We start from the raw sequence: 1,053,227 nt of genomic DNA on the forward strand, positions 1-1,053,227 counted from the left end.
CCGCGTTAAGCGACAGCACGGAGGTGGCCGCGCTCGTTAATAGGGCGACGTTGCAGATCAGAAACGTTGACCCCCTCACCAGCAAAGAGGAGCTGGTGGAAGAGATAAGAGCGCTATGGGGGATCAAGGACAGTGTGAGCGTGGAGGTGAAATCCCTGAAGATGGCACCATGGGGCACGCAGGTCGCGGTGGTGGTCCTCCCTGCTAACGGGGTGCCGAGCGAAGATAGGGATAGGAGGTTGAGGGGCTAACCATAGCCTCAGTTAGGTTGCTTACCGGCGCACGGCGCTGCTAAGAGCCACATGCTGGGGCACGTGGCAGCGAAATGTACCGTGGTGTGCCCGGATAGGGAACTTTGTAGGAGGTGTGGGAGTACCGAACACGCCATGAAGGACTGCGATAGGGAACCTAGATGCGCGATGTGTTCGGGGCAGGAGGTGATCCGTGCGAAACACATCACCGGTTCGCTGGCGTGCCCGATGGTGCGCCTAGGAGTTAGGAAGTTTAGACGGGGACTCAATTAGAGTCCTACAGATTAACTTAAATAGGTGCAGACTGGCGCAGGATCTGATGATGCAGTACGCGTGTGAAAGCAGGGTGGACATCGTGGTCATCTCTAAGCCCTACAGGCAATTGCCTTATTGGTTTAACGACGAGGGCGGGGATGCATCCGCATGGGTCACCCTGTTTAACGGTAGATACGCGATGAGCGAGACCCAGGTCCAAAAGGCTGGGATCGTAGGAATCAGGGTCGGCGACGCGTTCTGTGTCAGTGGGTACTGTTCCTCGAATACGACTAGGTGCATTTTCGATGCTTTTTTGGGGGGAACTAGACGGGGTTCTGAAGGAGGGGAGGAGAAGCGCACCGGCGTTAATGGTTGCCGGCGACTTTAATGCCAAGTCTAGCGTGTGGGGTGGCATTAGGACCGAACGGAGGGGGCATGCCTGTTGAACGTGATCACGAAGCGCGGGTTGGTACCGATTAGGACGACGGGGAACTATTCCTTCCTGAGGAATGGAAGGACTAGCTTCCCGGATGTGTTGTGTATCGATCGACGTATGAGGCTGAGTTGGAGGAGGAGTGCCGTCTTGGATTGGTACTCAGCCTCTGACCATTTTTATATACTACACGTATTTACGAGCAGCGTTAGGAGGGCAGTTGGCGGGGCGTTCGTGTACTCGACGAAGCAGATCGATGCGGATAGCTTTGTGAGCAAATTCGACGCTGTCTACGCGGAGCACGTTTTAAAAAGCGACGAGTCGGCATGCGGCGAAAGGCTACAGAATACCTTGGAGCGCAAGTGTGCCGAGACATTGAGGAAGAAGTTCCCGTCGCGGGCGAAAAGACGAGCCAATTACTGGTGGAACAGCGAGCCAGCCACGTTAAGGAGCGCAATGTGCGGGAGCAGGAGAAGAGCACAACGAGCGGTGGCGGCTCGCAGGGGTTATGTGCCACTTTAGACCAGGATCCGTGGGGCAGGCCGTATGGTGAGGAGCAGATCGGTGCGGTCGGCACCATCCGAGCCCCTGGGAGGTGACAAGGTGGCGAGTATCCTGGACAATCTCTTCGTTACCGGGCAGCAACCGCGACCGGGTAGGCAAGGAATCGGACTGGCCCCACCTGCGGTACTCGACGGTGCCGATGATCTGCGGATAGACGAGGAAGGTTTAAAGATGGCTGTCGGGAAATGCGATCCTAGGAAGGCTGCAGGGGTGGATGGGATCCCCGGTACTTTAGTCAGACTGTTGGCGGAACGAAGACCGTGGGTGTTCCTAGCTGTGCTCAATGGAGTTAACAATTGCAGTAGCATACCGGCAGTATGGAAGGTGGCTAGGGTGGTGCTGATACCCAAGCCCAACAGAGACCCGACACTGTCGTCAGCTTACAGGCCGATCAGTATACTGCCGGCATTGAGCAAGGTCTGGGAGCACACACTGAAGATACTCATCGAGAGGAGCATCGAGCGAGATCCCTTCCACAAGAACCAGATTGGCTTCAGGAGGAGGAGGGGAACCCTCGAAGCCCTGAACAGGACGGTCGCGGTTGCAGAGGACTGCAGAAGAAAGGGCCTGGAATGCGTTCTGGTCGTCCTTGACGTGAAGAACGCGTTTAATACGCTGAGGCTGCAGAATATTCTGGAGGAAGCGCGAAGGAGGCGGTTGCCAGGACGACTTCAGGGGTTGATCGGAGATTACCTGGCCGATAGGAGGATCATAGCGCACTGCCGGGGCGGCATCGTAAGGAGGAAGGTCGGTGCAGGGGTGTACGACGGAATTTTGGAGACGCTGGACCGGGAGAAGGACATCGAAGCCGTGGCGTTTGCCGACGACCTGGCGGTACTCCTTAAGGCCAGGGAGTTCCTTGGCATCCAGGACAGGATAAGGGCGGTCATCAGTACGGCCACTAGTTGGTGCAGCGACGTGGGACTTCATCTGGCAAGAGAGAAGACGGAGGTTATCCTCCTAACCAGGAAGAGGATACCGACGAGTTTTAACTACGACGTGGGGGACGGGGGGGAGATCTCCACTAGCAAGACAGTGAAGTACTTGGGAGTTTGGTTGGATATTGCTAGGGGGTTCTCCCCCCACCTCGAATCGGCCTGTGACAAGGCGGAACGGTTCTTGGGTGCCATACGAGGCCTGCTCCCCAACGTGAATGGGCCTAGGAACGCGGTCCGAAGGCTCTATTATGGGGTATGGGAGTCGGTGGTCCTGTATGGTGCACCTATATGGGCCTCATCCCTGGACAAGGTGAAGAACAGGAATATCATCAAGAGGGCACAGAGGGCGGCGATGATCCGTACGTCTACCGCCTACCGTACAGTGTCGCATGGAGCCTTGTGCGTGGTGACGGGTAACATGACCACACACATCAAGGCGTGGTTGCGGTGGAAGCAGTACGGCGTGAAGAGGAGGATCGTCGGGAATGCAGAGGGAACGGAGCTGGCATAGTACGAGGAGATGGAGAGGCTGAAGACCGAAGAAGAGGACAGATGGAGGGTGGAATGGACGTTCCACAATCCCTACAGCTGGACTAAGAGATTGATAGAGGATCCGTTGATCTTCTACAGAACGAAGAGGGGCGTCAATTACCACGTCATGCAGATTCTCACTGGACACGGTATCTTCAATTGGTACCGTCACAGGATTGGGAAAGAGACGCACACGGGATTGCGGAGCCACCGTGGACGATGCCGAACATGTGCTGTTCTGGTGCCCTAGATGGACTGAGGAGCGCGCGGAGTTGGAGGCCGAGATAGGAGAAGAATGTAGGATAAGGAACCGGATCGTGGAGAAGCTGGCTGCCGAGGAGCGGCTATGGCTGAAATTTAGCAATATGTGTACTAAGGTCATGACGAACCGGCTTAACAAGGAGAGGGAGGTGGAGGCTCTGCGGAGAAGAGAAAGCAGGAGGAGAAAAGTATAGCGTAGAAGATTACCGATGAAGATGGCTACGCGTAAGTAGAGGCCAACCCGAAGTAATGTCGAATTATTGTACCGGGTTGGTACCTCGAGTACCTCAATGCAGTGAATAGGAGGAGGAGTTTTTAGTGGGTATGGCGACGTCATCTGCCGAGACCCACATAACTCAGTGACGCGGGTCCCTGGGTATGCGTAACAGCATTTTCCCCTCCTCACAAAAAAAAGGTATCTCTATTGGTCTAGAGTCGGCTCGAGACGTGGAGGTGGACGGACGTGTTTTGGATCGTTGCCGCCAACGGCATATATTTTCGTATATTTTTAGTGCATAATGAGTCGTGTGTGATCGTATAATAACAATAAGATAAAGTGTATCGAGAGCTCCTAATAGTGTTATTGTGGGGGGTGTTCTACATATTTGATATAAGTATAATAAATAACAGATAACACGTTACGACAAAAAAGACAATAACATACTATCAAATACTGAAAACGAAGCAGTGGACTATTAGTGGACAATAAGGAGTCGTAGTTGCATTATAGTTGTGTGGCGGATGAAAAGGGAGTCGTGCGTTTCGTCCCGGGACTCCGGTGGACTCGTCAGTAAGGCTATGCCCGGTAGTCCCTGCCTTAGACGTAGAAGGAGTCTCGCTAGGTGCGGTATTTGTATCAATCGCTCGTATATTCGACCGCTAGCGAGTTAGACAGACTCGTTGTTGTCGTAGCCCTCTAGTGTTGGCGGTTGGTACCAGCGGATCGCCCGGGAGGTGTTGCGCCGTGTTGATGCCTCGACCTGTCTGCGTCCAATTGATACCGATTCGCCACAGTTGTATTATAGTAATTAAATGGGGCGTTTTAACCGTATATAATTACTAGTATTGTTAAAGGAAACGTAATGGTTAAGTTGAGGTTATAGCGGTTATATTGGCGGTACAAGCGGGGTATGTTATGATAAATATGAAGCGATTGAGAAGTTTTTCTGTGGCTACGATGCATAGATAATAAAGATATTTTATCATATAAATGTGCAGGTGGAAGGATTATTTATTCGATAAGCAATCCAGTTTAAGGATAAGATGTGCGAAAAGTTGGGATTTCAGAATTAGTTGGAATAGGAAGGCAGACACGGGATAGGTTATGTTCCTCGTAGCGTGTGTAAAATTAAGTAATATTATGATATAATGATAAATAGTTGCCGTGTTAAGGATGTAGTTGTTTATTATGGCTGAGCTCGAAGGTTCTAGTGGAGGAAATCCAATATCGGTACGTGCTTGGAGCACGAGCGTTGACGGGTGATTACCTACAAATAAGAATCAGATGGGTAGTGTTATTTATTTAGGTAGTACATGTGCCTATATGCGTTTTGTTATCTTAAATTTTCAGTGTAAGCATAAGAATGATTGTACTATCCCTTAAGAGGTAGATAATGCCACCGATGAGGATGTAGTGTAGCGAAGGGGGTTTCGAGACCTGTCAACAAGGATGGAATATGATTAATACGACAGGGGGTTTACAATAATTATTACAATAATTATATTAAATTGACATTGAGATGGATTCCTCTAGCCTAGACTGTGTAGCTATGTATATTTATAGCAAGTTACTTCTCTATATTAAGTGACTTGTACTTATAAAGATGGCTACGTTAAGTGGTTTGTATTTTTATATTATAAGTAATTGAGTGGAACTCAACTGTTTCTGTGAAGCAGTGTGTATACTGCGAAGGAGGTGGCGATACCTAAAATAGGTAAAAACGAGGATTATGGGGATAGGTTGCTACCTTACTTTTATTAAGTTAATATGAAATGGTGCCTTATAAGGTTAGCTGGTAGCTATTTAATATGTGATGGGTTTTTTACAACGATTGACTAGTGCTAAGTGTTTTGTATTCTTATTTACTATAAGCGAATGAGATAGTTTAAGTGCTTTGTATTCTTATTTATTATAAGCCAGTGAGAGGGATGTACCTGTTGTATGAAGTAGTGATTACTGCGAAGGAGGTGCAATACCTGTAAATAAATACAGAATAAAGAGTATTGGGACAGATGGTTTCATACGGCATATATTAAATTGAAGTGAGATGGTGTTTTTCTTTAAACCCGGGGGGGGGGGGGAGATATTTTATTTTATTTTATTTTACTTTACTTTACTTTATTTTATATATATATATATATTAGGCAATTTTCCTTGTTTAGTGCTTGTTTATTGTTCAGTTCTTGTTTAGTGCTTGCATTACTTATGTCGATTCATTTTAAGTGCTTTTTCCTTTTTGTTTTTTTTTACTATTTACATTTTGCTTTTTACTTTTTACTTTTTCTTATTATAAGCAAATGAGGGGGACATACCTGCTTCTGCGAAGTAGAAAATAAGGTTGACACTTGCATAGACTTTGCGTTGCAGGATTGATACCTATGATAATAAAATGAGAATGAATCAAGTGGGTATATCAGTTGGCAAGGAAGCCGGGTACTTACTACCTACTGCTCATAAGAACTTGTAAGAAATTATTAGGAGTTAACGTGTGGGGTCATAATACCGGTAATTAGAGATGAGATACCGGGGGATGTGAGATGGTGCGCCGTTTGTAGACAATGACGGAGGAGAGGGACATGCCACGCGCGGCCGAGTTGCGAGTGGTTAGGCGGATCGCGTAAGTACCTTTTCGTATGTTTCTTCATTGGATACAATGAACGAAGGAGGATTAAAATGGCATGAGAATAGACGCACTGTTACGCCTCGATGCCGATGCAAGTTAGTAAAAGTTGTCAACAATTATCAATTGGTAATCGGGAAATTATCAATTGGTAATTGGTAATTGACGCAGTATATGATCACACACGACGAGGTACATTTGTTTGTTAGATGTTTGTACTCGTAGGGCCGCGACACTTTACGGTCGCGCGATGCGTAATATTTAATTAAGACATGCACGTGGGAGGCATTTAATGCCATCTTGCCCGTTGAAACGCTAGGAAGCACGCGCTAGCGTGCGTGACGCGCATGAGATGTGGTTCGCTGCGTCGCCATGTGGCGTCGCCACCTCACAGGCGGGTGTAGAGAACATATGGTCGGCTCGGCGTAAGCCCCTATTACGAAGAAATAAAGTCGGGTCGACGAGAGTTCTATTTAGATATCTTTTCATTATTTTATCGAATTATGCTGCTCGAGCCGGGATCCCTTTTGTAAATAAGAAGCAAATGAATGATGGTTAGCTGCGTGGCGTGGAGATATAATGGAGTTGTGTGACGACTAATAGGAGAACGCAACTGGAGGTGCATTTATTTAATTATATATTTATTTGTTTATAAACCGTTATTGGTTATTTATTATTAGTTATTAACTACTTAGTGATATGATTTTTAGTATTCCTTAGGCATTACTGGTTATTATTTAATTATTAGTCGTTCACGTAACTGATTATTTTATTGATTAGTGATTATTATTAGTACGATTATGGGAGGCTTGGTTGACGATTTGGCGACTTTTTGGTCTACGAGTGGATATATTTGGACGGTTTTGAGCAAGGTTGTTGACGACTATGGCTATTTCCACGGACTTGAACACAAGTTAACAATATGGATAAGTTGAATACAGAGAAAACAATTACGGCGCCTCCAGGTTTCGGAACCTCCAGACCCCGTCGGTGATTCGAGTAGAGTGCCAGGCTCGACCCGACGGTCATCATACGACTGGACGAACGACGAGAGGAAGGTCGGTTCCAGGGCCTCCTCTCGTTCGGTAAATACGACCGGGGACCATAATAGCTGCAAGGAGAGCGACGGTGAAGTCGCGAATGGCGGCGCGAAGATGAGTGGAGGGAGTAAAGGAAGTTCTCGATCACCCAAGAAGAACACAAAACTCCTAGAGACGACTTCAGCGAAGGAATGGAAAAGAAGGACCTGGGCATCCAGAGTATAAGTAGCGGTAGGGCGCTACCGAGAGTGACGGTGATTGCAACAGGAAGAGGTAGTTTCCTGGTTCCCGTAATGAGAGGAGTTAAAGGTGAGAAAAGCACCTCTATGGTAACGTGGTCCAGTATCGCCGCGAAAGCAACGAGTGAAACAGCAACGAGGGTAGCGTTTCCGAAGGGGCGGAAAGCAGCTGTAGCGCCACGTCGATCACAGGAAAATTGAAAAGGCTGGGAGAGACGCAAATGAAATCGGTGTCGAAGGTTGCAAGGAGGGTCGAGAAAACCCCGGAACAAAGGTGGAGGAGTGCGTGATGGTCAAGCCTGTCGAGATCGAGGAGATGGTAGAGTTCATGAAGGGAGCCTACGAGGATCTGAAAAAGGCGGTAAGAAGACTACACCTCATCTCCAAGAAGGATCCGAAAATTCATGAGCTTGCTTCCGCGGCTAATAGCAAGATGGATGAAGTATGGGGCAAGTTTATGACGACGGTACACAAGAAAGGAAGGAGAGGTAGGGGAAGAGTGGAGAGACCTGAGGAAGTAGGGGTATTCACACAAACCTCTCCTCTGTTGGAGGAGATAGGAAGGGGAAACGGGGACAGCAGAAGAGGGTTGTCCTCAGAATCCAGAAACAAAAGGAAGACGGTCTCTCCGCTGGAAATCAAAGACAAGGAGTATAACAAGAGAATATGAAGAGGCGATACCTCTTATGCAGAGGTATGCGATTCAAAGAGGAGGGGTGCTATGGACACCAGATATGTTGAATCCTGCGAATCCGGAGACGAGTGGATGGTCCAAAGGAGCAGGAGGGAGAAACGTAGGATACAGGAAAAGGGAAGAAATGACAAAGAGGACCGCGGACCACCGCCGCTGACGTCTACCGAGAACCGAGGGCCGAAGATGCTGAGAGCCCGTAGAAGGCCCGAGGCCATCCTTATCAAAGTAGGAGAGGGTAAGGATTGGCTTCAAACATATAAAGAGCTTACGGCGGCGAAGGATGTCCTTAAGGAAAGCTCGGGCATTCGTAAAACAAGAGCGGGGGACATCCTTATACAAATGAGGGCGGACTGCGAGGTGAAAGTCGCTACCAATATGATAAATGAGATTATTGGCAATAAGGTGTGAGCGACGCCCTTACAAGACAAGGTGTCGGTGGAGATAAAGGAAGTGGATCCGCTGGTGAGTAAGGAGGAGCTCGTGGAATCCTTGTAGAAAGAGTTTAAAATCATAGATATCGGGGAACTGGAAGTTATGGCGATGAGAAGGGCGCCGTGGGGCACGCAATCAGCGATCGTTGTTCTGCCAAAAGCGTACATCGATAAAGGCGGCGACAATATTAAGATTAGGACGGGCCTAACAATAGCCACAGTCAGGGTGTTGCCCATTGTGACAAAGTGCTATAGATGTCACATGTTCGGGTATACTGCAAACAAGTGTAAGGCTGTGAGCCCCGGAAGGGAGGTCTGTAGGAAGTGCGGAGGAAGGGGTCCCTTCCCACACGATAGCAGCGTGCCCAAATTTACCGTGCTGCGCGATATGTAGCAAGGAGACGGGTGTTAGGTTTGACCATGTGACGGGGTCCCTGACGTGCCCCGGTTACAGGAGAATGTTACGACAGGGAAGACAAGGGAGGAGATGAAAATCCTCCAGATTAACCTAAACAGATGTAGTATGGCGCAGGATCTAATGTGCCGGAACGCGATCGAGGCCAGACCGGATGTGGTAATATCCGAACCGTACAGGCAGCTACCTTACTGGTATAACGATACTAAGGGTGCTGCGTCGATTTGGGTCACGCAAAAAAACGAGCACCGAATGAAACGCTTTTCTACAGGAAGGACGGGCTAGTGGATATTGGTGTAGGTGATATCCTCTGTTTCAGTGGTTATTGCTCCCCCAATATCAAGATTGAGGAATACATGACGTACATAAACAAGCTTGCATCGGAGATAAGGAAAGGTGTAAGCAGAAACAAGAAAGTGATTGTGGCTGGCGACTTCAACGCTAAGTCCATGTGCTGGGGAGGACAAACCACGGACAAGCGAGGAAGAATTTTGATGGAACCCTGTGCGGTTACGGCGTGTTCCCTATAATGCTGGACGATAAATGCACGTTTTATAGGAATGGAAGGACGAGTTGCCCTGACATAATCAGTGCAACAAACATGGTTAACGACCTCCACGTAAGGAACAAGGTTTTAAATGCTTTCACAGCATTGGATCACCTATACATATCTCATACGTTTAAAACGAGGACCGTAAGTGATCGAACTAAATTTTTTAAATATGTGACGAAGGGTCTTGCACCCGACATATTTTTAGCTAAATTTGACGAGATCGCTAACGTACAGAATTTTAATACGACGGACGACGCGGACAAGACTTAACTGCTGCAGAAATGTATGGTGGAAACTTGTGACAAGATACTGAAGAAGGTGAGCTGTACGACAAACAAGAAGTACAGCAATCACTGGTGGAATGAGACGATCGCAGAACTGAGAACTCAGGATCACAAAGCATTGAGGAAAATAACTAGAGCAAGGAGGAAGGAGGACAGTGGGATCAAAGCCCTTATTAGTAACTATAAGGGGCTAAGAAGACAGCTGAAGAAAAAAATAGCTGGGTGTAAAAAGAGAGCCTGGGCCGGATTCTGTGAGATACTAGAAAGGGACCCGTGGGGAAAGCCGTATCGCACGATTATGAACAGATGTGGCAAGAAAGGGCTTCCAAATGACATGCCTGTTAACAAGGTGAAAGAAATTTTAAAAGGCTTGTTCATCATTGGACGCAGATCGGAGCTAAGGGAGGTCGAAGAGCATGACAGGGAGGATATCACCTATAACATGAAGCAGCTTGAGGACGAAGATGTTAAGGAAATCATTGGAAGAATAAATGGAAAGAAGGCGGTGGGAATAGATGGGGTCCCAGGTGATATTGTTAAGCTGCTAGTAAACAACCGAACAGAGCTTATCACTAAGGTGATTAACAGTATTACGGACTCTGGTAGGATCCCGGGATGCTGTAAAACAGCGAGAGTAATATTGCCCAGTAAACCGGGTAGGGACCCTAAGCTCCCTAATGCATACCGCCCAATAAGCGTACTTCCGGCCTTGAGGAAAGTGTGGGAGAAATGTCTCAAGTTGATTATCGAACGATGTATGGGGGTCGACTCATAGGGAACAATATGGGTTCAGGAGAAGAAGGAGTACAGTGGACGCGATTACACAGGTGATTAAATTCGCGTCATGATTGACACGAATAGGAAATTTGGCAAGCACATTGCCTCGGTGTGCGATAAAGCGGGCATCAAGATAGGAGCATTACGAGCAATCTTACCGAATATTAAGGGTCCGCCTGGTTTGGCAAGAAGGCTATACTACAGCGTGTGGGAATCCATAATAGCATACGGTGCGCCTGTGTGGGCTGATGCGATGAAGTACGAAAAAAACAAGATCATAAAAAGGGCTCAACGAACTGCCCTGTGCATCACATCCACGGCCTACCGCACCGTATCCCTCGCGGCGCTTTGTGTATTGACCGGGAATTTACCAATCTACATTAAAGTGCGAATGTTGAAGGGGATATATGAGAGAAAGATCTATAAGACCCTAGCTGTTGGAGAAGAGGTGATTGAGAGGCATGCGGAAAAGAAAGAAGATCTCGAAGAAGTAAAGAAGAAGGCCTCAACGGAGTGCCAGGCGGAATGAAGCATGTATAATAAGGATAATGTGACCAGGAGATTAATAAGTAATGCGACCATATTCGCCAGGAATAGAAGAGACATCGATCACTTCACGATGCAAATGCACACGGGACACGGCATCTTTAACAGCTACCGTAAGAGGATCGGTAAGGAGGTCGACACGAAGTGTTGGGACTGTGGAGACCCGAATGATGACGCCGAGCATGTCTTATTTGCGTGCCCTAAATGGATCGACAGAAGAATCGAGTTGGAGAACTTCTTGGGTGTCAGGATAAGCGTGGGCAACTTGGTGGACACTGTAGTCACCAGGGATGAATACTGGAGGAAGTTCAGAGAGTTCTGTAAGGGCATATTGAGATATAGAAGGGATATGGAGAAGGCGATGGAGTCAGCGAATAGGAGGGGCGGCACCAGTACGCGACGATAATATGCGGCGACCCGGTTGAGGACAACTCTGATGAATGCTGATCGGCTCTGCTGGCGTTGTCCGTGTCTAACAAATCGGAAGAAAGAGGAGGGGTTTTTAGTGGGTATGACGATGTCATCTGGAGTCTCACATAACCTGGTAATGCGGGTCACTGGGTATGCGTAAATGCATTTTCTCCTCCTCGCACGCGAAAAAAAAAAAGAAAAAAAGGCGGCCCCGGGTTAAAACTGCATCCGAAGTTTCTTGGACGTATCGAGTGGTAAAAGTCCTGCGAAATGACCGGTACATAGTGCAGCGAGAGGGCGAGCACGAAAGGCCACGTACAACTTCCACGGCAGCCGATCACATGAAGTGGTGGAATGTTGACGATGGTGATGTAAGTACGAGCAGCGATGATGAGCACATCTGAGGGCAGATGTGATTGTCAGGAAAGGCCGAATGTAATATCGTAAAGCAATTTAAATTAGAGGTCGGTTGAAATTAGAAAAAACCGTGTACGTCGTCCTTCTGTGGCTCGTTTACATTTAAGAGCGCCTATGTGACTAAAGTCACCTAGTTCTTACAGAGATGTGAGAAAAACATCAAACAACGTTAAATCAGAAGGACGGTTTCCTGTTTCAAAGTGGGACGACCGGAAGGTCAGAGTTTACAATTATTTACACAAAACTTGCGAATATCTTTTCATTTTATAAACCTTTATGTATAAAAACTCTATCCACGTTAAATCTATCTCTTTTTATAGAAACTTAATATAGAAAGTTAGTTTTCTGGATAGAAAAATTAAAACTTTAAGTAAATTCCTGTACAACGCGCAATCTACTGCGTCCCGGATACGAATAATGAGTGAACGTTATCGAACTCTACGACGACCGCTTACATAGTGACGACGACGGATTAGTATTGCTCAGTGATTGGCTACGCTTCGAGCCTATAGGCGGTATCTTTACGCAATCACTGTGTAAAAGTCATTTCGTGGCATGCCCCCCTCACTCCTGCGCCAACCATTTACTCAGCCCCACAGGACCTAAAAGTAGGCCACCGTCCTGTTGTAACCATCCTGTAAAAGTAGGTCCTGTTTTGCGAACAAGTTTTCAGGACAGAAAAGAAAGAAAAGACAATATCGTATAAAAGTACCGCTTTTGAGCGGCTTAAATTAAATTATAAACTGTAATGTTAAAAATGTAAACCCAACACAAAATATGGTATGATTACGTCGTACCGTCGCGTAGCGGTACTTTTACCAAAACCACTTTCAAACTGAAATTCGTTGTTTATTGTGACATATATAATTTATATTTTTCTTGGGCAATAAACATTATATATATCGGAGATGAGAGGACACCGGGGCTTTCCCCTTGGAATTCTTCGGAAAACCATCAATATTTTAGTCTCTATAATTTAACTCGATTCTAATTGCCTGAGGTTTATGATCGTGAGCTTGGGCTCTAGGCGACAACAAGTCGTTCAACGTTTTTACCTAACATAGGGATGGAGAAATTCTATAGCTCTCCTTAAAAAAAATAGTTGTAGTGGCAAGCGAAAGTAAACATTCCAACGGTTTCTGTTCCGTGGCTCGCCACACAAAGACCCTATTCTTCGGGCAAGATGATTACCAGATGTCGATGCATCTCCACAGTACATGTTCAGCTAGCCTGAGGACCCGTCTTTATTCTAACAGTCCCTAAATCTACCACCTGCTACGGGAAGATACAGGAAATCTGCTTTTCTCACGAACGACGCTTCCCGCTAGCAACTTTCTCTCAAGCGCGGTTGGCATTCTTCTTCAACCACCAACATAGAAATTAACCAACTAACAGCAACGTCATTTTTCGTCACTTTCCGGACGAAGGCTTTTCTCGACGAATCCGATGATCTCGTATCCTTAGACACGCCCCATTATAGTTCCCTGCAGCATCGTCGCGACGGAAAGTCATTCTCTCGTGAGGTCGCATTAGCGAGTTACACAGCATCTTTACGTTCGGTGAATATTCTACGTTTTAACAGAGAGTTAGTTCAGTAATACTTATACCGTAGACAAGCAAGTTGAGTACAACTTGGACTTTGGAAAAAAGCGCATTTTTGTTATTCCGTTGACCGCGGTTTCTTTATTGAACCTAAGATCATTGTCATTAGCGTCTCGAGTATCTAATTACCGCGATTATTTATCAAATTCTGTAATAATTATATTTGCACTAGTAAATATCTTCTCTATTGCATAACAACAATGTCTAATCCAAATGAAGATTCGCTTCACGCCCCTAACCTTAATCATAATGTGAACCCGACATATATGTCGGAGATAAGAGGACATCGGTGCCTTCCCTCTGAAACCTCGGGAAAATCCATAAAAACATTGTAATTAAAATCTACAGTTGTAATTAAACGATTTGCCGTCATTCTACCCAATTGTATTTGTTTGAGACTTGTGACAATGAGCTTGGGCTCAAGGCGACAATTAGTCGCCGAACGTAGCCGCGGTCAACGGGACGAACCCTCCGTCTAACAAAAGCATTGAGTAACCCTATAGCTCTCCTTAAAAGAAAGATTTGTAGCGGCACGTGCCAGTAAACATTCCAACGGTTTCTGTCCCGTAGCTCGCCACACACAGATCCTATTCTCCGGGCAGGATGTTTACCAGATGCCGACGCGTCTTCGCAGTACGTGATCGGCTAGCCCGAGGACCGTTATAAACACTAATATCTAGTTACCTAAAATCCTTCAACAGATACACAGTCTTTGTCCCAGTTACAAGAAGACAGGAGAGACCTATTTTTCCACGAACGACGTCTCCCACTAGCAACCTTCCCGCAAGGGCGGCTAGCATCCTTTTCTAACTACCGATATGGATATTGACCAATTAGCAGCAACGTCAATTTCCCTTACTTTCCGAATGTAGGATATACCCGACGAATCCGATGATCTCGTGTCCTTAGACACACCCCATTATAGTTTTCCTCTGTGGCATCATCGGGACGGGAAAGTCATTCTCTCGCGCGATCTCATTGATTAAAGAGTAGCATCAGTGATTATTTATCAGAGTTCGCGATCAGTGATTATTTCACGTTTTACTAACAAAGAATCAGACTTAGACTTTGTGAGTACGTTCTTTTGTCATCCCGTTGGCCGCGGATTCGTTATTGAGCCTGAGACCATCGTCACTAGTGTCGCGAGTGCCAAACCGCCGTGATCAATTGTCAAGACTGTAATAATTCTATCATTGCAATAAACTACACCTGTGTGTACCGTACCAATGGCTAATTCTCGTGAAGATTCATTTGACGCCCACAACCCTACTCCCAGTGCTAATCCGACATATATATATATGTAAATTCTATAGAGTTTAGAATACTAGCCGACGGTTTGACTTTCCCTGTGTTTACTGCAAGTCGGTCGAACGATATAAATGGAGAGGGACGGGGACTTAGGATAGAGAATAAAACAGGACTTCGAGAAGCGAAGATTGAACAAAGAAAAAAAGAAAAAGAAGCAAGTTAAGAGCTAGAAGGAGAAAGAGAAGAGGGATTAGAAGCGAAGAGTTCTGAGGAGATACGGAAGAAGACTTAGAAAATCGATTCTTGAGTTTTCACGAATCGATCGCCTCATTTCCAAAAACATTTCGTTACATATACATATATGTCGGGTAAGCGTTAGGTTTAGAGGCGTGTAACGAATCTTTATTCGGACTAGCCATCGTTGTTGTACAATAGAGATTATATTTACTGGTATAAATATTGATTTTTACAAAGTTTGACAAATAACCGTGGTGATTAGACACTCGAGATATTAAAGACAATGTTCTTAGGTTCAATAACGAATCCACGGTCAACCGGGTAACTCTTTGTTAAACGTAGAATATATTTTGAAGCACAAAGTAACGTTTGCTGTGACGCTTGGTATAATACTGCACGTAAAGACGATGTGCAAACTCTCCAAGGTGATCGCAAGAATAAAAGGAGAGGAAATTTTCCTCTCCTTACGATCGCGTTTGTTCGTTGCATATTGGCCGGGGATATCAACAAAATTCCACCCGCCGTTGCTAGGCAGACCCGCGTAGAGCCGACATTGCTCCTGCCCGGGGTTTGATTGTTAATACAACATGTGTCCCACAATATTGGCGCTTCTCTGTTAGGCAAGAACGTTCATCGCGTCACCGTGGCTACGTTCGGCGACCAGTTATGTCACTTCGAGGCCAAGCCAGTGTCACAAATCTCGGCCAAACATAATCGGATTTGTGAATGATTGGTCGATGAATGGTTGAGTGAAATAACGAGAGCGAAATATTGCTGTCTCAGTCCGTCAAATATATTGTAGTATCGTGGAAATTAAGATATAAATTTTTTCCTGATTACTTACAATTTATTAATAATGAATTGAATATACAGGTATTAATTGGACAGAGAACGATGTTTGTTTAACTGAAACTAAATGCGATGCTCGTATCTATCTCAAATAACTTTACAGTTACTTGGCAACTCTCGTCACAACGAATCTAACACGCACACACACACACACACTCTCTCTCTCTCTCTCTCTCCCTCCCTCCCTCTTTAGCAACTCTGACAACTCGATCAATTCTCTCAACTCTACTCTCCGACGTCTCGATCAACTCTGACTCTCGCAATCCACTCACTTTTCAACTCGCATACTCTGACCTCTCGTTGTTTATTGTTTTTCTCACATCACTGTAAGAACTACGTGACTTTAGTCACATAAGCGCTCTTAAATGTAAACGAACCACAGAAAGACGACGTACACGGTTTTTTCTAATTTCAACCGACCTCTAATTCAAATTACTTTACGATAATACAATATTGTGAGAAAATAAATAAATAAATAACTAAATTATTTACAGCCTAATTCGCGAATCGTTGGTACAAATACAAGTCGCGGAATAAATACTCGATAAATACTCGGAGAAACTCTGCAGATACACTTCGATACTCGTTTATACTCGTTGGTGCTCTTCGATACTGTTCGATACTCTCTCGCTCGCGATCGCGTCCGTTCATTTATACTGGTCGGGAAAGAACCGGAAAATTCGAATTCGTCTACGTTTGACGGTTGCATGTAGCGGCGACGTTATTTTGCCCGGAGTTTATTTGTTCTTACATTACTTGTAACCTAACGGTCTTGATACTCCGAGGCAAAACAACAACAGGATTTGAATTGTCCTCTGACTCGTGTGCCGCTACAGATTGAATCATAACAACTACCTCTAAGTATTATTATTTAAGTATAGCTATAATAAATAATTTAGACTAAAGTATTGGGGATCTTCCCAAAAATTCCAAAAGAAAGGCCCCGATGTTCTTTCATCTCCGACATATACGAGGTAGTTGGTAACTGGTGGTACAAGCTTAAAGGTGGTGATTCTACGCGAAAAAAGGAGTCGAAAATGTAGAATAAAAATTTTCTTTTTTAATTTTTTTTAAATTTTTCCATCGAGACAACGATCTACAGTGAGATTCGTTATAACGAGACGTGATAAAGTGCACGCGTACCGAGCGAAAATTCAAAGTCGATTTTCTCGAAAACAAAGCCTCAAACGAAAAATTTTTATTCTATTTTTCGACTTCTTTTTTCGCGTAGAATCACCCCCTTTCCGCTTGTACAATGATTTTAATATCGAAAATAGCGATTATTATACTGCGAATTTTTATATGAATACGTTATGTTAGAATATATGAAACATAAGGTCCTGTGAAATACGGTCAACAAACGATAAACAATTTTACACGAAGAAAAACAAGAAAAATATAAAGAATAACAGGCTTTGTTTTCAAGAAAATTGATCTTGGAAATATGTTTGAAACATGTAAATTCGGCTAGTTACCGACTAGGCAGACGGAAGTTACTTTACATGCAAAAATAAGTGAAAAATGGGAATAAAATCTGTTCACTGTTCGACACGTATCTAATTTTGCAACCTTCGATAGGCGATTCTTGTAGATTTTTGCAAGCTACACTCGAATTTGTAAACCGTTTTTTCTTTATAACTCACAATTTTCGAAAAAATCAATTTTGAAGAGAATTGCAAATTTTCAACTTTGGAAATATTTTACGTTATTATAGTAGCAGCTATTGAGTTAGGGTTGAGACGAAAAAATTCTGTGGACTCTCCCGAATAAAATGATACGTATTGTTATTGCATTGTGAACATTTAAACAAGTCTAAATAATAATTAGAGCGAAAAGGTATCTCAAACGCAACATTTCTTCTTACATTTCTTAGTTTATTGAAAAAGCTAAAGGTCTAGGAGAAAACCTAACCACAATACGCGATGCAACAAATATTTCTGCTAAGGCAAGCATCATCTACCGCATTTCATTGTCATTAGCACCTCGAGTATCTAATTACCACGATTACTTGTCAAATTCTGTAATAATCATATTTGTACTAGTAAATATCTTCTCTATTGCATAACAACAATGTCTAATCCAGGTGAAGATTCGTTACACGCCCCTAACCCTAATCATGAATCTGCATTGTACTGCACATAAAAATTAATTCAACGATTCCGCATGACTAGATTGAGCTAAATTTTTATGTATTCAAGAATGTAAAACACACATGAAATATATTCAAAGCGTACGTAATGTAGATATTTTTGCATATTTTGTTATATTTAAGCATAAATTAATATTTCAAAACATAAGGAAAGCTAATAATAAGTAAGTTATCGTGCGCCAATATATTTCATAACAAAATAACTCTGATTCATAGATACTTGTTGACACGTTTTCAAACTCTCCTGCTAGTTATATTTTTCTCGCCTTTATACATCTTTTAACACTTGTATTAATTACCACATATACTGCTGCGAATAATTATAAACTCAACCCTATTTTCAGTTTTTTTATCATACTAAAACAAAAATTGAAAGAATCGTTTGTATAATTTCGTATTACAATATAAAACAAAACTGAAGATAGAACAAACAAAAATTGTTTCCTTTCGAACTCTGGAAAAACTTAAATTTCCTCTTAAAATTGTGTTCTTGGCTGTGAAACAATTCAATGATAATTTTGTTATCCTTTTATTTAATATTTAGTGGATTTTCCTTTATTTTTTATTGCTTCTATCAATCTGTGAGGTACACTATACACTGATTTATTAAAAAAACAGGAGAGATATTATCCAAAGAAATTATTGCCTTTTTTTAGAATTTAATGTATATATTAATTTATATGTTGATATATGTATTAAAGAATGATATTGTCGCACTCAAATGGAGAGATTCGTGAGATTTATCAACAAAGCTCACTCCCATCGTGGTACCAAGTACAAGAAATATTCGTTGCTGCTTTTACGAGGCAACAGTCATCTGGAAGATTGAAACTACTAGCTGCTCTTGCATACAATAAAGTATAGCGGATCAAATGTTTTCTTATGCCGTTACAATTAGAAAAGGGCTCAAACGATACTGGAAACTTGACATTCAGTTTCTTCTGGGAATTATAGAAAAACGCTTTAATAGTTTACAAGATTACGATAAAGAAAAATACAAATAGAAAATTTAGGGAATTATTAGTTATGAAATTATTAGGGCTGATTGATAATGTAATGAAATCTTCTGTTTAACGTAGATATCATAATATTGTCATCCGAAAAAGTGCTTCTGGACTGTTGAGGTTATCTAATAGAGGAACGCGTGGATAAATTTCTAATAGAAATATATATTGAAGTAAGCTTAAGTACAGGTATAGTATATGCTGATCCAGATGATGAATTTAGCAGTGTTACATTACAATAGAATATAATAGGGAGCACGTTGATACATTGACAGCAATGGGCGTTACCAAAACATTAATCTTGGTATGTAACTCTAGTTGTAAGTTACAAGAAACAGCAATAAAAATCTACTTATAGCTCTTTTGTTTCTAGACCTTGTGACCCAAAAACAACATTTATATTCAAGGACACAATAATATGGACCTCTCCTTTTTGTTAACTTTTTTGCTTCACTAAGTTCTATTTTCACCGTAACAGCGGTGTCCAGGTCACGAGTATACAGAAGAAAAAGAAGTAGAGTTTTTCTAGAAGTAAATACTTCATCATAGACAAAACATTACATTGTAAATAATTTTTAAATAAGCCGTGTTTCTATATTACTTTTATAACAGTTTAATAGTCTTATTATTGATGAGGATTATGGATCTTAGTTGCCGAAATAAGCATATAGCAACACTCACATTACACATAGAAATGATATTAAAATAGTTTCATATTTATTTAATATGTGATTTACAAGATATTCGTAGATACACACTGAACGTGGTCTCAGCACTCTTTTTGTCTCACAATCATTTTCTCCGTTCTTTTGTTCTACGAGAAGCTGCGCACGCACATACTTCCACACACACTCATACTCACATATATGTGTTAAGGAAATTCGAGGATTTGGAAATACAAATAATTGACTATATTTCACACACAACAGCTATACATCTATATTACACTCTGAAGAACGTCTTGCACGCACGCTTGTCGCCAACCGACTATCCTAGATTCTTCTAACATCTGGCAACAGTCTTTTGTCTCCACTAAGACCTTGACGCCCTCTGACCCTTACACACACACTCTCATGTACAGTATAAATGTATCACTTCCCTAACAGTAAGAAACAAGAAATTCTGACAGTGAAATAAATAAAAAAACAGAAAAAGATAAAACAGATAATAGGAAACTACAACGGAACAAAGAAAGCTCAAGAAAGTAGACAGTTACCTGGCTCGCTACACGCAGACCCTATTCTTCGAGTAAGATGATTGCCAGATGTCGATGCGTCTCCGCAGTACATGTTCAGCTAACCTGAGGAGCCGCTATAAATCTTAGGATTTAGTAAACTAAAGTCCTTCAAACAAACAGTCTTTGTCCCAGCTACGGGAAGATAGGAGAGACCTATTTTTCAACGAACGGCGTCTCCAACTAGCAACATTCCCTCGAGGGCGGCTAGCATCTTTTTCTAACCACCAATGTGGAAATTGACCAATTAGCAGCACCGTCAATTTCCCTTACTTTCTGAACGAAGGCTATCCTCGACGAATCCGATGATCTCGTGTCCTTAGACACACCCCATCATATTTTTTCTCTGTGGCATCATCGGGACGGAAATTCATTCTTTCTTGCGATCTCATCGACGAAAAGAGTAACCCCATACGACCAGTGAATATTACGCGTTTTATTAACAAAGAGTCCGACTTAGATTTTGTGAGCCCGTACATCTACTATCCCGTTGACCGCGGATTCGTTATTGCACTTAGGATCATTGTCATTAGTTTCTCGAGTATCTAATTACCACGGTTACTTGTCCGATTCTATAATAATCGCAGCTGCACTAGTCAATGTCTTCCCTATTGCACAACGACAATGTGTAATCCAAATGAAGATTCGTTTCACGCCCCTAACCCTAATTCTAATGTAAACCCGACATTTATAATGTAAAAAATGTATATGTAATACAAAAAGAATGTAGAATATAGGTACTAATGTTTAATCTGATTTTCTGTAATTTTGACAGTTTTGTAATCTTTTATTTTTATATTTTTATATTTTCTATATCTTTGTGCTCTTGTATTTTTTATATAATTCTATATTCAAGTAACAGTATAAAAAGGATACGAAAAGTATGGAATGGCAATGCATGTAACGGTACGTGAATGTTACGCGTGCGCAAGATAACCAGGAGAGGTTGTATAGGAATCAAGAGGTCGTTGGACAAAGAGAACGTTTTTTTAGCATTACCTTATGTTTAAGACATTCATATATTCTGCAGATATTAGTTCCTATCAGTATACCCACGTCGTTATTAACAAGATGTTTATGTATTTCCATTATCTTTGTTCTAAAATTCACTGTTATTTTGGGAATTTGTTAAAAAATCTCTTAATCCTTTTAGGAGATGTATCACTCTAAACTGAGATCTAAACTCAGATCACAGGTTTTTTTTTATTTTATAGATTAGATTCACAATTTGTCCAGTTTGGACATTTGGTAGAATTTTTTAGCTGTTAGATTATTATGTGGGTAGCTACCCCCAGTGGGATACCATCTTCGTGTTTGTTTGGTTGTGTCCTTTGTGAGGTCTGCTGGGTATATCCCTTTCAGCCTTCTATCCATGTTTGAGGTGTTTCCGCAGCTAGCCAGTTTGGCTGTGTTCCTATTCTTTCTTTGTATTTTTCTGCGTGTCTGCTAATTTTCTCTTTGACCATTGGTATTCCCAGGTCCTTCCGTATGCCTTCGCTTCTAACGTACCATGGGGCGTTTACTATTGTTCTAAGAATTTTAGCTTGTACTGTCTCTATTTTGTTTATATGGCTCATTGCCGCTGCCCCCCATAGTGGTATTCCGTACGTCCAGATTGGTTTTATGATCGTTTTGTATATTTTTAATTTATTTTCTATGCTTAATTTGGATTTTCGACTTGTTAGCCAATGCATTTGTCTCCTTGTTGTCTGTATTTTGTCTATTATTGATTTAGTATGCTGTTTCTATGTGAGTTGTGTTTCTAGGTGGTCTAGTCCTAGGTATTTGACTTGCCTTGTTTGCGGTATGTGCGTGCCGTTCAGTAGGATGTTTGATGGTGTCTGTTTTCGCAGTGTGAGTGTAATATGGTTGCATTTATCGGGGTTTGCTTTTATTTGTTTATCTTGCAGCCACTTTTCTATTTTTGTGATATGTTCTTGTAGTAATTTGACTGCTGTTTGTGGGTTAGTGTGCCTGACTAGTACAGCTGTGTCGTCCGTGAGTGTCAGTATTTTGCTATTGGTAGTTGTTGGTATGTTTTGTGTATAGTATTGATCCTAAGACGCTTCCTCGCGGAACCCCTGCCTTTATGTCTTTAACTTCAGAGTATGTGTCCTTGATTTTTATTACGAAGGTTCTGCTGCTTAAGTAAGATTTTATTAATTGGTATATTTGCTCCGGAAATTGTTTCCTGATTGTTTGTAGTAGGCTTTCGTGGTTTATTTTGTCAAATGCTTTATCTATGTCCATAGAGAGGGCTGTACAGTATTGTTTGTTTTCTAATGCTAGTATTATTTCTTTAATGAGCCTGTGCATTTGCTCTATAGTGGAGTGTATGTTTCTGAATCGAAATTGGTGATCTGGTATTAATTTTTCCTTCTATATTATTGGTTTTATGCTGTTGCATATTATTTCCTCTAGTATTTTGGAAAACACAGGAAGTAGTGATATTGGTCTGTAAGATGCAGTTTGGTGTGGTTCTTTGCCTGGTTTAGGTAACATTATGTCCTGTGCTAGTTTCCACAGTTTAGGAAAGTATTGGATTCTTAGTATTGCATTGAATATTATTGTCATTAGTGTTATCGCTTTTGGCGGAAGGTTTTTCAAGATTTTACCATTGATTAGGTCGATTCCTGGTGCTTTATTGTTTTTTGTTTTCTCGATTATGTTTCTAATTTCTTGTGCTGTTGTTTTAGGTATGGTATAGTGGTTGTCAGTTGAGGTACTAGTGGTAAACGCATCCTCGTCCGTATGACGTTTGGGGTTGCTGTTGTTGATATTATGTGGTATAAATGTGTTTCAAAGGTGGTTGGAAAATTCTTCAGCTTGCTCTTCGTTGCTTCTTGCCCATGTGTTGTCTGCCGTCCTGATTGCTGGGACTAGTTTTATTGGTTTCTTTTTTTTCGTGGCTTTCCATAGGGAGTAGTTGGAGTTCTCGTGAGCAGAGAGTGACTCTATGAATTTTGTGAATTCGTTATTGTTGTGCACTTTTATTTTGTTTTTTATTTCCTTTGCAAGTTTGTTTAGGTGTTTTTTGTTTTCTCGTGTTCTATGTTTTTGCCATTTTGCTTTCGCTTTTCTTTTTTCTCTAATTTTTTCAAGTATGTCTGATGGAATTATTTTTGTTTGTCTGTTGGTTGGTTCAGGTATAGTGGTTGTCCATGATGCTTCTTGGATAGTTTCTGTCAATGGTGTTACTGCCTGTTCGACGTGTTCGGGTGTTTCCAATGGGATGCTGCAACTGGTTTTGCTCTCGATTATTTCTTTAAAAATTTGCCATTTGGTTGTTCTGTTGCATAGTGTCCCTGGATTGCTATAAAGTATTAATTTGTTTCTGTAAGCAATTGGGCTGTATGCAATGAGGCTGGGTGTTATTTTTAGTTTATTTGCGTTTAGTCCCTTTGTACCTGCAAAATCGAGTAGGCCAGGTATTTTGCTCAGGTCTGTCGGCCAGTATGTCTTCCTGTGGATAATATATTGAGGTTGTTGTTAATGTATTTTTCCAGGGTTCTACCTCGAGGTGTGGTAATTCTTGATCCCCATAGCGTGTGGTTTGCATTGTAGTCTCCCGTTGCGATATACTTGTCACCTAAGTGTTGAAAGTACTCTTCCCACGTTTGTGATGTCATTTTGTGTCGCGGTGGTACATATACTGCTGACAACTGTAAATGGTTGCTGCTAGTTTGTACAGTAACGGTGGTTGCTTGTATATATTCCTTACTAGCTTGGCTGTGTTAGTGGTGTTTAATATCGTTTCTTATTATTACTGCGGTCCCTCCGTGTGATTTTCCTGAGGGATGCTTGGTATCATATATTGTGTAGTACGGTATTTTTATGTAACTTTTTATAGTGAAGTGTGTTTCCGATACGAGTAGTATGTCGATATTATTATTATACAGGAATGTTTTAGTTCTAGGGCCCTTTGTTGTAGTACGTTAGAGTTCCGGGCTGCTATTTTAAGCATGTCCATTTTTATTTCTTACTTAGCAAGTTTGTGAGTAGTTGTAACATGACTGTTGTTTGTTGTACTTGTTGCCTTAGTTGTGTTTTTTTTACTTACCATTTTTCTTAATATCTCTGTACCTTTAATGGATTGTTTGAGCATTTCTTTGATTTCTGTATCGTCTTCGGTGTTGTTGCTTTGATTCTGTTTGTTTGTGGGCGTTGTTTGTCTAATGTTTTGGGTTACTTGCGCGTAGCTGCGGTTTCCTTGGGGATCGGTGTTTCCGTTTATAGCTTTTGGTTCATATTGTGCTTTCAATGTTGTTTCATTATCCGTTATACTTTGTTGTGGTTGGTAGTTATTGATTGATCTATTGCCAAGTGGTGGAAACTGTTTACGTTGTGATTGTTTTCTGATTTCGCATCCTTTATAGCTGGCTGGGTGGTTTCCATTACAGTTGTAACATTTTACTTCATTTATTTTCCCTACGTATGGACAGTGTGTTGTTAAATGCTTCGTATCGTATCTTGTCATATTGTTTATTGCTCTTGTTTGGTGACCAATTTTTGCTAATTCGTCACTTAATTTTTTTTGTGTTATTTTTTGAATGTAGTCCTCTTATAACTATTTCGTAGCTCCTTTCCGTTTTCAGCTGGTATGTGTGGTACACAGCGTTTTTTCTTTTAATTCTTTTATCACTTTCCTATAATTTTCTGGGGTGTTTATTTGAATTTTTACTTGTTCTAATTTTGTTTGTTTTATTGTGTAGTTTTCCTTCCCAACTATATCGTTTAGTCGATCAATAAGCGGGTCTATTATCTGGGCGTCGACAAATATTGGTGGTGGTTTTGTAGTTTGCGTTGATTTAGTTGTGTTTTTGGTTGTTGGGTCGTCTATTTCTTCCGTAAGTGAGCTGAAGGAGTTTCTTAATGGTAATTCTTGCAGCCATCGCTGCTTTTCTGTATCTGAATTTCCTGTTATTTTTCGTTTCTTGTTATAACTTGCCACCTTCCAGCTTTCATCCTGTTGGGTTAATTCGCTATTGGTAATATTCTCTTCATTGTTTGGTATTGTTTCCATATCAACTTCGTTTGTAGCTGAGCATTCCTGTTCTTCGTTTATTGGTTGGCTTGGTTTTGATATGTTTGTTGTTTTATTTATGTAGTATTGTTCGTCTTTGTTAATTATTTTTATCGGTGGGATGTGCTTTTTCATTTTAGTTTTGCTTGTAGTCTTCTTAGTAGAAGACACGAGTTTCCACCATTTAGCTATGGGCGTTGCCGTTCGTAACTTTCTCTTCCCCACTTGCCGCACTTTTTCTGAAGCACTGTTTTACACGTCCGTTTGGCTCGGTTGCTCTGGCAGAACTCGATTTACAACATTGAGAACATTTATATCGAAAATTCTTTCTCGCATGAAGCTTCTGTACTAATACAAAAGGCACGAATTAAGATATATGATTGTTCACAAGTATTAGAGCACTTGCTGATCTTATAGATTTTATAGAAAATGTGATACATGATTGACCAAGATTATTAAGAAAATGAAGTTTACATCCGTATGAGATTAACGATCCGAAATACACACTTTGTGAAGATTCGTGACAGTTGGAGGAAAAGTAATGAATTAACGATTATGTGACAGCAATTAAAATCCGTCGATCTAAGGTCTTTATTAAATTAAATAGTTCAAAATCGTTTACATATTAGGTGATCCCATAAGTTTTTGTGTATATATTTATACACTTTTGTGTATATATTTCATGTGTCGATTTCTAAACATACGGCCATACGGAACCAATGCACTTGAGCTTAGCTGATCGAGAACAGGCTAGAGTAGATCTTCGTGGGCATAGGATCGTAATATAGTGAACACAGTGACTTCTAACAGTAAAAAATCACGAGTGAAATGCGTATCCATTTTCGACATCTCATGTTATATGAATTTCGGAAAGAAAGTTCGGTAACAATTGCCAGGAAAAACATATGTGCTGTTTACGGAGAAAATACGCTTTCATCTCGCACCTGTAGGAAGTGGTTCCAACGTTGTAGAGCTGGGAATTTCTGTTTAGAAGAGGAGGTACGCTCCGGGTGTCCTCCTCAGACAGACGGAGATAAAATTCGGGATCTTGTTGAAAAATCACCAAGTTTGACAGTTCAAGAGATGTCAAATGTCCTGAAAATACCTAAGACAACGATTCATAGGTGTTTAAAAAAAATGGGGATGGTGTCAAAGTTGAACGTTTGGGTGCCCCATGAACTTACGGAACGGAACCGTCTTGAACGAACGACAGCGTGCATGTCATTAATTGCACGTAATAAACGTGAACCATTCCTTAAACGCCCCTGGTAACTGGTGATGAAAAGTGGATACTTTTCGAAAACCCTGAACGGAAACGTAGCTGATCCCAACGAAATCAGCCACCTGAACGCTGTGCAAAACCAGGGTTACATCCACGTAAAGTTCTTTTGTGTGTATGGTGGGATTATAAAGGAATACTCTATTTTGAACTTTTACCTAGTGGTGATACCATTAATTCAGACAAATATTGCGCTCAGTTAGAAAAATTAAGGGAAGCACTAGCTGAAAAACGGCCAGGTTTAGTGAATAGGAACAACATTATCTTCCATCACGACAATGCTAAACCGCATGTCGCGAAAAGCGTTACAAAAAAATTGTCTGAATTTAATTGAAAAATTTTACCACATCCCCCATATTCCCCAGACATTGCCTCATCTGATTACCACCTGTTCAGAGCATTACAACACTTTTTAGTAGCTAAAAAATTTGAAAATATTGACACTCTCAAAAATAGCATAGAAAATTATTTTAAAGAAAAACAAGAGAACTTTTATCGAGACGGAACCTACCAGAAAAATGGGAAGAAGTTGTACAACGAGAGGGGGATTACATTTTTTCATGAAACTGAAAGGTATGTAAACGATCTTAACATATATAACCTCTCGAAAAACGGCACGAACTTATGGGATGACCTAATAATTAAACAACTATAAATATATCAAAAGATTATAATAAAAGAATGTAATAGAATATCTAATGTCCGTACTTGTAAATACAACGAAAAACGTAACGTGTAGATTGCAGATGTTTATGAATGTAAAATTTGCGAAAAGCATATGAAAGTTATACACATAAAATATACAAATATTGATATATGCACGAAAACTATGCGTATATGCACAAAGATATGTACAATTTATGAGTAATATGTCTAATATTGATTTATTAACGTTATGTGAATTGATACAAAAGGATATTTAACAATTTCGTTTTAAATAAAAATCTATTTATGACGACGCGCCAAAATTCGCATTACGATAAATTACGATAAATTATAAATTGCTTTTCCGTATCTGCAGCACTCGAATTGCACAAGTAATGTGTGCGTTTGAGGGCCCGACCTTTTGGTCGACCGCGCCATACCTGCAGTAAAAACGCAAACTGGCTTCGCATTTAGATGTTCGCGTTCGACTTGGGAATGGCGCGCATAGATGGTCGGCGCGCGACTTGCCCTCTCCTTGCGGATCATTGGACAAGTTAAACCTACCCTTTCGGGCGGCAGCTCGCTTAGCTGGCGCCACGCGATACCTGCCACCATATAGCTCGGTCCCAGCAAGTTGGCTCTCCAGCCGATTATTCCTGCTCGGCAACCATTTTGTAGGCTTACCGCTTGCACCGACGGTCACAGGTTTCCTCTCCAGCTCGCACGCTTCGTGCTTTTTTCTGCGCCCCGGTTCTTCGTTACTGTTGTTTTCTTGGTTCTATCTTGTTTATTGTTCTATCTTCGATCCAGTGTTCTGTTTGTTGTATCCGTTTATTTCTTCGTTGCGATTCTTTGTTTGGTTGTTGTTGTTGTCTCTATAAACTTGAAATATAAATGCAATTTCCTTTTAAATACAGTAACGAGGTTTATTCAATTTCGATAACATTGTATTAGTAAGATACCAATTCCAAATAAGCTAGCAACTTTTCGTTGAAGTTTATTTTATATTTCTTAAATTATTCGGGTAAAGATAACTCCACACTGACGGCCTATTGTCCACAGACAGATGTCGTAGTAATCGGCGGACAATGTCTGTCAGTGAAACTTAAGGCGCGTACGGGCAGACTACAGGCGTCTGTAGACATTGCCTGCCGACAACACATGCCAAAACATGTATATAAACTGCCTGCAAGCAACGTCGCTTGTCCACTAGAAGTTTGCCGGGTATCACTGCGTATCGATGAGTCGAAGATGCCTTGGAGATGCAACACACGGATCGTTTAAATCTACCTGTAATCCAATCAAGCTAGCCTAAAAAAAAGACAAATTCAACATTAAATTGTATCGGACATTTTGCTACAACGCTCAACTGATAGAAATCATGCTCAGGAACAAATATATGTCTTTGCTAACTTTCTAAATATATGTAGACGACGTTTTAAATTGCTAGTAGTTGAAACAAACAATATGATATATTTTTGAGTGATCTATAAGGATTTACAGGCCCACTGGGAAATCTTATTAGTGTTCTCTTGCACTATGTATTAAAGCGCATCAACACCGATAGAAGCACTGTACACGCGATATCGTCGCGTCGTGTCTCCTGAAAATCGCCGATAAGTCGCTCGAAACTTTACTGGAAACATTTCTCCATGTTCTACTGACAATCACATAGCATGTGTCATTGCTGGAATTTGATAAATTTGGTTGAGAACACGAAAGAATTTTCCGTTTACAGTAAAGCAAGGGACTATCGAGTTGGAACAATTCGTGTTTGAAAATAGCGTTCTATGCTAAAATGGCGGTGGAAATTATACTACATGTAAAAGTGAGTCATAAAAACAAATACAATTTTCTTATTTTCTATCTTTTTTACTTTTATCGCAAGTTTGATTTCTATACATATAACTGTTTTCAATTTAAGGAGGAACTTATTTTCTTAAGGGCTTTTCATACAAATTTGAAAAATAACTGTTGTTTTTGATCCCTTATCTCTATCTTTATCCTTCTATTTTTGTGAGACTGTATCGGTTATTTATTCTTAATTTTTACAATCCGAAGTCTAATTTATGTGCCGTATTAATTTTCTGTGAATAATTTAGAGATATGTGAAATCTTGCTATATATATATACTGTTTGGTACCTATTAGAAGTGCGTTCGATCTAATGTGGAAAATTCTTAATTTTAATAAAATAGTTTCAAATTGCTAAGGCTGGGCAAACTAAGAAGTTTCTGGAATATACAGGGTAGTAAGTCGCTTCGCAGATATGTGTACATCGGGACAATATGTTACATATGTAATCCCTTACACAGTTTCATATTATCTTGTAAAATAATCATTCTTCTTTTAATATCAGTTGGTTTTTGTATTTTTATTTCATTTATCTCATAGGTTATAATTCCTTTAGGAAATTTTTGCAAAAATTTTCGCGCGTATTCCAAGTTGGCCCGTTGACTAGTTGGCAAAAAGAATTCCGCCGGCAGACGTATGCCGGTGCCGTAAATCATTTCGGCCGCCGTTGCGTTTAGGTCCTCCTTTATCGCGGTTCTTATACCTAATAAGACGATCGGGAGAATTCCGACCCAGTTGCTCGTGTCGTGGCATTTGATCGCCGCCTTTAATTGTCTGTGTAGGCGTTCTACCATCCCGTTAGACGCTGGATGGTAGGCCGTTGTACGCAAATGTTTGACGCCGAGCAACCGGCATAATTCCTCGAATAAACGCGATTCGAATTGACGTCCTTGATCAGTCGTAATTTTCAAGGGTACGCCGAAACGAGATATCCAGTTAGAAAGGAGGGCCGAAGCCACGGTTGACGCTTCCATATCGGCGATAGGTATGGCTTCAGGCCAACGCGAAAAACGATCGATACACGTAAGGCAATAACGGTATCCTTGCGAATATTGCATTGTGATGATATCTACGTGTATATGCTCGAACCGGCCCGCTAGCGTTCCGAACGTTCCGACGGGCGAGGATACGTGTCTTGTGACTTTGTTGCGCTGACACGGTATGCATTGTCGTGTCCACGTTCGGCAATCTTTATTTACCGACGGCCAGACGAAGCGCGTCGCTACCAATTTTCGCGTAGCTCGCATCCCCGGGTGGGAAAGTCCATGTAGCGCTTGGAATACGGTGCGGCGTAACGGTTCCGGTACGTACGGTCGCACGGTCTCGGTTTTAATATCGCAGTATAACTCGACGTTGTGATCGGGAAATCGTACTTTTCTCAGCTGCAACGCGCTCGAGCCAGCGTTGATAATTTTGCGTAGCTCGCTATCCTTTTCTTGCGCTGCAGCTAGCGTATGGTGATCTATTGGTTTTCCGATCGCTTCGATGCGAGATAGAGTATCGGCTACGTTATTTTCTACCCCTTTTATGTGACGGATATCCGTCGTAAACTGTCCGACGTAGTCCAGATGTCGAAACTGTCTCGGCGAACACTTATCGAGGTTCTACAAACATTGTGGCCTTTTTCCTACTTAGTTCGGTAATTTTCAATTTTAAGGTGTTGAACAATTTCGTTTCGTTGTAATTTAAGATTTGTTAACGAGCACTTTTCACAAACTGACCGCTGTTACTTGTCTTTGGATCGTTGTTTTGTGAATACGGTGAATGTAGGAATAAGAAAGAAGAGAAGCAATTGAGATACAACGAGATACCTTACAGATTTTATATCTAGACAAATAAAGTCAAAAGAAATATAATTTAACCAGTGTCTGGATCCATTTGGACTAGTCAGCAAATAACGGAAGTTGTTTAACTTAGTGTCATAAGAAGCCAAGGTATCTCTAAACGACGGATTTAGTATCAACATTCATTGTAACTTCAAAGAATTGTGTCGGACTTAGGCATGGTCTTCTGTGCAGTTGACCGAACGTTGCGCATTTCCAGAGTTTAGCTATCGTCCAATATCATTTTGATCGTGAGATTCTCGAAAATCCAATTAAATCGTTTTATAACAATGAAATAAAAAATATGAAAACTTCGTTTTTCTTATTTTGGCAATTTATGAGTAATTGCGTTATCGCTGAAGCAGACAAAGAAAACACCGGAAACTACTTGCAGTGATCAGTTCCGCGAAGTAGTGGGGATAACTCGTATCCGCTTAAAATTTGAAGAGACAAATTTTCGACTCTCTGAGCGACGTTTATTTCGTCAGGACTATCAATTGTCGCTTGAAGGTTGTGTTTCGATCGTTCGCGGAGAGACGCGATCGCGAGATAGCACGTCAACGAGAGTTGTAAGTTCCCGTTACGATTAAATAATCGACGCCACGAACTGATCGATTCCCTTATTTCGATTAGGATAATAAGGGTAGTTCCATGAATTCCACAGAATTAACACAAATAAATTAACGTTTATTTTAACAAATTAACAACTAGGAAGACATAAAGAGAACAACAAAAAGAAATGTAACTGCGTTTTGCTTGATAAGTAATGCGCGATATAAGAGATGTGTTGACGGTTCGGCTTCTCGAAAAGTTCTGCACGCCTTTCGATTTTTTCCGTTTTTTCTGGAAGGCGACCCCCGCTACGTTCGGATCACGCCACATTCTTTTACGCGAGGTAAAATAACGGCCACGAATCGACGTTTCTGGAGGTCGCCCTGCTTAATGAACCATGCGCTTGCCACTACAATGTTTGTTTGCCGGGCAGCCGCGACGATCCGTCTGCGACATTATAGTGCCGCGATCGACAGTTAAGAATATGATCTATGGTAAGCCGCATGGCGTAACACGTTGCATTAATTTCTCTAATGTAATTTCGCGTACCTTTAACTGTAACTCAGTTCTTTCGGTACTTAACGAGAGAGCCGAAAATTTCGTCGTTTTAAAGTTTGACGATCTCGATAATTGTTAATTGTGTAATTTCGTGCTCCTGATAAGGATCGATAACTTACAATTAATATGCATAAAAATAATTACAAATATTGTTAAATATGCCCGCCTTGATATTCAGTACATTTATTATTTCTTCGTAACATGTTTTTAAAGACGCTTAATAATATCTCTTCACTTATTTGTGACACTCGCCTTTCGATATTCTCCTCAGCGGTTTCGATTTGTACACATCAGTCTCTAACATCCCACAGAGAAAGAAGATTATTCTATTCTCTCCGTTTATTACGCCCCAAGGCTTACTATAGGCCGTGTTCCTAACCGTCGCAAACATATCGTCTTACATGACCGTCGAGATATACACAAAGTAGCGATAAACGCATAGTTGTCGTCAAGCAGCGAGTTCCAGAAACATCTATTCGCCTTCGGTGCGTTATTTTATCCGCATAAAGAAAGAAGCTGGTATACGTGATCATAGGCGCGAACGGTGGCGTGATCCGAGCGTAGTGGGGGTCGTATCTCAGAGAAGACAAAGGACAAAATGGAAGGGCAGTCAGTGGCAAATGAGAATTCAAACGGGATGCATCGAAAGGTTCAGACGAATAAAATCAAAGTCGCTTAGTCTAACGAATACATCGAGAAATATCATAAAATCGGGTCAAATTACTGTAACAAACTAATTGTATCATCGTTAAATCATTTGTGACGTATTCATTATAACTTTAAATATCGTTAAATACACACGTTTATATTAACCGTGTTAATTCAAAGTTAAAATCATTTGAACTATCTCTGTTATTCTAAACGAAACAGGGGAACGACTAATTCGCGGCGTCGATTATCATAATCGTAGCAAAAATTTACGTCTCCCGCTCACACGTTTCCCTCGCGATCGCGTCTCTACGCGAACGGTCGTAACATTTGGTCCTTCGAGCCGGATCACGAGCATTGGACGATCAAGTGAACAGAGATACAGCAGTAAATCATACAGTGCCACATGATCACATCATCATCAGCATCGCAGCAACCGTTAGCGGCGAACCTCGCGCCAACAACTAGAGGGTCAACTTCCGCAAGGAAATGTCTTGCACGCCAAATCAGACACACACGGTGACGAGCAACGTTTCAATTCGCGACAACAAGGTATGTTCGTTCATTGTATTTTCTTTACAATCCGCTATAACATTTTTTTCATCTTTATTTTTACACTGCGATTTAAGGCAAGAAAAATGATTGAAAGTTTCTTTTGTTCTTGTTTCAAATCATTTTTCCTTCTTAAAAAGGATTTTAAGAAAGATGAAAAATATATTTTTCTCAAAGTATGATAGCGTTTGTGATAGATCATGTATGATCTTGTCCTTTCTTTGCAATGCTATATCTAGTGTCCTTAAATGTTCCATATCTTTTCATTTACTTGTACTCTCATCTTATTCTTCTGGTCTGAAAGTATAACTGTTACAGCTTTTAATGGTGTTTTGTTTTTATCTCTTGAATATGAGGTGGAATGGTGTAATAGGTACTGAAGTACACTAGGTGATATTTAACCAATAATGTTTATTAAACAGATAACAACAACTGACAACTTGCAAATAACATCGGCTGATTCTTAACGATTATTATACTTACTTGATTAGGAAAACAAATAATTGAATATCTATATACAAATTTAAATATATTATTTACATCATTATATTTTATATATTTAATTTTATCATTTTTTATAAATAATATTTGAGATATATTATTAAAAAAAATAATTAGTTAATGAACTTGAATAAGTATATGACTTGAAATCATATTATAGAAATAAAATATTCTATTAACTTTAAATAAACAATTATCTAACTATAAATTAAAATTTAATTATATAATTAAATTATTATAATTATTAAATATAAATAATTTATTTAATTTAAATCAAAATTAATTATATTTACATTTTTTTTAATTTTAGATTTATCTAATAAATTTATAATTTATTTAATAAGACCTATAAATAAATTAAATATAAAAAATAAAAAATTTAATTTATATATATATATAAATATATATATATATAAATATTATAAAATTTAAATACACATAAATTTATATATATATATTTAATATATTTAAATACACACACAAATTTACTTATTTATATTTATATATATATAAACACAAACTTACTAATAATATTAATATATTTATATAAATACATACAAATTTATTAATATACACACATATTTAAATATATATATAAAATACACACACACACACATATTTAAATATAATTTCTAAAATAAAATTAATTTTTAAATTAATAATATTAATTAGAAATCAATAAATAAATATTGAATAATTTATTTATATATATATATAAATTTAATAAAAATTAATTTTTTAATTAATTAAATTTGTATAAACAAACTTTTATATATTTAAATATAATAATTAAAAACTTAATCTATATATATAAACATATAAATTTTTGTAATTTTTAAATTAATAAAATTAATTTAAAATTAATAATAATTTATTATAAAAAAATTTATTAAAAATTAAATATTTTTTAAAATACAAATTAAAATACTATCAAAACAATAAATTCTTTTATTAAATAAACTAATATTATATATATTAAAATTAACACTAATAATTCAACCCAACATATTATTATTAATTTATCATATCGAATACGAGGTAATACACCACGAATTATAATTAATAAAATTAAATGAAATAAATAAACTAAAATAAAACTAAATGATCATCAATTTAATCCAAAAAACATTATTGTTAATAATAATCTTATAAATATAACATTTAAATATTCAGATAAAAAAAATTAATACAAATAATCTTCTATAATATTCAACATTAAATCCAGAAACTAATTCTGATTCACCTTCAATCAAATCAAATGGAACTCGATTTAAATCAATTAATGCTCTAATTATAAAAATAATACATAAAGGATATATAAAAAAAAAATATATATTATATTGAAATTTTATAAATATAAATAAAGAATAATTCTCAATTAAAATTATTAGTAAAAAAAAAACCAAAAATAATAAAATTTCAAATGAAATTATTTGAGAAACTGAACGTAATGAACCTAAAATTGAATAATTACATAAAGACACTCAACCAATTATTATAATTGGATAAACCATTAATCTCAAAATTAATATTAAAAAAATAATTCTATAATCAATAAAAAGAAAAGAATATATTCAAGGATAAATAAATCATAATATTAATGATAAAAAAATATAATTATTGGACTATATAAATATAAATTATTAAAATTTAAAAAAAAATTCCTTTGATATCAATTTTAAAGCATCTCTAAAAGGTTGAAATAAACCTTTAATTATTAATTTATTTGGACCTTTTCGTAATTGAATATAACCTAATATTTTACGCTCAAATAAAGTTAAAAAAGCCACTCTAATCAAAATTATAAATATTAATAAAAAATTAAAAAAAAATTATTATATATTATAATTTTATTATAATTTATTTAAATTCTAAATTTAATGCACTAATTTGCTAATATAATCAAAATTATTAATTAAAGTTAATAATATAATTTAATTAAAAATTATAGTCCTTTCGTACAAATAATTTATTTATTTTTATAGATAGAAACCAATCTGACTCACGTCGATTTGAACTCAAATCATGTAAGATTTTAAAAGTCGAACAGACTTAATTATTAAACTTCTGCATTTAAAATTTATCTTAATTCAACATCGAGGTCGCAATCGTCTTTATTAATATGATCTTTAAAAAGATATTACGCTGTTATCCCTAAGGTAATTTATTCTTTTAATTTATAATACAAGATCATTAATTATTCTTTAATTAAAGTTTATATTTAAAATAAAGTTTTATAAATTTACTAATCCTCCCAATTAAATATTTATATTTAAAAAATTTAAAATCTAATATATATAAATATAAAATTCTATAGGGTCTTATCGTCCCATAAATATATTTTAGCATTTTTACTAAAAATTTAAATTAATTATATATATGTCGGGTTAACATTAGGATTTAAGGCGCGTAACGATTCTTCGTTTGAATTAGCTATTGTTTTACAAAACAGAGAATATATTTACACGAATAAACAAGGTTTTACAAATATTATGAATAATGAATTTTGTAAATGATATGATTGATTAACAAATGATAAATTAAATTATTAATTAGATTAAAGAATAATAAGTTTTATCGAACAATAAAAAAAACGAATAATATATCTTACGATTTACTAATTTAACGAATAATGAAAATTAACGATTGATAAATTTACAAATATTGAATTTAATTTACGCTATAAACAATGATCCGGGGTTCAAACGAATACACGGTCAACGGAAAAACTTTAAACAATTTTTATAACACAAAAATACGTTTGCTGAATCACTCGGAAAAAAATTACTCGATGTATCACTTTCCAAGGCGACCACACGAATGCCTCTCTGATTAAAATCTTTTTCGTAATACGACTGCATTTGTTTGTTATATTCTCGCTGGAAACATCGAGAAGGTTCCAATCGTTGTTGCTAGGCAATATCTGTCAAAAGTTTGTTATATACTCCTTGGAAACATCGAGAAAGATCCAAACGCCGATACTAGGCAATTTCTGTCTTCATCAAGCAAAACGTTTATCCCGTGACCGTGGCTACGTTCAGCGACCAGTTGTCACCTCGAACCCACTTTCGCTTTTCACAAATGTCAAACAATTACAGATGACAATTACTTAATTACAGTTATGATAAAATCTAGGCTAAAGCATTAAAAGGCTTCCTCAAAATTGCATAGGGAAGGCTCCGGTTTTCATTTCATCTCCGACATATATATATGAGACAGTATATATCTCATTAATTCTTTCATTCTAGTTTTTAATTAAAAAACAATTGATTATGCTACCTTTGTACAGTCAATTATACTGCAGCCATTAAATTATTAAATCATTGGGCAGATAGACTTAAAATTAAAATCAATGAGCCATGTTTTTGATAAACAGGTGAATATATTTAATTTGCCTAATTCCTTATATATATATATTTCAAAATTTATTAAAAAATAAAAATTTTAAACATAAAATATTACTAATATAATCATTATACTTAATTTAAATAAATTATAAATTATTTTTCTTTAATAAATATATATTATTCAATTTTATATAAATTTCTTAAATTTTTAAAATAAAATCATTGAATTATTAAGTATTTATTAATAAAAATTATTACTAAATCAATATAATTATAATATAAATTTTTAAATAATAATAATAATTTAATTATATATTTAAATTTATAGATTATCCCATAAATTTTTTATATAAAAATAAAAAAATTATAAAATAAATTTTTTATATTTTTTATATATAAATTAAATTCATTAAAAAAAAACTAGATATAAAAAAATCGATTAACATTTAATTTCTAAATATATATTATAATTTTTTATTCAACAAAAACATAATTATATATTTAACTCTTTTTCTTTCGAGAATAATAAAATTATTAAATTATATTAATTAACCCTGATACAAAAGGTACAAAATTTATTTTACTTATTTAATTCTTTAAAATTTCATTCACATTACTAAATCTATAAATCATTATATTATTTCATAAATTATTACTTTAACAATTATTTATTATACAACTTTACAAAAATATAATTTAATAAATTTTAAACTAAAATATTAAATTTATTATTTAAAAAAAAATTCAATTTAAATAATTTTCATTAAAAATGAAATATTATAAAAACTAATTTTTTATCTAAAAGCATTTTCCAATATTTTTACTATGTTACGACTTATTCCACAAATGAAATTGACGGGCAATTTGTACACTTTTCAAAACTATTTTCAAATTAATTAATTTATTAATTTTACTTTTGAATCCTCTTTCAAATTAATATTAAAATATAATTATTAAAAAACTAAATTTATTATAACTCATAAATTCTTAAATATACTACATTTTGATTTGAATTAAAATTTTGTATTAAATTTTTATTAAAATTAATTTTATATAATAATATACAACAATACATAAACATCTACTTAAGTTTATCTTATCGTGGATTATCAAATTAAACTACAAGTGGCAGATAGCGCGGAGACAATGTATCTATGTGCTGAATCAAAAGTAAAACTTTTTTATTTCTAACTTTTCCAAAATTAAACTTTTACTAATATATTTGTGATGTTAGATTTACTTATTGATATGTATTTAATTATCATTTACTCAGTAAGCAAATATGCTTCAAATTATATCGTGCTTGGTCTTATCTGAATGAGAAAAGTGTGACAAATATGTTGGTAAATGATTTCATTTACTACAATGAATCAAAAATAAAAAGAATTTGATTTATGAGTTGAGGGTCTCAGCTTGTGGGAAGTTTTTAATGTTTGCGTAATGTACGCCTAGTATAGGTGCTCACATAAACGTTGCACTTCATACTACCATTTATTGACTTACAATGTAACCATTCCTTAGACTATGAACTTACAAACTAGTATAGGGAGGCCTATCTGTATCGAACTGTATTTGTCCAGTGTATTTTTGAAGACTGCTTTACCAGTACTCCTTGGTCTTCCCCTGTTTGTCGCCATCTGCCGTTTCCCTACCTTACTTTGTTTTGCCGCGCTTCTAGCCTCCTAACCTCTTCTTTTCTAGTTTTTCTTATTTGTAGCTTTCTCTCGTTCTTGTCTCCTTTTTCGCTTTTTTTTGCCTTCTCCTTGTATGCTCAGTCTTTATTTTCCCTTCTTCATGCCTCTTTATGCTTCCTGTTCCTTTTTCCCTTCACACTTCACTTTTTCCACAGAGATCTCCGTCCGTGTGTTACCCTCGGCCCGAACCGAACCGAAAGCCCAAGTAAGGATTACTATTTTTGGCAAGCGAGTTTATGTAATTGTCCATTTTGTCGTGATATGCTTTAGAGAATTTTGTGTGCACTTAGTATCGATGTTAGTATAGTTGATTGGAAGGTTTCTGTTTTCTTCATATTTGATTTGGCAACCATGCCCCATTTTTGTAGTTCATAAGACCAGGCTGCATATGTCCGATTTAGATTTTCTTGCTACGAGCTACATGGAATTTCTGATTAGATGTAAGTGTTTAGTTTTTTCTTGTATGTGTTTCTTCCAGTTCAACTTATGACCCAGATGTAACTCCAGATGTATTTAACGAAAGTTGTCTGTTGGATTTCCTGATTTAACAATTTGTTTGAGTTTGGATCTAAGATAAGGTCACTGCAGCAATGGCTTAATGCGTCAACATGTGACATTTTCACATTCAATTTTGTAAGATCACCCATTGCGCAATGCGTGGGTCGACTGTTTGTTTGCTTAACGTGAGACGCGAACTATCGTAATGGGTAACGATCTTAAAATGAATCCCATAAATATAAATATGGAACCTATTGATGGCATGAATAACGGCTAAACGTTCCAGCTCGAAGCTGCAATATTTTGACTCTACGATAGTGGTTCGTTTACTAAAATAAAATGTAAGTCGAAAGAAACCGTCCGTTTGTTTTTTAATTAATACCGCGCCGAAATCACTTGCGATGGCATCACAATGCAACTCTGTTTTAAAATCGGGGAATAGATAATCAAAACCGGTTCATCAGCTAATTTACCTTTTTAAACACGTAAAGGCCGTATTTTCTTTCGCGCCATACTGGAAATTCGCATCGTTTTTTAATAATTCATATAGGGATTTCGTTAAAATAGAAAAATTTGGAATAAAATACCTAAAATAGCTTGCGGGGTTCACAAAATGCAGTACGTCTTTCGCCGTTCGTGGCAGTGGATAGTCTCGGACAGATTCAATGCCGTCTCGACTGGAACGAATACTAGATTCATTAAAATTAGTTAGCCAAGATATGTAACTTCGCGGTATAAAAAAAGAAAATCTGTCTAAATGGAATTGTAAATCGTTTTATACAGCTAAATGAAAAATTTCTTCAAACATTCAAAAAATCAAAATATGTTCTTTAAGCGTTTCTGTAGCGACTAAAATATCATCTAAATATAATACGACTTTATTCTTTTTACCGAGATTGGTAAATACAAAATTAATATATCATTGAAAAACACGCGGGGCATTAGTAAGCTCTAAAGGCAATTTCAGGTGTGCGAACTGTACAAAAGATGTATATTTAATAGATGATTTTGAAACCCTTACGTGATGAAAACCATTCTTTATGTAGTTTCGACCAATCGCGGGGAGACGTAATCGCGAGGAGAGACGTCAACGAGAGTCGTAAATTCCCGTTACGATTATAGCAATCGACGCCACGAATTGACCGATCCCCTGATTTCCGTTGAGATAATAGGGATGATTTAGTTTGTATAATACTGTGATTCACAGAATTGTAAATTATATATTTCCAACACTTAGATTACACTGTTGAGCATAGATAAATAGATAATCACTTATCGCACGAAGATAAGATAGATATGTACGTTAGAGCAGGGCTCTTATAATTGGATTTAGTGTATTAGTGGACGTAGCACTATAATATATTTAGTAGAGGAGATGTATGTTCGACAATACCGAGAACCGACTAAAATAGTTTACGTGAATTATGCTACTCTAGCGTTATGCTTAGACTGCCACGTTAGGCGTTAGCGTTAAACTGACTAGTTGACTTGACTCTCCCGATGTCGTAAGAGAACGAGGTGACTTTTCCAACGGTGTAGAAGAAGTGAAGTTGAGTGACGATGCTGTGTCGGAGGAAAGCTAGTGATGGGTGTGTCTAGCGCACGGGACCATCGGATTTGTTGATGACGATTTTGGCTAAGAGAGTGAGGGAAATAGGCTTCGTTGTTAATTGGTTAAACGAAGGTTGGCGGACTAAGAAGGGTCTTAGCTGCCCTCGATAGAAAGTTGTTATTAGGAAGCATCGTACGTGGAAAAACCCAACTCTCCCTTGTCAAGCCGTGGTAGACAATAATCTTTAGAAATGATTCAGAAAACAGATGTTTGTTGGGTCTGAAGGACCTTAGCAAGCAAATTAGTGGGATTTATGACGGGTGCTTAAGGTTATTGAGGGTACGCCGTAAGAATGAGCGGACATCTGGGGCCTGTCTGGCCCGCGGTGTATGGCCGGGTCCAGGTAGAGTGTTGCACGACGCAACATATTGAGTGAAGATGAAATACAACCATCTTCGGAGGAAGAGAGAATGCTCTATTCGATTCATTTGAACAGGCAGGCACGGACACTTCAAAACTTGTTCAACTAGGATAACTAGAACGAAAACACGAGAACAAAACACTAGAGCTATTGCATGAACAAAAGCTTTGAAAAATGCAAACATTGCAGAGGAAACGATTGCATATAAATCCGCTGCGTTAAATGTGCAGGTACACACCCCACTGATCAGTGCACTAAATCACCGGAAACCCCAACGAAGTGCATCCACTGTCAAGGTGGCCATTCTGCTAACTACAAAGGCCGCTCAGCCTACAAAACCTTATGTATAAATAAGTATCCCAAGCTTAGAGCCAAAGAGACAACCAATCAAATACCCAGTCTTCCGAAATTCACTAATACTTCAATCTCCTATACTACTCCCAAACAGTACAAGGAAATCAAAATAATCCAAATAACCACAGGGACCATTCTCAAAATAATGTCTCCAATTCATAAAACACAGACAACGTCTCTAGTGTCACAGTGGCCCCGGGAATGCAGCAATAGGATAATCATATCTCACATACCTTAGCCATCGAAACAGTAACTAAGCAGTAACAGGATCCCTATGTGACCGGCATCCAACGATAACCCCTCCACAGGAGCCAACCCCTTGATATAAAAAAAACCTCCCAAGTCAGTACTCGACATTCTATTCTGTTCTGTTATAACATTCTGTATCGTTACTTTGTCAGTTTCTAATAAATTTTGTAATAACGATCATAATTGGAATACGAATCTCTCACCTTACGTGCGGAATGTGAAATAATCCCGAATCAACGTGACATTAGAGTTGAAAAGTTAATAGAAAAACAATCTGAACAAATAAATAATTGGCTATCACTATTAACACTCACCATGGATAAATTAATACGCCCCGACGCAAAATAAAATCAAGACGCATAGCTCTTTGGAATGCCAAGGGGCTAGCTCAATACAAATTCGAACTAGAACTCTTCCTAAAGCAACAGCAAGTCGACGTAATGCTCGTATCTGAAACCCACTTCACCGACAAAAACTATCTGAAAATAAATGGTTATAACTTCTACCGTACCCAACATCCCAGCGGAAAGGCCCACGGCGGCACCGGAATCATTATCAAATCCAGCATTAAGCACTACGAACTTCCATCATTCCAGAAAGACTACCTCCAAGCAACAAACGTAGCAATAGAAGACTACCATGGTACAATCACCACTTCAGCAGTATACTGCCCTCCCAGACACTCCATCTCCAAAGAAGATTTTGATAACTTTCTTGACACTCTGGGCAATAGATTCATAGCTGGAGGAGACTATAACGCCAAACTTACCCAATGGGGCAGAGGTCACAGTAAGAGGCAAAAATCTCTTAAACAGCATAATCACCAACAATCTCAACTACTTCACCACATATGAACCCACACACTGGCCCACTGACACTAACAAAATACCTGACTTACTTGACTTCTTCATAACTAAAAATATCTCGCCAAAATATGTCCAAATCAACTCCTCGGCTGATCTCTCTTCTGACCATTCGCCCGTGATAGCAACAGTCAGTTTAACAAGTATCGAGAATACACCTAATGGCTTTATTCATAACCAACTTACCAACTGGCAGCTCTTTAGAGAAGTCTTTAATGACTCAACTTCAGCCTTAATTTCACTAAAAACTAATGAAGATATCGAAGCAGTCACGAAATACTTAAACACGAGCATAATAAACGCAATCCGCTCCTCCACACCTACTAAGACTTCTATCAGCAAACGTGAATATCCCCATTACATATTCAAAAAAATAGCAGAAAAACGTAGACTAAGAAGAGTATGGTAGTCCCATAGAACACCGGATGACAAACGCAAACTAAACAACGCAACTAGAAAGCCAATCACAATCATCAAAAATTATAAAAACGACTGTTTTCATAAATATCTCGCCAATTTGTCCCCCACAGCTGACTCCAACTACTCACTATGGAGGGCTTCCAGGAAACTCACGCGCTCCCCGCAAATAATCCCATCAATCCGCTATCCGCAAGGTGGATGGGCGTGTAGCCCTATAGGTAAAGCCAACCTGTTTGCTAAATACTTGTCTAAAGTATTTAAACCCCATTCCTCCAAAGCTGCCGCAGACATTACTGAACACCTGCACTCTCCCTTCTAAATGTCTCCTCCTATCGAACCCTTCACTTCTGCAGAGATTATAGAATCAATCAGTCGCCTAAACCCCAAGAAAGCAGCGGGGCATGACCTAATAGGTAATAGAGCAATCAATGAACTTCTCATAAAAGGGATCGCACTCGTCACATCGATTTTTAACGCAATTCTTCGCCTTGAATACTTTCCTAAGGCCTGGAAAATTTCACTGATTACTCTCATCCCTAAACTCGGAAAACCAATGTATGAAACTCTGCTCCTATCGCCCAATTAGTCTTTTACCTATCCTGTCAAAACTATTCGAGAAAATGCTAACGAATAGACTCCTTCCACTCTTGGGGGATTTGAAAATACTCCCAGATCATCAATTCGGTTTTCGGAAACAGCATTCAACAGTAGAGCAAATCCATCGCATAACACACATTATCAACCAATCCCTTGAAAAGAAAAAAATATTGCTCAGCGATATTCCTAAACATTCAACAGGCATTCGACAAAGTATGACACGAAGTACTACTATACAAACTTAAAAAAGTCCTACCACACACCTACTACTCCATCTTAAAGTCCTACCTAACCAATAGGCAACTCATGGTTAAATACTTAGACGTCACTTCCACAACGTTCCCAATGGAATCTAGCATACTCCGAGGTAGTGTCCTCGGACGCCTGCTGTTCTCCATCTACGCTGCCGATTTACCAACATCTACAGAGATAACAATAGCAACATTTGCTGACGACACAGCGCTACTAGCTTCCCACGCTGTTACGTCGCATGGAACAGCTGTACTCCAGCCGACGCTACCTGGCAGCCAGCGGCCCTCAATAAACTCAAGGACCCACCATAAACCGTCAACTTTGGCTTCATTGTTTCCACATGTTTGCCAGTCAAACTGTTTGTCTAGAAGTATTTTCAGTTTATTTTCGGGTTTCGGAAAAGTCCTTGAGTTTATTAGGCTCTTAGAAATCACGGAGAAAGCGTGTAGTCACCGAATGGGAATACCGAACACATGTTTATCGAAAAGGACTGGTTTTCCCCAGGAACGAAGTCACCCCCCGATCCACGTTAGTGGGAGACTACCTCATATCCTTTTTCATTAGCATGGCTCATAACTAATCGGCATCGCGGATGGTTACCCTCACTTCCTTGACGAAAAGTGTGAACAACGAATCCGCGTTCTTCATTCAAAGGGCACACCCACGCCAAGCTTTCCTCCGGAAAAACATAAGAGGGAATAGTCAGTCAAGCAATTCGAGCCTCTCAAGTGGGTCATTACATCAACTCAATACTGTAGAAGCAATTCAGAAAAATATGACAAGGAAGGGATGTGTGTTGAATAATAGATAATAAAACTTCATTTACCTTAAAAACTGTTCTTTTTAATAATATTAGCCCGAAACGTTTTAAATGTAAATGCATACAGAATTTGATTTTATGCTAAAAGTATCTGTACATGCTCAATCCGCCTTGCGATAGCATACGTATCTAACAGGGGATTCGTAATATATTTGACACATATTATCTTTACACGGGAAAATCCATGTCGAAGGAGCAAAAATATCCTGCAAAATTGAGACTGAAAACATATTTTACGGAATATCCCGGAAATTATTACGTTTAGAAAGATAGTTTAAACGTAGCAATTGTCTACAAGCAAGGAATTCAGCTAAACAGTTTTAATCTATAATTTAATTTTATCTGTAAATTTTCTTTAATACTAGAAATTCGCGTCTTTTTGTTAACTTTTATTGCAAAATGTTGTTCGATGCTCTGGAAAATTGAGAAACTTCAAAGAAATGTATAAAATATGGATAAATGGAAATTTTTATTTTTGATATTATAACAAAAATAACTGCATTTGTTATTATTGTACTATACTTGAAATAAATTCAGCCACTTCCAACATAAAAGTAAATTGTTTGTAATATGAAAAATACACAACATCAGACAGATATTAAGAAACACACTATGTAACTTCAATTTATATATCATGTTCATAACATATAACAATATTTCCAAAATATTATATCATAATAGAAATGTAATTATATTCTTTCCAGCCATCTTACTCAAGATCCAGTTTTCGGTTTTTGGTCGTGGACCTTTGCCCTATCGAAGCTAGTAGAATTTGGCGACACAGCCTTCATTGTGTTACGAAAGCAACCGTTGATTTTTCTACATTGGTACCATCACGTAACAGTCCTTCTCTATACCTGGTTCTCTTATGCAGAGGCCACAGGAAATGGCAAGTGGTTTGGCTTGGTAAACTCTTTCGTTCATGCCTGGATGTACTCCTATTATGCTCTGAAAGCAATGCGGTTCAATATACCAAAATGGGTCGCCATGTTTGTTACTACGCTACAGCTATCACAAATGGTTGTGGGTTGCATTTTAACTGCATCAGCTTACTACTATGTACACAGTGCCTAAGTTGAATGTCACGTTACGCCTTTGAACATCAAACTTGCTATGCTGATGTACCTCAGCTATTTCATTTTGTTTGCCAGATTCTTCCAGCAGGCTTATTTATCTAACAAACACATAAAAAAAATTGGAAAGAAGGATTAGCCTAATAGATCTGCAAGTTATAACAAGCTGAAGTTTATGTAGAGCAGGTGAAAAATTTTTTAAATCTTTTTTACGGACGCTTTTCAGTGACATATCTTAAGAAAAACTTTATCAAAATCTCATGTGATGGATATGGACGCCAAGAAATAATTTGATGAATATAGTTCTCTCAAGCCTTTGTGAAGGCAAAGTTGTAAAGATTGATTGTGAATGAATGAAAATGGAGAAATAGAATTAAAGTAAATTTCGCACACTAAATCAGAAATAAATTTTTAATATCTTAACGATATTATCGTTAACTATAGTACGAATGAATTAATAAATCTCGTCCTGGAAACACATATATCCCTAATCTGTTTACTTATGAAACAATTTCCAAAGAAATTTTTTGGTCTCTTTTATTTGTAATGTTTCCTTCTTCCGATAACGTGACAAAACCTTACTGGAACAAGAACGGAAGCGATATAATATTTGAAAATGTAATGTGTAAATATTCGGGTAATATTAACGTATCTAATATTGAATCATCTAATAGTAAAAAAAATATTAAACACAGATTCGCCGGCAAATCTGATATACTTTTATAATAATGAATTATAGGGTTGACAAATTTATTGTCGTACGTATAAAACTATGAAACTATATATATTGAAAGAAGCCATAGAATACATAACAATTTGTATGAATAAAGTACGAGTGATATTAAAAAACGGATCATGCATTAGTTCAAAATCTTTATCGAGCCTTAGAATATTTTCTGCTATTTTTAAGTGTCAATATTGATTATTATCTTGTTTAGTATGTAGGAAACGCCTTTCAAACGTTTTTCTATTTTCATTCGAACTGCCTATGTACGTATATATGTATGTATATTATACCGCCGTTTTCTGGTGGTATTACATATTCTAATGGTGTAAGAAAATACTTATACTCATTGTTTTGTAAAATACACACTACCGGTGAAGAATTGATAACCTTCCCATTGCGTCTATATTATATCATCTACTAGTTTTATTATGAATTTAAGAGTTATTACTACAAAAATTAAAGAAATGATAAAATTTTTGCAAACAGTGCTTTCTTTTTAGTTTGTTACAATATTTTAAAAAGCAGCCTTATGAAACTTCAGAATCGAGGAAAAAATATTCGTCGGTGTGACGGTAAGCTTTAATTAAGGCTTTAATTAAGGACGGATTTCTTCCGGTACCCCCGCGCCATACGCGGCTACGTTTGTTAAAACTCGAATCACATGGGCGATATCCATAGCCGCACTAGTTCCAATATATGTATGCCATGTTTGTGTTGACACATATACCACAGCGTTAATATCATGGACAGCACTGCTTCTATTTTTCAACAAGCAAGTTTCAAGTATTGCATTGCGTCTGATGCACGTGTCACCCGCTCAGAAACAGTAATAAAGTAGACGAAACATCCTGCATGCCACAGCTATCGAAATAATAACAAAACAGCAACTGAATAGCCGCCTCTGATATACATCGGACGATAACCCCTCCAAAGGGACTAAAACCTCCATATAAAAACCCTCCTACATTAGCGCTCAACACATTATTCTGTTAATTATTCTGTAACACTTTGAACCGTCACTCCGTTGGATTTATACAATAAAATTTCCATCATCTTATACGAAGTTCAATTCCTTCACGTTATTCGTGAAACGTACGAATATATTTACTGCGACGCGAGGAGAGGAGATCACCAGCGATCTATTGGTTTCATGATTTCTTCTGTCTTCGACGTGACACACGCATTTGACTGGCTTGGAAGCTGTTTTGCGATCCGACCACTGCAGCCGAATTAGTGACTATTAATTTTTATTAAATACTTTTATTTTAAGAGTTAATTTTTACCCAATAAAAATTATTAAAAATTATTTGTTATTAAATATTCTTATGCTAAAAATATATTTTTAGTTAGTAAAAATTAATAGCAATTAGTGAAACCTATACATTTTTTAATAACAATTAATTGTCATTAAATATTCTTATTTTAACAATAATTACGAGTTAAAACAATTAGTTTCACTTAAAATATGTCTTCACAACCCTAATGTAATCACAGAATCATCTGAAGGAAGAAATATGTGTGGATTTCGAAGCTTTGGGAGGTTGTGAATTCATAGGGACAAAATGTTTTTAAATTCAACTCCTGAAATTTGATTTTGACCGCGTCACATAATCTAAAGAATTCTTTATATGTTCTTTCGTTATTCAGCCAAATGGTTCCTTATTAATATGTCGGAGATGAAAGAACACCGGAGCCTTCCCTTTGGAATTTTGGGAAAATCCCGTAATATTGTAATTCAGAATCTACCATAGCTGTAATTAAATAATTGCAGTCACCCAGTCCAATTGTAATTGTTCGAGAGTTGTGATAATGAGCTTGGGCTTGAGGCGACAGTCAGTCGCCGAACGTAGCCGCGGTCACGGGATGAACGCTTTGTTTAACAAAGGTATGGAGTAATTCTATAGCTCTCCTTAAAAGAAATATTCGTGGCGACACGCGACAGTAAACATTCCAACGGTTTCTGTCCCGTGGCTCGCCACACGCAGACCCTATTCTTCGAGTAAGATGATTGCCAGATGTCGATGCGTCTCCGCAGTACATGTTCGGCTAGCCCGAGGGCCCGTTATAAATCTTAAGGTTTAGTTAACTAAGTCCTTCAAACAGACAAACAGTCTTTGTCCCAACTACGGGAAGATAGGGGAGACGCGAGATGCGAATGCGATGCGAATTTACGAGTAATAGCCGACATGAGTACAAAAATCAATGAATTAAAAGACGACATGCGTTCACTCAAGACAAAAAAGGAAATCGAGACACCCGTATCACTGCCGATAATTCCCTAGGTGACAATACCGACAGACGGTAGCCCCCAACCAATTAAGTTAAAAGACGCGATCGAGTCAGTACCAATATTCGTCAGATATCGACCCTCAGTATTTCAATATTTAAGAGCATGCGAGCGCGCACGAAACATGATTCCGCGGCATCAGGAGCCTCAGTTGGTAAAATTATTAATGAATAAGCTTCGCGGGCACGCGTTCCTCGCCATAGAGGACAGTTAGCTAAACAGTTTGAACGATTTCGGGAACAAATTAAAGGATATGTTCGGCCGGACTCAGATTTGGACGACGACCTATCCGGATTATTTCAATAAAAATAAACGAAACTCCAAGTACTCCCACCGCTAGAATAATTTCCCCAGATTTAAAAACTAAGACAAATTTACTATTAGACCCCGGATCAGAAATCAATGTCATCAAGAAACCTGCCTTATCCGAATCAGCAATCATGCTGCAGCAATCATGCAATCGTAATGCAGGTTGCGGGAAATCAAGTTATTTTTCACGTGGGGAGCACGAGGCGGCTACGGGTTCTCAGGGCGTAGGACCACGCCCTGGTCCCATCGGGAAACCACGATGAATCTAATGTTCTCCTATAGCCGGGTGGTGACTGGTTGACGTCTTCGGCCCTCGCCAGTTTGCCGATCCGGTGCGAAGAACCTCGGAGAAGTTGGTGGGCCCGTATCTGCCAAGACCACTCACCTCACCTTCTTGTGGGGCTCCCCGTCACCCTGCGCCGGCCTTTGCTGGGGCTGCGAAAGAGTGAGTGGCACCAGGATGGAAACCCTTGTTGACGACCTCGGCGACTTCAGAATCACAATGGACAGAGAAACGAACCAAAAAATCGTTTACAGTGCAGGGGAGGGATACCACAGTACCGGCGCAGCCGCGGGTTGTAAAACGGGCCCCGAGTCGTCATCGAGCAACCGTGATCGTCCGGGGGTGGGCCGCCAGGCCCCCGAACACGCTCATGCGTCTGGCGAAGGGGACACACGAACTGGGGGGTCTCGGAGAGGGTTGGAGGAACTCGACGTTATGACCGTCGGCCCGGGACCCTCACGGGATGGGACGCGGCGACGCCGCAATCGCGGCGGGGCGGTGAGATCCGACGACGAAATGTCGTCATGCTCTTCCTATTCGACCGCTGCCGGGACGGTCATCGTGGAGGTTTTAGTCGGTTGGAGTCCGGCATTACCACGCCGCTTTTCCCCAGAAGCGACCTGGTGTCCGTGCGGATTTCCTCCACGTTAATAATAATAATTATAAAAAAAAAGTTATTTTTCACGTAGTTGACTCATTGCTGATCGATCAAGATGGAATCTTAGGATCCGAATTTTTCGCAGGATGCAAGGCTCGTTTGGATTACGAGCGAAAACATATAAGTGGGGAAATATTTATATCCCCTTGGATACAAGAGAAAAGATAATCGTGCGGAAACGAAGTTCGGTACCATTACAAATGTTCGATTAACATTACAAATCTGGAGATAAAAGAGGGATTTACTCCCAAAATCGAGCCAATCAAGGGAGTCTATTTTGGTAGGTGCGAAGAACCATAAGGGACAAGGATATACAAGAATAATAAATACCACATCGAAAGATTACGAATTTATCACACCTACAATAGTAATTAAAGAATTTGAGAACCTCGCCTCGCCGCCTGAAGTTCCGTCTTCTTGATTATCTCACCTTTTTTTGGACGCACGGAGTCTGCTGAAGTTTCGTTTTCTTGATTATCTTGTTTACGCTATTTTTAATTTTCCACATCCTTGAGACACGTAGATGCTGCTGAAGTTTCGTCTTCTTAATTTCTCATGTTTCGTTTGGTGTTAGTGACATACGAGGTGCGTGATAAAATGTAGATATTGTAGTAGCTCGTATTTTGTTGATGTTTCGTCTGCGATGCTTCCCAGGCTTTCCCTACTGATGCCAGTGGAACGTGCCAGGCGCGTGGCAGCTTTGTCCTTGCTGAGGTTGCATTTGTGATGTATTTGGTAATTTCCTTGCTCATGTCAATGAAACGTACAAGGCGTGTGGCAACTTAGTGTTTGAATTGAAATCAATAAGTAATCAATTGAAATCTATAAGTATTAACTACAGTTTGTCTTAATCGGAATCAAGTTAGTAGAAATTTATAAGTATTAACAAGAGCTACCATCTTTCGATAGAAGTGTTTACACCGTCACTCTGCTAGTTGTCTCTCGAATAATTGTTTCAAACGAAATTTATAAGTGTTAACTACGAAGGTTGCCCTAGCGAAATAAGTGCCAAAGTTCGATTAACCGCCGAATTGTATAATAGAACACGATTGACTCCGCATACATTTAAGGTGAGAATTTTAAAGTTTGTATATTCTCTTCTCTGATAACTTCGCAGTTGTACGATATTTGAAATCGGAATAAAAGTATCCGTTGGCAGTTACAATCAACGAACAAGAATATCAAGCACACGATTAACGCGGATTTTGCCCAAGACATTTTGGATTCACAACGACCGTTCTCTGCATTAACTAGTGATCTGACGCAGCCGAAACGTTGTGCTAATTACGGTGTTTTCAATCATAGAAAACACCTATGGTCTCCGTGTTTCTCTTCCCATTATTAGCACATATTGGGCGAGAGGGACGAAGATCTGCTTCGCGCGGCCTCCTCGGGGGCGATGGCCTCCCCTAGCGACAAATTAATCGGTTAGGGAAATTTGCATTGTTGGCTCGATCAAGAGGATCGGAGTGCAAGGAGTGCACTGTTAGTAATTCATGAGAGACCCCGGGAACACTTCTGTCAAATGTCAGGATGACCACCGTGGAGTTTTAGTCGGTAAGAAACCGACGCTGCTCTGCTGCCGCCGCAGAGGTGGAGTGTCCACGAGTATTTCTCCACGTACAAAAAAAAAAAAAAAAAGAAAACAAGCGGAGTGCACTGAGTGCGTCGTCGTCCCACGACATCCCGACATAAAAATCATGCCGAATTCTCCAGAATGTGTTTTAGGCAGTGCAAATTTATTCATTGGAAATGACTCTTTTAATGAGTATCTCGTGAGAGAACCGAATAGGTATCATTATTAAGTTATAGATAAATACAAAATTACATCAAAAACAAAGAAATGAACAGAAATAAAAAAATTTTTAGGCCTAGCAGTTCTAACGAGACAAGTAAAAATGAATGCTCTCTACGACTATTGGTCAACTGATCCATGTATGGAAACTCCATTCTTCTCGCAAGTAATAAGCAGAAACAGATTTTTACAAATAACGCAGAATTGGAATTTTTGCAACAATTCGATGACGAAATGTCATCGTGTTCTTCCTCTTCGACCGTTGTGAACGCGCTCGGCAAGCGATCATACCGGAAGATTACTGGGTCAAGGTTGGCCTCATGGAGGGCGAAAGCGTCCAGCGCTGAACTCCAACGGCGCACGTGGTCACTGTCACGACCGGCATACTTCAAATCCGACGGACTGACGATAGAGATAAAGATGTGGCGGCACTCGGCGACAATGTATATCGCTGAAGTGCCTAATGAACCATCAACATCCCAACGGTCCTTCCACCGAAGGTTCTAGAAGAAAGAGCACGTGGCAACGATCGCGGACGCCTAACAAATGCATGGACGGTGAGGATGTTGAGGGATGACAAAAGAAAGTAATCGGATCCGATCGAAAGTAAAATCATGAGAGTCAGTCTTAGAAAGTCACGCCTAGAGTTCGGAGGTAGATTGTAAAGTGTATTGATGTTAGAAAAAAGAAATAAAGTTTTCTTTTTTTATTTTTCACCTCAAATTCCTTTTTTATTTTGTTATTTTACGTGACATCACCACCACCTCCGCCGTCGCCTCAACAATGGCCGATCTCTGCCGTCTCTGCATCCGCGACGGTGCCGTTGGCGGCGACGACGCGCGGAAAGAGGATATAAAGATGGAATCGGATGAAAGAGAAGGGACCGAGAAGGACAGCTAACCGATTCACGGACATGAACACGCGGACAGCGCATATCTGCGGAGGAGGGTGCGCTTTCTGGAGAGTGAGGTCAGTCGTCTCCAGAAGACGGTGGAACGGCTGACCAAGGAATGTGTACTAAGAGGGCAGTAACAGAAGGAAGTGTAGCAACACTCGACAACAAACTTTCCAACGGTTTCTGTCCCGTGGCTCGTTACACAAAGACCCTATACAAGACAAGATGACTGCGAGATGCCGATACATTCTTACAGAATACTTTCAGTTAACCTAAGGGCCCGCTACAAATCTTAGGATTTTGTTAATTAAGGTCCTTCAAACGGACAAACAGTCTTTATCCCAATAGTCCCTAAATCTACCACCTACTACGGGAAGATACGGGAAATCTGCTTTTCTCACGTACGACGCTTCCTACTAGCATCTTTCTCTCAAGGATGGTTAGTATCCTTTTCCAACCACCAACTCAAAATTTAGCCAATTAACAACGACGTCCACTTCCCTCACTTTCCGAACCAACGCTTTCCTAAACGAATCCGATGATCTCGTATCCTTAGACACACCCCATCATAGTTTTTCCTATCCAGCATCATCGTGACGGAAAGTCAGTCGCGAGACGCCTGTACGAATTGATAGTTGATAGTTGGCAGCAATCACTGATCCGAGTTGCTCGACATCTCAGGCAATCATCGTCCGAACTCGTAGCGCATATCGAATCGTATCTACCCGAATCTACCCGAGTTCGAACTTGTAATCGCGAACCGCGAACCGAAGTTAATAACCGCGAGTTTTACGTCAAGTATACTCACCGAATACATTTTGTTAATAAATATTTATTGTTAAACATATTCGAGTGTTCCTTCAATACCTATCACGCCCATCACCTCAGAAGTAACGACGGTGAATGGCAAGCGGTGGGGATCACCACTACGAGGGGACGAAAGGAGATGCTCCCGGGGCCCCAACGGGAATGATTATGGGCCATAGAATAAGAATACATATAAAAAATTTCCTGCAAAAAGTGATAATTTCGTGGATAGAAGATTGTGGATCAAAGGAAAACGACGAAGAAATATCTAGTACAGCAAACACTTATGAGACATATGACAAGCAGATCATCCAGACTAGATCACCCACAAAGACTATCAAATTTCGGAAAACATAAACTTATAAACATAGTGTCTAGTCGTCGGAGTAAAAAAGCGCCAAAACCCCAATGTAGAATTTGCACAATTAAAAAAGAAAAGAAGTAGAATATGTTTTGTCTGTAAATTTTGCAATGTTCCATTACACAGAAGCGATTGTTTTGGACGATATCACACTTTTAAAAAAATATTAAATTATTATTTGCTTGAGGAAAATCATTGTATGGATTATGGAATATTATATAAATATTAATCTAAAAACGATTCTAATAGATCAAATAAATATCAATATAAATATTATAAGTAATTTCGCCAAATTTGAGTTAACATTTCTATAGGTATGAGAAAAAGCGCGTATATTCCCGCGCGATATCCTAGAGTCTAAACAGAGCTAGAGTCTAAACTGGCTTCAACGATGTATCTACGACCGAGTGAGAGGTAGACAGTACATAGGATTTTCAACCGCTACTGGTCGGTAAAATGATACGATAGTACACAACAAGTGTATAAGGTGAAACCGTGAATGTGCGTGCGTGCGTGCGTGCGTGCGTGCGTACGTGGATAACGATAAGGCGAAGCGAATAATATGCATAGTGAATCTTTTCTGTCTTTTGTGAAGAAAGGTTTCATTTTTCATTCTTTTGGTCTCTTCCCTCTCGTTTCTTTTTTCTTTTCTTCTCTCCAGCGTCACATGAAGCGCACAAATGTCCAAATCTTTCCACGGTTCTTTCTTGGTTCGCTATATTTTGCGAATGAAATTGTACTTCAAATCCACTATATCCAAACGTCTTCCCCTATCCTTTCCTATTTCTCTACCTATATGTCGGAGATGCAAGGAAAGCCGAAGCCTTTCCTTGGAAATTTTCGGAACATCCTCTAGTACTTTAGCCTAGATTTTATTATAGGTGACAATTGGTCGCCGAACGTAGCCACGGTCACGAGATAAACGTTTTGCCTAACGGAGGTCTGACGAGTGGTTGTATGGGTTTTCCGAGAAGTGTGATTGTGGCGGCATGCAGCATCGAGAGCGAGCCTAGCCACGTGTGAGGTTACCTCGGAGGTGCCGATACAATGGGAAATACATTTGCTAGTCCACGCGAAGAGTTGTCACGCGCCCAAAATTCCCATCTTAACCCGACATATATTTTAAATAACCCAGAGCGGTCGGAGCCTATATCGAATCGATAAAGTTTGGACCCACGTAAAAATAAGTATAAAGCTCAGGAGTTTGTCGTTTGGGTATTCAATTGTGTGTTCACTATCGTTACTACTCGCACTCCGCACTCGTACTACAAATCGACAAATTTTTACAATTTGTTAATTTATCAACCACGGTTGATCATTTTACAATCCACAGGAAAATGATAACATGCTCGATATTCTAGTTCGTGTTTGAAGATACATAAAAAATATATATTTATGCACTTCCTATACTACATATCTCATTGAGCATGCGAAAACTCGCTAGTAGAACGCTAGTAGTAGGTTATGAAAATACATCTAATTCATAAATATATTGTGAAAATTATGTAAAGAAATATAAATAGAAGATAAATTTGAGATAACAAAATGATAGCACGCGCCATACAAAATATATTTTAGAAAAAATAAATGATTTCTTATACTTTATTACTTATATTTATTTACCTATATTTTTACTTCCCTTGTAAAATATCTATTATATTTCGATGTACTCAGTTTTTTAATATTTTCATGTTAAATTATATTATTCTTTCAGAGTTATATAATTTTGCTCTTTCACTATTTGAAACTATTTCCTTCCACGAAACGATTTCCTTCGACGAAAACCATGCCATGCTTTGAAATACAACTTTTCAAAACATTTAATGTAAAAATAGGCAGGTCATGATCCATACTGATATATACATATTTTCTCATTTGGAGTTAACATCGCAAAAAGTTCCTTCTTGCTTAAATTTCATTTACGATAAGTATCTTCTGTTTGTTCTTCAGTCATAATCACGGAAATAAATGGTCGAAGAGGTAGTGTGCATCGAAATATAAATATAATATGCTCAAATATACTAGAACTGCTAAAATATTCAACAAGGGCGGTGGTATAGGCAATCGTCATCGAGAACAGATGACTAGCAATCGTGTTATCGTAAGTAGCTTGTTTTTTCTTGTTCTTTATTTTGAGATTCAGCTTCCATTCCTTACATTCATCAACTCTTTGTATTCTCCTTATTTCCCCTTCCCTTTTCACCCTTTTCCACTTGCGGCTCATTTCTTCACCCGGAACAGAGTATGTAGCTGATTTTCATCGAACAAACCTGTTCGAACGTCTCACACCACTTTACGGATACTTGCATATAACTATAATACGCATCTTCATTCGTCTCTTATTCATTGAATGGATTTGAGAGACAGCGATTCTGGCGTGCTTTCCTCTAAGCATTATCGTGTTAGGAATGTTCCTACTAGAGTATATATGTTTCGTAACGGTGATAAATAGACCGAGTTCGATGGACTTTCAAATGGATGGAGCAAATTTCTGATGCCCAGATTTACTACTATAAAAATAAATCAATGCATCATTTGATTAAGCAGTTTCAGAAAACAGTCTGAATTTAATTTGGTAGGACCGTCATTTTAAAGATATCTTCAGGATACGCGGGACAGCGTACTCTATATATTTAGTATAGTTTAAAATGATATCTTATAGGATTCTCAAATCCGAGTCGAAATTGAATTCATGAGCAGTTGCAGTTTTCATACAGGCATGTATGTATGTTTTCACTTAAAGCCTTCTTGACAGCATTTCACAGATGAGGCATCAAAGTTTTCTCTGCACGTTGTCTATTGACAGTCTTGAGCGCAGTGAGATCATATTGGAAGCTCTCGAAAAATTAGTGAATAAAATTATTGCTAAACAGATCGAGAGAAAAGGAGCGTTAGGTGCTCCTCTTATTAAATTATCAGAGAATTAAAAGTTGTTTCCTTTTCATTTTTACTATTTATATCATTTCTAAAATAATACTAACATTGACAATAAAATTCGATTGGGTTAGACATCTTCGCTTTAGTGATAAATAGTTGTTACGCGATACATTTGTTCAGTTGAGATGTACTGTTGAATACAAATACAATATACAAATTGTATTATAATTTATAGCGTAACTATGGATAGATTTCAATGGTAAGAAGATTATTTTAAACTCGTACAAGCATATGCCTCTGCTCAAAGTGATGAATCTTTATGCTCTTGTTCAGCAACTGGCCTAATAACATTTATGTGACAAAAAAACATATACATCTAGAAAAATTGTATAATACACAACTCACTTCTCGATAAATGTGCGAACATGTGTAAGATGTTCGAATTTCGAATATTTTTCAGACATTCATCCACTTATGTGAAGAACGATTTTTCGCATGAGTCATCTGATTATTTTATTTTTTCTCCGAATGTCCGTACGTTATGTGTGTATTCTGTACATCCTCTGTGAACGCTTTCAGTCCTTCCGGCTTCAGTCCTTCGTCGTTTCCACGATTCGGCCGGTGTCGCTTATTTTTTTTTCAACTGCTGTGACTTGTATTCCCCCTTTACGGGGGATTACTAGCGTGAATAGCGCGTCGCGCGCTTCTCCGCTGGTTCTTATTTCACCATCCTCAACTTCCGACCGGATTATAATCACATTTCTCGGTGGTTTTACCGCCATTTGTCCGCTTTATTGCTGGCCATCTTCACTTTTTCCGCGTACGAGAGCTGTTTTGGCTCGGCCTTCGTTGTTTTCTTAACGGCCGTTTTAAGCCGCTTGCTGGCTTCCAGCGACTTACTCACAGCGCTTAATATCGCAGTTTCCTTATTCTTAGCTTTTAGCTTGTTCTAGCCTTCCGGCTAGATGACAGTTGTGGAGCAGGAGATTCTCCACAAATCCTCTCATATCCTTAAAGTAACGCATTATCGTTGCGGTTTGCCCTTGTTGACTTTGTTGCTCGGGTCGTGGCAGAATGGTAGGACCCTCTTTTCCATATCGCTAGCTCGCTCCCTTATGTCGGGTATTGGCCGCGATTCTTCTTTAGTATCCTCCTTCTCTTCATCAGACCGCTTCTTGATTTCTGGGCTGTTTTGCTTTATCGGTGTAGCGCTTATATTAATATCTTTAGGGGTTGACCACTCTGCCCCTTTTTCAGGCTTTTGCGTTTTCAAGGGTTGCAAAACCATGCTTGCATTCGTGGCGGGTGGCGGGTGGCGGGTGGCGGGTGGCGTCTGCCCACGTGAAGACATCTGGATTACATTCGTGGCGTACTGTTTGTACACACGGACAGTGTACGAAGCGACGCGAACACAACCTATCTGCATGCCGTCATCTTGGGTCAACGCATGCTGTCAGGAGATCTTTAAAATGTGTCCAAGGATGTTGGCCGATGTAATTGTTAACAATGACTTGGCTTACTTAGAACCAGGCAGGCAACCGCCAGAGGCAAGCGAGGTGAAGAGGCTCTACAAGCATTTCTGGGGTAGAACTGCACCTCCAAATCCTATAATCCTAGGAAGTAGAGCCTCGGAGTTGTCATTATGTGAATACTTTCCTGTTTCACATGATCTAATAAACCAACACTTCTTTCAACTTTTTTTAAGAAACTGTTTTGAATCGTGCAACATTTTCGATCGATTGCGATATCTCTGGTAATTGCATAGTTTTATTTGTCAATTTTACACAAGTAAATATTTCGTTTTTTCGTTCAGATAAACTGCAACGTGATATTATTTTATATCACTGTTGCTTGATCATATTGCACAATTTTTATGCCAAGAGAAATATGCTAAAATTCTACATGTAATTTCTTGAGAGATAGTTGTACATTCAAATCATACAAATATATTCGTCTATAAAGTGATGAAAATTTCCATAATTAGGAGGTTGGCGTATGCTGCGTTTTATATCGCGCAGGAATAATTAACTCCATTTCTTCCAATGACGTTATTACAGAAATTCATACTAACCACATGATCATCTGATTTAAGTGCACGAACGAAAGAATCCATCCGTTATTATTTTTTTCCTTCCATATATCTATAAGTGTCATTTCTCCACTACCCAACATGTTCATATTCTAAACGTATCATGCGCATCTTCTTTCCGTTTCCGTCCCAAAGTTCGCAACGCAAGTATATCATTTCTAATCTTTCCACTTTTCTTCTCCTTTTCTTTTATCTGAATAATGGTTTAGTACTGCATGATTCTTAGGAACATCTAACGCATTCGAGTCAAATTATTTTCCATCACTAAATACGTCCTTTCTTCGATACTTCCTACACTGCATACGTACTTTCGTAATTTCTATAGCTTTTCTCTACGGCGAGAGGCGAGAAATATCCAGCGTTTCAATGTTGGATGTTTCAAATGTTTACATCGTTGCAAAAGCGTCGATCGTTTAATAAAAGATCGTTTAATAAGACCTACTATTTTGGCATATCCTTTGGCATTCGTTGATACCGGCGATTGCTCTCTGCTCACCCTTGTGTTATATTTCACAGACCTTTCTAAGGATTATGTTACCATGTTTCAATATCCATTAATGAATTTTGTAATTTTTTAGACGTTACAGTTATTTGTAATGTATATATAGTCTTACTTTGATTGACTAACTGATTTACTTGCATAATTTAATGAGAAGTAAAACAATAAAATATTGCGTATAAGCTATCATTTTGCTTTCAAAACACCTTAATAGTAATCAATAAAAAATATAACAAGATTCTATTTAGATTTCCTTCTATAACTTTCATATCTTTTCTGCATGTATATAATTTATAAAATATAACGTTTAAAAAATATAAACTGGTAAAACATATAATATTCTCATGGGAGAATGTTCTCATTTCTCCTTGTACCGTACATCAATTAATGTCAAATTATACTACAATCAATAAAAATATAGCAGCAGAAATGGAAAATGTAAATAACCCATGGGAGAAAGCAGGGTATCTCTTGTGAAGACACCACAACTCCCATGATCTATTGTCGCAATCATAATTAACTAGAAGTGGTTAGAATGAAATAATTACGTAACTGTAACGCTGACCGTATGTTATGCCAACAATGGGAGCCGAGGCAGTAAAACTCGATAGCGACACATATACCCGTACGGCAACACGTGCTTGCGTGGCGATTACGAAAAACCGACGGCCAGTAGATGAAAGAAGGCCACATGCAGTCGAATGAAATCAAATATTAAAAACAGGGCCTAGGCTAATTAAGATTCTCTTAAGATGTTCACTACCAGCATCACACTATTATGATGCGTCGATTTTCATTCAGAGGTAAGAATCATAGATATGAGAAGACAGTCTCACGTACGATTTCAGGAAACCCAAACTGCAACATCCCGATTCCCACGGAAGTGAAGCCCCAGTGGACCACCACTCCGTGGGGGATGGCATTATAAATAAGCGTAGCAACATAGCGCAGCGCTCATTATTATTTTAATCATTCTTTGTGCTCATTATAATTTACGTACCATATTGTGCTCATTATTTTTGTATTCATTCTTAGTGATCATTGTTATTACGGTTCATTATTATTTTGTTCGCTCTTTGTGTTCATTGTTACTACTTTCGTTATTGCGCTCATCATTGCGTTTAAAAATTTTGTATAGTATTTTGCGTTTCGGGGTCTTTAGTTTTTCGGTCAAGAAAAGAGAGCCGCGACTAAGTAAAAAGAAAATTTTATCATTGAAGTCCTCATTTCATCGCTTAGACAGAAACGGGCATTGTAATTGCGGTATTAATCCAGTTAGTAAATTGTTCAGTCTGTATCGAAATAGATAAATAAAGTAAACGTTGATAGTAAACTATATTCGAGTTCAAGTAATAAACCCAACAAAAACATCGACGACCACCGGAGCAGCTGAGGTAATGGCGCCAGACAGCACCTACTCCTCAAGGTAAGAAAATTAAATTTAATATTTTAGTTTAAAATTTATTAAATTATATTTTTGTAAAGTTGTATAATAAATAATTGTTAAAGTAATAATTTATGAAATAATATAATGATTTATAGATTTAGTAATGTGAATGAAATTTTAAAGAATTAAATAAGTAAAATAAATTTTGTACTTTTTGTATCAGGGTTAATTAATATACTTTAATAATTTTATTATTCTCGAAAGAAAAAGAGTTAAATATATAATTATGTTTTTGTTGAATAAATAATTATAATATATATTTAGAAATTAAATGTTAATCGATTTTTTTATATCTAGTTTTTTTTTAATGAATTTAATTTATATATAAAAAATATAAAAAATTTATTTTATAATTTTTTTATTTTTATATAAAAAATTTATGGGATAATCTATAAATTTAAATATATAATTAAATTATTATTATTATTTAAAAATTTATATTATAATTATATTGATTTAGTAATAATTTATATTAATGAGTATTTAATAATTTAATAATTTTATATTAAAAATTTAAAAAATTTATATAAAAATTAAATATATATATTTATTAAAAAAAAATAGTTTATAATATATTTTAATTAAATATAATGATTATATTAGTAATTTAATATGTTTAAAAATTTTTATATGAATTTATAATATATATATATATATATATATAAGGAATTAGGCAAATTAAATATATTCACCTGTTTATCAAAAACATGGCTTATTGATTTTAATTTTAAGTCTATCTGCCCAATGATTTAATAATTTAATGGCTGCAGTATAATTGACTGTACAAAGGTAGCATAATCAATTGTTTTTTAATTAAAAACTAGAATGAAAGAATTAATGAGATATATACTGTCTCATATATATATAATTAATTTAAATTTTTAGTAAAAATGCTAAAATATATTTATGGGACGATAAGACCCTATAGAATTTTATATTTATATATATTAGATTTTAAATTTTTTAAATATAAATATTTAATTGGGAGGATTAGTAAATTTATAAAACTTTATTTTAAATATAAACTTTAATTAAAGAATAATTAATGATCTTGTATTATAAATTAAAAGAATAAATTACCTTAGGGATAACAGCGTAATATCTTTTTAAAGATCATATTAATAAAGATGATTGCGACCTCGATGTTGAATTAAGATAAATTTTAAATGCAGAAGTTTAATAATTAAGTCTGTTCGACTTTTAAAATCTTACATGATTTGAGTTCAAATCGACGTGAGTCAGATTGGTTATCTATAAAAATCTATAAAAATAAATAAATTATTTGTACGAAAGGACTATAATTTTTAATTAAATTATATTATTAACTTTAATTAATAATTTTCATTATATTAGCAAATTAGTGCATTAAATTTAGAATTTAAATAAATTATAATAAAATTATAATATATAATAATATTTTTTTTTAATTTTTTATTAATGATATTTATAATTTTGATTAGAGTGGCTTTTTTAACTTTATTTGAGCGTAAAATATTAGGTTATATTCAATTACGAAAAGGTCCAAATAAATTAATAATTAAAGGCTTATTTCAACCTTTTAGAGATGCTTTAAAATTGATATCAAAGGAATTTTTTTTTAAATTTTAATAATTTATATTTATATAGTCCAATAATTATATTTTTTTATCATTAATATTATGATTTATTTATCCTTGAATATATTCTTTTCTTTTTATTGATTATAGAATTATTTTTTTAATATTAATTTTGAGATTAATGGTTTATCCAATTATAATAATTGGTTGAGTGTCTTTATGTAATTATTCAATTTTAGGTTCATTACGTTCAGTTTCTCAAATAATTTCATTTGAAATTTTATTATTTTTTGTTTTTTTTTTACTAATAATTTTAATTGAGAATTATTCTTTATTTATATTTATAAAATTTCAATATAATATATATATATTTTTTATATATATCCTTTATGTATTATTTTTATAATTAGAGCATTAATTGATTTAAATCGAGTTCCATTTGATTTGATTGAAGGTGAATCAGAATTAGTTTCTGGATTTAATGTTGAATATTATAGAAGATTATTTGTATTAATTTTTTTTATCTGAATATTTAAATGTTATATTTATAAGATTATTATTAACAATAATGTTTTTTGGATTAAATTGATGATCATTTAGTTTTATTTTAGTTTATTTATTTCATTTAATTTTATTAATTATAATTCGTGGTGTATTACCTCGTATTCGATATGATAAATTAATAATAATATGTTGGGTTGAATTATTAGTGTTAATTTTAATATATATAATATTAGTTTATTTAATAAAAGAATTTATTGTTTTGATAGTATTTTAATTTGTATTTTAAAAAATATTTAATTTTTAATAAAATTTTTTTATAATAAATTATTATTAATTTTAAATTAATTTTATTAATTTAAAAATTATAAAAATTTATATGTTTATATATATAGATTAAGTTTTTAATTATTATATTTAAATATATAAAAGTTTGTTTATACAAATTTAATTAATTAAAAAATTAATTTTTATTAAATTTATATATATATTAATATATAATATATACAATATATAATAATATATAATATATAATATATAATATATATATAAAATATTAATAAATGATCAATAAAAAATTTTATTTATAAAATAAAATTTATTATTTTTTAAATTATTTAAATTAATTAATGGAATTAAATATAAAATAAAAATTGATATGAAAAGTATAATTACTCCTCCTAGTTTATTTGAAATTGTTCGTAGAATTGAATATGCAAATAAAAAATATCATTCAGGTTTAATATGAATTGGTGTAATTATTGGATTTGCTATTTTAAAATTATCTGGATCACCTAAGATGTAAGGTATTTGTAAGTTAATTAATATAAATAAAATAAAATTAAATAAAATATGTAAATATATAATGAAAAAATAAAATGATGCTCCGTTTATATGAATTAATCGAATTAATCATCCTGAGTTTATATCTTTTATAATATTTGAAATTCTATTAAATGCAATATTGATATTTGGACAGTAATGTATTGATAAAAATAATCCTGAGATAACTTGAATTATTAAAAATATTCCAAGTATTGATCCAAAATTTCATAAGTAATTAATATTAATTGTTGCAGGTAAATTAATAAATGATATTGGTAAATTTATTATATGAATTTTATAAATTGATGAAATTACTTTTTTCATTTTCATGCTCGTAAGTTTTTGTTTTTAATATAACAAATTTTTGTTATAATAAATAATATAATAATTAAGAAAATAATAAATATTAAAACAATGTAATAGTTGGGATTTAAATATAATGTTTTAATATTATAAATTTTATTATTTTTGTAATAATTAAAATTTAAGATCTTAATATTTATATCATAATGATTAATTAAGAATAAAAAAGTTAATATTAAAATTAAATTTGTAAAAAATAAATTTAAATAATTGGTTTTTTTAAATGGTTTATTAATTAAACTAATAAAATAAGAAAATAAAATTAAAATTCCTCTAATAAAAATAACTAATAAGATATATAAGTTTAATGAAATTATTTGTTTATATGTTAATGATATTTATTTTTATAAAAATAATATAAAAAATTAAATATAATATTTGTTTTAAAGGTGATATAAAGGTATTTAAATAAAAATAATTTAAAAAAAATTAAATTAATATTTAAATTTATAAATATAAGGAAGAATAGAATTATAAAAGTTTTCATTAATAATAAATTAATATATTAAAATTACCTATAGTTATATTAATATTTTTAAATTTTTAATTTACAAAATTAATGTTTTTATTAAACTATATAACTAATATATAAATTTAACAAAAAATAGTTTAAATAAAAACAATAATTTTGGGAATTATAGATATTTTTATAAAATTTTTTTGAAATTTAATATTAAATTAAGTAATTTAATTTTTTTTAAGTTGATTAATATTAAATTTATTTTAGAATTTGTTATTGTGAATTTAATTTTATTAATTTTAATTATTTTATTAAACAATAATATTTATTTTTTATGTACTCAATGTACCGTACGTATTAATTTCAATTCAGAGTATCCTGCTATTATTATTAATTGGATATAGTGCACTGCTATATAATATTGATAGTTCAAGAAAAGTATTAAAGCAGTGAAAATTATAGAGTTTTTAAGAAACAGGACGACAGAAGCAGGACAGAATCGCAACAGACGGACATTGCAAAAATGTCTTTTGCTCCGCCTCCAAGGGTTTGCATCCCCCCAAATGTTTTCAAAATTTCCTAAGGAATTATACCTGGCTTTATACCCTAGCAAATTTTATGACCGCATGAAAACATACTTCTTAGTTTCCTACTTTCTTTCATATTTCCCCATTCCTATTTTCGTAGTTAATAAGTTGAAACTAATTCGTATTCAATGTATCTCAAATATTATTTATAAAAAATGAGAAAATTAAATATATAAAATATAATGATGTAAATAATATATTTAAATTAGTATATGGGTATTCAATTATTTGTTTTCCTAATCAAGTAAGTATAATAAAAATATTAATAAATGATCAATAAAAAATTTTATTTATAAAATAAAATTTATTATTTTTTAAATTATTTAAATTAATTAATTAAACCTAACCCCAACCTAACCCCAATCTTAGGATTTTGTTAATTAAGGTCCTTCAAACGGACAAACAGTCTTTATCCCAATAGTCCCTAAATCTACCACCTACTACGGGAAGATACGGGAAATCTGCTTTTCTCACGTACGACGCTTCCTACTAGCATCTTTCTCTCAAGGATGGTTAGTATCCTTTTCCAACCACCAACTCAAAATTTAGCCAATTAACAACGACGTCCACTTCCCTCACTTTCCGAACCAACGCTTTCCTAAACGAATCCGATGATCTCGTATCCTTAGACACACCCCATCATAGTTTTTCCTATCCAGCATCATCGTGACGGAAAGTCAGTCGCGAGACGCCTGTACGAATTGATAGTTGATAGTTGGCAGCAATCACTGATCCGAGTTGCTCGACATCTCAGGCAATCATCGTCCGAACTCGTAGCGCATATCGAATCGTATCTACCCGAATCTACCCGAGTTCGAACTTGTAATCGCGAACCGCGAACCGAAGTTAATAACCGCGAGTTTTACGTCAAGTATACTCACCGAATACATTTTGTTAATAAATATTTATTGTTAAACATATTCGAGTGTTCCTTCAATACCTATCACGCCCATCACCTCAGAAGTAACGACGGTGAATGGCAAGCGGTGGGGATCACCACTACGAGGGGACGAAAGGAGATGCTCCCGGGGCCCCAACGGGAATGATTATGGGCCATAGAATAAGAATACATATAAAAAATTTCCTGCAAAAAGTGATAATTTCGTGGATAGAAGATTGTGGATCAAAGGAAAACGACGAAGAAATATCTAGTACAGCAAACACTTATGAGACATATGACAAGCAGATCATCCAGACTAGATCACCCACAAAGACTATCAAATTTCGGAAAACATAAACTTATAAACATAGTGTCTAGTCGTCGGAGTAAAAAAGCGCCAAAACCCCAATGTAGAATTTGCACAATTAAAAAAGAAAAGAAGTAGAATATGTTTTGTCTGTAAATTTTGCAATGTTCCATTACACAGAAGCGATTGTTTTGGACGATATCACACTTTTAAAAAAATATTAAATTATTATTTGCTTGAGGAAAATCATTGTATGGATTATGGAATATTATATAAATATTAATCTAAAAACGATTCTAATAGATCAAATAAATATCAATATAAATATTATAAGTAATTTCGCCAAATTTGAGTTAACATTTCTATAGGTATGAGAAAAAGCGCGTATATTCCCGCGCGATATCCTAGAGTCTAAACAGAGCTAGAGTCTAAACTGGCTTCAACGATGTATCTACGACCGAGTGAGAGGTAGACAGTACATAGGATTTTCAACCGCTACTGGTCGGTAAAATGATACGATAGTACACAACAAGTGTATAAGGTGAAACCGTGAATGTGCGTGCGTGCGTGCGTGCGTGCGTGCGTACGTGGATAACGATAAGGCGAAGCGAATAATATGCATAGTGAATCTTTTCTGTCTTTTGTGAAGAAAGGTTTCATTTTTCATTCTTTTGGTCTCTTCCCTCTCGTTTCTTTTTTCTTTTCTTCTCTCCAGCGTCACATGAAGCGCACAAATGTCCAAATCTTTCCACGGTTCTTTCTTGGTTCGCTATATTTTGCGAATGAAATTGTACTTCAAATCCACTATATCCAAACGTCTTCCCCTATCCTTTCCTATTTCTCTACCTATATGTCGGAGATGCAAGGAAAGCCGAAGCCTTTCCTTGGAAATTTTCGGAACATCCTCTAGTACTTTAGCCTAGATTTTATTATAGGTGACAATTGGTCGCCGAACGTAGCCACGGTCACGAGATAAACGTTTTGCCTAACGGAGGTCTGACGAGTGGTTGTATGGGTTTTCCGAGAAGTGTGATTGTGGCGGCATGCAGCATCGAGAGCGAGCCTAGCCACGTGTGAGGTTACCTCGGAGGTGCCGATACAATGGGAAATACATTTGCTAGTCCACGCGAAGAGTTGTCACGCGCCCAAAATTCCTATCTTAACCCGACATATATTTTAAATAACCCAGAGCGGTCGGAGCCTATATCGAATCGATAAAGTTTGGACCCACGTAAAAATAAGTATAAAGCTCAGGAGTTTGTCGTTTGGGTATTCAATTGTGTGTTCACTATCGTTACTACTCGCACTCCGCACTCGTACTACAAATCGACAAATTTTTACAATTTGTTAATTTATCAACCACGGTTGATCATTTTACAATCCACAGGAAAATGATAACATGCTCGATATTCTAGTTCGTGTTTGAAGATACATAAAAAATATATATTTATGCACTTCCTATACTACATATCTCATTGAGCATGCGAAAACTCGCTAGTAGAACGCTAGTAGTAGGTTATGAAAATACATCTAATTCATAAATATATTGTGAAAATTATGTAAAGAAATATAAATAGAAGATAAATTTGAGATAACAAAATGATAGCACGCGCCATACAAAATATATTTTAGAAAAAATAAATGATTTCTTATACTTTATTACTTATATTTATTTACCTATATTTTTACTTCCCTTGTAAAATATCTATTATATTTCGATGTACTCAGTTTTTTAATATTTTCATGTTAAATTATATTATTCTTTCAGAGTTATATAATTTTGCTCTTTCACTATTTGAAACTATTTCCTTCCACGAAACGATTTCCTTCGACGAAAACCATGCCATGCTTTGAAATACAACTTTTCAAAACATTTAATGTAAAAATAGGCAGGTCATGATCCATACTGATATATACATATTTTCTCATTTGGAGTTAACATCGCAAAAAGTTCCTTCTTGCTTAAATTTCATTTACGATAAGTATCTTCTGTTTGTTCTTCAGTCATAATCACGGAAATAAATGGTCGAAGAGGTAGTGTGCATCGAAATATAAATATAATATGCTCAAATATACTAGAACTGCTAAAATATTCAACAAGGGCGGTGGTATAGGCAATCGTCATCGAGAACAGATGACTAGCAATCGTGTTATCGTAAGTAGCTTGTTTTTTCTTGTTCTTTATTTTGAGATTCAGCTTCCATTCCTTACATTCATCAACTCTTTGTATTCTCCTTATTTCCCCTTCCCTTTTCACCCTTTTCCACTTGCGGCTCATTTCTTCACCCGGAACAGAGTATGTAGCTGATTTTCATCGAACAAACCTGTTCGAACGTCTCACACCACTTTACGGATACTTGCATATAACTATAATACGCATCTTCATTCGTCTCTTATTCATTGAATGGATTTGAGAGACAGCGATTCTGGCGTGCTTTCCTCTAAGCATTATCGTGTTAGGAATGTTCCTACTAGAGTATATATGTTTCGTAACGGTGATAAATAGACCGAGTTCGATGGACTTTCAAATGGATGGAGCAAATTTCTGATGCCCAGATTTACTACTATAAAAATAAATCAATGCATCATTTGATTAAGCAGTTTCAGAAAACAGTCTGAATTTAATTTGGTAGGACCGTCATTTTAAAGATATCTTCAGGATACGCGGGACAGCGTACTCTATATATTTAGTATAGTTTAAAATGATATCTTATAGGATTCTCAAATCCGAGTCGAAATTGAATTCATGAGCAGTTGCAGTTTTCATACAGGCATGTATGTATGTTTTCACTTAAAGCCTTCTTGACAGCATTTCACAGATGAGGCATCAAAGTTTTCTCTGCACGTTGTCTATTGACAGTCTTGAGCGCAGTGAGATCATATTGGAAGCTCTCGAAAAATTAGTGAATAAAATTATTGCTAAACAGATCGAGAGAAAAGGAGCGTTAGGTGCTCCTCTTATTAAATTATCAGAGAATTAAAAGTTGTTTCCTTTTCATTTTTACTATTTATATCATTTCTAAAATAATACTAACATTGACAATAAAATTCGATTGGGTTAGACATCTTCGCTTTAGTGATAAATAGTTGTTACGCGATACATTTGTTCAGTTGAGATGTACTGTTGAATACAAATACAATATACAAATTGTATTATAATTTATAGCGTAACTATGGATAGATTTCAATGGTAAGAAGATTATTTTAAACTCGTACAAGCATATGCCTCTGCTCAAAGTGATGAATCTTTATGCTCTTGTTCAGCAACTGGCCTAATAACATTTATGTGACAAAAAAACATATACATCTAGAAAAATTGTATAATACACAACTCACTTCTCGATAAATGTGCGAACATGTGTAAGATGTTCGAATTTCGAATATTTTTCAGACATTCATCCACTTATGTGAAGAACGATTTTTCGCATGAGTCATCTGATTATTTTATTTTTTCTCCGAATGTCCGTACGTTATGTGTGTATTCTGTACATCCTCTGTGAACGCTTTCAGTCCTTCCGGCTTCAGTCCTTCGTCGTTTCCACGATTCGGCCGGTGTCGCTTATTTTTTTTTCAACTGCTGTGACTTGTATTCCCCCTTTACGGGGGATTACTAGCGTGAATAGCGCGTCGCGCGCTTCTCCGCTGGTTCTTATTTCACCATCCTCAACTTCCGACCGGATTATAATCACATTTCTCGGTGGTTTTACCGCCATTTGTCCGCTTTATTGCTGGCCATCTTCACTTTTTCCGCGTACGAGAGCTGTTTTGGCTCGGCCTTCGTTGTTTTCTTAACGGCCGTTTTAAGCCGCTTGCTGGCTTCCAGCGACTTACTCACAGCGCTTAATATCGCAGTTTCCTTATTCTTAGCTTTTAGCTTGTTCTAGCCTTCCGGCTAGATGACAGTTGTGGAGCAGGAGATTCTCCACAAATCCTCTCATATCCTTAAAGTAACGCATTATCGTTGCGGTTTGCCCTTGTTGACTTTGTTGCTCGGGTCGTGGCAGAATGGTAGGACCCTCTTTTCCATATCGCTAGCTCGCTCCCTTATGTCGGGTATTGGCCGCGATTCTTCTTTAGTATCCTCCTTCTCTTCATCAGACCGCTTCTTGATTTCTGGGCTGTTTTGCTTTATCGGTGTAGCGCTTATATTAATATCTTTAGGGGTTGACCACTCTGCCCCTTTTTCAGGCTTTTGCGTTTTCAAGGGTTGCAAAACCATGCTTGCATTCGTGGCGGGTGGCGGGTGGCGGGTGGCGGGTGGCGTCTGCCCACGTGAAGACATCTGGATTACATTCGTGGCGTACTGTTTGTACACACGGACAGTGTACGAAGCGACGCGAACACAACCTATCTGCATGCCGTCATCTTGGGTCAACGCATGCTGTCAGGAGATCTTTAAAATGTGTCCAAGGATGTTGGCCGATGTAATTGTTAACAATGACTTGGCTTACTTAGAACCAGGCAGGCAACCGCCAGAGGCAAGCGAGGTGAAGAGGCTCTACAAGCATTTCTGGGGTAGAACTGCACCTCCAAATCCTATAATCCTAGGAAGTAGAGCCTCGGAGTTGTCATTATGTGAATACTTTCCTGTTTCACATGATCTAATAAACCAACACTTCTTTCAACTTTTTTTAAGAAACTGTTTTGAATCGTGCAACATTTTCGATCGATTGCGATATCTCTGGTAATTGCATAGTTTTATTTGTCAATTTTACACAAGTAAATATTTCGTTTTTTCGTTCAGATAAACTGCAACGTGATATTATTTTATATCACTGTTGCTTGATCATATTGCACAATTTTTATGCCAAGAGAAATATGCTAAAATTCTACATGTAATTTCTTGAGAGATAGTTGTACATTCAAATCATACAAATATATTCGTCTATAAAGTGATGAAAATTTCCATAATTAGGAGGTTGGCGTATGCTGCGTTTTATATCGCGCAGGAATAATTAACTCCATTTCTTCCAATGACGTTATTACAGAAATTCATACTAACCACATGATCATCTGATTTAAGTGCACGAACGAAAGAATCCATCCGTTATTATTTTTTTCCTTCCATATATCTATAAGTGTCATTTCTCCACTACCCAACATGTTCATATTCTAAACGTATCATGCGCATCTTCTTTCCGTTTCCGTCCCAAAGTTCGCAACGCAAGTATATCATTTCTAATCTTTCCACTTTTCTTCTCCTTTTCTTTTATCTGAATAATGGTTTAGTACTGCATGATTCTTAGGAACATCTAACGCATTCGAGTCAAATTATTTTCCATCACTAAATACGTCCTTTCTTCGATACTTCCTACACTGCATACGTACTTTCGTAATTTCTATAGCTTTTCTCTACGGCGAGAGGCGAGAAATATCCAGCGTTTCAATGTTGGATGTTTCAAATGTTTACATCGTTGCAAAAGCGTCGATCGTTTAATAAAAGATCGTTTAATAAGACCTACTATTTTGGCATATCCTTTGGCATTCGTTGATACCGGCGATTGCTCTCTGCTCACCCTTGTGTTATATTTCACAGACCTTTCTAAGGATTATGTTACCATGTTTCAATATCCATTAATGAATTTTGTAATTTTTTAGACGTTACAGTTATTTGTAATGTATATATAGTCTTACTTTGATTGACTAACTGATTTACTTGCATAATTTAATGAGAAGTAAAACAATAAAATATTGCGTATAAGCTATCATTTTGCTTTCAAAACACCTTAATAGTAATCAATAAAAAATATAACAAGATTCTATTTAGATTTCCTTCTATAACTTTCATATCTTTTCTGCATGTATATAATTTATAAAATATAACGTTTAAAAAATATAAACTGGTAAAACATATAATATTCTCATGGGAGAATGTTCTCATTTCTCCTTGTGCCGTACATCAATTAATGTCAAATTATACTACAATCAATAAAAATATAGCAGCAGAAATGGAAAATGTAAATAACCCATGGGAGAAAGCAGGGTATCTCTTGTGAAGACACCACAACTCCCATGATCTATTGTCGCAATCATAATTAACTAGAAGTGGTTAGAATGAAATAATTACGTAACTGTAACGCTGACCGTATGTTATGCCAACAATGGGAGCCGAGGCAGTAAAACTCGATAGCGACACATATACCCGTACGGCAACACGTGCTTGCGTGGCGATTACGAAAAACCGACGGCCAGTAGATGAAAGAAGGCCACATGCAGTCGAATGAAATCAAATATTAAAAACAGGGCCTAGGCTAATTAAGATTCTCTTAAGATGTTCACTACCAGCATCACACTATTATGATGCGTCGATTTTCATTCAGAGGTAAGAATCATAGATATGAGAAGACAGTCTCACGTACGATTTCAGGAAACCCAAACTGCAACATCCCGATTCCCACGGAAGTGAAGCCCCAGTGGACCACCACTCCGTGGGGGATGGCATTATAAATAAGCGTAGCAACATAGCGCAGCGCTCATTATTATTTTAATCATTCTTTGTGCTCATTATAATTTACGTACCATATTGTGCTCATTATTTTTGTATTCATTCTTAGTGATCATTGTTATTACGGTTCATTATTATTTTGTTCGCTCTTTGTGTTCATTGTTACTACTTTCGTTATTGCGCTCATCATTGCGTTTAAAAATTTTGTATAGTATTTTGCGTTTCGGGGTCTTTAGTTTTTCGGTCAAGAAAAGAGAGCCGCGACTAAGTAAAAAGAAAATTTTATCATTGAAGTCCTCATTTCATCGCTTAGACAGAAACGGGCATTGTAATTGCGGTATTAATCCAGTTAGTAAATTGTTCAGTCTGTATCGAAATAGATAAATAAAGTAAACGTTGATAGTAAACTATATTCGAGTTCAAGTAATAAACCCAACAAAAACATCGACGACCACCGGAGCAGCTGAGGTAATGGCGCCAGACAGCACCTACTCCTCAAGGTAAGAAAATTAATTTTGAAAATTTCCTTCTTCTCTGATAATTTCGTTGCCCTCGAGAATCGAATTAGAACTTCCTATCATCGATCTCGTTTTATTTTCGTGAACGGTTTTGAAGATAGAATCATTGTTTAAACTTTAAACAAAGGGGTTGTCCGCTGTGTCGGCTTGTGCGAACGGTGTTTTCAGCTACTCAAACACCCACTGATCTTCGCATTCCTCCTCCCATTGTTGGCAAAACATTGCCCGTCTTTGGGCAAGGCTTGCGAAATCACACAAGTCCCGCACAGAGAGGACCATTAAATACATCGTCGGGGTCAATCGAAAATTAAGAGCAATACCGGCATTGCTATTTACCGATATTCTTGCCATCATTGCATGCGATTGTAAGAGAGAAATAGCAGAACAACTTCCCTTCGAAAATTTAACCAAAGGATCGTTCGCTGTGTTGGCTTGTGCAAACGGTGTTTTCGATTATCGAAAACACCCATCGATCTTCGCATTCCTCCTCCCACTGTTGTCAAAATATTGCCCGTCTTTGGGCAAGGCTTGCGAAACCACACGAACCCCACACAGAGAGGATCGTTGGAATCATCCTCGATTATTAAACTCGAAGAGCAAGAAAATTGTGGCAATAGAAACCATCGTAGTAAATGAACTGAGCTTTGGTTCTAACGACAAACTACTATAGCGAAATTAAAAGAGAAGAAGAAGGCAAACGTAGGAATAAATTTATATCAAACAACGAAAATTCACATTCTTATCCAATCCATCAACGCGAAAATTCTTGTTCTACCTCCTCTAACTAACTAATATACACATATACATACATATATATATATATATATATATATATATATATATATATATATCAACTATACTAACATACTAAGTGCACACAAAATTCTCTAAAGCATATGACGACAAAATGGACAATTTCATAAACTCGCTTGCCAAAAATAGTAATCCTTACTTGGGCTTTCGGTTCGGTTCGGGCCGAGGGTAACACACGGACGGAGATCTCTGTGGAAAAAGTGAAGTGTGAAGGGAAAAAGGAACAGGAAGCATAAAGAGGCATGAAGAAGGGAAAATAAAGAGTGAGCATACAAGGAGAAGGCAAAAGAAAAGCGAAAAAGGAGACAAGAACGAGAGAAAGCTACAAATAAGAAAAACTAGAAAACAAGGGGTTAGGAGGCTAGAAGCGCGGCAAAACAAAGTAAGGTAGGGAAACGGCAGATGGCGACAAACAGGGGAAGACCAAGGAGTACTGGTAAAGCAGTCTTCAAAAATACACTGGACAAATACAGCTCGACAGAAAAAGAGACACCAGCCAGAGAGAAAGTAATGGAGGCAGTGGTGGAAGAAATAGAGAAAATGGAAAGAGGATTCGAGGCAATGATCGAGGAAATAAAATATATATATATTGGAAAAGCAAGTGGAGGAGCTGAAGAGAGAAATGAAAGAGGAAAGGGAAAGAAGGGAAAGAGAGACAGACAGAGAGAAAGGAGAGTGGGAATGGGAAAAGAAAGAATTATTGGGTAGAATCAGAAGAATTGGAGAGGATCAGGACAGGACAAAGAGAGAGAGGAAAGAAGAAGAAACATAGTAATAAAGGGAGTGGACTGGAACGAAGGAAGCAATGAAGAGACAGTAAAGGAGTTCATAAACGAAAAAATGAGGATAGGGGCAGAAGTAGAAAAAGCACATATGATAAAGGTGGGGTGGGGTGGGGGCAAGAACACAATAATAGTGGCAACGATGAAATCAATGGAGGAAAAAATAAGGATAATGAAGGAGAAAAGCAAATGGGAAAGGGGCGTATACATGGACGATGATCTGACAAAAAAAGAAAGGGATGGGAAGCAACACATAAGAAGGGTAGCCAGAGAAAGAATGGAACAAGGCGAATATGTAAGGACAGGATACAAGAAACTAACAATAGAGAACAAATGGTACAGGTGGAACGAAAATGGTGAGAGGCTGGAGGAAGAAAGAAAGAGAGGGGAAGGAAAATGAAAAAAGAGGAACAGGAGGGGGGACTACAATGGGGATGAAAACGTGCTTCTGAAATGTAGCAGGGCTAATAAGTAAGGACAAAAGAGAAAAGTTAAAATATAGACTACCCAAAGAATTCGACTGGAAATGCAGGGCAGCAATGACAGTAAGGAAAAAAGGAAGAGCAAAGGGAAGAATAACAACGGGTATAAATAAAAACCTAAGAGAAATAGGATATAAAGGAATTAGTGATAATATAATTGGAAGAAAAATAATATACAATTACAAGACGTATAGGATAATGATGGTTTATAATCAAGATACATAAGGGACATGGAAAAAAATAGAGGAAAGAGTAGACGGAAGAGAAGAGGAAGTGGTGATCATCGGCGGAGACTGGAACGCAAGAACGGGAGAAGAGGGAGGGTCGATAAACGAGGACGTAGGGAAAGAAAAAAACAGACGATCAAAAGACAAGACAATAAACGTGGAAGGAAGAACACTGCTAAAGATAATCAATGGCAGCGATAAAGAAGGAGAGGAGCGGACCTATATTGGCGAGAGAGGAAACTCAGTAATAGACTATGTGATTGGCAATCAGGAGGCGACAGAAGAAATAATTTACATGAAAATAGGAAAAAGAACAGAGTCAGGCCACATGCCGTTAGAAATAGAAATAGGGGGGGGGGGCGCGGAATTACAAAAAAATGAGGAAAAGGAAGAAGAAGAGAAGGAGAAGAGGGAATGGACAAACAAAAGTGTGGAAAAATACTTGGACGAATGTAAAGACTGGACCTGCAACGGAAGAACAGTAGCGGAAATGTGGACAGAAATCAACAAGAAGATAAACGAAGCAATGCAAAAGAAGAAAGTAAAGATAAGGAATAGAAAGAGAGGAAAAGAGAGTAAAAGAGAGATGAGAAGGAAGGTGACAAAGTTTATGAAAGGAAAATACAGTAGAGAAGCTCTTATGGAGGAAAAAAGGCATTCAAATAGAGGTGCAAACAAAGAAAGGAAAGATACGAAGAAGAAGGAATGGTGAAAATCAAGAAGACCAAAACAGAACAAGAAGCGTGGAAATACATAAATAATTACAGAAGAAGAAGAGAGAATATAGATGAAGATTATATGAAATAAGCGAGGAAGAGTGGAAAAATCATTTTATGGAAATTTTAGAAGGAACAGAGCACAAAGAGGGCAGGAAAAAAGAGGAGCATCGAGCAGAAGAGAAAATAATGGAGGAGAGAGAAGATAATATATAGAGAAGGAAGAGGTGATATACAAACTAAGAAACTTGAAGGAGAAGTATGCACCGAAGGAAGTGGGTGAAGCGTTATGGGCTCTGTTAAGGAAAATATGGAATGGGGTGGGGATACCAGAAGATTGGAAAAAAGGAGCAAATATGTCCGATATATAAAAAGAGGGACAAGAGAGTAGGGAAGGGTTACAGAAAAGTAACATTAATGGATACAGCATACAAGATCTGTGCAGGGATACTGCACGAACGACTGAAGGCAGAGATTGAAAACAAACTGAAAGAGAGCCAGTTCGGATTCAGAAAAGAAAGACGCGGTATTTGTGATAAACCATATCATAGACAAACAGTTGAGTAGAGAAAAAGAAAAACTACATGCCTGCTTTGCGGACTTAAAAGCGGCGTTCGACAGGCTAAATAGAAAGAAATTGGAGGAGAAAATGAGAAAAATGGGGATTAACGAAAACTTAACCAGAAGGAATAAAGAGATATACGCAGAAACAAAGAATGTGGTAAGAATCAAGAATAACAACACAAAAGAATTTTGGACAGTGAGGGGAGTCAGACAAGGATGCCCGTTGAGCCCTATTTAACATCTACGTGGCGGGGCTGGAAGAAGAATTAAGGAAAGGACAAGTCGGGGGGGGGGGGCATAGTGGTAGGAGAAAGAAAAGTATGGTCATTGACATATGCAGACGATATTGTGCTGATGGCTGATAGAGAGGAGAAGCTAAAGGAAATGCTAAAGAGATTCGAAATATTTTTAAAGGAAACCGAATTGGAACTGTGCACGAAAAAGGCCAAGAGTGTAGTTTTCGAAGAAAACGAAAGAACAAGAGGAGACAAAGAAAATGGAAATGGGGAGAACGAGAATTAGAAGAAGTGGACGAGATAAGATACCTAGGGTACATACTACTGAAAAAACGGCAGTGATGAGAAACACATAGAAGACAGGAAAAAGAGAGCAAGAATAGCAATGAAGAAAACATGGAGCGTGGAAGAAAAAATTTCCAAACAGGACAACAAGAGGAGAATGAAGATGTTTGTAACGCTGGTAGAGAACGTGGCGCTGTTTGGAGCATAGGTATGAGGCTGGAACATGGAAGAAAGGCTGGATAGAATACAAAGAAGATATGTGAAATGGAGCTTAGGTTTAGATATGACAACACCGAATTATATATCGATAGAAGAATGTAAGCTAACAGGAATCAAAGAAAAAGTATTAGGAAGAGCAGCAAGGTATGAAGGGAAAGCCATAGAGTCAAAAAAGGAACTTGTAAAGAAGTGCATAAAGGAAAGAGAGAGAAACTGGGGAAATGGCCAATAACGGAAAAGAGCAAGAAAGAGAAAGAAGGGACTAGAAAGGATGAGAAATGGAGGGACACAGATGGAAGTAAGAGAAGAGCAAGAAAAGATGACACTAGACCAAATTATAGAAGAAAGGAGAAAGAGAGAAGCAGAAGAGAGGGGGGAAAGGATAAGGGAATCAAAATATGACAAACATTATAGAAAAATCGCCAAAGAAGAGTTAGCAAAATACTTAGAAGGGAGGATGAAGTGGAAGGACAGAAAAATATTAGCAAGATTCAGATGTGGAAACGAGACTAAATCAAGGGAATACTGGAAAGAAGAGGGAGAAAAAAGATGCAAGCTATGTAAAAAGAAAGAAGAAGACCTGAGACACGTAATAGAAGAATGAGAAATAACAGGAGAACCAAGGGACACAGAAAATAATAATAATAATAATAATGCTATAGTAATTAGCAAATGATACAAAAATGTAAGTATTTGTAGAAACAAATAAGAACGTTTAATAAAGGAAAAATTAAAAAGAAAATGATAGATACTTCTACCTCTCAGAGGGATCAAGCAAAAGGACCAAACGCATCGAGATCTACAGTAAGACACGGTAAACCGGCCTATCCTGTTCAATATCCATGTTTAGTGTCCTATTATAAATGTATGGCATGAACAAGAACGGCAATCAAAATAATAAATCAGCAATAGCATTCGTAAATGATATGTTAATTACATCAGAAACAATGAACCGTGACAAATAAAAATCCAGCTGCAAGACCTAGTCAAGAAAGTAGAAAATTACGCTTTCCAACACGGAAGCTAAGAATCTACACCCATAAATGTGAAACAATCTCGTTCAGTCCATATATTTCAAAAACTTCAAAAGCAAAGTACGACGTGAGAATAAATTCGAAAATATTCTTCCATACAACAGAAAATATCAACGGAAAATTTTCCGATGCAAACAAAGTTAGATGCTTCGGAGTCCATCTAAACTTCGGGTTAAATCACAACGACAACATAAAGACACAGTTATAGAAAGCAGATAAATTCTTCTTATACCTCATAAGACTACCTTACTCGAAAGATTCGCACAGATCAATAAAACTTCACTGCTACAAAACACTAATTAGACCAACCATTCTAATGTATGGTCGTTAAATCTGTTTCAATGTAAGTGTCAACGCCACGGAAAAATTAAGAATCATTGAAAGAAAATACATCACAGCATGTTTAGGAATATATAGATTGCCAGAATTGAAATTTAGCAAATATAGCAAATCACAAGCTATACGAAGAGCCCAAATTAATCCATATCGATTCTTCATTCTTAAATTAGTCAGACCACTGGTCAAAGATACACAAAATAATCATAAACTTCATCGTCGCCCACAATCTATAGTCAAACCCGTTATACCATAAACACGTTCAAAAAACAGGTTATTTCCCCCCGGAATCCTTCACCTGTTTAGATAGCGTGAAATTAATCCAAAACAATAATAACTTAGCATTATTCTATCACTACAGCAGAAACGTAATAATAAAAAATACTGTACGATAGCGACATAGACCATAAGGATAGCAATATAAGACTTATGTATAAATTGTCAACCGTAGATTTAAGTGAGACACTCAAAGACAATAAAGATAAATATTGGTGGCTAACCACCGTAGAAAATTAAATTATAGCAATAAGAAAACCGTATGTTTAGTTAGTAAATGAACCAAAGATTGTAAGCAAAGATCACAAAAGAACAATGCAAATGTCACGTAAACTTGAGGGTTAGACGATAAAATAAAATAGCTGAGTCGTAACACAACTATTAATTTTGTTTTCATTAATCTTTATTATGAATTCAGCAATCACAATGAAATACACACTGAATTAACACACACAAATCACAATTCACTCCAATCACCTTATGTAAAACCTAGTTACACTGATACGTTAAGTACGCGACTGTTATAAGGATAGAGACCGGTAAAGATATGTTGACTATTCTAAGGATACGGAATAAGTGAAGTTTTACTGACGATACTGTGTCTGGGGAAAGCTAGGGATGGGTGTGTCTAAGGACACGGGACTATCGGACTTGTTGATGATAATTTTTGTTAAGGAAGTAGTTAAGGTAGTAGACATCTTTCTCCGATTGGATAATAAGACGGTTGGTGGACCAGGAAGGGGTTTAGCCGCCCTCGTGAGAAAGTTGCTAACGCAACATAGCAGACGCGAGGAAAACCTACTTTCCCTGTTAACCCGTAGTAAACAATAAACGTAAAAGGAAATCTAAGACAAGAGATACTCGCTTGGCCTGAAGGACCTTAACTATGAAAATTCCAAGACCCCTGGTGGGTACTTAGGACTACTGAGGGCACGCGCCAAGGATGTGCAGACATCTGGGCGCCATCCTGCCCGCGGTGTGTGGCCTGGTCTCTGATGTGAATTGACAAACACAGTTATACAAACACAGTTAAATTAAGAAAATGTTCCCTGCAATTGTGTAATCATATATACGTAATTATATATCTCATACGTTTATTCTCTTTCTTCCCCCTCCTAAAATGTCAGCGATCCATAATACAATATCGGGCCTCCCTATACTAGTTTGTAAGTTCATAGTCTAAGGAATGGTTACATTGTAAGTCAATAAATGGTAGTATGAAGTGCAACGTTTATGTGAGCACCTATACTAGGCGTACATTACGCAAACATTAAAAACTTCCCACAAGCTGAGACCCTCAACTCATAAATCAAATTCTTTTTATTTTTGATTCATTGTAGTAAATTCATTCATAAGATAAGTTTTTTTCTATATTAAATTTTTTATATATTGATAAAAATTTATTTAATAAAAAAATAATTATTAATATTATAAAAATTAATAAATAATAAATTATATTAATTAAATATATTAATTTAATATTAAATTTTTTAATTGGAAATTAAATGTAATTTAATTATACTATATATTTAAAATTTAATTTAATTTATAATGATATAATAAAATATGTAAATGAATAATCAAATTACATCAACAAAATGTCAATATCAAATAGCAAATTCAAAATTAATATGATGAATTGTTGAAAAATGATCTTTTATTATTCGAATTAAAGAATATAATAAAAATAATGTTCCAATTAAGACATGAATACCATGAAAACCAGTGGATAAAAGAAAAATAGATCCAAAAATTCTATCATTAATACAGAAGAATGAATTATAATATTCAAAAATTTGTATAAAATTAAAATAAAATCCTAAAAAAATTGTTGATATTAATATTGATATTCTTGATTTAAATTTGTTATTTAATATATTATAATGTCTTAATGTTACTGAAAATCCTGATATAATTAAAATAATTGAGTTTAATAAAGGGATTTCAAATGGATTAAGAAATTTAATTATTTTTGGAGGTCATATTAAATTAATTTCAATTGAAGGAGAAATTGAATTATGGAAGAATGTTCAAAAAAATGAAATAAAAAAAAATAGTTCAGAAATAATAAATATAATTATTCTAAATTTTATTATTGATAAAATATAAAAAGAATGTATCCCTTGAAATGTTCTTTCTCGAATAATATCTCGGAATCATATTATTGTTGATAAAATTAAAATTAATAAATTTAAGATTATAATTAATAAATTATTTAAATAAATTCATAAAATTGTTCTTAATAATATATTTATAGTATTAAAAGAAACAATAATTGGTCATGGTCTAATAGTAACAATATGAAAAGGAAAGATTTTTTTCATTAATTTGATTCAGAAAAATATAATGTTAATAAAATTGAGAATACATAAGCTTGAATTAAAGCTATTGAAATTTCTAGAATTAATAATATATTTTGAATTATTAAAGTTAATGGTGATAAAATAATGAAGTTTATTATAAAATTTCTTAGTAAAATAAGAATAAGATGTCCTGAAATTAAATTTGCTGAAAGACGAATTGATAATGTTCAAGGGCGAATAAAAAGTCTAATAAGTTCAATAATTACTATAAAATTTATTAAAAATTTTGGAGAATTTAATGGTACTAAATGTCTTAAAGTTTTTATAGGAAAAGTAATAATTGAGTAAATTAAAAATCTTAATCATAAAGATAATGCTATTGATAGATTAAATATTAAATGTCTTGTTGATGTAAAGATATAAGGAATTAATCTAAATAAATTTAATATTATAATATAAATTATAATTCTTAAGAATGAAAAAATATTTATCGAATATTTATTAGTTATAATTATTTTAAATTCATTAAATAAATATTCAATAAATAATTTAAAAATTATTAAAATTCGTGAAGGAATTAATCAATATGAATTTGGAAATAAAATAATTGGTAAAATTATAAAAATTCAATTTAATTGAATATAATTATTAATTGAAGGATCAAATATTTCACATAAATTGTTTATCATAATCATTTTCATTTTTTAATTAAATTATTTTTATTATTATTATTATTATTTATATTATAAATATTTTTTATGATAATATATAATAAAAATGAATTTATTAAAATTATAATAGTAAATGAACATATTAAACATATTATAAAGATAACTAATCAATTAATAGGTATTATTTGTGGTATTCATTAGAAGTAAATTTTAATTACTATAATTGATTTAAAAGATCAATTCTTTATTTCAGACATCTAATGATAGAAAAATAATAATAAAATATTAATTTTAGAATGACAATCTAATGTTATTTAAATTAACTAATTTTTCAAATTTTATTTTTAATTCAACTTATAAATAATTCATAAGAAGTTCTTTCTAATATAATAGGTATAAATCTATGATTTATTCCACAAATTTCAGAGCATTGTCCAAAATAAATTCCTGGACGAATACAAAATAAATTTAATTGATTAATTCGACCAGGAATAGCATCTACTTTAATTCCTAATGATGGAATAGTTCATGAATGAATAACATCTAATGAAGAAATAATTATTCGTATGGAAATTTTAAATGGAATAATTAATCGATTATCAGTTTATAATAATCGAAATTGATTTATTAGTTCATAATTTAATATATATGAATCAAATTCTTAATTATTAAATTCTGGATATTCACAAGATCAATATCATTGATGGCCAATAGCTTTAATAGAAAAATAAGGATTTATAATTTCATCAATATAATATAAAAATTTTAAGGATGGAAAACAAATAATTATTAAAATAATTATAGGAGTTAAAGTTCAAATAATTTCAATTGTATGATTTTTTAATAAAGTTAAATTTAAAAAGTTATTATATATAAAATCTATAATAAAAAATGTTGTTAAAGAAATAATAATTATTATTATTATTATAGTTAAATTATGAAAGGAAATTAAATTATCAGAATAAAAAGAATTTGAATCTTGAAATGTAAATATATTTCATGTAGAAATTTTTAATAATTAAAATTTATTTGAATTTGAAATTCATTATATAATTTTATTAAATTAATTTATTAATAAAAGATAAAAATCTTTATAATTGAATTTTAAATTCAAAGCACTAATCTGCCATATTAATAATTATATATATATATATTATTTATTAATAAATTTTTAAATTTTAATTATTAAAAATATTTTTAATTTTATTATTTATAATTAAAGGAATTTTAATTAGTGAATGATCTAAGGGAGGATAATTGTTTAATCATTCTAAAGAATGATTGATGAAATTTAAATATAACTAATCGTTTTGAAATTAATCTTTCAAAAATAATAAAAATGAAAAATAATATTCTATTTATTGAAATTATTGCTCCAATTGATGAAATTAAATTTCAACAATAATAAGAATCAGGATAATCTGAATATCGTCGTGGTATAGATATATTAAGCCTAAAAAATGTTGAGGGAAAAAAGTTATATTTACACCAATAAATATTATAATAAATTGAATTTTTAATCATTTTTGATTTAGTATTAGACCTGTAATTATTGGGTATCAATGAATGAATCTAGTAGTAATAGCAAAAACTGCTCCTATTGATAGTACATAATGAAAATGTCCTACTACATAATAAGTATCATGTAAAATAACATCAATTGATGAATTAGATAATATTACTCCTGTTAATCCTCCAATTGTAAATATTAAAATAAAACCAATAGATCAAATGATTGTAATATTAAAATTTATTTTTGAACCATGATAAGTTGCTAATCATCTAAATACTTTAATTCCTGTAGGAACAGCAATAATTATTGTTGCTGATGTAAAATAAGCTCGAGTATCAACATCTAATCCAACGGTAAATATATGATGAGCTCATACAATAAATCCTAGGAATCCAATTCCTAATATAGCATAAATTATCCTTAAATTTCCAAAAGTTTCTTTTTTTCCTCTTTCATTTATAATAATTTGAGAAATTAACCCAAATCCTGGAAGAATTAGAATATAAACTTCTGGGTGACCAAAAAATCAAAATAAATGTTGATATAAAATTGGATCTCCACCTCCTATAGGATCAAAAAATGATGTATTAAAATTTCGATCAAATAGAAGTATAGTAATAGCTCCTGCTAGAACTGGAAGGGATAAAATTAATAATATAACTGTAATACATACTGATCATGAAAATAAATTAATTTGATCATAATTTAATGAAAAATTTTTTATTAATATAATAGTTAGAATAAAATTTAGGGAACCAATAATTGAAGAAATTCCTGTTATATGTAAAGAAAAAATTGCAATATCTACAGAAGGTGATGAATGAAATATATAAGATGATAAAGGTGGATATACAGTTCAACCTGTTCCTACATTAGGTGTAAATAAAGTTCTTAATAATAATATAAAAAGAGATGGAGGTAATAATCAAAATCTAATATTATTTATTCGTGGAAAAGCTATATCAGGTGATCCTAATATTAATGGAATTAAATAATTTCCAAATCCTCCCATTATAAATGGTATAACTATAAAGAAAATTATTAAAAATGCATGTCTAGTTACTAATGAATTATAAATTTGATCGTTGTTAATTCATATTCCAGGATGACTAAGTTCTATTCGAATTAATAATCTTATTGAAGATCCAATTATTCCTGATCATATTGCAAAAATAAAATATATTATTCCAATGTTTTTATGATTAGTTGATATTAATCATTTTTTTATTAAGATTTATAAATATAAAATTTATATAATTAATTTTGGAGATTAATAGTTTATTTAACATAAAATCTTAAATATTAATTTAATATAAATTAATTAATTAAATTTTTAATTATAATTATAATAATTTTAATTTAATTAAATTACATAAAATTTTAAAAATTAATTTAAAAATTTTTAAATAATAAAGTATTATGTCTGAAAAAGAAATAAACTGTAAATTTATTTATAAAAATTAAAAATTTTTTAATACTATTTTAAAATTTATTTTATAATATTTAAAATAGTTTAAGAAAAATATTAAATTGCAAATTTAAAGATTAAATTAATAATATTTATATTAAATTAAATAAAATAAATATAAAAGAAAAAATAAAATTGTAATCAGAATGTAGATTTTTATATGAAAAATTTTCAAATTTACAATTATTTTACTAAATTTAAATTTTAATAAAATATATTTTAGTAAAATGAAATAATTTCATATTATAATTATTCTTGTTAATAATAATAAAATTATTAAATTATTTCTTAAATTTAAATTTAAATTATAAATAAATTCTCATTTGAATATAAATGAAAAAAATAATGGTAAAGAGGAATATATAAATAATAAAATAATGAAAATAAATTATGAATATATTGAAAAATTTCTAAAATTTAAATTATTTACATTATAAAAATTAAAAAAATATATTAAAGTTGAAAATATACATAAATAAATTAGAATTAATAATATGAATAAGTTTTATTAGTATGAAGAATAAAATAAAAAAATAATGAATTAAAAATTGATGAACATCCAAATAATTTTTTATAGAGAAGTCTATATTTGTATATAAAGCAATGAATGTATTATTAATAAATAAAGTAAGAATTAGATATGGTGTAATGAAAGTTATTGAAGAAAAAAAATAAATTGGAATAAATTTTATAAATGTTGAAATAATTAAAATTTGATTTCATGAAGATATATTCTAAATATAAATTATTCAAAAACAAAACGGAAATAAACCAATTTTTAAAAATATAGATAAATTTATTAGAAAATTAATTATATAATTTTTAAAAATAAAAATTTGTGTATAATTTAAAGAAATAATAATAATAATGAATAATCTTGAAATTGATGATATTATAAAATATATGATTCTAACGATTTTATTATTTGATTTAATATTAATTATTCTAATTAAAATAATTGTTGAAAATTCTATTGATAATCATTTAATGTAAATTCTTGATGAATTTAATATAATAAAAAATAAGATAATTACTGATAAATAAGAGAATATATATATTTTATTATAAAAAATAAATATTTATTTTTTTTGAAAAAATTAAATATTGTATATAAAAATAAAATTTATATAGAAAAATTTCTATTAGTTTTTAACTTATTATATAAATAGATATAGTATAATTTAATTATATACATAAATATTTTATCAAAATATATCTTTTATCAGACATATTACTTATATTTTTATATTTTATATAAAAATTTTTTGAATTTATCGATAGGGTATGAACCTATAAGCTTAATTTAGCTTATTATATAGTTTATAAATTTAATTTTTAAAATATAATTAAATTTATTAAATTGTAATTTAATAGTAATTTTAGAATTATATAGTTAATTTATAGGAATAAAAATTATTGAATTATTTATAAAAAGTTAGATATATTTTAAAAATTACTATTAAATGCAATTTAATTATTATATTTTTTTATTAACCAATACCCAAATTGTTAATAATTAATTGATAAATTTAATATTATATATATAATATTATTATTAATAATAAATTTAAATTTTAATTAAATATATATGTATATATAAATAAGTAACAGCGGTCAGTTTGTGAAAAGTGCTCGTTAACAAATCTTAAATTACAACGAAACGAAATTGTTCAACACCTTAAAATTGAAAATTACCGAACTAAGTAGGAAAAAGGCCACAATGTTTGTAGAACCTCGATAAGTGTTCGCCGAGACAGTTTCGACATCTGGACTACGTCGGACAGTTTACGACGGATATCCGTCACATAAAAGGGGTAGAAAATAACGTAGCCGATACTCTATCTCGCATCGAAGCGATCGGAAAACCAATAGATCACCATACGCTAGCTGCAGCGCAAGAAAAGGATAGCGAGCTACGCAAAATTATCAACGCTGGCTCGAGCGCGTTGCAGCTGAGAAAAGTACGATTTCCCGATCACAACGTCGAGTTATACTGCGATATTAAAACCGAGACCGTGCGACCGTACGTACCGGAACCGTTACGCCGCACCGTATTCCAAGCGCTACATGGACTTTCCCACCCGGGGATGCGAGCTACGCGAAAATTGGTAGCGACGCGCTTCGTCTGGCCGTCGGTAAATAAAGATTGCCGAACGTGGACACGACAATGCATACCGTGTCAGCGCAACAAAGTCACCAGACACGTATCCTCGCCCGTCGGAACGTTCGGAAAGCTAGCGGGCCGGTTCGAGCATATACACGTAGATATCATCACAATGCAATATTCGCAAGGATACCGTTATTGCCTTACGTGTATCGATCGTTTTTCGCGTTGGCCTGAAGCCATACCTATCGCCGATATGGAAGCGTCAACCGTGGCTTCGGCCCTCCTTTCTACCTGGATATCTCGTTTCGGCGTACCCTTGAAAATTACGACTGATCAAGGACGTCAATTCGAATCGCGTTTATTCGAGGAATTATGCCGGTTGCTCGGCGTCAAACATTTGCGTACAACGGCCTACCATCCAGCGTCTAACGGGATGGTAGAACGCCTACACAGACAATTAAAGGCGGCGATCAAATGCCACGACACGAGCAACTGGGTCGGAATTCTCCCGATCGTCTTATTAGGTATAAGAACCGCGATAAAGAAGGACCTAAACGCAACGGCGGCCGAAATGATTTACGGCACCGGCATACGTCTGCCGGCGGAATTCTTTTTGCCAACTAGTCAACGGGCCAACTTGGAATACGCGAACCGGCTGAGAAAACGCATGGAGAGGGTCAGACCACACCCGATTACTCGCCACGGCGAAAAGAAAATTTTCGTCTTCAAGGAATCAGAGACGTCGCCATACGTATTCGTGCGCCACGACGCGATTGGAGGACCATTACAGCCACCGTGCGATGGACCGTATAAAGTCATACAGAGAGGTGATAAGACATATACGGTAAAAATAAATAATCGCGACGTAACGGTTTCCATAGATCGCTTGAAGCCTGCGTTTGTCATTCCCGAAGACCTCGAACAAAGGTCCGCCGAGACTCGCAACGTGCTAATTCCGGTAGACCAAACGAATGTCCGCGACGAAAGCAGGGCGAACGCCAATAACCAAACGACAAACGGAGAAAATACCCGGAATAGATACGTTACGCGGTCTGGGCGAAGAGTCCGATTTCCCGATCGGTTTCAGGCAGGTTTCGGATAAGTGTTAAGAACCGGCCAACGCGCACACTACTTCGTAATATCCATATATTCTTTTATTTACGTAGCGTTATCACTGGTAAGGGGGTAGTGTGGCGACAAGGACTATGGAACTTTCCAACGGCTCCGCGATACAAAGCGCTACGCTACGCCGTCGAAACGCGACACGACGCACTCAATCTGTCATCGATATCTTCACGCTCCTTCAGCCGAATTTCTCTGAAGGGCATACAGGCGCCAGCCACGAGGGCACTTATAACGAACGCACGTCAGTGGGGATATCGATGGGCAACGGAAAAAGAATCAGTTCGGTCGAAAAAATAAGCACGTTCGACCACGAGCCGTGAGACGCGAAAGACGAGAAGAAACGGGTACGCTTTTATCGAGAAATCAACCGAACGACGCTATTGTTTATCGACGTTAAGAATCAGCCGATGTTATTTGCATTATTGGTTAAATATCACCTAGTGTACTTCAGTACCTATTACACCATTCCACCTCATATTCAAGAGATAAAAACAAAACACCATTAAAAGCTGTAACAGTTATACTTTCAGACCAGAAGAATAAGATGAGAGTACAAGTAAATGAAAAGATATGGAACATTTAAGGACACTAGATATAGCATTGCAAAGAAAGGACAAGATCATACATGATCTATCACAAACGCTATCATACTTTGAGAAAAATATATTTTTCATCTTTCTTAAAATCCTTTTTAAGAAGGAAAAATGATTTGAAACAAGAACAAAAGAAACTTTCAATCATTTTTCTTGCCTTAAATCGCAGTGTAAAAATAAAGATGAAAAAAATGTTATAGCGGATTGTAAAGAAAATACAATGAACGAACATACCTTGTTGTCGCGAATTGAAACGTTGCTCGTCACCGTGTGTGTCTGATTTGGCGTGCAAGACATTTCCTTGCGGAAGTTGACCCTCTAGTTGTTGGCGCGAGGTTCGCCGCTAACGGTTGCTGCGATGCTGATGATGATGTGATCATGTGGCACTGTATGATTTACTGCTGTATCTCTGTTCACTTGATCGTCCAATGCTCGTGATCCGGCTCGAAGGACCAAATGTTACGACCGTTCGCGTAGAGACGCGATCGCGAGGGAAACGTGTGAGCGGGAGACGTAAATTTTTGCTACGATTATGATAATCGACGCCGCGAATTAGTCGTTCCCCTGTTTCGTTTAGAATAACAGAGATAGTTCAAATGATTTTAACTTTGAATTAACACGGTTAATATAAACGTGTATATTTAACGATATTTAAAGTTATAATGAATACGTCACAAATGATTTAACGATGATACAATTAGTTTGTTACAGTAATTTGACCCGATTTTATGATATTTCTCGATGTATTCGTTAGACTAAGCGACTTTGATTTTATTCGTCTGAACCTTTCGATGCATCCCGTTTGAATTCTCATTTGCCACTGACTGCCCTTCCATTTTGTCCTTTGTCTTCTCTGAGATACGACCCCCACTACGCTCGGATCACGCCACCGTTCGCGCCTATGATCACGTATACCAGCTTCTTTCTTTATGCGGATAAAATAACGCACCGAAGGCGAATAGATGTTTCTGGAACTCGCTGCTTGACGACAACTATGCGTTTATCGCTACTTTGTGTATATCTCGACGGTCATGTAAGACGATCTGTTTGCGACGGTTAGGAACACGGCCTACAGTAAGCCTTGGGTCGTAATAAACGGAAAGAATAAAATTTTAATTAAAATTAAATTTTTTATAAATAAAATATATATAATAATATTGTTAATAAGTTTTAAATTAGAATAAAAAATAGATAAAAATAGGATAAAAAATATATAAATATGAATATAAATATATATATATATATACTAATATAAATTGTATTAAAAAATTTTAGTTTAAATAAAAATATTTTATTTACAATAGAAAGATTAATTATTAATTAAAATTTTAATAAAAAATAATTTAATATAAATTAATTATATTTAAATAAATATATATATATATGAGTGTGTGTGTGTATAAAATATTTTAAAGAATTAATTATTAATTAAAATTTTAATAAAAAAATAATTTAATATAAATTAATAATATTTTAATAAATGTATTTATATATATATATATTATGTGTGTGTATGTGCGCATTCTAAATAAATATGTAAATATTTTATATTTTAAAAATAAAGATAATTTAATAAAAAATTATATTTAATGTAATTTGCATATTAAATTTTGATTTTAAAAGAATTAATAATATTAATAATATAAAATAAATTTTATAACGATTTTTTAATTAATTATATTTTTGTATTAATAAATAATGATTTAAAATTAAAAATTTATTTTATTTTAATAATTGAATTTAAATAATTAATGAAAGTTAAATTTAGAAAAAAATATAAATAATGATTAATTTAGTGCCAGCAATAGCGGTTAAACTAAATTTGTAAATTAATTTTATTAATTTATATATATATAAATATTTAGAATAATGTTATTTAATAAAAATTATATATTTTAGGTGAAATTTAATTTATAATTAAATTAAATTTTATATTTATAAATATAATAAGATAAAATAATAAACTAGGACTAGATACCCTATTATATAAAATAATAATATTGGATTTATTATTAAATGTTGAATCATTAAAATTGAATTATATGGCGGCTTTTCATTCTTATTAGAGAAACTTGTAGTTTAATTTGATAATCCACGATAAGATAAACTTAAGTAGATGTTTATGTATTGTTGTATATTATTATATAAAATTAATTTTAATAAAAATTTAATACAAAATTTTAATTCAAATCAAAATGTAGTATATTTAAGAATTTATGAGTTATAATAAATTTAATTTTTTAATAATTATATTTTAATATTAATTTGAAAGAGGATTCAAAAGTAAAATTAATAAATTAATTAATTTGAAAATAGTTTTGAAAAGTGTACAAATCGCCCGTCAATTTCATTTGTGGAATAAGTCGTAACATAGTAAAAATATTGGAAAATGTTTTTAGATAAAAAATTAGTTTTTATAATATTTCATTTTTAATGAAAATTATTTAAATTGCATTTTTTTTAAATAATAAATTTAATATTTTAGTTTAAAATTTATTAAATTACATTTTTGTAAAGTTGTATAATAAATAATTGTTAAAGTAATAATTTATGAAATAATGTAATGATTTATAGATTAATTTTTATATAATTAAATTTTTCAATAATTTTTTAATAATTTTATAAATAAATTTTAAAGATTTATATAATTAAATTTTAATTTATAGTTAGATAATTGTTTATTTAAAGTTAATAGAATATTTTATTTCTATAATATGATTTCAAGTCATATACTTATTCAAGTTCATTAACTAATTATTTTTTTTAATAATATATCTCAAATATTATTTATAAAAAATGATAAAATTAAATATATAAAATATAATGATGTAAATAATATATTTAAATTTGTATATGGATATTCAATTATTTGTTTTCCTAATCAAGTAAGTATAATAATCGTTAAGAATCAGCCGATGTTATTTGCAAATTGTCAGTTGTTGTTATCTGTTTAATAAACATTATTGGTTAAATATCACCTAGTGTACTTCAGTACCTATTACACCATTCCGCCTCATATTCAAGAGATAAAAACAAAACACCATTAAAAGCTGTAACAGTTATACTTTCAGACCAGAAGAATAAGATGAGAGACAAGTAAATGAAAAGATATGGAACATTTAAGGACACTAGATATAGCATTGCAAAGAAAGGACAAGATCATACATGATCTATCACAAACGCTATCATACTTTGAGAAAAATATATTTTTCATCTTTCTTAAAATCCTTTTTAAGAAGGAAAAATGATTTGAAACAAGAACAAAAGAAACTTTCAATCATTTTTCTTGCCTTAAATCGCAGTGTAAAAATAAAGATGAAAAAAATGTTATAGCGGATTGTAAAGAAAATACAATGAACGAACATACCTTGTTGTCGCGAATTGAAACGTTGCTCGTCACCGTGTGTGTCTGATTTGGCGTGCAAGACATTTCCTTGCGGAAGTTGACCCTCTAGTTGTTGGCGCGAGGTTCGCCGCTAACGGTTGCTGCGATGCTGATGATGATGTGATCATGTGGCACTGTATGATTTACTGCTGTATCTCTGTTCACTTGATCGTCCAATGCTCGTGATCCGGCTCGAAGGACCAAATGTTACGACCGTTCGCGTAGAGACGCGATCGCGAGGGAAACGTGTGAGCGGAAGACGTAAATTTTTGCTACGATTATGATAATCGACGCCGCGAATTAGTCGTTCCCCTGTTTCGTTTAGAATAACAGAGATAGTTCAAATGATTTTAACTTTGAATTAACACGGTTAATATAAACGTGTATATTTAACGATATTTAAAGTTATAATGAATACGTCACAAATGATTTAACGATGATACAATTAGTTTGTTACAGTAATTTGACCCGATTTTATGATATTTCTCGATGTATTCGTTAGACTAAGCGACTTTGATTTTATTCGTCTGAACCTTTCGATGCATCCCGTTTGAATTCTCATTTGCCACTGACTGCCCTTCCATTTTGTCCTTTGTCTTCTCTGAGATACGACCCCCACTACGCTCGGATCACGCCACCGTTCGCGCCTATGATCACGTATACCAGCTTCTTTCTTTATGCGGATAAAATAACGCACCGAAGGCGAATAGATGTTTGTGGAACTCGCTGCTTGACGACAACTATGCGTTTATCGCTACTTTGTGTATATCTCGACGGTCATGTAAGACGATCTGTTTGCGACGGTTAGGAACACGGCCTACAGTAAGCCTTGGGTCGTAATAAACGGAAAGAATAAAATTTTAATTAAAATTAAATTTTTTATAAATAAAATATATATAATAATATTGTTAATAAGTTTTAAATTAGAATAAAAAATAGATAAAAATAGGATAAAAAATATATAAATATGAATATAAATATATATATATATATACTAATATAAATTGTATTAAAAAATTTTAGTTTAAATAAAAATATTTTATTTACAATAGAAAGATTAATTATTAATTAAAATTTTAATAAAAAATAATTTAATATAAATTAATTATATTTAAATAAATATATATATATATATGTGTGTGTGTGTGTATATATATATATATATTATTTATATATATATGAGTGTATATGTGTGTATAAAATATTTTAAAGAATTAATTATTAATTAAAATTTTAATAAAAAAATAATTTAATATAAATTAATAATATTTTAATAAATGTATTTATATATATATATTATGTGTGTGTATGTGCGCATTCTAAATAAATATGTAAATATTTTATATTTTAAAAATAAAGATAATTTAATAAAAAATTATATTTAATGTAATTTGCATATTAAATTTTGACTTTAAAAGAATTAATAATATTAATAATATAAAATAAATTTTATAACGATTTTTTAATTAATTATATTTTTGTATTAATAAATAATGATCTAAAATTAAAAATTTATTTTATTTTAATAATTGAATTTAAATAATTAATGAAAGTTAAATTTAGAAAAAAATATAAATAATGATTAATTTAGTGCCAGCAATAGCGGTTAAACTAAATTTGTAAATTAATTTTATTAATTTATATATATATAAATATTTAGAATAATGTTATTTAATAAAAATTATATATTTTAGGTGAAATTTAATTTATAATTAAATTAAATTTTATATTTATAAATATAATAAGATAAAATAATAAACTAGGACTAGATACCCTATTATATAAAATAATAATATTGGATTTATTATTAAATGTTGAATCATTAAAATTGAATTATATGGCGGCTTTTCATTCTTATTAGAGAAACTTGTAGTTTAATTTGATAATCCACGATAAGATAAACTTAAGTAGATGTTTATGTATTGTTGTATATTATTATATAAAATTAATTTTAATAAAAATTTAATACAAAATTTTAATTCAAATCAAAATGTAGTATATTTAAGAATTTATGAGTTATAATAAATTTAATTTTTTAATAATTATATTTTAATATTAATTTGAAAGAGGATTCAAAAGTAAAATTAATAAATTAATTAATTTGAAAATAGTTTTGAAAAGTGTACAAATCGCCCGTCAATTTCATTTGTGGAATAAGTCGTAACATAGTAAAAATATTGGAAAATGTTTTTAGATAAAAAATTAGTTTTTATAATATTTCATTTTTAATGAAAATTATTTAAATTGAATTTTTTTAAATAATAAATTTAATATTTTAGTTTAAAATTTATTAAATTACATTTTTGTAAAGTTGTATAATAAATAATTGTTAAAGTAATAATTTATGAAATAATGTAATGATTTATAGATTAATTTTTATATAATTAAATTTTTCAATAATTTTTTAATAATTTTATAAATAAATTTTAAAGATTTATATAATTAAATTTTAATTTATAGTTAGATAATTGTTTATTTAAAGTTAATAGAATATTTTATTTCTATAATATGATTTCAAGTTATATACTTATTCAAGTTCATTAACTAATTATTTTTTTTAATAATATATCTCAAATATTATTTATAAAAAATGATAAAATTAAATATATAAAATATAATGATGTAAATAATATATTTAAATTTGTATATGGATATTCAATTATTTGTTTTCCTAATCAAGTAAGTATAATAATCGTTAAGAATCAGCCGACGTTATTTGCAAATTGTCAGTTGTTGTTATCTGTTTAATAAACATTATTGGTTAAATATCACCTAGTGTACTTCAGTACCTATTACACCATTCCACCTCATATTCAAGAGATAAAAACAAAACACCATTAAAAGCTGTAACAGTTATACTTTCAGACCAGAAGAATAAGATGAGAGAGTACAAGTAAATGAAAAGATATGGAACATTTAAGGACACTAGATATAGCATTGCAAAGAAAGGACAAGATCATACATGATCTATCACAAACGCTATCGTACTTTGAGTAAAATATATTTTTCATCTTTCTTAAAATCCTTTTTAAGAAGGAAAAATGATTTGAAACAAGAACAAAAGAAACTTTCAATCATTTTTCTTGCCTTAAATCGCAGTGTAAAAATAAAGATGAAAAAAATGTTACAGCGGATTGTAAAGAAAATACAATGAACGAACATACCTTGTTGTCGCGAATTGAAACGTTGCTCGTCACCGTGTGTGTCTGATTTGGCGTGCAAGACATTTCCTTGCGGAAGTTGACCCTCTAGTTGTTGGCGCGAGGTTCGCCGCTAACGGTTGCTGCGATGCTGATGATGATGTGATCATGTGGCACTGTATGATTTACTGCTGATCTCTGTTCACTTGATCGTCCAATGCTCGTGATCCGGCTCGAAGGATTTAAAATTTAAAATTTTTATAAATAGAATATTTATAATAGTATTATTAATTATTTTTTAGAATAATAAAAAATATAAAAAAAATTAAATTTTAATAAAAAATAAAATTTAAATAAAAAAAAATAAATTTATAAAATTAAAGTTAATATAAATTAATAATATATATATATATAAATTATTATTTTTATAAATAGAATATTTATAATAGTATTGTAAATTATTTTTTAGTAAAATAAGAAATATGAAATAAAAATTAATTTTTGGTAAAATTTAAATTTAAAATATAATTTATAATATATATATATAAATAATTAAAATTTCTATAAATAGAATATTTATAATAGTATCATTGATTATTTTTGAATTTAAAAAAAAAATATAAAAAAAAATTAAATTTTTAGAAGAAACTAAAATTTATATACGAAATATAAATTTATAATATTAAAATAAATATAAGTGGATAATATATATATATAATTAAAATTTTTATAAATAGAATATTTATAATAGTATCATTGATTATTTTTGGATTGAATAAAAAAGTATATATCCGTATCGAGATATATACTGTCTCATATATATATAATTAATTTAAATTATTAGTAAAAATGCTAAAATATATTTATGGGACGATAAGACCCTATAGAATTTTATATTTATATATATTAGATTTTAAATTTTTTAAATATAAATATTTAATTGGGAGGATTAGTAAATTTATAAAACTTTATTTTAAATATAAACTTTAATTAAAGAATAATTAATGATCTTGTATTATAAATTAAAAGAATAAATTACCTTAGGGATAACAGCGTAATATCTTTTTAAAGATCATATTAATAAAGATGATTGCGACCTCGATGTTGAATTAAGATAAATTTTAAATGCAGAAGTTTAATAATTAAGTCTGTTCGACTTTTAAAATCTTACATGATTTGAGTTCAAATCGACGTGAGTCAGATTGGTTTCTATCTATAAAAATAAATAAATTATTTGTACGAAAGGACTATAATTTTTAATTAAATTATATTATTAACTTTAATTAATAATTTTGATTATATTAGCAAATTAGTGCATTAAATTTAGAATTTAAATAAATTATAATAAAATTATAATATATAATAATTTTTTTTTAATTTTTTATTAATAATATTTATAATTTTGATTAGAGTGGCTTTCTTAACTTTATTTGAGCGTAAAATATTAGGTTATATTCAATTACGAAAAGGTCCAAATAAATTAATAATTAAAGGTTTATTTCAACCTTTTAGAGATGCTTTAAAATTGATATCAAAGGAATTCTTTTTTTTAAATTTTAATAATTTATATTTATATAGTCCAATAATTATATTTTTTTATCATTAATATTATGATTTATTTATCCTTGAATATATTCTTTTCTTTTTATTGATTATAGAATTATTTTTTTAATATTAATTTTGAGATTAATGGTTTATCCAATTATAATAATTGGTTGAGTGTCTTTATGTAATTATTCAATTTTAGGTTCATTACGTTCAGTTTCTCAAATAATTTCATTTGAAATTTTATTATTTTTGGTTTTTTTTTTACTAATAATTTTAATTGAGAATTATTCTTTATTTATATTTATAAAATTTCAATATAATATATATATTTTTTTATATATCCTTTATATATTATTTTTATAATTAGAGCATTAATTGATTTAAATCGAGTTCCATTTGATTTGATTGAAGGTGAATCAGAATTAGTTTCTGGATTTAATGTTGAATATTATAGAAGATTATTTGTATTAATTTTTTTTATCTGAATATTTAAATGTTATATTTATAAGATTATTATTAACAATAATGTTTTTTGGATTAAATTGATGATCATTTAGTTTTATTTTAGTTTATTTATTTCATTTAATTTTATTAATTATAATTCGTGGTGTATTACCTCGTATTCGATATGATAAATTAATAATAATATGTTGGGTTGAATTATTAGTGTTAATTTTAATATATATAATATTAGTTTATTTAATAAAAGAATTTATTGTTTTGATAGTATTTTAATTTGTATTTTAAAAAATATTTAATTTTTAATAAATTTTTTTTATAATAAATTATTATTAATTTTAAATTAATTTTATTAATTTAAAAATTACAAAAATTTATATGTTTATATATATAGATTAAGTTTTTAATTATTATATTTAAATATATAAAAGTTTGTTTATATAAATTTAATTAATTAAAAAATTAATTTTTATTAAATTTGTATATATATAAATAAATTATTTAATATTTATTTATTGATTTCTAATTAATATTATTAATTTAAAAATTAATTTTATTTTAAAAAATATATTTAAATATGTGTGTGTGTGTATTTTATATATATATTTAAATATGTATGTATATTAATAAATTTGTATGTATTTATATAAATATATTAATATTATTAGTAAGTTTGTGTTTATATATATATAAATATAAATAAGTAAATTTGTGTGTGTATTTAAATATATTAAATACATATATATTAATTTATGTGTATTTAAATTTTATAATATTTATATATATATATATTTATAGATATATATATATATAAATTAAATTTTTTATTTTTTATATTTAATTTATTTATAGGTCTTATTAAATAAATTATAAATTTATTAGATAAATCTAAAATTAAAAAAAAATGTAAATATAATTAATTTTGATTTAAATTAAATAAATTATTTATGTTTAATAATTATAATAATTTAATTATATAATTAAATTTTTATTTATAGTTAGATAATTGTTTATTTAAAGTTAATAGAATATTTTATTTCTATAATATGATTTCAAGTCATATACTTATTCAAGTTCATTAACTAATTATTTTTTTTAATAATATATCTCAAATATTATTTATAAAAAATGATAAAATTAAATATATAAAATATAATGATGTAAATAATATATTTAAATTTGTATATGGATATTCAATTATTTGTTTTCCTAATCAAGTAAGTATAATAATCGTTAAGAATCAGCCGATGTTATTTGCAAATTGTCAGTTGTTGTTATCTGTTTAATAAACATTATTGGTTAAATATCACCTAGTGTACTTCAGTACCTATTACACCATTCCGCCTCATATTCAAGAGATAAAAACAAAACACCATTAAAAGCTGTAACAGTTATACTTTCAGACCAGAAGAATAAGATGAGAGTACAAGTAAATGAAAAGATATGGAACATTTAAGGACACTAGATATAGCATTGCAAAGAAAGGACAAGATCATACATGATCTATCACAAACGCTATCGTACTTTGAGTAAAATATATTTTTCATTTTTCTTAAAATCCTTTTTAAGAAGGAAAAATGATTTGAAACAAGAACAAAAGAAACTTTCAATCATTTTTCTTGCCTTAAATCGCAGTGTAAAAATAAAGATGAAAAAAATGTTATAGCGGATTGTAAAGAAAATACAATGAACGAACATACCTTGTTGTCGCGAATTGAAACGTTGCTCGTCACCGTGTGTGTCTGATTTGGCGTGCAAGACATTTCCTTGCGGAAGTTGACCCTCTAGTTGTTGGCGCGAGGTTCGCCGCTAACGGTTGCTGCGATGCTGATGATGATGTGATCATGTGGCACTGTATGATTTACTGCTGTATCTCTGTTCACTTGATCGTCCAATGCTCGTGATCCGGCTCGAAGGACCAAATGTTACGACCGTTCGCGTAGAGACGCGATCGCGAGGGAAACGTGTGAGCGGGAGACGTAAATTTTTGCTACGATTATGATAATCGACGCCGCGAATTAGTCGTTCCCCTGTTTCGTTTAGAATAACAGAGATAGTTCAAATGATTTTAACTTTGAATTAACACGGTTAATATAAACGTGTATATTTAACGATATTTAAAGTTATAATGAATACGTCACAAATGATTTAACGATGATACAATTAGTTTGTTACAGTAATTTGACCCGATTTTATGATATTTCTCGATGTATTCGTTAGACTAAGCGACTTTGATTTTATTCGTCTGAACCTTTCGATGCATCCCGTTTGAATTCTCATTTGCCACTGACTGCCCTTCCATTTTGTCCTTTGTCTTCTCTGAGATACGACCCCCACTACGCTCGGATCACGCCACCGTTCGCGCCTATGATCACGTATACCAGCTTCTTTCTTTATGCGGATAAAATAACGCACCGAAGGCGAATAGATGTTTGTGGAACTCGCTGCTTGACGACAACTATGCGTTTATCGCTACTTTGTGTATATCTCGACGGTCATGTAAGACGATCTGTTTGCGACGGTTAGGAACACGGCCTACAGTAAGCCTTGGGTCGTAATAAACGGAAAGAATAAAATTTTAATTAAAATTAAATTTTTTATAAATAAAATATATATAATAATATTGTTAATAAGTTTTAAATTAGAATAAAAAATAGATAAAAATAGGATAAAAAATATATAAATATGAATATAAATATATATATATATACTAATATAAATTGTATTAAAAAATTTTAGTTTAAATAAAAATATTTTATTTACAATAGAAAGATTAATTATTAATTAAAATTTTAATAAAAAATAATTTAATATAAATTAATTATATTTAAATAAATATATATATATATGAGTGTGTGTGTGTGTATAAAATATTTTAAAGAATTAATTATTAATTAAAATTTTAATAAAAAAATAATTTAATATAAATTAATAATATTTTAATAAATGTATTTATATATATATATATTATGTGTGTGTATGTGCGCATTCTAAATAAATATGTAAATATTTTATATTTTAAAAATAAAGATAATTTAATAAAAAATTATATTTAATGTAATTTGCATATTAAATTTTGATTTTAAAAGAATTAATAATATTAATAATATAAAATAAATTTTATAACGATTTTTTAATTAATTATATTTTTGTATTAATAAATAATGATTTAAAATTAAAAATTTATTTTATTTTAATAATTGAATTTAAATAATTAATGAAAGTTAAATTTAGAAAAAAATATAAATAATGATTAATTTAGTGCCAGCAATAGCGGTTAAACTAAATTTGTAAATTAATTTTATTAATTTATATATATATAAATATTTAGAATAATGTTATTTAATAAAAATTATATATTTTAGGTGAAATTTAATTTATAATTAAATTAAATTTTATATTTATAAATATAATAAGATAAAATAATAAACTAGGACTAGATACCCTATTATATAAAATAATAATATTGGATTTATTATTAAATGTTGAATCATTAAAATTGAATTATATGGCGGCTTTTCATTCTTATTAGAGAAACTTGTAGTTTAATTTGATAATCCACGATAAGATAAACTTAAGTAGATGTTTATGTATTGTTGTATATTATTATATAAAATTAATTTTAATAAAAATTTAATACAAAATTTTAATTCAAATCAAAATGTAGTATATTTAAGAATTTATGAGTTATAATAAATTTAATTTTTTAATAATTATATTTTAATATTAATTTGAAAGAGGATTCAAAAGTAAAATTAATAAATTAATTAATTTGAAAATAGTTTTGAAAAGTGTACAAATCGCCCGTCAATTTCATTTGTGGAATAAGTCGTAACATAGTAAAAATATTGGAAAATGTTTTTAGATAAAAAATTAGTTTTTATAATATTTCATTTTTAATGAAAATTATTTAAATTGCATTTTTTTTAAATAATAAATTTAATATTTTAGTTTAAAATTTATTAAATTACATTTTTGTAAAGTTGTATAATAAATAATTGTTAAAGTAATAATTTATGAAATAATGTAATGATTTATAGATTAATTTTTATATAATTAAATTTTTCAATAATTTTTTAATAATTTTATAAATAAATTTTAAAGATTTATATAATTAAATTTTAATTTATAGTTAGATAATTGTTTATTTAAAGTTAATAGAATATTTTATTTCTATAATATGATTTCAAGTCATATACTTATTCAAGTTCATTAACTAATTATTTTTTTTAATAATATATCTCAAATATTATTTATAAAAAATGATAAAATTAAATATATAAAATATAATGATGTAAATAATATATTTAAATTTGTATATGGATATTCAATTATTTGTTTTCCCAATCAAGTAAGTATAATAATCGTTAAGAATCAGCCGATGTTATTTGCAAATTGTCAGTTGTTGTTATCTGTTTAATAAACATTATTGGTTAAATATCACCTAGTGTACTTCAGTACCTATTACACCATTCCGCCTCATATTCAAGAGATAAAAACAAAACACCATTAAAAGCTGTAACAGTTATACTTTCAGACCAGAAGAATAAGATGAGAGACAAGTAAATGAAAAGATATGGAACATTTAAGGACACTAGATATAGCATTGCAAAGAAAGGACAAGATCATACATGATCTATCACAAACGCTATCATACTTTGAGAAAAATATATTTTTCATCTTTCTTAAAATCCTTTTTAAGAAGGAAAAATGATTTGAAACAAGAACAAAAGAAACTTTCAATCATTTTTCTTGCCTTAAATCGCAGTGTAAAAATAAAGATGAAAAAAATGTTATAGCGGATTGTAAAGAAAATACAATGAACGAACATACCTTGTTGTCGCGAATTGAAACGTTGCTCGTCACCGTGTGTGTCTTATTTGGCGTGCAAGACATTTCCTTGCGGAAGTTGACCCTCTAGTTGTTGGCGCGAGGTTCGCCGCTAACGGTTGCTGCGATGCTGATGATGATGTGATCATGTGTCACTGTATGCTTTACTGCTGTATCTCTGTTCACTTGATCGTCCAATGCTCGTGATCCGGCTCGAAGGACCAAATGTTACGACCGTTCGCGTAGAGACGCGATCGCGAGGGAAACGTGTGAGCGGGAGACGTAAATTTTTGCTACGATTATGATAATCGACGCCGCAAATTAGTCGTTCCCCTGTTTCGTTTAGAATAACAGAGATAGTTCAAATGATTTTAACTTTGAATTAACACGGTTAATATAAACGTGTATATTTAACGATATTTAAAGTAATAATGAATACGTCACAAATGATTTAACGATGATACAATTAGTTTGTTACAGTAATTTGACCCGATTTTATGATATTTCTCGATGTATTCGTTAGACTAAGCGACTTTGATTTTATTCGTCTGAACCTTTCGATGCATCCCGTTTGAATTCTCATTTGCCACTGACTGCCCTTCCATTTTGTCCTTTGTCTTCTCTGAGATACGACCCCCACTACGCTCGGATCACGCCACCGTTCGCGCCTATGATCACGTATACCAGCTTCTTTCTTTATGCGGATAAAATAACGCACCGAAGGCGAATAGATGTTTCTGGAACTCGCTGCTTGACGACAACTATGCGTTTATCGCTACTTTGTGTATATCTCGACGGTCATGTAAGACGATCTGTTTGCGACGGTTAGGAACACGGCCTACAGTAAGCCTTGGGTCGTAATAAACGGAAAGAATAAAATTTTAATTAAAATTAAATTTTTTATAAATAAAATATATATAATAATATTGTTAATAAGTTTTAAATTAGAATAAAAAATAGATAAAAATAGGATAAAAAATATATAAATATGAATATAAATATATATATATATACTAATATAAATTGTATTAAAAAATTTTAGTTTAAATAAAAATATTTTATTTACAATAGAAAGATTAATTATTAATTAAAATTTTAATAAAAAAATAATTTAATATAAATTAATTATATTTAAATAAATATATATATATATGAGTGTGTGTGTGTATATATATATATATATATTATTTATATATATATGAGTGTATATGTGTGTATAAAATATTTTAAAGAATTAATTATTAATTAAAATTTTAATAAAAAAATAATTTAATATAAATTAATAATATTTTAATAAATGTATTTATATATATATATTATGTGTGTGTATGTGCGCATTCTAAATAAATATGTAAATATTTTATATTTTAAAAATAAAGATAATTTAATAAAAAATTATATTTAATGTAATTTGCATATTAAATTTTGACTTTAAAAGAATTAATAATATTAATAATATAAAATAAATTTTATAACGATTTTTTAATTAATTATATTTTTGTATTAATAAATAATGATTTAAAATTAAAAATTTATTTTATTTTAATAATTGAATTTAAATAATTAATGAAAGTTAAATTTAGAAAAAAATATAAATAATGATTAATTTAGTGCCAGCAATAGCGGTTAAACTAAATTTGTAAATTAATTTTATTAATTTATATATATATAAATATTTAGAATAATGTTATTTAATAAAAATTATATATTTTAGGTGAAATTTAATTTATAATTAAATTAAATTTTATATTTATAAATATAATAAGATAAAATAATAAACTAGGACTAGATACCCTATTATATAAAATAATAATATTGGATTTATTATTAAATGTTGAATCATTAAAATTGAATTATATGGCGGCTTTTCATTCTTATTAGAGAAACTTGTAGCATAATTTGATAATCCACGATAAGATAAACTTAAGTAGATGTTTATGTATTGTTGTATATTATTATATAAAATTAATTTTAATAAAAATTTAATACAAAATTTTAATTCAAATCAAAATGTAGTATATTTAAGAATTTATGAGTTATAATAAATTTAATTTTTTAATAATTATATTTTAATATTAATTTGAAAGAGGATTCAAAAGTAAAATTAATAAATTAATTAATTTGAAAATAGTTTTGAAAAGTGTACAAATCGCCCGTCAATTTCATTTGTGGAATAAGTCGTAACATAGTAAAAATATTGGAAAATGTTTTTAGATAAAAAATTAGTTTTTATAATATTTCATTTTTAATGAAAATTATTTAAATTGCATTTTTTTTAAATAATAAATTTAATATTTTAGTTTAAAATTTATTAAATTACATTTTTGTAAAGTTGTATAATAAATAATTGTTAAAGTAATAATTTATGAAATAATGTAATGATTTATAGATTAATTTTTATATAATTAAATTTTTCAATAATTTTTTAATAATTTTATAAATAAATTTTAAAGATTTATATAATTAAATTTTAATTTATAGTTAGATAATTGTTTATTTAAAGTTAATAGAATATTTTATTTCTATAATATGATTTCAAGTCATATACTTATTCAAGTTCATTAACTAATTATTTTTTTTAATAATATATCTCAAATATTATTTATAAAAAATGATAAAATTAAATATATAAAATATAATGATGTAAATAATATATTTAAATTTGTATATGGATATTCAATTATTTGTTTTCCTAATCAAGTAAGTATAATAATCGTTAAGAATCAGCCGATGTTATTTGCAAATTGTCAGTTGTTGTTATCTGTTTAATAAACATTATTGGTTAAATATCACCTAGTGTACTTCAGTACCTATTACACCATTCCGCCTCATATTCAAGAGATAAAAACAAAACACCATTAAAAGCTGTAACAGTTATACTTTCAGACCAGAAGAATAAGATGAGAGACAAGTAAATGAAAAGATATGGAACATTTAAGGACACTAGATATAGCATTGCAAAGAAAGGACAAGATCATACATGATCTATCACAAACGCTATCATACTTTGAGAAAAATATATTTTTCATCTTTCTTAAAATCCTTTTTAAGAAGGAAAAATGATTTGAAACAAGAACAAAAGAAACTTTCAATCATTTTTCTTGCCTTAAATCGCAGTGTAAAAATAAAGATGAAAAAAATGTTATAGCGGATTGTAAAGAAAATACAATGAACGAACATACCTTGTTGTCGCGAATTGAAACGTTGCTCGTCACCGTGTGTGTCTTATTTGGCGTGCAAGACATTTCCTTGCGGAAGTTGACCCTCTAGTTGTTGGCGCGAGGTTCGCCGCTAACGGTTGCTGCGATGCTGATGATGATGTGATCATGTGTCACTGTATGCTTTACTGCTGTATCTCTGTTCACTTGATCGTCCAATGCTCGTGATCCGGCTCGAAGGACCAAATGTTACGACCGTTCGCGTAGAGACGCGATCGCGAGGGAAACGTGTGAGCGGGAGACGTAAATTTTTGCTACGATTATGATAATCGACGCCGCAAATTAGTCGTTCCCCTGTTTCGTTTAGAATAACAGAGATAGTTCAAATGATTTTAACTTTGAATTAACACGGTTAATATAAACGTGTATATTTAACGATATTTAAAGTAATAATGAATACGTCACAAATGATTTAACGATGATACAATTAGTTTGTTACAGTAATTTGACCCGATTTTATGATATTTCTCGATGTATTCGTTAGACTAAGCGACTTTGATTTTATTCGTCTGAACCTTTCGATGCATCCCGTTTGAATTCTCATTTGCCACTGACTGCCCTTCCATTTTGTCCTTTGTCTTCTCTGAGATACGACCCTCACTACGCTCGGATCACGCCACCGTTCGCGCCTATGATCACGTATACCAGCTTCTTTCTTTATGCGGATAAAATAACGCACCGAAGGCGAATAGATGTTTCTGGAACTCGCTGCTTGACGACAACTATGCGTTTATCGCTACTTTGTGTATATCTCGACGGTCATGTAAGACGATCTGTTTGCGACGGTTAGGAACACGGCCTACAGTAAGCCTTGGGTCGTAATAAACGGAAAGAATAAAATTTTAATTAAAATTAAATTTTTTATAAATAAAATATATATAATAATATTGTTAATAAGTTTTAAATTAGAATAAAAAATAGATAAAAATAGGATAAAAAATATATAAATATGAATATAAATATATATATATATACTAATATAAATTGTATTAAAAAATTTTAGTTTAAATAAAAATATTTTATTTACAATAGAAAGATTAATTATTAATTAAAATTTTAATAAAAAAATAATTTAATATAAATTAATTATATTTAAATAAATATATATATATATGAGTGTGTGTGTGTATATATATATATATATATTATTTATATATATATGAGTGTATATGTGTGTATAAAATATTTTAAAGAATTAATTATTAATTAAAATTTTAATAAAAAAATAATTTAATATAAATTAATAATATTTTAATAAATGTATTTATATATATATATTATGTGTGTGTATGTGCGCATTCTAAATAAATATGTAAATATTTTATATTTTAAAAATAAAGATAATTTAATAAAAAATTATATTTAATGTAATTTGCATATTAAATTTTGACTTTAAAAGAATTAATAATATTAATAATATAAAATAAATTTTATAACGATTTTTTAATTAATTATATTTTTGTATTAATAAATAATGATTTAAAATTAAAAATTTATTTTATTTTAATAATTGAATTTAAATAATTAATGAAAGTTAAATTTAGAAAAAAATATAAATAATGATTAATTTAGTGCCAGCAATAGCGGTTAAACTAAATTTGTAAATTAATTTTATTAATTTATATATATATAAATATTTAGAATAATGTTATTTAATAAAAATTATATATTTTAGGTGAAATTTAATTTATAATTAAATTAAATTTTATATTTATAAATATAATAAGATAAAATAATAAACTAGGACTAGATACCCTATTATATAAAATAATAATATTGGATTTATTATTAAATGTTGAATCATTAAAATTGAATTATATGGCGGCTTTTCATTCTTATTAGAGAAACTTGTAGCATAATTTGATAATCCACGATAAGATAAACTTAAGTAGATGTTTATGTATTGTTGTATATTATTATATAAAATTAATTTTAATAAAAATTTAATACAAAATTTTAATTCAAATCAAAATGTAGTATATTTAAGAATTTATGAGTTATAATAAATTTAATTTTTTAATAATTATATTTTAATATTAATTTGAAAGAGGATTCAAAAGTAAAATTAATAAATTAATTAATTTGAAAATAGTTTTGAAAAGTGTACAAATCGCCCGTCAATTTCATTTGTGGAATAAGTCGTAACATAGTAAAAATATTGGAAAATGTTTTTAGATAAAAAATTAGTTTTTATAATATTTCATTTTTAATGAAAATTATTTAAATTGCATTTTTTTTAAATAATAAATTTAATATTTTAGTTTAAAATTTATTAAATTACATTTTTGTAAAGTTGTATAATAAATAATTGTTAAAGTAATAATTTATGAAATAATGTAATGATTTATAGATTAATTTTTATATAATTAAATTTTTCAATAATTTTTTAATAATTTTATAAATAAATTTTAAAGATTTATATAATTAAATTTTAATTTATAGTTAGATAATTGTTTATTTAAAGTTAATAGAATATTTTATTTCTATAATATGATTTCAAGTCATATACTTATTCAAGTTCATTAACTAATTATTTTTTTTAATAATATATCTCAAATATTATTTATAAAAAATGATAAAATTAAATATATAAAATATAATGATGTAAATAATATATTTAAATTTGTATATGGATATTCAATTATTTGTTTTCCTAATCAAGTAAGTATAATAATCGTTAAGAATCAGCCGATGTTATTTGCAAATTGTCAGTTGTTGTTATCTGTTTAATAAACATTATTGGTTAAATATCACCTAGTGTACTTCAGTACCTATTACACCATTCCGCCTCATATTCAAGAGATAAAAACAAAACACCATTAAAAGCTGTAACAGTTATACTTTCAGACCAGAAGAATAAGATGAGAGACAAGTAAATGAAAAGATATGGAACATTTAAGGACACTAGATATAGCATTGCAAAGAAAGGACAAGATCATACATGATCTATCACAAACGCTATCATACTTTGAGAAAAATATATTTTTCATCTTTCTTAAAATCCTTTTTAAGAAGGAAAAATGATTTGAAACAAGAACAAAAGAAACTTTCAATCATTTTTCTTGCCTTAAATCGCAGTGTAAAAATAAAGATGAAAAAAATGTTATAGCGGATTGTAAAGAAAATACAATGAACGAACATACCTTGTTGTCGCGAATTGAAACGTTGCTCGTCACCGTGTGTGTCTTATTTGGCGTGCAAGACATTTCCTTGCGGAAGTTGACCCTCTAGTTGTTGGCGCGAGGTTCGCCGCTAACGGTTGCTGCGATGCTGATGATGATGTGATCATGTGTCACTGTATGCTTTACTGCTGTATCTCTGTTCACTTGATCGTCCAATGCTCGTGATCCGGCTCGAAGGACCAAATGTTACGACCGTTCGCGTAGAGACGCGATCGCGAGGGAAACGTGTGAGCGGGAGACGTAAATTTTTGCTACGATTATGATAATCGACGCCGCAAATTAGTCGTTCCCCTGTTTCGTTTAGAATAACAGAGATAGTTCAAATGATTTTAACTTTGAATTAACACGGTTAATATAAACGTGTATATTTAACGATATTTAAAGTAATAATGAATACGTCACAAATGATTTAACGATGATACAATTAGTTTGTTACAGTAATTTGACCCGATTTTATGATATTTCTCGATGTATTCGTTAGACTAAGCGACTTTGATTTTATTCGTCTGAACCTTTCGATGCATCCCGTTTGAATTCTCATTTGCCACTGACTGCCCTTCCATTTTGTCCTTTGTCTTCTCTGAGATACGACCCCCACTACGCTCGGATCACGCCACCGTTCGCGCCTATGATCACGTATACCAGCTTCTTTCTTTATGCGGATAAAATAACGCACCGAAGGCGAATAGATGTTTCTGGAACTCGCTGCTTGACGACAACTATGCGTTTATCGCTACTTTGTGTATATCTCGACGGTCATGTAAGACGATCTGTTTGCGACGGTTAGGAACACGGCCTACAGTAAGCCTTGGGTCGTAATAAACGGAAAGAATAAAATTTTAATTAAAATTAAATTTTTTATAAATAAAATATATATAATAATATTGTTAATAAGTTTTAAATTAGAATAAAAAATAGATAAAAATAGGATAAAAAATATATAAATATGAATATAAATATATATATATATATACTAATATAAATTGTATTAAAAAATTTTAGTTTAAATAAAAATATTTTATTTACAATAGAAAGATTAATTATTAATTAAAATTTTAATAAAAAATAATTTAATATAAATTAATTATATTTAAATAAATATATATATATATGAGTGTGTGTGTGTGTATAAAATATTTTAAAGAATTAATTATTAATTAAAATTTTAATAAAAAAATAATTTAATATAAATTAATAATATTTTAATAAATGTATTTATATATATATATTATGTGTGTGTATGTGCGCATTCTAAATAAATATGTAAATATTTTATATTTTAAAAATAAAGATAATTTAATAAAAAATTATATTTAATGTAATTTGCATATTAAATTTTGACTTTAAAAGAATTAATAATATTAATAATATAAAATAAATTTTATAACGATTTTTTAATTAATTATATTTTTGTATTAATAAATAATGATTTAAAATTAAAAATTTATTTTATTTTAATAATTGAATTTAAATAATTAATGAAAGTTAAATTTAGAAAAAAATATAAATAATGATTAATTTAGTGCCAGCAATAGCGGTTAAACTAAATTTGTAAATTAATTTTATTAATTTATATATATATAAATATTTAGAATAATGTTATTTAATAAAAATTATATATTTTAGGTGAAATTTAATTTATAATTAAATTAAATTTTATATTTATAAATATAATAAGATAAAATAATAAACTAGGACTAGATACCCTATTATATAAAATAATAATATTGGATTTATTATTAAATGTTGAATCATTAAAATTGAATTATATGGCGGCTTTTCATTCTTATTAGAGAAACTTGTAGTTTAATTTGATAATCCACGATAAGATAAACTTAAGTAGATGTTTATGTATTGTTGTATATTATTATATAAAATTAATTTTAATAAAAATTTAATACAAAATTTTAATTCAAATCAAAATGTAGTATATTTAAGAATTTATGAGTTATAATAAATTTAATTTTTTAATAATTATATTTTAATATTAATTTGAAAGAGGATTCAAAAGTAAAATTAATAAATTAATTAATTTGAAAATAGTTTTGAAAAGTGTACAAATCGCCCGTCAATTTCATTTGTGGAATAAGTCGTAACATAGTAAAAATATTGGAAAATGTTTTTAGATAAAAAATTAGTTTTTATAATATTTCATTTTTAATGAAAATTATTTAAATTGCATTTTTTTTAAATAATAAATTTAATATTTTAGTTTAAAATTTATTAAATTACATTTTTGTAAAGTTGTATAATAAATAATTGTTAAAGTAATAATTTATGAAATAATGTAATGATTTATAGATTAATTTTTATATAATTAAATTTTTCAATAATTTTTTAATAATTTTATAAATAAATTTTAAAGATTTATATAATTAAATTTTAATTTATAGTTAGATAATTGTTTATTTAAAGTTAATAGAATATTTTATTTCTATAATATGATTTCAAGTCATATACTTATTCAAGTTCATTAACTAATTATTTTTTTTAATAATATATCTCAAATATTATTTATAAAAAATGATAAAATTAAATATATAAAATATAATGATGTAAATAATATATTTAAATTTGTATATGGATATTCAATTATTTGTTTTCCTAATCAAGTAAGTATAATAATCGTTAAGAATCAGCCGATGTTATTTGCAAATTGTCAGTTGTTGTTATCTGTTTAATAAACATTATTGGTTAAATATCACCTAGTGTACTTCAGTACCTATTACACCATTCCGCCTCATATTCAAGAGATAAAAACAAAACACCATTAAAAGCTGTAACAGTTATACTTTCAGACCAGAAGAATAAGATGAGAGACAAGTAAATGAAAAGATATGGAACATTTAAGGACACTAGATATAGCATTGCAAAGAAAGGACAAGATCATACATGATCTATCACAAACGCTATCATACTTTGAGAAAAATATATTTTTCATCTTTCTTAAAATCCTTTTTAAGAAGGAAAAATGATTTGAAACAAGAACAAAAGAAACTTTCAATCATTTTTCTTGCCTTAAATCGCAGTGTAAAAATAAAGATGAAAAAAATGTTATAGCGGATTGTAAAGAAAATACAATGAACGAACATACCTTGTTGTCGCGAATTGAAACGTTGCTCGTCACCGTGTGTGTCTTATTTGGCGTGCAAGACATTTCCTTGCGGAAGTTGACCCTCTAGTTGTTGGCGCGAGGTTCGCCGCTAACGGTTGCTGCGATGCTGATGATGATGTGATCATGTGTCACTGTATGATTTACTGCTGTATCTCTGTTCACTTGATCGTCCAATGCTCGTGATCCGGCTCGAAGGACCAAATGTTACGACCGTTCGCGTAGAGACGCGATCGCGAGGGAAACGTGTGAGCGGGAGACGTAAATTTTTGCTACGATTATGATAATCGACGCCGCAAATTAGTCGTTCCCCTGTTTCGTTTAGAATAACAGAGATAGTTCAAATGATTTTAACTTTGAATTAACACGGTTAATATAAACGTGTATATTTAACGATATTTAAAGTTATAATGAATACGTCACAAATGATTTAACGATGATACAATTAGTTTGTTACAGTAATTTGACCCGATTTTATGATATTTCTCGATGTATTCGTTAGACTAAGCGACTTTGATTTTATTCGTCTGAACCTTTCGATGCATCCCGTTTGAATTCTCATTTGCCACTGACTGCCCTTCCATTTTGTCCTTTGTCTTCTCTGAGATACGAACCCCACTACGCTCGGATCACGCCACCGTTCGCGCCTATGATCACGTATACCAGCTTCTTTCTTTATGCGGATAAAATAACGCACCGAAGGCGAATAGATGTTTCTGGAACTCGCTGCTTGACGACAACTATGCGTTTATCGCTACTTTGTGTATATCTCGACGGTCATGTAAGACGATCTGTTTGCGACGGTTAGGAACACGGCCTACAGTAAGCCTTGGGTCGTAATAAACGGAAAGAATAAAATTTTAATTAAAATTAAATTTTTTATAAATAAAATATATATAATAATATTGTTAATAAGTTTTAAATTAGAATAAAAAATAGATAAAAATAGGATAAAAAATATATAAATATGAATATAAATATATATATATATACTAATATAAATTGTATTAAAAAATTTTAGTTTAAATAAAAATATTTTAATTACAATAGAAAGATTAATTATTAATTAAAATTTTAATAAAAAAATAATTTAATATAAATTAATTATATTTAAATAAATATATATATATGAGTGTGTGTGTGTGTGTATATATATATATATATATATATATATATATATATATATATATATATATATATATATATATATATATATATATGTATATATATATATTATTTATATATATATATGAGTGTATATGTGTGTATAAAATATTTTAAAGAATTAATTATTAATTAAAATTTTAATAAAAAAATAATTTAATATAAATTAATAATATATTAATAAATGTATTTATATATATATATTATGTGTGTGTATGTCCGTATTCTAAATAAATATGTAAATATTTTATATTTTAAAAATAAAGATAATTTAAAAAAAAATTATATTTAATGTAATTTGCATATTAAATTTTGATTTTAAAAGAATTAATAATATTAATAATATAAAATAAATTTTATAACGATTTTTTAATTAATTATATTTTTGTATTAATAAATAATGATTTAAAATTAAAAATTTATTTTATTTTAATAATTGAATTTAAATAATTAATGAAAGTTAAATTTAGAAAAAAATATAAATAATGATTAATTTAGTGCCAGCAATAGCGGTTAAACTAAATTTGTAAATTAATTTTATTAATTTATATATATATAAATATTTAGAATAATGTTATTTAATAAAAATTATATATTTTAGGTGAAATTTAATTTATAATTAAATTAAATTTTATATTTATAAATATAATAAGATAAAATAATAAACTAGGACTAGATACCCTATTATATAAAATAATAATATTGGATTTATTATTAAATGTTGAATCATTAAAATTGAATTATATGGCGGCTTTTCATTCTTATTAGAGAAACTTGTAGTTTAATTTGATAATCCACGATAAGATAAACTTAAGTAGATGTTTATGTATTGTTGTATATTATTATATAAAATTAATTTTAATAAAAATTTAATACAAAATTTTAATTCAAATCAAAATGTAGTATATTTAAGAATTTATGAGTTATAATAAATTTAATTTTTTAATAATTATATTTTAATATTAATTTGAAAGAGGATTCAAAAGTAAAATTAATAAATTAATTAATTTGAAAATAGTTTTGAAAAGTGTACAAATCGCCCGTCAATTTCATTTGTGGAATAAGTCGTAACATAGTAAAAATATTGGAAAATGTTTTTAGATAAAAAATTAGTTTTTATAATATTTCATTTTTAATGAAAATTATTTAAATTGCATTTTTTTTAAATAATAAATTTAATATTTTAGTTTAAAATTTATTAAATTACATTTTTGTAAAGTTGTATAATAAATAATTGTTAAAGTAATAATTTATGAAATAATGTAATGATTTATAGATTAATTTTTATATAATTAAATTTTTCAATAATTTTTTAATAATTTTATAAATAAATTTTAAAGATTTATATAATTAAATTTTAATTTATAGTTAGATAATTGTTTATTTAAAGTTAATAGAATATTTTATTTCTATAATATGATTTCAAGTCATATACTTATTCAAGTTCATTAACTAATTATTTTTTTTAATAATATATCTCAAATATTATTTATAAAAAATGATAAAATTAAATATATAAAATATAATGATGTAAATAATATATTTAAATTTGTATATGGATATTCAATTATTTGTTTTCCTAATCAAGTAAGTATAATAATCGTTAAGAATCAGCCGATGTTATTTGCAAATTGTCAGTTGTTGTTATCTGTTTAATAAACATTATTGGTTAAATATCACCTAGTGTACTTCAGTACCTATTACACCATTCCGCCTCATATTCAAGAGATAAAAACAAAACACCATTAAAAGCTGTAACAGTTATACTTTCAGACCAGAAGAATAAGATGAGAGACAAGTAAATGAAAAGATATGGAACATTTAAGGACACTAGATATAGCATTGCAAAGAAAGGACAAGATCATACATGATCTATCACAAACGCTATCATACTTTGAGAAAAATATATTTTTCATCTTTCTTAAAATCCTTTTTAAGAAGGAAAAATGATTTGAAACAAGAACAAAAGAAACTTTCAATCATTTTTCTTGCCTTAAATCGCAGTGTAAAAATAAAGATGAAAAAAATGTTATAGCGGATTGTAAAGAAAATACAATGAACGAACATACCTTGTTGTCGCGAATTGAAACGTTGCTCGTCACCGTGTGTGTCTTATTTGGCGTGCAAGACATTTCCTTGCGGAAGTTGACCCTCTAGTTGTTGGCGCGAGGTTCGCCGCTAACGGTTGCTGCGATGCTGATGATGATGTGATCATGTGTCACTGTATGATTTACTGCTGTATCTCTGTTCACTTGATCGTCCAATGCTCGTGATCCGGCTCGAAGGACCAAATGTTACGACCGTTCGCGTAGAGACGCGATCGCGAGGGAAACGTGTGAGCGGGAGACGTAAATTTTTGCTACGATTATGATAATCGACGCCGCAAATTAGTCGTTCCCCTGTTTCGTTTAGAATAACAGAGATAGTTCAAATGATTTTAACTTTGAATTAACACGGTTAATATAAACGTGTATATTTAACGATATTTAAAGTTATAATGAATACGTCACAAATGATTTAACGATGATACAATTAGTTTGTTACAGTAATTTGACCCGATTTTATGATATTTCTCGATGTATTCGTTAGACTAAGCGACTTTGATTTTATTCGTCTGAACCTTTCGATGCATCCCGTTTGAATTCTCATTTGCCACTGACTGCCCTTCCATTTTGTCCTTTGTCTTCTCTGAGATACGAACCCCACTACGCTCGGATCACGCCACCGTTCGCGCCTATGATCACGTATACCAGCTTCTTTCTTTATGCGGATAAAATAACGCACCGAAGGCGAATAGATGTTTCTGGAACTCGCTGCTTGACGACAACTATGCGTTTATCGCTACTTTGTGTATATCTCGACGGTCATGTAAGACGATCTGTTTGCGACGGTTAGGAACACGGCCTACAGTAAGCCTTGGGTCGTAATAAACGGAAAGAATAAAATTTTAATTAAAATTAAATTTTTTATAAATAAAATATATATAATAATATTGTTAATAAGTTTTAAATTAGAATAAAAAATAGATAAAAATAGGATAAAAAATATATAAATATGAATATAAATATATATATATATACTAATATAAATTGTATTAAAAAATTTTAGTTTAAATAAAAATATTTTATTTACAATAGAAAGATTAATTATTAATTAAAATTTTAATAAAAAAATAATTTAATATAAATTAATTATATTTAAATAAATATATATATATATGAGTGTGTGTGTGTGTATATATATATATATATTATTTATATATATATGAGTGTATATGTGTGTATAAAATATTTTAAAGAATTAATTATTAATTAAAATTTTAATAAAAAAATAATTTAATATAAATTAATAATATTTTAATAAATGTATTTATATATATATTATGTGTGTGTATGTGCGCATTCTAAATAAATATGTAAATATTTTATATTTTAAAAATAAAGATAATTTAATAAAAAATTATATTTAATGTAATTTGCATATTAAATTTTGATTTTAAAAGAATTAATAATATTAATAATATAAAATAAATTTTATAACGATTTTTTAATTAATTATATTTTTGTATTAATAAATAATGATTTAAAATTAAAAATTTATTTTATTTTAATAATTGAATTTAAATAATTAATGAAAGTTAAATTTAGAAAAAAATATAAATAATGATTAATTTAGTGCCAGCAATAGCGGTTAAACTAAATTTGTAAATTAATTTTATTAATTTATATATATATAAATATTTAGAATAATGTTATTTAATAAAAATTATATATTTTAGGTGAAATTTAATTTATAATTAAATTAAATTTTATATTTATAAATATAATAAGATAAAATAATAAACTAGGACTAGATACCCTATTATATAAAATAATAATATTGGATTTATTATTAAATGTTGAATCATTAAAATTGAATTATATGGCGGCTTTTCATTCTTATTAGAGAAACTTGTAGCATAATTTGATAATCCACGATAAGATAAACTTAAGTAGATGTTTATGTATTGTTGTATATTATTATATAAAATTAATTTTAATAAAAATTTAATACAAAATTTTAATTCAAATCAAAATGTAGTATATTTAAGAATTTATGAGTTATAATAAATTTAATTTTTTAATAATTATATTTTAATATTAATTTGAAAGAGGATTCAAAAGTAAAATTAATAAATTAATTAATTTGAAAATAGTTTTGAAAAGTGTACAAATCGCCCGTCAATTTCATTTGTGGAATAAGTCGTAACATAGTAAAAATATTGGAAAATGTTTTTAGATAAAAAATTAGTTTTTATAATATTTCATTTTTAATGAAAATTATTTAAATTGCATTTTTTTTAAATAATAAATTTAATATTTTAGTTTAAAATTTATTAAATTACATTTTTGTAAAGTTGTATAATAAATAATTGTTAAAGTAATAATTTATGAAATAATGTAATGATTTATAGATTAATTTTTATATAATTAAATTTTTCAATAATTTTTTAATAATTTTATAAATAAATTTTAAAGATTTATATAATTAAATTTTAATTTATAGTTAGATAATTGTTTATTTAAAGTTAATAGAATATTTTATTTCTATAATATGATTTCAAGTCATATACTTATTCAAGTTCATTAACTAATTATTTTTTTTAATAATATATCTCAAATATTATTTATAAAAAATGATAAAATTAAATATATAAAATATAATGATGTAAATAATATATTTAAATTTGTATATGGATATTCAATTATTTGTTTTCCTAATCAAGTAAGTATAATAATCGTTAAGAATCAGCCGATGTTATTTGCAAATTGTCAGTTGTTGTTATCTGTTTAATAAACATTATTGGTTAAATATCACCTAGTGTACTTCAGTACCTATTACACCATTCCGCCTCATATTCAAGAGATAAAAACAAAACACCATTAAAAGCTGTAACAGTTATACTTTCAGACCAGAAGAATAAGATGAGAGACAAGTAAATGAAAAGATATGGAACATTTAAGGACACTAGATATAGCATTGCAAAGAAAGGACAAGATCATACATGATCTATCACAAACGCTATCATACTTTGAGAAAAATATATTTTTCATCTTTCTTAAAATCCTTTTTAAGAAGGAAAAATGATTTGAAACAAGAACAAAAGAAACTTTCAATCATTTTTCTTGCCTTAAATCGCAGTGTAAAAATAAAGATGAAAAAAATGTTATAGCGGATTGTAAAGAAAATACAATGAACGAACATACCTTGTTGTCGCGAATTGAAACGTTGCTCGTCACCGTGTGTGTCTTATTTGGCGTGCAAGACATTTCCTTGCGGAAGTTGACCCTCTAGTTGTTGGCGCGAGGTTCGCCGCTAACGGTTGCTGCGATGCTGATGATGATGTGATCATGTGTCACTGTATGATTTACTGCTGTATCTCTGTTCACTTGATCGTCCAATGCTCGTGATCCGGCTCGAAGGACCAAATGTTACGACCGTTCGCGTAGAGACGCGATCGCGAGGGAAACGTGTGAGCGGGAGACGTAAATTTTTGCTACGATTATGATAATCGACGCCGCAAATTAGTCGTTCCCCTGTTTCGTTTAGAATAACAGAGATAGTTCAAATGATTTTAACTTTGAATTAACACGGTTAATATAAACGTGTATATTTAACGATATTTAAAGTTATAATGAATACGTCACAAATGATTTAACGATGATACAATTAGTTTGTTACAGTAATTTGACCCGATTTTATGATATTTCTCGATGTATTCGTTAGACTAAGCGACTTTGATTTTATTCGTCTGAACCTTTCGATGCATCCCGTTTGAATTCTCATTTGCCACTGACTGCCCTTCCATTTTGTCCTTTGTCTTCTCTGAGATACGAACCCCACTACGCTCGGATCACGCCACCGTTCGCGCCTATGATCACGTATACCAGCTTCTTTCTTTATGCGGATAAAATAACGCACCGAAGGCGAATAGATGTTTCTGGAACTCGCTGCTTGACGACAACTATGCGTTTATCGCTACTTTGTGTATATCTCGACGGTCATGTAAGACGATCTGTTTGCGACGGTTAGGAACACGGCCTACAGTAAGCCTTGGGTCGTAATAAACGGAAAGAATAAAATTTTAATTAAAATTAAATTTTTTATAAATAAAATATATATAATAATATTGTTAATAAGTTTTAAATTAGAATAAAAAATAGATAAAAATAGGATAAAAAATATATAAATATGAATATAAATATATATATATATACTAATATAAATTGTATTAAAAAATTTTAGTTTAAATAAAAATATTTTAATTACAATAGAAAGATTAATTATTAATTAAAATTTTAATAAAAAAATAATTTAATATAAATTAATTATATTTAAATAAATATATATATATGAGTGTGTGTGTGTGTGTATATATATATATATATATATATATATATATATATATATATATATATATATATATATATATATATATATATGTATATATATATATTATTTATATATATATATGAGTGTATATGTGTGTATAAAATATTTTAAAGAATTAATTATTAATTAAAATTTTAATAAAAAAATAATTTAATATAAATTAATAATATATTAATAAATGTATTTATATATATATATTATGTGTGTGTATGTCCGTATTCTAAATAAATATGTAAATATTTTATATTTTAAAAATAAAGATAATTTAAAAAAAAATTATATTTAATGTAATTTGCATATTAAATTTTGATTTTAAAAGAATTAATAATATTAATAATATAAAATAAATTTTATAACGATTTTTTAATTAATTATATTTTTGTATTAATAAATAATGATTTAAAATTAAAAATTTATTTTATTTTAATAATTGAATTTAAATAATTAATGAAAGTTAAATTTAGAAAAAAATATAAATAATGATTAATTTAGTGCCAGCAATAGCGGTTAAACTAAATTTGTAAATTAATTTTATTAATTTATATATATATAAATATTTAAAATAATGTTATTTAATAAAAATTATATATTTTAGGTGAAATTTAATTTATAATTAAATTAAATTTTATATTTATAAATATAATAAGATAAAATAATAAACTAGGATTAGATACCCTATTATATAAAATAATAATATTGGATTTATTATTAAATGTTGAATCATTAAAATTGAATTATATGGCGGCTTTTCATTCTTATTAGAGAAACTTGTAGTTTAATTTGATAATCCACGATAAGATAAACTTAAGTAGATGTTTATGTATTGTTGTATATTATTATATAAAATTAATTTTAATAAAAATTTAATACAAAATTTTAATTCAAATCAAAATGTAGTATATTTAAGAATTCATGAGTTATAATAAATTTAATTTTTTAATAATTATATTTTAATATTAATTTGAAAGAGGATTCAAAAGTAAAATTAATAAATTAATTAATTTGAAAATAGTTTTGAAAAGTGTACAAATCGCCCGTCAATTTCATTTGTGGAATAAGTCGTAACATAGTAAAAATATTGGAAAATGTTTTTAGATAAAAAATTAGTTTTTATAATATTTCATTTTTAATGAAAATTATTTAAATTGAATTTTTTTAAATAATAAATTTAATATTTTAGTTTAAAATTTATTAAATTACATTTTTGTAAAGTTGTATAATAAATAATTGTTAAAGTAATAATTTATGAAATAATGTAATGATTTATAGATTAATTTTTATATAATTAAATTTTTCAATAATTTTTTAATAATTTTATAAATAAATTTTAAAGATTTATATAATTAAATTTTAATTTATAGTTAGATAATTGTTTATTTAAAGTTAATAGAATATTTTATTACTATAATATGATTTCAAGTCATATACTTATTCAAGTTCATTAACTAATTATTTTTTTTAATAATATATCTCAAATATTATTTATAAAAAATGATAAAATTAAATATATAAAATATAATGATGTAAATAATATATTTAAATTTGTATATGGATATTCAATTATTTGTTTTCCTAATCAAGTAAGTATAATAATCGTTAAGAATCAGCCGACGTTATTTGCAAATTGTCAGTTGTTGTTATCTGTTTAATAAACATTATTGGTTAAATATCACCTAGTGTACTTCAGTACCTATTACACCATTCCACCTCATATTCAAGAGATAAAAACAAAACACCATTAAAAGCTGTAACAGTTATACTTTCAGACCAGAAGAATAAGATGAGAGTACAAGTAAATGAAAAGATATGGAACATTTAAGGACACTAGATATAGCATTGCAAAGAAAGGACAAGATCATACATGATCTATCACAAACGCTATCATACTTTGAGAAAAATATATTTTTCATCTTTCTTAAAATCCTTTTTAAGAAGGAAAAATGATTTGAAACAAGAACAAAAGAAACTTTCAATCATTTTTCTTGCCTTAAATCGCAGTGTAAAAATAAAGATGAAAAAAATGTTACAGCGGATTGTAAAGAAAATACAATGAACGAACATACCTTGTTGTCGCGAATTGAAACGTTGCTCGTCACCGTGTGTGTCTGATTTGGCGTGCAAGACATTTCCTTGCGGAAGTTGACCCTCTAGTTGTTGGCGCGAGGTTCGCCGCTAACGGTTGCTGCGATGCTGATGATGATGTGATCATGTGGCACTGTATGATTTACTGCTGTATCTCTGTTCACTTGATCGTCCAATGCTCGTGATCCGGCTCGAAGGATTTAAAATTTAAAATTTTTATAAATAGAATATTTATAATAGTATTATTAATTATTTTTTAGAATAATAAAAAATATAAAAAAAATTAAATTTTAATAAAAAATAAAATTTAAATAAAAAAAAATAAATTTATAAAATTAAAGTTAATATAAATTAATAATATATATATATATAAATTATCATTTTTATAAATAGAATATTTATAATAGTATTGTAAATTATTTTTTAGTAAAATAAGAAATATGAAATAAAAATTAATTTTTGGTAAAATTTAAATTTAAAATATAATTTATAATATATATATATAAATAATTAAAATTTCTATAAATAGAATATTTATAATAGTATCATTGATTATTTTTGAATTTAAAAAAAAAATATAAAAAAAAATTAAATTTTTAGAAGAAACTAAAATTTATATACGAAATATAAATTTATAATATTAAAATAAATATAAGTGGATAATATATGTATAATATATATATATATATATAATTAAAATTTTTATAAATAGAATATTTATAATAGTATCATTGATTATTTTTGGATTTAAAAAAAAAAATATAAAAAAAAATTAAATTTTTAGAAGAAATTAAAATTTATATACGAAATATAAATTTATAATATTAAAATAAATATAAGTGGATAATATATGTATAATATATATATATATATATAATTAAAATTTTTATAAATAGAATATTTATAATAGTATCATTGATTATTTTTGGATTGAATAAAAAAGTATATATCCGTATCGAGATATATACTGTCTCATATATATATATAATTAATTTAAATTTTTAGTAAAAATGCTAAAATATATTTATGGGACGATAAGACCCTATAGAATTTTATATTTATATATATTAGATTTTAAATTTTTTAAATATAAATATTTAATTGGGAGGATTAGTAAATTTATAAAACTTTATTTTAAATATAAACTTTAATTAAAGAATAATTAATGATCTTGTATTATAAATTAAAAGAATAAATTACCTTAGGGATAACAGCGTAATATCTTTTTAAAGATCATATTAATAAAGACGATTGCGACCTCGATGTTGAATTAAGATAAATTTTAAATGCAGAAGTTTAATAATTAAGTCTGTTCGACTTTTAAAATCTTACATGATTTGAGTTCAAATCGACGTGAGTCAGATTGGTTTCTATCTATAAAAATAAATAAATTATTTGTACGAAAGGACTATAATTTTTAATTAAATTATATTATTAACTTTAATTAATAATTTTGATTATATTAGCAAATTAGTGCATTAAATTTAGAATTTAAATAAATTATAATAAAATTATAATATATAATAATTTTTTTTTAATTTTTTATTAATAATATTTATAATTTTGATTAGAGTGGCTTTCTTAACTTTATTTGAGCGTAAAATATTAGGTTATATTCAATTACGAAAAGGTCCAAATAAATTAATAATTAAAGGTTTATTTCAACCTTTTAGAGATGCTTTAAAATTGATATCAAAGGAATTCTTTTTTTTAAATTTTAATAATTTATATTTATATAGTCCAATAATTATATTTTTTTATCATTAATATTATGATTTATTTATCCTTGAATATATTCTTTTCTTTTTATTGATTATAGAATTATTTTTTTAATATTAATTTTGAGATTAATGGTTTATCCAATTATAATAATTGGTTGAGTGTCTTTATGTAATTATTCAATTTTAGGTTCATTACGTTCAGTTTCTCAAATAATTTCATTTGAAATTTTATTATTTTTGGTTTTTTTTTTACTAATAATTTTAATTGAGAATTATTCTTTATTTATATTTATAAAATTTCAATATAATATATATATTTTTTTATATATCCTTTATATATTATTTTTATAATTAGAGCATTAATTGATTTAAATCGAGTTCCATTTGATTTGATTGAAGGTGAATCAGAATTAGTTTCTGGATTTAATGTTGAATATTATAGAAGATTATTTGTATTAATTTTTTTTATCTGAATATTTAAATGTTATATTTATAAGATTATTATTAACAATAATGTTTTTTGGATTAAATTGATGATCATTTAGTTTTATTTTAGTTTATTTATTTCATTTAATTTTATTAATTATAATTCGTGGTGTATTACCTCGTATTCGATATGATAAATTAATAATAATATGTTGGGTTGAATTATTAGTGTTAATTTTAATATATATAATATTAGTTTATTTAATAAAAGAATTTATTGTTTTGATAGTATTTTAATTTGTATTTTAAAAAATATTTAATTTTTAATAAATTTTTTTTATAATAAATTATTATTAATTTTAAATTAATTTTATTAATTTAAAAATTACAAAAATTTATATGTTTATATATATAGATTAAGTTTTTAATTATTATATTTAAATATATAAAAGTTTGTTTATATAAATTTAATTAATTAAAAAATTAATTTTTATTAAATTTGTATATATATAAATAAATTATTTAATATTTATTTATTGATTTCTAATTAATATTATTAATTTAAAAATTAATTTTATTTTAAAAAATATATTTAAATATGTGTGTGTGTGTATTTTATATATATATTTAAATATGTATGTATATTAATAAATTTGTATGTATTTATATAAATATATTAATATTATTAGTAAGTTTGTGTTTATATATATATAAATATAAATAAGTAAATTTGTGTGTGTATTTAAATATATTAAATACATATATATTAATTTATGTGTATTTAAATTTTATAATATTTATATATATATATATTTATAGATATATATATATATAAATTAAATTTTTTATTTTTTATATTTAATTTATTTATAGGTCTTATTAAATAAATTATAAATTTATTAGATAAATCTAAAATTAAAAAAAAATGTAAATATAATTAATTTTGATTTAAATTAAATAAATTATTTATGTTTAATAATTATAATAATTTAATTATATAATTAAATTTTTATTTATAGTTAGATAATTGTTTATTTAAAGTTAATAGAATATTTTATTTCTATAATATGATTTCAAGTCATATACTTATTCAAGTTCATTAACTAATTATTTTTTTTAATAATATATCTCAAATATTATTTATAAAAAATGATAAAATTAAATATATAAAATATAATGATGTAAATAATATATTTAAATTTGTATATGGATATTCAATTATTTGTTTTCCTAATCAAGTAAGTATAATAATCGTTAAGAATCAGCCGATGTTATTTGCAAATTGTCAGTTGTTGTTATCTGTTTAATAAACATTATTGGTTAAATATCACCTAGTGTACTTCAGTACCTATTACACCATTCCACCTCATATTCAAGAGATAAAAACAAAACACCATTAAAAGCTGTAACAGTTATACTTTCAGACCAGAAGAATAAGATGAGAGTACAAGTAAATGAAAAGATATGGAACATTTAAGGACACTAGATATAGCATTGCAAAGAAAGGACAAGATCATACATGATCTATCACAAACGCTATCATACTTTGAGAAAAATATATTTTTCATCTTTCTTAAAATCCTTTTTAAGAAGGAAAAATGATTTGAAACAAGAACAAAAGAAACTTTCAATCATTTTTCTTGCCTTAAATCGCAGTGTAAAAATAAAGATGAAAAAAATGTTACAGCGGATTGTAAAGAAAATACAATGAACGAACATACCTTGTTGTCGCGAATTGAAACGTTGCTCGTCACCGTGTGTGTCTGATTTGGCGTGCAAGACATTTCCTTGCGGAAGTTGACCCTCTAGTTGTTGGCGCGAGGTTCGCCGCTAACGGTTGCTGCGATGCTGATGATGATGTGATCATGTGGCACTGTATGATTTACTGCTGTATCTCTGTTCACTTGATCGTCCAATGCTCGTGATCCGGCTCGAAGGATTTAAAATTTAAAATTTTTATAAATAGAATATTTATAATAGTATTATTAATTATTTTTTAGAATAATAAAAAATATAAAAAAAATTAAATTTTAATAAAAAATAAAATTTAAATAAAAAAAAATAAATTTATAAAATTAAAGTTAATATAAATTAATAATATATATATATAAATTATCATTTTTATAAATAGAATATTTATAATAGTATTGTAAATTATTTTTTAGTAAAATAAGAAATATGAAATAAAAATTAATTTTTGGTAAAATTTAAATTTAAAATATAATTTATAATATATATATATAAATAATTAAAATTTCTATAAATAGAATATTTATAATAGTATCATTGATTATTTTTGAATTTAAAAAAAAAATATAAAAAAAAATTAAATTTTTAGAAGAAACTAAAATTTATATACGAAATATAAATTTATAATATTAAAATAAATATAAGTGGATAATATATGTATAATATATATATATATATATAATTAAAATTTTTATAAATAGAATATTTATAATAGTATCATTGATTATTTTTGGATTTAAAAAAAAAAATATAAAAAAAAATTAAATTTTTAGAAGAAATTAAAATTTATATACGAAATATAAATTTATAATATTAAAATAAATATAAGTGGATAATATATGTATAATATATATATATATATATATAATTAAAATTTTTATAAATAGAATATTTATAATAGTATCATTGATTATTTTTGGATTGAATAAAAAAGTATATATCCGTATCGAGATATATACTGTCTCATATATATATATAATTAATTTAAATTTTTAGTAAAAATGCTAAAATATATTTATGGGACGATAAGACCCTATAGAATTTTATATTTATATATATTAGATTTTAAATTTTTTAAATATAAATATTTAATTGGGAGGATTAGTAAATTTATAAAACTTTATTTTAAATATAAACTTTAATTAAAGAATAATTAATGATCTTGTATTATAAATTAAAAGAATAAATTACCTTAGGGATAACAGCGTAATATCTTTTTAAAGATCATATTAATAAAGACGATTGCGACCTCGATGTTGAATTAAGATAAATTTTAAATGCAGAAGTTTAATAATTAAGTCTGTTCGACTTTTAAAATCTTACATGATTTGAGTTCAAATCGACGTGAGTCAGATTGGTTTCTATCTATAAAAATAAATAAATTATTTGTACGAAAGGACTATAATTTTTAATTAAATTATATTATTAACTTTAATTAATAATTTTGATTATATTAGCAAATTAGTGCATTAAATTTAGAATTTAAATAAATTATAATAAAATTATAATATATAATAATTTTTTTTTAATTTTTTATTAATAATATTTATAATTTTGATTAGAGTGGCTTTCTTAACTTTATTTGAGCGTAAAATATTAGGTTATATTCAATTACGAAAAGGTCCAAATAAATTAATAATTAAAGGTTTATTTCAACCTTTTAGAGATGCTTTAAAATTGATATCAAAGGAATTCTTTTTTTTAAATTTTAATAATTTATATTTATATAGTCCAATAATTATATTTTTTTATCATTAATATTATGATTTATTTATCCTTGAATATATTCTTTTCTTTTTATTGATTATAGAATTATTTTTTTAATATTAATTTTGAGATTAATGGTTTATCCAATTATAATAATTGGTTGAGTGTCTTTATGTAATTATTCAATTTTAGGTTCATTACGTTCAGTTTCTCAAATAATTTCATTTGAAATTTTATTATTTTTGGTTTTTTTTTTACTAATAATTTTAATTGAGAATTATTCTTTATTTATATTTATAAAATTTCAATATAATATATATATTTTTTTATATATCCTTTATATATTATTTTTATAATTAGAGCATTAATTGATTTAAATCGAGTTCCATTTGATTTGATTGAAGGTGAATCAGAATTAGTTTCTGGATTTAATGTTGAATATTATAGAAGATTATTTGTATTAATTTTTTTTATCTGAATATTTAAATGTTATATTTATAAGATTATTATTAACAATAATGTTTTTTGGATTAAATTGATGATCATTTAGTTTTATTTTAGTTTATTTATTTCATTTAATTTTATTAATTATAATTCGTGGTGTATTACCTCGTATTCGATATGATAAATTAATAATAATATGTTGGGTTGAATTATTAGTGTTAATTTTAATATATATAATATTAGTTTATTTAATAAAAGAATTTATTGTTTTGATAGTATTTTAATTTGTATTTTAAAAAATATTTAATTTTTAATAAATTTTTTTTATAATAAATTATTATTAATTTTAAATTAATTTTATTAATTTAAAAATTACAAAAATTTATATGTTTATATATATAGATTAAGTTTTTAATTATTATATTTAAATATATAAAAGTTTGTTTATATAAATTTAATTAATTAAAAAATTAATTTTTATTAAATTTGTATATATATAAATAAATTATTTAATATTTATTTATTGATTTCTAATTAATATTATTAATTTAAAAATTAATTTTATTTTAAAAAATATATTTAAATATGTGTGTGTGTGTATTTTATATATATATTTAAATATGTATGTATATTAATAAATTTGTATGTATTTATATAAATATATTAATATTATTAGTAAGTTTGTGTTTATATATATATAAATATAAATAAGTAAATTTGTGTGTGTATTTAAATATATTAAATACATATATATTAATTTATGTGTATTTAAATTTTATAATATTTATATATATATATATTTATAGATATATATATATATAAATTAAATTTTTTATTTTTTATATTTAATTTATTTATAGGTCTTATTAAATAAATTATAAATTTATTAGATAAATCTAAAATTAAAAAAAAATGTAAATATAATTAATTTTGATTTAAATTAAATAAATTATTTATGTTTAATAATTATAATAATTTAATTATATAATTAAATTTTTATTTATAGTTAGATAATTGTTTATTTAAAGTTAATAGAATATTTTATTTCTATAATATGATTTCAAGTCATATACTTATTCAAGTTCATTAACTAATTATTTTTTTTAATAATATATCTCAAATATTATTTATAAAAAATGATAAAATTAAATATATAAAATATAATGATGTAAATAATATATTTAAATTTGTATATGGATATTCAATTATTTGTTTTCCTAATCAAGTAAGTATAATAATCGTTAAGAATCAGCCGATGTTATTTGCAAATTGTCAGTTGTTGTTATCTGTTTAATAAACATTATTGGTTAAATATCACCTAGTGTACTTCAGTACCTATTACACCATTCCGCCTCATATTCAAGAGATAAAAACAAAACACCATTAAAAGCTGTAACAGTTATACTTTCAGACCAGAAGAATAAGATGAGAGTACAAGTAAATGAAAAGATATGGAACATTTAAGGACACTAGATATAGCATTGCAAAGAAAGGACAAGATCATACATGATCTATCACAAACGCTATCGTACTTTGAGTAAAATATATTTTTCATTTTTCTTAAAATCCTTTTTAAGAAGGAAAAATGATTTGAAACAAGAACAAAAGAAACTTTCAATCATTTTTCTTGCCTTAAATCGCAGTGTAAAAATAAAGATGAAAAAAATGTTATAGCGGATTGTAAAGAAAATACAATGAACGAACATACCTTGTTGTCGCGAATTGAAACGTTGCTCGTCACCGTGTGTGTCTGATTTGGCGTGCAAGACATTTCCTTGCGGAAGTTGACCCTCTAGTTGTTGGCGCGAGGTTCGCCGCTAACGGTTGCTGCGATGCTGATGATGATGTGATCATGTGGCACTGTATGATTTACTGCTGTATCTCTGTTCACTTGATCGTCCAATGCTCGTGATCCGGCTCGAAGGACCAAATGTTACGACCGTTCGCGTAGAGACGCGATCGCGAGGGAAACGTGTGAGCGGGAGACGTAAATTTTTGCTACGATTATGATAATCGACGCCGCGAATTAGTCGTTCCCCTGTTTCGTTTAGAATAACAGAGATAGTTCAAATGATTTTAACTTTGAATTAACACGGTTAATATAAACGTGTATATTTAACGATATTTAAAGTTATAATGAATACGTCACAAATGATTTAACGATGATACAATTAGTTTGTTACAGTAATTTGACCCGATTTTATGATATTTCTCGATGTATTCGTTAGACTAAGCGACTTTGATTTTATTCGTCTGAACCTTTCGATGCATCCCGTTTGAATCCTCATTTGCCACTAACCGCCCTTCCATTTTGTCCTTTGTCTTCTCTGAGATACGACCCCCACTACGCTCGGATCACGCCACCGTTCGCGCCTATGATCACGTATACCAGCTTCTTTCTTTATGCGGATAAAATAACGCACCGAAGGCGAATAGATGTTTCTGGAACTCGCTGCTTGACGACAACTATGCGTTTATCGCTACTCTGTGTATATCACGACGGTCATTTAAGACGATCTGTTTGCGACGGTTAGGAACACGGCCTATAGTAAGCCTTGGGGCGTATTAAACGGAGAGAATAGAATAATCTACAGGATTATCAACGGTGAAGTATATAAATATACTAACGACTGAGAAAACATAATTGAAGTGAGTTGCTTAGATATGAAATTATTGTTAATAACTAAAAGAATAATAGTACAAGTTAGATTAGCAGAGAGACAAACGTGATTGTGCAGTGAGTCTAGGAAACAGGATAAAATATAAAACAAATAAAAATGGAATATGCAATACGTCCTATCCAAGAAGATTGGATACCAACTAATGCATAATAAAAGAATGTCCGCAATATTTGGAATTAAGAACAAAATTCTTAAAATAAACAACCACCATCTTTATGAACAGAGAAAATTGATTATTGAGACTAAAGAATTTTATTAAGAAACAACATGACGTTCAGAGCATAATAACTGAAGTTATTATAACCTGAGCACAACTCAAAAACTTAGCTATGACCGTTTTGTAATAACTAACAAACAAACATTTCAAACTTAATTAATTATAAACAAGCTACAGATAATTTGAAGTTGGATATGAAGAAGCTTAATAACAAAATTAAATAAATAGAATTTTTCTTATTTAAATGCGACAGTTCGTAGTACAAAGCAAATTTTGTTCAGGAATAAGGTTTTCTGAAAATTTCCAGCGAAAATTTTTGCAAAAATTTCCTAAAGGAATTATAACCTATGAGATAAATGAAATAAAAATACAAAAACCAACTGATATTAAAAGAAGAATGATTATTTTACAAGATAATATGAAACTGTGTAAGGGATTACATATGTAACATATTGTCCCGATGTACACATATCTGCGAAGCGACTTATTACCCTGTATATTCCAGAAACTTCTTAGTTTGCCCCAGCCTTAGCAATTTGAAACTATTTTATTAAAATTAAGAATTTTCCACATTAGATCGAACGCACTTCTAATAGGTACCAAACAGTATATATATATAGCAAGATTTTACATATCTCTAAATTATTCACAGAAAATTAATACGGCACATAAATTAGACTTCGGATTGTAAATATTAAGAATAAATAACCGATACAGTCTCACAAAAATAGAAGGATAAAGATAGAGATAAGGGATCAAAAACAACAGTTATTTTTCAAATTTGTATGAAAAAACAAATTTGTATTTGTTTTTATGACTCACTTTTACATGTAGTATAATTTCCACTGCTATTTTAGCACAGAACAAATTTTTAGTTTAAAATTATTCATACAAAGCTAGTACGTAGTTGAATATTTTTTCATTTTATAAACATTCGTGTAAAATATTTACCTCACTAAACTAATCGTTCTTTATAGAAATTTCAGAAATCAACCTTCTAATAATCAAATTGTGTTCTTCACTCATCAGATATTACCAATTAATGCTTGGTAGGCAAAAGAATTGTTTCAGTAAATGTCTATACAATGTGTATCACGTATCCGAAAGACGACTCAACTCAGACGATAACTGATTCCGCGACACTGTGAATCTGACGACAACAGACTAATGCTGTATAAATACAAATGACACTGTTATTTTGCGGCATGCTTGTAAAGTCTAGACGTGATTCTATTGTTAGCTTTTCATGATTGTACTACAAATTTTAGACTGATTAAATAAATATCTAATAACGGTTTTAACGCGTTGACTGTCACGCGTGTTTTCAAAGAAATCTCTGTCAGGCCACGCGTACAGCAGTACCGAGCGTTTTCTGCTAGGTGCTCCCCATCGATGTTTTAGTAATACGAGTCGCTCAAGTGGTGATCTCAAGAATGATCTTTCGTTTCATTTGTTCGCAACATTAAAACCACTATCTATCGTTGAATATAATGAAGGAAAGTGTGGTATAGATTATTCCGACCAAATGGTTTCTTATGCCACCACAATTAGAAAAGGAATCAAATGGTACAGAAAACTTGGCATTCAATTCCTTCTGAGAATTTCTGTTGTAAACGCTTTGACGGTTTAGAAAATTGCAACAAGGAAAAATATAAATATTAGAATATTTAGACAATTATTAGTTGCAAAATTATTAAGGTTGTCTGAAAATACAAAAAATCCTTGTCTTCGACGGAGTCAGCATAATATCGCCATTCGCAAAAATTATTCCGGAAGAAGCATTAGACGCGCATGCAAACTATCTATGTTATGCAAATAAAAGACGTCGAGTGGACCGAACAATGGCACAAAAGAATTTGAAGAAAACAACAACTTATTGACCAAATTGTCCCGACCAACCTCAGCTACGTATAGAATGCTTTAAGGTTTTACATTCTAAATAATTTTTTAATGAACCATTTTCGTATTTTTATTTTATAACAATTCAACAGTTTTATTATTATGGAATATCTTTTCAAATACCTACGACGATCCTTCGCAAGTAGTCAAATAAGCGACACCCGAATATGGGTTACGCGGCCAGGTCAGAAACTTTGCTGACACCCGAATACAGGAGTCGTGGCAGTCAACGTGTTAATACTTAAAAATAATGATTATTATACTACGAATTTTTATATGGATAATAATATAATAAAATTTGTAAAATATGTACATGTCGGTCCAACCATCGCAGCTGTTACGACCGTTCGCGTAGAGACGCGATCGCGAGGGAAACGTGTGAGCGGGAGACGTAAATTTTTGCTACGATTATGATAATCGACGCCGCGAATTAGTCGTTCCCCTGTTTCGGTTAAGATAACAGAGGTGGTTAAATGAATGTAACACTGTATAGTAAGTTACATATCACCGTTTATTCTAACAACTTGTAAAGAAGACAGTTACGCTGATGCGTATGTATAAGATGAGTGAGTGACTGATCTACGGGTGTATTCCCGGTCAAGGATGTTGACTGTTCGAAGGATGGAAAATCAGTGCTGTTCGGAGACGATGCTGCGGCGGAGGAAAGCTAAGGATCGGTGTGTCTAGCGCACGGGACCATCGGATTTGTTGGTGACGATTTTGGCTAAGAGAGTGAGGGAAATAGGCTTCGTTGTTAATTGGTTAAACGAAGGTTGGTGGACTAGGAAGGGTCTTAGCCGCCCTCGATAGAAAGTTGCTAGTGGGAATCATCGTACGTGAGAAAAACTAACTTTCCCGTGTCAAGCCGTAGTATACAATACTCTTAAAAGTAGCGATTTAGAAAAAAGATATTTGTTGGGTCTGAAGGGCCTTAGCTAGAAAATTCCTTAGATTTACGATGGGTCCTTAAGACTATTGAGGGTACGCAGCAAGGATGAGCGGACATCTGGTTTCTGTCTGGCCCGCGGTGTATGGCCTGGTCTAGGTAGAGAGTCGCTCGACGTAACAGCCTCAAACGAAAAATTTTTATTATATATTTCCGACTTCTTTTTTCATAATGTACATGATAGTTTTGGAGAAATATTAAATATTAAAAATTGCAAAAATTTTAAACGGTACAACCCGAAGAGACGAATCGTGTGTATTCATTTGTTGTACGAATCGGATAATTTGGAATAATTTCCTGTCTTATTTATGATAAGTCTTGGTGTTTGGAACAGGAACCGGGAAACCGTTCTATTTGCCGATCGGCAATCTCCAGACAGTTGTTGGTCTTTTACAGACAGTTCTTTAAACTAGCAAACAGCGTCGGCCGTTAATTTTTTAAACTTCCGCGTCTGGCTTTAACTTTATATATAACAATCCTTTAAACGGTTTAAACGTTTGCGTATTCCGAAAAATTTAGAGGAATCAACGAAAAAGGAGCACGCAGGGGCATAAATCGGCGAGCCGTGCTCGGTTCGCGTCATTGCAAAGTATTCGGTCATTGCCGAATCATCTGTCATCTGCGGTTGAACAATTAGAAAAGTTCTAAATGCCTATTTGCCTTCACTCCTTGTAATCCTTGATTAGATTTCATAGACGCGCTCGGTATATCTGATTATAATCATTTCTCGTGTATTGTTTCATTATTGAATTTTGTTTTAAATAAATTTTGATTATGAAATTGCGACGTCGTGAGTGGTGAGATCATTTCTCGCCAGTTTTAACTCTCCGTTTAGCGTATCGTCGGAGCTCTGACGTGTCCGTCCACGAAAAAATTTCTAACATGTACTATAAAAAACATGCATTCTTTGAATAGAAAATAGTATAGTACCTGATTACTGTTTCCGAACGAGTGGCCTTTTTGCGCATGTAACACAAACACCAGACGATTGGTCCAAACACCTAGAGACAGCGCAGAGGTATTTGAACGCATCTCCCAGCAAAAGTACGAATGTTACTCCGTTCCAGCTGTTGTTTGGAACGCGGATGAGAATGCGGGATGATCCGCAGATCAGGCAGCTGATCGAAGACGAGTGGGCCGCGATGTTCCAGGAGAAGCGAGATCAGTTGCGCGTATCAGCAAAGAAACGGATCGAGGAGATTCAAGCTGAAAACAGGCGGACGTTTAACCAGAGACGTAATGAGGCGACAACATACAAGACGGGAGAACTAGTGGCAATCGAGAGGACGCAGGGCGGTTCTGAGCTAAAGCTGCAGTCGAAGTTCCTTGGGCCGTACCGCGTGGTGAAAGTTTTGGGGAATGACCGTTACATGGCACAAAGAGAATGCGAACACGAAGGGCCGCGAACGACCTCCACGGCGGCTGATCACATGAAATGGTGGGACGCTGTTGTAACCTCAATGCACATCAGAGACCAGGCCACACACCGCGGGCAGGATGGCGCCCAGATGTCTGCACATCCTTGGCGCGTGCCCTCAGTAGTCCTAAGTACCCACCAGGGGTCTTGGAATTTTCATAGTTAAGGTCCTTCAGGCCAAGCGAGTATCTCTTGTCTTAGATTTCCTTTTACGTTTATTGTTTACTACGGGTTAACAGGGAAAGTAGGTTTTCCTCGCGTCTGCTATGTTGCGTTAGCAACTTTCTCACGAGGGCGGCTAAACCCCTTCCTGGTCCACCAACCGTCTTATTATCCAATCGGAGACGGTGTTTACTACCCTCACTTCCTTAACCAAAATTGTCATCAACGAATCCGATAGTCCTGTGTCCTTAGACACACTCACCCCTAGCCTTTCTCAGACATAGTATCGCCAGAAAAACTCACTTATTCTGTATCCTTAGAATAGTCAATATATCTATACCGGTCTCTATCCTTATAACAATCGCGTTGTAACAAATTATTATGTACAATATTGTTGTAACTAAATCTTACATAACGTGGTTGGAGTGAGTTGTGATTTATGTTAATTCAGTGTGCGTTACATTGTGATTGCTGAATTAATAATAAAGTTTAATTAAAACAAAGTTAATAGTTGTGTCACTACTCAGCTATTTTATTTTCACCAATCAACCCCAAAAATTACGTGACACTGTCGTAGTCAACGACGCGAGTGAAACTAGCGAAGATGAGCACATCTGAGGGCAGATGTGATTGCCAGTACGGCAGAGTGTAGTATCGTGGACGAAGGGTCTAGCGAGAGGGGGGGCGTGCGAATTATAAACAAGCGGTTGCTGAGCATGTGCGTGGTGCGGCTAAAACAAAAGATATAAGGTTAAGACAAAAGACAAGGGGTTGCTAAGGGACGATAAACGAATTAACAGCAATATGAATTGAGAGGCCAGAGAGTGCGGGTTGCGTTGTTGAGATAGTGTTGTTAGCGTTGTGAAGAGAGAGTTGAATCTGTGTTGACGAGAGTTGTTAATTAATTATCTAGTTGTCTTAATTATAATACGTTTTTGCGATTAGTTCATGTTAAATAATCATTGTTTTCTGTTTAATTAACATCTGTTTAATCAATTTATTATTAATAAACTAATTATAATAGTTTACGATACTACAATATATTTAAATCGATGACTTTATGTACATCTGTATCAAAAAACTGTATCAAAATCATTCATGTATATAGTGAAATCATTGACGTTGATGTTTGTATTAAAAATCATCTTATATAGACATATAAAGTGATTCGGATAATATGGGAAGTACGGAGGCCAATTCACCACACTAAAACGAGGAGAAAGGTCTATATAAACATTTACCCAATATAACCGGGGTTTCGAATGACAGCTTATTTTGTGTTGTAGCATGTAATTTTTCACAGAAATGCGACGGAATTGGTGGTTGGTTTGGCGCTTTTTTACGTTGTTTGAGTATCATGTAAACATTGTGTTATGTTAACGTACAAGCTACATTCACTGAATCAGAGTCTGTATGGGAAACGATTTTCGAATCGCCGTTTGTTTGAGAGGAAAATGTTACAAATAATAAACGAGCGTTTCCGAAATACCCGTTCTTAGAGGAAGCTTACAACAAAAGGAAATGCGCGTGTCGGTAAAAGTGTTAGACAAGAACGAGGTTAAGCAGTACGTCGGGGGGGGGGGCGGGAGAAAAAGAGGAAAGTAAAAAGTGATATGCAGCTTGGTAGAGGTTCAGAAGAAAAGTCTGAGGAAATTGTGAAAGGAAAATGTCTGACATAAAATGTGATGATTAAGAAAAGAGTGGGGCATGAAACATGTTATATAAAATATATCTTATATGTTCTATTTTGGTTCATATATATGTCGGAGATAAAAGAACATCGGTGCCTTCCCTTTGGAACTTCAGGAAAATCCCTTAACACCGTAACCTAGATTCTATCATAGGCATAATTAAACAATTGTCGTCTTTTAATCCGATTGTATTTGTTCGAGATTTGTAATAATGAGCTTGGGCTCGAGGCGACAGCCAGTCGCCGAACGTAGCTGCGATCACGGGATGAACGCTTTGTCTAACAAAGGTATGGAGTAATTCTATAGCTCTCCTTAAAAGAAATATTTGTGGCGGCACGCGACAGTAAACATTCCAACGGTTTCTGTCCCCTGGCTCGCCACACGCAGACCCTATTCTTCGAGTAAGATGATTGCCAGATGTCGATGCGTCTCCGCAGTACATGTTCAGCTAGCCTGAGGAGCCGCTATAAATCTTAGGATTTAGTTAACTAAAGTCCTTCAAACAAACAGTCTTTGTCCCAGCTACGGGAAGATAGGAGAGACCTATTTTTCAACGAACGGCGTCTCCAACTAGCAACATTCCCTCGAGGGCGGCTAGCATCTTTTTCTAACCACCAATATGGAAATTAACCAATTAGCAGCAACGTCAATTTCCCTTACTTTCTGAACGAAGGCTATCCTCGACGAATCCGATGATCTCGTGTCCTTAGACACACCCCATCATAGTTTTTCTCTGTGGCATCATCGGGACGGAAATTCATTCTTTCTTGCGATCTCATCGACGAAAAGAGTAACCCCATACGACCAGTGAATATTACGCGTTTTATTAACAAAGAGTCCGACTTAGATTTTGTGAGCCCGTACATCTACTATCCCGTTGACCGCGGATTCGTTATTGCACTTAGGATCATTGTCATTAGTTTCTCGAGTATCTAATTAACACGGTTACTTGTCCGATTCTATAATAATCGCAGTTGCACTAGTCAATGTCTTCCCTATTGCACAACGACAATGTGTAATCCAAATGAAGATTCGTTTCACGCCCCTAACCCTAATTCTAATGTAAACCCGACATTTATAATGTAAAAAATGTATATGTAATACAAAAAAAATGTAGAATATAGGTACTAATGTTTAATCTGATTTTCTGTAATTTTGACAGTTTTGTAATCTTTTATTTTTATATTTTTATATTTTCTATATCTTTGTGCTCTTGTATTTTTTATATAATTCTATATTCAAGTAACAGTATAAAAAGGATACGAAAAGTATGGAATGGCAATGCATGTAACGGTACGTGAATGTTACGCGTGCGCAAGATAACCAGGAGAGGTTGTATAGGAATCAAGAGGTCGTTGGACAAAGAGAACGTTTTTTAGCATTACCTTATGTTTAAGACATTCATATATTCTGCAGATATTAGTTCCTATCAGTATACCCACGTCGTTATTAACAAGATGTTTATGTATTTCCATTATCTTTGTTTTAAAATTCACTGTTATTTTGGGAATTTGTTAAAAAATATCTTAATCCTTTTAGGAGATGTATCACTCTAAACTGAGATCTAAACTCAGATCACAGGTTTTTTTTTATTTTATAGATTAGATTCACAATTTGTCCAGTTTGGACATTTGGTAGAATTTTTTAGCTGTTAGATTATTATGTGGGTAGCTACCCCCAGTGGGATACCATCTTCGTGTTTGTTTGGTTGTGTCCTTTGTGAGGTCTGCTGGGTATTTCCCTTTCAGCCTTCTATCCATGTTTGAGGTGTTGATCGTTTCCGCAGCTAGCCAGTTTGGCTGTGTTCCTATTCTTTCTTTGTATTTTTCTGCGTGTCTGCTAATTTTCTCTTTGACCATTGGTATTCCCAGGTCCTTCCGTATGCCTTCGCTTCTAACGTACCATGGGGCGTTTACTATTGTTCTAAGAATTTTAGCTTGTACTGTCTCTATTTTGTTTATATGGCTCATTGCCGCTGCCCCCCATAGTGGTATTCCGTACGTCCAGATTGGTTTTATGATCGTTTTGTATATTTTTAATTTATTTTCTATGCTTAATTTGGATTTTCGACTTGTTAGCCAATGCATTTGTCTCCTTGTTGTCTGTATTTTGTCTATTATTGATTTAGTATGCTGTTTCTATGTGAGTTGTGTTTCTAGGTGGTCTAGTCCTAGGTATTTGACTTGCCTTGTTTGCGGTATGTGCGTGCCGTTCAGTAGGATGTTTGATGGTGTCTGTTTTCGCAGTGTGAGTGTAATATGGTTGCATTTATCGGGGTTTGCTTTTATTTGTTTATCTTGCAGCCACTTTTCTATTTTTGTGATATGTTCTTGTAGTAATTTGACTGCTGTTTGTGGGTTAGTGTGCCTGACTAGTACAGCTGTGTCGTCCGTGAGTGTCAGTATTTTGCTATTGGTAGTTGTTGGTATGTTTTGTGTATAGTATTGATCCTAAGACGCTTCCTCGCGGAACCCCTGCCTTTATGTCTTTAACTTCAGAGTATGTGTCCTTGATTTTTATTACGAAGGTTCTGCTGCTTAAGTAAGATTTTATTAATTGGTATATTTGCTCCGGAAATTGTTTCCTGATTGTTTGTAGTAGGCTTTCGTGGTTTATTTTGTCAAATGCTTTATCTATGTCCATAGAGAGGGCTGTACAGTATTGTTTGTTTTCTAATGCTAGTATTATTTCTTTAATGAGCCTGTGCATTTGCTCTATAGTGGAGTGTATGTTTCTGAATCGAAATTGGTGATCTGGTATTAATTTTTCCTTCTATATTATTGGTTTTATGCGGTTGCATATTATTTCCTCTAGTATTTTGGAAAACACAGGAAGTAGTGATATTGGTCTGTAAGATGCAGTTTGGTGTGGTTCTTTGCCTGGTTTAGGTAACATTATGTCCTGTGCTAGTTTCCACAGTTTAGGAACGTATTGGATTCTTAGTATTGCATTGAATATTATTGTCATTAGTGTTATCGCTTTTGGCGGAAGGTTTTTCAAGATTTTACCATTGATTAGGTCGATTCCTGGTGCTTTATTGTTTTTTGTTTTCTCGATTATGTTTCTAATTTCTTGTGCTGTTGTTTTAGGTATGGTATAGTGGTTGTCAGTTGAGGTACTAGTGGTAAACGCATCCTCGTCCGTATGACGTTTGGGGTTGCTGTTGTTGATATTATGTGGTATAAATGTGTTTCAAAGGTGGTTGGAAAATTCTTCAGCTTGCTCTTCGTTGCTTCTTGCCCATGTGTTGTCTGCCGTCCTGATTGCTGGGACTAGTTTTATTGGTTTCTTTTTTTTCGTGGCTTTCCATAGGGAGTAGTTGGAGTTCTCGTGAGCAGAGAGTGACTCTATGAATTTTGTGAATTCGTTATTGTTGTGCACTTTTATTTTGTTTTTTATTTCCTTTGCAAGTTTGTTTAGGTGTTTTTTGTTTTCTCGTGTTCTATGTTTTTGCCATTTTGCTTTCGCTTTTCTTTTTTCTCTAATTTTTTCAAGTATGTCTGATGGAATTATTTTTGTTTGTCTGTTGGTTGGTTCAGGTATAGTGGTTGTCCATGATGCTTCTTGGATAGTTTCTGTCAATGGTGTTACTGCCTGTTCGACGTGTTCGGGTGTTTCCAATGGGATGCTGCAACTGGTTTTGCTCTCGATTATTTCTTTAAAAATTTGCCATTTGGTTGTTCTGTTGCATAGTGTCCCTGGATTGCTATAAAGTATTAATTTGTTTCTGTAAGCAATTGGGCTGTATGCAATGAGGCTGGGTGTTATTTTTAGTTTATTTGCGTTTAGTCCCTTTGTACCTGCAAAATCGAGTAGGCCAGGTATTTTGCTCAGGTCTGTCGGCCAGTATGTCTTCCTGTGGATAATATATTGAGGTTGTTGTTAATGTATTTTTCCAGGGTTCTACCTCGAGGTGTGGTAATTCTTGATCCCCATAGCGTGTGGTTTGCATTGTAGTCTCCCGTTGCGATATACTTGTCACCTAAGTGTTGAAAGTACTCTTCCCACGTTTGTGATGTCATTTTGTGTCGCGGTGGTACATATACTGCTGACAACTGTAAATGGTTGCTGCTAGTTTGTACAGTAACGGTGGTTGCTTGTATATATTCCTTACTAGCTTGGCTGTGTTAGTGGTGTTTAATATCGTTTCTTATTATTACTGCGGTCCCTCCGTGTGATTTTCCTGAGGGATGCTTGGTATCATATATTGTGTAGTACGGTATTTTTATGTAACTTTTTATAGTGAAGTGTGTTTCCGATACGAGTAGTATGTCGATATTATTATTATACAGGAATGTTTTAGTTCTAGGGCCCTTTGTTGTAGTACGTTAGAGTTCCGGGCTGCTATTTTAAGCATGTCCATTTTTATTTCTTACTTAGCAAGTTTGTGAGTAGTTGTAACATGACTGTTGTTTGTTGTACTTGTTGCCTTAGTATTGTGTTTTTCTTACTTACCATTTTTCTTAATATCTCTGTACCTTTAATGGATTGTTTGAGCATTTCTTTGATTTCTGTATCGTCTTCGGTGTTGTTGCTTTGATTCTGTTTGTTTGTGGGCGTTGTTTGTCTAATGTTTTGGGTTACTTGCGCGTAGCTGCGGTTTCCTTGGGGATCGGTGTTTCCGTTTATAGCTTTTGGTTCATATTGTGCTTTCAATGTTGTTTCATTATCCGTTATACTTTGTTGTGGTTGGTAGTTATTGATTGATCTATTGCCAAGTGGTGGAAACTGTTTACGTTGTGATTGTTTTCTGATTTCGCATCCTTTATAGCTGGCTGGGTGGTTTCCATTACAGTTGTAACATTTTACTTCATTTATTTTCCCTACGTATGGACAGTGTGTTGTTAAATGCTTCGTATCGTATCTTGTCATATTGTTTATTGCTCTTGTTTGGTGACCAATTTTTGCTAATTCGTCACTTAATTTTTTTTGTGTTAGTTTTTGAATGTAGTCCTCTTATAACTATTTCGTAGCTCCTTTCCGTTTTCAGCTGGTATGTGTGGTACACAGCGTTTTTTCTTTTAATTCTTTTATCACTTTCCTATAATTTTCTGGGGTGTTTATTTGAATTTTTACTTGTTCTAATTTTGTTTGTTTTATTGTGTAGTTTTCCTTCCCAACTATATCGTTTAGTCGATCAATAAGCGGGTCTATTATCTGGGCGTCGACAAATATTGGTGGTGGTTTTGTAGTTTGCGTTGATTTAGTTGTGTTTTTGGTTGTTGGGTCGTCTATTTCTTCCGTAAGTGAGCTGAAGGAGTTTCTTAATGGTAATTCTTGCAGCCATCGCTGCTTTTCTGTATCTGAATTTCCTGTTATTTTTCGTTTCTTGTTATAACTTGCCACCTTCCAGCTTTCATCCTGTTGGGTTAATTCGTTATTGGTAATATTCTCTTCATTGTTTGGTATTGTTTCCATATCAACTTCGTTTGTAACTGAGCATTCCTGTTCTTCGTTTATTGGTTGGCTTGGTTTTGATATGTTTGTTGTTTTATTTATGTAGTATTGTTCGTCTTTGTTAATTATTTTTATCGGTGGGATGTGCTTTTTCATTTTAGTTTTGCTTGTAGTCTTCTTAGTAGAAGACACGAGTTTCCACCATTTAGCTATGGGCGTTGCCGTTCGTAACTTTCTCTTCCCCACTTGCCGCACTTTTTCTGAAGCACTGTTTTACACGTCCGTTGGGCTCGGTTGCTCTGGCAGAACTCGATTTACAACATTGAGAACATTTATATCGAAAATTCTTTCTCGCATGAAGCTTCTGTATTAATACAAAAGGCACGAATTAAGATATATGATTGTTCACAAGTATTAGAGCACTTGCTGATCTTATAGATTTTATAGAAAATGTGATACATGATTGACCAAGATTATTAAGAAAATGAAGTTTACATCCGTATGAGATTAACGATCCGAAATACACACTTTGTGAAAATTCGTGACAGTTGGAGGAAAAGTAATGAATTAACGATTATGTGACAGCAATTAAAATCCGTCGATCTAAGGTCTTTATTAAATTAAATAGTTCAAAATCGTTTACATATTAGGTGATCCCATAAGTTTTTGTGTATATATTTATACACTTTTGTGTATATATTTCATGTGTCGATTTCTAAACATACGGCCATACGGGACCAATGCACTTGAGCTTAGCTGATCGAGAACAGGCTAGAGTAGATCTTCGTGGGCATAGGATCGTAATATAGTGAACACAGTGACTTCTAACAGTAAAAAATCACGAGTGAAATGCGTATCCATTTTCGACATCTCATGTTATATGAATTTCGGAAAGAAAGTTCGGTAACAATTGCCAGGAAAAACATATGTGCTGTTTACGGAGAAAATACGCTTTCATCTCGCACCTGTAGGAAGTGGTTCCAACGTTGTAGAGCTGGGAATTTCTGTTTAGAAGAGGAGGTACGCTCCGGGTGTCCTCCTCAGACAGACGGAGATAAAATTCGGGATCTTGTTGAAAAATCACCAAGTTTGACAGTTCAAGAGATGTCAAATGTCCTGAAAATACCTAAGACAACGATTCATAGGTGTTTAAAAAAAATGGGGATGGTGTCAAAGTTGAACGTTTGGGTGCCCCATGAACTTACGGAACGGAACCGTCTTGAACGAACGACAGCGTGCATGTCATTAATTGCACGTAATAAACGTGAACCATTCCTTAAACGCCCCTGGTAACTGGTGATGAAAAGTGGATACTTTTCGAAAACCCTGAACGGAAACGTAGCTGATCCCAACGAAATCAGCCACCTGAACGCTGTGCAAAACCAGGGTTACATCCACGTAAAGTTCTTTTGTGTGTATGGTGGGATTATAAAGGAATACTCTATTTTGAACTTTTACCTAGTGGTGATACCATTAATTCAGACAAATATTGCGCTCAGTTAGAAAAATTAAGGGAAGCACTAGCTGAAAAACGGCCAGGTTTAGTGAATAGGAACAACATTATCTTCCATCACGACAATGCTAAACCGCATGTCGCGAAAAGCGTTACAAAAAAATTGTCTGAATTTAATTGAAAAATTTTACCACATCCCCCATATTCCCCAGACATTGCCTCATCTGATTACCACCTGTTCAGAGCATTACAACACTTTTTAGTAGCTAAAAAATTTGAAAATATTGACACTCTCAAAAATAGCATAGAAAATTATTTTAAAGAAAAACAAGAGAACTTTTATCGAGACGGAACCTACCAGAAAAATGGGAAGAAGTTGTACAACGAGAGGGGGATTACATTTTTTCATGAAACTGAAAGGTATGTAAACGATCTTAACATATATAACCTCTCGAAAAACGGCACGAACTTATGGGATGACCTAATAATTAAACAACTATAAATATATCAAAAGATTATAATAAAAGAATGTAATAGAATATCTAATGTCCGTACTTGTAAATACAACGAAAAACGTAACGTGTAGATTGCAGATGTTTATGAATGTAAAATTTGCGAAAAGCATATGAAAGTTATACACATAAAATATACAAATATTGATATATGCACGAAAACTATGCGTATATGCACAAAGATATGTACAATTTATGAGTAATATGTCTAATATTGATTTATTAACGTTATGTGAATTGATACAAAAGGATATTTAACAATTTCGTTTTAAATAAAAATCTATTTATGACGACGCGCCAAAATTCGCATTACGATAAATTACGATAAATTATAAATTGCTTTTCCGTATCTGCAGCACTCGAATTGCACAAGTAATGTGTGCGTTTGAGGGCCCGACCTTTTGGTCGACCGCGCCATACCTGCAGTAAAAACGCAAACTGGCTTCGCATTTAGATGTTCGCGTTCGACTTGGGAATGGCGCGCATAGATGGTCGGCGCGCGACTTGCCCTCTCCTTGCGGATCATTGGACAAGTTAAACCTACCCTTTCGGGCGGCAGCTCGCTTAGCTGGCGCCACGCGATACCTGCCACCATATAGCTCGGTCCCAGCAAGTTGGCTCTCCAGCCGATTATTCCTGCTCGGCAACCATTTTGTAGGCTTACCGCTTGCACCGACGGTCACAGGTTTCCTCTCCAGCTCGCACGCTTCGTGCTTTTTTCTGCGCCCCGGTTCTTCGTTACTGTTGTTTTCTTGGTTCTATCTTGTTTATTGTTCTATCTTCGATCCAGTGTTCTGTTTGTTGTATCCGTTTATTTCTTCGTTGCGATTCTTTGTTTGGTTGTTGTTGTTGTCTCTATAAACTTGAAATATAAATGCAATTTCCTTTTAAATACAGTAACGAGGTTTATTCAATTTCGATAACATTGTATTAGTAAGATACCAATTCCAAATAAGCTAGCAACTTTTCGTTGAAGTTTATTTTATATTTCTTAAATTATTCGGGTAAAGATAACTCCACACTGACGGCCTATTGTCCACAGACAGATGTCGTAGTAATCGGCGGACAATGTCTGTCAGTGAAACTTAAGGCGCGTACGGGCAGACTACAGGCGTCTGTAGACATTGCCTGCCGACAACACATGCCAAAACATGTATATAAACTGCCTGCAAGCAACGTCGCTTGTCCACTAGAAGTTTGCCGGGTATCACTGCGTATCGATGAGTCGAAGATGCCTTGGAGATGCAACACACGGATCGTTTAAATCTACCTGTAATCCAATCAAGCTAGCCTAAAAAAAAAGACAAATTCAACATTAAATTGTATCGGACATTTTGCTACAACGCTCAACTGATAGAAATCATGCTCAGGAACAAATATATGTCTTTGCTAACTTTCTAAATATATGTAGACGACGTTTTAAATTGCTAGTAGTTGAAACAAACAATATGATATATTTTTGAGTGATCTATAAGGATTTACAGGCCCACTGGGAAATCTTATTAGTGTTCTCTTGCACTATGTATTAAAGCGCATCAACACCGATAGAAGCACTGTACACGCGATATCGTCGCGTCGTGTCTCCTGAAAATCGCCGATAAGTCGCTCGAAACTTTACTGGAAACATTTCTCCATGTTCTACTGACAATCACATAGCATGTGTCATTGCTGGAATTTGATAAATTTGGTTGAGAACACGAAAGAATTTTCCGTTTACAGTAAAGCAAGGGACTATCGAGTTGGAACAATTCGTGTTTGAAAATAGCGTTCTATGCTAAAATAGCGGTGGAAATTATACTACATGTAAAAGTGAGTCATAAAGACAAATACAATTTTCTTATTTTCTATCTTTTTTACTTTTATCGCAAGTTTGATTTCTATACATATAACTGTTTTCAATTTAAGGAGGAACTTATTTTCTTAAGGGCTTTTCATACAAATTTGAAAAATAACTGTTGTTTTTGATCCCTTATCTCTATCTTTATCCTTCTATTTTTGTGAGACTGTATCGGTTATTTATTCTTAATTTTTACAATCCGAAGTCTAATTTATGTGCCGTATTAATTTTCTGTGAATAATTTAGAGATATGTGAAATCTTGCTATATATATATACTGTTTGGTACCTATTAGAAGTGCGTTCGATCTAATGTGGAAAATTCTTAATTTTAATAAAATAGTTTCAAATTGCTAAGGCTGGGGCAAACTAAGAAGTTTCTGGAATATACAGGGTAGTAAGTCGCTTCGCAGATATGTGTACATCGGGACAATATGTTACATATGTAATCCCTTACACAGTTTCATATTATCTTGTAAAATAATCATTCTTCTTTTAATATCAGTTGGTTTTTGTATTTTTATTTCATTTATCTCATAGATTATAATTCCTTTAGGAAATTTTTGCAAAAATTTTCGCGCGTATTCCAAGTTGGCCCGTTGACTGGTTGGCAAAAAGAATTCCGCCGGCAGACGTATGCCGGTGCCGTAAATCATTTCGGCCGCCGTTGCGTTTAGGTCCTCCTTTATCGCGGTTCTTATACCTAATAAGACGATCGGGAGAATTCCGACTCAGTTGCTCGTGTCGTGGCATTTGATCGCCGCCTTTAATTGTCTGTGTAGGCGTTCTACCATCCCGTTAGACGCTGGATGGTAGGCCGTTGTACGCAAATGTTTGACGCCGAGCAACCGGCATAATTCCTCGAATAAACGCGATTCGAATTGACGTCCTTGATCAGTCGTAATTTTCAAGGGTACGCCGAAACGAGATATCCAGTTAGAAAGGAGGGCCGAAGCCACGGTTGACGCTTCCATATCGGCGATAGGTATGGCTTCAGGCCAACGCGAAAAACGATCGATACACGTAAGGCAATAACGGTATCCTTGCGAATATTGCATTGTGATGATATCTACGTGTATATGCTCGAACCGGCCCGCTAGCGTTCCGAACGTTCCGACGGGCGAGGATACGTGTCTGGTGACTTTGTTGCGCTGACACGGTATGCATTGTCGTGTCCACGTTCGGCAATCTTTATTTACCGACGGCCAGACGAAGCGCGTCGCTACCAATTTTCGCGTAGCTCGCATCCCCGGGTGGGAAAGTCCATGTAGCGCTTGGAATACGGTGCGGCGTAACGGTTCCGGTACGTACGGTCGCACGGTCTCGGTTTTAATATCGCAGTATAACTCGACGTTGTGATCGGGAAATCGTACTTTTCTCAGCTGCAACGCGCTCGAGCCAGCGTTGATAATTTTGCGTAGCTCGCTATCCTTTTCTTGCGCTGCAGCTAGCGTATGGTGATCTATTGGTTTTCCGATCGCTTCGATGCGAGATAGAGTATCGGCTACGTTATTTTCTACCCCTTTTATGTGACGGATATCCGTCGTAAACTGTCCGACGTAGTCCAGATGTCGAAACTGTCTCGGCGAACACTTATCGAGGTTCTACAAACATTGTGGCCTTTTTCCTACTTAGTTCGGTAATTTTCAATTTTAAGGTGTTGAACAATTTCGTTTCGTTGTAATTTAAGATTTGTTAACGAGCACTTTTCACAAACTGACCGCTGTTACTTGTCTTTGGATCGTTGTTTTGTGAATACGGTGAATGTAGGAATAAGAAAGAAGAGAAGCAATTGAGATACAACGAGATACCTTACAGATTTTATATCTAGACAAATAAAGTCAAAAGAAATATAATTTAACCAGTGTCTGGATCCATTTGGACTAGTCAGCAAATAACGGAAGTTGTTTAACTTAGTGTCATAAGAAGCCAAGGTATCTCTAAACAACGGATTTAGTATCAACATTCATTGTAACTTCAAAGAATTGTGTCGGACTTAGGCATGGTCTTCTGTGCAGTTGACCGAACGTTGCGCATTTCCAGAGTTTAGCTATCGTCCAATATCATTTTGATCGTGAGATTCTCGAAAATCCAATTAAATCGTTTTATAACAATGAAATAAAAAATATGAAAACTTCGTTTTTCTTATTTTGGTAATTTATGAGTAATTGCGTTATCGCTGGAGCAGACAAAGAAAACACCGGAAACTACTTGCAGTGATCAGTTCCGCGAAATAGTGGGGATAACTCGTATCCGCTTAAAATTTGAAGAGACAAATTTTCGACTCTCTGAGCGACGTTTATTTCGTCAGGACTATCAATTGTCGTTTGAACGTTGTGTTTCGATCGTTCGCGGAGAGACGCGATCGCGAGATAGCACGTCAACGAGAGTTGTAAGTTCCCGTTACGATTAAATAATCGACGCCACGAACTGATCGATTCCCTTATTTCGATTAGGATAATAAGGGTAGTTCAATGAATTCCACAGAATTAACACAAATAAATTAACGTTTATTTTAACAAATTATCAACTAGGAAGACATAAAGAGAACAACAAAAAGAAATGTAACTGCGTTTTGCTTGATAAGTAATGCGCGATATAAGAGATGTGTTGACGGTTCGGCTTCTCGAAAAGTTCTGCACGCCTTTCGATATTTTCCGTTTTTTCTGGAAGGCGACCCCCACTACGTTCGGATCACGCCACATTCTTTTACGCGAGGTAAAATAACGGCCACGAATCGACGTTTCTGGAGGTCGCCCTGCTTAATGAACCATGCGCTTGCCACTACAATGTTTGTTTGCCGGGCAGCCGCGACGATCCGTCTGCGACATTATAGTGCCGCGATCGACAGTTAAGATTATGATCTATGGTAAGCCGCATGGCGTAACACGTTGCATTAATTTCTCTAATGTAATTTCGCGTACCTTTAACTGTAACTCAGTTCTTTCGGTACTTAACGAGAGAGCCGAAAATTTCGTCGTTTTAAAGTTTGACGATCTCGATAATTGTTAATTGTGTAATTTCGTGCTCCTGATAAGGATCGATAACTTACAATTAATATGCATAAAAATAATTACAAATATTGTTAAATATGCCCGCCTTGATATTCAGTACATTTATTATTTCTTCGTAACATGTTTTTAAAGACGCTTAATAATATCTCTTCACTTATTTGTGACACTCGCCTTTCGATATTCTCCTCAGCGGTTTCGATTTGTTCACATCAGTCTCTAACATCCCACAGAGAAAGAAGATTATTCTATTCTCTCCGTTTATTACGCCCCAAGGTTTACTATAGGCCGTGTTCCTAACCGTCGCAAACAGATCGTCTTACATGACCGTCGAGATATACACAAAGTAGCGATAAACGGATAGTTGTCGTCAAGCAGCGAGTTCCAGAAACATCTATTCGCCTTCGGTGCGTTATTTTATCCGCATAAAGAAAGAAGCTGGTATACGTGATCATAGGCGCGAACGGTGGCGTGATCCGAGCGTAGTGGGGGTCGTCTTCCAGAGAAGACAACGAAAAGGATCGAAGAGTAATCGGTCCCTTCTGAAGAGTCAAACGTTATAAATTGCTTAGTCTAACGAATTCATTCAGAGATATCGCAATGTCGGGTCGAATTCCTATAACATATCAACTGTATTTATCGCTAAATAATTTGTGACGTTCTTATTATTACATTCATTATTTTTAAATATACAAGCTATATTAACCTGTTAATACAGTGTTAAATTCATTGAACCACCCCTATTATCGTAACAGAAATCAGGGGATCGATCAGTTCATGGCGTCGGTTATCTAATTGCAACGGGAATTTACTACTCCCGTTGACGTGCTTTCTCGCGATCGCGTCTCTCCGCGAATGCTCGAATAAACACGGATTGCTTTTTAACTAAACGTATTCATACCCTGTTTTCTCAAAATCGAAAGCTTAAAACATCCGTTCTTACTGATGTTATTTCAATTATATTTATATCGCGTTATTTCAATTATCTAATATATTTTTTACTTTTTTCATGTAAAATCATCATTTTACCAATTGTACCATAATTATTAGGAAGCTCTGTTAGAATTTAATCTTGGAATTAAGATTAATAATCTGTGGAAGACACAATGTTTGTGTTGAAACAATATAATGTGATATTTATTAAACAATTATTACAGGAATTATAAGTGTGTGTGTTCTGGAATGTAGACAGTTGGCTAGTTATTCACAGACTGACTGGCTTAGTGACCCATGGCCCTTGAAAAGGTTTTGAACCCCACTCTCTATGCAGTAATGAGTGTGACCTGTGTGGGTGTCTGTGTGGCGTCACATGTGCCACAGAACCTTCTAGTAGCTTCTCGACGTGCCCATCGGGAATGTTCCATCCATATTCCTACGCTTCTTCCGCCGAATTCTCGAAAGAGCATGCACGTGCTAGCCGCCGCGGTACATCTCACGAACGCACGCTAATGAGGATATCGCTGAACAACGAAGGAAAGAATCCGTTCGATCAATCACCTCATCTGTATGCGATTAATATCGTTGTATTCCAACAAACTCTGAACAATAACTTAAACACGAAACTGTAATTTGTGTCTTTATAATTTGCAACGTTGTTAAAATTTTGTATCTCCCTTTGCAAATGCAAACAATTTAAATGAAAAAATACATGGTTTTTAAATCGTTTCTCTTATATTCGTAATAATAATTTCGTTCTACAGTGAATGCATTTATTATTCAACGACGTGATTTTCGGTTGTTTATTGGAAAGTTATAATGCTGCTGATCTATAGAATTAGTACTGACTGTTATAGTAATATGCACAGTGAGTCATTTGTAATAAATTGTAATTACTTGTAATGTATATCGATTGTAATTACTTGTAAACCACTCAATTCATAAATGCATACATATGTGGCGGCACTCGACAGCACAAATACGACAACTCGACACTAACTAATACCAGACAACGGCAGCGCAGTGGTTAGCGCCTCAAGTTACGAACGTTCGGGATCTGGGTTCTTAAATCCCGGCGACCGTAGTCCGATTTTTCTTCCACGATTCTTAAATGAAAAGAAAATACAGCAGTACCCTAGCAGCGACATCTACAGCCAGCAGCTACAATTATCATTTGTGTCTTTGTTCTCTCCTAAAGGCCGTCCAAGGGACTTGAGAATGCAAAGAAGAAGTGCTGCAAGAACATAACAAATATATTTACAAACCAAAACCAATTCATTACAACGCTCATCCTTCAATTACATCCTCCGTCGCGAAAATCCTCCGCTTCCTTTCTGTCAATCCATCTTGCCCATATGTGGTTCCATAGCTGCTGAATCGTATATAGACAAACAACAACTTCGCCGCCGCGAGCTATCTCTCTAGTAAGGAGAACCATAGCACTATCTTCTAGGGCATTGTCACGGTGGTCGTGAGAACGCAGCGAAAGGATAATTATATCTCACATACCTTAGCCAGTAAAATAGTAACTAAGCAGTAATAGAAACCCTATGTGACCGGCATCCAGCGATAACCCCTCCACAGGAACCAAGTCCTTGATATAAAAAAATACCTCTCAAGTCAGTACTCGACATTCTTTTCTGTGCTGTTTACCATTCTGTATCGTTACTCTGTCAGTGTTTAATAAATTTTCTAATAACAATCAAAATTGAAGTACGAATCTATCACCTTGCGTGCGGAACGTGAAATTACCCCGAATCGACGTGACAGCATCGTCAAAGGCACGCGGACTCTTCACTGCTCGTAACTGTCTTATTCTTGTTTGACATATCGTTAGCGCGCCCGGAATCACGATCATTGAAATCTCATTAGCTCGATCACGTCGGGGTCACTTACACCTCACATATTTCAAATAAAATCTGCATAATTCTGAAGGAAACACAACTACATTTGGGTTATCTTGTTTTCACAGAAACCTGAGAATTGCTCAAAGTATTTTAATAAAATATTCAACTACTTTAAAACGCAAAAAATAGTTTATTGTATGGAATATATAGAGTGGATCACGCAATTGTTTCGGCATAATTGGAAAATTCGAAATGTGTAGCTTTAAAAATATTGCAGAGGAAAAATCGGATTCGTCGAGGACAACCTTCGTTCAGAAAGTAAGGGAAATTGGCATTGCTGCTAATTGGTCAATTTGTATATCGGTGGTTAGAAAAGGATGCTAGCCGCTCTCGAGAGAAAGTCTCTAGTGGGAGACGTCGTTCGTTAAAAAATAGGCGTTTCGACCGTTCGCGGAGAGACGCGATCGCGGGATAGCACGTCAACGAGAGTTGTAAGTTCCCGTTACGATTAAATAATCGACGCCACGAACTGATCGATCCCCTTATTTCGATTATGATAATAAGGGTAGTTCAATGAAATTCCACAGAATTAACACAAATAAATTAATGTTTATTTCAACAACTTATTAACTAGAAAGATATAAATGGAACAAAAAAAATGTAACTGCGTTTTGGTTGATAAGTAATGCGCGACATACCACATGTGTTGACGGTTCGACTTCTCGAAAAGTTCTGAACGCCTTTCGATTTTTTTCGTTTTTTCTGGAAGTTCGTTCTACTAACGAACTACGTTCGGATCACGCCACATTCTTTTACGCGAGGTAAAATACGGGCCACGAGTCGACGTTTCTGGAAGTCGCCCTGCTTAATGAACCATGCGCTTGCCACTATAATGTTTGTTTGCCGGGCAGACGCGACGATCCGTCTGCGACATTATAGTGCCGCGATCGATAGTTAAGAATATGACCTATGGTAAGCCGCATGGCGTAACATTCTCCCCCCGTTGAGAGGGTACCGATCAAACTAGCGAGGTGTGGTTGAAGTTCCCATCTTATTTCGTCTCGGTGGCTAGTTGTTCGGGTTTCTCGAGATCGGGTTGAATTGGCAGTGGGACAAGCCTTTTGACGCCCCGATCCAAAATGCTCTTTGCCGTCTGAACTGTAGCTGTCCGGATGACACCATCGGCGCCTGGATGAACCTTGATAACTCGGCCCAGAGGCCAATGCATGGAGGGAACGTTGTCCTCTCTGAGGATGACGATTGTGCCCTTTTGGATGCTGTGTCCACCCTTGCTCCATTTATTGCGGTTGGTTAGCTCGTTCAAATACTCCTTATGCCAGCGGTTCCAAAAATGTTGTTTAAGCTGTTGGATATGCTGCCATTTGGAGAGTCGGTTCGATGGAATGTCCCTGAAATCTCGATCACGTAAGCACATTAATGAATCGCCAATGAGGAAATGTCCGGGAGTGAGGGCTAGGAGATCATTTGGATCGGTGGAGATAGAAGTTAGCGGGCGGGAATTGAGGACTGCTTCTATTTCTATGATAAGAGTATTACGGTGTTAAGCTCATATGTTTCTGTTTCTCCACTCGCGCTGCGCCATAATATCCTTTGATATTTCCGATCCTCTGGTCGTACGAGGAATTGCCGATACATTTTCTCGATGTCGCCAGTGAGTACGTACTGATGAGCGCGGAATCTAATTAATATACAAAATAAATTGTGAATTGAGTCGAGAATATAGGATTTCCCCATTTTCATGATTATCGTGATTTTTGTATAAATATATTTTTTAAGATACTAATAATTAGGTACTTATAAATTAGTATTATCAATTATTTTGCATTTATAATTCCGCCTCTAGTATAAGTGTTAATTGAAAACTAACTTTATGTTTCAAAAAGTACTAGCAAAGTCGTTGAGTAACAAGCCACTGATGCTAACACAAATAGCATTGTCGTAATTAAGTATTTCTAAATATTCATTTTTCATTTTGAACCTGTAGAAACAATTTATTATATATACTATTAGCTAAGTAATTGCATATTTAATTAAGTCGAAATATAAAACTTAGTTATTTTGATAATTTAGAAAATAAAAAACTGACAAACATTTCAATTTAATTTATGGTTGGAACAAAAGACAGTTATTTTTCATTAATTGAAATATTGCAATGCAGAGTACTTTCCAAAATACGCCGAGAGTATTCCTGATGGTGAAACGAGCATTGCTTCATCGAACGCAGCTAAAGAAAACAACATCTATGTAGTTGGTGGTACGATGCCTGAAATAGAGGGCGATAAATTGTACAATACCTGTACTATTTGGGGTCCCGATGGAACTTTGATAGCAAGACACCGAAAGGTAAGTAATATATTCCTTTATGGCTTTGAAGTTGAAAATATTGGGGTGAAGAAAGTGACTCTATCTAGGAATAATTTAGGAATATACATATGTACATACGTATACTATAACCAATTCTATAATTTACGGTTTATAAAATACGTTATGATACGGGAAACGCCCATTTTTGTTGTAATGTGTTTGTTGTTGTATAAATTTTTCACATACGAAAATACTTATTTTTTCTCCTTTTTAAACATTATTAAATGATAAGATTTTTTAATAAAAGAAAGTGATAAAAACGCTGGCAGTTATTAAATAAAAAATAATTAAAGTTTAGGAGTTGGTAACTTTGATATTAATTTACAAAAGTTGCAGCAATAGAATTAGCGATTACATTTTTATGTTATTAGGTACATCTATTCGTGTTAAGGAAATTCGAGGATTTGGGAATACAAATAATTGACTATATTTCCCACACAACAGTTATATATCTATATTACACTCTGAAGAACGTCTTGCACGCACGCTTGTCGCCAACCGACTATCCTAGATTCTTCTAACATCTGGCAACAGTCTTTTGTCTCAACTAAGACCTTGACGCCCTCTGACCCTTACACACACACTCTCATGTACAGTGTAAATGTACCACTTCCCTAACAATTTTTATGATTAGATTTAAATTATTAATATTTGTATTTTTAGTAATATTAATTAGTTCTTTTATTTAATTATATAGAATTAGATATATAAATTTAAATAATAAATATTTAATTAATCGTTTTTATTATTTAATATTAATGTTTTTAATATCAATAATTTTTTAAATTTTGAGACCTAATATATTAACTTTATTATTAGGATGAGATGGTCTGGGTTTAATTTCTTATTGTTTAATTATTTATTATCAAAAATTTTTATCATTTAATTCAGGAATAATTATAGTAATTTTAAATCGTGTAGGAGATTCTAGTTTATTAATAATTATTTCTTTTTTAGTAATTTTTGGTACATGAAATTTAATTTTATATAAAATAGATTTATTAATTTTATTAATGTTCTTTTTAATAGTATTTACAAAAAGTGCACAATTAATATTTATGATGTGATTACCAGCTGCAATAATTACTCCTACTTCTGTGTCTTCATTAGTTCATTCATCAACTTTAGTTACTGCTGGAATTTATATATTAATCAATTATGAGATAATAATTGATTTTAAATATAAAAGATTTATTTTAATAATTTCAAGAATAACAATAATAGTTTCAGGAGTTATAGCTAATTTTGAAATAGATTTTAAAAAGGTTATTGCTTTATCAACATTAAGTCAATTAGGTCTTATAATAAGAATTTATTCTTTAGGAATAACAGATTTAACATTTTTACATTTATTTATTCATGCATTTTTTAAATCTATAATATTTATGTGTGTTGGAAGATTTATTCATTATATAAATGGTATTCAGAATTTTCGTTTTTATTCTGGTATATTTTATTTATATCCAATAAAAGGATTATTAATAATATTTTCATTATTAATATTATGTGGATTTTCGTTTTTAGTAGGATTTTATTCTAAAGATTTAATTGTTGAATATTATTTTTTAAATATGAAAAGAATTTTTAGTACAATAAATTTAATTTTTGGAACAATTTTTACAGTATCATATTCTTTTCGTACAATATTTATAATAATGGGAAATAATTATATAATAAATTTAATTTATTTAAATGAAGATTGTATTATAGCTGGAATTATATCAGTAATTTTAATAATTATATCAATTTTAAGAAAATTTATTTTCAATTTTTTCTTTTATCAATTAAATATTAATTTAATTTATAGTTATAAATATCTTGTATTTAAGATAATATTATTAGGATTAATATTTTTAGTATTAATATTAAATATTTATTTGAAAAAAATTAATATTTATCAAAAGATTTTTTATAATAGAATTTTTTTATAAGTTTATAATGAGTTATTTAACAAATAAAATAATTTATTATGAATTTTATTTTGAAAAATGTTTAGTTGAAACATTTACAGGAAAGATTATAGGATATGTTTGTGATTTATTAGAAATACATTTTAGATTAAAAATTTCTTATTTATTATTAATATATATTTATTTATTAATATTAATAATAATAATTTGATTATAAATATATTTATAATTAATTATTTAATTATTATTACTAATTTATATTTAAATTAAATAAAGAGAAAGATGAACTTGTTTAATTTAAATAGCTTATACATTTAGAGCATAATATTGAAAATATTAGGGAAATTTAAAAAATTTTGAATATTAAAAAAAAAATATTTAAAAATATTAATATGTATGTCGGATTAGCACTGGGAGTAGGGTTGTGGGCGTCAAATGAATCTTCACGGGAATTAACCATTGGTACGGTACACGCAGGTGTAGTTTATTACAATAATAGAGTTATTACAGTCTTGACAATTGATCACGACAATTGGCACTCGCGACACTAGTGACGATGGTCTCAGGCCCGATAACGAATCCGCGGCCAACGGGATCACAAAAGAACGTGTCGGAGATGAAAGGAAAACCGGAGCCTTCCCTTTGCAATTTTGCGAGAGTCTTCTGGTGCTTTAGCCTGGATTTTGTCATAGCTGTAATTAAGCAATTGTAATTGTTCGATATATGTGATGGCGAGGGTGGGTTCGAGGTGGCAGCTGGTCGCCGAGCGTAGCCGCGGTCACGGGATAAACGTTTTGCCTGACGAAGGTGTGGATCGGTTGTATTGTTCTCCCTAGAAATCACATAGAATTGTACTTTGGAGATGCTGATATAATGGGACACACGTTGTATTAGGAATCAATCTCCAGACAGAAACTGCCTAGTATCGGCGTTTGGATCTTTCTCGATGTTTCCAAAGAGTATACAACAAACTTTTGACAGAAATTGCCTAGCAACAACGATTGGAACCTTCTCGATGTCTCCAGCGAGCATATAACAAACAAATGCAGTCGTACAGCGAAAAAGATTTTCATCAGATATTCATTCGTGTGATCGCCTTGGAAAGTGATACATCGAGCAATTTACCGAGTGCCTCAGCAATCGTATTTTTTTTTTGTGTTTAAATTATTCTACGCATAGTAAAGAGTTATCCCGTTGACCGTGGATTCGTTTGGAATCATTAGTTAAACTTATCATTTGTTAATCTTATCATTCATTAAACTCAATACTCATAATATTTTGTAAAATCTTGTATATTCGCGTAAATATAATCTCTGTTTCATAAAACGATGGCTAATTCAAACGAAGAATCGTTACACGCCTTAAATTCTAATGTTAACCCGACATATATATATATATATGTCGGAGATGAAAGAACAGCGGAGCCTTTGGAATTTTGGATAATCCCGCAACATTGTAACCTAGAGTCTACTATAGCTGTAATTGAACAATTGTAGTTATTCAACCCGATTGTAATTGTTCGAGAGTCGTGATAATGAGCTTGGGCTCGAGGCGACAGTCAGTCGCCGAACGTAGCCGCGGTCACGGGATGAACGTTTTGCCTAACAAGGTATGGAGTAATTCTATAGCTCTCCTTAAAAGAAATATTCGGGGCGACACGAGACAATAAACATTCCAACGGTTTCTGTCCCGATGATGCCACAGAGGAAAACTATAATGGGGTGTGTCTAAGGACACGAGATCATCGGATTCGTCGAGAAAAGCCTTCGTTCAGAAAGTAAGGGAAATTGGCGTTGCTGCTAATTGGTCAATCTCCATATCGGTGGTTAGAAAAGGATGTTAGCCGCCCTCGAGGGAAAGTTGCTAGTGGGAGACGCCACTAGTTGAAAAATATGTCTCCCCTATCTTCCCGTAGTTGGGACAAAGACTGTTTGTCTGTTTGAAGGACTTTAGTTAACTAAACCTTAAGATTTATAACGGGCTCTCGGGCTAGCCGAACATGTCCTGCGGAGACGCATCGACATCTGGCAATCATCTTACTCGAAGAATAGGGTCTGCACGTGGCGAGCCACGGGACAGAAACCGTTGGAATGTTTATTGTCTCGTGTCGCCCCGAATATTTCTTTTAAGGAGAGCTATAGAATTACTCCATACCTTGTTAGGCAAAACGTTCATCCCGTGACCGCGGCTACGTTCGGCGACTGACTGTCGCCTCGAGCCCAAGCTCATTATCACGACTCTCGAACAATTACAATCGGGTTGAATAACTACAATTGTTCAATTACAGCTATAGTAGACTCTAGGTTACAATGTTGCGGGATTATCCAAAATTCCAAAGGCTCCGCTGTTCTTTCATCTCCGACATATATATATATATATATATATATATATATATATATATATATTATTTTATTATATATATATATATATATATATATATTATTTTATTATATATATATATATAAATAATATAATAATAAATCAAACTTGCTCGAGCCTGCTTGAATCTCTGTATCATTGTATCATAATGTGAGAACTTTCACAAGCCTAAATCCTGGCAGTCTGACGATCGAGAATATTGCTATCGGAAGAATCGCTCTCATCCGTAAACAAGATATTTCCAAGGATTGCGTTATAATTTTCTTAGCGGCTAACCATCGAATATTCGTCAAACGACATAATTTCGCACACGGCGAACCTTATAACGTACACCTTTTTGGCGTATTATTTTTCCCACTTTTTTTTCTTTTTTTTTTATTAACGTGCAGGACACCAGGACCCCACTGCTGCGTGTGAAACCCCTATTGGACAAACTGTTCTTTGCAATACATTGATGGATAAATACGCGCACAAACACGCAATACGTGCAATAGAATGCTCGAGGTCAATTTTGTGATCCTCTTTTTCAACAGATCTTCGCAAATCCGAAGGTGTAGAATTACCTCCCAAAGACATAAGATGACAACAAACACTTTCTTGACACACTGTATAACATTGAGGTATCCAGTTTTGCCACATACAATTTTGTCATTGTCACGTTTGACTTTGTTCATTGTAAAGTCAAATTTGCACACTCCATCTGTGAAATAGTACGAAGAAATCATAGTGACTTGTATTCCTTATGATATCATGATGCCACATAATATATAATACAATACAATAATTCGCGAACAGATCACTCGTTAATTGCTTTTAAAAGAATTACCACGGAAGCTTCCTAACACGCTACCCGGGGGCCAGGGATTTATTTCGTCGATAAGTTAGGTTATTAAACTTATGTTCTTTCATTGAAGACATCGATGGACGCTGTGTTCCAGAAATCGCCAATCACACTTGGCGAAGCATAATAGTAATTTACAATAACAAATACTTAAGAATGCCTAATTTTGTTAAACATAGGGTTCAATTTACAATTATGTAAATATTACTTCTTGAAAGTAACTTCTTAATCAATTTTAACAAATTTTGTAAAATCATGTAATAAATCTTATTATTTATCATACGCGTGTATTAAGCCAATTGCCAACCGAACATGTTCAAACTGTATTTTTTTTCAAAACGGGACCTTAAGCTAAAAAGCTTTATTTCACATATTCGACTTGTTCTTGTATGTGGTATCAGCACCTAGTCGGATGCCCGCGTTATGCAGGACACCCTGATGGCGTTGAACGCAACGATTCAAATTGAACTGAAAAGTCGTTATGTTTTCAGAGGACTTGTGTGTAGAGGATGGTTGATCGTGAGATTTATTAGACAAGATTGCTCGTTGTTGAAACCTTCAAGTATATTTTCAAATGATTAAATAAATAATTATAGATAATGTTCGCAAAGACGGTAGATACTCGTAGATACTGATCCATAACTCTCGTGAACTCTTTACGATTGCGTCCGTTTAAACTGGTATAGTATAAACAGATCGGGGGAGAGTCGGAGAATTCAAATTCGTCTTTGTTCGACGGTTCGACGGTAACGTAACGGCGACATTGTTTTGCCCGGAGTTTATTTATTAATATATTATGTATGTCCTCACGATCTTGATACTCCGAAGCAAAAAAACAACAACATGATTTGAAATGTTCTCTAGCTCATGTACCGCTACGTGTACTTTCAAGGAGCAAAACTGACACAGTTCCGCTTGTGACGCGAGACGGAGATTATCGTTTCACTTCCTTTAACGCATTTTTGCCATTGAAAGACACTAATTTCTGTGACTTGCTTTATCTCTGTTATAAATCTCTCTTTATATTTAAAATTTTATAGTTTTTCTGCAAACGTAAAAGGTAAGTAAATATTAATAAATATTATAATAATATAATATAATGCTATATAATAATATTAATAAATACTTCGCTATTTACTTATTTTATTTCCATTAAGGTATATTGTATTTTTCATTGCATTACTTTCATTTTTATTTAGTGTAATAATAAACGCATACGTTAATATTCATTGGCATTAGTGTAATTGTAAGCTTCACTGTAAATTTAATAAAATTTATAAGAACGGAATTATTAAAAGGGTATATATGTGTAATTAAACTAGATTCTATTCTCAATGTTACCTCATTATTTTATTATTGTTTCATATATATATATTTTTTTTTAATTTACATGTGCTTCTAAGTTAATAGAACTAAACACATGTATATGTATTAATTGCTATATACGTCATAATTTCAACCATAATATTAAATTATGGTATGTATTATTAAAAAGTATAGTTTAATGTATATATTAAATACATATCATTTATTCGTAGATTTTAAATATGGATACTGGATCAAAGAAGGAGATTAATGAAATGATTACCAAATCAGTCCCTGGCCCTTCAACTACAAAGAGGCCGAAAGTTTTGAAGGAAAAAGGTTGTCGCCGTAAAGAGACTATCCCAGAAAATGATATTATCAATACTGATAATACAGTAACAGATTCAGCAGTACATGATAAAACAGAAAATAAAGATGTAAAAACTGGGGATGTGCTGGAAACAACAATTGACCGAACAAAAAGAAAGGCTGCAATAAAAGCTGCAATTAATATTAAAAAGCAGCAGTCAACGTCACTTGTTACAAAATTACGAAGGCTATCTCTTGATGATGACAGTAATGTAAATGTTTGTGTCATATTATGATGAAATTTAATACTTTTAATCTTATGTTACTAATCTTATCTTATCTTATGTTACTAATCAATACTAACCCTTATATGTAGTACCCAATAATGTTTGATATCGGTTAATTAATACGTCAAAATCTAATTGCTTATATAATTGTATGTACATTGTGTATATAAATACTACTATAACGTTGTTAAATATATTCTAAATTTTTAGAGGAAACGTGGAGGCCGACCTAAAAAAAAGGAAAGTGCTAGAAGTAGTTCAGATGAAAAAAACACAAAAGGTCCTACAAAACATAGTAAAACAAAAAAGAATGTTTTAAGCGAAACAATTTCAAAAGAAGATGCAATACAGCCAGAAAGGATTGAACCATTAAAGTCTTCAATGACAACAAGAGATAGTAATATAAAGAGAACTTTTTCACGGAGTGAAAACACGAAGGGTAAATATTCTAATATTATTGATGATACAGTAATTCCATCAGCAAGAAATGATATTGAAGATCCTTCAATGTGCGAGGATGCACTTGAGAAATTTACTCCTCTTATGAATTCCACGATGGACATCAATTCTACTTATACGCAGAAGATGATGGACGCTACCGCAATTGTAGAACCTTTATCACCAATAAAATCAAACGAAACGGTAGTAATTAATAGAAACTTGGCTAGTAGTACAGGAAAAAATAATGAACCTAAATTTACATCACGGTCGCCAATAACTCTGCAGGAGGAGGTTCAGCAGCTGAATCAAGCGATTGGACTCACCGAGTTCGAAGAATTATTCGCAGAAGATGAGCCATCCCGTGAAAGGGAAATGTCTAATAGAAACATGACGAAACAGGACATTCAAAATGAAATGAAGAAAAATGTGCCCGTAAGAAGGAGAATCGAGGCCTTTGAAAAAGAAAAAATTTCAGAAAAAGCCATTGTTCAAAAACTGGCACGAAGATCTGTCGAAAAAGCAAAAAAAATCTTATTAGCGAAACAAAAGAAGGAGACTCGGATGATGACATTGCAGGTAACATTACAAACAGTATCAAAGTATTCTTCTGTTATAAAAACACAAGCTATTATTCATTCGATATTTTATCCAAAATATAGCTCCAAACAGTAAGGTCCACTTCTGTTTTGCACAGTAAACCTGACGACGACACATCGGACGATGAAGCCAGACCAAGGCGTACAATTCCACATTAGGCGCAATGTAAGTGTTGTTTTACTTAATGAGTTAATAAACATTATAATGCATGGAGTACTCGAATTTTTATCAATTTTAGCGTACATACGCGAAAATGAACTTGCAATGCAACGATAAATTCCGAAGAAAGCAGTCTATAAATTCTTTGATAGAAAAATGTGCACACCAGATTTAACTGAAATGTTTGAAAATATAGATAGGAGTAGATTACAACGCACGTCCAGTGCAATATGGAAGACACCACCGCGTTATTCCATGATGGAAAACGAATAGAAGTTATAATTTGTTAAACTGAATGTTGTTGATTTCAAATTGTGCCTTAGAGCAGGAATACTTGCCATACCTTGCGTGTAATATAAAAATGATGTTACATTGCAACTATCGTTAAAAGATGTATGTGTTCTTAAAATATACCAATGAACGTAAGACTATTTCACTTTTTATATTTTAGAATGATCATAGGCATATATTACTTTTATTATACTAATCAAATTTTACCATTTTTTCTTATTTATATGTATCTTCTTAAGAATTAATAAATAAACCAATTAATAAATAATTGTTTTGGTACGACTTTTTAATGAGAAGTAAATTTTATTAGATTTGCCTTATTATCACCGTCGTGTAATAATTCGCGAGATACGCGTGATATAATTCGCACGATTAAATAGCACTGGTGATTTCGTCTCTTCGTGTAACGAGGAGGGTCTGGTAAATGGGTCGACCGTGGACGTTCAATCTTGTAAGAGAACAAACGGCGGCACCGTATCGTCGAGCATTTTTCTTTCGGTCAACAGCCATCCATTTTATATTTAGCACATTCGGTTGCGACGCTAAATTTTCGTTACACCACCAGTTGTTTCGTCTGAAATTCGCATGACGTAAGTGCATTACACTCTCGCACCCGTCAGCCATTCCTGCGACCACTTCGCGTGCGTTAACTCGATAATATTTCGTCTCTGTTACCTTGTCGCCGTTGCTGCTTGACACATCTCGCTTGCTGGACGACTGATAGATGAAAATTAAAACGGGACGCTGATTTACCGTATCGTTATTTTTGTGTCAGGTATTCTCTTTTTGCCGTTTCGGCGAATTATTTTCATTTCGAACTTTTTTAGTCTTATTGTTACGTCGATTCTTATATTTCAAGATCTAGTCTTGTATGTACGCTGGGGAGCGCTTTTATTTATTGATTCAACAAAGAATATCGTTGTAGGTGTCATACATGCGAGTAAAAGTAACGAAGTACGAGCAGTTTCACTGTAACATACTTCCTGATAATTTCTCGTTATTTATACCATAAGAAAGTATCAAAGAGGAACTCTTATCCCGAACGTGGATCTATTTGTCGATAATGCATGCGTGTAATACTCGAGTGTCGTTCATACAGCGTAAATATACGTGCAGATACGTAAACCTTTTATGATTTTTGTATCAAAGGCAGACCTACTATAATATTCGCAAGTGAAATATAATTCTACGAAAGAAAATGGAGCAAAAGAGTTTCGTTGGTAATATATTCTTCCTTTTTCATCACAAGTTTCCTCTTTGTTGTGCTTCTGTTACATTATAATCCTGTTAGATTTATGCGCGTAAAATTTCACTTTGTTGCACTACATCTCATCATCGCCATCTGCCGAACACCTGTGAGAAACGCGGTTTACTTTGTCTCAAAGCGAGCAAACGTCTAATTTCACAAATTGGATTTTCATCAACAGCGAGAAGGGCATATGCGATGTAAAGGAGGCTGTAAGGGCGTCCTAGGGCTTACGGTGGTTGTCACGATGCCGGAAGTGGCGCCGAGCAGACACGTCAAGGGAGAATCAGAATCGCTATTGGGAAAACCATCACGAACATTTGTCCTTCGCGCCACCAAAATTCTACCTTCTGAGATATTTTTCGCGTTTCCGAGGTCATCGCCACTCTCCTTAACTTTGCCTTACGATGTATAATATCTCGATGTTACGGTAGTTAGAAATTTGTATTAATTTGGAGAACCTTGCAAAAGTACGCAAATCTGCTACGATAGTCGGATAGAGAGTATCGGCAGAGATCTGTTCCTTTATCGTGAAACTCTCTCGGACAACTTAGATGCTACCAGATATCGATTCTCGCATCCAACCATTTCGTAATAAACGTAGATCACCCAAGAAATTTCTCAATTGTCATCCGTTAATTTCGCGCAACTTTTGCTTTATTTTAGCTACGTGGGAACCTATTAGTGCGCAAATGTTACCCCGAAAATGTTACTCCTCTGTGCCAAATATCGTTCACGTGTATAATCAAAGTTGCATAAAACCGCGTACAATTGCATCAGGAAATTTCTAATAATTTGCTCGTCTCGCAGGACGAAAACAGGCTCATGACGGATCCCTCTGTTCTGGCTATCGAATGTACCGCAAGCACGTAGTTTCAAGTGTCCGTTCTCTAGAAAATTCGAAACAATTTATGGTTGATGATCAAGTGAACGGTGCAACGGTCGAGTCGGAAAGATCAGAAAGACAAATCGTCATAGTTCGAACAGACCGGGAAGCAGAAACGCACTTCCATGATCATTTGTATCGTTGCTCGATCTGTTGCTGCGCAATGACCGAGCAAGCTGTTGATTTTTCTTTTTCTGCGATGCTACTATACTCTACACTCTATGCTTTATACCGTTCTTTTGCCCGCTATTTACCTTGTACGTGAACTTTTTATCGCTAGTGGATTGCAAAAATCCTTTTTTATCACGAATTTTACGTGACAATGCGTAGGTCAAGGTGGACGTAAGACAAAGGAAGGTGTAGATATATAAGACAGGGTGTATTTAAAAATAATAAGTTATTTATTACAGATTATTTAATATGTATACAGGCTATTCGTATTATAGCAGCGATAGCTAGTGTTAAATTAACAATGACAGTTTCTATCGTAGTTAATATTATATTGGTTATTGGCCATGACGAAGGCGAATTTTGATAGCCCTGGTCGAGGTCGGTGGTCTGGATCTATAACAAATAATACTATATTAATATAGCAAAGAAATGTCGTAAATATCGATATCATTTGCAAGGCGATTCTTTTTGGGCATAGTGAAATTATGTTGATCAGTTTTTGGATATTAGGTTGAAATTAGATAATAAAGTTATAGATTTACCCGTTTTAAGGGATTGTTCAGGCGCCGTTAATTCACTGGATATGTCGCCCTGAAGCAGGATGTTTAAATTTTAGATCATATATTGTACTGATAGGAAGTATTTTATCGATACAATTATGAGTTTATTTGATTAAAATATCTAACGTAGTGTCTAGTCACCAAACGAATTAGTAGATCAGCCGTGAACAATGGCAGTAATTTGTATAATAACAAAGGATAAGCCAAATATAGCAGAATGACTCATCGGCTAGCGGGAGGTTGTGTCTAATTATCAAAAGCGAAAGAAATATGAAAGATCCTAGTTTGTAGGACTTGTTGACTATCAATGTCAACAATTTTTTCGTTTGGTCCATAGAATGTTTTGAGTGGGCTGTATTTCGACACACGACAAAATTGATAACGTAAATAAATCTTATATATTTGTTTCAAGAAATGATAGCTTGTTTGTGAGCGGTATCTTTAGACAGGTTGTTGAAAACTGGATGTTAATTCGGATTTTATATTTTCAATAACTTCGCATGAGTATTTTAGTCAAATCTAGCACGAATCGAACAGGTGAAAACAATCTATACGGCGTTCGTGCTGAGGTGGTATGGTGATAGGTGCGTAAGGAACTACTCTTGGTGTTTTTAACGAACAATAGTTTATTTAGAACTAATCAACAATCAGAGTTAACAATTAACAATTAACAATTACACTTAACAGACAATTGGTAACAACTAACAAATAACGATAGACACCGAGAGATCATTCGACGCGTTGCTATGCAAATAATACCGAGGAGTTACACATTTAATGGCGTAAGACAGACTGCCTGTGCTTTTGTTTCGGATCGCGCAGATTCTTCCCTTCGTAGCCCATCGATATCGTAGCCCAGTGCTGGCACGTGTATGCTCTTCCGAGAATTCGGCGGAAAGAGTGTGAAGATATCGATGGTACATTGGGCACGTCGGTGTTGCGCTTTGGCGGCGTCGCGCTTTGCATCCGGAGCCGTTGAAAAGTTCCGTGGCCCGTGCCGCCACAGTGCTTGGCAGGTTTTTATTTTGTTTACCTAGTGGATCGGTATGATAGAGTTCGAGACATGTGGAAAGTACGGCTTCCAGGCAAGCAGGGGCTGATTCAGCGCATTAAAATAAAAAGAAAATTTCGTATAAACGTTTTCGAGTAGACGCTTGCTTTGTGTCACAGTACTTTCTTACCTATCTTTAGAGAAATTACTCGAATCGACCAGTTCCAGTTTCTACGGAAACGCGAATGCGTCGCGTCATAGATCGTCCATCTTGTTCGAACAGCTTACACGAATTTGTCGAAAATGTTGATCGTCACGTCAACTAACGTTTTATAAGTAAGAGATTTTAAACGTCCCCGTATTTAATAATCGAACGGATTCGGATCCGAAGAGCGTATTGGTCCGGAAATAAGGCCGGCACGATTTATCTATTTTCCAAGAAATCGTTCATCTGTGTAATGTTTAGCATCGCAAAATAAGCTATAAGCGGAACGTAAGGTCATATTAGGCATATTATGTTATATAAAATTTTCTTCTTATTTCAGTATTCAGAATCAACCTCTGCCATATTTTCCACGTGTTCTGATTCACCTTGTATAATATATAAGAATGATAATTGCAAATATATTTGTATAATAACTCTATGATAAGCGCTTAATAATACATACAGTGAACTTGTACAGAGTAACGTTTGCTGACTGTCGGAGGCACATTGTTGCTGTCTATGCAAAGACAAGTGCCCATTTCTTGCCGAAGAACTCCAGTCAATTCTAGCGTTTCACCCACATAAGTTTTCAACGCTGAAACATGAAAATATATAGTCGTTATTTTTTAGCTTTGCCTCTATTTGATCTTCATCTTATCTGCTTACGCGCTTAATAATAGAACTAGGTTTGGTCTACGTAAAAAGTAACTTCTTTTTATTAAGACTCATATTTATTAAGATTTAATAAGATACAATTTATTAAGATACATGTAACGAAAGGCAGGAAGTAGTAACATTTTACGTGAATTTGCATGGATCGAATATGCTGATGTGCTTACGAATAAGAGAGTATTGATCGATAATTATTAAAGCCAATTGTTTGTGACATGGGAATAAGCAAAAGTCATTTTTAAGTTTAAAGATCTTTAGTTTAGTATTGAAATGTGTTTAATGTATTTTAGCAAAAGTAGATAAAATAGGAATATTAAAAACATTAAAAACTTAATATCTAGTTCTTGTATTGTCCAAAGTTGTGTTTTGAAGACAAAATTTGACAAAAATGATGCATATACAAATGCTATCTGTGGTCATTAATATATTTTTTCGTTATCGACAGAACATTTTCCCTTGATTTTATTGACATATTGGATTAATCACTTCTTTAAGTTACTCGTTGTTGAAACAACATCAAAATCGTATATTGTTTCATGCTAAAAAATCTACTAAATCCATTGACAGTGAAACGATATTTCGTATACGGTTCTTACAAGAATTATTATTATTTAAGACTTAGGAAAACGTATATACAGTAGCCACGCACACTGTGCGTATTTCTGGCGCGCGTTTCCGTTCAGTGACGGTACTTCGGCGGACTGGATTGCCGAAGCGAAAGGGTTAAAAAAATACGATAAAATCACATGTAGCTCTCTATTTGTCTAGTCGCTTTTGTAGCAATATCACTATGTCCTCTGACATACTTGAGGTTTCTTACAATTCACAAATTAAATGAACAACTGTGCAAGCGAAATCGCTGCTGTAGAATCCCCGCTTCTGTAGAATCAGTCGTATGGATTTCAAAATTTAGTGTGTCGCCGGGATTAGCGTTATCCAAAGTACGCCACAGGAATAGAACATAAAGATATTTCTCAAAATTTGTTATTGCTGGTATGATATTGCTGAAATACAAGGCTGCAGTTTCTTAATGTCGTCAAAACATTCAGTTCTTTTTTGGTCAGTCACTTTTCGCGTGTGTCACGACCGGCATACTTCAAATCCGACGGACTGACGATAGAGATAAAGATGTGGCGGCACTCGGCGACAATGTATATCGCTGAAGTGCCTAATGAACCATCAACATCCCAACGGTCCTTCCACCGAAGGTTCTAGAAGAAAGAGCACGTGGCAACGATCGCGGACGCCTAGCAAATGCATGGACGGTGGGGATGTTGAGGGATGACAAAAGAAAGTAATCGGATCCGATCGAAAGTAAAATCATAAGAGTCAGTCTTAGAAAGTCACGCCTAGAGTTCGGAAGTAGATTGTAAAGTGTATTGATGTTAGAAAAAAAATAAAGTTTTCTTTTTTTATTTTTTTACCTCAAATTCCTTTTTTATTTTGTTATTTTACGTGACACGTGCTTTGTATTGCTCTGTCGAATTTGAAAGTTTCTATTACGATAGCGGATGGTGCGAAAGACGCAAGTTTCTAGTATTTTAGAGATGTCTGAACGTCAGCTTCGTGATTATGTAACAAAAAATGGAGATATCTATTGAAATATTTTAACACGCAAGAGATTTCATGTTAAGACAATACACGCAAAGTAAATACACACGAATATAATAGTATATCCTTTTCGATGTCATTCGATTTTTGTGTCATTCATTTTTTCCCCGATATATTTGAGCGATTCGAGATAAACAGGATACACTTCTAAACAATTCCTCTCAAAAGTGGCAGGAATTAATATTTTTTCTACTGAAAACAAATAACTCTGGAAATATTGAAAATGTAAAAGAATAGGAAGCTTAAAATCCGTTCACTTGTCGATGCAATGAGCAGAACAATACATATTTGCGATAATAAGAAGAATATCTCTAATGATACTGTAGTATCGGGGGAAAGGGCCCAAGAAACGTCGAGCTAACTACAGACAATGTCGCGAGAACAGAGGCGCTGTCGGCTCCATCAATGCATTACCGGGTCCTTCAAGTAAATAGCCTTGCCGAAAAGACCTACGTGACCCTGGCTACGAGCGTCTGCAGAACACGTGTGCGGTGGGCCTAGCAAAAGACAATAGAGTGCTACAACGGCCTGAGAGTCAGTCGAGAAGCAGAGTGCGAGTTGAGCGGACACGGAGTGTGAGTCGGCGTGCGACGATATTGTAGTCGGTCCTTTTGTTATTGAATATCACTTATTAAAATACACTAAACTTTGAACTCTACCATCGTCACTTGTCCTTACTCTAAGAAACCATCAGTTACTACAATACTTTTAATACATCAAAAGGCAAATACTATAAAAAGATTCGACGCGCTGTTTGAATACAACTACTATCAAGATGTATAAACATTAGTACACATAATTAGCCTAGATCGTGTCGAAGTAGTAAGTACGTATGTACTTTTGACGAATTTTTAAATTCAAAATTCTTTTGAAATCACGTTTAAAATACAGTTATTCTTAGAATATGATTTAAAATATAATCTTCTTTTTACTTTTTGCGTAATTTATTACGCAAATCATTACTAAAGAAAGTTACTTTCCAGTTGTGTTACAAAGTAATCCACTTTGTATACAGGTATGTAATAAATTGCCAGAAACTTTGATGAGAACGAACTTTTTATTAAAAAAAGTGACATCTTTCATGTATGATTTCCTCTTCAATCTAATATTTGCTTGGTAGTAGTATATCAAATATTTTTGAGCTAAAAGTAAGTAATAAATATTCGGTAGGTTTATATGCGGAATGCATAAATAATTGTTATGACTATTGAAAGTATTACATTTTTCTGTCTAAATCGTTTCGGTTCAATTTGGAAAATCTTATTCTGCGTGTGCAATTAATACCAGCAGCATGTCAACTCTAAAGTTTCATATCACGAAAAGAGTTTATGCAAAAGACGAGTAAGAGTTAAGTTTGACATCGAGTAAAGAAAACCCAATTTGAAATTGATCTAACAGTGTTTTTCTAAATTATTTCTACGTATTGTTCAATTTGTTCTTTCCTCAATATTGTTGGATTTAATTAACGCAGCGTCATATTTACGCTAATATCTGCTTGTTAAGCATAATTTTAATATATAATAACATGATCTATAACTCTTTACAATTTATATTTTATCATGGCATATGTTTTAGAATATTCTCCGGCTTCTTGTAATTTTTATTCATACCTATTCCACGTGTATCATGTTCTCTTTATTAACTTGAAACGTTTTACACGCACAGGTGTACGCGAGTACTATCAATTACACGTACATACAGAACTTCCTCAAGCTAATATTATCAACTCTAGAGCTATTAATAAATATTCATAAAGGGGATACTTCTTCACGACATGTAGTTTAATAGTTTATTAACACATTGACTGCCACGCGTGTTTTCAAAAAAATCTGCGTCAGGCCACGCGTACAGCAGTACCAAGCGTTCTCTGCTAGGTGCTCCTATCGATATTTTAGTAATGCGAATCGCTCAAGTGGTGGTCTCAAGAATGATCTTTCGTTTCGCTTGTTCGCTACATTAAAACCGCTAGCTGTTGTCGAATATAACGAAGGAAAGTGTGGTATAGATTATTCCGATCAAATGGTTTCTTATGCCACCACAATTAGAAAAGGAATCAAATGGTACAGAAAACTTGGCATTCAATTCCTTCTGGGAATTTCTGTTGTAAACGCTTTGACGGTTTACAAAATTGCAACAAGGAAAAATATAAATATTGGAATATTGTTATTCTATAAATTTATTATTATTATGTTATTTTTATTTATTATTATATTATTTTTTATTATTATTATATTATATTATTATTATTATTTATTATTATATACTGTTATTTTATAAATTCAGAAAGATAGTTATATTCACTGTATATACTACGTACATATATGTATAAAATATATGATTTTTTAGGAATATCTCTCTACTTTAAACTGTTACTAGCAAAGATACTTTGCAAGTAGCATTCTTATATGTTGGATTACAAGCTATTTCAATTAGCCTTGCAGTGAATATACTGTACAATATTTGTAATTTTAGCGAATGTCGTGATATTGTTCTGTAGGAGTACCAAAACATAGTTATCTTCTATTAGCAAATAAAATTCTATTTTTGATGAAATTTAGTACAAAATATTAAAGTATCCGAAGAACAATTTCTTTTGCCTGCAAAAGTCACTTTGAGCAGGTGAAATCGAATCTTCAAGATTTTGATTAACTTGTGATGATCCGAGATACAGTAAAACTTTGCATCGCTCTATTGAAAAATATTTGTGCGCTAGGAATAAATCTCGAGTAAATAATGAGTTTGCTATTTTAAAGATAAAACGTGTAACAGGCATTACATGTAAGAATATTGGAACAAACAAATGAAAATGAACAATTCCGTGTAACATATTTCGGAGCCATATTGATCTGATATGTCAAACATATACATTGATATTTCGAAAATTAAAAATTATTTTCTAGAGTTGACATGTTGTTTTTCAGGTAAGTAAAATTTTTTTTAATGTATACTATATCTAATTTATTAAGTGTAATTACCAGTTATTTGCCCCACTTTTATAATTTCCTTTGTATATTATATACATTATAATCTAAAACGTATTTGTTCAACGTATTTGTCGTCCAATACCGATGATTTAGTCATAGACCGAATTTCTTTTACCTGTAAGTTCAATATTTTGGCAACTGAGACTAAATTAGAAGGTGTCCGTTTAATTTTTCTTCTACCTTTTCCATAGAAAAATGTCTGAAAGTCCAAAACAGAAAAGAGAGAAATGGTCAGAGGAGAACATGAATGGGGCTTCGAAGCTACTCTTCAAAAATAAAATGGCCCAAAGACAGGTCACTGAAGCTTTCAATGTTTCAAAAACGACGAATGTGAAGTCTGGGCACACGTCGAATGCGCAGATCAAGAAAATATTAAGTATTTTCCATACGATATACATAAAAATCAAATTTGAATAAGAATATGTATACTGACATCTAGAGGACTTTTTAAAACATTATTAACCATTTAGAGCAAAAGATCAAATAATTAAATAATTGATCGGTACTGGACGACAATTTTTCGTTTCCTACAAATTCCAACATTACTACTCTTGCACATTGTTAATTCGTCAATTCGTATTATTGAATTTCATAAAATTAATTTTCCTACTTTTATCAAGTTCCATTTGTGCTATAAAGTCATTTTGTAAATTTTCATTTTTATCAACTCTAGCACAAGGTACTGTGCGACTCTCCCCTGCATTTTAATTTGTATGTGATTCGAAATCCAAATTATTCGATATTTTTCATACCAAACTACGATAAAGATTCTTAACAACTTCTGCAAGATTACCTATACTAGCATTTATGACGTTCCTGTCTCACAAGATCAATAACCAAGCCTTTTCCTCGATTCTTTTTCTCTGATGAAACGTTAAATAGTTTTCTTCCTTCTTTCTGTCCGGATGAATTTTATCTTTTTCGTAGGTCATTGATATCTGGTCGCTTTTTTAAATTACTTTTTCCGTAGTTTTCATGTCACAATAAAGAGATTAAAAAATGCTGGATCAAAATTCTTAATGCTTTTCTCACCCACTCCGTACTGTTATCTTTCTGTTCATGTTCAAAATAGCGAATAGAGGTACATATAGAGGCGAATACTTCTGTGTTTAGTCTATTGACACCCCCTCCCTCTCGCCCCTTGATGAGGTTGACTCGTGTTAGATTACAATATCAGTTTGCCTAACAATCAGAACTACATGGAATTTTGGGGATATACAGGCTGAGTCTTCAACAGCAAACCACCTGAATAATTCTTTCAATTTTTTGAGACGCAGGGAAATGTTTGAAACAAAAGTTGTTTGGTTTCGAGGAGGCTATTACGCGATGGAAAAAGTTTTTCTCAGATGGACGCGTTTACGAGTTTTAAGGAACACTTTAATAGGCTTCGTTTTTTTTTAAGTGTAGCCGTGTAGTTTTGAATACCTATTTGTCCCATTGTTGCTCTTTTGAAGACGGATTTAAATATCGCGGTCATTTAAGGTCACTCAAGGTCATAAAACGTAGTAAAATAGTCCAATCGAACGTAATGTTTCAATATTCCGAAACAAAGGAAAATGGATTTACCATTTTCAAGATAAGCGGCCCGTTTATAAAACACCATTAAACTAGGAGACGCAATCAATTGGAGAAAAGATAAATTTTCTGTGACTACTTATCGTACTCGAATTCGACTCTACATCTTCGTTACTTTGTCGAAATTGCTATGTATAATAATTATTAATTATGAATAACGAAAGAAATCCTTAACCGAAAAATACTTCGTTATTCAGTATTCGTTGTTTAATATAATTATAAAACACCAATCAATAATAACACAGGTACTTCACAGTGAGATATTTGAATTATTCATCTAATATAAAGAATAAGAATTTTGGAACAAAAAATTAAACGGTTAGTACAAACATTCGATAATTGCACGAAAAAGTCCTCTACGTAGTTACACAGCCGTCGTGTCCACTTTGAGAAGGACAGATTTCCCTGAGGTATCGCGGAAATTTGGCGGTCCATTGTGATCGAGCAGTGTAACATGATCCAATATTATCAGTTATCGTTGAGACAATGTATCCGAGTAATCATTCAAAACTGAAAATTGCCTTATTTTAGGCTTTTTAAAATTAAATTTCCACTAACGCATTTGTAGGATTTCCCCGACTAAAATAAGATCAAACATGATATAATATGAATAATATTTAATTATCAATTATTAAGTAAGCAAATATGTTCCAAATTTTATCGTGTTTGGTGTCATTTTAACCAGTAAAACGCGAGAAACATATTAGCAAAAATTTCATTGATCAAAAATCGCAAATAAGAATCTTTCAACTTATCGCCAGCCTTTAACGAGGCTCTCTTTCTCTTTCATTCGCGTTGTCAATTTTGAGGAATAGAGTCGTTCCTACGTCTCCATAATTGTAACGTTTCAGTCCCGATTTTTGTGCAATTATCGAATGTAATTATTAAAATTGTATACACGACATATTACAAACATTGAATCGAATCTTCTTCTGCAAAACGTTATCGAACACGAATAATCGAATCGAAAATTACTAAACGATCGGCTGTTGGATAAGTGTTTACTAAGAATCTGACTAAGTACACTCTCTTAAATGCAAATGACTCATTGAACTTTTTTGATATTAACTTTTTAATGAACGGCAATCCTCGAATAAAATCTTACTCAAACTGATAACATTAACAAAATATTTAAAAAATGTCAAAATCGGCGGTATCTCCTTTTTTTGTAAATATTTACCGGCTATTGAATCCATTGATTCTCGATTGCCTTATCTGTTTGCTTGTGTATATCTTTTATATATACATAGATGGATACACAAATAAGTTTCGTCTATGGCGAGATCAATTTAGCCACCTGAGTAACCAGCTATCTTTCGAATCAACAGATACAATACCGATACAATGATACGACATGCGATGTACATACTCGAAACGTTACAGATTGAATCAATGAATTAATGAATTAATGAAGAGTAACTGCTAATCATTGGTAGGATACACGCTTGTTAAAGATCGAAGATGTCCGTGAATTAATTAGCTTTGAAATTAAAAGGTTAGGTACGTGGGAGATTTTGCGTTTGAGGAAAATTATTCGAAGATAGCAATATGGTTGATGATACGGAAGTGTAGGGGTAATAGGGTGAATGCAACGAGCAATGTATAATAAACAATTGATAATTGGTAATAATGTATAAATAATTCGTAACGATTAAGAATAGAAGCAGATAGTAATATTTAATTAGAACCCATGTTTTTTGTTTCAACTTCCAATTTATGTTCCTTTGATAGCAAAAACTAAAATAGAATTGATTATAATAAATTTTGAATATAGGAGATTGAAAATTGAAATGGTTTATCAATTGGGCTGATTTCAAACTAATCTCGTAAAAAAGTTGTAAAGAGGAGAAATATAGCTTTAAGAAATACGCAATTAGTCGAGTGTTTACGGTACGTGCCAATAACAAGACAAGCTTTTGACTTTTGGAGAAGTCGACTGTAACAAAAATATATTATATTATATTATATTATATATTATAGCTATAATTTTAGCAGATACTGTTTATCTATTTCGTTTTGCGTGTATTAACGTCCTCATGGTGTATCGTATAGTAATTAATGCATCAGATTATATACATATCGGTGTTTGTAGGTAACACGTTATACAGAGTGGAGAATCAGCATCAAATTGTCACGATTGCAAAATAAAATGAGTGAACGGCTGGCGAACGAGCAAAATACTCGTACAATAACAAGTGAATGTAAAGGGAGCTCTAAATTCCAAGAAATTCCATTTTATCAGCCGAACAAAATGTATAATCTGATAACGTTTTGAGGATAGTAAGTTAGGCAGGCGAAAAAAATAGGTGTTAACTATCAAGTATAACAGATACAGTAGTAAATATTCAACAATTTTTCAACCGTAATGTATTTATACACAAATCTGCGTACTTTGTATCAAAGTTTCTGTTGAAAATGACAACGTGAGTTCGTGCTCGCCATCCATATGCAGATGCGTTAGTGATAAGAAATAGTAACTAGAGGATGATGCTAGTTACAATCGATAGATTTAATCGATAGGCTTAAGATGCTTTTTTGTTTTTATCCCTAGTTTTTGTAAGCGTGTGCAATAAAGGCTTTTTTTGGCTCAGAACGGTGTAATAGATTTATCCATTCAATAAAATAATAACTACTCTGATCTTACCTCTGAGTATAGAAATAACAACAGTTTCGATACATATATTTTTATGTACAGCATATATAAAAAGTGTCAGGGCGTATAAGTGTCCACTAGCGTGATTTCGGAGGATCGGAGCCTCTGGATCGATTGATTCATGCAAAATTTTGTAAAAATTGACGTTTGCTGGCACCGTATGCTACTTAGCACGAGGATCAAATGGAACTTTACTGGGAAAGTATATTTGGATACCATGATGTGCAAGATATTATTCTTGTATATGTAGGACATTTTAATCAATTTACTTTTTTAATCAATTTAATCCTCATTTTATCAATAAATCCAATTATTTTGCCATCTATCTCTATTACCGACTATCGAATTGTTCGTTGTTCCAAAAATGTGTTGCGCGCAATACTGGGCACTATTAAATAAATTTTCATTTAAATAATTGTTTAAATGTTAAAAGACAGAAATAAATTATTTGCAATTTCAACAAGTTTAAATATATTATTTAAAATAATGAGATTAATTGTTATTTACAAATTTTATTTTCTATTTATTCTAAAAGAAAGCTAATAAAATCAGAATCTTTGTTTGAAAGTCTTTTTTCACACAGTAGATAATTCTGTAATAATGTGAAATCACGCTGATTGCTCCATTCTGTTTATCACGGGCTATCCCACCTGCTAACGAAAACTTGTTGTTTTCTCGTTAATGTCACATTGCTTACTTTCTACCTGACTGCGAAATATAAACTTGTTACGAATAATCTCGATGTAAGACCCAATGGAATTTCAACGTCATTTCTCCAGAAAACGGTTCAATTGCGACTCATAGCTTATTTTGAAAAGTTGGCAAGTTGGTCCTCGCGATGAGTAGACGTTTGTAAAACTGTGTCATCCAGAGTTGTAGAATTAGGGTGGTCCGGTCAAATAAGTGTATTTTTTATATACTCTGTACATATACAGGCTTTTCCAGAATAATTCCATACCGCCAGACAGGATAAGACGTCAAACAAGAAAAAAAACATTTTTCTTTTCTTCAGCTTATTTTTGCGCGTAAACTTTTTGTATTTAAAGCTAAAGTTTGAAATAGTTGTCGATACTCTGTCACACTGAACGTATTTCATTGTAAGCTAGCTCAAGCAGAAACAAAGCCTTATACAAGAAAACTTCATCCTCTTCCTTTGACTTACTTTTGCATACAGAAAAATCTGCAGTCTAAGTGTGCTATCCTGAGATTCCTTGATTATACATATCTTTTCTAAATTTTTCGTTTCTGTTAACAAAACTTCCATAAATGATAAAGTGCTATTCCTAAAGGAAAAAAATGTAAAGAAGCTAAAATTAACGCCCAAACACCCAAAATTTCAACATTAACCCGCCATATATATATTGTTAAATATGTAAATTCGCACGTTCGTGGGGAGACGCGATCTCGAGGAAGTGCGCCAACGGGAGTCGTAAATTCCCGTTACGATTGACGAATCGACGCCACGAATCGTTCAATCCCTTATTTCTTTTGGGATAATAAGGGTAGTTAACTTGAAGAGAACGCTGCTATTAACAGGTTATTATATATGTCGGAGATGAAAGGAAAACCGGACCCTTCCCTTTGCAATTTTGAGGAAGCCTTCTAATGCTTTAGCCTAGATTTTATCATAACTGTAATTAAGCAATTGTCATTTGTAATTGTTTGACATTTGTGAAAGCGAAAGTGGGTTCGAGGTGACAACTGGTCGCCGAACGTAGCCACGGTCACGGGATAAACGTTTTGCCTGACGAAGGTGTGGATCGATTGTATTGTTCTCCCTAGAAATCACATAGAATTGTACTTTATAGATGCTGATATAATGGGACACACGTTGTATTAGGAATCAATCTTCAGACAGAAACAGGTCGTCCCATATAACGTAATAAGTTATAACGTCATCCCATATAACGTAATAAGTTATAACGTCATACCATATAACATAATACGTTATACCGTCATACCATATAACGTATTACGTTATAACGTTATAACGTTATAACGTATTACGTTATAACGTCATCCCATAAAACGTAATACGTTATAACGTCATACCATTTAACTTAAAACGTTATAACGGTATACCATATGATGTATTACGATATAACGTCATCCCATATAACGTAATACTTTATAACGTCATACCATATAACGTATTACGTTATAAAGTTATAGCATATAACGTTATACGTTATAACGTCATAGCATACAACGTATTACGTTATAACGTTATAAAATATAACGTAATACGTTATAACGTCATCCCATATAACGTAATACGTTATAACGTCATACCATATAACGTAATACGTTATAACGTCATACCATATAACGTAATACGTTATAACGTCATACCATATAACGTAATACGTTATAAAGTTATATCATGTAAAGTAATACGTTATAACGTTATACCATATATCGTTACATATGTCACGACCGGCATACTTCAAATCCGACGGACTGACGATAGAGATAAAGCACTCGGCGACAATGTATATCGCTGAAGTGCCTAATGAACCATCAACATCCCAACGGTCCTTCCACCGAAGGTTCTAGAAGAAAGAGCACGTGGCAACGATCGCGGACGCCTAGCAAATGCATGGACGGTGGGGATGTTGAGGGATGACAAAAGAAAGTAATCGGATCCGATCGAAAGTAAAATCATAAGAGTCAGTCTTAGAAAGTCACGCCTAGAGTTCGGAAGTAGATTGTAAAGTGTATTGATGTTAGAAAAAAATAAAGTTTTCTTTTTTTATTTTTTACCTCAAATTCCTTTTTTATTTTGTTATTTTACGTGACACATACATCGACACTCTGTGTTACCACAGATTTTATACGAAATAGTGAAATTGAAAATTGAATACTGTATTCAGAGTTAAAATATAATGCTATATGGAAATGAAATAGCACTTCAAAGACTTGATAGATTTCGTTAATAAAATAAAGCAAAATAAATCTTTAATTCACTCACTACGAATTTATGGTATTGATTAAAATCAATGAATGTAGAGTTACTTCCGATTAAGGGTACAACTGTTATAAATTAAGAGCATAATTACATTGAATTAATGGGAAAATGTTGTTATAAATTATTGGTATAACTGTTAAGAATTAATGATGTAATTGTTTTAGATTAATGGCTTAAATGTTATAAATTAATGGCTTAGAAGGTATAAATGAATAGCTTAAATGTTATAAATTAATAGTTTAAATGTATAAAATAACAGTTTAAATGTTGTACATTATTGGCTTAGATGTTGAAAATTAATAGCTTAAATGTTATAAATTAATGGCTTAAATGTTATAAATTAATGGCTTAAATGTATAAAATAATAGTTCAAATATTGTAAATTAATGGCTAAGATGTTGTAAATTAATAGCCTAAATGTTATAAATTAATAACTTAAATGTATAAAATAACAGTTCAAATGTTGTAAATTAATGGCTTAGATGTTGTAAATTAATAACTTAAATGTTATAAATTAATAGCACAAATGTTGTTGAGAATTGTGGATCTTTGAAGTCGAAATAATGTTATAAGAACACTAAATTTATACTGAGGATTAATTTTAAAATAGTAATATATTTATTTCATGGACGATTTCTTATATATTCATCGATACACACTTGCACGCGTCTCAGCACTTTCTTCTATACCCGACTGCTAACGGACTGAACAGTTTACATTCATCTGTTTTCGAGACGCCGCGCACACACATACATCCACACGCTGATATTCACATACAAGTATCTCTACTACACATTTAACCCAGTCCAACACAGAAAATTATACATATCTCAACAAATGTTATAAATTAATAGTTTAGACGTTATAAATTAATTGCTTATATGTTATATATTAATGGCTTAAATGTTATAAATTAATAGCTTAAATATTATAAATTAATTTCTCAAGTATTGTAAATTAATGGCTTAGACGTTATAAATTACTAGTTACAATGTTGTTATTTGATATTTTTTTTTATTTACCTTATATTTAAATTCTTCTTGGATGTTCACTGTCCGGAATTTCAGGCACGAAAGAGCTCGCGCGCGACTTCCGCGTTCCTTATATATCTTGACAAGGTGTCGAGATGTCAATAAAACGTTAACGATCTCTTGACATAGCAAAGGACGGGTTTTCCATTATAACAAAATCAAATTGAACAATTTCTTAATTTTTATCGTAAATTGGCGCCTTCGACGATTTAATACGCTATCCATTTTTATCATTTTAATAGTTTCTACAAACTAAGACTAAATTCACACCTCCTTGATACTAGTTTTCGACTATCAATTAGTTTGAACAAAAAGGGAAAAGAGCCTAACGGCAGTCAATGACGTTACTGTGAAATATGTTATGGTATTTAAATAATCAGCCAGATAAAATTCATATTAATCATTATATTATATTATCGATATTCGTTCATTTACTCGTGCTAATTACAAAATAAAATGTTCTCTTTTCTTGAATAACACCTACATCACCGTCTGCGATATTTCTTATTTAATGCTTATTTAAAAGTCAGGTACCTTTTTAATTCCTCTCAAGTTAAACGAGTAAATTTACTCGTTATAGTTGTAACATAAAATGGCTATTTTCTTCAATACCACTTGCATCGCTGTACGTGATACAAATATTAATTATGTATCGAATAATATGTACCAATTGGCTGTAATCGCGGTTAGGTATTTCTTCGTTTGATCTATCAAGAGATCTATTAGGCTATTAGCGAAAGACTTATTGATTCCTCAAAGATGTATCTTAACTTAAATCTTAAAGATTAACTAAATGATTATATTTGATTAGTATTCGACAGTGTCTATCATATTCAGCCATCTTCTTTTATAATTGATACTGCTCGGATCAATTATTTTATAATAAATTGCAGATTATGCCACGGTATATTATAAGATATTTGTCTATAGCTCTTTTTTCTAATTCATTGATTTTATTATTAGTCTCGTTGGTTTTTCCTGTGAGTATCTGTACGTACATTGGAAATACATAATGAATACGTACATTATATATATATTTTAAAATATAAAAATAAAAAATTAACAATACTATTATAAATATTGCTATTATAATTAATTAATAATAATTTAATTAGATAATTAAATTAAAATAATTTATAAATATTTAACGTAATAAAATAAAATTTTTTAATAAAATTGATAAAAATTGAATTATCTTGTATATAAGTATATATTAATATATAATTATTAATTTTAAATATATTAATTTTAAAATCTTTATACATATATTTAATTTTATAAAAAAATTAAAATATAAATATAAATATTTTAACTTTAAATCGAAAAAAATGTATTATATATAATTAAATATTTATATATAAAAATTAATATAAATTATAAATATTTTATTATCTTGAGATATATAATTAAACTATTATTAATAATAGTTAATATTAATTTATAATTATTTATTTATTTATATATATATACCTCGGGTTTACATTAGAATTAGGGTTAGGGGCGTGAAACGAATCTTCGTTTGGGTTACACGTTGTCGTTATGCAATAGAGAAGACATTGACTAGTGCAAATACGATTACCATAGAACCGGACAAGTAACCGTGGTTATTAGATATTCGAGAGACTAATGACAATGATCCTAGGTTCAATAACGAATCCGCGGACAACGGGACGGTAGTCGTACGCACTCGCAAAAAATCTAAGTCGGATTCTGTGTTAATATTCGCTGACCGTAAGGAGTTAATCCTTTTTTGTCGATGAGACTGCAAGAGAGAGAGACTTTCCGACCCGGTGATCCCCCAGAGGAAAAATATGACGGGGTGTGTCTAAGGACACGAGATCATCGGATTCGTCGGGGACATCCTACGTTCGGAAAGTAAGGGAAATTGACGTTGCTGCTAATTGGCCAATCTCCATATCGGTAGTTAGAAAAGGATGCTAGCCGCCCTTGAGGGAGGGTTGCTAGTGGGAGACGTCGTTCGTGGAAAAATAGGTCTCTCCTGTCTTCCCGTAACTGGAACAAAGACTGTGTATCTGTTGAAGGATTTTAGGTAACTAGATATTAGTGTTTATGACGGTCCTCGGGCTAGCCGATCACGTACTGTGGAGACGCGTCGACATCTGGTAAACATCCTGCCCGGAGAATAGGATCTGCGTGTGGCGAGCTACGGGACAGAAACCGTTGGAATGTTTACTGCCATGTGCCGCTACAAATCTTTCTTTTAAGGAGAGCTATAGGATTACTTAATGCCTTTGTTAGATGGAGAGTTCGTCCCGTTGACCGTGTGACACCAATTACCTCTCAGAGAAAAGACATCGACTCCCGACTGTCGGACGCCAACGCCGCGACGCATCTTAGTCCCCATCAGAGATAAGGCCCCAACCCCGACTTTCGGACTCCTTGGAATCCACACCAAACCCCCCAACATCCCCAAGCCAGGGTGTATATAAGCCGAGACTTCACCCAGCCCGGGGAGTTCTCGTTCTAGTTGCTGTTCTTGTACAACACCCCTTTCTCTGTTCAACGTTATTCTACTGTAAGTGCCAAAGTCATAATAAAGTTCGATAAAAGAGAATTAATAGTTGGGCTACGACTCAGCTTTCTTTTCTCTCGCAACCCAAGTATCCATTTTACGTGACATTTTGGCGATCCGTGCCAGGATCCATCAACTTCAAGAAAACGAAATTACGCATTTCGGATGCGATCGACTGCAGATCAGCTCACTTTGCGTGAAAACGACTTCTACGGAAAGCGGACTACGGTCATCACCAAAACTGAAACTGGTCACGAAAAGAAGAATATTCAGGTAAAGAACTGGATTCTTTTAAATATTATCGTACTCGTCACAATAGCTTCGCTAGTACAGACTCCAACAACAGTACAATAACCACTATGAGCAAAAAATCAGAAGACACATCTTCTGTTAGCCCTATGGCTACTGGTGTGGATCCAAGTATTCGGGCCATACTAGACGCTATGCAGAAGCAGAACGAAATCAAGTTAAGAAAACTGTTAAAGGAGACTATTAAAGCAGCGACTAGTCGGAGTTATCAGGGTAGTTTAGTTTCTAATAATTTGAACAAAAGCTTGGAGAAAACAGACGTTACTGTAGGAAATGAAGAAATGGTTTTGAAAGAATTTTCAAAAGAATTGCAGTCTAATGTAGAAAATTCTTATGAAAAGAAAGTATCAATTAACACCGCTTCACAGGATTATATTTTCATTAAAACAGACTTAATGTTTGATGTCAATAGCTCAACAGAATACCAGAAAGAGTCTGTGAAACGAAGGAAAGAAGATATTGCAGTATTGTATAATGATTTGTTACCATCTTCGTCACAAGATACTCAAAATTTACAAGAATGGTTTGACAAAAAAAGTAAAAGTTTAGGAGAAGCAGAAAAAGATCATAACAAGAAGGATAATATTTCAATGAGAAATATTTTGGACGGCGATACAAATAAAGAAAACCAAATTGAAACGAAGGAATTAGAAGCAGTTAGTAAATCAACTGCTGAAAATGATACAAAATCAATAGACAACGTTGAACAAAATATATCATTAGAATCCATACAAAAAGCAAGAGATAATGCTTACAATAATGAACATTTGCTTATAGAAGAAGACCAAATGATGACAGCGAAAAATGCGTGTGACACTACAGAATCAAAAACTTCAGCAGATCTTATGTCGAGAAATTTAGATGCTAATACACAAGAGAAGTCTTTAGAGAATAAAGATGACAAGAATCCATCTCCATCTATGTTAGATAGTAGTAAACGGAGCAGTCGTTATAATGTTGCTGCAAAGCCTGCTACTTCGCCAAAATTTGAAGAAATTGTTTATAATCAAACCAGACAATCAAACACAAATAAAATTTTGCGAAGCGCTTTAAAGACGAAATTAATCGAAGACAAGTGTGAAATAATTAATAAACAAAAGGCATCGGAAAATGTAGAAAATAAATTTGCCAAAGAAGAAAAAAGAGGTGTTAAACAAAAATCAATTTCAGATAGTGAAAACGAAACAACTGATACTCGTCAACGAAGGGAAGTTCTTTTAACGAACACAGCTAGTGATAGCGATAGGTTAACGATAGGTTAGCGATAAATCTGTAGAAAATGATAATGCAGTAACGGGTGTAATAGCAACTGATGAAGCGAAACATAGAGGCAGACCTAGGAGATCGGATAAAGTCGAAGTTAAAAAAGATGAAGATACAAGGAAGATCCTACAAAATGAGAAGGGTGGATTAGAAGAACAAAGAAAACTCGAAGAAGATACAAAAGAAGAAACTGCAGAGACAGAAGTCAATTCAAAAGGTATATTAAATAATAAGTGCGATTTACTTGATACCGAAAGAGCTATTGAAATTAATGATACGGTTCAAGATATTAAATTTACTGAAGGTAGAAGCCGCACTCAAAATGATATGGAAGATGTAGTAGAAGATTCACAAGAATTATCTAATAAAACTAAGTTATCAGAAATAAGGATTGCACTTAACAAAATTGAATATACAAAAACTATTTTACGGAATAAAAAGAATTCATTAGAAAGAGAAAGAGGAGTAAGGAAAAAGAAGAAATTTCAAAAAATATATCAGATGATAAATGTGATTTGCTTTAGGAAAAAAAAAAAATATTATCCACAAACTACATTAGGAATTTATCTATTTTAGTGAGGAGAAAGAGAAAGGATAGAGGAGTTGATCAATAGACTGTGGATTTTGAAGCGTTTATGAAAAACTTACAATTTTAATAAAATATTCAATGTAAAGTCTTTGTTATAATATTCAAATAAATAGATGAAAAAACTAAATTTGCATAATTACTCATGGCTTATTGATCAATCATGCGACTCGTTCAGAGGTAACTCGAATTGTAAAGGCGACAATTTATTAAAAATGGTATATCTGACGTACGATGCATTTGCTCATGTTAAACTATTTAAATAAGTATAAAAATCACGCGAAAAAAAATCTACTGAAAATAATGTTGAACTAGTTAATAATAATAAATCATATAGTGAAACACAAACCTTAAATCAAGATTTTAAGTTCAAAAAAAAAAAAGAAAAAAAAAGAAGAAAGAAGTTGATAAAATGACAGCAACATGTAGCAGCAAGCGAGAGAAAATAAGCCAAATTTCTAAAAGAAGAAACGATGCTCAAGAACTCGAAATTTCTCGAGTGGATATGCTAAACAACGAATTTAATGAACAGTTGAAAGAACGTGAAACAGCAATAGAAGACTTACATCAAATGTTAAAGCATCAATCGGAAATTCATAAAGTTACCTTAAATGAAGCAAGTTTGAAAATAGGAGAACTCTCTGATAAAATAAAATGTTTTAAAGGAAAAGATAGCCAGATACCGAAACGTAATGAATTACTCGAAGAAGAACAGAATAAATGGAGAAGTTTAGAAAAAATGATTACAGAAAAACTTGAAGAAGAAAAATCCCGTTAGGAAACAGCTGAAGACGAAGTGAGAAAGCTTTCCAAATATAACGAGCAACTTCTAAAAGATTATCAAGAAATTCATAAAAAAAAAAAAAAAAAAAGGTAAAGAATTAAACATGTACCTCAACTGAAAGATAAAATCAATCGACAGGATTTATATGCGAAGAACATAAGAACACAATATATAGAACAGCACAAGATGATCGAAAAGTTGAGAGCAAAAGGAAAACGTGTGCATAATAAAGGTAAAGAGAACACATAATGTATCTTCACCAGGGGCGCATGATCCAAAATTAAATAATAAAATAAAAGGTTTTGTTACTGAAAAGTTAGAGAGATTTCATGACAACAAAAGCATTGCCTGTGCAGAGTGCAGTGTATCAATGTGCACTAAAAATGCAAGCAACGTGACGATTACTTTTAGAACACCACAAGCACCACGAAAACACAATCAAGACCAAACAAGATCAAGTTCAAAAGTGAAGTTACTGCTTATTACTGCTATACGTAGCTTATACTGCTAACGACCAAAAATTGAATTACGATTCCGAGCATCAACTCGCTGATCTTCAAGTAGAATGTTCCGACAAAGACAGGACGACACAAGATTTCGAGAAGCACATAGAGGACATGAAGGAGGAAGTGCAAAAATTAGAATTGCAACTCGACGAGTTACAAAAAAAAAACACACACACACACACGAACGTAAAAAGAGTTCAATCTTTTGGAATACAAATTGAAGAACTAACAATAAAATTAGAAGAAATAACATAAGTCACAAATATGAAGTTGACTTGCTGGAACAAAAAAAAAGGCCAAACTTAATTCATGTGTTAGTAATTCAATGGAGGAACGTGAAGCTGGAGCTAAAGATGCAAAAGAGATAAAATGTAGTTCTTGAACCACAAGGACAAATAATCTGCCCTTCAATGTGAACTAAACGAACTAAAGGGTGAATATGAAAAAGTGGGTGATTTTGGATATAAATATGAAGAAGAAACTAATAAATTGAAACTGGATTTTGAAAAATAAGAAAAATGATCCTTGTCAATGAAAATAAATTTGAAATATTGCGTAGGGTAGAAATTGAAGGTAAAGTAAAAGATATGAACGAACAAAATAATTTTCTTAGAAAAGAACTGGAAAACGTCCAAAAACTTTCCAAAGATGTTAATAATCGCTTACTTGAGGCGAACCAAGAATTAAAAGATTCACATAGAAAACACACTCTTATTTGAAAATTGAAAAAAAAAGAAAAAAAAACATCAGGAAGAATTAGGTGATATAATAAAACTTCATGATGAAGAAAAATATAAACTGATACAGCATTGGTGTTCTGTAGAATGTCAAACTGCCATAAAGGGTTACATTGATGGAAAAGTGCAGTAAATATTTAAATAACAATCCATGACTTCTTAAGTAATTGTAACAATCTTGATGTTTTACTATGGAACAACTAGATGAAGTGCACAGTGACATTAATAAAGTAGAATCATCGATAAAAGTAGATGTATCTTCTTCATTAATATCAGAATCAACGACTGATATTATAAAGAATGTGCATGATATTCCAGAAAATCAAAAAAAAAAAAAAAAAATAAGTCACAGGAATGTACAGATAATACAATTCAAGATGGTTTAGTAGTAAATAAATGTGATGTAACAGATTTAAATAAAAACAAAAAAAAATTTTTTAAGTAAGGAAAGTAGTGAGACAGAGAGCATAAAGAACGCTGCGATTAATGAAGTAGAACAAAAAATAATAAATAAGGACCCACAAATTGATGATCAATATAAAAAAAAAAAAAAGATGAGAAATTTCAAGAAGAGCAAGCAGAGAATACAACTGAGATTGGAGATCATTCAAGATATGCAGGTGACACATCTTTAGATAAAGAAAGTACGAACGATGTTGAAATATTTGATACAAATGAGGGTGAACAAAACATTGAGAAACACAACGTTTGTACAGTGTTAAATATAGATACAGTTAGTGTTACTAATGCTCAGTGTCAAGCATTAATTAAAACACTTGGTGAAACTTTTGATGATAAAGCCCAAACATTGCATGTCACGGATACAGACACAGATTTGTCTAAACTAGTTGATAGTAGTTCAGAAGTAATGGTACTGACTGTAGAAACTATTATATATTAATGATATGAATGAAAGTACAGAAGAAAATATTGTTTTAACTGTACGTGAAAAGGATGCTGTTGTAAATTCCAATGAAGAAAAAAAAATGTTTCTGCAGAACAAAAAGGAATGAAGAACGCTGAAATTGTAAATGAAGAATTTAATTCGATAGGTTAAGCACGAGAAAGTGATGGAACAATTATAGAAGTAATTTCAACAGAAATTGTGGCCCAAGAAGTTTCTGTAAATTGTAGCCAGAAATACAATTATGACATATTAAATCATACAAAGACAAGAAACGATTCTATAACTCCTATTACCTCAGGAGTAATTAGTGATCTAGAAACTGCAGATGACATTGATATTAAAGAAAAGAATAACAAGAAACAACAAATGGAAATGGCAAGATTGATCTTTTGATAGTTCACATAAAATTAATGTAGAAAAGAAAATTATTCATAATAAAATTGTCGTACTTATACATGTTGCTAATACAGAAGGAAGGAATAAATCTATAAGTGAAGCAGATAAAGTGCGCATAACTAACAAAAGAAGTGTCATTCAGGATATCTTTGATGATTGGGGCATTGAAAATGCAGAAGATGACAGTCAGTCGGTATCCAAAGCTCCAGATACTGTGGAAATTGAATTGAAAAGTTTACTAAATGACACAAAAACACGAACTATAGAGGAAAGCACAGTTGTACTGGTTGAAGAAGAAATTACATGCATGGAAAAAGAACCAGTTGTAGATGCTGAAAAGGCTTTAGAAGTTGCTAAACAAAACAAAGAAATGCAAGTATCAAAGGAACAACTGGATAACAATCAAACTATAAAGAAACAACAAGATAGTATAAAACCATTACTCAAAGACCACTAACTCATTCTATATCACAGGCTGTTAGAAAGTCTACAAAAGATTCAACACGTGATACTGCGGCATTTCGTCAAATTTAGCAAATTGTCCCTATTAATCGTAGTCGAAATTTAACCAGCCAACAACCTTCACAGGTTGAAATAGCAAAAGCATATACCAAGATGAAGAAGAACAAGTACAAGTCGAGCCAGACAGAGTCCAATTCCATCGCTCCATACTGAGGAAACACTAAGATTTTGGAGGACCAAAATCAATCTAAAGAGGGGGGTATGTGACATCAATCACATCTCAACCTACATCAGTGATAATACATCGACGGTCGACTTTCGAACACTTTTGGACACATCACCACCTTATCATCATAGCATACACCAAGACTGTGACGCACCTTAGTCCACATCAGAGATAGGATATGGACCCCCGACCTTTGGACACTTTTGGATACATCACCACCTTATCATCATAGCATACACCAAGGCTGTGATGCACCAAAGTCCACATCAGAGATAGGATATGGACCCCCGACCTTCGGACACTTTTCTACATCATAACCTACACCTATCCCCTCAACATTCTAAAACCAAAACGTATATAAACCGAGACTTCACCCAGCTCGGGCAGTTCTTGTTCCTCTTCTAGTTGCTGTACTCATACAACCCCTATTCTCCGGTTCGGTGTTATTTTGTAAGTGTTTATAATAAAGTTTTATAAAGGAAAATAAGTAGTTGGGTTACGACTCAGCCTTCTTACTACCACCCAAGTACCAACTTTACGTGACAGTAGCCGCCTCGGACCTAAGACTGATAATATAGGACTTGGGTTAAGTAGTAGAAAGGTAGTCGCGATACACTGTGTGGTTTTTAATAGTTCTTACACACGGTGTGTACGCGAACCTTTCCCACCAAACTAGATTAAGAGTGGGGCCGCTCCACTGGGATACGTCGCAAGAGAGGGTAGGAGATCCGACCGGCCTTGGATACAGTGTCCGGCCGTGGGAGGGAGGAATCCGTCTTCAATGTCTCTGCCATGTACATAGCTTTGTTTCCCCCTCCTTCCATTGTGTCTAAGGCATGAGCCTGCTAGGTAAGCCTTACCGATGAGTCCACTAGCAGGCTCTGGACGAAACACACTTTTTTTCTTCTTTTTCTCCGTCTTCCTTCATATATCCGTGATTATTGTAGCCTGCTGGCTGTAGATGTCGCTTGCCGGGGTGTAGTACTGCTGTATTTCCTTCTTATTTAGATGTCGTGGAAGAAAAATCGGACTTTGGAAAAGTACGAGGCGCCGGGATTTGAACCCGGGATCCGAACGTTTGTACTCTATGGCGCTAACCACTGCGCTGCCGTCGTCCGACACTAGTTGGTTTCGAGTGGTGAGATTTGCGTTCTCGTGTGCCGCCACGAGAGGAAATCTCAGTGTGGGTGTGCTTTCTGAACGAAGAACGCGGATTCGTTGTCCACACTTTTCGTTAGGAAAGTGAGGGTGCCCATTGATTATAGCCAACGTTAATGAATGAAGATAGGAGGAGGAAGCCTCCTACCAACATGGCTCGTGGGTGACATTGTTTATTGGAAAAATAACTACCCGCTTTCTCCGTTATTTGTAAGAGTGCGCAATAAACCTAAGCATTGTTCTAAGGACCATCCATAAACCGAAAACACTTACAGGGTTAGAGATTCCTTCAAGCTATTAAGATTATGTCAAAGGATTCAGTTTATAGGATATAGTATGTAGTAGATCAGTATATAGTATAAAGTTTCAGACGGCGCACGGACCATCGTACGCGCCGTAACAGAGAGAGTTATAAGAATATACATAAAATGTAATTAAACATCGCAAAAGTAACTTAATTAGAAATGACTAGAATATATGATGTATAATATAATGAATTCAAATTGTCTAAAAAATATTACAAATTTATAGAGATTTTACTATAACATGTCTTTAACAGAAGCTGATACAGTTATATAGCATTTTCAAGCATTTACGAACATTAATGTACGAATTTGAAATTAGCAATATTGAAGCGCGGTACTCGGAAAGACGAATGTACATGGATAATTGTATGCACTAATCAACGATACGGTTATAATTGCATGCTTGATAGAAAAATATCATCGTAAAATTGATATGATTTCATGGAAACGCGTCTAACTTGGTATCTCGAAAGTATCTTAAGCAAACTAATTAGCGTGCCTGTTATGTCTTTTAAAATGTAAATTAACATGTAACAAAGAAACCTTCATCAATTTGATTCGCTTCAAACTGCGCAAATAAGTAGTATAAATAATATTTGTGATAGATTTGGCATCAATTCCATGTTTCCTTTAATATTTGCCTTTAGAAAGTCCAATTCGTTTCACGATTATACAAATTACTAAAAAAATGTCTATATTAGTAATTTATTTATTTTGCATTAATCGTGACATGTTAGTTGCATTATGTTATATGTAAACTACCACAGAGGAAAAATGATAATCTTTCAGTTATTAGTTTTCTGATTTTAATGTCATTTTATGAGTACTTTAACACGAGGTACTTGTAAATGAAAACAACCAATTAGGTCTAAAAACATAAGCCTGTTACCAAGACTCTTATTAAATTGAACAAGCTTTTCAAAAATCGAACGCGTATATTAACGCGAACTTATTATTTGACTGATTTGACTGATTTGATTGACATCCGAAATTGGTGAGATCATATGAAATTTTGCTTTTCGCGGTTCGGTGTATAAGAACGCGTCACCGATTGCTCAACTTTCGATATAAAAAGCGGATCAAGTCTACCGGATTATCCTACAGAAACGCATTAATTCGTAAGAGTTAGTCATCATCTGGATAATAATTATCTGAAGAAACTTTCAACGTGAAAATATAAAATTTTCATTGATTACATATTGCGTTCGCCATAATTGAAAAAATGGTAAACCTTCGATCTCATCTTTCTAATACACATTTTCTTTACCTCGTGATAAATAAATTCTTGGAAATTTAGGAAAATTTTCAGTGATCATTTTAAGGAATTTGACAAATTTCCAACGAGACTATGTGACACCGTTAGGTAAAAGTGACTCAAATGTAGTAGCGATATTAAACGAGAAATCTATAAAGGTGTCATTAGAAATTCTAAGAATGTCTCTGCATCTTTATCTTAGGTATTACGCCAATAGTTTTCATTACCGTGAAGTAATATTTATCATGCTTATTTTGTACGTAAAACGAATCGTTGGAATATTCCCGAAGCTAACGAAGCATTTCCCAAAAGTTAAACCGAAGAAATTAACGCGAATAGTTAAGTGAAATTTTTCCATTAACTTGCTGACCAACCGGCAAATAAAAAATCATAAAAATTGTTTCAATGTGTTGAGGTCACGCATAACTTCTTTTTTCATTGACGATTACCAAACAGGTAAAATTTCGAAATTGTACGAAGGCCACGTGACCAGATCGTATTGGAATTTGAAGTGCATGGAAAAAGACAACTCGAAGTACAAACCTTGAGCTGTACTACTCGAAGTACAAACGTGAACTAATGGATGCAGAAAAGCAATTAACGCCAAACATCCGAACAGCATCTTGGAGCCCGTCATTGTTCTGAAATAAAAGAAGTGACGAATTAAAAAGACGCAGGACTAATAATAATAAAGGAAACTTAGTTCGTATTATAAATTGAATTTACATTAGAAAAGAAGCACGATCAAGCGAAACAGATCGTAGAAATGACAAATATCATCGATATACGTTTCAGTGTAATTTCACTTTTGAAAATTATTTAGTTTAATACGATCGTATTCATCGCTCTGAAACTTTCATTGTGCTGCAATTTGTGCTGCGTCTTTTTAATTTCTCTATCTTTCTGTGTTTTCGGAAAAATTACTTGAAAGATTAAGAATTGCTTGCCTTATTTTATTTTCGATTAGTTAGGATTTGATTATTCCAGGTAAGCTTTATTATTTATAACAGGTTTTATCACTTGTTTATTATTTAGGAGTTTGTTATTTTAGGATTAGTACCTTTTAGGATTTCTTATCCTTCGAGTTTCTGTTTCAGATATCTAGGTCTATTTCAAGATGTTTTATTACATTAGGATTATTTATTCGATTAAGATAATTTAAGAGTTTCACAATGTACAAAGAAATAATCGCGTGAAATTTAGATTTATGCTTTAAACGTATTAAACACGCGGTAATTTCAATGTCTATAGCCTCGAACGTGTTCTGATTAGTTGTGTCATTGTCTGTGACATTGAAATCACAAAAATCCATTGCAAGTGTGCTGTCATGCAATGTGGATGTAATTGGGTTTTTTGGGTATTTCCTGTATCATCTGATTTGTACAGTACTATTTTAACGCAAGAACAGGAAAGTTATTATATATTTCCCGTCCATTATTTGAATCGTTGTGAAGTGTAACGAATTATATTCGATTCGAGGAGATGTTAATGAATTACCCATTTCATATGTCATTACATGGAAATAAAAATCATTGCAAAAATAATTGATCTAATGACAACGGAATTTCCAATATTTTTTTGTTTCGTCACGTCTTTTTCATAATATATCTTTTATAGGTACGTGATTTATTAATCGTTCAAATGGAAACGATACCTGTAATGCAATCTGCGTATGACGTCAACCTCGATCTATGCTTATACAAGAAATTTTATCAATCAATGACTAGATATACAATAATCAAATATTATAAAATTTCCTGAAAACCTTTAGGTGTTAATATTAAGGTGTTAATATCTTTAATATTTGCAAGTTATTGTTTAGCGCTAATTAGTTAGAATGTAACAAGTGGTGTACCAGAATTGAGATAATTAAGCCACACGAACAATCTTATTTAGATCTTTTTAATTTTTTAATTCTCTTTTGCTCTAATACTTCGTAAAATTAATCTTCATTAGGTACTACACTTCATAGAATGACAAGAGATAATTTTTCTTATATAACGTTTCATTCATAAAATCTATCATTAAAGTATATCTTCATAAAAATATCATTCCATACTAACGGTATATTTGGAGTCATACGAGATAACAGTTACCAGTGATGACATATGTAACTTTATAAAGATATCTCGTTTTATTATATATTAAAAGAATGTACTCATTGCTGCTATATTTCAGATGAAAAAAAGGAGGCAACGATTTTACAGTAAAATCGTTCGTTTACAACTGATTCATTTACATTTCAGGATAATACTGTGCATTCTGAATATGCTATGATTTGGTTTAAAATAATAAATAGTCCATTCTTGCATACTATTGCTCCAGCTTTACTTGTATTTTCGATATTGGTATAAATAGAAAGACAATTAATGTCGTTCGAGTCTATTTTCGGATCATTTATATTACGTTTAATCCATATAGTTATTATATGAGACATAGTATCGTAAAATTTGAAAGAATAAAACGTTCGTACAGGAAGTACATTTTATAAGAACTCCAACAAATCTGCGTGTGCACCTAAAATACAAACTGATAGTGATTGTTCATAAGTTTATATACATTATCTAATGTCAATCGAAGGTATCAATTCTTTTTCTCCATAAGAGTACTTCTTCATTTATATGTGTTCAAAAATACACGTGTTCAACCGTGAAGCATATGTCACCTACAACGAAAAAGAGTTTTCCTATACTTAATATTTCCTTTATATACCTATGAAAGTCTATTCTTCGCGTAGTATGAAATTATGAATAAATCTGGAATATTGTTCAATCTGAAAAGAAAAATAACTTATTGACATCATTCATTGATACGAGATTCAGAATGTTTGTTTTGTCTTGCAGAAAAAGAAGGTAGCCCTCCCTTTCTTTTAATGTGAAATAGAAAGCGAAAATTTGAAAACAGATGTTTTGGAAATTTACTTGCAAATATCGTTTTCAATATCGTGATTTTCTTCCCAATGGTACTGTACTTTCAAATTTTCCAGTATCCCTCTAAAAACAAAAAGTCGAACCTCGTTATCATTAACATAGGCATTACAAGGAAGAGAAGTATTAGAAAGCAGCTCCTTTTTATTATGGATTTCTTTATAATCATGTAAATAAGAAATTCCGGAAATTTTTTCCTCAAGAATTTAATTCTTGTGTTTTGATTGATAATTATTACACTGCATACTAACTTTTCGCATACTGTTCGCGTCTAACACTTTCCTAATAATTCAATTTCTTCAATTACTTCAAAATTACATATGTTCTTGCACGAATTCAAAAGTACGTATGATACAATTACAATTGATTCTAAAATAATAATTATTTAAAGATATTAAGATACTAATTAAACGTTTCACTATATTTCAAAATCTGGAACAACAAATTTTTATTTATAAAAAATGAAACTGTGTTTATATATTCTTTGTCATGATGCTATTTCTTATTACCATGTCGACATTTTTTAAAATTCATTTTGTTATCTCTACGCAATATGAAAATTCATATACTGCTTAATATTTTTTACATATTATCCATCCACCGCATGATATCTCCTGAAAAATCAAAATATTAATGTTATATTATTACAATGCTTCTTAAATTTCAATTTTTGACAAATTTGAAATCCAATATATTTTGCACAATTATTATTTATCAAAAAATTCTAAGTTAGTAACTTTCTTTTCAAATGGCAAATAACATATACTTTGACTTACCTGTAACTTTTTGCTCCTAATCATCATTTCCTCTTATAGAACATCATTATTGTTCTTATAATTACTACCGGTGTCATAGATATTGTAGTGGCTACAACTGAATTAATAGAAAATGATAAATAACTGTGTATAACACTAACACATAACTGTGTATAACAATGACACATAACTTTTACTTACATATCAGTCGATAAGGGATTACTGTGATATCCTGTTGATGTTTCTTAAGGCACTTGATTAGGTGTGATACGGTATCATTCCTTATGGTATACTGTAGATAAGTATTTTAGAAAATGACAAGAATAAATCTAAATTATTCAGAGGTTCCAGTTTCGGCTTAGACATAAATACAGGACCATTTGCAAAGAAGAAAGGGTGCGTTTCTACAGCCTCGTTATAGTAACCATGAATACCAATCTCTGAATTACTGGTTACTAAACATAAATATCCTATAAAATTTAATATATTTCTTTAATTTTTAATACATACATGAGTTAGTAGTTCTAAATTATGAATCATCCTACCTGTGATATTACACTTTTCCTTATAATATCATCACTCAAGTGAACAACATTAAGATCATGTAAACCATGTCATCCTATCTTACTGTGAAGATACTTAGTTATGTTATCTAACATTATAAAAATATCATCAAATTCAAGTCCTTTTATTCACATCACATGGCCACGACGATCTGATTCTTCGTTATATAATGTTCTAAAATTTGTCGTACATATAGGATGTACAAACCGTGATATCAAGGTATCAGTTCTTCCTTCCCAAGGGACAGTTTCATTAAAATTCTGATAGAATTAAAAATTAATTATTAATATTCTAACAATCATATATGTTAAATACATTATAGTCAACGATATATACCTGAGCGAATGTAGGGGTGATTCCTTGATAATTATAAATGTCATCAGCCCACATCATTGTGCCACTTCTTTGTACTCCAGCCTCTAGATTAACAGCCTAAACAAACATACAAAATTTTATAGAAGCTGTACAAAATATAGCATATATGCGCAATATTGAAGCGTTCAAGGGGATATAAAGGTAATGTACATCACATACACGTGTACTCTCATGCAACAAAATACAATTAGATTTAATAGTATAAGCTCTTTTATTCATCATAATAGATTGGAAATTTAAGTGTCTTACGAGGGTGAGTAAAAAGTTACCCGCTCTGTCGGTGTAGAATTTATTTTAAGCAATTGTCAAAAAAGACATACATCATTTTTTGACATAATCACTCAATTTCTGTATACACTTTGTGCATTTGCTGAAGGACCTTCGTATTTTCTCATTAAAAAATGTTTTGGGCTGAGCTGCGAACCACGAATGCATCGTCGTCTTCACCTTTTCATCAGCTTTTTCGGCATCCATCTCGCACAAACTTTTTAAAACCCAAATCTGTCGTGCACTATTGCATAAGCAGAGCCGTGGCTGATTTGCAAATGATTTGCCACATTATCCAGCGTCACTCGTCTATTCCATAGAGCATAAGTTCATGAGCACGTTCAATGTTGTCATCGTGGATGTGGACGGGCGTCCAGCTGTTTTTTCATAACACTTGTGCGATCTTCTTTGAACTTTTGTGTCCATTCAAACACACTTCGTGACAAAACACTTTCTCCATAATGTGCATTAAATCTTTGATAAATATAGGCATCAAACATAACCTCCGACCACAAGAAACGAATCACAGCATCCTGCACTGTTTTCCTGCAAATCACCATTGCAAAGCGCCATTACTCGCGCAACGGTTACAAACGAATTGACGTAACACAATGAAACCTACGCAGCAGCACTGAACAGATATTGACGTCATACGAAGAGTGCAGATGGATCAATACGGTCGACAGAAGTTTTAACTATCTGGAGTGCGGATAAATTTTTACCGAGAGTCGTATAGGAATCTATAATCTGTAAGTACACCTTTGGCTGAATGGAAATTTCTCTTACATATAGTCAAAAATGCAGAAACAGTGTATTGAATTGGAAAGTGATAAAAAATAAGTGAAGTTTCGAGGTTGCATGTGATTGCATGAGTACACAGGACGTTTTTAGCGAATAAAAAATAATTTTGAAAGACACGAGACTTATCTTGTATTTTATGCACTCTCTGTGTCCGAATTTCCAGAAGCTCTCTATCTTATGAAGTGTTTTAGATTAGCCGGAAAATTTTGTATGTACATACAAGAAGTATACGATCTAAGTGGAATATTCCATTATTCTCTTGATACAACAGAAACGAAATTTACAGAACTTCTCAGAAAGTTGGTTTATTATTACCAAATTAATAGAATTAATATACGTTTATCATCTTTACATACCTAAGTCGTGGAGGTTTATCGTGCGTAAAAAATTAGTGTCGTTTCAAAGTTACATTTCGTACATTTTAAGCCTATAATTTGTAACGTACAAAACAATGTAAATTTGAGCTGTTTCTTATCTCCACAATAAGAAAATCCAACTTTACGTTTTTTACACAATGATATTTATGGAACAGTAATATCATATTATTGCATCGCTTGGAGAATGAAGTCAAGGTACGATGTGACCCTAGTGTAAACGCTGGGATACCCAGCTGTGCCGCACTTATAAGCATAAGACACAATACCTATTAAATACGAGGTTCATTCATGTTGTATCAGCAGTGGTCCGCCGCGGTCAGCCTGAAAGGATCGTTAAATTTTTAATCAAAGATACTGAAATATATCGATCGAATTGTATTGAAATTATACTTATATACAGTAATAATCTTCTATTGACTTGTGTATTGAAATGCTCCAATTTATAATGTACATGTTATATGTATGTAATATCGTGATGTAATATGTTTACAAAAAGTGGACAATAGAGATGTTAATCAGACAGAAAAAGACGGTTGTTGATTAACTTGAACTATTCACACCAAACGTACAGAAAACAGCGCAATCCACACTCTCTAGGCAACGCCACTCGCAACCTCCGTCTCCGCTCGACTCGCACTCGGCTCCTCGACTCGCACTCTCTGCTTTTCGACTCGCACTCGGTTTCTCGACTAACACTCTGTTTCTCGACTGACCCTCTCTGGCCGTTGTCCCATTCTATTGTCCTTTTCCTAGGCCCACCGCACACGTGTTCCGCAGACGCTCGTGGCCAGGGTCACGTAGGTCTTTTCCACGAAACTATGCACTTGAAAAGACCGATGACACATTGATGGGCCCGACGGCGCCTCGGCTCTCGCGACATTGTTCATAGTTCGCCCGATATTTTCCAGGCCTTTCGTCCACGATACTACATTCGGCCATCCTGCAATAACATCTGCCCTCAGATGTTGCCTTCTATCTCGCTGTCATCAGATGCGTCACTTTCGGCGTTTAGGAGCCAAGGTTTCATAAAATCGAGGTGTGTGCGGGTCCTTCCTTCGCTACTGCTTCGCACGCTTTCTTCTTGTCTTGTAATTTCGCAGGTTCCCTTCTAGCTTACCTATGTTTCATTCGGTTAGGCTACAGTCAAGGCAGTTGGATACCACGTGTTCGACCTTTTCGCGTAACCCCTTGAACCAGAAGTCCTTCTCGACCATAGCTTCTGTTGTGGTAACCTCGAAATGCCCACGCTCGTGCGCTTGCCTGACTACTTGAGCCCGCATCGCCTTCGATACTACTATTAGCACATCGTCCTTACACTCCTTATTCAAAATATTGTTTCTTACTACCTGCCCATCGGCCTGACTGCACGTTGCGGCGTCCAAAATCCTACGGACTTCAATGTCCTTGTTCTGTGCCCTTCTCAACCGTGCAATCAGCCCGTCTTCACTCTCCGTTACATACATAGTGCTCGGCAGGGGGTTCCTACTCGGAGCATCTACATGCTGCATACTTTTCCCCGGCCGATGACACGCCTGATACTTAAACTCGCCTAGTAACAAGGCCCATCTAGCCACACGCACACACAAATCTTTCTTTCTAACTACACCTATCGGACTCGCATACTCCGAGTCTGACGATTTGATGACACCCTCGTTTGTCCACGCTTCCATCAAATCATCTTCTTCCTTTCTTTCCGACGGCGCCAGTCTTCGCGGTCTTCGCGCTACCGGCTTGTCGCTTTCCAAAACTACTTTTGCGGTTATTCCGACGTCTCGCTTCTTCTCCGGTCTATACCCCCTAACGATATCTCGAATCGCTTCACGATAATGCGGTTCTCGTACGTGTGTCAGGTCTGTTTCGTCGGTCTGTTCTACCACGTTAACTCTAAACGCATCCCGCACGTCTTTGTTAGTCTGTTCGTCAAGCCGCAAGAAAGTCACTTCGCCCCGTTTAACCCGTAACTCTACCTGATCCAGAAAATCAGTGCCTAACAACAGGCCGTGCTTCGTCAATATTTTGTTTGATACAACGTGCAAAGTGATTGGCAGTTTACACCCATCAACCGTCATTACCTTAGTGAATTCACCCCAGGTCTCATTGCCAGCGGAACCAAAACCGTCGAACTTAAACTTGCATTTACCTAGCGGTGGTGACCCTAACCTCGCATACTCGTCTGATCGAATGAACGTGAGATCACTACCCGTATCCACTAGTGCCACAAACCTACAATCATCTATCGCCACTTCCTTCACATACTTCCTTTTCGGATCTTAACACTACGCAAGTCTCTTTCGGTCGTGCCGTACACCTCGCTGCAATATGTCCAAATCCGCTGCACTTGAAACACCTAACACCTTCTCCCCTCTTCGGACACTTAACACTTAGATGATCCTCACTACCGCAAATGAAGCATCTTCTTTTCTTCATTGCATCTACAGATTGACTGGGCTTCCCGTTCTTCTGGGTTTTAGCCGGCCTCACAATCGACTTTGCTCTGCGACTCTTCTGCTCTTCGTACATCACTAGCCTCTTTCTCAACTCTTTGATTGACGTAGCGCCGTACAATACAGCCTTATTGTTCTCGTCGTCTATTATTCCATCCACTATGTATTCCACCTTTGCTTCCTCCTCCATGTCCACATGGCTGGCTATTTCGAGCATGCGGTACATGTAAGCCAAACATGCTTCATCATTCTCCTTTTTTGTTTCTTCAAGCTTCTGATGAACTTGCCTACTGTTGACTTTCCTCGAAAATTCTTTCACTAGCCCCCTCTTCAACTCATGCCAAGTCCTGGCATGACACTCGAAGCTCGCAAATATTTTCGCTGATCCCTTCAGCAGCTTCCTTGCGTAGACTGCCTTCTGCCCATCCGACCACATGCACGTATCAGCGACTTCCTCGAACGACTCGAACCATCGTTCGACATTTTCACCTTTGTCGCCACTAAACGACTCTAATGCATCTTCGACGTCTCTAAAACTCAGTGTCGAACCAACGCATGCCCTTCGACAATATTCATCACGGTCCTGATACACCCTTCGCGTACCTCTCTTGTATCCTCTGGCGTTTTTTCTGTCATCTTCATCCTTACTTTCGTCGTCGCTTTCTTCTTCCGACGATATGTCATTACCATCCATGGCCGCTCGTAGCCGTGCGCGTAATTCTACTTTTCTTCCCGTCGTTTTTAAACCCAAACTAGCGAGGCGCTCCTTCAACTCCTTCGTATTCATTTTCTCAACATCCTCACCTTCGTTACAATCACGCTCAGCTCTCTGTACATTTTCTAAATCTCGTTGACCGGTTAGCTCTTCACCGCCCGTCGATCCCTTACGATACGATTGTCCAGCCCTACACGCCCGATTCAGCCTTGCAATCAGCACTGACCTCGCACCCGATATAGGGAGGTTCATTCGCGCGAGCTTATTCCTCAGCTCCTCCAGCGTCGAACCCTCTTCACCCGACAATCGTTCGTCCCCGACGTTTGCCATTTTTCACACTACACAAACTTAAACAGTCAACGATATCGTCTTTTACCGCACCGCGTACCGGTAAATTCACAACTAGCTCGAATAGCTCTGTTAAACCGTTTCGTTTTCTGTCTTGTCCAATCCCGGCTGAGCCCCCAAAATATGTAATATCGTGATGTAATATGTTTACAAAAAGTGGACAATAGAGATGTTAATCAGACAGAAAAAGACGGTTGTTGATTAACTTGAACTATTCACACCAAACGTACAGAAAACAGCGCAATCCACACTCTCTAGGCAACGCCACTCGCAACCTCCGTCTCCGCTCGACTCGCACTCGGCTCCTCGACTCGCACTCTCTGCTTTTCGACTAGCACTCGGTTTCTCGACTAACACTCTGTTTCTTGACTGACCCTCTCTGGCCGTTGTCCCATTCTATTGTCCTTTTCCTAGGCCCACCGCACACGTGTTCCGCAGACGCTCGTGGCCAGGGTCACGTAGGTCTTTTCCACGAAACTATGCACTTGAAAAGACCGATGACACATTGATGGGCCCGACGGCGCCTCGGTTCTCGCGACATTGTTCATAGTTCGCCCGATATTTTCCAGGCCTTTCATCCACGATACTACATGTATTTTGAGCAAAACTAAGATTAGAAGGAAATTAGATTAAATACCATAATGAGGTGTGAGAAGTGGGCAAAACTATTGAATTGTGTTTATCTATTATTCCTAATGTTTAAGACGTCGATTTGATGTTAATTCGAATTGACGTGTCTTCAGATACCGTATAGTTTGTAGTAACTCTGTAACTTAATTACCGTACAAGAATCCTCTCCACCCTGAGCATGTTCGGCGCATATTATACCATCAGTGATATCAGGTGCATTAGGAAATTTGGAATAAGCTATTTTGCATTCGGCGTTCTTAATCACTGGCATTTGTACTTCCATTAATGCATTACGTCGTGGTCGTCCTACGAAGAAAATAAGAAAGATATTTAAGACTGGAACTGTTTAATTTTATTATAAAATTGATATCAATTACTATATCTTAATGCTCCCTATCCAGCAATAAGGAGGTTATAGCCGACAAAGTTGCTCTTTCGTAGGGGCTCTTTCGTACAAATGGGATATACGTACCCTGAAAAATAAAAAAATAAATGAAAATGCAGGAAACGAATGACCAAAAGTATGAGAAAGAATTGTACACGCTTTATGACACAATATATGTGTACAGTAAGAAATTTCAGGATATGATACTTCAGTAATACTCAATAGCATATATATATATATTTAAGGACTTACTCGAAAATGGCACCTCCTCCAAAAATCTAAGAATGGCAATATTATGATTGTGTATGCTTTCTATTCCATCCATATGTGCACAATGTGCTGCGGTCAAAACATGCCTAGCCGTTATCAGGGAACCTCCGCACTTCCATAGTGGTTTGTCTGGGTTTCGGGGATTACGAAAACCTAATGCAGCGATCCATGGCCAAGCGCCTAAAATGCAATAGTCATAGTTGTGAATATACATAATTTTTTCTCACATAATGAGTAACAACGATTATTATCTATTCGATATTCGATCATACAGCAGACGATAAGTACATACGTACAAATACTCTGAAATAGAGATTTGATAAAGACAGAAATTAAATTTTTATTCCATTGGAATAGAAATTATTAAATAATTCTATATAATTTCTATTTGAACTATACTGAACTATAAAGTTCAAACGTGTAATTTCTGCCCTAACAGTTTTTGATCTCTATCCATATTATTACTCCTATATCAATTTTTTATTTCAAGCAAAAAGATACTCTTCCTAACATGGAGTAGAAGAAAGAAATAATTCAAGTTAATAAGTAAAGTTACTACCGATAAAATCATAGCATTATTATTTAGTCTAATTGAAATGTACATTGATGTGCTGTTTAATGCCTTTAAAGTTCATTCTTTGCAGTAAATGGCTTATTATTAATCGGAAAGAAAGACATAAAACGTACCAAGTTCAGCTGGTTTACCATCGACCACCCTGGTATGAGAGACGTTGCTAAAACTACAGTATGGTGGTCGCCAAGCCTTATACTTATACACAGTTTTTATTAAAATTTCTCTCTTCTCTTTGTTTGGATCGTCCGGACAGCAAACGATCGTAACATTGCCCTGGTATCTGCACACTGATCGTCTATAAAAATCGGTGGCTGTACGGTACTGTATCTGCCATATTTCTTGCAGAGGTTTACGTTTTCTGTAGTCAAGGCACCTGCCTTCTTGATTGTTCGGTGTGGTACATTCTGGATCAAACAATTTTAAAACATTTATACAGTTCAAAGATGCGTAAGAAAGCGACACCGATTACTCAACTTTCGAAGTAAAAAGCCGATCAAGTCCACCGGATTGCCCTACAGACACGTATTAATCCGTAAGAGTTAGTCATCATGTTGATAATAATTATCTAAAGAAACTTTTCACGTGAAAATATAAAATTTTAATTGATTAGATATTGTGTTAGCCATACTTAAGAAAGAAAATGAAAATGAATGAAATGAAAGAAAAGGACTACCTTCAACCTCATTTTTTAAATAAACACTTTGTCAGTTTTGCGGTAAATAACTTCTTAGGAATTCAGGACAGTTTTTAGTGAATCATTTTGTTTCGACCGTTCGCGGAGAGACGCGATCGCGGGATAGCACGTCAACGAGAGTTGTAAGTTCCCGTTACGATTAAATAATCGACGCCACGAACTGATCGATCCCCTTATTTCGATTATGATAATAAGGGTAGTTCAATGAAATTCCACAGAATTAACACAAATAAATTAATGTTTATTTCAACAACTTATTAACTAGAAAGATATAAATGGAACAAAAAAAATGTAACTGCGTTTTGGTTGATAAGTAATGCGCGACATACCACATGTGTTGACGGTTCGACTTCTCGAAAAGTTCTGAACGCCTTTCGATTTTTTTCGTTTTTTCTGGAAGGCGACCCCCGCTACGTTCGGATCACGCCACATTCTTTTACGCGAGGTAAAATACGGGCCACGAGTCGACGTTTCTGGAAGTCGCCCTGCTTAATGAACCATGCGCTTGCCACTATAATGTTTGTTTGCCGGGCAGACGCGACGATCCGTCTGCGACATTATAGTGCCGCGATCGATAGTTAAGAATATGACCTATGGTAAGCCGCATGGCGTAACATTCTCCCCCCGTTGAGAGGGTACCGATCAAACTAGCGAGGTGTGGTTGAAGTTCCCATCTTATTTCGTCTCGGTGGCTAGTTGTTCGGGTTTCTCGAGATCGGGTTGAATTGGCAGTGGGACAAGCCTTTTGACGCCCCGATCCAAAATGCTCTTTGCCGTCTGAACTGTAGCTGTCCGGATGACACCATCGGCGCCTGGATGAACCTTGATAACTCGGCCCAGAGGCCAATGCATGGAGGGAACGTTGTCCTCTCTGAGGATGACGATTGTGCCCTTTTGGATGCTGTGTCCACCCTTGCTCCATTTATTGCGGTTGGTTAGCTCGTTCAAATACTCCTTATGCCAGCGGTTCCAAAAATGTTGTTTAAGCTGTTGGATATGCTGCCATTTGGAGAGTCGGTTCGATGGAATGTCCCTGAAATCTCGATCACGTAAGCACATTAATGAATCGCCAATGAGGAAATGTCCGGGAGTGAGGGCTAGGAGATCATTTGGATCGGTGGAGATAGAAGTTAGCGGGCGGGAATTGAGGACTGCTTCTATTTCTATGATAAGAGTATTACGGTGTTAAGCTCATATGTTTCTGTTTCTCCACTCGCGCTGCGCCATAATATCCTTTGATATTTCCGATCCTCTGGTCGTACGAGGAATTGCCGATACATTTTCTCGATGTCGCCAGTGAGTACGTACTGATGAGCGCGGAATCTAATTAATATACAAAATAAATTGTGAATTGAGTCGAGAATATAGGATTTCCCCATTTTCATGATTATCGTGATTTTTGTATAAATATATTTTTTAAGATACTAATAATTAGGTACTTATAAATTAGTATTATCAATTATTTTGCATTTATAATTCCGCCTCTAGTATAAGTGTTAATTGAAAACTAACTTTATGTTTCAAAAAGTACTAGCAAAGTCGTTGAGTAACAAGCCACTGATGCTAACACAAATAGCATTGTCGTAATTAAGTATTTCTAAATATTCATTTTTCATTTTGAACCTGTAGAAACAATTTATTATATATACTATTAGCTAAGTAATTGCATATTTAATTAAGTCGAAATATAAAACTTAGTTATTTTGATAATTTAGAAAATAAAAAACTGACAAACATTTCAATTTAATTTATGGTTGGAACAAAAGACAGTTATTTTTCATTAATTGAAATATTGCAATGCAGAGTACTTTCCAAAATACGCCGAGAGTATTCCTGATGGTGAAACGAGCGTTGCTTCATCGAACGCAGCTAAAGAAAACAACATCTATGTAGTTGGTGGTACGATGCCTGAAATAGAGGGCGATAAATTGTACAATACCTGTACTATTTGGGGTCCCGATGGAACTTTGATAGCAAGACACCGAAAGGTAAGTAATATATTCCTTTATGGCTTTGAAGTTGAAAATATTGGGGTGAAGAAAGTGACTCTATCTAGGAATAATTTAGGAATATACATATGTACATACGTATACTATAACCAATTCTATAATTTACGGTTTATAAAATACGTTATGATACGGGAAACGCCCATTTTTGTTGTAATGTGTTTGTTGTTGTATAAATTTTTCACATACGAAAATACTTATTTTTTCTCCTTTTTAAACATTATTAAATGATAAGATTTTTTAATAAAAGAAAGTGATAAAAACGCTGTCAGTTATTAAATAAAAAATAATTAAAGTTTAGGAGTTGGTAACTTTGATATTAAATTACAAAAGTTGCAGCAATAGAATTAGCTACCACATTTTTATGTTATTAGGTACATCTATTCGACATCGACATTCCTAATAAGATTACTTTTCGAGAGAGTGATTCACTCAGTCCTGGTAACTCCCTAACGACGTTCGATGTGAAGGGCTGCAAAATAGGTATTGGCATTTGCTATGATATTAGATTCGAGGAAATGGCACGCATTTATCGGAACAAAGGTACAGTAACTTAACCGATCAATACTTAACTAGCAAAAAATTAAATATCTTTCTTAAATATATTCTATATAAAATTAATATAATCTGTAACTCTGTATAAAAAGAAGCTTAATTTAAAAAACCAGTATATTTGCTGAAAATGAAACAAATAAAAGAATTAAAAGCACAATAAGAGGACTGTCCCCGCATATTCAGAAATGATGGAATGTGAACCGTGCAACTACGAAGTTAATTGGTATTCGGTGGCTTCATATTTCCTGCTTCTCTGGGTTAGGTTGCCAAATGCTGATATATCCAGCGGCATTCAATATGACCACTGGACCATTGCACTGGTCTTTACTTCAGCGTTCCAGAGCGAATGATAATCAATTATACGTTGCCTGCATATCACCGGCTCGTGTTCCTTAAGCAAGTTACGTCGCATGGGGACATACACAGTTGACCAATCCCTGGGGAAAGATTCTTTACGATTTGGAAACTCAAGAGAATATGGCAGCCACCGATATCAAAAAAAAAAAAAAAAAAACTGGCGAACCGTGTGTTACCACAACGAGACACGCGATGCTATTTGTCGCTTTAAATTGTGCCGCAACTCGTTTTTGAGATCTTTGCCAGGGGCGCGTTAAAATATGCTGAAAATATATTTCTGGCTTTTCTGGAGTTTAACTGAAATATGACAAGTAACGTTGTAAAACATATGTACTTATGACTTACAGAGTAATTGAGTGTACAAAATATATAGTATACAAAATAGCCAGCGATTTAGGGATATAAAAGATCAAAAGAAAAGAAAAGAAAAGAAAAGAAGAAAAATAATATGTTGTGGCAGTCTAAGTCGATCTAAGAAAATAGATAAAGGGAGGGAGGGGCATAGCTAGTTAATCTGGAAAGAATCCAAGCGTCAATTTCAAGCATTTACAGAGAATCAAGCGGGCTGCTTAAAGTCGTGAGTTGAGCAATTATCCCGCGTTAGGTTCAATCAGGTTAGTCCCACGCGAAATTGATCCAACCATGCGAAAACGAGTGTATTCTGATTTCTGTCGCAGATACTTCTGGCTAGTGCAGTACCTACACGGTGGTTGTTGAAACAGCCGCTTCTCATCTATTTTCCGCAGCGCGGACATCATCCTTTGATCCCTTACGACTAACGAAGTTTTCGAAGATGTACGGCAGTTTGAGATTCTACTTGAAAATGATCATGATTGTGGTCTGTGTGCCGTCTGCTCTTCTTTTTGTCCTTCCGTTAAAGACTGGTAAGTTGATACTGATTAATTATGCGATCGAAACCCTATATAATGGCTACAAAAATGCCGCTAATATAATATTCCTTCTTTCTTGTATCTGTCTGCCTCTCAGGTCGTTTTACTAATTACAATAAGTAATTTCGACTTCTTTGCGCTCTCTTTTAACGCATTCGAGACCAAAAGAAATTCATATCAGTCAGTAGGCAAGGGTATAATATACATATTTTATATATAACTTATGTAGTAATGTATATATCATGTTAATTTCATATTTCTTTTAATATAGAATTATTATATATGTCGGGTTTACATTAGAATTAGGGTTAGGGGCGTGAAACGAATCTTCGTTTGGGTTACACGTTGTCGTTATGCAATAGAGAAGACATTGACTAGTGCAAATACGATTATTACAGAACCGGACAAGTAACCGTGGTAGTTAGGTACTCGAGAAACTAATGACAATGATCCTAGGTTCAATAACGAATCCGCGGTCGACGGGATGATAGATGAACGTACTCACAAAATCAAAGTCGGACGCGTAATATTCACTGATCGTAAAGAGTTACTCCTTTCATCAATGAGATCGCGAGCGAGAATGCCTTTCCCGTCCCGATGATGCCACAGAGGAAAACTATAATGGGGTGTGTCTAAGGATACGAGATCATCGGGTTCGTCGAGAAAAGCCTTCGTTCAGAAAGTAAGGGAAATTGGCGTTGCTGCTAATTGGTCAATCTCCATATCGGTGGTTAGAAAAAGATGCTAGCCGCCCTCGAGGGAAAGTTGCTAGTGGGAGACGCCGCTCGTTGAAAAATATGTCTCCCCTATCTTCCCGTAGTTGGGACAAAGACTGTTTGTCTGTTTGAAGGACTTTAGTTAACTAAACCTTAAGATTTATAACGGGCCCTCGGGCTAGCCGAACATGTACTGCGGAGACGCATCGACATCTGGCAATCATATTACTCGAAGAATAGGGTCTGCGTGTGGCGAGCCACGGGACAGAAACCGTTGGAATGTTTACTGTCGCGTGTCGCCACGAATATTTCTTTTAAGGAGAGCTATAGAATTACTCCATACCTTTGTTAAACAAAGCGTTCATCCCGTAACCGCGGCTACGTTCGGCGACTGACTGTCGCCTCGAGCCCAAGCTCATTATCACAACTCTTGAACAATTACAATAGCATTGAATAACTACAATTGTTCATTTACAGACTCCGGTGTTCTTTCATCTCCGACATATATATATTTTTTACATTTGTAGTTGCGCACAGATTTTATTAAAGAAAAGTGTTAACAATGTGTTTTCATAATTTATTTCTCGCGACTGACTTCCATTAATCCCTAATATTCCTGACGCTATACGCGTGTAAATCTAACATGGCTGCTCGTAAATGTCCTCAGTAAAGTTATAGTGACGGATCTTTACTTTTGTTTAATATCGAAGTAATTTTCCGTCTGCCGCTCGTTTTTCCTTATTCTACCGCAATTAGAACATTTATTTATTAATATTGCTTTAAAGTGACAAAAGTATTGTTCGTGTGAATATACGTATATATATATATATATATATATATATATATATATATATATATATATATATATATATATATTTATGTTGTGTGTCATTTTAATATGGCTAATGTTTTGTAATTCTTCGATTGCGTTATTTATTGTTTTGAGTAGTTTATTTTATAGAGTATTCGATAATATAAATATATATATATATATTCGTATTCATATGCATATTTCTCTTGGCAGTGTAGTATTCATACGAAATGAAATGTCAATTATTTATTTATCCTTTACCGGAATGTAGGCTAGTTTTAAGTATGTATCTTAGATTATCGGTTTGATAGAATTCGCACACATATATATATTTCTGACAATGTAACCTTCATTTCTTTAATAATACAATATTGTATGTTTTATGTATTCGTTAAACTATTAGTTTTTGACTTCATGTATACTTATATTTCATAAATTGATAATATTGTATTTATTGCATAGTATTGGAAGCACTGTCTCTAATATTTACTAGGTTATTACATGTTCGGCATATATGTTTATACTTATATGTAACTCTCCAAATTGATTGATTGAAATATATTTATATATATATATATTCCTGGCGTTTCAATTATTTTCCCCTTTTGTAGTTATTCTTATTTCCTGGTTTATTTAGAATTGTGTGTATATGTATTTTGTTTATTGGTTGGATCCGTTAATCGCCCTCGTTTTGTTAATCCTTCCTTTCGTTTCGTAGTGCCGTGTGTTCGTTTGTGCATTCAGATCCTTATTCGCGTGTTTTGTATAGAATGGTTTTCTTGTTCTTGTTACGGCGCGTGCGGAGCGCGGGACGTGACACCCCCGCCCTTGGAGTTCAAATTTCCAAAGGAAATTTGACTGATGGTATCTCTGAGTTCGCTCAAGGCGGACGTAGATGTCGTTGGTAGTTGAGTGACTACCGATGTTATCGATATCCCTTGAGGTTGTGCTGTTTGATCATCGATATTTCGTCTTCTTTTGAGGTATAGTAGCGGGTGGGTGACTGAGCCGCATATTGCTCCTAATAGGGCGATTCCACATTCGTAAGTTTCACGTAACTGGTATCCGTGTGCGGCTATATCTATTATTGTCTTGATTAGTTTAAATATTGCGAGTATTCCAAATATTGCTGCACTGACAGTTCCAAATTCCATAAAACCAGTCCATAAGCTTGATACGGTATTTTTCGCTATTGTCGTTAATGTGTTTTGTCCATCATTCCCAGGATGTTTACTGTTCCAGGGACGATTGTTTTTCCTGTTGCTCCTCTGGCCAATGCGTTCAAGACTGCAGATTTTCTGCCGGGAACATGACGTGGTCCCGTAGTGCATCGAGGTCTTTTGGGTATATATTCCGCTCGTGGCCAACGACGATGGTGCTGAATATTGCCACGTTTGGCGCACGTCCGGGCGGAGTTCCTGTGGTGCGATTCCTTTGCCAAACGGGTAGCTCCGAGTAGCATTTTGTTGTATGTCGTACCTTTACTTGTACCGGAATGCATTTGACTATATGGACCGCTTCTCCTGCGATCAAAGCCATGTGTCCTGGGTTTTGGTTATGGTGTATGCAAATTCGTCGGGCGGTAAGTTTGCCAAGCTTAAAGCGTTCTCTATTAGTTTCTTCTGTGTGGTGTATCTTTGTGCCAGTGTATCATGGTATAATGTTTTCATTTCTCGAGTTTATCAGAAATAGGAATAACCTTTTATAGAAAAAGAAAATTTTATATTTATATATATTATATTTTTTTTCTTTCCTTTTTTTCTTCTTTTTTTTTCTTCTTCCCCTTTTTGTTTTTTTTTTTTGTTTTTTTTTATTGTTAAAACCTTTGTTTTATTTTAGGTTTTACGTACTTGTTATCAGTGAAAATAAATATTATGAATACTACTTGGATTGTAATTATATACATATATGCGTACAAAATCCCATTCTACATGTTAGGTATAATAATATAACAATACTACGTAGATTAATACATAATAAAATATCCTTTTACTCCGGTTATATTTATTACTAACTTTCAATTAATCTATCTTAATTATTTTCTAACCACTTTCTATATTTATCAGCTATTTTATTTCTTCTTGTTAATCTGCGAAATCCATGCATGTACACTTCCTTGTATGGTGATTGGTTGTTCACGAGGTAAGTTGCACTTTCACTGTTTTCGTTATTCGTTGAACTAACACGTTTTACATTCAAACAGTAATTGGAACACTCGTAATAAACTTCTTTTCTTTTTCCAAGTTTCCGCTATCTGTGTCATTCGACGAACAGTGCCACGCCTCCACAGCACCGTTATAACATTTAGCGATGCTGCTCTTTGCATTAAGGCAATTGAAGTTAATTCGTTCGTTTATTTTCAGCTGGTACATGGTGTTCCGCAAGCAGAGAGCCATAACCTATTTTGCATGTAGACCTTCTTGTATGATGATTACTTGTTCACAAGGTAACTTTCACTTTCACTAGTTAATTGTTCATTGAGTTAACACGTTTTATATTTAAGCAATAATTGAAACACGTATAATAATTTTCCTTTTTCCTTTTAGGTGTTCGATATCTGTATTATTCGACGAACAGCACTATAACGTATACTACCGCACTACGTTGCCCACTGAAATCGCTTTATTCATTGCTTATTTCGATTATGCGCTAGTTTTAACTTGTTTAAATGCACCGTTCGCGGAATCCCTTTTACTTCGATCTTGACGTTTTGGTTCTGCAAGATTTCTAGCACTTTGTATGGTCCAGTATATTGATCGGAGAATTTTCCTTTACTGGGTTCTTTTAGTAAATATATCGAATCTCCTATTTTAAAATCTTGGGGGTTGATTCGTCGGTCGTAATATTCTTTTGATCTTAGTTTGGATTTTATCAAATTTTCTCTTGCCATTCGTTGTACGGTGTTAATTTTATCGAACAGATCTTCGAGATATTCTGCGTAAGTTGGTTCCATGTTCTCTTCGATTATTACTTCACCAGTAGGTTCTCTGGCTAGATGTCCAAAAACTAATTCGTGCGGGGAGAATTTCGTTCCTTCGTGTACAGAGGTATTATAGGAAAACATAGCTAATTCTACCCATTCCTCCCAATTTTTGGAATTTTCAATGTATAATTTGAGATATTCTATCAGCACGTGGTGAGATCTTTCGATTGAACCTTTACTTTGTGGATGATATGCCGTCGTGGTATATTGTTTGATGCGGAATCTCTTTGCTACTTTCTTCATTAGTGAGGATGTAAAGTTCGTTCCTTGATCAGTGAGAATAGCTCTCGGTGACCCGAAACGACAAATAAATCGCTTTACAAAAACGTCCGCTATCTCGGCTGAAGAGATTCCTCCTAGTGGAATCCCAATTGAGTATTTTGTTAATAAGTCTTGGATAGTTAATATATATTCGTTTCCCTTTTGGGTTTTTGGTAATGGACCTATAATATCCATACTAACCTTATCGAACGCTTTACCTGGTGTGTCTGTAAGTACCATTGGTTGCTTTGCTTTTATTCTTGTGAGTTTCTTCAATTGACATTCCTTACATGTTCTTACGTAATCTTAAATTTCCTTTTTCATATTTTCCCAATAGTAATGTTGTCGTATTCTTTGATAAGTTTTTGTTATTCCTTTGTGTCCTGCTACGCTTGATTCATGTTTTTCTCGTATTATGTTGTTCCGCGCTTCCACAGATGGGGTAATTACTTCCCCAGTGCAAATGGTGATGGTTAAGGTTTTTTCCATAAATATTTCCTTTAATTTTCTGATTGTATATCGCCAGGGTATTTCCTCCAAGTTTCCTTTGCTAATGCTGAACGAAGTTAACTGTTTTTCATTTACTACGTCTAATAGAGATCTTAGCGAGTTTAATAAATTTTCTGGTGTTATTGGAATATTTCTATTTTCCTTTATCGGTAGGAATACAATGTATTTTCCAGAATCGTAATTCAATCTTGCTTTTTCTAACATTAAATCTTCATAACGAGGCAATTTTCCCGTTTCCTTCATTTCTAAGGCTCCTTTATCTATCGGATTGCCATTTATATCTATAAATACTACTTTATGGTCATTTACTCTCGCAATTGAGTCTCGGGTTTCTGAAATTCTTAGTTCCGCAATTATCGTAGGTCTCGTGTCCTTTTCTCGCTGTTGAATTAGTTCTGGAATTACAGTGGAGGTCTCTTTTTCGCTTGTTGTATCCGTGCCTTCTTTTTCTCGATTGGTTATTTCTCTATCTGTACTTACATCGATTTCTGCTAATGCTTGGTCTAAATATTTTATGGGGGTTTCTTCTATTGTAAAATGTTTTCGGGTAAAACCCTTTCCTTGATTTTTAGAATCACTGGATTGAGGCAAGACGTGTGGTTTAGCTTCGAATATGGGAGAGTCTTCGGTTGACGTATCTATTTCGAATCTTTTTGAGACAGGATAGCGAATCGGTGAGACTTCCTCTCTCTTTCTGATTGGTAAACAAACTTCCGGAGGGTTCCTAGATAATGCGTCTGCGTTTGCGTTCGCCCTGCCTTCTTTGTATACAATATCAAATTCGAAGTCCGATAACTTTAATTTCTATTTCCAAATTCTTGAAGTAGGATCTTTGATAGAATGCATCCACACTAAAGGTTTATGATCGGTTACGATGGTAAACTTTCTTCCGTAAAGATACGGTCGGAAGTGCATTGCGCTGTAAACAATTGCCAGACACTCCTTTTCTATGGCAGAGTAGTTTTGTTCGGCGGGATTTAATAGCCTTGAGGTATACGCAATCGGCAAATCCTTTCCGATTGGCCCTTGACTCAGTACACCGCTTATTGCATATCCTGATGCGTCTGTAGTAAGGTTAAAGGGTTTAGAAAAGTCCGGATATTGCAGGATGGGTTTCGTCACTAACGCTGTCTTTAAATTATTGAATGCGTTTTCTTGATTTTCTGTCCATTTAAAGGGAGTGTCTTTCTTTAATAGTTGTGTCAATGGTTTCGCGACCTTGGGGAAATCGGGTATAAATCTTCTGTAATATCCTGCTAGTCCCAGAAATTGTTTGATATTTTTCGCCCTCGTTGGTCGTGGAAATTTTGATACGGCTTCGACTTTCTTTGGGTCGGGTTTCACGCCATCCTCACTAATTATATGTCCTAAATAATTCACCTCGTGTCGTAAAACTTCGCACTTATCAGGTTGTAATCGTAATTTAGCTTTCCTCAGTCTTTCCATTAATTTATTAAATTTAATTTCGTGTTCTTGGAGAGACGTGGAATAAATCACTATGTCATCCAGATAGACGAATAGTTCTATTCCTTGCAGACCAGATAATATTGAATTCATCAAACGTTGAAATGTTGCTGGGGCATCTTTTAATCCAAAGGGCATTCTTTTGAATTGAAAATGCCCGTATGGTGTCGAAAATGCAGTTTTGTGGGCATCTTCCTGTGACATACGGATCTGGTGAAAGCCCGATGCCAAGTCAAACGTAGAAAAATATTTTGCACTTCCTAATTGATCCAATATTTCTGTAATGTTGGGTAGTGGGAAGGCATCGCCAATCGTTTTATCGTTCAATTTTCTATAATCGATGACTAATCTCCAGCGCTTATTTCCTTGCGAATCGGGTTTTTGGGCACAATCCATAACGGGGAGTTATATGGAGATATTGATGGTTCCACTACGTCCGTATCTAGTAGTTCTTGGACCTGTCGATTTATTTCTTCTCGATGTATTGGTGGATATCGATACTGTTTAGTATTGATGGGTATATTATCCATTGTAATTATCCTATGTTCCAGAACTTCGGTTGCTTCCAATGTATCTCCTGGAATATGAAACCTATCTTGATTATTACGAATCAATTTTTTAGCATTTTCCTTTTCTTCTTCGTTCAAATGTTCGAGACGCAGTAACTCATTTATTTTATCGTATCTACTTTCCTCCGATCTTAGAACTGTGTTGCACGCTGTCCTAGGAAGCGGGGGCGGGGGGGGGGGGGGATTTTCAAATTCTTTAATTACCATCGTTGGTGTTGTAAATACGTAATCTCTCGAAGTAGTATTTATTACTCTTATGTAACCTTTTCCTTTATGATTCCTCACAACTGCATTACCAAAATAGATTCCCTTGTTCGGCTCGATTCTTGGAATAAATCCCTCTTTTATCTCTGGATTAGCGATATTAATCGAACACGTTATTGAACTTCGCTTCGGTATAATTATTTTTTCTTTAGTATCGAAGGGAATATAAATATTTCCCCATCTGATATGTTTTCCCTCATAATCTAAACGAGCCTTACAACCTGCAAAAAATTCGGATCCTAGGATTCCGTCTTGATCGATTAGCAATGAATCATTGACTACATGAAAAACAACCGGATGGCCCGCAACCTGTATTACCGTCTGCCCTAAGGAGACCAGGCTCGTTGCCGTAATTCCTCGCACTTCGATTGATTCCTTTTCGTCGATGATGGCTGAATCGAGTATAGCAGGTTTCTTGATAATGTTGATTTCCGATCCAGAGTCTAATAATAAACTCGTCTTTGTCTTTAGATCTGGGGAAACTATTCGTGCAGTTGGGGTCGTTGGGGAATCGTTAAATTTTATTGAAATAATTCGGAGAGGTCGCCTTCCGAATCTGAATTCAACTCCTGATGATTTTCCTTCGCCGGTTGCTTGTGCTTCACTCTTTTCCTTTTGCCTTGAGATTCTGGATTCTCTGTCTGTGACCTCGTTTGGTTGTGGGATGACTCCCCCACAATATTTAGTGGTTGTTCGCTCTAATACTAAAAAAAAAAAAAAAAAAAACAAGAAAAAGGGGCAGAGAGTTAAGGAAAATATATATAATAAATAACAACTAACATAATTATAACATATTATATATATTATATTATATACAGGGATACAGTATTCGTACAAAGGAACAGATCCAAACGAAAATAATATATAAAAAAAAATAAATAATATATATATGTAATATCGTGATATAATATATTTACAAGGAATGGATGATACAGATGTTAATCGGACAGAAAAAGACGATTGTTGTTCAACCTGAACTATTCACACCAAACGTACAGAAAACAGCACAACTAAATAATTAGATAACGACTCGACTTTCACAAAATGCAATCAACACTCTCTCGGCAACGACACTCGCAAACTCTGTTTGTTTATTCCTTTTTTCCCGTCCCTTGGCAACCGCTCGTGGCCAAGATCACGTAGGTCTCCTCTTTCCAAAACTACGCGATCAAAAACAAACGCCTCGGCTCTCGCGACATTCCACGCGGTTCACCCGCCAACTCCCAGGCCTCTCACTCACGATACTACATATATACATTAACTATTTTTATATGTGTGTACAGAACTGATGGCGAACTCATCAACCATTTTCTGAACGACGGATGGAAGAACATGAATAGCAATCCACACAGTGGAACTGTAAAGTATTTGTACGCCACTCACGAAACCAAATACTGATGCTATCCACCTGTAAACAAACAACATTTTTAACTATGCATATAATTTTCACTTATGTTCACCACTATATATATATACACGCATGTTGTAAAGTAGGCGATATTTATAACATTCACTTCCATTGATAATGCAAGTGACTCATAAAAATAAGCCGTCATATTTACCATTGCACGCACATATATATATACTCGAAAACAAGGTACATTTGTGATATTTATTCCTATTGATGATATATACTTATATATTTATAACAATAAAACAAATCTCATTTATACTACCTACCAATACGTACGCATATATGTATATAATTACAATCCAAGTAGTATTCATAATATTTATTTTCACTGATAACAAGTACGTAAAACCTAAAATAAAACAAAGATTTTAACAATAAAAAAAACAGAAAAAAAAGAAAAAGGGGAAGAAGAAAAAAAAGAAGAAAAAAAAGGAAAGAAAAAAAATATAATATTGTTAGGGAAGTGATACATTCACACTGTACATGAGAGTGTGTGTGTAAGGGCCAGAGGGCGTCAAGGTCTTAGTGGAGACAAAAGACTGTTGCCAGATGTTAGAAGAATCTAGGATAGTCGGCTGGCGACCAGCGTGCGTGCAAGACGTTCTTCAGAGAGTAATGTAGATGTATAATTGTTGTGTGGGAAATATAGGCAATAATTTGTATTCCCAAATCCTCGAATTTCCTTAACAAATATATATAAATATAAAATTTTCTTTTTCTATAAAAGGTTATTCCTATTTCTGATAAACTCGAGAAATGAAAACATTATACCATGATACACTGGCACAAAGATACACCACACAGAAGAAACTAATAGAGAACGCTTTAAGCTTGGCAAACTTACCGCCCGACGAATTTGCATACACCATAACCAAAACCCAGGACACATGGCTTTGATCGCAGGAGAAGCGGTCCATATAGTCAAATGCATTCCGGTACAAGTAAAGGTACGACATACAACAAAATGCTACTCGGAGCTACCCGTTTGGCAAAGGAATCGCACCGCAGGAACTCCGCCCGGACGTGCGCCAAACGTGGCAATATTCAGCACCATCGTCGTTGGCCACGAGCGGAATATATACCCAAAAGACCTCGATGCACTACGGGACCACGTCATGTTCCCGGCAGAAAATCTGCAGTCTTGAACGCATTGGCCAGAGGAGCAACAGGAAAAACAATCGTCCCTGGAACAGTAAACATCCTGGGAATGATGGACAAAACACATTAACGACAATAGCGAAAAATACCGTATCAAGCTTATGGACTGGTTTTATGGAATTTGGAACTGTCAGTGCAGCAATATTTGGAATACTCGCAATATCTAAACTAATCAAGACAATAATAGATATAGCCGCACACGGATACCAGTTACGTGAAACTTACGAATGTGGAATCGCCCTATTAGGAGCAATATGCGGCTCAGTCACCCACCCGCTACTATACCTCAAAAGAAGACGAAATATCGATGATCAAACAGCACAACCTCAAGGGATATCGATAACACCGGTAGTCACTCAACTACCAACGACATCTACGTCCGCCTTGAGCGAACTCAGAGATACCATCAGTCAAATTTCCTTTGGAAATTTGAACTCCAAGGGCGGGGGTGTCACGTCCCGCGCTCCGCACGCGCCGTAACAAGAACAAGAAAACCATTCTATACAAAACACGCGAATAAGGATTTGAATGCACAAACGAACACACGGCACTACGAAACGAAAGGAAGGATTAACAAAACGAGGGCGATTAACGGATCCAACCAATAAACAAAATACATATACACACAATTCTAAATAAACCAGGAAATAAGAATAACTACAAAAGGGGAAAATAATTGAAACGCCAGGAATATATATATATATATATATATACATATATTTCAATCAATCAATTTGGAGAGTTACATATAAGTATAAACATATATACCGAACATGTAATAACCTAGTAAATATTAGAGACAGTGCTTCCAATACTATGCAATAAATACAATATTATCAATTTATGAAATATAAGTATACATGAAGTCAAAAACTAATAGTTTAACGAATACATAAAACATACAATATTGTATTATTAAAGAAATGAAGGTTACATTGTCAGAAATATATATATGTGTGCGAATTCTATCAAACCGATAATCTAAGATACATACTTAAAACTAGCCTACATTCCGGTAAAGGATAAATAAATAATTGACATTTCATTTCGTATGAATACTACACTGCCAAGAGAAATATGCATATGAATACGTATATATATATATATATATATATATGTCGGAGAAGCAGGGGGGATAGGGTTGTCGGTGTTTGAGGAGTCTTCATTGAAGGTAGCCATCGTTGCGGTGTAACGAAGATACGATTTATTGACACAGGTGTGAATAACACAGGTTTGACAATCTATCACGGCGGTGAGACGTCCGCGACACTAGTGACAGTGATCTCAGGTTCAATAACGAATCCGCGGTCAACGGGATGACAGATAGGCGTTCTCGCTGAATCTAAGTCTGACTCGTAAAAAATAATTGCTGAGCGTAAAGACGTTACTCTTTAGTCGACGGGAGCGCGTCAAAGAATGCCCGTCCCGTCCCGATGATTCCACAGAGGAAAACTATACTAGGGTGTGTCTAAGGACACGAGATCATCGGATTCGTCGAGGAAAGCCTTCGTTTAGGAAGTAAGGGAAATTGACGTTGCTGCTAATTGGTCAATCTCCATATCGGTGGTTAGAAAAAGATGCTAGCCGCCCTCGAGGGAAAGTTGCTAGTGGGAGACGCCGCTCGTTGAAAAATATTTCTCCCCTATCTTCCCGTAGTTGGGACAAAGACTGTTTGTCTGTTTGAAGGACTTTAGTTAACTAAACCTTAAGATTTATAACGGGCCCTCGGGCTAGCCGAACATGTACTGCGGAGACGCATCGACATCTGGCAATCATATTACTCGAAGAATAGGGTCTGCGTGTGGCGAGCCACGGGACAGAAACCGTTGGAATGTTTACTGTCGCGTGTCGCCACGAATATTTCTTTTAAGGAGAGCTATAGAATTACTCCATACCTTTGTTAAACAAAGCGTTCATCCCTTGACCGCGGCTACGTTGGGCGACAGACTGTCGCCTCGAGCCCAAGCTCATTATCACAACTCTCGAACAATTACAATCGGTTTGAATAACTACAATTGTTCAATTACAGACTCCGGTGTTCTTTCATCACCGACATATATATATTTTTTACATTTGTAGTTGCGCACAGATTTTATTAAAGAAAAGTGTTAACAATGTGTTTTCATGATTTATTTCTCGCGACTGACTTCCATTAATCCCTAATATTCCTGTCGCCATACGCGTGTAAATCTAACATGGCTGCTCATAAATGTCATCAGTAAAGTTATAGTGACGGGTCTTTAGTTTTGCTTGATATCGAAGTAATTTTCCGTCTGCCGCTCCTTATTCTACCGCAATTAGAACATTTATTTATTAATATTGCTTTAAAGTGACAAAAGTATTGTTCGTGTGAATATACGTATATATATATATATATATATATATATATATATATATATATATATTTATGTTGTGTGTCATTTTAATATGGCTAATGTTTTGTAATTCTTCGATTGCGTTATTTATTGCTTTGAGTAGTTTATTTTATAGAGTATTCGATAATATAAAACATACGCGCACACATACATATATATATATATATATATATACGTATTCATATGCATATTTCTCCTGGCAGTGTAGTATTCATACGAAATGAAATGACAATTATTTATTTATCCTTTACCGGAAGGTAGGCTAGTTTTAAGTATGTATCTTAGATTATCGATTTGAATCAATAATGTAGAATGCGCATACATTAATAGTAGTTTAGTTTAGAATATAATTTATATATTTATATGTCGGGTTAACATTAGGATTTAAGGCGCGTAACGATTCTTCGTTTGAATTAGCCATTGTTTTACAAAACAGAGAATATATTTACACGAATAAACAAGGTTTTACAAATATTATGAATAATGAATTTTGTAAATGATATGATTGATTAACAAATGATAAATTAAATTATTAATTAGATTAAAGAATAATAAGTTTTATCGAACAATAAAAGAAACGAATAATATATCTTACGATTTACTAATTTAACGAATAATGAAAATTAACGATTGATAAATTTACAAATATTGAATTTAATTTACGCTATAAACAATGATCCGGGGTTCAAACGAATCCACGGTCAACGGGAAAACTTTAAACAATTTTATAACACAAAAAAATACGTTTGCTGAATCACTCGGAAAAAATTACTCGATGTATCACTTTCCAAGGCGATCACACGAATGCCTCTCTGATTAAAATCTTTTTCGTAAGACGACTGCATTTGTTTGTTATATTCTCGCTGGAAACATCGAGAAGGTTCCAATCGTTGTTGCTAGGCAATATCTGTCAAAAGTTTGTTATATACTCCTTGGAAACATCGAGAAAGATCCAAACGCCGTTGCTAGGCAGTTTCCGTCTGGAGATTGATTCCTCATACAACGTGTGTCCCATTATATCGACATCTCTAAAGTACAATTCTATGTGATTTCTAGGGAGAACAATACAACCAATCCACACCTTCGTCAGGCAAAACGTTTATCCCGTGACCGTGGCTACGTTCAGCGACCAGTTGTCACCTCGAACCCACTTTCGCTTTTCACAAATGTCAAACAATTACAGATGACAATTACTTAATTACAGTTATGATAAAATCTGGGCTAAAGCATTAAAAGGCCTCCTCAAAATTGCATAGGGAAGGCTCCGGTTTTCATTTCATCTCCGACATATATATAGACATGCATGTTCCATAATATAGTTCTTATTTTATAATTCTTTACCGGAATGTAGGCTAGTTTTAAGTATGTATCCTAGATTATCGATTTGATAGAATGCGCACACATATATATATATGTTTCTGATAATGTAACCTTCATTTCTTTAATAATACTATATTGTATGTTTTATGTATTCGTTAAACTATTAGTTTTTGACTTCATGTATACTTATATTTCATAAATTGATAATATTGTATTTATTGCATAGTATTGGAAGCACTGTCTTTAATATTTACTAGGTTATTACATGTTCGGCATATATGTTTATACTTATATGTAACTCTCCAAATTGATTGATTGAAATATATTTATATATATATATATATATATATATATATATATATATATATATATTCCTGGCGTTTCAATTATTTTCCCCTTTTGTAGTTATTCTTATTTCCTGGTTTATTTAGAATTGTGTGTATATGTATTTTGTTTATTGGTTGGATCCGTTAATCGCCCTCGTTTTGTTAATCCTTCCTTTCGTTTCGTAGTGCCGTGTGTTCGTTTGTGCATTCAGATCCTTATTCGCGTGTTTTGTATAGAATGGTTTTCTTGTTCTTGTTACGGCGCGTGCGGAGCGCGGGACGTGACACTAGCTGTCATTTCCTTCCCGTTGGAGATATTTCGACGTTTAAGCGCTCGTTGAACTCCATTTTACACTGCAAATGTAACGCACTACCATTTAAGCGTCGAAACAAGCAAAATAGCTCGCAAATCGCGCAGATTTCGTCGATTTCGATGAAATCTAGTGTTACGTATTAGTTTATTGACATCGACCAAATTTTAAATTTAAATTTTACTGAAAAATTTTTTTTTGTTGAGTTTGAATTTAAGCTGAAGGGAAATGAATTGAAATGATATTATTGTGTATGTAATACTGATTTAGATTTCTAATTAATACGGTAGTTGCTGCCACCAGAAATAGTCTAAGGACTATTTCAAAATATCTTATTTTTATTATTTTTTTTGTTTAATGGGTAGCGTTAACTGACGCTTAATGCAACTGGTAAACGAATTCCACTTTTCGGCTAACCTGCTATGTGCAGGGATATTGGCACGGGAGAGGATTAAAGCTGGGAACAATAAATATTTGTCCTCGTTGAACGGATTTTTATTTGAATGTAGAATTGCTTAGATTATTACCTTTATATATATTTTATTAGCCGGATATATATATATTTTAGCGTTGCTGGATTGGATAGGAATGTGAGATTTTTCGTTGGTTTATATAAATTTATTTTTACGTTTGACTTCTTCTTCTCTTTTAATTTCGCTGTAATAGTTTGCCGTTAGAACCGAAACTCAATTCATTTACTACGATCAGTTCGCTGTGGAGTGCCGAAATGTGCAGATGTGTCTCTAGTGCCCAGCGTAGTCCGAAAACAACACGTGTCGCCCAACCGTCGAAAGAGAACACAGCCAAGTGTCCCTTACCCTTTAGGGAGAAGAAAATCCCACGCACCTAACCCCAACCCGAATACTAGCCTCATAGCCTCACGACTAGTTGTTCATTCCGAATTAACTAGCTCGATGATGGCCCAGCAATCGCGACCAGGCTCTCCGGAGCAGACTCGCAGGTACCCCGCGCTACCTCCCCCGTGGCAGAAGTGTAGCAGAACTCTCCGCACTAACGACGCTAATACTACAAAGAAATGGAAAATAGAAACAACAACGCAAATAAACACACACAACAGGTTCGCGGTATTGGAATCCTCAACCGACGCCATGGAAATCGTAGAACCACCACCAAACCAATACTCACAGAGAATCCCCCCTCCCCCACCAATATTTGTGGACGACGTCATCGACATACAGACAATGATCAAGTCCCTAGAGAGAGATATCTGCAAGGAGGAATATAACCTTAAGATAAGTAACAATAAAGTAAAAATACTGCCGACGAACCCAGAAGCTTACAGAAAACTCACCAAGACACTCAGGACCCTGAACGCCAACTTCCACACCTACCAACTCAAACAGGAAAGGCCTTTCCGGGTGGTCCTACGAAACATACACCACTCAGCAGACATAGACGAACTCAAATACGAACTCTCAAAACTCGGCCACGAAGTCATCAACGTAAGTAATATAAGGCATAGAGTCTCGAAAGACCCGTTATCCTTATTCTTCCTAGACATTAAACAAAAGCCGAACAATAAAGAAATCTACAACATCAGTCGCCTAATGAACGCGATAATAAAGATCGAACCACCGCTCGTGAAAAAAGAAATAGTGCAATGCAAAAGGTGCCAAAGGTACGGTCATACGCAGAAATACTGCAACCATACTTTCCGCTGCGTTAAATGCGCAGGCACTCACTCCACTGACCAGTGCGCCAAATCACCGGAAACCCCAGCGAAATGCATCCACTGCCAAGGGGACCATCCTGCCAACTACAAAGGCAGCCCAGCATATAAAACACTATACACGAACAGGTACCCTAAGCTCAGAGCAAAAGAGGTATCCAACCAAACACCCAGCCCGCCGAAATTCACGACTACCCCAACCCCCTCAACCAACCAAACACCCAGTCCTACCAAATTCATCTCCACCTCAACCTCCTATGCCCAAGCAGTACAAGGCATCCAAAATAACCCGAACAGCCAAAGGAATCTTCCCCAAAACAGTGTCCCCAACCCACCTAACACAGACAACTCCTCTAGGCTTGAAAAGCTAATAGAGAAACAATCAGAGCAAATAAATCACTTGCTATCGCTACTAACACTCATCGTGGAAAAATTAACACGCCCCGACTCAAAATAAAACCAAGGCGCATAGCACTCTGGAACGCCAACGGTCTAGCGCAACACAAACTTGAACTAGAACTCTTCTTAAAACACCAGCAAATCGACGTAATGCTCGTATCGGAAACCCACTTCACCGACAAGAGCTACCTGAAAATAAATGGTTACAAATTCTACCATACCCAACACCCCAGCGGAAAGGCCCACGGTGGCACCGGAATAATAATCAAAGCAAGTATTAAGCACTACGAACTTCCATCATTCCAGAAAGACTACCTCCAAGCAACAAACGTAGCAATAGAAGACTGTCATGGCTCAATCACCACCTCAGCAGTATACTGCCCTCCCAGTCACTCCATCGCCAAAGAAGACTTTGATAACTTCCTGGACACCCTGGGCAATAGATTCATAGTTGGAGGAGACTATAACGCCAAGCACATCCAATGGGGCAGCAGACTGGTTACAGCAAGAGGCAAAGACCTCTTAAACAGCATAACAAACAACACCTCAACTACCTCACCACATACGAACCCACATACTGGCCCACTGACACCAACAAAATACCCGACCTTCTCGACTTCTTCATAACTAAAAATATCCCATCAAGACACGTCCAGATCAACTCCTCGGCTGATCTCTACTCTGATCATTCTCCCGTGATAGCAACAGTCAGTTCAACAATCATCGAGAATACACCTAATGGCTCCATTCACAACCAACACACCAACTGGCAGCTCTTCAGAGAAGTCTTTACACACTCAACCTCAGCCTTCACCCCACTAAAAACAAAGGAAGAAATCGAAGCAGCCACGGGATACTTAAACACGAGCATAATAAACGCAATCTGTCTCTCCACACCGACAAAGCCATTTAACAGCAAACAAGAATATCCCCAATACATACTAAAAAAAATAGCAGAAAAACGTAGACTAAGAAGAGTATGGCAGACCCATAGAACACCGGATGACAAACGCAAACTAAACAACGCAACTAGAAAGCTATCCAGAACCTTAAAAAACTATAAAAACGACTGTTTCCATAAATACCTCGCCAGCTTATCCCCCACAGCCGACTCCAACTACTCACTATGGAAGGCCTCCAGGAAACTCACACGCCCCCCACAAATAATCCCACCTATCCGCCGTCCGCAAGGTGGATAGGCGCGAAGCCCTATAGAAAAAGCCGACCTGTTTGCTAAACACTTGTTAAAAGTATTCAAACCCCATTCCCCCAAAGCCGCCGCGGACGTTACTGAATACCTGCACACCCCCTTCCAAATGTCCCCTCCTATCGAACCCTTCTCCTCTGCAGAGACTATAGAAACAATCAGTCGCCTAAACCCCAAGAAAGCAGCAGGACACGACCTAATAGGCAATAAAGCAATCAAGGAACTTCCCACAAAAGGGATAGCACTCATCACATCGATTTTTAATGCTATCCTTCGCCTGGAACACTATCCTAAGGCCTGGAAAATCTCATTGGTTACCCTCATCCCTAAACCCGGTAAACCGATATACGAAACCTGCTCCTATCGCCCAATCAGTCTTTTACCTACCCTGTCCAAACTATTCGAGAAGATGCTCACGAACCGACTCCTTCCAATCCTAGAGAACTTGAAAACACTCCCAGATCTCCAATTCGGCTTCCGAAAACATCATTCTACAGTAGAGCAAATCCACCGCTTAACTCATACGATCAGCCAAACACTCGAAAAGAAAAAATATTGCTCAGCGGTTTTCCTAGACATCCAACAGGCATTCAACAAAGTATGGCATGAAGGGCTACTATACAAGCTTAAAAAGATCCTACCTCACCCCTACTACTCCATCCTAAAATCTTACCTAACCAATGGACAATTCATGGTTAAATGCCTAGACGCCACTTCCGCAACATTCCCAATAGAAGTCGGCATACCCCAAGGTAGTGTCCTCGGACCCCTACTGTACTCCATCTACACTGCCGACCTACCTATATCAAACGATATAACAATAGCGACATTTGCAGACGACACAGTGCTATTAGCTACCCACGCAGACCCGGCAATAGCCTCATCCACTCTCCAGCGAAGTCTCGACTCCATGGAAAAGTGGTTTCACAAATGGGGCTTCAAAGTCAACGAAAAGAAATCCTCACATGTAACCTTCACGCTCCGAAAACAAACCTGCCCCCAGGTCACCATCAACAATGCAACAGTTCCTAGCAGGGACACAGTCCGATACCTGGGCATGACCCTGGACAGGAGACTAACGTGGAAGACACACATCTCAGATAAAACGAAGCAACTAAAGGACAAACTAAAAAAACTCTATTGGCTCACGGGCCGACGCTCCAAACTAAACATACAGAATAAAATTACCCTCTACAAGACCGTAATAAAATCTGTCTGGACCTACGGAATCCAACTATGGGGAACAGCAAGTAACTCCAACATCGAAATACTACAACGATTCCAATCGAAAACGCTAAGAGCCTTAATAGACGCACCTTGGTATGTTACCAACGAAACCATCCATCGCGACCTCAAGATACCTACAGTCAAAGAGGAAATAGCAAAATATAGCGACAGATATAGCAAAAGAGTCAACAAACACCGAAACCCCCTAATCACTGGACTACTCGATACGACGGACCAGATTCGCAGGCTGAAGAGGCACTACCCGCTAGACCTAAACGTTAGATTCATTTAATTATCCAAATTAAGCATATGCACTTACTTATAATACTTATAAATTATACCTATCTATAATAAGTATTAACTTATTGTAAATAAACAGCCATGTCACTGCGCCACGCCAGAAAAATTACTGAAAATTCTCAACGCGAGAATTGATTGTAATTTCAACAAATAAATAAAAAAAATTTACTACGATGGATTCTGTTACCACGATTTTCTTGCCTTTTGAGTTTAATACTCGAGGATGATTCTAACGATCCTCTCTGTGTGGGACTCGTGTGATTTCGCAAGCCTTGCCCATAGACGGGTAGTATTTTACCAACAGTGGGAGGAGGAATGCGAAGATCGACGGGTGTTTTTTTGATAATCGAAAACACCGTTTGCACAAGCCAACACAGCGAACGATCCTTTGGTTAAATTTCCGAAGGGAAATTGTTCTGCTATTTCTCTCTTACAATCGCATGCACGATGGCAAGAATATCGATTATTAGCAATGCCGGTATTGCTCTTAATTTTCGATTGACCCCGACGATGTATTTAATAGTCCTTTTTGTGCGGGATTTGTGTGATTTCGCTAGCCTTGCCCAAAGACGGGCAATATTTTGCCAACAATGGGAGGAGAAATGCGAAGATCAGTGGGTGTTTCAGTAGCTGAAAACACCGTTCGCACAAGCCGACACAGCGGACAACTCCTTTGTTTAAAGTTTAAACAATGATTCTATCTTCAAAACTGTTCACGAAAATAAAACGAGACCGATGATAGGAAGTTCTAATTCGATTCTCGAGGGTAACGAAATTATCAGAGAAAAAGGAAATTCTCAAAATTAATTTTCTTACCTTGAGGAGTAGGCGCTGTCTGGCGCCATTACCTCAGCTGCTCCAGTGGTCGTCGAAGTTTTTGCTGGGTTTATTACTTGAACTCGAATATAGTTTACTATCAACTTTTACTTTATTTATCTATTTCGATACAGACAGAACAATTTACTAACTGGATTAATACCGCAATTACAATGCGCGTTCAAAAATAAAATTTTCTTTTTACTTAGTCGCGGCTCTCTTTTCTTGACCGAAAAACTAAAGACCCCGAAGCGCAAAATACTATACAAAATTTCTAAAGATGAGCGCAATAACGAACGTAGTAACAATGAACTCAAAGAGTGAACAAAATAATTATGAACCGTAATAACGAAGATCGCAATAATAATGAACAAAGAATAATGAACGGTAATAACAATGATCACTATAATAATGGGCGAAGAATAATGAGCGTAATAAGAATGTTTACCAGAATAATAATGAACAAAGAATAATGAACGAAGAATAATGTAATAAGAATGTTCACCAGAATAATAATGAGCAAAGAATAATGAACGAAGAATAATGAACGTAATAAGAATGTTCACCGGAATAATAATGAGCAATGAACGTAATAAGAATGTTCACCAGAATAATAATGAGCAATGGACGTAATAAGAATGTTCATCGGAATAATAATGAGCAATGGACGTAATAAGAATGTTCACCGGAATAATAATAATGAGCACTGCTCTACGTTGCTTTGCGTATTTATAATGCCATCCCCCACGGGGTGGTGGTCCGCTGGGGGTACGCTTATGATTGTTTTTGCGATTTTGATGTTTTTCCCTTTCTTGTTGTTACCCTAGGTTTCGGAGATCGACGCTCGAACAATGTTTGCGGAGGCATTTCCATCAGAGGTTCCTTATTATTATTATTTTTTTTCTTTTAAATGTCTTTTGTTTTTATGTATGATATATATATATATTTTTTTTTAAATGTGATATCTATTTTATGTTTGTAAAATATATGTATTTTAATTTTATATTTCCCCCTTTTTAATATATATATATATATATATATATATATATATATATATATATATGTCGGGTTTACATTAGAATTAGGGTTAGGGGCGTAAAGCGAATCTTCGTTTGGACTACACGTCATCGTTATGCAATAGAGAAGACATTGGCTAGTGCAAATACGATTACCATAGAACCGGACAAATAACCGTGGTAATTAGATACTCGAGAGACTAATGATAATGATCCTAGGTTCAATAACGAATACGCGGGCAACGGGACGGTAGTCGTACGCACTGGCAAAAATCTAAGTCGAATTCTGTGTTAATATTCGCTGACCGTAAGGAGTTAATCCTTTTTTTGTCGATGAGACCGCAAGAGAGAATGACTTTCCGTCCCGGTGATACCCCAGAGGAAAACTATGACGGGGTGTGACTAGGGACACGAGATCATCGGATTCGTCGGGGACATCCTACGTTCGGAAAGTAAGGGAAATTGACGTTGCTGCTAATTGGCCAATCTCCATATCGGTAGTTAGAAAAGGATGCTAGCTGCCCTTGAGGGAGGGTTGCTAGTGGGAGACGTCGTTCGTGGAAAAATAGGTCTCTCCTGTCTTCCCGTAACTGGGACAAAGACTGTGTATCTGTTGAAGGATTTTAGATAACTAGATATTAGTGTTTATGACGGTCCTCGGGCTAGCCGATCACGTACTGTGGAGACGCGTCGACATCTGGTAAACATCCTGCCCGGAGAATAGGATCTGCGTGTGGCAAGCTACGGGACAGAAACCGTTGGAATGTTTACTGCCACGTGCCGCTACAAATCTTTCTTTTAAGGAGAGCTATAGGATTACTCAATGCCTTTGTTAGATGGAGAGTTCGTCCCATTGACCGCGGCCACGTTCGGCGACTAATTGTCGCCTTGAGCCCAAGCTCATTGTCACAAGTCTCAAACAAATACAATTGGTTAGAATGACGGCAAATCGTTTAGTTACAACTGTAGATTTTAATTACAATGTTTTTATGGATTTTCCCGAGGTTTCAGAGGGAAGGCACCGGTGTCCTCTTATCTCCGACAAACATATATGCCGAATATGTAATAACCTAGTAAATATTAGAGACAGTGCTTCCAATACTATGCAATAAATACAGTATTATCAATTTATGAAATATAAGTATACATGAAGTCAAAAACTAATAGTTTAACGAATACATAAAACATACAATATTGTATTATTAAAGAAATGAAGGTTACATTGTCAGAAATATATATATATGTGTGCGAATTCTATCAAACCGATAATCTAAGATACATACTTAAAACTAGCCTACATTCCGGTAAAGGATAAATAAATAATTGACATTTCATTTCGCATGAATACTACACTGCCAAGAGAAATATGCATATGAATACGTATATATATATATATATTTATATTATCGAATACTCTATAAAATAAACTACTCAAAACAATAAATAACGCAATCGAAGAATTACAAAACATTAGCCATATTAAAATGACACACAACATAAATATATATGTCGGAGATGAAAGGAAAGCCGAAGCCTTTCCTTGGAAATTTTGGGAACATCCTCTAGTACCTTAGCCTAGATTTTATTATAGTTGTAATTGCTTAAGATTTGTAATAAGCGAGATTGGGTTCGAGGTGACAATCGGTCGCTGAACGTAGCCACGGTCACGGGATGGATGTTTTATCTAACGGAGGTCTGGAGTGGTTGTATGTGTTTTCCGAGAAATGTGGTTGTGGCGACATGCGGCCTCGAGAGCGGGCCGAGCCACACGTGTGATGTTGCCTCGGAGGTGCCGATGCAATGGGACATACATTGTATTAGTAATCAAAACTCCAGGCAGAAACTGCCTAGCAACGGCGTTTGGAACTTTCTCGATGCTTCCAACGAGTGTGCCTAGCAACGGCGTTTGGAACCTTCTCGATGCTTCCAAACGGGTATAGAAAACAAAATGCAATCGTACAGGGAGAAAAATCTCCACGAGGCTGGCATTCTTGCGATTGCCTTGGAGAGTGATACATCGAGCATTTTCGATAATCGCATTTGCGTCTAAGTTAGTTTCGCTTAGTAAGGAGTTATCCCGGTGACCGTGGATTCGTTTGAACTCAAACATTGCTAATAGTATTATTTAATTTAATTATTCGTAGATCGTGTTATTCATTAGGCTTAGTGTTTGTTAGACTTATTATTAGTTGTACTTATTATTTGTTAAGCTTAGTGATAGACCTGTATATACGTGTAAATAAAATCTCGGCTTTGTGAAACGATGGCTAGTCCACATGAAGAGTCGTCGGGCGCCCAAAATTCGAATCGTGATCCGACATCAGAAGTGGGATTAGAACCGTTTAAAGTGCTACAAGAGCAAATGGTCCTTATGCGCGAGTTAATTCAGACGCTAGCGCACAAACCGGGGGAGCAAAGGCCGAGTACGGAATCTAAGGATGCAACGTTACCACGTTTTGACCCCGAAGGCGCGGGCGCCGATCCATCCGCGTGGTGCTCTCATGCTGATCTGATTTTGAAAGACCACCCGATGCAAGATAGTGCGTTACTTTCCGCTCTAAATCGCGCCCTAAGGGGTTCTGCTGCGCATTGGCTTTCACAAATGGTGCGCGGTGGAAAGCTTACCTGGCCAACGTTTAAGGAACAATTTCTTTCGCGTTTTGGTGGCAGAGAGACAGCCGCTTCGGCGTTAATAAGGATATCCAGAGAACGACCGTCGGAGACTGAATCCCCGGGAGCGTACGGTAGTCGCCTCCGCTCCATGCTGCAGATGAAGTTGCAAGATCTAACGATGCCCGAAGTGATCAATGCCCTCGCCCTTTATATACTGAGTTCACAAGATCGACGCTTTCGGCGACTAACGCTCGCGAATAATATCAGGACGGAGGACCAATTTCATGATGAAATGAGGATTCTCCCTTACAACGATCAGCCGACATTTTCGCCAAGAAATTCACTAACGGAACCTGAAGTTAAACGAAGCAGGCTATCAGTTCCTCGGATTAAGTGCTACCGCTGTGGTGCTCACGGACATAGGAGAACGGAGTGTCGCCTGCAAACACAAACGGGGAAGGAGCAGGATATACGAAACCCGAAGGAAAAACGACCAGCCGCATCGTCGAAGGTGACCTGCTTCAAATGCCACGAGGAGAGACATATCGCGCCTAATTGCCCATCATCGCGGAAAAGAAACTACGATTCCATTGACGAACGCCGGATCGACTCCTGTGTAGTGGAAGCTCCGGCTGGTAGATTAAGCCATCTGGGTAAGTCGTTTCCATTTTACTTTGATTCTGGGGCCGAGTGTTCGTTAATCAAAGAGTCCCTAGCCTCGAAATTTTCGGGTAAAAGAATAACCGATGTGGTAGTGATGCGGGGGATCGGGAATACTTGTATTAAGAGTACATTTCAGATTTTGTCCACTGTTTGTATTAACGGTCTTACATTGGAGATAGTTTTTCATGTCCTTGCTGACGATTACCTAAAATACGACATCATGATTGGTCGCGAGATTTTGAGCCAGGGATTCGACGTAAATATCACGCAAAATAGCCTCGTTATTTGTAAAACAAATGTCGTTAACGCTTGTGGTAAAGTCGCGGAAGATGCGGTCGACATTAACGAGGTTGACACTGATGTGATCGGTAACTATAAAGATCGATTAATCTCTGTTCTCGAAAAATTTAAAGAATCATTCATTACGGGTTTCCCGCGTACTCGCGTCAGTACGGGCCAGTTGGAAATACGGTTAATTGATCCCAACGTCACCGTGCAGAGAAGCCCTTACAGGCTTAGCGAGGAAGAGCGAAGAATAGTACGCGAGAGAATAGACGAATTAATTAAAGCACAAATTGTAAAACCTAGTAATTCGCCGTTCGCGAGCCCTATGATACTCGTGAAGAAGAAGGACGGCACAGACAGATTGTGTGTAGACTTTCGAGCGCTGAATAAAAATACGGTCGCGGATCGGTATCCCTTACCCCTTATTGCTGACCAAATCGCGAGATTGCAGAGTGCGAGATACTTCATTAGCCTGGACATGGCTAGCGGATTTCACCAGATTCCCATTCACCCTAACTCGACGGAATATACTGCGTTCGTTACCCCCGACGGTCAATACGAATACGTGACGATGCCGTTTGGGTTGAAAAATGCACCAGCCGCTTTCCAGAGAGCCATTTTCAAGGCCTTAGGCGACCTCGCTTATTCGTATGTCGTTGTTTATTTGGACGACGTTCTAATAATCACCGACTCAATAGATCAAGCTCTAGAAAGGTTGCACACTGTACTAAACACTCTCGTAAACGCCGGATTTTCTTTCAATTTCGCTAAATGTTCTTTTCTGAAGACGTCGGTACTTTATTTGGGATATGTAATTCGTAACGGAGAAGTTCGTCCAAACCCGGGAAAAATACAAGCTTTGAATTCTTTACCTGCACCGTCGACCGTCACACAGCTTAGGCAGTTTATAGGTTTGGCCTCTTACTTCCGAAAATTTATTCCTAAATTTTCACAAGTGATGAAACCCTTGTACGCACTCACTTCTAGTAACAAGCACATGACTTGGACGGACAGGCACGAAAAGATAAGACAACAGATAATTTCCGTTCTGACCGACGCGCCGGTGTTAATGATATTTGATCCCAATCATCCCATAGAGCTACATACCGACGCTAGTTCGGAGGGGTATGGAGCTATTTTAATGCATAGAGTCGAAAAGGAAAACAGAGTCATCGAATATTATAGTAAAAGGACCAGTCCCGCGGAATCTAGGTATCATTCGTACGAACTGGAGACACTAGCAGTAGTAAGCGCCGTCAAGCATTTCCGACACTACTTACATGGACGGAAATTCTTAGTAGTTACCGACTGTAATTCTTTGAAAGCCTCCAGCAACAAAGTAAACTTAAACGACCGGGTTTATAGGTGGTGGGCTTATTTGCAAACATTCGATTTTGACATCATGTATCGAGAGGGTAAACGAATGGCCCACGTAGATTTCTTTTCGCGAAACCCCGTAGACTTGAATCGCCGTATGATAGACAAGGTCGCAGAGAAAGAGATTAATCTGGCCGAGATCTCCGAAGACTGGCTATTAGCGGAACAACGTCGCGATCCGCAAATCTCCGAAATCGTTAATAAATTACAGAACGAAGAGCTCGCGGAAGATATCGCGAATACCTACGAACTGCGATCCGGTACACTTTACCGTAAAATACAACGAAAGGGCAGAACCCTTTGCTTACCCATTGTTCCGAGAGGTTTTAGATGGTCCGTCATCAACCATGTGCATCAGTCAATTATGCACTTAGGATGGGATAAAACGCTCGAGAAGCTCTATGAGTATTATTGGTTCGAGGGAATGGCGAAGTATGTTCGCAAATTTGTCGAGAACTGCCATGCTTGTAGAGTTTCGAAGGCTAGTTCAGGTAAAATACAGGCTGAACTGCATCCTATACCTAAGACCGGCATACCGTGGCATACGGTGCACATGGACATAACGGGCAAGCTGAGTGGCAAGAATGACTCGAAAGAGTATGTCGTCGTCCTGATCGATGCCTTTACGAAATTCGTGCACTTACATCACACACGCAAATTGGATTCGCTTAGCGTTATCAAGGCACTTAAGTCCGCCGTGTTTTTGTTCGGTAGTCCCTGTCGGATAATAGCAGATCACGGTAGATGTTTCACGGGCCGGGAATTTCAAGAATTCTGTGCGAGCAAACAAATCAAAGTTCATTTGATCGCGACCGGTGCAAGTAAGGCCAATGGGCAAGTAGAACGTGTTATGAGCACGTTAAAAAATATGTTCACAACGGTAGAAACGACCGGGCGTTCATGGCAAGACGCGATCGGGGAGATGCAATTGGCTTTGAATTGCACCATCAACCGCGTAACCAAATCGAGTCCTTTAGAGTTATTGATTGGTAGAGCAGCAAGTCCGTATGACTTATTACTACCTGATAACATCGAGGAAAAAGAAATAGATATCTCCAGTGTAAGACAACAGGCAATAAAAGAGATGGAAACTAGTGCTAGGTATGACAAAGAGAGATTCGATAAAACCAAAGCTAAAGTAGTTAGGTTTAATCCCGGTGATTTGGTACTACGCCAAAATGAAGAAAGGAACCAGACAAAATTGGATCCAAAATTCAGGGGTCCGTTTGTGATATCGGAGGTCCTGGAAGGAGACCGATATACCTTGAAAACACTGGATGGGAAAAGGTCATACAAGTACAGTCATGACAGGTTAAGGAAAATGCCGGATAGTTGCATTCCTGCGGAGTTGGATGTCTGTTGTAATGACGAGAACAGTGACCATGGCGATGTGAGTACCCCGATCCCAGAGGATCGTAGAATTATATGAGCCCAGGTGCGGCCATGGGACGGAGTTCAGTGCGGTCAGGCACTGGAAGTGACGATGTCACGAAGCTGGGAGCCGGTTTAGTACCGACAGCGACAATGTCACGAGGTTGGAGCTGGTCTAGTACCGACAGCGACAATGTCACGGATTTGGAGCTGGTCTAGTACCGACAGCGACGATGTCACGAAGCTGGAGCTGGTCTAGTACCGACAGTGACAATGTCACGAGGCTGGAGGCGGTCTGGTGTTGACAGCGATCGTGTTACGAAGCTGGTTATGTAACGAACTTTGAGAGTATGTGCGATTCGAAGGATGAGACCCATTTGGGTGTGAAATCGAGAATGGTCCGTCATGTCATTACGACCCGACTGAAAGCACGCAGAATGCAACTGGCACTTTGAATGCAAATCACAATGATACTAATCTTGTTTCCTTTTGTTTTGTTGACGAAGGTACACCCGAGGACGTGTGATAGTCAGGATGGCCGTGTCGGAGATGAAAGGAAAGCCGAAGCCTTTCCTTGGAAATTTTGGGAACATCCTCTAGTACCTTAGCCTAGATTTTATTATAGTTGTAATTGCTTAAGATTTGTAATAAGCGAGATTGGGTTCGAGGTGACAATCGGTCGCTGAACGTAGCCACGGTCACGGGATGGATGTTTTATCTAACGGAGGTCTGGAGTGGTTGTATGTGTTTTCCGAGAAATGTGGTTGTGGCGGCATGCGGCCTCGAGAGCGGGCCTAGCCACGTGTGATGTTGCCTCGGAGGTGCCGATGCAATGGGACATACATTGTATTAGTAATCAAAACTCCAGGCAGAAACTGCCTAGCAACGGCGTTTGGAACTTTCTCGATGCTTCCAACGAGTGTGCCTAGCAACGGCGTTTGGAACCTTCTCGATGCTTCCAAACGGGTATAGAAAACAAAATGCAATCGTACAGGGAGAAAAATCTCCACGAGGCTGGCATTCTTGCGATTGCCTTGGAGAGTGATACATCGAGCATTTTCGACGATCGCATTTGCGTCTAAGTTAGTTTCGCTTAGTAAGGAGTTATCCCGGTGACCGTGGATTCGTTTGAACTCAAACATTGCATATATATATGTATCATCTCCGACATATATATATATATATATTAATCAATCAACTTGGAGAGTTACATATAAGTATAAACATATATGCCAGACGTGTAATAAACTAGTAAATATTAGAGACAGTGCTTCCAATACTATGCAACAAATACAATATTATCAATTTATGAAATATAAGTATATATGAAGTCAAAAACTAATAGTCTAACGAATACATGAAACATACAATATTGTATTATTAAGGAAATAAAGGTTACATTGTCAGAAATATATATATATGTGTGCGTATTAAATCAAATAGTAATGTAAGATATATACTTAAAACTAGCCTACATTCCGGTAAAGAGTTATAAAATAAGAACTACATTACTGTTTAGGAAATTCGAGGATTTGGGAATACAAATTATTGACTATATTTCCCACACAACAGTTATACATCTATATTACTCTCTGAAGAACGTCTTGCACGCACGCTGGTCGCCAACCGACTACCCTAGATTCTTCTAACATCTGGCAACAGTCTTTTGTCTCCACTAAGACCTTGACGCCCTCTAACCCTTACACACACACTCTCATGTACAGTGTAAATGTATCACTTCCCTAACAATTACGAAACATGCATGTCTATATATAAATATATAAATAATCCATATTCTAAACTAAACCACTAATAATAATCTACAAAAGAAATAGAACACACAACGCAACACTTGGGACTAAGCGACAACCTGGCGATGGGCCAAACGCTCAAAATAATTAACACCGCAACGACTTGAGGAATTGCGTACAGAAATTCTATCATCAAACACAAATATGTAAACACACATTAAACACACAATAATCTAGAAACAAAACCTTAATACTATGTTGTCACAATACAAGATATATATGTATATATGAAATCAAATAATTGACACATAACCTCAAATACACAACATTACATCTCTAAAGAATCTAAATGAAAATCACATTGCCAGAAGTATATACATATATACGTGTGCGTGTGCGTGTTCTATCTTATTAAATGAAGTTAATATAAAATAAATAATTAACATTTCATTTCGTATGAATACTACACTGCCAGAAGAAATATGCATATGAATACATATTTATATATATGTGTGTGTGTGTATGTTTTATACTATCGAACACACTATAAAATAAACTACTCAAAACAATAAATAACGCTATCGAAGAATTAAAAAACATTAGTCATATTAATATGACACACAACATAAATATATATATATGTCGGAGATGAAAGGACACCGGAACCTTCGGATAGCCCCGCAACATTGCAATCTAAAGTCTACTATAACTGTAACTAAACTATTGTAGTTATTCAATCCGATTGTAATTGTTCGAGATTAGTGACGGTGAGCTTTGGCTCGAGGCGACAGTCTGTCGCCCAACGTAGCCGCGGTCAAGGGATGAACGCTTTGCCTAACAAAGGTATGGAGTAATTCTATAGCTCTCCTTAAAAGAAATATTCGTGGCGACACGCGACAGTAAACATTCCAACGGTTTCTGTCCCGTGGCTCGCCACACGCAGACCCTATTCTTCGAGTAAGATGATTGCCAGATGTCGATGCGTCTCCGCAGTACATGTTCGGCTAGCCCGAGGGCCCGTTATAAATCTTAAGGTTTAGTTAACTAAAGTCCTTCAAACAGACAAACAGTCTTTGTCCCAACTACGGGAAGATAGGGGAGACATATTTTCCAACGAGCGGCGTCTCCCACTAGCAACTTTCCCTCGAGGGCGGCTAGCATCTTTTTCTAACCACCGATATGGAGATTGACCAATTAGCAGCAACGTCAATTTCCCTTACTTCCTAAACGAAGGCTTTCCTCGACGAATCCGATGATCTCGTGTCGTTAGACACACCCCATTATAGTTTTCCTCTGTGGCATCATCGGGACGGGACGGGCATTCTTTGACGCGCTCCCGTCGACTAAAGAGTAACGTCTTTACGCTCAGCAATTATTTTTACGAGTCAGACTTAGATTCAGCGAGAACGCCCATCTGTCATCCCGTTGGCCGCGGATTCGTTATTGAACCGGAGATCACTGTCACTAGTGTCGCGGACGTCTCACCGCCGTGATAGATTGTCAAACCTGTGTTATTCATACCTGTGTCAATAAATCGTATCTTCGCTACACCGCAACGATGGCTACCTTCAATGAAGACTCCTCAAACACCGACAACCCTATCCCCACTGCCTCTCCGACATATATATATGTATATTCACACGAACAATACTATTGTCACTTTAAACAATATTAATAAATAAATGTTCTAATTGCGGTAGAATAAGGAAAAACGTGCGACAGACGGAAAATTACTTCGATATCAAACAAAACTAAAGACCCGCCACTATAACTTTACTAATGATATTTATGAGCAGCCATGTTAGATTTACACGTGCGCATCGGAACAGTAACACGCGTTATGGCGACAGGAATCTTAGGGATTAATGGAAAACAGGCGCGAGAAACAAATCATGAAAACACATTGTTAACATTTTTCTTTAATAGATTCTATGAGCAACTACACTGTCAAATACAAATGAATATATATATATATATATTTAAAATATATATATATATTTAAAAAAAGGGGGGAAATATAAAATTAAATATACATATATTTAACAAACATAAAATAGATATCACATTTAAAAAATATATAAATATATATATATATGTAATATCGTGATGTAATATGCTTACAAAGAGTGGACAATAGAGATGTTAATCAGACAGAAAAAGACGATTGTTGATTAACCTGAACTACTCATACCAAACGTACAGAAAACAGCGCAATCCACACTCTCTCTCGGCAACGCCACTCGCAAACTCCGTCTCCGCTCGACTCGCACTCGGCTCCTCGACTCGCACTCTGTTTCTCGACTAACACTCTGTTGTCCTTTTCCTAGGCCCACAGCACACGTATTCCGCAGACGCTCGTAGCCAGGGTTACGTAGGTCTTTTCCACGAAACTATGCACTTGAAAAGACCGATGACACATTGATGGGCCCGACGGCGCCTCGGCTCTCGCGACACTGTTCATAGTTCGCCCGATATTTCCCAGGCCTTTCGTCCACGATACTATATATATATATATCGCGACACTGTTCATAGTTCGCCCGATATTTCCCAGGCCTTTCGTCCACGATACTATATATATATATATATATATATATATATATATAATATATATATTTAAATAAATAAATATAATATATATATATATATATTTAATATATATATATTAAAATATATATATATATATATTTTATGTATGATATATATATATATATATATCATACATAAAAACAAAAGACATTTAAAAGAAAAAAATAATAATAATAAGGAACCTCTGATGGAAATGCCTCCGCAAACATTGTCCGAACGTCGATCACCGAAGCCTAGGGAAACAACAAAAAAGGAAAAAACATTAAAATCGCAAAAACAACCATAATATGCGAATATCCAAACTTACGAAAAATAACTCGAAGAAGGAGGTCCTTGTTGTGGGAGAGCAGCGGAATTGCGCGTGTTGCCCGAGCAAACATCGAGATGTTTGATGCTGCAGCCGCCAGCCCTTGCACGCGCCGAAGAGACACGGGTAATTCCCACGGTACAAAACATAGAAGTTTCTCGCGGAAAAGACTAGACCAGCATGGAATGCTTCAAGCCTCCTAGACGCTAGCTCAGCAGAAGCACAGGACTGATAGGAACTAAGTCGAAGTATGGAACTCGCATTCTCTCACGTACGATTTCAAGAAATCCAAACTGCAACATCCCGATTCCCACGGAAGCGTACCCCCAGTGGACCACCACCCCGTGGGGGATGGCATTATAAATAAGCGTAGCAACATAGAGCAGAGCTCATTATAATTTACGTACCATATTGTGCTCATTATTATATTTTGTGTTCATTGTTATTACGGATCATTCGTATTACGCTCATTATACTTTGCGCATTAGTCTTTGTGATCATTCTTATTACGATTATTCTTTGTACTCATTACCATCGTGCTTTTTATTACGTTCGTTCAGAAATTTCGTATAGCATTTACTGTATTAATCAGATTAGTAAATTGTAAGGCGGGTATCTAGATAAAATAAATAAAGTAAAAATTGGAAATTAACTATATTCGAGTTCAAGTAATAAACCCAGAAGTAAAAACACCGACGATCACCGGAGCAGGCGAAGTAATGGCACCCGACAGCACTTTTTCCTCAAGGTAAGAAAATTAATTTTGAAAATTCCTTCTCTGATAATTTCGTTTCCCTCGAGAATCGAATTAGAACTTCCTATCATCGATCTCGTTTTATTTCCGTGAACGGTTTTGAAGAAAGAATCATTGCTTAAACTTTACACAAGTCCCGCACAGAGAGGATCGTTAGAATCATCTTCGATTATTAAATTCAAAAGGCGAGAAAATCGTGGCAATAGAATCCATCGTAGCAAATGAATTGAGTTTCGGTTCTAACGACGAACCACTACAGCGAAATTAAAGGAGAAGAAGAAGTCAAACGTAAAAATAAATTTATATAAAACAACGAAAGATCTCACATTACTATCCAATCCAGCAACGCTAAAATATATATATCCAGCTAATAAAATATATATATAATAACCTAAGCAATTCTACATTCAAATAAAAATCCGTTCAACGAGGACAGATATTTATTGTACCCAGCTTTAATCCTCTCCCGTGCCAGTATCCCTGCACATAGCAGGTTAGCCGAAAAGTGGAATTCGTTTGCCAGTTGTATTAAACGTCAGTTAACGCTACCCATTAAACGCAAAAAAAAAATTTAACAATAAAAAGAAAATTTCTGAAATAGTCCTTAGACTATTTCTGGTGGCAGCAACTAACGTATTAATCAGAAATCTAAATCAATATTTCATACACAATAATATCATTTCAATATTTCTCTTCCGATTAAATTCAAACTCAAACAAAAAAAAAATTTCAGTAAAATTTAAATTTAGAATTTGATCGATTTAAACAAACAAATACGTAACAGATTAAATTTTTGGTGGCAGCGGTGGGATCCGCTTCACGGAGGATTAAAGTTGGTTTAAACGGTTCGATACGCTCCACAGAGGACTAAAGTTGTCACGCTTGTCGATAAAATTTATACCTAAGAAATAATGTCGACTAAATTAGAATCGTTGGACAAAGACATGATCTTGAAGTTATCGGAAAAACTTAAAGCATGGGATGCGAATTTTCGCGACATGAGTACAAAAATGAATAAATTACAAGACGATGTGCGTTCACTGAAAATAAAGAAGGAAATCAAGACACCCGTATCATCGCCGATAATTTCCCAAGCGACAATACCGATAGAAGTTAATCCCCAACCAATTAAGTTAAAAGATGCAATAGAGACAGTACCAGTGTTCGACGGACATCGACCCTCGGTATTTCGATTTTTAAGAGCATGCGAGCGCGCACGAAACATGGTTCCTAGGCATCAAGAATCTCAGTTAGTAAAATTATTAACGAATAAGCTTCGCGGACACGCGTTTCTCGCCGTAGAAGACACAGAAGTAATAAGTTTAAACGATTTCGGGAATAAATTAAAAGATATGTTCGGTCCGGGAAAAACGGTTAACGAATATAAAGGGGAATTAGCTACAATGTTTCAACGACCGGGAGAAGATATTTTGGACTACATAAATCGCGTCAGAGATCTCAGATTGGCAATAATGAACGGGGAAAGGTACGAGTACGGCACCGTATTTCAAGATAGGATAGATCGAGACACGAGGGAAGCTTTCGTTAAGGGGCTCCCAAACGAGGTGTATTTACGAGTAAAGATAGCAGGATACCAATCCTTGGACGATGCGTACCGCCAAGCCGTGAAAGCAACACGAGAACTAAAACAAGCAAACAATAGAATTCGATACCAACATCCGACACTTTCCAATAATTATAACCGAAACAACGCTCATCCACCATGCAATAATATCTACATCGGAAACAACCGCCAGGACTGAAGATTTGTATCGCCGTCGCGGAAACATCTAAACAACCCGGGAATAGAAGAAGATGTCAGGAAAGAAGCAAGAGCAATAACCTGGGAAGAAAGATGCATAAATAAATACCTCGATAGAGATATAAATCAAAAGAGAGATGCTGACCATTTCAACTAATCAACTTTTCAATGCAAACACCATTCCGTTGCTGTGATAAGGAATAATGTCACGTTAAACAATGAAGCAGAAACTAGGAAATTGAACGACGAGACGATAGGCAACGCTTATCCACTGCCTAATATCACGGAGATATTGGACCCGCTGGGAAGTGCGAAGTGCCTCTCCACGTTCGACTTGGCAAAGATACAAAAGCAAGACTCCACAAATTTCGTGAATATTTCAACCATAATAGAAAAAGAGATAGCGAGTGTATCTTACTCAAAAACTTCTATAAAACCATCAGAAGGTAACTTTATCGAACTCAAAGCCAAATCATTAAATTGCAAGGAAGATCACACTATAGAGAATAAAAATATAGCTATCCTTAAATCCAAAACAGAATCTATAAGCAAAAAGGTTTGCAATAAAAATTCAAAGAATAATTCTAAATCTACCGAAAATATTCCTAAACCTTCCATACAAATAAATAATAATTTAATTATAATAAGCACTTCCAGTGAAGCTATTCATCCTGAAAAGGTAGAGAAAAATCAAGGTGTTGTGAATAAAGTAAATAAAGAAGAAAAAAGGGTAACTAAGGAAAAGGATTCTAAACATTTTCAAGCTGAAGAAACGCAAGTTCAACAAGCTCAAAGACATCAAAAGGGAGAACATAGGGAATCACCAGTTGAAGATATATATAAAAACTTGAATAAATACGCTAGCCATTGGATTATAATTGGATTAAAAATACTTTATTGGTTACTACATCTAATATTTGACGTAGGTAACATAGTAGGTAGTGCCGATCTTATGATTCCCCCAGGAAAATATAGATGGTATCACACTATACCATATACAAAATATTTTTGGGTTAACATGGCTGCGGTACTTTCAAAAATTTGTATTTTGAATGCTATTGGCAAGCAATTGGATAATTGGATCGGTGTCAGTAAACTTGCGTCTTGGCGTAAAATAAAAACTAAAATGAAGAAAGGGAAGAAAATAGTAATTGGATACATGGAAGTCATGAAGCCAATATTACAAAGTTTAGTAGCTTGCAAGGGAAACGAATATATAAACCCAAACGATTCCCCAAATACTCCAACTGCACGAATAGTCTCCCCAGATTTAAAAACTAAAACATATTTACTTTTAGACTCCGGATCAGAAATCAATATCATCAAGAAACCTGCCTTACCCGATTCAGCAACCATCAACGAGCAAGAATCAATTGAATTTCGAGGAATTTCGGCAAAGAATCTGGTCACCCTAGGGCAGACAATAATACAGGTTGCGGGCCATTCAGTTACTTTTCATGTACTTGATGAATCATTGCTGATCGATCAAAACGGAATCTTAGGATCCGAATTTTTGCAGGATGCAAAGCTCGTCTGCATTACGAGCAAAAACATATTAAATGGGGAAGTATTTACATCCCGTTCGATACAATAATTGTGCTGAAACGAAGTTCGGTACCACGTACAATAAATATTGCAAATCCGGAGGGATTTATTCCCAAAATTGAACAGATTAAGGGAGTCTATTTCGGAAACGCGGTTGTGAGAAACCATAAGAGACGGGGTTATCTAAAAGTAATTAATACCACATTGAGGGATTACGAATTTACCATACCTACAATAGTAATTATAGAATTTATAATTCCCACTTCGCTCTCTCATACTACGTGCAACAATATTTCAGTATCTAAAGAAACAAGGTTCGACAAAATAATGGAATTGTTGCGACTGGAACATTTAAACATAGAAGAAAGAAGAAACGTTGAAGCACTAATACAGAAAAATCAAGACAGATTTCATCTTCCAGGCGAGACGCTGGAGGGAACAAATATATTGAAAAACGCACCAACACGTTCCAACGATTGATGAATTCGATATTATCAGGATTACAAGGAATATCAATCACACCGACCATTATAGTAAAGCAACTACCAACAGTCACTACATCCGCTCCGAACGAGCTCAGGGATGCGATCAGTCAAATTTCCTTCGGAAATTTGAACCCCGAGAGGGGGGGTGTCACGTCCCGCGCTACGCACGTGCCGTACCGAAAAACGGAAAAACGCAATATACAAATAACGCGAGCGACAATTCGAATATCCAAAACGAACACACGATACAACGAAAATGGAAATTGTTTAAATAAAAGTTTAATTACATGTAGTCATATATAGAGAATTAGCATACGAGGGCAAATAAGAGATAATAAAGTTAAAATAGGTACTCTAACGAAATAGTAAATATAAAGAGTACAACATAACCTATAATTTCATAATTCGACTAAGGATAAACTATGAAGAACCAATTAACCAAAAGTGACTCGCAAATTAATTAATAAATCACGACATAATACTATATTCAATCAGGATAACCTACAATTCGACAATTTAATCAAATCTCGTAATAACTTTATGAATAATTCAAAGGAAAGGAAAAAGGAATGGAACAATAGGAATACACACCTTTATAACAAACAGGAAATATCAAGCAATTTAATATACAGCAAATATGGACATACAAAACCACAATAAACAAAATATATCTTATATACAACTAGATATAAAATATATAAAACACCTAGGCATATTAACACACTTCAATAAACCAGGCACTATTGTCAGAATCCACACACGAAACGTCAAGATTAAAGTAAAAGGGATTCCACGAACAATACACTCGAACAAGTTAAAACTAACACAATCGAAACAGACCACAAGAACGATTTCAAGAGACAACGGAGTGCGGTAGTATATGGAACAACACTGCTTGTCGAATACTGCAGATAGTGGTAACCTAAAGGGAAAAAGGAAAATTACTATGCGTGCTCTAACTATTACTTAAATATAAAATGTGTAATTCAATAAAATAATTACAAAACAGTGGAAGTGGAAAATACCTCGTGAACAATTACTCATCGTAGAAGGAAGTGTATGTGCGAAGACAGGTTATGTGTCCATATCCGTAGAACATAATCTACGACAGCCAGCTGAAACAAATGTAGGAATTAACTTTAATTGTTCCGATACAAAACATAATACTACTAAATGTTTATAACAATATTGTGCCTGAACCAAAGGAAGTGTGACACTGCTTATCGAATCATGCAGATAGTACAAACCTAAAAGGAAAAAGAAAATTATTATGTGCGTTCTAACCATTAATTATAAAATGTGTCATTCAATAAAATAATTACGAAACAGTGGAAGTGGAAAGTACCTCGTGAACAATTACTCATCGTAGAAGGAAGTGTATATGCGAAGTCAGGTTATGTGTCCATATCCATAGAACACAAGGTATGACAGCCAACTGAAACAAATGGAAGAATTAACTTCAATTGTTTCAATACAAAACATAATATTACTAAATGTTTATAACAATATTGTGCCTAACTCAAAGGAAGTGTGACAGTGCTTATCGAATCATGCAGATAGTAGAAACGTAAAAGAAAAAGGTATATTATTATGTTCTAACCATCATTTAAATACACAATATGTTAATTCAATAAAATAATTAAAAGCAGTGAAAGTTAAAAGTACCTAGTGCACAATTAATCATAGTAGAAGAAAACGTACATGCAGGAATTTCGCAGAAACAAACTGTTGACCCACTCCGTAGAACATAGTATACGACTGTCAGCAGAAACGAATAAATAAACTAACCTCAATTGCCTTAATATATATGGAAGAAAATAATACTATTAAAAATTTATAATTATATTTCAATTAAACTAAACGAAGCACGATAACAATCAATAATTGATGCTCGACAACAAACTTACAGTTCGCTAATGGAAAATAAAACCGAAAAAATCAAGAAAGTTAGTGACATTATAACGAAATAACTCAGCGTTGACATAGCGGTCCTTAATAAGAAGAAATAAAATCAGTTAATAAGTGCAGGAAGAGTTAAGAAATAACTAAGATAGGTTAAGTGAGTAATTTACTACTCACGATAATTTACTACTCACATCGAAGAAGTTTATACAAGGGTCAACGCAGTGATGAGAAACCAACTACCAAATTGGAGTAAATGTGTACGAAGAATCGCAGTCGATACTACTGGAATGACCAAGAAGACGTGAGAAAATTGGAAAGTTAAAAATTAGTGACATTATAACAAACGATTCAACACCGACGTTATGGTCTTAGCAAACAAGAAAAGGTATCTTACAAGTTAACGAGGTTTGTATGCAACCAATCATCCTTAAAGGAAATGTGCATGCAGGAACTCCACGAGAATTGGCTACGGATCCAACTTTGCAAAACATAATATACGACGGTATGGAGATATCGAAGGTAATAAATACCGAGGTAACCAATCATAACCTAAAAAGGGGAAGAATGTTGTAAACCATCTTGGAATAGAAATTGATAATAATAAGAAGCTCGTTACTCACATCGGAAGATATACATTAAAGCCAACGCAGTTACAAGAAGCCTACTACCAATCTTAAGTGAATACTTATGGAATACCGAACCAGATACTACCGAAACAGTCAAGGCAGCAACAAGAAACTGGAAAACCAAGGAAATATTCCGACATTATAACAAAACAATTCGATGTTAACGAAGCGGTCTTAGCGACCAAGATAGTGGACGGACTATTTTACTATATAGATATTTACAAAATATAGTGTTTTATATATATGTCGGAGATAAGAGGACACCGGTGCCTTCCCTCTGAAACCTCGGGAAAATCCATAAAAACATTGTAATTAAAATCTACAGTTGTAATTAAACGATTTGCCGTCATTCTACCCAATTGTATTTGTTTGAGACTTGTGACAATGAGCTTGGGCTCAAGGCGACAATTAGTCGCCGAACGTAGCCGCGGTCAACGGGACGAACTCTCCATCTAACAAAGGCATTGAGTAACCCTATAGCTCTCCTTAAAAGAAAGATTTGTAGCGACACGTGACAGTAAACATTGCAACGGTTTCTGTCCCGTAGCTTGCCACACGCAGATCCTATTCTCCGGGCAGGATGTTTACCAGATGTCGACGCGTCTCCACAGTACGTGATCGGCTAGCCCGAGGACCGTCATAAACACTAATATCTAGTTACCTAAAATCCTTCAACAGATACACAGTCTTTGTCCCAGTTACGGGAAGACAGGAGAGACCTATTTTTCCACGAACGACGTCTCTCACTAGCAACCCTCCCTCAAGGGCAGCTAGCATCCTTTTCTAACTACCGATATGGAGATTGGCCAATTAGCAGCAACGTCAATTTCCCTTACTTTCCGAACGTAGGATGTCCCCGACGAATCCGATGATCTCGTGTCCCTAGACACACCCCGTCATAGTTTTCCTCTGGGGTATCACCGGGACGGAAAGTCATTCTCTCTTGCGGTCTCATCGACAAAAAAAGGATTAACGCCTTACGGTCAGCGAATATTAACACAGAATCCGACTTAGATTTTTGCGAGTGCATACGACTACCGTCCCTTTTTCCGCGGATTGGTTATTGAACCTAGGATCATTGTCATTAGTTTCTCGAGTATCTAATTACCACGGTTACTTGTCCGGTTCTATGGTAATCGTGCTTACACTAGCCAATGTCTTCTCTATTGCATAACGACGACGTGTAATCCAAACGAAGATTCGCTTCGCGCCCCTAACCCTAATTCTAATGTAAACCCGACATATATATGTAGATATAGTAAATACTCGAGCTTCTAATCGGATAAGTTTTACAAATGTTTAGTAGGGTAAGATTTATTTGTGTCGATAGGATTAATGGCGAAAGCTAATTTTTACTCGTTCGGGCGATTAACATAATACGGTTTATGACAAACGCTATCGTATGATGTAGGCGATGGCGATCGAGATTAGAAGGAATGCGTCTCGCAATGTTCGGAAATAAGTGAACTCGAGGGCGAAAAACTCGGTACAGAATCTTCGTGATTTAATTCTAACTCTTCTCTGCGCCTCTTTTCTTCCCTTTTAACTTCTGCAGCAATTAATCGTTTGTACCAACGTTCGGTTCGCTTCTTGCTGAGGTGACTTTTATCTTTTCGATTCTTTCTTGTTTTGTCATCTGATATGATCAAGGTGAAATGAATATCACTCTCTGTGTGCGACTTGTGCGATTTCGCAAGCCTTGCCCAAAGACGGGCGATATTTGCCAACGATGGGAGGAGGAATGCGAAAATCGATAAGTGTTTTCGATAATTGAAAACACCGTTAACACATGGTTTAACACAGCGAATAATCAGTTAGATTTAACAATTTAGAAAATATAAGTCGTTCTTGGCAACTAGTGGAGTCGTAAGCGAAAAATGATTATTTTAATTGGCAACTTGATTCACTGTGGACAATCAGTGTGGCTTCGTAGGCCTCGCCCAAGGATGAGCAATCTGCTAACGATTGGAAGAGGAAAAAGAAAAACCATAGATGTTCTCTGCGTTGAAAACACCGTAATCACTGGTTGATACAGCGAACAATTGTAAACGAAATAGATCGAAATTTGATAAAGTTGTTTTATTCCAGACAATTTATTAAATCTTGACCAAGAACGTTTATTTCAATTTTATATCGTGAATTCAAGACGTTCGAATGAAATCTACGTAAATTGTGTGCTTGATACTATGGGTGCTTTTGTTCAGAGACAACTTTGTTCGACTGCAAGTTAAAACAGAAGAGGATATACAATTTCAAATTTCCTACCTTGATTAGATGTAAAGTCGATCGGCGGTATATATGGCTTGGTGATGTGTCGAATTTTGACAATTAACTTTGATTCCGCAGATGAAGTGGCAATACGAATGCTTAATTCGAATAATGATTTTTTGAAACCATTTTTAATATTCGATTTCGACGGACAGAGTGACGATGTAAACAATTGGAATTTTGGATGAAGACTCTTGAAACTATTTAACTTTTCTAATATTCGATTTCGACGGACAGAGTGACGATGTGAATGGTCTGAATTTTGAATAAGGACTCTTCTACTCTATGTTATTCCCGCTTATTTATAATATCCTAATTATATCATCTCTATGGGAATCACAGCATTGCTACGTGACAAATTAGGAATTTTCTAACTGTCTACTTTCGCGGATTGTGCTGAAGTTTCGTCTTCTTGATTATCTTATTTACGCTATTCCTAATTTCTCATATCCTTGAGACACGTAGATGCTGCTGAAGTTTCGTCTTCTTAATTTCTCATATTTCGTTGGGTATTAGGGACATGCAAGGTGCGTGATAAAATGTAGGTATCGTAGTAGCTCGTATTTTGCTAATGTTGCGTCTGCGATGTTTCCCAGAACTTCCTTACTGATGCCAGTGGAACGTGGCAGGTGCGACATCAATCACATCTCAACCTACATCAGTGATAATACATCGACACCCGACCTTCGGACACTTTTGGACACATCACCACCTTATCATCATAGCATACATCAAGGCTGTGACGCACCTCAGTCCACATCAGAGATAGGATATGGACCCCCGACCTTCGAACACTTTTCTACATCATAACCTACACCTAGCCCATCAACATCCTAAAACCAAAACGTATATAAACCGAGACTTCACCCAGCTCGGGCAGTTCTTGTTCCTCTTCTAGTTGCTGTACTCATACAACCCCTATTCTCCGGTTCGGTGTTATCTTGTGTTTATAATAAAGTTTTATAAAGGAAAATAAGTAGTTGGGTTACGACTCAGCCTTCTTACTACCACCCAAGTACCAACTTTACGTGACATTTTGGCAATCCGTGCCAGGATCCATCAACTTCAAGAAAACGAAATTACGCATTTCGGCATACGTGCATCATTGAAGATTGAGGGATCAGCGGACCTCTGCAGATCAGCTCACTTTGCGTGAAAACGACTTCTACGGAAAGCGGACTACGGTCATCACCAAAACTGAAACTGGTCACGAAAAGAAGAATATTCAGGTAAAGAACTGGATTCTATTAAATATTATCGTACTCGTCGCAATAGCTTCGCTAGTACAGACTCCAACAACAGTACAATAACCACTATGAGCAAAAAATCAGAAGACACATCTTCTGTTAGCCCTATGGCTACTGGTGTGGATCCAAGTATTCGGGCCATACTAGACGCTATGCAGAAGCAGAACGAAATCAAGTTAAGAAAACTGTTAAAGGAGACTGTTAAAGCAGCGACTAGTCGGAGTTATCAGGGTAGTTTAGTTTCTAATAATTTGAACAAAAGCTTGGAGAAAACAGACGTTACTGTAGGAAATGAAGAAATGGTTTTGAAAGAATTTTCAAAAGAATTGCAGTCTAATGTAGAAAATTCTTATGAAAAGAAAGTATCAATTGACACCGCTTCACAGGATTATATTTTCATTAAAACAGACTTAATGTTTGATGTCAATAGCTCCACAGAATACCAGAAAGAGTCTGTGAAACGAAGGAAAGAAGATATTGCAGTATTGTATAATGATTTGTCACCATCTTCGTCACAAGATACTCAAAATTTACAAGAATGTTTTGACAAAAAAAGTAAAAGTTTAGGAGAAGCAGAAAAAGATCATAACAAGAAGGATAATATTTCAATGAGAAATATTTTGGACAGCGATACAAATAAAGAAAACCAAATTGAAACGAAGGAATTAGAAGCAGTTAGTAAATCAACTGCTGAAAATGATACAAAATCAATAGACAACGTTGAACAAAATATATCATTAGAATCCATACAAAAAGCAAGAGATAATGCTTACAATAATGAACATTTGCTTATAGAAGAAGACCAAATGATGACAGCGAAAAATGCGTGTGACACTACAGAATCAAAAACTTCAGCAGATCTTATGTCGAGAAATTTAGATGCTAATACACAAGAGAAGTCTTTAGAGAATAAAGATGACAAGAATCCATCTCCATCTATGTTAGATAGTAGTAAACGGAGCAGTCGTTATAATGTTGCTGCAAAGCCTGCTACTTCGCCAAAATTTGAAGAAATTGTTTATAGTCAAACCAGACAATCAAACACAAATAAAATTTTGCGAAGCGCTTTAAAGACGAAATTAATCGAAGACAAGTCTGAAATAATTAATAAACAAAAGGCATCGGAAAATGTAGAAAATAAATTTGCCAAAGAAGAAAAAAGAGGTGTTAAACAAAAATCAATTTCAGATAGTGAAAACGAAACAACTGATACTCGTCAACGAAGGGAAGTTCTTTTAACGAACACAGCTAGTGATAGCGATAGGTATAAATCTGTAGAAAATGATAATGCAGTAACGGGTGTAATAGCAACTGATGAAGCGAAACATTGAGGCAGACCTAGGAGATTGGATAAAGTCGAAGTTAAAAAAGATGAAGATACAAGGAAGATCCTACAAAATGGGAAGGGTGGATTAGAAGAACAAAGAAAACTCGAAGAAGATACAAAAGAAGAAACTGCAGAGACAGAAGTCGATTCAAAAGGTATATTAAATAATAAGTGCGATTTACTTGATACCGAAAGAGCTATTGAAATTAATGATACGGTTCAAGATATTAAATTTACTGAAGGTAGAAGCCGCAAAATGATCAAATATCAAAATGATATGGAAGATGTAGTAGAAGATTCACAAGAATTATCTAATAAAAGTAAGTTATCAGAAATAAGGATTGCACTTAACAAAATTGAATATACAAAAACTATTTTACGGAATAAAAAGAATTCATTAGAAAGAGAAAGAGGAGTAAGGGAAAAGAAGGAAATATACAGACAGAAATTATTTCAAAAAATATATCAGATGATAAATGTGATTTGCTTTAGAAAAAAAAAAAATATTATCCACAAACTACATTAGGAATTTATCTATTTTAGTGAGGAGAAAGAGAAAGAATAGAGGAGTTGATCAATAGACTGTGGATTTTGAAGCGTTTATGAAAAACTTACAATTTTAATAAAATATTCAATGTAAAGTCTTTGTTATAATATTCAGATAGATAGATGAAAAAAAACTGAATTTGCATAATTACTCATGGCTTATTGATCAATCATGCGACTCGTTCAGAGGTAACTCGAGTTGTAAAGGCGACAATTTATTAAAAATGGTATATCTGACGTACGATGCATTTGCTCATGTTAAACTATTTAAATAAGTATAAAAATCACGCGAAAAAAAATCTACTGAAAATAATGTTGAACTAGTTAATAATAATAAATCATATAGTGAAACACAAACCTTAAATCAAGATTTTAAGTTCAAAAAAAAAAAGAAAAAAAAAAGAAGAAAGAAGTTGATAAAATGACAGCAACATGTAGCAGTAGGCGAGAGAAAATAAACCAAAGAAACGATGCTCAAGAACTCGAAATTTCTCGAGTGGATATGCTAAACAACGAATTTAATGAACAGTTGAAAGAACGTGAAACAGCAATAGAAGACTTACATCAAATGTTAAAGCATCAATCGGAAATTCATAAAGTTACCTTAAATGAAGCAAGTTTGAAAATAGGAGAACTCTCTGATAAAATTAAATGTTTTAAAGGAAAAGATAGCTAGATACCGAAACGTAATAAATTACTCGAAGAAGAACAGAATAAATGGAGAAGTTTAGAAAAAATGATTACAGAAAAACTTGAAGAAGAAAAATCCCGTTAGGAAACAGCTGAAGACGAAGTGAGAAAGCTTTCCAAATATAACGAGCAACTTCTAAAAGATTATCAAGAAATCCATTTAAAAAAAAAAAAAAAAAAAAAAAAAAAAAAAAAAAAAAATAATCTGCCCTTCAATGTGAACTAGACGAACTAAAGGGTGAATATGAAAAAATGGGTGATTTTGGATATAAATATGAAGAAGAAACTAATAAATTGAAACTGGATTTTAGTAAAGTAAAAGATATGAACGAACAAAATAATTTTCTTAGAAAAGAACTGGAAAACGTCCAAAAACTTTCCAAAGATGTTAATAATCGCTTACTCGAGGCGAACCAAGAATTAAAAGATTCACATAGAAAACACACTCTTATTTGAAAATTAAAAAAAAAGAAAAAAAAACATCAGGAAGAATTAGGTGATATAATAAAACTTCATGATGAAGAAAAATATAAACTGATACAGCATTGGTGTTCTGTAGAATGTCAAACTGCCATAAAGGGTTACATTGATGGAAAAGTGCAGTAAATATTTAAATAACAATCCATGACTTCTTAAGTAATTGTAACAATCTTGATGTTTTACTATGGAACAACTAGATGAAGTGCACAGTGACATTAATAAAGTAGAATCATCGATAAAAGTAGATGTATCTTCTTCATTAATATCAGAATCAACGACTGATATTATAAAGAATGTGCATGATATTCCAGAAAATCAAAAAAAAAAAAAAATAAGTCACAGGAATGTACAGATAATACAATTCAAGATGGTTTAAATTGATGATCAATATAAAAAAAAAAGATGAGAAATTTCAAGAAGAGCAAGCAGAGAATACAACTGAGATTGGAGATCATTCAAGATATGCAGGTGACACATCTTTAGATAAAGAAAGTACGAACGATGTTGAAATATTTAATACAAATGAGGGTGAACAAAACATTGAGAAACACAACGTTTGCACAGTGTTAAATATAGATACAGTTAGTGTTACTAATGCTCAGTGTCAAGCATTAATTAAAACACTTGGTGAAACTTTTGATGATAAAGCCCAAACATTGCATGTCACGGATACAGACACAGATTTGTCTAAACTAGTTGATAGTAGTTCAGAAGTAATGGTACTGACTGTAGAAACTATTATATTAATGATATGAATGAAAGTACAGAAGAAAATATTATTTTAACTGTACATGAAAAGGATGCTGTTGTAAATTCCAATGAAGAAAAAAATGTTTCTGCAGAACAAAAAGGAACGAAGAACGCTGAAATTGCAAATGAAGAATTTAATTTGGTAAATTATGCATGAGAATGTGATGGAACAATTATAGAAGTAATGTCAACAGAAATTGTTGCTTAAAAAGTTTCTGAAAATTGTAGCCAGAAAGACAATTATGACGTATTAAATCATACAAAGACAAGAAACGATTTTATAACTCCTATTATCTCAGGAGCAATTAGTGATCTAGAAACTGCAGATGACATTGATATTAAAGAAAAGAATAACAAGAAACAACAAATGGAAATGGCAAGATTGATCTTTTGATAGTTCACATAAAATTAATGTAGAAAAGAAAATTATTCATAATAAAATTGTCGTACTTATACATGTTGCTAATACAGAAGGAAGGAATAAATCTATAAGTGAAGCAGATAAAGTGCGCATAACTAACAAAAGAAGTGCAATTCAGGATATCTTTGATGATTGGGGTGTTGAAAATGCAGAAGATGATAGTCAGTCGGTATCCAAAGCTCCAGATACTGTGCAAATTGAATTGAAAAGTTTACTAAATGACACAAAAACACAAACTACAGAGGAAAGCACAGTTGTACTGGTCGAAGAAGAAATTACATGCATGGAAAAAGAACCAGTTGTAGATGCTGAAAAGGCTTTAGAAGTTGCTAAACAAAACAAAGAAATGCAAGTATCAAAGGAACAACTGGATAACAATCAAACTATAAAGAAACAACAAGATAGTATAAAACCATTACTCAAAGACCACTAACTCATTCTATATCACAGGCTGTTAGAAAGTCTACAAAAGATTCAACACGTGATACTGCGGTATTTCGTCAAACTTAGCAAATTATCCCTATTAATCGTAGTCGAAACTTAACCAGCCAACAACCTTCACAGGTTGAAATAGCAAAAGCATATACCACGACGAAGAAGAACAAGTACAAGTCAAGCCAGTCAGAGTCCAATTCCATCGCTCCATACTGAGGAAACACTAAGATTTTGGAGGACCAAAATCAATCTAAAGAGGGGGGTATGTGACATTAATCACATCTCAACCTACATCAGTGATAATACATAGACACCCGACCTTCGGACACTTTTGGACACATCACCACCTTATCATCATAGCATACACCAAGGCTGTGACGCACTTCAGTCCACATCAGAGATAGGATATGGACCCCCGACCTTCGGACACTTTTCCACATCATAACCTACACCTAGCCCATCAACATCCTAAAACCAAAACGTATATAAACCGAGACTTCACCCAGCTCGGGCAGTTCTTGTTCCTCTTCTAGTTGCTGTACTCATACAACCCCTATTCTCCGATTCGGTGTTATTTTGTGTTTATAATAAAGTTTTATAAAGGAAAATAAGTAGTTGGGTTACGACTCAGCCTTCTTACTACCACCCAAGTACCAACTTTACGTGACACAGGCGCGTGCCAACTTGTCCTTGCTGAAGTTGCATCTGCGATGTATCTGGTAACTTCCTTGCTGATGCCAGTGAATCATTCAAGGCGCGTGGCAACTTAGTATTTGCCGAGTCTTCTTATGCGTTATTTCCTGTTTCTTTTAATAAAATATCATTTTTTTTTTATAATAGTAAGTTTAATATATTATTTCATGGTTTGTTTCTCACGGCTAGTTTCTATTAATTTCTAATATTCTTGCGTTACGTTGTATTGATCATTATTTATTCTTTCTTTGTTACGATCTTCCATTTTTATTATCATTTATTAAATATTTATTCCTTCGCTGAAAATATGATTTATTTTGTAACGCATAAAGGTTACTATATGCACGTGTTGATTATCCAAAATGGCCGCCTGTAAATGTTCGTAGTATATAGTGACATTTTATTAATGTGAAATCTATTATTTATCCGTTAATTATTTGTGACTTTATTTTAATAGTTGACGTATAATTGCAGTGGGAATAATATTATTTTGCATTTATTTAATGTGCGTAATTATTGCATGTATTCCGATGCGCACTTGTAAGAGCTATCATAACAGTCCAAGATGGCCGCTCGTGAATGTCTCTAGTAAAAGTATAGTGACGCGTCCTTAATTTGTTTAATACTGAAATAATTATTCGTCCGTCGCTTATTTTCCTCTATTTTAGCGCAGTTAGAATTTTTAAATGACAATAATATTGTTTGTGTAATCATTATAATGTGTATACTATGTGTTATTTTAATATAATAACATGTGGATTGTGTTATTGTTAATTTTTATAATTTATCAATAGCACTGTTTTATTGTTGTGTTTCGAGTGGTTTATTTTTATAGAGTGTTCGCTTAATTAATTTGATAGTAATATGTGCATAGTTTGTTATTACCAGTTCTACTGCGTAACATAACCTTATTTCTCTACGCCAAACTTAATACAATTATGCTATATTAACTTAGTACAATATAATAATTTTTTATCTTAACCGCATTTGTCGTTGATACTCAGTTAATCAGTTTTGATTAATTCATAACCTATTCCTATATTATTGGCTATTTTCTGTTTCTTTGTTATGAAGTTGTCGTTAGCTTGTGCGTGTAATTTGCAGCCTTTACATAGAATTTAGGAGCTAATCTTATACATTGCTAGTTAAAATCTTTAGTGTTTATAGGTTCTACAATTCTAATCCTTCATCGCTGAGTCCTTTACTTGGAATGGTTACATGGTGCGCGTTTGTATCTTTTGGTTCTTCGTTACATGTCTAACACTTATCAAGACTACTTTTACTTATCCTAGAATTGTAAGTATATATATAGATTATATAAAACACTATAATTTGTAAATATCTGTATAGTAAAATAGTCTGTCCACTATCTTGTTTGTTAAGACCGCTTCGCTAACATCGAATTGTTTTGTTATAATGTAAGAATATTTCCTTGGTTTTCCAGTTTCTTGTTGCTGCCTTGACTGTTTCGGTAGTATCTGGTTCGGTATTCCATAAGTATTCACTTAAGTTTGGTAGTAGGCTTCTTGTAACTGCGTCGACTTTAATGTATATCTTCCGATGTGAGTAACGAGCTTCTTATTATTATCAATTTCTATTCCAAGATGGTTTACAACATTCTTCCCCTTTTTAGGTTATAATTGGTTACCTCGGTATTTATTACCTTCGATATCTTCATACTATCGTGTATTGTTTTGCAAAGACGGATCCATAGCCAATTCTCGTGGAGTTCCTGCATGCACATTTCCTTTAACGATGATTGGTTGCATACAAACCTCGTTAACTTATAAGATACCTTTTCTTGTTTGCTAAGACCATTCCGTCGGTGTTGAATCGTTTGTTATAGTGTCACTAATTTTTGACTTTCCAATTTTCTCACGTCCTCTTGATCATTCCAGTAATATCAACTTCGATTCTTCGTACACATTTACTCCAATTTGGTAGTTGGTTTCTCATCACTGCGTTGACCCTTGTATAAACTTCTTCGATGTGAGTAGTAAATTATCGTGAGTAGTAAATTACTCACTTAACCTATCTTAGTTATTTCTTAACTCTTCCTGCACTTATTAACTGATTTTATTTCTTCTTATTAAGGACCGCTATGTCAACGCTGAGTTATTTCGTTATAATGTCACTAACTTTCTTGATTTTTTCGGTTTTATTTTCCATTAGCGAACTGTAAGTTTGTTGTCGAGCATCAATTATTGATTGTTATCGTGCTTCGTTTAGTTTAATTGAAATATAATTATAAATTTTTAATAGTATTATTTTCTTCCATATATATTAAGGCAATTGAGGTTAGTTTATTTATTCGTTTCTGCTGACAGTCGTATACTATGTTCTACGGAGTGGGTCAACAGTTTGTTTCTGCGAAATTCCTGCATGTACGTTTTCTTCTACTATGATTAATTGTGCACTAGGTACTTTTAACTTTCACTGCTTTTAATTATTTTATTGAATTAACATATTGTGTATTTAAATGATGGTTAGAACATAATAATATACCTTTTTCTTTTACGTTTCTACTATCTGCATGATTCGATAAGCACTGTCACACTTCCTTTGAGTTAGGCACAATATTGTTATAAACATTTAGTAATATTATGTTTTGTATTGAAACAATTGAAGTTAATTCTTCCATTTGTTTCAGTTGGCTGTCATACCTTGTGTTCTATGGATATGGACACATAACCTGACTTCGCATATACACTTCCTTCTACGATGAGTAATTGTTCACGAGGTACTTTCCACTTCCACTGTTTCGTAATTATTTTATTGAATGACACATTTTATAATTAATGGTTAGAACGCACATAATAATTTTCTTTTTCCTTTTAGGTTTGTACTATCTGCATGATTCGATAAGCAGTGTCACACTTCCTTTGGTTCAGGCACAATATTGTTATAAACATTTAGTAGTATTATGTTTTGTATCGGAACAATTAAAGTTAATTCCTACATTTGTTTCAGCTGGCTGTCGTAGATTATGTTCTACGGATATGGACACATAACCTGTCTTCGCACATACACTTCCTTCTACGATGAGTAATTGTTCACGAGGTATTTTCCACTTCCACTGTTTTGTAATTATTTTATTGAATTACACATTTTATATTTAAGTAATAGTTAGAGCACGCATAGTAATTTTCCTTTTTCCCTTTAGGTTACCACTATCTGCAGTATTCGACAAGCAGTGTTGTTCCATATACTACCGCACTCCGTTGTCTCTTGAAATCGTTCTTGTGGTCTGTTTCGATTGTGTTAGTTTTAACTTGTTCGAGTGTATTGTTCGTGGAATCCCTTTTACTTTAATCTTGACGTTTCGTGTGTGGATTCTGACAATAGTGCCTGGTTTATTGAAGTGTGTTAATATGCCTAGGTGTTTTATATATTTTATATCTAGTTGTATATAAGATATATTTTGTTTATTGTGGTTTTGTATGTCCATATTTGCTGTATATTAAATTGCTTGATACTTCCTGTTTGTTATAAAGGTGTGTATTCCTATCGTTCCATTCCTTTTTCTTTTCCTTTGAATTATTCATGAAGTTATTACGAGATTTGATTAAATTGTCGAATTGTCTTTCTGTTTGAGATATTTCGACGTTTGAGCGCTCTTTTCACTCCATTTTACACGCCAAATGTAATGCTCGTCCGTTTCAGAGTCGAAACAAGCTCAACAGAGCGCAAAACGCGACGATTTCGTCGATTTTGACGAAAAGTAGCCGTCATTTCCGTCCCGTTTGAGATATTTTGACGTTTGAGCGCTCTTTTCACTCCATTTTACACGCCAAATGTAATGCGCACCCTTTTAAGCGTCGAAGCAATCCCAGCTAGCCAGCAAAACGCTCCGATCCAGTCAATTTTGACGAAAACTAGCCGTCGTTTGCTTACCGTTTGAGATATTTCGACGTTTAAGCGCTCCTTTCATTCCATTCTACGTGCCCAATGTAACGCACGCCCGTTTCACCGTCGAATCAGGCCGAACAGCTAGCAAATAGCGATGGTTTTGTCACGTAATAAAGGAAAGAAGTTTTATAAATAGGAGAATGTGCAAAAACTCATTCGTATGCTTTATTAACTGCAGGTTACAAACTGAACTTACTGTCTAAAGAACTGGGGTTTTTATTTCCTCATTATGACTCATATCTTATGGGTAGGGGTCTGGCTATTGTCTTTTCTCTTAGTTATCACAATGCTAGGTGTTATCGATATATCCGATGTCAGCGGAATGCCTGCGTCTTGGGTGGTCATTACACCTGTTTTCTGGGTGGTCGTTACACTCCCCCCTTCGTAGAGTGAACTTAGTCCTCTAAGTTCTTGCGTTTCTTTAGAATCGATGGATGGAATTTGGCCTTGGGCGGTGTTGATAGTTCAAAACTTATTTTTGATTTCTTTTCTGTTCCAGGTTGCATAGGTGCGTAAATGTTTATAGGGACGGCGGGTGCTGTAGTATTAGGCGTATTATTAACGATGTTTTTCTTAATTTTACAACAGAACATGTGAATGCATAATTTTGACAGTCCTATCTTATTGAGCAGATACAAGCATATGAGTCCAATGGATATATATCCTATTATCTGCAACGTAGTGAGGCTCCAAGTTTTAATTCGTGTCATTCTGTGCAAAAAAGTTAATTGATTGGCTTTATCTTCTATTTGATTCAGGGTATCAGTATAACCGTTTAGATTGCTCATTACTTTAGGATTTTTTTCTAAAGTGTCAAGCATTAAGGATAAGTCTACATTACTAGTTATATTTATAATTTTGATCTTAATATTATAAAAAACGCTCTTGGGCTTACCACTGATTCTCATATGGTTGTCTCCATACAATATGTCTACAGTTACTTTAGTTTTTAACAGAGAGGGTTGCTTCAGTTTAACAATTTGATGTCCTTCTTTAGAGAATGTATTGAGTTCTATTGATTTTTCTGGTATAGCTATGTAGTGATTTTCGCTCTTGAGTGGTATAAAAGTTATTTCTACGATCTTATAGACTGTGAATTTACAGAATCTCATGGTATTGTCTACACTAATTATTTCAGATGCGCAATCGTGTTTTGAACGTCTATCATTTATAGGTCGAGTTTGTTTACACATATAAAATTCGTGTTTGATTCGACATTGCTTGTCCAAATACATCTGATCTACATTCATATAAGTTAATCCTGAAGTAAAAAATATTGGATGTTCGACTAACGGGGCGAAAAATGCTCCGTTCTTTTGAGTCGGTATGGGGTATACCTGTTCTATTTCCCATTCTGAGTCAATTATCGTTGGAATTGAAATTTTGAAGAAGATCTTTTCATTTTGGACAAACAGTGTGAGTGTAGAGACGTCTAAAATGTTTTGGAAATTATTTTCTTCTGGTAAAAATTCTTTATTCATAATGTGATTTCCTAAAGCTTTAGCGTATTGTTCTAAGAAAGTGTGATGATCCATGATCTGGGGGCTAATAATTCCTTGTTTTCCTAGTAAAACCAAATTGAGTATTTCATCGAGTTGAAAATGTAGATCCGACAAAGCACTTTCCATAGAAATAATCTTAATTACTAGAAGCTCCTGCTTCTTTACTTCGTTTACTTTTTCAAGTTGTTTTAGACTGTCAATGTTTAAGATTTTCCTAATTAGAGCAGTTTGGTTAGCTACAATGGTTTTTAATTCATTTCCTTCACTAAATAGTTTGTCAATATTCTGGTTTATTAATTGTAAATCGTCAGAATCTAAAGTTCCGAAAAGTGTTTTGCTAATTGAGCCTATAGCGTTTATTAATCCTCTCTTAACTCTAGAACGAGTTAATAATTTCAAATGTATTCCTAATGTTTTGACATTTTGTTAGTTAAGGAAAGTATCTCTGGTTCTATTTGACATGAGGGGGTACAATGTTTTCGGGTCTCTGTTATATGTTCTCCTAATGTATCGATGTGGTCAAATATGTCGTTTATATCTATTCCTATGTATACGTTAACTTTTTCGTTATACAAGTTTAGATATTTTAGATATTTGCTCGTGAAAAATTGCGTTATTTTCGATCGGTATTAATTCCAATCCTAGCACGAGGGTTGTGCATGAGATGAGCGCCCTGGAAAGTATGGTTTAATTCTGTTACCATGTATCTTTTTAATTTGGTTATTGATTAGAATTTCGTAATAAGGAGTCATAGCCTTTTCGATGTAGTAAGGACCTAACCATTCATCGTTCAATTTATCCGTTTTATGATCATTATGTACAAGAACTGCATCTCCCTCTTTAAATACCGTTTGTGTCTTAATGATTTTTCTTTGTTGGTCTCTCTGTAGCGTTTTCTACTTTGTTCAAGTGTCCGTTTAGCTAGTGCTTTATATTTGTCTAATTGTTTTTGCCATAGTGTAAACATTTCTTCGTATGTATAGTTGGGGGTTCTGGATATTGAGGATGGGAGGTTAGCTTTTCGTCCAAAGGTTAGTTCAAAAGGTGAAAAACCGGTTGCATCGTGTATTGCTGTGTTGTATCCTAAGCATACGAAGTTTAATACTTCGTCCCATTCTTTGTCTGAATCGTTTAGACTTGTTCTTATCATGTCTTTTACCGTTGCGTGTGTTCTTTCTAGAGATCCGTTAGATTGTGGGTGAAAGCTGGTTGTTCTTATATGTTTGATTTTAAATGCTTCTTCGAATTTCATCATGAGTTCGCTAATGAAGTTCTGTCCTTGGTCTGTTAGTATGGTTTTTGGTGCTGAGAAAATGTAGATATAATGATTCAATAGAGCATCTATTATGGATTCGGTTCTTTGTGTCTTGAGGGGTGTTAATATCAGGTATTTGGTCAAATCGTCATGAATGGAGAGTATATATTGATTTCCTCGTTTAGTTTTTGGCATGGGACCAATTATGTCCATTGCTATCTTTTCGTTTGGTTCAGTGGGGGTTTGGGGTATTACGGGAATTTCTTTAGCGCGGATTCTGACAAGTTTCTGTTTTTGGCATGCTACACAATTTTTTATAAATTCCTCCACTTTTGAGAACAAATGTGGGATTTTAAATCGTTCTTTGATTTTTGCGTAGGTTTTCTGTATACCTAAGTGTCCTGAAACGTCGTTATGGTTTTCTTTTATAATCGCGTCAATTGGTTCGTCTGTTAGAATTTGAATAGGGTCGTATGCAAAAATTATTTCTTCTATCTTGTCGTTAACATACATCAAAAATGTTTTTATTCGCGCCTTTTCGATTTCATCGAAGCTGTTGTCTTCTATACCTAACTTTTTATATGTGGTAGCTATTTCTATGATTTTCTTTAACCATTTCTTTTTGTCGTAGGACCCTAGAGTTTCTTTTGTTATTTGAAAGAAGGATTTTTCGTTGGGGACTATTTTTAATAGTTTAGGGAGCGTGTCAGTGTCTTGTTTCCATTTATCATATTCGTCAAAGAGATGGTCTTCAGTCGTTAGATTGTTAATAGTTTGTCTGGAAAGTGCGTCAGCGGCCGTATTGTCTTTTCCTTTATGGTATTGTATTTCATAATCGTATTCTTCTAACTTTAATCTCCATCTGATTAGTCGTGATGAGGGGTCTTTGCAGTTTTTAAGCCAAGTTAAAGCTTGATGGTCGGTTCTTATAAGAAAATGTCTTCCTAACAAATATTGTCTCAAATGTTTTACTGCCCATACGATTGCAAGGAGTTCTTTTTCAGTGGTTAAATAATTTCTTTCTGGAGGATTTAGTGTTCTGGAGATGTAGCAACAAGGATGGTCATTTTGCGAAAGAACAGTGCCTATTCCTTCGTTAGAAGCGTCAGTTGTTAATGTAAATGTTTCATTAAAGTTGGGATATGTCAATATCCGGGGCTTTGCATAATGCGTCTTTGAGAGTTTGAAAGCTATTTTGTTGTTTGTCTGTCCAATGAAAGGGTCTTTGTTTGTCAGGTCGGTTAAAGGTTTGGCTATTTTTGAAAAGTTACGTATGAATTTTCTATAATATCCTGCTAATCCTAAGAATGATTTTACGCCGGTTGAGTTTTTGGGAATTTTGAATTCTTTGACTGCTTCTATTTTCTTTGGGTTTGGTTTTATTCCTTCGTGTGTGATAATGTGTCCGAGGTATTCTAATTCTGGTTTTAAGAATTCACATTTGTCTGGTTGAATCTTTAGTCCTAATTCTCTTAATCTTTGTAATACAATTGCAAGGTTATCGTTATGTTGTTGAATCGTATTTCCGAATATTATGATGTCATCTAAATAAACGAAGCAGTATTTGTTTAATAAACCGCGAAGTGCTGTGTCCATCATGCGTTGGAATGTAGCTGGGGCGTTTTTTAATCCGAACGGCATTCGATTATATTGAAAGTGTCCCTGAGGAGTACTAAAAGCTGTATATTTTTTTGATGCTACGTCCATTGGTATCTGATGAAACCCGGAGGAGAGGTCTAGTGCGGAGAAGAATTTTGCGTTTCCTAACTGCGAGAGTATATCATCAATATTTGGCAAAGGGTACGCGTCTTGGTCAGTTAATTCATTTAGTTTACGGAAATCTATCACTATGCGCCATTTTTATTTTCCGGAGGCGTCCAATTTTTTAGGAACTACCCATACTGGACTATTGTACGGTGAGTCTGATTCTTCGATTATGTCTTTGTTTAACATTTCTTTGATTTGTTTTTCAATTTCTAATTTGTGTACCTCGGGTGGTCTGTAAGATTTTGTATTTATGATTTTGTTTTCCTTCAACGTGATGATGTGCTTTGCTAAATTAGTGCATGGTAAAGTGTCTGTGTCCAGATTGAATACGTCAATATAGTGTAAGAGGATTTTTTCGATAGGAGTGCGGAAATTGTTTTCAATATGGCCTGTTTTAATTATGTTTCCGAATTTTTGAATTTGTTCGAGATCAACTTCATTGGAGAGGTCGTTAGAAATTGACATTGGTTGCTCACCAGTATTGCAGAAGCATACTTGCGTCGGTTTCTTGTCCAGATAAATTGTTTCGATTTTGGTTTGGCCTGGAGAAATTACCTGTGGTGGCTGAAATGAGAATACATGATCGTTGAGTTGAATTTGGTCATTTGTAATTTTGTATTGATAATTTTCTAGCATTGGCAACCCTATGATTCCGTCTTCGATTAGTGGGAAGTCGTCAGGTACTATGTAAAATTTGTTTTTCTTTTCACAGATTCTAAGATAAACGTATTCGTCTGTCTCGTATTTGTCATTGCCCATAAAAAATGTTTTCTTGTCGTCTTTTAATGGGGTGGAAATGATTCTTGAACGTTTGACTATGTTTATTCCGGCACCAGTATCTATTAAATATCGTTTTAGTCCAAGTTTTGATCCGATGATTATTGTGAGAAGTCTTCCAGCGATGGCGTTAATTCGTATCGTTGGTCCTCTTCCACTTCTTCCTCGAGATTCATTTCCTTTTCGTCTGTCATTATATGGTAATTTCTTGGTGGTGGTAAATTTCTCTGGCTGGCTGGCGGAAAATTTCGCTGTTGGGTACAACTGTTGGATAGATGTCCCGTTTAATTGCATTTGAAGCATCTGGGCGGTGGTCGTTCCATTATCATTTTTCTTTCCGTAGGTAGACTTATTGTCTTTGATAGTACTGTGGTGTCGGGTGTGATATTTCTTCTTGCATTGGGCGTTTCTTGAAATCGGGGATTGGATCTTGCAATCGGTTGATTCGTTGTTCTTCCTCTTACTATATTTCTCCTATAAGTAACTCTGCCTCAAAAGCTGTGTCTTGTGCTTCCTGGAGATTCTTTGGTTTTGTAGCTGATGTGCGTATTTCTATTTCGGGTTTCAGGTTTAGGACAAAGATTTTGGTGGCTCGTTCGGTTTCAAGATCTATGGCAACTGCTCGTCGTATTGGATCTCGAATTTCATGTTGCAATGCATATATTAGTTCATTGAGGTTGTGTCGAAACCTCTTCACATAACTATGTACTGATTCGTTAAAGTTCTGTCGTGTACGTTGCAATTTATCGCGGGCTCCATTAGATGTAATGCTTACGGACACAAATTTTCTGAGGCTTTCGAACAGATCTTCATAACTCTCGATTTCCATATGGCGAATACTGCGTTCCGCTTCTCCGATAATTCTTTGTGTCAAAATTAAGCGTAATAATGCGTGTTTTTCACGACACCCGGCTCGAGCTTCTGTTACCCCTTTAATAAACCCTTCTACTCCAATATCATCTTGTCCGTTGAGTGTAGGAATAAAGTCTAGACAGGTTTTTGCATTGTACACGGGATTGTCATAACTTACCGCGTCTTCTTCACTGTCTATGTCTGTTTCATTGGGTTTTACTTCGGTTTTTTTTTGAACGGGTGGCCGCTTTTTCTGAACGGTGCTGATACTAGCGTCTTCGGTAAAAATGGAATTGAACTCAGACGTGGTAACTGACTGAACTCTTAATTGTAGTTCAGCGATATTCTTACCTAAGAGTTCGACTTCTTTAACGCGTTGTTGACTTTCATTGTGTAGTTGTCTACGCAAGTCATGTATAGCGTCTAGTATGGTCCGAAGATCAACAGATGTGTCTTCCGATTTCTTGCTCATAGTGGTTTTTATACTATCGTCGGAGTCTGTACTATTAAAACTGTCGCGACGAATACGATAGTGTTTAAAAGAATCCAGTTTTTTTTCTCTTTTTACCTGGGTATTCTTCTTTTCGTGAATGTTGCCCTGACCAGTTTCAGTTTTGGTGATGACCGTAGTCCGCCTTCCGTGGAAGTCGTTTTCACGCAAAGTAAGCAGATCTATGCAGTGGTCCGCTTGATCCTTCAATCTTCAGTGATGCGCGTACGCCGAAATTGTAATTTCGTATTCACTGAACCGAATGGATCCTGGCAGGATCGCCAAAAATGTCACGTAATAAAAGAAAGAAGTTTTATAAATAGGAGAATGAGCAAAAACTCATTCGTATGCTTTATTAACTGCAGGTTACAAACTGAACTTACTGTCTAAAGGACTGGGGTTTTTATTTCTTTATTATGACTCATATCTTATGGGTAGGGGTCTGGCTATTGTCTTTTCTCTTAGTTATCACAATGCTAGGTGTTATCGATATATCCGATGTCAGCGGAATGCCTGCGTCTTGGGTGGTCATTACACCTGTTTTCTTGGTGGTCGTTACAGTTTCGTCGATTTTGACGAAAACTAAGCGTTATTTCCTTCCTGCTTAAGATATTTCGACGTTTAAGCGTTCTCATCACTCCAGTTCACTAACCGAATGAAATGCACGCCCGTTGCAACGTGGAAACAAGCCCATCAGCTTGCAAATAGAGATGAATTCATCGATTTTGGTGAAGACAAATCGTTATTTGCTTCTCGTTTGAGATATTTCGATGTTTAAGCGCTCTTTTCACTCCAGTTTACGCGCCGAATGTAATGCACTCCTGTTTCAGCGTCGAAACAAACTCAATTGCTCGCAAATAGCAATGATATTGTCCTTTTTCACAACTAAGCGTTTGTTCGTTCCCGTTTGGGATATTCCAACGCTTAAACGTAGCTTTTAGTCCAGTTTACATGCCTAATGTAGTGCACTCCCCTTTCAGCATCGAAACAAGCCCAGCGGCCCGCAATATGCTGTGGCTGCAATTTTTTTTTTTTTTTTTATTATTTAATTTATACTTTACAATTTGTCCAGCTGGACATTTGGTAAATTTTTTTAACCTAATTTGTAAGTAACATATGGATGGCTACCCCGAGTGGGATATCATCTTCAAATTTGATTGATTTATTTCTTTAGTGAGGTGAGTGTTTGTTTGTTAGGTTATGTCCTTTGTGAGATCTGTTGGAGTTTCCTTTTTAATCTTCTTTTTATGCTTGATGTGCCGACCGTTTCTGCTGCCAGCCGGTTTGTGTGCGTTGCTGTTCTTTCTCTGTACCTTCTTGCACATCTGTTAGTCTCCTCCTTGACCGTTGGTATTCCCAGGTCTTTCCGAATGTCCTCGTTTCTAACGTATCATGGCGTGTTTACTATTGTTCTCAGTTCTGCCCGAGCAGCCGTGCTAAACGGGCGTGTGAAACAGTGCTCCAGCGAAAGTGCGGCAAGTGGGGAAGAGAAATCTACGAACGGTTACGCCTATAGCCAAACGGTGGAAACCCGTGTCTTATATTAAAAAGACTAGCAAACCTAACATGGAAAATATTGCACCGATAAAAATTATAAACAAACAAGATCAATACTACATATATAAAACAACAGATACATTAAAAACAAGTCAACCAACAAACCAAGGACAGGACTGCTCAGCCACAATAGAAGTTGACATGGAAAACAACAAAGTAACAACTCAACAGGACGAAAGCTGGAAGGTAGCCAGCTAGCTGGAAGGTAACAATCTAGATACGGAAAAGCAGCGATGGCTGCAAGAATTACCGCTAAGAAACTCCTTCAGGTCGCTAACAGAAGAATTAGACGACGACCCAACAAGCAATACCACAACTCAATCAACACACATTACAAAACCTCCACCAATATTTGTTGAGGCGCAAATAATAGACCCGCTTATTGATCAACTTAACAATATTGTTGGAAAGGATAATTACACAATAAAACAAACAAAATTATAACAGGTAAAAATCCAAATAAACACACCAGAAAATTATAGGAAAGTTATAAAAGAATTAAGGGGAAAAAATGCCATATACCACACGTACCAGCTCAAAACGGAAAAGAGCTACAAAGTAGTTAGAAGAGGACTGCATCCAAAAATTAACACAAAGAAACTAAGTGACGTATTAGCAAATATTGGCCACCAAACAAGAACTATAAACAATATTACAAGGTACGATACGAAGCAACCACTACCGCTATTCTTAATAGAATTAGAACCTAAAAATACCAACAAGGAAATTTTCGATATTAAAAAAATTTTAAACATATTAATCACAGTCGAGCCACCCAGGCACAAAAAAGACATACCACAATGCATGAGGTGTCAACAATATGGACACACTAAAAATTACTGCAACAGGAACCCGGCGTGTGTCAAATGCGCAGGAAAGCACCTAACAGCGAACTGCCCACACGCGGGAAAAATAAATGATGTAAAATGTTACAATTGCGGTGGAAATCACCCAGCTAGCTACAAAGGTTGTTTAGTCAGAAAACAACTTCAAAGTAAACTTTTTTCGCCGATTCGAAACAGGACACACAACAATTTCCACACGTAATAGGATAACACAGAATCTATGACAACACCAAATCCACAGCACGTAATGAACAATAACCACGGTAACACCAACACCATTGGTAGCCGAAGCTACGCGCAAGTAGTCAACCAGTCGTCACCCTTAGACAATCAAGAACAGAACAATCACAGCAACGACACTACAGAAATCAAAGAACTACTAAAACATTCCATAAAAAACACCGAAATACTTACAAAAATGATAAGCGAACAAAACGAAGTCCTCAGACAGCAAATACAACAAATAACAGTTATGCTACAACTACTTACTAACATGCTGAGCAAAAAATAAAAATAGACATGCCTAAAATAGCAGCCTGGAACTCTAACGGCCTACAACAAAAGGGCCCTAGAAACTAAAACATTTCTGTATAGCAATAATATCGATATACTACTCGTTTCAGAAACACATTTCACTATAAAAAGCTATATAAAAATACCGTACTACACCATATATGATACCAAGCATCCCTCAGGAAAAGCACACGGAGGGACGGCAGTAGTAATAAAAAAACGACATTAAACATCACTTACACAGCCAGGTTAGTAAGGAACATACACAAGCAACCACCGTTACTGTACAAACTAGCAGCAACCAATTGCAGTTGTCAGCAGTATATGTACCGCCGCGACACAAAATTACATCGCAAGTGTGGCAAGAGTACTTTCGACACTTAGGTGACAAGTATATTGCAGCTGGAGATTATAACTCAAAGCACACACTATGGGGATCAAGAATCATCACACCTCGAGGTAGAACCTTGGAAAAATACATTAGAAACAATAACCTCAATATATTATCCACAGGAAGACCGACATACTGCCCGACAGACCTGAGCAAAATACCTGACCTACTAGATTTTGCAGTTACGAAGGGACTAAATGCAAATAAACTAAACATAGCACCCAGCTTCGAGCTTACCTCCGACCATACGCCTATAATAATTACATACAGAAACAAACCAATACTTTACAGCAACTCAGAGACGCTATGCAATAAAACCACCAAATGGCAAATATATAAAGAAATAATTGAGAGCAAAATCAGCTGCAACATCCCACTGAAAACACCTGAACACATCGATCAAGCAGTAACAACATTTACAGAAACTATCCAAGAAGCAGCAAGGGCAACCACTATACTTGAATCAACCAAGAGACAAACAAAAATAATTCCATTAGACATCCTCGAAAAAATTAGAGAAAAAAGAAAAGCGAAAGCAAAATTGTAAAAACAGAGAACAAAAGAAAACAAAAAACACCTAAACAAACTCGCAAAAGAAATAAAAAACAAAATAAAAGAGCACAACAACAACGAGTTTACAAAGTTCATCGAGTCACTATCTGCACACAGAACTACAACTACTCCCTATGGAAAGCCACAAAAAAAAATAAAGAAGACAACAAAAATGGTACCAGCAATCAGAAGAGCAGACAACACATGGGCAAGAAGCAACGAAGAGCAAGCTGAAGAATTTTCCAACCACCTATGCAACACATTCACCCCACATAACATCAACAACAGCAACCACAATAGTCATACGGACGAGGATGCGCTAACTACTAGTACACCAACTGATAATCACTACACCATACCCAAAGCAACAGCACAAGAAATCAGAAACATAATTGAGAAAACAAAAAATAATAAAGCACCAGGAATCGACCTAATTAATGGCAAAATCTTGAGAAACCTTCCGCCAAAAGCGATAAGACAAATCACAATAATAGTTAACGCAATACTAAGAATACAATACTTTCCAAAAACTTGGAAACTGGCACAAATTATAATGATACCCAAACCAGGCAAGGACCCACACGAAACCAAATCCTACCGACCAATCTCACTACTTCCGGTGTTCTCTAAGATACTAGAAAAAATAATTTACGACCGGATAAAACCCATAATAGAGAAAAATCAACTAATACCGGATCACCAATTCGGATTCAGAAACAAACACTCCACAATAGAACAAACGCACAGACTCGTCAATGAAATCTTACAGGTGCTGAAAACAAAACAATACTGCACGGCACTCTTTATGGACATCGAAAAAGCATCCGATCAAATAAACCACACTAGCCTACTTCAATCAAACAGGAAACAGTTCCCGGGGCAGATATACCAATTAATTAAATCATACTTAAGCAGCAGAAGCTTCACAGTAAAAATCAAAGACACACACTCTGAAGTTAAAGACATCAAGGTAGGGGTTCCACAAGGAAGCGTCCTAGGATCAATTCTATACATATTATACACGGCCAACATACCAACAACTAACAATAGCAAAATACTGACATTCGCGGATGACACAGCTGTACTGGTCAGGCACACTAACCCTGCAACAGCAGTTACATTACTACAAGAACATATCACAAAAATAGAAAAGTGGCATCAATCAAAACAAATTAAAGCAAACCCCGATAAATGCAAACACATTACATTCACACTGCGAAAACAGAAACCACTAAACATTGTACTAAACGGCACACACATAATACAAACAAGGCAAGTCAAATACCTAGGACTCCACTTAGATACACGACTCACATGGAAATAGCATATTAAAGCAACAATAGACAAAATACAGATGGCAAGGAGACAAATGTACTGGCTAACAAGTCGAAAATCCAAACTGAGCATAGAAAACAAACTAAAAATATATAAAATGGTCATAAAACCAATCTGGACATACGGAATAGCACTATGGGGAACAGCAGCAATGAGCCATATAACCAAAATAGAGGCAACGCAATCTAAAATATTCAGAACAATAGTTTTTTTTTATTCTTTATTTATTTGAATTTTACAATTTGTCCAGTAGGACATTTGGTAAAATATTGTAGCTGTATACTAATATAACATGTGGGTGACTACCCCCAGCGGGGTACCATCATCGTGTTTGCACCTCGCAAGATGATATCTTCCGACAATTTTGACGAAAAGTGGCTCAGGACCGCGCAAAATGCAATCTTTTGAAGATTTCGTCTGAAATTTTCTGTTACTCCGCTCCCGTTTGAGATATCCTTTTTTTTGCGTGAGGAGGGGAAAACGCATTTACGCATACCCAGTGACCCGCGTCACCAGGTTATGTGGGACTCCAGATGACATCGTCATACCCACTAAAAACCTCTCCTCTTTCTTCTGATTTGTTAGACACGGACAACCCCAGCAAAGGCGATCAGCATTCATCAGGGTTGTCCTCAACTGCGTCGCCGCATATTATCGTCGCGTACTGATGCCGCTCCTCCTATTCGCTGACTCCATCGCCTTCTCCATATCTCTCCTATATCTCATTATACCCTTACAGAACTCTCTGAACTTCCTCCAGTATTCATCCCTGGTGACTACGGTGTCCATCAAGTTGTCCACGCTTATCCTGACACCCAGGAAGTTCTCCAACTCGATTCTTCTGTCGATCCATTTAGGGCGCGCGAATAAGACATGCTCGGCGTCGTCATTCGGATCTCCACAGTCCCAACACTTCGTGTCGACCTTCTTACCAATCCTCTTACGATAGCTGTTGAAAATGCCGTGTCCCGTGAGCATTTGCGTGAAGTGATCGATGTCTCTTCTATTCCTGGCGAATATGGTCGCATTACTTATTAGTCTCCTGGTAACATTATCCTTATTATAAATGCTCCATTCCGCCTACCACTCCGTTGAGGCCTTCTTCTTTACTTCTTCCAGATCCTCTTTCATTTCCGCATGCCTCTCAATCACCTCCTCTCCAACAGCTAAGGTCTTATAGATCTTTTTTCTCTCATATATCCCCTTCAACATTCGCACTTTAATGTAGATCGGTAAGTTCCCGGTCAATACACAAAGCGCCGCGTGGGATACGGTGCGGTAGGCCGTGGATATGATGCACAGAGCAGTTCGTTGAGCCCTTTTTATGATCTTCTTGTTTTTCTCATACTTCATCGCATCAGCCCACACAGGCGCACCATATGTTATTATGGATTTCCACACGCTGTAGTATAGCCTTCCTGCCAAAACAGGCGGGCCCTTAATATTCGGTAGAATTCCTCGTAATGCTCCTATCTTGATGCCCGCTTTATCGCACTCCGAGGCAATGTGCTTGTCAAATTTCCTATTCGTGTCAATCATGACGCCAAGATATTTCGTGACCTCTACCGTGTTGATAGCCACGCCGTCCACATTCAGGCCGATAACTTTGGGCACCCTCATGCCCGTAATGAGAATTATTTCCGCCTTCTCCTTAGCCAGCGTCAAACCCACTCTTGCACACCAATCGCACACTGTTCTCATGACCTCCCTTACTATTCCGCTAACGCCTTCGTTTTTCTTCACGGCACATGCGATTGCCAGGTCATCTGCAAACGCGACCGCCTTAAACATTACCCTGTTATCTAGCCTTTCCAATAACCGATCGTAGACTATATTCCATAGGAAAGGCCCCAGCACAGATCCTTGCGGTACCCCAGCCGCAACCAGGTACTCCACCGTACCAAACTGGTTGCTGACGATTATCCTCCTGTCCGTCAGGTAATTTTTTACCAGTCTAATGATCTTGCAAGGCAGCTTCCTCCTGGTCAGTTCGTCAACAATGCTGTTTCCACTAAGGGTGTTAAATGCATTCTTGATGTCCAACGCAATCATCAAGCATACCATCCTTTTCTTCTTGCAGGTGTCCGCGAATTTAATCACCTGTATAATCGCGTCCACCGTACTCCTTCTTCTCCTGAACCCATATTGTCTCCTATGAAATGGGTCCACTCCCATACATCTTTCGATAATCAACTTGAGACACTTCTCCCACACTTTGCTCAAGGCAGGAAGTACACTTATTGGGCGGTATGCATTAGGGTGCTTAGGGTCCCTACCCGGTTTACTGAGCAATATTACTCTCGCTGTTTTCCAGCATCCTGGAATCCTACCAGAATCCGTAATACTGTTAATCAGCTTAGTGATAAGCTCTGTTCGGTTGTTTACTAGCAGCTTAACAATATCACCTGGGACCCCATCTATTCCCACTGCCTTCTTTCCATTTATTCTTCCAATGATTTCCTTAACATCTTCCTCCTCAAGCTTCATGTTATAGGTGATATCCTTCCTGTCATGCTCTTCGACCTCCCTTAACTCCGGTCTGCGTCTAATGATGAACAAGCCTTTTAAAATTTCTTTTACCTTGTTAACAGGCATGTCATTTGGAAGCCCTTTCTTGCCACATCTGTTTATAATCGTGCGATACGGCTTTCCCCACGGGTCCCTTTCTAGTAGCTCACAGAATCCGGTCCAGGCTCTCTTTTTACTCTCAGCTATTTCTTTCTTCAACTGTCTTCTTAGCCCCTTATAGTTACTAATAAGGGCTTCGATCCCACTGTCCTCCTTCCTCCTTGCTCTAGTTATTTTCCTCAATGCTTTGTGAGCCTGAGTTCTCAATTCTACGATCGTCTCATTCCACCAGTGGTTGCTGTACTTCTTGTTTGTCGTACAGCTCACCTTCTTCAGCATCTTGTCACAAGTTTCCACCATACATTTCTGCAGCAGTTCCGCCTTGTCCGCGTCGTCCGTCGTATTAAAATTCTGTACGTTAGTGATCTCGTCAAATTTAGTTAAAAATATGTCGGGTGCAAGACCCTTCGTCACATATTTAAAGAATTTAGTTCGATCACTTACGGTCCTCGTTTTAAACGTATGAGATATGTATAGGTGGTCCGATGCTGTGAAAGCATTTAAAACCTTGCTCCTTACGTGGAGGTCGTTAACCATGTTTGTTGCACTGATTATGTCAGGGCAACTCGTTCTTCCGTTCCTATAAAACGTGTATTTATCGTCCAGCCTTATAGGGAACACGCCGTAACCGCACAGGGTTTCCATTAAAATTCTTCCTCGCTTGTCTGTGGTTTGTCCTCCCCAGCAAGTGGACTTAGCGTTGAAGTCGCCAGCCACAATCACTTTCTTGTTTCTGCTTACACCCTTCCTTATCTCTGATGCAAGCTTACTTATGTATGTCATGATTCCTCAATCTTGATATTGGGGAAGCAATAACCACTGAAACAGAGGATATCACCTACACCAATACCCACTAGTCCGTCCTTCCTGTAGAGAAGCGTTTCATTCGGTGTTCGACCATTGAATTGCGTGACCCAAATCGACGCATCATCCTTAGTATCGTTATCCCGTTTGAGAGATCCTGGCGAAGACTCGTTGGTTTCACTCTATTTTTGGAGCCGAATGTGGCGCACGTCACTGCTTTCCCATCGGTCTATTCGGAAATCCGTAAAATTGAATCTTTCTGAAAAATATTCAATTTTATTTATTTTCGTTACTTTTAGAATTATTTTGACCGATAAACGCTCATGTTCTGTCTCCGCATCTACGCATATGGAGAACTTGAATTAATGATGTTGCCAGCAGGTATTCAACTTAATATGGAGTTGCAAGTGTCTTCTAGGTTTTATAACAGTCTCTAATAAATAAACATACGTTTCACTCTTATTTGGATGCCGAATGCATCACGCGTAGGACCGTTCACTCAGGTATCCGTAAAAGGCAATTTTCGGAAATATTTTATTGCAATATACGATTTTGCATTTCAACCTGTTTGAAATTACTCGACGAATAAACACTTGCTATGCTTTATTTTAGATGCCAAATGCGGGGTACGACTTTACTTTTACATAGTGTACATAGTACTTCACAAAATGCAATCTTCCGGAGTAATTCATTAACATATGCGATTTATATCTTCGCTCCTGTTGAAGTCATGCTGACAAATAAGCGATAGTTTTACGCTATTTGCAATGTCGAAAGCAGGGTACGTCCGTTCTCCCCGTAAGTATACTCGGAACTCTGTGAAATTGAATCCTTCTGAATAATTGAATGACATATGCGACTTCACGTATTTTCGCTTCTGTTTGATATTTTTTGACGGATAGACGGAGGGAGTAGAAAAGAAAATGTGATGAATGTGTGTACATAGACTGTGTGAACAACATGCAACTAAGGACGTGCAGGTAGCTTGGCTCATGTGAATTTACTAAATACTGTTTATTTTACACCTTTATGTTTCATTAATTAATCTTATCAGAATACATCGACTGTAAAAACAAGGGACAAGGAAAGCAATTGAAGTACAATAAGACACTTCATAGGATTTATATTTAACAGATCAAATTAAAAAAAAAGAAATTAATTTAACCCTCGTGCTACGATGCTTGAGTCTCTTCGGACTAGTCGGTAATAATGTTCACAACATTATTATTGAACAAAATTAAAATCTAACTAAGAATATCGAAATCATTACAAGAAACATCGGAGGAATTCTCACTGGGACACATTTATCGGAATACATTCATATACCAAAACCGTACGATGGATGAAACCCCTTCCTGTCCGGTGAGGTGATGATGCACATGGGCACTCAAAATCTCCTCAGGAACTACCGCAGGTAAACGAACCTTCGCGCAATCATCAGTGATTCATAGCGGCACTTGACAACAAAACATCCAGCGGTTTCTGTTCCGTGGCTCGCTACGCAAAGATTCTATCCCTCAGACAAGATGATTGCCAGATGTCCAAACATCTTCATGGCATACTTTCAACTAGCTTAAGGACCCGCCATAAATCTTAGGATTTCTCTAGCTAAGGTCCTTCAAACTGAACAAATATTTTTTAGTCTTTGCATTTTCCTTAATTTATTACCTACAATGGAAAGATACGGGAAATCTGGTTTGTCTCACGTACGATGCTTCCTAGGAACTTTCTCTCGAGGGCGGTTAGAATCCTTCCACCAACCTAGTATTAGGTTGCCCGAAAAGTTTCTTCCGTTATATGAGGAAATAATAGACGCACAACGTTTTTTGTTTTATATTATTTTGCAGAATTACGTACGATCCATTTTGTTCTGTTGAGATAAACGTCGCGACATTTCACAGACTTGGTTTCACGTTTGTATGAAGGTGCATTGTTGTAAAAAACACGTTTGCACAGCTCACTTTCCTAACGAAAACTTTCCTTAACGAACCCGATTATCTCATATCCTTAGACACACCCATCATAGTTTTCTTCCGCAGCATCATCATCACTAAATTTCACTTATTCTGTATCCTTAGAATAGTCAACATATCTTTACCGGTCTCTACCCTTATAACAATCGCGTACTTAACGTATCAGTGTAACTAAGTTTTACATAACGTGGTTGCAGTGAATTGTGATTTATGTTAATTCAGTGTGTATTCCATTGTGATTGCTGAATTCATAATAAAGTTTAATTAAAAGAAAATTAATAGTTTCTGTTACGACTCAGCTTTTTTCTTTTCTTTTTTTTATTTTTTTCTTATATTCTTTATAACTCAGTAAAAAAACAGAGAACGAACGAAGTATGTAAAAACTTTAGTTGAACAATTGCGAAGAGATTTTCGTCAGACTAGTGATCGAGCTTCTACCTCTATCTCTAGTTTCGATGAAATTCGATTGCGAATGGAAAGCTACATGTTATTCTAACAGGAGTTGAAAAGGATTGTAAAGTTTACCCTCAACGAAATAATCCTAGCGAAAGACATCAAACAATAAATTATTGTGATACTTGCACCGACAAGCCGAGGATCTTGGCGATTGTTTTATAAAATACTTCTTTCAGATGTAAGGGTACATAAAATATTAAAATATAATAGTGTTATACGTTAATTTATATATGAAATCATTTCAAGTTAGCTGTAAGAAATTCACCAAGTATACGAAAAATAGTCTCAAGTTGCCGAAACGAAAAAGTCCTAAACTGCAAAGGATTATTACAGTCCTCGTGCAATTTCAAAATGTTTCGTGTAACACACGTAATATATTTATTTACGGTTTCTATAAGTGTTTGAATACTGTTGTGAGTATAGTAATAACTACATAGATATAGTATATTTTGCATAAAAAACAAACATCCAAAGTATTATGACGATAACAAACGTTAAGTACATAATTGTTGTTCATATATTTCATCTAAAATTCAATAAGAATAAGCGATTCTTTTCAGCAGTATATATAATCTCATACGAGAAACTCATGCAATAGAACTTGTTCACTCACATTGATTTTAATATTACTTTTCAAAGTTCAATATATAGTCATAGATTACAAAAATGTATTACAAATAAAATTTATGTAATTGATATATATTGAAACGTCGGGGAAAAACATCTGTCATATAAATAAAATTCCTTTTCCTTCTTTTAATATCGATTGTACAAGTTAAACATAAGTTTAGAAAGTCAATATCGCTCAAACATGTAATCTTTATAACGAAACATTATTATTACAGACTTTTAACAGAACCTAGCAAACTGAACACTTGACCTTACATAGAGTATTAGATCTTGTATTAAGTTATTAAATTTGTTATGGATTTAAAAATGTTACAGTTATAAATATGTTTCATAATAAAAAAATTCATGCATACTGATTCAAAAATTATTATAAATGCGAGTCGATAATTATTACATCAATAAGTAATTATAATACAGTCACGACGTACACAGTATGTGTTTTATATGTATTTCAGGAAGTAAATATTTATTTAGAATTACTACATGAGTTTAATTAAATTATTTTTAAATCGTATTTATAATAACCACAAAAATTATTCATTTATTAGAAGTTTGAAAATCAGTACTTACAAAGGATCTATTTACTATATAATATATATTTATAATTTTAACATATTAAAGCTCTGGCAAACTTAATATCTTAATCACTGATGCAGTAATTCGAATATGTTTCTTAAAATATAAACATTAATGTAAATTATTGTAAATTATGTAAACATTAATGTAAATTATTACCAACTCGCATTTATGATAATCATAAATGAATAATATGCTAATATTAAAACTAATCATTCCGATTCCTTAGTGGCGTCAATGGTTTATGTGGGGAAGGAATAGGTGTCGCAAAAGTGTTCTGTGAAATTCCTAACATGTTCTCTTTTCCTTTACTATGCGCACGTTTCTCTTCTGCTCTCAATTTTTCTATCATCTTGTGCTGCTGTTCTATTGTCCTCGTCTTCGCATATAAATCCTAAAAGCAATTTACATTTTATCACATTTATTTTACAATCAATCAATATATACTACATAAGTATTTAGGTACTTATGTATATAAGTTAATACTTGCAACTAAGAGAAGCAAGAAAAAATAATTAGACCAATGCAAATGAAATTGAATAATACCATTTACGCAATAGAAATAATTTATTTATATACATTTAATATTCTCAGTCAATATATACATATTCTCTCCTATTGTTTAAACAAATAAGTTGGGCACACTACTGAGTGAATACCTAAACAACAAAGTGGTGCTAGCCTAAATTCACACAAAATTATGGTATATCATTAAAAGTAAAATAAAAGAAACCAAATAGTTTGTCAAATTCAGTACATTATAACAATGAATCAACATTCATTAATAATAATGCACACAAAAATAAACAGTGAGACGAATTAACATACTATAAATATAAACAGAAAATTTAATATTTTCATTCAATAATTTAACAATCAATATATGTTTCAATGTTAAATGTTTGTAATATTAAAAGATATTACTACTATTATGATAAGGATATCAATTCAACATGCAATATAAAATGATCACGATGCCAAGACAGATAATTAAACGCACCTGTTCGAGTTGATTGATTTTATCTTTCAATTGAGATACATGTTTAATTCTTTGCCTGTGATTATGATGACCAACAACTTCAGCGTATTTTTCATGGATTTCTTGATAATCTTTTAGAAGTTGCTCGTTATATTTAGAAAGCTTTTTCACTTCACTAAACAGACAAAAATAAATTTATTATTTTATAACTTTCTTAGATTATTCTTGTTTTTAGAGGAGAAAACAACGTACTCTTCAGCTGCTTCTCGGCGAGATTTTTCTTCTTCAAGCTTTTCTATAATCGTTTTTTCTAAACTTCTCCATTTGTTCTGTTCTTCTTCGAGTAATTCATTATGTTTCTACACAGATACAATATTTTTTAATAAATTACATATATGTTACAAAATACAACAATTACTGTATTCTTTTAAATTCTTTTCTTTATCTTTTCAGATATAAAACATAAAAAAAAATAATCGATTACCGATATCTGGCTATCCTTTTCTTCAAGACATTTAATTTTATCAGAAAGTTCTCCTATTTTCAGACTTGCCTGTAAAAATAGTAAAAATAATTAAATTCGTATATTTTATTACGTAAAAAGGAAGCATTAATATAACAATTTCGAGAGCATACTTCATTTAAGGTAACTTTTTGAATTTCTGATTGATGCTCTAACAATTTATTTAAGTCTTCTATTGCTGTTTCACGTTCTTTCAACTGTTCGTTAAATTTGTTGTTTAGCATATCCGCTCGAGAAATTTCGAGTTCTTGAGCATCGTTTCTTTCTTCCAATTTAAGCAGCATACTTTGTGCTTCAGCAAGATGGTTAGCCATTTCTTGAAGCTGATTTTTCATCTAAAATTCGAAATGAGATGATAAAGTGATTTACTTTCCTCTTTAAGCAATTAATCACATTACATCAAAATAATTATTATAATTCTCAAATTTTTCACTTATTAAAATTTTTAATACTTTTAAAACAAAAATAGAAAATAAAGAGCACCTCAATATTTTGTGCGGTCTTCACATCATTCTCAGCTTGTAATTTCGCAACTTGTCTGGTTGCTATTTTCTTTAAGTCATCGATTTTAGCTTCGAATACAGATTTTAATGATTCCAATTCGCTTAAACTTTCAGCTTCGAGTTGATCGACCAATCCCTTTTTGGCGTCTAATTGATCCATCAAAACATGCACCTGTTCATGTACTATTTGAGAGTTGTTGCGCATAATACTCAGTAAATCACGATGTTCGTTTATGCAATCTTCACCACGTTTTAATTCATGCTGTAATCTTTCCACTTCAGCATTACTTTGAGCCAAACGTTTAGTTAAAGCAGCAACTGATGCTTGATTTTCAGCCATTATAACTTCGAATCTAAATAAAATTTCGTACATGTATACATGTATACATATGTGTATATATATATATGTCGGAGCGCACATTAGAATTAGGGTTAGGGGCGTGAAACGAATCTTCGTTTGGGTTACACGTTGTCGTTATGCAATAGAGAAGACATTGACTAGTGCAAATACGATTATTATAGAGCCGGACAAGTAACCGTGGTAGTTAGGCACTTGAGAAACTAATGACAATGATCCTAGGTTCAATAACGAATCCGCGGTCGGCGGGATGATAGATGAACGTACTCACAAAATCTAAGTCGGATGCGTGATATTCACTGGTCGTAAAGGGTTACTCCTTTCATCAGTGAGATCGCGAACGAGAATGCCTTTCCCGTCCCGATGATGCCACAGAGGAAAACTATAATGGGGTGTGTCTAAGGATACGAGATCATCGGATTCGTCGAGAAAAGCTTTCGTTCAGAAAGTAAGGGAAATTGACGTTGCTGCTAATTGGTCAATCTCCATATCGGTGGTTAGAAAAAGATGCTAGCCGCCTTCGAGGGAAAGTTGCTAGTGGGAGACGCCGCTCGTTGAAAAATATGTCTCCCCTATCTTCCCGTAGTTGGGACAAAGACTGTTTGTCTGTTTGAAGGACTTAGTTAACTAAACCTTAAGATTTATAACGGGCCCTCGGGCTAGCCGAACATGTACTGCGGAGACGCATCGACATCTGGCAATCATCTTACTCGAAGAATAGGGTCTGCGTGTGGCGAGCCACGGGACAGAAACCGTTGGAATGTTTACTGTCGCGTGTCGCCACGAATATTTCCTTTAAGGAGAGCTATAGAATTACTCCATACCTTTGCTAGGCAAAGCGTTCATCCCGTGACCGCGGCTACGTTCGGCGACTGACTGTCGCCTCGAGCCCAAGCTCATTATCACAACTCTCGAACAATTACAATCGGATTGAATAACTACAATTGTTCAATTACAGACTCTGGTGTTCTTTCATCTCCGACACGGCCATCCTGACTATCACACGTCCTCGTGTGTAACTAAAATATCGTGCTTTCTTACATTAGATTGGATGCAACTGACATTATTTACGATTTAACTAAATGTCCAAGTAAGTCAAGGGTCCAGTGCAATAACAAAATTTCGTTCGGAGGCTTGACAACGCAAAACTAAAAGAGAACAAGAATTTGTAGCGTTATAATTTGTATTCAAAGTGCTAGTTGCGTTCTGTGAGTCGCCAGACCGTAATGACACGACAGATCATGTTCGATTTCGTACACTGATGAATCTCAGTTGGTTGGATCATATTGCTACGTTGGGTGTATCACTGTGGGTATATTGCAGATGTATGAAACATCACAGTGGATATATTGCAGACACGCAAAACGTCACTGTGGGTATATTACAGATGTATGAGACATCACAGTGGATATATTGCAGATACGCAAAACGTCACTGTGGGTATATTACAGATACATGAAACATCACAGTGGATATATTGCAGATACGCAAACGTCACTGTGGGTATATTACAGATGTATAAGACATCACAGTGGATATATTGCAGATACGCAAAACGTCACTGTGGGTATATTACAGATGTATGAGACATCACAGTGGATATATTGCAGATACGCAAAACGTCACTGTGGGTATATCACAGATGTATGAGACATCACAGTGGATATATTGCAGATACGCAAAACGTCACTGTGGGTATATTACAGATGTATGAGACATCACAGTGGATATATTGCAGATACGCAAAACGTCACTGTGGGTATATTACAGATGTATGAGACATCACAGTGGATATATTGCAGATACGCAAAACGTCACTGTGGGTATACACTACGACCACAACGTGGTGTTAATGATCCTCTGAGGTCAGTGCACTTGCATCGTTATTATCACCATCGTTATCATCACCGCAGACGTCCATCTCAGCAGGGGCGCAACTTTCTAGCATCTTTCTCAGTCTGTCATGTCTGTCCTTATATGATTGTTTGCCGTCTAAGGTTTTTAAAGTATATCTATCTCCTTCCAAAATCTTTGCTATCTCGAATGGACCTCTGAATTTCGGATCTAACTTCGTCTGGTTTCTTTCCTCGTTTTTGCATAATACAAAATCACCAAGGTTAAACCTAACTACCTTAGCTTTAGTTTTGTCAACTCCACCTTTATCGTACCTAGCACCAATTTCTATATCCTCTATTGCCCGCTGTCTTACATTAGAGATATCTACTTCTTTTTCTTCGATATTATCGGGTATCAACGAGTCGTAAGGTCTTTGCTGTTCCACCAATTAATAGTTCCAATGGACTCGATTTAGTCACGCGGTTGGTGGTGCAATTTAAAGCCAGCCGTATTTTGCCAACCGCGTCTAGCCACGATCGCCCGGTCGTTTCTATGATCGTGAACATAATTTTCAACGTACCCGTAATACGCTCTACCTGACCGTTGGCCCTACTCGCACCGATTGAGATTAAGAGGAGTTTTAGTGTTCACCTTGCCAGAAATCTTGGAATTCTTTACCCGTTAGGACACCTCTCTTGATCCGCTATTGTCCGGCAAGGACTGCCGAATAAAAATATAGTACGTAAGTGCTTTAACGGTACTAGGGAAATCTACTTTACGAGTATGATGCAGATATGCGAATTTAGTGAAGACGTAGACCAAAACAATGACATATTCTTTCGAACCACTTTTACCGCTTAGTTTACCCGTTATGTCCACGTGAACTGTAAGCCAAGGTATGCTGGTCTTAGGTATAGGATGTAATTCAGCTCGTATTTTACCTGAACTGGCCTTCGAAACTTGACAAGCGTGACAGTTCTCTACGAATTCGCGAACATACTCCGCCATTCCTTCGAACCAGTAACACTCGCACAGTTTCTCAAGCGTTTTATCCCAACCTAAGTGCATAATTGACTGTTGCACATGGTTAATAACGGACCACCTAAGCCCTCTTGGAACGATGGGCAAGCAGAGAGTTCTACCTTTTCTCTGTATTTTATGATGGAGGGTGCCGGACCGTAACTCATACGTATTCGCGACGTCTCCTGAGGATTTCCGTAGTAAACGCTTTGATGGTTTACAAAATTGTAGCAAGGAAGAACATAAATATTAGAATATTTAGACAAGTATGAGCTGCACAATTATTAGGGTTGTCCGAAAGTATAAGAATCCCCATTTTCGACAGGGTCAGCATAGTATCGTCGTCCCGAAGATGACTTCCGGAAGAAACATTAAACGCGCACGCACTTATGTTATGCAAATAAAGGACATCAAACGGATCGAACAAAGGCACAAAAGAATTCGAAGAAAACAACAACTTATTATCCAAATTGTTCATCGAGGGTAATCAATGCTGTATACTTCCTAGAATTAGGATGAATAGGGATTTGGAGAAACCCACCGGCCATGTCGAGAATAATAAAATATCTCGCTTTTGCAATCTCGCGACTTGATCCGCAGTAAGGGGTAAAGGATACCGATCCGCGACCGTATATTTATTTAGTTCTCGAAAATCTACCTATCATCTATCTGAACCATTGTTCGTCTTCACGAGTAACACAGGGCTCGCGGACGGTGAATTACTAGGCTTTATGATTTTTGGCTGTAATTAAGTCGCTTGTTCTATCACGTACTATTCTGCGCTCGCGAAGTCTATTAGGACTCCTTGTACAGCGATGTTAGGATAAATTAATTGTACTTCTACCTGGCCTGTATTTTTTTTTGTACGAGTACGTAGGGAACCCGTAACGGATGAATCTCTGAATTTTCGAAAAGAAAGATTAATCGATTTTTATCACTACCACGTACCTCATTGTCAACTTCATTAACATCGATCTCGTTTTCAGCGGTTTTATTACAGGCATTAATTATTTTTGTTTTACACATGTAATATTACGTCAAAATCTTGGCTTAAAATTTAACGAGCAATCGCGATATCGTATTGTTAAATAACTATCAGCGAGAACATGAAAAGTTTATCTCTAACCACCGACACCTGCAATGGACAAGATTTGAGCGATACGTTTAGTACCAATATTTCTTATTCCTCGCATTACTACTATATCAATCGTTCTTTTGCCAGAGATTCTCAAGACTACGGATTCTTTAATTAGCAAACACTCGGCTCCGAAATCGGGGTAAAATGGAAACGACTCACCCGGATGGCTTGATCTACCAGTTAACGCCTCCACTACGTAGAAGTCGATTCGACACTCGGTATTGAAATTATATTCAGGGCACTGCTTTGTAAAGGATCTTCCTCCATAATCAGATTGGTAGCTGCGCACCATGCAGCGGAGTCGAAAAATTGTTAGGTTCCACAATCGATTTTTGCACTAGCGACGGAATTAACTCGCGCACGATGGTCGTAAGCTCTTGCACTGTTATAATCGGCACTGATCCCACTTCTGATGTCGGAGCGCACATTAGAATTAGGGTTAGGGGCGTGAAACGAATCTTCGTTTGGGTTACACGTTGTCGTTATGCAATAGAGAAGACATTGACTAGTGCAAATACGATTATTATAGAGCCGGACAAGTAACCGTGGTAGTTAGGCACTTGAGAAACTAATGACAATGATCCTAGGTTCAATAACGAATCCGCGGTCGGCGGGATGATAGATGAACGTACTCACAAAATCTAAGTCGGATGCGTGATATTCACTGGTCGTAAAGGGTTACTCCTTTCATCAGTGAGATCGCGAACGAGAATGCCTTTCCCGTCCCGATGATGCCACAGAGGAAAACTATAATGGGGTGTGTCTAAGGATACGAGATCATCGGATTCGTCGAGAAAAGCTTTCGTTCAGAAAGTAAGGGAAATTGACGTTGCTGCTAATTGGTCAATCTCCATATCGGTGGTTAGAAAAAGATGCTAGCCGCCTTCGAGGGAAAGTTGCTAGTGGGAGACGCCGCTCGTTGAAAAATATGTCTCCCCTATCTTCCCGTAGTTGGGACAAAGACTGTTTGTCTGTTTGAAGGACTTAGTTAACTAAACCTTAAGATTTATAACGGGCCCTCGGGCTAGCCGAACATGTACTGCGGAGACGCATCGACATCTGGCAATCATCTTACTCGAAGAATAGGGTCTGCGTGTGGCGAGCCACGGGACAGAAACCGTTGGAATGTTTACTGTCGCGTGTCGCCGCGAATATTTCCTTTAAGGAGAGCTATAGAATTACTCCATACCTTTGCTAGGCAAAGCGTTCATCCCGTGACCGCGGCTACGTTCGGCGACTGACTGTCGCCTCGAGCCCAAGCTCATTATCACAACTCTCGAACAATTACAATCGGATTGAATAACTACAATTGTTCAATTACAGACTCTGGTGTTCTTTCATCTCCGACATATATATATAAGTACCTATTTATAAAAATACATATAGTTCTTTCTGTGAAAAATGATATACCTCTTTCGTCTAGCTACCATTTCCGCTGCCTCTGCTCGGATTTGATCTTTTAGAGCTCTTAATTCATCTTTCTTTTCTGCTAGTTCAGTTTCTGCTCGATCTAATTCTATTTGTAAGCTTTGGCCAAAACTTTCCTAAATTCGTTTAATCAATTATTACAAACTGGTACTTTGAAATATTATCTTTATTTTTGATTACGTTTTACAACCCACCTGAGTTTCTGCAGAGTTCTTTAATTCTTCCAGAGTCGCGGAAAGTCTATTAATTTCAGCATCTTTAATCGCCAGTTTTTCGTCTAATGCCGTTCGTTCCATTTCTACTCGCGCTAAACACGCTTTATACCTTTCCGCGGTAAGTCGCATTTCTTCCTCTACAGTAATCTTTGCCTCTCTGATCATAGCATTTATCTAGATTAATAAATTCATTTTAAAAACTATATGCATACGTTCTTACAAAAGAGCATAAAATATTCGGCAAACATCACAGAAACTGGAAGAGAAAATATTAAAAGAGGTTTCGAAAAAGAAATAGTGTCCACAATAAAAATTCTTTCAGTATAACTCTTTCTCTTCTCGGTATAGTAAAAAAGAATTTTTATTGGACGATTTTTTATTGGGTGTTAGAAGAAAGAATTCAGTCAGTGATGTTTTTTATTTTACGCACGTGTGACCCGCTTACTTTCGCGTCACTATCAGCAATCACTCTTTTTACTCTTTCCTCACATTCGGTACGGCAAGCTGCCAATGTTTCTCTCGTAACAGCTTCTGCATTTGTTACTAATTTATCTGCATGTTGTTTAATTCGTTTCGTTTCTTCTTCGATCATTTTGCCCGCAGCTTCTTTTACTTCTGATACTTCTTTGTCTCTTGCTACCGTTAGCTACGGAAAAAATTAGTATATGTTATTTCACAAAAAGATTATTATATAACAAACAATGTATGTAAATCTTGTCTATGTTTCGAATTAAAATATACAAAAAAAAAAAAAGATAAAACAACATATGAATATACATTTTCTATTTCTTTTATATAATTCAATCTTGCATCCTCCAATTGCTTTTTCAGTTTATATTTTTCTTCATCATGAAGTTTTATTATATCACCTAATTCTTCCTGATGTTTTTTCAAAATAAGAGTGTGTTTTCTATGTGAATCTTCTAATTCTTGATGCGCCTCACGTAAACGATTATTAACCTGAATTAAAATAAAAAGTAGGAAGTTAAGAAAATGTTTTTATTATTATTCAAACAGGTAAAAATTTTAATATTTACATCTTTGGAAAGATTTTGAACGTTTTCCAGTTCTTTTCTCAAAAAATTATTTTCTTCGTCAATATCTTTTACTTTAGCTTCAATTTCTATCCTACGCGACATTTCAAATTCGTTTTCATTGATAAGGATCATTTTTTCTTTTCCAAAATCGAGTTTCAATTTATTAGTTTCTTCTTCATATTTATATCTAAGATCACCCACTTTTTTCGAAAAATTTTCAACAACTTTTTCATATTCACCCTTTAGTTCATCTAATTCACATTGAAGGGCAGATAGTTGTCCTTGTAGTTCAAGAACTACATTTTGTCGCTTTTGCAACTTTAGCTCCAACTTATCACGTTCCTCCATTAAATTAATAACACATGAATTAAGTTTGGCCTTTTCTTGTTCCAGCAAGCCAACTTCATATTTGTGACTTACTGTTATCTCTTCTAATTTTATTGTTAGTTCTTCAATTTGTATTTCAAGAGATTGAACCTATGAAGAACAAATTTTAAAAATTGTGATAGAGTTACAATGTTTCCAAATCATTTTAATTCTTCAAAATAAACAAGTATTTACTCTTTTCACGTTTGTGTGTTTTTTATCTGCCAATTCATATTCTAACGCTGCTATTCTTTTCGAGAAATCCGCGATACGATTTCTAAGATCACCTTCCATAGCTTTTCTTGCTTCAATTTCGCGTTCTTTCTCCTCTGAAACTTCCAAAAGCTGAGAACGAAGGCGCTTCACTTCGGTTTGATGCTTTTCATCGTAACCATTTAAAATTTCTTGTTGCAATTTAGCCTGGATGCAGGAGTCGTTAATAAAATATTTGTTAGAAATAAAATTATACTTCTTGGTAAAAAGTATTTTACAACCATTATTTCTATGTCCTTTCGGTGTTGCTCCTCTACTTCTGTTTGTTTTTTATGTAACTCGTTGAGTTGCAATTCTAATTTCTGTACTTCCTCCTTCATGTCCTCGATGTGCTTCTCAAGCTCTTGTATCGTCCTGTCTTTGTTGGAACATTCTACTTGAAGATCAGCAAGTTGATGCTCGGAATCGTACTTCAATTTTTGGTCGTTAGCAGTAATAAGCCCACGTGACTTCACTTTTGAACTTGATCTTGTTTGGTCTCGATTGTGTTTTCGTGGTGGTTGTGGCTAAAAATACATATTGTTACTGATATTAAAATATTTTCTAAAAAAAAACATATATATTTTTTCATAACTCATTAACTCTCTGTAAGTTGCGGTATATCCAAGAGATACAGTAATTTGTGCCATAGTGCCAAGTTTTACATGAAAAGTGTATGAATATATGGAAAACATGTAAATTTATTAAAACATACATTCCAACTACATATGCATTTGTTGTAAAAAAAATTTAAAATATGAACAATTAAATAATACTTCTGTACATATCTCTCAGATCAACTGCATCCCTTGCAAGATCAATAAGAAAATTTTTTACATCCAATTAATTTCTATTTCGCACCGTTCTAAAAGTAATTGCCACATTGCTTGCATTTTTAGTGCATACTGATACATTGCACTCTGCACTGGCAACGCTTTTGTTGTCATGAAATCTCTCTGACTTTTCAATAACAAAACCTTTTACTTTACTATCTAATTTTGGATCATACGCCCCTGGTGGAGGTACATCATCTGTAACAATTATTTCTTTTAAAATATAAATTAAGAAAAGAAGATATATATATATATATATATATATATATATATATATATATATATAGTGACTGCAATAAGTATTTGTACATCATTATATTTATTATAGCATATATATACTAATAATATATACTAATATAATAATTATTACACACTAATTAATTACATTCGAGTATATTAAATATTTCATTTACTAATACTTACATATGATTACAAAAAATTGATACTGTGGAAATGAAATAGAGAACTTACAAAAAAAACGTTTCATTGGAAAATAAGTATATGTACAAATACTAATTGTAGTCACTGTATAAAATATATTTTTTGAAAGCTTTGTATAAATAATTTCATAAAAAAACATTTAATGAAATGGGATTCTATAGGTATATTCTTGTTTGTGCTTTCCTGTTATTGTTCATGTATTCATAATGTATCGTAACAGTATCTGTAACTAATGTATTGTAATGAATCGTAAGTAGTCATAAAAAATCAACATGGAAGACAAGAAGATTTTCGTTCTGAGCATGCATGACACTCATCTCTGTTTGTCTCGTAAGAACGCGTACTACTTTGTTATTGACCTTCCATGTTAATTTTTCATGACTAGACACGACTCAATTTTCGAACAGTTTTCTCTAGCAAGTGTCGAGACCTTTCTATATGATTGTGGTCATGACAAAAAATTTGTTTACATCCTATATGGGCATAAAGATTATGAGAGTATTTGAATATTTACCATGGAAAACTTTCATGTATGTACATATATGTATTATGTGCGTTATATAAAACATTTTAAAATTTCACTAATCCTATAATGGAACACAATTGTCATGATTACACTGAAATAAAATTTTAAACTTATCTAAAAATGTACAGTAATATGCTATTTATATGAATCTGTTAGTGAATACACAAGTTTATATGGGCAAGTTATTCATATAATAGAAATCTACTTAATTCTCTCCACTTTATATAATTTATCACTCAGTTAATCAGAATTCACACTTGTATAAATGGATCCAAATATTTGCTTATAAATACATGATAAGTTTTAAAACTTATGATTTTAGAAATTAATTTTTAAGGTCAGTAATTGTATAATTTGACTTAATTCTTTACTTATTTTTTAATATACAGAATATCAGACCACGAATTCAGATAACTGTAATTTAATGTAATCCTTAACATAAAATTAATTTAATGTTTTATATGTAGAGGATAAATAACATATACTGCAAAATTCAATCAAAATATACATTTGGAAATAATAAACAAAAATGTAAATAATAAAAGCATTGAGAAAAATCATTTGGCTAAATATAGATAAACAAATACATGTTAGGCATTATATAATCAGAGTAACATTTAGCAACTATTAAGATAATAGAATCACGATTGAAGTTCAGTTAATCAGGCACTAAATAAAATTTTGTTCATATAAGTAGAATTCATATAAACTTACTATGTACAAACATGTATTTAGTACCTATTACAAACATATATTTATATATACAGCATGAAGAGTCACTTTAAACATATAAGACACTTATTAATATAATCCTTAATTGACTGCTTACATACTCTTTTGTGATTCCTACAATATATATATGCACTGAATATCTTGTAACTTGTACATATGTTTTCAGATTTATTTCAAACATTACCAATACAACAATGACAGTCAAATATCATTGAAGTGCTAATAAAAATTCATGTTTCATGTTTCATGTGTCATGTAAAGTTTTTATAAGTACTCAAATATTTGGATAAGCTACTATAAGTGAAATGATAAATATCAATAAGTTTGAATAATAATTGTAATATAATATAATTATTGCGAAATAATTGTATACAAATGAAATTCATTTGATTAATTTCCAAACATTTTTAGTTGATTTTATTATATATTATGAGAAGTGGAAGGGGTAGTAACACAACTAACGTTGGTAAAAAGAAATCCCGTTTCGGTAGGTGTTAGTTTACATAGAGTAAGCGCAAATGAAAGACAGCTGTTTCTAAATGCAAGAAACATGCTCTATGGGATCATCAAATTACCAGGTGTACTCTCTAACGTCCAAACCACCCCTTCTTTCATAGTTGCGTAACGAAATCGATCTTATATCATACGCCTTTTATCCCCCTCTCTCTTATTCTTGCATGTAACACTTAATTTTAAGAATTAAATGGCTTCCGACGTCTCATCTTCTTATTTCATTATCTTATATTCTTTTTTATTTAGATAATTTAGTGATATTTATTTTTAATTATTATAAAATTATTATTATTATACATATACATACTGCATCAGTAATGCATACACACACACACACGCACGCAAGCACGCACGCACACACCTTGTATAAACATACATAATATACAGTAGCAGAGAAAAGTTTGAAACCACTACCTTTCTGATAAATTATCGCGCTATGTTGTACATAATAAATAACCAATAGTCTGCAATTATTCGTTATTGAACTTCGCTTTATTATAGCGTACTAAATTTCGATACATCAGAAAATAATACTTTTTTAAATATACTGTTCATACTTGTACTGTTCAGTGTTCGCGTGCTTCAGTAAAAGCAATTCCCAGTTTCCGATTCTTACAATTGGACATTGGATTCTTCCGAAACGTACGTCCTTTAATGACAAAATCATGAAGACGCCTTCAAAGAGCTCTTTCACAAATGTTCAGAACATTAGTAGCATAAATTTCATTTTAAAAATCAGTAACAGTTCGAAAATTATTCTTTTCAGATAACCGGTGGATGCAATGGCCCATCTTTACTGTAATTTTTTGGTTCATTCTAATAGCACCCATTTTTTTTTCTAAAATTTTTAGGTATCATAACTGCTTGCACGCTATCTCAGATCCTGCAATAATATGTGCTATATTTTGGCAAATGGCTATTTTCTCTTGCGTAGTGATGTAACAAATTTTCTATCTTCTAGGCGTAGATTGTTGTTATAAATTTAATATGTCATGTTAAATAGACTTTTATTGTTGGATAAATTCGTAGCACTACTGTATTTGAATGTTCGTCTTAATGTTTGAACGTTCGCAGCAAATACAGCATCGAATTGTTTCATACTTATCCTTTCAAATACTTCAAATGTTTTAAAAGTATCGTGACTGTTCGTAGATAAATTTTGAGTGTACATGTAATTGTAAGGACAACTTCGAACTGTAGGTCATTTAGAATCTATAATATAATGCAATAAACTATCAGAAAGGTAGTCTTAAACTTTTGTCCGGTACTGTATATATATACATATATTTATTTATTTTTCGGCTCCACAGCCTAGAAAAAGGATATATCATTAATAATTCTATAATAATTAAACGATCGATCGTTCATTATTTTTGTTATGAGATTTTTCTGCTACAATATGTTGTTATATTTACAATAACATATATTTATAACTTAAGTTACGTAAAAGATAGAAATAAATAATGAATTTAATTTTACCATTGACTTCGTTCGAGAAAATCAATGTGTTAACTAATAAAATTCTGCTAATCCAGTGAATAAAAATTAATTTTTGAAAATGATATATAAAACACTGTTATAATATACATATATTACTATACAATACATAATATACAAAAATATTGCCAAGCTTCTATTTTTATTACTGTAAAATAAGAAATAATTTATCATTTACATAAATTCACATATAAATGCATAATACAAGTAATATTTAATACTTTGATAACTATTTCTCAGGTAAAAGACTCATAATTTAGAAACAAAATTGTTTTCCAATACTGAAACATAATAGAATTTCTTATATTATCATTCATATATTATCATCGTAATGTCATTATATTTATACTATAAAAATTATATTATATTTGTTAAATACGTACACTACATACATTATACTGTACTTTCTGATAAGTAAACTTATCTTGTTAATTATAATTAACTGTACTAGTTAACAATAAAGGATATATGACAACTAGAATATATATATGTATGTACTTCTACATATAAATAAATAATATTTCATATTGATGTTAATATTTTCTAACATATCTTCAATTTACTTCCCGCCAAATACATATTGTGTAAATATAAAAATTACACAACATCTGGTAATTTCGAAAAAGTAGAGAGGTAATGAAAACAACAAATTTATAAAATAATAACATTACTATCATTTTACATATATAAGAGTGCATACATTATAATGCGTACCAAGGAAAATAGAGTTATAAAGATATATGTTTACTTACTTTCGAATTCATTAAATCTTTGAATTCTGGCTTTTGAAAATGACATTGTGAAATGTTTTTAACGTATTTAGACAACAAAACACAACAAGAAACTAACAACTTTGAAAATAATGTTAATACTTATCACTGATTTTAGTACGGAGAAAAACACTGTTCACGGTGTTCGTTACACCAGTTCCGCCTTTGAACTGTAATCTTTGAATGAGAGGGAAAAGCACTGGTCACGACATTAACTTCCTAGTCGGATTCAAACATTTCTTCACTCCACCGGTCCTTCTGATTTGAAATAACGGTTACACAAGTTGACAATAGTAAAATGACGAATCAACGGGCATGTGTTATGTAACTGACCAATCAGATAATAGATACATTTCTGCTATGAACCAATCCCGTACTAAAAACTTAGATCATTAGAAGATAAATTTAATGACAATTTACTGACGACATTTAAATGAAAATTTATTTTATATATATAAGTTGAATATATATTCAACTAACGTATACAATTACAAATTTACATTTTAAACTACTTTATTATGATTATAATTAATGTTTATAACATTATATGTTATTTATAATATCTAAAATATTTGGAAGTTTTAGAAGAAAATTAAAAATTAAATTGTGGTTTTATACTAGGATATCAAAATTTAAAGTTTAAAAATTTTTGTATGCGCTCCTGACAAATGTTACATAAAAACTTAAAATATAGAATGTATGATTTTAAAAGTCATTATACAATGTATATATAAAATAAAAAATAAATTTATAAAAAAAATATTTGGTTAGTGTAAATAATAAAGTTTTGGTACGTTTATTTATTTGGATAAAATTTGCCACGTCGTATTGTATAGACCAATAAGATTCGTACATTATCTGCATAGCTGTAACGTGCTTGTAGTAGAAGATTATTTGTATTTGTACTATATTAATTTATGCTGTTTGTAATGGATTTTAAAACAAGTATTATACTGTTGGGACTTATTTTAAGTTTAAATCATGTTTATGGGCAATACAGGATGAAAAATGTGAGAATTTAATTACTTTGTTGCAATTGTTATACATATGGAAATGACAAATTAGTTCTGCAATTTCTTAAATTCGATCCATTTCAAAAATGATCAATGAAACAATTATGATAATATTAGAACGTTATTATTAATGCACTTTAACAATTTTACGCAATATACAAGTTTTCAACATAACAAAAATATGTTTAACCTTCAATCACTCAAAATTTACTTAAATTTTAATTTTCTTATATTTAATATAAGTAAAATAATGTATTTCAGACTCCTGGCTCTTCATTGTCAGACCGAGTACAGCAGTTATCAGAATTAGCTCTCACGAGACCTGTGATTAAGTTCAATGGGGCAAAATTTAAAGAATATGTTAAAACTACACCAAGAAATTATTCTGTTGTTGTAATGTTTACAGCTATGGCACCTCAAAGACAATGCCACATATGCAGGTAATTTTAATGTTAATTTATCTTCAAACTTTATTACATTTAATGTTAATTAGCCTTTTTATATTTTTACTTTATCAGGCATGCAAACGATGAATTTGTAATAGTAGCGAATTCATTCAGATATTTACAATCTCATTCAAAGAAGTTGTTCTTTGCGTCTGTAGATTTTGATGAAGGATCTGATGTTTTTCAAATGGTATGCAATATATCTATGCTTATACAGGTTATCCCAGAAGGAAACTAAATCATTTTCATAGTATATTTGATAGGTTATTCTGAATCATAAAAATCATATATATTAATAGAAACAGGGACCAATACTTAAAGGACTTATAGTACTTATAGTATTCATTAAGAAGAGTAAAAAATATCTAATCGGTCTCCTTTTGATAGTAATGCTTTTAACATAAAATCGATTTTTATTATTTATTATGCTTCCATATCATGATCATATTTTACTTCTGACATAGAAGAATTGGAAATATTAGTTCAAGGTTGTAATAAGGTTGTATACAAGATTATTAACATCAATGAAGATTACTCCATAAACTCAAACTGTGGTAATTGATAATGTCGCAAAGTGAATAACAATTATCTCAAAAAAACATAAACCAAGTCTCACTATATATGACCTTGATTCAGAATAATCTATTAAACACATGGTGGAATTTTTGCCTGTGACACTCTATATATATAGGAATATAATACATGAGAAATAAAAGTAAATGTATTTACAATAGATGCGATTAAATACTGCACCAGTATATATGCATTTTCCACCAAAAGGCAAACCAAAACCTGCAGATACTATGGACATTCAAAGAGTAGGATTTGCAGCAGAAGCAATTGCAAAGTGGATATCTGAACGTACTGATATTCAGGTATTTATATACAGGGTAGTTGGTAACTAGTGGTACAAGCGGAAAGGGGGTGATTCTATGCGAAAAAAGAAGTCGAAAATATAGAATAAAAATTTTTTTTTTTAGTTTTTTTAAATTTTTCCATCGAGACAACGATCTACAGTGAGATCCGTTATAACGAGACGTGATAAAGTGCACGCTTACCGAGCGAAAATTCAAAGTCAATTTTCTCGAAAACAAAGCCTCAAACGAAAAATGTTTATTCTATATTTTCGACTTCTTTCTTTGCGTAAAATCACCCCCTTTCCGCTTGTACCACAAGTTACCAACCACCCTGTATATATGTATGAGTATTTAATCAGTAAGAATCATATTAACATGTTCAAAATGTGTTATAGATTAGAGTACTTAGACCACCGAACTATTCTGGCACAGTGGCAATAATAATGTTGCTAGTACTTATTGGAGGATTTTTATACCTGAGGCGTAACAATTTAGATTTCATTTATAATAAAACAATTTGGGGTCTTGGTGCATTGGTAATAGTCATGGTATAAATATATTTATTGAAATGACAATTTATCTTCTAATGTTTTTTTAAAACAGTTCTTTACGCTTACAATGATATCTGGACAAATGTGGAATCATATTAGAGGTCCACCTTTCATACATAGATCACCCAGTGGAAACGTAGCTTACATACATGCTTCTTCTCAAGGCCAATTTATTTTAGAAACATACATTGTTATGATTTTGAGTATCCTTTTTATTAAAGTGTGTAAGTGATTCATAAAATAAATTTTAATCTAGTTTAACCCTTAGGCATTTGTTAAACAAATATAGTATTATATATGGTGTTTAATCAAGTAATACAAAAATCGAAGTTTTTACTAAATCATCAAACATTTTCTATTTTTGAAAAACTATATTAAATTTCAATAAGGTCTATTTCTTTTATTTCATAAAGGATTAATGCCAAAATTCGACAATCGTAAATATTCGACAGTGAAATGTTATGGTTTGTGTACTATACAGTTGTTATGACCTTACCATGGCTTTCTCAATGCATAGATATATAGCTAATATTTTTCTTAACAAAATGTAATAAGATGGAGCAGTGGTATTGGGTATGATATTAATGACTGAAGCCGCTTTACGTAAAGGTGATGTAAAAAAGCGACGAATATTCGCAGCAATAGGCGCTGGATTAGTCGCTATCTTCTTTAGTTTGCTGTTATCAATATTTAGGAACAAAGTACAGGGCTATCCGTACAGGTAAATAAAATATTTTTAATTTGTATTTTATTCTTAATTGATAAAATATTTCCATGTTGGTGTATATTAATATATTTATAAAAACATTAATTATTGTGATGTATGCAAAAATTCTGAATAAATATATCAATATACTCCACTTTTAATATTTTTCTAAGAATTACTATTATCTCGTATCTCAGAGAGGATTAAATTATTTGTTTCAGCTTACTGTTCAAGTGAAAGAATAAATAAATACACAAGAACTCAATATTTGTATATATTGCAAAGAAAATTTCGCACTTATTTGTCAATATTAAAAATTAGGATACAAATAATAAATAAATACTTTAGCTTTAATTATTGTTAAAGTGTTGTATTTTGATCATAATTTACATTTGTTTGTACGTAATGTAAAATAAATTAATATTTAAAATCTTATTTGTTTTATTATTGTCTTAAGTCACATCAATTACACAAGATCATTAGCGGCTGGAGATATTATGAGGATATAACATGTGAGAACTATGAGAAAATAGTGATGGTGTAGACTTGCAGGTTTATGTGGACTTAGAACTACCAGAGCCACACTGAAGTAAGCATATATTGCTTAATATAATTTATTTCAAATGTTATAAAAAGATATACATTATTAACAAGATATAACTACTTCACTTCTTTCATTTAATTATAATATTGCTTCGTAAAATATAATTAAGATTTCTGTAATAACATTATATGTATAATAAATAGAATTTTGTCATACTTAAAAAATATAAGGAAGTAGAATTTTTCGTGACATTGGATAATTTTTAAATGTTTGTATATACCATTTGTGAGTCAGTACAGCAGTAACAGTCTAAAATAAAAGAAAGAAATTATTAATTCAAAGTTACATACATACCTTAAAAATGTTATATAATATTTTTACCTGATTAATTATTACCCAAAGTGTAATATAATGAAAATTAGTACTTTGCCATAAGATAATAGAAAGTAGTATATAAATAATTATCTCTGTAAATTGCAATGAGCCTGATATATAGTCAAACAGACCACCATGTGGTATTTTATATGCTGTGGAAGTAATCTTTCTATCTTTATTATATCGTAAGTTACTAAGAATAAAATTTGTCCTGAGTTGTACATATGATGATAGTACACAAATAATAGCACATATTAATTGTAAATATGTAATTCTTCTCCAGGAAAAGTTTCCTTCTGAACCTATATGAGGAACATGCAGCTTTAAAAAAAATTGGCCTCAATTGATTAAAAACAAATTTTAATCTGATATTTATAAGTGTTTAATTACCTTCAACAAAACCATCAGATTCACCTATGATACATACCAAAGATCCTATGTAATGTATGTATCCCAATAAATAATGGCTAATATTCATCATATTATCACTAAAGATACTTACAAAATGTGTTTCATAAAATCGTTTCCAGCAGTGTAAAGTTAAAACCAGAGTTGCTATAAATGTACTTTCTGGTGATACTGCAAAACATTTGTTAAATGAAATGCTTACTGATAAAAGATATTTTTTATTAGTCTTTTACGCCTAATTTTTACGCCTAATAATCTACGCTTAAATGCTCCGTCGTCATTCACATACCGATACACGTATTTCTTTTAATCAAGTCAATTCTCGAATTTATTTCTCTTTCAATTTTCGGCGATTTATTTTCGAGCACTTATCCAGGGTTTAATAAGTAAATTTAAAATTCAATAGCATCTAAGTATTTTACCTAGTGCTTGTCTGAATGATCCCAAACATATATCTAATATCCATATAACATTTTTGGAACTATTACCCGTCCATAAAAATTTACAAATTATCAAATATAAGACATAGCTTGAAAGAGGTGCAGCCAAAACATAAAAATGTTTAAACCATCTAAAATGTTATAAATGATTACTTTTCTAAAAATATTGTAATAAACTAATAATATATTGATGAATTTGTTGAAAAGCTACTTTCTCAGTTGATGGGATTTGAATGGAACTTTTTCTAATCACTTTGTTGTGACGTACATATAAGAAGAAAAATAATATGCGAATGCATGTATTAATATTGTTCATGAATATGCTAACAATATTTCTTTCTTAATTAAATTATCGACTGTTAAATATCATAAATGTATATAATGTGCTTAATCTAACTGACGCCTATTAATATCAGCAGTACTTTATTTTTTCTTAAAATCAGTAGGGTTCATCCAATCTTTTTTATTATTTTTCTTGTTATATGTACGTCACAACAAAATGATTAAAATGTGTCCCGTTCAAATTCATGGGTTCTTCAGAAAATTGGCCAGTATATTAATTAATTAATGTATTATATTATTACTCACCTTTTAGGTACTTCTGCATTTTTAATTATTGATTGATAATTAATGGAGTATTTACCGTAACGAAAAGAACGAGTTATCAAAACGGGCAGGTAGGCTTCCATAGAAATGAGTAATAGTCCAAGAATACCCGTAAATAACGAAGCAAAAATAAATATAATACGTATAATATTTATTTGCATTTTATTTTAATTCTTACTGACAAAGTAAATGTAACACTGTCTGTATTCTGATACGTCTGCTACTACTTATTTGTTCCACTAAACCCACTTTCGTACAAGTTAATATACTGGAACAAAGTACATATGTATATTTATGTATATAAGTATGATGGCAACTATATACATATGTATTATTGTTATCTAATCAATATTTCATAGCTATGCACTGTAATGGAACTGTTTGAATAATTATTGTATGTACAAGGAGTATAGTTGAGGAGCACTTATTGGCTCCTCATTTTCATTAATCTCACAAAAAATTGTTTAAAACAAAGGATCAGTGTCGATTTGGTTACAAACTACAATAAAAAAATTTGCTTGATTTTTGCAAATGGCACTATATATTCTTAACTTGATAGAGTTATAGCTGACTCCAAAATGAATTCAATGATTCTACTAAACTATGACTTTCACATTATTTTGAGTTCAGAAATTTTGACTTCTATGGTTAGAAACATCAATGTGGAAAATTATTTTATTTATTCATATCTTTTATTTTTTTATTTCTTGATTTTTCATTCTTTCACAGACCTATTGGAAGTGTTACATATTACTTACTGTGCTTGATTCTGACCCGTATCTTAATTATACGGCAGACATACGGATGAAAAATAATACCTGCCACATTTGCAGGCGACACGATAATCCTTGCCTCGCACAACAATGCCACCGAAGATTCAGGAACTACAAAAAACGCGTAGACAACATAGCCATCCGACTTAACCATAAGAACTGATCCTGTATTTAAAGGGTTATGCATTTAATTCAGAAGTAACTTAATTACCCGTGTTCGCGAAAACATGTGGGTATGGCAATAGTGTAACATATACGCTTGTAGTGTTGTTAGAATTAGCCGAGAAGGCAGAGCGATTTAGATGTCGACGAAGGAGTTTAAATTTGACGTCACATAAAGAGAATACAGTCCCTGAAAAAACGAGCCTCACGTTTTCACCCTCGGATAAAAAAAAGGCAGATATACTGACTAACTAGTCGAAACTCTAAACTCAGCATGGAAAATAAATTAAGAATTTACAGAACAATAATAAAACCAATTTGGACGTACGGAATACCACTAACAGGGACAGCAGTAATGAGCCACATAAACTAGGGTCGCTGTAATGGTCAATGTCCCATGGTATGTCAGAAAGAAAGATATACGCAAAGACCTAGAAATACCAACAAATAAAGACAGCAAATTCCTAAGAGGAATTGATTGTAAATACTTTAAGATAAGATAAAAATAGTATTATCTAAAGTTAATGTTCTACTTGTCCATTATAGCATACTGTGCAAAACGGCATATTATTGTTGAATTTATTTACTACATAATTTCATTTGTTTCATAAAATAATTTTTCAATAGGGACTAATCAATAATTTATAGGGACTAATTTATAGGGACTAATTTAATAGGGATAAAGAAACTATACGTGATCGTAAGCATTCAGGCCGCTCATCATTATACAGGAGCTCAAGAACGTATCTGCGATTTCATTCCAGTTTTTTGCAAAACTTATTAGTCAATAATGCTTCACAAGACAAGATGATTTAAAGGATTGCGTATGTCGATGATTATGGGAACTAGCGGCGGAAGCATCTGACGAAGATATACAAAAACTCGTATAATGTTACGATAAATGTACAGTGCTATATATACTAAAGTTACGAATCAAAAAATCTTTTTAAAATGCATTTTTATTGCTGTTATTTCAAAGGAGGTATTACTTTTTGGTACTCGTACATAATACCATTTGCAAAAGTCAAGGTAACCTTGACGTTTTATTGAAACAGCAATTCTTTTCGTAAAGTTATTGGAAATGCCATAAAAATGATGGATACTCTAAGACTATACATTATACACCCTGTATAAAAATTGATGATTTTTCACTATGTCGTAAAGCTTTTTAGAGTTTGAACAACTTTTTGCTATACATATAATTATAGACTCGACTTCAGACACTTCCGAGACATTTGTAAAAAACTGCAGGTACCACTGTAGTGTATTTCTGCTTATAATTGTGCGTCTATTTGACCGCATACGTCAGTTTGGTTGCCGCTTATCTTCTGTTTGTAACTGTGAGTCGGACGAATATAAAGGATCCGTGCACAATGTATACATCCAAGGATGCAACAAATGTCTATTATATTTATTTATTATTTATTATTACTTAGTCCGTGACTTTCGGCTCTGGATGAACTTTCGGTTTTACATCTCGTATCTACTTCGCTTCTCATATATCTACCTCCCCTCTTATCCACTCTATTATATTGCACTCCCTTAATTATTTTGTCTCTAAAACTATGGCAACTTTTGGGCTTTTGCCTCCTTGCTGTGCTTCCGTATTGTCGTTCCTCCTCGTCTTGTATTGCCCTTCTCTTCTCCATTATTGTTTTTAGTTCTGTTAGTCCTTCTCCAGTCTCGTTTAGTATTTTTTCTGTGTCTTTTGGTCCTCCCGTTATTTCGCATTCTTCTATTACATGTCCCAGGTCTTCTTCTTTCCTTTTACATAGCCTGAATCTTTTTTCTCCTTCTTCTTTCCAGTATCCTCTTGCTTTGGTCTCGTTTCTACATCTAAATCTTGCTAATATTTTTCTGTCCTTCCATTTCATCCTCCCTTTAAGTATTTTGGTAACTCTTCTTTGGCAATTTTTCTATAATGTATGTTATATTTGAATTCCCTTATCCTTTTCCCCCTCTCTTCTGCTTCTCTCTGTCTTTTTTCTTCTATAATTTGGTCTACTGTCATCTTTTCTTGCTATTTTTTTGCTTTCATCTGAGTTCCTCCATTTCTTACCTCTTCTAGTCTCCTCTTGTTCTTTCTTTTTTTCGAAAACTACTATCTTGGTCTTTTCGCTGTTCAGTTCTAATTCGGTTTCCTTTAAAAATTTTTTGAATCACTCTCACAAAATCGAATATAATACCGCGTTTCGCGTATTCGTTTCTCACTAATTCTACAACACAACAACACGGCCACGATAAATTCAACTCTGACAGCATTTTCCACGCTCATTTTTCCCTTAATATACCTTGGTAACGCTCACAACACTCCTTGACAAGATTAACATATTTTGACAACGTTTATAAACAATTACCCCTCACGCCACGTCCTTCCCTGACGTCACACCATCCCACATATCCTTTAGCTGCTCTTCTCTATCCGTCATCAGCACAATATCGTCTGCATATGTCAATTGACCATACCTTTCTTTCTCCTACCACTATGCCCCCAGCTTGTCGTTTCCTTAATTCTTCTCAAATGTCTATTATAATTCACTTAAAGATGAAAATCATCAATGTGTTGGGTTTGGGGTAGATCTTTAAATCTATCGTAATATCATTTTATGCCGTTTGCATATAATAATAACAAATTAATTATAAAAATAATAGGCAAATGAATAATTGATATTATTTTACGAGATAAAGTAATCGTTATTATTTTGTCCGTTTTGAGATATTGATAAGTATTGTCGGACGCCACGAGGCGGTCGGATTGGAAAATTTATCCTAATCATAAAATTAATACATTGATTATATTCGTTTTTAATTGAATTTAATTGAAACAGACATTTCTTGCAGCCTCTCATATACATTGTGCACAGGATTTTTACGCTCGTCCAAACAGAACGTCTCGGTTACAAACAGAAGATAAACGGCCGGCGATCAAACTGGCGTATATAATACCACGGCGGATAGCCATAGGCAGAAATATACTGTAGTGATATCAGCAGTTTTTTACGAATGCTTGGAAATTAAACGGGACTGGTGGTTATGTGCATAAGGGAAAATTCACAAGGTTGATTTCTATAACATATTCAAAAATTATCGACGTCGGGAAGGACGGAACAGTCCTATAAGGTCACTAAATTTTTAATTAATTGGTATATTTAAAGGTATATGTCCGCTACTGTATGTACATATCTAAAATACATTGTTATATGTTTCTGAGATCTCGAGGAAAAATATTTTAAGTATAATACATATATATGTGAATTAGAAGTTTTATTTCAATTAAATATTTGTAGACAAATAGAATTAATTTGATCACATTACAGGACGGATTACAGTTCCTTACAAAACACGCATAATTACATCTTACACGCACTTACATACATCTAAAGTGAATTAAAGATTGTATTCAATATTTATAAAAAGGCAACAGATTTTTACATTAAAATAAATATATTTCTTTTCAGCACAACTTTAAGACATTCAATCGAATCAAGTGCGTACTTTTCGATAAAAATGCAAATTTATATGATTCTGAATGGATGCGTTTCGGATTTAAACTTTACTTTAGGAAACAAAATTATAGCCTTCTTTTTTGTGTCATTTATTAGTTTTCGACCTTTAACTTCAGGAATGTAGCGGTTCAAAAATTGAGCGTTTTTAGTGTAATTTACACTCTGAGTTACTTTGCCATTTTGTCTTCTATTTGACAATGAGTTCAATGAGTGGAATCGTTGGTTGTGTAAAAATGCACCTGAATGTGTTATATTACTCAAGTTTCAGGTTAAATGATACGCATTTGTGCCAAATCGAAGTTTTAAAGAATGAATGATTGAATTGAATGAATGAAAGAATGAATGAATTTTTACTTGTTATATTAACATAAGGATGGAAATTTCTAGTAAATTTCTTAAAAATGGCTCTAATTTTAGACAAGGAAAAAAACCAATGTCACAAACATTTTTAAATTATATTGATATTTTAAATTTATCATACACATGAACTTCTATCCTGAAAATTAAACAATCATTTTCCAAAAAATCAGATAAATCTCGTATTCGCACAAATTCTGTATAACCAAAACTGCGCTTATTGAGTTCACATATTGGTTTTCTAAATGCTTCAAGATCTGGTCTTGATGAAGTTATTTCTCGTATATCTTTCTCCCGATTATCTGGGTGAACCAAAACAAAGTACATTGTTCCATTGAATGGCCAATCTAGACCATCATCATTTTCTGACTTCATTATATGCAGAAGGAGTGACAGAGATTCAGGATCTTTAGAAGATATATTAATTCTAGCACAAATCTTGTAACCATTAGGGCTCGTATAAAAGCCAGGACTATAAAACATTTTTAACGAATCATTCATCATGGTTTCAAGTTTTTCATGAAAACAATGTAATCTCCAAATATAAACTCCATTACAACTACGTAAAGACATTTCTTCCTGGCTAAATCGTAAAGAAGTTTGCAAAGTTGTGAGTTGAGTTTTGTAATTAGAAATGCTTATAGATAGTTCCTTGTTTTCTTGTTCCAGCACCACTATCCTTTCATATAGATTCCTAACAGAGGATAATATATTTAATTACAATAAAGTATTTAACATGCCCTATAGAAAGTTTTTATATAATAGCATGCAAAAAGAATTTACTTTAATAAGTGTTGCCATTCTAATGGTGGTTCGTTTTTTTCTATAGAAGTTGTATTTTTTGGTGGAGGATCCCATAATTTAGATTCTGCAGCTATATTATCAACGTTATTTTTTGAAACAGATAGTTGTGTTAATATGTTCAGGATCATCTATGAAATAGATGGAAAGTCATTTCTATATTGTAACAAAATATGATTGTATCAAATAAAATAAACTAACAATTAAATGGATATTTATATTTCCTTCTAAATGTGCATGTAAATCCTCCTCAGTATGAAAAGTTTTCATGCAACCAACATTCTTAAAGGAACAATAGACAGTTTGTGAATCTGCCAGACTTCTTTTATATGAGCATCCATTTATATGTGCTTCTATATCCATTGGGGACATTTTAATTTCACAGCCAAATTGTTGGTAGAGACAAGGTATTCGTTGTTGTGATATCTCTCTGCTTGTATATAAATCTCTGAATAAATCATTTTCAGATTTTAAACTTTTGCTATCAACTGGACAACAAGCACCTTCTTTTCTAAAATATAAAAATCGGGTTCACAAATGTAAAATATAAATATAACATGTTATATGTATATATACATATTTATGCATGTTACTTTAATATAGCTTAATATAGAAATATAACTTACTGAAGCCAAGTGTATATACATTGCGAACAGAATTTATGACCACAAGATGTTAAAACTGGATCACGCAGCCAAGTTAAACAAATAGGACACTCGAATCTAGGTTCAAGGTATTCTTTCAAAGCATCACCACACTTCATATAATAGTTCAGTTACCAGAATAAATGAAACATAATAGGAGTGTTAACACAAAATGGAAAGCAAAGCCTTTTGAGATGTACATTGTAATAGCAATGCAACAAAATCAGTTTTTTACAGTTTTTAACAACAAAGAAAATGAAATGAAATAAATATTACTAATATCTATAAGTTTAAATACAATAAATATAAATGCACATACGTACGACAATATTTTCTTCAGCTATCTTAACATGATCTTTAAAATTGTCCGACTTGGCCATTTTATCTGTAAGAACTTATAATTTACTATATACACAATAATTATAATCTGCAATATGATACAATTCTATCAGCATAAAAATATATCAGCAAATACGTTATTACTTGCAATTATTAAATTGTAAAAGCAATATAATTTATTTGCAACTATGAATAGTGAAGTTTATACAAGGTATTTCAATTAAATTAAATATCCTAATTATTCTTTCTGCTATTAAAGATAACAAAAAATTTGCTAAAAACTTAAATGTTTTAAGGCGTGTGTTTGATAATATTTGCTTCTTTATAATGCAATGTTATTAGTTAATAACAAGACAAATTCAATAAATGATTATATCATAATATTGAAGTGTTCTTGTACAAGTAAAACGAATTTAAATTGATACCATATAAAAATAGTAAATTAGCATATTTTGTTACATGTTTGACAGATCAATAAATTTCTACAGAAAGCCATGTATGTAACTCTACCATTAATTAATATTATATTTGTTTTTTCTCCTTTGTTAGCAAATATATAACAACACATTTCGTTATTAGTAAATAATCTTTAGAATGATTTTAGGGACACGTTTTTATCACGATCAAGGTAATAATACATTGCATCTTATAATGAAAAATGTTCAATCTTTAATTTTGTTATGTATTTTTACATTTACATGTGAGATAGTAGTTGTTCCTTATGTGATAAAGAATAAACTATTCCACATTTAAAATTGTATTAGGAGATAATATATCTTTCTTTTCTTTAATTTTTTTCTTTAATTTGCGATATTTGGCTAGTAATATTGGTTTAATTCTGAGTGTTCAAATGCGTGCTTTAAATCTATTTAAATTGCTCTTAATCATCTTTTTTCATCTTTAATAGCAACAGAAATAGTTTAAATATCCGATTCGAATGAGGTACTCTGTATGAAACAATTGCATTGTATATGTATATGTATGTATAATAATTTTTATGTACACATATTTGAGATATAACATTATGAAGATACCTACAACTATTGTAAAAGATGATATATTTTCTTCTCTCTTTATAATACAATTTTTTCAAAAATATTTAAGAGTTTGTAGGATTTGTAGCCATTTTTAATTAAATTATGAGTCACTTTTTACAACAAGAGCATGAGAAAAACACTTCGATTATATAAATACGTATCATTAGAAAGGAAATGGGTGTACTCACTCCTATGATTCTGGTTGTTTCTGGGCTAGTGCTGCACCATACGGTCAAGTGCTAAAGGTGGCACATGCAAGCATATACAAGAACCTATAAAAGTATGAATCTGCCCTGTTGAGTTGCACGCTAGCATAGACAAGAACCCATTGAGTTCTACGCTACAAGAACGTATTTTAATTTTACGGTGTATGGCAAAGTTTATATCTGCTTTTCTGTCCGAGATAGGCAAGTATGAGAATAACAAAATCATATGATAATTAAACTAATTGTAAGTTGCCTAAGAAAGAGGAATTAATTGTATTATAATATTTTTTTAGAGAAGAAAAGAGAATATTCTCTTTCAAACGATAATGGATTTATGTAGCGATGCAATAATTTTAATACATTTTCCATACATCATTTAGATTTAACATCAACTCTTGGCACTCTGCATGTTAATCGTACTGGCATGAATATTTTTTTATCGCCGCATGGAACTATTATATTATCTTTTCTTTAGTAAGTACGATCGTGTTTGTTGAGACGAATTTAACGACCTTGCGTATGAGGTCATTTACTGTTGTAAAATGTTATAAATTCGTGAATTCCTAAACAATCAAGTGAGTCAAAGTCGCTAGCTAGTAGCTATTAGCTTCCTGTAAATGCTGTACACAAATATTGAATTTCTTATCTGCCATAATGCTTCTCAAATTGTCAAACATTACTGAATCGTAGAAACTCATTTTAGTTGATATATCTTAGTTGACGTGTTTGAATAGTGAACATGTGTATGATAGTTTCATTTTATTTTGTTTGGTGTTTTGACTTTTTGACTAAATTTCGTTTCTGGGCACCAATATTTTTCGACTTGTTTTGCATCTTTTGATAGTATTCGATAAACAGAGACTATGACATATCACATGTCACACCACACGTGTGACATCACATCCGAAATATAACAGTTTTTAATGTATTTTAGGGACAAAATTCAAATCCATACAGATAAAAGTCTAGTACACATTAAGAATTGTCAGCAGATGTGCATTCACAGTCAATCTATATATGTTGGTCCCGTTTTATGATGAGATTTATGACCCAGTATTTGCTATTGTTGCAAGGAAAGACGAAAGTAGAAAATTTGAAAATACATGCTGTTTGTCGAAATGTCGTTGTCACGTCTCTGCTTCACACGAGCCGTAACGTGAGACAAAAAAGGAATCCGTCATCACTCGCGAATAGTGCGAGCTACAACTTTAGGCAAATAGAATTAGGAACAGAAAGCTTAAGGGAAACAAAGGATATGGCGCGTTTTTTTAATATCGCAATAAATTAACGAACAAATACACAATAACATTATTGAACAAAATTAAGAACTGACCACCGCCTTGAACGCCCTCTCCCCATCACAATACCGAGTACGATTAGCAGACAGCGAGAGTTGAGAGACCACGATCGTCTCACGCAGTATTAGCGGAGACAAGCAATCACGCGCTAAAGGATCAAGTATCGGCATCAGCAAAGGTAACCAAGTGTCAAGGAAAGTACAACTTATCATCAACAGAAATTAATACTGCAAGAAGAATGCAGCAGCAAGGGTTTCTAAAAGGGAAAATCCCAACAATGCGTCCACGAAAACCATATCAGCGGAGAGAAGAAACTCTAATACTTTCAGAATGACACCAACAGAAACGAAGACTGCAAAGATAACTACGTGCCAAAACTCCGCGTTATCATGGGAACAAATTATCACGTGATAATTATCCCATGATAGTTTTAGTATAAATAAGCGTAGCCACTTAGAGTTTAGAAGTCAGTTCAGTTTAGTTTAGCTTTTAGTTTAAGTCAGTCAGTCAGTTTAATCAGCTTGCAGCGGAGTTAAGATTTTGGTTTAGTAAAGATTCAGTCAATTCAGTCAGTCAGTTTTCAATTGAGATTCAGTCGCTTTTAGTTCAGTAAAAATTTGGTCAAGAGTTAATAGTTTAGTCGAACAAAGGGTTTAGTAGAGTAGAGAATTGGTCGAGAGTCAATTGTCAACGAATTATACGGTCAGTCTTTGAACAATTATATCATTTAGTGCGATTTTTCCAAAGTGCAATCGACGATACATATAAGCAAGGTGAGAGTCTCAGACATTGTAACATTCTCTTCTTCAATTATTTCGGACTTGTACTATTCGACAGATGTACAATTCGAATGAAATTATTCATTGACCATTATCATCAACAATTAAGAATTATTATTGTACATTTAAGCAGACCCTCTTTAAGAACATTAAACATTTAAAATGACCGTTCGCTGTACTAACTTGTGATCTTGTTGCGAATGAAAGAATCGCTCAGATTACGGTGCCTTCAATAACTGAAGACACCGTAGTGTCTTGTACTGCTGCTAGTAGAAATATCTACTCATCTTTGGGCAAGACTTGCGAAACCACATAAGTTATCCACAGAAAGCACCGTCGTAAATAATCTACTGTTTTGAAATATTTATCCTTGCTTCTTACGTTTTAAATTCAAGATATTAAGAGTAAACCGTTATTCGCTATTGTAATCAGTGATCCGTCACGACCGAAAGAATCGCGTGGATTACAATAATTGAAGATGCTTACGGGTTTTCACACTTCTCTTCCCACTGTTAGCAGAAATATCTGTTCATCTTTGAGCAAGATTTGTGAAGTCACACTGGTTTCCACGAAGCGTATTATTGTTACAAATAATCTTTGTCCATGTTAAATGTCAGGGACAAGAAGGAATCATAGAAGCAAAGACCATAACGGTAAGAAACATGTAGAATGTTGGTTTAAACATTAATTAGCCGCCGAAATTAAAAGTGAAGAAGAGAAAGTTTGAAAGGAATCAGGATTAATCATAGAACAAACAGAAATCTATTTTTTTTCGTTAATCTAAAGCTCCATCGCCAGTAGTTAAGATAATAACTATTATCCCCGTTTCATAACTTGCATAAAGAATTAATAATAGAACCTTGTTACTAAACTTATAACTAAATAACTCAAATAAATCACCAGTTAAGAGGATATCGAAAAGATTTATTTATTCCAAGAAAACTGTAATCCTTCCCTTGCTAGTACTCCCGCACATAGCGCATTAGCCAAAACGTAGAGTTTATTTACCAGTCGTATTGATAGGCTAATTAACGCTACTCATACGGTTATACTAATGAATTAGAACATCAAGGATACAACAGTTTGGGAATTCAAAATAGCCCCGCGCTTTCGAACGGTGCGATAAGTTTTTGAATCCATTCGGTTGCTGCGGAAGTAATTACAGCATAACCTTTTAGAATATTTGGAATGGTGCGCGTTTTAGAAGGCTGCGACAAGTTTCTGAACTTATCCCTCATTCAGTAATGCGAAGGTGTTAAGAGCATGACCTATTGGGATTATCAAAACAGATTTTTTTTTATTATTTATCAGATATCATTATTTCATTATATTATATCATTATTTTATTAGATATCAAACACCACTTACATCAGTCAATCAAATTAGTCAGAAACACGTTCAAGCAACCACCATTACAATACAAACTAACGGCAATTACTTCCAGATGTCAGCGGTATATGCACCATCGCGACACAAAATGACATTACAAAAATGGGAACAGTATTTTCAATTTTTAGGTGACAAATACATCGCAGCGGGAGACTTCAATGCAAAGCATACGCTATGGGGCTCAAGCATTAATACACCTCGAGGTAGAACACTAGAAAGATATATTAGAACTAGTAATCTCAACATATTATCCACAGGAAGACCAACAAACTGGCCGACAGATCTAAACAAAACTCCTGACTTGCTTGATTTTGCAGTTATAAAGGGACTAAAAGCAAATAGATTAAAAATTACACCCAGTCTTAGAGCTTAGCTCCGATGATACATAATAATAGAATAAACAAGCAAACCAATACTTTATAACAAACCAGAGTCGCTTTGCAATAAAAACCTTTGCAATAAATGGCAAACATTTAAAGAACTAATCGAGAGCAAAATCAACTGCAATATTCCACTAAAAACACCTGAACACATCGAACAAGCGGTAACAACATTGACCGAAATTATACAAGAAGCAGCATGGGCAACTACTATTTATGAACCAAATAACAGGCAAACAAGAATAATTCCAGAAGACATTCTTGAAAAAATCTGAGAATAAAGGAAAGTGAAAGCAAAATGGCAAAAACATTGAACACATGAAAACGAAAAACATCTGAATAAACTTTTAAAGGAAATAGAAAGTGAAATAAAAGATCATAATGGTAACGAATTTTTAAAATTCATAGAGACACTGTCTGCGCACGAGAATGCCAACTACTCTCTATGGAAAGCCACGAACAAAATAAAGAAACCAATAAAACTAAATCCAGCAATCAGAAAAACAGACAACACATGGGCCAGAAGCAGCGAAAAGCAAGGTGAAGAATTTTCCAACCACCTTTGTGACACATTTACCCCATATAATATTAACAACAGCAAATCCAAATGTCATTTAGACGAAGATGCGCAAAATACTAGTACCCTAACTAACAAGCACTACACCGTATCTAATATAACAGCACAAGAACTTAGAATCATAATCGAGAAAACAAAAAACAATAAAGCACCAAGAATCGACCTAATCAATGGTAAAGTCTTGAAAAACCTTCCCCCGAAAGCAATACGTTTAATCACAATAATATTCAATGCAATTTTATGAATCCAATACTTTCCTAATCTATGGAAGCTAGTACAGATCATAATGTTACCTAAGCCAGCCAAAGACCCACACCAAAATGCATCGCATATTTCTACTCCTATTGATTTTACTACACTTGTCTGTGATTTTAATAATTTTATTAGTTGAATTGAATACAATTTCTGTATTCACCACTATACATCACAGAGTGTGTAAGAAATACTGATTTTTTACACGAACGGTATTTCACAACACGAAGTCTCATAAGATGGAAGATCTACGCTGTATATTCGTCTGTGGTTCCACGTTAGTATGTAACATTACACGTACATATATACAAAATTTGTTCAATTTTTCGATTATGTGGAGAAGTTTATACCCTTCTGTCGGAAATATGCACACACAAATATGAGAATAACAAAATCACGCAATAATTAAACTAACGTAAGAGAGAGAAATTAATTGTGGTGAAATTGCAGGAAAGTTACCTCATCTCCGATTTTGATGATTTAGTAGCTTTATTATTTGTCAGATCATGCCTCGATGCTTTCCTGGGATTTAGACGACGGATTAATTCCATAACTTCCAGGGATGAGAAAGGCTAAATAGGAGGAGACACCTGGAAGGGTGATTGCAAGTATTCAGTTATTTCCGCTGCAATAGTGGAGGAATACGGTTTGAAAACACTAGTTAAGTGACTTGCAAACAAGTTGGCTTTTTGTATACGCGCTCATCCTCCTTGCTGACAGCGAATTGGAGAGATTATTTGCGGAAGACGAGTGAGTTTCCTGGATGCCTTCCATAGTGAGTAGTTGGAGTCAGCTATAGAAGACAGATTAGCAAGATATTTTTGAAAAGTCATTTTTAGAATTTTTAAGGATTTTAGTTAGTTTTCTTGTTGCATTATTTAGCTTATGCTTGTCGTCAGGTGTTCTATGACTTTGCCATACTTTTCTAAGTCTGCGTTTTTCTACGATTTTTTTTATTATGTGATGGGGGTATTCATGTTTATTGATAAAACTCTTAGTAGGTGTGGAAGGGCGAATAGCATTCATTATGCTGGTGTTTAAATATTCCGTGGCTGCTTCTATATCTTCATTTGTTTTTAGGGAAATGAAGGCTGATGTTGAATGATTAAAGACTTCTCTAAAGAGCTGCCAGTTGGTGAGTTAGTTATGAATAAAGCCATTAGGTGGATTTTCGATAATTGTTGAGCTAATTGTTGCAATAACGAGAGGAGTTGATTTGGACAAATATTATTATTATAATAAAGAAGCCAAGTAAATCAGGTATTTTGTTAGTGTCAGTGGACTAGTATATGGGTTCATATGTGGTGAGGTAGTTGAGTCTGTTGGTGTTTATGCTATTCAAGAGATTTTTGCTTCTTACTGTGATAAGTCTGCTGCCCCATTGGGTATGTTTGGCGTTATAGGCTCCTTCAGCTATGAATCTATTGGCCAGGTCTTCGAGGAAGTTATCGAAGTCTTCTTTGGAAATATAATGTCTAGGACAGTATACTGCTGATGTGGTGATTAGACCGTGCCAATCTTCTATCGTTACGTTTGTAGCTTGGAGGTAGTCCGTCTGGAATGGTGGAAGTTCACAGTATTTTATGCTGGTCTTGATGATAATTCCAGTGCCGCCGTGGGGCTTTCCACTGAGATGTTGAGTATGGTAAAAGTTATAACTGTTTATTTTCAGATAATTTTTATCGGTGAAGTGAGTTTCAGATATAAGCATTACGTCAATTTCTTGTTGTTTTAGGAAGAGTTCTAGTTTATATTTATGCTGAGCTAGACAGTTGGCATTCCAAACAGCTACATGTACTGGTTTCATTTTACGTCGGGGCCTATTAATTTATCCATGATGAGTGTTAATAATGATAGTAAGTTATTAATTTGTTCTGTTTGTTTACGATTAATTTTTCAAGCATATTGAAGTTATCCGTGTTTTGCGAACCGGGAACACTATTCTGTGAAAGAACACTATAGAGTTTCGGCCTGCTTTGATTTCCTTGAACTACCTGTGTATAGGAGGTTGGAGAAGTAGTGAATTTTTGTGGAATAAGTGGGTTAAGGCCCTTAACTCTGGCTTTAGGGTACTTATTTTTATACAAGGTCTTGTAGGCTGTGCAACCTCTATAGTTCGCAGGATGCTCTCCTTGATAGAGGATGCACTTCGCAGGAGTTTCTGAAGTGTACTGATCTGTAGAGTGAAGACCTGCACATTTAACACAGCGGGAATTATGGTTACAATATTTCTGTGTATGGCCGTACCTTTGGTGCCTTTTACATTGAACTATCTCTTTTTTTACAAAAGGTGGTTCAATTTTTACTACAGAATTCATTAAACGTTTGATGTCATAGACTTCTTTATTATTTGGCTTTTAAATCAATGAAGAATAAGAATAGCGGGTTTTTTGTGATACTATTGCTAATGTTAGTTACTTCATGGCCATGATTTAAGAGTTCAAACTTCAATTCATCTAAGTTAGCTGGTGGATGTTGCGAAGTACGACATGAAAAGGTCTTTCTTGTTTCAGTTGATATGTGTGGAAATTTGCGTTCAGGGTTTTTAGTAATTTTATTAGTTTTCTATAGGAATCTGGATTAGCCGGCAAAATTTTAACCTGATTATTTTTTATTTTAAATTTGTAATCCTCTTTGTTAACATTTTTCTCGATTGACTTTATCATTATTTGAATGTCGATGACATCATCAATGAAGATTGGTGGGAGAGGAGGATCTTTTTGCGTATGTTGACTTGTTAATGTTTTAACTACGTCCATAGAATCGTCTGTAGGTTCTGATATTGCGAATCTGTTAGAAGTGGTAACATGGCTTGTTGACGATTCGTTCCGACTAGTGTTTACGTTTTTTTTTAACTATATCTAGCTAAATTTTTTTACTGTTGTTTGTGTGGTTTGAGAGATAAGACGGATTATCCTTTTGCCACAGAGGAGATAGAACAGTGCGATTATAGTTTTGCTCATGAGAGCCTGATCGAATTACTTGGGCCATCTTCGATCTAGTTAATTCAAATTGAAATAACTAGTCAAGAGGCTATGATTTGGATTAAAGATTAGAAGTGTCGGATTTTCCACGAGTAAGTTTAGTAAACATTTGGTTTATTTCTGTTTCAATTCACTTTCAACGGAAGGTCGTCACTTATTGTATTGTAAACTTCACTGAGCACTAGACATATGTCTACACGCTTCGGCAGTCGACGACAGAATGGGAGATAGATTAGCAAGATATTTTTGAAAACAGTCGTTTTTATAATTTTCAAGGATTTTAGTTAATTTGCATTATTTAGCTTACGCTTGTCGTCAAGTTTTCTATGACTTTCCCATACTCTTCTAAGTCTGCGTGTTTCTACGATTTTTTTATTAGGTAATGGGGGTATTCCTGTTTATTAGCAAAACTCTTAGTAGGAGTAGAAGAACGGATCGCGTTTATTATACTGGTGGTTGTCACTTACGTTCTGTTTGTAACCGAGGGTGGGATGGGCTTGTAAGTCTCGCATATGTTTCTTGTACACGGGGCCTTTAAGCTCATTTGAACCTTGATTACAAACAAAAGATAACCAGCCGGCAACCAAACTGACGAATACGCTGCCACGGATGCATAAATATACGCAGAAATATACTAGTAGTGGTATCTGCATTTTTTTGCGAATTTCTCAGAAATTAAGCGAGGCTGACGATTATATGTACAGGGAAAAGTTGTGCAAAACGTTGAGTTTTACAACATATCCAAAAGTTATTAAAATCGAAGGTGAGGCTTTTCTACTTTCACTGTGGTAAGTAACTTTCACAGAAAGAAGACTAAAAAGAAAACACACTGCTGATCTCACTAAAGAAATAAAATAGTCAAACTCAAAGATGATATCCCGCTGGGGGTAGCCATTCACATGTTAGAAATTAAGTTCAAAAAATTTACCAAATGTTCAGCTGGACAAATTGTAAAGTACAAATTAAATAATAATAAAAAAAAACTGCGGAAAGAATATAACATGTGATTTGTACACCCTGTATATGTGATATTGTAATTGTAGATCAACGTTGATGGTATGAAAACAACATGATGTCAAAAGCTGATAACCTATTAACAAAACGAATAAGCGTTCGGATTTGCATTAACATATCTTTATCTTTATTAAAATCCTGCGTAGAAAATTGTATAGGATAAAAGGAATTTATATTTCCCTAAATTTATTACTAGAATTTATAAAACTAGAGTAATACATTTTTTACCTTCACAACACTCTTAGTCTGTTTGTTAACAATATAGCAATAAATTACGTACGTCATAACTAGATTACGGATGTTTGTGCAAATGTATATGTTCTTATAGAGTTTAAGTAATGAAATGAAACCTGGATAAAAATTTGTTATATGATTAGAAGAATATAAGAATGTGCTTTTGTATTCTGCGTTTTTTTGTTGTATATATTTATATGCAAGAATATATTGCAAATCACGTATTTATATCTCATTAACACGTTCAAATCGGCGTGACTCACCGATAGGCCACAATCTGCAGTTTGCCTTTATCTGATGGCGTGACCCACCGGTGACTCACGTTATTAAGGTTTCCAATTTTAATTTATAAAACTGTAATTTAATGAAAACTGGAATAGAATGTAAATATTATTGGGCTAGGCGTGTATAAAACAATTAATTTTGTTTATCATAACTGTTATTAAATAGGTTTGGGGTTTGATTGAATTGATTCACACAGATTAGTTTTGTATGCTCTGTATTTCACCACCTTGTACATCCATTTACAGCACACCGAATACTCAGATAAAAAAAACGTAGCGAACGGGGAAAAACAGAAGAGAATCGCAAGTAATCGTACCAACCCTGCATGTAGAAACTAGTGATCATACCAACTTGACATTTGTCTCAACAATAACTGTGTAAAGAGGTAATTGTTGAGAAAAGTTAGGTTGGTATGATCGCTAGTTACTACAAGCTAAGTTGGTACGACTTCTAACGACGTTCTTTTACCTTAATTAATTGACTAAGCGTATCCTCTGTGTTAAGATGTGTTGTACGAGGCGGAGAAATATAGAGAGAAAAATCGAATCTGTGTGAATCGATTAATTATCAACCCCAAACCTACATCAATTAACAGTAATAACAATATGTAATCAATGTCAAGTAACTAGCAGCTAACTAATTCGAAATTAATAATTTGGCGCATAATAAAATTAAATTATTTACTAAAAGACATAAGAACAACATATTGTAAATACTAAATATATATATATATGTCGGAGATGAAAGGAAAGCCGAAGCCCTTCCTTGGAAATTTTGGGAACATCCTCTAGTACCTTAGCCTAGATTTTATTATAGTTGTAATTGTTTAAGATTTGTAATAAGCGAGATTGGGTTCGAGGTGACAATCGGTCGCTGAACGTAGCCACGGTCACGGGATGGATGTTTTATCTAACGGAGGTCTGGAGTGGTTGTATGTGTTTTCCGAGAAGTGTGGTTGTGGCGGCATGCGGCCTCGAGAGCGGGCCGAGCCACGTGTGATGTTGCCTCGGAGGTGCCGATGCAATGGGACATACATTGTATTTAGTAACCAAAACTCCAGGCAGAAACTGCCTAGCAACGGCGTTTGGAACTCTCTCGATGCTTCCAACGAGTGTGCCTAGCAACGGCGTTTGGAACCTTCTCGATGCTTCCAAACGGGTATAGAAAACAAAATGCAATCGTACAGGGAGAAAAATCTCCACGAGGCTGGCATTCTTGCGATTGCCTTGGAGAGTGATACATCGAGCGTTTTCGAGGATCGCATTTGCGTCTAAGTTAGTTTCGCTTAGTAAGGAGTTATCCCGGTGACCGTGGATTCGTTTGAACTCAAACATTGCTAATAGTATTATTTAATTTAATTATTCGTAGATCGTATTATTCATTAGGCTTAGTGTTTGTTAGACTTATTATTAGTTGTACTTATTATTTGTTAAGCTTAGTGATAGACCTGTATATACGTGTAAATAAAATCTCGGCTTTGTGAAACGATGGCTAGTCCACATGAAGAGTCGTCGCGCGCCCAAAATTCGAATCCTGATCCGACATATATATATGTCGGAGATGAAAGGAAAACCGGAGCCTTCCCTTTGCAATTTTGAGAAAGTCTTCTAATGCTTTAGCCTAGATTTTATCATAGCTGTAATTAAGCAATTGTCATTTGTAATTGTTTGATATTTGTGAAAGCGAAAGTGGGTTCGAGGTGACAACTGGTCGCCGAACGTAGCCACGGTCACGGGATAAACGTTTTGCCTGACGAAGGTGTGGATCGGTTGTATTGTTCTCCCTAGAAATCACATAGAATTGTACTTTGGAGATGTCGATATAATGGGACACACGTTGTATTAGGAATCAAACTCCAGACAGAAACTGCCTAGCAACGGCGTTTGGATCTTTCTCGATGCTTCCAAAGAACATACAACAAACTTTTGACAGAAACTGCCTAGCAAAGACGATTGGAACCTTCTCGATGCCTCCAGCGAGCATATAACAAACAAATGCAGTCGTATAGCGAAAAAGATTTTCATCAGATATTCATTCGTGTAATCGTCTTGGAAAGTGATACATCGAGCAATTTACCGAGTGTCTCAGCAATCGTATTTTTGTGTTTAAAATGATTCTACGCATAGTAAAGAGTTATCCCGTTGACCGTGGATTCGTTTGAACCCCGGAACATTGTTAATAGCGTTAATTAAATACATTATTCGTAAAACCTATCAATCGTTAATCTCATTATTCGTTAAATTTATTATTCGTAAGACATATTATTCGTTCCTCTTATTATTCGTTAAACTTATTATTCTTTAATCTAATCATTAGTTAAACTTATTGTTCGTTAATCTTATCATTCATTAAACTCATTATTCATAATATTTTGTAAAATATTGTATATCCGCGTAAATATAATCTTTGTTTCGTAAAACAATGGCTAATTCAAACGAAGAATCGTTACGCGCCTTAAATTCTAATGATAACCCGACATATATATGTCGGAATGGCGTTGAGGATAGGGTTGTCGGTGTTTGAGGAGTCTTCATTGAAGGTAGCCATCGTTGCGGTGTAACGAAGACACGATTTATTGACACAGGTATGGATAACACAGGTTCGACAATCTACCACGGCGGTGAGACATCCGCGACACTAGTGACAATGGTCTCAGGTTCGATAACGAATCCGCGGCCAACGGGATGACAGATGGGCGTTCTCGCCGAATCTAAGTCTGACTCGTAAAAATAATTGCTGAGCGTAAAGACGTTACTCTTTAGTCGACAGGATCGCGAAAAAGAATGCCTGTCCCGTCCCGATGATGCCACAGAGGAAAACTATAATGGGGTGTGTCTAAGGACACGAGATCATCGGATTCGTCGAGAAAAGCCTTCGTTTAGGAAGTAAGGGAAATTGGCGTTGCTGCTAATTGGTCAATCTCCATATCGGTGGTTAGAAAAAGATGCTAGCCGCCCTCGAGGGAAAGTTGCTAGTGGGAGACGCCGCTCGTTGAAAATGGATCGCCTTTATTTTCCCGTAGTTGGGACAAAGACTGTTTGTCTATTTGAAGGACTTTCGCTAGCTAAATCTTAAGATTTATAAGGGGCCCTCGGGCTAGCTGAACGTGTAATGCGGAGACGCATCGACATCTGGCAATCATCTTACTCGAAGAATAGGGTCTGCGTGTGGCGAGCTACGGGACAGAGACTGTTGGAATGTTTACTGTCGAGTGTTACAATTATTTCCTTTTTAAGGAGAGCTATAGAATTACTCCATGCCTTTGTTAGACAAGGCGTTCATCCCTTGACCGCGGCGACGTTGGGCGACAGACTGTCGCCTCGAGCCAAAGCTCACCGTCACTAATCTCGAACGATTACAATTGGATTGAATAACTACAATAGTTTAGTTACAGTTATAGTAGACTTTAGATTGCAATGTTGCGGGGCTATCCGATGGTTCCGGTGTCCTTTCATCTCCGACATATATATATTGCGGAATTGAAGGATACATATTACAACGTATAAGTAAAAATCAATATAATGTTTCAAATTCATTTTCATAAACTGCGAATAAGCGAGTTATAAATAAAATTTTGTCATCCGGTGTTCTATGGGTCTGCCATACTCTTCTTAGTCTACGTTTTTCTGCTATTTTTTTTAGTATGTATTGGGGATATTCTTGTTTGCTGTTAGATGGCTTTGTCGGTGTGGAGAGGCGGATTGCGTTTATTATGTTCGTGTTTAAGTATTCCGTGGCTGCTTCGATTTCTTCCTTTGTTTTTAGTGGGGTGAAGGCTGAGGTTGAGTGTGTAAAGACTTCTCTGAAGAGCTGCCAGTTGGTATGTTGGTTGTGAATGGAGCCATTAGGTGTATTCTCGATGATTGTTGAACTGACTGTTGCTATCACGGGAGAATGATCAGAGGAGAGATCAGCCGAGGAGTTGATCTGGACGTGTCTTGATGAGATATTTTTAATTACGAAGAAGTCGAGAAGGTCGGGTATTTTGTTGGTGTCAGTGGGCCAGTATGTGGGTTCGTATGTGGTGAGGTAGTTGAGGTTGTTGTTTATTATGCTGTTTAAGAGGTTTTTGCCTCTTGCTGTAACCAGTCTGCTGCTCCATTGGATGTGCTTGGCGTTATAGTCTCCTCCAGCTATGAATCTATTGTCCAGGGAGTCCAGGAAGTTATCAAAGTCTTCTTTGGCGATGGAGTGTCTGGGAGGGCAGTATACTGCTGAGGTGGTGATTGTGCCATGACAGTCTTCTATTCCTACGTTTGTTGCTTGGAGGTAGTCTTTCTGGAATGATGGAAGTTCGTAGTGCTTAATACTTGCTTTGATTATTATTCCGGTGCCACCTTGGGCCTTTCCGCTGGGGTGTTGGGTACGGTAAAATTTGTAACCATTTATTTTCAGGTAGTTCTTGTCGGTGAAGTGGGTTTCCGATACGAGCATTACGTCGATTTGTTGGTGTTTTAAGAAGAGTTCTAGTTCAAGTTTGGGTTGCGCTAGACCGTTGGCGTTCCAGAGTGCTATGCGCCTTGGTTTTATTTTGCGTCGGGGCGTGCTAATTTTTCCACGATGAGTGTTAGTAGCGATAGCAAGTGATTTATTTGCTCTGATTGTTTCTCTATTAGCTTTTCAAGCCTTGAGGAGTTGTCTGTGTTAGGTGGGTTGGGGACACTGTTTTGGGGAAGATTCCTTTGGCTGTTCGGGTTATTTTGGATGCCTTGTACTGCTTGGGGATAGGAGGTTGAGGTGGAGATGAATTTGGTATGACTGGGTGTTTGGTTGGTTGAGGGGGTTGGGGTAGTCGTGAATTTCGGCGGGCTGGGTGTTTGGTTGGATACCTCTTTTGCTCTGAGCTTAGGGTACCTGTTCGTGTATAGTGTTTTATATGCTGGGCAGCCTTTGTAGTTGGCAGGATGGTCCCCTTGGCAGTGGATGCATTTCGCTGGGGTTTCCGGTGATTTGGCGCACTGGTCAGTAGAGTGAGTGCCTGCGCATTTAACGCAGCGGAAAGTATGGTTGCAGTATTTCTGCGTATGACCGTACCTTTGGCACCTTTTGCATTGCACTATTTCTTTTTTCACAAGCGGTGGTTCGATCTTTACTATCGCGTTCATTAGGCGACTGATGTTGTAGATTTCCTTATTGTTCGGCTTTTGTTTAATGTCTAGGAAGAATAAGGATAACGGGTCTTTCGAGACTCTATGCCTTATATTACTTACGTTGATGACTTCGTGGCCGAGTTTTGAGAGTTCGTATTTGAGTTCGTCTATGTCTGCTGAGTGGTATATGTTTCGTAGGACCACCCGGAGAGGCCTTTCCTGTTTGAGTTGGTAGGTGTGGAAGTTGGCGTTCAGGGTCCTGAGTGTCTTGGTGAGTTTTCTGTAAGCTTCTGGGTTCGTCGGCAGTATTTTTACTTTATTGTTACTTATCTTAAGGTTATATTCCTCCTTGCAGATATCTCTCTCTAGGGACTTGATCATTGTCTGTATGTCGATGACGTCGTCCACAAATATTGGTGGGGGAGGGGGGATTCTCTGTGAGTGTTGGTTTGGTGGCGGTTCTACGATTTCCATGGCGTCGTTTGAGGATTCCAATACGGCGAACCTGTTGTGAGTGTTTATTTGAGTTGTTGTTTCTATTTTCCTTTTCTTGGTAGTATTAGCGTCGTTGGTGCGGAGAGTTCTGCTACACTTCTGCCACGGGGGAGGTAGCGCGGGGTAGCTGCGAGTCTGCTCCGAAGAGCCTGGTCGCGATTGCTGGGCCATCATCGAGCTAGTTAATTCGGAATGAATAACTAGTCGTGAGGCTATGAGGCTAGTATTCGGGTTGGGGTTAGGTGCGTGGGATTTTCTTCTCCCTAAAGGGTAGGGGACACTTGGCTGTGTTCTCTTTCGACGGTTGGGCGACACGTGTTGTTTTCGGACTACGCTGGGCACTAGAGACACGTCTGCACGCTTCGGCACTCCACAGCGAACTGACGACGGTAATATTAGAAATTGTCAAGTCCTTTGGATTCACAGTCAGTACATATATACTCATCACATGTTATGCACTGTATAGTACGAAGCACACCATCTTCATTTAAGTGGCTTATACTATATTTCTCGTGACGATATACTCAAATGTCATTTTCGTTATTATTTTTTCTAAGTTTATTGATTTATTTCTTTAACTGCTTTCGTTATCGTTATTATCGTTATTATCAACCGATTAAAGACAGCAACACATATGTATTAGAAAGTAGAAAGTAGTTTTTTCAGTAGACGATATTTTACATGATGATTTTGCTTCGTATGACAATGTTCCAAAACACACGAACATGATTTTACAATTAAATACGCAGAGAGAAATGATCATTAACAAGTTTTGAGATATAAAGCAAATAAGTACTATTTATATATTTCTTTATGTAACTTATCTACTCATTACTAAAATACTGCACGTAATATATTTTCTAGAATTGTCGAGTAAAATGGAACGTTTGAAAACACAAGAAACTTAATAATTTACTGTAGTGTACGTGTTTTGTAATAAATTTCTGCTGACGAACACTTGAACATGGTGGAGGTCGCCAGTATTTTTTAATTAGTTACGAAGATAAAGATGATCCGTAAAATTTTATACAGGTTTTTCCAATATTGTAGTTAAAAAAGAGAAATTCTAAATACATTGCTCTAGGAACTAGGAACTGCGTATCTTGTTAATAAATTGACTGAAAATTTTTTTGAGCAAACTTTCTGTGTACATGCAGTAATATAATAGTTCCCGATAAATAAAGTCAAATGAAAAATTGCATGAATTGTATTTCCTCCCATCGGCTTTTGACTTTCAACAATTAGATACAAGTGATGGCCATCCTGTTATCACAAAGCTGTCATGGTTCCATGTTTGTATGCTGATTGTCCGATAATGAAAATGATAATCTTGGGTTATCGGGTGCTGCCTACTTTTCCGATAATTACAATGGTCAAAGATACAGTTCAAGCAAGTTCGAAGACAAATGTTCGATCGCTGTCAAGTCATTTGCGACTGTCTCGTTCAACATCGGTGAAAGTTTAACGAAGAGGAAGCGTTTTTTTTCGTTACACCGTGAATATCAAGAGAAATTAAGAATATTGTAAGTTATTTTCTGTAATATATCGTATAATAATATTATTATACTATTAGGTTAATGACGTTAATTATGCAAAGAAAAGTAGCATGGGTTGCGAAACATTTTCTTTTTCCAAATGATTCGACTTCTGTGTGTTTATTTCTTCGAGTCGTGTTGAGATATCTGAATCGTTCCGTAGATAAGAAAACTGCTAAAAACAGTAAGCGGATAACTGTTACGACGAAAAAGAAAAGATTGATCTTTAGAGGATATATTGTTATATAAATTAACTCGTTTAGATGATAAGATTTCATGTTAATCAGTCTATTTAGTCTATTCTTTTCTAATATTTCAGTACGCTGAATAAAATGTTTTGACGATAACTTTGTCAGTAGTCAGTGTCAGAATAGTATATCGATTTGCAAATTGTACAAATTAATAATGAATGAGTTAGCAAACTATAAATTTAGATTATCCTTTAAAGCATATGGTAACAATATATTTTACTACTTGCTATTGTATTTACTACATATCTAACGTGTCTCAACTAAATGAAATCAACTAAATGTTTGCCTCCTATGTGAAGGGATAAATGTAACGGTGGAAAGAACTTTTTCTCAAGGCTATTTTTTCGCGAGATTTTCATATACAAAATTAAAATATGAAAAATGAGTTCTATTGATATTCAATATCTATACACTCAGAGTGAATTATGTAAAACAAACACTAATAATAGTAGGTAAGTTTTTAAAATTACAAGGAATTGATTCCCATATAAATGTAACGCACTACTGTTGGTCTCTTTTAATGTTAGGAAATGTTAGGTTAGGTTATTAGTTAGGCAAAGTTAGGAAATATGGACAGAGAAGAAAAAAGAAACTTTTGAAACACGTCGAAACTAAAGAGACCAATTAAGTTTTTTTTAAATATTGTAAAATCATACATATCAATATGTCCTTATGCGTTGGCCGATGTTTTCCGTTGTTCCATGTAGGAAAGTATTAAGTTTTTTACGCCAGAAAATCAGCTCTGGAGACTATTGTTGTTTTATTTCAAAAGCACATCAACGACAACATATTTTCTTAACGATATTGTAGTCTATAACCCGCCGTTATTTAGCCTTACCATAATTTACGAGTAGACTGAGGCATCGATGAGGACCTTGAACAGGGTGCTTGAGTGAATGTTTAGAAAATCGATAGTCGACAACTCGAAATCGCCAAGCTGTGAGGCGAAAGATAGTTTGCTGGTGGCAAGCGATCTGCCAACCATCTTGACTTGAGTAAGTGTTTGTTTCTGAATCCAAATTGGTGATCTGATATTAATTTTTCTTCCTCTATTAAGAATCTAAAATGGACATGATTTTGGGAATTCTGGTTGGTACTAAACTTTCGGCGAGTTTTCTACTGTCTGTCTGAGAGTAGAAATTCTCCAAGGTACTCTCAAATGGGCACACAATTCAACAATAAGATCACCAATTTGGATTGAGAAACAAACACTCTACGATAAAGGAAATGCATAGGCTCGTCAACGAAATTTTACTAGCAATAGAAAAGAAACAATACTGTACAGCCCTCTTCATGAACATCGAGAAAGCATTTGACAAAGTGAACCAGGAAAGCCTCTTACAAACAATCAAAAAACATTTCCTGGAACAAATCCACCACTTACTCAAATCATACCTAAGCAACAGAACCTTCGTAGTAAAAATAAACGTATATTCTGAAGTTAAAGACATCAATGCAGGGGTACAGTAAGGAAGCGTCTTAGGACCAATATTATACACACTATACATGGCCGACATACCAAGAAAAATAAAAAAAAGAAAAAAACAAACCCGAGTAAATGCAACCATATTGCATTTACAGTACGAAAACGAAAACCACCAATATCCAATTGAATGGCACGCACATAACACAAACAAGGCAAGTTAAATACCTAGAACTCCACTTAGGCACACAACTTACATGGAAGCAACATACTAAATTAATTATAGACAAAATATGGATAAAAAGAAGACAGATGTACTCGCTAACTAGTCGAAACTCTAAACTTAGCATGGAAAATAAACTAAAAATTTATAAGACGATAATAAAACCAATTTGGACGTACGGAATACCATTATGGGAGACAACAGCAATATACACACACAATGTCACATAAATAAACTAGAGTCGCTACAATCGAAGATACTCAGAACAATAGTCAATGCCCCATGGTATGTCAGAAACGAAGATATACGCAAAGACCTAAAAATATCAACGGTTGAAGAAGAAATCAGCAGGTACTCAAAAAAATACAAGGAAAGAACGGCGACACATCTAAACCAGCTGGCTACTGAAGCGAGCAAAACTCTCATATAAAGAAGACTAAAAAGAATACACTCCATCGACCTCACTAAAGAAATAAAATAGAATTTGAAGATAGCTGGGAGTAGCTATCTATATGTTATTTAGCAGTAAAGCTAGAAAAATTTGCCGAATGTCCAGCTGGACAAATCGTAAAGTACAAATTAAATAAAAAAAAAATTTGACAGTATTCTCGAGAGAAACTACCAAAAGAAACTCTCAAATGAACACTTACAATTAGCATAATGTGTGCAAAGGTCAGTGGATAACGAGCTAGAGCAACTTTGATGAAGTCGCATTAAGACGACAATAGCCGTCAGAGGAGCGGACATTTCAGAGCTCAAAAGCTATTACTACGACCGGATGTTGGTAACTAACTCTTTGACGATCTATCCTAAAGTTTGTTGCGGAATTGTATACATATTGTGTTGTTTCAATGTATAGGACGTTTAAAGCGATAAAGATATGCTGAAACATGTGATTAGTGATAGTAATGGGAAGTTCAACAGGTACTTATAAATCCGAATCGAATCTAATACCCAAGGTTCGTTCTAAATATAGAACCTCGACTTTCTATCAATTGTTTTATCTACCAAATATTACGCATTCTGTGTAATTTTGCACTTTCTAATTTTCTATAGTTAAATGCATGAAAATCCGCAGTCTATTCATAAGAAATAATAGTTCATTCATTGTACTTGCCAAATATTCGATCTTTACAAACTGGTTTCGAATCATGGAACAGGAACTTACAGGTTTAGATAACTATTTTGATATTCGAACGAATCGAGCCATCACAAGTAAGTATATGCAAGTACATTAGAAATGTAAACGTATCGCAGAAGAACTGCATGTAATTAAATTATGAAGTTGTGGATCTTATAAGACATGTTGTTTTTATAGAACCTATTAATTTTCATTCGGTATCAAGCTAAAATAGATTAATTTTTACAATATCGGTATTGGATAGTGGATAGGTCTCATTTCTGATTATTAGAATGTGTCACTACCTGAAAATCTTTTGTAATATAATAATAATATCAAAGTAATGAAAATAGTTTTTGAAAGAATATTTACACATAAACATCTTTAGTGTTCGAAATGTATGAACGAGGAACGATATGTTCGATGTTTGACGAAGCATCAAGATTATATCTTGAAATATTTAAGTGGCCAAGATTTTTTCTTTCCAGTTTTCATTTTTGAACCATAAGTCACATCGATTTTTTTTAAATGGTAAACAATTCGATCAAGTAAGATAACGAATGGCAGACAGTTCGACATTAATGCAAATAATGATATTTAAATGTGAATGTATGTATAACAGTAAATAGAAATAGAAATACATATAGTAAATAGTAAAATATATTGTTCTTATGTACGTCTTTTAAAATTTATAATCTCATAATTCCAATTCCATGAGAAGGTAATAAATATTGCTTGTAAATAATCATTCATCATTAATTTGTACATTTTGTTGAAATGCAAATACTATTGCAAATTGACCAAAATGTCCAGATGCTTATGGATGTTCCACGTACGAAAACAGTAATTTTCACGACAAATTATAGGATAACGGGCGGAAAGGTTAACTAAACAGTATCGAAGGTCAACACGTAAACGGGCGATTTGTCAATAGTAGAATCGAGTAGAACCTCGTTTATCTGTATGGATTGGGGACAATCCATTTCGAATAGTCGAACATGTAGTTCCTATAATAATGGCTCACTATACGTATGTATCTAAAGCACTCATTCCAATTCTTCTTATTATATACGTAATATTCTTCTTCAAATATTAAAATCTCTAAATCCCTGAAAGTATTTTGGATAAAAACAAATAATTATATATATTAGTATATTCGTTATAAGAATATTTGATTGTACATGTATGTATTGGGCCGCCCGGGAAGTTCGTTCCAATTTACATTTCGATTTCGATTTGATATACATTTATGGGACTATATAAGTGCCATTTTGTTCCACAACCTTTCTCCATCTTTCACACAACTTGAATATTCCACCCTTCCACAACCTCTCAGGTTTTTCGGCGAGAAACTTTTCAATATTGTCTTTCATGTCAACCAAATTCCTTAAGAATCGGAACGAATTTTCCGGACGACCCAATACAATTGAAATTACGCTCGATTGTAGTTCGGATAACAAAGGCTCAGCATTAACTCTTGTTCGTATAAACGATACGACGCGACCGTAATCTGCAGGTATATAAATAAGGTTCTATTGTATTGTAATGTATTGTATTGTACGGAATGCATACCGTACTCAGTAATTTGGAAAAAATAACTTTCGACAAGTCCAAACATTCCTCTTTAAACGTGTCATTCCTACTAAACATGCGTAAAAGACACATACATCCACACATAATGTTTATATTCTTGACTCTCTATGTTGTTTAAATGAATTTCCTGTAATTTTTATCTATACGTCAGACTATCAATGATTTTATTATGGAATGCAGCATCAATAAAATACTACATTTTTACACCAAATACGAAATGCATCAAAAACGGTTCGAATTTCTTTTTCCAAAAATTATGAACTGACGTTTCTATTATCTTTTGTTGATTCTATTATGCATAATACATCGTTATTTCTATTTATTTTTTATGTGTCCTATTATTATTTCTTTTCATTATCATTATTATATTTATATATTGGTGATTTAAAAGATTAGTCGTGTATAGTATTTATGAAAACACGTGAAGTACATTTGATTATTGTGGATTGGATTTCTGATATAAAGCGTAGTTCCTTTCTAATTAATTTATGTATATATTTATTTCGTTTTAAATAAATAGAAGATATTTTAATATAGAATAAAATTTTTTTGTAATTACATACAATATTTAGAAAACGGTGTTCTTTATGAATTTCAATGACTTTTGTGAACATGTATAAAATCAACATTCGGAGTAGCTTGATTTAGATATTTATACATATATGTGGTAACCCCTCGAATTCTATTTTGAAGATATTTTTAATACAAAAATAATTTTATGTTGAATAAACATTAGGCCATAAAATTAAAGGGTCGCCTAATTTTGATCAAGATGTTGTCGATATTTAAATTGCTGTAATTCCACGAAAAAGAATCGTACAACAGACTACCTAGACTCATTTTAATGGGTGAAACTCCTATTTTCATACCCCCAACATTTTTAAAGATCTCTTTTTGTCGTAAAACGATGTGAGAAATTTAAGTTGCTTTCTTCCTTTCCAAATTTTACAAATTCAGGGGACTCTACGGAGTTTTACAAATTCTTTCTGAGATTCGTTTTGAAATCGTTTTATAAACGTCTCCCATTTAAAACGAAATTATAAGAAATGATGCGCTATTTTTTTGCCGTTTTATCCCACTTTAAATGAAAAATGTGCCGCTAGTATTGGAATAACTCAAGACAGACCATCGAGGAGGTTGCATGGTTGAATCTTGCTTGCATTTACTTACATTTTACATACCGGTTGTGCAGTGTCTGAGTGTGTGTATAGTAATTGGACATTTGGTCTGGACATTTGGAGCTGGACATTTGGTAAATAGTACTACAGTATACAGTATACTTGTGTTTATAGTTAGTGTTATACTTACTGCTATAGTTAGTATTCTATATTATGGGGGATGGCGGTCAGGCGGCCTAGAGCCGCTTCATCGCCGTCCTAACGGACCGCAACTAAAAGGAGGGATAGCGCTAGGGGCAATGCCCCCCCCCCCCCAACGCCAAATTCAACAGTCAGGGAATTGTTAGGACTGGCTCGAACAAGAGGACGCGGGAAAGATAATTCGCAACAGAAGATAATTCATAAGAGGTTCCTGGAGCGCTCCTGTCATACGCGTAGGATGGTCATCGTGGAGTTTTAGTCGGAATGGGTCCGACACTACTCTGCTGTTACCGATTATTAGCAGTCCATGAGGATTTCTCCACGCGCAAAAAAAAAAAAAGAAAAAAAGTATTCTATATTATGACATCAATAGGGCATACTATAGGGCAACAGGACAATACTATAGAATTACGCAAATAAAGAAACATATGGAAAAAAGTAACTTGATTCTACTTCGTTTTGCAACAGAAAAGACCATTTTGAGAAAACTAAGTTTAACAGTGTGAAAGTAGAAATTTTGCCCTTTGAAATAAACCAAAGTAGGATTTTTTTTCATGAAATTACATCAGTTCAAATATCGACAGTTTTTGGGTCAAAACTTAGTGATCCTTTAATTCTGTGGAAAATTTCTATTGAAATAAGATTGGTTCCACATGAAAGTAATATATTTGTTCAATATTGAGAAATATTTCTAGTTAAGTTAGTTAGTCAGTTATTCAGTTAGATAGTTACTTAAGCTAGCTAAAAATATCAGTTTTTATTTCTCTATTACTATCGTTTTTTCTCCTTCTTGTCCCTTCTTTATTGACGTAATTTGGACCTCCAGAAAAAGATTATATTTCTGTATTACAATATATTTATTGTATATTCTTTGTTACGAAAATGTTATTTTATTTGTAAAATTCTTAAATGCTTTAGATACGTTTAGATGAAGGAATATGTAATTATAATATCAAGAAAGATTTAATAGAAAGCAAAGAAAATTAAATGGAAGATTCAAAGAATATGTAACTCTATCAAGTTTTAGAACAACCAAACAGTTGAATTATCATCCACGATATTAATTAAAGTTGTGAAAAAAGACCTAACAGTCTAGAGTATTACCGAAAAAAACTGAAAATACAAACTTCCGCAATCAAGCAAGTATGTATGATATTAAAATAAATTACAATAAAAAATCATACAGGATTCGAATATAACTAAAAGATAAGTATCCTGACAAAGAACCAAGATGCAAGACTAATACAATGAAAGAATTATAGCTCTAAGGATTCAGTAAAATCTCATATGTGTAGCACTAATTTATTAGATCTAACAATGTATTTGTAAATGTAATAAAAAGTTCTATGAAGAAGTCAAATATAACAATAATAGTTGAAAGAAATGTATAAATAAGAAAAAAGCGATCGAGCTCTATACGTCTCGCTATTCAAGCGTACTCATTAGCCATGCAGGTATAAAGTGACTTATGAAAGTATGTATTTGAAGATTTATAAAAAGCCTTTTACGGGTATGTTATGTCTTTGACACAAAATATTGTGAAATACTATCAGTAGACTGCGGATTTTTATGCATCTATGGGAAATCTACATATGGGAGTCTACATATATATAAACATCTATAAATTACCCAAAGTAAGAGAATGATATAAATCTCGATGTTTAGATCATATTTCTTTGGTTGTACCTATTTATAATATTTCATATATCCATAAAAGCTTCTATAGCAAATGCTCAAATGCTTTCACAAGTCATTATATGAATACATGATAGTCAGTTATGGAAGCTTGCCTTATTTATCAAAGACTAAAAATGCACTTCGCCACAAAATTATTAATACATGCATATCAATATCATTATTAATAATTTATTTCGTAGGAAAGTTATAAAAATTAAAATACTTAATTCACAAAATTCTTAAGATAAAATTACGTTAGACGTTATAAAATCTTTAATTTTTTCAGTACTAAGGAGATTGTAAGTACATTATTGAGGCTTACTTAGGGAGGAGCGGGGCTATAGATATTAATATAATACATATTAAGCCTATTACTTTTATAATTTCATATTGATATGATATGTATATGTAGTTTTTGTAACGTTATATTTTATATTTTTACTTCTTTTATCTTAATAAATGCGAAAACGAATGAATTGTGTATGAATGAATGAATGAATGAATGAATGAATGAATGAATGAATGAACGAACGAACGAATGAATGAATAATAATGTCTTAAAATGGCTAAGAAATATTGTAGAGCTAAGGTCCTCACCATAACATTTTATATTTAAGTAAACAAGTCTATGTGAAGGAGCAAAATGTTTGTGACTGTATAAAAAACTTTCATGACTATATTAGTGTTACGCCGGGCCTCTCTGCCTGGCCCAGGTCACACACCGCGGGCCAGACGGACACCAGATGTCCGCTTTTCCGTACGGCGTACCTTCAATATCCTTAAGCACCCGTCATAAACCCGAGTCACTTGCCTGCTAAGGTCCTTCAAAACAAACAAACATCTGTGTCCGAAGCATTTCTAAAGACTATTGTCTACCACGGCGGGACAAGGGAAAGTTAGTTTTCTCACGTGCGCTGCAACTTTCCTCCCACTAACCACTTTCTGTCGAGGGCAGTTAAGACCCTTCGTTTAACCAATTAAAAACGAAGCCTATTCCCTCACTCTCCTAAATAACATCGGCACCAACAAATCCGATGGTCCCGTGCGCTAGACACACCCATCCTTAGCTTTCCTCGGACACAGCATCGTCACTCAACTTCACTTCTTCTACATCGTTGGAAAAGTCAACTACTAAGTATACGCTAATGCCCAACGGGGCAGTCTAAGCATAACGCGAGAGTCGGTCTCGGTATTGTCGAGCATACACTTCGTCTCTTAAATATCTTATAGTGCTACGTCCACTAATACATTGAATCCAATTATAAGAGCCCTGCTCTAACGCACATATCTATCTTAGCTTCGTGCGACAAGTTGTTAATTACTTATTTCTCTCTGTCAGTGTAATCTAAGTGCTGGAAACATATAATTTATAAGTCTGTGAATCACAGGGTTATACAACCTCAATCACCCCTATTATCTCAACGGAAATCAGGGGATCGATCAATTCGTGGTGTCGATTGTTATAATCGTAACGGGGATTTACGACCCCCGTTGACGTCTCTCCTTGCGATTACGTCTCCCCGCGATTGGTCGAAGAAACAATTAGTATGTAAAAGTCATTATGTATTAGTCATGTAAAATTTTTTTTAATTTCATAATACATATATTCATAAAACTTTTTATGGGAAGTGCTTAAATCTGGGATCATAACAATTATAATCCAAATTAAAAAGTACTTGGAAGTTAGTTTCCTTAAAAACAATGTGAAAAATTAGACGAATGGCGTTTTCAAATATAGGAATATAGAAATATTGGAAACGTATTAAAAATGAATTATGTCTTACTTTCGAGGTATTAATTATTTCGAGGTCAGTAATGCTTATATAAATCAACGACGGCCAAAAATTATCAAAAAAATATTCTGTCATCGACAATAGTTAGTGGCAAGCAAATAAACTTTGACTGTTTATAATGGTTATTTGTAACCAGAGTATTTAAAAATTATTAATTTGTACCTAGTTATTTAATTTGTTGAGAAGCTTTTTTAAGATTTAGTGATCACTATCTTCCATCTAATAAAAACTTTACCTTCTTTCAGGAACCTTTCCAGTAAGAATTTCAAAAATAACTAATTGCACTATTCAACACGTCCCTAATTTTCTAAGCTTCAATAGATGATTCTTGTAGACCTGCGGGCTAAACACGAATGGGCAAACCGTTTTTTTCCTAGAATCGAAAGTTTTCGAAAAAATCAATTTTGAAAAAAATTGCAAATTTTCAACTTGTGTTGTGCTGTTTTGTATGTTTTGTGCTGTTAGAGTAGCAGTTGCCGAGTTGCGGTTGGGACGAAAAAATTCTGTGGACTCTTTTGAACAAAATATGTATTGTTAATGCATTATAAACATTTAAATATGTTTAAATAATGATCAATGCGAAAAGGGCGCCTAATACGCACCCAACACTAGCTCGTGATAGATAAGATACTTTGGTTCAAGAAAGCATCAAGAAAAACTAGAAAATCATGTTTTGATTTCAACGTAAAAGTGTAAAAACGAAGAAGTTTGACAAAACATGTGGCGGCGGCAATGGTACTCAATTTTGGCGGTTAAGGACCGTGCGCGTTTATCAATTCCATTAGGCCGAACGACGGGCGAAACATCCGCTAACATGAATACCACTGCCGTTGCCATGTGTTTCGTCAAACTGCTACTCTTTTATATTGGAAACAAAACATGATTTTCTAATTTTGCTTGATACTTTTCGTAACGAAAATATGTACTCTATGGCGTGTTATGGTTAAATTTTCTGCTAGAGCTTTTGGAATAAATTGAGAAATGTAAGCAAAAAATGCAATTGCATTGCTTCTACTCTACAAGCGCAACATATCTCCAAAGTTGAAAATTTGAAATTTTTTTAAAAATTGATTTTTTCGAAAACTGTAGATTTCAAGAAAAAAGTGTTGCAGATTTGTGTTTAGCTCACAAAAGTATACGAGAATCATGTACTGAAGGTTTCAAAATCGAAAAAAAGTTCAAATTTATTGAACAGTATTGTTTTAGTCCTTAGTTAAGATCAAATAAATTATTTCTTAATAATTTTTTATTTTAGATAACTTTCTAATAGAGTAATAAATAATTTGGATTTTGAATATTGTATTTTACATATTTTCAAGTTACAAACGATATACCCGAAGTATATACAATTGGTTCAAATAAATAATTTCATGAAGCACAGTATATTGTCATGTACCCATCTATCCAATGCTACACCATTATGAATATTTCGCCTGGTGAATCTTTTCATTCTTGTCTTCTCGCTCGCGAGGTTACTTGGCCCCAGGAAAAAAGCAATAACCTCATTGAAGCAAGAATACAGTGGTTCTTTCCGTTCAAGTCCGTTATCACAACGTGAGAGTACGTCACAAAGCATAACAAGCTGTGTGGTTCGAGGGGACAGACGTGGTGGAGTGCTTGATCGACTCGACTGAAGGCGAAGTGACGGTAAATCGTTATTTCGTGTGGATTTACGGAGTGTCGAGTTTTCATATTTTAGGAGAATCCTTGATTATTCGAACTAGTCGTGAACACATTCTTTAGATAATCGAATAATTTTGTTTCGTATGATTTATATATATTTCGGACAATTTTATATCACATATAATATATAACATAACATTATAAACATTAAAATAAACACTAATTATTACATAATATAAGTAAAATAAAATTATACTTCCTAATTCTATAATAGTTTTAATATATATTAAGTGAGAGTAAAAATGTTTAAATTTAAATGTACCAATGTATCTGTGCATTCTCTATTCTCATTTCTCAATCTTTCTCATTTGGGACCACGCCCAAATTTTTCATTAATTGACGTTTCGATAATTAATTGTTTCATTTGAAGCCAATCTGTCAAACCATCTGAAGACAACTCGACCACGTGGCTTTGGCAATCGCGTCGTGCTTCATGTTTTTCTTTCGGTATCGCGTGCGTGATGAGTGTCATGACCACATCCGTCGATTATGTCGTTTGTAGTCGTGATAGATATACATTTCTGTCACTTTCCACGAATAATCGAGAGTTTTAAAGAATTTTTGAACACCACACATACTTTGGAGATATTCAAAAGGAATATTACAATCTTTCGTTTAAATAAGTGTAGTCTGTGTATAATAGAGTGTATCAATGTAGTGTATGCGTACAGTGAGTAATGAAATCATGCAAATCGAACGGCAGTTTGTCTTCCTTGCTAATTTTTTCCCTTTTTTTTTTTATTTAATTTGTACTTTACAATTTGTCCAGCTGGACATTCAGTAAATTTTTCTAACTTAATTGCTAAATAACATGTGGATGACTACCCCCAGCGGGATACCATCTTCGAGTTTGATTATTTTATTTCTTTAGTGAGGTCAGTGGGGTGTTTTCTTTTTAGTCTTTTTTCTATGAGGGTTTTGCTCGCTTCAGCAGCCAGCTGGTTTTGATGTGTTGCCGTCCTTTCCTTGTATTTTTCTGCGTACGTACCGATTTCTTCTTTGACCGTTGGTATTTTTAAGTCTTTCTTGCTAGTTACGGTTCCTTTCGTGAAACTGTACTACGGATACTGTTCTCCCATAAACTCTTTGACATAATCATACGGGCATCTCCTTGTTAAAGTTTATTACATAAATGGATTTTTATCATTTATTATTATCCTACAAAAAGCTGTATTTTCTACTCTTGGTAATTACCTTCAACGTCTAGAATGTCCAATTGTGTAAATACGTTTACAATATTTCTATGACTGTTGTAAATACTTTTCTGTTATGTTGTGTACTGTCTATCTGATTTACCTCTATTTAGAAGAGTCATAATTTTTCTTCTTTATGCAGTTTGACAATAATTTTCCACTCAGGCTTGCTTGTTTCCGATTTCCTCCTCATGATTCTTAAATATAAATATAGATACACGTTAAATTTTCGTTTCTATTTGCTGTCAAATCCTGTTAGAGGCATATTGGAGATCATCTATTTATATTTAGGACTTTGACTAAATATATGTTTGTAAATTATGTACTCTAAAACACGATGTTCAAATACTCCAATTACGTAATATTTGTACTAAATTGTAACCTATAATAAATGTTGTGTAGTTTCTTTACGTGTAGATGAACTTCTCCTAACTTTACGTATATTTAAATTTACATATTGAATGTATATATGCTAGTATAAGCACAATTTTTTTTTTAACAACTCACAATCCATGTATACGTATTAGAATATACATATATTAGTATAGTGATAGTTTTATCAAAAAAAGTTATTGGATTATGAGAAAAATTCAATTATCCGAACGTTGGTGTCACAATAATCAAATTCTACTGCATTCACCAAACCTCCAAAATGTAGTTTTATATTACTATATATACAGACAACATTCTAAAAATTAGGAACATTCTAAGCGAATTTTCTATTTTTGTCTTCCGTAGCTGAAGAAGTTGGATATTTGGTTTTAAAATGAATTGCAAGTTAATTTTCGTAATTTTTACAAACATCACAATTATAAAAAGATTCTGTGTAAATTTTCGGTTACAATCGAATTTTCGTGACTTTTTATAAACATAAGTTATTATGAGCATTATATATAAATTCTTGTTTATAAGTTTTTATTTTGTGTAAATGAAAAAATTCGATATTTTATTGTATAATAAATTGAAAGTGAATTTTGTGATTTCCATAAACGTGAAAATTACAAAAATTGTCTACGAATTTTCATTTGAAATCGTTTTGTATAAAAATTAAAAAAATTACATATTTCAATCTAACATGTATTGAAAGTGAATTTTTGTGATTTTTATAAACATTTATTATTTATTGTGGACTTTTTTACAAATAACATTTTCTCAGTGTAGTGTTAAGGACTTAATCGAGTTTGTATTATTTTTTACTAAATACTAAATACTGAATACTCGTACAACTTAAAGTTATGAAAGATTGCTCGAACAGAGCAATTATTGTTCATGACGCAATGTTATCGTGACTATGGGTCGCATGAAATAACATCCTCTAATACGTGCGGATTATCCACTTAACTCGGAACCCACGCTCGCGAGAATATATCATATGAAAATGGCAACAGTGTAGCATATACGCTTACTACATAGTCAAATGTCGCTCGCCACCTATGAGCTGTTACTAGAATTATAATTAGGAGAGAACACAGGGCGTTTTGGTTGTTGCAGAAGGATTTTAAATTTATCACAATAAGGAGAAGACGGTCATCTGAAATATAAGTACAATGTAATTTTTTTTTACAATACAATGAAATAGTTCACATTCTTACAGACATTGAGCTTCTTTTTCTATTTCGTTGGCTAACTTTCATTTTTAATGTTTAAGCATTTTCCTCCATCCTGTACTTAAAAATTGACGATAACTTTCTACAACTTGACCAGTTTTACCTGATTTTGTAATGTAAGAATAAGGGACAAGGAAAGCAATTGAGATACAATAAGACTCTTCACAGAATTCACATTTAAAGATCAGTTTAGGAAAATAGAAATTAATTTAACTCTTGTACTACAGTGTCTAAATCCCGGGCTAGTCGATAAATGACAGAAGTTGTGTGTGTTAGAGAGGAAACATATGTTGAGATTCTTACGGTCAAAATAATACGGAACATGGCTATCTTCCAAAGACGAACGACTCGACCAACTACACGGAAAACAGTATCTAGGTTCGTTCGGAGATAAAATTCTGAGATTACATTGAATATCGATGTTAACTCTGTTTTAGAGATATGTTTGGCTTCTTATTATTCTAACATAAACAACTTCTGTTCTTTGCCGATTTGTCCAAAGGGATCCAGACATTGCAGTGCAAGAGTTAAATTAATTTCTATTTTTCTAAGCTGGTCTTTAAATATGAATTCTGTGAAGTGTCTTATTGTATCTCAATGTATGTGCCTGTTATGTCAAAGTACTTTGTTTACAACGTTATTTTTATTTAAGCGATTTTAACATTGATTACGAAAAATATTTGCACACCATTGTGTTTATTATATTAAATTAATTAGATCGAAATATGTTAAATTTCGTATCATTTAGTAATATTTTCATATGACTATAAGCATTCGATATTATAAAAATGAAATGTGTATGGAGATAAAAATGCTCTTCATAGGAAAATAAAAATAATATAATATCCTTATTATATTTTATAATCATGTAACTATGTTGTTTTGAGATATAATAATGAAAAATGTTAGAAATATGAACTTTTTTTTAAATAGATCACTGTGTTAACAAATACAATACATTGGAATTGGGTGTTTTTCATTTGAAACGAAAATAATAAATAAATATAACAATCTAAAACCTAACGGTAACAATTCAGGGCTCCGCGGTACCTAAGAAATAAGTTTGTAAGTACCCAACTAATGTTCATTACACGTTTATGATTTGATATCATATTAAACAAGATTGTCTATTTCTGTAGGCCATTTACGTTCTTTCTGTGATATGGATATGATTTACATTTTTCTTGTTGATGCTCACCATTTCGAAATGTGTAATTTGATTTCAAGATTCAGAGTCATTTCATAGTAGGTTGTTGAACTCGTCTTAAGATCAGCTACAACAATATGCAGTAGAAAATGCATAGCTTTATTTAAAAAAGTCAAGATGGGCTTGACAAAAACAATATTATCAAAACAGTTTTTTGGAAATTTCTTCTATTGAAATTTGTGGCCAATTAAAAGCTAATTAACAAAACTTATATCAAAATGATAAATCAAAAACATTTTTTTCCCAGATTATTAGAAGTGTTTGAAAAGTCGTAGCGATGCGGCAGTTACTTATATTGAGTATTATATACATATAATTTGCATTATGATACTCAATATAGGTACGTATTTAGCAGAGATCACAAAGGTGTTTAAACAATCAATTATTTTAATAAACTGCATTATTTAGCAGGATTATGTTTGATATTTGACCTATATATGTATATTCAAGATAGATATTCATGCTGTATTCTAAATTTTTGTCAAATATTTGTTTGTGATAAATATCTCGTAACTTTCAATGTTGAAATTCTACATGTTCAAATTGGTTGTAATAATAGTGTAATCGTGATAATCGCGATTAGGCCGCGAATATTTATTTACTTATAGAAAGTGTCAAGGTGTAAAAATTTGCCGAATACACATATAGTAAAAAGTATCTAAAGCTATATAATATAATATTTTGTCGGAGAAACCAATCTCTATTTACCTTATATTCTTTTATTACGTTCTCAGAGTATGGATTTGCGTAAATATCCGTAATCTGCCCATTATAGTGTTAATGAAATTTCAAAATATTCAATATGACACACATAATATAGAAACAAAACAACATGATAAGTGTTGAAATACTTTTGTGAGGCAGTGTAGGTGATTCAAATATGTAATCCTATTTTATTATATTATAAGTAGATATACTATAGTATGTTGTTTTATATACTATGTATATACATACTATATATATATACATAGTATATACATAGTATATACATATATATATATGATATATGATATATATATATTGTATGTATAGTATATACATAGTATATACATATATATATACTATATATATATACTACTATATATATATAGTATATATAGTATAGTATATATAGTAGTATATATCTATAGTATATATAGTATATATTAGTATATCTATACTATATATATATGTATATATATACTATATATATATATATACAAATGTCGCTATTGTTATATCGTTTGATATAGGTAGGGCGGCAGTGTAGATGGAGTACAGTAGGGGTCCGAGGACACTACCTTGGGGTATGCCGGCTTCTATTGGGAATGTTGCGGAAGTGGCGTCTAGGCATTTAACCATGAATTGTCTATTGGTTAGGTAAGATTTTAGGATGGAGTAGTAGGGGTGAGGTAGGATCTTTTTAAGCTTGTATAGTAGCCCTTCATGCCATACTTTGTCGAATGCCTGTTGGATATCTAGGAAAACCGCTGAGCAATATTTTTTCTTTTCGAGTGTTTGGCTGATCGTATGAGTTAAGCGGTGGATTTGCTCTACTGTTGAATGATGTTTTCGGAAGCCGAATTGGTGATCTGGGAGTGTTTTCAAGTTCTCTAGGATTGGAAGGAGTCGGTTCGTGAGCATCTTCTCGAATAGTTTGGACAGGGTAGGTAAAAGACTGATTGGGCGATAGGAGCTGGTTTCGTATATCGGTTTATCGGGTTTAGGGATGAGGGTAATCAATGAGATTTTCTAGGCCTTAGGATAGTGTTCCAGGCGAAGGATAGCATTAAAAATCGATGTGATGAGTGCTATCCCTTTTATGGGAAGTTCCTTGATTGCTTTATTGCCTATTAGGTCGTGTTCTGCTGCTTTCTTGGGGTTTAGGCGACTGATTGTTTCTATAGTCTCTGCAGAGGAGAAGGGTTCGATAGGAGGGGACATTTGGAAGGGGGTGTGCAGGTATTCAGTAACGTCCGCGGCGGCTTTGGGGGAATGGGGTTTGAATACTTTTGACAAGTGTTTAGCAAACAGGTCGGCTTTTTCTATAGGGCTTCGCGCCCATCCACCTTGCGGACGGCGGATAGGTGGGATTATTTGTGGGGGGCGTGTGAGTTTCCTGGAGGCCTTCCATAGTGAGTAGTTGGAGTCGGCTGTGGGGGATAAGCTGGCGAGGTATTTATGGAAACAGTCGTTTTTATAGTTTTTTAAAGGTTCTGGATAGTTTTCTAGTTGCGTTGTTTAGTTTGCGTTTGTCATCCGGTGTTCTATGGGTCTGCCATACTCTTCTTAGTCTACGCTTTTCTGCTATTTTTTTTAGTATGTATTGGGGATATTCTTGTTTGCTGTTAGATGGCTTTGTCGGTGTGGAGAGGCGGATTGCGTTTATTATGCTCGTGTTTAAGTATTCCGTGGCTGCTTCGATTTCTTCCTTTGTTTTTAGTGGGGTGAAGGCTGAGGTTGAGTGTGTAAAGACTTCTCTGAAGAGCTGCCAGTTGGTATGTTGGTTGTGAATGGAGCCATTAGGTGTATTCTCGATGATTGTTGAACTGACTGTTGCTATCACGGGAGAATGATCAGAGGAGAGATCAGCCGAGGAGTTGATCTGGACGTGTCTTGATGGGATATTTTTAGTTATGAAGAAGTCGAGAAGGTCGGGTATTTTGTTGGTGTCAGTGGGCCAGTATGTGGGTTCGTATGTGGTGAGGTAGTTGAGGTTGTTGTTTATTATGCTGTTTAAGAGGTTTTTGCCTCTTGCTGTAACCAGTCTGCTGCCCCATTGGATGTGCTTGGCGTTATAGTCTCCTCCAGCTATGAATCTATTGCCCAGGGAGTCCAGGAAGTTATCAAAGTCTTCTTTGGCGATGGAGTGTCTGGGAGGGCAGTATACTGCTGAGGTGGTGATTGTGCCATGACAGTCTTCTATTGCTACGTTTGTTGCTTGGAGGTAGTCTTTCTGGAATGATGGAAGTTCGTAGTGCTTAATACTTGCTTTGATTATTATTCCGGTGCCACCGTGGGCCTTTCCGCTGGGGTGTTGGGTATGGTAAAATTTGTAACCATTTATTTTCAGGTAGTTCTTGTCGGTGAAGTGGGTTTCCGATACGAGCATTACGTCGATTTGCTGGTGTTTTAAGAAGAGTTCTAGTTCAAGTTTGTGTTGCGCTAGACCGTTGGCGTTCCAGAGTGCTATGCGCCTTGGTTTTATTTTGCGTCGGGGCGTGCTAATTTTTCCACGATGAGTGTTAGTAGCGATAGCAAGTGATTTATTTGCTCTGATTGTTTCTCTATTAGCTTTTCAAGCCTTGAGGAGTTGTCTGTGTTAGGTGGGTTGGGGACACTGTTTTGGGGAAGATTCCTTTGGCTGTTCGGGTTATTTTGGATGCCTTGTACTGCTTGGGGATAGGAGGTTGAGGTGGAGATGAATTTGGTATGACTGGGTGTTTGGTTGGTTGAGGGGGTTGGGGTAGTCGTGAATTTCGGCGGGCTGGGTGTTTGGTTGGATACCTCTTTTGCTCTGAGCTTAGGGTACCTGTTCGTGTATAGTGTTTTATATGCTGGGCAGCCTTTGTAGTTGGCAGGATGGTCCCCTTGGCAGTGGATGCATTTCGCTGGGGTTTCCGGTGATTTGGCGCACTGGTCAGTAGAGTGAGTGCCTGCGCATTTAACGCAGCGGAAAGTATGGTTGCAGTATTTCTGCGTATGACCGTACCTTTGGCACCTTTTGCATTGCACTATTTCTTTTTTCACAAGCGGTGGTTCGATCTTTACTATCGCGTTCATTAGGCGACTGATGTTGTAGATTTCTTTATTGTTCGGCTTTTGTTTAATGTCTGTGTGCCTAGAAAAGACAATAGAATGCGACAATGGCCAGAGAGAGATTCGAAAAGCAGAGTGTGAGCAGAGAAGCAGTGTTTGCGAGTGGCGTTGCCGAGAGAGTGTTGATTGCGTTTTGTAAAAGTCGAGTCGTTATCTAGTTATTTAGTTGCGCTGTTTTCTGTACGTTTGGTGTGAATAGTTCAGGTTGAACAACAATCGTCTTTTTCTGTCCGATTAACATCTCTATTGTCCATTCCTTATAAATATACTATATCACGATATTACATATATATATATATATATATATATATATATATATATATATATATAGAGTATTATAAGTATAACATTTTATTAGTGTGGATATTCATTCAAATACAATATTTTCTGATCACAATTGAAAAAGATAGAGCCTAAGCAGAAATTTGTTTTATCTGTTAAATATTATAATGAGTATCATTTATACTTTGAATATTTTATACAGGGCGTTCCATAACTGGGACAAACTATAGCTATGATATGGTAAAAGATAGACAACATTTCATTAGGCAAAATTAAATGGTTGCGAATAATGTGAATGGCCTAGTGTTCATTCCGAAAGCGGAGACGTTTTGAATATTTAAGAACTATTTCTATCTCTCAAATAGAACAACTTTTTCTTACATTAATCAATGGATCTTTGTACTCTGTATAAAAAAGTATTAAGGCATATATACAATCTGTATATTTTTGCATATCCGGTATGTAGATTCCACGAATTTTTGCATTCAAATATCACATAATTGCACAAAACTGCAATTTTGCTCTAATTATAAGAGAAAGTAAGAGAGCAACGGTATCCTATCTCTCAGCAGATAGAACCGTGGAATTGTGGTTCTTCTATATGTACGTGTGTAGTATCTGGAATAAAGTAGGAACGTTCACTGTGTGGTTTTGCTGCAGGATCATGGCTGTCAAAGAATGGTTCAGAAGACTGCAGCCCGTCCAATTGTACCTGATCCTGTTTTTCACCACCGCTTTTTTTATCGTCGAAATGGTCGCCAGTCATGTGACTCATTCGCTCACGTTACTCCTCAATGCCTATCACATGCTATGCAACATCATAGCACTTGTTGGTTGTATCGCCTCCATCAAGGTAAGTTTCACCGTAAATTATCCAGCTTATCAAACTATTCTTTTTGACGATCATCAACTATCTACTATAATAAAGAATATTTCATATAAACAACAAACATATCCTGTATATGAAATATTCTTTCTCCTAAGTTTGAATTGATTTTTGATTTGAGTTTGCCAGCGTCAATATTATCCATTAAATTCTGTTGCGATGTTTATCAACTGTATCAAAGAACAAGAATTTTATTACAATATTGAATGATAATGGAAATGATATATGATATATGTAGACTGTGGATTTTTATACATTTATGAGAAATTTGAACATGCAAAAAATGCACAAAATACATGTAATTCTTCTATTTCATGAATATGTAACATTTTAAATTCTACGTTTCCGAATATTATTTGACTCGACGATAATAATTTTCTATAGTCTTTTGTACTTTTAAATATATTATTATGTTGTTATTTTTATATTCTGAATAACATATCATTTATTTCTATTCTTTATTATATATGATCTTTTTTAATAATTTTTTCATTTTTCTTATTTATCAAATCGGTGACATTTTGAATTCGTTGTAAGAACTTACCGTGTGTTTGTACCATTGGATTGATGCTACAGAAATGTGTTATCTCGTTATCAGAAAAAAGAAAAACACTGAAGGATTTTGATTTCAAAGAAGTTGATTAATTTTATCATAGCACGATGATGCACATGATTTTTCGATCTTCAAACTTTTTAACAAATTTTTTTCTTATTTATATTTACAATTTACTTCATTTTTTATACTAATAATAATTTTTAATAATCATGAATTTCGTTAGCGTATAACTTGTAATGTTTCATTAAAACAAAAATAAACCTAGTTGGTAAATATTATTAAACAAAACACGTGTATTCATCACTCATGTTATATCATAAAAAATTATCTACTGATTGTTGCAATTAAGTTAGTTAGGTAATGTATGTTTAAAAAATAATAGTAGATTGGTTATAATTAGACTGCAGGTGTTTATGCGTTATGCTTTCATAGAAAATTTAAAGGTTCAAAACTTTGCAAAATCCATATGACATCGCAAACAATATCCCAAGGTAATTGACATAATTTTATTTACTTTAATAAGAAGTAAGAAGAACGAAAATGTAGAAGAAAATTTTTTTGTCCTTATGAATTAGTTAAAATTTCGTGATCTATGCTTTATAACAAAACTCAACAAAATGTTTCTCTTTCCATATAACTTGCTTCTACAGTTATCAAAATTTTTTATAACATAGCATAAATAAATATAGGTGTTCCGTTTAATAATATTTTATTATAAATTAAACACATATAGCTTCACTTTCTATTTTCGTTGTAACAAAATATTACAAATTATACACTAAAAAAATTCAGGATTACTTGAAATTATAAATACCATTAAAAAATATACTACAAAAATAAATAGTTAATATAAAATATGGAGAAAATTATAAGTAGAAAGGGAATAACGATTAAAACAAACTAAATAGACTGTAAAAAATCGTGTGTCATAAATACAATTGCCTAAAATTGACTGGTGATTGGTCAAAACTGCTTACGCTAAGCGTTCCAGAATAAAATTTCTGAAATTGATATAGTTTGTTTTTCGTTTAATATAATATCTAGTATAAACATGCGCAGAGTACATAGTTATAATAGACGAGAGTAGATTGTGTTATCGTTATCATTTCTCATGATGATAAAAATCTTAATTTGTATTCAATTAAAGTCAATCGTATATATGCATGTTATTATCTACTTTGTAAAACAAGTATTACAAAACTGAATAACGTAAACGATTAACTTATTTGTTTAAGAAAGCATAAATTAGGTTTCAAATGTTTATAATTCAGAACACAATTATTTACAACTATATAAACTAATTAGAAATAAATTAATGTTAGTGATTTATCGTTATAAAAAGTAATAGTCATAATAAGTTATAGAATTCATATGAATTTCATATTTCTATTATTATATTATAATCAATAGAGAGTATCATTTATTGATAGCTCATTTGCTCTTTTGGGCCTTTAGGGGGTTTGGTTTTACATCCTTATATTTGCTTTTAACATAACCTATATACGTCTACATATAGTAAATATATTTGTTTGTTTTGAGACCTAAATCATCTATGGTCTTGTTCGCCATTTATTCCTATTATTTTTAGTATCGCATTGTACAGCACTCCTTTTCTTTGTATGGTTCTTTCTCTATCAGTTATTTTAACTCATTCTCTATCCTCTTCGTATGCTTCCTCTCCATACTTTTCTATCCTCCCTACTCCCTTTCCCTTTTCTTTATTTTCCTACTTATTTTCTTTATCCAGTCCTTTCTTGAACCGCATTTCTCTAAAACATATTCTTTCTCTTCCTCTTCTTTCTGCTTTCATTTCCTTGCATCTACTCTTCAGTACTCTACAATTTCTTTTTCTCCCTCATATAGTCTACACCTTCGTTCTTTCTCTTTCAAATTAAAATTTATTTCCTTGCTTATCGTTTGCACGTCTGTACCTCGCCATTAGTTTTTGGTCCTTTGTTCCCTCCTTCTTAAATTATTAGTCTGAAATAGTTATTGCCCTTATCTTCTGGTATTCTCCGTTATATCTCAAAATACTGATTCTTTCATATTATTCTTGATTCTGTACCTTCCACCAATCTCACTATTATTAGATAATATGAAAACTCCATAAAATTTGTGAAATATTTCATATAAAACGAACAACATTTTGTTTACTTTATCAAGAATATAGCTAAAGTTTAACTATTAGAAAATGCGACAATTATTATTGATCAAAATAAACAATAATGAGAAAGAACTTTGTATTGAATTTTCTTTCAAAAGTATCTTAAAATATTTTTTTATTGAGAATACAATTTATAGAGAACAATAATTAATTTAAGTATTAACATATTTCTTTTTTGTAGTATAGCCATCGTCAAAGCAGCATTAGTCACAGTGAAAATAGCGTTTCCAGTTCCTTACGAAATTCAGTAATTCGCATAAATGGCGAAGAACGCGGTTCTACGACGTCTTTGTCGACGAAAACAAAGGTAAAAATAAAATAATTCAATTTGTAGTCAGATCGTTTTTGCTTTGAAAATTTAATACAGAAATATACCCAACACGCCGAAAAGCTTGCAAACAAAGATTCCAAAAGTGAAATTGGGACAGTGATTAAAAATAAATATTTGGTTTGTTAAATATCAATAAATTATTCGATGATTTCCAAAACAACTTTTGGTTTTACCAAGATTTTTTTTAAGAAAAGGTGGTTATGTATAAAAATATAAATATGACAAAGATGTATCTATGAAGAATACAATGAATTAAAGAAAATTAATTTTCTCAAAATATTGGTGAACCATTTTAGAATTCAAGGCTCCAATTATTATCCCCTATCATTTTAACCTCTATTAAAATATTATTTAGATCTTAGGCTTCCATGACGTTTGGATGATATATTTATGGTTTTTCAGGTTTCGATCGTGTTTTTAATTGTCCGTCTCACTTTGTGCTGACATCTCGTCAACGTTACTAGAAGAATAGAAGTTACTAGAAGTAGAAACTGTTTCAGACCTTATCGTTTAAATTTCCTGTTCTGGCGTTCACCTGTAACAACTGTTCCAGATCCATTCCAAAGAAATGAACTGTAATGTTAGCGAGACATTGCGCCGACACAAACTACAACGCATAATTAAAAGCACGATCGAAATTTGAAGAACTATTTATTAAATTATATTTAAAGAACACGTGAAAGAACAAAAAATTTATTTTTCAGCAATCACGATCAGATAGGAGGATGAAGAATACATTTGGCTGGGCGAGAATAGATATCGTTACGATGCTTATTTGTTGCGTTTTTCTCGCATCTTTTTGCTTTTCTTTGTTGGTCGAAGCTTTACAAACTCTGGTGCATATAGATCATTTGGATGAAATGCACCATCCGATGCCTGTTCTCACAATTGGCGCGTGTGGTATCCTCCTTAATGCTTTTTGTTACATACTAATTGGAGGATACACCTTCAATCAGGGTCTTGTTCTCCACGTTACAATGAATGGAGATGTGATACTACGACGGTATGTAATATTATATAATAACTGTATGTCATTTGATAACACTGTTTAACCTGTGGGCTAAACACGAATCTGCAAATCGTTTTTTCCTAGAACCGACAGTTTTCGAAAACATATTTAAATGTTTATAATGCATTAACAATACATATTATTTTGTTCAAAAGAGTCCACAGAATTGTTTCGTCCGAACCGCAACTCGGTAACTGCTACTCTAACAGCACAAAACATATCCAAAGTTGAAAATTTGCAATTTTTTTCAAAATTGATTTTTTCGAAAACTGTAGATTTCAAGAAAAAAACGTGTTGCAGATTTGTGCTTAGCTTACAGAAGTGTGCAGGAATCATCTACTGAAGATTACAAAATCGAAAAAACATTAAAATTTACTGAACAACATAATTAGTCTGCGTATGTTTACGTAAATGCATGTTTTTATACAATAGAATTCAAATAGAGAAATGAAAATAGATTAACGAACTATAAATTTAAAATTCCTACTAAAACATAGTAGCAATTATATATGTCATTACTTATGATATTACTGTTATGTACAGTTACTATTTAAATGTGATGTAAGTTATATTAGAGTCAGAAGTCTTTCCATAAGTTTAGAAGAAGTTCCTTAATTTGATTTATAATTAAAAAATTAAAAAGTGATCAAGATAAAGCGCTTGTCAGCAGCAAAATAATTCTACAAGTGTGCAAGTAAAAGTCATTTGTATACATCGTAATATTTTATTGCACCTTTTTATTATGATTATGAAAAGTAAAATCATTGTATTTCGAAAATATATATCATTATATTCTTTCGAAAAGATTTTATTTTTAGCTTTAGATTTGTTTGTCTATATAGAATCATATAGTTCTCAGTTACGAACGACACTATACATATATAAATATGTATAGACATATACTATACAAATAAATTTATTGCGAACAATATATTATTCGAAACTTTTGAGAATTTGTGTACGTCATCGAACTCTTCAATGCTTGATAGAGAAATTAGAAAAAATATATTATGACCGAACCATAAATTTCTTTGCATTTATGGAGAAATCCAAAAATGCACAAAATATTCAAAAATATATGAAATATTCTGTGTGTAATATTTGTTATGGCACAGTAGATAAAATAAATTTCCGTCTGGATTCCATTTTTTGAACTATATTCATAAAAATAAGAATTTGCATAAATATCTGCACTCTAATTATGATTTTACTATATACATATATTTTTTTGGCTAATCCAAATTCAAAAGAAATGTGGAAGATTTCCGAAACTAACGATAAGATATGCGTTGTCTATTTTTAGGAACAGTTCGCAGCAAGCGAAAGAAGGCGAAGAACAGTTATCCTCGCAAACTAGGCGAAGTCCTCTGGGTATACCAAAAAGCCAAGGTCTACGAGAAACGTGTCGTGATGCCTTGGGCTGTGTTTTTGTTATTCTCGTGTCCATTTTAGTATATTTTACCGATTCTAACGTGGCCAAATACATCGATCCGCTTTTCGCAATTATTTCAGCCATTTCACTCTTCGCACTTAGCTATTCATATAGTAAGTATTAAAATGTAAATAAAGAATTATTGGAAAGATGTTAGATTGGTAATATTAGGTATAATAAATATTTCCAAATGAAACTTTATTCGCACATAGCTTTTCCGAATGGAAATATTTTGGTTCTGTGTTTGACCTATCGTTGAAATGGCTAAAAATTACTCGATTATAAGACATTTAGTCCGATTCTGATTAACATGATTCTGATCATCCTGCTTATTTGAACAGAGAAACCAAAAAGATTTCTAATTAGAATGAGTGTCATTATATGTGTGTGTGTGTGTGTGTGTGTATGAAGCAAAATGAAAAATAAATATCGAAAATTTAAAAAAATAAGAATTTAGAAGCAGTACTTTGAAGTTCTGTTGAGTATCAAACAGAAATTTTTTTATTTTCAAGCGTTTCGTGACAAGGATGAAGGAATAAGAAATAGTTGTTGAGATTCTTCAGTTAAAAGTGGAATTTGGTGTAAGAATTAGTAATTATGGTGATCTCTTAAATATTTTAATCGTCCCATACTTTGATTCTGTTTAAATCAAAGAATATTTTTTCCTGTCTTACAAAGACATTTTTATTATATTAACATTAACTGTCGTGATTGATGCAACTGATTGATACAATTTTTATTCCATTCAAAATTGATCCAATTTCTAGCAAAGCACTTTTTAATTTGATCATGACATGCGTGCAAATTTTTATTATAGTGAAAGAATCTGGACTGATACTGCTGCAAACAATCCCTAATCACATAAACATTGATTCTCTTAAGAGAGAACTACTAGAAGCTTTTCCTGGTATCGTGAACGTACACGACTTACATGTTTGGCAATTAACAGGGCAGAAGATAATCTCTACGGTTCACATCATATTCTTGGATCCAATGGTGAGTTTCCTACAGTGATGGGTTTAAGTACATCGCAAGTAGATTCGAACACTAACCAATTAAATTAGATTAGAGTCTTGAGAAAACGAACTGCCACTTTTTCAAGTTTTAAACTTGAACCTAAATGTAAAAGATTCGAATCCCCCACAAGTACTTTGACTGGTACTAAATAAAAATAGGTACTCTCACGTACAGGCAAACGCTAGTCCAAAACTATACAAGCACTTTATCAGAAATTTTTGGTTCGCTAAATTCATCTTTCCGGTTCGTTACAAATGCAAACGTTCAAATAAAATTTATAGGAATCTTATTTATTGCCTATAATTTCTGGGGAATTTGTCTAGTTAAAAGAATTTAATGAAATTCTAATAATGGTAATGCCTTTCTGACTTTCATGTTTTTTACTACTTGTAAGGGATTCAATTTGTTCGAACATCGAAGTGGTTATAAGTAGATTTTTGAAAGGTGCAAGTAGTCCTTCCAAGCTTCGAAATCAATTTGCGACGATCCAATACTTGACAAGCACCTTACTTACAATGGACAAACCATTATATAATCACGACATTGTCCATCTTTAATAATAAAAATACGAGTAGAAACACAGGTAACATACCTCGAAAACAGTTAATGCACGGGTAAATCTTAGTATTGGATTTGATTCGGATGAATTAGTCCATATCCGAACTTGATCCCATCATTAGTTTACTGCATTTAGTGGGTGTACTGAATAAGGAATAACACTCTGTTGCACAGGTTTATGCCAGTATTACCGACGAAGTAACAGCCTTTTTCATACAGATAGGAATAACTCAAGTTACAATACAGCCGGAATTTTATAAGGTATGTAAGCAAATATTTTTAAATAGACACGAATTATAAAAAAGAATATTAAGAAATCAAACATGTATAAATATGATGTAAAATGTAAATTGATATTACATATCTACAAGATTATATATTATACCTATGTTAAAATTACGATAATTCGGCATATTTGTAACTTTCATAGTGCTAAATTATTCATCCAATTATTGAACTACACATAAATGTTGAATTTTCGTGGTTAAGTGAAAAAATCGTTCTCTTACGGATTGTTCGGATTGGTTCATATTTTGAGTTGTGTCGCTTTCGACGACTATTTGTTAGTGGTTGTAGTTTGTAGCACTTTCGATTATTATTATTATTATGATTTTTATTAGCCAAAAACATAAAGAGCGATATTCAGAAAATTGTCCCAAGGAATTATGATAATTTTTAATATGTATATTTTGAATAAAATACTTTACATCGAGTGTTTATTATATTTTCAAAAATAGCTATGTAAATTTGTACGTTGATATTCGTACGTTTTTATTCCTGGTATGATAAATGATTATTGTTTGCTTTCGGAAAATATATTTCTTTCTTAATGAAATTTTCCATTAAATATTTTTATTTCGTATTTTCTGTCGATTAATCTTACCATATAGTAAAAGTTTTCAAATATTATCATAACTTAAGATAATAATTTGTTGACATATATAAACTAAACTTAAAAAGTGACACAATTATAGTAGAAATATCACTTCACACAAATGTTGTAACTTGAAATAATTAAGATTTAGGTATTTGAGATCACTGAAAGATCATTAAAATTGCCACAACTCCATAGAATGCTGATTTTTATAGATTGAGAATGAATAAGAAGGAAATGCCATTCCCATTTTATGTGTGTGAGCATTATGTTTTTTCTTCTATAAATCTGATTAACAAAATATTGTCGTTTTATCCTATGTTCATTACTACGATATGTTAAATACTCAAGCAATTAACACTAAAGTAAAAAACAAAAAGAATCTTCCTTACTTTATTTTCCTTATTTTATTAATTCTTAATTTAACAGTTGAGACCAAATACGGAAAAAGCCGATTGCTTGATACGTTGTCATGGCGAGCACTGCAGTTCATCTCAATGCTGCTCGAAAGAAAAATTCATCGAAGATTCATGTTCAGACTTATCAACCAAACAACAAGCACAATCCATAAACAAGAAACTAGAAAAAAAGCAGGTTATTCCAGCTTCCACAAACATCGATCTAAAAAGATTTACTATCTATGACGAAGAAGGTTCAAAATCATGTCAATCGAACGAAAATTTGCCTGACGGACGTTCGTGCCAGCAGAGAGATGAAGATACATACAATAACAAAGATAAAGCGATTGATAACAGTCTTTATGCGATAAATGTAGTAAATGTTAATGATGAAAATTGTGTTTCGTTTATTACGAGTCACGATGAACAGAATTTAGAGATAGTATCTTAACTTTTAATCCTGCTGGAATCTGCGAATTTTCATATTTCAATTGTATTTATATTGAGTGAGAAATCCTGCATACCGATCTGTGTATTTTGTCCATACTGAAAACATTTTTTAACATTAGAAATATAATTATTGAATTTTTAGTTAAATGAATTTTTAATTGATTTCGTTTAATAAAATTTAATTTAATATAGATAACTATGATAAAATAATTAATTTAATTGTATATTTTACATTCTCAATGATAAATATTAATACGAGTAATAAAATAGGATGGAATTAGAAATTTAAAAATGAGGTGATCTAATTTTAAACAGTTATGGCCCTAATGACCCAATCTTAACAATCAATGTTGATTTTCAAACGAGTTATATATAGAGGTACGAGGAAGTTTCCGGCAAAATAGATTTCTCACTCTATGGTCCAGAAACAATATTTTAATAAATATTACTAGACATCCCCAAAAGTTTGTAGCGTTTCTGATAATAATCGATATTAAGTTCTACTTTATATTTCAATAGAATGAAAGAAGGTTATTTACAATGGTTAAGAAAAGTATTTTCATTTATTAATATGAACAGAAAGACTGGAAACTAGTACTAAAGAAGCACTTAGAAGCTACTGATTATGTATTTCCATAAACTGAAAAGTACGAGGAATATTATAATAATGCAATGATGTTATAAATATTATTTGTTTAAATTTACCTTGGTATTTATCACTATTTATATGATATCTGTATACATAACAAATAAATTTATGAAAATAAGTCACTTTTTTCACTAATCATTTATCCAAGTGACGAAGTTCTTAAATCTACAAAAATTGCGATTGATTAGTTTATCTTTTGAGAGACAATCCACGTATCCTAATGACTTGATATAATTTACATTGACATATTTACGATATGTTTGTATCCAAGCATAACGACATCTTTATTGTTGAAAATTCCCAAACTGCTATTTATTGTACATTTATACAAAGCAGCCGATTTGTATTATTGTTGTATCAGTACATGTTACACACTTATTGCATATTATGCAATATTGTGTGCATATAAAATTATTATTGATGTGCATTTATGTGCATATTATGTATCTTATGTAACTATGTGTCAATTTTTTTTTTGTAAATGAAACTGTTACGCCGGGCCTCTCTGCCTGGCCCAGGTCACACACCGCGGGCCAGACGGACACCAGATGTCCGCTTTTCCGTACGGCGTACCCTCAATATCCTTAAGCACCCGTCATAAACCCGAGTCACTTGCCTGCTAAGGTCCTTCAAAACAAACAAACATCTGTGTCCGAAGCATTTCTAAAGACTATTGTCTACCACGGCGGGACAAGGGAAAGTTAGTTTTCTCACGTGCGCTGCAACTTTCCTCCCACTAACCACTTTCTGTCGAGGGCAGTTAAGACCCTTCGTTTAACCAATTAAAAACGAAGCCTATTCCCTCACTCTCCTAAATAACATCGGTCCCGTGCGCTAGACCCACCCATCCTTAGCTTTCCTCGGACACAGCATCGTCACTCAGCTTTACTTCTTCTACATCGTTGGAAAAGTCAACTACTAAGTATACGCTAATGCCCAGCGGGGCAGTCTAAGCATAACGCGAGAGTCGGTCTCGGTATTGTCGAGCATACATTTCCTCTCCTAAATCTCATAGTGCTACGTCCACTAATACACTAAATCTAATTATAAGAGCCCTGCTCTAACGCACATATCTATCTTAGCTTCGTGCGACAAGTTGTTAATTACTTATTTCTCTACGTCAGTGTAATCTAAGTGCTGGAAACATATAATTTATAATTCTGTGAATCACAGGGTTATACAACCTCAATCACCCCTATTATCTCAACGGAAATCAGGGGATCGATCAATTCGTGGTGTCGATTGTTATAATCGTAACGGGGATTTACGACCCCCGTTGACGTCTCTCCTTGCGATTACGTCTCCCCGCGATTGGTCGAAGAAACAGAAACTAAACAGATATGTGACAAATAAAAATTTTTTTATGTACTAAATATTATAATGAGTACTATATTTTGGGTATTTTATATGTTTTATATATTATGTGTATTCTGTACATTTATAAATCCCCAAATTTTTCATAAATGATTAAAAATGTGAAGTTGTTGTGTGCGAAACGCTATCAACTTATATAGTTGGAACTATCCTGACGAGGACATACAGTGGTTGTTTGGTAATAAGTGCAGTTTCACGAATCACCCGAAGGAAAGTCTCTGTATTAACAATTTTTGACACGCTATTACCGCTGCAAAAATAATAATCTATATTAATCTAGAGTCATAATAGTTGAATTCGGGAGTCGATGGAACGATGAAACGGTTAATCATTAGCGATTGACAAAGGTGATAAGCGCGTATTATTGTTTGTTCCACGTCTTGTGAGAGAAGAAGGGAAAGAAAAGATAGAAGAACAGAAGAAGATCGAAAGAAGGATCATCTAACAATCGCAACGATCAACAGTGGGTGGCTACATCGCGGCACCATATCCGTTCGACTCCTTAACAAAAGTCATACATAAATTTTGTTATTATGTTATTATTAGTTTATTTACTATTTTTATGTTAATATTGTTATTATTAGTATTTAAAGTCATATTAATTGCAAGATTATTAGCGACTACTTTAGGTTAAACAATAAACATGTGTCATTGTGGTACTTGCGTACAAAATTTTAAAGGGCTTTGTTTTCAGCGTTAAGACGCTAGTATTCCAATGCTTCTGTACGTATATGCAGAGTAAATAACAATGATTTTTGGAACAATTGGAGACATGTGAGACCTACAGATTTAGATGGATTCCAAATCATCAGAAATCACGTTGAAATAAGTACAACAGAAATAAATAATACAATTACGAATAAGTTGAGTCGCATTTTTGCAACTTTTTTGCAAAGCTTTGCAAAGCTAGCATGGCTTTAACAAATTTTATTGCCTTAGAAATTGAAAATGAATTGAAAATGTTTTCTATTCTGTTAAGTGCACGATGCTGCTCTTCGTATTGATGACAACTTGTATGAACCCGTTTAACGTGTTTTGGTAATTTATTTGATCAAACATTACAATAATTGTCTTTTAAAATATTGCACTGAACGGTACTTGTCAGCAACTGAAAATTAGACAAAGTGATTGTAATTTATTGAAACACAAACAGTATATACCAGAATAACTGTAAGAATATTGTTCGATATCTATTACTAAATATTTTTAAATTTTATTTTATTTCTTTATGGTCGCATCCATCTCTGAGGGTATTAGTTACTAGTTAGGTTTCACCTTCCATATACTCTCAAGATTTTTACGATTTACAGATTTTTCGAAGTGTTATGTTCATGGTGAGGACGAGTGACAAATGACAGATATAATCAGTTGCAACACGGAACCGTCTAGACAGCATACTCACTTAATTCTAAATCAGATTTAAAAAATTTTTTAAATTTTAAGTTAAATTATTGTAATTTAAGTATATTAAAATTAAGTATATTGTAAATTAAGTATATTTACACATATAAGTTACTATGTACAAATATATATATATATATATATATATATATATATATATACATATTAATATAATGTATTATATCATATATATTATATAATTATATATAAATTAATGTAATAAATATATGTATATTGTATATTTATATATGTATATGTATATATGTATTTCATATATATTTTTGTGCAGTGATCAGTAAGAATTCGTTAACTTTGAAATAACAAATTAGTTTATATCTATAAGAGGATATATGAACACAACCCGCAATTTAATATTATAAGACGCACGGATTGAGACGATAAGCTTGTATAATTTGTATATTAGATTAATCTGGTATTGGATAAACAAAAAGGCGTACGATATAATGGACATATTGTGTATAGTAGATATCAATTACAGTATATGCGTTGATTTTGCTAGATTAGTTGGTTTATGTCTTTTAGGAATTGTAAGAAGTGGTTCACTCTTTCCTTCTTATTTATCACCAATTCAAGATTACTTAGAATGCTATAGTATCTTTTTTGTTTTGATACTTTCAACAATTAATTACAGTTTTGCCTGAAAATAAGTAACACGCTCGAGATTGGTAAGTTGCTTATTACAAGACATAAACCAGTTGTATATTACAAGGCAACATGTAATATACAGGTTATTTGGCTACATGCGTAAAAAAATTTAAGGAATGATTTTTGAAGCTCAAATAAGATGGAAATCGAGAATTAAAAAATTGCTTTTTCGGCTTTTTTCTAGTTATTGACAATTAAAAATGAAGCGACATATTCCTGTGCGCGAGCAAACTTCCTTACACGAACGAAAGTAGGTGAGCCTAAGCAGCGAGATGCACAAGTATCCTCAAATCGAACGATACTTGGGCAGCAGCTTACTTCGTATAGGTAGAGAAGAAAATTATGACATTTGAAGACGTAAATCATCCTGCACGATGTTCTGTAAGAAAAATTGTAGATTAAACATTATACCTGCCTACTCATTAAAATCCATAAATAATTTTATTTGCCTCCATAAATAATTAAGAAATAATAGCACATATAAAAAATGTTTACACAAATTTCATACACACACCGCGATTGTCCCGTTCGCGGGTAGATTTTTCTACAGAAAAATCACATACAGTATGTGAAATTGATATTTCACCTGAATGAGTCGTAATTCACGATTCAGAAAGTTCGAAAAAGAGCAGAAAACGATCGTTATCGAATTCGGGATCTGATGGAAGAACAGAACCTAAACGCAAGAACGAACACATCCGTAAGATGAAGTGGTTGGTGAACTGATTGGATCGTCGATCGTAATTACAAATACTACAACTTTGTAAATTTCTGATTCATTAAAGAATGATTTAGTTGTCTGCACATGGGTGAGACGTATGGATTGGCGGAATAATTTGATTGTGAAGGTCGATCGGTATTACTCAGACTGATCAGAGCTTGTTGTTAAATCGTGATATGATATACGCACACAGGTTATGAAAACGTGGATGAAGATGTAAGAGGGAATGATCCAGTTCTTTAGTAAAATTATTTAAGGGGACTGTGCTATAAGAAACGCGCTCGGAAAAACTATGAGAAGAGTATTGTTCAAAAAATTCAAGTAATCGTGGAAATTCGATATTACGATTTGAGACGAGGCTTTAATCGGTATGGCAATAGGATAGGATTGATAATGATAAAATCGAGTTGACTATGTAGCCTGGTCAACGAGTAGTCGCCAACGAATCATATTCATATACAATGTCGATACGGACGAGCAGACCCAATGCAAACGAACATCAGCATACATGAGAAACGCAGAAATCATGTTTGATTACGGTCGTGAAAATAAATAGATAGAATAAAAATGTATAGAGTATAAAATAATATAAAATAAACAAATAAATTACAGAATAATATATAATATAAATAATATACTATAAAATATAAAATATAGATGATATAATATAAAGTAATAGTATAAAAACGTAAAAAAAATTTTCCGTCGAACAGTACAATGAAAGGATCTTACAGCGTGGAGCCACGGCGAATATACCTCGTTTGTGATGGAACTAAATAGGTTCTTGTATATGCTAGCGTGGAATACTTTCAGCACTTGGCCGCATGGTGTAGCACCTATACTGTGGAACAGCTAAACCTACAGGCGTGAGTACTCTCATTTCCTCTCTATGTATATTAAAGACACTATCGCAATCAGAAGAATCACGGAATGTACGTTATCTGATTATCGTGAAAGTTTAAAATTTAGAATATAGGTTTGCGATCAACTGATATTCACAGTAATGAATTTTTCTACATCCCACTATGAAGCCTATATCTTTTTCTTGCAATAAATACAGTTTAAATATTGAAATTGCTTTCTTATTGTTACAAAACCTTCAATTGTTAAAAATTATTTCTGTCAACATAATTATGTCCTGTATATTACTCTCCTGTAAACTTTTCCCAAGACTTTTTTCAATCTATATTTTCTTCTTTGAAATGTTTGAAAGAAAATATATAATGTAGATAAATATAGTGGATAAATTTTCAATATCAATATATTCATAAATGAAGCTTCATACAATAAAATGTTTGAACACTTAACACAGGTTGCACTAATTCATAAGTGGCAATTACGTTGACCCCTAAATACATTACAATATGAGTTTAATAGATTATGCTATTACCACTGATAGATAGACGACCAGAAATAATCGCAATGTTAAATAATTTTATACAAAGTGGATGAATATTTGATATTTTTAATACCCAGGGAAATTATGAAATCATTTTCTAACATTCTCAATTTGATGAAATCAGAAATAGGAATGCTATTTTAGTGATACTAAGTTTACTTTACTTAAAACATCCTTTAAACTTAAAACAGTTATAGTGTCTGTGTTTTGTATTCGTATAATTAGTGGGCTTTTAAACATTTATGGGAAATTTAAAAGTATAAAATGGGCAGAATTCACATAATGTGTAAAAATGTATAAAATATACAATAGTACTCCTTATAATATTTAGCACACGATAGATAGATCATTCTAACTAAAGATGAAAAACGATACATTTAAAAAGATAAAAAACATACTATGTAGAATTATTTATATAATTATCTTTACAGGTTCAAATTTGAAAACGGAATAACATCTTTATTTATTATTACCAACATTAAAAAATGACAATTAGTAAAAAGCTATTGAGAAAAAATTAATTTTTGTTTAAACGGAAAACAGTAGAATGCATCATTACATTTTTAAGAGATTTTTCAAAAAATTAAATGGTTAAAGAATATTAATTTTTAGGTGTTCTAGTTAGAAATAACTATTATACATAATATAAACATTATATAATAACAACTTTTAGTTACCGGTATTCATTATCAATGACGGAGATTGTTTTTAGTTATCATAACCATTATTACCAGCTTACTTACCATATCCGCTATTTATATTAATCAATATGAATAAATGGAAATTTATTTGTTTATCAGTAACCATTATCGACGATGAAACCTTTTTTCTGATTACTATAGACCGATTTAAGTAATAATGTTATAGAAGATAGAATCCTCTATCCAACAAGTACGGTGGAACTCCCTGTAACATGGCAGACACGTTCTGCTTTATGCGAATTCTTAATGTTATATGAGATCTACAGCGCAAGAAGTAAAATAAATTCTTTTTTGAAGCAACATTGCTAATTCTGCATACAAATAACCTCACATAATAGGTGAAATGTTCCTCCTCGTAAAAAGGTTAATACGTATGTATGATCTTTGTGTCAAGTTCAAAAACCCATATATTTGCATGTGAAGAATGAGTCAATTTTGAAAACAAGTACAGAAAGCAAGAACAATAAATCAATTATTATCTTATATGTTTAAGGCAATAATATGCCTCTGCACCTCTAGAATTTGCCATCGTGTAAATATATATAAGGCCTTTTTTAAGGCAATTTTGCAATCTCATTACACGAACACCGCGCTAAGCGGTATTCTATTGTATGTAATTGTTTTTAACGCATAAGGAATAGAGTAGAGCAGCAAACAGTATTCACATATATCCTTATATCTTTTGTCAATATTTTTTGTAGTCACTACATATCTATTGACGAAAAATATTCACTTTAGACACTTTAAAAACAACTAGACACTAAAAATATTTCATTGTATCAAGCAACGCGAACATTAGTAAATATTAAATAAAAAGAATGTATGTACGTAGACTTACACATCAAAGTTTTCGAATAAAAATTCTGTGTACCATAGATAAACACCTTTATATATTTTTGGTGAAATTAAATAACTGATATTTATGTTTAATCATGAAAGCCCACGTTACTCTACATATACCTATCAAATTATGTGTACCTGATTTACCAAAGAAATTAGAAAGGCACTTTGTTACAAAATTATTTATGCTTACGTGGCAACAGTTTTATTACTATACACATTATTACTAATCTTTTTTAACAAAAATTAGAATATTTACTTCATAAAATTCTTGAGATAAAATTACGGTAGAAATTACGAAATCTTCAATATTTCTAATGCCAAGGAAATTTCAGGATATTGTTGATGTTTACGTAAGGGGAGGAGGGTTAAGCATAAAATTATAATATAATATTAAGCCTACTAGTTTTATAACTTCATGCAGATATAACAGATGTATGTAATTGTTATAATATTGTAATTTATATCTTTTACTTAATAAAACTGAAAGTAAATAAATTACGTTATATTTTAACAACGTTATATCTTAATCTGTCAAAAAAGTTTGTAAAGCTAACGTTTTTATTATAATTTATTTGAGGAGCGCATGTAAACTTTTGTGATTGATAATAGATATATCAAATAAAACACTAAATATATTTATTCAATTAAATAATTTATTTTCTAAGTATATTATTATCGAAATAACGTTATTTAAGATAAAGGAACAAAGCAAATAACAAATAAAGTCAACATTTCAATTTGAAAAATTATTTAAATGAAAGCTTGTTTTGATAATACTCAATCGTAGTAGAAATCGTCATTGGCGACTTCGGAGCTTCGATTCACGCGATTAACTTTGATCATTGGAGCAAACGAAGGAGAAGAACGTCGTCTCCTGGATGATGTCGTCACCGATAACTCAGAGAACGAGGAATCGGTCGGGGTGGGGCTTTGTTCATGGAATCGTGGACGTGCGTAACCCGTTTGTTCGCTCGGTTCTTCAGTGAGAAAGCGCGCGTGGAATGCTTTAGTCGTGTAGTATCGTGTATTCGTTCCAACGAGTGGTTCCATGTGAATGAGGTTGCCTTGCTGTATAAGTGTTTCTTTACAAAAATATGAAATGACAGGAGAAAGAGAAAGAGAGAGTATAGAGTAAATAAATAAGAAGGTGCACAGTGTGATAATAAATAGAGAAGATGAAAATGGTACAAGTTTCAAGATCAGTCGTCTTACTCGTTGTCATCGTGCTGCATCGAGGTAAATGCTGTTTTGCTTGTCGTCTATATTCCCCTGGCGATCGATTCGTTGTTCAGTGAGGTGTCACAATCACGTGGTCACCATTGAGTCACGCTTGTGAAAACAGGTTACTGTTACGTGCCACATGTCGTCGTAACTTCAATCGCATACCTGTGGGCCCCACTACACAATAATTTACTATATTACTACACAAGGTGTTCCAGTAATCATGGTACAATCGATAAAAACGTAATTCTACGTGAAAAAATTCAGTGAAAATATAGAATAACATTTTTTCATACAGCGCGACGCTTTATTTTCGATAAAATCAAATTTAGAAATTTCTTTGTTATATCTGAACTTATCTAACTAAATACCGGCTAGATATGAGTAAACAGTCAACAGAAGGTCATTCTACGAAAAAGAATAAGCGAAAAATAACATTTTTCTGCTTAAGGTCTCATTTCCAAGAAAATAGTATTTGAACATGCTTAGTTAAGAATTGGCTTTGCCATGCGTACTTGACTTAACTTTTCTAATTTCATTTCTTCAAATACGAAGCGTTCTATGAAAAAATTTTATTTTATATTTTCGACTTACCTCTCCACATAAAATGGCCTCCCTGTCAATTGTACCATTATCACTGGGATACTATCATTGATAGGACACTGTACAATTAATAAGAACTAGATCGCGGATATTTGTGACACTTAGATGATATTGTGCAAATTCCTTATATTCCAGTATCACCTTTTAGGCTTAAATGTTGATTGTTTCCTTTTTTGAATGTAATACAAATTTTAATGAAACTGTTGTAAGTGCTCAAGTTTTGTTAAGTTAGTTGGTTAAATTTTATCCAAGATACTCTTTCCTCGTATTTTGCCTTTCTTCATATTGAGATTTATAATTAGGAAACAGTCGTAAGAGAATTGAAAAAATAAAACTTTAATCTTATATATATATATTTATGTATTTATGTATTTATTTAATATATATATTATATATATATATAGATCATTTATATATATAATTTATATAATATATATAATATAATATAATATAATATATATATAAATTCGACATTCGACTATCTTTATTATATTAGCAAAGTTTAAAACAGAACTGAAAAAGACATATATATCTATACATACTGAACATATATACTGAAAAAACATATATGTATATGTAGATATATATATGTTTTTTCAGTTCTGTTTTTAACTTTACCAATATAACAAAGATAGTCGAGTTTCATACTTATAACGTTAATGAAACTTCAAAATGTTCGACACAACATAATATATTCATAAAGGATATTTAAAGCCGCGAATATTTTTATAGACCTGTTTATGCAATAATGTAAAATACCATTTATACCAATCTGTTGGGGATAAGCTGATTCGTATAATCAGGTCATTCGTGTACTGTATGGATGTAGTACAAGTTCATTCAATTTTCCCTTCTTACAGTATCTGTGATTTTTCGGACAGCTAATAGAGTTTACATTCATATAAATGGATTCCACCAAACATTTGCTCATAAATATACATATAATAATGTTTCGAACCTTATGATTTTGGAAATGAATTTGTGAACACAATACTCGTCTAATTAATTAATACCACGTGACATAAATATAGATAAATAAATGAACAAAAATTAATTCGAGTAATAAAAAAATCGAGAAAAATCATTTCGATACATATAAATAGACACAAATACATTCCATTCGTTCATGTAATTGGTATGAGTGGTACTCGGTAGTTCAGATAATAGAGATTCAGTCAGCGTTCAGTTATTCAGGCATTAATTGTAAATAAAATTTCGTTCACATAGTTAAATGTTAAATACTTAACGAATTAATATAAACCAAGTTCTACTATACAGTAGAACATTATATACATAACTATAGAACTTATAGACAGTAGTAGAACTTATATACAGAACTTTATATACATAAAGATAGACCAATCTAAAAAAAACATTTGAAGCCACTATCGCATGAATCATACAATACTTTGGAATGTTTTTTCCTGATTCGCAGATATACTAGTTTCGATTGGACTCTCTCGTACTTGAAACAGGAGAACTGTGAACAGAAACGTGTAGTTAATGCGTAGCAATCATGCAAATTACATACGAGAAGCATTTGAACATTATCTGTTTCTTAACGAATCATCAAACTCGTGATGCTTTGCACGTTACAATAGGCAATAAATCAATGATATAATTTACGAAACGAAAGCTTTCTGAGATTATCATTTGATTATTGGAAATGTTTCAGTAAACATCTTTCAGTGGCATTTTCGTATAATGTAATTGGAACGTTCAATATTTGTTTTAATTAAATATTTACAATTAATGAGAAATGTTAAAGATATTCCTAGATATATTCGTTTTCATTGTTACATAGAAAGTGACATTATATAGAAAATGATTTGTGCATTTGAATCATGTAGAAGCTATATTGACTAACTCAAAAATTGAAAAATAGAATGATTATATCCCATTATTGCAAGCATTATTTCTTCAATTTATCCTGAAATTTACTGTTATTTATATTACTATATTATTAGTAATATTTTATATTAATATTAATAATCATGTCATTTATAAATGAAATTATGGAAATACCATATTTATTTTTTAAGAATTAAATATCAATTGTATATTGTACTTGAATATCGTAATTGAGAAATTAGTAAAAAATGGAGTTGAGATCAGTTTTGCTTCTAAGGAATTTATTTATCTACATTCCCGTTGATTGATCCCGAGTATAGGACACCTATTATTTTCATTCGAATAGTGATAATTAAGAAATTATTAAGAAAACTATTAATCGATCACAATTTCATATTCATGCAAAATTGCAATCCGGAACACATAACGAAAGTTTGTCAAAACTATTTTCAAAAGTTGCAACAATATAGTAATTAATTACATGACCCACATATTTTCCTGGCCTATTTAAAAAATTTGAAATAAATTAGATAGAGAACGCGAAAGAGTCTACAGAAACCTAAATCTGTATTGTAAAACCATTCATAACATGCGTAGGATCAAGTAACAAAAAAAGATTAATATGAATATCAAAATTGATCGAAATATATTATTATATATATCGGTCAAAACCGTAAAAGATATAAAAAAGGAAAGAAATTAATTTTATCCTACCAAGTTCTAATGAGATTATTAAACATAATCTGGAAAAATGTTGAGACAGCCAATCTTTTAATTCTGTTTCAAAGAATTGTTCTGTATTAATTAATGAAGGTTGTACTTTATGTCAAATATATTCTTCAGAGAAAAGGAAATAAAAGTTAAGAGTAATTATTTCGAAAACTTCCACCATTTCAGATATCGATGATTTTTTAATATGTTATTGGAGACATCTGAACAACTTTTTCGTATACACGAAATATGTTTTATTGTTAGTTTTCGCAAAAAATTGTCGGTACAACCACAGTGAATTCTGGCTATGATTCTGCGTCCGTGACAGCGTATGCGTTAAATATTGATTGGGGTTAGGCAGCATCACGGTGTGGTGACCAGATAAAATAACGCTTAATCCGAACCTAATTCTTATCATTTGTTTACAGTTTATATAGGTTGGGTCATCCGTTGTCACGGACATTATTTGTAAACAATTATATGCAGAATTCATTGTAGTGATACCGCCAGTTTTTTGCAAAGATCTCGGAAACTAAGAGTCCGACGATAACACGCAAAGGAAAAAGTTGTTCAAAATGTTGATTTTTGCAATATATTAAAAAATCATCGAAATCCAAGATGATTGCAGCTTTCTAAATAATTATCGTAGAATATATCAACATAATTAAGAAAAGGAATTGACGAAAAGAAGAAAGTAAAACTTCTTATAGTTTGTGTTATTATGGTCTACTATTATATAAGTAATTTGCTATTAAACATTTCTTATATATAATTACTGTTTTAACAGCTTTTTCTAAAAAATTATATTAAAAAAATGAACAATCTGCGTTGGCGCGGAATAATTTCAATTGAAGTACACCATCAAACATACAAATATTAAAAATATACAAAAAATTGTCGATAATGATCAACCAAAGGTTTCGAGTACCAAATTGTAACTTTGTTTTACAAATGGTCGAAATGTATTAAAGCTGTTAAATTACAGTTTGATTAATATTATTTTCAGGCAAGATATAAATATTAAATGTTTTATTAAGCCATTTCATCTACAACATACATATATATTATGTACTCATAAAGTGGTTAGTTGTAAATATCTCCAAAGAAAGTGGTTGTGACCAATATTGTAAACTACTCATTTCATTTAGGTCGAAATAATAGTTTCACAGCAATCAATTACGATGTTTCATCGGAATGCAACATGTATCCCAATGAAAATTGACAAATTTATTATTTGTAACGTAAACGATAAAATTTATTATCGATATCCAGTCGTGTGAAAGAAGCGTTAAAAAGATGATATCTATTGACATGAATTCGTGAAACTAGCGATGAGTGATTACATCAAGTTCAATATATACTCATAAATCTGAATAAACTCAAGATTCACTTCATACAGTTAAAATATTATGTCATATGTAGATTGCAGATTTTTATGCATTTCTGAATAATTTACAAAAACTAAATGTAACATTTAGAAAAACTAAACTTGAAAAAATTAGGCTATGATATAAAATATTCAATTTTTAATGAATAAAACAAATTTTTTGTCTAAGTTCTATTAGATGGTAGTTCGTTTTAGTATATTTATAAAAATATCAATTATTATTTTTGTTCTATTGGAACAAAATGGATCGTACATATTCAATAAAATAATATAAAAATAAAATGTTGTACAACTGTTACTTCCTAATAAAACGAAAGAAACTTTTGGGACCACCTAATACATTCGATATACAATAATGTGTTCAAAATATTGGACATAGTTTGGAGTAATGTCTATAAAAGCAATACTTTTGTCCATGAAATATCGAGTATTAGGTAACGGAAATCGTAATAGTAATTATTTGAAAATGGCACAAAACAGGCCATTATCAAATAATTAATAAGATAAAGCAGCTCGATTTAAAATACGAAGAATAAGTTAACAAAAGTGATACAATTGACATCACAATCTAGAGTCCAGAATATGCTTACTTTGTACATTTTGATGATGGTTCATTCCGGAAAAAAACAATTTTGTTGCTACTCGATCACAAAAATTGGCCATCTAAATTCATTCGTGAAAAGTGGCATATCCCAAAATATATTAACAGCTTATACTTATGCTAATACTGAAATAACATTAATTGAAATGGAAGTTCTTTCTGTCTAACTGAAATCCGAAAAAAACGATGCAATTTAAATTTATGAACAAAGACGTGTTTACAACGAGATCAGTTACATGAGTTCGAAACTACGAGTTCCTTATCAGAAATTCACCATTCGCTTAAAATCGCTTTTCTGAACTACCTTCTTAAATAGTGACATTCAATAAAATTGATCCCATTTATCGTTTGTAATTCTATAGAACTTTACTTAGCTTTAGCTTTAATATTTGCGATGTTGAAAATCAGTGTGTGAAAATTTTGTAAATATATACTTGGCAAGTATAATACAACACCTTATTTTCCGATCAAACGTCTCTTTAGCAGTTTCTACATTTTATTTTCATATTATCAAATTTTTGTAATCATGTACAAGTACTATTAAATGACAGGAAAATGTGTGCCAATCCCTTTTCAAGCTATTATATATCTATCAAGCGAATCTTGTGTATTGGATTTCGATTTATTAGTATCTATATATGAATATTGGTTATTAAAATTGAACACATCACTAGTAATAAAACGCTTTTGTGGGATATAGCACAGTTTTGTTCGAATTAGATAAAACGATATCATTTTTACTGTTTTTCAACATTTTTTACAAATATTAATATTTCTATCAATTTTAATTTTGACTTATGTCACTTTTAAAACAACTATATAATATGTTCTTAAGGGACTTAATATAATCGATAATATTGTCAATATCAACAAATATTAAATGTTATTTAAGATAAAATAATAAAGAAAATAATAAATAGAATAAAAATTTTTATTTCAACAATTATATGGATAGAAGTTGATCTGACGTGCTGATAATTATTCGGATTTTTTGTTTATTCAGTCGATGGTAATCTGTGTGTCCAAACAACAGAAAGGCACTATATATCTTATGCTATTTAATCTGCGAGAGGCCATTCGTTTTTCTCCGTTCTTTATCATTAGTAGGTTGAACAGTTCTTATCAAGACTTCTCAATGTACAACAAATCCCACGACTTGTGTGTACACAAAATTCATGTTTTACATTATTTCCAGCGTTACCTTAAAGCTGCTATCAACTGATTACTAAGAATTATTTAAATCGACTTAATTTGACAAAAACAATACACATTTCTCTTTTAAATTTGCTGTTTATTTAATAAATTATTAGTTTGAGATTCTATTATCACTGGTTATTATCAGTGTAAAAACTTTTAAGGTAAAAGTTGTGTCAATTAAGTTTGTTTCAATGAAATATTCTAATAATTGTTTATTATTAAACAAAATGGTTGCAAACGATTATTTAAATAATGTGTCATTTTACTTGGCTATACATATAACTTCGCAATAATTATACGTCTAATTTATTTGAAAAATTATTAGAAGAAAGCTATCAATGACATACGAAGGTCTACTTTTCTACGATATGTCTCACTTTTTTCATAAGTATAATGATACACCTAAAAGTGCAGTGGCATCTTTTAAGATAAAAATCTATAATTTATATTCGATATCTACTTTATATTAGATTTCTCTAAATATTAAGTATTCTGCGAAAAAGATATTGAAACACTTGTGTCTTAAAACGACTACCTACAAGGATTTAATTTTAATTTTGTACATATATAGGTACTTTTGCGGTACATACATTAAATTTGACGACATAAGCCCTTTTACCCTATAAGGCGAGAAAGATTCGAGCAAGCTATCAAACTTGAACATGTTTGAACTGTGGAATCTTACTTTTGCTATTTTATGTTTATTATGGAGTCATTTAATACATACAATTTTGATTACACAATTTGCTTCATAAGTTAAAAAGTTATAGACCTAAAATCTTAAGTATGCAGTTTTTTATGGGTTTCTGAATACCTAAGTATTATTACCCCAATAGCTTTTTACGTAGAATCTTTCAAGTAATTGATATACACAGAAGTAAATATGCATCTCTGCTTAAAAATTTGCGCTTTTCAAATGCACTACTGCGTTTGTAAAAGACGGCATTTCAGTTATTTGTATCACTCTATATAACATAAAATAAGTGATATGTATATGTATTTGTACATTAGATATACTCTGTATATTCTACAAATCATAAGATAAAAAGTGCACTTGGAAATTATTACACTTGAACATCAAAGACGTCTTTTAATATTTCATTACTAACATTGATTCACCTATGCTATCACGATATAATGTAAAGATTATACACGCATATTTCTTCTTCTGGTGATAAACAAAAATTATACAGATATTGTAAAGAATATCATTGATGGCAAAGAATGTATTTTGTCTAATAATATCTGTCTATTGAAGAATAACTTTTCCAAATGCGTTTTTCTCGTTAGCGTTCACTTGCGATTTATTTATTCGCTTTTCTGATGGAACGAGTCTGTTGGTTGATAATGTGGCTGCATTATCAGAAGAGGAAAGAAAGGACTTCCTCCCAAGAGACGGTTGTACATATATGCGCAGAACCGAACTCGCGTGGTACATGTGCGTTTTTACTGTTTTTATGTAGTAAAAGGATACCAGCAAGAATGAAATGGAACCGATTATCCGCAGGATATTGTGGCTAAGAAAAACCGGCTTCGTTTTAAAATATTTGTTACTCATCTTCCTATCCGAATGTGACTTACGAAAGTATTTGAACATTTATTATTAGCACAGAAAATATTGGTAATTATTCGGAATAGGAGTGACTTCATCGAATGCAATGACATTGAAATATATTGTTAATATCAACATTTTAAACAACTTTATCCTATACATATAATCGCCGCTCGGTTTTATTTTATAAATTATAAAGCAATTTATATTTAATACTATGTGTATCACTCAACAATTTATTTTATAAATTTTTGTTGCGTAAATGTAAGCAATTTTTCAACGCCGGCAGATGTATTTGTTATATTTTTGACCAACTGAAGATCAGAATAGAGTGCAACATTCCATGTATGTAATAACTGATTCATCGAAAATTATTTCACGCTAATGTTGCCACTAGAACGGATATCTACTACTCTGGCCCTTGTTAGCTTATAACCCATTGATTTTTCTTTTTCATTTATACAATATTAAAAATAATTATCTCTCTAGTGAATGAGTTAAGTTTAGATTTAGCTATATAAAAATGTGGACACTTACTGCTGAATCAAGATTAATCGTAACCTAAATTTAACTAAAGCCTCTTGTGGATACCTTGGAATCTTGATAACCTTGTTCGCTTTGATAACCTATGTCTAAGTTATTGAAATTAGTAATGATGTTCCTGTTCCGAATAATTATAATTAACAAGGAATTCGGTTGTGAAATCTATGTATGTACAGGAAAACTTTGTCGGGAACAAACAGGTTCCTATAGGTAACCAGGTCGTGCATATGATTAAAAGTCCACTTAATTCTTTTCACTATCTATGGTTTTTCGTTCAGATAATATATATATATATATATATATATTATAATATATATAATATATATAATATAATATATATAATATATATAATATATAATATATATATTATCTATATATATAGTTCAGATTATATATATATATATATATATATATGAACTATTTATATATATATATATTATCTGATTTATGATATGTATGATATATATATTATCTGAATATATATATTATATCCTATATATATTATCTATTATATCCTATATGATATATTATATCCTATTATATATATATATATAATTTATTATATATATATATAATATATATATATATAATATAATATATATATATATTTATTATATATATATATATAATTATATATATATATATATATATAATAGGAGTTCATTTTTATATAAATTTCGATTGGTGACATGATCCCATCATAATGCGTAACTGTTGCGCATCTTAAAGACTTTGAATATGAATTTGAGCACGTGTAGTTACGAATCGTGTAATTAATTCAACTTTATGGTTCATTAAGTTTCTAACAAAGATATAATATCGGGAAATGTATTTGGACAATTGATAAGATATATTAACATGAAATTAATTAAATGCTTTATGAAGAATAGAATGATAAATGGCATATATACAATATAAGATTGAACTAATTTTAATACATTGAAATGATAAAGAAAAATGGAAATAATAGATGTATGGGAAAAAATCATTTGGCTAAATATTGTAGATGAATTAAAATAAATGTAAATAAATAATAAATATTATAAATAACAAATTTATAAATAATAAATGTAAATAATATGTTTATGAAATTGCAGTAACGTTCGATAGTAGTTTAGATAACAAAAACTCAGATAGAGTTCAGTTAATCAAAGACTATGTAAGTAAAGCTTCGTTTATATAGAGTTTATATAAACGGAGTTATATTACTTATTTGCTTTTTCGATAAATTTAGGATGTAACGTACAAGATTTTTTATTTTTTTTTATTAGCAAGATCAGCAGAGGATGACATAACTACGATAATGGAAGCTGACGATCTTCTTATAAATGAAAACGACTCTTTAGAGATTAAGTGCACCGGCCACGAAAGGATTTCTTTCATTTATCCTCAAGACTCGAGAAATGCGGTAAGTTTATAAAAAATAATTGATGTAATAGTACCACCTCTAGGAACAAACTTCCGAGTAAACGCAATAGCTTTAAACTATCGAAAGATATTGAACTGTCTGAGATGTGAAATGTTATAATTAGACCGCGAACTTCTATACATTTATGGAAAATTTGCAGGTGAAAAAGTGCATTGAATATACATAACACGAAAAAATATATACAATATAAAAGATTCTATCCGATATCTTAGATTCTTCAACTACCATGTTATTTTTTTTGTTTCTCCTGTTTCATAATTCTATCATTCTTTTTATTCTTTCTACTTTAGCATTTAGCTCGCCTTCTCATCTTCTTCTATCTTCCTTCTTATCCTTCTCTCCAAATCATCTAGCTTCTATCCAATGATTTTGTTATTATTGTGACCCTCTTTTTTCTCGATTTTAGTCTCTTGTTCTCGAATTGTTTAATTATATCTAACATCTCTTTTCTCTCATTTTCCAACAATCTTTTCATTTCCTTTCTTTCTCGTCGTCTGTTTCAAGTCTTTTAATTCTTGTTCCATTGAACAATTTTTTTACCTCATTCTTCCTCTCAAACCTTAAATTTCGTTGATCAAACCTGCTATGGACGTTAATATTTCTACAATCTCTCTGTTTTTTTAATTTCTTTCCCTGGTGCTCTTTTTATTCTTATTCTTATTCTTATCTTCTGTATTTTCCACATTTTTCTTCGTTATTTCCGTCTCTCCTTCTTGTCCTTTTTTCAGGTAGTACTTTTTTCTTCTCTTATACTTCACTTGGATTTTTTCCGATTTTATTTAAAAATTCATCTAACATGCCTGTCTCTGTAACATCTTTCCCTGCCTGTTTCTGTTGCTTTATCGATATTTGTAAGATACCCACGGTTTGATTTCCTAACTTCTATCTTTTTTGGAGACTGTCCCAATTCATTTCCTAATCAATACGTCATTACCAAGATTCGTTCTCTCAGAAAAGTTAGCTTTCCTACCTTCGCCTAGTTATCTTTTATTTTTTGTGAACTACACCTATTCCTTTTTATCTACCTCTATTTTTTGCCTCTACTCCCACTTCCATTAAAATTCGCTTTTATACATGTTCTTACACACTGTTCACATCACACGCTCTTCAGCCATGTCCGATTATTTCTTTCGTATTTGCTTCACAATATTTAACCTACTACGATATTTAACTTTTCCCTATGTGTTTTATATTTATATCATAACATTATACACCTGTAAAATTTTAATAAACTGTAAAAACTTTAATATTTTTAGTTAATTTAGAATCATTGTATTGATGTATATTTATATTGTTTTTGTAGGCACAAGCACATGCTAACTTCCTTTTCATGGCTGAAGAGCAACAAAATAAAGTTATTTATTTATCTATATTTATAATAAACTGAATTTATCGTATAATTTCATATTATACTATATTTCATGAATTAGAATCCTATATACAATACATATTGAATCTTACTAATTTTACCGTCTAATGGTGAATTTATAAAATTTCATTTTCATAATATAATAAAATTGTAACAATTTTTAACAGAATCTATGTACCTACGTATATTTAATACATTACAATTTTATGTATATATTGAATTTTAATTATATATTGACTTCATTATATACAGGATGCTTGGTAATTGGTGGTACAAGCGGAAAGGGTGTGATTCTACGCGAAAAAAGGAGTCGAAAATATAGAATAAAAATTTTTTTTTTTAATTTTCTTTTTTTTTTAATTTTTCCATCGAGATAACGATCTACAGTGAGATCCGTTATAACTTACCGCACGCGTACCGGGCGAAAATTCAAAGTCGATTTTCTCGAAAACAAAGCCTCAAACGAAAAATTATTATTCTATATTTTCGTCTTCTTTTTTCACTTAGAATCACCTCCTTTCCACTTGTACCACCAGTTACCAACCGCCCTGTATATACATACTTATAACAAGATTGTATGTTCTTATCTTCAGTTTATTAAATTCTATTTTTATGATAATGTTAAAATTGTATTGGGATTTTCTATAGATTCTGTGTTTATTACGTTATTTCTTACGTTAATTCTTTATTGTCAGAAATAGTATTACCATAATCACTAATTATGTTTAATCTAATAATAGATCGTCACTTCGCCAGTGCATGCACAAGAACACATCGAGCACGGAATTTATATGTACATGTTCCAGCGACGTGAAACTGTTCATGGAGATACAGGGTTATATGGTTGCCCTGGAAATGTTTTACAAGTTACCTCACATCCTAACTTTAAAACATCTAAAAGCATGGTATATGTTTACGTTCAGTGTAAGTGGATTTTTAAATGCTTTTTACCTAAACTATCATCATAAACAAATAATGGGTTGTTCGGAAAATTTGTAGCGTCTTTTACGATTCATATACATGTAGAAAACACGTATAAAACTCTATGATATATGATTCTAAGGGTCCATAAGCGTTTAATTTATCCTTTGAAGATCCGTTTGAAACTTTATCAATATAATCGTAATAGTTGAATAAAACATGTTAATAAAATCCCAATATTCTTCCCAATACATGTATATATATTTGAAATATATGATATATATATGTCTATACCAATAATAATTACTAATATCTTATTGTCTTATTGACTGTTGATGAAATTCCAAAATGTTTTGTATAACGTACATAAAATATATCCAAAACAGATTTCTATAAATGTTAAAATATATTTGTAAACAACTGTATGTTTACTATTTTTACAATATTTGAACGACGCGACGATGAAATGATTACACGGTTCGGGATAATTTTAACGGATTTTAACTAAATCGGGATAAATTTGTAATTTATATGATTATAATATGTTAATTTAGTATTGACTGTTCCAGCGACTACAAATGTGTTCGTAGAAGCGAATACCTTTGCTTCACTACATGCAGCAGTCGGTGGGTCTGCCGTAATACCATGCAGACCAACGTCACCCAATTTCACAGTCCAAGTCTTCTTAAACGAGGCGGTAAGTTTATTTATATGCGCTTAATATTAATATCTTTTATTCAACTAGTAATAGTAAAAATATTAGACAAATATACCGGAGCGAACACTGTCATTTGTCTTTTGCAAAAAAATTAATCGTATTATTCTACAAAGAACATTTAAATCTCCTGTTAATCAGATTTACTAGAATACAATACATTCAACTATACTTATATAGTACTTAAAATATTTATATGGAGTCAAATACAGCGAAAAGTATTGGGGAGGTCTACTTTTATGTGTGATAAATACATATTTTTTCTAATAATAATTAGGAACATAAACAAACCTATAAAAACTATGTAGATAAGTAAAACCGTTCATCCCAGTTTCTCTATTACTATTTAAAAGAACCGATCATTGTCGCCATGTAAAACATTGTATACTGTATTCCGCTGGTCCATAAACTGCCGTTTAATCTTTTGGCATTAACCATTAAAAAACCAAAAATCGACGAACAAAAAAGAAAAACTAAAAAAAATATGTCTGGAAAAAATAATAACGAAAATAACATTTGGTTATACTATCACGAGAAATATAGTGTAAGCCACTTTAACGAATATTGTGTACATCGTATAAGATACGATGGATAGGCATGGGCATATGATAACTGCACTGTGGATCCGAAAAATTTGATGATTTTTAATATTACCGTTATTAGTTTAGATCCAGAGCGATTATTCGTATAATGTCATCATTTTAGCCAGTCCATGGATCAAAATCGGAAGAAGAGGAGATTTCGTTTTATCGTCAATTTTGACTCCTATTTTTGTTACTTTTATGCTTATTATGAAGGCATTTAATTCATACAATCTTGATTAAATAATTTACTTTATAAATTAGAAAGTTATCAACGGATTTTCCACACTTGAAATATTTATATGGTATGAAAACCAAGTGCAACAAATATAGTGAAAATTTTCAAAGTGGTTTATTTTTATAATACATATTATAGTGTTAGTTAAAAATTAAAACTTAACTGGAATATAGTTCCAAAATTACGCTTTAAATTATAAAATAAATAAATGAATAAAATTAAAATAAAACTTAATCATGAATAAAAATTTTAACAGAGATACGTAATTAGGAGATATTCAGATATGTAAATGGGTCGGACAGAAATATCGGATTGATAAATTCGAATATTAATAATATAAAAATATAAGAATTTATTGTATCATTTATAATTGTTGTATTAAAATCGAATTCACTGTGCAGCCCCAGGAGCAAATAAATTTCAATCCGAGAATTGGTCTCACATTGACAAATATCACGTTAAAAGACAGTGGATACTTTAAATGCGTAATAGATCAAGCAGATGAGGTCCATGAAATCACATATTTCTTCTTAGTGCAGCGTAAGTATACTTCACAAAAAATGTTAATTTAACCCTCACCGTTTATATAAAGACACAAAAATAACATCTAAAGTCGTAAATCTTATTCTACCTATTTATTGAATAAGATATACTATTCTAACATATAGAGAACGTTTGTAACTTTTATAACTGACAAAACTTTTATTTGTTGCAAATAATATGTTTAATAATCATAAAAATAACGATCTAAGGAAAACTGTATATTTTACGAATATTTGTGTCAGGGCAATATCGAACTATGTTTATATTTTAAATTCTCTTAATTGTATTAGGTCTTAAAATCAATTCTTTCGGCACAAGATAGATTAGTATGTTAAAAAATACGATTGTAAGAAAACGTATGTTACCTTCATATGATCTCTGCACCTGCATCTACAAGAAGAAACACGTCTAAAATTCTGTTCCTATCGGAATCATTTTTATACCGACTTTGGAAAAGAAGGAAGGTATCTAGGTTCGACATGTATATGTCGCGGATCGGTACCAACAGGACGCCGACAGGTCGAGGCATCAACGCGGTCGTAATACCTCCCGGGCGATCCGGGTACCAACCGCCAACACCAGTGGGCCACTACGACGACAACGAGTCTGTCTCGCTAGCGGTCGAATATACGGGCGCATGATACAAATACCGCACCTAGCGAGACTCCCTCTACGTCTAAGGCAGGGACTACCGGGTATAGCCTTACTGACGAGTCCACCGGTAGTCCCTGGACGAAACGCGCATTCCCTTTTCACCTGGCAGCAACCATCAATTACTACACTTCTCCCACAGTGGTGACCCCGATGTGATCAAAGTAATAGAAATAACCGGGAGAGTGCCGATAAGATTTCGAACTCCGCGAGTATTAGAGCTTTCGAGATGACGAGTACCGACAAAAACGAGCTCGGTAACGTGGACGCGGTAAACGCTCAGCTCCGCATACCACCGTTCTGGGCGGATGATGTAGAGCTGTGGTTTAATGTGTTAGAGGCACAGTTCAAACACGCCCGGATTACGAGTGAGGAGGCCAAATATAATGCCGCCATCGCGAACATCGATAAACCGTATGTGCGACTCATCCGCGACATCTTAGCCAATCCACCGAAGAGCGGGCAGTACGAGTTCCTCAAAAAGGAACTCATTAAGAGGCTGGGCGAATCAGACGCCCGACGCCTACGTAAAATAATAGAAAGCGAACAACTAGGCGACAGGACGCCTTCTCAATTTTACCGGGACCTGTAAAGCCTCGCCACCCCTGCAACATCAGACGAACCCATCCGGACTCTTTGGGAAGGCCGACTTCCGGTGCACGTACAGCGCGTCCTAGCCTCCGTTCAGGATAAGAGACCCGAAACTCTGACCACGATCGCCGACAGCAACCATGAAATACGCCCGGAACTAGGACAGGTTGTTGCGGTCAGCACAGACCGAACCACGGCAGTACGTAATCCAACGACATACGGCGGCGGAGTAAACGATGCCACGGCTGCCGTCATCAACGCGCTGAGGGAACAGATGATGCAGATGCAGGCGCAAATAAACGCGTTGACCATCGGGGACCGCCGGCGACCATGCTCCTGCGCGAAATACCGCCGCCGCTCGCGATCCCGAAGCCCGCCACGGCAAGGCGGCTTATGCTTTTATCATGCGACGTATGGCGAATGCGCGAGAATGCACCTCACCGTGTACATGGAAATCGGGAAAACGGGACCGACCGTCCGTAAACGCGGCAAACGACGACGGCTTGATCTCCTGACGCATTTTCGTTCTCGACAAAAACACGCGCATCTCGTACTTGGTAGACACCGGCGCGGACATCAGCGTCTACCCGCGCAGCAAAATGCAGGGACTTGCGAAGAAAAGCGAGTACGAATTGTTCGCGGCTAACGGGACACGAATTGCGACATATGGTACAGTCGCGATCCACCTCAACCTGTCCCTTCGACGCGCCTTCAAGTGGCATTTTACAGTGGCCGACGTCCAGGCATGGATTTCCTGAGCCACTACGGGTTGCTCGTGGACCAACGGAATAAAAGATTAATCGACACGACAACCCAGTTATCATCGAAAGGGTACGTCGCCATAGACAACACGCCATCGGTGAAAACTATCTGTGGCGATTTGGTGTACTGGCGGAATTCCCGGCCCTCACGCGTCCTCCGTCTTTCGGGAAGGAAAAGGCCCGACACGGCGTAGTACACCACATCGAAACTACGCCTGGCCCGCCGGTCTACAACAAACCCCGACGCCTCGCTCCGGACCGGCTCAAGCAGGTGAAAGCCGAATTTGAGTTGATGATCGAACAAGGCGTGATGCGTCCATCGAAAAGCCCGTGGGCATCACCTCTTCACGTCGTGCCCAAAAAGGATGGAAATTTGCGACCATGCGGCGACTACCGCGCGTTAAACGCTCGGACGATACCCGACAGATACACGCCTCCCCACATCGAGGACTTTGCCCATCATTTACATGGTAAGCGCATATTTTCAAAAATTGACCCCGTTCGCGCTTACCATCAAATTCCTATCGCGCCGGAAGATGTAAAGAAAACGGCAATAATGACACCGTTCGGACTTTTCGAAGCAACCAATATGATGTTTGGGTTTCGAAACGCCGCGCAAACATGTCAGTGATTCGTCGACAAAGTCACCCGTGGTCTCGATTTCGTCTACGCGTACATAGATGACTTCCTCATTGCATCGGAGAATGAAATCCAGCACCGCGAGCATCTACGAACGTTGTTTAGCCGCCTTAGCGATTACGGCGTAGTTATAAACCTCGCGAAATGCGAATTCGGCGCACGCGAACTCACGTTTCTTGGCTACACCGTGAACGCCGACGGAATAAAGCCGCCAACCGAGCGTGTCGTAGCGATTATCAGAATTCCGAAACCCGCGGACATTAAACAATTACGCAGGTACCTCGGTATGATTAACTTCTATCGACGTTTCATACCGAGGGCCGCAAAAATTTTGCAACTGCTTAACGAGATGCTAAAAGGCGCGAAAAAGGGTAACGCGTCCATCGAATGGTCCAATCGCGCGGAAATCAGCTTTGAAGAATCAAAACACGCCTTCGTGGACGCCACATTGTTAGCGCACCCGACACCCGGTGCGCTCGTCAGCCTCACAGTAGACGCGTCCGATTACGCAGTAGGAGCCGTTTTGCAACAACGCGCGAACGACAAGTGGCAACCGCTAGGGTTTACTACGAAATCTTTAACACCCGTGCAACAAAAATATAGCGCCTACGACCGCGAACTCCTTGCGATTTACACTGCCGTTAAACGCTTTCGACACGCCGTCGAAGGCAGAAAATTCATAATATACACGGACCATAAACCCCTCGTCTACGCATTTTGCCAGAAACTCGAAAAATGTTCGCCTCGACAATTTTGCTATCTTGACTACATAGCTCCGTTCACGACAGATATCCGGTACGTTAAAGGCGTAGAAAATGATGTAGCCGACGCGCTATCCCGTATCGAGACAATCGAAAACGCGGTAGATCATCGAATGTTAGCAGTAGCACAAGATAACGACAATAAACTACGCCAAATCCTCAATTCCGATTCTCGCATGCTGCGGCTTGAGAAGATCCGATTCCCTGAAAAAGACACCGAAATATACTGCGACACGTCGATCGGGACCTTGCGGCCGTTCGTACCGAAATCGTTATGACACAACGTGTTTCAGTCGTTACACGCACTTTCTTATCCGGGAATACGCGCCACACAAAAACTGGTGACGACGCGTTTTGTCTGGCCGTCTGTAAACAAAGATTGCTGTACGTGGACGCGGCAATGCATACCGTGCCAGCGTAATAAAGTCACCAGGCATGTATCATCACCAGTTGGATCGTTCGGAACTTTAGCAGGCCGATTCGAGCATATACACGTGGATATTATCGTAATGCAGTATTCGCAGGGCTTTCGATACTATCTAACGTGCATTGATCGTTTTTCGCGCTGGCCAGAAGCCGTTCCCATTGCCGACATGGAAGCGTCAACCGTTGCCGCGGCCCTCCTATCAACTTGGATTTCTCGTTTCGGCGTCCCTTTAAAAATAACAACCGACCAAGGACGCCAATTCGAATCGCGTCTGTTCGAAGAGTTGTGCCGGTTGCTCGATATCACGCACCTACGCACATCGGCCCATCATCCTGCGTCTAATGGGATGGTAGAATGCCTGCATAGACAGCTTAAAGCGGCGATCAAGTGCCACGACACGAGCAACTGGGTCGAAATTCTGTCAATCGTGCTATTAGGCATTAGAACCGCGATAAAGGAGGACCTAAACGCAATGGCAGCCGAGATGATATACGGCACCGGCATACGTTTGCCGGCAGAGTTCTTTCTACCAACTAAGCAGCGGGCCACCTCGGAATTCGCAACCCTGCTCAAGGAACAAATGGAGAAAGTCCGGTCTCAGCCCGTTACACAACACGGTGAAAAGAAATTATTCATTTTCCGCGAATTGAAGTCTTCCCCCTATGTATTCTTACGACACGACGCAATTAGAGGCTCTTTACAGCTGCCTTACGATGGGCCGTTTAGAGTAACGCGAAGAGGCGAGAAAACGTATACTATTAGTGTCAACAATCGCGATATAACGGTTTCCGTCGACCGGCTAAAGCCAGCCTTTGTAGTATCAGAGGATCTCGAAGCGAAAACCGTCGAAACCCATGACATGCTTATTCCAGTAGAACAGACGAACGCTCGCAACGAAAGCGACGTAAATAGGAATAACGAAAGCAATGAAGGAAACACTAGTAATAGGTACGTTACGCGGTCTGGCCGAAGAGTCCGTTTTCCCAATCGGCTACAGGCAGGTCAGACATCACAAATTATCACACACGGGGACTTTCCTGGGAAATGCAATAAAAACGTTATCACTGGTAGGGGGGTGATGTAGCGGCACAAGAGTTAGAATTCGATTCAAATCATGTTGCTGTTTTGCTTCGGAGTATAAAGTTCGTTAGGTTACGTATAATGTAAGAATAAACACACTCCGAGCAAAACAACGTCGCCGCTACATGTAACCGTAAAACAAAGACAAATTTGAATCTCCCGATTTCCCCCTGACTACTATAAATGAACGGAAGCGATCGCAAACGGATTATTATAAACTGCGACCAAACGACGTTACACACACCGTTTCGCGACTACGACATTGTACGGACAATTTTAAATACATTGACGATTTTACCTACTAGTAATCTCATCATTCAACCCCCTACATATATATAAAAAAATATGTATATATATGTTGTCTTCTTTTTCCTTTTTATGTATGTTCATCAACTACCCCGAAATGTTTTAACCAATCCGAGGTGATTTTTTTGCACATTGTAGAACATGTTATCCGGTTAGTCCCGTTAAAAAATTTTTTTCGATTTGATCGTCTTAAACAATTTTTTTTAAAACTAATATTTTTGCGTTTTTCCGAAACGGCTTAACCAATCAAGATGATTCTTTTTGCTTCTCGTAGCGCATGTTCCCCCACTGGTCCAATTCCAAAACTTTTTTGCGTTTGTTTTTCGTGAACTATTTTTTTTTTTGCAAGTCGAATTTTTATGTATGCCCATCGATTACTTAGGATTGGATTGAGCTATCAGAGCGAAACCGTTTGCATCTTCTAGGGGCAATTCACAGATCGGTCCTGTTTGCAAAATTTCTTCAATTTATTCATTGTTAACTATTGTTGTTGCAAAGAATTTGTTGTTCACCAATTTCATTTGATCAATGTTCAGTGATTTTTCTACAATTGTTAAATTGATATCGAGATGATTCCAAATCAGCAGCCTGGCCAAGCGCTTTAAAATTGCGTTTTTCAATATAAGCTTCAACTCGTACTTTCCGTCGTAGGAAACATATATTTCCATTTCTAATTGTATAACATCAGAAATTATAACGATTGGATCTTAAGTTAATGACAAGCTTGCTGTAGATATAATTTTATTAACTTCTACACCATTAATACATTGAGCGTAATTTGTATCCGCACAGATACAAACAGTATATTTCGTATTTGTATTTGATCATTTTATGGTATGACGCTTGGATGGTTTATACATATATTTTTGCATATTACGTGCATTTTTACACTTTTAAATGTTTCACAAATACGTAAAAATCCGTATTCAACTCATGACAGTGCTATGGACATTCCAAACAATTTAACACATATAACATATTTATAAAAAGTGTCTACTGCAGAGGTTCGCAATTAGTCTAGATCTTTATCGGCGATCAGCCCTTTATCAGCCCGTCACGCCTGAACCGGATTCAGTGATCATCATCGATACTTGAAACACAGAAGCAAAAGCCAGAGCTTTCAGGAAAGCTGTGGCAGCTTGATAAAGTCACACGTGTTGTTAATCATAGATTGATGAAATATATTTTCAGGTATTCCTTGCATGTCTCGTATGGTATATGATTTATACACAATTGTTGAATATGAGTAGATTCACATTTTCTATTGTTTCGAAAAAAAACGAATTTGACCCAATTTTTATATTATATTCATACAGTGTGTTAAAAAAATATTCATTGACGATATGAAATTAGAAAAGTAAATCTAAAAATATACTTTACATAGAAAGAATTGATTTTAGGATGTACAATGGTAAGCATTATACAAAAGTCAACTTAATTTAGTTTATAATTATTACGCGAAATAAAGATCTGAAAGCTATATTTATAAAGTCTAATATTTACACTGCTTCAAAGTGAGATAAATACAAGATGACTCATTCGAAGTAATACACGCAACTGTTTCCTGAACTCTAAACTATACGTTATGCAAAAATATGTAACGAAGTAAAATGTACTTTATTTCGAGGGAGATGTCTTGTGACGAGCACAAACCTTATTTAGGTAGATGTGCCTTCCAGATTTCAAGGTGATCTTTTTTCTTAATGCAACTACTTGCATGTTTTTATTCAGATAAGCGCGTAGTTCATGCCATGACAAATTCATTGACCTATAATATGATGATGTAGGACACCAGGCCATTTATTGCCAGTCGAAATTTACCTTCGTTTAATGTCCAGAAATGTTCCTTATCTTTTGTATTCGAAATAATAAGCTCAAAGCTAGTTTAATATAATATAAATAATTAAATAATTAAATAATTAATGTAATAATAAGCTAAAAGATAGTTGCACCCTCTCCAATATTACCCTCTCCAATATCTCCAAGTAATTTGTTGATAGGTATCCATTCCAATATTATACGACTTTCCCATATTATCACGATAAGCTTCTTTTATGAAACTTCGAAAGAAAAATTCTGCTGATATCAAATCCGGAGATCTTGATGGGAAGTGTACCCTGCTCCCTCTTCGTATCCAACTACCGAGGAACATATTGTTCAATTAGCCATCGTAAATTGAATTGATGTTGAAACGAAGAACACGTATATAACGAAGTCACGATAATACTGATTCCTTCGAAGCAATTGTAACACAAACTTTGGTAAACGAAATCTTGGAGACGTTTAATAAAGGAAAGTTTTGAACGGCAATAAATGATCCTGAATGACCTTGGAACACCAACATAGTTAATTCGAGTCGATGAATTCGTCACGGAATGGGGTAGACGCCTATCTGGTTTTTTATTATATTATGTTTTTATTTATGTTTTTACACACAATTTCATCCAAAAAAACATATTTCGCCTTAAAATTTGGAAGGCACATTCACTTAGATAAGATTTGTGACCATCACGAGACGTCCGATTACCTGGGAAATAAAGTAAGTTTTACTTGAAACATTCTTTTGTATAACGAATAATTTAGAATTTAGGAGATAATTGCGCGTATCGCTTTAAATGGGTCATTCTATATATTTTTAGAGCCTACGTTATAGAGAAAAGCAAAAATTTATCGCAAGCAGTTTGTTGAATTTATGATTAAATTTTGAAGCACGACACTATATATTAATTTTAATACTTTTAATTTAAATTATATTTTCTATATTAAATTAATTGAAAAATTCGCATTGATTTTAGTTAAGCCAGAATTGCTTGCTCCAGTAATTATAGAAGACACTTTGCGTCACGTAACACGAGGACAAACTCTACATGTAAATTGCACGACAACTGTTGCAGCAGACTTGACTTATGGTTTAATTTGGAATACACCACAAGCGGTTCGGAAACAATTTATTTATCTTTATCCAAATTATACAGGCCGTTTTGTAACTGGTATACAACTAAAAAAAATGTGGTTCTACGTGAAAAAATATGTCGAAAATATAAAACAAAATTTTTTCATACTTTGTTTTTCAGAAAATTGACTTTAAAAGTTGTTGAAATCATTTTCTATTCTAATCAATGCTCCATTTTGTTGCCTATATTGACAAAAATTTATATGAACACTCTGTAATGTTCTCAGCGTGCAGTGTTCTGTTGATTTATTTTATCAAACAATATTTTTTTTTTTGACATTGCATGATATTTGGAATTTACAAATATACGATTAATTTTATGTGACCCCATAAATTATGGATAAATCGAAATGTAATAATTTTACACCTTGTAATCATCATAAAATTGATTTATAGAAACCAATATGCAATATTAGAACTGGTATTTGTAATTGACAAAATTTACAGAATTAGTTTGATGAACTGTTCATCTTGATTACCTATTTAATTTCTTAACTAGAAGTCAGGGTAAGAAGACTGCCAAAATGATAGAAAAAATTACGATATTAACACAATCAGTGATATTTAACTACATTCATATTATTTTACAAATAGAAAAATAATTTTATTTTTAAATATAACATTTTTTATATAAAATATAAAAAGCTTTTCTATTTAGTTGTATACTTTCTATTACACGATACAATAAACCCAAATATATGTAGAAATATTAATCACTTCAACAATTCATTATTCATTCAATAATTAAGAAAAAAATTTAATAAGAGCATATCGAAAACATCTTCCAAGTGAATTTTCACACAAACAATGCCTCGTATGAAAAGATTGTATTCCATATTTTTGACTAATTTTTTTACGACTAGATTCACCCTTCCGTAGTATTTACTGTAAATCATAAAACTTCCTGTATAATTTTAATTGTCATAGAAAATAAATTTCATGTATAATTTTAGAGCAGCAGGATAAATACTACTAGTTATACTAAAAAGTCTGGTCCAGTTGCGCGCACAACCACCGAATTGATCATAAAAGATGTTAGGGATGAGGACGAAGGGTGGTATGAATGCATTATCAAATCCTTTTATGACTTTAACAAAACGAGAAAGTACATCAAGGTTCATGGTAAGTTATACTTTAAATAATTCTCCAAATAATTCTCCAATTATAAGATTTTGTATAAAATATTGTTTTGTATATAATATTGTCTTTCCTTGAAATAAGTTATTTTTATTTTTTAACTTTTGCAGTATTCTTCTACTTTTTAAATATAATATTCAAGTCAAGTTCGTCATTAATTTAATTTCAATTTTTATTTTTATTTCTATAATTAATTTAATTACAATTATGCAATTAAGTATAATGTGAAAACCACAGTGGAAGTTATAATAAGTTAAATTTTATGCTTTTTGTAGAAAAGCAATTTTTCAAAATTCGATATATTTTGAATCAATTTTTTTGATTGGAATGTCTCCTTATTTGATTTTCCAATTATATATGTGCTTTTGCTGGCCTTGCGAATATTTTGTTTATGTTATTCAATTACACCGTTCAACAAATTTCAAATTCTTTTTATCGTTCCTATTGCTATTAAGTATTTTTACTTTTCATAGTTATAAATCTCTGATTATAAATCATTTCCCCATTGCGTCTAGATTTTGAGAAATTTGATTTTCAACTAAATTCATACTTTTTAAATTTGAACAGATTTTCTCAGGCATAACTATAAAAGATATTCCATCCATGCTTGTGTCGGAAGATTCTGTAATCTTTTCCGAATAATTTTCGGTACATCATGAATGTTTAAATGATCATTAAAGACGGAGAGACACCAATTTTTACGGGTACTTTTCAATTTAACTCAAAAAGTAAGAGCTCGATGTTCCATCTAGCGCGATGCAGGTGAGACTTTGAGCTTTGGCTTTGATTTTGCGTATTATTGTCGACATTTCGCATTCGCGGAGCTATTTAGCTTTCTGGTTGGATGCGTGTTTCCTTGCCCTTTTCTTCAAGGTAAAAGTTTGCTCTATCGTGGTTCGATTTTACGCTAGATTCTTACTTTTTAAGATAAATTGAAAAATATCCCCCAAAAATCGACGTCTCCCCACATTTAAGGACTGTTTAAACATATTCAAACATTTATAATGTATTAAAAACTGATATCTGAGTACTTAGGAAAGAATTTTTAGGATAGGAATTTTTCGACACAAACTGATGTACAATATCCTTTATAGTTACGGCACAAAATTTGTTTAAATTTGAAATATACGAATTCCTTTCAGAATCAAATTTCTGAAAAATTAGACGGGCTGGGGAAAAACTACTTGTAGATTCGAAATAATCGGTAGTGGGCTGTTGAACAATGTTATTAATCACACTTTAGATTGCTTGGAATACGAGATAAAGCTATTTTTGATTTCGTCTCAAATTTACTAAATATCAAAAGTTTTAATAAATGTAGCTGAAAGAATTCAATATACACATATGTGTAGCATAGTGGATTCATTCTCGTATACGATTCATGATACAGAAGATAAAGGAAATTTGAATACAACCTTTTACTTTTAATTGCCAAATATATATCTTATGTAGCGTTTAGCTTTTGTACCAAAAACTATTCCGGATATTCATTTTTAGATCCAGAAAACAAGTTTATCAACCTAACAGCGCAGGATGCGAACAGACATTATCAACGTCGAGAAGGTGATAGTGTACAATGGGTGGTACACGTGCATGCCTATCCAGAACCTACTCTTAAATGGTAACAAGTTTTAGCTTAATGGATCACTATTGCTAACATCTAAACATATGTCTTCCAAATAGAAAAAATGTGAAAAATATTTTTTTGACGTTATGTGTGTACAGATATATATGCATGCGTGCGCGCGCGCGCGTGTGTGTATTTACATATATAATTATTTACACAAATAGCTTTTATACAAATTGTAGTTAGCAAACTGCAACTATTTTCTTAGTTAAGGAAATAACATCTAATCAGTACATATAATTAGTATTCTATTATATTAGATGCATTCTATGCATTTTTGTATCTTTAAAACTCCCATAAATGCACAAAAATCCACGATTTAATAATAATGAGACTAATTTTGTATAGAACCAAACTTTATTTAAAAGGATATTTAACGTTGTCTTTGGGAAGACATTAATGATTTCAACACTAGAATTAAATGGCACGTATTATAGAACTACAAAAGATTAAAGTATTAAATTTGTATAAAAGAAATTAAACCGTAAGGAATAGAAAAGTTTATAATGCAGTAAAAATGTACTTTTGCAATTTATGAAATTTATGAAAGTCACCTTGGTCGTTTTAACCACTTTCATAGTTTTTAGTCCTATTGATAACCATGACTCGCCTAAATTTCTTATAATACTTTGCGGAATAACATATCGTCATTTTTCCCTCTATTCAGTATTTATTTGATGTTTGTTGTTCATTTGTCATAGTGCTAACAATCACTAAACAAAATTATATTCCAATTCCTTCCAATCATCTCAATAAATGCTAGACATAATATCTGCGGTAATTATCCTACTATAAAAATTAATTTCGACAAAATATCACACATTATCAATATAATTTTCCTCCATAAATGTTTATTTAAAACATTACTTATATATATTAATTATATATTAACCTTATATATATTAAAAATTAGTATAATTAATAAGTATGTTACTATAGATAATAATTTTTTAGAAACGTCATTTTCACAGGCTTGGACAATTATTCAATATTTCATTGTATTAATAGAATGAATATTAATGTGCTCAATATTATTTAAATTTTTTAGCATAATTTGTACATTTCCCAGGTTAAATACAAAAGGAGAAGAGATCATAGGGGCTTCGCATGATTCAGATAGACCGAAGTACGTAATAAAATTGACACCTAACCATACAATTCTGAAGATTAACCATTTAAATATCGAAGATATGGGAGAATATTCTCTTCAGGCTGTCAACCAAGATAAATTCGAAATGCTGAATTTTACGCTCGACGTAATAGGTAAATCAACTCAAAGGATAAGCACATTTCACGAGTGGTAAAGAAATGATGTAGTAATAATTAAGATAAATACTCTTCAATCACTTATAATATACTTATAATTTTTGTTTCATAGAGTTCGAATATTAATTGTACGATTGATGACCCGTCCAGCTTACTTGACAAGTACATATTCGATTTTCACAAGCTAGTTCGAAACGAATACTTGCAAATTTTGAAAAACTACTTATAACGAATTTAATATTCGAACGATTCGAACTTTTCTTTCTTCCGAAATATTTATAGAGGGCTCAAATATAATCGGTGACCTTATTATTCAATTTTATATTTTTTTAAACTACAGTGCTACATAATCTATTTCTCTACATAACCAGCCCCTACATTTATGCATTTATCATATCTGTTCACGAGCTTTAAAATCCCGTTGTTGCAATCCTCCATTGCCACTCTATTTAACTACCAGTAATTGAATGTGAACTTCAATTCGTCATCGTCTTTAAAATGTCTGCCATTCAGAAATTCTTTAAGCTTAGGAGAGTGGTGAAACCCTCCCATCAAGAACTGCTCAACAAAGCTCGGTCCTTACTGAATTACTTTTATAATATTTATAAAGCAAAGAGATAGAAATTACAAGTGGTAGATTTCATTTTTACGATTTTGTAATTTTTAATTAAATAAGAGATTCTACAATTTGTATAATTTCCTTATGTAAAATATCATTTGTTTTATTACTAAACTTGTTACTATACTATGGAAAAGTTATTTTTTTCATTCGATGAGCATTTTCAATCTTTAAACAGTTTAAACCGAATAAGTGTACAATTTTTGTTTAGCAAGATCTGCAAAAGAAATTAACTCTCTATATTGATATCTTTTCAGTGAAACCAGTGCCAATGTTGAAGGTAGAGCCTTATTATGCTCCTAATCAGACGGTAGAAATTTCCTGTGATGTGGCAACCTATCCAGCACCAAACATTACGTGGAGTTACATGAGATGTCCTTATTATCCTTCTTATGAAGACGCGAGCACCATAGAATTACAAGTACGTAATAACTTCTTTAAACTGATGTACTATCCTGAGAATTTAGACAAAATCGAATGTTTCTTTTTTATTTACTTAGTTATGCCTTAGTTCATGCCTAAAATAATAAACAGAATAAATCTATGCAAAAAATCGTTAGATTCTAGTTATAAAACAAGTGCAATCGGATTTTGCAACCGAAACGATGTATTTGTTGAGCACAGTTATTTTCTTTAAATTGGAGGAATTCTTTCTGCGTTGTCGATTTGTCAGTTTCTATAATATATTTATTATTGTAACATATTTTCTCAATAATTTATCTTGTTTGATAAACTTGCTTTTACTCAACTTTTACACATTATTTCACCGTTTGATTTAATAAATAGACTTTATATGCAAAAGTAACGATCTGTGACACTCTTTTAGAAAAATAAATAACTGAATAATTAAACAAATCGAACGAGCCAAATAGTAATAATAATAAAAGGCACTTATTACACTATTTAATAGAATTACTTTGAGTAGTAATTAATTCTTCGTCGTCAGAGTTCAAAACAAGGGTTCTCTTAATTTCGTATAGAATAAAACGGAAAGCGGAATGAATACCAGGTTTCGCTCAACTGTGAGGGTCACTATTGAAATGAGCGGCCATCTTACTTGCACCGCGTGTAACCTTATTGGATGCGAGTCTCAAGTTGAAACTATATTGGTTTCCGGTATGTAGTCTTTGCTCAAATGATAATTCTAATTGAGTTGTAATTTTATTTATGGAATCATTAAATTTATATCCATGATATTTGATCTGCTTACTATAATTTATTCTAATAATTCTCACGCCTGCTAAATTTTGTTAATTGTTACCTGTGTTAGTATAAAACAACCAATACAATACAATACAATATATAAAATATTTATTTTTCCTTCATTTTATTACAAATTACAGTAATTACATTATAACATATACCTGTACCTAACTTATATCTAACATATACCCAACTTTGCAATAAAAAGCTAAACGATGTAATAGCCAGATTGAGGACTTTTATATACATTAAATATACAATAAATGCATGACATTTATGCGCATAAAATATGCAACATATGTTTGATATAAATTTAACATATCGAATATTATTTACGATGCAATATTTAATATGTATAGTTTATTTTATAGCTAATCACAAGCACTTTGCTCAAATTTGCATTTATTGACTAGTCATTCATTTGTATGTAAAACGCTCATTTATGTTACAAATATTAGTTTATAACAGAATTTAAGAAATTTTTTTGTACGTTTGCTTCTTGTTCAACATACAATTCAGAATAGCGAACGCAATAATTTAATTAAATCGAACTATACTATTTCGAAACGCAATGGTCTATTTTTGACATTAGCTATATATTGCTGCTATTAACAGCACTTAACACAATCATGATAAATTAGATTAACTTGATGAAATAAATGTGACATGCAATATGCAGTATGTCTCTGTATATGTTTTTAAATATAAATATGTATTGCACAAAGGATGAAAAATAAAAAATATATTTTTATAATCTTCTATTAATACAATAAATTTCTATTTATATTTCTTTTCTCTACTTGCATTTTATAAAAGTATGTATTTGCATGAATATCCGCGGTCTAATTATAATTGATTTATCAAAAATCCTGGATACTATCACGTTAAATACTGTGTATTATTCGAATTTGTCCTTCCTGTTTTCATAATTTTATTTGTATTTAACTTCTTTTTTCAATTTTGTATCTAAAATTCTATTTTAAAATCATAGATGGAAGGGGTGGTTTCGGCATAATAAATCCGACAGATCCAGTGGTTGAAGGTGACGATCTAGAACTGATTTGTGCCGCTTCTATTTACAATTACACGGATAATTTCGAATGGAAATACTCGGATGACATTTCCATTGAGCCAAATATTAAGTGTCTTTGATTTTAATCGTACTTTAACAAAAAGAGCGTTCTTTGGATATTTGTTCATTAACCAATCGCTTTTTAAATGTTTAGCCAGGACAACGATCAGACGAGCCAAAACTCGATTTACTTATCGTTCCATTTTGAAAATAAAAAATGTGACAAAAGATGACTCAATGATGTACACATGTCATAATAAAGAGGAAATGGCCTACATTCTTCAAGTGCACGGTAAATATTTTATATTATAATGAAAAGGATATACCATCGTCTATAAGTATTTAGATACTTTATAGATACAATGTGATCAGAACCATTATATTTTATTTGCTATTTTATATTTTATTATGTCATTATTTTACATTTTATTTTCAAAGTTATAGTACCATAAAAAAAACGTTTTCCTGTTGCTGATTTTGTATTTCTTGACATAATTGGGTCAAATAATTATAATCTGTAAAAAAGTAGAACTAATTGTAAGTGACACAGAATATTGTTAAAACTAGAAATATGTGCATCACATATGTGTATCATTATAAGATTCCAATATTAAATGAATATAGCTTGTACCGTAAGGTCACACAACACTGAATCTAAGTGTTTTTCTAAGACCAATTGTTTAATTTCAATTTTTGCTCTCTTACTTATGTTGGTTAAAATTGACCATTGGTTTCATCGATATTTATCAGTTATATATGATTCCCCCAAATAAGGATCAACAGCCGAAATTACATTACAGAATTTTATTCCAAGTATATTTTATGTGCACTGAATTACGAAAGTACACTTCGAACATTTACCACTAGAAACTTCTATATCTATAATATATATTTATAAAACATTCTGACCACATTTTGTATTACCACATTTTGTATTAAAACATTTTGTATTACCACCGTAATCAGACTGTGGGGCACGACTGTCGTGATTATATTAATAAAAATTCTAAAAATATATATGAAAATTACAAGATATATTTCACAAAAACCCCAAAAGTATTGAAACAGCATTCAGTGAGATCATTTTTAACATTTCTTACTTACTTACTTTCTTCTTGTAATATTGTAATGTATTTTGTAAGTTCTACATAAAATATCAGATTCGTTTCAAATTATATCAATATGATAATAGAGTCTTATAATAGTTCTAATGAAGTTCGTAAATATTTTAGGTAACACACATAAATGTTCATATTCATGTTGTCATATTATATTATATTCCTATTTATATTTATAAAAGGTGTCTACAAATACTATTGTGAGCCTCTTTATTTATAATAACGCAAAAGTGTTCAAATAGTTTTGAACAGTAGTGTACATATTAGTAACGAGTTCAAGTGCGTTTCATATAGACTTGAACATTGGTCAGTCAGATTCAAATCCTCCACAAGTATAAAACAGGTAGTAATACTTTCAAATATACTAAATGCGGCAGATTAGACCTCTCTGGGAATATTTTGGCTATTAACCCAAATCAGAAAAGTAAACTCAAGTAGAATCGGACGCTGCTGCAATAGATTCGAAGCTTTACGAGCACTTTATACTAATTCTCCATTCACTTAAAATCATTTTTTTGTGGTTACAAGTGCAACCGTTCAAATCAAATTTATAGGAATCCTGTTGATCGTTTATAATCCTATAAAATTTTCTTTAATTTATTAGAAGAATCAATGAAATAACAATGATACAATAGATTGATAACAATAGATTTTCGAAACTTACGAATATTTGTTTCGAGGTTCGAAATGAGCTAAGAAGGATCGAATACGAAACATTATATCCAAGTAGTATTCGATGAATATGAAGCGAATCTTGGATATTTGATTTCATTCGTGTATATAAATATATTGAATTTGATTTTATCACTAGTATATACATATAGAGGATCCCAAAATATTTGAACACCTACAGGCAATTTTTCTCGGCATATTATACGGTATGTTATATAAAAGATTTCAGCGTCAGAGAGTTCGGTTTTTTCGGGTCAAGTAAATATTTAAATGAATCTTTCGAATGCTAATACTTGAATAATTAGATTCTTTATTTAAGATTTTTTTCTCTTTCTTTTTATAGACGCAGTATCACCTTACATAATAGAAACTAATTTAAATGAAACTGGAATTATAGTCGATGTTAGCGCCCAAGGTCACAACGAATTAGTACTGTACTGCTTTGTAGGTGGAATGCCTAAACCATTAGTCACTTGGTATAAAGTAAGTGGCTGATAACTTGTTACTAAAAATTATTGAATAAAAAAAGTTGTTCATACTCAGAAAGGTTTACTAATCAATATACTGTCCTATATCGTGTTAGATGGATTTGTTACAAGTATTATTAGACTGAAGCATAGTGTGACGTTTCAACCTCGTGAATTTTAATGTTACTTTCCCAAATATTTTTTTTTTATATAATTCTTATAATTATTATATTATTATGCTTTCTATAATGTACTTTATATATATTATACATTATTACACAATATAATTTTTATTATATATATAATAATACAATATATTATTTAATAATTATTATATATTCTTTATAGGACGATGTACCATTAAAAATAGGCGAGCAATTCATGTGCATCCGTTACTACCAAGAGTTGCATATTAATTATCTTCAGGATAATGACAGTGGGGTGTACGCGTGTAAAGCAAAGAGTCGATTGGGATTAGTCCAGTCCTCCATAACAATAACAGTGAAAGGTAATTTATTATAACATAACAAATGCTCGATCTTTTTTAATGATAGGTTCCAAGGTGTAAGGTCAGACCTAATTTGATTCAACTAAGCTTCAACATCCTAACATTCTTGTTTGATGTTGGACTCTGCATAGAATAATCATGTTGTGTGAAATGCTAATAATTTTCTGGAAAACGAGAATTTTCAACTTACTGTTACGTATAAATAATCTACTGGTAACTGACCGCTTCTGTCCAATCAAAAATTAGCCAAATGCACTATATTTTACAGACTTTCAAGCTCGATCTTTTTATAAAATGGAGCTTTCAAAGCAATTTCGTTATTATCATCTTATTTCATATCATAGAATCAGCCTGACTTTTACCTACCACGAATTTACGCCCATGGTGTACATCTATAGTCCATATATAATAAATTTAATATAACATAGGAATAAGAAAATATGATATACTTTAGGTTTAGCAAGAAAGAGTATTAAAAATGGAAGAATGATTGAAATCCTATATGGGTTTATAGTAATTGCGAAAAGATAGTATATATGAATTAATACACTAAACAACAAAATAAGTTGAAAGAATATGTTTATTCGACCAATCGCGGGGAGACGTAATCGCAAGGAGAGACGTCAACGGGGGGTCGTAAATCCCCGTTACGATTATAACAATCGACACCACGAATTGATCGATCCCCTGATTTCCGTTGAGATAATAGGGGTGATTGAGGTTGTATAACCCTGTGATTCACAGACTTATAAATTATATGTTTCCAGCACTTAGACTACACTGACGGAGAGAAATAAGTAATTAACAACTTGTCGCACGAAGCTAAGATAGATATGTGCGTTAGAGCAGGGCTCTTATAATTGGATTCAATGTATTAGTGGACGTAGCACTATAAGATATTTAAGAGACGAAGTGTATGCTCGACAATACCGAGACCGACTCTCGCGTTATGCTTAGACTGCCCCGTTGGGCATTAGCGTATACTTAGTAGTTGACTTTTCCAACGATGTAGAAGAAGTGAAGTTGAGTGACGATGCTGTGTCGGAGGAAAGCTAAGGATGGGTGTGTCTAGCGCACGGGACCATCGGATTTGTTGGAGCCGATGTTAGTTAAGAGAGTGAGGGAAACAGGTTTCGCTGTTAATTGGTTAACCGAAGGGTCTTAACCACCCTCGAGAGAAAGTGGTTAGTGGGAGGAAGGTTGCAGCGCACGTGAGAAAACTAACTTTCCCTTGTCCCGCCGTGGTAGACAATAGTCTTTAGAAATGCTTCGGACACAGATGTTTGTTTGTTTTGAAGGACCTTAGCAGGCAAGTGACTCGGGTTTATGACGGATGCTTAAGGATATTGAGGGTACGCCGTACGGAAAAGCGGACATCTGGTGTCCGTCTGGCCCGCGGTGTGTGACCTGGGCCAGGCAGAGAGGCCCGGCGTAACAGAATATACTTTATTCTTTTTATTTCTTATGCATCGAATTATAATAATTATAACTGAAAATATTAGTTTTTAGTACTAACTAGTTTAGTATCAATTAGTTGTACAGCTTTTGTATTGTTTGATGAATATGAGTTATATCGTCGTAGAACCCTATGATCCTTAAGCTGTGAATATACAGAATACAGTTCGCTATTTGTTGTAGCACTAACAATAAGATAAATGGTTTGTCTTAAAATAGACGTAGATCGTTCAAAAACTGATCATAAGCAAATTCGGTGACGTACAAGGTAAATTGTTTACAAGGTAAAGTCACAACAGTGGAATTGTCAATTTTAATTAAACTTTTTCTGGTGATCAAGTAAGTCAACCAATATCCGATTATTTTTGACAATTGTATTATTTATAAAGATATTTAACGTTTAATTTTCTGATGTTCAAATATACGTAATTATTTAGTGCTACTATAACAGCTGTGGTATATTATAGACTTTTTTAATTAGAGAATTCAATTATCTAACGATAATAATAGATACTATTAACAGGTAATTATTCGGAATAGGGGCATATATTGTCAAAGTCAGCATAGAATGGATAACCACCGTTCGACTCTAGTGTTCAAGTTATAAAACAACTTATGTTTAATGTTATATGTACAGGGTATTTAAAAGTTATATGTCATTGATAATATGGCTTTGATAGATGCTTTCCAGTCGGTGGAGATCTGTTAAAGAAGATCCTGGAAAATTGACCTTGACTTTGCTTCGTGTAGTATTCGTCACATCCATTTTTAATCAATAGAAAATCTGAATAAAACGCAACATTCCATATATCAATCTATTCATCGAAAATTATTTCACACTAACATTGACTACTACTGTACCTCAATTTATAATTCGTTGATTTTTACTTTTTATTTATACAACAATATATGAGAATAATGATCCACTCACTCTCTCCCTCTTTCATCAGAAAGTTTAACAGATCTAATATGAGGTAAATACAAAAGAAATAATCAAAATATTCATTTATTATCAAGAAAATTCTTACCAGATAAAATTTGTATTAGTTGGAAAAGAATATCTGGTAGCAGTAGTTCACGTCATGGCAGAAATAATCTCACGAGAATCTGTCAAGTTTCATTACTTGAATGTTTGGCGATAACAGAATCGAAAAATCGTGAAATATTAATTTAAGTTTGCCAGGGCTTCCATCGGCCAAATACTGTCTTTCAACTAATATTTAGTTTATTCTCTATTTTCTACTAGACAATAAATGAAAGTCATCATTACTTTTTTTGTAGTTATATCAGACTAATTTAACATGTTACATCTGCAAAACTTTAGCTTTTATAGCTAACGCTTAGTATTACTGAGTTTGCTTGCAAATTTATTCCAAGATGTAGTATAGAATTTATTTATTCGGAAATATTAGAAATTAGGGTTTCCAATGTTCTCTATTCTAAATGATAAGTTTATTAATAGATGGATCTATTTACAATGGATTAAACAGGAAACGATGGTTATTTAACATGAATTAAGTACAGTAATGTGCTATAACTAAGCCAACTAAATAGATAATTCACAACTCACAACTAATAGTTTACGACTCATAGCAACTTGGCAATTCAACTCTCAATTCCTCACAACTCGACTCTTAGTTAACGTCTGCCGATTTCGTCTTTCTTCCTTAAGCATCTCTTTGTCTTTTCTCATATCACGTACGTGTTCTGTAACCGTCCGCGATCACGAACACCGTACGCTTTTGTCACGTCGAAGACACAAGAAATCACGAAACCGATAGACCGCCGGTGATCTTGTCACGTAAAATAACAAAATAAAAAAAAGAAATTTGAGGTGAAAAATAAAAAAAAGAAAACCTTATTTTTTTCTAACAACAATCCACTTTACAATCCACTTCCGAACTCTAGGCGCGACTTTCTAAGACTGACTCTTATGATTTGACTTTCGATCGGATCCGATTACTTTCTTTTGTCATCCCTCAACATCCCCACCGTCCATGCTTTTCCTAGGCGTCCACGACCGTTGCCACATGCTCTTTCTTCTAGAACCTTCGGTGGAAGGACCGTTGAGATGTTGATGGTTCATTAGGCACTTCAGCGATATACATTGTCGCCGAGTGCCGCCACATCTTTATCTCCATCGTCAGTCCATCGGATTTGAAGTATGCCGGTCGTGACAATCTCCTCGCGTCGCATTTCGAACATTTCACAAATAAGGTAAAGAAATTGAACTTCGTATAAGATGATGGAAATTTTATTGTATAAATCCAACAGAGTGACGGTTCAAAGTGTTACAACAGAATAATGTGTTGAGCGCTAATGTAGGAGGGTTTTTATATGGAGGTTTTAGTCCCTTTGGAGAGGTTATCGTCGGATGTATATCAGAGGCGGCTATTCAGTTGCTGTTTTGTTATTATTTCGATAACTGTGGCATGCAGGATGTTTTGTCTACTTTATTACTGTTTCTGAGCGGGTGGCCTTTCTTGAGCGTGTGACACTTTCTTCCGTTCTTCAGTTGAACTATTCAACTGAAGGATTGACGACAAATTGAAGTTTGCCGACCCTTTGGGCCAGTCGGCACTTAGACTTTCTTGCAACATTGTTTATAGTTCATTAGATTCAGCTAGAATCAAGCAGACGATAATCACTTATTATACATGACATAGTACCACGTCAGAATAATTTACTTATAATTCTCAATGAGAATTGATTGTAAAATTCTTCCAAAAAAAAAAAATTGTTTATAGTTCATCCGATATTTCTTAGGCAATCTGTCCACGATACTGCAGTAGTATATATGTATGTATATATGTATATATGTATTGTATATAACAATTTCCAAATAGTAGCAACTTGAAATCGTACATGAACACTAGAACTAGCAGAGTGGTTAAAAGAATCAATTCAGAATTTTTCATAAAAATTTTGTAGATATTTTGTGAAATGTATAGATAGAAATTTATCTCTACTAATCTCGGGTAATTCTCATATTTATACAACTGTAAAAGAAATATACTTTTGTCATAATTGGAAATACCTATCAGATAATCGCAAATATTTCAGATAATTGTGTTGTTTCTTTCATCTTCTTGCCCATGAAAAAGTACCAAAATTATTAATGACTCTATCTTCTAAAAATTATAGGGAAAGGACTTCCTGTGGAGTTGATCGTGCTTATCTTTGTTTTATTGATCACAGTGGTGACTCTGTTAACCTACTTCACAATCAAAATTCGTCGTGAAAAGGTAAGTCTATATTATTGAATATTAATTAGTAGTCTGCGAATGCTTATGAAATTGTATGAAATTTGAATGTGAAAAATGCACAGAATGCACGTAATATGGATTAATAAACAGAATGCTCGAGGTAAAGTAATTATAATATTTAAAAGGTGGGACAAATCTCCATCTAAGTTCCATTTCTTTAATCACGTTCCTAAAAATATAAATTTGTATATAGATCAAGTAGTCTATTAATGTTCTAAATTATCCTGATGTTATGAAATACAACAGAATCTTGAATATCGAATCGATTAGAATTAGTCATGCCACAAATTGTTCGAATTATCGAATAATTTTCTTCTTATATAAGTGAAAATCATTTATTTTCTTTCAACTATTTTACAAATATTAATATAATATCTTCGAATAAAACTTTAACAATTTCTCTCACTTCTTATTTTTGTTTTCCAATGTTTCTTACAAAGGACTATACTCAAATTTTTCATTAATCGATCTTCCGAAATATAACCAATTGTTGTCTTAATATGTATATCAATAACTATTATTATATCATTTCCTACATTTCCATATTTTTAGACCATGAGAAAGGAATTAATGGAATCAGGATTGATGCATTTCGAAGAAGGAGCAGTAGAATGTTTAAATCCAGAGTTAACAGTAGACGATCAAGCAGAATTGCTTCCTTACGACAAGAAATGGGAATTTCCTCGGGAAAAATTGAAATTAGGTGAGGAATCTTAACATATATATAACTAACTAAAAACATATATTGTGTCTCGTAAATGTATAAAAATTTTTAATTTTTATGTGTTGTCTAATATATTTTTATGCTGAGAAGCAATTTCCCCCCCCCCCCCCAAAATGTATTCACTAGAAAAGAAAGCGATAGGAAACTAGTTTATCTTTGATTCATAAATCATTTACGTTAGTTGTAAGAACGTCATTGCTTTTTATGAGAAAATTTTCAAGTTACTACTTCCCTATAGCAAAAAAAATTTGAGTGCAAAGATTTAATAATCCACAAACTAAAGACGTATTAAAAATACGCAGATGTGTGAATACATTAAAAGTGCCGTTCCGTTCTGTGATTTCCCGCATTCTCGAATCATTTTAGAGAGAAATCGTTTTGTAAGAGTTCGGAGTTGTATAGTACGGGAGATACCTATCTACGCATATATAACATTTATGCACATATAAAATAGATAAAACATGTAAAATAGGTATAATAGTAAATTTAATACATTAAATATCATTTACGATGTAATATTTAACAATGCTTGTGCAATTATTCTGGCACATATAGTTTGTGTTATAATAAATTACAAACACTCTGTCCAAATTTGCACACTTTCGTTTCAAATATTCATTTTTTATAAAATTTAAGAAAATTTCCCATACATTTACTTCTTGTTCATCATATGATTAACATTACAAATAATGATGCGATAAATCTCACCGATTTATCCGAATTGGAAATACAAACTACCACGTCTTACGTTTAATCACTATTGCAAATATGTAAATACACTATTTGGCGTGGTTTGTTGATGTCGATTACATATTATTATTGTTAGCACTTTACGCATTTCCGATAAATTAAATTAATTTGATGAAATGAATATATTGCATAAGTAAATGCTACGTAATATATTTTTGGATACGCTTTTAAACATAAATATGCGAAACATACGCATTATTTAAAGAATACAATATGAAAAACACATTTTTATAATCTTCTAATCACACAATACATTTTTATCGAGGTTTCAACTAGTGCAAATGCGATTATCACAGAACTGGAGAAGTAATCGTGGTAATTATATATTCGAGAAACTAATGGCAATGATCCTAGGTTCAATAACGAATCCGCGGTCGACGGGATAATAGATGAACGTGCTCACAAAATCTAAGTCGGACGCGTAATATTCACTGATCGTAAGGTGTTACTCTATTCGTCGATGGGGTCGTAAGAAGGAATGAATTTCCATTCCGATGATGCCACAGGGGAAGACTATATGGGGTGTGTCTAAAGACACGAGATCATCGGATTCGTGGAGGATAGCCTTCGTTCAGAAAGTAAGGGAAATTGGCGTTGCTGCTAATTGGTCAATCTCCATATCGGTGGTTAGAAAAAGATGCTAGCCGCCCTCGAGGGAAAGTTGCTAGCGGGAGACGTCGTTCGTTGAAAAATAAGTCTCCTCTATCTTCTCGTAGTTGGGACAAAGACTGTTTGTCTGTTTGAAGGACTTTAGGTAACTAGATCTTAGTGTTTATAACGGCTCTCGGGCTAGCTAAACACGTACTGTGGAGACGCGTCTGCATCTGGTAACCATCATACCCGAAGAATAGGATTTGCGTGTGGCGAGCCACAGGACAGAAACCGTTGGAATGTTTACTGTCGTGTGGCGCTACAACTATTTCTTTCAAGGAGAGCTATAGAATTACTCCGTACCTTTGTTAGACAAAGCGTTCATCCCGTGACCGCGGCTACGTTCAGCGACTGGCTATCGCCTCGAGCCCAAGCTCATTATCACAAATCTCGAACAAATACAATCGGATCGAAAGACGGCAATTGTTTAATTACGCCTATGATAGAATCTAGATTACGGTGTTAGGGGATTATCCCGAAGTTCCAAAGGGGAGGCTTCGATGTCCTTTCATCTCCGACATATATATATGTCGGAGTGGTGTTGTGGATAGGGTTGTGGGTGTTTGATGAATCTTCATTGAAATTAGTCATCGTTACGGTATAACAAAGGTACGGTTTATTAACACAAGTATGGATACCACAGATTTGACAATCAACCACGGCGATTAGGCGCTCGCGACACTAGTGACAATGGCCTTAGGTTCGATAACGAATCCGCAGTCAACGGGATGATAGATGTACGTGCTCACAAACTCTAATTCTGACTCTTTGTTAATGAAACGCGTAATATTCGCTGGTCGTAAGTCGTTACTCTCTTGGGATCTCATCGACGAAAAGAGTAGTTGACCAGTGCAAGTATGATTATTACAGAATTTAACAAGTAACCGTTGTAATTATATACTCGAGATGCTAATGATAATGATCCTAGGTTAAATAAAAAATCCGCGGTCAACGGGATAACAAAATGCGCTTCCTTCCAAAGTCCAAGATGTACTCAACTTGCTTATCTATGGTTCAAGTATTACTAACTCTTTGTTAAAACGTGGAATATCCACTGAGCGTAAAGACGTTAAGTAATTCGCTAATACGACCTCACGAGAGAATAATTTTCCGTCGCGATGATGCTGCAAGGGAAAACTATGATGGGGTGTGTCTAAGGACAGGAGATCATCGGATTCGCGGAGAGATGCTTTCGTTCGGAAAGTGAGGGAAATTGACGTTGCTGGTAATTGGTCAATTTCCATGTTGGTGGTTAGAGAAGGATTCTAGCCGCCCTTGAGGGAAAGTTGTTAGCGGGAAGCGTCGTTCGTGAGAAAAATACATTTCCCCTATCTTTCCGTAGTTAAGACAAGGACCGTTTGTCTGTTTGAAGGACTTTAAATAACTAAATCTTAAGATTTATAACGGGTCCACAGGCTAGCTGAGCATGTACTGTGAAGATGCATCGATATCTGGTAATCATATTGTACTTACTTATAATGAGTTAATAAGTTTATTAACATATTATAAATAATTAGCCATGTCACTGCGCCACGCCAGAGAAACTTACTCAAAATTCTCAATGCGAGAATTGATTGTAAAGTACTTGTAAATAAAAAAAAAAATCTGGTAATCATCTTGCCCGAAGAATAGGGTCTGTGTGTGGTGTGCCACGGGACAGAAACCGTTGGAATGTTTATTGTCGCGTGCCGCTACAACTACTTCTTCTAAGAAGAGCTATAGAATCACTCCATACCTCTGTTGGACAAAGCGTTCATCCCCCCCTTTTTTTTTATTTACAAGTACTTTACAATCAATTCTCGCATTGAGAATTTTGAGTAAGAGTCTCTGGCGTGGCGCAGTGACATGGCTAATTATTTATAATATGTTAATAAACTTATTAACTCATTATAAGTAAGTATAACTTATAAATAAGTATAATTTATAAATAATAATATTATAAATACGTAAATATTACTTATTAGAAATATCTAGCTGAATCTAGTGCTTAGGTCCAACGGATAGTGTTTTCTTAGCCTGCGGATCTGGTCCGACGTATTAAGTAATTTAGTAATTAGGGGGTTTCGATGGTTGTTAACTCTTATGATACATCTATTACTACATTTTGTTATTTCTTCTTTGACCGTGGTTATCTTGAGATCGCGATGTATTGCTTCGTTGGTAACATACCAGGGTGCATCTATTATAGATCTTAGAGTTTCCGATTAGAAGCGTTGAAGTATTTCAATGTTGGAATTACTTGCCGTTCCCCGTAGTTGGATAGAGCGTAATTTTCCTCTGCGTGCTTACGTTGCAACGTCGGCCAATGAGCCAGCAGAATTTTTTAAGTTTAGCCTTGAGTTGCTTCGATTTGTCTATGATGTGTTGTTTCCATGTCATTCTCCTGTCCAGAGTCATGCCCAGATATCTGACTGAATCCTTGTTAGGAATTGTTATATTGTTAATGGTCACCTGAGGGCTGGTTTGTTTTGGCAGCCTGAAGGTTACACGCGTGGATTTATTTTCGTTAATTTTGAAGCCCCATTTGTGGAACCACTTTTCCATAGAGTCGAGACCTCGCTGGAAAGTGGAGGATACAATTATCGGGTCTGCGTGTGATGTTAATAGCGCTGCCTCATCAGCAAATGTCGCTTTGGTTGTCTCTGTTAAAGTTGGTAAGTCGGCAGTGTGGATGGAGAACAGCAGGACTCCGGGGACACTGCCTTGGGGTATGCCAGCTTCTATTGGAAATGTTGTGGTTGTGGCGTCCAAGTATTTAACCATGAATTGTCTATTGGTTAGGTAGCACTTTAGGATGGAGTAGCAGCTGTGTGGTAAGATTTTCTTTAGTTTGAATAAAAGCCCATCATGCCACACTTGTCGAATGCCTGTTGAATGTCTAGGAATACCGCAGAGCAATATTTTTTTCTAAATTTTGGCTGATATTATGTGATATACGATGAATTTGCTCTATCGTAGAATATTGCTTCCGAAAACCGAATTGATGATCTGGCAGTGTTTTCAAATCCTCTAAGAGTGGAAGAAGTCGATTCTCGAATAGTTTTGACAAACTAGGTGGAAGACTAATTGGGCGATAGGAGCTAGTTTCGTGTATTGGTTTTCTGCACTTAGGTATGAGAGTAATCAGTGATATTTTCCAGAACTTATGTGCAATCCATGTGATGTGATGAGTGCAATCCATTTTATGGGAAGTTCCTTGATTGCTTTATTACATATTTGCTTATGTCCCGATGCTTTCCTGGGATTTAGGCGACGAAACAATTCTGTAACTTCTAGAGAAGTGAAGGGTTCAATAGGAGGAGACATTTGGAAGGGAGAGTGCAGGTATTCAGTAATGTCCGCTGCAGCTTTGGAGGAATGGAGTTTAAATACTTTAGACAAGTATTTAGCAAACAGGTTGGCTTTATCTATAGGGCTACGCGCTCATCCACCTTGCGGACAGCGAATTGGTGAGATTATTTGCGGGGGACGCGTGAGTTTCCTGGAAGCCTTCCATAGTGAGTAGTTGGAGTCAGCTGTGGGAGACAGATTGGCGAGATATTTTTGGAAACAGTCATTTTTATAGTTTTTAATGATTTTGGTTAAATTCCTAGTTGCGTTATTTAGCTTGCGTTTGTCGTCAGGTGTTCTATGACTCTGCCATACTATTCTAAGTCTACGTTCTTCTGCGATTTTTTCTAATATGTGATGGGAGTATTCATGTTTATTGATAGAACTCTTAGTAGGTATGGAAGAGCGGATAGCGTTCATTATGCTGGTGTTTAAGTATTCCGTGACTGTTTCAATATCTTCATTTGTTTTTTGGGAAATTAAGGCTGATGTTGAATGATTAAAGACATCTCTAAAGAGCTGCCAGTTGTTGAGTTGGTTATGAATAAAGCCATTAGGTGGATTTTCGATAATTGTTGTGCTAATTGTTGCAATAACGGGGGAATGACTTGAAGAGAGTTCCGCCGAGGAGTTGATTTGGACATATTTTGGCGAAATATTTTTAGTTATAAAGAAGACAAGTAAATCAGGTTAGTGTCGGTGGACCAGTATATGGGTTCATATGTGGTGAGGTAGTTGAGTCTGTTGGTGTTTATGCTATTCAAGAGATTTTTGCTCTTACTGTGATAAGTCTACTGTCCCATTGGGTATGTTTGGTTTTACAGGCTCCTCCAGCTATGAATCTATTGCCCAGAGCATCAAGGAAGTTATCAAAGGTTGTTATCTTCTTTGGCGATGGAGTGTCTGGAAAGGCAGTATACTGCTGAAGTGGTGATTGTATCATGGCAGTCTTCTATTGCTACGTTTGTTTCTTGGAGGTAGTCTTTCTGGAATGATGGAAGTTCGTAGTGCTTAATGCTGGATTTGATAATGATTCCGGTGCCGCCGTGGGCCTTTCCACTGATATGTTGGGTATAGTAGAAGTTATAACCATGTATTTTCTGATAGTTTTTGTCGGTGAAGTGGGTTTCAGATACGAGCATTACGTCGATTTGCTGTTGTTTTAGGAAGAGTTCTAGTTCGTATTTGTGTTGAGCTAGACCGCTGGCATTCCAAAGAGCCATGCGTATTGGTTTTATTTTGCGTCGGGGCCTATTAATTTATCCATGATGAGTGTTAATAATAATAGTAAGTTATTAATTTGTTCTGATTGTTTCCCATGTGCTTTTCCTGAGGGATGCTTGGTATCATATATGGTGTAGTACGGTATTTTTATATAGCTTTTTATAGTGAAGTGTTTTTCTGAAACGAGTAGTATATCGATATTATTGCTATACAGGAATGTTTTAGTTTCTAGGGCCCTTTGTTGTAGGCCGTTAGAGTTCCAGGCTGCTATTTTAAGCATGTCTATTTTTATTTTTTGCTCAACATGTTTGTAAGTAGTTGTAGCATGACTGTGATTTGTTCCGTTTGCTGTCCGAGGACTGCGTTTTGTTCGCTTATCATTTTTGTAAGTATTTTGGTGTTTTTGATGGATTGTTTTAGTAGTTCTTTGATTTCTGTAGCGTCTTCGGTGTTGTTGCTTTGATTCTGATTGTTTATGGGCGTTTCTTGTCTAATGTTTTGGGTTACTTGCGCGTAGCTTCGGTTTCCTTGGGGATCTGTGTTTCTGTTTATAGCTTTTATTTCATTTTGTGCTTTCAATGTTGCTTCGTTATCCGTTGTACTTTGTTGTAGTTGGTAGTTATCGACTGATCTATTGCGAAGTGGTGGAAACAGTTTACGTTGTAGTTGTTTCCTGATTTCACTTCCTTTATATCTGGCTGGGTGGTTTCCATTACAGTTGTAACATTTAACTTCTTCTACTTTCCCTATGTAGAGACAGTGTGTTAGATGGTTTTTAGCACATTTAACACATGCCGGGCTTCTGTTACAATAATTTTTAGTATGTCCGTATTGTTGACACAGTATGCATTGTGGTATATCTTTTTTGTGGCGTGGTGTTGGTTCCTTGTTGTTGGTGCTAGGTTCCAGCTCTATTATGAATTAAGGTAGTTGTTACGCCGCGCGACTCTCTGCCTGGCCCAGGTCACACACCGCGGGCCAGACGGACACCAGAGGTCCGCTCTTCCGTACGGCGTACCCTCAATAGCCTTAAGCACCGTCCATAAATCATAGATTTCTTAGAAAAGGTCCTTTAAACAAAACAAACATCTGGTCCCGAGGAGTTGCTAAACACTATTGTCTACCACGGCAGGATAAGGGAAAGTTGTTTTTTTTGTCACGCACGCGGCAACTTTCCCCCCATTAATCACTTTCTCTCGAGGGCAGTTAAGACCCTTCGTTTAACCAATTAAAAACGAAGCCTATTCCCTCACTCTCCTAAATAACATCGGCTCCAACAAATCCGATGGTCCCGTGCGCTGGAGGGACCGATCCTTAGCCTTCCACCGAGACAGCATCGTCTCCCAAGGGCACTGATTTCACATCCTTCGAACGGTCAACATCCTTCGAGCGGGTATACACTCCCGCAGATCAGTCACTCACTCATCTCGTACATACGCACCAGTGTAACTATCCTCGTTATAAGTTGTGGAATAAACGGTGAAATATAACTTACTATACTGTGTCATATTCATTCAACCACCTCTGTTATCTTAACCGAAACAGGGGAACGACTACTTCGCGGCGTCGATTCACCGAATCGTAGCGAGAATTTACGCCTCTCGCTGACGCGTTTTCCTCGCGACCGCGTCTCTCCGCGATCGGTCGTAACATTTGGTCCTTCGAGCCGGATTCAGTGACAAGTGAAAAGTGTGGACACGTAACCGGTCGAATCATTCGATCCTCAAAGCCGCATCACGCGTCAAGTGAAAAGCGCATACCAGTGACACCCACTATCATACAGTGCCACGTGAATCCAACATAACCAGCAGCGGAAGCGTTACCCCCCCAGCGAGGTCAGTAACGTCAAGGATCGTCACCCTTGAAGAGGTATTATTCGGTGGTTAAAACGCAACCACGCAACCACGCAACCTCCTGCCGCAACTGGACAATCTTCAACAGAAGTAAGTTATAACCATTCCACTCTCAATTATCTAACAAATAATGGCCACCGGAAACGAGCTTACCGCCTTGCGTCGACGCCGGGGTTATTGCATCGGCCACTTTACACGCTTATCGAAAAAACTAGACGAAATTGAACAATCCGGCTGTCCGCGAGAGAACGAGCTAATTCAAATCAAAAATCGTCTGGAAACATACGAGACGGAGCTCCGCGCCATCCAAAACGAGATTGTAAGCATAGATGAGGAAGAGATCGAGCGCGGCCTCGAGATAGCCGACGAGTACGAGAAATTAGAACTCCGAGTAATTACTCAACTGAGCAACCTACGACTAATTACGACGTCACAATCGACAAACGACGAATCAGCTGCCGGTCGCGAGTCTGCTTCGCTGAAACTGCCAGAGATTCGAATACCCACATTTGATGGTACGCTCGAGAATTGGCAGTCATTTTACGATTCCTTCTCGTCAACGATAGATCAAAACGAACAACTAACACCAGTCCAAAAATTCTATCACCTCCGATCAGCCTTGACTGGGAGGGCCGCGCGAAGTATACAATCGCTAGCCATCACCGAGTCAAACTATGCCATCGCTGTTGACGTACTCAAGGAAAAATTCGACTGCCACCGTCAAATCTGCATGCGCCACCTCGACTTGCTTTTGGACTATCCAAAAATAGTTAAAGAGACACCCGAAGCCATAGACGACTTTCTCGAGACGTTCAAGATAAACATCCAAGCGTTAGAGAACCTCGGTGACCCAATCACATCCGACACCGTTCTTCTCAAATTACTTACATCAAAGTTACCCCCAGCCATCATTCGCAAATGGCAACGCACCTTACCAGACAAGAAGTTACCGTCATACAAGCACCTAATAGACTTCTTGCAAACAAGGACAAACGGCGATCAAACGAACGCTCCAACACCAATGGGAAAAGGGGATACCTACCAACACACTCGTCACCGACAAAACGCACGACATGAACGAACACACATTACAGATTGGATGTGGATGTGTCCGACCTGCAAAGGATCTCACGAACTCAGATATTGCAAGGTTTTTAAGGCCAAATCGGCTACAAAACGCCTCGAAGTTGTAAAACGGGCATCGCTCTGTATAAATTGCTTAGGCAGAGGCCATTCACTCACTCAGTGCACATCCGGTTCATGTCACATGTGCGGGCAACGCCATCACACAAATTTACACCGAGCGCTCACTCAGGTCAGTCCACGAATTTCAAGCGATCGGGCCTCAAGCGATCGGTATTCAAGCGGTGGGTCAACGAGCGGTCGGTCAACGAGCGGTCGGTCAACGAGCGGTCGGTCAACGAGCGGTCGGTCGTCTGGAGATCGATCGTCGGGCGGTCGTTCGCCGCACAACCGATCCTCTAAGGGACGGTCTCCACCTGGGTCATCGCAACAGCACTTTACACATCGATCGAGACGCACAACCGAATTTTCGCGGAGATCTACCCAGTCGACTCCAAAAGACCGAGAATCTCATCCTCCACATGAATCTCGAGCATCGTGGAACAAAGGCACCGACCGAAGCTCATCGCCCAAACACCAATCGAAGACGAGGAAGAATTAAACAAAAAAACCTGCGCATTCCTAGCCGCTATACGCCGATTCAGCTCTCGGCGAGGATACTGCGCGAAAATCATCACGGACAACGGCCTCAACTCCGTCAAGGCCAACAGAGGGCTGCTGAAAATTCGGACCCTACGAACCCAAGAGAAGGGGCACAAGTTTTCTCGACGACCAGCAGATAAAAGGAATTTTCAACCCTTCAAATTCTCCATCCCGTATCACCCAATCCGAGTGATCTCCCTATCCTCATTCCCGGTCACTTCCCAATAGGTGACGCACTAACGAGTTTACGGGAGCGTGATTTCAGGCCAGCTTTACCATGCCGGCATCCAGTTGGCAGCGTATCCACCCGATCAAGCACCACTTCAGGAGCTGAGGGAATCATAAGGAACGCTACCGTGCACACGGCAAGTCACGGTCACGACATCCAACGGTCATTCTCCACCGAGGGTCATTACTAAGAGAATGCGATTCGAGCGGGTCATCGGGGGGAGTCCAGCCTCCCAGGCAACCTCAAACCGCCGCACCGCGCTTGATGAATCTTCACCAAGCATCACCGACGTCCCCTTCGACGATCCCTCCTGGGCCGAGGTGTTTAACGACACTTCCAGAAGCAAGATTCACGTCACTTCCTGGGGTCGTGAATTTCACCTGGAAATCGCTCGGCATCGGCGAGGAAGACGGCGATCCAGACTACAAAGGGGACAACGTGCCATCCAGGCAACGGGCTTTCGACCGTATCTTCGAAGTCACCCTGGCAACAACGGCCTCATCCAGACTACCACAAGTCATACGGCAACGAGCATCTTGGAACGACGTGCCACGCAGCGCGTCCTACCAACGAGCCAACCCGATCACGCAGAATAAGGACAATCAGCAATCAACAAGGAGTCGGGCGGCTGCTCCAATTAACTCCACCTTTAATGAAATTTTGATCGGTACCCTCTCAACGGGGGGAGGATGTTACGCCGCGCGACTCTCTGCCTGGCCCAGGTCACACACCGCGGGCCAGACGGACACCAGAGGTCCGCTCTTCCGTACGGCGTACCCTCAATAGCCTTAAGCACCGTCCATAAATCATAGATTTCTTAGAAAAGGTCCTTTAAACAAAACAAACATCTGGTCCCGAGGAGTTGCTAAACACTATTGTCTACCACGGCAGGATAAGGGAAAGTTGTTTTTTTTGTCACGCACGCGGCAACTTTCCCCCCATTAATCACTTTCTCTCGAGGGCAGTTAAGACCCTTCGTTTAACCAATTAAAAACGAAGCCTATTCCCTCACTCTCCTAAATAACATCGGCTCCAACAAATCCGATGGTCCCGTGCGCTGGAGGGACCGATCCTTAGCCTTCCACCGAGACAGCATCGTCTCCCAAGGGCACTGATTTCACATCCTTCGAACGGTCAACATCCTTCGAGCGGGTATACACTCCCGCAGATCAGTCACTCACTCATCTCGTACATACGCACCAGTGTAACTATCCTCGTTATAAGTTGTGGAATAAACGGTGAAATATAACTTACTATACTGTGTCATATTCATTCAACCACCTCTGTTATCTTAACCGAAACAGGGGAACGACTACTTCGCGGCGTCGATTCACCGAATCGTAGCGAGAATTTACGCCTCTCGCTGACGCGTTTTCCTCGCGACCGCGTCTCTCCGCGATCGGTCGTAACAGTAGTGGTTGCTTCGCGTCGTATCTTGTCATATTGTTCATTGCTCTTGTTTGGTGGCCAACATTTTGCTAATTCGTCACTTAGTTTTTTGTGTTAGTTTTTGGATGTAGTCCTCTTATGACTACTTTGTAACTCCTTTCCGTTTTGAGCTGGTACGTGTGGTATATAGCATTTTTTTCTTTTAGTTCTTTTATCACTTTCCTATAACTTTCTGGGGTGTTTGTTTGTATTTTTACTTGTTCTAGTTTTGTTTGTTTTATTATGTAATTTTCCTTCCCAACTATATCGTTTAGTCGATTTATAAGCGGGTCTATTATCTGGGCCTCGACAAATATTGGTGGTGGTTTTGTAATGTGCGTTGATTTAGTTATGTTTTTGGTTGCTGTGTCATCGTCTATTTCCTCCGTAAGTGAGCTGAAGGAGTTTCTTAGTGGTAATTCTTGCAGCCATCGCTGCTTTTCTGTATCTGGATTTCCTGTTATTTTTCGTTTTTCGTTGTAGCTCGCCACCTTCCAGCTTTCATCCTGTTGAGTTGTTTCTTTATTGGTTTCCATATCAACTTCGTTTGTAACTGAGCAGTCCTGTTCTTGGTTTATTGGTTGGCTTGGTTTCGATATGTTTTGTTGTTTTATTTATGTAGTATTGTTCGTCTTTGTTAATTATTTTTATCGGTGAGATGTGTTTTTCCTTGTTAGGTTTGCTTATAGTCTTCTTAGTAGAAGACACGGGTTTCCACCATTTAGCTATGGGCGTAGCCGTTCGTAACCTTCTTTTCCCCACTTGCCGCACTTTTTCTTAAGCACTGTTTTTCATGTCCGCTTAGCTCGGCTGCTCGGGCAGAACTGACTAACGAAAAATTGTCATCAACGAATCCGCTTATCTCGTGCCCTTAGACACACCCATCACCAGTTCTCCGCGGCATCATCGTCATAGAAGTTTGAGCTACTTTACGTTTTTTGACCCGTCAAAATTTAACTTGCGCTTTGTACACGCGATACATTCGTAGACTTGTCGTATTCGAAGTTTTTAGAAATAAAGTATATATTTTAATTTGTTATCTAAGCGTTGGCATCAATACAACCACCTCCAGTATCTTAACCGAAATAGGTTAGGTCGATCATTTCGTGGCGTCGATTATCGATCAAATCGTAACGGGAATTTACGACTCTCGTTGGTATGCTTCTTCGCGATCGCGTCTTTCCGCGAACGGTCTTTAATATATTTTTCCAAGAGAACGGTTAAATTGACATCCATGGTTCCTTTGAGACTTTTGATCCTTATGCTTGGAAAATACAAGGTCAGGGTGAATTCTGCAACATGCTTTTAAGAGACCTTTACCAATCCGAACATCTATGTAGATTCACCTGCCAAAACCATGAAAAATGATTTTTGAACACCCTGTACAAAAATTGAGCTTAGAATAATAAAAAATAAATGGAAACAATAACATTTAATTAGCATTTTTTATCAAATTTATCATCTTACATCTTCTTGTACTTCATACTTATATAAGAACAGAAAATTTTAAGCTCTCTTTGTAATTATAAAATGCAATGTAGGTTTCTAAATGAAATGTCATAGAATAAAAAATTTAAGTTAAGCAGAGTTATGCGTAACTTTTTTTTAAACGCATTTAGCATAAGAAAAATACTAAAAAGAATCAGATTTTATAATATTTAGCAATTAATTTAACAATTAATTTTTACGTTTAACTAAAAATTAAATTAACTATGTAAATTTATCTAAAAGAATATTGTACATGCATTGATTAGATTGTTTCTTTGTTAATTAAATTATTGTATGTAATTATATATTTTTAACATTATTATTTTATCAACAATACTGTCACATTTATCGGTTTACTAGTCATATTACGACTCACTTGTTTGTTTACACTTGTTCAAAACTTCTTTTTTTGAAATTATGCATACGTATTGTATAGTTGCATGAAATTAAATTACTGGTGTTGTCTTCTTATTTTAAAAATGGTCTTTTAATTTTCTTGTTTAAAAAATTCTTCCTATTGAAAAATTCTGATGCTCTTTCTCAAATTTTTTAAATCTCGCACTGCTTGATCTGTCAGTGTTTCAATATCTACCTGTTTCAACAATGAATACTTCATTAATATATTTCTTATACACGAAAAACAACTGTTTGTTATCCTCTATCTTGTATTGTTATATGAAATAATCAAATAATTAGCAAACATATTTGGAAATATTTTATTTTTCGAATAAGATTGTAATTGATTTGAAAGTAACTTCATCTTCGAATAAATTTGTTATTTTATTATGAATAATTATTTGATCTATTATTATTATTCGTAGTAATCAAATATTTGGCAAATAAATCATTTGAAAATAATTAATTTCTCAAATAAGATTTCATTCATTATTTCTATTTCAAACAAAGAGTGTCCAACCATGATTAGTATTATAATGCTTTTCCAATTTAAACAAGATTATGTCAAATAAGATACAAAATTGTAGGTATTAATTATATTATTTTTATAGCGAAATAGAATTTGGTGGTACGTACATACCTTGATTACGCAAAACGTTTAACAGGAAAACAATTAGGAAGCGGGGCTTTTGGCGTTGTTATGAAAGCGGAAGCAGAAGGAATTTGCGAGAACGAACCGATAACGACTGTGGCTGTAAAAATGGTTCGGCGAACAACAGTTCCAACTTGTGTTCGTGCGCTTGCCAGTGAGTTGAAAATTATGGTGCACCTTGGAAAGCACTTGAACGTCGTTAATCTTCTCGGTGCTTGCACGAAAAACATTTCTAAACGTACGTATCATATAATAGATCCAGGACTTACAAGGAACACTACAGTAACACGTATAGCATCCGTATAACGCAGGACTTGCATAACAAATAAAGTTGAATCAAAAAGTTCTACTATGTTTAACGTGATTATAAAATCGCTGAAAAAGACTCTATACCCTGTGGCCTCAAATTATTCAATAAATTCTATGGCTCAAAATAAGAGGGAAATCAAGAATAACAAAATTGTAGCACAATTTTTTGAGTAAATCGAGTTTAAAAATTTGTCAAGTATACAGTATATATTTACCTAATTCCTAGCTTGAGAGGATAATCAAGGGGATTATTCTAGATTTGAAAATAAGTTAAAAATATAGAATAAAATTTTTTCGACTGGTCTCATTTTTTAAAAATATCAACCTAATAATTGTCAGGTTTAAGTACCTTGTCTCTTTGCAAGTGTCTTAATGCTTATGAATGGAATTATACGTATCGACACATCACAATCGCAGGAAGAGAAACTCTTTGTATTTATTTAATATTAATTTAAAGATATTTTAATAGATAAAATCACAAAAGTCTCTATCTGGAGCTTGCTGACCGTTTTTCACATAAATAGACCTAGTTCTTAAACTTAATAGCATTTTCCTTCATTATTTTTATAAAGTTTCTGTTATATCTTTTTAAACCATACCTAAAAATCTAAGCGATTCTATCATCACTTGAATAATGTTCCTTGAAAATTTAATGTTTTAAATACTCTTCATTTACTTATGAAATATTCATTGTAAGTGAAAATTAATTCTTAGATGTGAATTTAATATTACCAAATAATAAATAAATTTGTATATTTGATTATTAATAATTTAATTTTATTTAATTATTAAATTTTGGTTAAAATATACGAAATTTTTTTTCAAAAATTTGAATTTTTACCTATAATATCTGAAATGAAATTTGAATTTTTTCGACTGAAGTCTAATTTTTGAGAAATAATACTAACCTAATAATTTGTCAAATATTAATATTTTTTAGGTGGAGTTTAAGCTTTAATCTTGATAGTTTTCTGATCTTCTTTTAATAGGTGAATTATTAGTGATCGTAGAATATTGCCGATTTGGAAATTTGCACAATTATTTGCTGCGACACAGGGCTGATTTCATCAACCAAATTGACCCTGCAACTGACAAATTCGATCCTACTATCGGTTTAGATCTTTTAACTAGATCTGTTAGTGTTAGCAGCAACAACAGGTTTGCTTTTGTTTTTCACTTCCACATAAAAACTCATATCATAATAATATCTCTATTTATTAATATACTCGTTGATAATTGCTTGTTTTATTCCATTACACAATTAAATGATCGATTGAATGCAGCTCGTGCAAATGAAAATGTGTACAGTTAAAATCTATATGTATAAAATAACCAACTCCCCATTGTATGTTAATATTCTATGTTAATAATATATGCAATACTATTAGCAGTATCCTATAAATATTTTAATCTCAGAATGCAACACTGTGTTTAACATTAGAATATTTGAAAACGAAAAAATCATACAGTAAAACCTCTCGTATCCCAAACCTTCAATCGAATACCATAATATTCGAGTTTCCTATTGTCCGAACATTCTTTCGCTGGAATAGAACTTTTGCTAATAACTAGATTGCGGATGTTAATGCACTTATAAGAAATCCAGACTATAGCGTGAACACAATATGTATAAAGATATGGAATATCCAAAATAGCTATACCATATACTTCAATACAATACTGACTGTGTTAATAACTCTGATCACCTTAAATATCTCCGTTCTTTCTACAGATATAGAGTAACATTTTTTACAATAGTTTAATGATACAGAAAGTGCTATAGTATGACGGTAATGATATTTTTGTAGGTTGAGGGTTTTCGGGCATTTCAAAACCATCTCCACTTTTTCAATTATTTGCTATAGCTTTTTATTCCTAGTAGAATAGAGAATGTTCATTTTAGTTACGATTTCAACGAGCCTTAATGCGAGGTCATTCGGTAATAAATAGAAAATAAGCAACAAATCTTGCATCATAATAAGAGATATCCGAATTGGTGGCTATTTGCATCGATGCAACTTTGAATTCGTCGGATTGCCAAAACGTCGACAGAAACCATTTGTCTAAACATAAATATAAGTAGACACAGATACATTTTAGATGTTCATATAACTGGATAATTGTTCAGTTAATAGAAAATCAAAGTTAAATTAATCAGGCAATAAGTAAAATTCCGTTCATATAAATCAAGTTCGTATAAACGGAGTTGAGTAATTATGTGGATTAGAGTATTAATTCGCCGATTTCGTTAATTTTTAAATATGTTGTCCAGATTGACATTTTGCATAATTTTTCCTCATACATATCACCGCCGCTAAGCTTTCAAGTTATAAAACAATTTACGTTTCATACTATAAATATTATTTAACAATGTACTTAAAAGATTTTTGTTCTATAAGGAATTTTTCAATGATTGTTTTCGATGAATTATTGCATGTTTACCGTTTTGAAAATCAGAATAAAGTGCAACATTGCATATCAACCGATTAAAAAATATAAAATAAAACTTTTTTGTTCTCGAGTTAGAAAATCGAGTTTGAAAATTTATCAAGTATACTTAATAAATTAATGGCTAATTCCAAACTAGGCAGGAGTAAATAATCGACAGGAGGTCATTCTACGTGTGAAAATAAGTCGAAAATGCAGAATAAAATTTTTTCTCAAGACGCTTTATTTCCGAAAAAATAAATTTGAAAATTTATCGTACGCATGTAAGTACTAAATGGAGGTTAGGTTATCCAGTCGGCAATTAGCCATATTCAATATACTTGATAAATTCTCAAACTCGATTTTATCAAAAATTAAGTCGAAAATGAGAAAATTTTATTTTATATTATTTTCTTATTTTTCTATAAGGAATCATAACGTGCCCACTTTTACGTGTTATTCGGCCGGACCATATATATAAATGTATATAATGGCGACTAGCCTGCTGATAGTACACTTGTGCGGTTGTAGAGTTCGTCAGAGTAAAGAAACTATGGAAAGAGCTTTTTTCTCCTACCGCTCTACTGAATGGGTGAAGAGAAGGAGCCACCAATTCGATTGTAGCCCAATCGATTTATACATTTGATATACACATATTTTTCTCCTCTGTTTCATTTTCTTTATATCTTCTTTATTTAAAAATAATTACCATCAATGAATCAGGATTAAATTGAGTTATACAACAATATGATTACCGTCAATATGATTAAGTCCTTTTGCGAATATCTCGCAAACTATAGCCGAGCGACGATTATATACAGGGTGGTTGGTAACTGGTGGTACAAGCGGAAAGGGGGTAATTCTACGCGAAAAAAGAAGACGAAAATATAGAATAAAAATTTTTCGTTTGAGGCTTTGTTTTCGAGAAAATCGACTTTGAATTTTCGCTCGGTACGCGTGCACTTTATCACGTCTCGTTATAACGGATCTCACTGTAGATTTTTTAAAAAATTTAAAAAAAAAATTTTTTTAATTTTTACTCTATATTTTCGACTTCTTTTTTCGCGTAGAATCACCCCCTTTCCGCTTGTACCACCAGTTACCAACCACCCTGTATATGGGAAAAAGTCAGAATTTGAACTCGACAACATATTTCATAGTCAATGGAATCGGTGAGGTGTATTTTATTCTATATAATTACTTAAACTATAGTACTGTAGTTTGGATATAGGAAACTCTACTGTTTTTGTATGTCCCATGTTTTTTAACTTACCGCTACACAGAATTAGCGAACTATTACACATTTCTGCTTCCTTCCACTCTTGACCCATAACCCTGCTATTATAATATAAAACTACTGATGCTGTGCATGGGGTTACGGTGTTAACAAATTCGTGTTCTCTTTTGTTCATACGACAGGATAAAATACGTGGCATTGTCATTTTCTCGCAGTCGTAGCGAAGATTCAGCCACCGAATCGGCAACATGTCAAACCTCTGCTACGGATTCTCAAGGAATTAGTATGTCGCCAGATGGCTGTGTTCTTAGTAATAATTCCTCTCAACCGGGATGGAGATCTAATTATCGCGGTGATTACAAAGATCACAATTTGAAGCCAATCTGCACGCAGGATTTGTTATCCTGGGCGTTCCAAGTAGCGCGAGGAATGGAATATCTTAGCCAAAGAAAGGTACATTTCAACAATTTCTCTTCTTTTTTAATTGTTTAATTTGCTATGTATATAAAATAGTAAAAGGTAAATCTCAAAGGTTTATAATTTACGTCACAATTATTGGAGAATGTAAACTAAATGGATTAGATTAAGATTAACTGGAAAATATTTGTATGTAAGAATTATCTACAGTGCCATTCACCTAATTTGGAATTCTCAAACACGAGAACTTGGACAATAACAACACGTTGTAACCAGTACATGTAAGCTTACTATCACTATTATATATCGACATCCACCATCTAATCTACGAGCTGCTTCTAGAACTAGGGTTACATAGATCATGTCGTTTATTGAAAAGGATTGACTCTGAGCATCTGAATTTTATATATGTACATACATAACACAGACAAGAACACAGAATGGTTTCGATTGTGGTCCCTTGTGGTGGAAGGTGCTTACCTGAAAGGTAATTATGCACAATGTTATTATTCGCATTCTTACAAACATCATGGTCCTTTTTTACTCCGTTCTCTACATTTCATTTTTAACGTATTACACATTTTCTTCTCCACTGTAATTAAAAATTTATTAACGATCACTTATTATTAACACTCGATGTATCTGGGCCTTCGTATCGTCTCTCACAAATACCGACCACAACAGTATCAAATAAACGAGAATAGTAACACCTCACTTCTCATAGTCAGGATACAAAGACCCAGTCACAACATTCAGCGTAGGCACCATCCGCCACAAGAGACCACAACCAAACTCTTGCCTATAATCTATATATGTACATATATAGAATTCAGATGCTCAAAATCACCCATTTTCAATAAACATGATCTATGTAACTCTAGTCCTAGAAGCAGCTCATAGATTAGATTATGGATGTCGATGTATGATAGTGGTAGTAAGCTTACATATAACCAGTGTGGTCATTTTCCAAGTTCCCGCACGTGTGGGTTCCGAGTTATGTAAATGGATGCGAAATGAAACTTGAAATATATCGTGACAACTAAAAAATGTATCTGATGAAATAAATTTTAAGCTATCAAAAATAATAGAAAAATTTTCAAAGCGCAATATGAAAGTAGTATGAAATGAGGAAGATGATAACCTTATTAATTCGCTAATTAAATTATGAATATCAATAAATGAAAAATATAAACAAAATCATTTGCTTGAAATATAATTTAATCATCATTTGTAGGTGTTACACGGTGATTTAGCCGCGAGAAATATCTTATTAGCCGAAAACAACGTAGTGAAAATCTGTGATTTCGGCCTAGCAAAAACTATGTACAAGGATAATAATTATAAAAAGAAAGGAGGTGGACTGTTACCTATAAAATGGATGGCCATTGAATCGATTAGAGATCGAGTTTTCTCAACGCAATCGGATATCTGGTCATTTGGTATAGTTCTATGGGAGTTCTTTACATTGGCTAAGACACCTTATCCCGGAATGGAAGCTGAGAAACAATATCAGAAACTGATTGAGGGATACAGACTGGAGCAACCGGAATATGCTACTTGTGAAATGTGAGTTTAATTTATTGGATTGAGTGAAAAGTTCGTGTCGTCTTTTCAAAGTCAAATTACAAGACGATTCTCTTTTTTTTCAATATAACTTTATCCAGTACGGTATTCTTCATTTTTGATATAAACCTTTCTCCATCTTTTAGATACCTTTATTATACCATTGTTATAGAATTTTGCACATCTCTGTCCAGAAGACTATTTTATTTACTCCTTTTAATCTTCCAAGAAATTAAATATTTAGGAATTAATCGTTAAGGAAGTTTTGTAGGGACTGGAATAAATGGTAATTGGAGGGTGCGACAAGACAACTCACCCGAAATGTATCAATTTTTGCCTACTAGCCAAAGACATATGCGGTTTTGCATTGTCTTAAGATGACTACCTTAACCAATTCTGGATGCTTTCTAATTGTTGCTTTCTATCGCTTCAACTGCGAGCTGTATACATCCGAATTAATTGTTTGATTTTTTGAAAGGAACTCGTAATATGGAATTCCCTTGTGACCCTAGCATGCGTGCAGCATAACCCTTTCCGGATGAAGATCTACTTTTGGACTCGATAATGGTGGTTCACCTTGTTTGTCCTTTGACCATGATGACTTTTTTGCCGTAGTATTATAAAAGATTCACTTTTCGTTGCCGCCGACTATCCACCTCAAAAATGGATCATTTTCATTCCATTTGATCAAAGAATCGCATAAGGACAATCCAATCTATCAAATTCTTTTCTGACAATGTATGTAGTCCCCAAACGATAAGATAATTTACGTACCTACCCAATCTTCTATAGATATTTCACAATAAATCTTTGCGATATTTTATGTAGCTTTGAAATCGCCCGTGTTGTATAATGATGGTTCTGTTCATTAATCAACATATTTTATGAAAGACAATATAAACACTAGAATACCGCTTCACTTTTATGTTCCATACATTAAATTTAACAAATTAAAGTTAAAATATCTGTTAGACTAGTGATTTTGGAGTATAAATCGGTTGATACACTTTTGTAAAGAATAACGATCTACATCGATCAGTGCATTAAAGCATCTATAATTGTATTTTAAAAAATGTATGTCACCTTCATATAACGTGTCCGTCTCGAAAAAAAGCACTTGCACCAGATTGTGCCCCCCCCCCCCGAAACTATAAATTGCTTATTTAAATTATATTTTTCTACAACATGTAGTGTATGAATAATTTGCGTTTATAGATTTGAACTGGTCATCCTGTAGATATTTGAATCCGAAAATGCTTGATTTAAAATAATTCTTAGTTTTAATTTTGTAAAACTTTGCATATGGAGAAGGGAAGACAGGTCCCATTGAAATCCCTGAAACTGTTTTCAATTCTCCGACACAAGATTTCACTGATACCAGACTTCACCGACAATAGCTTTGGCAATATTAGTACAGAGAAATGAGACAGAATTTTTACTTGTGTAAATTTACTGTCGCAGATATTTGATAGTCGGTTGCCTTACGACGATCGGATTAAAAAGAATTATCCCAAGCTTAATATGCAATACAAACTGACTAATAATTAAATAAGTTATTGTTATAAGTTTGATTTCAATTAATTTACGCTAAGTTTGTATGAAATTTCAACGCAAATCAATATCAAATCCATGGTCTGTATTAGGTTTGGACATTATTAATCCGGCGTCGACAGCGCTGTAAAGCGGCCGGCAATCATTAACTACTCCAATAACTATTCCTACATAAGTAAAACTCCTCTCTTATTTCCTTGTGTTAATACTGTCAGTCAGTTAAGGATGTTATCGGTGAAAACAGTGTCTACGAAATCTGTGTCGATGGTTTCAATAGCATGTGGAAGGAGAGAACAATGCCCTTGCGTTTGTTTTACTTGTCTCTTATTTTGATGAAATTAAAACTGAAATATTTTTTAAACTAAACATTTTCGTATACGAATACCTTTACATTTTTTTATAGGGAGTAAAAAAAACGCATCGATTAATATATAGGAAGATAGAAGGTTCCATGTTAAAAAATTATTGAAACGTCTAAATCTCGAAAAATATTTTTTTTTTTATTATTTAATTTGTACTTTACAATTTGTCCAGCTAGACATTTGGTAAATTTTTCTAACTTAATTGCTAAATAACATGTGGATAGCTACCCCCAGTGGGATACCATCGAAAAATATGACCATTGTATGACAATTGTATCATAATATGTGTCTCTCGGAACAAAATAATTCATTCCTTAAGCGTTTTCGCATATCATAATATCATTAAAAATAACAGAGAATCGCTTTGTAACAGAATTACTAATGTATTTGAACGTGTATGTACATATCGGATATTTTTAGTAACTCTGTTACAAAAAAATTATATTATGTACACACGTATACATATATGTATATGTGCCTCAAATTTTTCTTATTATGTAGTGTTACCGCTTTTTAGGAAAAAACCTAAGAAAACGAGAAGAAATATTTTAAGAATATTTTAATTAAGAAGTATTCAAATATTTTAATTAGCCCGCAACAGTCTCAGCTTACTGATTTTCGGCTTTGGACGAACTTTCGGTTTTACATCTCTTATGTCTATTTCTCTTCTTATATGTCTACCTTCCCTCTTTTACACTCTATTCTATTGCAATACCTTAATTGGATCACACTAGTAAATATAATACAGTCAGCATATGACTTCGTAAATTTTGCACACTTTTTTCATACTTTACCCACATGTATTTACATATAGTGGTAGACAGAAGAATGTTTAAAACTGATACTTGTATATGAGCATAACTAAAATTCATATTAAACATCTTTCCTGTACATTTGTCTATTCTAAGATGTACGTCTATGTTATACATTCATTTTTCTTGTTAATCATAGTTTAGTTTTATAAAATTGCAATGTTTTATCCCAGCTTACTCTTTAAACTTTCTCGTGAACGTCACTGTCTATAACATATTACCTACAGAACACTGTTTGACACAAGATAGCCTGAGACATCATATATCATTTTTGTAATATGTTATTATTAACATATATAATGGATAAAACAATTAATATTTTTTTCTTATTTGTTAATTACCCTGAGGCTATAAAGCTTCTTTTTCTCAAAAAGAAAAGAAACCGTTTTACTGTCGTATATCTTTACATCCTGTATGTATTATAATATTACAATTTAATATTGTGAATATATTACAGATATGACATAATGCTGCAATGTTGGAAAGCCAAGCCTACCCTACGTCCGAGTTTCACAGAATTGGTACAGGGTATTGGCGAATTATTAGAAGAAAGCGTAAAAGCGGTGAGTTTGATGTTAACAGTTTCTTAGTATCTAACCAATCTATTTACTTTAAAATTTCATTTCTAAAATCCTACGTACATTTATGACCATTCTGTATAACACATATGGAAAATTACTGTCTTCACTGATATGAAAAATATTTATGTTTCATCTTTCATTGTGAAAACTATTATACTTGGAAAGTTAATTACGAAAAGAAGCATACAAAATAATAACGTAACTTTACTGTACTTACCTTTAATTTTACAATAATAACAATACTTGTTTGATACAAGAATATGTCTACTTTGTGTCTCAAATATGTTAATTTTCATTGCAATTTAAATATGCTGTACTTTGTGATAAAATGAATGCGGTAAGGTACGATTATTTGAGATACAAGCTTCAATATTTTAAAATTCAACCTTGAACTATACGTAGAATAATTAAATTTCTATATTAAAAAGATTATTAATATATGTAAAATACATACTTGTGAGGAATTAAAATTTTATTACAAGACTATATAAGTCTGTAAGTTTTTAGGCTTAACAAGAGAACACATTTAAATAACATTTAAACAAATACATAACATTTAAATAAATTTCGTTAATACTCCAATAACATTTAATTATATTTCATAGCATTTTGCACGTCGTTATAATCTCATTGTAACACATTAAATGTCTATCTAATTTGCAGCATTACATCAGTCTAAACGATCCTTACATGGACATGAACACGACGCTGCTGGAAGGTGGTCGGAGCGACTATCTAACTATGCTCTCCGCACCTGATCACGCAGCACTCTCTTCTCCCATCCACGATTATTCAAATTTGCCCGCGTCAAACACAACGTACCTGTGCATGAGTCCCACTAGCCAGAGTGGGTACGATTCAGAAATATTCAGTCCTAGACCTAATCAAGAGAGAACGCACTTTAAATTTCCGGTCACTACCGATTCAGAAGACGCTGTAGAATTGTCACCAATGTTAAAGAAACTAGAAGAAGAGGATCCTTATCTGAAACCAATTAACGTACACGCGCGGCGAGCAGAGTTCGTCCGACAGCAAGAGACAATGAAGAATCAACCAATAGATCATCAACCCATCAATAGGGATTTCGCATATTGTAATACTCCACGAAATGTTCAGTTGATAGATTTAAACGAGAAAAATGAAAAGAATGAGAAGGATTCTGACGACATTGAAATATTAAATAATGGAAACACGTTATCAAAGAAGGATTTCATACCAGCCATCATTAGGACACAGGGCAATTACGTAAACATGCCGAAGCAGAAGAATGACTTAAGGTTAGACATGCCAGCCAGTTTTAGCAATCCTAGTTACGTGGTGATGGCTAATTGCGAAAGAGATCAGATGAAAGTCTGAACCTGTGCATGAACAAAATTTGACAATTGTTTTATAATGATGATTAACTGAAGGGAATGTCTATTTCAGGCGGGCTTTCATGGATAGACATGTGGATATGGATATGGTAAATGGAGGAAATGAACAATAATACATCTTTTTACTGTCTCCTCCCGATAGGATCTGAAACACTTTGTAGTAATTAGAATCTGTATACAGTGGCTACAAAAAGTATTTATACACTACTGTACATATTTATCATAGCATTCACATATTAATTAGTTAGGCCCAAATATATAAAATTTTGTATCATTTAATAGTACATATGCACTTTTATGTGATTGTAAAAATTTAATAATATGAAAATGAAATGTATAGGACTTGATTTAAAAAATGCTTCATTGGGTATGTAAGGGTATGTACAAATACTTTTTTTGTAGCCAATAAATGTGGCAAGAAAATTAAATCACTTTGGACATGATTTAAATCTTAAACTGTGTCCTTGTTGAAACAACAAAGAGAAGTTCTGTTGCCTGTTGTTGCTGCATGTTCCAAACAGTATTCAGTAAATATCAACTTGTAGAAACATTTTGTTTACACTGAAGCAACATAATTAGAGGAGTATATAAGTTTTAGTTTCAAAGAGAAATTTACTTCTAGTTGTTCACATACAAATATGTCATAAAACAATTGAAAAAGTGTATATACTAAATGAACATTTCTTTCTGTTGTAAAGTACTGCTGTATATTGCTTATCTTTTCTCTTTTTTTATTTTTACCATTTCAGACAAAAACAGACAATAAGCAGTAGCTTTTGTTACTGGCAACTGTGGTCAGTAATCATATTCATTATTAGGAGGCTTGAAAAGTATTGTTTAATGTGTTAAAGCAATTGCTTAGCAAGCGAATAATCAAGGTTCAGAACAATGGGCAACAACAATTAGTAACTTTTTCAAGAAAAATAAAATATGAAAAATCCTTCACTGTTGCTTCAGTTTTAATCAGTCTTATTTGAAGGCCTTGAAAATTTTGGTAGTATATGAAAGTCTTAAGAATATCTACTGATAAACCTACTGGTTTACAGACCTTGAGCAATATTCTATTGAATATTTCAAGCACTTTGATTTACTATTGTCTAAGTGATACATTGACATAAGATACTAACTCATTATGGGCCAATATTGCATTAAAGCACCATTAAAGATTGTTTAATTAGTTTACATTATTGAATTCTTCTTATTAACATAGCAAGTACTAAAGAGAATCAAACGACTTGTTTAATATTCTTTTGATAATACTTCTTCTTCATAAAGTAGATTCCATAGTTTTATGAAATTTAAAGAATCAAGATTGAAAATTCAGGACTTATCAATACTTATCAGAATTTTAAGCTTTGGATTGTGTTCAAAATGATTTGAATCTTCATAGTTTTTTAAAACTTTGAATAGCTTCAAAGTTAAGAATCGGGTAACCATCACTACTGTTTGCTATTAATGTGCATGAGGGTGAGCTCTTACGTGTCATGAGCGTGTATATGTGATTAAACAAGATCGATTTTAAATGTCACTTTTTGCATTTGTGCATGTTGCTCCATCTTTAACGTACCATGACGAAAATCATTTAAAATGATTTGACGAACGAGATAAAGAACATATGTATGTTATATAATATATATGATTGATCCTTTTAACGAGCTTTTGAATATTCATAAAAAAATTTCATTAATATGAGCAATACTACATGATAACCTTTCGGAAAAGAGACATATTTGACAAAAATGACAGAAAATAAAATTGTAAAGAATTAAGGATACATAATTATTCGTTTTTCAAAACTAAACATTCTGATATTATTATCTGATACAGGAATAAAAAAATAAAATATTTTAATTTTTTATGTTAATTTTAAGGCTAATTGAGGTAATAAAACAAAAAAAGGGGATGAACTTACAGAAAAGTTCTATCCTCTCTAGTTTCAATAATTTTGGAATATGTTATAGAAATCAACATTTTGGATAACTTTTTCCTATACATATAACCAACGGTTTCGCTTAGCTTCCGAAACATTTGTAAAAAACTGTCTACATCACTATAGTGAATTTTGTCTATAGTTGTGTGTCTATTACCGCTTATGCGTCAGTATTTTATAAACGAAGGTCAGTCGAAGCTTAAAGGCCTCGTGCACAGTTGGATATGGGAGACTCCAAAAAATATCTGTTGTAACTTATAACTCAATTAAAAGCGAACATCATCAATATATTGAGTTTAGGCGTCAGTTCGACTTTTGAATCCGGCAGTTACAAGGCGGTCAGGAACACTTTTATTATAACCGACATTGCTTGGAGTCTCACATGTCTAATTGTAGATAGGAAAATTGTATATAAGAACAAATTGTGCAAAATCTTGATTTTTATAACATATTCCAAAATCATCGAAATTGGAGAGGATGAAACATTTCTACAAGTTTACTACTTTTTAATACCTGTTTAAGCAATTGATACATCGCATACGAATCGAATCCTATTTCGAAACTAACAGAAGAAATTAAAATTTAAAAAATACGTTATTAGTATGCATTTAATCATAAATTACCGTTTCTAATATGATTTAAGCATTAGTCGTAATCAGATATCGTACACTTTGAAGGATTTGGAAACAATTCCCTAATTTTTCTACGTCTTTTTATATTAATGTTCAATTAATGTTTAATATTCTTACGAAATCTATAATTTGATTTTAAACGATTTTATTCAAGTTTATGTTTTATACGTTAAATAGGCAGTAGAATGTTAGCATCTCTTCCAAATGAAGACTATCAGGAGAAAAATATGTATACTTTGTACTTCTTCATAAAAGAGCAATTTTACGATTTTATATATCATTCACTGTAATTTTTAAAATTCAGTGGTTTATATATCAATCCTATACTACCAAAATTATACTGTTATTTGACTTTAAGATTAGACATATATTTTTTCATTATTATGATCATTTCACAATTATCCACCGCTATAATATTTTACATGCATGTGATTTTTTACAATAATTCAGGAATCTATGATTTATTTTTCGGAAGTTTAAAAAGTTGTTTTCTTTTCGATATCGTTGAGTCATGCGGGCCCATGCAGTTTAATTTAGGTATGTGCTAGATTACTTAGCATTTTAGGATGTTTAATTTTAATTTGCATCCTATTTTTTATGCGATAAATGGTAATTGTGATCTTTATATATAGAACACAGAATACAAATTAAAATGAACCAAACTCTAAAATTAAGTAGTTTAACTTAAGCTCTTGTGGGTCATCTACGAATCAAGAGTTGGAGAACTATCAAAAGTGGATGTATTTTCGACGAATCGCAGGGAGACGCAATCGCGAGGAAACACGTCAACGGGAGTCGTAAATTCCCGTTACGATTATAATAATCGACGCTGCGAATAGATCGATCCCCTGATTTCCGTCGAGATAATAGGGGTGGTTAAGGTAGTATAACGCTGTGATTAACAGGGTTATAAACTTTATATTCCCAACACTTATACACACGAAGTTACACCGTTTCGTATGATATAAGTCGTAGACGATGATTTGGCGTATGAAGATGCGATATACATGCACAATAGAGCAAGGCTCTTACAGTTGAGTTTGTTGTTTTAGTTGACGTAGCAATAGAGGAGACTAAGTATATGAAGTGACTGTTCAGTAGTCCCGAGAACAAGTTTAGACGTGACAAGTAGACAAGTATGACGTGATTAAGACAAGTTGACTATTCTAACGATGAAGAATAAGTGAAGTTCGTTCTTATGTGATTACAAAGGAAAGCTCGGAGTGGGTGTGCCTTTTGAACTAAGGACGTGGATTCGTTATTTACACTTTTCGTTAGAACAGTGAGGGTAACGATCTACGATGTCCATTGGTTATAGTCAATATTAATAAGTGAAAATTGGAGGAGGAAGCCTCCTACCGATGTGGCTCGGGTTGACCTTGTGCATGGGAAAAACCGGTTTTTCCGTTAGACACCCATCCGCTTTCTCCGTAATTTGTAAGAACGTGCAATAAACCTAAGGACTGTTTTAAATACCAGTTATAAACCGAAAATACTTGCAGGATTAAAGGTTCCTGCAAGCTAATAAGATTCGGTTTATGGTGGGGCCTTAGGCTTATTGAGGGTCTGTCGAATGGGGCTTGGGCCTTGATGGTTAGACACTGGAGGACGTCGCACGGATCATTTCACGAGACGTAACAGTGGACTTATCATGCCTTTCATATGTAGTCTTCAAATACACACGTAGAAACTGAGGATCACAAGAAAAGATCATGATAATTCTTCTTCTGTTGATTTTCTGATTTTGATGGCTCTTATTTGGTAGCTAAAAGAATGTATTTTTATATACTATAATCAAAAAGCCAATAACGCAAAAACCAATAATGCCTATAACTTGTATAATATTGTGAACCTAATCTTATAATCTGACATTCAATATTTTTTTAATATTTAAGAAGCTATAAAAACACTTAATCGAAGAAACCAAATAGACAGTTTTGGAATTAATTGGTAGTGTAATAGAATTTTACAGTTGTTTGCTTTCTAAAAAATGTGATTTAACATGGTTTTCCCTGTAGTCTTTATTATATTTAGAATGAAAATGTGAATCAAATTCCAAATATGTATGTATGGAGATACTTCGATACTTCGATATGATATTACGCCACACGTAGACCGACTTCAAAAAAGAAGGAAAGTATCGTCAATTCGATGAGTATATATATTTTTTAATAGTATTATTATACGAATAAATGTGAAATCGTATTGATGTGATATAAAGACATGTACAGAGACAACTTATGAACTTATTATTTGTTAAAGAGAGATTTAATTATCGTTAATTACTATATCTTTGAAAAATTGAAAATATTTAAACAACTATAACAAAATGTTTCAGATCTATACAATTTATAAAAGCATAATGTTTGAGTAAAATGGGTTCGTTTATCAATACTATATACTCAATGCGTTATAAGTTTGAACGGAGGATTTAATTCGAATCTAATAGGTACGAATTTCGAAAAATTTTATATATTTAATTACAGCCAAAGATGTACAACTTGTTTTAATCTTAATTACACAACTCTACTCGTTAGATAAGAGAACATCATGACGAAGCGCGTGTGTCGGTCTAATTTAAATTGTCTAACGTTTACGTTTAGAATGTATAAAATTTGTATAATAAATTTTTTACCTTCTTCGCAATACTTGTGTGTTCGTTCTTAACAACATAGCAATAAAGTACATGTTTTTTATGACTAGACTGCGAATGTTCATGCAAGAATACAAGTAAAGAAATAAAAACCAGATAGAAATTTTATATGATTAAAAAATTATAAAAATATGTTGTTCATATATTATTTTTTGAATAACGCGTATGTTTCGCATATTCATGTCTGAAAACGTATGCAAAAATATATTGCGTATCATTTACATATTGCAATGTATTTATCTCATGAAATTAATTTAATTTATCGGAACTATGTAAAGTGCTAAACCACGTTAAACAGCGTATTTGCAATGTTGACTGCTAAACGTAAGACGTAGCAGTTTGTATTTCGAATTCGAATAGTTCGACTTGACTTATCGCGTCACTAGCCTGCAACGTCAGTTCTGCCCGAGCAGCCGAGCTAAACGGACGTGTAAAACAGTGCTTCAGAGAAAGTGCGGCAGTGGAGAAAAGAAAGTTACGAACGTCAACACCCATAGCCAAATGGTGGAAATCCGTGTCTTTTACTAAGAAGACTATTATCAAATCTAAAATGCAAAATCACATCCCACCGATAAAAATAATTAGTAAAGATGAAACATACTACATAAACAAAGCAACAAACATATCAAAATCAAGCCAATCAATAAACGAAGAACAGGAGTGCTCAGCTACAAACGAAATTTAAATGGAACCAATACAAAACAATGAAGAGAATAAAACCAGTAACGAACTAATCCACCAGGATGAAAGCTGGAAGGTGACAAGTTACAACAAAAAACGAAAAATAACACCAAACACAAACGTTAGGAAAGCTGTAGAAGCAGAAAAACAACAATGTCTACAAGAAATCACACTCCGAAACTCCTTCAGCGCACTGCCAGAAGAGAAAGAAACAGACCCAACCGGAAAACCAATAATTCACATCTCCAAACCACCGCCAATTTACATTGAAATAATAGACCCTCTCATTGAACTACTTAACAACACGGCAGGAAAAGAAAATTACAGTACAAAACAATTAAAACAAGACCAGGTAAAAGTACAAACGAACACCCCAAAAATTTTCAGAAAAGTGACAAAAGCACTAAAAGAAAAAAACGCCGGGATCACACTTACCAGCTCAAAGCTGATAAAAGTTATAAAGCAGTAATCAGAGGATTACATCCAAAAACAAATGCAAATAACATATGAGAGGAACTAGCTAAAATCGGGCATCAGGTAAGAGCAATAAACAACAAAACCAGGTACGATACTAAACAACCATTGCCGTTATTTCTAATAGAACTTGAACCTAAAAACAATAACAAAGAAATTTTTGAAATTAAAAAGGCTCTAAACACAATAGTACAGTTTAGCCACCTAGACATAAAAAAGACATACCGCAATGCACACGGTGTCAGCAATATGGACATACAAAAAATTACTGCAACCATACATAGGAAAGATAAATGAAATAAAATGCTACAACTGCAATGGAAACCACCCAGCTAGCTACAAAGGCCGTGTAGTCAGAAAGCAACTGCAACGTAAACTGTTTCCGCCGCTTCGAAACAGGACACACAACAACTTTCACGCGCAACAGGATAGCACAGAAACTGTGACAACACCAAATCTACAGCACGTAATGAACAATAACTACAGTAACACCAACACTGTTGGTAGCCGAAGCTACGCGCAAGTAATCCACCAATCGCCACCCTTAGACAACCAAAATCAGAACAATAATAGCAACGACACTACAAAAATCAAGGAACTGCTCAAACAATCCATCAAAAACACCGAAATGTTAACAAAAATGATAAGCGAACAAAACGCAGTTCTCAGACAGCAAACGCAACAAATCACAGTCATGTTACAACTTCTTACAAACATGCTAAGCAAAAAATAAAAACGGACACGCTGAAAATACCAGCCTGGAACTCAAACGGCCTACAACAACAGGCCCTAGAAACTAAAACATTCCTGTATAACAACAATATAGACATATTACTTGTTTCAGAAACACACCTCACTCCAAAAAGCTACATGAAAATACCATACTACACCATATACGATACCAAACACCCCGCAGGAAAAGCACACGGAGGGACCGCAGTGATAATAAGAAACGATATCAAAAATCACATAGCCAAGTAAGAAAGGAATATACCCAAGCAACCACCGTTACAGTATAAACTAGCAGTAACCACTTTCAGTTGTCAGCAGTATATGTACCACCGCGACATAAAATGACAACACAAATGTGGGAAGAGTACTTTCAACACTTAGGTGACAAGTATATCGCAGCGGGAGACTACAATGCAAAGCACACGCTATGGGGATCAAGAATTGCCACTCTTCGAGGTAGAACCCTGGAAAAATACATTCGAAACAACAACCTCAATATATTATCCACGGGAAGACCGACATCCTGGCCGACAGACCTGAGCAAAATTCCTGACCTACCCGACTTTGCAGTTACAAAGGGACTAAACGTAAATAAACTAAAAATAACACCCAGCCTCGAGCTTAGCTCCGATCATACACCCATAATAATTACATACAGAAACAAACCAATATTTTATAGCAACTCAGCGACACTATGCAACAAAACCTTTTAAAGAAATAATCAAGAGCAAAACCAACTGCAACATCCCATTAAAAAACCCGAACACATCGAACAGGCAGTAACAACATTGATAGAAACTATCCAAGAAGCAGCATCGGCAACTACTATACCTGAAACAACCAACAGACAAACAAAAATAATTCCACCAGACATATTTGAAAAAATTAGAGAAAAAAGAAAAGAGAAAGCAAAATGGTAAAAACATAGATCACGAGAAAACAAAAAACACCTAAACAAACTTGCAAAGGAAATAAAAAACAAAATAAAAGAGCACAACAATAACGAATACACAAAATTCATAGAGTCACTCTCTGCACACGAGAACTCCAATTACTCCCTATGCAAAGCCACGAAAAAAATAAAGAAGTTAATAAAACTATTCCCAGCAATCAGAAAAGCGGACAACACATGGGCAAGAAGCAACGAAGAGTAAGCTGAAGAATTTTCCAACCACCTTTACAACACATTTACACCACATAATAACAACAACAACCCCAAATGCCATACGGACGAGGATGTGCAAACCACTAGTACCTCAACTGACAAACACTACACCATACCTAAAACAACAGCACAAGAAATTAGAAACATAATCGAGAAGACAAAAAAATAATAAAGCACCAGGAATCGACCTAATCAATGGCAAAATCTTGAAAAACCTTCCGCCAAAAGCGATAAGACCAACAACGATAATATTTAAAGCAATTCTAAGAATACAGTACTTTCCTGGACTATGGAAAATAGCACAAATCGTAATGTTACCCAAACCAAACAAAAACCCACATCTAACTGCATCCTACAGGCCAATATCATTACTATCTGCGTTCTCCAAATTACTAGAAAAAATAATATATAACCGCCTAAAACCAATGATAGAAAAGGAAAAGCTAATACCGGACCATCAATTTGGATTCAGGAATAAACACTCCACAATAGAGCAAATGCACAGACTCGTCAATGAAATCTTACAGGCGCTGGAAACAAAACAATATTGCACGGCACTCTTTATGGACATTGAAAAAGCATTTGACAAAATAAACCACGAAAGCCTACTACAGATAATCAGGAAACAATTCCCGGAGCAAATATACCAATTAATAAAATCTTACGTAAGCAGCAGAACCTTCGTAATAAAAATCAAGGGCACATACTCCGAAGTCAAAGACATCAAGGCAGGGGTTCCGCAAGGAAGCGTCTTAGGACCAATGCTATACACACTATACACTAGCCAACATACCAACAACTAGCAATAGCAAAATACTGACATTCGCGGGCGACACAGCGGTACTAGTCAGGCACACTAACCCAGAAACAGCAGCCAAATTACTACAAGAACACATTTCAAAAATAGAAAAGTGACTGCAAGATAAACAAATAAAAGCAAACCCCGATAAATGTAACCTTATTACATTCACACTGCGAAAACAGACACCACCAATCATCATACTGAACGGCACGCACATACCGCAAACAAGGCAAGTCAAATACCTAGGTCTCCACCTAAGAAACACAACTCACATGGAAACAGCATACTAAATCAATAATAGACAAAATACAACAGGGACAAACAACAAGGAGACAAATGCATTGGCTAACAAGTCGAAAATCCAAATTAAGCGTAGAAAATAAATTAGAAATATACAAAACGATCATAAAACTTATCTGGGCGTACGGAATATAACTATGGGGGACAGCAGCAATGAGCCATATAAACAAAATAGAGACAGTACAAGCTAAAATTCTTAGAACAATAGTAAACGTCCCATGATACGTTAGAAACGAGGATATACGGAAGGACCTGGGAATACCAACGGTCAAAGAGGAAATTAGCAGACACGCAAGAAAATATAAAAAGAATAGGAACACATCCAAATCGGCTAGCTGTGGAAACGATCAACACCTCAAACATGGATAGAAGACTGAAAAGGAAACACCCAGCAGATCTCACAAAGGACACAACCTAACAAACACGAAGATGGTATCTCACTGGGGATAGCCATCCACATGATAATCTAACAGTTAAAAAATTCTACCAAATGTCCAAACTGGACAAATTGTGAATTTAAACAATTAAATAAAAAAAAAGAAAAAAACTAGCCTGCAATGTGAATCATACTTGTTATCATATGTTAAGTAGAGCTTAATGTAAGAGAAGGTTTCTTAAATTTTATAAAAAATGAATATTATATTTTGTATACAAACGTCATTGGTTAAAGACTGCAAATTTGGACAGAGTACTTGTAATTTATTATAATACAAACTATACATAGTAGAATAATTGTAAGAGTATTGTTGAATACTAAATTGTTGAATTACTAAGTTGTTGAATTACTAAATATTATGTCATAAATAATATGCAATATATTAAAATTATATAAAACATATCGCTGACATATTTTGTCCATTTTTCGCGTGTGTTATATACACACTTCGGAAAATCTCCAATAGTTTAGCCTGTATAATTTAACTCGGTTATAATTATTCGAGACTTGTGATAGTGAGCTTGGGCTCAAGGTGACAAACAGTCGCCGAACGTAGCCGCGGTCAAGGGATGAACGTTTTGTTTAACAAAGGTATGGTGTAGTAGTATAGCTCTTCTTAAAAAGAAATAGTTGTAGCGGCACTCGACAATAAATATTCCAACGGTTTCTGTCCCGTGGCTCGCCACACGCAGACTCTATTCTCCGGGTAAGATGATTACCAGATGTCGATGCATCTCCACAGTACATACTCAGCTAGCCTGTGGACTCGTTATAAATCTTAAGATTTAGTTAATTAAAGTCCTTCAAACAGACAAACAGTCCTTGTCCCAACTACGGGAAGATAGGGAAAATCTATTTTTCTCACGAACGATGCTTCCAGCTAGCAACTTTCCCTCAAGGGCGGCTAGCATCCTTCTCTAACCACCAACATGGAAATTGACCAATTAACAGCAACGTCAATTTCCCTCATTTTCCGAACGAAGGCTTTTCTTCACCAATTCGATGATATCATGCCCTTAGACACACCCCATCATAGTTTTTCTCTACAGCCTCGCCGTGACGGAAAGTCATTCTCTCGTGACGTCTCATTAGCGAATTACATAGCGTCTTCACGATTAGTGAATACTCCACGTTTTAACATAGATTCGAACTTAGACTTTGACGAAAACGTGAATTTGCTATCCCGTTGACCGCGGATTCGTTATCGAACCTGAGGGCACCGTCATTAGTGTCTAATCACCGCGGTTACTCGATAACTTTGTAATAATCACGATGTATTAATAAACATTACCTCTATTGTATAATAACAATGGCTAATCCTAGTGAAAGTTCGTTAAACGCCCCTAACCCTGTTCTTAATGTGAACCCGACATATATATATTATGTGTGTATATTTTATATTACAGATGTCATATGTCTTTCTTACATATTTAAACACATAAACATCTACAGTCTTTTTATTAAAAAATCGTAGGACTACATTTCCATGCCTGTGTCGTTGGCAATCCTAATCGCATAAGGAACATCATGTATTGTTACATTGCTATGAATACGTCGACCTTGTCTACCTATATCTTCAATTAAAGTCTTCTTGTACTCCAGCCATCTGGAATACGTGAAAAAATATTATTATAATTAGAGATTAGCAAATATAAGTTATGTTTTCTTTTAAAATCAATTCTAACGATTCAGCAATACATATATGTAGTATCGTGGACGAAAAGCTTAAGAGATATCGGGCGAACCATGAACAATGTCGCGAGAGCCGAGGCACCGTCGGGTCCATCAATGTGTCATCGGTCTTTTCAAGTGCATAGTTTCGTAGAAAAGACCTACGTGACCCTGGCCACGAGCGGTTGCGGAGCACGTGCGTGGTGGGGCTAAGAAAATAGACAAAGGGACGCTAAGGGAAAAAGACGAGTTAACGATCAGTGTTAGTCGAGAAACAGAGTTTGCGAGTGGCGTTGCCGAGAGAGTGTTGATTGCATTTTGTGAAAGTCGAGTCGTTATCTAATTATTTAGTTGTGCTGTTTTCTGTACGTTTGGTGTGAATAGTTCAGGTTGAACAACAATCGTCTTTTTCTGTCCGATTAACATCTGTATCATCCATTCCTTGTAAATATATTATATCACGATATTACATATATATATATATATATATATATATATATATATATATATATATATATATATATATATATATATATGTCGGATTCACATTATAATTAGGGTTAGGTTCGTGAAACGAATCCTCATTTTGATTAGACATTGTTGTTACGCAATAGAGAAGATATTGACTAGTGCAAATATGATTATTACAGAATTTAACAAGTAACCGTGGTAATTAGATACTCGAGATGCTAATAACAATGATCCTAGGTTAAATAAAAAATCCGCGGTCAAAGGGATAACAAAATGCGCTTCCTTCCAAAGTCCAAGTTGTACTCAACTTGCTTATCTATGGTACAAGTATTACTGGACTAACGGTTTGGCTAACAAAGGTATGGTATAATAGTATAGCTCTTCTTAAAAAGAAATAGTTGTAGCGGCACTCTACAATAAACATTCCAACGGTTTCTGTCCCGTGGCTCGCCACACGCAGACTCTATTCTCCGGGTAAGATAATTACCAGATGTCGATGCATCTCCACAGTACATGTTCAGCTAGCCTGTGAACCCGTTACAAATCTTAAGATTTAGTTAACTAAAGTCCTACAAACAGACAAACAGTCCTTGTCCCAACTACGGGAAGATAGGGGAAATCTATTTTTCTCACGAACGATGCTTCCCGCTAGCAACATTCCCTTAGGAGCGGCTAGCACCCTTCTTTAACCACCAACATGGAAATTGACCAATTAACAGCAACGTTAATTTCCCTCACTTTCCGAACGAAGGTTTTCCTTAACGAATCTGATGATCTCGTGTCCTTAGACACACCCTATAATAGTTTTCCTTTGCACCATCATCGTGACGGAAAGTCATTCTCTCGTGAGGTCTCATTAGCGAATTACATAGCGTCTTCACGATCAGTGAATACTCTACGTTCTAACAAAGAATTAGTTTAATAATACTTGTATCGTAGGCAACTAAGTCGAGTCCGACTTAGATTTTGAAAAGAAGTACATTTGTTATCCCGTTGACCGCGGATTCGTTATCGAACCTAAGACCATTGTCATTAGTGTCTAATCACCGTGGTTACTTGCCAATTCTGTAATATCCACGCTTGTACTAATAATCGTATTTGTACTAGTAAACATCTTCTCTATTGCATAACAACAATGTCTAATCCAAATGAAGATTCGTTACACGCCCCTAATCCTAATTATAATGTGAACCCGACGTATATATGTAAGAGATGAAAGGACATCGGGGCCTTTCTTTTGGAATTTTTGGAAAGACCCCCAATACTTTAGTCTAGACCTTTTATTATAGCGGTACTTGAATAATAAAACTTAGAAGTAGTTGCTTATGATTTAATCCGATTATGTGTGCCCGAGAATTATGACAATAGGCTTGGGCTCGAAGTGACATAACCGGTCGCTGAACGTAGCCACGGTCACGGGATGGACGTTTTTACCTAATAAAGATATGGAATAATTGCATAGCTCTCCTTAAAAGTATAGTTGACCCGAGAGGTACAGAGAGGTACGGAGAAGAGTATATAAGTGCAGCTCGACTTGGACAGAAGAAGTTAGTGGAGTTCTACTTGTGGACGAGTAAGTTGAGTTACAATTGAATTGTGAACCAGTGAGAAAGCACATTTGCTACCTCGTTGACCGCGGATTCGTTATTGAGCCTAAGATCATTGCCATTCGCATCTCGAGTGTCTAATTACCACGATTACTTGTCAAATTCTGTAATAATCATATTTGTACTAGTAATTATCTTCTCTATTGCATAACAACAATGTCTAATCCAAAGAAAGATTCGTTACACGCCCCTAACCCTAATGATAACTATATATATATATATATATATATATATATATATATATATGTATGTATGTGTGTGTGTGTATTAGAAATTTACAAACTATTAAATTGAAAAGTATTTCGTGAAACTATATGCCTTCGTTTTTGTGTTAAGAGAAATCAGGTTATCAGTCAAATATTTAAAGTTAATTAAAAAACAAAGCTTTGTATGCAAAAAATTGTATTCTGCGTTTCTTTACTTAATTTATTATGTTCTTTTAATTATATTACCAGTTACAGGATATCCTATATGTATTAAATTGATACATATGAAACGTCGTTTCTTTGAAGATTGAATTTGACGCGCCAATATTATTCGTTAAATATTGTCCTATCGTTAATGAAGGATCAACCATATTAAAGAAGAAGAAATTTACTGTAACACACATATACCTTAATATTAAGGATATATATAATAAAAATATGAAACTTCATTGTGACTTTAATATAGTATATATGTATAATCAGAACACTTATGTAATTCTTTTTATCAATTTAAATTTGAAACAGGTTTTTTTTATTCACAAATACATTAGAATCAATTCTCGCATTGAAAATCTTGAGTAAGCTTCTTTGGCGTGGCGCAGTGACATAATTAATTATTTATAATAAATTTATTTCTAGTTGAATCTAGTGCTTAGGTCCAACGGATAGTGTTTTCTTAGCCTGCGGATCTGGTCCGACGTATTAAGTAATTTAGTAATTAGGGGGTTTCGATGGTTGTTAACTCTTATGATACATCTATTACTACATTTTGTTATTTCTTCTTTGACCGTGGTTATCTTGAGATCGCGATGTATTGCTTCGTTGGTAACATACCAGGGTGCATCTATTATAGATCTTAGAGTTTTCGATTAGAAGCGTTGAAGTATTTCAATGTTGGAATTACTTGCCGTTCCCCATAGTTGGATAGAGCGTAATTTTCCTCTGCGTGCTTACGTTGCAACGTCGGCCAATGAGCCAGCAGAATTTTTTAAGTTTAGCCTTGAGTTGCTTCGATTTGTCTATGATGTCCTTTCCATGTCATTCTCCTGTCCAGAGTCATGCCCAGATATCTGACTGAATCCTTGTTAGGAATTGTTATATTGTTAATGGTCACCTGAGGCCAGGTTTGTTTTCGCAGCCTGAAGGTTACACGCGTGGGTCTAAACGCGTGGTTGTCGTTAATTTTGAAGCCCCATTTGTGGAACCACTTTTCAATAGAGTCGAGACATCGCTGGAGAGTGGATGATGCGATTATCGGGTCTGCGTGAGATGCTAATAGTGCTGTGTCGTCAGCAAATGTCGCTATGGTTATCTCTGTTAAAGTTGGTAAATCGGCAGTGTAGATGGAGAGCCAACGCCCATGCCGCGCTGAGTGCACTCGTTCCCGCTATCCATGATGAGTGTTAATAATGATAGTAAGTTATTAATTTGTTCTGATTGTTTCTCGATTAATTTTTCGAGTCTAGAGAAGTTACCTGTGATTTGTGAACTGGGAACACTATTTTGAGAATGGTCCCTGTAGCTATTCGGATTATTTTGATTTCCTTGTACTGCTTGGGCATAGGAGATTGAAGGAGTCGAGAATTTTTGAGGACTTGGTTAGTTATTTCCTTGACTCTGAGTTTAGGATATTTATATTTGTACAAGGTCTTGTAGGCTGAGCAACCCTTATAGTTCGCAGGATGCTCTCTGTGAGAGAGGATGCACTTCGCAGGGGTTTTTGGAGATTTAGTACACTGATCAGTGGGGTGAATATCTGCACATTTAACGCAGCGGAAATTATGGTTGCAATATTTCTGCGTGTGACCGTACCTTTAGCACCTTTTACATTTCACTATCTCTTTTTTTATAAAAGGAGGTTCGAATTTTACTGCTGAGTTCATTAGTCGGTTGATGTTGTAAATTTGTTTATTGTTTGGCTTTTGTTTTAAGTCAATGAAGAATAAGGATAGCGGGTTTTTCGAGATTTTATGCCTTATGTTGCTAATGTTTGTTACTTCATGGCCATGTTTTAGGAGTTCGAACTTCACTTTGTCTAAGTTAGCAGAGTGGTGGATGTTGCGCAGTACCACACGAAAAGGTCTTTCTTGTTTGAGTTGATATGTGTGGAAGTTTGCGTTCAAGGTTTTTAGTAACTTTATTAGTTTTCTATAGGAGTCTGAGTTAGTCGGCAGAATTTTTAGCTTGGTTATTATTTATTTTTAGTTTGTAATCCTCTTTGTTGCTATCTTTCTCAATGAACTTTATCATTGTTTGAATGTCGATGACATCATCAATGAAGATAAGTGGGGAGGGGGATTTTTTTGTGTATATTGGTTAGTTAGTGTTGTAGCTACGTCCATGGAGTCGTTTGTGGATTCTAATATTGCGAATCTATTGTAAGTGGTTACACAGCTTGTTGACGATTCGTTCTGGCTAGTGTTTGCGTTTATTTTAAGTGTTTCTAGCTTACGCTTTTTTATTTTGTCGTTTGGAAGGAGCGATATATTGTTCTTTTGCCACGGAGGGGGTAGAGCGGTGTAGTTATAGTTTTGCTCAAGAGAGCCTGATCGAGATACTTAGGCCATCTTCGAGCTAGTTAATTCAATTTAAAATAACCAGTCGAGAGGCTATGATTCGGGTCAGAGATTAGGAGCGTTGGATTTTAGAAACACTTGGTTTATGTCTGTTCCGATTCACTTTCGACGGATGGGCGTCACGTGTTGTATTGTGTACTTTACAGGGTACTAAACACACGTCTGCGCTCTTCGGCACTCAACAACAAACTGATTTGAAAAAGGTTTTTTTTTATTTATTTAATTTAAGTTTTACAATTTGTCCAATAGGACATTTGGTAAAATATGATAGCTTAGTGGTATAATATTATAACATGTGGATGGTAACCTCCAGCGGGGTTCCATCTTCCAAGTTGTTTATTTTATTTCTATTGTGAGGTCTGCGGGATGCTTCTTCTTCAGTCTTCTTTCTATTATGGTTTCATTCGTTTCAGCAACTATCTTGGAATTTTTAAATCTTTTCGTAAATCTTCATTTCTGACGTGCCATGGGGCGTTAACTATTGCCCTTAAAATTTTTGCTTGCTCTGTTTCTATTTTACTTATATGACTCATTGCTGCCGTCCCCCATAGTGGGACTCCATATGTCCAGATTGGTTTGATTATTGTTTTGTATATATTTAGTTCATTCATTATACTTAATTTAGATTTTCTATTGGTTAATCAGTACATCTGCTTCCTTTTTTCACGTATTCTGTTTATTATTAATTTTATTTGATGCTTCCATGTAAGGTGTGTATCTAAATGCTAGATATTGCCTAGATATTGTTATTGCCTAGACTTGCTTTGTTTGTGCTATGCGGGCGCCGTTCAGTTGGATATCTGGTGTTTTTCCTTTTCTAAGTGTAAATGTTATGTGATTGCACTTACTGGTGTTCGCTTGTATTTGTTTCTTTTGCAGCCCCTATTCTATTTTTGTAATGTGTTCTTGTAGTAGTGCGGCAGTCGTTTCTGGATTTGCGTGCCTCACTAGTATGGCCGTATTGTCCGCGAACGTTAGTATTTTGCTGTTGACAGTTGTTGGTATGTCTGCCGTATATAGTCTGTATAGTATTGGTCTTAGGACGCTTCCTTGCGGTACTCCTGCCTTGATATCCTTAATTTCAGAATATGCATCATTTATTTTTACTACAAAGGTTCTATTGTTTAAGTAAGATTTGAGTAGTTTGTAGATTTGTTCTGGAAATTGCTTTTTGAATGTTTGAAGAAGTTTTTCGTGGTTAACTTTATCAAATGCTTTTTCAATGTCCATAAAGATTGCCGTGCAATATTGTTTTGTTTCCAGCGCCTGTAAGATTTCATTGACGAGTCTGTGCATTTGTTCTATTGTGGAATGTTTATTTCTGAATCCAAATTGATGGTCCAGTATTAGCTTTTCCTTTTCTATTGTTGGTTTTAGGCGGTTATATATTATTTTTTCTAGTAATTTGGAGAGCGCAGATAGTAATGATATTGGCCTGTAGGATGCAGTTAGATGTGGGGTTTTGTTTGGTTTGGGTAACATTACGATCTGTGCTATTTTCCATAGTGCAGGAAAGTACTGTATTCTTAGAATTGCGTTAAATATTATCGTTGTTGGTCTTATTGACTTTGGGGGAAGGTTCTTGAAGATTTTTCCATTGATCAAGTCAAATCCTGGTGCTTTACTTGTCTTTGTTGTCTTGATTACGTTTGTGACTTCTTGCGCTGTTGTGCTGAGTATGGTGCAGCGTTTATCAGTTGTGTTGTTGGTATTTTCCACTTCTTCATTTGTTTGCCATCTGGAAATGCTGTTATTAATTTCGTACGGTGAAAATATATTTTGTAGGTGCTTCGAAAATTCTTCTGCCTGCTCTTCGTTGCTTCTGGCCCATGCGTTGCCCATTTTTCTGATTGCTGGGATTGATTTTATTGTTTTCTTAACTTTGTTAGTGACTTTCCATAGTGTGTAGTTGGTATTCTCATGCGCGGATAGTGATTCGATGAATTTTGAGAATTCGTTATTATGATGTTCCCGTATTTTATTCTTTAATTCCTTTGTAAGTTTATTTAGGTTTTTCTTGTTTTCTCGTATTCTCTGTTTTTGCCATTTTGCTTTCGTTTTTCTTTTTTCCCTGATTTTATCTAGGATGTCCTGTGGAATAATTTTTAATTGCCTGCTATTTGATTCATGGGTGGTGGATGCCCACACAGTTTCTTGTATTATTTCTGTCATAGTTGCTACTGCCTGCTCAATGTGTTCAGGTGTTTTCAATGGGATATTGCAGTTGATTTTGTTTTCGATTAGCTCTTTAAAAGTTTGCCAATTGGTGGTTTTATTGCAAAGAGACTCTGATTTGTTATAAAGTAGTGGTTTGCTTGTATATTCTAATATAATTGGTGTATGGTCGGAGTTAAACTCAAGGCTGGTTGTTATTTTTAATTTGCTTACGTTTAGTCCTTTTGTTACTGCAAAATCCAACAGGTCGGGTGTTTTATCGAGGTCTGTCGGCCAGTACGTTGGTTTTTCTGTAGATAGCACGTTGAATTTACTGCTTCTAATGTATTTTTCTAATGTTCTACCTCTCAGCGTGTTAATTCTCGAACCCCATAATGTGTGCTTTGCATTAAAGTCTCCTGCTGCTATATATTTGTCGCCTAAGGATTGGAAGTCATCCCATTTTTTAAGTGTCATTTTGTGTCTCGGAGGTACATATACTGCTGATATCTGGAAGTAATTGTCATTGCTTTGTATTGTGACAGTGGTTGCTTGTAAGTGTTCTTGATTTGTTTGACTGTGTAGGTGATGCATGATGTCATTTTTTATTATTACTGCAGTTCCTCCATGTGCTTTACCTGAGGGGTGTTTGGTGTCGTAGATGATGTAGTACGGTATTTTCATGTAACTTTTTAGAGTGAAATGTGTTTCTGAGACAAGTAATATATCAATATTATTTTTATACAAAAATGTTTTAGTTTCGTGGGCTCGACGTTGCAAGCTACTGGAGTTCCAGGCTGCTATTTTCAACATGTCCATCTGTATTTTTTAATTAGCAAGTTTGTTGAGAAATGTTAGGTTGGTATGATTACTAGTTACTACAAGCTAAGTTGATACGACTTCTAACGACGCTCTTTTGTCTTAGAAGTCGACCACGTGTTAATTGACCAAGTGTATTCTGTGAGTTAAGAGGTGTTGTACGAGGCGGAGAAATATATGGAGTAAATCGAATCTGTGTGAATCGATTAATTATCAACCCCAAACCCACATCAATTAACAAGTTTGGGAGTAGTTGTAACATGACTGTTGTTTGTTGTACTTGTTGCCTTAGTGCTGTGTTTAGCTCACTTGTGTTTACCATTTTTCCTAATATCTCCGTACTTTTAATGGATTGTTTGAGCATTTGTTTGATTTCTGTATCGTCTTCGATTTTGTTGCTTTGATTTTGATTGATTGTAAGCGTTGCTTGTCTAATGTTTTGGGTTACTTACGCATAGCTTCGATTACCTTGGGGATCTATGTTTCTGTTTATAGCTTTTGGTTCATATTGTGCTTTCAATGTTGTTTCATTATCCGTTATACTTTGTTGTGGTTAGTAGTTATCGATTGATCTATTGCGAAGTGGAGGAAACAGTTTACATTGTAATTGTTTCCTGATTTCACATCCTTTATAGCTAGCTGGGTGGTTCCCGTTACAATGATAATATCTAACTTCTTTCATTTTTCTTGTATATGGGCAGTGTATTGTTAAGTGATTTTTTGCACATTTAACACATGCCGGGCTTCTGTTACAATAATTTTTTGTGTGATCGTATTGTTGGCACCGCATGCGTTGTGGTATATCTTTTTTGTAGCGTGATGGTTTCACTGTTACTATTGTGTTTAGAATTTTTTTGATTTCATAGATTTCCTTGTTATTGGTTCTGGGTTCAACTTCTATTAAGAATAATGGTAATGGTTGCTTCGTATCGTATCTTGTCATATTGTTTATTGCTCTTGTTTGATGGCCAATTTTTGCTAATTCGTCACTTAATTTTTTTGTGTTAATGTTTGGATGTAATCCTCTTATAATTATTTTGTAACTCCTTTCCGTTTTGAGCTGGAACGTGTGGTATATAGCATTTTTTTCCTTTAATTCTTTTATCACTTTCCTATAATTTTCTGGGGTGTTTGTTTGAATTTTTATTTGTTCTAATTTTGTTTGTTTTATTGTGTAATTTTCCTCCCCAACTATATTGTTTAGTCGATCAATAAGCGGGTCTATTATCTGGGCCTCAACAAATATTGGCGGTGGTTTTGTAATGTGTGTTGATTGAGTTGTGGTTTTTCTTGTTGGGCCATCGTCTATTTCTTCCGTTAGTGAGCTGAAGGAGTTCCTAATGATAATTCTTGCAGCCATCGCTGCTTTTCTGTATCTAGATTTCCTGCGGCACTTGTGCCTGGAACTATTTTACGTTTTTGGCTAGTCTTTGCTAGCTTCCAGTTTTCGTTCTGGTAACATCTTTCGTTATCGTGGCTGCACTCCTCCTGTCTCCACTGCTCTTTCATTTTTTCTGTAGCCATATCGTTTTGATTGTTGTTATTTTGCTGCTGTTGCTTTAAGCCTGATAAATCTACCGAACCGTTTATATAATACTTTTCTCTTTTGGTTGCAATCTTGATTGTTGGTATCTGCTGCTGCATTGTTTGACTTCCCCTCACTAGCACTATTCGTAACACTTCTCTGAATCACTTCACTGGAGCGCACGATTGTTTACACGCGTCTGTTCGCCTCGGTTGCCCGAGCCCGAATGATTTGAAAAAGGTGCCATAAGATTTATAGAAATATAAATTTAGCATTTGGGTAAGGTTAAAGACATTCCCAATTTCACTTTAGCAATATTTTAATGCATAAATTATTCTAAAGGAATGTATGACTGAAGAAATTAGAACAATTAAAATACCAAACATCAAAATAGTCGTTGAAAAAATATATTGAGTGATATGGAAATTACTTTAATTAGATATACGATATTTGGATGGTACTACGTGCAATTAAAGTTCCACTGCGTAAAACAATATCTGATACGTATTTAAAACTTCAGAATTAACAAAGCTATACTTATTTCCAAAATTTTTGATGTAGGAAATAAATATAAAGGAATACAACATAGAAGATATCTTATAATCCTGATAAAAAAACGAATAAACAAAGTATATAATAATAAGTAGACAGTAAATTTTTATGCAAATTTATATTTTTAAGAATGCAATTTGAAGAAGTTAGAAGAAGTAGCATCTATAAATTTTTCTTAAACGAATAAAAATCTGCATTTAATAACAAGAAATGACATACCTGCGATTCGTTACAAATTTTTCAAATAATTGCCCCTCAGTAGGAAATTTGGAATCCAAGAACAACTTTACGCGTTCCCAAATATTTGCACGATTATGAATTCTCAACCAATACCGTGGAACCAAAAAACATCTTACGGATGAAGTAGCTACTATTCTTCGATTAACCATATTTTCTCCTAATTCATAGGTAACAATTTTATTATAGAAATAATTTTTGTTAAAAAAATTCTTAGACAAGTAAATTTAGCAAAATATTACCTAAGCCGAAACACGCACCCCTGTTAAACGTACAAATTTGCATAAATATTGTACGTACGTCAGTCGGATAACGTTGCTGAGAGGTTGATGAAGGTTCTCTCATTAACATTTCTGCTACATCCGTAATTTTTTGCCATTCATTGATCTGTAGATTTATATGTTGTCAAAATCAATGTCCAACTTACAAATTTTCTATTTACAGTCAGTCGCGGTACTTACATATCAATAAAATTACTAAATTTCTAAAAAGAAATTAAAAAATTAAAACAAAATTTATAAAAATTTTGAGATAAAATTACGTTAGAAATGACAAAACCATAAATTTTTCCAATGCTAATATATTTTACTTCTAGTATTTTATATCTTTTCACTTTCTTTTTCTTAATAAAGAAGATGAAAGTAGTTAAAGTACGTTATATTTAAAGAACGTACGAATATAGATTTTTGTAACTGACTGTACTTACATTCAACTTCCTTGCCTGCATTCTTTGTCTTAAATAATATGAAGATGTAATAATATTTGCCGGTGTCGTACTTACGACGTCTAATAATGTAGTTGTAATGACGCTTGAACGTTCAAAATCCATTCTCCTATCAGTTGCTTTCGATGATAGTAAGAGCTGTGCATAATCTATGAAATCTCGACTTCCGTCGATAGCATCGTCTATGCCATTTGCCTTTAGAATTAGGTGAAAATACAATTATAGTATGAAATACATTCGGTATTATTGTATATATATTATTACATTATACAGAAGTCCGATTTTAATCTACAGATGCGAAGTACTGATAAATTATCTACTATAAGAAAAGAATGTTTTGACAGGAATTAAATCTTTAATAGTCTTCTTATAGTAGGCTGTAGAACTAAAATACAAGTAAATAAAATAAGAATAAAATAAAAAATACAAAATTTAGTCCTATTCCCCGTATATTATTACAAATTACATTTATCACTATTATTAGGTATCATAAGTATATAAAACATACTTTGGTAGTTTCATATTCGTATTCCAATTCGTTCATCTTTGTAGCCATTTCTAAGCTCTTTAATAATCTGGGTTCCTTCTTTGCATTATCCTTTTCAGGATCGTATAATTCGTATTCAGTTCCATAAACAGAATATGTTTTACGAACAATCATGTGTTCTATCAGACGACATTCACCTTCTAATAGGAAATGGACATGATTCACCATTCCTTTACCATCACCTAACAAAACCTTAAATAATTATTTTGTCATTCCATTTACACTTATTCCGCTTCAATAGTATTAGTATAGTATTCAATAGTATTTGGCCTCGTTTTAATCAGAAAAATATCACTAGTACGATAATGAAATCTTTATTACGGAAGAACTGGTAATACAAAACTTCGTTGTGTTAGCATCGTCCCATCGCGAGCACTTATGAAGTATTTAGTTACTAATGTAATATAACAAATGTAAGAATACGTAATTTTCGTTTTTCTGTGATATTAATATTATGAGTATTATTTTATGCAATGTAATTTTATACCTCATCAGGTTGAAAATCCTTTAATTTACTGAGAATACAACATTCTCGTATTGTTTCTTCGTCCCAACATTTAAAATAATTGAAATGTATTAACGCATCCTGCAATATGTCCCACTCTTTTTTTAAAGAAGACCGCAAAACGTCATCGAATTCCAAGCGAGGAATGCGGATCAAATCTACTGCGGCTATAAGCAAAACAAGATTATGTTTCTTACATATAATATTTTTGTATATTTTGCATATTTTTACAATCTCAGTTACTCTGCTATAAAGCAATATATCTGCGTTACTTTTAGTAACACGAGAAAACGCTTAAAGAACGATTTGTTTGACTCAAGAGGACAGCTTATTATAATGCGAAACATTCTTTCTTCATGGTCACATTTTTCGAGATTTAAATATTTTCGTAACTTACTTTTTAATGAAACCTTATATATTTCCGTATATCAGTTGTTAAAAACTGGCGATAAATTTTCACTGATTACAGCAGTACACCCACTATATATCGCTTAAAGTTAGAGGTTTATCAAATTTAGCTCCTTAATCTTCGTACAAACTCTAACTTTATCTAACTTTAAGGGGAATAGACTGAAATACTACGCCACATACGCGCTATTGTTCGTGCAGGCAGGATAGCCTGCTACGAAAGGAGGAGAAATTGCTATTTTTGGGTGTCAACGTGACGCAGTTAGAAAACGCTGTGGCTACGGAAACACACAGTAGAGGAGAGGGGCGCATAAAGGCATAGTGACTACCTCATTCTCGAGCAAATAGTTATCGACGAATTAGCAACTTTAGTCTCATCCATCAAAATCAAAGTTCATTGTCCGCTACCTAACTATCTGCAGTTGTACAAGACTTCCTCGTTGACCCGTACGGCATATTTTTGTCTCGATTATTGAAGGTTATCCTTTTCCGTCGCACAAAATGGTTGTTACATGTTCATCAATCCGAATCCAGCAAAATTGTTAGACTCGCGATTTCTCCTATTTTCACTGTGTTGGGCACACCGCCAGAGAATTTAGGTCTTTGACGTTTTTAAAAGTCGCGTTCGCTTCCCAGTTCACCTAACACTTATAGATACGTTTTTTATACCCTATATAACAATCTATATATTTTCTATATATAATATATATTATATAATACTAATCTTAAATTAAGTATTTTAGGATACAAATACTTTAACACTTTTGTATAGAAAATGAAAAAACGTATCGAATAATATATCAAAAGGTATAATTTTGAAAAGTTACGGAAACATCTAAATCTCGAAAAATATAATCATAAAAGAAATATTTCGTGTTATAATATTTGTCTCTTGGAAGCAAGCAATTCATTCCTTAAACATTTCTTCGTATCATCAAAAGCGACGAGATATTGCTTTGTAACAAAATTACTGAGATGTATAATGTGAATCTGTTTTATTTTGTTTATGCTTTATATTTTCACAGATTCAACTGAAGAAGCAGAACCTGAAGAGAAATCCATTTTACCTATTAAAAATTATAACTTTGGATATTTTATATATTTTTGTACATTATATGTGAGGTGGTAAGTCGTGATAGGTGCAGAAGGAACACTTGGGTATTGTTAGCAATATATATTTATTAACATATACCGTATATGTACACTTTACGTAGAACTCGCGATTACTATTAGCGGTTCGTGGGATTGCAAGTTCGAATGATGATTGCTTAAGATGTCGAGAAACTCGGATCAATTATTTCTGCTAACTACCAACTAGCAACTCGGACTGACGTCCAACGACTGATTTTCCGTCACGATGATGCTGCAGAGGAAAATTATGATGGGGTGTGTCTAAGGATACGAGATCATAAGATTCGTCGAGGAAAGCCTTCGTTCAGAAAGTAAGGGAAATGGACGTTGCTGTTAATTGGTTAATTTCTATGTTGGTGGTTGAGGAAGGATGCTAACCGCCCTTGAGAGAAAGTTGCTAGCGGGAAGCATCGTGAGAAAAGCAGATTTCTCGTATCTTCCCGTAGTAGGTGATAGACTTAGGGACTGGTGAGACAAAAGCTATTTGTCCGTTCGAAAAACCTGTTGAGGTAAATGTTAGATTGGTGTGATCACTAGTTCCTACATGTACCTAGAGTTGGTACGGTTACTAACGACGCTCTTTCGTTTGCGCGTCCGCCACGTGTTAATTATCAGAGAGTATCCGGTGTGTTGTAATGGCTGTACATGGTGGTGAAATACAGAATATATATATACAAAATTAAATCTGTGTGGATCAATTAAATATCGAACCTCAAAACGTATTCAATAACAGGTTATGAACCCAGGACGGCGAACTGTGCTATTAAAGATATTTATTTGTCGAGTTCTGTTTCTGTGAATATCCGAGAAAAGGCCACACCATGGCCTATCAGGACAAGATGAGCGATGTGGACAAGGACATGAATCCAATTCTCAATAAGGATAACTGTATGAGTACTAGAAGACGATGACGGAAGCTTCTATGGTTTTCCTGGGTTGCTGGGATGCGGTGGATTCAGGATTGACTGCAGCAGAAAGGATGAGACCTGAGTACGTCAAACTGGATAGCAAGGCGCGTGCATTTTCCGGCACGTTCGCCCCGAGTATCTCACGGACATCAGCGGTCTGAAAACGGCGAAGGAGTGCTGGAAAGCACTGGAAGAGATCCATGGGAGATCCACATCGATGTACATTGCCTTGTGCCTGCGGGAACTGGGCACTATCGAGAAGACGCCCAGCATGGATATTTCTGTGTACTGTGGGAAAATCCAAGTTCTGTGTGACAAGTTGTCTAAAGTCGGTATTAAATTTGAAGATCACATTGTGGAATCTTTCATTTTGGCTGGACTTGTGACAGATCCAGATTATTCAACGTAGCCAACGCCCTAGCCGCGCTGAGTGCACCCGTTCCCGCCAGATCACGAAAGTTAAGCAGCGCCGGGCACGGATAGTACTTGGATGGGTGTCGCCTGGCCACACACCGTTCCATCAGCGGTGGTATTAGGCGCGGGGGGGGGGGCGCGTTGCGACGCTCACACCGGTTCCCGGGCCTCTCTCGATCGCAGCAGGGATGGTCATCGTGGAGATTTTAGTTGGTTGGAGTCCGACACTACCACGCCGCTTTCCCCAGAAGCGGCCTGACGTCCGTGCGGATTTCCTCCACGTAAATATAAAAAAAAAGATTATTCAACGTATGTCAGAATAACAAAGATTGATAAGGACCTGACCTCGAGAGCGGTGAAGGCCGACCTTCTAAGCGAAGAAAGAAGAATTGATGCGGTTGCGGAGTCGTCCGAGCAAGGTAGCGCGTTAGGGACTAGAAGACAATGGAAACCCAGGCCATACTAAAACAAAGATGGCGCGAAGCCGAAGAGCAGAGACACAAATGATCAAAAGATGAAAAGGGAATTGAGCCAATTGATATTGAGGTCCAAAGTAATGGTGAAAATAATGAGGGACAAGTTGATTTTTTCATGGATAATTTAATTAATGAAAATAATCAGAAGGTTCAGGAAGAGGCTGTAAGTGTACCGATTGTGCCTAGAAGGTCAGCAAGACTACATAAGCCAAAGAGTTGTAACAGTTGCGCTCATGTTGCAACGGTTTGTAAAACTCAAAGTTTGTATGTGTCAATTAATATGTACGAAGCCCTGAGGGGACCCGATGCTCAAAAGTGGACAGAGGCAATGTTGAAGGAGTTGGACAATCTCGTGAATAAAGATGTGTGGGATATAGTGCAAAGACCATTGAATAAAAATATCATTGACTGTAAGTGGGCCCTTGCCGGCAAAAGGGATTCTGATAGATATAAGGCTAGGCTTGTAGCTCAGAGGTTTTGGCAAAGACCTGGGATAGACTATTCGAAGACCTTCAGCCCAATTGAAACGTAGGACCCTAAAAATTTTACTTGCTCTGTGTACTGAGGATGAGTGAAGCTATGAACACATTGATGTAGAGTGTGCATACCTCAACAGTCCTTTGGATGAGGACATATACATGGAGCAAGCTGAATTTTTTTAAATACCAGGAAAGGACAGGACTCAATATGTATGTAAGCTTAAGAAGAGCCTGTATGGACTGAAGCAAGCTGGAAGAATGTGGTTCAAACATATTAATAGTATTCTGAAGGGTATGAATCTGAAACCATGTCTGAGTGATCCATGTGTGTATGTGAATGTATCCAAAGATGTAATTGTCGTGGTGTATATGGATGACATTCTTGAGTTTGGAACAAAGACTGCGATCGGTATGCCCAATGCTAGTATTAAGGAAAAACTAAATGTTAGGATGCTGGGTACTGATACTCAATTCTCGTCCATCCATTTGAGTAAGCCAAACAGCACTACTGTTGTGTTTGACCAATCTGTGCAAATAAGCCAAATGCTGAATCTGTTTGATATTACTAATGAGACTGGAGTGTCAACACCACTAGGTAAGGAGTATGAAGCTGGTTTTGATGTTGAGTGTGATGAACCTTTTGACAATGAGTTGTATGAACAGAATGTATGCCGCTACTGTAAGCCGTTCTGATGTCGCATGTGCAGTAGGTAAGCTAAGTCAGTCATTTTTATAGTTTTTAATGATTTTGATTAAATTCCTAGTTGCGTTATTTAGTTTGCGTTTGTCGTCAGGTGTTCTATGACTCTGCCATACTATTCTAAGTCTACGTTTTTCTGCGATTTATTCTAATATGTGATGGGAGTATTCATGTTTATTGATACAACTCTTAGTAGGTGTGGAAGAGCGGATAGCGTTCATTATGCTGGTGTTTAAGTATTCCGTGGCTGTTTCAATATCTTCATTTGTTTCTTGGGAAATTAAGGCTGATGTTGAATGATTAAAGACATCTCTAAAGAGCTGCCAGTTGTTGAGTTGGTTATGAATAAAGCCATTAGGTGGATTTTCGATAATTGTTGAACTAATTGTTGCAATAACGGGGGAATGATTTGAAGAGAGTTCCGCCGAGGAGTTGATTTGGACATATTTTGGCGAAATATTTTTAGTTATAAAGAAGACAAGTAAATCAGGTTAGTGTCGGTGGACCAGTATATGGGTTCATATGTGGTGAGGTAGTTGAGTCTGTTGGTGTTTATGCTATTCAAGAGATTTTTGCTCTTACTGTGATAAGTCTACTGTCCCATTGGGTATGTTTGGCTTTACAGGCTCCTCCAGCTATGAATCTATTGCCCAGAGCATCAAGGAAGTTATCAAAGGTTGTTATCTTCTTTGGCGATGGAGTGTCTGGAAAGGCAGTATACTGCTGAAGTGGTGATTGTATCATGGCAGTCTTCTATTGCTACGTTTGTTTCTTGGAGGTAGTCTTTCTGGAATGATGGAAGTTCGTAGTGCTTAATGCTGGATTTGATAATGATTCCGGTGCCGCCGTGGGCCTTTCCACTGATATGTTGGGTACAGTAGAAGTTATAACCATGTATTTTCTGATAGTTTTTGTCGGTGAAGTGGGTTTCAGATACGAGCATTACGTCGATTTGCTGTTGTTTTAGGAAGAGTTCTAGTTCGTATTTGTGTTGAGCTAGACCGTTGGCATTCCAAAGAGCTATGCGTATTGGTTTTATTTTGCGTCAGGGCCTATTAATTTATCCATGATGAGTGTTAATAATGATAATAAGTTATTAATTTGTTCTGATTGTTTCTCGATTAATTTTTCGAGTCTAGAGAAGTTATCCGTGTTTTGTGAACTGAGAACACTATTTTGAAAATGGTCCCTGTAGCTATTCGGATTGTTTTGATTTCCTTGTACTGCTTGGGCATAGGAGATTAAAGTAGTAGTGAATTTAGGAGGACTGGGTATTTGATTGGTTGTCTCTTTGGCTCTGAGTTTAGTATATTTATTTATATGTAAGGTTTTGTAGGCTGAGCAGCCTTTGTAGTTAGCAGGATGGTCACCTTGACAGTGGATGCACTTCGCTAGGGTTTCCGGTGATTTAGTGCACTCGCCAGTGGGGTGTGTACCTGTACATTTAACGCAGCGGAAGGCATGGTTGCAGTATTTCTGCGTGTGATCGTACCTTTGGCACCTTTTACATTGCACTATCTCTTTTTTAACAAGCGGTAATTCAAATTTCATTATTGAGTTCATTAGACAATTGATGTTGTAAATTTCCTTATTGTTAGGCTTTTGTTTTATGCCCATAAAAAATAAAGACAACGGGTCTTTCCAGATTCTATACCTTATGTTACTAACGTTGATTATGTCACAGGTGAAATTCGAGCAGCCATATGATAAACTAAAATTCCGTGCGCCTTATTACGTGTGACCGTCCGGTCAGCACCCGTTCTCAGCCGCCTGGGTGGCATTCGGTCACTCCAGCCGTTCTCCAAAATATATAATAAGTACGAGCAAAGCCTTCTCCCACTCCAACGAATAAAAGAATATAAATGCTCCCTTCAAAATCATCCAGTCAATCTGAAAAATTCTTAACTAACCAAAGTATCAAAAGTGTATCATCGCGAACCGAAAATAATACTGTACAAATTGAGTAAAAATAAAAAGAACTCGATCTCCTGTTCGAAAATTGACAAGTTTCTTATTTTTATCTTAATTTTACGCTACAATTACTTCGTGGCCGTGTTTTAAGAGTTCGAATTTCAATTCATCTAAGTTTGCTGAGTGGTGGATGTTGCGTAGAACCACTCGGAAAGGTCTTTCTTGTTTGAGTTTGATATGTGTGGAAGTTGGCATTCATGGTCTTTAGTAGTTTTGTGAGCCTTCTATATGCGTCTGGGTTTGTCGGCAGGATTTTGACTTTGTTGTTGATTATCTTTAAGTTAGTCCTCTTTGCAGATATATTTCTGTATGGACTTAATCATTGTTTGTATGTTGATGACATCATCAACAAATATCATTCAAATATCAAATCAACAAATTGTTGGTGGGTCTGCAACTTCCATGGGATCGTTTAAGGATTCCAATATTACGTATCTGTTGTATGTGGTTACTTGGTTTGGTAACTGTTCGTTCTGGTTGGCGTTTGTGTTTTAGATGATTTGTTTTGATAGATTTGTATTTTAGATTATGTTTATGTACCAAATTCTGAGAATGTTGCAGATATTCTTCAAAGGTTTAAACAGGATTAAGACTCTATATTTTACCACAGCTATAGGGCTTGTAGAAACTATCAAAGGGGAGTGTTGAGATAAATGTTAGGTTGGTATGATCACTAGTTCCTACATGCAGAGTTGGTACGATTATTAACGACGCTCTTTTGTCAATTATCAGAAAGTATCTGGCGTGTTGTAATGGCTGTACATGATGATGAAATACAGAGTATACAAAACTAAATCTGTGTGAATCAATTAAATATCGAACCTCAACACCTATTTAATAACAAAAGCTTAGCTAAATAAATCCTAAGATTTATAGCGGGTCCTTAGGCTAGCTGAAAATATACTGTGAGGATGTATTATGGACATCTGGCAATCATTTTATCCGAAGAATAGGGTCTTTGTGTAGCGAGCCACGGGACAGAAACCGTTGGGAAGTTTATTGTCGAGTGTTGCTACATATGCATTTCATACATCCTTGCATCCTTAAATGTTGCACGAATTCATAATAATTCACAATCTAATAATAATATTAACTTGACTTGATATTAAAACTTAACGATACAAGATTATTTTCAATATTATATGGTAGATAAATTTATAATAAAATACAAGCAATAAATATGTAGTTCTGCTGTACATACATACTTTTTGTAAATACTGCTGCTGATCTTGGTATTTCATGCAACAATGCGACTTCACCGAATATATCGCCAGAACTCAGGATGCCCATATCAACCTCTTCCGATTCACCTAAGCACAAATAAAATTTATAACGTTTCCTTACGCTTTTATAACACAACTACTTCTGCTCAGAAAATTTAAGAAATCCTTGTGCAAGTCAAAATAAGGCGGCAATAAAGAATAGAGATATTGTATTTAAAACTTCGTTTGTTAGTTTATGTAGTTATTTGTAACTTTACAAAACAAAGTAAATTTGTAACATATTGCAGGGCGACTATAAATACGATATAGATTTCGTTTGCTTTACATAATTCGAAAAGTTTTGTTTTTGTCTGTAATTTATATTTACGGAGAATTTGAAGACTTATATAAAGGAAAATTTATTTTACGTACCAGTCCAGCGATCAACAACTATTTTCGATACACCGACTTCTCCGCTTATAATGAAGTAAAGATTTTCAGCTTCGCGACCTTGTCGCACAATTACGCGATCAGGTCGTAAATATTGATAAAAGCATACCCCCGCTAAAATTTCTCTCAAATGTTCAGGATATTTTTTGAACACGCGAAACTTTTTAAATAATTCATATATATATTTTCTGTCGTCCGATGATCGGTCTTCTGGCCTCGTTAATAAATAAGAACGATCCTTAAATATAAAGTGTAACTTTTATCTAAATTATTTCGATGAATTATGATTAACAACAATTTGTAGTTTTATTGTATTTCATATTATAAATAAACTACGGATGTTTATACAAATTCATATTTCCAAAGAATAGAACTGAGAAAGCAGAAGTTAAACAGAGATTTGTTTCCTGCACTATTTATAGATTGTTAGAGAATGAATAAGAGATAAGTGTACTTAAAATTTTCTTAAATCCTTTGTAAAACGAGTAGTCGAAAAAGTGGACAAGCGTTATATATTACATACAAATGTTATCAGTTTACAACTGTACATTTGAACAAAGTGCTCGTATTTTTATAACACAAACTATAGACTAAAATAACGGTAAAAACATTATTAAATATTTATTACTAGATATTATTACGTATATAATATTCGGTATATTATTTACATGGAATATATTGCTAAAATATTTTGCATATCTGTGTTATGACTTAATTCACAAAAATTACTTTACCTCCCATTTTAATAGTAAAAATACGCATAAACAATATGTTTTCAGAAATCCTCGAAATTCTAAGAAAAAGAAAAATAAATGGTAAAACAATCTCTTTTCCTTGTTATATAGTTTAGGAATCAATAATTTGGTACTTGAAGCTTACTATTTTATATGCATAAACATCCGCGGTCTAGTTACATATATACATATAAATGAAAAGAAATGTTGAACCTCTAGAGTAAGAGCTTTCTTTTCGTGTTTTTTTTCTTGTGCCTTCCGAATATTAATTGTAATATCGTCACTGACTTCTTCAACTACAGACTTCTCGGTTAACCATTCGATATATTCCAAGACCAATCTCACTGCAGCTCGGAAAAGATAGATCCCCTTTAACCTATTGACCTAAACAGTTATTATCATTACTATTATCGTATTATTTTAATATTATGTTTTAACATTATTATTAATATTATTTTCAGTGATCATATCGTTGGTTTAACGGAAAAATAACATCTCGAAAATTGTTAATTTTGAGATATCTGTGAAAATTGATTCCACATTATTTTGTACCTGACTGTAAAATGTAAACATATTGTAACTATGCACTGTATTTACTAGGACAGAATTGAGATAATTATTCAATAAAATTATACTTTTTAAGACACTGTTTTAATTCACAAAATCTGTTTACATCATTTTTGCTAATAAAAAATAGCTGCAAAGAATATTTTGTCACAAATCCGAAAAATTTGGAAAACAATAAAAATAAATAGTAAAACAACATTTCTTTTGGTTATACAAAAATTAAGTTACCTGCAACGTTATTATTTACAATTCATTCAGAAATTTTCTAACGATGTAAATTTATTAATATAAATTTAATTAAGTTTGCTTTTTTCTAAATTAGATATTAAATTGATATCTAAATTTAAATTATTTAATTATTCATTATACAAATAGATAATAACTTTCTAGCTCAGCTCAATTTCCTGAGAATTTTACTTTCCTAGATATATTCTTCTTTTGATAATACGACAATGTATAATATTATACCTACATATGTACAATAGTTTAATTATTACATATTTTTATTCTCTATGGTGTTTTATAGTACTTTATAATCGTATTTTTTATACTTACAACTAATTCTTCTTCTTATCATTTACAACTACAAATATAGTTATACTACAAATATAGAATGATGTTCATATAGTAAAATTATTATTTAAGAACTTTTTTATGAATATATATAGCTATATCTGAATATATACTTATATGATCATGTATTAGATTGTCCCAAAAATTTCTTTCATTTTATAAGGAAATATTATTATTATTTCCATCTATTATTTCCTTTCGGGACAACCTAATATACACTAATTTGAAACAATAAAACATTTGGCATTTTTGTATGGAGCTTGTAGCATGTAGTGTGTTTTTAGTTGTCTACACTTTTTTTATTTTCGCTGTATATACTTTGTCTTTTATATAAAGTTATTAAAGTATTTTGTAATTAATTCAAAAATATTTTATCAAACTAGAAACAATCTTTCTTCCAAATTTTAAATATGGTAGTTATTCGTTTAAGGATTATTATCAGCATTTCTTTTCATCTTCTCCTACAATTAATAATTACAGGATATGAGGAAATTAAGTGGCATGACCATGACCTCGTGATTCTATATCTCTGAATTGCTAGAGATTTGTTTAAAAAAATTGCCGTACTATTGACCTAGATTTTGAAATTCAAAGTTAAACTTTTTTTGCTCCAATTGTATTCTACTCAAACGAAAAACAATTGGTTCAAGAAACATTATAATAAATTGTTTTTTAAACAAAATATCAGAAACAATGAATCTATCTTTGACCGGTTTTTGGAAGGAATATCTCGATACTTCCCTATATGAAATAACGAGATGAATCGGCCAACGCATAAAGAAATGCGATTCTATTTTAAAAAAAAACATAGTCGACCAACTGCGAACATACCAATAACATTAAGTCGTGCTCTCTTCGACGCCATTCAACTTCTCTTTGAAAGGTCCTTTTTTGTACAATAAGTAATTTCATGAAATCATGAAGTTAGTTGCTTCATTCTATTTAAGGTAGACTATCTCACGTGCTAAGAAATATTATAATTTCCTGTTTTCTCATTAATATCATGTTATTTATTTTGTGCCTGACTGTAAAATGTAAACATATCGTAAATCATGTCAATGGAAAAGCCAATGGAACTTTACAAAACATCATTTTTCGAAAAAATAGTTGAGTTGCAATCCATGGTTCGTTTGACAAATTTGGTCCTCGTGATGCAAGTAAACGAAGCAAGTAAAAAAATTTTGATCTTGAATTTCATCTTTTTTTAACAAATCTCCACCAGTCCAGAGATGTAGAATCACTCCGTGGCAGTCATGTCACTTGCCTTCTTCATCTCTATGTATGAAGTATATGTATACATAGTTGAATCTGGGGCTGCCAAACCGATCCGAAGTTAAACCACTAACGAAGTACAGGGTATAGGTTAAACTGCTATGCTTATACCTAAATCACGTCCCGGAATCCGGTAACTTTTGGTTTCGCCTCTCGTCAAAGTTTTTTCGACCCGTCCCAATCACAGATACTCAGGTATCTGCATACCACTATTTGAACGGTATGTAGAGTAATACAGTATATATGTACCTGTATATCATGTCAGTGACATTGTATTTTTTTAGTTGCTAAAAAATATTGATATTCACAGGATATTTTAAGTACAAACATTTTAAAAATATATGAATTATTTATTGAATTCAACTGAATTTATTTCTCAATATAGAATATATTTCTATAAAATCAACAAATATAATAATAATATTAACGAAAACTTCAAATTTTATTTAAATATGTATCTTTCACCGAAAATTAGAAGAAACTAATTCATTAATACAATTGCACAGAATGTACTTACTCTTTTTGGAATTAATGATCTTCTTGCTAGTATTTCAATAAATGATTCACGAAGTGAAACTCTTCTACTGTATAAACGCATCTTTCGTTTTCTTGATTAACCAATTGTAATATTAATTTAATATAAATTAAAGTCACTTTATAATTTTATAAACATAATTTAATTTTGTTCAATACTGAATGGGTATGCGATGTGACTTGACGTTTCTTCACAACATGTGTGTTGTTTTATCGATAAAATTATACAGAGTGTCTTGTAAACGTGCGACTACTGTATAGTTTCCTATACTAACATATAGTATATACATATAGCACGTAATATAGCAAAGTTATATTCCATGTATAAAAAATATTATATATCATAATGCTATGTAATTATCGCACGATGTGACAAGTTATACATATGTACGACGTGTGTTTGTAATTTCCTTTGATTTTTCAAAGTCTACTGACATAACATAACATAGTAACATACCTATGTATAACTTACTACGTAGTTTTTCTGTATAGATATTAACATTTTGATTTTCGTTACTATTATTATCTGTAGCAAGAGATGTTTCAAATAAAAGTCGAATCGCTTCAAGGGAGATATATTGCGATACTGTCAGTTTTTCTGTAAGTGGGCACAAAAAAGTTATGCAACCATCAACTTTTTAAGTAGAATCATATATTTTTTAATACATTAATCGATGCAGTTCGTGATTCTTTATTATAAAAAATTATTAACCTATTTATGTCAAAAAATTATTAGTTTAGTGGATACTTTAACTCTTATTTTGTAAAATTCATCGTACGAAAGACAACAAAAGATGTAACTCTTTCTACTTTTGTATTCCTCTTCCATAGCGGACATTGGTTTGGTAAATATTCATTAAAGAATGCTGGAGTATAATTAAGATCGACCTTGAAATTCAAGTATATATCGTGTTCTTCTAATCATCACGAGGATGAAAACTGATCAAAAGAACAATGAGTTGTAATGTAACTCATGTTCTCTTTAAAAATGTAAAGTCTTATTAGCTTTTACACTGACATTTACTTGGGAAGCTTAGTACTTAATATGTTAAACGATGCAACTCGTTATCCCATACAGAAAAGTGCATAGAATCATGGTGAAATGGTATAAAGTATGCTTTACGGCCTTGCCGTATGCTTTTGCGTATTTTACAAAATAGCTTTGTAAATATTATTGAAATTCCCAATGAAAAATTAAGTATTTCGGAAATTACAATCCCATTGGAAGTCATTCTTTCCCTTATCCGGAGGTCTACCTATATAAGAATTCGAGAACTAAATAAAAAAACGAAAATTTGTTTTACTTAACAAAAATTATTAGCAGAATTGTTAAATTAAGCCTTTTATGTTTTTAATAAATATTTCACAAACTACATTGCATTATTTAATTAAAAACAGCACCTTATCTATAATTTATATTAATTGATATTTGTTGTATATTGGATATATTATCGTCGTTAAAAAATTATTTTGTTGCAATTTAGCGTATACAGGAGCCTATGTATCTAAGCGGAAAGTTAGGGATCTGCCCTGTTTGGTTACACATAAGCATAGACAAGAACCTATTGAATACCAAGCTACAAGAACCTATTTAATTCTACAGTTCTACGGAACATTCATATCTACTTTTCTATCCGAGATGGACAAGTATGAGAATGACAAAATCACACAATAATGAAACTAATTGTAAGTTGTCTAAGAAAGAGAAATTAATTGTTTTTAACGAAAGTTGTCTATTGGATTTCCTGACTTAACAATTTGACCTTAGGAGTTTCTTTCTTGTTTAAAGCAAAGGTAATGTGCGAGCACTTATTTTGAGTTTAGATTGATTTTGTTTTCTTTCGCCCAGCTTTTTATATGTTATTTAGATAATCTTGTAGATTTTTTATTGTAATTTCGATATTTTTATGCGTGACTAGTATGAACGTGTCGCCTGCAAAACTGTATATACCTGTCTTCGGTGTTAATGGCATGCCTACTGTGAATAGAGGATAAAGAACAGGTCCAAGGACGCTTCCCTGTGATACCCCAGCGTGGATTTCTTTGAGCGTGGAGGTTACATTGCCAATTTTAACGTAAAAATATCTGTTTGTAATGTATAATAAGATCTATTCGGTAAAAAGTCATTTGGTAAAATTGTTTGTAATTATTTTTACTAGACCTTCATGCCTTTATCTAAGGCTTTTTCTACATCAAGGAATAATGCAGTGCAATATTTGCCTTCTTCCATTTATTTGATTATGTTGTTTACCATTCTGTATATTTGCTCTATGGTATTGTGGTTCTTTCTATAACCGACTTGATGATCTGGGATTAGGTGCTTAGTTGATATTTAATCTGTTGTGTATTACTTTTCTACTACTTTGGAGATAATTGGAAGTAAAGATATCGACCTATATGAGAATGGTAATTTAGGATTTTAGTCTGATCTTTTGTAACAATATTATTTCCGCACATTTCCAGATCTGTGGAAAGTATTCAATCTTTTCTTTTCTTTATCGTGGGGAAATCCTCGCGGACACCCCGCCACCCTCTGGAAGACGACGGGGTAGTGTCGGACTCAAACCGACTAAAACCCCACGGTGGCTATCCTGACGTTTGGGAGTGTCCCCGGACCTCTTTCGAATTACTGCCGGGGCACTCCTTCGTCTACTTCCCGGGTATTTTGGGGAGCCCTTTCTATCGATTTGGCCGCCAGGAGGGACTACGCCTCCTAATGCCACGGACAACGGGGCCGTCGTGCAAGTCCAAGGAGGTCCTGAAACTCCTTTGGCGTGACAACCCCTATGGCGTCCTAAGGCGGCGGCGGTGTAGCAGCTCTTCGGCGACTACCGACCGAAGCTCCGCGGTGCGGGACTCTGGACGGATGACACCGTCGCACCCTGACTCTCTCCGCCAACTCCTTCGCAAGCACGACATGCTCGCAGAAGCAGCGGAAGGCGAGGTATTCCCGCTGCCCCCTCAGCATAGCGCGCACTCGATCCAAATTTGTCTGGAGGACGCGGTAGAACTTATTGTACTAAATCCATAGCCTCCTCCCGGCCATCTACCGCTTTGGCAGTGCTTCTTCCGACTAGCGACTGGCTAGCCGCGTCGTCGCCCTACCTGCAAAGTATTCAATCTGATGATAGCATTAGTTAAGATTGTTAGGAATCTCACTTCCTTTCCTGGTAGTTCTTTCAGCATTTTTGATGTTATTAGGTCGTATCAAAGTTTTTATTGTTTTTTAAGCGTCTGATACAGGAGTGATTTCTTTCTTTTTTTTTTTTTTTTTTGTTTCTTAGCTTCGTGGCTTAATAGGTTATTGTTTTCTATATTTAAGAGAATGTGCAGCTCATTTGTAAATATAATTTGTAAGTAGACTACCATCGTTTCCGCCTAACCTCGTATAGACTTTGTCCAACTTCCATCTTGTTTCTGTATCGGTGACATGGGAGTAATTGATCTTTTTAATATCTTTGTACATTCCCAAAGTGAGTAAGTACTTTGTTCCTTCGATATCGTGAAGATTTTTTATGAAATTTACAAAGTTGCTGTTGTTTGATTTTTGGATTTCAGTTCTAATTTTGTTATTGAGTTTATTGAGTTGATATTGTACAATTACCACTGTGTCTTTTGCTATTGTTTTCTCAGTTTTTCTCTTTTTTAATCAAATCGATGATGTGCTTTTGATACCGTGTTGTTAGTGTTCTCTTCTTATACTTTGTGGTGAGGTTGCTGTTGCGTGCCGAAGCGCGCAGACGTGTGTTTAGTACCCTGTGCAGTTCACAATACAACACGTCGAAAGTGAATCGAAACAGACATAAACCAAGTGTTTCTAAAATACAACGCTCCTAATCTCTGACCCGAATCACAAATTGAATTAACTAGCTCGAAGATGGCCTAAGTATCTCGATCAGGCTCTCTTGAGCAAAACCATAACTACGCCGCTTTACCTCTTCCGTGGTAAAAGGACAATATATCGCTCCTTCCAAACGACAAAATAAAAAAGCGTAAGCTAGAAACAATTAAAATAAACGCAAACACTAGCCAGAACGAATCGTCAACAAGCTGTGTAACCACTTACGATAGATTCGCAATATTAGAATCCACAAACGACTCCATGGATGTAGCTGCAACACTAACTAACCGACATACACAAAAAATCCCCCTCCCCCACTTATCTTTATTGATGATGTCATCGACATTCAAACAATGATAAAGTTCATTGAGAAAGATATCAACAAAGAGGATTACAAACTAAAAATAAATAATTAAAGTTAAAAATTCTGCCGACTAACCCAGACTCCTATAGAAAACTAACAAAGTTACTAAAAACCTTGAACGCAAACTTCCACACATATCAAACTCAAACAAGAAAGACCTTTTCGTGTGGTACTACGCAACATCCACCACTCAGCTAACTTAGACGAAGTGAAGTTCGAACTCCTAAAACATGGCCATGAAGTAACAAACATTAACAACATAAGGCATAGAATCTCGAAAAATCCGCTATCCTTATTCTTCATTGACTCAAAACAAAAGCCAAACAATAAACAAATTTACAACATCAACCGACTAATGAACTCAGCAGTAAAATTCGAACCTTCTTTTATAAAAAAAGAGATAGTGAAATGTAAAAGGTGCCAAAGGTACGGTCACACGCAAAAATATTGCAACCATAATTTCCGCTGCGTTAAATGTGCAGATATTCACCCCACTAATCAGTGTACTAAATCTCCAAAAACCCCTGCGAAGTGCATCCTCTCTCACAGAGAGCATCCTGCGAACTATAAGGGTTGCTCAGCCTACAAGACCTTGTACAAATATAAATATCCTAAACTCAGAGTCAAGGAAATAACTAACCAAGTCCTCAAAAATTCTCAACTCCTTCAATCTCCTATGCCCAAGCAGTACAAGGAAATCAAAATAATCCGAATAACTACAGGGACCATTCTCAAAATAGTGTTCCCAGTTCACAAAACACGGATAACTTCTCTAGACTCGAAAAATTAATCGAGAAACAATCAGAACAAATTAATAACTTACTATTATTATTAACACTCATCATGGATAAATTAATAGGCCCCGACGCAAAATAAAACCAATACGCATAGCTCTTTAGAATGCCAACAGTCTAGCTCAACACAAATACGAACTAAAACTCTTCTTAAAACAACAGCAAATCAACGTGATGCTCATATCTGAAACTCACTTCACCGACAAAAATTACCTGAAAATAAACGGTTATAACTTCTATCATACCCAACATCCCAGTGGAAAGGCCCACGGCGGCACCGGAATTATCATCAAAACCAGCATTAAGCATTATGAGCTTCCATCGTTCCAGAAAGATTACCTCCAAACTACAAATGTAGCGATAAAAGATTGTCATGGTACAATTTCCACCTCAGCAGTATATTGTCCTAGACACTCCATTCCTAAAGAAGACTTTGATAACTTCCTTGATGCTCTGGGCAATAGATTCATAGCTGGAGGAGCCTGTAACGCCAAACATACCCAATGGGGCAGCAGACTTATCACAGTAAGAGGCAAAAATCTCTTGAATAGCATAAACACCAACAGACTCAACTACCTCACCACATATGAACCCATATACTGGTCCACCGACACTAACCTGATTTACTTGTCTTCTTTATAACTAAAAATATTTCGCCAAAATATGTCCAAATCAACTCCTCGGCGGAACTCTCTTCAAGTCATTCCCCCGTTATTGCAACAATTAGCACAACAATTATCGAAAATCCACCTAATGGCTTTATTCATAACCAACTCAACAACTGGCAGCTCTTTAGAGATGTCTTTAATCATTCAACATCAGCCTTAATTTCCCAAAAAACAAATGAAGATATTGAAACAGTCACGGAATACTTAAACACCAGCATAATGAACGCTATCCGCTCTTCCATACCTACTAAGAGTTCTATCAATAAACATGAATACTCCCATCACATATTAGAAAAAATCGCAGAAAAACGTAGACTTAGAATAGTATGGCAGAGTCATAGAACACCTGACGACAAACGCAAGCTAAATAACGCAACCAAAATCATTAAAAACTATAAAAATGACTGTTTCCAAAAATATCTCGCCAATCTGTCTCCCACAGCTGACTCCAACTACTCACTATGGAAGGCTTCCAGGAAACTCACGCCTCCCCCGCAAATAATCTCACCAATTCGCTGTCCGCAAGGTGGATGAGCGCGTAGCCCTATAGATAAAGCCAACCTGTTTGCTAAATACTTGTCTAAAGTATTTAAACCCCATTCCTCCAAAGCTGCAGCGGACATTACTGAATACCTGCACTCTCCCTTCCAAATGTCTCCACCTATTGAACCTTCTCTAGAAGTTACAGAATTAATCCGTCGCCTCAATCCCAGGGAAGCATCGGTGCATATCCGACCGATTGAAAATTAAAGAATTAATAAGTTTTACTAAGAAAAAATAAAAATCGTGGATTACAAATTAGTCATGACGTCAAATCTGATCTGCAGTTAATTTTTTCGTCCATTTTTATTGTTTTTGTAAACGAATACATTGCGTATGGCAAAACAGAAACATCACGTTAGAAATATTATTCGCAGTTTATCAACTACTAAAATTGCTATTAAAATGAAATTTAAATTTTATTATAACAAAAACATTATCGAAAGGGAAATAAATTTAATATTAAACCTACAAGATTATTATGCATAGAGAATATATCAAAATCATTGCATCCATTAACATTCCACTAATCCATTATCCACTGAAGGAACTTCGTTTAATTATTCCGCGATTTTGTTATTCTTATAGTTGTGTTTATCTCAGATAAAAAGGTATGAACTTTTCGACCGAACTATACAATAAAATAGACTCTTGTAGCATAGAGTCACAACGAGTAATATGTCGTTTATGATGGAGCTACATAGGTTTTAGCGCGAAACAACTTCAGTACTTGCCCATTGGAAGCAGCACTAATCCGGGAACAACCAGAACCGTAAATGTGAGTACTCCTCTTGTCACTTCCTCTCTGACAGAACTATGTAAGAAATTCAAAACATAAATTGAGCATTATCGATAATACAGTTTGTACACCGAAAAACGTTATTCGATATGAACTCTATATCATATATTATTTATGATGTTACCACTGACTTGCACTGCTTGTACATGTGAAACGTCAAGGCACATTTCAATGAGTTTATGAACCCAATGAATATATACATATTATGCTGTGAATTCATCTAGCGTGACTTTTGGTTTCCATAAAGGCTTGAATTTCATATAACTAAGTAATAATGGTAAGAAATAATACAAACATTAATTATTTTATACACATTAGATACAATTTATAATATTTTAAATATATATTTTCGAAAAACGTTTGTTTCATAATGAGGTAATATTGTAAGGTAATGTTGTTATGAAAGATATTTGTAAATATCTTTTACAACTTTACCTCATTATGAAACGAGTTTGAACTAATGAAGAAAGTACAAATTTTCATTGCTTGATTCAATATAATAATATTAAAATAATATGTTTCAGAGTTTTGGTTTGCCACCACTTGTTCCAAAACCTACTGTAAACGATCAGTTCAACGTTCATGATGACAATTATGGTATACCTAATCCAATGGTTTCAGGGTACGACTAAATTATTACACAATTTTATTAACAGTTGAATTTCTAACATTTAATATCAATCATATTATTATTTCTTGTTAGATTAACAGCATCTAGGCAGCACATAGGTTATGCACATCCATTGGAAGCATCTGAGAGAAGTGTAAAAAAAAAATAATTTTATTTATTGGAGTAACAATTGAAAATCATAGAGAAAGAACAGAACTGTTAATTTTTTTATTTCATTGTCACTTTATGACTAGAAAGGGATATTTTAAAATAAATTAATAAAATACATTGTTAAAAATGGGAAGAGTTTGTTAGATCCAAAGATATAGTCAATGATGTTTCTTAGAAGCTAAAAATATAACTATTAATACTTAGCCAACCGCACGCGCCACAGTGAACCATACGTTTCTCAATGTAATAGACAAGCCAACCTATACACTGTCCACTGCATATTTTTCCAAGTATTGAGGATTAATGTTCACTACTTAAAAAACAAAGAAGTCTAAAAATTATTTAAGTGGTCAATTATATTCTGCGGTAATGATTTTGTTTAACGATTTTACATATTGTTTATACAAAACATCAAATTAAAAATACATATTAAAAGTATAAAAAAATATAAGTAAAATTAAAAACAAAAATGACTAAAGATAAATAACATAACTCAAACGTGAAATTAAAAATTCATAATGTATTTTAATATTTTTTTACAGCGTGGTATCGTTCAATTATAACTTTATTTAGTCATAACTGATAGTATACCTTTCTAATTAATTTTAACACCATTAAATTGGTGTATTTTATTATGTACTGTACTTTATATAAGCGGAAAAAGTGGCGCAATTAATTTAGAATAGTTCCAGGTAAACAATAGCTGATAATAACAAAAAAAAGGATGGGAGAAACACGTTACTAAATTCAAAAAAGATCTCCTGTTCGATCATGCAGCGATGTATTTCACAGAGGGTGAAAATAATAATAATAAATAAACAATATTTTTAAAATTATAGAAAGTGGGAAAGAAATATATTTTTCTAAATATATATATAATTTCAAAATTAAATAAAAGAATAATTTTTATATAAATATAAGAATAATTGACAAGATACTCCATTTTAAACTGTTTCTCTGTAAAGAATGAGAATTGTGACTTATTGTCTTCTCTTGTGATTTTCAATTATTTGTACAAAAATTTGTAATATATATTATATATGTGTATATTTTTTAGTATGAGAAAAATCGTATTCGCATGAACATGGTGTTATTAAGAAACACACAAGGATTACATGCTCCAATGCGTCTAGCAATGGAATTAAAAGCTACTGAAAAAATTGGAAGACTTCCATTTCTTCCATCATCACACATGATGAAAGATGTGTTACTTGGAAGGGATGAAGAAATAGGGTAAATTAATTAATATATATCATCTATCTAAATTAAATAATTTATTAGGTAGAGAAATTAATTTGATACCTTTATATTGAGCCAACTACAGATCTGTTTGAAACCCAACATTTTCCTCTATTTTTGGATTTTAAACTATCAATTTTAAGCATAAATTGACAAAACAAGTAACATAATAGTAATACTCAAATGTAATAAGAACTCGTGCAACTTAATTAAATAAACTAAAATTGGTCCAAAAGTAACAAAGATAAATAAATGCTAAATCATAAATATCTGATAGCCTTATACAAAAGAGACATTGAATTAATTTCTATATCTAATATAATTAGATTGTATAAATTTATGCATTTATGTGAAATTTAAAGCTATAAAAATAAACAGAATGCATATAAGGTAGAATAAAAAGAGTAGAACACTCATTGGAATTTTTAGTAAGTAAAACAATTTTGTATTTAGGTTCCCCTTCATTATATTCATAAAAATATGTATTTGCATAAATATTCCCAATCTATTTATAATTATACATGTATCCTCAGGACATTAGTTTATAATTTATGAAACGTTGATTAATATAAATATTAAGATTTTAATAACTTTTTATACATTTAGGTTTGAAGACATATTAAACATACCTGAATTTAAAGAACAAATGGGGCAACCACATGCTGTTGTTGAAAAAAGTCTTGGAATATTATAAACACGGATATTTCTATTTCTAATGAGTTTGGCTTTGTATTATTGAATATCTTAAGTAACAATAAATGTTTGGTTCTTATAATTAGGTAATTTATTTTAAATAGCTAGATTTATTTAAGTGAAAAATTAAATTTCATTACATATATATCTAACCATATGAGATGATTTATCCTGCTATTACATATTTTCTTAACTTCTTGAATTCCAACACGTCATTCGTTATCTTTCGTATCTTGCAAACGCGTTTGAATTGATGTAAGAATTGTTTACACTTTATTTTCTTGCATATGTATTGCAAAAGGAATATGAAACTTTTTCTTGTATCTGAAATAGTAAATACACATATAACGTTACATTTCATAATCCTTTATTCGCAATAAAATTATATGATTAAACTATAATTTTTTTTAATTTACTCACAAATTATTGTATCTAATAATTGTTTTTCTTGCTTTCACATAGATTCGAGTTCAGGATTTTATTTATGATTGTTCAGAATGTGATTCTGCAGTAAAAAATTATTAAAGCTGTATTAAAGCTGGATGTCTAAGCAATACATTTTCCTTTTTTAAAAATAAATAACATAAATACTTGCATATGCAATATATTAATCACCAAATAATATTTATTTTATTACATACACAAAAGTTCATATCATAAAATTATGAAATTAAAATTACATAATAATAATTATTATTATACATTGTCTTTACCAGAAGTATCCAAATTATCTAAATATCCATAAAAATATCTTTTAGTATTTTTAACTGATGCAAATGATCTCATATGTGCTACATATTGTGCAATATCTGGGTAATGTTCAACAACATTTCTAAAAAGCCATTCAAATTGTTTAGAAGTCAAAGCATTTACTTCTGATATATTTAAAATCCCATCTTTTTTCTTTTTTTTTTTTAATGTGAACGAAATCCACATAAACACCAGCCTCTCCGCCCCCCCCCCCGCACAATACCTCCCTAATGGAGCGGTGTGCGGCTATGTCACACCGCGCCTTATCGCCGGAGCCGCCGTGCCAGGCAGTCCGGTTCCCCTATCGGACTGCTTGGCGGCCCTGAGTCACTTAAAATCCCACATATCTAATACACAAACTGTATAATTTAAAAGTTTACATGCATTAAAACTTAACTGAAGTTTCACCATTCATAATAAATAATATATGTACAACTAGAAATATATTAACATTTAAAACATTGTTATTTTCTTTCAAATTTATATTTTTTAATAAAAATTGTATAATTCTAACTATATATATGCAATAAAATAATTGAAAAATGATAAGTTTTATAGTGAGGATACTTACCACTGATACCGTTCTGTTTCTTTCTTGAGATATAAACTTCTTCAAACTTCATTGGAGAGAAGCATGCACGAAGTTCAAAAGATTATCAGTAATTAATTTCACGCACTTGAAACAAAATTTTTTAAATAAATCGCGATTATTTTTCAGGGTATAAATATTTATTTCTGACAATTTATATATCAGTAACATTAACAACAATAACAATTTCCAACTATAAATATAAATTACGTTTCGTTAAAAATATAAAATAATCTTCGATATGTTATCGAACTATTAACGCTCAACTATGTTCCATTATTGGCAAATCAAATTCAAGGTTACAGATAAAGAGAGATTTACATATGTATTAAATAAAATAAATATGGCATAATTCGTTATATAAATACATAAACGCTTTTAAATATAGTTTTTAAATAATATTAATTATTCTCTTATATACTATAAAATATTCAAAATTTACTTAATTACACCTGAATGTCTAAATACAATATAAATGCAATAGTTTAAAGAACGATAATGATTTTGAAAATCTATTATATTTAATCGAATGTAGGTTTTAAAAATTTAATAGTATTCGAAAAATATAAAAATTTTAATAAATATGAGTAAATGTATTTGAAGCAATGATCTTTTGAATTGATTGAAGCAATGGATTTTTAAATATTATGTGTTTAAATGTATAAATCTCTTATTTAAATATTATGATTTAAAATATTAAACAAATAGTTTAAATTATTCACGATAAGAACTTTAGAAATGTATTATATTTAATCGAATGTATATTTTAGAAACATAATAATTTTCGAAATATTATAAATATCTAGATTTAATTACAAACAAAAGTATATTTGAGACAATATGTGTTTTATTTACAATATATTTAAATATTGTAATCCAACGTAAAACTCAAATTATTCAAGTTACAATGTTTTTCATAGAATACTAACTGATTTGTATTACAAATCATTACTTAAAATTTAAAATTTGTAAGAAATCATATATCGATCATTTTACACTCGATGAAATTGTTATATGTGTTACATGTTATATGCGTTCGATGTAGGTATGTAATAAATTTGGTAATAATTAGAATTAATTTCCTTACAACGTTATTTTGTGATAATAGATTTTGTTTACTCCTTGTTTTAAATAACCTGGCATAAAACCACAGTTTATCCAAAGAAAAATAAATATTCAGCACTACGACAGACATGAAAGGTTATCGCAATTAAATTACAGAATTATCAAATAGCCAGTATAGTTCAACTCCGTATCCGATTGTGAGATACTTTTACTTTATTAAATACTATTAAATATTAAATTAATTTGAAATTAATCACAATATCATCATTTCATTATCAGGTTCATTATTTAAATTTTTAATAGAAATATATGATAACCTTCGTATTACACAAGACATAATTTCATATAATATTGAAAAATATGGATATTAAGATTTTGGACGGTGGATTTAGTTCACAATTATCCACTCATATTGGTGCAAAAATTGATGGCGATCCTCTGTGGACATCAAGATTTTTAGCGACAAATCCTGATGCAGTTTATGCTACGCATTTGGATTTTCTACGAGCAGGTGCAGATATTATTGAAACAAGTACATATCAAGCTTCAGTTCCTGATTTAATGAAATATTTATCTGTAACTGAAGAGGAAGGTATAAAATTATTACACGAAGCTGCAAATCTTGCTAAAAATGCAGTGAATGATTATATTAAAGAAATTATAGACAACAATGATATTGAAAATAAGAATCCTATCATTGCTGGCTCCTGTGGACCTTATGGAGCTAGCCTACACGATGGTTCTGAATATAATGGAACTTATGGTAAAACAACACCTCGTGATACCATCATTGAATGGCACAAATCACGTATAAATGCTCTTGTAGATGCTGATATAAATTTATTAGCACTAGAGACTATACCTTGCTATCAGGAAGCAGAAGCATTAATTGAACTTTTAAGAGAATATCCAAACATTAAGGCATGGCTTTCATTTTCTTGCAAAAAAGACAGTCAAAACATAGTAGATGGGAGTAATTTCCAAGAAATTGCTTTACGTTGCTATAAAACGGCATTACCAGGACAAATAGTTGCAATTGGTGTAAATTGCATTGCTCCAGAAAACATAACTCCTTTACTAAAAAATATCAATACAGGGCCAGCAAATGAGTTTATACCATTAATCGCATATCCTAATAGCGGTGAAATCTATTTACAAAGTGAAGGCTGGATAAAAAATGGAAATTCTGCTTCATTTGAAAATTTTATTCCTGAATGGCTAGAACTTGGAATACGTTATCTTGGAGGTTGTTGCAGAATGTATGCAGAAGATATAAAATCAATTAGAAAAGAAGTAAACAATTTCAAGAGGAAAAGGGAGTCATAATGGATTAACTGTTTTATTTAATCAATTATTTTAAATACGTCATTATGTTAAATCAATTATTTTTTTCTTGTTTATTTTAAGTAAAGTTTTGTGACCTATATATTAAATATTTAGAAAATATATGTATGTTTCTATATAATCTTATATTTTGACTAATATATCTTAACAAAATATATCAAAATTAATAACATCTATATATACAGGATGGTTGGTAGTACAAGCGGAAAGGGGGTGATTCTACGCGAAAAAAGAAGTCGAAGATATAGAATAAACTTTTTTTTTTAATTTTCTTTTTTAATTTTTCCATCGACACAACGATCTACAGTGAGATCCGTTATAACGTACCGCACGCGTACCGAGCGAAAATTCAAAGTCGATTTTCTCGAAAACAAAGCCTCAAACGAAAAATTTTTATTCTATATTTTCGACTTCTTTTTTCGCGTAGAATCACCCCCTTTCCGCTTGTACCATCAGTTACCAACCACCCTGTATATATATTACGATTAATAATTTTCAGTTAATATTATTTGCTGCTAAGGGAGGAAAATATATATATATTTTTCATATATTCATTGCACATACATATATATTGTTATATTTTTTTTGTCATAAAACAAACTGTGTATTAGTCTTGTTTATTTGTTGTGTACTGCATTACAATAATATGAAAACACTATAAAAACTTAAATTCAGCACTATTAGTAATGATAATAAAAAAACAACTTCCAATTTCTGTAACAAAAAATATCAATTAATGTTGATTATCAGATAACGCTTATCGCATCAATGTAATTTGCTAAATTTAAAAGTGTTAGGCATACATATGATAGATATCATCACACGTAGTTTATCGTAACATACGTAAACACGTGACTAAATCTGATCTTAATGTAAAAATTGTACAGTGTAGGTACAAGAAGAAAATTAACAGTTTTTGGAACAATTATATTTAAGCTTTTGTTCATGTTAATATTTATCTCACTGATTCGTTATGGACTTTGGAATAAGTATATTTCATAAAGCCAATTGTAGAAATTATTGCCTCAGATTCGCAAATACATCTAAACGGCCAAGACGTGCGTGAAATAATAAAAGTTGGTTTTCTCGATGTTACAATCGCATTACTATTACACAAAATTATAGTTATATTTAAAATGTTTAAAACTGAAAAATAATTTTATATTTTTACTCGTGAAGAGATATCCTTGATATTAAAAATATTTGATAACAATTTTAAAAGAGAATCATGCAAGAAGTGAAGGTGTTAGATGGTGGATTTTCTACACAATTAGCAACTCATGTTGGTGATATAATAGATGGTGATCCTTTATGGACTGCACGATTTCTTGTTACGAATCCTAATGCAGTTATTTCTACGCATTTGGATTTTTTAAAAGCTGGAGCGGACATAATTCAGACAAACACTTATCAAACATCTGTTGATGGTTTTTCAAAGTATATGAACCTTTCAGAAGAGGAAGGTCTTAATTTGTTTTCTAAAGCTGTAGATTATGCTAAGGAAGCTATAAATTTATACAAAGAAGAGATAAAAAATAAAAGAAATGTTATAAATGCAAATCCACTAATTGCTGGATCAGTTGGGCCTTATGGAGCTTGTTTGCATGATGCTTCAGAATATACTGGAAAATATTGCTCAACTGTGTCAGAAGAAATTCTTATGAATTGGCACAGACCACGTATTCAAAAATTAATAGAAAGTGGCGTTGATATGTTAGCTATAGAAACAATTCCATGCAAGCAAGAAGCAAAAGCACTGGTTAAATTATTGACAGAGTTTCCAAATAGTAAAGTTTGGTTGTCTTTCTCGTGTAGCTACGATGGAAAGAGCATAGCAGATGGCTCTCATTTTCAAGATATAGCACTATGGTGTTACAAGGAAGCCTTGCCAGGACAAATTTTAGCAATTGGAGTTAATTGTATCGCACCACAAAATGTAACTTCTTTATTAAAGGGAATAAATGAAAATTGCAAACAAGACTTTATACCATTGGTAGTATATCCTAATAGTGGTGAAAAGTATACAGTAAAACAGGGTTGGGTGAAAAAAGGAGAAGGATATTGTTTACAGGAATTTATACACGAATGGCTCGATTTAGGTGTTCGATACATAGGTGGATGTTGTAGAACAAATGCTGTAGATGTGAAGAAAATACGAGCAGAGGTAGAAAAATGGAAAAGTAATTAAATGTTGAAATTCTATTATATATATTACACATTTACACTACAGGATAAAAATAAATCCTTAAGAATATGAGCAGAAGATTTATTAAAATATTTTTATACATATTTATAATTAATATAAAATATTTCTCCTATAATCATTTATGGATTACATTTTATATTGGATATATTTTAAGAAACTTTCATTTTTAAATGTAAAAATATATATGTATAAATAAATTATATAAGATTTTATAAATTATATAATATATATATATTTAATGATCAAGCCTAATAATATAATTAATAAAATTTAAAGGTTTTTAAATATTCTTTATAATCAAAGCTCAAACAAAGAATATGTCAAAAGATTCCATAACTATTTATTAAACATGTAAAAAATTGGTTACAGAACAGTATAAGTTCCTTATCTATCAAAATACATTCAATTTATTAATATAAATTATATATTATTTATATCATATTAAAAAAATTCACATTTCATGTATGAAAAAATATTTAAACAAAACAAATACATACTTCAATATTGAACGTTTCACAATATTGACATTATTACAAACAGTTATACGTAATGTGAATATCTATATATTAATTCTCCAAAGACTGGAAAATATAGACCAATTCATTACCTATATAATATAAACTTCCTTCTACATTTACATTTACATTTTTGTTTTCTATATCAACATTAAATACACAATTGGGTGGAATATGAGTTTTATCTTTTAATATATTACCGGTCCTAGTCTTTATCCTCGGTCCCATGAGAGGATCATTATAGCGATACAGAGAAACTGACGATGGATCTAAAAAAAAATAAACAATTTAGTGAATAATGTAGGTTAGGTCAAATCAATTTGATTTATGCATACTCTTTATAATTTTGTTTTCTTTTAACAATCGTGATATTATATCCTCTATAGTGTCTCCATCTGCTATTATAATGTCCGTTCTAAATAAACCACTGTACTTCTGTGGATTTATGATGCATACTGACACTCCTTGCTTAGTAGAAAAATTCATGTAAGGTGCACCTGGACAACATTCTTCCTTCGTTTTTTCTGGAGCTTCATCCGTATACTTTATCATGATATCCTCTAGCTAGATGTGAATAGAAAATTATTAAACCTAATAAGAAATATTAAAAAGAATATAATACTTACATCTAATGTATTTTGAAGATATTTTTTGTTATCTTGGAGAATCTTAAACTCGTCAAAATCTAACGTTAAATTCAATGCACTTAATCCGACAAGTTGCATTTTCTCTTTCATAACTTGTACAAATGGCATTATCCGTTTCGTATGTTTTTTTAATTCCTGTAGTTTTCCCAATTCTGTTGCAATAATTTTATTTTCTGGTAGTTTATTGTCATTTTTCTGAAAAATAATTTTGCATAAAATATTTTAGTATAAACACATAAATTAATTATATTCATAATATTCACATATGGTATGAACAAATGAGTAGATTAGAGCTTAACGATTAGTAACTTAGAAAAGGATAATTAAAGCGGGTGAGAGTGCGATTGGTAAACATAGGAAATAAGAGAAAAAATACTAAGTTGGAAATATGTCCTAGGCGATAGGCGAGAATTATATATAATAATAAAATATTTCGAATATTCTATTATATATTACTTACAAGATATAAGTCTTTCATTGTAGATAAAATAGTACTTTGCCAAGGAGGATACGTTTTAGCTACCCAAATAGTACCTTGATTAGGTTTCTCTATAACTGATGTTTCATTTTTTCTCTTAGCTGCTTTCTTTGGCATTAAATAATTTTTTAAGAGAATCCTAAATGAATGTGCAGCGTCCATAAGATATTGTGATGATTTTATAAGAACTTTATCTATTTCGCCTACTTGGGGCCATTTGGCATTTAATATACTACCTTCCTATAAAAATGATATTTCATTACTTTTAACATTAATAAGTTCATTATTGAATTTTATTTATTTCATTTAAATTTGTTGTAGTCATTGCTTAGAAGTTGCATTAAGTAGAAAAAACTTACTTTACCAATTAGAGACCACACATGTTCTGCTACATGTGGACAAATTGGAGACAAGAGAATAATTTGAAGTTCTATGAATTTCATAATTAATGTCCAACTAATGCCATCTAGAGAACTCAATTGTAAATATTTATCTCTTGCTGCTTGTAATTCAAAGAATCCTGTTCTTAGTGCTTCTTTGTATAACATTTTCGAATAATTTTCTCCAGTTTCTTGTATCTTCAGGTTCATTTCACTGACAATTGTGAGCTTAATATAGATTTTATAAATTTTTCAAAATGAGACTTTATAAATATTTTCATAAGTACCTTTCGAAAACTTTGTCATTAAATGTAGATGATTGTCTTTGTTTATAGGTATCTTTCAAATCCAATACTTCTTTAACCCATTCAATAAAATTATATAATCTAAGAATTCCAGCATCAGCCATGTTTTCTACGAAATTAGCATCTTCTACTGAATCGCCAGCATCGGCTAGACAAAGTCGCATACCATCTGCAGAAAACTTCTCTACAGCTTCAGTAAGTGTCAAGAAGTTACCCTCTGATTTAGACATCTAAGAAAATTACTTGTTATTTTCTCAAGTAATTGTGAGATGTATTAAGAAAATCATATTTCTTACCTTTGCTGAATTTAAGAGGAGATGACCATTTGCTCTGATACCTTTTGGCCATAACTCAGATTGTTTAGGCCAGATTGCAATATGATTATAAATGAAGAACGTTAGATGATTTTGTACTAAATCTTTCCCAGATACTCGTAAATCTACTGGATACCAATAATGAAATTCACGTCGCATATGATCTAATGCCTCTTTCTTTATATCTGTTTTCGGAAACTTTACATCTTTGAAAAATATATAATCCCATACTTCGGATGTCATTTCATTAGCCCTATAAAAAAATAATTCAAACATAATTTCTTTTTATAAAAAAAGCTAATGTTAATTAATAAATAACTAAAAGTCAATGTTAAAGCAAATAATAATAATTTTAGTAGAAATTTGGAATTTTACTTTATATTGTAAGTATTTGGTTTGTCGCCTTTGAAAGTCCCTCCTTGTAATAAATGTGCCACGGTATAATAAGCCATGTATATTGTTGAGTCTGAGAGTGATTCTATCAACCAACTTTCATCCCATGGTAATCTAGTACCTAGAATTTATACTTATAATACTATATGCTAGATAAATTACATAACGTCTTTTCCTTTCGAAGTATGTAATCTTACCAAGTCCGTAAGTTCTTGAACATGCATATTCATGTAACCAATTAAGACAGGCTATAAAATTCTTCCTCACTTCTTCATGGAAGGTATTGAGATTATTTAAAGCTTCCATTGCTTCGTTTCTCCAAGTTTCTTCACCATAATCCAAATACCATTGGTTACATAAAGCTACTACACACTCATCATTTGATCGGGAGATTATAGTTTTTTCAGGTTCATAATATATAACTGCTTTTCCTTCATTTATCAATTCTGTTTGTATTAGCTTTTTAACTTCTTGAACTTTTTTTCCTTTATATGGACCAACTAGCAATATACCATCATAAAATCCTTTCAGATATACCATTTCTTTGGCTTCTAATAGTTTAGCTGTGTCATTTTGAGATTGGATTTTTAGCTTATTGTATAAAAATACCGCAGATAAATTCCCGAATTCGGGTATTTCGAGAATAGATATCTATCATATACAATTTTGTTAATTACATTTTGGCTTATAATTTGATACCTTTATTATTATAAAAATACACTACACTTACAGGATCATAAGGCAGCACCATTTCATCAGTTATACCATATTTCTCTCTAAGAGCTTGTTTCTTTTTTAGATCCGTTAAAGCTGCATAATCATCAGGAGAATCGCTAGGTACAGAGGTAACAATTCCAGTACCTTTGTTTTCTTTAATAGTTAACATTGGTAATGTGTAAATCACTTTATTAAATGTAAGAGGTGCTTCTAGTGGTAGTCCTAATATGTCCTATCAATTTTATATTATTTATTACATGATATCATTATAAGCAGATTTTTCCTTATAAATAGTAAAGAAGGAATATTACTTTTCCAGTAAGTTCTAATGCAATTTGTATCTTCCCCTCCTCTTTAAAGAAATCTTGGTAAGCCATATTTCGAGCTGCTCTTTTTGTTGAAATATAAACATCTCCATTCAATAGTGTATAAGCAATGTAATTTATATCTGGATGAACCCAGCAATTTGTTTGACCATACATTGTTTCTGGTCTTAAAGTTCCAGCTACTAAATAAACTGGTTTGCCAGAAAGAGATCTATAGGAATATATGAAATGTTCAATATTTAGATCAAATTTTGTAAATTTTTTGTAATACCTACTTTAAACTTGGAGGATAAGGTTCTCGTAGTTTCATTTTAATTAGTGTATATTCTTGTGGTCCTACACCTTCTCCAATTGATCTGTCGTGATCCATACAAGGTTGTCCATCTTTTGGTGAATAAATCGAATATCTTTTGCCATATTTTATTTTGTTTCTAGCTTTTAGATGTTGAAATTGCCAACGCACAAATGAATCAAAGAATGGATTTGCATCAGTTGTAATAAATGTTCTGCGCCAATCCACCTAGAAGAAGTTTCACATTGTTTCTTTTTTAAAAAATTATTACATATTTATTATCAAGTTATATATTTTTTCTTACATGTAGACCAATTGATTTTAGATCTTTCACAGCAAGAGGTGGAAAATAGTCTAACCAATATGTAGCATCAGCAAATTTCTTGATATCCTCATCTTTTAAGCCAAGTGTTTGCATAATTTGCCATTGATATTTTGCAGTAACATTTTTTGCAACTGCTTTACTCTAAAAGTAATAATCATTTAAGAAATAACATATACGAATATTTTATGAATTAATAATGGATTCTTTACTTTTGTTCCTTTGCTTTTATCTTTTATTATTACATCTTCTATAACTTCCTCAATTCTCTTTTCGTTTGGAAATTGTGGTGGATATCCATATAATTCCATTTCTCTCTTTAACTTATCAGCACATGCTTTAATAGGCATACCAGTACAATGAAAGCCAAATGGAAAAAGGACTTTCTTCCCTAAAAGACGGTTGTACCTTATCGCAAACTATAAGTTATACAATAAATTAAAACTGTTATTTAATTTATACTTGTATAAATTATCTTGTTGTTATAAAATGCTTACCTCACATTTTGATAATGAAAATGTGTGACCAAGATGAAGTCTTCCATTCATGTAAGGAAAAGGAAATGTTGCAAGAAACTTTTCGTCAGAATTTGTCTTTGGTTCCAAAGGTGCATCTGCCTCAAATATTTTCTCAGCTTCCCATTTTGTTTGCACATCTCTCTCAATTTTTTGAAGATATTCTACTTTAAATGTCCCCTTCCTTTCTGTTGCCTATTTGTAACAAATAATTATAAATATTAGGTTGGTATATATGAAATGTTGTTTCTTTGAAATTTGAATTTGACACACCAATATTAAATATTAAATTTTATTTTATTGTCAATCACATAAGAAATTATAATCAATATTAAGAATATTTACAATGAATATGAAAATTTAATAATTAGCTGCCATTAATAATCAAAATACTCGAGAAATTTTTTTATGAAATCTTAAATTTAGAAAAATGCTATGAAAGCTTTTAGAAAAATAAATTTAGTGTTTGAGAAGGTTAAAAACCTATTTCGTTTGGATAATTTTTAATGCATAAATTATTTTTAAAAATATTGTAAATAAAGTTTGTATCATAAATTCTTATTTTATACAGCATGTAAATTTAATAAATAATTTTAACTAAAAGAACTTCCAATTTTAATAAATAAGTAAATATATAAATTAAAATATAAAAATTATACAAATAAGTTAAAACATGGATTTATTAAATAAGATTTAATTAACATTTAAAATAAAGCAATTAATCAAACAAAATAGTTCTCTGTTTAAGTAATACAAGCTAAGTGATTGAATTTTATTAATTACAGCTGGTACATTTTATCCCTATAGAGGTTATTTATCTTAAATTGTCAATTACTATTCAGATTCTGATTAAGTACAGTAATAATGAATGAATATAGTTTCCAAAAAAGTAGTATTAGTACGTACCATTTTGTTAAAGTTACAAGTTCCAACAAAATCTGACTTAAGTACGTAAGTGTTGAATACCATGTGTTAACGTTCTTACAAGATACTGAACAGGTTCAATAGAAAATGATGCAATTTACACAGAACATTAGATTCGACTAGAATCAAACATACTATAAACTCTTATAATCCAAGTTACAGTACCGCGCCAAAATAATTTACTTATAATTCTCAATGAGAATTAATTGTAAATAGTCTACCAAATAAAAAAAAAAATTACACAGGTAAACGAATAGATGATAAATGTTTCATTAAGTGATACAGTGCTTGATAAAACATAAAAGTAAAATTTTTAAACAAATTTTACTGAACTATATAAAGAAATCTATATCAGAAAAAAATATTTTCATGTATATTTAAAGTTATCCATATATTTTATTTAAAAAGTTTTTAGTTTATAGCTAAAGTAGTGATAAGAAATACTTATTTATCAATTTAAAATATGTATTTCATTACGTATTATCACAAAAAGGCAACGGTGGCAATGAAACAGATTTGGGGAATTGATCAAAAGAAATTCAAAGAGATTATAATAAAAAAATACGAATGTTCGATTGTCTATATGCGGGACAGAAATCTGGGAATGGAAAGAATGGAACAGCATAGAAGCGGTACAAGATAAATACTTGAAATGGATCTTAGGATTTGACTGGAATACACCCAGGTATATAGCAAAAGAAGAAACTAAAAGAATGAAACTGAGAGTAGAGACATAAAGGAGAGCGGTGATGTTCGAAGAAAAAATAAAATGGGAGTCTGACAATGAAATCCTAAAAGAATGTTTTGAAGGAGATAGAAAAATGACAAGATAAGTAGGCAAAATGGGAAGAAGAAAGGAAAAAGTATTATCAGAGAAATGGAATAGCAACGAAAGAAATAAAGACGAAAAGCGAGGGAGGAATCAGTATAGCGATGGAAACGATAATGAGAAATGTATATATATATATATATATATATATATATATATATACATATTATATATATACATATTATATATATATATATATAAGGATAATGATAATTCAATAAAATACAAGGATTGTGATATAATAAATGATATAAGGAATTGCGCGCGGTTGGATTGCCAAGATATTTAACGGAAAGAGAAAGTAAAGCGGAAAAGAAGCAAAAGATCATAGCAAGGTTTAGATGCGGGAATGGGGAACTAGACAACAAATATTAAGAATCGAAATAAAACGAAACATGCAGATTTTGTGAAAAAAAATGTGAAACAGTGGAATATGTAACGAGGAGATACAAGAAATTAGGAAATTACGAATCTGGGAAGGCATACATGGACGGAGGTATCTACCGAAAAAAAAGAAAAAAAAAATTTGCAATTCAAGGGAGCAAAGGGAGGAAAATAATCATGAGCAAGGAATCACGCTAGAAAGCAGATATAGGACAACAACGAAAAATATAGTAAATAAATGTTATCAAAATATAGTATAACAAGAAGTAAATGTAAGATGTATGTAGAACACATTGTATCCCTTGCAATGGCGAAAGGCAAGCAATAACATTTTACATTACGTATTAACAGAAAGAAAATTTAACTACACGTTAAAATTTACAGCGCGGTAAAATTTATATAAAAATGCAAGATTTTTATATATTTAAGAATTAGTTTCATAAAATGAAAGTAAAAGATAGTATATTAGAATAAACACCAATCTTCAATAAATATGAAAACAAATAAGTTTTTAGTAAATAAAAGGTTTTATTTATCGTATTTAATTTATTTATATTTATAAAACATATTTTAAGAAGCATAAATGGTATTAATTTTACTTCACAGTTCTTTATAAACAATACGGATTTTATTGTTATTCCACATTATACGTTTATATAAATATGCTTACATACGTGTAACTGATTTTAAGCCTAGTATCGAAAAACATTTTTCCATTATAATTGCAGTAGCTTCTGTTAATAAAATACGGCCGATATTCACGTTCACTATCTCCCCAAGTTCGTTTTTTTCAACGCAATAACAGTTATCATAAAATTCCGAAAAAGCGCATGAAATCTCATAACAATACTCGCAGAGGTGATGCAAATATAAATTGTTTGTAATTTTTATTAGTACATCAGGAAATTTAATTAATACTTTGGCTAACTTCCACTCCTTCTCGTGTTCTAGTGAAATTGGAGTATCCTCTGCTATTTTACGTAATTTTTCCTGCGAAATATTAGCAGCCCTTGCAATAGAACGTATTCTTGTTAAAGCATATAGCAAGTACACTGCGGTATTGCCTTTATCTTCCAACATTTTATCAAAAGAAAATACGTATTCGTGATTTCTGTTGTGCGATAAGTCTGCATATTTTATGCACCCATAAGCAATAGATTCTTGAGCAATTTTTAATTCTTCTTCCGTAAGTACTTTGTCACGTTCCTTTTCTATCAGTTTCTCTAATGCTCTCTTCAAACCTTAAATAATAAATAGGGATGTGAAAAAATTGTCCTAACTATAACATAATGAATGTTTTATAAGGTTTCATAACTTTAGAAAGTAAATTACCTTCATCAAGTAAATCACTTAATTTTACTGTATCTCCAGATCTAGTTTTAAATTTCTTTTTATCATTGCCAAGAACTACACCAAATCCAACGTGGTCTATTCTATGACGACTTTCTATAATACTTGCTCGCTTAGCACAGTTCTTTAATACTTGAAAATGCATAGATTGACCAGCATCTGTTACATATATTACCTATATATAAATAGAATAGACACAGATATAAAAATAATATATTTTACTAAAATATAATATTGAAATATATGCAAAATATACCCAATCTGCTTTTTCTTCTTCTATACGTTGCTTAATAGCCGCCATGTCTGACGTATCATAAGTAAAACCACCATCGGATTTTACAATGGTCAGAGGAATTTCATTATTCTGTTTGCTCCACATTACTTTTCGTCCTTCATCTTCTTCTAATAGCCCTTTCGCTTCTAAATCTTTTACTATAGCTTCCATATGCTTTTGATAAAAAGATTCCCCTCTTTCTATCAACTTGATATCTAGACGAGTGTATATCTTCTCGAATTCTATATTTAAAACATAGGTATTTTACATTACAGTTATAAATATTCCAGTTTCTTAATTTTCGCTTCGATTGTTTTACCTTTTCTGGAAACATCACAAATTAGTTGCCATGCTTTTATCATATCAGAATCAAATGCTTGCAACTTAACAACACAGTTGTAAGCGCGCTTTTTAAATTCTTCATCTCCATCGAATCTCGTCTTTGATTCCTTATAAAAACTCTACAAATTTTATAATAATTTATTAAAATAGTTCTTTACAATTATAATATACATAGAGCTAATTGTAAAATAAAAACGTATTTAGAATTACTTGAAGATCCGTAATAGGTGGAGAGATAGATAAATAATCAGGGAACTTATCTTGAAGATGCGCTATCAACATTCCAAATTGAGTACCCCAGTCACCAATATGATTTATTCTCAATACATCGTGTCCTAAAAATTCTAACAATCTTGCGATGCTATCTCCAATTATGGTAGACCTTAAATGTCCAACATGCATTTCTTTAGCGATATTGGGACTAGAGAAATCTACAATTACTTTTTGTCTTTTTGTATATGGTGGAAATGCTTCCCCATTTTTTACTAATGTGTTTAAGGTTGATTGTGCAAATTCCCTTTTTAAATATATATTTATAAAACCTGCACCATTGACTTCCAACTTGGAGATTAAGCTTGATTCTCCCACTTTTGACATAATGTTCTTTGCAACATCTTGCGGCTTTGTTCGAATTTCTGTAAAAATATAAAAATAAGTATATCAATATACCCAATATATTAAAATTTAATATTGACATTATTATATATCAATATTTGTACGATGTCTCTTACCATTGTTATTGAGTTGTTTAGAAAGTGGCATGGCACTGTTACATTGATAATCTCCAAATTTTGGATTATTACTAGATGTTATAATTACTGGAGGGTCACAAACATCAGGATATGCAACTGAGATTGCTTCCTTAAATAAATTAGATAGCGTATCATATATACTGATTACATTGTTCTCTGTCATTTTCAATTTGTTTCCTAACTTTGCTCTTTCAGCTTTGACAGTCTGTTAAGATCAAACAAGAATGGATCATTATTTTGTTCACAATAAAATGAAAGTCATAAAATTATTAGAAGTATTTTAGATAAAACAGACCCTCTTTAGGATAGCCACTCTGTATTTTAATTTAATATTTTCTTGTTCTAATTTTACATATTCATCTATAGGCACAGAATTTATCATAAAATTATTAGTTGTGACATTTTGTCGTAAAAATTCAATTTCTTTCCTTAAAAGAGCTATTTCTATTTCCTGCAATGTACATATGTAAACTTTATAACCTATATAGGGGTTAAATGACAACTTCAAAGATTACATTTCGCAGATTTTGTTAAATTCTTAAACAGCAAATACAAATCAATAATGTACTTTACCGCCTCGGTTGCTCTTTTGTGGAAATTTTCCAAATTTATGGTGGTCATTCTATTAAAAGTTTACTTTCGGAGATTTTACAAAAATAATGCACGCGGATCTTCCAAAAAATCTGATTTCACCGTTACTTAATCCAAAATTCGGAATCAGATCATATTAATAGTAAATTACAAATGTAAATAATATATAATATGAAATCAAATGTAAGAAAAAGATTTAAAAGATTTTCATAATTCTATGTATATAGAGATATCTGTGTACATGTGTACTTATTTAAATTATAGTTCATATAAATTAGCGGGTCTTCTTACAGAAAATATTTGCATAATTTTATTGTACAAAAATACAAATGTATTCAATAAAAAACTAAAAAGTCATTTAATTGACGACATATATATTAATTTTTTCCGGAAAAATACATTTAATCGATAGATAAACATAATTTACCTGCTAAAGAGCAGGAATTTTTCATAATCGCTTATGCAATATCTGTATAACTTTTAAGAAAAAAATTTGAAATTAATTTAAATGATAAAAAATATATTAATTTTTATTCAAAATTATACATGTAATGGAACGTGAATTAAAATAAAATGAATGGAATTACTAAAAAGATATAATTGTAAATTGTAAAATATTATAGGATGTAAAACAAAACAGATTTTGTTGACTAAATTACTTAAAAGGGTAGTTAAAGAAATAGAATTTCTTTTTATATCAATTATTTATTTTCCATACAAATTATAAACATGTTTTTCAAATACTGTACATATACTGAATTCTATTATATTTTTAAACCTCTAATTTAATGATATATCATTTCGTTCTTTATTTACTTGTTAAATCAACTACTTTGATCCTCGTTTCGTTTTATTTATGATAATATACAGGTAGATCCCATTCTTTCTGATCATTACTTCATTTAATCATTTTTATAATCAAGCTCAATTCTTTGATATGGCAGTTCCAGGATATGAAGAAATATAAATTGCAAATAGATCAGTGAGTTTCCTATTTTTGTAAATAATTTAGCTATTATAAGAATCATAGTCGATGTTTTCATAGAGATAGTAATTTCGTAAAGTTAAAATTAAAAAAATGGAATTATTTTCAAATCAATATTTATTTAATACATTATCAATATTTATTTAAAAACATTAATATTTCGACTATTTTATTACTGTAATTTTTAATGACTAAACAAATTACCATAAACAAATAATTTTTACACACGAGTCTCTATGAAAATACTGACGAAAAACTACTACACCTTTTTTTAATTTCAAAAGATTTTACGGTTTACAATAAATGAATTTTTTGTTCTCGTCAGAGTATTTTATGCAGTACACAAAACGTAATCACTGGAACTTTTTCTTTTGATGATTTCTTTTTTATGTAAATATGTACAAAGATATTTAACAAATTTCGTCGGTTTGTCATCGATCGTATCATGTATTGTGTACAGTGCAAATCCTTTCATTTCCTCCCTAATCTACTTCTGCGTTTTTTATCTTTATGGATTTCAATTTTTTTCCTTTTTATCTGATATCATCAATATAGAGTGAGAGAGTGCTATTTTCTATCTTCACAGAAGACATAGATAAATATATATTTTTATAATCTTTCCTTATAAATGTAATTCGCTTATTTTAAAATCATTATTCGTTAATGTTAATAATATTAGTGTCGGTGCTTCTTTTTTGCGATTTCAAACTCCTCCCTTTTTTCCTCGTAATTTTTCTTTTTTGTTAAAGTAAAAATTCGCATAACCAAAATGATATTTGAGTATCTTCTAAATATATTGCATAATTCCTTGCTTTTTTAATAATAACGATTTATTTCGGGTCGAGTTAGAACCATCAAATGTTTCTTTATTTAATTAACATCAACAAATTCATTCTCATCGCAATGTATTATTATTTTCGTTTTATATTCTTCCATTTTATGTTTTTCTATATAAATACTCTTCAAATATTAATAATTATTAGTAACAAAAACTAACAATCAAATTTGAAATCAGTCACGATTTCCGAAATTATATTAATGGTTCCAACTCCGCCTTAATATAGACACAATTTAGCGCAAAATTACAATTTATAGATATAATACGTAAAAACGAATCTTACAATGAATTATTACAAAAAAAGGTAACAATAAGTAAAAACTGCGAAAATTGTGAAAGCTGCCAGTTACTGAACGAAAGCCACATATATTATTATTTAAATATGTAATTTCCTTCGTTATTCAGTCAATCACTTAGCGAATTTAATTCTCATCCCGAATAAAAAGCGACATATTTCTGACTAAAAGAGAGATCAAAATACATTGCCACTTGTTGCGTAAAAATTAATTAAAGTAAAGAATACAGTAAGTATTAATTATTTCCTTAAAAGTATACATAATTTGTTTCTGTATTATCTTAATATTCACTGCTCCATAGGCAAGTCCTGTTTCAGAACAAGGAATTGATCAGATTAAAGAATACGAAAAAAAGATTCCTGTGCATTCACAATATGTGTAGTCTCTGTGAGAGATGTGATTAAATAAAATTAACTGTAGGATTTTTAATATATGGTCCTCTACTCTTTTATGTGATCGTTACTGAAAAACAGAATCTGAATGTCAAACATTTCTGGTCCATACATCGAAATGATATTAAGTACGAAACATAAACAAGGTTTTGAATGAACTCTGTTGAAAGTGCGCTCAAATTTAGAGAGCTGCGATGAAGTCACGTTATTACGTAGTACTTGTTCATCAAAAAACTGGAGAATCACGCTCAAGGATCGGATTTTATTTTTATGCTCTTGAACTAATTTCAATGTTCTTCGATTGAAAAGCATTAAGATGATTGTATCACCAAGTTAGAGAGAAGAATATCTCTGTTCGATGGACGTCGTCCGTATCTAGTGCGCGCAATCGATGGAATCTGATGTACTCGCTTCAGTAAATGTGTAGTAGAAAGATAAAAACAAACGAAGTACGCTAAGTAAGAAAAGTCATTCGTGTAAGAACTATAGAAAGAGGAAAAGAACAAAAAAAGGAGAATAAGGAAGAAAGATTTTAGAGTAAGAAATAAAATGATTACAGGAAATACAAACACATCCCTCTAATCTAAATGTCGCTGCCTAAGAGTGGGTGGGTTTGCACAGCTGTAAGTGCGTTTATTAAAAGACTCTTTCAAAAAGTAAAAATCATTATTTTCTTTCATCTGATCATTGAGGATTAAAAAGCTTTGCAGCAAAAAATTCTTACTGTTAGTTGTAATACAGCTAAGAAAAAAAAAAAAAAAGAAAAAACAGTTCTACCAACAAAAAGCTTAAGAAAAGATCTGTTGTAATGATTACTCTTCAACCATAGTTGGTTGGATAATTAAAAAAAGAGAAAAAGAGAACTATAATGATAATTGTAAGCAAGGAAACTTAAGAAATCATAATGGCATTATCTCTCTATTCAACTTCCATTTCGTTTAAAACTTAGAAATCACTTAGATAACTTTATACACGATCATTTATAACAATGTAAATCGTAATCATTGCATTAATATTTAACATATATATTCTTATATGTAATATATGTATATCTGTGTGTGGATGTCTTGTCTGATCTATTTCCTAGTTTAATAATAAAACTATAATACTAAATTATGTTGGTACCACGCCTTTCCGAGATCAGAGTCTGTTTCTCATATTATTCTTATTTTTTATGTATTTTTTCTATTTTTTTCTCTTCTTCATTTTGGTATGCATACACTATATATCCCCGACACGCATTTTTTTCCATACCAAATTTATTGTCGTTAATTTCAACTTAACTTTTATTATATCTCTTTTATTAAAATCGCGACAAATTCGATCGTTTGCAAGCGAATGACGGAATATTCATAAAATATATATATTTTATATATATATATATGATTATATCTGTTTTAATATAAAATTTACAATTTCGTCATCTGGAACGCGCTTCCTGCGGACCACAAGCAGGAAATCCTTTCCACGATACGTTAAAACACGCGTACCAATTCTTTTTGTTTTTAGTACAATTTCTTTCAGCTTTTTGAATCAAACTCAAGCTCGGGCTGGCCAGTACTTCGAACGTGTGAAGGTGTACATGTATCCCTGTATGTATGTGTAATATATTTATGTATCGTGTATTTCAAGTTCTCTTTAAGGAGTTTTATAGAAAATGTTCGGAAATACTGAACAAAACAACACCTAATTAGAATTAAAAATCACATGATAAGATTAAAAATCATGCAAAAAAGTACATTTATACAACAATCGCCCAATCTACTTTCTGTTTGTAAAAATAAACATCGAATAAACACATGATTCTATATGTTTCATATATATTTTTTCCCTTCATTTAATAACAGAACATTTTCGATAGAAACTCTGTTATACATAGATGCGAAATGTATGTACTCATGTATAGTAAGAGCGTGTTTACAATCATGTATTCACGCTTAACCCCTTGAAGCGTACATTTTAATGACCTTCACAAAAATTTACAATTTAGAAAAAATGAGAAAATAAAATCTTAGAAATATTTACATATTTCATATGTAGGTGAATTAAAATCAAATTTTGGTATTCACACAATGCATGATATGAATATCATATTTATTCTACAAATATCATATTTATATCCCTGGTGAAGGATGAAAAGACGAATGTGGGATGAAATAAAAAGAACTTAATATTGGTAGTTGTATAAAATAACCATAACACTTTAAAGGGTTAACATTTTTATGTATAATCGTGTGTATGCGCGTATGGATGAATTTTTTTGTGTGATGGTAGGCACTGATGGGGGTGGATGGCTGCATGGCGAGCAGGTTCAAGCAGGCTAATCCTTGATCAATCTGTATATGTGATGCTGTGCACCGTGCTCGGACGTCGACACCTCAAACACGTATGCTGTGCACAATAAAGTTTCCTGCGTATCCCTGTTCGTTACAACCTGCAATTTAAAATAAGAAATCAGAACATTTTGATATTTATAAAAAAAAGAGGGTAGTAGATCGATTTTGCACATCGCTGCCGAAAGCTTAAACAACAATTTAGGACACACAGTGTGAACTCAGAATTGTTTCTTTCTGCCTTAGTACGTTTAATTTAAAATATATGTATATTAGATGTATTTAATTCTTCAATTGCGTATTTTTTCTGCTACAGTATATTTAATTTTTAGAAACAGCAGAAAGAGCACATAATTTAAAAATTAAATATACTCCATATTTTTACGTAAATTATTTACGTAAATTCTGTATAGCATAGAATTTTAGAAACAACATTTAGAAAAGTAAATAATTATGTATTACTTTATTTGAATAAGCAATTGATTTTTCTTCGAGTTATATTTTACTACTTAGCTGTGAAATATATTATTATTATTATTATTGTTTAGCCCGTGCCTTTCGGCTTGGACGAACTTTTATGAAGTTTTACATCTCTTATGTCTAATTCCCTTCTTATATGTCTAGCTGTGAAATATAATAATTCCTTCTTTTATTTAATATTTTGTATTTGAAGAAATATTTTCTGAAATAATATTTGAAATAATTCCTGATTCTACTATGGCAAAACTGTCAATTCCATTAAGCTGTAGAAAATTTAGAAGCAAGTAAGAAATTGTATATCATACCTGGAGAATGGTGAAATTCTCGAGAACGCTATTCATCATGTACTTTTCCGGCAGGTGCTTCAATTTATGTATAAAGTTGATCATATACTCGCACATAGGTGAACGACTAATACGATAGACGAACCTGCCATTCTCGAACCTAGCATATTCTGTCTCCACTTTTTCCACCACCTGTTTTCCGAAAGAGCAGACTTTGGTCGAACACGTTATCGTCATGTTCTCGTTACTCTCGTACCTATAAAAAAACAAGTTTGACCAGTGCGGAAGATTCCTTTGGTAATTTTTGATAATTAATTAAAAATTATTTTGGAAAAAATGGAAAATTGGTCCCAATCTTTGATAAAATCTTTATTTGATGTTTATTCGCTCAAATACATTTTTTTATCTTAGAAATTTATAAAGATAATTACACATATATATGCGCATTAGAGACTTTACTTCTGCTCGGTCAAACAACTTCAAACACGAAATGAGAGACCAATACTACCAACGTAACGATTGAATGTAAAATTGAGTAGAATCCAATGTATCCGTAATTCCGTAATTTAACGTATTGAAAGGAATTCCCAGAATTAATGTTACCAATTTATTCTGATTAGAGTAGATTTTGTGCAATTTTTCCATGAAATAGAGAATAAAATGAAAACAACAGCCGATGGTCGGTAATTAAATTTCAGAAAAAACATAAACCAAAATCACAGTACAAATCCAAGAAAGATATATCAAATAAAGCTTCGAATACTAATGGTTAAATTCAAATGGAAATTTATCAAAAAGTGTCATTTGAATCGTATTAGATCAAATTAAATTACGTAAAAAGAGAATTGAATGTTCTTTCTAAATTGTGTCAAAAGAACTATAAAAGGTGTATAAAAAAATCTTATATATTAGTTCATAAGTGTCATTGCCGTCTAAGATTTAAGCTGTTTCCGTAGAATGCGTATAACTGTAATATTAATGAATTGTTTCATCTACTAATGTCCTAATCTATGTTCTCATTGTATTTCTTTTATCATGTATATCTCAAATCTAATCATGGAAAAACACTTCCTTTTGTTTTACAAAAGATATTGCTTATTTCATTTAATGCGTGCTGCAAGAAAAATTAAAAGTTCCATTAAATGACAAACGGGACAATTAAAGACTCGTAATAAAAATTACATTCGCCTATATTTGTCTTCTTTTAACGGAAACAAAAGATTATTTTAATTTATCTTAAATTTCTGTTCAAGGTATCTCAATTTTCAAAAAAGTTCAAATAATTTCATGAGCCATTATATGTCCTTAAAATTCTCTTATGTAACCATAAAGTGACATTAAAATCAAAAAATGAAAGAAATGTACCAACTTATTATGTTTTTATGAACTTCAATTAGTAAATTACCGTGGGAGACGACTCTGGTTTGTTTTAGATCTTTATTAATTAAGCATTTCATTACTTACTGGCTTGTTACGCCGTAGAAGGCTCCAGCCTCGTCCTGAATGTTCGTATTGAGATCAGCCCAGAATTTAACCAGGAAGAAGGCCGCCTGTGGTCCCTTGTCGTAAAGTTCCTTCAGGCCGCCCTTTTTTTCTGGGAACTTGTCATATATTTGTCTGACATCAACAGCCTCTAGCAATGGATCCGCGTAAGTCGCGGATCCTCCTATGTGGACGAACAGGTGCTTGTGGTACTGTAAAGGAAAAACACGGAAAAAAAACAATTCGAATTGTTCGTCGAGATGAAAGTGCGACTTTCGGTCAACAACGCCTATCCCTAATTACTCCAAGCATTAATTTAACGGGGGTAATCTAAATTACTAAGTCTTTGTCTCGCTTTAAATATCAGCCAACACTTTGAGAACTCGAAATGAGCGAATAACTATTTGACTTTATCGCGACTACTTCGTACAGATGGAAAAAAGCTCCCGTTAATCTGGATATAACTTTGAATATACGATTTCTTAAGTGGTATAACCCTTTTCATAGTTTTTCTTTTATACCGGCAGAAAGTTTCAACCAAGATGTTGTAAAAAGATTAAAGAAAGTTAAAGTAGGAATGGTGTGAATTCAATTTTTATTATACATAGATATATGTACACCTATATTCTAATTTTATGAAAGACAGTTAATTGAAATATCGTTAATATGTTTCCCAATGTTATCAATATGTTGTTTTTCTTATATAATGTTTTTTCTAATATAAGTTTATATTTATATAACATTTCTTTCTTATTTTTAATTATAGAATATACCAGTATCATTTTGCAGAATATGTACATCGAGTCACCTTGTATATTATTTAATTAATAGTTTTGCTATTTAATTTTACATATACATTAATGTATAAATCGTTAAATGTGATGTTTCGAAAGCATTTATCATAAATAAAACCACTTTTGACATGTTTATTCAAATATACAATATATTTTCTATAAAGAAAAATAGAGATTACAAGTATAATACAATGTATGTAAGTAGTACTATTACAAATTTTTCCCTCAACCGTTTATAAACATCGAATGAAGTAATTATTAATATTATAAAAATAAGAAGTTTGTTCATTATATCTACGTTATCGTAATATATGTTATTCTAGTAAGCTTTTCATGGTCTTTAAGATTTTTTCTATCTAATTGTTTCTTCAATCATGATTTTTTCGATTATATTTTTATTCCTTTAAAAAGTTTTTCTAATTTTGAGTTCTAATAAATCTGTATGTATGAACGATGAAAGCTGGCTCATTTTTGATTCACTCAAATGTTTTATATTTATTAGTTTAAAAGCTACATTTAAAGATGATATAAAATATTTATTACCCTTAAAATTACATTGTTATTATTCTATCAAACTATAAATGATTGATTTATGAATCTATGGTGATTTTACTTTTGATTAAATTTAGCTATTACTTGACTGTTAAATGTACAAAAATGTACAGAGTATATGTATATGTATAATACGTAAAAATATCCAAGATATGTAGGATAAAATATATAAGATAGACGAAAGTAATGTAATATGTAAAAAGATATTCATGATATAGTATGAATAACATGTATGTACGGTATGTATAATCCACGGGAGAATTAACAACTTTTTCTAAAATCTCCGATTTTAATTGCCCCAAAATTAAAAGATTCAAAAAACAAAAGAAGAAAAAGATTGAATCCAAAATAATTCAATGACCTTAACAGGATTTAATTTTTCAAATCCCATTATCACCTACAAGCGTCATATTTTATCTATTTTATAATACAGTGGAATCTCTGTAATTTGAATCTCTATAATCTGCGAACATTTACAAGGCTATAATTTAGTAGAAAATATGGTAAATCTAAGAATATATTAGAAACATTTGAAAATTATTATTTCGTTTGAAATTTTGAATTGTAAGGAATTTATACATTTAATATACATACATATATATACATAATATACATATGTATAATACTATCATTCTCGCTATGTATTCTGTTTCCATTTTTTTGGTAGTTGCATTATTAGGTTGTAACATCAACGAAAATGTCCGACTTCATCATACCAACTTCCCAAACTTTTCTTTCCCTCAACAAATATTTTTGTTTCTATAGATCATTTTATATATCATTTCAAAAGAACGTAATTGCTGTTCAACATGTGTTCAACAATATCTAACGAATAATATCAATTCAAGAAAAATTGTTTATTCAACGAATATATACATATATTTATATACGCTTTTTATACAAAAATGATAACATAAGGATATCATGTAAAATGTAGCGCTATCGAACAGGATATTATTCTTTATAGAAACATACATAAAAAATAAAGAATAAAATTTGTTTAAACAAACTTTCGCTTCTTAGAAAATCCATCTTTATATCTACATTATTTATGCGTACAACATGTATATTGCATTATAATCTTACATAAATACAAAATTCTAATCAATTAATCATTTTTTCCTTGATACTTCTGAAAATTATATAGTCGAATCTAACTCGGATCCTCTATAATTCAAAAACCTTTACAGATCGAAATACATATAATCATACTTTACCTTGAATTATTTGTTACGCATTTAGGTATGATGTTTTACCTGTTTAACTCGAATTTAAGAAGCTTAACTTTTGCAAGTCAAAGTGCACGTCTATAAATCTGCTGTCTTTACAATTCGATAATAGGTAAGTACACGTTGCGATGAAAAATCGTATTTCTTCACATATATCCTATACGACGCAAACTATAATTTATCTTTTTAAGTAAATAATTGGCCTTTAAAAGTTGAATTTGTCTTCCTAGAAACTCTACAATTCGGAAAATGTTAATCTTTGTAGAATTCCTCTATAAGCTGTTTTTGTTTGAAAAAATTTCTTTTATTCCAAAAATTCGATAAATCAAAACCTCTTCAAAGTACCTTGAGATTCGAATTATTAAGGTCTGACTGTATTTTATATATATTTCAAAATAAATTCTTGAAGTTTGTTATCTTGCGACACTCAAGATAAAAATTACCGGAATTTTGAATTATAGGAATCGAAAGTTTAATTCGTTTTCATTTTTACCATCCGTACTTTTTTCCACTTTCTGTACGAAGCAAATGACCATTCATCTGACAGTCAAGCTGAATATTTGTGGACATTTTATTTTGCGCAGGAGTACTTACAATATCCTGGTCTCTCTGTTGCTCCATGTAGGCCGAGAACTCTACAAGCCTAAGCTTATGGGTTGCGATGGCACGTCCTTCCCAGGGCGGGGGTGGTTGAGCCTGGACCATGTCACCGCTTGAAACCGCTGTCGCTGGTTTTCCGGTATACGCCGGCTGCGAAAACGGTTTGACATCTTGTGACGTTCCTGGCTGCAGACCCGGTTGCCAGAATTGCTGAAAACAGGACATCTGCTTTTTTCCCTTTGTAACGCTGAACAAATTTACCAAGCGTCTCGCCATTCAAGCACTACGATGGTTACGGTTAGTATTAGCATATATTTATGTTTTTTTAATCACATAGATATTCACTTTTATTTTTACGATTATTTTTCTTTATTAAATAAAGGTCATATTACTCTAATTGATGAACTGTTTACGGGGAAAAATTTTGAATACGTCTTCACGATGTGATTTTATTTGCCTTTCTCATTTCTTAGTGAAACAGTAGTTTGTAAAATATAAGGTGAATACACTTAGGCTTGATGCAGACGAGCGATTTGCGTCAGCATTACCGCTGCGTCGCGCTGCGCCGTGTCGCTGCAATTTGCTGCTACTTTTTGGAACAGCATATATTTGTATGAAGCAGCTTACACGGGATGCAACTTTGAACGGCAACTATAGGCAGTGAGTTTGCCTCCAACCACACAGACGTTCGTGCTGCTTGGCCACGAACGAAATGCTGACACTCGACAGTATATTGCTTTATATTAATTTATATAACTCGATCTTTTTACAAAAGCGGTTTGTGGCTATTATATTATTTTACTTAATTCATCAAAAGATTTTGGGATCATATGAAAATAATTACAAAATTTTCCCTCATATCAGTAATAAAGGAATGTATTCAATATTTTCTCCTTGTCATAGATTGATATAGTCTTAAACAACACATATAAAGAAAACGCAATTTCTAATAATTCTTAATAATGAATTACCGTATCCATGGATAAATTCTAACTAAACAAATATACAATGTGAAAGTAAACGCAAAATGCTGTGGCAAATTAACGCAAAACGCTCTTGTAAATTGAAAGAAAAATTGGACGCGTAAAGGTTGTGGCAAATTGCTGCGACGCGTGACGCGTTGACGCAAACTGCTTGTCTGCACTGGATTTTATCATTTTTACTGCATTGTCTTCCATAATTATAAGACCAGCCTAAACTTTTCAATTCTTGTATTTGAAATCATATTAAGGAACATTCCTTCAGAAAAGAACAGGTTATTGAAAATGCCTCGATTGAAATACGAAGCACTAGAACCAAAGGGATGCAAGTGCTACTTTTGACATTTTCGAATTAAGAACAGAAATAGTTAGTTAAATCGTTAAATATAATATTGTAAATAATTTAAGTAATTCAACTAGAAAAATTATCTGTTAAACAAATAATATCGAAATAAGTTCGTATCAAAGGGATGCAAGTAATTTATATTACGCATAAACTAAAAGATGCAATTCGTTAGAAATTTGTGTATACTATATATCAAGCATTAAATGTAACTTCATTTTCATGACTTTACGTGGAATTTTTTTAATAGCTTTGAATTTCAAACTCAACTTTTTCGATATACAAGGAAATGTCACTTGCATCCCTTTGGTTCTAGGTACCTCTACATATGACTAGACTGCGGATTTTCCTGTCTATTCAGATGTTTATGAATATAATTAAGAAAATAGAATTTAGATAGAAAGTTGTCTTATTTACTGAATATTATAGAAATTACTATATTCTGAATATTTTATGCATTTTTATAAATTATTTGCATTTTACATATTTCTCATAACTATATTAAAATCCGTAGTCTAAATATGACAAATACTTCCCGTACCAATTGTATATATACTATATATTCCATGACTTCTTAATTTCACGAAACTAAAATAGCTTCGAACATGTTAGTTGTTGATCTTGAAAGAGAAAATGATGTATCTTCCAGTTTCTAATGCTGTATTGTGATGCTTTTGCATCTTTTGCAAGACTTTTGCAAGATAAATTTTACTATACGTATATTTAACATGTTCAACACGTTCAACTTTGTAGGAAAGTATTTTCGATCCGTGGATCATAACTCAAGCTTTATATATATAAAAAGTATTTCTTTCTAAATATTTTGAATTTTTGGTTACTTTTTGTATTTTACAGTCTCATCGCAATATATTTAATATTAATTCATACATATAAATCTTTGATATACAAATATTAAAATAAAATGAACACTGATGTGCAAATATATTTATGTATATATAAAAAAATTTCTGAACAATTATTGTCAACCAATAATGCATACTGTTTATTGGAAGCATACAGTGACGAGCGTGTAAATAAGAAACTTATTAATTGTAAATAAATGCTTACTAATTATAAATATTATGATGAGCTTTTTCTATGTTTTTCTAATAATACAGAATTTTGAAATATATTTCTCGTAGCTTTTAAAGTACTATACACGTATGTGGAAATTTTTTAAATTCCTATTCTGAATAATAGCTACAAACTAAATCAACATTGGAACCACCACAGTAATCGAAATAATCAATCTTAATTGGTAGGTTTACAACTGTACAGTTTTGAGAGTTTAAATGAACTTTTCTTCCTTGCATTAAGTATATATCTTTTCATGTATTTCACAATTCTTTTAGTACAAATCTTATTGGTTAGTCAGTTTTAAATTTGGCATAGCTTTCTCTATTTACATGCTCGCTATCGTAACTTATGATCCACTAATTAGAAATATCAATTGAACATATCAAACAATGCAGTTTGTAGGTTCCGAAATGTAATAGCAGGAAGAGATTTCATTTTTCTTTGTAAGCCATCGAGCCCTTGGGTGAGCAGTCATCGTCACACTTTGCAATAGGGCACAGAAAAATTTATCAAAAGAAATGAACATAATACTAAATGCACGAAAAATTAAATTACAAAAAAATAAAAAAATATATGTATAAGAGAAACGTACGCGCATAACAATGAAGGATATAATATATATAAATAGTAACTGTATTACGTGAAGAGAGAAAGACAGTTTGGTAAGACACAACGACGCCTCACAACAGGTAATTAATGTCCAAAAATTTCATATACAATATGCACACTCGTATATGTATGTGTATATATGCCCAGGTGATATACATACGTAAAAAAGATAGAGCAACGGACAAATTGAACAATACACAACAAGGGCCCCCAGGGGCGTAGCAGCAGAGAGCAAGGGGGTTCCATTTATATGAGGATGGTTAGTTCTTTTCGCATAAGCTTCCATGAGAGAGAGAGAGAGAGAGAGAGAGAGAGAGAGAGAGAGAAACAGCAGGAAGAATAATAAGGAGAGTAATCGAAGGTGGAGATGGTAATTTCAAAGTCGCGTAAATACTGTCTTCTTACAGTCTGCTAATATTACTGTCCTGTAATGTTCTTCTTTTTTTAAGTGACAATAGTAAGCTGCAAGGCAAATGAGAAGAAGATTAGGAAGAACAGCAGCCGACTGGATAAGAGAAAAAGATAGAAATTGTAATTGTGTACTTGTATGTAGATGTATATGTAAAAGTGAAAATTAAGGAACTAAAGAATTAAATTTAGAAAAAGTGAAGAGGTTATTTGCATCGTTTCTATAGAATTTCACTTTTTATACTTTTATCAAGCATGTTTTTTAAGAATCATCATACAATAAAATGAATTGTTATACAAATTTATATTTAAGGAACGAGATAAATTTGAAATAATGATTGGTCAAATCTTCCAGAGATAAAAGAAACAAAGTATGTTTTTGAATAAGCATTGTTGTATGAATTGACAATAATTGATTAATAATAATTTCAGAGATGTTTGAACGGGTAATTCCTGGATATTGAAGCAGAAAGATCGGAGAACAAATACGAGAGTATTTTCTTCTATTATGTGTATGTACATGTCATCCACAAGATATTTAAAAAAAAGCAGGTGAAGTGAGTTTAAACAAAATCATACGTGTGTGATCGGCTTCTCGCAAGCGGATTAGAGACGGTTACAGGGCGAAGCGGTTAGAATGAAAAGAAAACAGATACGATGTCAAAGAAGAAGCCAAACTGACAGTGTATGTGATAGCAATTAAAGTTTACATCCTCAAGACGACGAGACACCGATCGTTCGTCCAACGAAAAATAAAAGCGATTACGAGGGGCAAGAGATGATCGAGAGATCGCGAGCGTCGTTGATCAGGAACACATTTTACTTTCTAAATCAACTTCCGTGTTACCTCTTTTCTATGTATACAAGTAATACATCTCCACCTTGAAAATTATGATTGACTTAACCATCGTAGTGATATAGATGAATAAATAGCCTGCGGATGTTTATGCATGGGCGGCAAATTTAAAAGTACATAATGTATAGCAGCATATAATTAATATATAAAATATTCGAAATAAATATTTAGAATATCTATCTTTCTTTTTACATTTACAAAGATATAAATTTGTACAAAAATCCGCAGTATAGTGATGATTAGTTTGCGAATGTTTATGCATTTATGAAAAATTCAGTGTTGCAAAAATACACAGAATGCACATAATATGCAAAAATATATAAAATATCCAAAGTATACTTTTGTATAGTATATCCTTGCTAAAAATTTCTGCTTAGTTTCCATTTCCTTAACTAAATTAATAAAACGCGAATTTGCATAAACATCCTCAGTTTAGTGCTAGTGTAAAAAAAGAAAAGAAATTTGTGGTTTTTAGTTGAATCTTTCTCTCTTTACGTATCGTGTCGAGCAAGCGTGTCTCGTCGTCTCACCCCAAAGCTCGTGGCTCCTTTTTTTACTTTTTTTCTCTGGAGTATTTTTCTGGTTGCGTAATATGTAAACAGAAAAAATAGACTGTTCAAACAGAAAAAAAATTTGTTCCAAGGGGTGCTCCGTGATTGGGACTTACCGCTCCGGGATAGGAGACAGGGGTGGAAGCATGAAGGGCAAGGGGCCCCACGAGGGCGGGGGGCATCTTGTTGTGTATCGCACTCCCAGCTGATACTATCTGGGCGCTCGACATGCTCGACATAGTCTGCAGCGCCTTCTCCTTGGCGGCATGATCCTAACAAATCGTCAAACCGATTACAACGCATTGCCGACTGTCGGTGAAATCTCGATGGTATGATAGTTCTTGTTTGTTTTCTTTTTTAGCGAATTATGAGTTTATTGTCTCTCCTGTTTCGTAAGACTTTTATATTAGTTTTAATAAAAGTTATCTATTATTTCTGATGGCTTGGTATTGCTTTTTAGTGCATTTGCTGGTACATTGATCAGTTAAGAGCAGGTATTTTTTGCAAATAGTGATATATTGATGTTTAATGCAACACATACATGAATCAAACGAAGCCCACATCGTGGGCTTAAAGTGTCTATTAAATTACATTTACAATCTTCAATCCATGATAGTCTTTTGAATCAATACACGTATCATTCGAAAATATATGTATGCATTTATTTTTTATATACATATAGCAGTAACTACAAAATTTAATGAAATTAAAAAGAATTTTTTATTATGTAATGTATATATAATTTATATATATTTTATATAATATAATGTTATATATTTTAATTGTTGATTGTTTAATTGTTGATTTTAATAAAAAATTATGTAAATCAAAATCTGTTTTTTCGTTACTGCAATATATTAACATCTTTTTGTGCTTATAATTTACGATAGTTAAACTTTAGCATTCTGAACTTCTTCTTATATTTGTTTTATTTTTTGGTTATAGCGGTGGATTATACTTGCTATTGTTGTTTGATTGTTACTGGTGAATGTCTTGTCTTATTGATGATGGTTGTGATTAACCTTGCCTTATTTTAAACTTTTATAGGTATCTTTAACAATTTAATAACCTAGCTTAGATTATTTAATTGTAGAATACGTTTTTTAATTTATATTTTGTATTTTTCGTAATAAAAAACATCAATGGCATCTAAGGTGTAATATGTAAAATATAAATTAAACTTAAATATCCGGAAATTAAGTAACCTAATCTTCGGGGGCTTAGTTTTCGTGAAATCTAATTTGAAAATTCATCCATATGGATAATTCATGCATATTGTATTTTTATTAGGTATTTATTAATGTATTTCGGAGAATAATTATAAAAATTAAAACATTTAACACAAATCTTTGGATAAAGTTACATTCGAAATTACAAAATCGTTAATTTTTCAACGCCAAAGAGTTAGCAGAACATTATCGATGCTTACATAAGATGTAGCGCTAACGTTTCTATTAATTTTACTATAATATTTTATATCTAAAGGAGTATGTAGACTTTTGTGACTGACTGTTTAATAATTGATTTGTATTCATTTAAATATGAACTGAGAAAATCACAAGATAAGGAGTTAAACTTGATTAAGGAGTTAACGATGATAATTGGTGGTGATAATCTTTTGCGAAGGAAATTTCCGGAGTGACTTGGTTCTGAAATCGACTTTGATTAGTTGCAAAAGCAAATACTTCTTAGAAAAAAAGTAAGTATTTAGAAAAGAATTTTTCAGATACTGTTTATTTTCTCGTGTTTAAATTTGTTTCGTTTAATTGGAATACTTAAAGCAAATATGTTATTGCTATTCTTTCAGAATAAACATATATATTGGTATTTTGGGAAATTGCATTATACAATTTGTATATATTAATTGAACTATTTGTCGGATATTTCTCTTCTAATAATAACAGCATTTGAGTCTTCTAATTTGCTTCCACCAAAAATCTCACTTTTATGATTCAGTATTTTTATCACTGAATGATTTTTCTAAAGGGATCGGGACATTTAAGAATTGTGGATTTGGTGTGTTATAAAATCATTGAAAAATAATGTTTTTATATCTATCTCATTGTTTTATATAATATCTTGTATACGTAATTATTTACATGAGGACAGACCTCATCGATTTTTATGACCTCGAAATATGTTGTCAAGATGGTCATTCTGAACAACTTTTCCCAATACATGTTATAAAGTTATAAAATTAATATCGCTCGACATTAATTTCCGAGATATTAACTTCAATTAACTGTAGTTCCCATTACACTTCATTCTTACACATAAATGGCCGCCTTTTTACACAGCCCAACCTAAACAATTTATTGATGTTAATCATCTTTAATAAAAATAAAAAAAGATAAATCAATGGGTTGTAGGATGATCTAGATTAATAATCGGCGCCGAGTCGTGCCGTGAGGCGGCCAATAACACTAGCATGATTTAATTTTTATTTTATTCGATTTTGTAAATTTATTGTTATCACTAGGTTGCATGTGGGGGATATGTATGTATACATTTTGTGTCCATTATTTTGATGAATTAAAGGTCAAAATAAAATACAATATTCCGTATATCAATAAATTTATCGAAAATTATTTCACGCTAGCATTGTATACTACTCTAACCCAATCCATAATCCATTATTTTTTGGTTATTTTTCTCATCGATAGGTTGAACTATATAAAAATTCGGCCGCCTATTCCAGAATAAAATGTAATCGTAACATAGAAACCTAAATTCTATTGGAGTTTTCTGTGAACATCTAAGGAACTAAGGCCGATCGGTGGTAACACGTATATGGAAAAGTTGTTCGGAACGATGACCTTGGCAACATGTTCTAAGGTCACCAAAATAGATGAGATGTCTTCTAATATAAATCAGCTTTGTATATTTCTATCTAGAATTTTGTCTGTTGCCAAATGACTATATGTATAGAACATGCATATGTGTACAATCCTGGATTATCGCGAAAAAGTAACATATGTATTGCATGTTCCGTTGGTTGCGTAGTACGATTTCTAAAGTATTTTAACATCCTAAATATAAGCATTGTAATATTGTAAATGTAAAAAAGACATAGTAGATTTATAGCACACAAAAATTATGAAATAAAAACTAATTTTTGTCTGGATATAGAAACTCCATTTATTCCGTTATAACGATATCTTACTACACACACTCCGGTATGTATTCTCTGTGGTATTAGATATATTCGAATACTGGTAAAATACTAGAGATGCTACATTATGTTGCCGAATTACAATATTATGCATTTAAGGATTAAATTATATGTTTACTAAACAATTATAATTTGACAGAAAGATTGTACAACTTTGGTAACATTACGAATAACCGAAACCAAAGTTTCATTTTCTTACACATGCATGTTTGCTTAACATTTTTAGGATATTTCCTATTCTTAATAAAATCTTAGTATTTAATGTTGACTATATATTTCAAATTGCACGTATGCCTTAATATAATTGTTAATATATAGGTAGTTACATATAGCTTCTTTATCGTGCCAAGCATTAAATTAAATTGCATTACGACGCAAATCATCTATAATTTTGTTTAATTATGGAGTAAATATAACAACTGTTTTGAGACTCCTCAGCAGGTGTGTTTCAGTATCGAAAATTTCATTATTTATACACTGTTGGTTGGAGATATATATACAGAGCTTAAAATTAATGAAGTTCGTTGTAAAATTTGTGATGATTTATCATTCACATTTGGTTATGTTAGGCTTTTTTTCTGATCTTTCATGTATTATAAATATAATTTTATTACAAGAGAAGAAGAAATTTTCGGTAAATGTTATGCAATTTTATGCTTTGATTGTTCGAGTGGCAATATTAGTTATTCGGATGATGATAGTTCCACAGAATACAGTTCTGATTCAGATGATGAATAATAATGAATAGGATCAACAAGAAGACAAAAAATCAGAAAACCATAGTAATCGATCTTGATGTTGAAAATGGAAATGACATTCACGGCGTTGGAGAATACTCCTTTGTTTTTACAGAAGAGTAGATTGAAAATTATATTTTATGAAAATTAGGATACACTACCTCGGCCACAGATGCAAAACTTTGCACAAATTCTACAGCCCACAACGTGTTAAAGCAAACTAAAAAAAGAAACAGAGTCTAAATTCACGAATAAATTGTCTATAAAAACCAAACATAATATAAAATAACAAACAACACTAATGAAATTACTAACACACACTACCAAAAAAAGAATATTCCATTAAAAAATTTAAAATTCCCATGAAAGATCGAAGAAAGCTTCTATTTATTCCCTACTGTGTATCCACACAGATCAAACTGTGTAAAATTAAATCGATGAATGATTTCCCCTGGTTGCCTGCATAATTTCGTTCTCGCCGCTGAATTTCCAACCCCTTGCATCCCCATTCCCTCGCCCCCTTCGTTCTGTCGCTGTTTTAAGCCCGACCTGAGCGCGGTTGATGTCATCGATCGCTATCGAGTGAAACGGCAATGCAGTTGATTGCAGAAACAAGGCTGGTTTTGGGTCGCGAAATTCGCGGGAATTTTGTGCTTTTATCGGAAAGCCGTCGTTTTAATCAGCGCCACCCCCGCACTGTCGAAAATTGCTGACGAAGCGAACGCGAGAGCTTCGTTCCCGTGATATCCGGGAAATTGGCGTGTACCAACCCTTCCATGATCCCCTCTCACGTTCCTCCGCCCCTCAACCCGGTACAGGCCTTTTCAATTTCGTTCATAAATCCGTAATGGAAGAGCCATTACAAGCTCTGCCCATTCGAAATGAAGCGTGCCGCGTAACAATGCACAGCGATAAAGCCTTTCTCTTCGGTCAACGTGTACGGTGAAAAACTGTGAACTTTTGCCTGTTGCCTCTCTCTCTCTCTCTCTCCCTCTCTCTCTCTCTTTCTCTCTCTCTGTTATCTTCTATCCTTTTATATGTAGCAGGGGAACACCATTTTTGCGGAATCGGCTGCTGCATTGGTTCAGATTGAATTGTCGCTTCCTTTTATTGATTGATTTAGTTATTTGGTTGAGTTTTTGTTATTTGTATTATAGTGAGATTTGGAGGGTCCAGTTGATTTGATAAGAATGATTCAGGCAGATGTTTTGAATTACAGCGAATAACGAAGGTATTCAAAGGTAGGTTATTTTTCTTGCTGATTCTTCGTATTCTTTCGGTTTTTCCATAAAATTTTTTGACATAATTATAGTAACCATTGATTCCAAATTTGATTAACCATTGATTAAAAATTCTTTTTGCAGCTTTTGTTTATATATTTTACGAAAAATCATTTAAATTAAAAGTGCAATAATCTACAAACCGTTGTAAACTTACGACATTTCTACGAAAACTTTCAAATTGGTTATCTTGGCTACTCTGGCAGTTCTAAAAACTAACTCTACTTTTAGTTTGTAATTATTACTTAAAATAAAAATTCGAAATCCGCTCTATATTTATAATGCTTCAAATTGCAAGAAATGTATATTTAAATCCTACATTACAGAAATAAAACTTTTATAATATAATTAGTTAAACTTATGCGTAAACATTTTCCACTTTAAACATTTGCCACTATAAGCCTAAAAACCACTTATTTCTCTTTATTCATCAGATGGTTGAGTACTTTCACTCACTCATGTCACATTCACGAATACACATAATCGCAAATTCAATTACGCATACACAGAAAACTACATACAATACTTCACATAAAAATCGACCACGCCGCTCTTATACATATGTAAAATGTATAGGTACTGCTCCTATTTTGCACGCGGTGCGATTTCTTTGAAAGGAATGCAGACGAGCGAATTTTCGAATTTAATAGAAAAAAGGGGGAAAACGTACGGGAGAAAAAAAGGGTACAGATAGAGAGATAAAGACAGATAGAGAGGGAAAAATTATTATCGTGAAATCGGGCGCGCACTGCATGCGAAAAATCCATTTCATTCCGCGGGACCGTTCTTTACCGACGAATCTGCAGTAGAAAATCAATTCGGTTAATTGAGAGGGTGGCTGTTCTCGTGTTATTTTTTTCTCTTCCACCTCGTTTTTTTCTGTTTTATTTTCCACCTTCCCTTTCTCTATTTTTTCCACCCTCCTTTTTTTTCAATTTTCGCTTGTTCTCTGTCTGTTACGGTACAATCGCTCTGTCACGGTACAATCGCTCTGTCCCTGTCCGCGGCCAGCCCCTCATCGCGCAAATACACGTGAGGAATGCAGGATTGGCCCGGGTAACGGGCTGGACATGTTTATCGACATTCTGAAATGCCGTTCGCCCGTTTTTGGATGTATCGTCAGTTATTGGGAGGGCGGAGAGAGAGAGAGAGAGAGAGAGAGAGAGAGAGAAAGAGAGAGAGAGAGAGAGTTGCGTTTACACCGCAACAATCAATTCTACTATAATGCTCGACGCAGGATTATTTTGGGGGATATAGATGATGCGGCCTGATTCTCCGAAGAATGTGTTTCCTGGAAAAATTCGTATACGGCGACTAATGTATTAAGTCTATTGAAACCAAAATACGTAAAAAGGGTGAAACGAATTAATTGTTTTAATGCTTTCAGTTTGATGCGATCTAACTCTTAACTAGTATCATTGAATCATCGGAGACTACAACAGGTTGGATCGAATTCGTATAATTATCTAGAATACGATACACCTCACTCATTTCAATAACTTTGAGATATGTTGCCAAGATCACCATCTTGAACAACTTTTGCATATACATACATATAATATCGCTCGGCTATAATTTTCGAGATATTAAAAAAAAAAAACATGAGTGAAAAGATCGGAATTACACGACCTTCTGGTATAGACTTCTTCGAAAAAAATCTTTATTTTTATTGAAAATGGATTGAATGAAAATATTTGTTTTAATAATTCTTTAATATAATAACGATGTTGATAAATATAGAATTTTTTTAGAATTGTTTAAAAGTTTATAACAGTAAAAAGTTAAGGTTGAACTAATGTTTGACTATCAAGGGTTAACTTGTATTCTATATGTTAGACATATAGACACAGAATACAGAATATAGGCTAAAATGATCTATTCTAAAATGAAGTGCAATACAATGATTTAATCTCCAAACTATCATACATATGTCACCTACAAATGTATGATACCACTTAGATACATTTTAGATGCTAACCGTACAGTGCAAACGTGAATAAAATCAGATGAGTGTACGATTGCAAACAGGGCCTGGAGGCCTTTGCCCTTACTTTAATCATTATTTTATCAGTTTTGATGTGGAAAGTCAACTCACCAAAATTCAAAGATACATTTTTTTATGAATATTAATAATTCAAAGCATTGTAGTAAAAAGGTGTAGTTAAAGAAACGTACAGCTTTCCCTCGGAAGCAACACAATTACTTATTTCGAGGCAAATATATGAGACAGATATATTATATGTTTTGACTTTTTTCTCGAACGGAACAAGAAAGAACACGGAGAACAAGCGAGAGACTCCAGATAGCGACAAATCATAAATGAGCGTATAACACGTCAGGATTGCTAATACTAAAGTGAGACAGCATTACACATATTCTATTCGTCTTCTACTAAATGATGCAAATTTATAGCTTTTCGCTTGTACAGACCTCTTACTCATTCCCGGCTCTCTCACTCTGTCGGCGAGTTCAAGTAGGGAAGAAAGAATAGCGAGTTACTTATTTCGAGACATAAACATGTGTATCTTATAACATTAGTAAATATCATTAAATTAATAAGATGCAAGTTATAGATTATATAGAATTCGTTTTTAAGATTTATCATTTTTCGTCAAATACGATGATCAGATTAATTTGTAATTTGTACAATTTACTCATAAGATTTCACTTGTCTTATTATCAAATATGTTATTAACGCAATGTATGTTCTTCTTCTGTTTAATCATAAAACGACATTAAAATTAGAAAATCAACAAAAATGTAGGCATTTACTTACTAATCACGTTTTTGATAGAGTAGGAATTGCTACAACGAACGTTTCTAAAACATATGGATGCTATAATGATCAGTTTTTACGAGTAAAATTAGAATACAATAATATTATACAATAATATTAGGTAATAATTTTGTTCTGCATAGATTGTGTCTAGAACACATTATCTCTAAATACTGAACACACATTATGTATTTAGTTCAATGTATACTAAAACGAGCTCATGTAACGAAAAAGATCCTAAAATCAATTAATTCATTCTAATATAGCTCTTTGTATTTGCTTCATCTTTAAATTCATTTTATCTTTAACAATAAACGAACATTTTGAAGCTATTCATTGGCAATTTCTATATAATCCTCTAAAAAAAATCCTACGAACTCTTCAATTGTCCTAGGATATCATACCACAAACTTGGAGAATTTTAGCGTTCCACGGAAGTTAACGGTGTCGTTCCCAGTGGTTCAGAGAACTTTGATAAGAGAACGTTGGCGAATTTTGGAAAAAATACGGCGACGGTACGGTTCGCCGCGAATGGTCTTTAATGGCTGCTCGACCGCGTAGAAAATTAAATAAGGTGTGACCACAGGAAACGTAAACACTGTGCCTAAAAATTCTTTTCTCGCGGAATAAATCGGCCTCCGGTTGGATAGCATAAGCAGGGTCACCGGCTGGTGTTTCACACCCCACGTGAAACGCGGAAACCAGAAAATTACGTCACACACTGGCCTGTCCTGCCACCGGGTGCTTCTCTGAATAATGCTCGCGGTATGCGGCCACTGCAGTACCAGATGCAGTCGCTCTGTAATTCCGACAAAGCTTCAAGCGTTTCGATGTGCACACCAGGCGTTTTTTGAAATTTTTTGACAACTTGTAACTCTGATCCCCATTTTTTGCGGTTTATTAATTAACGTAGTCAGATTTGTTTATAGTTTCACAAAAAGATTTATGATTTTTATTTGTTTTTACCTTTCCATAAATAAAATCCGTAGTATTTTAGGAATAGATCATTTGTATTAGGTTAATGCGTATGATATACTATTCAGCGTTTCCATTTTTTAAGATATATTGAAATATTAAGAATTTCTCGCGTTTTGCACTTTTTTCATATACTAGAAAACACCTTCTGTAACGATTCTCTTTTAAATCTGCTCTGTAACCATATTTCCAAAAACTATTTACAGCTACTAAATTGAAGACAAACTGTTCCTTCATTATGAAAACGAAACCGATTCTAATCATCATAACCGATAATAAATCATGCAATTCCGAGCTGAAATTAACTACAGTTTCTTCATTTCTTCTCTTGTATTATTTATAATCCTTTTTTATTGTTTTATTTTCTTTATAACTTTCTAACTTTATAACTTTTATTTTCTTTATTTATATTTCTATTAATTCCTTATGATAATTTATTCCCTATAATTGTCTTCATTATGAAAACGATCATTCATTATCCAAACAAATTCCTTTCAATTGAAATTAACTGCTTTTTTCCACCGTCTCTTGACAGATACATCGAAGCCGGAAATAAACTCATGCTTCAGCAACGCGTGCCTCTATACGTTAGTGCTGATTAACTGCGTAAAACACGGTCGAATTGCTTAATTTACACGTTCGTTTTGTCTTCTTTTTATATTTGTGCATTCACTATTGACTGTTCCCTGTACGAACAATCCTGTGTTGCATGGTTCTCTCTCTTTCTCTCTCTTTCTCTCTATCTCTCTGTTTTCCTCCGGTTTATATCGACGGTCCTCATCGCCGAATGAAAGCGGCAAACGCAGCGTTCTGTGATTTATTAACAGCCGCGCAATTGTTCCCAAATCGCTTTAATAATTCAGCTGTTGATTAAACGGGCCTGGGTTCATTTTTACGCGTGATTTATTCCGCTACAAACCTTCCTGTACGCCGTTCTTGATCGAACGAATTCTCTATTGACAATTAATTCTGAAGCAACCCGAATCGTTTGCAAATGAAAAAGAAAAATTTGTGTAAGAGGTAGAAGAGAGAGAGAAGAGAGAGAGAAGAGAGAGAGAGAGAGAGAGAGAGAGAGAGTGAAAGAGAAATGAATGAGCTGAGGCGAAAAATTGAAAATATCGAATGTCGTATGCGTGGATGTGCTGTTTTGGAAGACTAGATATTAGAGTCATATAATTGTATATGAAAATGACAGAAGAAAAATGTAATAAATGCTATTTAAAAGAGAGTGCTTGCTTAACACATTGTTGACCGGAGGATTTATGCAGAATAGCCTGTGATCGGTTATTTTTTATGCAATTTTAATTTCTGTATAATATTTTCAATTCAATCTTCAATGAAAGTAAAAGAGCATTCTCCAACACCGTGAGTGCCATTTTCACTTTCAGTATCAGAATCGATTACGGAGGTTTTATATCTTTTTAGCAGTTTAATATTCATATGGTAGTGAGTCAGAATTATATATTTTCTGAATGACTATCATCTTCCGAATCACTAGTATTGTCATTCGGATGATTAAAGTATCTGCATAAAATTCACCGAAAATTTCTTCACCAAAAAAATCGCGTTGCGCCATTTTTGACAATTAAATGATAACATAATTATGTTTATAACTTTATAATTTTATACAAGTATTATAATATTATAATTTGTGTACATAAAAGGGTAGGAGAAAACCTAATATGATAGAAGATGAATGATAAACACTTCATGAATTTAACATTATAACAACTTCGTACGGTGGTTTTAACTGCATATTTTTCTCTAAATATCTCGGAATATGTTTCCGCACAACAACATTTAAGTAACGCAATGCATATTGATATGTCTCCGGCCAACAATGTATTAATGCATATAACATAGTTGAAAAGGAGAATAATGTTTCGAATTAATAAAACATTTCTTAAATAATTGATAAATTCACGAAGTTTTGTAAAATCTAAGGATATTTTTAATATTAGCAGGATTAATTACTATAGTACGAAAACCGAATGTTTAATAAGAAATGTTTCCTTTGTGTTAAATATCATTACATTTTAAATGTTCACATAAAATTTCTTTCCTATAAAATTAAAATATGATCTATATGTTATAAATCATGTTCTGTTTCGTGTAGGTAGTCTTCGTCTCCGTTTTTGCTCAGAAATATTTAAACGCTTCTTTAATTTTTATGAACTACCTCATAGGTAGTTTCATTATCTTAATTATTTGTTTGCTGAATGGTATTATAGCGTTATGTAACTATTATAAAACATTATAATGCAAAAGATTGATTTTTGTATGTAAATTATAGAAATGTCATGCATTGGAGCAATAATTGATCCATTATTTAGAATATACTCCATGTCTCAATGTGTTACGAAACATCCTAAATCTAAGGTTAAAAATTGTTATTATTTTTTAATAAATAAATTTTTTACAAATTATATATATCTATATAATTCTTATAAATTATTACTTTCTGCTTCCTTGTTTTTCTTTATAAATCTGGTATAGTAAAAAGAGTAAGGACAACGTAATTAAATTACTAAAAGATATTCTTTTTATTAATGTTTTCTTTTAAAAAGGGGAGTATTGTATATTTTTATTCTAAGACTGACTTTTCCTCACATGCCCTGCGACACACATGGATTTAGATTATATAATATTTCTTAAATATTTTTGTTTTGATTTCACATTAATTATGTACTATTGTTAATGTAAAAGCTGCAGTATACCTTTCGAAAAAAATACAACAGGAAGATTGATAAAATTGGTTCAACATTTTTTGTCACTTGCATTGTTTGCTCGAACAAAATTGTCAAAATAATTTTACTGTTTACCTTATTTTGCAGTGTTTCTTCCCTTAAACACATTCATAAATCGATGTTTAATTCAAACATCTTTATTTAAAAAAAAATTATCATATATCAAATATTATTTTTCTGTTGTTCATATTTAATTTCCACATATTCGAATGCTTATGACTGGTAGTGTGTATAAAGCTAAATAAAATTATGTTCCAAATGTTTCATTGCCAGATAATATAAATAATAATTTTTAATAATTCTTCTTAAACAAGTAAAAATGATACTTTTTATTATTAATTTCTCTGAACAAACAAAGATAATCATTTTTAGTACTATATTTTCTCGTTTCAAAAATAATACTACAATTTAATAGTAATATGAATATTCATTTTTAAACAATCAGAAATAATAAATTTTGTTATTACTGCTTAAGCAAAATGATAATGTTTTACCTTTGTAAAGCGTATATAAGTGTCGATAAAAATGTTTGACATTGTTGTAACGCGTTTATTAGGGATAGATATATATGAATGAAAAAATGAACGAAAAATAAAAATAGAAGTGTAAGAAAAACACATGGTACAAGAGGTATTCAGATACTCACCACTTTGAGTTTCGCTTGGATCTCGCGAAGTTTTCGCCTAGCAAGCACTTGTATGTGAGAAGAGACCTGCTTTCGCGTTCTCGTCTTGCCTGTCCTCAGTTTGATGTAACGAGCAATCAGCTCGTTTCGACCTGAAAAACACCAAAAAATAAGCGATTAGAAAACTGCATTTGTTCTTCGTTTCTGACTCATTTCAAATTTATAGAAAATGTGAATTAAAGTAATAATTGAATTATTAGAGTTAATCATCCTAACTCTCAGGTAGTATCGTTGGATCATACAGTTATAGATGACATACAGTGGCTGTAAAAAGTATCGACACATCATTCGGCACTCGTATTTGTTATAGCATTTATATTTTAATCAACTGCGTTTATGTATAGATACATATATTAAATTTCATATGATGTAATAGTACTTTCATATGATTATAAAAATTTGATACTATGAAAATGTTCGAGGTCGAACCTCGATAAGTCAAACCTCTATAAGAAGGTTACAATTTTTTCCATTCTCTTCCACTTCGCTATGAAAAATTCTAATAGTTGAAATAAAACTTACTTTAATTCGAATTATATGCTATCTGCGTTATTTTACCTCTATAACTCGAGTTTAGAATAGCCAGACTTTTACAACTCTAAATTCATCTTTATAAGTTAAACTTCTATCGCTCCTGTTTCTGCAATTCGATATTGTATCCTTGTCTTCCAACTGTTAGAATTGTCTCAACATAACATAAGACGGAAAACATAAGACGACACAAGCCGTATGCCTATTTCTTTGCTTTTCGGCTACGTGCATATTCACGGAAGTTAATCGTTTTTCGTCAATAGAACATATAATTGCTGTCATCTTCCACGTCTTTTACTTTTGAATTTATGTACAATGAATAAAATGAGTTCTAACAGGAATCTTAAAATTCTAACGCTTTCTGAAAAGGTGAATGTAATTGTGCCTTCATATAAAGCTTCTGTATGTCGAAGTTTCGTTCGTTAAACCTCCTTTACTCTAAAATTTCGATAAGTCGGAATTTCTACAACTTCGAGATTTTAGTTCTTCCTTTGAGGTTCGAGTTACCGAGATTCGACTGTACTTTGTTCAGTCAGTGTTTCTGTAATCATAGTTTGGGAATTTAATTATTTGAGTTGAGCGTACATCGTTTTATTTATCGTCTATATCTTGCATTTTATGTAATAAAGATTTATCGTCTAACATACAGAATACAAATAAAACCCTCAATGGCAAGCCATTGATCATTTATGTTCAATCCTAATTCTTTTATCATCATAAACTTGTACACAATTCCAAAAATTTCTACAATATTTCTCAATGTCATTATCATAATACATTATGTAACCATTAAGAGAAATATTTCCATTCACTTTTTTTGCATATTATAGGAAACGTTGCGAGAAGTAAAGTAAGAAAAAGTGACAACACTGAATTTATAGAATTTTTAATCCGGAATTTAAAATCGGTCATTAGTCTTAAGTAAATCAGCTCAAATCCAATTCATGATTCAATCATACCAGTTAAGGATTAATCTCGTATCCAATTAATATGATAAACATAGAAACAATTTTCAAAAAACTACGCTCTTAATTAAAGAAAATTCAATAGAAATATTACCCCATTTGCTTTATAAACTCAAATCAATTAACCTGGAAAAGAGGAAACTTTCAAATACATCGAAATCAATTCCGCGCCGTTTCATGAATTCCACTAGTCGGCAAAGATTGCACCTTCAGTTTTCCTCAGCAACCACTTCTTTCCGAAAGTTCGTCGTCTTTCTGCATCGAACCTCGCTAAAAGTTAAAGTCTTTTATCATTTGAGTCGTTCGGAAGCCACAACTCCGTCATTTGAGAAAAGAAATGATATTACACACGCAGTTTTCAAAATTTAAAATTTTCGAAATTTATCATTACTTGTGTTGTCTTTTGTGATAAATAAATTTATAAATATTATAGAAATTATATATAGCAAGTCATTTCCTCCTTCAAAGTTGAATACTAATCATATATTTACATAATGAAACTGGGAAAGTAATAACAATAAATGGAGTTAATTAGTTTGACTTCTGAGACAGTTTTATTTAATGCGAACTACGTTCCTTGTTTGGATCGTACATTTATCGAAGAAATTCATGAGCAAATTTTTCATTGTCATAACAGAGTACAAACTCGAATGATCGGTGTATAAATAACTAAGAAATTAAAAAACTACAAATTTTCAGTTACGTCATTGCTGCGATAAATGAAAAATATATATGAACAAGTTAATGTTTAGTATTAATTCTATAGATATAATTCTATAGAAATAAGATTATTCATTATTTGACGCGATACCAAGGAAAAGGAGCGTCGTGTAGAAATCTACAAAGAAAATAAGAAACGATGAAACGAAAATATTGTTTCATAGGAAAATCGGGGAAACTGTTGGACGCATGTGAACTCAAATTAATTCGAGTGTAAGCTGCACCCAGTTTTTGAGGGCCGATGAAAACGCGGAAGGGTCTTTCGCTCGACAATGAGCGGACGTTCTATTTGCGCGTTTAAACGACTTTTTCTCTTTTTGTGTTGAATCGTGCCAGTGTTGATCGCTTTTTCCTCCCTCCCCCTTTTCGTTTTCCTTTTGTTCGATTTTTTTCTCTGTTTTTCATAATGGAAATCGGTCGATCGAACCGAGTGGCGCTCTCTCGCGTCCGTGTCCCCGAAATAATACAGTGATGTTATCACGGTTTATTGAGCCGTGTGAAATCGTAAAAAAAATTCGATTGCTACCGCGCGCTTCCATGTATTTACGATTAAATATTTCACGTCGCCCCCCTTGCGTCGTTTGTTCCATGATTTCGATTAGTCCGAGATTCGAGAGACAAGAATCGTTATTTCAATATTAGAAAAGTTGTGAAACGAGTGCCTCGTTTTTTATATTACTGTGTTCGTCATCCTTCGATTTTCAGTTGATGAATATCAATAACAATTGGGATTAACAATTATTACTGTTAGGATTATCAGTTATAAAAGGAGTTATGCGATTCAAAAGTGCACTTTAGAATTTATAAATTACTTATAGTTATTTTAAACCTATTCATTTTAGATCCAATCTAAACGTGTCTTTTTATTTTTAACAAATTTCTTAAGTATCTAATTTCCTCAATCTCCTTACTACTTATCGTTAGACTGCGGGTTTTTATGCATTTATGAGAAATTTAAAGACAAAGAAGTGTACAGAATGCACGCAATATATAGTAGAAATATATTAGATATTTAAAGTACAGTATCTTCTACAATGTTTAATAAACGAAACTCTATCTAATATCCCTATCTAGTTATAAGTTCCAGTTTGTAAATTATGTTTATAAAAATACTAATTTGCACAAATATCCGTAGTTTACTTATCGTTATATACAAGAATCGTTATTGTAATATGTATGATCTTTCGTCCTACGCGTAGCATACGCGTAGTATAGTAAATGCGTACAGAATCAACATGGCATTCTGAATACACAGTTTCAGATAGTTTTCGTGTTTTTGTAACGAAAGCAATAAAACTTGTGAAACGCTATAAACTTAGATTTGGAATAAGGCTAGAAAAAAGTTATAAACAAATTCTACTTCGTTAACTCATTTGTAATATGGGCGCAACAATGATTTTGCTATGAGCGCTTGTAAACTGCAAATAACATGAAATTAGTAATATCAAAGTAAACTCATAATATTAATGATATAACTTAGAACTTGTAAAAGATTGTAAGACTATACTGTACTGTAAGACTACTTGCAAGTTACAAGTTGTAGGTTGTATACTACTTTTTCAAAATCGTACAATTTTGCATCAAATAGGAAAAAACTAAAACAGTTAGAGAATTTGTAATTTGTAAAGCTTACTGATTAAAAAATATTTCATCTCTTACACATATTACCAAACTTATTACTATGTGATGCAAAAGAATTTTATCTTTTAACCAAAACCTCTTTGGTTACCGGTAACCATTATCGATGGCAGATTTTTTTTGGTTAGTAGATAATGGTTATTCGTAACCAGACACTTAAAAATTCATGTTTTTTGATAATCTAATATTTTTAAAAGTCTTTAGAAAATTTATTGAATTTGAAGAAAGATTAACTTTTTTTCACAACTTCTTTCACAACAGTACTTTTTACACAACAATTTTGAAAATAATATATTTTTGTCAGAACCAATACAAATGTTCTCTCTCTCATTTACTTCAACGTTGCTTCAGTATCTTATTCTACATATATCTTAAGCTATACATATCTAGGATTAATATCGATAAATCGCGCGCAAAACAATTTAAAGCCTATCTTATTGAATTAGTCTCGACATTACGATATATCAGAGAATCTCAACGAACGGCAAACGAGGAATTCTTTGGAGCAAGTTCTTTGGTGTGTGCAGCAACGATCGAATATTTAAAAATATTATTTTATTATAATTTTAGAAAACGAAATTCTATTCTGCAAGAGCGATGCATAGACGTAAATGAAGAATAGACTAGCAAAATAATAGTATTTATATGGTGAAAAGTGTCTAGTACAAAGTTACTAATACTCGTATTAGCAAGTTCCAATTTTAAATTTTCTTTTGACCACAGCTGTTTATCGAAACGAAGTGACGTGATTCTGGTTACTGCATGGTAAACGTTATTTCAATTACGACGCGTTTGATGTCGTCTGGCGCCGGTTTTATGGGCACGGCCGTAAAGTCTTAACGGCTGTGAAATCTAAGCAACGATAAGGTGCCACATAGAATGCCATTTACTCGATTCAATCGACTGGAAATCAATTCATCGTTCACCCCCGCCTCCCTCCTTTTCTATTCTCTCTCGTTTGTTTTTGTTCCTACCTCTTAGATTACGTTTCATGATCGAATATCGCTTGTCATTTCCCGCTGGATTGTCCCATTGAGATTGCATCGATCGAGGCCATTTTTCAATCGGCCAACCGATTCATTTCCAACGTTTTCGATTCGCGAGAAAGTTTACGGATGTTCTTTAGTCGATGTATAGATACGAATGTTCGATGGAACAGGTGGATTTATTTTTTAGAAGAGTTTTTGATTCTTTGGATAGATTTACGGTGAATATTATGGCTGGACTGAGATATATTTCTAGGATATTTGGTACTTTTAACCTGTTAATCGTGGAAGATGAATTGTCTTTTTATATATACACAATTCCATTTTTGTTACAAATAAAATATATCATATTTATATTTCTAAAGATTAAAACTGCCATAATTAAAATTGTTTTGTGAATGTTTGGTTAGGAATTGGGTTTCTTTAATTGAAATTTATGTTGTGGGGAATGCTGGTAACAAATAATAAGCAAAAATTTAAAATTAGACGACGATTTAGTTTTTTCAAGAATTTCTATGTCTCTTTGAGTGGGATTGTCGTGAATTATTATCAGCGAATTGAGATATTGTATTTTTAGATAAAGTGCAACATTTTATTGGAACTTTCGAAGAGAAACTTTTTCCAGAAATATTCAACGAAATTAAAGTGAATTATAGATGAATCGAGATGTTGTATTTTTAGAAAAACCGAAATTTTTTCATTGATTTTTGTGTCTTTCGGATACGAATTTGTATTATAAAAGATACTTAAAAGTTCGGTTTTCTACAGAAATACGAAAGGAAGACTAAAATACCAAAGATATCGAAAGTAAAATAGTATTGAAATGCTCTGAACCTAAATAGAGACAGAAATCTTTTACGTATGTTCTATACAGTCTCTTGTCCTTAAATTTCTCACAAATGCACAAAAATACTCAAGTCAAAAAATACTTCTTCCATACTCCATGATTATTCCTCATACTTGACTTGGCTCGAGTCGTTCGTTCTTCCATTTCATTGGCCGATATCTTACGGACAACTCGAACATCCTCGAAGACGTCTCGAATAGAGTGATGGTGGTTGTTGGCAAAGGAGAGGAAGCGGACATCGTAAGAGAGATGGCGAGAGGGTGGCATGGCAAAGGGGAAAACAGGCGGGGGAAGGTTACGGAGAACTCTGAAGCATCGGAAGGAAAATATTCGAGATTCCAGGCGAACCGCGTGATGACTCAATTTCGCAAAGACCGTTAAATGGCCCGCTATGAACCACGCGCCGCTACTGGTCGCGTTCCTCCTCTGTTTTTGAAGGCCGAACATTCTTCGAACGGGGGTTGCTCGCATCGAATTGGATCCGCATGGAAAACCATGTTACAAAGGAGCTACTTCGAGTTTATTTGTCTTTTCTCGGGTTTCGTGTATTGAAACGATCATTTTCTTGAGATCTCCATTTAGATTTGACCAATTTTTCAGCGCATAGCTTATCGAGAATATTTAGAAAGTTCTATTCCTCGAAGTTAATTCTTTGTTTAATATTTACACACACTAATATTTTAACTGTCGCAATAATCATAAATATTTAGTTTCTTCTGCCTGGAAATGTCCCATCCTTGAGTAGAATAGCGATTTAAGTGTCAATGAATGTATTTTTTTGGAAAGCCGTACCTCTTCGTTGTCTTTTTGCTTAGAAACAACATATAATTTGTGTGACCCACATAGTTGAAGTTTGCATTAAAGTTCATGTGAATCATACGCTGATTCATACTTTCCCTGACTATTGCAATTTGCAGTGTCTGAGAATCAATTGTTCATACTCGCGGCTATTGTTGTACTTCTCATGGCAGATAACGTGTTAAAGTGCGTTTAGGTGGGTTTAAATTAAGCAAGCGAATGCTCGTTCTTTCTCCACTTTAGTAAAATAAAAGTGCAAACGAACATTCTTTTGCCGTTTGACAATTATTCGCTGCATCGTGGATCAAACATCCAAATACTCTATATAAGAATGCATTTATAATTATAATTTCTTCATCAGATATCGTTATCACGAGTCCGAGTACAAATTGGCCTGAGGACAAGTATATGGTATGAAATGATATGATGAAAATAAGTAGGTATACGAGCGTACAGTCAGTCGTAAAAGTCTAAAAACACCCCTCAAATATAAAATATTATAGTAAAGATAAATAAAATATTAAAGCATAAGTTAACTCCACGAAATTTCTTGACGCATTGAGACATATACTATTCATGCGTAATACAATATATTCAATTTCATTGTTATTAAGAGAAAAGAAATAACAAAGTATAAAATGCAATATCACAAAAATTAAATACACTTCTTATATCTACAAGAAATTATAGAAACAATAGGTTTAATATTATATTAATGACTTGTAGATCCCACCTTTCTTAAATAAGTTAAATAAATTGAAGGTTTTGTAATATCTGATAAGTTTTATCCTAAGAAGTTTGTGAGTTACATTACATTTTTTTCTTTTTTTTCATTCCCTTTAGGAATACATTAATAATAATTGTTACGCTTGTCATTTAGTTACTTTCATATAAATTTGATAGTAATCAATAATGCGGTAGAATTTTATATATTTGTAGTAATAAATATATACCATTTCTTTCTAAAAAATTACTTATAAGCTGTAATTTAATCTACTATAACGTTGTCAAATATATGTATTATAATTTAGCGTGGCGTAAGTTATATTGAATATACTTTACGAAATTAATTCTACAAGTGTAGTATTTGATTGAAAATATTTAAAAAATTGTGTATTTCTTGCAAAATCAACGATAAATTGGGTACGCTTTTGGCTAAAAACATAGGTTAGCTATAAAGAAACTTGAGTTTCAAAGCGTTGAAATCCAATAAAAAGAGACTACAGAGTGGACTATTTCCCTAGAGAAATTTCAGGCTATTTCACCGTCTATCTGCAATCGAATGAAACATTGATCTTGAATATAAATGATAAAAAAACGAAGTTACAAAAATAGTAGCGGTGGGATATTACTCTAGCCGAATCCATAATCCATTACTCTTTCTTTTTTATTTATATATTATTAAGAATGATTATCTCCCTCTTTAATGAATTAAGTTTATGTTGAGTTATATAAAAAAGCAGCTATCTATTCTATAATAAAGTGTAATAGTAAACTAAATTCTATTGGAGTTTTTCGCGATATCACGGAAAGCAAGGCCGAGTGACTCTAACATGCATAGGGAAAAGTTATTCCGAATACTGACCCTGGCGATATATTTGAAGATTGATCATCAAAATCGGTGGCATCTATCCTGATGTAAATAATTAGCTAAAATAATTTTTAACAATATTTCAAGGTTCAGGGTCACTTTAAGGTCATAGTGTCGTAGATAGGTCGTTCGACTTGTCTTAATATCAGGGACATACATGTTCCACTCAAACAAGGTACTGAAACTCATATATCTCAATTTTCAAAATTGGTGCATAAATATTCCTTAGTTAGAATAATTGATTTCTTAAAGAAAAAAAAAAAAAAAACAAAAACCGGTAGAGAAATGGCGAATTTAAGGATTGAAGTATAATGCTGCATACATAGATATACGCAACATCAAGCATGAAGAAATCAAATCTGCTTTAGATCTCAACAACAATAGAAAAACGTTTAAAAATTCCTTTTTTCCCAACGAATCTTTCAAGGGACGATTCGATGGAATATCGTAGATCAATGGGCGTCGCAGGACGTAGGACGTAGGCGAGATCGACAAGATCCACACTCAATACACTATCCATGAACAGTTTCAGTGGGGAAAGTTACGATCAGAGAGTGAAAGAGAAGATACAAAATATATACAGAGATAGAGAGAGATAGATAGATAGAGAGAGAGAGAGAGAGAGAGGAGTAGATGCGCGACGCGACGAGCAATCAACGTAAATCACTTGGCTGATGCTCAATTTAACAAGAAAGGCCATTATGATCGCGAACTCGAAGTAACGAGCACGAAGAGAGTGCTGTCCCTGTTCCTCTCTGGTTATCCTACCATTGGCTCTCGCAGAAATCCGCCAGGAACAGCGTGCAAAGTACAGTTTATTGCAAGAAGACTCGTTATGCCCGTATGTGTAAACGCTTTGTGTAAACGTTCCACAGTACTTCGAAAAGAGACATTTCACGATCGAAACTCAATTTGTCAATTTTCTTTATTTATTTACTAGATTGTTTAAAGATTCAACAGTGTCTTTGACAGTTGGTACATTCTTTATTGTATTTGGTATGGGTTAATAATTAGAAGCAATAGTCAGTTTTTATGGAACAACCTATAAATTTCAACTACCTTTAAAAAGATGTAGCAATAATAAATGTTAGGATTTACTATATATAGACTACTATGTATATGAGAAACTTTTGACAAAGTAGATTGAATGACAGAGGTGAAGAAAATAACGAAATTAATATTAATACTAATTATGAGATAATTTCTTAATTTTTTGACTTTCATGTTACTTCATGATTTAAATTATTTTATCATGAAGTTTAACTAAAAGCAAAATATTATTACAGCATTATTTGCCGGTTGAATAATTTCTCCAATAGCAATCAAAATTTATAACTTATAACCATAAATGCTATAATAGATGAAACAACAATAACTACAATGGCCCGCAAAAAATATTCGAACATTCTTAAAAGCTTTCTATGCATATTTTGATTAAAAAAAATATTTTGAAATTTCGTTAGAGCACGACTATCCTGATTATATTAGTGCAGTTCGCAACGGATGTGGAAATGTATATACAAGTTACAAGATATTTGTTGGAAATATACATCTCGTAAGGATCTCTAACTTATACAGTCAGTTATTCATTATGTTAATAAGTCACATTTTTAGCACTAATGGTATGTATAAAAGTGCTAGTTACGTTGTTGTATACTAATTTTTCACTAATCATAAGTGTATATTTGTAATCAAAGTCTTGTACCTTCTGCATACATTTTTGGATTGGTTTCAAATTTTAATATTATAATCGAAATAGCCGTATCTCGCTATAGTACTAATGAAATTTTAGAAAGTTTCGTATAACGCATATAATATATTCATAAAATTTCTCTATGGTAAGTGTTCGAATAATTTCGTAAACAACTATATACGTACATATACAAAACCCACGACATTTCATACCCGCGAATTCTATTCCAAAACAACACAATTGCGAATCATCTATTTTCATTGGAAATTCTTGCTTTTTTCTCCGGAACATAATAATAGCTGGGACTTGATACGCGAAGTATAACTTAACTGTCATTAACTACTGAGTTAACCATGGAGGGAAAACGAAAGATGCAGATAAAAAACGAGTAGAACAACGAGGATCGGGATTCTGTTCGCTATAAACTCATCTAAGGGACGTAATACTTAGCCTTGAGTTTTACCATGCGTCAAGTGTATTATATTTTCGCAACAAATAGTGAAACGTATTTTTCGAAAGAGATAAAGAGGTGGAACAGGCACCTATGTAAATCGTCTGATAACAACACGTGAACAAATAGAATAGGATGAACGGCAAGATTTACCAAAGCTGTGGTTATGGGAAACCAAAATAGAAAAGCGTTTATAGTAGATTTTTATTAGGTTCTACATTTTTCTGAAAAAAGATTGTTCTACTAACGAATTTTGGGTGTTTCTCCTTAATTTTCTTCGGTATTCAAATGATTTGTCCGGGTATTGCATCGTTTGATAGAAACTTTCACAATAGTAAATATACTACGAACTATTCGAGCAACTTAAAGCATAACTTAAGCCCATCATCAAGAATTACCCAAAAAGTAGCCAAAAATGGCTTTCGTATTCCACAATTCTTTTTAATATTCAGCTAAGGGCAATATTCGTTCCAACACCCTATTATTTGACAGAAATTCATAATAAGTATCTTCGAGTATTGCTAATGATCTAATCTAATACATATCGAACTTAATCCCATCGTTAATAATTACCCAAGAACCACTAAAAAAATGTCAGTTTTAAACGAGTACATGTACTCTCTTAACCTTCGATAACTGAACGACGTCCATGATCGTCGCGACCGTCGCGTTGACCAGGCAAAACATTAACGCTGAAACGCTAATTAGTTTGACGGAGTAATAAGTAGGTCGAGGGTGTGCTTAAAGAGATAATTAATTAGTAGGTAGGGCTTACAGCGAGCATTCTTGGCAATCCACTTTCAATTAGCCGTCCCTCTCGAAGAGAACCGGCAAGTGCATAGCCAGTGTTATGCTGTGTTGGTCCCTGGTTAAAGGCACACGGATCAGTGATCTTGGTGCTTGGCCTTCCGTTGACGGAAGGGATCGCTTTTGACATGTCGAGGATCCCAGCGTTGCAGTGGTCCTCCGGGCTATTCCGGACTTCACCACCGAGTACCGTCGTTAATCGATGTTCTGCAAACAGTGGTTCTATGCCGGCGCTCCTCCAACCCGTCCAAGTGCGTTTAAGCTCGTTTAGTCAATTAGTAATCGTCGAGCAATCCGATCGAGTCGAGGGATACTCGAAAACCGGCCTTCAAGCTCCTTTCACACCGCCCGCGCCCGCGGCCCCGCCTCTTTGAATACTTCAAAAAAGCTTTTCCTCCGCTGCGAAGTCTGACCTAATGACGCGATTCACGCGAAAGGTGGTGAGTGTTGAATTTATAGAACGATTGCATGTTGATTAGGATATGGTAGATCATGGATTCTAAACATTCCTATTGCACGCGTATATACACGTGTATATGCCTGATAAACGAATCCAAGTTTTAATCTGTGTAGTTTTTCGTACACAGATGAGCATGTGTTTCTGTCACACGTGTATGAGTACGTGTATCTAAATTCACAAACATTCCGTTGAACAGTCAAACGTGAAATGACCTTAAACGTGGTTTAACATTTGTTTGTTCTCAGAAATCAACGAATTGACGAGACGAAAAACATGTGAACTTCCGATCTAATTACAATATAATGTTAAGTGTAATGTTAAGTGTTTTTATATACATAAGTATATATAGATATAACAGATATATGTAACTTTTGTAACATTGCATTTTATATTTTATTGCTTTTTTTCTATAAATAAGAAATGGAAACAAGAAATTGAAAGCGCTAACGGAAAGATAGTGCTAAAGGTTTTACTACTATGTTTTGTATTTTATTGTAAGTGATATGTGTAGACTTTTCCAACTGACTGTATTTTCAGTAAGAACCCAAGATGTTGTCATGATGGCCGATGCATTCGCGGCAAAACAAAGTATTCGGACACGACGCAAGTGAGTCGTCAAGCAGCTGATCCGGTAAGACCATTCAGCAAGAAATACCATGCCACTAACACAAAGCTTCACAATCGTTTGATACACCGAAAGCTGCATCCTCCTCCCTGTTTGATGGGCGTGTATACTCGTCGTCTTTTCGTAGACGAGAGGGCGAGGAGAAGATAGAAGTCGATAAGTGTCCTTGCGCCAGAAGGAGGATCCTCTCGCATCTTGACACGGTGACCCCCACCCCGTTCTTCAAATCCCCATTGCAAAACCCCTACCAACTCTCCACATAGCCAGTCCTCTCTTCTTCTTATCATCCCTGCCCGCCATTCCATCCATCTTCCTTTCTTTCCATTTTCTTCGCTGCTATGCTACCACTACCAGAGAGACCATCATCCTCTCTCTCTCTCTCTCTCTCTACATCGCTATCACTACACATACACACATACACACACACACAAACAGGGAGTATTCTCTCTACAGAGGTAGTAGTAGAGCTAGGAGGATCCAGCGTCGTGGCACACCATACCAGAAACCCCTTGCTCGCTCCCTTTCCGGGACCATCCCCGTCCCCCAAAACCCGCGCCTCGTGCTCTGTTCACTAATTGCACATTCTTCGCATAGTTTCGCCACCCTCCGCCCATCCCCAATCCCCATCCACGCCAAGGACGGACGCGAAGGGGGATTGTAAGCCCTCGACACATACAACCACTCTCTCTGTCTTTCTATCTATCTCGCTCTAGTTTCCATGGTTCTGCGTCGGATCGTCTCTCTTTAACATTCGACGCTTTTCAGTGGCTGTCTTTGTCGCTCACATGGACTCATATGTTCATAGCACGTACTATATCGTGGAATGTGTCCTTTTTGCTCGCTGGTAGTATCTCTCTTGCTTCATCCTCCTTTCACGGATACCCTCGTTCGAGCATCCCCCATACTTTTGTGCCGCTAACTCAGTGAGTCCACGCTTCCCGGAAATCACGTGTGTGAAACTGAGACTGTGTGTTTTGTGTCACCAAGTACGGTGAGCGTTCATATACAGGAGAGGTGAAGGCTGAAGAAATAAGTGGTGGGAGAGAGATACAATTATGGGGCGATTTTTATGTTGTGATTCTTTGGAGTAATCAAAAATAATATAAGAACGCGGATTTTCAATAGTCAATAGATCTTGATGCCAATTCTTTGGAATATTACAGATTTATTTTGAAAGTAAAATAAGAACACGTTTCTTGAGTGCGTATATTTATGCATTTATCGGCAATTTAAAAATGCAAAGATGTATAGCATGCAAAATTATATAAAAAGAGAGTTAAGTAAAAAAAATAAACAACATTACTTCCAGTAACAATGGATAACCTGCAAAGTTAAATAATAATTTTAATATGCGGTAGATGGAATAAATAATATTCCTTTCTTCAATTATGTTAACATAAAAATGTGAAATTGTATAACATCCACAGACTAATTGTTGCTATCAAGATATTGTAAAAACCCTTCTCGACCGATGCTGAAAATGTTTTTTTTGTTTAGAAAATTTAAAATATTCGTTATCCTTTTTTTCATTTAAAACAGTTATTTATAATTGAATTTTAAGACGGAAAGTTGATGGGATTAAGGTAAATAATAAGAAGTTCGTAGCGTTTTTATTATGCATTTCTATCAAATAATGAAATAGTGCTCTTAGTTGGATATTAAAATTAATTAAGAAGGAGACACCGAAACTTCGCTAATAAATCATATTTTTACTTTTTTCAGTGAAACAATGGTGAACTTGAGTATCATAGTTGAAATGTTCATCTGCATTTGTTGCATTCATTGAATATGATATAGTCTTATTGTTATTGATCTTTACGAAACATAGTTGAAAGATTTGCAAGAGCTATTATGCCATAAAGGCAATAATAAAATGCCGATTTTGACGAACCCTTGCAAATTCACAGTGCAGTCAAAAATGTTCAGGTCATATCTTTCTGTAGCGGGAATCATCCACATTTAGGGAGTGAATGCAGGCCTTAAAGTTGGGATTGAAAATACATTTTTTGGGATACATTCTGGGAAACTACCAGAAATAGAGGAATTGTGTCAATGGACGAATTTTGTGCTTTGAACGGCGAACATGTCTGTGTAAACAGATTTTAAAAAATTAACAAATTATTGCAGTGTTAATGGAATTTCAAAATGTTTCACATTCGTACGAACAAACATAAGGCGATTACTTATGAAAAAATGAGTAGAAAAAATAGAGTCAAATTTTTTCACACGATGTTTCGTTTCAGAGAAAATCGAATTCGCAACTTTATCGAGTATATTAGAACATGATTGATTCCAGACTGACCAGGAGTAAATAGTAAACAGAAGGTTCTTCTATAGGAGCTTCGTGCGAAAATAAGTTAAAAATATGAAATACAATTTTTTTACAAGACGTTTCTGAGAAAAATAAATAAAAAGATTTATCATACGTCTGTACCAGGCCAATTCTTAACTGTACCAGGCCAGTTCAAACTAAGTATTTTTTTGAACATGAAGTAAAATCTTTAAATGGAAAAATTTTACTCCACATTGTGATTTATTTTCGTATGCAGAATAACTTTCTGCCGATTGTTTACTCATATTCAGTTGGTAATTAGCAAAATTCAATGACAAATCTGTTAGCTAGATTTTGTCGAAAACTAAGTCTCTGACGAAAAATCGTTTTTCTATGCTTTTCTCATTTTCCTGTAAGAAGTTGCCTCATGCCCTTGTGTACATGTTATTCGGGCAGACCTTGTATTTTCATGAAATATCTGTATAAATGTTGAAATTTTTTTCACTGTACGTCTATGGAACTTTTATTTCAGCGTAGAGAAATCGTAGACGGTTTAATCGACGGAAAAGCGGCAGGTTTCAAAATGGCGCCGCCATCCCACAGACGATCAGAGATTGAATGGGGGGCCGTGGAAAGGTAAAGGCGTCGGGATAAGTTGTGGCTGTAACCGGAAAATAAATTTTCTCTCGGTAAAGCTTGCTGACGCGAGACCAGACACGTTCGCTTGTCGTTGAATCTGCACGCTTTTCTCACGTACAACCCTATAAAACTTCGTACACCGATTCACGCCAATACACGCTTGCCACTTTGGTCCCTTTTTTTTCAAGCGGTGTCTATATTTCAAGATGGATTGGGTAATCGTTTGCTCTAAATCAAAACTAAATACAGAAGAAGCACAATTAGATTTTGGAATATTTAATTCTAATTATATTCTAGTCATAGTATACGTACGTATATATGTGGATATCTTTTAGATCTTTTAAAATTTTTAAATAATGATTGAATTTGGTGAAAGTGAGATCTATATTGAGATTATAATAATTTTTAGTTTATTACTATCGAGTATGAACAATTTTTGATTATTTATAGGAAGTCCATCTGTGAAATGATTCCTGATAGGAACATAATTATTAATTCATTCAAACAATGTCAATGAAGATATTTACGATACATAAAAATAATTAGTAGTAAAGATGCAATAATATAGAGCAAAGTATGATTATCCATAAAAAGATTAATCAAATACAAATATATGAAATTAAAGATATAAAAGTTAAATATGAAATTTGTTCAAACCAGGCTTTGTTTTCTAGAAAATCGATATTAAATATTAATAGTAATGAAATATATGTACGTGTATCGAATAATAATTTTGTATGAATACATTTAAAAATTCTGATCGATTAATCGTTTCTTCGACACTTTAAATTAATTTTCACACTTCAAACGTAAATGTACGTATAAAAACCTGCTCCTACAGTGTAATTTCACAACTCTTATCTTTAATCATCTATCTTTAAATTTAACTGCGATACGATAACCAAAAATAAATTAAATCGCTAATTGAACGATTTTTAAATTATCGAAAGGAAAGAAAAATAGATGAAAAGCCTGATAACGCGAGGAATACGATTTGAAACAATGGCAAGAGATGCTCTTGCGCGATTATTTAACATGTAATCAAACATAATACATTTACGATGTATATTTCAGCAACGCGACGTTTATTTAAACGACGAGCAGTATTTAAATAAAATGTTTGCAAATAAATTCGGCCTGTACATGATAACACCTACATTTTATGGAGCATGGCATATAATTTCTCTTGTTCTGCGTAATTTTTGTGACGTATAATAATTCTGAAAAATATTCGGTGCTTGCTTATTTTTGGCAGAGTTTTAGTTACAAAATTATGAACAAATCGAATTTAAATTAGGGAATGATTTTGTTGTTTATTATCGCCTCAGTGATGTATAATAAAGCATGTATTGTGACACAATGATTGATTTTTAAAAACCAGTAGCCGTTTGTATTTGTCAAAACTTGTACACATTTCGTCGCTTGAGAATCCTTTAAGAATCACTAATAAATTCTATATCTTATTATAACATTTAAATTCATTATAATACAGGTATTATTGCCGTTTTTATAAAATTTATAATTAAATATGACATTTAGTTTCTCGAGCCAGGCGCAGTAAATATTTGTTTTCAAACTTAGCGTTTGCAGAAATTCATAATATATAATTCTCTTGCAATTTACAGAAAGATAATACAAAAAATACAAGTAAAATATATTCACTGCCAAAAATGAACTTTTCAAACAATCTAGTAAATATCTTTGAACTTCTGAATTATATTTTTGTTATTTTATGTTCATTATGAAGCCATTTAATAAATACAATTTTGGTTGCACAACTCGTTTCATAAATTTAAAGTTATAGATTCGAAACCTTAAGTGTGTATGATTTTGTCATGTTATATGTAAGCACGTCGTGTTTGCGTTATATTCTGTCGTATATGTGTTTTTTAAACATTTTGGTAAAATTTACACGTTACTACAGATTGACCAAAATATACTTATGAGTGGTAGTATATACGCGAGCGATTTTATTCAATTGCGGTGATTTTATGGAGGACACAGGAAACGAGATTCGCTCACGGGAAGTTTTCAAACTCGCCGAACGAACACGCGTTGCACTCTCTGTTCATTCATTTTCCTCTATTTTTTTTATCTCTATCTCTTTTCCCTTTGTTTCCTCTTTTTTTCTTTGCGCGTTCGTTAAATAAAAAGAGAAAACGATTCGTATATATGAAGCACAGTTTAAACGTTAAAATCAATTTTTTGCAGCAAATCGTGCGTGACGTGGATGTGATTTTTTTGTAATGTATTAAACTGTCAAGTTGCTTTCTGTCATCCTCTTTTTGCTTACGGTTTTCAATATAAATCCTACCAAAAGTATTTGTAAATTCATTCTAAAATTTTGTGACATTTGTTATTTTCAATAAAACTTTAATTCAGTATAAATATTTATCCGATATAATATTTAATATAAATTATGAATTTCCAATTGTCAACAATTTGACAGAACATTATAGACAATATTAACATTTTCTTTTTTGAAAGTAATTTATAAAAATATCAATTGTTATAATAGTTTTAGGTCCTTGATCGTTACACAGCTTTGTGGATTTATCACTTATTTTCGAAAGACTTTAATCTAGAATCTTGTTCTTTTTTCCACTTAACCCCAACTATGTTACATCGAACTATACTACTATATTTTACCTATAAATTAATATCATACATTATCAATTGTATATTAATTTGTATATTAAATCAATAAACAATAACTCGTTAAGAGGCTGCGGAGTTTTCTACATTTGCGAAAACTTTGAGCGTGCGAAAATTCAAAGAATATAATATAATATAATACGTAAAAGTATATGAAGTATCCAAAGTGCACTTAGCATTTGTTATAGTATTTAGTATCTAGGTAAAACAAATTTTCGTTTCCCTTTTTAAAATATATTCGTAAAAACATGTATTTGCATAAATATCTGCACTGTATTTATCATTTTGTATCCAACTGATCTTCGTATCTTAATATGTAAACATTTTTTTATTTTTACGTCAGAAACATAGTTTCCAACATTCTACTTCTTCATTCTCTCACTTCTTTCCCTTCTATCTTCAAAAACATCAAAATTTCCCTGAAAATAAACTCTTTCAAAATAAATGGCGCCCCTTTGCGAGGTTGGTCCGCTTGTTTCCAAAAGCTGCGGATGGTTGTTCGCGATCGAGCTAGACGGCTCGTAAAAGATGATCGTAAAATGAAAAGGGATTAAAGGCAACGGCCGGGTTTCACTAGCGAGAAGGGTAGCCGAAAGAGAGAGAGATAGATAGATAGATAGATAGATAGATAGAGAGAGAGAGAGAGAGGGAGAGAGAGAGAGAGCGAGAGAGGGAGAGAGAGAGGTTGAAGGAAGGGCGAAAACCAAGGAGTGTATATCTCCGGATTTACGAGCACGATAAACGGGATTATACGCCTTCCGTAAACCTTGAAACGATCTTTCGAGTAAGCGCATAGTTTGCGTAAGGCTGCTATTTCTCTCCGCTTCCATCCTTCTCTCCGCTTCGTGTTGTCTTTGATTTCGTTTCCGACGCGACGTTTCTTCCAAACGTCCTTTCTCATCTGTTTCCAACCGATATTTGATTTCATCTCCTTCCTCTTCGTTTTCTTCTTCATTCTTCGTTATTCACGTGTAGTTTCTCTTTTAGAATCTTTTGTCTTGTGATTGATTTTTTGTTATTTTTTGTTGTTTTATGTTTTGATTTAGAAGGAGGTTTAAGATGGATTGAGAAATTGAAAGAGAGGAGGGCCGAGTAAAGGTGGATTTAGTTGGATTATGTATTTTTAGGAGCTAATTTTAGAATACTTGAATCTATATTTGGTAACACTGTACATTACACAAGTAGTAGGCCTTCAGGTTTTGTTCAATCTCTTCGGTACAGGGGCTTGTGTGCCGCGTAATGTCACTTGACGGGAACCGGAATATTTTTTAAAACTGAGGGAAATTTAATAATTATTTAAGTTTAAATTGTACAAGAGTTGGCAGGTCACAGATTTATAATAATGTGACTAGACTAGATTAAATAGGAAGACACAAACAGACGTTTACATGTGAAATAATAATTATTTGCAGATTAGAAGAAACGTTGATTCTCTTAATCAAATGGTAGTATGCATGTACTTGTAGTTTGTAATTCATTGAATAGCTTCAGTGCCCGACTGTTCCGTTTTTCATTGTTGTAAAAGTTTTATTATTCTGCGTGGATTAATTAATAATAATATTTTTTGTAAACAGACTGTATAATTATTTGTTTGATCTATATAGAGATGAGCGTATAAATAGGCAGGTGGTTAATGCTAAATCCAACTAATTTTATTATGGAAAGTTTTATTTATATTTTTTCCTAGTATTCTGAATCATTACATTTTGTATGCTATTGCAGGAGGCATCGCAGTACTTATGAATGAGAATATACGTTAATAGTAAAAATAACATGTTTGAATTTTTACTTTCTCATTGTTATCTATGTTTACTATTTATCTTTTTTTATCTAATTCAGTTTATATGCCTAAAAACAAGTGGAAATATCCCTTGAATCCCTTGAATTAGGAATATGGAAATTTCAAGCCCTTCTTTATAACGAGAAAAATATCGAGAATGTTAAAAAAGATATTTTTTGCATGAAAGAAGCCTTTATGGAGAGCAATCTTCATTTTCAGAATCTTTAATTTAAGATTACATTTAAAAAAAGAAGAAATAAGAAATTAGTTGCAAGCGTTACAAGTATTTTTGAACTCTTAAGTTGTAATTCAAACTCTATACGTCTTGATGAACTTCGACAAAATTTCAGACTAGAAGTTTACCTCCAAAAAAGTTATTAATTAAAATTGCTTCTACAAACAGTTCGTTATTTCCAATCCTTCTATTCGTAAATTACAAAGTAACCTATAATTGTTCTATCAAGTATCATGTGTAATTTCACTTTGCGACTCCAATTCACCATTTCTTTAAAGATGTAAGATTCCAAGAAATAGTCTGCACTAAAATTATAGAATTTAATGGTTCATTTAATAAAATATACAATATTCACAATTTTATTGTAGATTAATACGAAAATTTATAGTGTTATTAAAACATATATATCGGAGTTATAAATTAATCTCTCAATTACAATTATGGCATATGTAGGTATATATATATTTTTTAGATTTCTATGTGTTTGTTTATTGAATTTATTTCTTAGCAGAATTTTTGATAATTAAATAATTATATAATAATTAAATAATTTTATGCGCATTCCATGTTTAACCGTTTTGAAGCGGATTTCTATTAAAAGAATGCTTTTTTTTTTATTTATTTATTTATATTTATTTTATATTTATTTATTTCACCAATTCTTTTATAATATGATATTTTATCAATTTTCTTCTCTCTAAGTAATATTAGAAAGTAACAGAATGAATATCAAACGAAACCATACATTACAATTAAATTCGAATGCCTTCCTTTTATGAATTTAAACTTGGACGTAAAGGCAGTAGAAACTACTTCTAGCATTGATACAGTTGGTGTATAATTGCGTAATAATTTTCCACTTTAATTGTAATCCTGAAATAACGCCTCCAAATGAAAATACCCTCATGGTTCTTTGTGGTAATAGTATTATTAATTTTATCTGTATTATATTATATTATATTATATTATATAATTGGATTCATTTTATATATTTCAGTGAATGTGTTTCTGTATTTTAATATATATTTTAATATATACAATATATTCTTGTTAATACAATATAAATTTGTTACATGGTAAAATGTATATTGGTAAAATGTAAAAGTACATTCAAATTCTAAAGCGTTTTTGAAAATAATTTATTAACTATGAATCTATTAAGATTAAATATTAAATGTCGGTGGGATCGCGAAGAGGTGAGCAAAAAAATGTTCCAGTATTTTCTTTCCAATTTATTTTTCTAAATAATAAATTTTCTAAAATAGCTTTTGTCCTATCTACATCACCAATTGCTCGCTTGTAATCACTGGTAATATTATTAATTCAATAATTTTTCTACTGGTTCTGTGCATTTACAAACGGGATATTGAAGGTTCTTGTACAGTAAAACACCGTTGCAATCTAAATTAGCATATGAAGGAGGCGGCAGGAAGAGTAGAGAAGGGAAGGGGATGGTAGAAAGTTCAAAGGAGCAGGGAAAGAAAAGCTCGGCTGGCTCGCCTTCGAAAGGAGATACAGCCCTGGTTTCTGGGGATGTAAGGGGGTGCAACGGCCACGAATTAATATTCATTACCTCGCGGAACGGCAAAGCGGCCTGCTCCGGCTTGTACAAATATGAAACGACGTTGTTGCGCTAATTAAAATACCTGGCCGCTTTCTTGGCTGAACGAGATCCGTAGCATCCCCTTTCCTTGTATATTCCACTGGAAACTGATGGCCACCCTCGAGGAAACGAATCTACGGCAAAGACGTTTCCATCCAGCTGCTTAAGATCTCAATCGTTTCGTTTCGTTTCCTCTATTCAAATGTGTGTATGAAGGTACTGAGAAATATATATATACGTGGAGAAACGTAAAAGGTTCTTGTATTCGACAAATTTCTGCACCATTCATCTATTTAGAGTACTTATGTTGATGAATGTGTGAATGTTGAATATTCGACGTTTATGATTTTTAAAGTGTGTACAGTAATCTCTTTTGAACTATTTAGGAATCTTGGCAGCTATTTAAGTAGCTAATTTTTAATGAAAAGCGATTGAAGATTTATCAATTAACACGTTTGCTGCGGATCCAATATTTATTATTAGAATTTTTATGCTAGTGGGAGATTGTGTTCGTGTCCGAGAGATTTCTGGAGCAGCTTATGAGATATACACGAACACGTTAAGGATTGAATACTTGACATTTATGTCGCCCGTCTTAGTCAAAATGTTCTACGTAGCATTTTTTCATCTTTCAAGATATGTTGAATAGGATAAGGATACTTGTAGTCCCCCTGGTTTTTACATTTTAAGTAAACATACAAAGATCTACGCGTTTACTTCTATGTATTGAATTTGCTAAACTTTTTGAAATTTCACTATAATGAAACAGAACTATCATAATTATTGTAAAATTTGAAAGCACTCTGTAAATGTATATTGCAAGTGACGAGACGCTTAGTGCAAACATATACTTAATAACAAATTTCAAGTATTAGGTTTAAATATTTTCGTGTTTCCTGCGAAACATATGCTTATATAAATTATTAAATATATGCTTACTAAATATTTTGTAATTTTTATGTACGTCTTCAGATTTATTCCAGATTTTATCAGCATAATCATAACAGTGCTAATAGAATATCAGAATGTTTCCTATACCAGACATAACACATTCATAAAATGTTTCTACAAGTGGCCCAATACCAACGTACAACGTACCCACAAGAAGATGCGGATAGAGATTCCACAATCGAGTGCAACGAGCATATAAAAGAGCGAGAAGGATATAGACAGAAGACACATACACGTACGTACACACACGCAGGCGAGGATAAGAGGACACGACGACGAGGGATGTAATAATCTGCGTCCGCATTGTCCGTCTTGCTGGCATGGCCGAGTCCTTTGACATCTCGCGGAGTTTAATTAAACTCGAGCGTATAATAGCTCCCCGTCGAGAAGGCGAGTCGAGGTCCAACGTCGTTGTCCGACGCCTGCTACCGAACGTAGCGTCGCGTCTAACATTTCGCCGGCACCTGCGTCGTTTTATCCTCTCATATAACGACTACGACATCCGTCGGACGCAGAAACCGCTTCGACATAGCTATTGTATCGTCATACGCTATACCTCACTGCAAATTTAAAATTTGCTGGAGAATTGCGTTATTTAGAACTATTCCTTGTACGTGCTGTAAGGCAGAATTATTTCAGTCACTTAATAAGCCTCAACATGTTAAAATTCTATCTTCCCCGCAGAATAATCAAATTTATTATACGTATATGATATAATAACGCAAAAATGGGGAAATATCCGTGTACTTTAGGTTAAGCAAGAAAAAACATCAAGAACGAGAAAATGATTCCAGTAACCCATGATCTTAATAAATAAATATTATATAGCAACTAATAAAACAAAAAAAAAACGATATAAATTTCACAAATAAAGTAATGATCACAAGCTACTGTATCATAATAATTATCATTGACAATGAGAATATCATAGTAGAAAAATAGCTTTCTATCTTATATAGCCATATGATCGCCGAAATGTTAATATGAATACAAGATATATTTAATTTCAATAGTTATGTTTATTTATCTGATATTATCGTAATATTTTAAATAATGATTAAGTGAAACAAAGCAATTTGTGAAGTAACTAATGGAATTCTAATAAATTGTGTACAAATGTGTTATATTAATCTTGCAGAATCCTTTAATTTTCTATAAGATTATTTTGTTTCGTAAGATCGTGATTTTTGAATGTTCTTTCGGTAATTAGGATACTTAATTATTTAATTTAGTATAAGATAATGTTTAGTTATTTGGAATATACTAAAGTGGGAATACATTACTGTGTTTGGAGTTGGTGGAAGTTTAGATGAAAGTTGAGGATTTCTTGGTGAAATGATTTTGATGCTTTAGTAGAATTGCCGGGACAACGGCTTTAATTGTAAGGAAGTAGGTCATGGGAGTTTTAAGAATATAGCAGATAGTTTCCCGGAAAATATACTTGCGTAAAGTTAAAAGTGAGTGGTTTGAGTAAAATGAACGTAAATTCAAACGAATTAGAGAAAATAAATTTTCCCTTTCTTTTCCTAGAATACATGTTGCATTACTTATAATTTATAAAGTTTAAATAAGTAATAAAAAGAAATTTCTTTTATACGTTATACAAAAACTTCTAACAACTAACTTTTGTTTATACATTTCAGATATATATTCGTTTCTTCTTACATCCGTTTATCGACAGTTTTGGAAATATTTCATGTCACAGTATAATAATATTAATTTAGCAGGAACATAATATGAGAACTGAATCTTTTAGTGGAACTTTTTCGCGATATATTAAATTTATTAAATAAATTTTATTAATTTTATGTAAAACAAAAGAATAGTTATTCATCAATTTCATTGCGCTTCCATTATAGTTATGTTTGTAGTAAAATGTTATTGTTTATATAATATTCACGACTAGGTATATATTGTATAACGAATGTGAAAATGAAGTTTACTTTTGTAACAAGCAAAATTATATTTACAGTGTTTTATCCTACTCAACTTAATTAACAAATTATATTATATAAATATATACGGAAGTTATTTTGCAGTGCTCATGTGGAACGAATTATGATTAAAACGAGACAAACACGAATTACATATATCCTGGATAAAATTCAAGCACAATCCAAGGTTCATATAGAATACAATAATGTAAATAGTCATTAAAATCAAATAACTCCATTGACATTCACTAATTATTACTCTTAATTAGTTATTATCAAAATATCATGAAGTAAGTAAACATTGGCACCAAAATTATATAATTATTTTATTGGTTAAAAACAAAGTTATATTTGAAATTTGATCTGAAAAAAATAAACAAGTAAAAGTAAAAGCAAAATTTGTTGTCACTGAGAAAAGTACGTTTAAACTTAACAATCACGTGAATTTTGTCAAGAACTATTGAAACATAAAATCGAGACAAGGGTGTCGTCTGAAATGTCATTATGTTGCAATCATTCAAGAAAGATAATTTTTGTAATATAATAATTATCTGTAATACTATGTATAAGATCAAATTAATAATGTCAAATTAAATGTTTTACACTGTAAGCATACAATATGTATTTCCTAGAAGAAACTGTAATCCCCAGGCATCTAGAAATATGTAGTTACAGAAATAAGAAAAGTAAATAAAAGTTATAACAAACGTTAGTGAAATAAACCTTCATTGAAATTTTAGAGACAACAATTAATAGAAACATTTACAGTATTCTAAATAAAAGTGGTGGTAATATTTATTGCACGTACGAATATATCACCTACTTATTCTGTTATATATATTAATTACGACATTGCGGATGAATCAAACTGCAATGATTTTGCTTTTAGTATAAATATAAATGTATTTTGCAGAGATGGTAAAAATATTTAAACAGTTGATTATTCATTATATGCATAAACTTCAATATGTATTCAGTAGGACCATATTTAACACTTATTGTATGTCTAAAATAGCTGTCCACGCTGCACAATAATTTTGTATTAAATATGTGTTTGTAATAAATATTTCGTAATTGCTTTATTTATGTTTAGATTGGTTTCAAAATTTTGCCAATATAATGATAACAGTTGTGTCTCATTACACTGCTGACATAATACGCATATATATTTATACAAGCTATCAATGGCAAATGTTAAATTCTCAAGAAGGGAGTAAAAATTGTTGAACCTAGGAAAAGGTCGTTCGTCAAAATCTTGTGCTGGGTGTATAGAGATCCTCTCGTAGCGAGAGAGTTTCATCTCTTTGCGACTTGTTTCGCGTCTTTTCAACCTCAACGTCGCGGGATAATCCCCAAGAGGAGAATCCACCGTGCCGTGTCAATGCCCATAATTTCACGCTTCAACGACGTCTCGGCATCGGATTATTGGATCGGATATCAAGAAAGGAAGAGAGAGTGGTCCTAGCGATCGTTGTCCCGCACCAAAAAGAGTAGAATGGACGTCCTTACAACAGAACGAAGACCCTGGGGGACTGGCCATAGCCTCGGAAAAGATGAAAGACCGATCGAAATTGCCGGCCGGAACACTGCTTCCGAATCTTTTTAACTCTCGAAAATTCTTCCTCTCGTAGCTTGACCGATCTTTTCTCTCGTTTGACGGCAGTCTTTTATGTGTATTATACATTATCGAATATTTTAGTAGGATTTTATATTATGAGAATAACGACTTTTTTCCCGAAAATATCGGTTTTTGACAGTTGCTCAGGATTTTTTGGATTTACAGTAATAGGATTTGAATGCGATCAAAGCGCATAAATTAACGATGAATTAATTTTTATTGTGTAAAAGTGTTGATACTAGTTTTAAAATATAATCGTATTTATGTTGTTTTTAAAGTGTAAACGTGGATGTTTCGTATCTGGACTAGTTAAAATAATGCATTAGGGCACCGTATTATGGTACTCGTTATAATATAGTTGTGTTCATAAAAATAGAAATTTCTATTAAAAAATCGCGGTTGAGTTATAACTTAATTACAATGACTACAGAAACTGTGTATTCGCATACCACTAAAGTATGTATATCAAACATATCATTTTAGTACTTTCATATGATTATACAAATTTAATGTTATAAATATGAAATGTATAAAACCTGATAAATGCGTCATTGGAAATTAAGCGTATGTATAAATAAATTTTGTAGTCGCTGTAATTACAAAATCAAACGGACAATACTTCTAATAATCAAAATACGTGCGTGACTAAATTCAAAATTCTTCAAATCTTCACTTATTCCACTAGAATTTTTGAGTCTCTTAATTGAAAATCTACATACAGATACATATGTTAAGAAGAATCTTCTCAATCGTTGACTACATTTTCAGTTGAAAATTATTCAAATAGATCCAGAAATTTGCGCATTTCGTAGACAAAACAACCCTGGCAGAAGCGTTCGTTTGTTTGGCTCGCGGATCAGGACGGTTTCAGAATTGCGAGAGAAAGCGTCGCAGTCGGTTGAGACACTCTCCTTCCGCCACCGGTCAATAACTGGACACTACCTTCTCTCCACCCTCTACGCAACCTTGTTCCATACCGCATTCGTGGTCTCTCATCCTATCTCTCTTTCTCTCTTTCCCTCTCTCTTACATTTTGCTCGCCTTGCCACCTCTGTCTGTCTGTCTCCTACGTCTTCAAGGGAGATGCAACGCAACATAATACGTTCTTGTTATATCGGAGACGAATACTGCATCTTCTTCTACGGGATTATAAAACCCATGACGTGAAAATGTTTATGTTATCGAGTCGCTTTATTTGTTCGATTATGAGATTAACCTCTGAAAGGTTGGAATGTTTACAATATATGTATAATTATAAATGTATGTAATCATTATAATCAATACGTAATTATAAAAATGATAATTATATATTAAATTATAAATTAATTATATAAGAAATTATAAATAGATTGTGAACATTTATGCACTTGTGCCATAAATATTACAACTAGACTGCGGATATTTATTACTTACAAATTTTTATTTTTAAAGGATATTTTAAAATATTTTCATATTTTTGAATATTACATGTACCTATTCTTGATTCGAATTTCTCATAAACGGAGAAAAAACTGCAGTCCAACTATACAATAAAAATATTTTACATTGAATACTTTAAAGTTCATTTTTGCATATTATGTTGCAAGTTATGTTTTACAAGTTTTGAACTTATAAAAGATAATATTAAAAAATAGGCGAATTTTGGTATTGACATGGAACAAGAAATTTTGTAAACGATCGAAAAACTTGAAATTTTTGTGGTAATTAAATTATTAAAGAATTTAATTAGATATAAATTATTGGTGTGGATTTTTACTCATTTATTTACATATTCTATTTTAATATGCTAGATATATGCAGATTATACATGTTCTCGACATTTATACCTTTGAATTTTATTATTATGGAATATTATAAAATAATTGATCGAGTTGACTTACCATTTTTTAAAGATGTTTTATAAACATCCTTTTCGGATTCGTGTCACAGTTATGAAAATAGCTGACGGTAATTATTATCGGTATATCAAGCACCTCACCAATAGGCAGAATTTACTGTGGTGGTATCGACAGTTCTTTTGCAAATATCTTGAAAACTAAAGCAGTCCAGCGATAACATATAAAGTAAAAAGTTGTTTAAAATGTTGATTCCTATAACATATTCAAAAATCATCGAAAAAGGTGAGGTGGTTGAGATATCGATAATTACCATTTATTTCTCTAAAATTTCATTTACGTTATTACCAAACTTGTTAGTGTTATGTAATTAGTTATGAAATATTCATCGATACTAATAATTTGTAACTTATAATTCAGCAATTTTTTATCAAATAAAAGCTTACACAAAAGTTCCACAAAGAAACAGTGATTTAACTTTTTTTACTAACTGATCCGCCAATGCAGTTCTCGTAGAAAGACGAAACTGTCGGCAAAAACTATCCTGTGTAGTGACAGTGGCGACACTAAAGCACGTGAAGAGACTAGTTTCTAAACATTAGCTCGGGCTTCGTCAGCGTTTACAACGCGCAAAATGATTTCCAGCTATTCCCGTTACAAAGGTATCGTGTGACACAAAGGACTCGGAGAATCGCTTGATGACCATTCAGAAACGAACGGTTGCTAGCGGGAATATGCGGGAACCGATTCTCCCGACTATGATTCATAGGCAACTATACCGCCATAAACGACTTTCTTGAGAGGATTAACCGGATCACCCATAAACCAGAATATGTACATATATATCACGTGTGTATCCTCGTTGAAAATTAGGAATCGAATAAAATATACTTTTATCATGTTTTCTTCGTGTGATCTTCAATATTGGAAATCAATAATAAAATTTTTAATAATTGAACGAAAATACATTTTTATATACGTATGCGCATTGTACACATCCGAAACGTGATAATTAGTCTGTACTAATTATAATTCGAAAACTTCTATAAGATTATAATTTTGTTTTTGTACTACATGTATATTATTTTACAAATAGGAAGGGATTCTTATTTTTATATATAAGAAGATCCTTGACTTTTAAAGAACGCTCGAATATTTTTAGAGGTAGGAAGAATTCAATATATCAAAAGAATTGTACTTTTACTGTACTTTTACACCTTTAATTTAAGTATAAATGAAGACTAGTAGAAAGTTCTTTCTGTTTGTGAATACTAACATCATTGTATATATTTTCTATTATCTTTTTAAACACTTGTTGAATTTTTATTAGGAAAATACAGAGTGAATCTATGTTTATTTCACACATTATTTTTCTGTAATAGATTTGTCATGAACATTAATAAAAATTATACTGTTCGACTAAACTATGTTTTGTATTAAAAAGAACTAATTCTGACAGGTAAAGTCAAAAATACTGCAGAAAACATGTTACTTTTATGTATGTTACAAAACTAAGGTGAATCTAACATTATTTGGATCACTGTATATACTTATACTTTCTATATATATTTTCAAATTTGTTTCAAACTTTGCCAATATTTATATATATATATATGCAACTATGATAGTCTCACAAGTCTACTAAGGAATTTTCAAAATATTTCATGCAGTACACACGATATGTTCATAGAAGATATGTATAAATATTCGAATATTTTTCTGACCCTGTGTATATATTACTGTATATCAAGGCACACGATGGCAGTTCTCGTGAGCTTCGTTGAATGAATATGCTCCTAATAGACGTTACTCGCCCGTGTTACTAGATAACTGGCAGGATGTATGCTTGCGGGTCTTTGTGTCAGTATCTATTGGGCGTTTGAAACTTCTTGCGCGACGAAAGTCTTATCGTTGAAGGGATTAAGAATGCAACAGGCGCTGCTTGTTTACACGTTATGTGTTTGAATATTTGTGGTACCAATCGTGAGGATGCACTATGCTGATCTCTTAATAATTTATCGTACGATATTTGCAATGTTGAATTATGCATTCTTTGTATTAAGGTATACGAAGTAGTATATGTACATATAACTTTATGCATGAGTATTATATATTTTCTATATACATATCATTTTTTATATATAAATATTATAGGACACATATTACAGAACTCGCATAAAGAATGAAACATAATCTAAACCTAACCTATTTTGTTTGGCATTTCTGTAAGAAAATGCTCGAACGCCCGGGGCGACCGCCTGTCCCTTGTCACCTTCGGCTATGGAAAAGCAAGCGTCACACCTAAGGGCGTTATAAATTAAGCACTCATCCGCATTGTGTGTGGGTCAGCGGACCCGACGTGTTGCGATTGCGATTGCCTGAGTTCTAGGAAGAGACAGCGAAACCACGTGAGGCTGTCGAAAGCTATGCCCCCTCCCTCGCTAGAACATAGGCTAGAGGGTTCTGACCTTCTGCACGACTGCAACGCCGAAGGTACTCTGCATTCATTGTACAATCGTCATCACGGACGAACGTAAAAGCAAAACCACGCGAGTTCTTCATTTTCCGGGCTTACAAAACGTGCTGCAAACAGGACTACCATGAATTCGCTTTTAGTGCTTCTTACATATTATGTATTTTCGACCAGTCGCGGGGAGACGCGTTCGCGAGGAAACGTGTCAACGGGAGTCGTAAATTCCCGTTACGATTGTAATAATCGACGCCGCGAACAGATCGATCCCCTGATTTCCGTTGAGATAATAGGGGTGATTGAGGTGGTATAACGCTGCGAGGGTTATAAACTATGTATTTCCAACAACTGTATACAAGATAGTGTGGCGGATCGGTATCAATAGGACGCCGACAGGTCGAGGCATCAACGCAGCGCAACACCTCCCGGGCGATCCGCTGGTACCAACCGCCAACACTAGAGGGCTACGACGACAACGAGTCTGTCCTACTCGCTAACGGTCTAATATACGAGCGATTGATACAAATACCGCACCTAGCGAGACTCCCTCTACGTCTAAGGCAGGGACTACCGGGCATAGTCTTACTGACGAGTCCACCGGTAGTCCCGGAACGAAACGCAAAACTCTCTTTTCATCCGTCACATTGGGTGCGTGTTCGTTGTCGGTGGTCACCAATGGTGACTCGGTCACCAACGGTGGACTCGTCAGTAAGGCTATGCCCGGTAGTCTCTGCCTTAGACGTAGAGGGAGTTTCGCTAAGTGCGTGAAAAACGTAGACCGAGCAGTGCGGTTGAAACGGCTAGAACGATTGGTGGAGGAGATCCCCCGTTCACGTCCGCATGCTCGATCGCCCGCGCGTTCGCGTTCACGCTCACCGCGAGGGTGCCGTAGGACCCTGACCAACGACGGTCCATTTGGACCGCTTGGTGCGAATTCTCGTGAACTTGAGCCAAACGCTCACACTCACACGCGCTCACGCCGGCGCATACCCGACTCGGCGACGAATCGTTAATTCCTGTATCCGACACCATGAAAGACGAAGTCGTGACTCTACAATGAGTTCATTATGTGGACGGAGTTGACAAACGGTATGGTTAGGACGATTTGATGGTGATGTGGTTGATCGTCACGCCATTGCGGCGCCACGCCAGACAGTGGTACGACACCTGCCAACGAATTAGCACCACCTGGGCGCAGACGAAAGTACTGCTGGTGGCCTAGGTCCGGAAGGCGATGCCATTTAGCCGTCTGTTCAAGGAGGCAGCGTCGTATGAAACACGGCCTATGCAGAACTTACGAGATTATTGTTTCCAGAAGCTATGTAAATTGCGGAAATTGGACGACATACCGGACGACGCTATTGCTCGCACCGTGCGCTTGGTGCAGCAAGATGACCCCAACGCGCTATATGCATTTATGAAACCCTCGGTGACATGCTGTCACGAGGGCAGGTAACGCGGGATCGCCCGGTGCCGACTACGTCGGGAGGATCAAGGCCACGTCCGAGGGTCATCGACCGTCGGCAATGGCGAAAGGCGGCGGAAAGGCCAGCGATAACTGAGAAAGGAGGAAAGGGACATCTACCGAAGACCCAGAAGAAAGGCGCTGCACCCGATTGCAGGACGGACACAGCTCGTTCTGGGAATACAACCGGGAAAGGTTTTTAGTGTGTGTTTGATTGGATGATACCGACGCGGTCCGTCTTGGAACGTAACCGAGGATGAATATAGCTGACTTCGGTTATCAGCTTAGAACGAGACGCGGTCATAACCGATCTCGGAACATAATCGGGAGGGAGATGGGTCACGAACATGGGATACACCTCCAGGGAGAGATAAGTGGAGTAAGCCATCGAAGGACGTTTGCGAGAAACCACGGCAGCGGTATATCAGATCACGGATGGACTCGGTTACCTGCATCGACTGATCGACTAAAGCTGTCCTCGCATCACAGTCATCGCGTTACCGTGCAGAAAGGACCTATTACTTACAATATCGGGAGTTCCCCTAGACTTGAATTGATAATTGCTTTTTTTGCAGATAGCAAGTCCGGGGACGGATTCATAGTCAGGTTGGCCGAATGTAAGAAAATGCGAAGTTCCAAAGGTTGGGGCGACCGCCCGCCCTTCGTCACTTTTAGCTATGAAAAAGCAGGCGTCAACACTTAAAGACACTATAAATTAATGCTCATCCGTATGATGTGCGGGCCAGCGGACCCGACGATTTGCAATTGCGATTGCCTAGGTTCTAGGAAGAGATGCGGGGAGGGCAGGAACACGGCGCAGCACATGTTGGAGTTTCGTCCGGCGTGGGAGCTGTCCCGCTACACCCTGCGGCACGTCATAGGCGAGAGACTGACCCCCTCGGCGATCGTAGAAGCGATGCTGAGCGGGCCACAGGAATATGAGGCTGTCCGCCTCTTCTGCGAGCTAGTTATGCTCGCAAAGGAGCGAGGGAGCAGAAAGGGAGAGAAAGAGAAACTCTCACCCTTGTAGGATAACGCGATGGAGGGGGATGACGGTCAGGAGCCTAGAACCGCTTCATCGCCGTCGCAACGGACCGCGACTAGAAGGGGGTATAGCGCTAGGGGCAATGGCCCCCCTAACGTCAAATTTAACAGTCAGGGAATTGTTAGGACTGGCTCGAACAAGAGGACGCGGGAAGGGGGTGCAACGGAAAGATAATTCATAAGAGGTTCCTGGAGCACTCCTGTCATACGCGTAGGATGGTCATTATGGAGTTTTAGTCGGTAAGAGTCCGACACTATTCTACTGTTGCCGATTATTAGCAGCAGTGAAGTGTCCATGAGGATTTCTCCACGTGCAAAAACAAAAGAAAAAAAAAAAGAGAAAGTTCTAGGAAGAGACAGCAAAGCCACGTAAGGGTGCCGAAAGCTATGCCCCTGTTCCTCGCTAGATCACGGGCTCTGATCTTCTGCGCGGCTCCGAGAGTACTCGGCATTCATTATACAATCGGCATGAACATAAAAGCAAAATCACGCGAGTTCATCATTTTCCGAGTTTATAGAACGCGCTGTAAACGGGATTACCGTATATTCCGTCCTTAGTGCTTGTTACATTTCATTACTTTTACGTTCTAATCTGTTCGTATTTGTTATATTAGTAAATAGATTTCGGATGTTATATATGTTATATATGGGGTGGACAATAATATAACTGACTCATTTCAAAGTTCTGCCCTTCTGATGCACAATGACGCGTCTTTTGCCTCGTTCTAGCAATTATTTTATGGACACGTGGCAAAATAATCATGGAGCGTTATATAGTTCAAGGGAGTTGAGACCTTTTACGGAATTTTTTTTTTAAGTACAGTGTATGCCAATAAACCAAACACAATCGAGCAGCTATTCGAAAAAAATATCTAAAAAATGCTATTCAAGAAGCGATAATGAATAATATGTCTTCCAAAACGTGTGAAAACGTAATGAAAAATGCGATCAAGAGGGCTTGACTTTCTATAGCATTTGGAGGCATATCCTTCTGATATTAAATTCTATATATAATTTCCAAGCATTAGTACATGACTTGTACTAAAAGACTGTTTGTTGCTTTTTAATTTGTTTGAAAGCTATTAATAATGAAAATCAGACAGTTACATATTGTAGTTTTACGTACACGATGTATTTTTATAGAATGTAAATGGAGAAATAAAACGTAAGTACATAAAAATTTCTGGTGAACTGGTAAAACAGTTCCGTCCTCTTCGATTTCGATGATTTTTTAATATGTTAATATTTGAAGACATCGAATATGATTATGTTATGTAGAAATCAATATTTTGACCAATTTTTTCCTATGCATATAACTGCCGGTCGGTCTTAGTTTCAGAAATCTTCGCAAAAATCTCTCGGTACCACTACAGTGAATTCTGCCCATAGTTGAGTGTCTGTGGTAGGGTATGCGCCAGCATTGGGTCGCCTGGCCGCCGGTAGCTACTCTTCTGTTTACGAACGAGGGTTGAGTGAGCTTAAAGGCCTTGTGCACAACGTGCATATGCAAAGCTGTAAGAAATGTCTACTGTAATTGTTAAAAATGAATATCCTCTATGTATTGGATTTTGGTTGGAATTTTTAATTCCGTTGCCGTAAAGGGGCCAGAAACGTTCCTACGAAATAATAATAAATTAATTATAAAAATAATAGGCGAATGAATAATCGATACTATTTTACAAAATAGAATAATCATTATTATTTCACGCAAGCGTTGTCAGCCGTCTCATGTAGATTGGATGAAAAATCAAACCCAAATCTAGACTCAATACATTGATGATATGCATTCGCTTGAGTTATAAGTTATAACAGATATTTTTTGCAACCTTGGCTGGAAACCAATACTGACGTATACGTTACCACAGACGCACAGTTATAGTCAAAAGTATATTGCAGTGGTACGTGCAACTTTTTGCGATCATTTCGGAAACTGACCGAGACCGATAATTACCTATATAATAAACAGTTGTTCAAAATGTTGATTTCTATATCATACTCAAAGATCATCGAAGTTGGAGGAGACGGAATGTTTCTATAAGTTTATCGTGTGATTAGAAAATTAGAGAAATGGGTCTTTTATTTCGCATCCTTTGTATAATGCATATGTTTTGCATATTTATGTTTAAGAATATATATAAGAATATATATATAAGAATATGCAAAAGGATATTGCATAACAGATATATACTTATATGAAATTGATAGCTTATCGCGTAACCACATAAAGTGCAAATAACAGTAATATGTAATCAATATCAAATGTAGAACAACATAGGACGACAACTCATGTGCTGCAATTTTCAATAATTGGTTAAACGTAAGACGTAGTCGTATTTCGAATTAGAAGAAACGAGAAGCAAACAAATGGGAAGATTTTTTAATTAAAAAAAAATATATTTAAAGAAACACATGAGCATTACATTTTACGCACAAACAACATCGATTAACAACTGAAAATTTGGTCAGAGTGCTTGTAATTTGCTATAACATAAACTATACGTACCAGAATAATTGCAAAGGTGTTTTAAAAAATCTATTGTTAAATATTGTATCGTAGATAATATTCGCTGTATTTCACACATTTTTCGTGCATAAATATTCGCAGTCTAATTATAAGTATCTATAAATACATCTTAAACTCTTTTAACTTCATATTTAATTCCTAATGGTAATATAATATTTTGTTATGAAATGTTATGTGAAATGTATAATTTCTTATATATATTATATAAATAGTATATGAAATATTTAAATTATATTGTACAGAAAAGGCTGTATGTATTAATAAATATGATGTTGTAAGTGCTCTTTTAAACTTTCAACAATTCTTGACATAGGTATCTGTATCACAGTATAGCATAATGTCTTAGTATTGAGGCATTATTATCAACGTATTGAAAACGAGTTTTCTCGGTACTCTAACTTTTTCACTGAACAGAAGCTGGTGACGCAATGGTTAACAGGTTTAGACACTGGTGTTCGTTGCGATGTTTGTCTACTGCATCCGGTATGTAAACGATCTTAAATACCATAATTTACTGGGTGAGTCTAGAGAATTTTAGTAAAGAATTTCGAGATTTCTATTCTGTGTTTGAGATTGAATGTTTCAAAGTTTTAAGAACAAACGTGTTCCAAGTTTTACAAGTTCGTTATTGTTGAATATATACCTCAAAGTTTTAGGTGATTATAATATACATCATGATTCATAATTAATGGAACGCGTGAAATTAGAAGAGAATTCTGTGACAGAAAGTAAGGCGAAAATCAAGAATAACAAAATTATATTGAAAGCTTTGTTTTTGCGAAAATCGAATTTGAAAAGTTGTCGAACATACGGACAGGATAGAAGTGAATAATAATTAACAGTAAGTTGTTCTCCTTGTGAAAATGGGTAAAAAATATACAACATTTGTATACATTTGTAACATTTGTAACATTTGTATAAAAATATACAACAATTTGTATTTCTTTCCTTCTTCAAAATATTCAATCTCTAAATAAGAATGAAAATCAAATATCAATTAGTTCTTAAAAATTTTTCTCTTAATTATTTATCTTATTTAATTTTTTCAAATAGGGACATCTCCTTTTTGGAAAAAGTATCAAATATAACAAAATATTATTCATATATCTGTATTTTCTACAAATATTTTAATACTTTTTTATATTCCACTTGTTTCGAATTTTTGAAATATCCTAATCTCAAAGGGGAACTCTCCAGAAAAGATGCCAGATAATAATATTGGAATATTCTTATTTTTTATAGCAGAAATGGCCAACAAGTCGAGCGCGATCGACCGGTTGATCGTAAAGTAATTTTTGATCGATCAGAGTCGACAGGAGACGATTTCAACATAGAAATGCAACTTAGTCCTGACTCGTAGAAATAAACGGTCGTGGCACCTTCCAGTATCATTTTAACTATAAATATTATTAATAAAATAACACGTTGATTTAATACCCCCTTTTCCATTGTCACCTATTAGTACACAAGTTTTCTAAAAATATCTACTTTCGAAGTAAAAGTATGTAAAACATAAATATTCATATTTCTCTTTAATTAAGATTTCAAATTTTAGGTCACACCAATTACGTGATTATTAGCGATACCATGGGAAGTGAGTGCGTTGCATATTATGGTATTTCACATTATATTATTCTATTGACTAGCCTAGCTTTTTAAATAGGTATATCTCAAGAGATCGTGCCTTTTTCCATCTTCTAAGTTATCTGTGAAGAAGGGTTCCAATGCGTGTGTCTGTCGGAATGTAGTGTACATTTTCGGCATCTCAGGATCAGGTGGTCTATTTTGTGTATTGCACTCTCCGCATTGCAGGGTAAGTTCTTTTGATAAGAGGTGATGATCTTGAAGTGTCCTAGTTAGATTCAGTTGTTAACTATTTGATCTCTTCTCTCCATTTTCGAAATATCTAATTCCCTCTTTCCAGAACGAAGCGGAAGCAAATCTTTAATATCCATCTTTTACATTTCTACCAATTTTTTGAAATATCTAATCTATATAATATAACAGTTCAGAAAAGTACTACATATCTTGATATTTAAATTAACTTTCTTCGCTTGTTGCAAATATCTGAAGAACTTAAAATCTTTTCGGCAATTATTCAGAATAGGGCACGCCTTAATAATAATCCTTAATACTAGATTCCTCAATACTAATAATCTTTAATAGTAATTCTTAATACTGGATTCCGAGATATTTGCAAAAACCTCGGGCGAAGAGATTACGATTACACTACATTTGACTACATTCTGATATAGATGATCGCCAGAAAGCGGCGACCACATTTTCATACCCAATCTAAATCTAATTCATTGATAATAATCATTTTTAATATAAATAAAGAAGAAAAATACATTAATGGATCATAGCTTAGGCTACGATATCGACAATATTGGCGTGAAGTAATTATTTTGATTATTTTTATCTGTAATTGATAAAAAATGTAACAAATATACTTATCGTTACTGAAAAATTGTTTGCGGAACAGAAATTTGCTTGAGTAGATTGTTAAATAACACATGGTGTATTAAACATAAATTGCTTTGTAATTTATATGTTGAGAATTAAAGCCAAACAACGCGCCGCAGCGTTTATATGCATGTGTAAGAAAGAATTACATACTTGGAATGTAAACTTTGACGATACATTTTGAAATCATCAAAATCGGTGATAAATAAAAGACAAATATATATAATGAAAAAGCTGTTCGCAAAAATTTATCAATCACAATCGTATACGAATATCTATACATATATATATATATATATATATATACAGGGTGGTTGGTAACTGGTGGTACAAGCGGAAAGGGAGTGATTCTACGCGAAAAAAGAAGTCAAAAATATAGAATAAAATTTTTTTTAATTTTTCTTTTTTTCAATTTTTTAGACAACGATCTACAGTGAGATCCGTTATAACGAGACGTGATAAAGTGCACGCGTACCGAGCGAAAATTCAAAGTCGATTTTCTCGAGAACAAAGCCTCGAACGAAAAATTTTTATTCTATATTTCCGACTTCTTTTTTCGCGTAGAACCACCCCCTTTCCGTTTGTACCACCATTTACCAACCACCCTGTATATTACATCCAATTCTCGTTTTCTCTGATCTCAACAAGTATAAGACACATTGTATAAGAGGTTTCACCGGCTACCGGTAAAGATCTGCTAGGTTCACGATTTATCTGTTTAAATACGACCCGAGGCGATGCACAGCCGCGCTCGTGTTTAAACGGCTTGCTACCTGATCTTTCGCGTTCTCGCTCGCTACCTCTCGCTCGCCGCGTGAAAGTTTCCACCGAACTTGCCATAAAATCATTTCCTGCCGTTTACGTTGTGCACCTTTCGTGCACCCGTATACACAAGTATAACGCGTAAATTCGAGCGAAATGTTCGATGATTTTATCCTGGTTGACGCTGGAAACGCTCGCGTTAATGGAATTCGTTTTCAACTGTTGAAGTTTTAATTAGCACCGTGCTCCAGGTAATTAGAGAATCATTTGCTCGAATTACCTTATTGCGGACCCTGTTTGATATTTATTTCAGATATAATGTTTCAACGTTATATAGCTGTTCGAGGTTCTTTTGATTCTTGCCATTTATTGTGTTCCTTCACTTTTTATCAAAGTTTAAGTTAAGTATATCTCATATAGCTTTGATATAGCTTTGATAATTTTTAAATGGCTTCTTTAAAGCATGGTATATTTAATCAAAAGAATTTTAATACGATTCAATACACGTTCCTATTAATTTAGCCCTAAGCTTTAAGCATTATTTAACTTTCAAATAGTATTGTTGTGCTGCAGATGACTATCTATACTAATTTATGCTGGATTACTGAAATTTCGAATATGTAATTTTATTTTGTACTCTACGTTCTAACTTTAAATTGTTATTGTCTTCAACGATTCAATGATATTTAGTTAAGAGGTAAATAAAATATTTGAAAAGGTTTTAGATATATTAATGAATCGTGTTTCAAATTTTAATATATTATCACTCTATATTTTTATACAAATAATTAAAATCTATTATTTCCGATGCTACAAGAACATAATAAGATATTGCTTTTGACTATAAGTTTCTCATTAATTTGTGCATTTTACTAATATTAGCTACAGATTAGCTAAATAATTGAGAGTGATACTGCATATGTATAGTTTCTTTAGAACAGCATATATTTAATCAAAAATATGTTCATTGCGATTCTTTAATTAATTTCATCGTTCTAGATTTTTAAGAATTATTTGGCTCTGGAATTAAACAATTTTTTAAATGGAATTGTCACAGTTTCTTCATTTCGTTCCTCTTCGTTTTCCTTATCATCGTTTAAATGAACTAGGGAATGTCTTCAAGCAAATGCTAAATTTACGTTTTCAGAAATTTTTATGGGATGTTTTTTAAATATAAGCTCATATAAGAAATTCAGCCATACAAAGCTGGATATTAATTAATAAGATGTATACCAAAATATTTAAATCTATAATGAAAATTATAATATACCAAGATATTTATAATTTATATAAAGGGTTAGGTTAGGTATCTAAAAATTGTTTGTTTCATTTTTGAATCTTTTTCGTATTCTAAAAGTAAATGTTTGATGGATATCAGTTTTCTACCGTAAAAAGTTCTCTGCGAAGCATTTTTCTTCGTTAAAAATGTCCGAATTAAAGGAAATTTAATATGATCAACGCTTTAAGCTAGGTCATCTTCCAGGTTGCCCAAAGATAAAAGATGACAGCAGAATTTTTTGCACATGCATCCTCATTTTCGAGAAGTATCTCGAAAATTTAATAAGCATGCTTGAATTTAAATGTGATTCCGTTTGTCTGATCTTTTTATGGGACTTTTTATGTTCTTGTTCATCTTCGTATAAGAAGTACATAAAATAAAATAAAAATCTTAGAAAATCGTAGAAAAGCGTAAAAAATCTTTGAATAATAATATAATTGCAGACGATTCTGCAAAACTTCAACAAAATTTTATAAATCAATTTATTATATAATATTAATTAATAAATATTGTCAAGAGTATTTTATTTGTAGAATAATATATAAACTTTAAGTATTCGAAGCAAAAATCAAATTAAATTGATAGACTTCAATATTTAGTTTAGGCAAAGTACCACGCAATTCAAAATAATTGAATGATTTAATTGAATTATTTAGTAAGCTTGCAAACTTTTGATACAGTCTTTATTACCGGAAATAAAGTAATTACTTTTTCGAACTTAACAGATTCATTTCACTTTTGGCTATTTCGTATTAAAGTATATTGTATTCTTTTTCAGATCGATTTCATAAACTTTGAATACTACTTCTTTAAATTCTTCTTCCTTAATATTAGGTATATATATATACATTTATTGTTTTTTCTTTTTGAAACGCTTATAGCGGATTCGAATTTATGTACGTATGTAGTTGGTTAGTAATTGAAGCTACTTGCGACGTGCTTGAGCTCGTCACTGTAAATTTTTTAATATGATAAATACGTCTTTTGTAAATAGTTTAAACAAATTTTTACTACATATACATATGTATATTAGATTGTAATTTTGCATGAACACATATGCTGATTTATTCATCGTTTCTTTGATACTTTAAATTAATTTTTACATGTTATATAAAACCAGCAGGTGCTGATATATACTTATCAACGGGAGTGAATGTTACGTTCTTTACACGAGTCATTAAGAGTTCTAATTGACCCTAAAAAATCTTAGCTTTACAATAGGTGGAGAATTTTATGAATAGAACAAATCGGTTTTGACCTTTTCGTCATTTAATATCGAAATGATATACGATTTAGTATTGCAAAAATGATATCTCGTGATCTGTTATTAAGATGTAGTATTGTTTCTAGCGTCAATTGTCTAGTGTCAATGAGATAGTTGGACCTTTAGTTACATATTTTTATTTAAGATTATTAACCTTTTGTCTTATAAATTGTACTTAGTTATAATCAATATGATTCATTTTAAGGTTATAGCGATAAGCTTATACTTTCACTTTGTATGGGTTGTATGTACAAATTAATTGATACTTTGTTCCTATATATTGTTTTATACATATGATCTATACAATATTTCGTTTAACATAGAGTACACAGATTAATTTATATCTTTTTACTATTTTTACATTATTTATATAATCGATAGGTTTGCGACCGATACGACGTTCAAGTCTCTAAAAATACGACCATGAAAAAAAATCTTTTACCTTATAATATGTATCTTTTCGATCGAAGTAATTCATTCCGTACGCCTTTGCCCGTATCATTAAAGGTAACAGAGATATCGTTTTGTAACATCTGATTAACAGAATTACTGAGACATTGTAGCCATTGTGGTCGCTAATAATCGCTAGATTAATGAATATATGTTGAGTGTTAATAATGTTGAAGCTTAATTATCGCGAACTATGAGCCTCAAAAAAGATTGTAATACGTAAAGCCGAATTTACGCTATTTCACGTTAGAGAATCAATGCGGATGATTCTTGCACAGTGAAAGTGAAGAATGAAACCCGGAATATTTACACCACTTCACTGGATGAATACTTCAAATGAAGGCAAAGGACACCGCTGAAACGTGACACACCGATATTAATGAAACTTTGCAGATACATAATGTAGGTACAAATATTCAACACGTATCTGTTTTAGCGTCAATCGTCCACATTTATTGGATGAAAACAGCTTCTAAAGTTGGAGTCGAAAACGCATTTCCTGGATTACTTCAAAAACTATTCACGGTAGAGGAATGGTGCAGATTAACGAATTTTATGCTTTTGAATGAGAAATATGATCGGGTTTATAGATTTTTAGAAAGTCCATTTGTTTAAATAATACATTAAAAATTGTTTCTTTCTGTTAATATTTCTTGTGTATATTTATCGATTTTCACGTAAACTTGTTTATGTCGACTACATATCCAAACTCAAAACACCAATAAATCAAGGTTTTGATTTTTTTCAAATTAACGAATACAACTCTAACGCCGGCGTATCGTTTCAAGCTTGATATTTCTACCTACTACAATGAAATTATTCCCACGAAAAAATGAATTAAAATAAGTTAGAAGTGATTAAAATTGAAATGAATAAAAATTATTAATAAATTATTTTACATTCATAAAAATATAATGAACGAAGAATGATATAGCATTTTCTAAATGTAGGTGTAGTAAGAGCAACAACAAGCTTGTTATGTTTATTTTATCGTTTTTGATACAAATGCTTTATAATATATCAGCTCTCTCCAAAGTTATCCTATTTTTAAGATACAAAAAGTTGAGTTTTCTCACTCTCTGTACCCCTTTTCCCTTCGTAATATAAGAGGTATTTAAATAAAACACCTAAATGGGTATTCGGGATTTTTCTAATTGCATTTTAAGTCTTTCGTATAGACCTAATCCAATTAGGGTAGACGTAACTGCACATGTAGGGAACAGCATTACACACCTCTTGTATCTTATGTAAAAATTTATTACACCACAAGTCATTTGCAGTGCACTAAAAGTAATAATATGCTTATTAGATATTTTGTATTTAGAATAACATGCTAAATTAACTTGCGATGTTTTAGCAAATATCGGTAATAATTATATTCGCCAATTTGCAAAAAACTAAATTTTGATTTATCCGTATCCGTTTCCATATTCATTTCGTACGATATAAGTATGAAATATGTAGAAATGCGAACTGGTTGTCCGAATATGCATTCAGTACACGCTTATATTTCTTGCTAGTGCCGTTTCGCTACGAGTGTATTATCCATTCTGTTCATCCAAAGTAGAGCTCGGCTCTACTCTGTTCAGTGTTCATTTTGGAGGAACATTGTGGATTAAACGAGGATGAAAGCGGCGTTTTTTGATGAATCACCCGACGTGTTCGTCTAAAGTAAAACAATGTAAATTCAGTTTAAGAGAAAAACATCTTGATTTATTCAATTCTTTAGTACAATTACCAAATATACTAGGACAGAATCGCCTTTAACTTCATTAAATTTTGTACTTACTACTATATAGCAGTATATATAATAAATATGTTATGTACATTATAAAAAAAATGTGTATGCCTTTGAATGTTATGTGTGTTGTCTATGTGCATTGATTTCAATTACAGGCTTGTGTGACTTGAAGAAATTTGTATCGTTGACTTTGAATGAAATCTAATGACCGTTTTAAGCCGACGGTATGCGTTTGATTCATTTGTAGTCGTTGATACAATTCCTTTAAAACCACTGAATGCATATTCTTTACTATTCGTTGTGTCTCACTAAATAGTAATATATCATTATTTGTTTAAAAAATAGCTACCGTTAACTCACAAATGTGACTAGTACCCGTACTAAAAGGCTGCTGAAAGACATAAGAAATAATAGAGAGTTTTTCGAACAGCAACATAAATATGGTATGAAATGGGAAGACAATAAGCTTATCATTTGCTAATAATAATACGTAATAGTAATTTCACAAAACCCGTTCAATTCAACGGACAGATAGTATGTTCTTTTTCTCTAGTCCGTTTAGAGAGGCTGTGTCGAGAGGCGAACAAAGCGAAAAAGGAGCAAGACTCCTGGTCGTCCGCGTCCGGCATCCAATAAACCAGTAGAAATAGAAGGATGCGCGTTCTGTGGAGCATGGAGGAGCGCTTAGAGTTAGAGAAGCGTTTAGCTTCTTGCCGGGTTTCTACAGGAAAGAAAAGAAAAAGAGCCCGTGTAGCTGCGGTCGAGGAACGTATTCGAGTTTCTTCGACCAGTGTGGGTCAACGTTCCGTGACCGGACTGCGCCGTAACTATCTTTTCTTGCAAATTTTCTTCATTCGTCCCTCTTCGCGAATCGCATCCCCCTTCCCGAGCGAAACCGCTGTTTCAAAAGACGCGCCGCGCTTTACGATCATCCGCCTTGTCGACTAAATTTCTCTTGCAAGACTGTATATGAGCCTCTAAGGAGCCAAACTGATCGATTCTACATTTTATCAATTTTCCAATTTCATTACTACAATGCGAATTTTTTATCCATCTGTAGGAGATTTAAAAGCACAAAATTGCAGAGAACGCTCATAATAAGAAAAAATATGTAAATTACGTAGAGGAGGAAGGGGGAATAGAGAAGGGGTAGAGACGTAGTGGATATATGTGTGGAGGTTAGAAACTCAAGTGCAAATCAAATTCATTTCATGGCCGAGAGGCCTGAAATTAATAAATTGTCATTGTCATTGTTATTGTTATAAAACATTTCAAGTATAATGTTTTTTTAATAATACTTGATAGACAGAACAATTTCTTATCTCTTATGAGAATATTCATTTTTAATTATATTCTCGAAAATATGAATTTGCATAAAAATTTGCAGTGTATTCTCATTATATTAGTACACGATTAATATTCAGTTCTCAAGAAATAAACTATTTACTTCCATAAGTTCATTCATCGCAAGAAGACGATATACAGTCAGTCTCTTAAGCCTAGATACTACACCTTTCAAATATAAAATATTATAGTAAAAACGGTAACACTATGACACGAACTTACGTATTCTTTTGACGTGTTATGATACATATCCTGCAATCTCCTTAGCATTTTGTAATTTAAAAATGTTATCCCAAGATTTTTGAGAGTGAAATCTTTGAAATTTCTAAATTTCTTTTAGAAATACATCAATAATAATTATATTAATATATGAACATAAATAACTTTTTGACGTTAATGTGCGTTTTTACTTTCTTGGTGAGTCAGACGCAAGATTCGATAAATAGGCACTGACGACTAACTGTAAATGATGGTTAAAAAGCAGTATTTATATAGAACATCACTATTTTTGACTAAGGTTTAAAATCTTAATATACAGTTTTGCACGGGTTTTCCATGTGTGTGTAACAAAATCTTGTATTTCTACACAATTTCAGTTTTCTTTGAAACTGTACCAATGCAATAATACCAATCACGTGTCATTATAGTGTTAGTGAAACTTCAAAACGTTTTATATAACACATATAATATATTCAGAAAATGTTTTTATAAACTCAAATACTTTTGCGAGTCGTATAGAAAAAGTTTTATCAGTATATTTAGAAATTAGTAGAAATAACACCTTTAATATCTAAACATAAATATAAATAATATAAATGTAAATATGGATATCTATTCTATAAATTGTATAAATAATATTTAAATAATTATAATAACATCTATAATATATATTTAATAATTTGAATAAGATTAATAATATATATTAAAATCTCGTTGTATAATCTATAAAACGCTTTTTGTCAACAATTCACGATAGTTCTCTTTCTTTATTTCTTTTATCAGTTTACTATCTTTGTATTCTTCATTGAATTCATTTGTTTGAACTATTTGATTTCATGTATTTTAACTAACTATATTTATATTTTAACTAACTTCTCAAATTCTAATGCAAATAATAGTTCGTTAGTTAACGTTAAAAATGCCCGCGAGTCCAAAGATTATCTCGATCGAGTCCCTAGAGTGGAATTTCGAAGATCGAAACCGAGTTATGCTGTTCCGCTTCCATTAAATGATTAATGTTTCGAGGTACGTCTGATTAATGTTTCAAAGTCGCCATCGATGCGCCCCGACTAAATTCATAGTTGGTGCTCAAAGCCAAACACAAATTCTCCGAGGAACCATTCCGATCGAAAGATACTGCACGCTGCGGCACTTCGTTTCACCAAGCATAATCTGTGATAAAGTTTCCACCAACTAGATAATACCGCTATTTATCATCGAAATCCTAGCATTTGCGACACCTTCGCGCATAGTACTTTTGTCGATAGGCAAGACGATTAAATTTAAGTATTATCGGACTTTTTACACTTTTACATTCTATGATTTCTACATATTAGATTATCCTGAAGGTTTCTGCTGTTTTATGCAGTTCAAAATAAGAAATTAAATTATCTATTGACTGAAGCCACTATAAAATGTGTCATATTATTTATCATTTAAGATAATATCTTCCTATTAAGTCTATCTTCCTTTAAGTTATCCATTATCTTTTACTTTTTTTACGTTTTCCACTGGATACAAGTTTCGACATAAAGTTCATGGGTTAAAATCGGAAGAAGAAGAAGAGATTTTTTTTCATCATCTGAGTATTACATTTGAAGTTTTCAACTCTATTTTCGTTACTTTATTCTATTTATCTTTATTTCTATTTTAGTTACACGGTTATTTCGTAAATTAGAAATTTACAGATAAACTGTGAATTTTTATGCATTCGTGCCGAATGAAAAAATGCAGAAGAAATGGATATAAAGCATTAAAATATATAAAATATCCAAAGTAAAGTACTGATTACAATTTTTAGTAGGTAAAAGGAATGTCTATTTTAGTGTATATTTAAAGTGTATAGCTATGTCTATAAAAATATGAATTTAGGTAAAAATTCACAATTTAATTATGTATCTAGGTACATATATGATTTTATGCGGGATTTTCATACTACGAAGGTATGAATCGACCAAAGTATCCAAATTTCTATGAACAATATATTTACGTGTTTTCAATCAAATAATTCCGAGAATCCTAAAAAAAAAAACAAATTAAAAATGACAAATTTTTAAAAGTAGCCCCAAAAAACCTGAAAAATTCTTATCCTCGGCACAAAATCGAAAAAGAAAGAGATCATCGCTTTTACTGAAAACGCCAAAAAATCATTGAAAATTATGTGAGGTGTAATAACATTTGGATAAGCGCGGCGAATTGCGCAGTTTCTGGGGCTGATTCACCTTGACGTTCGTCCGCTGCGGAAACGATCGCTCCTTCGTAGAGAAATCTCGATGTGGGCGTCGACGTCCTGATGGAAAAGAAAGAGTGGAAAGAGAGGCAGTGGGGTGCGAGGAAAGGACGAAAGATAGAAGGAGGTAAATTGCCCCGAGATATTTAATCCCGTGGAAAGGCCGAGGGATCCTTTATTGGCTCGGCGAGTGAGCAACGGGCAAGATAAGTTTCCCATAGGATCGATGGCCAATCGCGTTAAGCGATTTTCGCGCCTCGTTATCCTTTGTTTCTATCCGCGTTCGACGGACGTCGATGCTGTTATTCTCGGTCTCTTTCTAGGTTTCTCTTCCTTTTCCTTCCTATCTTGAGCGGGACGATCGACTTTGTATCGTGTCTCGTATTCGACCATACCGATCAGTGGCTTATTACAACCAGATTACACAAATGTTGGAGATTCGGACGTTGAATTTGAATTTTTGGAGTTGTGCATGCAGTTATGTAAGGGTTCGTTTTGTCATTCGTAATTATTATAAAAAGTTCTTTGCATCAGCAGACTATAGGTATTCGTAATAATAATTCTCTTAATAATGATAATAATATTTCTTATTATTCTAATGGGATAACAATAAGAATCCTTTCCTCCATTTCGTTTCTTAAGAATTGTAATCTAATAGTATAAGAAAATACACAGTAAGAGACCCTATAAAACAGGAGATATATTTTGCGTTGTCCGAATTCTCTATTTTACAGAATCGATACAGCAAGTAAACTAAAATAAATTCTATATGAAAGTAACGCAGCTGATTTTGTATAGAAATAACTGTCACACAATACGTATCACAATACTTATCATATAAAAGTTATTTCATAACTATGATTTTTGAATCAATTAAAGAACGCATACATTTGCATGTCGGGAATGAATCAAGCCTCCAACAAAGTACAGAAGGCAAGCGTAACGAAACAATTATCAATACGTAGTGTTCTTATTCGTCACATACATACATGTATATAGAATCTCTTTAAGCAATTTTGCGATTGCGTTAGACGGGTGTGCGGTAGCAATTTCCTGATCGCGTTATACGAGTAGGAGATACTTTATAGGCGTCTTTCTGTAATATATTCTAATTATAATAATAATTATAATTATAATTTGACTGAGAATGGATAATGTATAACGAATTGCTACATAAATAATTTCTATGTATAGAGTCCAATTGCTTCAATAAAAATAGATAAAAACTAAACGATATTGTAAGTTAATTTCTACTATTGAAGATATGATAATGTTACTGTTATGTACGACACTCCTTGAGGCTTCTAAAAGTAAGCTGTGTCCAAGCGAAAAAATTTCTAACGTTTCGGTAACATTACAGGAGTACATTCTGTATGAGTACATTCTGACTCCTGATGAAGTTAACTGCAATGTTAGCGAAACCTTGGAAACGTTTCCCTCTTGGACACAGCGTATTCTTGGAATCTTCAAACAGTATTGTGCCTAGCAAATGTTATCTACGACAATGCCAAGTAACAGTATTAGATGTGACAATTCGAGCCGTGAAAGCTTTAAGAATTGTCCTACTAGGATAAAATGAAATTTCCTCGTGTGATACAGCAAATAGAACGAGAGAGTGACAAAAGTCTCGAAAGGACGATACACAGCTTTGTCGATTGTCGTTCTCCTTGTTTTCATTCGTTGTTAGCGAGCCAGACGTCTGAATTAAGCTTCGTTTTCATGAGCGGCCACGGGCCAAGATTGAATTGCCACCCGTCGGCTTTTGCCGCGGAGTGCTTTCGAAAATTAAGCGACATTGTGCCTTAACGAATAGGGATTCAAGCCTATGTCTGCCTGAAAAAAATATGGCAAGAAGGGCTGGAGGCAGGATTGAGACTAGAAAAAAGTCGTAATCAATTTTTGTTTTATGATATGATTCGTGAAAAATTTGCTTTGTGTTGAAGAAACTTAAAAGGTAGTAGGTATGATATAATATAGGTAGAACGATAGTTTGTATTCCTTTTTATAAAATTTTATCGTTTTAGTTTCGATCTTAGCTTTATTTCAACCGAGAAAAGGAATTTGACTATTTCAAGAAAATCTTCAACATAGAGTTGGAACGAGAACTCACATACGTTGATGACTATTTTCTCATATCTTCATCAAATTTCAGAAATTTTATAACTAAAACAGCAAGATAATAATTCTGCCAAAAGTGATCTAAAAAACGCGGCAGGTCATTACGTCACGTTAAATTTCATCGCATCTCTCAGCAAGTTTTAATATTTGAGGAAAATCTTTAGCATAAAATCGAAACGAGAAATTACATACATACATACACACACACATAAATCTTAAGTATTTGAATCAATCTTAATTTCAAATTAAAAAGATTTGCAACGGTAGAAAACTACAATTCGAACATAAAAAATAAAATAAAAAGTAAAATAAAAAATTAAATAAAAAGTAAAATAGAAAATAGAAAAATACAGCGGCTACAAAAATATTTGCACATACTCTTCTTTTCCAATATTAAATTTTTGTAATCATATGAAACTTATGAAAGTATCTACTACTAAATATCAAATTTAATATACTTGAGGCTTAAATCGTTAAATCGCAAATAGAAAATACCATGTACCTAACCTTATGAATTGACGAAAAGTTCGTTAAGAAGGACTGAAAAAAGATAGTGGAAAATGGGAATCTATATTAGGACAAAGATGCTGGTCAAGGGGCTATCTTTCGAGGCGTGGCATTATTGCTTCGGTGGTGAGTTCATGGCGGTTAATGGTGGCGACTACGGTGGTACCCGTGGTCGTAGTAGGCAATATCTGGTCGGTCACGTAGACTGACCTCAGCATCGAGCAATAACGAGCTCGGCTGGACATTTCTACCATCGCAACGCCCGTACGTGAAGCACAAGGAATAGTCCTTCGTGCAACGATGTTTTTCTTTGCCGAGATATTCTTTGCGAATAAGTCGGTTCTTGGAAGCAAAAATTGCAGTAGCTATTAAAAATATTTGCACATACTTTTATTCCCCAACGAAGCATTTCTTTTATCAGGTTCTTTACATTTCATTCTCAGTATCAAGTTTTCGCAGTTATATGGAAGTGTTATTAACTGATACGAAATTTGATATATGTACTTGAGCCCCATTAATTAGTACTTTATTAATTAGTTAATTAATTAGTTAGTATAATAAATGTAATGGCGTGCAAATATTTTTTGTAGTCATTGTAATTTGTTTGAGTAGTACTTTAAACCTTTTGCTAGATTTAAGCTTGGCTTGATGGTTTCGCGGCTTAAATTTTAGACTTTCTTTTTTACAAAATTTAGTCAAAAAACAATTATATTAACATGCTGCAACTATACATACAGTCTATGCTCTTCTTCTTTTACACTGCCTTAGGTAATAAAATGATTAAAATATTTCTAGCGTAAAACACAACAACAACATAACAAATATATTTTTTGATTTGGATCTTGTAACATAATTAACGAGAAAGATAGGTGGCAGAAGAATAAATGTGTTGCTACTAAATTGGCTAATACACAAGCTCTACATACTATACTAATCCTCTTTGGCAGGTTTTCAGTATTAATAATTGGCCGATTAGTATACAACGGACCATAGATAACGCGGTATTATGTTAATAAAAATATCGTGTAGCATGCTTTTTGAACTCGTCTTAACATTCGCTACAATCTAATAAGAAAATAAATATATGGTCCCGTTTAAGAAACCTAAGGTGACTTTGTTTTCGTTATGAAAACGGACTATTTTCGAAATTTTTATTGTGGCCACTTCTTTTATATTAGATACCGATAAATCTTGGTTCGAGATTTTGTTTTGTTACACAACCGTAAATGGTTGAAAAATTGTCCGCTGTATTAGATGGTATACTCTGTATACTCGTGCTATTTCTTTCTCCATCATCGTGTTCTACTTGCGTATTTTTATTTTTTTATTTTCTTCGCTCTAGCGAAAACGTCGAAGAGAGATTTGCCAGGAAATTGCTCGACTCACCGTACATCTTCCCTTCGTCGGACAGGATGATTTTGCGTCGGCCGCATGGCGGATATATAGTGAGTGCTTCCTGGAAGCTCTGCTCGATATCCGGCGACCATACACCCTCCGCGTCCGCTGCCGATAGGTCCTTCTCGTCCTGCAAAATACGAACGCCTCGGATAGGATTTCTCACAAACTCTTTAGCTGATACGGAAACTCTCGTGAAATGTACGCGATCGTCCAAGATTTTTGGTTAATCTGTCTATGTATCATTTGAAGATTTAAGCCTCAATTAGTATCGTTGGATTTTACATTATAATAGCTTGATTTACTTCATACAGGTTACTTAATTGTAAGATATTCGATTTAATTTTGTATTCCACGTTGTATATTCCCTCAATTGCAAATTTATTTCCATTAATTGTAATTGCTTTGTTCATTGCTGATAATCAATGTTTTATTATACATTAAGATTAGATGACCCAACCTAAATTGTTATAGTCAACATTGTTTCTATTGAAGAATGGAGGAAAATTTGAATTTATATAGCCGTCTCCTTTTTATGACAAAAAATCTATAAATTTAAAACATCAGGTAATTACATATATAGTAACGTGATCAATTCGTTATCACTAGATTCAGATGATTACTTCTCTTCAATATTAAGATATCTATTGATATTTTGAGAAAATTGAATGCATTTTTCGTTTTTATTTTTTAGTTATTTTGTTATAATGTTATTCATCCATATACGATATTAAATGAAATAAAATTTGTTAAGAATGTAATAGTAAATTTTGTAAACACAAATGCATGTAATAAGTGTATATATATATATATATATATATATATATATATATATATATATATATATAGTACTGACTATATATATACTTACTATATATATACACGAAAATCTACATATACCTATCGAATATTGCGTATTTCATTTACCAAGGAAACTGAAAACACAGTTTCACGTCACAAAATTATTTATATTTACGTATCAATGCAATTTTTATTAATGTATTTCTAAAAGGAGTTTAAAAATACTAAAATACCTCAATATATTAATTCACAAAAATTATGGAATAAGATTACATCAAAGGCCTTTAACCTTTTCGATGGCAAGGAGATAGTAAGACATTATTGATGACCTACAAGTTATTAATATAATATCTAGACGATTTTTATCATTACATATGGACATGTTAACACACATATGTAATTTTTAAACATTATATTTTATGTTCTTTTATCTCTTTTTTCTTGATAAAGATAAAAGACAATAAATTGTGTTATATTTTGACAATATCTCTCTGAATATGTCTAAAAAATTCGTAGTGCTGATGTTTTTCCCATAACATTTTATATTTTAATAGGTGTATATAGATTTTTGTGACTGACTTTACATTCTAACATTTATAACTAACTAAGTATAACGTTTATCAACAAAATGATTGAATACAAGTTACGGTTGAATTAAAAATGTCAAAGAATGAGACAGATTAGTGCTGCACGAACAGAGTAATGGACGATTACTTGGGCCGTTTAGATCAAGCGTAGAAAGACAGAAGGTGAAACGATTCTGCGAGTAGGGGAAAGTCTTTTCTGAGAAGTCCAGTCACGTTTATAATATTGGCTGGCACGCAATTCCACTGGAGCTAAGACTTCGTTTGTGTTTGTATCCTCGCAAGTGTCGGAATCATAGATGTGTAAGAAATTTTATTCAATTACGTGAAAAGTAAATTATTGTAATTGAAAAAAGAATTTATGGGATTTTTAATCAGGATAAGGAATTAACGGCAGAAAGGGATGAATATCGTGATTAAAATTTTTCAGCAACACTTGCCCTTTTGCGAATTTAATTAGAAACGTTAACTTCATATTAATAAACCTTTAAAATATTGAAATGTCTCGTATTAAACTACCAAGCTTTTCATATCTTTTACTTGTTTAACCAATGCTTTTATTACATTATTTAGATGCAGTTCGGAAATCTTTACAAATTTTACAATTTTATGATATACTAAATTAAATTAAGCGCGACAGTTATGAACGTGTGATTTATTGTTTACACAGTGTAAAACAAAATATAAATGTTGTTACGACTGAGTTTATCTTGAAATCATAATTAATGAAGATGAAATAAGTCGAAATTATTATTTTACTTAGTATATTATTAACGACTGAAAAATTTACAGAAGAAAGAAATATTCTTCGGCAATTTATAATTTCGAAACGATGAATTCAATTTTACTTTCTTATAGACCTAAAACCATAGAGCAATCTAATTAACAAATCACAGCTTAAATTGAGATTTCTAGTCCATCGAATAATATTTCTCATTATTGTAATATTAATTATCTAGGCCATTAACAAATTCATTTTCTGTGTGACTGTCGCAGTAGAAGATAATCACCATGTACCTTTAACGGATCATTTTGTGACACATTATAAAATGATATAATTTTGTAATTTGCTAATGAAAATATTCAATAAAGATTGTAAACAATGATTTTTAATACATGTACATAAATAAACTTTTCTTTTCATGCACGATTCACACGACTGATGGTGGTTATAGTGATCTTTTATAATTGTCAACCTCTCATTGTTAATTAACGCCTTGACGCCGAACTGCATATGTTATATAAATCGTACATTTATATAGAATAATACGAATCAGTTATTTAAATCATTTTTTGAGTCATCAACTTAAAATTGAGGTATCATATCATTTATACCGACAACAGGCATTATCAAAATATGGTACGCCAATTTACACAACTTTGGGGATTTATAGTCGACACTATTATATTCGACACTTTCATTTTTTATCTGTATACTTAAAGTGTAAAAACTGATAAACATTTACAAAGGAAAAATTAACAAACAAGTTATAATTTATAATGTATCATTTAAACAAATGGATCTTTACAAAACTTGTTTACATAAACATATTCGTTGCTAAAAAACATAAAATTCGTTCATTAACACAATTCTTCCGATTTTCTAATAGTACTTATCTCGATCTTCACCAATCTTTCTACCTGTAATTCTACCTTCATTTACAAACATATATAAAAGATCTAAATCTAATGGTCTAAATGGTCTCTAAGCTCATAAGTACTTAAAAACAAGTTCATCTATAAGTGAGAATCAAAGTAAGTAGAAAAAGTGAGTAGAAAAAACAGTTTTCCATGACATAATGAAAAATCCGCACCGAATAATAATTAAATATCTGCACCAAAATTGATATCAATATTTGCTGGTTTAACAAAGAACTACTTGCACAATTACGTCGAAGAAATTTATAGGAGGATAAAGAACAGATTATCGTTCGAATATTTATCGTTACTCACAGTAAATGAACTTACATCGCTAATTTCGCCAACGTCGAGGTTCTTGGTATCCGAGCCGGAGCCGTTCGCGTCGGGCGGCGGCCCGGAACTCGTGGGAGTCCACGGCGCGGAAATGGTGTCGGCTGCAGCCACCGCACTGCCTGTAACAATCGAATACATCCAATACATTAATCCCTTACAATCATCGAGCCAAAGAAATACAACTTTAATTAGTAATTTAGATATCATTAGAAAGTGCAATGAAGTACGTATAAATGAATGAATAGGTTATTCAAGATAAAAGTAGGATAAGCAAATCTAAGTATAGATAAAATAAATACACATAGTATAATTTATATCTAGTAACAAGATAGTTGAAATGTAATATAGTTATATTGTATTATGTATTTAATGTAGGAAGAATCCCGAAGGAGAACAATAACGTAATTATACATTAATTTCCTGTATAAACTTGTCAAACATAGAAATACCAAAAAAGAGAAAGAAAGAAACCGTAAATAACATATTAAACTGGATAAATGCAATGGAATCCAACACATATATATGTCTTACAATTTTTTCATATTAAGAAGAAAACAAGGGAGAAAAAGAAGAAAAAAGAAATTAAAGTCGTTGCTAAAGTCCAGTAATTTCCTCAGATTTAAAAAAGGACAAATCAGAAAAGAAAAATTAAACGGAGTAACTGAATGACTAAACTCGATAAATGTAATATAAACCAACGCGTTCTTATATGTAAGTGCCTTACACTTCACAAACCACTCAAACCCAGAAATTTCACATTCAAAAAAAGGGAACAAACATTACACGAGACAACGATCAAGCTACAGTGGTGTGCAAAAATTTTGAAGCTCTAACGATAAATCAGATAGAGCTTTCACCTAATATTATGAAACAAATATTTAAAAGAATTTTAATTAAAATTAGATATAAGAACATGTAAAAGGATAGAGCAAATAAACACTATTATTACTTAAAATTCTTTAAAAAATCTCTCTTGGAATCGAAATTTCTTGGACAAAATCTATTTAGCCAAAAACTTTCTCACAATACCATATAAAGCTTCCTAAATTCAATATAAATCATCCTAAAACAAGTCCAAATCTGTAATCTAAAAGAATTTTAACTAACATATAATATAAATAATATAATAAATGCATAAAAAAGTAAAAAAAAACAGTACAATTAATGAACAATATCATTAAATAATAAATACTAGTACTATTAAAACTTTTGTAAAACCTCGCTTTTGTATATGCATGTAGAAATAAAAAACTCTGTCTTGCTAGAAACTTTCTCATACCACTGCATAAACTCTTCTAATCCAATATAAGCTGTAATCGTAAAACAAAATTATGAAGAAATCTAAATCTAAAATCTAAAAGAATTTCAACTAACACTGTATATAAATGCTTAAAAAAAATAAAAGAAAATAGTAAAACTAATAAACACTATTCTAACTTAAAATTCTTTGACATATCGCTTTTATACAAATACAAATAAAAATATCTATCGGACGAGAAACTTGTTCACTCCACTGCATTAAACTCCTTAAATCCAATAGGTATAAATAATCGTAAACAAATTACTGTAAACGCGTCCGGAGTCGTGGCCGCGCGCGTATCATATCGGGGCGGCCTGTGCCGGAAGTTCCGCGCGCATCGCAACGAACGAAGATTTACAGCGTTGCACTGCCGACATATCTCGGACTCCGGGTCGCGGCCGCGTGACGGAATCCGCGCGGCTCGTTTTCAAGCCTGGAATATCACAATCCGCCACACAACCCGACCCAACCCCTCGCCCAAGTCTTTCACCAAGCAAAACAAAGAGAGAGACTGTCCCAGTAAAATAGAGCGAGAAAGACACCCACTAACAGTCAAATAGAAAGAGAAACCTTATAGAAAGAAAAAGAGAGAAACCTCTATATAGGAAAGCACGCGCGAAAATTTCACTGCAGTTTGGCGAAGGTGGAACAAGAGGGGTTGCACACAAGAGGTGGGAGTATGGACGGTGGTGGAAAAATCAGCACGTGAAAAATCGCGGCACGAGCGGCCGTTGGCGCGGCTTTCTAGATTCTCTATACGTCGGAGCAACAAGTGTTTGCTGATATCGCGTATCAGTGCTTGGTTCAGTGGTGGGGGTAGATTGGAGGCGGAACACTCCGCCTACAGGGGGTGGAGTGTGTATGTTAAGCCCCCGGAAGAGCCCCTGGCCCCTCGCTTCCGACCGCAATACCGGATCCCCTTTCTCACAGCAACGAACCCCCGTAACACGCCGGGGGAAACTGCATCCTGTCGCGTTCCACGCGAGCCTCTAATCTCGGGGAACTGGTGGCTGCGGCGTTGGCGGCGGTACTTGGCTTTTGCGCTTCTTTAAGGGAGACGTGACGGGATACCCTTTAGGTGGAGAAAGAGAATAGGAATGAGAGAGTGCAAGGTGTATTTTTCGCGTTTTTTTCTAGGTTAGGATGTTTAAATTTTATTTTCGAAGTTTTTACTGGGTTGGATGGAGCTATTACGCTGCAAACTTTTATTAATTGAAGTTTATTTTGGGAAATTTGCCTCGATGGGACTGTTATTACACTGAGAATTTCAATTCAATTTCATTTGAAAACAGTTGATTGGGTTGAATAATTTGATAATTGGACAGGACTGTTACACCGTAAACTTTTATTAATTTTTTACGTTTAATTGGACTAGATAGAATGTTACATTGTAAGCTTTCATGAATAGAGTTTTATGTTGGGAGATTTGGCTTGACACGACGCACTGTTCCATACATTGGAAGTTTTCGTTTTATTTTGAAAGATTTGACCGGAGCGGATGATTTGACTGGGTGGGCCTATTACACTGGAAACATTCACTAATGTGGTGCCTTCGTGTAGAAAATTGACGTCTAATACGGGAAATTGTATTAGTAGATTGCAGGAGTTGTTGCAAATTTATACCTTTAATAACTAGAGGAAAATAATGGAATCAGAATAGAAAAATGTATACACCAACTTGTTATAAAACAAGTATTGGAGTATTTTATATATTTTTACATATATTGTAATGTATATTCTACAAATTTTTTCACTTTTTAATTTTCTATAAATGCAGAAACATTCGCAGTCTATGTATTAGGTACATATAGTCCTATGGATTGATTTGACTTGACGCCAAGCTTTTAAATTTGACATTTTGAAACGGCACACACGTTTAAGACAGGCAACTAGCTAGTGCAAGAATTTTATCCAAATATGTTAAAAACCGCAGAAGAGCTTTAACAAAACTTTGCAATCTGCTTTTTAAAAGTAGCGTTTTTAACAACACATGAATATTTTACGCCTGGAACAGAAAAGTTCCGTATATTTATACGATGACTATTCATCACTAAAAAATTTCTGTGCTTTATCAGTAAAATACAACAAACCACTGTTTATGCAAATTTATATTTTTATGAACACAATTAAAAAAATAGAACTTAAGTAGAGATGTGTTTTATCTATTGAAAATCATAACGAGAACTCTATTTTAGATACGAGCAGATACATTTTAGATTTTATACAATTTTCTGCATTTTGTGCATTTGTGTATCTATAAGAACGCTAAACTGGTAGACAAACTTTGATTGTTTTTTTCTTTTTATATTTTCTTCATATCGAATTGATTTAACTTTCCTACCTACTTTATATCTATATCTTGACGCTTAACAATTCAAAAAATCTAGTACAGATTTGCAGTTACAGCAAAATTCCGTTTATATGAACTTATCAGAAAATAAATATACATATATATAATTTGTACACTGTAATTGTTGGATACAATAAAGTACTGTTTTGCGCCTTTCTTTGTATTCCATACAATAAGTCTAATAAAATTTAAGTTACAATATCTTTTAAACCAATCAACTTTGATCTGCCATAACTTTCTGCATCAATAAGACTAACTAAAATATTAAATAATCCGAGATAAACAAAACGTTCTGTATTTATAATCCAAATTTATACGATAGAAGACCAATTATTCTTCCCATATATAACTATTCTGTATAACTTTTCGTTCATATAATAGAAATTCATATTCAGAGAAGTAGATAATTTGAACCAATAAGAATTTACTTAATACATTGATTGTTGGGCCAATGTGAGTGATTTTTACGTGACTGAAATTTTTTTTTTAACTCGTCAATCTTTCCAATGCTGTTTGAAAATCATTTGCACGTGACATAGATGTGGTGTCCACTGATGGTGCCCACATCAGTCGACACCATCTGCCTCCGGACCAACTAGGCCGTAATGTCAATGTGACGTCATCAGTAAAATTTCGTTCAAATAAATGGAATTTTATTATAGTTTTATCCGATTATGTTCAATTGACAACTTGTCGTCAGAAATAGCATAGTTGCTCATAGTAGTAAAAGAAACCATCTAGAAACCATCGAGACTTCAAGCTGTTAAGATCAATGATTTCCATAAACTACAGTGGTTTCGACAAGTATTTGTACACACTCTTATCTTTCAATAAAGTGCTTTTAATTAAGTTTAATTGGATTGGCAGCTAAGTGACTGCGGGTTTTGTCATTATCATCTAATGACAAAATCTGCAATCACTTAATTGCCAGCCCAATATATCCCATGTTCCTAGCATCGAATGTTTTTGTAATTCATATAAACTACTAAATGATAATAAATCTTTAAATACTTAATATACGTACACCTATTAGTTGATTAATTAGTATGTAAATGCTTTGATGAATATAGCGGCGTATAAATATAATATATTTATACTTCATTTATTTATATTTTAGTATAAATAGAAATACTTTTTGTAGCTAATATAAATCCATCATTTCTCAATAGATCTTTCAATACATCCCAAATCAATCTACTAAAAATACTCCCCTTCCTAAGAAAGGTACACAAAAACAATGAAACAAACTTGTGTTCCACGAGCTCACTGAATATTCGCAGGAGTTGGATGAGAGTGCGCACGGGCACAATATGCAGCTGAAAATGAGCGGAGCTTTAATAGAGATGCGAGCACAGACGAACAGAGACAGTCAGAGAGAAGTCAGAGAAACAGAGAGTCACGCATACGCATGTGTGACCATCAGATTCATATATCTCCGAACTCCGAGCCCAACCTGGTGTACGCCCTTATGTGAATGTCGCGTACCTATCCCCGTCTAGGCGATTTAACCGTCCATACAAATAGGTATGCATGTATACAAATACGTATAAATGTACTTGCGTATAATGGTATACTTTCGTACATAATAATACAAACATAATAACGAAGTACTTACATAATAAAATAATACTTTTTTTTTTAAGTTTCCGGATTATAAAGGTTCTACTATACCTATTTATAATTGAGTTTCTCAGAAGGTAAACTGATAAACTTCACTTTTTGTTAATTTTTTGATTCTACACGATTAATATGTAATTCTAAAAAAAAAATTTCTGCAAGGTCATTTGCCGCAAGGAAATGATATAAATAATGATAAATTCCAAGGAAAATTTGAAAAACAGTATTTGCAATGTCGCCGGCTTTCTGTATCTTTCAGTTTATAGAGTTTATCAATGTGGCTTTTGAACGATTACAACTCTGTTGTATTTCCTATATTTTTTTCTTATCTCGATGCAAAGATACAAAAACGTAGTAAAAGTGCAATTGCCTCTTCTGATGTTTTAATTTCTTTAAAACCTTTGAAAATATTTAAGAGCTATTTAAAAGTCAGAATCCTTTTTTATTTAAAGTAAATGAGTTCTCTCTTATTTATAAAATAATAATATTGCAATGTATTTGAACGCTCACCTCCTAGTGAGACACAGTTACCATGACTACATTGATAAAATTTCAAATTAATCTAAAAATGTATATAGAAGTTACAAAATATTTTAAATACGTTTGTGAAATATATACCTTCACTAAATATCATGTAGCTTCTATGTAGAATTTCAAATTTCTTTCACATTTTATCAACAAGATTAATGATAATAACATTTCGCCGTGGTGCTGAAAATATTTCGTAGAACACACGTAATATATTCACAGAAAGTTTCTATAGATATTCCAATAGTTTCATGATCCACTGTATATCGTATGTAGTTCAAGCATAAAACTGTAGTCTTATAGAGGTCTTTCAATTATACAGTTTCGAGTCAGCAAAATTCTACTCTACTTCTACTAAAATAATTTGTCTCTAAATACTTGTGGAGGGTAGTGTACTTTTGAGCAGTAGTATAGTCAGTTTGCGCTCGCGCGTGCACGCGGAGCGTAATGCCAGAGCGGCAGAAAGCATAGATCATGGCGGATGACGCATGGTTGCATTCGGTGTGCCCGTCGGTCGACGGGGCTCGAGCCCCGTCGCCAGAGGGATGGAAATGCGCGGATGAAGGATAGGGAATGGCCGGGTCAACCGTGATACGGCGCAGGAACTCGAGCAGGGGGTGGGAGAAAGCATTTTGGAATGTCGTGGCTACTCCCGGTCACGGGAGATCCCAGGACACGTCCTTGTCCGGCAATGCACGCCTTGTACTCTCGGTCTTCTCTTCTCCGCTTTCCTCATCCTACTCCGTACGCATAACTAAATTTCTTGCTTCCTTTTCGCTTCCACTGCGACGATTTCGGGTCACCGTCTGGTCGATTTCCAGAATTTCAGTCGGAGGTAGTTTCAGTAGAGATAGTTATAATTTTGCAGTTCTGTGTTGATAGACAGTGGCTCGTGCATTTGAACATTTAGAGGACGCTTTTGTGAACATGCACATATTATTATTAAATGTGTTATACAAAGCAGCTTATTTTATTAACCCCGTAACGAGCAGACGTGAATATTTACGCAAATCTATATGTTTATAAAAGCAAATAAAGGGATAGTATGTAACCAGAAATTTGTTTTACTTACTAAATATTATAATAGGTGCTGAACCTTGCATATTATGCGTGTAGATACTGTGCAACCTTAAATTCGCCATAAATGCATAAAAATCTGCTTGTCTATTGTAGCAATGAGAGATAATGATTATGTTATTAAAATGTTAAACGAATGGTAAAATGTATAGAGAAGCTGTAGAAATTTAACGTTCAGAAGTTCGTTCTAAAGTATACATATAGACTAACATAAACGTTGAAACTTAACACTAAAATTAACAGTTTTATCAGAGACAAATTACATTTATCGTTAAATATTCTCAAGTATAATGTTTTAGGTTTAAAGTGCGTGAAAGGATTCAATTTAACATATTTTGTATATAGATAATTAATTTCTTCAACAACGTTCATCTCCGAATCTACTACTAAGTATCATTTTATCAAAAAATTTAAAAAGCCACCCTACATCTGTCTTCATCTAAACCCACTAAATCTACTGTGCTGTTTACTTCAAACATAAACATAAATCAACGCCATGCAACCGTTCTCTTTAATATTATTATTCAAATGGAGTGTCACATCCTTCAAGAGGTGCAAAACGGTTTGATAGATCTTTCATGTGTTTTTGATAGATTTCATCGGAAAATATAAACAAATCGCCATAGAGTACTGTAGCAATGCGTGCATACTATGTAAATCATATTACACAAATTCAAGTTCTTCTGGAGCTTTTTTTCCCGACCAAAATCAACCTTTTGAGCATACAATTCGTCGAACTGTGCAGAAATTCGAAGAGACTGGCTCGATTTGTAATGTAACACGTACTTATCAACGTTCAGCTGGCTCTTCTGAAAATATTGCTGATGTACGTGATAGCTTGGAAGGAAATCCAAACCTATCAATTTCTCGCCGTTCATAACAATTGTGACTTTCGCACGGTACGGCCTGGTATATTTCGCACAAGAATTTGTAATTACGCCGTATAAGATTCAATTCTATGAGCCGTGAATTCGCTAACTGGGCTATGGAGAAGTTACTAGCTGTTAACAATTTTGGGAACAAAATCATTTTCAGCGACGAGGTCCATCTTTTCCTCGGCGGTTCTCTAAAGAATGTTCGTCTATGTAAACGATGTTTGGATTTAAAAGGATGGTGCCATATGTTATACATCGAACGAAACAATTGCTCTAGTAAAAGAAAAATTTTATGGACGTTTGACATCTTAATTTCTTAATCATATCAGTGATGAACAGTATTTCCCATAAGAAACCACTTTTCAAACAAACCTGCCACACCATTCATTCGAAACTCAAACAGCAATCGACAGCATTAAACCAATCTCTCCAGCCATCCCCTTAAAAATCGTGGGGCACTCGAGCGGCATGTCCCGCCGCTCCTATCAGTGACATCCGTAAATCGTTCGAAGCAGCTTTATCCTTGAGCAAACACGTCATAGAACCGCGTATCCGGTTCTTGGTCCCCGGGGGTGTAGTAAATGGCGTGTTCGTGGGTAGTAGTGGCTTTGGCTAAGCTGTAAATTTGGCGTATAACCATTCGGGGGTAGCTCTGGTCGAGTAGGCCAGCTTTGCCAGCTCCCGTGGGTGGTTGTGTGCCTGGTAGGGATGGGTACGTGTCTATGTATGTGCGTGAGGATGTATGAGGAAGGGTGAGACAGGAGATGGGGGTCGTAGAAGCATTCATAGCAGGGACCAGAGGGTGGCTTCGGTGGAATGCGTCCCGTTTAATATCGCGGAACATTATATATCGCCTCTCTTGTCCCTACGTTGCCCGTACAGCACGATATAACACGTACAAACACACATACACGTGGATCACACGATCCACCTACGATCCCTTGGCGACATTGACTCGTTCTACGTTTTTCCGACATATGCATGCGCTACGAAAACTCGACGAATTTTTCCTGCTGCGTTTATTCGCGCCCTCCAGGATTTTTTGAGTGCGTCGGATGGATGGCATTGTGATACCGCGCGTGGGCCGATTTGAATGAACTTAGAAACTTTAATACATTGTTGACCAGGACTTATGCAGAGACGCCTGTGGCTGCCTATTTTTCATGCCTGACAATATTGGAATATCGCCAAAATGTATGTATTACCAAAATTATTAGACCCGATGCAGACAAGTAACTTTTGTTCGTGCAATATCGGTACAATCATGCCTGTCTTCGTTGTTCTTAATTGGAAATACAGAGAAGGGCATATGATTGCAACGACAGCACGCAGACAAATGTCTCTCGACTGCATCGGGCCTTAATCCTACAAATTTTTTTATATCACTATTCGTTATATCAGTCTATTTTAAAGTCTTATAAGTTTTATATGATCCATTCTGTTAATGACACAAGTTTGCATGACAAACTACCAAATCTAAGAAGTCGTTAACAAAAATTGATTCTGTAACTTAATTGTCACTTTGGGTCTTGTCAACCAAAATAGTTATACCTATAAAATTTCCTAAGTTTTGTAAAATACTGTATTTAATCCACTCTGGAGTCCACTGCGAAAGTAAAAAAGCATTCTTCGGCACAGTTAAGATTATTTTCACTTTCAGTATTAGAATCAATCATTAAGGTTTTCTGTCCTTTTGATCTCTCTAATATTCACGTCGTTTGTATCAGGATTATATTTTGAAGAACTTTCATCTTTCGAATTATTAGCATTGTCGCTCGGGCAATCAGATAAAGCATCAGTATAAAATTTACTAAAAATTTCTTTTTTACTCAAAAATTCGCGATACACCATTTTTGAAAATTTAATGTTAACAAAATTGTGTTTATAATATATAACAGATCAGAAAAGAGCCTAAGAGAACAAAAGGTAAATGATAAACAAAATCGTAAATTCTATAATGGACATTTTATCAACTTTAAGTTTTAACAACTTCGTACGGTGATTTATATCTTTCTCTAAACATGTTTGAATACGTCACACTCAGAAATATTGAACAATATTCGGGTAAGAAAAGACGTATCGATACGTTTTCGATCAACAATGTGTTAACAGATGAGCAATCATGGGCGAGATATCTCGCGACACAATATCGTTCGTACGATGTCGACGAACGAGTTATGCCACGAGTTTTTCTGTATTTACTTGTATGTCTGTATGTACTTATATATGTGTTACTTGTAGGTATGTACAAGAAAAATAAAGAAAAAGTTCTAAAAAATATGCCTTTCCACCGCCATGAGGTTTCGTGAATTGATATTTTTTTGAATTAGGACTCTCATCCTCATAAATAAAGAGCAAGAAGCGATGAACGTATGAACCGGTCGGTTCTTATAGTAGCTTCTCATGATAAAAATCGTGGAAGAGTTGTAGAAATCTTCAAAAAAGAAAAACATACTAATTATTGAACTATCGGATGTTTATGCATGTTAAGTATAGAACAAAATACGTATTTAAATATAAGTAAAAAATATGTGAAATATATCAGTAATATAGAATCATTAAATTATAAATCGAAACTACATATTAAAAAACATAATTACTATATACACTGTCACATACATTTACAATAAACTGATTGCTTGCTGTTCATTATAATAAACCGCGAATATTTATGCAGTCTAAGAAGTATGAAGATTACATAAAATATATTCAAAATATATTGTCATATCTTTTAGTAGGTGAAAAAAATCTTTGCTTAGATTTTACTTGTGTTGATAAAAATACTTATCTGCATAAATATTTGCAATCTAATTGTAAATAATGGCAATAAAAAATGTCTAGTTAGTTCTTAAGGCTCCGTATATTCCAATTTTTCGCGAAATTTATTTCACAAAAATGATAAAATAACGATAATTTTCATATTATTTCTTTCATTATAAATTTACCACTATTCACACGCTCCGTAACTGTCGCGAGGTACAAATGAAATTACCATAAAATATCAAGATTACATCAAAATGCTTCCACGTTGCAATTAAAACAGCGTGCTATATTTTCGTCAACGGTGCGAGAAGATCGACGCTGAAATGCAATTGGTCGATGTCAAAGATACCAAAAAAGGAAGGCAATAAGCGAGAGAGAGAGAGAGAGAGAGAGAGAGAGAGAGAAAGCCAGGATTGGCCGGTGTAACATGAATGGATATTATAATTTTCATACCTTTGTGAGAGGAATTAAATTACCATTCACAGGATATTATGGCGACGATACTGAAGGTACATAGTAGTTTTAATATAATATAATTAAATCTACGTTTAACCCACATAAAGGGATATTCTCGTTGGAAAATACTCCAGGAAATTAATTATTATCTTGATGTTGCGCGCTTGCGAGCTATCATGCCGTAAAATTTATTAAGAGGCGACGCTTCACGGATCTATGCGTTGATAAATATTACGATATTTACGAAAACTTAAGTAAACTTGAAAAATCATTAGGGAGTTATCAGTAATCTTAAGAATTATCATATAATTTGAAATAATAATATAATGTAATTGACAATAGTCTCATCAATTTGTAATGAAATTAATTCTTCTCTTTCAATCCTGTTCTTTCGTTCTTCATTACCAGAATCTTTTAATTCCAAGTTTTTAATGATGGAATCAAGTTTAATATGTATTGAAAAATTTAAATCAAATTCAATACCTAAGATACGTTTCACAGGGTTTAAATACTATTTGTAAGATATAATGGTTCGTTCATTGCATCACTTACATAAGTACTCATTTTCGTAAGCTCGGTTTTCGGATCTCGGAACGAGTACTCACAAGTTTCGAAAATTTACTTATAATCACTTCGATATTCAAACGAGTCGAAGCCCCTGCAAGTAGCGTTAAAATCATGAGAGGTAGAAACGCTTTACCATTTCATTGAATTCTTCTAACAAACTTAGGAAAATTCTACGAATTATAAACGATAGGTAAGATTCTTATAAAACGTAGCTGAACATTTGCACTTGTAGTTATTTAAGAACTAAAAGACAAGACGAATGATTTTAAGCGAATGGAAAACTTCTAGTAAGAAGCTGGTAACGTTTCGAATGTTTCGAACCTGTTTGAGCAGTGGTCGATTCTACTTGGTAGTGTTTATTTTATTTCTCACAGTACTTAGCTAGCGCTTAATTTTGAGTCTACTTAAAAGTACTGATTGTTTTTAGAAATGTTTATGGAAGGTTCGAATATAATCAGCCAATATTCAAATCTCTTTACGACGTAGGTAAGTACTTAAGCCTATTACAACAAATCTTCTAACACGATAAATGCACCTTTGCAAATAATTTTAAGAAATTTTTGCTATTATACGTATACGAGTATTAGATGGAAATCTTGCATGAATACAAAATTCTGATCAATTCATCGTTTCCTTCATAATTTAAATTAATTTTTACGTTTCGCATAAAAAGTCCTAATATGTACTTATCAATAGGAGTGAATGTTGCGTTCTTTATATGAGTAATTAAGAATTCTAATTGACCCTAACAAATTTTAGCTTCGTAATAGGTGAAAAATTTTATGAACAAAACAAATCGATTTTGACCTTTTCGTCATTTAATATCGAAGTGATATATGATTTAGTATTATAAAAATGATATCTCGCGATCTGTTATTAAGATGAAGCATAGTGTCTAGTCAATTGTCTACAGTTATTTGTACCTTTTGTTACTTGTTTGTATCTAAGAGTATTTAACTACGATCAATATATTTCGTTGTATATATTAGTTTAGCTTATACAATACCTTCATTTTGTATAGCTCATATATGTAAACTAAATGATATTTTGTTTCAGTACGTTTTATTTTATCTAGTCTATACTTTTTTCCCAATGTATTTCATTGTACAGGTTTTGTAGGTTAGTTTATATATTGATGTTTGAGATATTCAGAAGTCAAATCCATTAATTCTATTTTCTGTAAATCTTCAATTAGTAAAATCAGATTATGATATTGGTTCATTCTTTGTATTATTCTCTAATAATCATTTTATTATTGTTATGTATCGTTTTATTTATTTGAGAATCGATAAAGAATAGCATATAAAAATATCTTTTAGCGTCATTTGTAATCATTATCAGAAAATCATACATGATTTTGAAAATTTAAGATAGCATTAAGTTACATATTATTATATCGTCAACGAATGTTATAAATATGTAAATACGTATATGTAAGAAGTGCATAGAAGGCAAAATTCAGGCTTGACTGACTTGATGTTCACACGAACCTTAATTTTACTTAATTTTAAGGCAAGTTTGTTTTATTCGATTAGTAAATTACCTAGAAGATAGATTTCGTCCTCAAAAAACGAGATTATGTAACATGAAGTACATATATAATTCTTCGAAGGAGAAACTTTCATAATTGAGTGCCAAAAAGTTTAGTTTTTCCAAAATAATGTTATAGGTACGGACAATCATCCTAAAAATCTTCGTAGATCGTATAAATATATTATTTATATTAAATTAATAAATATTTATTTCTTCTTACTATTATGTCATAATGAGAAACTATAACAACAATAAAAAAAATAACAGAATGATCTTGGTACGGAACGCTTTATGATTTCAATGAAAATTTGATGCATTTTATTTGAACAAAAATAACCTTCCTACAGGATGTTCTGTTTTTATAGATGATTGCATACATTAACAATTATTATTCCAGAACATTATAAAGGACTTTTACTAAATATATATTAAAATACTATTGTACATTTAAGGAGTATTAAACAAATACTACAATGTAAGATTAAATCGTAATGCTTTAAAAAGTCTCACATTTTATAGTAAACGGAAATTCACACGCATAACAAAGTATGGGTTAAATTTAAAATTTATGCAACTCTGAAAAAATGGTACTGGACCTTCTATCATTAGCTGACAGTATGATTTTATTAAATTGCTAGGAACCAGTCTAAAGGGTAGATTCTCGATGACCTCTAAATTATTATGCTCAAGATGAAAGGTCTCTTATACGTTTTATATCGTCGGCAAATAAAAACGGAAAGTACTTTCGAGGAATTGATAAGAAAAGAACCAGAAGAAAAAAAGAGACTCTATAGAGGCAATATCATGACGTTGATTCATGTTTTAAGGTATTATACTACACCGGCAATTAACACTTTCACTACCAATGATGTAGTACTACGTCTTTCAGGTAAGTAGAACGAAAGTTGAGAGCCGTCGACTTTACCTTTTCACCATTTGAGAGCTTTTAAGTTAATAGTGCATCTTACCTCGAAATGCGAAGGCTAAGAATGCTCTATATATTTACTATGTAAATATGTACCTTTAATCGGGAAACAAGATATTCTTCCTTGAATTTAATATTTACCAAAATTTATAATTTTTTAAATTTGTTAAATTTTAAATTGTGTTTAAGAAAGTGTTTAATTTCAATGTTTTAATTTCTTAGTTTCTTTATTTGAATATATTAATACTTCATATTTATTAATTTGTAGAGTATTAAGGTTTCAAAATGTTCTTGCTTTCTAATATAAGACATTCTTCTTTAAGTTGAATATATTTGACACTTTTTAATTTATGGATCATTAAAATTTTCCAACTTCTCAATTTACTTCTCCGTTGAATTTAATACATTTCATATTTATAACTATATATATAATTTAGGTTTTGAATTTATTAATGTAAACGAGTAATTCTTTGAACTTAATATAAGTGCTTTATAATTATTCATCTGTAGATAATCTGGTTTTTAAAATTATTCAATTTATTACTGTAAACAAGACCATTCTTTTTTTAAACTAATCCAATTAACATACGCAAGAAATATGTTGCGTATCTTTGGAGAAAAATTTTCTCCAAATTTAATAATTTCTTATTTCTCTAATCTTAATCTAATACAAAAGACTAATTCATTATATGCATAGCTTGCTCTTGAATAATTCTTATACATTATCTCTTAGGTATTTTTTATACTATATATATTTATATTAAAGATACTTCTTGTTTTTCTCATTTTATTAAACTATAAAAGGGTTATTCGAGACTGCCCTTTACGCAAGACTAAGCAGAGCGTAATCTTAAGAAGCGTATAATCTTGAGAAGTGGTTCTAACGACGCTTATCTTTGAATTATTAAAGGGTAATAAGGTGACGTGCTCTAAGTACACGTTTTACGGGTCACATGACACAAGGGTAAAAGAATGTTTTCCGCTTTGACAAGATGTCGTTTAAAAAGAAGAAGAAGAAGCAGCCGAAGGGTTTGCGCTCCGTATGTGCTACGTACGTGATGCTCAAGATACTTTACAAAGTGAACGAGCTCCTTCTCGAGGACTTCCTGTAAGGTGAGAATTCTCATCGTCTGTGCGTTCTTCCGAGTTGAACTCGGTGAGGATGAACGTGATAAATGGGCGAAAATGATAAATAGTGTTATTATTAATCTATTGTGTTTATTATAAATTTATTACAAAGAAAATTTTCATTATAAATTGGTATTAATTTATATTAGTATTAATTACATAAAGATCTATATTACAAATTGGCATTATTTGTTTATTATCATGATAATTATAGAGGATGATCTATGCAAGTAGAATGAGTCATTTTTCTTTTCTAGTTGGACATAGTATAATTGTTAAAGCGAAAAGAAATCTAAATGGTATGAAAAGTCTATTTTACAAAATTTTAAGTTAAAAATTAACTTTACAAAACAAATAGAAGTTCATCCTATTAATTATTACATTGATTTTATTAGTTCGGCGATTATATAGGATGATTCGAGTAATTCGAATGAATTGTGACTCGTTTTAGCTTGGAATTAGAAAAAATTGGCGAAGGAAAACCACAAATGGTATGGAAAGGCCAACTTTGCACTTAAAAAGATTAAGTACAGTTTTATTTTATTAAAATAAAATTTTAAATAGAGATGCGTACTTTTTTACATAGGTATACCGACTATTCGGAATATTTTGTATGAAGAAGGTTGGGTTAGATTATGTTTATTTTACACTTGATAAGAGGACATGATAAAGAGTTTTATTTTGTTAATTTATTAATTTTCTATAATATTTGTGCCAAATTACATTTCTTACTTCTAAATAGACCTTCAAATTTGAATTTCGAATAGTAATTTAAAATTGAATTAAGTCAAAGTCTGATATATAAGGATTACTTTAACTTAACATAATAAAGTTATATTATGAAAATCTTCATTTGAATCTTTTCTTCTATAATATAATATTGCGTAATTTATTTTCCCTGTTTGTATACGTCATTTCTATAAAATATTGTACCATATTTATTTAATAATAAATTTCGAAGCACAATAAATACTTATCTCATTAAATTTGATATAAATACTTTCCCTATACTCAGCCTTACAAAAATCTATCATCCACAACCATTTAAAATCACTGGAGCCTCATCTATCCGCCATCACGACTATAAATCGCGTTGTCTATAAAAAGGCTAAACATCTTTCCCCTCGTATCCCGCGTTATTTCATTATACAGTGAAAAGGTTCAGCTTGACTCGAACCTCCCCTAACACTTGAATTACCCGCGACACAGCTCGCATTCAGGCTGGCAAACAGCAATCAAAAGACGGCCGATGCAATTAGAAGAGCATTAAACACGCGAGAAAGTGTCCGTCCCATCGCTAACGTTCGCTCTTTTACCTCACAGAGAGACAGTTAGATGGAACAAAAACTCGAATGGTGGGGAGAAAAAGGGAAAAGAAGAAGCGACGCGCAGCGAAGAGCCGTAAAAACTCGAGAATTCAACTGGCAAGTGGGGAAGGTTAATTTCCTGGAGCACCCGATAGAAAAAAGCTTGCTTCGAGGCCACAGGTGCATTCATTCAGTGCATGACAGTAATTAATCTCTCCCTGGCCGTTTCCCACTTTTCTCTGCCACCCTCTTTCTCTCTATCCAGCCACTGTTTTGCCCCTGGAAAGAAGGAGAAAAAAAAAGGAAAAAGTCGAGCCCAATTCGCGCCTCGTTTCCTCGCATATATCCACTTGTTCGCGGCCACATGAGCTTCAACAGTGATTCACCTACTAGTACGATTGGAGAGGGAAACCGTGAAAAGATAGACAGACAGTGACGCATGCGCACTTCGCAGAAGAAATAATAAAGGTACTCGAAAGGTTCCCCGCCTCGCAAGTTATATCTCGAGTCGTAAGTTTACAGTAGGTCGAGGCTAAAGAGAATTGAGAATTGAGAAGGGGTGGATAGAAATCTAGAAAACTGAATTCAGGATAGTCTCCGTCTTTCTTTCTTTCTTTGTTGTTTCTTCTTGTTTTCTTATTCGAATTTCCCGGATTATACAACTGGTACTTGTGACGCGCGATGGGATGAATTTTTATTTTGACAGTTTGATTCCTGGTGACGTACTTAACGTAGAAATTCTTTATTGAGTTTGTTCTATATTTCAAAAGTTTGTTCTATTGAAACAAAATGGATCACACATAATTCAATAAAATAATATAAAACAAATAATGTTGTGCATCTACTATTTCCTTGTAAAACGAAAGAAACTTTTGGGACAAACTAATAGAATTCTACTTCAGTAAAGGAGAGATTAAGAAATTTTATTCGCGAGAAAATGGACTATTATTTTTAGGATATATTTTTTAATTTAATTTTTATTACTTAGGATTACTTAGGAAGTTCTTCATGTGCAAATTTTTTGATGTCTTATCGGTAAAAATGTTTGAATTTTTATAGAATTGGAGCAATGAACAAATATATATATGTCGGAGATGAGAAGACACCGGAGACCTTCCCTGGAACTTCGGGAAAATCCGTAAAATTGTAATTAAAGTTTACAGTTGTAATTAAACAATTTTCCGTCATTCTACCCAATTGTACTTATTTGCGATTTGTGATAAACTTGGGCTCAAGACGACCATCCGTCGTTCCTTCTTGAGAGTATGGCCTTCCTGCCGCGACAATGGGCAGTTAGGGGCGATATGCCCCTCTTCTTTGCATTTGTAACAGGACACCGTCGATGATGTGGCCCCTCGGGTTTCTCCTGGTTTTCGTGTGTTCTTCCCTGGCTCCAATCTGACCCTCTTGCGGCACTCAGTTGCTTTATGTCTCATGTTGCCACAACGGTAACATTTGCCCCAGTAGTACGATGACCTGCTTCTTTTGGCTTCGGGGCCCGTCGGTGGATTTCCTAGCGAAGGTGTTGGCTGACCGGCGTCAGGAAGAAGTTTCATTTCATCATGAAATTGGTCCTCCGTTTTGATATTATTCGCCAGTGTTAGTCGTCGAAAACGTTGATCTCGGGAGCTCAGCATATAAAGGGCGAAGGCATTGATTAATTCGGGCGTCGTTAGATCTTCCAACTTCATCCGCAGTATGAAACGGACACGACTACCATAAGCTCCTGGGGATTCGGTCTCTGACGGTTGTTCTCTGGATATCCTTATTAATGCCGAGGCTGCTGTCTCTTTTCCACCAAAACGTGAAAGGAATTGTTCCTTAAGCGTTGGCCAGGTAAGCTTTCCGCTGCGCACTATTTGTGAAAACCAGTGCGCCGCAGGACCCTCTAGGGCAAGATTTAGAGCAGAAAATAACGCACTGTCTTGTAACAGGCGGTCCCGTATCATCAGATCGGTACCTGCGCACCACCCGGTTGGATCGGCGCCCGTGACTGCGGGGTTAAAACGTGGTAACGCTACATTTGTAGCTTCCGTACTCGGCCTTTGCACTAGCGTCTGAATTAACTCGCGCATGATACTCATATGCTCTTGGACTATTATAACCGGCGCTGATCCCACTTCTGATGTCGAAGAAACGTCAGGAATAGGGTTGTGGGCGTTTGATAGATCTTCATTGGAATTGGCCACCGTTGTGTTATAACGGAGGTACGGCCGGGTAATACGAGTATGGATACTACCGATTCGACAGTCAACCGCGGTGGTTGGGCATTTGCGATGCTAGTGATGTTGGTCTTAGGTTCGATAACGAATCCACGGTCAAGGGGATGATAGATATACTTGCTCACACAATCTAACTCAAACGTGTAATACTCACAGATCGTAAGGCGCTACTCTCTTCGTCGATGAGATTACAAGAAAGAATGACTTTTCGTCCTAATGATGCCACAGAGGAAAACCATGATGGGGTGTGTTTAGGGACACGAGATCATCGGATTCGTCGAGTATAGCCCTCGTTCGGAAAGTAAGGGAAATTGACGTCGCTGTCAATTGGTTAATTTGGAACAAAGACTGTCTGTCCGTTTGAAGAATCTTAATTACCAAAAAAATCCAGGTTTTATAGCGGGTCCTCAGGCTAACTGAACTTGTGCTGTGTAAGTGCCTCAACATCTGGTATTCGTTGTGTCCGAAGGAACCATTGGAATGTTTTACTGTCAAGTAATACCCTCTATGGGTATTTCTTTTAATGGGGGTCATACTATCACTCCACACCTTTGTTAGACGAAGCGCCCGTCCCGTTGACCGCGGCTACGTTCGGCGACGGAAGGTCGCCTTGAGCCCAAGTTTATTATCACAAATCGCAAATAAGTACAATTGGGTAGAATGACGGCAAATTGTTTAATTACAACTGTAAACTTTAATTAAAATTTTACGGATTTTCCCGAAGTTCCAGGGAAGGTCTCCGACGTCTTCTCATCTCCGACATATATGTAATTCTATAATATACAAATTTATTAATTTATGTTTCATGTATACATAATGGAGTATGATAAGAGTTGGTTGATTTTGGACCTTGTTGTCAACGATAAATTTTATCAGAGTATGTTTCGATATCTTTTAAAGACTATGAAATGCATAATTTTTTATCCTGTAGGGAACTTATAGAAAATAAACGAAAACTTTGAAATATTGCCTTAGCACGTTTCTCACTTCGGAAAGTGATCTATCAGCCAAATAATTACTCCCAATATATAGTAGTAGGTAAATTCTTTCTAGGTTGATATCACACACATGCGACAAATTATGAAATTATTGTTATGTGAGAACAAGGACCCGCGAATGCCTGCGAGCCTTTGGAATGGTCAGAATGTTTTATGACACAAAAATCCTCCATAATAACTAACATTTCTAGTACTAACCTAATTCTATTCTATCTAATTCTTTCCTATTTACACTATATTCACCTTTCCACCATAAAGATCCATCCTTTACAAAAAATATCATTTCCATTAAACGCAACTCTATCACTCGTGCTATGTAGCTGGCGCTCCCAATAAATCCCAGTAAAAGAGCATCGTCACCACACCATCGACAAAAGCGACAAAACGAAATAAAAACTGGCTGTTCACAGTTAGAGACCATGCGGTAGGTCGCCATTGACGCTAGGAACAAGACGGGAAACTGAAGAGCGACCTCGCGTCTCCCTTTCTGCCTCACTTCCATCTTCACACGTATTTTTTCAATCCTTAATTGCGATTTCGCCCAACCTGGCAGGGAGAAACAGGAAGGGAAGAGGAGCAACAACGAATGGAGACTCTTCAATTAGCGGATCGTCGCGACGATGACGGTACGCATGTCGTTAATACGCTTTTCCAACCGTTAATGACCAACTGAATGGAACTCTCATTCCGTACGTCGTCAAAAAGAATCGGAGTATCCGGTGCATTCGCGCGCGTTTCCTCGGTTTTCGGCAGCTTTTCAACCGTGTCAGTTCGCGACAAACCTGCGGAAAACCGATTAGCGAAGCAATTACCGCAGCAGCTAGTTCGTTACGCTAAATTAGAACGAAATAATTTGTTTTTGATGAAAAGAATCTTCGTGGAGTTAAAGTAAAATTCGCTTACGCGCTCTTTAATGTGGACACTTTTTCTATGGTCCTCTTTTGGGATTGTCTCTCTTTTATAGCTGTTGAATTATGTCTATTTTACTGTGTGTTTTTTTTTATATATTATGATTCGTTCGTTAACGACATCATGCGAGGTTGCGTTTCAGTTGTGGGCTTTTTGAAGTTCACTTTTCGACTTGGTTGCTTGTTAGATTGGGGCTAGCTCGATTTAGCAGATCAGATTTGTTTTAATTGTTCCGTTCATATTTATATATATGTCGAAGTCAGGTTGGCATTTTGGGGCGTTCGATGAACCTTTACTTACTTGACCGTCGCGAATGTAGCCAATATCTATCAATCGTTCGGAGGTTTGGCAACCGAAGATAGAAGAGACCACGAACTTGTATCGTTATGATTTGTATTCTAACTGCTAGTTGCATTCTGCGAGTTACCAGTCGGAACGCAACGGGACACAACGGATCATTTTCGATTTCGTACACGGATGAGTCTCAGTTTGTTGGATCATTTTGCTACGTTGGGTGTATGAGGGGCGCCGGGCATCGCACTGGACATATTATGGGGGCGCAAGAGGTCACTGTGACGGGTCAGAAGCGCAGGTGCATCCACAAATGCGCAGGAGGTCACAGTGACGGGTCACAGGCGCCGGTGGCCACAGTATTGCTGGTGCGCAGGAGGTCACCCTGACCACAAAGTGTATCCACAAATGCGCAAGAGGTCATGGTGACAGGTCAGAAGCGCAGGTGGCCACAGTGGACGTACTACTAACGCGCGGGAGGTCACCGTGACGGGTCACAGGCGCAAGTGTATCCACAAATGCGCAAGAGGTCACGATGACGGGTCAGAGGCGCGGGTGGTCGCAGTGGACGTATTGTGAAGGCGCGGGGCACCACACTGGGTGTCCGACCACAACGTGGTGTCAATAATCCTCTGAGGTCCGTGTACTTGCATCGTTATCATCACCGCCGTTGTCATCACCGCAGACGTCCAACTCAGCGGGAACGCTACTTTCCGGCATTTTCCTTAGTCTGTCGTGGCTGTCTTTATACGATCTTTTGCCGTCTAAGGTTTCTAACGTATATCGATCTTCTTCTAAAATCTCTGCTATCACAAATGGACCCCTGAACTTGGGATCTAACTTCGTCTGATTTCTCTCTTCGTTCTTTCGTAACACAAGGTCACCGAGATTGAACCGAACTATTCTAGCTTTCCCTTTGTCAAATCTGTCCTTGTCGTATGTGGCACTAGTCTCTATGTTCCTTAGGGCTTGTTGCCTTACTTCAGCGATGTCTACTATCTTTTCTTCGATACTATCGGGTACTATCAGGTCATAAGGTTTTACTGCTTTGCCGATTAGTAGTTCTAAGGGGCTCGACTTAGTTACGCGGTTGGTGGTGCAATTTAAAGCCAGTTGTATTTCCCCGATCGCGTCCTGCCACGACCGCCCGGTCGTTTCTACCGTTGTAAACATACTCTTTAGCGTGTGCATCATACGTTCTACCTGTCCCTTGGCCCTACTCGCACCGGTTGCTATTAAGTAAAGTTTAATGTGTCTACCTTGACGAAAATCTTGAAATTCTTTGCCCGTAAAACGTCTTCCTTGATCCGCTATTATCCGGCAAGGACTGCCGAATAAAAATATAGCATACTTAGGTACCTTACGGTACTAAGGGAATCTATTTTACGAGTATGATGCAGGTATGCGAATTTAGTGAAGGCGTCGGCCAAAACAATTGCATATTCTTTCGAATCACTTTTACTGCTTAGTTTGCCAGTTAGGTCCACGTGAACTGTATGCCAAAATATGCTGGTCTTAGGAATAGGGTGTAGTTCAGCTGGTATTTTACCTGAACTAGCCTTCGAAGCTCGACAAACATGACAGTTCTTAACGAATTTACGAACATATTTCGCCACTCCTTCTGTTACGACCGTTCGCGGAGAGACGCGGTCGCGAGGAAAACGCGTCAGCGAGAGGCATAAATTCTCGCTACGATTCGGTGAATCGACGCCGCGAAGTAGTCGTTCCCCTGTTTCGGTTAAGATAACAGAGGTGGTTAAATGAATATGACACAGTAGTAAGTTATATTTCACCGTTTATTCCAACAACTTATAATGAAGGCAGTTACGCTGGTGCGTATGTACGAGATGAGTGAGTGACTGATCTGCGGGTGTGTATACCCGGTGGAAGGATGTTGACCGTTCGAAGGATGTAAAATCAGTACTGTCTTGGGAGACGATGATGTGTCGGAGGAAAGCTAAGGATGGGTGTGTCTAGCGCACGGGACCATCGGATTTGTTCGTGACGATTTTAGTTAGGAGAGTGAGGGAGTAGGCTTCGTCGTTAATTGGTTAAACGAGGGGTCTTAACCGCCCTCGAGAGAAAGTGGTTAGTGGGAGGAAAGTTGCAGCGTACGTGAGAAAAACTAACTTTCCCTTGTCCAGTCGGGGTAGACAATAGTCTTTAGAAATTCTTCCAAACCAGATGTTTGTTTTGTTTGAAGGACCTTTTCTAGGAAATCTATGAGATTTATGGAAGGTACTTGAAACTATGGAGGATACGCTGCGAGTATCCGGTGACATCTGGTTGCCATATTGCCCGCGGTGTGTGGCCTGGGCTAGGTAGAGTGTTACGCGACGTAACACCTTCGAACCAGTAATACTCGTACAGTTTCTCAAGCGTTTTATCCCAACCTAAGTGCGTAATCGACTGTTGCACATGATTAATAACGGGCCACCTGAAACCTTTTGGGACAATAGGCAAGGAAAGAGTCCTGCCTTTTCTTTGTCTTTTACGCTAAAGGGTACCAGATCGTAATTCAAACGCATTTGCGACATCTTCCACGAGCTCATCGTTTTGTAGTTTAGTGATGATTTCTGAAATTTGAGGATCCCGACGTTATTCCGTTAACAGCCAATCTTCTGAGATCTCGGTCAGATTAATTTCTTTTCTTTGACTTTGACTATGTCTATGACTTTGACTATGATCAATGTCTATGGGATTCCGCGGAAAGAAATCTACGTGAGCCATTCGTTTACCTTCTCGATACACAATGTCAAAATTAAAAGTTTGTAAGTAAGTTTCACCTGATTATTAGATGCCTACAAGGAACTGCACCCAGTGACAACAAGAAATTCTCTTTCATGTAATTAGTGCCGAAAATGTTTAGCAGCGTTTAACAACTGCTACCGTCTTCAGTCCATATGAATGATACTTAGATTCCGCAGGGCTAGTTCTTATACTGTAGTATTCTATTACTCTATTGTTACCTTCCGTCTTGTGCATTAAAATAGCCCCATATCCATCCGAACTAGCGTCTGTATGAAGTTCTATCGGATAGTTCGGGTCGAATGCCATTAACACCGGCGCGTCGGTCAGGGCGGAAATTACCTTTTGCCTTATTTTTTTCATGCCTATCCGTCCAAGTTATGTTTTTATTATCGGAAGTAAGTGCATACAAGGGTTTCATTACCTGTGAAGATTTAGGGACGAATTTTCGGCAATAAAAGGCTAAGCCTACGAACTGGCTATGCTGTGTGACGGTCGTTGGTTCAGGTAAAAACTCAAGGTTTGTATTTTACCCGGATTGGAGCGGAACTCTCCGCGGAACTATTACTTACATGTCCCAAATAGAGTACCGATATGTTTGGGAAAGAGCCTTTAGAAAACTTAGAAGAAAATCCGGCATTTACGGGGGTATTTAATACGGTGTACAATCTTCCTAGAGCTTGATTTATGGAGTAGGCAATACTTAGAACATCATCCAAATAGCCAACAACGTACGAATGGCACGTTGGCTGCCATATGTGTTTTCAAAGGAAGCTCAAGAATGATCTCTCGTTTCGTTGGTTCGCAACATTAAAATCACAAACCGCTGTTGAGTACAATGGAGAAAAGCGTGGTACAGCTCACTCTGACTAAATGGTTTCTTATGTCACCAAAATTAGAAAGGATCGAATGGTACAGAAGACTTGGCATGCGATTACTTCCAAGGATTTCTATGGTAAACGCTTTGATGGTTTAAAAAGAATTGCAGCCAGGAAGAAATTAGAATATTCAGACAAGTATTAGTTGAAAAATTATTAGGGTTGTCAAAAATGCAAAATCCTTGTTTTCGATGAAGTCAGCGTAATATCGCCGCTCGGAACAACGATTCCGAAAGAAACGCTAGACGCGCACGCAACCATGCTATGCAAATAAAAGACGTCGAATGGACCGAACAACGGTACAAAAGAATTTGAAGAAAACAACAACTTATTGTCCAAATCGCCCAACGAGGGTAAGCAATGCCGTATATTTCCTCGAATTAGGATGAATAAGGATTTGGCGAAACCCGCTGGCCATGCCCAGATTAATAAAATATCTTGCTTTTCTAATCTCGCGACTTGTTCCGCAATAAGGGGTAAAGGTTACCGATCCGGAGCCGCATTTTCATTTAGTTCTCGAAAATCTACCAATCATCTATCTGAATCATCTTTCGTCTTCGCGAGTAACATAGGACTCGCGAACGGCGAGTTACTAGGCCTTATGATAGTTGGCTCTAATAAATTCGCTTATTCTCTCACGTACTCTTCGGCGCTCTTCCTTGCGAAGTCTATTAGAACTTCTTTGTACGGCGATGTTAGGATCACTTAATTGTAGTTCTAACTGGCCTGTATTTACACGAGTACGTAGGGAACCCGTAACGAATGAATCTTTGAATTTTCGAAAAGAAAGATTAATCAACCTTTATCACTACCCCGCACGCCATTGTCACTACATTAACATCGATCTCGTCTTCGGCGGTTGTATTACAGGCATTAATTATTTATCTTACACATAGCGAGGCTATTCTGTGTAATATTACGTCAAAACCTTGACTTCAAATTTCACAATCAATCGCGATATCATATTTTAGAATAACTATCAGTGAGGACATGACGAATTTATTTCTCGTCCCCCGCATTACAACTATATCAATAGTTCTTTTGCCCGAAAATCTCAAGACTACGGATTCTTTAATCAGTGAACACTCGGCTCCAAAAATCGGGGTAAAATGGAAACGACTCATCCGGATGACTTGATCCATCTGTTGATGCTTCCACTATGTAGAAATCGATTCGACGCTCGTTATTGAAATTATATTCAGGGCACTGCTTTCTAAGAATTTTTCTCTCTAATCAAATTGGCAGCTGCGCGTCATGCGGCGAAATCGGTCTTAAGCTCTTGCAGTGTTATAACCGGCACTGATCCCACTTCTGATGTCGGAGGCAGGTTGGCAGTTTGGGGCGTTTACCGTCTTACTTTACCGTCGCGAATGTGGCCAATATTTATCAGTACGAATGTGGACGCTACAAGAGGCTATAAGTAATGGTAATAGGATGGTCAAGATGATGGTGACAACGAATTCAGGTTCGATAACGAATCCACGGTCCACGGGAGGACTCGTACCAACGTGCTACTCGATTCGGGTAACTTCCCGATAACTCAATCGGCAATTCGTCCAACGACTCACTAACTAACTGACTAGCTCTAACTCTCACTCTAACTCTGTCAATCCAAAAGAGGCAGCCCTTATATACTCCTGTCCCCGCTTCTCGGGTTAATCTTTGTTTTAAGGAGAGCCCTATAATCATTTCATACCTCTGTCAGGTACATGTCCCTCCCGTGACCGTGGCTACGTCCGGTGACCTGCCATGTCACTTCGAGCCTAAACCCATCGTCATAAAATCAGATTGGAACATTAAGACTATTTCTTATTTTTATTACTTAAGCTATAGTAAAAGTCTAGACTAGTGTATTGGGGTTTGTCCCAACATTCCGGACGGGAAATCCCGCTGTCTTTCCTTCTCCGACATATATATATATCATTTGAAAAATGAAACAAGCGCGCGGTCGGACTCGGACAAACTCAAAAAAAACGTCCAGAAAGGATGATAAATCGAGAAAAATTTGAAGAACTTAATTACGTTTATAGAAATGTACCTTTAAAATACATCTATGAACAAAATCCACAATCGTAAGACGTTATTTAATTTTGCCTTAAGACGTTTTTTCTACTATTAATATATTCAGATCTATTAGTTTACATAATTCTACCTCATATATTCAAGTTTATAGATGGTTTCTCTTGCGTGGAGCATCAAGTCAAGTTACTAAAAGCTATATTTATCATTAGATTGTAGATATTGTATTTTTACAAACATAATTTAAAAAATGGGATCTAAGCAGAAATTTATTTCATCCACTAAATAGTATAAAAAGTATCATATTTATACCTGTACTTGCGTAAGAATTTTAATCATGTATCGAAGTTACGATAACAGGTATACATACTTTCCATATAAGTTACACACAATGATCTATTCTACTGTATCACTATTTATTTTTTAAATAACTATGCAATTTTACAAGATTTGTATATCGAAGGCACTAATTTTATTATTGTATATATGTATAATATAAATAATATATAGATAATATAACACAAATAATGTAAAAATATAATACAAAGAATTAATTCTATTGTAAAAATTAATATATATACGCGTGTGTGTGTCTTTTTAAATAAAACCTCAATTTCAAGTTAAAACAGACTACAATCATTTCTCTTTCAACTCTTTAATTACATACTCATGTCAGACAGAGGGCAATTTCAGACTTACATTTATTAATTCCCGTTTGACGACTGCACACGACGCGTCCCGGTTCTCCATCGACTATAATACGGTTAATGCTGATTCTTTAGCAGCGGTCGCAGTGGGGGTCGCGGCTCTTTCCTTATTCTCGAGAAGCATTCAATTATAGACTTCAATTCAAAGGCAGCGCATTAGCATACGCTGAATAATTCATGGTCGAACGGTTAATCCGGCGATATGTAAATTAATCCCACTAATTGCGAACAACAATACGAACGTTGCGACGCGAATCGTCCGGCGATTTATGCGCATATTTCGCGGGTCAGTTTTTAACGAGACTACGCGACAATTTCGCGGTTTGAAAGTCGATCGAAAATGAGAAAGGGAATCAATGCAGTAAGCAAGCCAGAAAAAGAAAAATAAAGAGAAAGAGATAAGAGAGAGATGTTCTATCGCGAATTATTATTTTATCTGTAATTGCTCTGCGAGCGATTTACGAAGCGTTGCGTCGCGTCGCGTACGCTCGAGCAACGTCACGATGGGTTCGACCGAGTATAAATAATAATAACTACTGCGAGGAAACAGCAGTGACAAAGATGCATCTGTAATTAACACTCAAATCGAGAATAAGTTCCGTTTGAAGTGCAGATTGAGTTCATGGATGTTTGTGTTGGAGAGATAATGTGATAGTGTGATGTGAGTGCAAATAGGGAAACGTATTGCGAATATATATTCAGCTGATTTTGGAAAGTTAAAACCGGATTAGTAATGATAAGTAGGGAAGACCTATACAAAACCATATATGTACGTACGAGGGTAAAATTATCCACTATCTATTATCTATTCTATCATATTTCATTTTATTTTGTATTGTGTTTCAGCAGATAAAAACTATCGATACTATTATGGAATAAAAAATACAATATAAATTAAATACTTAAAAATTAGTTAACCTAAATTAAATTCTTATATCATTTATAGGTGCAATAGAATTACCTCACAGTTAGATAGATAGAATAGAATTACCTCACTCATATGTATATAGTATCATAGAATTCTTTCTCTTTTAATCTGATAACAAATTTAATAATAATTTGTCCCAGAAATTTTTACAAGTTAATAAATTTCATTAAAGCTTTAGTCTCATTAATTATGACGTTCATTTCAAATAGCACGTATGAAGATCACATGCGGACAATATAACAAGTCGATTTTCATTGAATTTCTGATTCTCATAACACTTGCAAGCTACAAACAGGATTATTTTATACACTTAAAAATATAAACCTTATGGAAGTAACTAATAAATCCACGTTGTTTTGTTAGAAACAAATAATATTAGTTTATTTATTACATTAGTTCAATTTAATTAACATCAGTCTGCATAATTAATGTTGTGTTAATAAATATTTGAAAGGCTGATAAAAGCACATTTAATCAACGAAATCACATGAATCGTATTGAATTTTCAAATTACTCTTCTATAAAATGTAGGAAATGTTATTCACCTGTGATCTTCGAGCGTAATAAAACCCATATCATAAATACAGCATAAAAAAATTCTTCAATTAGATGTAGGTATTGTATGTTTAAATTGTATTTTTATAAATATATTTGGTAAAGATTTGTTTAAAAAAATGTTGATAAAATTTTCTGGTCCAATTTTGTATTTTGTACTGAAACGGAAAATTTGTAAAAGATGTTAAAATAACATGTGCAATTGCATTTGAAAGGCAAAATCGTTGAAAATAAGTTAGATTATGACAAAGCTTGGGCATTAAACGTGGCGTATGTACGCGTTACACCTGGAAAAACGATGTGGGTGTATCGTGCACAGTGGAAATTTCATTTTAATACCGTCTACTTTGTACATAAGCACGAGTGAACTACACGACTCACGCCGCGAGAGCTAGTATCGTTTTAAATGGCGAATAATGCAATCTCTCGACAAAGACCACAGAGACACTGCTGCAAAGTAACGAGGCCTCAAGACGCGGAGAAGAAGAGTGATTACGCTTCCCCTCGAAAACACCACTGATGCCGGATTACCGGGAGAATTACAACGTAAATTTTGTGATGCGGAAAACAGGGCTAAAAAATAGAGTAACGGGCGTGAAAATGTGATTTAAAAAGTGAGCTATTTTCATTACTCGATGAATATTTTCTTTATATTAGGCAAAATAGTAACATTATTCATCTATTAATAATGTACGTATGTGGATAAAGTTCATAGAATATTATAGTAGTTAAACGTTCTAAAAGATAGTATATACTGTTAAAATCTTCTTTCCCATTTTTGTTAGAATTTGTCAATAAAACTTCAAATGATTTATGTTCATGTTCATATACGGTATCGTGCAAAAGACATAATAGTGATCTCACTATGATAACTAGTCATATTTTTAAGCAATATTCCTTTTGTGGTAGTACTTATTTACAGTTACTTTTGGTCCACAAATTTTTAGAAATATTTCAAGGAATTGAATCCTAAATTAAATGTTATAAAACAAATATAAACGGCATACAATAAGCTACAAAATTTAAGTAAGAATTAATAAATACAGTAAAGTTGAGGAATAACTTGGAGGAAATGTTCGATAATTGCAGATAGAATCAAATTTGTAGACTCTTCTACTAGTTGAACTCGCGCTTGATTTAGCGGACATCTCGCATTTTTGGGGAAATTTAGAGTTGTGGAAATATATAGAAAAATATAGTGTAATGTCAAGAAGCTTAAATATACGAAATATTTATCATTGCTATAATTTTTCAGGCTCTTCTGCTAATTCATTAAAAATTATAATATTTCAAACAAAAGTTGATAACAAATTGTAGTAACAAGAATTTTCAAAAACTTGATTTTTTAAGTGGTACTACGTAATTTTTCTCATCTGATATCGGAGACTCATTTAAAAATATCTTGTATAGAAGTTTAAAGAAGATTTAAAGAAATATATAGCAATTTAAGAAGTCATAATATTGTTACAGATGAAGAACATTCGGCCTCCACCTGCACTTTTTCAATTCTTCATTTCTGGGATATCGTTTGTGATATACATCCGCAGTGATATACTTTTCTCAGAAACCTTGAACGGTTACTTTTTCATATGCACACAAACTCTTTGATCCACCTCTACTATAAAATTTGGAGATTTTCACGGCATAAGGAACCGAAAAATAACGCTCTTACGACGGAATGGTTAGAACGTTACGATGAGTGTTACCGTGTCATTTTTTTTATTAATCAAGTTACGAGGCCTTTCTAACATTTTCTATGACATCCTGATTTCGCATCAGATTAGTCTGCATTTTGTCCAACCTCGTAATAGTTCCCCGGCTGGACGTCGGGTTCGTCTGTGCTGCTTTCCAACCTCCTAGCGGCTCCCCGATTTCGCATCGAGTTCGTTCACCAAGTTTCAACCTTCTGCGGCTCCCTGACTTCGAGTCAGGTTCGTCCGCAAATGACTTCATTCTATAGGACCCCTGATTAGTGATTGTGGATCAGGTTCGCTCTCGTGAACAATAAACCTATGGCTTCCTCATCTCGCATCAAGTTCATCCGCATAGTTGCTAACATACTGCAACCATATTCTATAAAATACTATATAAATACCGCTGGCGCGGTATGCTGTTCAAAGCTTCGACTCGTAACAATTTATAAAAATATGTATAGAAATTTGAAGAAGCATGAAATATATTATACTGTCTGACGTTACAGTGCGTTATATAAGGTTTTATAAGTATCTCAATACTTAGAGAATAGACTTGTCAGAATCTACAATACAAAATTTAATTTATCGAGTTAAAAGTCGTTGGATCTAATTCGAGATTTTACTTCATGAATCTGCAATTTGATTCCAAGAGTTCACAATCTATGGTCGAAGGTCTGGATCCTGAGCAATGAAGAACGAAGTATTCGGAGCACGTGTGTAGATCTAAGATGAATCCCAAGTTTCCACGGTCAGAGAGTTCGCAGTCCAGCAAGAACGGCTCAATGTCGATGTCACGACTTTGGATGATTAAATTCAAGATAGCACCTGCATGAACATATTCTGTGAAGTTTTAGGTCGAGGTTGTGATCTCACAATGTGATTGCTCGAGAAGTTCTGCCATGTCTTTTGAACGATTTAAATTGAATCTTATTCTGTTAACCTCTTGCCTTATGACATCGAGTCATACCCCTGGCAGGGATTGTATGAAGAAAGTTCATGCTGTTTTTAAGTACTGTTTCCTCATCGTTAAACTGTACTCTAGCAATTAGAAATGTGATTATGTATATTTATTTAATAGAGAGTTTACCATTGCATAACACTTATGAAAATTAATCGTTTAAAGTCTTGAAAAAGTTATTTCAGCATGAACGTACCAAAGTCCTTCGCAATCAGAGATGATATAGTGAGCGAACATTGCAATCGAAAGTGATTCCAAAGATTGTCATGATCTCAAAAATCAATAAGGCGTTAAAAAGGAGTTGAAGCGCTTTTTCGATACCTGAGAAAAAAACTTTTATAAAAAAGAAGTAGAAAAAGATAATAGGAATTGTTGAATCGTTAGAAAAAGATAATAGGAAGCTTACTACTTTCCAGAGTAAACTATTGTTTGACATACTTTGTCTTCTCTGTCACATTTATCTCACACCTATTAAAATTGCACTTTCTTCGTTATTTAATAGTTCTGATTATAAGTATATAGACTCATGAAAATTTTCGAGTATAGAATTAGAGAATTGATGATTTATTGCGGTTAGGAAAGTTATTTTGTAAATGAAAAATCTTAATTATGTTTGTAGGTTAGGTTGACTTTAACTATAACCCCAACCTTGTTCGGAAATATTAATTTTTTACATTAAAACTAAAATGTAAATAAAAAGATCTAACCGATTGACAGTAAACATCTTTTATGAATTTATTGTTATGTAAAACTTCGAAATTTTATTAGCACTGTTAAAAAAAACATTAGAAGCTATTAGCATTAATAGCATTCAAAAATATTTCTCATTTTGTAATTATTTATAAATAAAATTTCCAAACCTTACATATTTTTAAATACTTCATGTTGTTGTACCACATTCAGATAAAGTTTACTTTAATACATCGAATTTAGGACATAATTCCTTTTAATCTTTAAGGAACTTATTTAACTTATTATTGGTTTATCTTATATTTTATATTAAGAAAAAAGAAAAATTACTCATAATCACACTTAATTTCTACATCATTTATATTTCGTAAGAAATTTATTTTTATAAAAATGTTCGAAAGTTCATATAAATTTTTATACAAATGTTTATACAAATATACTTTACTGTTCAATTTTTCTTAACTAATGATACTATCTTAATTTAGTAAATTGCAAACTACTTCTTTAAGTATTAGTCTTACTTTAATCAATTTCATCTTGTATTTCCATATCAATGTCAAAAACAATAATTTGGAATAAATATTATTTCATTTAATCTATAGTATTTCCAAATTGTATTTCCTGAGATCGACAATAGTTATTAGAAAAGCTATTAACTCATTTTGTGTATGTTTCTTAAAGTAGATAGGCGTAGAACTGTAGAAAATATAATGTAAAGTATTACATAGTAGTTCTCATCAATTCGATTTATGCAAATTTTTTAAAACTTTTACAAATACAAATTGATTTGCATGTAAAAAAAGACTTTTAAACTTATTATTTACAAATTTCTTCCAAGCTAAAAATAAAATTACGCATACATTTTCCGCTGATTTCTGGATATTTATGAATGTATTCATAAAAGATATTTGATAAATATATAATATCTTTCTTATGAAATCCAGTCTGAAGATTACTTAGAATATTTACCATATATTATTTGTTACAATGTTTGAAATAAACAAAGTTGAACAAAATTTTTGTCGAAAATGGCTGCTTTCTATACCCACTTTATTTATAACACTATGATTAGTCTGCGGCTATTTATGCAAATTTATATTTTATAATATTAACAAATAAAATTTCTGCCAATATTTGTTTTACTCGCTAAATATAATAATGAATATTGTACTTTAAATATGTTAACTGTCTTTGCGTATCATGTGCGTTTTGTGTATATTAGTATCTTTAAATTCCCCTTAAATGTATAAAATACTACAGTTTAATTGCAATAAACCATTTGTTGCTCCTTAATGGATTAGTAATTCACAAAGACAATAAACCATTATGTTCACAACAAAAGAAACGCAATTTGCAAAATTTATATTAGGTTACGTTCGATGGTTGAATCCTTTAGAATCTGTTTTTTATAGGCCATTTCGTTGAACAGCTGATTTCTACGGCCTAGCACTGAAAACGTTATATCCATGGTGTCGGTTTACATGTAACACGTAACACACTGGTACACGCCGTAGAACGATACACGAGCGCAATAAAATGGTCAACAGCGCAGAAAAGAAGGTACTGGAGAAGCGAAATCGTGGTCTACTCGTTTTCAGTAACGTCCGGCTTGTCGATCGTGCAACTTAGGGTCTCCTCTTCGATCTTTCCCCTCTCAGCTACAAAAGACAGTGCTTCAGAATCTAGAGACAACAACCGGTTCCCCGTCTTTTTTTTCTTCTGTCCTCTTCTTCTTCGTGTTCTCCTCCTCCTTTTTCTTTTTGTTTTGTTTTTCTCTGTAGTTTCTTAATGTTTGGTATTTCTTATTTTTTTCTTATTTCTTTCTGTTTATCGTCTTCTCGTTGAAATTATGTTAAGTCGAATCATGATTTGAATATTTTAGAAAAAAGGATATTATAGAACTGAAGCTTTTCATAGTACTTAATTAATTAATATTAAACTCAATTAACAAACATTAAGGTAAATGTACAGATTGAACTCAACCTCTCCGATATCGATGATTTTTAAATATACGGTGGAGAGCATGATTTTGTATAACTTATTTTTATACATATAACCGGTGGTTTCGTGCAGTTTCCGAGATATTCGCAAAAAACTATCGATACCACTAAAATGAATGTATACCTATACTGCATATGACAACGTATGCGCCAGTACTGTTGGTTGCCGGCGGTTGCTTATCTTCTGTTTACAAACGAGGATCGGCTGTGCTTAAGGGCTCTATACACAACGTGCATATTTGCATATGCAAGACTGTAAGAAATATTTCCCGCAGGGAGGACTTGCTTATGTGAGTCTATGGGGGCTGGCAAACCCACGTTCCCGAAATCAGGGAGGACCGTCAGGACAAGCGTCCCACTTACATGAGACCTCTATGTACATCGCAGGGAAGGTTGCCGGAAGTGTAAGGCGTTTAAGTACGGTTACGCTCTCTCTACGTGGCCTTGGGTAGTAGCGCACCCACGATCCTGATGCCAAGGATGGGACCGTCGGGACAAGTTCCCGGGTACTTTGTACCTTGAGGCCCCTGCTTACGTGAGTCCCATTTGGAACTGCCGAACACGGTTAGCAGGTCGCCGGCCAGTAGTTACGTGGCCGTACATCCACACGATATTCCCATCAATGACTAAGGTTGGTACCACGGGGGTCGAGTAAAAGCCCGGAGTAGCGAACCCTCAGCTCGGCCAATTATGGATTTGGACTCGCGGTGGCAGTGGTTGATGGCCAAGATGCTGGCAAAAGGGCCGATTTAAGGGGTACTTGGCTCCCCCAAATGACCTTCGGCGGGTGAGCAGCGTCCCACCTGCTCCGGAACCGTCCTGGTGAGACGGTAGGGCTTAGAAAACGGCCCGTTCGACCTGAGACAAGTGACAGCCCCTACCAGGCTTATCTAATACAGGTAGCAAGGTACTGGGTGCCTTGTGCGCTGGTTCCCAATCCCTATGGCCCAATCCTTATGGCGATAAATTCGCGCTAAGGAAAGCATCCGTTACCAAAGATGAGAATACTTGTAAGAAATATTTTCCCGCAGAGAGGATCAGCGGGAATGCAAGAACTGCGTGTCGCGGTTGTAGTCCGCTTGTGTGAGTTCTTTGGGTAATGGCGAACTCACGGGCAGGGTGGGACCGTCGGGATGAGACTCAGGACCGAGACAATCGGCATCGACCGAGACCAGTCTCTAACACCCCCCGCTTTCATGAGTCCCACCTGGTCCTGTCGAGTAATGATGGCTAATGATGGCTAGGGACCCCGGCTGATAGCGACGTGGCCGTCGAACCACTTCGAAAGTCCCACCAATGACTTAGATTGGTACCATGGGGTCCGAAATCAGCCGCGGGGGTTTGGGTTCCCCTCGTCCTCGGCCGCTTGATGTTGGTCTCGTGGTTTATAGCCAAATGGCCAAAAGAAAATGCCAGCCGCAGACTTTATGTCTCCCCGCAGGTGTGGAGGTTGCCAGGCGCAAGCTCTAGTCCTCCTCGGAGGACGTCGGCGGGTGAGCAACGACCCAACTGCTCCGGTACCGTCCTACTGAGACGGTAGGGCTATGGTAATGCAGCAACATTACCCCTGAGACATATATATATTGTCCGTGATAATTGTAGCTGCTGGCTGTAGATGTCGCTGATGGGGTACTGCTATTTTTCTTTTAACTTAGATGCGTGGAAGTAAAATAGGACTACGGGCGCCAGGATTCGAACCCGGGTCCCGAACGTTCGTAACCTAAGGTGCTAACCACTGCGCTACTGTTGTCCCGTATTAGTTAGAGTCGAGTGGCGGTATTTGTTGTCGAATGCCGCCACACCCCTTTACCAGTTCTAACGTTTTTCCTTCTTCTTCTTTCTTTTAACGAAGGTTGTTGAGTATTAGGGCTGTCTTTGTTCCGCGCAGGTAGATCCTATATGCTAAGCTTATACTATTTACATGCATTTCCTTAAACTACTTAATACTACGCATTTAATCTATTCGCTTCATTCGCTTAGCATATTGACTTTTCTATTTATAATCTGCTTGGAATCGCCCCGGAAAATGGACTTTCCTGCTCGAGCGCATGGTGTATCTACTTTTCGGATTCTCTTTGCTCCGAATTGTCCGCTCTTCGTTTCGACTGTTTTAGGTTTCGGGCTGAGCGAACACGTCGCGTATTTCTGTGCAAATTTCGTCTTGTCGTTGTTGCTCAATATCGTCGGGTTCAACAAAAGCGGGTTTTAACCGGTCTATGGAAACTCTTAGGTTCCTGTTGGTTATTTCTATGGTAAAGTTTTTATCGCCTCGTTGTATCACTTTATATGGCCCATCGTAAGGTAGTTGCAAAGAACTTTTGGCTGCGTCATGGCGCAAAAATGACGCGAGTTCGCGGAAAATGAAAATTTTCTTCATGCTATGTCCTATGATTGGGTGTGGTTTGAGTTTTTCGATGCTCTCTTTTAACCGGTTCGCGTATTTTGAGTTTGCATGTTGATCCGCTGTTAAAAAGAATTCTGTCGGTAACCGTATTCCGGTACCATAAACTATTTCGGCTGCCGTTGCGCTCAGGTTCTCTTTAATGGCGGTTTGTATACCCAATAAAACGATTAGCAAAATTTCTACCCAGTTGCTCGTATCGTGGGATTTGATTGCTGCTTTCAACTCCCGATGTAATCGCTTTACCATCCCGTTGGACACGGGATGCTAAGCTGTCATGCGCAAATGCTTGATATCGAGCAACCGGCATGTGTTCGAAGTGACCTGCCAATGCCCCGAATGTTTTGTCTGGTGAGGCTACATGCCTGGTGATCTTATACGCTGCGCCGCAAAGGTTTTGGTACATACAGTCGTACCACTTCGCTCGTTACGTCGCCAAATATTTCCACATCGTACCTTTCTTAACTGCAACGCGCATGTACCGGAGTTGATGATTTTGCGTAACTCGGTATCATTCTCTTGTGCGGCTGCGAGAGTTCTGTGGTCTACGGATTTTCCGATCGCTTCAATCTGCGATAAAATCGTCGGCTACGTTGTTATCTAGGCCTGTAATATACCGGATTTCGGTCGTAAACTGCCCAATATAATCAAGGTGCCAGAATTGGTGCGGCGAACACTTATCGAGATTCTGGTTAAACGCGTATGCGAGGGGTTTGTGGTCTATAAAAATCACAAAATTTCTCCCTTACGCGCTATACTTTCGCTGCGCGGGGGTTAAGGATTTCGTAACGAAACCCAGCGGCTGCCATGTGTCGTTCACACGTTGCTGCAAGACCGCTCCTATTGCGTAATCGGACGCGTCTATCGCGAGGCTGGCCAGCGCGACTGGTATCGAATGGGCTAACATCGTGACGTCTGCGAGGGCGCGTTTCGACTCGCGGAAGGCATCTTCGGCATGTTCCGACCACGCGATAGGCGCCCTTTCTTGCCCTTCTTGACACCTTTTAGCATCTCGTTCAGCAGTTGGAAAATATACCCGGCCTCCGGTATAAAACATCGGTAGAAATTAGTCATACCGAGCTACCTTCGCAGATGCTTATCGGTCGAGTACTTCGGAACTTCTACTTTTGCATCCACATGTTCGAGTAGCGGTTTTATTTCATCGACGTTTACCGTGTATCCCAAAATTGTGATTTCACTTGCGGGGTTTATTACCACACCGTAATCATTTAGGCGTTTTAACAGCATTCGCAAATGTTCGCGGTGTTGTTTCTCGTTTTCAAAGGTTACCAGGAAATCGTCGATGTACGCGTAAACAAGATCTAAACCGCACATAATTTCATCGACGAATCTTTAACACGTTTGTATCACGTTGCGAAGTCCGAACATGGTATTTACCGCATCGAATAGCACGAGCGGGATCGCAATCGCCGTTCTTTCGATGTCCTTGGGTGCTATCGGAATTTGATAGTACGCGCGGACGAGATCGAGTTTTGAGAAGATTCGCTACCACGCAGTTGTTGCGCGAAATCTTCGAAATGCGGCGGCGAATACCTGTCAAGTATGGTATAGGCGTTCAGCGCTTGGTAGTCGTCGCCCTCCGTTTTTTTTTTAGGGACACCGTGCAGGGGCGACGCCCATAGGCTCTTCGAGGGTCTAATCACTCCTTGCTCCAACATCATCTCGAATTCCGCCTTCACGTGTTTAAGGCAGTCAGGGGTGAGGCATCGAGGCTTGCTGTAGACCGGTAGTCCTTGTGTCGTCTTGATATGACGTTTCACGCTGTGCCGGGTTCTTCCTTTTCCGAAAACGGGCAGACGGGTTAGATCCGGGATTTCCACGAGGAATTGGTGATACATTGATTTACCGACAATCGTTTTTATCGACGCTATGTCAGCCGCCGAGTATGCCGTCGACGACAGGTTGGTGGTTGTGTTGACTGAGTAGTAGCTCAGAAAGTCCATTCCAATGATGAGCGTGTTAACGTCCGCCACTATGAAAGGCCATTTGAAGGCTCGTCGAAGGAGACAGGTTCAGGGTCACCGCCATGGTACCATACGTCGCGATTCGTGTCCCGTTGGCCGCGAACAGTTCTGTTCGCGGGTCCGCATAATCTGTTGCGCGGATACACGCATAGGCCGCCCCAATGCCCGCGAGGAACGAAATCTTCGAGCTCCTGTCGGTGTCCTGGTTCCAGCTAGATGGGGGACTTGTTGCGCGGCTTCGGAAGGTTTCGTGGTAGTAACATAGGCCCAGGTGCTGCCCCCTTTCTCCGGAAAGCGGTCGGCGGCGTTTCCAGCGTCGTTTTGGAGAGCGTCGACTGTCGGCGCTCAGCACGCTAATTTCCGCTTACTATTGGTTCAGCTCGTTTTGTATGCCGTCGTAGTCGTAGTCATGGTTCGCTTGTCATTGCTATCCGTCCTGCCTTTGACCGGATCTCGTGGATCCGGTCTGCCATCTCGGTCAGGGCGTTTGCATCCGTTTTACTCATGACGGTCAGGACTCGCTGCGTGTTTATCGGAAGACGGTTTTTCTAGAGCGTCCGGGACTACGGGGGTGACCAGCTTCTTCAAGTACCTGTAGAACTGTGACGGCGTCCGATCTCCCATTTCTTAGTTCTCGAGCAACTTCCGTACTGTCGTACTGTCCGAATCGGCCAGTCTTTTGATAAGTTCGTTTTTCCCAGCGGGTCGAGGTTCCTAGGTCCGCGATAGCAATGTTAAATTTCGTTTTGTCCCTCACAATGTGCGCGAACTCGAACTGCGCTTTTAACAGGATAAACCGCAGCATGACTTTTTGCGGCCAAAATTGCGGTATGCGGAGTTGTTGGCCAACCGCGTCCACATTGGCGGTGGCGTTTGTCGCGGGCACTTCCTCGCCAGCACTTGCCATCTCGAACACACGTGATCCGCAGAAATGACGTCTATATGGCACTAAGACGTTCACTTATTTCTCTTGAGATCACATCGGGGTCACCAATTTGAAGTGTTGGACGTGAAAGGTGCTAAAGGAATAATTGGCGTATTAATTTAATTGTGCGTTTATTAATCTTACTAGCGTGTGTTGCCTGGGCTGGACTCGGACTATTACCTCGCACACTCTCTGTCACGAGCTATCTTTGTTTCCCTCTTTTATACGGTGCCAAGCTCCCCGGAAGAGAAAGTTTTCTTCCGGGGTAGGGAAAGTTTTTTTTGCCGGACGTCCTTGCGATCTCCCGTAAGTCCCAGGATCTTCTTCTTTACGACGTCCTGGCCTGAGCGGGACGGGGCCATGCGGCCAACACATGCATTTTAACCCTGGAATTTTGTTTACGGCCTTGTGCCGCTACAATGGAAAAGCGCTACAATGGAAAAGTGCCGCTACAATGGAAATTTCGACCTGAGACGAGTGAAAGCCCCTGTAGATGGCCGGAACTGGCACATGTAGCAAGGTCAGGGACTAAGCGGTTCCAAGCAGACTAATGGCTTTTTTTTTTTTTATTAACGTGGAGGAAATCCGCACGGACACCAGGTCGCTTCTGGGGAAAAGCGGCGTGGTAGTGCCGGACTCCAACCGACTAAAACCTCCACGATGACCGTCCCGGCTGTGATTGAAAGGGGCCCGGGAACCGGGCGATACACCGCCCCCCCTCCCCCGCGTGCCTAATACCACCCCTTGATGGAGCGGTGTGTGGCCATTGTCACACCGCGCCTCCTCGCCGGAGCCGGGCAGCCCGGTTCCCCTACCGGACTGCTTTGAACCAGACTAATGGCTGGGTAAATCCCAACTCCGATAGCCCCGCTATGGATAGGTCTGATATATCTTTTTAGCCTAGGGACGGTCTCATTAAAAAATAACGCTTCGTCAATAGACTTGATAGGTGTAGTTCATAATACTTGTAAGAAACATCTTCCCGCAAGAAAGACCGCCGGGAGTGTAGAACCGCGTGTTGTGGCCGTACCCCGCTTGCGTGAGTCCTTTAAGTAATGGCGAACCCATAGACCCGAGCCAGGATGGGGCCGTCGGGATAAGACTCAAGTCCGGGACCGACTGGCATCGGCCTCAGCCGATGTCCCCGCTTATGTGGGTCCCATCTGGTCATGTCGAATAACGGTGGTTACAGAGAATCCGGTTGGCAGTGACGTGGCCGACGAGCCATTCCGATAGTCCCTCCAATGACTTAGATTGGTATCACGGGGGCCAAGATCAGCCTCGGGGGTTCACCCGCTCTCCGTCGCTTGGTGTTGGACTCGTGGGAGGTGGTTTATAGCCAAATGGTGGCTAGATGGCCAAAGGGGGTCGCCAGGCGCAGGCTCTAGGTTTTCGTGAAGGACATTGGCGAGAGAGTAGCGCCCCAACTACTCCGGTACAGTCCTGATGAGATGGTAGGATTGTGGAAATACGCCCCGTTCGACCTGAGACGAGTGAAGGCTCCTGTAGGCCGGAGCTGATACAAATAGCAAGGTGAGGAACTAAACACGCTGGTTGGGCGTATCCCAACTCCGATGGTCCTAGGAGTGCCCGGGTCTGGTATAGCTTTCTGGCCCAGGAATGAAATCGTTAAAAAATAACGCTGCGTGTACTTGATAGGTGCAGTTCGCGATACTTGTAAGAAATATTCGTTACAATTCAATTACAAGCAAATATCATTCATGCATTGAGTTTGAATTTGTATTAGTGTTTATTTTTTATTTTTATTTTATTTTTTATTAGTTTTTATTATTTTATACATTTGTAAAAACTAACCTAAACCCAAATCCAATATGTACATTGATGATATTCATATTTAATTGAACTATAAGTTGTAACAGACATTTCTTACAGACTCGCAAATGTACAATGTGCAAGGGGTCTTTAAGTTCGCCTGACCCTCGTTTGTAAACAGAAGATAAGTGGCCGCCGGCTGGCAACCAGTACTGACATACATGCTGTCACAGGCGCACAACTGTATGCAGAATTCATTGTAGTGGTATCGATAGTTTTTTGCAAATATCTTGGAAACTTCTGTTTTCAAATTGTTGTACAGAATCATGCCAATCTTCACCACATATCAAAAAATGATCGAAATCGGAGAGATTGAATTCGACCTGTACATTTATTAAAATTAATTTCATTTTATTTTACATTCTCCATTCTCAATAAAATTAAATTGAATTAAAAATTCTAATATTACTAGATTAAATTATTATCTGAGCCTAAATTTTTATGGTTCACGATGATCAAATGATACCAGTTAAGAGATAATGATCACATGAAAATTATTATTTCTATCTAGTTTTACTCTGATAGAACTTTATCAAATCAATTTCTTATTACTTGGCAATGAACGCTTATCTCGGCAGCAATTATACTTTGTGTAATCTTCAAGTGGATTGTGAAATATTATCATTCCCGAAAATGAATGTAGATGCTGTCAAAACGTTATGTATTTTTGTATGTATTAATTCTAACTTTCTAAATAAATTAATCCTACAATGAGTCGCACTAATATTCGGCCATCGAGGTGTGCGAAATGTCACATATTACTATATACATATACCTGTTTACAATAATATAATATAACAAGTGCATAAGTATATTGCATAAGTATATTACAAATGCTATTATGTATTAATATTATAAGAATCTACCAGATAAACTCGTATATTATAAATGCTAAATTGTAACAAGCGAACGACCATCAAAAATATAGATAGACATCATTCTCCTTATTTTTGCAACGAACGAGTGTATCAGTTTTGAAAATTATCGATGATAATCAGATACAAGGTACGCTGAATACATATTTATCGACCAATATAAACGATAGAACAAGGAACAAGCGAAAAAACGGAAAGCGCAACGAAGAAGAAGAAGGCAACAGATAAACACGCCGCACGGATGCACCGTTAATCAATTTGCATAAGAGGAAAGCCGATTGGGACATTAGTGAGTGTACAAAGAGCCAAACTAGTTTGACAGAAAAATAAGAGAGGAAGAGCTGGGTACACCAGAACATAATTCATGTAATTACAGGAGAGCACATTACGCGGCAACTATCCAGCAAGGAAAGCAGGAAACGTGTATCGAACGATCGTAAAGTTGACTCGAGCCTACAGGAGCTCGAGTGACGGGAAAATTAAGTCGAATGACGTAAACGAGTTCGGCGTTTGAGGTGTTCTCCGTCTTTGTCAACCATGTTGCATGGTAACCGGAATTGTAATTTGCTGTGATGGTTGTAAATCGATTGATATTATACGTAATAATCTATTTGTGATTTATTTTATACCCTGCTGAGACAAAAATCACTAGAAATTCATGATAATGAAAATAAATATAAAAGAAAGAACCGAGGTAAGAAATGTTACAAATAATAATGTTCGTATAATATAGATTTTTATTAATATTGACTTAACACAACGACTACCGATGAAATCAATTATATTATATTACTTATATTAATATACATATATTTTAAAAATTGTACATTTTCCGAGATGCCTAAAATTTACTCTAAAAGTAAATTATTTTCTAGGATTCTAGTATCATCATTTTATTTAATAAATTATGCTATTTAAAAAGAACGTTACATAAAATTTTAGTCTTAATATTTTTTTAACTCTTTTTTAATACTTTTCTTAATATACCTATAAGCGATCTATATAAACAATATTTTATTGGAGATCATAAAGATTCGAAAATTTTATTTGATTTTGAGATTCAATATACAATAGCTATACAAAATATTTACATATATTTTTATTTTTTAATAAAATGTTTTTTTACAAGGTTCTATCATTTTCATAATACCTGATCTCTTTACTCCTATGAAAGTATTACTAAATAATATGACATTTATACTTGGGCCTAAATTATACTTTGGTGTAAATCCTATAATAAATATCACTGTGCGTAGACATTGTTTGTAGCCACACATGTTTATACTCTTTTAAAACATTATTTTCTACAATGTTTCACTTGGAATATTTCAAAGACCGAAGCAGAGAGAGAGAGGGGGGGGGGAGGGGGCGGGGAGGATAAACGCGAGCAAATAGCGGAGACACACGTAAAAGGTGTCTTCAAACCTTAGTTTCCTTTACCTGGCCGTTGTATCCAGCAGCCGCGTCTCAGGAGGATCATTTAACCGAAATAATTGCCAAACATTGTTTACCTTGTTAGCCGTTAGAAGCTAGCTCGTAAACTTGTGCGAGTTAATAAGCAGAAGCAAGCAAGCAAGCAGCCAGCCAGGCCGGCGGAGCTAAGCAAGCTTGAGTGCGAAACCGTGTGTAAATTAGCGTCTTCAATTTGTAACCATTCGCTTGACTTTACGCCGCAGTTCCGAGTGGCTTCGCGAGAGACGAGTGCCGGGATAACGAGATACTCGCGCAACTGAAACGCAGTGAAACATCCGGAAAATTATATATTTTTACGCTAGAGAGATTGATAGAGGGAACGGAAAATCTTTTTGTGAAAATTGGTAAAATCAGTGAAGAAGGTAGCGTTTATGACGGAATGTTTATTTCGATGTACAGTAACTATAAAAAGTATTGATGTACTGTTATGTTTATTATAGCATCTATATGAGCATACATCCAGTAATTAGGTCCAAGTACATTAAATTTCGTATTATGAAGTACACAAATTAAGTAAGTACTTAACAATGTCTTCGTGTAACTACAAGAATTGGATACTATGAAAATGAAATGTAAAATCTGATAAATGATGGCCTCATTGGAAAATAAGGATATGTGCTAATACCTTTTTGTAGCAGCTATACATTGTTTAGTTTCAGAGTTTTATTAGAGACAGAATACTTGTTAAACTATCCACAGATATAATCGATAAGAGATAGTTCAATAAGTTTATACCTACATATAATATTAAGTCTAAGTACATATCAAGTTTAAATTTAACCCCTGAGTGGCCAGTAGTCATTCATTTTAACGTTTACGTTTTTGTAGAATACATGTTTACTACTTTTATTAAAAATTATTCTTTACTATTATTATTATTACTAAGTTTGTTACTGAATTCTTGTATATAATTGAAACTGCAATCAAATATATTTAAAAATGAAAACTATAATTATGATGTCCTTATTCCGCAGGAAAGTGCATAGGAAAGTTTGTTTCACTCAAGTAGCAAACGGTATTCAGACTATTGTGTACGAATCCTCGCAACAACTGTACAAAAGTCAACAGCCATACTCCAAGAACCCATAAAACCAAGTATGTACATATAAAGCTTTCTCTGAACAGCGTCGTTTCACGACCAACAAAAGCGCTCGTGTCACGTCTCTAATTGACAGATCATCGTGGAAATCCGTGTAGCAAGTGCACACCACAGTGGATCACCCTCACGCCAAAGCTAACCTCTTCCTCTCTATACCTGTATCTCATCTTTCGCTCTATCTCTCTGTACATGATCGAAGATCGTGGCAGTTGGAAGCATGCGGATGTCGGAGAGAAGAAAGGAGAGACAGCTAGCTAGAATGCAGACGAAGGGAAAGCGGAAAGAGGAGAAGGAGGAACGAGAGGCTGCCGGTTCAGCTGCATTAATTAAACTAGCGGAGGACAATGAGCCTGTCTGCCGGCTCGCTTGCCTCGCTGTGTAATTCACGCCTCTCACGGGAGAGGCAACCCTTCGACTTTGCTTTCCAGTTTCAACCTTCCTATGGATAATTACCTACGCCCAGAGTCTCGTCTCTCTGTGTCCCACCTTCTCTCGTTCATTCTCCCGTTTGTCTGTTGTTTTCTTTCGTTTTTACATCCGCGACTTTCCAGTTCTTTTGCGACACGCGTCGCGCGTGACCGAGCGACTATTGCACCATGATGAGCTTGTCGTCTTTGGATAAGTTGACTGATTTGAATGAAGTGAATTGAAAGCAATATCGGGATATTTCGAGTTTGGCAACTGTATTGATGGAAATATTTTGAGGAGGGTTTTCGACATTGATGAGAAAGGGTCTGCTAGAAAATGCGAAAAGGTTGAATACGTGATCTTCTTAACTTTCTAAATAAATATTTCAATTTGTATTATATCCTAAATAATGCATTTCAATTGATGTCATGTTCTTTATTTAGTTATGTACAAAAGTTTAAAGCTAACCAAATAATTGTGAGAATAAGACATTGAGAAATAGATTATCTGAGACAATAACGTTTATTTATTGATTGCAAATTTGACCTATATATGACATTTAAAAAAGGTAATTAATTCCATTAACTGGAAGAAACATAATAACAGTCGTACATAGTAAGTAAAAGTCTTGGTAAGGATGCATGTTGATAAATCTGTTGTCTTCGTCAAAATTAGATAACGAATAAACATACTAACAAATAAGAAATAGTTTATATAGTGAAGCAACAAATATTTTATTTGATTTCAAATAAATTAATTTCATTTGCGTATAAAACGTGAAATATTTACGTTATTTTAAAAATAGATTATGTATCTTTCAATTTTTAAGTCCCAGAAAATTCCTATTCCACGTATAAACCGACGTTTCAGCCAGTCTCCTAATCATAAATCAAGCAGAAACAGCGCCCAAGTACAAGAGCAGCTAGAAAATTAACGAAATGCAGCTTTAAAGCACCGAAGCCTCAGAAGAAGGCAACAAATCCGCATCCGTTTCCCTCAGTCAAGAGCATGCAGGAGGGAGGGGGAATTTAAGCATCTTTGGAAGGTGAACTGCAACTGCTTACCTCAGAGTTGAGAACCACGATCTGTTGCGCTCGTCGTCAACCAAGGTGGAGTCGGACGAATCAAAGAGAGAAAAGACGAAGAGGAACGTAGAAGCAGAAGACGATCCCCAGCCGCCTCTGTGTGCTCCTTGAGAATCGGCTCGTTAGGAGGTTAGACGGAGAAGCATGCTGCCAAACGATCGACTGATCCTTTTCTTTCTTGTTTCTTCTATCTATCTTCTTCGTGACTATTTCGAGAAAAAGTTTCGAGGATTTTGCGGACACTCTAACTTCTCTCTGTTTCTACTTCGCGAGATTTCGAGAACACGGAAAGATGGAAATTGGTAGAAATCCTGGTTATGTACACGTAGAGCGTAAATGTATATCAACTTCTTAGAACACAGGATTTAAAAAACCGAAAAGGCTCTAGTTGTACTGAAATTTTATTTGAAATTTCTACCACTTTGGAGAGAATTATGAACAGCTACTAACCAAATTAATACGTACCTTTTCTTGTGTATCACGCGTGTTAGTCATATCAGTGGCAACACGAAACCGGTGAAATATATTGTAAACCGCTGCACTTGAAGATGTGTTCATATTTTAAGGTGGGACCAAAGATATTCTACTGTGCATATGTGTAAGCACCAAGAAGGCGGGAAGTTTTTTATTCTACTATCCCCCAGTCCCAAAGAATATTAATACATTCAGTGCATATACAAAATGTAAACTAAATTAACGTAAATTAGCAAGAAAGCGATTAATACAATAAAATTTGTTTTTAACAAGATTATAATTTAATATGGATACATGAGAAAAGTTTGTTGAAACTATTTACAAGGATTATAATATACAGTATAGTTAACTATAACAATTACATATTGACTCCACAGTTTGTTAACCTATGTAAATCTTATTGAAAACATTTACGATATTTGTATGATACTGATATAATGCCTACTAATCAAATAGTAATCAACAATATCTTCTAAACATATAAATAGATAAATAAATATAGATATATATATATGTTTACATTATATTTAAATGAAGAGTTAGAATGACCCCAAAATCAGCTAATCGAATTCATACGCTTTTTCGATCATCGATTCAGCAATTCCTGAGGACGAACAAGTTTCAACCAACTATCCAGGGCCGTATGATGTCAATTTGCAACTGATATACTTAGAATACATTAGTATAACATATATACAATACAATAGAAATATATAGGTACCACCTATGCACTAAAAATTACCCGGATTAAATTTCCGATTCGTTTGTCACACGTAACACGTGTATTTACGTATGCAAGTGAAATAGGGATCTCTACAGATTACATTACATTACTAGCGTGACATATTTTGTGAGATTAGGGTTGTTGAATGAAATTTCTTTGATTTCTAAAGGAACCTGGAGACAGTAACGATTGGTTGACATATTATTAATTGAAGAGTATATTCTTGTTGATTTTTTAATTTTGATGTTGCTTGTAATTAGTAACTAAGATTGTTAGAAGGCAATATAAGTGTGGCGGATGGAAAGAGAGTTTGCGTTTCGTCCCGGGACTACCGGTGGACTCGTCAGTAAGGCTATGCCCGGTAGTCCCTGCCTTAGACGTAGAGGGAGTCTCGCTAGGTGCGGTATTTGTATCAATCGCTCGTATATTCGACCGCTAGCGAGTTAGACAGACTCGTTGTCGTCGTAGCCCTCTAGTGTTGGCAGTTGGTACCAGCGGCTCGCCCGAGAGGTGTTGCGCCGCGTTGATGCCTCGACCTGTCGGCGTCCTGTTGATACCGATCCGCCACATAAGCTTTTTAAAGATAGATAAATCTATGAAATTTTGTTTAATTAATAAATTTTATCATGTGCTTTTCAATTGTTACTGATTATCATTGGCTGACTTCACATGTCGATTAATCATTAACGTCTAAAAGTTCCAACTCGAATAAATTTCGATCTGACAACTAATAAACTAATATATTTAATATTTAATATTATCATATTTCGCCCTGCACTTTTTAATTGTGACCGAAAAAATTATAAGGAGTTAGAAATAACAACATAAACCAATTGACACTGATTTTAGTACTTAAAATTGATATACTCAACGATAAATAGAAACATCACTCATCTTCAATAAAATCGACATTCCATTTATATAAAAATACAATATGAGAACAGAGAAGACTAAATTGCATTTTAATAGATTTTATACGTAGCAGATTGCATACCAGTGCACTTTATATATGTGGAATAAAAATAACGTAAGAAAAATGAAGTATAAACTAAGGAAGTAAGAAATGAAATTTAAATAGGAACTCGAATCTTTAATCTCCGTTCGAAGGCAAAGTCTCTTGCATAAAAACTTTCCCTACCACTTTCTACATACTTCTCGACAAATAATTATTTCTCTCCTTTCTAGTACCATGAACCACCTACCACCCTAAACACAAAAAAGAACAGGAACACGCGAGTAAAGAAAATCTAACGACGATTAAATTCGCCTCTGATTTCATTTTAATTGGGAGTCATTACGTCGATTCCGCGATGGTTAACCTAGTTTCCCGCCTGGAGGATAGATGCACGCGACCTTTCGTGCCGAGACATCCTACTTAAGCTGCGTTTCCACCGTCACTTATAAGAATCGAAATGCACTTCCTTCTCTCCTTTTATTTTCCATTTCTAAAAGAAAACATTTTTTGACCTATTATACGGGATTTTCTGGCAATCGCGATACAATTAGCAAGAGGATGCTTCTATGTGAAAAAATAAATCGGAAATGTAGAACATTTTCTCATACAACTCTCCGTTTTCCAGAAAATTGAGTTTGAAAATTTGTTTGGTACATACGAACTTAGCTAATTAGCGAGTAAGTACGAATAAGTAATTAATAGGTTATTCTATATGCGAAAATAAGTTAAAAACGTAGAATAATATTTTTCTGCTTAAAGCTTTGTTCTCGATAAAAATAAAGTTTGATCGTATTTAGTTAACAATTGGCCTGCTATACGCGTGAATTTTATTTTCTCGGAAACGATGCAACATATAAAAAATTGTATTCCACATTTTCGATTTATTCTTACATGTAAAATAATCTCTTGTGGATTATTCGCTTCTGTTCAACTCGGAATTAGCCAAATTCAAGTATACATACGGAACTTTCAAACTCAAAATAAATAGGTACAAACTAATTACTGAAACGTAATAAAAAATGTACAAATTGTTAATTTGTTTGTTATATCGTTATACAATGTAGAATAAATAAAAAGTAACACGTATCTATGGGTGTTTATGAGAACTGGGCAGTTAATTCTCTACCATTTACGAATCCAAGTAGAAGCAACATTTTCAAATAAATACGAACTAGAATGCATTAAAACCTACAAATTATTAATTTAGTTATATCATGCAAAGTAAGTAAAAGAAGCAAGTAAAAAAATATTACTTGTAGGTTCTTATGGGAACTGCAGAGCTAATTCTCTACTGCTTCCGTAAAACTGTTTCTGTCATCTAACGAATCAATTTCTCTCCCCACACTAAACGTTGTATATTCTTCAATTTTTGAAATAAAACGCGGTTCTCAGAGCGGGACAAGCCAAGGGAAAGTTACAGGGGTGCAGCGTGTCGATGAAGTTTTCAAGTGGGCGATTTAAGCCGCACCACCCAGCCAGTAGCAGCGGTAGCCGGATTATCGCTGTGAAAGCACAAGCAGCTTGTCTGGTATGCCAAAATCGATAAAGTACATCCACCTGCGGCCCTTCGCCCCTCATCCACCGTGGAAATTCGTTTGACGTAAAACAGAGACGAAGACGAACATCCTTTATCGCGGTTTTCAAGCGCAACTTATCTCCACGCCAACAAACTTACGTCAGTTGCGAACATTCAGGCGGCACAGAAAATTCTAGTTAAGTAAAAAAAATCGCTTTCAGCGTTGTTCATTGTGACGATGGATTTTCATTAAGGATCAATGCTCGTGTAAACAACATTTATCAATTTTAATATACATATTTTATTTCATCGATATCACACTATCGTAATACCATAGAATACGACAAATTTTTTATAAAGATATTACAAAAAAAGGTTTTATAAAAAGTTCGCCAATCCACAATATAATTCTAGATTTAGTAACTTTTTAACTAAAATAAATCTTGTTTAAAATCAGCAAGTCTATAAATATTTTTGAGCAGCAGTACGTATAGATTTCACTAGGATATTTTCTGAAGTTATTAGACAAAACAGGTTCACATGTATATATATTACATAACGAAAAAAGAAATATTTAATCCAATGCAAAAAAGAATTGATTTAATGTAAAACTAATTTAAATTAATAGCTAATTTGTACATGAAAAACTTTCGTCAAGAATCTAACTTTTTATTTTTACGTACCGTATGTAGTAGAATATAAACATTTTTATATTTTATCTCAATTTATAAAATTACATATATAAAATTTATAAGAATGTATTACAATGTAATTTTTAAGAATTTATAAAAATACAATATTTGTAAGAATGTATAACAATATAATTTAGAAGAATTTACAAGAATATAAAATTTATAATTTTTATTAGAATAGAGTTTATAAGAATGTAATATTTATAAGAATAAAATCATTGCATATCCATTTATTCATAATTTTCTAATTAAAACGCATCTCATAAAAAATAATCAAATAAATAGCGCGATTGAAATGAAGATATCTCAGAGGGAAATTCAAACTTTTTTCATATTAATCTTTGTAAAAAACCGGTGAAATTAATTAAGATTTGAAAAAAACTCGCTCGATATGAAATTGAGATTAAAAGCTTGAAGAGGATGGTCAGGATTCGATGTAAATCACCCCGAGTGATTCGTGAGGCAAGCTCTGGTTTACGAACACGTGTTCTCCTGACCGCCTATAAAGCCCTGTTAACTCCCGGGATCCCTGAAGATCATTACGACTGAACCCAACCGAATACGGAAGAGGCTGTGCAACACGCGGCTGTTTCGATGAGAAATGTTCCGAGAAGGGGAGTTCGTCAAGTTTTCACACACGTACATGTGCGCAACGCTTCTAGTTTCATGGAACGCGAAATCACCTACAATCCAGTTTAGATCACATATATATGAAAATTTGCAGGTGCAGCTCTTAAATTTTAATTTAGTTAGATACATTTTTATTTCATTTCTATTTGTAAACTTTGACACCGGTGTTAGTCCAATTATATTTTCTAATGTTAAAAAATACGGGCACTTAAGAATGCGTTTGAATACTTTTAGAGAAATTTTGTATCAATATATAATACGAAACGTTTTGATATTTCATTAACACTGTAATGAGGCACGGCTATCATGATCATATTGGTAAATTTTGGAACAAATTTGTAAATGCATATAGAAATTGTAACAATTAAGTATATAATGAATAATCGAAAAAAATAAAATATATTTGGCTAATAGATATGTAAAAAAATATTTATAGAAACATATTAGAACAAAATTTTGAGTGAAAATTAGTTTACGATAAAATTATTTCACTTGAAGTCTCATTTTGTGGAAAATATAGTGTTTGAACATAATTAGCCACATTCTCAAAAGTAACGAGTTTATTTTATATCTATTTAAAAATGTAAAAAAATGATAGGAATAGATAGGCATAACAAGATTTCTCACGTGTAATAGAGTGCCTCGTTGTTGAAAACGAGGTTAGTCTGATTCACGAATCGTAGCAAAGAATGAATGCTCGGTTTATAATTTCATTAAAATTAATCCGGTGTTGGAGGAAGCAGATCGTTGCCTAATTGAATTTACGCTTTGTAGACTTTTCTCCTCGACTCTTGGTAAAGAATCGATGAGTCTTGTGTTCTAGTGGAAAGTGTCGAGACGAAGACGAAGAGCCTAAAGAGGAGGCGGCCAGTGGAACGAAGAGGCGACTGTAGTAAAAGAAGAAAAAGGAAAGAAAAGGAAGAAGAAGAAAAGAATACACGGAGAAGAGTAAGAAGAGAAAGACGAGGTGGACGAACGTCGCCGACCGCTATTTATATTCGATGCAGCGGACGTTCAACTTGCAAGCACCCCCGCCTTACGACGTATCCTCCTCGACTCTTCTTGTTTCTGGTCTTCACGCGATGTACTATGTTTCAAAACGACTATCTCGGGAGAAAGTTGTAATTATCTATTACTTCATTCTAAGCATCTTTTGGACACTTTTAATCCTTTGTAATCCCGTATTATCTTTCATAAGTACCGTAGGACCTTAATTAACATTTCGGGGCGCAGAATTTTAAAACAAGACAAGACTCTAGGTGCACAGAAATTTTATTTAAATTAACATCACTCTGGATGAGTTATGAATATATATTGACCAGATTAATACATACTTTCTTTATTACTACATTTATAAAAACTTATTTTTCTGAAAAAGTTAATAAAAAAAACCAAAACATGTAAGAATTATTACCTCATTTGAAAGGTTACAGTGTAAGCAATCTATACTTGACATCGTAATAATAATTCCATCAATTTCATATAATTGAATTAACTTTTTCTTCTTGTATACATAATTAATATATCTAAAGATTTCTAAGAAACGTAAAAAGTAACACTCCCTAAAATTAAATATGTACAATCTGAAAAAGAAGAAAAGAAAGCGGAGCTCACATCGGAAGTTAATTATCCATCCAGTTCGTGTTCACGTCGAAAAAAAATGAAAAGAGTGGAAAGACGTTGAAAGAAGAAATAAGAGCTCGAGGTATTTAGCTTTCTTTGCTCAAGTTCTTCGCTAGGGAACGAATTGAACGAAGATGAGCAGGATGAACGCGAAGGAGGAGAAAGCTGGGTCGTGTAAAAGTAGAGAAAACCATGTATCATCTTTGGTCGTAATTAGAATCCGTTTCGTGGAAACGAAGGCGACCGTTCTTCCGCTCATGATCCTCTTGCAGTCGAAAGGCGTGTGCGCGCTTATTAATACGATTACATAATGCTCGCTGCGACACCAGATTTTATCCTCTTACGCGTAAAGTATTCGGAAAATTATTCAAAAGTCTTTAGATTTTGGGAAGATGCTTTGTTAATTATTCTGTTAGCGAAAGAGTTGCCAAAATTGTATTATTTAAATTTTAGTCATTTTTGGATAAATTAATTTGGCACGAGTTTCTTTCTAATACAATACATATAAGAAGTCGCTATTTAAGCCAATCTAAAGTATTTTACATTTGACTAACTTTTATATAAGAATTAGTATTGGAAATATGATTATTTTAAGAAATGAAATAATTTGGCAGGAGTCTCATAATAAAAATCACTATCTGAGATATTTTATTTTCAGAAATTTTTGAACAATTTAATAATAGGAATTGATTCCTATTTTTCTATTTTTTTTTTTTTTTTTTTTGAATGATTTAGATTGATATGAATCTTTTCGTAAAATGGCGTGAGAAACATTATTTGAAATATTTTGTACTGTACCATTTTTGTAATAAAAATGGTTTGAAATAATTGAACCCACGTTATTAATAAATCTCAGTACTCAGTGGGATCGTCTTTGATATTTTTAAACATCAAAACGAGCATTCATAGTGTATACTAATTTTTTATTAAATATAAGTTTGTAATAAATATTTTGCAATTTCTGTACATATTTTCAAATTGGATTCAAATTGGATTCAAATTTTGCCAATATAATTATTGCAATCGCGTCTCATTATGGAGTTAATGAAATTTCAAAATGTTGTATATAACACATATATAAAAGCTTTTTGTGGTAAACGTTCGAATACTTTTGCGAGAAATTGCATCTCCATTAAAAACAGTAGATTTGCAAATAGAAATAATTAAATAAATATATTATATCTATGAAGTCTTTTATTTGGTTCGACCATTCGATTTCGATAACGGGTTAAAATTGAAGAAGATCGGTGCTGAAGACTAATCGATCGATGACGACAAAATGTCAACCGGTAGCGCGATTCGTTTAAAAATATCAGGCACCATGAGATGAAAGAAAAAGGACGGTTCAATCGTATCTTCATGCTGCCTGTCAACCTCCGTTAACCTCCCGTATCCCTTCCTTCAGCGATTCCTCTCTGTCTCTCGTTAGAAGGTGTGAGACTTAACGATCTCGTCAACTGGCAACACTCCAGCATCTTTTCGCTACGATTTCGCTCTTCTATCTCTGTCCAAGCTTCTTGCTCTGGTAAACTCTAAACTTTAATCCCCCGAGGATGATTTCCGTATGTTACATATACGGATACATATATTTTACATTACGTATCGTCCAGAATGGTTTAATTTATAAAACAAATCGTGTAATCAAAATAGTATTCATTCAATGTCTTTATGGATGTAAAATAACAAAAGTAAAATTCAAAATGTCAAACATAGGATCTACTCGAATTAACGACAAAACAAAATCTCTTTATTTCCCAATTTTGGTCCGTTTGTTGAACAAAACCTGTAGTTATACACTATACGATATTGCACTTGGGCAAAACTAGTGGTAATCAATCAAAATCAATTCTCATCTACAGCCAGTCTAGTCATATGTATCCACCATCTTATTCGTTGTACACAATTCTCATTTAATTGGATTACATCATATTTCTCGCGACAATACACGCAAAAAACATTTTCATTATTATTTCCTTTACGTTCGTTCGTTTTAGCTTTTTCGTTCCTTATTCTTTGTTCTTAATTGTTATTGCCAAAAAAGTAAGCGATAGTTTATGACCACTGTAGTTCGAAATATAATGCTTTACATAGTTCACAGGATGATTTTACCCCATATGGTTATGTCCTATGATGCACGAATATAATCTGCTTACGATTAAGTATTAAAACGAAAATATTAAACACTTTAAAACAAAAGAATCTTAATAATTTACTGCAGGGTGCGTATTTTGTAATAAATCTCCGTTGAGAAACATTTCGATATAATGAATAAATAATTGTGGGAATCAGCGAATTTTTTTACTTTTTTACAACATTACAAATATAAAGATTACAATGATTGATAAATTACATTTTTTAATTTTTAGAAATAGTGGATTAGTTTGTTGTCAATATACATATCTATGCTTTTTATATTTCTATATATTCTATGCTTTTACAAACTTATGTATACATATTTTTCTATATGTTTTGTGATTATTCGAATTTCTGTGTGAATTAAAGAGCATTTGTTAATTAATGTAACCTTATTTTAATCTTCGATTTATTATATCCCCATAGCACTCTCATTTCAAAGCGCAACAAAATTTTAAATAAAGTTTCAACAAATATTAGATCTTTTCAAAAATAAGCAAGTGTCTGGATTATTTTTGAGCCATAGTGTATTTTATGGTATAGGGGTTGTAATAGATAGGGAGTAAAAGCTGTGTGAACAAGATGGATATCTGCGACTTAGATGGGTGATTGGCACTGTAATGCAGAATTGATTTTGTGGCAAATTGATGAGTGATGAAAGAAAGATTTATAGAAGGGGATTCGTAAACAGTTTCGTTGTTGTAAGATAGCGTAGATATTGATATAAACATTATAAATCGGACCTGCCATATTTTATTTGTTAAACATGTATATTATACAATGAAAAAGTTATCTTGTTTTTTTATCATAAAATTTGTTACCAACGATCTTTTTAGCACGACAAATTATAAAAATATTTTCAATTATCCAATCTTTTACTGTATAAAAGAATAAATTCACTTTTTTTTTATTCATATCATATTATCAAAGTAGTAAAAAGCAGCAAAGCTGTATTTTAAATACATAAGATTATTTAATTAATTATGAATGTGTTTCAATCGTAACATTAAACTAATTGAGATGTGATGTGATGTACTATTCAAAGTTTAGTAATAACATAATAAAATTTAATTATTATCATTATTATTATTAGGAATCTCATAAATATTAGTTAATTAAATTATTAATGTTCTTTAAACATAATACTAAACTATTAAAAATTTAATGTTTAATTTAAAATTTATTAAAATCATAGTTATTATCAAAAATAATAATTTCCCGCTTAATTTCGATATTATTAGAAACCATAACGATTATTTAATGAATTATTAATATGCTTCAGGCGTAATATTTTATCTTCACTTTAATCATATCTGGCAATATAATGAAGCTAAAAATTGATTCTTTGTAATTATTTATAATTTATTTATTTAAACATTTATAATCTATTATACATTTTCAATATAACCATTGTCTAGACGTTTAAACTTATCCCTAGATACTTTCACGTGAATACTTAATATAATATTGTCTACTTGACATCGAGGAAGTGATCGAGGAAGTCTATAACGAAGAAAAGAAAACGGAATCTTAAGAGATAATGAGATCAGCGAACATGCCGCACAGATTTAAATCGAAATTAAAGAAATACCATAACAAATTTTCGATCATAACATCAACGTCGTATGTTACTAACAAATCAATGTCTTCTTTGAAGCAAAAGGATTCTGGAAATCCTATTTTACTTGTTGTTAATTAATCAAGTGGAATAAATCTTCTATTTAATCTTCTATTTAATGAATATTATTTTTTGAGTATAATAAAAATAATACATATCTTCTTCTCTCAATCCATTTTTTTATTTTTTTGAAATCGCATTTATTTAAAAATTATTTAATAATTTAATAATTACTTATTTCATATTTATTATTTCAATATACACATACTGATTCAGTTTAGTTTACACAATATTTATCAAATTATTTACCTTCCTATTTCACCCTTTCTTTCTTCTAGAAATAATCATTTATCTTTTTATAATACTGTATTATCAACTAAAAATCAAAGATGTTGTTTAAATCATTACTTCAACACATGCAACGAAAATATTTCAATACTTGCCGGAGAAAACTTTTATGGTTATATTATACGTATGTTATATAAAATATTTTGAAATTTCATTAAGATTATAAACGAGACACGAAAACTATAATTATATTGACAAAATTGGAGACCAATCAGTACACATTCACATACAAAGGAAAAACTACATAGAAATATATAAGTTACAAGCTATTTACTATAAACACATATCTATTGAAAAGTTAGTATAAAGTATGAATAGTCATTTTGAAGATATAGATGCAAAATAAGGTCGCATTGAATAATATTAAAACTTATGAATGTAATGAATAATTGACATTTAAATACTTTTATGATGTCTACAAAATATATTTTTGCACTGAATATCTTGTAGTTTCTATAGATGTATATTTTTCTGATTTGTTTCAAACATTATCGAAATGGTCATAATGGTTATTATTATGATGCTGATGAAATTTCAAAATGTTTCGTATCTATAATACACATAATATATTCATAACAAGCGTTTACTATCACACAATTAAATCTTTTTATCTAATTTTTTATTTTAACGTGAAAATTAATTTTTCTGATTATGATTATCTTAATCTATGCTAGAAAGATAATAGCAGCGTTAAGATTTTCTCTTTAGAAAACAATTTTTCTAATATTAACAATCGATTTTCTAATTCTACACTCTACGCGTAACACATCTACACCTTTGCCGTTCTCAGCCGTATTTCTTTATTAAGACACTTGCAGCAACCCTCCACTTCCTTAATTACATCATGTTTTAGTTTCTATTATTATACTTTTCCGCGTAGTACTAACTATAACTTATTTGCAAACAATCCTTTCACATATTACCCCATTACACTATAATAAAATATGCATAAAATTTCGAAATGAAACAAACTTCATTCTCTACAAAAAATCTGTCCTATCAAAAAATTAAAGCTTAACCTTTTATATACTTCCATAGGCTCCCTCTCCTGCCACAACCTAGATTTCAGTTGTCCAAACAATTGAAAGCTACAGTAGGAGAATATAAGGCACATCTTGAATGTTTTTTTATAGACGAATAATTTTACAATTCATCGTATGCATCGTTTATTGCAATTTTGAACATTCAATACGCTGTTAAGCAATTCTGCGTATATTATCAAAATCGTTTCGTCGTTTAATTTTAGGATTAAATACATATCATTTCTACACTTATGCCTATTTTAAAATCATCTGTCGTTATAATATGGAGTATGCAAATTTTATTTTTATTTTTCCAAAGGTTAAAACTATTTTCTTCTTAGCATTATTGAGTTAGAAATACCCGTAAAACCATAAAAATAATCATAAATAATAACCATAATAACCACAATAACAAATAAAAATTTGAATTAAAATTGTGCTAAATTATTTAATTTTATGATGTGTAATCTATATACGTATATATTTGCTCACCGGCATTTACACCGCGCCGCAAAGAGGGTCAACCAACCTCAAATTTATAAATTATAAATGACGAGGAAAAAGCTAGACCACGCAAAGACATTGCTCGACATTATTCGTCGCAAAAGGTGGTCTGTGTACTGTTAAGAATATCGGTTATCGGATTTCATACTATTTACATTGATTTTGACTCTGTAGATTGTAGATTATTCTTCTGGTTGTGATAAATAAAGGATAATAGAGAGTATTGTTCTTCATTAAAAATGATATATGTCACATACTTGCGAGGGAAGCGTTTCAACTCGAAAAAGTACGTTTTCCGGAAGAAACAAGAAACTGTTTTTGAACATAATCAAACCAAATTTATGGACAAGAAGAGTAATGCTCGTACAGCAGACTCAAGTGTATTTTTTTTCATTTCTGGTTCTTAACCCTGAGAAACCACCCTTCTAGTCAGGACGCAATTCATAATCAGACGTATTTATAGAAAACAGTACAGTGTCATGAATCGGGAAGAGCGAAATATCTGTTACAAATAATACTTCGTCTTATTGGCATAAGTAAATCAATTCAAATACATTGTAAGTTAACATAAATTTTGAAAACGTCTGTTATAAATTAATACAATCTACATACAATCTCAAGTATTACCAACATAATTACGATAGTCGTATCTCATTACATACAGCACTATTGAAGTTTCAAAAATTAATATATGTATATATACCACACATTGAAATGAAATGAAAATGAAAATACCTTTATGAGTCGCTACACATAATCCATTTGATTATATTTATGATCAACTTGGAGAAAAAAGAATACAGTAACACAAATACCTTTCCTAATCTGTCAATTATTATCCTAACTTAACTTATCGTAACTTATCCTATTCGAATAAATTCATCAATTAACTTGCTTCACCCAATTCTAACTTGTTCACCGTGAAAATGGTAACAACATATATGTACATTGCCATCAAATATAATATGCACAGTTCCCATAGAATTCAAGGCATCGAATGAAACAATAATTTTCGAAAGTTTTAGTTATTTTTTAATGATCCCTCAGATTTACCACATTTTCCAATGAATTGTAGCCTTATAGGGGTTGCCGAATAGTTCTGTAATCTTATTGTATTTTGAACAATGAAATGTGTTCTTATTTTAATGCAACGAAATCAAAGTACAGTAAAAGTACAATTCTTTTGATGCATTAAAAACTTCAAACCCTTTAAAAATATTCAAAAATTATTTCAAAGTCAGGAACTTTAAAACATCTAATACATTATACGCGGAATATCTTGCACGTCTTAAACATGCCGCGGGCTACATGCCTTTTTAGCGATTTCGTGAAATGTACCAGACAGCACTAAAAGTTACATAATATTTGAAATTGTTGTCGGATTCTTCTATTGCCCGCAGCTAAACATTATAGGAGTGAACACGGAATATCCTACTATCCGCATATGAAACGATAAAAATAGAATTACTTTTCTAGTCATGAAATAATATATAAGTACATGTGTACATAGTTCAGAAACAAAATTGTAATCCCAATGAGGTTTTCGAATGATAGAGGGTCGGATTACCGAGGTTCGATATATACATATGTAACTGTTCGAGTATCTCGATTTCACGTTAGTTCGGTTACAGTCACGTAGATATGTAACGGGTGTCACGATTGTGCTGGCTGGCACGGAAACGACCGGTAATTCCGTCGCGGTAATTAAATCAGGTAATTAGGGCAGCTTCGGTGGCACGGTGAATATCGCTGCTGTGTCTCTCGACGCGATCGTCCCTTCGTGCTTCGATGTGTCGTTAAACGTCGCCGGTAAGCGTCGCTATTGTCAGTTATTACTGTCAAACTTACCGGGACGTACGTGTTTCCTTGATATTAACGAGACGCTTTATTGACCTATCTTGGGGAACAGGCTGTTGCCCGTCCGATTCTATTTCTGAATTTACGCGATCACACACAAACTGGCCCCAATGTCGTTTTGGATCGATTTGTAACCTGAGAGCAACAAATAATCGAATCGATTTCAACATGTATTTACTCGTGAATCCATGTTAATTTCAGCACTGAAATTTCTCTTTGTGAGAATCAATTAAATACTATTCATAAAAGATTTGTTTTAAGTATATTGTTTATTTTTGTTATTATAATATTTGTGTATTCGTGATTGATTGTATATTTGTTTCGCAAATTACTTGCATAAACATATTTAGATATAATATACATATCATTATTGATCAAAATAGAAAACTTTACATAAATTGATAAACAATAAAATATTTATCAATTATACGAGAATTTCTTATAATTATAAAGAAATATGTTTAAGTCTATGTTACAAAGTTTTTAAACATTGATAATATTAATGGAACTAATAAGACAGTTAATATTACTATTTACACATATTAAATGAAAATAAAATAATTTGACAACAGAAATAAAACATAAAAATAAGAGACTACTCTCATAACTTTATTTACTTCATATGCAACTATAGATTATCAAAAGAAATGTACGATTAGTAATAATTAAGTTATTTTCGAAATTTGTATTATCATTATTCGCTGTATACTCGATATCGATAAATTTTGCTTCAAAACATTTTTTGTTACATAGCTACAAATGGCTGAAAAATCGTATTTTGCATTAAACCAAACATTCTCTACACATAAAAGTGTTCTATGGTAAGTGTTCATGCGAAAAATATTCCACCCTTTTAGTACTTATACTTATGTATATATATATATTTCATTCCACTTTAAAATATTAAAATAACTCGAAACGCAATGAATTACAATATATCTCACAGCTTTTGTTTTGACAAATATAACAAATATAACACACGTTTAATAGACGTGCAGGAAAAGTGATATGTTAATTTGGTCAGTACGTATTCATACAGTGGCCGAGAAAGTATTTGTACACCATTGTATTTATTATAGCATTTATGTACATATGTACTAATTAATGAAGTCCAACTATCATTTTCATCATCATCATTAAATATCATGCGACTAGAAAAATTTAATAGTATGCAGATGATATGTGAAACCTCATTAAGAAATGCTTTATTGGAAAATAAGAGTATGTACAAATATTCTTTATAACCACTGTAACTCATCTGGAGCAGCTGTTTTTAAATAAGATTTCTACAACTAGAATCTTTTTTATCTTAAGATTGTGTGCTCTAAAGAGTTAAACGAACTGTATCTCTCCGCCACAAAGCAAACATGTCGTATACGATTTTCGATCCGACAGACGACGTTTTCACGTGGGTCGAGTCGATCGAAGCACCAACACCGGTAACAACGGTGTTACCACAGCGGCAAGGAAACAAGACGGAGAACGATTCTTCGTCTAAGTGTACGCGATCACGTGAATATGTTTATGCCTGCAGTTCATGCGGTGATTTATACTGACATCGATACACCTTTCTCCCAGCATAGAAATGTCAGTAATGCAGTCGATAGAGCGCCGTGAGCTATAATGTATTGTCGTTAATGAATCGCTAAAGGGATCAGCATTTCATTTTTCCGTGGCGACGTTTATGCGCCGCGAATTGACAACACAGTAAATCCCGAACGAATTTCTGTCAGGCTATAGCAACGTTACCTACGAAAAGGTCGTACAGGCGAGATTTGTTCGCAGCCGCTTCCAGGATCCGGCTTCGAGCGTTTTACAGACCCTTACCAGAAATAGATAACGGGCTAGAGACAGAGCCTCTGAGCGCGTGTCTATTTTAGAGACGACTTATGTGTCTCACGATGTCGCGAGTATATACGCGACGTTAATGACACGCGCAAGCGGCGCTGTTCGCGGCTGATGGAAATGTTTGCTTGCCATTTCTTGGAAAAATGTGCTTAAGATTGAAGAGATACGTTGGTTTATACGGCTGTTTTGTACCAAACTTTCATTCTAACAAGATTTTTACGTTTTTTTTGAGTTAGTTATGTTTTTCAATCGTTGAAAGAGATCTTAGGATTTCTTAAAGATATCTAACGCAAAGTTATTACAGTGGGTTGAACTAAAATTTCTACTGCAAAGCATTTTGTTTCTATTTCTATTCTATTTCTATTTCTATTTCTTTTGCCTAATTTCTCTTTTTTACAATACCTTACTATGATATTTCAATCACATTTTTAAAAGACTAGAAGTGATTTCTTCTGATATCGTAATAAATATTAGATATTTACCTTTTAACACGTATATTGTTCATTACATATTATAAAAAATATATATTTCTATATATATATATATATGTATATTTCATATTTTACTCAGAGTAGATAAAGAAATTTCTTTGTACCTGAGGGTGTTTCCATTGAAGTTTGAACTATTGTTTTAAACTAATCGTCAAGACTCTATAAAAGACGCCTTGAAAAGAAGAAAACAAATATTCTATCCTCCACACAGTTTATCATTTACAAAGATATAATTTAAATTTATCAGACTAGTCCAATTGATTAAAACTGTAAAGATTAATTTCTAACGTGTATTTTAAATATACATACTATATATGAATAATTATCTAGAAGCAAGTAAAATAAAAAGAATATGTAATCATTAGATTGCAAATGTTGATGCAAATTCATATCTTTACTTTTGAAAATTTTGAGTATTTTATCTTTTTTTATATGTTCTTGTATATGAAGTGCGCTGATCTCAATTAATGTTTATAAATATCAATTTTGTCAAAAATCCTTACATGTTTTTAATAACCATAAAAAAAGGAAAACTATATATAAATTCATTACATTTTAATACCATGTTTAGTAATTGTGAAAAGAAGAAAGCTACATACCGTTATTTTTACGTAGTTAGTAGTTTTATTTTTAAAAACAGAATATTGGAAATAATCACATAACTATTACCCAATCCACCTCACCTATTCTATCATTTCACCCTCGTATCAATCTCACTCCAAAAACTGCATTTATCAGAAACCTTTCGTCCAGTTGTTAGACCAGACAATCGACGTTTCACTTTAACAACCACTCCATGCACTAAGAATCCAAAAGAAAAGTTATCGCGCGCTAGGAGATCCGACAACAATGGCCTTTATCGAGTCAAGAAATTATTATCATTATGATAAACAATTTGCCAATCGTCGACATGGTACGAGTTAAGAGACTAGCCTCTCTCTCTCTCTCCTCTCTCTTTTTATATATATGTATATATATATACATACCCTATATGTTGTGTATACAGTATGGTACAAAAGTCTTGGATCATTTACCATAATGATTTCATAATGACAACTAATTATAAATAAAAATAAAAATATTAATAAACATATATTTTATATACAGGATGTTTCGTTTAATTGGAGACGATAGAATATCTTATGAAGAAGTTATGAAAAAAATGTTTTAACAAAGGTTGTTTGGTTCGAAGCACGACATCATATGGTGAATGTTACTTTTTCGCAGATTCAGTAACGGGAAAGGAGATTTAAAGTCAACTTTATTCTTTTAAATGGAGCTATATAACTAAATGGAATTAATACATTAATCGATCCATCCAGATATTCCGCATAAAAAGTATTAACCTATTTATATTGAAAAATGATCAGTAGATGTCTTAGCTTTAATTTGTTATATAAAAGAAGAGAAGACGCGAGGTCTTATATACTATATAATCTTGTGTTTACGTTGTAACGTATGAAAGACAAAGATAATGATCTTACAACATGTAATTAGTGCTAAGAATGATCTCTGAGAATATTGTGTCAATGTAGTAAATAATTGATTCTTCAAATTCTTTAATGACTTTTGCAAAGCGTATGTTGGCAATTTCTATGAGCAATTCCAGATTCATGTAAAATTTCACCAATATAATTCTGATATTTGTATCTGATAACTAGATTGCGAATTTTTATGTATATATGACAAAATTTAAAGATACAAAAGTGCAATAACGTGCGAATATACATATAATTTTCAAAGTACTGTATCTACTCGTTGTAATATTTAATAGATAAAACAAACATTTGTCCAGGTCCTAGTCTTTCCATTGTATTCATAAAAGTATGAATATGAATTCGCATAAAAATCCGCAGTTCACTTTCAAAAGAAATCAAGAAATTTGAAAAAGTTTCATATAACAGCTGTACTATATCCATAAAAAATGTCTATAAATATTCAAATACTTTCGCGAGCTGCTGTATACTTATAGATATATGTAATAGAAATGAGAAAAAAATATAACCAAATTTTATTTGGTAGGTGGACCAAAACTTTTGCACGATCCTGTACATCTCTCGATATCCCCGTGAGAGTTGTATCACACACAAAGCGAAGGATCCGCCCGTAATTTCAGCATTGCACAACAATAATGATTCCCGAGACAATGGCTCGTATATATTGGGTGGCAAAAGCGTTTCGCGTAGGCCGAGCATCGTGCAGGTAATGCACACACGGATGCACGCAGTCCGTGAGAAATTATTACCATCCACGAGCATGAGGCTACGACACGAGAAATTCTGTTGTCTTTCCGCCGTGAATAACTCCGCACGGCTTGAAATTAATCGTCGAGCGATCTTAATAAGCGCGTTAATGAGCGAGCTTCGCAGTCACCAACCCCTCACCCTCCGCGGGTACTCTTTAAACGATACTCTCTCGCTGACAACTCTCGGCCGCTTTAATAACTATTTTACCTTTAATTAAGCTATTTCTGACTAATCTCATCCCCCAGTATGCTTTACTCTGCTTTGCTGCTTCTTCGTAGTATACATATTCGCTGTTCGACTCCAGAAGATTTTTGGGATTATTAAATCATTGAATCGAATATAGCTTGTAATTTTTACTCGAGATAAAAATTTAAAATCTGTTTTATATATTACTAAGATAAATATTATAGACACATAAAAAATAAGTATTATAGAGTTTTATTAAAAAAAATAAAAATAAAACTTTTCATAACAGTTAATTTTAATAATTAAACTTTACTTACTCCTTGTATCACATTTAACTTAATTTATATCGCTTATAATATTTTTTAAATGTATTTTAAATTATGTTTTCAAATAAAAACTATATCGAATAAAACGGAAAATCCGTTCTGTACTCGATGCCACATGTTTCAAAGTGAAATAAATGTATACCTAGATAAATATTGTATAATATGAAATAGAAAAATTATATAAATAAGGCTTTTCATAATATGATTAGTTGAGTTTATATAGAATGCCATACAAGTAAACATTCTCTGTTTACGATGCAATAATTATTAGGAAAAATTATCAGATAGTCTTAAAATAATGAAATGAATTCGCCGTTCGATCGTACAGAGTTCTTGAAATTATATTAGATTATGCATATTAAGTTCATTCTGTGCATTTTTACACATTAATGTCTTTCATAAATGCATAAAAATCCGCGCTCTAAGTATCATCAATCTAAACTTAACTACAGACAAGAAAACACATCGAATTATCTTAAGAAATTCTATTTTCATACGTATTTTCTTCTAAATATATAATGAAAAAAGATTTGTTTTTTCGCAAAGTATAACGAAAAATGGTAAACCAATGCCTGGAGAAATTATCCGTCGGCATCTGAACGCGAGAGGAACTATTATTTCAGGATTCTTAAGAGAATGCAAGTTATTATCGCGTCACTCATTATACCAAGCAGTCAGCCATTATCCTTCCGCTTTTTCCTTCTAAATAAACGACGTTAATTCGTCTTAATGCGACGCATCCGGCGATACGCAAGCCTTGTTCCTTGAAATCCTTCGGAAAGGGAAACGATATGTGCGATGCATCGCTTTTTTCGGCGCGGAAATATTCCACGCCGACGATTCGTAATCACCGATTCCGCTTTCCCTTCATAGAAATGATATATCAAGTACATATTACGCAGATGCTCGTGAAAGTTTTCAAATATCGTCGAAATTTGAGAATACTGAGAAAATTGAAAATATTCAAAGAATGGAGATCCAGTGTGGTTTTTTCATATTTTCGCTAGAAAATGAAAAAAGTTAATAAAAGAAACGTAAAAATCGAGTTAGAGAACATAAAAGGTTGCATTTTTCAATAAAATATGTATTAATAAAATTTGAAAATTTGTCAAGAAACCGTACATTTTATTTCCGTATTTTGTTTAATAGTATATGTATTTATATTGTATTGCGTATGTATTTTAAATATACGTCCATTTTATAAAATCCCCATTAAAACTTGTAAGCCTATTTTCCATCTTTCACAAACGTCTGGAAATTCGAAGATATGGAGAAAAAAATTCATGTTTCTTTACTTACAAATTTACACTCGATAGGTATATTTTACATGTTCTTTATTTTATATTCCATTCTCAAATCCTTTATCGGAATTATCTATTGTTTCGCAATTAGTATCTAATCAACAAAATTTACAAACAAATACAATTTAAAGTTTCGCGTCCAGTTTCAATCTTGGAATTCCAATACTACGGTAATGAGCATAACTAACGCAATTATATTGGAAAATTTTGAAACAAATCTGAAAATATGTATATTATATATTTTTTCTTCCATTTCTAAAAATAGCAATAAAGCTTTTCATAATAACTAGTTGAATTTACAAATAAGTAATTATAATATAATTATAATAATAATTATCAGGAGAAATTATCGGATAATCTTGGAAAAGTGAAATGAAATACGAATAATTTATATACGTATTTCACATCCTCGATTTGCTTTCGTTGCGTGAAATCACTTTCGTTCGATACACGATCCTCTCCTTTCACGATGTCAGTAATGCGTGATATTCGATCAACACTTTTCGCGATTTGTCATATGCATATATGCTCCCCCGACGTTCCTCTATTATATTCCTTCGCACACGTGTAACCGCATAACATATAACACTTTGAGGTTATCGTTACTAAATCTTGTTCTTTCAGACCACCGTCAAGTGAAACGAAACCTTGATATATACCGTGTCCCCATCCACGTAGCAATTTCTTGTTTACGATCTCTCTATCCACTTACTAGTTTCGATTTTTCGATAGTTCTCGACTTTTCGTAGTATTCACAATATTAGAATTAAAAATAGATTTATCAAAAATATATGGTTTGTTACGGGGAAACCTATATAAAATCGTACAGCAGAGTAAAAACTGTAATATCACGCGTATTCGTTAACAGAAATCTATTACAAAATATATACACTGTCCTGTTTACAAATATTTCGATTTTATTTTCAGCGATTCTTCAACGTGTATTATGGTGTTGCACTAATCTGGAGGTGTAAGTTAGACGAAAAAATATGTTAACAACATGTATTTACATTATATTTGGAAAATTGGTGTCAATCATTTTCATCTTCGTATTTATTAATATAGTCGTTTATCAAAACAAAAAGCCATGTCAGGACAAAATTAAAATTAATTAAAAATGACGAATATTGTGATTCATGAATTTTTCCTTCAAGGTTACTATTTCGTATGAAAATAAGGTACTTGTGTTTAAAAATGATTAATTTGAAAGATACTGTATGTATAAGGATATAGACTTATCGTATGAAGGATAAGGGAAGATTTCACTTTCAAAACAATATGTATTCCTAAGTTCATGTTCTCTTTATGTTTCATAGACAAATTCCATAAAATTGAAGTTAAAATTAAAATTAAACTTCCAAACTGCTGATTGTTACATGCATTTACCTTAATACCTTTTTGTAGAAAATAAAGAACTATATCGGTTGATGCATAAAAAATATGTAGTTCTTCTAAAAAGAAAAAAAATGGACAATGTTAATGACCTTGAAAGATAGCGAAAGATTTCATTAAGGGAAAAAACATGAATCATAGTTTTCAACGTTTTTAACCAATCAATATAGTATCCTGACACATTTTTTGTATCAATGAAAGTAATTAAAATATTAAGCAATCCAAAATAAACGAAACATCCTATATAGTGAAAAATAGATAAAAATGTTAGAAGGGCTGTCATTTTGTCCAATAATATAAAGGTATATTTAAATCAAACGAGGAAGAACATAGAGCAAGAAGAAGAGCAAGAGCACTCGTTAGTGTTTATCTAGTGTCAATGATCATCGAGAAACACGATCGAACATTCGTAGGAATTAGACCAAGCATCTAGCCCTAGCCCTTTGCGCCGGAGGGGCGACTCTGTCGTTACGGTGTTTCGTGCGGCAACTCGAGTGGCGAGTAAGAGGCGACAGTTCCTGTTTATACTAGATTTCGACATCTCCAATTGATGAGAGCGCAGTATTGGTTCCGTAAATAGGTTCCTTAGTTCTTCATGTTTTTTTTTTAGTGTAAAGTGCTATAATTTTAAATGGAGATAAAGTACTTAATCCCAAATCTCTCTGAAACTATGGTTCTGACAACGTGTCCAATGTTAGTTCGGATTCGACGATCAAGGTAAAAGTATTATAGCTTGGAAGCATTAAAAAGATGGTTTTCGGAAGTGAAATTAGCTTATGTATTTTCGACCAGTCGCGGGAAGACGCGAGGAAGCGCGTCAACGGGAGTCGTAAATTCCCGTTACGATTATAATAATCGACACCACGAACGGATTGATCCTCTTATTTCTTTTGAGATAATAGGGGCGGTTAATGTGGTACAACACTGCGGTTAACAGGTTATATTGTCTATATTTCCAACAACTTAATACAAGAAAGAGTTACGCCATTGCGTAAGATGTTAGTGTCGTATACGAATGTTTGACGAGTGAAGACCCGGTAGAGTGTCACGTAAACTTGAGGGTTAGATGATAAAATAAAACAGTTGAGCCGTAACACAACTATCAACTTCACTTTTATTAAACTTTATTATGAATTCAGCAATCACAATGGAATACACACTGAATTAACACACATAAATCACAATTCACTCCAACAACTTTATGTAAAATCTAGTTACACTGATACGTTCAGTACGCGACTGGTCTAAGGGTAGAAACTCGGTAAAAAGATGTTGACCATTCTAAAGATAGACACTAACTAAGTTTTAGTGACGATACTGTGTCTGAGGAAAGTTAGGGGTGGGCGTGTCTAAGGACACGGGACCATCGGATTTGTTGATGGCAATTTTGGTTAGGAAAGTGAGGGCAGTAGACACCGCTTCGGATTGGATAATAAGAAGGTTGGTGGACCAGGAAGGGTTTTAGCCGCCCTCGAGAGAAAGTTGCTAACGGAAGATACCGAACGTGAGGAAAACCAACTTTCCTGTGTTAGCCTGTAGTAAACAATAAATGTAAAAGGGGCACTTAAAATAAAAGATACTTGTATGATCTGAAGGACCTTAACTATGAAAAATGCCAAGACCCATGGTGGGTCCTTAAGACTATTGAGGGTACGCGCCAAGGATGTGTAGACATCTGGCTACCATCTTGCCCACGGTGCGTGGCCCGGTCTCTGATGTGGATTGATGTTACAAGAGAGACGTTGACTGTTCTCAGGTTAGAGAATCAGTGTAGAGATGCGGGCTGATCTATTGACGAGATCGAGTCCGAGTAGATATGCTGACTGTCCTGTCATAGTAGAACAAGTCCTTTGCAGTTGAATGTAGTAATGTAGTAAAAGCAGCCCGAAATGTTGACTGATCCGTAGATGACTTAGCAGTTTCCGACTTGGTGCCGGAGTATTGACTGAACTAATGTCGTAGAAACAGTGAAGTCCGTTCTCGTGTTATTACGGAGGAAAGCTCGGTGTGGGTGTGCCTTTTGAACTAAGAACGCGGATTCGTTGTTCACACTTTTCGTTAGGAAAGTGAGGGTAACGATCCGCGATGCCCATTGGTTATAGCCAACGTTAATAAATGAAGATAGGAGGAGGAAGTCTCCTGCCAATGTTGCTCGTGGGTGTCATTTTTTATGGGGAAAAAACCTGCTTTTCCGTTAGACAAATATCCGCTTTCTCCGTAATTTGTAAGAGCGTGTAATAAACCTAACGACTGTTCTAAGGACCATCCATAAACCGAAAATACTTGCAGGATTAGAGATTAAGTTAAAAAGATTCTGTTTATGGTGGTTCCTTAGGTTCATTAAGGGTCTGTATAACGGAGCGTGGGCCTTGGCGGCCATATCACGAGGGACGTCGCACAGACCATCTCACGCGACGTAACAGTTCAAATGAAGATGAATTTGATGTTGAACTGTTGAGAAATGAGATCGATTGTATTCATAAAAGAATAATTGATAGAGAAAATAAAAACAGTGATGGAGTCAGTGGCACAATATTAGGTACAAGAAATCAAAAAATTACAATAATAGTGAATCCGAAAGAGACAGCGATGCCCTACATGATTCTAATAATTCAAAATGACCAGCTTGTGAAGAATCTAGCAATACATCACCGAGAACAAAATTTGTAGCCGGCGAAAAACCTGCAGGGCCGCAAGTATCCTCAAATGTGTAGTATCGGAATACTTAGGCTGTAAATGTCGCTGCTGGGTACGGCCGCTTTTCTTCTCACTTTTGTATCGTGGAAGAAAAATCGGACTCCGGTTGCCGGGATTCGAGCCCGGGTTCCGACGTTCGTGACCTAAGGCGCTAACCACTGCGCTGCCGTCGTTCGACACTAGTTAGTGTCGAGTGGTAGTATTTGCTATCGAGTGCCGTCACAGGGCTTTTTTTCCACGATACTACACGTTGAACAACATTTTTTAAGATATCTTCGCCGACGAGCTAATAAATCAAATAACAACTGAGAGAAACAATTATATTGTAAAAATGATAGGGGGGAGGACACTGTCATTACACTGAATTTGACATAACGTCACCAAGGAAGAATTTTGTCCAAACCAAGAATGCATCTTGGCGAATACTTTATAAATTATCATACAAAAGAAATACAGATATTAATATTACAAAATCATATTTTCAAAGATGTAAATATAGATAAATTATTAGAATATAATGTTTTTGTAAGTTAATTTGTGTATAAAATCATTTTACGCTACCTGTAACACATGCGTCACAGATGCACTAAATCATTTCGAGCTGCTACTTGGCCAGACTGAAAAAGTCCTCGAGTGCAAAGGGCTAGAATGCTCAATAGTTATTCCTAGGTCAGTCTTCACTCGACTTCGTGACAACGATGTTTACTGAAGAAATTATAATCATATCAATGAATTATATAAATGCAGTTTTATAGAGCATTCAGATATTCGACTTCCGATTCGAATGCTAGTTTAGACAATAATTTTATTAAAGTGGGGAAGAACGAGCATTCGTTCGCTTGATCTAAACAATCTAAACGTACTATATCGTACGCGTATACGTACACGCGTGAGCCACAAGAATCAGCGGTTTGCGGCATTACGATCAGTTCTTGGATGGGGCTGCAAATGAATTATGAGCATCATTTATAAAACCTGAATACCGCGGCTAACTCGCGTGTACCAGTCTTTTTTCGGGCCAAAGAAGAATGCCTTCACTCTTTGAGACATAAGACTTTTAGATAAAAAAAAGGCTCTAACTGTACAGGAATTTCATTTCAAATCACGACCACTCTGGATAAATTATAAACACGTGCTGATCAAATTAATATACGTTCTTTTCTGTGCGTCTGTTAAACGTGTGTTGGTCATATCTGTGAAAAAACAAAATCGGCAGTATTTATTGCCGCTAACTAAGGAAAGTTTGTTTAAACTATTCGTAACAGTTAAAGTAGTATAGTTAATTATAACAATTATGTATATTGTGTATATTATGTACATTATGTACATTTCCTAACCTATGTATGTAACATTCACGATATGTGCATAATACCGATTTAGTATCACTATTAATCAATGAATAACCAAAACAAAATATATACAGGGTTTCCACGTAACTGGGACAGATTGTATTTCCTAAACGGTTAGGAATAGAAGAAGATGTCATAAGTGAAAGTTAAATTGTATCAGGCAACTAATTTTATAAATTTGAGGTGGTGTTGGGTCCGTCGTCATGATACTGCTACTTGCTGGCGTATAGGTCGCTGTGAGGTACTGCTACTGGTGTATAGGATTTCTGTCTTTATTCGTGTTGCCTTTTTTCTCAGTTAGAAATCGTGGAGAAAAAATTGGACTACGATGGCAGGATTTGAACCTGGTCTGGCGTAACCAACGGCGCTAACCACTGCTCTACCATCGTCCGGTCATAGTTTGCTGTCGAGTGCCGCTACAAACTTTTGTACATGGGTGCATCAGAAAAATGCAACTGCATTTTGTTTTAAACGGAAAGCTATATTTTTTACTGCACCAACCGATGCAGTTCCTTGTGCTCTACATAAAATTACTAACATACTTATGTCCTAAAGTTATTCATTAGGAAGTTATACAAGCTAAAAGTTCTCTGAATTATTTCACTCTCTCAGCAAGTGTTCCGGAGCACTTACGTTGCAACAAGTATTCGAACGGTTCTCCATTGCAGTCCAAGCACTTTTTCATCCACTTTTTGACGTGGCGCAACACATTCCTGATGTCTCTTTCCGTAATTTTGGATATTTCTTGTTGAATGCGTTGTTGGAGCTCCTCAAGATTAGTAATGGGATGCGAATGCACCATATCTTTTCTTCATCCATAAAAAGAAATAGTGCGGTGTGAGGTCTGGTGATCGCGGTGGCCATAAGATCGGTTGTCGTGTGCCAATCCATTTCGCTCCACAAGTTTTATTTAAATATCTGACAACTATCTGTGCATTGTTGAGGTCACCGTTCCGTTGAGGACCTCACACCGTTCGACTCTCGTTTCATAATTTACGATCCAACTGTATTTTTCTATGATTAAATCATTTTTTCAACTCAAAGATAAAATGAAAAAATATAAGAAAATTTGAAGAGTAGATTTAAATATGCCGATAATGACAATAGGTGACAGTAATATCTAATGACTGTCGTCTCGGATTATGACTGAAAAAGCGCAAAACTAAACGTTTTCAAATCTCTCCAAATTCTCGCTATTGACAAACGATTTCTAACATCAATTACCAAATCGTTTCTGACCCACATCTCTCGCAAATCTGACAATTCGTGTCCTACTTAAAGGGCAAAGTTCGTTGATCAAAGTAACCAAGACCAGAAAAAAAGAGAACGAGAAGAGTATAAAAAAAAAAAAAGAAAAGAGTTGGTTGAAGCCAGTCGAGCAGCGAGGAATTGAACCACTCCTGATTTTAATGGTAGACGAACTTTGCCGCTCGCGAAGTTTGAAGTTGCAGGTAACTCGATTAATGGATACTCGGTTTGCACGGGGTTACTCGTGGCCGTGTAATTGAGTCTAATTCACACCGAAACTCGTGATTAATGATAAAGCTAACTCGCTAAAATTTCCACGGCGTATGTACGTCTTCCTCTCTTACTTGTACCTCTTACTTGTTATTAATGAGTTATCGATTTTCGAGTAACCGTCGAGGCTCGATGAAATATTCATTCGTCGAGACTAATTTCGATCTAGCTGTTTCTGTTTGAAACAGCTCGATGCATATAGTCCTTCGTCGAAGCATTGGGCGATGATAATTAATATTGAACGTTGCATTAATGGCACGCTGCACGCGCGCTTCAAGATGATGAAAGAGCGTACCTTCACCGGTAAAATTAATTGTTGATCAAATTCTGAGATTGGTAAGAAGGTGTGGAGTCGTATTCTTGAAATATAGAGTAACTATGAAATAGAATCCTTTTCTGTTTTATTAGGGAAAATAGTAATTTTAAGAGAAACAAATTTGAATATTTTTTAAATCTTATTTAGTCGATTAGGATGTTGATGTTAAGTATTGTAATAATGCAGAACAAGTAATCCCTTATTAAATGTTTTAATGAGACATTGTTTAACCCTTTCGTTGTGGCATTTAAACAATGAGTAAAATAATTAAAAGATCCAATTGGCCGATTAAATTGGAAGATTTTCATTCATTGGAAGTTTCAATAACCTTGAAAGAAGAAAATGTGGAAAACTCATACGCAACCTCTAGGTTTACAACTTTTTATTAACGTATTAAACAGATCGTGTACACAAAATTGTATTTATTATCTTAAACGCCCTCATAATAGGCATAAAATAACAAAAATAAAATTCAAAAGTTCAAATGTAATACTCGAAGTAGGAATAAAATAAAATCGTTCCCTTCTCTGATGTTGACCCATCTGTTAAGTAAAATCTATATACACTATATGACATCGTGTTTGATCAAAACTAATAATAGTAATATTGAAAATCGAATATCGAAAATCATCAAGTTTTTGAGATCTACAGCCAGTATAGTTATGTGCATCTGTCACATCTTATTCATTGTGCATAATCTTTATTTAACTGGTTTACACCATATTTACCATGACATTATACGCGAAAGTTATTTGCATTATTATTTCTTATACGTTTGTATGCTTTAGCTTTTTTATTCGTCGTTCTTTGTTTTTAATTGTTATTGGAAAAAATTAAACGGTAGATTATGAACAGTGAAGTTCGAAATGCAATTTAATAGTTATAAATAATTATTAGTAATAATGACTTCAATTAAGGCCATGCGCTATAACGCATTAATATAATCTTCTACTTACGATTAAATACGAAGACGGAAATAATCGGCAACAATTTTCATGCAACCTACTTACTGCTTATTAAAACGCTATAATACACTTTGGAGAATTTTCAAAAGCAATATTAAAACACTTGTGTACACAGAAACTTAATAATTTACTACAGTGTATGTGTTTTGCAATAAATCTCCATTGACATCTTCAATATGGTGAAAAGTAATTGCCGAATGACTATCAGTTTTTTAAATCAGTTATAGAGATAAGAGTGATATAACTTTTTACCCTGCTTTCCAGGTTTTCCTTATATCGATATATCGTATTTGCATTAGAGATTCGTATCTTGCTCTATATAAGGTGACAAGTCTCACCATAGGTTGTCTGCTCAACTTTCCCTACAGATTGTGATTATATATAGTAACATAGTAACGTGTATACTATTCTCCTACCTTAAACCTAGAGGTTAACCAAACACTCTATCCTCCACATCTACAAAGCACATAACCTGGACATAAACGAATTCCAAGCGAAACAAAAATCAATTTTATTGGAGTCAGCACTATTTCATCCAAGCGAACCTTGTAACTTTTCATAAGCACATAGTGTCTACAGCAAACTGCGTGTATTCGCGAGTGCTCGCAGCCACTATTTGCGTCGTGGCAGGCTGTGCTCGCGATCTATTATGTATCAAGCTCAGATGTGTATATCACCATGGTATACAGGACAATGATAGATCAATGCGACACGCTCGGATTAATGGGTTGTATGCTTATACGTATACACAGACCAGACGTTATCTTTATGTATACACAGACGCTCGTATTTTCCCCTCGTACTCCCTTCCTATAATCGCGAGCCGTGTTTCTACGTCAAAAGGCCAGTTTCCATCTGGCAAAAGTCATTCTGGTAATCGCTGCTCAATTTTCTTGTCCGACAGCAACCTGTGCTTTTCAGAATGAGATTAGTTTGATCAACGATTTATTCGTTGTTGGCATTGTTTGCTTTAACGAAGTTTTAGATTGTTATATGAACATTGTAAGTGATATATATATTAGGTTGCCCCAAAAGTTTCTTTCGTTTTATAAGGAAATAATAGATATGTTAAACATTCTTTTGTTTTATATTATTTTATTGGAAATAGGCCGAAATGGACCATACATAATTCAATATGGGACAATTTAATATATATCTTATGAATTATGCATGGTCCATTTCGTTCTATTTTCAATAAAATAATATAAAACAAAAGAATGTTTAGCATGTCTATTATATATATACAGGATGGTTGGTAACTGGTGATACAAGCAGAAAGGGGGTGATTCTACGCGAAAAAAGAAGTCGAAAGTATAGAATAATAATTTTTCGTTCGAGGCTTTGTTTTCGAGAAAATCAACTTTGAATTTTCGCTCGGTACGCGTGCACTTTATCACGTCTCGTTATAACGGATCTCACTGTAGATTTTTAAAAAACTTAAAAAAAAAAAAATTAAAAAAGAAAATTTTTATTCTATATTTTCGACTTTTTTTCGCGTAGAATCACCCCCTTTCCGCTTGTACCACCAGTTACCAACCACCCTGTATATCACTTACAATGTTCAAATCAACATCATACAATCTATATATATCAGTCACAAAATTGTAAGTATTTAATGTACATATGTACATCCTTTAAATATTAAACATATCTATGAATTTTTCTGACACATTAAGACACATATCGTTAAAATATAATACAATTCACTCACCTTCATCTTTATTAAGAAAAAAGATGTAAAAACGAATAAAATGCAACATTACCAAAATTACATACATCTGTTATATTTATATAAAATCATAAAAATAGTAGGCTTGAAATTATAGTAATATGTATTTTGTAGGTTCTACGTAAGTACCAATAATTCTGCTACTTCCTTGGCGTTAAAAAGAACTAAGTTTGTAATTTCTAACGTAACTTCATGGCAAGATTTTTATGAAATAGATATTTTAATCTTTTAAATTCCTTTTAGAAATACATTAACAATAACTGTACTGATTTATAAATATAAATAATGTTGTGGCAAAGTGCGATTTTGGTTTCTTCGGTAAATTAAGTGCATAAAATTTAATATGTGTATGTAGATTTTTGTCAATGACTCTATATATTGGATTTTGTAATTTTGAACCTTTAGTATTTTCGGCTTAAAATATCATATAATAAAGTGTTAGAAACATACTATTCATTGCAAGGAGTACAAATTGTCTGATCGATAAAATTAATCTTTTCAATAAAAGACAAAAGAATTTATATCAGATGTTCACTGATTAAATGACGTATACATGCCCAACCATATTTGTATAGAACTTTAGATATGTTTCATTTAAAATGAGATATATTTAAAACTATGGAAATTCTCAGAATCACTTAGTATATTTCAATTTTATTTTATTCGTTTAATTCGTATTTTCCTTCATTTGCAACGAGACATTTAAATAAGGGAAGGTGTTTATACATTGAAACATTTTAAATTTCTAGTAATTTTTGCATTACATAATATTCAATGCAATTTTCTATTTACAATTATGTTATGACATAAACGAATATGGATAAATGAGATTGTGAGAAAATAAACAGTTTAATGGTATACTTTCGCAATTTCAAAGTGTGCTCTGTTAACATACTCCGTCTGAGGAATTGCAAGCTGTGATCTTCCACATTATGGTGCAATTTTACGCAATCTTTCGCGGATTGCTTTTCAACGAAGAGTGATGAGTCAGATGCTCACAGAAAGAGAAACTGTATTCTTCTTTAAATAAATATTTCTGTTTATGCAATATTGCAATAATAATACTGTGTTCTTGATTAATAAACAAGACCCATTTTTATTTAGGACAATTTTGACAATTTTCTACATACCTTCGTATATAGAATAAATATATAAATTCGTTGCAATTTGACGCATATAAAAATCCTAATTTCTGAGAAGTTAAATTTTATGAAAACTAATAAAGGAAAGAAATTAATTAGTAAAATACACGTCACAATATATATATCTTTTTATTAATTTATTATTTTATTATTTATTTTTTAAATTAATTTATTATTTTATTAATTATCTTCGCCTGCTGACTATAATATATGTTATAATATTTGGTAAACTAAACTAATTTCAATTTAGATTCTAAATCTTTTATAATGTTCACAAAAATATAGAATTTTACAAATATCCGTAATCTATCTATCATGTATTTTTGCAGGATGCTGTTTGACAAATACGGTTTCCAGCTAGATATCAAATATACATATATCTACAATATATCAATTTACATGAAACTTATTTAACTTATACTTTGCTAATTGATTCAAATACTCATTCAGCTTTGTCATGTATCTCACATTTATATCATAAAATGTCACGTCTCACAAACTTTACTATTTTCTATTAGCTCGGTACTATTTCATTTGCTCGAGAACTTATTGCCAGGGGTAGTATCCATTTGTTAATGCCCGAATCACAATCTCACTTTTCCTCTCCCCACTTCTATGTTTCGGGTCTCGCGGGGTGAATACGTGGGCGAGCTTTGAGCGCATCTGCATAATCGTACGTAAATTGCACGAGACATCGCGCACGGTAATATATTGCGGCCGGAGGGCCGCGTTCATATGCAAGATATGCGCGGATCTGCGTCGACCAGCGTGTACGCGCTCGCACAACACACGCGAATTCACGTTATATGCACGATGCAACGGTAAAGCGGCGCGGCACGGCGACCGGTTAATTCAGTTAGCGGATACGAAACGGAAGGCTACGCGAGGAAGTTCGATTCCACTCCACCACTTCTCTCCTATTACATGTTCAAACATTTATAAAGGGAGCTGTTGCATGTCCAAAAGCAGATACACGGAGGAGGATAGATCTTCTAGGTGGTTGGAAGCGCGTTTCGCGAATTGCTTGTCTTTCGGGGTCCTTTTAGATGAACCATTTCGGGAATGATGACTGTTAGCAAATGGTACGCAGTGATGAGCTCGAGTACATCGCTATGTTTTGTATGAATAACGTAGATGCAATACTCGAACGATATTAAAACCTGAATCGAAATTTAGATTTAAATAAGAATAAATAGAATACCTATACTACAAGAAGTAGCAGGAAATCGAGAAACATAGTAAGTACAAACGAAGAGAAAGTGAACGTTGTTATATGTAAAGGCGAAATTTATATTATAACGTTGAACAGGTATATGAATTCTTTACTTATTTTAAGATTCTATAATCAACATCTATTTTTATAGATTTTATAGGTTTCAAACCTGGGCCCTATTGCACAACAATTAACCACTAGCAATTATTAACCAATAATTAATTACTAATGTAGATTATTTATTACTATGGACGTGAATAGACTGCAGTAGTTTATGGAAATGTGTATCTTTATAGAACATTCGACATTCAAAATTTCGATAGGAATATATTTTATCTTGACATAAGCGGGAATATATGACACATTATAAATGAATTTGTGCTGGCGAAGAATATGTAAGAAATACTTACAACTTACTTCAATTTAAATTGTAACTATGTATATCTAAATAACATAATAATATAATAAAAATTTCATTTTTATTATATGTACGTAGGTACTCATAACATATCTCATATTAAAGTTATATACTTTTGTACGTGTTCATATATTCATATTTTCATATTTTAATTGCATACTCAGATATATTTTAAATGTATACACATTCGAAGTCTAATATAACCATTCCGTCTTATGCAGCAAATGCTTAGTCGATAGTAAAAGATATTTCCTCTTCTGAATTGTTCAAAGTTAATCGTATTTTAATGTAAAAATACTTGAATATTATAATATTCAAATATATATAGCAATACAAAATTGTTTGAATATTATAAAATCCAAATACTTTGTTTATTATATATGTCATTTTTAAGATTGGACTCACCACCATGGTTTGGAAGATGTCAAGACATTTTTAATGTTACAGCTGATTTCGTATTACTTACCTGAAACAAAAATATAAAATTCAAATTAATTAAAACAATAGTGATGCACAATTTATATAACATAATTAGGGAACTTTATATTGTAACTCTTTTATGGTTTATTCCTAAAAATATTGTTCAAGAGTTAAAAGTTAGTGAAATCTTCATAATAAAATTTCATTTAGTTTTTACAAATTTTTGCGATAATAATGGAACTTCTCAGCGAAGTATGAGCATAATTCTTAGCTGCAATTATGATTGCAATGATGAATTATGATGTAATTATATAATTAGATTGTGGATTTTTATTCATTTATGTAACATCTAAACGTGCAAAGGTGTACAAAATATATGTAAAATTTAAAAACATATAACATATCCAGGGTACAGTAATCGTTACAAAATTCAGTGGGCGAGACATCTGTATATAAATTTAATTTCCTTACTTACAAACAAAATATGAAATACATTTGTTTGAAGCTATGAAAATTTCATAAAAATTCACAGTTTAATTATAATCAATAAAATTTTAATCTGCCTTACTTTCTAACAAAGAGCAGGAGGGTGAGTTTCATCGTACATTGATAATTTCATATCCATTCTATGGTTTTTGTTCTCTTATTACCAGTACTGTAGATTATTGTTCATCGAATCAGTATTGTTATAATAGAACAATGCAATAACGGCGAATACACGATAATATTACTTGCAACAGATACTCATCATTTTAGTTAGGTACAGCTGGGAGAAAAATATGTTACAAGAAGAGAGATATAGTTCCAATAATTCACCAATTACTAAATACATATTAACATGTAATGAATATACTAAAATACACTAAATAATACACTACATAAATACACTAAAAACAAAGATATAAGGTAAATAAAAAATCAAGTTGCCTTGCAAAACGAAGGTGCAATTGTATTTTGACATAAAAATTTACAATGAATAAAAAGCTGATTAAAAAGAAATGTAACGATATAAACAACCTCCATGGGAGGAGGTTTATTATCAACTCAATAATCATTTTGTGAACAATATTTCTTTCACTATTGGCTTTCAAAAATGAGTATGTATTAGATTCTATACGCTTTTTTTTGCACGCAAAATAGAAAGAAAAATAGTGGTTGCAAAAGGTATTTGTATATGCTCTCATTTTGCAGTCGAGCGTCTTTTTCTTAGATTCTATATTTCATTTTCATAATAGAAAATTTTTACAATCACGCGAAAGTACTACTAAAGAATATGAAATTTCTAGTAGCTGGATTTATTTAACTATTAGATATATAACGCAATAATGTATTATTTGCAAGCAGTATATAAATACTTTTTGTAGCGATCGTATGTATCAAATAAAACTGAATATACCCGCGTAGTGTTAATTTTGATAAAGTAAGGGATCATCAATCTTCAACTTTTTTGCATTTTTGTCTCGTAATATACACGCGCCTTTATAACTCACTATAAATCACTTGTTCGTGTTGCCACATCGTTGTCACATCAGAATACAAATATTTGCTGAAAAAGAGAATGCTGTTCAATAAAATAGAAGCTGGTAAAGATTATCGGAAGTCTGTAATTTTGGAGTAATATCACACATCACGCAGAAACACCTCTATTTTTCTATATAGTGAACTCAAATAACAAATATATCTATATATCAAACATAGCCTATACTTTTAACAACTATATACATGTAAATATTAAAATAATTTATTTTTCAAATGCATTATTATTCAAATAATGTTATTTAGGGTAAAGTAATAAAGCAAACAACAAATAGAGTGACAATTTTGTTCGAATAAAAGATTATTTCGACAATATTCAATTCTGAATCTTCCGAACGTTTCAAACGTGGATGCCACGATGTTTTCCCAATTTTTGATGCTCGTTAATAAACAGATATGATCATAAAGGATAGTTAATAGGGCGGTGACGCATCACGGCTTTAATTATCGCGGTCTTCATGCCCTTTTAGTCGAGCAACAGCAGGGGCCACCATGATGCAGTGTAAATGAATTTCGCAATAAAGTTGCAACGGGCAAAGGGTGCCGTAAAATGAAATAAAGCGTCGCGTCGCTGTGGCTCGTCTTTATGCTTGGTTCGCGCACCGCCGCGTCTCGCGCATAATAAATCACCATTCGCGGCGACATGCGCCTAGAAATCACCGAGCTGCCGCTACTTTGCGTGAAAAATGTTCAAAGAACGTACGATAAAGAACGCTCGGACAAAGAACCTTCGGAATAGACGAGCCACTCATGCGAACGAGTCACAGATCATTTTATATTCACGAACTGCTTTCGATTGTTCTCTGTCTCGAGAGTTCGTTTTTCCATCGTTTCACTTTTGTTTTACAATTTAACGATGATTTTTCCCTTCTTGTGATTACTGACTGTATGAGGGTGATCGAGGATTCCAGTAGCAGCACATGAAATTTTGCACGTGCTTACTACATGATGTACAGTTCATTTGAACACTTATCATAGATACCCTTTATGTACGTATTACTAGTTACTAGATATTGATTATGTGTATATATTCTTAATATACATATTACTAATGCACATATTACTTATGTACATATTAATTACCTACATATTACTAATTACCGCTTACTGCGGATATTTCATATATTTATAAAATTCATATCTTTATAAATATGGCTAAAAAATGTAACCTAAATAGGAAATTGTTTTACTTATTAAATATTATAGAGTGTATTCTACTTTGGCTATTTTACATATTTAGGCATATTACGCGCATTCTGTGCATGTTTGCATCTCAGAAACTGATATAAATACATAAAAATCCATGGTCTACTACTTAAGTTTGTGTTAATATCAGTGTATTTAATTAAATTACGTAATTGAGAAATAACTACAGGTTATAAAAATATTTAGAGTCTACATAATGCGAGATGAAAATAGTATTTTAATAAATTCAATTATTCATTATATTGATTGTATTTCAATTCAATGGGATTCCAATATATATTGAAATTAATGTTAAATGTATTTAATATTTAAACAGTTCTAACATATTACAATTGTACTACTTTTTGTGTATTCCATATTTTATGAATAAGAAAATATTTAGGAACTTCAAAAAAAAGAGAGCATGAAGAAAAGTAACGAGAACAGTATGATTAATTTTTACACTATCAATATTCCATCAAATGTGAGTTTCATTTCTGATTACCAGAATGAGTTATCTAAAAAGTCGCAAAATTTGACAAAAATTACTCTTAATGTAAGTTTTTCAACTTTGTACTTAAACATTTTTTTGATACCTTCAATGTTGTATTTCCACATTAATGCCTTCTAAGATCTGTATCAAAATTATTTCGAATTGAGAAATATTGTAAAGATATTGATGTACGAAATTAAAAATATGCACGAAGAATTACGTGTATAAGTGAAGTTGCATTTTTATTGGTAGTTAGAAACAGATTACTTTCTGTCTTTACGTGTATAATACTATGATATTGCTAGAGAATTCTAAGATAGAAATTGTTTATAACATCCTAATAAATATTTTGTTTCACAAAAGTACAATTTTATTTATCTGTTCTTCTTTTCCTGTGTAATTGTATAATGTTATTCTGTTCTTTATTCTGTATTCCATACTATATTCTCTATGCTGTATTCTATACTCTCAGACATCCTTTTATAGAGATAGAATAGATAAATATTAAAAAGAAAGTTCGGAAGTGCGTAAGTGAACAGTTTGCATAGTGTTTGTGAACATGTTCGTGAAACATACTTCTCTGAAGCATCTATTAGGTTCCCTAAATCTAATCCAAACCAAGTAAGTAAATTGTACTGAAACATTGTTTACGAACACGTTTATTGACGAGTATGCACCTTAACATTTCACGCTACGAAGTACGAATAATACGGTCCATGTAGTATAAAATATTTTTCCTACCAAGTGCCTACTATGTTTTCAAAGCTTAGAATATGCTATGCCGAAATAACATTTTGAAATTGCGAATTTAAAATAGGTTTATATCTAAGATAATATAATATAGATAATATAGATAATAATATGGTCCATGTAGTATAAAATATTTTTATTTTTCCTACCAAGTGCCTACCATGTTTTCAAAGCTTAGAATATGCTATGCCAAAATAATATTTTGAAATTGCGAATTTAAAATAGGTTTATATCTAAGGTAATATAGATGAAATTGGAAATTTTAGAAATATTCAATTCTGTTCAGTTAAGTTTAAGACCAGCTTCTTCGTTGAACTTTGAGTAATAAGTATTTCACTTTTAAAATTTATTATTTCTGTGCATTATGTGAACCTAATCGACAATTTGAATAAATATATGATTCGGGAAGAGTATTCTTATTTTATTACATAATAGCTTAAAATTGGCTAATGTAATAAACTCTATGAAAATATTAAATCCTGCTCAGTTAAATTTAGGCTCTCTCAGTTCCTTCATCGAATTTGAAGTAATACGATTTTTACACTTTTGAAATGCACCAATTCCATGCATTATGTAAACCTAATTGAAGATATATATTATATAATGTAAGAATGGTATTCGTATAAACGAACCTCAATGTTTTCGAATTTGCGAATTTCGATCAATCTTGGTCTTGAAAATTCTTCTGAAATCGAGCAACTGTTTTTCTTAGAATGATTGTACGAGATGATCTGCAACAAAAGCAGTTCGACGATTTTAAGACGTACAGTATAGAAATGCATCTGAATGTATTGCGTAGCTTTCGAATATGTGAAATGTATTTGAATTTTTAAATACCTTCTGTCTAAAAAAAAAAAAAAAACAGATATTTCGAGATATTTTGTGCTTTCATACATTTTGTGTTCGATATCTCGTACATTTAATTTTTTAAAATTTAATACGGAAAAAAGTCTATTTTTGCCCTATTTATAATTAATAAAGAGAAAGACAAGAATAAAATTGCAACTTATGGAACAACATAATATTTATTAGAGGATACTTATATTTATTAAGAATACAAAATTTTTAAGTTCTCACAATATAATATTTTAAGGAAGAGATGAATAAAATTGTAATTGTATAAAATAAAATATTTATCAAGGAATATCATACTACATAATAAATCTTTACATAAAGGAATTTTCAATAATAAAGAAATGTTCCTATTTTGAGAAAGATGGCACTGAATTATTTGAATTTTTTAAATTTACAATCGTTTACAGTCGAGTTCGCAACTATAATAGATTGTTAGCGATTCAATTAAAATCATAAGTTAAGTTTTATCATTTTTAGAAATCTACAAAAACCGGTAAAGCCACAATCTAATAGAAGTAAATTTATCTCAATTAAATGACAAATTCTCATAACCTACCTCTAAATCATTTCAATCTATTTCGGAACGAAATTAAATATCCAACTGGTCCTTTTGGATCACCCTGTAGAGCCGTGTGGTTTCGCGAGCGTTCGGTCGGTTAGCGTGTTTTCGCGTGCGTTTATCCAATTATGACCGCGCGGGAGACGTGCACAATCAAAAAATGAGTGGCTGGGCCGGCGAACGAAAACGCGTGTTCCAGATAAGCAAACGAGCCGTGTGTCACACACAAGTGTTGTTAAACCGTCAGAGAACTTTTCACGCAGACACTCGACCGGGCAATAACGAGGCACGTTCCACTCGTTATCGGTGGTTAGCAGATAAAGTAATATACCTGTTTAAATAATGCCCGTTGCATTCCTTTATGACATTTATCGGTTCATATATTTTGCTGGGAAAAAATTATCAACGCTACACCGTCGTTCCATTATAATTTCGTTCGCGTTTTATCCGCGGAATAATTCCGTGTCGCGATTCAACAGTCGCGTGAACCAAATTGCGTTTAGTGTTTTCGAATTTTCTGTGCATAAACGGATTAACCTGTAACGAACTGAATATACGTAATACATACATGGTGTGTTTTTAAGCGGTTGTTTTTAACGCATTCGCTGATATTAAAATATGGTTATTCGCTACTTATATTTTCTTCTTGTCAGACAAACTTTTATTTTGAGTAATATCGTTTATTTTAACACACTACACTTGCTGATTTATTGTTATTCCGAAATTGTTTTGTTGAAATGCTCCGAAACGCGCATACTGCTGTCCAATTAATTACCATTTTTCATTTTTTCAAGGAACATTGAAATATTTGAAAATTATCGTGTTTTTATACTTTTTTAACTTATTATCGTATTTTATAACTTTTTTAACTTAAACTTGTTTAATCTCTTAACTTAGTAACGTTATTATAGAAAGCCCTATATACTTTGTACTTTGTACAGATTTAGTATATAATTATGGCACTTGTATTCGTACACCATTTAAAACAGAAAAATTTTTTAAAAATTGCACCAAGTGACTTGAGTCTTTTTGAGATGTTAGAAGCAATCTAACCCAAAATTAGCGTAAACAAATTTTGAAGAAATTCCAATTGATCGGAATCGCGAAGAAAATATTAAAGGTCACTGTTTACAACTTCTTTATCTGCGCACGTAATACAAATCTAACACTAAAGCTACCGACACTTCGTGTATACCTATTCCTACCGTGTGCGGTCAAAATGACCGGTGATCAAAGAAGTAATAGTTTTTATGATTTAACTTAGATAATGGTTAATTTATAACTAAATGTATATAAAATGATGAACCTTCACAAAATTTTGGCCAAATTTACTTTTGTTTAATTTCAATTATAGACTTAAATAGAATTACATTTTTATTTATATAGAGATATATCTTATTCAACTTTGTTGCACTTTTTACAAATTATCTTATTATCAAATATACATTTGCCGCATAAATATTTCCCGCATCTTAAACAAATTTTCGTAATTTTGTAACCTTCACAAGACAAGTTTTTTGTAGTAATGAATCGGAACTTGTTGATAGTTTTATTGCATGGCTTTTTTCCCGCGATTCTTTATGTAAAAGTAATGTATGCACTAGGCTTATAACAGTTTTGTGAATTCTCCGTAAATTGACCCTATACTGTAGATACCATTGCAAGTTTATTGGTTCGTAAACGTTGGCGTCTTTCACTCTTCTTATCAAATCGTATAAACCTCATAATTTCAGCAAAGTCATTCCTGCTCATTGTTTTCGAAAAAAAGCAGGTCTCCAAATTTTATTCCACAAATATGAGATATCTAAATTTTTTGCCTGATATACACCGCGGGCATATAGCAGAGCAATAAATGCATCCAGTTTTGTTGCATCTAGCTCTTTCTTATTCCCCAATACTCTAAATACTTCTTCTTCCGTACATTTTATTACATAATCCCTTATACGGTGATCAATGATAAGATAAAGTGCCGTCTTTACTTGTCCTTTCATTATATGCCGTTTAGCATATCCCTAAAAATATTATGAACTGATGTCCTGCCAGATTTGGGACTTGCATCTATTTCTTTCCAAACTGTTCCATCGGGCCCAGTTTCACTCTCTGCTGTCAACGATAACGCTGAACAGTCTTCTTCTATGTCCGTCATTTTTCTTTTTTATAATTTTTTTTTTAAATCTTGACATTTCTAGGTAAATATTTATCACAAAATAATACCATGTACGGAGTACAAAAGTTATTATCACATTTGATATGCTTTACTTTTCCTTTTATAATAACTTTACATAAAACACTCTGAGATGCTTTCTGTCTGCGTTTTAGGGATAACCAATTAGGTGTCGACTAATCGACTTAGAAACCGAGATGTATTCTACTCGAAAAGATAATTGCAAGTAAAAATATGATCTGTGACGGCGATATTTATACGAAAATATTGATGAGTATTGACCGTTCTCCACCAACTGTTACTCGAGGGTGGAGTTGGGAAAGCTTCTCCCGTGTTTTATAACAATAAGCAATAACCCTAAGAAACTTCTCGACTTTTAAAATGTTTTGTAACAATAGACTGTAAAAAATGCTAAACTTTGTGGCGGTTCCTTAGGATTATTATGGACCTGAGTTGATATGTCTCGACTGCTGGTGGCTATCTTGTATAACAGCAGGTGTAACAGCTGTTATTATTTGTTATTACTGATTTTGTTTGTCATCAGACCTTGAAATAGCCTTTTATTTGTACTGATTGCATTTATTTTAAGAATAACTAACATATTTTATTGGACAGCCAAAATGACCGCTCACGGTAGGCAAGACAGAGTACAAATTTTTCTCAGAAAATAAAAGAGCAAACTAAAATTAATTACCGAAAAATATACTGTATGCATGTTTTAGGAAAAGTCAGAAATTATGAAGCGATATCATAAAGTTTAAATATGGTTAAATTTGTGTAGAAGTCGCGAGAGCGGTCAATTTGACCGCGCCGGTAGGTTTAGTGTTAAACAATACATTTTGTAAATTTACGCCAATTATAAACATCGTGAAATTTCATCAATTATCTGTTTATGTTCTTATGTTTTCTTGTAATCTAATTTACGTTAATATTATTTATGTTCAAATCGTACATTTAAAAGTATGAAATAAATAGATGTGGAGTGTTTCCTATGTTGAAATATTCTGTCTCATTTTCTTTACAAGGTTAAGATGTGTTATCTGAAGGATTTCATTAATTATCACATTAATAGTACATTATCTATTGGTATACTTACCTATAATGATTATATTAGATTCTATTATCTATAAACATTATACACATATTATTTCGTAACAGAAAGACTATTTCGTTTAACGGTGGCAGAAAGAAAATGATAAAACCTCGGTTTTCTCGGGTGTTCCGAAATTCTAAAGGCGGTAGTATATGTGTCCTATTTAAAATGGGATTTAATGCAATATTAACTGCACGTACATATGTACACACACTCACACACACACACACACACACACACGTATGTGATTATTAGCGATGATGATGAATTATGTTTTGTTATAGAACACTCTTTCGATTTGTTCACTATCACACGTGAATGTGAATTCACATTTGATTTCCAAATCTTACCCACCAACGTATGATATATGGTTTATTATTTCAATTAGAACATAAAAAGTAAAAAATTTAACGGTACCAAATCTATTCTCGCTTCCTCACAGAATAAGGGAAAACATCAAGAAGCTACGCGAAGACATACGTGTTATTTATTGCGAATTAATGTAAATATGCATACAGCGATACATCCAACGTATGGATATTATACGTATCAAATTATAGCATTATTCAGTAGCGTTATAGCTATATATATTATATGTGTATTTATTTATTTAGTATATATATATTTAAATATATATAAAATCCTGAAATTAAATAAAAGTATAATTTTGATAATATCGGATTTAATAGCGTATTAAATTGATAACTTTTTATTAAATTTCAGAAATTCTAATGAATAATAACATAAATGAATGTAAGCATTGCTCTCCTATAAAAAGAAAAAGAAAAAGGAAGAAAACGAAAGATGTGCCGTATTATGTTTTTCTCCTGTAGCCTTCAAATAATTATTAATTTAGTTTCAATATCTATTACAATGGCTCACAAAAGTATTTGATTATAGAACTTTTTTATTAATACAGAGTGTGCATTAAAACAGTAAAATTAATAGTAGAGTTACGATTATAATAGTAGAATATGAAACCAATTAAAAAATGTATATAGATATTACATTTATTGCAAACATACAACTACAATTAGTACTAAAGATGGTTTCATTAAATATCATGGTTAAGTGATAATTAATACTGTTCCAATACTTTGATGATCTTCGAGGAGTATATCTTAAATATCTTATAATTTCTACATATTTTTTCACATTCGTTTCAAATTTTGCCAATATAATCATGATAGTCGTATTTCGTTACAGTACTAACAAGATTTTAAAATATTTTGTGTAATATATACATAAAAGGTTTCTAAAAGTGTTGGAATACTTTCGTGAGCCACTATATGTACAATTGTAGAATCGGGGACGAATGAAGTGCAATGTCGCAGTTTTTGAGTTATCCGGTAGTCGGCTGCGCCAATGCACGCGCATTACTCACGGTTCACGGTGTGCTACATGCATTGCGTCGTGTATAAGTGCATGTGCACAAACGCGTGTAAACACTGTCGTGATGCGCACGCGGACCGTTTGAATAATGTGAAGCGCAATTACGCGACTGAACAGGATGACGTGATTCGTTTTTCGCTCGCGAATCTTTTTTCTCGCTCAAGAGCATCATTTTTTAATAATGAATCGTAATGAAGTCAGAGTGAATTGCATTTCATTCTACTCCTGTGTCGAAACGTTTGAAGATTTCACACATCTTTTATAGAAAGTCATAGTAGAATTTCATTCATCCGAATTTTATTCTGACAAACCTTTAGTTAACGTTTAATCAAGTAAACTGTCCAAATTTCATTTGTCTAAATATGAACTATCATTTGAAGTTTGAATACTAATCTTAAGTCGTTTTAAGTATCAACTCCAACTTACAGTAACTTTGTTTACTTATTATTGGAAAATTATAATACAACAATTTAAGAAAATAGTGTACATATAATCTATACTTCCTCTGGAAATACAGGATGTATAAGTAATTAATGCATATAGATTCAGATTACCTTCAACGATCTTAATCTATACATTAAAAAATGTTCGAAATAATAATGTGAAATAAAAATGTCCGAAAATTTGTCGATATAATTAACTTTGACTTAAAGATATCCTGTTAGATAATAATCGTTGTTTAATATTGCATTTTCAGTAAAACAAGATTGGATCAGAATAATATTTTTACAATAATCCGAAAAATTAGCGATAAGGCAGAAGACCTATTGTTTTCTTTAAGATGTTCTAGTTTGTAACATAGGATATATTACAAATATGTTTTTAACGTGTTTGTAGGTATTTATTAGATATTAGATCTAGGCGTCCATGAGATGTCTCTGTGGTATTGTATTGCGGCTATAACTATGTATTTATGGAAATTTAAAATAAATCGAGTTTTATCGCACTTCACTCATAATTTAGACATTGGTGAAATTTATTGAGAAATTGCTATTTCATTGATTTGTATGAATATTAAGTTGTACGAATACAATATGTTATTCGATTCGCAATGAAGAATGTTGTATTTAATTTTAGAATTATATAGAAATTGTCTTCTTCGTTTTGTTGTCTCAATAATAGGTAACAGTCCTTTAGTGTTCGAAAATGTTTCAAAGAAAGGTTTTTTAATAAACTCACAAAAAATATGACTAATCAGTGATTTAAATATAATTCGATTCCAACAGGTATCTTATCGTGATAATAAAATTAATTATGTATAAATGTACAGGTAACTTAATAAATACGGCGAATTCCGTTTATTTGTAGCATCGGTTGATCGCGACAGCCGTTTATTTGGGACAAAGCTCAAGGAATAAAATCTAATTTCTTCTCGTATTTGAAACAGCTCGCAGCGCATCCCTTATTTGAGACAGATGACTGCGGTACTTTAGAAAAGATAGCATGCGGGATGCACAAGGGCACGGGAACAAGGGGACTACTCTCCTTCTTCACTCATGGTCACGCGTTGCTAAATCACCTTCTTTTGTAATATGACCCTGTTAGTCAAAATGCGTGTTTATCCGTATGATTTTATTGAATCTATTAGAAATAACCAATCAGAACCGCATTTCTTTGCTTGCCATCTTTTCGTAGTCGCACTGCTTATGTTTCGCATTCCTCTTTTGTTCGAAAGAACGAGATTTTTATATAAATTAAATCTTTAATGTTCGCTTATTTTTTTTTTTTTTTTTTTTGAATACGTCTTTTATTTTGCTCCGATTGGATTTTTTTAGGAGGACTTTAAAGACAGTTGATGGAAGCATTAATGATGCCGATAGTTATTCACAGGTGACAGACGAAGAATGAAAATAGTTTTGCACGAAGAACATCTATGTACATAATTGATGTTTGACTCTAGTTTATTTGTTTTGTATAATTTTAACTAATACTTTTAAGTACGTATATAATACTTCACATAATTGGGATAGCCGCTTAATCGGATCAGAATACGTTAATCCTGATGTGGGACAAATAACCAGAATTCACAATTCTAAATTATCAACATATCGAATATATACTCCAGTTTTAACAACTTCTTAAGATCAACAAATATTCAATGAAAAAGGTTAAACGGAATCAATTATAATTAAAATAATTAAAATAAACTGGAAATTGTTACCATAACTGGTTCCATTGCTTTTGTATCAACCTGTAAATTCAGTAAGTTCGGCTTTATCAGCGAATTGATTGACGAAACATGACATTAATCTCTGAAAACTAAAAACGCGAATCGACGTGAATTTCAACGCGATTGCCCATGCGTCACGCTTTCTTCCACGTGAAGCGATAAGAAAACAATTCACGTTACAATGCAGACAACGTTGTCAGAACAATGTTTGGCACGTTCGTACGCTATTTACAGCTTTTGATAAAACCCTGAGGCAATGACAAAAAGTTTCGTTCCGACGATTAATTGCTAAAAATTAACTGTTATTTCCATAGATGTTTATCCTTTTTCTGAAGCATCTTTTTTATATCGCTTTATATCGCTTATCGAATTTTTATCGCTTCTTTATATCGACAGAAGATTGATTGTCACAAACTTCAACAAAAATGTCTCTTTGCCCATGAACGAAATCTGTAAAAAAGCTATATATGTATCGTATGTATTTCCGTAATTAATTGAAAAATTATTAACCATTAACACCATTTTGTGTTTCATTAGTAACAAGCCTGTTACAAAACACGTCGACTTCAGTGAATAATCGAATTCCTTGTATTTTCAAGTGTTCTGATCTTATGTATGATTGTTTTCGAAAGTGCACTATAGCGTTCACGTGTACTTGGCAGGTTTCCAAGTTCAATTTTCTCTTCAAATGAAAAAGTTTAATTTTAAATTTTCGGTTTGCTTTGACATGTAGAATAAGAGAATTACTTAAAAATTTAATACGCTGTTGACTAAGTACGTGTTACTAAATTGCTTTTTTTTCATTTAACAATGTCGCGACATAAGTTATTCTGTTGGCTTTATATAAAATTTCTTGGATTTACTATCTGTTTTTAGAAAATAATGTATTTTTACATACGGCAGATTGTTTTTCCTTAATACTATTAACATTTTTTTATATTATTACTATTAACTGCCAAGCGATATAAAAATCAGAAAATCAACAAATATTATGTTTTTTCGTGTGATCTTCAATTAGAATCAATTTATATTCTACCTCAATTAGAATCATCTATTTAGTATAATTTCAAACAGATTACAAATCAATACTTCTAATATCTAATAAAGGCTTCAAGCACCCCATTCAAATCATTAAACTTAAATTAATAATTCCAAATTCAAATGCATTCAAACCTATATACACATGAACACACATAAGTCTACGGAGACATCTTCATTTGCAGTAAGAAAAGTGCGGATTTTTATACAAATGTAGGTTTTTATGGGCAGAATTAAAGAAACAGAAATAAACAGAGATTCGTTTTATCTACAAAAAGTGATGATTAGGCTGCGGATATTTATGTAAATTCATATTCCGATAAATATAATTTAAAAAATGGACCCTAAGTAGAGAATTGTCGTATCCATTAAAAATTATAACGACTATCACACTTTTGATATTTTATACATCTTTTCATATTATGTACGTCTTGTGTATCTTTGCACCATAAAATTTTCCATAGATACATAAAAAACCGCAGTCTAGATATAACGGGTATTCTGTTGTAAGTATATTTAGATATTTTTGTATAGTATATATATGCATTTTTAAACTTTTGTATCTTTAAATTTCGCATAAATGCGTAAAAATTCACAGACTACCAATAAATAACTCATTCCACTTCAATAAAAATGAGAAAAAGAAAAGGAAGAAAACACTGTGAAAAAATTGGAATGAATACTTCTGAACCTATCGCTTTCTGGAGCAATCGTAGCAGAAGGTATCGCGATTGTCTGGAGGATCGACGACTCGACAAAATCTCTGGTGAACGCAAGCGAACACAAAGGTCTCGCGAGGACAGCGTCAAAGAAGCAGTCTCGAAGTCGGCGTCAAGCTAACGGAAGCGGTAAATTAGTCAGGACAGAAATCTTCTATTAATATTCCAGCCCATCCTATACCCCCCAGCCTTTTCTTCCTCTCATCCCATTGCTTTCTCCTCACCTCGTCGTGAGTCTCTCGAGTGCCCATTAAAGACGCACTCTGAGCAACACTCTTCCTTTCGAACTCGTTGCTGTAGAAAAAGAAAACTTTCAAACCGTCCGAGAATATCGTGCACTCGCATATAACGCTACACGATGATAAGAAACATTTATACGATTTCTGGAAATGCATATGGATTTTTGTTGATAATATTTCAGATATTTGGTAATATTTGATAGCATATTTGGGGGAGAATGAATACTAATTGGTATAGAGTATAGATATAATACGGCAGCTTTGTGTATGTCTTAAAAATCGATACTAATTGATATATTATAGGTAGTGAGAAATTAAAGTAGATTAATAGATACATGTAAGTTTCGAACGAATTGATAAAAACGTAAGTAGATAGAGACTCGAAGTCTTTAGCAGACGAAGTTTTTAGTACAAAAATAATGTATAATATTCGATAGTAACGACTCATAAAACGTAATAACATATCACATTTATACAAGTTTCTTATGTTAAGTGTTTGCATATTTTCACAAATCAAAATTATATCTTTCCACAGCTCATCGAACGCGATGAATTGGTGCCGAGCGAAAGATTAACGAAGCGGAACGGATTCATTCGTCACGGTTCGTTTTACCGAAGCGACAATCTCGCTTGCAACATGTAACCGCTAATTATAATTGCGGTAATTGATCTGTTTGCGTAACTAAGTAAGAGCGCGAACCAGCCCAATTATTCTATGATTGCTTATCTGCCATCGGAGCAGGTCAACGTGAGTCTCGTTCACGCTTGCGCGAGCTTCGCGTTGAAAAATTTAACGTGCAACCCGGAAATCGTAGAACCATACGATATTCGTCCTCATAGAGGAAAATTGCCATCAATGTACTATGCAAAATATGTTGAAATTTTGTAAAAATGTATACAGATATTACAAGATATTTAGTAAGCAATATCCTTCGCAAAGATGATCAAAGGATTTGAATAATATTTTATCTGCTATGTATTAGTCAGTCAGTTAGGTTATTTAATCAAACCATCTTTAGCGCTAATTATACGTTTAAGATTATTATTCATTTCGTATAGTAAGTTTTCACCAATCGTAAGCGTCTGCTTGCAATAAATGACTTCTAACTTCTATACCTATACATTTTCGGATTGATTTCAAATGTTCTTAATATAATCACGATATTCGCACCCCACTACTGTATGTAAATTTTCAGAATCGTTTAAGATATTACCAATTATGATAGTTGGATGACACTATAGTATTAATTTGTAAAATGTGTCTTGTATAACACATATAATATAATATTACAATAGGTTCTTGAAGATGATGATAAGAGAACAAATACTTCCGTGAAGTTCAGCAAGTACGTATTCACAGAGGAACCGAATAAATCAGAAGATTCTCGCCTTCAAGACATTACGATTAATCCAAGGGTTCCCGGTTGTGCAACACAGGATAACGCGGTTACGATTCATTAAATTGTGTGTTCACAGGTGATAAGAGAGAAGAGGGGGAGAGAGAAGAGCAAGATTGAGAGAAAGAGAGCAAAAGAAGAAGAGGGACACGGTACACGGAGCGAAATGACTAGCCTGCGGCGTCCTTCCGACAGAATAATTCGACCTTTTCCTTTTCCTCGAGCATCTAGCTCGGCGTTCACTCCAGATTTCGACTAGCCACACCGCTTTCAGGTTGTCCGCGGCGAGGAAATGCAATTTGTAATTTACCGTGTGTTCGTAGAAACATAATGATGATTCATACGCGGAAAGTGATTCGTCTCGGTCGAGCGGCGCTCGCGAAAACCTAGGAATATCGCTCTCTCGCCTAGATAGGCTTGCGTAAATTCTACTGAAACCTGCGAGGCTAGTTCCTTGCGCAGTACCTAGAGGTTGCTTAGAACAGGAAAAAGTTGCTTTTTGTGAATGTTATGTAGATACTTACATAGATATCTTTCATTAGAATTGTACGATATAAAAAAACATATTTTACGATGATTTGAGTTACATTTGTAACTCAGTACAATGTAACTGAGTACAATGTTTGAGTTATATTTCCATTTCAATATTTTCATATCATAATTGACATATTTTCCTTATATTGAGATCGCAATGAAGAATATGTCTCTCTTTAAAAAGATTGTTTTTTCGAATGTTAAGAAAATAGATAGGTATAAAAAGGATATTCAAATATTTCCAATTAAATATTTTAATATGCAAGGCGATGGGAAAAAGTATTTTTCCGAATGTTAAGAAATAAGTAAAATTTTTTATTACAACAATCGATGGATTGATTGTATTGGATTATATTTTCTATAAAAAAGGTATTAAGGTATAAAAGGTATTAAGCCACTTAGATCGAAGACTGACTAGTTTGAAAGATATTTCAATTTTAATCTTGTAGTATTTGTCGTGTGAAAGATAAGGTAAGATGCAGTATTTTTATAGTTATATCTTCTTTGTCTTTCATACACGCAATTTGATGCAATTAAAATTGAAATATCCTTTAAACTAAGCATTTTCAAATACAAGTACCGACTCATGTATACAAAAATTTATATATCTATTAAATTTATATATTTATTAAAATCTTTAAAATGTCACCACTTCCAGAATTTATATTACACGAGGTCATTTAAAACTATTTAATTTTGTCTGCAATTTTCTACCGTTTGAGGAATACATATAACGTATACCAGTTACGTTATACTTTGTAGAATTTTACATTGGAAATCTTGAAAAATTTGGAAAAATCTGTAAATCGTAAAACCAATAAACGAATGACCAAAAGTAATTCACTAAAAAGAAGCAAACACAGAGAATTTTGTTTCCTCAGGTATGTGATAAAGGAAGAGCATCGGAAAAGGACGCGAACCAGTTTATAATGAAGGCGCGACAATACTGACTAGCCTGTTGATTCACCGCAATAATGAGGAAATAGACGCAGGGATCCTTGTCTAGAAGGATATCGTGCTTATTACGAAACCACTAAACCGCAAATAGCTAATAGCGCTCATCCGGATGCGTGAAACGCGTAACTGCTCTCTCAATTCTTTTTTCCTTTTTTTCGAACCGATCGATGAAATATCCTCATCACATTAGACCAACGAACGATTAATGTGCCATTATTATTTTACACACATACACACACACTCTCTCTCCCTGTTTTTTCTCTTAAATATCTTCCGTATTTTTAATCCCGTTTGGAACGAATCTTATCATTTTATATACAACCAGGCGAGTAGGCGATTTTTAATATCATTTTAAAAATATGATATGTTCAATTCCGTTTTCCCTTCTTTATCTTAAATATTGCCTATATCCTTGGTCTCGTTTTAAATGGTTTTTACGGATTAATTATGTACCGGTTGTCCTAGAAATATAAAATTATGCCATACAAGCAATCAGGTAAGTGATTATTGTATTCTTTAAAATGTAATAATAATCATTTCCAATTATCAGTTCCAATAATCAACTCAATTATGTTACCAAAACTGTTCTCATATTTAGTTACAGGGTTGAACGTGTACTTTCACACTCCATCGAACATTCCACAAGTGATTGTTTACAAAATTTCATAGATCTGTGGCGGATCGGTATCAACAGGACGTCGACAGGTCGAGGCATCAACGCGGCGCAACATCTTCCGGGCGATCCGCTGGTACCAACCGCCAACACTAGAGGGCTACGACGACAACGAGTCTGTCTAACTCGCTAGCGGTCGAATATACGAGCAATTGATACAAATACCCCACCTAGCGAGACTTCTACGTCTAAGGTAGGGACTACCGGGCATAGCCTTACTGATGAGTCTCATCAAGAGACAAAACTCTCTTTTCATATGCCACAGATCTATAACATATTTTTGGGAAATTGATATATATGAAGCTAAGAAGTTGTTCCTTTTTCAATTACATTATATCGTTATATTATTATAATAATCATATAATAATTATTATTATCTTATGTAATTAAAGTATACTATCTTAGCCATCAAGTGATGTCAAAATCAAGAATTCAACAGGAATATAATTCTTTTTATATTTATACATAGAAAATATTCTTTTTCTCAATGCAGAAGTGTTAAATTTCCTAATTATAATTATATTATAATTTGTTTTCCCATGTACAAAAATACAAATATAAAATGTACAATTTACAAATATAAACATTTTTCCAGATGATTTTATAACATATTGTATAAATTGGAAATTTTGTGAATTATCCAGAATCAGGCACACCTCGCCGATTTTGGTTACCTTGAAGTATGTTGCGAAGCAGGTTATAGCATTCTATTATATTTAGAAAAATGAGGTACTTTTAGGCGTTATACTATACCCATGTGAAGTTAAGAATATTTATGTGAATTATTTGTCAATTTCTTAAAAAGGTAAAATAGAATACTGATTTTCTTCTTCCTTAATTTGAATAACTGTTATGGAATTTAATAACATTTACTTAAACAACTTTGTGTTACAATACAAGCTTGCATTACGTTAAATGTCAGTTAATAAGCTAAGTATTATTTTATTTGTTATCAAGAAACACGAAATCAATCACAAAGAGTTTACCAAGTCATTCAATTGTTACATAATGAATAACCATAACATTATTAAACGAGATCGTTCAATTAAGAAATTCTTTCTTCGAATTCGATTATCTCAAAGCGGTATCTGTTCCATTAAAGGACTATCATCTAAATACCGAACACAGTGGTGACTTATGTTTTAGCTTGAAACGAATAAACGTTAGCCTCGGATTCTCCTAATTTGAATAAATTAAAATGCCCGACAATCCGATTAAATATTCATATGATCACGCCTTAATACCTTCTAAACGCTTTAAATCGGAAGAAGACACGGGACCAGAGGGTTCTTTCATGAGAACGAGCATATCAAGCGTGACCAAGCGATCGAATCGTGACCGGAAGATGGCACACGCTAAAAGTCGAAGAAGGGTCAAAGACCTCTCCGAAACCGTGATTTTCATCCTTGTCGATTCATTAAGGACACCGACTGTGGAACGAACTTCGCGACCCATTTACCTACATCTAATTATGCGAACTATCAAGTGTCCGTGATAAATAACTGTGGATTTTTATGCAAATTTATATTTCTATGCATGCAATAAGGAAGTAGAATTTAAATAGAAATTTGTTTTACCTTGTAAAGATTATACCGAGTATTGGGTACTTTGGGTATTTTATATATTTTTGTATATTATATACACTGTGTGCAATTTCTGCATATTTAAATTTTGTATAAACGTATAAAAATTCGCAGTTAAGTGATGAAAAATATTAGTGACGGTGAAAGTAGGGGTAATTAGTCAATTTTCAGGATTCTTCGGATACTGCATATATTATATATAATTTCTCAAAACTTTATATATATATATATTGTTAAAAATATCATTAACTAACTTTTTCGAGGATATTCACAACAATTTAGTCATCGGAAACTGATTACTATATATGTTTATAACTTTCCGTTTTTTCCCGAAATACGCACAATAATGGTCTTTTAACCTCTTGGCTTGTGATATTCAGTGACACTCACGAAACACAGATTATGATTTTAATTCGACCAAAGCAGGTTTCGTCTTGAATGAAGTTTAGTTTAAACTTAGTTTTAATTTCAAATATTTTAACTGAAAATTAATAAATATAAATTAAGTATTGTATTAACACTTATTACACTCATAACATAACATTCATAGTATCGTTGAATTGTAGGTGGCCCATAACAGTTAATAAATGAATATACAGTAAATATTGTATTAATCGCTTAACCTACAACTACGGGCATAGCCCGTAGTACGATGATCTGGCCAAACTTAAATATTACGGGCATAGCTCGTAGTCGATGATCGGACCAAACGTAAATATTACGGGCATTCTCTAACGTAAATCGTAAGTTAAGGGATTTACTCATTACACTCATAACATAACACTCATAGTATCGTTGAATTGTAGGTGGTCTATAGCAGTTTGGGCTAAACATTACGCTTAATTTTAGAATATTTTATAGGAAACCGGGTTATTCAATAAAATAGCGTAATGCGAAATACCACATCACCTGTCTCTCTATGATGTCGCTAACAACATTATAATTCATGTGACATTAAACCTTAATTAGAAAGAAAATCCTTCTTCGAGTTCTATTTCTTCAATTGTATATATAAAAATGTAAATGTACATAAACATTCAGGATATACTTCTAACTTTTCATAATTCTTGCTCTCTGCTTAATCGCATATTCTCCTTAAAAAGAAAGGCACTTTCAAAATAATGGGGACAAAGAATCAGATTGTACAAGATTTATCCATATTCTAAAAATTGTATTGCATTGAAGTTAACAAATGTATTTTATATAAAAATATCTACTTTTACATAAAACACAATGTTAACAAATAATTTTGACAAACAAAATCTCACACAATTTAGGAAGAAAATCTAAACAATACATATTTTTGAAATGAATTTGTATCGAAAGAATTTTCAAACAATTTTGAATTATACCAAATCTTGTCTCCAGCACAAATCACCAGATGACATCATTTCTGAAACTAAGTCAGTGTATGTAACGTATTATAAATCACACGATGATATCATTCGCGAAATTACACCACTAGTATGCAGTACACGAGCGAATCTGGCATCGAACGAAGTGTCAACGATCGTAAAATGATAAACCCAGGTATAAAATCGTCAGACGGTTCAAAGTAATCAAGATGAAAGTTTATTCAACCTGTTTATGAGAAGATTCATCGTTAGATTGCGAACTTTTATGCGAAATTCGAACATACAAAAATGGACAGATTGTACATATTGTACAGAAATATATGAAACATCCAATGTAGAGTATTCGTTATAATATCTAGTAGGTGACAAAAATCATTACCAAGGTTTCAATTTTTTCAATGTAATCACAAAATTTTGAATCTGCATAAATATTCGTAGTACATTCATCTAATAAGTAATCACGAATTTTACAAGAAAATATATATGTTCAATGACAATGGAACAACCTATTCTTAACAGATACGATTAAGTACTTAATTATTTATGCACATATTATTATGTATATTGTATATCATATCATGTATTGTTATATATGTATATCGTTTAGATGAAACATTTGCTTATTTAATTTCCATTTAAAGGCATTATTTGGAGACAACTTTTAGGATGAAAAATTATTATTAGGTTATTTTATAGGAAAGGACTTGAAATTTCCCATACATGTTTAATTATATGCTTAGAGATGAAATGTATATTTTATTCAAAAATCAATATTTCAATTAGAACCAACCCTACTGTTTTTTATGTAGATGCAGATTCTATTCATGAAATTTCTGCTGAACATTGTAACCTATTTTACATTTTCCATAGAAAAAGTTCAAAAAATTTGAAAATTTTGAAACATTCACAGAATTCTATTCGCAAATTTACATTCGTTATTTACAGTCTACATGCAAATTTCTCAATCGAAATTCATATTCTATTTCTGAATTTTTTACCGAAGTAGGCATTTTATTTGGAAATTTTTAATTGAAATCTGTGTTTTACTTATAAATTTAACACAAAACAATTTATGTATGAATTTTTCACGATACTATTCATTTTATTCGCAAATTTTCTGCAGATATTCGCGTTATTTTTAATCGAAATTCGTGACTTCCACGCATAAAGTGAATTATTAAGAAAAAATGAGAATAGAATTAAAATTTATTTAACCTTTTATATAATAAAGTTACAATTATGATATTTTATTAAGTTAAAAAAGGATAAAAGGGTATGTTACTCGTACATATTTTAACTTTACAAAAATTATTTTTATATTTTTTTCTAAAAAATATCTTATAAGAAAATTTGTAATCGAACCTCGTATATTCTATTCGTAAATTCGACGCAAAACAATTTATTGTAATTGATACGAATGTTTTGTAAGAAACGACAAGTTTACTCTATCTGCTTTTTGTGGCCCTTATAACTATATTCTTAATTAGTTATGGAAATAAGCATGATGTTTTTGTATATGTTTCCCCAAAATTCAACGCAAACTAACTTATTTACAGGTTTTTCGTAGAATGGATGGATTTTATTCACAAATTTTCCATAGGAATTCGCATTATTTTTGATCGAAATTCACGTATAACGGATCATGAAGAAGAAAAGAGACGCGATTGGTGAAATAATTCGGCCGCGTCTCTCTGCATGGCGATCTGCGGAGATTTATTAACACCGCATGCATTATTCAAACGTAATTAATCTGCTCGTAAAGCAGCTAATATCGAATATGGAAAATCACTCGTCCCCCGATTGTTTCGCGGAGAAACGTTTGTTTAAACACGGCGCATTCATAAAAACTGAATGGATATGCGGGATTGTTGTGCAAAAAGACAATCACTCGTGCCAACGTTATAAATTCAGAAAATGGAGGAAACAATAATTTCACGATTAAATATCTCTCAATAATATTTCTCGGGTTCTTTGTTTTATTTAAAAGTAATGAAATGAATTCACGCAAAAGAACGAATCATGCAATCTCGTAATAATTAGTAATTATATTACTGATGTAATTAATGTGTTGTTTCTGTTGGTAATAGTATTATTAGATCTTTATAATCTAATATTTCGTCTTCTTACTGTGTTTTATAGTAATATTTATCGTATTCAATAATAGATGTTATTAAATTTAGAGACGCGTGACAATCCTGCTTTTAAGAAATTTCTCGAAAATTTACTATTTACTCCTTTATGCGGTGAAATATATAATTTCTATTCTTCACTGATATCTTTATTCTTATTGAATACTTCATAAGTTTTCAAGTCACACGTATGCTAAGTACGGCTTACAAAAAATAAATTTCTGCAATAAATAATATTTTCACCGGTAAGTGAAAATTATATGGAACTTCATAAAAATGTAACGTCTGTATTGCGCGAAATATATCTCCCGTGTTATAGAAGGACTCCAACCGCATTTAAGGCTCTAAATCTACACTTACATTATTTAGTCAACAAATCGATTCAATCGAGGTAAATAGAACTGATCACTATTATTAGTATCGTAAGCAGCAGCTCCAGCTATTAGTTAGCAAATAGTAATGAATTATATCTCTGAAGGACAATTTGCATCTTTGTACATTCAGGAAAGTAGTCTTCAATTTTATGATACGGAGAACGGAAAATCATAATGGTGTAAGTCAACTCCAAGTGTTCTAGGTTTATTGTTATAAGAATCTGATTACATTTTTCCGAATCAGAAAAATATACCGTGATAGAAAATTAAGATATAAATTCAAGTTCTCAAAATCTTAACTTATACCTACTCTTCTATAATGATCACCTCAATAAGCCCCACCATAAAAGGCAATAAATTCCATCTTCCTATTCTTAAAAAAAATACGTATTTCGATAGCCGATGGTCACTTGATAATAAAATTCCGTTTCTCAGAGAAGCCATTAATTTTAAGAACGTTTGCAGTCTAGCCTTAAAAAATTATTTCAATTACTAATGATCACAATATATTCCACCTTCCTACTCTTAAAAGAACTGTTTCGATAACTGATCGACAGTTAATAATGAAATTCTATTTCCCAAAAAAACCAAATGCCACGAAGATCAAAGTGATGGAATACGGAAAGAGAAACCGTTTGTCGACGACGACCACAACCCTAACTCGTATTCGCCGCTAATTTCATCGAGGATATTTCAACGCTGTGCGTCGCGTTGGGGTTGCACCACGGGGTTAGCCAGCGTGTCTGCACCGGAAAGTTATGTCCCTCTGTCGGATGGTTGACGCTCGCACATGAACTCGCGACAGCACCTATGCGTCGTTTGCCGAGCGTTAGTCCGCGTCAACGCGAGTTACGAGCGTGCAATGTGTGCAGTACGCGTGTAACGAACGCGTGCGCTTTCGCTAAGTCAGGAATTAACGCGTACGACTTCTTTTCGTTGAAAAGAGCGACAGCAAGACAGATGACAGTGGAATTTTGAGAAACGGCAGAAGAATCATTTGTTTGGAGAAATATCGTAATCGACAGGAAAAATATAAGATTTTGCAGTAAATATGAAAAAATCTATGCTTTTATGCATAAGTGATTAAACATACTAGATTATATTAACAGTGGCTACAAAAGTACTTATCCGCCTATCGTATTTATTATATTATAGCATTTATATACTATCGAGTTAATTAAACCCAAGTACCTCTATATTAAATTTCATATCGTATAATTTAGTAATACGTACTTTCATAAAAGCACAAAATTTTTATACAATGAAAATTATTGGAAAATAAGGATGTGCAGGTATTTTTTCTAACCATTGTATATATTACAATTTATTATTTCTATCATAAACTTTAATGTATACGAACACAATACTTATTACATATTTAGCGCGTATATTCCGCTGATTTCTGGATTTCTTGAATATTTTTTTTAACAAAATTCATTCTGAATATTTATAAGAATATGTACGTGTCTTTCGATTGTCAAAATATTTCAAATAAAGTATTTTTAAAAACAGGAATTTATTATTTTAAATAAGTAGTTTATAAAAAGTAGAATTGAATTAAGGAATATGATCTGAATTGAAGGTAATTTTTCCATACAAAATAAATTTCGGTGTTGTTTTCTATAAACATAAACTTGAAATTATACTATACAGGCAGGGTTTTATTATAAAGATATCTTTGAAATTACATCAGTTTATAGATTACTAAAATATATAAGATTCGCATACATAAAATATCATTTATGTTGTATGATAAGTAAAACAGAGCAACTTTCATTCAGTATCGTAGTTTTATCCCAAGTTGTTCTACAAATAATGAGTAATAATAATAAATTATGACGATGCAATAGTACGACAGATAATTGTAAGAGAAAAAATATAATATATAATGTGTATATATAATAATATACACATATAATAATAAAAGAATATATATATATATATAACATATAATACGAAAATAAAACATTTTTAGTTGTGTACTTGCCACTATTTGTATACTTTAAATAACATTATTTTCGTGGAAGCCTTACTACAACATCAAAAACATAACCAAAAGCAATCAATCGTCATAAAAGGAATTCATACTATATATCGAAAAATGTTAAATACACTACCAATTTCCATTTAATTTAATTCCTTATGAATTATAACCAATCTAGTTTCCTTCATTTATTCATTTATTACTATAACATAAAATTAAAATTGAATTAGAATTAAATTAAAATTAAATACTATTTTTTTACCAAATAGATCTACAGACAATAACAAGCCACTTTGAGACGAAGAGCAACATGGACACGAGAAGATAAATAAGTGCAGGCGCGAAAAGTGACATCGCGCCATGTTGTCGGCGTCGACAAAGCGATTCGCGTTTAAACGAACGAACCACAATTTTCTCGCGGTACAGACTGTTTCTGCTAAAGTATTCACGAGGAATGACTGGGCAAACCAAGCCGATGTAAACGAACAACGCGGCTACGAAAGTCCACCATAGGACAGAAAAAGGGTCTCATGAGGTGCAACGACTTGGAAAGGGCGAACTGTGACAAGTGTACCCACGAAGCACGTCCAAATAGCGATGGCATCAAGTACAATACATATGTACTTATCAAGCAAAATCTATTTTATTTTATTTGTTATTTGCTTTGTTACTTCATCTGATATAACATTATGTAGCATGAAATACAATTAACGTATTTGGAAAATAAATTACTTAAATATTTATTATTTTGTTTCATAGGCAGATATTTATTATCTCATTTCACCAAGAAAATATAAAAACGTTTATTTGTGGTACATGGATTTTTCTTTAGAATTAATTTACTTTTCAAACAAGATTGCAGAATTTATTGTCATTTACTGTCATCTTTTGAAATTTACTTGTTATTTTATATGAAATAATAAATCGAATTAATGGAGTTAAAATTATTCGAATCGGATAATAATTTATTTATTTTACTTTCTATTCTCATCTTAAATAAGTACTCGGAGGTTAAGACTATAAGTACAGAAAAATTAATAGGGTGTGTCCCCATACAACACTATATTCACTATATAACGCGGATGCGCCAGAAATTGGACAAGGGAATATTTATACAATGATATAGTTATAATTAAAACTAGAGAATATACACAACAAACAACCAACAGACTAGAAGAAAATTTCATCAAACTCAAAGATTGGATGGACAAATGATTCATTATGATCAACACCAAAAAAGATAGTAATATATGTTTTATATTAATCAAAAAGAACAGCCCAGATATAAGAATCAATAATGTGGCAATACGATAAAAAGATAAAGTAAAATGTCTGGGATTAGTATTGAACAGAAAGTTTATCTGTTGCGAGCATGTAAAAGAAACCAGAAAAAATGAAACAGATAACCAAGATCTTCTACTATCTAACCAGGGGAAGTTCGAGACTAAAAATTCACTTGAAATGGCAAATACATATTGTTAATTAAACCGCTATGGAGATATGGTACACTACTTTGGCCCAAAGCATTGAAATCTAATGCGAAGAAAATTGAAATAGAGCATGCAAAAATCCTATAATAAATAATTAGAGAAACTCTGGTATGTCACGAACGAAGACATTAGAAAATCCCTAAATATTAACATTGTCATGAGCGAAGTACAGATACATAGGTCAAAATACAACGTTAATAGGTTGCTACACATCCAATAGATCTTATTAAATAACAATTACATATACTCAATAATGTAATAACACAAACTCAAAATTAAGCGTCAAAGTGAAAAATTCACCTATTACTTTATATTACATACACGCTTATGAACTTATATATTAATATATTAATTTAGTAAATTAATATTATATATAATGTATTGGTATAGCAGGGTGAGTTTGATTGTCTCAGTCTGAGATTGTGTGAGAATAAAAGTTACGAGTGAGTGAGATTGTATGAATACATCTTAAGAGTACGAATAGTTTCAAATGTTAAATACACAAAATGTAACTTGTTACGTTTTGTCTGGCTCGTTTTGGTTGCGTTGCCGTTAATTTTTGAATTTAGATTAAATTGTAGTATTGTCTGTTATTTAATGCTTAATGAAATTAAACTCCACGTTTCGGCTAACCTGCTATGCGCAGGAGTACTGACACGGGAGAAGATTAAAGTTGATGAAAATAAATGTTCGCTTAATCCTGCTATATTATTAGACAAATATTCTTCACAAAAAAAAATGTTTATTCGTATTCTAATTGGATATTGACAGAATAGTCGTTGAAATTTCGAATGCTCGAAGTTACAATCGTTCGCAATACGTTTCGCTCTTATTAATTACAAGATTTTAATTTCGATAGGTTTTCGATAGTTTACAAATTGACAAATACAAACACGTCGATTAACAAGACTAACAAGAATTGGAAACTAATAAAACAAAGAACTAAAAGCTAAAGAACTAAAGGACTAAAGAATCTAAAAGCTGAGAGCAAAACTAAGAGCTAAAGGAATTAAGAGCTGAAAACTAAGGAACTGAAGAATTAAAAAACAAGGAATTGAGAAATTAAGAGCTAGAGGAATTAAGAATTAATCGCTATGAACAAGAAATTACTTACCAGGAGATGGGAACTGATCGCCAAGAATCAAGGAGTTAATCACCAAGAACTGAGAAAACTAATCACCCAAAACTGAGGAATTAACTACTCTAAAACTAAAGAATTATTATTACCGCTTCTTCTATGCCGCTACGCTTATTTATATTTAGGTCTACCGTGGAGGGGGTTATGAGGTTCGAATTTGGTTTATATACAAATTGTTAAAATTTATTTAAATTTCAAATTGGAACGCTCACTCGCGCTATTGGTAGTTTTAGCCTACGTTACGGCGCGTGCGCAGCGCGGGACGTGACAAACTACAAATGGAGATGAAATAAAAAGAAAGATAAAATAAATTTTAAATTAAGTGTGCGATCTTGCTTGAATCTATTACTAAGAAACAACGATCAATGAACCGCGGTATGAAAACGCGGGAAGAAAGAAAGAAGGGCAACGTATACGGACGTGCCAATTACGAACTGGTTCGAAGACAGCCATTAGGACATATAGTAAACAAACGACTTTCCTTTTTTATCGTCTCAATGCCCGATCGCCCTAACGATCATCGGTGCACACCTTCGCGTGATTTCACAAGCGACGAAGATCTACTTCCACATTATAGGGTGTCCTAGGAACCGCGACACAATCTACAAGGAGATGATTCTACGTGAAAAAAATAAATCGATAAAGAATAAAATTTATTCATACGCTGCTTCGTTCTTGAGAAAATGGAATTTGGAAAATTTGTTTAGTATATTTCAAGGTGAATTTATGCAACCGTTCCATCCTCTTCAATTTCGGTGATTTTTGAATATATTGTAAAGTTCAACATCTTAAACAACTTCTGGTGAAACTGTAGAAACGTTAATTACTGTACGATTTTGATGACTTTTAAATATGTCGTAGAAATTGATACCTTGAATAACTTGTTTCTAGATATAAATTTCTATATATATGTATAAAATAAAACGTATAATAAAGTTACGGAACGATTGGTTTGCGAGATTTTCACGAAAAGCTGCCGGTATCACTAGAATGAATTCTACCAATATTTTATTATTGTGCGTCTGTGGCAGCGCATGCGTCAGTGTTGGTTGCTGGTAAAAATACATCAGGCAAAAATACACTGCAGTAATAGTACATGCAGCCTTTTGCAAATATCTCGGAAACTAAGAGAGACCGATAGTTATAGGAAAAAATTGTTTAAAATGTTGAGCTTTACAACATATTTAAAAATCATCGAAATTGCAGGATGGAACAGTTCTATAAGTTCGCCTATTTGAACATGGCTAATCTCTGACTGGGTAGGAATAAACAATCAGGTTATTCTACATTCGAAAATAAGTTAAAAACATGAAATAGAGTCTTTTCGCTTAAGAAGGTCTCGTTTTCGTGAAAATAAAGATTAAATTTTGATAAATGATAAATTTTTTAATTTCTTCGAGAAGCGCCCTGAGAAAAAATTTTATTTCAATTTTCGGCTTGTTTTCAAGTCGAATCGCCACTTTATCTATTGTACCATAAGTGCTTGGGCACCCTGTACAACCAGCGTCATTCGTCCCTTTCTTTCAAGTGGAACGATTGCTTTCTTTACCGCGATTCGCCTGCCTTTGATCTTGACAGAGGAGAACCATACGCTGATACGCAGTGCACGTCCTTCCCTCTTTTGCTTCGGCCGGTTCGTCCGGATTTCCCAGAGAGCTGTCTGGTGTGCCGAGAATCGACCACGTCAAACCATCGTCAACCTCTTGTTTCGAACCTTAAACAGCATCCGCCCGGTTGTTTGATTACAAAATTATACCGATACTCTTGCGATACCGACGCCATAGTGCCATAGTTGCATTCTTCTCTTTCTGCTCGAACGAAGTGCAGTTAAGCTTTTTATCGATTTACACCATTTCATGTACTTAAGTTCTTATACCTGGGCATGTGACGAATGCTCGTGATTTGATGCTTGATATTTTTGAGAGATACTAATACACGAGTGGTGGGGAAAGGTGAGTTTAGATTTGGGATAAACGATAAAATTTGTTAGAAGGTTGTATTAGTCGGGTGTTTTGTTATTATACTTATGTTATATGTGTTATGCAAAAGATTTTGAAATTTTGTTAGCATTATTATGAAATACATACAATAGGAAAACTACACATATAATAACATCAAGTGAAATAGATATTTCTAGATAATATTCCTTTATTTTTATAATTTTCTAACTTTTTCTAGTAAAATCTACACTTCTACTTCTCTGGTTGTATCCATAAAAATATGAATTTGTATAAATATTCGCAGTGTAATTTAGAATATTATGAAGTAATAATAAAAATAGATGTTTACATTATAATAGTGAAATTCTTAATGACAGGACGCAACAAAGTGAATTAATAGAATTAGAAAAAAGAATGAATAGAATGGAAGAATCTTATGAAAGAATAATTTTTTATATTGAAATCTGATAATTATTATAGAAAATCAATTGCAGTTTCTATTAAAATGCTTTGACGTAAAATATCGTAAAATACGCAATACTTAAACAAACATCACCGCCACGACTTACTTTGGTGGATGTGCGTCCACTATGACGGTGATCTTATTTTTGGATCGATTCACTGTGAGGATATAAATAGACATTAGTACACGGATCTTTTTTACGAATGGCGCTTTTTGTAATAAAAATAAAACATCATTTACCAACCAACAGATCTCAATACAACCAAATACATCTTTTGACGATTGAAACGATTTTCACTAATCTTTAAATACGTTAATTTAGGATCTGTGAAACTGTTTGCAAGTCAATTATCTGTTCAATTTAAGAATACAAAGTATATAGATACAGGAAGTCCATGTACCAAATTCAACTTAATTTAGTTTATGATTATTAATTTTAAACGGTATTTGAATAAACTTTCTAAATTTAAATAAACAAAAAGATAAAAACAAAACTTCTTATAATAAAGTTACTTGAATTTACGATTTTCCCAACGATATTTATAGAAAGGATAATTTACAATTCTTCCATTTCTCCTTATAAATCTTACAGTCTTGAAAATTAGTATAAATTACACGTTAGTACAAATTTTCATCTTCTAAATAATTTCCTCCTTCGCATCGAAAATTAAATCCTGCCTATCCACGTAAATTCAAAATGGGCCATAATGTTTCCCGACCATAACAGAAGCTTATACAGGACGTTTAAACAGCGATAAGCATAAATCTCGATCGGTGGAACGTGGCCAATTATAATTATCCATAATGAATATAATATTTCAAAATGATTACGCCGGACGTTATCTGAAAATTGTTTCATGCATCGTCGAATCAATCTCGCTTATGAATGCGATTTCTTTCCGTTTCCGCATGCAAAATTGATTTCCCGGCGAGCAGGACGTCGCGCCGCGTCGCCATTAAATCGGCAGATTCAACGCGATTGTTATAATATACCGTATTAAGTCTATTCGCGATTTCCAGCGCCAGAGCTCGATATTTAACCATAATTCCGACCCCGCCGCAGGTGGTAGTTGCGGATCGTTAATTGTTAATTTATCGATAGAGTGATCCGTGTGCGCAACCATTTTGCTTCCAATAATTTCCCAGCAAAATGATTACGGTCAATTAAAGACGATAGAAAAGTACAAGCAGGTCGAATGTATTGTGAAATTTAGAAAGGATGATCATTAAGATAACAATAAAAAGACATGACATTTTACTTTGAATATTTCATGAATGGAATTTGTAAATTTTTATTTTTATATTAATGCTGTGTTAATTAATTTTATACAGACAATATTCTCCTTTCATTCGATTCTAAAATTAAATATGCAGATTTATTCTTTTTCTAGTTAATCCTTATCTTTATACTAATAGAATTATATTAGAAAGTTTGATAGAACCTATTTTTAATCTCGTAACGTCTTATATTGAATCTCATTAAATCTCTGTTACAAAATTTACATAAGTAAAGCAATCTTTGAATAATTTAGAAAAAAGATGCCATTGTTATTTTATATTTCAAATGAATATTTATTACTTTACATATGCAAAAAATATAACTATTATCAGTTAATTTAAATGAACATTACCCTTAATCAAATCTACTATATATAAATAGTATCTAATAATTAAAATAGTACAACGAAAATAAAATAGAAATATACAATTAAATTTGAATCTCAATGAAAGTTAGAATTACCGTTCCAAAGGTATCTACATAGACATAATTGTCAACAAAGAAAAGAAACTAAACTCCATCGTTTTAAATTTTAGATATTGTTCAATATTTTCGAAGCAAGAACTTCTCAAACTTTTATGGGACGAGTCTCGCTTTCGAAAACCGTAATTTTTTCGCGACCCACAATTGACTCACAATTTCTAATTTTACAATCGTGTCGAATTTTCTTCGACAAAGAATCTATCATTAAATAATATCTTAAGCTTTCATATGGTAGTTCTATAAAGTATCTTTCACCGTGTCGTTTATTACGCATACGCTGCGCTGCGCTGTGAGAAAGTGCGATTGAACTACAACAGGGGAAACCGGAATACCGTATAGAATTGCCATGTTTGTTTTTCGTAACTATGCTCGCGCCTTTTAATAACGCAACGATAGGTGTTCACGATAAGAAGATATGTATTAAGGACATAGTTGCAAGTGCCGTTGGAAAAACGTGGAACAGTGCCACTGTTAGAGATTAAGCGCGTACTCCAGGCAATTTTCCGCGGAAAACAGTGAACAAAGAAAGCAAACTTTTCTATAATACTTTCAATTAGCACACACTAACAACTTCTTGCGATGATGAAAATACGAAATAAGAATTTTTTTTTTGAAAATAAAATTTTATATAACTTTATTTAATTTTATATTATTGTAAACTAACGGAGAAATATATGGAATATAATACTTCCAATTACTTTCCGAAATAATGCAAACTTAGAGCTCAGATTATTTTGTTGTTAGTAAATCGATGGAAAATGTTTTTGTCTGTATAACGTACAGTTTGAAGATAACTTTAAGGTTATTGTTATTGATTATAGGTATAGATATATATATAGATGATAATATGTATTTTCTAAAGTTTCCAAAGTTACCTTCAGAAAAAGAAATTCATATTATATATTTTTTTTAATCATATATAATTACGAAAAAATTTATATTAATTTCTTTCACCTTTTCATAAATAAGCATATACTTTTCTTACACATATTTTTTAACGGATATTGAGATGTAAAATAGCTTCCAATTAGATTTCTTACCATAGAACATGTTAACTTTACAGTGAAATTTTATTTTATGATAAATAGCCTTATTATGTTTGTAGGGTGTACAATGTAACGATGGTAAATGGTATAATTCAAGAGTTTTACAGAATGTAACTTTGTTATGAAATTTTTATGATTGAAGAAAAGAATTTTACATAATATATTACATAATACTTATCAACTTTTTCCATGAGCATGGGAAAAGTGTTACATAATGTAGATAATATTATATTTGAATTTTCTTTTTTTTTCTGTCTAGTGTAGTTTTCTTCAAAGAAGACAATTTTAACCGACACTATGTTTAAACCATCGTTTTTTCATTCAAAAGAGAAAATTTTATGTAATATCGTGTTTGAATTCTTTCTTTGATAGAGACTCTTTTAGGCAATTTTAGGCAATATGTACATATATATATTTCGCCGGAACTCGTTTTTATGAAATGGTTATTCATAAAGTTCCCGGCACTAATTATAGCTTTAATGAAACCATATGTTGACCATACTCACTTTACCATATCATTTTGCAAGGTACTTCATAAGGAAAAGTGTAACGTTAATTAATAATTAATTTCAACGAAGCAACTTGAGTATTGAGACAACTAAGTTACCTAAAAGTGCTGATAATAATCAAAGTTACTTGTTTAATTATGATACGTTGAATTGAAAACAGTGGTTGTATCACTATATATAATTTGGATAATTTGAATTGATTAATTATAATAGCGTAATATTTGATACTTTAAAGCTTACAAGCATCAATAAACTTAATCATGGCTCTTTAGTTTAACTTAGTTATTTCCATATGAAGACCACAAAGAAGGAACGTATTGTACCTACTTTTGTTCATAATCTGATTTTTACGTTATAGTCTAGGTAAAAAGAAGTACTTTAGTACGTTATTATTGAAAAAAGGAATAGTCTAGTATTTTCTAGTTTCAATTTGCGAATGACGAACAAGATTTCAAGTTAAGTTATTCAATTTTAAAGTCTGTTGTGTTATAATTTGTATTCTATACCTTAGATTCCTAAATAATATCAAATTGTTATTCCTTAATATTAAATTATTATTTTCTAATATTAATTAATTATTTCTTAATTTCTATTCTATACTTATATGATATATACTACACGTATACAAATCACAAATATCATTTATCACGTAAAATATAAAATACAAATGAAAATAAACCATTAACTGAAACTATTATCGTCAAGTACAATTGAACGATATCGAAAAGGGGATTATTTATTAAGTTTTCACAAAATAAATCATAGATCGATGAAGTTTTATGAAAAATGAAATGCATATTTAAAATTAGAACGATCGATAATTTTGAAATGATCCTAAGAATGGAAAAAATACGCATTTAATCTTAAAATCAATCAAAAGAATAATTGCGTTAATATAAAATTAAATAATAATGTAATTAATTTTGAAGATTCATAATGTCATCATCATCTTTCTCTGTTATGGCGTTTATATTCTAGTAAAGAGTATTTGGCTACCAGTGAAATGTTATTCTTCTTCAATTTTATCACATATTAGAAATAATCCTATATGTGTAAGTTCCGATTAACGTCCTTCAACCTTTCACTTTTTCAAATGATTCAATAATTTTTTATCTTGCCATCTGAAGGTTTCAATTCCATTCCCGCATGCTATGACTTTAATATGATCTCATAAATAACTGGAATAATTTCAACCAACGATCAGGATTTTAATTGTCTGGCGTAACTTGCATCAATATCATTCGCTCGATATCTCATCTTACCTTTGTTATTTATATCTAAACGAATTATTAATTTTTTCACATCCGTTATTAGTTATTAATAACATATTATATTATATTATTCCTAATATTAAATATATAATATTATAATTTATAATACCTTTAGATTTCTATAATCAAATATGATCTACAGAATCTTATTATTCTTACTACTTAGTTCCATACAAGAAATATTCTTTTATCAATTATACGAAAACATTCAATCACATACTATTATTATTAGATCAACGATTAATAAATTAGAAATCTTGTTTCAGTCATCGCAGAATCATAAAATATCTGACAATTATGTGTGTATTATTATTGTGTGTATTATTTTATCCGGAAGGCTTGAATCTATTATTTCCGACATTATTCTTTAATATAAACATAATTTTTTTAATATAAACATAAAACAACAAGAAGAGGAGAAATAGAAGGCATTGCCGTTTTATTGAATTCTTCTAACAAAAGCTAAATTCTGTAGAATTATAGACGATAAACGGGATTCCTGGAAATTTTAGTTGAACGTTCGCAATTGCAACGATTTAAAAGCGATAGAGGAGAAAAATGATTTTAAGCCAATTTCTAGTAAGGTGATGGTAAAGTTTCGAACCTATTCGGGCAGCGTTTGATTCCCCTTGGGAGTCCTTTCTTGATTTACTAAAGTACTCGTACAAGGTTCAAATCTGTTGTGTTTAGATTCGAGTCTTCTTGGATATACCGCTTCTGTTTTCTAAATACTTGTAGTGGATTCGAATCTAATTTATCGATTTTTATTAACAATACACAAATTTTGCTGAAATATGCCAATTAATGATAAATCGGAAGCAGTACTTTATTACCTTTTTTCGTAATCGAAAGATGTATGATACGTGAAATTAAATTGTTGCAATTAAAATCATATTAATTATATCAAAATTAAACGCACGATTCGTCGAAGTGTTAATTGACTTTAGGCATTGTTATTAAAATTACAAGAGACTATGATATCTCTATCAACTGCAACTCTCAATCCATTCGAAAGAATTTTTTTTATTTTATCAACAGCTTGACAATTAAACGAGCTGAGAATGATGAAACCTTTAAATAACAAAACTGCTCTATGATATTTCATATTATCAGATGCCAATCTTTTTACTGTATATTAATTTTTAAAAGTGAATTTCATCTTCCATGTACTACGACGGCGCTAATAAAACCGGTTTAGAATTCATTATATTTTCGATTAATCCCATGTTAGCAAAACTATCCTTTTATTTGATTCTGGATCTAAATGAGTATATCTTCGCTCTCTTTGTAAAATTCAAAATATTGTCGTAGTATTGAAACAGTGAAGATATCAAAATACTGTTTCTCTTAACAACTATACCTTTGACTTCTTCAAACGTTAATTAAGATCCAAGATGTTTTTTGCAATTTTAGCTGTTTTATTCCGTTTGTTAATATTCCGTTTTAGTTCGCTTTATAGGCGTCGAGTATTACTTCTTTAAATTCTTCTTCATTGATATTAGTTAGTTACTTATCGTCTCTTTCTCACGAGATTCTCACAAACGGTTCGAATCTAGTTTGCTTGGTACTTGAGTCCATTAATTAATTAATTTTATCTAAAATTACTATAATATATAGTAAATAATAATAATAAATATAATTAAAATTATAAATAATTTTATCTAAAAAGTTATTCAACCTTGAATTCTCTCAAATCGTTGAGATCGTGTACTAGGCGAAAGGACAAGCAAGTGGCACTATCGGACGAATAACAATTTCTTTGCAATTTTCACAATCAGAATGCTTGGACGCAGCAGCCGTCAACAGAGAGAGGAGAAGAGAGAGAGAAAGAGAAAGAGAGAGAGAGAGAGAGGAAAAGAAAAGACACATAACTAAAAAATCGCATAAAGACCCCAGTATCCTTTACTACGCTTACATATTCAAAAAATCAGCTGATATACAAGTAAATATCCTAATATTAGTTAGTTATCTCTTCTTTATTATGAAATACTTATAGAGGATTCGAATCTGGTCTAGTTAGTTCTTAGCTTCGTTGTTAACTTTATCTAAAAAGTTCTTCAAATCGTTGAGGTCTCACAAGAGGCAAAAGGGCAAGTGGCACTGTCGAGTTAATAACAATTTATTCGCAGTTCTCGGAGTTCTCTGGCTCGCATGGCGCAAAAGGCGAGAGAAAAGAGAGAAAGAGAGAAAACGATGGAGAACCATGGTTTGCGCGTGTGTCGCAATGTCCCTTAACGGCTGACGGCTGTTAGAGAACCGGTCGACCTCGATACACCTCAGCCTGCCTCTCCGCTGCGTAGTACACCGGCTAATATACGTATTCTCGATACGAGCACCATGTCCGGTTTCAATGTACACGCACAATTATTTCTACGATTGGTAAATTTGTCTACTACGTGCGTAATTAGACTCCTATGCGCGTCGTTTCTTTTTCGATCTTTCGGCGATCGAACGGAAACTGTTCCTTGTGTTTCTTGCGTTTTATCAGTTGTAACAGGAACACTGTGTGCGATTGGTTCGCTATTCTGTAACTTGTGAAACTGAAGTCACGCGAAGCTAATATTAATAAGAATTTTAATTCTCAGTTGGTATCGTCGAGTCGTAGATAACCACGTCAATTTTCGATACATTTAATTTAGGTGTTTTCATTCCAAGATATCAGATTTTTATCTGAATTCTATATCTTACACGATAAATATCATTGACGGGTTTCATCGTGTAAAATATAAAATTTCTTAATTAAAATTTACAAATTAGTACCAACTTTAATCGCTCATTAATTTTAATTACTTTTAATTAATTTTTAAAATTTGTTTTTTGATTTGCATTATTCTGAAAAGTTCACCTGAAAGTATTTTCTTCAAGAAAAATATGCGATTGGATAGAAAAAGAACGTGATTACTATTGTGAAATAAGTTTAAAATATGTCCGACAATAAACGAATTATTTAAAAATCAATCAAATTTAAAATAACATGTCAAGATGTAAATATTCTAATATCTTAGTATCCGAACAATACATAAATATCTTAATAATATTCTTTGCCAGACATCGACAAAACGAAAAAATGCAACACACAAGCAATACATAAATATTAACAACCAATATACGCATCACCACAGTCCTCTGCTCAACATTTTCGTCGAACAAATTATCCACCTTTCAGTTTACGCGATCCGTCGACTATTTTAACGCTGGCTTTTCAGACCACGTACCCCAGCCACCAGTAGTCGAGAATATATCGGCCATTTTTCTCAAACTAACCGCAGCGGTCACTATGTTTAGCCAGTGAGACCGGTAATTTTTACTTTCAATTTCTTTTCCTCTCTTTTTTTCTTTCTACCTCGCTTTTCCCCTCTCCTCCTTTTACTGTTTCTTTCAGGTATACGTGTCACGGGGAATCGGCACAAGATACACACCGGTAATACATTGAGGGATTCGTAATTGGGTCCGATCGGATCCCTGTCGATGAAGTTATCGCAAGAAATAGTCCAGGCAATTAGCTTGCTCGATAATTACCGGTGCTCGCTCTGTCTGTTAAAAAACGACTACGGCCGAAGAGGAAATTGACAGCACAGTTACGCTTGGTACTCGTTGCTTTTGCGTACTAAATCGCCTATATCAAAACTACACGAAAAATCTTGTCTCTTATGTTTCACTTTATTATAAACTCTGCTTCATTACATGTACGTCAATGCGTTCTTCTTATTCCATAGACAAAAGCATTAAAGTACTTATGTGTAGATATGTTTAATTTAAGATATTTAAATTTTAATTTCACACAAATTTTTTCATTTCTTGTCTTGTATGAAAGACAAGAAGAACGTAAGCGCCAGATTACGGCTCTCGCGTCTTTCCTTGTTTTCATATATAAAGTTTTACAAAATTAAAATTAAACATATTTAGACACAAATACTTTAATAATTTTGTACAAGAAATAAGAAAATCGCATAGGCTGGCATATAAAGAAATATAAAATTTAATTTAAAAAAATTATGGAAACATCTAAATGTTTAAAAATATGACCATGAAAATGAATATGTCACATTATGATACGTGTCCCTTTGTACCAAACAATTCATTCCTCACATCATTACAAAAAGAATATCTTTTCGCAACAGAGTTACTGAGACGCTCCATATCCTTTAAATATCTTGTAATTTCTTCAAATAGGTATTTTCAGATTTGTTTCAAATTTTAACAATATGATCATGATAGTCGAGTTAATGAAAAATTCAAAACAGTACTGATGAGATTTCAAAATGTTTAACAAATATAATATATATATATAATATAATATATGAAGATATCTACAAGTGGTCGAATACTTTCGTGATCCCGTGTATGTATGTATATAGATCTAATAAAGAATTAATTGAAAAGGTACTATTATATTTTATTAATAAGCAGTTGTTAACAAATGAATAGAGTAATATGTCTTTAGATTCAATAACCTACTTGCGTAGGCAGTACGAGTATTTAGAATGAAATCAATCATTAAATAAGAATTTTTGTGCAATTAGAATGTTTCAATATGCGTTTTAATGTTTCAAATGCAACAAAACAATAAATCTCGGCAACTAATGAGCGCAATTAATCATTTCTGAGCCCCATTCTTCTTCTTCATCGTTCCAGCACATCTAAGAGACATAGAATCGATAAGAAAGGTATAACGATTAATAAGTGGTGCAACGTGTTCCACTTTCTGATAATGCATAATGAAGCACTGTGTTATAGCATTTATAACCGAGATTCAATTTTTTGTCAGTTATCTTAATATATGTGTATTATTTTCTTCTTTGTATTTTATTAATGTTTTTATTATTTTGTTAACTGTTTGAATAATATGAAAATCATCTACAATGAAAGAGTGCTATAAAGACTCTATCTCTAATTGCTCTAAAGACAAAAACTTAGTTTTGATAAGAATTGACAGATGAAAATAATCGGAGAAATAAAAAACTATTCTAATTTTTATCAATAATTACACTTTTGCGGTCCATAAAATTTCGCCAATTTATCAGATAATTTTAAAAATTACATTTCTGGACTTTAATCGTGAAGTGATACTAAAATCAGATCAACAGAAATGTACTTATCATATTGTTTTCTTGTGACCTTCGTATCTTCTTATACCGAATATCCTACACGCAATTTGAGGCAAGCTATAGCCCTAAAACGGTAGATAAGAGAAGAAAATAATTTCATTTGGCAAGATTAAATTGTTTCGAACGATGTATGACGTTTCTAATATTTAAAAACCATCTCTATTTTTTCAAATTTATACATTTTTATATTTATTTATACATTTATTTATACATTTTTTAATACTTTGATCCACAGATCTTTGCGTTCTCTATAGGAAAGTATTATAAGGTATTTAGATCGAAACTTGATTAGCTGAAAGGTATATCGACTTTAATTTTACACAACTTATCGTATGAAAGACAAAGAAAGACGCAGTACTTTTATATTCATATTTCCCTTCTCTGTCATACACTCAATCTGATGAAATTTAAATTGAATTGTATTTTAAACTTGTATTTCAGATTCAAATTTCCTTATACTTTAATACAGAGAATAAAAAAACGCATCGATTAACGCAAAAAATTTATGTCTATTTAAAAAATAGAGATGACCTTACAATTTAAAAAATACCATCACTTCCAGAAATATATACGCCAGATCACGTATTATTCGAAACTGTTTAATTTTGTCTTAAAATTTATTTTTTATGTTTCACCGTATTTCAGAACTGTAGTTAGTCCTAGTTACATAGGATAATCTGTATATAAACTTATTGTCCTTATATCGTACAAAAGAATTTGTTAATACTAATGATTTATAACTCGTGACTTGCAAAATTTCATTAATAATATTAGCTAAATTATGTGGAAGAGGTCGTCTTAACATTTGCTTTCTTATGCGATTGCGTTATGCATTTATCATAGCATAGACAACAAACAATCGTACACACGCGATCATCTAAATACTCCAACAAACGCGATTTAATAAATCTACAAACTGTCATCGCCTTCTCGTACCGGACAATGCAATTTCATTAATAACGTGATGTTCAACGCGTCGACCGATCGACCGAAACTCAAAACCGATCTCGTTAAACCGATACCTAAATACCGTGAACAAAACCAATCGAGGGAAAACAAAAAAAAAAAAAAAAAAAAAAAGAAAGAAAACCAACAAAACACGAGAGTATAATAGGATAAAGCGCGCTCGACGGAACCGCCATTCAATCTCTATCGTCCGAAAAATAACCCCATCTACTATTTATAAACACGCAAAAACTGAGAATAAAAATAGAAAAATAAAAAAAAAGGAAATAAAAGCAAAACAAAATCCAAGTATATATAGAATGAATTTTATATAAAAAGATGGGAATGTGTTGGTCAATCGAGCAGAAGGTGATAGGATGTGAAGTAGCGACACTTCTTCTTTGACAAATATATGTATAATCTCTCTTTGTTTGTTCATAGTAAATAAACTGTGCATTTGTACGCGCTTATGCAAAATTTGAACGCGCACAAATCCACAAAATTCACATAATACGCAAGGATATGAAAGTATATGAAATATACAATGTACAGTACTCGTTATAATATTTAATAAATTACAGCATTCTCCACCGAGATTCCATTCTTTTAATTATGTTCCAAAAAATATGAAGTTGCATAAGTATTCTCAGTTTAGTATAACATTGTTCCAAAGTATACAATGACGAACTAATTTCAGATATATCGTACGCCAAGTGATTAAGAGGAAGAGCAGAATACCATGCAAATACTTTCGTTACTCCCTGTAATTCTCTCAATTTGCAACTTTGATATGTCCGATACACACGTAGAAAGAGCTAAAACCGCAATCGGCGCGGCAACGGTGCCAATGATAAAATCCCTCTCCGACGCAAACTGCATCGCGTACCGCAGTTGTGTTCGGCTGCACCAGCCAACCGATAGCTAAACACCGGTGCGCGGATCTTGTTCGTGAAAGTAACGGGCCTGCCGGATCGTTTATATTTTTCAATGCAACCACGGTTCTCTCGGTTGGCCGGGTTTATGATTTTGCTTAATTAATGGTCGCCTCCCCCGTGGCCTCCGCCGTAGTCCATCCCTTCAACTCTATCGTCCAACGTTAACCCCTCTTCTCTATTCACTATTTTCCCCACCATTGCCAACGCCTCCCCACCCATGCCAGAACGACCAGCAACAACCTGGTGGCCATTAGCCTGCACGGATTGCGCAATTTCGGGAAATTGCGAAGTAATTCGCGGTTGCGGCCAGTCTCGCTCTGGAGGAAGGAGAGAGAGGAGAGGAGAGAGAGAGAGAGAGAGAGAGAGAGAAAGAGAGAGAGAGATTCTGGGAAAGCACGGCAGGTTTGAGGTTTTGTTGAATAGATATACAGAGTGTCGATATATTTTCGAGTGATTGATTTGGTTGGTTAAAGAACGAAAGAAAGTTGGGCTAAAAGAAGACAATAAAGCTAGAGATCCACCGCAAAACTAAGCTGTGATGTGTCGAATTAAAAAATATTTGGGTTTATAAAAACACGAAGTTTACGGTTCCATAATTTCCACCAACAATGTTTTATCTGTTTCGTATTCATCTATTTCATTCTTGTACAGCACAGCTTACAATTAGCTTAGTTTTGAGCGGAAACGGTTTCGTATATTACGTATTGAAGCAAATATTTTTAAACATATCATAGCATAGTATAGCCTAGTTTAGTTTTTTCGGCGGATACCCGACTTCAACTTTTTAAGGTACAGAATCTTAAGGCAAAAGAAGGACTCTGATTGCACAGAAATTTTATTTAAAACTACGAATGCTCTGGATAAGTTTTGACCACGTAGTGACTAGATCAATACATGCTTCTTCCTATGCGTCTATTAAACGTGTGTTAGTCATATCTGTGACAGAACGGAATCGAGAGATATATTGTGAATCGTTGTGCTTGCAGTTATCTTAATATTTTGAAATGGAATTAAAAACATCTCCTATGCTTATAAATATAAGCACTAAGCGGTTGGACACTTTTCATCCCTCAATGTCCCAAAAAGTTAAGAAAATCGTTCGAAGTTAATCTCTTATTTATGGTTGTGGAATTTAAGAGAGTTTGGGAAGGTAGAGTTGACTTATCCTTAGATTGCCAAACGTAACTTTACACGGAATAATTCATTATATGATGCATAGATTCTATGATCATAGAGGAAGTACAGTTGGTCACGGAAGTATTCGACTGCTTGTAGAAATTTTTTATGAGTACATTCTGTGTCTTATGTGGAAACATTTTGAAATTTCATTAGCACTGCAACGAGACTCGATGATTATGTTCGTATGATTTGAAACAAATTTGAAAATGTATACAGACGCTACAGGATATTGCAAGTGTGTGTGTGTGTGTGCGTGCGCGCGCGCATTAAACAGTCACACACAATTATCAATTTTATTAACATCAATATGTATTCAATAGGTGTGAGCTAACGATCGTATTAAAAGAAGTGATTCTTAGCCAAATTTCATAAGCGCATATTTGTGGAAATTTTATACAAGCAAAAAGAAAATTTAGCGAGAGTTACAATTAACAAAACTAGAATTTATGATACTTGAAATTAGTGCTACAATATTATATGATCACATCACTCAAAATTTCACAAAAAGAATTATATGTCTTTTATTTGCAAATATTTGCTTGCACGTTATCATTGATTTGTATATATGCTTAAAGAAAGATATCACGTATAGAAATATTTATTATGTAAAAATTGAATACCAACTTCCTCGTATTTCATTCTAATTTTTTATATTTACATTAACTGTCTGATTAAGCTACTTCTACTAAAATATTAAATATAACAGAATTTAAAATTAAGTTAAATCAAGTTATGCATTCGAATTGAATCAATAACACGACTGTTTTCTCGATTAGAAAAATTTGATTTATAATACTTAAGAATATATGAATTCTACCAAATTGTCTAAATGTGTTAAGTTTTTAGTTACATCAAATTATTACTATCCATTTACTAATTTTACGTTTCAAACACTTCCATTTATAAAAATCAAACACGTGACACGTGCTTTCAAAAAATACGTGACAGAAAAACCATATAGATGAGTTTGATGACCTACCTCGTGCGAATTGCATTTAGAAATTCATCCAGCCTCCTAGAAGAAATTCACCGTCCGCCACGTGTATCGCGAAAATGTTTTACGCAATAAGCTACGAGTACAGTCAAATATTTGACACATTAAAGCATAGTACTATACCAACTCAAAAAAGAAAAGAGAAGCCCGAATAGAAAGATTAATTAAAACTATCAAACTTGAATAAATAAAGGAAAAATTATATAAATTAAGGCTATTTCTGTCAGCAAATTATTAAAATAAAAACGTCAATCCTTATCTAGTGTGTCGACAACACTTTTCATTTACCATCACCACTATTTTAATTAAAAAAGAGAAAAGAGAAAAAAGATAGGAAGAAAAAATAGTTACAGCAAAAGGAGTAACAAAACGTAAAATAAAGTAATAACCGCGATCAATGGCGAGCTATTTAAAAAGAAGGGGGGAAAATAAAAAAAGAAATGGCTACAATACCGATGCTATTCTGAGTACTGAGTTCCCAGTCTTTCATGAGGATTTCTCGGGCAGGTCAGGATGACGGCGACGTGGGTGCACCTATAATGCAGACAGTGAGATCGTACATGTAGAATTACAGTTGTAGATATAAGAGGAATCATGCGGTTGTTGAATATTCGCAAATTGTGTTGCACTGTGGTCGTCAAATGTTCGTCAAACTTTATGAAATAATTAATACTTCTTCGAATTTCAGCTATTTCAATTATAGTAACATTTGTACTTTTTGGTCTAAAACGTGTATCGTACAGGATATTGAAAAGAGCATCGAGTAAATTTTACAAACATATACTGTTAGGTATATGTATATACATGTATATGGAACGGATGGATGGTGCATATGAATAGATGTTCTTTGTGTGTTTTTGTAGTTTGAGTTTGGTACGATAATTAATTATTAGAGCGATCATTAAGTTTTGGTTTACTGTGAACTATCAGACATATCACAAAAAGAAATATTTACTATAAATTATGTATATTTAGTATTAAGAAGATTTGATGGATAATCATTAAATGAATGAATAGATCGTGAATATTTATGCAAATTCATGATCTTATAAACATAATTAAATATATAAATAGAAAATTGTTTTATCTAGTAAATATTTTAAAGCATAGTATATTTCAGGTATTTTGTATATTTTGTATATTCTTGTTATTACTGTGCATTTGGTACTTCGAAATTTCTCATAAATGCATAAAAATCCGCAGTCTAATCACGAATAATCGAAATATTCACGTGCGCTATTTTAAATAAATTTATATTTGGCAACAGTAACATAAAACATTCTTTGTTCCAACTCGATAATTTTTCAATGTCTGATTTATTTTGCAAGAAACTATACGTGAAGAAATTATAGCAACTCCGTACCAAGAATTTTCGAACTGTAGAAATTACATATACGATATTTCGAAGTGTCGTGTATAAAACTACGTGTATAAAATTTCATTTAAAAAGGCGACATTTACAAAATTGCAATCATTAGTTCCTCGTTTTATAGTTAACATTAAATATAAACAGTCTTCTTTTATTAATTCCTAGACAAAAATATCCCACAAAAATGCCTTACATATAGACACGTCTGTTACAAAATCTTGTTTCTGTTTTGACAAATAATTTTTGTTTTGGAAATCTATGCTTCTTTCATAATCCTATAAGATTATAAAATTATGGATAGATTATAGAATATGATTGGTTTAAGCCTTGATATCCAGGAATGTTTAGATTAGTATAACTTTGTAAATTGTGGAATTAGATCTGTTGATTTTTATAGATAATTTAGAATTCGTAATTGAATATCTTATTAGATTGGTTAAAACATTCATATCTCAATTATTAAAAATGGCTAATAATATTATTAGCAATTGTAAGTTTTTTATAAGTTGGTATAAATATAAAAAATATTTAATAATTAATATTTAAAAAATGGAATATTTAAAATAATTTGTGAGAGCTCAGAGCATTTGGATAAAATTATAATGTTTTACAGCAAATGTAAATGGAACAAAGTGAAAAAGTAGTATCAATTAATCAATTGATTCCAATAATCTAATTTCAAGAAATTAAGCATTCATAGAAGCAATAATCGCATTCAGTTGATAGATTGAGTTATATGCTGAAAACGATGCATCATTAGAATTCATGAAGGATTTGATGCATAATTGACTAAAAGTAAAAGACTAAAAGTACTCTATTTATCTGAGTAATATATACAAATATATGTTGTATATATTTAATTTTAGAACATGTGTTAAAATGAGTCAGTAGTCAGTATAATTAATGTAAAATAGCACTATTTAGAATCTATTAGATTTATTTAGGAGTTGTACCTGAACGATTTCACCTTCTATACATAAAACGTGATAAACGTCATAAACGTGTAAAAGTGAAATAATTTGCCACTATGTATATTTGGTTACCATTTTAATATCAGAATAATGCGTCAAGCACTTGAATAACATTAAATACCGCAAAGCTACCGTAAGTGCAACGTTCGTAATGTACCGAAGAAAAATACCATGAACGCGATAAATTATTACACTAAGTCGACTCGACACGACACAATGCAATAATAACAACAATAATAACAGCTTGCAAACGCGAGTAGGATTTTCTTGCGCTTGTCACGAAGGACCGGACGTCCTGACTTTCACGCGGACTCTATAGTGAAATCGGCTTATTAAGGTGCGTTTAGACCAGACAAGCGAATGTTTCGTCGTTTGGTGATTGTTCGTCGAACATTCTAGTATAATTCCTTATGAAAAAGTAAGAAAAGAATACTTATATATTTTTCGTACAGAGCTTACTTTTCGAGCAATTTGAGTATGAAAATCTATGAAGTATACTTGAACTGAAAGTAGCTCATTTTGGCCTGGACAGGAATAAATAATCGGCAGGAAGTTATTCTACGTATGAAAATAAGTCGAAAATGGAGAATAACATACAAAGCGTCACAAGACGCTTTATTATGAAAAAAATAAGTTATCATATATGGGCCAATTTTGAACTTAACATGTTCAAACTGTTCTTGTGTATGTAAATATGAAATTTTTAACGGAAAAATTTTATTTCATATTTTTTCTTTATTTGTACATATAAAATTACCTTCTGCTGATTTTTTACTAATACCTAGCCGATAATTAATCAAATGCAAGCATACTTGGTAAATTTTCGGTTTCCTTGAAATCTAAGCCTTTTTACTTTTTCATAAGGAATCATCTCACGCCCGGTAGTATATATATTCAGCCACACCCAGTATAAGAGTATACTTATAATTACAATGTTCTTCGTCAGATATTGTTGTCACGAATCCGAGTAACGACTGAACTGGAAATAACTACGTACATATTAAACATTGTAGATGTTCCATGATCTAATCTTTACGAACGTTCGTACGGACACGCCATGAAGAAAATCTTTTGACGTAAAAAAGTTTACAAACAGATTGCTCGATGTTCATTTGCATCAAACGAGGACGAAAGAATGCCCCTGCTCTCGTTTTACGTTCTTATCCCTTTGGTTTAAACGCACCTTTACTTACGATCCGCTCATAAGCAAGCGGGTGACTCGTGGTTACGCTCGCTCGCATCTTCGGAAAGCGTGGAGACGAGGAGCTAGCGAATGGGTTAGTATTAAGAGCAATATAACCGTGCACACGCTTTTCCATATCGAGACCGACATTATGTAACGCGATTGTCTTGAATCACGTCGTTAGAGTGCTATCAAACCGCGTCACAGGAATTTATGGCAAACCGCCTTACAAGAATGATTCTTTGTTTGTGAAGCTTCGAAACAATTATACATATATTTATATATATTATACAAGGTAGTTGGTAACTGGCGATACAAGCGGAAAGGGGGTGATTCTACGCGAAAAAAGAAGTCGAAAATATAGAATAAAAATTTTTCGTTTAAAAAAAATTTTTTAAAAATTCTATATTTTTGACTTCTTTTTTCGCGTAGAATCACCCCTTTTCCGCTTGTACCACCAGTTACCAACCACCATATACATATACACAAGGTACTTTGCTGCACATTTGATTTGGAAAAATTTTATATTGTACTGTGAAGGTGAATTTCATTTCATTTTACTTAAAGTACGTTACGTTAGGTTAAACACGAATAATTTTTCATTTGCAGATTTTTGCAATGATTAGAAGTAATTAGAACGTATTTGTCTAAATATTCGATTCGGAAGACTTTGAATTTGTACTGGAAAAATGGATTTTATTTAATTTCCCTTAGGTTAGGTTAGATTAAGTTAAATTGGAACGACTTTAAAAAGCGTAACTTTGAAGCCATGGGAAATTTTTACCTAGATTATGGACTCTCTGGTTGTGAGTAAAAATTTGGTTGGTTTGGATTAAGTTTGAGTTATATTTGGATTAGGTTATGTTGTATTGGTGTGCGACATTGAAGTAATTTGAAACTGTTTCAGGCTTCTAGAGTTTTGAATTGTACCTACAGAGTTTTGGCTCGGTTTGCGAATATCGGTTTTTTTGCTTCTGTATTGATATTTTAATACGAATTTGACGGAAGTGTTTTTATATGTCGTTTAACGTTGCTTCTTTGTTCATTGTTGAAAGTATCACACTATAAGGAAATAAATTTGACAATTTGAAGAATGATTGTATTTTTAAATTAGGATTTAGAACCTAATTAAGGTATCTCATCAAGCTCAGATATTTTCCAAAACCACTTATGACATTCGTCGTGGTAAGAAATTGACTTTTATTTGCATGATTTTTAGAGTAGGAAGCAATGATGGGTTAAAAAACACCAAAGTTTAGGTTATGTAATCATTAGAGCAAATGAGCGATGTATTAACAATATAATAATAATGATTACCATACAAATTGTGATCCAATATTAGTAAAGTGTAGTATTACAAATAGCTCTATTGTTATTAGCTATTTGATTAAAAGTGAAAATTATATATTTTTATTATAACTCAGAATTCTTGCATTCGTATTAAGCTTCATAATAGGTTCGTTTTTGTTTTCTTAACAAGATATCAAAGATCGTCATTTATATATATGTCGGAGTCAGGTTGGCATTTTGGGGCATTCGATGAACCTTTACTTACTTTACCGTCGCGGATGTAGCTAATACTTATCAGTGCAAATGTGGACACTACAAGAGGCTATGAGTAATGGCAATAGGGTGGTGACAGCGAATTCAGGTTCGATAACGAATCCGCGGTCCACAGGATGACGAGTACCAACGTAATACACGATTCGGATAACTCAGTCAGCAATTCGTCCAACGATTAATTAACTAACCCATAATCCAAATGAAACTGCCCTTATACATTTCTGTCCCCACTTCTCGGGTCAATCTTTGTTTTTAAGGAGAGTCATATAATCATTTCATACCTCTGTCAGGTACACGTCCCTCCCGTGATCGTGGCTACGTCTAGTAACCCGCTATGTCACTTCGAGCCCGAACCCATCGTCATAAAGCCAGATTGGAACATTAAAACTATTTCTTATTTTTATTACTTAAGTGTAGCTATAGTAAAAGTCTGGACTAGAGTATTGGGGTTTTTCCCAACATTCCAGACGGGAAATCCCGTTGTCCTTCCATCTCCGACATATATATTTGTCGGGTTATCATTAGGATTTAAGGCGCGTAATGATTCTTCGTTTGAATTAGCCATTGTTTTACGAAACAGAGAATATATTTACGCGAATAAACAAGATTTTACAAAATATTATGAATAATAAGTTTAATAAATGATAAGATTAACAAACGATAAGTTTAACTAATAATTAGATTAAAGAATAATAAGTTTAACGAACAATAAGAGGAACGAATAATATGTCTTACGAATAATAAATTTAACGAATAATGAGATTAACGATTGATAGGTTTTACGAATAATGAATTTAATTAACGCTATTAACAATGTTCCGGGGTTCAAACGAATCCACGGTCAACGGGATAACTCTTTACTATGCGTAGAATAATTTTAAACACAAAAATACGATTGCTGAGACACTCGGTAAATTGCTCGATGTATCACTTTCCAAGGCGATCACACGAATGAATATCTGATGAAAATCTTTTTCGCTATACGACTGCATTTTTTTGTTATATGCTCGCTGGAGGCATCGAGAAGGTTCCAATCGTTGTTACTAGGCAATTTCTGTCAAAAGTTTGTTATATACTCTTTGGAAACATCGAGAAAGATCCAAACGCCGTTGCTAGGCAGTTTCTGTCTGGAGATTGATTCCTAATACAACGTGTGTCCCATTATATCGACATCTCTAAAGTACAATTCTATGTGATTTCTAGGGAGAACAATACAACCGATCCACACCTTCGTCAGGCAAAACGTTCATCCCGTGACCGCGGCTACGTTCGGCGACCAGTTGTCACCTCGAACCCACTTTCGCTTTCACAAATATCAAACAATTACAAGTGACAATTGCTTAATTACAGTAATGTAAAATCTAGGCTAAAGCATTAGAAGGCTTCCTCAAAATTGCAAAGGGAAGGCTCCGGTTTTCCTTTCATCTCCGACATATTTATATGGTTTATTTCATGAAATATTATTTTGTTCTATAATGTTTTGCAAGCGAATTCAATAACTTCCGATATTTGTATGCTAAACATATTCTTGAAATTACTTTATCATAATAAACAAAGCCTGTGAAAAAAGTTTCCCGAATTAATTAATAAACAAATAAATATTTCAATAAATTGTTAAATGTCATAAAACCAAACGAAACAATAATAATTTCTGTTGAGCCATGAAAGAAGTAGTAAGAATTTGGTAGGCATATTAATAAACAATATTTTAATAAACACTCATTCATTCATTTTCCCTCCTCTCTTGTTTTGTAGAATAGAAGCGATATTTGATAAAATTCAATACCTGTAAGTACATATAATTTCGAATACGTTTTTTATGAACAACGTTTTTCTATAAATCGAACACAACATTATACACAATAAAAGGTTAAAGTATTTTCATGACAGAAATGGGATTATTATGCAATAAAAAGAAGAAAAATTTTTGTAGATAAATAATAAATCATAACCTCATTACTAAACTGCAGAGTTTTATGAATTTATGGGAACTGGTAAGGTACAAAAATGCACAAAATGCACATAATACACACAAAAATATGTATATGAAATAACCAAAGCATGGTATTTGTTATGATATTTAATAAGTAAAACAAATTTCTATCTAGATTTCATTATCTCAATTATATTCGTAAAATTATGAATTTGTATAAATATTCACACTCTATTCATTACTACAAAAGAATATCAAAAGACAACTTATTCATTTCAGACAACTATATTTTATTTACATGTATAAGTTATTTACAAAACACAATATATTTTCCCAAAAGTCACGTAGCAAGGACGCTAAATTATCAATCCTAAATCTACATAGAGCGTAACAACTGGATCCATTATTAGCATTTTCGAGATTAATCCCATGTTACGTAAGCAGAGGCGTTGATTCCTCGTGATTTTCGTAGGCGATTTATTTCCTGGCGATATTCGAACCACCGAGAAATACAAAATTGTCTCCAAACGACGAAATAAGCGGAACTCGAGACGATTTTCATGCTCATAAATCGAACGAGAAGAGGGAGGTCGGCGTGTATTTCACGATATAAAAATAGATCGACATACCTTTCGTTTCTTCAAAAGTTTCCCTTTTTCTTTAAAAGATGATTTGTTAGATTTTAAAAAATTTTAGCAAAACAGATCTTAGCAAACTTATATGTTAGAAAAAACGAGTTAAACTTCTGTTTGAAGTAAATAAAAGTGTTTCGAAAATACGTTTGGAAATAAAACATAATTCTGTACACTTATTTTATTAAATATTAACTGTTCAAGTGTCTTTTAAATATTCGATCGAAAAAGTGAGATGAATTTCTATTTGGAGTAAATAAAGCGAAATTATATTAAACAAACAATATTTCTAAGTAATATATAATAATTGTATTTTAATTTCTAGTATTTTCTAAATATTGGCTAAAATAAGCAAGTTAAATTCCTATCGGGAGTAAATAAAATAGAATTATATTAAAATTAAACACATTTTTGTATTCAACTGTTTACCATTATTTAAATATTTGATTAAAAATTTTGTCTAAGATGCAATATCAGTTACAAAAGTGTGGTTAAATCAAATTCGTAGCTAAATAATTCACTCAGAAAGCATTCACTTCATTCAAGCAAAAAACATAACTGCCAAATTTTGTACGATGATGTGCAAATAAAAAACAAAACGATTGTTTTAATAAATTGTAAACGAAGTGTTAATTGAATTCGTAATGCGAGCACATTTTTACAAAAAAAGCTTTTCACGGGAAATCGTTCGCTTCGGTTGGCATCATATTTTGAATATTTTTATATTTTTTATATTTTTTTTCAATACGGTATCTTGATTATAAAAATATGTTTTCGCCGGAACCGAGGAAATTCTATGAAAAACATTCCAAACGTGGCCTGCGTGCATGCAAAACGGCTGAAAATTTTTTATTATTCGTTCGAGAGCTCGCGTCTCATTGATATTCCTCCGCGATTGTAAAATCTGTTACAGGTCATTACAACTGATTAAAATAAACTTTATTTTTTTCGAGAACGTGTCATATGGAAATTTTGATTTGTACACACAGGGAGATTAAAATAAAGGATTCAAAATTTTTCGAGTAGATAGTAAGTCGCCAAATGATATTTCAATGATTTTATTTTGATCATTGATAAAATTTCAGTTTGTAATACGATCTTAAAAATTATTTTAATCATTAATAAATAAATTAAGAATATTTATGCTTTTATCGGAAATTTAAAAGTGCAAAAATGTACAAAATATACATAATACACAAGTATATACAAAATATCCAAAGTAAAGTATGTGTTAAAATATTTAGTGATAGAAACAAGCGTGCAAGTAGTTCATATTTAGGGATAATAACACATATAGCTCTAATATAACTTCTTTTATTACATTCATAAAAATGTAAAATGGCATAAATATCCCCATTTTATTAATACGTAATATATAAAGACTTAATTGAACTTAGTTTTGACGTACATTTGAAGAACTAGTCTCTAAGAATGAATTATTACATCCAAAGAATCGAAAATTTGTGAAACGAAATAATTCACCCTAATTAACAAATAAAATATCACTTATTACAAAAATGTACGGTCACTCTCATCAATATTTAGATTTTGAACGCTTTCAAAAACAGAATAATCTCTTCAAAATTAGGTCAAAACGACACGAGCCCACCTGAGAAACGAGAAGAACCAGTCTATTAAGTGAAGTATAAAAACATAAAAATATATAGGAAAATTTAGGATTGGCCAGAACGGCAAAAAGAAAATAGTAAAAGTCATCCTTTACAGTCGCACTATTCGAGTTTGCAATGAAAATTCAAACAATATGTCTTGTAGACCCACGTCTACACATATGTACTAAAAACATTATTGAAATCAGTTGATGCGGAAACAAGCTACAGACATCGAAAGATGTAAGAATTAGATTTACAGTTGCAGGTCCAATATCGTGCAAAACTGTGATTTTCTTAAATCGTCAATCAACATCTTTAACCGTTTGTAGCTCATAGCAACGTCAACTGACTAAGAAGAAACCTTGAACATGTATACAATTGACACGAATCCACAGAACGTTTTGTTTAAACCTTCACCACAGACTCCAATAAATAATATATCAAATAATCAAGATGAGCCATAATTAAAGTTATTAAAGTATTCAGAGATGAATTATACAATAAAATCATACATTTAAGGAGCTTAACTAGTCACGTTTGTCTTGTTTATCATTTGTGTTACGCTTCTACGAGTATAAAAAGAGGAAATATTTATTTCAAGCAGCTTCTTGTTTTTGATAATTAATCCTAACAAATCTTGACAGGTATATATTACGAAAAAAAATCTACACCACTTGTAACAGTAATTCTAACGGACATGTTCATTAGTCATCTTCTGAAACTTTTGAACTTAGTGCAACTTAACAAATGCACGGGCCATCTGATTTTAAATTATTCTAAATATAACACACTTCGCAAAAAATACAAATTAGTCAAAGATAATATAGAAGACAAGAAAATTTATGAATTGTTAATGTCTGTGAAGAAAACCAAATTAATATACTTAATCTTAGTGTTTCGTACATAATATGTTCTTTTATGGTATAAAGAAAGAATAAAGAATAAAAAAGAAGTAATAATAGTTATTATATAGTCCAAAATTCAGAGTTAATGTTGATAAAGTAAGATAATTATATCCAAACACCATAGTTACGATTAAACAATCTAACAAATTATAATCTTGTTTAGGTTTCTATTTTATACTTTATTTGTATACAAAATTTTATTAAATTCTTAACAACTTTTTGATACTGAACTACGCAAGAATTTCACTACCATAATATTAAAATAGGCGTATTTAAAATATATAAAAATATCGATTTATACAAAAAAAGAAGGAGAAAGAAAAAGAAATAGGCACAACCATCCTACAATAAGAATCTATTCATTCACAATTGAAGTTAAGTTTAAGAATTATTGAAGTCTGGTATAATGAATATAATTAAATGGCACAGAAATAATACAGAAAATGATCTCCAACAATTGTAATAATTAAGAATTAATTCTTAAAAACTAAAGCAATTTGGAAAAATTCAAATAATTATTCTTGCAAATCACAAATATACTATTATATTATTGTATTAATCGCAATGATTTAAGATTAATCCCTAAAACGTACACAAGAAAGCTTAGAATCATCTGATACGATGAATGATACTAAAACGTGAAAAGCAAAAACTAATCGTCTTTTACCTAGAACCTTCCGAATTGTACCCTAAAATAAATATATTCACCGACAATATAAAGCAAAATCAGCCATCGAAAAGCGGAAGAACATCAGCGACGGCACAAAGGGTCCTGATAAATGCTGTTTATTTTCTCGTATATTTCCCAAGGCACGACAACAAAACCGTATGGCAACGCTTTCTTTTGTCCCGGGTGGTTCGTCCTTTTCTAGCCGGTGAAAAAAATCAACGACGAACGGCTTCCGGGTATAAAGCTGAGTATCCACGAAAGAATGCCAGGTCCCGTGGAACGCTCTTCTCTACGCGGAAAGGAATCTCGAGGGTGAACCATGCCTCGGGCGTCATCGAGACATCGAGAACGATGCCCCGAGCATCAAGGAAGCCGCGTGCACGCGTGCAAACCCGACCATACGGATAACATTCGCGAAAAACGTTTCTCCGGCTCGTTATCTTCCTCTGCGCAGTTCAACAGAACCGGCTATTGACATCTTCCAAATTGTAATTTGTAATAGCGATGGGATCAAGTTCAGTATATACTTATAAATCCGAGTCAAATGCAATACTCAAGATTCGCTTCATATGATTAATACTATATTTAGTATCAAATATAATATGACGATGCATCGTTATTCTGTATCATTTTTATTAAATATTTTATATAAGGTTTTTGTGTGAATTTCTGTATAAGATTGTATACAATAAAACTAGTTACAAAATGTAAGGTAACCTGTATAAGATCCTGGCAGAATCGAGGGAGCATAATCAGAAGAAAATTACTAACTTTCGTGTTAACATACGAAGCTTATTAGCTAAAACAATTCATTAGAAAAATATCTAAAACCAACCGTGACAATATTACAACAAACAAGTATGAAACATACATTAACAACTTCATTGAACCTCATTCAGAATACCGCATTGAATGATTCAAGGCATCATTTATTAATTATCGAGTTCATATAGCACTTTAACAAGTCCTTAATGAAACCTTAACGGAATAGTGTCATCATTCAAACATTAACTCAACCATGAACATAAGCTAAACATAAGATACTAAATTATAGCTACTGATGAGGAGATCAAGTTCAATATGTACTTACAAATCCAAGTACATACATATGTTCACTTCTAACCAGATTTTAAACCTCGGAACGAGTACTTGCAAGTTCCTCTAGGACACTCTACTTGTAACTACTATGTACATATTCGAACCTCTTGTAGATGGAAATCGTAAGTCAGAAAAGCATTAACTTTTCATTGAATTCTTCTAACAAACTTGTATATATTGATTATTATCGTATAGATAAACGATAGACGATACGCGATAGACGATAGGTGATAGGATTGCTATAAATTTTATTCGAACGTTTATTAAAAAATCACTATGTATTCCGATCGAAATCTTCAATTATAATGAAAACTCCATCGTTTATGTATAATAAAGTTATATTTCTTCCATATTTATATTCATCGTCTCTCTGAATCACGGTTCCAATTTATTTTTCGAGCATTTGGTTTAAAATGTGCAATTTCACTGTCAATTTCCTAAACCTCCCTTTTTTTCGACAAATATATTTATGACCGTATACATATATCACATCACGTAATATATAGATGCTAATGTAGTTCTACAAAACGTCATAACATAAGATTAAGACTAAGTGTTCGAAAACGTCATTAGAAATGTCACAACTAGTAAGAAAGCTGATTTTGTATTAGAAAAACATGAAAAATAAATACAACTTATCCTATTTATTTCTCTCACTCTATATATATATATAGACAATATTTATATATTATTTACAATATGTAATTATATATATATTTAATATTATAATTAATTTAATATTAATTTAATTATAATTAATTTAATTTAATATTATAAATTTAATTATATATATATTAATTATATTATATATATATAATATATTAATATATATATAATTTATTATATAAACTATATATATATATATATATATAATTTTCAGAAAAAGTAAAATTTAGGTACGAGTTGCCACTTTTGAGGCGACTGTGCAAAATTGTAAGGTCGCCGTGATATCGTCATGCGGAAGTTACTTCGGTATCATAACGTGTGCGTTTGTATCTTCGATGGTTGTTGCGCACGATGTAATTCAAACAACTCTCGATGCGCTACCAGCGCAGAAGTCGAGGAGCGTTCCGCGGCTTGAACACGACCTCCATTAGCCTTCTTGATCAGCGTGCTAATTGGTTGACTTGAGCGAACGAGCAATGCGCTGTGCCATGCCGCGACCTTTCGATCCCTCGAATCACCTCGCACGCCTATAACCCCCTACATCGCGGCTGTAATTTTCTTTTAAGCCATCGTAAAAACGTTTCTACCGACTGTGGACTGGACAATGTGAACTGTTGAATTTGCTTCATAATAATCCGCTGGATGGAAAATATTTTTATTATTCCTTCCCTTCTTATTATTTTTATTTATTTGGAAATATTTTATAAAGAATGAGCATACGAATTCTGTGTTGAAGGGATGTTTGAGGATTTAAATGCTGTTGTAGTTAGGTAACAGCGAAAAGTCCCCTTTTAAAGTAGGGTATTTTATAGTTGTAAATAAAAGAAAAATAGAATTACCATGAATGACATTGTATACAAATTTTGAAATACTTGAGTTACAAATAAATCATCTCTTATATCCAAACAAAATAACACTAAGACTAGAACTAAGTGTTTGATGTAATGCGTTTTAAAATATCGAGATTAAATCTCAAACATGTCCGTAACAATTTGTTTGTACTGTAAAGTGAATAAATGAATTTATATAAAATCCACAGTATTACGTCCTTTTAAATAAATTAATAACAAATTAAGATCAATTAAGATCTGTTCCATTGTTTGTTTGATCACAATAAACGTAAAAAATCATTAAAAAATTTTACAAAAATGCGATTGCCCGTATAAGGGTTAAGATAATCAATACACTTCCATCTCGTTATCCACAATTTTCAACCCTTCTGACAAGCTCACTGGCAAGCTGCTATCATCACGATAGACGAATATACAGTCTGGGATTAATGGCGATGGATTACCAGCACACAATTAACACGACATAGGTATCCGTTTGATTTTACACGATCCAAGCCGCAGGTAACCAAGCTGGTCGGTTGCTCGCCTCTTCATCACGATAATCCACCTCTCTCTCTTCCTGTTTCTCTCTTTAGCCTGGCAGCAACGCGTTTGGAAGGGAAACGGGGCGCGCATTTAATTTGTAAATGCAGATTGCTTTCCATTTTAATATAAATTGTTCGAAACAAAGGCAGTAATTATGGCGTGCTCTCGTCGCTTTGAGAACGATGGTGTTCGTTACCCTGGCGTCGTGCTCGCTCACCCTTTTGCGTTTTTCTCTCCCTCTTCCTTCGTCGTTCGGTCTGTTCGTGTCTCTGTCGAAACTCGTCGCTTCGGAGGAGAAGGAAAGAGAACGAAAGTTTGGTTCTCGTTCGAAGCGAAATAAAGAAGCAAAATAAATGCGAAATATCGTGGACGATATGAAGCTCGCAGAGAAGAAGTTGGAGGAAATATGGCGCGACGAAGTTTGGAGGTTATGTGAAAAATTGCGAGCTTCGGAAATAATTTTATCGTTTTCAAGTACTGCGACATTCACCTTTTTTCATTCGTGGAAAACCCAGTAGTAATATTGTCGACAATAATTGCAATGTGAAAATGGAATTGGAATTACAATAATGAGGCGATGATGATTCATAAATTCAAAGTACTATGTAGTACATACAAACATACGAAGCAATTTGTAAAATATAATACTTATATAAAGTAGCAAGATATAAGATAGTACATGGTATATGTACCAGTTGAAAGATACGTTTCGTTAGATTGTCTCTTTGTCCACGAAGCAGAATTCTATGTCCTAAGCAATCGAAACTTTGAACGATGAACTTAATTACATACGAATAGTTATATTTACAATTAGAAAGGTTTCTTGCGCTTTAATATTACTTTACTCTTCAACTTATTTTCATGGTTAAAAAATATTTCAAATACCCATTTGAAAAACAAATATTTTATTTCGTACTTTAGTTTATCAGAATAAAAGTATTTTATTTGTTGAAATCTACATATTTCAAATGTATTTGCTTTAAATTTTTACTCAGCTCCGAATGTATCAAATAAATTTTAGCGAGATGTATAGTATAACAAGATCAAATTTATATCGATATTGATTATTATATTATGTGATATAAGTATTAATCATACGATGTAACGAGAAGGATTAATATTCCGATGTTGCTAATAATCGTCATACATAAACAATAATTAAATATAAATAACCAATAGTGAGATTCAATGAACGAAATTTTTCCGTAATTTTTGACCATATTTTGATTATTAATAATTATTATCAATTTCGTGGAACGGTGAATTAAATTTAAAAGAAGAGAAATTCATGATATTCGATATTGCTGAAAGTTCTAGTACGACGAAATTTATATGGAGTTTATTGAATTTTATAATTATGTTTTAACTTTGAATATATCAATTATGTTTTAACTTTGTGCCGTTAATATATTAATATCTGATAAAATTTTACGAAAATCATGAGTCAATATGAAATACATATGCCTTAATTAAGTACCTGATTATAGTCTCGACAAAAAATGTTAATTGTCCCATTTTATATAAATTCTAATATTGCCAATGAAAGATGTTTTCTTTCTTTACATCATAAAAATTTGCCTATAACCATTGGTCTTCCAATTATTATCAAACAGCTATAGAAAGATTCTCTATCGCGATCCTTTCGGCTCCTGCCTGTCGTGTCAATCACTTCATTAGAGAAAAGAGGCAGACAAAAGATAAAAAAAAGAGAACTGTAATTGATTGAACAGACAATGAAGCGATTTCGTCAAAGTGGCTCTTATCGCAGCGCTTTCTTTTAATGAATCTATTTTCCTTTACGAGTGATATTATATATTAATTTTTTAAATTACAAGGAAATGATTAATGTATCACAATTGTGATTATGATTATTAGACTGTGGATTTTTATGCATCTAAAGGAAGAAATGGAGATACAAAAATACATAGAACGCACGTGTTGTGAAAACTATGCAATAAATTATCCAACGTATAGTATTCTTTACAATATTTAGCATATGAAATAACTTTCTATTTAAAATATGAAATAATTTCCATTTTTACAGTTATATTTATAAAAATATAAATTTGCATAAATATGTACAGTCTAATAATTGCAATAAAGGATGAATATATAGAATAAAGAGATTTATAATACGAGTCCTAGGATTAGTTAAAATTAGGACTGTTTTAATATTTATTATCAATAGAACCGAAATTCTGATTAGAACACCTTTACGAATCTTTTGATTCCTTTCTGCCAAGTCGACCGTCTTATCCAATTAGAAAAAGAGAAAATAGATAAAACGGGAGAATGTTAATTGATTGAACGGGCAATGAAACGGTTCCATCAAAGTGGCTTTTATCGCGACGCTTTGTCAGGAACGTTGTTTCCCATTGGCGCGGAACGAGCCAAAACGAGCGTAACGCCCGGAGCCTCGAGTGTCAACCGCTTTGTTCGTGGTGTGCGCGTGTGTAGCGGGAGATTCGAATGCCCGGCAGCGCGCGGAACTTGCCTACCGCTTTTCTCTTTGTTTGCGAACGACGCAACCCGCGCTGGCTATCTATTTACCTCGCTCTTTTCCCTGTTCAATGGTCGTTCCTCGCTTCTGTTCACTACGATAACGTCGTTTAGTCTCATTTGTCCGGAACAGCAGAAACAGCGATCGCGTGTAATTTACACTGTTGATTTTTAAACCATATACGTGCTCTTCTCACTTTTACGTCGAATTAGTTTCTTTCTTCTCTCTTTGTTCTATGTATGTTGTGTATTTTTTCTTGGATTTAGAACTTCTTACGGACTATTCTTTTAGTTTCGATAATTAAAGAGGCTAATTATATTTTTGATTTAATATTGTTTAATTTTGTTTGAACAGTTTTGTGGTCATTTCGTATTAATTTGATTCTTAATAATTCAAATCCTCAATGTTTGAAATTTTCAAAACTGCATGTCTTTCTGGGTTAATTGAAACAATGTATGTTATCGATTACTAATACCAATAAATAGTAATTTACATAGTACATAGGAACGTTTAGTGTGAAAAAGTTAATATGTCAATAGGTTAATGCCATTCTAAACACACTTGCCGCCAGATTCCAAAATTTATGGACATCCACAAGCTATAGTAGAATACACTAGAAATCTCGCGGGCCACGGAGAATCGCGGAATTATGTTAATTTCGCAACGTGTCTCGCGGCTGATATCTGAGGCAGCGGACCAGACTAGCGATGCAGAGGAAGCAAATTAGAAGGGGGCAGAGAGAGCGAAGATCGTGGAAGCATTCGCTACGAATATCTGCTGGTCCATTCAAGGGTGCATAACACAGAGAACGGCCGAGTGAATTTGCCGGTTTCGCCGCAACAACGGACGATGCTCGGCTTGTAAACGATGCATGACAACCGTTCGCCTGCATCCACTAGTCAAGAGTATTTCGTCCTTCCTGTTCACCATCCCCCTTGGCTTCCATCTATCTCTTCCTATTCGATCACACGTATATCTATACACGTTGTGTGCTATCATAGATGGGTAGAATGAACAAGCATAGTGTTGTATAGTAAGAGAAACAGAGGAGGAGAAAGAGGGATAGACAGAGAGATAGAGAGAAGAGAGGAGAGGAGGAGAAGCAGTCGAATTCCTAGCATACCGCGGGACCAACTGGTTAGCAAGCGATTTACGATATTGTAAACCGATGCGACGGCGGCAGCCGTGCCCACCGCCGAACCTCAATCTAATAGTGGCGACTTCGACCTCCAATGCCAAAGGCACGTCGTCCCGATGGTAACATTGTTCGGCCTGCTTTTACTTCCGCGCGCGAACCACCCACGCTGGACCATCGCCCCTAACGAGTTTGCCATTCTCATGGTAATACGAGAGGAGGGTGTGCTGGGAATGGTGCAAAGATGGCAGAAAATAGTGATTTTGAAAGTGGTTTCTTGAGATTTTCTGAAGTGGGATGGAAATCTGTAACATTTGTACGCTGCAAGTGATAAGTACATTTCCATTGGTGTTTCTGATTTTAATGCCATTTTATAACTAAAAAGTAGCATTGTGATGTGATGTAGTTGAAAATGAAAACCTGCTTAAATTAAAGATGCAAGTTGTCGTAAAAATAACTGATAAATAGACAGTTTCATAAAAGAAAAGGTGAGTGGTTATAGGGTTGATTTCTTGAATATTTTATGGACAAAATTCTTTCAAATTTATAGAGATCAGTATTGGTCCGGGTATCATTATTAATCCGAAGAATAATTTGTAAAACAAGTTAAGACCTACAATTAGAAGAATCTTACTTTTACATTTACTTTTAACGTACCATTAATAATGTTTTGAATAAACAATTTCAACCCCATATAATGTATACCAAGTACTGCTTTTGATAATTGGTTCACCATTAATTCATATATTTTAATAGCAGTCATGTATATTTAGACGCATTGTACAGGGTGTTGAGATACCTTATAAGCGCTATGTAGTATACCATACACTGAATGGTTAGAAACATTACATATGGCATATTTAACCAACTCTTAATTAGTACCTACCGATGAACCATTGGGGATCATAATAATTTTGGTGTTACATTACTTAATTGTGAAATTCTTTGTTTAGTGATTTAGATCTATGATTTAGTTGGATTTCATTTGACTTTTTTTTTGTAAATTTTTATCACTCAGAATGTATAGTACAAGATAAAATTGTACATCCCACATTTTAGTAATCTACAATAAATTATTGTAGTTATTTATAATCCAACGATACTATTTGAAGCTGTTAAGATTTTCAAGACTCGGTGTATCATATTTAACAGTGTTACAACAATAAGTGCAAAAGCTACGCTTTGGTTAGAGAGTTGTAATATACCCGACAAAACGCAAAAAAGGCAATAAGACAGAGAAAGAGAAAGAGAGATGCATTACAAACAGTAATGTACTTGCAAACATAACATCGGGTTGGCGCTGGGGCAACTATGTGAAATAATATTGGAATAAGAATGGAATAATATTGGATGGGATTTTCAATTTAATTTCATTTTCGTACTAATTTCTGTAACGAAGAATGTAGCCTAAGATAAAATGAAACACTCCAAAATTTAGCAATCTAAGATGAATTATTATAGCCATTTCTATCTCAACCATACTATTTGAGTAATGCATTGACCAAAGAGTAAGAACAGAATCGACTAAATCCAAAAAAGACAGTAAAAGAGAGAGGCGAGAAGAGAGAAAGAGAGAGAGAAAGAGGGAGAAAGAGAGGCGCGTTACAGACCGTAATCTAGTTGCAAACATAGCTCGGGGTTGGAGCTGGTGCAACCATGCGGAATAATGATATGTAATCGCAAAACAGCCGCGGGCTCGCCAAGGCACACGCGAGCGGACGCGTGCGTACACGCGCGTACATTACACGCTACCGGCTAGCGCATACTATCCAGAAGCTGTTGTAGAACAAGCGGAACGCTCGTGACCGGGTAAATGACACGAGCAAACGAATCGACGAAACGCAACCCCTCTTCTCTACTGCTCTGCTCGCCCCTCTCTCACGCTATTTCGTTTCGACCCCTAACTTTCACGTTGTTGCTTGTAGTTTCGACGATACACCGTGCCGCTTTCAGTGTGCCGATACCACCACTAATTACAGTTTAATAATGATCTGGTCACGCGTTAGTCTGCCAACAGTGTTGGCGAGAGAATTAAAATTGTATGCTAGAGATGGAATGAGCGGTGACTGAGTTTGCTGGGTGATTACGGAAAGGGGATGTTCTCGAGGGTCGAATATTAATTCTTTAGATCGTAATTTTTTCGATAGATTTGTGTTTTTTATAACTGAAAACCTAAAACTATAAAAATATGAGAATAATATCCTTGAACAAAATGTAATTTTGTTATATTACATAATAGCAAACTGATATCTTTATTAAGTACGTATTCGGTATACATCGTTGGATTAAAAAATATCGTTTATTCGAATCGATTGTTACAATTTGATGATCATGATACAAAAATAGAAAAGAAATATTCTGTAAAAAAACAGATAAAATCTGTTAGAACCAAAATATATAATTTCCTATCCTAGAAACAATTAAGGCGTAATCGCTCTTCACATTCCTTCATCTTATGCAATTTTACAAATATGTTATATAAATATAAGATTCTGTTTAACTTGTATGTAAATTTATAAAAAAGCAACAATTAATTTGATTGCTTTCTAACTGATTTAATTTGAATACACATTGTTCGCTTTCTAATCATTCAGATAATCTGCTAATTTACGTATCATCAAGATATAATGATCAGAGAACTGTAAACAATTAAAAAATTTACCTCTACACTAGTCCCTAAGCTCTAAAATTTATATACAACTATATGTAGCTCTTTAATTGTCAAGTAATATCGCTGGATCATATTACTTAATTTTGGAGTCCTTAATTTAATTTAATTTTATTACCAGACTTAATTTTCATACAATTTCGCATTTCTATTAATACAACTAAGGAAATGCTATAGAAAGAAAAGAACATCTACTTTATTAGGATATTTTTTATATTTTCGCATATTACGTGCCTGTTGTACATTTTTGTACTTTTAAGTTTTCTACAAATGTATAAAAATCTGCGGTCTATTTATTATTAATCTCTATCATGAAGAATGTAAAATAGGAAATAGAATGAAGTACTTTAAATGTCAGTAATCTGGCATAAATTATTATAGTCATCTGTAACAAAACAATACGATTTGAGGATTAAGGACTATTTCTTCACAAAAAAGAAAAAAATTTGTAAAAAATATATAATTCAACATTTTGAAAAATTTATATTTCGATAAAAAATACACGTTAAACGAAGAAAACAAACGCGAAAACACGAAGAGGGAAGAAAATTGACGCGCGCAATTAGCGCGTAGCTGTAAGTGCGCGGGCGGGCAACAAGCTATGTATATGTGCATGTACAGTGTAAAATTCCATTCCACGATCCCGTCCCAACCCAAAAACGGATTTCCGTCGAAATAACTGTTAACGTTGCGAATTGCATCCCTGGCATGCGTGTTGCACGTGCAGATCAGAAAATTTCAACTACAACACTACCTCTCGCCTCGAATGCCTCATCCCAACTTTCCTCCCCACCTCTATTTTCACTTCTTTTTCTCTTTCACACTTTCTCTTTATCTCCGTACCGTATCTATGTTTCTATTCTGATATTTACATCTTCCTGTACACAACTCTTCAATTTTTCCTCTTTTGCAGATTCTATTCGTTCACTTTCACCCCTTGTTTATGAAACTTCTTCATAAATGTTAATCTGGCAAGCGAAATTGTTATAGTCATATGTCAGGTAACACAAATAGTTTTCGCTTACTAATAAGATTTAAAAAATCGCAACTCCAGATAGATAAATCAATAAAATCTGGCACAATCTCCTAAGTAAAATGTTTCGTAAATCAGCGTATCGTGGTATACATGACTCAATATCTTTTACATATCTTGTTTTTTAAATATATGTATGATTTCACTTATAAAAATTAATTTCATTAATATAATGTCGCGAATAATACTCATATAATCTCTAACTATTAACCTATTTCATTTTTAGTTGAAATATTTAAGATACAATTAACAATTTGAAAAATATCTTTGGCTCCAGTTTTAAATGATTTACTCTGCATATACATATATAAATATATAAATGTATAAAATGTATGTAATTATGTATGTTTCAATTCATAAGTATTAGGACACGTAATTTAGACAGATAAGATTTATAATAAAACACTAGTGAAAAATGCATAAATATTTAGTAAATATTAGGAGATGTCTTAACACTCATGGTCAACAGTGTATCTTTCCTCTTATTTATTTCCCTCACAGCTTCGTTACTTTATTCGATACTTTATATTACAAAACACGTATATGATACGAACGAAATAACAGAATTATGTAATATTTATGTAATAACAGTGGACATACATTTTTACTAAATACCAGCAGGTGTCTTAACACTCGTCGTTAACTCTATCCTTATTCACCTTCTTCACAATTATTTTGTTTCAATCTCCTCGTCTCTTCATTTATTGATTTCGTGTTTTTGCATGTTTCAAGCATGCCTCTTGTTTTCCGATGATATGAATGTGCGAACGCACATCCGCGGAACCGTGGAGGGACCATTTCTATCCTATCGCGTTGTTGCTTCCATTCTCTTTCTCCCCCTAACCACCCCAGCCACCCTTTCGGTGCACACTCAACAGCAAAATGCATACACCTGCGCTACACCGCTCGCGTGCAGTTACATTTTTGCGGTTGACGCAACCACTCTGTTCATCGGCCGCGTAAATATGCCCGTGATTACTTTTAATTCCCTCTATTTGTCGGGGCTGCATGCATCGTTCGTCTGTTTCCTTCTTCCATAATTCACTGCTTTCGCAATTCCCCTGTTTCTGCTCTGACTGTTTAATTGGTGGATCTCTGTTGATGATGATGACAGGGTTCATAAGGCGTTTTCTCGTTATTTAGCTGATCCAAATGGATAATAATCCACGTATTATATACACGTGCAATATGGAATTATGTAAATATAAGAATGCTTGTTGGAGATTTTTTGAGGAATTGTTTTAAAATTGTAAGCCTGGTATTGTAAAGAAATAAAGAAATAGTATTGTAGAGATCCAGAAACAGTATAATTTATTTGTTACAAATGTTTTTCAAATAATTTTATTAGTTTGTATTGTTCTATGTTTAAACTGTTCGTAAGTTGGATATTTTAGATTCAGATGCAAGATTTAATTTATTAAGAATAATAATGACCATGATGATTATTATCTTTAAGTTGTTACGTTCATGATTAAATTATAACATAAATTAATACGTATTGAAGTCATTATGTCTATGTTTCATTTCTTTGTATATATGTTTATGTACGTATGTTTTTTTTATAACGAAGTTTATGCCAGTATTGGCTATGATTAAATTGTATATTTAAAAGTACGAGTAAAATACGATTCCGACATGTTCTCTACATTCAGATGTCCTATCTCACTCCTTTTATAAATTTAGAATGTCTTGTTTGAGCACTTAATCAATTATTGCGTTAATAACATATTATCTGCATACTTATACACAATAACAATACAGACGGTTATCAAATAATCGTTACATGAATCGTTAAATGAAGAAAAAGAAAGATGACAGAAACTTCAGTTTTCTTGGATGCTGACATTTTATCTAAGGACAGCAGTATATATAGAACATATTTTTCGAAGCATTTAACTCGAAAGAATTTTGGTTTATACTGCAAATGTAGATATTATTTGATATCAATTAACTTAGATCGAAACGGTTCTAAAAGTGTAACTCTGGAATCATTATTTTTCCTCGATTGTGAATTTTCTGGTTTGTAACGGAAATAAACATATATATGCTCTGGACTAGATCTAAGTCAGGCTTGGATTAGATAAGAAGAGTTTTCTCGAAATGGTAGATAATATTCTAACTAAGGAATAGAGGAAGAAGGAAATTTCAAAGAGTTGGGGATTTACATAGAAACGATTCCTTCTAGGGGGACGACAATGAACCTTGTTTTCACGAGCACAGAAAGCGGCACAACCTCGTAAATTTGCCGTGTCGCATCAAGCACGATAATTAAGGCGAAGCGCCGTTAAAGACGGCGAGCCACGCTGTTTCGGAACTTGGCCAGTAGCCAACGAAAGAGAGACGTGTGTGCCAGGAACACGTGCGTGAAGTTGCCTCACCCGTGAATCACGCGCTCGAAGCGGATCCGCGCCACTGAATTTCTGGAGCGGCCACATGTCCGCGCAACCAAATCGTACGGGACGAAGTCTTGGAAACGACGAAACTTGAGGATAATTTGCTCGTTATCGAGAAATCGTTAAGTTCGCGCTGTGCACTACTGTTCGTCTGAGAACAGCCTTGCAATTAGCTTGCACGATATTTCTGGGATTGAGAGTTGCGAGTTTCTACGAATCCGTGGGATTGACATTATACGCTAACATTGTTCGAATTTTTTAATATCCCAATTTGAAATTTGAAAATAAATAATCCTCAGATACATAGTTCGAGATATATACAATCAGTTACGAAAGCCTACATGAACCTACCGAATTTTGTGTATTTGACTTATCAAAAAGACTAAAAACACACTTTATCACAAAAGTTATGTATACTTATATATCAATACAATTGTTACTGATGCGTTTCTAAAAGGAATGATAAGAGTTAAAACATTTAACTCACAAAAATCTTGAAAAAAAGAATTATACCAGAAATCAAATATATATATATATACAAAATCTTATATACAAAATATATACAAAATCTTTAATTTTATCAGTGCCAACGAGATAGCAAGACATTATCAGAAAACAGTTTTAAAGGTAGAAATATACTAATTTATAGATCAGTATCTGCAACGTATTTATTAATTACCACAAAAATATTATTTAAATACTTAAAAAGCTGTGGTCACTAATATTTAAATAAAATCAATATTTTCGTATTTCCTTTGTGGTATTTTTCGCACTATATTGTCTCATAATACAAAAGTTCCGTAGTAAAAATAATAAAACCACATATAACCTAAATCATAACCTAAGAAAAAAGAAAAATAGGTATTAACCTAAAGATTTCACAATAGTCAATCTTAAAATCTATAAACCGATGTTTGGCGTGTAATCGTGGCATGTACCGAGTAGTATCATACTAGGTCTACTTCTCAATGGAATACGTGTAACAAGACGATAAATGATCGAATCAGAATCAAACGTGGAGTTATTTGAAAAGTCTAATATTTGGAAAATACATCAAGTTTCTCGAATTTAAACGAATTGACTTTTAAGTAGCAGATATTCAAAATGAATACCTCGAAAAGGTAGTGTTTATTGGAATATCAGTAATAAAGAGAATTTATTTGGTGAATAAAATGAAATTCATTTAAGCGATCAAATACTTGAAAATTGAATATTCTGTTCAACTTAATCAGATAATCATAAAATGATTACAGTATTTCAAAACTGCGTTCGAAACTAATAAATATAATAAATTTAATAAAACAATAATTTTTATTTTGTAATCTACCATTTCTAAAAGCTAAACGCAATATAAGACATAAAATCATCTGGAAGACCGCTATATATAATTCAGAAATCCAGAGAAATCGCCTAAGGTGTCCGACCAGGCACGTCTTCTGCTCCTTTAACATCAGAAGAACTGTTGCTTCTTCAAAGGTTAACACCCTATATCCCATTAAGGAAGAAGCAACGATAAACAGAAGGCTAACAGCTAACTCAAAGAAGCTAGATAAGAGCCCTTCACACGAAAAGCTTGAATTTTAGATCAGAAGAAGGTGACGTTTAATTCCTTGGACATTTCCAGACCTTCAAAATTTTCACGTATGTATGTTAATACTAATACTGCTACAATAAAAAAGATTACACCAAAGATCGTCTTTTATAATTATAATGATTATATAGTTGTTATTATATGGTATAATAATTTTGAGCATTTATGATTATTACATAATTTAATTCATATTTTGCTGCGTTGAAAATTTCTGTCGCACTGATAAAACGTCTATAAAATAATATAAAAAAATTTATATCTTTTATAGGAAATATAGGAAATGTACATATTTAAGAAGAGGTTAATTATTTTGTTAGAAAAATGGATAAGACCTTTCTCACAACGGCGATAAAGAATTGTTTATCGAAATTTTTGGTCCTCCCATATTTACTCTGCAATTTGCTATTATAATAATTCTAATTAATATTTTTGCATGTTCCAACAATCATATCATTATTAATGTTAGTCGTTAGTCTTTTACTGGGAATTTGAAACTAAAAAAATGCACAGAATGTACATAATAAGAGAAATATATAAAATATCCAAAATATGGTACTTTCCACAATATTTGGTAGGTAAAACAATCTTTTCCCCTAGATTCAGTTTCTTTAATTATACATATATATAAAGATATGACTTTATGTAAATATCGGTAACTATTCATAGTGTGGAAGTTTAATTATTCTGTGCAAAATTTAAGTTTGATGTCTAACTGACTCAAATAACTCTTATCTTATTATACGAAATGCTTTAACTTCTACTTTTTCCTTTATTTTATTTTTATCCCCCTTTGACGAGGTTCGAAAGCACGGAGGAAAATTCAAGGAATCGCGGTTTATCTTATCTACGGTGAAATTTAAATCTAACCGTTCAGAGGAGGAGGCTGAGTTTCCTTCCCTCGCGAGAGAGTTGTCCCCGCGTAGGAGGTCCGCAAGGTGAGCAGATTGTCGGTTGGCTATCGGAAATATTTTCCAGCTCCGAGAATTTATTGGGCGTCTGTCCGGAAATATTTGAAAATTCCTTCGACGCTCGCTGCGAACCGACGATCATAGAACAGGGCCGTTCGGAGAAAGAGATGGCGGAAAATGGAAGAGGAAAAAAGGGAGGAAAAGCTTCTCTCGATCCACGATATTTTTCACACCTTAATTAGTAGTCTAATAGATCAGATTTCCGAAGCTGTAACAAGATACAAAATGTCCGAAATTGATTTGGTTTCAGAGATTATTTAAGATTACCTATGTGTATTGACACATAATGATAGATTTTTAGATTTTCGTATACAATAATTCGTAAAAGTATTAGAATAATTATGGAAATCTTCTGTAAATATGTTACGTATATTATACAAAATATTTTAAAATTTCATTAGCACTGCTGGATTATATCGATAGCTTTAACGTTTCGCAGTTCCAGCCACTTTCAACATTTTATAGTGACTGATTCATAGTCATTAGATAAATTCAATGGCCGTTCGTGATATGGTTATAATTATATATTTTTGCAATAAACGCAATTACGTTAATATGTTTCAATTAAATTAATTCTTAATACGAAGGAATGCAAGTATTCTATATGCTGAAAATAAAGGAAATGCAACGGAAAATAAAGCTACGAAATACAACACATCGAGCTTCATTCGACCTCACATAAGACTTCAAAGGATAAAATGAGAAGACATTTATTGCAAACACGGTCCAGTTAGTCACGAAGGGCTACATACACTTACCGATTTATGACACTAAAACGCATTTTGTTACAAAATTATTTACACTTATATACCACAATGCAAAGTTACCTTTTGAATTTACTCACTGTATATCAAAGCAATCCTAAAAAAATTACAAAAATTAAAACATTTAACTCACAAATCTAAAGAACTTTTATTTCTAAAATGCATTTTTGGAAATTTTATAATATTTTATATAACATACTTGCATAATATATTTGTGAAATTTTTTTATGGTAGATATTCAAATACTTTCGTGAATTACTATAAATACATATATAATGAAATGTTTATACGTAGTAAACAAAGATCGGATTGTATTTAAATATCCTTGTTTAAATGCAACTATGAGTATAATTTATGTTATTTATTCTTTCGTTCAAAAATTTGCTTTAAAAATGAGAAGCTGCATCACGCACTCTTCATTGCTATGATGCAATTTACGAGATCGTCTTTTGAGTTCATCTGTAATTATATTAAAAATTACATTTAAAATAAATTTTATAAAGTATGTTATAGAACATTATTAATCTAGATGTTTGGTTTATAAAAATCTTCAATTTATGAAATTTAAAGAAAATCAAGTTTAAATTGGTTTATGTATTTCACAGTGTGATCAAATGTTACTCAAAGAAAATTTCTAAATAACGAAGATACTTGAAATAAATCCAAAATCAAAATTTCAAATAATCGTCGAAACTATCAATTCGACAATCCTACTAAATTCAATGTAGGTGTTTGATGTTTCAAATATTACGCTTATCGAAGCTGATATATGGTTGATCTATCCACAACGTACAATAAATGAATAAGTAAAGAAAATCTTCGATAGATAGGAGGAAGGAATCGGATAAAAGTCATAAACGTACCTTTCTCGTGCGAGAAAGCCACGGAAGTTGTAAATTATCAAGAACAATAGCCTTAAACGTTCCTTGGTTACGATAAGACCGCGAGTTGAATCACGTCTTCTCAGACTCTGAATAACCACGTACTATTCGAAAATACGGCAACCGAGAAGAAGAATGCTGATTCTGGTGGTGTCGACAATTCTACGGAAAGCATCGAGTTTCGCGTCTCTGTCCCTTGATCTTGTAATTAGTTTTACGAAGATGTTGAAAAAGCACAAGGAATAAAATATTCGTGTGGAAATAGTCTTCGTTTCTTTTTCACCTAGATCTTATGAATTTTGAAAAAATGTTTGTTCTCGTTTATAACTAAAGTAGAAAAGAAATATATACATATACATAAAATTTCTTTTTGCTATATATTATCTAGCAATTATTTTGTTTATCGTTGCCTGTGCGAAATTAGTTTAACTGACTATTACCAATATGAAATTGAAAAAAACATAATTTCTATTTAGATACCGGTCAAATATGATCGATTCGATAGAAATATGCGTGCATATATGTATAAGTTGCCAGTAATTTTAGTGTTAGAAAAAGAAAGAAAAAAGAGAAACGAATCTGACGATAGATCAAATTGATGACGTAAGTGGAAATGAAGAGAAACGAGAGAGACTCGATTGTCACGAGAGGGCATACCACTCACGGTAATGTAAGGTGGCGGAATAGATTACGACCCTTCACCCTCGATAGTACTTCTCTTCTGTTGGGGACGGTCGCCGCCCTTATTGCGAAAGACCACGAGTTTATTGCGAACGACTGTGAGTCTCGTTCAGCACGGTGCCGATTTATGGGGATATATAAGCACATACCACCGACAAATTTCCCCATAATCACGTGGTCCATTTCCTAACCCTCCGTTTTGTTACAATTTTCTCGCTTTCCTACTGGACATCCGTTCAACAGAATGTTTCCATGATTGTAATTGCATTTCCAGGATCGTTCTCTGATAGAAGGGAAACGAAGTTGATCTTGGCTGGATTTTCTTTTCGTTTGTGTTTTATTTGCTGGAAGTGAAATTAATCTTTGGGATCGCTTGTGAAACACATGTGCGCTTAACGGTCTCTGCGTGGCGTGATAGAGGAGTTTAATAGGCATGGCAATTTTACGTGATTATAGGTTTCATGTAACTGTAAAATATTTTGTGACCTTTTATAAATTACAAGGAAGAGAAGTGTTTGTAGATTTTATTTTCCAATTTCTTGAGATACTTTGTACACGTTTTGCTAGACGAGCAACTGCAATAGTATTGCAATATACACCTATCTTTACAAGTGTTTTTTACTAACATAATATTATAAAAGTTGTTTCAAGAATGCAAAGATTCATGTCTTTAAATGTTTATTTAGGAACATATATGTACTATATACATACATATATGTATATTGCATATTTATAGAGAAACAAGGTAAATAAATTACTCGTTGATTATGTAGACAGATTTTGTATAAAAGTAACAACACTTGATGTGCTTTTTTTAAAAAAACCGCGTATGGGCTTATTATTCAACAAATGATAATAGGAACGTGATTGCATGATTTTTTCGAACGTATTTATAGAATATGCCACAGGGTTCAACAGCCAAACTCTGTGTATTTACATGGGTATAAACAAGCAAAAAGGTTAATATAAACAGAGCTCCTTTGAACTATTATTAAAAGGTAATAATAAAAGGACCAAATTGAAAGATATTAACGACAGTAAATTAAATTCTGTAGGAAATTAAAAAAGAGTACATATTTGTAACATGATCATTAGATTGTGAATATTTATATAGATTCATCATTTTACAAAACAAAATATGAAATATATATGAGTAATAAATAATACAATTAAGTAAAGGTTTATTTCACGTTAGTAAATAATACAACGAGTACATATTTTGCGTATTATACGCATTCTGTGATTTTTTGCATCTTCAACCCATCACTCTTTTCCCCTTTTGAAATTATGTATCTGGCTTCAAAACGATTCGTTTACGTTTTGAAAATTTGTATAAATTATTTAATAAAGAACTTCGTCTCATTTATTAGGAGAAATATTATCGAAGATAAACCTAAATGTTTAGATTTTAGTAGTATAGTTATTTTTTTTTATTCTTTTGATACATTAGATTTTAATTGCTCTAATTGCTTTTATGGTTAACTTGCTTTTTATCTAACTACTTTTGCATTAAAAATTTATCTTCTATTTTATTACGAATAAAAAATATGTTGAGCCTTTAAAATATGTAGACTCAGAAATACTAGGTGAAAAACTTGTATTTCGTTAGAACAGCGTGGCAAAAAGAATATTAAAATGTAGAAGCGTATACAACCTAGAAGCAAGATTATACGAAAATCCGCGAATTTTATAAACAGAAAGAAAAACGGTACTTAAGCATTTTTCAATTTACCACAATATAAATAATACTTAAATATTCTAGACTTTGATAACACAATTTATTTTTATATGGAATTTTTATTATGGAAAATTTTGACTAAAATGTTTGACGTTCTTACAATTGTAAAACAAGTGAAATACCAAAGAAAATAAAAAAATTTTTCATTTGATATCACATTGTAATACAAACATTATACCTTACAGGTGCTAAAATTTGTAAAACAAATTAATCTTTTTAAATCCTAATAAAACTAAAGATTGTAATTTGAACTCACTCGTTAACCCATTTGTATCCAAGCGCGGATTAATCCGCGCGCTGTGACTACTTTTTATTTCAGTAGCTAAGTATTCTTCAGATGTGAGAGTTCACGTTTGACCCGTTTGTCAGCATCTCGTATATTTGTATATCAGTTTATTGTATTGACCATTTTAAAGAATTCCATGAGAAATAATATGATTTAATTTCTTATTTCTTATTTTTTTTAAATAAATAATTTTTTCTTGTTTTCTCTGTTATAAAGAATGTAAGATGCGATGTTTGCGAAGTAATATTGTCTACCAATCGTTTTGAGCAGTAAATTTTCGATAAACTCCATGAAGAATTCGGATGTCATTTACTGCACCTACGACCGACCGCGCGCGGTGATAGGGACCAGTCCTCTTAAGCAGAGCCATGATGCAAATGGGTTAATAGTCTATTATAATGATAAACAATCAATTAAATAAAAATCCTGAGAAACATCATCTGTTTATCCAATTAAAATTATTTATTCAATAAACTAATGCATAATTATCTGGAAATAACATTTAATCAAATAAAATAATATATCGGTTTTCAAATATTGTATTTAGATAAATATTTCAGGCTGTTTTTAGAATGTCTAATGCGTAAAAATTATAAATTCCAAAATAAATATCGTAAAAATTGAAAATTCTAAATTCTAAAGCGTAAGATAAAACAATGACAGTTCGAATATACAGATTTCTTCATATCGAGTTTCTCGCGTAACACAAAACGTGATGTTCACGTGGGGAGAGTGAAAAGAATGGTTTCTGTTTAAAAATGAATGCTGTTTCAACGCGGTAAATCGATAAATCCACAATGAGCACTGCCGTGTGACGACCCTGAACTACCCCCTTAGAATCACACTTGTTGCTCGGCACCCTTGATCCGTAAAGTCACCCCCTCTGGCCCGCTCTTTCACCCAATAGAAAACTCCAATATTAAAAGAATTTATGAAGCAATTCCCGATCTCGTTCATATGTACTTGAATGATGATTCTGGGACGAAAAGACTCAAGCCATTCCATTGATTCATTGTATTGGGATACAGAAAAATGAAAATTTTTCTGACTGTATAATCTACACTCGTATTTTGGATTCATTTATATTCCGAACTCGTTGATCAATTGGCGTTATCTGTCATTATAGTTGCATATGGATTTTATTGAACTTTACCCTTATAACTTTATAAATATATGAACTCTATCTAATAACAGAAGATGACTTTTATTTACTGCAAAAAATCACATTTTTTTTTACACCTCACTATAAATTTAAGAAAATTCTCTATTGTATTATTTTATCGAATTATCTTGTTGAAATTGTTATTTCAGTGTTCTTCTGATCAATAATTTTATCATTATGGAATACACACACATGTTACACATAATTTTATTTATATTATCGCAAAATTTATTTGTTTATGTTATCGCATGATTCTCGATAGTGTTATTATATGTACAATACGTTGTATGTACACCTACAGAGATTTTTTAAATTATATAAAATTTTTAGTTAGAGGATATTTTGCACCAATGAATTAATTTTTTTAATTCTGTAATGTCATATATAAGACTATTACGTTTTATCGAATTATATTATACCTTCATTTTCTATTATTTTTTCTCTATTATTTTCCTTTATTTTATTTAAATTCTAAACAATAACTGTAAGTAATAAACATAATTCCACAAGTTGTTATTAAAATCATCGTGTATACGATATTCAACTAATCATCCTTTTATAAATATTCAAGTTCTAGTTTGAATTCTTCTTCAAATTTCCAGAAATTTCAAGAGTAGGTTTTGTCCTAACAGGGGTGGTTTTGTCCCATCGAAGAGCGAATTCTATTAAGCAAAACACGGTTCGCTCGTTGTCATCGTATTTCATTCTAATTCGAATCTTACGGGTCTACAACGTATATACGTGCTCCCCCATGCAACAGCCGAAGATAGATGCTTGGGGTGGTTTCTGGAATGGTAAATACGCTTCACTCCCCTTTCAACTATTGGCTCTTATCGCAACTCCCCCAACTGAATTGTTTTTCAAAAGAGAAACGCGAGCATAAAACCACCCATGGTCGTTACCGATTCTATCTTTACTCGACTACCTTTATTAAAATAATCTCGTTGCTGTTTTCATTTCTTATGTTTTTACATGGTGAATTCCACTCTCTATTTCATATACACAGTTACTCACGAAAGTATTTCAGAATATTTACAATAGAAAAAAATGTCTTATGTATATATCACACGTCATATCAAATATTCTGGAATTTCATTGGCACTCTAGTGAGACTCGATTTTCATGAATATGTATATTTAAAAAAATTCAAACCAACCTAAACATATACATTGTACATACAATCAGTCAGAATTTTGTGTATTTGTATATCTTTTTATAAACGAACTTTGACACTCTGTCACAATACATACTATTTCTAATTACATACCAATACAATTACATATTATTAGTGTATTTCTAAAAGGGATTTAAAAAATGAAAAAATTTAACTTATGAAAATCTTGGCATATATATAAAATTACATCAGAAGTTGCAAAACCTTCGTGCATTTTATTTTATGTATTCTACTTAAGATTAATAAAGAATCATTTCTTCCTCATTTGCGCGTGATAATGAAAAGGTGATGAATTTATGCAGAAATATTCAATAACTTCTTTAAATATTCACGCCAATTAGATTCTATATTAAAGCAAATTACATACATATATGAAAAAGTTTTAAGAGGAGAAACTTAAAATTCATCATTTTGACAAAGTCGACAATTTGTTGAATCTTTGTAAAATATTTATCACTTCACTTTAATAAATTAGTGTTTCTGTTTTAATATAAATCAACATCAATTTTATGTAAATTGCTGCATATAGATAAAATATTCATCGTTGTCTATTAAATAACCGCAAAAAATTCTTCAACCTAATATTAGAATCCTACAGGACGATAAAAAAAGGAACGGTCTTTGATCTACATGTTTACGCATATCCGGAGAATAAGAGGGAGCATTGATTAAGAACAAGGCAGGCAGGCGTTTCTGTTCATCGATTCATCTCCGAAACCCTTTTTCTTTTACCCTCGACTTCACTCCGCTCTTCTCCTCGATTTCCACTATTGGCAGAGCGATAACTCGGTACGTCGACCATAAATCAAACTGCCAGAGTGTTTCACCTAGCCTCTCCTATAGCAAGCTTCCTCCGGCAGCTCCTTCATCCTGTGGCAAATGATCCGCGACCATTCATGCTTCTTTTATTTTGTTCTCCCTCCCCTCTTCTTCTTCTCTTTTTTATTCCCCCCCCCCTCCACTTTCGACCAACGTCGTCATGAAAAATAAATCCACTTTTCCGAGTTCTGACACTTTGCTAAATTACTTGATCCCCTTTTGTATTGTTGCACAGAGCGTTTCCGGATCAACATGATATATCGACACATTGGGAAAATGTCGTGAAAATGTATATATACGCTCCTTGTTTCCAATATTTTGGAAGAGTGAAGCGTTTAATTGTTCGAGATTTAAATCCGTTTTGGTGTTATCATATATCATTTTTTATTATCTTTTACTGCTATTACTATCTTATTATAAAAGAAATTATATAAACAAAGTATATACACAACCAGGTACTATATAATACTGACAAATTATATATTATTGATCTATAACGTCAGATATTGATAGCATATTTAACGAATTAAACAAATTCTTAAAAAAATCTTCGTCCGACACAATATCCGTACAACATTAACTTTCAAATAGTATCGATGAGTTATAGACAACTATTAATCATTCATGGCAGATTGCTAAAATTTTGGATATCTAAGATTATTTTTTGCTTTATTTTTTCCGTGATAAGGATCAGCGGTAGAATAAGAATAGATTAAAAATTACAAAATTAAATATTTTTGTACTTCAATCGTGCTCTCGTTTTAGTAACCAGGAAGCATTTGTAATACAGTCCAATTTATAAATAATCCAGAAACGGAAATTCATGCGCGTCAATAAGAATCTTTTCTTATTGTGTTCAAAGTCGAGGAATTTTTTAATATTAGAACAATAAAATTGGGTCGAAAATGACCGAAATGATTAAATTGTTATAGTCCTGAATGGTGCAATGGTACCAATTAACAGTTAAACACAGTTAACCAAAGCTTCAGTTGCAATTACAAATCGCAAGAACTCCATTCATGTGACACTCTTTGCCTCCCAAACAATCTATCACCTTTTCACGCAACTCCCGCAGCGGTTTCCGCTATAATATTTACGACCGGTAATTTTCTAGCAATTACCACGAGTGTCACACGGTGGACTCATTTAAGCGCTCCACCGTCTCATTCGTCACTCTTCTTCCTTTATATCCTCGCGTAACGTTCGCCACTACGCAACGCTACGAAAATTGCTATCATTACGAAAGAAAAAGAACAGAGCCATACTCGTAATCACGGGAACAATTAAATTAGACCTCAAACAAGTAGCCAACAGTGTTTAATGCCTGTGATTCGCCGGCGAATTTTAATTGCACCGCTGTCAACCGAAGAGAACCAATCCTCATTGGATCAATACCGTTTAAACAGTAAAACTAGCCCGTTAGAAAACCGTGTACATGTTGCCGTCAATGAAGCGAATCACATTGGAAGAAATTTTATTTGAAATAAAAATACAACGTAATGTTTTGAAATAACGAATCACTTTAATTATTTTGTTAGTTTTATGATAGAAGTAGTGCAGTTAAAGTAACTCTATCTTGTGCGAAGATTAAACAGTTTCAGTTCAATCATTCATAGAAAATAATCAATAATTTATATTTCAATATTAATTTGAATTCTAAATGACGTATTTTGTATACATTTGAGACGTAAGTAAACTACGAATGTTCATGTAACTTCATATTTTCCATTTCTATTTTGAAATAGAAATTTCTTCTATCTACCACTAAATGTTATAAGGAGTGTTATATTTTGGATACTGCATATATTTTTCCGTATTATATATTTTTGCATCTTTAAACTTCCTACAAATGCGTAAACTTTCATAATTAAATCATAAACAGACCCACATTATTTTGCCTGTTAAGAATAGATAAATCTATGAAATACGAGTTACCGTTTTGAGAATATTGCAGAAACATTGCTCGACCCATTATCAAAATGTTATTTTATCTTCATAATGTGACTAGTAAATGCGGTTATGTTGGTCTACCTAATTCGAATGAAACTACTACATTGCGCAAAAGCGAGATATCATGCAAGATACAGTTGAATCAATTAATTTACCACACATACCTCCGCTTATTTTTCTTTATCTAATTTCAACTTTGTACCATTTATTGATTGTACATAGAAAGTAAATAAAGCTAATAGAGGCAAAGAAGAAAACCTGAACATTCTTTTTGAAGGTGAACTTAAATTCATAGATTTATCAACTTATCTCATATTTATTAGACTTAGACTTATCACCATTAATTCGGCTACTAAATATGGACGAAATTGTTAGACTTTACATCTTTTGTAGTATTTGTTACTTTCATAAGACTTGCATTCAAAGTATGTACAAGTGAAAAAAGAAAAGTGAAGTTGATCGGTACGACTTCTGAGAGGCCTGTATAGTGTATACAATCAATCGCGGTGCAATAACTGGATGCTTCAATTTACAACCTCGTTACGTTTCTTCTAAAGACTTATACCGTTTCTCTTCGGTTAATATCCGTCTGTTTCCCGATGCGTGCTGCACCTTGAACTTTGTACCGAGTCTCGACCGAATGAATTATCTTTTCCGCGTGCAATTTCACGCAGGTGCATGCCACGCGATCTCGTTGCTGCCTCGACGCACGTTGTTGCAAACAGCAAAGGAGAGAGGGAGGAAGAAAGGGGATCGTGTTCCGTGATTCTCGATGAGAAATCGTATACTCTTTCACATTGCTGCACGAGCTCCGTTCGCTCATTGCGCTTCGATGTCGACGAGATAAATAGAAATTCGTTTTTAGTGGAGCTGCCCGAGAGTTCAGACGAGGGTCTAATAAAGTGGTTGCGAGATTTTAGTTTGTACTGTTAGATGGAATTACATATTGGTTTATAGTAACGGTAAAACGGGTGGGTTGGTGAGAACAGATTACATGAAACGGTTATTGAAACGTGAATTTTTAGTTTCGTGTACTCTTTTTCTTTTTACTACCATGTTGATCGTTCGTTAAAATTTGCCTTGAAAATATTTAAACACTTGCAGAAACCATTTACGAATACATCATATGTATTATATAAAAATTTCAACAGAGAGAAAATTTAAGCTGAAAGCTATACGTATTTGAAAATTCTATTTTATTTTCATTTTCCTATGTTTTACTTTTTTTATTTATAAATATATTATTCTGAAAAAAGACATAGTTTTCAGCTTTGCTATCATTAACGTAACATTTTAATCGTTCAAAAGTTATATTGACCAAAAATAAAAAAGTACAGAATACAATAGTTTGATGATGTTACAAACCCTGATATTTTCAAATTTATCTTACAATTTACAATAATATAGTAATAATTAAAATAATACTAAGTAATAATTTACGGTCAACCATAAAAGTCTACATACGCTACTTAAATATAAAATAAATTTAGTAAATACTTATATTCAGCCATACGAACTTTTTTAACGTGTTCAGGGGCATATTGCTAAAGTGTAACACAGTTTATTCAGATTTATCTTTATTAAGGAAAAAGAAGTAAGAAAATATAAAGTACAACACTACAAGAACTACATACACTTGATATGTTTATATGTACGTATCATATCTCGTGTCTCCCCATACGTAAACATCAATAATGGTCGTCCTATCTCCTTGCCATTGAAAAAATTAAAATTTTTACTTGTATTCACGGTCTAATCATAATCATCATTTAATTTTAACAAAATATTATATCGCATTTATACACTTTTTCTCCGGCAATGTTATAACACACTCATATTATTGAAAATTGTTTAGTCTGCGGAATTTATGTTTATTACTTTAATCACTCTAAAATATTTAGTAACGTAGATCACCGAGGACCACCATGGTAGTGAACGTATTAAAATAAAATAATAAACAAGTTCTCAAATATTAATTGTTAAGTAATAAAGAATTATTAAAATGATTATACAGCTATTAATGACATAAATGTCCATCAATTTCCAAGGCCATGAAATAAACTAATCTTAAATATTTATCATCGGTATGTCAGATAGACATTACATAACTGTAATATTCACGATTCCCTTTTCTATAGCATTCATTAAGCACTTGGCAAATTTTCAGCTTTGACATGTCCGTTTGTTCGAGTATTAAGTATCTTGCGACTCATCGATCAATGCTGTAGGATCTAGAAAATCATTCGCAAGGAATTGTTTCTATTCTGCTACTTCGAATATTACTAACCTGTTCTACCAACCACCTTATTTGTTACTTTCTATTTTACTGTCTCGCGAGATCGAACTGATGCTGTTGATAAAATTTTACAAGTAGCCAGTTACACATTTGTTCATAACACAAAAGAATTTTGTAATACGACAAAGTCTTACATTGATACAATATGCAGACCTGGAGCATTAGCTTTAGTTAGGACGTTAACTTAATCTCACAAAAATTTCCTTATACTTCTTCATAAACAAATTCTTTGCATCCACCGTCCCAAAAAATTACACAAAATTGTAATTAATTTTTTAATGATCATTTATTTTATCGATTCTATTGATCCTCATACAAAAAAGGTTAACTATTATAGTATTTGTAGCTTGTGACTTCTGAAATATCACTAACGATATTAATCCACTTCTTCCAATTAAAGTTCTATTGCAAATTCCAAAATTAGTAAAGAAGTTAACGAGAATTAAGGTCTGTAAACTTGGACAAATTGAAAAAGCACTCGCATAAGTCTGAGCACCACTGAAGACCACCTTGGAAAGTCAGACGGAGGCAGGGAACTCGTGCACGCAGAAACGAGCAAGAACGAACGACAGAAAAGCTAACAGAGGAGGGAGGGTTTAGGTTAGGATGCGCCAGGCCAGGAAATGCACTTGACGCAGCGTCGTCGCGGAGGATGAGTCATCGGAGATACGGAAAACCGGTTCGCCACGGTTATAAGCCTTTTCCCCTGGCAGTCAGCAGTCCCACTCCTCTTCTCCTATTCTCTTTATCCGTTGGCGAGTTCTGCCACTCTTTCTTTCCTTCCCTCCCTTTTCTTCCGAGCAGTCAGCACTTCCCTGGCCTGCCTCCATCGGCTACCTCTCTGCCGCCACCTTGTGCCGCTGCTGCTGGCGTATAGCTGCGATAGTGGGATTAAAGGTGGATCTCGGCGTCGTCAATCGTCACTTTGTCACACCGCGTACGGTTCGTACCGTTTGCACACCGGGTGACCGAAAATAAACGGAACGTAATTGTTTTGTCAAGTTATAAAAAAAAAGAAACAAAAAGAATAATAAAAATAATAGGCACGCCAATTGAAAAAACCTATTAATCCTATTGCGCATATAATATATAAGTCGAGAATATAAAAAAATATCTATAATTTGAGAAAAATAATTTTTATATCATAGTGATACTATGTATGTACTTCGATTTTTTCGTAGATGTTTCATCTAAATGAAAGAGGAAATTGTAGCGAAAAAAATATTGAGCAAATTTTTGAAAATCTTTTTCATAATTACAACGAAAATTCAATTAGACTCAATGATGCAATTTTTCAAAATATATTATATATCAATTATCGTGTTAATGCAATTTCAAAACATATACACTTAAGGTTCTGTAACTTTCGAATTTATAAATCAAATTACGTAACCGAAATTGATACTTAAATAAACGATAAAACAAAATGTATTTTTTTGTTTTCTAATCTAATCTAACAAGAGGAATATTGAAAATTATCAAGTTCTTCATATTCACATCTTATATACCGTTCACAATTTTCATTTAAGCGGCTTATGCCATTTTTCTCGTAACAATATAATATACGCAAAAGTCACTTCCATTATTATTTATTTCTCCTAGATTTGTTGCTTTAACTTTTTATATCTTATTAGAACGAAAATCTTTCATTTTAGCAATACAGATTAATCAATAGTTAATTAGATAACATTAAAAATTTTAATAAAATTGTATTCTAAAAAATTCGCGAAAATTCGTATTTAAATATATTTTAATGAACTTGAAATAAAGTAGCGCTACCATAATCAGTTGTTGAAGTTCACTCCAGATAACAAAGTAAACAGGAAGAAAAATAAAGTGCCGCAACAATAAGACGATGATCATGCAATATACGATTTATAATTTTCATCGATATTTAACTTGTTTCTAAGTCTTAATTCGTTTAACCACTATATTCCTTACTTCATAATAACTTTCTCCTTCAAAGTAATATTCCTATATTTTTATACAACCAACACGTGTGTCTTTATGTTAATTAGCGGTAACTTCGTTTTATCCATGCAAATGATGTAATAGGCATCATGTGTGAATGTATACATCAACCAGAAAAGACGTATAAAGTTGAATGTAATTATTATCGTCATTACTTATTGCTAACCTTTAAATAATCGATAAATTCATTTTCGATTGTGACGTTTAAGATTACAATATGTTACTCATATTGAAATGAACTTATGCCGGTTTTTCTTATTTCTATTTACTTTTTATTTTAAACAAAATTATCAGTGTTTAGATATTTCAAAATTTTTATTTATGTTTCTTAAAATAGTAATACCATTCCCTTTGAGATTTATATCATATATTACATATTATATATTTATCAAATTTATCTATTACGCACGCGCTGTTTATTTATTATTTATTTATTCATTATTCATTTATTGTAATATAATATATTATAATAAAAAGAGAATAGTAAACGTAAGCAATGCTACGACATTTTATATCGATAAAATCGATACAGAAATTATCTTCAAAAATTATTTGTCTAAAAGAGTAATAGGCATATTTGACAAATTATATTAATAATTCCATACTTCGAATTGTTCAAATCAATTTTTATTAATTTCAGATTTTTGTATCGTTTTACTATTGAATAAATTTATTTGAACTTTTATGAATTAATTTGGAATTTTACCAATTGTCAACTAATATGTAATTTACGTAACATGAAAGAGAAACATAATCCCCTAATTCTATTGAACATCGCGTGAAATTCATATCATCCGTTAGCTACAAGATCATATAATCCGATTACTGTATCACTATAATTATATTAACCTTCGATAAAGATTTTCTTGTTGAACAATTTCCTGTAATTTTCAATTTTGCTACAATAATTTAACAAAAAAGTCTTACAGAATTTTTGTGATATTTTAAATAAAAGATCGCAATTTTCTCTTTTCATTTTATTTTTCTAAGAGAAGAAGGATTTTAATATGTAATTAAGTACGATTATGTATAAATTTGTAAATTTAGAATAGCATTATTTCAATACTTTTTAACATTAAGAAATTTGGCTTCTCTAACACTATTTATTTTTACTGTTCATTTAGATCATCTTTTTATATTATTATTATTATTATTGGTTAGTCCGTGCCTTTCGGCTTTAGACGAACTTTCGGTTGATCATCTTTTTATATTTTTGTCATTATTTACCTTTTTACTATTTGTTTTTTTTTTATTAGAAAAGACTACAATAATTATTCCATGTTGCTTGTAAGCTAACACTTATATCTGCAATATAATGCAAATTCTGAAAAATTCGCTTATGTACGTTATTTGTAGAGCATAGAATTTCGCTCTTGAGATTAAAATTATCGACTATTGGGAGATAACGAAGGTGGCTTCATATTATGTATAACGACCAATCGATTAAATTACTCGTTTCGGACTTTGTAAATTCGAACTAAACTCGAATCAATAATTTTCTAATTCAATATGCAGTAACCAACAATTAGTATGTAAGAACTGGAAATAAGAGAAATAACTGCTTAAAAGTAATTGCACTGTGTGTCATAATTTCTTGTTGGTTTTATTAATTTCCATTAGTTATAAAATTATCAAATTAAAGTTAAGTACCTGTTTCACTAAATGAATGCATCGACTTATAATAAACAAAAGACAATTGGAAAAATATTCATGATGCTTATGTAATTTTAACTTTTGTACGCTGACATTTGTATTGTTTGTCAGATATAAGGAAAGTGAATAATCAATTTTTTTTCGTAACGATGAGCAATGCTTAGAATTAGTTTATCATAATGAATTCTCAAATCTGCTTATACATCTAATTTATTCTTGTGACTTCTTGAAACAGCAGTGTTAAATAAACAAGAATTGCATAAGGATCAAATATATAACTTATACCAATTTCATGTTATTTTCTTAACTATTTAAGTACCTATATTGTTTTCATTAAGTCGCATTATTTTTAATAATAATGTTAAATGAATGAAAATTAAAAAGTTCAAACATATCACTGTTTGTATTTTGCCAACCAATTTTTTATAAACAGGAATGTGATTTACTTTTAGAATTATTTAGTGCGTTCGTACGTATTATTAAATGTCTGCTATCTTATGGGCCAATTTCAATAAAGCCAATATTTGTATGAATTTTTCATGAGTTGAGAATCTGAATAATTAGCAGAGCAAAAAAACTCATTAAGCAGTGCTCAGAGTCTATTACTAAATAAATATATAATTATATAAAGAATGATGTAAAATAGATGTAACAAAAATTTTATACAATTTATTCGTATAATTAAATTTTATAAACAGATACAGTTTTATTATTGTTGTTCTTTTTTTATAAAACATAATTTATTCTCTTAATTAACAATTGGAAGATTATCAAGACAATCAAAATTCTAAAAGGCATTTTTTAATTTTTTTACAAATACCTTAGAATATTTATCTGAAGATTTTACAATACTATATAAAACCTCTAACTTCATATAGCATTAAATAATACTAGTAGAAATACAGAATAGAAAATTTCGTACGTAACAGTAAAATCTTGCAAAGCGACTCTAATATAGTCAGTGTAGATTTGCATGACTTCACATGTGTATTTTAAACGTACGTAAAATATTTCAATCGATTTGAGAAAACTGAAGTCATTAACAGTGAATAAAGTAGAAACAGTGGAATAAAGATATAAGAAATGAGTAAAACGAAGGATTTAGTATAGTTAAACCAGCCTATAAACTATATCAAGTATTCAAACGATACTATTACGATAACTTTTACTACGAAAATACGTATTTTATATTTTCCGACGGTATTCATTTATGTCATTAATTATTGACGAGTATATGAAGAGTACACAATACTTTTAACATGTCACAAAACGAAATCTAGGATTTCTATCTACGATTTAAATCAGGAGATTGAGGAGATCATGGCACTGGTCCACTTCGTCCAGACCATCTTTCACTAAGAGTGTTATTTAGATATTATCGGACGTTGAAAGTAAAATGAGCTGGGTTTCCATTGTGCATACACCATTGTTCTAATCTTTCACTGAAATTCATGGGTGATATTAACGGTAACATATTTGTTAAAAAATTAAGATCAGGTGTGATTATTAATTGATTTGATAAAATGACAGGTCCTAAAATTTGATAATCTACATTCACACATTCAAAAAGAATTTTATTCCGTCCATAAGTATTGTACATGTTTATTGCATGTAATGCCACTTCTAATGAATGCAGCTTTGCCAGTAAACGAAATACGTAAAACAAATTGTGGATTCGATGCACGCTCTATGAGAACCTACTGCGAAAACTCTGCTCTCGGTGGATACTTTGATGGAACGAGAGCCTGCACTCGTTGTATATGATACGGATACAATAATTATTGTATATGAAGAATTTTCATCACAGCACGCTGACTAATTCCCACTGATGCTGAAATTCTCTTCTACTACATATTCCTAGATTTTCTTTAACTGTCTTTGAGACGCAGATCTCCTGAGTAACAATTGAAGCAAACGTAAGCCTTCCCGAACGAATGTCGTGTTTCAAATGAACCGATTTCGCAAAGGCGTTGATGAAGTTTCTTAAACAAAATGTGGAGATGGTATCTTTTAATTTGGATATCTTTCCGCGTAAATAGCACAATAATAAGTTTTCGTGCTACTATAGTGCGACCATTGGCAATTCCATAGATGTAACGCATATCTGCCGTTTCTTGATTACGATAATACGATGTCATTTTTACCGCATTGAAAAAATTTTGTATTAGCTCTGTAACTGTTCGCTAATCACGAAGAGGTGTGTAACTAAATATGTCTATCTCTAACGATGCCGCGTTTCATAACAAAATAGTCCTGCGTTATGACACATGCATAGACTAGAAAGACAGATAATCCACTGCTTCCATGCGGTACAATAACTCCTGAAGCGAGAAAGTTATTTGCTTTAACCGAAACAAAAAATTGTTCATAGCTTTGAAACTATATACCTTTTTCGACCTGTGTTTATTGGAATTTTTTTCGTCATTTCACAAGTACTATCTATCCTAAAGTTAAGAACCCTTTTTTTTTGTTTCGCCCTGTATAGTTGAGAAATCATGCATCTGTTATATTGATTTCATGAAAATATTATAAGCATACTGTATTTTATAGAGCACAGAAAGCATTGTGTGCATAGATAGTATACAATGTAAAGATATCAATTCTTACAGATTGTTTTTTAGAATAACACGATCTAACCTACAAAATGCTGGAGAACTATTATGAATTATATATAATGAAAAAAGCAAGATATGCATACGATATATGTGTACATTGTATGATATACAAATAAACACTATCATATTTGCCTGTAACAAAATTATTCAATAGTAAATTATTTAATAAGGTTAGGTATCGATCATTTTCCAGGGCAAATGATTGAAAACAAGTAATCTATCCTAATGTAAAAAATTAGAAGCGTCATAAATTTTGAAACCGCCGAGCGAAACTCGTGAAACATGGAAAGGTAATAGAAATGTATACTACAAATACTACTTATTATGCGATTAAATTATCTCAAAAAAACAGTAGATGATCTATTCCAAAATAATCATACTATAATCATCGTTCCGATATTCAAAGCGATTCCATTGCATTTTGTTCTAACTAAATACACGTCTCGGCATCGTCTACGTAGACGTCTTTAAACTCACAAAGCAACCGTTCCAAACCATCACCGGTAATTTATTCCGTTTTTAATTTCCTCCGTCGAGCCTCTGCTCGATGGAGCAACGTGGAGTTTCCACTCAAGGCCTTTTCCAACGAGATCGTGCCAGCCTCTGGTTTAATGACATTTGAAAGGGCCAGGAAAAAGGTCAAGATGCATCGATACAGCGCAGCTCAGGATTCGTGCCGACTTCACAAGATGAGCACAGAATCCGCCTCTGTCTCTTTCTCTCTCTCTCTCTCTCTCTCTTTCTTTCTCTCTCTCCTGATTTTACACGCAGCTCTACCTGTCCATCTCTTCTCTCTGGTTCGTTCTTTTCTCTCTGTCCTCGAATCGGTAAACCGGTGCAAAAGGTAGCAAGCAAGAAGTGAAACCGCGCTCGGCGAACGGCGATTTGTCGGCGAACAATAGAAGGTCAGTGCATTTCAGAACACGGCCGTGCAACAGAGCATCGCTCTTCGTTTAAGCAACCAGATGCAATGTACTGAGTTAGATGATTTTCCTTAAAGCAATTCACGTTCCGGCTACCGTGGATCGCGGATTTATTGATCGATATAGATCGATACGTTAGGACTCGTGTGATCCACGTGAAACTTTCAACCTACGATCTCGAGATTGTGACTGTAGATTGTATAATGTTTTTTCAGGGATATAGTGTTATGAGGTTAGAAAGTTTCGGATAAATTTAGATTTCCCCAATGTGAATCATTTAATATTTCAGTGATATACATAGAAAGAGGACAAAATTCAATTTAGTAGAAAACTTTTATTTCTTACTCCGTAATTAACAGAATCCCAGTCTACGAAATTGAGATTGGCGAAAACCGTATTTGGTGCTCTGGCGCTACTAAGTTTTCTGAGAAGTAATTTTAAGAAGTTAGGCAGATTTAGCTGAATTTTAGTAAATATATATATATATTTGAAACTAGAATGGGATGGCACCTGTATTCATTTATGGAAATAAAAACACAATTTTTTTCTTTGTATTGATAACATGTGTCGCATTCTTTCTGTGTTTCCTTACACCAGGGTTTCTTTATATGATAATTTACCAATTAGTAACATTAATGAATTGAAAACATGACAAATTACTTTGTTTTACTCTTTACACCGAACAAAATACTTCTTTGTTTTCTTTTTAAATACTTTTATTTACTTTTATGAAAAATTATTTATTTACTTTTCACAAGTATTTACTTATTTATTAAGATAGTATCTACCTTACATATAGATCATACATCAAGTACTTCTAACTTGTTAGATTTTTCAATTTAGTAGCATAAAAATGTATTGAACAACAACATTGAAAGGCTGTTTTGTAATCAAAATATTCGAACAGATAAGAAAAACAAAGTAAATTTAGATAAGATTAATATTTCAAACTATAGATATAATTATACTAATGTTCTGATAGAACCCATTAAAGTAACTCTTAATTGGGTATATAATACGTTAACTATACGATGAAGAGTTGAATTTTATCTTAACAAAAGCCTTGTTATAGATTCATTTCTGTAATGGAGTTAATGATTAAAATCTCATTAGAGAGTTATCTCAAAATACGTTAAAAATCCATTAATTTTAATTCGTGGCTTCTAGACACGATTTTTTTAGCCTTTTATTAGATAAAATACCAACCGATTCGCGCTAGCTGATTAAGCGATCGTCGACTACTAGCAAAACATTAATAGAATACACGTGTCAGTTGTGGCTGAAGGAATAATCTGCGTCACTGTTTTTCAAACTTCTTTGTCAGTGAATTACTGAGACATACGTATAGAGATCAGGACTTCAAAAATTGTAGATTACAGTAAAAATTATACGTAATTAATGTCAAATACAAAAAACAGTTATAATGACTAATAATAAAAGCAATTATAAATAAAATTTGTCTAATAAATTAGTAAAAATCAACAAAAATTATATAAACACAGAGAGGTAAGCGTATTGCAGTTAACCAGAATCCAGGGCGCTCAGGATTCGAATATAATCCGAATATTCTACGATATTCGATATAATGCAATTTAGGCATTTAATACAATAGATTATTATAGCCAGCATGTAGCAACTACGCGCAAAATTCGAGCTAAATCGATGACCCAAATATCACAAGTTCCTCAGTCTCGCACGAAACAACACACTGTCGCAAAAATCGAACTCTCACTCGAGAAAGTGGCGAACCATTTCCCTTTATAACATCTTCCAGCTTGCTGTAGCAAACGTGGAAAGTATAGGGTAAGACACTTGAAATTACTATGTTGATTAATTTATAAAACTTACGTGATATAAAATGACATTTTGGCTAAATATTTGATAGATTATAATAATTCTTTTTTTTATTACTTAATATGAAACATAAAGATCATATGCTTAAGTTATCTTAACTTATTTTTTGTATAGAACATAAGTAAAACCAGACATAAGCATTATTAGTTGCGCAATTATAAAAACTCACTTAAATTATAAACAGATCAATTTTAAAGAAATAAACAAAATTCTCTGCATCTACTGTTAGAAACGATAAGGATTTTTCAGTCAATCAAAATTGTTTGCAGAAACTGGTCCAACGAAAAACTTGGAACGAGAGGCTACCGATGGAACGATCTTGCGTCACTGGATACGAACCGAAAGGAGAAAGAACTCTATAACTTGTAGTAAGACGATCTCAGGCCATCGTCTACCTGACGACGTGCCACAGGATTTATTGTCATGGACAAAAGTTGACGTGTCCTGCTGGTCTAACACGCACCTGGAGATATAATAGCCATCCCGCCCATTAAGGATCAGGAAAGAGACTAAGAGATCTGGTTTACGGTTGGAGACGGTTGGTTTACGAAAAGTTGAGAAGGTTAGGCTAAGATCGTCGTTGAGGGTGGTTAGGAGACGATGACGTGGATCCGACAAGAACGATTTTACTCTTTCGACATTCTACGTGACATACGTGTCATATCCTGAGAACGCCCATGGTCACAAAGCAGTGTTTCCCAACGTGAAACGTACACCACCATAAGGAAGCAATTTTGAATATTATGAGACAATTAAATTCGTTACTTTCGTCCATGTAATTAAATAAAAAATCATCTTTGTATTTTATACTACCTGGCGTTTCTTTTGTGTAACATTTTAACATGTCGTTATTTGTCTGATTAGCTAAAAATTGCCTACTATTAATTTAAATACACTGAATGCTTTGCCATAAATGTACTAGGTTCGTTCGACAGTTGAAAACATGCACATAATCTCTCATATTTTTTAAATTTATATTCATTAAAGAAAGTCAAATTAACAATAGTTTTACCACACTAGTCATAGCTTTATTATACTTTTAATTTAGTTATTAGAACTTGGTTGACTCAATTGGGGGGGGGGGGGGGGCACCAAAATCTTTAAGTCGTTTAGATAAAACGTAATCTAAGAAAGGTTAGGGAACACCGTTATAAAAGATTCCGAATCGCAATGAATGCGTTTTGGGATGTTTGCTTCTTCCCACGTAATTGTAAAAATGCCTGCAAATGGCAGAAATGGTATGAAAAGAAAAAAACCGTTTCTTGTAATTGGGTTGGTTTCAGTTCGAAATTTTGATGTTTATTAATGGAAGCACACTACCGTTCATAAGTATTTTGGCACTTCTAAATTATTGCAAATGACATAGGATTCTTTAGAAACGTTTAAAATTGCTTTTTTCAGCCCTAATTTCAAATTAAACGAAATAATGAAAAAATGAAATAATTATTATTTATGTGCGTAATTTATCGTTCAGTTTTTTCTGCTAAAGATTTTTTCCGTTAAAGAAAAGAAAAAAAAAATTAAGTTCCGTTAGAAAACGTCTCAAAAATCTTCCTTTTTTTACGCATAGAATTATTCTACATTTGATTACGTTATTTAATGATATTGTATAACCCTGTATAATATCTTGTTGATCTTTTTAAATACAAATTTAATAAAAGTTAAATAAGCAATTTCTTTTCGATCTTAACCTTAATTAAAGTACGACAAGATAAAATTGAATTTTCTGCGAATATCTTATGCTATTATTACGAAAATATTACATATATGGAAAACATCTAAGACATTTTATAAGGGGACTTATGCAGAAACTAACACTTGAACCTGACTGCCTTTCATCCTAAGTCAATATGGACCCATTCGTTTGATCCATCAAACTTATTAATCTCTTAGAAACTCTTAATACGTTAATACTGATTATATTACTTTATTTTACAGTTCTTTCATATATTTTATATGATTTCTTATTCTGTTGGTGATACATCTTTGTCCGAAAAATGAGAAAATCAAAAAGGTCGTTATCAAAGATTGATTCTGTTACTTGGCTAACACTCTGCAGGTTAATAATTGTAAAATCTTCTAATTTTTGTAAAACGTTGTTTTCAAACCGTTTCTCTGGAAGTAAGGGAACATGCCCCAGCACAGTAAGTGCAATTTTCACTTTCAGTATCAGAATCGAACACGAAGGTTTTTTGTCGTTTCATTAGTCTAATATTCACATCGTAATGAATCAGATCTACATGTATATATTCTCAAGAAGTATTACTTTCCGAAGAAGTATCACTAGCATTATCGCTCGAACAAAGTATCAGAGAAAGAGTTTCACTCAAAAATTCGCGACGCACCGTACAAAATCTAACGTGACAAAAGGCGAATAATAAACACAATCACAAATTCTATAATGGACACTTCATCAATTTTAAGTTTTGACAATTTCGTACGATAATTTTAACTATATCTTTCTGTAAACACGTTTGATATAAGAGTATGTCTCCGGTCAACGATGTGTTAAAATTCTAAAACAATAAATAAAAAATTAAACAAAAATGCGAAAGTCAAACGAAACGAGGCATAGAAGTTGTCTGGGAGCGTTTCGCGCAACGACGTGTTGCCGACCGATAAATTAGATTCCGAAATGAGTCGTAAAACGAAGCTGCGGTTTTACGAGGTTCGTCGAAACAGGACGCGCTGTGCTTTGGTGCAGGTTTACAAATACGTGGATCAATTCCAGGTTTATCGTCCAGCAGCGGCGATTGGCCGACTCCCTATGTTGTATCTACACGTAAAACGCAGTTACGTATACGATCACACACATGTATGTACATCGTATATAAACGTATATCATATACATAATGCACATAGATTCTATATTCCGGCTGTGTACCGCTATAATAATTCAGTCTCGAACGTCGCTCTCTCCGCAGTGACCGCAACCTGCAGAGCCGACGAAACACGAGCAAATCAACTGTCCCGGCTATTTTCCGCCTAGTTACGTAAATTAATACTAGTAACGATACTGAAATTATTGTTTCATCGAGACATATGTATAGTTGATGTGAGAGATCCTGAGCCTATCAACGATCGATGCTTTTATGTTTTGGGAATATTCGTCGGTCTTAGGCTGCAAAAGTGTACGATTAGTTGAAAACTTGATAATCGTACTTTGGGCAATTTTATAATGTTCTATAGTGACATGTAATTGTGTAAGTTGCGAATAACGGAGGAAATATAGGGAAATGCCTAGCTTATTAGTACGTCCAACTAATTCAATTACGAAAACTATCTTTCCTTGTGTTTAAGAAATTAAATTAAATTTACAACTTAACCTAATAATTATAAAATCTCAAAAGTATAATCCAAGAATTGTAGATACAAAAGCTCCTGGTTCCAGAGAGTGATAAATTTGTCAAATCGAAATTTCGATATATGTTTTAATGTTCTGCCATTTATTAGACGATAAATTTAATCAAGATTTGAAGAAACATCTACCATTTGTTAGGCGATTAGTACAACTAGTGGAGCTATTTAAAATTGTCAACGAAATCTTTCTGTCTAAAACCTAACTTCTAAAATGGCTGCCACCTACAACTCTGTCAGCTTGATAAATGCGATTGTCCTTGCTTATTATAGAACTGAAAATTTGAAATAAGAAACGAAATAGAAGCGAAACAGTAAAACGAAGTCTAGTGTACTTTTAAGAACCACAAACAAGAAAATTTTGAAAACTGGAGTATCGCAATGCGAATTAACGTTATTAATAAAATTTTTCAAGTTACAAATTGGCCAACTGTAGCAACTTGACATTTTTAGGTTATGTACAACAATAATCATAAATAGCTATTTAAAAAATATTTATTAATTACTTTTTCTTAATTACTGATTTTCTCATTGATGTTAATAATACTTTTATTATTATTATACTGTACTATTACTATATTATTAATATTGCATGTTATGCAATATATATTACATAATAAATAAACTGCGGTTTGTGCATATTGGGAGGTTCCAAAAATCTAGAGAATGTACATATACAATATGCAAAAATGTCTTAAATAGAGCATCTGCTAACTATAATATTTAATAAATTAAACAATTTTCTATTTACACTCCATTTCTTTGGCTATATTTATAAAAATATAAAATTGCATAAACGTAATCTAATCCGCAGTTTAATAATAAATAAACAGACTTTATTGATCTAATTAATTTGCAATTTACACCAATGATATTGCCATGAACACTAATAGTAATAGTAGTATAGTAGTATAATTATATATTTATATAATTATATATGTTATATAAATCACATATTATATATCATATAATCTATATATAATAAAAATATAAATAATATTACAATATAATGCATATAAATATAATAATATATGATATATATATATAGATTATATTTATACATATTTTATACGAAAAAAAAAACAAATTAAAGAAGAAAATGTTGAAGTTGTGCGATGTTTCGATAGCATGACCGTACTATTTTAATCGACGATAAATTTAGAGTATTACACATAACATAGCTTAGTTATCAAGAACTCTTTACGTCAGTATTAAACATGATGACGAACTATTTTTTTCTCAGATAACGTTACTTTTAAGACGAATATATCTGCAGAATTAATCCATCATCGAACACGTCATTAATCTTCTTAGAAAATTAAAAGCAGTAGTTTTGTGACGCCAATTGAATCTCGTGATAAATATACTTCTTACTTTCTACAACTATGAACTTAACTCTCTTGATATCAACTATGTTTAGAATTAATAACATTACACAAAATATTTTAGCTTTTAGCGCGAAATTCAATAAATATCTAGACTAACATTCAACTCTTCGCTGCTAGTCTCTTTTATTTTGATTTTGCGCGATAACTTAATGTAATAGAAAACGTGCTGTAAGTAGTCAAATACTTTTGTGAGTCACTATATACCAGGAAAGAAGTTTCACTGCGTGCAACACCTCGAAAAACCTTGATTATTTCGGTACTCTAAAAGATGCGGAGCTCTATGATAAACAAATCTTTCCTTTTCCACGTTCAACAAGGCGATCGAAACAAAAAAGAATTATTTCCCCATAGGACCGTATCACAAAGCAGTTGGTTCTGGACGATGTGTAATTGCGATTACAGGCTTCTGATTACGAATTCACCGAGAAGGAGAATTTCGCGGTTGGTATATGCTACACATGTGCAAACTGAACAGCGCACGCACCGCAGTACTAGCCGTGGCAGGATGGAAAACGGTGATCGCAACAGCGGCACGCAAAGTGAGCCGACAAAGGCATCTTATCGCGGCTAATTTATATTTCAAAAGGTTACTGGTGCCATCGAAAGAACGTAGAAACTCCCGACGCTATTCCCAGAGAAATTCTATCCGCCGAAAGATTTATCAATGCCCGTAGCCGATTTCGCGAACATTTCCAACGAAATCGTCGACTCCACAATCAGTCTAACATCTTTTTCTCGTTACCTGTTATAGAATAACGCAACGCAACACAACTTTAACCCTTAACACAACGACAGACGTAATATGTAATTGTAAATATCTGATTCCTTCTGTCCGGAACTATTTTATCCTCGAATAGGGTAGCGATAAGATTGTTCAAATGTGAACGAATGTACTTTCTCTCAGACAATTTTTCTTTTCTTTCTACTTTTTGCTGAGAAACACTATATATTTCACGCGACTTACGCAAGTTTCTCACAATGGGCAACGTGTTAAGAACAATCCTTAAAAAAAATCGCATTTATAGGTTCATATTTAAATATAATATAGTAAGTTTAAACTCTTTGAACAACTTTTTTCTACCTGAAGCAAAGACTCAGTTATAGTTTACAGTACCATAAAAATAATGTTTAATAAATTTCGTAATATGGCAAAATCTTATCGAAGACGGTAAAAGTAAAACTCAATGATTATATAACGTTTATATAAAATTCTATTTTATTAGTCTCTAGAGTACAAATCTATCAAAACAGTTCATTTAATCTCAACTAATTATAAATACATAAATCATACTTTATTAATTTTTCGAGAAACAATCACGATCACAACATCGCGAGTAAAAATCCAAAGAACCGTTTCGGAAACATTCTGCTTCTTCCTAGAAGAAGTCCACTAGAATCATAAAATGTTCGATTCCTCTTATAAAATTTTTCGAAACATGAAACAAGAAAAAAGAGAAACTGGGTATATAGAACGATTTATAAAAATAACAAGATAGGGAAGGAAAGAAATAAAATAAAAAGAAGAAAAAACGGCGCATCGAGTAAAAGCAAAGAGGAATCCGAGAGAGGCGCATTGATAGTGGGATTTTATAGAATCCGCAATGGTGAGTCATGGATGGAAACCGGTCTTAAGATGACGAACGTTCATCATTGTGAGGCGATCCTGGCGTTAATTGCTTCGATCTTCAAGATCGATCGATTAACTTTAAGAACATTAACACATTGCACGCGTTTCATCAGATATTTCGATTACGATGAAACTAAAATGTTCAAATTGGATCGAGGAGATATGTGTTTTTCTGCTTTTCATTATTAATTGCGTGTTGAAGAATCGGTAAATTAAGGCGAACGTTGTGAATTTGTAAATTAGGTACAAGATGGTGGAGTTTTTCAGCAATTTATGTAAAACTTCTTCTGCGAACGAATTGGATTTTGATATATGTAGCTGCTTGTTTAAATCGAAGATATGAAATCAAAACTTAAATTCAAGGTAAATGTCGTTCCCATAAGTTCAAAATTTAAGTTTAAAATGAGTATCGTTTCTATAAGTTCAACATTTAAATTTAAAATAAATATTGATTGAAATGAAATTATTTAGAGTCAAAAGACATGTCCATAATTTTTTAATAAAATGTTTTCAATTCATGTGTGTTGTTATCGTTATCGTTATTAATGCATTTATTAAGAAATACTTGGTAGAACAAATGAATATGTTTTAATTTTTAATGTGAAACAGCAATGTTAATTAATATCAATTGCAAAAGTTAATGAGCTCATTGAATATTTCTTTAGTTGGAATAAAAAAATTCCGAAAGAAACTGAAGTTTGAATTCCACATTTACAAAAAGATAATTATACATTGAATAATGTATATTAATTATATTTCTTTGGGTATTTTATTTCAAGATATTCGAACATTGCAATTCAAAAACATTTCGTATAAAGGAATAGATTTGAGAAATGAATTTAATTACAAAATTTTTATCGTATAAATGTCATGTAAATATGAATGAGATGAGGTTTTAAAATAAAATTTCATCTATTTGAAAATACTGTCATTTCTATTATGTTTACTGCAATCGAATCTTACTATCTATTCTAAGCAATATAGCTCCATAAATCACTACACAATTTTCCCAAATACCATACCTCTTTCTAACTCAGATAACATTTAACACATCATAAATACTCATTATCAACAAATAAGTAGGATACATTTTCTCAAATTTCGATATATTTTCCAAGAAAGCTTCCCTGAACTTAAACATCGATCAATTCTCATCAGTGTTCTCATGAAGATGACGACAGCGCACAACTTCTACCAAGGAAGGATAGTTTACCTCGCGCGGATCTCTTCCACGACACTATTCAATTTCTCATTCAGGATATCATGCATCATCTTTGAGCTTAAAAATTATCTCTTCGATCTTCCAGGATTTCCGTGCAACGCGTCTTGCACAATCTTCTCGAATCGTCATAAATCATGTCGACGGATTGCGTGGGCGACTATGAAACACGCTCTACCCCTCCAAGATGCATAGTAACATTTTACTGGATTTTTACGCACCGTCACAATTCATCCAATAATGACATGGGCGAGTAAAAGTATAGTCGAGCCCCGGTAACCCGAATCTCAAGAAAAAAAGCTAAGATCTTCCAGTAGTGGAGTTTATGGTGTTAAGAGAGATTTAACAAAGCAAAACGACTTAAGAAGAATTTGTACAAAAGTTAATGTTTTTCAAATTGGGAGCTAACAAATTTACTTTCCAGAAATCGATCGCTTATTTAGGCAAATAAACGACAATATAGGTTATAATATGCAGCGCGCGAGTGACAGGCATGTGATGCAAGGGCCAGGAATATGGTGGGTGTTGGTTCAGATACGATTGTTTATTGCCAGTTGTACACATATCTATTATTTCGAGATATGAAGGAACAATTTGTACGTGAAGGGGTTAAAAGAATGCACAAGCGTTATGTTTATGATATGAGCTAATGAAATAACTCGATATACATTAAGCTTTAGAATTCGCTAAAGAAATGTATTGAAAATTTTATAAACATACGTATTAGTTTATTTCAACTAATCTTTCTCTTTTCTTTTTTTTCTACTTTAGTCTATTTTGTTTAAGCTATTAGTAGATGGTTTTATCGAATTCTATGTCGCATAATATTATTTCTGTATTTAATATTTGTTCTGTGTAACACAGAACAAAGATATCACGCACTTTCCCCACAAATATCGATTTCAAAATAAATAAATTTAAAAATTGATAAATGTTGTAATTAATTTTCAACAAATTAAAAAATTAGTCAATTTTCGAGTTAATTTTCAAGAGATCTAAGAATTAGGTAACTTTCAAATAAACGCGTAAGTTTTCTAACAATATCGATTTCAATTTAAATAAATGTTAAAATTACTAAACATTCAAATTAAACTTCAATAAATGTAAAAATTAATAGATTTTTAAACGATGAAACCATAATCATATCTGCTGGATTGGTATTTGATATGCAACCAAAAAAAATGCGAATACGTAGTTTCATTTGGGAAGATTCGATGTAACGAGAGAGTACAAAAAGAAACGAACTCACTCATTACGCGTACATAATCTGGCATTCCGTGTGTCGAACGCATAAAGAACGCCTCTTAATAGTGTATTCGGAATGGTCAAAAAGTCTGCTTCATAGACTTCAAAATAGACTTACCTGAAACAAGAAAGGAAAGAATTCATTAGTTTAATATTTAATATTTAGAAATCATATAAAAGAAATAAAAGCTAATCTTCATTAACAAACTTTAGAGTAATCTTCCTTTGAAATTTATCTGGTAACTTCAGTCATTTATCCATTAATATTAAGTTATGATTCCACTACATTTCAGTTATAATGGTACAATAATGTTTCTATTAATAAAACATGGCTTTTCTTATATAGGTATCTCTTACAGTGTTGACAAAATTTCAATAATTTGGAATATTTTATTTTCAAGTCGTACAAAAATATTAAATGTTAAAAGGAAACTTTATAAAATTGAATAATAGATTATTAGTTATACACTAATAATTAACTTTCATATGACGCTATTATAGCGTACAAGTGTATAATATTTAGTTTGTTAAAATGAAATTAGTCAAAATTTAATTTGCAACTATGTAAAATTAATTCTTAGGTACTCTGACACATATAATTAACCATTTCTATGATTCATTATGTCATTTATAGAACATGTTTGTACATTTCCTCTTTAAATCGTAAATTTAATTAGTTCAATGACGGAGAATCCGGAAAATAATTCGAACGCGAAAGGAATCGCTAATAAAATTGGTCTTTCCGTTTTGCTCCAACGATGCACGATGCTTTTGAAAGGAAGGAGGGGAAAAGCCAGAGAGAAGGAAAGCGTGATTATTTTCGATTCTTAGAAAACCAGGATCTCAATGTTGGTGAGCAGCCAGGCGTAGGCGATTGTGAGAAATAACAAAAAGGTGTATGTTACCTCCCTTCGAGTTGATGCTTTGTTTCATTAACCCTGCCTCGTGGATAAGACAGGCGAAAATGCAATACATTTGGCATGAAATCATATGTAATAACATTTGTGAACACATATATTATAATTTAATCCTCAATTAATGTCGTTAGGTCATAAAATTAGATTCAGATTAGATTATTTAATTTTTAGATATTTCATTCTACATTTATTCTATAATTTATGTGATGAAAAAACTGCTGGTTTCGATGCATGTATGTGGATTTTAAAATGCACAGAATATGATATGTAAAAATATATAAAGTACCTAAAGTAGAGTACTGTCTACTTTATTTAGTACCAGGCTCCACTTTATTTATTATACTTATAAAAATAGAAATTTCCATAAATATCCGTCAGTCTAACGGTAAGCATGATTAATAATATTAACGACATTTCAATAAATCCAATAGAGATAAGTATTGTAGTCATCTTTGACATGACAATAGTACTAGGAGCTCAAGTAAAACAAGTGAATTATGTACCTATTTATTTGATAATTTTACATTTTTGTGCTAGTCCATACTATTAAAATTTATTAGAATTACATATAAATTAATACTATATAATATCTTTTTTACGTAATTAATAACAAGTTTCTTTTTGTGTAATGTACTTGATAGTCATTCAAACTCCGAAGAATTTTGAAAAACTTATAACGTGATAATTCGTGTTATAATTGTAAATTCTTCAACGATGTATAATGTATAATGTACTGTATGATATTTTCTCTATGAAGATTTAAATCACATCAATAAGAAATAAATTAATAAATACAACAATTTTGCCCTATTATACATAAAAAAAAACTGATTCTACAAATTTTCTTAATTTTTTCATTTCTCACAGTTTTAATGACACTCCTAAACGAATAATTGAAAAATACACTTTTTTAATTGTTTATATTAAAAAGGGGAAAGAATCGAGAGATAACGAAAACAGGCTATTAACTATCTTAGTTATTAGCAAGTTCGTGAATGAATATGCCAATTACATGATATTCTTACAACACAGTTTTATCTATAGGCGATAATACTGCGCAAGTATTGAAATAGTGAAACGTATCAGAGTTTACCATCAATCCATAAATACTGATCGTATTACATAATAATAATGGGATAAGTGTACGAAGGATAATAACGGACAATTAGACGAAAGTGTAATTAATGCGATAATGAGTTTACTCAAACTTAATGGAACGTTAATTTTCCAATTTTCGAAAGAGATACATCGAAAGTAATTATTTTATTCCGCTTGAACATGTACCGGATTCTAGCAACGGATAATATATATTCAGTTTCAATAAATCTTAAGTAATAGAAAGGAAATAGAATAGATTTGCTATATTAGATAGATATTAGATGCGTCAAATTGCAATACTTCATTCCTATGCTACCAAATTTTTGTAATCATATGAAAGTACGGAATACTTGCGATAATCGCACAGAAATCGGCGCCCAAGTTTTGCAATTATGTGAAGGTGGACACAATTCTATTTCTGAAAGTTGAGATTTTAGTCGTGCCGAACATAGAAAAGGACAATATCAGTGAAAGAAGAAGAGGGATTGACAGTCGAGGCGTTCCGTAAATATTTAAAGGCTCGCGATAAGCTGAAATCTTTAATTCAAAAGTCAAACTTTCTCATTTTTGATTTGTGTTGAACAAAACTTTTCCCAACATGTTCCTTACATTTTTCCGATTAAAATGACATCAAACACGATATAATCTGGCGCATACTTGCTTACTTAATAAATGATCATCAAATACATATCAATAAGTAAATATATTATAAGTAAATTTTATCGTGTTTGTTCTTGTTTTAATCAGAAAGATTTCACAAATACCTTAGTAGAAGTTCAATTTAACACTTAGTCAACCGTACGGGGAGATCTCCCCTCTGTGAAGGACATCGCTGCGTGACTGAAAGGGGAGATCTCCCTTTTTGACTTTAGCAAGGCGTTTTCTTCTTTTTTGTTGCTATTATCAGTTATTGTTTACCGAGAGTTGTTCCCAATTAATTGCGACACTTTTTCTGCTTTTATAAAGTACAGTATATGATAAAATACACCAACTTGCTGTTGTTAAAATTAATTAAAAAATTACACTATCAGTTATGACTAAAAGTTATAATTGAACGATACCACACTGTAAAAAAATATTAAAATGCATTATGAATTTTTAACTTCACGTTCGAGTCGTCTTATTTATCTTTAGTCATCTTTAATATTTTTAATTTTACTTAATATTTTTAATTTAATATACACTTTTAATTTGATGTTTTGTATAAACGATATATGAAATCGTTAAACAAAATCATTACTGCAAAATATAATTGACCGCCTAAACAATTTTTAGACTTCTTTTGTTTTTCAAGTAGTGAATATTAGTCCTCGTTACTCGAAAAAAATGCACGGTGGACAGCGTAAGGTTGGCTTGTGGGGGCGCGGTGGACACCCTATAAGTTGGCTTGTCCAGTGCGGTGAGAAGCGTATAGCTCGCTGTGGCGCGCGCGGTTGGCTAAGTGTTAAGAAACGTTAAAAATAAAAAAAGTTTCGCCTTAGAATTAGTATCTAGATACATTGTCTCAGCGATATCTAACATTGGATCATGTTACACTACTCGACCGCGGCGGGCCGTCGAACTTCGTGGTGCGTTGAGAGTTACCTCTCCCCTCCTTTCCGTAGTGCGGATGACGACGGTGCAAAAGATATTTTTCTGCAATTATCGAATATTTCCCTACTAAAAATGATATGAAATTTATTATAGTCGGGTCTAATTAATTAGTACATAATAAATGCATTAATTACTTTTGTAATCATAAATACAAGTTCTTTCTGTAGCTGTAAATATAAAAAAAAATGTAATTTTAGTATGGTTACAGAAGTTCTCTATGATAAGCGTCTGTTTTAATTTTCTCTATCCTGCCACAATAATCTCCCGGCGCTGCTTATACATTACTTTGAGAGAAGAACCGGGTTCGCAACTCCGGAGAGTGACGATCTTGTTCTAAAATAGAAATTTCGACATTTTTTATTAAATGCATTTACAATATGGCCCTCGATCGTTAATTTAATTAAAAATTTGGAGAATTACAACATTTGTCATAATATGATGTAAAAGATAAGAATACAATATGAAAATATAAAACATCTAGATATAGACTATCAACGAATCAATCGTGAAAATTTTCCATCGGCAATCGGCGACTAAATTTGGTACGCGCTGTGTCCACGTCTGCATATCAACAGACGCACCGCGATGCAAATTTGCAACTCGTTGCGCAACCACGTTGAACGGTCGTAAAAATACAGTCAGACTATATCGATCGATGTGTAATCGATGAATCTAATAATGGCCGGGCACGATTATTCAAGATCGACGCCGGTGCACGCGTAAACCGATCGCGAAATCAACGCCGGCTGGGAAAGATATTTTCCCCTGGCTGGGTTTGGTTGAAGTTGGTTGGTGAACTGTTCGCGGTGGTAGGCGGCGAGCGTGGGTCTATCCGCCGCGATTTAAATATTTAACTCTGCTTAAACGTCAGCGAGCCAGCGCAACGCTGGCATTACTCGCGTGAGCAATAATTCCCGTCCGCGAGTAAACTCGCTTGGGAAAATCGAGCGACCGCGTGAACCATCCTCCCATCTACTTGTAACTGGCTGGCGGGAACGCGCTGGGAAAATTTCATTTTGTATGTTTGTTGCAAATAAAGTAATAAAGGAGAAAACAAAAAGAAGAGAAAATGGAGAAAATGTTCATTATTTGGATTTATGTATATGACCCGGCTTTTTGACAGTAAACAGAAAATTTGATTTATCGTTCTTTTTCTCCTCATTTATATAATATATAATAACATATAATTCATTATCTACTACAGTTGAGAACAGAAAATGAATATAAGATATTCACTCTGTCAATGATCGTGCACTACTTGGATTTGATGAAATTGATGATGCACCACATGTGTTTCAGAATGAAATCGTTATCAATTAGTAGTTAAGAAACTACAAAAATGTAACCATGTGAAAGATAATAGCATAATAATATAACGATGAGATATATAAAAATTCAAATTTCAAATTATTCTCACAAGAGATAAATATTTTCATTGTAGTAAGTTCCAATATACATGCATACATTGGACGCACATATCCAGGCAAATATTTGAAATCATTTTTCCAATCGTACATCTATCATTAATAATATTCTTTAATTTAATGAAATCGGTTATATATATTTAGATGAACAAAGTCGGTTACATTAAATGACAAAATCCTAAGCTGATATTTCTGAAAATTATTGAGTTCAATGAAATGTATGACCTATAGCGTGGAATCTCAAATATCCCAATCTTTATTATCCACATATTCTAACAGAATAGTATTAATAAGAGAACGAGATGTTTTATGTAGTTGTTACGATGCTTGTATGAAAGAGAATTGTAATTTAACGTCTGCCTTAGGAAAGCTTGGCCATTATCATTATTATAAGAGTCTAATGTTTTATAACAATAATGCAAAGAGCCAAACAAAAAGTATTTTTATCCCTATGTAGTCATATTACTCATAAAAAAGATAATATTGTTGAATTGATAGAGTAATACTTAATGTAGTTTAAAAAGTAATAGATGTGAAATACATATATCTCTATGTGTTGAAATTAACACAAATGGAAATATCGAAACACACATTATAAATATGATTTTTTAAAGTATCCCTTTCTTATATCGAAACTGTAATGTTACTTTGAAGTCGAAACAATTAAAAAATCTAAGTGCTTAATTTCTAAACAGTTATACTTCTCGATAAGGGTAACTGCATCATTTTAATAGAAAATTGAAACTGTGAGTGCTAAACAAACAATTTTGAATGAAGGGGATTGAATTAAATGCTTTGTAGAATAAATTAGATAGATATTAAATTTATTACAGAGATATTTAATAATTTTACTGAATTATCCACAATTTGAAACATTCCTTCCAATGTATATGCAATTACAATATTAATTTTTCATTAGAATATTATCTTATTAAGTAGATACTATTAAAATGTTTCAAATTCTTAGTATTAAATATTGCTTTAATATTCACAATTTTTTGCACATTTTCATACAATAATCTTTACCTAACAATTTCTGCTTTAATTTTTTTTTCTCTAATATTTCTTATATAAAATTCCCCAATATTTGATAAAGAAGAAATAAATATTCTGCGTTCTTCAAATATTCCAAGTTGAAATTCAATATAGAATTAGAAATGATTTTATGTTCAGATAAAATAATTGAAGAAAATATAGAATTAAACTTTACAAACATTATCTAACGGAAGAAAGCTAGCAATTGTCACAACGTATAATTCATCTACCCACAATTACTTGAGATTAAATGGATTGTTCTCTTGAGATATGAATTATTTCCTCTATTAAAATGCCTCTTGGAAAGATCATATAAAATCTAGTTTGAATTATAATATTTTCCAAAACCCCTTCACGAAAATAAGCTCTTTCAAAACAAAGACTTTCAATATATATTTATATATAACATGCCAAAAGATTGGAATTACTTTCCCAACTGTACCAATATTGCACTACCTAGTCTTACCGCTAATTTTATTATTAGTCTGAAAGTAATGCCAAAGACATTAATGATATTAGGTTACTTCAAAAGTTTCTTTCATTTTATAAGGAAATAATACATGCGAAACATTTTTTGTTTTATATTATTTTATTCCAATAGAACAAAATGGATCATACATAATTCAATACAATAATATAAAACAAAAAATATTGTGCATCTATTATTTCCTTGTAAAACGAAAGAAACTTCTGGGACAACCTAATATAATAATTTCCCTTAATTCGATAGATCTTGCGACAAAAAGTTTTCGGTGATAACAAAGACCTAAGCTGATTCCTTTTTCAATTCTTAGATGTTGTAAAACATCTAGTAATTCCAAACTTTTGGTTAGTTGTTTCATATTGTTCTACAATGTTTATTTAATATTATAACTTTATTATAATTAATATCATAATTTTATATAATTATTATATAATTAGTATCATAATTTTATAACTATAATTACAAATTGCACATATTCGTGATAAGGTGCAAGTATATAAGTGTTTTCATCTTACAATAGTAACAAATTATTTGTGTTGCATTTAAAAGATACAGATGTATCTTAAATTTGGAAGTTTCGATTGTCCTTAATTGCAGATGTATTATTTATTTGTTTCAATTTCGCAACGATATTAACCAGCAAACTATCTATCAAAATATGGAACGCGTTTAAACTTTGACAAATGTATAAAAGTTGTAAATCATTAATGGATGTTATTACATTTGTTGTCATTAGGAAACATTACTATTTCAGAAGCTTAAACGATCTTATAATTCCGAACAAAAGTAGCGGAGCTAAAATTGAAAATAAATCGTTTCTTTTTCTTTATGGGACGCTCCAAAAAAAGGTATGCTTTTGATGAAACGAAAAACGAATTAGAGGATTTTGAAGAAATATTGTCTACAAAAGAATTTATACAAATATTTTTAAGCATTTTCTACGGGTAGGATATTACAAATTCAAAAAATGCGGAAACTGTTATAATAAAAAATGTATGTGTTTACGTGCGTACACGCTCAGTAACAAAACAGATAAAATTAATAGCTAATATAAATTTCTATAATTTTCTACACACATACAAATTTTCATATGTTCTTAGTATATAAAAGATATGTAAAATATGCATCAGTATAGACTTGGATATGTGTATAATATAAAATATCTTTGTTCACTAAGAAGAAAAAGCTAATATTAATAGTTAATATAATGTTTTATAATCTTCTACAAAAATGTTTATACATCTATTAGTATGAAAAAATATAAAACAAGTATTGGTAGAAACGAAGCTACGAATTTTTGGAATTCAAAAATCTTTATAATAAAAAATATTCTTGCTTACTAAGCAAAAAGACAAAATTATTTAGTATTTTGCAAATGTGCACCGATGATTTACTAACCGAGCGAAGTCCGCTTAAGACTAATATGTATTTAGAATGTAGGCGTTGCTATTAAAATTTGTAAAATTGCCAATAGCTTACGTGACAGCTAAGCTTCTTCGAATTGATAACTGCCTTGAAACGTTCTGTCCTTTAAGCTATTTTAAATAAACAATTCTATATCTGTAGCCCATTTCCTGCTAAATATCTTTTCTTCCTAAATATATTACGTATTGAAAACGATCAAAATAGCCCAATATAAATACATTCAAACTTCGAGTAATACCCACATACAATCATATACATGATATATATTGCTGGAAAAAGAATCGTTGAACTATTTTAATAGACTGTTTTAGAAAAAGAAATTTAGTAACTTAAGACGGACATGTATTGTTTAATAATTATTCATTTGTTAATTTTTACAAATTTCATAATTGATCATTCGTGTAAGCTAGATTCAAAAATTAAACATTTAGATTAGGTATGTATTATAATTCATTATTCTTAAACATCAGTATGATACAAATAAGTAATTATTTAGTATTACAAGTAAGTAACTATTTATAGCGAAGCATAAGATTTCAGTTACTATAAAACAGATAACAACATTAATTCTATGACCGCTTTTTAGTCGATATAAAATAACAGATTATTTATAAGAACGATCCGAGAATCGATAAAGGAACTGTAAGCAGAACAGAAATTTCAGTTTCTTGTAACAGTTTCAGTCTCTTCTAGCCTTACAAAACATAAGAAATATATATTTAAATCTTATATTATAACAAGAAATTGGAAGTACAATTTTGTATAACGGAATTAACAGACTAAATTCAAAATTTTCTATCTTCTGAACTCCTCTGGAACCAAATTCCTTTTACGTATCTGGACTGCTTTGTTAACCATCGGGAGATAGATTAGAGAGGTGGAAAGGACCGACCGGAAACGAGATAATCGAAATTGTATGCGCGCCAAGAAGTCAGGCCGGGACGACCGACTTTGCGTAGAAAGCAAAATGCGCTCGAATCACCACGCATCCGGGCTCGAACCACTTGCCAAAGTCCCCACCATTGTGGAAACTTCATTCATGGTTCGCCTCCTGCAGGTGCGCGCGCTTATTAAGTCACTACCAACGAACGTAACGCGTAAAAATAAAAATGTCACCCTTTGATGCTTGTTTCTCTACCATTCTCCTAAAATTACTATTGAAACACGCGTCAATTTTCAGGATTATGGGTCTTCTGACAGTGTTTTGGAATGTGTTTGTAAAATTGGATCCATTGATCTCCTATTGATTTCTACCCACAGTCAATTACAAAAGTCTACATACGATATAAAACGTCTTAGCAAAAACGTTAGATCTATGGATTTTGATGATATATCAAAACACATATTGTTAAAATGTAATACAATTTATTCACTCTCAGCTTTGTAAAAAAAAAAAAAGAAATAGAAAAATATAAAATGCAATGTAACAAAAATTATATACATCTATTATATCTACGTGTAAAGATAAAATTAGACTTAATATTATATTAATATGTTATAGATCTTCCGTACATAAGCACTGATAACATTTGTCGTTTCTCGTGTAATTTTATCCTGATTTTTGTAAGTCAAACGTTTGAATTTTCTAAATTCCTTTTAGAAATACGTCGATCATAATTTTATCGATATGTACTGCGTACAAATAATTGTTTGACAAAGTCTTTAGTTTCTTTGATAAGTCAGATATACAACATTTGATAGATGTACATAGACTTTTGTAACTGACTGTATTTGAACTACTTAGACGCTTATAATCATTAGAGATTTCAAGATCATATTCCGTACGTTCAAATTAGTACGAGTATTGCTTTACATAAAGGATTTGTTGCTTTAAATAGTGAATTGAAAGAAATACAACATGTAGGAAATTGAAGAAAAGAAAATTAGTATTCTACATAATAGACTACTTGATAATAAAATTTTAGATTTGAGTAGAGAAATAATCATCTTTCATTATAACATAATTATAGAATGTGCACTTTTTTTATTACCAAATCTTGCGAATTTTGTAATATATTATGTTACGTTGAACTATATTCTATTTGTACCTTAAACAACTTCTAGATATGGTTTTCTCATATATAATAAATACTACAAAGAATGAAAATGCCTCCAAGGTATTGCAGTTTTTTATAAATTTTGCGAAATCTTTTCCCCTTTTTGGCTAAATCTTAATTTTCTCTATGTCTCCTATATCGCAAAATCTATGAATCTACGCACCGTAAAATATTTCTTTCCGCCATATTTCTTTTATTCTATATTGAACCTAGAGATACATATAAAGGTAGAGAGCGTGAGCGAACTGAGAAAGCGATAGAGGAACAGAAAGAGAACTCTGCATAGAGGCTTCTTGTGTTTTTGTCTAACAACGCATGCACATTCGTCTAGTAGATATGTAGGTGTAACTCTCATCAACGAGCGGTATCAGTGTGCATGCCTGATTAGACAAGGACAGAAAACGTCTCTATGCAGCGTTCTCTTTCTATTCCTATATCACATCCACTTACACCGTCTTACGTGGTAGCATATGACTCGCGTACTCTGTCTTTACATCTCTATAATACTAAGACGATAGGAAATCTAAAGATTTTTCTAGCAATAATAAAGATACTCTATTAGAAGAGGCTTAGCGTATAATTACCTCATTTAACGTAATACCCGTAATAATTACCAGTTCCAAGATATTCGTCTTGAAAGAGTATCATTTATCTGAAATAAATAATTCATTATTTAATAAATTTAAGATAAATGATATCTGTATTTAGCGCTTTCTTTTAATGTATATGTAAATATTCCTTTTCCTTTTTTATATATATCTGTAGGTAATATAAAACAACACTTTCTCTCTCTAATTACCCATAAATAATAGTTACAGTTACTATCTGTTTCACTAGGCTGCGGCGAGTTTAATTCACTCACTCTAGCTAATAATAATCTTACGCCTGCAATTTTTGAGCAGGAAAATGATTAAAACAGTAAAGTAACTACTTCTAGTATGGATATATAAAATTATTTAAATCCTACTATAAGAGTAAATAGGCTTCTATATAATGTACGAGATATATATAGATAGGATTCAAACTATAATACGTTTCTATCATTGTACACTGATATGTTGAAAATAGTGGTATAAACCGAAGAATGATGGTTCTTGCGTAAATGTAAGTCAGAAATATAAAATGACGATTTTTAATACGAGGCTTCTTTCCCGAGAACATCGGATTTGGAACTTTTCTAATTGTAAATATAGTATGTGTACATATTTGACTATTCTCTGATTGGATAAACAACAGGAGATTATTCTATACGTGAAAATAAATTGAAAACGTAGAACAAAATTATTTCATTTAAAGATTCACTTTCGAAAAACGGAATATGTAGATTTCTAAGTTTCTAAATTTATAATTATATAATTACATTTGTTCTATTTTATATTATTAAAATATATTAATTTAACGACACTCGTTTTTAAAAAATTTTAAACACATCAAATTATTACAAATGAGAAGGCTTTCGCAAAGGATCTTGCAATGGATTCAAACTAAAAATTATCGCAACTAATTATTCAAGTCATATTTTTCATTGAAATGAATTGATTCGTTATTTGGATTTCCAATATTAACAATAAAATACTAGTGACCAGACTACAAATGTTTAATCAAATTCATATTGTTATGCGCGTGAAATTGAGAGATAGACATAAATAATAATTTGTTTCAATTATTAAATGTTATAACGTGTACATTATTTTTCATATTTCATATATTTTTGCATTTTTCTTAGAAGTATTTTGTGCCCTATTTTTTCACATTATTACATTTTATTAAAATACACTATTGAATTCCTCAAAACACCCTAATATAGTGTATTAGACGACATAGTATTAGACGATATAGTGTGTTAATACGACTCTACATATTTTATTAAGGATTCCAATGTAACTTTAATAGAATGTTAAAAATTGAGAGTTTGATTTGCTTTCCCATTTAATACTTTTCAAGAAGTATTTTTTATAAACCAATGAAACATTTTACTTCTAATTCTTATCGATTATCACACTGTTAACTTTCACTCAAGGATTAATAAAATATGGTTTTTGTTATATTTATATATGTACTTATGTGTTAGTATCGCGTCACCCCTTTCGTTATAGCATCAATATACAAAAGCATTATGCCAACTATGTAAAAAGATTCAGTACTTAAAGAAAGAATTTCCATTTCGAGAAACAATCCATAAACATATAAAAGTCGTAAATCACTAATGAAAGTTATATATTGTACTTGTAATTATTAGTAAAGTACCAATTCTGGTGCAGATACATATATTTATAAACAAAACTAGGCAAATACCACCAAAACAGAGATTTACTTTATCCTTTAAATTCTACATATACTTTTACACGTTATGGTAATTTCTTCACAAACGTATAATTATTAATACTATGTTTCATAAGTTTAAGCGATTTAAGAAACTCTTTTCGACTCGAAAAACAAACCACTTGCATTGAAATAGCTGAAGAAAATTCATCTACATGCCCAATTCTCCCTCCCTTAACCTAACTCTAAAACCAAAACGCCAAGGATAGCGAAATAGAAAAGTAGAAAACAGAGAAGATACTGCTCGATCTAAACCTAACATTCCCAAAACGTTCTTCAGGATGCATTAAAGCCTCAGAGGGAAGATCACGAGAGAGTTCGTCGAGGAAATCCGAAAAAGCACGAGAAAGAGAGATAGACAACTCAGAGGCGTGCTTCGACTGCGAGTACTTTCTTCGCGTGAAACTGCACAAACCTCTCGCTCGAAACGAACACTCGACTATTTTAACCGTGAAATAACTCAGTCGAGGGTTCAGCCAGGAGGGTTCCGAGTGGAAAAGAGAAAAAGAGAACGAACGAAAGAGGAAAGAGGGAAGAGGGAAGAGGAGAAGAGCGACTGTGGCATGATATGTAGGTCCTAAAGATAGAGCACCCGAAACAACCATAAACCTTTTTATTCCAGTTGCCCTGTCCGACGATGCTTTCTTTTGTACACGATCCACTCTTCCTCTCCACCACGTGTAATGTTACTTTTTATCGCGGAAAAAAGATTTTCCCGAAGATTATGCCGCCGCCCTGAGAGGAACACGGTTTTTAATTTGCTGGATGGTACCAACTCGCTCGATTTCGTGATAAGGTCCTAATCCGGAAATGTACAGTCGATCTTTTTTCCCCTTTTTACTGTCTCTTATTTCATTTTTTTACTGTTCCCTTGTCTTTCCTCTTCATTTTCATTTTTACTGTTCTATTTGTCTCCTTTTATAGGGTTGTAATGATTGTCTTAACACGTTAATTGAACTATTTTTTTATCAGAGCAATGAAAACTAACTATCGAATAATACCTTCAGGTTATAAATAAAACATAGTAACTTATGTTAGATTACTAAAAATTTTATTTTGCATTTTACATTATCCACGAGAGAGATTAGCAGTTAAATTAGATTAGATTAAAAATTTCAAAATTAAGTAATTTAACCTTAAATAGTTATACTTCATAATGGCATAACAGTTTATGAATAATTCAGGGCGAACTTTTAAAGCAGACTTGCAAAAATTTGTGAGACATCTTTCACAGATGCAACATATTTTTAGTAAGCTATGAATAGGTTTAAGAACGTATTAATAAATGTTCTATTAAATGTTAGACCAATTCAGGACAGACAAATTTTAGTGAAAATGGATTCTGTGCACAAAATATAGGTAAAATTCAATAGAAAATTTAAAGCTTCTAATGCACCTTGATGACTGATTTGCGAATATCGTTCCTAATGTAGGTAATAGATAATAAATGGCTTTTCGTAAACCATCGTAAGAAAGGTACAGAATTAACAGATATTAAAGACAGAATTAAAATTACATTTCATGAATATAGTTAGCATTTGTTATATTTGTAACATTATTTGCAGCACAGATGTAATTAATATTTTAAAAGATTTAGTGTATAATTATAAAACTAATTGCATGTGTTGAATAACTTTTTGTTATTGAAGGAAGATAGGTTAAGCGATTGCTTTCGTGATATTTGACATTATGTACTTTTTATATTAATCAGTGCATAGAAGTCAAATATTTAGGTAGAAAATTTTATTAAAGTTTTAAAACCTAAAATATTCTTTTTTTGGAAGAAATAGCATATTATTTAAATAAAAGCAATCGAAGGTAATAAAATTAATTTGAAACGTTTTTCTCTACTCTACGTAATTAACGAGTTACAATAGAAAAATATTTGTAAAATAAATTTATGTGAAACTATGTTGCCACAAAAGTTTCTTCCGTTTTATGAATCCATTATATTTGTTTCAATAGAACAAAACAAAAAATGTTGTGCATCTATTATTTCCTTATAGAATGAAAAAACTTTTGATAAAATAATCTAAACTACATGTATGCATATAGCAGGACGTAAAAATGAAATGAAATTTAATTAGTCCGAGATTCCAGATATTTTAACTTCAAATTTAACTTTACTGTTTACAACATCATAATATTATTAGAATAAGAATTACGTTATGATGTTAACTTCAATTTTAATTTAAAGCGCAATTTTCAAAGTTCAACTTCTTATTGTAATACAAAAACATATATAAAAATTCAATTAAAAGTAACACAGAGTACACAGATTATATGAAAATGCTTAGAAAATGTCTTTTGAAAACAGAATACATACATCGTATTATGTTTAAAATGACTAACAGAGAAGAATATAATTTCAAAGAAAAATTCAAGTACATAAGAACAGAAAATAAAAGCCATTAGTCAGAGCTCGTAAAAATTACCAGATAAAAATCTAAACCCACGTAACTTATTGTTATATACTGTCTTAGAGAAACAAACACTACAAAATTTTAACTCTGATAAATTACCTATTTTTACGTTAAAATTGTTACATTCTGTATTTGCATTATAAATATACTACCTATGTTATATCCGAAGAGGTTAATGAAAGAGTGACACAGATACATTTTTCCCGAAAGTAAAAAATATAGTTGGAATAGGAGAAAATATATCAAATTATACTAAATATTCGAAATATATGGATTATAATATTTGTATTTAATTAAGTATTTAATGTTTTAAATAGTTTAGTTTAGTTTAATAGTTAAACTAATACTTTTAATATTTTGAAAATGTAACACCTAGGTAAACTTACTTTATTAGTAATAGCTGGACTGCAAATGTTTGTACTCATTAAGTACACAAATATATGAATAAAGAACATACAAAATATGTCAGCAATATTTTTAATAAAAGTCTAGATTTTATCTAGACATTATCTAGATATTATCTGCGATACAATATTTAGCAAAAAATATTTAACCATACTTTTACAGTTATTCTGGTATGTATGGTTTGTGTTATGATAAATTAGGATATTTATTGCAAACGTATCTTCAGTACAAAAATCAGTGTACAGCGTGAATAACTATAACATATAACAAATGTTAAATATGATCCCTCTGAGTATTAAGGTTTATTAATTTAATGGATAATTGGCTGTTTGAATAATGATCTTTGCGAAATACACACTTTCACTAAATATCTTATTATTTTCAGATTGTCTTCAAATTTGACCAGAACATATAATCATGACAGATGTGTCTCATAACAATGTTAACAAAATTTGAAAAAATTAAAAATTTGAATGTTTCATCTAGCAGATAATAGTTTTCCATACTAAATGTTCAAATATTTTCGTAAACCCGTATACGTGTAATAATAGTAACAATTTAACTGGGGGTACTTACGCAAATTCATAATTTTATAAACACAATTTCAAGAATGGATCTTAACTAGAGAATTGGTTTATCCACTGTAAATTCTAACGAATATTATGCTTTCAATATTTTACATATTTTTCCGTTGTGTTTCTTGCGCCATTAAATTACAATTGTCTTATTGTTACTTTATCAGCAATAACACAACGTCTTTACATCGAAAATATCAAGTTAAATGGAAAGTATTCAATTCCATTCAAATGAGACTCATGATGACTACACAGAAAACTCATTTGCGAAAAGAAAATCCTTTGAGACGTTTCTGACCATTCGAAAGCGACCGTTCGAAAATAACGCCATTGAAATTACTCCATCGTTAAATTATCAGAACCACGGAACAGCGATGAATGTTATCATCATTCGCATCTTCCAGAGATAGACGATCGTTTTTGCCCCGTTTTCCCTTCTACTTTGGGATTTCGCTGAACCGACTTAATGCGTTTCGCGTGAATCAGCTGATTTTTCAGCAGACTATGATTTACGAAGCAACCGACCGTTCGAAAATTGATCAAACACGGCTCGAATCCCCTATCGGTCGTTTGAGATCCCATCGAACGATGCCGATCATGTTCTTTAAACTTTCCTTTGCCGAGGGTGAAAGTTCCTCCTGCAAAAACTACCATCGAAACCTTCAGCTCATGGAAACATTGGAGACTTTTTTTCCCTTCTGATAGTTTTAATTCATGATGGCTTGAAGTTAGAAGAGATTATAGTAAAACAAATCGTAAAGCTCAATAAGATATTAATTACTGGTATAGTATAAGTATAGTATAATAAGATATTAATTACAGATATAAGTACAGGCAAATTCATATTCTTATGAGTATGATTAAAATAAATACCCTACCCTATAATATATAATAATCCTACCCTAGGTAGAAAATCTTTAGCCATTAAATATTCCCTAAATAGGCACTATACTAAAGATATTTTTGTTTGTTATGTGCATTCTATACATTTCTCTATCATCAAATTTCCCATAAACGGATATATGCATAAATGCTACAATTCCGCAGTTTACTTTATTTATGTTTGTTTGTTTTTTAAATAATGTTCCGTTTGCGACATTCTTACGCTGTTTTAATACTTAATAGGTTAAGGTAGAATATAATGGTAGTTTCTCTGACTGACGTTACACGGGTGCGGCTACATGAGACCAAACGTCATCGAACGTTAACGAGTGACGACTGTACGCAGGTAAACGGTGTCATTAAGAAAGCAAGACGATTAACCTTTTCAAGAACGGCGCTGCTCGAGCGAGCATCAACGAAAAAGGAGGGAAATGATACTCGCTTGGTTGACCTATAATTAAATCGCTTAGACCAGCGACAATCTCGTTGTAACGAATATGCACCACAAATGTCGAAAAGAATTTTCACGATAATAGCTGTTGTATCGATGTAAATGGACATTTCAAGTTAACAAATGTATTAAATAAGTATATACACTCCTGTCCAAAAATTTCGGCACCTTTTTTGAACGAAACAACATTTTTCGTACATTTTTTTAAGGAATAAGAATATTATAAATTTAGATTGTATTTTCATGTAAATTTTCACGATGATTATTAGATGAAATATTTGTGATTCTTTGGGCGCTGATCGAGTTGTTAATGATACGTTGCGCTTTGAAACTGTTTTAGGTCTGTCGTTTTTTCGTTTACACCAAGACGGAACAAAGCGCAGTGTACTATTAAAAATACGATCGAAATTCGGAGAACTGCAAATATGTCAAATATTAAAATTATAACTCATTTTTAAATATAACTACATAGTTACAATTTTATAATTAATTACTGTTTCAATACTATAAAAGCATAATATCTTAGGAACGAAATATTTATTTACATAAAGTAGTCTTTTATTTTGAACCCCAATATGCCCCAAACTTATTTTAGGAAAATGATAAAATTAGAAAAATGTCTAAAATTGTCAATACATAACTAAGCTCATCAATTTCAAAATAACACAAGTCCATTTTTCGATACTATGCGAATTATCGATATAACTGTCCTCAATTTGCTATTTGATCTATCTATCAATCTACTATTGAAAATAATATAAAATTCTCATCCCTTAGCTACTACGTTCTAACACAATGACATACATATTATAGGTTCACGAAATATGATGTTTTTACGGCCATCATTTTGAAACCATTAATCACGCATTCGTTTCATTAATCCAAGGGAAAAGCCAATTCTACTATTCAACCTGTAAAGCAGGTTTACAATAATAAGATACTACTAAAAACTACAAAATATCAAGACACGAAGTAGTTGTTCATACCTTAAAAATTTTATACCAAAATATACCAAACACACTGAAAACCTACAAACAGTGATTAAGTTTGACACACATTTTTTTATTAAATATCATATTTGGCATAAACTAGTTAAAAGCATCATAATAAATTATTCGATAATTTTCAAAACAGTATAAGTTTTCGGTTTTACGAATCTTTTTACCTGACAATATTATGTTTTAACTAGTATTTCTGGGTTATAAGTAGCCACGATAATTTGAGTTACGTTTGGATTAGGTTACTTAAAACTCTAAAATAAATTTTATACTTTGTATTTCCCAAAAATCATTTTATATTTTAGATGATAAATATCATCAACAATAAATATCAGTGATATTTAAAAACAAATCTGATCTATTATTAATAAATATAACCCAAACTATTATAAATATTGATATCAATAACTGACTAAAAGTTAAAAATCCAAGGTACCAATTAAGAGTTGAAGATAAAATTAAATGAATTAAAGAAGATACACAAGAAAAATTGACGTTCTTTAAATATCGATTGGCGAACTTTCGCTTTTTCAGATGGCTCCGATTCCGATTACTAATTTTATTACTTGATTTTTCTAGGGGTTCGAACAAATTCGAGAGTTATTACGAATGCGGAAAATATAACGCAGAAAATAGTCGATAGGTATGTTTGTTTAAACGACTCTCGTTCTCTCCCCTTCGAGCATTCACGGTACGTAAAGTCCGGAAATTACGAATAAATTGTTATTAGCTTAAGCGGTAGAACGATACTTTATTGCTGACTAGTTTATCGTTTCGAGGGTTGCAATTTTTTAAGCTGTTTACGCGGGTCATTGGACTTTCATGTAAATTGATAGAAGTGTTTTAATTGCCTTGAGTACGATAAATCTGTGATATAACGATCGAACTACGGGAAAATTGTCTCTATTGCAACAAAATTCTGATATACTATGTAATTTAAGGTAATTTACTGTGTGATTTCTTTCAACAAAAAGATTAGTATATCGACATGATTACTGTCGTAAAGAGACTTCTGGACTCACCTTAGAAGCTGTTGAACTAAGTTGAGCTGTACTAAGTATTTTACAAAAATTTTAATAATGTATAAATTATGCGGTATACCAACTTCTAATATGTAACTTGCAACACTATGTAGAAGTGATTCGAAGTGAAGTGACTTTGAAATTTTTATCTAAAAGTTAAAATTCTAGGATATTTTTCTCATAGCAATTAAAATTAGACATTAATTGTTTTGCATAATTCTTAACTATCAAATATTTCTCAACTCTTTCAATTCCATTCCTATATTTTCAACACATTCATTGTTCATTAAAATGATTAAGATGAACGTACAGAAAAACATAAAAAGTTGTCTTATGTACCTATATATGTAATTTATTTATTAGTCTATATGTACCTCTCATATATATTTCGATACGTACATTTTAAGAATGAGCAAGTATATGACTGATGCTATTAATGTTCAAGAGAATATAAAATACATTAACATTTATTATTACGATTTAATCCCATTGGAAAACATATCTTTCATATGAACTTGTCTGGCGATATACTGAATTTTGGAATTGTCTTTTTATAATATAAAATACGATACAATTTTTGAATTATGTTCTTCACTTATGACTTTCATATTCACCTCGTTCTCCTCATCATAGTCCCAAAACTTGAAACATCAATGACAATAGGCGGAAACTTGCCTTAGAAAGAAAACACCTTTTAGTAGTGATGGATTCAAGAAGTACTGAAAAGAAGTACCACGGGGCAGGAAAGTAAGCGTTGCTCTTCATCGCTCACCATGACGCATTACTGTATTCTTTCATTCGTATATCCTGACATTTTCGGCCAATACACGTTCTTATCTTTATGATTGTTTTGGGTTTATCAGAAATAACTAATCTAACCGGTATCCCTTTCATGGGACTTCTCTTTATCTTCATAGATACTATACATCACAAAAAGGTACGAACATGATAGCTTTGAATCCTCTATAAATATTAAAAGAAAAAAAGAAGTGGTAATTTTACATAGACTCGAATTTAATTGCAACAAATTGCATATATTTTAGCAAAGGCCAAAAACATTGCCAAGTAGAATCAATCACTGCTTGAACAAGTTCGAAACTTTACCAGCACTTTGCCAGAAATGTTCGTTTCGTCCAGAATCGTTTTTCTCAACCATCGTTCTTAGATAGTTACAAGTGCAAATTTTGAAATAAAATATGGGATTTTGTTCATCGTCTATAATTTTATAGAATTTTTCTATTGTAAGAATTCAATGAAAGGGTAACGCCTTTCTGACTCTCGCGATTCAATTACTCGTCCAAGTACTCGTTCCGAGGTTCGAAACCAGCTCATGAAGATCGAATACTATACAAACACGATGATATTATATCTTGTAATTAGTATTCGAACCCTATGAAGCGAATCCTGGTTATCTGGATTTGATACGAATTTATAAATACATATTGATCTTAGTCCCATCACTACTCAGAACGTGAGAAATCCATGAAAGTCGACGAAAACTGATCTCGAAAAAGAAAACTCTCTTTACTCGATATACAGCAAAATGAAAAGGATGAGACGGAGAAAAACGAGGTGGTACGAAGCAGTAACGTAAACGCGGACGAGTGACACGTGCCCGAAGAGTCATTATTCCATCAGCATGCCGGTTCGTCGACGAGTAGAGACGCACACGTGTTTACGTGTCATTACGCGCAAGTGCAGGCGGATGACGCGAAACGAAAGTCATAGGTCTGAAGTGGGAAATGGCCACGAAGAAACACGATGTGACGAAAGCGATTGAGCGTTCTTCGCATTGAACGACCGGCCGGTGAAACAAAGATCAACGTCTATTTACTCGCTGCAAAATTTGTGGACGCTTAACGACGCGTAAGTACGTCATCGCCGACATCCCTACACCCGTGAAATTTATCGAAAATTTAAAGTGATCGCAATTAATCGTGCAATGGTTTCATTTAAATGTACGTATTTCATGTACCGCTATGATTCTATTTATGTGTTTTGTGATTGCAATGGGGTATACTTTGAATATGGATGTATAGTTATGAAATGTATTGATATTGACGTTGAATCATACTATGCGACAAAAAGATAACATACCTCAAAAATTTGATGTATGTAGCATGTAGTAAATACATATACATATATATATTTTCGGTGCTCAATATATTATGATAAAAAATAGAGAGAAAGGAACCTATTACGTATTTAGAACGCCACGTAAGTTTAATAAAAAATAAATCAATAAATATATATATAATAGAGATATATAAAATAAAAAATATATAGAATGTATCTAACATATTTAATAATAAATAAACAACGATAATATTCTATGTAGATATAATTAAAATATCTAATTATGATATAATATTATTCTTTGTGAATTATACATTTATGTAACAATATATAACTTTATATAAAAATATATACAGGCAGAAAGTGAAAATAAGACAATAACAGACATAAAGAATAGGCAGCATAGGTTAAGAAGAAACAGTTCATTGTAACGATGTATCCGCAGTATGTATCTTATTTTAGCCACAACCATATAACAAATGGAAATTACACTCATCAAGAGTACACTTATCGCAAGTATGCTCATTAATCGTGTATGGTCACGGTCATTATAATTACAGTGTCATAAACTCATCACATTACACGATCGTGATTACGGTAGTAAAAAGTCATGCAGTTCCGACGTATCTTTCGTTCATGTCTTCATTTTCTTACAATTACTAGTAAGAAATTTATCATTAATTACCATATATTATCATATTAAATGGATACTCAACAGTCACAATCAGACACTTGATATTATCACTTTGACTTACTACTATCCATCTATAGCGAAAAATACTGCAGATCGAAGACCAATCGTTTCTAACGGGACATATTTTGATATTATTATAAGCTTTTTATATGGATGCATAGAGAAGATATTAAGATAAAATTCTCTTTTTTTCAATGGAATCACACATCTTTTATTTTATTACTCGATATAATAGCTTCGTCACTCTTTATAGAAGAAAGATTACCTAATCCTAAACTAATGGTCACCCTTATGGTTCGAAATTAATAACTTTTTGATGTATATCAAAGTATTTACATATATCAAAAAGTCATTAATTTCAAACCATAAGGGTGGCCACTAGTTTTGAAAACTTTTGTCGGAAGTCTTAATTCATGACATATGTATTTCATTAAACCAGCAATGGGTATCGAAATTAACACAATATTAAATTAAGATATTTCTTAAACTAATGATATTTTCTATATAAATGGGATAATACTTTTGTAAAAAAAAAATGATTGCGAGAGCGATATAGTAACAAAATACGATTCCATTTATAAATTCCGCACTCTTGCTAAATAATATATACTTTACCCTCTTTGCAATTTCTTTCATGGATCTAATCATAGATACTTATGTTCTCTTATAACACAATCGAAGAAGTAAGAATATTTTAAAACGAAACATATTCATGCATCGATAAATCAATGTTACGTTTATAATTCACTTCAAATTTGCTTCATTTCCAAAAGGAATATAGTAACAAAACCAAATATAGTAACTAAACATGACTATAGATTTTCAACTAGAAGAAAGGAACCTGCGCTGGGCAGCCAGTTACGCAGAGTGCATGCAAGAAGATGCAATGCCGGCACATCTCGCATCTGTCGTAGGGTATCCCCCACCTGGGAGAACTCCCTCCTTTCAGATATCGTTTCTTTCAACGTGGTAGAAACAGGTACAGCCGGAAAGCGGGCCGCGCTCGGAAGCTGCTGCATTAACCCATTAGGTCTTGATATCTTATTACATGATCCCCCAAAAATCTGGTACATTTTAAAGCTTTGATCGTCTACATCCTACGTCGCCCATTTATTGTACCCTAATTTTTTTTACAACATACATTTGTTCAATTTTTTCAACAAAAATTCATACCACTTTTTATATTTTTGTAAATAATTTGTTCATCTAATGAGACGAAATAGTTTTCCACAAATATTATGCTATAGGAATCACAAGTTTGGAATTCTTATGTATTTCGTACATAATATATAATATAAGCAATTTTATTGAATTGAAGGATATTATTAATGCTATTTGTAATGTTCATTACTAATTAATAATTTAATAAACGAGTAATCCAATAGAGGTGCAATTCGAAAAGTGATTCTAGATAATTGGCTGATAGTTATTGGAATAGAATGGAAATATTTTTTGTATGCAAATTTTTGTATATAATATTATATAATTATATTATCATATTATTTCTTATCATTATTTCACTTTTACATATTAATTTTGTTTTAGTTTCTTAACTACATGTCGATAACAATTTCATTTTAAGATACATGTGGCATCATCTGTCTTATCAAATGCAAATACATAGTGCAAGACCATAAAAAAATGTAATTCTTTCTTTTTAACTATGCCACATTGGAATACTCCATTTTGCACACAAAGTATATAAACCGTAAGATGAAAATCAGAAAACTAAGAAAGACAGAATTCTAATTCTGTTGAAATAAAAAATATCTATTTAATACATTATCGTTAGTAATCTATAAATATCAGAACAAAAAATACGAAATATTCCATGATAAGATATTAAAAATATGAATTAATGGAGAAAGAAGAGGAGGAGAGTGGCAGAGGAACTGCCGCTTCGCAACATGACCTCGACGACTCTCGATGTCAATTTCTCGTTACATTACCTCCCCTTTCTAGGCTACGCACACCAAAGGTCACTGTGCTCCATCTGGTTTCTCTTTGAAAGATGAAAGATGAAAGAACCCAGTGCCAGGTTTTGCTGGAATTTCTCCTGGAATCGAAGCCAACCGCCAATTAACCCGACAGGCTTGTGCTAATTGGCAGATTTAATTCGATATCATTTTTGAACGACTGTACAGTGATTGCATACGGTATCAGCGTTTATTATCGAATCAGTTTCGTTTATTTTTAGATTTAGATTGACGTATTTTATTTAATTTTATTTAGTCGTATATTTAAATCTAATTACTTTATCTAGCTTTATTTATTTTTAGACTTAGATTTATTTATTCTTTTTAGTTTTACTTATTCTTAGAGTTAGATTTGTTTACTTTTGAATATTTTTTATCATTTTTTATTGTTTTCAATCAACTGTTAAACAAATCGTTTAAAAAGTTTTTTACATAATGTCTTTCATGAAACTGGATAAGATGGAGAATGTATGGAAGATACCGATCACTAAAAATCAAAATAATACGAAATATTCAATAGTTCAAGAATTAAAAATAATGATTATTAATACAGTGGAAAATCCAAGATTTAATAGAAAAGGTTTTGAATAGTATGGAAAGGAGAATTTTTTATATGGCATTGACTCACCCTTCAATAGTAATACTAATTCATTGTTTGCAGAGATGTTGTAATAGTATCGTATATAGTATATCTAATGTTTTAAAATAAAGGATAATAGTTTTAACAATGGTAATAATAATATACCAGCTGAGAACGGGATAATTTTATAATAATGGTCAGCAGTATATCTAAGCATACACAAACCAAATAAATATTCTAAGTTAATTTTCTAGAACAAAAACATCGTATGGAAAAAATTGTATTCCCATCTTTGTCTTATTTGTTATGTAGAATCACAATATACAAAGTGAATTTTCTATCATATTTTATTTGCTTATTTGACTATTCATGTAGTTCGTATAGTATAACATATTTATATAATTTGGGTATTTTAACAGTTTAAATACTACTATAAAAGGAAACCTTTTTTCTAGTACTGAAAGTCATGAGAAACAACAAAATTTTGCCCTTTTATTTCGTTTTACTTAAACGTCCACCATTTCCAAACACTTCCTCTTGGAAACAAAACCGCCTCTGCCTCAGAAAACCTTCCAACAGACATCAAACTATCTAACCATCCGCGAGAAGGGGCAATTTAGGAATTAATTCGACGAGCAATCTCCACGAATAGCACTACTTCCGATAACTCCCGGGCAATTTCTTTTTCCCGCTTTGAAAGGCTAGCAGAAGGTTCCATGATGAAGAAAAGAAGAAGAAGGATGATGCATTTTGAGAGGAACGAAGAAAGAAAAGAAAGGGATGATGAGAAGATCAGACAAGTCGGTCCCTCTCTTCGTCTCTTTCTCTCTTCGTCTTGGCTCATTTCATCTGCTCGCCATCCTTTGTTCCCACGCCTCTTCTTGGACCGTCTTCTTCTTCGTCTTCTTCTTCTTCTTCTTCTTCTTCTTCTTCTACTACTACTACTACTACTACTACCACCACTACTACTACTACTACTTCTTCTTCTTCTTCTTCTTCTTCTACCACCGATATTGCCCGTCGTTCGTTCGTGAATCACCGTTACACTCAAAGGGAAATTTAGACGAAGCCTTGGCCAGTTGGAGAAAACAAAGAAAAAAGGAATTATAAAAGAAAGAAAATCATCGTGGTGGTTTGGAGGCGAGACGAGAAGGTTGTTGCAGGTTCAGGAGGATGTGAGATTGTGAAAGTCGCAGGTAAAAATGAGCGAGTTTACTAGGGAAAAAATTTTCTTTCGCGCCTCGTTTCCTTCCTGATTCGTTCGGTGTTAGTGAGGGAACCGGTATGAGAAACCGGACGAACGCGCCGCGGGAAACATCGTGGCGTATGAATATTGGAAAAGTAACGGGACCCAGGAGGCGAAAGCTTGGACGCTTGCATCTCAACCTCGTCGCGGTCCACGGCTTGACTTTGAAACGATAGTGTTCTTCTTTCAAAAGTTAACCCTTTAAACTACGGAGAATTAAATTCTTCGATGAAAATAATATGGGTAAATATATAATAATAATATAATAAAAAATATGAAATATAGTAAAAAACACATTTTTATAGTCTTCTAATGGCATAACAAATTTCTATCTAGGTTTTGTTTTTCTACTCGTGTTCGTTATATCATGTTTATGTAAATTAACAAAATAATTTTTTAATTAATCTTTTGAAGCCATAGTAGCCTTAAAACCTTAGGTAGAATAATCTTCTATAAAGCTTCTGCTTATGAATTAGAATTTGAAATCGAAAATTGTGTATGCGTGTGTTCCAGTTCCATTAAAGAAATTACAAAAATAATTTCTTAATGAATTTCTTCTTTTCTTATTGAACAAAGAAAAACTAATTGAAATTTGAAATATGACTAACAAAGAAAATATGTCTAACAAAGAAATACTTGAGGAACGAAGATCTTAGGAAAGATCTCGGAATCGATTCAATCGGGAAAGCAATTGTACAATACGCCAAAAGATACGAAGAGATTAGTCAATTATTATCCAAATATCTAAGTAAACGATCTATACAGTCAACTTATCTTAAAAAGATTAATTAGAAAACACCCAAACGACTTAACAAACTGAAAGGATATAAGCTAAAAATTTAGGTAACTATGTGCTACTGTCATTAACGCGTCATATATAAATTTGCCAAATATTTTCAAAATAAATTGCAATCTACGATAAAGAGCTTTAAAAAATTACAAAATAGAGGAAGATAGAAATAAAAATTTGAATGGTTATGTACAAGTAGGAATAGAGTGGAAGTGAAGGAAAATGGCTACAGAAAATTCAATAAAACTGCAATGTCCTGACGTGATCTATCGTCGTGTACGAAAAGAAGATCAGACACACGGCGGCAGCTAGTGGGGAAAGGGTCGAAGATGGAACGATGAATAAAATGTGTTCGCGGATTTAGGGGCAAATTTAGTGCCTCAAAGTGGGTTATGAATAAAAAGAGAAGTTTATTGTAATGTAAATATAAAACAAGAATACTATTGAAATGAACTTACTATAAAAAATATTTTATATGAATAATGTCTTAATTTAATCAAATATTAATGTAAATTAATTGTTAAATATGATAGTGTGATACAATATTCAGTTAATAAATCATTATGAAATATGTACCTACACGCCACATATTGTTTTATATGTTTTATTGTTTTCATAATCATAAAGATTTATTGACAAAGCATAGTTATGTGATTGTTATAAAGAATGGATCTTTTGAAACATTTATCACATATCTGAATAAAGTAATAAAAAAATTAATCTAGACAGTCAAGAAACAATAGCATTGTCGTAATCCTCACGTTGCTCATGGTTAGTAAATTTAATAACACTTATTTGAAACGTCGTCTCTTGTTCGGAATTTTGAATTCCCAAGGTAGAATTAAATGAAATTGCCGAAACTTACAAGTAGTAGTTAGTAAAAGAAATATAAATAGCATTGATACAAAAATAATCGATATTGTTTCGTGCATATTGTGATAGAAATAGCATTAGATAGAATAAAAAAATACAATTCTATATAATTATTGTTACAACTCAAATTTTTCTTTAATACCGATAAACTCTCATTTTATTCAATCTATAATACTAAAATACTGTAAAAGCTATAAAATTTAATCTAGCAGAGAACCTCAAAACAATAGCCAAATACTCTGAGTCAAAATCTTAATAATTTTGTACTAGTTGAATGAAAAAGTTAGCAAAAAGAATTAAAAAATGATTAAAAAAATTCTAATTATACATCAACAAAATACGATAAAATTTTTATTTTTTCTGAATTACACATACACATCTAACACTAGTTATAAAAAAGCCGAATACGTTATAATTAGTTTGAATATTTAATATGCATCTTTCTAATCACGAATGGATTTAAACACCAGGCAATATTTGTCCAATAATCGTATCGTTAGGTCATAAGGTGAGCTTCTAATTTTTGGGCAATTAGAATTACGATTCATTTCCAAAATTAATATGTATACTGTATTTATATTTTACGATTAAATAATATAATTTCAAATCTGATTTAGATTGGTTACTTGTAATTTAACGATAGAGGTTGAAAGTTAAGAAAGGTTAAAATACATTGCCCCTAAAGATATCTGAAATCGTCTCACACCCAAGTCTCCATCCTCACCCTCGTCGGCTTCGCAAAGCCTTTTGACTCTTCATTCGAGGTCACATCCAGAGACAAAAGCGAGGTATCTGAACGCGAACACCACGAAAAAGCGTTTTTCGGCGGAACGCGGCGACCGTAAGGTATGAGTAGATTTCGAGCCGAAAGCCAGAGCCGAAATAAAGCAAAGAAGGAACACGGTGGATAAATTGACCGGTAGCCATTCTACCAATGGAGGGAGAGAAAGAGGGTGACCAGGGGTCAGAAAAGACCGACCAACCATGCCTGATTCTCTGGATCTCTCTCTAGCTCGCCGAAGGGAAGATAAAGGAGGGGTGGCAAAGAGGATGGGTGGTGAGTGCATTCGGCGAAAGGAGGAGAGAAGGTTCCGTGAGAGTACGCGAACGATAATTCGGAGCCGCGCGGCCGACTCAAAGGACCCGCGGGACGATATATCAATGCCCTGCTTGCAGAACAATTCGAACTATCCGCGATACACAAAGAAAAATACCAAATCGAATGCCTGGAATAGCGGTGAGCGGCTTCTTCCACCGCTTCTCTCTCTTCCACCCTCTGTTGGCTCCATCTTTCTCTCTCTTTTTAACATGAAGCCTTCCTGAGGAGAAAGAAGGTATGGGTAGGTGTGTTCTGTCTTCGTCTTTCTATTGATAGTCTCTGCTTTGTGCAGGTATGTATTTGTGTGTACGTGTGTGTGCGTGCGTGTAGGTGTATGGATAACGTTTTCCTCGAGTTGAGACAGGTTGGACTGCCCGATGCCAATGGACTAGCTTCGAGGACTATGTTCGGGGACTTTAAGGGTATTTGCCAATATGTATAATGCAAAAGTTTAGGTGTGTGAGATGGGGAGATGGCAGTTGTTTCTATCTAGCGAAGATGGCGATTTTTAGTGTTGTAGGTATAGTGTGGATTTTTATGCATTTATATAAAATTTAAAGATGCAAAAATTGCACAGAATGCATATGATATATAAAAATATTAAAATAACTCAAATACAGTACTCGTTATAATTCTTAATAGATAGCAGGAACATCTATTTAAGGTCTATTGTCATAATTGTCTCCATAAAAATATAAACTGCATAAAAATCCGTAGTCTAGTTATTGGACTTAACTCTTTAAATACTGTTTTTATATACTTAAACAGATAAATACTTGTATTTAAACGGTCGATATTAAGATTTTAATTAAGTTTGGAATATAGAAATCGCTTATTGACGATTCCATTTTGATTAGTTTATTATAGGGATAATTATAATTTCGTATTTATACTGCACTTTGTCCTACAAAAGAAGTAATTGTATTTGTTTACGAGCGTATATATTTATGCGTGGAAGTTCACTGAATGTCTCAAAACAAAGTTCATTTGTATTTTGCTCCTTCATTTTTTGCGTTTTGAGAGAATGATTTATGACAATATATCCGTAGCACTCAAAGGATTAAAGTCAGATAACTGAGTGAGAATTACGTATAAAATTTGTGTATCTTAAATGCAAGAGATTGAAATTGCTTTTTCGAAAAAGGCACAATGGTAAGCATATGCATGTACTTCTGTTCAAAAGAATCAGGACATTAGCTTACTTTTCATAAAAAAATAATATTTTATAATTAAAAAATTACAGATATAGTATATTAGAATTATTTTATTCCTTAGGAAAGAGAAGAAATTGAACGTTATTATATGATTAGCAGCAAAATGCATTTTTTCAAACAAAAAGCTATTACAAAATTTATATAATAATATAATTAAAATATATTAAAAGTTTTATACTATCGTATATAAAAAATAATTTTAATCGTAATATTATCTAATCTACGCCGTGTCATTCACATGCTCGTCACTGTATTAAAATTGCCCTGTATATTGACACATTCTAATAAAAAAAAAAGAACGTAACATTACTTATTCACTTTATTAACATACAGAATAACATTTAACATCAAAGTCGAAGAATTATCGACATTTACACCCTTCACTAACATAAGCCAAATATTCTAAATCATTTACTCAATCTCAAACTAAACACCAACTCGCCTCCTATTTAACCTTCAAGAGTCCCAATTGAACCCTTCGAACAACCTCCATCGACTCCTTACCACCCTCCATAAACAAGCAATTACTTCTCTTCGCACTGTCCTAAGTACCTCATGCTTCATTCAAACATCCTTTATAGTCTATATTATGCCTTTCCTTATCCAATCATCTCCAGTTTAACCACTCATCGATCATTGATTCATTGCGAGAAAACGAGATATTTGCCACAAAATAAAACGAAGGTTTACTTCTTTTGTTTTTTATCAGAATTTTATATTATTATATTATTATGCACTTACGTTTTACTTTTTATGCATTATTATTTTACATTATCGTATAAGACATATTAGCATTTGATGCACGGCTATAGATGAAAACGATGTACCACAATAAGCATAAAATTAGGAAAAAACTAAAATCATAAGATTGGTAAAGAACTAAAATTTACACGTTCTGAATGCAGAAATATAATTGGAGCTAACTCGAAACTATTTCTTCCTGTCTCCTTCAAATGTATTGTATGTATCTAACGTTTAATAATTACGAGTTAATTTTCACTAGCAGTAGTAAATATATGTTATAATAACTAATAGTTAATAAATAATACTAAAAATATAATGTAAAACATTTTACATTTTGAATTTTCACTGCAATTATTAACTGAAGTATTTGTGGTTCTTCAGATTTCGATCGTACATTTAATATTGCTTGCATTATGTTCGGATATTTCGTGATCATTGCAGTTCACTTCTCGCTGTCAGACTTGAACATATCGATTCTCCGGAGAAGTGAACCGAATGTCCGCGAAACATTAGAATAAAGCGCAAAGCACCACTAAAAACACGATCAAAATGCAAACAACTACAAATATTCATATGTCATCAATATAGATTTATTACACATGTTATTTAAGATCAAATTTAAATTTAATAATAATCATATAACGTTTGAATTGGTATTACAGATGCTCTTGCTTGAAACTATAAACATATGAATTTGCAAATAATTGTTCCAGTCCAAAATTTAAATTGCCTCTATAGAATACGTCTATATCAATAGATGTTCTTAGACTTTCGATTTATAATACACAATGCAACAGTGGCTGCAAAAAGTATTTGCACATTGTATTTATAATGGAATTATATACTTAATTAATTAAGTCCGAGTATATTAAATTTCGTATCATTTGATAGTATTGTAGGTACTTTTATGTAACTACAAAAATTTGTTACTATGAGAATGAAATAGAGAACCTGATAATAGAACGCTTTATTGGAAAATGAGGATATATGTAAAAGTACGTTTCGTAAGCACTGTATATCGTTTTCAGCTGCTATATAAACGCAATAAACGCAGAAAGGACAAATCCAGCAGGCAGATCCACTATCTGGCGCAGAACAGAACTATACGTCAATCGAGTGATGGAGCAGCGGTTTGGTTATAATTGGATCAGTTTAGTTAGGTATTGCAAATATTGGCAGCCAGGGAAGCTGGCGACCCAGTGATGAAACCTAATTGGGTAAGTCGGCCTGGCTTGGCGCCAAACGAACCGGCCCAGCTTCGAATTCTAGATAGCCCTGTCGATGATGCCTTCCCATCTCTAACCTCTCTCTCCACTCTTCATCCTTGCTTTCTGTGTATTTCATGATGCCGCCTCATCCGTCGTCGCGACGCACGGAAATTGACACGTAAATACAACAGTGTTGGTGTACGTGAAAATGAAAATGGAGGTTGGGGAATTCGTTCGAGCGACTGGTTTAATTGGACTGCAATGTTGCGATGGGACGCGACTACGCGACGTCCAAATTGCATTGGAAGAGGAACGGACCGGCCACGGACCACGAGAGGGGAATGATGATGAGAGATGCCAGAGAAGGGGATAATTAGAATTACCTAAACAAGGGAATAGTGAAGAAGAAGCAACCATAAAATACATAATTACAAAACATACAAACGAATACACTTAAGAGTATGATGTAAATCAATGTAAATACAAATTTGGCAGAAATTTAACACAGACTTCTAATAAATTTTGATTTTGATTGAATACTTTAACACAAACTATTTCGAAGACTTTTTATATTTTATTGAAATCAAGTAGTATTTAGAATGATTAAAATGCAGATATAGAATCTTAAATAATTGTAAGAAGAATTCTAAAATATACTCCCATCGTTGCACGTAACGACGCATGGTTTTGTAATATTTTCTTTTGTTGTAAGTTTTTTTCCGCAATTAATCATGACAAATAAGTAATGCGAGGCTTTAATAAAATCAGATTTTACGACTGTTTACATAATCATAGGTTGAAAGAGGATATATTCCAATATACAAAATATATAAAAACAAATGAAAGATATGCTATTCACATATGTGTAAATTAATTCCGAAAATACGTTTGTTATTTTTCTGGGACATTCTATACTATTTTATTCATTACTCTTAAGTACATATAATTGACTTCTTTATTTCTATATAAAAATATTTTTATTATTTATATATTTTCTTTTGATGATATAGGTAATAATAAAAGGAAGTCACCAACTATAACAAAAAATTATTCAATGTATAAATTTAATATCTCCTATGTTGAATATACTTAGAAATATTACACGTCATCATTGACCAGTTTTAATTTTCCAAACATAAAATTCCATTAAAAAATAATATTTCATCTATTACTTGAATACATCGTAGCTTTTCTAGAGGAATGATGCACTTAAGGAAAGTAATTTTTTAATTTAAAAAAATCGATTTGAAATAGAAGATTCCAAGTAGAAAATTATTTATTACTCAACCTTCTAACGATAAAAACATTTTTCTTTTTATATAATTCCATTAATATACTTTGAATTGAGAGAAAAATATTGCTTATGTATATTACTTACTACTTAGAAAAAAGTTAAGCAGTTTTTGCGAATTGCGATATTCTTTTTGTTGAATAATATGATTTTATTAGATAATTAGCTGTATTAAATATTGTTTGAATATTGTTTACTATATAATGTTTACATATTACAATATATATACTGTATGTATATAATGTAAATATGATAAATATTACAATAATATAGTAAACAATAAACAATATTACAGTATTACAAAATGTAAATATAAAATACATATATTATATATTACATATATAAACAATACCTGGAACGTTATATATTGTAATATTATTTACTGAATATTGTAGTGAATATTATATTCTACTAAATATTTTACTTTTAGTCAATTTTTGTAGGTATCTCAAAACTGGCCATCTTTGAGATGTCTCGCTCTTCTGGAGAATCGACGACTTTTTATATTTTTATATATTGCACATATTTCCATATAAAATTCCTATATGCCATATACCAACACTAAGAATTACACTCCACTTCATATACACATTCTACTCTTAGTAAATGTGCCATGCTTCTAGCGAATTTAATTTTCTATATTTTTATATTTTCTGTACGTTCTATATTTACCATATATTGCATATTTTTATATATTGTACGTTCTTCACCTACTATACGAATAATAAAGAATTATATAACTGTAAATACATATATTTCGTTTTTTGTAAATAACCCTACATAGCACTGAAGAGGAATCTGTAGCCTTGGACGTTCTTCCTGTCCGCGAGGAACGCGATACTTTGAAAAGAAATTTCGGTACGGGGTGAACGAACCGTAGAAAAGCGACGTGCTCGCCGCTCGGGATGCAGCGTGCATTGTAAACGAGCCGGGCGACAAGTGTGCACTTGATAGTGTTGACCTTTCAATGACGCTAAGCTACTTCTCATCGTTGCCGTTACCATCTCCTCTTTCTCCCTGTATTCTCTTCTCACGCTCCACCTAGACTCTAGACAATCCACGGCTAATTTTCAAGAAATCGTTAAACATACCTCACTCCGCCAATCCTCTCCTTTAGTATCACAATTCTAATGCTAGACTTTAACTAATAACTATCGCCTTAATCAATACGATTAATACAAATAAGTTTTTAGGAAAATTTCCTAGCTTCTCAATATTTTTATAGGTAAAAACAAAAATTGTTTTTAAAAAATCTAGCTTCTAAAATTTTTCATAATTTTCGTAATGTTACGTAACTTTTAACTATTCAAATTGTTTAATATCACAGATATATTTCCAAGTTTTCAGTAATTTATGATATTTTTTGTACAACTTTGCAGTTTTTGTAACCTTTGAAGTTTTTTTTAGCAGCGTTTGACATTTTTAATAATTTTCGAAGCTTTATGTAATTATCTATGTAATTTCCCAATATTTTCGTAATTTTCGCTTTTGAATTTTTTCATAGTTCTCAAAAGTATCACTTTCGTATCTTACGAAACATTTGTCTAGCTCTAGAAATTCTTTTTCTGTAAATCTTGAGAATTTTTATAACTTCAGTAAATATGAACATAAAAATCAGCAATTCTTGACAATCCTAATATCATAACAGAAGTTATATAGTAACGAAAAGTCGAATGAGATGAAATCAAGAGGACAGGCCAGAATAAACGTTTAATTTGGAGTTAAATTGCTACAAACATGATATGATATGAAAACAGGCACCGGAGACTGATCGTGATTGACGACTATCAAGCAAATGAAACTATTCGCTGGTTCCACAGAATACTGAGAGCAAGCGGATGGGAAACGTAAACGGGCGTCGGAGGTCGTGGCAAGTTCGAGGTTAATCGTTCGTTTGGCATGGTCTGCCTCTTGGACTGCCCACGTTATATAACTTTAAAACGAATGAGAAAAAATGATATTAACGTAAATGTCAAATATATATCTACTAACTGTATCCATTAAAGACATTAAAGTATACCCATTTGCATATTTTTTACTAGACAAGGACAAATTTTAGATTTTTTAGTACGATATAAATATGTATGCATGTATAACTATATGTACAATAGTCTGCTGAATTTTGTGCATTTTTATAGTTTCGTAAACATAACTAAAGGAATAGAGTTTAAATAGAAACTTGTTTTATTTGCCAAATATTATAATATATACTTTATTTTGGATATTATATTTTTGCATATTATACGAATTATGTACAATTTTGCATGTTTAAATTTCTCGTAGTGTAATATATATATATATATTTATATATATATATATATATATATATATATATATATATATATATATATATATATATATATATATTACACTAGTACTACATATACTATTACATAATATATATGATTATATATTATGGGATAATTAATATAATAAGCAATTATTATTTGTGATTTATCTTTGTCACAGGTTCTCAAACTTTTATGAAATTATCATTTTTGGATTATTCATCCGGCAATTTTCGATAAATAAAATTCTCCTAATGAACATGTACACTACTCATACTCATGAACATGTACATTCTCTTCTTATATTATATTATACTCTTATATTTTGCGATCTACTCTTTGGGAATTTATAATCTATGGGATAATAGCGATTAATTAGACTACGAATTTTTCTACGTCTATAGGAGATTTGAATCTGTAAAATCCTATAAAATGCACGTATGCAAAAATATATAAAATATTTAGATTATAGCATTTATTATAATATCCTAGATCAAACAATTCTCTAGATCCCATTTTTTAATTATATTCATAAAAACATGAATTTGCATAAATATGGGCAGTCTAATGATAATAGTGTTGATGTTACACACATGTAGAATATCTTTTGATTGCACGATTTGTTATAATTCCAAAATTTTAAATATGCGATTTTGTTCGAAATTCTCATATAAAAATAAAATATTCTTATTTACATGCTTCCCACAGCCAACAACAATTTCAATAAACAATTTAAAACAATCATTAATTCATTCCATTAATTCCATTTTCATCGATTCCAATTCATTACATTAATTCCACAAGAAGGTGATAATTATCGCGGTTTGTTATTAATTTCTCATTAATTCGCACATGTTCGTAATGGCTACGTACAGTTATTGCAAATCGAGCAAAGTGTCCGGATACTTACAAGCGGTAGTGTAAAATGAGTGACGAAAGGAGAAAGGAGAGAAGGCAGAGGATGCTCGATGCTCGCGCGTACGCTCGCACACGCGATCATAGGTGCGTTGTATACATATGTATAGAATGGCTATACAATCTGACGGTGGATCACGTGAGCGGAGGGCCCAACGGCTGCCACGGCCCCAATGAATAATTCATGTCGAGCCATGAAGTCACGGGGACCCATGATCGTCGTCGTAACGCACGCAGCGCTGCTACGCTTGCTGCTTCTCTCTCCACGAGAATCGTTGCCTGGCTTTTACGCGGCTATTACTTGCCTTCGTTGCTGTCTATCCTTGCCGAAACTAGATTCAAGGATAAAAGAAGCTTCCACGTTGATTGATTTTTGGAATATTTTTCGTGTATAAGGTTTTTAGAATGTTAATTGTGAGACTGGAGAAATTTATTGATTTGTTTTAAGAAATTTGAAAGCTGTTAGATTTGAGCATCAAAGAAACAGATAAAATTGTGCAGAACAAATTTCGAGATTTAATTGTGAAGAATAAATGCAAGGATAAATTTAGAATACATTAATATAAAAATAGAAGTATTGCCACATTTAGCATTAAAGCTACTAATTAGCGTAATAAAGGATAGAACTTATACCAAGGAAGTCAAAGTACAAGGAAAATTATTTTAAATTACAAGAAAAATACAAAATCTTTCTACATGTTTTGCAAAAATATCATTCAAATTCCTAAAATTACATTATTGTAAGTCAATAAAATTTCTATGAAAATTATGAATTGAGTTTTAAATGTTATATTTTGTATACGCTTGTATCATAAAATATATATCCAAATCATTGTGCTTAAAACGTGACAACATTTAAATTATAATTCAATTATTTCTTGATAATGCTAATGTGTATAATGCACTTAGCAACTATCTGAAAAATGTTGTCAATAAACATTTACTGAAATCGTAAATTATTTCAAACTAATTACATAAGATCACATATTTTTTAAATAATGATTATTCAAATGTTTTATTCAAATAATGTTCTAATCTGCAGTATACTGTTTATTTTATACCAAATTCGTCGAGAAAGATAATATGATAATGTTTGTAGTTGACTTAGTTCACTAAGTATGCCATTTACAATATATACTTCCAAAATATGTGAAAGAAATCTACGAATCGTTGAACATTTATATTCATGGATAATGCACTATTCTTTATCTTGCATCCACTTCTATTGTATTCGTTGTTAGATTTACGATGGTATATAGTTTACCTCGCCCTTGGATCTTAATTATAACTGAAAGTACAGTTATCTTCTTGTTTTATTCACTCGTTTATTGCTGTATCTAACTTAATTTCATGCAGCATAAACTTACCATTTTTCAATCTGACTGATTTCGAGTTCGTAACTAATATTAACAGGATTATATATACTTTTTTCATTATAAACTGATTAAAGAATGTTATAAAACTTGTGAAGGAAGTGGAAAGTTCGTATCGTTGACTTTCATTAATAGCATTAATAAAAAGTAGCAGTTTATAATTGAATTCTATTATAATGAAGACGTAAAAATCTTTGTGAATGAAGCTTCCAATGACTTTTTTTTAAAAGGCTTCAGAAATGTATGCCTGATGAAAATATAATGATAGTAACAAATAAAACAATAATATAACTCTTCAGACTATAGCGTCATAAAACAACATATTTATGTTCTTATGTACAAAGCAACAATAAAACAAGTTTCAGTCTTTGGTAGAGAACGTACCAACTTTATAATAATGCTTTGTAGTATTTTATTTTTCATTTATTTTAATAAAAATCATTTTACAGGAGATGCGGGGACTTTTGTAAGTGACTGTATATCAACTAAATACTACTATTCAGTTATGATAATTTAACTCAGTTTCAATCTTCCATTTACGAATATATTCATCAGAACCAATTCCAACTTTGACGAATTCGAGAGACTGGACAGGTAGCATGTAAGTAAATACAAAATATAGAACAACATTTTCTCGTCCGATACTCAATAAACTTTCAAACTGGATATCCTTGAAGATAAAGCGACATATAAAAAAATGTTATTCTACATATTCTTATTTTTTTACAAGCCATTATATCATATCCACTTGTATATACCCCAATATTGTATATAGCCAAATCCTGCGTAGAAGCAATCATACTACTGCAATAAATAACGTCGAATACAATTTGGAACAGGTATCAAAGCATAAAGCGAATTAAAGCATTGAGAGCAATATTGCTTCACTCATTCGTAATTTAAAAAATATTGCTAGTCATAACATTAAAATATTGGCTACGATTTGAATTTTATAAATGACACTATATGTATACATGTTGGTACCTTTTGTGTATTATACGAGGCATTATGATGAATTCAAAGAGCATATTAAAAATATATAGTAAATGTATGGTACTTTTGTTTATATAATACCACGTTTTTAGTAATGAAAAGCAACATTCTATGTATTTACATTGTTCGAAAGTTAATCGTTATATTAAGTTGGAAAGATGCGTATTCTAATACATATTTCCATGATTATAAACTTAATATTGTCAAATCGAGGTGTTACAAGATTAACGACAGTTAAATACTACTATAACAAGTTCTCACAATTTTCTACATATTCAACAGTTATGTTAATATTAATTGATACTTGGCATGAAATCCTTCATCTCTATCTACATAAGTGTAATAGATGTATATAGCGTAAATAAGTCGACCTTGCTGTTTTTTCCTTTTTTTTTCGCAACTTCAGTTTCTTCGAAAATCATCAAGCACCGTGGCAATGAACACTATAAAGAAGATCAGCTTCAGACATCGAATTCTCGAGAAGCGAAATAATTTCGATCCAAGTGTATCGTGCTTTGCTTACACGAGAATAATTCTTTGGAAGACGCGAATAGAGAAGAGAGAGGCGATGAGGAGAGAAACAGTGCGTCAGCTCCCGCCAGAAATAACATGGATATACTTAGACGGCCCTCCGTGCAAGATCCAACCAAACCACGCTTCTCCGAGGCCAATTCGAGTCCTAATGAAAACTACTCGCGTCGACTCTCTTCAGGATGAGGGGCCGTGAACGTCCAGACCCCTCATTCTACCTGATCGTTATCCGTTTCGCTGTGGATCGAAACAACATTTCAATGACTCGATTCCAAATTGCGACTTCCACGTACTGATGCTGATTGAAAGTTAGAAATTGTCGGTTTTAACAATTTAGCACTACATATTATAAAATGGCGAACAATTCAGAATAAATATCCGCAATTTACTAATCTACCATTGAAATAATGTTTAAGAAATTCTATATTATACTGCAAAATTTTATTGCAAACGGTAAGGTTGGTAAATTTTAGTATTTATACAAATTATACTGCATTATCTATTAATTCTACTGTCCTATAAACATAATATTTAATAAATTCTATTAGAAATTAATCACAACATAATCATTCTAAGTGAGCAGTTCTATAAAAGTAATTGTACCATAATAAAAATATCGAAAGTTCGACAATTCTTATGAATATAAAACATATTCTTTTTGTGTTAATGTTTGTTTTGTGTTAATTTACATCCGAGTCACAATCTCCTTTTACACATGTACAGAATTGAAAAACTTTAATAAACATACAACATAAAATTATTATACATTTTATCATTCATTTTATAGTATTTTAGTATCACATGCAGTTAACTTATTCAACTTTCAATTAACAACAAATCCTAGTTATAACTTTAGTAATTACTACTTATTTTCACAAATTATGTACCTATTAAAAAAGTAAGAACGTCGATAAAGAAACTGCGTAAAATATAAATTTTTATTAATTACCGTTTAAAAGAATAGGACGTGAATGAGAGGTAGATAACATGAATGATAGGAAGATCTCAATAACGATAAATTTGCAATTTCTGTAACACGGTGTAAATGCACAGGCGTATATACTGTCAGAAATAAATCTACCTTAGTATAAAAATAAAACTAGAACGAAAAGGTTTCACATATAAATCACTAAGAGACCGATGTTATGATAAACCGCTTGCAAGCTGAAGAAACCGCCGCGCCGTGCGGTTGCAAGGAAGGACCCAGTACTAATAAAGAAAAGTACCGTTTCGTGGATTTTTAATGAATATCATTGCCTTAGTAATGGCCTATATTGTTACTTATTGGATAAAGTCAACTTAAATATATCGGTGTAATTTATTCAAATTCTTTTAACACTAGAACAGATAATAGTCTCTATTATGTTTGTATAAATATATTGTATATAAATAATTATAATCAAGATGAAAATAAAATGGAAATATATAATTATATACCTCAATAAATATAATCTCAAAATAAATATAGTAAATGTAAAAGTCAACGTTAAATTTTGATAAAAGTATCTCCATATATATGTCTTTAGTACGTAATTTCAAAAGAAAAGAATTAATTTTGAAACAATAGAAAATCCTTTTTACAATGTATCGAATTAATCTAATACAGTGGCCTCATAACAAGAAACTTCTGTAAGCACAGTATTAAAGCTTAATACATATCTCAATACCTTTTCAATACCTCAATAACAAACAATATTTAAAATTATAAAATAAAATTACAAACATATTAAAGCTTTTATTATTACGACTAATTCTTTAAATTCTATATCATTCTATTAGACAAAAATCGAATTCCAATTTTAAATTTAATTTCTCGTCTACTGTAATCTGCTGTTAAGCATGCGATTACAATTTTAAAAAATTATAAAACCTCCAAGATGAATATTAAAATTTTCGCTATCTTTCTTTCGCCTGCATTCCGTCAGTTCGACAAAGAAGCTCCGGAATATATCTGTCTGGTAATAAGTCTGGTAATCAGACACCGGAATATACAGTATCGTTTTCACGTATTATTATTATCGGCTAGATTAGATTAACGAACCAGTCATTAACTACGTTTGTATCGCGTTGAGAAGTCTCATTGGTATTTTCTCTTCGTCGACTTGTTACTCCCCCCTTTCTTTCGCGCCCTCTCTTTCTGCATCCTGTTGGCCTGATGCTTGATTTGTCATAACCACTCTGTCATCGTTCATGGAATTCCCCGAGCAAAAATTACTTGTTCCTTTGATGACTTTACGTATCATGGAAAATTTAAATGCAGTTCTATTGATTATATTACTATTTTATTAATCTTTTCTTTAGAGAAATTGAACATTTTCTATTATCAGATACTAGAGTTAGAATTTCTGTATTACTGTATTGTTGCAGAAACAAAGATTCTTTCTTAAGCTCCGAAACTGTTTTTAATTTACAGGAAATTAGATTTGCTTTTAATTCTGTACAATTAATAATACAAAATTATTCTAGATATAGTGAGCTTCCATTACATATTATCGTATGTTATTAATTTTTTGCGCTCGACGACTTTTTCGGTCAGGCTAAGTAGAAACTCGAAATGATTTTGCGCATACGTGACGAGTGTCTTACAGGCAGCATAAAATGATTTTATATACAAATTAATTTACAAAAACATTATATTCTAATAACATATCTATATTTACATCTTTGAAAATATGATTTTGTAATATTAATTACTGTATTTTTTTGTATGATAATTCATAAAGCATTCACCAAGATGCATCCTTGGTTTGGCCAAAATTCTTCCTTGGTGACATTATGCCATGTTTGCCAAACTGAATGTGATAACAGTATCACTATCTCCATCACTGCTTTCATGTTCTCTATCAACAATTCTTTCATGAATACTATCAATCTCGTTTCTCAACAGTTCAAAATCAAATTCATCCTTGTTTGAGCTAACTTCACTTCCGAAATCCATTTTTTAGGGTTTATAAACTATAGTAATTTTTCCATGACCGAATTTGAATTAACGTCGAAAACGTTGTCAGAACCATAGTTTCGGAAAAGTTTGGGATTAAATAATTTATCTCCATTTTAAAGTGTAACGCTTTACACTTCTTAACAAAGAGCATAAAAATCTAATGAACCTATTTACGAACCAATACTGCGCTCTCATCAATTGGAGATGTCGAAATCTAGCATAAACAGAGACTGTTGCTTCTCACTCGCCACTCGAGTTGCCGCATGAAACGCCGTAACGACTGAGAGTCGCCTCTCGAGCGCAAAGGGTTAAATTTTTAAATTATTGAGATAAATTTGTAGGTAGATTTGTTCCTCTCTTTTTTTCACAAATAATATATTTCAAACTTTGCGATATAGTAACTCCATTTAGAATAGATTGTAAAATGTTTGATAATTATTTAGAAGGTTCCCACTCTTTTGAATTTCGATAATTTTGTATGTTCTCCGGGACATGATTCTGAATAACTTTTACTTGTACACGTAGGTGTCGCTCGATCTTATATAGTTTCCGAGATATTTATAAAAAACTGTCGATGCCACTACAATGAATTCAGCCTATAATTGTGTGTCCGTAACATGTATCTTGTGACGTATGCGTTAGTATTGATTGCTTGTCACCGTGCCATGAGGAGGCCGGATAAGTCTCAAACCTAATTTTTATCTTTCGTTTATAGTTTAGGGATAGATGCTATTTTATTCGACCGCCTCACGGCACGGCGACCGGTAACCAAACTGATGCATACGCTGTCACGGATGCACAATTATAGGCAGAATTCACTGAATAGTACCGACAGTTTTTTGCAGATTTCTCGGAAACTAAGGCCGAGTAGTGGTTATATGTAAAAGGAAAAAGTTGTTCAAAATGTTTATTTCTATAAGATATTCAAAAATCACTGAAATCCGTGAGGTGGAGATAACGATAATTACCTAGTAATTTATAATTTAAATCCCTCACTTATAATTTATAATAATTTTTAATCTATAAAAATCGAATAGTGTAAATTCAAAATAAAAATTGTAAATTTTCATAATTTTATAATTCAAATCGTGGAGGTTTTTGGTTTGGTTCCAAGCGTAGGTGAGCAGCCTCGTGGAATCTAAACACGCGCTCGTATCCATTTGTGATTAATAATTATACCTAGAAAATACGGACGGTAAACCGAGCGTTTGTCAGGTTGAAGTATCGCGTACGATAATGTACAAACTGTCTCAGATTTATCTCTATTCGTTCGTGGGACACCGAGGGACATTCTCAGAACATCCATCAACGTACACGATCGCGGCATGCAAAGTGAAAAATAGTGTGAACACTGTACTCTGAAAGACTGATGAAACGTAATGTTGAAGCTTTGGAAGCTGGCCAACAGACAGACATTATCGAAGCTAATCTAATTTATATTATTCTGAACAATCGCAGAAGCTATGAGGAACTTTCATCAGTTCCGAAACCCTTTATATAATACCACTTCAAACGTTCTATACACATGTATGTAAACAAATGAGTCGTATTAAAAATTTTTGTTATTTAAATTTTTATGTGTGTGTGTTTTGTTACATACACGAGCGATCATTTTTATATCATATATTTTTTGTAGATTATACTTATGGATGAAGAATTTAAATTAGAAATTATTATAAGGTTACAAATTTCAATTACAGAAATCATATTAATTAGCTACACAAATTGAAAAATACGTAAAAGTGATGATATCACAAACACTGCTTTTTAAATCTACCTTAGACTCTATTTGATTCTATTGAGATTGGATTAATCGTATAATTACGTGATGAAGGTAAGAAATTAATACAAAGTGGAGTTAATTAGTTTAGCTTCTGAGAGAGACTCAAATATTAGGATATTTTCTGGTCTTATATATAAAACGTAATAATCGATTTAAATCATTAAAAAGACGTTTAATCAATAGAGAATAACAATCAATAGAAATAGATTTAGAAGATAATTTTATTATATTATCAATAATCAAATTATTAATATGTCACACCCCAATACATATTTATTACGCTAACAAATTTATCAATTCTCATGGAATAATTATATCGTTATATCAGATAAAGAATATTTTATTAGCATTAGCATTAGAAAAATTCGCAGATTGTTAAAACCATCCTATTAAATCGTAACACGATATAGAACAATATTGTACACAGTAAATATTGTACATAGTACAAGTAAAGATTCCATAAACTTATGTGATTTTTATGCAACTTTTAAAATGATGGTCTTTTGTTGAAATTAAAAATTCTATTATGAGAGATCTCACTTGTTTGAAATTCATAATAAATTCATAATTCATAGAGTTTCATAATTTATCGAGAAACAAAGTAGCAAATAGAGGTCTATAAATTCACTGCATCTTCGTGTAATTCGTGTTACTGGATAATTTAGTAAAGCCATGTTAAATCTTATCTTATGAACCATAATCCTACACTTCGTTTCATTCTAAAATTATCTTATGTAGAAACGAGTGCATGCATCGGGTGGAAAATGTTAACTATATGCTGGAAACTCGACAGTTTTAATCTATTTTTATATTAATTACCTTTTTTATATTAAAATACAAAAGAAGAAAAAATTCCCTAAATTTTAGTAATCTAATATAAATCATTATAGTCACCTACAATACAACGATACTATTTAAGGATGAAGTAAAATGAATTCCAATTTCTCTATTGCACCATATATTCTACAAATTCAATAGTTCAACATATGAGCGCGCGAAGTACAATTTTCCGTCTCTATCAGCCACGCCACAAATCGCTAGCGGATCAACCAAACTTTCACTATTCACTAATCTTTCATAATACCTCCGCGGGCAGATCCCATTTAAAAAAAAGACCAATTCCAAGCCTGACGAACTTTATCACACATCGTATCATCAAGGTTGAAAGAACGGATTATACATGTGACAAAGCATCGTTACTTTCTCACATTTCCCTCGCCGTACTACCTGTTACATTTCCATCGAAGTTGAAAGTTGACCGCGTACAAACACACAGACAACTGTATATGTTGTTATATGATTGTTTATGTGCGTCACAATAGCTAGAGTTGGAACGTGAACACGTGCGCACGCGTCGACATGCAATGGATTATGCAGTCTGCACTTAGAAAGTTTCTCGTGGCCGACGATTTTCTACGCTGAGCGGTCGGACTATTCCGAATTATGGAAAGGAACTTACTGTCTTAGCTGAGTAACTGTTCTATGTATGTAGAAAGGGAAGCTTGATTTAATTAACCCTTTAGAACTCAGTGTGAGTCGGAAATTATATTAATATTTTCTATTATATTATTATTATATTATACATTATTCTATTAATATTTGTATATTTATACGTGTGTGTATGTATGTGTTTGTTTGTTTGTTTGTTTGTTTCAAACGGACGTGTTTTAATTAGAAAATTATGAATGATTAGGAGTGATTTTATTCCTCATTATTATCGTAATTACGTTTAATAGCATATTATGTGATTCAACTGATTTTTAAATGCTAATGTGCAATAGTAAAACAGATACAACTGATAAAACAGATGAAAATGAATTGCATAAAAAGTAGAATTGCTCAAATTGACTTGTGAGAGGCTCAATTTATAAAAATATTCTAAAGGAACTTTACTTCCATAAAAAATTGGTCGTAACAAGTTAGTTTTTTATACCTAGATATACGTAACTCTGTAATATATGTATCCATATGTCGGAGTTCGATTTGTAGTGAAATTGAAATCCGCATTTCTGTTCTTAATTTGAAGAAGATTGAATATTGTCACAAAGAGAGGGAGCGTTAGAAAATAATTTACTGGTTAAAGGACAGAACAGAAGAGACAGAATTACATGAGAAGAACAGGCACAGAGAACGCGGCTTGTAAAATCGTTGAGAATCATTGTATTGTTAATTTGTTATTATAAATTGCTAATTGCGAAGTGTTAAGTGTCTCTGTTTCTTCGTCGCTGACCATTTTCTAATTTAAATAATATTTTTGGAAAACGAAATATACGAACATATAATACATAATATAATATACAATACCAGTAGAAAATGAACTAATCTTATTTCAGCGAAGCGAGCCAGGAGAAATTATTATTTTATGTCTTTCGTTTCTCTTTATGGATAGCCATAGTACATATTTTCGTTTGTTTTACTCGCGAATAAAGTGCGGTTTAGTGCTAATAAATCTTGAGTTAATGCATTGACGTTTAAAACTTTTACGACCGATCGCAAGGAACTATGTCTTTCATTTAGTAAAGGGTGCATGTTATTGGCATCGTATGTTTCCTTGTCGATAAAGCAGATACAAGTTGATGGAAAAGTATGATGTAGTTAACTGATAGTAAACTAAATATTATACATTGATTTTAGAGAAGAGTATAAAAAATGTCTGAAACACTATATCGCAAGAGAACCTATGAAAATTATTAATTATTTACAATGATAACCATATATGTATATTTATGTATATGTATATACAAGGAAATAATTATTCTAAATTTGTATTACAAAGAGTTTTAATTCCATTCTATCTTTTTTATAATCATTCCTTTCTATTAGTAGTTCTATGATATTTTTTCTATAATACGAAATTAAAAATGTACTTTGGAGCACTATAAATATAAAACGACTTTGTAATTTTTATTTCAAGCAATAATTGCAATTTAAATTAGGACTTTCTCTACTTATATGCTCACTAATGAGAGGATACAGTTCTTTATTTTCGTCTTTAAGTAAAAAAACACGATCGAAACCCAAGCAACTACAAATATGTCATTTTAACTACAAATATTAAAATTTAAATATGTTAAAATATATTATCAAGATCAATGTTCTGAACATTTTTTCTTCTATACATATAACTGCGACGTGGCAATAGTTTTCGAATTATAACGTAATTTATATTTAATACAATATGTATTATTTAACAATTCATTTTATAACCTTTTATTCTGTATATAATTTTTCATATGACTCATTTTTCACCGAATAGAAATCAAAATAAAGTACAACATTCCATACATCAATTGATTCATCGAGAATTATTTCAAGCGTTCCCAACTCTAGTCCAACCTACGATTCATTGATTTTTCTATTTTTTTTTTTTTTTTATACATACGACATTAAAAATGGTTATCTATATTATCAATGGTTTAGGTTAGACCATATAAAAATGCGGCTGCTTACTCCAGAATGAGATATAATCATAACCTAAATTTAACTGAAATTCTTTGCGACTATCTTAGTAATTAGGGCGTGGGTACGATTATGTATAGGAAAAGATTCTTCAGAATCTTGATCTTGACAATATTTTTCACGGTTATTGCAAACAATGAGGTCGCTCCTGTTCCGAATAATTACCACATTTATTTATGGACTTTTTCAAGATATTACAAACTCTAATTTGTAAAAATATTTAATATTATTTTAGATTACTTAAATAAAATATAATATTATTAAATAAGAGGCAGTCTATTTTATGTTTCTGTTTGGATGTGTATATTGCCGAAGTTTGGGCGCTTCGAGAATATATGTAGTAAAAACGTAGAGAATAGGGAATATAAGAACATTTTAAGGTTAAGTTTAGGTTGCAGGTTTTAAGTCTAAATATTAAGTATAAAAAATGTTAAACTTAGAGAGGTAGACCATAAGTGTAAAGCAAAGAGAAATATAACGGGGAGTTAGTCTTAACCCGAGGGGGCAGAAAGTATATGAAAAAAGAAAAATAGTAATAAATAATAACATGTTATCGCTTTAACTGTACTTTAAAAAAAATACATTTATTCGCAAATAAAATTCCTCGGACAAGGAAGAAATCACTAAATGACCACCAACAGAAAAACGATAGTTCCCTGCGATAGTGAATCTCCCCCATCGCTCTCTTTAGGGCCCATTCACAGTAATTTCCCCTAATCAAACTAAAAGGACATTTTCGGTTAGACCCACGTAATACAATATGCAATCATACTATGATATAGATACGTAGTACCATTGTAATACCATAGCAAATACAGGGCCTAACCGGAATCCTAACGAAATTTCGCTCTTTACGCTTGGCGAATTAGAAATACACAATAAACTTTTTCAAATGAATCTGTGGAATGGAAAACGAAAAAGTCAATAAATTGCCTGTAATACTAAAAATAAAATGACAGTTCAATGAAAAATTATTCCTAAATCTCTGAAAGAATTCTTAATATTGAGAAAATAAAATAAGATTATGAGAGATAGAAAGAGAGAAGGAATAAAAAAACGTGAAGTGTACTAGCGTACTATTATCCGGTACGACGGCGATAAAACGGAGCCATAGAGAAAACGTTCGCCGCGCTCATTGTTCATTAAAAGTGGGGAAACGACGTCGTAAACGCGCCCACGAAACGTCCAGATGACCAGGTCGCTGTAATTTCCATTCGACCGTGTTAATACAATGATGCCGTCGTCGTCGTCCATGTCGTTTTTTTCTCCGCGACGAGGACGACGACGACGACGATGACAACGAAAGAAGAGGAAGAGAAATGAGGGTTTAACGCGCCCGATTTTGCACGCACAAATAGCGTCTGTATCTTGTAGGAGGACAGAAAGGAACTCGTAAACACCAAGCTGTAACTGTAAAACCCGTTTCTATCGTCTTTCACCTATCACCGAGACTTTTTATCTATCGAATCGGAAGTCTATACGTGAAGGGGTATCGATTAATATACATTATCTTTACAATAGCATAGGAAATGTGTGTATGTGTGTGTGTGTGTATAATGTAAAATATATAAAGCATTCCGAAATTTTATTGATACCACAGTAAAACACAATTATTATAATTATATTGGTAAAACCTGAAACCAATCTGAGGGCGTCATAGTAAATTTTATGGTAAATTTGAAAAACAGTGTTTGTAACAGTGTTGTCACTTTTTTGTACTTTTCAGTTTACGAAGTTAATCAAAGCTTCTGAACGGCTCATGTACAGTATATGTGCTTTTATATTATATATATACTGACTATCCAATACAACTGGGGCAAATTGTATTTTCCAAACGGCTAGAAATGGATGAAAATACTATAAGTCAAAATTGACTAGTACCCAATAATACATAATCTAGAAATAATTTAATGTATTTTTATGCATTAATGCACCGGAAAAATGCGACTGCTCTTTTTTTTATAGAACCCTAGTAGTTTTAATACTTTTAACTAGGCTAGCCGTTGCAGTCTTTTTAATTTCTACAAAATGTATTAAGTTGCTTGTGCTCCAAACTTGTACTAGTTCAAAAATTATTACAGTTAAAAGTTTAGAAATTGTTTCAGATAATCTGTAGACATCGTAAATATCGGGACGGTCCGCCATTATATATGTATAAGTACTTATGTATTATTATATCATACGTATGTACATATATATAATATTTATACGGATATTAATAGGAACAATGAATACTACTTGACGAATGAATATAAAGATGATTAACTCATTTTCTTTAGACGAATTTTTCTTGTTCTTCTAGGTCTGTATTAAAGTTTCACTTTGTAGAAATGCAATTGACGTAATTCCGCTTAATGTTAAAGTGGATTATGTGTACCATGCATACGGGTACCAATAAGGGAATATATATATACATTTTGGCAGTGTATTTGGCATGTGGATTTAACCACTTTATTTATTTAGATGATTTATTTTAGTTTTGTATTATAGATCGAGTGAAATGCAATTTTTGACGGTATTCAAACTTTTTAATGCATAAATAACTATAATGAAAATTTCCATTGTGACGTAAATATAACAACGTTTTAAAAAATTAGCAAATCACGAAATGATTAAAAGGGTAAATGACAAGTGATTGATGATTACACAACGACATATTGAAAATAAAAATTTACAGTTAGAATATAATTAATGACTTCAAGAACGGGTCAACAATTAAATTCATGAAAGTTTTAAGCATTTTGTACGATTTTCCTCTATAATATCTCGAATATCGATTTATCTCTATAACTGTTTCTTATTTGATACGTGTATAATACGTGAATCGTACATCTGAGACATACTTCAGTTTTAGTTAAAAAATTTCTGTATCGTAAAATATCAATTGTCAATCGTAGTATACATACACACTTACAATACATTCAAGAAATATACGAATAACTTTTAATAGCATATATAAATTCTAAATAATCATATGTATGTGTAATACTAAAAAGACAATATTGAAAGATTCTCAATTCCTCCAAAAATCCAAAGACTAGTACAGAGCAAAGCATAAGATGAAAGATAGGATGAAAAGTCTAGGGGCAAATTTGATCGCGAGCATCTTTCTCGACTTCTAACGAAGGATAGAAGGAAACTGGAAAGGGTGAAAGGAGGGTTGATAGTGATAGTGGCAGTGGCAATTTAATCTTTCTCCGGTGTCGACGCTTCTATATCGTTATGGAAGACGCGACGTGTCGCTGTTTATTACATTTTTCCTCACTTACTCGACCAACTAATGGACTACTAGAAATAGTACGAAGAGCATGAGGGTGGTTTCAACCATCTCTCATGCAACAACCAGTTATTATAAGCTTGTCGCTTTCGATTCCTATCGAGTTTCTACCACCATTCAACTTTTCGAAGGCCTTTTTGTTCTTCCACTTCTTTCTTTCTTTCTCTTGTACTATTATATACCCATTCAACCTGTTTTTTCGCAATTAATAGCACGATAATTAATCATTTTTAACCTGGAAATTAATTAAAGGCGTTTATTATGATTGCGTACGGAATTTATTATTATCAACCCCATTAAGGATTTCGAGGTTCCTTCAAGTATAAGTGAAATTCTTTCCTTCCTATGAGTGAAATGGTATATAACGTATTAGACTAGGACTATAAAAAATGCGATAAACGTGAAAAGTCATTAGATTTATAAAAATCTTTATAATTACTACGCTGTTTGAAACCATGGATTACAAAGAATTTATATATCCTATATTCTATTTATAATAAGGATTTTGTCAATAATTTATTTGGCTATACCTTATTCTATTAATAATAACAACATATACTGTTAATAATAAAATGTAACTTTTCTCTCAAACTCAAGTAGATATTAATAGATTTTCCATTCTATTTTTCTTTGGTTCCATACATGTTATAAATGGTTCAGATTGAAATTTTCGCAGACTTCGTTGAATTCCTATGTGGAAAGAGCTTTCTTAATGAGGTTTACGTCAAAAAATTGTAGACTTCAGTATATAATTTTCGATTCATTATTTCTTTGCAACTTTTATAAATGATTTTCCAAAATTATTCTGGTTGATTGAGTGTTACTTTGTTAGCTTTGTAATAATAGATCAATTATTATTGTTTCACAAGAGAGTAGCAAAAGATGTATGATTTATCAACGAGATGTATGTACAATATTGTATGTATGTATGTATGTATGTATATTGCATGTGAAGTTTTTGAAGCTGCATAAAGAAATAAAACTTCTCACAATACAATTACATAATTGAATTTATGAGTATACATATGCTTGCCATTGTAAAACTTCATTATCTAAACTCCTATAAGACATCACGACTACTTCTTGAAACAGTATAAAGTTGTGGTCAAAAGAAAGTTCAAAATTGAAACTTGCATGTGAGCATTAGTAACTCTGTACTAGGTATTATACTTTCCTATCCGTGTGATTACTATTCATGTTAGTAACCATCATCTATTGTAGGAATATAAATATATCACGTCTATTCATTACTCTTGTAAAATATAATTCCGTTTCCCAAGATTATAATAAAATTATAATGAAATAATATCTTCTAAACTTTCTTTTGTTCATCATTGTACTTCTTTGAAATAAATAAAATAAAATAAAACACAACGAGAAATTAAAAAAATAAAATACACGTAATATATTAAAACATCTGTTATTTACTAAAACATATTACCGTCTATTATAACTAAAACAACTTTAAAACGAAATCCATCATTACTAGTGACTAGATTCACAGGAAACTTCTCGATCACCTTGGCGAATTTGTTGCTGGATGACCTCGTAAACGGAATTGCCAAGGTATCAACTTGTTCGAGAAATCCACCGGTACGACTTCCTATTGATCTTTCACCTTTCTAACTAACTACTCGTTCGCCGTCGATCCTCGCCGTCTCTGTATCAAACCGTTACGTTTAATCGGCGATGGATGACCACTGCATTGTATTGCAGAGCAATCCTATTATTTGAGATTTTTGCATAAATTCCACAAAGTATTAAATGTAAAGTATTAAGGCATAAAATGGAATTTTATAAATAAATGGTCAAAATTAAAGAATGTTACATAAATTTAGAATACTTAAAAGTCTAAATTAAAAAATTTGATAATACACATATTCTTTGTAAATTTATATACCAACGTTTTATTCTTCTCCAATGTTTTTAGTATTATGTTACACTATCATAAATCAACAAAAACTTTCAATTTAAACAGTATTCAAAATAATTCGAATCTTTTTAATTATTAATCAAGTAAAAGGTAAAGCAAATACCCTAAACAGGAAATATCTTAGATGTAACTGATTAAAAATTACTACGTATGTGTAATTTCACAAGATGCTACACGGAAAATTTTTATACAAAATAAAATTTACCTTCGTATGAAATGAAACAGAAATAAGATTCTGTTTAACCCGTTAACTGACCATTTCTCAATCAGAAATTCCCCTCGCTAATGTGTTAAAAATTAATGTAAAGTTTCAATCCTCGAAAATATTAATATTAATTATTTAACACATTTTCAGAACAAATATAACAATGTCTTTGAAAAATTAGAACTGTACAAAGACATTGTAGATGTTTTAAAGTCGTCTTGTATACATACATAGATAATTGTCTATGTCTTATGTTGCAAAACAGAGCATCTTGAGGAAGAGGTTTGCTTTGTTATTCTAGAAGAACTTTTGGAATTACATATTGTAAAAAACGCTTCATTAGAAAATAAGGGTAGATACTAATATCTTAGTGTTCAGTGCATTTTTTTAAATCAAATAACCTAATCCAAATACATTGTTCATATTGAGTTAACGCGGTTTTACGAAACACCCTGTATAAATCGAGCAACAATCATCGCAGAAGATATTGCGATCGAAATTACGCAGAGGTCAGCCCCGCGAGAAATTTACCGTTGGAGGGAAACTTTTTTTCTAATCACCAGACTTTCTAGTCCATTAACTGTGTACGATCGAACCATCCATGCATCGCATCAAGTGACTACGAAACGATTTTCATTATCGATTGCGAAGCTCCTGGGAATATAAAATACGGATTACTCGTTTTTTTTATTTGTTTGATAAATACATTGCATTTGTTGAATCATGCAGCCTACGAATATTTTATCGATAGAATTTTTGTTATTTATTATTTATTTCAAAGTGACTACCTACAGTTACGAGCGCGAAAAACTTGAATTTCTTGACTATTTTATTATATATAGAGTTCTATTGTAATAAAGGTATTTTTAGTAGTGAATGAAACTACTTATAATTGATATCTTTTTTACCGATGATTTAATAATAATGTTTATAGGAAAAATGGAATAAGCAAGAATCTTTATTACTGTATTGAACTGAGAGTTTGAGTAATAATAATTCCAGTTGATGAAACAATATTTAAACAACACTTCTTGACAAAATTCGAAAGTTATATGTACAGTTACAAGCATACTAACAGAAAAGATCCTCTTATTTTCGCAATTCTCTGAAGAAAATTATTTATAAATGTACTAAAAGAGTTTATTAACACATTCGCTACCGCTGAAGTGATTCACGTCATTTAAAATTCTGTTCCTGGTTGCCGCTGACGTGAATTTATGTCATTTCAAATTCTGTTTCTGCTTACTGCGGACGTGAATTCACGGCATTTTGTAAACTTTTTTTCATAGCCGATAAGTTATAATACTTAATGATTTTGAGCATATTGTTTGCTTGAAAATGATTTTTCAGCCAATGGGAATTGAAATAATTTTATAATATAATTTCGCAATACAGTTAATATACTACGTAGTTGGTCAAAGAATACAAGTTAATTATTCATTTGTTGGGTTTAGTTTGTTACACAATATGTTGTATAGCTTTCAGTGTTCCGATACTTCAACGTCCGCTTTATTGAAATACAACGTTATATACATATAGACAGACAAACGGGGAATCTCATTTGTAGCTTCTTGACTATGGACCCAGAAGAATCGAAGAAGAAATATAAGAAAAGAGACAAATAATTTTCAGTTACCGCGGCTGAATAAGAGAAACGAGGTTTTTTCGACGGGAATTCGGCGGAAAGAATAAGTAGTTGTGGATATGATGTAACAAAACGATACTTCTAAATTAACTCCCATTTTAATGGCACAACTTGCGGCAATCAATTATAGACCTATGGAAAATGTGGGCAGCATTCAGCTGAGACTCTCGCGTGAAAGATACAATGAGAAATAAAACTTTTCATAATAAAATTAGTTGTTTTTCCTATATGTGTAAATTTGATCAAATTCTCACAATACAGCGTAATATGCAATATATAGCACGAGAAACTAAGATAAGTTATTTACTTCGTATCTTTTTTAAAATTATTTTTTAACATAAAAGAATCAAATTTCCTGATTGGTTTTATAGCCCCAAGCATAAACATGAATCATACATTAAAAAGAAAAAAATCAAATCATTATAATAAATATAAATAAAAATTCTCGGTATCTCTTAATATCTTATCACTGATTGCAAATTGTCAAATGTGTCTTTAGACAAATTGTATAGAAATATATGGAACATAAAGAGAGAAGCCCGTTAAAAATTATAAGTATTCTACTTTTAATGTATAGATTGTGTGTATTTCTGCACCTTTAAATTTCGCACAAATGCATAAAATCGCGCAATCTATCTATCACTACGATATTCTACAGTACTAAAACACTAAATTCATAATTCGTCCCCATAGATCTAAGTACCAACAAGCAAAACCACCATTCTATTTTCTAAAAACTTCTCATTCGAAGCGACGCACACGCGGCGATTACAAACAGCAATAACAGGAACTCGACTCAAATGATTGGAGAAGTCGGGCGTGTCCTCGAGATCTTCGAGATCGGAGATAAAAGGGTCGTTTCTTTGTGTCGAGGAGGCCCAAGGGCCATTTCTAACGCAACCCCGTGGAGAGAGATTCGATGATCGAGGAAAGGTTTCCACCTTATCCATCTACTACCTACTCGATTTCTATTACCTTAGCAATGAACCAAGGAAAACGCAAGAGCCCTCGGGACAGAGGAAGAGCGCTAGACGCTATGACACGCTCCTCCTACCGAAAACAATAATCTTGGCTGCATAATATTTACAGTGGCTCATGAAAGTATTTGAAGTGTTCATACTTACATCAAACATTTTGTTTGTATAAAACATTCTGAAATTTTATTAATGCTATATTTAAACTTTAGTGTCATGATTCTAATTTGTAAAATTTGAAACCAATGCGAAAATGTATACAGGATGTCTCAGTAATCGTGAGCATTTGACAAAAGGACAATTCTACATGAAAAAACAAGTCGGCATATGGAATAAAGCATTTTTATATAATGTTTCGCTTTTGACCAAATGAAATTTACAAATTGATCAAATACTCCTGTACGAGAACAGTTCTTAACTGAACACGTTCAAATTCTACTATCTTGGAAACATTTGCTACTTGTTTTCTGATTGTTTATTCGCATCTAGTGAGTAATTAGTTAAGTTCGCATATACTAATCGAATTTTTAAATTTGATTCAGAACAGAACGCCGTATGAAAAAATGTTACTCTATACAGGGTGTTCGGCTACTATCTCAACATAATTTAAGGGGTAATTCTTGAAGCCGAAATAAGACGAAAATCAAGAATAAAAGAATTGCGTTTTCAGCTTTGTGTTTTAGTTATTGACAATTAAAAATTGTCGGTCAAAATATCCCTACATGGTAGCAAACCTTACACGGACGTATTTTCGATTTATTTTTTCACTTAGAATTAACTCTTTGCCAATTGGATCGCGGTTATGGAGAGAGCCTATATGTATATTAAGCGGGCATTCTGATCGATAATAAATCGTATCGTAAATTCTTTCTGGCTGAGAGAGAGGGCCTGCCTAGAAGGGATACGATTATAACGAGTGCATGTTTTATTTGCTCGACGCGGATCGGTCCTTTCCGTTGTGGAAGCATATCATTTCCGAGGAAAATTATTCTTTCCGACGTACGCGATGACCGGCATTGTCAACGGAGATTCTTATTCATTACGGAAGCTTAAATAACGCCAGTTGAACTTATAATTTACTGAAAATACGAGTAAAATGTTTTTCATCTAAAAAAAAATAAACTGTCAATTACAACAGAGTTAAACAATAGTTTTAAGCATTTTAGCGTATTAATAAGATATTTACAATATTGTATTTTATGTATTAATATAATAAAAGTGCATGATTTTTTGTAAAAATATGAACCAATTTGCTAAGGAATATGATAAACCTAAGAAACCGTGAGGAAATAACTAAAACTTTCGAAAATCATTATTTGGAAATTTTCAATTGTAAGGAATTTGTACATTTGATAGTATAACGAAAACCGCCGATTATGAACCTACGAGTATAATATAATATAATTTAATTTCTTCCTCGTCTGAATCCATCGCATTTCTGTATCATGGTTTCCTTGATATTTATATTATTACGCTGCAACATATAAAATGTCCGATTTCATTATATCTATTATCGAAAGTTTTCTTTTCCTCGACAAATATTTTCATCTTTGTAAGTCATTGTATGTTTCACTCCAAAACAACGAACATCGTTATTAAGGTTTCCTTTATTTATTTAATATGCTGATTTAATAAATGATGTTAATTTTGAAAAAAATTGTGTAGTCAACGAATATGTATAAATACATATACGTGTCTTTTATGCAAAAGTAGATATTAATATTAATTTACATAATGTATCGTGCAAAATATAGTGATATTGAACAGGTTATGATAAAAACATAAATACAGAGTAATGAATAAAATTTGTTCAAATTTTGTTCAAAAAGTTGTTTTCTAGAAAATTGATTTTAATATCTACATAATATATAATATGCAATATTGTAGCGTAATCGTACGTGAAAACAAAATTGTAATCGATTATTTCTTTAACGCTTTATGCAGTCAAACATCGATGAATCGAATCGCTATCTTAGTTCGGAAACCTCTGTAAGACTATTCCACTCCGCTGAGTAAAGCTCTACAAATCGAAATGAACAATTACTTTGCTTCAAATTATTTTGCACATTTTTATGTACGCTATTTTATCTGTATAACTGGAATTTGGAATGAAGCTCAATCTCTGCGAGTCAAAGTGTAGTTCTATGAGTTCCTTTACAACTTGAAATTATACTACGTGTTTCTCACACGCAACCTACAGTGTCTACGAAAGGTATTGACACAACATTGTATTTATTACAGCATTTACGTACCAACTAATTGGATCAAAGTAAATTAAATTTTGTATCAAATTTTAAATTAATTTAATTTAATACAATTTTCAAACATTATCAAAAATTTGGTACCATGAAATGTAAAACCTGATAGAAAGACGCTTCATTTGAAAATAAGGCTATATATAAATATTTTTTGTAACCACTCTATATGACGAAAATTGTCATTCATTTTTCTAAATAAATAATCGTCTTTTAAAAGCTGAAATTGACTATCTTCCAGCGTCTATAATTCAAAAAATTAACCCTTGTACGAATCCTCTCTAAGCCGTTTTCGACTGTTAAACCTCTCTCACTGAAAAAATTCGATATGACACGACCTCCGCAACACAAAGATTTTATGTTTTTCATTGAAATTCGAGTTACTAAGGTTCGACTGTATTTTTGCAATGCATCGACGGGGACTGCTTTATGTAATGGTAACAAAACAGAGTCGAGCCCGCACCGCAAACTTGGGTCGGGTGAAAACTGATTAGCATCCTTCGTTACAGTACATCGCACGCTGAAATTGGGCTATTTTATTACGGATATTGCGTTCCTGGGAAACGAAATAAGTCCACGGCTTTTGAATTGCAAATTGAAACCGATCCCTCGATGTTCGGGTTTAAGTATTATGAATACATTATCCCGGGGGAAAATTTAAAAATTGTTATAATGAACGATGTAATCGCGGAAACTCGTTCGCAGTTTCTGTGTTACGGAATAATTAAAACGCTTCGAATACTTTGAATATATTGCCAACATTTTTCATATCCCTCGTATGCTCGATGAAAGCAAATATTCTTGAATATTTTAGAAAACTGTGGAAAATTTATTACGTTCAATAAAAATTTCTAAATTATTTATTCCTGTTAAATAAGATTGGACTTTTGTTAAGAATATTGGAATATATCTAAGTAAGTATATTCTTTGACAGGCTTATAATTACACTTTTACTTTTGCATTTATTATATTAAATACGTATAATAAAATTCAATTTTAATGTGAAATCGAAGTACTGCGAATATTTGTCGATATATATCTATTATATATTTCTATTATAGATTTCAAAGGAAATTTTGTAAACGTAAATTATATAAATTACGATATGGAATATTTATGAATTCGGAGGACATGAAATTTCAAAGAAGTTTTCTATCTTTTTCAATTTTAAATACTTTTCCATAATTCATTATTCCAAGGATCAATATTCCAAAGTCATCTTCATTATAAAAAGTACAATATTAAATATTCAAATATCTTCTAAGAATTTTTAGTTTGTTTCTACACGACTTAATAAATTTCCAGATTCATAAAATAGAAAATTGAACATCCATTGTAGTAAACTAAGTAACGTGACTTATAATTTAAATGAATTTACCATTTATTATTGACACATTTAAAGATCATATTTTAATAATTTCATTTGTTTTTCTCAGGAACGATATAGCCTTTATCAGAAATAGCTCTGCCTCTGGCTTTGTTATAAATTATTATTTGGACAAAAAATTCTCAAAAATCGAGTGAGTAATCAGTGAGTAAATCAGTGAGTATAGCTACCACTGCTGTGCAATATTCTCTTTTTAAATGTAAATAGGCGACAAATTCGACGAAAATAAAAACACAACAGTTACATCAACAGAATGGTTGAAGTAAGCGTCAGAACGCACAGTATGCGTTATTAGTAGCGACTACGAATTCTTAAACATTCATTTTATATACTGGAACCGATTTTAATCTCACAGTTAATTAACAGAAAGAAGAATCAGGATCTCTCTATAAAAATCAATTCAATTCGTCACGTATTTTGGGTTATATGTATGACACTGCCTTTAACTAAACGCAAACTAAACATCACGAAACTGTGGAAAAAGTCTCTTCGACTTTTTCGTGTTCTTCACACGATAAATCACACTTTCCATTTTTTCTTACAGAAGGTTGCCGATTAATTTCATATTATCAAAATTGTCTTTCTATTTTATTTTGAGGCTATATATTCGCGTGTATTTTTCACTCTCTTCGTAATTTTAAAAATATTGCTAAAAATATAGCGTTCAATAATCCTGTTGCATAATAATTAACTAATTAATAGTAATATTATTAGTAAATTGCAAAGATACAAATCGTAGGTTTCCCTTTTTACAATCTTATAACTTTTTATTTTATTATCAAACCTATTACTGCCATGCAAATGATTTTACTAATACTAATAGTGTTTAACTTATTGCTTGTAACATTTTATAATATTATTTGTGCAGATTTAATCTATCAATATAGAAGCAATCTATCCAAGAGCTACAACAAACATCCTCAAACCTCCCAAACTAAGAGCACATACACTCATATATCACAGTACTATCTCGAAAGCACGACACAAATCGTACTATCCGAAAGAACTTCAAAGAGACTGAAGAAGAGAGAACTTCATCATATACTGGGTGACCGGTTCCTACGATAGAATTGCTCGATTGTGGCGTGGCTAATATGCAGACAAACTGCACTGGGGGTGCAGCGTTTCTTCACAAAGAGAAAAGTAGATGACGAATAGGATAAAAAAGGATGAAGAGGGACAAGAGATGATTCGAACGTGAGGGGAATTCTATCATTCTGTGTGCGTGTATACAAGGTGTCTCGATAAGTATGGCACAATCATACAACAATCGGCAAGGATGTGATTCTACATAAAAAAATAAATCGAAAATATAGAATAAAATGTTCTCATAAGATACTTCGTTTCCGATAAAATCGGATTTAAAGATTTGTTCGGTATATGTGAAATTAGCTAATCACTGACTAGTGATTAGTGACTGAATACAAATAAACAATTAGCAGGAGGTTAGGCTACGTGCGAAGACAAGTAAAAAATGTGAAATAAAATTTTTCTGTTTATAGTCTTTTCTCCAAGAAAATAGGGTTTGAAGATGTTCGATTAAAAGTTGACCTGGTACATGCATACTTTGTCAATTTTGAAATTTCATTTCTTTGGAAGCGAAACAGCGCATGAAAAAGCTTTATTCCATATTTTCGACTTATTCTCACATGTAGAATAACCTCTTGTCGATCATGCGGTCATGTCTAGTCCGGAGTTAACCAAGTCCAGGTATACTTAACAAATTTATAAGTTCGATTTTCTTGAAACCGGAGCGTCGAATGAACATATTTCGTTTTATACTTTCGACATGTTTTTTTACGTAGAATCACCCTGTATATGTACATACACATGTACGCGTATAAGGGACTAGTAGAAGTAGAGAGGGGAGGAAAAGGAACATCGGCCAGGTGGTAAAGCCACCCCATGATTTTCTGACCCGTGAAACTTCCCGGGGGAGTGCTCGACCCCGTACTAGTTCTCAATCACGCGATTGAAATGCACACGTTTCTCCGCATTCAACCGGCAGATACGGGACTACACGTGTACACACCGATAAATTCTCTCGTGCTATCTGTTGTACGAAGCATGTATGTACTCTATCGGCCGTCTTATTACCGGATATCGAGTATCGATTACTGGCAGAAACATTCTCTCTCGTTTCGTAATAACAATCGTGACGTCGTGTGCTCCATAACGAGGCATAATAGCGAAGTACATAAGCGAAAAGTAGCTCTTAGTGATCTAAAAAAAAAAGGAATTCGTAATTTGAAAAAATAATGGGTGCACTAGGTAGATTGTGTTTATGTGAATTCATATCTTTATGAATATGTAGTTTACTTTGGATATTTCACATATCTTTGCATATTATATGAGCTGCGCCTATTTTTACGTCTTTAAATCTCTCATATATGCATAAAAATCATACATGTGTTTTATACATTTATTATTGTGCTTTTTATTGTAATTACGATTTTTTTGTGCAATTCAATTTTTCAATGATTTCGGGCAATTTAAGTGGTAATATAACTTTAAAATTAAACATTTCAAAATTTCATTATTATTTCTCCCACATTTTCCAGGTTAAATTTCCACCATTGATATTTATTACAATGAATATAAAGTGAAATAATTAATTTTTTACTTTGTCTTATGTTTTTAACATACCAAAATTTACTACTATCTACAAGAATTTTTAATTATTTCAAAAATGAAATTATACAATCTATATAGATAATACGTAATACCATTTCAATTATCATTTCAATTCGATTTATATTCATGTATCATCCATGGTATCATTCACAAAAACTAAAATTCACGTACCAATTTCACAAATTTATACAAATACAATTTATATATGCACACAAAAAAAAATCGTGCAGAACCTAACTCCAACCTAATGCCAACTTAAATTTAATATCAGTAATTCGGGTTAAAATATCGAAGAAATCACAGCGAAGTAGCATGCATCGTGACACTGCTTATCAGACAATTGCTTATCAATCACAAGGATCATCAATCGGGAAGCACTTTCGCTTTTAATAACTCTATCTATCTTTCAACAATCAACGTTATCAGCCTACCGCTATATTTATATCTTTCATCCTGCTTTTTCATTATTTCCTTTCTATCTTTTTTTTTTGGAATATCAAGTTTAAATTGAACTTTCATACGCGCAGTCAGCGCGATTCGCCGGCAGATTTCAATCGTGCAACGGATCGTTGAAACAACCACGTTCACGATTGCAATATTACGGAAATATAATATTACGGGCAAATGAGCATGATACAAATCAACGCGTCGTGTACGATTTTCATCGATGAAATTTTCATGGTCGAACGAATGAGGGAGCGCGAAACGCGCTGACGTTTAATTTACTGCTTTCAATTTTACATTATTAATGACGAATGGAGAACAAAAAAAAAAAAAGAGAAAAATAAAAAAAATTTGTCGAACAAACCTGGAAACTGAAAATACAACGGCGATGCAGAGACTGGCAGTTTGGTTTTATAAACGAACGATCTAGATACGATCAACACATGTACGTGACATTTATTTAAAAAACTAACGTCACGCGAAATTATCTCTCTCGGACGAAAACGTGTTCGTTGAATAAACAAATTGCTCGAGAACTGCCACTTGACTTGTCATTTTTTGGAATTGCTCGAATGGAATTCCGATTTCTATTACTTCGATGTTGCAAATAATGCATAACAAATAACGGAATACTGTATGTTACATATTTATTTATTTAGACTGCGATGTTTATACACATTCATATTTTAATGAGCACAATTTAAAAAAGGGAATCAACGCAGAATTTTATTTTATATAGGAAATATAACGAGTACTTTCCTTTAGTTATTTTATAGGTGTATTTTGTGTTCTGACGCCTTAGCATTCCCCATAAATGCATAAAAATCCATAGTCTAATTATACTATTGTATTTTATATGGTTGTCTATTCATATATATATTTTTCATATACTTATTTATAGATATACTTTATGCTTATATTATTAGATATATTTTTCTTAACAATGCACAATGTCGATTTATTTATTTATCTATGAATTTATACATACTTATATCTCTGATGTTATCATTATTAGTATGCAGATTCATATTTTATGAAAATTTAATTATGAAAATTTAGTTTAATTTTGAAATTTTCATAAAAAAGTATGATCTGAAAAATGAAACTAAAAGAAATAGAAATTAAAGTAGAACATAATCATGGCAGTCGTATCACATTTTAGTGCTAATGGAATTTCAAACTTTTTATGTAATACGCACAAGGTAAACGTTTTCTGTCGCAAGCGCGAAACAAATAAAATTTTCTAAGTCACTGTATGTCAGAAAACCATTAATTTTGCAGCTATTTAAATTTCACTACTTATTTGAAAATAGTTTCTTGCAGATATTATAAATAAATCAATTGAAACATAATATGTCGTAAATGTAAAGAAATTTCAATCGTCGTTAATTATGAATACTAAAACATAAAAATTCTGTATTAATTATTATTACATATTTCATACTATTGTAGCCACATCGGTATTATTGAAGCTAATATTGCTATTAGTATAAACAAATAAAGCATCATACACAATGGAACTTCTACTGTCTAAACTTCCGCTATCGGAATACATACTCTACTAGTCGAACATTCTATTATCCGAACTCCCCGACACCATAATCTGTTTGATACTGAAACAGAGGCATTACTCACAGTTTTGCTTCTAGTGTTGTGCATGTACAGGGTGTGCCAAATCTAAACGATCAAACTGCGAGGGCTTAATCTACAGGTAAGAGGGTAAAAAAATGTTATATAAAATTTGTCAATAAACGCTCTGTTGCAGAGTTATAAAAAAGTATTGCACGCATGAAATGGGTAACGATGTAGTTATTGAAACTCAGCAAAATCCTCTTTGTAAAACCTTGTAGTGTAATTAATTCCATTGTTTATTGAGGTAAAACTTGAATCCAAGCACAAGAGCAACAATTACTAGGTAATCATATTTTTTATATTACTATATTTTATAACTATTAACAATATGTAATTGTTACCACATGATAAGAAAAAAGCATGTAACTAGGCTGACAATAATACAGTGAAGTTTCGTGTGCTGTGATAGAAAATGCGTCGCTATCTATTTTGTGTATACAATATTCGTTTATAACTCCGTTATTTACGAACTTTATATAACATTTTTTTCTTCTTTTTGCTTGTAGATTAAGTCCTCGCTGTTTGGTCATTTAAGTTTGGTATACTATATATATGTCGGAGATGAAGGGACATCGGAGCCTTCCCTTTGGAACTTCGAGAAAATCCCTTAACACCGTAATCTAGATTCTATCATGGGCGTAATCAAACAATTGTCGTCATTCGATCCGATTGTATATGTTCGAGATTTGTGATAATGAGCTTGGGCTCGAGGCGACAACCAGTCGCCGAACGTAGCCGCGGTCGCGGGAAGAACGCTTTGTCTAACAAAGGTATGGAGTAATTCTATAGCTCTCCTTAAAAGAAATATTTGTAGCGGCACGCGACAGTAAACATTACAACGCTTTCTGTCCGGTGGCTCGCCACACGGCGACCTTCTCTTTTCCCCATTCTTCAGGTATGATGGTTACCAGATGCTGACGCATCTCCACAGTGCATGTTCAGCTTGACCTTATCAACGGCCTATAACAGTTATAACTATTAAGATTTAGTTATCCAAAGTCCTTCGAACAGACAAACAGTCCTTGTCCCAACTACGGGAAGATAGGGGAGATCTATTCTTTCAACGAACGACGCTTCCCGCTAGCAACCTTCCCTCAAGGACGGCTAACATCCTTTTCTAACCACCAACATGGAAATTGACCAATTAACAGCAACGTCAATTTCCCTCACTTTCCGGGCGAAGGCTTTCCTCGACGAATCCGATGATCTCGTGTCCTTAGACACACCCCATCATACTTTCCCTCTGCAGCATCATCGCGACGGAAAGTCATTCTCTCGTGAGGTCGTATTAGCGAGTTACTTAGCGTCTTTACGCTCGGTGGATATTCCACGTTTTAACAAAGAGTTAGTTTAGTTACACTTCCACCGTAGCCAAGCAAGTCGAGTACGATTTGGGCTTTGGAAGAAAGCACATCCTGTTATCCCGTTGACCGCGGGTTCGTTATTAAACCTAGGATCATTGTCATTAGCTTCTCGAGTATCTAATTACCACGGTTACTTGTCAAGTTCTGTAATAATCGTATTTGCACTAGTCAATGTCTTCTTTATTGCGTAACGACAATGTGTAATCCAAATGAAGATTCGTTTCACGCCCCTAACTCTAATCATAATGTTAACCCGACATATATATATACACAATTCAGTATGAACCTAACAGACCTGTGTGATAGGACGATAAAAATTTAACTCGGGACATGACATGCATAATGCGACATACAAAGTGAAGGCGAAATTCCATTATATGCAAGTTGATGAGCAGAGTATCAGCATTTGACTACGTATTCACTTTAAAAAATAATTGAACAAATTCGTTGAATCTCAATAGCTTGGAAAAAGGATAAACAAAAACACGTGGAAAAGAAGGAAATGGTAATGTTTGAACGAATCTCAAGCTCGTGACATATAAAGAAACGCGAGCCTTCGAATGTTTAGGATCTTATGGAGCAAGAAAGAAAAAAAGAACTTGAAAGTATCGTAAATAATTCCTCTTTACTAAGCAGCAGACTTGGCTGTACTGCGACTGCAACAATATATAGCTAAATTAACAGCTTCAAAACTAAAACTGAGTGGCAGGATATTTTTGCATATAACTCGAAAATTAATTGTATGTATAGGAAAGATTTATTCAAAATGTTGAACTTTTCAACATATTTCGACAAGTTTCTACGGTTTTCGCACGAAACCACTAGTGTCATTACATTTCTCTATTGAAGCTTTAATAAGTGACAAGTCCTCGTGAGGATCAATCACCTTGCATATAATTGTAATGTATATAACCATTTTGTGAACTTCCTTATGCCTTCTGCATAGGAAGGAGTTGATTTCAATTGACAGAAATGTCTTTGCAATTTCCTTCAATTCATACAACGTAGCTGACCGAAAACAGAACTAGAACTAAATAAACTAGCTAGAACTCGATCTGCACTAATTTCTAAATTCAGACGCGGGGCCAAATGTTTTGTAAATACAGAAATCAACTTTTATAGACTGATTTTGTCATAAATTGTGTATGAAAAGTCGATATTATTTTTTCTCTGTCCCAATAAAAGCGGTATTAATAGCTTCTGAAGTGATATTGAAATAACTAGAATAAAATATAATTGTATGTACATATTGGGTTGGAAGATATGGTTCATAGTGTTTTTAAGAGAGATTCAAAGATAATACATAGATTTATAAAAGAACGTATGTCTCGTGTGGCATAAGTTATTTTCAATTAGCGTTGCAATTTGGTCATCTTCAATGATTATAGCCTGGCAAAACGTTGATCAAAATTTCCACTTCTGAACCGAAATCACTTTGGAACGATACGCTTACCTGTAGTACCATTTCTATAAACGATACATTATCTTTTTTTGTTATTTGTACAGCGTTTCATTCTCAAATGTTGGCGTTTCAAAAGCTGCTATTGAAGAACACTAGGAATTTTTATTCCAACCCAATCATTATCCCGCATCCTGAATATTTTACGTGACGCTGTAATTTTATCGTTAATCGTCATTTTAATCGTATAATTTTAAGTAAGTTGCGATTCTCATTACATGATATTCCTTTAAATTTTACGTATTCAAAGGTTATGTAGCATTATAAATGAAAATTTAAGAATCGTAAGTTTTTGTAACAAATTGTAATTCTTATTACATAATATTTCCCTAAATTTTATTCCAAAAATTTATTACAAATAAAACTACAAAAATCGTAGATTCGAAATGTAAATTTTTCAAATAAACAGCATATTATTTCATGCTATTCTATTATATTTCTTTATATTTTGTTGTCCAAAAATTGTCACTTTGTTATCTCAAAATCAATCAGAAGGTCTTTCAAATTTGTACACCGGCAGATACAATTTACATGACAAAGACTTAATCACAGTTAGTTCATGTATCGTTCATGGTCTACGAAAACAACGAAGATTAATTAGACAAACGAACGTCGGTTCTTGCACAAACCATCGTACGTGCAGTCGCTATTTAAATCTCAAAGACAACAATTTAAATTAGTTTTGAATCGGTGGTGGGCCGGTTACGCCGGTTACACCGGTTTAAGCGCAGAAAATCTCCGATGGCGTGACGTTCGACCTTTTGCAAATCGATCTAGGAACGACGACCTTTTGTGTAGGTTTTATTAGGGTCACTAGATGGTCGAACAGACCGTCCTTTGCCACACACATGCGGATCACCGAGTTAATGTCTCAGACCCGTTTCTGAATTAATGAACACTCGACAGAAACACGCGCCAGTTAAACCGTTCCAGAATTTCCGTGTAACATTGAACTTTCGATCAACTTTCGTTTTTGTTTTAAGAAAAATAATTGAGATATCCTTAACACATTTCAATTTGTGACTTTCTCGATTAATTCAACTCTTTATATATATAACATCAAAAAACTTGGAGCTATATCAAAGTGTATTTAATTTTAATGAAGTACATATTGTGTTTCTAAGTGAATTAGTGTTTCTAAGTGAATGGTTTGAATTTATAAATATAATTTGTCAATTCCACAAGGAAATACCAATTCATTGAATTAAATTATTTCAGAATATTGGTACATTATTGAACTTTCGATCGATTTTAATTTCTGTTTTGTGAAAAACAAAGTGAAATATTCTTGGTATTCGTCTAATTAACAAAGTAGAAATGAAACTTAACGTGCAGGGACGGTCGTATCTTTACATTTTCCATAAGTTTCCATAAAAATATCCAATCCAATAAAAATTCACATATGTATAAACTTAACTGAACAAATGAAATTTCTAAATAGAAATTTCTTACATCTTCTGAATATTACAATAAGTAATAACTACAGTCTAGGGCACGAACGTCTGAAGTTTAGTAATAATATCTCAAATTGTTAGTGAAAATAACGAAAATAAAATCGATATGCATGATGAAAAAAAAATCCCTAACTGTTCCAATTCTTCGACAAAGAAAATTAAAGGATATTAATAAAATACTCTACAAGACATTTCCTGGGCAGGACTTTTCAATTCGAGATATTCGATAAGCAGAACAAAGAGGAATTGTGTAATTAACAGGGGTGGAAAATGAAATTCGACGTTCAGAAGAAGAATCGCCGCCATTCGTGGCGCGAGTGGCACGGCGTGGCGCGAAAAAAGCAAAGGGATAACTGCCGAGGAAGACGTTAAGGGGGAAAAAGAGAAAGACACAGCGTACACCTTCGAAGGTAATTTTAGTTACTTGACAATTTGGCACCGTCTACGCCAAATAGAAAGCCACGCGCGTACCGGCTCCTCTTGGAGAGAGAAAAAGATAGACGCACACAGTTCTTACAAGAGCAAAAGAAACCGAGAGGGCAGAGAGAAGAGAGGAGAGTGTACAAATAGAGAAATAGAATGGCACAAACGGTAGAAAGGGAAAGAACAGAAGAGAGAAGTCGCCGAGTAGAGGGCTGTGGTACGCGTGATAATCTATTTGCTCCTTCCGTACTGCAACGGGACAAGAAGTCCTATTTATATCGCGAAGAAGCCTCGGTTTAATGAGTCTAGCTGCTGTCACGAGTCTACTAAGATACGGTCGTTCCTCTATTAAACAAAAGAACGTCGAATTTACGATAAAATAGGAAAAGAATCGAAGAACACACACGGCAATATAATATTACAATCGTTAAAGACATCTCAAAATTTAATTATCGTTACAACGTTTCGAGGTTAAGTATTACTAGTGCAAACATTGTTGTTATTCTTATTACTGACATTTATTACAATAAATAATTGATTTCCTATCCTTTAGTTTATTTCTAATGTATCAAAATTGATTAATGCACAAATTGTGAATTATTTCAGCTATTTAAACGCTCCCATTCAGTACGGATCACACAAAAATAATAAAAATAATAGTCTAATATAAAAGTAATATTAAAATAACTTGTTTAAATTTTGTGCCCTGTACATGTCAAACAATACGCAAACGTTATTTAAGAAAAAACATAAGCAACCTAATACTCGTGTATTATTGATATAAAAATAATAAGAGGAATGATCTAAAGCAACTTTCCATATTGTATCAATAATATCAAATTAATTTTTTCAGCTCTTGTGCACTGTAGATGTTAAACTATGAACAAATTTTCTTTAGCAAGACGAAGAACTTTCGCTATGGAATAAAATTAAGATTAAATAAATTGCATTCTAAATAAGATTTTTGCTTTAATCCTACCACTATAGCGATCGTTTGTGAAAGTATATATGAACAACTGTAGAACACAAAATATCTTGTTAGCCATTCACAGTACGTTAGAAATAGTAAATATGATCATCACGTGTAATACTATACATATGTATGTATATATATGTCTGATTAATCGCAAGTCAATCCTCTGATAGAGAGTACAGCAATGTTGACAGTAGACACGCAGATATAACGTAAGTTGAAAATCGTAATGGAAACCAAAAAAGGATGGTTTCTCTTGGAAAGCTAAGTAATGAAAAGAACGTGTGAGATGACATTTTCTTGTAGGAAGGTTCGTTTCTGAAGAAAGTGATATTGAAAATCTGTACATATATGGATTCGTAGAAATATGCATTGATAATCTTACGTCTAACAGATGCTTAAAGCACAATGACGATTAATAATAAAGCATAACTTTTGAAGTCACGACTTGTTCTTTCAAACATCAGAAGAAAGTAAGAAAGATGAGAATATTACAGTGGCTCATGATTATAATCTGTCTTTTTTCTCTATATCGACGTTTCCCTAGTTAATAAGATAATATCGTTTTTACATAAAGCAATTAACATAAAACAATTTACATAAAATGCAAGCAAAAATTTTCTTTGTATATATTATACATGACAGTACATATATATGCATATATACATATAAATCATACCAATATATTTTAACACTAGGTTTACGGGCGATTCTTATATACCTATCTCTACGAGGACCCGTCACATTGACGGGTAAACGAAAATATGCATTTTCTTTAAAAAATCGATTTATTCAAATTAAGTCTGAATTGAACAATATTAGGCTTCACGTTTAAATAAATTATTAATAAGTAAAAAGCGTTTTTTTTAATTACTATACTACTTACTTTAATACTAATAATTATATAGGGTAATCATATTTATTGAGCACTTGAACACATTTTTTACAAATATACTGAATTTTGTTTGTGCATTTTTGCAATATATACAACAATTATTGCTTCTATTTTTTTTTGCAGTGGCCCACTTGGCAACTTTTTCGCACTTCTGATGTCGAAAGTGACAGAAATGAAGCGTCTGATCTTTGGCAAAATATGAACTCCTTCCTGGATATTTTCGATCTGGTGCACTCTTTACACAATATCCACGCGTTTATTGCTGCCAAATCTAAAATATTGAAAAAAAAGTTGAAGGGGCCATCGAAAACTCCCTGCTTTGACACTATATTTGCGTGCCATCTGGTCAACGACGTCCACACCAAACTTTGTTTTATTATAAACAGCAATGGTTTCTGGAACACGTTTATAATTGTCTTCTATTTGTATACCTGTATATTTGGTGCTTAGAAGGAGGAATTTTACGTTAGGTTTACTTTTATACACAGTAAGCGCGCTGTTTTCTGATTTATATAAATTCGAGGAAAACAAAGTCATCTTGTCCTTTTTCCCCTTGAGCATCGAGTTTCATCTTTCTCCATATAAGGAAAACCATTCAAAATATATTTTGTTTGGACGTCAACTCCAAACCAAAACTTAATGTCAAATTTATGAGGCTTATTCGGCATATATTGCGTAAACCTGCATTGGGCTTTCATTGAAAATAATTGTTCATCTATTGAAATATTTTCATATGGCTTGCAACAAGCCTGGCTATTACTTAGAAATCTGTTTCATATTTCGGATATCAGCGCAAATTTATCTGTTTGTAATCTTTTGGAGGCTTTCAATGATCTCGCTTCATATGCGCCCCGGGCATATAGAATTCCTAGAAAACTACGTAACTTAGCAACTGTGATTGTCCGTCTTTTTTCAAAACTCGATGCGCCTCGGTTTCAGTGCAATCTTTTATGTGTTGCATTATGTGTCTGTCAATTATCAATTCGAAAGCACTAGTTACATAACCCGACATAATATTTCTCTTAGCATAGCCAGTAGGCCCTGCGATATCCTTGAATATCATATGAACGGGCGTCCTACCCCTAGATCCGCCTGCTTTCAGTTTTATCCACTGTGCCCCGTCAATTGCAATTTCAATTTCACCCATTACATTTTGGGATGCGCTTGGAATGCTCGTCCTTTCATCCTCGGAGTCAGAACTAGAAAAAATACGCATCCTTTTCTTGTTACAACACACTTTCAAGAAGTTTTCCTCTTCACTATCCGAAGATCCTTCTGTCTCTCCACTTTCAGTGTATTCAGAACTTTCACTGTCAGCTTCGCTTTGGCCTAATTCATATTGATCTTCTTCGGAGATATCCTCAGAACAATCTTCATTGATGTTGACAATTTATTGAATATCTTATTATATCTCCTGGATTTACTCATGATTGCTAGAAAAGGGGGATTGGTCAAAAAAAGAAAATACTGTGCCCAAATTCAATTATCCTATTGTAAACACTTACAATAAGTGGAGACAATAATGGGAAATGTCTACAATAACTGAAACTTTTGCACACTGTCTTTGAAAAACGATTTGTTTATGAAATCAGTTAGCCCGTCAATTTGACGGGTTTCGCAGAGATAGATATACTACATAAAGATTTCAAAAATTAGAAAACCTAGGAAAAAATAATTGCGAGTATAAATTCTTTAGATGAAATGATTATTATTACGAAATTGTGCAAAATGCAAAATAGTTAAAATTAATGCCATGATTTTTGGAATATTTCATTTCGAAGTTTGAAATCCGTCAAATTGACGAGTAGCGTAAACCTAGTATTAATAAACACGAAACAAACAGCTGCCTTAAATACTTAATTTTGCAGGTGGTACAGAATCTTCACTTCACTTATTCTTTATTTTTTATTCTTTTACGTAGTTTACAGCATAATTTTTATTTTATTCCATAATATAAGATAATTAATAGTTTATAGGTTCTAATACTAATACATCCTACTTTAGATCAGTTTAGTATCTATTTCAATCTGTTAATTCATAATACAGTTGATAGAATCTATACATATATATGTATATGAGATCTAATATATGAGAAAAGATAAGAAATATATTGTCTAGTTTACTGCTCGTTATGTAAAATCTATATACAATCAATAAATAACATTTATGTTGTTTTCTGGATATAATAAGCATTGTAACATATTAAGTAACAATCAATTAAATAACACTATCACAAACAAATACATAAAACCATAATCCCTCAAACTCCGTAGTATTCGAATATTAGGTAATAAGAGTCACTGTACATTATAAACTAAGAAATACAGAAAAGAAATTTCTTTGAAATCCAAACAATCTTAAAATCCAAAAATATAAAAAAAGCAAAGGTTAAGAAAGTAACGTTATTGAATCTTCAATATTCAACATATACCGATAAGACGTATAGATAAAAAGCTTCTGGTATCAGGCGTAGAAAGTGTGTATGAATTTAGCGAAGGTGATATGAATATCGAATTCATCGATTACCGATTACCGATTACCGATTACCGATTACCACGCTACCGGTTCCGCGGTTCGCGTGCGTGCACTGCTTCTCGAGAAGAAAAACGAGCTGTTCGGCTAGCGGGAACAAGGAGGGGGTAGAAACAAGCTTGAAGAAACACACAGGTTGCACCTGCCGCCTTGCTTTCCCCTCCTAGGGAACCCCAGATGTTTATCGGGCCCCCAGTTAAAAAGTTGGATATATATCGAGCCCGGGCCTCGAAACGAGCGTCGACGATTTTTAACCGGCTCGTTTGACTTTCAACACGCACCGTCGTGCGGACGACACTTCCGCGGACAATCACGTGTTTATAGAAATTAAAGGATAATTATATAAGTATGCGTGATTTTAAGTACGTATATTGCGAACGATTTAGAAAGTTCAATATAATGTAGAATTATCATATTATTGTTATTATTATTATTATTATTATTATTATTATTATTATTATTATTATTAAGACGTTGAGCACATGAATGTAAGTTAATGTTTAATAAGCTGTATCAATAAGAGAAGAATCATAGGAAAAATGTAGAATATAGAATATGGAAAGTGCCTGTTCTAAGTGTTCAATTTAGCAACTATACTATTCCAGGATTCCAGGATAATGGTTTCTATTATATTTCCTGATCACCGTATACATCGTGTTTTTTATGTTCCATATAAACATTTCATATCATATAATTTTGTTATTATTACCACATATGACGTAACATGAATAATGCATTTATTATGTTCTAATGCGACGTGATCATATAACGTAGTCATTAGCAACCGGAGAATATGACTTTGGATATATAAATAAATTTAGAAAATGTGCAGAGTATTAATATGTGTTTGATTAAATAAGTAATATGCTACAATTTTTCTATCGTGCCTTTTTCGCTTTGCTTCCTGTTTGCCTATAAAATAACGTTTTATTATACTTTCTGCACAAATGGAGATTTACTTCCATATATATCATCAGTTATAATTTTTCAATTAAATTCAATGCTTAAAAATTGTTTAATTATAGCGTGACACAATATCTCTTAATTTACAAAAACTGCGTGTAATAGCGCATTATAATTTTTAATTTCAATAAATGAGACTACTTTTCATTAATAAACCATATTTCAAGATGACAACACTGGAAAATGAGATTAGATTTTTGAGTATTATTATACTCTAATTTAGAAATTAGTATAATATAATTTTCACTTTTTTATGCGTTAAACGTCATCAATATAACTGTTTCAAGATAAAGTTCAAATATTCCACATAACTCTTCACTTCGTGAGAAAAAATGCAAGATAAACAATTCCGCACGTGAGAATATTCCTAATATCGAATAATCATTTCTCAAAGTATTCAAATTTCATTAGCATACATTAACAAACAACTGTTTATTTTCCTATGACGAAACGAAGTACATATGTACTTACTATATTTCCACAAACTTTCAAATTACGACGCAACTGTTGAATACACAGCGATTGCCCTATCTATTGATATTTCCATTCAAACCACGTTTTCAATTTCAGATATTTCTTCAATCAAGTCGGATAGGTGCGAGCAGATAAGATACGGATAAAGATAATGCATCGGTGTTAACAAAATTTACAGCTTTCTAAGCCTCAACCGTACGCCGGTTATTATCACGACGCCATTAAACTCAACTATTCCAAACCAAATTAATTTTCTACCAAAACTTCATTACTTACATTCAACTCCCGCAAGGTGCAGTAATCTTATAAAACACACGTAAATCCATTTTATTAACGTGAAATGTAGAAATAATCAAAATGGTATTTCAATTTTTTAAATTGTAGATTAGCTCCGATAAAAATAAAACGTAAACGTGAAAATATAATTAACACCGTGCTAAACAGTTTTCATGCATATTTTGTCGGTAATTTCAGTTCCTTTGGCGTCGATGTTATTAAACCTTATAGATTGTTGAGGTTAAATATGCAACATAATGGCGACGCAGTTCGCAAACGTAATTAAAATTCTAAAAATTCTGTGCTTTAGTATTTACCTACTCTGATATACGTACATTGGAACACTAAATATAAAAATAATACGAAGAAACCGACATACAGTAGTTCATCTAAATAAAAAAATTTACAATAATTCACTGATTAGAAAAAGAACAAAATGATTTAGTATATTAGGTTACAGATTTCTTAAAGCTACTTTTCAATGAATTTAAGTAATTCGAATGAAAATATAACTTTAAAATTGTTGAAGACTTTCCAAAGTTTGATTATTGTAACGTTCCCGAAATTAAGTATCTCTAATGACAAAAATGACTGCCTTTATATTAAAATTTATTATGATAAATAAAGAACTTTCTGTCCCTTGTCTTATTTCTAACATATCAAAATTTATTAATATAAACATTGTTGATTATTTCAGCTATTACAATCATACCATCGCAAGCATTTAATACGAATTATTCAAAAATAATAAAAAGAATAGTCTAAAGATAGATTATCATTCAATATTAATAATATAAAAATAATATTAAATAAATTTATTTAAATTTTGTGTATCATAACGTGTTAAATCATGAAAAAACTTTCTTTAATAAAAAGCATAAGCAATCTAATACATGTGTATTATACATATAAAAGCACTAAAAATAAAAGTCTAAAAGAAAATTACCATTCAATGCCAATAATAGATATAAAAATATCGCATTAACTTATTTAAATTTCATAGACGCGTAAACAAACGTTTCCAAATAAGAAGCATAAACAGCCTAGTACACTTGAAAAGAACAGGTCACGATTATCCTACATCTTGATTTTATTCATAAGAAATTGTTGATTGTAGCATATGCTATTGTATGACAAGTTTATAGCGACTATAAAGTGGACACGAAAAACCGGCGTTCCAGCTAACTAGTTTTTAATTGAAATACAAACACAATGACAGAGACAGGTCAGCGCGAATAAACTGACCCAGAATGAGCAATCGACGGCAACAGTCTTTTCCCGACAACGTACCTGGTCGTACCCGCTTATCCGCCATGATAACAAGTATCTGATTAAATTTATGTAATAGCGTGTTACACTATGTTATTGTGGAATTACTTCGATAACCTACTCTGATAACGTCGTGGTATTAAATTCACTGTCACTTCGACGATACTTTTGTCGTTGTTTGAATCAACCGTCAATCAATAAGTATGAAATTTAAAATAAATCATAGCTGCATACAATCTCAGTTTACGTCTAGAAGACTCACTAAAAGCAATCTGGTTTACGGATATTTTCCTATGCATTTACTTTCTACAATACTCGTTAAATATTCTTTCTATATTAACAATCGCGTATTTTACATTTAAAGCATTCGCTGAAACGAAGAAGCATATATGTAGCAAAGTTTATACGTGAAATAACGCGGGAAGTATGAATCGGATAAAAGGCTGTCCAAAAAGGTGCATTAATTGTAAAAGAATTTAGAAATATCCGGACATAAACAATAACAGCCTAGGTGGACTTTTCTTATGTATTAACTTTTTATAATATACCTTAAAAATATTCGCTAACGTAAGAAAAAGTATAATAACATTTATGAACAATATTACGCGGGAAATATAAATCGAAAACTTTTCTTATATATTCATTTCTAATAACATTCGTTAAATACTACTGCGTATTTTACGTTAAAAATATTCACTGAAATAAGAAAAAGTATAAAAATATTTATAGACGAAATTACGCTAGAAATATAAATAGAAAAGACATAGCAATAATTGTAAAGCAATTCACGCGAACGCATGTCCCGACGGCGGCAAATTTGAGTCGCGAGAAACGCGAAAAAACAGCACGTTAGAAGACACATCGTCGTTTACACATCTACACCTCCCTTCCTTCCCACATACACACACACAGGAAACATGGTTCCATGCAACATATGTATATACACAAGCGCACGATTAAAAGAGAAACTCACTCCAGAAATAATGCACAGTATCCATCCAAGTCACGGTGGTGGAGGTAGGTTGCGCTCGTCCTGGATTATCAATACCCGAAAGAGGTTTGCGTTCAAGTTCCTCGAACCTTAATCTCAGTGGTCGTCTCACGACAACATACTTTCGTCGCCTTCACGCCAACATACTTTCGCACGGTCTTCGAAATCTCACTCACTGGCCGAGCTTCAAAAACTGAACGTGTCCCACGATAAGAACACGATAAGTGTACATTCCTCTGGGATATATTTCGCGCCGTAGGTTTTCCCGCGTTTAGTTTCGTGGATGCACACGCGGCAAAGGTAACGCAGCTAGAGCGAGACGCATACACGTATAGCTGAGAAAGAGCGGGGAAACGAGACAGAACGAGAAAGAAAGACCGAAACAGAGAAAGAGGGAAGTAGAGAATGACAGAAAAAGAGAAAGACACTACGTTCGGAGCAATGGAATATGTGCACGCACTTCTCGCTTGGTCCCGTCTAGGGGAAAGAAAATCCTGCCACCACTCCTGCTCCACCTCCAATCTCATACAATATACGTGTAGTCGCGCGCACAGTTTTCAAAACAACAGGTTACTATGTCTGTATCTTTGACTTTCGGTAAACTTTTAGTTTCTTTCGTTTATTAGTATCAGATTTTAGTATGGAGCGTGAATCGGTGCGTTATAGTCGCGCGCGGTTTTTCCGCACGCACACGCCGCCGCGGATCAATAATTCACCATACGAATTCACCAGAAGCGGGTGAGCGAGCGGGCAGGCACGCAGGCACTAGGCAGAGAGGCACACGTTTCTGTCGTGGCGCGCTCTCCTCGGGGAAACGCACGCAGCCCACCACCACCGGCACACCAATCGCTCCTAACCTCCTCGACGCGAGTCTCCGTCGCTGGCTGAGTCCCGTACACGTTGCCAGAGAGACTGCACACGCTTCGCGTAACACACACGTATACACACGGTTGCGTTCTCTTGACACACAGCTGACACAACGCTCGTAAACACGCGACAATCGGACAAAGACGGATGCACCGCCAAACCGCAGGTATAAACCGGCACGACTCGAGCTCTTCGTTTATCAAACTGATCCGACTATCATTTTATCACACACATATCTCTCTCTCTCTCTCTCTTTCTTTCTCTCTCTTTCGCTCCCTCTACTTTCCTATCCTTTCTCTCACACACTCTTTCTCTCTCACTCGCTCATACGTATATACTATCTCTTCCTTTTTTAGTCGGAAAGCAATAGTAAGAGCACTAGCAGCAACACCGGAGCAAGCAATGCGAACATCACGGTCACCGGAAGTACGAACCTGACAATCACGACATACAAGGAATATGACGAGGATCGGTTATGTATTTTTTTGCACTGAATAACGTCGCCACGCATATACATCATTCACGCACTCTGTCGAGTTTAAGTTCCTCTTTTATATATTTATCTTTATCGCACAATAGGTTTATACGTTCGTCTCTTTCTTTCGCACGAGCGTTTATCGCTCCCTCTGTCTCTCGCTCTCGTTCGTCCGTCCGTCTGTCTGTCTGTCTGTCGGTGTCCGACAGTGTGTATATCGCCGTCTCGTCGCTGCTGTCGAATCCGTTCCGTGCGCGGCCCCTGTGTGGGACGACGCCGCTGGGACACACGGGCGTGGACGAGTAGACGCGCTCTTTCCACGATCTTTCGACACTATTTTCTTTAATGTACTTACCACTGGGCGAGCTGACGTGGCGTCGCGCGCGCGCGGGGCCTTCACACCACGGGTAAAATTCGCACAGTAATATTAGCGCGCAAGGCTGCACCCCGGTAAATACGAGCGCAGTCACCACTCTTGTTTTTGGTATGCCAGGAATGGCACAAAGAATCTGGACAACGCACACGCCTGCTGCGCAGCCGGTCTGCGCACACGCTGACACCGCTTATGCGGCCGCGGGAGAAACCAGAAGCCGAACGTTCCCGATTAAGCACGAATCTCCCCGAAGTCAGCCGATTACCTACCCCCACCGCGATATACAAGATTCGCATTTCCCCACTCCCCGCGCGGGAGATCAGTCGCGTCACGCACGTAATAGAGGTTGGATGTTGTTGCTCGCTTACTCGTTTATTCTCTCTCGCTCGATGTTCGAGGGGCACTTGTTGAATTTCAGAGGTTACGTTTTAGGTTTTTCGAATAAACCTTTTGATAAATGGCAACACACCAACCGCAAAACGGCCACCTTTATCTCTCTCATACGCGTTTTTTCCATGCAATCTGATATTGGACATACATACGCTATCAAATATAATACACTCCTTTTTTATTACATGTAAGAACTGATCCGCTTCTGTAATAATAAAATATATTGTACTTTGGAAATATACTTTTGTAATTCGTAAACTGTTTTGAAAATAATAATCGGTTTTTTATATATTTCACTCTTTACATTAAATTTAGTTACATCTCTATCGTTTAACGATGATCACGTCACAGTCTTTTACATATAAACAGGTTCATAAACACATTCATAAACAGGTACCTTTTCGGTAGCAAACTATCTGGAGTCGTTTATGTGCATGAGAATTTAAGAAAGTAACCGATCCTTATGACGTTTATGCTCCGTTGGAAAAAGAGTTTTCACCATCTCTCACCCTTGGTATTTAACCCTTTATTCTTGTGTAGTAATTTTCTTTAGATTCAATTCGTCAGGTTCACGCCTTTCTTCAGACTTCTGCTCCAATTTCAAGGTCTTTATGTATGGAATTTTTAGTGAGTATATAATTCATGTGCGCCATAAGCGCCATACCATAAATCACGTTTACCGACAAGCAAACGATATAATTTCCTATCAACTGTACATATCGATTTCATATTTAAGATTTCAATTTTATAAATATGAATTTTTATACCATTAAAATGGTAAATATTTATTACAACGTTATATCACGGGTATATTTAGTATGTTAATAATTTTTTAACAATAAAAGTTAATGATATATAATTATAAAATAATTATTTGAAAGAATTAAAATGTTAAAATATAAATGAATTAAAAATTAATTATTCTCAAGCTTAATTTATAAAGATGTAAGCTTTTTTCATATTTTGTTTTATAAATTTGCAAATTAGAATTCTTGTACTTAACACTTACTAATTTTGTTACAAAAAATACATGAATTGAATATATTCTTGTAAACTTATCAAATCAGTAAATTCTTTACTGCTCGGATAATCAACTTTCTACCTTATCTACAGAAGTCAATTGTAACTTGAAATCTTATCGGAAAAACATAAACTGTGCTGTGTAATTTTTTACTTGTACAGACATAAATATGCATTTAAATATAATTATGACATGAAACTAAACGTCCATTGTTATTCGAATTATTATGTATCTTATATATACATATATGTAAAACACGTACGAAAACAAATTGCTTTGAAAAATAGAAAGCGAACAAAAAATATCTCCCAAATACGTACATATGAACCTACAATAACAATTATAACTGTGATTATTTAAGTTTATAATCGCAAATAAAATTATTAACGATAAATAAGCTTCATTTTTTGGAATTGGATACGTTTTTATCGCTTACAAAATATATAATGTATAAGTATATTAAAAATTTCTCTTATTTAATATTTAGTGAGAACATAATTTTGAAGCTGCTTTTTTAACTTTCTCTCTCGATGTATAATAAACTACAAATTTTTAGAGTAAAAGCCAACAACATGGTAAAAGTTTGTTCACTTATGATTTATTAGAAATTTACTCCACTTATATCATTTACATAATTTACTTTTCATAATAAAAGGTATCGGATATATGCGTAGTATAATAAAAACTTGTTTAAGTTATACTATTCATAGAGAAAAAGAAAATTCATGTGTATCATATTTATATATGCGACAAACCGTTCAACCAATCAACAAAACTGACGCATAAAGCGACACAAAAATAAAATAGATGTCGTATGTATACAATGGTTCACAAAAGTATTTGAACACAGGAAATTTGATGTCAATTCTATGTGTTATAAGGCACGACTGTCATGATACGATTTAATTGGTCAAACCTGAAACCAATCTGAAAATATGTAACGTTTACTGTAAACAGATATCTAGCAAAAAAATTAATATACGGCATAAATGCCCATATTAAGCGTATAATGAGTGTTAAAAGTTGAGTATTGAAGCTTATTAATATAATAGAGTGACTGTTTAAATGGTTTTATGATTTTTACAAAATATATGCAATAAAGCCTCCCTTATCCGAACTAACAGGGAAACAAAATTGTTCGGATATACATAATACACGAACATACATAATAAACGTATAAAAAAAATCTACAAGTGTTTGGATACTTTTGTGAGTAACTGTATAATATTTCTGAGCCGTTGAAAGGTGGAAACTGTCGGTATCGTTGTGCACACACATGGATCGTTTATTGGGCCGATTTTAAACACGACAAAACGCTCGTAAAATCGAATGTCACGTATCAAAATGACGGTCAAAGCGTGCCTTTTGCAGGGAGACAAAAGCGGTCGTAATTAATGCTTTTAAACGCGCGTGCTGTACTGCACCAAGCTCCTTTTGTCAGTTGGACACATTGTACCTCGACAAATGTTTACGAACGACCACAGGGTAGCAGAGCGTGCACGGTGACAGTGGCTGGCAAGCCGCGGGGTTGAAACGCGCAGTTTTCGTGCGGATTTTCACCGAACGCGACACATTCAATGGGGGGAAAGGCACGGTCCGATTTCACCCGCGAGGTTTAATTACTTAATTACGTTAACGCTCGATTTTCGTAACGTGTCGACGAGCCACGCGCGGGCAAAACGATTCCGTTAGTTTCACTGCAATTTCGTGCCCGTGGCTGTCTCTTCACCCTCCATTGAAGTATAGCCGTACGATACACAGTTGCAAATTCGTTTTAGAAACGAGGACGCTTGGTAAATGAAATTTTCTAATGAAAATGAAATATGATGTCTTCTTTTGGCGTAACTTACATCTTTGGTACGAGATATTGTGCAGATTTATGTATAAATAGAGCAGGTTTTAATCTGTTTTGATTCAAACATAATATTTATAATTAAGTTAATCAAGTATTGATTACAATTTATAGATGTGTGTAAGGTAATATTTTAGATAAACTAGTGAGTGGTTTTGTAACGAATATTAAAACAAATATGGAATAATATAAAATATATGCATTATTTATTATTTATTATTGTATATATTATTATTCTTATTATAATATATATACAATATAATTATAACTGTAATTATAATTAATAATATTATATATATATTATTTTATATTTATCTTGATATTTAAAGTTTATAAATTTATTTAAAATTCAAACATATATATGTACATTTGTAGGTATATATTTTAAATGAAGTGATAATATACATGTACATAAATATACATACATATAGTATAAGTAAAGAGATGATTTATAAGGATAACATTTTTTATTATAATTTACGAATATACGTAATATACGTAATATACAGTACATGCTAACTCCCTTTTCAAGGGAGAAAGGCAGGAAAATGAAGTTATCTATCTATCTTATAAAAAATTATAATAATATAACATAATCTAATATAATATAATATGTGTATGCTCATATATATGTATAATAGAATTCCCTATGAAATTGCTTATTCACGATTAAAATGACAATTATCTTTCTTCCCATGGTCTTCATTTATAAGAGTTATTTCGGAGGAAGCATATGCGTTATGATTAGTGTGTTGTAAACCTCCCTTAATGTCGATAGTCGTAAAGTCATAAAATTTCCGGCAATACTCTTTTCTGCGATTAAAAGGCACTAATTTAAAATTGTCAGATCAGTCGTTTTGGTTGTAGTGGTTGTGATTGCAAAAGATTTATTATCAACTCCTTTCATGTGATAGTTGCGAGAAAAGTGGCAGTGCCGTAAATTAGTTATTGTATAATAATATATACTTTATACATACTAAACCATCATTATATTCTCTTAAACTATAATAATTACATATAATTAACAAACAAATACATATATAGAACAGTTATAAAGAAATAACTCACTTTGATAAATGAAGATGTTATCTAATAGGTGGACAATTTTGATATTACTACCACAGAAAAAAATGTTATACATCACGTAACTAACACTGCTTATGGTAATCTGTGGATTTGAATCAATAAAAAAATATAATTATTCAAACGACAATAGATAAAAACTTAAAGAGAAAATATATGGCAAAATTCCAATAACAATCTTATAGATATGTGTCACTCAGAAGTCAAACTGATCAACTCCACTAATTCTTTTCTCAATTTCGCTTCTCAGAATAAGCAAAATAAGCTACCGACTATGTAATAATATTAGTGAATTTACAAGATACAAGTTACAGTTTGAAAAGTTTTGTTTGTTGCACAAACAGTTTTTATAATTATATACGTTATAAGGACTAATTATTATTGGTGACTTAATTGATTACCTTGACAATAAACAATAATATCAATGATTTAACTTATGACTTATAGATAAATCTGAAAAACTGTTTCTATATTCTACGGGAAGAATTCTATAAACTATAACTTGTAACTTACTTCTTTTAAAATAATAACTAAATTTATGGTATTACTAAGACTAGACGTTTAAAGGATTTGTTGGAAAAAAATAAAAATACACTTTGAAATTCATGAATGAAATTTCATTTGGGGTATAAATGATTCAAGTTACATAGAATTAATGTGAGAATCGTTGAAAGATATTCTTTTTATCGATATTTTTTTAAAGTGGACCTTATCGTAATTTCATATTAATGTAAAATTACTGATTAATTTAAATAAAAACATATTTAAAAACGAAGTAATAAAATTAAATATAGATGATATAAAATTTCGAAATCTCGAAGGCATGCTTATCCAGATAAGATTTATAACCATCATAAGGCTATGTTCTAACTGAATACAGTGCAAGGCTTAACAAATAAAGCCTAATCAATATAAACGAATTTTATAAGAACGTCATATTTGGTCTTATCTTAATGAGGAAAGTATAACCAATATGTTAATGAAACCAAACTATGACAATGGGGTAAGATACTCCCCCTCTTCCGAAAGAAAGAAAGTTTTATTTGCAACATTTTATAGAACAACAATAGTTGTTAACAGTAGTGTGTAAAGTTTTAAATGGGACACTTTGTACATAATTTAACATTTTGGAAAATAATAAAAAGGCAAATCACACGATATGTATATATATGTGTGTGTCACATCACAGTAGCTTGTTTGTTGGAAATGCGTAGCTTTATAAACACTTGTGCTGTGTGTAAAATTAGGAGTTGGACGTAATATTATATATAATAATTGTTACATAAACTTATTAACTGGAAACTGGAGCAAACCAGAAATTATCATTTTGCGAAAATGACACCTATTGTTCCTGCATTTGAAACTGCACCTCAGGACACAGAAGCTGGTCAATTTCAGTTTCCGTTTGGATTTGTGACGTCGCTACAATGGTCAGATTATATTTGGTTATCTTGTTGACAGAGCAAATACTCACTGGTACATTGATATTATCAGAATCGTAATTTTTAAAAATTTTCTGATGCTTAATGAAAAAAGGAAATCCTAGAATGTTCGTATTCCGTTATAACATATAGACTACGGATATTTACGCAAATTCATATTTTTATAAATATGATTAAAAATATAGAATCTAGGTAGGAAATTGTTTTATCTACTAAATATTATAGGAGGTATATATTAGAGAAGATATTTTGGATATTTTATCTGTATTCTTACGTTTTAAACATACGGTGCACTTTTGCATCTTTAAATTTTCTATAAATGCACTAGATGCAAGGAAAGTCTATCAATTAATATGTGTAATACGTTTATAGGTAATGGTTTTATAAATATGCAATAGCTTCTCTTTTTTTTTTTACATGGGGAAATCCTCATGGACACCGCGCCGCTTTTCTGGGAAGCGGCGGGGCAGTGTCGGACTCTTACCAACTAAAATCCCAGGATGACCTACCTAACGCTTAACAGGAGTGTCCCGGGACCTCAAATATGATATAGCTAGGTTAATAGTTAGGTTAGTAGTTAAATAGCCTGATAAGAGAAGTGTGTAAATACATAACTATATGTATTTGAGGATCGTATGGTTGAAAATGCAAGGCGAATAAGAATAACAATTGTAAACTAGTTTCTTCTCATGCTCGGCAGGCTGAAAAATAAATAATAATACTTTTTATTATTAATGGTTTTATTAGATCATTTTATAAGTATGTAACATCATGTCTTATTTTATATTTTGTATATCTAAAACAAAACCAAATGATAACTGTCGAAAATTAAAGTAATATGTGTTAATAAAAAATTATATAAAATGGAAGGATGTATGTAATTGAAAATTATTAGGTCATTCATTTTGCCTACAAACGTAATACCGGCAGATTTTCAATTATTTCGATTACAAAATAAGATTATTAAAATGTAAAAAATTTAACACACTGGAGAATATCGAAAAGATAATCGAACTGTTTGCATTAAAATCTTAATAATTCCTTAAAATAATTAGTTCTAGAAGGCGACAAATCTATAACATTTTAGATTATATAATCTTGTAAAGATACATATCGCACTCTTGTGATAAAAGTGAAACAACTCAAAAAACGCGATTTTCAAATTATCATTATGAGACATTCCTCGACCAATTACGAAAATATTATTCACTTATGTTCATAGAGATGGTTGATAGAGAGCAATTATCTCGCTCTTCGTGATTCATGTGACACTATGCTACATAAATACGTTTTATGTGATATGAGATGTGCCCTGACTAGGAGGGTGGTTCTCCAGGTGTTTCTCCAAAAACTAAAAATGAAGAAAAAATATAGTTTTACTTGTTTTATAAGAATTATTCTTCTCGTTTATAAATTTGATTTAATTACGTTCAAAACAATTTTTCGCTTTTTCTAGGAAACAAACTTTTCGAGTAGAATGTCTTCCGTCGCAAGTGTGCGATATATATGTATAATTCCAATATTGTTTTTAGTTGTATAAAGTTATCGATAAAATAAAATATGTAAACGTAACAACACTTATGGAATGATTTAGTACACAGAATATAATATGTATAATTTCATATGTTTTATTAATTTTATTATTTTTAATATATTGCAAGTCTACTATTACAAATAAATTAAATATTTTTAATACAAAGATATATGTTAATATATAATATGTACATACATGGTATATGTGAATTTGAAAGAAATTAAATTTAGTTTTTATAATTGTATTTTGCATTCTAATGTACTTGTGAAATTGTGAAGTAAATTGTAAGTGTAATGTTTGGAACAAAAGTGCCTATACTTTGTTATTTACGATAACAAAAAATAATGCAGTATGTAGCAATAAATTTAGACTTTGATATACTTCAAACTGTTTGCTACAATTAGCGTTACTATCTGTAAATGCATATACTAATTGTAAAATAAAGCGCTTTTTTCATTTTTGGCTCATTATGTATAATCTTTGTAAAAAGCGCAATAACACTAAGAAGATTTTAACATTGTATCTTTAAAAACAATCTACACTCATTATGTTATTTTATTAAACAGAGGAGCTATAGAGAAAAATTTAATAATTTCAATTGTAATCATGTTTCTTCAAAATTTACAAAACTTCAACATTTAAGTATTTATGAATATAGATTCTACTCCATAAATAGTATATAAAGTATATCGAAGTGATCCAAATAAAACAATAATTTATTTTTAACCTATTAGTATGAATGATTTTGCAAACATCCGAGGATATCGCAAATGTGTAAAATAAAAGTAATGTTACAAATATAGTAGAACTCCATTTATCTGAATTCCATTTATTCGAACGAAATTTTAATAATAAAATTGTAATATATATATATTTATAAATAATAATCATCAAAATATAATAAACAATTTTATTTCAGTTAATGACGATATAATACATAATTATATATAATTAAAAACAATAATATTTTAGTTATTCTCTCCTGTTAGATCGGATCCACTTTCTGAGCGAAAGTTCACAAACACCTACTAACTGTTTGTCTTCCGATAGATTGTAATAAGTAGAGTTTCATTATGCGAGACATTGTCGATGAAATTAAAAAAGAAAAGTTTGATTACATACAGTAAAAGTAATATCTTATATAATAGTATAAATGTTATAATTTTGGACTCTTATTGGTGTATTTTTTATTTTATGGACCTCTATTGTATTTTTAATTCTTTAAATCGTTAATTAAATATAGCAAATTAAAAACTAAAACTTTAAAAATAAAGTGAGAACTTTTAAATTTAAATTGCTTAGAATTAAAATTCTTAATTTTAATTTGTTTGAAATTAAAATTATTACTGATGATTTAATTAAACGTTTTTTAAATTGTTAATCAAAAATAATAAATGGATTGTAAATACGGGAGCAAAAAGAGATTTAAAAGGCCGTAATAAAGGATATAACGTGTTCTTAAAATGCGAAAGGTATTTGCAAGAAATTTTAAGAGATAGACTTCGTAAAGAAAAGTAGGGTTTTATAAAAGCATCCCTGTTCCACGGATAATACGGGAATTCCTCGAATGCGCTGTTCACGCGATATTTTAATACTTTTGTAGCTTGTCGTTCGTACAAGTAAATCATTGCTGTGATAAGCTCTACCAGGAATCTCACCCCTGCAAAACATCCGCCGGTTATAAGAAATGTTTTTCAAGTTTATGATGCGAAGGTTGGAATGGATCGAACGTCTTTTACCCCTTTCTTTTTAAGTAATAAAATCGACGACGGAAGATACGAGAGGCATCGTAAAATTTACAATAAAAATGCTACAACACTGAGAATTATTATTGGAAACAATGTAATGAAAAACTGTTGCTATGAATATTTTATATTTTTAGTATTTTCTTGGTAATCGTGTTATGATGGAACAATCTTAAAGATCATACGAAATATATTTGCCATATTTAAAAGTTATATTTTTGTTTCACATCAACTTTCGTATTTTTTCTATCCTCTTGAATATTTTAAATATATATAAATGTCATAATTTATTTAAAAATACCCTTTGCTTTTTTAACAAAATTTCATGAATTTATTAAAAATTGTAAAAATTGTTATTTTTAGTCCCCGATTTTTACTTTTATTAAAAGAATAAATAACCTTGAAGATCTTAAATAGCCCTAATTCGATGATCAAGAACTACACAATATAAAAAATCATAATTTCGCCTTCTTTATATTAATATCTCTACACAAACATTAACCGATCAAATCTAACAATAATCTAATAAACAAGTTGGAGTCAAACCTACCACTTAAAATTATCTAAATCTAAATCTAATCGGAATCTGCAGTTCCCAAGTCTATTCAGTCGTATTCGAAAAAGCGTTCAATTATTATGGACAGTGGCGGGTTTTGGGTACTGCAAGCACGGTACCAGAATCGAGTGGAATCCAGCTGAGAAGCCGGGCCCGGTAGACGTCGAACGAGTAGGATTATTCGCCGGCGGATCGGGAGCTGGAGCCGGGACACTGGGGTCGGAGCCGGGGCCGGGGAACAATGTCGGAAACGACGAGGACGGTATGCCGAGATATGCAGGATATCGCGCAGAACTGCGATCCTTCGAGGTCGGGAGCAGAGGCACACGGTTATAGAGCGGTGTGCGCGAGTAAAGCTAGATACATATCCCCCGTTGCACCACTACTACCACCGCTACTATCACCCCTATCGTCGGCTCTCTGCACCAATACCTATGTAACACCGTCACTAACACCAATGTTCAGCAGCAACGCGCACCGAGAGAGAATACGTCTAAGTGTATTACCTTCGGGAGCGCACCGTTCCACCTAAATATGTAATAATATCTACCGGAGATACCGGCATTCCTCGACCTCGAGAAGAATTCGATCAAAATGTGTCGCGATACTCTGCTGGTATGCCAGGTGAGCTACGCGTCTCTCTCCCTGCTCACTCGCCTACTCCTTTCCTTTCCTCCGCCGTTTACGCTGACTACGTCTTCTTCGGCTTGTTCGACCCACACTCTATGCCCTACACCGACAACCCCTGGCTTGCTCTGCTCGAACGAGATCGAATGAGAGAGATCGATGTCTCGCCATGTCGGAGCCGTTTCTCATTGTTAGTGGAGAGTTGTTTGATCCTTAAACGTATAATTTTTTGGAAGTGTAGCCGGTTTAAGTGTAACAAATTACTTCGATGTTATATTTTATGGAATGTCATAGAAACGTTACGTACGTATATTGGCCACAATGGACAAACATATAACATGCAATATAAATAAATATTGTTTGTAATCGTATCATGGTTTAGAGAAAGAATTCTTTATTAATATACACAGTGGATTGTGGACTTCTTTCATTGCATAGCGGAAATTATTACAGCTTCGTTTGAATTTGGAACATATGTGATAATTGAAATACTCATTCCCTGTTAATTATTAATTTTGAATATTCATTTTCCTTTCATTTTTTTTTTTTTTTTTTTAATTATAAGTTTGAGGTCCCATGCACCTTCCAAGAGTATTAGTGACCACGATGATGATAGTCAGTGGAACAAACACATATCTATCTATAATAGATAATAAAATCAAAATCCTTCAGAAAAAATAGAAATTTTTTGCATGGGTCTCTTTTTGTAGCATATTTAGCGAATTTGATAAACCATGCTGTGTTCTTTTCGTGCTATACTTATGACAGGTGATTGGGATATGATGGATAGTTTCGTATATCGCAAGCATCACAGATATTTGGTTTAATTTTGGTAAGATTGTATCCGTTTGATGTGACCTATTCTTATTCGTGACAATGTAACTTGATCAGGGATGTCATTGTTTCAACATTTGAAACACTTTTATTGACAGATAATCATTAAATGATTTAATAAATATAAATATATAAATGCGTATATATATTGAAATTGTTTGATAAAAAACTGAAAACTTTACTATGATGAGGTAAATAAGGTAATTAGTCCATAATAATATAATAAACTAAAGGATAATAAAATAAAATAATACATAGATCGTTGATTGTGTGAATAGATCCTACATATATGTATATGTATAAAAATAATGATCTTTAACACTCCTTTAAAAGATGCGATTTATTACACAATTTAATATATGATATTAAAATAAAAAGATAATGTTTTATATAAAGGTTTTCCTAACAGTTGTATATATAACAGTTGTATATGAGAAATATTTGAATATCTTCTCTTCATTATTTGCGAAGGTTTCAGCACCAAATTAAACGCAACTGAAATATACGATTATGTACCAATTTTTACATAAAACTTTGTTGTCATACGATATTTCTTAAATTTAAATCTATTAATTAAAGAATTAAACTGCATATAAAAGATAAATACCTACTAATAAATCATTCTGCTCGACCGAAATCGGATCAATATTTCGTGATGTCGAAACTATTTCTCAGCGGAAAGGAATTTGAGGGTTGGGAAATTGTTGAACCCTTAGGTGCATGATTCTTTTAAATATAATAAAACACGTGTTTTTGCTAATTTATACGTTATCAAATCATACTTATATACATAATTATATATTTTACTTGGAAGTAGAAATCAATAAAGATAGACCCCTATATGCATGATTTTTCCAAATAAAACATTCAAAGAATCTCAATTTACAATACAAAACTATTGAAAAATAATTTTTAGAATCTATCTTAATTCTACTGTACTTTGGTTTGTGTGAAAAAGGTATTATTTAACTATTTTATTCTTATTCTCATCGTATATTTGACGTAGTTAAATACATGAAAAGTTTCTGTAAAATTGTGTTGAAAAAAGGCCATTTTATTACTCTTATATTTAACGTAAGTAGATATGTATTTGAAGCGATTATCGAAAGAATGAAATATATATACACATGATAAAAAAAGGTCTTAATCGCAATATCAATCTTGATTGTCTCGTTTATACGATATTGCTAGAATATTACTGCTTTGACATTTCTGCTTTATTCGATATATTGGTTGAAACCAATAAACTTAATTAATGATAACAGTTTCATTGTTCAAATTACTTGTAATTAAAATCGATCGAGAATCTATATGTTTATTAGCTCTCATAATGTCGAATAAAATGAATCAAAATAATTATGTGTATTGTAGATGTTGTTCACCCAATTCATGCAGAATTTGTTTTATGGAAGAAAAGCAGATCTGTGCCAATACTTTTCTTCATTATTATATACTACTTATAAATTATATACCTATAATAAATGGAAAGAAATAATGGAATGCTATATGAATACTGCATAATACAGCATTTGATACATTTTAATTTCAAATTTTTGATAAGCGATTTTCCAATTTAAGATCCATTTGAACACAACCGTGCTATGTCCTTTCCGTATCCGTCCCGTATCCGCTCCATGTCCAGGCATTTATGTGTCAATATTTATAATTTATACACGAACGGGATTAACCATTTCCAACTATATATTTATTTATATTTAAATGAGCTGTTAGGAAAAGAATTCTTTTAACTGGTGTGACGATATAAATCCCAACGAATTGAAGAGACCTCTTTTCTCTCATCGGAGATTAATTTGCTAGAGTCTTTTTAACTGCAATAGCTTATAATATATAGCTACATTTATAGACTAACTGCAATGGCTACACTTTTGGATGAAGAGAAAAAAGAAGTAACAAAGGAAAAGACGATTTGGTGTATATCCATCATAACAAAACCGCGAAGGAAAAGGAGATTTTCATCTTTACAAGTAATTAATAGATCATGGATTAAAATTTTATAAATACTCCAGAATGACACAGTATTCTTATAACTGATTAGACAGTACTCAGTCTTCGCGTTTTTCGCTACAAAAAATAACGTCATGCAGGGACGAGACGAGGCAAACAGAAAAAATGTCGAAGACTAGCAAATGTGTCCGTGGCATGCGTGGCACGATACGGATCATGTATAAACTGTTATAATCAAAACTATGGGGGCCGATTCGGGTTCGGAACACGGACATGGCTCGGTTTTGTATAGATGGGATTACAATAGCAATAACAATCAATCCTATGTTACCAAAACTGTCCTTTTGTTCGATTATGGAACTAACTATGTATTTTTGCATCCCATTAAACATTTGAAAAATGCCGATTGTTATAATATTAAATATATCCTTAATCATTTATAAAATTTCATGGATTTATCACATATTTTAAATGCTATTCGTTCTCCAACTATCTTAGTCACTATATGACATCGACATAAACAAATCGATAAAATATTTTGTAATTTTCTTAAAAATCTTTGTTGACATTTATAGCTGGTCGATCGTATTATATTGTAATAGCGGTAGACCGGTTAGCAGCTTGTCAGCTCAGAAAACAATGGTGCATCGGCGCAATTTTATCGATGTACAATCGGTTGAGCAAGTCGATACTCGAGTTGATAAATATCAACTACTTTCCTTCGGCACATTTCACAATGTACGCCCATCTCAAGTTTGTATTTGTATTGTTACTATTCGTGTAATCGGGCTGCTTAAGTATTCACCCTTTGTGCGAACTTTTGATATTACTTTCAAACTTACAAAGATCCTTTCACATTGAATTTCTATTCATATCAACAAAAATTTGTAAGTTTTGTGAAACTTGTAAAGATTTTAAGACAAGGTAAATATGAAAACGTCATGTATTTTAATTATATTATTGCCTTGACCGGCTATAACCTTGTTTCATTTTTCAGTATCGAACTATACTTTAATTAGTTAGCTAAACGTTAGCTCTATCAGAAACCGTGTAAAAAACTACGAAAGACATATTTGAATAAGGACAAAAGTATAAATCCGATTATATACTTATTCTTCGTTAACTTATACTTTGTTTTTAATTTAGATTATAACTAGACTGCGAATATTTCTGCGAATTCATATTTTTATACATACAAGTAAAGAAATGGAATTTATTTTATTTATTTTGCTTTGAATATTTTATATACTTTTAAATATCATATATATCCTATGCATTTATGCATCTTTGAATTTTGTATAGATGTATAAAGATCTACAATTTAGTTGTGACTATTACAATCTGTGAGTAAAGTTATTACTCGTCACCTTTAAGAAAGCGCAAGATACTTTATCTGAAATCTAAAAAGACCCCCCCCCCAAAAAAAGAAAATAAGTCTCAAGGGAAAGTTGTAACGTGTGCATCATGTACGAGGATGCGGAAGATGCATCTGGCATCGACCAAGATTTCTTCAACGCGTTAGCGCTGTTACATTCGACGGAGGACGACAGTGCGGAGAAACTTCGTAAAATGCTGGATACGTCCATCCAGAGTAGGTATGGCTTTGACAAAACTTTGATGGCTAAGATCCCGAAGAAATTTCTGCAGAATACGAAAATCCGTGGCAAGTCGTTCGCGAATTCGAACGAGAAATCCGAAATATCTTGGCGTAAAGGAGGTAATGATAAAGCCTTGAGAAAAACCGACAGTCTATTGCTTTCTACGAATAATACAACAGAAATTAATTGGAAACCGATGAAAATATTTAATGCGAATATCGAGGATTGTAGCGAAAAAGGGGACATTCCGAGGATATCTATTCCTGATGAAGGATCTGGAGATGGACTTTTATGCAAGGTTTCTGCGCTATTTAAATTCAAATAATTTAATAACAATAATTTAAATTGTCATCATTTTATAAAATGAATTTCGAACGGATTTTGATGGGGTATTGTCTGTATGTATAGTTTAGTATCCGGGAAAGAAAATAGGATATGTTTCATCTCGATCCGTTTTATAAAAATCGAGAAGTAGCCTGGCATCTGAGTTATATTCGCTCCTATGTTTGGTACAAGTCAAACAACGGTGGTTATTGCTTATGTCGTATTTGTTTTGAAATCGAATCTTTTATAATTTAATATTTTTAGCTGTAGGGATTAACCTAATCGTTAGCATAAAAAATGTGTAGGTATTTCCGTGTATTAGTAATCTATGCGAACCAAGTTACAGACAAAAGTTAAATGTATAAAAGAGCATTTGCACAATAACTGCTTTAACATGTTTATTACAATTTCATTTTATGAAATCTGTAGATCTGTAACGGAGCGAAGCTAGGTCCACTGATACTGCTGGAGTGTCAAGAATGTCAAGAAGTCTATCACCCCCTGTGCCATCAACCCCCTGTCGTCGACATCGACGTCTACGATCCGAGAATCGTATGGCGGTGTAGAAAATGTATGGATACCTACTCTCTAAACTCTGTCATTGCGTCCGATGAAAAGAAAGTGAAAAGGCCTCGTCCACCGAACGACGAGGGCAAAGTCAAAGAACCTTCTACAAAAGTGACCAAGTCAGGGAAATTGAATGGGTATCTTGTGAAAGATGAAACTGATACCGCTGATCAAACTTCATCCGGTAAATATATGTATCCCACCGTTATATACAGGGTGTTTTGTAATTGATAGTAGAAGAGGGTAATTCTAGATGAAGAAATAAATCAAAAGTGTAGCATAACATTTTTTCATATTATTATTGTATGTGAAAATATTTTCTGAATATTTGTCTGTTACTTGTCATTGCATTGCATGTCTTTATTGGCAGAATCCCGCTATAGACTAGTATTTCCACTTATGTTTATATGTATTGCATTGGATGAAGCAGAAAACACAACGAAATAAGATATTCATCCTAAAGAATTTAGCAGAGTAAGCATGATAAAAGTGCTCCAAAACCAAATTAATCTTGTGATACGTTAATCGAGAAAGCTTTCTAAGAAAACCATTTCGACGAAGCTGTAGTCCTCTATCCCTATTATTAGAGTAAAAAATGTATATAGTATTTACAATCTTCGTCGCTTTTATGATTGATTGCAGAATTTACTCGTCCAACATTGAAGATTTTGTCGAGTATCTCAACAAGGCTTATAATATGTATGTATCACATACATATCTAACATATAATAATGTGATTACCGTTTACACATTCATAAAAATATCATTTTATTCCTCAACAGCCAATCGAGTTTGACGTATATTCTATACTATAGTGCTTGTACGTTTTACTGTTAATATGTAGTGATCAAAGTTAAATTTAAATTATGTTATTATTTTCTCTTAAGTAACGCAGGTTAATATTATTTTCCGAATCTATTATTTCCGCCAAGTACGATATTGCTTGCGATAATTAGTAAAATTCAGTAAGAAAGATTCTAAAATTTCCCCGTCATTCTTGAAAAATCCGCATTGTTTGAGATTTCATCCAGAGCTAACTACAAAGTGTTAAAAATCGAGCTTCTTGGTATAGAATATAAACTATCAATGTTTATAATAAAAGTATTATATTCCTCCTTCTGTAGTTTGCAGCTGTTAAAATAAATATCTCTACGATTAATATACGATAATATAATACGAGAAATGCTTCTGCTGTACGAGGAATGTTACCACTTACTGGATACTACCAACTGCCACAAGCAATGTCATACTCTCTAAATCGGCTATACACGCAAGTACATACTTAAGCGGTATACGCGCACAAATTTATTGAACAAATATACTTTACGGTCATATAGCCTCCATACGACACAAGTATATTTAAATAGTGTTAGTATACGTTAGTATACCCTGTAATCGATGGACGACGACGATGTACTCGCTTTCGCTTCTTTCGTCTTAGTTTTTCGACTTGTACAAATCTGTGCTTCTTCTACACACGCTCAAGTATACTTGAGTATACGCGATTTGTGTACAGTACGCCTGTACAGTCAAAATACCTATGCAGTATTATCATATACACGCTCATGTATATCTATTTGTGCAATAAATTTCTACTTTATACACATGGAAGGGTAAAAAGCTATACAAAAGTTGAAAAATTTATGAGTAAGAAATAAACATGACAGGCAGCTTCTATTGTAAAAACATAGATATTGTCACTCAATAATTTTAATAAAAAATTTGTATTTTTAAAATATTGCTAATTTCTTAAAAATACGTTTTACAGTAAAAAACAATCTGTAAAACTTCCAAAATGTAACACTCTAATTATGGTATCTGAGATTTTCTTCATAATTCTTTATAGGATAGAACAAAAAGTATCAAGCATGAACCTAGATAAATGAAAGATATGAATCATGTTTAGGTTAATAATTATGCTAATAATAGAAGTAAGGACTAAAACTTGGTGGAAATCTTTTTCTAGGAAACTCCTTCGATTGACGTATCACAAATTTAGGTTGGTTTATGAGCACTTTTTAATTAATTTAAAAACATTTTTTATTCTGTCGGATACACGGTCCTGCTTTTCGTGTCGGTGGAAATTTCTATAAACACTGCCTAGTGTGTTCTGTTAATTCATTTTATCAAAAGCTGAACTCATCTTTTTTCAATATTATACTTATGATACTTGTGATTTCTTCAGAATACACAATTGCAATTAAGCAAACTAATATTTCAACTTATGTTTGTATATTAAATATTAAACCAGCTTCTGCCAGCAACTTCGTTCGCGTAGATTACTAATATATGGAACAATTTGTAAGCAGATGAATATTTATGTATGTTAACAATTAGGTTATTCTCCTTGGTTAAAAATATTAAATTATAGAATGTTCAATTTCAAAACAAACACGACGTAAACAATAACCATTATTCTTTGACCTATACCAAACATAAAAGCGCATACAACTCAGAAGCCAGGCTACTTCTCAGTTTCTACAAAACGGATCGGGATGAAACATATTTTTTCATATTTTTTTCCTTGGAAACTAAACCACACAACAAAGAAAACCCCATCAAAATCCATTCAGTAGTTTTTATGTGATGCGAATGCAAAAAGACGAACAAACGGACGAACAAATAGACAAACAAAAAGGTTCCAAAATTTGCTTCTTTCGACTTCCAACCCTTCTACTGTTCCATTTTATGTATAGATACTGCAAAACGCACAATGAAACAGGAATTATTACTAGATATAAGACACCCTGTATATTTACCTTTTTATTCTTTAGTTTTATTCATATATACTAGAGAATACTTATGACTTTAGATGTTTCTCAAAAAATTGGTTGTATTGGCGAAGATACATCGATTACAAAAGGTTCTATCTTTTCGAGCCAAAAGACGAGGACAATATCGTCGATTCAATTAAGAAAACGAATTGGATCCAAACTTTCAGTCATTCGATCCATAGTAAAATGATATTTGTAATGTTAGTAATTAAGAATGTTTCAAATTGTCTTTTATTAGTTTTCAATAAATAAATCTAAATTGGATTGATATTTTATGTATAAATATATAAAAATGATTATTGGTTTGAGATTATAACTTCTTGTAATTTAAACATTTAAGTTTTCATTTCAGATTTGTTATTTTGCTTTATCAAATTCATAGTGGTGTAAATAAATCAAACTTTGTCACCATTTATTATAATTATTTTCTCAATCTAAATTAACAATTAAACTGATTATATGAAATTTTGGAAGGTTAACAGAACGTTAAAAATGTCTATCAATATCATATTTAAACTAATTGGACCACGGTACAGGATATTATTTAAACAAAATATTTGAGAAATGATTATTTTGGTGATATATCATCTTATTTGATCATTAGTTTTTTTAGTTTATTTGAATCGGCAAATAACATTTTCTTGAATTATTTTATTATTTAGTTATTAAATGAAAATTTTTTATTTTATTTCGTATATTGTACTTGATTAGATGTTTCCTGAGATATTATATCGATTTCTTCATAATGTCTAACGTACGCAAGCTTAATCACGTGCATAGGTATCTTTCAAGGATAATTAAAATTAAAACAATTCTAAGAGAAATGTTTCTACGTTGTAAAATAACTTGGCTATGCTCATAACTCAAACACATGCAAAATACAATATTTAAAATTCGAATTAACGTTAACAATCAAAATTATTTGATATTTTATTTGAAAACATAGAATTAATTTAGTAAATAGGAATTATTAGTATTATATACATGTTACTAATAATTTATTTATGTGTTTCAAACACATACACATACTTAAAATAAAATAAAAAGCAGAAAAAATTGAACGGCCGAAAGGTACATACAAGGTACGCTTTATTATTTGCTTGTTACATGTACAATGGAAAATCTATCTCGAACGTCTTTCGCTCTCTAAAAATCAATCCACACAAATTAATACTTCACTCTAGCGAAACAACGCTTCAGTCGCGGTACAGGATGCCTTATTTAAGCCGATTACAGACGTAACTTGTTACACTACACTACACCAACTCAGCCAAACCAAGAAATCTCTCCAAAAATAAAAGTAACGAAATAAATCGGATTTCGAAAAGAACAACACATATTTGATTATTCATTAATCAATGATAATCCACTATTGGACTATCGCATTATATTTTAATAATTAAACTGCGGATATTTGTGCAGATTCGTATTTTTGTGAAATTGAGTTGAGATTTGTTTTACTTACTGAATATTACAACGAATACTCTACTTTCAATATTTTATATAATTTCTGCACATTATATGTAGTATTGGACTCAAGTAGGTGCAGATTCAAGCCCTTCGTACCTTACGAGCTCTTCATATTCTTCATAAGTATTTCGAAAAAAGAAGCGATAGAGAGAACTTTAAACAAACTTGAATGTAAATGCGACAGATACAAATCCCCTACGAATACTTTTACAAATAAAAAAAGGACTCCTAAAGAGGATCGAACGTTGTTCGTATAGGTTCGAAACTTTATCGGCGCTTTAACAGAAGTTCTACTTCATTTAAAATCACTTTTCTTGGATATCGTTCTTAAATTGTTACAACTGTGGATGTTCAAACAAAATTTATAGGAATCCCGTTTATCGTCTATGATTCTACAGAATTTATTTAAATAGAAGAATTCAACAAGACTCTCCTGATTGGATTCCTACTTACAAAGGGTTCAATTCATTTAAATATCGAAGTACGTAGTTATAAGTAGATTTTCGAAAGTTACGAAGAATCATTCAGAGGTTCGGCACCAGCTTATAAATGTCGAATACTTGGCAATTATAATGGCAAGAACCATTATACCTTACAGCTAGTATTTGAAGTGAACTTTGGATACTAGATTTGATTCAAATTTATAAGTATATATTGTACTTGATTTTATCACTAGATTATATTTATATTTCTATGCATTTCTTTATTTTCAAATTCCCTGTAAATGTATAAATATCCGCAGTATATTGGTAATTTACGAGTTTTATCTGTCGTCGCGCGGTTCATTTCGTATACTCATTCGTTTTCTATATTAAGGTCAACGGAGTTCAGTTACCTTCAACAGCCATGCTGAAGTTTGAATCGGATGTGATGCTCGATCACTTTCGCTCTCATTAATCGTGCGTATGAGAGAAGATTGAGCGCGAGGTGCCAGAAAAGTACAGAGAGTAGCGAGTGCCGCGAGTACACCTTGTCCAGTGATAAATCGCCATTCTTCTTCTTTACATCTTGTTTCCAGTTACTTCTTATTTAATTGATGTTAATCCTTTACTACTATTGTTAAATCAGTTTAGGTTGGAGTTAAGTTGTTTAATTTTAAGTTTCTTGGTTTTAAATTATATCTTACATCTTATGTAATACAATGGCTACAAAAGGTATTTTATAAACGGTATAAGACCCTTATTTTCCAATGAAGTGTTTTTTTTTATCAGGTTATACACTTCATGTTCTTGGTATTAAATTTTCCTAATCATATGAAAGTACTATTAAATAATACGAAATTCAATATACTCGGACCTAATTAAATAGTATGTAAATGGCATAATAAATACAATGGTAGGGAAATACTTTTCGTAGCCACTGTAAGTGTCATTGATAGTCTTCGTCACGTAAAATATAGAATATAGATCGAAATGTACTACTACAAAATGAAGTAACAGAGTATCGTTAATAAATTAAATTAACTTTACATAACAAAATTGTTTAAAGTTTTGTGAGTACGCGACGGTACGATTTAAGAATTCACCATTCTGTCGTAGTCGATTTATAGAATCTAAATGACCCATATAATCGTATCGTACAGTTAGATTAATATATTTTTATCATTATGAGTTTTTTACTGGGATCAAACATTTTAATTTCGTGTATTTGTATTAAAATATTCAACGTTTATGACTTTCTTGAAAATAATATTAATCGAATTGTAATTCGATAGATTTGATTACCTTTATTCATAAAAAAACACAATGTATCTTTTTTAATTGTACTCGTGATGGTAAGTGTAATGAAATCACGCCTCGGTAGTATCATCTTTCATTTTCAATATCGTATTTCATTTCCATTAGTAAGTTACAATATTTGCTCATGATTTTTCATTAAAATGATACGAATTCAAACTGACGTAACAAATTAATCCATTGCATTATATTTGGAAACATAATTTTTCAATAAATTGATTACTTCTTCGGAAGAATACTGGAATAAATAAAACCTAATAAATATTTCATATATTTAAATAAAACTTAAAACTTAACTTAAAAAGTTAAGTACCAACCACGAAAACTTTTTTTGAGGGTGAATTTATTGTTTATTGTAATTTGTAATATTACTAGTGTTTATTGTTATTTTATCATCGTTAAAGTTTATCATAAAATATACATACTTTACTACAAAATAAGCAAGGTTTAAAACTGCATTTATAGAATATTTTAATATCTACCAAATATGCATATTGTGCTATTCATGGGTGTATCACACTATGGCACACAATATGTGTCAATTTTTACATAGAAACATATTTTTAGAGTTGTATTTACATAAAAAACCGAAAATAATAATTTTATATCAAGTTCGCAGACACCTTTATATGGTTTCCCAATGCATAAAGTGAATCTATATTCTTAGGCATAATGATCATGAATTACAAAACTCTTTCATGAAATTAGGTGGTCGATCAGAATATGAGCAAATTCTGTGATAATACCTACGTATTCTTAGATGTTTATACATATATGAAAAACTTTAAAATGCAAACCTGTATAGAATATGAAAAAATATATAGGTAAAACATCCAAATTATAATAATCCTTATAAGATTTGATAGGTAAAACAATTTCCTACCTATGTTCCATCTTTTTAATCGTATTCATAAGAATATAAATTTGCACAAAGATCCGCAACCTATATATAACAAAATCGCTATTCGAAATTAAAAAAGAACAGCTCTGGAAAAATTGTAAACAAATTATATATTTTTTAACTACACTAGCTTAACTAGATACTGTATAAATAACAATACGTATACTTCGCGAATTACTATACAAACGCAAAAGCACTATAGCAAAACAGCTATATATTTGTGCCGATTATCACAGAATTGTCGATTATTTAAATAATTGGCGTATCGCGAAAGAAAAATTATTAAGATTTCCATTTCTGAACGTATTGCTTATTGAATTAAAAGAATACTTTCGATATCTAAATTATGTAAAAATAAAACATGTTTAAAATTTTTCATTTCAATAAATTGCGAATCTTTTCTAATTTCCCGCTATTTTTATTGTAAATGGCAATAAATCCACATTTTTATACAGAAATCAAAGTTTCGACCATTGTATCGAATCGATATGTTCTGGTTGTTTCATTATTGCTAATTAATACGTTCGATTAAGTTTACAAGTTTACAGCTTCTGGTGTGCGGAATTCCTGAATCTTTAGTAAAAACAAGAAAAAATATATATGTATATACTCTGTGTCTTACAACTATAAAACCATTCTAAAAGTTGTAGTTTCGATGCAAGTACGAGGTAAAAGATACAACACGACAGAATCTGATCAAAAGTATACAGAATCGAACAGTTAAACGTATTGAAAATAGAAGGGATTTCACATATTATTACGTAGATTACTCTTATAATTTCATTTTATTGTATTCTGATAACGATCTCAATTTTTGTGTAATTAAATATTTTGTTATATTGGTTCTGCAGTTATGAAAGAAAAAGTAATCTAATTTTTTACGTTTTCACTTGTAGTTGCCTTTTTGCCAGTGAAATTTGATCTATTTTTGTTTATTTTAAACGAAATATAGTTTCTTAATATGATTTAAAACATGGAACGCTTCGTTCATTATTTTTTATTGTTGATAAGGATTAGAAATCTAATAACATATACAGAATATAAAATTTTAGAATGATTCTATAGTTACGAGACAACGTCTCGTATCCTGCTTGCAAATAACTATACGTAAAATGTTGACCTTAAACTTAATATTGTCGGCCTAAAGAACAAAAAACACGAATAATATCCTACGAGCAGAGCAAATATTTTTAATTAATTTCATCATAGTTTCATCAACTGTATTTTTCTCTCTTTAATCATTCCGAGAGCGCGAATGTATTATCATAATAAAAGTCTCTTACAATTTTTTTTATCGTGTATTCTACAAATTCCATCTTTCGAAGATGAGATTTTAAATACCTGTTGAAACTTGCGTCGTCAAATGGTAAAAAGCTCCTCTCGAAAACACTAACGTGCGTACATGCATGCAACGATTTAGAGATATTAAATAAATAATACATATGTATATCTCTAAAATTTGTCCCGACATTTTTCAGTTTTCATCTCTTTAATCGTAAACTTTATGGGATATTCCGATTTAGACGATTAGTTTTTATTGATTTTTGGTACGTGACAAAAAATGATATTGTATGTAGATATTTCGAATAGTTCATGTCAATATCACAATATAGCAAAATAGAGATTATATTAGTTTTAGATAAATGGTGGCACAGATTGAACATTTTATGACGCAAATGAATTATTTTAGTATTATTTTAAAGTTACATAAGTTAGATATCGTCTGTACTATTATAAGTAATGTACATACAATATTTGTCAAAACGTCGGTCTTTGCGACTGTTTTTAATTTTAAAAAAGAAGAAATCATAGGTAACGATATAATTCTAATTCAAACAATAGCCAATGTTATTCTATATACGTGCAAAAGCGCAAGTTAATTGATGGTTTTCGAGAGAACTGTGCCACCAATTTGAGAAATACTAGTTTAGGCAGAATGCATTCAAACTTTTCGGCGTCATTATAATTAGCTTTAATTAGCTTACACCTTAAGTACTTCATAAGTATTAGGACACAATACGGAAAATGAGATAAACCTAATAAATTTAATTTTATTAAATTTTTTATTTTAATAACATCAGTAACATCAGATTAAAACCTTTGGAGTTATTGTTAGACTGCAGAAGTTTATGCAAGTGCATATTTTTATAGAATGCAAGTAGAAAAACGAAAACCCGATAGAAATTTGTTATATAACTAAAAGACTATAAAAATGTGCTTTTTTTTGTTTTCCACTCTTTGCATAATGCGGATATTTTGCACATTTATGTTTAAACACATGTGTAAAAACATATTACATGCTTATGTGACGTATTTATCCTATTATATTGATTTAGTTTATCATAACTGTATAACTGTATAACTGTGTTAGTAACAATAATATGTAATCAATGTTAAATATGGACTACGTTAAACTGTGTATTTGAAATTTCGTATGGTTGGTTAAGCGTCAGATGTAATACCACGTGTTTCGAATTAAGATAGTTCGATTTAATTAATTCGCATCGTTACCTCCAACGTGAGCCGTGTGGCGAGTAGGATGGAAATGTCTGAGAACTGTTCTTAAATTTTGTGAAATGCAAATATTTGAAAAGACTGACGAATGTTATATTTTACACGCAAATATCATCAATTAACAACGGCAAATTTGGACAAATTGTTTGTAATTTATTATTAGATATTGCTAGATATTCAATTGTTAAATATTTGAAATTTTAAACATACATTAAATATATTTCTGACATATTTTGTTTATTTTTATGTATATATCTGTATATTTTATGTTTATAAACATCCGCAGTCTAGTTATTATAATTGGTTTAAAATTTTATAATATAGAGCAACTGTATAATGTATATATATGGTATAAAAATGTCGTCAATTATAAATAATGCAATTAACGTTTATTTTCCCGGGATTCTGATATTATTAGATTGTCCACCGTATTTATTGATCTTTGGTTTCATGTATTTCAAAAATAAAAAATATTAATAAAAATTAATAATAAAAATATTTAATTTATTTAAAATATTCTCAATGAAGTGGTCAAATCAAAGAATTCGGAGTGTCAGTATAGAATTGTCGATTAATTGTTTTCTATAATTTTTGTAAATAACTTTTACAAATATTTTTTGCTTGTTCTAAATCGTTATCATCCATGAATATATCACTCTGAAATGAAATTTAAATTAACAAATTGCGGACTTCAATATACAATTTATTATTTTCCACAATTTCTGCATAAATAACATTTATAAACATTTTTCACATATTCTTAACTCGAAATGCATAATTCTGACCGATTAATCGGTTTCTTAATAATCTGGATCAATTACTACATGGTACATAAAATCAGTAAGTGTCCTAATACTTATGAATTGTTAAACCTGTGTACCGCTATCTCAATTTTATGCATATCATATACCTACATAAATATTTTAGGAACACATTTTTATCACCTATGCAATGAAAAGATCCAAAAATCGAATTTTAAGCTTTCTAAACTAGAATACCCTCATAATCTTCGATCAATCAAGATTCTATATGCCAACTGTTACCATCAACTCTCTTGATCCGAGTATGAATCGCGATAAAAAATTTCTCTCACTGTGTTTTCAATATTTTCGACTATGTTCGTATCTGTATATATGTATATGTGCATTTGCTCTATGTACACATGAGGCAGAGAGAGCAAAGTGTAAGTGTGGCGGTTTTAATATATAATTGCTAGAATTATAGTGCAGGTATCACTCTGCTCCAGAACCCGCTTCCAACTATGTACTTTACAGAATAGACTTGTTCGAACAGCGGCACGGAGGCGTTCAGCCTATTTCATGACAGTGTTATCATGCCAACTGGCTGACATAATTAAATAGAGATTCGACACAAGTTAAGGTTGCTACAAGTCACAATCTGACATCGACAAAGACGATCCTATTTTATATGAACTGCGGTACCTTTCTCTGCCGCTTGAACCAGCGAGTGATTGTTTATATAATATAAAGATAATATTTATGTACAAGTTTTCTATAAAATCAGATACTGAAATGAATAGCGATGGATACAATATTATCTAGTTGAATGTATGTGTCAATATTTATAGTAATTCCGAATATATTCTCACGTAAGTTGTCGTACGCAAGAGAGAGGAAGATTCTGAACAATTGTTTGGGAGATTATTTTAACGAAAAATAACTTTTTCAATAAAAAATATATTGTGCTAATTAATAATTAAATTGAGAATTGTTTTAGCTATATTGTGTGAACACAAATATTTTTAGTTTTGTAGGTTTATATAAATTTTCTATTTATAATAATTAAAATAATTTTCTTAATTACTTCACGATAGAAATCCAAGTTTAATTTCAATTATTTGTTTATTTATAATAACGCAATTATTTTTTGAGCTAACAATTCTATTCTTGGAAGATAAATGCAATTTTTTATATTTTAATACTTCAATATTCTGAAAATATAAAATTAAATCACAAATGTCGATTTCTAGTATTTATCTATTATATAATGACTTTACATATAATACAATTCAATAGAACTTTAGAAAAATTAAGATTGGATTTCTTAATTTAGATCTTATTAGTCTGCTATTTACGTGCGTTTATTTATAATCCCGTCTATATTATATAATATCTAATGTATTATACTCATAATAAAGTTTCAAAATAATTATAGAATTATATCCTCTAAATATTATATATCAATTATAATCCTCTAAAACGTTTTATCGCAATGATAATAAGATCACAAACCTCGAATATTACAAACATTGCATTAGTAGTTTTATAAATTTCATGTAACAAATATTACATTGATACTGATATTTTCATTGAATGTATAAGTTTATTACGATATCGATAAAATTGTAATTTATTAACTAAACATACATTAAGAACAGAATCTTCATATATAAAATCATCCGTTATAATCTCCCAAAAATTTGTACATCCTCTTTGAAACGCCCTATATAGAGCGAAATAAACTATTTTTGCAATTATCATAGAAAAACAGTGTATGTTTCATTTTGTGTGCATAAAGTATAGAAATTCGTTCAATTTCGAAATAGTACATATATTCAAACAAAGTAAAATTATAAAAATGGTTAATCATGAATAAGTGATTCATTAAAGATATTCTGTTGTCAAATCAAAATTTATGTAATATGGTACATATACATACAGTATCTTTAATACATCACTTGGCACAGATTTTAACATTTGTACCGATAAATTAATTAGTAATAGCCCGTAATTATTTCTGTGTGACGATTACGAACGAAGGTAGATATTTACAGAAAGGCAGCCCCTCTTTCGATAATTTGTTAATATATTATCAGTGTCATCATCCTAGGTAGTGTCGTGAAGGTTTTAGTTGGAGGTCACTGTTTATTAAAAAGTTATTATGAAAAAACGTTTACTCAAAAATACGTAATTTTCTGGGCACCATTTGTATTTAATAAAATGTATAAATGTAAATCGAATGCTCTTGTTTATCTTTCCTCTTTATCTTTACATACTGAAGACTATGCTATTGGTATTTCTTATAACTTCTACAGAACCAACTTTTTAAACTTTTTCAACAAAAAAAAGATAACTCACGATCAGTATTGAACAGCTCGTTGTATTTAATTTCGTTACTACAAAATGACGTATGTTATGCAGTAAAGGTGTGGGCATGGAAGGGACTTCGTCCCAGCCCCTGCACTCTCACCCGAAAAAGATCTAAGCTAATCCAACCCCTATTTCAACTTAAACAGAAATGAATAGATACGGTAAATTTGGTTTTTACGGAATACGGTTTCACAATACAATTTAGGATGGTGATTTTGACAATATATTAAAAGATTATCGAAATCGAAGATGGCTCCCTTTTTATAAATATTTATCTAAACGAGTACAAACGCTTGCTTTTGTATTACAATGAAAACCACCAATATATGTTGCTCGAGTGATTGTACATGACTTACAATTTTCACATGCTTTTGAACACTTGGCAATCGAATTTATAAAACAATAATTTAATATATTTCAGCACAAAAAGAAATGTTATGTAATCGTTTTTGTAAATAATACAGAAATACATTGACGACATGTATTCATCAACAAAAGAGTAAAAGCAATATAAGAAAAAATTCCTTATATCAAATTGTACGATGTAAACATACTTCAGGCTAGTTGCATTTGAAACAAAATTTTTAAGAAACGCAATCATGATCTTACTTAAGTAATATTCTCATAATTATATGTGTAATGTTTGGGATTTATACAACTGATTCCAATAACAATAATAGTGCACTTCATCACAAACAGTTTTTCCTTTTTCTTATTTAATACTTTCTGTGAAATATTTAACGTGAGTATCTTGAAAGGGTGTAATGTGATTATAAAATTTAGTACAAGTACAAACAGTGATCTGAATTAACTTTTTCAATTTACTCCGTGGTTTTTGGACGTAATATTCATGCTTTGGTCGGGAACATATCGTACAAGATAGTCATCAATTTCACTTTCTGTCAGCATTTTCTATTTTCGTTGAGATTACTTGAATACCAATCGATTGCACTTAAAGATTATATGCTACATATATGAACATGGTAATTCATCCTTATGTTCATAACACAGTATTGCTATAATCCATGGTACGTGAATATTGAGTAACTTATATCTCTTTTGGTTATATTTTTCCTTTCATTTTTATATGATGTGTGATTTGTGTATTATATGCATACGATAAAATATATTAATGGTATTACAACTGTACAATGATGAATAATATCTCTACTGTATCTTAAATTAAAATTACATACAGTTATTTCATAAACGTAGGTAAATGCATCCTACATGCTAACAATGCGTCAAAAATTCATGACATGATAACGATGCTCCTTTTAAAGCAGATAAAAAAAGATAGAAAAAAAAAGGAAAGAAAAAGTTATAAAAGGACTAGAATGAAATACTGACTAGAAATCTCACATCTTAAAGAACTTCCAGAGAAGCAATTTAATATTCACTATAAAAGGGCATTTACTTTGTGCTAATAATAATTCCTTTTTTTTCTTTTTGCAATAGATGCACACAAATAAAATATGAAATTTTATTATTTTGGACTTTTAAGCTTAATATTGTTTGTATGTAGGATACACATTTGTCCCGTATCACTACAAATTCTCATTACCTAAAAGGCCATTTAAGATTTTTTCTCATTGCCTGGGAAGATACCAGTGCCATACTTTGGAAGCGCTAGATTTTTAAAATATACTTTTTCCCTTTTAGCTTTAATCTTCAGTTGTGCCTTTTCATATGAAATAATTGGAAAGTGTATTTATGAAAAAAGTCATCAGTAACTAAGAAATGCTAAAGTAAAAAGTATCTTACATATCTGCAGCATTACATAAAAGAATATAATTAATACTATTTTGATCAAATCTGCTAGAAGAAAAAGTATTGTGCTTTAAATCAAGTATCCACCAAATATATAAAATATCTTTTAATAAAAATCATTATCTGTGATATATTTATTGAAATATTTAAATATGTCACAAATAAATATTTTTAAAAGTACTATTGAGTATAAATTATAATTTAAATAAATTTATAATCAGTCAAAATAAGTTTATAAAAAGGAGAAATATAAATTATAACTGCTATATAGATCTTGCATTCGTAATTGTTTTCCTTAAGATAAGAATATTGAATATTTGATTTCATTAAGGTTTTGATTTCATTCATATAATGTATAATTATTTTATTAAGAAATATTTACCAATATTCATTAGTGGATACTCAGCTATATATAGTATGGTATTATATACTTTTTCACTTTTGGCAATAGCACTTCCAGACAGTGGCAGTAGGCACTTTGATGACAATAATAAGATAATAATGAATATAAAATGTTACAAGTTAATCCACCTTTGAGGCAGGTAAACCATTTCCAACAACCAGCTGCTCCTTGGGAAAGTCTAGAATTACGGTTGCATGAAAACCCATATTTGCAGAGGCAATCACATACTCGCAAAAGGAAAACCAGCTAAATGCTGTTAAGAAAAATATTATAAGTTTTACACAGTGCAACTAAATTTTTTATATGTAGCGAATTATATGTATGTATCTCATAACTATGACTTATTTATATTTTGATGCATTACTAAAGATTTTGTAAATACTTATATCTAAATTTTGTATATAATATCAATATTTGTAATTATTAAATTTCTTTAAAATATGTTAATTTTCTTACCGAGATCATGACATAGTAACCTATGCTTTAGAAAGAAAACGATGAGACCAACAGTACTAACAAGACTAGTTACAAAAAGTGCCTGTTTGTATTGAAGACTTGGTGCATTTGGTGTTACAAGACGACCCAATCTCACTTCTGCTAGCATATATGTTAAAGAACTGATCATAAAGATAATGAAAATTTTTTCATGCACATCTGAAAGGTAGCATTTCTTGTTAAGTCAATTTTTAGATGATTATATACATAATTTATGACATGTTATTAATAAATTCTAGTATTTTATCTTTTACCCTTCAGTATACAAATAGTCTCTATTATATCTTATATTATTACTCACAATAATTTTCTCTGTTAGAAATATATGTGACTCCACATAGTGCTGCCACTTCTGCCATGCTTAACCAATAACATAGATTTAAAAGTCTAAATCCCATAATTTTGGAAGGTACATCTTCAACTGTTTTAAGTATTTTATAATAATATGAATAATATACAGTAGCAATAATTAAGCGAGGACCTATGTGTAGAGCTATGCTTATGCGCCACAAATATCGTTGAGGAGATATACCAGTGATAGCTGAGATCGATGGAAGTACATTATAAACCTAAAATAAAAAATAGATAAATTAGGAGAGGTAATAAAATTTAATATACTGATCACAATCATAATAGGTATGTGAATTCCATACCTTGCAGTGTGTTTCATGGATATCATCTTGTTGAAAGATATATGCTGTAACAAAACAGACTAAAAGTGTGACCAGAGGTAAAGACACTGTTGCCAAACACAGTTTTTTAAATGATATTGCCATATATATGGAACTTTTACTGTTTCCCACATTGTTCAGTTCCATAGTGAAATTATCTAATATTTTGGCATTGACGCACAAAATAAAAAGTAAGTTTAAAAGGATGCAAGATCTGAATCAATCTATATTAAAATCATTTCTCCTTTCAATTTTCATTACAAAAATCAAAACGTTCTTTTAAAAGTTTCATAATATGCCTGTAAATAGAAAACAAATTTTACATTAATGAAACAGCATACCACAAAGAAGCATACTAAAATGTAATCAATATTTTCAATACATACATGCAGATTATCATACATTACACAAAGCAAAGTTAACATTCCATTAACAATATTTAACAACTACTCTTAACACTATTATATCACATACAAATATATATTAATCATAACAAAATTTGCTTGTAATCACATTATTTATGCATTTTAATAAACGTTTCAAACAAATAAATTGCAGTAAGATTTATGAAATAAAACAAAAATAATTCTGGAAGACAATAAAAATCGTAATATGTCAGATTCTCTTTACAAATGTTACACACAAAATGATAAGTATATTTAGTTAATTACTCTATTTTCAGAATTGATTTCGCGGATAACCTACTTTTTCTATTTATAGCAAACAAAGGCACTGTCACGGGCCACGGATAACGCGTTGTTCGTGACATTTGCCTGGAGGCGATTTATTATATTTATGACTATGACACTCCTGCACGGAATCCGCAACAATGGTCAACTTTGTTCACGCGACCAATGATTTGATGAGTGATAGAAACTTCTTTGAATTTATTTGAAAGCTGTCAATAATTTTACCAATCTTTCTTTCCTCTTTCTTTTTTTCTCTACAGTGTATGAGGAGTTACTTCACTTAAATGATTATATCTGGTCTACACAATAATGCAGGTATATTATATATCCATTTTGACAGCGTACTTGTTAACTCATTTAGTGAGCACCTGTTAAGGTCCTATTCAAGTATTTATGATTTCTGGTTTGAAAAGCATGTATTCAAGTATATACATAAAGGATAAACAGCACATATAATGCACGATTAAATGAGATTTCAATGCTGCATTTGTATCATTTATGTCACGTTTTTTAATCAATAACAATTTATTTGAGTCAAGATTCTGTCAATTGTGACTTGTTCATTCATATTCATTTATGTTTTTCATGCAGAAAATCAGAAGAATTTACCTTGTTCCGTATGTACAAACGTGTCGTCTGCTAGCCTGCGAATTTCTGTTCGAAAGGATGCCATCTATGATTTTTATAAATGCTTCTGGATGCTACTTTAAGCTAGCGCCAATTTTAAACTTTTTTATTCCTCAATTATATGAAAATATTATGTATATATATATATAACCACATATATATTAAGATAATATATATTATAAATATATCATAAAAACGTTATGTTAATAATAGAAATTAAGAAAGTATAGGGATATTATATACTGAAAAAGTATAGAATAATTTTAATTTTATTAGAAATATAATTACAAATATCCTAACTGAAAATTTATCTCGCTTGATCTCTTTCATATGGTTCCTGTTCCATCTCGTATTCAATTTCGACCCTTGGACGGACTCTCTTTTGCGATTTCTGTTTCCTGACAATTACTTTCTTCGCATTTTTACTGGTTGTAGGTACCAGATCCTATAATAACACGATAATTTTAAATGCAATCGTATTATAAATAAGAATAAAAGTAAAAGATTATAATATTAGTTACTTCAATATCATCATTGTCAGATACAAAGTCGTCAGATAATTCAATCTCCTCTTTTTGTCCTGAATCACTGTCCTCATCCTGTTAAAATGGATTAATTAATATTAAACAGAAAATGGCGATGTAACACTCAGTAATTCATATTTAAACGAGGATAATACATATATTTATATCTAAATGAAGGACAAATTACCATAGATACTTCTTGAATATCAAAATTATCGTCCTCATCTTCGTCATCAGTTTCTGCTTCTATGAAATGAGGTGTATTTGCCTCTCTTTCTCTCTCCTTCTCATCTGCTTCTAATTCTAACTCTACTTCTTTCTCAATTTCTTGTTCCTTTTCTTCTTCTCCTTCACTCTCAGCCTCACTTTCACCTTCAACTTCAACAGCTTCAACAGCTTTGTCAAACACTTTTTGTGGGAAATTGTAAACATCATTATACTGAAAGAAAAATGACGATGAAGAAGAAAATTTAGATATTAAAATTTATATGTATAATTATAAGGAGAAGAATGTGTACCATGCCCTGTTTTAATCTTTCCATAAGTTGTTTTTCTATTGCAGTTTCTAATCTGGCAGCTATAAGAGCCTTTTCTTCTCTGCGTCTTTCTCTCCTTTCAATTTTTCTTTGAATTGGTACAATTTGTTTTTGTCTTCTCAATCTTATTCTTCTCATACGTAAGAGGTATTGTGTAATTTTTATAAATCTTTGCTTGCATTTTGCTTTTATGAAACCAGGCCAATACAATAAATTTTCATTGATTTGCTGTATTGCTTTTTCAAAATTTCTGGAAAGCTTCACCCTTTCCCACGCATTCTTTGGGAAATGTATTCTATAAGGAATAGAATGTACAATTAATAATAATATTAGACAGTTTTGAAAGAATATAACATCTAAGTTAAATTTTTACCTTTCTGCTGTTCTCATGTATAAGTAAATAATACCATTTTCTTCCCTAACTGTAGCATACTGACTGTTTGCAAGAGGACAAGACGCTCTACTGCATAAACCCGTAAGATTATATTCATTGCGACAAAACCTCTGCGACTTTGTACTACAAAAGTAAAGAGTAAATTATATCACAATCACACAAAACCATTATTCTGCTTTTTAAGTCATACATACTTTACTTTAAAAGAACAGAAGGATTTATTGATGACGCTCCATACGACCTAAAACAATTTATCATTGTATGAAATATTAAAAATATAAGCAGTTTTTAATGTACTCACGTCGTCGTGCTGCATTTTGTTTTTATATTACTTTTATACTATATTTTATATATACTTTTATATTAGTACGTTTTGTAAAGAGATATTGTAATTCAAGTCATTTAAATGTTTACAAATTATACTTGTAAAAGAATACACGTGCATTCAAAGATTCTTGAACGATATAGGTTATACTTAGTTCACCGCATGTAGTTCCTAATTCGTAACTGATGGCGCTACGTAACTGATAGCTTAGAGCAGACATTTTTTAATTTAAACTACAAAAATTCATTCATATAAATATGTATACACTGGAATACATTACACACTGAATATATATATATATATATACATATGATATTCATCAATGATACCAGTGATATAGCAGACGAAATATAGATGTACAGTATACGGTATTACAAGATTACAGAAACATTTTTTGACTCTTATTTTCGCAATCACTATTTATGGTTATCTAGATATAGTTAATGATGTTAATTAACAAATCAACATTTTGGCTATTGATTTCCAATAGAATCCATGAATAAAAATGAAGGGACGTCGTCCTTACGTGTTTTCGAAAAGATAAAACCTGATATACTAGTCAATACTGTTATAAAATTATATAGAATAGAATCGATGAATCAAAAATACAGGAACGACGTCCTTACGTGTTTTCGAAAAGATGAAACCTAACATATTAGTTAATACTATTATAAAACTCAGTAAAAAATTAATCTGATTGATTTCCGATTATAAAATCTGCAATCTGGCAACGTTTTTTCAATGCGCTCGATTTTTAGAAATTCAGATTAATTTCAAGATACAGTACTCTTATTTTCACAGTAATGAAAATTTTTGCATTATTTAATATTATTATGAAGGTACATACAAAAATAATGATTAATGAAATCCGCAAAAAGGGAGAAGTAAATTTAAAATATTTGCAAACATTTTTATCATGTGCTTTATTGTTATGTATAAAGATGTGGATATGTATTTCTTACGTTTTAACAAAAGCATTAAGCAAAGTTAAATTCAGCTAAATATTATTAACATAAATTTATTAATCTTGAACTTAAATAACATTAATAATAATATAAAAATAAATTAGTCTTTTCACAATTTACAACATATTAATATATGAAGTATAACACACTCGTATATGAAATACAATGTAGAATTGAAATATTTTGTGTGTATAATTGAACAGAATTAACATAATGTTGATCGTACAGAATTAATAAATAATTTACATGTAGCTTATTAATAAATTATGAAAAACATTAAAGTTCCTAAATAATAAATAAATAATGTAAAAAATGTATAATAATATACAAAGACTAAAATAATAGAAATAATAAAATTTATATATATAATTAACATTAATTTTGTTGCAATTTCATTTGCATGCTTCTTCTTTTGGGAATCCACATAGATTCGAGTCGATTGTAGCACAGATGAAGTATTTGCAGTTACTTTCAACATTCCACTGCTGAGCAAATAGGAGAGTATGGAGGATACTTATCTCGAATAAATTTGCCTCTACTATTTTTATTTCTTAACATGCGACTGAACAATTTTAATGAAGCATCTTCATGCGCGGAAAGTAATATTACGCAGAATCGCGTAAATATTTTCTTTGTTTTAGGTCTTTTACTACATTCTATAAAAGTCTCCACCCTTTTTCTCAGACGTACAACTCGTTGTTTTAATGCCTTGTTTTCTTTTACTATAGAGATTAGCTTTATTTTAAGATTGTCCAAGTTCTTCTTTGTATTTTGTGGGGTGTTTTCATAGTTATGATCATGGAGAACTATTTCATACGCAGTTAGAGATTGGTCCTTCTCCATTGGATTTGCGCCCGTTAGTGTATTATATGAGAAACAATTCTCATTAACTGCAATAAGAAATAATGTTCAGTATTGTATGTAGAGGTTTTAGTCCTGGAATATTAACATTTTATATCACACCAAGTTGGATCATTCATTAACATCTCCCATAAATGATAGAACCTTGGTTTTTACAATAGTGCATCTAGGTAGAAAGATATATCCATACTTTGGGCATTGTGTGTAATCGAAGTAAGTAGTATATTTGAAACTTATTTCAACTTACGTATCTCTTTGCCACTTCTAGGAAAATCAATCATTTTATAGCCCTACTTGTTTCAAGAACTTTTTTAATTGTTGAAGATCATGCGAAGACACCTTCACTTTTATCTGGAAACAAAAATCATACATATGTGTATATATATGTCGGAGATGAAAGGAAAGCCGAAGCCCTTCCTTGGAAATTTTGGGAACATCCTCTAGTACCTTAGCCTAGATTTTATTATAGTTGTAATTGTTTAAGATTTGTAATAAGCGAGATTGGGTTCGAGGTGACAATCGGTCGCTGAACGTAGCCACGGTCACGGGATGGATGTTTTATCTAACGGAGGTCTGGAGTGGTTGTATGTGTTTTCCGAGAAATGTGGTTGTGGCGGCATGCGGCCTCGAGAGCGGGCCGAGCCACGTGTGATGTTGCCTCGGAGGTGCCGATGCAATGGGACATACATTGTATTTAGTAACCAAAACTCCAGGCAGAAACTGCCTAGCAACGGCGTTTGGAACTTTCTCGATGCTTCCAACGAGTGTGCCTAGCAACGGCGTTTGGAACCTTCTCGATGCTTCCAAACGGGTATAGAAAACAAAATGCAATCGTACAGGGAGAAAAATCTCCACGAGGCTGGCATTCTTGCGATTGCCTTGGAGAGTGATACATCGAGCTTTTTCGACGATCGCATTTGCGTCTAAGTTAGTTTCGCTTAGTAAGGAGTTATCCCGGTGACCGTGGATTCGTTTGAACTCAAACATTGCTAATAGTATTATTTAATTTAATTATTCGTAGATCGTATTATTCATTAGGCTTAGTGTTTGTTAGACTTATTATTAGTTGTACTTATTATTTGTTAAGCTTAGTGATAGACCTGTATATACGTGTAAATAAAATCTCGGCTTTGTGAGACGATGGCTAGTCCACATGAAGAGTCGTCGCGCGCCCAAAATTCGAATCCTGATCCGACATATATATATGTCGGAGATAAGAGGACACTGGTGGCTTCCCTCTGAAACCTCGGGAAAATCCATAAAAACATTGTAATTAAAACCTACGGTTGTAATTAAACGATTTGCCGTCATTTTACCCAATTGTATTTGTTTGAGACTTGTGACAATGAGCTTGGGCTCGAGGCGACAGTTAGTCGCCGAACGTGGCCGCGGTCAACGGGACGAACTCTCCATCTAACAAAGGCATTGAGTAATCCTATAGCTCTCCTTAAAAGAAAGATTTGTAGCGACACGTGGCAGTAAACATTTCAACGGTTTCTGTCCCGTAGCTCGCCACACGCAGATTCTCCGGGCAGGATGTTTACCAGATGCCGACGCGTCTCCGCAGTACGTGATCGGCTAGCCCGAGGACCGTTATAAACACTAAGATCTAGTTACCTAAAATCTCTCAACAGATACACAGTCTTAAACACTCGAAAAGAAAAAATATTGCTCAGCGGTTTTCTTAGACATCCAACAGGCATTCGACAAAGTATGGCATGAAGGGCTACTATACAAGCTTAAAAAGATCCTACCTCACCCCTACTACTCCATCCTAAAATCTTACCTAACCAATAGACAATTCATGGTTAAATGCCTAGACGCCACTTCCGCAACATTCCCAATAGAAGCCGGCATACCCCAAGGTAGTGTCCTCGGACCCCTACTGTACTCCATCTACACTGCCGATCTACCTATATCAAACGATATAACAATAGCGACATTTGCAGACGACACAGCGCTATTAGCTACCCACGCAGACCCGGTAATAGCCTCATCCACTCTCCAGCGAAGTCTCGACTCCATGGAAAAGTGGTTTCACAAATGGGGCTTCAAAGTCAACGAAAAGAAATCCTCACATGTAACCTTCACGCTCCGAAAACAAACCTGCCCCCAGGTCACCATCAACAATGCAACAGTTCCTAGCAGGGACACAGTCCGATACCTGGGCATGACCCTGGACAGGAGACTAACGTGGAAGACACACATCTCAGATAAAACGAAGCAACTAAAGGACAAACTAAAAAAACTCTATTGGCTCACGGGCCGACGCTCCAAACTAAACATACAGAATAAAATTACCCTCTACAAGACCGTAATAAAACCTGTCTGGACCTACGGAATCCAACTATGGGGAACAGCAAGTAACTCCAACATCGAAATACTACAACGATTCCAATCGAAAACGCTAAGAGCCTTAATAGACGCACCTTGGTATGTTACCAACGAAACCATCCATCGCGACCTCAAGATACCTACAGTCAAAGAGGAAATAGCAAAATATAGCGACAGATATAGCAAAAGAGTCAACAAACACCGAAACCCCCTAATCACTGGACTACTCGATACGACGGACCAGATTCGCAGGCTGAAGAGGCACTACCCGCTAGACCTAAACGTTAGATTCATTTAATTATCCAAATTAAGCATATGCACTTACTTATAATACTTATAAATTATACCTATCTATAATAAGTATTAACTTATTGTAAATAAACAGCCATGTCACTGCGCCACGCCAGAAAGTTACTGAAAATTCTCAACGCGAGAATTGATTGTAATTTCAACAAATAAATAAAAAAAAAAAAAAGAAAAAGATACACAGTCTTTGTCCCAGTTACGGGAAGACAGGAGAGACCTATTTTTCCACGAACGACGCCTCCCACTAGCAACCCTCCCTCAAGGGCGGCTAGCATCCTTTTCTAACTACCGATATGGAGATTGGCCAATTAGCAGCAACGTCAATTTCCCTTACTTTCCGAACGTAGGATGTCCCCGACGAATCCGATGATCTCGTGTCCTTAGACACACCCCGTCATAGTTTTCTTCTGGGGTATCACCGGGACGGAAAGTCATTCTCTCTTGCGGTCTCATCGACAAAAAGGATTAACGCCTTACGGTCAGCGAATATTAACACAGAATCCGACTTAGATTTCTGCGAGTGCGTACGACTACCGTCCCGTTGTCCGCGGATTCGTTATTGAACCTAGGATCATTGTCATTAGTTTCTCGAGTATCTAATTACCACGGTTACTTGTCCGGTTCTATGGTAATCGTACTTGCTCTAGCCAATGTCTTCTCTATTGCATGACGACGACGTGTAATCCAAACGAAGACTCGCTTCACGCCCCTAACCCTAATTCTAATGTAAACCCGACATACATATATATGTACACTAAATAAATATATATTACTATTAAATAAGTATTAAACTACATTAATAAATTCCGAATTTAAGCACTAATTATATTTAATTTTATGTTAAGTTAAATGTATATAAAAAAATATTTATTATATATGTCGGGTTTACATTAGAATTAGGGTTAGGGGCGTGAAACGAATCTTCGTTTGGGTTACACGTTGTCGTTATGCAATAGAGAAGACATTGACTAGTGCAAATACGATTATTATAGAACCGGACAAGTAACCGCGGTAGTTAGGTACTCTAGAAACTAATGACAATGATCCTAGGTTCAATAACGAATCCGCGGTCGACGGGATGATAGATGAACGTACTCACAAAATCTAAGTCGGACGCGTAATATTCACTGGTCGTAAAGAGTTACTCCTTTCATCAATGAGATCGTGAGCGAGAATGTCTTTCCCGTCCCGATCATGCCACAGAGGAAAACTATAATGGGGTATATCTAAGGACACGAGATCATCGGATTTGTCGAGAAAAGCCTTCGTTCAGAAAGTAAGGGAAATTGGCGTTGCTGCTAATTGGTCAATCTCCATATCGGTGGTTAGAAAAAGATGCTAGCCGCCCTCGAGGGAAAGTTGCTAGTGGGAGACGCCGCTCGTTGAAAAATATGTCTCCCCTATCTTCCCGTAGTTGGGACAAAGATTGTTTGTCTGTTTGAAGGACTTTAGTTAACTAAACCTTAAGATTTATAACGGGCCCTCGAGCTAGCCGAACATGTACTGCGGAGACGCATCGACATCTGGCAATCATCTTACTCGAAGAATAGGGTCTGCGTGTGGCGAGCCACAGGACAGAAACCGTTGGAATGTTTACTGTCGCGTGTCGCCACGAATATTTCTTTTAAGGAGAGCTATAGAATTACTCCATACCTTTGTTAGACAAAGCGTTCATCCCGTGACCGCGGCTACGTTCGGCGACTGACTGTCGCCTCGAGCCCAAGCTCATTATCACGACTCTCGAACAATTACAATCGGGTTGAATAACTACAATTGTTCAATTACAGCTATAGTAGACTCTAGGTTACAATGTTGCGGGATTATCCAAAATTCCAAAGGCTCCGGTGTTCTTTCATCTCCGACATATATAAGCTAACATAAAGAAACAAAGAAACTGTCATTTTTACATTTCATCAACAAAGATACAGTTTCTCACCTCTACAATTACTTCCCAGTACTATGTTTCTCTGTGGTTCATAGTTCTCTTCTTTTACAAAAATCATAGGCACAGCTTGAACATAGGAACAGCTGTAGATGTATCAATGAGAGTATCTACATGTAAAACAACAGAGGAATTATAGAAAAAATACATTGAAGTACATTAATTATCAATTTCTCAATGTATATTTTCATAACAGATACTGCTTTTATAACTGTTATGAACAAATAAACAGTTTTTTACTTCTGTAATTTTTTTCCAACAAAGCGTTCCCTTGTTTTTTAAACTTTGCCTTCTTCATCAAAATTGTAGAGACAATTCCTGGTTTTAAACGTTTTCTATTGCTATAATGCACTACAAAACTAACTTCAGGAAAGTGATCAGAACACAATAAACTACTATCTTTAGGCTTCCATCCTTCCAGGCCTATTAGTTTGACCCACTGTTTACATAATGCTTCATCTTGTGGAAATCTACATATAATTGTATAGAAATTAAAACAGAAAATATCATGATTATTGAAAATTGAATAGAGGTTATGTTATCTTTACGTACTTGTGTAATGTTGCACTAAAATTTTTGCAAAATACACATTTACCCATCATTAGAATTAAACAGGAAATCTTCGCTTGTATAAAACATTCGTATAAACATTACAGAACACAAAATATAATGACTATTGACCAAACATAAATAACAAGATGTTCAAAGTAATGTTCAAAACTTAACTATATAAATAGGTACATATATGTATAGACACGTACATATAGTAACAGAGAGGAAATTTCATTTCTGACAGTACTTATAGACACAGTCACGCCCTCGGACAACTTTTTTGATGTCAACACAAAATCATTTACGTGATATCAATATGGGCATGTGAACAAATTAATGAAGAGGAAATGAGAGTGCTCACACCCATAGTTCCAGTTGTTCTATAGGTGCTGCACCATACGGCGAAGTGCCAAGTGCTGAAGTTAACTAAAGGTAGCATATGCACGAATCTATAAAATCTTTTTTTTTACGTGGAAAGAACCTTCATAGGCACCCCGCGCTCTCCGGGGAGACAGCGTGGGGTAGTGCCAGATTCATACCGACTAAAACCTCCACGATGACCTTCCGAAGCGCATCAGGAAGGTCCCTTTTCTTTTTTTAATCGAGGAGGGGAAAATGCTGTTACGCATGCCCAGATTGGACTATGTGGGACTCGGCCGATGGCATTGCCATACCCACTAAAAACCCCTCCCCTCTCCGTTTCTCTTCTGAGCAAGCATCAACTCCGGAACCGCCTTACGGCATTACTTCAGGGTTGGGCTTAACTACGCACCGCTCCCTCATACTTGAGTCTCATTTCTTCTTTTTATTTCTCTAGTTCTCCTCCTCTCTTCGAATTTCTCTTGCGTCATTTTTGCTAGCATAATTTTTCTGCACAAGACCTGAAATTTTGCCCAGTTGTCTTCCTTCTTCACCACTAGCTCCATTAAATTTTCTGTTGTTAGTGGTGTGCCGACGTAATTTTCTAATTCCGTTCTCTCACGTATCCACCTTGTGCAATGGAAAAGCGCATCTTCAGCATTATCGCCTTCACCATTGCAGTCCCAACATCTGGAGTGGTCCTCCTTATTAATCATTTTTCGATAGACATTAAAAATTCCATGCCCTGTCAGAATCTGCATGGCGAAGTGATCAATATTCCTCCTATATCTCCTAAATAAACATACATCCGCTACCAGTCGCTTCGTCCAATTGTCTTCTCTATAAAATCGCTACTCCTCCTTCCATTTCTCCACGATACGCTCCTCCACTGCCATAATCTTCTCTTGATAAACCGAGGTGGCTCCAGCCCTTGAACGGGTGTTGTACTGCTCCTGCTGATCCTCCTTTTTAATATGAAATAAATGGGCATAATGCCCATAAGCATGCACAGTGCTGCATGGGACACTGTACGGGAGGCCGTCGAAACTCTTGTCAATGCGGCCCTTTGGCTCCTTTTCAAGATGTTCCTATTCTTTTTAATTTCTAATACCTTGGCCCACACAGGCGCCGCATATAACACCACCGATTCCCAGACCCCGGTGGGTCCGTTGACATTGGGGAGCAAAGATCTAAATGCTCTCATAAGGGCGTCGGCCTTCCCGCACACACGCCTATCGCATCGGATAACTTCGTGTTCGCCTCTTCCTGTTTAGCCATGTCCAAGTATTACCGTTAGGTCGTCTGATCGCCGTCCCTCGTATACCATGTACACCGACCGCCTTTTTTGGATTAATCTTCTTGCCGGCGTCCCGTAAATGTTCCACCATAATCCTGCAGCCATCGTCATCAACATCATCACCTTCGCTCAGATTTTTAGACCTAGCGTCATTACTTCCCGTGGCCCCCGTCAGGAAGAGCTCGTCAACTATGTCACGGGTCTTATCCACGTGGAGGCCGTCCGTTCTCGTACTCCTAGCCATTCTGGACATGATAGCCCTATACGATCTCCCCCATGGATCCCGATCCAGTGTCGCACAGAATTTCTTCCAACACCTTTCCTTGGCGTTCCTGATCATCCTGGCTAACTTCTTCTTGTTCGCCTTAAATTCTTCGCTCAATCGGGCCACGTCGTTTGTGCTTTTCATCCAGGCTCTCTGAGCCTTTCTCCTGCTCTTCATCGTCATTCTTCTAAAATTGCCGATTTCGCCACTGCACCAATAGTTGATGCATCTCTTCCCTAATGGTGGATAAACCTTTTTCAATTCCAAGGCACTTGTCATCTCCAATGCCTTCTGCAAACGACCACCATGTGCCTCCTAGTCCCTCTTATTGCCTTCTAATAAATTATTATAATTAACGTCAAATGCTAAAAGAAATTGCTTCATGTCCGTGTCCTTTGCTGAGTATTTAAAGTTCTCGGCATTACGCCTTGTCCTTGTAGTCTTAAAATTATGTAAAACGTAGCTGTGGTTTGATGCTGACCAGACTTTCAGCATCTTCCCACCGACATACTTCCTCGCTAGTCCCTTGCTCACGCTAATTACGTCAATGAAACTTGTTCCTCCGTTTCTAGAGAACGTCTAATCCACGCACGTCATCCTAATTGGTACAATTCCATTCTTCATTATCATATCCAGGAGGCAAGTTCCCCTGCGGTCATTCACCCTGCCACCCCACGCGGTAGCCTTTTAATTGAAATCGCCGGCAATCATCATCGTTGGATAACTCCTCTTAGCTACACGTATCAATGTGTCCAGTTCGTTGACGTAAAAACTGAACTGTTCCATACTCACATTGATATTGACGATGCCATCTTTAGCGATCAATGTAGTACCGTCAGCTAGTTTTCCCTTGAAGAGGGTCACCAATAGCGATGCGTTGCTCTTGTCATCGTTGAACCAGTATCTGGTGATATGGCTCCATAATGAACACTATGCCATCTCTGGCTTCGCAGGAATACTGGTACATTAATTCTTCTGCAAGTCTGCACCAGTTCAAATTATTAGTACCTTTATCTTGCACGTATTATGTCATTACTTCTTCTATCCTTCACGGCCGGGCATGCCAGGGATCCGGTGACATGCCTCAGGATTCTTCTATTCCCATTGGCGCAAATAGCGCACTTAGGCTCCTTGATACCTGATTAATGGTGTGGTCCTTATCACCACACTGCCTGCACAGCTCCTTACCTGGGCTTACCGCCGTACACCTGGCAGCATTATGTCCCAACATGTGACATCTATAACATCTCACTATGGTGGACAAAATCCTAGCCGTCGTTGTTGTCAGCCCTGTTTCAATTCTAATCGGCCTGTCTTTGGGTACGGTGCTCGCCGGCAGCACAACTACCGCCTGCTGCGTTCCTCATGGCGTCATCCTTAAGGACTTCACTTGTATACATTGCTCCTTTTTAATGTCTAATCCCGTTGCCATATCCTGCATTAGTTCTTCCCTTATAGTTATCTGGTCTATATTTTTAATTTAATTTTATATTTTCTCTGTTAACCAGGGGAACTATCTCCGTACCCTGCCGCATAGCTTTCTTGAGACTGTCAGCGACCTCGCCCGTCGTTACTTTTGAGGTGTAAGTGTCGTCCGTGATAATTGTAGCCGCTGGCTGTAGATGTCGCTGCTGGTGTACTGCTGTATTTTTTTCCTTTTTAAGAATCATGGAAGAAAAATCGGACCACGGGTGCGGAGATTTGAACCTGGGTCCCGAACGTTCGTAACCTAAGGCGCTAATCACTGCGCTGTCGTCGTCCGACTCTAGTTAGTGTCGAGTGGTGGTATTTGTACTGTCGAGTGCCGCCACACTTTACTGGTGAGCTCGATCAGGATATGCCCGGCTCTGGTCTTCCTCACTGTTGTCGTCTCCTCAATGGCGCTCTTCACCTTGGCCACCTCCCTGTAAGAGTCAATCCACTTGGTGTCCTGTCCGACCTTAACGAGGATCGCCTCGCTTCTTCTTCTCGGCGTTCTCTCTCTGGTTACTCTTACCGAAGTCCTGCCATTAAGCCCCCCTGTGCCCGTCGAGCTCGCTATTTGGCATCGGACTCTCCTTCGTCCCTCGAAGCGCGTCCATTCAGGTTCCACATCTCTTAACATTTCCGCGTATGTCATCTCGTCCAGCCTCCTAGGTGTTTTGCTACAGTTTGTCTTTTTCTTAGCCAAGGGAGATATCCCTTTACGCTTAGCCGACTGACCAAACTCAGTCTGGCTTGCCACCGATACCCTTTGTCGACTGATCTCATTCTGCTCCGTTGGAGTCATCTGCGTCGCAACCGTTCTACTGTCACGCCGTTCATCATCCGTTTCTTCGTTGGAGTCTGTAGCGGCACACGACACCAACTAGTGTTGGACGACGGCAGCGCAGTGATTAGCGCCTTAGGTTATGAACGTTCAGAACCCGGGTTCAGATCCCGGCGACCGTAGTCCGATTTTTCTTTCACGATACAAAAATGAGAAGAAAAACAGTAGTACCCTAGCAGCGACATCTACACCGGCAGCCGAACCTATCTCGGCCTCTACACCAGCAGTAGCGCACTATCGCAACAATCATGTCAGAATTTAATCTCGAAGTTAAGATTAATAATCTGTGGAAGACACAATGTTTATGTTGAAATAATAAGTGATATTTATTAAACAAAATTACAGAATATATAAGTGAGTGTTATGGAATGTTGACAGTTGGCTAGTTATTCTCAGACGGGGGGGGGGGGGGGCACGAGGCGGCTACAGGATCTCTGGGCGTCGGACCACGCCCTCGGAAACCCCGATGAATCTGACGTTCTCCTATAGCCGGATGGTGACTGGTCGGCATCTTCGGCCCCCGCCAGTTTGCCGATCCGGTGCGGAGAACTTTGGAGAAGTTGGTGGGCCCGTATCTGCCAAACCCACTCACCTCACCTTCTTGTGGGGCTCCCCGTCACCCTGCGCCGGCCTTGGCGTGATGGGCGACCGTCCGTTGGGTGCGCGCGGGCCCATCGGCCCACCGGGAAGGAGAAGAAGATTCCCGCGGTGGGCGGTGACCCGCCGCGACGAGGACTTCATGGCGGCGGCCGCTATAGCCGTCGTTTGGTTAGAAGAATCCAGGACCGACGAGGACGCAGAAGCGGGAGCGACCCGGCTGAGGCGCGACATGCACGCGATCTGCGATTCGTGTATGCCGCGGCCTGGAGCCCAGCGCCGCGCCGGTGCTGTGTACTGGTGGCCCGAAGAGATAGTTCGTCTCCGCGAGACATGCATCCGCGCCCGGCGCCGGTACACCAGATCCCGCCGTAGGCGGCGGGTGGACGAAGACACGGTGGCTCATCTGTACGAGGCCTACAGCGAAGCGCGAAGCGCTCCTGCAACGAGCCATCAAGGAGGCGAAGAGGCGGGCCTGGGATGAGCTTCTGGCCAGCCTCGACTCTGACCCCTGGGGGCGCCCTTACAAAATGGTATTGAACAAACTCCGTCCATGGGCGCCTCCCTTAACGGAGAGCATGGACCCTCGATTCCTGGACGAGGTCGTTGGCACCATGTTCCCGGAAGCAGCGAACGAGGGAGATGGCAGCCCTACCGAAGAGGAGGAGCAGGAGCCTCAACCGCCAGAAGAAGAACCACGTGACACTGCGGGAAGTTGGAGGCCGGAATCGAGGGTCACCGAGGAAGAACTGGCCGGGGCCGTCGGGAGGATCGGAGCGCGGAAAGCACCGGGTCTCGATGGAGTCCCGGCCCGCCTGTGGAAGGACGTCGCCGGTGTCTTGGCCCCGAGACTAATGCGTCTGTTCGACGGATGCCTGTCTCGGGGTGAATTCCCCGCGTCGTGGAAGGAGGGACGGATGGTCCTGCTGCCGAAGCCGGGGCGCTCTCCGGACTCGCCTTCCGCCTATCGGCCGGTGTGCCTTTTGGACGAGGCGGGCAAGCTGCTGGAGAGAGTGGTGACTGCCCGCCTGGAGTCGCATCTGTCCCGGAGTGTGCCCGGACTGCACGACGGCCAGTTCGGTTTTCGGAAAGGGCGGTCTACGACCGACGCTGTCGCCCGCGTCAGCTCCTTTGTCGAGGGGGCCAAGCGACATAGTTACGTGGCGCTGGCCGTGGTCAACGCCTTTAACAGCATCCCCTGGGACAGGATATGCCGGGCCCTCGAATTACATCGGGTGCCAGCGTACCTGCGGGGTGTGGTCCGGGCATTCCTCCGGGACCGGAGTATCGTCTATACCGTCCGGGGCGGAGGGGTGACCGGGAGGGCTGTACACCGCGGGTCCCGCAAGGTTCGGTGTTGGGTCCATTGCTGTGGAACATCGCGTACAACGCAGTGCTTCGGACGCCGATGTCTCCGAACTCGACACTGATGTGCTACGCCGGCGACACATTGGTGCTGGTCTGGGGTATGGTATGGAGTAGAACCGTCGGTCTGGCGGAGCTGGCGGTGGCCTGCGTGGTCGCCGAGATCAAGGAATTGGGATTAAGGGTGTCTTCTGAGAAGTCCGAGGCAATGTGGTTTTGCCGCAGGACCGATCACGGGACGCCTCCAGCGGGTTATCGCCTGAGGTTGGAGGGGGCTGAGATCGGGGTCGGAACCAGCATGAAGTATCTGGGCCTGACCTTCGACAGCCACTGGACCTTCAGCACTCACTTCGAGCGTCTGGCGCCGTTTGTTGAGGTGACGGCGAACGCCTTAGGACGTTTGCTGTCGAGGCTGGGCGGACCCGACGTCGGAGTGCGCCGGCTGTACGCCGGCGTGGCCGCTCGTTCGTAATTTGGTTCGTTTTACTGTCCATAATAATTCATAAGGAATCGCCGAGGTCGTCAAAAAGGGTTTCCATCCTGGTGCCACTCACTCTTTCGCACCCTACCCCGGCTATAGGAGAATATGAGATTCATCGGGGTTTCCCAGAGCGTGGTCTTTTTTTTTTGTACCTGGAGAAATCCTCATGGACACTCCGCTATTGCAATAATCACGTAACAGCAGAGTAGTGTCGGACTCCTAGCGACTAAAACTCTACGATGACCATCCTACGCGTATGACAGGAGTGCTCCAGGAACCTCTTATGAATTAACTTCTGTTGCACCCCCTTCCCGCGTCCTCTTGTTCGGGCCAGTCCTAATACTTCCTGACTATTGAATTGGCGTTAGGGGGGGGGGGCATTGCCCCTAGCGCTGTCGCTCTTTTTTGATATTTGTGGCGGATCCCCGGGCGATCCGCGGGTACCAACCGCCAACACCAGAGGGCTACGACGACAACGAGTCTGTCTATCTCGCTAGCGGTCGAATATACGGGCGAATGATACAAATACCGCACCTAGCGAGACTCCCTCTACGTCTAAGGCAGGGACTACCGGGCATAGCCTTACTGACGAGTCCACCGGTAGTGCCGGGACGAAACGCAAACTCTCTTTTCATCCGCCACATATTCAAGGGAGGCTGCCTTGTGTGTGCTTCGACCATCCAGCGCCCCAGAGGGTCCCACTCCAAGGGCGAAAAATGGCTTCGGCGCGTCTCGTTTTGGTCAACACCTCACGGAGCGGTCACCTATCCTAGACCGCCCCGTTACCGTTGTTGCTTAACTTTCGTGATCGGCCAGGAACGAGTGTTTCCAGCGTGGCTAATGGGCGTTGACAACCTTGCAATCCGCCACCTCCGGGGGTAGGCTTCCTCCTTTAGGCATCTTGTAAACAGGCACTCAAGTTTGGGAGCCATAATCCTCATTGTCTCCACCTAGATCCGGCCTGGCACTGTGTCCGGACCCGGAGCAACGTCGCGGGAGGTCATTCTCCTAACCGCATCGCTGAATTTCTCCTCAGAGATCGCCATGTCCTCTTTCTACTCTACCGTCCCTACCAAGGTGATCGTCCGAAAGAGGCATCCTTCCGAGGAGGAAACAGTGTCCCAATGACCTCTAACAGCAGCGCTGAATCCATCTTCGCTGTTGCCGGGGGTACCCTCGGGCGGAGCTTTCTCATCACCGTCATATATGGCCGCGTCCATGGATCAGTCTTTTTTGACTGATTGACTGATTCGACGAGGTCTGACCAGGCCCGGATCTTTACCATCTTGATTTCCCGCTGCAAGGAGCGCCGCATCTCGTGGTACGCCTCATAGCAGCGGAGATCTCCTTGCGGGGCCGTCTTCGGCGAATCCTCTGATATCGCCTTCAAGCCTGAATACAACCCGTCCTCAGCTCTGGGATATCAGGAGTCCATCAATAAACCCGCCACATCTTACACCAGGTGTGGATCCGCGACGTGAATGCATTGCATACCGTTCCCATGCCGTGAGGCTCTCAGCCTCCTCGTCCACGCCCTCATGGCCGCCCAGCTATCGGTCACCGCTATAGTGACTGCCTGGAACAGATCTTTATCTCTGTCCTTGACCTTCCACCTTGCCAGTGGGCATGAACGTCGTCTTCTCGGAGGGCCACGGCCATCACCTGCGGACGCCTCCCCAGGTCTGGAAGTATTCTCCTCCATAAATATATAGAGGTTGTCCGAAAGGGTCTCAGGCCCCTCGGTTACTCTCTAGCCTGTGACCCGACTAAATGCGTTGGGGAGGGGCAGGGGCATGTGATGTTCACAACGGAACATCCTCTCCACACCACGCAAGTGCTGGTCGAGCCCCTGTTTACTAGCAGGCGCCTGTGTCCCGCAGGTCACTTCGACAGCGTTTGGCCACGCACGATCGTCTTGGGGTTTCCCACGCAATTCTTCGCGCAATTTCCAACTCCGCCCAAGAAATCGAACGCAGCCTGCTTGCGGTGAGACGTGTACACCCTCCATTGCTATTTCTGCTCACTCGAGCGCAACGTATCCGTTGACGCGTTGGCACGAGACCCCAGAGGCGGGCACACCTGGCGTTGACATCCACATCATGGCGATCGAGCCGTTTATGTCTCCAGTCCAATCCGGAACATCCAGGACCCGATATGGCTCGGCCACCAGCGCCAAGGCGACCGTGTTTTCCCGGATGGTTTGGAAGAACAGGTCTTGCATCCACCTCGACAGTCCTAGATTAGTTTGGAGGAGGCGCATATTGCATCTACTTTCTTAGATCTAGGGCCTCCTCCACGCCACACTTTTTCCTCGCAGAGTTAAGGGCAGGAATTTCCGTCTGTCCTTCGAAATGCGCCGTATCTCTTTCGATCGCTTTCGCGGGACCATTAGACGGTTTCCCTGCCATGACGGCCCCACGAATATCTCCTTTCTTTCTCTTTCTTGGTGGGGCACACGCCGGGCCTCTCATCCTATGAGCTGCAGGTACCCAGAGCACCTCGCAAAGTGGGAATTTCAGGGCAGCGGCAGGGCACCCCCTCGTTCGCTGACCAGAGCCACCGCACCTATAACATAAGTACCCTCTGTTCTCCGTTGAGGTGCATGTCCTCCTTACATGCCCCATCTCGACCTGAAGCATTGTAAGGGTGTAGCGGCACTCGATAGCAAAAACTTCCCAACGGGTTCTTTTCCGTGGCTTGCTACACAAAGACCCTATCCTTGATTGGACGACGGCAGAGCTGTGGTTAGCGCAGTTGGTTACGAGCGTTCAAGACCAGGTTCGAATTCCGACACTCGCAGTCTGGGTTTTTACACAATTCCTAACTCAGAAGAAGGCAACCCCGATGAAGGCAAAATCTCATACACCAGCAGTACCTACCATGACCTGTTCACCTCAAGGGTATCCGTCCGATAGCTCGGTCCTTCCTGTTGACCACTCGATGGTCACCCTGTCCTTCTGGGTCAACTTCCTAGTTGGCTCCAGTGGGCATCGTGCCCATACGATTCCAAGACCGGTTCTTGTGATGCGGATGTCCTTCGCCTGTATCTTCTCTCCTCTCCATCCCCCTCTCTGTGCCAAGGTTTTCTTTAATTCCGTCTTGGCAACTGAGGCATCCATCCCGGCCACCTTCAACTCCGCCGTCCGGAAAAGTGCTGCTACTGGAATTATAGCCGCGTCGAAGACCTCGGATAATCGTGCAGCAAGCGCGACAGTCATTTCTCACCCCTTATTGCCAGGGACTTCGAGGATGACGCCACCGGTCATTGTTGTCCTGCGGTCCTGCAAGAGGCCCTTCTGGAGATTTCTTTCCGAAGACTTCTCTCTCATTTTCCGTCTTCTATGCAGTACCGCCACTCATCCTTCCATCACCAACGAAGCTCCAACGTAGCTGGCGGGAACTATCCTCTTTACAAGATCAGTCGCGCCAGCGGTAGTGGAACTCGCCGCCTCCCTAAGTAGCTTAACATTCATACCTTTTAAATTATTCGACGTGGTTGTCACCTTCGAGGTCTCAGTCACACGTCGGATCAATTTCCCTTCGATATCCGCAGCAAAGGTCACCTTACTGACAATGGGTTCCTCCTACTCCTACGTCGCCCCAGCCTGCGGACTCCTCGGTGCTGACTTTATCGGTGAGCGGAGGAGTGATTACTTAGGTTGGGTCCCGCCCATTTCCTGCCTCGTGCGTAGCTGCATGGGCTCTTCCTGCCTCCTCCCGTTTGTTTTAATATTTGTGTTTATGTTTATATTTGGCAAGAGTGCGAATTATCTGGTTCTTTCGGCCCCTATCCACCGAAGCTTCTGGGGGCCTCCACTTCCTGTGGAATGAGGTCACCCGCGACAGAGCAGCTTACGGGGGGAAGGGTAATATCACTGGAGGGTTGCCAGGTACCCCGGGGTTGGCTGCTAATGATTGACGCACCTAACAACTACCTTCCAGTGCCCTCGACTGCGAGGTACACTATCGCCGCGCACCTCAGCTTAGGATTAGGAATTTTTATAGAGGTTGTCATCCTCGCGGTCCTGCCGGTAAAGGTAGGACCTCTGGCCTATTGAGACATAACCAATGGGATACGATTTTTGGCTCGGATTTCTCGGAATTCCATTCCCGTATTGCCATTCGCCAGCGAATCTGTAGCCCCTGAGGGATTGAAAAGGGAGGAACATGGAAAGGTGTAATAGAAAGAGGAAAGGAGAAACCATGACCCCGGCTCTTAGCCAAGATGCTCCCCCCTAGTCTCGCGGCCAGGACCAATTCATATCCATACTCAAGTCGGAGCTGACGCAGATCTGGCAAATTGTTAATCTGCGACGGTCCCCGGCCCACGCCATGTGAGTATTTAGTCCATGTCGCCGCCCTGCTCCGTTCCTCGGGAAAGGTAGGTTTCTACTCCCACGTCGCCTTCCTAATATAGTGGGCATCGTCACCCGGAACGTTACGTCAAAGTTTAAGGATAGGAGTGTGGTAAAGGAACAGGATGGAAAAAGGTGTTTAGCCATTGCTCCGTTAGCTACTGGCAATGTTTACCAGGCCTCGCCGACTTGGAGGAGGAGTTGACTTTTGACAGTGGTGGGCGTGAAGAATGCAATGCCACATCAACACTTTCTGTTACCCTGTTCTCTAAGTACTGCGCTTTGCTCAATTATCATTTTTATTAACATTTCAATGTTTTTTATTTATTGTTTGAGGACTCCCTTGATTTCTGTACCATCGTTATTGCTGCTATTTTGGTTTTGATTGTTTAAGAGTGGCGATTGGTTACTTGTGCATAACTTCGACTACAAAAGGTGTTGGTGTTTCTATGATTAGTGTTCAATACGTATTGTACGTAACTGAAGGTGATGAAGAATAAGCGGCCCCTTGGACACTCAGACTTCGTATTTTCTTACAGCACAAATAAAATATCTCTAACAAAACCTCGAAAGAATCCAAAAATCCAGAGATGAATTGTCTAAAAAGTTACGTGAAGTAGAAGTATTTATATAAGGCCAAAATACATGACCAAGTACGGACATCATTATAAAGTCAGCATACAAAACAATCTTGTTCCGAATTCCACTGGTTCTGAAGAATTAATTCCTGCAATGATTCTAGGAGAATTCAAAAGAGAGTTTTCCGTTAAAGCTGAGGAAGATCCGCGCCCGAGAAGACACAAAAAAGTAGTCTCAAAAAGAATAGACGCAAGTCTCAAGAGTCAAGAGAAAGGATGAAAAGTAGATTTCCTCGAAGACAGAAATTTACACCTGAATAATATAAATGTCTGACTCAAACGTTTTGAATGGTTCTCCTTTATGGAATGGTCTATGGGTATAGAGATATACATACATATTAGATATATCTAATATTTGTATAAAATGTATTGCTTTTTGTTAATAAATTATTATATTCTGATATTTTATAGTATTTCTAATCCTGCTTTATATGTGTCATCGTTCAAAATATAATAAACAATTAATTTCTCTTTCTTAGGTAGATCTGTACAATTAAATAGGTTCTTATAGCATGGAACTCAATAGGTTCTTGTCTATGCTAGTGTGCAACCAAACAAGTCAGATCCCTAACTTTAAGTTTAAATACATAGGTTCTTGTATGTGCTAACTTTAGTTAACCTCAGCATTTGGCCGTATGGTGCTGCACCCGTATTGTGAAACTACTATAACTACGAGCGTGAGCACTTTCATGTAATGATTATTGGAAATACAAAGAATACATATTTAATTATGGTTCATAATCAATATTCATTTAAAGAACACCTTTCTGTACCAATGAAATGCTCTATACGTACTTACTTTAAGTAAATGGTAAAAATTATGAGAAGTAGTTTAGTTATTGAGTAAGCTCAGTGATTTATATTCTTTACCTTTAATGTACACAGTTATTTCTTTCACCAAAGGATGGCGTTATGTATAAAATCCTAACTACTTGATCGCAGTGTTCTATCATTGACTTTCTTGTCTGTGATAAACTGTATTTAGCGGTAACTGATAATTACAAGAAACTATTACAAGAAGCTATTTGCGTTGCAAAAGTAAATTACCTTCTGTACATAATAACAGTTATGTATGTATGTATGTTATTGTTGCATCTCACAAATTACTTGCAAAGTTGACAAAATTATTAATAAATATTATGCATACTGTATTTAATTAGTTCTTACTATAATATATTTATGTTATGTCACAAGTTAATAATTTTGCAATATAACACATTCTATCGAGTAACAAACAAAGACGAAAAGAATTTAAACTTTTATTTTAAACAGTCGCTTCTTAAAACGCAGGAAACTGCCCTAATCAATTGAACATCTATCTACGAACTAAGATAATCAGAATAATCAATTGCGCGTTACTCCATAGGTTTTAATATGTAAAGTAGATGTTTGGAGAATACTTTTATCGAACATGGAGAGACTTTACACTTCTATACTTATAATTTACATTGTGAATTTATTTGTTAATACCTACCTAATACAGTTCCTTCGAGTTTACGATATTTGAGATTACTAGAATATATATATATATATATTTACTATACTATTAATATTAAAATATTAGTTATTTCAATATTTAAAAAAAGTTGTTTACGAGTAATCATTAAATAGTTTAAAGAATATGAAAATATACATATATATATTGACTTTTTTAAATAAAAGACAAAAGCTGTGGATTGATGAGGTGTGAAATTATTTAATCATTTCTGGAGGATAATATAACGCAATAATGCATACATCGTTGATTAGACAGATCTTATATATAGGGTGGTTGATAACTGGTGGTATAAGCGGAAATGGGGTGATTCTACGCGAAAAAAGAAGTCGAAAATATAGAATAAAAATTTTTTTTTTTTTTTAATTTTTCCATCGAGACAATGATCTACAGTGAGATCCGTTATAACGTACCGCACGCGTACCGAGCGCAAATTCAAAGTCGATTTTCTCGAAAACAAAGCCTCAAACGAAAAATTTTTATTCTATATTTTCGACTTCTTTTTTCGCATAGAATCACCCCCTTTCCGCTTGTACCACCAGTTACCAACCACCCTGTATATACCTGACAATAACTTATGCTCTTTTAAGGATACGCAAACGAACTTATTACCAATGTAATATATTAATGCTATTTGTAATTTCTTGCACCGTTAGCATTTCGACATTTGTCGCTAGATATTTGCTTGATTTGATTATTTAATATTAATAATTGAAATTGCAAATGAAGAGATAAAATAACTTAAAATGGCCGATATTTTCCATCGTTGCAAATTATTTCCCATATACCAATCTTTTTATATTGAAAACGGAATAAAATAAAGTTCTCTAAAAACCATTTTCCTATCCTCAGTTCTCAACTCCGCTCTTAAAATAAAATAAAATAAAACAAAGTAAAACAAAATAAACAAAATTAAATTAAATAAAATTGAGTAAAATGAAATAAAATTAAATTAAACAAAATTAAATGAAATAAAACGAAATAAAATTAAAGTGAAATAAAATTAAATAAAATAAAATGAAATAAAATGAAATGAAATGAAATGAAATGAAATGAAATAAAATAAACTAAAATAAAATAAAATGAAATGAAATAAAATAAAATAAAATAAAATAAAATAAAATAAAATAAAATAAAATAAAATAAAATAAAATAAAATAAAATAAAATAAAATAAAATAAAATAAAATAAAATAAAATAAAATAAAGTAAAATAAAATAGAATAAAATAGAATAAAATGAAATGGAATGAAGTGAAATGAAATGAAATGAAGTGAAATAAAATGAAATAAAATAACATAAAATAGAATAGGATTTCGCTAAGAACTCGCTAATGATAATGGTGGGTGTCGCGATGTAGATTATTGAACTTGCGTTAGAAAGAGCAAAGACTGTACATACGTAGATGTACCTATATTCGAAGCCCGGAGGCGTTTGTATGTTTCTGGTTCCATGTCCGAGAGAGCATGCTTCCGCCTGATCGCCCACATACATTTTCGTTAAAACGCGTGTTCCGTTCGTTTCATTAATTTTAATGCCCGCCGAGCATTCTGTTCATTTCTGTGCAACATATGAATATGGGATTCGCCTATATTCCTCTCTCTTTCTGTTTATCGGCGAATAGCGCGCAGAATATACAGACGAAATTCATCAGTGTGTACAGGAGAAACTACAGGTTGGTACAGAATTACAGGTCAATAAAACAAGAAATGATAGATCTTATCTCTTCTTTGGAAAAATTCTTAAAGTAATGCGTAAAAAATTGAATTCTAGTCCAGAACACTATCTTAAATGAATAATAAAACTCTGTTATATGTATGTTGATTCTCTAAAAATATGATAAATATTGTTTTTGGTTAAAACTTTCTCATTAACTTATACATTTTACTATTACTAATATTCAAACGCTATTACTACAAATCAACCATAGTATTTAGATGCAGCAGTTACAAAATTAGTGGCACATATCCATATTTTCAAATGATGAACTTTTTTATTAGGTTCTATGTTTTATTTTTATAGTAGCAAGTTTTTATAGTCATATAAAAGTTCTACTAGATAATGCGAAATATTATTATATATTTGGATCTAATTAATTAATATATAAATACTACAATAAATAAATGTAGTTACTGCATACGTAAAAACATTTCTTCCAAGTTTGTTTGTTCACCAAGTTTTATTGTTTAACTGTCATTGCCAAAAATATTAAATGGTTATTTATGAATAATTTTTCAATACTATCTTTTATATGGATTTGCTCCAGGATGTAGGAATATAATGAACTGTTAACAACTAAATGAGAAGACGGAAATGATTGGCAACAATTTTCGAAATATACTGTAAATAAACACTGTAAATATATTTCCTAGTGTACCTTATCTATTGATTAACAAAATACTATAATACACTTTTGAGAAACGTCAAAAGTAAGATTTGGGTACTTGAAAACAAAAGAAACTCGATAAATTATTGTAGTATACGTGTTCTGTAATAAATTTTTATTAACAAACACATTACTACGATGAAGGGTAACTGCCGAATGATCGTCAATTATTTTAATTAGTCTAGTTTAGCACGATGTATGATCTTGTATAAGTTTCCCTCAATGTAAAATATTTATTTAAAAAAATATTATTTTCTTTTATTTTTACGACAAACCAACGATGCGAATCAGAGGCGGCTTAAGAATTTTTAGCCCTTGAACTATTGGGCAAGTGGAAGCATTCCTCATAGAATCATAAGAGAATAAGGGGTGGTAAGAATGAAATAATGTACGTAAATGTGAAATAAAATTTATTTTGTAACAAATCATATTAAAAAGTTTATAGTATACATTTTTAAAACACAGTTGTTTTTTCATTTTATTTTACTTATGAAAATACACTCGTTATAATGTATTTTTAAATATAAATAATCGAAATGTATTTTTTTCAAATAGCGTCGCCTTCGGGAAGATGAAGCCTGCGGCTCTAGAGTTCCCTGGCCTGCCTTTTCCTCTTAATCGGCATTTGCTAGAACGATTTGTCTCTCATTGTAAATGTCAATTTCGGTTCTTGTTTCCCATTATGTATTCTTTGCTTAATCGACCCGTAATTCTGAAACGCCTTGTACACACACGAGCCCACGCATATGTACATACGTGTACGGGCCATACACGTACACACTTGCAAACACGAAGTGGTTCGGTTTTCCATGCCGGTGTCGGCTACGTATGAGAGAGCAGCGAGCTCGCTCATGCGAACACGGCCCCGGGTTGGTTGATATTAATTAATAATCAGAAACAGATGCGGCCTCAGCCCGTTCCCGGTTCCGTGCGAGGCGGCTTCGAAACGATAATTATTTAAGTCTCTCTCCTCGCCTCCATCGGCTCACCGCCACCATCCCTCTCATCCTCTTCCACTTCCTCCTACATACTCCCACAGCCAGCCACCGGGCTCATCTTCTTCCTCTTCCGTTCCTCATCCTCCGTAGAAGTTGCGAGCGCACAGCTTCTCCAGCGAGCCCAGCGCGGCGTGCTAATTAAAGAGCATTCGCCTACGAATTTTACGCGGCTCTCGGTTCGTTATGCACGGCCCGTTTGCCCCGGCACCCTTTTCCACAGCCTCCGTTAACCCCAGCAATACCCCGGAGACCTTGTGCCACATTTTATTTTCGATTCGGTTCCGTCCGCGACCGATCGTGCTTCTCCCGAGGCGGATTTACGGATCAAGGGAACAGTAGTGGGGTTATGAAGACAAGGAATAGAAGAAACGAGGGATCGAAGAGGTTGGAGGGCGAAGAAATGAGAAAGAGGACGACAGAATGGGATGAAAAATCAAGGAATGAAACATAGATTGGCAATATTTCAGGATCTGATTTAGTATTTAAAGACAGGTCATGCAAACGAACATTCCCGTTTATAAGTATTAGGACACTTAAAAGAAATGAGGTTTCTAAATAGTAAAGTCAGCAAGTATCCTAATTTTTATGAACGAATGTATATTCCGTTTGACTTTGTTCCTGAAATATATGGCGAGTTTTACAATATAACTGTATAACATTATTTCAAAGCAAGCAGGATTAGCCAATCTAGATTATGACTACAGAGAACTCGAATTCATGTAAACGACGAAATAAATCGCACACTTGTCTTTTTTTGCGTTTTCGGAATTTTGACTATAAAAACGTAGCAGAAACGCTTCTCGACTGATTACGAAAACTTGAAAATTAATTTTTAAAATGTTAAATCCTTACTATATCTCGTAAATCTGGTCAAGCAAGGTATATAATGGTTACAAAAGGTACACACAATCCCAGAACATAGTACTCTAAAAACATGGTTTCGATATGATACAGTGTAAAAATTGCGACGGTCTTCCTATAACACCAGAATCTTATAATATGATTTCAATACAGTACGACTTAATAACTTGAACAGCGCTTCTATTGCACGATATCCTTCTAACGTGGCTTCTATACAACACGCAACGTATTAACCGCGAGAAGGTTTATTGTATTATTATTATATGTATTATGAGAAGGTTGATTGCATCTACATACCATTGCATTTATTATACTATCATTTACATACTAACTAATTAAAGGATATTAAACTTTATTTTGTATGACTACAAAAAGATGATATTACGAAAATGAAATATATATAGAACCTAGTATAATGATGCTCTAACTTTGGTTAATAATTTTGTTTCTAAAGAAAAATGGGACCTTCGATAACATAGAATAATTTTATATTAGTAGAGAAATAAAATTTCGTGAATCAATATTTTTTCTAGCTAATGTATAATTATACCGACTTTTGTTATTGCTCTCAGCGTCTAAATCATCTTCTAAAATATTTTTCACGTGTTATAGCAAACTCCGCAGCGGTAGGAAATGATAGAGCGAAGGAACGAGGGAATTTCAAAAGAGAGAGAAAGAAAGAATGATTCGCAGCGCGTAGATTCGGGGGTAGAGGATGGAGCTGGGAACAACGGGGAGAAAAATGGAGGCTGGATGAACAACGAACCGCGTCTCGTCTCGCGAGATCTCACTGGTTACGAATTACGAGGATTTGGAGCAGAACGACATGCGTTAAAACACGTCGAACTGGATTGGGAAGAATGTGTAGGAATCGTTAGGTTGGAGCTGATTGAACTTCTTTTCTATTGGTTTCTTTCTTTAAGGGTGGTAGTGGGTTCTAAGGATTTTAAGTATTATTGAGATGACAGAGATAGGTATAAGGTCGATCAGGATACTGGAGGTGGTATTTGAATGATATTTTGTTCTTTTTGGGTCTTATGAATGATGTCGGAATCGTACAAATTAATAGCTACAATGATATAGCAAGACAATTTTTATTATCAGTCAATTTTGATTACCCAATAGTGATCGTATAGGTTGATTTGTATGATGTGTAAAATTGTTTCAATGTCTCTTCCTTTGACTTTTTAATTGGTAGATAAGTATTCATATATTAATACTAATTTGTAAGAATAAAGTAAAAGTACCGATACAGATATTTAACTGTTTTTTAAAGGTAATAATAGACAATGACATTTTTGCAAAAAACTTCTTTCATCTTATGTTGGATCCCCATTTTCCGTCAAATTTTGACATAGGCAAATAAAATTAAACGAAGAGATTCATTGTTCTATTTAAAATTAAAATACAGATAATATAGCTTTTGTTCACAATTTAAAACATTATTAAGTCAATATTTAATATCCATTTTTTATGCCTATTATTAACTGTTCAAATACTCTACTGTAACTACTGTAACCTCTGCAAAATATATACTTGTATTAAATATCTCGTAACTTCTATATAAATCTTCAGATTTGTTTCGAACTTTGTCAATAGTATCGTAATAGCCTATTATAATGCTATTGAAACTTGTACATCTTTCTTATAACCAAATTCCTAAATCCTGTGACCTAATACACATATTCATAAAGGTATACAAGTGTTCAAATACTGTTGTGAACTGGTGTATGAAAGAATTTATTAATAGCCTGAAATTTGTGCCTTGTAAAATTGTACTAATGATATTACCTATTTCAACTATGCAAGAATACCGAGAAATCAAACTTTAACACAGAGACCTGCGGCAACTCAGGAAGAACAATGAAAAACAAAAAAAAGGTGGACACATCGTCTGGAACCAGAAAAGAAAAACGATGGAAAAGAAAAAGCTCGAACGAAGGGTGAGAGCGGCGAAATCGTTCAACGCAGGGTAAATAAAGTTTTAAATTTCCGTAGTTCCTTTCGCGTTTCTCCTCTCTTGGCGCCTCCACTATCTGCATAATATATCTCTAATGTGACGGAGGGAAAAGAGGGTGGCAAAAGTTGCCTCTGCCCGGTATAATGTAAGGAGAAAGGAGAACGAAGGGAGTTGGAGACGACGACGACGAGGGCGATGCCGGTGGAAGCGAGAGAAACTGGCCCTCGTGGAAGGCACGGTGCTTAAATAACGCGAGTTTGGATTTATAGTAATACTTTTATGAAATAATGTTAGTGGCGGATATTAAGGCAGACACTGGGAGCGTCGCTGGCTGAACGCCATCCCTTTCCTTCTCCTCGTCCTCCTTCCTCGACTTCTTTCCCCTGGATTCTCTCCTTATTCCTTATTTCCTTCTGGCGCACTCGTGAAAAACTTCCGGCGATCTTTCTGCTTCTGTCGGTAAGTTTCGTATGAATTTGCTGGTTACGGTCGCGTTGTGGGAAACATAGATGTGTGGAGCGCAAAAAGAAGTATGGTTCCTCGTTTGAAAATTGGACATGATGTGTATGTGTATATGTATATACATGCATACATACATACGTACATACATACATACATACATACATATACGTTGTACATTAATATATACAATACATTATATGCAATATACATTATAAAATTAGAAAATTTGATAGATGACCTCTTCATTGGGAAATGAGAGTATAATCTTGGTATCTAAACACTGTAACTGATTTTTAGTGTAATAGTATTCGAATATCAGTAAAACGCATAAATTAATGACAAAGTTGTAGTCGAAAACAATATTTATTATATTTTTATAGAATACAATACATTTACAATATACAATACATATATAATACATACAATACATTTACATATACAATACATTTTTATTATTTATGTAAGGTGGTATTCTGATTTGAAATCCCATTTTTACGTATTATTTGGGGATTCTTTCCCGAGAAGCCATAAGACTTTTTTGTATCAGTTGTTTGTACACATCATTCATTAATTTTTTCAAGCGAAGACAATCGAAATTATATTTTTGAAATTCTTGTTTACGCCACAGACGTAGTCATATTAATCAAGGTACTTTCTTATTTGTTTTTTCAGATAAGCAGAATGGCCGGGGAACCGCATCAGCCAGTAGAACAGCGTTTTAAAGACGATTTACGCAATGATATGTATCTTACATAATTTTGATTATTTTCATTTAAAAAAGATTATACATATTTTTCAAATTCTAACAAATATGCACGCAAAAGGTTTCTAAAAAATGTTTTATGACTGGAAACTTTTCAAAAATATCTCGGAAATGATGTTCTAAATCAGAGCTCTCCTTTGAAGACTGACCGATGACAAATATATTAAAATTAAGTACACTAATATATAATTAGAAAAATAGAATTTACGTAGAAATTGTTTCAGCTATTAAATATTATAAAGAATATTATACTTAAGATATTTTATATGCTTTCTTGCATTTTTAAATTTCCCATAAATGCATAAAAATCCGCAGTCTACTTATAATGCTTGCAAATATTATTGTTTTTTCAAATATTTGTATTTTGAATCATTATCTTATATACATACAAAAATTCGACCTTCTAATCTTTCTTTAATAATTTAGATCAGTTATCATGTTTTATTGTATGACATTAGTAGGTTGCGAATTCTTATGCATTTATGGAAAATTTACAAGTGAAGGCACGCACTGAATGCATATAATATGCAAAAATACATAAATCTTCCAAAATAAAATACTCGTTATAACTGTGCTTATCTAAGTATATTCTAATGTCTATTGTATATCACTTGTAAGAATGACGATGGTCTATTGATCGATAACAGGATCAAGAATGTTAAGAGAGAATTTTCCAAGAATTCGAGGGAGCCATTTCCGGTTTCGGCTGTTTGAATGTATTCGACGAGGAGCATCGGTACTTATACCTTCGAACGAAGGCGACACTTGGTCGTGATTGCGAGCGACGGAGGGTGAAAAAGCTCCTGCCACCTCCTTTTTACACCTTTTGCCACTCTTGTAGGCGACAGTTAAGCAGAAGATGCGCGAAAGAAAGGAGGAATGAAAGTAAGTGGAACGAGGTGCTAGGCGTAAACCGACGCAACGCGACGGTCCGCTGATTAGTCGCGAGATTTCGTCCGTTTTCTTTTCTTTTCCTTATTCGTTCCTGACGAACATCCTTGTTTCACGACGATAATAGAAATTCCTCTAGCAGGAATCAACGAAATAAGGTAAAAATGTTGTTCGTTTAGATTGCGTATCTTTTATTCTATAGCTTTTCAGGGAGTAAATGAAGAATTCTCTTGGATGAGTCGATTCGATCTTATTCTCTTGTACTCAGGGAAGAATTTTAAGTTCTTTTGATATTGTGATGGTTTGTTCTTTTTAGATAAGAATAAGAATAATTTTATTTTATTATTATGTACTATACGAACGGTAAAAGTATAAGTAGTTACGTAACTTATGTTATTCAAATAAATAAATGAAATTTAATTTGGAAAGATTGTTGTGATATTGCAGTAAAACCTGTCATATCCAAATTAATAGGTAGGCTAAGATGCAATAGAACAATCAGTTTTTTTAATATTAAATTTCCTTCAAACAGAGATAAAAAAATTATCAATTTATTTCAACATTCAAAAATCTTATATTCTGCTGGCTGCTAGGTTACATAAATATTCTCTGTAGAGATAACATTCTTTTTATCCTGCAAATTAATCTTTTTCAAACATCTCGAATACTTTAGCATAAAGCTACGCCTACTCTATATATACAGCAAAATATGTTATACATATACATAGTAAAGTTATAATAATAAAGATTAACATTTTATAGAAACAAAATTAAAGATAATATATAACATCTTTTCTACAATATGTATTGTATTTATGTACATATACATATTCCTACAAATTCCTTTGATCTCTCAAACTCCACCGACATTCGATGGAAACATGCAACTTACTACATAGCAAAGACATACAACGTGTTACAAAAATTTTATATAAAATTATGTTATCTCAAATTGAAATTCGCATTTGATACGAAGGGAGTGTTAGAAAATAATTTGTTGATAAAAGAAAAGAATAGAAAAAACAGAATTACATGACAAGAACGAATCTCCATAGATTTTCTGCAGTCGTTGAGAAATACTATATTGTTAATTCGATAATACTAATGATTTGAAAAGCGTTATTAATTGTTGTGTATTTATTACTGAGCATTATCAGTTTAAATAATATTTTCGAAAACTAAAGAACACATATGTATATGTATCAGTACTTATCCCTCAAGAGGTTAAACTCTGTTTTTCCTATCTATACCGACGACGCCTTTGGAGGAGGACAAAAGCACGTAAAGGGCCCCGGCTATGGACAGCACATTAATATACGCGACCGAATTAGCAAGCAAGTTAAACGGCGTGGACGTAAGGCGTGCTGTAAAGCCCGGACCTGGAAAGAAGGTGTCAAAGTAGCGGGCACACAAAGGTTTCGCTTAATTCGTTTTGCACACACACCCTCGGGGGCCTGTGCCGGTATTCGCGTATTTTTCAGACGCGAAAAAAGCCCTCGGAGCTTCAGAAGCAGCGGGAGTGGTGCTCGTATTAGCGCCAACGAGTCAGAAAACCCTCCCGCGGCTCGCGTCGCTACAATATTTATGGGGTTGCTCGTGCGAGCGAGCGATTCCCGTTCGCGCGAGTTCGCCTCGTTGGGCGCTCAAGGTCTGAACAAGTCCTAACGCGTGCGCTCGCGAGAGCACCGCAACTCGGGATGAGACTGGGACGAGCGTGAAAAATTAATGAGCGAGCACCGCCGACAGAGAAAGCCTTGAAGAACGTGTCTTGTGAAAATATGCGCTCACGAGATTAACAACGCGTTTGTGTGCAAAGTGGGCCGATATTCAGGGGCGAATTCACCTGTATAAGCAACCGTGGAACTTGATCTTGTGACGAGTTGAAATACTTCGCTGATCATATACATTCTGATTGTAATTACTTCCCGATTTTGATTTATTATGTATTGTATATATGTATCTCGCTATCAATTCACCGATCTGTTTATTCAATTTCACATCTTTGTGAAATATAAATATCAATTCGCGTATACTTTCACATATCTGCGTTTCCGATTTTGTGAATCTCGTTGTCGCTAAATAAACTAATATTGTTCACAGTGAAATTTGTCATACAATATCTCTACATCAATTGAATCTACCAATCTTTCTCACAGTATCTCTACAGAGCCATTGATAATTCGCTTGATCTCAAGACGTTCCAATACTTTTACATATATACCCTGTTTCAATGGGCATACTCATACCTTTGTTGTGAATTTCACAGCTTCTACAAATACTCGATTCTTGGATTCTGGAAATGGATCTATTATTGGAAAACTCTAACAAATTTTAGTCTACTTAGCATTTTACATTATAAGGTATATAATTATGATGCGTATAAAAAAAGTAATAGGTTTATGACAAAATAAATGTAGGATCTAGCGTGCTTTCCTGAACATCCTGGAATATAGTGTTAAAGAACGTTTCTGAGAGTGCCGTTGAAATTATTTTTTTGCTTTAATTAGTCTTTCGTTTTGTTCTGTGACTACTAGGCGACTAGACACGAAACGAGTCAATCACGCAACGTAGTTAAGTAATGTCTGTTGTGTTAAATTAATTTTAGTTCACGTAATAAGGTACGTAGTATTTATTTAAAAAATTTATATTCTTTCTCATTCTATTACTATTTTTATTCTAAACGAGTGTCATAATTGAACAAATTGATGTAAGTATACTTTATAAACAGTATATATAAATTTTACAAAAGCTTATAATAGGAATTCGAACAAAAAGTTTATTTTTAACGCACCCTTTTCTCTTCCATTGTGCGAAGTAAAACGAAAAAAAGGAAATGAAACATTCGAAGAAGACGAAGCACTTGGCTCGACATTAAATTTCATGTGGGCCCGATCTAGGACAGTCCATTCTTTTGAAGATATTTCACATTGAAAAGTCCGTGGTGAGCATATTCCTTCTGTTATATACCACTTCCTCTGACCTTCCATGTGTTTGCTCCTTTGACCACTAACTTCAGATTTACTGAAATCGTGTTGCACAAAATTGTTCCATCGAATAATTTTAGTTTTGATCTTACTTTTAATTTTAATCTTTCTGTTACAAGTATAGTGATTCATGAAAGTATTTAGTATTTATGGAAAAGATGTGTATATTGCATATTGAAAAGAAAATTTATGAATATATATTATATTTATATATATATTATAGGTTAAAAATTTCTAAAACTTCACTAGTACTATAAGTACTGTAATGAGACATAATTATCATGATTACATCGTTAAAATCTAAAATCAATCAGAAAATGTATTAATGTATATAGAAGTTACAATATTTTCATTACTAATTGTACATATATTTCTATATAAACTTCCCTATGTACTATGTAAACATACATTCAATATGGGAAAAGTTTGTCAAGGGAAAATTTTTTTCTCATTTTGAGAATTTAAATTCAATCACGTATTTTAACTTTTAAATACATAATCTGTTTAATTTCATAATTAATTAACTTATACCTGTATTCTCTGCCACGATACATTATATTCGTTATGAAAGCATTTGATAAATACAATTTTAACCACAATTTTTAAACACAATTTGTTTCTTAAATTACAAAGTTACAGACCTAGAAACATACATACACAGACCTAGAATTTTTCTTACTGTTCGAATATTTGTAAGAGTAATTGCAAACCGTGTCTCTATGCAATAAACAAGCTAGTAGCGAAGCATGAATATGGTGTCCTTGTTTCAACTGTCCAGCGCGAAAGAATCGTAGAATTACCGGAGGCAGGTTCGTTTCCGGAAGAATGATCGATAGAATGTCCTCAACGAGAGTTCAGCAGGAAAACGCGATGTAGTTGGAAAAGGTTTAACCGTTTCTTCGTTGGTCTCTTCGTGTGCAATCGATTCTTCCGGTATATCACACGGACCACTTCAAGGGGCAAGAAAGCACGCGTGAACGCTGCAACCGGCTAGAAAAAGAAAGAATGGAGAGAGATCGACGAGTAACCACCCCCAAACAAACGTTCATTTCGCTCTGCCCACCCGTGGCTACACCGGTACAATATTTACGGGCTCGCAAACCGCTCAGTGATTTTCACTTAAACGGATTCGCTTCGTTGACGATTCAAGATATATTTGAGCACGTTGTTTCGCGCTCGAAAGCGAACACACGCCGATCGACGGACGACCAGCAAGAAACTTTCGTTGTTTGTAGAGCGTAAAAATATCGAATTTCGGCTAATTTTTAAGTTTTTCGATTGAAAATGAAATACAGTACCTTTCGTACAACATAGAACACAATACTTTTACAACACTGATTCGCTCTAACATGGTTTGAGAATTGGGGTAGTCCTCGTACAACATGGTATTCTTACAGCATGGTTTCGCTCTAACACAGTTCGAGAATTGGGGAAATCTCTGTACCAAAAAGTACGTAATAAGAATTTTTAAGCACCGCTTGTTACAATTATTTGATATTTTTCATTTGTGCAAGCATGTATGTTATCTCAGATTTGAGTACGAAATTTTGGAATATTGACACTTTTAATTCATTTTTAGTCCGTGGAATATTATTATATTCATTCGCGTTCAAAAATTTTCTGAAAGCTTTTTAAATAAAAGTAAATATGTAATTTGACTGAAGGACCGAGGATATATTGATGGGCCGCTTGGCCTATTGGAGTTTCTCGGCCCTTTCGGCCTGTCGGCATTTAGGCTTTCTTGCGACGTTGTATATATTTCTTTGGATCTTTCTTAGATAGTATTTCCACGATACTACAATACTATAATATTTTTCGAGATATATTGTATAATTTCACATTCTTTATGAAGTAACATTTTATTCATTACGTACTCTATTATACACATATCTTCTATTTATTATATTTCTAACATTCTATTCATTATATCCTTCTTTGTAAAAGAATACTGCTTGCGATTTTTTCGTGCAATCGGCAAGAAAGTAGGCAGCCATTATGTCGGATTAGTATTGTGATTGTGTAACCGACGTGATGTGACTCCATTATAAAGTGTGCTCACGCGTGTCGCATTATGTCAACGAAATACCATTCAATATGATCGCCCCGGCTCCCTTTCCCTGTCTTTCGTTCATTGCCAATGTGTCCCGACATTTGGCGCTCATTGACATTGAATTCGTGTGCTACGCATCAGCTATAAAAAAGAAAGAAAATGTTGAAAAAGTTGAAAACGTAGCGAGTGAGGCTCTTTACTTTAAAAAATTCGTACTATCTCTTCCTTTGGAAAATTCACCAAAAACATTTGAAAAATTATTACTAAAATGCGGATTTGTATGTATTTATGAGAAATTCGTAGGTGCAAAAATGTACAAAATGCTATAAATGCAAAAGTATAAGAAATATACAAAATGAAGTTCTCGTTATAACATTTTGAAATAAATCTTTATCTAGGTTCCATTTCTTTAATTATAACGTTTAGTTTACTTAATAGAGGTATGAAATAGCATAAAAATCCGCAGTTTAATTACTGTATAACATTCAGTACCAAATGGTATGCCATGGTCAGACTACAAATATTGACGCAAAGCCATATATTTGTAGAGTGTAAGTAGAGAAGCGAAGGCTAGATCAAAATTTATTATGACTAAGAAATTATGAGAATATGTTTTTTTTGTATAATACAGTATAACAATGCCTCCTCAAGTTTAATTTTTTATATAATATATTTATATAACATATATTTTATATAATATATATTTTATATAAAATATACTGCATATCATGTACTTATGTGATATATCGTCACTTGTTTCAGTAGACACAGCTTGATTTTCAGAAAATACAAGAAATTGTGAAGATAAAATAAAACATTTTCATAATCGATTCAGGAGTATTTCCATAATATAATCATAATTACTTGATTCAAAAAATTCTTGAAGCAAATCTGCGATTTATTTTATTACTAAAATAATTAATGTTATACAAAAGTATTTAATAATACATACTGGTGATTGGTGACACGTGTCTTGTGAAATTTCGTTAGTAATAATTTCGTTAGTACTCCAATTTCAATTTCTAAGCAAGTTGGTCCAGATAGTTAAAATTTTCATTTTAAAATACACATAAAACAATCAAATTTACTACTCAAACTTCGAATCAAATGCACACTAAGTTTCCAAATTTCACGAAAGCACTTACGAATTCTCCCAAATACCTTCGATCTACTTTAAACACAACCGCAGAATATCTTAAGCCATTTTTCAAAGAACCAGTCCTCCAAAACGCATCTCTTTTTTCATCTACTCCCGCTATAGATCGTGGATCCTTCTTAAAATATTCAAAATATTTTCGAAGATGGACATCGAACTCTTCAAAGTAGAAAGTAGTAAAGCAAAGGTACGCTGTTGGAAGCGAACACAGTGTAGTACGGTTTACTAGCGTTTTGTATTTTTCTATTGATAAATATTTCAATATAGCGAAAAGTAACGGCCAAATGGTCGCTGGGTGTTTTTTACTTAGTTATCGAGATAAGCATGATATATGATTTTATTCGGGTGCATACAGTGATTATAAAAAATATTTGCACATACTCTTATTTTCAAATGAAGCGTCTTTTTATCAGATTTTAAATTTAATTTTCATAGTATCAAGTTTTTAATAATTTCACAAAGAACGTACTATTAAATGATACAAAATTTAATATAATTTAATATATGTATAAATGTTCTAATAAATATAATGGTGTGCGAATACCTTTTGTAGCAATTATTTTGTAACAACTAAGGTTTTGTGTAGGTTTCCCCTACTTTGCATATCTTTTGTCTATATTTGCATACTTTATGTGGGTAGATATCACATCTGTATAAATACATGTAGTCTAGTCACATGTTACATATTACGAAACTGCTCATAAAGTTTCCAAACCCCATGAAATCACTCGCAAACTTCTCCAAACTCCCCTCAAACTACTTCAAACACACCATATAATTCATAATTCTCCTCTCAAACCAATCTTCAAAGGGCTACTTCAATTTACCAAAACCCACAATTTTCTTTCATCCACCCACTCCATAGATTGTAGATTCTTTCTAAAATATTTACGATGAAGATCAACGTTAAAGCTTGTAAAGAAGAAAGTAGAAGGGCATAAGTACGCTGTTGGAAGCGGAAACAGCGCGGTACCAGCGATATTCGGTTCGCTAGGATCCAGTCGACGTTTGCCGTCATACAATTTATTGGTAAACTTTGCTAGCTTGTTAGAGGGTTACGTGCGCTGGGATAAGAAATATCTAGAGTGGTATCCAGGGCCTACCATCGCCAGCACTCCCCCTTTCTCTTTCTCTTCTCTATCCCCACGTTCGTGTTACCAACATTCTTTGTCGCTGTGTGCAACCAGCACCGCAGACAGTATACCTGGAGCAGCTAGCAGCAGCATCAGCAGCAACGGCGGCGCCCCCCCTTGGCTGGTTGTAGGGTTAGAATACCAGAGTTGCCTCCATCGGGCCACTGGTCTGCACCACTGGCTTCGACGCTCTGCCAACCATCGGCAACCTCCGCTGTCCTCTTGTTCCCCTTCTCTGTCTCTTTCTCGTTCTCGTTCTCTTCGTACAGGCAACCTTTTGCTCTTGGCGGACTTGCTGCCAAGAATATGAATATCACACCGTTACCCTACGGATACGCGCCCGATTTCTACTCGCTTGCCTCGCGCACCTTTTATTAGAGGTGATTGGAAGTGCAGGTGTAAGTGGAGGTTGGGCGTGCTTATCGGGAGATTGGATTAACTCTGTGTGAGTTTTTATTTTTGGATTCCGATGAACATTGATGTTTCATTCTTAAATTCCAATTTTCATATTTGTATAGTTCCAAGTTCCTATATTTCGTTAAATATCAAATCCTCCTATTTATATAAACATTTCTATGTTTTTATACCTCTTTGAACGTTGAAAATCAAATCATAAAACTGCTCTAGATCCTGTTTTTTGAAGTTCTATAACTTAGTTAAAACAACATAAAATTGTAAATTCAAAACAAAATAAATTTGTATATAGTTATTTTAATTTTATGCATGTTATATTAAAATAATAGTATATATGAAAATTTCGGGATTTAGTACAATTACATGAGCGGTTACAATTCTTGAAATTGCCTGAAATTACCAACGTCACGAGATATTTTCATGTACATACCAAGTTACGCTGTTTAACAGGTTGTATTGTATTAACAGCTGCAATGCGGCAGTATCCTGCGATATCTTTGTATATATCAGCTGCAAGAACGTACGTAGATAAAGAGAAAGTGAGAGATCGGAATATATTTATATATCTACATATGTACATGTATAGCATGTTTCAAAATTTTAACAATAAATGATGATCAGACAGTGAATGTTTATGCATTTATGAGAAATAAAAAAATACGATAGGATGGTGGTCAATATTTTAATTTAATTTATTATTTATTCTCTATATCAATTACATTTATCCATTGACAATTGTCCGTTAAATAGTAATAAAACGACTGGGAAACTACTATTCTCCGTTTAATTAAACTCAACCTCTGAAGCGCTTTAGCCAGCGTATTTCGGATTTTAACGGTAAAACTTCGTCTATATATTATCTACATTATATATGTCTATATATAACATAGGTCGTTTGAAACATTATTAAAAATAAAAATCCAAAATACGAATTCGCTTGATGAATTAATGAAAAAATTAATGATGCGTTTAATAAAATGAAGCAAAATTTGAACTTTACAGAGTAATCAATTTCACTTTTGATCGTTGTCAATCTTGCCTTGTCAAGAACGGTAGATATTTTAAGATGAAGTATGTTAACTTTGACCACCATAAATAGTCAACATAGTTCGTAAATATTTCTGACATATTCCTACACTGTATCGCAGTAGCATATCTGTTACTGTTCCCTTTCTATTTCATATTTTTGTCATAATTTCTTAATTAATAATGTTTTATACGATTTACGTTTATGTTTCTTTTCCTAGCTAGATCTATAGAGTAAACTGATTAAGTTTCAATTTTAAAATCTAGGACACCCTGTATATACATGTTCAAAGAAGGTGAGTGGATGAGAAGGTTGAAATTCCCTCGGAATTTCGCTGCCAACAGTCTCTGTGTGCGCTTTTATACTTATGTATGTGTTTATTTCTGCTGTGTGGATCGTACATATATAATACGTAACGAACGAGGCAAAAGAGGGATGAGAGGAGGGAAGAAAGCCGAAGGAAGGGAGAGGAGCGAGAGAAACGGTGCCGGGGACAACAATCATAACAATCTAGTTAAACGTTATAAGGATATCTCGCGCTAAGAGGCGTGCCAAGCGTTGCATAAAATCAAATTGTACGCCGAGCCGAGAAGTTATTGTCGTTTCTCATCCTCCGCTCAGTTTTCGTCGCCGAAAATTCAGCCGTTGGATCTTCTACCTCTTGGAGTTTCCCTCTTCACTGCCCCTTTCGTCTTCCTTCGCCTCTTCCTTCTGCGACACCGTCCCCCTTAACAGTTCCATCGGCGTCCTTTTCTTTGGAATTCGTTTTTTTGGAGCGAATCTTGCTCTATTGAAATGTGTGTAAGTTAACCTGTTTCACCTTCTTTCCGTAACTAAGGCCTTCTTTCCGTAAGTAGGATCGGGATAGTGTAAAGTTTAAAGTAAAGTAAAGTAAGTTAGTGTAAGTAAAGATAGTGGATAGTTTTATTGTAGATTCTTCATTATGCGTCAAATCAAGGCACATTTCTAGCAAAATTCAAGTTTCTCGTGTGAATGCGGATCTCATTGGTTATTTCTGATAGATCCAATACAATCATAAAGATAAGTACGCCGATAGTGTTACATACATATGGAAATAAGACTATATAGCGTAACGGTGAGCCATAGAGAACAGTATACTTCCCTTTGTATTATATAATGATTCATAAAAGTATATGTATAATAATATAATAAGAAATAAATATATAATAACTAAACATCGACCCACTGAATATTATTTATCAATATAATGAATAATATATGATTCCTGCAAAATATACATTTGTATAGTCTGTTTTATTAACGATACTTGCTTCTGAACAAATTTTCTGTTATAAAGTTTAGGCACAGTATCAATTTTTTAAAATATATAGCATCTCATCCTCAATTACCCTAACGATGTAAGTTTCTGTTATGTAAAAGACAGAAAAGAGGAAATTATTCACATTGATCATTTTGCTGTCTACGAGATAAATAATCGAGGTGGTAATTAGAATTTGGAATTTTTTGGTTAATAATTGAATTTTTTTAGAATTACTAGTAAAAAAATGTTAATGATAAATAACAAATCAAGATTTGTTGTACCATAAATGGCTGAAAATTATAATAGATTATCGCTTTTAACTGTCGAATATAAATTAAGCTACGGTAGTAAGTAAAATATATGTATGTATGTATATCTAAACAATTTTTTGTAAGTGAATTATTTTTTATTAAACAATAGTATACATTTAAAATTTTAATACAATATCGATTCTATTAATCTAAATAATTGCGTAAGCAGTTTCGTCATGTATTTAGTATTGTATAGTGTTTATGTATAGACTATAATTTTACATTAAATGTAGATTTAAATATATCGTTGTTAAACTTGTTACCAAAATATTAAAACTTTTGATTGCAATACTGAGTATTTTTTATACCTCGTAATTTTGCAAAATTTGTATGCATCGTATAATTATATGCAGTAACGGTCATTCGTTATATTATTGTTTATGACATTAATACTAATTCTACCGTCACTTTACGTATACCTATTCCTACCGTGACCGGTCTTTAAAACAACTTATATTTCTTAATATAGAATAAAGATAATAGCAAATTTGATAATAAAAAAATATAATTTCTTTTATTTAGGAATGAATAATGTATATTTTATTCTTTTTCACCAAATATTTTTACAAATTATGGATTTCTCGATTGCACGTTTTCTATATACATATTTTTTACATTTTAGACAGATTTTGTTAGTCTTATTGTTTTTGTAATATTTTATTTCACATTTTTTCCATTCATGTGAACCTATACTTACATTTGTGATTGGTTCTGCTGGATCTTCTTTGCCTAGCTATTGCTCTTTTTCATATTCGATGGTAAGTTCTTCTCCCAAGTGAAATAAAAATTCTTGCCCCCAAATTCCTTCTTCCGTGATGTCTTTTTATAAAATCCATGCATTTATCCCAGCTAAGCATTTTGAAAAATACTTGTAAAGGGCATCTCCGAGATTTAGATTTTACAGTGTATTTTCTGTTCATTGGGCCGACCACATCTACACCGAATTTGGTGCTATTATATAATCTAATTGTCGCCAGTATACTGGCATTATTTTTTTCATTTTCTATGGATGTATACATTGAACTAAGGACTAGTACTTTTTTACCTAGTTTAGTTTTCTAAATTGTCAGAATACAATGATGACATTTGAATGATGTAATTTTATTGAAAAGCGTGTCATATTGTCCTTTGTCAGTTTTGCCACTTGTGGGTAGCACTCTTCTATTTGCGCGAATTGTTCCGACAACCGTAGTTCTTTTTACTAAAAGTTTAGTCGCTATCGACACGTTTGTAAACAAATTGTTCATTTATATTTCTTCCATGTCCTGTATACGGTTTTACTAATTTCAAAGTGACAAACTCCCCAAACGAAACTGAAGGTTCTCTCATTTCATCTTTTCCCAAATATGGAAAGCCTTTATAATATATTTACTACTTACATTGGACGCTATCCAGGATTTGGTACCAAATTTGTCCGGTTTATTGGGCATGTAATGAGTAGGTCTATACTTTGATTATGTTGGAAACAATTGTTCATCGATACTAATATATGGAATTTACATCAAACTTCTGAAGTCAAAATAAATTTTGTTTGTAAGTTATGGCTTCTTTGATTGCTGTTATCAAACCGAATAAACTCCATAATTTCTGTAAAGTTATTTCTGCTCATAGCGTTTGAGAAAAATGCCGTTTTATTCCATAGAAGCGATATATCTACATTTTAACCGAGTGCATACAGAAATACAATAAATGCATATAATTTTGCACTATATACATTCCATTTAGTTCCCAATACTCGGAATGCTTCTGTTTCCGTGCACTTTTAGTTTCAGAATTGAGTTTTCAAGAGACTACTATTACAAAAAGATATAAATCGTTCAACTGGTCAAATGACCAGTCGCGGTAGGTAAGGCACACTACATATTTTTTTCAGAAATCAAACGATAAGAAAAGAAGTGAACAATAACAAATTCATTGTACGTACACTATAAGAAAAGTCGTGAAGTTAAATGGCGGCATAATAACGTATGTGGGAAATTCTAAATGAAATTTAAAAAACAGTCATCGCGGTAGGTTTACTGTTAATTTGTGTCATAATAATTATATTCCAATATCACTTATCGAGTTTGATTTTATAAAAGACGAGAAACTGGATATCGTTTTTATAAAATTATTGTATTATTCCATTATTATTATTATTCTTTGATCCAATGTTTAATCTGTTATGAATAATAACAACAACGTATATTTATATCTGTCCCCTTATTCTGACATGTATCGTCAAAATTATACTATTATATGAAACAATTTTTCATTTCCGAGAAAGACCAAAATTTGTCCATTTTCAATATTATTTTTTGTCCTCAGCTACCAATTTTTCGCATTACACCTTCTCTAAAGTCACTACATACTAACGATGTTCTATTTCGACTCTATTTCTGTAATAGATATTAAGAATGGCGATATTGGTTTCTTAAACTATATACACTTAGGACATTCGCTGAAATCGAATTGCGTCGTCATAATGGCCCCCATGGAACGAACAAGAGAATTCATAATGAGACTTTCTATTCCGTCAACGATATCGGATAATTGCGTCTCTACTGTCGATCTTCGAAATAAGGTAATGGAGAACTCATGAAATCGGCTTGAGGGGTTAAATTGAAATTGAAATCACTCGAAATTACTTGCAGTCTCGAGGACTATCGAGGAGGTTGATACCCCCCTCTCTACCCTTTGAATGGAATATTACTCTCGACGGTCGAAACAATCCGTTTCGTTCGATGCATTCACGCGCGATCAACCAACTACTGCAACTAGAAAGAATCACTCTTTTTGCACATCTTTCCTCTTTCTGTTTATTTTAAATACTTGGGTCGGAATAACGTCTCACACGTGATAGCTACTTCGGGTTAAAAGTAGATTGTGCGTGTCTCACTCCGTGATCTGACCTTCTTATTTTGATAACGATTTTAGTAATTTGGCGGAATAGGGAACCTTAGCGATTTCGACGACTTTGAAATATGTTGTCAAAATCAAGATTCTGAGTTACTTGTTCCTATGCACATAATCGTTGCTCGGTTTTAGTTTTCAGGATATAGAATAATAATTTCTGTTGATATTACATATATAATGTACAATAATTTATATAATATAACAATCCACTTCACAAATTTTTGTTCTGTAAACAATTTTTCAATAACAGCGGCTATATTTATTACATTTTTGACTATCTGAAAATTAGAATATAGAACAACATTCCATATATTTACCGTTTCATCGAAAATTATTTCACTTTAGCGTTTAGCGGCAGCTGGATATTAATATTCAATATGATTATCATCAGTGAGTTAAATTTAGGTTGGACTATATAAAAATGCGGCTACCGTCAGGTGACTGTCTACGTCGGAATGTAGCGTAATCCTGACATTGCCACGGTTTTACTTCTTTTTTGTTATCATTATCAGCTATCATTGAAATCTAATTGTAATTAGATCATATTAAAATAATGCCGCGCAAGAGAAATACATAGTAGTGTTAGTGATTTTTGCACTCTATCCGAACATGATATATGTAGTATCTTTTTTTAGTTCGTATTCATTTCAAATTATTTAAATATAGTTTTTGTGTAAACTGTTAATTTTTTCAGTATCACTACATAATCATAAATTCATTCAAAATATTCATAGTGACGCAATAATTTTGTTTGGTAGATTATCTAAGAATTTCCTTTGATCTTTAATACTTTCTTTTTCTTCTGGAGAGCTTGAACTGGAAATTATTATTGACCATAGTTTCGAAACTTACGAAGTTGTAATGAGCTGCCTCTAACAGAGATTAGGCATTTACGAATATACAAGAAAAAACTCGAAAGTTATGTAACATAATAGAGCTGCATTGCAAAATAATTTTATAAATTGTTTGCGTTTGTTATTCATTATATTATATATACATACATATAAGAACGCTTATCCTTAAAATATTTTGTTTTGTTCTATATAAGCAGTTATTCTATTTTAGTGTTTTACATATTTGTTTCACGTTGCTAATTTTTATCGTGTAAATCATAAAATATTAAATAAAAACCGAAATATGTGTATGTATATTATAATATTAAGTATTCTAATGTAAATTATTATCGTCGTGGCTCGTTATAACCCAACGATAACAGTTATGGGTTAAACAATTATTTTGCATGAAGATATTAATTCATTTATTTATCTCACATATGCAGATTATTTTCGCTAAATAAGAAATAATTGGCTCTCAATGAACTGACGGAGAAGACGTGAGTTAACATGGATAATATTTTCAAAATTGTTATTTTTCTAATATATTTATAAGCTTCAGCATCAAGTTGTGGACTACAATGAAATTATGGAAGAATTTAAGAACCTGTAGCATTCATAAAAGTGGACAATATCTGTCCAGTTAACAACGGTCTGCGAATCAATGCTGTCAGAGTAATTTACGATTTTCTGCTCTGCTAACCAAGGAAGTAACTTGCTTCCATTCATTAAATTTATGTAAGTAAGGATCATGTATATGCAATTTTACCGTGCAATGAGCGAAAATTTGATGAATGAAAAATATGAAAGACAGTAAAATTATTTTGAGGTCACTTTTTTTTATTTTCTATAACAACAGATTGTATTATATAATAGAAATCTGTAAGTAAAAAATAGATATAGGTATATATTATGTATAAATTGTGGAAATATTATATTTTTGGTATGTGTTATTTTTTGTCGCGCAATGTACCATGTCATAGTACGAAATTATCTACTTATAGCGTATAATATTATCTCTAACTGGTATCATTCAGCCATTGGGACCCATACTATATATAACAATTTAAGATAACTTAATTTTATTATTAATCTGTATCACGGAGAATGTAAAATACACAATAAAATTGTATACCATTAATTTGAGTAATTTAACATAAATTACTCAAATAGTGATACTATTAGATGGTGAAATTTCCACAAATTTCCATATCTTCTTCGAATATACTATTCGATAATTAGATTTTCATAAATTTCCATATTTTCCTCGAATATACCTTTTTTTAATAATGCAACATAAATTATATTATAGTCATGTATAAACAACGATACTATTTGATGATTAAATTCCCATAAATCTCCATGTTTCCCTCAATCCATCAAATTCTCATACACATATAACTTTACGTAACAATGACAACAACAAGGAAAAAAATCTGCTAGTTACAATGACTGAGATAGAGTACAATGTCTCAGCACGTTGTCGAGTCTTACAAAAAGTAAACGAACAAGCGCATAGTTACAGTAACTAGATTTCACCTTCGCGGTTGAAGAAGAAAAGTCGTCGCTTCGATGAAGTATTTATTATTCGACCGGATCGTCACCATGGGATATCAAAAAGATGCTAGATATACTGCCGTTTCGTGCCCAGAAAGGGGCCCAAGGGATTCAGTTCTTTTAATTATAAAGGGCACTATCGATAATTGTCGTGTAGTTGGACCAACATTTTGACTGCATGTTTTCCCGCCACGCCCTTCTCGGTGTTCGTCGCAGCGGGCGATTCTTTTCTCCGTGTTTATTCTGCCGTGGGACTATGCCTCCTCAGATCTTTATTAACCGTACCGGAATCCCGATTCTAAGATTGATTCTGGCCGATTTTAAACTCCTACTGGTCTAATGTCGATCTTTCATGAGAACCAGTTCTTTTATGACTGGAAGCTACAGTTGCTTACGAAAGTGTTCAAACACTTAGAGGAATCTTTTATGAATATATTACGTGTCTTACAAGAACTATTTTGGAATTTTACTAGCACTGTCATAAGACTCGATGATCATGATTATGTTGGTAGAGTCGGAAACAAATTTGAAAATTTGAGATTATAAGGTCTTTAGTACAAGTGTACACAAAAATATTTACACAGTTAATTACCTGTTATATCAATAAGTCTCAGTATTCAGTGGGACCATCTTTAACATTTATTTTCAGACTGGAAATTTGTATGCGAATTCATATTTTTAAGAATATAATGAGAAAAGTTCAACTTCGGTAGAAAATTGTTTTATCTACTATATATTATAGAAAGCACTACACTTGGTATATTTTATATATTATCTCATACTATATGCACTCTGTGTAACTTTGCACTTTCTAATTCCTTACAAACGAATAAAAACCCGCAGTCTACATATTATAATGATTTAAGTGTTAAAAATGTTCTGTAGTCAGTGCCCGAATACTTTCTGAGGCACGTTTGAGTTTGTATTAATTGACCCCTGATAAAAATGTTTCTAAGTAAATACTGGTTTGTAATGTTAATAATACACAATGTATTTACATATACTGCCACTCATAAATATGTAAATAGTTTGGTTGGTTTGCATTAATTTTTAAATGGATGATTTTTCTTGAAATAGGTAATGATTTTTATTGTTTTTGTCGATATATAAGATACTGGGATTATCAATTAATATATCATAAAACTATAGAAAAATAATTAAAAATTCTATCTTACTGCTTGAAAACCCAAATAAAATACTTTTATCTTTTTTAATAAATTTATATCTTTTTATTTGGAAATAATAAACTTCAAGAACATTCAAATTCAAAGTTAAAGATCACAGCAGAAGGCGTTTATTAATGTCTATTCACAAAAGTCTTCGTAAAGTCACTTTACAATTAAATGCGTCCCTCACTTTTCACGAATCAATCGTTTCAATTAATCAGTTGCCAATTTAAAAATTACCTCATCGACTTTGCTCTAGAAGAAGAAGAGAAAAAAATTGAAGCAAGAGAAGTAGAATGAAGGTAGGAGAAGAAAGAGATGAATCTGGTCTTGTTCGTGGAAACTCGATAGCCAAAATATTGAATTTCGGTGGAAAAGGGGCGATGGACATGGTTGCCTTTAAATCGAGGATATAAGAAGTCGCGTAACAAAGAGGGTGACTCTTTTCACCTTGGTCTGTTCTCTCTTTATTCCTCACACGTGTCCCTCTTCTTATTTTCTGCAGCGAGTCACGAGGTTCCCTCCGAATTACGCAAGGAATCCCGCGGCGAAGCCCGATTCTAATCGATTCTTTGACTCCGACACGCTTTAACTCTGCCCCACGGGCATCCCTTAACGAAGACGTTGCCCTTGCTTTCCTTTGTCGATATGTCACTTTTTTCGAACGAACTTTCATCATTTGGGCGACTTATTCCTTGATACACTGTGGGAATTTTGACAATTTTCTATGTATTCGATCGTTTAACCGTAAATGCTATCGTCGGATCATAGGTGACTATAAGAGATTAGTTGTGAGTTACATCACTTAATTCTGAGATATTTCCTTTTAATTTATTACATTATTAATTGATCATTTCTATTTATAGCTGACAAAATTGTGTATCAGATACAACAATGAAACATGAAATTATGTTAATTGAGAATGACTCAATTATAAACTTTTAAAGTTTCTGAATTTAATAGTATAGAAAAGTAAAATTTAAGTAGTCTTATTGTTATAGTAATATATAGTTTAATGTTAGACATTCATAATTTAATAGTACAATAAAATTCTTTTCAATTGTCAAATCTGTTCAAACATTTCTATAACAATAATATACGAAGAAAATTTAACATATTTCGACAATAAGCAACAATGAAAATGTGCTAAAGGAGGGTGAACACTTGTGGACGGTGTGAAAAAGCTTCCATAAGTAAGTACGTTGTCCTTTCAACCAGCGGCGCTACAGAAAATAAGACATCGAAAAGCAGGGGAAACGTGGAAATCTGTAGCACTTCCGGAGCCCAGCGGGGTCTTTCGACATGGCCCATTGAAAGTTGACCAAACGTCACAATGTAATTCAGTCTAGGGTCATCGTATAACGTGCTAACGTGCGCTAATGCGCCCTTAACGAACCCCTTAATCCAATTTCGTGCAAAGTAACGAAATTATGTGGCAGCGAACCGGAAGCTGTGGCCAGCTTACTGGCCACGTTTTCTCCTTGTCCTGTTTCGAATGTTTCTCATTCATATCGTCAAGAATAACAGTCATCGATTGTATGTCGTCCTACCTTGCTTTTTTTATTAAAACTTGTTTTTCATATTGTATGCTTGTCAGGGTTTCTGATACTTTATTTCTTTTTTAATGTATAGATGCTTGTTTTACTTTAGACGAAGATCTATAACTGCATTTTACCTAGGTTGATATTAAAAACTACTTATTTTAGATACACGCATACGTTCTCACTCATTCCATATATTTTACATTTTCTCGCATTATTCATTCTCGCATATTTGCAAAATATTAGTCACATGATATACATATAGAAAAATTTATGAATAGATTATATATCAAGGTTTAAGTTCACAGATTGTTTATACTATCACATCATGGAGCTTATAATAATTAGATAATATTCTAAATTAATTTCCTTGTCCTAATTAATCAGAATAAAATTTATAAAATCTATAAAATTTAATTTATGATATTAACCAGAATAATATTTAGTTTTACTGTTATGTTGTTCTAAATAGAAATGTTTTTCACCCCACGTCTCTTCCATAAACCCATTACGATTATCGCCAGAAACTGTCATCGAAGCATTATATCCGATCAACCTTGAAATATTTGAGGGAATCGAAATTATCAGTGGTATCTTTCGAGATAAAGTCTTGCAACAGTAGCTCCGGGATCTGTTTAACAGTCATGGGGATCATCCATATGTACCCTAGGATGCCACCAAGGAGGATTGTCATCAGGGAGATCTGTTATCTCAGTGCCACACGTTTCTGTGTGATATTCTCTGCCTCTCTCTCTCTCTTTCTCTCTTTCTTCTACTCATATGTGAAGCTCTCTCTTTCCTTTATGGTTTGTTCGTGTGATAATAGAGATGTCATTCTGTCTGTGCTTTGACAACCCCATAACACGGGCGTTAGCGTTGCTCGTCTGAAACCGTAGCACTCCACGTTCTCTAGGGATCTTTGGAAACTGTCGGTGCACGCCGCAGTTTCGCGTTCTGCCCTTCAGCCTCCGTGTTACAAAGTTGTTAGTGTGTTAGAATCTAACGACGACATTCCTTTTGTAATGAAGAGGTACACTTTTTAAGACAGTTTATTTCTCATTTAAGTCGATAAATTCGCACTACTTTTAAAACTAATCTGATCCGAATGGTGAAATTCTAGATACAAAATTAATATGAAATAATAAAAAATGATAAGAATTTATTAGATTTAAGTGTTGTAAGATGTCAAAGATGTAACTATTACGGAAAAGATATTTTAATATTTTCGATATCTTAATAATATAACGTGCAATATTCCACTTTATATAATATAAAATTAAAATGGAAGTGGAAAAACTTACGTTTAGTTTTGAAATCGAATAAAGGTACCTTTGGTATCCAATACGGTATTTTTGATATTTGATATATTGAATTTTGAAACAGTTCCCTTTTAAAAAGTGGAAAATTTAATCTATTATATTCTTTTCTGGTACCTACTTTGCACATGGAAGTAACGTGTGTCAAACTAAACTACAAGATTTCTTTCAGTCAATTGTATTTCTTAAATCATTTTCCTTCCCGTGTTATAATCAACAAATTTTTTAAGTTTGTAAATTCTTAAGTTCGAAAGTTGTCTTTTTATACTTTACAAATTTCTCAAATTTTTTTTAAGATCCTTCCAAATATGATATCTTTGTTAATATGTATGATTTTTTGTTTCAATAGAGGCTAAAAAGTTTCGTAAAACCTTCAAATTGAAGAAAAAAAAAAGTGTTTGAATAGGAATAAAAATGATCATGGTAAGAATTATATAATTTTCTTAAAAACAAACATTTTTACATTAGATTGTTGTATAACCATCTATATAAAATCATAATTTTATAATACAAAATTTCAAAAGTCTAATTCTCAGAGCGGAAAAACATAATAAACAGAATTAATCTTAGAAAATAGTTATATGCACGAGATGGATGGCGGAAGAAGAGCACTCGACAATTTTGATGGACCAACAAAGAGGAAAAATGGCGCAACATGAGTAACATGAGCTGCCATCCTGTGACGATTCATCGTCGAGTGTTGAGGATCCGATAAGGCGGCTTTTAAAGTCCTTTAAAAAGCAATACATCGTCGAGGCGACGGAGGGCGAAAAGAGAGAGAGCTCTCAATAAATATCTCATGGATCCTGCCAGCACGTGACTCTCTTATCCTGCGATCTTAAATACTTGGCTACGCGTGTCGGTCATTCCGAGCATCGCATTAACTCACACAAATGATTCTGTATTATAATAGATCCCGCGATCTACTGATTTAAAATTGCTCAAATCACACGAATATTATATAAAATCTTTATATTGTAAACCACGGTGTAAACCACGGTTCTTTAAGCAAAGTTATATTTTTATGATCACAACCAAAGTAATAAATTTAAATAGAGATGCCATTTGTTTATTAAAAAGCATTTACTTTGGATATTTTATATATCTTTGTACATTAGGATATCCACTCTGTGCATATTTGAATTTTTAAATTTTCCATAAATGTTTAAAAATCTGCAGTCTAATGAAAGATTATATCTATAGGTAAATTTGGGTATAGAAGCATTTTAAAATTTTGTGTGAAAAATGTTGCTTTTGCACAATCTACGAGCCTACAGAATTTGTGTTTCATTTAGTAATAATTATAGAATATTGTAAAAATGTCTAACGACTGTCATGTTTGTATACGACATTTTTGCACCATTTGCGAGTCAATAGACTTAAAGAAATATACAAAAAATATGGCATTGAATATAGAATTGTTGAATGTAATATAATACTTTTGAATGTAATATATGTATTACGCTTGTTTAAGATATGATTTTAAACATGTAATTATTCGATTGCAGATTTTAAATTCATATTTTTGTGAAGACAACTAAAACTAAGATATATACAGGATATTCCATCTAACTTCAATACTTTAAACACTATATCATTATACATATATCTATATGATCTTTAATGATACACTATTAAGTTCTGTTAATAGTATAACACGTTTCTAATGTAAATACATTTCTATCTATCGTACTTATTACATACACGAAAGTATTTGAATACTTATCATAAAAAAGCTTATATACATTAGTATATTGTCATTTAAGAGATTTTGAAATTTTTTTAGCGCTATAATGAAATAGGACTGCCATAATTACATTGATCAAGTTGGAAATCGATCTGAAATTGTGCTAGTATACAGCATGAATATCGAGGTTTATTAATATAGTGGATAATTGACTGTTAATATATTCATGTAAACCCTGCGTCATACATACATATATACTTGCATTAAATATCTTGCTACTTTTATGTACATTTTACGAATACGATTATCATTGGATTGTAGACGTTCATACAAATTCATATTTTCGTGAGTGCAAATGAAAAAAATGAAACTAAATAAAGACTTATTTCAATTACTAATTAAATAATTAAGTAATAACTAAATAGTAATTAAGTAATATGTACAACGAATATCAGAGTTTTGATATCTTATATATTTTTGCATATTATGTTTATTATGTGTATTATGTGTATTTTTATATCTTCAAATTTCTCATAAATACATAAATATCTGCAGTAATATCATTAAGTATGTTATAGTGATAATGAAATTCCAAAATGTTTCGTATAACACGCATAATATATTCATAAAGAGTATCTACAAATACTTTCGTGAGCAACTGTATATTAAATACACTTTCACTTACACCTCGTTTAAACCTCTTAATGCAAAAGATTCTCAAACGAATGAAATTTTGAAGCGTTCACGGTGCAGATATGTATTTTCACTTTCAATTGGTTTCCACGTAGACCGCTGAAATTGGTCAGGCGTCATCGGAACGGTAGAGTTTTTGCCGGGCCCGACGATTTATTTGCAACGGGCAGCGGCATCAATCGATCGGCTGGCGAATACACACGGCGGCAGTAGTCGTGTAGTAAACCTGGTTATCGCATTATCTCGGACACCGGAGACCTGCACGAGGGAAATCTATTCTATGGGGAACTTGCATTTCACGTAGGGACCCCGTCCGATCGGCTCTATTATACCAGTCGAGCATATCGCGCCATGTATCTACGTGCTCCGCTCTGCAGGCCTAGCACCGATAACATTGACGTATACCGATAATTTTGTAATATCGTCGTTCGCCTCTGTCTATGTGTCTGTGTATATATATTGGGGAACGTGGAGAACGCAGGTGTATACAGAGTGTTCCAGGTTTTTTCCGCCTGATACCAATAAATTCCACGCGTAAAAATAAAATGTCACATACTCACAGATTTTTAGTTAAAAAGTTATAACATAAATATAAAATAACAAGAAATTGGTTTTTCGTTTAAACGTAGAATGTCTCAGGCTTTTTTCGTAAAATAATGTCAGCATATTCTCTGAATAAAAGTAAGAAACATAGATTTCCAAATGATTTATTCAAAGGTTATAGCAAAAATACGTAATAGTAACAAATTCTCTTTTTTGTTTGATAAAGCATAGAGATAAAGTGGCAATATTTATATTAAAATTGCATTTTAAGACGTTACTCGTACATATATAATAAGGTAGGGTTATTTGAGTCATTTTGAGCTTCAACATCTTAAGATTCAATTTTGAACTTTGCACGTGGTATCAGCGTGGGTAGGACACCCTATATGGATGATACATTTGTATGCGAATTTTTTGAAATATTGGCAGTCGAAATTGTGTTTGGAACGATGTGGGCATTGGGAGAGATATTGATGCAGTTCTATGGGGTTGTTTACTTAACGATTATCCTTTGGTATATCAATTGCTTATTGCAATATTGTCTATCATGTTCTGCTATATTTTAAATTTTATATCATTTCACTAACACATTTTCAGCTACTCAAGCATGTATTACGTTGATTCATATATTTAAATGATTCTGTTATAATTATTATTATAGTTACATATAATTGTATTACATGAATTTTAAGATGTTTTCGTAATAAAATAAAACTCGTTTTAAGAAGATTACATGCAAAGTATATTTCTTTTCTACAGAAATTTAAATGAAATTAAAAATTATTTGTATCAAAACTTGTCTCCAGAAACATGTAATTACTCGTTGCTAATGTGCGTGAAATTCACGAACACTAGTTAAACAAATTTCTATCCTTGAAATTAATACAAGTTGTGTCTTCGTAGAAAATTATTGTTGAGCTGCCAATATACAGTATACGATATTATATATTTCACTGTTTATCACGCTGCTAATAACGAATCAAATACGTAGTCTATTTTCAAATATGTTTCACTTAAAATTGTCCGTAACCGAATTCGACGAATTACAAGACAAATTACTTAACATGGCTCAAATATTCTTCTGGCTCAATAATCCTACATTATCTTATAAAAAATGTATCGTTCGAAGAGTATAGTGGCTACATAAAATAATTGCTCGCCATTGTATATATTATAGTATTTACATACTAATTAATTAGATCCAAGTACATTAAATTTCGTTCCATTTAATTATGCTTTCATACGGATACGAAAACCTGATACTATGAAAATGAAATTTAGAACATAATAAAAAGACAAAAGGACATTTCATTGTAAGATAAGAATACATAGAAATACCTTTTTGTAGCCACTGTAAGTGACAGTGTATATTTAGCACTGGAAAAAATATCATAAACATAAACAAACATTACGATAACAATTTACAAAAACAACACAAACCAATATGTTTAACAATAAATGAACAAGGCCTAAGAAGCTCGTAATACACCTAAATCTTCCAGCAAGTATCAAATTAACAATCAGCAGAACTGATTCCTCGATTAATAAACGACTCGATTGCTGCGCGTTCTTAGGCATGCGAACACTTTTCATCGCACATGTTCCTGAGAACGTTTGACTTCTGATTGCAGGGTGAATTTCTCGTGAGTTTGCTGCATTGTCGCGGAAGAATAAAGGGGGAGGCACTGCGGCCTGAGGGGTGCCAGTTATTTTTCACGGTCTCCTTGGCCCCCTCGAGCCAGTTCTTCCTGTGAAGATTTCAAATTACAGGGTTCAGAAACGGCGCCCCCGTCGAGGCTCGCCCTCTGTGGGGGGCATCACGAAAACTTGCACGGGGACACCCTGCCTGGACGTCACTCGGTGCACGTGATTTTTTGTTCCACGCTTTTCTCTTGGCATATCTTCCACTCCACTTGCCGATATTATCGACATGACCACCCGATCGTGGGTACGCGGTGTCGCGTACCGCTCCAAGACCGATTCTCGACAATAATCATCTCTCTTTCAATCGGTGATCTCTGTAAGTCAAAGTTTCTTTACCTCTTTCTTCCGGATCTCTTGATTCTTCCTGCTGATGTAGAAGTTCGTTGAGTATAATATTTCTTAAATGTTTTTTAAGAAGAATATACGAAAAGTAGATTTAGTGTAACTATGTGTTTATATCGAATATAATTTGTATCAACTTTGTATATTTTTAATCAATCGATCAGAATCAGTACTTAAAAATTTTCCTTAACTTCCGTTATAAAATTCTTAAATAACCAAATAAAATCTTTGCAAGTCTTTTAATTCAACCTTTGCGCAATTGATGTTACGTATATACAACATTATGTTTTTGTAAATCATTGACAAATTAAAGGATAAGTGTATTTATTCTGGGTAAAACTGATCTCAAATTTTAGTGCATTACACGCTAATAAATTCAAATGGGAAACTGAAAAATAGTCGGTTCTGAAGTTGTTACGTTACAACGTTAGTCAAAAATAAGTACCTAATTATCCAAATATGTATTTTTAAACAACATCGCAAATGAATCTCCCCATTCTTCAACAGAATCACGAATCTCGAAGAACACAGATATTATTCAGTTATTCACGAACGTGTAAAAATGTGGAAACCGAAAAAGGGTTGCATGTCTCGCCGTGCAGTGTCGTGTCGGATCGCGTGCACAGTGCTTGCAATCGTTAAACGGGGGTGTTTAAAAGAGAAGGAATTTTCTTTGTGCAAGGGACATGTAGACTGACGGTCGGTAGTAGTGTAGAAAGACGAAGAGACGTATTATTAACCGGACGAGGAGCGGCAATAATACGCGACACATCGGCTCGGGGGACCAAGGCAAGACGAGCAGTCGAGTGAAAATCACAGCGGGGGACCAGACACGCGTGTCCCTTTGACGACGATCTCGTACAGAGGGATGATCCTTTCATCTCGCCGACAACATCTTCGGATACGTCCTTATGGTTCGCTTTGCACATATTTTCATAGATATGTATTTGCATGTATGAAGAGAAAAGTACGTTTCCGAGTCTTCGAGTTGGCCATTTTCTGTCCCCGAAAGATGAAACAATTTGTTTTATTATATTAGTCGATTTTATATTACTAGGTCTTACTTTCTGTTACTATACTATATATTTTAAGAGGTAAATATATTTGAATGGAGTAATTGAAGTAAATGAAGTATTATATAGACCAATTAATTCTAAACTATCATAGATAAATTATATGCCTCATACAAGCCATTCTGAAGTTTCACTAGCATTGTAATGAGATACGATTATTATGTTACGCTAACAAAATTGAGAACCAATCTGAAAATGTATACGTACCATCAGCCACAAAAGTCTTGCAATTAGTACACTTTATACAAGTGGCATTCGTATTCAAATAAAATATTACCGAAATTCATCGCAAGGTCAGCGTGTTTCATTTAAAAAACAAGAAGTTCTGTTTTATAGATTAGAAGATAAATATATTATTTTATGATACTCTATATATGTTCTTTGCTTAAATAAAAATATCCTTCTTATAAGATATACGAAGATACGAAATATCGTAAATTTGGAATTTATTTCAAGCTTTACCTATATAACCATGAATCTTGACACATTCGTATTTCATTCCAATGGTAACATAATTTCAAACTGTTTTGTATAACACGCATAATATATTCATAGAAGGTTTCCAGAACTGTATAATACTTAAAACACCGTATTTTTATATTCTGTAACGATCTATTTTATAATATAATCTTTTGCACTACAAAAAAACGGAAACTGGCATCAAACACGATATATCAAGCCCCAGCTCGGAACAACAGCAGCAAACCACAAAAACCACAGCATTCATCAACGAAATCTATCCTGCGTTTCGCATCGATGTATTCACGGATAAACCGCTAATCCGCACAAGTAAATTTCACCAGAGAACAGAGCATTTACCGCAACTGGTTTACACCGGCAGCATTAATCCTATTCGCATTGTTTTTTCCAGTAGATCGTGTGCGAACGAGCGGCATTCGCAACATGCAGAAATTACTCCACACAACCGGTTGAAAACAAAAAGAAAAAAAGAAAAAGAGACAGGCAGCGGAAACAAACAGAGAAAGAGGACGAGTGTGATAAAAAATAGTGATGGGTCCAAGTACATCGCAAGTAGCTATGTAGTTACACCACTGTTGTTAGGTGGATGTATGCCTTGTTTCAGGTGTTTCAAATAAGATCAGTAATCTACGAAAGTTTTTGAATATTTGTACAAATATTTTAGAAATATATCGTGTGTGTTATAACCATATTTTGAAATTTCATTAACACAGTAACAAGACTCGACTCTTATGATTATATTGGTAGAGTTTGAAACTTTGAACATGTATGTATAATGCCTATAGAATTGGTGTTGATATTCCATTGTATTTATTGTAGCAGTTGCATATTAATTAATTGGGTTCATTAATGGTTATATGAAACATCGTATCATTTAGTGTTACTTTCACACAACTACATTTTTATACTATGAAAAGTACACGCATAACTTTAAAAAAGAACGCAAAAGAGCATGTACCAATACTTTTTGTAGCCCAGTCGATATAGAGACTACAAGATATTTAGTGCAAGTGCATATGTATATATTTCACAGAGATCACAAAAATATTATATTAGTCAATTATATTATTAAGACGACTATGGTATCCCATTACACTGCCAAAAAAGTAAAAAACAGTTTTACATGATGCATATAATCTAATATATTATTTATAAAAGATCGTTTAATCTTTTCGCAATAACATTTAAGAAACAAAAATTAACGAACAAAAAATCTAAAGCAAACGAACCTAGAACAAATAATAATGAAAATGAGTTTTGCGTTTTTATTTTATGTGTGTCATGAAGGCATTTAATAAATGCAATTTTGATCACATAATTTGTTACATAAATTCAAAACTCATACACTCTTAAGTATACGGTTTTGTACGTATTTTCCATACGAATCGAACTTGATCCCATCGCTAATAAAAAGGGCTAGAATTGAAAATTCTCTCTCTCTCTCTCTCTCTGTTTCACTCTTTAAAAAAGTGAGAAAGAGAGTAAAAACATGGAAGGAGCGGGCAGACACGAGATAGCGTGTGCGTGAGGCGTTTTTAATGCGTGTTACCCGGCGGAACCGCAATCCGCTTTTGCGGCGGCGGCCACTGGTCGAGCTGGCCCACTGGTTGCCAGTTTCCGGTAACGCGCTTTGGCGCAAACTGGCGACCACGGCTGATTTCGAAATTGCAAAACATTTTCACACTCTTATGGTTTCGACGCCACCGCAGTCCCTGTGTGTTTGCCTCCTTTACTGTCTGCCTCGTTCCGTTCACGTCCTCATCCTACCGTTGTTATTCTCTCTGAGTGTATATTTTTTCTCGTTTTTCTCTTTTTTTTCGTTTTCCTCGCTTCTTCTTCTTCTGTCTCTCTCTCTTTTTTAATTTGTTTCGTTTTGTTTCGACGGTACACTCGTAATTCCCGCGGTTTTGACGCTCTTCGTCAAAGCTGTGGAGAGACAAAGCGAATACGTCATGGCTGAATTCAGCCGACGACGTTTTGATGCGATGAAAGGAGCAACCGAGAGAAGTCGCGTAATTGTTCCACGGTTCGATCCGAACCCGCGTGTTTTTGAAGCTTCCACGCTGACCAAGAGTTTAGGTCAGGTTTGGGATACGAGATTAGATTTCCGGCATGAGTTTGAATAAAATGGAGCGGCCTTTTAGTTGGAAGGACATTGTACAGAGTATTTAGATGATATTACAAAGAAAAACGTGTCTTTTAGTAGCAGAGATATTTTCTGTAATTTTTTACGATTTTTGACAGTTTGGAGCATTCATTTTTTTCATGCGGTATTTTTAGTAAAATGTATGATCTACACTAATTAATTTCATATTACAAATATTATTTTATATGTCATCTCTTTGCGATAAATGGATTATAGATAATAATCTATAATGCATTTATGGGAAATTTGATGTTGCAAAAATACACAGAATGCATATAATTTTCGAAAATATGTAAGACATCGAAAGTATAACACTCGTTATAATTTTTAGCGGATAAAACAATTTTCTACTTAAGCTCCATTTTGTAAATTATATTTATAAAAATACGAATTTGCATAAATACCAGAAGTCTAATAATTTTATAAATATAAGCATGTACATATTCCTTGATATGGTGGACGCTAATATTGTAGTATACAATAAGAAATGAATTTTATTTAGATAAGTAGACATTTATTATTGAGATAATTTTACTTTATCGTCAAAGATGAAAATCAGTTAATAGAAGTTAGATATGCACAACATATATTGTGATAAAATTATGACCTAGAGTCACAGAACTTTATATTTAGACGTATACTATTAACAATAAACAAAAAGGTAAATTTTCCTACAGTTGAAAAAAATTCAATTCTGAAGAAGTTAAACAATGGTTATGTTAAATATAGGAACACGTCCTCAAAGTTTTCATTCTGCTTCATCCACTCTCTTTGTAATCTACGATTCAAGGGCGAGATAAAGCTCAATTCTGTGATCGGAATGTCGGTACGCCGATTTCCTGTTTAATTTTAAAGCGTTTAACCAAATTCGGCCCGTGGCAACAAGAGGTGGAGAAACGGAGCATTCGAGGGTCGTGTCATTAAATTATTCCGGAACGTGAACCCGACGGGTGTCCTCGATCAGTTTCTGTGCGTAATTCGACAGAAGAATAACTCGGAACATCTGACTTGGCTCGCGATTTTTCGTGTCGCGCGCCATTGTAGAATTAAATGTCGTACGTACTTTTTATTGTGATTTGATACTAAATTCTTGAAATTTCAGAAAAGAAATATTTATAGTAGCTATAAATTTCATAAATTATATAAATTATAATTATATAAATAATATTGTGGATGGACTATTTTTATTAAGAACAATAATGTGGTATAAATATAAAAAAAAGATTATATTACAAAATAGTAAATAAAATGCAATATAGTCGTTATTATTAATCAATTCCGTGTTACCAGAGCTATTTTTCTGCGCTTCCTTCAACTAATAAGAATGTTCTAATGGGGATTCTAAGTAACAAATTTAACCCCTTAACCTACAACTACGGGCATAGCCCGTAGTACGATGATCGGGCCAAACGTAAATATTACGGGCATAGCCCGTAGTACAATGATCGGGCCAAATGTAATATATAATATAATATATAATAGCTTGTTTGCGTTTTCGGCCCAAATTTCTCGAACGTAAATCGTAGGTTAAGGGGTTAAGTGACTAATTTCTGTCGATTTTTGTAATTTTTAGAAATAGATTCTTGTATTTAAGAACTTTTGATTTTGTAGTAGTACGAGTTCTATCGTTATACTTTCATATTTATCTTTCATCCGGAATTTTTATTTTTATATTTACGATTTTGGTTTTACGTTATTTATATTTTAAGATTTATAGATGACCGATGGTAATTTCGCTCGTTTGCTCGATTAGGTCACATATGATTCCGAGACTAAGCAGAGATAATTTGTCAACGAACCGAATAACTCCATTGGTTAAATCAGTTGTCCGGCAAACAAGATTCTGGAACGCGATTGCTATGGCAGAAAGGGAGTCAATTGTTTCTTTTTCTTCCGCGAACATTAAATTTATACATATAAAGAAAGAAACTGCATTTCTTGAAAGAACAGAGTTATAGAATAGAGTAAAATTAGAGTAAGATATTTGAAAGATTAACTAGTCTGTTTTTGCATCTTTTGGCGTAATGTACAATTTACTTTTTCATTTGGCTCGATTCCAAGATCTCTCCTAATCTCTTCGATAAATAATATAGAGCAGTAATCTGTGAAACACTGCGATATCCGAATATTATTAAGTGATCCGCGAATTCTTATGCATTTGTGAAAAATTTTGACGTGCAAAAATAAGTATGGTATATATAAAAATATATAAAATATTTCAAGTGTAGTACTCGTTAAAAGTATTTAAGAACTTTCTATCTTGATCCTATTTCGTTCGTTATATTCATAAAAATATAAAATGTCATAAATATTTGCACTTTAATTAAAAGAGTCGCTGTACCTGAGCATCCAAACGAATGACCAATCTTCTTTGGTAAGTGAAAATCCGTACTAAACTAACGCACAACCACTCGACTTTGAGAAGTTAGATTGCTTACCATCTCTCACTACCTTTTACATCCCCTTCTCACGGCACTTTGTCGTCGACCCGGTTTCTACGCTGGCACGTGCAAAATTTTCAAGCGCCCTCCAGGACATCGGAATCGGGCAGAAGCATGCGATTCGAATCACTGACTCCGAAAAACGATCTTTCTCGTTGAACGTGCGTGTCGGCAAACAGAATCGTTCGCTGGAACGGTTCCGTTGCACCAAGCCTCCGGCCATCTCTCTCTCTCTCTCTCCTTTCTCTGTTCTTCTTTTTCCGCCTTTCTCTGTTTTTCTCTTTCTGCCTTTCTCTCTTTTTCTGTTTTTCATCGTAGACGGGCTTGTTGCACGCGACCAAAAAACGTCAGCGGCAAGAACCTTCGCGGACAGCGATTTTTTGAACGCGTCCCGAAACTCTGTTTCGCTTTCCGTTTCAGCAAATCTCGATTCCCGATAAACGCTTCGTGTCAAAATGTTGTTTCGCCGGCGGCGAATCGCATGGAGGGAGTTGAACGCGATCTTTGCAGCCATTTTGTCGGCCATTCGTATGGAAAAGTGAGGCATACACGTTGGATAATTGACGAATGAGACTTTTGAACAGAGACTGCGTTTGGTTGCGTCCGTTTGTGCAACGCAGGGGCATGCGATTGTTAATTCATTGATTCTTGTTTTGATGTGGAAAAAAGATTGCTAATGGTTTTCTCTTGGTAATTTTTACATCTTTGATCGTACGTTATGTTAATGAGTAATTAGCTTTGGGTAATGTATTGGAAGAGCTTGTAATTACCGCATGCTTGGAATACGTTGAATCGGTACTGATAGGTTTGAATTTAGTTTTTTGTTAAGGATCAGACTGGTACTATCTGAGAGATTTAATCAGAAGGAGATGTGAGATGTTCTTTGTGTGAAAAATGAATTTTACTTCAAAGATTTAGATGGAGTGATCGGTGGAATGTTTTACATCGTATAAAATTAAAATGTAAAATGTTGTTGAGTGGATATTTATGAAATGAAACAGGAATCGACGGTACACATTGTACAGCGATATATACAATATCGATATTACATTACAATTTAAGATACGAAATGTACACAAAACAAACGCTAAAACCTTCCTATTCACTACGAATTCTAATAATCCTAAAGGAAATCTTGTCAAAAATACCAGAAAATCCTTGAAATCATCCATTATTAATAATGCCCTGTCCATTGCAGATAGGAAAATATTAAAAATAGAACAAGAACTAAAACCACTGCCAAAACTCCTTCATATGGATATAGTTGTCTTAAGAAAGGCATCAGAAATTAAGAATATTTGAAAAACCGCAAAATCATTCACTATTAAAAACTATCCATCATATATGTGGAAGGTATTGACCAGAAATCGAAGGCAGCGGAACAGTCGCCGTGCATAGGCATCGACATAAGAATCGACATAGGAATCGAAGGTACACATTGACTGGTGTACACGCGCGTCAAAGAGAGAAGGAGAAAGAGAAGGAACTATAATGTCAGGGAGACGTCCCGCGGCGCTAGACTGTGACTAAATCCGCAGTACCCATGCAGTGTTTACACTCGAGATGATGCCTCCTAATGCTAATACGCGGTGCAGCGCAGCCTCTCCTCCGGTTTCTTAATGCTCAATCGCAATCCAATGAAAAGTGTATGAATGGCAAACGATTATCAAGTCGAGCGGGCGCCCTCAATGTGTCCGCCGAGGCGTCCGCGCAACCCTGCTGCGTTAACCGACGTCGAATCCGGACCAAATGGTACGAATTCGCTGCGTTTCCCTCTCCTTTTCTCCCTTCTACGTTACATTCGTTGATTCCCTTTCTTTCGTTCGCTTTTCACCTCGTCCATCGGCACTTTTCTCTCTATTACTCTTTTAGGTTGGCCGCCAGCTTTTTTTGTGGATTCAGCCGGTCATAGGACAGAAGTTTTGCAGGGATACGTAACGGAGAGCACGTGGTAGGATTTCCGGCTCACTCAACGATTAGGCTCGGGTCAGAGAGCAGTAAGAAACGCAATTACCATTGTTAGTAAATGCGAGATGTTGGGAGATTTGAGGAGATGGAATCATTGAGATCGAAGGTGAAATGGAGAACAACAGATATGGTGGTGTCAATTTGATATTGGAAAGAAGAAAGCTGGAATATAAAAATGGTAAAGAAGCGATACCAAAACCGGATTTATCATTTATGCATAAGGTGTCTCAGTAATCATGATACAATCGGAAAGTGGGTGTGATTCTAAGTGAAAAAGTAAATCGAAAACATAGAATAATGTCTGTTCGTATGACGCTTCGTTTTCGAGAAAAAAGAGATTTGAAAATCGATATTTGAAGATCGGTCAAGTATTATAAGTATAATAATTAATTGGAAACAGTAATTTTAATAGGTTAATCATAACTTCCGAAGAGTAATTTCTACAAATAACAATTTGGAAAGAGAAGTTTTAATAAATAGTAATTTCCAAACAGTTATTTTGTTGTTCTGATAAATAATAATTACAAAGTAATAATTTCTATAAGTAATATTTCCAAAACAGTAATATAAATAGATAGATACTAATTTGGGAAAGGTAATTCCTAAAAATCTTAATTTTAAAAAAGTAATTTCAATGTATAATCGGCCCAAAACAGTAATTCGAACGTTTTCGTGTCAACGTTTTAACGTGAATTCTCCAACCGATCCCCGTTCCCCCTTGGGTAGTTCACTCGAAAAGAAAGCGGTTTGTCGTCGTGGCCTTAACCACGATTCACGGTTCAAGCTCACGCCGATGATCCCTTTTATCCAATCCGCGAGAAGCCGCGAGGCGTTAAATCCCCCGGGAAAATCTCCGTAACTGAACTCGCGTTCCCGTTAAGTCGGTCAGCTCGGTCCAGCCGAGTGAAAGGATCACAATACCAGGCCGTGGAATCGGGTATCCAATCCTTATTCTGTCTTTCGACGTTGTCCCAGGCCTCTCTGGAAATTAGTTGTCCGAGAAATTCATGTTAATGTCGAGCAATCGACCGCAGTAGTCCGTGAGAAAATAGCCAACGTGACGAACAGATCCGGAAATGTTTCCAAAGAAAATCTTTAGTGTAACTTTGTTACAAGGTGTTTAATCTTCTGTTATTTGGCTTTGGGTCTGAGAATGATACTTTCTTTTTGGAGGGGTGGAATGATGGTGGGAGTTTCCGAAGAACGTGTTTTGTTGATTGTGATTAATCTATGTAGTAGTAAAAGTACACGGGTAAGTAAAGCAAGCAATTTTAATGTTTTAAGAACCTTTTTGGTAAAATTGAAACGAGAGAAGTCATATAAATTAACAAAGGTTTCATAATTGAAAGAATCTTAAAAAAAGTTTAAGAAATTTCTTAAGAATAAAAAGAACAATTTTCAAACCTAAAAATTTACAGATTTGCAAAATTTATGGAGAATAAAAAACATGTGAAGGATTAAAATTAATTCAAGAAACATAGTAGAGTTAAAGAAATCTTGCAGTTCAGTTCAACATACCTATTACTTTCCACCACTCTGTATCTAACGAGTACAAGAAAAAAAACATAATAAATGATTTAAAAAAATTTCATTTTCTAAAAGGGAATAGCTTAAAAATTCAATATATCAATAAATCCCATATTACCAAAAGTGACTGTAGTTGTTTTTAAGATTAAAATAAGTTTTCCCACCTCCTTTATAATTTTAGAATATATGGAATAGAATATTTGCGCGCCATAATATTAAGATATTGAAAATATTAAAGTATCTCTTTCATAATACTTATATCTTTAACATTTTATAAAACTTTGTTAATTTATCATTTATTTTTAAAAGGCTTATATCTTCCGATCTAATAGATCCTTCTCATTTTTGATTATTTTATATTAATTTCGTATCAAGAATGTCACAGTTCAGAATCGGAATAGTTTTAAAGATACATATAAATTTATCGAATTAAATGAGAATATTATAACATTTTTCTACATACAAGTTCGACATCTTATTATACTAATTTAGCAACTTAATGCGTTTTCAGAAAATTATAACGATTCAAACTCATTTTTCATAAAAACATAATTCCTAAATTATGTTATTGTTGCAGCGAATGAAAGATATGAATTCATTCTTATATAAGATGTATGGACCAATCTATAACGAAGATTGATAATCTATAGGGTATCTTGCAACTGATATGAAACCAGTCAAATGGTTTTATGTGATAAAAGAAATAGAAAACATAAAATAATGTTTTTTCACACGAAACTTTATTTCTAAAAAAATTTACTTTAACCTTATCCGTTGCATCTAGTAATTTTGTAGTTTATTTTACAAAGAGACATCAATACATTTTTTAATATTCGAGGTTATTGATTATTGACGATATTTAATAAAGAAACATTGTCAGTAGATAAATAGGGTGATTATGAGAGAGAGAGAGATTAAGTGATACGAAGATGGAAGACAACAAAGTCATTAGGTGCTCAACATAATTATAATATTAATATGATATATCATAATAATACGATTTTGACTACTAAAATATAAGACTGCCAAAGAAAAAAAAATTTCTTAATGCAAAGGAAAAAGATAAACCTTGATTCATGACTATATTAAAAACATATAGTTATAAATTTATAAAATTTCTATGTAGGATTATAAGTTAGTCATTCCAATAATACTAGCAATTTTAATGGAAAATAAATTTAAGTACTTTTTGGAAAAGTTATCCCCTTTTTTCTATCAAATTTTCAGGCTACAAATCTATATCAAATTCAGACGAACAAGAAAAGAAGAAAAATAAAAAATAAAATTCAGTGTGTCAGATAAAAGTAATGTAATCAATATTTTGGTCACGTTATAATTGGTTCATTCACCCCTCGTGCCATAATGATATAAAAGAATTCAAGAGAAAAACAATTCTTTTTAGGACCAATTCTTCGTATGGTATTTCATTGGACAATTCATTCGAATTTTTCAGATATTTCGTCGATGCAACAATCCTAATGTGTTATATAGGGATCGGCGCAGTGTACGTTGTATTCATATCTGGGATAATACAAAAATATTTTGATTCTGAAAGAATCCTAGATCAAGAGTATTACGCCTTGTTCCTGTTCCCACTCTGCTTTGTAATAAACACGATGAAATATTTGCACGACATCGCGGTTATTTCCATTTTTGGTAATTTATTGCTCTTTATTGCTGCCATGATTGGCGCACTATACACTGTGAAAGATGGAATTGGCGAAAAGTGGGTCATGATTGGCTCGGACATGTATTTGTATCCGAAATTCGTCGGAACTGTTCTCTTCAGCATGAGTTCTCCTGGAATAGTAAGTTTTCACCTATATTCAGTTAACAATGGTGAATCTAATGTTCAATTTTTAGACTAAATGACTAAAAACTAACATCTTATATAATTTATATTATTATGTATCATATACTACATGAAATAGTATATATTTTGTTACTACGAGACTGTGGACATTTATGCAAATTTTTATGAACACAATTACAGAAATGGAATCTAAGCAAAAATTTGCCTTACTTACTACATTTCTGTATATTATATGCATTCTGTTCATTTTTGCATTTTTCAATTTTGTATAAATAGATAAAAATCCACAGTTTAATTATGTAGTAAAATAATTTGTACAAAACTTCTTTGCTCTATAATCAAAAAATGTTTGTTTTTTCAATTGAGGATAATTATTCTTAGGTGCAAAAGCCATGGAATTACACGAAATTCAGCGGAGTATTAAACCACGAAATGATGCACATAACTCTTCTGCATACTTTTATCGATGTTGTTGGTTACCTGAAATGGGGCTGCGACTCAGGAGGCAATTTCATTCGAAATCATCCAGTAAACGATCTGTACAAATTTTTGCGTATATTTTATTCTTTCAAACGAGACACACCACTGTTCAGAGGTATCAGGACACTTGTTTATTTTTGACATGATATATTTGAATTATACAACTACGGATAAAAAAATTGAACTGCAATAATTTTATTCCTTATAAGCATTATATATAACAGGATATTATGAGGTCATTAACCTAATTTTTCAAAATTAATATGCAACAAGAAAACTAGAGTTTGTAATTATACAGTCTTGTAAAATTATTTTATTAATTGACAAATTCTTTATCTTTAGATCTTTCAATAGGTTTCTTGCAGTACGAATTATAAGAGGTAGATTAAGAAGATCTTCTATACCAACAAAAACATTTTTTGTGAACACTAATATTTAAATAATAAATATACAAGATGATCAGAAGGCTACTTGACTGATTCTAATTTTTATTGTTTAATATTTTTAAGTCATATAGAAGCTCCATCTCTGGAAGTTTGTCAAAAGAAATTTTGATGCTTTTTTGCATTATTTAGTTGTAATTTGTTCTAAACTCTGATCATGTTGGAATATCCAATAAAAGCGAGAATTTCTTTTCGTAAAAAACGTGATCAAATTAAGATGTTGATGGATAACAGTAAAGTATGCGCGGTAAAGTATGTCATGCTAGATGATGACGAACTCTTTAAATTATTGGCTTATTAATCCCCATATTTTTTCGTATTATCAAAAAAATAGATTTTTATCTGATTTTGTCTGATACTTGTAACATTTTTTTATCCAATTATTGTTTTTGGCTACCTTGTATTTTGGCTACGTTGTTTTCAATTATTAGTTTATCATTAATTTATACATTTTAATACAAATGAATCAAAGTGTCGGAATATTTATGAAGGCTTGTGTATTCTATAATATAGTCAATAACACGATATTATTATTTTATTTTGTTAGGAGAACAATATCTGCATTCGTGATGCAGGGTCTATCGATATATTTCATATATGGATTACAATGCTATATGCCAATTATTATCTTATTGGACGAGTATATTATTCCAGCACTTAATAAAAAGTCAATCTACGGAACTTCATGTGGTTGGAATCTGACAGTTCGTTTGGGCATCAGCCTAATTACGTGTAAAGAAATTCTTATACCTATTGTGCTCAAAACGATTAGAGGATCGTTCTCCTTGTATTTCTGTTTTTCATATTTATCTTTCGCGTTTGTACATTTTTTTATTGGTTGCTTTAAAGTTAATCTCTATCGCAGTACCATGTAAATCTTATTTATGTCGATATGTTTTAATAGAATCTTTCATAGCAGCAATTCTCTAATTGTTTGGATTTTTTAAATTTTTTCCCCACTTATAGTTACGTTTCGACTACGTTGGCATTAGAAATTATTTATATATTTTCACTCAGTTTTATTTAATATTAATCATGTAATATACAAAGTATCCGATTTTAATGTACAAATACGAGTTACTGGTAAATTACCTGCTGTATAAAGGGAAGCAGAAATTGAATGGTTTTACAGAGAACATAATCTGATATAATTATTTCTTCTCGAGATGAACGCGTAGAGATTGTGATTCACGTTTTCTTAAACTGAATCATATAATTTTTGATATACTAATCGATCTGTTTTGATATTCTTTATAGAAAATTATTAATCTATTCACGTCGAAAAACCATTGGTCTAGCAGGTATTTTAACTTTTATCTTGTGAAACCTATCGTACAGAAGACAAAAAAGCAAAGAAAAAAGCAAATAGTCGATTTTTATGAAATACAAGAAAAATAGCGAGACACAGCTTTGAACATTTTTTTTATACAGTAGATAGTTTACCATTAATTCGCATTTATAGATTAATATCTGATATTCCGAATATAAAAGTTTATGAGTAGGTAACTCACTAAGGCTTAAGGCAATACGGTGGCTATTAAAAGTATATACAAACCACTGAACTTATTATAGCGTCTACATACTAAATAATTAGATCAAAGTATATTACACTATATATTATTTAGTATCGAATATTTTCATATGATTACAAAAATTTGATATTATAAAATGTAGAACCCTACAAAGAAAATTCTCCGCAGGAAACTAGGGGTATATGCAAATACTTTTTGTAATCATTGTTTAATGATTGTTTAAAGTATAACATTAATAAGCTTATATGATTGTCATATAACAGAAACTATTGAATTTTTTCTGAGTCTACGGTTGATGAGTGTCAATAATTGTTTCAAGCAGCATATTTTAGCTTTTCTCAGTTTACCTTTAGCAAACATAATTCTATCGTGATGTATAACTTCATATCTTTCGCATCTTTTATTCCTTTATTTATTTATTTCCTTTATTTCTTTTCTTTTTCTTAAATAAAAAAATCTTTCTCATGGCGCAAAAAATATCTTTAATAGTTCTTCATCTTCTTTTTGTTTAAAATATTTGTGTTTCATGGAAAACAATTTCATTTAGAATTCTGATCTTTTCTCTTTAAGTATTTCACGTTTGTTTCTTTCATTTCGCATACGTTACTTCCTTTTAGAAGAAAACCTTTCTGTTTGCGTTTGTAGTAAGTTATGTAACGCATAATCTCACTATCGTATAATTGTCTTCATTCCCCTCACTCTTTCAATTTTGCATTTGCTTAATTTTACAAAATACTTAACACTATACATATCTAATCCCGCTGCGTTTTTCGAGTAATCTACTCAATTCTATTTTTCTATTAAGTATAAATTTCTTAAGTTTAAAAGAAAAGGATATCTTTGTTACTAAAAGCAATTTCTGTTTGTATGTGTAATTTTTCGTTGCAACATTTTGCCAAAGACAAAATGTTTTGTTAAATATCTTTTTGTCTGTCAAAACAAGGGTATGATTCAGATATCACTCAGAATATTTTGAAATAAAAAATACGAGGTCTGTAACAGAATTAATGCTACACTTTTAATATTTGACAGAGATCTAAATTTTATTCAATATTCAGCTCCAACAAAAACGAACGAATACGACGAAAAAACAATCTTAGAGAAAATTTCTCTTTCTTCTGTTCGTTTCCTTTCTCTTTTATATTTTCAAGGTAAACTCAAAGGGAAGTTTGATCGGTTGCAACGGGTTGAATCTCCTCTTTCTCACGAGGCAAGTTCGCGAAATCGATCAATCGATCCGATGGCAGTCCATCACAAGCTAGATATTACCAAAGTTCCAGAATCTATTTTCGTGAAATTTAGTATAGATAGCCCAGTTTCTCTCGTGGCGCGCCATAGCGGAACTCTTGATGCAAGTATTCATCGTTCTAATAAAGGATGCTTCGCTGGGCTAACTACCGATCTTGTGATTGATTCTTCGTCAGTAAGCGAACGAGTAAAGAAATCAGAAAACTTTCATATTATAACATTTATGCAAATATTTATATAATATCTTAACCTTTCTACAAATAATATATATTTTATGGATTATTTTCTCTTACTGCGAATGACATTGGGCAGACAATTGGATTATTAAACGACACTGATTGTTAATGGGATTTAATTTAATATGTTCGATGATTATTTTGCGGATATTTAACTAATCGAATAAGAAATAAACAAGTACTGTATTTACGATTTTGTTCAATGTGAATTTTCCTGTTATACAGGGTGGTTGGTAACTGGTGGTATAAGCGGAAAGGGGGTGATTCTACGCGAAAAAAGAAGTCGAAAATATAGAATAAAAATTTGTCGTTTGAGGTTTTGTTTTCGAGAAAATCGACTTTAAATTTTCGCTCGGTGCGCGTGCGGTACGTTATAACGGATCTCACTATAGATCGTTGTCTCGATGGAAAAATTAAAAAAAAATAAAAAAAAATTTATTCTATATTTTCGACTTCTTTTTTCGCGTAGAATCACCCCCTTTCCGCTTGTACTACCGGTTACCAACCACCCTGTATAATATTTGCAACAATTGTCGAAAATTCTTATATATTTGCTTTTTAAGGTTAAAATATTTTTGGTGAGTTTGTAGAACCGTTCCGTCCTCTCCGATTTCGGTGATTATTGAATATGTTACAGAAATCAACATTTTGAACAATTTTTTCCTATACATATAACCATCGGTCTCGGTTAGTTTACAAGATATTCGCACAAAACTGCAGATACTACAACAGTGTATTTCTGTATATAGTCGTGCGTCTGTGGCAGCGTATGTTAGTTTAGTTGCCCGCCACCGGCTGATCATCTTGAGTTTGTAAACGAGGGTCAGCCGAGCTTAGAAACCCCGTGCATGACGTACATATGCGAGGATGCAGGAAGTGTCTGTTATAACTCAACTCAATTAAAAGTGAATGTCATCAATGTATTGGGTTTAGGTTTGGGTCAGGTTTTTCAATACGGCTGTCGCGAGGCGGCCAGCAACATTTGCGTGAAATAATAAGAAATTAATATTAAAATAATAGACGAATAAATAATTGATATTATGTTACGAAATAGAATAATTTTTATCGCTTTACGCAAACGTTGGCGGTCGCCTCGCAGCGGCTGGATTGAAAATACTATCCTAAACTCAAACCTAATATTTTGCTGATATTCACTTCTAGTTGAGTTATACGTTATAACAGATATTTCCTACATTCTTGTTGTCCCGCATATGCATGTGGGAGGGGACGTTAGGGTCAGATTTATAAGCATATCCATAGACGTACAATCATAGACAGAACTATAGTGTAGTGATATTCACAGTTTTTCGCGAATACCTCGGAAACTAAGGGTGGCCGACGGTTATATGTATAAGAAAATGTTGTTTAAAATATTGAGGTTTCTACCCACATTTTAAAAATCATCGAAATCGAAGAGGACAACACGATTCTTCAAGTTCACCATATTTTTCGCTTCGTATGGGTTTCCATTTCTTTTTGAAACAGTTTTGAAACTTATTGCATTTTTATGAACATCTGCGGTATATCAGTTATATTTTTGAGAATTCTTTAAATAAAAGACGAGTCCACTATGGCACTTTAACGCCAATCAAACGAGTTAATATTTCATTTGCATTGACTAATTTTTCGTGTAGAAAATTTCCTATCCTTATTTTTGTATATATAAAAATAAAAATCGAACTACTGTGTAAGATATTAGATTCTGAAATTTGTAGTCCGATGTATTATAGAGTACATATTCTATAAATATAGTCAGACTTTTGAGCGATCGTATAAATTTGACGAAACGTAAATCAAAATTACAGGTTTGTTGGCAGCGATAATTCCTAAATTGGATTTATTCATCGCTGTGGTAGGAGCTGTTTGTTCATCGACTTTATCAACCATTATTCCAGTTACTCTGTATATTCTGATACATTACAACAATTATGGCACGCTGAAATGGAAATTAATTTTAGGCTTGTCTCTGTTGATTGTTGTCAATATAATTTTGATTGCCGAATATTTCAGAAGCAGGTATATTATGACATAAAATTATAAAATTGTAATATGGAAAATGTTTATTTGGAAAAATTTATACGAAGACCACGAAAAGCGAATGATAAAAAGATCCATAATACTTATAACCGATGTGACATTATATGGTATTAAATCTAGCTTTCAGCATTTTTGATATGTTCGAGAGGCTAATAAAAACATGTAGGTATCCAGCACCTAAACGAAATAAAAAGACAATTTTGAGACTGGTTGAAATTATATTAGCATTTTAAAATTGTCTTCCTGTAAGAAGTAGAAATGTGACTTTGTCATGATACTATCTTGTTTTCGTATTGTATTCATGTTGATAGATATAAAACGAAGATTTCCTGATATTAATCAAAGATAAGAAATGATACAAATTTTAGTTATAATAAAGTTTTACAACTAAATGTGATTGCAGCAAGTTAGTATTAAGGTTAAAACTCCTAGAGCCAAAGAGCCATAAAAGCCAAAATATGTAAATGAAAATTACGTTAAATATTACGTATTAACAAATTCATCATTCAATTGTTTTTATACTTATCTAAAAAATGGATATTTCACATATTACAGTTTCTAAATCCAAGTTTAACCCAAACTTTTAATTTTACAGATATAAGTCGTAGAAGAAGAAAGGTACGTTATTAATGTTTTAAATTGAGGAAAAAATCGCGTAAAACGAAATGGTGAATTAAGTAAATTGCGCGGGAAGTTTTCTACATTCCTACTGATTTGATATTAATTTTGTATAAGTATTAAAAGGGCGGCATATTTTTGTCCCACTATGCACCGAAGTTCGTAACATCGTCTTTTTCAGTACTTTTAAGTTATGGAATTGATCAATGTAGTTTTTTAACAGCTAATAAGATATAGTTAGGTAACCATACCCACTGTGTCACAAAGAGTTGAAACTTATCCCATTATGCTCCAAAGGGTTGAGATGTTTCCATCCAAAATGAATCCAAAAACAAAAAACAAGAAAAGAATGAAATAAAGAGAAAATGACAAAGGATACTGAATTTTCCATTAGATGGAAGACACCACCGAAGCAATTGGACAAAGCAACGCGTAATCGCGTCAGATCATTCAGCCGTCAATGGCTTATCAGATACGCATGAAGGACGAGGACACGCATGCAAAGGCATTCGAATGCAGGGACGCGTGTATACACGCGTACAAATGCTGGAGTTAACGGCTGGCTATGAGTGGGAGTTCCCTCGAAGGGCAAAAGGGAAAAGGAGGTGGTGATGGGACACAGAAAGGTGCTTCCGTCGCACTGGAGAGAGGACGCAACCCCTTTTAGTGGCTAGCACGCCGTCTCTTCGCTCCCTCTTACCCTAAACAACCTCACACCCCTTCAGTCTCACTCTCCTTCTCACTTGTTCTCTTTATTTGTCTCTCTTCAGCTTAAGTTTGCTCTTGCAGACTCTGGCTCTGGCTGCCCGTTCATCCGTTTGCCAGTTCAAGGTGGTTGCGTTCATTACCAGAGAATATAACGGGTGGTGTGGGAGTTTTAAATGACCGACCTCGTTTGTCCTTTCTGGGTTTCGAAGAACGTTCACACACTGTGATCGTTTCGATGAATTTACTGAATTGATGTGGAGAGATGTGTTAGAAGGAATTAGATTTAGAGTTTCTGGGATAAATTAACGTGATATAAATCTTTGTTGATTCTTTTAGGGTTTGGAAGAGTGGTCGATGAGTTTGGTGGATTGATTGTGAAAATATGAGTTGTAAGTAGACTGCGGATTTTTACGCATTCACGAGAAATTCAAAAGTGTAAAAATGTACAGCATGCATATAATATGCAAAATATATAAAATATCCAAAATATATATAGTATGGTATCGTAGTCTCTATAATGTTTATCTAGTAGGTACACAGTTCCAGGTGCTATCTCTTTAATCGTATTTATAAAAATGTATAAATTTGTATAAATATCCGCAGTTTAGTTATAAGGGATTTGAACCTTTATAAATAGTGTACTTAACTTTTAATATAACAAGGTGGGTCATTTAAAGATCTCTGTGCTGTTTTTACTGCTTATCAATAGTCATTGCCAGTGTTTTCGTTATACGAATAAGTAGTAATTCTGGTAAATAAATATACAGGAATAAAAGTTATCATAACAAATATCAATAACGAAAAAAAATTGACAAACAATTTCGATTTATCTTCGATATGCTAAGAGTTAAAAAGAATCAATCGGACGTATAGACTACGGAATTTTATATAATTTTACATTTTTATTAACATAACTGAAGAAATGAGACATATATAGAGATCTCTTTTACCCATAAAATATTATTGGAAGTACTTCACTGTGAATATATTATGTACATTTTGTACATTTTTGCACCTTCAAATTTCATCTAAAAAATCTGCGTTTATGATATACATAAAGCTTTGTTGACATTTTTTGATTTGGAAGAAATTAGCTGATTATCTATCTTGATCAGTTTTACGGATTGATGTGGAAAAATGAATTAGAAGGAATTAGAATTCCAGTATCTAGGAGCAATTAGCATGATGCAAGTTTTTGTTGACTTTTTTAGGGTTTCGGAAAATATTTCGTAACGGTTTTTACGAATTTGATGGAGAAATGACTTAGAAAGTGTATTCGTGAGGAAATAGTATGACGTAAATTTTATTGATTTGTTTAGGTTTTGAAAAGTGTTTGGTGATTGATTTAATGAGTTTAATTAGTTGAGTGATTGAAATACAGGGTGACCCATATGATCGGGGAATCGCTTCGGCACAGCGGTGGATTTTGTTTTCGAAAATAATAAAAAATGTTCATACAAACTTATGCACTATTTGATTCTGCTTTTGAGTTATGTTGGAATAATTCTATCGAAAGATGGAAGTAGTTGAATTAATTTCGCGGAATTTAGTATCTGAAGAACTGAAGAAATGGTGAGAGTAAGGCAGTCAATGATAGAACGCCTTCAGCCTCGTGTTCGGACGCAAGGAAGTCATTTTGGACACTTCTTGCGAAGGTAGGCAAATACATGTAGTTTGTTAAAGATGTCGCTATAACTCGAAAACAAGATCAAATAGGGCATGTGTTTATGCGAACCTTTTTTATCGTTTTCATGTGCAGAATCCACCGCTGAAGCGTTTCCTGATGCTACGAGACACCCCGTATAATGATACGCACATATACATGATTCGTAAAACACGAAAAATATATTTTGTCATATATTTTTCTCCAATAATCTTCATAGTATTTACATTCTAATATATTACCAACAAAATAAGAAGTATCATATGACTTTTTATGATCAAGATGATGATATATAATAACTATTTTAAAAATAGGCGGTATATTTATATCTATACCTAGTTTTATAAATGTCTAAGAACATAACTAATATTATGAAATATAATACAACGTATAACAATCAGTATTTTTTAAATATTGAAAGAAATAACAAAAACGTATATTTAGTCTCAAAACGGAAAGGTAAAATTTGATAATATAGGTTAGTTTAACAACATATGAAATTTTTTAATGTATATATATTATATTATAATTTGTATATTTTCTGTTTAAATCTTCACGTTTAAATAATTTTCTGATATATTATGAAACAGAATACGGAGAGCCGCGTGACTTCCTGCGACCAAAAGAAAGAGAGGCAATTGCTTTGCACCTGTTAGCGTACAGCCAAGTGATTAAGAGAGGATTATAGGCTCGGAATTGGACGAGCACGTGCGTCTCTTTTGCGGTGTAAATAACGAGTCGACGAGGGGGTGTCTCTGAGGTTTTTTCTTTTTAATTGGTACAAACGCTGACCATCCCTTGAACAAAATTGCAGGGTTTAGCCGTTGGTTCGAGTGCACGTGCATTTAAATGGTCGCTAATTACCCGAGTGTGAGCGGGGAATCGATTCTTTAAGTTTCAGTAATAAGAGCGTTCAGGATTATTTCGAAAAAAGATGTATTATACTCGTTACAGAAGCTTCTAACAATTTACTTGTCATATAATACATCTTTTTAAATTTTATGTAACATTCTTTTATTGATATCGTTTCATTCGATCGATCATTTATTTTCAATTGAATATATTACTATATTGATCGATCCCTTGAGTAGATCTGTAATAATTATCAATTTAACATTTCAGTCTCTGTTATTTCTGTGATAGAAGCATCCGTGTCGTATGTATATGTTCAGGTACATATACATAGAAAGCTAAATTGTACAATATTTGATACCATATGAAGGGTGGTGTTAAACATGTGCAGTATGCAGCTTCAATATCCAGACGCTACATAATTTTTGTCTTGTTGAATCTTCTCTACAGATTCTCATTATATGCCATTTTCTACGGGAATTTCCCCAATTGTCAATCCGTGTTAAGAGCGAATTCGTATTGCAGGCGTATTGTTACGGAAAATACCTGTATATAGGCTATATCTTTTTAAATATATAATTATACATTATTATCATAATTTCTTAACAAATAATAATGAATCGTCAATCTCTGTCAATAAAAGGATATACAGAGCGTTCAGTGAAATGGCATGCTCGATTTTTCAAGCTCTTCTGATAATATAATGTAAAATAATATTTCGAACAGAAGTTGATCTGTTTTGAATCAGCTGTAAACTAAAATACTTAATAATATACAAATTAAATACTTAAGTCAAGGTAACCTTGATCTTTTTAAATGGCACGGTGTATTTTTGATTTCATAGCACTGCAACTGATATCAAGACGAGTTATAATAATACGATCTCTGGATGAGTATGAATTTAAAAGTTTTGAATTCATTAATTCATAAGAACATCAACGCGTGAAATTTGGTTTAATAGGGCGTTAGGTCAGATGTTTACAATAACATTTGCGCTGTCATAAAATTGCAATATACATTGATGTAATTTCTGAAAATATATAGATATATAGTATATAGGGTTTAGTTGCGAATAGTGTAACACTAAATATATCGAGTCTCGGTAATATATAATTGATTATTGTAATATCCTTGGTTTATCCCTTGTCGCCGTTCATTTTCTTTATCCAGTTTACTTCTTTCTTTGGCAAGCTTCCGATTTCTCGCTGAAAATATTGTCACCTCTCGGATTTCTTCGAGTAATATGTTTGTTACATGGTTGGATGGACCATGCATTTAAATACTATGAATTTGTTATTATGTACAATATTTGTACAATATTGGGCAATACATAAACTATTTTTTTCCTTACTCCAATAATATTTACAAAATTATTCTAAATTTAAATGAGACACCATTCATCAGCCAGTTTACAAATGTTTGAAATATAATTATCTATTCGCGACATAATTTTACCTAAACCATAATAGATGGCTCATTCAACCATATAACAGACATATTACTCGAAGAAATCCGAGAGGTGACAATATTTTCAACGAGAAATCGGAAGCTTGCCAGAGAAAGAAGTAAACTGGATAAAGAAAATGAATGGCGACAATGGATAAGCCAAGGATATTAACGGAGTTCATAGAGGGTGGCGTGAAGAAGAGATGATTACAGTGCGTGGCAACCGAAAAGGGGTGGTTTGCTTCTGGTGGCTTTCTTCTCCGGATATTCTCTTCTGCTGCGTACGAGAAGTCGAAGCTAAGGTGAAGAGCCTTAGCTCCCGTTCGCACTGTCGGAAACGGAGAACCGGTCTACCCTTATCTTGAGTTTGCAAGACTGCTTCCAGTAATACCGTGCACGGGCTAGAACCCCTTACGAGAACGAGAGCCCCGTGAAATATCGCTAAACGGTTTGTACCCCTTTCTCCTACTTCGATATCGCTCCTCTTTCTCTATTATCTGCTTTCTCCTTCTGCTTTGGGGTATATGTACGTACAGTGACTATATAAGGCATTCGCATACCATTGCATCGCAGTACCTTCATAGTACTACAACAATTTGATATTATGAAAATGAAATGTACAGAAACTGATAAAAATAGGTTTCATTTGGAAATAAGAGCATGTGTCAATATCTTCTATAGCTACTGTATCTCTTCAGATAAGATCACTATCATTTCTTACAAAGGCTTTGGATCCTTCTTGAAAATCATACCTAGGCTGTGGATATTTATGCAAATTCACATTTTTATAAAGATAATAGTAATAGAAGAATAGTAGATATGTTTGTAGTTTTTCGAATTTCGATCGTGTTCTTAATAGTACGCTTTGTTTCTATGTTTCGAGAACATTGCAGTTCACTTTTTCAAGTTAGGCTTGAAACGTTGGAACAAAGCGCAACGCACTATTAAAAACATAATTGACAATCGAAGAACGACAAATATATTATCTAATAATCATCGTGGAAGTTGAAAATCGAATAAAGAATAGAACTTAGTTTTACCTATTAAATACTTATTGTAATAGGTGCTTAACTTCGCAAATTCTACATACTTCTCCTAAGTAATTCAACCAATATTATTTTTATAAGTTACATGCTACGAGTTATCAATATAATATTGTAAATATCCCAGAACAACAATATCTAGTAATTGATAAAGTTAAAGTTCAAAAAATTAATAATTATTAATAAAAGAAGAAAGTATATTTTATAATTTATACAAGTTATTTGATTACAACAATACAACATTTAATGATTGCAATAATTACATTTAATTTAGAAAACCATTTTCTGGCTCAGTTTCGTTTCAGCTGTCAGATTGATAAAATGCTTTTACGTGAAGTAAATAGTTAACTGTGTGTGTTAGTGTATCTGTTATTCTCAGTGTTAGTATATCTGTTATCCTCAGTATAAGTGTGAGGTCAAGAAAACTTGCCATTCAGCAAGTTTAAGTTCCAAATGGCAAAAGCAAAGGATCTTCGATTAAAAATTACTAAAATTGATGAAAATTGTGCTACTAATAAACACCAAAACAATATCAATACAGCAACTATGGCAAATTTAGTGAAAGTTGACAAACCGTTAGATACCGATCGGAAACACGCTAGAAATAAAAGCAGCTCCCCTAATAATCTGTCAATGAGCATTATAGATACAGGTAGCGATAAGTGGTTGACAGACGAAATTTTAGAAAATGGTACATCAAAAAGTCTCAAATCACCACTGATATATATTAAGACTCAAATTATAGAGTCTCTTATGGGTCTCCTAACAGAAATAGAAAATAAAATCTTCACTTTTAAAACAACTAAAAAATAATCATCAAAATGCGAGCTAACAGCACCGATTTATGATAAGATTATTCCAGCCTTAAGAGAGAAGACTTTCATATATACTACATAGTTAAAGAAAGGTATAAGATAAAGATAAATATAATATATAAGATAAAGTTGTAATTAGTATAAGGTAGTTTTAAGGGCAATGGAGCCTAAGATAAACACTGACACAATTACTAACGAATTAAAAGAATTCAACCATCCGGTAAGGCATAAATAATGATAAATAATGATAACTAAATAGATAACAGTAAAACAGGTACTACCACTTTTCTTCGTCGAATTGGAGCCTAGTGACAACAGCAAAGAAATTTACAAAATCGATAAACAATAGTTCAATAGTTTAGGTGATTTAATAAAATGCCATAGTATCATTTGAATCGCCTAAAATAAAAAAGGACAATTCTCAATGCTTATCCGTCAAGCTTATGGTCATACCAGGAATTAGAACTCCCGCATGTGTCAAATGTGCGGGCAAATACTTAACTTGGAATTATTTTTTACGGGAAGATCATTCTTCTAGCTATAAAGGTTGTATAAGAAGATAAAAGTTACAGATACAAAAACGGTTACAGATAATTCAAATCTGCCCCCTCAAACAACAATATCACTACAAGGCATCGGTAGAACACAAATACAAAGCCTTGTGCTCAAATTCAGAAAATTGAAAAAGGAACGTTTCTTACTACAAGAAACTATGATTGAACACGATAAAGATAAAAAATCTGTTATTACAATCAGCTAGAAATATTGAACTAATAACGACCATGTTTCTCTAACAAGCTAAACTCTTAAGTTAATAAATTAACACAATGATTGAACTTCTCACATGTGTATTTGGCAACAATAAGAATGAATACTAATGAATATTATGCTGAAAATTATAATTTGGGACGTTAACGGGCTACAGTACAGAATTCAGGAGTTCAAAGTCTTCTTATTCACTGACAAAATTGATATAATCCATATTGCGGAAGCTTATCTTGCAATTAAAGACTATGTTAAAATTCCCTTCTATAATATCTATGACGCTTAGGGAAGCTATATGGCCTCTCCCCTAATGAAGACACAAATTATTTTTTATGGAAAGCAGCTGCAAAATTCAGAAGGCCTTAAAGTAAATGGCAGCTGCACGAGAAGCACAGTAGAAAATATCAATACTTTTACCGAACACCTCCACGATACATTTCAAGAACGCTCATTACTGTTTACTAAAACAACAAGAATGCTCACTATTATTATTAAATATTTTACCATCAAAAGGAACATAGCTCAAGTTCTTATGATAGTTGAACTCGATAAGCAGTGAATCTTACTGTCATTCTACAGACCAATTGCTCTACTTCCTATAACGTTAAAGCTATTAGAGAAATTAATTCACAACAGAATGAAAAAGAGAATAGTAGAAAACGGCTTAATCCCATCACATCAATTTCGTTACAGAAATAAGCATGCAACTATATAATAGATCTGGTTAACAAACTAATAGGCTAACAAATAAACTTACATTCGCTCTAGAATGCAAACAATAATATAGGCACAAAAAAACATTGGATAAAGTTTGGCACGAGAGCCTTTTATATAAAATTAAACAAATGTTCCCTTCATTCTATTACGTGCTCATTATATCATACTTGGAAAATAGAACATTTTTCGTTAAAATACAAAACATAGTTTCTGACATTTACGATATCAACGCAGAAGTTTCTCAAGAAATTGTATTGGAACCTATTCTATAAACACTTTATACTGCCAATATATCTACTACTTAAAAAACAAATCTATTCATATTTGCTGAAAGTACCATCATATTAATCACTCACGAAGATCATAATGCAAATTCTCCGTATTGCAGCACTATGTGCAAAGGATTAACACTAAAGCTACAGACACTTCGTGTATACATACTTCTACCGTGTGCGGTCAAAATGACCGGTGATTAAAGAAGTAATAGTTTTTATGATTTAACTCAGATAATGGTTAATTTATAACTAAATGTATATAAAATGATGAATCTTCATAAAATTTCGTCCAAACTTACTTTTTTTTAATTTCAATTATAGACTTAAATAGAATTACACTTTTATTTATATAGAGAGATATCTTATTCAACTTTGTTGCATTTTTTTCAAATTATCTTATTATCAAATGTACATATTTTGTCGGGCGGTCAAAATGACCGCTCACGGTAGGCAAGACAGAGTACAAATTTTTCTCAGAAAATAAAAAAGCAAACTAAAATTAATTACCGAAAAATGTACTGTATGCATGTTTTAGGAAAAGTGAGAAATTATGAAGCGATATCATAAAGTTTAAATATGGTTAAATTTGTGTAGAAGTTGCGAGAGCGGTCAATTTGACCGCACCGGTAAGTTTAGTGTTAAGAGTGGTCAAACCAATGCAAAATTGGAGTAAAGGTTAGCCAAAAGAAACATATCACCTTCACACTAAGGAAAGGAAATCCCCCTCCAAAATAACTCAACGATGTTATGATATCTCGCAGAAAAATAGCTAGCTAGAAATGCATCTAGACTGTCGGTTAAAGAGATCGATCAAATCGATTAGAAGGAAAATATGTACTGGCTTATCAGGAAATTCTCTAGATTAGATGTAAACAACGAATTCTTAATTTACAAAATAATCATCAAACCAATCTGAACGGGGCATGCCCGGAAGAAGTTATATCGCAAAGTTTGAAGCACTACGTTCCATAGTACTTAGAACCATAGTTAACGCAAACTCCGTGATACCTGCAAACTCCAAATAGATTTAAAAACTTCGTCAGTAATAAAAGAAATAATATGCTTGAGAAGCAAATATAAAGTAGAATAGGTGATCATCTCAACAATTCGGCTAAAGCACTGTATATGGTAAGTGAGCCTAACTGTGAGAACACTGCAAGTGAAAACTCCAAGGACCTTCTTCCCCAACAGCAAAACACTATATTAAAACTCTTGCACAAAGGCACTATTTAGAGGCATTTACTTTCTGCTGAGGAAGCATCTACGTGTTACTTCTTTGAAACTCCGCTATAATTTACCGAATATATACGATATATTTTGCAAATTTGTCATCCTTTATCTTCAAATAATATAATAATATATTAATAATAATATAATAATTCTCAAACAGATTTATTCGTTATTTGTTTTGAATAATTATTTATTTTTTATTCAACCTTCATTGACTTCCATGGAAAGAATCAAAATCCGATGTTATTATCCTGGAATTAGCCAGTTAGTTGTTTTTTACTAGTATACTCGTCACGAAGAAATGGCAATATTCTGTGTTATGACGAGTACTGTCAGTAATAAAATTAAAAAATAAAACAATCGTTTCATCACAACTTAATTCTACATTATAACAGCCACACGTACTTTGTGCTTGATGAGTATACTCGTCATCGCTTACTTTTTGCGGCACATTTTAGGTGCACACTTTTCAAAGAGGTTGCAACAGCTAACTGGTTAACAGGAAAAAGTTCGTGTTGCAATGCCTGTATCTCAGCCATTAAAAGCTTAAAACCGTCGAAAAGCAAGCTCTCGCGAAAGAAAAACGCGTGGGCGTGCAAGTGAACAGCGCGGGCGGCGCTTGATCGCTCGTTAAGAAAAGTAGAAATTCTGGAAGATATTAATTCAGATTGGCTAAGCAAGACAACGTGCGCGAAATGCGGATTCACAGTTAATCGCGTTATATTTTCGAGATCTCTCGTGCCCTCTGGAGAACGCAACCCTTTCGATAACAGTAACGACAACAGCTCGTTATGTGCCGCCATATTTAACCCTTTTCCTCTCTTGATCCTAATTTTCAAACTCGTCTGCTGTCTTGTCGTGGCGCGTAGGACTATTGAAGAGGAATCCACCGTGTAGACAGAAATGAAAGAACCAACAGAGAAATAGAGAGAGAGAAAGAGAAAGGAAGAGAAAGATAGAAGTCGTAAACGAGGTCGAGTGTCGGCAGCGTATAATTTCGATGACAAGCAAAGGGGTGGTTATATTTCTCTCTCTCTCCCTCTGTCTCTGTCTCTTTACGTAGACTGCGAATGGTGAGCCACCCCTCTGTGATTGTATTAATTCAAACTACCCTCTCCTCCCATTTACTTCTCAGTTTCCCCTTGTTCCTCCCTTGGTTCGGCCCGCTGGTTGCCACGATCTCTTTCCAGGTCTCTTTCCTCTCTCTTCCGTTGTAGTTCCGCGATGGCCCTCACATCCTCCTACCAACCCATCCACTTCACCCCCTACCAGTCCACGACCCTCCTAAAGCACGACTTCCGGAGGCAAACGAAGCGTGCGAGCGTCGTGTATAATGAAGCGAGCTCGTTCGTTTCCTCGCCGTTGTTCCAGGCGTCGCGTCGTCACCTTCTTCCGTGTTCTTTAGATATCTATGCTCCTCTGCCCCGAAGATGCCTGAATATGGCCAAATCTCAAATATTTAAAGCGGCCCTTCTATTATTGGAATTATCTCTGTACTGTGTATTGTGTGTTTATACCGTATTGATTGTTTTGAGCTATGTACAGTGGTTACAAAAAATATTTACGCACCATTGTGTTTATTATACCATTGACATAGATGATATATTTGTCAATGAAATCTTCCACATCAATGAATGAAACTCATAATAGCAATTCTTTGAAAGCGACAAAACTGAAACCATAATCAAATAATTCTTGTTATAATATTTATAATATCTAGAGAATAAAATAAATCTCCATTTAGGTTTAAATACTTCATTTATATTAACAAACATTTGAATTCCTATAAACATCCGCAGTCTAATTATCATATTTTTATTATGAGAAATTTCCTGTTGAACAAACTCTGCCAGTTGCAAATGATTTTCATCTTCCAACCCACGCGTTTCGTTTACCTGTCATACACATACACGCGAATCATAAAGACGTACTTCCTAAGCTGTTGAATACCTGAGAGGACGCAAACAGGTACGATGTTGCAATAAAGGCATCTAGAAGGAAGATTTCTGTCCTTAGAGTGGTATGAGCGAAGAGCGGAACCAGGTTACGGGGGTTTTTAATAAAATCAGGCGATCGTTGAGGCGTGTCAAATGGAAATATGCACGTTCGGTCGAGGGATTTTGCGGACGGGAGAGAAGCTTTCCCGTTTGTAAAATGGGGGTGCGACTCGATAACGATGGAATTCATCCACCCACACTCTCGAACGAACGAAGGGGATGAGGTTGGAGGATAGATGGGGGGAGAGAGTAGACAGGGATGATGAGGAAAAATTATTTTTTTCCTTTATTCCTTCCATTCGCCTGAACGTGTATCGTAATCAAGGAGGCGCGAGGTGGATTAGCGATTCGATATCGCGGAAGGTTTTTTCAGAGTAGCCTGACCGAAGGAAATTTTCCGCGAGGCCAAACAATATTCTCTCGCTTGATTTGAGAAAAAAGTTCGATCTCCGCGCAAGCAGGCTCTATCTACAATTCCCGCGGTTTCGTTTCAATCTGTTTAATGATGTGATCATTTTGAATTTTTGAGACGGCGAGACGATGTTCTCATGATTAGAAGAGTTAAAGAAAAATAGGAAATAGAATTTATTAGCAATTATTAAACATAAACGTAAAGATGAATTTATTTCTTGAAACAGGCTATTGAATATCCTAATGTTTTAATTATATAAGGGAAATGATATTATGAATATATTGTATTATGTGTGTCGTACAAAACTGTTGAGATCTCATTAGCATTATAACGAGATCGTGTTGCGTAAGTTACTATTACTATTGACATCTAAAGCTTCGAATCAACCAAAAAGTGTATATAGGTGTTATAACATTTATTTACCTAGAAATTAAATACAATTAAAAACGAAGAAACTAAATTTTACTAACTATATATATATCTTTTTGATCGTGATTTTCTTTTTTAATATATTTTTTTTTTTATTTGAGTATGTTACCAGTATCTTCATAAAAATCTGTAATTGGATTGATAGAGTATTTACTCATTCATTAGATTCCGGATTGAAGGTAAACTAACGAAAAGTAGCAAGTTCTGTTTATCTGAATGTTTATCACGCGGCGAATGACGAGTTAAATAGTTTGTTTTTAAATTACAGATCGTTTGAAAATTGTTCATAACCAAATTTGGCAAATTACAAAACAAATTACAATTAGTTTGACTCAAATAGCCATACTTTATATTATCGTTTATAGTGGACAAACGAATATGCTCTTTTTGTTTATTTATATTTCCTTTAGTCGTGTCAAGAAATGAAATGTTTTACCTAAAATAATATTTAACATAACGCAATCAAACTCAAAAATTGAATTCCATTATTTATAATCGATGAGATTATCGCAGTATATATATATATAGATTCTGACTATAATATATAATCTAACATTAATTCAAGCGTATCTGATCAGCAAAATATGCAGCAAATATTTTCGAGTTTATCCTTTCTCAAGAACAGACGAAACTTCAAGATTCGCTGTTCACAATTTGCGCAAACTCCCTTCAACCCCTCGCGATCTATGGAAACACACCATCCGTTCGCATGTCAAAGTGTGTCACGATGAAAGCGTGCGGTGTACATGGTAAAGTCGATAAACGTGACAAATGCGGAGGGTACACGTTCGACAACCGATCGCATCGAAGGCAACGTCGAAGTTGCTTCGAACACTTATGGGCCACCATTCGTTTTACGAGGTTTCTTATCGGGCTGCTGCCAGCCCATAAACGCATCTTTCCTATATACAGGGCATTCTGACGCATTTACGTGGTGAATGTCACCCAGTGTGTATTTATCGAGTACCTCGCGAACGCATAATACCAGGTTTATCAGCCGGCGAGAAATGTTTCGCGAGAGAAACGCGACGTGCACATCGAAGAAGATTTGGATGTTTAGTGTGGTTGCTATTCAGTTTATGTTGTGTTATAAAATAGCGGGTCAAAATATGTTGAATGAAAGAAATACTGGAAACTAGTAGTAATAAATTAGGAATAATAAAGATAATAATAACAACGATAAAATAATAAAATTGTGTTGCATTTGTATGCACTTATCAAAATTTTAAGGTGCTATACTATAATACATAATACGTAAAATAATTTTCTATATGAAATTCAGTCGTTTAATTATATGTGCAAAAATATGAATTTGCATAAAGATTTGCAATCTAGTTATATATATAAAATAATGTAAAAATTGCGGATTAAGTACGATCGTTATAATGGGATGGTAGACATAACACATAATATCTAAACTATAAATATATTTTTATAAATTTTAACGGAAAGGCAAAGCTGACAAGGTATTGGATTTGAAAGTTGCTGTAATATGAAAAACTTCATATGCGAGTCTTATTTATTAGTTATAATATCTATATAACAAACTTATCATATTTGAAACATGCGAATCGTAATTTTTTAATTATGTCATTATTGCAGAAAATGTGCGATATACATGGTGTGTTAGTAATTGTGGTACAATTGGAAAGAGCTGATTCTACATGGAAAAATAAATCGGAAATATAGAACAAATTTTTTCATATAATATTTCGTTTTCGATAATAATTATCAATTGAGTACAATAAACAGCTGAAAGTTATTTGACATGCATAGATATGTAAAAGTATGGAGTAATGTTTTTTCTATGAAATAGCGTTTAAAGAAAATTTGCATATGCATATGCATAATTAATAAATCTTCAAATTCTATTTTCTCGGAAACGAAACGCCTTATGAGGAAGTTTCATGTTAAATTTTTGACTTATTTTCACACGTAGAATAATTTCCTGCTGATTATTTGCTCGTGTTCAGTTCGGAATTAGTCAAGTTCAAATATTTGATAAATCGTCAAGCCTAATTTATTCAAAATCAAAGTGCTATATGAACAAATTTTACTCTACATTCTGATGATTTCTCAAGTAAAATCATCTCCTTACCAATTGCATTCTAATTACTGGGATACCCTCTGTCTTTCGTGCGATTATGTATAAATGTTCATAGCTTAGTAATTTAAGGTTTTCAGTTACTACGATCCACACAGAAAAATGTTCAGTGCCGGTGGCGTCACTCTGTAACCCCAAGATACCTCCTACCCCTTGAACCATCCTTCCACTCTTCGAAAGACATCTCAGTATCCTTATCTACTAGCTGCAGGTTATCGGCGAGGTCCGAGATTATGAATTAAAAGAAAAGGAGAGGTTGAGGAGGGTGGATAAGAGGCAACATCATCCCCGTTTATCCTCGATTCGAGAGTATAACGCGTGCGAGAGCCACATCGACGAGGGTAAACGCGACGAAAGCCAGACAAAGACTTTCACCAGCTAAAAGAAGGACAGGAGAGAGGGCCGTCTGTCGTTTTGTATATCTACCCTCGTACGGTGGAAATTTCGTTACGGGGGTGATTTTCTGCGGGGGATGGCCAGCCCCGTCCCCGCTTTAAACCTGATTGGATGCAGAGTTATCTCGCGCTGCGTTACTTCCGGATGATTGGTCGCTGCGGTCGTCATGACTACCTCACCACCACCACCGACGCCGCCACCCCCACATGTAACACCCCCGGCACCCCTCTTAGCCACCAACCGCCCCTTTGTCGTATCTTTGTCGCACAAATGCCGATAGTATGTTTCTTACTTCGTTTCGCTCGTTTCGTCCCCGTTTCAATTTTCCCAGGCCTCTTTTTTTAGACCTGTCCGTTTCTTTTTATCGTTAAGGCACGCGGAGACACCGGGTGTTTAGATAACACGCGACAGGATACGGGCTGGACACCCTCCGAGACGAGTATGCTGAGGTTGAGAAGACTCGTGTGGTGAATGGAAAGGCGCAAGCGTGAGGGGGTTGTTTTCAGGTGTGAGATTTGGCTGTTGATTGGAGTTGCTGTTGAGTCAGAAAGTTGAGAGTTGTTGGATTATGTACAGTTGGTCACGAAAGTATTCGAACACTTGTAGAAATCTTTCATGAATATATTATATGTGATATACGAGACATTAGTATTATCATGCTCGTATTAGTAAATTTTGAAACGAATCTGAAAATATAACATAGAAATTAAAAGTTATTTAGTACAACCGTATATTTCGCAGGGATCGCAAAAGTATTTAAACGGTCAAATTATCCATTATAGTAATAAGCCTGAATCTTCAGGGCGGATATTTTTAACATTTAGTATATGCTTAATATTTTGCAGCAAATATTTTATTACTTCTATATAGATTCGTAGATTACTTTCAAATTTCACCAGCATATTCCTGACAGTTCCACTATTGGTGTCGAAACATTAATTCAATTTTATAAAAATGTTTATTTAGTGATATCTATGAAAATATAATTGGTAATATGGAATGTAATTGTTGTTGAAATTAAAATCAATTATTAACCTCACATATTCTAATACTGTGAAAAAATTGTTTTTTTTTTAGATACAAAACACAGGTAATTATGAAATATTTAAAAATGGCAATGAAATAAAGTTCAAGACTAGAAAGAATTTTGAACGTCATAAACTCAATGCGTTACCATTTGTAGCTTAATAGGACATGCAACTGGCAAATCGATATTCTCAATCTGCTTTGATGCTAACGGAACTGACATTCTTGGTATCGGTCTTTCTTTATCGCAAATTCTGTACCATGATGCACTTATTATTAGTAAAAGCTACTTTTATATATTCCAGTATTTTTTTCAGTTTAATCTGTTCTTTCTTTTTTCTTCTTTGAAATTGTTCATTTTTAAAAAAGGCGTAACTCTGTATTCAAGATCTTTTTAATTTGTTTATGTTTGGAAATTGGATTTATTAATTGCAAATAATTTATAATTAATAATTATAGATAATTTTTCGTTCGCATTATTAATAACAGCTGGCTACTTATTTTGAAAAAAACTGAACTTTTGTTGCTTATTTATGGAATTTGTGTAATCTTCTTCATCGTCTAAGTTATTATTTGATCATGTTTCCCTCAGTTATATGATTAAAGAACAAACTTTCATGCTATACAAGTAGATATATATATTCTAAAAGAAGATTCTTTTAACAAATGTCTCTTAAATATTCGCATTTTGTTGTTATATATATATAATCGGTTGACAATAAGTGCTATCTTGGTCTAATCTACGAACGTGCTTACGTCTTTCACTATCCAGTATTTACTTACTTAATATTAATTCAAATTTTCTAAAACAATGACTATAAAAGGTATAAAATACTTCACTAAAATATAAAGGTATTTGCAAATATTTTTTGTAGCCACTGAATATAATTATCTATCGAAAATCTCTTCACTAATTGATCCATAAAAAACAGCGTATTATATGCAATACTATCTATCTACGTATATGTACATTTCCCAACTCGAATAAACAGAGGCACATCAAGTCCAACAAGCACCCCAAACGACCGGAATCGAGCGTGGATAATAACAAGGCACCCTTGTACGAACAATAAATCTCTAGCCAACAACATAACCTGTCGTCAAAAGGATCACTATGGGCGTGACTGTAATGTCGTAGCTCGTTTCGATCGTGAGAGATGGAGACGTCAACTTTTGTACGATTCGTCTCGGACCGCTGTCGAGAATCGAGGCATCGAAGTGGCGTGCAATGAACATTTAGGATTCACGCTAGAGCTGTCGGATGTGGCTGCGTCCACGAGCTGACGTATACGACGACGACGCGACGAGTCGATTTGTGGCGCGTGTTGCCTGGCCATCCTGATAATTCCGTTCATTGTTCGCTATGGGACCGACTGAAGCCACGACGAATCGTTCGCGCAGCTGAAAGATTGTTTTGCACGTGAAAATCGGTGAAATATTATACAGTGGGCACAGAAAAGATATTGCCATACTATTGTATTTGTTATACCATTTATAGACTAATTCATTAGATAATCTCCAAGAATACTAAATTTCGTATCACTTAGTAGTATGCTTTCGTACGATTGCGAAAATTTGATACTGCAAAAATGAAGTGTCGAACTTGATTAGAAACCTGGTAGTCACTGTATATTTCGAATCTACATAATGATTTACTTCCCCATTAAATGTTACAGTACTCCGTTTTTAATATTTTTTAATGCTTAACACTCCATTTTAATACTCCACTGTTTAATACCTTTTTATACTTTTGCACATTATGTGCATTTTGTACATTTTTGCATCTTTAAATTTTTCACAAATTCATAAAATCATTAACAACAGGTGTCGTACTGCAAACAAGAAGCAAACGTAGGAAAAGTTTTTTTAAATGTTTTAGAAAACGAATGTTTGTAAAAGTAGACGAGCATTATGTATTCTGCATCAAACTGACAAAACGTCATCGAATAGAAATGACAAACACGAACAAAGTGCTTGCAATTTATTATAACAGAAACTATAATATACCAAAATAATTGCTCAAGTATCGTTGTAAATATTTATCTATAAATATTAGCTATATCATATATAATGTTCGATATATGTATGTATGTATTAATCTTGTATCAGATATATTGTTGCCATCCTTTGAGTAGATATTTTATGTTTATCGTAAATGTGACTTTGTAAATTAATCGTCTTAATCTCCTTGATATTATTAAGTCTATGAATATAATCGAGTTAGGTAATACACGCCGTGGCACGTTAGGTCACATGCTTGTTGGTGTCTATCGCGTGCATACTATTTGCGCGCAAAAATTCAGCCATGGTGTTCGGTTTCGCGAATGTCTGCTGAGTCAGGAACCCGACCATCGATCACTTATTGTTAGCGACCGAACAGGCGTCGTATCGCGACTGCACTTATTTGCTTCGACACCCTTTTCGCCGACACAATTCTGTCATTTCCATAAAAAGTCCCTATGCTGATAGATCGACGCTTTCAATTCCGCACGAACAATCGCCGTGTAATCCGATCAAACAATTATTTATTTCCTTTGAAATTTACGATCGATCCTCGTTTCGGAGAACTACAATGTTGATTTCAACGCTTCTTTTTCAGATATTTAGCTATTTTTAACAAGATCTGTTTTAATTACAAAATCGCTCATAAAATCGAATTGCAATTATTTTCATGCCTTATAATCGTAGCTACTACGTGAAATAGAATATACTATGACGTCATTAACTCGATTTTTAAAAGTCAACAATGGAAATGGCGTTTGTAATCGTCAAATCAACAGTCCGATGACTTCTTATTTTCAATTTCTTCAATTTTTGTATTCGAAATTACATTAACATTAGGACTACTAAATTCTACAATATTTTGAGTTGAAAGAATCTATCCAACTGAATCGAAGTTTACGATTCTTTTTTTTAGAACATTATGACACATATTGTTAAAATGTAGCCCAATTTGTTCGTCTTCATCTTTATTATAAAAAAGCAAGGAAATATATAATACAATGTTACAAAAATTACATAACGGCTATTAATTATATCTTCATGAAATTATAAAAATAGTAGACATATTATCATATCGATATGTTGCTATATCCTTGGTTTTGAAAAAATGTAAGGTTTTGTTATCTTTATTGTAATATTATCCCAAGATTTTTCTAGCTCGGATGTTTTAATTTCTAAATTTCTTTTAGGAATACATTAATAATCATTGTATCGATATGTAAATAAGAATAAAGTGCGTTTTTAGTTTGCTTACTAAGTCAGATACATAAATCAATCAATACACAAAGTAGTGATTGTATCTACAGAATAGTATTTGCAAATATTAACTTTGCAGAGCATTTATATACATATCTACTGATTAGTTAATTACAAATGTAATCAAATTTCGTATCGTTCGATGATACTTTCATATGATTACAAGCATTTGATATTATTAAATGAAATGTAGTATTGGACATATTGTATTGACATTTTTGTAGATATAGTATTTTATATAAGCAACATGGACGTAGGACAATGCAAACAACGACATTGGCGTTATTGGAAAAGGTATCCGTCGCAAGGAGTTTCAAAGTAGGAGTAATTACATCGGCGGTTGCGGACTTTCGCGGAAAGGATTCTAGCTACGTGTAAACGATCCTAGGGTCGTGTCCTGGAGAAAAAGAAAGAGCTCGTCGGTGAAACCGTGAACCACCCAGAAGTGTAACACTAGCCCTGGCTCGCGGAGAAGGTTCGCGCGCCTTACGGTGCAGGAATGGCGGCTTGTATCGTGCAAATCCTAGACATGTTGCACGAAAAAATGCGTGGTACGCGTATAAGGTGACCCGACGACCGGTCACCTGCCGTTGGATACCAAAGACACTTTATACTGGTGGCGATATAGGCTTTAAAAGAGTCTGACAGATGACCGTCGATGGGAAATGGACCACCATGTACGTGATGAAAATTATATATACCATGTACATCGTTGTTTGTTGGAAAGAATGACGCCGTGAGAATTTTTAGGACGATGGAATGAGGGTTATGTTGCGGAGGATGCTGTGAAGGTATGTTAGGAGACAGGTAGCATACGAGGTAACAGAGCGGATGATCTGCAATTAAAATTTGTTTCCATAATAATACAGAATTCAGATTGTGTGTATGGTTAATACAGCCGCGATATTGATAATTTGTTATTGATAATTGAAATATTTGTTTTAATTTCGCTTTTATCTCGATAGAGAAAAGGACCTTTATCGTTTCGACATTATACTTGTGTGGAATGTTTTAAGCAATAATATTCTTTCATATGTTCTCCAATATTGAAAAGTTAAAGTACGATACGGTTAAAAATAATACGAAAGAGGAGGGTTTAACATAGAAGAACCTGATTGTTGCTTTTTTACATTAACACTTGCTGCTCTCTTTCATCCATTTTCGACCTAATCATGTTTCTCTATAATTACAAAATTCTTTGAATTTGAAGAAAATGGAAAAGCATCAGTGTTTATACGCATAACTTCTTGTTAGAATTTTACGTTGAAGATATTACATTTTTGGTAAAACGTCAAAAGTCATTTTGCTTGTTGAAATAAGAGTGAAATTAGAATATAATGTAGGGAGAGAGCCAAATGGTTTTAGAAAAACGAGTCACGTTCGTTTACTTAAGTGTTTGAAGTCTCGGATCTGGACGTCTTGCCGTTTTCTCGGCGACTGACTAAAACGATCATCGACGGTTCGATATCGCGGAATGTTTAGATCATCGGCGCTCGGTCCATCACACCTACACCGAACACCTACGCCTGACACGGATCCTCGAGAGAGGTTTCCGCGTCTTATTGCCTGCAATAAAAATCACAGGTGAAGTCTCGCCAGTATATGTGTGTGTATGTTTTTCGAATGGGCATTGATCTGTTTTCAATACAAAGAAAAGAAAACGATTGGAGAGGAATTATTCGTAAAGTGAAAATGATCCCGCGAGACGATGTAATCTCGGTTAAAATGGTTATCTATATATAATATATACATAATAATTTTTTACTAAATTTGCGATCTGTAGCTTCTATATACATTTTCAGATTGTTTTCTAATTTGACTACTATAATAATGGCAGTCGTTATAGTGATTATGAAATTTCAAGATTTTTATATGACGTATGCACACAATAAACATTAATAAGCTGACCATCGCGCCTATCGTTATTGAGACGTTTGTATCACGCGTAAGCGATTTTCAATCGACGTCAAAAGGCTTGGTGAGTTTTAAGAAGAAAGATGCAGTCATAATGAAAGGCCGCAAGATTTCGATCCGGCACAGTCAACGCATTAAAAATTGAGATATAAAAGATTCGTATATATTTATAATAAAATACGAAAGTCGATCATTTTTTCTTCACGCGCATAAGAAGATTCAGAGAATAGGTCGAAATATACGAAGCCCTTCATTTCGGATTAAATCCCGCAGGCGTTTCCTAACGAGGAAATCTCCCCATCTCTATGCTGTTTATCCTCGCCTAGTACACGTTGGGCGTTGTTTACATGCGTAACAGCCCCGGTCGTGACATTACTTTGAAGTGTCGCATCTGCGGTTACCCAAGAACACCCTGCGGTGAATATTGTGGAAATGGGTAAGAGAACTTTGCGTTGCTATTTAATCCCTTCGCATTGCGCGCGTTCGCGGCCGGTAACGCGATTTCGAGTGGAGATTTTAAACGTAGGACAGAGGAAAATGTTTCATTGTGCAACGCACCCTCTCTATCCCTTCTTTGTATGTATCTTTGTGCACCGCTCTTAAGAAACATCTTCGAACATGGCAAGGTGAATACTGTATGGGTTGGGCATTTGTATGCTTCTTTTTGTCAGTATTTATTCATTTTTTAGACATAAGTGGGTATTTGTGGTGAGTGGTTGGAAGATGTTTTGTTGTGTTTTGAATGTGAAGTGTTAGTTATCTAGGTATTACAATATAGTTTATGGCTATTGAATTAGGATTACATGTAGAGCCTTCATTTTTATAAACATAATATGTCACGTACCTATTTATGCTTACATATAATATGTTAAATAAATAGAAAATTATTCTCGGTTGTGTTTTTCCATCCCAAAAATCGCATAAAAGCAACGTCTTCAAATAGAAATATCCATTTAACTTTACTCGTTGGTGTGTTAGTTGAACACGAAATATCATCCTTATAAATAAAACATACATAGATCCGTTACAAAATTAAAAATGTAATACTATATGTTTGGTTAAAATAATGTATATACGATTCTGTTTAACGATGCACTTTGTAATCTTAATACAGTCAGTAATCTTTAAAACGTAACCTTTTGGTTGTCTACATACCGTTTAAGGCTTATTATGTGTTCAAAAAATGTTCGTGTGAAGCAATAGATATCTACCCTTTGCCAAAAGGTTCAGCCGCTCAAATTTAATCCTACGCAATCCCACTAGACGGCACACATTCATTCTCATCGTCTCTCCACATAAATCCACGAAACCTTCTTCTTTTTTCTAAACTCAATGACACTTTTGCTTCCCGACACTGATCCCGCAACAGCAGTTCAAAGTGTTTATTGTAATATCTCGTATGGTGGACCCACTCCCTCGGAACCTATCCATTGGCTCATGTGGGAAAGCTCGGATTTCGTTCGAAGAATGCCAGACATTACATACACCCATTTTCTGGCATCAACTTATGGAGCACAGATAGGCACCTTGGCTTCTTGATGCTTGAAAATGTTTTCCTTTCGAATAACTTTCGTGTATTATGGTATATTAGGCTAACCTTTTTGCAAAATTTTATTATTTCCAGTAATGAGTTTATAGAGTTTATCAAAAATCATGATTTTGATCATTTATAAAAGTAAAATGTAATAAATTCTATATCATACTCTTCAAATTACTAATTTTTTACTAAATTTATGTGTACAGTAGATAATCTGTAACTTCTATATACATTTTTAAAATGCTTCATTATACTGGTAGTGATGAAATTTCGGATAAGTTTTATATAGCATATCGTACATTCATTATGCGCTTTCTACGATACGTGCCGAAACACCTTTGTGACGTTATATAGTGGCTACAAAAAGCATTTGCATATATTCTTATTTTCCAACAAACCATTTTTTTACCTGCTTTTACATTTTCTTTCCATAGCGTCAAATTGTCATAGTCATGTGACAGTATTACTAGATAGTATGAAATGTAATATAGATAAACTTGTATCTAATTAATTAGTGTGTGAATACTATAATAAATACAATGGTGTATAAATATCTCCTGTAGCGATAGTCAAATTTGAAACAACATCCCCAACTCCATCATTTGAATATCTTAAAGTACACTCTTTTTCTACTTGAAATGCCCATTATCTTTCAAGCATCTTTAAAAATTTAGCATAGTTGCAATAAAAATTTCGCACAAACTTAACATATGCATGCATACGTATATACATAAGTACATATACGCGTTGAGCGCTTAGGCAAAAGCGAAGGCGAACCTTAATAAAGCGTCAACAGACGCCAGTACATCGTGTATCCCGGGGTGTCGAATAATGGGATGGTCGTGTTCGGTATCGCTATAATGGCGTTTCTCTCTCTCTCTCTCTCTCTCTCTCTCTCCGCATTGACAATAGGTCGGCTAGGTCAAGTGTGCGTATACTAATCATGTTCCTGGTCAGAGCCGAGGGCCGAGAATGTACCGAGAAAATGTGAACTATGCATGAGGTACAATGCCCCTCTCACACTTTCGGCCAGATGCTACGGATATTTTCGGACCTTAGCTGGATCAGAGTACTATACGTTACACGGTGAAACGTTGCTGCACATCAATGAAGATGGATTGAAAGGGAAATAAGAGAAAATAACGAACTTTCGAACGTAAGTTCGGTTTTTGGTAGTTTAAAAAATTTTCCTGCGCATTTGAAGTAATCCAAGAAATCCATTGATATTAGATATTGGCCAACAGTTTGGGTTGAATTATTTAATTTTATAATTTCAAACTGCATTTTATATTTTTTATACCTTTTAATGCACACATTTTTCACCAATTAGCAAAAATTATTAACTTTTGTACGAGTAAGAAATGTCTAATCAACATAGATCCTAAAAACAATATACAGTCGATGGTAACGAAATATGAATCGTTGATTAGTCATTTTTTACTCTTCCCGGTAGCTATAAATTCTTTAAATATCAGATACTTTTCCTTTAACATTTTGCACATGTACTTATAGTATCTTGGTAGCTATCGAATACATAAAGATGAATGATTAAAATAATCAGTTAAACTAGAAACAATTTATACCAGTACACATACATATATTATAGGCAGATGCCTTAAGAGAGTGAATAATACATATATACGTATAATATACAGGGTGTCCAATTTTAATCCATAGATGCGAATTGCTAGGAAACCCGTTATATAAAAAATGGTTCAGATAGGAAGTGAATGGTATCGAGAGAGTTATAATCTGATGTAATTAGTTTTCCTATAGACTAGTAGAGGTCATGTGAAGGTGACATATGTTTTATTGGATGGAATCATACAATTTTTAGCGCATTAATCGATCTCTTTTAACATTCTGTATAAAAATTATTAATCTATACATATCGAAAAACCGTTAGTCTATCAGATTTGTTAACTTTCATTTTGTAAAACCTATAAATACGAACGTTATACTGTACGTCTCTCCTTGTGATTTGCAATTTTTTATAGTTCATCTCTATATAACCTGTGTGTGTCTATCTACCGAGAAACTACGTAGTTACACCATACCAAGTCTCCCTTGAAGTCATTCAATTTCTGTCTGAAGATTCTTCTGTACGATTACCAATAATTCTCATCGATTAAAATCAGACACTGTTGCGTATTATCGACTAAAGAGCAACCGGTCAGGTCAAACCGATCGGTCGATATCGCGTACCTCGAATGACTTAACGTTTAAGGTGGAGGAGATGGAATAACTCGAGTGTTAGATTTAGACGGCACTTTGTTTGTATTCGTTGTAGCACTTAATCGAACTAAGTTGGAACTTTGTCGTCCTGTGTCTGTAGTCTTCGTTGCTTGTAGTTGAACTCAGTAAGGACTCTGTCGTCCTGTGTGTACTGTCCGATGGTAGCTTTTCCCTGGCCTCGAGTCATTACGTTTACTGCCCTGGGAGGACCGGTAATTCGGAATTTCTTAATAAGGGAAATGAGCCTGTCCGTGCCATAAACGGACGGCCAACTAAAATTCCGAACAGACACCCTATATGTAATATAAATATAATATAAGTTGAAATTAAATAATCAAATTCAAGCCTGACTCAAAGTGTTGCAACAAGTGCTGTGTAGTTTCTTCGGTTCTACTGTTTTCGTGTCACATTTTAAGGATCATTGTGAAACTTGATTTACGTTAATTGTAATAGACAAGTATATGATAATAGTCGTCTTATTTATCGATAGCGATGTTTATAATTTTATGGGAAATTTAAAAGTATAACAAAGGTATATATGTACAAAATGCACTTAATGTGTAAAGATATTGCATGAAACATCTATAACAAAGCGCCATTATACCTAATATTTAGCGAATGAAGCAGTGAACGAATTCATTTATATTTGCATATCTTTAGTTACATTCACTAAAATGTAATAATATAAACATTCACAGTATATTCACTATATTGCCTACTTATTTACACATTTCACTGAAAAAATTCATCAAAGAAAAATTCGTCTAAAATCATCTAACATCATCCAAATCGTAATTTCGATATACTATGTAAAGGTTTCCATCGTCCGTGAGGAAGTTAGCTAGTATCAAGAGATCGAACCAACGATGTCCATCATCGGGAAGAGGAGGAACAGAGAGAGAGAGAGAGAGAGAGAGAGAGAGAATGATAGACGCTCGGCAAAGACAAACGAGAGGTAGGAGACGCGTTATCGGATAATTTTCGTGGATTCCCAGCTAAACTAGCGAAATGATGGATCGACTTGCAGAGGAGCGGCTGAGTCGGAAGATCGGTAACGTGTGAAATTTTTGAAAGGCAGGTTAAGCGCGATCTCGCGCTCGACCGTGCGTGCACGTTAGGTACACACGTTGCTCCAACAATTTATGATCTTCCAGTCTCCCTTCTCTTCTCTTTGCATACTCCTTATTTTCTGCAGATTCAAATTCTTGTTAGTTTTCATCAAATTTCATCATTTCCTAATTCTGATTGCACATCAAGAAAATCATTGCTGATTGCAAGCTTTTCATTTTATAAGGTAAGATTGGTTCGTAATTTGTTAAGGCTTAACATTGTTTCATTTATCATTCTTTTCAGTCAATTTACATTATCGAATTTTGTTTTTTTAACATTGAGGTTACGAAAGAGAATCTGGAAAAGTGTGCTTTGGATATATTTCCTTCGTTACTTTTCCATTTATTTAAATCTTACAATTTTTGAAAATTTAAAGAATATTGAAATGTTCAGAGCTATGATAAACTATTTTGTTTGAAATTGTGAAGATTTGTTTCATATCTTTCATTTGCGTAGTAGGTTTCTGAAAGGTATTATCTAGAATCGTAGGTAATAGAATTGTATTATTCTGATACAATTTTTCATTTTAATACAATGCAAAATACCAATATTAAGGCAATGCGACATGATATTATACAATAGGTATTAAAGATACAATCAAATCTTTTTAATATTTATTTTAATTCTTTCATACATCGGAGAAACGACACGTTATTACAACTGAAGCTTCAAATAATTATCACATTGCAAGAAACCAATATTCTTAACGTTAGTTAAAAATTCTGTACTAATTTATCTATTTAAAAAGTTCATTTATATTTTTTTCTGTTAAATGATAGATAAATTATATTTGGTATTACAAAACCTTGTGTAGACGATACTCCAATATTGTATTTTCCAATACTTTAGAAATAGAATTTGTATAATTATAAGATTTGTGCCTGTTACCACAGTTATATTTATTCCTACTTCTAACTAGACTTCAGAAATAAGTCTATTTCTTTATCGTTGATACGTACAGTGACGTACAAAATGAAATAATATTTGACAATAGTAATCGATTATATTACCTATAATATATATACCTCAAAATAAATAATTGCTACAAACATGATGAAATAAATTGATATAAAAATTATCAATTAATCCTCAATTTTAAACAGCCTTTTCTCTGCTTCTATATATAGTTGCAATGTTTTGTTCCATTTTTTCTATACTTAGTAAATTTTGATTATTCATAGATGTATATAGAAATATAAGTTTTATACGATATTACGTCTTTCTGGCATTCTTTTAATTATTCTTACCCTTTTGACTTCCTCTCCAAATTCAAGTTTGTCAATCTTTCTCTTTCTCTATCCGTCTGTCTGTCTGTCTATCTGTCTGTCTCTCTCTTACCATGTCCGTGGATTTCCCCATCTTCCCTGGTAACAGCAACTCTCGAAATCGCGTCAGCATTTAGCCAGCAGTATATTAGGCGAAATACAAGCGGATATCCTCTCACGGGCCATTACTGTTACCTTTGATCATCGCATGACCGGAGAGTGGTTAACGCTGCGTCATCAGAGCATGAATTTCTCTCTATCTGCCCAGTATAATTTACAATCCGTGCCGGCTTTCTCGCTGAACGTCCGAACCTGGATAGACCTCCTTCTCCCCGACCCCATGGAATCACCCTACTAGCGACTGTTATCGATGTAGGGGTTAAACTTTTCGTTCACGCGCTCTGACTGGAGTTAAGGCTCCTCTCTGTTGCGAATTTTTATATACATATGTGTACTAACTTATTGGGGTTTTGCACTGTGAGCATAAAAAAGCAACATACAATATACTGTGATTACGAAAGGTATTGGCATATATTTTCATTGGAAAATAACGTTCTTTTATCGGGTTCTACATTTCATTGATATAATATCAAATGTTTGTAGTCATATAAAGGTACTACCAAATGATACGGGTCTTAATGTATCTGGACGTACTTAATATCTTTATATACACGATTGCAGAAATAAAAGTTAAATAGAAATTCGTTTCGCTTATTAAAAATTATAACGAGTATTCCACTTCGGATATGTTATACATTTTTCTATATTATATACATTCTGCGTATTTTTGTACCTTTAAATATCCCATAAATACAAAAGTTGCATTTTTTAAACTCGCATTCTATAAAAACCAACAAATTCAAGCTATTACCAAGATTCTCTTACATAATTCAACTAATATTATTAGTAATTTTTTACAAGTGATAAGATAAGAAAAAGTTATTAGCAGATACTAATAAATTATTTTATATAATATCTAAGGTTTGTAAAAATAATGTAACTATCTAATATGTAATAAAAGGTAATTTTACGTCGAAAAGATTGCTTTTAGGACTTATGATGATTAGACTCTATCATCCTCTTGATGATTAGATAGGTACTATAAACCCTTTAACTCTCTGAGGCATAGCTTTTTAAGACAAAACAGATCTTTAGTTACACAGAAATTTTATTTAGAATTACGTTCATTCTGGGTGAGTTGTGGATATACACTGACCAAATTACATAATACACGTTTCTTCCTGTGCGTCTATTAAACGTATGTTAATCATTAATGTTCGAAATCAGTGAGGTATATCGTAAACTTCTGTAATTCGAATTACCTTAATATGTCAAGGTAGGATGAAAAAGATTCCACTCTGCATACATATATGTATATATATGTCGGAGATGAAATGAAAACCGGAGCCTTCCCTATGCAATTTTGAGGAAGCCTTCTAATGCTTCAGCCCAGATTTTATCACAACTGTAATTAAGTAATTGTCATCTGTAATTGTTTGACATTTGTGAAAAGCGAAAGTGGGTTCGAGGTGACAACTGGTCACGGTCACGGGATAAACGTTTTGCTTGATGAAGACAGAAATTGCCTAGTATCGGCGTTTGGATCTTTCTCGATGTTTCCAAAGAGTATATAACAAACTTTTGACAGATATTGCCTAGCAACAACGATTGGGGTTAGGTTGTATTTTAATATTGGTAATGTATAGATCAATTCTGCATGAGAATGTTCCGGTCAATTTAAATCTATAAATGTTCGTTTTCCACGTACCCTAGTAAAATTTAGTGAAATGAAAGTTTAAACGAGCATTCTTTCAATGTTTGTTCGAATGCTCTAACAATGCTGCGAAAAATGTTTGTTCGATTCTTTTAAGTGCAGAAGAGTGAGCAAGTGGTTTTATTGAGCATTCCTGCATATGTTTAGTTTAGTGTAAATGACGATAAGAAGCAATCGATGATGTACGACTTCCGACTATTTTTAATATTTAATAAACATCATCTTCAGGTAGTGTCACTCTACAGAGATACTTTAATTCAAATTCATTTTCACCGATTAAATTCCATCCATTGACTTCCGAAACTAATAGAGATTTGGTAGTCGAAGATAAGTTTTCCACTGAACATAACAATGCAGGTTTAACGTCGATGAGACAGTAGTCTTTAAGGGGAAGTATCTTATTTTTTATACCGACTTTGGAAAAGAAGGAAGGTATAATTCGACGAGTATATTCTCCTTTTTTATGAATGTGCGCCGATTTCTCCGAAACGGCCTGATCAATCGGGATGATTCTGTTTGCATCTTATGAGACATGTTTTCTCGCTGGCCCGGATACAACACTTTTTGAATTTGTTTTTTGTAAACTATCTTTTTTGCAAAAATCCATTTTTCACGGGCGTTCGTCCATTACTCAGGATTGGATCGAGCTATTGGGATAAAACCTCTTGCAACTTCTAAGGATAGTTCACCGATCGATACCGTTTGCCAATTCTCTCCCACTCCTTTGCTTTTAACTATTGTTATTGCAAATGGCCTATTGTTATTCGCCGATTTCATTTCGCTGTGTCTCTTCGTTTCTCCACAAAGTCGTCGCTGGAAGATATAAAATTCGACAGTTTCTTTACAATACTGCCTCTGGAAGCGTACATTGTCCGTTCCTCTACATAGGCTTGTCGTTCTAAACTGTCTTGATCCATGTCAACGAGGTAGATTTGGCACCTTAAAAAATATTTGTTAAAACCAATGACAGCTCTATTTGGTATAATCCCTTGTAATATATGTAATAATATTTCGGCCCAACTTAGCATAAGCGGTAACATTCTTCGTTCAACGTCTCCATAACCTCACGTCGCCTGAAATGTTGCTACTACTGGAGATATCGGAATGTAGCTATCGGGAACTTTGAATTTTCTCCCAATCGTCAGATTTTATAATATTGATCGTTTAACTAAAAAATGTGAGATAAAAGATTTTTTGCCAAAAAAATATTACCGTCTTTGAAAAGCGTTAGAAAGTATGAAATAATTTCTATTTTATTTGTTTTTTATTTAGCACATATGCAACAGCGGCATTAGATTACACATTTACTTATTAAATAATATACTTGTCGGGTTAACATTAGGATTTAAGGCGCGTAACGATTCTTCGTTTGAATTAGCCATTGTTTTACAAAACAGAGAATATATTTACACGAATAAACAAGGTTTTACAAATATTATGAATAATGAATTTTTATAAATGATATGATTGATTAACAAATGATAAATTAAATTATTAATTAGATTAAAGAATAATAAGTTTTATCGAACAATAAAAGAAACGAATAATATATCTTACGATTTACTAATTTAACGAATAATGAAAATTAACGATTGATAAATTTACAAATATTGAATTTAATTTACGCTATAAACAATGATCCGGGGTTCAAACGAATCCACGGTCAACGGGAAAACTTTAAACAATTTTTATAACACAAAAATACGTTTGCTGAATCACTCGGAGAAATTACTCGATGTATCACTTTCCAAGGCGATCACACGAATGCCTCTCTGATTAAAATCTTTTTCGTAATACGACTGCATTTGTTTGTTATATTCTCGCTGGAAACATCGAGAAGGTTCCAATCGTTGTTGCTAGGCAATATCTGTCAAAAGTTTGTTATATACTCCTTGGAAACATCGAGAAAGATCCAAACGCCGTTGCTAGGCAGTTTCTGTCTGGAGATTGATTCCTCATACAACGTGTGTCCCATTATATCGACATCTCTAAAGTACAATTCTATGTGATTTCTAGGGAGAACAATACAACCAATTCACACCTTCGTCAGGCAAAACGTTTATCCCGTGACCGTGGCTACGTTCAGCGACCAGTTGTCACCTCGAACCCACTTTCGCTTTTCACAAATGTCAAACAATTACAGATGACAATTACTTAATTACAGTTATGATAAGATCTGGGCTAAAGCATTAAAAGGCCTCCTCAAAATTGCATAGGGAAGGCTCCGGTTTTCATTTCATCTCCGACATACTAAATATATTGCAACCTTCTCTAAAGCGGCGCAAGATTAAAAATACTACTAATATACAGCCTATTTCCATTTCTAATTGTATAACATCAGTAATTGTAACGATTGTATTTTAAGTTAGTAACAAGTTTGTTGTATGTATAATTCCATTAACCTGTAGGTACACTATTAATACATCGAGCATTTGCATCCTCACGGATACAAGCGGTGTTTTTCAGTTTGGCAACTATCAAAAAATGTTTCTAGTCACTTTATGATATACTATATTGCTATTTAATGTAAATTTGTTGAGATTCGAATAACATATATATATAAGCGAGTGCACATTTTTTACCATACTGGAAGCATTTTAAACGGATAATCTAACTGTTGTTGTATACATGTCTAAATAATATATACGAATAAAATAAAAATTAGAAGTTGGTAATATTTTTTGTGCCAAAAGTTTTTTCATTTATTTGTTCAAGAAAATTGCAACGAAACTCTGTACGAACGTTCGTCCGCGTTCATTGTAAAGACATAGAGCATTCTTAGAGCATTCAGACGTCTGATTTCCGATTCGGCGATCAATCGATAAACCGAAAGAGTGCTCGTTTACATTTTCATGTTATTAAATTTTATTAAAATGGGGAAAGAACGAGCATTCACTCGCTTAGCCTAAAATAGTCTAAACACACCATACCGTCCAACCAAGCCACCGTTTGCATGTTAATTATTAGTCAGTGGAGGGCATCGTGGAGGCTGATGTTTCACAAGCTTTAAACGTCCACGGTTTCGGAGCAGCCTGTTGCATGCTGGCATACAGAACTGACGTCATTTCCACCACCGATCGCTGCACGACCCACAGTGGGGTGGAAACTGACTGACTCAGGGGCGTTGATGGTAGTGGGGCAAAAGGGGGAATATAACGCTCGGAGGGCGTGCTTGACAAAGGCGTGGTTACTGTGTCCCCACCCAACAATAAACAAGCGACTCTGACGTTAATTTGTTTGTTTTACCCTTCCATGCTCTCTTTCGCTCCTCCGTGCGAAACCTACTCTCTCCTTTTTGCCTTTCCGTAGTCTGCCTTTCACCTGTCCTCCTCCTGCGCGGAGACAAACGCACCACTGCGAGAGGTTCAACCTCGAAGCGTTCAGGAAACACGGCCAGATTCCGAAGATTTAGAGGATTTGCCAGAGACGTTGTACATAATTAGCCAATTGGATGTTCGACACGATGACAGACGTTAGAGCTGGTAATTGGGGAAGATGAGTTAACTCGTCGTTAGAGTTAGATCGCATAAGATAGCATAAGAACGAACATAATAAGTAGACCATGGCTTTTTATACACGTATAGTTAATTTATAGTAATAGGTGAAACATATGAAATATCCAAAGTATAGTGTGTATTATGATAAACTGTCATGATATAATATACATATTTGGTAAGCGAAACAAATCTTTACCTAGGTTTTTCTCTTTTAGTTTTGTTCATAAAAATATGAGTTTGCATAGGTATCCGCAATAAATAATACTCTTCATTTTTTATAGGGAAGCATTTTTAACTCTCAACTGCTAAATACGAAATGCAAAACTTTGCTAATCTACATTTAGGTTCGCCTTTGCGTATAAGTATAAGCTGTAAGTTGAGATCCAAATTTTCGTTGAAATGTCTGAGAATCCTATCGGAAAATTAATATACAGGTAAATAGAATTTATATTTTGCCGTAGTAAAGTTTTCAAATATTATAGTTTCCGAATGCTAGTTTTCAAATAGTATCGTTATAGATGGTATAGATAATAATTTGGGATATCCAGTTTAAAGCTGTTTAATTTTATTCTCTATGTTACGTTCCTTCTAAGAACTAGTAATAAAATAAAATAAAATCTAAGTAACGCAAACTTAATTGTCATAGAAAAGAACTCCTTTTCTATTTGATTTCTAAATATAAATTGCTTTCACTTCTTGATAATATTTCAAATATTTCGACCGTCATAACAATAGTTAGGCATTTGATTGTTTTACAAAACTTTGTGAATTTATTATCTATTTTTAAAAGATTTATGATTTTAAACCTAACGATTTGTTCCTTTTTTTAACTATGTTATGTTAAAGTACTCCCTTTTGGCTATAGATTAGGTTTGGACAGATTTCTATTACATGTTAAATGAAACCGACTTCGCTACAATTAATTTTCTTTGTTAACGTTTAATTCCGCGACTGTCTCTATATGAAGTGGGGAATGATCGGGCTAATACGGTCGATAGAGAGGTTGAGTTGGAAGTGAATGGGTAACTCAAGGGTGGAATTGTATTATAGGAATGGAGGAATTGATGAGGTTTGAGGAGGTGTGTTGTGAGTGATTGATCGAGAGGAAGTTGAGGAAGGTGTTGGTATTTGGTTGGTTCATTGTTTAATGGATCCCTTGATTGACCTGAAGTAACAGCATTTGAATTTCACTAAATTCGGATACAAATTCGAAGTATCCATCACTTACTATTGTACATACCTACTTTCACTTTGGATGGAATTGACGGGACATAAATTTAGATTATTGAAAGACATAGGAACAATAAATTTTTTACAAGTATTTATATTTTATTTTTTATATTTATATTTTTTGTAGAATATATACAATAGTATCTACATACATTCATTGGTTAAATAGTATTAGACTTAATATTAGACTTACTGCTTACGTCAAAATTGAGTTTTTCTACACGTTTAAGAGAATCTTTATAATCTGACTTGATAATTCAGGAGTTCAAGAATTAAAGATAACAAACTTGTTGGGAAAAAATAATTTTATTAGATTTGATGTTTATACATATAAACATATGTTAATATATACCTATTCATGTGCTTCAAAAATGTGTAATACATATTAATATATAGAACATAATTAAAAATTAAAAACTTAAAATTATTATTATTAATATATATATTTAATATTTAATAATTATATATTTTATTGTATATATATACGTTTAAATTAAATTTACATAAACTATAAAAATTTATTGATATAGGTGATAATTTTTAATTTCTATGAAATAAAATAAAATTAAAATTGTTTACTACTTATAATGATCGAACAATAAAATAAACATTTACAAGTTTTATTACTGCATTCTTAGTCAATACTTTTATGTAGAGAAACAATAAAATTTTGTGTCAATAAGATGGAATCGCTAAAGACGGTGGAAGAAAAACTGTTATAATAATTCATGTAAATTTTAATAAATTTCTCTAAATTTACAACTTGAAGCGATTGTCAATAGAAGTTAAGCTGAACAGAAAATTCGAGTAGAACGGTGATGACTTATTTTAAAAATAGTTGAATGTTTATCTAAATTAATATACTACTAGGACTTTCGAACCAGTCGAATGGAAAATTGATATGCTTATCTATATATAAACTAAATAGACTTTTTAAAGGATGTATAGTCTTGTATACGGAGTAGTTGATTAGAAATGCTCTTGAACATAACGTTTAGAAGAATTGAACATTCGAGAGAACTAAAGATCCATGGTATTCTTTTGAGATTCTTAACCCATTCTTGAGTATGAATACTTTCCAAACCCCTGTTTAATGTACAGGGTGGTTGGTAACTGGTGGTACAAGCGGAAAGGGGGTGATTCTACGCGAAAAAAGAAGTCGAAAATATAGAAAAAAATTTTTTTTTTTTAATTTTTCCATCGAGACAACGATCTATAGTGAGATCCATTATAACGTATCGCACCGAGCGAAAATTCAAAGTCGATTTTCTCGAAAACAAAGTATCAAACGAAAAATTTTTATTCAATATTTTCGACTTCTTTTTTCGCGTAGAATCACCCCCTTTCCCCTTGTACCATCAGTTACCAACCACCCTGTACATACGAAAAATATACATAATATCTATCTATCTATAATATCAATAATATAAATACATGTCTACAATGTCGATAATTTTGTGATGTAAAATAGTAAAAATATCTATGAAATATCATCATAAACGTATATAGGTAAACGATTTGTGACTAAACAATAGGTATTCTTTAAATTTCTATTATCTTAAATTTTCATTATTTCGATTGAATTTCGATTCTCTCCTATTCTCTCCTATTAGAAGCGGATGATAATTATGCGAAGTTATGATTAACCTTGTCACAAACATTATTATCAAAAGGGTTAAACAAGGAATATATGTCAATATTAGTAAATAATTTCTACTGTGAAACTTTCGTACCAATTTAACGACCGATGTCCTTACTTTTACAAAGTCGACGAACACGATTGGTGAACACATAGAGCTATACATAAATTAATTTTATCTTTCTTCCCTTTTCAGAGAGGGAAAGATTCCTTTATGATTTTAGGATATAGATAATCGCAATGTTCATGCCAATTCATACTCCTATAGACACAGCCGAAGAAACGAAACTTAAAAAGAGGTTCGTTTTACTTGCGTACCAATTTTATGTATCTTTATATTTTCCTACGCTATATGTATTTTGTATATTTTTGCATCTTTAAATTTCGTATTCCGTAGCCAACTGATCATGGATGTCAATATCCAAGTTACATTTAAATCTTAACATTTTACGCGTTAATTTTTTTTTCTTTTTTTCTTCATGAAATAATTATCTCGAGGAACTTATTATTTAAATCGTCTTTTTGAAATTCGTCTTCACAGTGGTAATACGCCGTTTGGATATTCAATGCTCACTAACTAGAAACTTTAAGTGAGGTAATAAAATTCATTGCCTCTTCTGAATGCTCATGTTAGAAGTACATCTAAGTGAGCACTTTGTCCGCGTGGCATGAAAATGTTGTTCAACCTGTTTTACAGGAACTTGCACGTATAAAATATTGTATTTAGATTATCAACATCACATTATATGTCACATTTGTTTATTTGATAAGCATTCTAGAAGTAACTCGAAGAAGATAAACATTTTTTAATAATATGTTACTCTATTCTATTGTCTCTATTCAACCTTTTTCTATTTAAAGATAAGATAAAGTTGCTGCTGTATTAAATTTATGGATAAAAATTGTAATACATATATATATACATAATATATATATGTCGGAGTCAGGTTGACATTTTGGGGCGTTCGATGAACCTTTACTTACTTTACCATCGCTGACGTAGCTAATATTTATCGGTACAAATGTGGGCTCTATAAGAGGCTATGAGTAATAGCGGCGATAGGATGGTCGAGATGATGGTGACAACGAATTCAGGTTCGATAACGAATCCACGGTCCACGGGAGGACAAGTATCAACGTAATACTCGATTCGGGTAACTTCTCGATAACTCAATCAGCAATTCGTCCAACGATCAACTAACCAACTAACTGACTGCCTCTTGATCCAAAAGAAACTGCCCTTGTACACTCCTGTCCCCACTTCTTGGGGCAATCTTTGTTTTTAAGGAGAGTCATATAATCATTTCATACCTCTGTCAGGTACATCGTCATAAAGTTAGATTGGAACGTTAAAACTATTTCTTATTTTTATTACTTAAGTGTAGCTATAGTAAAAGTCTGGACTAGGGTATTGGGGTTTTTGCCCACATTCCGGACGGGACATCCCGATGTTCTTTCATCTGCGACATATATAACTGTAATATAAATAATCAAGACTCAACGTTTGAAATTTTTAAATAAAACATAATGAAATTTGGTAAACCCTTCTATTGCACAGTACAATTTAGAATGGCTATTTAATTTTATTAAATTTTTTATAATAAATATTAGATACACTAAAGTATAATACCTATGCAGTAATCCTTATCTTCGCATCAACAAACGTTTATATTGAAACTAAATAAATTTCTTCAAAAAGAAGATATAAGAAAGAAAATTAAATGATAAAAGCAAAGATGATTGTAAGAAGAGGAAGGTGTGATTACTACGGTAAGTATTCCTTCATTCGGTATAACATAACTCGACATTATAACAATTTTATTACAATGACTATGAAGCAATCATAAAAAATAAAATCAAATTATTGCGGAATTCGATGTGGAAGATTGCCAACCCTGTTGCAAATATTCATCTACAATTATGTAGTCTAAATTGTGGCTTTCCAAGAAAGGCTCGTAAATTCATTGAACTGAAAAAGTCAGACAGCACTTATGAAATTAAGGATGGGCCATACAAATTTCGTTCACGTCCATGCAATAAATCAGAAAACAGTTCCCGGAGCAGATATACCAATTAATCAAATCATACTTAAGCAGCAGAACCTTCATAGTAAAAATCAAAGACACGTACTCTGAAGTTAAAGAAATCAAGGCAGGAGTTCCGCAAGGAAGCGTCCTGGGACCAATTTTATACACATTATACACGGCCAACATACCAACAACTAACAATAGCAAAATACTGACATTCGCGGATGACACAGCTGTACTAGTCAGGCACACTAACACTGCAACAGCAGTTACATCACTACAAGAACACATCACAAAAATAGAAAAGTGGCTTCAAGCAAAACAAATGAAAGCAAACCGCGATAAATGCAAACACATTACATTCACACTGCGAAAACAGAAACCACCAAACATTGTACTAAACGGCACACACATAATACAGACAAGGCAAGTCAAATACCTAGGACTCCACTTAGATACACGACTCACATGGAAACAGCATATTAAAGCAATAATAGACAAAATACAGATGGCAAGGAGACAAATGACTGGCTAACACGTTGAAAATCCAAACTGAACATAGAAAACAAACTAAAAATATATAAAATGGTCATAAAACCAATCTGGACATACGGAATAGCGCTATGGGGAACTAATGAGCCATGTAACCAAAATAGAGGCAATGCAATCTAAAATACTCAGAACAATAGCAAACGCGCCATGGTACGTTAGAAACGAGGACATTCGGAAAGACCTGGGAATATCAACGGTCAAGGAGGAGATTAACAGATATGCAAGAAGGTACAGAGAAGGAATAGCAGCGCACCTGAACTGGCTGGCAGCGGAAACGGTCAGCGCATCAAACATGAAAAGAAGATTAAAAAGGAAGCACCCAACAGATCTCACAAAGGACGTAACCTAACAAACAAACACTCACCACACTAAAGAAATAAATCAATCAAATTCGAAGATGGTATCCCACTGGGGGTAGCCACCCACATGTTATGTTATTATACCACTAAGCTATGATATTTTACCAAATGTCCTACTGGACAAATTGTAAAATGTAAATAAATAAATAAAAAAAAAACGTCCATGTAATAATAAAAGAACACATACTAACCGATTGCTAAAAGTATCAAACCAAAAGAAAACAACACTGATCTGAAATGATCTTAAGGTAATCCTAAATAAGAAAGAATCTCAAAAAGACAAACTCCAAACTTTTCCAATTTATTTAGCTGTAGTGAAGCAACGGCACACACTGTAATAGACTAGACTAAACATTATTTATAAGATTATTTATAAAAATAAATATTTTTATAAATAGTATTAAATAAATGGAACCTTAACAGAAAGTTCTACCTATTAAATGTTATACACATTACCTACTATATTTTGCATATTTTATATATTTTTGAATTCATGCGCATTCTGTGCATCTTTACACGTGTTTCCATAATTGTATGCAAATCCGCAGTTGTTCAATACTATGTTCTACTATATACAATAATATTGATTACTCAATAACAAACTAGTCCAATACGGTATTGTATGAACTTACGCTATATGATAGTATACTATCGTAGTCGCTAATACTAGAGTACGGAATTTTATGCAAATTCATATTTTTATGGACACGATTAAAGAAATAGAACTTAGATAGAGATTCGTTTTATCTATCAAGTATCGTAACAGATACTCTACTTTGTATATTTTATATATTTTTACATGTTATACATTTGGTACATTTTTGCATCTCTAAATTTTGCAGAAATGCATAAAAATACGCAGTCTATGAATAACCGTCAGAGGTGCATACGAGCTTAAATCAATAAAATCAGAAAATATGGAAGGTGTGACTAATCACAGCCAGTGACGAAATATTGTGCCATGCTGATGCAGATCCACCCTAGATATGAAATTCGTTAGAATCGATCTTAGTCGAGCGGCAGAGGGATGCTCGGAAACGGGGAACGACTTGACCTTGGCTGGATTCACGCGTAGCTGAGCTAACGCAAAATCGAAACGCGTTACTTCCACGGCGTGGATCTCCTAAAGCTGGCTTCACATCGTGACTTGCAGTCTACAGCCTCCTCGAACACCTACCAAACCGACTATCCCTAAAATCAGTTGCAAATTCAATGCTTTGCAATATTTTCATTCTACTTTATCCGGTTTTAATGGGTTAACAAAATTTGCCTTTTTTCTGGTACTACAGTACATTTATAGTATAAATCGTGAGGATTAGAGAGGAATATTAGTAGATGTAGAAGAGACAGTAAATGAGAAAGGGACAGAAAAAGTTGTGAACTGGTTGAGGAAATTGGAAAGCAAGAGGATGAAAAGAGAAAAAAGAGGGGTCGAAAGCTTAAAAACTAGTATAAAAAGTAAGAATAGTACGAAACTAATATAGGCTGTGATCTCATTAGTGATCAATAGCTTCGATAAATAATTAGATTGAAGTTTCTTTTCAATAGAGATTAAAGAGAGAAATAAGTAGAAATCACAATGGGAATGTGATGTGTGATAGGTGTTATATGTATTGCTACAGCTACAAGTTATTACAGCGATTAGTTATAGTTAGATTGTAGAAATTTACGTAAATCAATAGTTCTACGAATACCATTAAAGAAACAGAACTTAAATAGAAATTTGTTCTCTCTATTAAATATTATAACGCTCTATTTTATTGTATTTTTGTGCATTTTTGTATCTTTAAATTTACTATATATGCGTAAAAATCCACAATTTAGTTATGATTTAGGTATAAACTGGAGGACCTATGAATCTATACATAACACAATGAGCTTTTTATATAATATATTGAATTATTAAATAATAATGATAATAATATATATAAATATTGAATTTTATTAAATTTATATTACGCAATAAGTTTTCTAATAAATTATTTTAAGATCGATTTTATGTACGACACATAAGCATTATGTAAATAATTATTATATAAATAATATATAATATAAATTATAAAGCAATTATTATTCTCGAATTTGTATCGCGTAGAATGCATGTAATTAAGGTGGAAGTTATAAGATAATTAAATTAGAAAATTATGAAGTTAAGTTGATTAAACGTAAATCTTACATAGATGAAAATCTAATTATAATACTTAGTAGCCATAATATTTGCTTGTTAATAAGGCCATATATCTATACATATTGCATATTAATGTATATAAATGTTTTAAAGATAAAGATCTGATTATACTGTCCGTATCTATAAAGAAAACTCTAATTCAAGACCGAACAAATCAATCATTACAGAAACTTTTAGCTCAAATTCCCTCTATTATACGATACGAGCTTCTGAAACTTGAGAAACTATAGTTAGGCATATATACATTTCCAATCAATACACTCTGACAATTTGCAAATAATGTAATTTTTTATATTTCAGAAAATCAAACGATGTTTTGTTCGTATAAAATTCTTTTGTTATTTTAATTGCCTCGCTGTGCTCCCAAAATTATATTGACTTAATTACAAAACTTAATTACAAAAATTATATTAATTAACAAAATTATAATTAAAATTTATTAATACTAAGTGGTTCTGTTCCAATTTAAATTATAATTTTAACAGTTTAACTTTGTAATTTTAACTATAATTTCATTAATATAATTAATTTATAGTTAAAACTTGGGACTATGTTCGTTTTTATTAAACGTAGCAATATTAAGTATCTCATATTACAGATATTATAAAAAATTAGAAAAACAATGAACATACTGAGCAAACCTTCGATTGCTCAAAAAAATATACACTTCCACCCTTCATCGAGCTATTTGGTCTTTGATCTAACTTGCGCGCAAGCGTCGGGACAGCTGACCATTGCTTCGTTAATGACTGCGTTAAATGATTATAGCACGTTCTCGCCAGATTCAGTAGGACACTTATATAATAGTAAAGTAATATTTTAACACATATATCATAGTAAGACAGTAGTTTCTAATAAATCTTCTCCTATTTCACGAATGTATTTTGTTAACAATAACTATACAAAAATGTATAAACACGGGTGTGTAAATACTTTATTATAAGGAGCTATAATCTTTAAATGTTTGCTATCGTTTCATTTCTCGAAAGTACCATTAATCAATGTGTTCAGATAAAATATCAAACTTCTCTTTATAGGCATATGAGTATATTTAGGTATATAATGACGGACAAAAGAAGGAAAGTTTAAAATTGGTCCTTAAGTACAATATAAATATCACCTATCCATCTAACCTTTTTATTAGACACTTTTTAACGATAATCATCTAGTTTATTTATTTATTATACTTGATAGTTATAACTTTATTTCATAAAATTATACTATTTTCTTATTTTAACTTTGAAACCCTTTTTGGCTTTTTGCTGAGAATGCAAGATGAAGAATCCTATGCATAATTCGAGTCAGTAGATTTTCCCAATTGAAAAATTGTTTATTTCATAATTATTTCATTTGCAGTTGAAACATTTATCAAAGAATTCAACGTGTCTTTAACATACCCGTACATGTTACAAAATGTTACATAAATGTAAATTGAAAATAACATAGTAACTTAGCAATAATGTATTAATGGACCTAAGTTGATAATACAATAGATTCTAAATATTAAAACTTTATTGTATATTTGACCGTGGCACTTTCTAACTTATAAAAAAACAAAAATATCTACAAAAAAAGGTAGGTATTATTTATGATTATTTTGCCATAATACAGTAACTTATATGAATAAAATAAAATAAAAAGTGAGTCAAATCTTTAGATTCATCGTATTGTCTCAAAAGACTTTAGAAGGTTTAGAAACATAATTTAGAGCATCGACCAAAATTTCGAATAGATTTATAGAATGTATCATAGTATCATCGGGAAGAAACAGAAAATCGGTTGTAATTCGTTGTTCGAGGCGTTTTGTGTGAAACGAGCTTGTTTCTTAGTAAAGGGAGGACCTAAACGTGCGCGCCACTGACAGGGGTTGATGCAGTTATTTCTTTCCCTGCCGGGACACCCCTCGTCTCGAAGCGACTCGCGGGGTAGATTGTGCGGGCCCGTCACAGAAGAAGAGAGGGTGACTCACCCCCTGTATACGCCACGTACTTTCGAGTGCATAGCACCCACAACCGAGCCACGCGTGACTAGATACCGTTTTCGCGTAAAGGGGGCCACTGGAAATTATATTTTAATACATCTACCGGGACTTTCGCCCCGGGTTTCCAAGGTGAGAACGTGGAACTCGTGTAGATATTTCCATGGCAATGGTGATGAATTTGGGAACTTACGAGGGCTCGGTTTCTGCCAAAATTTCTCAAGTTTGAATGCAAGTTGTTATTGATCTTCTAAGAAATACTGAGAATTTTTAAAGAATTTTTAATATTACGTATCTATTATCGTATACGTAGAAAGATCTAAATGATACAAGTATATACTATTATTCTCCAAACATTTAATAATCGGTATTGCTCAATCTCTCCTGAAATAACATTTTTCAAAGGACCTAAAAATGCATGAAGACCAACTTCAATCGAAAATGTCTCTAGAAAAGACTCACTCTGAGTTGCTGTAAATAACGAAATCTATTCTCAAATCATTTAACAATCTTCAAACTTTTGTTTCAAAAACTTAAAAGCAAAAAGAATAATTTCAAACAAAAATCAGCCGATGTGAGTTCCTGTAAGTAACTTGTGAAACAAAATCTATATTCGAAACATTTAACTTCTCAAACTCTTGCTTCCGAAACCTACAATCAAATTCAAAACCAAGAATTCTAATTGAAAATCTTCTAGGAAAATTCGTCTTTCAGTTCTTACAAATAATTCGAAAATTTCTTATACCGTTTACCAAAATTAAAACTTTCTACGACAGGGATTTAAAATCACATGTACCACGGGAAATAGTAAATTTACAATGTATGAACTTCGTGTAAAAGTTCACGTGTAATGCCATATAACTTTTTATCGGGATTCCTTTTTTTTTCAAGCTTAACACTTTGTAGTAATACGGCATGGAATATTCCGTGTTTAAGTGCTCTTAAAACGCTTATCTGCGGACAGCGGAGAAAATCCGACCACTACGAATGTCATGTCAAACGGGGAAAACAATAAGCTTTTAATTCGGTAAAAAATAATTCGCAAACAGACAGCGTGGCGCACAAGTAGGCAGTCGGTCTCCATCTGGCGCGAACTTATCGCACATACCCTTTACCCAACTTCGTTGACGCGCATGCGCGTCATCGCCGTACCACGCGCCCTCGATGAGCCTTCCGCACGGTTGAGCATTTCCACCATTCAGAATCGATGATGTCACGAAGCGGAGCCAGCATCCCCACTGTCGGCCAGTTCTGAGGGTGGTGGTGGCAACGTTGCCCTCCGCCCATTGGTCCAACGTACTCGACGCACCAACACGAATCGCGGGGTCGCCAGCACGACCCAACGAGAGTCCGCAAGTCGTTGCGTGCCAGTCCGTGCGTGTGCTTTACCTAATAATATTTCCACGGCCAGCATTGCCCGCTAGTGCTCTCTCTCGTCGCTCCTCGCCTCTTGTTCTCCTTCTCTCTCTCTCTCTTTCTATCTCTCTCGCTTTCTCTGTCTCTCTTTCTCTTTCTATATCGCACGTTGCCTAACCCCCGTGTGTGTGGAGGCACAGGAGTTCTCTCTCCAGAGAGAGAGCCAAGAAAGCAGAAGAATCACGCTGCAGAGCAGCACGTGTGCTGCGCTCGTGCGGATCGTACGAGTCACCCCCGTCGCGTTTACTTGCTACTAAGCGTTAATTTTCCGCGATTATCACCGCGAGGACACGGTTTCACGCGGTTTCACTCGGTTTCACTCGGTTCGACAAGGTTTCACGCGGTTTGGACTCGTTTGATCGGGGTGAATTTGGTGTATAAGGACACGATATTTTGGAATAAGAAGATTGGGTTACATAAGCAGATAAAGGAGAGAGAATCGTAGATTGATTGGTTGAAGGTTTGTCGAACACGGTTTTCGGTGTTTGTTGATTGTTGAGTTTTGTCAGGGACGTGAGTCTCGGTTTCTTAGATAAGGGAGAGTTGAATAGTGGTAGGAAACGCGAGTGACTGTAATAGACGCGATAAGCGTGATTTCGTGAAGATTGTGCCAAAGTACACCGTGTGACGATACCACGTTGCTTATTCCGGATTCCTCGTGCGGCGTCCGAAGGAGGCTGGTTGGGAGATAGGCAACGGCCGACGGCAGCTTTTGGTATGTAATCACGTGACTTCGTTTGATACGAGTGATATTAGAATTAAGCGATGTCTCACCTAGTCTGCTTGTTTTGAGTCGATCGATTAATATTTTTCCGACTACAGAGGTAATTTTGTTTTATGAATTAAATACATAAATAATATAATTTAATATTAATATTAATATTAATCTTAATAATAAATAATTGAATATATAGATAAATTAATGAAAACCAATTTAATAATTTATCTCTCCTATATTTTTCTCGAGAAGGTAATACATTAAAGTTAGAATCACATTTACTCGGTTCTTACTAACTGGTAAAAAATATCGTGTAATGTGAAACGGTTAATAATTCATAAGGACTTCAGAAGTTTGGTATTTAGTTCATTTATTATTGTGATTATCTCCCTCAAACGTTATATTATTCTTCTGTGGTTTTGGACAGACAAAATTTATGTAAGATTGAAAGTTTCGAGATGTTTGTTATTTACTCTGCTAATCACATGACTTCTGTAATTAAGACTTAGTCAATCAAGTAATTTTTCTATGGTTTTGTTTTAATTTTTTGTGGGAATGAAATTGTATATATGACCGATTAATTCGAAATTCTTGGAAACATAGAAAGTTCGTGCATGAAATGATATTTGAACAAACTTTTGATATTAAGTTTACATTAGTTAAGTGTTTTTGATATTGCGAATAACAAAGATATAGAGACTTTATGGGCCTATATAAGAGAAAGAGAGAACATTAACATGGGTATAAGATTATAGTAAATGTTTTAATTTGAGAATAGACTTGTAAATAAGAAAATATTCGATAAGATATGAAATATTATTGGCAGTTCTTCCGTATTCTCCGTTAGATTTTATTATACAGAAAAATGTCATATCCAAAATATGCTTTGATTCTAAATATTTGCAAAAAACAAAAGAACGTTTATTAAGTGTTAAAGTTCTTACAGCCAGTGGTGAATCAGAAACGCGAAGTATGAACTGAATCGTGAATTCAAAACTTTTATTAATCCTTTAGGTCCCGAGAAAAATTCGACTTATTATCCCAAATGACTTATACTGGACGAGATACATACTATCTAAGGATATTCGTAACTTGAATGTATTTTTGGATCTCTGCTGATTTTTATGCAAATTTATATTTTCATGAATACAATCAAAAGAATAGGACCTAGACAGAAATTTGTTATTTCTGTCATTTATTTTTGCTAATTAATAAAAAGTGGGTACCTACTACATTTTGGATATTTTATATATTTTGACATATCATGCTCATGCTATGTATCTTTGTATGGAGATATCTTCAAATTTGTCTAGATTACATAAAAATCCGCATTCTATTAAAAACTAACATATATTAGCTACAAAAAGTATTTGTTCATTATTGTACTTATTAGGGCATTTACAAATTGACTAAATAATTACAGACAAGAATATTAAATTTCGTATCATCTGGTAATATTTTCATATAACTGCAACAATTTTACACATACTGTGAAAATGAAATTAACGCGAATAAACGCATTATTAGAAAATAAGAATGTGTGTAAATACCTTTTGTAGCCACTGTATTTTTGTTAGATTAATCCTGTTGTGTTCTTGGGATCATTATCGGTCCAACCGTTTTTCTTTTTTGTATTGTTTTCTTTAATTTTCTTTATTGTTAAGAAACTTCTTAGGTTTGGAGAAAGATGAAAGAATCGTTTTTAATATGTATCATTTCCAGTTGTAAGTGTATGCAAAATTATTTCTTCGAAAACTAAACATTCTTTTATTCGTTAAAACGAAGATCGGGTTGGGATATAAATATCTCAGCACCGCAACTGAATTGCGTATAAAAGAATGTGTTTTGTACGTTAGAACCAAGAAGACTGAAATGAAATAGTGTTAAATTCAATTCGATATACATTATAGGACCACAAAGAGTTAGCAATTTTCATATCATGTAGTATATTTGAGTTATTTGTTCTTAATCGAAATAATTGCAAACTCTAATTGAGACTTAAAATTATTTCATTTAAACCATTAATGTTAAATCGAGCAGTTATTAATTGATTGAGCAATGAAAATCTGAGCGTTAAATTGATTTATTACATGACTTGAGAAGTATTAGTTCAGTTGATTGAATTTTTACCCCTATTCGGAATTAGGAAATTTGAATAAATCTTCTTGTGTAACAATTTGCTTCGCTGAAATACAGTTTTAAAAATAACAAAAGTGAATATTTCAGTTGCATTGTTTAAATATCGCGTATAAATTTAATAAATAGGTAATTTTATTATTTGTAGACACTAGACATTTAAATTAATGATTTTATTTTATATGTACTACAAAATTATAAATTACACTCCTATAAACGTCAGTTATACATGCACTATCAACGAAAAAATTGAAATCGCTATTACTACTATAGGATACCAGATTTAAAGAAAAATCAGTTCAAAACTTTATTAGCTTAGAATATTCTCCTAGAAAATAATTACTAATTGTAGCTGTTAGTGTACATGAATATAAGAATGCGAAATTTTACAAGTAAGTTTAATCATTACTTCTACGACTTCCATTCAATCTTTTCTTTTTTTTGTTTTTTTTTGGATACTACCTGCTCTAACGTAAAATTCTTAACATACACAATACTACCACACCAATATCCACAAGATCTAAATGAAATTCATATAATTCATATAATCACTGTATTAAATAAAAATTAAACCCTCAATATTAATTACTTAAACAAAATCCTTATTACAACAATTACCTACATCAACTAAACTATAATTGTTTAACTCGTTAAGAAATTTCAGTCAACTCTTTACCAAATGATACCTTATTTAATATTATAGTCGCAGAGAAACGAAATTATTTCTGAGATTCTAAGTCTATAATTATGAAACAAACTGCATAATCAAAACTGTATGTGTTTATTAAATGAAAAAATATCTGTTCTTTTCCTGATTTTTACACCTAGTCTGGGAAAAGTCATATAGGAACATTATACCATATTATCCAAACTAATAATGGTAATATTGAAAATCATTAAATTCTTCGGATCTAGTGCAATTGACATATGCCCATCCACCACATCCTATTCACTTACGTAATTTTCATTTATTGGTTTATATCATATTTATCTTAACAGTATACGTAAGAGTGATTTTCACCATTATTTTCTTTCTCCAGGTTCTCCAAGCTTTAGCTTTTGTGCCTGATAATCTTTGTTTTCTAATTATTACTGTCAACAGATTTAATGACAGCTTATGGCGGTTGAGAATTCAATCTTTTACGTGACGATCTTATCTCGTGTGGTTATGTTCCAGGACGTATGAACACAATCTGCTTACTACTAAATACAAAGGCAAAAATGATCGACAACAATTTTTTAAACATAATTTAAATAGATGGTATTAATATATTTCTTCGTGTGTGTAACTTATTTACGAATGACCAAAGTGCTATAATACACTTTGAAAGTTGTAAATAAAATCGGAACGCTTGAAAACCCAAGGAATTTAATATTTAGCCGCATTATGCGTGTTTTACAATAAATTTCCATTGATGGATATTTTGATATGGCGGAAAGTAACGGCCGTCGGCTTTTTTTAATTAGTTATGGAATTATTGTAGCTTCCAGATACATTTTTAGGTTTGTTTCAAACTTGGCCAACATATAATAGTTAATCATGATAGTTAAACTTTATCAAATTTTTTTGTATAACGCATAATATATTCGTAAAAGACTTCTACGAGCGTTCAGATACTTTCGTGAGCCACTGTAAGCATATATTTACAGTTTTATAGAGTTTTCTCCTACATTTATATTATTTACCGGTACGATGATCTGTAGGATCTTACATAAATCTCACAAACATCGCATATTCATACAGATTTCGTTATATTTCATATCCACGGCTGCATTTAGACTCTCTACCAGTTAGTTCAATAGATCTTACAGAAAGATCTTCTGTACTTTGTTCGAATGTGTAAGCAACGGAAGGGAAACACGCGTGTGTAAGCGAGAGAAACGGCAAAATAGAGACAGTGAAACTCAACGTACCGTTCAATCACATTCATCCTTGATATAGCGCGCCTATAGAGCGCAGAATATACGGTGTATTGTGCCTTAAGCTGTATTATACGGTATGTGTATGCAATCTGCATCCTCGCACACGCACCGCGTATTCGCGTTCACCGCTGATACTGACTATTAAGCGGCAAGACAAGCGCGAGGGTTGCCTCCTTTCGCCACCGCACCGGCGTGTATTTAGCGTATCGCGCGTGCGAGCAGAAGAGAGTCACGTTTCTGAAAACCGATTACGCGCTGCGTCAGAAAACACGCGCCTTTCGATGCCACAAACGTGATACCGTTTAGCGGTGGAACTGAAGACTACAGGGGAAGAACACAAGTGAAATTTCCTACTTTTTACAGGGAAACAGTTTTAAAATTGAATTCGTTGTTAGTTAACGATGTAAAATTATCACAACGCAGAATTTTATTCCACGGAGCTATCAAAATGTGTATATGGAATTCTAATTTCAGTCAAGCTGAGTAATTTGCCTTGTTATTGTCTATAACACTTTGGTCAAAACGTTGATTTCTTTACTAATTTTCCTTGTCTAATACATACAATGTATTCTTTCAACAGATACATTTGTTAATGAGTCTATATCTATCATAGTTCTATTTAACACACACACAAAGATGACATAAGAATCTTCAAAACGTTTTTATTTCTGAAGAGAATAAGGTAAGGTGAGAGTTATTTGATTGAAAAGTACATTTCAACGAAACTAAGAAATCTGCCTTGTAACTCGATAAATTCGGTTATTAACCATTTTTAAGCGATCTACACTTGAAAACAGACTATTTCATTCGTTATATAAAGATGATGTTTAAACAAACGTTACATAAAAATAATATGGTTCAACGGTCACAGTTCTCTTCGGATATATAACTTGTATTCATCAGAAGTTTAACTATTCTATACAATTAATCAAATTTATGAACCTAATCCAACTACAAATTAGTTTGTTAAATTAATGTTACAGTTATCAGTTATAATTATCACGATGTAAAATTTTAATTTGGCATAAAATATATTAAATTCTAAATTGATAAAATATATTGAATTCTAATACCCTTTTTTAATTCTCGGGTTCTATGTAACCTATAGTGATTCTAAACATTTGGTCATTAGTACATATATTTATAACTAGTACATATTATATATGTACAATGGCTAAAATATGAATTAAAAAATATTTTTGTACATATCCCAAAAATATATTTCCAACGAACCTTTATCAGATTTAATACATTTCATTTTCACGATATGAAACTTTTATGGTCATATGAAATTACTATCACATGAAATGTAATATAATTGAGCCTAATTAATTAATATGTAAATGCTATGATAAATACAGTGATGTGCAAATACATTTTGTAATAACTGCAGATACAGTAGTTTACAAAAATATATATTCGAAAACTCACCACAGAATTTTTTTTATGAATATATTATGCCATTATGCAAAACTTTCTGAAATTTCATGAGCGATGTAACGAGACACGACTATTATAATAATAATAGTAAAATTTTTGAAACCAATACGAAAATGTACCTACAAGTTACAAGACATTATTGCAAGCATATACTTAGTAAAAATTTAGTATACAACATAAACAGTGATCTGAAACATACGACTAGTGCTAAAGATAGTTTTATTACCTGTACTGTTTTGCTTATTTATAGTGAATAATAGTGAATAATTAACTGTTTGAATATTTTAATGATTTTTACGAAGTGTATGCTTTCCACAATTATGTTGTCACTTTTAATTCTCAGATATCCTTTAAACTTTATTAACATATTCACGATAGTCGTGTCTCGTTACAGTGTTAATGAAATTTCGGAATGTTTCGTAATGTATACGTGAATATATACGTAATTATATACGAATATATACGTAAAAAGTCTCCAATAATGATCAAATACTTTCGTAAACCACTGTATATTTCGTCGAACAGTGTGTATCATCTGCCTGTCTGAGTGCTCCCGTTTCTCTGTCTCTTTCATCGCGTCGTTCGTACAGTATTATGGTGTAATTAGGCAATAGACTACATGACTCGACGCATAAACTCCGTGAAGCGAACGAGTCTCGTACATCCGCGGTGAATGCCTCGCGTACAAGTGTTGGACACCCCGCGGTGACATTCGACGTGCACATTGTGAACGTGCCTTTCCCTCGAGTCAAGGGTTCGTTGTTCGCCAGGCTTTTCTAGCGGTGGTTCTCTCAGTTTTCGACGCTTAAAAACTGTTTTGTGCGTGCATAGGTCTACCACGTTACGTAGACGACAGCGTGTATTGATTGTATATGAAGAGGTGATCGTACGATTTGAGGGTGAAAGAGATTCTACAACCCTTTATGGTCCATCTGTTTCGAACAATCGCATGCTCGGTTACTTAGAAGAGTTACTGCTGTTGGAAAATTAGGTTTTAGTTTAGTGTGGTACATGATAAATGAAAGTTTATAATGTACTTGTGAATGTGCGTAATGTAATAATGAAGAATATGATAAATATATAATATGGAATAATTTTAATGTATATCGCAGAAAATGAAAATATTAGGACCAATGATGTAAGATGTAAAAATGCTTTTTAAAAATAGCTGATAAGTTGTCGAAGTTTTGTTGAGTAAAATACATAATAGAAAATATCTTTTTAAATGTCAAATTTTCCTAATTTTAAATATTTCAAGAAAAAATTGAATTCACACTAATAATGTCAATGAAAATGAAAGTGTTTCGATAAACATGACTATATTGGTAATAGACTGCTGATTTTTATATATTTATGCGAAATTCAAATTAAATTCAGATAATATACAAAAGAATATAGAATATTCAGAGTAGTTGTTGTAATTTTTAATATATTAGATATTATATATTAAGCTTGATTTCTTTAGCTGGCCCCGTAAAAATATCAATTTACGAAAAAGTTCGCACTCTAGTAATGAAGAAACGCTTTAAGAACGTATGTAAGTAGAGATTTTTCTCTTGGAAGACTAGAATTGCATTAAAGTAAATCGTTTTACACGCCTGGAGAGGCTTCCATAAGATCTATAATCGTTTAACGGCCAGTTAACTATACATATTATTAACGTGTCGTTAAGCAGCCGTGAATATCGTGTAAATGATATACATATGTGCATTAACATTGATCAATGGAGCGTCCAGCAATTTATTACATACATATATAAAAACTACCATTATGGAAATAAATTATCCTAAATTCATTAACCTTTTGTGCTTTCCTTGTCTCGCGTGATGAACGAGGTGTGCGCTGCGAAATCTGTGTTTTCAGCATATTTATAAAATAACGTAATATAAAAGTAACCATGAAAAATATATTTTAAAACCACCTTTTTTTCATTTGAATGTTATTTGTTTTCAACTATAATAATTTTTAGTTAATAACATAGAGTAAATTAATGTCAGTTGACATGATAGTGAATAAAACGATATAAACAAGAATATTATTATGCAAGGAATTTAAAAAGAAAAGAAAATAGTTGAATGTATATTTTCGTACTCTAGTTCTTTTACCACATCAAAGTCCATAATAAATTCGTTGCTAACTTTTATTAAAAAATAGATATATTAATGTTGCATAGAAATGTTATTACAGGTAGTTTTTTTATATTGGGTATGTTATACGTATATTTCTGCATATTGTATATATGTATTCTTTAGAATTTTGCATCTACAAATTTTTTAAAATTTTTCTAAAAGCAATACTAGTGAGTATCCTAAAACTTTTAAATGCCCACATATATATGAAAGTACAATGATGTAAGAACAAAATACATTAGTACTATGTATTGCTTTCAAGAACAAATTTTAAAAATAACTTAATAAGGAGAAAAATAAAAGACAGACTAGATAACAATTAATCCTATGCAAGATATTTCGCCTAACGAACAATTTTTCAGCTGTTTGCCGCCAAGTACCTAACAAAAAACAATTTTGAACCAAAATTTATCAGTATCGAGTATATAATAAATAGTCTGAATATAAATGCATAACATAATATTTTAATTTTATTTAAAATTATTAATCAATAAAGGTTCCTATATAATACAAATTATCGAAAATAAGAATCTCTAAATTCCATCCATTGATGCAAATTCATCTCCCTTTCTCCAAGAAATTATTAATTAATGGCCGTGAGCGAAATAGAATGGCGACGGAAGTCAGTGCGTACAGCAGCGCGAGCGAGCAGTTAATTCCTGCGGGTTTGCTCGTGTATTACGTTGTGGGGGTAGATTTAGAGTGCGTCGCCGTGTTGGTTTGCTGGTGGTGATGGTGGGTGCTGGTGCCATTAACAGTGTTTCGTCGGAAATGTAAAGCATAATGCGCTGCTAGCTCGTGGATATGGAACCTATTACCACCCGCTTGTATAATGCGAACCTCTACCGTTATTTCGCGTTGTTACTCCGAGTTGAAGAAGTGGAAGATCTGTAAAATGTAGATCAAGTTATTGTCTGGCCTATTTATCATCTACAAGATTTATAAAAACGTCTTTCAATTTCTATTAAGAATTTGAAGGTTTACTGGAATCGCTTTCATTCTCAAGCTTTCTTTATTAGACCTGCCTTCTTTAGTTAAAATGTCTTATCTATCATTTGTCCATAATCTATAACGGATATGTATAATTTATAAGTAATCTATATACACTAAAAGTCACAGATTATAAAGTAATGTGGCGGCACTCGACCACGGAAATTTCCAACGGCTACGCGACACAAAGCGCTATATCTTCAAAGCGTAAGGCCGACAGGCCTAATGTACCATCGATATCCTTATGGTTCTTTCGCCGAATATTCGGAAGAATGCATACGCGGCAACCGTCGCGGTCTTCTAATAAACGCGCGCGTAGTGGGGATATCGAGGGACAACAAAGGAAAGAGCCTGTTTGGTTGTGAACCAAAAAGATTCATTCTGCCCCGAGCTGCGAAGTGCGAAAGGTTAAGCGAAGCCAACACAATTAGAGAAACGGGTTATTGACTCTTGAGAGTTCAATGTTAATCGTTACTTGTTATTAATCGTTGTTAAACGTTAACCGTTGTTCATCGTTAATCGTGGTTAATCATTATTTGTTGTTATTTGTTAAGAGTTTAATAAACGTTATTGTTGAAAATCAAGAGTATTTCTTGTGGGCACCTTCACCGACGATCACCTCAGTAACAATGTAGTATCGTGGAAATTAAGATATAAATTTTTTCCCGATTACTTACAATTTATTAATAATGAATTGAATACACAGGTATTAATTGGACAGAAAACGATGTTTGTTTAACTGAAACTAAATGCGATACTCGCATCTATCTCAAATAACTTTACAGTTATTTGGCAACTCTCGTCACAACGAATCTAACACACACTCTCTCTCACACTAGCAACTCTAAAAACTCTACACACTGACAACTCGATCAACTCTAACGACTCTACTCTTCGATGTCTCGATCAACTCTGACTCTCGCAACACTCTGACCTCTCGGTCACCCCTCCTTGAAACACGAAACCGTCCTTCTGCTCTAACGTTGTTTGTTGTTTTTCTCATATCTCTGTAAGAACTAGGTAACTTTAGTCACATAGGCGCTCTTAAATGTAACGAACCACAGAAGGACGACGTACACGGTTTTTTTTATTTTCAAGCGATCTCTAATTCAAATTACTTTACGATATTACAATAATTTAACGATATAATAACAATAAATAATAATAAATATAGTATACAATTTTATATTTTATATATATATTTATAATATGGAAATTTATATTTTTGTCAAAATGGTTAAAGGAATATAAATAATCCAAATAGAACTTGTTTCGTGTATACTTCGTGTTGGATATTTTATATATTTTTCATGTTACGTACATTCTAAAAATTTTTTACATCTTTAAATCTTCTACAAATGTATAAACACGTAGTAATAAGATTAAAGACTTAATCTGATCAATTAAATGTATAAAAATAATATGAATAATAAAGGAAAAGATTACATACATCTGATAGAAATATTCAATTTAAGCTTCTTTTCACTATACTTTTTAAAATCTTGGCTCAAGTTTTTGATTAGTGACGTTTGGACTTAATGTAAATCGACAGAGAGTACATAGATGCTGATAGACTGTGCGCTGGAGTTTACTAAATCGACAGCTTGGCGTCTTGTAAACACAAACCAGCGCGATCTTGTTTGCGCTCAGTCGCGCATAATCCCAGGTAATCCTCTTGCACAATATGCGAGTGCGATGTACTTTTTCTCCCTTTCCGCCACACTTTTTCCTTCATTCTCTTCTTCCCCCTTTTCCATACTCTTCTCAATCTTGTTATAATCCTCTGTCTCACATTTAGTAGTATTTTTGTCTCTCGATGAAACGATAGTGGAAACGAAACGCAGAAACGAGCGAAACAATTTCTTTTTGTCTTCTTTCATTTCTTTTTAAATTTTTTATTAAAGAATAAAAACCTGCAATTATTTCTGAACAATGCGGTATCTACATTTTAATAAATCCGGAGAACTTTTCTATATAATTTGTTAATACTAACTAAAGGTTTGACAACAATTCCAGAAACGAGAAAGGAAATATTTAGTCTACCAGGTACATAAATGTTTTAGATTGACTTAGGTGGAAAAAGCACGATCAAACAAAAGGACATCCGCTACTGTAATGGATTGGATTGTACGATAATGTAACACAACTTTTAAATTATAAATTAAAATAAAGTTAATCAAGCTTATAGGCGTATGTCATTTATTTTTTGAGAACTAAAAATTGATCATATATTCAAATAATGAAATTCAGAAATTTACGAGAAGTGAAGTTCATTAGAATGTCACTCAACTTCCATATTAAATCTATTTTCCAGGAATCATAACAGCTATAACTCAAACTAAACAAGTTACAATATAAGAATTAGTACCTTAGTTTAAATGATTTTCTAATGGTTGTACGTAACCAGAACACTTAAAAATTTATATTTCTTAATTACTTAGTTTAAAAAGAAAAGTTTTCTTTAAGATGTAGTGTTAAGATGTACTATCTTCCTTTCAAACAAAAATTAACTTTCTCCTAATAAAAATTTTTGTAGTAATTATTGTCCTTGGTTCCTGATATTTTCTTTTTTTCGTCTCATTTAATATCAAAATAACAACAAAGGACAACAGTTAACTTTATGATTAGATTGCGACTCTTTATGTATTTATGGAAAATTTGAATGTGCACAAATATACAGAACGTATACAATATACAAAAATGTATAAAATGTCCAAGGTAATGTATTTGTTATATATAACAAAATAAATCTCCATTTAGATCTATTATTTTAGTTATGTCCATAAAAACACGAAATTGTATAAATATCCGTAGTCTATTTATGATAATAAATGAAACCACTACAACAAAGGTAATCTTCGAACAATCATCGTTTTAGCTCGCAAGTGTATTCGCTATAAACAGAGTTCCGGTTGGTAAAAAGAAATGCACAGTGTCTCGTCGCTTGTCCCGGAACCAAACGCGTAATGCCGTGCTTTGTGAGCCGCGATGAGATAAAAACACCAGAGTAATGAACTAATTAGGACGTAATAAATCTTGAAATCGTTATTTTTTGCTATAGCTGTCGAAGCACGCAAGCGACAGAGGGAAGTCGAGTTTCAATGGAGTGAGAAGCTAGTGCAACGTGAAAAAATGAAACGCAACCACGGTTCATTATCGTCGGCGACTTTTATTCAGGACGATCGCGAGAATAAGGTGAATGAATGATTTAACGCTGGTTACCGTGAATAAGATTGTCATCGAAAAGGTGTTGATGTTTTAGAGGAAGAGAAGTTTTATGACAGAATAGTGTTAGATATTGATATTAAAATCTGTTTGTAGTATAATTTTAGTATAGTGTTCAATAAATGTGACAAGCAGGTGTCTTAACTGTGGACCAAAAATAACAATTATTTTTGAAACTTTTACGAAAAATACTACAGATTTACCAAAAAATTAAATGATTAAAAAATATTAATTTTTAAGTGACCAAAAGATTATAAATGATCAAAATTTATTTGGTTACCGGTAGCGACTATCACTAGTAATTATTGAATGATAATTAAACAGCGCATAATAGATATATATCTAATGTAATTTTATATCGTGTGTGTGCCAAAAAATTTTAACACACACGCATAACAAACCTATAATATGTAATTTAATCAAACCTTCAATTCTTCAAATAACTTCACAGAATTTATAAATACATCGCACAAACAAATCTCATACAATGATTTCAGTCATCTCAGGCCTCTGTCTCCATTTTAACATCCTCTTTATTAATTATAATAAAAAAACAGTGTACAATTCTTTGAAATTGATAATTAAACATGTAATAACATTATATCGCTAAAAATGCGCGACATTGTCGAAGGGTGAGAATCACCCTGACTTCTTTGCGATTGATCAAGAACAGCGAAGTTACAGATGGAGTTCTCCTCTCACTGTATCCAGATCGATCCTCGTTTGTGCGCTAATTATCGCGTCACTGTCGCCACTCTCGACCCCTTCGCGTTTCCGGATGATACACCATTTCTGTTTTTTCGCTTTAATTCCGCCACTGGCTGACAGGTTCCAACAGACGATACATGTTACACGTGTTCTGTTCAGAAGCGACGCAAGGAGGGTAATTACAACACTCGACATGTCGTCACGTTCAAAATGAAGAAATACTTATGTGTACACACGTTTATATGCGGCTTATACGAATGTATCTGTGTATCTAAGCTTTTAAAAAGGGTTTTCACGTGCGCAGAGGAACGCATTGTGCCCTTGAGTTCTCTCATAGGATGCCGATTCTTTTGCTCAACAAGTCGTGCCTTTTCTAGAGCCACGGTTGTTCCGCGATCGAGCCAATTAGAACGCAGGGACACCTTTTCAATGTTTGTTACACGCTATGTTACGGGAGGTAATTATGAGACGATTCTCCTGCCATTCGGATTAATGAACGTCTATTAATTAGGCGTGAGAGTGATGTTGATGAATGTAAATTATTATCATTTTAATTTGTTCAAGTAAGCACAAAGGGAATTTCAAACATACATTTAAGTTCATAACATAACTATTTACAAATATATAAATAAAATTGAAATTATTCATATATAGACTATGTATGTTTGTGCGTTTATAAGACATTGGAAACTCAAATGGTATAGAAAATAAGATAGTAAATAAAGTAAATGGCCTACAGTTTCTTTACATGGAGTACAAGATGTACCTGAATATTTCGAGAACGAAACATACCTTTTCCTATTAAGCATTTGAGATCCCAATGGAAGTTTATTTCTGTTTACATGAATATGTCGGGTTTGTCGGGTTGGCGCTGGTTCTTGGGGCGCGTTGTGTTTCTTCATAAGGACAAGCCATTCGTTTTCCTTCCCGATACATAATGTTAAAATTAAAGGTTTGTAAGTATGCCCACCACCTGTGAACCCTGTCATTTAGATTTACTTTATTGCTGGACGCCTTCAAAGAATTGCAATCCGTTACAACAAGGAACTCTCGTCCATGCAAATAGTGTCGGAAATGTTTAATAGCGTTAACTACTGCTAACGTCTCCAACTCATACGAATGGTATCTGCATTCAGCGGGGCTAGTTCTTTTACTATAATATTCCGCTACTCTGTTTGTCCCTGCAACCTTCTGCATCAGAATAGCCCCGTATCCATCTAAACTGGCATCGGTATGTAATTCTATAGGATATTTAGGGTCAAATATCATCAACACTGGTTCATCGGTGAGAATTGATATTACTTTTTGTCTTATCTTTTCGTGCCTATCCGTCCAGCTTATATTTTTATTACTGGAAGTAAGTGCATATAAAGGCTTCATTATTTGTGAAAATTTTGGAACGAATTTTCGGAAATAAGAAGGCAAACCAATAAACCGCCTGAGCTGCGTAACGGTCGTCGGAGCGGATAAAGCACTCAAGGCTTGTATTTTACCCGGGTTGGGGCGAACTTCACCGTTGCGAATAACATAACCCAAATAGAGAACTGAAGTTTTTAGAAAAGAGCATTTAGAGAAATTAAAAGAAAATCCAGCGTTCACAAGGGTGTTCAATACGATATCTAATCTTTCTAAAGCTTGGTCAGCGGTAATTAGTACATCATCCAAATATACAACTACGTACGAATAAGGCCTTAAGAATTGCTCTGTGAAAGACGGACGGTGCATTTTTCAACCCAAACGGCATCGTTATGTATTCGTATTGCCCGTCTGCAGTAACAAACGCTGTATACTCCGTGGAATTTGGATGAGTAGGAATTTGATGAAACCCGCTGGCCATATCCAAGCAAATAAGGTACTTAGCTTTCTGCAATCTCGCGATTTGATCCGCTATTAGAGGTAAAGGATACCGATCCGAAACCGTGTTTTTATTTAATTCTCTGTAATCCACGCATAGTCTCTCTGAGCCATCTTTCTTTTTAACAAGTAATATGGGGCTCGCGAAAGGAGAATTGCTGGGCCGTACAATTTTCGCCTCTATTAATTTGCTTATTCTTTCACGTACGAGTCTTCGCTCTTCTTCACTAAGTCTATAGGGACTTCTTTGTACAGTGACGTCAGGATCTATTAATCGTATCTCTAATTGTCCCGTATTAACGCGAGCTCGTGGAAAACCCGTAATAAATGAGTCTTTGAATTTTTCAAGAACAGAAATCAACCAGCTTTTATCATTCCCTACAATATCAGTGTCGACCTCATTAATATTGATCTCGTTTTCTTTGACTTTACTACACGCACTAATTATTTTTGCTCTATTAATAGCGATGCTGTTTTGACTGACATTTACATCAAAACCCTGGCTCAAAATTTCACGACCAATCATCATATTTTAAGCGACTATCAGCAAGGACATGAAAAATTATCTCCAATGTAAATCCATTAATACATACTAAAGACAAAGTTTGCGAAGTACATTTAACGCAGGTATCTCCTATTCCACGCATCATTACTGTATTAGTCTTTCTTTTACCGGAAAATTTCAATGCCACGGATTCTTTAATTAGCCCCTGAACACTCAGCCCCTGAGTCGAAGCAAAATGGATACGACTCACCCAGATGAATTAATTTACCAATGGAAGCTTCCGTTACACAGGAATCGACCCGTTTCTCGTTCTTGGAGTTACTGCCTCCTTTCAGTGTGCTGTCGTTATTTTTCCCTTTCCGCAACATTGGGCAACTGGGCGCAATATGACCCTCCTCTCAACACTTGAAACATGTCACCTTCGATGTTGCGGCTGATTGACTATCGTCCGGGTTTCATGTGTTCCTCTGTTTCCCAAATTTTATCCTTTTTTGACACTCCATCACTTTATGTCCGAGGTTACCACAGTAGTGGCACTTAATCCGGTAATCCGGTGGCTTATGACGTTTAGCTTCAGGACCCGCAGAAAAGTTGTCTGAAAAAGTCACCGGCCTCTTCTTTGCGTAAGAGAAAGCTCTCATTTCACTTAGAAATTGATCCTCAGTCTTAATATCACTTGTAAGTGCAACCCGTTCAAAACGCTGATCTTGCGAAGCCAATTGAAAAAGTACGGAAGCGTTGATCACCTCAGCCATAGTTAAATTTTCCCACCTCGCCTTCAGGAAGGAACGGAGTCGAATACCAAAAGCTCCCATGGTTTCATCCTTCAATGGTTTTTCATGAGCATCTTCATAAGCGCTGAGGTAGCTGTTTCTTTACCACAAAAACGCGCAGTATAAAGGTCTTTAAATTTTGTCCAAGTAATATCTCTTCCAACCAGTACTTGCGTAAGCCATTGTGCTGCTGAACCTTCTAGAGCACAACTTAAAGCAGAATATAACACACTGTCTTGAAGGGATTTTCTTTCATGATCAGATTTACAACTGCACACCATGCAGCTGGGTCAGAACCCGCGATTTCAGGGTTAGCGATAGATTCTTCGTTTCCGCACCCGGTTCTGACACAAGCGTCCGTATTAACTCACGCATGATTGTTATATGCTCTCGCATGTACAAAAACGGCTCTGATCCCACTTCTGATGTCGGGTTTGTGTTTCTTCATAAGGACAAGTAATTGTAGTTGTTCAAAGAGGTTTATATTTACAGTGATATGTACAGGAGTTGTTCAACAAGGTTTAACTGTGTAACGTAATAAGTCACTCTTAAATAAACAATGTTCTTAGGTTCAAACGAATCCACGGTCAACGGGATAACTCTTTGTACAATTGGATATGTGTTAAACTCGAAATGACGTTTGCTATGACGTACGGTATCTTTCAGACTGACCGACTGACGTTGTGTAAAACTCTCCAAGGTGATCATAGGAATAAAAGACTGACACGTTCACACTTGTCAATTGCATATTGATCAGGGTTATCAACAAAATTCCAGGCACCGTTACTAGATAGACTCGCGTAGAGCCGTTATTGCTCCCGCCTCGGGACTTGTTTGTTAATACAACGTGTGTCCCTCAACATTGGTACTTCTACTGTGAAATAAGACGTTCATCCCGTGACCGTGGCTACGTTCGGCGACCAGTTGTGTCACCTTAACCTCAAGCTCACTGTTATAATACTATAATGAACAGCTAAAACAAACAGTTTAGCCCAAAGTATTGGGAGTCTTCCCAAAATTCCAAAAGAAAGGCCCGTTATCCCTACATCTCCGACAAATATGTTTATATATGTCGGAGACGAAGGGACACCGGAGCTTCCCCCCTGGAACCTCGGGAAAATCCGTACAATTGTAATTAAAGTTTACAGTGGTAATAATAAATTAAAATAATTTGTGATAATAAACTTGGGCTCAAAGCGACCATCCGTCGCCGAACGTAGCCACGGTCAACGGGACGGGCGCTTCGTCTAACAAAGGTGTGGAGTTATAGTATGAACCTCATTAAAAGAAATACCAATAGAGGTACTCGACAGTAAAACATTCCAACGGTTCCTTCGGATGTTGATGCACTTACACAGCCCAAGTTCAGTTAGCCTGAGGACCCGCTATAAAACCTGGGTTTTTTTGGTAATTAAGATTTTCAAACGGACAGGCAGGCTTTGTCCCAAATTGACCAATTGACAGCGACGTCAATTTCCCTTACTTTCGGAACGAGGGCTATACTCGACGAATCCGATGCTCTCGTGTCCTTAGACACACCCCATCATAGTTTGCCTCTGTGGCATCATTGGGACGAAATTGCATTCTTTCTTGAGATCTCATCGACGAAGGGAGTAGCGTCTTACGATCAGTGAGTAGTACACGTTTGAGTTAGAGCAAGTTATCTATCATCCCGTTGACCGTGGATTCGTTATCGAACCTAAGACCAACGTCACTAGTATCGCAAGTGCCCAACGACCGCTGTTGATTGTCGCGTCGGTAGTGTTCACTCTCGTGTTAGCAGACCGTACCCTTGTGATACCACAACGATGGCCAATTCCACTGAAGATTTATCAAACGCCCACAACTCTACTTCTGACCCTTCTTCGACATATAAATATGTAGATATAGATATATTTATATGTACATATGAATATGTAGATATATAAGTGTATAAATTAAATATTATCACAATATTTTATTATTAAATCACAAAACTCGCAAAACTAATTAAAAATGATTAATTCAAAGGTGCGTTTTCCATAATAATTAACATCTCAAAGAATTCGACATCAAAATTGTAAGTGTATACAATAGATATATGTAAATACATCACAATATATAAATATTTTCTGTCTTATACAAATAATTACAGGTTTTTATTAACGTTAGATATATCGAAATCTACAACAGCTGTTTCATTGTGGAATAGACACTTGTCGTAGAACACCGTGTTTTCGATTATTTTCAAGATAGTGAAACCACACTTGCGTGACTCGCAAATGAGAAGAATTTACACAGGTGTCAGTGATGCGAACACATTTTTGAAAATAGCGCTGGTCTAATCTCAGAAGTCGTACACGGCACAGTTTTAAAAAGTCTTTACGCGTGTACAGAATTTATTACAGTTTTCGTTCTACATACTTATTTTTACGGTATTATAAATTTGCATTTATCATCTTTATATCAGTTATTAGAAATTAGTACAGTATTATTATCGTATTATTAATTAGGATATTATATTATTAGTTACATTGTTAATATAATATACAACTAATATTAGTTATCTACTATTATTCGACATTAGATATCTTTTTTATTTACTTAAACTTCGGACACTGGCCCATAAGCAATACTAAATATTAGTTGTTATTAACTATTAAATAAAATATTATATATTCATGATTAAAAATTAATTATCCTAAGTTAGATATTAATTATTATTATATCCATTTCAAAGTAAAGTAACAAATATAAATCCAATAATTTGAATAATTTTTCGAATTTCTTTCCAACTATATCGATAATTAAATAAATTCCTTAATAAATATTTTACACGAAAAGTTATGAAGTTTGTCGTGGAATTGAATGTGTTGTTGGTGATCAAAGTGAAGGTGATTTGAAATAAAAAATTTAATTGTTTCAGTGACCGGAAGTGCCTAAAGGCCCGAAGATTCTGCCTTCGCAGCAGCTGGGCGCTGCGGTCGCTCCATGGCCGGGCGCCACCGGCCTCCTAGCCTCTGTCACCGCTGACGATATGGCACACAAAGGTAAATTTCTCCGTTTTCTTTTTTATATTGTATTATATTATATTATATTATGTTATATTATATTTATATTATATTTTTATATTTTTATTAATTTTTGTTATTATGCACACAATAATACGTAGAAGTATAATATTACATATAAACAATAATAAAAATCAATGTATCTCTTATTCCAATATATGGTGGATGATCTTTAGACAGCACTATCGCTTTAAGTCTTAATGACACTCAATTTGTTAAATTTTGTATTACTGTACCAGAAATTTAACTTTTCTTTTGCTATTCTGAAAGAACATTATTTAAATATTTTTTTTCGAAAAAATATGGTGATTTTGAATCTTTCTTCTTAGATAATTCCGTAAATTTATTTTTAACGTTTAATGCACGTTTAATACTTTATTATTGAGACAGAAAGATATTTTTTTGGAAATTTAAATTTTAATTATATCGTGAGAACATTTATAATAATGAATGTTTTATAAATTCTCTAATCATCGTAAATAGTGTATTTTATATTTTATGCGTAATGTTATAAAACTTAGTTATTAACAATATGTTATTATTGTTGAGAATTGTGGATCTTAATAGCCGAAATAATGTTATAGGATCACTAAATTTACACTTGGAATTCATATTAGAATAATTATATATTTATTTGATGGACGATTTCTAAGATATTCATCGATACACCCTTGCACGCGCCTCAACACTTTCTTCCATACCCGACTGTTAACCGACTGAACAGTTTACATTCATCTGTCTTCGAGACGCCGCGCACACACATACCTCCACACACTGATATTCACATAGAAGTATTACTATTACGCATCTAACCTAGCCTAGCACATAAAATTATACATATCTCAATAATTATTATTTAACATTATATATTAATAATAAATTAAAATTTCTAAATTTTTACTAACTATAATAATTCCTAGATTTCTATCGCAAGGAAGAAAATGTACCTATGCAAAATATATCTTCTTTAAATATGATTTTTTGAACGATGATTTTTTAAATAATTTATTTGATAATCGAAAAGGTAATAATCATCTTAATAGTAGTAGAGAAATTAATTTCACTGATTATATAGACAAAAGTTTTATTCCGACAAATATCGAATAACAGAAAACAAAGAAAGAAAATATATATCTTCGTTGAAGGAATTTAATTCACGTTTATTAAATTCTTCTCTCCTTTATGCACCTATGTCTTTTACTCGTTCATGCCTTAAAAGGTTATTAAAGAGACGATTATAACAAAAATATTTGCAATCGGGTTCACTGCTAATTTTATAAAAATAATTTATTCATTCGAGATAAATACTGTTTACATTTTCAATTAAAAGATAAATATACATATATGTATACAGACTACTAATATACTAGAATGCAAATGTAAATAATAATGTTTGTAAATAGGGTACAATATTGAATTTTCAACAAAATATTTTCTTATAGCATACTTTAACACGAAAGATCAAGTATCATGTATGGTGGTCTCTACAATTTTTTATTGAAAATTATTCAATTATTTATGCGGGTACATAATGAATTTATATGATTCAATTATTTATGGGTTTATAATGAATTTAAATGGATTTAATCAGTACTAATTCCAAACTATGGTGACCATAAAAAGTATCCGTACAGTAGCCAATTTATTAATTTACAACACTCTAACAACCAAAAGACAGTACATAATCTTAGAAATCTCCGAAATGAATTTCACAAAAAACACATTGTGTATTATTTTGCGAATAGTAATGTGTTTTTTGTGAAATTTTGTGAAATTTTGTGAATATATATATATATATATATATATATATATATATATATATATGTCGGAGATGAGAGGACACCGGAGCCTTCCCTCCGGAACTTCGGGAAAATCCGCAAAATTGTAATTAAAGTTTACAGCTGTAATTAAACAATTTGCCGTCATTCTACCCAATTGTACTTGTTTGCGATTTGTGATAATAAACTTGGGCTCAAGGCGACCATCAGTCGCCGAACGTAGCCGCGATCAACGGGACGGGCGCTTCGTCTAACAAAGGTGTGGAGTGATAGTATGAACCTCATTAAAAGAAATACCTATAGAGGTACTTGACAGTAAAACATTCCAACGGTTCCTTCGGATGTTGATGCACTTACACAGCACAAGTTCATTCAGCCTGAGGACCCGCTATGAAACCTAGGTTTTTGGTAACTAAGGTTCTTCAAACGGGCAGGCAGTCTTTGTCCCAAATTGACCAATTGACAGCGACGTCAATTTCCCTTACTTTCGGAACGAGGGCTATACTCGACGAATCCGATGATCTCGTGTCCTTAAACACACCCCACCATAGTTTTCCTCTGTGGCATCATTGGGACGAAAAGTCATTCTTTCTTGAGATCTCATCGACGAAGAGAGTAGCGCCTTACGATCTGTGAATATTACACGTTTGAGTTCGATCGTGTGAGCAAGTATATCTATCATCCCGTTGACCGTGGATTCGTTATCGAGCCTAGGATTAACGTCACTAGTATCGCAAGTGCCCAACCACTGCGGTTAATTGTCGAATCGGTAGTATCCATACTCGTATTAACAGACCGTACCTTCGTTATAACACAACGATGGCCAATTCCAATGAAGATTTATCAAACGCCCACTACCCTATTCCTGACGCTTCTCCAACATATATATAATATACACACGTATAATATTTATTCGTACAAGATTAAGTTCATGATAACAAAAAAGAGATAAGTTTGAGTACACAAATATAACAAAAATTGACTTATTAACTATGAAGATATTATTGGAATTTGTTACTGTACGAATACTTTCAAAATCCGCTATAATTGTCAACTAAAAATATGCTAATCTCAAACACAAAACAATATGTATTTCACATTAACGTAGAACCAATTATTCTGAGACGAAGATCCACCTGTACGCGTGCTCTTTCACGCCAAATTTCCTGCTATACGACACTATAGTACCACCCCAACGTATAATAACCACATACAAGGCATTTAAAGCGAAAACTCGCGAAACTCGCGGCACAGTGAACCCCGGCAAATTATACCAGCCTTACAGAACAAGAAGGAGAGAATGGTCCAGGAAACTAGGAACTGGGAAATAGCCGTGAGGCCGAATCGAAACGTCCGAGAATCAAGAGGGAGACGTTCGGTTGATGGCTAAGGCGTTTAACCCCATTAGTCCTGAATGGAAGTTCACCGTGGTCTCTCTTTCTCCTTGTCTTTCCAAGTTTCCTCCGCTTCCTCCCGTTTGCTCGAGCTCTCTTAACACGGAAGGGGGTCCAAAGAGGATGAACAGACGACGTCTCAAGGCTTTCTAAAGCCGACACCGAGGCTCCTGCCCTGAAACTGGCTGCTCACTTCACGTATTGATTTCCATTCTCTTACGCTTTACAACGTTCACCCTTTTCCGCGAATTCATCCCCTTCCATCCGTCAAATGAAAATCGACACTTTAAAATGATCGTATAGAGCGTTTGTTATTGTGAATTATCTGTGATCAATCTATTACGTGGTGAAGAAAAGCGTGACGTGAGAACACGTTTTTCGTAAAACAATTAATCTTGCAAAAGTAACGCTTTTCCTACTTGCTCAAGAAGTTCACTAAGGTGAGAAGCTATACCAATAACATAGTCAGTCGCAAAAGTCTATATACATCTCTTAAATACTGCAATATGTAAAATAACATTTAGGTGAAATATATAATATTACGTACATAAAAATTATATATACAGTATAATAATTTTTTTATATAAATAATAAATAACATATTTTAGGCGAAACACACACGTACCTTTGCTTAGTTTACGTTCTTTAGGCGCCTTTATAAAAATGTAAATTTGTATAAGCATCCGCAGTCTGCTAATAAATAAAATAATTTTTTCTTCAACTCCTACAATTCTAATATAATAAGTCAGCTAGTACCAATCTTTTTACGGTATCCTTTTTGCGGCAGGAGTCTCAAAGTGACGTGTTAAATGGTCGATAGGAATTAAATCATCGAAGAATCTACAAGTGAGCGAGCGGGAATCTGCACGGTGCTCGAAAATCCACGAGTTATCTGACCGAGTGCGGCTCAGTGGGGTGTGTAGCGTTAAGTTGGCGTTAGCTCATCGAATCGCTTCGATGGGAACGACGTCGGCCGCGATCCCACCAGACGAGGGTTTTGATCGATCGTACGTACAAATCGTGTTTCCGGTTTCTCCTCGTCACGGGAACAAATCGAGTTTCCTCTTTTTTCCTATTTTCTTTCTATCCTTTTTTTTATTTCGTTTCGTCTTTTTTTCGTTAGCGATTGTTGTTTACGCGATTCGATAGCATTTTTTCCAAATTTAAAACTTGTTTTGCTTAATTCTTGTTTAACAATTGCGTATCGTGGATTTTTAACTTTATTGGAGCATAACTTAACTTATTGGAGCATTGTATTAATCCTTGTAATAATTTCGGTTATATTTACAAATTATTATTAATTATTATATGTTATATATAATATTAACTTATAATAAAGTTTAATTTTTTTATTATAAGTTAAAATAATATTAGTATTTATTCATGGACTAGTGCAGAATTGCAATATAGTAATTTATCTATTTTAAATATGGCTTTGAAATATGCAACACAATTCATAACAAATATGATATACTATATGTATTGCATAAAGGACACAGTCGACCAAATTCACATCCTAAATTTTTATCTATAACTTAAATTTCTTTTCAAATATTAAAAAGCAGTGATGATGTATCAGTGTAACTGAATTTTTAAATAAAAATCTAATAGCAATTTTATTAACTTTCATTCGCTGTTATTTCTTACTATTAGAAATTCTTCGTTTTTCAATCGAAAGAAAGAAACAAAATGATACAACATGCTACACGAAATCATATAATAGAAAGTGTGAATTTCAGTTGTAAAATGTATCTCCACAGTAACTACATCTACCTATTATGTTTGCATCTTGGAAACACTTTGTTTAGTTAATTAGTTTAATACACAAGTTTAGTTAATTTAATGAAATATAGAATAATCACCTATAAACGCTTGTAAGATGCACTAGTAATAAATACCTGTAATACAATTTATAAATGCACTAAATAATATTAATTAGTGATTTATTGTGCCGAGTAGTCTGAAAAAACTTATTATTACGACTAAATAGTGTCAATTCTTTTGTAACTCAGCTGTCAAATGAGATAGTTGTAACGAATAAGGTGTTCGCGGGGAAATGCTATCGGATTTAATCAAGTTTTTAGGATCATACAAGTATAGGTAGCCCGCGTGAAGGAACTCTGAGAGTAACGACGAGGACTTGGTTCTAATTTCTGGGTGAGAGTTTCGAAAGTTTGACAAGTCCTCGTGTAGTTCACGAAACCGAGACTCCATAAATTCTGTCATTAATTTGCTAATGGTTCACAATGTTAGCAGCTCTGCTAACAAGCTCCTAATTTTACGTCAACTTTACACATTCTTCACTTCCATGAATGAAAAGGATAAAATGAAATACCACAAGATTGTACAGTAAAGTAGGTATGAAATTATGAAATTCATGCAAAGACATTTGAAAATATATTTTATGAGATTGTTTTTATCATAAATTCTTTAGAAGGTTTTTCAATTTCTATTCTTTCTTTTTTTGTGACATAGATTCTTTTTGTAGAGTTTGATACTATTTTCCAATGCCAAGCCATAGAATTTTTGTTCTGGGTTTCATTTATGTGTATTTTATTGTTTGAAGAATGGCAATTGTTCACCTAGTGAACAATATGGACAAACTTTCTGTGTCTTGTAAAATTATAAACTTGTAAAGTTGCTTTCTTTGTTATTCTGACTTTAAAAATATTACATTATACAAAAAATACCTTTACACAAGTTTAACTTAAAAGTACATATGTGTTTCATTTTTGAAATATTAATGCAAAAAATACCTCATAGATTTTTAAATATAAAAGTTTAGTTTTTAGCTAGTTTGTTTGAATAATGTGCCAAATACAGTTTAACTATTGGTCATTGGATGGATTAGTGTCTATTATAAAAATTATTATGATTGAATCCCGCTCTTGCTATAAAATATTCCATTAAAGATGTGTTAAAGAATATGACTTATTTACAATAATACACAGATATAATACTTAATTTAAAAATCTGAAATATCTCACGATTTGGTTGACATTGCACTTTAATGCTTTGTTAGACAGGATATTTCGAAGAATCGATCTATTATAGAAAGCAACAGAAGTTTTGTATTTACAATGTACATTTGTTCAATTTCGTACAAACAAAATACTTGTGTCCTTTAAGCGAATTGTATATTTCTTATTATGGACCGACCCTTTGAAACATTCTGCGTAATAAAACATTACGGTACAATGTAAAAAAAATCAATAATTTTTATATGAAATATCTCACTTTTTAATTAAAAATTATATTATACGTTAATACGTCTTGCCGTAGAATATTCCGAAGAATCAATATGTGTTAACAAATATATATAATTCTAAGAGCTAATTATGTCAACTCATGTCCCTTGAAATCATTCAACTTCTATTTCAAACATTTTTCAATAACATCATTACATTAATTATAAAAAATACATATTTTAATTATAAAATATATCATGCATGGTGCACATATAATACAGTTTTAGAAAATATCACGCATTAACGGGCTAACATAGGACAAATTTAACATAATACATATAGTCAAATCGTTTTTGTTCACGCGTACCCGCGACGAAGCGGAATCGGACAGAATAAAAGACACGCCGCCTTACTATCCTTCAGAATTCAGAAACGATCAATGCCTCGACCCACTCTCCTTCTCGCCTCCATCGCTCGTTTGTCGGTTAAGATATAAGAGAGAAAGAGGAGGAAACAGGAAACATAACGATTTCTTCATATTCTTATTTCGCGTGTTCTATCTTTCTTCTCCTTTAACTGCCACTATGCATCGTGATCCTTTACGAGGATCGGCAGGGGTGCCACGGAAGAATGATTTGTCGACATCGTGACGCATTGACAGGCGTTTGCCCGAATGCGTAACTCCGAATCCGTAGATCGAACGATTCTTTAACCCTTTCATTCCTAACGCTAACTATGGTCATGCCATGCGTGATCCTGTGAATACGAATGTCGACTATAGTAGGCATCCATCTAATGAATCATGGATACTGTTACCAATTCGTATACTCGCGGTACGTGTGCCGTAGAGAAAGGGTTAAGGTTCCTGGATTGTCAATCGCGCAGCAAGCGCGTGAAATGGGTTCCGCTCAGGAATAATAGCGTATACAGCAACTCGCATTATTATTCGAAGTTATATATTAGCATAAATGAAGTAATGATACTTAAAAATGTGGATAATTTGATTTTTCACATGCTTCAATTTTTGTAAGTTACAATATATTTTCAAAGTCGTACACTTAAAGCGATATTTAATATAAATTTTATTACTCCAATTTGATGAGATTATTATTCGAACATCATATTATTTAAAATGAAATGACAATTACTTAATAATTGTACTTAAAACTTAATAATTTTCTAATGATTTTCCGTAACTTGTACATTATATTAGGTTGTCAGAAATGTTTCTTTCGTTTTATGAGAAAATAATAGACGCGCAACGTTTTTTGTTTTATGCTATTTTGTCGAATTACGTACGATCTATTTTGTTCTGTTGAGATAAACACGGCGACATTTCACAGACTTGGTGTCACGTTTGTATGAAGCTGCAGTGTTGTAAAAAAACACCTTTGCGAAAGAAAGACACTATTCGGACAACCTAATACGTGCTTACCTAAAGCCACCGTAAACGTTTCCACCTTAGAATGTGTCAATTTTACGCACATTCAATATGATTTCTCGATAAAGTGAAGAAAAATGGTTAAAAGATTTTTGATGGAAATCGTTAATAATTCTCGTAACGTAATCGTAATGTCGAAGTATTGCTGGGAAGCAGCTGAAAACGAGGCGAACGTTTCCTCTGCAGTGAGAGTTCCCTTTGCAGCGAAGCGTCGACGTACAAAAGGAGCCCCGCTTCTTCTTCGTCTCGACTAAGAAACGAGAGCAGTAACTGTTCCCTGTGCAAACACGCTACTACCATCGTTCCACGAACGACTCTTCTAACTGTTAAACGAAGTAAAAGAAAGAAAAAAAAAGAAGGAACGAAAACAGAGACAAAGAAGTATCAGAAGAAGTAGCAGAACAAGACAAAGTAGCAGAAAGAGCGGAGCAAAGGAAGCTATCCTACCCTGTAAAGGTCCCTGGAAAAAGAAGTGAGCTTTGAACGCGGAATTCCACATAGCTACCGCACCCCTTTCTCCTTAAGAAGGAAAAAAAGAAAAAGGGTGTCGGTATTTTTATGTGGGGGCAGTTACGAATTAATTGAATGACACAAGGAGAGGTTGCCACCCCTCGAGGACGCTGCAAGAAATATGGCTGAGGTATCAAAGAAGCCCTCTATCTGTTTTACACGACTGCCTGGCATTTTAAACAGCCAGCCTTCTGCTCGTCGATTCGTACTCTCTTTTCATCTTTTCCTTTTCCTTCTGTTTATCTTGGTGTATTGAGACTTACGTGCATTGTTCAATGTTTAATAGAATATTTAATTTTCGTATTCAAGTAAATATAAACAGACTCGTTCTTGGTAAACAGATTCTTTTACACGGTAGTTAATGTTATTAGAAAGATAAGAAAATTCAAAGGAATTTTTGAAAACTTAGTGACTAAATATTAAATGATTCTCATTACCCATTAAATTCAATATCGAAGACATGATAGGTTGAAGTAAATGTTGAAGTAAATAGAAAAAATAGCATTCGTTTAATAATTAATAGCTTGATACTTTTGAACGTCATTTAATATCAGTTTCGAAAGAAATGTACAGGAAATTGTTCAAAAAGTAGTTAAACGTTAAATGGTATCTACTTATTTCGCACTAATTCCAAGAAACGAGATACAATTTAAGATACATACATATAAGATCGTTGTTTCATCAATTATTTTATGTTAAAAATGCAGGTTATGCATATATTATGATATGCCATTAGTCTTCAATGTAATAATGGAAGCATGAGGAAATAATGCGTTAATGTAGGTATATAATATATTTTACTGTTTATTATGTTACTAATAACGAGCCAAATAATTTCTTTTTAAATGTAGATCGCTTAAAAATTGTTCATAACCGAATTTGTCAAAGTACGAGGCAAATTACCTATTTAGTTTGTAGTTTGACTTAAATAGCCATTATCCTTGTCTAATTTCAATTTTTCTCGTGCAAATTTCAGAATGATTAAATATCGATCAACGTTTCGCTTAAAAATCTTAAAAATTAATTCTCTCCTCACTGATCATCTCATTTATTCCAAAAACCCATTCCAGGATCCGTTGAAGACAACACCAAAGCATTCGTCAGATATTATTTAGTTGAGTAACTTACTTATTATTATTCTTAATGTAATTCCTAATGATATCCAATTCCTAGCCGGATAAATTTTTATCCAATTGCATATTTATTCGATCGTTGTATTCTCATACGTTTTACCTATTACATAGATAAAATTTTATTAATAAAATAACAAAATTTGACGAATACTTTCTAATATATAGTCTTTACTTTAAATTTCCCTGATAGCACCAATTAAGTATTAATCGTCATATTCGTAAAATGACAAAGAATAGTTCTTCTACCAATGAACCATCTACGTCTAAAAACTCATCCATCCATGGAAGCCAACACCGAAACGGAAGACGCCTGCCGGTGGCAGAAGATAGTCGGACGTAGAACTGTACGTCTTGCATCAGATGTATTCGACTGTAAAATTCCCTCTTCAAACAGAAACGGGTGGCTGGCACATTTCGGCGGCTGCCTTGGTCCAGGCTGAAAAAGATGGGAGGCCAGGGGTGACCCGAAGGAATTTCTGGTCCAACACAGACAGCAAGAGAGTACAACTCGAGAAAATTCACCGCTGTACCCAGTACACGTACGAAATAGCTCGATAGATAGATAGCCGTAAAATCTATGGCTCTGCTTTCTTGTGCTGGCTTCGAGAACAGGCAAAACGGGACCTTGTACTTACTAGAATGTTTTGGTGGAATCACGCTGTATTCTAAAGCCTGTGGAATCTCTACTGCAGCCGCAATAGCGGAAACGAGTATGCGACGCACAGCCATTCTTCGATACTTTGGAATATAGCAATATGGAATAGAACGCGACCTGTTACGAGGAAGTGGTTGGTTGATGCTGATTTGAGGGCAACTCGTGCGTGCAAAATGCAGTTGTATGAAATTATCATACCATGTATAGTACATATTAGAGTGGAAAAGATGTTTGAATTATCTTACATGTACAAGTGCAATGTTATGAATTGGTATTGTAAGTATATGTTATACGAGTCTTTTCAACATGTTGTTAGCACTTGACCTGTCAGCAGCACTACTTTCAGCAGCACTATTATCAATAGTTGAACAAATTAAACACAGCAATCGAAGAAAAATGCTCGGCTTTGTTTTACGGCACCCGATTATCGCAACCATACCATATCGCAACCATATAGCCAATGCTCAGCTACATGTAGCCACGAGGACGTAACAAAAATTACAGTAGCTTGGATGAAATATTACGACGCGTCTACCACACTTCATTCTAATTCGATCATTGTAAATTTTTCTCAATGGTAAAGGATTTAGTAATGTTGACGAAATGAAACGTGCTGTTGATACCTCTTTTGCCTCTAAATCTATAAATTTTTATCGAGAAGGAATTTTTAAAGTTATTGACAGATGACAGCAAGTTGTAAACAATAATGGCTACTACATTATTAATTAAACCAAATAGCGTATTTTACGAATACAGTACTTTATCGACGAAACTCCAATATTCTTATTAATTTTGCATCAACTCAAAATATTCATGCAAAGTTTCTATAAGTATTCGAGTACTTTCGTGAGTAATTGTATATGTAATCACTAGGCTGTGGGTGTTTATGTAGATTCATATTTTCACAAATACAACTAAAAAAATGGAACCTAAACAATGATCTGTTTCATCCAATACTAAATATCATAACAACTATCATACTTTAAATATTTTATATATATTTACATTCTGTGCATTCTTGCATTTTCAAACTTTTTTCCATACATGCTCAAACATCTTAAGCCTGGTAACCACGTTTATATCTCGATAAAAATATATATTAATATAGCAAACAACAATTGTATGTTTTTGGTAATTGCAAAGACAAAAGTCTGATGTGAATTATTTTGTCTCATTTTGTAGCTCTAGTACCAAAAACAGAAAGTTAATCTTAAATTTGCGAGTAACTATAAACGCACATAGTGTTTATTTAATAAGGACGCGTTGAATTAATTTGATTTACCATCGATTGCGTGGATAATTTCTGAGAGGATTCGCGACACAATAAATCGGGTGAAAGGGCAGCGTTAAAAGGAACACCCAATTGCGTTACGTCTTCGGCTCCCTTCGTCCACTTTTCTGTGTTAAATCAGTGAAACGATCACGACGGCCCCGTGAAGAATCCATGAAATTCCCATCGCAATAGCTTCACGTCTTGACAATGGCGAGGGTCGTCGGGCCACTCGTTCTTTTCTTTCGCCGCGTTAATGAGCTTCCACGCTAATGCACTTCTCCATTCCCTTCTCTGTCTGTCGTATATTTTTGCTTTGTTAATGCAAAAATAGAAACATTTTCATGGAATGAATATTAAACGCATTTTACTCTCAACTGGTATCATTGGGAATCAAAAATTTAGAATTAGAAATTTCTTAATTTTATTTTGTTACTGGCCTCTATCACGGAGAATGTAAAACAAGCTGATAAATTTTAAAACAGATACGAACATAGAGAAAAATATTATTATTGCAGGATACATTTCGTAAAGATGACAAAAGTATTTAAATAGTCAATTATTCATTATATTAATAACTCCCGATATTTAACATCTATTACACGCTTATATGCATACTATACGTTTGCAGTAAGTATCTCGTAATACTATAAGAAGACGTAATAATTCTTAAATATTTTAGTAATTTTCTAATACTTGGCTAGGCTTACATCCATTTTTTATAAATGACCTAATACTTATTTCTTTACTCAGTCTTTAACTTCCAATTTCTTACTTTCTAATCCAATCAGTTTCCCATTTAATTAATGCAACTAAGCGATATATGTATGTATAAACCTACAATTAATCTCTAAACACCAATCAAAACCTATGTGTATTTAGAAAATCTATTATAAATACGAAAGTAAAAACTTTTCTCTCTATAAATGAGGTGTAAGTAATAAAGTAGTCTGTAAAGTATAAATTTACATAAATATTTCAACAGTATAATATCAATAATAAATATAATCAAAATATTTTATTCTTTTATTTCAACGCTTTTTTCGGGGATCCTTCTTAATTTTTTTGTGCAAAATCTTGCTTTTTTTGTGAATACGAGAGCGTCATTCCACGACTATAGCACGTGCTGTATGACTAATAGCACGAACAAAAAATGTGACGTAAACCGCGCCCTTACGAAACTGTCGCGAGGAGGGTGTTTCCGAGAAAATAGCGGCAGTATGAAAAGATACCGCGACGACGACGTGTCGCCGTCGCTTTTGTTCGCCTGTGAACGCTAGTTGGCGACGGCGTAGCGTGAGATTTAGCTTTAATCGTTGAGACGAGTTTTCCAAATCTGCCGAGCTAAATTCATTCTTTGTAACTTCTTTTTCCTTATTATTAGAAATACCTAAATTGACGATTTACAATATTAAGTTTTAGGTGTGCTATTATTGGGCCATTAGGCATAATAACAATTCAGAGTTGGAGTACATCTAATTTTGGAATCTTTAATCCAATTTCGTTTTATTTATTATTAATTCTATCACGGAGTATGCGCAACAAGATAATAATGATAATAGTAAATAACAAACAAATTAATCAATATGAAAATAATATACAATAATTAATAAACTAAATTTCCTTTTTAAGAATTTTCCATGAATTGTTATAGTCAGGAGGGCACACGATAAAAATGATCCTTGTACATGTTTATTCCTTCTAGAGAAACGAAAGAATATTATAGCACCTTTAATTTCTGTTCAGTATACATCAATTTATTTCAAGAAAATATTCTACATATTACACAATTGCTGTAAATGTATCTGTAATTATATCATAGAAGAACTGCGTTTGATCTTCACAAAAAATTTCACAAAGGTATCTTTTTGTAGAATTATTTAATTTGACAATCTTGAACGTTGATGAAATAATTAAATTCTGAGGTGATGTTACGATAATGTATATACTACTGAAATTAATTAAAAATAAAAAGCGAGAAATGTGTGGGTGGGATTGTGATGGTCTATTAGACGTTGTTTCTGACGAAAGAGCAGTATAAAATGAAATTATGTCATATTTCGTTATACCAACTTCGGAGAAGGAGGAAGATATGTACCTCAATTCGACACGCATATTTTCTTTTTCATGTATATTCACCGATTTCTCTGAAGTGGCTAAACCAATCGGGATGATTCTTTTTGTATCTTGTGAAGCATATTCTCCTGTTGATCCTGTTAAAAAACTTTGTCAATTCGGTCATCGTAAACTATTTTTTTTTTTTTCAAAAAACTTTTATTTTTGCACCGATCATATATTTCATATATGTTCGTCGATTTCTCCAAAATGGCTTGACCAATCAAGATAATTTCTTTTGTAACTTGTGGGGCATGTTCTCCCGTTGGTCCAGTTACAAAACCTTTTTGCATTTGTTTTTTGTAAACTATATTTTTTGCAAAAATCCAATTTATATGTATGTTCGATTGTTGAGGATTGGATTAAACTATCGGAATGGAACCTTCTGCATCCTCTAGCTGTGTCGGACCCTCTTTGCAAAACTTCTCCCATTTGTTCACTGTTAACTATTGTTGTTGCAAACAATTTGTTGTTTAACAATTTTATTTATGTATGTTCGGTGATTGCTTTGTAACTGTTGGATTGATATCGAGATGGTTTCAAAGCAACAGCTTGAGTGAGCACCTTGAAATTCCCTCACTATAGGCTTCAACTCGTGTTTTCGTCGCAGGAAATATTGTTCTCCGGATTCCTTTTCGGACATAAATCCACTTTCGTTGCAAAATGATATATGACACACTATTAAGTTATAGAAATATCCTTCTCTATCACTGTTCACAGCATAATATCAGTTGCAGAACACAGCTGACTTATTTCTTATTTGTTTGGAGGCCGGGACAACTCATACATTTTTTCCATTAATAAGAATGAAGAATTGAAATAAACGATAAATAAATAGAAGAGAATTGCTTATTAATAATAATGAAAACTATTTTATCCTAGTTCTGTAATATCGATCGCTTCACTACAAAATCTAAAATAAAAGATTTTTTGTCAGAAAGTTATTACCAACTTCGAAAAGCGCTAAAAGGTATGAAATAATTTCTATTTCATCTATATTTCATTTAGACACGTACGCAATAACGGTTAGATTATCTACTTATTTATTAAACAGCAAAATAAATATACCGAAACTTTCTCGAAAGCAGCACAAATTTAAAGATACCACTAATATATAGTCTATTTCCATTTCTAATTATATAACATCAGTAATTGTAACGATTGTATCCTACGAAAATGATAGCTTGCTGTGTGTATATAATTCCACTAACCTGTAAGTACGTTACTTAGTACTTAGACATCGAGCGTAATTTGTACACGAACGACGTTTTTGTGATATAATATATAGCAATCTAATGCAATTGAAATTTGAATAATATAAATATAAACGAGTTGATATTTTTTGCTGTACCACATGCATCTTATGGTATTTTTCGTCGGCTGTAAGGAGGTTGCAATATATTTAGTACGTTGGTTAGTAAGTAAATGGAGAATCTAATCATTGTTACATATGTATTTAAATAAAATAGAAATGAAATAGAAATTGTCCGACAAAATTTCTAATATCATTAAAAATAAGAGCGATATTTAGATGTTCGATTATGGATCACTAAATTTATGAAATAATATTTTAGAATAGGTGATATGTGCAATATCATCACACTTCATTATTAGACTACGGCTATTTACACACACATATTTATATGTACATATTTTTATACCTATATATTATAAGTAGTACTATATGTTTACTGTGTTATGTATTTATGAGTGTATTATATGCACCCAATGCATTTCTACATATACTTTAAAGTTTCCCATAAATGTATAAAAATCCACAATCTATTCATCATTCGTCAACAATCAAATGTGTATAAGAAATCATTCTAAATAAGTCCATTTATGATAAGTGGTCTATAAGACTGAATTTGATAATTAAATAAATTGAATAATTATATGATGCTTACATTATATGCTGATGAATTATATGATAATTACATAAATAATTTAAGAATTAATGTCAATAAAAATAAGAAAAAGTGTAGGAAAACGTATTATGCGCGATGAAGACAAGAGAAAAGAGCGACAGGACTTTCTGATGGATCTAATAGAATCGAGAGGAGAAAGAAAAAAACGACGAATACCGAACTGAATAAATATTTTGACAAACTGCTTCAGAGGGGGCAATAGTATCCATGGGTACGTCGACAACTGTTGGCCTAATTTTCCCCTAAACATTTCCGGAGATTACATCGGATTCTCATTGTATTTTCCCCGTGGATCACAGATTTGCCCTTGCAACAGAGGTCCGTGTAGTTTTTGGATAAAAAAAACAAATGTCTTTAATATGCTATAGTACCTATAGTTGTTGACGATATATCGGGATACACAGAAGAACTACTTTAATTTTTAGTTATTAATTTAAATGTTTAGCCGAGAAGCTTCCTGAAAGAAAACCTTTTAAGTATTATCTCATACTGCAAAATTTTGTTATATCTATTGCATAGGTAATAAAATTGGATATCTATATAAAACTCTGAAGATTTTATAGAGAAATTTACAATATTATAGAAATAATATTTTGTACATAATTTTATTACTAAAGAAAAAAAAATTATTTCATTATCAAAATGAATACAGAGTACAGATAGTAAAACTCGATAACCATGCAAAATTCTAGTGCATTAAATATAGGTTTTACAAAAAATCATACAAAAACATTACATTAGCACAAAAGTAAATTTTTGCAGGTATCATTTCACTATATAGTTAATAAAATTTAATAATTCGATTATTAATTTCATCTTTATCGTAAAGATTTCTAAAAAAAGATTTTACTTTAATTCTTGATTGATAATTTAATTTTTAGTTGTAAAATTTTCTGAAGAAAGTTTTTACAGTTTTATGGTAAATATATATGTGTATAAGTATCATAAATGTATAAGTGCATATATTTTAGTATTCTAGTATTATTTAGTAATATGATATATATATGAAATTTTTATTAATTTTGTAAATATAAATAGAACAAAGCTCTTTATGATAATTTCATCATAATTACTATTTAAAAAGTAGCAATTTATTCAATTCATCATTTTGTTTTATGTGCCTGTTTCCCAGAAAGCTTCTAAATTATGAATAAAGGAAATAGAATTTAAGAAAGTTATATTTTGTTATTGATTGGCACATGTCATACAAGAAAAACAAATTTTTTTACGTAATATGGAGTACTCTTAGACATATCGTAATTCAATTTAATTATTAGAGATTGTTAACGTGGGATAATTCATAAATATAGTGTAATATATCAATACAGTTTTGGCAAGTGATTATAAATAAAATACATTCAGCAATTGTAAGATATCTATCCGAAAGGAAATAAATGTTATCGTTAAATGCAATATATTCAAAAACCTAAAATTTAAAAATATATTTCAGAATCAATTGATAGATCTCTGTTGGGTAAATTGGAATTTTTATCCACTTGTCACAAGTTTCACTCGTTCTCATTTTCAGTATCTACAGAACAATAAAAACTTTAAGCCGTCTCAAAATATTCTCTTCAACAAACACTTCTGATATCTGCTTTTATAGATACCTCGTGTATCTCTCTATTTCAACTGAAACTGAAACTCAATAAATCATCTTCAACAAAACCATGAGTAGAACACTTCGTTTAGAACTCTTTACCCGTGGCTGATATAACTGCCGTACGTTGCTTGTCAATTTTTCATCCCCCTAACAAGATCACTACAGCAACTTGACGTTTCACAGTACAAACCTGTTCGAAAACAATTCTCCGCTACAAAATGATAAGAAATATGTACGTAGTATTTTTGTAAACTAATGCAATATGTAGAAATTTTATATATATAGCATAACTTCACTGGTAGATTCGACACACTAAAATAAAAAAAACGTTCAGATAAACGTATGTCCAGTACGATTTTGTTTCCGGTATAGCTGTTTTTGTATTGTATCAATTGTTTACCTGTCTACAGAAATTAATCACCTTCGCTTCGACTCGAATAGAAGCGTGCAGACATCATTCAGTTTTGACTCGTTCAGAGTTGCTTACTATTATCCACATTTGTTGACGACTCTCAATAATACGTTGCAGGAGTATCTCAATGTTATCTACTGCTGTGTTGTAAACTAACTGCTTTAGTTGCCACCAGGGATTAAAATGTATTGAAATTAATTTAATAATTTGAATCAATCATTTAAAAATATTGCTAATTTGTTGAAGTGAAAGGTTGCACCGTTATACATAAACCACATGCGACGCACAACGTCGGATTTAGTATCAACCAATAAATCATTTTAATTTTCTCTTAAAAAGTTGGTGTATGATTCACCCGACAATTTTCCATTACAAAAAAGTAGTCTGATTAAATGATGAGCAATTATTCCTACCCACGCGTTAACGCTAAATTGATGTTTGGTGGTTTGAGTATATAATTGCGCATGTACTTACTTTATTTTAATTATTTACGTTAGATTTGCATTTACGGCTCGCTGTTTTATTATCAAGAAACATTCAAGAAATTCATTGGTGCCTCGTAATTTCATGTATATCTCGTCAACGATGTTCTGCAGGAGAATCGTTAAATAATCTTCAGCAAAACGTTTATTAAACGAACGTTTACATTCTCCCATATGTGGTCAAAGTGCACATAAGCTCATTTCTCCTTATATATACCATATAAAACAAAACAAAAATTCATAAAAAAAAACCTCTGTTGGAGTGCAGTTGTTTGTTTTTCTCTCGAAATGAAAATGACGACGCTGCGTGAGGAATAGACGCGAAATGCGTGGATCGTTAGTGAATGTGACTTAATAGGACGATAATGACGTCGCGTTCGGATTTTCCATTTAATTTTCTGAAAGGTTCATTTGTGCACCACTGTTCGCTCCTCCCTTCTCGTCTTTTTCCCCTCTTTTCCTTTCGTTTCGCGCGCTTGAACTTGTACAGACACACAGGAACACAGGAGTGGTGAAAACATTTTTTCTGAAAAGGACTCTCGAGTGGTCCTCCACTTCACGTTCTGAAAGTTCTGGACCGTTCTACGAGCACAATAATAACCATTCCACCCGCACACCTGCTCCCAGAGCCTCTTCAGGTCCTGACGACTCGACTAATCTCACCGAATGTGCTTTGCTCTTGCCTGACCCATATTTTTCGTATTTTGGTAACGAGGGCAAATCGCTTGGTCTCTGTGGAGACTCGTGGCTTCGTATTTCTAATCCTTCTTGAGATGATACTTTGTCGCTTTTGAAGGACTGGTGGTTAAAGGAAGGTTGGACTTTCATGCTTATTTGTAGAATTGACGAAAACTATTTGTATATTTGCCGTTCAGAAATCACACTGATCAAAGGTTGAAAGGCAGAAAAGGATGACAATGTTGCAAACACAATTTTTTTTATGTATCTACTTTGCTACTATGTATATATGTCGTTTTCTTGTAAGAAATGTTCACGAAAGTAAATAATACTCTTTGGAATATTGTGTACTTAGTAGTGGAGTTAGCAGAAATTCTAAATTTTGTTATACCTGTTTATATATATTTGATGTTTCTTATTTTTTCTATCAGCGAACAACTAAGAAATGAATTTGAATACAACGTGTATAAGCATTCATTTACATAAGCGTATTATGAGTTTTGCTTTTATAAAAATTAAAGTTTGCTTTATATCCTATGTAATTCAGATTTTAATGGTACAAATAATTATACTAATATCGGATGAATATTTACACAGCATGAAATTGAAACGAGGTTTATTGCGTCGTTATATTCTTTATGGACGCTTCAAATTTACACAATCGTAACCTCCGTAAATTCAACCCAAATCTTTCAGAAACTCCGTCAAACACGTCAGAACGGAACGTCAAGGATAAAGACTCAATCTCTGCGCAATCAATAACGCTCGCATTTCATTTTGAAAACTAGATGTAGATCGACAGCTATGGCTCGCTATTCCCACAGCTGATCATTCCGATACGTGAACTAATTATGTCAAAACCCTCGGTGGACACGAGTCCCATGGGAACAAGCGGGACCGCGTCGACCACAATACCAGAGCCAGTCGATGTCATTGTGCACCTTATGCCCGATTGTGTTCACGTTAAAAGGCCCCTTTCGTCGCCTTTATTTCCTAGTAACGTGGTTCAACCCTCGTCTCGCTCTTTCTGCGTTTTCGTGCTGGGACCTCATCGCGTTTTTCGCAATAACCAATAAAAAAAGATCCCCAGCTAGTTTACTCAACTATCCCCCGAGTAGAAATTGCGATTAGGATTTTCTCTATTTTTGGATCTATACGAATTCGCGAAATTGTTACGAGGATTACAAGTTTGTAACATATGTCATTTCTTATTGTGGATGGAATTGTCGTACTTTTTCCTTTCGCTTTTTGGTTTATTTTGGTATTTATTATGGAACGATGTGGGTTAGGTTTGGAATGTTAGGTCATGTTCGGTTATTGCAAGTATCATTTTCTGCTATACTAAAAAAGAAACTGTTTATCTAACTATGACTTATATAACACGAAATTCCGTGCTATAGGAAATCCTACTGTACCTATATAGAGAGGATTGTCGAATTTTCATAGTAAGAATTAGATTGCGGACCTTTATGCAAATTCATATAATTATAAACTTAATTACACAAACAGAATCCAAGTAGAAATTTATTTCATTCACTAAATATTATGATAAATGGAACTACCTGTACTTTAAATATTTTGTATATCTTCGCGTATTATGTGGATTTTTTCAATTCTAAATTTCCTATAAATGTGTAAAGATCTACAGTCTATTTATTAATATAATGTGTGGTTGGCTGTTTAAATACTTTTGTGATATCTGTGAAATCACTTACACAAAAACTAAATATTTTGTAGCCTCTATATACACTTTTAAATTTCTTTGAAACATTACTAATATAATCATAATAGCCGAGCTTCATTGCAATGTTAATGAAATTTCAAAATGTTTCGTACAAGACATAATCTATTTCTAAAAGGTTTCTACTAGTTTCTATAGGTGTTCGAATACCTCCGTGAGCAACCATATATAATATACAGGATCTGGTTGAATAATATGCGTGATACGAAAATATTTTATCTTATATTCTCTTCAGATCTTTTTCAGAAGCGATCATTTTATATTTGCGCATGTTACTCATTTGGATCTGTATAAAAATGATTGGAGAATTTTATTAGGCTTAAGAATTGTTCGTTATAGAACATGCAAAAAGAATTATAGAATTTGATTACTAAGAACTGGTCATTGCAATACTCGTTCGTCATAGCATAATCCACTGTACTTGCGCAGAATGCAAATCGCATCAGCTATCGCTGTTCGTTTGCGATTTTTTACTTAATCTGGTCTTCTTGGCTGTTCGGGTCCAAATTATCCAATTATCTAGGGGGGATAACCTGTGCTTTCGAGCTTTCCTGCTCGAATAGATCTGGATCGACGACAGCCAAGGTAGCAGCAACAGCGACGGTAGCACAAGGCGGTCGTGGTCCAAAGCGGACCGGACAAAGAGCTCGTAAACGCGTTATTCCACGCCAACGGATCTGTCAGAGCCGCTTCTCCGGGTGCATCGTGTGGAAAAGGCCCATCCACGAGCTTCCTAGCCTATCCGCACATATTTCTCTTCGTAGCCCAACCACTCCGTTTACCTTCGTTATCTTTGCATCGACCAGCCAGGATTCAAGTAATGTTGATAACTTTTTGAAAACAAATCAGGATTCAGATTATGTTCAACCACATATTCTTTATTTGAATTTAGTAGTTCATAGAAAAATTGAAGGATATGTGAAAATAATAAACGGAATTGAACATATTGAAAACAAGATCTTTAATATTTCTTGAAGAGGACTTATCACTGGCCTGTAAATGTCTATGCGTGTAAAATATATGCAAGAAATATGTGACGTTTATGCAGAAGAAGTTTATTATTGTGACGTTTTTTAAAAGATTAATAGTAATACTATCATCGAGTAACTACTTTAGAAGAAATGTCTCGCTCGCAACTAAGAATAACAGCGACGATCAATGCTATCCACAAGAACCATGTACCTACTCTTGTTCACAGTTGACGCCTTTCAGAATCATCCCCGTGTTCCTTTGACCCTTGAGCATAAGGTGTACATCTGCCTGTACAACAGTCGATCCCCTCGCTACAAATAGGCGATCGACGATGAATCGAGTTGTCAATGCACGGCCATTAATAATACTAATAACTGTCGGAACCAAATTTTCGGAAAAACGTGCTTCTCTTAAAGATCGAACCCTGCCTCAAAAAAGGAATGAAAAGGAAAAGAGGGGAACACGATCGTGTATACGTGGCTGAAGAGGTACTACGTAGGCCAAAGCATGCGGCAGATTGGCTACAAACAGCGGCACAACAAATACTCGAAGACTTATTGTGCTGCATTCACGAGAACTAGTGATGGGATCAAGCTCGATATACTCGTTATTGTATTTATTTTAGAGAATGATACCTATTTATATCTCCAAAATGAAAGAAATTTCGTAAAAACATTTTTGATTCTTAAGGACTATATTAACAGAAAACTATTTTTTATTTGTCAATGTAATTTTATTTTGTTAAAACTAAACCTTAATTAGATATTTTGAATTGAAATACTATACTAATGTATAACATGCGAAGTAATATTTCATAGTATGTAATTGTTTTATAAATTTTACTTCGATGTAAATTTGCAATTATTAACATTTTCATTCCTTTGAATTTCTATAGTTTAGAATCTTAGGATTTACGAAACTCAACCCGTAAAAAGTAAAGTAACAATCTACTTAATAAGAGTATATATATAATAAGATTACAAGATAATTAATAAGATTACAGAATAATACTTTTTTGATAACCGTGTTTATGTTCAGTATTCAAATACTTCGTAACTTACTATACTTGTGACGTATTTGAACCTATCACTAGCACAGTGGAAAAAAGTATAAGAAAAGAGGGATAGATTTTTTAAGAGTCCTCATTTTGAAAACATGTCCACAACAATGATGCTATTATGACTATCCTATATCGTCATTGGTGATTCTTTTTTTACTTTTCCGTCGTTTCTCCAATATTCTTACCTGCCGGTCAGTTTTACACGTAGTTGACCCTCGTCAGTGTAGTTTCACTGTTAGGTGTCTCAATATAGCATGGTAAGATATATGGGATTGTGAACGAGAGAGGAGAGTCCCGTTTTCTAAAAGGATGATTTTGCCGACAGAATAGGTCACGTTTGCCGACGACATACGGAATTTTGTATATGTTCGATGTTAAAGGTTGATAGATTGGAATTGATCTTTTGGTATTGGCTTGTCGTATGTCTGAAGGGTATCGATGTAATGGGGGATTTTATAGGTTATAGAAGTTACGTATTTTATTATTTCCCTGTCAATTCTGATTCGAGTGGAGAGAGTAGAGTTGATTTATCTGATCAATTGTCTGGAATCTTTGTGATTTTATTTATTATTGAGAGAAATCATTGAAATTATTGGGTTGCTTTTTTGTATCGTTAAATATGATTTTTCATTATCAGAAGTCAATTATTGATGTTATTGACATAAAACAGAAATTTCAGTAATAAATTTCATTCATAAGATTCATAAGACTCATTCGATTACACTAACGTGTATTGACACGTTGAATTATACATCGCTCACCAGTTCAAACGCACTATATATTTCGTTTTTCATATGCGAGCAATTTTAACATCTAATAACTCGTCAACCGATCAAATATTACCAAAACTGTTTCTTTCATTCAAGATTATGGGTTTTCTTCAAGAATATTAAGTTTTAGGTATCCCATTACTTTGTTCACAAAACTTCATATTTATCATCTCTAGTTAAAAAACTTATATCTCTGGGCCGAATAAGTTGTTCCCCTTTTTAACTGTGTACTTTAAAGTACATTCCTTCAACTACTACGTAACATCAAAATCAGAAAATCAACAAAATTGTATTCTCTTATCTTTCCTCCAGAATCATATATTTTCACTCCTTCATCCTTATTCACTTCCCATTTCTTCACCTTGGTGCCATTCCTACGACATATCGTCCTTCAGTCAATATTTGAAGTCTGCATTAAAATATCCGCAGAAGCAAACTGGACGACGTAGAATCGGTCGGCCACGTCCTCTTTCATCCTGTGAAACGATTATCCTCGCTGAGTGCAGAAACGTTCGACACCACGAAAGTAAGTACTCGAGGCCAAGTGGGCATCCCTTGACTCCTCCCTCTTGGAAGTTGAGCGGCTTGAAATGGTTCCAGGGGTGTCTTGTTCATTCATTCCCCGGAAACACTTGTACGTCGAGCCGATTGAGACACCGACAACAGATGAACCAACCTTAATCGTTCACTAACCGTTTGTCATCCAGTTACAGGATGCATTGTTCAGACTTTACAAGTTGCTTCCATGCTTGTTACGAATTCTCTCTCTCTCCCCCCCCCCATTGTAGGTTAGAAAGAGAGCAATTGAGTACAATGACGTAAAATGATCTGAGTTAATGGATACTATATCGTAGCTTTACTGGTCTTACTCGATTGTGAAACTTGTCTGTATTATAGTTGCTATATAGGAATTTTGATTTAATGGATGGAGTTAGTAATAAATGGTCTCGTTTGAGAAGTTTGTTGCAGTATAGCGCAGTGTGTCAAGGTATGGAAAATGTTATAAAAGTAGTGCAAGTATTGTAAAAATACAAAAATAAATTATAATATAATTATAATGATATTTCAAAGTTGTGCTATTTAGAAACATAATAATACTTCAATTTATGTACTTTTAATCATTTTACTTATTACAAAGTTTATTTGTATGAAATCGTTAAATTAAATTGTGCGGTTTTAGCCAGTCCATGTGACAAAATCGGAAAAAGAAAAGATTCTATCCTATTGTAAATGTAATAAATTTAATAAATTGTAAAGTATTATATTTGAACGTTTTAGTCTAGTATCTAACTTTAATGTCTAATAGATACAATTTTGATTACAGAATTTGTTTCATTAAGTTAAGAAGTTACGGATCTAGAGCCTTAAATATGTAGTCTTTCGTACAGACCCATACATTTTATCAAAATTCCGGGAATGTTCAAATATTGCGGAATCATAATCTATCCGCTAATTACGCGAAATTTATTTTGTCCAAGTTAAATGGTTAGATACGCTTATCAAGTGCGGGACAAATATTTCTCTTCCTGCCGATAGAACACCGATAAAAATGAGTAAAATAGCGTCTATGTCAACAAGAAAAAGAGGGAAGCTCGTTTACAAACGAGAAACAGAGCCTCGCTGACGCGACGGCTCAGAAGGCACATTCATCATCCGAACAACTTCTTATTCTTGCCACGTTGTAGCTTCTCATTTTCTTCTTTAGTTTCATTCAACTTCGTCCAGGTGGTCCTCTGGTTCACCGTGTAATATAATCAATTACACGGAACAATGGTGAACCGGTAAAGCTATTGAAATTTAGGGGACCCTTTGCACGTCGCGTGTCCTCAAGTGTTACAGATACTACCTCATAAGTATTTCGACACTTTAACCGATTTATAGTAATACTACCTTGATCTAGTAAAAGTGTAGAAATTAATGTTGACTTGATAATTAAAAACTCTGTACATGATAAAAGTATACAAATCATAGATAATAACAAAATAAAATTTAAAAGCTGCGTATAATAAAAACATACAAAATATAACAATGATTTAATAATAATTAGAAGCTACATTCGATAAGAATGTACAAATGAATGATTTAAATGAATAACGATTGCGTATTTAACGTGCATATCTAAACATTCACAGTCTTGTCGTAAGTTTTCAGCCATTAGTTTATTAATTTATATGTTTTACTAACGTTCGTGTGTTATTCCGGCTAAACCGGCTAAGATGTCCGAGTACGAGCAACAATGAAAAGCGAACTATCATCATGGATTAAATTCGACGAAAACGATTCTTGGTTTTCTGTTTTCGACTAGCGTTATAATAGCTGATTCGCTATCAGGAGTATTATGAAAAACAAAAGAACGGTGATCAATTATCGATTATACGAGATTCTACGTAGAACGCAATTTATCATACTGTCATGTCGGTGGAAAGTCTCGGGCACGATGAATCTTTTCTTGGCGAAAAGCCGCCAAAGAGAGTTTCGCCGTCGTTAATCGTTCCTCGTGTAAGTTACCAGGAAGTAAAGGAAGGATTTTACTATTTTATTTTTCGTTTTAACGGTACTTCAAGTTACTGTTCTAAGGAAGAGGATGAAAATGAGGAATGAAAAATCTTTGAAAAAGAGTTTAAAGACTGAAGATTTTGCATAGTAAACGGTTTGTTTAGAAACTCTCATGATTGTTTAGGTGGATAATAAATGTTACTTATCGTGTATAAATTTGGTGAATTTAAATCAGGTGAAAATCAGTTATATAAAATCGTAACATTTTCTTTGTTTATACAATACATGCAAAAGTTTACATTACGACGCAATATTAAACGAATTGGATGCCTATCAGGATTTTTTATTTTCATTTCATTTTTCACTTTTTTCCGTTTCATCCTCTTGCCGTGATTCTTTGCACTCCGGATCTCTTTCTTCCATCTCCTATTTTCTTTTCACTATCTTTCTTTGAATAACCAAGACATCACCCACTTCTCTCCTTCATTTTCGTTTATCTCATTTTCTTTTTCTCCTATCCTCTCTCTCAATTTTTGTCTACTTCCTTTCCAATCTCGTACGTCTATTTTTTTTTTTTTTTTTTTTTACTATATTCTTCAATATCCAAAATTCTTTCCTTTTCTCACACTTCTATCCCTTTCCTGCTTTTTTCTTCCTTTCTTATTTTTCTATCGCTTTCTTTTTCCTTTTCTCTCTTCCTCTCCCTTTCTTGGTTCACGTTTACAATGGACGCGTAACACGAGCAGAAACTAACTCTAGAAATGCACGCTATTTGCTCGAGTTATTATCGCTCGTTAAGGACTGGCATTCGAAACTCGACAATTCGCTGCCTTCCACACCCTTTCCACAACGAGGGTCGAGGGAGAATGTGAGAGAGAGGACGAGAGAGATTTAGCGACATTTGCTCCCGTTGCATTTTTTGTTTGTCCCTTTGTTACCGCGTGTTGCCCTTTCGCTGCTGATTTATGAATGCTGATGTGTTAATAACTCTGTATAGTTGAGTGCGTGTAACAGCCTCCTTGAATGAAGATACTTAGCTGCTTATTTAAGTACGAGTATTTCATTTTATGATACGTCTACATATGTATATATGTGTGTGCGTAGATTTTCTGATTCAAATCTATAGCATTTATGATCTTCTTGTGACATTAATAATTCTTTAATTGAAGATTCACCATTAACAATTAAATTCTTCTAATTGAAAATTCGTACTTATAATTTAATAATTGTTTCCATCTTCTTTTGCCATTTAAAAAACATGGCCTGTTATAGGAATTTTTCAGGATTTTCCCATTTTTTATATCAAAATATTTTCCTTCAGTTATAAAATGACGTTACAATAAAAAAGTCCTGAAATGATACTGGGATTTAAAGAAAACAAATGAGATAAGCGCTTTGATGTTTTAATTCAATTGAAGGATTTTCAGTTATTTTGAAGTACTTTGAAATAATAGGTCTATATCTATTTTTTATAGTAATAAATTCCATTACATAGTAGAAATGTTTCTGCGCCGAGAATACTGGGTTATCGGATAAGTCTTTGACCTTTCTAAAGTCATGTTTTTGTTCGGAAACAACGGAAAGTCTACACGGATGGAATACTGGTAGGTAGGTATCCAATAGATGTCAGAAAAATAATCAGAATAGTGTATATTTGCAATAATGTTGGAATAAAATATATAATTTGTATGTAAACAAAGTTTTGAGATATCCGTCAACCCAATTATATTTAGTATATAAAAATTCTGGAAACATCAAATTCTTGAGTTGTGGTATCCTTCTATTACGGAGTGTAAAAGGGGAGAGAGGGAGAGAGAGGAAGAATTACAGCTTGATTGTGTATACCTTTACGCGTGCTTCTGTTTATAACACAGTGTAAGTGTAGAAGGGTACACCCTTAAGTCAATCAGAGCATAACCCTGGCCGTATTAGCAACGTGCGATGAAAGGGTGTTCTCGAGTGGCCATTCTGTCAGAGAATCAGAGAATGTGTTTTGATATTGTAACGTTTGTATTAAATATCAAGAAAGGGTGCCAGACTCTAAGCCTGTCGTTTATTAGGACTTCATTAGCCGTTTTGAATCCCCCTGTTTCTCTTTGCTCTTTGCTCTGATGCCACGGGTATGTTAAATCGATCCAATTGTACCCTTATTATAAATAATAACAAGATATTAATACTTTCTCTTTTCTCTTATATAGTTAGTTATATAGTATACCTTTTAAAGAGTAGATGCCGAGCATTTGACATTTCATCCAAAGTAGTTATAATCAATAAATTATTTCTAAATGCTGTCATATTATGTTTTCAGCGTCTTGAGATATTTCTATCGAATTAAATTAATTATATGGAATACAATATAACGTGAGAGAATAAATTTTCATCTCAAAATTGGAAAAATCGAATGGCATATGCTCATTTATGAACACTTATGAACATTTAGTAAAATTCTTCGATACATCGACTGATCATAATAACAATACGTGAATTTTACCACAGCACGTGAATTTTACCAAATATACTTCTACCTCAAATAATTTTACCTTACAAAAAGAACAAAGCAAAGGATCGAAACGACAGTCATTTTTGGATTGGCGGTTTCTTTCGCGTGAAACGAAAGTTATTAAATGCCGGATGACTAAAATTCCCAGACAAGACTAATTCGCGCCGACTCGAACAGCCGCCGTCGCCGACGATGACGTCGACGACGACGACTAACCGAGTCGGCGCAAGTTATAAGGAAGATTTACGAGCGTATGCGATTGACGAAAGGGGGGCTTACGGTCGATTGACTTTCGAAAATGGGCCTCGCGCGCGAGGATCGTGGTGCTTCTATACCTAGACTAGACGATACGAGTGTTCCTTTCATTCGAAATACCTTTTCTTCCATTTCTATATCTATAAGTCACCAATCGGCAACGTCTAAACACTCTTTCGCACATCGTTCTACTTCGTAAATTGAAGGTAGCTCTGGGAAAAGAATTCCTGCAAGGGGGGCGAAAGAAGATTTGCAAAGGGGAACAGATTATTTCTGGGATGTCTTAAATGTACTTTCTATTATGTTGCGGTGCTATTATCAAAGAGCTAAAATTGATTAATTCTTCCTGAACTAACGTTCATATACGAATACAGAATGATAGTGGAAATGAAAGAAACAGAAGTTATGAAATTAGTATGAAAATAGCTCAGAACTTTGAAGCTTAACTATCGCGAATTATGGGCACAAAGAAATTAATACGTAAAATGGAAAAATTATTTCAATTTATTCAATTGTTTGTTAAAGCCATCAGAAAAAAGTACTCTGATGCGTTCAATTAATTCCCGATGGTACTTGAAGTGCTCGTGATAACTAAGGAATGTATTTCGTATATATATTCCATTGATATAATTTCATTGATTTGATAAAAATATAAAAGTAGTACAAAACGGGGGAGACAGGACGTTCGCAATGTATTAATAAAGCATGTTTACAGAGAATGTTCTAAATGTGGTAAAGTGGCAAAGATGGTTTTTGAAATTTCAAAATGGTACTTTTGACCAAAATTCGATTAACCAGAAAAATTCGAGGCACCACAGACTTTCATATCTCGATAAATAAATCTCAAACGTAACTATTACCAATTGAAAAGTGTCTCTCTAGTATTCATGTAGGTTGATAAAAAAAGGGGTTCAGGGTCCTTAGGCTAAATAGTAATACCAGCAAATGAAGACAGTCGTACTAAATTGGTCGAAAAATTAATATTTCTAAAGTTACAAACAATTTTTCGTTTCGACTAAAGCCAATGATTTCCTCGCTTCGAGAAGTTACATGAAAATTGTATAACTTCCGAATTACAAAAAATTTTCTACATTTTCTTTATACCATTTCCACATAAGCGCGACATCGAGATATTAGAGAAAATATATCAGAGAATTGAGTTATCACGTGTTCTTGCTGTTTTACTGACATGTATTTTCCGACGTAATTGATTATTCGTGTGATAATATTGGTAATTTAGATTGGTAATACGTTAGAAGAACAACGTTATATATCAAGTGGCAAGAGAACAGGTAATCCACTTTTTTATTTAGCACGGTACATAGCACGCAAATCAGTCGCTTTAATCAAAACGAAAAATTGTTTGCAACCTTGAAAATAATAATTTATCGATTCATGCCTGATATGATTTTTTTCCATCATTTGATGAATACTGTTTAAAAGTTGTGGACCCTCTTTTTGTATCATTCTCTACATTATCCAAACGCGTTTCTATATAGACAAATCTACAAATTTAACGAAATTCACCTCTTCATAGAACTAAAATTCCAACGAATATCTCCACCTCTAAAAACCTCCAAAACATTCTCACATCTCCTATATAATACCTTCATCGTCATAGATCACGTATTTTCCCCCTCTTCGAAATCGCTGGTAAATAAAAAAAGGAAAAAGACCGGCGAAGGAGAAAAAAGGGAGGGGCACGGTCTCTTTTCTTCTCGGAGCTGTTCGTTCTCCAAGAGGGTTGAACGAGCATGGATGGGGGGTTGGCTGCAGACGTTAAAACGTTAGCGAATCCCATCGTAGATAATCTTCGACTCATTGTGTCGGTGACACGGTGAACACACACGAAAGTCAGCAGCCTTCGGTGTCCTCCTCGCGAATCTTTTATATTCCCGCACTCGCCGTGAAGAAGACGGGCCACGGTGTCGCAACCCTGCCACGCCCTAATTTCTCGGGGGTGAAAACCACAAGCTAGCTGACTTTCGACGAAGAAAAATAGAGAAATGGTCAGTAGAAGGTGTTCTCTTGGAAGTAAATGTGGATTTTCAGTGTTAGAAGAATTGAATAGTCATTGTGATTAAAATATATTGTTATTGGAGTTTAAGAAATTTCGGCGATTTATTTGAAAAATGTCTTAACGATATAAAAGAAATTGAAAAATAATGAAGGATGGTAATTTTTAGTGTTGTAAAAAATTGAATTATCATTGTGATTGAAATACACAATTGCTAGATATTGCGAATTTTTGGCAATGTATTTAAAAAGTTGATTAAAGTTACGAAATAAATTGGAAAATAATGAAAAATGATAGCGATTGAAATGGTCTTGTTTCTGACATGGGATATTCGAAAGATGCTTTTACGACATTACCAAACGTCTTTACGGTATCCATAAGATGTCTGTGTGCTATGTAATTATTATTCTTACGTTTACATCAAGTGCAAAACAAATGTTCTTCCACTATTCTTATTTGCTAATTATTATACTGACGTATTTGATACGTAATCATATTGATATGTAAATTAAGATCAAATAATAATTTAAAATGCCAAAAATGTTTTTAATTCAAAAATGTAAATGGGGTTTGGAGGTCATTACTGTTTATATCTATGGTACATTTGACAAGCTTTTAATAAAATTATGTCAATAATATCTTACAATTAAAAAGCCGAACGTTTATATTCAAAATTATTAAAAAAAATCTATTCGGAAGAACTTGGTAACAATCTTTCCATCGATGTTTTGCTTTTTTTCTAGGTCACAGTGGCGTCAATCAGCTCGGAGGTGTTTTCGTCGGCGGTAGGCCGCTTCCAGACTCGACGAGGCAAAAGATCGTCGAGCTAGCGCATTCAGGCGCACGACCTTGTGACATTTCTAGGATTTTGCAAGTTAGCAACGGCTGCGTCTCGAAGATTCTTGGGAGGTTGGTTGAAATATTGCTCACTACGAATAACCAAAAATATTATTGATTATAATGTCCTACTTTACATTACAAATTTCTCATCGATTGTTAATTGTAATTAATAAAAAGATTCCGTCATCTATAATGGTTATCGATAATCAAAAACAATCTCCATCATCGATAATGGTTACCGCAAAGACAAATGTTGGTCATTTATAATAGTTACCTATAATCACAATATTTAAAAATTAATATCTTTTATTCGTTTAATTTTCTGAAAAAATCCTCTACGATTTACGTTACCTTTCATTTAAACAAAAATTACCTTCCTTCCAATAACTATTTTCGTAAAAATTTCAAAAATAACTGTTGTTGCATCAATAATCACAATTATTTACCTAATAACAGTATAAGTAACTGATACCGATTTAATGCTTTCGTACTAATATAGTACTAAAACTTGTAATTATTATTTTTAATACTTATAAGCAATGATGTATTTACATAGTAGAGAATTTTAAGTTTCCGAATTTACCTCAAACATGAGTTACTAACATGTACCGTATTGTACCGCAAATTATTATTATTGCAGGTACTATGAAACCGGATCCATCAGGCCCAGAGCAATCGGTGGCAGTAAACCGCGCGTAGCCACAGCAGAAGTCGTAAGCAAGATTTCCCTTTACAAAAGCGAATGCCCCTCTATCTTTGCGTGGGAAATCAGAGATCGTTTGCTCCAGGAAGGTGTCTGCACCAACGATAACATCCCTAGTGTGAGTACGGAAACTTCTTTTAATTGAAATGTTGAAGAAATTCAAGAGAAACAAGTAGAATGAATAAATTTTATACCGTCGAAATCCAAATGAATTCTTCTCAAATCTGTTTACATAATCAAATATTGTTCCAAAACACAAAATTCGTCCATTGACACGAGTCTTCTATTTGAAATAGTTTGTTTTTCGATGGATATTCTCCATGAGTTGCTCAAGTGTGCGTGAACAAACCGTGTGCAGAAATTCGAATGCTAAATTCCCATACATTAACTAACGTTATGATGGATTATGGCGACAATAGCCAGATTATATTCGGATTCAGATGCCACGTTGGCGGAACAGATGCTCACTTACTTAAAATCCTCTGATCCGCAATGAAAGTTGCAAATCCTAAAATGATCGTGCTAATTTATTTAATTACAAAATATAATATAATTATTGCGGGTATTTATGCAAATTCATATTTTTATGAATCGAATGAAAAAAGTGATATCCAGGTAGACAATTTTTACGTACTAAACGTTATAACGGATAATTATATTTTGGAAATTTTCTGTATTTTAGCATATTATGCGAATTCTGCTCATTTTTACGTCTTCGCTTATAAATGCACAAAAATCTGCAATACAGTCATGAACTATGCAATCGAAAAAGCCCAACTTTGCGAGACGGCGAATGAAACTTATTTAAAAAATTCTCTTTCGTATGTAGTCGGACAAATCTCCACGCGTTAAGCATTTATTTTATGTAATATCGCTGACACAAAAGTTATTAGCTAGTCAAACCTTATTCTGAATTTTGACCAATCCTGTATGTAAAAAATCGTTCAAATTTCCAATAAGTACCCTTTCGTAAATCTACTTATAATATTCTTATAAAAAATTACAAATCGATCATTTCCACTAGTCTGATAATTCTAGCGTTAGAAACAACATGACAAATGGACAGTATTTAACAAAATTCCCATGAGTCATCAGAAGCCATTACAGCAGGAAACGCGAGGTTTACGCGCGTACGTTAACGGAACATTAAATGAAACGGGCGCAAAAAGAGGGAGCTTTGGGTCCAATGATGCTTTCCACGGTAACAAGGACGACAGTTTATAAAGCATGTCGCAAAACACGCGTAATAGAGCTTGACTTTTGTAGGGTGGAGGTCGTAAGCGCGCAAGCGTATTGTCAACGGGGCTTTCTGCACGCACACAAAACAGAAACGCATTTGCATAGATAGTCGAAGGGCTGGGAAGCGAGTGGAACGGGGGGAGGGTGGAAATCAGTTTTCTGCGAGGTGACTGTGGGAGTGTGTTTATGCCAACCGATGAAATCTCTGTGTAAAGAGAACGACATGAATTCCATCGTTGTCGACCCATTTGAAGCTATGAAGCTATCACGGGACAAGTATATAATCTTATTATGTGATTAGTATGGTACAATTGAATGACGAATTAAAAACAACCTCGATACTCCATCGTTCGCAAGTATCAAGTAACGATGGTTCAAGTTGTTAGAAATGTACAGTCAATCACGAAAGTATACATACACTTATCAAACTATATATATATCTGACTTATCAAAAGAACTAAAAACATACTTTGCCACAAGATTATTTATAATTACATATTAACATACACACATATTATTGTTACGATATATTTCTAAAAGAAATGGGAAAAAATAAAAAATATAACGCTTAATAATCTTGTATATAAATAAACTATATATATATCTGACTTATCAAAAGAACTAAAAACATACTTTGCCACAAGATTATTTATAATTACATATTAACATACACACATATTATTGTTACGATATATTTCTAAAAGAAATGGGAAAAAATAAAAAATATAACGCTTAATAATCTTGGGATAAAATTATATCATGCATTATTATCATTAGATAGCAGAATATTATTGATACTTATGTAGGATCTACTTTTATGTAGATATAACAGAGAGTGTATATAATTTTTCTAGCACATTGCATTTTACATTTTTCCTCCTTTTTTCTTAATAATGGTAAAAGTGAATAAATTTTGTTGTTTTTACAATCTGTGTCTTAATGTGTTAGCAAAATTCGTAGATCTAACGCTTTTGCTATGATATTTTATATTGAAGGGATACTTGTATAAAATGGTGATTTAGAATGCATGGCGAAAAATTGTAGAAAGTATTTACAAGAATTTTATTATACAATCCAAGGTTCTAACTTTTTATACTTAAGAAGTACCTATCCATTTTTGTATTTGTCATTTACATATTTGAGTTCCTTAAGGATCTTTTACAATTTCTGGCATAGGATCATTCTCGTTCTAGAATATTACAAAATATCATTCTTTTAAATATCAAATGGCAATTGCACAAAAATATTCTACAGCAATGATTGTTCATTGAAAATTCAATATAAGAGAAAGATGGCATCATATAAGTAAAATAAATATAGCTATACATTGCACATGCATACACTAGTTTTGAGCTCATTTTAACTGAATCTTAGAATGTTATGTCTTCTTTGCAAAAGTCATTAATATCTAATAAGAAACAGTTATCTTCGCAAATTAAAATAGACGGTGCTGAAGGTATTAAAACTAAGCACGTTATATCTTACTGTATCTATACCATATCCAGTTTTCAAGAACTTTCATCATTATATTAATTACTACGGCGAATGTTTATACACTTTTATATTTGAATGAACATAACTAAAAAAATTAAACCTAAGTAAAAATTTCGTTCATCTACTACATATCACAATATGTACTCTACCTTGGACGATTTATATATTTTTACATATTATATATACTGTGCGGAATGCTGCACGCCTGAATTCTCAAAAATGCATACATTCGCAATTGGCTAATTACAGACAACTCCAAAGAATGAGAGTCTTGAGACTTTCACAGCTCGGGTAACACTGTCACATTTAACTCTCGAAAGTCTCAACCAGTGTTCATATAATAACAATGATTAGTGCAACACTGTTAAACTGTTAAAATGTAATTCCAAAAGTTTGCTAATAAACATTCTTATTAAAACTGATCCAAACGATCTGGGAATCGTTCGTTTCCCTAAAGTGGAGGAGGTGGATTTCGCGAGACAAAGGAATCAATTAAGAAATCGCTGGCGGTGGTAGGAACAGCGCAGCGGATCAAAAGAAAATTTTTCCCAAAGGTCCTCCCCTTTTCTTCGTGATATCTCGAAGACTCGCACTCCACCCACTAATACGAAGAAAGCTCGCGACGAGGGGGTTGCTTCTCATGGTGGTCCCTCGTTGCCATGGATATTTGCATGCGTCCAATAAACGGTGGCTAAGGGGCTCTCGACTCTTGCTCAGGGTAAAAAACGAAAGAGGGTCGCTAAATTCTCTTTTCCTCTCACCGCTCTTCTTCTCTGCTGACTACTCTTTCTTCTTTGTCTTTCTCTCCATCGCGCCTTGGTAATGGTTCCGAAGTGTACGTATTTCCGGCAAGATGCTCGAGCAAGAATTCTCGAAGAAAAGGGAATAACACCGGGATGAGATGCTTTTTTTATTCGGACCTTTTTTTTTAAGTTTATGAGGTAAGAATTGAAAGCGAAATGCTTTTTGTGAAAGCTGTGAGGTAAATAGTATGAAGAATGTCTAAAAATATTGTATTATATTATTGTTATTATAAATATTGTATTATATTATATTATCACAATATTTAGCTCATCACTTAACCGTCGGCAGAAATTCTTGTAAATATTTTATATGAAGTTACCCTTAGGAGAATTACTATAACTGAAAAAATATCCAATATTTTGAAATTCTAACATGTCAAACTGTGATTACGTATTATTTATTATATGTTTTATTATATTTTGCAATTGCAAAATCGTTATATAATATGATTTAGTGAGCAATCGCGTTCATTGCTTTTGAAACTCGAAACATTTGCAAGAATTTTATAAAAGTAAAGAAAATAAAAGTAAGAAGTAAGAGATGTAAATATATATACTTGACCGGTGCGCAGTTAATAGAAAATGTTTACTTTAGAGCTTTTATTTGGTATTATTTTAAAACATCATTATTAATAGACTGCGGGTATTTATTCATTTATGCATAAAAATGTACAGAATGTATACGGTATGCAGGAATATATAAAATATTCGAAGCACAGCGCCTATTATACATTTAATGATATTAAGTGAATGAAATGAATTTAATCCTAATGCTTGTCAAATAATAATAAATAATAATTCGTATAGTTTTTAATACACTTAGTTAATTAGTATATAAACGCTACAAAAATACAATAATATTCAAATATTTTTTGTAGACTACAGATACAAGTGAAATAGAGATCTGTAGTAAAAAAGAACCAATACTTTACATGTATTTTTCACGCGAAGCACGCAAACACACAAACCGTATCTTCACACCAGATTTACACAAGCATCTAATGAAACACCAAGAATTCAATTCCGCTGTTCCCAAATCGCAAAACGCCGACAGTCGGAGGAATTAAAACGAGCAGTCAATTAACCTAAACGGGTAGCGTAAGTTCCAGCAGAAGCTTGTGTTCCGACACGGGGCGGGATGATCGCGGAATTTAGCGCTTTAACAAATTACGCGAACGGAGGGTCGAATATAACGAAAGAGAGAAAGAGAGAGCGAAACAGCCTCCAGGGCGATGGAGAATCAAAGCTGGTGTACAAAGTATAATCCCGGCCGCGTTTGAGCATCCTGTAAGCGCTTCTGAACTTGTTGTGGCCAAGATTAACGTTTCTTTAATGGCCCGTGTAATATTCCATTATGTACAGTTCGCTCGAGAATTATTGCGTCGACGTCGTCGCGTTGGAAAATGTTGGAAGGAAAGGGAGTGGAGTTAGTAGATCGAGCGGATCGAGAAATAAAAGGAAATTCGCGATAGAAGTAATTTCTCTTCGCGACGGGACGGCTGCAACGAAAACGATGATTTAGTTGCTCCAGATTTTTTAAGTTCCTTAGGATTTTCAAATTCGAGGTAGGTTTGAATATTTGAGATTAAGATTGCGATTTGTGAAATAATTGTCTTCTCGAATAGCATTTACAGTAATGACAATAGCTGTAGATCTCTTAGGTTTCATGCTACCAATTTTAATTTTACAAAGTATAGGATTTGGAAATTATTAAGTGGCTTGCTTTCTTTCACACTGGCTGTAGTAAAGATAATTTAGTTACTACAGACTTTTTAATCTCTTGAAATTTTGAAGCTTGCGTTTCACATTGGAAACGTTGAGAAGTAAGCTTGAAATTGAGGAACTTGTTCAAAAGGGATGAACATATAGCTTGTGATAAATAAGTGTATTCTGTAATTGAATAGTTGAATTATTAATTATGAAATTTTTCTTTGTTTTGTAATAAAAAGAGCTTCTTTGAAGCTCCTTTAAGAATCATTTTAATCATAAATGTAACTAATATTAAAGAAACGGGAATGACGACGCCATTACTATCTTATGGGCACATTTTCTATAATAGAAAGCTCCATGGTGAAAGTGATTTTAACTTAAAATAAATTTTGGACAAATAAAAACTGCATTCTGGAATTTAATTAAAAGTGTTGATTTGGATACAATTAAATTATAAAATAAATAAATTAGTAATTATAGAAGTTTCAAATTTTGTAACCTATTTGAAGAAGTTAGGATTTAGAAAATATGGAAGAAATTCACAAAAAAAGACATTTCTTTTTAAATCATTCGTTTTATGACATTTATACAAATGATAATATTTTTTGATCTTGCGATGGGATATTCCACCCAAATTTTAATATATTTGAACAAAATTTGAAAATTATAAAATAATATTACGATAATATAGTATTTGCATAAATATCTTTTATTAGTAAACCATAAATCGCAATTCGCTGCAGCTCGACTAGAAATTCTTCGATTAGAATTCCGCAAAAATTCTTCTTTCTCCAAAACCTAAAATTTGCTTCTCGTCTAAAAGTCAAATTTCTGAGAACCTTTATTTCTCCAAAACGTCACAAAAATCGCGTCGCGAATCAAGAACCGGAACTCGAACCCTCGACGTCGGGAATGAAACGGCGCGCGAGTACTCTTCGTTTTCTGCCTCGATAAGGAGCGAAATAGCACGCGAACGAAATCGATTCGCTAACGTCAATATCGTTCGAACCGTCTGCACATTTCTTCCTCGCCTTTCATTGTATCCTTTCCTTTCCTCTCCTCTCCTCTCCTCTCCTCTCCTTTCCTTTCCTTTCCTTTCCTTTCCATTCCTTTCCTTTTCTTTCCTTTCCTCTCCTCTCGTATCCTTTCCTTTCCTTTCGTTTGTCCTCGCCGTGTTGGAAGCTCGTAGCTCAGAGACAAGAGAAGAAGGGGGATGAAAACGGGAGTTGAACAGTGGTGAGAGGGTAGAAGAACGTATTCCAAGCGGGTCGCGGTGATTGAGGGAAATTTCATTATTCTCAGACATTACCCCCGTTATTGTAATGCCATCAAATTGGATACGCTTCGTACACCCCCGTAAAACGGCCGGGATATCCTTGAATATCCAAAACTCCTGCTTGCTCGAGAGAACGCGACAATGGACGGGAATCTTTTAGTTTGAATTTTTAATAATAAAATCTAAATTTGTTTTAAATGTTTGAAGACTTTTTTGAAGGCGGAGAGCTTAATGAAATTTTTATATTTTCTTAACTATTATTCGAATAACTTTGGATTTCTAATAACAAATTCTTGATTTTTGTATCATGTTCGAAGAAGATTTATTCCATTCTTTAACGTGGGACGGTTGATTGAATTCTCAACTATTGATATATGATTCGAATAATTTTGAATTTGTAATAATAAATTTTCGATTTTTGTAAAGTGCTTAAAGTAGTTAAGTAGCTTTGAACCTTCAATAACAAGTGGACTCTGTTAAATTATTTGAGAAAAATTTATTATTTTTTGAAGGCGGAAACTTTAATAAAATTGTTATCTTTTTTAAATATAATTAGACTAATTTTTAATTTTTTATAACGAATTCTGGATTTTTGTAAAGTGTTTAAAGTAGATTTAGGTATTCTTTTTTTGGAGAGATGTCTGACGGATTTTTTTGAAGTTTTGTTTGAGTCTGGTGACGTTGATTAACAAATTTCAACTTTCTAATTCTTACAAATACCTATTTTATATATTTATTTTATGATAAGTAGATCGACAATCGACGAAAGAAAGCTATACCTAAAATATATTGTTTCTTTACTTTCATAAAACAAGATCGTAAAATTATTCTGCAAAATCATATATCTTCCTTCAATTCTTATGAGAAACTTGAGGAACCGAAAGGAAAACTGCAATTGCTTCTCTTAATATCAAAAACTTTATTAAGTAAAGTTGCAAACTCGATAAAAACTCAAAAATCACTCGCACAAACCATACTGCCCATTCCTAATGGCAAAAAAATCATTAAACAAAATTGAAAACTCTCAATGAAAAATTCAGAAATCACAAACAAATTGAAATCGCTTGCTACAACCAAATTATCAAGAAGAAACTCGACAATGAAACTGAATCTGAAAATTCAAAATTCAATAAAAAACGAAAGAAACCCCGAATAAAACTAAAATCACTTGCAAGAATCAAGCTGTCAAAACTAATCTTTAAAGTCTCATTAAACGAAATTGAAAACTGCCAATAAAAAAGCGAAAGATACAGAAAAATCTGGAAAATTCTTTGGGAAACTAGTTGCTGTCACAAAAAACGTCCAATTACTCCGGTCTGTTTAGGAAGTAGAATAAAACGAACTAACGAGAAAGAAATGAACGAAACAAAAAAAAAAAAAACGGAGAAAATAAAATAGGTAGGCATTCTCTCTCTTTGAGAACGAACGGGTGCACGATCGAATGGACAATGATTTGACAAACCCGAAACGGCTGCAGGACGTGGCGTCGGATTCGAAATGTCCTGTGAAGCTTTCGCTATCCGTTTCGTCGTCGAATGCCGTTTCAGCCCCCGGTTGGATTTGAATCTGGCACCCGGCGTGGCGGACGCGTTATTGGTTTACTCGCACCACTGATTCCGGGATACTATCAGTGGTTCTCGGCCAATTCTCCAAGGTATACCATCCATGGCTGAAAATTGTCCGGTCGTTTTCATTTTTAGGCCGTGAAAATTTTCTTATCAAGATTATGGAATTTTTCAGATTCTCATTTGACAATGTTTCATACAAAATTTTTTAGGGATTTCATTTTAAAAGCTTCTTTCGTTATTGTGTTCTTATTAGAATCAGGTTTATAGAGTTTTAGGAATTTCATTTAATAATATTTTATATACGATCATATTATAATGGAAACAATATTCGGAATAATATTTTAGAAAAAATTTTCTAAGAATTTGATTTTAAACGTTTTTTTATTTTTTTTATTTTTTTTTTTGATTAGAATAAATTATAAAATTTATAGGATTTTCACTTACGTATTTAATGATTGATATGTTATATATTAAGAATAACATCTTTAGAAAAGAATCATTTTAGATATTTATATTTTAAAAAGAAACCTTTACTTCATTTTTATTGGAATTGATGGTAAAGAAGACAAAAATCTTTAATTTGAAGTATTTTGTTATTAGGTATTTTATTAGGTTCTTTTAAAATATTTATATTTTAAATTTGCTTTTATTCAAAATAAATAGTATAAAAAGGAAAAGAATTTTTTTAGAAATTTATTTCCGGATATTTGTTTGCTAGTTTTCTTTTTAATAAAACTGTATATATATATATTATGAAAGAAAAGAATTTCTTAAGAATTTGATTTCAAATATTTTCTGCTATTTTATTTTTCCTTTTATTGGGATTGAGCACAGTAGAAAAGAGAAGAATTTTTTAGGAATTCAGTTTCCAATGTTGATTTTACATCACATTTCTCCTTATTTTTATTACAATTGGATAATGGAAAGGAAGAGTATAATGTTTTATTAACAATTTTTTAGGAAATTAATTCTAATAAATTCTATATATAATATAATAAATATTATATTAATAATAATATATTAATATATTAATAAATATAATATTCTATATAATAATATAATAAATTCTATAGACTAGAATATTTCATAAATAACATTTATGGCATTTTGTTTCAAGCGCTTCTTTACTATGTTATTTTCTTTCTCATTAAATTGAAAAATGTAACAAATTTTATAAAAAATTGTTAAGAATTTTCTTTCAAGCGTTTCTCTACTATTTTACTTTCCTCTTTTATTAGAATTTAGTAGTATAGATATTTATTCTCTGTATAAATTAAATTGCAAACCTCGGTGGAACTAAAGATGCAGAAATTTAAATGTTTTATGATTATTGTTTAGGTGTTAGGAATTTTTTATCCGATGTATGACTTTATTTATACGTTGCTGTTTGGCAATTTATTTAAAAAAAAATATGAAAAAATAAAGTGTTAAATAATGGCGAAAGTAATAAAACTAAAAATATAAATAGTAGAACAAAAAGATAGGTATTGATATAATGAAAATAGGGAAAACTTCTTTAAGCTTCCATTATTATAAACTCTAGCTTTTGTATCATATTTAAGAACAATAAGAAATCATAAACTCATTTTCAAGAGATAGATACATACACAACTACGGTATATTTTTTTTGTACTTAATAAAAGTAGAAAAATGAAAGAAATCTCTATTATAAAATTCAAAAGTAAATATTGTAAGCAAATTTTAAGTAAATATTTGAACGAAATATCGTTGACTTGCAAAACATACTTACATAATAATAATTGATATAGAAAGCAGTTTTGTAAAATAAGAGAGAACCACTGTCAAACGAGATTACATTCGTTGAGCTGGTCAGCCTGACCGCGATCGTTCTTTCCGGGAGTTGACGTTGATGTCTCACCCCCAATGAACACTTCGAAATCACGAGTGGTTGCTGTGTACAGCACTCGATCTAAAAGTTAAGGTTGCTTCTGCAACTCAATCCCTGCTCCGTTGCTATCAAAAGTTAACGATTTTATTTTGATATCGAATTCTGATCAAAAAGTAATAAGAAATAGAGATTTAAAACATCTTTCAAAAATTTGAAATATGCATTGATAAATTCTTCTGTTTAAAATGCATTTTCAAAGAAGGAGTACTTAAATGAAAATTTTTTTATTGCGCGAATAAACGAAATATAGTTTAGAAATAAATAACTTGAAAAGATGAAAAAGATGAGCAAGAGGAACAAGAGTTTTGGAAAATGGGATTATGATCGACAAGAGGAACGAATAGATACAATATAAATTAATAAAACAAATACGATTTTATTGACATTTTCTAAGTTTTAATCATTATAATACGAATATTTCATAAATAACGAAGATTCTTCAAAATATTACAATATTATCTCAAAAGTATAGACTCCTTCCAATTTTCTAATATTATAATTTCTAATATTTCTAATATTATAATAATAAGTTTTCTAATATTATAATAAGAATTAATAATGAGAAGAATCATCGTATACATCTTATTACCACTGGAATCAATTAGATTGATTTAACTGTGTAAAGAGGGAATTGGATGTCGAAACGATACCAGAGGCGTTTTCACAGGTGGTGACTATGTGATATCTACACCATCGTTGTTCCCTCTGCCTCCCTGACTCAGGGGTGGAAAATCACGAGTACCGCAAGAGAGTTGAATCGAGGGATAGCACGATTTCCCGTGGTGACCGAGCGTGTTCCTGTAATTAATAGTCTCCCGCAGTGAATGGACCATCTCAGGGACGTGTTTGCACGCTATTTCCACGTGTTTGAGCAAACTGGACGAACGTTTGAACGACCAATCGTCTCTATTAGCATGTTGGTCACGTCTTGCGCCATTTCCAATATTCTCTTCCTATATAGAATCCGTTTTTTTACTTACAAATAATAGATAATACAAATTTATATTTTTATTTAAGAGTGACAAAAGATTTTGGAATAGTTTAATATGAAACGAATTTTTCGATACCGTAAGAAGTAAACTGTGAAGATCTATTTCATTTCGTTCGTGGAAATTTTAAAAGCGCAGAAATTTACAAAATACATGTGATATGAAAACGTATAATATATGAAGATTAACGCTATTCAATATGTAAAAATGAGGATTTAATGTAACATAGTTGAAAGGAAAAGTAACGTGTCGAATTCTTAAAAGACTTAATTGTGATTTACAAACGCATGAGATTTTGTAACTACGACTTTCAAGAATTTTTTAAATACTCTAAAAGAGAAAGAAATATAAATTTAATGGACAGACTCCTGGAACTTATTCCGAACACATATTTCCCGCGTTATAGGGATTTCTGTCAAATATCAGTGATGCAATTGGGAGCTTCTATATTTAGCGATTTCTAAGTTTTCAATTAATAATTCGAAATTTCGAGATTTTAACTTTGCATTAATTATAATTAGACTGCCGGTTCTATGTAAGTTCACATTTTTAGTAACGAGTAATTAAATGGAATCTAGATGAAGGTTTATTTTATTCGCTAAATGTTATAATAAGTCACCATGTACTTTTTTTTCACTTTTTACGTATTATTATGTACATCTTCTACATTTTTGCACCTTGAATTCCTTGAATTGAATTGAATTAATGAATAAAAAAACCTCGATCTTACAATGTTCTTTAGAAGACTGCATATATGTATAACTTAGTACAGAAAGGTCATATCCCATCATACTGAAAGACACCAACCCACCAATCAAAATACTACACATCTGTTCATTTCGATACACACACGTAACAATAAGTGACCGCAACAATTCCAGCAAAACCGAGGAAGAAGACTCAGCAACAGTGGTCGGAGGTATCAAAGGGGAGGGAGAGTTAGATCTCAGCCGGTAGAAGAGGCAAAGTAATGGATGGCTGGTGGAAGCCGAAGCGAGTGAATTGTTGGCCCCTGTACGTCCGCCTTGGAGACACCCTCGGCTTGGGCTGGCCACGTAAATCAATGCACCCCTTCGTCCTCTCGCGTTACCAGCCCTCCTCGCTGCACCAACCCCTCTGTGTATCCTCTCACGACTCTCTTCTTGGTCTCTAGACAGAGATAGAGTTGGTGAAGGGTGGCAGGGACAGGGTGTCGGAGACGTCCGGCTACTGCATTATGTATTTCTCAGAGAACCGCCACTAACTCTCACCCTTTTTCATCTCCTTGGTCAGGCGTTTCTTCGTACGCTATCCTTTCTTTCTCTACTGCTTCGTTTCCCTCTGAATCTCGTAAGCTATGGTTCCCCTTATTTCCATGGCCGATCTTTTACAGGAGCTGTCGGTGAAGTCTTCTTTTTTTTTTCTTTAGACGCGAGTCTTCCTTTTTAATCACTAGACTGCGGATTTTTATACGTTTACACGAAATTTAAAAATACAAAAATGGATAGTTACGCTAAAGAGCAATCGTTTAACAGACAAATTATTTTAAGTGATAAAATTATAACAGCTCCGTTCCCAGAATTTTTGAATTCTAAAACTGGTAATTCCTACTTTGGAACAATAGAATTAAATAGTCACTGTGAAAGTGTCACAAATAATTTGGAGATTCTAATACTCTGATTAAATATGGAGAAATACATAACATTTCGCGACCTATGTACTGATCATAATTTTTTCATAGATGAAATAAACTTCTATTCGAATTCCATTTCATCCCTTGTATTCGTAAGGATATAAATTTGTACTGGAATTCGCAATCTATTAATTATCGATCTATCGATAATAATAATCAGTGTTCTTGTGGAATTAACTTTTATCGTGGGCTATAATGTGTTATATAAGAACAAGATTATATTAGGACAATCAAGAAGAATTAAGGGAAAACCAGTAGCAAACTGTCAAAATCTTTAAGAATTACTAGCCTATATGAAACTTTACTGTTATAAAATAATCAAAGCACAGCTCCCTTTGCAATATTCAATAGATAAGACATTTTTTTGTCCAAGTTCTATTTTGTAAATTATATGTACAAAAATACAAATTTGCATAAATACCAGCGTTTTACTAATAACAAACAATTCCACATCTTTATGCTTCTAGAGGAATATAAGACGAAGCAAAGGAATTCACAGAGTAATTTCAAGGCGAGAGACCAGTCTCGCAAAACCAAACCAAACCAAAAATAAAAATACATAGCTGGAAGATCGAAGTGTCTGATAGCCTTTTAAAAGAGAAATGTTGAAGACAATCGGTCAACCTGTAAACCGATATCCTTCGGCTATACCGATCCGTGCATGTACAGTTTCTGTACAGGACTCGTCTCCAAGATGACACACGGTCGTTTATGCACGTCGATCGTTTCTGATTGGACGAGACAGCCGCCACACGGTGGTTGAACTTGAACGGCTCAGTATAAGATTGCTGGCCTGGTTAAAGTGACGTTAACCGCTTCGACAGAGGTATCCTTCGTTAGGAGGCCTTGAGTTTTCGTTGCCATGCGCCAAGCCACCGTAAAAACTAAAATTCGTTCGCTGAAAGGAAACACTGTATCGAGAGTATTACATTTTTTTCAGAACTTTAAATATGAATATATTGCCGAATGTATCAGAAGGTGCAAAAATGCATATAACATGCAAAAATATCTGAAATATTGTGTATCTGTTATAATACTTAATAAGTAAAACAGTTGTGTATATCTAGGATCCGTTCTTTTAATTATATCTGTAAAAGTATGAACTTTTATATTTAATATCCTAGAAACACACATACACACGTATAGGATATTTATATATGTGATATATAAGTAGACTGCGGCTTTTAAATTACAAAAATGCGCAGAATGCACATAATACGGGGACATGCATACATAAAACCTCGAAAATAGTATATTTATCATTCAAGTTTTGCCAATAGAGTCATGGCAGTCGCGCTCGTTATAGTGCTAATGAAATTTCAAAATGTCTTATATAATAACCAAGCATAAAAACTTTTTATTATTTATATTAGTAAATGTACAAATACCTGTATTTTTATGAGCCACTGTACGTCACCTGTTATCCAGTTATACCATCCCTTCTCACTGTTATACCACCTCTCTATTCCAATCATCAAGCAACTGATGAGATATAATCCAGAAAATCACGCACGTGACCGATGCCCTCTATTCGAGGAGCATCTATCGAAAGCTACGCTGGATCATAGGAATCCGAAGGTGGTAAGGGTTGCTGGTGGCGCGTTCACCGTGGTACGTGCAGGAGGCAATAACGTGCGACGCGTGGCGCGCTCGCCGCCCCTCTATTACTTTAGGGAACCCCCTGGCGCGTTGCTAAATACCGTATCCCCCGTTTCACCATGAAACAGAGTACCACCCCATGGGCGTCTTCGAAGCAGCAGCCCTTCTATCGCCGCCGAAAACTACCCTTCGTCGTTCCAGATTAAAAGCTGTGATTATACGTGGCATCAGACGTCTAACACTAGTGATGGATTCAAGTACTTCGCAAGTATAATATAGTGATACACGAAAGTATTACATTTGGACAGTCTGCGTACCCATTTTTATGAATATATTATGCGTGTTACACGAATCTCTTTGAAATTTCAACAATAAGACGAAGTTGGCTGTCTTGAATGATAAGTACAAATCAAGTAATTTGCCTGTAATTCGCGAAATTTCGTTATAAACAATTTTCAAGCGATCTACCTTTGAAAACAGTTATTGCTGTTTGTTTAATTAATTGTTTTCTTTAATTAACACGTTATTAATGATGCGATGAAATGAAATATACAGTAGAATATATCATACTTCTACTCATTTTGAAAAGAAAAGTTGGTACAGCTAATATTAATATCTTCAATTATAATTATTATGATTCAGTAGCGTGTGTATATTTCTTAATCTTAGCAAATAATTTTGTTTTTTTTTTTTCGTTTCTGTATATCTCATAGACTCAAGTAACCTTATCATAGGATTATTTTAATCATGAAACATAAGTGCAACATTATTGCACCATAACGAATTTGAAATTCTCATGTTTCTCGCGAATTCGAAAACTGAAAAATTCAAGAATTTAAAAACGTATAAACTTGAAGATTTGTTTAAATATCAGAATAGTCAGAAATAGAGTTTCGAGACTTATAAATGCTTAAATGAATCATAAAAGAGTTCTTTTATTATTCCGAACCTTGTGAACAGAACCTTGGGTGTTGAATTTGATTAGAATTTGTAACTACAATACATATATTGAACTTGATCCCACTGTTCTCTAACTCTCTACGATCTTTCGTCGAGTAAAAGTGGATGTATTTCCCCTCTGATTTCCTGTTCCATCCGTTGTTGTTTCACGTTGTATTTTAGAATCGGCCTTTCATGTCTCTTCTTCGCTCGCGTGATCCACTCTGTGCTTTCTTGTTTTCTTCTATCTCTCTTTCGCTCTGTATCCGTTTAAATTGCGAATACCGTGCGTTCCTCGACTTCTATTTAAATGTAATTTGTATCTTGCCCGCGCAATCGCTATCGCTCCCTTTTACTCCGGTTCCTGCTCGCCTTTCTTTCACTGGTTCACGTTTAGTGGGTATGATTGCGAACATTTTTGGAAATATGTTCCCTTCGTTTCTTGGTTTTGATTTCCATTGCTATCTTTTTTAATTTTTTTCTTTATTTTGGATTTTAGGTCAGATGTATCTTCAAATGTTATTAATGAGCACTTTACATTATCAGTGTATGGTTGTCTTATAATGTATAGACTAAATGACATTTGTAGAATATCTAGATTCTATTACATAGAACTTCTACAGAAGCTTTTTAGGAAATATCAGATGTATTGTTTAAGATATTGTGTAACTTACAGCTCGCACAGAATATTCCAATATTTTTAAAAAAATATCAAACGTATGATTGAAATGTGCACTGAATGTAAAATTATAATTAACGATATAATTTTTGTCCTGCTTTTATAGAACTGAGTAGTTCATTTTCAAAAGTAATTATAAGCAAAATTGAAATAGTAGAAACCTTTGTCGTAAATGCAACTTCCTAGAATATGTGTTCCTACATATGTATGTATAACGATAAAAGATTCTACTTTGTGTATATATTTCCAAATAATAATAAAATATATAAATAATAAAATAATATAAAATAAATACCTATAAATAAGATAACGATGGTACATGTTGACGTAATTAAACTTCATTAATAAAAATTGTAAAACTTCTACAAAGATATGAGTCGTTCAAAATTGACAATTTGAGGTTGATACGAATTTGTAACCCATTGCATTCATTTTTCCGCGTCCTCCTATTACGTTATCTCTTTCCTGGTGCCATTTTCTTAGTATAACCGTCTGGAAACAAGAATTCCATGATGTAACCAAGGGTTCGGCAAAGCTTCTTAGTGCTTCGAATAATAAATCAAAGCAACAGCGATAACTTGTGGAATAATGGCCCGCCTGATAACGATACAAGGGAAAAGATCGTCTTCGCTGGCCGGAATTGGTTTTCGCGTCTAGTTCTACTCCGATATGGATGGTTAATTGATATCGCGGTGATTCAATTGCTAATCTATTAAGAAGCATTCTATTAAAAGGATACAATTAACTATTTGTGTGAACTGATTTGGTTACTTCTTATATTGTCATTTCATTATTTACTTGTGCTTATCTTTTGTATGGTACCCACGGTATATAAATACGATATATAAATATATTGTATAATTTTTTTGCTCATTAAAAACATGTTTTTATCTAATAGATTATTCTAAATATAATAATAGGAACAATAGGAAAAATTGTAATGAGCTATAGATGTTCAATTAATGATGATGAATTATTACATGATCGAATCTAGAGCAGTTAATGCCACAATCAAAATAAGTATGCCACGATTAGTATATGTATACAAAGAACCTAGTTTAAGCCCCAATTCTTTTCCTATTACTACTTAGACACCTTTTATGCTTTACTTCACTTCTACTGTTATAATTTTTGTAGGCACAATTATAAGAGAACATAGATAGAAATACGTTTTACCTATTCAAAATTGTAACGAACACTCTACTTAGTACATTACCTATATACATATATTTTTGTAGATTTTGTATATATTTTATACAATTTTTGCACCTTTAAATTTTACATGAATGCATAGAAACCGCCAATTCAGTTACGACTAATACCAAATAATATTTAATCAAAGTGAAATAAAAAGGGAGGAATTGAAAGTATAAAACGTATTGAATTTCAAAATTGTTCCGTTATAAATCATAAAAATGACAAATTACCGCTCATTGCATTTTACTCCTATAATCTTCATATCTTATCTGCTTTTCCCTCTAGAAAGCTCACCAAAAACCATAACCTTAATAGAGTTACAACGTCAGCGTGTCATTTTCGTTGGAGAAGGGCAGGAAGGGTGACGGAAATATTCAGAGCGGTCAGATCAACTTAAGCAGAGGCGAGTCGGAGGATCGAGAGTACATAATAGAGCTGTCACGTTACACAATCGCGGTGCACGCGTTTCACATCTTTCTTTCCTCTGCTATCCTTCGACTTGATCCAGTCGTGATTTCCCACGCGTTATGGGGTGACTGCGCGACATCCTGACAACGTAGGGTGCAAGATTTATACTGCAAATCGGCGTATCGACGCGTGCCGCACCGGTTCACCCCAATTTCGACACGTACGAATTCGTTGCGATCGCAATTTCGAATAATCGGTGAAAAATTGCGCCATTTGCCTGTTTTACCTCCCGTGGAAACTGTCGTTAATACATACAGCGAGCATACTTCAATATAATGTAATATAAAAAATTTTGGATTGATACAATGGGAAGAATTTAATGACGTGAATTTTATAAATGGTATTTAGTCGAACTACATTTAAATTGTAGTTATGCTTTACGGGAAGTACAGTCAGTCTTAAATGTTAGGTATTAAAAGTAATCTCTAGTAAAAACTTTACCATTATTATATTAAGGCACATACTGTTAAAGCACATTAAGATATATATACAGTGTATACGTAATCATGAATAATGTCCTGATATCTCCTTACCGTTGAAACAACTAATGTTTTTGCAATTTCTGATGTAATTTCGTTATAGCTAAATTTTTTTAATTCTCTTGAGAAATACATTAATAATGATTATGTTGATACATATATAAGAATGAATAATTTTGTGACAAGTATTATTACTTTCTTTGATAAGTCATACACAAAATACGATAAGTATGTATATGTAGGCTTTCGTGACTGACTATATATACAGAATGATTCTAGTAACTAAGAGGAACTATAATTAATCTGAAGTGACGTTAGAAATTGCACTACTTAATAACCTGTGTCATATCCCGCTGTGCAACTTTTCTACAAATATATTACCTGCAAAATACATTTATGGTTTTTACTTAAATCGTAGTAATGGATCTTTGTTTGCATAAATCGATTCTCCCTATCATTCTACGTATAAAAAATATGAGATAAGGTTATTGAAAATTAAATACTTTTGAGATATTTTACTCTATTTAAAAATTCAAATATTGTACTATTATACCTAAATATTTTTGTGTCCTTTGTTAATGTTTCTCATCACATTATTTAATTGTTCGACAATGATAAACCAATAATCGTAATCCTTTTACTTGAAGAAGTAAAAGCACGTAATCAGAGATCAATAGAACGTAGAAATATGGAAAAGACGAGCAGATGTTGGTTAATTGAAAATAAAAGGAAATGTAGGCTATGTGCGAAGAGGGAGGGATCACTGAAACACTACACAGAAGGATGTGGGGGAGTAAGGAGGTTAAGAGGAAGTTTAGTAGGAGTAAAAGGAGGATACTACGAAGAAACAGTCAATTGTCGGCGAGAACTAGGAAAGGAAAAGGGGGCAATAAAATGATAGTATACTGAAATTAGGGCTAAAGTGTCAATAGAATGGGATAGGTTAAGTAAATTTGCGAGTAGTTTGTGTTCGGTTATGAGGAGTACGGAAAGATGAATGAAAAGAATTATAAGCTAAATCCATTACCAGGCTGAGGAGGCCAAAATAAAAATAAATTATTAAATTATTATAATAGGCATGATCCTTTCCAAAAGATACTTTCTAGACTCAACTTCAATTTAATTTGGTCCGTATTTCTAATATACATTCGATACATAAACAGTTTTATATAATATATAAAATATAAGAAAAAATTTGAACAGTATATTAAATACTTTTATTTCATTTCTTTAGTTTAATTCATTTCAGTGAAATATTTCTGTAAAGCTACACTAAATCGCCAGCCTGTAGCCAAAAATTAAATGTCCTATTCACCTCAAATTTTAATCTTCATTCCTCTCAACACGTCTCATAATACATGTCGCTCGAGCAAATGACAATTATACCTTGCACAGTACTACAAGGGGCGTGCTTAGAAGCGAAGCGCTAAATCGTTATCACGTGTCGAAGAGCGGAAACCGCATAACACGATATACTCTTATTACGTGGCAACATATAGCAACCGATTCAGAAATCAGGTAACTTGTGATTTAGGTGCCACTACTACACACTATGCTTCTGGCAATAAAAGGGGTGATTTAATGACAGGTTACATGACATTTTGCAACCACTTTGCTTTCTGCTACATAAAGGGTATTAAATTCCAATCCGTAAATGAGAATTATCACTAATTACAATTATTCGCTATATAAAAAAATGCTCAGACAGCGATGTCGAGAAAATTGAAAAATTTCTTTCATTTACAAAATTAAATGATTTCGAATGATGCGCGATTCAGTGTATATATACATATATCCATCCAGGAACTAGAAGCGTAAATTGCACAGTACATTTTCTAATATTACTAATCGATTCTATTATTCTCTGTAAGAAATTGTTAGAAGACTCAGGATGAAAATTAATTAGTTTACTAACCTTTCAAATCTTTTCCATAGTAAGTTCCACGTTTTTTATATTTATTTCAATATTCATCTGCATTTCATATAATAAATTCTATACTACTAGGTATCCAAATAATTTCGTTTAAAACAAAATAACAGATAAAATAAAAATTGCAAAATATCTTTATTTTCTTAATGCAATGTATAGGTACATAAATATCGTATTTGGAATAATGTATTTATTAAATATACTATTACTTTAATTTGATAATAAGTACAAATACTATCGATTCATTTGAAACAATTGGTCTTTGAAATAATCGTCTAAGATTATTTCTTGAACAAAAGAAATAATATTGAAATAATATTTCAAGTAATGTAATTCCAAACGTGAAAATGTCAGTAATTATTTTATTCTAATAAGAACCAATCCTGTAATAGCCTGTATAAATTCACAGGAGCAGAGTGTATCAAGCGAGAAAAGCGGAAGAAGCGAAGGGAGCGATTCCTCTCTCCTTTCCCCATACAGTTTACTTCCGTTATCCTAGGGTCTGAACGTGCCCCATACACCGCGGCTTTATTATGACAAAAACATCCTGAAACCGATCCAAGCCTGGTCAAAAGCACTTTACGAGGGTTATTTAAAAGTCATGAAAGTCTTGGTTAAGGGCTGTACGCGGATGTCACACTGTTTTCAGTGAACGACTCGCTCGTATCCTGTTTTGAATAACCACCGCTTCTCGCGTCATGTTTCACATAAACGATAAATCAACGCGATGATAATGCGAGCTGCTTTGCTTCAATATTAAATGAACGAACTCAATAGATACAGTTGATGTTGCGTAAGACATCAACTTTTGCTTTCTATTAAATCGTTCAATAAGTTTCTTTGTACGATGTTTTTACACACTCTATAATGTGTTTTATTAAGTTGCTATAGTATGAAATGACGTTTATTTCAAGTTTGAATTTTACGAAAAAATACCAACTCGTTAAATTTTAACCTATTGTTATTTGAGTTTCTGGGAAACCAAGTTCAACTCTAAGCATCATCAACTCTAACTTTTGTCAATTTCTCAATTTTGTTATCTGCATATAGAGTTAGTGTTTGAATTCTCAAAAAATAACTGAATTACGTCCAGAAGTTTATTCATCAAGATATAAATCCCAAAGTTTATCATTCTATCAAATATCGTCGGCGGTACGTGTCTCAACATGTTTTTTATGCTACGTATCATAATACCTCCCGTTATGATAAACATAAAAGGGTCGGAGTTATTATCCGCAGTGCATGTGATTCGTATGAAGAACGATACGGGCGAGGGCTGGGGAACACACTAGGAACTAGGAAGAATCGGGTGGCATAAATTAGCATGATCTGTGAAGAAGATGGCCAATCATCGAAAAGGGTGTCTGATAGAGACGTCATAATATTATTCTCGCTATTATTCTAAACGGTTCGATAACAATGATAACTAAGAATAATGCGGATTATTTTGAAACAATGCGTTGATAATTTTCAAATATACAAACTGTAATTATGGAAAATAATAAAAAGAAATAAAAGAAATTTTTATAATATACAGATTTAATTCAATTTTTACATTTGTATATCTGGAATACGTAAAATAAACAGCTCGAATATTATCTTTTTAAAATATTTTTGGTTCTTATTTAAAAATTAATCGATATCATTGTCTTAAAAGATTTATATCAACAGTTTGAAATCTTAATTAAACCTCGATTCCATTAAATTTAAAAATAAAAATGAGAAAAGATGTGTTATTTACTTATCAAGACAAATGTATTTAATGTTGTTTTTCTTAGTTTTAATGATAAATACAAAATTTCGGGAAAATTCGTAAAAATTCTATTAGTATTTAGAACCCTAATCGTTCAACACCAATAAAAGGTTCGATTAATTTAAATAAACAATTAATTATAGCCAATTGCCAATCAGATTCAATAAGAAACAAAATTTACGAATACGCAAGAAACGAACTTAACGAACTTAATTCTAAAACTTTTGTAGGTAAAATGCTTTAATTTGTTTAATTTATTTTAGAAATACATTAACGATAATTGTATTGATACGTAAGTATAAAGAATTCTGTGACAAATTGCGTTTCTAGTTTCTTTGATAAGTCAAATACACAAATATGAGTACGTAGACTTTCGTGACTAGCTGTAGTATTCCTTAAGTTCGTAAAGAAGTTCTATAGCCTCTTGACGTGAAATAATACTCAAAACTAGAACTAGAAAATATCAATTGTCGAATCTTACTGCCACTAAACGCATTACCAAAGCCGCAATCCGTGATACATCCACACTCATAAAAATATACTAAACACACGTTGATAAAACGTAAAACTCTTTTCTTCGCGATCAACCAATGAAAATGTGTCACCAATTTCAATCTTTGGCAAGTGGTTTGCTATAAAGCTTACGTAAAAAGCATTGTGGGATCGATTTCTAGTATGGTTACGATTGTCACGATATAATGACGAGGGTGACACAGGGCGCAAATGTGTTGGAATGGAATAAAGAGAAGGATATTCGCGGTGAATAAAAAAAAGGAGAAAAATGGCCAAACACAGCCAGGACACTCGATGTCACAGCGGGATTGTCGTTTGACTGGCACCCGTTCTTTAGAACGTCAGCTTTGTCGCAGGGAGAACCTTCTTTACCGCAACGACTTTTCATTGTGTCGGGCTTGTGACGTCGAGGAGTCATTCGGCTTGGACGCTTTTGTGCGTTTCATGACATCGCGTTAAGACGAAAGCCGGAAGAAAGCCTGTTTGTTTGACCTGACACTGGAAAATTGGAAATACTGGGTTTGGTACTTTGTAAGTCGCCTAAGAGAACTGTTGTAGATTATTGTGGAGCATGGAGGTCGTATATTGCTTTATTTTGGTGTGTGTAGTGGCTTTTATTCGTTTTTGATACTTTCTAACACGTTCATTCCGCATGAATCTAGTTAGCGCGTATATTTATGTTCTATATATCGAATGACGAATATAAACTGGAAAATCACGAAATGTAGCGAAAAAATTGTATAACGATGCACATTGTATCCTATTATATTCTAAATTAGAGTAATATTGAAATTTGATGATATTGTTAACATTCCAAATATAATACTACTGGGTTGGCAACTAAGTGATTGCGCAATCACATACACCCAATAAATGATGTGTACTATGTATACTAAATATAATACTAAATATATGAATACTATTTATATGAGTACTAAATGTAATATGCACACAAAACCATAAAACCGACATATTTATACATATACATATTTCTTTAATCTCAAGCAAACTTCGTTATATAACTTTTTTTTCCTCTATAATATTTCTAATTTAAAAACATCATCAAAATATTTCAAATTTGAACATTTGTGGTATTACACAATGTTCATATTCGATAATATTCTTGATATTGCAAATACAATGGTTTTTAAACTGTAGTATCCAAGACAGTAAGCACTATTCTTATATAATCTCTAGACTGCGAATATTCATCCAAACTTTCATATTTTATAAGGATAATTAGAAAAATGGAATGTAGGCAGAGAATTGTTTTACGTGCTAAGTATTATAACGAGTACTATATCTGTGGAGATTTTATATATTTTTGCATATTAAGAGCAATTCTATGCATATCATATCTTCACATTTCTCACAGATACATAAAAATCCGCAGTTTAATAGTCTCAAACAAATTGTATCAACTGCAAGCTCCTCTAAAATATTTCCAATCTAAAATCACTAACGAAAGCATAATACCGTTCTTTAAAATTACAATCTTTAAAATTACATCATATGTAATCTTTATACAAAAGTCAATTTTGAGGATGTTGATAAGATTAAAAGGAGAAGAGTCGAAGTCCAGAATCGAAGTCAGAATGTCAGAGGACATCGAAGACAAGTCGAGGGAGAGTATCAGCGATGTCTGTTTCGTGTTTGGGACGTGTTCGTGATAGCGGTGTGTCCGCGTGTGCACTGAGGGGGATGACAGTACTCCGCTCATGGGTCCGAGATGTCAGCTCGCTTCAACGCTACGGAACCCTGACACCGGGTCTAACAAACCTTGGGGAACGAAAATCTCCCATGGCCAATCACAGAACTTTGCGCGTAATCCTTGGACACGCGATTCCTCCTCTTCTCCTGTATACTATATACTGTATACAATCTTTCTCGTAACGAAACGAAAAAGTCTTTAGTTTAAGGTAACTCTAAACAGATTCAAATATCCTTATATTTCGATTTAAATGTATGTATGTTCAATGGAGTACGATATGAAATTAGGGATGTAAACTATGAAGCATATTGAAGAAATGTATTTGCAGATATTTAAAGGTCTGTATATCACTTTTACGTATTGTTATTTATAACAAGAGTACGGATTTTTATGTATTTATGGAAAATTTGGAGATGTAAAAGTGCACGGAATATGCAAAAATATATAAAGTATCCAAAATATAATACTCTATATAATACTTAATAGATAAAACAATTTTTTATCCAAGTTGCGCTTTTTTAATTATATTCATAAACATATAAATTTACAATTTACATATTTTATGTCCGCAGTCTATTTGTACCTATGTAGACATTTTGGTCGATATATATTAAAAATAGTTGAAATAAAATTACGGATATTGAAAAAATATATCTATGTAAAGGTATTTGCTTACATAAACTTGTACTTAATACTTAATATTTAATATTCATATATTGTGTTGAACATGAAATTATTAATTTATTATGTTAAATGTCACACGTTTCTTGCATATTTAGTGCGCATAAACACTCACGGCTTACTAATAAATATTTAATTGTTAAAAATGGAGGACCAAAATGTTTTATATGAGACCACAAGAACTTTACGTTAACGTTATCGCGCGAATAGCGGGCGACGCATGGAAGAAAATACACGTCTGGGAAATGAATTGCGAAACTATCGGCAGCAGAAGAACGTACCGCTTTAGTTCGTGGGAATTCTTTTACGACTTGGCTGGGATTTATACGAGCTGTAAGTGACAGAACCGACGAAAGCAGCTCACGTCGGCCAGAGAATAAATAAAAGATACGACAACCAAGGGGAATGGAGGCAGTCTGGATATTCTTCGATACGTGTATACTTCAATCATTAATGCCAAATATCGTTTTCGAAATTATGATTACGTTTATTTGGTACACAATTTTTTAAAAATATGTTTTAATCGTATCAAATGCGTATATATGTGGCTAACAGGAACGATAACGAGTGTACTGAAAATGTGTGAGGGTCAGATTTGTTATGTACAATATTTGACAAAATTATAAGTTACTTTACGTGTTAGCATATTTCGTATATATATACAAAAGAGGAAAATGTAACACATTATATAGATACTTTATATGTATATAATTCTGTAAATCGTATATTTTTCTAGCTGCAACAGCACGATTCAGCCGACTTCATTCTTATCTAACATTTCGTCGACCCATTACTTCTTTTTCTTTTAAATGAATTCATTAATATTATGAATAAACGACAGATTTTCACTTCTGTGTCTGGGTAGAAATCGTAAGAATGGAAAATAGACCAAGTGTTTTATAATTTTGCACCGTACTGCAACACCTGTATAAAAAACTAATTTAGAAGAATAGGTAATTGTTTCTTTGTAATTGAAAGATAAAGTAAATTTATAATTCTATTTTAAGTAAAGAAAGTAATTGAGTTGAGGATAGACTTTTTAGACTATGATTCAGATATGGAGTGCCCAGTGTTGTTTCAAAATTCAGACAATAAAATTTTAAATAACATTATTATTTACTTTAAACAATACAATTTAAGTTAAATTTATTAGGGATTGGATATTTTTATAAAATATATCTTTACAATATTTTTATAGACTGAAACACTCGCAAGATAAATTGATCATAAAAAATATTTTTTCATCAATGAACTCTACTTACATACAACTATGTAAAAAATATTATATGGAACAAAAGTCCTATAAATATCTAACAAAAGTTCTAATAAGTATTTACAAAAATACATTGTTCGCTTATTTCCTTTCTGTTTCTCTTTTCTCTTAACTCTTCGCGTTGATTGCTGAAAAAGATATATTAAAACAGAAATATAACTAAACTACAAAATAATATGATAATTAAAGGACCTACGACTAATAATTAAAAATATTTACGAAGTGTAAAAACCATACAAATTACTTTAATTAAGACTGCGTGTATTTATGTGTGCAATGCTGTTGATAGAAATTTCTATCGATATTATGCAATTCCACTAATATCAGGAAATTATCCTACATATAAACAAATAATTCATAAGAAACATTTGCAATAAATAGAACTCATCGTAAAATACAAGTCAATGCAATCTACTTTCGCTAACAATTATTTAATATTTCTAATATGTTTAGAAAACATTCGCGGTATCTGACACCTTAGAATTACATATCCTATACTATATATTCTGAAATAGTATGTCAAAAATACTTATAAAACGAAAACTAATGCGGAGAAATAAATTAGATAATAAATATATTATAGCTAATCTCTTATAACACGAAAAATATAAAACCTAATCCAAGCCTAACACATATACTTCAATACTTTTTCGAATTACAAGGCTAGATGTTAGGTACAATTATTATTTATAAAACACAAAATAAACTTCATATAACAAATCATTCGTAGATAATTTAAAATGACACACTCTGTGTGATTCCAAGATGCTAAACATGGTTTAGTAATTTCCTGATAGTTCATTTCTCTCTCTCCCTCAGTCTTGTTCTTTACATTTTGTAAAATTTCATATATGGTAGTCAATGGGAGACACAGAACAGTACCCTTGTGTTTATGTTTTCCTTGTCCTTCACATATTAAATTTGATGAAATTAAGAAAGGAATATGTTTTAAACTAATCATTTTCAGACACAAATACCTTAGCGTATCTGGATATAAACAAATATATGGTATCAACTAAAAAAATTACGAAAACCTATTTCTTTAAATCAAACGTTTCATTTCACAAGGTTACAGAGACAGCCCCTGTATCCATCAGCTTAAACACAGTCTAAAAGAATTGAGATGTTAATGTTTTGCCTTTCTCCAAAAAGATTAGAAAGGGATAAGCAGTGTAGGAGTTTATTTGGTGCAAAATAAGCCAGTTACGCTACTGTTACTTTACGAAACAAGATTCGCAAACCAAAGCCGCTCAAACACCATTGAGCAGAAATTCCTATTCTCGCGCCAGAATTCTCTGTAATTATTTAGGTAAGAATCACGTCGCATCGTTCGGAACGTCTTAACGTTTCTTAAATTTAGGGTTTTTTACATACGTACTTAATATACATATAGTGAATACGACTTGCTTATCTCAACATAAGGTCTAATATCAACGCCCGAAACTCAATCGCCAGTTCGACCTCTCCCGTCGTATCTCGCAAAGGTCTCACGAAATTCCGCTTAATTCCAACGAAGACTCAGAAATTACAGCAGGCTCCAGGTCTCTCGTGCTACACGTCGATCGACGGAAGTAGCATCGCGCGTGTAGGCGACCGCGTGCACGTGTTTCGCGCCGCAGACGCGCGAGTGCGTACTTAGGTTGGCAGAAGCCAAAGTCCCCTTGGAGTGACGCGAGACGGATATAATTGAAGCCGGAGGTAATTAACTCCCTCGTGGAGCACAAGCCGCTCACCGCATCGTTTTAATTACCGCTCTCATCGCATTTCATCGGGCAGAAGCGCACCCCCCGAACTCCTCTCATCTTTCTCTATCTCGATGGTTTAACTCGGTTGAACCGGTATGTTTCGTGTTTATAATAAATCCGATGCCTCTTCAACCAATGCGCAATCTATTAAAGACGTCCCTCGAAACTGATATTGTACGGATAAACGTGATTCGAAATAAACGAGCGATGGAAGTTTCTTTTCTGAGTTCCTCTATCTGCATGTCCCATGGCTCATGATGTGTAGCTCGTTTTGTAGGGTTTGTCTGAAGGAAATCTCAATTACATAATATGTACATAATTAGATCTCACAAGAGCTCATAATAGACCTATAATACGAATATAATATATGGGAAATCTATACAAGACTGTATTTAAGGTTCTAGATTTATAACTTTTGGATTTCTGAAACAAATGGTATGATAAAAATTGTATTTACTACATCTTCTTGTAATGAATGTAAAATAACAGTTATGAAGAAAATATATCA

The 1,053,227-nt window shown here is 33.3% G+C and overlaps 24 protein-coding genes, 7 long non-coding RNA genes and 2 pseudogenes across 63 annotated transcripts; 19 read left to right on the top strand and 14 right to left on the bottom strand.

Annotated features, from left to right (window-relative positions):
- Positions 1 to 10,573: 10,573 nt before the first annotated feature.
- LOC143303097 (uncharacterized) lies at positions 10,574 to 11,035 on the top strand. The gene has a single exon (XM_076621111.1). It carries the CDS (start codon positions 10,574 to 10,576, stop codon positions 11,033 to 11,035), a length of 462 nt encoding a protein of 153 aa, XP_076477226.1.
- A 769-nt stretch (positions 11,036 to 11,804) lies between these two features.
- LOC143303098 (very long chain fatty acid elongase 6 pseudogene) lies at positions 11,805 to 46,220 on the top strand (annotated as a pseudogene).
- Positions 46,221 to 160,653: 114,433 nt separating this feature from the next.
- On the top strand, positions 160,654 to 163,674 carry LOC143303100 (uncharacterized). Its single transcript, XM_076621120.1, has 4 exons — positions 160,654 to 161,007; positions 161,233 to 161,664; positions 161,749 to 162,039; positions 163,660 to 163,674. The coding sequence occupies exons 1-4, from the start codon at positions 160,669 to 160,671 to the stop codon at positions 163,672 to 163,674; spliced, it is 1,077 nt and encodes a 358-aa protein (XP_076477235.1). The 5' UTR covers positions 160,654 to 160,668.
- Positions 163,675 to 193,595: 29,921 nt separating this feature from the next.
- On the bottom strand, positions 193,596 to 196,708 carry LOC143303043 (uncharacterized). 2 transcript variants are annotated; one of them, XR_013059014.1, is made up of 7 exons: positions 196,432 to 196,708; positions 196,073 to 196,168; positions 195,718 to 195,996; positions 195,374 to 195,642; positions 195,194 to 195,290; positions 194,927 to 195,031; positions 193,596 to 194,849 (listed from the first exon to the last, which is right to left on the bottom strand). It is a non-coding gene; the product is annotated as an uncharacterized LOC143303043 (long non-coding RNA). The 2 variants fall into 2 exon arrangements; XR_013059013.1 differs by having other exon boundaries at positions 195,194 to 195,642.
- Positions 196,709 to 196,957: 249 nt separating this feature from the next.
- Positions 196,958 to 207,632, top strand: LOC143303042 (omega-amidase NIT2-A-like). 4 transcript variants are annotated; one of them, XR_013059012.1, is made up of 5 exons: positions 196,971 to 197,127; positions 205,420 to 205,604; positions 205,997 to 206,165; positions 206,440 to 207,148; positions 207,212 to 207,632. XR_013059012.1 is itself a non-coding variant. In XM_076620821.1 (4 exons), exons 2-4 carry the CDS (start codon positions 205,521 to 205,523, stop codon positions 207,223 to 207,225), a joined length of 267 nt encoding a protein of 88 aa, XP_076476936.1. In that variant the 5' UTR covers positions 196,958 to 197,127; positions 205,420 to 205,520; the 3' UTR covers positions 207,226 to 207,632. The 4 variants fall into 4 exon arrangements, 3 of the variants coding, with proteins under 3 accessions (XP_076476936.1, XP_076476934.1, XP_076476935.1); XM_076620821.1 differs by lacking the exon at positions 206,440 to 207,148 and having other exon boundaries at positions 196,958 to 197,127; XM_076620819.1 differs by lacking the exon at positions 207,212 to 207,632 and having other exon boundaries at positions 206,440 to 207,196.
- An 8,617-nt stretch (positions 207,633 to 216,249) lies between these two features.
- Positions 216,250 to 217,763, bottom strand: LOC143303065 (uncharacterized). The gene is made up of 2 exons (XR_013059060.1): positions 217,261 to 217,763; positions 216,250 to 216,410 (listed from the first exon to the last, which is right to left on the bottom strand). It is a non-coding gene; the product is annotated as an uncharacterized LOC143303065 (long non-coding RNA).
- Positions 217,764 to 230,378: 12,615 nt separating this feature from the next.
- On the top strand, positions 230,379 to 236,150 carry LOC143303032 (uncharacterized). Its single transcript, XM_076620766.1, has 2 exons — positions 230,379 to 231,827; positions 235,377 to 236,150. The coding sequence occupies exons 1-2, from the start codon at positions 230,825 to 230,827 to the stop codon at positions 235,394 to 235,396; spliced, it is 1,023 nt and encodes a 340-aa protein (XP_076476881.1). The 5' UTR covers positions 230,379 to 230,824; the 3' UTR covers positions 235,397 to 236,150.
- A 41,645-nt stretch (positions 236,151 to 277,795) lies between these two features.
- LOC117164733 (uncharacterized) lies at positions 277,796 to 293,483 on the bottom strand. Of its 5 annotated transcripts, none has more exons than XM_033348006.2 (15): positions 293,210 to 293,483; positions 288,777 to 288,946; positions 288,158 to 288,442; positions 287,859 to 288,083; positions 287,298 to 287,774; positions 287,038 to 287,220; positions 286,691 to 286,906; positions 286,240 to 286,434; positions 286,028 to 286,161; positions 280,246 to 280,618; positions 279,876 to 280,097; positions 279,724 to 279,792; positions 279,492 to 279,598; positions 279,261 to 279,414; positions 277,796 to 278,654 (listed from the first exon to the last, which is right to left on the bottom strand). In XM_033348006.2, the coding sequence occupies exons 1-15, from the start codon at positions 293,253 to 293,255 to the stop codon at positions 278,469 to 278,471; spliced, it is 3,042 nt and encodes a 1,013-aa protein (XP_033203897.1). In that variant the 5' UTR covers positions 293,256 to 293,483; the 3' UTR covers positions 277,796 to 278,468. The 5 variants fall into 5 exon arrangements, with proteins under 5 accessions (XP_033203897.1, XP_033203900.1, XP_033203898.1 ...); XM_033348009.2 differs by having other exon boundaries at positions 286,706 to 286,906; positions 293,210 to 293,482; XM_033348007.2 differs by lacking the exon at positions 293,210 to 293,483 and adding an exon at positions 291,023 to 291,132.
- A 593-nt stretch (positions 293,484 to 294,076) lies between these two features.
- On the top strand, positions 294,077 to 297,235 carry Ostgamma (oligosaccharide transferase gamma subunit). Its single transcript, XM_033347984.2, has 8 exons — positions 294,077 to 294,237; positions 294,502 to 294,680; positions 294,759 to 294,876; positions 295,421 to 295,561; positions 295,939 to 296,079; positions 296,147 to 296,297; positions 296,650 to 296,815; positions 297,022 to 297,235. Exons 1-8 carry the CDS (start codon positions 294,145 to 294,147, stop codon positions 297,035 to 297,037), a joined length of 1,005 nt encoding a protein of 334 aa, XP_033203875.1. The 5' UTR covers positions 294,077 to 294,144; the 3' UTR covers positions 297,038 to 297,235.
- A 163-nt stretch (positions 297,236 to 297,398) lies between these two features.
- Positions 297,399 to 301,757, bottom strand: LOC117164846 (polyprenal reductase). The gene is made up of 9 exons (XM_076621121.1): positions 301,596 to 301,757; positions 300,437 to 300,539; positions 300,158 to 300,298; positions 299,992 to 300,057; positions 299,156 to 299,249; positions 298,550 to 298,698; positions 298,110 to 298,298; positions 297,726 to 298,021; positions 297,399 to 297,653 (listed from the first exon to the last, which is right to left on the bottom strand). Exons 1-9 carry the CDS (start codon positions 301,755 to 301,757, stop codon positions 297,561 to 297,563), a joined length of 1,293 nt encoding a protein of 430 aa, XP_076477236.1. The 3' UTR covers positions 297,399 to 297,560.
- A 1,598-nt stretch (positions 301,758 to 303,355) lies between these two features.
- On the bottom strand, positions 303,356 to 306,999 carry LOC117164721 (TNF-receptor-associated factor 6). Of its 3 annotated transcripts, none has more exons than XM_033347982.2 (6): positions 306,981 to 306,999; positions 305,740 to 305,801; positions 305,399 to 305,529; positions 304,974 to 305,283; positions 304,755 to 304,903; positions 303,356 to 304,665 (listed from the first exon to the last, which is right to left on the bottom strand). In XM_033347982.2, exons 2-6 carry the CDS (start codon positions 305,794 to 305,796, stop codon positions 304,068 to 304,070), a joined length of 1,245 nt encoding a protein of 414 aa, XP_033203873.1. In that variant the 5' UTR covers positions 305,797 to 305,801; positions 306,981 to 306,999; the 3' UTR covers positions 303,356 to 304,067. The 3 variants fall into 3 exon arrangements, with proteins under 3 accessions (XP_033203873.1, XP_033203872.1, XP_076477053.1); XM_033347981.2 differs by lacking the exon at positions 306,981 to 306,999 and adding an exon at positions 306,794 to 306,974; XM_076620938.1 differs by lacking the exon at positions 306,981 to 306,999 and adding an exon at positions 306,794 to 306,974 and having other exon boundaries at positions 305,740 to 305,810.
- Positions 307,000 to 323,155: 16,156 nt separating this feature from the next.
- On the top strand, positions 323,156 to 352,921 carry ZnT77C (Zinc transporter 77C). Of its 6 annotated transcripts, XM_076620779.1 has the most exons (9): positions 323,158 to 323,298; positions 339,632 to 339,758; positions 343,140 to 343,332; positions 346,267 to 346,392; positions 347,121 to 347,419; positions 348,729 to 348,970; positions 349,675 to 349,853; positions 350,607 to 350,693; positions 351,736 to 352,921. In XM_076620779.1, the coding sequence occupies exons 2-9, from the start codon at positions 339,649 to 339,651 to the stop codon at positions 352,153 to 352,155; spliced, it is 1,656 nt and encodes a 551-aa protein (XP_076476894.1). In that variant the 5' UTR covers positions 323,158 to 323,298; positions 339,632 to 339,648; the 3' UTR covers positions 352,156 to 352,921. The 6 variants fall into 6 exon arrangements, with proteins under 6 accessions (XP_033203853.1, XP_076476894.1, XP_033203852.1 ...); XM_033347962.2 differs by lacking the exon at positions 339,632 to 339,758 and having other exon boundaries at positions 323,156 to 323,298; XM_033347961.2 differs by lacking the exons at positions 323,158 to 323,298; positions 339,632 to 339,758 and adding an exon at positions 334,241 to 334,356.
- Positions 352,922 to 360,902: 7,981 nt separating this feature from the next.
- Positions 360,903 to 428,239, top strand: Pvr (PDGF- and VEGF-receptor related). Its single transcript, XM_076621052.1, has 23 exons — positions 360,903 to 361,144; positions 370,846 to 370,982; positions 373,113 to 373,296; positions 373,863 to 373,990; positions 375,229 to 375,367; positions 383,382 to 383,521; positions 384,493 to 384,661; positions 386,174 to 386,297; positions 387,373 to 387,566; positions 388,446 to 388,609; positions 389,169 to 389,304; positions 390,383 to 390,533; positions 390,622 to 390,755; positions 392,597 to 392,736; positions 393,069 to 393,228; positions 397,828 to 397,928; positions 398,502 to 398,652; positions 412,413 to 412,637; positions 413,698 to 413,866; positions 416,555 to 416,825; positions 418,024 to 418,355; positions 421,535 to 421,640; positions 422,322 to 428,239. Exons 1-23 carry the CDS (start codon positions 361,084 to 361,086, stop codon positions 423,012 to 423,014), a joined length of 4,209 nt encoding a protein of 1,402 aa, XP_076477167.1. The 5' UTR covers positions 360,903 to 361,083; the 3' UTR covers positions 423,015 to 428,239.
- On the top strand, positions 401,966 to 408,465 carry LOC143303078 (uncharacterized). The gene has a single exon (XM_076621051.1). It carries the CDS (start codon positions 406,612 to 406,614, stop codon positions 408,163 to 408,165), a length of 1,554 nt encoding a protein of 517 aa, XP_076477166.1. The 5' UTR covers positions 401,966 to 406,611; the 3' UTR covers positions 408,166 to 408,465.
- Positions 428,240 to 433,019: 4,780 nt separating the features above from the next.
- LOC117164761 (uncharacterized) lies at positions 433,020 to 458,313 on the bottom strand. Its single transcript, XM_033348058.2, has 10 exons — positions 458,233 to 458,313; positions 455,517 to 455,687; positions 454,552 to 454,807; positions 454,123 to 454,227; positions 446,413 to 446,597; positions 445,887 to 446,117; positions 445,436 to 445,573; positions 444,897 to 445,041; positions 444,637 to 444,814; positions 433,020 to 434,442 (listed from the first exon to the last, which is right to left on the bottom strand). The coding sequence occupies exons 1-10, from the start codon at positions 458,311 to 458,313 to the stop codon at positions 434,313 to 434,315; spliced, it is 1,620 nt and encodes a 539-aa protein (XP_033203949.2). The 3' UTR covers positions 433,020 to 434,312.
- A 7,061-nt stretch (positions 458,314 to 465,374) lies between these two features.
- Pomp (proteasome maturation protein) lies at positions 465,375 to 468,050 on the top strand. The gene is made up of 5 exons (XM_033348057.2): positions 465,375 to 465,532; positions 465,780 to 465,877; positions 465,959 to 466,019; positions 467,094 to 467,269; positions 467,882 to 468,050. Exons 1-5 carry the CDS (start codon positions 465,530 to 465,532, stop codon positions 467,967 to 467,969), a joined length of 426 nt encoding a protein of 141 aa, XP_033203948.2. The 5' UTR covers positions 465,375 to 465,529; the 3' UTR covers positions 467,970 to 468,050.
- LOC143303036 (uncharacterized) lies at positions 467,914 to 469,492 on the bottom strand. Of its 3 annotated transcripts, XR_013058995.1 has the most exons (3): positions 468,682 to 469,125; positions 468,389 to 468,473; positions 467,914 to 468,292 (listed from the first exon to the last, which is right to left on the bottom strand). XR_013058995.1 is itself a non-coding variant. In XM_076620778.1 (2 exons), the coding sequence occupies exons 1-2, from the start codon at positions 468,902 to 468,904 to the stop codon at positions 468,451 to 468,453; spliced, it is 246 nt and encodes an 81-aa protein (XP_076476893.1). In that variant the 5' UTR covers positions 468,905 to 469,125; the 3' UTR covers positions 467,914 to 468,450. The 3 variants fall into 3 exon arrangements, 1 of the variants encoding a protein (XP_076476893.1); XR_013058996.1 differs by lacking the exon at positions 468,682 to 469,125 and adding an exon at positions 469,290 to 469,492 and having other exon boundaries at positions 467,914 to 468,473; XM_076620778.1 differs by having other exon boundaries at positions 467,914 to 468,473.
- A 783-nt stretch (positions 469,493 to 470,275) lies between these two features.
- LOC117164755 (betaine-homocysteine S-methyltransferase) lies at positions 470,276 to 471,842 on the top strand. Of its 3 annotated transcripts, none has more exons than XM_033348050.2 (3): positions 470,276 to 470,352; positions 470,416 to 470,569; positions 470,652 to 471,842. In XM_033348050.2, the coding sequence occupies exon 3, from the start codon at positions 470,733 to 470,735 to the stop codon at positions 471,696 to 471,698; it is 966 nt and encodes a 321-aa protein (XP_033203941.2). In that variant the 5' UTR covers positions 470,276 to 470,352; positions 470,416 to 470,569; positions 470,652 to 470,732; the 3' UTR covers positions 471,699 to 471,842. The 3 variants fall into 3 exon arrangements, with proteins under 3 accessions (XP_033203941.2, XP_076476626.1, XP_033203940.2); XM_076620511.1 differs by having other exon boundaries at positions 470,288 to 470,348; XM_033348049.2 differs by lacking the exon at positions 470,276 to 470,352 and having other exon boundaries at positions 470,359 to 470,569.
- Positions 471,843 to 471,974: 132 nt separating this feature from the next.
- On the top strand, positions 471,975 to 474,146 carry LOC117164753 (betaine-homocysteine S-methyltransferase). Its single transcript, XM_033348045.2, has one exon. The coding sequence runs from the start codon at positions 472,945 to 472,947 to the stop codon at positions 473,902 to 473,904; it is 960 nt and encodes a 319-aa protein (XP_033203936.1). The 5' UTR covers positions 471,975 to 472,944; the 3' UTR covers positions 473,905 to 474,146.
- A 160-nt stretch (positions 474,147 to 474,306) lies between these two features.
- On the bottom strand, positions 474,307 to 480,170 carry LeuRS (Leucyl-tRNA synthetase). The gene is made up of 16 exons (XM_033348000.2): positions 480,033 to 480,170; positions 479,109 to 479,321; positions 478,824 to 479,030; positions 478,594 to 478,755; positions 478,273 to 478,517; positions 477,983 to 478,208; positions 477,685 to 477,903; positions 477,152 to 477,605; positions 476,937 to 477,075; positions 476,544 to 476,814; positions 476,230 to 476,477; positions 475,922 to 476,156; positions 475,545 to 475,802; positions 475,064 to 475,279; positions 474,773 to 475,001; positions 474,307 to 474,706 (listed from the first exon to the last, which is right to left on the bottom strand). Exons 1-16 carry the CDS (start codon positions 480,093 to 480,095, stop codon positions 474,489 to 474,491), a joined length of 3,603 nt encoding a protein of 1,200 aa, XP_033203891.1. The 5' UTR covers positions 480,096 to 480,170; the 3' UTR covers positions 474,307 to 474,488.
- On the top strand, positions 480,170 to 481,803 carry LOC143302997 (uncharacterized). The gene is made up of 2 exons (XR_013058921.1): positions 480,170 to 480,295; positions 480,544 to 481,803. It is a non-coding gene; the product is annotated as an uncharacterized LOC143302997 (long non-coding RNA).
- A 65-nt stretch (positions 481,804 to 481,868) lies between these two features.
- On the bottom strand, positions 481,869 to 484,791 carry ArgRS (arginine--tRNA ligase-like protein). Its single transcript, XM_033348044.2, has 8 exons — positions 484,555 to 484,791; positions 484,277 to 484,432; positions 483,961 to 484,186; positions 483,440 to 483,864; positions 483,207 to 483,348; positions 482,870 to 483,129; positions 482,596 to 482,788; positions 481,869 to 482,504 (listed from the first exon to the last, which is right to left on the bottom strand). Exons 1-8 carry the CDS (start codon positions 484,600 to 484,602, stop codon positions 481,930 to 481,932), a joined length of 2,025 nt encoding a protein of 674 aa, XP_033203935.1. The 5' UTR covers positions 484,603 to 484,791; the 3' UTR covers positions 481,869 to 481,929.
- A 1,836-nt stretch (positions 484,792 to 486,627) lies between these two features.
- Positions 486,628 to 824,369, bottom strand: scalloped (TEA domain transcription factor 1 homolog scalloped). Of its 12 annotated transcripts, none has more exons than XM_076620560.1 (11): positions 824,232 to 824,360; positions 756,508 to 756,575; positions 690,477 to 690,557; positions 566,284 to 566,423; positions 562,937 to 563,075; positions 511,995 to 512,125; positions 499,778 to 499,933; positions 494,832 to 495,062; positions 491,645 to 491,874; positions 490,202 to 490,436; positions 486,628 to 489,517 (listed from the first exon to the last, which is right to left on the bottom strand). In XM_076620560.1, exons 3-11 carry the CDS (start codon positions 690,511 to 690,513, stop codon positions 489,404 to 489,406), a joined length of 1,413 nt encoding a protein of 470 aa, XP_076476675.1. In that variant the 5' UTR covers positions 690,514 to 690,557; positions 756,508 to 756,575; positions 824,232 to 824,360; the 3' UTR covers positions 486,628 to 489,403. The 12 variants fall into 12 exon arrangements, with proteins under 12 accessions (XP_076476675.1, XP_076476673.1, XP_033203839.1 ...); XM_076620558.1 differs by lacking the exon at positions 824,232 to 824,360 and adding an exon at positions 822,517 to 823,301; XM_033347948.2 differs by lacking the exon at positions 756,508 to 756,575 and having other exon boundaries at positions 494,832 to 495,047; positions 566,299 to 566,423; positions 824,232 to 824,369.
- Positions 497,999 to 500,307, top strand: LOC143303001 (uncharacterized). Of its 2 annotated transcripts, XR_013058933.1 has the most exons (4): positions 497,999 to 498,216; positions 498,296 to 498,939; positions 499,754 to 499,990; positions 500,122 to 500,307. It is a non-coding gene; the product is annotated as an uncharacterized LOC143303001 (long non-coding RNA). The 2 variants fall into 2 exon arrangements; XR_013058932.1 differs by having other exon boundaries at positions 498,296 to 499,990.
- Positions 609,806 to 611,983, top strand: LOC117164703 (uncharacterized). The gene is made up of 4 exons (XR_013059033.1): positions 609,806 to 610,181; positions 610,260 to 610,332; positions 610,794 to 610,914; positions 610,995 to 611,983. It is a non-coding gene; the product is annotated as an uncharacterized LOC117164703 (long non-coding RNA).
- On the top strand, positions 777,321 to 778,153 carry LOC117164704 (uncharacterized). The gene is made up of 2 exons (XR_004465727.2): positions 777,321 to 777,510; positions 777,693 to 778,153. It is a non-coding gene; the product is annotated as an uncharacterized LOC117164704 (long non-coding RNA).
- A 5,866-nt stretch (positions 824,370 to 830,235) lies between the features above and the next one.
- Positions 830,236 to 856,143, bottom strand: LOC117164770 (post-GPI attachment to proteins factor 2-like). Of its 2 annotated transcripts, XM_076620673.1 has the most exons (6): positions 856,018 to 856,143; positions 855,614 to 855,930; positions 855,262 to 855,529; positions 854,922 to 855,119; positions 854,594 to 854,718; positions 830,236 to 830,738 (listed from the first exon to the last, which is right to left on the bottom strand). In XM_076620673.1, exons 2-6 carry the CDS (start codon positions 855,776 to 855,778, stop codon positions 830,652 to 830,654), a joined length of 843 nt encoding a protein of 280 aa, XP_076476788.1. In that variant the 5' UTR covers positions 855,779 to 855,930; positions 856,018 to 856,143; the 3' UTR covers positions 830,236 to 830,651. The 2 variants fall into 2 exon arrangements, with proteins under 2 accessions (XP_076476788.1, XP_033203986.1); XM_033348095.2 differs by lacking the exons at positions 830,236 to 830,738; positions 856,018 to 856,143 and having other exon boundaries at positions 851,733 to 854,718; positions 855,614 to 855,791.
- On the top strand, positions 838,763 to 842,751 carry LOC117164792 (integrator complex subunit 12). Its single transcript, XM_033348131.2, has 3 exons — positions 838,763 to 839,194; positions 839,650 to 839,971; positions 842,600 to 842,751. Exons 1-3 carry the CDS (start codon positions 838,763 to 838,765, stop codon positions 842,749 to 842,751), a joined length of 906 nt encoding a protein of 301 aa, XP_033204022.1.
- Positions 855,734 to 857,172, top strand: LOC143303010 (uncharacterized). Its single transcript, XR_013058971.1, has 3 exons — positions 855,734 to 855,822; positions 856,352 to 856,635; positions 856,912 to 857,172. It is a non-coding gene; the product is annotated as an uncharacterized LOC143303010 (long non-coding RNA).
- A 26-nt stretch (positions 857,173 to 857,198) lies between these two features.
- Positions 857,199 to 858,897, bottom strand: Rbm13 (RNA-binding motif protein 13). Its single transcript, XM_033348101.2, has 7 exons — positions 858,703 to 858,897; positions 858,596 to 858,642; positions 858,381 to 858,524; positions 857,990 to 858,302; positions 857,659 to 857,910; positions 857,469 to 857,546; positions 857,199 to 857,392 (listed from the first exon to the last, which is right to left on the bottom strand). Exons 1-7 carry the CDS (start codon positions 858,715 to 858,717, stop codon positions 857,255 to 857,257), a joined length of 987 nt encoding a protein of 328 aa, XP_033203992.2. The 5' UTR covers positions 858,718 to 858,897; the 3' UTR covers positions 857,199 to 857,254.
- A 6,294-nt stretch (positions 858,898 to 865,191) lies between these two features.
- Positions 865,192 to 865,733, bottom strand: LOC143303101 (THAP domain-containing protein 3-like). The gene is made up of 3 exons (XM_076621122.1): positions 865,687 to 865,733; positions 865,375 to 865,604; positions 865,192 to 865,244 (listed from the first exon to the last, which is right to left on the bottom strand). The coding sequence occupies exons 1-3, from the start codon at positions 865,731 to 865,733 to the stop codon at positions 865,192 to 865,194; spliced, it is 330 nt and encodes a 109-aa protein (XP_076477237.1).
- A 54,287-nt stretch (positions 865,734 to 920,020) lies between these two features.
- LOC117164843 (proton-coupled amino acid transporter-like protein acs) lies at positions 920,021 to 929,689 on the top strand. Its single transcript, XM_076621127.1, has 6 exons — positions 920,021 to 920,139; positions 922,890 to 923,265; positions 923,631 to 923,788; positions 924,720 to 924,904; positions 928,994 to 929,204; positions 929,629 to 929,689. The coding sequence occupies exons 1-6, from the start codon at positions 920,021 to 920,023 to the stop codon at positions 929,687 to 929,689; spliced, it is 1,110 nt and encodes a 369-aa protein (XP_076477242.1).
- Positions 929,690 to 989,974: 60,285 nt separating this feature from the next.
- On the bottom strand, positions 989,975 to 990,849 carry LOC143303053 (uncharacterized; annotated as a pseudogene).
- Between the last annotated feature and the right edge of the window lie 62,378 nt (positions 990,850 to 1,053,227).

The sequence above is a fragment of the Bombus vancouverensis genome, chromosome 8 (assembly GCF_051014615.1).
Source record: "Bombus vancouverensis nearcticus chromosome 8, iyBomVanc1_principal, whole genome shotgun sequence".
In the NCBI taxonomy this organism is placed as follows: Eukaryota; Metazoa; Arthropoda; class Insecta; order Hymenoptera; family Apidae; genus Bombus; species Bombus vancouverensis.

Excerpts from the sequence above, each read along its gene's own strand:
- Rbm13 (XM_033348101.2), bottom strand. Across the intron at positions 857,911-857,989 it reads AAAGATTAAAACAGGGCATG|TATAATGATGTTTACAATTT; the intron begins GTACACATTCTT and ends TTTTTCTTTCAG. Across the intron at positions 857,393-857,468 it reads CTGACAATGATGATATTGAA|GATCTGGTACCTACAACCAG; the intron begins GTAACTAATATT and ends GTGTTATTATAG.
- LOC117164792 (XM_033348131.2), top strand. The coding sequence starts at position 838,763 with ATGTACGAGGATGCGGAAGATGCATCTGGCATCGACCAAGATTTCTTC. Across the intron at positions 839,195-839,649 it reads GAGATGGACTTTTATGCAAG|ATCTGTAACGGAGCGAAGCT; the intron begins GTTTCTGCGCTA and ends TGAAATCTGTAG. Across the intron at positions 839,972-842,599 it reads CGCTGATCAAACTTCATCCG|ATGTTTCTCAAAAAATTGGT; the intron begins GTAAATATATGT and ends TTATGACTTTAG.
- LOC117164733 (XM_033348006.2), bottom strand. The coding sequence starts at position 293,255 with ATGTCATTTTCAAAAGCCAGAATTCAAAGATTTAATGAATTCGAAA. Across the intron at positions 286,907-287,037 it reads ATATAAAAGAAATAGAAAAT|CTAACGGTAGCAAGAGACAA; the intron begins GTATATTCATAT and ends TTTTTTCCGTAG. Across the intron at positions 280,098-280,245 it reads AGACCGCACAAAATATTGAG|ATGAAAAATCAGCTTCAAGA; the intron begins GTGCTCTTTATT and ends TTCGAATTTTAG.
- scalloped (XM_076620556.1), bottom strand. The coding sequence starts at position 690,513 with ATGAAAGACTGGGAACTCAGTACTCAGAATAGCATCG. Across the intron at positions 512,126-562,936 it reads CGACGAAGGGAAGATGTACG|GTCGAAACGAGCTGATTGCT; the intron begins GTGAGTCGAGCA and ends GGTGTTTTTCAG. Across the intron at positions 489,518-490,201 it reads AGAATTTCACCATTCTCCAG|GTTGTAACGAACAGGGATAC; the intron begins GTATGATATACA and ends TTTAAATTGCAG.
- LeuRS (XM_033348000.2), bottom strand. The coding sequence starts at position 480,095 with ATGGTATTCAACACTTACGTACTTAAGTCAGATTTTGTTGGAACTTGT. Across the intron at positions 478,209-478,272 it reads CCTTATCCTCCAAGTTTAAA|ATCTCTTTCTGGCAAACCAG; the intron begins GTAGGTATTACA and ends ATATTCCTATAG. Across the intron at positions 474,707-474,772 it reads AGAAAACAAAATTATAAAGA|ATCCATCGTCAGTTTCTCTG; the intron begins GTATGCATAAAT and ends ATTTTTTTTTAG.
- Pomp (XM_033348057.2), top strand. Across the intron at positions 466,020-467,093 it reads TGGAAGCATCTGAGAGAAGT|TATGAGAAAAATCGTATTCG; the intron begins GTAAAAAAAAAA and ends TATATTTTTTAG. Across the intron at positions 467,270-467,881 it reads GGAAGGGATGAAGAAATAGG|GTTTGAAGACATATTAAACA; the intron begins GTAAATTAATTA and ends TTATACATTTAG.
- LOC117164761 (XM_033348058.2), bottom strand. The coding sequence starts at position 458,313 with ATGCGTTTATACAGTAGAAGAGTTTCACTTCGTGAATCATTTATTGAA. Across the intron at positions 455,688-458,232 it reads GATCATTAATTCCAAAAAGA|GTCAATAGGTTAAAGGGGAT; the intron begins GTAAGTACATTC and ends ATAACTGTTTAG. Across the intron at positions 445,042-445,435 it reads CAACTACATTATTAGACGTC|ATCAATGAATGGCAAAAAAT; the intron begins GTAAGTACGACA and ends ATAAATCTACAG.
- LOC117164755 (XM_033348050.2), top strand. The coding sequence starts at position 470,733 with ATGGATATTAAGATTTTGGACGGTGGATTTAGTTCACAATTATCCACT.
- ArgRS (XM_033348044.2), bottom strand. The coding sequence starts at position 484,602 with ATGACCACCATAAATTTGGAAAATTTCCACAAAAGAGCAACCGAGGCG. Across the intron at positions 484,433-484,554 it reads ACAAAAGAGCAACCGAGGCG|GAAATAGAAATAGCTCTTTT; the intron begins GTAAAGTACATT and ends TGTACATTGCAG. Across the intron at positions 483,130-483,206 it reads TTGTGATGTTTCCAGAAAAG|AATTCGAGAAGATATACACT; the intron begins GTAAAACAATCG and ends TTTTAAATATAG.
- LOC143303101 (XM_076621122.1), bottom strand. The coding sequence starts at position 865,733 with ATGGGTAAATGTGTATTTTGCAAAAATTTTAGTGCAACATTACACAA. Across the intron at positions 865,605-865,686 it reads TTTAGTGCAACATTACACAA|ATTTCCACAAGATGAAGCAT; the intron begins GTACGTAAAGAT and ends AATTATATGTAG. Across the intron at positions 865,245-865,374 it reads GTTGGAAAAAAATTACAGAA|ATACTCTCATTGATACATCT; the intron begins GTAAAAAACTGT and ends TTTTACATGTAG.
- LOC143303078 (XM_076621051.1), top strand. The coding sequence starts at position 406,612 with ATGGCCACCGGAAACGAGCTTACCGCCTTGCGTCGACGCCGGGGTTAT.
- LOC117164770 (XM_076620673.1), bottom strand. The coding sequence starts at position 855,778 with ATGGAACTGAACAATGTGGGAAACAGTAAAAGTTCCATATATATGGCA. Across the intron at positions 855,120-855,261 it reads TTCTAACAGAGAAAATTATT|ATGTGCATGAAAAAATTTTC; the intron begins GTGAGTAATAAT and ends GCTACCTTTCAG. Across the intron at positions 854,719-854,921 it reads GTTACTATGTCATGATCTCG|CATTTAGCTGGTTTTCCTTT; the intron begins GTAAGAAAATTA and ends TTTTCTTAACAG.
- LOC143303100 (XM_076621120.1), top strand. The coding sequence starts at position 160,669 with ATGGATACTGGATCAAAGAAGGAGATTAATGAAATGATTACCAAATCA. Across the intron at positions 161,008-161,232 it reads CTCTTGATGATGACAGTAAT|AGGAAACGTGGAGGCCGACC; the intron begins GTAAATGTTTGT and ends CTAAATTTTTAG. Across the intron at positions 161,665-161,748 it reads CAATAAAATCAAACGAAACG|GAGGAGGTTCAGCAGCTGAA; the intron begins GTAGTAATTAAT and ends ATAACTCTGCAG.
- ZnT77C (XM_076620779.1), top strand. The coding sequence starts at position 339,649 with ATGGAGTACAGTAGGGGTCCGAGGACACTACCTTGGGGTATGCCGGCT. Across the intron at positions 347,420-348,728 it reads GGAGATGTGATACTACGACG|GAACAGTTCGCAGCAAGCGA; the intron begins GTATGTAATATT and ends GTCTATTTTTAG. Across the intron at positions 350,694-351,735 it reads TACAGCCGGAATTTTATAAG|TTGAGACCAAATACGGAAAA; the intron begins GTATGTAAGCAA and ends TTAATTTAACAG.
- LOC143303036 (XM_076620778.1), bottom strand. The coding sequence starts at position 468,904 with ATGTGGATTTCGTTCACATTAAAAAAAAAAAAGAAAAAAGATGGGATT. Across the intron at positions 468,474-468,681 it reads AGATAATTTGGATACTTCTG|AATCACATTCTGAACAATCA; the intron begins GTAAAGACAATG and ends TTTTTACTGCAG.
- Pvr (XM_076621052.1), top strand. The coding sequence starts at position 361,084 with ATGAAAATGGTACAAGTTTCAAGATCAGTCGTCTTACTCGTTGTCATC. Across the intron at positions 373,991-375,228 it reads AAGTCTTCTTAAACGAGGCG|CCCCAGGAGCAAATAAATTT; the intron begins GTAAGTTTATTT and ends TTCACTGTGCAG. Across the intron at positions 389,305-390,382 it reads TGAAACTATATTGGTTTCCG|ATGGAAGGGGTGGTTTCGGC; the intron begins GTATGTAGTCTT and ends TTAAAATCATAG.
- LOC117164753 (XM_033348045.2), top strand. The coding sequence starts at position 472,945 with ATGCAAGAAGTGAAGGTGTTAGATGGTGGATTTTCTACACAATTAGCA.
- LOC143303097 (XM_076621111.1), top strand. The coding sequence starts at position 10,574 with ATGATTGACACGAATAGGAAATTTGGCAAGCACATTGCCTCGGTGTGC.
- LOC143303032 (XM_076620766.1), top strand. The coding sequence starts at position 230,825 with ATGGCTAGTCCACATGAAGAGTCGTCGGGCGCCCAAAATTCGAATCGT. Across the intron at positions 231,828-235,376 it reads TGGTAGATTAAGCCATCTGG|GTACACCCGAGGACGTGTGA; the intron begins GTAAGTCGTTTC and ends TTGTTGACGAAG.
- LOC143303042 (XM_076620819.1), top strand. The coding sequence starts at position 205,521 with ATGCCTGAAATAGAGGGCGATAAATTGTACAATACCTGTACTATTTGG. Across the intron at positions 205,605-205,996 it reads TGATAGCAAGACACCGAAAG|GTACATCTATTCGACATCGA; the intron begins GTAAGTAATATA and ends TTATGTTATTAG. Across the intron at positions 206,166-206,439 it reads ACGCATTTATCGGAACAAAG|GTTGCCAAATGCTGATATAT; the intron begins GTACAGTAACTT and ends TCTCTGGGTTAG.
- LOC117164846 (XM_076621121.1), bottom strand. The coding sequence starts at position 301,757 with ATGGAGAAGAGAAGGGCAATACAAGACGAGGAGGAACGACAATACGGA. Across the intron at positions 299,250-299,991 it reads GTCGCCTGCAAATGTGGCAG|CCTACCTGCCCGTTTTGATA; the intron begins GTATTATTTTTC and ends TTTCTATGGAAG. Across the intron at positions 298,299-298,549 it reads ATCATTCAGACAAGCACTAG|TATCACCAGAAAGTACATTT; the intron begins GTAAAATACTTA and ends AATGTTTTGCAG.
- Ostgamma (XM_033347984.2), top strand. The coding sequence starts at position 294,145 with ATGCTGTTTGTAATGGATTTTAAAACAAGTATTATACTGTTGGGACTT. Across the intron at positions 294,681-294,758 it reads AGACAATGCCACATATGCAG|GCATGCAAACGATGAATTTG; the intron begins GTAATTTTAATG and ends TTACTTTATCAG. Across the intron at positions 296,298-296,649 it reads ATACATTGTTATGATTTTGA|ATGGAGCAGTGGTATTGGGT; the intron begins GTATCCTTTTTA and ends AAATGTAATAAG.
- LOC117164721 (XM_033347982.2), bottom strand. The coding sequence starts at position 305,796 with ATGGCCAAGTCGGACAATTTTAAAGATCATGTTAAGATAGCTGAAGAA. Across the intron at positions 305,530-305,739 it reads TAGCTGAAGAAAATATTGTC|TGTGGTGATGCTTTGAAAGA; the intron begins GTACGTATGTGC and ends TATTATATGAAG. Across the intron at positions 305,284-305,398 it reads TGTATATACACTTGGCTTCA|AAAAGAAGGTGCTTGTTGTC; the intron begins GTAAGTTATATT and ends TTTATATTTTAG.
- LOC117164843 (XM_076621127.1), top strand. The coding sequence starts at position 920,021 with ATGGAGAACAACAGATATGGTGGTGTCAATTTGATATTGGAAAGAAGA. Across the intron at positions 923,266-923,630 it reads TAAGTTTTCACCTATATTCA|GTGCAAAAGCCATGGAATTA; the intron begins GTTAACAATGGT and ends AATTATTCTTAG. Across the intron at positions 924,905-928,993 it reads GGGCATCAGCCTAATTACGT|GTTTGTTGGCAGCGATAATT; the intron begins GTAAAGAAATTC and ends TCAAAATTACAG.